The 883,884-nt window shown below is 43.5% G+C and overlaps 1 protein-coding gene across 4 annotated transcripts; it reads left to right on the plus strand.

Annotated features, from left to right (window-relative positions):
• Nucleotides 1-27,384: 27,384 nt before the first annotated feature.
• On the plus strand, nucleotides 27,385-841,430 carry PTPRO (protein tyrosine phosphatase receptor type O). Of its 4 annotated transcripts, none has more exons than XM_069228459.1 (27): nucleotides 27,385-27,849; nucleotides 333,867-334,140; nucleotides 429,367-429,525; nucleotides 443,419-443,571; nucleotides 490,966-491,409; nucleotides 515,766-515,927; nucleotides 526,765-526,961; nucleotides 552,057-552,177; nucleotides 564,769-564,962; nucleotides 597,226-597,337; nucleotides 598,930-599,081; nucleotides 612,632-612,752; nucleotides 638,387-638,526; nucleotides 661,515-661,647; nucleotides 666,234-666,354; nucleotides 676,764-676,832; nucleotides 681,950-682,033; nucleotides 706,719-706,754; nucleotides 746,574-746,655; nucleotides 747,020-747,110; nucleotides 755,307-755,383; nucleotides 774,177-774,311; nucleotides 779,103-779,225; nucleotides 798,240-798,394; nucleotides 819,019-819,154; nucleotides 830,911-831,024; nucleotides 840,285-841,430. In XM_069228459.1, exons 1-26 carry the CDS (start codon nucleotides 27,775-27,777, stop codon nucleotides 831,013-831,015), a joined length of 3,651 nt encoding a protein of 1,216 aa, XP_069084560.1. In that variant the 5' UTR covers nucleotides 27,385-27,774; the 3' UTR covers nucleotides 831,016-831,024; nucleotides 840,285-841,430. The 4 variants fall into 4 exon arrangements, with proteins under 4 accessions (XP_069084560.1, XP_069084559.1, XP_069084562.1 ...); XM_069228458.1 differs by having other exon boundaries at nucleotides 27,453-27,849; nucleotides 706,719-706,790; XM_069228461.1 differs by lacking the exon at nucleotides 681,950-682,033 and having other exon boundaries at nucleotides 27,465-27,849.
• The last annotated feature ends 42,454 nt before the right edge of the window (nucleotides 841,431-883,884 follow it).

The raw sequence follows: 883,884 nt of genomic DNA on the forward strand, positions 1-883,884 counted from the left end.
GATCTGCTCCCACGTGTACCCAGGACAAAGAAGTAGACTCCAAGGGCCAGCTGGCTGATTTCCTGTTCAGCTATAGGGACATAGAAGCTGCAAGAAGCCCACTTTTCTGAAAGGGTCCAGCTGATCAATTCCGATTGGACCTGCTCTAGACCTTGCTGTTGGTTTCTGTTGGAGTGACCCCTAGCTCCCCAAGTGGTGCCCTCCAGGTTCTGAAACTTTTTGCCAACTTTCTACATGGAGAACTGATGGAGACAAGGATCACTGTCAAAGCTGTGGCCATCAACATCGAATTGTTGGTCAGCCTCAACTTACTCGCTTGCCCCACTTAAGGAGATCAGATTTCCAGAAATGTTTCTAAGTCTGAGCGTAAAAGGCTTCCCCAGGATCAACGCTTAGCAGCATCCTATCTAAGTCAACAACTTCCTGGGGACGGACTTTGCCCACTCTGAGCTTTCACACCCTCATTAATGACTGCACTGGTACCTTGCTACTCAACAACCTTCCATTGTCAAGGCCCACTTCTGATCTAGCTTGCAGCTCTCCCCAGCAAAAACTCGTCAACAACCACTTTTTCTCCATAAAAGTTTCTAAGTCAGAAGGTAAATTTTCCATTGAAATGAACCTTGTCCCTGTAGCCAATCAGCGATCCACAGAGGTCAGACCTAACTTTCTCTTTGAACCAGTCTAGCACAACCATTTGCTTGCAGTTGGCCTGTTGTGCTTTTTGGTGTTTTTATTTAAAAAATATAACAGTTTATATGTCTGGTTCTTCTTATTGGATTTTGCTATTATGGTGTCACTTTGTTAATTAAAACCCTCTCTGTTTATAAATTAAAGTGGTATTTTTATTGTGTTGTGTTTTTGACTTTTAACTGTTTTGATACTTCTAAATGCTTTACCTATTTTCATAAGAAAGCCTGTCTGCTCTTTGTGATGGCTACCAAAGGATGAGCTCAGGTTGAAAATAGTTAAATCTTTAATGGACCTACCAAGAATAGGGACTTTATCACTTGTGGTGGACTATGATCCAACTCAAATAGTAATCCACGTGGTGGAGGGTCTAACTCAAGGGCCTTCATTGATATATTGTTCAATCTTCGCCTCTGTCCACTAATGTTCTACTGAGGACAACTTTTAATTGGCTTAGGTCTTAGCTTTGAGATCAAGAAGGTGATATTGCTGGTTTCTGTAAGTTTGGCAACTGGCTGGGACCTCAAAAGAAATAGCTATATTTGTCTAGGTGGAGTTAGGGTCTTAGAAGGAGCTAGCACACATTCCCTTCAACCCTAAGCCAAGCCAACAAATGCTCTTTCTATGCAAGATACAGAACTGGCAACACCTGGCACAAAGCCTCAGTTTGCTTGATAGCAATTATTCATATTTGAGGCCTCCACCACAGCTAGCATTCAAGGTCTGATCTATATGTCCCATCCACAACTGGAGAGCATCTTTTTCAGAGCAGTAAAGAAATCTGAATTGTCAGCCATGTCCTTACTGACCTTGAATGTTATTGATGGTTTGTATTTAAAAAACATAGACCGACTTTTTCTGTCTTTTTTTTCCTTCCCTTGGTTTTCACCCATTTGTATGAAACCATACTATTTTGCAAGTTGTGGTTCAAATTTGACTCATTGCTAACATTTGAAATAAGTGAAATGAAATAAACTGCATATTTCATGGCACACAAGTGTCCTTCCACATGTAAGAAAGTAAAATTCACATATGACCCATGATGATCTAGAAGACTGGGTAGCTCTCCTTTGCAATGCCTCTTTCTCTAATGGAAAAGCCTCACTCTGTTCAGGTATGTGAAAAGACATGCACAGAATTATCAACAGGGGAACATTTTGTTTTCATGATTCCACACCTACAAATAGTCCATGCATTTTAGTCATGTCTCTAAAATCCCAGATTGCCTGGGCCAATTGGTATTGCTGTGAAAGTAAAGATATGCTTAATTCCCCTTTATGATGCATCATGCTACATATAAGGCATGGAAGGAATTATATATTTAGAACAATAAGCACTTCAAGCATGCTATTGGTCACTTAGGGTTCAATTCTTTTATTTTATATAATGCAGTCAAAGATAAAAAAGACTATGGGGGTCATTATGCCCCTAGAGGCCACTAGACTGCCAGGGTCACGGTGGTGGTCGGACCGCTGCGGTTGTGGCTGTCTGGCCACCATATTATGACCATGGCAGAGCTGCCACAGTCCAACCGCCAAACACACCAGTCTGCCGCCAGCCTGCAGCCTGGTGTTCCCGGCAGTTGTAATGCGTCAGGGCAGCACTGCCCTACGGATCGTGACTCTCCATCCGCCAGCCTGTGCATGGCAGTAAACACCGCCATGGAAACGCTGGCAGAACGGGGACTCGGGCCCCTGGGCATTTAGCAGGGGCAGTGCAGGGGCCCCTATACACAGCCCCATTGAGCATTCCACTGACCAAAATTACGGGCAGTGGAATGCTCGACATGTACTGCTGCACCCGCTGCACTGCCACATTGCAGCCAACTCTATTAGGAGCCGGCAGCAATGTTAAGGCCCTGTTCTCCGCTGGGCCGGCAGGCGGAAACACTGTTTCCACCCGCTGGCCAAGCAGGGAACCCATAATAGGGCAGGCGAGGTTCAGGCTGCCCGTGTGGCCTGACAGTGATATGGAATTGGCAGGCGGCCTCTGCTGCCTACCAATGTCATAATGAGCGCCTAAGTGTAGATTGTTTAAGCATTATGGAACAGTTCATTTTGATGATAACTATTACAGGATTGAGAGATTGTCAATCTACATAAATGGTTTCCACAACACACTTTATGGGCCATATGATCCACTGAGTAACATGCACCAAACAGCACCTCCAATTTGTTGTGGTTATCAAGGGATCTGTGATGTTCTTATTCAACTGCATTAGAGGTGAAATACAAGAGCTTTCACTGGACTAACTACTACTCTTAAGGCCCTGTGGCACCTTCAAATCTTCGGATGAAAATAACACTGATACGGTCTTTCTAAAAAAATCAGTGCAAGAACAGATAAGCTTGAGGATAGTTCCCAAAAATCAGATCTGAAGGGAAGTTCAAAGCGATAAAGGAAGTTTATTCCAAAGTGCACTGATCATAAATTAAAAAGAACAACCCCAGAATCTGAGGTTGCAAACTCAATGAATTTTGAACAATCTTGTAAAAATCTATTTCCGAGGATGAAAAATTAACATAGGAGCACTAGCACATTAGTAACGTCCATCAAAGGGGTATGGCCTGGACGTACATAGCGTAGTACACAGCTATCGGCGCTCCGGGAAGAGACGGAGGCCTGAGGCTCATAAATCCTGTAAATATGGATCATTAGACCCCAAGCACATAGATTTGGTTTCCTGAAGACACGCTGCCTGGACAGAGATGCGGTGGTGCCAGGAGAATGGGAGAAAATGGAGTGAGAGTTTCAGAGGCGAGCGACACAATGAAAACAAAATGGCAGCCGCCAAGAGACACTGATGTGAAGACGGACAGAGCAGACGTGTACAAGACCAAGACGGTCACAATTGCGGGCAGAAAGGCAACCGGAGGTGAGAAACCCGAAAGGGGAAGGTGCTGTAGGCTCGTAGGGTGAAGAGCTGCAGGTTAGTACAGATCGGAGGTGAGGAGAGGGTGGAGAAGGAGCGCCCAGTGGGCACAAAGGCTGCGAAGTGGACCCTGGCAACTAGGAAATAATCCCTTTTTTCCCTGCACACTACTGAGTCATGAAGAGGGAAGTGAGACTCTCGGAATCGGGGGAAAGGACAGAGGCGGGAGCACCACAACGACACAGGCAGGGAACACCCCAGTGGGGCAAACACAGAGAATCAAGTGCCACTCCACCGTACTGAGGCATCAGAGACACGGGATGGCACACGGAGGAAGTGCGGAATTAGTTGCCGCTCAAGACAGCAGCGGCCTCCGTGGGAAGACTATAGGGACATACAAAAAGGCCTGACAAGCACTGATGATAGAAGAAAGAGGGCCACTGGAGGGCAACACACAATATAGTAAGGTGGCGTAAGCAGGAGAAGGGTGAAATCCCCCCCCCCCATGGATCCGATAGGAATGAATAGCCAGCACCAAGACACCCAATGAAATGGTGAGACCCTGCATAGGAGGGAAAAGCATCCCACAGTGAGCACACGGGACAGACAAAGAGAGGAAACCAGGAGCAATGGAAACCTACACAGGGACTATCTTACAAGCGATCAAAGACACAAAACAATCCATGGAGACCCAACCAGCAGCGGTGACAAACGAAGTGGGGCTGATACAGGACGACCACCGGAAATTAAAGGACTGTGTCAAAGAAACAGAGGCGCAGATAGAGACAACCATACCCAAAGTAGCAGATCTGATAAAGCTTTGCAAAGAACTGGAGATATGGCTACAACAGGTGACAAACAGACTGGAAGACACAGAGTGGAGGTCAAGAAGCCACAATGTGAGACTAGTGGGGGTGCCGGAAAAAGCAGAAGAGCATATTACTGAGTTATATGTGGAAGACTGGCTAATAAACAATGTACTACCAGAAAAGCCATCCAAATTAGTTTCCATAGAAAGAGCCCACAGAATTCCAACCCAGGCTCTGCAATCAGGAGCTCCTCCTAGACCAATAATAGTAATACTGATGAATATCAGGGACAGAGATCCCATCCTATAGATGGCGAGAAAACTCGGCATTTTATTAATTGAAAATGCTGAAATCCACATATATCTGGACCAATGTTCCCTCTAATCTTTTTCCACTGTGTTCGGCAGTGTAAGGTCTCTGTGTGCTGCAGCCAAGGATACGTGCACCAAGAAATTGAATATTCACGTGAGTGCAGTGCATAACTACCAAGATCTTTGGCATTTGCCTCTCCATAGCTTTGTTTTACCATTAAAGCAAAAAAAGGATATTTGTATAAACATTGCTCCATGTAATAGGGTGTTAAGGCAGTTTTGTGACCTGGTGGCACACCCCAAGGACATGACCTGTTGAGTGCCACCTATACCCCAGTTAGAGAAAACTGGAATCAGGAGGTTGAACCATTAGGAAACTTTAATGAATACTCTCAGTGTGCTACAGAGGACCATGTACATCAAATAGAGCAAGTTGTACAATTAGTTAGCATTTACAATTTAAGGAACACACTACTGATAAATACCATGACGACCCTGCCAAGGGAAAGGCTGAGAAATGTTCTTACCCAAGCCAGACATGGACTGTAGGAGGAGCCGCATCAGAGTTTACACAAGTCAGGTGCCAACTTTAGATGTGTGATATGTTTGTTTCTCTCGGTGGTCCTTGCCATTCTTCCAGTGCTGATAAAATCGGTCTAAGTCAACCTTCCCATTTGAGAGGTAGGCCTTTGTCCTCATCAGCATATCCATGTAACTCTCCTCGAGTCTGTTTCTTAATTTGAACTTGATTGCATTCATGAGGCTGAATCCTCATTCACAGTCTGCACTTGAAGCCTGGAAAGTTGCACAGACATCAACAAGCTGAGATACAACACTATACTGTGCAGCATTCTGAAGAGTGAAATTCACCATGTCTTGAGAGGTCCTAAACCATCAGCTTGTTATATGTTCTGCCATCACATATTTATAATCTCTGTATTGCTGAACAACATCATCAGGGGTATCACCATCACCAGGACCAAGCCCTTCTTATACTTTTCAACAAGTCTTTGTACATTCTCAGTCCGAAAATCAAACTGTGATTGTGTTGTTACTGCATGGCAATCAAAGCTTGTCCAGTCCTTCAATTCATCACCTGGGAACCTTCTTTCAATGTGCTCACAAAGAAGTTTAATGAAAGATACCATTGGCTCACTATCATACTCTCGGTCCTCTCTGTACATAGCCATCAGATCTCTTACTGTGTTGCTCCAAAAGACAGTGTCGCCCAAGTACTGTTCCTTTATTTAGCCAATTTTTGCTCTTGCATATTGTACAGCTTCAACAGTGGCCAAAGAGCTTTTCTGAAACAACTTGCACAAAGATGCAAGTTCACTCAGAATATCATTCAGTGCTTCAAAGGAAATATGGTAGTTTGCGTCGGATAGTTTTTTGTAGCAATAGTTAGCAATTGGGTCGATCTCCTCAACTCTTTCATGATCAAAGTATTTGAGAGCAATCTCTTAATTACGCAAGAGTTCACCAACAGCAAATTGCCTTGAAAGCCACCACACTTCATTGAGTGGCCGAAAGGAGACTGCTTCACATTCAGTCACCAAAGTAATTTTGTTCAGCTTGGACTTCCTTACAGGTGAGCGGGAGAACACAGTGTAGACAGTCCTCAGTTATGTTTCCATTTCCCTGATAATCGGCCCTTTTTTCCAGGCATCATCAACTCCCAAATCTTCTCTGTGCGCAACAAAGTGAGGCTCAACTAGATGGGGAATGGATTATTTGAGGCGGGTAGCAACACCATTGTTCTTTCCAAGCATCACTAATGCACCATCTCATGTAAATATGACCATTTTCATAAGGTCCAGTTTATTGGCAGTGTAGAAGTCTTTTACACTATAGTGATAGCCTCCGCATTGCATATACTCAGAGTTACAATTCCCCCAAACACTGATGTGTGCTCTGTTGATGTTACAGGTTGGAATTTGAAGTAGTGGATGAGCAATTTTGTAACTGAAATATCTGTGCTCTCATCAATTATCAATGTGTGATACCGAGCACTGGGCAGTTTTGCCATGAAGTCAGAGCGTATCACGCTGTTGATGGCCTCCAAAAACTCAAAGGCATAGTTCTTGCTCCTCCAGCTGTCTGATATCTTCACATACAATGCAACATGGTCATGGATGTCTTGAACAGATAACATTGAAGTGTTAATTTTGACTGCTAGCAACACGTTGTTGATGAGGATCTTTATCTCCTCAGGCAGAGATATTTGCCGTTCAACCACTGTCTGTTTGCTCTGTCACTGGCGGTTTCCGTCAGCATGGTGCGCACTCCAAAACCCAGCCTGGCAGCTGCACTTTTATTTCTTAGGGTCACCAAAGCAGATTCATGAACTTTGCTATATAGATAGCGTTTCAAGTAGTTCAGCTTCCAGCCATCACTCCATTTCTTCCCAGTAGAAAAGTCCCTTGTGATCTTGGCTTCTGCACATACTTTGCAAATCAGACCTACTTCTGGATTGTATAGAAATAGCTCTCCCAGTTGTATGCAAACCTTGCGTCATGACTTCTGTGTCTCAGTCTCCACAATTTCTTTCAGCCATTCTTCTTTGAACACAAGACAGCATTTCTTCCTTTGTTCTGAAGCACTGCTCTCTGCAGAAGTCACAGCTTTGCGCTTGAACATTTTGGTGGCAATCAGTCTGAGCCTACTATGCTGCAAAGCCTACAAAAGAAAAAGAGGAACATTTTTTAAAGCGAGGAACATTATTTAAAGTTGGTTCTTATGCAATTGAATGCAGTCTACCAGGCAAGTTTGAGCTATCTCTTGGAAAATGTAGCAAGTAATTACCTAAGCCTTTCTGATTGTTCTAACACCTGCCTGTAGATGTAACACTGTCTAAGATGTCTGCAACAGAAGAAAAAAATGGTTACAGCACATGCTTATGTTCCAATGTTTCAGATGTACTACAAGGAAAAACTACTAAATAATTACCTGGTCTTTCTGTTTGTAGTCACTTCTGCCTTTTCTAATCTATGTTTAGCCCTGTCTAAGAAGCCTGCAAAAAAACAAAAAAAGGGTTGAAGAATGTTGTTATATTATAATGTACTGGGTGCATCACAAGTGAAATCTACTAAGTAATTACCATGTCTTTCTGCTTCTACTCACATGTGCCACATGTGCCTTTTGTAATCTATGAGTAGTGCTGTCAGAACTGCCTGTAAGAGAAGAAAAGGTGATTAAAGTAGGTTGTCATATTCCACTGTACTAGGTGCACCACAATGAAAATCTGCTAAATTATTACCTTGTCTTTCTGCTTCTACTCACATGTGCCTGTTCAAATTTATGTGTAGCAGGGTCTAAGATGCCTGTAAAAGAGGAAACATTTTTAAGGCACCTGATCGTTTCAATGTCTCAGATGCACCATAAGGAAAAACTAGCAAATAATACCCTGCTCTTTCTCCAGTCCAGTCTGCCCGCCCTCATCTATGACAAGTACTGTCTGAGATGCCTGCAACAAAAGAAAAGATGGTCAACAGTTGGTTAGAGCATGTTGTCCTATTATAAAGTGCCAGGTGACCCAGATGGGGGACCTACCAAATAATTACATGGTCCTTATGCTTCTACCCATGTTGGCCCATTCAAATCTATAACTTGCTCAGTCCGACAAACCTGTAATAGAAGCAAAGGTGTGGATCATGAACGTGATTTATCTAGAGACCCTTAATCCCACCTGGAACGTCTAGAGAATTACCTGCTCTTCCTTGGTACTCACGCCTGCCCGTTCAAATCCAAATGTTGACTGTCTGTAAGTGGAAAAAAGATGTTTTGCATAGGTTATAGGGGTTACAAAAGCATTATGCATGACAGTTCCAGAACAATTGAATAGTTACCTGGGGTTTCAGTTTAGACAAACTCCGGTTCCATATTATCATCTGTTTAGAAACCTACATCATGCCTTATACCTTCGGTGATGCAGCCTCAAGTTATCTGCTCGCCCACTCGTGATGACTAATCGGAATTTAAAAGGGTGGGCTACTGCGCCCCTTTGGAGCTCTCATCACTAAGGCGGAAGAATCTGGTGAGACCATGAGCATTCACTTGTGTAGTCAACTTCAGCACTCTTATGGTTTTGCAGTGTGTTAAAGTTATAGAAAAAACATTCTAAACTGGCCACAATGCATGAGTGATTTGTGTTACATTTTAGGAAAAATTCTCACAAGAAGACTCCTGCGGCACGTCAGCACATGCACATCCATCTAGATTGAAAAATATAACAAATCCAATACATTTCATAGGTAAGACCTATTGTTTTTTTTCAATGTTTACGCATTTAGGATCTGCCAATTATGTACAGCAAATGCTCATAACAATTTGATGCTGAGTTAGTGCTGCATTAACTGATGTGTGCTCAGTTCCTCTTCAACATCCGTAAAGCTCTCACATGAGTGACACTGCCTTCAGTTACATACCTGCAATAACACACCACCTTCTATTTTTTGCATTGATGAGACACACAACAATGTGATAGAAACCATTGTAGTAATTAATGTTATTTTGCTATACATTGCTTCCCGATTCAATGTACGTGGGTGGTAGAAGGGTAAAAACACAAATCTGGTTTCATTAGGCCTACCCACACGAGTGAGGTACCATTTTTATCGGGAAACTTGAGAAAACACAGAATAGCAGAACAAGTGTTATTGCCCCTTGTCTTCCTCTACATGTTTCCCTTCCAAATGTAAGACAGTGTGTAAAAAGGACATCTATTGGAGAAATGCCCTGTAATCCACATGTTAGTGTGGGGACCTTGGAATTCAGAGATGTGTAAATAACCACTGGTTCGCAACACCTTATCTTGTACCCATTTTGGAAATACAAAGGCTTCCTTGATACCTATTTCCCACTCTTTATATTTCACCAATTGAATTGCTGTATACCAAGTATGCAATGAAAACCCATTGCAAGGTGCGTCTCCTTTATTGGCTCTGGGTACCTCGGGTTCCTGATGAACCTACAAGCACTATATATCCCCGCAGCCAGAAGAGTCCAGCAGACACAACGGTATATTTCTTTAAAAAATTTGCCATAGCTGAAAAAAGTTATAGAAGAAAACGTTGACAGAAATGGCTCTTTTTTTCACCTCAATTCCACTATTTTTTTTATTTTAGCTGTTTCTGTAGGAAAACCTTGATGGATCTACATAAATGACCCCTTGCTAAATTTAGATTTTTGTCTACTTTTCAGAAATGTTTAGCTGTCTGGGGTCCAGCATTGGTTTCACACCCATTTTTGTCACTAACTGGAAGGAGGCTGAAAGCATGAAAAATTGTTAAAATGGGGTATGGCCCAGTAAAATGCCATAAATGTGTTGAAAAATTGGGATTTCTGATTCAAGTCTGCCTTTTCCTAAAAGCTGAGAAGATGGTGATTTCAGCACTGCAAACCATTTGTTGGTGCCATTTTCAGAGAAAAACCACAAGCTTTCTTCTGCAGCCCTTTTTCCCATTTTCTTTTTTAAACTACAATTTTGCTTTAATTTGTCTCATTTCTTCGTCTCCTCCAGGGGAACCCACAATCTCAGGGTACCTCCAGAATCCCAAGGATGTTGGGAAAAAAAGGCGCAAATTTGGCCTGGGTAACTTATGTGGGCAAAAAGTTATGAGGCCTTAGCTCAAACTGCCCCAAAATAGCCAAAAAAGGCCTGGCACCTGAGGGGAAAAGGCCTGGCAGCGAAGTGGTTAAGGACAGATTTGCTTGCCACCCTTGAGTGTACAGTGCTGGGTCTGGTTCAATCATTTTTCTGTTCATTTTTGGGAACAATGGGTCCAGTTTTGAATTATTCTGTTTCACTCAAGTCAGTATGATCAGTAATCCCAGTTTCAGCACTCTTTGAAATGGATTCTTTAGTGTCTTCTGTTGAGATGGTCTTAATCTGGTTCTGAAAAGGTCCCATGTTCTGTCGTGTTGGTGTTCGTTAGAGACCCGGTACCCCCTTCAGCTGCTTAAAGGTCCTGCTACAAGCAGAGGTGAGAAAGGGGTGGCATGAATGGAAAGGGGAGCACAGAGCCATGGAGGGTTTGCTGTGCCTCAGCTCCAGGATCCAAAGATCAGGAAGAGCTTAGGGCTTAGGAACATGCTAAGGGCCAGAGTGAAACAAGTTGCCTACCCAGGAGCTAGGCATGTGCCCTTGGCTGTGATATTGCCTGTCATCTGCAGTGCCTAGGCTAGGGTGGTAGGGCAGTAGAGTCTTACAGGTGGAGCCATGAACGCTAGTAACGAAATAGCTTGTTAAAGAGGAGTCAGTAAGGCGCTTGTTTTATGATGTACTTCACATGGCCTATCTGGCTAGCTGCCGGACTCAGTATTTCAGCCTCCACACCGATGCCCTCTAAGCACATTTACCTGCTTTAGTTTGGTGCTCTCGTTGTGCAGGGGGTTCTCTTCGGGTCGCTGCACTGCTGTTTCTTCTCCTGCTCAGCCGCGAAGAGAGTGACCATGTATTTGCGCTGTTTCTTTTTTTAAACATAGCGCTGACGTACGGTTCATTCTCTCGAGTAATGCAGGCAGCAACGTGTGATGCAGACAGCGATGGGACGAACATGTGCGCTTGGCAGAGAGGCCTGCGCGGTGGGGGAGTCAAACGTGCGTGCGCGCACCTTACAGGGAACGTTGATCCAGGCTACACAAACCTGATACGACACCAAAGAGGGGCGTACATACCAATTAAGAAAGTTATGCGACAACAAGGAATAAAATATTCACTTATCTACCCAACAAAACTACGAGTGGAACTAAAAGAGAAAACATATTTTCTGCAAATTGCACAGGACGCTTGGACATGGCTAGAAGACCTGGGTTTGGGAACGGGCCTGCCACTGAGGACAAAAAGGGAGAAAGGAGAAACCACAAATCAGTCAAAATCTGGAACAAAGAAAAGAGGAAGAGCGCCACAACACCAACTAAAGAACAGATAAAAGAGGCACAGAATAAGGTTGTTAAAGATCTGCAGCAACACATGCTCATCCAAGCGGATAACAAATGGAGAGTACTACCAGTTAACAGCAACGGAGTGACCTTGATTGCAATGAAATAGGCCAGGAAACAGAAGAGGAACAACAACCAGAAGTAACGCCTATGACATCAGAACACTTAAAAAGAGACGAGAGCTGAAAGGATAAAAAGGGCCAGATGAGGCCTCGGGCTCCTATCCCTCACCGGCACAGCTGCTGGAACACATAGATATTTGATACGAAATGGGGGAGCCGAGGGCTACCCCTCAAAGACATGTTGTCAATGGAGGGCCACCACACCCAGGCGATGAAAGCACAAAAAGTTTGTTTGGATTTAAGGTTGGGGACAACACATACCGTAAGTTGGGGGGGGGGGTAATTCAGGAATCACCGTACGGCAAGGTAGGGAGGGGAAGTAGTTACAAGGGGGTTCAGAATACCCAGACTCACAAAGAAATTAAACATGGTCCCACACCAAAACACAGAGGAGGCTGCGCCAACACACACAGAATACACCCACCATGATGCAGCCACAAAGTATATCGATTAACGGGCTGGGAAACAGAGTAGTCAGTCAGTCAGTCAAATAACTTTATTCGGCAATTGCCATAAAAGTACAGACCAAGACACATTTCCCAATCTATAAATAGTAAAATAAAACTTTAAAACCTTTACTGGAAGCACCAGATGAACATCCAATCTGAAGCCCCTTGACATACATAGATAAATATACTAGACATGATTAAAAATCACAAGGTCAGAAAAGTACAAATGTTAGCGTTAAAAAGATATACTATACGAACATAAAATATTTAAAAAGGAGTAGGCCTTTTCCTAATACGTAAAGAAGCTGTGACAAAGTCTAATACATGGTGACAAATTTGGATATTAGGCAATCTCTGAAGGTATAGCAGGGCTTCCTTATAATGAATAGGTCTAAAAAGACGTAACATGGGTAAAATAAAGGCCCCTCTAGGTGCAGCATATAAAGGGCAAAAAAGAAAAAAATGCAAAGTGCTCTGGGTTGATTTGGAGTCACAGGGACAAAGCGGTAAATCCTTTTTCCAGAAACATGGTTCAGGGAAAGCTACCTTAAAATGAATTAGATTAAGTCTAAAAAGTGTTAAAACGGAAATTATTTTAAAACTTGAAAACCAAGACAAATAGGGTTCAAGGCATGGAACAGTCACAATCCGAGAATAAGAATCGAAAGATTTCAATTTCAGGGAACTATAAAATCTCAGCTCTGATATGTGCTTGGAATAAGTAGACTTCAAAACAGACCTAGAGTTTGTGGTTAATAGATGGGGATCATCAAACATATATCTAAGCCCTAGGTTCTCAAAGGAGTTTTGCAGAAACATAAGCCAGGGAATCCTATTTGAGTATTCCAATTGAAGACAATCAGTGATACAGTCTTGGACCAAACTTGCCGTAGGGTTTGACCAACATTTGATCCACAGCAGTAGGGGAGCCATAAAGACCCTGTCCTCCAAAAAGCACTGACCCAGTTCTTCATGGCAGATTATGTTTGCGGTGCATTTTGGAACCAACAATAATCTGCGCAGGAATTTATTTTCTACACTCTGAAGAGACGGTATTTTATTATAGCCCCAGACGCCTGCCCCATAAAGGACTGATGCAGTGCATTTGGAATTATAAAGAGTTTTCAACTGAGCAGGGGGTCTATGACCTAGTTTATTTGAAAAGCGAAAAATTGCTTCATTGTTCCTTATCAGCTGTTGGAGCTTAAAATTAATGTGTGTCTTCCAGGACAAAGAAGAACTCATGTACATGCCTAGATAACAAAATTCTTTGACCTTATTAAGAGTGTGCCCTCCCATAGAAAATAGTTTAGACTTTGTATTGCGTGGGCCACAAGTCATAACAAAAGTCTTTGGGTAATTTACTTTCAGATCTAGATTCAGCATAAAATCGTAAAATACATCCAGTAGTCCCTGTAAACCGTTTGCAGTACGGGCAATTAAAACTGCATCGTCAGCGTATAATAAAACTGGAAGGTGTCTCTGACCCATCTTCAGTATGTCCTTTGCATGTTTTAAAAGTGAATCATAAAGCCCATTTATATAAATCAGAAAGAGAAAAGGGGCTAAGATACATCCCTGCCTTACGCCCCTAGTTGACGGGATGGGGGAGGTTCTCTGCCCATGTGAGCCAACCTGAACAGAAATTGTTAGGTCTGTGTGTAGGCGTTTAATAAGCTCCAATAGAGGCGGATCACAGCCTAAGGCTTCCAAAATTTGCCATAACTTTGACCTATTAACCATATCAAAGGCACTGGTTAGATCAATGAAAGCCATGTGAATAGACTCTTTTTTGACTGTCACATATTTGCTGAGTATCAGCTGCAAGTTTAAAACTTGCTCAACTGTGCCTACACCAGGTCTAAAACCAAATTGAATAGGGGATAAAATCTGGGCCTCGGACACCCAGTCTTCTAACCGGGACAAGATCACACCACCTAAAATCTTTGCCGTCGAATCAATAAGAGAGATTGGTCTGTAACAGGAAGGATCTTGTCTATTACCTTTTTTAAAGATAGGAACAATAATGGCCGATTTCTATGAAAGGGGCACGTTACTGTTTACCACACTATTCAAAACATTTGTAACTAGCGGACCCCAAAGATCAATTTCTGATTTAAAAAGATCAGCGGGAACCCCATCGGGGCCGGGAGCTTTTCCCTGCCTTGATCTATTAATAGCATTTTTGACCTCGTGGAGGTCAAAAATAATGTTTGGAGCCTTAGTTTTGGAATCTAAATTGAAAAGTGCAGAAGGATTTACATGCAAATTCTCATAGGTTCCTGAACAGAAGACTTTCCTAAAATGAGTTAACCAGACATCCTCAGTAATAAGACAGTCATCGGCCAAAGAGTGGTGACCAGAAAAGTATGAGTGATTAATCACTTTCCAAAATTTAGAAGTGTCCTTCTGCTCAGATGCAGCCAAAAGATCGCCCCAGGCCCTGGACCTAATTTCTGATTTCCGTTTGTCAATGGCAGCCTTATAATCAACTCTGGCTATTTTAACTAATTGACGGGAGAGAGGAGCTGCTTTAAGTGCATCTTTGAGTTTTTTGTGGGCAGATGAACATGCGGAGTCGAACCATCTGTGGGCCGCCGGCCCCTTCGCAGGCCTGTCCACCGCCAAGGCGCGTGAAATGTCAGTGCTTAAAAATTCAAATTCACGCACTATGCGGTCAGAATCTAACTGCTGGGAGAGACACATCTGAATCGAGTCCGACCTACTTCTTACAATTTCCTGGTTAAAAAGTTTTGGATCTATTTTGTCCCATTTTAAACGTATGCCACGGTTTGGATTATAAACAGTAGCAGCGCTCAAGCTTTTATTATTGGGTGCCTGAATAATTTTTAGGTCCAATATAATACTAAGGGGGTTATGATCGCTCGCACAGTGGGGCGTAATCTTAAATTCTTGAATTACGTAAAAATCAGAGGAGCTGATAAGTATGAAATCGATAATACTCCCCCTCAAATTCCCTGTAAAGGTTGGTATATTGCAGGCGTCAGGGGCCAATTTCTCGGTAACATGGACCAAGTCAAATTTACAAGTAAAAAGGTTTAAGGCATCTCCTTCAGATGTATGGTTAAAATGAAATACTGACTCTCTGCCCTCAGCAGGAAAGGCACACAGGTCCATGTGTTCTTTGCTGCACAGAGGAGTGTTGAAATCGCCCACCCATATAATAATTAGGTCACTGTTCTGCAAAGCATGTGAAGAATCTATAAAATCCGTAATGACCCATAAGGAGGCCCCGAGGGATATTGTTATAAAAGTTTAAAATAAGGATATCCTTTTGGCCACAAATAGAGACTAGGACAACCATAAAATAAAGGGAAGACCAGATTAAAGACACTTTTAAAAGCGGGAGATGTACGGAAACGAGAACTAAGAGGCCGCCACTAGCTCTCCCCATCTGGGAGGTTAATGCCGGCTGACACAAAGAGGTGAAACCGTTCAGGAGGAACGTATCTTTGGACCAGGTCTCCTGTAGACAGAATATATCGTAGGAGGAAATGAAGCTCTTCCAGTCCGAATTGTCAGATTTAGATCGCAGCCCTGCTATGTTCCAGCTAAGCAGAGTTAATGGTCTAGACACAGGACATGACATTAGAACTTTAGTATTTATAGGAGCTTTCAGGTCCAAATCAGGCTTTCCTGTGTCCCAGATACATTCAGCGTGGACATTCCCAGCCTTAGGTATCTCCTTTTTAGAAGAACAGGGGTGGATCACCGATAGTCAATCGTTCACGTCAAGGTGACTGAGAGTCGAGAACCGGTTGCTAGAGGGTACATTTACCTGTAAATGAAGCCTTTCAGAATCTGGTCTGCGAATACTAGAATTAGTGTCAATGCGGTTTGGTAGGAGCACAGGGTCATAAAAATGATACAGGGGATGTATTTGAATCCTGTTAGTTGACATTTTACAGTAGTCCAAATTGGTCAAAAAATTGTCTACTGAACGAGGATTAGCAAAATTTAAAACAACATAGTCTCCCTCCTCCAATACTTTGGAGGGTCCTACCCTCCTCACTCTTCGGGCCATGAGAATCTTATCATTGTGAAAACAATTGGATTTGAAATTGAAGTTCAACCAGTGACCAGCTTTTCTAATTAGGGAGTGGGTATCTTCTTGTTTAGAGCACTCCAGAGGAGGAACATTTGAGAGAACCAGAACGTACGGGTTGCAGGCAGGTGGTAAATGTAAAAAGTCTGCATGGTTAGTAAGTTTAGTAGGATCTTTGTCATGCGTTCTAGAGGAATAAACTTCCCTTATCGGCCCTGATGCAGGGTTGTAAGCGAAAGGTCCTTGACCAGAGACGGTTCGTGGATCGGGCAAAAAATTACTTACTCCTTGGGGTACCAAAGTAGGGGGAGGAGTAGACTGATGTGCTGGTTCGGGGCTATGAAGTATTCCCGTGCATAAAGGACCTGGTTTTAAAAAACTAGATAAAAACCTGGTCACATCGTTACAAAAGCAATCGAGCTTCCTAGCGATCAAGGTGGAAATTTTTGCCTCAAGAGTTGCGCAAAAGGATTTGAGTGTCAAGTCAATAAAACTAGAAAGATCTTCAGGAGCATCCTTACTCGGAGGGCATTCGGGGAAGGAGACCAGGGGGATTGGGTGTTGGTCACTATGGGCCAGGGAGGTAGGTAGATTCTTATTGGAGCCCAGGGCCTTTTTTGTATTTTTGAGCTTTTTCCCGGCTCTCCTCTTCTTCAAAGGGGGAGAATCGGCCTGAGAGCAAGAGCTTTCAGGAGGAGGAATAGCTAAAAGGAGAGAAGAATTAATTTGGTCGGTAGTGGGGAGTATATCGGCGCCCAACTGGCTGGTATTCAGAGGCGAGATCAGTGATGAAGGACCAGTCCTTGGAAAAGTGGAAATATGGATGGTAGGTTCCAAGGGGGGGTGTTGAACAGTACTTTGGACAGCCCCAATCCTTTCTTCTACATGTTCAAGTTCGGATTCAATGGCCCCCATCACAGAAGATAAATAACTAGTAATGGAGGACTGAAGGGAGCTGGACCCGGCTTCCCCCTTCTGAACATTAGACTTTCTTTTCCCCATATTTGGTAACAAACTCACACAGTATCTGAAACAGCACCCCGATGGAGATTCCACAGGCAGAAGAAGTAGACGTTAGGGGGGGGCCCAGCCCGGCCTCTTCCGGTTGATGACGGGCGAAGGACGGGCCCGCCCTTGGCCCGGGCTTCGCCCGGGCGCCGCCCGCGCGTGTCCCGCTGAGCGGGAGCGCTCACTGGTTTTTAAAGGGCTCCTGCCCTGATTGGAAAGGCAGCACACAGCTGCTGCCCGCCTCCTCTGTCCCAGGAAAGTGTTCGGCGCGCGTCCCGCGGAGCGGGAGCGCTCACTGGTTTTTAAAGGGCTCCTGCCCTGATTGGAAATGCAGCACACAGCTGCTGCCCGCCTCCTCTGTCCCAAGAAAGTGTTCGGCGCGCGTCCCGCGGAGCGGGAGCGCTCACTGGTTTTTAAAGGGCTCCTGCCCTGATTGGAAAGGCAGCACACAGCTGCTGCCCGCCTCCTCTGTCCCAGGAAAGTGTTCGGCGCGCGTCCCGCGGAGCGGGAGCGCTCACTGGTTTTTAAAGGGCTCCTGCCATGATTGGAAAGGCAGCACACAGCTGCTGCCCGCCTCCTCTGTCCCAGGAAAGTGTTCGGCGCGCGTCCCGCGGAGCGGGAGCGCTCACTGGTTTTTAAAGGGCTCCTGCCCTGATTGGAAATGCAGCACACAGCTGCTGCCCGCCTCCTCTGTCCCAAGAAAGTGTTCGGCGCGCGTCCCGCGGAGCGGGAGCGCTCACTGGTTTTTAAATGGCTCCTGCCCTGATTGGAAAGGCAGCACACAGCTGCTGCCCGCCTCCTCTGTCCCAGGAAAGTGTTCGGCGCGCGTCCCGCGGAGCGGGAGCGCTCACTGGTTTTTAAAGGGCTCCTGCCCTGATTGGAAAGGCAGCACACAGCTGCTGCCCGCCTCCTCTGTCCCAGGAAAGTGTTCGGCGCGCGTCCCGCGGAGCGGGAGCGCTCACTGGCTTTTAAAGGGCTCCTGCCCTGATTGGAAATGCAGCACACAGCTGCTGCCCGCCTCCTCTGTCCCAAGAAAGTGTTCGGCGCGCGTCCCGCGGAGCGGGAGCGCTCACTGGTTTTTAAAGGGCTCCTGCCCTGATTGGAAAGGCAGCACACAGCTGCTGCCCGCCTCCTCTGTCCCAGGAAAGTGTTCGGCGCGCGTCCCGCGGAGCGGGAGCGCTCACTGGTTTTTAAAGGGCTCCTGCCCTGATTGGAAATGCAGCACACAGCTGCTGCCCGCCTCCTCTGTCCCAAGAAAGTGTTCGGCGCGCGTCCCGCGGAGCGGGAGCGCTCACTGGTTTTTAAAGGGCTCCTGCCCTGATTGGAAAGGCAGCACACAGCTGCTGCCCGCCTCCTCTGTCCCAGGAAAGTGTTCAGCGCGCGTCGAGTAAAACGAAGCCTTGTTCAAAGAGCGCTCAATAGACAAAAAACAGATATAGTGTTCCTCCAGGAGACACACCTGTTAGATCAACAATATCAGTGCATGGGTAGAGCGAGATACAGACTGGGCAGCTGGGTGCAATCCACCTCTGGGTCGAGAGGAGTCGCAATTTTCATCAAGAGGTCACTGCCATTTCACGAAAGCAAACCTGGACAGACAGACAGGGAACATTATATTGGGGGAACTACAAGGAGAGGATATACTGTTAGTAAATGTGTATGCACCACCAGGTTTTCAAAAAAATGGGCTGCTTAAAAAGGTGGGAGAAATACTAGTAGAGGCCCTATGTGCCCTGGTAGTGCTGGGAGGTGATTTTAACCTTGTAGTGGATACCAGTAGAGATAGAAATAGTTCCCATCTAGAGGAAAGTGGGACAAGAAGAAGACTAGAAGGGTTTACGCAAGTAATAGGTTTATGTGACATATGGAGAAGTCTACACCTAGAGGAAACATGCTACTCCTTCTACTCAGGGGTACACTCAATGCACTCACGATTAGATTACTTTCTCACCACCGGCAGTACACTCAGCAGGTTTAGGGCAAAATATTACGTTAGAGGAATAAGCGATCACTCCCCACTGTGGACATTGCTCGACCTCCAAACCCAAAGGCCCAAACAACCATGGAGAATGCAAACATGGCGACTCACTAACAAACAAGAGATCAAACGCTTGACCATGGCCTCGTAGCTCTACTTTATTGATAATAGAAACACAGTGAAAAGCGAAATGACACTATGGGAGGCATATAAGGCAACGATAAGGAGTACAATTATTTCTGGAGAGATACAGGATAGACAAGAAAGGGGGGCAGCACTAAATAAACTAGAGGGAGAAATCAAACGCCTAGATGAGATACATCCGGAGAACAGAGATCCCATCAGTAAAAGTGCAGCTGAATTGAAAAGAGTTGAATACCAAGTGCTGGCAAAAAATGAGGCAAAAACCTCCTACATACTAAAGCAAAAAAGAATTTATGAAGGAGGGAATAAAACAGGGAAGCTACTGACATGGCTGGGAACAAAGGAAAGGGACAAAATGACGATTCTAAAAATTAGGCAAACATCTGGGAATTTGATACGTAAAAGTAGGAATATAGCTGAAGAATTTGCCACATACTTGGAATGCTTTTATGATTCCAACAGCCGCCGAAATAGAAATTTGAGCATTCATTGATGACTGCCTAATAAAGAAACTAAGTAAAAACCAAAAAGTAGCATTAGAAGAAGACATTACAGTAAAGGAAATTACACAAGCCTTGGGGCATATGCAGTCAGGTAGAGCTCCCAGACCGAACGGACTCCCAATCGAACTATTGAAAAGACTACAAACACAAGTGAAGGTCCCACTTCATAAGGCCCTTACGGAAGCGTACAGAACAGGTAAACTGCCAAGGACATGTGCATAGTGATGGTGATATTAATCCCAAAGGCAGGAAAACCGCCAGACAGATGTGACTCATATAGGCCCATATCATTAATCAATGGGGATATTAAAATACTGGATAAGGTATTGGCAAATAGGTTAAAAACAGTGATCTTAGAGTCAGTACACCAGGACCAAAATGGATTCATGCCGGGTCCCTCGACCAGGCTGAACCTCCGGCGCCTACACAATAACATGGCTCTGCCCAGGAGGAACTGGCAGACAAAGCAATTGTATCCCTAGATGCAAACAAAGCATTTGACTTGGTGGAATGGAGATATCTGTTTGGTGTTTTAAAGGGGATGGGCTTTGGGCCGAAATTAATAAGATGGGCCAGGCTCATCTACGACCGCCCTATTGCTACGGTATGGGTCAACGGCCATCTCTCTTGGAAGTTTGATATCATGAGGGACACCAGACAGGGTTGCCCACTGTCGCTGATGTTGTTTGCATTAGCTATCAAAGCTCTGGCTGCTTGGATAAGAGAGGATCCACAAATTTGGCACTGGCTGGGTAGACAGGGGCCAGAGGACTGCATTTCATTGTACGCCGACGATATCCAACTATACTTAACCAATATGACGCAGACAACGGATAGACTCCAGCAAATATTCGACACAATTGGCAGACATTCAGTCTTTGCAGTTAACTGAGATAAATCACTAGTGTTCCCCTTGGAAGACAATTTGATAAGTACACACATTAGATTGCCACTCCAGATGGAGCGAACCAAGTTTAAATACATAGGATATGGGTAACACACTCCGATGTAGAAAATTATGAGGCAAATATGACACCCCTACTGCAACGACTAGATCAGGACATGGAACATTGGCAGTCGCTGCCACTATTCCTATTAGGGAAGCCAACCATGTTTAAAATAATACTGTACGTTCTACAAAATACACCATATAAAATACCAGATAGGTTTTTCATTAAAATAGATAGCCTATTAAGAAAGATGTTATGGGCGGGAGGGCAACCCAGAATATCTCTGAAAACACAGCAAAGTTCTAGGTTTGAGGGGAGAATTGCACTGCCTAATGTGCGGAAGTATCATGAAGCAGCGCAAGTCAGTGTAGTAAACGACTGGGCAGATACGGAGGCTGACAACCCAGCATTCTGGGGAGATAAATTAGGAATAGGGATACACAGCTACCTGCATGCATTATACAGTTGAATAATGTACCCGGCGACACAAAGGAAAATCGAAATCTGGAGGAGACTGACAAAGGAGATGGAATGGGGTGAGAAACTTACCCCCAAGACCCCACTATGGGAAGGTACAAGGTTAAAAGAGGTCCCGTCACTGCAGGGATTCAAAGGATGGGATGACATAGGTATATCCACGTTTGCGAAAGTATGGGATGCAAATGGGATAGTCCCATTCTCAGACCTACAGACAGAATATAAGATGACCGGGTCACAGTGGCTCAAATACAGATAACTACCCCACACCCTGAAAAATAACATCCCTCCAGATGAAGAGACGCAAGAAAATTACCCATTAGAAAACAGGTTGCTGAGTGGAAAAGTTGACAAAAAACTGGTATCAATGACATTTGGCACTTTGATGAGGAACACACAAGATTCACTGACGAAACAGCGGGATAAGTGGGAAATAGACACAGGGAATCTAGAAGAGGATGATTTGGGGGAGGCATTAGAATTCCCAAAAAAAGTGGCAATAAAAGCTAGCTTTCAGCTTATCCACCTTAAAATACTACACCGGGTGTACTACACACGGACCATTTTATATCAGATAGGATGGATAGGCAGTGTGGGATGCAACAGAGACTGCAGAATGAAAGGCTCCTTTCTGCACATTATATGGAGCTGCCCACGCCTTCAGGGGTACTGGTGAAGGTGGGAAGTACACTGGTGACTGCAATAGGCAAGGCACGCAGCCTGACACCAAGGATAGTGTTACTGGGCATATGGGAAACCTCAGACTATATACGTCATCAAAAAACACTCATCAACATGAAGTTGCATGGTGGCCAAGAGAGATATAGCCCAGAGATGGGGCTCGGCAATGCCCCCTACACATCAGAACTGTGTAACATGAATGGAATATTGTAGAATTATAGAAAAAGAAGTGTACAAGAGTAGAGGATGTATGAAGAAATATGAAAAAGTATGGGCAGGATGGGAAAGAATTATGAAAGAACACAGACTGGAACAGTGGTGTTCCTCCAATGATAAACTGTACAGAGCCAGCTAGGAAAAGCTCGGCAAGAATGGCAATAGAGGAATCATATGTCTCTGGACTAATGACATTTGTGGATAGGACCAGGGTGGAGCAGAAGGTGAGACGAAATGTTAAAGATGTTGATTACATGCATAAATGTACTAACTGTTAATAACTGGCAATAAAATAATACAAATATAAATACAAAATAAAAATGTCCATCAAAAAGACCTTTCATTCACGCTTGTCATACTTCTGTGCCTTTCTTTCTTACTTTTAAGACTTTTCCATCTTTCCCCCACAAACCTGACCCCCAGAGCTTTTTCCTCCTCCCACCTCTCCCCGCTTACCTGCTCTCCTGCAGCTTCTACTTCTTCCTGCTGCTTCTTGCTTCACATGGCCCCACCTACCACCCACCTGTGTTCATCTCCCCTTCCAGCACCTACTTAATGGCAGTCACTGTACCACTGTGGAGTTGGTGCCCAGCGCCACGACCCCTGACTGGATCACCCTCTGGTGCTACTCTGCAGCGTCCCTCCACTTGCTCAACCCAGAAAGCTTGTCCACCTGCTGCTGCCACACTGCACCCCACAGCATGGAAGAACCTTTCTCTCACTTCAAATGTCGCTTCATCTGCAGCAACTCACCATCATACACTCCCCATACTGCAAATTCCAGGTCATCTTTTCACAACCTCACCTCAACAAACACCACAGATAACATTCACTGAACTCTCAAGTGCATGATCCTCAACACCCGCGCACTCAAAAACACACTACCTAAAACTTTCTTAGCAAAAGCACACTAGACCTCCTCTTCCTAATGAAACATGGATGAACCATGCCTCATGTACCAACATTGCTGTGGCTGTCCAATCGGGATACAAAATTATATGTCAGGACTGCCTCCACAACCCCAGCAGAGGAACTCACTGTCTTTTATAGAGACACCCTCAAATGCACAACTACCACAGATTCAGACACTTTCTTTGAGCACATGCATTTGAACCTACAAATGACAGCCCCACTCTGAAGAGCACCCTGGCTTTCCGACCATCTGGGCCATGAGGCAATTTCAGCAACCTCATCTCAGACTTCATTTCCCCCCACACCATCTACTCCAAGGACTTCCTACTTCTCTGGAATGTCAGCTTCCACCTGGAAGACTCCTCCAACCACTGCTCCACTGTCCTCCACATGAATCTACACATCATAGGACTTTCCCAGCTTACCACAGATTCCAAATACAACGCAGGACACACGTAAGCTGCAACCTTTGCCTCCAGCAACAACATCACCTCCTGCTAAGCCGCTCAAATGGACTGACCACTAAATCATCAATTTAAAAATCTCTATGCCACAAGCCAAAGCTACCATTAACACCAATCAATCCAGCTGGAACTGAAACAGAATAGCCAAAAATGATTTGCGCAACACACTCGAAACTAACCTACCCAACACCACCAACACCCTAGCCGAGAACATCAGCTTCAACCAGTGGATCTCTAACTGTACTCATACTTTGGAACCCATCAAAACCCACAAACACTGCCATACCAACAAACAGGCCTCCTGGGGCACAGAAGAACTCCAGTACTCCAAAATATACTGCAAACAGCTGGAAAACAAATGAAGAGCCGACAACTATGCTGATGCAACCTACAAGGGTGCCCTCGGGCACTACCACCACCTCCTGAGAAATGCCAAGAGAAGATCTCTCAATAATTGGATTAAGGCCAGCTCCAACAAAAAACAAAGAGATTTTTGCCATCAAGAAATTAATCTTGCCAGAAGCCTCAACCATCTCTATCACCCCTTCCCAGGAACGCCGTGACAACCTGTCAAACTGCTCTCACAGCAAAATTGAAAAGCTCTATAATAACTTTGAAAAACAGCCTAACCCTGAGGACATCATCAGCAAGCTGCACAAGACCACTTAGTCTGACACCTAACCAACTGGAGAGCATTCACCACGGAAGACACCACTTCTATCATGAAAACCATTCACTACAGGGTTCCACAGCCGCATGTCCACAACACAGTTACAACCTAGGAGGACCAATGATCAGAAAATTCCTCACTCACATCATCAACTCCTCCATTGAGTTTGCAATGTTCACTGAGGACTGGAAGCATGCTGCAGACACGTCCCTCCTCAAGAAATCATCAGGATACCCCAATGAAGTGAGCACCTTCTGCCCCATCTGCCTACTGCCACACCCAGCTATGGTGATAGAGAAGGCAATCAACCAGCAACTCGACAACCAACTGGAACTCCCCAACCTTCTCATCCACTCCCAATCCACCTTCTAAAGCAACCACAGTATGGAGACAGCACTCATTTCCACCACAGATGAGATCAGCACTCTTCAAGACTGAGGAGAAACCGACACCCTCATACTACTGGACCTCTCAGCTGTATTCAACAGTGTCACATCCCAGTCTCATCAAAAGACTACATGCAAAAGGCATCCAAGGTGCAGCACTCAAATAGATATGGTCCTTCCTCACAATGACTCAAACTCCCTCCGTACACATCAGAGCCCTAGGACCTGATCTGCGGAGTCCCTCAAGGATTATCTCTCAGACCCACCCTATTCAACATGTACATGACACCACTCGCAGACCTCATAAGATCTCACAGCATCTCCATCATCTCCTATGCTGAAGGTAAACAGCTTATCCTCTCAAAGTCAGACACGTATCCCACAACAAGATCCACATTCACCAAATGCATGATCTGTGTAGCAGAATGGATGAAAAACAACTGCTTGAAACTCATCTCGGATGAGACAGAAGTGCTGATCTTTAGGAACTAGAACTCCTTCTGGGACGCCACCTGGTGACCATCAAAGATTGGCTCAATACCATTGCCCACTAACCATGCACGAATCCTGGGAACCATCTTAGACTATAAACTCAGCATGGCCTTAAGGGTGAATTCAGTAAGCTTCTCCTGTTTTTACATACTACACATCCTCAGAAGAATCTTCAAATGGATCCCCGAGATTATTAGGTATACCGTCACTGAAGCCCTAGTCACCACTAGACTAGACTACGGCAACATACTCTATGCCAGAATCCACAACCACCTCCTCCACTGCCTCCAGACCATTCAGAACGTAGCAGCCAGACTCATCATGGATCTCCCACAACACACCCACATCACTTCTCACCTCAGTGAACTCCAACGGCTGCTGATACACAAACGCTGCTAATTTAAACTCCTCACACATGCATACAAGGCACTGCACAACATAGGAAAGCTTACCCCAACTGATGCTTCCACTGACATGATCCCACCAGACACCTACGCTCTCCCTTACTTTCTCTCAAACACATCCATTGTATCCGCAAAAGCAGAACAAAAGGCCTAGCCTTTTCTTCCTTGCACCAAAAACTTGGAAAGACTTCCTTCTACACATAAGAGCCTCCTTCTTGTCGCTTCTGGAATTGTACAAGAATCTGAAGACCTGGCTCTTCAACTACCACCCAGCCGACAACCTACGCACATGTTCTATTGGCTGGGCACCTTTTGAGTGACAAGCTGTGCTTTAGGAATACAAATAACATAACAGGAATGGTGTCTATTTAATCCTCGCCTATATGAATGTATATATAACCAATGTACTATCTGTGCTAATATAAGGAGCTGTGGTTTATCACGACTGGTGTCTTAAAGAGCAGAAACTGTGCTATTTTACCACCTTAGACAGTGGTTAATGATTGCTTGTTATAGGAACTTTCAAGGCATGTGCTGCTTTCGGCTGGAAATGTAGCCACATTTGTTGTATATATATTTTAAGTAACAAAACCTGAACATAACACAACAATATACACATAGCAAAATAACAATATTTAAAATATAACATAGTGCATCACAAAGTCAAAACAGAATGCACCACAACTGCAGTACAACAAAATCACATAGCAAGAACACAGTACAAAACGAGCAGCATTAAAACACAACAGAACACATCACCACCAAAACAAAATAACACACAACAAATAGGTATAAACATTCTTTTCGCACATTACTGCCTCCTGAATCCTGCTTTCATAATGCACAAAGGGTGTTCGGAGGATTCAATCACTGCCTTAATTTGACGTATATTTTTATCTTACTGCTCTCAGTGGTCATTTCATGTGACGTGGCCCAATGCGCTTTAGATCCCTAATTTTCTGCAAATACTTAAAAAAAACACATCGTGTGAGAAGACCTGTTGTTTGTCACTCAAAAGTGACACAACTCGTTCGCAGAAAGGATCGCCATGTGTTGAAATTAATATTACGGGGGAATGTGTACGCACACAGTCCTGGGAAAATGTTATTAGAGGGATACCTGCCGGGCACCTTCTGTTTTTAGCCACGCACCTCATATTTACAGTCAAATTTATCGAAGGCACCATTACCACGGGTTAGTTAAATGTAATTGTAAACTCAGTTTTCTCACGAGAAGAGTACCAAAGCAGAGTTTCTTCTAGATATGTAATCCTCCGTATGCCGATGCTAGGGCACTTTTGTAAATGTAAACACAAATGCACCTCTTAATAAAACAGGAATCTAAACGCACATATGTTGGATCGCGTTTTCGGTATGACCTTATTGCTAACGGAGTTAAAGCGATATCTGAGCTCAAATTCTGATTTGTATTTTCCCTTAAAGGTTCGAACAATCAGCGCAATCAAGTAAAGCGCTGCGACTACTTAGCATGGTGTGTTTGCGCTATATCTGGGATGTCATTGCTCTACACACCATGAAAGCGTGCACGCCAAGAGAAAAATGCCCAACGCATCACAGGAAGAAATACGATACATCGTTCACAGATAAAAATGTATCGTTTTCTGTTTAACACAAAATGTCAGAAGGCTGATCACTGACTTCGTGTGGACCGTTCGGTGTACTAAAAAGTCATCCCATTTGCTAAAAATAAGATCAGGTTGTACCCAAAAAGTACATGTGTCTTATCGGCACACGTAGATAGAAAGTCACTTTTCAAAATGAAAAGCATCTTATCGCAGCCTGTGGAGATAAGAGACCGGGGACAGACAGCAGGCTCTCGGGGGAGGGGTGATCTGGCTGCTATGAAACAGGGAGGAGGCTGACAGCTCCTGCGCTGGGAGAGGAATGCAGGGCTCGTTCATTCGCTCACGGAAACTAGCAGAGGAGCCCGGCTGCCTCCGTCTGTTGCCGGCTGAGCATGCTTCCAAGAGGGCAGATGGTCTGGAGAGCACCCCTCCCTGTGCCTTCCTACAATCTCTGCTAAGCAAACCCGCAGGCAGGCCGTGCCGGAGCGCAGGCGTTCAAATAACCGCAAAATAAGTGGAAGGCGCGGGATTTATGTGCACCCTGGGAGCCGGGCGCGCGGACCGGCGCAACTGATACGGCTGCAATTCGCCATTGTTAACATTTGGAGCCGAGTCTGAGCTGAGGAGCTGCCATTTCAAGTCAATGCCCCGTTATTGGCAAAAGGGGCGAGGCAGCTCGATGATTTACCCCCTGGTATGCCTGCTTTTGTGCATCAAGGTAAGAGGACGGGAAGCGACCTCCCAGCCCAACCCCCCTCCCCTCTATCCGTGGTACAGCAGGTTGGTTGTTGATTCCCTGGCACAACACATATGTGGCCAGGGCACGGCGTCTGGCCAGCTGTGTATACATGCAGTGCTTTTGTTTGGGTGGTCGTGCCGATGCCAGTGTGTGCCAGCCCCTCGTGCCTCTTTGCTATAAATAATAGGAGCTGACATCAAAGGTCGGGTTGTTAGAATGTGCTTCCTCAGGCAGAATGAGGTCACTTTCACCCAGGCTGCCTCTCCACCGTTTCTGTTTCTAGCAGAGCTGGGAGGCAAATCTGCGTCTATTTCAAGGGCCGTCCCTAATTCCTTAAATCTTTTTAAATTCATCATTGTGAGGTGGATTGCATGTGCATGCATAGGTATAAATTGTTAACGCTAAACTCCGTGCGTTAAACGTTGGTGCTAAAATCTACGCGCGTTCGGAACACCGAAAGTGCAAGCAAAACATGAACTTGTCACACCTAACTGCTGACACAACCCTGCCTCGCGGACATCTGTTAAAATGCAATCATTGGTAAAGCACTGCCCACACTGAATAGGAATAGGGCGTTATTTTTGTTGTGTTTTGCGGCCGATTGTTAGGACAGTCCGTTGGATTCACAACAGCTATCCGAAAGGTACATTTAACTGTATTACTTTAAAACGTACGTTGAAATTAGATTGATTTGACCTCTGACCTCCTGTTATTAGACATACGTGATTAGTGAGCCTCTCATATTCAGCTGGTCTCCACTGGGTAGTGTTTTAAAATGTTATTGGGCCAGGCTGGGATGTAATTGCACAATAATGAAGCAATATTGACATTATGGCAGTGCTCCATATAGGGGTCAATCTGTAGGCGTGCTGCGAGGCTATACGTGCAGTCTAGGCTCGGGAGCTGTCCCTTCAGCACGGCTGTGACACAGACAAGCAGAAAGTGAAGTCTCGTGCGCTGTGGTATTTACACGCAAAGTCTATAGCTTTGTATGTTCGAAGAGGAAGTGTTCTACTGTGGCATTTCAGGGGCAGCTAGCGGGATGCGTCTCAATGGATGAAGGGATTATTTAACTCCAAGGAAGCTCTGATCAGAAGGTGCACTTTCCCAGAACCCCCACCTTCTGTGTGCCAAACTAAAGCAGGCCTTGCTTCCAGTTCAACCGCTTTGGTCCCCAGCATAACTTTCTCGTAGCAGGGTCATTAGACACGGGTCACAGCGCAGGGGCCCTTCAAGTAGCCAAAAACCAATAGGTGGCAAGTAGAATTGAGTTTTTGCAACTGTGGATATTAAATGTATATTCCTTGCAGAATTTTCCAGTGTGCTGAGTCATGCAAAAATCTTTCCACCTTCATTAAAGGGAGTACTTATCTCATTTCAGACTGGGCACATTCAAAAGACACCATTAGATCATACAGTAAATTGTTTGTACCATCCCTTGGAGGCACAGATCCTGTATCGATGAGTTACTAAATTTTCAATCAACTCACTAAATACAAAATCCTGATTAACATGAATGAACAGAGCACATGTAGGAGGAAATCTGAAGCCGTTTACTTAGAGTTCATATACAATCACGGCTGTCTGTAATTTCTTTCCAACCATAAACTATAGATGCACCCAGTGAGTCTTGTGAGATCGCACACAACACAATTCTGCTTGAATGGTCAGATGCTTATCAGTCAAAATAATTGTGGCCTCATGTCTGCACTATTTATGGGGGCCTATAAGGAGGCAACATTGATTGCTATGGGATCACTGAGCTACCGGCTACTTTGTGGCATATGGAACACATGAAGGGTGTGCCGTGGTGGAGGTACTTAAAGTCAGGAACCCACCCACAGTTGAACTGGTTGGTCTATAACTGGTCTTGCTTTCATGTGGTGCAGTGGCTAGCCCGGCACCTCCTCTTTCCATTACAATGTAGTTTTACTTGAGCAAACCCTAAATTGTACCAGTTATTGTAGCTGTGGCAACGTTCATTGACTATGCTTCACGTAGCAGCACACTTGTTTTGGAAGGAACTGCAGAGTGTGGTATGTCTGGAAGAAATTGTTAGAATGAGGAAATTGTAAATCAGAATTTAAGGTCTTGGTAAAAGACAAGCTGGAAATACTGAGCATAATGTAAATCTCTCGCTCGTTCAGATAAACTAGTTCAGTGTACTTCCTACATTTAAAAGTATGTACCCCATAGAGGAAATGGCTGAACTGCCAACCTTTATGAACAACACAGTGTGGTAACCTGAGGGCATCTTGTATGGTTTTCGGCTGCAGAAACCACCACACTTACTTTATTTTACCATGATTTTAGACATACGCTAACAATAAAGTTACTGTACTCCCTTTCTAATAGCTATGGTGCAGATAACGATTAAAGGGCGAGATGATGTTGATGGATTCACAATACAATGGAATTCACTAAATCTGAACAGATTTCTGATTTTATTTAGTATGTTGTAAATGTATGTATCGTTCCAAATATCTCCCTGATTGAGATAGACTTTAAACTGAAAACCTCGTTGTGCAAGGTATACAATCTCGATATGTTTTGTATATTATATTATACGTTACACAAAAATATACTGTTTAAAAGAGATAAAATATTTTGGTGTACTAATGAAGCTAACATAGGATGCATGGTTCAGCTGCTGCCAATTAGTGCTCCGTGATAATGCATGTATGTATGGAGTGGTCTATCAAGGATGCTATGGGCCTTAATAAAAAATATGCAGGGCTATTTCCATCACCCTGCCCCCTGGCTGGGTTTTTCAAAGTAGCCATAAAAAGAGTACATGGGGTCCTCAACTCTCCTGCTCCCCGGGACTACTTCACCTGCTGTTCATTTTTGTTTTTTCATGGCTGTTGCATCATACATTCTGGGACATGACAAGTTAGGGGTCAGCTGACGGATGTCTGGTTTATAAATTTTATGCACTCAAAATATACCTCCTTTCTGTGCTCTAAACTTTGTGGATTTTCACTATATTAAATCCCTCTAAGGTGAGGCCATCCACAGCACAATTTATTAGTAATGCTGAGCTTGAACCAACTTGTGATCTTTAGGTGATCCTTTGGCATTTTGGTGCTTCTGTTTAAGATCACAATTGACAAATTTGGGAAAATGAAATTAGTTGAAAAGCTGCATCATGTCTAATAATTTGCTAAACAGCCCACAGTACACAATTAGGTTGCTCTGACAAACCTGGTAATTATGAAAGATAGGATATTGTAGATTTTTTTAAGCTTGTGTTTACTGCTAGGGAGGTGTTTAGTGTTGTGAACAAATATTTGGATTTTAGTGAACATATTAAACTTTACTTTTATACATGTTTTTAAAATATGGCAGACAAAGAGCCTTCAGAATGGAGCAAAATGTTCTCTACCTTCAAAGATTATGATAAACCGTGCTATAAAAATCCCTTCTAGGCACAGTCATTCATTTCCCTTACATCCGATGTGAAATGTATGGCCACAGCTCTAACTTTACAGCAGCAAGGTAGGATCACTTGAACTAGATTCTCTGCCCAAATATGATCTTAGAGAATTTGATACTCTACTTCTGTTTAACTCACCAATGATGATTGCTTATACATACGGGATCTGTCACTATCTTATTGATTTCTTTGTTACCAATGTCAAGGACTGGATTACTATATATGTTTTATAAGGTATTACTAGAGGAGACATTGCCAAATATTGATATTAACAGAGTACTTTAGCCCCTGTATTTGTTTTTGAACAACCGCAGAAAGTTCAAAATTATACAGCGGGAAAGGATCTCAATTTGCAACGTAGTGTTTTAATTAGCTTATACTAGAGATCATCCTCTAAGACAACCTGTATCCAAATGTCATCATAAATAGCACCTCCGATGTACTGTTTAGTCAGCTCTGTTAGTGAAGAAATTGGAAGCAAGGTCTGTTGTCCAGATAGACTATAAACAGTTAATAGGTTTGCAAAATTCACTGTGATTGGCTTGATAAAAATTTAGACGCTGGTATTTTCCTAATACCTATTAAGGTTTGTGTTCTTTAGTCCAGATTTATGACACTGAAATATAAAATACTTTCAATATTGATTGATCCTAAAAGTGTTCTCACTTCAATTATCCATACCAAACTGCTCTCTGGTTTGTGCATTTCAAACAATGACATTCACCTTTTGCCCATGTGGAAAACCGACTTACTGTCATTTTTAGGTTTCGCCTGCGCATGCGCTTGCGCGCATGCTTACAAAACCTTTTGTGAGTAAAAAAAAACATTTAAAAGGGGCTAGGAACCAACCCCTTACTTACCTCAACTTACCATTGTCTTGCTCCAAAGTCGCTCTGATTTAGCTGCTTCGGATTGGCCAGCATGTCGTCTTCACGACGCTTCCTGTCGTCATCTTCATCTTCTTTGCTGATCTTGCCATCAAGTTGCCTGTGGACTAAGTACTCTGTCCGGTCACTTCCTATTGAACACTGGCCAGTGCCCTTTCTCTCGCTGTGACACTGAAGGTACTTCTTTCTTCTTCTTGCCGTCTTCTTTCTTCCCTTACTTCTTCTTTCTTCACTGCCATGTTCTCTGTCATCCTTCTTCATTACTGTCTTCTTTTTTATATTTTTCCACCATGCCATCTTCTTACTTTGCTGATGTCTTCTTTCTTTGATGCCTTCTTCTCTGTCTTCTTTCTTTGTTGCCGTCTGTCTTCTTTTTGGCATACCCTCTTCTGTCTTCGCTGTCCTCTTTACTGCATGCCATCTTATGTCTTGTCTTCTTATGTCTGCACTCTTCTCACGTCTTCTGTCTTCTCACGTCTTCTGTCTTCTCACGCCTTCTGTCTTCTTCCACCTTCTGCCTTCTTCCACCTTCGGTCTTCTTTGGTCTTCTGTCTTCTCAAGCCTTCTCAAGCCTTCCATCTTCTTCTGTCTTCTGTCTCCTTCCACCTTCTGTCTTCTGCTTTCTTATGTCTTCTCCCGTCTTGTGTTTTCTCCCGTCTTGTGTTTTTTTCTTCTTTCTTCTGCCATCTTCTGTCTTTTTCCATCTTCTGTCTGCTAACACACATGCCAATTGTCTTTTTTCTATGTAACTGGCTTATACATATTAGAAAAATGATATAATAATGTTTGTTTTTAATTTAATAAAACAAACATTATTATAACATTTATTTAATATTTGGAAGTCAGTTACATAGAAAAAAAGACAGAGGCGAAATCTATTGGCTTTACCAATGCTTATTAAGAGGGTCTATATAGGGTGGATGTTGGACCTGGCTCTTTTTGCAGTGCCATCCACAAACTTTTTTCCTCCTTCCTCCTAGTTTTTTCTGACCTGTTTCTGTTGGCTTTAGGACTCTGAGCACTTGACCACTGCTGACCAGTGCTTAAGTGCAAGTGCTCTCTGTCTAAATGATATTGGTGATCGGTTTATCCATGATTGGCTTATTTGATTTAATAGTAAGTTCCTAGTAAAGTGCAGCAGAGGTGCCTAGGGTCTGTAAATTAACTGCTACTAGTGGGCCTGCAACACTGATTGTGCCACCCACATGAGTAGCCTTGTACACATGTCTCAGACCTGCCCCTGCAGTGTCTGTGTGGGAAGTTTGGAACTGGCAGTTCAAACTGGCAAGTGCACCCACTCTCCAAGTCCAAACCTTCCCTTTTTCTACATGTATGTTCCCCATAAGGTAGGCCCAAGGCAGCCCCTTGGGCAGTGTGGAGTGAATTTGAAAGGTAGGACATGTACTACTGTGTTTTACATGTCCTGATAGTGAAATATTTCAAAATTCAGTTTTCACTATTGCAAGGACTATCCCTCTCATAGGTTAACGTTGGAATTCCCTTGAAATATCTTTTAAGTGCAGTTCCCCATTGGGAGGAGATAAAGATGTGAAGTTTGGGATCTCTGAACTCACAATTTAAAAATACATCTTTTGGTGAAGGTGATTTTTAGATTGCAAGTTTGAAAATGCTACTTTTAGAAAGTGGGCATTTTCTTACTTAACCTTTCTGTGCCTCTGCCTGTCTGCTGGAATACACGTCTGGGTCAGGATGACATTTGGGCTGTTTGTGAATTCACTCTAGACAGTCACAGAAAGGGAGCTGAGGTGTTCCCTGCATATCCTTAAGAGTCTTCCTGGGCTAGAGTGGTGGGAGGAGCTGACACTTGCACCTGAATAGGGCTCTGCCTGTGCTTACACAAAGCAGTCTCCAACCCCCTGGAGTGTGTCTGGGGCCAGGGCAGGAACGTCAGTGTCTTGTGAACTACAAAGACTTCCTTTGAAGTTTGCGTACTTCAAAAAAGAAATGAGTATAATTATTTGATCCAAAACCCCAGAATTTCAATACACTTCTGGATCAAGAGGAGACTCTGCTAAGGAGAAGAGCTGAAGAGCTGTGAGGGGTAGTACTGCCCCATTGCTGTGTGTGCTTCGCTGGGTTGGACCGCTGTTGCTGCTTCTGTTTTGGAGAGGACAAAGATTGGACTTTGCTTTGTATCCTGCTTGTGAAGTTTCTCCAAGGGCTTGGACTGAGCTTGCTTCCTGTTATGAAGTCTCAGGGACATCACCTGCCAGCGCCTGGGTTCTCTTGCTGAGGACCCCGACTTGCCAAGAGGTGCCCACCTCAGTTTCTGGGCCCTTGGGAGTGAAGTCTGGCAGAAAAACAAGAAGAATCAGGCGCACTGACTTCAGACAACTCCAGAACTGGTGCCACAGCCCAACTCAGCACCGCTGCCTGCACCCGAAGCCGTTTTCCCAGCTGAAGTGCAACAGCCGCAACCAGCACCACAGGCCCAATGCTACAGCAGCACCTTGGAAGTCCTGCAAAATCGTGAGTCCCAAGTGCTGTGTCACAGACGTCCATGACACGTGACTCCACCGCAGCATCTGTGGCCCAGTGGTGTAACTGCAACACTGCGAAGTCACCTCATCGCATCTTGACCCGCTGGACTCATCGACCCCCTGGGTTGTAAGGAATGACCACCTTGCTGCCTATGCCGCCTAACCTCTGCTGCCTCCATAAGAAACCTTATTTTCCTCACCTCCCCTGCATAGCAGTAAGCAGTATAGGAACGTAGCAGTAGAGAACCAAGGCCACCCTGGCTCCAGTGACGCCTCACCTCCCTAACTCCGTGCCACATCTTTGACTCTGCTTCATTTCTAAGGTACTGTACCTGGGGTCCGTGTGAATCTGTGACCAGCGCTGCACTCCCTCGCAAGTGGCGTTGAACTGTTGGGAACAACTCTGTCACAACGCCATGATAGCACCAGTTGGAGCTACTGTGTTTGTAAGTACTTCTATTGGGATTTATTTTTTAGAATTCATATCTTTGCTTGTGTATGTTGGATTTTTGTAATTTGGCCTTGTTTTACTTAGGTAACTATTGGCTATTTTTCTAAACTGGTGTGGTGACCATTTGTAGTGTTTTCACTGAGTTACTGTGTGTGGGTACAAATACTTAACACATTGCCTCTGAGATAAGCCTGACTGCTTGTGGGAAGCTACCAAGGGGGTGAGCAGGGGTTATCTTTGGAGCGTGACTCCCTTACCCTGACTTGAATGAGGGTACCTACTTGGACAGGGTGCAAACTGACTGCCAACTAGAAACCCCATTTCTAACAGTGGAGCATGCTGCTGTTTCATAATATTCATAAGGAATTCTGATATGTCTGATGTAGGATGACAGAAAATATATTCTTAAAGTTTAGGTTGGCCAGCTAAACATAATTTGTAATTCTGTTCTTGGTGATTAGGGCAGCTGGTTACTGGAGATAAGTAAATCATGATACTGGGAGACGACCAATTATTGCACTGAAGTAGAGTAACATCATTAGGAATTAGAGAGAGGTATGCTGTTAAAGGCGTATTAGTAACTTTTCAAAGGAGAGTCAAGACCCAATCCTGTAGAAAGTAACTAAAAACCTGGAATTAAAGAGAAGAGCTAGGGTGGCTTACCACTGGAGAGCAACACGGCATAGCAACAGATAGCACAATGGTGGCTATTGGAGAATGGGACAGTCTTCAGGTAGTGGATGACTTGCTATTGCAGTTTCATTACAAATTTATAGCGAATAAGCACACATGCTGGATTTGATGACAAAAAAGTTGCAAGAAAGAAACAAATGTGAATAGGAAGAAATCTACACACAAACCATCAGACAACTACTAAAGAGAGAGAGAAACAGTTACTTCCTTTATAGGTGTAGTACCCCATGGAGCGGGGAATGGTACACTTGCTTCCTTTAATTCAGTCTTCTATTTATTTAATAACATCTTCTATTTTTCTATGCTAATGGAAAAAACAACACTTCAATTAAAAACAATGAGAAGGTATAATATGCATGTTGAAAGCCCACTGGCAACTCTATCAGCCATGCAGACTGCAGGCTCCAGGAAGAGAGTCCTTAAGGTAAATTAATCTGAATAGGGCACCCTTGGAAGGACAGTGAGACTCAATTTACTTTCAAATCTGGAAGGCCAACAACCACATGGTGCCTCTTAGCTAGAGGTCCCTCTGGGTCTGGCAATAGCTTTTACATGCACACAACTAAACTGCTAACCTCAGAAATGACAAATGGTTCATGCTGAGAGTACAACAGAGAGTCTGCTGTAAGCTAGGCCCTTAAAGGCGCAGTGAGTACAAGTAGGACTAGTGAATAAGAGGAATCATTCTACCTGATTTACAAAAGCCCAAAGAAATTGATTCAAGGACAAAGTGGGTGCAGAGTATGGAATGAGACTCCTGCCTATCGAGATGAAGACTGTGTCTGAAAGGGGTAGAGCCTAATTAAAAGAGGCCAATGGCCAGATGATTGGACTCCCAGTGGAAAAGAGTATAGGCAAGGGAAGAGGGTGATTGTAAACTCCAGAGGAAAAGATGAGTTATAACTCTAAGAGAACCATTGAAACAATAGCTTGTAGAGCTGCAAATGAATGACAAGTCACTAATGAACATTTTGAGCATCTCATGATGCAGTGTTAACCTTGACATTTTTGTAAATCTGCAAGTATAAGGCCTTTTGATTGTGCACTCCTTTCTTGACAAACAGTGCAAAAGCCAATAATTCTAGATGTATATTGATAACACAGGCAAATACAAAAGCGCATAGACTATTTGTAAGTTGTCTGTGCAACTTTCCTCTTTCTGTCCCTTTTGTGTCATTGCCCTATTATTTATTCTTCAAGCTTCTGGCGAGAATGGCACAACGCCACAAGTGTAGGAAATAAAAACAGCCTCTCAACAATCTTGAGGAATAAAAGAAGAAGGCACAGACATAGAAGGCAGAGAAACAGTTGCACCAAAGCATGGCACAAATTGTCTATGTATATCTTAGTCCTGGCATCCTTGGCGTGGTTTTCCCTAACTTTTTTGCCTTCACAACTCCTGTTTTGTGGACCTCGATTTTGTTGGCCTTAGGACCCTGGGCACTTTACCGCTGCTATCTAGTGCGAAAGTACATCTTCTCTCTGCTTAGAACATGGTAACATTGGCTTATCCACAATTGGCATATTTAATTTACTTATACGTCCCTAGTAAAGTGCACTACCTGTGCACAGGGCCTGTACATTAAATGCTACTACTGGGCCTGCAGCACTGATTGTGCCACCCACTTAAGTAGACCTTCAACATGTCGCAGGTTTACCATTGCAGAGCCTGTGTTTGCAGTTTTAAACTGCCAGGTCGACCTGGCAAGTTAACCGTCTTGCCAGGTCCAAACCCTCCTTTTCAATACACGTAAGTCACCCCTAATGTCGACCTTAGACATCCCAAGGGAAGGGTGCACCGTCTTTAAAAAGTAGGGCATGTACTTTTAAGTTTTACATGTACTACTAGTAAAAAAAACTCTTCAATTCGTTTTTTACTACTGCAAGGCCTATCTCTCACATAGGATAGCATTAGGCTTGACTTAATAAATGTTACAGGTGTAATTTCCATTTGGGAAAAGATGGGACCCCCAAGGTTTGGTGTCTCTAGAATCACAATTTAAAATCACAACTTATGGTGAAGTCATATTTTAAATAGTAATTTTGAAAATTGTACTTTTAGAAAGTTGGCATTTCCTTATTTTAACCATTTGGTGCCCTCTGTCTGTCTCCAAAACACATCTGGGATGGGTTGCAGCTGAGCTTCCCTCCAGACAGCCACACACAAAGGGAGCTTAGGTGTGACTGATGGCCATCAACAGCTTGATGGGAAATCCTGTCAAGGATGGGGGGGGGGAGGGTACTGACACTTACACCTAAATAGAAAATGTCCTGTCCCCACACAAAGTTCTGCATACCCACGGTAGTGAATCTGGAGCCAGGGCAGAAAGAGCAGGGACTCTATGCACTTTAAAGGCCTCTCTTTGAAATCTCCCTCACTTCAAAGGTACAACCAGGTATGAGTACTGGCCCTCTGACACCACCACTTCAGTACACATCTGGCCCTGTGGGTACTCTACCAGCAAGAAGGACTGCTGTGCTGCTGAAAACTCGACTGGAGTCTTGCTTTGCTGTACTGACCTGCTATCCTCCTTGCCTGGTATTGAGAAGGACTAGACCTGTATCTCTTCAACCCAGAACCAAAGTGACTTCATTGGCTTTCTGGCTTGCCTCCTGTTCTCCTGACGTCTCATGGACACAAAAGACTTCCACTGCATCACCTACAGCACTTGGACTTTGCTTGCTGCACGTCTTGCCCTGCCAAGCGGTGCCAATTCAGTCCTGGGCCCTTAGAAGTGGCTGCTGCTCCAGTCCAAAAGCCATGCATCAGTGCTGTTGCGCCGCTCAGAACCAGTGCATCTCCATTGACGGCAGTGTATCTCTGCTACTGTGAGGATCAAGGACACTGCATCGCTGTTGATGCTGGTACATCATTGCTACTGTGAGGATGGGAATATTGACTGCACAGTGCATCACCTCCATTCCTGACGCCTCTTTGACTTTGCGCTGCTTGGAGCCAATGCAATGCCTACATCTTAGGGATCTACGCCAATGCATCACCTCCTTTGCTCCTCGCATCTTGTCTCAAGTCGATGCAACTCCATACCCAAATACTGTTTCAGTAGTCAGAGGGTGGTCCCTGTATCTGACCCGCCCTCCAGATAGTCCTGGTTGGTGTTTTATGCTTTTAAGCACTACAACTACGTTTATTCTTTAAAGATTCATATCTCGACCTCTACTAATTGGATTGTTGTCATTTTGGCCTTGTTTTGTTCATTAAATAAAGCCCTATTTGTTTAACCTGATGTGGTATCATTTTCCATGGTGTTATCACTGTTTTACTGCTTGAAGTGTTGCACAAATACTTAACACACTGGCTGTTCAGTTAAGCTTGATTGATTTGTGCCATGCTACCAGGGGTTGAGCACAGGTTCATTTAGTGTGTGTTGGTGAGTTACCCTGACTAGGATTGTGGAATTCACAAAGGGTATTTATGAGTACGATCTTTACATCACACACAGGGTGGATCTCCGCCCATAGTGCGGACTTAAAGATAGCACTTGTAAATGCCCTTTGTGAATTCCCAAAGTTATAAACGTAGACTTTTGTTCTAGGTTTCAGGGGTGGCCCCTCCACGAGAGTAGAGGAGCGTCGTCCCACAAAAAAATACCCCTAGTACTGAAAGATAAACTGGTAATAAAGTTTATTTATTACCATTTTATTTTTCAGCACCCAGTCCTGAACCGAGTGTCAGGATGAGGCGGGGAAATTGCCGTTGAGTGGCAGCAGGGAGCGCTGTGGTTTCGTTTAAAGGGTGCATGCCCCTTTGGCCAGCCATCTTGCGATGGCCAGCCTGCCATGCTCACTTTCACCTTCTCTAACCCATCTCTCTTGTGACAGCTGGGTTAGAGAAAGCCAATGCCTCCAGCGCTCTTGTGAGCACTGAAAGAGGCCGCTCCTTCCAATCCTGATGCTTCTCTCATGCTGTTTAACGGCATGAGAGCAGCACCAGGATTGGTAAGTGCAGTTTCCTGGGTCCTGTTTTGGAGTTTCCAGGACAGACGGGCGATGAGAGGAGAAGAGAGGGAGATGCTGTGAGGTAAGTGCCATTTAAAAAAATAATAATATTATTGTACCCCCCCCCCCCCCACTGTAAATACAAGTCAGCCGCCACTGCTAAGTTTAGACCAAAAGTCTAAGTTTACCTTTGTGAATCTGGCCCTATGTGTTTATAAGAATTGAAATCCATATGTGGGTACAAGAATCTAGATTTTTTTTGGCGGGAGTTAACTCGGATTACAAGGCAATTCACCCTACTCATCGATATTTAACCTAGCTTTACATTTTGTCATTAACCTTTTGAGCCTGAATTTTACTGCAAAAAGTTTATTTTCATGCTATAACCAGTACGCAAGGAAGTACTATGCCTATCAAATCTGGCAGGATTTACTAAGCCACGACCAGCAGTATCCCACTTAGTGTTGACAGATGATACAGTCTTAGATTGAGGACATATAAACTACGCCCAAGGAATTTCTATTTCTAATGAATCGGGCATGGATGCCAGGGTACGGTCAGCAGTACCCTGCTCTCTGAACCCATATGTAGTCTGTATGATACCTTAACATTAATATCAATCCCTAACAACACCATTCTGGAACCTTATCTTTCATCAGTTATTTTTCTCTCTCCTAGGATAGCATACTGGAGATTTGTATCTTCCTTAGTGACCACAGAGACCATTTGTATTTACCTATAGGGAAAACAGGTATATTTTTTACTCTTATGACTGTAATTCCTGCCATTGTCAGTGCATTATGAGCTGCACAAGGAAAAAGTTTCAGCATACCTAAGTTCTTTACCTTTGTCTTCAGAACTTTATTTTTCAAAAAACTTGATCTTTCCTTTTTCTTCTTTCTTGCTTTTTAGGCACTGGTTTTAACAATAATATAGATGGTGTAGACCGCATTCACTAAGTCACAGGGTTTTCCTACTTGGGAATTACTTGTCACTTAATATGTGGAATAATGCCTATATTATAACATGATTTATGTTTTTCAATTTTGTCGCCTTGAAAAACCCCTAGGCTTGCACGTCTTGACAGGGTGAAACACAATTTAGCTCTATTAATACACGTATAATAATGAAAAGCACAGAATTGAGAATATATTTCTGGTCTTGTTTCAACTAGTAAACCCTGTTCCACAGTGGTATTATTAAACTCTTGGAAAAACCATATTTGAATCCTTGGAGGCAACACACAGTAGCTGGCCCTTTCCTCATTAGACTGACCCCTATCCTCCACATCATAACAGAAGCATACAGAAGAGGGAATTGAAATATACTTCCCTGGGGAGGAAAGTGATTTCTCCTAACAGAAAAAAACAGAAAAAAGAGGAAAAAATAAAATGTGAAATTGCACAAGTGTACAATTCCATACTGAGAAAACAGCAATTCATGAAACATGTCGCAGGTCGTTCTCAGTAGCATGCCGAAAACACACGACTGGCACAGCTTTCCAGGCTTACTTTCAGTAGCTTTTGTGAATAGAGAAAAACCTGTGAATCTTCACCCATCTGCAGGAATACTTTCAAGGATAAGAGCTTATGATTCCCTTTGTGCATCTAATGCAAGATGTCAGCCACCATATTGTGGTGAACATATTAAATGCACGACGCAATAAAAATGTAATACTACTCATTAAAGGCTTTGATAGTGGTTACTATGCGCCACCTCGGGCATAATTCTACCTGCAGCTGCTCTTTTTGCTTTGTACTATTTTACTGCCTCTCGGTGAGACACATTGTTGTGGAAACCAGCGGTATGTGGTTGCCTTGAATGGAAAATGCAAGGACTCTTTTTGTTACTGTTTCCTTCACTCACTGACTGGACCTCTCAACCTTGCAAATGATAGAGCAGCTTTCAGCTATGGAAGGCTGCAGTCAGCTAATTAGAAAATGTGTCTCCAAGCGAGCGGCAGTGGGGAAAGATATTAAAAGAGCAGATCACAGATCGATGGAAGCAGAAGGGTGCCTATTAATATTAATACCAAGCCACAGAACTGTGACTACTGATGGAGCAAAGAGTCAAAACATCTCACTGCTTCATGTGATTGCCTATCAACAACATGCAGTCTACTAAATGCAGTTGCCCTGCTAACCATCATTATTTTAGATTAGCTAATGTCAATAAAGTGACCAGGTATTTTTAGTAATTTGCAAATTAACCAATGAGAGTTTACGAGAAGGCTCATTCTGACTATTTGAATACTCGCAAAAGAAAGTAGCAAAGATAGATACGCACCAGAAATATACCACTGTAATAAGGCACATCAGTGAGATCTCTAATGCAAATACTAGTTCCTGCAATGCTTCCTTCACATCTGGAAACCGGGAGAAGAAACAATCTTTGCCCCATAATGTAGACGTTAATAAAATACTCTTTGTGTACTGAGAGTTGTGGGCATTGGTGCCTGCTTCTAAAAGATCTCTGTTGCGATCACACATGCAAAATATAAAAGCCAGTGAATTCCCGTTTTATCAATGCCTAGATGAAGAACAGATGGGGCTTGACTCTCTCTATCCGAAATGCTCCATCATGATGTGGCCACTGTGCAATAGCAGCATAGACAGAAAGCTTGGTGTGATACTGGGAGATCCCAAGCCAGACTACAGTACGCATGGAGCCAAACACCTCCTGAGATACGTGAATCTCAAAAATAAGGGATTTTTCTGTCTTATGGACTTTAGAGATATGGTGGTTCTATGTTCTTTAGTAATCAAGAAGGGAGGGGGGCTCTTTATTACCAGGAGGCAACAGTATTTAAGTAACTCTACCAGCAGAGCCATTTGTGAAGGAGCCACTTGTTGTTAACAAATGGGTTGTGGTGTTTCTGTGACTGGGAGAAATACTGATTTCTCAACAGGCAAAATATTCTAGCCTAGAGCCAGGGTGGGACCACCAAAATAATTTGCATTAGTACGTTGAACAATAAACGGCGCCTGTCAGGTTTTAAACATATGTTTCTACAAGTCTGTAAACCAGGGCCAGTTTACACTGTGCGATCTCCTGTACTGCATACTTGATTGTTGGGCCCAGGGACTGGAGTTGGCACAACTTGGCAAGTCAGGACTCTCAACAGAAGAGGCCAGGCACTGGCAAAGCAAGTCTTGGATGGTCCTGAGACTTCTTAACAGGAGGCAAGCTCAGTGCAAGCCATTCGAGAACCCTTGGAAGCAGGATGTAGAAAGCCGAGTCCAGTTCCTTCACTCCCAGCACAGAAGCAGCAAGCAGCAGGCCAGCACAACAAAGCAACAGGCAAAGTGGCAGTCCCACCTACCGCATCTAGCTCTTCTTCCTGGCAGAATTTCCTCAGTCCAGAACGATTTTAACTTTGTGGTGTCAGAGGTCCATTACTTATACCGATTTATTTATTAGAAATAGGCAAACTTCAAAGAGAAGTCTTTGAAGTGCACAAGATCCTGCCTTTCCCTGTCCTGGCCCCAGACACACTCCAGGGGGTTGGAAACCGCTTTGTGTGAGGACAAGTGTCAGCCTCTCCCAGCACTCGGGCTCAGGAAGACCCAATAGCCTGATGATGAGCCACCAGGATATGCAGGGAACCCCTCAGCTCCCTTTATGTGACTGTCTACTAGAGTCGGAGTCTCCACCCATTTCTGTAGCGAGAGCTGCTTCTGATCAGTGAAAATCATTGTGAGCTACTGAAGGCTAAACAACTCATGCATTATTACTAGACACCCCTACGGCAAATCTCCTTGACTTTAGGACTAATTTTCATAGAGCCAGATGCTATGGTTTGAACAAAATACTTTGGCTACGGGTACTATGACAGGGCTGCCACATGTGTCAGTGAGAGCGTGGTCTTTGGGGACGTATGAACATGTGTGCATATGAATGGGATAATGTTCCTATCTCTTCCCCTAGTGTGATCTGTGGTAGAGAATTGGGCCTTCGTTTTGTAGAGGATTATATCGCCACTCGCCCGCCCTTGTTATGGCTTGCAGTTTGGAAGAACAAAGATGCAAGTCTCACAAGGGATATCATAAAGGACTGCCTTAGCTGTGACAAGCGTATGGTGATTCCTTGGTTATCCTATGTGGCGTCATGTCTGCATACGTCAGGCTTTTATGACGTTTTTAAGCACCCTGAGGCTGTCTCCACTGTCTACAAAAAACAACTATATTGGGCACTATATAATCTGAAGGATAATGAAAGACTGTCTGCCGAGAGGGAAAAGCCAAGAGTGGCTGCATACATTCACACCTTTATGTCACATCAGATGGCAGAGTGCATGAAAAGACCGATGGGCCGATGGGAGCGGAGCCTGCTATTCCACCTTAGGGCTTGGACGATGAACTATTTGTTAATTTTCCACTGGGTTATAATGTAAGTCTTGATTGCATACCTTGCCCATGTGACCAAAGGTCTGGGCAAACAATGTTGCACTGTACATTTAAAAAAATATGATTTAATGTACCCTAGTCTTTTATTGATAGCGCTTGTAAAGAGAAGTGAGACCAACAATTACAGGGAAGCTTTTAAGACTTTGGTTGAGCTAGCTGATGACGAGGTAATTGGTCATCTCGGAGCCTTCCTTACAGCCGCATTGCGAGCCCAGCGTTTTATGCCCACGGATTAAGGGTTTTTGCAGTTTTACGTTTGTATAGTAATTGACTGTTGTATGCCATTTTAAGTCATTTTGTGATTATTTTTACTGATTTTTACTGATGCTATTAGTGTACTGTATTTGTGTTTGTTTGATACTTTTATTCATACTTTGGTATTCAAAGAAAGTTTGAATGAATTGAATTTAATGGGATATATGTGTATGGTAACTGAGAGCCGGTGGTTTATGTACTTGTGGCACAGGGCATACCCTTAGCCATATGTGGCATCGTTACAAGTATAACACAAACATAACACCATGTTTTTAAATGGGAGTAATTTGAAGTGCAAAAAGTTTCATAATGTGGAATATTTTTCTGCACTTTAAATTTCACCCATTAAAAAAATTATTGTATTTTTAATTTACAAATATTCCAGTGATCTAATGGCCATATGGGGCAAGAGGCCTGCTATATGTAAATGCAACACTTTGAAAAATAATTTGAGAAAATTAAAATGGAAAGTTAATAATTATTAGGTAACTTTTCATTTTCTCTGATTTAAAATCATTGAGAAACATCATTTTGCTCTCACTTTCAATACTGAGTTGACAAGGACTTTTATTTAAGAGTTAAATACCTTAGTGCTTCAATTCTTCACCTCTGTGACCTAGGTCATAAATCTGACTCCAGCACTGCTCCTTATCAGGCACTTGTTAGAAATGGGGTCTCTAGTTGGCTGAAGTATACACCCTTGTCCAAGTAGGGACCACAATCCTAGTCAGGGTAAATCATACACAATCCAAATTATCCTGTGCCCACCCTCTGGTAGCTTGGCACTGAGCAGAGCACTGAGCTGAGTTAGCTCCAAAGGCAAGGCAATGTGTAAGGTATTTGTGCAATACATCATACGGTAACACAGTGAAAACACCACAAAAATACACCACACAGTTTTAGAAAAATATATGATATTTATCTGGTTAATTTAAGGTCAAAACGAAAAAGATTTGATAAGCACAAATTGAGATATCACTTTTGTAAGATTAAAAAGAGTCTTAAATCTTAGAAATCAACAATTGTCTCATGTTTGCACAAAGTACCTGGTTTGCATAAAAAATAACATGCACGGAGACCACAGAGGAGGAGATGCATGGAAAAATAGGGTGTGCATCAGAATTTCCAGCAAGGCACAGACGATGCATTGTTTCTTTCCGCTGCAAGGGGCTTTGCATCGATTTCCAGCATGTAGTCTTAGTTCCTTACGGCGATGCGGGGATCTTTTTGATGTGCTGGAACGATGCAGGGAAAATCCTGGGTGTGTGGGAAGAAGTCACAGGCGTTGCGTCGATCCAGTAGACAATGCATCAAATTTTCTGTCACATGACAGGAGTTGCATTGATTCTTCACTCGGGAAGTCGGGTTGCATCATTCCGGTTCAGCTGTGTGTCCATCCTGTAGGCTGTGCATCAAATTTCCTGCCACAAGGCTGGCGCTCCGTCGATTCTTCACTCAGGTAGTTGGGTTGCATCATTCCGGCTCGGCTGTGCAGCCCTTGCTCGGTCCCAAAATGGCTGTGCTTTGTTTCCAGCAGGCTGTGCGTCAATTTTCGGCGCACAAGGAGTTTCCCGAAGTGATGAAGTCTTTTTGGCCTTGAGACTTCAAAAAACAGGAGGCAAGCTCAATCAAAGCCCTTGGAGAGCATTTCTCAGTAAAGTGAGAGGGCAGCAATGCAGCAGTGCAACAGCAGGGCAGCAGTCCTTACCAGCAAAGGAGTCCAGATGAGTCCTTTGGGCAGCCAGGTAGTTCCTCTTCACAGGTTGCAGGTTCAGATCCAGAAATGTCTGATTTGGTGGGGGCAGGGACCCAGTTTATCTACCCAAAAATGCCTTTGATGTGGGGGAGACTTTAAAGAGTGGTTTTGAAGTGCATAAGGTCCCCTTTCAGTACAGGTCTGTCTGCCAGTGTCCCAGTAGGGTGTTTGGCAGTCCATTGTGTGAGGGCAGGCCACTAGCATTTGAAATGTAAGCATCAGGCCCTCCTTCCTTCCAGCCCAGTAAGACCTATTCAGTATGCAGATGAGTGCTGGTGTGACTGAGTATCCTATGTTTGTGGTTGTCTGGGTGAAATGCACAAGGAAGCTGTCAACCAGCCCAGCCGTTGATTGTAGACAGGCTGTAAGGCACAGATGGATTTTAAGAGCAGAGAAATGCTCACTTTCTAAAAGTAGCATGTCTAAAATATAATATATAATCCAACCTCACCAATGAGCAGGATTTTCTATTACCATTCCGGCCATACTAAATAGGACCTTGTTACCCCTTTCTGATCAGAATTTACCACTCAAACAGTATATGAGGGTAGCCCTAATGCCACCCTATGAAAGGAGCAGGCCTCACAGTAGTGGAATATGAATTTAGGAGCTTTCCACTACCAGGACATATAAAACACACATGTACATGTTCTGCCTTTTACCTACATACCACCCTGCCCTATGGGCTACCTAGGGCCTACCTTAGGGGTGTCTTATATGTAGAAAAAGGGGAGTTTAAGTCTTGGCAAGTACTTTTAAATGCCAAGTCGAAGTGGCAGTGAAACTGCACACACAGGCCTTGCAATGGCAGACCCGAGACACGGTTAAGGGGCTACTTACGTGGGTGGCACAACCAGTGTTACAGGCCCACTAGTAGCATTTAATTTACAGGCCCTAGGCACATGTAGTGCACTTTACTAGGGACTTACAAGTAAATTAAATATGCCAATTGGGTATGAGCCAATGTTACCATGTTTTAGGGAGACAGCACATGCACTTTAGCACTGGTTAGCAGTGGTAAAGTGTCCTAAGTCCTAAAGCCAGCAAAAATGAGGTCAGAAAAGGAAGAGGAGGAAAGCAAAAACATTTGGGGGTGACCCTGCCGAGAGGCAATTTCCAACAGCCCTGCAATATGCAGCCTAGTGATATCATTGTAAAATAAACGCAGCCTTCCCTTAACTTTAAAAGGAAAAATGTGACCCTGTGTTTATTCAAAAATGAACACCAGGATGTGAGCTACTCTGAAGGGGACTGGAAGCTACAGGTAGCTTGCGATCGACTGGTTGGAGACACCTGGTCTAGAGTGAATGCACAAACTGCCCAACTGTCATCCAGACCCAGACGTGTATTCAGCAGACAGAGAGAGGCAAAGAAGGATTTAAACAAGAAATTGCTCACTTTCAAAAAGTGTTTTTTCAAACTCACAGTTCAAAAAACAACTTCACCAAAGATAGATTTTTAAATTGTGAGTTCAGAGAGCCCAAACTCCACATCTATATCTGCTTCTCATAGGAAACTACACTATATTTCAAATTAATTCCCATGTTTGCCTTTGGGAGAGTAAGTCCTTGAAATAGTGAAAAATGAACTTAGCAGTATTTCACTATCAGGACATGTAAAACACACCAGTACACGCCCTACCTTTTAAATACACTGCACCCTGCCCATGGGGCTGCCTTCGGCATACTTTAGGGGTGACTTACATGTAGTAAAAGGGAAGGTTTGGGCCTGGCAAGTGGGTCGACATGGCAATTTGAAACTGAACACACAGTCACTGCAGTGGCAGGCCTGAGACTTGTTTGCAGGGCTACCCACGTGAGTGGCACAATCAGTGCTGCATGCCCACTAATAGCATTTGACTTACAGACCCTGGGCACACCTGGGGCACTATTCTAGGGGCTTACTAGTAAATCAGATATGCCAGTCATGGATAAACCAGTCGTCAAAACATTTTAGACAGAGCACATATGCACTGGTAAAGTGCCCAGGTTCCTAAAACCAAAAAAACAGGTCAGAAAAAATAGGAGGAAGAAGGAAAAACATTTGGAGATAACCCTGCAAAAAAGCCCAGGTTCAACAGTTACCTTCCCAGTATTTTGTTCAGAATTGAAATATGCACTGCTGACAATGAGGAAAACGTTTTCCTGGGACACACCCGAACCTGTGACGCAATCTCCTAAATAAGGAAAAACAAATACATCCATTTGGCAGATAGGACATGCTGCTGCCCACCACCCAGCAAGCTTCCTGGTGCCTCTGCAGTGCCACTGGCACAATAAAATCAAAAATATGCATTGCACTATTATGGTATCAAAATAAAAAAAGGCAATGTTCTTCACCTCTTAAAAAATGGGCAGTTAGTTTCTGTAGCCTAATAGGTCAGACTCCCCAAAAAAGTGGATGAATTTGCCTAGGGTGCCAGAATTTGAGAAATAAGCAGGCTTCGTCCTACCATTTACATATATGTTTATTACAATGAATGATGCAGCAAATAGATGATTTCAAGCAGCACTTCTAAGGCAACAATTATAACTGGTCCGTGATTACACAATTGGGTGAGGCACAGCACACATTAATAGAACCAGCCACGGCTCCTCTATTAGGGTGAGAGGAGCTTTGCTCCAGTGCTTAAAACGCTGTAAAGAAGTTGAACAATAAAATGGTAATAAAATCAATTTATTACCATTTTTTTTTTCACTGCTCCCAGCCCGATCAAAGTGCTGAGGCACGGTGGGGCCATTGCTTCTGATTGGCAGAAGAGGAGGAGTGGTGCCCACTTCAGTTTAAAGTACGTATGTCACTTTGGCTGGTTGCCTTGTGACAGCTAACCTGACATGAAGAGTTTAAGCCTCTCCAATCCGAGCTGTCTTAGACAGCTGGGTGGAAAGCAGGCACAGGCCCCCACTGTCTGACGGACTGTCGGGCCAGCCCAATCCAACCAATCCTGGCATTCCTCTCATGCTGCTTAACATTATCAGGAGCATGAAACAAGCATCTGGATTGGTTATGGATGTTGGCTCTGAAACCACGTGCTCCCTGATGGACTGTAGAACATAGAGGAGGACCGGAGGAGGTGATCCAGTGGATAAGTACATGTTTTATTTTTATGTTTATGACACAGTGACAAGCACTGTGAGAAACTGTGAGAAACAGTCATGGTCTGTTATAAACACTGTTTATAATGAGCCATGGTTGAGAGCTTTGGCATTGACCCTAAAGCATTCTCAGTGTCTCACAGAGCCTGTCAGGGGATCACAGTGATTTATTTGCTTGCCCCACCACTTATTTTGTCACCAGACACCACTGTACAGAACTGCTAAGTTTGAACAGTACAGTTTGCTCCTTGTGCGGTGTACACAGGTGATAGTCGGATGCTTTAAATGGTAGAAAAACCTCCTGCCTACTCCAGAAGGGAGCAGCCATTTTTCTTCACTGTACTATAATACTTTATGACTTCAAGTGGACCAGCAGGGTTCGCTGACAGAGATGGTCACCCTGCAAGTGCACAAATGCAAGTTAGTTTCCTAGCAGATGCTTTTCCTACTGTGGATCGCCTTGGATTTGTTCCTCTGCTGCTTTTACTGAATGTTTCCAATAGTCGGAATGTTTGCAGTGCCCAGACAAACATGCACTTGGTTTTGAACCACTGTTGTCTTTTGATTTGGTCCTCTTCTCCATAATTACCTGGTTGAGTGAACTATTGTTTCTGAATTACAATGGCTTTTTCCAGGTATTTGTAGTGTGCTACTTGCTGGTGGTGCTTATCCTTCTACTGATGAAGAACCCTTCTATATGTTTCCAGTAGAGATCTAAAACATATCTTTACAAGATCAACCCGGAATACTTTCAACAGATTCACTCTTAACCAGACAGACCGTTCCTGATCTATTCTTGCAGTTTGATGTAGAAACTCTTCAATGCTTAGGATACCTGTGCCATTTTCCATTTACCATTGTTTACATGTTTTGTCAAAAGATCACTATGCTGTCACTCCACTATTTCCTCTAGTAGTACCTTTACCTTGTTCGGTCATATGGCTTTATGTATGGCTTTATGTAGAATTTTGACATACCTATAATAAAAAAAAAACATTATTTGTAATTTTATCTTGTTGTGCGTTATGTTTGGATCAGTGTTTTCTTGCAGGGTTTTCATTAGCTGAACCTTCTAATTTAGGATTACTTTTCATTAATTGAATCCACCTAATTTTACAAAGTTTGCCCAAAATACCCAGACGGACCCCTGGGTTCTTTGCTGCACATTGCCGAGGTTCTAAGGGACACATGCCACCTTCATGTTTGATGTAAGATTTTATTGTCCAAAGTCTTTAACACTGCACAGATACCAACTGCCCTATGTTTGTTTTGTAGTTGCTGGCTCAAGCATTGTGTTTCATTCACATCATGGACCTTTTGCAGTGTTTTTCAGTTGTCACCCATTGTCAAGAACTCCAAAGGCACCACAGGGAAAACAAGTATCACAATGGTAATTTTCCAGTATTCCTGATGCATAAAACTATACTACTTAAATGTCAGTTCTATACAACTCAGCATCAGAGAATAACGAAAGGTAACGTTTTCGGCCATTTCAATCATTTTATTGGCCAATGCAGAATTACACTTTTTCATTAACTTTTCCAAATATCTCTGCAACAATATGATGGTGCAAAAATGGATTCAGCAGGACTTGCGGTTCAAAATCATATTTCTGCTCACATCAGACAAACAAGACACATTTCATAAAGGAAAAATTGAGAAACAGATTAATGTATATATTTTTAGGAAAAATAGACATAAGGCAAGCAATCCATCAGGAAGTAGTGGTATTTTTAATGAGATTAGGATGAACCAGATTGATTTGAAGTTAGTTTCTACAGTATATACAGGTGCATATGCGTATCTGTGTTTGTGGTCATAAAAAATGACCAATAAAATGCTGCTTGGTTAAATACCATGTTTGAGTTCTAATAATAGGAAAATTCAGTGTCCAGGCCGTACCTCTCATTATTTGTCTGCTTATAAACAAAAACAAAACACAGTGACTTGACCTCACCCTTAAAGCTTTGAAACTTTGAATTATCTTAAGGTCGATGAAACGAGCACCATGTTGATGGATTGTAAAAGTAACAAAAAATCTATTTTTCACGAGACAATTCATTCTGTGTTAAATTATATATTTAATTTGTTTAGATTGGTATTTTACGCAGAATCACAAAATCATCACTGGAAGGGCTAATATAAGTCGCTGCCACAGTTTTGGTCTGGCGGATGTCTTAAAAAGTTGAAGAGCTATATCAGGCGCCGTTGTAACACGTTAGAGAGTGAAACATCGTTTGTTGCTATAGAAACCAATGTATCTAAAAGAAAAATGAAAATGCAACATACTACAACAATTAAAACGTAACAGGCCACAACAAAACAGTTACAAAGTATGCAACTTTACAACAGTCTGGATTTTGTGAGTGCTTCTTGGCAATGCTGGGGGCTAACTACATCGCCTCTCGGTCTAGAGTCCAGGTGAACGGAGTGAGCTCCAACGCTTTCCAGCTGGAGAGAGGGACATGACAGGGCTGCCCCTTACTCCCACTCCTATTTGCTCTCAGTATTGAGCCACGGGCAGCGAGGTTACGGGCTACACCTAGTATTAAGGGAATCCCATTTGGCTCCACAGAACATAAGATTTCCCTCTTTGCAGACAATGTGATCCCACAACTCAGGGAGCCCACCACTCTCTACAAGCACTTCAGAAAGAATCACATCCCTTCGAGGATGTAGCATGCTTTAAAATCAATGTGGCCATATCCTTCATACTTAAGTTAACACTTCCCACAGCAGACATGGAGAGACTCGCAACTTTCACCATTACTCTGGGCTAAAAGAGAGATCACCTATCTAGGTATAAAAATAACTCTTACGTAAGTGGATTTATTCTGGGCTAAATTTCCCCCGCTTATTCAGCAACTGGAAACAGATCTCAAATGATGGTCCCCCATGTACCTCTCCTAGTTGGGAAGGATTCATGCTGTCAAGATGTCTGTCCTATTCAAGGTACTATACCTTTTTCAGAGCATTTCCATAGCTATGGTTAGTGACTTATTCCCACACTATGCACCTATATTACCCATATTAGCTGGCAAAATCGCAGGGCCCGCTTAGCATATAAATATCTTCATTTCTCAAAGATGGCCTGGCCCCACCAGACTTCCAAGTATACTATAAAGCAGCACAACTACACGTTATCTTGGATTGGTAACTCTGTGAATTAGATAAATACTGGTTACATATGGATAGAGCAATAGCTGGGAGAGTAATCTGGGACATACTGTGGAAATCTAAGGCAGACCACCCTCGCAATGCTTACTTGAGCACACCCACCAAAACTACTCTTACAGTTTGGGATGAGGTGACCAGAATGATAAGCTGGACTACCTTTCTGTTGCCACATACTCCCCTACATTTCAATCCGGCATTACCACTGGCGCTACATCCCAGGACCCTTGATGCCTGGAGAGAAAGTGGATGCTTCACTTTATCAGACCTCTTTCATAATGTGGATATCTTGACATTCACAAATTGTCAGAGAGATTTCCACTTGCCTGACACTAAATATTACCACTACTCCCACTACTCCACTGGGCATTACAGCCAGGAATCAGATTAGCGGTCACTCAAGAATTGACCTCCATGGAGCAATTTGTCAAACGGGTGGCCCCTTCTAGAGGAACCATCTCATTCCTTTACTCATTGCTCCTCTTTACAATCTATACACTAAAATCGTGACATATAGCAGCATTGAAACATATTTTAGGGTAAGACATTCCAGAAGCGAAATGGGGTAAACTATGGAGAGATATTGCACAATGTAACCACTCGATGAGCTTACGTGACAACCCACTACAAAATACTTTATGACTGGATCTATACACAATCAAACTGAAAGTAATTTTCCCTGATGCTTCTGACTTGTGTTGGGGGGGCTGTGTCCTTTTAGGGGACTTTAAATCATATATGGTGGGATTGTCCAACAATATATCCTTTTTGGGCAGAGATACTATCTCAACTGAAGGATATTCTTAGATACCCCCTCCCACAGACTATTGGGTCCACACTGTTGGGTATACGAGAGGTCACCCTTAAACACCAAACTTGTAGCTATAAAGCTATTATGTGGCTCTGCTTAGGAGGAGCCAAAATGACAATAGTTTCAGCATGGAAGAAAAAGGAGGCCCCACTGCTGACTCAGCACTACGCCCGACTTTCGCAAAGCATAACTATGGAGAGGATGATGGATACTTCACTAGACAACTTCAAGAATTTTGAGTACACATGGGGCCCCCCTGGTATCATACCTCTCTAGTAGTCTCCCACTGACTGCATGTCCTACCCACACAAGAGCATTACACCTTTATCAAATCTAATCCCTGTAACACTACCTCTGCCTTCCCCTAGACTTATGACCTACCCTCAAAATCCACTGATTATTAGTCAGCCTCAGTAAACCTCACAGGTGTCTCCTGCATATCCCCAGTAGCTAATATCCTTCATGATATTTGGTTTCCATTGCTTATGCTTCATCCCTCATTCTTTGTTAGTAGTTCTCTTTTGATGATTGTTTGCTTTAATGAATAGACGTCATGTACCCTATGCACAGGCCAATGTGCCAGAGACCCACTCGGTGTGAATCATACTGTGTACCTCATTAGTTGTAAAGGAGCGAGATGGGACATCTGGCTAACGAAAATCCAATAAAAACAACGTTGATAAAAAATGATGCAAGAGGACAATCAAAGCACAACACATAACTTTGCATCACTGCAACACAAAAACAGAGCAGCATAAATAACAACAAAACAGTGCAACAAAATAGCACTCAACAAATATGCACAAACATTCTCGTCACACATCACGAGCTCCAGAAACGTGGTTTTATAGTACGTTTGTAAAAGGTGTTTGCACCAAACACTGCCTTAACTTACTATCAAAGGCACGAAATAGCTTTAATCAAAATTGATGTGTGATCCGGCCCCTTGTTTTTAATGAACACAGTTCTAGACTCGAGACTGTTGGGCTGCCTTTTCCACCATGTGATATACAACAAACTGCATCCCAGGCGAATGCAGAATCCTTAAGGGCACATTTATCAGGATCATCTTGATCGCAAACATGGAGATGCTGGCTCATCTCAGAAATGCTCGGGGCTTCAATAAGATGCACTTGAGCACATGCAATTTATGCTGGAGCATCTCTAAGATGCTCTTGTCATTTCCAAACACGCTGAGCAAATCTTACTGAAAATGCCCAGAGAGGTCTGTCTGGCCTGCTTCCGAGATGTCCTGTGAATTTTCAATGATGCTCAGAAGGAGATATTAGTAAATATGCCTCTGAAACTGCTGTTCTTGATTTGACAAGTGTTGCGATGTCCTGAAACAGAATTATCATGACAAGATTTGAAGTCGTGCCTTCGTCTGATGTTCTGGGCTGATGAAATAAGATGAAAGAGGAAGTAGTGAAGGAAAATAAAAATTAGCGAGAGGGAGAAAATGAAAATACAGCTTTTTTTTTGCTTTTTTTTAATAGGCCTTTCTAACTTGACTAAAGATTGTTGTGGGTATTTTAATATATGAAATATACTCAGTGGGGAACAAGAATATATTTATTGAACGATGCTTTTACTAAATGGCAGTGTGAAAGGGAAAATACGGAGACTGAAATTTACAGCACATAAAAAAATACCTTTTTGAAGGGAATAAAAGAGTGCATTAAATAAAAAACATGCATGAGGGCAGTATTGTATACATTAGCATTCCTGTATATTAAATTCGATGGTTTTCGAAAACCTGTAGCTCATGGGGAGTATGAAAATGTAATCTGAAGAAACCAAAATAAGTTTAATTGTGCAGGACCATATTTATGGGCATGCTTTCTCTGTAGAGAGAATATTACAAATAGTACAAAGCTTCAATTTGCAAATTTGTAAAAATATGTTGTGTGAAACTGTGTACACTATCTACTTTTCCTAAACCCTTGAAAGAAAATGCCTTTATATCTTTGTGTAAAATTATGTTTAATAGAAACGTAGGCTCTTATTTATGGGGAATTGGCGCAGAGCAGCGCCGCAGGTCGCCTATATTTTGTGGAGCATCAAAATCCATGGGTGTTGCGTAGGAAAACCCACCCCAATGCCCATGGAATGCCTCCCTAGTTTAGATTAAGACAACACAGCGACTTAAGCTGCTTTGCCTCACTCCTTATGTATGAGGCCATGCAAAGCCACACATAGTGGATTTGTGTGGCCTCATAAATATGGTTGAGAGGCTTGTGCCACCACAGCATCCAAAAAAGTGACAATCCGACGGCACAATCCTCTCCTAAGTATGCCCTTTAAGGTCTAAATAGTGTGCAAATGATAGAAATAATAGAATATGGCAAAATATCCTCACTGTAGCAATATGATCACACATAGCAGTTCTGTGAAATGGCTTCAGTGTTTTATTTTAAGTTGTATAGTTATAGATGTCCTTATCACTATAGATCCTTACAGGTATGTAAAAGAGTTGGAGGTTGAAACTGTTCTGTGCTTGTGTACAGGGCCACAAATTAACCTGTGTTCCAAGGGGGCAGGAAAGGGTACGGTGATCACCTCTCATGCCTTATAGATAGGTCAACATTCACAGGGAACATGGGATGCTTGTAGAACCCTTCCATCCACTGACTTTGAGAAACTTACATTATTCATCAACATGTGCTCTTTAACCCACCAATGAAACGTTTGTGTCTCCATGACCTCAAACAACCATCACTCAATGAGGAGTGTACACTGAATGCCAGCCTGCTGTCCTCAACCCTTGTGTAGAATGTGCCATTAAGATAGTACTGAGTCTCTGCTGTCACGCAGCCCTTACTTCTAGGCATCCTCACATTGCACATGAGCCACGGGGTGTTTGCCAAGCACATGTGTCAATGGATGAGTGTTGCCCATGTCCATATGCAACAATGTGATAGAGATAGCAGACCGTCCTTTTCCTGCTCCTTGCACAAGGTGGGCCTCTGTCTGAGTGCCATGGTGAGCCAAAAATTATGGAGTGGAATGCACCCCAAGCAGTCACCAGTGACTGAGAATAATTCAAGCATTTTATTTATCACCTTGTTGCATACTTCAAAAAAAGTCAGAGAAAATCCGAGTTGCCGTTGTTTGTGTGCCCAGTATACTTTATGTATCCAGTCCCTTCGTGTTTTTAAATGTTCTTTCAAATGCATTTCAAGATCATACGGTTCTATGGATTAGATTTGTATCTTGTAGTAACTAATAGCAGCACTGCAAAATGTATAGATTTCAATGCCAGTTCTTATATTATATGAATTGACATATGCCGTCCTGAATTATGCTTAGAAACTAAATATATTGATTTGAAAGGGACATCAGAGTCTGTCTGTTCCACCGTCTGACGGGCTGCAGGGAGTTGCTCGAATTCCTTCATCAAATTATGGCTAAAGCCTTGAAAATAATTACATTGAAGGAATGTGCCACTAGATAATTGTCCATATATGTATAGGATATTTTTGGAACTGCCATTGCTCCGGACAAGAGGCTCAGCTTGGTTTTGCTGATGCCTGCATCGGATACTGCATCGGTATTCATCGCTCAGATAGCAGAAGGACCAAAGAGTGGATTTCTTAGCTTAATGTCCAACCAAAAACGCCCTCGTTAAGGTTAATGATTTATTTTCTTGAGTAAGTTGAGAAAGAATGATAGCTTGTGAAAAATAATTGTTCTATGTCAATAATGTGGTAGCAAGACATATATTTAATGTATATTTACAAAACATCCATTCAAAACCAGTTGTTAAAAATGTACAAGAGGTCTATTTTGTTTTTGTTCCAAACTTAGCAGATTTGGCAATTGATTTATTGATCATCTCAAAACAATGTGAGGAACAGAAGAAAATCATAATTTTGCAACAGTTCTTTCTTATATGAAGTTTCAATGAACTTCCCATCGACCTCCTAGCAAACTACACCAGTTTTAAGTAAGTCTCCCTCAGTGTATTCACTAGTACCGCATGTTAGTTTTATCATGACACATGCACGAAATACATCTCTTTTAACTCAATAAAGGGAGAAATCTGAGGACTTTAATACAACAAAGCTGAAAGGAAACATGATGTTGAAAATGTATTTTATAATGATGCAAATATATGCGAATACATGAGGCAGAATATAAATATGCTGGAATGGTGTCATATTAGAAAAAATTTAATTGTTCCAGTTGTACAAGTGGGGTTGGTGACAGCTCCTCCCCCTCTTCAAGTCAGAGATGGCTCATTATGCCAGCACCTATGGCCCTTTGTTTCACTGTCTGGGAGCAATACATCAGGGTCAATTGGCAGCTAGACCTAGTCGTGTGACACAGGATTAGGTTAAGATAAGAATGCCAACTTTCTACAAGTGGCATTTTCAGAATTGTAACTTAAAATCCGACTCTACCATTAAAAAACATTACATTTCTTTAGACACCAAACCTGACATTCCAACTGTTCCCCATTGAAAGTTATCACTTTTTAAAAGTGATAAGGTAACTCAATGGTATCCTATGAAAGAGGTAGGCTTTCAGTAGTAAAAAACACATTTAAGAGTTTTTCACTTCCAGGACATGAGAAATGTAAAACCTCAAGACCCGTTTTCTAAATAAACTACACCCTGCTCTATGTGATGTTTAGGGGCTACCCACTGGTGACATATGTATTAAAGGAAGGCTTAGGTTTGGCAAAAGTTTTTTTTTGCCAGGTCAATATGGCAATTTAAAACTGGACACTCAGGCAGCAATGGCAGGCCTAAGAAAGGTTTAAAGGGCTACTTAATTGGGTGCTGCAGCCATTTAATTTAAAGGGCCTGAATACATGTAGTACCACTTTACTTGGGACTTACAAGTAAATTAAATGTACCAATTGGATGTAAGGCATTTTACCTTGTTTAAGCAGAGAGAGCACAGGCACTTTAACACTGGTCAGTCCGAAGCCAGCAAAAATGAAGTCAGGGAAAATAGGAGGTATGAAGGTAAAATGTTAGGGGGAAACCACACCAAGGATGCAAGGTCTAACAACAGGGTAATGTCTACATCCCAATCATGAAGAGTGCTCCAGACCTTAGATCTATAAACCAAGTTGAATGCTGAATTAGATCAATAACGGTCAGATACACAGTACATCTTAATTCTTGTTTGTTTGTTGAATATTATATGTTGAAAAAAATGCCTGTCGTGTTGTTTCCAGCCCTTTTCCCAATCCAGTCCACCAGTTGGTTAGGATAGAAATTGCCTTTGCTCATCCTTGTAAATGATTCAGTAAGTCTCGGCAGAGTATTTTCCCAGCCTCATCCAGCAACATGACTGGTCAATAATTGTCTGGATCTAAATTGTTGGCTCTTTTTGAAAATGGACCTCTATTGTTGAGCTCCTGGACTGAGAAATGCAATTTGTCACTAGTGCTGCATTATAAGCATCACTAAGAATGTCTGCCTAGATCTCTGGTTTTGTTAGAAATAAGTCCTTACAGACCGAATCAAGGCCAGGGGCTTTGTTGGCCTTTGCTGCCTTATTGCCCTTAACAATTCAGGTGAAAGAATGTGCAGGCTAGTTAAGGGTTCAAGATTGCCCATACCACTGTCTTCTGACTCAGACCGAACTACATCTAGATTTTGTAAAGAACTCTGACAGGGTGTCTACTAGCAATGGCGCTCAAAGTATCCCACCCCAAATCTCAAAGCAACAAAGTTTCCACGGTGCTCCTGGAAGGGAAGAAAACACCCCACACCCCCACAAGTTTTTCCAAGGAAAAAAATTATATACACAATCCAAGACACTCATAACAAATGATTATAGTCTTTATCCGTATCCACGTTTTCAACAGATCCACTTGTTTTTATTGGATGTATGCTTCAATTCCAGCCAACACGTGTTTAGTCATGCGAACAATACTAGCTTTGACTTCGTCAAGGCTTTATACAAAATATCCAAGGATCAATTATCCTAAAATCGGCCAAGCATCCTCATAATTCACCGGTATAATGTTGTGTTCTTAGATGAAGTGATGTTCCAAGCACTTCTCAGTACGTACATGCCTTTTGAATTGCTGAACCACATGCTAACACTGCAGGTTACCGGTAGATGAGCAAGGTGAAGGATGTGAATTTATGGGAGGAGTGCTTTGAACACCACTTCATCTAAGAACACAACATTATACTGGTGATTTATGATGATGTTGTGGATGATTTTAGGATAATACATCTTTGGATATTTTTGTATAAAGCCTTGATGAAGTCAAAGCGAGTATTGTTCGCATGACGAAACAAGTGTTGGCTGGAATTGAAGAATACATCCAATAAAAACAAGTGGATCTGTCGAAAACGTGGATACGGATAAAGACTATAATCATTTGTAACGAGTGCCTTGGATTGTATATTACATCTAGATTTTGTTTATAAAAATTCTTGAAATATGCAGCCACATCTTTACCCAAATGGAGTGTTCAATCTTTTATTTTTGCTTTTTGTAACCATGTGATACAATGTTCAAGAACCACCTACTGCTAGTCCTAAAGTCAGCCGAAATGAAGGAGCAATTGAAAACATTGGAGGGGAAGACCGCCCTAAGGCTATCAGGTCTAACACTAAAGAACTTCATTTTCCATACACGGTCATTAATTTTCCCTTACATGGCAAGATTCTACATTTATTCATGATCTTATTTAATTGTAGCTAAAATGGAATTCCGAAACAAAAATACATGTTATACATTTGAACCTAAATATATATATTTACAGAAAGAAACACAGTTAAAGAGTAATAGGAGAAATGTTTAATAACACGTAAAGTTTTAAAATAAAAAAGCAAGAAATTCACCAGTTACAATTATAGTTATCTCAAGTAACCATAACTCGTGCCCTAAATTAACTATAACTCGCGCCCCCACCATAAACAGTTTTCTCATCAATAATTTAATTGCAAATGTTGCAGTGATATTATCAATGATGTCCAAGAGGATGCCACGAGTGATTTAATATGTCGGGTAATTACCAGTGCACGGCAAGGGTTATAATTACCCTAGAGCATGAGTTATAGTAACTTGAGATAACTCCAACTATAATTGGTGAATTTCTGTGTTTTTTAGTTTAAAATGTTATGTTGTTACTGAACATTTCACCTTTCTACAATGTTACTTTAACCTTTAGATTCTTCATTGAATTTTAGCCGTGTGCAATGGGGGTTGGCCGCAGGGTCTGGACTCAGGCCAGGCATACCGACAAACTCACCTGCAGGCAGCCAACCCCACGCTGTGCACTGCCTTTGGGCAAGCTGATAGGTGTGTGTAGCAGGGTGTGGGTAGTGAGTGGCCCCTCCTCTGAGACCTCACTCCCAGAGGGTGGCAGTGCCTGGTACGTTGTGCAGAAAGCTTGGCTTCTCCACTCAGCCCTCTACCCAGGGTGACACATGTGCATAGTAGTATGTGGACAGGTACTGACCTCTCTGCTGAGACCTCTTTCTTGGATGACTGGTGTGCATAGTTGGGTGTGGGGGAGGGGAGTCATCTCCGCTGACACCTCTCTCTTGGATGACAAGTGTGCAAATTAGGCAGTGAGAAAGAACTGGCCTCTCCGCTGATAGATATCTCAAAGCATCAACTTTCCATAGTACAGTATTGGAAGGGAGTAGCTTCTCCATTGCATGCCTCTCCCCAGGGCAACAGGCATGCAAATTAGGCTGCGGAGAGAGACTGCCCTCTCCAGGAAGACCTCTTCCAAAGGTGTTAGCCAAGTATTATTTACAGATTGCTATCGCTCCAAGCTTGCAGAGAATTCTGCTTCTATAGACTTGTTATCAGGGGTTAATTTGTATTCATTTATTTTTATATTCATCATGATCAATCATACTTGGCATATTATTTGGTGTAGATGAATGTCCATGGCGGGGGACCTAACCACCGCCTACAAGACCTTATCGGATTTAAACACATCACAGCTGGGCTGTTTGTTTATGTCAGTTTCCTTTGTGGATTAGAATACTAATTGGACATCCATGTAATTACACATGATATTTATATCAACGGTTTATCTGCACTACTTTGATGTCGTGTCAATATTCACAAAATCCATCAATCTTACTACAGTTGGCCACATCAAATTAAAAAAGCCGCAGAATTAGAAGGACGGAGATTGAAGTATTAGTATTAGAAATGTCCGCTATTTTATAATACACTTTGCATATGTGCAGCAGGTTTTCATACCAAAGTGGTATTTCTTCGCACACAATTAAAAAACGATTTTCCTGTAATACGAAAAGGAAGAGAGACCACTGATTGGTAAATTCAGCGCAATTTAACATGTTTTCGGTTTCCACCACAGCGATGGTGATTGAAAAAAGTAATTTAGTCTCTGAACATACATCTTCATTCAAGGGAGGCATAAACCTGTCATTGCACTCAAGAAGCAATCCTGGCTCGATTGCAAAAAGCAACTCTCATCACGATGTATCACTGCGGATTTATCAGTCAAGGAAATGTCTTTCCCATGACAAGCAAATGCGGGAAACTATCTTTTCATTTGAAGCATCCTTTAAACTTATGAAGAATTGGTGTTCCTAAAACGCATCTACTAAATATCACAAGCATGGTTTGCCTGCTTTAAAATACTGAATGTATCTTACAGTCTTAGAAAACATTATTTTCTTTTTATTAAACTTTTTATCTCTAGGATTACCTGAGACTAGGGCCTGTATTACCCAGTGGATACCATTTTGGATATGTGTGGTATCCCCTGTTACCACACATATCAGAATTATATGTTTTGAGGTTTTTAGTCACACTTGGTACATACTGACTGCATTCTCTGTTTAACATCGGCAGGTCAAACCTCGTGGAATTTAAAGGAAGTAAAAAGGCAAGGAAAATAATGGGACTTGTGGATCTTAGTGTAGTAAGCACCAAAATAGGCATGCTTTCCCCCATTTTCTCACAGCAAGTAAATAACGTACCCACAGTCGCGTTATTATCAGGTGTGAGAAACATTGCACCTACCACCACTCACAGCGAGGACCTTAGCACTAAAGTCAATGCAACACCTGCAGAGAGGCAACAGAAAAGGTTTAATTCACATTTACTAAAAGCTCCTTTCCTTTGCAAGTGGCAATTAAAATGCCCTTCCACCTCTTTATGCTCTGGCATGAGTCAACCCCCCACATTAGGTGACAAATAATTGTGAGGGTTTGTGGAAGGTCTCATGCACTATCCACACAAAGCAGTGGATAGTCAGTCAGGGAAGGATACCTTCTTCGCGGCTCCTGGATAGTTGCCAACTGGTCTTATGTCATGAGTTTGACTTTTAGACTGTTTGGGGTTTAAGCTGAACAGCATTAATCAAGGTTGGCACTTCTAGTTTCACTCTTCCCTCCAGAAGATTGAGCATTCTAGCTCCAGAATGCTTAGTGTTGTTGTATCCAAATCAGGATTGGCTGAAGTCTGCTCTTGTGACATGGGGCCGGATGCCAGCTGTTACAATTCCTGGACGTTATAGGAGACCGCTGGTCTAATTTTCAGGCCATCAGTGGCGAGCAACTTGTGTGTTTTATTAATTATGCAGACACAATGTTCCTCATGGGTTTCTATTTGTAACATAATAACCAGCAGTAAGTATATTCTGAATGTTCAAAGAATGGTTTCAAATGCTCTGTGCTAGAGAGAGAGTTTATAAATCAAGCAATGATGAGAAATGCCAAACAATCAGCGACCCAGAACCGAGTTTATCTAAATATCATAAACTACTACCTCTGTTGACAGAAGCCGCTGATACAAATAATGAAATCATGCTGATGCAGCCAATTTCCATGTAAGTCTACATAAAGTAGAAAGAAAAAGAGGCAGAAGGGTAAGATTAGGTGTGGCATGGGGAACCCTTGAAATACAGACATGATAGGGTACAGTATTTACTCCCTGCATTTTTACCACTTCTTCCTGGGTTTTCCTGGTCTGAGGCCCATATTTATACTTTTTTAGCGCTGCAGTTTAAAAAATTGGCGCAAACTTACAAAATACAATTGTATTTTGTAAGTTTGCACTGGTTTTGCGTTAAAAAATGACGCAAATGCGGCGCTAAAAAAGTATAAATATGGGCCTGAATGTGGTGAATGGTGAACTGGAGATTTGCACAAAGATTCTCACATTTTCTCCCTCTTTCCAAGTAGCTTGCCTCATCCACATTTCCCTGAAAAAAATGTCCTCTGTGTGTTTTCCCTGTTGAGCTTGTAACCCTGATTAGGTGCAAACGAGCCTAGTTCGGATATAACAGGACTCATGATGTCATGCTGAGGCCTCAAAGAGACAACTGGACCATTCAAGCACAGTAGTCCTAAAACAAGCCGTACAATAGGTGTGTATCAACGAAATATGAGAAATCTATTCATATGACCAGGATGGAACTCATTACACCCATTATTCCATGTTTCCCTTTGGAGTCACCAGAATCCCTCTAACACCTAAAGCTCCACAGTAAAGTGAGAAGAGTTTGATGAAGTAAGGTGATATGTTTTTATCCAACAGTGAATGTCCTCTGTTAATCATGAAATAAAAAGCATAGTAAAAGATCTATACGTATATTGTTAGTGCATCTGCGGAGCTGCACAATATGCAGCAGTTTGATAAAACTGCCACAACGTGCACCAGGAACCCAAAATATTCAGTTGGATTGACTACTGTTGCTTTTTATTAAAGTTCGAGGGCACTTTGAAAATTAACAAACCAGAAGTTGTCTGAGTCCAGATGTGGTAACTGGGGATGATTTCAACATCAGGATTGGCAATGGTCTCAGTAGGAAATAATTTGATGATCATGGGAAGTGTTTAGTATGGCAAAGTGTCACACTTTCAGAGGCTGAGAATCTAATCACACAAATGTACACAAGTATTTAGCATTATGGCATCCCAGCGTGTGCAATTCACAGCAATTCATTTTAGGTCTGCCTACAGAGAGCTTTAGTGTTTTAACCTTATGCCATGAACTCATGCAGAGAGAGACTGAGCTTTCATTCAGCCATTACCTTTTTTGTGTTTTTTTATTTTAGTTTCCAATTGCTTGGGTAGGCTGTCTATCATGGCCATGCCATTTCATGGATGGTTGCATTGTCCAGTTTATATTCCCATTAGGTTTAAATGTTGAAGCTGTAACATGACATGAAGCTTGCAATTGTGACCCAATGTGTCTTCCTTATAGCATATACTTTGTTGGTACAATGACATTTTAATTTGCTGGTTTGAGGCTTTCCTGCTTAAGAACTGTATGCTGTCTTGATGCATTAACCCCTCAAACATAGCAATATTCACTAATCACCCTTGCATGTAAATGTGCTTTACTTTTCTAACATGATACATTTTTGTGTACACATATACATATATAAGCATGTATGCATATATGCTTATAACGCATACTTCAAAGCGGCCTTCTCTCACTTTCTATATAATTTTAGTAACTGATGTTGCTTCATTAGGGATTTTCTTTCTCACAAACCTGGGAATAATTCAGTCACACAGATATTACCAAACACTTCCCTGGTGAAAACCTAGATCTATAGGCTTTGCCACTGCCTAATTTCTGTAATTAACAGATAAGCAGAGTAAACATTATGCTGAAATGCATTGTTTCTTGAGTAGAACTGACCTCGAATCATAGAGAAATTATTTTGACAAATATTAATTCACTGCAGCATCAGGTGAAGCAGTAACTGTGGTCTCTGAGTTAATGTAGGTAATTTTGCCCTATAATTCACCAGCTATGATAATGGAAGAATTGAAAATATTGTCTCATCCTAAAGCATTAATAATGCCCCACCAGAAATCCAGGGGCACATGTGGCAAATGAGCAATGACAGTACCTGTGACATATAGGCCCATATTTATAATTTTTGACGCAAATCAGCGCTAGCGCAGATTTGCGTCAAAAAGTTTACCGCCGGCTAACGCCATTCCAACGCACCAGACGGGCGCCTTATTTATGGAATGACATTAGCCGGCGCTGCAGCCTGGTTAGCGTCAAAATAAATGACAGTAACCGGGCATCGGAGGCGAAGGGAAGACTTGGGGTTGTGCGCCAAAGAATGGTGCAAGTCAGGTTAGAGTAAAAAATATTGGCTCTAACCTGACTAGCACCATTTTTTGGTGCACAACCCCCATGGAAATGACTCCTGTCTTAACACCGGTACAAGTGAGATGTCAGATATGGCTACCTTTCTTTACCAGCATTACTAACACCAATGCATTGAGAGGCACTATTGTCAGTCTGAGTCATAAATCTATGCTAACCCCTTGTGTTAAATGGGTGACAGGAAAAGCCATACATTATATACCCCATGCCTTAGCTCATTGCCAGTGTTCTACAATATATCATAAATGCTAGACTGCAAACATGAGTGTTTGAGAATAATACTATTTAATTGTTCTAGGCAGGCTTCAGCGATGGTCCTGCAAATTAATCATCAGATGTTCTTTCTCTTTGCTGTGTTAGATAATGGACTATACTGAAAAAAAAACAATATCAGGATTGACTGGTAGTGGCTCCATCTAACCTAAGACGGCATAGACAGGTCAAACCTTTGGTAAATACCATTGATTTTGGGTGTAGATTCAATGTTGGTTAATCTAATTTTGAACCTGTATGCAGACACACTGCATATTTCAGGTAAGAAAAAGGACGAGCATTAACTGACTCCTTTAAATTGTGTAGGTATCCAGTCAGCGGTTTGTGTTGGCCCCACTCGTTTAACAACTACTTCCAATGAAGTCAATACGCAGATTCCGGGTAGTTCAAGGCAGTGGGTTAAGAGAAAATGATGGGGTCTCCAAAGAATGTGAAGAGGGTCTCCTAAGTCTTTCATAACTTACAGATGTTTATTGGCCTTGGGTGAAATGAGGATCCTCTGCAGGGTTTGGGGGCCCCTGAAGGGCTGAGTTGACTGCAGGGGCCTGCGTTATGCCCCTGATTCAAAGCTCCAGGTCATGAAAAGACCTTAAGTAACCTTGAAATCCGAACTCAACCACCTTTGATTTAGAAGACGCCTGAAAATTTAAATCCAACTTTTGAGACTTGCTTTCTGACCAAATATTTTTCTGATGATAAAGGACTTATGTTGAAGAATATTGGACGCTGCTTTTTTATACTAACTTCTGTTCTGTAGCATTTTGAGGTCACTGAAAGGTAAGACAGTTATAAAACACATAAATAAATTAAGAGTAGGTCTTTAAAGCAAGATTACACTGCTCCTAATTCATCCATTTATTATATAGTTTAAAGTCAGTCTGTTTCTAGCTAAATTCCTATGCCTTGGTCACTTGTGTACTATATAACGATGCACTGCTCATTGATATTGTGGATACATTCTACGCTTTAGCTATGTCTAGGGAAGTTCAGCCCGGGGTTGCTTTCAAAAATGAATGTCGACATTCAGGGCCTTATTGACAAAGGGCCTCCATACTCATGGAAGAGGCTCCACAGTCTTGGTGAGGGGGCCGGCACTTGTGGCGGGGCCTTCTTACTGCGTTTTCCCATTGTGAAGGTTCCGCCACAAGTGCAAGACCCAGGCACGAGTGTAGGCCCTCACCACCACTGCATGGCCCATGTCACGAGTGCAGAGGTCCTCTGTGAATCAGGCCCTCAGTTAATAGCATTGGGTCACCACACAGCAATCTGTTAGACCCCTGATTGCCCCCCCACCACGATGATGGTCTCCATTCACAAGATATAAGGTGTGTCTTAGTAACAGGGAACGCGTTAGCAAACCCTTTCAGCTTTCAGTAACAGATGAACAGTTTGCGACAATAAATGTAGTCACAAATCATTGAAACTTTCCATAAGATGGTGTGTGGGGTTGCCCATTACATGCTCCCTGTCCTTTACAAATATTTGTGGGTCGCAAAGGGTGTTTTGCAAGTTGAAAGGACGTTTACAGATAACATAGTATACATGAATAATGTGGCACAATGGGACCAATTCACTAATGTATTTATGACTATAGAAGTATTATTGCAGGAGAACTCTTTCAGGAACGGTTTGTATATCTTTGTGGCGCAGCAAAAAAACGTTCCTATTAGTAGAGGTTCAAAGAGGGCATAGTTAATTTGTTCATCCTAACTGGATTTGAATGTTCCCTGCATATTAGATGTGGGGCCAATGCACAGAAAAGAGTACTACTTTACACATGCCAAAATACCTTTGTAAGTAGGCACCAGTGTTTTGTGGTTGCAAAGCCTTTAATTCTGCTGATTGCTAAATGTGACCCCAAAAAAGTTTGAACATACTTCCTAAAGATAGTTGCAATGGCCTGAAAGTGATATTTAGATCATTAAGGGGCAGACCTAAGAGCCCCTAGCACCTCTTTGCGCCACATTACCGTTAATTTTTATTACACTAATGTGGCACAACGAGGCCAAAATTGTCAAGCCAAATTTACAAAGTGGTGCAATGCATGCACTGCACCACTTTGCAACCCTTTGCACAACATTATGCCTGCGGCAGGCATGATGTATGCAAAAGTGGCATTCCCCCAAGGGAGGGGGTAGATAAAATGGCCCAAAGAAATCTAAGAGATTTCTTTGCGTCATTTTTCTCTGCACTTTTAATGCGTGCTCAGAGCAGGTGTTAAAAGGAGGTACACCATTGTTTACAATGGGCTTTGTAGGATTAGTTTAAAAAATGTTTAAGCTAATCCTGCAAAGCGCCAAACTAGCATAAAAAATTATGACGCTAGTTCCCTGACTACCGGCATGGTGCCCCGTATATTAAAGAAGATACACACATGGTTGCATTAGGGTGACGCTAAGGGGTGTTAGAAAAGTGGCGCTGCACTAAGTGCAGCACCATGTTTCATAAATCTGCCCCTAAATTCCAGGGTTGAAAAAAAAAAAATTGCCATAGAAAAAACGCCCATATGGAATTACACCACAGGTGGGACTTTCGTCAGAATTTACCCTTTTTTGTTATTTGGTGATAACTAATAGCTTTGGACGGTATTTATGTTATAAAATGTTTTCAGAGCAGCCTCAAGGGTAATCCTTTGAATGGTTCATACAGAAAATTGGAACCAAGGATGACATTTTGAAATATATTTGAATGTAATTGGTGATGGGGTTATTTGTTCAACCTGGGAAATATGCCTGGATCTGATTAATCAGATTGCTGTCCATGGCTAAAAAACTTTGTTGCAGCACTGATACGAGCAGTGAACGATTCGAGCAGTGAAGGGTCTGCAGCTACTTATGTAGTTGACAAGTATATCATTAACAAATTGATGCGTGAATTTTCTTCTCAGAAAACCAGGATTGTCCCTGTTGTTGTGACGATCTGTTGTTCTCAAAGAGGACTTTTGCAATCGATAACTCTTCTATCGTCTGTGTTTGCCACAACCTTTTCTCCTGACATCTGATAGCTCTTCACAGAGAAGAGCTTGGGAATGGTTTTAGCATCCGCTGGCATTTGAAAAAATGAGGTTGAAGTAGAATAGCAGCATCCTGGTCTCTGTGCAGGGATCTGACGTGACGGCCAGGAGTTTTGACCTGTAATTTAGAGCATCTTTTGGGACGTATTTGCTAAACCTCTCATTGTGTCTGATACCATTGCCTGATCTTAGTGAGTTGGAGATGTATGGTGTGATCACAGAATTGTTGACCTAGTCTACATGTTGTATTAGATGACAGGTGAGCTTGGTCAAGTACCGGCATACTTCGCTGATCTCGTCATTGGTGTCTTGAGTCTTTTACTTTAATCACAGATACACATGTGAGACAAATATAAAGCCATTAGTAGGACAATGGGTGATAATCCAAAAGAACTGAATAGAAAAACGAAATGTTGCAGCATACTTTATAGATGCTTGTTAGAAATGGGATCTCTAGTTGGCAGTGGTTTGCACCCTGTCCTAGGAGGTACCCTCACTTTAGTCAGGGTAAGGAAGTCACACAGCTAAGATTACCCCTGCTCACTCCCTTGGTGGCTTGGCACAAACAGTCCTGCTTATCTCAGAGGCAATGTGTAATCTATTTGTACATGCACACACAGTAACACAGTGAAAACACTACAAAAGTACTCCATGCATGTTTAGAAAATAGACCATATTTATCTGAATAAAACAAGACCAAAATGACAAAAATCCAACATACACAAGTAAATATACACATTTTCAAATTTTAAAAGTATAGTAGTCGGTGACACAGCACTCTGGACTCATGCTGTGGCAGGACTTTGAAGGTGCTGCAGCGGCGTAGGGCCCGTGTTGTAGGTCGAGGTCATTGCAATCAGCGAGGACCTTGACTCCGGTGCAGGCAGCAGGGTGGAGTCAGAGAGCGGCACCGGTTCCAGAGTTGATTTGGAAGTCGATGCACTAGTTTCTTCCTTGTTACACCTTAACTCACTCCCAAGGGCCCGGGAACTGGATTTGGTACCACTTGGCATGTCATGACTCTCAGCAAGAGAGCCCAGGCGCTGGCAGGTGAAGTCTTTTATGTCCCTGACACTTCTTAACAGGAGGCAATGTCAGTCCAAGCCCTTGTGGTTCCTTTGGAAGCAGTAAGTAGAATGCCAAGTCCAATCCTTTCACTCCCAGGACAGAAGCAGCAGGCCAGCACAACAAAGCAACAGGCAGAGTGGAACTCCCTCCTACGTCATCCAGCTCTTCTTCCTGAAGGAATCTCCTCAGTCTAGGAGGATTCTAATTATGTGGTGTCTGAGGTCCAGTACTTATGCCTCCTGCACCGGAGTCAAGGTCCTCGCTGATTGCAATGACCTCGACCTACAACACGGGCCCTATGCCGCTGCAGCACCTTCAAAGTCCTGCCACAGCATGAGTCCAGAGTGCTGTGTCACCGACTACTACTACTTTTAAAATTTGAAACCTGGTGGAACGACTCCTCGGCCCCTGACATCGCCATCGCCATCCCTGACGGATACAAGATCACCAGAAGAGATCGCACCAACAGAATCGGCGGAGGAATAGCCATCGCCCACAAATCTACCCTCAAGATCCACACCCACACGGACGACACCCTCAAATCAGCCGAACACCTCCACTTCCAGATTCACACGGACCCCAACACTACCCTCAGAGGAACCCTCATATACCGTCCTCCAGGACCAAGAGCCCCCTTCAGCGACACCGTCTCTGACCTCGCAAGCACCCACGCCCTCGCCTCTCCAGACTACATCCTCCTGGGAAATCTAAACTTCCACCTGGAGAACAACAATGACGCCAACACCGCATCACTGACCTCCAACCTCTCCAACCTGGGACTCCGTCAACTGGTCAACACTCCCACCCACATCGCCGGACACACCCTTGACCCACTCTTCACTTCAAGCAACCACATCTCATTCAGCCACACCTCCGAACTCCACTGGACCGACCATCACTGCGTACATTTCACCTTCAAGAAAAACACCGAACACCACCGCACCCCTCTACCGCCACACCGCCGCTGGGGAAAAGTCACCGAAGAGTAACTAGCCAGCACCCTCGCCAAAAACCCACCACCCAACCCAACCGACCCGGACTCCGCCGCCATCAGCCTTCATCTATGGATCCTCAACTGCTCCAACATCCTAGCTCCTCTCAAGAGACCCACCGCCAACCAAGCCAAGAAAAAAACAGCTTGGTTCACAGACGAACTGACCACCTCCAAACGCACCTGCCAGAAACTCAAGAAAAAATGGATCCTCGAGCGCACACCCGACAACCTTGCCACCCTCAAGGAAGCCAACCGTAAACACCACCAACTGATCCGACTCGCCAAATGCTCCCACTTCACAGAACGCCTCAACAACAACGCTCACGACTGCAAAGAACTCTTCTGCATCGTGAAGGAACTTTCCAACCACAACGCCAACGACGTCCCTCCCTCCCAGGAACTCTGCGACGATCTCTCCACCTTCTTCTACAGAAAATCGCAGCCATCCACGACAGCTTCAACACCTCACCTCTGCAGGACCCCACCCCCAACAACTCCTCCCACGCCTACCGCATCACCACCTGGACTCAAGTAGACGACGCCGAAACCCGAAAGACCATGAACTCCATTCACTCAGGATCTCCCGCTGACCCCTGCCCTCATCACCTATTCAACAAAGCTGACGCCACCATCGCCCCCAAACTCCGCAAGATCATCAACCTCTCCTTCCACACCGCTACCTTCCCGGACAGCTGGAAGCACGCAGAAATCCAACCCCTCCTCAAGAAACCTAAGGCTGACCTCAACGATCTCAAAAACTTCCGACCGATCTCCCTCCTCCCTTTCCCAGCGAAAGTCATCGAGAAGATCGTCAACGCTCAACTCGCCCACTTCCTAGAAGACAACTCCATCCTAGACCCCTCTCAATCTGGTTTCAGACGAAACCACAGCACTGAGACTGCACTCCTCGCCGCCACAGATGACATCAGACAACAAATGGACAACAGCGAAACCTCAGCCCTGATCCTCTTAGACCTATCAGCCGCTTTCGATACAGTCTGCCACCGCATCCTACTAAACTGCCTCCACGAAGCCGGCATCCAAGACAAAGCCTTCAATTGGATCTCATCCTTTCTCTCCGGCAGAACTCAGAGAGTCCGGCTCTTACCCTTCTGCTCCAATGCCACCAACCTCATCTGCGGCGTCCCCCAGGGCTCCTCACTCAGCCCAACGTTGTTCAACGTCTACATGGCCCCCCTCGCACAACTGGCCCGCCAACACAACCTCAGCATCATCTCCTACGCCGACGACACCCAGCTCGTCCTCTCCCTGACCAAAGATCCTCTCACCGCCAAAACCAACCTCCACAAGGGACTGAAATCCATCGCCGAGTGGATGAGCAACAGCCGCCTGAAACTCAACTCCGACAAGATGGAAGTCCTCATCCTCGGGCGCACCCCCTCGGCCTGGAACGACTCTTGGTGGCCCACCGCCCTCGGCCCCCCACCCACCCCAGCCAGCCACGCACGAAACCTAGGCTTCATCCTCGACTCCGCTCTCACCATGTCCAAACAGGTCAATGCTGTCTCCTCTTCCTGTTTCAACACCCTCCGCATGCTCCGCAGGATCTTCAAGTGGATTCCAACAGGAACTAGAAAGACGGTGACCCAAGCCCTCGTCAGTAGCAAACTCGACTACGGCAACGCACTCTACACAGGCATCCCAACGAAAGACATCAAACGACTCCAACGCATCCAGAAAGCATCCGCCCGCCTGATCCTCGATGTACCCCGCCGGTGCCACATCTCCCCCCACCTGAAGAACCTCCACTGGCTCCCTGTGGACAAGAGGATCACCTTTAAACTCCTCACCCACGCACACAAGGCACTGCACAACACCGGACCCACCTACCTGAACTCCAGACTCAACTTCTACATTCCCTCACAACAACTACGCTCTGCCAACCTTGCCCTCGCCATCGTCCCCCGAATCCAGCGCAAGACCTCTGGCGGCAGATCCTTCTCCTAACTCGCCGACAAGACCTGGAACTCTCTCCCCACCTCACTACGCCAAACCCAGGACCTCCTCACCTTTAGGAGACTCCTCAAGACATGGCTCTTCGAACGATAGCAGCACCCCCCCCCCCAGCGCCTCGAAACCCTAACGGGTACATAGCACGCTTTATAAATCTTCTGATTGATTGATTGACATGCCCATGTTTGTCTTTGAAGTAGGGAAACTTCAAAGAGACATCTTTGTAGTGCACAAGACCCTGACGTTCCCTGCCCTGGCCTCAGACACACTCCGGGGGTCATCAGGAAATGCAAGACATACCTCAACTTCCTTTGTGTGACTGTCTAGACTGAATGCACAAACAGCCCAACTGTCCTCCAGACCCACATGTGTATTCAGCAGATAGGCAGAGGCACAGAATTGATAAGCAAAGAAATGCTCACTTTCAAAAAGTGGCATTTTCCAACTTACAAGTCCAAAACCAACTTTAAAATATGTATTTTTTAAATTGTGAGTTCAGAGACCCTAAACTCAAATTCTCTATCTGCTACCAGTGAGAAATTACATGTAAAAGATATTTCAAGGCAATCCCCATGTTACCCTATGGGTGAGATAGGCCTTGCAGCAGTGAAAACCGAATTTAGCAGTATTTCACCATCATGACATGTAAAACACACCAGTACATATCCTACTTTTTAAATACACTGCACCCTGCCCATGGGACTGCCTTGGGCATACTTTAGGGCTGACTTACATATAGTAAAAGGGAAGTTTTGGGCCTGGCAAGTGGGTGCACTTACCAGGTCAAAATGACAGTTTAAAACTGCACACACAGACACTACAGTGGCATGTCTGAGACATGTTTACAGGGCTACTCGTGTGGGTGGCAACATCAATGCTGCAGTCCCACTAGTAGAAGTTGATTTACAGGCCCTGGGCACACACAGTGCACTGTATTCAGGACTTACTAGTAAATCAAATATGCCAATCATGGGGAAACCAATTACCAATACATTTAGACAGAGAGCATATGCACTTTAGCACTGGTTAGCAGTGGAAAAGTGCCCAGAGTCCTGAAGCCAACACAAACCGGTCAGCAAAAACAGGAGGAAGAAGGCAAACAAATTAGGGATAACCCTGCAAAAAGTGCCAGGTCCAAAAGTGTTGTCTATGTTTAATTCATATTAGGAAGACAAGAGTTTAAAAAGTAGAAGATAGTGTGTCAGATGGAAATAGATGTGGAATTTCCTATGTGAAATCACAAAGGATCTAGATATGTTGATGATTGATCTTAGTGAAGCCATTGGCTTTGTCAATTACTCTGAAGTGTGAAGCATAATAGGCAGCTTTCTACAGGCTTATATCTTCACAAGACACACATATTGATCCAGTGTCAGAAAACAGGTCTGTGTGTGCCTCTTTGTTTGTGTGTGAGTATATGCATATTTGTGTGTGTATGCATGTACCTTTAATGATGATGTTGCATGAGATGTGAGCAGTGACTTTACTAATTATGATATTTGTGATGTTATTGGTGTATCTAGAAAAACATGCTTTTATACTCGTTGCATACATAAAAGACTAAATTGTTTCCAACTACAGTTGTATCGTCAATTATGTCAACAGTGATATGAAATGTATTACTACTAGGTTTGTAATTATTGCTGCCATTTGTGGTATCATTTTTGACATGTGTAAGGTCATGAGCAGAGGTTTGAGGAATATGGTTGCATTATCTAATGTTAACTGTCCCACCACTTTATCAAACCTTTTTACAGCTTTCCTATAGTATCCTGTTAGAAATGGAGTTCCTGGTTGGCTAAGTAGGCACATAGGCCAGGCAGTAACAACCACTCTAGTCAGTGCAAGGGAGCTACACACCTAAGATAACCCCTGCTCATGCACTTGGTAGCTTTGGCAAGTGTATTCAATCTTATCTCAGAGACAATGTTTAAAGCGATTGCACAACACACACAACCCAGTGACGCAATAAATACACCACAAAAGAAACTTCACCACATGTTGTATAAAAAATAACTTGTATTGCATAAAAACCCCAGACAAAGATGACATAAATCAGTAATATTTTGCCAATCAGGCAATTGCCAATCCACCATCATCCATGCAAATAAAGGACACATTTCCATTTTAAACATAGAACATTATCCTCCCAAGGTATATCGGACAGATCATACCATGTATTCATTACCCCAGCAGAATAAAAGGATGCCAAGGAATTTACATCAGGTCATGAACAAGGCAATGCAGGCACGAACAGCATGACTATTCAGAGTGCACTGGTGAATGTCTAACAGTCACCCCCCAAAGCACCTTCTACCTGAGTGCCCCTGCACATTTGCGTAACTTCTACTAACTATGCGATGGGTGCAGAACCCACCACATTAAGCATAGGAGCTCCTGTGCTCCTATCACCATAAGCATGGTGTTAGACTTTTTATCCTTGGTGTGGTCTCCTTCAACTTTTTGCCTGTGTTTCCCAGGTTGTTGATGTTTGCTGGACTCTGTTTTTGCTGTTTTTGTTACTCTGGGCACTTTATCACTGCTAACCAGTGCTAAAGTGCAAGTGCCCTTACACAAAATGTGTATGTAATTGGTTCCTCCATGATTGGCATGTTTGATTTACTAGTAAGTCCCTAGTACAGTGCACTAGAGGTGCCCAGTGCCTGTAAATCAAATGCTACTAATGGGCCTGCAGCACTGGTTATGCCACCCACATTAGTAGCCCTGTAAACATTGCACAGGCCTGACACTGCAGTGTCTGTGTGTACAGTTTTAAACTGTAAATTCGACTTGGCAAGTGTACCCACTTGCCAGGCCTAAACTTTCCCTTTTCTTACATGTAAGACACCCCTAAGGTAGGCCCTAGGTAGCCCCAAGGGAAGGGTGCAGTGTATGGTTAAGGTAGGACATATAGTAATGTGTTTTATATGTCTTAACAGTGAAATACTGCTATATTCGGTTTTCACTGTTGCAAGGCCTATCCCTTTTTCATAGGTTAACATGGGGGCTGCCTTTAAATATGATTAAAGTGTAGATTCCCCTTGGGAGCTGATAGACATGTGGAGTTTGGGGTCTCTGAGCTCACAATTTAAAAATACATCTTTTAGTAAAGTTGATTGTAATACTGTGTGTTTGAAAATGCCACTTTTAGAAAGTGAGCATTTTCTTGCTTAAACCATTTGTTTGACTCTGCCTGTTTGTGGATTTCCTGTCTGGGTCAGTTTGACAGTTGGGTTGTTTGCACCTCTCATTATACAGTGATACAAAGGGAGCTGGGGTGTAGCCTGCATATCCTGATGAGCCATCTGTGCTAGGAGGGAGGAAAGGAGTGGTCACTCACAACTGAAAGGGCTGTGTCTGCCCTCACACAATGCAGTCTCCAACCCCCTGGTGTGTGTCTGGGGCCTGGACTGGGCAAGGCAGGATTTCACAAACAAGAGAGACCTTTCTTTGAAGTATGCCTACTTCAAAGGGAAAAATGGGTATAAGAAGGACGCCCAGAACCACAGACTTTAGAACACTTCTGGAAACCAAGAGGAACCTCTGCCTGGAGACGAGCTGAGGAGCTGAGGAAGAAGAGCTGCCTTGCCTGTGACTGTGCTTTGTGGAGCCCTCCTGCAGTTGCTGCTTCTGCCTGTGCTAGAGGACAAAGACTGGACTTTGTGTTGCCTTCCTTCTTGTGAAGAACTCTCCAAGGGCTTGATTTAGAGCTTGCCTCCTGTTGTTTGAATTCTCAGGGACAGCAAAGACTTCTCTCGGACAGCACCTGGAGCCTCTGCTGAGACTCCTACCCTGCCAAGTGGTGCCCATCCAGGTCCTGCGGCCCTGAAAGGAGAAGCTGACAGGACCAGACTGAGAAATCCACGCACCGACGGCCGTGCGGGGAAAAGATTGACGCGACTCCAATCTGCGGCTAAAAAAACGATGCGCCGCCGGCTTGGCAGCTGAAAATCGACACTCATCTGCAACGCGACCGAAAGATCGATGCCCGTGGCTGGAGAAACGATGCGCAGCATTGCTGACGGAGGCTGGTGAGATCGCAACCCACGCTGTGTGGTTTTCGGATCATTGTGCGGCAGGTTTTTCGAAGCAAACATCGCTGGGCATGTAAAAATGACGCAAGGCCTGCCCGGACCCGAGAGTGCAGTTCGAATTGACGCTTCGCTGTCCTGCGGAGAGAAGAAATGACACACGCCGACTCGACTGAAGGAGAAGTGACGCACGGTCTCGCTCGTGAGTGATATCGACGCATCGCAAGCCCTTTTTGATGCACACTTGCCCGTGCTGGGTTATTTTTGACAAACCCAAGTACATTTCCACTCTAACGGCATTAGCGTTGTGTTTAAAATTACCTGAAAACTCTTTTTGGTTTTTAATTGATAACTTGACTTGTGGATTGTGGATTTTTGTCGTTTTGGTCTGGTTCTGTTTAGATAAATATTTTCTATTTTTCTAAACCTGTGTTGTGTCATTTTATTGTGTTTTCATTAAGTTACTGTGTGTGTTGGTACAAATACATTACACCTAGCACTCTGAAGTTAAGCCTACTGCTCGTGCCAAGCTACCCAGGGTGTGAGCGGGTGTTAGCTGTGGGTGATTCTCTTTTAGCCTGACTAGAGTGAGGGTCCTTTCTTTGACAGGGGTTAACCTGACTGCCAACCAAAGGCCCCATTTCTAACAGATGGTAGCAGAATTAGGGCTGGACAGACCGGTACATCTGGTGAGGCTCCCTTCCCGATCTAACAGCTGGGGAAAGGTTCAAAAGGGCTCATTGTGCCAATGTCAGCTTCTGCGGGGAGGCCTCCCTCGGTCCTCCCTGCTGTCAAGACAATGCCCCGTCTGTAGCCTCTTTCCATTGAGACCAGGGGGGGGGAGCCGCAAGGAACTAGTATGCACCTGGCTCCTGCCATCATCAGTTCCCACCTACTGGGACTGGCTGCCCGTGAGCATGCCACACAGCCGCTGTCTACTTGTTGCTGGCACCAAGACTCCCTCTGTCTCGGGCTCCAGCATCTGTCTCCAGGGCCGAGTAAGGGAGAAACAGCACCTCTTTGCTCCTCATGGGGCCCTGCTTAGTTGACCGTCGGCCGCAGCGGTGAAAGCCCCCAGCAGACGAACGGAGCGTGGCTTCACTCCGGGCTCCAACACCGGAATGGGGGCCTATTTGTGCCCCGGGGGCACCAACTGGTGTGCACTTTGTCACGCTCCCACTGATCAAGAACAGTGCTCCCCCCATGCTGAGTGTAGGACTTCCTCTCAAAACAGGGAGGGGGGAACACAGCTCCCAGCCCCTGGAGAACAACTGGGGCACTGCGCAGTTCACAGCATCAGGCCAGCTCATTACGGTCTTGACAGTAAAACAGCAGTCCTTCTGGTGACCTAGCAGGCCATAGGTCAGCACATCCCCAGGTGAGTCCCAATGGCGGTTCCCTTTCGCAGCATAACTGTTCCTCCTGGCAGGTCCATGCAGTGTCTAAAAACATGAGGAACAATCCCTGTACTTATATTCATTTTGTATTTGATCTCATGAGGCACTTCAAGTGACCTTTAGAAATGCACAGCAACCCCCTTCAATCCCAGCCCTGGCTCCAGACATCAGTAGGGGTTAAATGAGCCTTTTGTGTGAGGGCAGGACACAGCCAATACAAATGTAAATGTGCCCCTCCTCTACCTCTCCCAGCCCAGGAAGACTATTCAGTATGCAGATGTAATCCTATTACACCTTCACCCTTCCTGTGTCATGGCTGTCTGGAAAGTAAGCACAAAGCCCAGCTGTCACTCTAACCCAGATATGGATTGGAGTGAGGCTGCAAAGCACAAGAGTTGTAAGCACAGTGAAATGCTCACTTTCTAAAAGTGGCATTTCCATAATGGTAATAAAAAATCCATCTACACCAAAAAGCAGGATTTCTCACTTCCATTCTAAACATACCAAACATTCCCACGCTACTCCTTAAAGATCAGAAAATACCACTTAGACATATATAAGGTAATTCCCAATGCAAACCTATGAAATAAGCAGCACTCACAGCAGTGAGAAACCAAATAGGCTGTTTCTCCCTACCAGGATATGCCACACAATGAAGGCACATGTTTTACCTCTCACCTACACAGCACCCTGCCCATAGGGCTACCTAGGGCCTACCTTAGGGTGACCTATATGTGGTAAAAGGGAAGTTCCAGGCCTGGCAAGAAATTTGATGCCAAGCCAGTGTGGCAGTAAACTGTGCACGCAGGTGCTACAGTGGCAGGCCTGAGACAGGTTTGAAAGGCTGGAGGCCCATGAGTAGCATTTAAATGATGGGCCCCAGGTATAAAGGTTACCACTGGACAAGGGTCTTACAGGTAAATTAAATGTGCCAATCAGGTGTAAGCCAATCACACCAAGTTTAGAGGGTAGAGTGCATGCAGTTTAGCACTGATAAGCGGTGATAAAGTGCCCAGAGTCCTAAAGCCAACAACAAGAGGGTCAGAAAAACAGAAGGAGGGAGGCAAAAAGGTTGGGGATGACCCTGCAAAAAGGGCCAGGTCTAACATAGCGCATAACATCTGTAAATTGTTTAGTAATGGTATGTTGTACGTGAAAATATGTTTAGATTTTGGTAATTACCCCTATCCTCTGGCATGATAGCAGAGCTTCCAGTCCAATGGCCTTAGTGCTCAGAAGACACAGGCCTTTGAATTTAGTGGTGGGCTTTGTTTGCAGAGAATGGTCTTGGTGAAAAGCCTACAGGGCATGACCTTTGTACCAAGAGTACCCTGCTACCTTAAAGTCTCTCTGCCCCTAGAGTCCACTGTTTATGGTCTTCAGGCAGCATACTTAGATAAAATGAGAACACGGGGGCATAATCACACATCATCTAACAGAAGAGTCTATTTATACGTATAAGTACCTTACCTGCATAATATCTATTAAAGGGCTATGTCAGTGGTAACTGCCACTCTGTCAAGTTGCAGACAATTTTCAGATGTTCAACTGAAATAAAGACATATTTGTTTGTTGCAAGGTAAACACGGCTTTAAATGGGAGAAAATATGTGTACTGGGGAGATTAGAAAATCAGTGACTAGATCTAAATAGTCCATTAGATGTGCGACGGAATTCTGAGAATAGATGGGGCCTACCTAAAGGTCTTTATTGAAATAAAGTCTATTAGTATAAGCTGAAATATTATAGTCTATTGTAAAGTCTTGCATTCTATGCTTCTTCCATCGAGATTTTAATGGTGTCGATTTGGTTTTTACAAATTCCATCCTACACATTACTACATCAGTATATACCAAGTAGCAAAATGTTTTTTTAACCATAGAGGTGATTTTTGTGAACTCTGATATTATTTGCCATAGAGACAATATAATATGGTATCTCGAATAGTATTTAGCGCTTAGTGTTCCAGAGGTAGGGGTGCAAGTGCTAAATATACCTCTTGGCTGACATTATTGGCACTATTGGATGTTAGTTATTTAAAAGTCGTTGAGAAGGGTCAGATCTGGGATATTGGAGCGGCATTAATAGTGAGGTAGCAGAGGGCACCCTATACCTTCAACATGGAACAGCAGGAGCAGTGTTCCCTAAAAGTGACTGCAACAGGACACACAAGAGCCGAGACGGAAAAGCAGGAAATATTCCAGTGTAGTGGTAGCCCGCGGAAATCAGTGCACCGCTGTAAACTTTCCTTCTCCTCAAACCTCCTCGCAGACACATTTTCCCGGTAAATCTATTGATGTGCCTCGCGCAAAATATGGTTCACTTTGATTTCAGATATTTTCATTCCCCGTATAAACTACCTCAACGTTTGGCAAATTATACAGTAAACGGAGCAAGGTAAAGGAACACAGCGGTTTACTGTAGAAAGACACATAGGGGGTCATTACGACCTTGGCGGGCGGCTACTGCCGCCCGCCAGGCGGTAACCGCCATGCGGCCGCCAATGCGGCCGCACTCAAGCGGCCCCTATTATGACATTTCCGCTGAGCCGGCGGGCGCAAACCAAGTTTGCGCCCGCCAGCCCAGCGGGAATGAGGCCGCAACATAGGAACCGGCTCCTAAGGGAGCCGGCGGTGTTGCGGCTGTGCGACGGGTGCAGTTGCACCCGTCGCACTTTTCACTGTCTGCTATGCAGACAGTGAAAAGCTGGCCGGGGCCCTGAAAGGGGGCCCCTGCACTGCCCATGCCAGTGGCATGGGCAGTGCAGGGGCCCCCAGGGGCCCCAGGACACCCCTTACCGCCAGCCTCTTCCTGGCGGTGCAAACCGCCAGAAACAGGCTGGCGGTAAGGGGGTCGTAATCCCCAGGGCAGCGCTGCATTGTGGCGGTAAACCGCCGGCCCCGGCGGTGCGACCGCGGCGGTACCGGGAGGCACCGCCAGCCTGTTGGCGGTGCTCCCGTCGTTTTGGCCCTGGCGGTCATAATACCGCCAGGGTCATAATGACCACCATAGACCCATATTTATACTTTTTTAGCGCCGCATTTGCGTTGTTTTTTGGCGCAAAAGTGGCGCAAACTTACAAAATACAATTGTATTTTGTAAGTTTGCGCCACTTTTGCGTCAAAAAAATTACGCAAATGTGGCGCTAAAAAAAGTATAAATATGGGCCTTAATGAGGAAAGAAGCGTGCAATTCCCTTCCTAGTCTAAGGTTACATTCATTTAGAGAATCCGCCTCTTTCCTGGGAGCAAAACAGCAACAAAGAGGTCTGCTCCCAGCAGTTTAAGGGAAAAAAACAATTGAACCATAAACTATGCTAAATATTTCATTTTATGTGCAAAGCTGTAGCTTCCTTTGGTGCAGCGGGTACAGTAACACCCGAGGTCAGAGGTGTGGGGTGCCCAGTGCACTCTGATTATTGCTGTACTTTTTGATTCAGGGAGTAAGCAGAGGGGCCCATGACACTGGCTATTTTGCTGTATGTGTGGCACTCGTCTGTCTGCTTTAAAATACTTATTCGATACTGAGTGCCATTGAGACCTACTTGGTCTCAGCCCATCTGTGCAGTATTTATATACCCGGGTAGTATGTGTTACTTATGTGTACTTCTGTTTGGATTTGGGATTGAGGTGTTTTAATCTAAGGATATTTGGTGCACTTTTGTCTCAGGTCTGAGCCTGGTTTCCCACGTAATAGCCATGTTGCATAGCTCAGTATCACTGACAGCTTATGCATTCCCTGCCAGAGTTAGTGACACGTAATTTGTGATATTGGCATACGCTCAGTGCTTAATTTGTAAATCAAAAGTGCCGGTGCCCAAAGTCCCCCTCTTAAACACGCTGCTGCAGCAATTAAATGCGGAAACACGGAATAATGAGGCAGCGTAATCCTGAATCCTTCTTGGGCCTCTTCATTCCAAATAAAACCACTCCCTGCTCCTTCAGCTCACTCTTGCAGCTTTCTACTCTCTCCCTTTGTGAAGCTTTTTTTGTTTTTCCCTTCCTCCTTCTTTCCCATATGTGTCTTTTGCTCGCAGCAAATGCTTGAGGCAAAAGAATAAGCCCAGACCTTAAAAAATAAGTGTCGGTGCTCAGCACCGGAAACAACAGGCACAAATTAAGCACTGCATACCCTAATGTTCCTCTCTCTGATTCTGATTCCTTGTGATTGGGACTCCCATTCAAACACCTGCATTAGTTATAAACGAGGAAGGAAGTGCATAGCTCTGATCTTTTTGCTGCAGCTCGTTGGGTCCGACTTTCAATTGTAGCAGGGGCCGCACGATTCTTCTCGACCCAAGTATGACATAATTTTCCCTTTCCACCTTATTTGAACCCCTTTGCGTAAAAACACTTGACAATCCTTCATTCCCCTGCATGGCATACTTTACAAAGCAGTGCTGATTTTATGCGTGGGCTCTGCCGCACTTCACTCACGGGCAGCGGCCGGGGCAGCAGCTCGCCGAGTCCAACACTCTTATCTTGAACACAATGCTGCGCAACAGTTCAGAAGTTTGAATCATGTCAAAGCTCCCCCTCCCCCCGCCCCCCTTCAAGGCGCCTGTCGGTAAATTGAGTACCCTGTGTCGGGAAATAGTAATTGTGTTATTTACCTTACTTGAGGTGCTGTATAAAGACTCGCTTTTAACCAGAGATTAGTAATAGCTGTTGCTTTTCGTTATCTGACAATACATCCCAAAGCCAGTTGTGCCGAACAACAAGCCGGGTGAAGACGAGAGCCCGGGTAGGTATCACCCGCTAAATGTGGGTGACCTGAGGAGTATGTAAAAACACAGCCTTCGTTTTCCACGAGAGAAGGTTGGGGTTTTTATTTTTCGGAACAATTCGCTTTCAGGATACAGAGAAAGTACGGGAGTCAAATGAGAGTTTCCCAAAAGACCTCCAGACAACTGGCACTGTCACAAAATCTCTCAGGGACGACAAACACAATTGTGTGGATGGCAATGGGCGATGGGAGGAGGAGAAAGGAGGGTACAATTAATGTCAGGAAGGGTGACGCAAATATCCCAGGAGAAATGTAAAGAGTAACACAAAGTAAACATCCTGATATTTTCTTTTCATGAGAGGGGTCTGCATTGATCCCTAGCCCTCGTCAATAATGCAGCTCCACAGTACCTCTGACTTAAATAATCACCCTCTGAGCGCATGACGTTCCACAGTTGCAGCCCTTGCCTCAGTACAAATAACCTGTTCTTTTTCTTCCAAAAGGTCTGGTGTCCAAGAATTTCTGATGATAGAATTCCGGCTCTAGCATTATACCACCTAGGATCAGCACGCAGTAGAATAATGCAGCAGCAGTCGAAAAGATGATATCAAAAGATAGACAAATGCGAAGAATGGAGCTCTCTAGTGACCATGCACAGCAGCATCTTCCATTGAAAAAAAGGAGGCTCACATTCAAGTTGCTGAAGTAATACTTGCCTACAATTACTATGCAAATGAAGTTAGAATTGTAACACCTACTGTATGTGTCCTACTCTGGTGTTGTGAAAACATTTTGAAAAACAGAAAATGAACTGCAGTTGCAAATATAGAATACCTTAAAGAATGCAAACCTCTAAAATATACATGAAGAAGTAAATATACATTATGAAACTTTGCTTTATTAGAAAAATAATTTAGAGTTTGTCAGGTGGAGTACAGTGTGTCAGTGTTTTTCTGAGGACATTACCTCAACCACTCTGAAGGACTATCAACCACTAAATTTAGAGATGACGGTTCAACAAAGGATCAGCTCTGTATTACTCCATCATGGTGATGCCTTTTAATGTACTAAAAGTTTAGAGGGCATCAGTCATTGGTTTTGGCTGCAGTCCACCAAACATTTAACTTTTTTTGTCTTTCAAAAACCAACTCCCAAAGCATGTAGAGATCACTATAGTTTTGTTCTTGTTCCTCACTGCCAAGTGATTGTCAGGATATAAAAGACTTTTTATCATCAACCCTAAAACAGTGGGCAGTGTAATGTCCCTCCTCCAATGGCCTCTACTGCAATGGACCATTGGAGGAAGTCATCTATCGAAGCAGCCAACAGGGGCTTCGCCGATGACTACTTGAGGTCTGCTCATCTCTAAGTGAAATGTGTAGATTAATGGTTTGGTGTGCAGGGTACTTTGTAGCATTTGCGACACAGGACCTTGTCCAACAAACTACAAATCAGGCCGATAGTGTGTAGTTGTGATACACTCAAAACTCTATCCAGAGGAATGGCATTTGTAATGAATTCAATAGAGATAACCATGGTCCTCAAGTTTGTTTTAAAAAAGTAAGAGGGTCCACCAGCTTTGTTTATGACCAAAATAGATTTTTCTCCTAGAGTAAAAATGACCTTTGTCCAAATATCACCATGGCAATTGAAGAGGCAGTGACTGGAACCCTTTCAGAGAAATTAATTCACTGGCATTAACTTAATATAAGAATGACATCCCCCAAAACACAGAAACATGGGATACTGACACTGTAATGACACCTGAGAATGTGTGTAAAATAGCAAAACAACTCAGACCAACTCAAGAGTACTAAAATGTAATTTGAGCAAATATTATCAAATCAAATTTCTACCTCTTAGAGCCATCACAGCAACTACTGTTCAATACCTCCCTGACAAAGGAAATCTTCCTGAATCTCCTGAAAGTGGGTTAGATCTTCCCAATCATGAAGAAACTCAGTTGGGTCAAAATGCTCTCTCCAACCACAGGCCACTTTCTGTCCTGACATAGGTCGGAAAAACAATTGATAAATCAGTTTTGTCTGAATTTACAACCTCCTACTAGTAGATCACCATGCAGGTTGCCATTTGACTTTCAGAATAGAAAAGGATAGAAAAGGCAACCTTCAAAGTCCGAGATAAATTCAATTGCATCTGGATGAAAAAAATCCTGCTTAGTCACCTTTTGTCTTTTTGGATATTTGACTGTTTCCTGATGGTGAACCAAAAAAAAACTAAGGCCCTCATTATGAGATTGGCGGCAAATGCTGCCTAATGCCACGGCGACGGCTGCCAACATACCGTTGTCTTGGCTACCAACCGTCTATGCCATTATGACCGTTGACGGAATTCCGCCAGAAGGCTGGTAGAATTCCAGTGATGGTCATAGCGGCGGACGGCGGTAAGGTGGCACTGCTGCCAGCAGCAGCGCAATGCCAGCAAAACACCGCCTACTGAATCATGTTCGATGACACGGCCTGGTGGTGTTTTGCTGGCGGACGCTGGTGCTGGCAGCAGCGCTGTGTCCCGTCTCCTGCCGGAGGACCCCCTGCAAGCAGTTGAGTCAGGTTCTCCGACAGGAGAGGGGGGTATGGTGTGTGTTGGGGTGTGTGTGACTGTGTTTGAATGCATGCATGCATGTGTAATGCATGTGTGTGTGTGTGTGTACGTGCATGTTGTGTTGTGTGATTGTGTGTGTGCGTGGATGTATGTTTGTGAGTTTTTCAGTGAGTGTGTATGTATGTGTGCATGTGTGGGTGAATGTGTGTATGCGTGTGTGTATGTGCATGTATGTGTGTATATGTTCAGGGGGTGAGGGCGGAGGGTGGGGCAGGACTCTGGGGAGGGATGAAGGGTGGGGGAGACCCCTATCAGTGCCAGGGAAGGAAGTCCCTGGCACTGACAGTGCCTACCACGATGCTTTCCTTGGCGGTACAGAGACCACGGTAACCATGGTGGTGGGCGGGGTCAAAATGCCATGGGCAGCCTAGTGATGGCTGCTGGGCTTACCGCCGTGGCGGTCGGTGGCCAAACCGCCAATGTGATAATAGTGGAGGTGGGTACCGCCAGCCTGTTGGCAGTAATACTTCCACTATAGTACTGACCGCCGGGGTCGAAATGACCCCCATAATGCCTTCATATAAAACATAACTTTAATGGCAAATTTGACTCACCCATTGACGAGGAACTAATGGTTGAAGGCTTCTCTCCTTTTCTATCATCAGTATTAAATTCTTTGGGCTTCATCCTGGACAATACACTTACCCTAATATTGCTCATAAACAAACTGGCTCAATCATCAAACTTCTACTTATACTTGCTTAAGCCATAAAAAACCTTCTCCCTTGAACCAAGAAAAACATCAGTACAAGCCAAAATCATCTCATTGTTCGATTTCGTGAATACCATTTTGGCTGGTATCCTGCACTCTTCACTCACATCTGTCGCAATGATTCGTCACGTAGCAAAGTTAAGCTTGAACAATAAAAAAATAAATCAGATATGTCCTATTGTCTTTGAATATCACTGCCTATGTGTGTCCTAGATGCAAGGTACAGATGTAAAATATGGTGAATAGCCTACAAAGCCCTTCATTTGAACAATCCTTCATATCTGACCAAGTTGCCCACCATCTGTGGTAGTGAACAAAGATTCAGAAGCAAAAATTCTCTGCAAATCCAGATCCTCTAAATTCAGGAATTCTCAGGCAATGAAGGAGCATCAAACCATTAAAAATTACTTTCCACACAGCTGAAAATCCAAACCATTTGCTATACTTTTGAAAGCTACTAAAAACTCATCTTTCCAATGTCTATGTAAACCAGCACTCTCTGACACAGTTCTAACACAGTTCTCTCCTCAATCCAGACTCCCTTCTCAATCTGAGTGTTTCCGAAATACTGCTTGACTCAATTCCACCCATCTTTTTGCATCCTCTGCAGAGCCTCTTCAGAACCTCTGTGGCTAATAGGTGTATCATTGAATGTTACCTAATTATGTGTAGATGGTTATTTCACCTGTAGAGCATACTAATGCCGCGGTGTGTAACTGTGCCAGTGCTTTAAGTGGGGTGGAGAAGGTGGCGGGGTTTCATAATGGATTGTAGCCATGAAAGATAAATTTGAATCATATGTAAGAGGCTGGCCTGTGTAACTAAGGCCATGGTCTAATACCTGTGAAATGAGATCCTAAGAAAGACCCTTCCTTTACAAACAGTATCACTGAATCATTAGTAATAGGTCTGCAGTGTATGTGTTGGGAGTAAATGGTGACATTTTAAGCAGTTGCCACACTTGCATTATTTGCAATAGATGGTCTATTTTCCAGCAATGTATACAATATTTAATAACATTTTTTTGGCTTACTCTTATTTATCTAAGTATTGCACAATAACAAACAGTTTGAAATTATTTGAAAAACACGCCCAATAGCTATACTCCTTACTAACATTCTCTGGATACCATGGCACTCTCAGGTAGTGAGGCTGGTCTAGGCATCAGCTCAGGACTGGCAATATGAAAGGAAACATTCACTGTACTGGAAGCTTGAACTGGGAAGATTATTTTAGTACATAGTCCACCAGAAGAGGGGAAGGCCCTGAGTCCTCCACATCCCTTCAGGAAATTGGCCAGCACCCCCATCGAGTGTTCCATGTCAGTAATGAATAGCCTATTCCTATTTTAGTTCTTTGTATTCTTTATCTTATGGTACGCATAGTTTTAAATTTCCCATTTACAGTTTGAGGCAATGCTCTATTTAGTCAAGCAGTTTCAGAAGAACAGAGTGAGAACTAGGCAGCTAATGACAAAAAAAAGTTGCATGTTCGTGATGCATGTGCTGATTAGAGAAAACACCCATGGCTGTTTCCCCCTTTCCAACTATAAAATGACACAGACTGAAGCTGAGGCTGGGGAAAATGTTTCACCTTTATTGGAAAACACTTGCAGTTGTTCCCATATTGCTGTGGACACACTCTGTACAGTGGCAAAATTGGGATTTCCTGGGAAACTTTATACTCGAGAGTCTATAGATGTCTCCACTCTTCCTTGGAGCCTGGCCTTCAGAAACAGTGCAGGAGCACGAAGTTACTCACTCGCAGGGCTGATATTACCTTGCCTCTCCCTTATGAAGCAGGCTATGTGCTTTAAGACTATTTATGTGAAATGCTTTTTGGAAAGCAGCCTTCACATCAAGAAAGCACTAATCATCATGTGTATGTTCAACTACAGCAGTTTATATTTTTCTTCTGAAAGTCAATGGTCATTTTTTTACTAAACAACCAAAAAAAGTTCAGGTGGCTCCAAAACGGTTATGGACAGATTTAAGGAAAGTGGTGCTGCACCCAGTGCAGCGCCACTTTCCTGGCACCCCTTAGCGCCCCCCTATCACCACCATGTGTGCGCGTATTTAAAATATGGCGCGCCATGGCGCAGGGTAGGGGGCACTAGCATCATTATTTTTCTCCCTATTGATGTGATGTACTCTGTAGGAGTAGTGCCAAAATGTTAGCTCTACTCCTGCAAAGTAGATAGGGTCCCATTATAAATCTGCTCTGAGCAGGAGATAAAAGTGCCAACAAATGGCGCAAGGAAATCTTTTAGATTTTCTTGCACCATTTTTTCACCTCCTAATGGGGGAACTCCCCTCTTGCATCCATTATGCCTGGCGCAGGCATAATGTGGCTCAAGGGTTTACAAAGAAGCACAATTCAAGCATTGCACAACTTTGTAAATTTGGCACGTGGGAAATGCCACCTTAACACCACATTTGTGTCAAAATAAATGCTGCAAATGTTGCACAAGGTGGCGTTAGGGACTTATAAATATGCCCCTTAGTATGCTTCTACCACTGAGTAACAGCAGCAAATGGGCAGTACTGCCAGCACCTTTCAGCATTTCTCTCATCTGCTGGCAGACCCGCTGTGTGTAGTATTATGATGCTGTCACCTCTGCTGTCTTCCCATCCGCCAGCCTCCACTCAGTGCTCCACTTACCCCACAAAACACCTCCTATAGTTCATCCCGCTGTGTATGATCTAAAAGCTGGTGATCACAGGTTACGGCTTCGACACGTAGCTGGTCTTATGTCTTGTCATGGCATTTTCCAGTGATAGCAACTAATTTTCTCATTAATTGCAAATCTGTGGTGTTGGACTTGTAAACGACTGAAATGCTTTATTACCAAAAGGAGATATTTTCTTTTTTTTTGTAATAAGTGATAACCCTATTATATATAGGGATAGGTTAACATAGCTCAATCGTTTTTTTAGCATTCACTCTTGATTGCATATTTTCGTGATGTTGCAAAGTCATCTGATCAGTTAGTACACATTCTTTTAGGTCATGGACTTTCCTCCTGGAGTAGGTCCATGATGAGTGCACTTTACAGTGAAGGGTGTAGACGTTGCTTATTTTCACTCAAAACAGGACATTTGATTTGATTTCTGAGAATAAGTACATGTATGAGAAATTTAGATTGATGAGGTAACAACTAGGTATGGGCGAAATTTGCTTAATTCTGTGTATCATAATCATGCAGAATTACCCCAAAATTCTGCAAAATTATGTGGAGTTACAGTGAAAAATGCAATGCTATATTTAGCACTAGTTTCTTATCTCAAAAATGCCCTCTCGTATCCAAAATGGATGCAGTGATGCTTTTTGTGCTAAGAAATAGCTGTAAATGCTACAGAACATGGTTAGGGGACGCGAGCAGCTGCTCACATTTGCTAAATATGCACTTGGGAAAGGATTTTCCTCTAACTTACTCTCCACTTTTAGTGCTAGTTTCTTAGTGCAAAATGCACCCTTGCGTCCAAAATGGACTCAATGATGTATTTTTCGCTAAGGAAATAGCGCTAAATGTAACAAACATAAGCAGTGTGAGCAAATGCTTGCTAAAAATGCTCAGCTGTAGGATTTTTTACCTGAAGTTACTCGATGTAATCGTGTTGTAATCTGTAATTCTATATCAAAGAGTAACATAGGTTTACTGAAAGTACTCTCATTACCTCGGAGTAATTGAATTTCCACCCAGGCCTAGTGAAAACAGGTTCCACAGCACCTTTGTGTTAAGAAATATTAGGGCCAGTTAACTGGTGTTTTTTCTGCACCCAGTTCTGACTTTAGTGGTTAGTAACCATCCTGATGATAATTGCATGACTCTAGTAAACAACTCATGGTGCTGAAAAAGCAGAATAAAAGTAAATTGTATGCGAGCAGTAGGATGTCTAAACGAGACAGTCCAAAATTATGTTTTGTTGAATGCTGCAAAAGCACATCTACTTATCTAGCGTGTGTTGCATTCCCATATAGGTCAGTAATTTATTTTAACATTGTACATTCTCTCTACTTTCATCATGATTTCAGCTGTAAAGCCAGCTGGGGCAGCTTGAACTAATTCCTCTGAGAGATCCTGTCCCTTGTATATAAGGCTGTACTGCTAGCAGCAAATCTGAGATTAAATGCTGTTATCTTTCGACCAAAATAGTCTTCCATTTAACTGCTGCATTGTAAGTAGTTTACTGCCTGTGTTCTTTTGACCTTTTAGATATCAGCGTGATTCCTTCCTCACTTTGTAAGCAAATTAGTAAAGCAATGTAACATCTAACTGAGAACACATAAAACGGATAATGATATGTCAAATGTCATGTTTACATTAGCAATTCTACATTACATGAGTTTAAGAATGTGGCTCAAGTTAACTAATGTTTTTGAATGTAACAAAGTAAAACATTTGTATCGACCTCCAGACATCAGCCTCAGATTACTAAAAGCTGGCAGGATTGTTTACAGAGCTGACATTTCAATGGCAAACAAGGACCTAATGTACAAAACTCTTTTGCAATTGCAAAACACAGAAAACCGTCAGAAAAGCAGACTTTGCAACAGCAAAATAGTTTTAATATTTGCAAAACCGATTTAGTAAATAAAACAGGTTGTGACTCCTAAAGGAGTTTTGAAAGCTCTTACAGACTTATGAACAAAGGAGTGATTGATGGGGCATTCCCTTTGGTTTGGGAATTACAAAGGCACGAATCAATGCTTGGTAACCACAGATGCGATATCATCTCCTGAGTCTGGGTGGTATCTGAGGAATCATGTCAGGCAGCCTCAAATGGCGAGGGGGTAATAAAAGCAGCAACTTCTCCCTTTAATATGGACGTGCAGCTTTAAAAAAATGTTTCCCATTTGAGGAAGCAATGTCGGGAATAAGGTCTGCTGTTCCTTACAGTCCAAAATCCCTGCGTTCCCAGCCAAAGAAAGGTGGTAGTTAGCCACCTGCCTAATTAATATTCATTTGTTAGGTCAATTTAAGATTCCTAGATAATGGGCATTTTGCATTGCGACCTATTAGAACATAGCATGCATCTCATATATATATATATATATATATATATATATATATATATATTGCTATATCCTATTTTTTTAAATTGACAAAACCCCCAAACATTCCCCATCCCCATTTTATTAATTACCTTTACCATCCTCTACCCACCCCTAAACCCTAAAAACATCCTTAGCACCCTATACCCCTACCCACCCCTAAACTGTAAAAACTGCCTTGCCACCTCTATCCTTACCCACCCCTAAACTCTAAAAAATCATTACTGCCCAATACTCTTATACACCCCATATCCCTAAAAACCCCCTTACTAACCAATACCCTTACTCACCCCTAAACCCTAAAAACACCCTTACTACCCTATACCCCTAACTGTCCCTTATCCCCCAAAATACACTTTCCACCCAATACTCTCACCCACCCATAAAAGCACCCTTGCCACCCAATATACATTTCCACCCCTTAAACCACCCTTACTACCCAATACCCTTGCCCATCCCTAAACCATAATAAACATCCTTACCTCCAATAGCCCCATGCACCCTTAAACCCTAAAAACAACCCTACCACCCAATACCCTTACCCACCCCTAAACTCTAAAAACACCCTTACCACCCTATACCCATACTTTCCCCTAACCCCTAAAAATACTCTTTCCATCCAATACTCTCACCCACCCATGGAAGCCCCTTACCACCCAATATTCCTACCCACCCATTAAACCACCCTTACTACTCAATACCCTTGCCCATCCCTAAACCATAAACATTCTTACTACCCATTGGCCCTATGCACCCCTAAACCCTAAAAACACCCTTACCACCCAATACCCCTTCCTGCCCCCAAACCCTAAAAATACCCTTTTCACCCACTACTCTCATCCACCCATAAAAGCACCCTTACCAACCAATATACCTACCCACCCTTACTACCCAATGCCCTTGCCCATCCCTAAACCATAAAAACAACCTTACCATCCAATAGGCCTACGCACCCCTAAACCCTAAAAACACCCTTACCACCCAAGCCCCCTACCTATTTCTAAACCCTAAACACCCTTACCACCCAACACCCCCACCCACCTCTAAACCCAAAAAACACCCTTACCACACAATACCCCTACCCATCCCTAACCCACAACAATGATGTATATATACACCCACACACACAAACACACACAAAGACACACACACACACACACACTTATTGTTAGAAATGGGGTTTCTGGTTGGCTAGGGTATGCACCTCAGCCAGGCAGAACTTACCCACTCTAGTCAGGGCAAGGGAGTTACACGTCCAAGATAACCCCTGCTCACCCCCTTGGTAGCTTGGCACGAGCAGTCAGGCTTAACAGGAGGCAATGTGTAAAGCGTTTGCACAACACACACAACACATGTGACGCAATATCCCCACCACAAAGGAAACACAACACCAGATTATATGAAAATATACTGTATTGTACACAACGTAATTATCAGACCAAACATCACATATCAGTACTATCCTGCTACCTCAGCAGTTGTCAGAACGTTACACATTAGTTACTCTGCAAACTAGCAGTAGTCACACATAACACACAGGTTACTTAGTATTCTGCAACATAAGCAGTAGTCAGGAAACACGTTATCACATTAGAACACTTGTCATAACAATATCATAAAACGCCCATAGTAGGAACATTAGAAAACATATGGCAAGTTAGGGAAACATATTAGCAAGTCATGCCCATAAAAGGAACATTTGCATACACATATGTAAAAACATCAAATGCAGATAGGTAATATATGAATCAAACAAAAGTCTGTAGAAAGAACTTTGGATTGCAACTATATTGGTCCTTTAAACAGTACCTGGTTGGATGAAGGCACCTCCAATGGGGCCCCCGGTGCTCCTATGCGTAAAACAGGGGCCTCCCTTATACTCTGGGGTCAGAGGAGGGCGACATGCACCTCCTCTCTTTTATAGACAGGCCCCTCTGGGGACCGTGATTACTGGGGGCCCCCCAGGGCCTCAACCGGCCCTCACAAGGGGGGGCCAAAGCCAGCAAAAACAACTTAGGGCAGGATGGGGGCACTACGCACCCCCTCCGATTTAATGACAGGCCCCTCCCGGGACCCGCGATCTCTGTCCCCCCCCCGGGCCTCCACTGGCCCTTCCACCAAGGGGGGGCCCACAATAATGCCCGTTTTACCTAACAGCAGAAAAGGAGCGTCCTGCTCCTAACGCAGAGGCCAGGGGGCACTCCCCGTGCCTTGCCCTGGCCCTGCCGTGAAGCCACAAGAAGATCGGACCCCTCCTGGGGCCTGAGCAGACACTCACCTGCACCCGATGCGGTGCGCGAGTGTTCTTCCAGTTTCCCGGGCCGCTGCGGTGACCTTATTTAAATGGGCATAATGCAGCAAGGTTCCTACGAGCTCCCAAGGCTCCATAAGCGCGCTGCAATCAGCGCTATGGCAGCCGCAACCACGGAGAAGCACCCCTCGTGAAGAAATGGATGGAGGGGTCAGGGGCCACAGCACCCTGCCCCTGGGGAGCAGAATCTTAAGACAAGGTCCTCAGGTGGAGGGCCCAGCTACAGGCCAGCACAAGGGAAAGGCAGCAAGTGGCAAGTCCTTCACAGTGACCAGGCAGGTCACAGGTCAGCACAGCAGCAGCAGTCCATGGCGGTTCCTGGTGAGTCCTTTCAGCCTTTGGTGTCCAGTTCCAAGATGATTCCAAGAGTCTCCAAATTGTGGGGAAAATTCCCCTGTACTTATAGACAGTTCTTACAGTGTTTTACAATGGTAGGGAGAGGAGGTTCCACCCAGTTACAACTGGTTCTGGGAGTGCCCCCTCTCTCCTTTCAGCACAGGCTCCAAACATCAGTGGGGGGTTAACGACCCTATTGTGTGAGGCCAGGGCACAGCCTTTACAAATGCAGGTGTGCCCCGCCTCTCCCTTCTCTCAGCCCAGGAAGACTATTCAGTATGCAGATGCACCTCTGTGACACCTCCACCCTCCCTGTGTACAGGCTGTCTGAAAAGTATGCACAAAGCCCCAACTGTCACTCTGCCCAGACGTGGATTGGAGTCAAGCTGCAAAATACCAGAGTCATAAGCACAGATAAATGCGCAATTTCTAGAAGTGGCATTTCTGTGATAGTAATAAAAAATACATCCACACCAGTAAGCAGCATTTATTATCACCATAACAACCATACCAAACATGCCTACGCTACCCCTCATAAATCAGACAATACCCCTTACACATAAGGCAGGGCATTTCTAATGCAATCCTATGATAAGGCAGCACTCACAGCAGTGAGACACCAAGTTAGGCTGTTTGCCATTACCAGGACAGGCCATGCAATATGGCACATGTCCTGCCTTTCTACATACATGGCACCATACCCATAGGGCTAGCTAGGGCGTACCTTAGGGGTGACTTACATGTAGTAAAAGGGGAGTTCTGGGCCTGGCAAGTAAGTTTAGATGCCAGGTCCCTGTGGCAGAAAACTGCGCACACAGGCCCTGCGCTAGCAGGCCTGAGACAGGTTTGAAAGTCTACTTCAGTGGGTGGCGCAAGCAGCACTGCAGGCCCACTAGTAGTATTTAATTTACAGGCCCTGGGTATAGAGATACCACTGTACAAGGGACTTATAGGTAAATTAAATATGCCAATTAGGTATAAGCCAATCATAACAACTTTAGATGGGAGAGCACCTGCACTTTAGCACTGGTCAGCAGTGATAAAGTGCTCAGAGACCTAGAGCCAACAGCGAGAGGTCAGAAAAACCAGGAGGAAGGAGGCAAAAAGACTGGGGATGACCCTGCGTAAGGCAAAAAGTCCAACACTTATCTTACATATACTTACCTTGTGATGTAAAGGCATGCATTGTAAAGGCATACTTGTGATAAAGGCTTGCGTTATAAGGCCAATGTGTGCTAAAGGCATTGCGTGGTAAAGAATGCATGGTAATAGCATTACATTGTAATGCCCATATTGTAAAGGCTTTTTCCCGAATTATCATATGATCCTGTCCGACAGTGCAGTTGTTAAACTGCATTGTTTCATATGTGCATTGTGAGCACCAAAATGCCTGAAAGATACGGTGAGTAAAGTAATGTGACAATTATATAATGGAGAATCTGTTTAAAAAAATACATTACTTATGAGCATTAGCAAATCACAGACCCACCAAAAGCATTTATTGATGTTGGTAACCCGAAAAAGAAAACACCAACAAAATCTATATCTATGTCAAAAAATCATCTGGGGACACCCACTTTATCCCTTCAATAACTTCAAACAAAAGCTTAGAAAACTGTCATCCCCTAAAAGCAGTGCTAATTATAAATACAAGTTAACCAATAAAAGCTTAAGGTCTCATAAAGATGTTTAACAATCAATGCACAGTCTAACTTCTTTATGCAACACCAATTTTGTCTCAGTTACGCTGTCTTTCCATTAGTGCTAGAGTTCACTTGAAGTGGTTATACTTCAGAATATCAATCACAAAAATATTGTCCAAAAATATTGATTACCAAAATATTTAATTTCTTTGCTACCTACGTAAATTGACAAAAATAGCAACAACAAAAGTGTCATGTTTCAAATATCAAAGTAAACACAACATTGAAGTATAACCTTAAGACAACTCCAATATCAACTTCCCATCTGCCTACTAGAAAGAACAAATACATCAACTTAAAAAACATCTACTTTAATGTAATACAATAGTACAAAATTGATGAATTTCTTATAAAAAAAACCTCATCAAAAAGATCACAACGGGCCTTATTATGCCTTTGGTGGAGGAGTTTCCTCCATCACAAATATGACGGTTATTCTGTCGGCCATATTACGATCTCCATTGAATATAATGGGATCATAACATGGGGGACGGGATATCCGCCACATTTGTGATGGAGGAAAACCCCTCCCTCAAGATCGTAGTAAGGCCCAATATGTTTTATTTAAAAATATATCTCACCTCATCAAGAAATGACTCATTCAGATTACAGCTAAATTGGTGTTTCCCATATAAGTACAATGACAAAGACAATAATACAAACGTGGAACCAGAAAATGTGTCACTTGCAAAAGAGAAGCATTTAACAAGTTAGAAAAAAAATAATCAACAAAATCTCATAAATACAAGAAATGCCTACTATCAAATTAGCTATACAGTATGTGAACAGACGACTGAAGCTTGTCGCACTGCCCAACATGAAACACATTCTGAGTTCAAGAAAGTAAATAAAACTATGGGAAACTGAGCTAAAAATACTTTAAAGACTGAAATATGTATTTCTATCTAATCAAGAAAAAAATTCATGTAACCTTTATTCATAACCAGAAGACAATCTGCAACAGAAGAACACCTATCAAACAAACAGAAGATAAAATAAAAAACAACTTGGAAACGTGTTGATATGTTGCAAATGATTGATATATATATATATATATATATATGCATATATATATATATATATATATATAAATATATATATATGTATGTATATGTATATATATATCGGGACCAAGACTCGAAAAAGTTGAAACGCATTGACAAGATCACCAATACCGGAATAAACCTTGTGAGCATTGAATCTCACAGAGTGCCAAATCTTCTATTGATACGAGGAGACAGGATAACATTATTATTGTGGTGTACAGTGTGCTGCTCTTTAGCACCACCAGCAATTAGGAGGCCCGCTGTTTTGGTGATATATATATATATACATATATATATATATATATATATATATATATATATATATATATATATATATATACACATATATATATATTCATGTTTTGGGGTCATGAAAAAGTGACCTCCACACCAAAAAAAATGCATTTTAAAAGCTAAAATATCTTACATAATTGCATTAAAAAATGACTGTGCTAACTCCTCTGAACATGATAAAATTGTCTTACACCCAATTGCCACATTTAAATTATTTGTAAGTCCATAGTAGAGTGACTCTTCTTGTGTCCAGGGCCTGTAAATTAAATGCTGCTACTGGGTCTGCAGCATTCAATATGACACCCATGTAAGTAGCCTTTCAAGACATGTATCAGGGCTGTCATAGCAACCTGTATGCCGTTTTAAACTGCCATTTTTACGTGGCAAACTAAACCTCTTGCCAGAATTAAACCTTGCTTTTTTATACATATTCACTATCCCTAGGGTAGGCCCTAAACATCCCATATGGTGGGGTGCAGAGTAAAAAGACATATACTTTTGAGTTTTACATGTCCTGGTAGTGAACAATTCTTAAATTCATTTTTCACTACTGTAAGGCCTACCTCTCCTTTAGGATACCATTGACTTACCTTATTACATTTAATAATTGGTAGCTTTTGTTTGGGAGACGGTAGAAATGCCACATTTGATCTCTAATATGCGCTCTTTAATGGTAAAGTTGGATTTTAAGTCACAGTTGTGAAAAAGACACCTTTTAGAAATTTGGCATTTTTTGTCCAAACCATTTGGTGCCTATAACCTTTATCCTGGGTCACATGACTAGGTGTAGTTGGCATGTGGGCTTTGTGTATTCCTCCCTGACAGTACCACAAAGGCGGACTGGTTTTGATGGGATGGGTCATTTTGACCTTATGGGAGGGACGGAGCTGTCACCTACTACACTTGCACTTCAAAGGAGCAGCCTCAGCACACACAAATGAAGAATGTAACACTAGCCTTTTGTGATTCCAGGCATCCTAATGCAACGGCAAGGGAAGGAAGGAAATTGCAGAAGCTGGTGTGTGGGGGGGTCTAGAACTTTCACCCATTTAAAGATAACACCTGGTATAAATATAGTACCCTCAGATCACCTCTTCAGTAAACTCCTGGACCTGTGGATTCTATGGAAGAAGGGCTGCCCTGCTGCCATAAGACAGTTCTGCTGCGGGTAGCCTGCCCTACTGTCTGAGCAGGAAGACTGTACCTGCTGCCCGCATCCCAGGCTATCTGAAGTGACTCCAAGGGTCACCTGACTAAATTTCTTTTGAGAGCTACAGGCACATAAAATGCCATTCTACAACTGCCCAGCTGACTTTCTCCACGACCTACAAAGACCTTCAAATGAACTTGCCTGAGTCCTGGAGTGAGTTTTTGATCCCCATGTTGGACCCCTGGTGTGAATCAGGTGAACTCCTCCTGGACGTAAAAGAGAAATCCTGAAAGTTTGAGCTCTTTGCAACTATGAACGGGCCCGTTCATGCCAAGATCCTGCTGCCCACGATGCCCACCAACACAAAGTTCTGGTGAACCTGACAGTTCACGCTACAGCAACCATCAGCAAGTACAGCAATGCAAGATCTGCACTTTACGCTACAGCATCAACAGCCCACAGTGATCCCCAACACAAAACTCCAGCAACAACCGTCCACAATCCTGGACTGGATCTTTGCACTACAGCAGCAAACTTCTGCAACATCTGACCTACTCTTCATGCTCCAGAGATAACCATTCACAACGCTCTTCCTAGACCTCATGGTTTCCTCCACCATGAACTGGACTCTTTGTAGAGGTATCTTTTTCAACAGCTCATGGTGACTACCAATGTGACACTCCAGCAGTGACCATCAGTGACGCCTGACCGGATCTCCACCCTACAGCAGCAACCTTCTGTGATACCCGGCCTGCTCTTCATGCTACAGAAGTGACCATCTCCGACATTCTCTCTGCTCCTCATAGTCTCCTCCATCATGAACTGAACTCTTCGTGCAGGACTTTGAGATGATAACTTTTTCAGTGGTAGTAACTTGGTCCCTGTGTCCTGCCTGCCCTTCATCATGGTCAGACTGAACATGTGACCTTCCCCCTGTCTAGCATGACCAGGTGACCGCCAGTAGCACTTTTTATTCTCAATACCTTCGTAAATCTTTGAAAGTGCTTATCTCTGATTCTGCTGACTGGATTTTTGTTTTTGTGTCAAATAATTTAGTACATTTTACTCTACTTATTTTATATTGTTGTAGGATTTTTCTTGTGTTGCGTTTTCATTTTATCATCGATTGTGTGCTGTATAAATACTTCACACATTGTCTCTAAGTTAAGCCTTACTGCTTTTGTACAAAGCTACCAGTGGGGTTAAGTACAGGTTAACTTAGTTTTTGAGGTTCACCCTGACAAGAATTGTGGCTGCTGTTTGAGAAGGGCTCACACCCCCTCTAACAACAACCCAGTTTCTCACAAGCTGTATGATGTTTTGTAATAAATAGAATACTATACAACTTTATTACTTTGCTTCATCATTATTTAAAAGCCATGACAACTGTTATCACTTGTGTAAATAAATAACTGTTTTTTTTATTTTGTTATTAAATAAATGCTCATAAAAATAAAGAAAATTCAAGTAGTAATTAAAACATTTACTATTCACGCAGACATTTTGATGCTATAAAAGAATCTTTTTATTACTTTTATTTTTAATGTACTTTTACCTTTTAAATATATATATATTATAATGAGGGGTATTGATTTGCCTCTATGTAAACCCAGACCCATTAACACTGGGGGAAAAGTACATATTTGTGTTTATGGGGTGGAGGGAATAATATTAATGATAGTAACTGTATTCTCTTAAATTGAGTAAATCTGAATCTATAGTAGGCCTGGGATCCATTTCAATTATCTCAGAGTAATTGCAGTAATTTAGGTAACTCTGCATTAATTTTGACACAGAATACCCACTGACAACTTCAATTAATCCTACTCGCATAATCAAGAGTACTTTCGGGGGAAATATCCTAACGTGAGAGCATATTTCTGGTTTGCTGTATTTAGTGCTATTTCTTAGCTCAAAATGCATTCTTGAACCCATTTTAGTTGGGAGGGAGCATTTCTGGAGAAAAAATGCTAAGCGCAGAATTACTTTTCATGTGTAATTAAGCGTAATCTTTTGGAATTGCAAGGTTATTCAGCACATTCATGCTACAATGAATTACAGTTGAGTTGCACCCACCCCTAGAAAATACAACTTCAGCACAGTGGAGCATTATTTCCTACTACTACTGCAGCAGTAGGTGGAGCGGGGATCCTGCTGAGAGCTGGGCTGTCAGAGTGCTCCTGTAGTCAAAGATGTATCAACAATGTTGGTCCATCTTCACCGCATGGGTGTAGGCTTTGACTGGCTAAGGCTGAACAACAGATCCTACAAATATTAAACTACACCGAGGCAAACACTAGACAATTGTTAAGTTGTGTTGCTAGCAAAAGGAAAAAGACTTACTTATCCCATCAAAAGTTATTATACTTGAGCTGCTTATCAACACCAGCATACCTGCCCCTGGAGTGCAGAAGTGAGAACCACTCTGCTGTAATTCTAAATGGGCAGACAAATGACTGAAGGAAGGAGCCTTGAGGCACAACGTCACTAGTCAGAGTGTAATAGGCTGGTAGGAAAATATGAAATAGCATTTCCTTTTTGTTTAAATGAAAAAGAATAAGAATAAGTAACTGAGGTAAACGAAGATGAGTTTTTCAAAGTATTTTTCTGTGCTCTTCTCATTCTTCCCAAGGGACGCTGTTCATTATAATCAGGAACCCACGCGCTCTATTGTGTTTATGTCAGCCGGAAGCAAGCCTATCATAGCTGCTTTAAGGCATGTAATTAATAGAGTGGAAATCCAATAGGTCCCCTCTTATCTCTGTACTGTATAATAAAACAAAGAAAACACTTTCCTTTTCTTACTATGACAGTATTTTCATGAATAACAAAAGGCATTCTGAATGTTTCCAGACTAATAAACATGCACTCCTGTAAAACAAGGCATTCTTCTTATGCTAATATTATTAAAGGGTTTTAACTCACATTTTAGTACGGGAAATGTAAGGTCATAAAAGCATAATCGTGGAACCGTAATCCGAGCTGGTGTCTCGTTACATTTTAATTATGCTGGTTACTGACCCCTGAAATTAAGTATTTTACAAAACACTGTTAGCATTTTGTGCTACTGTTGCAGAGATGTACATTTTACTCTTGCTATCACAACTGAACAATTTAAAGTGCGTGTGTAGGACATAGGCTTAGTTTAAATTCATGAGTTTGTTTGAACAACTAAGCTAAAGCAACAAACAAGCAAAAAAGCATGGCAAATTGAAGCTCTCATATTGTAAGTCCATTGCTTCTGCGGCCTCCACATACCCCAGTGACTTCAAACTATATAAGGTACATGTGGATGCCGGACTCTTTGTGGCCCGATTACAAATAGGCCAGATAAATAGCTCAGTTGATCAATAGTGAGGTAAGAGGTGCTATATAGACAATGAAGACATTTGGAGAGAGAATTGAGCCTTGGAGGAGCTCCTCGTCCTAGTGATCCAGGGTCAGAGATATTCTCACAAATTTTAATTGATGGTAGTCTTTCTGGGGAAATAGGAGAAGCAAATTCAGACGATTTCCTTTTATCCCCATTTGTCAATGAGGATATTTGGGACTGTGGTGTGGTTGATTGTGTTGGATCATGCTGAAAGCTTGAGAAGGATGGAGTGACCAGAGTTAGTATTGTCTAAAAGGCGTAGTGCATTATTAACTATTTGCAGAATGTGCTGTAGCATGCCCTAAATCCCAGTCATCCTAATCATTCTAATCAAAGAATCGTTTTAGTTAAGTGGTTACCCAGCTTTGGAGCATTTTCAATGCCAACAGTAGATTGAATTGTGGTGGAAGTACTAGGGCCTTACGTCCCTTTCAGGTTTTTTTAGGCGTCGGATGACCTCACCAATTTTAAGGCAATGAATCTGGACTCCTCCATACCACATAGATGCATTCATTCGGTTTGCCCCAGTATGGGTTGATGTGGGCGCTCACCTCTTTTAATACCGAGGTAGGGATTAGATAACTGAAATGAGATGATGTTCTCATTACAATGGTAAACATATTATGCTGTATGGGTTGGCTGCTCAAATGTAGGCCTAATTTCAACAACATAGTAAAATAAACACTATTGTGAGTGAATCTAACCGATAATGGTGATCCTCCCTTCCTGTGCATTACAAAATCTAATATGATTTACAGACATAAACACTAATACAAGATCCAAATCATAAACCGAAATACCTCTTTCTGCACCTGTACTTCTATTCTACTTCACTAACTATTTTAGTCACTTTATATCAATCCAGTCGTCTGCCAAAACAGTAGATAGCACTTTTGACTACTCTTAGACATATTGCAGTGCATCTTTTTCATCAGATATGTTATCTAAATTGAAAAAAATGATATAAAGTCCACTGAAAATTTATATTGCTTTTTTACCCCATAGAGGGCTTGCACTTTCCAAGGTTATTGCTGATCTCCTATCCACAGGATCGTATTTGAGTCAGTGATATTTAGGTGCTGTGAGTCCGAGGTTTCCTGACAATCACTGTTGTGGGCCCTGCTAAAATAAATGGTGCAACGATCCTGACATCTATCGAGAGAGTGCGCATACAGGTTACAGGCTGCCAGGTCCAGGAAGAAACTGGTGTGGTTGAATTTCTGCTACACTGACATGTATGTAACCTGGACATTACAGCTTCATTGCCAGTAAAATAGCTTCGCAGGGTATTGTACATGCTGACATATGTGCATGTCCTCTGTCTCTCTCTCTCTTTCCTTAATGTTATTATTTTGATGACACTGATTTAGTATATCATGAACTTCAAAGAGTAACAGGGCCGTGTCCATTCAGCATTTTTATGTCAGTTTGAAAATCTCAAATTTGAGATGTGCTACACGGAATAGTATTGCATGCTGTCCTAACCACATTACGCAAAAAGACAGAATATGGTTAAGTGGTAAGGAGTAAAAAAATGATAGTGCAACATTGGTAGATCAAAAGGGTATTTTTAAAAAGTCGGAATTTTTTGTGACGTGCCTTAAACAGGATTGGAGTCAATAGGTACATTTGCATAGGGTAATAATATAAATGTTTGCTGAATTTGTAAGTCCACTGTGGGGAAGTAACATCATAATAGTCTATCCACTCTGTGGTGAGAGATACAAAAGTTACCTTCCAACTTGGAAGTATGGGGTTTTAAGAATTAAAACCTTACAAAACCTAAAAGGAAGGATATTGTGTTCTTTTCGGTTCCTGCCTATTCCACCATACCATCCATCCCCTAAAAATAAAGACGGTGCTGAATAGGAACTCATTGGGACTTCCCCTCTGCCCCTTCCCATCACAGAGAATATAAATAAACATTTCTGGGAGCCTTGTTCTAAGCAGATGAGCTAAGTAAAACAAACAAAAACAGCATTTATTGGTGTATTTTTCAATACATAAATCTTAATGTAAAATATCCCACAGGCATTTTATCTCAATGCCAGTTAGCCTCCCCCATCACTTGTTTCCCATTTCAGTAATGTTTGGGGGAAGGGATGGCTCTTAAAAGGAACTCTTTCATGCTTTTGGGAGACAGCAGTCTTTGCTGCAACTCTGAAACATGGAATGCCACTACCCAACTTGAAGGTCCTGGAGGCGAACCAGCGTGAGAATTAATTCATTAGGGAGGTGTGAAATACGACCCTCCTGGCCCCTTCCCCATTTAAGAAAGCTCTTGGCTGTGCGGTAATACTGACCCAGACTTGGTTTTACAAAAGTTGCTTTAACCCACCTTGGAAAAGTAGAAAGGCCATAAAATAGATTTTCCAGTCATACTGCTGATGTTGCTGAGATTTATGGCACTTCTCTGCAAATGCCCAAAGCTCATAATCCGCACTTTCTAGAAGGCATAATCCTCACGTTAAAGAGGGCATAATCTAGAGGGAGTATTTACATGAAATCCATTTCATTTTATTCAGTAATATTACACAGTCACTAGTCTCAATACGTTCAGAAAAAAATGTAATTGCTTTTAGTCACTACTGTTTAGAACGATGTCACCTGACGTCAGGGGTGGGTTTTGTTAAACATATTGCATTGTTATGTAGAAATGGAGCGTGTGCATTACAGAATAGTATTACAATAATTATCCAAATGACTTCTTACTTTTTGTCTAAAATCAAGTGCATGTGGGGTTATTAATACAACTTTGAAATTATGGTACATATAGTTTGTTTTTCTGTTAGATTAAGGAATGGTACCTGAGTCATGGGGTAGCTAAATAGAATTTTCTGGATCAGGATTTCACCTTTAAAATTAAAATATAAAAATGTGTCTGTGCTCATTAAAAGGGAAATCATGTAGTTAGCTATAAAGTTATGCTGAGTCCTTTTCTTTCAGTGGGGATGGATCACAAAAGAGGTAAAAAGGTTCTGAGGTCATGACGAAGGGTCCTGGAATCAGGGACCTCAACAGGTGAATCTGAGCTTGTAGGTCATCAAGGGCCAGATGTAGCAAGCAGTTTTGCCCATTCTGTGTCTATGGGAAAATGTGTTCCTACATATGGCCCCAAATGTCATGTTAAAAGCCCTGCTTTGCACTGCCTGCACGTTCGCCTCTTTTACCAATATTATTTTCACCTGTTATATGCAATCACCTGAATCACAGAAGCCTACCTAAAGTTCTTGCTGAGTGCTTGAAATTCTGAACCAGCCTTGAGTTTTCAGGTGTCATAATGCCACAACGAGAGGCAAATTGAGGGGGAGTGACCTACGTTCCATTAAAACTCCTGCAGTAAGTTCCGGTGCAGCCAGTCAAAAACTTACACCTTTCCAAATAAACATTTAACAGCAGAAGTTGCTAAATTTGGCTCAAACCCCGGAAACAGACCAGACATAAGCCTGGCGGTCCCCCCAAGTCTTCCGAAGTCCTCTAAAACAACATAGCATGAGAAATTCACAAGAAGTGTATACGTATTTTACTCCTGGCTACATGGAAAAGATAAAGAAAGGCAAAAAGTGTTGTGTTTTTAGCCATTTCTGCCTGTTTCTGAAAGGTACCAGGATGTGTACGAGCCCACTAGATGTGTAATCATTCGAGATATAAGTTAAGGCCCGTGCTTCAGAGCAAGGTTTTCTCAGGAGTAATTGGAACAAAAGGTTTAAGAAAAGGCCATAGAATGAAAATCCAATTAAGGCCACGACCACCGATTTCATTTTGGTGTGCTGTGGAAAATGGTCAGTCCTCGAGTATCTAGATATGAGCACAAATATTGAAATGCTCCTATCTAAAGTGGATCTCTATATTTTCTGTCTGAGCTTTATGTTTATCAAAAGCAGAACCAAATAACTTAAAAGAGATGTTGGTGTAGGACGACAGATGAAGATTACTTCGTCTCTACATCAGTCACCTGACTAAAACACATTGGAAACCGTGATGAGGTATACGTTTACAGTTACTTCTTGTAAAAAAGATAATTCCTAAAATCAACGGAGTTTCCATGGTTTAATTTCCTTGGCCTCCAACCTCTAGCTACACTAGGTTTCTGTGAGCATATAGCAAAGGCCACATACAGGAACATCAAAACAAAAGTATATCAGGGTTCTGTCTATTGTAAAGGCTCACAACTGGTTTCTGCCACAAAAGTGAACACCACCTACATTAAATTGCTGGACTCCTGGCAGTAACTTGTTTTACAAATTAAACCTGATATCCAGTTCCGAAATGCTTTCCCTCACGGTAGTACTTTCAGGTAAGCTTCAAATAAAGTGAATGTAAATTAAACGATCCCTTCAGGTTACTATGTGTGTGACCCTTTTTTCTGTATTGATTATGGCTGGTATGTGAGACCTATAGTTATATTGTTTTTCCCTTTCCCTTAGATGATAAGATACAGGATATAACTTCTCTTGCTGGATATTCTGACGAACCTGTGCAGCTTGCAAATATAAATCCACTTCCTCTCATTCCCTAGTTGCTTGAACAAGTAAATCATTGAACTTAACTCCAACATAGTCCAACACCAAATAGCTTCCAACAATTAATGTGCATGAATTTGTGTTTATTCTACCATTGCTCTGCAGCCACTCAGTCTTCGTATATATCAATAGCTGTCACATGCACCCTTTCGGTGCCGTGTACTTCTGTCTCTGTATGCCCTACAATGTACAGTAGAAACGTCCATGTGCTCATAGATTATTTGTCCTTCTTTTACTGACTGTTATAAAGACCTTCCCATGTGCACAAGTTACATATTTTTCAGATCCTGACAGAATGATTTCTGGGTTCACAGACCACCCTGTGGGGCTGCTGAGAGAAAACCTTAAATAAACCTAAGGGTCCTTCATACCCTTGCCTACTCTCCAGCGCACAGAGTGCACTATGTTTACAGTGGGCAGCAGAAGCAGGTAGCATGTGGGCCTTGACTAATCTAACTATATCCTTACCTCACTTGTGACCACATTTCCAACTGAGACACACAGTTGTGAGAGCCCCACTAATAATCACAATCCTTGTCAGGGTGAACCAAAAAAGACATTAAGTAAAAGTAATGCTTAACCTTCTAATAGCTTGGCACAAAACTAGTCCGGCTTATCTTAAAGGCAATGGGTAAAGTATTTATGCAGCACTCAAACAGTAATGAAGCGACAGCAGAAGAACAATCCCAAACTGATGTAGAACAATACAGAATATTTTAAGAAATCAAATTACACCAAAACAACAAAAACCTAATCAGTAGCACAAAAGTTATGATTTTTTAAAGTTAAAGATGAAAATATTGCTAAAAAGGCCAGCTGTGAGTATCTGGTTCTACCAGACCAGGAACAAATTAAAACTTCAGGTTGACTGCGGTGAAGTGCCAGTTGGGGACATGATCGTGCGTGGCCAGCCCAGAGTTGTACCCTTTGTCTTTGGTGCAGGGCTCTGGGTGCTGTAATGAAAAGCTCTGTGTTGTGGTGTGCCAGGTCCATTGAGCTGACGATCAGGAGCAGTGCTGTGACGTGAGGCTCTGCATCAGATCAGTAAAGCCGCTGAATAGGAACTGCATGGTGCTGCAATGCAAGACCCTGCTTTATCCTGTGCCGTTCTGCATCAGATCCAGTGAAGCCAACAATCAGAAGCTTTGAGGTGGGCAATGCGAGGCCCTGAATCATCTGGCTCTGCATTGGATCCAGTGAAACCTTCAGTTGAGCAAGGAGTAGTATACTCTGACTCAACCCAAGGGTTCAGGACTTTGAGGGTATGTTGGAAAGTGGTAATGGCAGGTAGGTACCTACACTTAGCAATAGGCCATAAACCCCCACTAGGTCCAGTCAAGGTCTCAATAAATTAATCCTTGCTCAACCCTTGGTAGCTTGGCCATAAGCAGTTAGGCTTAACTTAGACGACAGGTGAATAAAGCATATAATATCAACAAAATAGTGAATAAGTAAAATACAAAACACCGTCAAATCCAACACCAATTTATAAAAAATCGATAATATTTTTATCTTTAAAATGACAAAAATCCAATGTAGGGAACCAGAGATAAGCATTTTTAAATATTAAATGTTTTCTAGCACCTGGAAACAAAAGCACCACACTGGACATCTGGTCACACTCGACCGGGGCAAAGTCAAAAGTTGAGGCTGACCGCAATGAAGCCCTGCTCAGCTGGACTGAGAGAGAGGCCTCAGTTAAAGTTTTACCTTCACACTTCAAAAATGTCTTGAAGATTTTTTTCCGACATAGCCAAAGTCACAAGTTGAGGCTGACCACTCTGGAGCCCTCTTCAGATACACTGCACGGGAGGCCTCGGTCAAGTTTCTACCTTCAGACTTGGAAACGTTTTCGGGAAGATTTCTTCTGACCGGGACAAAGTCAAACATTGAGGCTGACCACGATGGAGCCCTCCTCGGATACACTGCACGGGAGGCCTCGGTCAAACGTTTACCTTCAGACTTAGAAACTTTTTCAGAGCTTTTTTTTCACAACGTCGGGCTGTCCCCCTCAGCAAGCCGATTTCAATGCAACTTCGTCACATTGCCTTTCCGCCAGCCCCGGGTCAAATCCTGGAAGTTTGGGGCCCCAGAGCTTTTCAGCAGGACAAACCTGCAAGTCAGGCCGGGTCACAGTCGATGTTTGCTAGCTTGACTCTAGACGCCGGGTCAGTCCACTTATGGAGCTTTTTTCTAAAGTTGCTTCAGACGTCTCCAAACGTCTGGATCTTGTTCAAGAAGTATGTTTTGGGTCTTCAAAGTGTCCACAAACTTACTCCAAGGTTTCAGAAGCTCTGAGTTGCTCCTTGGAGGTTGGGACTGCAATTCCCAGATTACACCTGGTCAAACTCCTTAAATGACCACTGGACACTGGTCAGCTGGGCTATTCTTGCAGGACTTGATGCAGGGGACTATGGTCAGCTCCTTTGTACCTTTTGCTCACAGGGAGTTCCTTCCTGGAGTTGTAGAAGTAAGCAAAGTCATTTTCTTGGTGAAGTCCAAAGTGTGCAGCTAGCGCAGTCCTTATAAGTGCAGGGTCCAGGTGCAGGCCAAGGTTCCAGCAGGGCAGTCCTTCTTCTTCTTGTCTCTTCTTCCAGCAGGGATCTGAAGTGTGGGGCAGCTCTGCCATATTTATCCTTGCTCCTGGGGTGAAAAGCAGGGGGTGCACTTGTCCAATCATGTGCAATCCACCACCCTCTTGAGTGACCACATCCTGCAAAGTGTGGCAGATATCAATCCCAGGAGCAACATTCTTTAAAATCCAATATGGCTGAAACTGAATTTTGGAGGTTAGGTCTAGCTGTGCCCACACACTGCTGTGGCTAAAAATCCTTAACACACCCCTCTCCTGCCCTCTCCTAATCTAATCAAGAGGGAACCTGGTTGTCTGGGTTTCAGGAAATGGGGGAGGTCCTGAGCCGCTCTATATGTCTTTCCCTCCTTTGAAGACCAGTTTGGCTGCTCACCCCCATCCTGTTTTACCATCTGCTGAGGCAGATCCCCCCCTCACGAAGCACTTCCTCTGGGTTCAGCCTAGGCCACTTCCCACCTCATCAAGGCAGTCTGGCCAGGCAGCCAGAGGCTGGCCAATCAGAGAAGGGCACTACAGAGCTGAAGTTGGCAACTTTCAGGTAGAGTTTTAAAACGATTTCCCTGAACCAGTTATATTAAATCCAACAATGGCAAGCTATGGGATTTATTATAAAAATTAGTTTGATACCAAACTCGAAATATCTGGCTCCTATGGGGACTCTATTAATTAAAATAAAATCTCGCTATATCCTATGGAGCCCATTCTTTACAGTGAGGGAATAACAGATTTGGCTATTTTACCTCACCAGGGCTTATAAAACAATTTTTATAAGATCCCTGCTTATAAGTACATGGCACCAACTCTAGGGGCACTTAGGGCACACCTTAGGGGTGACATATGTAAAAATAAGGTAGTTTAAGACTTTGAAAGTACTTTTAATTCCCAAGAAGAATTTGCATATAACTTTATTTTAAAAGCAGCCAGCAAAGCAGGCCTGCCTTTAAAATGTCACTGGGCACCTCAGCAGTACACATATGGGTGCATTACCTATGCTGGGGGTCACTAAACCTACATGCCCTACCATATACTATGGATCTATAAGTAGGTTGATACTGCCAATTATAATTAGCCTAATTTGCATATCCACTTTACACAGAGCACTGGCCCTGGGACTGGTAAACAGTACTCAGAGCACAGCCAAGAGTCAGTAACCCCCAGTATCTGTCCAAAATGTTTGGGGGTGATTAGGACAAAAAGGAGGACTTTCGGACACATGGCTAGCGCTCTCAACTAATCTGTTAGCTCTTGTACAATACAAAGCTGTCCTCTCATGCTTGATCAAAAAGTTGTTTATAGGTAACCTGAACTCCTTTATTGGTGACCAGGTTGAATAGTATTCCTTCTATACAAAAACAGTCCTATCAAAAATCAATGAAGTCCTTGGTAGTGGTTTGATTACCCAATTAGGTAAAGATCCAATGTAAATTGTTGAGTACATGTAAGCATTTAATAAGACCAGGCTAGTTTACCCCATTGTTTCATTAGAACCGTCACTGGAGACAATGCTGCTGTATGGATGACCTTGGATTTAAACATAAGGGAGCAACTATAGCAATTGTTCCGTAAAAGCAGCGTTTCATTCTGGGGAACTTATAAGCACTTCTAGCTTTATTTTTGGTGAAACGTTTGCCTAGATGGTCTTCATGAGCAAGCTCTACAATGTTGTTCCTTATTTCTTCTAGAGGTATAATTTTAGCATTGCGGAGCACCAACTCTTTCTATATGTTTATTTTGTATCTGACCTTCCACAATTCCTGAAGGCCTTCTTCTAGATCACTGCATTTTGATGGCCAGCCTCTTGCGATGTACACTTTAAGATGATTGATTCTTCTTTTCAGATTCAGATGTAGCAGCAGTTTTGATTTCCAGAGTTAGTTAGACAGTCTACCTTTTCTTCTACTTCAAAATGTTTCATTACTTTACACAGGAAATCAGCAGACAGATTTTGTTTTCCTGGAACATATTCTATTTTGAAACAAAACCCTTCAAGGCCTAACATTCATTAAGCAATGTGAGGTGTGATATGTAAAAATCATTGAGCAGTGAACATGAATGTGAGGTTTTTGTGGTCAGTACGAATGGTAAATGACAACCCCCACAAAAAAGTTTAAGGGGCTGATTTAAGAGCCCCTAGCGCCATCCTAACGACACTTTAGAATAATTGTTTTACACAAATGTGGCGTTAGATGGCCATAAACGCAGTGCCATATTTACAAAGTGGTGCAATGCATGTATTGTGCCACTTTGTAACCATTTGCGCTACATTATGCCTGTGCCAGGTATAATGTATGCAAAAGGGGCATTCCCCCATTAGGAGGGCCCATAAAATACCTCAAGGACATCTAAGAGATTTCCTTGTGCAATTTTTCTTGGCACTTTTAACGCCTGCTCAGATCAGGCGTTAAAATGGGGCATGTCACTGAATACAATGGGCCTCTATGTACTCTGCAGGAGTAGCGCCAACATTTTAGTGCTACTGCTGCAGAGTACATCAATAGCATCCAAAAAATGATGCTATTTCTCTACCCTGCGCCATTGTGCGCCGTATTTTAAATAAGGCGCACACATGGTGGGGGTAAGGGGGAGCTAAGTGGCACAAGGAAAGTGTTGCTGTATTGGATGCACTGCCACTTTCCTTAAATCAGCCCCTAAGTGATTTACTGCCCAGAAACAAGTCAGTGCTTCTTTCTCAAATAGAGTATTTATGTTCAGCCTTCAACAAACACCTTGAGGCATAGGCTGTGATTATCTCTTTACCCTCCATGACTTGTAAAGTGGGGGCATCTAAGCCCCTATTGCTGGCATCAGTGAGGAGGGTAGGTTCTTTCTGGTGTCAAAGACTCCTAAAGAGATTTCTGTGACAACAGCTTTTTTTAGGGATTCAAATGCTTCCTGGAATTTCTAGTTTCACTCAAAGTCAGAGAGCTTTTTTATTAAATCATGCTGATGTCTATGAAGTTATTTTTTTCATATTAAGAGATGTACTTCACTAACCCTAGGCAGGACTTAAGTTAATTTGTATTGTTAGGATGAGAAGCTTTTAATACTGCATCAACTAAAGTCATTTTAGGATTGAACCCTTCTTTGAAAATCGTGTGGTCCAGGTAATCAACTGAACTGACACCTAGTTTACATTTACCTCTTTAAACCATTAGTTGTACACCCTCAGATATTCTCTATGTACCATGAAATTTAGCATGGCTCGCATTGTTTGAAATATGGTGGTGTGCGTGTCCCCATATGCTGATGACCGGATGAAGGCAACATACTCAAAGTTATAGTCGTTATCTTACTTGATCCCAGACTGGAGCATGAATTCACATTCCAGCTACTCGAACTTGGCTGGCCGGGAAAACCTATGGAGAAATGCTTTTGGGATGTCCTACAACGTTAATTTCAGGCTGGAAGGAGTGTAAGTACAATCTCAGGATGAAAAATGGAAAGATCAGAAGAAATGTACATAAAGAAAGTCACTGGGAATGCAGTTTCTCACACAGCTTGTTTGTGAAAGACCACTCTCCTTTAAAAGCTTGGCCTTGAAAAGGGCGGGGAAGTAATGAAATGGGATGACAACAACAAGAAGAACATTCATTGTAGGCATTTTCTGAAGGAAATGCTTAAATCCATGTAAAGCCACTCACATCCACCAATACCACAGCAGAACCTCAAACTGGCAAGAAGACTAGCTCCCGGCTCACATAGTTGTCCAATCGAAGAAATGCACTGAAAATGCCAATCATAGGGTCAGTGAGCAAATACCTTACCAACGCTATTCTAAGTAAGTGTGGAGGTATGTTGAGGCCAAGATGTGCTAAATCAGTGCAAGGCAAATTTGAAAGTGAATGGCCGGACAGTTAACAAGAGTGGGAAGATGTGAGCTGTCTCACTCACAGCAATCCTCTATTTCCTCGCCAGTAAAATGACTAAGCAAAACTGAGGGACAAAACAGATCCACTTTATTCACATCTCCAAGCTCTCCTCATCTGAGGAGCACAATGACAACATTTCAAACTGTCAAAGTGGATGAACTGAAAATGAAGGGGGAGAGAGGAATGTACGAAGGAAACTGAACAAAGAGAAGTAGGGAGGAAAGGGGAACCATAAATATTGATACAAGTAGGTGCTGAGTATGTAAGGATTTTCAAAACATCCCTTCCCCAAATTACAGTGAGTTGGGTGTAGGATTGCCAGTACCAGATGACTCCCTGTCACCAAGGATACAGTGCACCAGTATTTGGTTTTCTTTTTGCACTTTATTGCTTTCTGGTACTTGCAATACTGGTTCACTGTAGTTCTTTAAATTGCAGCAGGACACCTTTAAAGAATGATTTGTAAAAGAAACACCATTGGTGAAACGGATTCATTTGACAATCTTAGTTGGAAGGTGTGGCAGGCATGGGAATTTAGCATTACTCATATCATTACCACAGCTTTTCTCATCCTCCTCCAGGTACCTGAAACTTCAAGGTTAACTGAGGATGGTAAGAGGCATGTTTTTTCCTCTAAGAGTGTGACACTCCACAAGCTGTGTTCTGGAAATCAGCCCACAAAGATGCCTATATGTCCCAGGTCCAGAACAGGGCAGAAACTGCACTCGCCAAGGCCTATGATATGTTATGTTACTTGTATTTGCATAGTGCACAGCTCACCCGGGAGGGTATTCTGGGCCTGAAGCAGGATCTGTATTGGCCGAGCCAGAATCAGGGCTAGGTAAAGAGGCAGGTCTTCAATTTTCTTGCAAAATACAAGGGTTTCATCGTAAATGGAAGGTACCCAAGAGCTGATTCTTGCTGTGATGATGGTTCCTCTTTCTCTTTTCTAGCAATGTCTTTTGTATATATATATATATATGTGTGTGTGTGTGTGTGTGTGCAGTTAAAGGGGGATATATTTCCTCCTCAAGGAAACATTTAATTTACCTTATTATAGATTATTAATCATCGATGTTCTCATACACAGTGTATGAAAAGCAGATGAGTGATCTGCTGCTGAAGATATTGCAGCGTTGCTTGTTAAGGTCGCTGTCTGCAGACGATGCCACTTTCCAGGCAGCAGCATACAGCAATGTCAGACAGAGAAAATGTTACCCAACAATCTACTAGTTGTTTAGTGCCAATTTTAAAGCTGATTCAAGTGGATACAAACCAGGTCACCCTATGCTGTTTCACGAGCACCTCTTCTGAACTGCCTGTAAAACAGATGGCTTTTAGGCAGTTTCCTTGAAATTGTGCTATAAAATGCACAACTTACCTGATTCTTCGCTCACGCCTCCGGTGCAGTTTTTCAAAGGATTTATACCCCACTTATACCAGTTTTGTTCAGCAGCCATGGCGGCAGTGTCAACCCTACTAGTGCCCCCGCCCTAAATGCTACGGTTAGTTACTTGTAAAGGTCCAATAAACAGATATCCGGTGACCAGAAGAAGTTCTTTATTAATTTAAGTGTTGATAATTAAAGAAGCCCTATCCAGTCAGCAGATACAATGCGATCCCTACATACCTCTAAAGACCATCTGCCACTATGGTATTCTATGCTCCATGTGATGATGTATTCTACATTCCATGATTACATCATCACATAGTTACCAAGTTCCCGTGGACACAGAACACCCAGTGCTGGCATGTTACCACAGTACTCCTCCCTCACCATAGCACACAGCTATCCTCTGACCCTCCAGCCATGATAGTGTCCACAGAAGGGGCTGACAGTAGCAGCAGTGCTCCTCAGGGGACCGCCCAAACCTCGGAGCCTAATTTACCCACAAGGCAGTGACTAGGAACTGCACAACCAATCTTTGCTGCTGCTCAAGTACTAAATAGTGGTAGTAAGCACTAAGTCAGCTTTTACTTTTTGACTGCTCCTTATTTCTTCATAACAATGTGCTCAGCGATTAAATGCCCAGACCCAACAAAGCCATTAATTAAAACCCTTCTCATTCCAGTTGATGAGGTGCAGACACAGTAGCTAGCCCAGACAACCTGCCATGGTAGCCACCTTGGACTGGATTGTTTTCTGCAATGCACTGTGCGTGTTTTAAGACCGTTCCAACATATCTTTGATTAAATTACTTCAATTTAAAATTCGGTCAAACACATCAATATATAAATGTGCATACATACTTAACAGCTATAGCAATAAACATACACATTAAATAGAATGGTGATGCAGGGAAGTTTGTCAGTTATGAACGGAGTAATTTCCCACAAATGGTTCAAAAACTAGTGTCATTCACACAAAAGGTGATGGAGGTATGCTTGTGAAAAGTCTAACCACTGGTAATCATTTGTGGAAACCCATTGTTTCTACCCTCTGTGCCACTCTAGACAAAGGCTGAACCTGTCTTGGGTTGCTTGTGTTCTGTTTCAGAGATGACCTGGCTAGGCTGTTTAGTCCGGACTGTTCGTATTGATATGCACATGGCTGGTTCTAAGCTGAGGTGGCATGGTTGGCAAAAGAATGATGGACTTGAATCCTACCCCAAGCAATTGCCATTGGTTAGACAAATTGCAAAGATTCCTCCCATCATCTTTTGTCTGTTCAACAACTAGTGTTATCAAAAGGCTTTCTTTGCTGAAAAGTAGAATTATTGATGCTCTGTTTGTTTCTTGTAAGGCTGTATGCCCTTCATTTGCTTCTGTGACAGGAAAACTAGTGGTTCACAGTCACAGTGAAATTTTGGTCCTACGATTATGATCTTTGTTCTTTATAAAGGTTTTATATGTTTCGAGTTTGTCCTTTTATGCTAAAATGTCTTACTCTCCACTTTGGAACTGGTGTTCTATCCATACAGACTTGGGAAATAGGTCCCAATAGTGGCTGTAAAATGCATGATAGCAGCACCTCAGAAGTACAGCACTTTACTACCCGAGACATTCTTCTTCAGGTGTTAGATTGCATTGGCTGGCAGTGCACATGCTGCTTTGTACTTTGGGTAGTGTTGGGAAACACAGAGATTCAGATATTCCATGTGCCTTCTCCTTTCAGTAGTCTACTTAAAACCTGAGCACCAGTTGAGAAACAGGCATAGGCAAAGTCACTGGGTCTGGTACTGGCTACCAGCCTTTTGGCTTTGTCAATTGTTTTGTTTTGGCTTTTGCAAAACTATATTGTTGGGAAGCTGTTGGGCTGTCATCAAACTAAAGAACGAACAGGTACTAAAACCATATATCGTTTTGGTCTCAGAAAGCTCACATTGCCATAGGAGGAAGAAGACTGGCTGAAATCCCCACAAGTATTATATGTATAATTTTAGTAAAATCAAAAGCTCTGTGGTAATGCTTGACTGAACAATTATAGCTACAAAAAGGTTCATGCTATCTCTTTGCTGCTTTGCCTGACATTTACACCCAAGACAAACTCTGGAATTAAACCAGCGCTAAATACAACTTGTGCACCCACCACACTGTGCTTATGACCTCACAGATGACATAACCCATGGCACATTCAATAACATCATTGATGACATCACTGATAACATCTCCAATTACATCACTGATGACAACACTGGGCAACACTGGGAATGGCACATGTTCTAGTTAGCTTAGTAAACTATAAGTGATCAATTTTAGTTTTTTTTTTAAAGTGTAAAATGTTACATTTTGCCTGATATTTTCACCTATTACGTCACATTACCCTTTGTTTTTTTCAGTGACCCTCTGAAGGTTTTAAATGTAAAGTATGATATTGTTTCCATGCCTAACTATAATGTCACTTTAACCTTTGTTTTTTTCAGTGAACAATACACACACACACATTCAATGAAAGAAAACAAAGATTAAAGTAATGTCATAGTTAGGAGTGTTAATAATAGCTTACTTTACATCAAAACCAAATCTTATAAAATCACCTAGAAAACAATCATTAAAGGGATATTATAGGTAAGCGAATATGTCAGTTAAAACAACGTTTTAAACTAACAAAACCACTAAAATTCAGCAGAGCCATAAGGTAACAATAACTCGCCCCTCACTGTGCACAGTAGTGTTATCCACGATGTAATTTCAAGTGTCTTTAGGGATGTTATCAATGCAGTTATTGAATATGCCATGAGTGATGTAATATGTGAAGGAAGAATCAGTGCATGATGATATTCTTACTTTCGATATTCATGTCACAAGAAATCTTGTCTGGATATTATGTGGCTTTTTTGTACAGAACCATTTGCTACAAAAATATACAAACAATTATTCTCATTTTGCAATACGTACTGTTTCTGAAGCTGCACCAGATATCTGCCTGTATTCTCAGTACGGTGCAGTGTCGATTTAAAATGTATCAAAGATAAAGACAACTGAATATCAGAGGGATTCCTGTTAATTCTGGGCTTTCATCTGACGTGTACATTTAGAGCTCCATTAATCTTCACTAACGTAACAAGCCATGCGCGTTCTATTCTGATCCCATTATTGTTCCTATCCTCTGGAAGGTCATTCTATAAAAGCTGACCGGAATCTGTGATATTAAGTTGTGATTCGTTTCATTTTGTGCTAGTTCCAGTGGCAGTCCCATTGTATCAGCCTTAGGGGCATATTTAAGAGCCCCTAGCACCACCGGAGCGTCACTATTTGTGACGCTTCAGTGGCTCAACGCCCTGCGCTGTACTTTCAAGGTGGCGTTAAGTCACTTTTTATAGCTTAACTCCATCTTGGAAATATGGCCCTTTCACACACAGCACTTTGCATGAAAGGGGCGTGCAATGGATGTTGCTGTGGGCATGCCACATCAACACCCATTGCATTGTGACGCTGCCTCAGATTTATGAGTTTTTGTAAATCTGAGGCAGTGCCAAAATCTAATGCCTCCCCAGGGGTGGCGTTAGCAAGGCGCAACGAGGAGGAACACTTTTATTCCTCCTCGTTTTTTGCTTTTTCTATGTGTGCTGCATTCTGCAGCAACCATAGAAAGAGCAAAACACTAGAAATTATTGTTTATGTCCCTTCCTGCACATAAACAATCATTTCAAAATGACGCTTTGGCACTCACAGAAGTGCCAAATCACCATTAGTGATTGTTTATGTGCAGGAAGGGACACCTTCCCGCACATAAACAATGAAACTTCTCAATGAAGACATCCTTGCACAATGAGGCAAGGATGCCTGCATTGGCGCTAGGCAGCTCAATTTAGCACCAGCGCAGGGGGAAACGCAGAGGTGCACTGTATTCTAGTAAATGCGGCACATCCCTGCATTTCTAAAATGATGCAGCGTGATGCTGCCAATTTTGGCATAGTACTGCTCCACCTTTTAGTAAATCTGGCCCTAAGTATGCTAAAATGTGGGCAACGTTGATACAATCTGCAATATTTCACCGTTTATCTCCTGAAGGAAATACTAATATTCAAAATCACACATTTTTGAGATACCATGAACTGTTTTTAAGTATCTTCCCAATGAGCACAACACATTTTGGTTACATTTTTATTTATATTTATATTTATCTGGGCAATGTCCTGCAATATTAAGAGCAGAGACCGACATGCAAGAGGGTCTTATGAAGCTCTGATGGAACCCCTTTCTGTCCCACATGTTTTCTCTCTCCTGGAATTCAAGAGAGTAAATAAAATCATCTGGAACGTTATAATTTCATAGGCACAATCGGGCTTCCCGCCCAAGTATGGTATGAAGTCTGCAGTGGTGAATATCTGGGATGCTCTTTTGGGTCTTGCAGATAAAGGACCATTCTTGTGATGATCCTCTTAAACTTCTCAATTGATTTCAATGTTTTTTTTACCATAAATCCAACTGTATCTTAAGAGTCAGTAGCTAGTGTCTTAGGAGGCCCTAGAAGGTGGGTTCAGACTTTCTTTACTAAAATATAGCAGAAAGTATATCTGGACAAGAGCCAAATGCAGTCTATAAAGAAACATTGCTTCCAGGTGATGTACCAACCTCCAAAACAAAGGGAAGCGCAAAGCTGCGAGTACCCGATTGTGACATCACACCAGACTAGCTTATCAGCAAAGAGATTGCCTTTGCAACTCCTATGCAAATTATTAAGATATGTATACACGTATTTTCTTTAAAATATAATACCGGAACTTTATGAGCTAAACTGAAAAACAAAAGCAGATGGTGGGCACTTAACACAAAAAGGAAAACCTTATTTAATTGTTAATTATCCACACTTAACAGAAGGAAGCAAAACCTTATTAAATTGTTAATTATCCATGTTTTGCTGAAGGAGCAGATGTACTGTTTAATAGAAATAAATGTTGGCAAATATCGCCTGCCAGTGTCATCTATGTATCATATATGTTTCTCCTAGCATGTAAATATTGTTACTGTCTTGCGTATGTATTTGTATCGGTTTTGTGAAACGGATCAAACATAACGAATAAGAGAAAGGAAAGAAGAAAAATGGATGTATAGTAAAGAAATGCAACCAATTACTTTTGAGATAAAACATCTTGCATTCTTCTTTGATCATTTTATGGTGAAAATATTTTTTTTCTGTGGAAGGACTTGTAGAAGTTGCAGCTTTATCTAAATAAAAAGAATGCCCAACTGTATATAATGTGTTATTCATCTATTTTGTGTTCCGAGCATTGACCTTATATTGATTTACTTAATGTACTAGTTCCAAAAAAATGCCTTCATCTCATGAATATCCCTCACAACCTCAAAAGCTAGTGATACGAGGAAACATACTCTTTATACATTTACGGGCATAATTATCATGGTTTTGCATCTTATTTGTGCCACACCAGGGGGACAAGGATGATACAAAACCTAGAATGATATTTACCAAGCCACACAAGGCCACCTTACAGGGCTCTGCATGGCTTGGTAAAATGTGGAGTCACTACCTTGCATTACTCTCCCCCAGGGAGGTGCTCCATGGGTTGCGCAAGGATGTTCTCCCATCCAACCATGGATTTTGGGGCATTCCCAATCATACCATTAATATTAATGGTAGACCTGGCAATATGTCAAAATGCTACGCCTCAGCAGGGGAGGCGTAAAGAGGAGAACTATGCTTATTTTCTTTATGCTGGAATGTTTTTGTGCAGGAAGATGTTCCTACAACCTAGGTACCCTTGCGCCATGCTGCAAGGGTGCCTGTGCAGGTGCTATGCATCTGTTTGTGCACCAGTGCAGGCAGAGAGCAGGAATGTACATTCCTGCCCTTTCACTAATAAATATGCCCCTTAATATTTAGAACTACCAAGTATACTGCCTATCTTAAGAACCTATATATTACCTATGAATATCATCTCTAGGAGAAACATAGTGTACATTAGACAGAAATAGCAGCACAAAAGAACTAATTGGATATAAGCAAGTGGAACATGGGCTGTGTAGTGGTGGTCATTACAAACTAAAGAACCAATAATAAAATTTGATTTGGGAAGCAGGTGATCTTGAGATCTGATGATTAACCTGATTGAATGAATATTTTCCAAAGAGATCAGATCAAATACCGGTAGTTCTAGATACCCAAACGCATATTGTATGTGTCTCCTGTGAAGCACCCTATTGTCAGCTTACAGTGGGTTTAGAGCCCACCCATTGCTTACCTTTGGTTGGCTTTATTGTCACTCTTATTTGTTTGCTTTCCATTTGTTAGCTTATGTGGGTTTTACTTTCTCTTCTTGTGTTTTCCTTCCCTTGAAGCATGGACACATCACTTATGTCTTTTCATTGCTTAATTTTCAAGCACTACTTTTTAGGGTTGAGCGCAAAGCACTCAGTCTCTGGTGTAATCTCTTTGTGGGCTTTTAACCACGCCCATGTCAAGCCCATCCGTTTGGTTGGTTCGTGGGCTTGCCTTTTAAAATTAGCTTGATTTCATTAGTGGTTAAGCATGCATAAGTCATGCCTCTTCCGGTGTTTAGCCTGCCTCTATCGCACCAGCCAACTACTGAAAACGTACAAGACTCCATGTTTTCCGTATCGTTTCTGCACTATTTTTTCTGTTCATTTCTTAGGCAGCGCGATCTCACCTGGCAGAAGTCGAACGCTTTGCATGACATCGACCCTGTTACATGCACATTTGCACTTTTGCGATTACATGGTTAATTGCACTTTTGCCGATAAATTTCACTGTGAGCGAACTTCTGTTTCCTTTTGTGTGTTTGATTTGCACTCATGCCGGCCATTGGCTTGCTTATGTCTGTTTGACTTTTTAGGTTATGTGACAAGAAAAGTCCGGTTAGCAGTTTACAACGCTAATAGCTTTAACTCGAGTAAACGTGAGACCCATTGCATTGCAAATGCTTGTTTCTTTTTGTTTACACACTTATTGAGAGAGCGTGTATATTCTAGCTGTCTCCCTTGTGTACCCTTCTTGCCCCTTCCGCAGCTCCATCTTGCTCTCTCTCTCGCATGTGCGCTTTTCCCTGCACTTCCTATGAAACTCTTGCTTCAGTGTTTCTCCCTATCCTTGCATTGCTTTCTGCCTGTGCTGCTACTCTCCTGATATCCACGTTGCTCTCTCTTGCCCATATGCTTCTCTTCTTTCCTTGTGCTCTGCGTTCCTCTCTCTGTCCTTTCCCGCTTCCTGTGCCCTCCGTGTTGTTTCTAGCTGCTGGCCCTCCGTGCTGCTTTGCCGAGCCACAACCACCAAGTTGCCTCCACCCACCCACCCTCTGTGTTGAAACCCACCTTCAGTTTTACTTACCCAGTCCCCAGTGTTACTAAAATCCATTTGCAAAGTCAATAGGTGCCAAACGCAAGACCAACTGACATAGCAGCCTGTAACCCTCATTATTAATCAAATTCGTTTTGAAAGTATGACTAATTCAGGATGCACATGATTGGGCAACTGCGTGTAATGTTGGCGATAGTCCCGGCTTTCCAGTGTAATATCATCTGCTATTCATCTTAGCTAGGTCACAATTTATGCATGTAAACTACTATCCATGTGAATTTGCAAATGCAATTTATAATCCATAAAACTGTTGTATTGATCTCTTAAGGATACAAAGTGGAGAGAGTGTTGTTGTGGTTTCCACCTGAGGATAGATAGTTCCTACAGCTGAGACAGTGAACCGGTGGTTCATTATATCATAACCCAAGACACTCTCTATGTTCCTCTGAAGCAGTTATCATTCCTATCGTTAGCAACTTTCTTGACAGACTATCCTTAACTCTCCACGTATCAAGAGCAGTATTGAATCACGGTTCTTACCATCAAAACCTCATTGTACTTTCATAGTCCGGCCTCGCTTTATCTTTCCATACTTGTCAATCACTTCTTTATCTCAGCCTCTCAGATACAGACACGTCTGTACGATGACAGTATTCATGCATAAGCAAAATCAATATTCGCCTGGATCCGTGGTTCCTCTTCCGTGAAAACCACACATCGATCAAAAAGATCAAAAAGCGACAAGTGAAAGATCCAGCTGCTGATGCAACTCAAAGAATATGTTACATTTGGAGAGAAATAAAAGATATGTGCCACAGCAGAGCTTAACATTTAATGCAAATAGTTGCCGTGCATTTCCTGTGTTTGATAACATTTTGTTAGGAACAACTATTGTTCAGCAACTTTTCTAGATTCCACATTTGAAAACTGGTTTAACCTCTTCCTCAAAAAAAGTATTTCAAAATGGCAAAACATGGCAAATTCATTTTCACAGACTTTCTTAGAAAGACCTCAGAACTCACAATTCACATATGTCTAACAGTGTTTATGAGTTGATTTTCACACTTTTTCGCTGCTAACATTCGTTATAACCGTGTGTATACATGACTGCACTATTCTAGCACAACACTCTCCTTTAGACTCCTACACATCCCAATGTTCAATGTACAGTTTTATCAATATAGATTTTCTCTAAATGACTGTCAGAACCTCTTACAGTGGACCACGGGGCAAGAAGGGACTACAGGGCCCAACTATGGTGGTTGAAGCCTTCTATTCCTGAGGTCTCTGGGCCTGTCATACTAAGGATCCTGAGCAATTGAGACAAATGTCCGTTCAGCACTTGACTCTCAGGATAAACGTGGTCTGAGCAGTCAAAGGCTCCCTTTGGACTTACCCGCATCTTGCAGGATCCTAGCAACATGAGTTCCTGAGTGTACTCCTTCCATGGTTGATGGAATGGCAGAAACTGATTCCAGTGAATTTGCTGCACGCGGCCCAAGCGGGTTATACTCAGTGGTCGTAGAGTCCTCAGTCGTGGGGCCTTGGTGACTCCTCTTTGCAGGGTAAGTTTGTGTTTCCTCCCACAATGGGAGTGAAGGGGAGGTTGGCTTTGCAAAGACCCTGGTGCAAATCCTTGGGCAGGTGCACAGGGTCCCACAGCTGCCTCATTCCTCTGGCAGCTACTCCATCAAGGGCACAGGTCTTGCTGGTGCCTGTCACCCACCCCTGGCATAAGGGTTCAGTACCCCTCTGGAATACGGTGTCACAGTATCCTCACGGTACTGGGGAACAGTGCTCGGTTGCAACTCCTCCAGGCATATGGGGTCACTGCTCCTCGCTACACATTGCACAGTAATACACAATGCTCAATTCATGGCAGTCCTCCTTGGGCATACAAGGGTGACCAGCTTCGCCCTGCACAAGGATAACAACCTGATTGATGCAGTCTGTGACAGCAGAAGCGACTCCAAAGTTGATAGCCCCACATCACAGTCACAGGAGCGACTGGAGTTCACACCTGAATGTCAGCCACAGTGATACATGTATCAAAAGGTGAGCCCACGGGCCCTGCCCTACTCTTTATGATTCTCTTATCAAACCCATCTTCTCCCTGAAATGTCCCCATGCCCCTTCCTTGTGGCCTCTCACTGAATCAAAGAGCACCCTTTGAAGAAGGCTGTCTATCTGCTCTCCAGTGTTTGTCCCACCCAGCTTTGCAGCAATACACACATCTGCCTGGGGGGATTCCTCTATCTCCTCATGTTTCACCATGGAGGCCTGGGACTCCCACAGTGGAACATAGGGCACTCCATGTATTGTACTATCCACAGACATACATACTTCCAGTTCATGTATACAGCCTACACACATGGCACAGCACTGGATCCTTCACCTACTGTACCACTCATAGGCACACCTACATCCAGCTCTTACATGTAAAATGCACGCTCTGCATAGAACAGTATCCTTCATGCACTGTGCCTCTCATTGGCACACATACATCCAGCACATTCATCTACCAAGCACGGGCTGCACAGCACTACATCTTCCATGTATTGTACTATTCATAGGCACACATTCATCCAGCACATGCATTGACCATGCATCCATTGCTCAACACTGCACTAGCCCTTCATGGTGCCCTTCCCAGGCACACATACACCCACTGCGGATACACAACTTATGTGCTGCACAGAACTACACACCAAACCAATGTAGACTAAGGGTGAGCTAAGCACACAGAAGTGGAACTTTAATTGAGTAAGTCTGAACCACGTCAACAAATGACAATCCGGTGGTGCAAGGGGCTCATAAATGTAAAACATTGGGCCTTCCAAGGTTGCTTCTGAAAAAAGGGAAGTCCCACAACGTTACACAGGGACATTTTACTTACTCAAAACGTTAAAATGTCTGCTTGAATGAAAATGAAAAATGTTTTTTAATGAGGAACAACTTGAGGATCAGCACAGAAACACAAATTCCTGTCTGATATTTCTCATATGTAATCAGTTTTTAACCCAGACATTATGACTTCTTTGAGCAGGTGAAATTATAGCATTAGATTAAATACAGTCACTGCTTAATTTGTCAAAGAATAAGTACTGAGGCCCAAAGTTGTGCTCAGATGCCCGCTGCCGGTGCTTTTGAAACTCAGGGTGCTCAATACAGTGGCTTGATTCCATGCCTCTTTAGTTCACCACCAGACGCTCTCTCCTCCTTTATTTCAATCTTGCAGGTTCTTTTTCATCCCTGCTTTCTCCCTTTGCCACAGGGTTTCCATTTTCTCCTCCTCTTCCCCTTGTTTTGCAGGCCTGCGTGGTAAATCTGGCAGTGCCCGGAGGGCTGGTCTGACAGATCCGTGTATGGGAGGTTTTTCTGTCTGTTTATGGACCTTTTTTAGGGTCTGTTGGGCCAGTTGTTACTGTTGATTACTCTGATAATACAACACACATTGCCTGCAGTGCACACAAACGCATGCAGTCTCCCTTGCCCTGCAAAACACATATACAGCTAGTATGTACAGATTTAAAACTGCCCCGATTTCTAAGTGTGGGCCACTTATTACCTATTTGATTCGCTATTGGGAGCAACTTTTATTTTGGTGTCCAGACCTATTTTCTACCCCGTCTGACCCTGCCCTTTTGTGTTTTTCTCTCTTGCTCAGGATCAAAGTTTGTTAGGAAAAATAAGTACAGGTCCACAAAAACGGACCCCACTTGCAAGCACCAGCTTAATTAGCGACTGAATAGCAATAGTGGTCAAGGATTTGAGTAAAAAAGACCTAAAAACAACAATAGCAGGTAAAAGCGTGTATTGATGCCTTTAAGATTAAAGACAATGTTATATATAATTGTCAGGTGACAGGTAGTTAGTGTGTATAAGCTTTGGAATTTCAATCACTTTACTTTTTCACAAACTGTTTTAAATGTTATTGTGTGCCTTTTTTGTAAATGTGCAGAGCATTTTATTGGCAATTTGTGTAACTGAATGAGCTCCTCAATTCATTAGTTGTATTCAGTAACATGAACTCAGCTTCCACAAGCATTGTCTTAATTCTGCCCACGATTCTACCGCATACAACAAACCTTATTGTCATGTTTGCTAATGTTGACCTTGGGAGTTGCTAATGATGTCAGAGTCCGAACCAGACTTACCTCATTCCATACTGTATGGGGTTGACATAAAAGACTCATACTCTCAAAAGCTCAACTATAAATAAATTACACTTAAACGCAAACCATCTCGCTATTGTTGGACGTTTGAGGCTCCACAAGACGAAATCTGACTATTACACTATTATCATTTGTAGTAGCTACAACCTTTTTACTTGCTAGAAACCATTAAACTCACAGGGATAGGACATCACAGTGGGTTCATCCTCTCCATTGCACATCAGGTACTAGAAAGGCCGAATTTATAAAGGTCGGTTCCCAAAATAAGATGCGGGGTCTTAAACGTCGGTGCCTAATTTGCGAATTCGTTTTGAGGTCAGTACTTTACTATATCGGGACCATAATCTTTACGTCTTGAGCATAAACAGTTGTTTATAAAACAGAATCGAGCAAAGGCCCACACCTGCAAACGTTGAACACAAAAGACGAGTACACGTGCAGTCTGCTACAAAGAATGGAACAGTCCACACGAAGTTGATAAGAATTACACGGTTTGAACGCTCCAAATATCAAATCACCTGGGGGATGTTTAAGCAGCAGTGATATGTGCAAGCTGAAATCGAGAGAAAGTGGAAAGAAATACCCTGAAGTTAAATAAAGGAAGCATTTACAATCCAAGTCCCTGAAAAGATTGTAATAAACCACCGCATGCATCCGAGATGTGTGACGGATAAAGAAAATAAATGCTTATCAGGGATAATATCTCCATGGGACACTCTTTCTAGATAAAGTGCATTGCTATTCAGGAGGAATTGTCAACAATCGCTTGTCATCTATTCCTTCTGTCTCATAATGTTAAATGCTGTTTATCACCCTCATCTTGGGGTTCTTAAATGCAGAGTTGAGATGACAGATCCTTCAAAAACATACGATTATTCTTCCCGTTGAGACGTGTACTGATGCTGACTATTTCGTTTCACAATGGGTTTGCCTGATGCACGTCTAACCAACGTCATAAATTATTTGCAATGCCCGCCTGCATCAAATCCAGGTAGTGAATGATGCTCCGCGTCACCATGAAGCAGATGAGCCCTGGTTGGCCTTTTGGCAGCAATGAATACAGTGTGTCATACAACCTGTAGAGGGATTTCTGTTTAACAATGGGACTGAAAGAAGCTGTAGAGGACTGGTTTGCACTCTATCTTTCTGACAGATCCCAGTGTATGAAGAATGAGCAATCTTATACTCCTCCTCTTCCACTAGCATATGGGATACTGATGTAATCTCACCACCGTTCAACATCTAAAGGGGACCTCTCGTCCAGCACTAGCAGAACATGGAATGTCATTTCATTAATATGCAGCTAAGACCCAGCTGTACGTGGAGCGTGAAATGTCACTTCATCATTATGCAACTAACCCTCAAATCTACGCGAGGGCCTTACCAGTTGCCGTCACCAGGGCCTCTTGCCGAAGATCTGAATGACCACCATGAAATTCAACCCCTTTAGTAAGGAGTCCTTTACCACTGCAGTGTTGGATAAAGATGCACTTCGCTCTTGGAACTCCATCCACATACCTTTGTGTAGCTAAGTCTTTTGTGTTCACAATCAACTCTCAACTGTGCATTCACATAAAATAAAGCCACTTGAAGACACTGCATCAGGCCAAACACTGATCCACATAAACCTGGGGGTCAACCGCAAAGTTTACATTTTGCTTAAGCTTACACTGTCTGCAAATATTTTTACCACCTTTCCTCATCTTGTTTCAATGATTCTTGCTGAAAGCAAAAATCACCATCAAAATGACTTGCAAAACTTCCAATCCCCTCTTCTGTAGCAACGTCCTGACCTGAAAAAGTAACTTTCAGTTACCAAGAGGATACGTCAAATGTGTCAGGACCAAATCCCATCTAAAATTGGACACAGCACCTACCAGATAAAAAAATGAAAACTGAATAAACCAGACATTTTCCTACTATGACCCAGAATTTGGAATTCATTGCCACACTATGCCCCTCATTGCCACCCTGATGGTCTTTGGACCACCGGGGATGCGGTTGTGGTCTGACTGCCGCCAACGCGGTGGTCCAACCGCTTTGGCATCAGTCAGACCACCACATTATGGCCGTGGCGGTTCCGCTACAGTCCGACTGCCGGCACCGCCAGTTTTCCTCCACTGGAGGGGCTGGTGGTGCTGGCAGCCCCAATCCACCACACAGCACTGCATGCATTGCCGTTCTGGGGATTACGAGGTGCCTCTCCACCAGCTTTTACATGGTGGTTGCACTGCCATGTAAAGGCTGTCGGAGATGGGGCGCAGGGGGAACCCTTAGATTTGGAAGTATGGGGTAGTCTATGAACGTGACATGTAATGAAAGACATTTGGGCCAGAACACGTAATTTTCAAGCAAATCCCTTGATTAGTTTGGTGCGTGCATACTTCCAAGCAAAAGTACTTCTGCAAATGGTTTGTTTTCAAGTTGCCTGCTGTTCATAATTGCAACAATTTTTGTTCTCGAGATGAAGTTAGCTCATCAACTCTGCATGTTGCTATAACCACTGAATCAAAGTATACAGAGATAACAGACTGCCATTGCAGCATGATAATTTCTATTTTAATTCAAATACTGAGAGTGTGTGGCCACAATAATTCATTAGTTCTTTATTTCACTTCAATAGTCCAAGTAAACCGTCAAAACATGCAATACCTAAGTAACACAGAGAAAGCAGTTACTTCATTAAAAATAAAATGTGATTTTTATTTATATATTTCGTTGTCTCGTTAATGTCGGTATAAACAACAAAAATATAGTTTAGCTTCTCAATATACTTAAACTCACTTCAAATTGAATAGAATTTCTGATTCGTATTATTAATATGGTCTAATTGCATACCTAATATTTTATGTTATATCGATGCTACCTCATCTAGCATGGTGGCATTAAGGAGATAGCAGGTGTTCCCAAATATATTGTATTGTAATTGCATTGTAATTGCATTCTCGAGCTTATCTATAAAACCGCAAAGGACAATATTTACAGAGAAGTTCCTTGTTGAGAGAACAGTTTGGTTTAAATTAACCACTGACATTGCAGTTAATGGACACGATTGTGTATATCTACCTTTAAAATGACAAACAAGTGCACAACTAGTGTTAATGGATTTTGAAATTTGCAAGATGACGAGCTCGTAAATATGTACAACTTCCACTTTTGAGTAAGCAAAGACAAGAGTAGACAGCAGAGGAAGGGCAAAGGGCTTTCCGAATGACAAAGAGTCACTCTTTTGTCAATCATGGAGGGGAAATGTGTTCCAGTGCTTCAGGACTAGCTCTGGGAGCGCCTGGCACAGCATCACGCATCACTGGAATACTGGACATGAAGCAGAAACTGGACAGAAGGAGTCATTGGCCAATTGAGAGAAGCATTCTTGGAAAAGGGGGCAAATACATTTTACAAAATCTTTACGACTTAGTAGAGCTCCTGAAACAATTCTCTTGAAAGAGAAGCCACTGCAAGGATACAAGCAAATCAATTGATCAAATTTATTAAAGACAATGCACCAAGAGAAATTCCAATTTTTCTGATGCTTTAACAATGAATATCATGGAAAGCCCAATAGAGAACACTAACACAGCAGAGTTGTGAGAGAGCATTGTTGGAAATGTCCCTTTTTAGCATGGTTATGCCCAAACATTTTGCCTCTGTCCTCGGGCTTTTGACTGTGTGCTGCATTTTGTTTCTGCTGGATTTAGGACTCTGGGCACTTTACCACTATAGACCAGTGCTAACGTGCAAGAGCTCTTTGTCTAAGTTGTATTGGAGATTGGTTAATCCATGATTGGCATATTTGATTTACCAGTAAGTGACTAGTATAGTGCACCATGTGTGCCCAGAGCCTGTAAATCAGACGCTACTAGTGGGACTGCAGCACTGATTGTGCCACCCCCAGGAGTGGCCCTGCAACCATGTCTCAGACCTGCCACTGCAGTGTCTGTGTGGGCAGTCTTAAACTGCCACTTCGACCTGGCAAGTGCACCCAGTTGCCAAGCCCAAACCTTGCCTTTTACTACATTTAAGTCACCCCTACGGTAGACCTAAGGCAGTCCCATGGCAAGGTGCAGTGTATTTAAAAGGTAGGACATGTACTATTGTGTTTCAAATGTCCTAATAATGAAACACCGCTAAATATGGGGTTCACTATTGCAAGTACTATCTCTCCCATATTGTAACATGGGGAATGCATTGAATATCTTTTATGTGTAATTTCCCAATGGGAGCAAATAGAGAGTTGGGGTTTAGAGTCTCTGAATTCACAATTTAAAAATACAGCTTTCCCTTCGTTACCATTCTATGCCTCTTCCTGTCTGTGGAATACCCGTCTGGGTCAGGATGACAGTTGGGCGGTTTGTGAATTCACTCTAGACAGTCACACAAAGGGAGCTGAGGTGTGCCCTGCATTTCCTGATGGGTCTTCCTGAGCTAGAGTGGTGGGAGGAACTGACACTTGCACTTGAAAAGGGCTGTGCCTGTCCTCACACAAAGCAGTCTCCAACCCCCTGGAATGTGTCTGGACCAAGGCAGGGTCTTGTGCACTACAATGACTTTTCTTTAAAGTTTGACCACTTCAAATGCATAAAGGAGTATAAGTACTGAACCGCTGACACCACATAGTTAGAACACTTCTAGACTGAGGGCATTCTGCCAGGAAGAGAAGCTGGATGCTTTAGGAGGGATTGCCACTCTGACTGTTGCTTTGCTGTGCTGACCTGCTGCTTGCTGCTTTTGTCCCGGGAGTGAAAGGACTGGACTTTGCTTTCTAAATCCTGTTTTCCAAGGTTCTCTAAGGGCTTGAACTGAGTTTGCCTCCTGTTACGAAATCTCTGGGATATCAAAGACTTCATCTGCCTGTGCCTGGGCTTTTCTGTTGAGAGTCTGGATTTGCCAAATGGTCCCAATTCCAGTCCCTGGGCTCTTAAAAGTGCAAAGCAAAAACAACAAGTGATAGATGGAATGCTGAACATTGTCAAACATTCACCCCCAGTACAGTGATCTGGGCCTAAATCCCTCGTTTTTTTGCTGCCCATGCCATTCCAGTTTGGACCCAGCCATATGTAAATCAGTCTTGACCCTGTTCCCCATGGGAACAGTCCAGCCCGAACTGCTAGGCCAGGTCTTCCCTGGACTGGAAACAAGCATCCTGGGACCGGTTTCAGGGTTTCACCCCTCATCAGTTCGGGCTGGACTGTTCCCATGAGGAACAGGGTCAAGACTGATTTGCATATGGCTGGGTCCAAACTAGGATGGCATGGTGAGCAAAAGAAGGATGGATTAAACCCAGATCTGTGACTGGTGGTGAGTGTTTGCATTGTCAGCACTCCGTCCATCATCCTTTTGTGTTGCTAAAGTTGCCCTAAGTGGGAAGGGTTTTCCCAGACGTGGATCCCTTGCTCACTGTGCCACTGGAATCAAGCTAGCCTGGCTGATGAGGGTTGAAACCCCGAAACCGGTCCCAGGATGTTTGTTTCCGGTACAGGGAGGACCTGGACTGTGCGCATGAGGAACAGGGTCAAGACTGATTTGCATATGGCTGGGTCCAAACTGTGGTGGCATGGTGAGCAAAAGAATGATGGATTAAACCCAGATCTGTGACTGGGGGTGAGTGTTTGCATTGTCAGCACTCCGTCCATCATTCTTTTGTGTTGCTCTTGGAAGTGCAAGCTGGGGACCTAAAGTAGAAAATCTATGCACTGATGCACCGCGACTGAAAAATCTATGCATTGCCTTTCTTGCGAATAAAGGGCCATATTTATACTTTTTGACGCAAAACTGCGCCAACGCAGTTTTGCGACAAAAAAATTAGCGCCGGCTAACGCCATTCTGAAGCGCCATGCGGGCGCCGTATTTATTGAATGACGTTAGCCGGCGTTAGCCGCCGGCGCTGTCTGGTGTGCGTTAAAAAAAACGACATACACCAGGCAGCGCCGGCGTAGGGGGAAAATGGCGTATGGGCGTCCACAAATGGTGCAAGTCAGGCTGAGGCAAAAAAATCGCCTCAACCCGATTTGCGCCATTTTTTTACGACGCCCAACCCCCATTGAAATGACTCCTGTCTTAGCAAAGACAGGAGTCATGCCCCCTTGCCCAATGGCCATGCCCAGGGGACTTCCGTCCCCTGTGCATGGTCATTGGGCATAGTGGCATGTAGGGGGGCACAAATCAGGCCCCCCTATGCCACAATTTAAAAAAAAAAAAATTACTTACCTGAACTTACCTTAATGTCCCTGGGGTGGGTCCCTCCATCCTTGGGTGTCCTTCTGGGGTGGGCAAGGGTGGCAGGGGGTGTCCCTGGGGGCAGGGGAGGGCACCTCTGGGCTCATTCTGAGCCCACAGGTCCCTTAACGCCTGCCCTGACCCAGGCGCTAAAATCCGGCGCTAATGCAGGTTTTTTAGACACGCCCACTCCCGGGCGTCATTTTTGCCCGGGAGTATAAATACGACGCATATGCATCGGAGTCATTTTTTAAGACGGGAACGCCTACCTTGCATATCATTAACGCAAGGAAGGTGTTCACGCAAAAAAATGACACTAATTCCATGGACTTTGGCGCTAGACGCGTCTAACGCCAAAGTATAAATATGGAGTTAGTTTTGCGTCGAATTTGCGTCGAAAAAAAACGACGCAAATTTGGCGCAAACGGAGTATAAATATGCCCCAAAGTATTCACTCATGACCTCTCCTGCCAGTAAGGAACCAACTCTTTGCTTCCCCTGCGAGGAAAGAATTGATGCATCACCTTCCCTGCCCAGTAAGGAACTGAGACATCACTTTGCTTTTTTGGCACCTCACCTCCCCTGCGGCACGCATCGTCTTTGCTTCTGACACATCCCAGGTACTTTGTGCTACAAAGATACCACCATTGATTCCTATGGGTTAAGACTCATTTGAACCTTTAAAAAGTGATATCTTTACTTGTGTATGTTGGATTTTTGTCATTTTGGTCATGTTTTACTCAGATAAATATTGGCTATTTTTCTAAACTGGTGTGGAGTACATTTGTGGTTTTTTCACTGTGTTACTCTATGCTTGTCCAAACACTTTACACCTTGCCTCTGAGATAAGCCAGACTGCTCATGCCAAGCTACCAAGAAGGGTGAGCAGGGGTTATCTTAGTTGTGCGGCTCCCTTACCCTGACTAGTGTGAGGGTCCCTACTTGAGCAGGTTGCAAACGAGTGCCAATTAGAGACCCCATTTCTAACATGCATGATATTCTTTAGGAAGGAAAGAAGACCTTTCTAGGAGATGCATACATTTAAAGAAATACATGAAGTAGAGAGCCCTATGACCTGCCTTTTATGAGAAAGATCATCTGCTAGGACCACACCAAGAGTTTCATTTTTGGGTCCGGGCTGCAAAGAAGTCCCAAAGTTGAGGACCAAAAGGTTTCATCCCACACTGACAATTCTTTGGGAACACCCAGAATCCCTGTTTTCTTCTAATTAAATATTTAAAAAAATGACACATCCATTATTAGAAAGGCAATAGAAAAACACTCAGACACGCAAACATGTTCGAACAATGCTGATCAAGATGAGCAATCAGCTGACTCTTATAGCCATAAGAAGGAGAGTTGCACCCAAAATATGCAATCATAAATCCAAGCATTCTTAAGAGGATATTGAATAAGACAAGGACAAGGAAGAGGAAGAAGCCCTATAACACAATGCAGAGGACTGTGAAGTTGTGTGAGTGAAATGGAGTCAGAACTAGGTATTCCAAATGAACCTCAAGGAATGAATTGGCATATTGAAGTAGTATAGCAATAATCTGGAGTGGTGAGTTTTTCATTAAGGAACTCACCCTGGCAGAGTTCGCCCTTGCTGAACACTTGAGTTTCTGCATTGAAACCCTTGCTTCTATTCTTTTGAGTGGTTCAGTGCACTACCACCCACTGAATCATTTGTTATTGTTTTCTTGATTTTAGGCTTCTGCTGTCCCTATTTCACATAAATATAATGATCTTAGGACACTTAAATTTACAGATTGACTCTTCTACTTCTCCCTGTACTTCCACCAATGTAATCAATGAGGTGGCCTTCATGGAATTTTTTGTAGAAGGTTCCTTTCCCTACACATCAGAAGGATCTTGTTTCTGGTCCGCATCATTTGGATGAGTGTGATGAAATTCTAGCCCATGCTTGGATGGATCATCCCCTGATCAAACTTTTCTTTAAATTAACATCTAATATTTTCCAGTTACAAGTAAGTCCCCAAGCATTTCAAATGAAACAGCATTGGAGTAAATGTTTTAAATTATTTATCTCAGAATTTATTAATAAGCTGACTGGGATTGACAGGGCACAGCATTATGATCATACTGAAGATGGTTACAAAAGCTACTCCCAGTGGGTGTAGGCCACTCTTGATAATGGACTGCCTTTAAAGAAGGTCATCCCAAAGTGGGCCATACCAACTGCTTCTTGGTACATTGCTGCCTTACTGAAAGCAAAAGGGGTTGCAAGAAACAGGAGAGCGTGTGGCACCAGGACTATTCCATTAAATCCAAAACTGAATTAGAGCTGACACTGAAGGAATATAAGAGGAGGTGGTTTCTGCGAAAGCTGAATATTTTTCTCATAAATTCTAGCTGCAGATAAGTAATCTAAGGAAATCTTTTTTACATTCAGGTTTTCATCTTCTCCGAAATGTTCCACATCTGTATTTACACCTTCTCAAGACCTTGTAGAGTGAATTTCTAACTTTTTTGAAGATAAAAGTATTACCATCTGCAATATCCTTGGCTTTTCAAGTCAAAAAGCCGACCTGAATTGTCCACTAGAACCACCTGCCTCCTCTGATAAGACGTGATTGTCATTCGCCAGCCCTGACTATTCAGAAGCTTCAAAGTAATGCACCTTGGATTTGTCAGTGCTTGTACCTATATCGGGCACAATTACGTCAGGCTTCCTACTGCATCTTATTCCTCCAAAATATCGAATAGTGGCCAGCTCTTTTACAACCTTTGCTGGAGATATGTAATGGCTCTTTTACCTATGCCTGATCCCAGCAGAGATGAAAAGGGTCCTCATTTTCCCTCTGTTGAAAAAAACCCAAATGCAGACCAAGTTGTCCTCTCGAACTATCAGCCCATATCACTCCTCTCCTTTGCAGTCAAAACCCTAGAGAAGCATGTCAACCAACTGGTATTGGTCTTTCCTGAACAGCATATAATTTTAAAGCCTGTAAAGTCTGGTTTTCGACCAGCATATGGCACAGAAAGTGCCCTGCTCTCGGTTCTTGATAACCTGAGTATGTTGGTGAACAAGGCAGAGCCAGCGGCAGTGGTACTCTTAGATTTGTCTGAAAAAGAATTCCAAGCTTCTAACGTCGCTGGGACCCAGTGTGCACAGCAGACGTGTGATGTTCGCAATTTTGCCAAATTGATAAATAAAGCATCAACATGTAGTGCCAAGTCACAAATGTAAACACAATGCTCACAAATATAGAAAATTATGCAAAAATATATACAAATACTGTTTAATCAACAACAAGCCATTAAATTTGTTTGAGTGTCCAGTGGTAACTGTTGCAGAAGTTTCTTCAGATCAGCAACATTTGTAATATGTGGTGATAACCAATACATTCGGGACAAAATGTCCCTTCTTCAGGGGTAATACTGCATAACGAGGAACAGGAGAAGGAACAAAGGAAGGAGAGAAGAAAAGGAAAGAAAGAAAAAGGGAACAGGGTACAAGGAGTGCTGTTAATAATGATGTTGTCTGCCAAACCAAAAGACCTCTTCCAACCCACTCATTACTAAGTGGCTGCGTTCCACAGCAGCATCATGCGTATGCTGAACCTAAGAGTGAAAAATAATTGCATGACGAAATCATCAATACCACTGATAACAATGTGTACCCGTCAAGTAAGACACCAAATGTAACAATATTACTTCAAAAAGGCTGATTAGTGCTCAAAGACCGTGCCATATGTGTTGAAACCCAGAAAATGTGCTAGAAAAGTGTGCCCCATGTAGGCGAGCGCAAAACCAACGTGTACAAGGTAGCCTATTTGCTCACTGTGAATGTATGGACCAACTCTGAAGGAAACAACCATCCAAGCATTTTATTTGCTGGTCAAGCGAATAGCTGAACAATAAAAAAAACACTAAGTATTAACTGTAACCAAGTAAATACCACTATCCCAGTGCATATGCATGCAAGTGTGTGCCAAGTACCTTGTAAGCTTGCTAGACGCGCAATCATAATAAGAGCCAAACCACCATATATACCAACACTAGGTTTGAGAAACCTTTGCTGCAAAAAGACATACCATGAACCGCATTATACAGTGGTTTGTACTACCGTAATGTGTGCATTTGTTTACCTCAAACGTGAGATTGTCCGTCCAAGCATCAATGGTGTAAATTCTATCTCAAGGATAGAAAACAAGAGGTCTACTTACATGTCAGCATATAAGTCATCGGATCAAGGTGTTCTGCAGGGGGCTGTACTGAGTCTGACTCTGTTCAACATTGGTCAGGTCCTATGGCATTGCCTGCATGAAATATGCAGATGGCTCTCAACTGATCATCACTTTAAATAGGACAGAGTCAGCACTTCTTGACAAATTCCATCAGTGCAAGACAATGGTTACTTCCTGGCTGCAACCTAACTCACTGAAGTTCAACTCTAAAGAAAATGACATTCTTTGGATCTCTGATAGTCTCCTGCTAAACCTTTGCTGTAAGGAAATGCCTCCTTGGCATGGTTACCCCCTGACTTTTTGCCTTTGCTGATGCTATGTTTTGAATTGAAAGTGTGCTGAGGCCTGCTAACCAGGCCCCAGCACCAGTGTTCTTTCCCTAACCTGTACTTTTGTATCCACAATTGGCACACCCTGGCATCCAGATAAGTCCCTTGTAAGTGGTACCCCTGGTACCAAGGGCCCTGATGCCAAGGAAGGTCTCTAAGGGCTGCAGCATGTCTTATGCCACCCTGGAGACCCCTCACTCAGCACAGACACCCTGCTTGCCAGCTTGTGTGTGCTGGTGAGAACAAAACAAGTAAGTCGACATGGCACTCCCCTCAGGGTGCCATGCCAGCCTCTCACTGCCTATGCAGGTATAGATAAGTCACCCCTCTAGTAGGCCTTACAGCCCTAAGGCAGGGTGCACTATACCATAGGTGAGGGCACCAGTGCATGAGCACTGTGCCCCTACAGTGTCTAAGCAATACCTTAGACATTGTAAGTGCAGGTTAGCCATAAGAGTATATGGTCTGTGAGTCTGTTTTACACGAACTCCACAGCACCATAATGGCTACACTGAAAACTGGGAAGTTTGGTATCAAACTTCTCAGCACAATAAATGCACACTGATGCCAGTGTACATTTTATTGTAAAATACACCCCAGAGGGCACCTTAGAGGTGCCCCCTGAAACCTTAACCAACTATCTGTGTAGGCTGACTAGTTCCAGCAGCCTGCCACAACCGAGACATGTTGCTGGCCCCATGGGGAGAGTGCCTTTGTCACTCTGAGGCCAGTAACAAAGCCTGCACTGGGTGGAGATGCTAACACCTCCCCCAGGCAGGAGCTGTCACACCTGGCGGTGAGCCTCAAAGGCTCACCCCTTTGTGCCAACACCGCAGGACACTCCAGCTAGTGGAGTTGCCCGCCCCCTCCGGCCCCGGCCCCCACTTTTGGCGGCAAGGCCGGAGAAAATAATGAGAAAAACAAGGAGGAGTCACTGGCCAGTCAGGACAGCCCCTAAGGTGTCCTGAGCTGAAGTGACTCCAACTTTTAGAAATCCTCCATCTTGCAGATGGAGGATTCCCCCAATAGGATTAGGGATGTGACCCCCTCCCCTTGGGAGGAGGCACAAAGAGGGTGTACCCACCCTCAGGGCTAGTAGCCATTGGCTACTAACCCCCCAGACCTAAACACGCCCTTAAATTTAGTATTTAAGGGCTCCCCTGAACCTAAGAATTTAGATTCCTGCAACTTACCGAAGAAGAAGACTGCTGAGCTGAAAACCCCTGCAGAAGAAGAAAGAAGACACCAACTGCTTTGGCCCCAGTCCTACCGGCCTGTCTCCTGCCTTCTAAAGAACCCTGCTCCAGCGACGCTTTCTCCAGGACCAGCGACCTCTGAATCCTCAGAGGACTGCCCTGCTTCCAAGAGACCAAGAAACTCCCGAGGACAGCGGCACTGCTCCAAAAGAACTGCGACTTTGTTTCAAGGAGCAGATTTAAAGACCCTCAACTCCCCGCAAGAAGCGTGAGACTTGCAACACTGCACCCGGCGACCCCGACTCGACTGGTGGAGAACCAACACCTCAGGAAGGACCCTCCGGCAACTCCGAGTCCGTGAGTAACCAAAGTTGTCCCCCCTGAGCCCCCAAAGCGACGCCTGCAGAGGGAATCCCGAGGCTGCCCCTGACCGCGACTGCCTGAACTCCATTTCCCGACGGCTGGAAAAGACCCTGCACCCGCAGCCCCCAGCACCTAAAGAAACGGAACTCCTGTGCAGGAGTGACCCCCAGGAGGCCCTCTCCCTTGCCCAGGTGGTGGTTACCCCGAGGAGCCCCCCCCTTGCCTGCCTGCAACGCTGAAGAGATCCCTTGATCTCTCATTGATTTACATTGAAAACCCGACGCTTGTTTCTACACTGCACCCGGCCGCCCCAGTGCCGCTGAGGGTGTACTTTTTGTGTGAACTTGTGTCCCCCCCGGTGCCCTACAAAACCCCCCTGGTCTGCCCTCCGAAGACGCGGGTACTTACCTGCTGGCAGACCGGAACCGGGGCACCCCCTTCTCTCCATTGAAGCCTATGCGTTTTGGGCACCTCTTTGACCTCTGCACCTGACCGGCCCTGAGCTGCTGGTGTGGTAACTTTGGGGTTGCTCTGAACCCCCAACGGTGGGCTACCTTGGACCCAAACCTGAGACTTGTAAGTGATTTACTTACCTGACAAAATCTAACAAAAACTTACCTCCCCAGGAACTGTGAAAATTGCACTGTGTCCACTTTTAAAACAGCTTATTGTGTTTTATGTAAAAAGTATACATGCTAATGTAATGATTCAAAGTTCCTAAAGTACTTACCTGCAATACCTTTCAAATGAGATATTACATGTAGAATTTGAACTTGTGGGTCTTAAAATAAACTAAGAAAATATATTTTTCTATAACAAAACCTATTGGCTGGATTTGTCTCTGAGTGTGTGTTCCTCATTTATTGCCTGTGTGTATGTACAACAAATGCTTAACACTACTCCTTTGATAAGCCTACTGCTCAACCACACTACCACAAAATAGAGCATTAGTATTATCTCTTTTTGCCACTATCTTACCTCTAAGGGGAACCCTTGGACTCTGTGCATACTATTCCTTACTTTGAAATAGTGAATACAGAGCCAACTTCCTACATTGGTGGATCAGCGGTGGGGTACAAGACTTTGCATTTGCTGGACTACTCAGCCAATACCTGATCACACGACAAATTCCAAAAATTGTCATTAGAAATTGATTTTTTGCAATTTGAAATTTTTCTAAATTCTTTAAAGTCCTGCTAGGGCCTTGTGTTAGTCCCTGTTAGCATTGCTTTTAGAGTTTAAAAGTTTGGTAAAAGTTTGAGTTAGAACCTAGAACTAGTTTTAGATTCTTAAAAAGTATTCCAACTTTTAGAAGCATAATGTCCAGTACAGATGTGAATGTGGTGGAACTCGACACCACACCTTACCTCCATCTACAGATGAGAGAGCTAAGGTCACTCTGTAAACTAAAGAAAATAGCAATGGTGCTCCAGACCTTCCAAACTACAGCTCCAGGAGCTGTTGGCAGAGTTTGAAAGAGCCAACCCCTCTGAGGAGGGCAACACAGAGGATGAGTATAGTGACTTGGAGGGTGATTCCCCCCCACCAGTCCTATCTAGGGAGAACAGGGCCTCTCAAGCCCTGACTCCACATATCATAGTCAGAGATGCTGGTTCCCTCACAGGAGGGACCAACCTCTCTGAAATCACTGAGGATAACTCCAGTGAAGAGGACATCCAGTTAGCCAGGATGGCCAAAAGATTGGCTTTGGAAAGACAGATCCTAGCCATAGAAAGGGAAAGACAAGAGATGGGCCTAGGACCCATCAATGGTGGCAGCAACATAAATAGGGTCAGAGATTCTCCTGACATGTTGAAAATTCCTAAAGGGATTGTAACTAAATATGAAGATGGTGATGACATCACCAAATGGTTCACAGCTTTTGAGAGGGCTTGTGTAACCAGAAAAGTGAACAAATCTCACTGGGGTGCTCTCCTTTGGGAAATGTTCACAGGAAAGTGTAGGGATAGACTCCTCATACTCTCTGGAAAAGATGCAGAATCTTATGACCTCATGAAGGGTACCCTGATTGAGGGCTTTGGATTCTCCACTGAGGAGTACAGGATTAGATTCAGGGGGGCTCAAAAATCCTCGAGCCAGACCTGGGTTGACTTTGTAGACTACTCAGTAAAAACAATAGATGGCTGGATTCAAGGCAGTGGTGTAAGTAATTATGATGGGCTGTAAAATTTATTTGTGAAAGAACACCTGTTAAGTAATTGTTTCAATGACAAACTGCATCAGCATCTGGTAGACCTAGGACCAATTTCTCCCCAAGAATTGGGAAAGAAGGCGGACCATTGGGTCAAGACTAGGGTGTCCAAAACTTCCACAGGGGGTGACCAAAAGAAAGGGGTCACAAAACCTCCCCAGGGGAAGGGTGGTGAGACAGCCAAAAACAAAAATAGTAAAGAGTCTTCTACAGGCCCCCAAAAACCTGCACAGGAGGGTGGGCCCAGAGCCTCTTCACAAAACAATTCTGGGTACAAGGGTAAAAACTTTGATCCCAAAAAGGCCTGGTGTCGTAGCTGTAGTCAGTCTGGACACCAAACTGGAGACAAGGCCTGTCCCAAGAAAGATACCACTTCTAGCTCCACTCCAGCTAAAACTGGAATGGCCAGTCTCCAAGTGGGATCAACAGTGTGCCCAGAGCAAATCAGGTGTCACACTGAAGCTACATTAGTCTCTGAGGGTGGGGTGGATTTAGCCACACTGGCTGCCTGGCCCCCTAGCATGCAAAAATACAGGCAGCAGCTCTTAATTAATGGGACAAGTGTAGAGGGCCTGAGGGATACAGGTGCCAGTGTCACTATGGTGACAGAGAAACTGGTTTCCCCTGGCCAATACCTGGCTGGACAAACTTATCCAGTCACCAACGCTGACAATCAGACTAAAGTACATCCCATGGCTATGGTAACTTTAGAGTGGGGAGGGGTCAATGGCCTGAAACAGGTGGTGGTCTCCTCAAATATCCCAGTAGACTGTTTGCTTGGAAATGACCTGGAGTCCTCAGCATGGGCTGAGGTAGAACTGAAAACCCATGCAGCCATGCTGGGTATCCCTGAACTGGTGTGTGTCAAGACAAGGGCACAGTGCAAGGCACAGGGTGAAAAAGTAGAGCTGGAGTCTGGAAGAAAGGCCCAGCCTACCAAGAGAAAAGGAAAGTCAGCTGGGAAACCAGCTGCAACACAACAAGAAAAAGAGAACCTCTCTTCTCAGGAAGAAGTTCTGCCCTCTGAGGGAACTGAGCCTATGGAGCTGGAACCTTATCAGGTTGAGCTCCTGGGCCCAGGGGGACCCTCAAGGGAAGAGTTGTGTAAGGAACAAGAAACCTGTCCCTCTCTTGAAGGCCTTAGGCAGCAAGCTGCTGAAGAGTCCAAAGGCAAGAAAAATGGGACACATAGGGTCTATTGGGAAGATGGACTCCTGTACACTGAGGCAAGAGATCCCAAACCTGGTGCCACTAGGAGAGTGGTAGTGCCTCAGAGTTTCAGAGAGTTTATTCTGACCTTAGCCCATGATATTCCCCTTGCTGGGCATTTGGGACAAACCAAGACGTGGGAGAGGTTAGTCAACCACTTCTACTGGCCCAATATGTCCCAGAAGGTTAAGGAGTTTTGCCTCTCCTGCCCCACCTGTCAAGCCAGTGGTAAGACAGGTGGGCATCCAAAGGCCCCCCTCATTCCACTTCCAGTGGTGGGGGTCCCCTTTGAAAGAGTGGGTGTGGACATAGTGGGTCCACTGGAACCTCCCACAGCCTCAGGAAATATGTACATCCTAGTAGTAGTGGATCATGCTACTAGGTATCCTGAAGCTATTCCCCTTAGGTCGACTACTGCCCCTGCAGTAGCCAAGGCCCTAATTGGTATCTTTACCAGAGTGGGCTTCCCTAAGGAGGTGGTGTCTGACAGAGGTACCAACTTCATGTCAGCATACCTAAAACACATGTGGAATGAGTGTGGAGTGACTTATAAATTCACTACACCATATCATCCACAAACTAATGGCCTTGTTGAGAGATTCAACAAGACATTAAAGGGCATGATCATGGGGCTCCCAGAAAAACTCAAAAGGAGATGGAATGTCCTCTTGCCATGCCTGCTTTTTGCTTACAGAGAGGTGCCTCAGAATGGAGTAGGATTCTCACCCTTTGAACTTCTGTTTGGCCACCCTGTAAGGGGACCACTTGCTCTTGTTAAAGAAGGCTGGGAGAGACCTCTTCATGAGCCTAAACAAGACATAGTGGACTATGTACTTGGCCTTCGCTCAAGGATGGCAGAGTACATGGAAAAGGCAAGTAAAAACCTTGAGGCCAACCAACAACTCCAGAAGTTGTGGTATGACCAAAAGGCTGCACTGGTTGAATTTCAACCAGGGCAGAAAGTCTGGGTTCTGGAGCCTGTGGCTCCCAGGGCACTTCAGGACAAATGGAGTGGCCCTTACCCAGTACTAGAGAGGAAGAGTCAGGTCACCTACCTGGTGGACCTGGGCACAAGCAGGAGCCCCAAGAGGGTGATCCATGTGAACCGCCTTAAGCTCTTCCATGACAGGGCTGATGTAAATCTGTTGATGGTAACAGATGAGGACCAGGAAGCTGAGAGTGAGCCTCTCCCTGATCTCCTCTCATCAGACCCTAAAGATGGCTAAGTGGATGGAGTGATCTATTCAGACACCCTCTCTAGCCAACAGCAGTCTGACTGTAGGAAGGTCCTACAGCAGTTTGCTGAACTCTTTTCCCTAACCCCTGGTCAGACACACCTGTGTACCCATGATGTGGACACAGGGGACAGCATGCCTGTCAAAAACAAAATATTCAGACAGTCTGACCAAGTTAAGGAAAGCATCAAGGTGGAAGTCCACAAGATGCTGGAATTGGGAGTAATTGAGTACTCTGACAGCCCCTGGGCTAGCCCAGTGGTCTTAGTCCCCAAACCTCACACCAAAGAAGGAAAGAGAGAAATGAGGTTTTGTGTGGACTACAGAGGTCTCAATTCTGTCACCAAGACAGATGCCCATCCCATTCCTAGAGCTGATGAGCTGATAGACAAATTAGGGGCTGCCAAATTCTTAAGTACCTTTGACTTAACAGCTGGGTACTGGCAAATCAAAATGGCCCCTGGAGCAAAAGAAAAGACAGCATTCTCCACACCTGATGGGCATTATCAGTTCACTGTTATGCCCTTTGGTTTAAAGAATGCCCCTGCCACCTTCCAAAGGTTGGTGAATCAAGTCCTTGCTGGGTTGGAATCCTTTAGTGCAGCTTATCTTGATGATATTGCTGTCTTCAGCTCCACCTGGCAGGATCCCCTGGTCCACCTGAAGAAGGTTTTGAAGGCTCTGCAATCTGCAGGCCTCTCTATCAAGGCATCCAAATGCCAGATAGGTCAGGGAACTGTGGTTTACTTGGGACACCTTGTAGGTGGAGGCCAAGTTCAGCCACTCCAGCCTAAGATCCAGACTATTCTGGACTGGGCAGCTCCAAAAACCCAGACCCAAGTCAGGGCATTCCTTGGCTTTACTGGGTACTATAGGAGGTTTGTGAAGGGATATGGATCCATTGTGACAGCCCTCACAGAACTCACCTCCAAGAAAATGCCCAAGAAAGTAAACTGGACTGTAGAATGCCAACAGGCCTTTGACACCCTGAAACAAGCTATGTGCACAGCACCAGTTCTAAAAGCTCCAGATTACTCCAAGCAGTTCATTGTGCAAACAGATGCCTCTGAACATGGGATAGGGGCAGTTTTGTCCCAAACAAATGATGATGGCCTTGACCAGCCTGTTGCTTTCATTAGCAGGAGGTTACTCCCCAGGGAGCAGCGTTGGAGTGCCATTGAGAGGGAGGCCTTTGCTGTGGTTTGGTCCCTGAAGAAGCTGAGACCATACCTCTTTGGTACTCACTTCCTAGTTCAGACTGACCACAGACCTCTCAGATGGCTGATGCAAATGAAAGGTGAAAATCCAAAACTGTTGAGGTGGTCCATCTCCCTACAGGGAATGGACTTTATAGTGAAACACAGACCTGGGACTGCCCATGCCAATGCAGATGGCCTTTCCAGGTTCTTCCACTTAGAACATGAAGACTCTCTTGGGAAAGGTTAGTCTCATCCTCTTTCATTTGGGGGGGGGGGTTGTGTAAGGAAATGCCTCCTTGGCATGGTTACCCCCTGACTTTTTGCCTTTGCTGATGCTATGTTTTGAATTGAAAGTGTGCTGAGGCCTGCTAACCAGGCCCCAGCACCAGTGTTCTTTCCCGAACCTGTACTTTTGTATCCACAATTGGCACACCCTGGCATCCAGATAAGTCCCTTGTAAGTGGTACCCCTGGTACCAAGGGCCCTGATGCCAAGGAAGGTCTCTAAGGGCTGCAGCATGTCTTATGCCACCCTGGAGACCCCTCACTCAGCACAGACACCCTGCTTGCCAGCTTGTGTGTGCTGGTGAGAACAAAACGAGTAAGTCAACATGGCACTCCCCTCAGGGTGCCATGCCAGCCTCTCACTGCCTATGCAGGAATAGATAAGTCACCCCTCTAGTAGGCCTTACAGCCCTAAGGCAGGGTGCATTATACCATAGGTGAGGGAACCAGTGCATGAGCACTGTGCCCCTACAGTGTCTAAGCAATACCTTAGACATTGTAAGTGCAGGGTAGCCATAAGAGTATATGGTTTGGGAGTCTGTTTTACACAAACTCCACAGCACCATAATGGCTACACTGAAAACTGGGAAGTTTGGTATCAAACTTCTCAGCACAATAAATGCACACTGATGCCAGTGTACATTTTATTGTAAAATACACCCCAGAGGGCACCTTAGAGGTGCCCCCTGAAACCTTAACCAACTATCTGTGTAGGCTGACTAGTTCCAGCAGCCTGCCACAACCGAGACATGTTGCTGGCCCCATGGGGAGAGTGCCTTTGTCACTCTGAGGCCAGTAACAAAGCCTGCACTGGGTGGAGATGCTAACACCTCCCCCAGGCAGGAGCTGTCACACCTGGCGGTGAGCCTCAAAGGCTCACCCCTTTGTGCCAACACCGCAGGACACTCCAGCTAGTGGAGTTGCCCGCCCCCACCGGCCCCGGCCCCCACTTTTGGCGGCAAGGCCGGAGAAAATAATGAGAAAAACAAGGAGGAGTCACTGGCCAGTCAGGACAGCCCCTAAGGTGTCCTGAGCTGAAGTGACTCCAACTTTTAGAAATCCTCCATCTTCCAGATGGAGGATTCCCCCAATAGGATTAGGGATGTGACCCCCTCCCCTTGGGAGGAGGCACAAAGAGGGTGTACCCACCCTCAGGGCTAGTAGCCATTGGCTACTAACCCCCCAGACCTAAACACGCCCTTAAATTTAGTATTTAAGGGCTCCCCTGAACCTAAGAATTTAGATTCCTGCAACTTACCGAAGAAGAAGACTGCTGAGCTGAAAACCCCTGCAGAAGAAGAAAGAAGACACCAACTGCTTTGGCCCCAGTCCTACCGGCCTGTCTCCTGCCTTCTAAAGAACCCTGCTCCAGCGATGCTTTCTCCAGGACCAGCGACCTCTGAATCCTCAGAGGACTGCCCTGCTTCCAAGAGACCAAGAAACTCCCGAGGACAGCGGCACTGCTCCAAAAGAACTGCGACTTTGTTTCAAGGAGCAGATTTAAAGACCCCTGCAACTCCCCGCAAGAAGCGTGAGACGTGCAACACTGCACCCGGCGACCCCGACTCGACTGGTGGAGAACCAACACCTCAGGGAGGACCCTCCGGCGACTCTGAGTCCGTGAGTAACCAAAGTTGTCCCCCCTGAGCCCCCACAGCGATGCCTGCAGAGGGAATCCCGAGGCTCCCCCTGACCGCGACTGCCTGAACTCCATTTCCCGACGGCTGGAAAAGACCCTGCACCCGCAGCCCCCAGCACCTAAAGAAACGGAACTCCTGTGCAGGAGTGACCCCCAGGAGGCCCTCTCCCTTGCCCAGGTGGTGGCTACCCCGAGGAGCCCCCCCCTTGCCTGCCTGCAACTCTGAAGAGATCCCTTGATCTCTCATTGATTTACATTGAAAACCCGACGCTTGTTTCTACACTGCACCCGGCCGCCCCAGTGCCGCTGAGGGTGTACTTTTTGTGTGAACTTGTGTCCCCCCCGGTGCCCTACAAAACCCCCCTGGTCTGCCCTCCGAAGACACAGGTACTTACCTGCTGGCAGACCGGAACCGGGGCACCCCCTTCTCTCCATTGAAGCCTATGCGTTTTGGGCACCTCTTTGACCTCTGCCCCTGACCGGCCCTGAGCTGCTGGTGTGGTAACTTTGGGGTTGCTCTGAACCCCCAACGGTGAGCTACCTTGGACCCAAACCTGAGACTTGTAAGTGATTTACTTACCTGACAAAATCTAACAAAAACTTACCTCCCCAGGAACTGTGAAAATTGCACTGTGTCCACTTTTAAAACAGCTTATTGTGTTTTATGTAAAAAGTATACATGCTAATGTAATGATTCAAAGTTCCTAAAGTACTTACCTGCAATACCTTTCAAATGAGATATTACATGTAGAATTTGAACCTGTGGTTCTTAAAATAAACCAAGAAAATATATTTTTCTATAACAAAACCTATTGGCTGGATTTGTCTCTGAGTGTGTGTTCCTCATTTATTGCCTGTGTGTATGTACAACAAATGCTTAACACTACTCCTTTGATAAGCCTACTGCTCGGCCACACTACCACAAAATAGAGCATTAGTATTATCTCTTTTTGCCACTATCTTACCTCTAAGGGGAACCCTTGGACTCTGTGCATACTATTCCTTACTTTGAAATAGTGCATACAGAGCCAACTTCCTACATTTGCCATCAGCCTTTTGGCCTCCATCCTGGTTAGATCCCCCAAGTCCAATAAATCACTTAGACATCTTGGCTTCTCCTTGCAAGACAGTCTGTCCTTGGAGAAACAATTCAATTATTTCTACCTGCCTGTCACTTGTAGCAGCTTTCAGAGGGTGCTGAAAAAAACTGTTCCATTCCATCCCTCACAGGCTCATCTGACTCTGTTCCTAAAGATAATCATGTCTGGACAGATGGCAAAGCATTTTGTTTGGTGGCTACAAAATTATGGAATACTCTATCTCTTACGCTACAGAAAAGTTCCACACTGCTCCGTTTCAAGGAGGCTCGTAGACTAGGTTATACAGACTGTTCCATCTCTTCTTTTAGGGTTATTGCTTTGTAGCTTGATGTTTGTATTCTGTCTCTCAGCACCAGCAGACCCTTTAGGTATTACCTTGCCCAATCACTTCTATAACATAACTGAACACAACACAACATAACATATATAACATGATTCATAGTTTTTAGAGAATTAATTCTGCTGTATCACAAGAGTTTTGAATCATTGTCAAGTTAGGATCATGGTTACTTGGTGAAGGGATGAAACCCTGGTCAAGCATCAACCACAGTCTTTGTCAGGGTGAAACATAAGCAAATTCCAAACTAACCTGTGGTTAACCCTCTGATAGATTTGTAAAAAAGAAGTCAGGCTTATCTTAAAGGCAATGTGTAAAGTATTTATGCAGCACTTCAAACAATAATAAAGTAAAAACACAATGCAGGTCGCATCATGCAGCAGCGGTTCTGAGGTGCTGCAGGCTTGAATGCCGAGTCCTGCATCATTGTTGAGGGTGCTGTTGATGAGGAGCTTGTGATGCAAAGTCCTGCGTCAAAAAAGCATCACACGCCATCAGTTCTGAAGAAGCTGCGGGCTGTGAATCAGAGAAAGCAATTGATGATGGTCTGAGATGTGAAGGCCTGCGTTGAGGATGCATTGGGCAGCGGCGGTTCTGAGGAGATTGTTGTCTGCCATGTGAGGTCCAGCATTAGGGACACATCTCGCTGCATCATTTCTGCCCACAGGACCACAGCTGGGCTGGCAGACCACCTTCAGGCCCACTTTCAAGGGTCCAGGACTGGGGCGGCACCACTTGGATAGGTACAACATGCAGCAGACAGAGTCCAGGTGCTGGGTCCATCATGGTTTGATCCTTCTGATAAGGAGCCAAGCCAACTAGTCCTTAGAATTACTCTAGTGGGCCCCAGGTTAAGGGGCCGGTCCTGTCCTTTCACTCAGGCAGCAAGGCAGCAGGGCAATAGAATAGCAGTCGTTTTTGCAGAACAGCACAGCAGTCTTTCTGAGGCTTCCAGAGGTCAAGAGGTGTACTGAAGAGCCGGGCCTGAGGGTCCATATTTATAGCTGGTGTCCACTTTAAAGTAGGTTTTGGAGGTTTCCACCCCCAGAGATGCTTGGAAATTCTTGCCTCCCTGTCCTGGCTTTTATGTCTGTGGTCACAAAAGACAAGTGTCAAACCCTTTGTGATGTGCAAGTGTTGTAGGTGACAGCGCCTCACCCTCATCAAGTCAGAGAGGGCCCATCCTGCCAACACTTATTCTCATTTGTCTTACTGTCTTCAGAATTGTGACTTAAAATCTGACATTACATTAAAGAGGTTTTTAAATTATCATTCTTTAGACTCCAAACTCAACATTCCCACTTGCTGCCAATTGAAAGTTAGCACTTATTAAATCTAATAAGGTAACTCAAATTTATCCCATGGGAGAGAGAGACCTTGTAGGAGTGAAAAACTAATTTAAGAGTTTTTCACTACAAGGACATGCAGAGGTTAAAAGTACATGCCCTACTTTTTAAATGCAATGCACCCTACCCTTTGGACTGTGTAAGGCCTACCCTAGCAGTGACCTATTTGTTTTCAAAAGTAATGTTTAAGCCTGGCAAAATGTGTAATTTGCCAGGTTGAATGGCAGTTTAGAACTGCACACACAGACGGCAAAGGCAGGCTTGAGACATGTTTAAAGGGCTACTTAAGTGGGTGGCACAATCAGTGCGGCAGGGCCACTAGTAGCATTTAAATAACAGGCCCTGTGTACATGTAGTATCACTTTACTAGGGACTTCCCTGTACATTATATGTGCCAACTGCGTGTAAGCCGATTTTACCATGTTTAAAGGAGAGAGAAATTTAGCACTGATTAGCAGTGGTAAAATGCAGAGGGTCCTAAAAGTCTAGAAAAATGGGTTCAGAAAATAGGAGTATGAAGGTAAAAAGTTAGGGGATGACTCTGCAGAAAGGACCAAGTCCAACAGGCATTCATCTACAGGCTGCCAAGACAAATTCCATACCCCTTCCTGATACATATATTTGTGGATATGTATAAATAAGCAGTCAGCATTGGCAACACTGTTGTATGTGATTGAACTAAGACTTCCATAGAAAATGGAGGCCCATATTTATACTTTTTTAGCACTGCACTTGCGTAATTTTTTGACGCAAAAGAGGCGTAAACGTACAAAATACAATGGTATTTTGTAAGTTTGCGCCGCTTTTGCGTCAAAAAATGACACAAATGCGATGTTAAAAATGTATAAATATGGGCCTGATTCTTTTCATTAGAATGACTTTTTGACCATTTGACGAATCTGCACCAAATGGGACAGCCCTCTTCAGTCTTTAGTTTCCTTCAGTGTGAGCGACAGCATTCTGCTGAAAGCACAATGGCATCAATCACAGAAAAAACGATCACAGATCTTGGGTTAAAGTGTTCCCTTTAAAAATTATTGTTTTAGAAAAAAGTATTAGATTTCTTAGCATTGCAAGGGAACAGCAGCTTCTCAGACACTGACAACTGACACTTAACACCACATGCATTTTACCACATCCCACTTGGACATGTCAAGCGGCATCAATCTTTGAGTAGTATTTAAAACTATTCAACAATAGTCGCCCAGGCATGCACGTCTCTGCACGCCTAGGTTGCCATCTGTCAATAGCTTATGTAAAAACTTAATTACAAAAACCTTTCGGATGGCACAAGCATGAGTGTGGATGGAAAGATGGCAATTTTGAATGGTTTTACAAAAAACGTTAAAAAAATAATATTGCCAATTCCAACAAAGGTTTACTGCGAAATTCGGACCTATTGGGTTTGCCAATGCTTGTTTTAAGTTTTGTACACAACAGTTAAGGTCAGACAGAGGTTTTCAGGTTGACCTAAAAGTAGAATGTCCCATTTAATGACCGAAATGAATTTTTGCTTTGCATTGCCGCAAAACCACTGAACAGAATTACACAACTCATAGCAGAAACATATGTTCTCATTTTAAGGAACTTTGTGGGAAATAATATAAAAAAACAGTGGTAGAAAAGGATGAAATCCTGTGGAAGCCAGTGCAGTATTACAACACGAGGCCCTTCATTGTACATTACTGTTAACCCATGATGTGGTATACACTTGTGGCAGACTGCAGTTACAATTAGACCAAGAGCCTCTGTAGTTGTGCTTTTGCCTCCAGCGTGTTATATTATAAACAAAAACAGTCAGATGGAATTTGCAGACGCAAATGATCCAAACCAATTCTGAGCTACTAAAGGACTTTTTGCAGAACTTTTTCTCCGCACCAAAAGTAGCTCATCGCCTGATCTTACATAAGAGATTACATGAACTGCAAACATTTCTGTTCTGAAAATAACAGAGCAAATAGGCTTTTGATGTTAAGCTCTTCTCCTGTTATTGTGTCTCACTATTTGAAAAATATATAAACAAGTATTTCTGTAATTTGTAATTTATAAACATATATTTATAAAAGTAAGACGCTGTTTCCACAGTGGGATGCGTTAAACCAAGCAAGGTGTTTCCATCCAAATGTGTCTCTTATTATATATGTCCCCCAAAGCAATTGCTTGACATTCTCAGATGTTAATAGACAAATTGAACGCTTTTCTGCAGTAGGGTGACAATTATTTGTTTTGTTTCGCTAGAAATTACATTTTGATTTACATTGATGTAAACTGCAATTCCATAGACAACTGTAAGAAATTGGGTTATTGGTTGAGAGAGGTTGGAAGCCTGACTCAAGCAAAAACCACAGTCCTTGTCAAGGCGAACAACAAAGCTCACTAAAGTAACCTGTGCTTAACCCTCTGGTAGCCTACCACAAAAGCAAGCAGGCTTAACTGTGCAAAGTATTCATGCATGACACAAACAAAATTATGGTGAAAACATAACACAAGTAAAATCCCAAGTCAATTTAGATAATAGAGTACATTTTAATAAATAAAATGATACCAGAATTACAAAAATCCAATTAGTGAAACCAGTAATATTGAATTTGATTTTTTTTAATGAAAATACTGCCAATAAACAGAAAGCACTGCTCTTCATTAGCTGGTCGCTCTAAACCATGGGGAAAGTCACATATTGAGGCTGAGTGTGAAAAAAAGTGGCTCAAATAAAAAACAGGTTAGTCCTGCTGAAGAGTTACCTTCTCAAGTTAGGTATGAAGACTTCCATTCGTTTTGCGAGAGGCCCAGAGGACAAGGCTTTTGGTGTAAAGAGCAGTTAGATCATCAAGAGCAGTCATATCTGTAGCACGAAGAGTCGCTTGTGACTGAATTATGCGTTGGTGGTTACAGTGGGCTGTCATTGCTGTAGCGTGAAGTGCAGGTCTTGCCTTGCCAGTTGTCACAGACGGTCACTGTTTGTAAAACTTCAGTGACCAATTCTCACAGAGTTACATAAGAACTATTCGTGACTCCACAGTGTTCTGCCAACGGGCGGAAAATATGCAGCTTGCACTGTAAATTAGCGCGGTAGCAAAAGCAGCATTGCTAAATCAGCATGGACAGCACCAGGCATTGCTCAAGAGTGCATGGTCATTTGAGTTCATTTTGCTGCAGCTTGAGCAGAAAATCTACTGGAGCAACAGCAAACCTACTCAAAAGGTAATCCTCTGAACATGACTGACTGTGTTAGAAAATCATGCTTCTGGATGCCAAATCTCAGTTGCGTTTTCTAGAAAAAGTTTCACCACGTGGCAATTGGCAGAATTGAAGAGTAACGAAGAGTGACCAAAATTCCTCAAGTGGAAGAAAACATTCTGCATACCCCTAGAGTCCAAACTTCAGGATGTTCCCTTTTACTTCATTAAAGAGGATTTTAAATTCCAATTCATTTGAGTGTAAACAGTACTTTTCTATCTGCTCCCAATTTGAGATTAGCACTTATTAACTGAAATTAGGTAACCTAGTGTTAGCCTATGGGAGAGATGGGCCCTAAAACAGGAAAAATTATATTAGGAGTTTTTCATTGTCAGGACATGTGAAGATGTGTGAAACTTAAATGCACTTGTCTTACTTTTTAATTACTATGCACCCAACCATATGAGCCTTTATGGCCTACCTTAGGGGTGACATATGTATTGAAAAGGAAGGTTTAAGCATGGCAAAATGTTTCCCACAATGAATTTCATTTACAGCCCTGGTTACATGTAATATTACTTACTAGGGGCTAATAATTAAAATGTACCAATCAGTTATATGCCAATTTTACCATGTTTTAGGGCAAGGGCACAATCACGTTACCAATGGTTAGCAAGGAAAAAGTGCATAGAAGAATCCTTATGCCAAAAAAAAAGGGTTTAGCAACAGAAGGCAAACATATGACAGATTCTGTGCAAAAAGGGCCAGGCCCATCTGTATAATTCTAAGTCTTGGAATGCCAAACCTACACCCTTCCATTCCAGCTTAAAGGGTATATTTACAAGAAAGTGGTGCATTGGTCTCGATGTGCCACTTTTCTTGTGTCACCCTTGCCCCACCCAACGGCACCATGGTTGTGTTGTATTTACAATACAGCACACCATGCCAGTCGTTAGGACAATAGCATCAACATTTTTGACACTATTGTGGGGCTTTGCTGCTATAGAATCACAAATGTTGACACTAGTGCAGCAAGGCACAGGGAGGCTCATTGATTACAATCAGTACGTCATTTTAATGCCTACTCTAGCAGGCGTTAGAAATGATGGAAAAAATGGCATGGTGAAATGTAAATTTTGGGCCTCCCTGCTTTTGAACACCCCCCTTGCATACATCATGTCTGGCGCAGTCATAATGTGGTCCAAGGATTTATAGAGTGGCACAATGCAAGCATTCTACCCCTTTGTAAATATGGCGTGGGAGAAAGGCCTCCTTAATGCCACCTTAGTGTAAAAAAAACGTATGCTAGAGCGTCACAAAGTGGCACTAGGGGCTTGTAAACATGCCTCTTAGTGTGTTCAGTTTAACTCTGTTCCATTTACCAGCCCACACTAAGGTTGTTGTTAATTTGCCAAGCATCCTGAAGGTGTCTTGGGGATAAGGTACACAGATCTTTGAGTCACATATACGCATATACTGTAGGTAGGAACACCATTTTAGCGAGGACAATATGTTCCATAATTGAAAGAGGGGACGTGTTCCAGAACCTGGGTGACATAAGGCCTGTTTGATTTTGCCTACAATAAATATATATATGTGTTAGACCTGGCATCCCTGGTGTGGTCCCCCCTGTTTTTTTTGCCTCTACTTCCCATGTTTTGACTGAGTGCTGGACTCTGTTTTTGCTGTTTTTGGTACTCTGAGCACTTTACCACTGCTGACCCGTGCTAAAGTGCAAGTGCTCCTGTGAAGAGACCCCATTTCTAACAATATGCAAGTATATATATATATATATAAAATCTCCAACGCTGATAACACTCAGCTAATCCTTTTGCTCACCGAGGACCCCTCCAGTGCCAAAACCAACTTCCACGATGCCATGACCAAAATAGCCAACTGCCTCAAGCTCAACTCCAACAAGACAGAAGTACTGATCTTCAGGAAGAGCACCTCCACTTGGGACCAAAGCTGGTGGCAGAACTCAGACCAACACCCACACCCACAGACCATGCACAAAACCTAGACATCACCCTCAACAACAAACTGACCATTAAATGACAAGTCAACGCAGGTACTTCCTCCTGCTTCCACACCCTTTGCAAGTTCCACAGAATCTTCAGTTGAATCCCAGTCAACACCAGAAAAACCTATTACCCAGGCCCTTGTCACCAGCTGCATCAACTACGACAATGGCTCCCATGCAGACATCTCCTCCCAGCCACTTATAAGACTCCAGACCATACAGAATGAAGCAGTCAGACTCATCCTGGACCTCCCCAAATGGACCCACCTCAGAAACCTCCACTGGCTCCCCATTTAGAACAGATGCTAGTTCAAGATCATTACGCATGCCTACAAAGCTCAACACAATCAAGGACCGTCCTACATCAACCATCAATTGCATTTTCATCTACCCTCAAGATCCCTGTGCTCCTCCTCTCTTGCCCTCACGCACATCACCTGCTTTTGTCATAGCCACAGTGGGCCTCCCCTATATCGCCGCCAAGACCTTGAATGATCTGCCCCACTCCCTACCTTCGAACAGCACCCTCCCTGGCAGACTTCAGAAAGAAACTCAAGACCTGGCTGTTCGAAGTAGACTTAGCACCCTCAGTGGCAAGATACCCCTAGGGGCGACAATGCTGCACTTTTCATGCATGTGTGCCCACCGGTCAGGGGAAGTATTGGTTTAAAAATTGAATATTGGTGACCTTCAAGCCAACAGATTCAAAGGTCAATATTCTGACTAACCTATTATAAGTGTCATGTGTAGCTGAGTAACAGGATTAATCCATTACATTTAGGTTAAGTTCTCTCTTTATATTTGTGCATCCTCATTCAATCATAACCTTAATCAATGCAGCTGACATAGCTGGATTTGTGTGGTTCATGGGGGGTGGGAGGTAGAGTCTGCACATAGTTCCATCGATAAAGTCCCGGCTCAAGCCAAAAGAACATCCAAATAATCTGGTATGGACCAAAAGAAGGGTTTGTTTTCCTGGTCTGGGGCATTGATGTTTAAAAAGCATAGCACCCTACAATTCAGCAATCTGTATACCAATAAGTATATCCCTTTGGTGTCAGCAGTAGGATATTGGTGCTTGAAGAGTACTCCTGGGGCCACCCATATCAAGACCTCCATTGCATAAACTGAGTAAGTGGATGAGAACATCTGTCTCCTCCATATTTTCTTAATGTTCCCCTCTTCTACGCCCATGATATGTGTCTCCTACATGAACCCTAACTATGGAGCATTACCACAGATATGTATGAAATCTAAAGATATTCCACGTGAGAAACTTAATTGCATATGCAAGTTTTATTTTAGCTATGTTGCCCACACATACCTGACATGAATGCAGGGTACTCATTAGCTGCCCCTTACTCCCATGTGCCTTTGACTGTGCATTGCTACCATGCGGCATTAACTATGCTGCTTCATCTAAGACAATGTATGCTTCCAACTTCCCCCACCCCAGTAAGCAGTCTGTGTACCATCTCACAAGTGAATGCCAATTTGATGACCACCAAACCAGATTATAGTTTAGACCTGCATCAGGGCAACATTCCAGTGTCAAAAGCTGCATTCAGAATATATCTAGTCCCTGGGGTAATTTTAATTACGCTGGAGTAATCAGAGTAACGTTGGTAATTCCGCATTACTCTTTGATGCTGAATCACCAATGCTACTGTGATTACACCTGCTCCATGACTGCTGTCATCCACTATGTGCTTAGGGGAGTCCACTGTTACTGCTGCAGGGGTGTCAGGAATGTGCTCACCAGGCTGTCACCCAGGGCACCCTGAGGCCCAGGCCACCACCAAGCCAAGCCCCCTGAAGCCAATCTAAGTATTGTCACCAGCATCACCAACTAGGGCAGTAGGTCACTTCAGGGCACATCCATCCAATCAAACAATGTCCCACTTCCAGGCAGTGGCCTGCTCCTGAGGGGTGTAGGAGGTCTCTGCAACTCTGGGTGAGTCCCCATCAATCCAAAACTTCAATGCTGTCCAAGTGAGTGCAACCCTCTAAATCAGTTTCCAGTGGTCCTGTTCAAATTAGGTGGTTGCCACAGGCCTCTGTGGCCTCTCATACAAGGGATCAATTCCAGTCCATAGGCAGGATTAGGGTACATCCAGCCCCCATGGTACAATTCTCCTCACAGTGGAGAGTCTCATCCACCAGATATCATCTCAGATGTGTCTGCTCAACATGGCACTCAGTGGGCTCTACAGAGGTGGTGGTTTCAAGCTGGGATGCATATGGACATCCAAGAGCAGAATTGGTACAAGCCGGTGCCGGCACTTCCAGACTGACTGTTAGCAATGGGGTCTTTGGTTGGCAGTCAGGTTACCCCCTATCCAAGCAAGGACCCTCACTCTAGTTAGGGTAAAAGAGAATCACCCTCAGCTAACCCTGCTCACCCCATTGGTAGCTTGGCACGGGCAGAAGGCTTATCTTCAGAGTGCTAGGTGTAAAGTATTTGTACCAACACACACAGTAATTCAATGAAAACACTACAAAATGATACAACACCAGTTTAGAAAAATAGAAAATATTTATCTAAACAAAACAAGACCAAAGTGACAAAAATCCACAATACACAAGTCAAGTTCTCAATTAAAAACCAAAAAGAGTCTTCATGTAATTTTAAACACATGTACCTTGGGTGCATTAAAAATAACCCCGCATGGGTGAGTGTGCGTCAAAAAGGGCTTGAGATGCATTGTTTTCTCTCACGTGTGAGACCTTCCGTCGTTTCTTTTTTAGTCTGGTCAGCGTACGACGTTTCTTCTCTCCCCAGGAGAGTGATACATTGATCCAGTCAGCACTCTCGGGTCTGGGCAGGCCTTGCGTCGTTTTTACACGACCAGCGGTGTTTGCATCAGACATTCAGCTGCACGATGGTCCAAAAACCAGCAGCGCGGGTTGTGATTTCACCAGCCTCCACCAGCGATGCTGCGCTTCATTTCTCCAGCCGCAGGTGTCGATCTTCCGGTCGCGTTGCAGACAAGCGTCGATTTTCAGCCGCGAAGCCGGTCAGCCACAGATCGGATTTGCGTCGATCTTTTCCCCGCTCGGTGGTCTGTGCGTTGATTTCTCACTCTTGGACTGCCAGCTTCTCTTCTCAGGGCCCCAGGAACTGGATGGGCACCACTTGGCAGAGTATGAGTCTCTCCAGAGGCTCCAGGTGCTGGCAGAGAGAGATCTTTGCTGTCCCTGAGACTTCAACAACAGGAGGCATGCTCTAAATCAAGCCCTTGGAGATCTTCACAAGAAGGAAGTCCAGTCTTTGTCCTCTAGCACAGGCAAAAGCAGCAACTGTAGGATAGCTCCACAGAGCACAGTCACAGGCAGGGCAGCTCTTCTTCCTCAGCTCTTCTCCAGGCAGAGGTTCCTCTTGGTTTCCAGAAGTGTTCTAAAGTCTGTGGTTTTGGGTGCCCTTCCTACACCCATTTGCGCTTTGAAGTAGACCTACTTCAATGCAAAGGCTCTCTTGTTTGTGAAATTCTGCCTTGCCCAGGCCAGGTCCCAGACACACACCAGGGGGTTGTAGACTGCATTGTGTGAATGCAGGCACAGCTCTTTCAGGTATAAGTGACCACCCCTCCCCTCCCTCCTAACACAGATGGATCATCAGGAAATGCAGACTACACCCCAACTCCCTTTGTGTCACTGTCTAGTGAGAGGTGCAACCAAACCAACTGTCAAACTGACCCAGACAGGGAATCCACAAACAGGCAGAGTCACAGAAATGGCTTAAGCAAGAAACTGCCCACTTTCTAAAAGTGCCATTTTCAAACACACAATTTTAAGATCAACTTTACTAAAAGATGTATTTTTGAAATGTGAGCTCAGAGACCCCAAACTCCACATGTTTATCCACTCCCAAAAGGGAATCTATACTTTAGTCATATTTGAAGGTAGCCCCCATGTTAACCTATGAGAGGAACAGGCCTTGAAACAGTGAAAAACTAATTTAGCAATATTTCACTGTTAGGACATATAAAACACATTACCATATGTCCTACCTTAACCATACACACACTCTGCCCTTGGGGCTACCTAGGGCCTATCTTAGGGGTGCCTTACATGTAAGAAAAGGGAAAGTTTAGGCCTGGCAAGTGGGTACACTTGCCAAGTCGAATTAACAGTTAAAAACTAACTGCAGCGGCAAGTCTGAAGCATGATTACAGATCTACTTAGGTGGGTGGCACAACCAGTGCTGCAGGCCCACTAGTAGCATTTGGATTACAGGCCCTGGGCACCTCTAGTGCACTTTACCAGGTACTTACTAGTGTTCAGAGTCCAAAATCCAACAGCAACAGGTCAGGAGGCAAAAAGATTGGGGATGATCCTGCATAAGCAAAAAAGTCAAACACTCACCCTGGCAGGAGGGCCATGTCCTGAGGCCGCCTCACATTTCAGAGAGGCCAGCTGTTGCAGGCACCTGTGCCCCTCCATGTGGATACCCAACTTGCACATCCCCACTGTAGCAGAACACAATGTGTTAGGCTCAGGTGAAACGTGACACATCAGCTTCTTCAGTACAACTCCGCCCCAAGCGGCGTGCACAGATCACAAGGCTGCTCTGAAACCAAGCTCATCGAACACAGGCAGGGAGAGCTTAATAGTCCTTCATATGGGTATCTGGAGCACATCCCTTGTCAGATCAGGTGCAAGCGGGGCTGGCCAGATTCATTGAAAGCTGTGGGCTCCATCAAATGGCCAAGGCATTCTGGGCTGGCTTCCCGACTGCAGTCTGGCTGTACATCCACCCCCCCCCCCCGGTCCCTGGCAAAGTACCACATTTGGCAGGTCACAAGTATTCAGACTATCAGTGACCACAATCTAATCTGCTGTATTCCATACACCACTGGTATGCATGGAATACCATGAGTGTTAATTTCCCTTACATGGGATCAGGATGTTAAGGGATTCTGGAGGTTTGCATCTGGAGCTCAGGCTTACCATGTCTTGACCGCCATGATGTTTGGTCACTCTCTACAAGTCCATTTATTTAAGTTTAAACCCACTAAAATAGAATAAATTATCTTAGTTCCGTTCTGCTTAAAAGTCATGTACTTTAACATAAGATAATGAGGCAACACAGGAGTCAATATTTGATCATAATCTCCAATATTAATTCTTCACTTACAGAGGGTATTGTGACTGGGGCCATGAAAAAATGCAGATAACAGTTGCTTAATTATAAAACAAATTACATTGTCACTGTAAGGACTATTGGTGCTTGTATTACAGGCCTTTAGTGGCCATCACACCAGTCCTCAGCAGATCTTCTACACAATCTATAGCAGTGAATCTTAACCCTTTGACCTATGTGGACCCTCACTTAATCATTATTGGAATCTGGGGACCTTGCTGAATCATTATTGAAATCCTGTGGCCCCCACTGAGTAATTATTGGAATCCTGGGACCCTGGCCCAAGCAATTTCGAAGACTTGAACTGCAAAACAATTTACAAAAACATATAAACAAACAAATCAAACAAATACACAAATGATGAAATAGTTTATTTGAGATACATATAAAAAACAACATTTTAATTTTAATTGGAAAGTTGGATCTTTTCTAAAATCAATTGTGGCTATCCATTGCCCATACTACATTTTGTATGATTGCTCCCTCAAATCAATCTGAGGATACCAACTTAATTTTTAGCCTTCACTTTCAACGTTTTCAAATTTTGAAATGTATATTTTGCTTCTTTATTTATATGCATCTTATTAATCGGTTAATATTATTTAATTTTCCAAAACAGTTATGGACTGCCTGAGTAGGCGTGAGTAGACATTGCGGACCCCCAGGGGGCTCTGGACCATAGGTTAAGACCACTGTTCCATTGTCTGTGGTACTGAAACAATCCTAAAATTCACCAGGTGAAAAAACCCACAAAATTTGGTTTCGAACAGAATTTGTTTCAGGAATGTTTCACACATTATGGGGGTCATTACAACCTTCGCGGGCAGATACCGCCGCCCGCCAGGCGGTAACCGCCGTGTCGCATTGTCACGCGGCCCCCATTATGACATTCCGCTGGGCCGGCGGGCGCAAACCAAGTTTGCGCCCACCAGCTCAGCGGGGATGAGGCCGCAACTTAGGAGCCGGCTCCAAATGGAGCCGGCGGTGGTGCGGCCGTGCGACGGGTGCAGTTGCACCCGTCGCGCTTTTCACTGTCTGCTATGCAGATAGTGAAAAGCTGGCCGGGGCCCTGTTAGGGGGCCCCTGCACTGCCCATGCCAGTGGCATGGGCAGTGCAGGGGCCCCCAAGGGCCCCAGGACACCCCTTACCGCCAGCCTCTTCCTGGCGGTGCAAACCGCCAGAAACAGGCTGGCGGTAGGGGTGTCATAATCCCCAGGGCAGCGCTGCTTGCAGCGCTGCCCTGGTGGATTATCACCGCCGGGGCTAAAACGGCGGGAAACCGCCGGCCCCGGCGGTGGGACCGCGGCGCTTCCAATGCGGTCGTAATAGGGCTGGAAGCACGGCCAGCCTGTTGGCGGTGCTTCCGTCCTTTTAGCCCTGGCGGTCTCGGACCGCCAGGGTCAAAATGACCCCCTATGTGCCTTAGTTGAAAACATCTAATGTGATACATCTAACATGATAACAAAATACGGACACTTTTAATTTTGTATAATTATTTTGAAAACAGAAAGGGTAACATTATTGAATATGACAGTTAAATAGAATGGGGTAAAAAATATACACAGTGATTTTATTTGAAATATCTGTATTTACTTTATAATTGAGCAGAAAGTAAATTTCAACATCATCTTGATCCACACGGTGAAAAATCAATGGCAGTGATATAAACTGTAACTGAAGTTGTTTGTAAAAGATTTCAAATTGGTTTACTAAACCATCAGGAATGCTGGGTTGGTACTTTAATTTAAGAAATTGGCAATAAGGGGAAACATGTCAGTAACTCAGTTCTGCTTAATTGGTTTCAAAGTCTGCATTTTAAAATATCTTATGGGTTTAGGGTACCTGCCGCATAGATCTTTGTGTGTCAACTAAATCACAGGGAATAGTAATAATGGTATGATAACTCTGGAAGTGAATATATTTTCTGTGGAGATCTGTGTTTTTTCTAGCTCCACTTTTGAATCAAAGTAGCATATTGGGTTAGTTTGTCTCCTCCAAAGGACATCATGTAACGCTCAGATAACAGATTTTTATTTCATGTGAATGGGTAAGTGGGTTACTGCTTTTAACACAGAGATCCTTTTGTTATACGGAGTTCATAAATTGTAATCCTTCCAATAAAGCAATGAGCTATGAAGGACATGTGACTCCTATACCTTGAAACCCTCACTGTCTTATGCAACACAACCTGTACATTGATTTACACACATATAATTTATTGACAAAGTATAAAATGGATGTGTGATGTAAAGCGCTCTGGCACCCTGCACTGGAATGAGTGGGCCTATAAAGGAATTAAACAAAACAGTGGTATTTAAATTTTTATTTGCGTAAATACTGGTACAGACCAACACATCTGACATTCTTACAGTGCATGCATATATCTTACATAGAAGGACTGAAAAAAATCAAAACCATGCTTCTCTTAAGTACCTGTGAAGTGCTAAGCTGTGTGCCTTTGTTCCCCCTCTTTTGTATTTAGGTGTGAGACTCCTAATAGCTCCAAACCAGGATACATCAACAAAAGGAGGCCTGATGGCCCCTTAATTTCGGCCTTTGTTGTGGGTACAGATGATCTGATAGGCCACCTGCACCTTACTGCTCAGCAGGAAAGCAGACAGTGTGCTGGTGCTACTGAATGTGTCCTGGTATTTGGAAATTACACCAAGACAAGCTTAGCATATTTCTGTGGGGCCCAAACTCTTGGTAGGGAACACAATGTCCACCCTGTGAAAATGGCGGTAGATGCCTTCTACCTGTGTGTGCCCAAGTTCAAGTTTATTTATTCAATGCATAGTTAATAAAAACCAATACATCACATCACATACAATAGACAATCCAGAATAACAACTATAAAATTGAATATATATATATATATATGTAAATAAAATATTATTTAAGAATTTTTTTAATAAATGCCTCCGATTCCGAGGATAGTGCAAATTACCCATACCCATATGGGTTTGGCTCTAAAAAACAATGAGGAATATATTTTTACTCTCTTACTTAACTGGGCCTAAAAATAATATATTTGTGCTATTTAAGTTCCTATTTTAAAATTTTGTGATATTAAACGTAAAAACTTGGTAAATTTGGCATTCAAAGAAACGTCGGAGGGTTTAAAACAGGCAATCACTGCTTGCTTGCAAGTCCATATCCCCCTCTGATTGAATATTGAATTCAATAAGGATTTGCGTTCATTTTATAGGCTATTACAAATACAGATCAAATGGAATATATCTTCCCGAACCCGGCCGCACAGCCTGCACTGAGTGATTGTTGTGGGACATTCTCACAGAACTAGATGGGCACCACCAGGAATGATGCCAAATCGGTATTTGATGTAATGATCCTTGTCTGACTATGTCCACCCAGCTTCCAAGCAAGGCTGACATTTCAGGAGTTTATATTCGTTTATTATCATCCAAGAATGTGATCTGGAGGCCAATAAACTCTTGTCCATGCTCACTGATCTTTCTCTTGCTATTCGGTTTAGGATTTTTTTTAAAGCAAAGTAGGAAAGATTTGAGTCCCATAATTCCACTACTTCCAAGTCTGTTAATGCTTGGTCTAAGTATTGTTGAGATTTAGCTTTAGAGTTTGAACTAATCTCCTTCCAAAGTGCTCAGCAGAGTTGATTTTCCTTTGCTAGCTGTAAGTGCTTCCAGGCTTTAATGTAACTGGCTTTCCTATCTATACATTGGTTTAAATAACCAAATTCCAGCCTAATTTGTGCTTGGGAGGTATACCTCGGAAGCTGGAGTAGGGACCTAAAAATCTTCCTAGTGATTATATTTAGGGTAATGGCACCTTGACTACATAGGGCTTTGCTTCCATAGCCTAAAGTTGGAATTAATTTGGCTGCAATGACTTGAAGCATAGGCCGATAACTAGGGCTGGTGAGCAGTTTTTTAAAGGAGCGGAAAGCAAACAGTAAAACATTTCCTTTTCTGTATAGTTCCTGTTTCTTGGAAAGAAAGGAGCCCGGTTCATCAAAAAGTACACCTAGATATCTATACTGGTCTACTTGCTCCAAAGCACCACTTGGTATATTCAATTTTTTTACTTTTCAAGTTTTTTTGCTGATTTCCATTACTTTGTTTTTTTTCTAATTTATTTCCAATCCATTTTGCTATGCATACTCGGATATCTTTATAATGAGCCACATATAACGGCATATAACAAATTTGAAATAGTCATATCACCAAGCTTTGGTGGGTGCGTATTTACCTTATTTAGTTCGGCAGTCAGGTCTGATAAAAGAGATTAAAAAGATATGGTGCCAGCACATAGCCCTGTTTCAGTCCTTGTTTTGTTTTGATTTCCCTTGAAAGGAAAGATCCATCCCCTATCTTAATTCTTACCCATGTATCTGTGTATAGCTGTTCAATTGCCTTTAGCAGATTCTCCGGAATCCCCCAGGAGACTAAGTTCTCCCATAGGAGAGGTCGCTGTACCAGGTCAAAGGCTGATTTAAAATCCACAAAACACAGATACAAGGGTTGATTTTTTTGTTTGTACTTATCAATAATCAAAGATAAACTCAAGATGTTTGCGGCAGTAACCAGGCCTTTAACAAAGCCTGTCTGATTAGAGGGAATGATGCTATTTTCGATTGCCCACCTGGGAAGATGTTCCAGTAAAATCCCTGCATAATATTTGGCTTCTACATCCGTTAAGGTAATTAATCAATAACTCTCAGTTTGTGATTTATTATCGCCTTTGAATATTGGGTGAATTATCGCACCCCTCCAAGATTTTGGAATACTTCCAGGTGCCATACAATGGTTGAAGGTCAAAGCCAGTTTTTCACCCCAAAAGGCAGGATTCAGTTTAAACAAGGCATTTGGGATCCCATTTGGACCAGAAGCACCCCAGTTCTGCTATTTTTTATTAAGCTCATAATTTCGGCCATTGTAAATATTATTTCTTTGGTTTCATTTTGGTGTGTGAGGGATTTTAATTTTCTTTTTAGGCTTAATTTGTTTTCTTCCTCCTCTAGATTTTTGCTGGCTCTCTTATGTTCACCAAAATGTTGAGTTAGGTAATCAAACCAGACGGCTTCCGAAATATTAGAGCTGGTCAGAGACATTGGGGCTTTATTCAGGGCATTCACTATTTTCCAAAAACTTGTGTATTTGATTTTTTTACTTAAGAATAGGGCCTTTGCCCAAAAATCATGGTTTTCCTGATGCTTGTATTCCCATATTTGTTTCCGATATATGTTGCTTAGATTCTTTAGGTCAGCTTTCAAATAAAAGTGTGTTGGATTCTTTTTATGTGATCTTAAAGCTCTATTTCGTTCTTTTCTTAATTTAATCATGTGTACAGAAAAATGTATATTCCTTTTTGTCTTCGCACCTCGCCCCTGGTTTTGATACCTCTTTTGTGGTTGATCTGCAGGATGAGCAGCCACAAATTTATGTAGAAAGGATGACCAGATCACTATTGGGTTCCCGGTTATGTCCATATGACATTGGTCGATTATCGCCATTGCTGTTCACAAATGGGTTCTTTTAACTTTTCAGTCCATCAAAGTTTTTTATAATTTGTTGTATTAATATCCCTGGGTGTAGTTAGTGCAGGGTTAAAGTTAGGGGGACCACATTCTATCTCCAGGCATTCTTGGCCATGGTCACTCATATCTGATTTTACAATATATAATTTAGTAATAAGCGAAAACAAAAATAAGGAGGCCACAGTATAGTCAATTGTCGCTTGGCTTTCAGTGACGCTCAGCAGGAAAGCAGACAAGTGTGCTGGTGCTACTGAATGTGTCCTGGTATTTGGAAATTACTCCAAGACAAGCTTAGCATATGTGAAAATGGCAGTAGATGCCTTCTACCTGCGTGTATCCTCGACTCGAGCCCCGGATATACCAGTATCACAGCCTTAACTTTATTTCATATTTTACTCATCACTTCAAGATGAACCAACATTTCCCTCTATTAAAGTACGTTTAATTAATTAAGGTATTTATTTAAATTAGTACAGTGTTCCAATGTATTGATTCTGAGGCAATACCAGAAAACTGATAACTTCATATTACTTTGGTGAATTATGCCACTGCATTGATGAACATATGCTACTTCTTGACTACTCAACTATCCTGGCGGGAATTTCTTTGACTTTACAAGACATCCATTTCATGAACAGTATATTAAGACTAGTTACTTGCTGGGCAGGATCACACTAAAGAACAGGTTTGCATAAGCGTACTTTACACGCTACCTAATATATTATTAACAAGTAGATCGCAAGTTAGAGGCTGGTATGTTGCCATCTTTGGGAAGATAAGCAAAGGTTGCATTTTTATTTTTATGTCGCTTCAAGAAGTTCTGCTAGCACATTTATATCCCAACGGTGTCATTTTGCAGACATTGCAAAACTTGAAAAAACCTATGTCACCCACTGGCCTAAAATACTGAGCACAGAAATGTATGTCTAGAAATAGCAATGGAATTTCAATCTAGAGGTCCTCTTCAGGCAATACTGCTTCTCAAGTGTGGAAAAAAGGCTTCCCACAGGTACACTTGAATAGGCGAGAATCGGCTTAGCTCAAGGCTTTTATGTACAAAACGTATTTGAAAAATATAGAACTTTATTAAAATATTGTAACAGCAGCAAATAAGGAATTGACAAGGATGTGTTTCTTTTACCAATTCAGACATAACTTGCTATCATATTCTGCCATTCCTACAGTGACAAAATACATTTTATCAAAGAATAAGTACTCAATTGATTTGATGAGCTCGAGAATAAAAGATATATTTTATTCAAAGGTATCAGCAAGAACGGTAAACTCAATTTTCGGAATAATATTCTAATTAATCTTGCAGACTGCCTCCAGTAAACCACAAGGTAAATAAGCATTTGCAATGCAATGGGTATCGCTTTTGCTGAGTCAGAGCTTTTAACATTGTTAATACCTAACTGGACTATTCTTAATGCTTAAATTGACAATGAAAAGTAAAACAGTTGACATAAGCGAGCCAATTCAAAGTGCCATAGCCCCCATTCGCATGAGTGCCAAGGAGAGACACAAAAAGTAAAAGAAGTTTTCTCGCAGTCAACGTATCAGCAATCATGCAATTATCCATGTAACAGGGGCAGTCTGCAAAGCGGTGACAAAACCACCCCAAGGAGGGACAAACCCAAAGCATTTACCAATGATTTTTGAAAGGCAAGCTCACGAACGAGTGAGTGAAAGTGATGGGCATGCGGTGGGCATGGTTAAAACCACACAATTCTTACAACAGCTCAAAGTGCTTGTGCACTTGACCTAATAACACATGACTGGCTTGGAATAGCAAACAGCGTGTGCCTTTTATGTAGTATCAACCAGTTTAAGGTTATTCTGGTAAAGGGAGTAGTTTAAAAAGTATTAGAAGTGACTGTAAACACTAGGGGCCTTATTATGAGTCTGGTGTCCTTGGACCACCAAGCTTGCCGTGGCGGGTGAACCGCCACTAAAGCAGCCGTCCAGCCTCCACATTATGATCGTGGCAGAGCCACCATGGTCTGACCACCGCACTGCCAGGTTGCCAGCGGTCGACAGCCTAGCGGTGCCTTTGGTCTTAATCCGCCAGGGAACCAGTGCCCTGGGGATTACGAGTCCCCTCTCCTCTGACTTTTGCATGGCGGTTCCGATGCCATGCAAAGGCTGGTGAAGACAGGGTGCTGAGGCCCCATTGATGCATCTGCTTTGCCCAGGCACTTGGCATGGGCCCCCATGGACTGCCCCATCGCACTTTTCACTGTCTTAATTCCAGGCAGTGAAAAGCATAATGGGTGCTGTCGCACCCGACACACCACAACACTGCCTCCAGCTCGATTATGAGCCAGCATAAATGTTGTGGCCTGTTTCCCACTGGGCCAGGGGGTAGAAATGATGTTTCCCCCCACTTGGCCAGTGGGAAACTCATAATAGGGCCAGCGGGTGGAAAACCGGAGTGATGGTTTTCCATCCTAAAGAGTTTGGCAACTCAAAAGGGGGGCCTAGGACTTAATTCACAAAATCACAGAAACAAATCGAAAATTTTATAGCTTGGGTTTACATCTACATTTTGAGTACATTTCTGAGTTTCATAGAATTCTGAAGCAGGGCTCCTAGGAACTATCATCATTTATAGCCTTTTCCTTTTTCTTTTATGGAAATATTACTGTCCACATATCTACATTATGAAAACTCATGCAACTGATCATTTACGCTTATTATTTGTTTTGGATACACAGAAGGCAAAAACAATTTCTCATGGTGAAACTCCATCTTCTATATCCCCACTAATTTTGGAGTGGTACTTTGTGCATTCAAGCCCTGAAAACAGAATTGCTCCTGCCTTCAACTTGAGAAGATCTACAATACTTTTTTGGGAGAAGAAATTCCCTGCAAATGTTTTATGGGCCCACCTTTAAATACCCACATACGTGCCTGTGAATGCAAATCAACATGCTGCCTTATTGGTGGCGTAAATCTCATTTCTTTGTTTACATTCAAGGAACCCCTCATTTTGTTACTTAAGAATTATGAAAAACTTTGCACAAAATAAGTTTGGATATTGGGCCCAGACAAATCTCAACTTGAGGATGACTTCATTTAAAATTCGTATATTCCATCTACTCAACAACATTGAATCCTGACTTGTCTTGTGAATACGTTTTTTGTTTTCCTGTTTGTTATCTCATAATGAAGCAACTTTATCTGAGATAGATGATACCACAATATACATAATATGTAATTTAATATGTCAATTAGGTATCAGCTTTGCCTGTCAATAAATGTGAAAATGTTTCCTGCAACACGAGGCAATTAAATTTTAATACATAAACTTTAGAGGTATTCTGAAGTGAATCTAGATTATATTTCTTTCAGTAGTTTATATTAAGGAACAGTGCAAAATCGTCCTAATGAAAATTGCATTAAAAGCCCCAAACTTCACCTCCAGAATGGAAATTTGATTGAAATTAAGTCCATCTATAGGGGTTTCAGAAAAGGTGAAAACTTCTGAAGGTGTCATACTGTTGTCTGGCATGTGTCAGTCAATGTAGGTGCCTGCCTAATTCACCTCATTAACACGACTCTTTTGATTATAGGGATTATAAAATGTATTTCAGGCATTGTGAAAAGGTATAGTCTGAGTAGAATTTAAGAGACTTATAGTTAACAGTAAATGATTGCTAGACTTTTCATCTTGGGCGTGGTCTCCCTTGACTTCTTGCCTCTGTTCCCCAGGTTCTTAATGTGTGCTGGACTCTGATTTTACTGTTTCTGTTACTCTGGGCACTTTACCACTGCTAACCAGTGCTAAAGTGCAAGGGCTCCTTTACAAAATGTGTATGTAATTGGCTTATCCATGATTGGCATATTGGATTTACTAGTAAGTCCCTAGTAAAGTGCACTAGAGGTGCCAGGGCCTGTAAATCAATTGCTACGAGTGGGCCTGCAGCACTGGTTGTGCCACCCACATTAGTAGCTCTGTAATCATGTCTCAGACCTGCCAATGTAGTGTCTGTGTGTGCAGTTTTAACTGTAATTTCGACTTGCCAAGTGTACCCACTTGCCAGGCCTAATCCTTCCCTTTTCTTACATGTCAGACACCCCTAAGGTAGGCCCTGGGTAGCCCCAAGGGCAGGGTGCAGTGTATGGTTAAGGTAGGATGTATAGTAATGTGTTTTATACGTCCTGACAGTGAAATATTGTTAAATTCGTTTTTCACTGTTGCAAGGCCTGTCACTCTCACAGGTTAACATGGGGGCTACCTTTAAATATGATTAAAGTGTAGATTCCCTTTGGGAGCGGATGGACATGTGGTGTTTGGGGTCTCTAAGCTCACAATTTAAAAATGCATCTTTTAGTAAAGTTGATTTTAAGATTGTGTGTATGAAAATGCCACTTTTAGAAAGTGAGGATTTTCTTGCTTATACCATTTCTGTGACTCTGCCTCTTTGTGGATTCCCTGTCTGGGTCAGCTTGACAGTTGGGCTGGTTGCACCTCACACTAGACAGTGACACAAAGGGGGCTGGGGTATAGTCTGGGGTGCCATCTGTGCTAGGAGGGAGGGGAGGAGTGGTCACTTACACCTGAAAGGGCTGTGCCTGTCCTCACACAATGCAGTCTCCGACCCCCTGGTGAATGTCTGGGGCCTGGCCTGGGCAAGGCAGGATTTCACATTCAAAAGAGACTTTACTTTGAAGTAGGCCTACTTCAAAGGAGAAATTGGGTATAAGAAGGGCACCCAAAACCACAAACATTAGAACACTTCTGGAAACCAAGAGGAACCTCTGCCTGGAGAAGAGCTGAAGAGCTGGGGAAGAAGGAGCTGCCCTGCCTGTGAGAGTAAGAGGGCAAATACTAGACTTTGTGTGTCTTCCATCTTGTGAAGATCTCCAAGGGCTTGATTTAGAGCTTGCCTCCTGTTGTTTGAAGTCTCAGGGACAGTAAAGACTACTCTCTGCCAGCACCTGGAGTCTCTGGAGAAACTCCTACTCTGCCCTGTGGTGCCCATCCAGTGCCTGAGACCCTGAAAGGAGAAGCTGGCAGCCTAAGAGGAGGAAATCCACACACAGAGCGCTGTGCAGGGAAAAGATCGCTGCAACTCCGATCTGCGGCTGAAGAAACAATGTGCCGCCGGCTCCGCGGCTGAAAATCAATGCTTGCCGGATACGCGACCAAAGAATCAATGCACGGAGCTGGAGAAACAACGCGCAACATCACTGACGGAGGCTGGTAAGATCGCAACCCGCGCTGCGTGGTTTTCGGATCATCGTGCAGCTGGATTTCCAACGCAAACACCGCTGGGCATGTAGAAACTATGCAAGACCTGCCCGGACCCGAGAGTGCTAACAGGATTGACACATCACTGTTCTGCAGAGAGAAGAAACAATGCGCCCCGACCCAACAAAAGGAGAAATGACGCAAGGTCTCGTGAGTGAGTGAAATCGATGAATCGCAAGCCCTTTTTGATGCACACTCGCTCGCGCAGGGTTATTTTTGACGCATCTCAGGTACATTTTCACGCTAACAGTGTTAGTGTGTGTTTTAAACTACATAAAGACTCTTTTTGCTTTTTAATTGATAACTTGACTTATGCATTGTGGATTTTTGTTGTTTTGGTCTTGTTTTGTTTAGATAAATATTTCCTATTTTTCTAAACCTGTGTTGTGTCATTTTGTAGTGTTTTCATTAAGTTACTGTGTGTGTTGGTACAAATACTTTACACCTAGCATTCTGAAGTTAAGCCTACTGCTCTGCCAAGCTACCAAGTGGGTAAGCAGGGGTTAGCTGAGGGTGATTCTATTTTACCCTGACTAGAGTGAGGGTCCTTGCTTAAACAGGTGGTAACCCGACTGTCAACCAAAGACCCCATTTCAAACAATGATTAAAAAACGCAAGCATTCTGTTCTCCCCAACTTAAAGGCAATAATGTTGATATTTGGATTTTTTAAAGATTAATCACTCCCCTGATTTACTTGAGAATCCTGTTTAATTTTTTGAAAGACTGTTTAATAATCTTTCTGATGCAAAAGAGATATGGAGATAAAATATCTCAGTTGAAAGGATAGGTGCTAGGAATTTGTTTGGACTTGTCAGGCTGCATACCCAAACCTTGCTCAATCACTAATGAAAGCCTTCTTGTTTACTAAAAGAACATTGCAGATGTATTGTTGCTATAAAAGGGAAACTTCACTTTGTAAGTTCTAAGCACATTGCAGAAAGCCTGAAAAGAGAGATGCTCATTGAAAGTTTGGCATCTTATAGGAAATAACATGGAAATGTTGTTCTCCTGACCTAGTTTTTCTATCATGGTCTATGCTTGGATTACTTGTAGAAAAATCCACAGTAATGGCCCTCATAAGGATATTTGTTAATACAATTCACAATTATAATCCATTTATGGTAGTGGCTTTATCAGGAATGCCACACTCTCCAATGCCCTAATGGCGTTCTCAGTTCCTTATTAAAAACATTTCAATGATAAATAACTCTCCTCTTCAAAGAGTATTTATGTACTGGAAAAATCCATAGGTCCAGGAGGAGCAGCATTTTGTTACTATTACATTAATAGGGATCTAAAGAGGACCCCAAAACAATTGAAATTGACTCTCCTTGTTGCTAGTGGGAAGATATGTGCAAAATTATTTTTAGAATTTTTACAAAAGTGGGAGAATGAAACTAAGATCATACAAATAGAAGAAGATGACTTTCAAGCTCATAGTTCTTTTTTAGACAATCTGTAAAATATTGAGTTACATTGGATACCTTTGTTATGTGCAAAAAGCAAGTACTGGTTCTACCACTTTCGAAAGATGATGTGACATAAACTGGTTGCTCTTACCATGGCAGCAGTTATACTTAAGATGTTACTCACTTAACGCTCCAAGAAACAGTATCATGGTATAAAATCTTGACACAATTTCACGTCTGATCATCAAAAAGCAAAATTACATCAAACAAATTCAAACAGAAGTGGACTTTGGCACCCATGTACTTATATAAGCATGGCTTGCCCACAAGGTTCTGCAGTGTTAGGAGAAAAAAAACTCTAATGTTTAATGGAATCTTGCTTTGCATATTACATGAAGATCATGCTATCACTTTTAGGTCAATCTTGTGTTGAATACCTTTTGGCAAATTAGTGCTACAAGGAATAGGATAATGGTTTTCAATGAGATATAAAGTTGAGTAAGCACCTCTGGAAAGGAAAAAGTTAAACTTACCCTGGTATATTATTGTCCCAGAGTCTTTTATGACAGCTACCTGTTAAGCCATTTTCCAGGGTTCAGTTCTCTTTATTATGCTACTGGCAAAACATATCTAGAGGTAACTTTGAAAGTAAAGTTTTTACTAAAATGCACCCAATTCTCGAATGTGAATTTGTACTGCCTCTATCTGAGAGGGTGACACCTCAAATTAGATTAAAGGGGGCAATTTTCAATTAGCCTTAGAAGTCTTGGGTTACAATTGAGTATGATGATTTCCTCTGTACAAGCTTTTGGGGACATGATACATTGAACTTTTGTATAAGCAAGGCAGCTTTGAATACCATCAGAGAACTGGTAAAACACAAATTAGGTATTGCATGAGTATGTAATACTACTCATTTTCCAGATAGAGTTAGAATTTTCATTGAAATATTTGGAAAACAATGATTATTTGAAGTGGTCAAACATTAATCACCATTAATTTCCATTTGGAAATTGAGTATTGCTAATTAATAAGACATGTGCAGGTGTATATTGATTGAACTGTCTGAATCAAATGGAACTTCAGCTTGTAGTTCTACAAGAGCATTCATTAAGAAACACTTTTCTTGATATGTGCACTGATGGACAGGTATTACAAATAAAAATGGACAAATTCTATAAAACCAAAGATTAAGATCATAGTTGCCTGAAATGCACCTCAAAGGTACAATATCTTAATTATGAAATCTTTAGTTTGTCCTACTTTGCTTCAGAGTTGAAAACAAATTTGAAAGAATACATTTATGCACAATAGAGTATGGAGTGCACAAGAAGCTTTAGAGTTTTTTTTTGCTCCTCCACAACAGTGGATTATTACAGGGTACATACATTTGTGAATTTTTTTTAGATTTCTAATAATTTAATTTTGGAGCATTGTAATTGTTTGATGAAACTGATATGTATTTAGAGGTTCTGCTTCATGAGTATTTATTTGAATCTCAAATATTCTGCCCATGTTCTAAATCGGGGTGTTTGAATCCCATGTGATATGTTTTGTTGGCCTTCCTGTGGGGTTTTTATTAATACTGAATACGTACATTTTTCTAAATCTTCACTGAGCCCTTCTGAATTGCAAGTTGACGATGACCCATGTTTATCCTAAGTAGAGGATATGCACGTCATCACTTCCTCATGTTTTCTCTCCAATTCCTCCTGATCATATCATGATTTATTTTGATGGATTACTAGGCAGATGTGTTCCAGCTATGTGTGCTACCTCTTTTCAACAATCATCAGGTGTCCCTTCTACATGAATGACTGAAAAAACATTGCAGCAAACTTATGAATGCCTCACCGTCACATTTAAGGAAATTGTAAATACACCATCATGCTGCTAATAGTGAATGAATATTGGAATCTTCATTTCTTCTCGGTTTGGGACAATTTACAACGTTATGCTCATTTGGAAGGAAAGTGTCATAAATAACAACATTGTGCTATGCTTTGTGCACAAAAACAGTGCCACACAAATTTGTAAAATAGTTATATGTCTGGTCAGTCAATTATTTTACATCTTTCAATCAGGTGTGCTGTTGTCAGTTATCAATAAAGATGAAATTGATGGGAATTTATGTAGGGCTATGGTCTATGATACAATCTTTTCATTCAAATGCCTTAGTGTAAGTGTGCAGCTAGAAACATGAAGACAGTGCAGTGAGATTTGCTAACCACAACAGTTTATTCCAAGGTTGCACCCTTGCACCAACCCTCTTTAGTTTATAAATAGCTGGTCTGCTTTTCATTTGTAGCAAGAAATTTGTTCTCTCTGTAATGTAGCCATCTTCAAATTTTGCTGATGATGTATAAAGATGATTTGATCTTCTTGTACCAAACTGCAATAGGACTTCAGAAGTCCCTATGTCAATTAAAGATATATATCATACAAATAAATCTAAAAGAAAATAGCCACTTCACAGCAGTGATGGCTGCTTCACACTGGAAAATATTACTGTAAATATTAGGCTGAAATACAAACTTGATTGCTTCTTGACTGCCATTTATGGTAACTACAATTTCCTTTAGAAAACACCTCATATGGTTTCCAGGGTGGTTCATTCCTCTTCCCAGTTGTTTGATTCTTTCTCCCATTTTAAGTGTATAGGGTTACTAAGCTTAGGCAGCCTTTGAGGGGGGAAATGCATGATGGAGGTATTATGACTTTTCTAAAGTTCAGTCAGCAACAACTTGTTTTGTGATGTTCAGGAGCAAAAAGGTGATACATTTTCTTCAGGGTGTGAAGATGAAAATGGGCTACTTTAGCTACTTTATTTTTAGGTAAACTCAGTTGCCTACTCCTGTTTCTACATCCTCTGTATGCTCCACCGAATCTTGAAATGAATCCCTACCAACACCAGAAAGACAGTCACACATGCCCTGGTCACCAGGAGCCTCAACTATGGCAACACTCTCTATGCCGGAGTGTCCTCTCAACTACTTAAAAGACTCCAGACTCTACAGAACACCGCAGCCAGACTCATCCTCAACCTCCCCAAGCGCTCAAACATCACCCCACACCTCAGGAACCTCCACTGGCTCCCCATCCAGAAGAGATTCCAGTTTCAAAATCCTCCCATACAAGTCTTTCCTTAACCTAGGGCCATCCAACATCAACCGTCGACTGAGCTTCTATGTCCCAGCAAGACAACTATGCTACGCCTCACTTAACCTCACACACACCCCTTATCCATCACAGACGCAGCGGATGCCGCCCCTTCTCCTACACAGCAGCCAAGTCCTGGAACAGCCTGCCCCTCCACCTCTGACCAGCTCGCTTTCTGGTGGACTTCAGAAGGAGACTCAAGACATGGCTTTTCAAAAGAGACACAGCAACTTCAGCGCCCAGATACCCTTAAGAGTGATAGTGCTGTGCTTTACAAAAGCTATGATTGATTGATTGATTGATTGAAATGTGAGATGTGTGAAAGACCTGGGTTCAGTTAATAATAGGCATTTAGTGGAAGGTGCGAGTGAAGGGGAGAAATCTTCTACATTCTATGAGACCATTAAAGAAGGATGACATTTTATTTTAAGTGAGATGTTCCAATTTCTGAGGATTAAAAAGCACACAGTTGTGATCATCAACAATATATGAAAAAACTTGCCTAAAAGTAAAATTATTTTGTGTTCTCAAAAAGCAAACATTGCTATAGTTGTTGCTGCAATTGAAGGTAACTACTTTGCATGTGGATGTGCTCTTAATGAAAGAGTAGAATGTTTGCACTTACAGAGAAGTTAGGCAATGGGAAAAGTGGGCTGGTCTTTTGCCCCATACTGAATGCAGTAGTGGGTGAAATACAAATGCAAAAGATAAAGCAGCAGCCCATTGTATCTAGAGGGCTGCCTTAAAGCCATCAGTAGTGAATATATTAGATATTTAATTTTAGCAAAATCAAAGGTTGTGCCTTGCATAGAGGGACGTTTAGTGAACCCTCTACATCTATTGGCCTGTTCAGCTGTCACGCACATTTTGCTTCTGTCCACTACAGTGGGTAGACATCAAAAGTGAGGGTGCTTGTAACCTTTTGCCCCAAACTCACACAGACTTAGGACTGGAAATGAGAGCTAAACCAATTTGTGCAAGGTTTAGCTGGGTGGGTAGGTAACAGCCCCATAGGAGGACAATCTTTGTTTTTGATAAGAGTAAATTATATTGATTTTCATTTAAAGAATAGAATAGAAGCAATTTATTTGGAACCTTCAGTTTGAATTCACCTTATTTGGAAAGTTTGTTTTAAGGTCATGTATTAGCCAATACCTTTTAATTTTAGTAAAATTATATATATAATGTAGTTACTCATAGGGGCGTTCAGCCAGATCTCTACATCCATTGCCCTGTTGTTATGCCATTGGCATTTTTATTTCATGCACAAAAGCATACTGTACGGGGCAAAGAGTCAGCCCACTTCAGCCACTGGCTCCTTTACTCAGTGAGTGATGGCATGTTTCATTATAACATGTGCACATCCACCTAAAAAGAGATGCATTGTCAATGGTATTTCTTTTCATCCTTTTTCTTTTTATAGTAATCCTTCTATTTTAAGCCAATGTCTTGAAGTTACAATAATGGCAAGCCAATAGTAACTTTTCTTTGCACCAATAAGAATAATATTTTTCTGTCATAGGCACTTCAGTTGAGGTGTTACAGGTTTTTTTTTAACTACACCTGCATTCAAGGGAGAACTCATACTGTTCTATTATCCTTATATGTAGTGACAACATTTTTTATGTAATTTATTTATTGAAGGCATTTATTACCATAATAGGCAGTCACATATTTTCTTATTTTCATATTTTATTTTTTGTCATGCATGTGCAGTAAAAACCTTACAATGTAACCCGCAAACCACTTGGTCTTTCGTTGCAAATCATTTTTATGTGTAAATATGTTGGCTTATTTTGAAATGTTTTCTTCCTGCATGGGCACCTGGGATCTTTTTGTCTTTTTAATCAATCTCTGTGCTCTTTAACCTTGCTAAGCAGTGATAAAGTGATTGTGCTCTCCATGTTAAATATGGTACAATAGGTATACTCCTGATTGCTGCATTCAATTTGCTTGCAAGTCCCTAGTCTATGGTACTACCTCTACCTAGGGCCTGCAAATTTAATGCTACTAGTAGGCTGCAACACTCATTTTTCCACACACTACAGTGTCCCTGTAAAACATTTCTCCAGCCCTGCTATTGTGGCATGGATTCGTAGCTTTAAACTGACATTTTGACCTGGCAAAACAAAAACGTTTGTCAGACCGAAACTTACTTTTTAATAAAATCTTAAGTCACACATAAGTTAGGCCTTAAGAGCCCATAGGCCAGGCTGCATGGCATTTAAAAAGAAGGTCATGTATATTTAATGTTTTACTTGCCCTGGCAGTGAAAAACCTCCAAAGTCATTTTTAACTGTGGCAAGGCTGGCTCTCAGGTTAACACTAGTTTAGACTACTAATTTTCATATGTGCTAAATCTAGTTTGAGGCCCGTTTTAATAGAAATTTAAAATCCAGCTTACTCCTCAAATCAGATTTTATATAACTAGAGTGTCCTCATTTTCCTGGCTAAAACTACAATACTTTCCTACCAGTGTCCAGCTGTCACTTGACCCCTGATGGCTCCCCTGTGGTGAGATGTGTATTGCTCCTAGTGAGGTGAAAAAGGACTGAGTGTGGATAGGTGGACTCCATCCATGACAAGATGGCCTGGAGGATCTGCCCAATCCCTTCCTGAGCTTCAAAGGATGTCTACATTGTAACTAGCAGATGAAGCATACACCAAGGCCTGCCTCACTTGTGTCTCTCTAGTCAGGCTTGCACAAAATGCAGTGGGAGTAGAGGAACTAACCACTACTGGTTTAAGGAGTTGGACAAATTATTGCCCTCCACCCACAGGCTGCCACTGGGCACAGCGTTAAATCCCACTAACCTCTTCACAGAACACTCCTGCAACTGTGAAGATCAGGAGAAAGGCTGGCCTGCTGTCTACAACATGAAGGAAGACTGGACCTGCTTGTCTTGAACCCAGGAGCCAAGAAGTGATTCTAAGGGTCAATTGGCTGACCTCCTGCTTGAGCTACAGGGACACAACAAGCTTCCATAGTCCTCTCTCCCTGCAATTGCTGAGCTCACCAGTTCTTAGAGGATCTGCCCTGGACCCTGCTGCTGGCCTCTGTTGGAGTGAGTCACAAACCCCAAGCAGTTCCCTCAGGTCCTGGCCCTTTTGCTGCTGTTGGAGTGTACTCCTCCTGTCTCCAAAGTGCAAGAAATGGGACTTATTAATTATTTGTCACATTTCTTCATGGCATACAGTCAGGACTCAAGATAGCAGTAGAAGACACGGCCATCAAAGTTAAATCACTGGTTGACTTCAGCCTGCTGGTTTGCAGCACTGAAGGAGAGCTGACTGCCAGAAAAGTCTGAACATAGAGGGTTTCATCAGGTTTGGCACTGACCAGCATCCAATAGAAGGTGAGCCTATCCTCGGCATGGACTTCAGATTGTGGCTGCTCAGAGCTTTCCTGCCTTTGTCAACGACCCCCCCCTTCTTCAGCAATGTATCATCATCGAGCCCCACTTTGGTTACAGCGTGCCCCACCGACAACTCATTGATAACCATTTTTCCTACATAAAAGTTCCTAAGTCAGAAGGCAAACTTTCCATTGGGATGACCCGGGTCCAGGTGTCTGCCGGTGCTCCAATGCAGTTGGGCTTAGCTTTTGACTTTGACGTGGTTTAGTATAATCAGATACCAACGGGTGGAGCTCTGTGTTTTTCATTGCTATTTTTATTAAAACTTTAAAAATAAAATCTCCAGTTCTAATTAACCTCTTACCTGCTGGGCCTCCCCCCCCCCTCCTCCACAGTGCTGAGCCCTTTTTTTGGCTATTTGGGGTAGTTCGCGTATAGGCCTTCATAGCTTTTTGTCCACATAAGCTATCGACAACAAGTTTGCGTCCTTTTTTTCCAACATCCTAGGGATTCTAAAGGTACCCAGAGTTTGTGGGTTCTACTGGAGGAGACCAAAGAATTAGCCAAAATACAGCAAAAAAAAATTTTTTTTTAAATTGGGAAAAAGCTCTGCCGAAGACGGCTTGTGTTTTTTTTTCCCTGAAAATGGCATCAACAAAGGGTTTCTGGTGCTAAAATCACCATCTTCCCAGCTTTCAGGAACAGGCAGACTTGAATCAGAAAACCACATTTTTCAACACAATTTTGGCATTTTACTGGGACATACCCCATTTTTACTATTTTTCGTGCTTTCAGCCCCCTTCCAGTTAGTGACAGGAATGGGTGTGAAACCAATGCTGGATCCCGAACAGCTAAACATTTCTGAAAAGTAGACACAATTCTGAATTCAGCAAGGGGTCACTTGTGTAGATCCTACAAGGTTTTCCTACAGAAAATAACAGCTGAAATAAAAATAATATTGAAATTGAGCTAAAAAAAAAACAGCCATTTTTCCCCACGTTTTACACTGCAACGTTTTCCTGCAATGTAAGATTTTTTAAAACAATATACCAATACGTCTGCCGGACCCTTCTGGTTGTGGGGATATATAGGGCTTGTAGGTTCATCAAGATCCCTAGGTACCCAGAGCCAATGAATGTGCTGCACCTTGCAATGGGTTTTCATTCTAAACTAGGGAATACAGCAATCCATTTACTGAAATATAAAGAGTGAAAAATAGGTATCAAGAAAACCTTTGTGTTTCCAAAATGGGCATAAAATAAGGTGTTGAGAAGCAGTGGTTATTTGCACATCTCTGAATTCCGGGGTGCCCATACTAGCATGTGAATTATAGGGCATTTCTCAAATAGACGTCTTTTTTACACACTGACTTACATTTGGAAGGAAAAAATGTAGCAAAAGACAAAGGACAATAACACTTGTTTTGCTATTCGGTTTTCCCCCAGTTTCTTACAGCCTTCAACTCATTTTGTACTAGGTATCGGCTTTCAATCTTAAATCCATTGTATACAGGTAGTACAGGTGTAGATTTACAATTCAGAATTACCAGATCAATCCTGGTTTTATTTACATCAATAGATATAAGATCGATTCACGTCAGCCAGTGTAAAGGCAAGGTGTTGTTACTGGTTCCCTTAGCATCAGAAAGTGGTTTTCTAAGCATAGTGATTTATAAATAGCTATACACACTTCATTCATTCATCTCCCATCTAAAAGATGGCCCTAAAGAACTGGCAACTTTTGAAATGAGGATAATTTTAGAGCTGACATCCAACGTGCAATCTTGAATTTCATCTGTGTGGTAATGGTAAAGTAATGTATAATGAAGTAAAAGAATGAAACCAGGGATGACTGAGGAACTAAAATCAGCCGTGGCAAAAATGCTGAAACCAGCCCCTCTCATTTCATCTGTCCATGCTATCTCACTGTTTCCTTCCTTCCTTTTTGTCTCTTTCCTTTCATCTCTCTCTCTCATCCCCCTTTCTGATTCCTTTCTCTCTACCTCCCTCTTCGTTCTGCCTCTCTGTTGAGTCCTCTCCAGGCTACTTTAGCTACTTTATTTTTAGGTAAACTCAGTTGCCTCCTCCTGTTTCTACATCCTCCGTATGCTCCACCGAATCTTGAAATGAATCCCTACCAACACCAGAAAGACAGTCACACATGCCCTGGTCACCAGGAGCCTCAACTATGGCAACACTCTCTATGCCGGAGTGTCCTCTCAGCTACTTAAAAGACTCCAGACGCTACAGAACACCGCAGCCAGACTCATCCTCAACCTCCCCAAGCGCTCAAACATCACCCCACACCTCAGGAACCTCCACTGGCTCCCCATTCAGAAGAGATTCCAGTTTCAAAATCCTCCCATACAAGTCTTTCCTTAACCTAGGGCCATCCAACATCAACCGTCGACTGAGCTTCTATGTCCCAGCAAGACAACTATGCTACGCCTCACTTAACCTCATACACACACCCCTTATCCATCACAGACGCAGCAGATGCCGCCCCTTCTCCTACACAGCAGCCAAGTCCTGGAACAGCCTGCCCCTCCACCTCTGACCAGCTCGCTTTCTGGTGGACTTCAGAAGGAGACTCAAGACATGGCTTTTCAAAAGAGACACAGCAACTTTAGCGCCCAGATACCCTTAAGAGTGATAGTGCTGTGCTTTACAAAAGCTATGATTGATTGATTGATTGATTGAAATGTGAGATGTGTGAAAGACCTGGGTTCAGTTAATAATAGGCATTTAGTGGAAGGTGTGAGTGAAGTGGAGAAATCTTCTACATTCTATGAGACCATTAAAGAAGGATGACATTTTATTTTAAGTGAGATGTTCCAATTTCTGAGGATTAAAAAGCACACAGTTGTGATAATCAACAATATATGAAGAAACTTGCCTAAAAGTAAAATTATTTTGTGTTCTCAAAAAGCAAACATTGCTATAGTTGTTGCTGCAATTGAAGGTAACTACTTTGCATGTGGATGTGCTCTTAATGAAAGAGTAGAATGTTTGCACTTACAGAGAAGTTAGGCAATGGGAAAAGTGGGCTGGTCTTTTGCCCCATACTGAATGCAGTAGTGGGTGAAATACAAATGCAAAAGATAAAGCAGCAGCCCATTGTATCTAGAGGGCTGCCTTAAAGCCATCAGTAGTGAATATATTAGATATTTAATTTTAGCAAAATCAAAGGTTGTGCCTTGCATAGAGGGACGTTTAGTGAACCCTCTACATCTATTGGCCTGTTCAGCTGTCACGCACATTTTGCTTCTGTCCACTACAGTGGGTAGACATCAAAAGTGAGGGTGCTTGTAACCTTTTGCCCCAAACTCACACAGACTTAGGACTGGAAATGAGAGCTAAACCAATTTGTGCAAGGTTTAGCTGGGTGGGTAGGTAACAGCCCCATAGGAGGACAATCTTTGTTTTTGATAAGAGTAAATTATATTGATTTTCATTTAAAGAATAGAATAGAAGCAATTTATTTGGAACCTTCAGTTTGAATTCACCTTATTTGGAAAGTTTGTTTTAAGGTCATGTATTAGCCAATACCTTTTAATTTTAGTAAAATTATATATATGATGTAGTTACTCATAGGGGCGTTCAGCCAGATCTCTACATCCATTGCCCTGTTGTTATGCCATTGGCATTTTTATTTCATGCACAAAAGCATACCGTACGGGGCAAAGAGTCAGCCCACTTCAGCCACTGGCTCCTTTACTCAGTGAGTGATGGCATGTTTCATTATAACATGTGCACATCCACCTAAAAAGAGATGCATTGTCAATGGTATTTCTTTTCATCCTTTTTCTTTTTATAGTAATCCTTCTATTTTAAGCCAATGTCTTCAAGTTACAATAATGCCAAGCCAATAGTAACTTTTCTTTGCACCAATAAGAATAATATTTTTCTGTCATAGGCACTTCAGTTGAGGTGTTACAGGTTTTCTTTTAACTACACCTGCATTCAAGGGAGAACTCATACTGTTCTATTATCCTTATATGTAGTGACAACATTTTTAATGTAATTTATTTATTGAAGGCATTTATTACCATCATAGGCAGTCACATATTTTCTTATTTTCATATTTTATTTTTTGTCATACATGTGCAGTAAAAACCTTACAATGTAACCCGCAAACCACTTGGTCTTTCGTTGCAAATCATTTTTATGTGTAAATATGTTGGCTTATTTTGAAATGTTTTCTTCCTGCATGGGCACCTGGGATCTTTTTGTCTTTTTAATCAATCTCTGTGCTCTTTAACCTTGCTAAGTAGTGATAAAGTGATTGTGCTCTCCATGTTAAATATGGTACAATAGGTATACTCCTGATTGCTGCATTCAATTTGCTTGCAAGTCCCTAGTCTATGGTACTACCTCTACCTAGGGCCTGCAAATTTAATGCTACTAGTAGGCTGCAACACTCATTTTTCCACACACTACAGTGTCCCTGTAAAACATTTCTCCAGCCCTGCAATTGTGGCATGGGTTCGTAGCTTTAAACTGACATTTTGACCTGGCAAAACAAAAACGTTTGTCAGACCTAAACTTACTTTTTAATAAAATCTTAAGTCACACATAAGTTAGGCCTTAAGAGCCCATAGGCCAGGCTGCATGGCATTTAAAAAGAAGGTCATGTATATTTAATGTTTTACTTGCCCTGGCAGTGAAAACCCTCCAAAGTCATTTTTAACTGTGGCAAGGCTGGCTCTCAGGTTAACACTAGTTTAGACTACTAATTTTCATACGTGCTAAATCTAGTTTGAGGCCCGTTTTAATAGAAAGTTAAAATCCAGCTTAATCCTCAAATCAGATTTTATATAACTAGAGTGTCCTCATTTATCTGGCTAAAACTACAATACTTTCCTACCAGTGTCCAGCTGTCACTTGACCCCTGATGGCTCCCCTGTGGTGAGATGTGTATTGCTCCTAGTGAGGTGAAAAAGGACTGAGTGTGGATAGGTGGACTCCATCCATGACAAGATGGCCTGGAGGATCTGCCCAATCCCTTCCTGAGCTTCAAAGGATGTCTACATTGTAACTAGCAGATGAAGCATACACCAAGGCCTGCCTCACCTGTGTCTCTCTAGTCAGGCTTGCACAAAATGCAGTGGGAGTAGAGGAACTAACCACTACTGGTTTAAGGAGTTGGACAAATTATTGCCCTCCACCCACAGGCTGCCACTGGGCACAGCGTTAAATCCCACTAACCTCTTCACAGAACACTCCTGCAACTGTGAAGATCAGAAGAAAGGCTGCCCTGCTGTCTACAACATGAAGGAAGACTGGACCTGCTTGTCTTGAACCCAGGAGCCAAGAAGTGATTCTAAGGGTCAATTGGCTGACCTCCTGCTTGAGCTACAGGGACACAACAAGCTTCCATAGTCCTCTCTCCCTGCAATTGCTGAGCTCACCACTTCTTAGAGGATCTGCCCTGGACCCTGCTGCTGGCCTCTGTTGGAGTGAGTCACAAACCCCAAGCAGTTCCCTCAGGTCCTGGCCCTTTTGCTGCTGTTAGAGTGTACTCCTCCTGTCTCCAAAGTGCAAGAAATGGGACTTATTAATTATTTGTCACATTTCTTCATGGCATACAGTCAGGACTCAAGATAGCAGTAGAAGACACGGCCATCAAAGTTAAATCGCTGGTTGACTTCAGCCTGCTGGTTTGCAGCACTGAAGGAGAGCTGACTGCCAGAAAAGTCTGAACATAGAGGGTTTCATCAGGTTTGGCACTGACCAGCATCCAATAGAAGGTGAGCCTATCCTGGGCATGGACTTCAGATTGTGGCTGCTCAGAGCTTTCCTGCCTTTGTCAACGACCCCCCCTTCTTCAGCAATGTATCATCATCGAGCCCCACTTTGGTTACAGCGTGCCCCACCGACAACTCATTGATAACCATTTCTCCTACATAAAAGTTCCTAAGTCAGAAGGCAAACTTTCCATTGGGATGACCCGGGTCCAGGTGTCTGCCCGTGCTCCAATGCAGTTGGGCTTAGCTTTTGACTTTGACGTGGTTTAGTATAATCACATACCAACGGGTGGAGCTCTGTGTTTTTCATTGCTATTTTTATTAAAACTTTAAAAATAAAATCTCCAGTTCTAATTAACCTCTTACCTGCTGGGCCTCCCCCCCCCCCCTCCTCCTCCACAGTGCTGAGCCCTTTTTTTGGCTATTTGGGGTAGTTCGCGTATAGGCCTTCATAGCTTTTTGTCCACATAAGCTATCCACAACAAGTTTGCGTCCTTTTTTTCCAACATCCTAGGGATTCTAAAGGTACCCAGAGTTTGTGGGTTCTACTGGAGGAGACCAAAGAATTAGCCAAAATACAGCAAAAAAAAATATTTTTTTAAATTGGGAAAAAGCTCTGCCGAAGACGGCTTGTGTTTTTTTTCCCCTGAAAATGGCATCAACAAAGGGTTTCTGGTGCTAAAATCACCATCTTCCCAGCTTTCAGGAACAGGCAGACTTGAATCGGAAAACCACATTTTTCAACACAATTTTGGCATTTTACTGGGACCTACCCCATTTTTACTATTTTTCGTGCTTTCAGCCCCCTTCCAGTTAGTGACAGGAATGGGTGTGAAACCAATGCTGGATCCCGAACAGCTAAACATTTCTGAAAAGTAGACAAAATTCTGAATTCAGCAAGGGGTCACTTGTGTAGATCCTACAAGGTTTTCCTACAGAAAATAACAGCTGAAATAAAAATAATATTGAAATTGAGCTAAAAAAAAAAACAGCAATTTTTCCCCACGTTTTACACTGCAACGTTTTCCTGCAATGTCAGATTTTTTAAAACAATATACCAATACGTCTGCCGGGCCCTTCTGGTTGTGGGGATATATAGGGCTTGTAGGTTCATCAAGATCCCTAGGTACCCAGAGCCAATAAATGTGCTGCACCTTGCAATGGGTTTTCATTCTAAACTAGGGAATACAGCAATCCATTTACTGAAATATAAAGAGTGAAAAATAGGTATCAAGAAAACCTTTGTGTTTCCAAAATGGGCATAAGATAAGGTGTTGAGAAGCAGTGGTTATTTGCACATCTCTGAATTCCAGGGTGCCCATACTAGCATGTGAATTATAGGGCATTTCTCAAATAGACGTCTTTTTTACACACTGACTTACATTTGGAAGGAAAAAATGTAGCAAAAGACAAAGGACAATAACACTTGTTTTGCTATTCGGTTTTCCCCCAGTTTCTTACAGCCTTCAACTCATTTTGTACTAGGTATCGGCTTTCAATCTTAAATCCATTGTATACAGGTAGTACAGGTGTAGATTTACAATTCAGAATTACCAGATCAATCCTGGTTTTATTTACATCAATAGATATAAGATCGATTCACGTCAGCCAGTGTAAAGGCAAGGTGTTGTTACTGGTTCCCTTAGCACCAGAAAGGGGTTTTCTAAGCATTGTGATTTATAAATAGCTATACACACTTCATTCATTCATCTCCCATCTAAAAGATGGCCCTAAAGAACTGGCAACTTTTGAAATGAGGATAATTTTAGAGCTGACATCCAACGTGCAATCTTGAATTTCATCTGTGTGGTAATGGTAAAGTAATGTATAATGAAGTAAAAGAATGAAACCAGGGATGACTGAGGAACTAAAATCAGCCGTGGCAAAAATGCTGAAACCAGCCCCTCTCATTTCATCTGTCCATGCTATCTCACTGTTTCCTTCCTTCCTTTTTGTCTCTTTCCTTTCATCTCTCTCTCTCATCCCCCTTTCTGATTCCTTTCTCTCTACCTCCCTCTTCCTTCTGCCTCTCTGTTGAGTCCTCTCCAGGCCTTCTGAAATTAATCTCGCGGGACATTGACAGGCTCCAGGAACCGCCTGAGCTTTCAGGGCTGGCCTCCAAGGACTCCAGTGGAATAAAAGGCCTGCCCAGCCAGGCATGAAACTCGTTGCTGTATAAGACTTAAATTGTTGCAGGGATCGAAGCAAAGTTAAACATTTCAGTTGGGATTTTATGGAAGAACTTCCCTTCTAGATTCTAAGATGAAAAGTGGAGTTAAAACCAGCCTAAAGTGGTGCTTAACCTCGAGCAGGGGGGAGTGCACAGATCCACCGAGCCGGATACAGCTGGCCTGACCACTGGTCGGCGAGACAAACATGCAAAGAATGTGCCAGTTCATCCTTCAGCCAACCGTAAACTGCATTCCCTCAGGAGTGGCTGCAGACCGGCCTCACTATGTGACAGGAGAAACGAAAACAATCAGGCCCTAGGGTCTGACCTTCACACAGCAAGAGGGGGCAAGGACTGCCCGTGGACAGTGTACACTCTATGATGAAGGAAGGACTCAACTCACATATAATACATATAACATATAATGCCCTCATCTGGCGAATGTGATTAGCATTCCACACATGAATTTCTTAGAGACTTCATCACCTCTGAGGAGGGCATTCCAAGTTATAATAGGTGGTCAGGAAACGACACGACACAACAAAACATGTTTCGTCGTTAATGTCTTTATGTGGGAACACAGGATGGTTAATGGCTCGTTAATAAAACCGTCATACGCCTTAACTGATGCAACTCAACTGATGTCGTCGCATTAGTGGTGCTCATCAAACGCGAGTGCAGGAAACGCAGGGTCGGGCGGCCTATTGGGCATCAGGCAGTGTGCGAAGGTTCGGGCTGAATGTCAATATGTGGGTCGGTTTATTGGCTGTTTATTGTCCTATTTTTATAGTCTAGTGGGTCAGATTGTAATGTTTATCTCCCTGGTATTAAGACAAATATTGCGTGCAGCAAACACAAATGTATGCTGCGTGCCATACCTTACAAAACAGCTACAAAGCGTGTCTTTGCAAGATCAGAACTGTTCCGATTTCCAAATGTGGGCCACCTACATGAGTTATTAAGAGGGCCACTTTCATTTTAGTGCCAGAGCCTATTTTCTGTCCCAATTCGACCTTGAGGAAATGTATTTACCAGACATAAGTTTAAAAGGGGATTTTCTTTTCAGTCGACCTTCCCACACCCATGACATAAAAACATGACAATAAAAGAAGCAGATTACATACAAACGTGTTTACAGAACTCGTGAAAATTAACAATCAAAACTATTATGAGTACAGTAGCGTTAATTTAATTAACATCTATATATCCTACGTTTAAAATTATTTTTTGTAGTTCCTCATTTATGTGAAATCCTCTGAAAACATCATGAGTCCAAATGTCTCAATTACAAATACACAGAAAATACAAAAGTGTATCAATGCACTTGAATGTATCGTATTCTGATAATTAAAATAAGGCGGAGATGTTAGAGTCCGCACAGCTACTGCACCTTCTCACCTATTGCTGTAAATTAGTAAAACTCATTAAGGTTTGATGGGATCTAATTACTTAATGTAGTACATGCACTTGTTGCACGTATATTGTGCAGTGGCTTGCTTTCCAAAGCCAGTGAGACTTGATGGCATATGATAGAAAGAGTGAATAAAATAAATGGGCATTGTACAATAAAATGAATTTCCCAGAATAACATTTCACCCCAGGTGCGCCTGGTAGAAGCAATTTGTCATTCACCATGTTGAGCGCGTGGCTTGATTGTAGAAAAACAAGCTGCAGCCAGTCCTTCGACAATGCAAGTGCACCTTATCACAGCTGGAGCGGACCATTATGGAATACTCTGTGGCTGGCTGAAAGGACATTTCAGGGGCCTATTAGGAGGTAAGTGCTGAAATGGCAAATCGGGAACGAACAATTCAAGAAATATTGTCCACAAGTCGCATTTTAAATTCAGAGCTACAAAATGTTATTTAATGGGCAGTTGGCCTGTAACTGGTGCGCGTGCTGATTACATTTAGCTTTTTCTTGTACTTTGTTGGTTTTGCACTTATGAAATAGCAGCGATATCCACAAAGATGGACTACGGCAGATCACGGATTTACCATGGCCTAAACACAGTTTTCTTTGATGGCACGTTATTTAAAGCTTGGAATATTTTGTTAGCCAAATTAAATAAACCAGTCTTATTACTAGTCCAAGTATGACTTCTAAATGAGAGTCAGTGACTGCACACATAAGACAGAAGTTCTCGCAAATCCCTTACAGACTTAGTTAAAGCGGAAGCGCCCACCAGAATCTCTGGATACAGTGACTTCTCGTTATTAGAATGAACACATATGACTGTTAGCATCGCACACCATTCCACCTCCCAAAAAATGCATGTGTTACGATTGTCAAGGTAGTGCTTGTATTACATGAGAGAGGGTAGTCCATGCATTCAATGCAAGTGTTTAATGATAACCTGCCAAAGTATGAAAATCGCAAAAGCAACCAGCTCGTACATTGATTTAAGTGGGGTTTGGACTGTTACAAATTGAGTTGCTGGGCGACTGGGGTGTGAATCCTGATCAAGCAGCAACAATAATCATAGTCAGGGTAAGGCACAAGCAACCCTCAAATTAACCTGTGCTCAACCCCCTCGTAGCATGGCATAAAGCAGTCAGGCTTAATTTAGAGGCAATGTGTAAGGAATTTGTGTAAAACCTCAAACAGTAAAACAGTAAAAAATTAAAAAATCACACAAATGTATCCCAAGCTAGTTTATGAAAATAGGGCAGAATTTAATAAATAACAAAAGGCCAAAACAATGAAAATCCAGTCAGTAGAACGAAAGTTATGAATTTTTAAAGAATAAACTCCAATATAGCACGTAAAAGCATAAAGTGGCAACCACATGTATGTGGCTGCCCTGAACTGGATTAAAGTCAAAGGTTAAAGCCAACCATGATGGAGCACAGGTCGGATATTTTTCCTGTTGAAATCTTACCTTCTCAAGTTTTGTGCCAAGTGCCCAGTTGGCAGGGAAGACGTTTGCTGGGAGCAAGAAAAGCGTCACTGGCAATGGTCGGAGTGGCACAAGGAGCAGCCTGGGTGTCACGGACAGGTGGGCTGGAGTCTTGCAGTGGCTACCCACACAGGCAGACAATGTTTGGACTTACGGCAGCTTGTACTGATTTTCCATGCTAGTGGTGTGGTTTCAGTGCAAGCTGGCCCATTCACGGTCACCAGGAGCCCAAAAGCTTTAATTTAGGGCTCAAGAACCATACCAGTGGCCCAATACTTGAGAGGCACCTCTTGGGGGTCAGGAACTGATGGGTCCAGGAGCTGTGAAAAGTGTGTTATGTCCCTGGGGCTCAGATCATGAGCCCAGCAGACTAACCCTTTGAGTCAGTCTTGGGTCCTAGGTTCAAGATGAAGTTGCAGGTCCAGTTCTTCTTCCCCAGGCAAGAGGGCAGCAGATCAGAACAGTAAGGCAGCAGCTCCTTCAGAGTAGCAGTTCAGCTGAGTGACAGCTTTTTCAGCAGCACAGCAGTCCTTATACTGATAGAGTATCCAGAGGTCCAGAAGTGTACTGAAGTGGTGGTGTCTGAGGCTCTCCTTTCATACAATGTTGCACCATTTACATGGGAGAAGCTTCAAGAGGTATGTCTTTGAAGTGCACATATGCCATGCCTTCCCTTCCTTGGCACCAGACTAACTACAGGGGGTATGCAGCCCTTTGTGTGGAGACAGGATACAGCATCTTCAAGTTTAATTGAGACTGGGTCCAGCTCTTCCCTCTCATTCTGGGAGTAATAGCCCATTAAGTCACACATAAGCTCCCATTTTGTGTGGCTGTCTAGGAGGAAATAACATAGCCCAACCGCTAACTTCATCCAGTCATGTGTCCCAGGCAGGTTGCAGGCACCAATTAGCTAAGGCACGAAAATACCAACTTTATAAATGTGGCATTTGTAGAATTATACCTCAAAATCCAACTTCAACATGTTAGGATTCAAGAGACACAAACTTGAAGGGTTATCTCTTCCCATTTGGAAATTAAACTTATAAAATGTAATAAGGCAACATTAATGTTATTCTATTGGAGAGATAGGCCTTGCAGTAGTGAAAATGAGTTTAAGAGTTTTTCACTACCAGGACATGCAAGACTTAGTAATACTGTTAATACTAATGTCCTACATTTTAAATTCAGTACACCCTGCCCTCTGGGCTGTCCAGGGCCTACCCTAGGGATGAATTATATGGAGTAAAAAAGAAGGTTTGAGTCTCTCAAAAGGTTTACTTTGCCAGGTCAAATGGCACTTTAAAACTGCATACATAGGTTCTGCATTAGGAGGCGAGACATGTTTAAAGGGCTACTTAAATTGGTGGCACAATCAGTGCTGCAGGCCCACTAGTATCATTTAATTTACATGCTCTGGGCACATGTATTGCACTTTTAACAGGGATTTATGAGTACATCATATATGCCAATCGAATATAAGCTACTCAAGTTGTTTTAAGGAGTGAGCAAATGCACTTTAGTACTGTTTTGCAGTAGTAAAGTGCCTTGAGTCTTAAAGCCAACAAAAACAAATTCAGCAACAAATAGAAGGAGGGAGAGCAAAAGGTTTGGGGATGACCCTGCAGAAAGAGCCATTTCTAGCAAGGATCATTTAAGTATTTCAAATACTTTTTAAAAATAACATAACAGACAGAATTTTGACAACAAGCATAGTCACTACACAGAAAATCTCTTCTGTTACTCTTAGGTTCTCATTATGTGTGGCCTATGAATTGTGACAACAGTTATTAGGCCCATGAAAGTTATAGGATTAGTGACAAAAAGGCATGAATGTGATATTTTACCTGCAGAGTTTACCTACTGCAAGTTGCTCAAGTTGCTGGGTAAAATATTGTGGCAAACACTTTGGCATGGTAAATCTGATTCTGCATATTATTCCCCAAAAATGTACCGTCTTGGTTATGTTTGCTCATGAAATTACATGGAGCCCCAGTAACAGTAACTCTGATGATGTGAACTTTGTGTATTATAGTGGGTCACTCATAAGAAAGTTCTTATGGTTTACTCCCCATAAAAAAGAATACATCACCAAAAATAATATTGTCACTGCAAGGATTTATGTGAATACAGCTGTGGGTGTTAGACCTGGCATCTTTTAGTGTGTTTTCCCTGTCTTTTGGCCTTCTGACCTCCTGTTTTTGATGGTATGCTGGACTTTGTTTTTGCTAATATAGTGTCTCTGTGCACTTTACCACTGCAGATCAGTTCTAAAGTGCAAGTGCCCCCTGCGTAAATTATATTGGTGATTGGTTTATCCATAATTGGCATATTTGGTACACTAATAAAAGTAGTAGAGTGCACTAAGTGTGCCCAGGGCCTGTGAATCAAATGCTACTAGTGGGCCTGCAGCACTGATTGAGCCACCCACATGAGTAGCCCTGTAAACATGCCTCAGACCAACCACAGCAGTGTCTGTGTGTGGAGTCTTGCATTGCCAATCCGACCTGCCAAGTGTACCCACTTGCCAGGCCCAAACCGTCTCTTTTACTACATGTAGGGCACCCTAGGTAGCCCCCTGGGCGGGGCATAGTGGACGTTAAATTTAGGACATGTACTGATGTGTTTTACATGTCCTGACAGCGAAATACTGCTAAATTCGGTTTTCACTGTTGCAAGGCCTATCTCTCTCGTAGGTTAACATGCGGACTGCCTTTAAATATCTTTTAAGTGCAGTTTACCACTGGGAGCAGATAGAGATGTGAAGCTTGGGGACTCTGAACTCACAATATAAAAATACACCTTTTGGTAAAGTTGGTTTTTGGATTGTTAGTTGGAAAATGCCACTTTTAGAATGTGGGCATTTTCTTGCTTAAACCATTCTGTGCCTCTGCCTGCTTATGTATTCTACGTCTAGGTCAGACTGGCAGTTGGGTTGTTGTGAATTCCCTCTAGACAGTGACACAAAGGGAGCTGGGGTGTAGCCTGGATATCCCGATGAGTCTCCTGGGCTAGAGTGGGGAGGGAGAAGCTGACACTTACACCTGAAAAGGCTGCACCTGTCCTCATACAATACAGTTTCCAACCCCTGGTGTGTGTCTGGAGCCAGGCCTGGGCAAGGCAGGATCTTGTCAACAATAGAGACTTTTTTTTAAAGTTTGCCTACTTCAAAGACAGAAAGAGGTATAAATAATGGACCCAAAATGCCGGACTTTTATAACACTTCTGGATCAAGAGAAATGTCTGCCAGGGAGAAGAGTTGAAGAGCTGGAAGAAAAGTACTGCTCCTTTGCTGTGTGTGCTTTGCTGGGTTGGTCTGCAGTTGCTGCTTCTGCCTTAAAGAGGGCAAAGACTAGCCTTTGCTGTGTATCTTGTTTATGAAGTTTCTCCAAGAGCTTGGGGTAGAGCTTGCCTCCTATTGGAAGTCTTGGAATATCAAAGACATCAGCTTCATCTGCCTGCAGCTCGGGGAACTGTGTGTTTTGTGCTGCAACAGAAAAACAACTACTGTGATGCCATCAATGACACCACTGACTGCACCGTGACCTAACGACACCACAAGGAGCTGTGCCCCTGGTCTCACTGACACCACAACCCGATTCCATCAGTGTGCTGCTGCTTGCACCGTGACCACTGGGCCCACACTCTGCACGCCTTGTTCACACCACAGACTTGCCATCCCCGACGATGATGCTTCACACTGACAACGACACCACTGCCTGTACAGTGGCCTGAGGACACCACTCATGAGGTACACGAAGCACCGTTCTGTCCCACACCGCAGCACCAGTCCACCAACACCAGCATCATTGACTCCAGTGTTGTCAACAGACAGCCCTGTCTGGACAGCGACCAGTGGGCGCTGCACGGAGCCAAGCCTGAATTGTACTGCAGCCTTGGCCCTACCAACAGCAGTACTTCAGCAATGCTGCTGCCGCTGCCACTGCCTGCCCATGACCTGGAGTCACCTCACGTAGCACAACCCCACTTCACACTGAAGCCCTGGTCTCACCGGTGCCACAGGATGTTGTCACCGAGCCGTTGCCTGCACCGTGACCTGTGGGCAAGTACGTTGCATCGTCCCACTTTGCACCCACCCCATCCACACCAACGCCCCTGACTTCTTGATCAGCCCGGAGTTTGATCTGCAATGTGTGTGACTTCAACAGCCCGATGACCCCCACACCAACCTCCGGAACCGACACCTGCGGTTCCGCTCTCTTGATCTTACCACGAGGATCAGGACACCGTTCATTTCCAAGGTACTGTTTGCGGGTGTTCCCATCACCGCAGCTGGCCTGCGACACCACGGCCAGCCTGAACTGTTGGATTTGTAGTTCATGATGCCGTGATTGCCCCAGATAGAGCTATCAACTTCATAGAACCGTATTTTAAAGTAAAATTCTCGCACAATTCATATCTTTATTATTGTATGTTGGATTTGTCTCATTTTGGTCTTGTTTTACATAGATAAATATTGGCTATTTTTCTAAAACTGGTGTGGTATCTTTTCGTAGTGTTTTCACTGTAGTACTGTGTGTTATGTGCAAATACTTTACACATTGCTTCTCAGATAAGCCTCACTGCTCGTGCCAAGCTACCAAAGGGGTGAGCAGGGGTTATCTGAGCTGGGTATCTCTCTTACCCTGACTAGAGTGAGTGCCCCTACTTGGACAGGGTACAAGCCCACCGCCAACAAGAGACCCCATTTCTAACAGTGGATACGATCATCTGTGTGCATGGCCTTTCTTCATGTGCCAACTCCAATTTAGTCTGATTTTAACTATGGTACGCAACTTCTCCATACATTCCCATTTGCTGCACATATTTGAACCTCCCTAATCCTCTCACTTTACTGTTTCTTTGCCCCTTTTTCTCTCATCCATTCACATTTTCTGAGTTTAGACTCCAACATGTTCAACTGTTCCTTAAATTCTAATATCTGTCCTTCTTCATTCAAATGCACCTTAGTAATGCAAGTAACTAAAAAACCATTTACCAGCATATAGCCCAACTCCCCTCCCACTCCACATCCTGGAAAGAGACATCTTCAATTGATCTATTCACAATGGAAGCACCAACAACCTCTGTTCTTCCCTCCAGTTAGTGCATTATAGAAGTCATCTGACAGGATACCTTTCTTCAATATTTCTGACTTTGTAACTAATTACCTTTGCATCACCGTATCCCTATTACCATCAGAACATTCTTGAACACCACAATGCAGTTGACCACAAGATACTTGTTAGAAATGGGGTCATTGGTTGGAAGTCAGCTTACCCCCCTGTCCAAGCAAGGACCTTCACTCTAGTCAGGGTGAAGGAGAGTCACACTCAGTTAACCCCCCGCTTACCCCATTGGTAGCTTGGCACAAGCAGGCAGGCTTAACTTCAGAATCAATGTGTAAACTGTTTGTACAAACACAGACAGTAATACAGTGAACACAAAATGGACACCACACCAGTTTAGAAAAATAGGTCACATTTATCTAAATCAAACAAGACCAAAACTACAAAAGTCAAACATACACAAGTCAAGATATGAATTTTCAAAAGAATAAGGCCCATATTTATACTTTTTTAGCGCCACATTTGTGCCGCTTTTTGACACAAAAGCGGGGCAAACTTACAAACTACCATTGTACTTTGTAAGTTTGCTCCGATTTTGTGTCAAAAAATGACTATGAATTGTCATGAAAATGAATAAGAGTCTTAATCCTTAGAAAATAGTGAGAATGCAGTTGTTACACAAAGTACCTGGTTAGCGTAAAAAATAATGCCGCACAGGAAAGCGTGCATCGGAAAAGGGTAGCGATGTGTCAATTCCTTACTCGCAAGTGAGAATGTGCGTCTTTCTTTCTCCGGTCAGGTCGGTGATGTGTGGATTTTCTCCCTGGCAAGAGAGCGATGCGTCGATTTCCAGACGGGGCACCTCAGGTCCGCGCAGAGTCAGGTTGACTTGATCGCCCAAGAATGATGAGTGGAAAATCAGGTCACACAGTATCAGAAAACCGCACTGCATGGGGTTTGCGGTGTTATCAGCCTCCGTAAGCAGGTGTTGTGCGTAATTTCTCCAGCCGCGATGCAGCGATCTTCCAGCTGCAATGCTGGTGGAGCGTTGTTTATCAGCCGCGTTACGGAAGGTGTGTTGAAAATTTCCCCACACAGCGTTCTGTGCGTGGATTTTCAGTTTTTGTCTGAGAACTTCAACTTTCAAGGACCCAGGGACTGGATAGGGTACCACTTGGCAGGGCAGGAGTCTCAGCAGAGAGCCCAGGTGCTGGCAGGGAAAGTCTTTGATGGCCCTGAGACTTCAAGAACAGGAGGAAAGCTCAGTTCAAGCCCTTGGAGATTCTTCTCAAGCAGGAATGCACAAGAAATTCCAGTCTTTGTCTCCTTTCACAGCAGAAGCAACAACTGCAGGATAGCCGTACAAAGCACAGTCACAGGCAGGGGCAGCATTTCTCCTCAGCTCTTCAGCTCTTCTCCTTGGCAGAGGTTCCTCTTGAATCTAGAAGTGATCTGATTTTCAGGGGTTTTGGGTCCAATACTTATACCTCTTTCTACCTTTGAAGTAGGTCTACTGTAAGAAAAGCCTATGTTGTTCACAAGATCCGGCCTTGCTCAGGCTAGGCCCCAGACACACACCCGGGGGTTGGAGACTGCATTCTGTGAGGGCAGGCACTGCCCTTTCAGGTGTGAGTGACCACTCCTCCCCTCCCTCCCAGCACAGATGGCTCCCCAGGATATGAAGGCTACACCTCAGCTCCCTTTGTGTCTCTTTATAGAGGAGAGGTGCAAACAGCCCAACTGTCAAGCTGACCCAGACAGGGAATCCACAAACAGGCAGAGTCACATGCTGGTTTAAGCAGTCTTCATTTTGCTATTTTTATTCCCTCTTTGTGGAAGTCATACAAATCCATGGTCACTCATGCAGGCCCCCCCAAAAAATCTTTCCATCTAATAAAGTGCCTGTGTTCAGGAATAATTTTTACTCTCCTTCATCACCTAATATGTCACTTCCCTCCAATTTTGGTTTACTAGAAGCCCTACTACTTGGAAGAAGGCAAGGATAAGGTTGAGCGTGCCTTTGCAGGAACCAAGACTTTTTTTGGACACCATATAGGGAGAGAAAAGAACCATAAGCTTCACTAAAATGCATGGTTGTACAAGGAGTGTGTTAATGAAGGAGCAGAGGGTACTCTGTGAGTTGCACCGCAGACCTCACTTCATGATGCAAAGAACCTAATAGTGGCTTTCAAGTTTGCTTACTAATTTTCATTCATGTAGCTAACACAGACTATCATCTCAACCTCTCCAAAATCAAGTAAATCACCATCTTACCAGTCCCAAACTGCCATTTACAATGATTTGGGTCATTTGACCTCCTACAATCTCTCTATTGGCAGGTCTTACCCTTTCATATCAGACCTGCATCCATGCCCTAGCAAATTCAAATTGGTTGTAAAAAGAATTCTTTCACTTCAGGAGCCTCTGAGTCTCCTACAACTTAACAGACAAGGTTCTTACTTGGTCAAAATACATCATGGTTCCTACAACTATTACAATGTAAATGAAGCATGGATTTGTTAAATTTAACTCTCCGCCACTTGTGTTTTATTAGTAAGAACATTTCTATGTTTAGTCATCTAAACAAAATTTCTGTTCAAGATGACAGGGCTAACATTTGGCACCCAATATTCGAACATTGGCAAACATTTGTGAATTCATGGAAAGTCCAGCATCTTACGATGAACTTGTGGTCTGAAATGCCATTACCAGTCAAATTATGTATTCTTTCCTGTGGGTAGAGGATGCTTAAAAGAAATATAATGTTTCTTATTTTGCAAGCCTAGCATAGCCCTGGGCACTGCATCCTTCAAAGAACTTGCAGCCTGCAATATTACACATTGCAGATGCCAATAAACTACCATATATATGGGTCTCTATGTATAGTAAAACTGTACAATCTGCCATATTCATTACAGCAGATTTTAGTTCTTCAGCTATGCCTACATCCCTTTTAGGCAGAATATAAAGAGTACACTCTTTTATAATGCATTGTAAGAAAATGCCTCTTTTTGTATGGCTTCTCCGATTTTTTTCTTGTCTGATGCTGCTATTTTTTTGACTCTGCATACTTAGACATTGCTAACCATGCCCCAGTGCATGAGCTCTCACCCCTAAAACATGTAAAAAATTACCTATGTTTGTTCCTGATTGGCATATTTAACTTGCCCATATGTCCTGGTTAATGGCCACCACTAAAATAACTATGCAAGACATGTCTCTAGGCCTACCCCTAAAGCCTGGGTATGCAGTTTTAAAGTTGCCAATTTGTCCTGGGGAAATAATCCTTTTGACAGGCCTAAATCTTCCTTCTTAAGTCACGTTTAAGTTAAGCTCTACATGCCCAAATGGCAGGATGCACAGTATTTAAAAAACTAGGACATTTGTATTTGATGGTTTACAGGTTGTAGCAGTGCAGTGAAAATTCTCCAAAGTTCGCTGTGGCAAGCCTGGCACAAATAAGAACGCACTGGGTAACATTATAAAATCTTGTAATGCTTAACTTCAGTTTGGAAGTTAAAAAAATATTCCAGGACTTATTTTAATAGAAATTTAAAATCCAGCTGAATAGTCAAGTTGGAGTTTAAATTTCTATTTTCAAAATAACACTTTTAGAAAGTGGTCATTTTCCTGCTTGACCCAAATTTACATTTCAGTTTTCAGTGTCACCCTGGAACTGAATGGCATCTTGATTAGGTGTGAAGTGCCTCCCAGCGCTGAGAGAAAGGGAGACCAGTTGACCTTCCCCTGACAGTATGGCCATAAAGGCTGTGCCTAGAAATGTTTTAAATTCAAATGATGTCTACCCTTTCACTGGTAGATGCAATTCACACCTGGGCCAGCCAGACACCAATCCCAGTGGGAGATGAGATGCCTCCTCCTGAACTAGTTGTGAGTAACCACAATGGAGAGTTTGACCATTAGCATACCCACATTTCTGAGTGGGCCCAGGAGCTCTGCACAGGGAAAGAAAGGCGATTCCATCTTAATTTTAGATAGAAAAGGGCACTGTGGGAGATCTTACAGTGAAACACACAGGACATGCTGCAGGAGGGGGTAGCATAACCCCTGGGAACTTTTACACCATTGTTTAGGGAGTACTGAGGCATTTCCCCCACCCACAAGCTGTCACTGGGCATAAATGTGGCACTCCTGTACCATCTTCAGAGCACTGGTGGACCTTTGGAAGACAGAGGGACTGCACCTGCTGTTTTGACTTCTAAGGTGGAACTGCCTCCATGTGTTCCCAGTATCAAGATGTGGACTCCAGAGGTCAGTTGGCTGACTTCATTTTAAGCTACAGGGACACAAAATCCACATAAACCCCACTTTCCTGAAGACCCCAGCAGACTAGCTCCAACTGGACCCTGCTGGTGGCTTTTGTGGAGTAGAAACTTTTTCAGAAATGTTTTCCTGGAGAACCAAGAGAAGACCAGACAAACTTGCTGAGTCAATCCGATGGCGGTGTGTTGTTGCTGAGCCAAACATTCAGGTTGCTCCCACTCAGAGCTTTTCTGCAGCAACAAATTTGCTTCAGCAGGATGTCGTAAAGAGGGTATCCAGCCTTGTAAAGCTCTGTTTCGCTATAGCATGCAGCCTTGCCCTACCAAAGAAATAACCTCCAAAAAGTGACTAAGTCTGAAGGTAGAAATCTTCACCATGCAAAGGTGCCAAAAGTATCTGGCTGGTGATGGACCTTCCTTGAGAATTAATTTTTAATTTCTCCCACTCAGAGATGTCCCACCAAAAGTCAGTGGCTTTACCGGGATTTCATCCAATGGCTATCCGGCCTTATGTAACCGATTTTTGTCACAACCTGCAGCCTTGCTCCTATGAGGAAGGTAAGACCTCCAACCAGAATAAACCTGGTTTTTGTACCCAACACACTCTCTGACATGGTGCTATTTTTATCCAAAATGTTTAAAATGTATATCTCTGATTCCCTTTGTAAGATTTCTGTAATTTTGGTGTAATTTTGTCCATTAAAATGTTCTCTATTTTCATAAACTAGAGTGGGTTTTTTATTATTATTTTATTGAATTGTACTTTCAACTTTTAAACTGTTTTGGTACTCTAAATAGTTTACTAATTTTCTTAACATAAACCTGTCTGCTCTGTGCCATAGCTACCAGGGTGCTTAGCTCAGGTTTAAATTACTGAAATCTTTACTGGCTTTACTGGACTTCACAAGAATGGTGACATTATTACTTGTGGTGGATTACCATCCACATCAATATGAATACACTTCCTCAAATGCATGTAAAAAATTGGCTTGCAAGAGCCTTCTCTCTGCCCTTGAGAATTATGTTAACTACCCTGTGGTGATGTTTGCTGCCCCATAGTATAGAAAACAAAATGGCAAACTTGCACAGATTTTAGCTATTGCATCAACTTCTGGTATTTCCAAAATTAGGGGAACAACTCTATGCGGGGTCTAATATATTTAAGAGTGCAAATATTTACATTCTAGATTTCAAATTCTGCTGTTTATGATGGCAAGACCAGGGGATTATTGCAATACAGATATAGTATAACGACAGCATGAGTAGGATAGCATAAAACTTACTAGATGTATGCGTTCAGCAGACAGGGCAAGTCAACGCTTGCCAGAGTTGAGGTTAATTGGTATACTATTATCAGTAATAAAACAGCAATCAAAACGCAGGACAATAAACAAGTTCATCAAGAGTTTATGAAGACAGGATGTGAGACCATTCTCAATGTTATGATAGATATTAGCATATTTGCAGTTTCAGACAAAACCAACATATAGTGAATCAGTTTATGATACTACTTTTTGGAGACTATTGGCAATTTTATTTTATACTAGACACAATATGGACGCCTGTAAAGGGCGCTCCTCAGAAGCTTATCATAAGGTATAAATGACATTTGCATATTTGTTATTGCTGTGTAAGTACCACACAGTGCGCAACTCGCAGCCAGACTGATGTTTTTGGCACCTGGTGCTGAACAAGAAATAAGAAGCATTGTTCTGGTATTTATGAAACTCAAATCGTGCACGCAAATTGTATTTTTGATGGTAAATTTAGGATTTCACATACAAAAGTAAAGGCACAGCTCTGTCTGCATTTCCTCATTCAAGGCAGTGAGTAATAAACAACTGGGTGGAGATTGAATTTATTATTGCAGTTGTCAGAAGGTCAAAGTCTATAAAACTATACCAAGGACAGCCGAAATTAGTCTATTAAACATATTTAAATAACGAAAGAATGAACTTCCATCAAATGCTTCTGTTTTGTGTCCAACCACTTATATCATACGCTGGGGAGTCAATTATTTCTAATGCACTTGGAAAACCAAAGCAATGTTTTCCCTGTTGTGCTTTTGACAGACTTTTAAGACTTGAAGCAATTTGGTTTGAGATTTTTCTTCTCTTTCTGGATTGTAGTTGCTCGTGCACTTCCTCTTCATTTCAGTTTGTTCCCTTGAGTAGTAAGGAACACCTCTTGTCAGAGTGGAAATCACTGAATACATTGAAAAGTTTTTTTGTCTAAATGGTACTCTATATCAACATATCTCCGTAGGTACAGCTTATTTGACAGATAAAGCAACTAAAGTGAATGGAAGTGATATGATTCATTCACCATGATGTGGGGGAGGAAGAAAAACTATCAACCACGTCAAGCAGCAATCATCAACCAGAGGGTTAAACTACGCAGGGGAAAAGGGGAGATTTCCAAGGGGAGATTTCCAATCATACCTGTCAAACCTGTGAAAATCCACGGGATTTAGGCACAGTCAATTACATTTTCTTGTCTGATGTAGGTTGCTTGTCATAATATTATATACAGAAATCTCCACTGACATATATTTGTCCTAAATATCGTTTGGGTGTAGATTTTCTCCTATTAAATCCAATGGGGCTGTATTTTTGTGGGCTATATTCAGAATAAAATATGTATGTCAGGCATTATTCTGACACCAGTATTCTGGTGTCGTACTCTGTCATAAATGTGCTTGAATCCTACTGGCCTTTGCATGTGGTTCTGTCACCTCTGCTGAAAAAATGAGTGTTGGCAGAGCACCGCCCTGGCTCATCATTGGCTAACCCTGAGAAAATGTTTTTGTTGTTTAACTTAACAGCCAACCAAATAGCTATGCATTTAAACAAATAAAGAACTCAACAGTACACATTGGGCCTAATTCTCATACTGCATTTTTCAGTATTCACAAACTGCAATTTTGTAGTAACTCACTTTTGTACTAAGTCCATCATCACACGTGACCAACCACTGGTACTACATCACCCTCCCATAATAAATAATGGATGGAGTGACTTAAAATAAAACCTCATAAAAAATAAAGTTAAATTAAGTTAAATTAAATTATTGAAATACAGTAGTTAAAAATATAAATACACATTATTGTTACATTATTTTTTAAATTCAAAGAAGATTGAATACTGAATAATTAAATAGGAAATATGTACTATTTTTAATATTTTTAAACAATTTATATTTTTTATATTTTAACTATTTTAAATAATTTAACATTATTTTTATAGCATTTTATTTTAGGCCTTTACATTATTTTGTATGGGAGAGTGATGCAGTAACAGTGGTTGGCCATGTGTAGTGCACGTCACTAAAAAGTGTAAGTTACTACAAAAGTGCAGTTTGTGACTACTGTAAAATTTCTTTTAAAGTGTTAATGAAAGTGTAAGTTACTTTTGTCAATCAGGCTCATTTTTGTTATTTAGACAAGGATCACAATATTATAAAAAATAAAAATGTGGGTGAAATTGGCCATAGAATTCAAAGGTTAGGCAAAAAGAAAAATGCCTCAAGGATATCAAAAGTAAAACTTACTCTGTAAATACAAAGCATAAAATGGTCACACATTTTGAAGTGTTCATGGAAGCCAACATCAGCATCTCACCAGGTGTGACTAAATGCTGTTGGACTAATATAGGATGTGGAGCATTGTCCAATCGATATTTTTACCTTTGCTCTTTCAACAACTTTTCAAGCAAGCAATTGTATAGCAGAGAAGCTGGAGTCTGCATCAGAGGGTAGGTAGAAAAAGGGTCTAAAAGGCAGGCTACTATTGAGCACCCACAGTGGGATCTGGTGTACTATTTGGTGATACTTAAAAGCTCCAGTTGCTTACTTCCTTACTTTTTTAAATAGATCTTTTTATCGATCTTTCCAACAATAAAATGATATGAGTCGAAAGAAGGACTCCTTTACCATCACCATAAGAAACACTTCAAACAAACAGGATAGTAGAGAGCAGCTTTGCAATAAGAATACATGTGTATCTATGACAAACAGGCCAGTTGTGTGTACCTAATGAACAATATCTACATTAAAGGCTTCCTGTACAATAGTTCCTCCATCATGGTACAAAAAAACATACCTCCGTTCCATTCCTCCAGTGAAGGTGTTTCTACCTTGCACCAATAATGAGCCCAGTCACTTTTGGATATCAGGAGGCCTCTAGGATCTTGCAAGTGACATATGATTCCTAGGATCATCACCTTAGGATCTAGACTCAGTGACGTCCTCACCGCCTCCCCCAGGACATCACACTCTCTGCCAATATCCCTCTATTCGAGGGCATTACCATATCATATGAAAGTCCTACCAAGGAGAAACCAAACATTTGGCAGGTTGAGGGTCTAACTCTTCCCATTATCATCATCAATCTTTATTTGGCTATAAATTCCCATAAAAGCACATACAATATAAAAATACAGTAATATATAACACTCATACATTGAATCAAGAGCAATAGAGATCACAAACCAGCAATAAAAAACGGACACCAAAGAGAAGCCTACATAAAAACCCAAATAAAAAGCCTTGAGTCTAATGTGATCAAGCTGATGCCTCTTACTTCTTCCTTGTGGCCAGAAAACAACAAATTAAATTAACTACTGGACAGCAGGTGTGCAAAGCACATAGTTGTTGCAAAAAAAAAACAATAGCTATCTTATATTGTATAATATTTGCAGCTCACACAATTGGGTCGAAGAAAAGTTTCTGATGAGATATGTACAGTGTGCAAAACAAGGGTAAAGTCCAACAATTGGGAATGTTTGGTGTTTTTTGGCACAAACTTAGTTAAAGGATAGTTATACGTCTCAAATCACTAAGAAAGGTATTAAAAGCATCCATGAGTGTTTGGAGGCTGTTGGAGGCTGTTCACAGTTCTAGATATGAGAACCACAGTTTATGTATATAGCAAGACTGAGACCAGGTGGTTCCCCATTTGTGGCAAATCTTTTCCTAACAGGCACATGTGTTTTTCAGACTATTTATGTAGATTAGAAAAGCAGGGAGCCATCACACTTTCTTGGCGAATTACCATAGTAGATCTAATTTTAGGGGAAAGTTCACTGTTCACCCTGTATTTGATTCTGACCACAGTATTCCAGTGCCTTTGTTGTAGCAGATCTATCATGGCATGAGCAAACCCCACCCCCTCCATAATGTCCCAAAGGTTTGATAGATTTACCATATCAAACGCACAGCAGAGGTCCATGAAAGCTAAGTGAATGGACTCTCTCCTGACCTTGATGTACTTCCTTATTTTTAACTGAAGGTTAAGGCACTGCTCTACAGTGCCCAGCCCTGCAGAAGCCAAACTGCACCCTGGACAGGGCTTGATTTTCCACTACCCATGTCTCCAATCTTGACTACAGTTCTGGCCAGGATATGTAACAAAGGGATTGGCCCTTCCCATTTTCCACAAGCATGAAAGATTATAGTAATATCTATGTAAGTATTTGAAATGGATAAGGCATAAGCCGGCTGAAATAGCGAGCCATTTTTGCCTTGATACAATCATTGTCATCCTACTTACCTAGATCGAGTTGCCACATTTCACCTTACTCACTTTTCTCACATTTAGAACAGTGCAGTAGCATCGAGTGGCATGGTCTATCCATCGAGGGATCCACAAGTTAAAATATGAGGTGTGACAAAGATACTTAAAAGAAGTTATTGAGTTTTCTGTGAGGGTCATTTATAAGATGGCCCTGTGAGATCTGGTCCTAGTTCCAGGAGAAAGGATTTACCTGTGGGTCTTGGCATGAACCAATGTCTAACTAAGTGCGTAAGTGGATCTTAAAACACCTCCATCTGTACTATTCTATTGTAATTCCCTTAAAGACATGTGCGTGATTAATTATTTATTGAATTTTCATTACATTATGTTTTTTATCGAGGTCAGAAGAAGAACCTACTCTCATTTGGAGAAGCTAAGAGAATAGCTTAAAATGTGGACCATTTTAAGAGCTGAAATTGCAAATGTACTAGACTTTTTGTCTTTGTGTCTTTTTAGCATGTGTATGTAAATGTCAATTTCGATCTCTGTGCTTTATTTAAATTGGTAAAGTATGTATAACCTTAACAATAACAGCAAGGAATAGGTTAAGTTTAATTTACGATATTTTTTTATTACGAAGTTCTCCCAAGAACATGCCTTTCTTTATGTCAGATGTATACACATAACGTTACGTAGCTATGTTATATGCAAAAATTGAAAAGTCATCGTTTAGGAAGGAGACGACTTTGGTCATTCAGTTGAGGTTGGGCTCTTAAGAAACGGTTCATTATATAAAACTTGTCGGGGGAGTGGAGCTCAGGAATAACTTAAATACATTATTCTCAGAAAGGTTAGTACATTTATAAAGCCGATTTCCAGTAAGAGGGGATTTGCAGCAGTGCTTCTTTTGTAAATAAAAACGTGCCCAAAGCTCTCCTCTGAAACACGCGGCTGCTGCATTTAAATGTGTGAGCACGGAATACTGAGGCAGTGTTATCCTGAAGCCATCTAGGGCCTCTATAATCCATTTATAGCCACTCCCTACCCCTTCAACTTACTCTTGCAGTTTTCTCCTTTCTCCCTTTGTGAAGCTTTCTTATTTTTCTCTTCCTCCGTCTTTCCCATCGGTGGCTTTTGCTCGCATAAATGCTTGACACAGGAAAATAAGTGCCGGCCCTCAAAAATAGGTGCCGGTGCCCCGCACCGGAAATCACTGGCTAAAATTAAGTACTGATTTGCAGAAATCGGCAACTGTTTTGAAAAGATCTGAGGTGGCAGGTCTTTTCTGTGTGATCAAGCCCAATAAAAGAGACAAATTAGGGTCAATGGTGTTCCAAAGGAAGAGAATTTAGCTAGCTTGTTGGGCCAGGTGGTGTTCATCCTTTCACCCATATGGGCATAACTTTAATAACTGTCCTCCATATGTGTTTCCTATTGTATTGATTTTTAGGAGAAATGGAAAATATAAATACATTTCAACTTAGCTATTTATATATTAGTTGTGACACAAAAGTTTAAAGATTAAGAGAAATCAGAAATTGTTTAAAGTATTTTAAGTAGTGCTTCCTATCCTCCGGGGTCAGTCGAACAGCTGTGATGCTTCCACAGCCAGGCAGCCATTGGAATGAGACAGTTTAGGAGTCAAATTGTGATATGTTTTCTATTCATTAAAGAGAGCAGGGAGGCTGAAATTCCTTCATGAAAGCAGACTGAAATGTGTTTCTGTAGGAGAAAGGAATCCGCAAGGCTAACACTTTTTTAAATGAGCCTCTTGGTACTCTAATAGCCTTTCAGTAAGGTCACTACTGGTGTTACTAAACATACCCCCGCCTGATAAAATGAGGCAATTACTGCTTTTGCCCGCTGCTTCATTACTGAACTATTTTGTGAAACCTTTGCAGATTTGTAAAGATATTTGCCTTTCAAAATATTCAAAAAGCCACGTTTATCTACACGTGTTTCTTTTTTTTTCAAAATTCATGCCACTGTTCCTGCCATTCCATTTAATTTACAGGAAATACTGTTTCTAAAAAAGTTATGGTTCCAAGTGATTGGCTATTAGTATTTCACAAACAACAGTGATTTTCAAAAATCGTAATTAATGGAAATCAGCTAATGAACTGGGTATTGAAATTTCTAATGATGACATAATTTCCATTTATATTGATTTTCAAACAATTTGATTTCAAAAGCAATAGGGAATATAAAAACGCATAATGTTTGAGGCCTTAGTGTTCTTTTAACATAAAGGCCCCGATTATGAGTTGCACACTACAGGTAGGGAGCAAACTATGCACTTGTAATTACTGGTGCATTTAGTAGCACCCTACCACTACTGTGAAACTTTGAGTTAAACACTATGGGCCTCATCAAAGTGTTGGCGGTCAGTGGACCGCCGCAGTGGTGGTCACATCACCGCAGGCCCGGCGGTAAAGACCTCCGCATTACAAGTTGTGGGGTTTAGACAAACCACCAAACCTCCACAACGCCGCCTGCCCGACGGTGAGCTCTTCTGGGCCAGCGGCAGGCCTCTGCCTGTTGGCCGGATTACAAGGCAGCAGACCGCCAAGCTTTCGTGGCAGGGTGCGGTCACGCACCTGGCATCAGGAATCCCCATTCCTGTCACCGGCACATACATGCACACATGTCCCCACACCTCCATGCGCTCCCCCGCCCATCCACACACTTGCAAAACAACCCCCCACCCAACCGCACATATCCATACAAACACCAACACCTGCTCTCACACTGACATACACACACTCGCACTCGCACATTCACCCCCCTCCACAATCATTCACACCCCCACCCCCTCAATGCACGCATACATTCACACACTCCCTCATCCGCATATGCACATTCACACACAGACACCCCACTCACTAGCAGACTTGCACACAGACACCCCCACTCATGTGCATCCCAATACACACACTTGCTACCTCACACCCGACACCCCTCTCCCCTGCGCATACCTGCAGACACACACCCCTAACCACACACATACATCCAGACACCCCCACTCGTTCACTCACAAACAGACACTCAGACACCACCATTTGAACACATATGCGCACTCAGACAGATACCCCCACCCCTCTGTATACAAACACACATGCAGTCGCACCCCAACACAATCCCCTCCCGCCGCATACATGCAGACACACACAGCCTCCATGCACACACACACATACACACACATTCAAGCACACATAGCACGCACACATCACATACATAAATCCAACACCCAAAGTCCCCACCCTTTAGGGCACTTAAAATGACCTTTTCTGGCTCGGTGGTCGTCCGGGAGGAGATGGGACCTGGGGTATTCCACTGCCAGCACAGCACCGCCGACAGGACTCCGCCACGCCATATTACTTATCATAATATGGCGGGCAGTGTCTTGTTGCCGTGGTGGTGCTGGTGGTGGAACCACCTCTTCAACTCCATCGGCCAAGCCGACGGAGTCAGACTTCTGCCCATAAATGGGCTGAAGTCCAACTAGGACTCCTTATATGGCGGTCAACAGACCGCCAGCACTGGTGGTCTGTTGACTGCAGTGGCTTTAGCGGTCTGCCTAAAGACCGCCAAAGCCATAATGAGGCCCTATGTATGTGGTTTAACCACTCAGACCCAGTTTTAAGAGGAGAAAAGCAACTCAGAATTTCATGTTATGTGGAGTTTAACACTCCCACTCACCAAATGCTTTGAGCAGATGATGAATGGGAGTATGGGCTTCTCTGTGCAGTCTGCGGAGGCTGTGGGAGGGAAAGGTTTTTATGACAAGGGGAGGTCAGGCGAGGCAAGTGGGCAAGGTCTGGCTGCAGTTGATGACAAAGCTTAACTCAATTGTACATGCCAGTCGCGGCTGGTGTTGGGGCAAAGTGGTAGACGGGTTTTACAAAACAAAAACACACAAAAAAAAACGTACCTCAATGCCTGCAGCATCGACGCTCTTCTGGCTCCAATGCAGGCACAGGCTCCCAGAGTGCCCTGCGACCAACCCTAACGCTGCTCTTATACTGCAAGCAACATGAGAGCAGCATCAGGATTGGCCTGAGTGCCCTCTATTTGCGCTCCCAGACAGAATAGGAGCTTTAGCCTGCTTTCTGCAACATGGCAACACTGCTCAGTTTGGAGACAGCTCAGTGCGCATGTCAGTTTGGCCATTCTGAGATGGCCGGCCAAACCCACATGTGCACTGACAACAGTGCACACCACTCCCCCTCCTTCCTGTCATCCCGCACGGTCCCAGTCCCTAGAAAAATAAAACAATAATAAACATTGTTATTATCGTTCTATTTTTCAAGTTTTGCAGCTGCTGGCAAGTGGGGCGATGCTCCTCCACCACAGCAGAGGAGCTTCAGCTGGTATATGCCTTTTTTGCACAGTGAAATCAAGTCCAGTGCACCCGCAAATTGGAAAACCAAGTGCAAAAGCACCTCGCCTTTCATGATGGGGCAGAATGGAACTCCATACAGGATTTACTCTTCATGATTACATGAGGGTGTAAGAATGCATTTGTTATTTGGCCTTGTGGTTCATATTCCATTTTAGGCTGGATAGGTTTATAATGAACTGTTATCTGTAATGAATCCCACCATCAAAGAATTTACAGGAAGCATGTCATACCTGTGACTTACTTTTTGAAAATAACTTTAATCTTGTGAAGTTTGGAATGCAACTTCATGCGAACCCTAAAAAATCTATTGCTGAGTCCGATTTCCTTCTCAATTGATAATTAGACTCCAAGAATTGCAACCTCTTAGAATAAACAAAATATGAGAAACATTGCTCAACTCAACCCTTGCTTGTCGATTATTCAACATTCATGCTACCTAAAAGTTATGGTGTATGAGATGGCAAAAGAACATGCGGTGTCTACATTCAATATGAAGCAGTGATGGTGGCTTCCACCTTGCTTCTTGTTGCACTATCCATTTCCAGTTCCTGGAGCAGTTCCATCAGAGAATGTGGGAGTTAATCACAGGTAGGCTGTGAAGAGGCATGGCAGAAAAGATCCACGCTCATAGAAGACAACAGCAAACCTGAATATACACTGGAAGAGTTGAAGACTAAATTGTGTTACAGACCAAACTGGACTTTTGTAGAGACAAATGAGTGGTTGGGAAACAGTTTAAAGAAACCATTTCATTAAAGATGATTGCTCTTTCTGGTACACATACACCGAGCTCTGTAGAAATAAAAAGCACATTCACTGAGGAGTAAACCCTGTGGAGCCTCGTGAGGTTACGGCAAAACATATCAAGGGCAAAACATATCAAGATCGGCCTTTTTTCCAATTTTTACACTGACAAAAAATTTCACTGCAAAGCCCCACAGAGCTAGGATTTTTCATGAAAATAGATGATACATATTGTGTTCAAGTGATAAATATTGCATATGCTTTTCCCTTAAGTATCTGCCCTGTAACCTACAGTTAGACATTCCTCAAGAGGTAGACCCTCTCAGAGGAGCCCCTTCTATCGCCCTATTCCGTGTGGCTTGGGCCATCATTGATAGTGCACCGTGTGGTCAGTGCTCGTGGGCGAGTATCAGTATCTCTTGACATACGCTGTCAGTGCTCCTTGCATTGTCTGATGTTTAGAGTACATTTATTTAGTTTATGATGAATTGTCAGAGTTGCTCGATGGGCAACATGATGAATAGTTCATTGAAAATGTTTACCTCTTCAGGGCATAACCTGCAAATAGTAAAAACAGGTGCATCACACACATTTCTCACGTCAGCAAATACTGGTGATGATGGTCACATCAAAGGCCATTCTTAAAATCTCAAAGAAGTATGCTAATTTGCAAAATCTCATACACTGAGCCAATCTTGCCTTGATAGTATCCAGTGGCCAGCAACTGTGCCCGTATACATTCATGCTCCAATAACAATGTTTTGCTTCAGGCTGTATCAATGCCCACTTGCTCTGACTTTGCCACTATATGCCGGGATTCAATCGTTATCCTGGAGCTCTTGCGCATCATGCAAATCAGGAACAATTAGTGATCATCTGGGACTCCAAAAATTGCCTAGTACAAATTACTCCATCTGCATGTGCTCCTCAGAGGGCACCAGCCTGAAAGAAACTGCATATCTAGGCATCACGTGCAGCACATTAACATTTGTATTTCTAGGCTGTGCATTAAATTTAATGTGAGCGTGCAGAACTAGAAATGTCCGATCAACGATCCAAACTGCATAACCAGTAGATCCAGTGTCTGTTTGTTTTCTTTAAAATGCTACATGTCCAGTTGATTTGGGTGTGTTTATTATATTTACAGTCGTCCGTGCTACAGTGTCTAGAAGGACACCAACAAGGTTCAGGAAAGCGAAATATTGATATTTGATGTGTGCAAACAGTACCTATTCCCAGTGCAGTGTTTATGTCTATGGACGGTTGTTTAGCTGGGTGTCTTATTAGTTTTTACTGTTCAGTATCTCCTGCTTTGTTTCCCCACATTTGCCCTATAATTGGTCCACCTCTCCCTCACGCAGACAGCGGTTTCTCTGTATTGCACCTCCCTCCCTTCTTCAGATACCGCAGTTAACACCAGGTACCGAGCACAAGTTATGAATGCACAGTATATTTTCTCCATACCTCCATTTGTTCATATGGAGGAAGTAAACGATAGTTGACTGAAATGCAGGAAATCTGATATATCTGATTAAGATCAAGTTCTGAGTTGGACTACGTTACATGCACAGTAATAACATCATCGTGCTAGACCCAAAAACATGGCGGAAGAGAAGAAACGATACAAAAATAAACATTTCGTTGAATCCCTAATCTGCCATACTCTTCTTCAATCTCCTCCTCAATCTTTATTCGCCAGTTATGCAGCTATATTCACGCAATGTTCATCCTCAATATAAGCGTAGATATTAAATACAACTCTGACAGATTAATAAAAGATGTGAGACAGCTCTGAGGCAAGACATTGCACTGCAGGTAGACAAAACTGGCAGAGCAACCAGTCCCAATATGCTGTATACAATTAAGGCCAGTAAGTGAAATTTTAGTTACACCTAGGCCAGTATGGAATTCACTCACATTTGCTGATATAAAGACATTTCCTTGATGTTGGACCTGGCCCTTTTTGCAATGTCATCCCCAAACTTCTTGCCTCCTTCCTCCTATTTTTTACCTGTTTTGTTGGCTTTACGACTCTGGACACTTTATCACTGCTAACCAGTGCTAAAGTGCATATGCTCTCTGTCTAAATTTTAGTGGTGATTTGTTTATCTATGATTGGCATATTTGATTTACCAGTAAGTCCCTAGTACAGTGCACTAGAGGTGCCCAGAGCTTGTAAATCAAATGCCACTAGTGGATCTGCAGCACTGATTGTCCCAAACATGAGAAGCCCTGTACACGTCTCAGAACTACTGCCACTGTAGTGTCTATGTGGGCAGATTTAAACTGCCAGTTCAACCTGGCAAGTGCACCAACTTGCCAGGCCCAAACCTTCCCTTTCGCTACAGGTAAGTCACCCTTAAGTAAAGCCCAAGGCAGCCCCATGGACAGGGTGAAGCGTATTTAAAAGGTAGGACATGTACTGATAGTGAAGTACTGCCAAATTCGTTTTTCACTATTGCAAGGCCTATCTCTCCCATAGGGTAACATGAGGATTGCATTAAAATATCCTTTAAGTGTAATTTCCCATTGGGAGCAGATAGAGATAAGGAGTTATGGATCTCTGAACTCACAATTTAAAAACACACCTTTTGGTAAAGTTGGTTTTTAGATTGTAAGTTTACAAATGCCAATTTTGGAAAGTGGGCATTTTCTTGCTTAATCAATCTGTGCCTCTGCCTGGCTGCTGAATACATGTTTGGGTCAGACTGACAGTTGTACTGTTTGTGAATTCACTCTAGACAGTCACACAAAGGGAGTTGAGGTGTGTCCTGCATATCCTGATGAGCCTTACTGGGCTAGAGTGGTGGGGGGAGCTGACACTTGCACCTGAATAGGGCTGTGCCCATCCCTACACAAAGCAGTCTCCAACTCCATGGAGTGTGTCTGGGGCCAAGACAGGGAGAGGCAGGGTCTGGTGCACTGCAAATACTTTCCTTTGAAGTTTGCCTACTTCAAAGGCATAAATGAGTATAAGTGTTGGACTGCTGACCCCACAACTTCAGAACACTTCTGGACTGAAGACATTCTGCCAGGGAGAAGAGCTGGATGCTTGAGGAGGATCTGCCACTTTGCCTGTTGCTCTGCTGTGCTAGCCTGCTGCTGTTACTTCTGCCCTAGGAGTGAAAGGACTGGACTTTGCTTTTCTACATCCTGCTTTCCAAGGCTCTCCAAGGGTTTGACTGAGCTTGCCTCCTGTTAGAAGTCTCAAGGACATCAAAGACTTAATCTGCCAGCACCTACGCTTTCTTGTTTTGAGTCATGACTTGCCAAGTGGTGCCAAATCCAGTTCCTGGGCCCTTGGAAGTGAGTTCTGGTCAAAAACAAGAAGAACCAGGCACATCGTCTCCAGACGACTCCAGAACCAGAACCGCTGCTCTATTCCACGCCTCTACCTGCATCCGAAGCCGTGGTCCCCGCTGTAGTGAAATGGCCATGACTGATGACGCAGATCCTGCGCTGCTGGCCTGAAGCTGCTACAGCACCTCTGAAGTCCCGGGACATTGTGAGTCCCGAGTGCTGTGTCATGTCATCTTTGACACCTGACTCCACTGCGGTGCCTGTGTCCCTGTGGTGTGACTGCAAACCCAAGAGGTCACCCCATTGCATCTTGACCCACCACGTCATTGACCCCACCGGATAGAAAGGAACCAATGGCTTGCCACCAACACCACATCACCACCCCTGCAACCGTAGGGAATTGACGCCTCACCTCCCCTGCCTCACAGTGAGAAACTGATGCCTCACCTCCCCGGTAGCAGTAAGAAACCGACTCCGCACCGGCTCCAATGATCCCCCTCACCGCCAGACTCCGTACAAGGTCTTTGTTTCATCGTTTTCAAAGGTACTGTACCTGGGTGTCTGGGTGGCTCTGTGACCGGCGCTGCACTCCCTCACCAGTGGCATCAGATTGTTGGGAACAAATCTGTCAATGTCCTTGTGATAACCAAAGTTGGAGCTTTTGTGTTTCTACGAGCTTTATTGGGATTTAATCTTTAAAAAAAGCATATCTTTTCTTCTGTATGTTGGATTTTTGTTGTCTTGGTCTTGTTTTAGAGATAAATATTGGCTATTTGTCTAAACTGATGTAGAGTATTTTTGTGATGTTTTTACTGTGATACTGAGTGAGTGTACAAATAATTAACACATTGCCTCTGAGATAAGCATGACTGCTCATGCCAAGCTACCAAAGGGGTAAGCAGGATTTGTCTTAGGTGTGTGACTCCCTTACCCTCACTAGAATGAAGGTCCCTACTTGGACAGGGTGCAAATCACTGCCAACTAGAGACCCCTTTTCTAACACTTGAGATGCCTCCATAAATTATACAGGGCCAGATGTAGCAACCAGTTTGCGAGTCGCAAACGGCGAAAATCGCCGTTTGCGACTCGCAAACGTGGGTTTGCTATGCAGAAATGCATTTTGCGAGTCGGATCCGACTCGCAAAATGCATTTCAGACTCGCTAATAGGAAGGGGTGTTCCCTTCCTATTAGCGACTCGCACTGGTATGCAATTCCATTTGCGGGCGCGAAAGCGGCCGCAAATGGACTCGCAGTTACCATCCACTTGAAGTGGATGGTAACCCAGTCGCAAACGGGAAGGGGTCCCCATGGGACCCCTTCCCCTTTGTGACTGGACCAGATAATAATTTTTCAGGGCAGGGAGTGGTCCAAGGGACCACTCCCTGCCCTGAAAAACCGAAACTAAAGGTTTCGGATTTTTTTAAAGTGCAGCTCGTTTTCCCTTAGGGAAAACGGGCTACACTTTAAAAAAAAAAAACCTGCTTTATTGACAAGCAGGTCGCTAACATGGAGGCCTGCTGACGTCAGCAGGCCTCCATGTTAGCGAGTGCCTATACTCGCAATGGGGCCGCAATTTGCAACCCACCTCATGAATATTCATGAGGTGGGTCATTGCGACCCCATTGCGAGTTGCAGTCGGTGTCTGAGACACCGTACTGCATAGCAATTTGCGAGTTGCAAATTGCGAGTCGCAGGGACTCGCAATTTGCAACTCGCAAATTGCTTTTTTCGTACATCTGGCCCACAGTGCAGTAAATTCCCTATGCAAAGTCAAGGAAAAAATAAATTATGGCCTCATACCTTGCAGCACTTCTTGTGCTAGGGAGACACATATTGCCAAATGTAAAGTAAGCATTGTTTCCGAAAGTGCATTTTTAAATGTAAGATGTACGCAATGTAATACCTATTCCACAAAGGTTTTATCTAATATGACCAGGTGAAATTGCATACTACTCGATGTTCTAAGATGATTATTTTTCGACCAGAGAAAATGGAACCCATATTATAACTTGTTTTTTTTTAACCATAAATACTTTGGAATATTGTCTTTTCTGTGGAAGTCCCAGATTTTTGCTGTCCGCCTTTTGGCAGTCCTAGAGCATTTACGCCTTCAGCCTGTGGCATTTCACAAGTAAAAAGGTAAAATTAAAATTGCAATAGCTACAATATGTTGTGAGGAAGTAAGTAGTAACAAAAGAGGATAGATGTGTGAAATTTAGCAAATGTGGAGTGCAGTGTAGGGAAACAACAATACTGAGCCAAACACGGTAGCGAATTACACATTTGGAGAAGTTATAGGGTGAAGAGGTAATATTGCGGGACATATTTGCAGCTTTTTATGTAGGTTAGTCAGGCAGGATGTGCAAGCACAGAAATAGCTACGCTGATGCACCATCCCGTGGGTAGGAAAGGACTTGTGTGTATAATGACTTCCTCCTCGGGCACAAAATATATTGCTACTGGTTTGGTGCTTCTCAGACTGGACTTCCTTTCCTACATCCATATGGATCTTAGGTTAACTCAATGATACGTTCTGCATAAAAGCAGAAAGTGAACTGAAGATTGCAAACAGTATCCACAGCAAGGCATGCGGAGGACCTAGGATGAGTTCCCTGCCCTTACGTCCATAATGGGGTAATGGGACTTCACCAATGATTTTCTTTTTCATTAAGGTAATGTTGCAGCCGAGACAGCTGACCTTCTATATTTGTTTTTAGCAAGATGATTCTTTCCTCTAGAGTGTCCTAGTTGTTTGGACTCTCCTTTTTGTGTAGGTGCTGCTTGATCTAAGCTTTGGCTTTTTTTTCTGAATTTGGTGTTTGATAAGAAGTCCAGCAAATGATCCCTCAGCTCTGCCTGTACTTTGTGTAGAGTCATCATTAGGTTTTTTTAATGATAAACCCTCCTCCAGGTACTGTCAACGTACTAAATTGTCTTTGGTGCCATAGTAAAGTGGGGTGCTTGCTGCTCTGTCTTCTGTGGGTGCAAACCAGATACCTACTTCGAGTGAAGCTTTTTTTCCACAGAGTCCTCTCTACACAACTTATCACTGAAATATTGTTAGTGATACCCCCAATCTCGGCTTCATATCTTAAAATGCAACTCTCGTTTTCTTGTAGTACAATTTCGAGGCTTCTTAGCTTCACATTGCTGTGTCTTTTGGTGAACTGTGTGATCCACTTTGCACCTTTGTGTGCCCTGGCCAAAGCATTGTTCAGATGATTTCTCTAGGCTACGGAATCGGAGACTGTCAGGCCTTTGTATTTTATAGTGTTTATGGTTGATCTTGCCTCGATGCCTAGACTTAGGGCCTGATTTAGAACTCAGCGGGCGGGTTACTCTATCACAACAGTGACAGATGTCCCGTCCGCCACAATCTAAATCCCATTATACTCTATGGTATCTAGATTTCAGCAGACAAGATATCTGTCACTATTGTGATGAAGTAACCCGTCCGCCGAGTTCTAATTCAGGCCCTAAGTAGGTTACTAGCGCCATCTTGGTTATGGGGCTCCATATCATGACTTGCTTGTATTGTAATGATTTTTAATTGTAAATGGTTTTAGCACAGTAGTTTTCCGATGCAGCGAGCTTGGACTCAAGATATATTTTTCAGATCGGGCTCTTTTGAGCAAATTTTTTTTGATTTTGAGAAAAAACTAAGGCCCTCATTTTGACTTTGGTGGTCAATTTGCCTGACTGCCAAAGCCAAACCCGCCACTAGACCGCCAGTGCTGGAGGTCTGCAGACCGCCATACTATGACTGCTTGCAGCCGTCTGCCATACTTGTGGTGGAAAGGTACCATTGCCAGCACCGCACCATGGCAGCAAGACTCCACCTGCTGTATTACAATCTGTAATACAGCTTGGTAGAGTCCTGCTGGTGTGATTGTGTTGGAGATGGAAGACCACCAGAACCCATCCCCTACCGGACGTTATCCTCGACAGAGAAGGTCAGTGGGCATCTGAAAGGAAGGGGCAGGGTGGGTAAACATGTGTTTAGGTGCGTGTGTGCATGTCTGCGGAGGTGGGGGGGTGGTGAATGCGTGCGTGTATTTGAGTGAATGTGAATGTGTGTGTGTGTGTGTGCATGGGGTGTCTGTGTGGATGAATGCGCATGAGTGGGGGTGTCTGAGTACACGTATGCGTCTGCTGAAGGGTGTGTATGTGAATGCATGCGTGTGTGATGGGGTGGAGGGTGTTTGTGAGTGTGTGGATGGGTGGGGGCGATGTGTGCATGTGTGGGTACATGTGTGCATGTGTGTGCTGGTGACAGGAATCTCCATTCTGTGACCACCAGGGTTTTCGTGCCACCGAGCTGGAGGTGCTCACAGGCGGCCAGACGGACTTGTGGAAGTTCAGCGTCTGCAAAGCCCCACAACTCTTAATGTGATGGTCCTTACTTCCGGCTCTGTGGCAGAGGGACTGCCACGGCGAGGCTGGCAGTCTCATGACCATCAGTTTCATAATGAGGGCCAAAGTTTCTCGTTTTGGAAAGCAAAGCCAGGGATGGAAGTCTGCTATCCCTTGCAGGGCCTTATGCCTGTAGTCACTGTCAATGGCAGGGGGTCGTGGTGTAAATGGTTGTTAATGGGCATTTTACTATGTGACCTATTAATACGAACTAACCACGAAAGTTTGAACATACTATTTGCAGCATTCGTTTTCGTACATCCTGTCCTTATTTCCATACCCCTTCGAATCAAACTGCATGATCCTAAGCAAATTGCTTCACACTTAGAAACAGATTAATCCCAGTGGTAAACAACAGCTAAAAATAATCTTTCATCTATAAGCATGTTGAGGCAATTTGGTTGGCAATTTGGCTAACAGTGCAAGCACTTCACATCATCCCTCACTGTGTGATCGTGGGGAATTTGCTGCAGAGAATCATTTCAAGGCACAGGTGATTTATTTAGCAGACGTTTTGCGACCGGCAAATGTGATTTAGACGTTCCGTAGATGATGAAGGCTCAAGGTATTACAAGTAATATTTTGCTAGGCAATCACTGCTAATTTCACAGTTTTAGCAGCTTTAAAATACAATAGCAGTAACGCATTATTTGATTGCATGTGTCTCTGATAGACTGCGTGTGGTACTTAGCTGTCGTGCAAAACGTTGTGTACCAGACTGGTTGTTACCATGCCAACTACAAATATGCCCAAGGTCTCAAGAGGAGAGAGGGAGGTTCTGACCCATAAATTATTTAAGAATAACATTCTTTGCATCCCTATTCAAAGCATGGCATTGCTTTGCTGATATTTCTGTTATTGCAGTGGCCTTATGTTGTGTGAGGAATATTTGATCACTTCTGTAGGCTTTCAAGTAGCTATTTAAAAGCGGTAAGCCTATTCCCCCTCGCAGACCCCCAATTCTTCGAAAACATATGAACGTTTTATTTCCCATGCTATCCAAGACGTTTATATGTAGCTTGTCTGTGCTAGACTTTTAGGAAACAGCCGATTATTTGCGGGTGGCGGCTCTTTCTTGAAGCCTTGCAGTGGCTCAATATTCTGTCCTGCAAACCTCCTCTTTACATTTTGAATTCTCTTCTCTTAGGCCACTAAAGATTTAGGGCCAGATGTAGCAAGGCATTAGCGCCTCGCAAACGGCGAAAAACGCCGTTTGCGAGGCGCTAATGCCTGTGCGCGATGCAGAAACACATTTTGCGAGTCGGAACCGACTCGCAAAATGTGTTTCCGACTTGCAAATAGGAAGGGGTGTTCCCTTCCTATTTGCAACTCGCACCGCGATGTAAGTTGATTTGTGACCGCAAAAGCGGTCACAAATCAACTCGCAGTTACCATCCACTTGAAGTGGATGGTAACTCATTCGCAAACGGGAAGGGGTCCCCATGGGACCCCTTCCCCTTTGTGAATGATCACAAAAATAATTTTTCAGAGCAGGCAGTGGTCCAATGGACCACTACCTGCCCTGAAAAATACCGAAACAAAAGGTTTCGGTTTATTTTTCAAAGTGCAGCTCGTTTTCCTTTAAGGAAAACGGGTTGCACTTTGAAAAAAAAAACCTGCTTTATTGAAAAGCAGTCGCAAACATGGAGGTCTGCTGACGACAGCAGGCCTCCATGTTTGCGAGTGCCCATAGTCGGTATGGGGCCGCAATTTGCGACCCACCTCATTAATATTAATGAGGTGGGTCATTGCGACCCCATACCGACTCGCAGAAGGTGTCTGAGACACCTTTCTGCATGTGGTTTTGCGAGTTGCAATTTGCGAGTCTCTATGACTCGCAAATTGCAACTCGCAAAACCATACTTACCTACATCTGGCCCCTTGTTCTGAGTGTAGAAGATTTATCCCCGACAATTCATGGAGTCACCAATAAATGACGTACCAGTAACTCTAGGAGTGCAGAGTTACTAGATGTTGGAAACGTGTATTGGGGACTTAGGGCCAGATGTAGCAAAACGCCAATTTGCGACTTGCAAATTGCGAGTCCCTGCGACTCGCAATTTGCAACTCGCAAATTGGTATGCAGAACGGTGTCTGAGACACCGTCTGCAAGTCGCTATGGGGTCGCAATGACCCACCTCATTAATATTAATGAGGTGGGTCGCAAATTGCGGCCCCATAGCGAGTCTAGGCACTCGCAAACATGGAGGCCTGCTGTAGTCAGCAGACCTCCATGTTCGTGACTGCTTTTAAATAAAGCATTTTTTTTTTTTTTTTAAGTGTAGCCCGTTTTCCTTAAAGGAAAACGAGCTGCACTTAAATAAAAAAACGAAACCTTTAGTTTCGGTGTTTTTTCAGGGCAGGGAGTGGTCCCTTGGACCACTCCCTTCCCTGAAAAAATATTTGTGGGTCCATTCACAAAGTGGAAGGGGTCCCATGGGGACCCCTTCCAATTTGCGAGTGGGTTACCATCCACTTAAAGTGGATGGTAACTGCGACTCCATTTGCGAATGGAATTGCATTCCACTCCGAATCGCAAATTAGAAGGGAACACCCCTTCCTATTTGCGATTCTGAAATGCATATTGCGAGTCGGTCCCGACTCGCAATATGCATTTCTGAATAGCAAAGAGGCTTTTGCGCCTCGCAAACGGCGATTTTCGCCGTTTGCGAGGCGCAAACCCTTTGCTACATCTGGCCCTAAATGCTTAACAATAAACACACAGTATTGCGCCCCAATACCATTTACAAAACTAGTGCCATTGGATGTAGGCTATCTGCTATAAACTCCAATGAGGCAATATCTTTATAAGCATACATTTGGACAGGATAATTCTGTCGCACAGTATGTCGGTCGCGATATCCTGGTACCTGGCCACAATCCCTCTAGTAATCCTCTGTCACAGGCATTTTCTTGTCAGCCCAAATAATGCATTTTCCGTCCCCTTTATCTGTTAGTGAAGCAGAGACACGTTTGTGTTTCTGCCTGATACGGAACCAGACATTAAGGAGCGTCATAATGGAGCTTTGCAAAAGTGGCAAGGCAATCATTGGCAATAGGAGCAATGATCATGTCAGAAAAAGGAAGATGCACCACAAGAACTGTACTCAGAGCAAGAAAAGCACAGTGTGACTCCACAAGATACAAAGTTGTATCACACATGGCACAGTCAAGGTGCAGCAGCATGCCACATTTGTCAACCAGCATACATTCCAGAAGTGTGGTTGTGATTCAAACCAAAGGCTGCCACACTGAAATTATAATATTTGGGACAATCTATCTGCAGCTATTGATGAACACTCTTCCCAGTTTCATATCCATTCTATTGGTGCATGTACAATGGTCATGAATTTAAGGCCTCAAAACACTTCCTTTGACTTCCTCCAATGGAGAAATTGGGCCAGATGTAGCAAAAATAAAAATTGCGACTCGCATTTTGCGAGTTGATGCGACTCGCAAAATGCGAGTCGCAAATTGGAATGCCAGAAAAAAAAGCGATCCGATTTTGCGACTCGCAGCCGGACTCGCAACGCTGTGTGCGAGTCCGCAGTTTGCGAGGTCGCTGTTTGCGAGTGTGCAAAAAACGAACTCGCAATTAGCGAGTGGGTGTCGCAAATTGCGAATACCTTCAAAATTGCTTGCAGATGCAGCAGAACACTCCAGAAAGCATACCAGAACACCCTGGAAACACTTCCTGGCACATGATGATGACATCACAGCCAGGAAGTTAACAAATACACCTGGGAGGAGGGCTCAACAGTGAGCAGTGTCTCTGCCACTCACAGTAGGGTGCTGAGGAGTGGTAGGCACAGCACCATGGACGCAGCAGGGACCAGCCAGGCTGGCAGGAGGGGCAGGAGATCATAGATAACAGCCAGGACAGATTCATGTGGCACATGGCGTTAATGTGCCACATGACTGGTTGGCATTTTCCTGCCCATGGACAATTTCAACTTGTATATAGTTTCTTCATGACATTAATAAAACAGTTATTTTTGTTCCACTTAACAAATGGTTAATAGGTGAGTATGGTGGGAGTTGACACGTACCGTCCAAAATATTGCGTTGAAATGTGGTCCCGTCTCAGTGTGCCTTGATTAGCTAGACTCCTATCCCCATGATGGCGATGTGGTTGTTCTTGCTCTTCATCATCAGGATCTGGGTCTGCAGGGGTGAGAGGTAGCCCACGTCGGGTGGCTATGTTGTGGAGGATGGCGCATGCGACCACAATTTTGAAAGCGGTAATGGGCGTGTATTGGAGGGCGCCTCCACTGCGGTGGAGGCATCTGAATCTTGCCTTCAGCAGTCCGAAGGTGCGCTCGATCAGGTTCCTGGTCCTCTTATGCGCACTGTTGTATTGCCTCTCTGATTCAGTTCTGGGTGTTAAAAACGGAGTCATGATCCAAGGCCTGAGAGCATATGCACTGTCACCTGTTGGGCACAAAAGTACACGGTTAGGAAGTCCAGATTGTCGTGCACAGTGACCTGTTTGTATGTCTGCAAGTGTCTGTGGCTCTACCTAGGAGGTAACCGTCTCCAAATTCCCCACGTTCCAGGCGTTGATGTATCCCACTATGCCTAAAAATGTATGAGTCATGGGTACTGCCAGGAAACTTAGCTACGATGTCCGTGATGACATAATGGGCATCACAAACAACCTGTATGTTGAGTGAGTGGGTACACTTCCTGTTGCGGAAAATGTGTTCCAGATTAGCAGGGGGGCATATTTGAATGTGTGTCCCATCTACACACCCTATGACATGAGGAAAGTGGACAATGCGGTAAAAGTCCAGCTTGGTGCTGTTAATTTCTGCCTCATTCCTTGGTAAGTATATGAAGTGAGACATGTGCGTGACTAAGGCATCTAGGAATGCCCTGAGGAACCTTGACACTGCACTTTGGGATACCCCACCTGCCACGGCAATGACCCCCTGATAGCTCCCTGAGGCCAAGAGGTGCAGTGTGCATAGCACTTGCACATGCGTAGGGATGGCGCAGCCACGCAGAGTCTTGTGTTCTAGCTGTGGTTTCAGTAAATCTATTAATTCTAGAATGGCTGCGCTGCTAAGGCGGTATTTGTCATAGATCTCCTCTTCAGTTTGCTGAAAAAGAGTCTGCCTGGTTCTATATATCTTCTCCTGTCTGTGGCCCCTCCTCCTCCTCTGCTGGGCTGCGTAGACTCTCCTCCTCACTGCTATCAGGTATATTTCCGCCATCTTGAGTAACCCAGATGCCTTCTGGGTCCCCTTTTATACTTTAGTAATGGTTACCACCTGCTCTGAGTTAGTGGTAAATGGGACATGCAAACTGGGCTTTTTGCGACTAGTCGCAATTTGCGAGTTGCAATTGCATAAGGTTTGCGACTCGCAAATTGCGACTTGCAATTTGCGGGTCGCAAAATGGGATCGCAACGGATGCGACTCGTAAACGGGTCCCATCGCTTTTTGCGAGTCGGAAATGGGCTTTTTGCATCCCATTTCCGATTTTGCACTGTCGCAAATTGCGAATCGGCCCGTTTGCGAGTCGCAAACGTTTGCTACATCTGGCCCCATAGTTCTTTAGCAAACTTATGTAGGGTAACCAGATAGCAGAATAAGTTCCAAAAAGGGGATATGGTTGCAGTGACAGGAGGGAAGTTGTGTGTTTCTAAGGGCCAGATGTAGCAAGATATGCTTTTGCGACTCGGAAATTGCGAGTCGGTGCAACTCGCAATTTCTGAGTCACAAAAGCACATGCCGAATGGTGTCTCAGACACCTTCTGCGAATCGCAAGGGGGTCGCAAAGACCCACCTCATTAATATTAATGAGGTGGGTCGCAATTTGCGACCCCCTTGCGATTCCCTGCACTCACAGGGATGGTGGCCTGCTGGAGACAGCAGACCTCCATGTCTGTGACTGCTTTTTCAATAAAGCAGTTTTTTACTTTTTGTAATGCAGCCCGTTTTCCTTAAAGGAAAACGAGTTGCATTACATAAGAAAAAATGAAACCATTTGGTTTCTTTTTTCAGAGTAGGCAGTGGTCCATTGGACCACTGCCTGCTCTGAAAAAACATTTTGTGCGACATTCACAAAGGGGAAGGGGTCCCATGGGACCCCTTCCCTTTTGCGAATGAGTTAGCACCCACTTCACGTGGGTGCTAACTGTGAATTGCTTTGCGACCGCTATCGCGGTCACAAAGCAATTGTGCATTGCGGTGCGAGTCGCAAATAGGAAGGTAACACCCCTTCCTATTTGCGAGTCGCATTCCCATTTTGCTAGTCGGTACTGACTCGCAAAATGGGAATGTGCATCGCGATGGCCGTTTTGCATGGCGCAAACTGCGAAAATCGCAGTTTGCGCCTTGCAAAACGGTTTGTACATCTGGCCCTAAATCCAGCTTACTCCACAGTCTAAAGGTCCTTGCTCAATTAGATGAGTTCTTTGGAAGCCTTGAAGGGAGCTGGGGCCAGAAGGAGATAGGGTGCTGATCTGTTCACCTGACAGGAGTGTTTCCATAGGTTTATATAGAGTGCTCACCTTGCATCAGATGGCTTTCAATGTATAGCAACACAAATTCAGAAGCCTTATATGTTGGCTGGCCCAGTAACAATCTGAGTTAGAAAGTAAGTTGCAAAGCATGATAAGATAGATCTTAGTTGCATTTTATGTTTGTTGCACCAGATGTTTAGGTCACCAACGATGCAAAGGTTAGCGTGTGCAATGAAAAGGTCTGATATTGCATCCAAGAAGGCCTCTGTAAAAGCTCTATTTTTCGGTGGTGGTCTGTCTAGCAAGTGGCCACTAAATGTAGGACCAGGGTTGCATCAATAAGAATAGCTTTGTAGCCCTGTATTAAAAATCATTGAGTTTTGAGGCAATCTTGAAACTAGTTTCTAGTCTTCCCCCTTTTCGATAATAAGTAAAGCATCTGAATCCGAGTGGGTATGTTCATGATGTATTGGTGCCATATCCTGTCCTAACCATGTTTTTGTAATAAAATGCCAGATCTGGTTTTGTAGGTCAGCATTTTAAGTTCCTTTTTACTATCTGGTCTGGTTTGATCTGTAAGCAATTAAGCTGCTGTGTTTACTGGGGTGTTGCTACTACTGTTGTAACCATTGCAGTGCATCAGTGCCAATAGGTGGTAGAGGGCCCAGACTGCCCTGCACCAGCTGATGCTATTTCGGAGGCTGCCTGTTCGTATATATATATATATATATATATATATATATATATATATATTCTTTTTTTTTTAGAGACAGTGCATTCCATTGGCTTGGATATGTTTGCCTTTCAAAGGAGAAGAGGATAAAGGAACAATAGAGAAGAGAGAGGAAAGGGAGGAATTAAAATGCATGTGTGAAAGGATGGGGATTGAGGGTAGGAAAAGTTAACAGAATGGGAGAAGTAAATATGGTTGAGTAAGAAAGAGAAAGGAGATAAGCAGGAGCTAATTGGGCAAGGGAGAAGGAAGAGAACGGAACTAGAAAGAAGAGAAGGAAGGAAGAAGATGTGGATGAGTAAGAGACAGAAGAGGGAAAAGCGAGAGGCTCGGCAATGGGATGTAGTGGAGAGCTTTATAATGGATGAAGGAGTAGAGATTAGATTGGGGTAGAAACAGGGAGGTAGGAAGGAAAGACTTGTAGAATCAGACATTTTTCAGACCCGTATATTACTTTACTGTAGCAGGTTCAGGGACACTGTGGTGCAAGGGTGTGATGGGTGCACTGCACCCCAGTCTATAGGAGCATTTTATTACTAGTGAGGGCTTAGTTTCATTGCTTAAAATAGGGCAGTTGTCCCCAGGCTACACCACTGTGTGTTTAAAGGCAGAATGGGATGGGGCCAGGTTAGTGTTGGTATAATTCCTTAGAGGTCATGGTTGATATGTCATGACTGATCAGTGGATTGTCACCATCTTGCAAAATGAAGGGCAATTAAACTGATTAGTGAATATAATGGTTAAGTACTAGTCAGTCAGTCACTCATTCTTAGTATTGTTGCTCTCTGAGCTGTCCCTGTTGTGGTTAAAGAAACTTAATAATGATTAAGTGGGAGTGTTGTGAGAGGGTAACAGCCTTTGCGGTCTGGTGATGTATTGAGGTAATGTTTGAACATGTTGCATCATGTTATGCAATGTTGTGTTGTAGGAAAGTAGATACATATCCCATTGTTTTGTGTGTTTTTATTTTTTAGTTTTTTGAAAGTAGACCGGTATGAATCAAGTGTGTAGGAAAAATGTGAGGGTTTAATCTAAGATCCCTACCTTTGATGACTGTGGATAGGCATGAGTATGTGGGTTATAATGAGAAGTGGAGTACTGTTTGATGTGTCTGTTTGATAGGAAGTGTGATTGTTACTAGGATGTGGGTAGTTTGTGGGAGGATGAGAAGTGACCTGAGTGTGAGTGTGCTGTTCAGCAAAAATTTGTAGAAAAAAACTGTAGCTGTGAAAGCTTGTGTTGCAGGAGAAAGTATAACCTGGTTTTCTGCAATTGATCTTGAAGGAGGAAATGTAGGTTGTTTTTCTGGATTGGCAGTTGGGGGTGTTGGCTGGTTAGATTTTGAGATAGTTGTGGTAAAGGGAGTTTTGATTGCAATTTGTGTTTAAGAAATTCTTTGTGATTGTAAGGATTGTGTGAAATGCCAACGAGGAGAGGGAACAGTGACCATCTATGTAGCTAGAGCTAGGGGTATTTTGGGAATAATTTATAGAGTTAGACAGGGCGATGGAGTATGTTGGGTGAGTGCACTGTGATCATGGCTGTAAGGGACTGGAGGCGTGCTGTATGGAAAGGAAGACAGGCTCAAGAAAGATAGTCTAGGGGTAGGGTTAGATTGTAGAGGTGAGAGTTGTAGATATGGCAGTATGATAAAGGGTGCCAGTAGGGAACAGCAGAAGGTAGACACTGGCGAGTAGGGTAAGAGCAGTGACTGGTAGAGATAGAATATGATGGAGTAGAGTGGACAAATGTGAACATTTGCATTCAAGGTAAACTTGCAGTGCTTACATGGGGCTAAGACTAAAGTTTTGATTTTGGGTGTTCCATCAAATCACTCACTTTTGTGAGGGTAGCATACCTGCCAAATCTTCATGTCCCCACAAGAAGTAAATAATCTAGTGTTACATTGTGATGAAATCCTCACCATCATCTTGCAAATATATGCTGTTGTCAAAAGAGGCAATTGTCACTCATATGGGAAATGTTCTCACTATTCCAAACTAACCTTCAAATAGAGGTAAGACCTATTAATGGTGCATCTGAATGAGTGTGATATTTTCTATCCTGGATTTCTGAAAAAATCTCTATAGCGTGCTATACGATGAAAAATGGCTCAGCCATCTTCACCTCTGATCTGACAACACACCTTTACTAGAAGAAAGCATAAAAACAGACTCATAGTATTACATGATCAAAGACTATGTAACATTCTTAGCGACAGTATCAGTCTGAACATTTCAAATCAAGAAATCTCTGAGGACTGAATTTTAAAGAAATTCTTTCAACTGAGCATCTGAACTCTCCATGGGCAGCAAATGAAGAATGTTCAATCTTGGATCAATTCTCTCATCTGGATAGACTCAATGGGATTTAATCATTTTCATATTCACTGTTCAGCTTGGGTCTCACTTCCCACTTTGTGGTTGATGGGACATTTGTGGTGCATACCAAAACCCTAAAAATAAACAGCCTAAGAAACATATCAATCTAACGAGATGATGTCATGAGATGATGCCCTGATATCATAATACCTCAAAATAAAATACCACAATGATTTCCTCTGAGCCTCAGAATCTCACTCTGATGGGTAGAACACATTAGAGTAGATTTATCGAGGCTTAGCTAGACTAGTGCAAAGTCTTGGTAAAGTATTTACTTACCAGTACTGCCCAGGAATTTAGCTGTAAACATAACTCAAATGGTTCTTTGCACTCTTTTGTGTTACTTTGCATCAAAAATGAGTCCTACAGGTGGCACATGGGTATTTCTATGTTGCGACCCATATTTATTTGATGCTAACCCTTGCTAATAAAATTGGTTGAGAGGACTTTTTTCAAATTGCATATATGCTGCACCATACAGTACACATCCAATGTGTGAGTTATTCTAAACATATTATTTTATACTGCTAGGATACCCTTCAAGTACAAGTACCATCCACTTTAATGGTCTAGTTGGACAGCACAATTGTTGCGAGACAATTGTTTACAATTATGTGAGCATCACTAGAGAAGGGGTTTGGCTCCACCCATAAGTTGTGAGCCAGGAGTACATGTGTTGATGGGCAGAAGTGGCGCATTTTCACACACAAAAAAGTGCTTGCCCTTCAGCAGCTGTGATTGTTCTGTTTTTATTCAGTTCCCTAAGCTTGAACTATCAGGGGAACACACATGACATTGTAATGCTATTAAACTGTCTTAGATAACTAGATAATTTATACTTTTGTCTGACAGCAGCACAGATAGGAGGAGGCCAGACTTTAACCTACATGGATTTTTAGGTCTTGCTTGATAGTGCAGTAGTCACATGACCTTTTAACCTACAGCAATATTATTCTACAATTCTTTGCTTCCCATGCAGCTGACTTGTAATGCTTCACATTATCAACAGTCCCTTAAAGCCAGACTTATTGGCATTGCCAATGCTTGTTGTTTTTTCGTTTCTTTCTGCCTGTTTACCCCCTGTTTGCCTTTTCTAATTACTCTGCCATCTTTCAAACTGTGATAAAGTTGTTTTGGTTGCTCTCGAGTAATGGTGGGAGTTACAGTCTCTTCCCTGATTTTATCTCGTGGCATAGCGTTGCTGTTTTCTAACCAGACAGCAGCATTCCCTTCATTAAGAACCAAAACATCAGCCCGAGCTCCAAGTAAACAAATAACTGAGGAATGTCTGAGGAGAAGGAGGACGAAGACAACAGGAGGATAGAACACAGATTGACACAAACACATTAAATTTGATGCTGAACAGTATCCTAACCAAGACCATGACAGTGTGCCTTCTTTTAATCTCCTGCTTTGGGCCCGCCATTCTCTCATGATTAACATCAGCTGATTATCTCATTACACTCTGCCAGAGTTTGCGTAAACATAGGTGCTAATGATTTTTCCTTAATTGAAGAGTGTAATTTGTCTTGTAAGAGCTAAAGTTTTGGAGCCGGCGCTGTGGAAATGTTTGACAGGAGCTGTGTCTAATCTAACCTTTACTGTAATTAGACAGACAATTGTCCTCCCTCTAATGCTTTAAATAGAAAGACCTGCTTCCATTTGCTAATAGCTAATCCTGCATCATGGCAGTGTTAGAATAAAAAGCGCCATTCTTGGTAAGAATTTCCCTTCACTTCCCTCAGAAAGCTATCGAATCATGTCAGTCTCAACCGAGCTACACTAGAGGCCAAATCAGGTTGTATATCGGAATATTGAGCACAAAAATAACTCTGTACCACAGACCGGATATCCACAAACAGCTTATGAAGGTAAACATATATATAGGTATGGATTTACTATACTTAACTTCATATATATGTATCGTGACAATATATACCTTCGAACTACTAAGCTGCAGAGTTAAATATTATGAATCTATTCTTACCTAGATACGCTTAACTTCACAACATATAGGTAGTCAATAAGCTAGTTAGTATATTTCTTTTACACAGCATTTAAAACTCAATATTCTGGCAGTATAGTTCCAAGTCCACCCTGGCAACTCTGTCTGGGCTTTAAAATGGAGCATCAGGCCTGCTCCATGCTAGCCCCCCTTTGGGCGGGGTACGGAGAGAAATCTTCATGGAAATGGACGGCCAAATAAACCTTACCCCCATAATCGCATTGCTGGTCCTACCGGAAGAGGTTGGGGACAGAGGATGGAACAAACCTTAATTGGGGTGATCACACTGATAGCTAAGCATGATACTGCACACAAATGAAAGTCCAGAGAGCCTCTATCAGTGGTGGAATAGGGGAGTGGACTGTTGTGCTCGCAGAAGCTACCAATTTATGAGGTTAGGGGATGCCCTCGAAAACACAATAACTGGGCCAAGTGGAGGGTCTACCATGGACTGGATGTTTGGTCTTAATATATGTACACTGAACTGTGACTACTGAGTAGGTGTGTGAAACTGGTCATATTGTGTGTTCCTAATATTGCTAAAATCAATACAAATTGGGTATAAAAACAAAACAAATGGAACATCAGTGTGCAAAATCTCGGCCAAACCATTTTCTTATGTGGCAAGTGTTTTCTCCCCTGAACTGCACAATTTTAACTGGCCCCATGTATCGAGGGGCCTTTCAGTCACATCAGATAGGTCTTACAAATGTACAGCAGCAGTAGTGGTCTGCAACTTGTGGTTAATGGAGGAGATGAATTCCCCTTGGCCCACGGACTGTAATGTCAGATGTTGTTTGGGAGTTACCTTATTCACATGGGGATTTGGCAAATGCAAATAAAAGAAGAGTCCTGCAAAATGTAAAAAATAATTATGTTGTAAAAGCATTGAAAATGTAAGCTGTGATTCCAGACCCCCTCAATTAGTGCTGATTCATTGTTATGAGCTAGGCTATTGGGGAGGATCCACCAAATAACTCTGAAGAAGTATTATGGCTGCATGCCATGTGAAATGTTCTCAAAGTGAAAAAGGTAAGAGTTATCACGGAGGTAGCCTTGGAGCCTTTCCTTTAGTACTTGTGTATTAAATTTGCGTACCACTGCTACTTTATTTTTACCAGCACATTTTTTTCCATGAAGTAGACTTCAGTAGTGGTTTAGGATTGTGCACAGGGATTTAACGTCTTCAATCTTCAAAAGACCTACGTCACAAACATGACAGATATCCTGTCCGCCATATTACAATCCCATTATAACCTATGGAGATCGTAATACAATGGACGGGAAATATGTCACGTTTGTGATGGAGTAACCCATCTGTCAGCCTCTAAATCAGGCCCATTCCTCTCTGCCACAGTTTTGGGCATGGGTATCTTAAGCAGCTGAAGAGGGATGCACTTTTATAACCTTAGGCAATGGTAAATTGTTGTCTCCCATTGAAACATAATGTGGTGCTTTTGGCTGGATGCTGTTGCCGCAGATGTTGGCATATGTAAAGAAAACAGCATAACCACACAATATCATACACAATGCAGCATAATAACACATCTTAACAGACCTCATTTCAAAAAAACATTCCAGACAGAACACAGCACTATGATTGCAGTACAATATGACAATGCCACATTGCACTATAAATACATCAGCATAAAAAATAACAGAACACATCACCATCACATAAAAGTACATCACATAAAAATACAGTACAGCATATATGCAGAAATGTTCTTATCACAAATTACCAAATCCAGAATTATGTAAAAGGTTTTGGAGCAAACAGGGCCTTAAATTACTACCAAAAACCCAAAATAGCACTGGTCACAAATGTTATGTGAGATATACCATGGAGTTAGAGATCATCCACTTCTCCACAGATAGCCATAGGATAGCAGGGAGCATGAGAAACATGATGAAATTTGCATAGAATGAAAACCAGACTTATCACCAAACTTTGAGTCAGCTAGACCATCTTAACTATCCAGATGAAACAGATTTGGATAATCTAATTTGGATTAAAGGGCAGGACCAACAAATTTGCTGCACAGATTTTATGGAATGTAAAGGTATAATTCTGAAACTTCCAATGAAATTATAGAAATGAATGTATACGTTGTAAGAAATGTCATTACATTTGAGCAGCTTTTATTAAATACACATTTGCAATGTAATAGGTCCTGCATTTTCTTGAGTTAGAGCTATTGGCATTGTAAATTCAGAGCTGGACTTTTCTTGCAGAATAAATTGGTTAACCCTGTCTCATAATTTCATCTTTTCCTGCCATGTTTTGGTGGTCAATGGAGGCTACTGACATCAGAAATCACAAGCTCTTGAGAAGAGACACGCAGATGACTGCTCTAACTCTTTAAACGTCTGAACAGAAATTGAAAAATAAGCAGGAAAAGTATTTTCTATTTATAGTAAAAGAATGAACAGGCTTGCCAGCATTCTTGCCTCCCATTTCACGAGCAGAGCAGCCTGAGAAGATGTATGGCCCCATTAAAGGAGATAACTAATGCCCTGTGTGTGATGTTGTGAGTGCTGGCAGGGTGGAGCCTTGGAGAGAGAGACTCGAGATGCAATGCAAGGCTAAGCAAGTTTCACATCATTGCTTCTAGGTTTAGCTACATTCTACTAGAAAGGGCATATTGTGGCTTTTGTGTGGTGAGCTAAACGACCGGGTGTTTCTTTTATAAAATAAGCTTATTTTAGGAGCCAGAGGTAAATGAAGACAGCAATGGAATAAAGTCAAAACAAATGTCAATGACATAGGAGGGGATGGGAGGAAAGTAATGCTGTGATCAAACGCAGGCAGCTTAAAAAACCCACACTGAAAGGGGAGCACCAGGGAAATAACAAAAATAGTCTGTCACAGCAACAGATAAAGACACCAAAGTGGAATGATACAGTAGTTTGTCCCTGCTCTGAAACAGAAAAAGGAGGGAGACAAAAGCAGAACTGACCACTACCGAGCAAAGTTTTTAAAGGACACTGCAAACAACATATGAAATCACTTTAAGCCATAAAAAGTATACTAAAAGTATACACGAGGCCGAACGCTTACGCTGAACCTAAAAACTAATATGGTGGAAAATCATATATAAATAAAAGCAATAATGAAATATATAAGTAGCATTTACAGGACAACATCTTGCATTTGCCACAGTTTTATTTTTTAGCCATAATTTTTCCACTTATTTTGCTGCAAAAAGTATGTTATTTTTGTTAGGCACAAAAACTATTTTAACAGAAGAAGTCTGCAATAAGTGTCAGTAGACAAAATTTAAAGTATCATTTTACAATCACAATTTCAGTGGCCAGTCTGAATTGACTATGTATTATTAACTATGAATGCAAACCTATGGAAATATGATATGAGAATCAGACACTAAGGGGGTTATTACAACTTTGGAGGAGGTGTTAATCTGTCCCAAAAATGACGGTAAAGTGACGGATATACCACCAGCCGTATTACGAGTCCATTATATCCTATGGAACTCGTAATACGGCTGGTGGTATATCCGTCACATTTGGGACGGATTAACACCTTCTCCAAAGTTGTAATAACCCCCTAAGTAATATTCATTTTGTGTGGGTACACACAAATTCCGCTTTTTATGTAAATTCCAGTAATGAACATGCGTTTCAGTGTCAAAAAGTCACTTCAGCCAAGCCAGTGTAATTCCACAATTATTAGGAACTTAACCAGAGCATTACACAATGGATGTGTTCAAACATTGTAATACAATATACTACAATGGCCAGCACAGTATGGAGCAAGCACACACAAGGACTTGCCTTTTATGGTACACTCTCTAATTGGATAGCTTCAGTACATACTTGTGCTTCTACCACTAAATTTAGATTTTGAATGCATGCATCATGTTTAGGTTCCACAACCCTCAGAGACACCATATGTCTCTGGTGATGGCATGAGGTTTTAAATACTTCTAAATATTCAGTCAAACTGTTATTCATTAAATAGCATTACGCTTGTCTTGAATGTTTATCTTAATTTTTTTAGTGATGCTCTCACAAATAATGCCACTTCAATAAACCCATTACCATAACATTTTGATTGTCCAATCGTCTGCTTGTAAGTAAGGCAAAGGCCTGATTTGGTCTGCGCTCAGGAAAACAGGCCTGCAGGTTAGGAGACCCTTGCTTGAGGGGAGATAAAATCAGGAGCATTGTTAATGATGAACTAGAAATCAGAAATATGCAAAACATTAGATAGGCCAAACTGAAGAGAATATTACTGGACACCTTGGACCTTTGTTGCAGAGGTTATGGGTTGCTGGGGGACTTTCGCCATACTTGGTGGGATTGTCTGACAATCCACCTTTCTGGAACGAAATCCTTGCTCACATTAAATAGATGTTTGGATACCCAATACCATAAAATTGGACTTTGCCCAACTGGGACTGCAGGATGAATCCCTCCAACACCAAACACGTAGTGATAGGGCAATCCTCTGGCTCTACCTCAAATCTGTCAAGATGACATTAGCAGGAGCTTGGAAGAAGATGGAGGCTTCCCCAGCTATTACACAGTGGCCCGCCCGCCTTTGGAAGGCTCTGACGATGGAGAGACTAGCAAGTATATTCATAGATGATTCTAGAAACTTTGAGTATATGTGGGAACCGCTGGTGTCTCTCTTTTCAAAAGGCTTACCACTATACGCTTGCGCCACGCGCACCAGGGCCCTCCAACTCTTTCAGTTCTAGAAACAGATACTTTCCTAATACAACACTAGGGACAAGACCCCCGCGGAGGCTGGAGGGAAGCGACAGAACAAGAGATCAGATACCTGTGAGCCAAGTCAATACAGGCTCCACCTGTAGAATACCCCTCCCACCACAAAGCAGATCGTTAAGGCCGCTCCCAACCCCTGAATGGTTAGTATGATTGTTGTAAAGTTTCTCTTTACTTGCTTTCATTTACTAAAAGGCTGAAAGTACTAAGGCTAGAAGTACAGAGACCGAACTCTTCTGCCATGAGATACAATAGGTTTTACATGTAGCTACTGAATGCTGTTAGAAGAATATCGGACAAAGTGACTACTTTCACTTAATAAACACAACTTTGGCAAAAAGAAGTTAGATAGGAAGGAGTAACGAGAGTTGCCGTGCGTAGATGGAAACCAAATCATGTGCACACAGATGTTGGAGGGAGAAACTGTGGAGCAGCATGGGCGAGTATGGAAGTATGACAAGACCATTCATTTTAGAGGTGTGAAGGTGTCAGTGTGTAGTATCTGCCGCGTGTGTGAAATGAAACTACACGCGCGGCAGAGCCGATTGCACGAGCCGTTTTCTCTGTGTTCCGGACGCGCGTGTGGAGGCGCGAGGTACCGTTGACACAGAGAAAACGGCAGTTGGTGGAAGAGAGGTCGAGCGATTTGCGGCGCACTGCTGGGGTGATTATTTGGACATTTTTTATCATATTGTTACTGGAGCAAATAAAATAAACAACGCTTGTTCAACCTTCAAACCTGTTTTGGAAGCTGGTTTTCCTTATTTCAGCATACATTATGTGGCGACGAGCTGTGGACTGAATCACCCCAGAATATCAGTAACTCGCGCATGCTTGGGGTTCGTCTAGACTTTAATCCTTGTGATCAAAGCTTAACAGGAACTTCCTGCTGTGTCTCCCACAACTCTCTGGTCAAAGGGGTGTATCTATAGGAAGTCGACATCCCTAAGGAAACGTGGCAGCCATCTTTAAACGGTAATTTTACCAAGAACTCTAGATGTTTTTCTTCATTTCACAACGTACGGTGGAGCTAGTAAAGTAGTAAAGACTTTTCTCTATTGTTTTACACTGTCTTTACGTCGATCCAGCTGTCATGCAATCTGTTAACCCTCCACCGCCATTTTTAGAGACACCTGGTGAGCCGGTTATACCATGGAAACAGTGGTATGATGCTTTTGAAACGTATTTAGGGGCTATTGGTGCGTCAAGATTCAGACCTGAAAGAAAAAAATGCTTGTTGCTGCATTCCTTAGGGTTCGAGGGAAGATCTGTGTTTAAACACTTACCTGATCTTCAGCTGGAAGAAGGCAAAGAATTGGATGAATTTGAAGAAGCTCTTAAGAAACTTGTTAACAGATTTGATACACCACCCAGTTTAGTCATAGCGAGACATAAGTTTTTCAAAAGGGAACAGAAAAATGGAGAAGACGTCAATACCTATATATCTGCATTGAGGAAACTTGCTTCAGATTGTCGGTTCGAAACTTTTACTGATCAGTTAATCCGTGACCAATTCATTTGTCACAGTTCCGATAAGTCTATCAAACAAAAGTTGCTGTCCTTGGGGGATCCGTCTTTATCGGATTCGATCAGAATTGCGAAAAGCATTGAAACGGCGATCAAATCAGCCAAGGAATTAGAACGGGCACAAGTTGAACAAATTAATGCAGTCCAGAGATCTGACGACAGACGCAAGATGAACATTCCGTCTTTCACCAAAGGAGATGTGACCAAACACAATAGTTTCTTCAAACAAACTAACATATGCTTTAGGTGTGGTTATCCATCACATCTAAAAGGAGGGAAGATCTGTCCAGCAAAAAATGTTCAGTGCAGATTATGTGTCAAAATGGGACATTTTGCTAAAGTGTGTCAAAGTAGCAAAGGTGACAATACTAAGGTCAATGTTGTCGCTGGTGAGAGTGATGACAAAATGTGTGAATTGATGAATGAAATGCAAGAAATGATTTTGGCTGTGGGTGACCATGACATAAAAAGTGGAAATCCTGATCACTGCATTGATCCGTACATTTTAATACAGGTTGGTGACAAACATTTAAAGTTGTTAGCTGATTCTGGTGCCAGAATCACTATGACAACTCAGGAGGTATTTGAACAAAATTGGGGAACACGAAAAATGTTTCCACCAGACAGGTCACCAGTGTCGTACGAAGGTAGGAGGATTGATTTAATGGGGTACTTTGAAGATGTTTTAATTTTCAAAGGACGACACATCTTTGGAAAGGTCTATGTAGCTGTAAAAGGTTTGAACATTTTGGGGTGGTTCCATCAAGGGTTGTTTGGCATGGTTTTGCGCCCAGGTACTGGTGATCAGGTAACTGTTATACGAGATTCCGCTGATATAGAAAATCTGCTTAATCAGTTTCCTAAAGTTTTTTCTGGTGATTTAGGTAGAATTAGAGGATTCACACATAAAATAAAAGTAAAAGACAATGCTGTTCCAATTAAGCATAAGTTGAGAGGTGTACCATTTAGTGTCAGGGATGAATTAGAAAAAGAGTTGGAGAGTTTACGAATGAAAGGAATCATTGAACCGGTTGATTCTTCGTTATGGTTGTCACCTTTATTTGTCGCAAAGAAAAAAAATGGTGAACTAAGAGTATGTGTTGACTTGAGGGCTCTTAACAGAGAGATCTGGGTGGACTCCCATCCTCTGCCAAAGATCAGTGAAATGCTCTCTTGCATTTCTGGAGCTAAACTCTTTACAAAGCTTGACCTTGCTGCTGCTTATCACCAGGTAGAGTTGACACCAGATTCTCGTCACTTCACCGCCTTTGTTTCCCCGTGGGGGACGTACCAATATTGTCGCATGCCGTTTGGGCTGGCATCGGCGGCTTCAGTGTTTCAGAGGATAATCTCTACGCTGCTCAAGGATATTATGAAGGTGTGTGTGTTTCAGGATGATGTGCTGATCCATGCGGCTGATCGACGTGAACATGATGAGATTTTGATGGAAGTACTGACAAGGTTCAATTGTGCTGGAATTGTGTTAAAAATAGAAAAATGTCAATTTCTCCAAACGTCTGTCGAGTATTTGGGGCATGTCTTGACTCCCGAAGGTGTTTACCCCAGACCTGGTCTGGTAGAAGCAATTGTGAAAGCACCTGCACCTCAGGACAAAATTGGTGTAAAATCTTTTTTGGGACTTTGGGAGTTCTATTCTAGGTTTATTGAAAATGTTGCCACTATAATCAGACCTATTTCGAATCTACTCAAAACAAAAACAGAGTTTGTGTGGAATGCTGAATGTGCTGAAGCATTTGATGATATCAAACAAAAATTGGGTGCTGTGGGTGTATTACAATCATATGATCATAATTTAGAATGTTGTTTGACTGTGGATGCCAGCAAGTTCGGGGTTGGAGCTGTTTTGACACAGGTCAGTGGAGAACTGGAGCAGACTATTGGATTTGCGTCGAGTGCTCAGACCAAATGAATTACACTATTCTGTAATAGAAAAAGAATTATTAGCATGTTGGTGGGGTATAGAGAAGTTTAAACCTTACCTGTGGGGAAGACATTTTTTACTCCAGACAGACCATAAACCCTTAGTTTCTATTTTGAATGGTACTAACGTCAGGAGTAGCATACCAAGAATTGCAAGATTTGCAGCCAGGTTGTTACAATTTGATTTTTCGGTGGTGCACATTTCTGGAGGAAGGAATGTGAGAGCAGATTACCTCTCTAGATATCCCATCACGGAAGATGCTGGTGGGAAAGAGGATATTCAGGATGAAAATTGTTTCATTGCAGCCATCGAATTGGAATGTACTGGGTCATTTTCTGAAAAGTGCTGGAAGGAAGCATCGACAAATGATACTGTACTCACTAAAGTCATGAAGTATGTCGAGGAAGGGTGGCCACATGAGAAAAATGTGGATTTTAGTTTTCAACCATTTTTTAAGGTATCTGATGAGCTGTCAATTGAAGATGGCGTGTTACTGAGAAATGATAAAATTGTACCACCGGAAACTATAAGATATATAATTCTGGAAAAAGCACATGAAGGTCATTTGGGTTCTACTCTTACAAAGAAAAGAGTGAGGGAATACTATTGGTGGCCGCAAATGGACAGAGACATTGAAACATTAGTCAAGGATTGTCATGTCTGCTCCAATAGTGATAAGACCCTCAAAACATCAACGCCTCCGCTTAAGCCTATTGAATGTCCGTCTGGTCTATGGGAAAAAATTGGTATTGACTTGTTAGGGCCGTTCAACTCACTTCCTTCTAAATTGCGTTACGCGTATGTTGCAGTTTACTATTTTTCTAAGTGGCCGCATGTGAAGTTTGTAAGTCATGCTGATTCTACATCTGTTGTGTCATTTCTGAAAGATATATTTTTGGAAGAAGGGTTTCCCAAGGAGCTTGTGTCTGATAATGGGGTCCAGTTTGTTTCAAATTAAATGGAAGGTTTTCTGAGTGATTGTGCGGTCAAAAGTTCTCTTTACCAACCACAAACAAATGGTTTGGTTGAACGCTTTAATAGAGAGGTTGTTGAATGTGTCCAGTGGGCTTTAGCCAATGGGTGTGTGGTTGATGCAGCTGTAAAGAGTATGCTTTGGTTTTACAGAACAACGCCTCACACTAGCACGGGGGTGTCTCCGTTTGAAGCGCTGAGAGGAAGGAAGCCTGCCACGTTATTTAGACCAGCTTGGTTGTCAAAAATTTTCAAACATTCTGTGTGTAATGAACACATTGATGTCAAGGTTCGTTTGAGTATGAGGAAAGCTCAAGAGAAACAAAAAATTTACTATGACAAGAAAAGGAGTGTAAAAGAGTTACGGTTTGTGGTTGGAGATTGGGTGCGGATCAAACTACCTAGTTTTGTCAAGAAAGGTGACTCAAAGTTTTCTGAACCTTTGAGAGTTGATAAAGTGTGTGGTAATGCTGTTTGGGTTGGCGGGCGTAATTGGTGGAATGTGGGAAAAGTGGGAAAAGTTTTGCCAAGAGATGTTCCTTTGTCGCTTAGTGACCCGTGTGAGCTGAATGGAAGGATGAAGGACTCCGTGATTGTAAATAAACCTGGTGGGGTTGAACCATTAAATCCTAAGGAAAGGGACGCTTGCTTCGAACAGGTGCCTGTTAGGAAAAGTTGTAGAGTCCACAAATTACCGATGAGGTACCGTTAAGCGAAGTTTGTGGTGATCTCTATTCCTAGCATGCATATTTTCCAGGATTGCTCAAGAAATGCAAAATGCGATGTTTATAAATGTAAAGCGTAAGATGTATCATTACTTACATTTAGAAGTATCTAGTAAAATAGGTATTATTACCTGATGTATTGTTTTAGGTTGTTTCCCAAGATTTTTGGGGGTATTGGTTTATTGTTTGGTTCCATGGGAGGGTTGGTCTTGTTTGGTTTTGTTTAAAGAAAAAAAAAGGGAAAACTAAATGTAGTATCTGCTGTGCGTGTGAAATGAAACTACACGCGCGGCAGAGCCGATTGCACGAGCCGTTTTCTCTGTGTTCCGGACGCGCGTGTGGAGGCGCGAGGTACCGTTGACACAGAGAAAACGGCAGTTGGTGGAAGAGAGGTCGAGCGTTTTGCGGCGCACTGCTGGGGTGATTATTTGGACATTTTTGATCATATTGTTACCGGAGCAAATAAAATAAACGACGCTTGTTCAACCTTCAAACCTGTTTTGGAAGCTGGTTTTCCTTATTTCAGCATACATTACAGTATCACCTATTTGAGGCTTGGTAAATCAATCTGTTGCGTTGTGATTTTCTTTCAAATGTACCACTCCTACATTGCTACAACCTAACAAGCTGCATTGCCACCATGCTTTGCTAAATCAGGACAACTTATTTTAGCTCTGAATCGTGCACTTGAGACCCATTTAATGAAAACTATGTTTAATAAGACCCCAGTTTCGAAATCCACAAAAATATCCCCTGTTGATGTTTTCGGCATCACACTGACAGGTGGCAACTGCAGGGAATCGTGATAGAACTGCACAGCAGAGGACTCCATGCAATAGAAACTATTTCATCTACCTGCTATAAAGACCTTCAGCAGCCTAGGCGCTTCATCTTTTACAACAACATGTCCCTGCAGCTGTCTAATTGGACAGAGACTTCAGTATTTTTGAACAATCCTATAGGTTACATTTACGGTTCCTGCACTGTGATCATACGAGCAGAATCACCACTTCTGTGTCTTGCTTGTGAAAGAAAAGACTTCTTTGTAATACATCAATGTGTCAATCATGTAGGAATCTTAATTTGGTGGGTCAAGTCAAATGGCCTATTAGTTTATTTGCTCACAAGCTGAAAACAAATAAGATAAAAACAATCATCTTTTCTTCTAGCATTTAATGATGGTCGTGGCAAGTCAGTGGTACCAATGAAAGTGCCATACCACCTCTGTTATATATATCTGACTAAAGACATTTAGGGGCATATTTACAAGCAGTTTGTGTCCTCCCGGTGCATCAGTTTTTTTGATGCACCGGCAGAGCAGGCTGCAGACCCATATCTGTAAGGCCACAAAGCCACTTTGCATGCCTTTTCATGACTTTTTAGACATGAAGTAAGGCAATGCAGAGTAAGTCGCTGTGTTGCATTACTTCGTATCAAAGAGGCATTTCATGGGCGTTGCAGTGGGTGTTCCCATGCAACACCCATGGATTTTGACCAATTCCCAGAGTTACTAGGAATTGTAAACCTGGGAATGTGTCAAAAGTCTAGGCCTCCCCCAGGGAGGTGCAACGAGGAGAAATAACCTTATTTCTCCTAGTTTTTCCCTCTTTCTACGTGTGCTCTATTCTGCAGCAAACATAGATGGAGGAAAACCTTCTCCAGTGATTTTTTTTGTTGCCGGAAGGTATCCCATCCCCAACAAAAACAATAATTCCTGCAACGCAGCAGGGGCAGCCCCTCAGCTATGGCAGAGGAGCAAAACCCCGCTGCCTAAAGCAGAAAAAAGTGAAAGTAAAAGTATTATATTATCCCTTTATTTTTCCACTTTCATAAGATGGGGCGGGGTCAGCCTCCTCCACGTCAACATATGGAGGAGGGCCGGTGGTGAACTTCTAAGTGTGCATGTCAGTTTGGCTGGTCGTCTGAGGCTGGCCAAATTGACAAAGGCACTTAGAACTCTCCACCCGGCTGTGCTACACAGCCGGGTGGAGAGCAAGCGCAGTGTCCCACTCCCTCCCTGAGTGTCATTTCTGTCCGCTCAGGCCAATCCCGGTGCTTCTTTCATGCTGTGCAGCAGCATGAAAGAAGAGTCTTGATCGGGTGGGGATGGAGGAAAATGATGAGAGGCAGCTGGAGTGGCAGAACACGGAGGCAACAGATACGTTTATTCGTTTCTTAGTACCCCCCCTACATCCCCTGCTCCGTGCTCCCTCCCTCCCCCTCCCACCCCTTCCTGCTAGCAGCCATGGTGCAAGGGTGCCTGTGTTGGCGCAAGACAGCCAATTGGACAGGAATGCTGCCCTTTTCTATTTGACGCAGGGCAGAGCAGTAAAGTGACTTGCTGCACTGCCCTACGCCAAAACATTGTAAATAAGGGCCAGATGTACGAAAAAACCAAATTGCGATTTGCGATTTGCAATTTGCGAGTCTCTGCGACTCGCAAATTGCAAGTCGCAATTTGGGATGCAGAAAGGTGTCTCAGACACCTTCTGCAAGTCGCTATGGGGTCGCAAAGACCCACGTCATTAATATTAATGAGGTGGGTCGCAAATTGCGGCCCCATAGCGACTATGGGCACTCGCTAACATGGAGGCCTGCTGACGTCAGCAGGCCTCCATGTTAGCGACCTGCTGCTCAATAAAGCAGGTTTTTGTTTTTTTAAATGTAGCCCTTTTTCCCTAAGGGAAAACGAGCTGCATTTTAAAAAAATCCGAAACCTTTTGTTTCGGTTTTTTCAGGGCAGGGAGTGGTCCCTTGGACCACTCCCTGCCCTGAAAAACTATTTTTGGGTGCAATCACAAACTGGAAGGGGTCCCATGGGGACCCCTTCCAATTTGCGATTGTGTTACCATCCACTTGAAGTGGATGGTAACTGCGATGCCATTTGCGACCGCATATGCGGTCGCAAATGGTATTGCATACCATTGCGAGTCGCAAATAGGAAGGGAACACCCCTTCCTATTTGCTAGTCGCACATGCATATTGCGAGTCGGTAACGACTCGCAATATGCATTTGTGCATTGCAAACCCACGTTTGCGAGTCGCAAACGGCGATTTTCGCCGTTTGCGACTCGCAAAAGGGTTGCTACATCTGGCCCTAAGCCCCTAGAGCGAATTTAGGTCACATTGCTGTGAACAGACAGGAAGACTTCTGAATATATTTTCAAAATGTCAACAGAGAGAAAAATTGCTACGGGTTTACTTTAGTTGTGGTTTGAGAAGAACCAATTATCAAAAATAGGTATTTTGACAAATGTTTTTGCACTCTATATTGCTGTACGGCAACATTTTTTAGATGTTTTTTTCATGCAAAGGCACTTGTGCTTTCTAACTGTTTCCACTCATTTTTTAAATCCTGGTTTTCCTATCACGGGCTAAAAGGGATCATAAGGCAGAGTAATGTAACGCAAACTAGGCAGATCCCTGGAAGTAGATTACTCATGCGTTGGCTTTGAACCCTAGTCCACCACAGGTAGTATGTCAATACAAGCAATGCCTTTACCACGTATGCCTTTTCCATGCAGCATTTTCCACTCAGATGCAATTGCCATTTGCTGCCAGGGACATCCACTTAAGTGCATGTTTTCTGCTCCCTCGGCCCACGCACTCTCCCTCTGCTTCTTGCTGCTCCCTCAAGATTGCAGTCTATTACAAATATTTTATTGTTTTTTGGAGGGCCTGATAGCTGACATTTGCTGTCAGGCTATTCAACTTTACAAAAGCTATTTGGTGCTAAAAGAAATATAGCTACCAATCCAAATGGTGTCTAACATTTTGGACAGGTACATTAAAAAAAGAAAATGATAATGGCACTCGCATCATTTCTGTGGCAACCACGTGTGCTGTTGCATACACAAGCATAGGTGTTCATGCATGCATGAACAAGCGGAATGACTCAGCTGCCAGCAAGACCATGCCATTGCACCTTTTTCCTTGTTTTATTTTTGCAGAGAATGCATGGCATCGGCAAAATGCAACGCCAAAGCCAATTGTTCAACACGGTGAGTCCTACTGGCTTTATCAATCCAAGTTTTATTTCTCACCGTGGTTAAGGGGTGGGTTATTTTTAGCGCCACAATACGTCCTCTTTGTGCCTTTGCTAACGGATTTCACATTTTTGAATGCCCTAAAAAGCCCTGAAAACCTTCAATTAATGGCTGTTCGAAGTAAGAAACAGAAACAATCTGTTCCATGAGGTTTTTAATTGTGTTTACTGAGGCTTCGAAACAAAGTGTCACTCATTCAAATAATATGGTTGGCTATGAGAGCCCTTGCATAGAGAAACAGTTTAACAACTAATTAGGTGAAGATACGCTCTAATAAATACAAAAAATAGATACATTTCACTTCTGACACTTGTAAAATCAGGTGTTCCAGAAAGAAAATGTCTGTCTCAGATGCTTGAGAAGATAACAAATTGGGTGCAAATCTCTTGTGGGAACATACATACATATTCATTTTTTTGCCAAGCAAAGATATCAGCTACCTAGAACTGGTAAACTGCTTCTGATTGTTTTCATTTTCTTGTATTTCTTGTCTGATGTAGCAACCTAGGCTGCAGGCTGGTGCCCATATAGTTTGGAAAAATACAGAATCAGAAACAAGCAATTGATCAATTTAAATTTGATAGGATTTATATACATTTTTATGGGGTTTTGAACATCACTAAAGCTGATCTCTAATGGCTATTCAAGGTGAATCTCTGCACAGGTCACATAAGAGGAATTGTTTATACATCATTCAGCTTCACAACATCTAGCCCCAGATATATTTACAGTATTTGCTGCCATGCGGCCTTATGGCATGAAAGATGTGCTAACAAAGATATACCCAATTGTTTGGCACTGTTTCTTTCCTAGCTGATATTCCATTCTAAAGAAAATAGAAAGTACTTGACATAGTACACGTTGTGTACCAGACTATATGACGCCAGCCTCCGCAGCAAAGCACTGGAGTGGATCCACTCCTTCCTCATCAGCCGAACCCAGAAAGTTAAGCTCCCACCTTTCAACTCAAAACCAATGGAAACCATCTGCAGAGTACCCCAGGGCTCCTCTCTGAGTCCCACCCTCTTCAATGTCTACATGTCCCTGCTTGCCAACATCGTCAGACACCACAGACTCAACATCATCTCATATGCTGACAACACACAGCAAACTCTCTTCCTTACCGACGAACCATCGACAGCCAAAAGCAACTTTCACAATGGAATGAAAGCAGTCGCTGACTGGTTGAAAGACAGCTGCCACAAGCTCAGCTCGGATAAGATGGAGATCCTCATCTTGGGCCCCACCCCTACCACCTGGAATGACTCCTGATGGCCCACTGCCCTCAGAACTGCCCCATCTCCCACCGACCATGCACGCAACCTCGACATCATTCTCAACTCCTCGCTCTTTATGGCCCACTAAGTCAACGCTGTCTCATCCTCATGCTTCCACACACTATGGCTGCTCCGGAAGATTTTCAAGTGGATCCCCATTGACGCAAGAAGAACAGTCACTCATGCACTGATCAGCAGTAAACTCAACTTTGGCAACACACTCTATGCAGGCATCAACAAGGAACTCCAAACAAGACTTCAGAGAATACAGAACGGACAGACTTGTGCTGCCACAGTCACATCTCTGGCCACCAGAGAGACCTACACTGGCTTCCCATCAACAGACGCATCACTTTCAAACTCCCGGCACACGCTTACAAGACCCTTCATAACATCGGACCTGCCTACCTCAAACACTGCATCTCCTTCTACGCACCCCCCAAGCAACTCTGCTTTACTCAACTGGCCTGCACCATCATCCTTGGGATCCGGAAGAACACATCCAGAGTAAGATATTTCTCCTACTTCGTCGAGCAGACCTGGAACAAGCTTGTGCTTCACCTCAGGGAGTCACCCTCACTGGCTCATTTCAGGAAGGACCTCAAAACCTGGCGCTTCCACTGACCTGTGTCCCCCTTCAGTGCCTTGAGATCCCCCAGGTGATAAGTTGCGCTCTACGAATATTTGATTGATTAAATACATTTGATGATTTTTTTTCCTCTTGACTTGACAGGCTTGGTCCACATACTAGTCATCCTCTTGGATCAAGATTTAAAGCTAAGACTTTACTAATCATATTCTTCGTAACACTAATCCTCTTTCTGGTCCTTGCTGCATAGAGCAAGCAATGGGTACCCTGGAATCTGTTCTTCTCCAGTCACCAACCTTCTTGCATATTTCTAGCTTACATGAGATCACCAGAGGTCCTATGAAGGCTCAATGAGTGTGTTCTAGTGTGGGAGTGATGCAAGGGTGCAACTGCTAATATGGGGTTGCCACATGGATCTCTATCAAAACAAAGCAAGCTTACTTTTCTTATTGTTCTATGACAGAGTAAAACTATGTAAAACCAGATAAAACCTCATTAAGAATTTATTCAAAATGGAATTCCGAGTCAAGGTACCAAAGCATTTGCAGTGCATTTAAAAAACCTTTTTTATTTACAAACAGTGTAGCCTTTAGTGCTGGGATCTAGTTCTGCCTATGCATAATGAGTGCGTGAAAATATTAGTAATTTTTCTCTTTAGTGTGTGTGGGGGCTGTGTGTGTGTGTGTGCGTGCGCAAGCATGTGTGTTTGTGTTTATATCCATCTTTACAGTTTATCCTCAAACAAAGTTTTTGGCACCATAACGTCGGAAGAGATGTTGAAACCTTCAGAGCACAAACATTACACGGTGGAAGAAGTGTGGCTTTGCACACTGTCTTTATCCATAATGTCAGGGTGTGATAGAAGTGAGATTTGTCCTGCATAATTTACCATAATGAGAAAACTTTAGCTGGCGGTATCTATGTCATTATACAATCGTGTTGCTGCTTCTACATCCATTTCATTTTGTACACCTCCCAGTCTGGGAGAGACCTATATTTTTTTGGAAATCATTAGACCACGAAGTGGATGTAAGGAGAGATCATATCCATCCTAACCGCCACTTAGAGGATAGGGTTTTTCCACTAGTTAGTCAAGTCAGACTAATTGGAGTTTTCCTTCTGCAGACATAGGTTATGATCACTGCTTAACAATGCTTAGTACCTGTTGCAGGAGGTGTAGTCAATGACTTGGTCCTCTTGAGTGGCGATTCCTTCTTGAGAGGTCTCGGTTCCCTTTCCGAGGTGAGGAAAGTCGGGGCTTGTATAAAGGGTGAGGAAGAGATAACTCTTTGTTACACAGTGGGTTGGGTCTGGTGTATTCTTGCTAATGAAATTAAGTTCCCTTGCTGCTTCACACTGTTCATGGAGCACTCTGGAGGATCCAAGTGTTTTTTTCAAGACTATTTACAGTACCTCCTGCCAGAGATAGCGACTTATCACTAAAAATATAACCTGCATCACTCCCAATGAGATTTAGAGAGTTCTCTTCAGGAGGAAAGACCCTAGTAAACCCTATACCTTCCTAACAGTTCAAGAGGAACACACAAGATAATCTTACACCTCTCCAAAAACCAACACTAGGCTTCTCAATATGAGTTGTTTGTTACATAAAAACTCACCATTGTAGTTTTCATACATAATAAAACTACATTTAATGTGATATAAAATATGTGGCCAGCTAAATCATTACAGTAGAAATGTCTGACTTCTTCAAAGAGCATTATTGAGTGATGTAATTTACAAATTAGTTGTTTGTCTGCTGCAGAATTTCCCCTCCTACGCTCCAGTGCCTGTTCCACCAAGCTGTTAATTTTCTGAATCATTAATGAACATTTTTCATGAAATGTTTTTTGAAAACACAATACGCCCCTTTCCGTTTTGGAAACGCGATATGAAAAGTGGGGAATTAAAAAGAAGTATAGTTGGAGTGCTTGAAGGTTGTAAATCAGGGTGCTTGTAAATTGTACATCTTATTTGCCTTAGGGCATATACATATATGAAATTAATCTTAGTAGAAATATAAACTGAACAATTTAAGTTCTTTGCACTGGAGCAGTTTCACAAAAAGTGATACACACAAGGACAACGTGTTGATTTGTGCTTTTCTATTGTGGAGAATTGTGGTTGGAGTAGTGGAGGCAAAGGGCTCTGCAAACTAAGTGTGTGGAGCTTCATTTGAAGATGAGTCTCAGACTGAAAGCCCAGCAGAAACAGAGGCTACTGGATGCGCACATTTGGGTTCTACTTTCAGACCCCTTTTTCAGAAATAATGAACAAGCAAAGTACTGCAAGGTCTGATTTACTAAGCTCTATCGACTCTTTTCCATCATCCAGGTCATCCCCAGACTATGAATGGACAAAGGAGAAATAGTTCTGCTCCTTATTTATGTGATGAAAAACCTAGGTCTTTCTGCTGAACCTGAAGAAATGACTTCTACTTGTTCCACTTTACTTTCCTAGTTCCGCCATCCTGCTCTTGAGTCATTGCCAGTGACTCATGTGGGAAATCATTTCAAGAGTGGAAAGAAATGGATATGTTTTGGCCAGAATCCATCCAGGAGATGGCACAGACTTACCTCAGACTGTAGGAGGATCCAATGCTTTCCAGTCTGTTTCCAGAATAGTAATAGGTGACTCTTCTCCAGCAGATGCAGTCAAGACAAAGATGGTAGATGTGTTTTGCAAAGGGTACTGTGGTATTAACTAAGACATGATGACCTTAACTTATTTATCCTATGCTTGTCAGAGCGCGGCTAGGGATTTTCAGCCTCTGTGATCAGCAATGTCGACAAAGGAAGATTGCACGGAGCCACCCCAATCAGGGGGGCCACGGTTATGGCGGCAGTGCCAGGCCGGACGTGGGGGGTGGGTCGGGGAGGGACAGGCTCCCCGGCCCCCACCCATCAAGATAAACACAGCCGATTGGCTGGGAAGGGGCCAGCAGCCCTGGAAACACTGTTTGGCGGCCACGGAAGCGCTCTTCACACTTCCGGGGTCGCACACAAAAATGAAGTCACACAGCAGGCCTTATAAGGTGGACACGTTTGGCGAGCGCGTCTTTCTCGCGCTCGCCGATCAGATCAGGGGGCCCCAGTGGGCGCAGCAGGAATTACCCACCCCGTTGTTGGGCATCAGTTTCTATGGAATTAGTTCCTTTTCTTGCAGTTAGATTGAATGTTCTAAATATCCATTTGTGGTCTACACGCTAACAATTTCTTTTTCAGGTGACTTGATTTGTGGTGAATGGACAGTCATAGTTTGTTAGTTTGTTGTATTTTGGATACGTTGGTGGGCGGGGTGAGATCATGACTGGGAATATAAATGGGTACCTTCTTATTAAAAAATTGGGTTACAAGCTAATTGGACCCTCCAAGGGGTGCTGGCTGGGAAGTGTGGACAACACACAGGGGAGCGGGTGGTTGCGAGCGGTCACTGGCATCTTGCCCCTAGGGCCAACCATCTGCGTATGCACAGAAGGTCTGAAGCGAGCACTGGCCCTTGGGGGATGGGTGGAGTCTCAGGGTGGTGGGGGTGCCCGAGGTAGTTATCCTAGCAGGCGGCCTGGCCCCCTCCACAGCAATCCAGTCAGGAAGGTATGAGAACACCCTGCTGGAGATCCTACCCCTGGGATTTGTAGCGTAAGGAGGGGTAGGGTTTGAGGTATGGGAAAACAGTAATGATCTCATTCACAGCCACCAACATTGGGTACGCAGGAACAAATGGTTTTAGTCAGTGACAGGAATGTGGATGAATTAGTGTACTCTGTTAAGGCTAGGCATCCCTTGAACTCCGTAAATACTTTGTGAACAGGATTGTGGTTACTGCGTATAATTTTTGATTATGATTAACAATATTTTATCAATAAAATACGGCCGGGGGTTTACGACCCCTAACCCCAAAGTGAAGTGCATCTAAGGTTTTTAATTCAATCTTACGGGGAGGGGGGGTGAGTGGTGTTTGGTGGTTGGAGGCCTCGGTAATACCCGGCCATATGGGCAGAACCTCTTAGTAGGTTGAGGTTGCAAAACTATTTACTAGAAGATAGTCCTTTCATACTCTGAGAGATACAGCTTTTCATGTTGAGGTTGGAGCTAACGAAACATTTGGGCCCAGATTTACTAAGAAATCACAGTAACTAAAGTTGCTGCTTGTGTTGTATGAATGGGAGAGCGCAGAACAGCAACATATCTGCTAAGATGTGGTGCTGAGGTCCTGTCTCCCTTTGCTGGTGCTCTTTATGCTGTCACGTGAGAAAGCAGGCACCCTTGCACCATAGTGCAAAACTGTCTGCGTCGTGGTAAGAAGATGTTTTCCTCTTTTTATGTGTGCTGTAAAATGTAGCACACATGTTGAGATGGAAAACAAGGGGTAATAAGCACATTTATCCTTATTATACCTGCCTTAAGGATGTGCTGGATTTTAGCACAAATCCTTGTTTCATGATAGTGATTTGTTCTAAAACCCATAGAATGCCCCTGTTAGAAACTAGGTCTCTAGTTGGCAGAGGTATTCGCCCTGTCCAAGTAGGAATCACAATCCTAGTCAGGGTAAGTCAGATGCACTTTAAATTAGCCTCTGCTCACCCTCTGGTAGGTTGGCACAAAGTAGGCCGGCTTAATTTAAGAGGCAATGTGTAAAGTATTTGTGCACCACACACGTATAGCAACACAATAAAAAGACGAGAAAAAGACTCCACAAAGGTTTAGACAAATAGAGAATATTTATCTGAGTAAAACAAGATCACAACAACAAAAATCCTATCAGTAGAAGTCGAGATATACATTTTTCAAGGTTAGGGGCCTAAATTTAGATCCTGGCGGAGGGAATACTCTGCCACGAATGTGGTGGACTTCCCGTCCACTGTATTACAAACCCTGTAGGAAATAATGGGATTGTGATATGCGCGGTTGGGATATCAGTCACATTTGTGATGGAGTAATCCCCTCCTACACAATCTAAATCAGGTCCTAAATGTTAAATAGTGTTCGAAGTCACTAGCAGTCAAAAGGTTACTTGAGGTCACGTGGGGACAGTGCAAATCCAAAGATCAGTTTGACCATGATGGATGGTAGGCCAGCTACAGGAACCAGACAGGTCCTGCTAACAAAGTAATTTGGATGAAGCTTTGGTCAATGTCAAGAATCCACTGCGTCACTGTCCAGTTGCACAAAGGGATTCCTGCATCATCGTCGAGCTCTGTTGAAGTCAATGCAATGTGTCGTTGTTGAGCTATGCCAAGTGTCATCATCCAGCTGTGCAGGTGATGGATGCAATGTCGTTGAGCTTTGTCGATGTCGAAGGGCGATGCAGCGAAAGTGTACATGCACTTGAGACAATGCATCGATTTTTGCACAAATCAGCTGCAGAACCCAATTCTGAGGCTGCGGACTGGAGAGGGGCACCTCAGGCAAAGGTAGGACTCACAAATGGCAGAGTCCAGCAGAACCAGGAGAGTTGTTGGCAGTCTTTGATATCCCTGAAACTGCAGGAGAACAGGGGGCAAGCCAGCAAGCCCTTGGAGTCACTCTGGGCCAGCAGAAAGGGTCCAGTCCCTGTCCTCAGCAAGGCAATGCTTAGGAGGCAGCAGGACAGCACAGCAAAGCAGAGAAACATTTCCCTTGATCTGGTTTCAGAGGGTCAGAGTCCCCATACTTATACCCAAACTGCCTTTGAAGTGGGGGTGACCTCAAAGCAGCTCCTTGAAGTGCACAGGTCCCCCTTTCATCAGAGCCCTGGCTCCAGACTATCAGTTGGGCGTAATCAGCCCTTTTTGTGTTGCAGAGGCCGCTAGCCTTTGAAGTGCAAATGTGAGCATCCCATCTTTCCTGCCCAGGAAGACCCAGCAATATGCACAGTGAATGCAGATGCAGTTGAGAGTCCTGTTTTGTGGCTGTTTAGAGGGAATGCACAAATGTAGCTGTCACCTGGCCCACTCCAGATGTGCATCGGAGACAGGCTGTCATGCACACAAAGTCGTGAGAGCAGAGAAATTCCCACTTTCTAAAAGTGGCATTTCTAAAAAGAAATAGTAATAATAAATCCGACTTCACCAGTAAAGAGGATTTGTCATTACCATTCAAATAATATGAAATATGTTGTAGCTACTCCTTTTTAATCAGGAATTACAGATCAAAAGTATATTGAGAAATTTCCAATGCTGGCTAATGAGAGGAGTAGGCCTCACAGTAATGGAAAATGACTTTGAGAGTATTTCATGACCAGCACATGTAAAACTTCAAGGTACACGTCTTGCCTTTTGCTTACATTGCACCCTGCTGTACGGGCTACCTAGGCCCTACTTTAGCGGTGACATATGCAATAAAAGGTGAGTTTAAGGCTTGGTAAGAGGTTTTAAATGCCAAGTTGAAGTGGCAGTGAAACTGCAGACAAAGGCTCTTCAATGGCAGGCCTGAGACATGTTTACAGGGATACTTGAACAGCTGGCACAATCATTGCTGCAGGCCTACAAATAGCATTTAAGTTACATGCCCTGAGTATATGGTATACCACTTTACAAGGGACGTACAAAACATTAACTGTGCCAAAGATGAAAAATACCAATGTTACCATGTTTAGGGGAAAGGCACATGCACTTTAGAACTGGCTTGCAGTGGTAAAGTGCTCAGACTCCTAAGGCCAACAAAAAGATACAGCAAAAACAGGAGGTGCAATTCAAACATTCTGTGGTAAGACGCCCTAAGGATGCCAGGTCTAACAGCCCCCTTGACACAAAGTAATGCAAGGCACTGCAATGCACAGCATCGTGTTACTTCTTGATACAAAGGGTTTATGCTAAAATAAATAATGCAAACACAACGCAAAGTCTCTAAATCTGGGCCTTGAATTCTTGAATCAAAGAGCAGGTTAATCAGAGGTATGGGTAGTCTAGCTTCACTTATTAGAACAACATTTTTGGAACCCAACTAGTAGACTGTATAAGTTTACCCTTTCTGCATGGACGCCCCTCATTTTTCACCTTTTGTTCAACCACATATATTTGCTGGCTTTATAACTATGTGCACTTCACCTCTGCTAACAAATAATTAAGTGTGTGTGTTTCCCCTTTCAAATTGATGAAATTGACATACCCCTAATTTTCATATTTACCGTGCCTATAAGTCCCTAGTATATGGTGGAAAGTGTACAAGTAAGTTAAATGTACCTTAGTGGACGGCACCTCCCATTGCGCAGTCCACCAGTGTGACAGTGCAAATATTACTGAAGGCTTACTATTTGTAGCCAGGCTGTTGAAGCTTTAAACTGCAAAATCGACCTATCAAACACCCACATTTAACAGATAAAAACCTTCCTTTTAAATATGTATAAGTCACCTGTAAGTAGGTCTTATTGCCATAAGGAAGGATGCATGGTATTTAAAAGTAGAATTTGGTGACTTTTAACACAATGTCACTCAACATAGGACAGCAAGCAAACCTGATTGCAACAGAGAGAGCAGAAATGCACCACATCTACTAAGACATGGTACACTTCTGCTCCTTCCTTATGCTGGCACACTTAAGGATGCCTGGCACCAACACAGGCACTTTTTCACCTTGATCCAAGGGTGCCTGCGTGATGAGCAGGATAGTTTTGTGCAAAAGGGGTATCTTCCTGCACAAAACAATCCTTAAAGGCTTTTCCCTTTCTCTATATGTGAGATGCAGAATACATTACACATAAAAAAAAATGAAGTAAGATGGAGAAATACAGATAATTTCCTCGCCATGTTTCAGTCTGGGAGGTTAACCCTTTTGCAGCAACCTCAGTTTTACTGACCTTAGTAAATCTGGGATCGCCCAAGCTCCAATGATAGAACACCTCCTTAAAGCAAAATAATGCAAGGCAGCGCTATGTGCTGCATTGCGTTCCTTTGTATTCACTAAACCGTACAAAGTGGATTTGTATGGCTTAGTAAGTCCCAGATAAGGACTTGCGTTGCCTTGCAATGGCTGTAGTCATGCAAGGACAATACAGTCCTTAGTAAATCTACGTCTTGATCTTAAAAATGATGTTACACTAAAAAAGGCTGTGCAGCAAGGCTGGCTGTTCCATATGAAAACGCTGGGTTACATTATTACATTTATTAATGCTAGTTCTGGTTAGGAAAGAGCTAGAAAAAATAAAACAGTTATTTTAATAGTTATTAAAAATCTAATTTCATGGTCAAGTTGGATTTGTGACAAACATTAGGGAAAAGGGGCTTTTAGAAATTTACTGTTAGCCTGCCGAAAGTCTCTTGCGACCATTTGCATTTGTTCTCCCACTTCTGCCAGCCAGTAATTAGCATTTGATTAGGTGTGAAATGCTTCTCAGCAAAAAACTATATCCTGACCTGAATGGCAGAGGTGACCCCTCTGAGCCTGACAAAACATGCAGGGTGGGTCTGCAAGCATCTTCATTTTACATTGCAGTGTCAAATGCTGCTTGAATGTCCTATCCCACTAAATGGGTGTTCTGGGGTTTTACATATAACACTTGGGGTGCATTTTAAAGAGGCCTTCTCTGACATGGTCAAAGGTTTGCTGACACCTAGGCAGGGACCTCCATTTGTCCCTTTAGCCATTAAGGCTCTAATCACGGTGGGACTGCCTCTTTTTAACATTAATGTGTCAAATCTTCCTGGATTGGCAAATCCTGCTTAACAGGTCTGCTGCAGTTTTACATATAACACTTGGAGTGCACTTCAAGTGGTGAGAACAGAATGGCAAAACAGTTCTTGACTATTTACTATCTGGTTGCTGGGCAAAGCTGCTTTGTTCTATCATACATCTGTTTTTGCATTTATTAGGGATACAATGACTGCTTCAAACTGAATTTAAAGACTTTCCCTATCTTTAAAATGCCCAAAATGGGTAAAGTTGGTCCAGAATCTTTTACCCCATTGGTTACCGCATTTCCTGAAGTCACCCCACTCACTACCTCATGTCAGGCATCGATCAATCAATCAGGATTTTTAGAGTGCACTAATCACCCCTGAGGGTATCCAATGAGATCCAAGCTGCTCGAGGGGCATCAGTTGAAAAGCCAGGTCTTGAGTCCTTTTATGAACTCCTGAAAAGAAGGTGAACTCTGGAGATGGAAGGGGAGGCTGTTCCAGGATTTCACGGTGTGGTAGGAGAAGGAGCTTCCGTCACTGCTGCTATGGCAGATGCATAAATAGCACCCTCTTCTGAACACTCACGGACCTACAGAAGATCAAAATATTACTGAGCTTACTGTCTGCGACCTAAGAAGTGCTCTAAAGGACTGAACCTGAAGGGGATTGTATTCACATGTTACTGGTTCGAAACTTAGTACTGGATACCATTTATTATCAACCTGAAAGTAGTAATCAGTTTGTCAGAATGAGTCACTTAAATATGAATACTCTACATAGCATTATTCTCCTGGCTATGCAAGAATAGGTTTTGATAGCTTTGGACTTGAAGGATGCCTATATCCACATCCCCATTTGTCCTTACCAGTGATTTTTTACAGTTTTTGATTATGTCCCAGCACTTCCAGTTCAATGTTATTCACTTCAGCATGGAATCTGCCACCAGGATATTTACAAACTTGCTCACTCCAATAGTGGGGTTTCTGTACAACTTGAGCACTATCCTGAACCATACCTGGAAGACTGGTTGATCCAAGGGCCTTCAAAAGTCCAGACATTGGCAAATATTAAAACTGTTTGTAAATTGAGGAGCTCAATGGGGTTCTTTGTCATTTAGTGAAAATCCTGACTAAACCATACAAAGGATTTCCAGATCATCGGGGGAAGCTTCAAAATAGTTGTGAGAATTATTTCCTTGCCTGTGGGTTGGACTATTCATATATGTGAACATTTCAGTGCTCTACAGGTCCTACAATCAGTGTCAGCTCAGAGATAGATACAAGTCCCTGGGGATATGGCTAGCAACACTCTAACTTTTCGGGTTGTAGTTTGACCATCCTCCTAAAGGTTCTGAGTTCTTACACTTTGGTTCTCTGCAGCCAGGATTTGCCTGTAGACCTGGAAAAACCACAAATACTTCAAGGCTTGATCAAGGGTGTAACTCTGGGGTTTTTCAGGAATGAAGAACTTGAACCATTCTTTCTACTGGAAGGAACACTTTCTGTGTTTTTTTGGCTTGTCAGACTTCTGTAATTTATGTTCATGGAAGACCTGTGAAACTAAGAACAGACAGCAGTATGATCAAGGTGCATGTGAAATGTCAGGGAGGCACTGGGTGCAAGGATCTTGCAGAAGTACAGTTGAAACTTTCTTCTGCAGAGACACACTCTCTATCTCTGAAAGCAGTCCACATCAGGCAGTAGACAAATTGAAGCCAGACTGAATGAGCTGAGTGTTACCCTCAGCTCAGGAGTTTTTTGTCTCAAGTAGTCTTCCAGGAAGTGTACAAAGATGTGACAACTTTGCAGCAGATCTTTCTTGCCACCAAGAACAATGCCCATATTGCAGTATTTTGTTTGCAATTCCTTAAAGAGGGACCTTGGGGATCAAATGCAGGACCAATATTTAAGTAGGAAAAATCAGGTAAATAGGCACTTGACACTACAAAATATGAACAAGGCATCATCTACATCACAGAAAAGGGTTCTATGCAGGCCTCTTCAGACAAGGCTTTGCCATTTCTTTGTTTGACTTACATTGTAAATGCACTCATACCAGTTGTGCAAGGGAGTTCTATATGTCTTTGTATAGGGGACACCATTATGCAACAATTAACCCCTATTTCGATGGGTAGAGGATAAACACAGGATATAGACGCATTAATACCCACCAAAAACTACACCTATCCTTTTTCAACATGAGGACCTAACTGCATGGGAAATTTATTTCCCTTTTCCTACTTATATACACCATTTCAAATTTGCCAACACCACAAAGGTATGTAGGGCTCTCCATTATGCTCCAGGTAATCTCATACTATGATAGTCTCAGTAATACATGCAAGTAAACATTTAGGGCCATATTTATGGTAAAGTCACATTGTGCAGTGTAGCAAGTCACCTTATTTAAAAGAGTATAGTGCATTCCTGCCTTTGTCCACGTGCTGGCTCTGTTTTGGCTGCCTAGTTCCAAAGCAAGCATCCTTGCACCTTCGTGCAAGGGTGCCTTCGCTAAATGTAGGATTGTTTTTGTGCAGGGAGGGGCACCTTCATGCACAAAAACAATTCGCTGAGGCATTTTGCTCATTCTGTGTGCCACACTAATCACCCAAGAGGGTATCCAGGTGCTTGGGCATGTGTGTAGTTTGTGGTCCCTAGCAGGCTTATACGAAGAGCCAAGTCCTGAACTTCTTGTGGAACTCAAGAAGTGAGGAGGAGTATCTGATGTGTAGAGTTCCATGTCTTGGATGCGATGTAAGAAAATTAATGATCTCCAGTTTTGATAATGCAGATGTGGGGAATTTCTGCTAGTAAAAGTGAGGCAGAGTGTAGGTGTCTGGTGGGTTGGTGAAACTGTATGCAGCTGTTCATGTATTCTGGTCCTTTGTTGTGTAGGGCTTTGTGTGTGTGTGAGAAGTTTGAATTGACTGCACTTGTGAATGGGGAGCCAGTGAAGCTTCCTGAGGTGCAGCGTGATGTGGGTGTGGCATTGGAGGTCGAGTTTGAGTCTTGCAGTGGTGTTCTGAATGGTCTGGAGTCTGTGTAGGTGTTGTTTGGAGATTCTGGCTTAGAGTGGTGTTACTAGAATTGAAATATACGTAGCTGATGAAACCTTATCAGGGGGAAACTGCTCCTAGATTCTTGTGTTCCAGTTCAGGGATGACCTGGACTGGTTGTTCGGGCTAGACTGTATCCATTGGAGTAGTGTCAAGACTGATTAATATATGACTATGTCCACACTGAGGTGTCATGAAGTGGAAAATAAGAATGCACTGGTATGCAGCCCAAGTAACTCCTAGTGGCTGAGATCAATTCAAGCATTTAATCCATCAATTTTAATATACAGTGTAAACACAAGTAAAAAGCACTAACATATAAGTGGGCGTATGCACGTCTTTAGCATAGACTTCTAAAATCCCAAAATACACAGTACTGTCGAGGAATAATTTTACAGATATTTTGCTTGGGAATTATGATGTGATTGTAAGTGAAAGTGGGGGACGTTGAAAGATTTCTTTTGGAAACAGTTGTTATTAAAGGCATTTTTGTGGCAGCATAAACACGGTTTGGCACTGGAGAATGATTAATAATTCACAACCTCAACCATTAGCATGATTATCTTGTTCTGTTGCAAGAATCACATTTTCTTTTTTAATAATGCCTGACCTCACCATGGTCCAAAGCTTTTGTTTACAGATGGGGGGATTTATATTGTCATTGCTTCAGACTCTATTCTGAATATGAGTTCAGGTAAATCATTATTTCATCTTCCGGAAAAGAATTAAGTTTTCAGGAGTCATATATTGGAAAAACCTAAAGTTCATGTCAGCCATGAAAGAGCAAGCTGCTGCCTTGGTGAGTATTAAAGGTGAAGTTTGCTTTAAGGCATTAGAGCTGGTGAGGCCAATAGGTTGTTTATCCAAATACAAATAGACAGGTAGTCTGTTTGTTTTACAACTAACCTTGGATGAAAATGATTGCTGACAGCCACCTTCTCGGAGAAGAGACAATAAAAACAAACAGGCTAAACACATGCTAAACATTTAAACTTGAATGAAGCTTTGCAAAATATAATGAACTATTTGTCCATTTATCCAAATATATGACGGTACGAGAGGCCACAGAAAACACAACACAGGTCAATTTACACGTCTGTTTTCTGTGTTACCACCGTAATTCTTAGAGGCACTTTTAGACATGTAGGAGTTGGTGAGAGGTAAGTACCATCATTATAATTTAATCCTACAATCTGAGTGGCCCACTACAGTAGGAGGCAATAATGCATGCAATAAACTCCAATATCGCAGGGTCCGGTAGTAAACTGTATCTCCCATTCTGAGTTCCACACCATAGAATGGTGGAGTGTGGTATTTTCACACTACTTGGAAAACCTGAATCAACTGAATAACTTCTGAACCATTTCCCTGCTGCCGTATCCAGCCTAAGTGATTGTGAAAACCATCAACAAGCAAGTCTCAGCCCACCTCAAAGTTCACCATCTGCTAGACAATAGTCAATCAGGATTCAGAAAGAACCACAGAAATGAAACAGCACTCATCACAGCCACCGATGACATTTGAAAGATCCTGGAATGTGAAGATACAGTGGCCATCATCCAGACCGATCTCTCTGTGGCCTTCAACACTTTCTCCCATAACCCTCATCAGAAGACTCCATGAGATTGGCATACAAGGATCCACTCTCAGATTGATCTGTTCCTTCCTCACAGGAATAACCCAAAGGGTCAGGTTGCTATCCTTCAAATCATAGACCAAGAAATTAATATGCGTAGTCCCACAGGTATCATCCCCCGGCCCCACCCTTTTCAAAATGTACATGACACCGCTCACCAACATCATCCGGTCACAAAACCTCATAGTCATCTCCTACACCAATGACACCCAACTCACCCTCTCCCTGACAGACAAAACAACCATTGCCAGAACCAACTTCACCAACTGCATGGCCATGATAGCAGACTGGATTCGAATCAACTACCTGCATCTCATATCTAACAAGATGGAAGTACTGGTCTTCGGCAACAAGATCTCCCCATTGGACTCCACCTGGTGGACGTCGAAGCAAGGACCAATTCCCACACCCACGGACCATGCAAGAAACCTCTGGGTCATCTTGGATGAACACATCAACATGATGGCTCAAGTCAACGCAACGTGCACCTCCTGCCTCCATATCCCACACATGCAGCAAAAAAATCTTCAAATGGTTGCCTCAAAACAAAGGATGGACCACCACACAAGAAGTCATCACCAGCAGGCAACCAGGAAGTTGTGTTTCTTTATTTTGTCCATGTAGCATATTACGCCTGTACAGTACATACTTGAACTGTGACACCTCCAGGTATAACAGGCCACGATTCAGAATTCCGGAATTGAGGCTGAAGGCAGTGTGAGTTTCTCATAGTGACTTCAAATGACTCAGTAAGGTATTCATAATACATGTTCATCCATTTCTCGTCTTCTCAGCAGAGCGCACAAGGCAGTGGTCATCTATTCCCAACACAATTGTAATCCTATGCATGTGTGTGAAGGAGGTATACAGTTGTCAAAACATTGACAAAGCAAAAGTAAAATAAAGTACAGTGCTTGCAGGTGAATTGGTGCATTCTGGGTGGTGGTGAAGTGAAGCAGATGCAAGGAATTGAATTCAGGAGAGAATGAAAAGAGGGTCCTGAAGAGAAAAGAGATGAGAGATAAGATATGCAGACTGATGCAATGTTGAGAGAAAAAGAATATACATGTCTTACATAGAGTGCATATGACAGGAGTGATTGAGACATTCTGAAGACCACTACCGTTTGCACAGGCCACAGTAATATTTAATTCACAGTCTCAACAAATTTCAGAATTGAGACACTTTCAATATTAATTATTTTTAACAAAATTATTGTTATTCACTTATCTTAAATAGCTAAGAACCATTGACAAAGCCAATGGTTCTGTCTGGTTTTAGGTGTTTGCCAGTCGTTATGTCATACATCAGGATGCAATAAGAGAAAGCTCAGAGAGGAACCAAAATACCAGATGGGTGGCAAACTAAAGGAATCACAAAAATGTAGTTTATTTTGTTTAAACCACAATGCTTAAGTACATAAGCCACACCTCTTTTAGAGACCCCTCTAATTGTTCCATCCCACTTAAACCCCTGGGCCTATCCACAATTGTCAGTGATTTAAACTCAATTAATTTGTTCATAGGCACCGAGTAGTGATGCCTCAAGGTGCTGGGCATATGATCGCTTTTCTTGAAGCCAGCCAGCAGCCTTGCTCCTGAATTTTTACCCAGCTATAATTCATTCAGGACAGCCTCCCACACACCCAAAGACATGTTTTTGTTCTCTACATGAGAGCATGGTATTCACTCAATGATAGGGATCAATAAATGAAACAATCCTGTAGGGCAATGTGGAATGAAAAAGCACTTTCTGAGACATTGCATTGCAGAGTACATTTGGGATCTTATTTTAGATCGTGATAATGCACTGATTTGGCTGGAGTAGGTTTAGAACAGATGGTCTTAGACCCGTCTAATTCACACCAACTAAGGGTTTCCAGGAGCGAGGGTGTATACCACATCAGTTTCAATGGGTTCAATATAAGATTGTAGGCATCCAACCACAAAACAGCAGTAGGCTAGAACAGAGTAAAATGGACGCCGCATTTGTGTAATTTTTTTAAGCAAAAGTGGCGCAAACCTACAAAATACAATGTAATTTTGTAAGTTTGCACCGCTTTTGCGTCAAAAAGTGGTGCAAATGCGGCGCTAAAAAAGTATAAATGTGGGCCTAAATGTCAGCTGAGTGTCATTGGCATACATGTAAGACCAGATCGCTAGTGTCTGCCAGTGGTTATAGTCAGATTTTAAAAAACAAAGGTGACAAAATGGAGACCTTTGAGACACCCCTGCTTCGTTGGCTTGCAGAGTAGATAAAAGCAAGGGCACACACTAACTGATACTTACCTGAGGGAAATGAGCTAAACTAATCAAGAATACTCCCTTTGCTCCAAAATGCTAAGTCTAGTAAATGGTGCTTGATTGTATCCAAGGCTACACCCTGAGCCTACCTCCACCGACCATGCTGGGTGAAAAGAACCACTAACTTTCTGCTGTTGCCAAGTCTGCTGCCAGCTTGATTGACTTCCAGGAGTCATCTCTGATCTTTATGATCTTTATGATCATCTCCTTATCTTTATGATCTTTATGATTATGCCGTTGGACACTCACTACCCTTTCGAATTGTTTATCAGCTTAGGATAGAAGTGATTTTGACTATAAGTTATTAAGGGCCAGATGTAGCATTTTCCGATTTTGCGAATCGGAAATTGCGAGTCGGTGCGACTCACAATTTCCGATTCGCAAAATCGGATGCAGTACGGTGTCTCAGACACCGACTGCGAGTCGCTATGGGGTCGCAAAGACCCACCTCATGAGGTGGGTCGCATTTTGCGACCCCATAGCGAGTCCCTGCACTCACAGGGATGGTGGCCTGCTGAAGTCAGCAGACCTCCATGTCTGTGACTGCTTTTTAAATAAAGCAGTTTTTTTTTTTTTTTTTTTTTTGCAACCCATTTTCCTCAAAGGAAAACGAGTTACAAAATAAAACAAATAACAAAACCATGTGGTTTGGGTTTTTCAGGGTAGGCAGTGGTCCATTGGACCACTGCCTACTCTGAAAAACCCTTTTTGGCAACATTCACAAAGGGGAAGGGGTCCCATGGGGACCCCTTCCCTTTTGCCAATGGGTTACCACCAGTGTGACACTGGTGGTAACTACGAATGGTTTTGCGACCGCATTCGCGGTCACAAAGCAATTTAGCATAGCGATGCGAGTCGCAATAGGAAGGGGACACCCTTTCCTATTTGCGAGTCGCATTTTGTGAATGAGCATTGCAAACGGCATTTTGCATGGCGCAAACTGCGATTTTCGCAGTTTGCACCATGCAAAATGTTTGCTACATCAGGCCCTAAGATCCTTGGGTCGAAGGATTTCTTAACAAGATAACTGCAGTCACCCTCGACTCAGCTGAAACAATGGCAGCTTCCGCAAATCTGTTAAAAACAGCTGTCAGGGCAACAGCTGTTACCAATGCCACATATTTTAGGGCAGGCGGGAAAGGAATTCTACGGTGACAGTGTCGACCAAGATGAGCATTATGGTCTGTTATGCAGAAAGAGGCACACATGTGGTCAACACCAGTCTGTATGCACACCACTGGAAAGGGGGATATGTTCCTAAAAGGAATTTTGACACATGCAGGCTCAGAACACACTCTGTCAAATCAACCTTTAATGCCAGGGAGGGATAATGTTTTATGTATATATCAAAATGTATGGTATTCTCTCATAACTAGTTGGATAATGGAATTATAGAGCATGCACACAGCCAAATGAGAATCTGAGCTCTGTCCAACAACAAACAAGTAAGGCACAGGGTAGCCTATAATGTCGAAATTGGTTGATAAAGGTAAATGTTCATATAATGAGCCACAGATTACAATGTTCATTAACTGTTGAGCAGGAGGCCACATGACAAAGGAAGAGTACACTGTATAAAATGCAGTTGTTAGTGGCTACAAAATGATTGCAGATGGAGGCACAATAAATAGTCTAATGGCTACCCTATACCAATAAATACCATAGGTTTGGCATCTTTCAAAACAAACTCATCTTTAGAAGAGAGTGATTTGGGTGGTTGGTGAATCAACAGTGCCTTGTTTGGAACCAGAAGCAATGCAATGCACTGCTGTAGTATTGGTACACCAGTGGCACAGCTGATATTTAGCTGTTACCTTTGATGTCACAATGTTGACCTATACGTGACCATATTGACATTATAATGTGTGAATTGCTAGCAAGCTAACTATAAAGTGGTGCACTAAAAGCCTATGTTAAGGTGCCTTCACTGTAGCCTGGTAATTTGATGTACATGGTATGACCATTCAAATGCAAGTATATTCATTTATTTTGATTTCATATTATTTCTTAAGATATTAGAAAGTAGTTACTACAATAATGATTTTATGAGTACTATGGATTTAAATTGTGTATGCTAGGGTTGACATTTGTAGTTCCCCATCATATTTACTGACATGTATTTACAAGTTATTTTACTCTTCCACATTACTGTAACATGAATATTGACAAGATTTATTAATGATAGATTTACAATTATATTGTTACATGTATTCTACTTAACAAGACAAAAGTGTAACATTTTAATTCTATTTTGCTTTAGTTTAGCCACATTTATTTGCTAGACCTCAGGCTTGCAGAATGTAAGAAAATCATTTTTTGTCAGCGTGTAATTTCTTTCCAGGTGACATTCTCATAAAATGTTAGTTTGGAAATAGATGTGTTATTGTTTCACTCATAGTGAGCCGGAGAAATTAACCTTGAGGATGGTACAACGAGAAACAGAGAATGTGAAGACCAACACAATTCCTTATTTGTTGCAAAGCTGCAGAGGAGAGCAAAGATGGATGCGTTCCCTTGGGAACTTGTCTAGATGTTGCAGATGCCTGTTGTATGTTGTGCTTTCATTGGACAATTAAATCTTCTGATCCATATGGTGCTACTGAGAGAGTGTAGCTTATATAATCTATATTAACATGAAATGTTTATGAAATAATGTATAATAATGTCGTATAGAGATTGAATTAATACGCTTTGCTGAAATGTGCACCTGAAATGTGCCCACGGGGAGTGGCCACCAATGTATACGAGGACTAATGAAAATGACTAATGTTTATGAATTCTTGTGTTAAACTTGGTTTTATACTAATTATTAATGATTATGTTATTAAAGTTTTGCTAATAAATCTTGTAGACCTTAAGTTAGCATCAGCCAAAGCCTAGCTGCCTGGCTCTCATATTAAATGTGGCTTTCTAAAACGTGCAGTGTGCTGACTCACTAAAGGACATGAACTCTTGTTTTCTTCAAACTGGAAGCTGAATGTAACTATAGTAGATCCGTTCTCATGAAATTCATATTGCTTGTAAAAATGTATTAGCAAAAGGCAACAGTGTAGATTAGTATAATGTACAAGGTTGCACAAACCGGTACAGACAATGGAGCTACTGACCGAAGATGTGCAAAGAATTACAGAAGGATGAAATCATACCGGACATTCTACCTCTGAAGACATCAATCATATGGACCAATAAAAAGTCTGAGAACTGATGTGGGGTGAACGATTTAATGACATAATCCATTTTTCAATTGGCTAAAGATAGTGGGGTGCAAAATCCATCCAATTAGATTTTAGGGGAATGTACAACGAAAAGGGGATAAAAAACCCCTGTCACCAGGAAGTAAAAGGAGAACTGAGGGGAGAATTAGGGAGTAGGAGACTAGGAGAGGGGAGATTCTGATGCTATATTTTATGATCCAGAAACTTTGTCACTTTTATTAGTGACTGGCTGACTTATCTAGAACCATCCTTGTCCTTAGATTGCCCCTTTTACACTTTACCTCTTTATGAGGGAAGTGCCCTTTTGCCCCAGAGCTGAGTTCCTGACTGATGGCGAATCGACTGATGTCCTGAAGACGAAGACTGAACCTGAGTGCTGACCTAAACCTTGGTGGGTAACTATGACAATGAAATTGTGATTTGTCTGTTTGCTTTTCCTTTCTAGGTACCAACTGCTTACTTTTGACAGAGACCACAGCTAGATGTTTTCCAAATTGGTGTTCTAAATTATTTTACATGAAGACCAACATGCCAAGGCTAATCGGTGGTTAGGACAGGGGTTCACTAAACTGACGCAAATAGACAAAATGACTGAATCTATGCTTTGTTGAACTGACGCATTAATGACACTCTGCTAAAGTTGATCTATGTTGACGCTGTGTTATGTTCTAACAACTGCGTTCCTTGCTTTGATTAAGTCTTATTCGAGTTGCCAAATCATGACAATGTTACTGAGTGCTTTGCTTTTGAGATTGACACATTTGCTTTTAGAATTCTAACCAATAGGTAATAAACCTCATAAAATTCTACTAAACTGGTGTGGTTATTCATGATGGCAAGGTCATGGTGGTGTCTCGAGTTGATTGATGTCTTTGACTAAAGTGAAATGCATTGTGGTAATAAATATTGATGACATTATTGATGTATTGATTGACATGTTGATTAGTTTTCTCGTCCTAAGGTGTCTCTCAACTGGGTCAAAAGATTCATTTACATAAAACGAGTCCTGATGTGTAATAAATTATCATAGAGGGACGCGTGAACAGTTCTAATGAACAAATCATCATTCACTTTTGACTTTATTTTACCATTTCCAGTTAGGTGGCATAAGAGCGATCCCTTGGACTTTGAGAGGTACAGACCACTTTGCCCTTCCCCCACACTTCCCAATGCTTGCTGAGAGAAGTTAGAATTTCCCCTCACCCATGAGAAGACTCTCAACCACGTTTCTGAGATGCTAACACCTTCCCTTTTCACTTAATTGTTTCCATTAACTTTAGTTTGTTTCGTTTTGCCCCAAATGTCATTTTTCCAAATACCTTTTGTCCTTCATTTCCTTTTAACTTTTTGCCCTCATGTTTTGTAGCCCAGCAAATTTCAATTAGTGACCTGTTAGTTCTAGGAATTTCCTTTTTATTTAGCTAGTAGATTTAGATGATTCTTATATTGCCTTCATGTTTAGGAGAGTTGGTCAACGGTTGTTTCCTGAACATCAGGTTCTCTTCCTGTACAGCTCTTATTGAATGTTTAGTTCAACTTATACTAGTGCATCTATATTTTTCCCGCCGTTTGAGCCAACCAATGGTGAAACGGTATCTTTATAGCTTGATTTAAAGAAACATTTACTTTAACCTGAGTATTAATCGGTAATAAAACCCTTTAACTTTATTTTTGACGTTTTTCCTTGTGTGGCCAAATTGGTCATACTGTAAAATTAAATGTAAATTGATTTGTGATGTTAATTTTCTCTTACCCCTTGCTAGGGTGAAAAGATCTATTGACCTTGTTTAGAGCATACATTAAATGCTTCACCACCAGCTACCTCTTCAAGAGGTACTTAGATGGCATATGTAGTCTAGTTGTATGAATCTACACATTATTTCACTCTCCCTTTATGAAGCGTATGGACTGTGTTGGTATGCCCTTATCAACTTGTATAATATTTGTTCCTGATACTCTCAAGAACTGTTTGGATGTTTCATTTAATCAGAAAATAGCAGACAAAATCAACAATTAACGTGAGATGCAATACTTGGAAAACAGAAACTCAGGTATACCCATGGAGGAAAAGTACAGTACACTTAAGTGAAATATGTAAGATTAAACACAGACACATAATTAAAATGGTTGAAGAAACATTTAATGTAATCTAGCAGATTATAATACAATCCGATTTAGTGATAAACCAGCTGTAACATCTATACCACTACTATAGAATCTTTAAGCCTCTCAGTTTGCTTCATTTTTTAAACTATAAGAATAGTACAAAATGTAACCAAACCATCACCATCTGAGAAGAAACCTGCAAGACTAGAAAGCATTACATTTGTGCTGGGAAAAGGTGGCCCTGGATTTGATTTCATTAGGTACTTATTGAGTGTGAATATTGCTTGTGTGCCAAATGTTGATCCTACACTCTTTGAGGATGCAAATAAATATGTCTAATTCCTTAAAATAATTTTTTTCTGACTAATGTTTGTGAATCAATCATGATCAATCAAGAAATATTGTGCAAATAAGGTCATTTCAGGCCTATTCTCATCACTATAAATATTATAGACAACCACCTCACCCCACCCCCTCCATTATGGACCACACCCCACACATATAGAAAAGCAGAGGGTAGCACTTTCTTGTATCCAGCCCCTAAAGTCTATATCAGAACCTCCTCCTCTCTTCTTGACTGTCACAAGAAACTGAAGATGTGGCTTTTCTAGTAAGCCCCCAGATCTGGCCTCACACCTCCTACAGAGTGCCTGGTTTCCCTGATGGATGATTAGAGCACTATAAAGACCCTGATAACATAACATAACATAACTTGACATAACAACCAATAGTGATACTATTATAAGAACTGATGGCTTTAAAATATAGTCCACTGAAGTATTTGGGATTGTATTGACTGAATTACAACAGGTGCACATCAAATATGTGCGTTCCATTTCTGGACAAAAAGTGAGATTTAAATTTACCATCTATAATTGTGCATCAAATAAAAGCGGCGAACTCGGTTACTTCTGACAGGTAGGAGAAACTTTTAAAAAGCAATCATGGATATAAGAAAAACAGGTGGGAATCAGTCAAAACGCCAATTCTTGCACATCATAGAAAAAATGTTGTTGGTAACTATTTATGTAGTTTCACTATACATTTACATCAATCATGACTTTGGCATTGAGGCATGTAGGCATTTCTTAAGAGATAAAGCAATCTGCATGTACGACCATTCGCAAATGTAGCTAGAGATATTAAGGTTTTGTTTCAAAAATAACTTTTTCCTGTTCCATGATGTGTTATATTGACAACAGGTCGGAACCACAATGAGAAGCTGTTTTGTGGGATGAGAAACATGTATGGATTGAAAACAATGAGTGTTGGACTAGGCACATTATTTTCTTGACTCACTACATAGATGATCTCTTTCTCATCTGGGATGGTTCCAGAAGTCAGTTACAAGCCTTCTTAACACACATCTCGAACAATAGCCTCAACTTAGTCTTCACACACAACATACATGACACTGAAATTAGATTCCTGGATGTTCATGTCAAAATTACAAAATGGCATACTCCATACTACATTATAACGTAAAAGCACAGTGGTAAACAGTATACTCCCATGCCAACAGGCATCATCCGACAAACTTAAATGGGGCATCCCTTTTGGTGAATTTTTAAGGGCTAAATAGAACTGCAGCATATGGCTATAGAAAGGAGGAGATTAGGATGAGACAACAATTTAGGGCAACGGACTACACACTGAGGCCCATATTTATACTTTTTTGTGTCGCATTTGCGTCATTTTTTGACGCAAAAGTGGCACTAACTTACAAAATACAGTTGTATTTTGTAAGTTTGCACCCCTTTTGCATCAAAAAGTGACGCAAATGCGGCACAACATTTTTTATAAATATCGGCCTGAAAGTTTTGAAGGCAACCAGTGAGAAGGCCAAAAATTTGACAAGAGACAGTTTACTTAATGTTAGACATAAAGATAAGGACTATACTAGTGTAGTCAGACTCATTACTACATATAACAAAGATCAAACAAGGTAAAACAGATCCTTACCAGACATTGACACTTAGTCAAATCAGACCCAGTGATAGAGGACCAGATGACACTTTACCTCCTGGTAATATATCGGAAGGCTAAATCCATTAGGGACATTTTAGTCCATAGCTGCATGACTAAACCCGAGAAAGATGGTAACACGTTGAAAGAACAGAAAGGTTTCTACAAATATGAGAGATGTAAGTCTTATAAGAGAAGCAAGATTCAAAAGACACATTACCTATGGGGAAATCAATCACTATTAAAAAATGTATCACATGCACTGGTGATCATTGTATATGTGTTATTACTTGCCCCTGTGGATGAAAATACATTAGGAGCACAGACTTTCCAGTTAAAAAGAGAACACTAGAACACCTTAGAGCCATTAGGAGTTGGGACCCCAGTTACTCTGTGGCTAGACAGTGGGCACACAAGCATGTACAGAATCCTGACCTTTTGACATTCTTTGGTATTAACAGGATTTATAACTCCATTGGAGGAGGGGATCGTGAGAAAAGGCTCAGTACCCTTGAATCTGAATACATTATTCTCCTTAACAGTAAGGTTCCCAATGGTTTGAACATGGCCGAAGAACTACATGTACACATAGGATAATCCTGTGTCTTGTTTCTGATGTATTTTCTCTGATGTAATCTTATTTTTAAAACTCTTTTTATTAAAGAATCGCTCAATCAACAGTAGTACATTAGACTGTTGCTTGAGATGTTTCCCATGTGACATACATAATCATTGCGGGTTAGTATTTTACACTTCAGCACATAGTGCAATCTTCGTCTCCTCTCATAAGAGACGACTCCACAGAGTCACAATGCACACTGGTACAATTTCAGAAAGGTCACCTCCCTTTCTGATAGGTGTTCCATCCCCCCAGATATTCTCCGATTTTTGTGGGCAGCTCCTACTGCCATATACAACATGTTCTGCTCTTTGGCACCAGTCTAAATCTTCTTCCCAGTCCATCATCTGCAGCAGAATGGGGGAGCCCCATGTCTCGCCTCATTACGCTTACCACTACTGTTGCCAGTACTAACCAAATTCTTTAATACCTGGGCTGTTGCACCTCCCTAACTGTGTTTAAAAGGATCCCTTTTGCTTTCAATGGGACCTCCAGCCCCGAGACCCTGTTTATGACTCCTATAACCATTTCTTAGTATTGTCTGATGGTGGGCCAACCCAATAGGATTTGGAAGAAGGTCTCTACTGTTCACAATGGGGATGGGGCTCTTGGTATAAGATGCAGTAGTGTCCGAGAGTAGTATGTTCTGTGGAGAATCTTTAGTTGAACCCGCCAGGTGCGTATTGCAACTCCCTGTCTCTGATGCAATCTTATCTGATATCTTCTTTTTGAAGTCCACCTTTTCTTCTTTTCCTGAAAATATTTTTTTTCTGATGTAATTTTTTGATGTTTTTCTGAGGTCTTTACTTGATGGGCAATGTATTTGGTTATAGGAAGATTGTCTACCTATCTTTCTGCGGAAATTAACCCCAAAGTGGGGGACACAATTCATTAGTGTTACACAGTGTGGGTTATTTGTATAACAACACACACTCACAGTTTTGATGCTCCAACTATAAGTTTTTGTTCTCACATTGGAGACTATTGAAATATGAATAATAATATGATTAGGGGCATTGATAAGAAATTGTGTATACTTTGCCTAACTGATACATTTTTCAAAGATTATTAGCTTGATAGCTCTTTAATGTTACCATTGTGCAATTCATATTTACATTTACTTTTATTTATTTTTTATTTCCATTTTTTCTTGACAAGCCAAATGGGAGTATTCATGGTGATATTTCATGTGTAGTTAGAGATATCATAATGTGACAGTTGAATCTGGCCACTTGGCCTTAATTCTGATATATGACCTTGTATATCTTTGCCTTACAATACGGTTTTTATGATATGACATCTTGCAGCTCAGAATGGTTTACATTGCCACTAGACCATTTTATTACCTTCATGCCCTCTGAAAACAGTATTTCTTGTTCATAGCAAAAAAGAACTCCTGTGGATTACATTTGTAGTCTGTTTTCCAAAATCATGGCTGGGAGCATCTGACACTTGGTTTATGTCTATTACTTATGTGTTCAAAATGGTGGTGTAACACTGTTGTCTCAGGCCGTGAGGAAGACCGTTGTGGTTGAAACGCATCACCAATAAAACTTCTATTTACCCAGCCAGTGGAGTATGGGTTCTCTGTGTCTTCACTGTGTGACCAGTGATTGTTTGTGTGTGTCTATGAATATATATATATATATATTATATATAGTTACTTGAGATAACTCCAACTACAACAGGTGAACATCTATGGTTTCTACATTTAAAATGTGAGCACGGCCAAAGGTTGGATTAATGTATAGTAAACATAGAAATGTACTGAAAAAAATAGTATAAAAAAAATTGAATTTCACTTAAAATACTAAAGGCTACAGGAAAGTTATAGTTAGGCTCACATTTTAAATGTAGAACACCATAGACATTCACCTCTTTAAAAAAGAAGCAATCCTACAGGAGTTCCAAAGGACTCTGAGGGATTCCACCATTCAAGTCATATCAAGCCTTATCAGTAAGCATTCAAGCACCCGACCCTTATTGAGGCCCTAGGACCCCATTTCCCAGGACTGAAGTAAGAAGATAATGGAGGGGGTTGCGTGCCCCCTCTCAATAGGATGAGTACAGCCCTAGGGACCCCAACCTCTGGGGCCAATTTAATTAAAAGGGGAGGGGTGCACAACCACTCTCACTGAGCCTAGGTAGACCCCAAGGACCCTATCCCCTGGCACTGCAAAAACGATTAGAGGAGGGGACATGCAGCCCTCCTCTCAAAACCACCTATGGGACCTGGGGGACCCTACTCCCTGGGAGCATTATTTAAATAAAGGAGAGCCTTAAGAGGCCCTGGGACCCTATCCTCCAGAGCAGACTCATATACTGTGTACCGGGGAGCCCACCCCCAGGACATAGTAGTTTTTAAGCCTGTGAGGAGCTGTCACATGGATGGCCGGAGCATTTTCAAAGCTCCCACCAGGAGGGGTCCTCTAGCATCCCCCAGCATAGGGTTTGGTGGTTGACTGGGTGGACAGCCAGGGCACCCACAGAAAAGGTAACAGGGCTCCCATGATGGGGGGCCACTACAAGCCCAGGGAGGGGTGGCTGCATACCTTGCTCTTATATTTTAAAAACAAAAGGCCCAGGGAAAAGGTCCCTAGGGCCCATTGGGGTATGGGCAGGGGGGATGCATGCCCATCAATCAATCAATCAATATCTGTAAAGTGCGGCTACTCACCCGTGAGTGTCTCAAGGTGCTGGAGGGGCCTCATCCGAAGAGCCAAGTCTTAAAGTTCTTCCTGAAGATGGTGAGCGACTGGCTTTGCCTGATATCTTCCTCTTTATAATAAAAGAAGGCCCCTGGGATGGGGTCCTTGGGGGCCACAGTGGCTCTGGTAGGTGGATCATGCACCCCCTACATAAAATATTTGTTTTGACACTTGGGGATGAGGTCCCCAGGGTCGCTCTTGGCTCAAGGAGGGAAACCACTTGTCCCCTCTCCTCAAAGGCCCCGTAGGATGGGGTCCTGTGAATCCTTTGGCTTGGGGTGGGGGCCTGCACACCCACATCCCTTTACATATTTCTTTTGGCTCCAGGGGATGGGGTTCCTGGGAAAACAATTGCCTCTGGGGTGGGCACTGTGCACTCCCCTCCCCTAATTTATAAAAAAGGCCCTTGGGGACGGGGTCCCTGGTACCATTAATGACTCAGGGACAGTGGCTGTGCACTCCTCTCCATTGCCCTTAATAAAAAACCATGGGCACAAGGAGATGGGGTCCCAGGGGTCCAAAGTGGCTTGGGGAGAGGGCCTGTGCATCCCCGTTACCTTAACAAAAAGAAACCTGGGGGGTGTGGGTCCCCAGGGCCCAAAATGGGTCAAGGAAGGGGCCGTGGGCACCCTCTCAAACAAAACGCCCTGGCAGATGAGGCTTTCAGGGGCAAAAATGGCTTGGGTAGGGCAGCTCCCCAGTGGGTTGGATGCAGGGCCTGGCTGCAGGATTGGCTGTTTGAGGTGGAGGGAGCTGGAGTGGGCGATGTGGTTGTATCTGTATGTGTGTCACTTGCATGTGAGACCAATATTGTTGTGTATGTTGTGTTGCCATGTGACACATTAGTTGTGCATATGTGTCTGTGTGTTTGTGTAGTTGTGTTGGTTGTTGTGGTTGTGTTGTGTGGGGGTGCAGTTTCAATGGTGTGTATGTTGTGTCATGGATGTATGTCAATGTGTTTTTTTGGCATATACGGCTTATGTTGTTGGAATTGTATTGGATGACGGATTGGACGTGGCGAGCTGTGTAGTGTGTAGTGCAGGGGGCACATATGGCTAAGGTAGAGTGTGGGTGTGTGCCATTTAACTCCATGCCATAGACACTGCTATCGTACAAAGTCCATTGGGTCCCGCGGCCGTCTCCCTCCGCCAGCAATCCTTCACCAGTCCTCCTCTTGCAGAGCTATAACATCAGCATGCAGAACTCCACCAACTTGACGGTCTTCTCAGGTCTGCCTCCAACGCAGCTTGGCGGTCACCCTGCCAAGATCTAAATCAGACCCTCGATCTCCCATTGTCTCTCAAAGGGACAAATTTGCCAGTCTTCATGTCTCCAAAGATGTAGAAATATGTCAAATGCTGCATACCATAATGCCTATATCCTCAAATACGTCTATGTTCTAAATGATTGGAAGGGATGACGCCCCATCTCCCAAAATACATTGCCAAAGACCCTTTTGAAGGTCATAATGTCACAGAATATTAACGTATTAATAACCTTGCCAGAATTTAACGACTCTAAACGTGTGAAAACTACACTATTTGGAAATGGCTGTTTTAGATTTGCTATTTCTGGATGCAATAGTAGGGACACCTTATAATAATATACAACATATGGTGCTTCAATCTGCGACACGTTACATTTCAGTACGTCACAGACAGTGCTTTAAATGGGCCGGTACTCACAGGTACTGAGTACCGGCACTTCTTATTTTTTTCACTCTGAGTACCGGCACTTCTCTGCTGTCAAGGAGAGTACCGGTACTCATGAAAGGTAGGCTCATTAGCTGCTAGTGCTGGTGGGCACTAGGCTCTCAGAGTTGAACCGGCCTCTGACAGCAAAGGTGCTTCTGTCGCCCTAAACTGACCCGCGCTGAGCTATTCAGTGGGGATTATGTGCCTAATGTCTGGGTATTTACGATCACGCTGGGTTTGTCAGAACAGGGTCCATTCAGGCCCTGTGCTGTCAATCACATTTACACACTCGTGTGCTTTTGTGTAAACACAGGAATTGAGGCAGCCCCGCTGACAGCGACAACTAAGAAAGCCATGGGAGGAAAGTTTAAAATGGCTTTGATCCCAGCTGAGTCTCTTGAACGAGGGTCTGCTTATGTATGTGTGTTTGCCTGCTGGTATGTGTGTGTCTTTGTGTGAGAGAAAAGCGAATGAAAGAGAGAGAATCGGGGCCCTTTAAGGAGGACTGTGTGGAATGCTTTGGGTGTGCGCCTCTGCTTGTTTCTTTCTGTGTGTGCACATTCAAGAATATATAGTATTGTGCAAAACGACAGAAAATATGTATGCCAGTAAGATAAATAGCGTTGTGTTTCGCTTACATTTCGTTTCGAGTTAACTCGTTTTGTTTGTTCAAACACATTTCTCATGGGCCTTGGCATGTGCTGCAACTGGTATATAAGTCAAAGTACCCCATGTCTGGCTCTTAGCGCCGCCCTTAGCCCCACCCACCACACTACTAGTATATGTTAATGAGTACCTGCACTTATTTTTTCCCATTTAAAGCACTGGTTACAGATAAAATAACGCAACTAATAGTACAGGGGCAGTGGCACCTCTGGTAGCGTACTGAGCCAAGATCACCGTCAGCGCGCGGCTGTTCTGTCATCGCGCTCGGAAATGTTCCAGCCTCGGCGTGGTCATTACCGGAAACCTACCCTTCAAAGAATCCTGTCTGTTTGTATTAATCCCCAGGGCTCTATCCCTCAGCCCTTTGTGGTGTAAGGTTCTTTTTAATTGGAGTATCTGGCACGCTAATTGCGTCTCCCTTGGATTGTGATTCTCTCTGTATTGAGGCAGCAGTCCAGACCTTATCAGGGTCTTGTGGCGAGCAGCGTCTGTGAACAGAGATAAAGGGGAATTGTCTGTTTCACTGGAATCCATGCTCGACAGAAGCCTGCCTTGCATCCAGTGATATCCTATCGGCGATCAAAACATCCCCATTCGATACCCTCGTGCGCGCTTCTATTGCACGAAGTAATACAGTGGTGCAAAGTTTGCTTTCAAAGAATGCACCTTTACAATGTTGCAGTTAAAATTCTGGTCACTGTTTAAGCTGCTGAAAATGTTTTTGCGTGATTTCGCGTCAGAAATGCTACTTCATTCATAATAATAAGATTTTTTAAAATGTACCAGAGATGCTTTTCATTTGCGTGTGTGAATGTCAGTCTGATCGCCTTTGAGCTATATTGTAGGCTACAGCTTTGAACAGGGCCGGCTTTTGGGCTGTGCGAGCGGTGTGGCCGCACCGGGCCCCACCGGGCGCCGACCTCAGGGGGGCGCTGTGTTTAACAATAACTTCCGAACCTTGCGATTTAAAAGCACCTTCGGGAAACAATTAAAATGTCAAGATACCTCTTGAGATTAATGTTCCTGCTAGGGCGGGAGATGGGAGTTTTGCCTTGTGGCAGTTTTCACTCAACATAAAGTGGCATAGAGGGTTAATATGCTTGCTGCTAAAACAGAACTATGGGGCATATTTAAGAAAAGTGGCGCTGCATACAGTGAAGCACCACTTTTCTTGCACCCCTTAGCGCCCCCCCTAACACCACCATGTGTGCGTACTATTTAAAATATGGCGCACAATGGCGGTAGTTAGGTTACTAGCGTCTGAATGTTTCACGCTAGTCCGGCGCTTTGCAGGATTAGCATAAAAAATGTTGACCCTAATCCTGCAAAGCACCCAGAGGCCCATTGTAACCAATGGAAGCCTCCTTTTAATGCCTGCTCTGAGCAGGCGTTAAAAGTGCCGGGAAAAAATGACGCAAAGAAATATGTCAAATTTCTTTGTGCCATTTTTTTGCCCCCTGCCCCCCAATGGGGGGATGCCACCTTTGCATACATTATGCTTAGCACAGTCATAATGTAGCACAAAGGGATACAAAGTGGCGCAATGCCTGCATTGCGGTACTTTGTAAATATGGCAATCTGTTTTTTGCCTTCTAGCGTCAAATTAGCGTAAAAAAAAAAAGATGCTAATGTGCCAGTAGAATGGCGCTAGGGGCTCTTAAATATGAATCTATGATTTATGTGGATAGCTGAGTGGATTAGTGAAGCCAGCCTTTACAAGTGCTTTAAAACAAATGATTGGATGTGAAAGGGGGCTATGGAGAGATGAGAGGCACATTTGCCGGGTGGTAGTGAGTGAAACCGAGGAGGAGGTCATGGGGTGGGGGGGGCGCCAAAATAAACTGTTGTACAGGGCACCACCAGCCCTAAAGCCGGCCCTGGATTTGAATATTTTCTTTTCTAGGAGTCATCACCATCCATTTCTATCAGAAAGTATCGCCGCTTCTCTATTGGCTTTGGTCCCATACAGAAATCAATTGATGCATCACTGTAGGCGTAGTGTCTGGATGCTTATGGGTAGTGTTTCTTCTCTGCCATTTATTTCAATGGGGACATATTTTCAAAGTTCTGTACTTGAGGTACTCTGGCGTTAGCCGTTTTGTCGACTTAAATATCACAGAATCATATGAACTACATTACACAGGGCATCATGAAAAACTGCAAAATGTTGGTGGCTGTTTAATATCTCAAAGATGTCTACTATTATATTTTTGAAGACACAAGTTTTCATAGTAAAATATGCTCCTAACGTTTTGATTGTAATCCGAGAGTCTAAAATGATGTGAATTTCCACAGAGTAATTTGTATACCCTCCTATGACTAGCTAGAGTTTCCTTTACAGCATATACTATGTGATAGTCGTGTTAAGGTGGATCCTGAAACATTTGTTGATATATCATTTCAATTGCAAAATTACGAAATAGACATATCAACATTTTCATAAGTGAATGGAAGAAATAAAACATTAACATCACAAAATATTTATAGTTTGCTTTCCTTTGTTGGACTCCATACCCACATCTTTGCTAGTCCATGGATTTCCTTGAATAATCTACGTAGATATGGTGCAGCTTGATTGAAGCTGGCCCTATTCACCCAACCATATAACTTTTCACCATGGGGTCTGCAATATAAATAGTATAGCACTAGGAAGAACCATTTTAACTACCTTTCATTCATCTCTGAATTGCCCTTTTTTAGATGCCCACCCAGACCCTCCTCACTCATCCTCCTGACCCATTTATGTGTCCCATTTATAAGAGCCCCGTGACCCATGTATTTTTTTTATTTCACACTGTGACTGTTTAGGCCACCCTCGTCTCTGCCTTCCCTCTGACGACACCTTCTACCAGACTGTGCAGCTGACCATCGCTGTTTTTGCATGCCCAGACTCTAATTGGCTGTTGGCTACTTCCCAAATACCAGAACTCGAATATATAAGATGAGACCTCCAATATGAAATGCCTTTATGAAGACAGGCGTGTGTGGGCTCTGGTGCTGTTAGTGCTCCCAAGCTGGAGAGATGTGTGCTGCCTAGTCCTTATGGTTAGAAAGAAGTCTGGAGTCCCCTCTGAGGGTCATTGGCTTGGTGTGCAGCTGTACTTTTCTAGCAGCGCTGAAGGCCTCATCCTTCCAAAGGAGTTCAGAGAAGCCGACAAAGGTCTTTGAAGCAATCTCCAAGGTCTCGTCACAGACAGGTAGAACAGGTGAGGTGACTGGTCACTCTTTCTGATGAGCTCACTCCTCCATGCACCACCTTTTTTATTTTATTTTCAGTATGATACCGCTGCTTTTGTGGTGGTCCAGTGCCTAGTTGGCTTGTAGGGTACCTGGGAATTGGAGTAGTATAGAGCAAGACCTTTGCAGCTGTGAGTTTGCATGGATTTCTGTGGGTCAGATTGTGATCTGCCCATCTTCATCACAGATGATGATACCCACTGATTGAGCAGTCACGACCATAACACTCTAGGGAATCTAGGTCAAGGATATCCCCATTTTAATTGGCTGCCACTAAAGCAGATGAGACTACTAGTTTCCACAGTAACTCACTTTCATGAACTTTGAGACTATGGCCCTCATCACGACTTCGGTGGTCTTTTCCAAAGACTGCCGAATCCGCGGGTGCCAAAATACCGCCAGTGCTGGTGGTCTTAAGACCCCCCTAATACAACTGATCTCTGACTTCTGCCCAAAATCGGGTGGAATTCCGAGACCAGTCATGCTGCCGCTCGGCAGAGCAGAGGCGGTACCGCCATGCCAAAAAGAGACCGCACACAATATTACAACCCGTAATACGGTGGCGGTGTCCAGATGGTGAGGCGCTGCCGGCGGTGGAAGCCCCGGGACCCATCCCATCCCGGATGACCTCTTCGACGGACGAGGTAAGTGGATCACCCAACAGGGGAGGGTGTGTGTGGGTGAGTTTGTGTGTGAATGTCATGAATGCAGGGGGGGTTTGTGGGTGTGTGTCTGCGTGTGTGTGCGAGCATTCGTGGATGGGGTAAGGGGGTGAGTGAGTGTTTGTGGATGGGGAGGGGTTGAGTGAGTGTTTGTGGATGGGATGGGATGGGAGGTGTGTGAGTGTGGATGGGGAGAGGGGTGAGTGCGGGTGTGAGTGATTGAGTGCGTGAGTGCAATTGAGCAGATGGAAGGGGTGAGTGCGTGAATACCACGTGCATGTGTATGTAAGTGGACGGGGGGGTGCATGTTTGTGTCAGTGAACCGGGGAGGGAGGGTGTTTGTGTGAGTGAACGAGGGGAGCTGGTGTGTGTGTGTGCCAGTGGACAGGGAGAGCGGGTGAGTGCATGTATGCGGTGCACAGGGTGGGGGGGTGAATGTATGAATGCACTGGTGACACCGCCACAGCCGCCCTGGCGGTCTTTGGGCCACGAGGGTCATGATGAGGGCCAATGTCCCTTTGCGATGTTGGTGAATTGTGTTGCTAGACACCTTTGTACTTGCTTTGTTTCATCCTTCAGTGTTTGCAAACATCAGCATAGTGAATATTAAAAGTTTGAAACTGTCTATAAGGTCTTACTTTCAGTAGGAGGAAGGCAGTCATCCAGTTTACAATAGGGGGATCGTGATCGGTATATCTTTGTGTACATTGTTGAATCATTCTAATATTCTACTGACAATATTGCCATTGTGTTATTTTTACTCTTTCAGGATTGTGCCAATGTCCATGACCATTTAGTCATTGCAAACAGTATACAAGGTTGAGGCAAAATGGGTAGACAGTGTACGTGACCTACAGATATTTGTAACTGATAATACTCAGTTTTTGTTCCTGTCCCGAGGTGTCAGAAATTGAGAAGACTTTAGAACGGATGAATAATGTATTAAACAAATCTGTTGCTTACTGGTGGATGGAGGAGAAGAATGTTGCTTTGGATTGGGAGAAGAAGAGGAAATTGGACCTTAGTGCAGGAGAAAGAAGCTGGAAACGACCTGGACGGGGCATTACCTCTGAAAAACACATGAAGCCAGATGGACATGACCGCACCTGTACCAGGGACCCTAAATCTTTTCAGAGGAAATAATGCTTTGGACAAGATCTGAGTTTCCCTGCTGGTGAGGGAAGATGCTAGAGCAGATCTTTTTTGCATATTTGTTTTCAAATGGGCTTTCCAATTGCTTTCTTATAAATTATTTCAGGGAGAGGTTGTTCTTTCTCAGGTTTGTTTGGTGCTCTTCTCAAAGAAGGCTGTGGGTCCTGTCACATCCCACATCCTCAATACTTATCAGCCTCTCACCTAGATATCTCTACACAAAAAGGTCAGTATCTAATTAGACATGATTAGTCGCACGGTGTTCCACACTCTGGTGCTGGCAACGTCCTCATTGACTGAACACCGAAGTGTGCGAAACTATCTTTATCTCTATGATGAAACAGAAGAGCTTTGTTTTAGTACCCGTCAATAACAATAATATTTTCTTAATTAATACACATTTTCTGTATCATCAGAATCTTAAATGCATACAGATGCGTTTAGAAGAACAGTTAATAAACATAAGAACCAGTTTCGAAATATAAAAGCGTCAATGTCTGCAGCTGGTTTGTTTGGCAGCTATGTACCAGACGATTTGAAAATCAATTAAACTTACAGAATTAATTTATATGCGTTGGCATGGAAAGATAAGGTACATAAATTCATATCAGTCATATGAGGGGATTACAAACATGTACATGCCACTGAAAACCTGAAATACCAGGCCTTCCTTTATCACAGGAAACTGAAAGAAAATACTTTTAGTTTATCCAAACAAAATATTAAGTACAGTATTCAGCTTTCCACCTTCAACTAATAACTTGAAAAACATGTTGCAAAATTATTTACCGTTTAAGAGATTTACGGATTATCACCTATTTGAACATTTCCTGAAAAGACGCAGGGAGGATTTCCCAGAACACTTTTGAAAAGGTGGAGAAACTGAAGAGATTTTCACAATCTGCTTCCTGGCAGAGTCTGCAATCAAAGGTATTTATGTGTCAGCATGGCGATAGTCACGCGTTTAGCTAAATAAAGATAGAGAAAATAGCCGCACTTTAGATACAACAGTTATCAAATGTCCCTTCAGACAGCTGCGGTGCACAGCTTAACACTGCAGATAAACGCCGTGGGGGTCTATGTTAACGAAGAGGGCACGTGTGCCACTGGAAGAAGGTTTCTCTATTCAACAAAAATATTGGGATACATCTTTTACCTTGTTTTGCATACATTATGAACGATTGGAGTGGATGGACAAGGGTCTTATCTCATGCATAAAGTGATAATACCCAACATTATCCTTAGGGGGTCTCCTGCCACGTCCACCAGTGCTGCTACCCACTTAAAGCACTGGTGCGGCCCACTTCCACAATTGGTCGCGCGTGACCCGAATTGCAGGGGGTTAGTGCAGCAAGTCTGCCTTCCTCAAGGGGGCCTTAGATGGATGGGAATTTCTCTCCCGACATAATTTTGGAACAAGTTTTGGCAAAATCAATCGGTTGGGCGTTGGATATATGCATTTTAGCTTTGTCAGTACATGGTTTCTTTTGTCATGGTTTTGGAAAACATAATATTTGACAAGCCACTGGACCTTCAGTAGTATCAAAAAAATTTGGGCTGGAAATGCACATTGATATGGTAGTCTCTGCCTCAGAGGGTAACTAATTTGTGCGTGGATGTGCTTTTGTGAAAGAGCAGAATGCTTTAAATCACTGTAAAGTTAGCTAATGGCTGAGGTGATCCTTTGTCCCATACAGTATACAGTAACGGGCTGTAGAAATAAGTGAAAGGCACAACAGACCAATAGGTGACCGTCCCTATATGTAAATATATTATACATATAATTCTAGTAAAATGAAGAGGTCTTTGCTGACATCAGATCTAAAAATGTGATCAAGTGGTGCAAAATTTTAACTTACATTTGTTAAATTGTCACATGCTGCAAAAGGCCACTCATGAAATATTTCATCGTCTTTATGTGGGCCTACTAAGTCCGATAGGACTCTGTGAGCCAGTTACAGTATTAGAGCCTGCGTGTGCATGTGTGTCATATTTTGTATGGAATAACAGTTTATTGTGTTTATTTGTCCCAAGATGGTAAAAATGGAGTCCACGTCTACAACTCTTTACAAATATGTGTATATTTACAAATATATGTATATTATGTTGTTCCTAGCACTGTGATTATGTGTGTCTAGGACATCATAATTTTGGAAGTTTAGAATCATACCACTAGGGTGTCCGAGTTCCATAATAATTTCCATAAACATCAGATGACTATTCCTCTGAACCTGAGGCCCCTGGCCTGCAGCTCACTGTGTCAATTGTCAAGGAATCTCACAATGTCCCTTATGGCAGGCCTGCCTCTGCCATTTAGCCCATAGCTGCTTGGTGACCCCATGTCATGAGCGATTTCTTGAGCTTTTTAGCCAAGTTAGAACTTAACATGCCTTTGTTTTTGAGCCTGTGCTTAAGACATGCACACCAAACACAAAAGTCCCAGAATAAAGCATGCTGTTTGCTAAAAACATTGCTGTAATTGTAATTACATTTACATAACTCTTAGTACGCCTTATTAAGCACTGAAGCACTGCTGTGAGTAGAACACTACTCTGAAACCTTGGGTTAGTGTTGGTAGGGTAGGATAGTAGTTGTTTTCAAGTCACATTTGAAGCTAGTAATATCCATATGTGACTCCGCTTGGATACGTATGCAAGAGCATGATTGTGGTCAACACCTGAACCAGCAAACTATGGCAACTATAGCTTGAAATGTGACTTGAAAATTAATAAGCCCCTAGTTGATCGACGCATTTTGTCTCCCCTTTTTATAACATTGGCATATGCTGACATATAGCAGCTATATTCATGCAGTTATTTGTGTCATCATACATTGTTAGTCCTGAAGATGGTCTCACATACTCATGACCTAGCAGACTGAAATGTCGATGCTACTTGACACTGAATTGATGATTATAAACAAGTAAACTGATTCCAGTTAATCAGAGAGTGGACTTTCATGCATTAATCTCTGAGGCTCTGATATGAACTTTGATCTAGTATACAAGATTAATGTACATTGGGCTTTGTCTTTGTTGTACCCTATAGCTTTCATTGACTCCATCATAAATAACATACTTATAGAGAAATAGTATATTTGATTTGTCTAATATGATTCTGTGAATGACTGTTTCTCTTTTTTGTGTCCCTGACTTATAACTTACTGGATTGAGTATCCATGCTTGCATTTTGATTGATAACTTTATCATTTCATAAGTAATCCCCTTGTTAGCATTTTACCCTTTCTATGTCAAATACCATTGCTTAATAGGTGTTATCGGATTGCCCATTTTGTTTATATGAAGATGTAAAAGTGGCCGAGGGAAGGGAAGTGGTGGTGCCTTACTGAGGTCCTGCACAAAGTAAACAATCTTAGGATCACTTATAGAGCACTAAGGGTAAAGCATCCCAATCATCTCGCCAAAGTTGTGAATTTATGAGGAATACCTGAAAAACTGCGGATGTCCAAGCACCCAGCCTCAGGTTTCCAGCAGATGTTTATTGATGTGAACAAGAGGCTGAAGCTGTAGCAGAAGCACATTTATATATTTAAGTGTTTAATTACTTTGCTCATGAAAAAGGGTTTGAAAGCTTGCTTATCAAAGGTTTTGTGACAAAAAAACTGGGATGAGTATTCATCTATCAAGGAGTCTAGGACCCATAAAAGTTATATTTAAGACAAGCTTTTGACTTTGGATGAGTCTCTTGAGATGGAGTCTACACCAGCCAATTCTGGTATTGAAAGACTTTTACTTATGCAGACGTCTGCAGTTTAAGAGATTCCTGTCATCAGTGAGAAGAAACAGGCACGGCAATCTGAACACCTTGAGAAGATTAAAGCTAAAATGGGTGACTTTTAAACTCCATGTGTACTCCTAGTCAAAATTGCACAGATAATATTTACATAGCAAGAGTCTCTTATTACGCCATTAAACATCAAAGAAGGCCTCCTCAAAATAACTCATTTAGAACAACTATAAATGCTCTTATGGAAAATGCTCTAATGGCCACAGTCCAGTTTTAGACATAAAACGTAGTCCAAATATTAACCCACACAAGTGTGATGTTAAAACTATACGTATGACTGCAACACTTGCACCAAAGGCAGCTATTTCTAAGTGAAATGACTGCCAAAGAAAGCGCAATAGAAGGAAATTAGACTTACATTTCTTGGAACATGTGCGTAGGATTTTTTTTTTATTTTGCCTCATGGAAAAGATAGTCATTATGTTACAGATAAATGAGAGGAGTTCCCAGTAGAGTCTAATTTTAGCTCACTTGGGAATTATAGGGGAGGGTTAGAGATCTGAAACAGGAAAGACAGGGAGGTAAAAAAACAGCCGCAATTTCATCATGCAACAAGTTTGTTGTGCAGACAACTTGCCATACAGATAGTGGAAGTACCATGAAACAGGAGTATTTGGTATAGTATGCAAAGTTTATGTGATCTGATTTCACAAGACATACATAATGTGGGTTTCGATTGCAAGGATTTTGGATTTACCCTAGTAGCACTCCACCAGAGATGGATCATTGGTATGATTAAGGGTGAAACCCATAAGCTTTGAGAAAAGAGCATAACTTTGTCCTCTAAATGAAGTTGGTTGTATTGATAAAGTTAATAGCAATAATTGTCTAACTGATAGCTCTTTATCACCTGGGAACATTTTTCAGGTGATCTTGTCAATATTTGGCAGTGGTCATGATATTGATTTGGGAGCACATGTAGAGTAGACATTTGGGGCGTCATAATGAGTTTGGCGGGCGGCGGAGGCCGTCTGCCAAACTCTTTGGGTCGGAAGACTGCCAGTTCAGTTTTCTGCCCACTGACCCTATTATGAGATTCCTGCTGAGCCAGAGGGCAGAAACAGCGTTTCTACCCGCTGGTCCAGCAAAAACTACCCCCAACATCAGCACCGGCTCGTAATTGACTCAGCGGCAATGTTGCGGTGCATCAGGTGTGACAGCATCCATTGCTTTTTTCACTGCCTGTAATGCAGGCAGTGAAAAGCATGATGGGTCTGCCCATTGGGGCCCCATGCACTGCCCATGCCAACTGCATGGGCAGTGCAGGAGTCGCCTTGTGGCCCCTGGCACCCCATCTCTGCCAGCCTTTGCATGCCAGTGGAACCGCCATGCAAAGCTGGCGGACACGGGACTCGTAATACCCAGCGCTGCCCTGGCAGATTTAGACCGCCAGCACCGCCAGCACCGCCAGGCCATCAGCCGGTGAAAAAGTGGCAGTGCCGACAGTCGGACCATAGCGCTTTCACCGCGGTCATAATGTGGCTGTCGGACCACTGCATTGGCAGCAGTCCGACCGCCACCGTGAGTCTGGTGGTCATAAGACCTCCAGACTTGTAATTAGGGCCCTAGTCTAGGTCAGCTAAGGGTCACTGTGTTAAACTGTAAAGCCGATAATCCTCCTAGGATCAATAAAGCTTGCATATGTGAAATAGTTCCCAATACTGTAAGGGCACTAACAACTGATGTATTTGAGCAGGTTTTGTCCAAAATTGGCCAAGAAAGAACACTATTCTTCCTGATTTGGAAGCAGGTGAAAAGGTATTTAAAATAATGTCTTTCAAAATGTTATTATTTTTCTAAGAAGGTATTACCAAAATTATTAGGATAATTTTGTAGCACACAGGATTGTACCAGGGGGCTTGCTGTGTGAGCACTACTATCATGGAAGGATTTAAAGATTTTTTGTCAGATACCCCTGGCTTAAGATGGAGAGCACTGGGAGGTTTGGCTGTATCTGTATATGATTGCATCAAAAGCATGTGCACTTATTTAGAAACGGTGCATTAGAATATAATGATACTGCTCCTTGAACTATTGACATCCTCTTTTCTTCTGATAGTGATATGCAACAATGTACACTGTAACTCAAGAGAATTCATTATTTTATTATTAAATAATGCTGCTTGCCAAGTTTACTTGGTGTGCAATAGTTTTCTTGAGGATAACGTTTTTGAAATGGAGGGGAACTCCCTAATGTGTTTGGAGACCCTGGCCTTAAGGGATGGGGGCCTATTCCTTCCTGTTTATGAAAAGGGTATAAACAGAAAACAGGCATTTTAGGTGGTATTGTTTTAACTCCATTTGATTTAAGATTCTGAGCACTGTTTTTCTCAGGAAACTCACCAGCTAAGCAAAATAAAAAATCATTAAGGGTTTGTCCTGCCATCCAATAGCTTTTATGTAATGAATTATTGGTGACTAAGAAAGATTGTTAACAACTTTGCAGTCTCAAATGGGGAAGGCAGTGGCCATTTGCCTATTAGAGTGATCTTAAGATGTCCAAAACATTACAATGCTCTATATTGTCTTGTACTGTATTATGGTATTTTATAACACTTACTACCCCTTTGTGGACCACTAAAGCACTTAGCTACATGGGTATCATGCTACAGTCTGTGAGTGCATGGTTGAAAGCATATTACCTTTACTTAGTGCCCCTGTGGAAAGGGTACCTAAGTCATGCATGATGATCACTGAGGTGCTGTTATCCTCTAATAGGATGCATTGCTTAGCGGTGGGATGGATGCAGAAGTTAGATATCGTGTAATTGTATGGGAAAAGTTGCAAGGGTTACTTTGGCTTTTGCAGTGTAGCAAGATTAGTAGTTGGGAAAAAGTCAATGAAATTGTTAATGCAGAAATAGTTCAATCACTGAAGAATTTAGACCAACTAAGTCTAAGGGCCTCATTATGAACATGGCGGTCCAGACCGCCATGCCGGCGGTGGCGGAAATTACCGGCATTACTTGGCATGGGCAGTCCAGGGCCCCCTGTGCACAGCCCAGTCGGGCAGGTCACTGCCCGATTTACAGGCAGTGATATGCGCGATGGGTGCTGCTGCACCCGCTGCACTGTGGCATTGAGGATGGCTCCATGTGGAGCCATCGGCAATGTCCAGGCCCAGCATTCCGCCGGCCCAGTGGAATGTTCTTTATTGGGCCGGCGGGGTCCTCAACAGGCTGGCGGTCTGTGTTCAGATCGCCAGCATGAACACGGCGGGGACTCCCGCCATGTTCATAATGAGGGCCTAAATCTAATTATTATATTCTAAATCACAGCAACAAAAGAAAACAAACATTGCCAATGCCAATGTGTCTGGATTTAAAGAAATGTTGCATGGTAATGAGAAGCATTACAAAAGAATAGCATAGGAAAAGATATGTAGTCATGCGGAAGTAAAGAACAGTAGAATAAATTAGTGTAGATTTAAAGGTCTAGTGGGAGTAGCACTTTCAAGCCAGAACGAAACATTCATGGAGGATAATGGCTGCTCTCCTCCCATCTGTGATACTGCCAATGGAAACCACATTAAATTCTCTAAGTATCTAAGACACTTACAGTGTCATGTGTGTGCCTATGAAAGTTCAACCTCAAGGAGCTGGCTAAATAAACAAAATAATCACAGTTGTGTGGAAGGCAAGCACTTTATGTGGATCACACAACTTCTGCCCAATCAAAATAGGAACCTCTGGCTCTCAGTATGTGGGTGGGTCTAGAGATGTTCACATAATTGTCTGGTGACAGCTGAGCTGTCCCAACAGACCATAAAAAGGAAAGTATTAGGAAGGAATTGTCGCATTTGATTCCGGGATTATAAGGAAAAGACACTAGGGTATTTTGATGGTTTGTTTCTGAAAGCTAAGCTAAACTAAGCTAAGCGAGGGTCTAGGTTACTATGTCTCACTGTGAATTACATCTAAAGAAATGTAATGCTGCCCATAGTAGGTGCAAATATAATGTGTGCATTAACATATTTGTTCCTTTATTGTTTAGAAGGGTTAAGGAACTTTCAGTGCGCCTCCTAAAGCCATGTTTGCCTCTGCTCCTGCGCCCATAATACGGCATGGCACATATCCAAGTGACTCCCCCATTTCTGTGATGCCATGCCCCCATGCAAATGAGAGAACACCTTCTAATGATAGAACTGGTGTATTAAAGAAGAGCCCGCACAAGTGTGTGTAACCCCTTTTCTAATCCCAAAGTGCCCCGGGGGTGCACAAAGTGAGTGCACATGCCCACTCTATCCCCAAGGCTCTCTTTGTAGTCAGTTGGACTTTGATTTGTGAGTTATGTGCATAGTAATGACTGTTTTACAATATAAACATTTGCATAGAAGAACACGGTATACAAACATTTATTGACACAATATTTGTGATCACATACATTAGCTCTATGAAGTCAAATGGCTTTCATATAACGTTATAAATAATGGCATAATAATCCAATACATAATATTTTTAATCCAAGTATGATATCCAATAGCAAGATTACAGCAATATTTTGGGGCTACTGCGGTTTCCATAATCTTTATACATCTTACTACAATACAAAACAGTGGGGCCTGCACGATGACTCAGTATGTTTAACACTTGCCAGTGTATTTGCTTTGATCAGCAGGACCCAAATTCAAATTCAGCAAAGGCTCACTCTGCTTTCCATTCTTCTTTGGACGAAACTGTGTACCATAAAATTGAGTAATACTTTTTTTTAACGAAGGATGCTGTGTTAAATTTCGCAAATGTGTTGACTTTTGTACCCTCAGATGAAACTATGGCCGGTATTTATACTTTTTTAGCGCCGCATTTGTGACGCTTTTTAACGCAAAAGCGGGCCAGACTTACAAAATACAGTTGTATTTTGTAAGTTTGCACCGCTTTTGCGTACAAAAATGACGCAATTGGGGCGATAAAAAAAAGTAAATAAATATGGGCCTATATATTTTGTTTTTCAAACTAAGAAACATTGTTTGCTGCTTATACTGAGTTAGTGATTATACACTTTAAAATATTGACATTACAAAGTGGTTAATTACGATTAGTTTAGGATAAATCATTAAAGAAGGCAGAGAAATACCTGCCATGTGATATATGTTATTATGATAATATCTGGCATTTGTGACTTCAATTACGTGCACTGCTACTTCAGGCACATCAAATCTACCATGGTCATGGTACATCAAATAATGATGACACTCTATTAATATAAATCAACCAAAAACATCAAGTGCAGAAAATGGCTACATACTTAATCTCCCAAATAGTTTATGTCACATGGACTCTCAATTATAAAATACCCATTACAAGTTCAACCCATTTATAAAAGTATCCAATTTCAGAAAGCGGTTTCAAAATCTGACATAACAGAAATAATGTATTTTTTCTGAGTTCCTCGAGCTGCAGGCCTAATCAGAAGAGCAACAACTAAATATGTACATTCAAGCAGTCAAAATACCAATTAAAGCCACAGTTAGCCAGTACTGCAGTGTAAATGTGTAATGTTCATAAATGTCTTATATGCTAGATGTCATGTTCAAGAAGAAATTGATCTATGGCAGAAACACAACTGTCTTCCACTACATCAGCTCTGAGACTTACTCAGGCCTATGTTTTGTGCATGTAAGGAGTAGAATCTATTGACTTCCACAACCCTCTTCCAATTGAAGTACTGCTCCTTAAGCAAGATAAAGAAGTAGCTTCCTAAGTACTCATACTCTCCACTCACCCTCTGGCACAATTGGCAGATCAAATAGACTTCTGAAATTTGAGTCTGTCCAAAAACTAAAATGTAGGTTGTGTTTGTCAAAATCAGAAACTAATTACACTCAATTGTGGCTCTTTGCACAGCGTGACAATTGCATAGGTTTATATCTGTTATCAAAAGAGGTCAAATCAAACTGACGTTCCTGAAAGAGTATATTAAAATAACAGAGTTCCTTAGAAGAAAAACAATGGCCCATATTTATACTTTTTTAGCGCCGCATTTGCGCTGCTTTTTGACGTAAAAGCGGCGCAAACTTACAAAATACAACTGTATTTTGTAAGTTTGCACCGCTTTTGCTTCAAAAAGTAGCACATATGCGGCGCTAAAAAAGTATAAATACGGGCCAATATTTATGTCCCCTACCTTTGTCAAGGGGATCAAAAGCATTTGTTGGTAGGGGCAGCAAGGTCTTTTGTTTTGTTGTCAATATAAATAAGGACGGCGTCCTTTGCATTTCTTCTCCAACAAACTAAGGCACTAGTTTTGGGATATTTTTCTTCCCTGAACTTTTATTTTACATAAATGTGTGCTAATGTCTCTCACATCCAAATGTGAGGACCTATCAAAAGAGTTTGATAACTTGATGTCATGATAAACCCTCTGCATTGAGAAAGCAAAGGAATACTTCCCTTTTGAAGACCATCTTCTTGCAACATTTCTGTTTTTTACATGATGTTTCATCAGGTGATTTGCTTTTTCAAGAGTTCTCAGCAGGAATTGATAACAACTGTAGTTGGTTTAGGGGATAAGTATCCTTTAGGGAAATGGATCAGAGGTGTGAGGAGGAGGTAACTGCCAAAAACGTGCTTAATGAGGAGGATGCGCAGGAACATGAGTTTCCTGTGTTTGCATCTACTTCATACATCTGAACGCTTTAGCTAGTGTGTCATTAACTGTTCCTTTCACAGGTTTGGTTTCTACTGCAGAACCTCAATTGTTGTATGTAATATTGGTGTTAATTGCAGCTGATGCTCAACCTAAACAATTTATGCTTGAATTTAGTTTTCCGCTTGCCAGATTCTATCCAGCCCGAAGAGGTAGAGCTTCATGGAAGACTGGCAATTTTACATTTGATTTTGATTTGTGAAGGTGATGCCAATAGATGAGAAATAGGTTTGCTTGACAGTAGTAAATGAGAATTCTAGCAAGGTTTCTATGTCCACATTTTCATCCATTCTGAGAGTTTGATGCAATCATGGGCCCTTGTGATGTACACAAGGAGTATCCTAACACTTCTGATCACTGGGGTTGCTAGATTTCCACAGGCCCACCCATCGCCATGTCCTTTGTGCCCGGAGATTCATCCTTTGAGAGGAAACAGAGATCATACAGCTAGGGGAATTTGGCAAAGCTGACTTATTACAGTTTTCCCAACTACTCTTTATTGCAGCATGTATCGTGCCCATCTCCAAGAGGGCTTCTACCTCCACATGCCAGTTTGGTGCAACCTAAGCTCAACAGAATCTATTTGTAATGTTCAGCCTATTGTGCTAAAATAGTTTGGTTCCTCTTTCAGGCAACAAAATCTTCAACTCTCTTTATATTTAACAAATAATTTTACTCTGCACCATGGTCCAAAAAGAAGTTTGGCAATTATATTATTTCTGTTTTCAAAAATGAATCTCTTAAAAGCACTAGTACTCGGTGTATAACTTGTAAAAAAAAAATATATATATGTGACAGACCCAATGTTTCTTTAAGAGCCACTGCAGTGCTGCCAAATATCTAGGTTGTTGAATAGCAGGTCTATTCTTGAATACTGTTCATGCCTCTTTCCTACTCTTCTTGTCTCGTTATCTCACTCTTTGTAGGAGGTTCCTTTCATCCTTGTTTTCTCCCTTAGTCAATGTGTTCATGTTTTCTCTTTCTCCTTCTTTCTTCCTTTTCAGCCTTTCTGTTTCTTGCTCTGAATCAAAGTCTGATGATAAAACATAATTCCCAGTCACCAAGAATCAGTGCTGATTCCAACCTCCAGTAACCAGTGGCATGCATTAAGCACATTAAGCCGCCCGCCAAGATCTGACCGCCGGGCGGCCACCAATGCAGCCGCACTCCCGCCGCGGTCATTATGAGATCCCCGATGGGCCGGCTTGCGGAAACCTGGTTTCCGCCCGCCGGCCCAGCGGGGATCTCGGCCGCAACACAGGAGCCGGCTCCAAATGGAGCTGCCGGTGTTGCGGCCGTGCGATGGGTGTAGTTGCACCCGTCGCGCTTTTCACTGTCTGCTATGCAGACAGTGAAAAGCTGCATGGGGCCCTGTCAGGGGGCCACTGCACTGACAATGCCAGTGGCATGGGCAGTGCAGGGGCCCCCAGGGGCCGTGCGACTCCCCGTACCGCCAACCTTTTCCTGGCGGTTCAAACCGCCAGGAAAAGGCTGGCGGTCGGGGACTTGTAATCCCCTGGATTATCACCGCCGGGGCAAATGTGTCGGGAAACCCGCCGTGGTCATAATTCCCGGGATTGCACCGCCAGCCTGTTGGCGGTGCAATCGCCACAACAGCCCTGGAGGTCTTTGACCGCCAGGGTTGTAATGACCCCCTTTGTGTACCATCTCTAAGTTGGGCTTTGTGTTTTGTCATTAGTTGATTGGTTGGCTATGGCTGCATGCACCTGCTCTGCCTATCTTCAGGCAGTGTAGTAGAAGATGTGGATTGTAATTCTCAGTTTTTTAACAGACACATGTAAGGGGAAAGGAACTCAAAGCAATGGATGTATTCGGACTTGGTATACGCTAGTGAGCCAGCAAGTACTGTATTTCAAGTAGAGAAAAACAGATGACTCATCAAAAACTGTTTTTGCCTGATAAGTTTTGTTCTAGCCTTTTACTTCAATATATGATATTGATATTGTTTGGGATACAAATGTATGAGGGTCAATACATTTTTGGTACATAGATGCTTGTGAACAAACATAAAATACAAAAATAGCACTCTATATTTTTCCCCTCATTTCCTTGCAAGCACTATAAAGCTGTGAAATTGTATATGTCATGGTAGTCCTGAATGTTGGGAGAGTTATGCATTGGATACTTTTACATGGGGCTGTTATCATTTGAAAGCATCCATATTGTTCTGCATAATTTCACATTTGTGAATGACATTTTAAAAAAACCGTCATATTTATATTCGCAGGCCTTTGTGGGTCTGTAGGGCCCTCAACAAGAAAGTGAATTGTTGACATTTAATTATTGAAGCAGCAAAATGCCTTTTAAGCCTGCAATGATGAGAAACTATTAATTATTCAGGGACTTCGAAGAGCACGGCCAGTATCCTCGGGGACTGGAAGGTGGAATATTGCAGTGCAGAGCTAACATCTTTCCTCAATGGAGCAGGTGAAAAAAATAATAATAGTCTGGGGTGAGGTCATAGTTACACTACACTGGCAGCCCACCAGGTATATGATTATCAACGGCCTGGGGTACTTCATCCCTGGATCCCTCCATGGAAGAGATCACCTCTGTCAAGCAGAGCAGGACTTGTGTTGTTCACATAAATCTTTGTGAAGTCAATGGGCCTGATTTACAAAGGTAAATGTACACATTTACTACACATGTAGATCCACCATACCATTCACAAGCATAGATTTTACATGTAAGTGTTCACTTAAATATTGGTGAAGGCCCCTACAACAGGATTTAGAAGTGTAAAGTTACTACGAGTAACTTTTCACATGTAGGCGGAGATATCAATGGGAAAGTATAGTTAAAAATATTATTGTGTATTACTCTTTAACATAAAAAATAGGAAAAATATTTCAATATAACATCTAAATATAAAATATTTTAAAATATAAATTACTAACCTAAATACATTTTCAGCACATTAAATCATCATATTAAATGTATTCAATGATACATTTATATTTATTATATTTATTAAATTTTTTAATGTTTCCTATTAAATAATTTAAAGAAGAAATCCCACCTATATTGATGAGTTTACTTTGTTATTTAATATGTATTGCATTTTAGTAAAATATTGAACTACTTTAAAATATTTGTAATTTTTAAAAAATGTTTAATTTCATTTTTATTTTAAATTAAGTTTACTACACTTTAAAATAAGTAAGTGTTTAATAAATATGTTTTAACATTAAACAATCTACGTATGTTTGGACATATACAATCACATATTTTAAAAGTAAAAAAAATATTTAACATTAGTTCATACAGGGTGTCAATTTAAGTCCCTACTTTCATTATTTTCAATGGGAGTGTGTTGCAATACCTGTTAGTTACCATCTGTGATACTTGACTTACTTCCAGGCTGAGATGGGGTACACTTACTACAGTTTTGGGACATTTTGGCTGTAGTAACTTTGGAAGTGTAGTAATCCTGTGACACCAATGTCCTTCTGTTTTTGTGTATGCATGTTTGTATTTACATGTCCCTTTCTAAACCCCACACATTTGGAAGTAAGCGTTCTCCATTTTCCAGCCACTCCCCCTACCACTCTTACTATAAAAACCTAGGCTTATGAGGGCGGAGAACTCCATACATGTGCTAAATCTCCGCAGAGAAAAGATAGGAGTGGTGTAGGGCTCCACATGCGGGTTGTGAATCAAGTTTGCATTATATGAGCAGTATTACCATACATACTACAAAATGCAGTTTGTAAATCAAGCCTAAAGTGTCTACAGCTAAATCAAATCCTAGAGTTGTGTGTGAACAGTAGAAATCAGAATTCCTTTAAGAAAACCCAATTTGGCAGGGAAGACCTGGCAAAATGTGGCAAGCAAAAGGGCCCAAAATGGGATAAAAACCTCTAGAAATCAAACTCAAACTCTGATTCTTCATGTCATTCTCCATTCCCAAATGAAAACTCTGGTATTGCAGACAACCACCCTTCCCCAAGGCATCAATAGTTTTAGGTGCGAGGTGTTTCTGCACCTCTCATAATATACTAGCATGTTTCAGGGTTTTTACCATACAGGAGAAATACATTTGCAATGTGACTACTGCCATAGGCCCCCTTTCACCTCACTGTCATGTGGAATTGAGAGCGTGCAGGTGTGTGATTCACAATCTCTCATCTGATGGATCCTTTTGTTGAATGAGACACCAAAAGAGTTAGCAACAATAAAACAATTTGCCCATTTGGTCTCACAGGAAAGGCCAGGAATCGGTGAGGGAAGTTAAGAAATGTTATTGCCAATCTGTAATCAATCCAATATATATGTATGTTAGGAGAATATTAAAAAGATAAAAGATTACAGCAGGCAAGTTGAAATCTTGCACTTGGTTTAGTCTCAATATATTAAGATACAAAGCAATAACAGCCACTGCAATACAGAAACTGAGAATTCTCTCTAATACGTACAACAATACTCCTTTTTCCTAGCTAACGCAACCTTGAAAATGGACCTGACCTGCAAAAGTAGGAACACACCAGCTAAGCAAAATACATTCCAAAATTAAGGACTTTAGTTAAGCTAACTTTAACTAAACATTTAGGCCCTCATTCTGACCTTGACGGTCGGCGGAGAGGCGGCGGTCGGACCGCGAACAGACCGGCGGTCAAAAAAATGGCATTCTGACCGCGGCGGTCACCGCCGCGATCGACCGCCACTTCCCCACTCCGACCGCCACGGCGGTCATGACCGACGGGCTGGAGTCTGCGCACTCCGGCCCGGCGGTCGACCCAAGACCGCCAACGGTATCATGACCCTGCTTACCGCCGCGGTTTCTGGCGGTCGGGAACCGCCATGCGAACCATGGCGGTAGGCACTATCGGGGCCAGGGAATTCCTTCCCTGGCACTGATAGGGGTCTCCCCCACCCCCCACTGCCCCCCGAGTCCTCCCCCCACACCCTCCACCCCCCTGCCACCCCCCAGAGGTGGTACGGACCCCCTCCCCACCCCCACCCCGACATGCACATACACGCACCCCGACATGCACACACCCCCAACATGCACATATACACACCCCCTACACACACACATACACAACGGGGACACATACCCGCACACATACATGCCGACATGCGCACCCGCCGAACTACACACATTGCCCATAGGCACAGCAGCACCCCCCGCCCGCATGCACGCACTCACACACCCCCTCTACACACTCACACGCACACCCCCATGCACGCACACAACACCCCCCCACCCCCTCCCCTCACGGACGATCAACTTACCTTGTGCGTTGGTCCTCCGGGAGGCGGCAGGAGCCATGGGGAGGTGACCGCCAACAGAAGACCGCCAACAGAAGACCGCCAACAGAAGACCGCCACACAGGAATGTGGGTCGTAATTCTGTGGGCGGTGTTCTGCTGGCGTGGCGGTGGAGGTTGACCAGTCTCCACTTTCCCGCCGACCGCCAGTGTGGCTGCTGGCGGTTTTCCGGCGGAACGCTCCCAGCGGTCGGAATGCGCACAGCGGCATACCGCCGCGGTCGGCGGTCTTCACCGCGGCGGTAACTCGGCGGTCTTGCGAAAAGACCGCCAAGGTCAGAATGAGGGCCTTAATGTGCATTTCAAATATATACATGCACACATATAGCTTTCAAAATAAATGCAATACATGAGTAAGAGAATGCATGCTTAGTTATGAAGTGTGAATATAAAGCGTGAATAATTAATACATGTGAGTTTTTTCAAATGAACATTAGTGCACACGTTTATAGAAGCTTTAGCTTTGCAGTGGTTACATTACATTAACACATTTAAATGTTCACACATGTTAATATTATTAAGACACACAGTAAATATAATGTCAAAAAATGTGTATCTGGACAGTGATAACATAAAATGGATGGAGTGTAAATTGTGCTGCTCCAGAATCTTTATTTAACAACCTCTGAGAACACTGCGCATTTCCACCTGCCATATGATGCCGATTCTCGCCTTTCTCTTCAAATGCCTGTATCACACGGATACCTGCCAACAGTGCTGTGAAGCTGAACTTTTGGCACAGGCTGCTGCAGATCGGAAACTTTAAACATTTATTTTCTTATTCACACATTTCAGACGAGTTATTACTAACTTACATTTGTCCTCACTGTAGCATTGCATTACTAAAGACTGTGTGGCAGGCACAGTGTTTTACATTGTTACATTCAATCACCATTCAGTGGCCACTTTTGGCGGAGCATACTTACACACATTTGAGAGAATGCTGGAGTGCAATCACTATTTTAACATGGTTATAATCCTCTATCGGATGGAGAAATGTGTTACCAAATCAGGCACTATGCCCAAGTTAGAAAGCTCTGAACTTCACATTCAGATAATTGTTCCTGTTAAATCACTATGCCTGCAGCAAACCTTTAGGGACCTTTAGGAAACTTATACAATCCCTCGCTCCATAGTCCTAAAATACTTTTCATATGCCTAATTGCCCCAGGTGGAAAATTCTGCATATGGAAATTTGATATGTAATTGCTGTATTTGACTTTTATTTTTTAGTTTCTCTATGAGAAGAATATTATCCCTTGGAAAAATCCTTTCTCCCATAATACCACTACATGTTGATTATATTCACTTTCTATTCCTACCTACACCGGAGGACGTTTGCCTCCTTTTCTGGTGGAAGACTACCTAAACGAGGTAAACAAACAACCAAATAGCATATACATTTGTGTGTGATTAATTTAGTTTGGTCCCGACTGGAAATGCCCACAGATCAACTTCTAATCTCAAATTTTCAAGTTCAGAATACAGTCACAATTTCAGTATTTGTGCACATAAAAATGTAGCAGTCCCCTTCTTCAACTCCTCAAGTTCCAAATTTACATTTCCAAAGTGGTGATTTTCTGATACAAAGTCCAAATGAGGTGTGCAAAACAATATCAATCCTGCTTTTTACTCCTGATTCTCTGTATTGGCTGCTCACCCCCATCTCTAAACAACCTTTTTTATTTCTAGGAGTGGTGTACATCTTTCCCTCTTCCTCCTTATGAGCCCCCACTTCCTTGTCCAAGTGCCCCCATACCTTGTTCCCCTTTTATAGTTAGTTATTTCTAGTAACTATAAGTCATACTCTAAAGTATATATAACTCGCACTGCAGCCATGCACAGTTATCTCATCAATAATGTTACTGCAATTGTTAGAGTGACATTAAAAAATGATGTTACCAAAGATGTAATGAGTGCTGTAATATCTGGGGTAACTAGCAGTGCATGGTGAGGGAGTGAGTTATAGTTACTTGAAAAAACTCTTAATAGGTGAATTTCCATGGTTTTGTATGTTTAAAATTTGAGCCTAACTATAACGTCCCTGAAGCCAGGCCCTGCGATTAACCCCCCCCCCATAACCAACCAACCCAATGCCATGCAAGGCATTGTGACCGGGCTGTGCGGCCAACTCCCCCCCTCATAATTACCCAACCCTGCACCACACAAGGCCTTATGGCCTCGACCTGAGGCAAAGTCCTCTATACCTACCTAAACCCACGCCATGCATGGCCTTCAATTGTGTGCAGCAGGAATTGGCTGCAAGGCCAACCCTCATATAACCAACCAACCCTGCACCATGCACAGCCAAAGACCATGCACGGCAGGGGTTAGTGGCAGGGACTGGCCTGCGGCTAAGCCCTACAACCAACCCCCCTTATAACCACCCAACTTAGCAGCAATCACGGCCTTCGACCATGCTTTTCGGGGGTCGACCGCAGGGCCTGGTCTCACTGCCAGGTCTTGAGGCCAGCCCCCATATAACCACCCAAACCCGTGCCACACAGCTTTCAGCTGTGCGTGGCAGGGGTTGGCCGCAGGCCCTGCAGTCAATCCCCTTTAAGCTTTAGGCACGGCCAAAAGGGTTTGGAGCTTAAATGGGTCAACATTAAATCTATACATATATATATGTGTGTTATACAAATTTTGTCCGGTTGTTTCCACTCAAAAACGGAGGTGAAATAAGGAAAAAAGGAGAGTTTTCACCCCTTTCCCCACCTTCTCCTTTACGTGCTGTTGTCTATGGGACCACCAACATCTAAATCCAGAAGGCAGACTGTCACGGCAGCAGACAGGTTTCCAGTCGGAAAGTCGACGGCAGGACTGTTACCGCCAAGATCTAAACCGAGCCTTAAGTGTTTAGAGGACACTAGTTATGTGTGTCCATTTGAATAAGTCAATATCTGGTCAGATCTAGTCAGAACTTGCTTTATTAACTTAATTTGCATCCTCTGCTATATTTAATGGTACCCACATCTGTTTTGGTTAGCCACTGGGATTTGTGTCCCATATAACACATAATGAAAACATATGCTATGAATCTACAGGTCTATGTCAGTGCCTACTTGCCATGCACCAGAGAGTTCATAAAGCCACTCAAAGGCTGCCAGGTTGTATTCTCTGAAACACTGACGCTAAAGCGCATATCTTGTTTCTTCCTCTTTAGAGAGATTGCTCAGACAGAATTCTTCATCTTTCATTGATTTAGGATTTTTTTGTTACCAAGTTGTTTTGTGGAAGTAAGTGCCCTGTTTCAGGCACTTTATGTGTTTGATTCATTGTTTGGCATGTATGCTAAAACTCTTTGCTAGCAGGAAAACTAACTGTCTTTTGCCACCCAAAGACAAGGGGAGGGATCATGAAACATTTTTGACTGGCGCAATTCCATATCACTGATGTTTGTAGGGCAAAAACCTGCCTATCTTGTCTTGCACTTTGTTGTACAGATGAGATGTGTTAGTTTTTGTACTGTATTCTTGCACCACGCTGTTGCTCTATTACATTGTGTATATTGTGTTGTGATCTGTTTGACTCTTTTGTTGTGATGTGCCCTGTTATGTTTTAATTATTATATTTTGGTTAGTGTTATGCTATTGTGTTGAATTCTTTTGTTTACTTTAGATATGTAAAAAAATGCTGCTAGGACCAACAACACCAGCTTCCTTCAAAGTTCCAGTGACAAACCACCATTTATTTCTCATGGGCAACAATTCACCAAAATGCCAGGGGTAGCAGAAGTGACATTGAATACCCTTTAACCTCAATGACATGACAGGTAGTGACATCATATGCCGCATGGCCTTGATCCTGATGATGTGTAACAAAAATGCACCTATATACCACAGATAGATTAACAAAACAGAGATTTAAAAAATGGTGGTCATGCCCACACATATTTTGTAAATAATACTACATTAATTTACTTCTTATCATTGTTAACACTTTTTAGTTTATCATCACTTTTAAGGAATTATGACAGTTGTGAAGTATAGAAGTGCCTGGTTTGCTCAAACACATCATTAATTTGGCCTAGAGAAAGAGACAAATGTAAACATTTATAGAAGACTTTGTGGGTAATTCTCTTCATCCAGTATATTTTTCAACAGTCAGTCACATTTTGCTTCTGCCCACTGCAGTATCCAGCATGGAGCAACAGGTCAGCTGTGAGTGGCAGCACTTACCCTGATCACAAGTCCACATTCACCTACAAAATAGGTGAACTTCAGTGTAAGGGAGGATGTGTCAATACTTTGCTTTTCCAATGTTTTCTCTATCTTTATTATTGTTTGTATGTTTTGTCATCCTTGTGTGTTCAAAATATACCTATATTACAGTAATTCAGAGACAGAAGAGCCTTTTCTTTGCAGCAGTATTTTCCTCCATTATTCACTAAAATTAAAAGGGAGTTATATACTTGTTCTTACTACTCTCGTCTGCTAGGAATGACCCATACTGTTTAATTTAAATTGTAAGTAATTGCAATGTTTATATTTAAAATTGCTAGTGTTGTAAAATGGTACCACATTTTTTTATTTTCATTTTTTCATGGTATATCACAGAAAATTTCAAAATAGGCATTTCACCAAGATGGCAAGGCCAGATTATTGACTTGCCGGTGTTTACTTTTCATGTAGTCACAATAATGAAGGTTGTCAGCTAGTTTAAAAATGTGTTTCTGTTTATTTGCTTCAAATTATGACGTATTTCAATGAGTGCTGCACTGCTACATGCGTTTTTTACTGAAGGAAAATGCAAGGTAAACAATCCTCAACAGGGCATTGTGTAACTTCTCTTCTGGGCACTGATTTTCCCCCCTCTCAAGCTGGGGGTCTCAGTGGGAGTATCAAAGGATTGCCAGGTCTGGGGTCTCAACAGATGCCCCTACATGGCGCACATGTGCTGCTCCAGCTCAACTCTGTATAACAACAGTCAGCCTACAATCGAGCCACACACTTGTCTTAAATTAGCTCTTCAGTGTACACTTTGTGTGATACGGCCCGTGACGACTGGAGTAATTACTTGTAGGTTTCCAAAAGTGACAAAACTGCAATCCTTAATCTTACTCATGTTATGAATGTCTTGTGTTCCATGGAACTGGTCCGCCCCACGCGGCCTGCGCTGGCACTTTTTTCCTAGTATTTCCATTAAGCCTGAAGGTGAAAAACAGCTTGACAGTTGACGGTTATTTGCATTTGAAAGACACCATATTCTTCTCCTTCCACACTCATTGCTTCTGGAATTTGAAGGACAAAAACCGCAACACAGTTGTTCTTTTTTCCTGCCGACTTCATTATAAGTGGTCGGGTTTAGTTCAGTCTTGTTCATCGTACCTTACACCTAACACCTCACACCTCACACTTTTATGGCAGCTCCACTTTGGTGGCGACCTCATGGAATTGTCACCTAGTGGTTGTCTGATGAAATGTGCAAAAGGAGGTTGGTAGTGTCTGTCCCGGTAAGCTGGACACCTACTTATTAAGCCATCATTATAATGCAACACTTATTGGCACATCCACAGACACCAATGACCCCAACGCACCAAGCGACACCAACCTCCTATGCGCCTGGACCCACGTCAACAATGAAGACACTGTCAACACCATGGCCTCCATCCACTCCGGCTCCCCCTCGGACTCCTGCCCACACCATATCACCAATAAAGCCAGCAATATCATCGCCCCCCACCTCCGCAACATCATCAACAGCTCCTTCGAGACAGCCACCTTCCCGGAGAGCTGGAAACACGCCAATGTCAACGCCCTGTTGAAGAAACCCAAGGCGGACCCAGATGACCCCAAGAACTACCGGCCCATCTCCCTCCTTCCCTTCCCAGCAAAGGTCATCAAGAAAATCGTGAACGGCCAACTATCTTGCTTCCTGGAATACAAGACGCTCAACACCTCCCAATCCGGATTCCGCAAGAACCACAGCACTGAGACCACGCTTATCGCTGCTACAGATGACATCAGGACCATGCTCGACAAAGGCGAAACTGCAGCACTCATCCTCCTGGACCTCACTGCATCCTTCGACACTGTTTGTCACCATACCCTTCGCACACGCCTCCACAACGCCGGGATTTGCGGCAAGGCTCTCGACTGGATCTCTTCATTCCTCTCCGGCAGAACCCAGAGAGTCCATCTTCTGCCGTTTTTGGCCGAAGCATCCAAGACCATCTGTGGCGTCCCCTAAGGATCCTCCCTCAGCCCAACACTCTTCAACCTCTATATGGCCCCACTCGCCAACATCGCACGAACCCACCACATCAACATAGTATCCTACGCAGACGACACCCAGCTGATCCTCTCCCTCATGAAAGACCCTGCAACCGCAAAAAACAACCTCCTCAATGGACTTCACGCCATCGCCAACTGGATGGAATCAAACCGCCTCAAATTAAACACTGACAAAACAGAGATCCTCATCTTCGGCACCAACTTTTCAGCTTGGAACGACTCCTGGTGGCCTACCTCCCTAGGAACCGCACCCACACCCACCACTCAAGCACGTAACCTAATTTCATCCTGGACTCAGCACTCAGCAAGACTCAGCAGGTCAATGCAATCTCCTCTTCCTGCTACAACACCCTATGCATGCTCCGCAAGATCTTCAAATGGATCCCCATCAAAACCAGGAAAACAGTCTCCCACGCTCTTATCAGCAGCCGATTAGACTATGGAAACGCACTCTACGCGTGAACCACGGCCAAACTCCAAACGAAAATGCAACGAATCCAAAACACATCTGCCCGCCTCATCTTCGACGTCCCACACCACGACCACATCTCATCCCGCCTCAGAGACCTACACTGGCTACCCGTAACAAAGAGGATCACCTTCAAATTCCTCACCCACGCACACAAAGCCCTCCACAACACTGGTCCGGCCCACCTCAATGACAGACTCACCTTCCATACTCCCACCCGCCATCTCCGCTCTGCCAGCCTCGCCCTCGCCTCCGTCCCCCGCATCCGCCACACCACTGCCGGAGCAAGATCCTTCTCTCACATCGCCGCCAAGACCTGGAACTCCCTACCGCTCCACCTACGCCAAACCCAGGACCTCCTGACATTCAAGAAACACCTCAAAACATGGCTATTCGATCAGTAGCTTCCCCCCAGCACCTTGAGACCCTGACGGGTGAGTAGCTTGCTTTATAAATTACCTGATTGATTGATTGATTGATTGATCCTGATTAGCAGTCTTACCTGTAGTACAATGTATTACTGAGCACAGTACTTCACAGCTGACAGGATAGCTAAGTGAGCTGAACGCTCCCCGCTGACAAAGGTAGTAACCTGAATGTCACAGGTTTCAACCCCAGCAAGGCAAGCTCATCCTTCTTAGGTCGGTAAATTAAATTTTGTATATTGGAAAATAGTAAAATCCGTCACTTATACCAATCAGAAACAGCAAAAGCTCAGTACAAAGCAAATTTTTTGACTATAGTGTCGTAGTTGGACTCTTGCTCTAGGCAAGACTGCTGGTGCAAGGAGGACAGTACTTATGTTTGGCGACTATGCCAATCGTACAACAAATCGCAACTGTCATTCCAACCATCCCAGCTCACAAGCAGCACCTCACCAAAAACCCAAACGGTAAAAGGTGATATGTGGCAGCCTTTACGCATGGACTCAGGAGTCTGACATCTCAGGGAGTGTTGTGGTTAAACGGAGAGTACCTCTTTCTCACATGAACAACATGTCTAATTCACACACAGGCAATGAAGAAGATGCAGTAAGGTTTCAATAGGTTTATTTTAACAAAATTGCAATCTACGATCAGTTGCATGAGCTGCAATGATTAGGATAATCAATAATGCAAGTAACAGAATGGTAAAGACAAGAGTCATTAATACAAAGACCCCCACCATCTTGCAATGACATGAAATGACACAGAGTATGTATTATGTCCTACTACCCTAATAATGTGAACCTAATCTCTAACCTAAAACAGACCTAGGCATGTTAAACCTAATCTGTCAATGCCATGTCCATGAGAAGAGCCCCCAACCCTTGTTACCTTGGAATGAGTTCTCTACTCAGACTCTGTAGAAACACGAAGACTGGGTCAGCGTAAAGGCAACGTGCAGCATCGATAGCCCCGATGGCATCTGCTTGTAATCCCACTGTCTATCTGTCTAAGTGAGGAGCATTTATACAGATCTGCTTGGACCCCTGACGTAGGTCTGTTCCCAAACAATAGATAACAAGACTTGCTTGGGACGGTAATTTATATAAACAATTCCCTCGAAGACATGATGAGGGAAAGTACCTAATGTGAACACCTACAGTTTGTTTATCTTTGTCACTTGCTATTGACACCTTAGCGCTGTGGCACTGATAATGCGAAACTAAAACATGGACCTAACTAAAAACAAGGCAGCCATCTTAAAAGATATAATTAAATAAATGCGCTAAAACAGAACGAGCTAAGGAGGGTAAAAGTCACTAGGTGACGGGGGCATGAGTCTGCAATCCAAAGGCGAAGCTAACTCCTGTTACCCATTAAAACAAACCAGGATTCACTACAATAGCTTACTATAAGGAAAGCAGTGCAATGCACAAGGACAGAACAGTGTTGTGTTCTAACCAGTGCACAAAATCTTTTTTTTTATTTACTGATGTGTGCAAGACAACCAAACCTATCATATCCAACAAGCAATTAGGCAGGTGATACAGGAAAAAAAAACATATTAGTTTATTAAATTAAAGAAAACTGTATGCATTTTTGCAGATTGAATACAACTCATCTTTTTAAATAAAAATAAAATAAAAAAAGGAAAACAATTGTAATGTATTAGAAGGTTTTGCGTTCTTTTAATAATAAGTAAGTTATTGTCTGCTGTTATAGTAAGAACCTTTCTTAAATTATAGTTTTACAAACAAGATGGTCATTAGATTAGCAATGTGAATAGATTATATATATATATTTTTTCTTGTCTTGTCTTGAAGTACAATACCAGCAAATGTATTTGTATATCCTCTGGGTTAAAAGCCTTTGCCTTCCCACATGGGACCCTCATTAACTCCGGGCAGTCATCACCAATATGAAAATCAGCTCAGTGATCATTATTACCGATTAAGACGTCAACTGGCATCTTGAATTAAGTTCTTTTTCCATGTAATACGAAAAAAATCACATAAATATTGATTTAGTACTACTAAGCACAGATGAGTTGGAAACGAGAAGGGGGGGAGGGTATTCAAAAGGGCAGAGACTCCATTAAGAGATAATATACAGCAGAGCTGTGTTCCAGTAATCCGAAGCAGCTTGTTCCTCTTTACCTCGCTGATCTGTAGCAAACAGCTTCCATTACTGTAGGGAAGAAGGCTGGCACAGGCAGGCACCAGCAGCATGTACACAGTCCTTCCACAAAAAAACTTCATTAATCAGAGCCAGCCATTCCCATAACCGCTGCCCATTTTCAGGCAAGGATCCCAAGCATAGATTTATCCCAGTGTGCATTCTGTTATGTGCCAAACAATATGGCGCTCAAAAATGATTCTATTCCCTCAAGTGAAATTGAGCATAACCTGTGCTGTATATTTTAGGGTGTATTTTCTGTCAGGACTCAGGCAGAGCTCCCATCAAGGTGACAGAATATCTCCCTATGGATGTAGTATTCCAAAGCAGAGGAGCAGAGAAAGGAATACACCAAGAAAAAACTTCTATAGATTGAAAAAAAGAAAAGGATAGTGAAGACAGAACAACCTTAGCATGATCAAACAGAGAAAAAAACAATACTAGACATCACTCTGGTTACCACTAAGACTGTACACAGGTAAGGCTCATCACTTCTCACTGTAACAGGGTATGTCAATGCCTCTGTGCAGAAAACAGCAATAGCACACCATCACAGATAAAACACTTCATACTACATACAGCACAAAACAAAGGATGGAGCAGGAATTTCCTCCTGGACACCTGGAGACAGCCCCTGTACAAATGAAAACACTCATGCACAGGTGAGGACTAATAGTACGCTTACCTGACACAATAGCCCAAAAGAGTAAGCGCTAGAAAGGAGCCTAAGAGCTATGCAAGGAACAAAACTAGAGAACAGGCAAATTATACATGGATTCTAGAAAACTGTAACATGCATGTGTACAAGGATTCTAGGAAACTGTAACAAGCAGGAGACTTAAACTTCAGGAGAACTATAGGTAGTAGTCAGGAGCAAGCTATGCAAAGAAAAACTGGAGAACAGGAACTAGGGCAGAATCCAAGACACTAAGATTAAATGACAGGAGTTTAGAAGGAAGCAAAATGAATTAGAAATAGGAAAATAATTGCGGAAACTGAAGGAAAAAAACTAGGAACAATTAGAAAGGGGACAGCTCAAGAGCTGCATGAAGAGTACAAAAGGCCGGACTAAAGAAAAAGAAAAGCAAGCAAGCCAGACTGCGCAGGGCACAGGCTGTGACTGAAGCAAAGCAGGAACTGGGCTGGCAAATAAGCCAACAAGAGGTCCAGTTCATAGAGGAACAAACTTCAATGCACGAACAGAGAGCTTTAGGAAATGGCAACTTATAACCAGTTGTAGGCAGGCAGCAGCAAGTCCAGGGCGGAGTCACACGGCTGGGCTTCACAAGGCTGATCACAGGTGTGTGCGATTCCAGTCTTTCATAAGTCCTCAGGGAGAGAATCCAGCACAGAGGAACAGCAGGACTATTCCCTTTGGAAACAATGGACAGCAGATTCCAGGACTATTAGGCAGTGCATTATGGGTCTTGAAATCCATGAAAACAAATGTAGGTTTTCCGTAGCAAACAATATCGAAATGGGAAGCAAGTAAGAGTCAGAAAGGGACTCTGGGTGAGTTGTAATGATGATTTCCAGACTGCAGATGAACAGTGTACAGCATCCAACAGAGGCGGAATGATGGAGTTGTGACATTTTCTGATTTACTTATTTTGTTTTCTGTAAGTTTTGTTGCCAGCAATTTTCCAAGGAAATATAATACATTCTGTACAGCAGAGGGAAAAAAATTATCCTAAAGTGCAAAAATGGCACTCTTATTTTTAACTTCTAATACCTTACTTCCCAGTCCAGTTTATGATAATGGAATCAGATGCATTTGTTGGTTCCAAAACTGACATAAGCAGAAAATATTAGCACCAACCTCAATAATTGTTATTATTTGGTGAAAACAGTCCGACACCGGGAACCAAATATATGTCCAGAAGAGGCACACACATAGCTGTTCTTGTTTATAGAGGGTTTACTTTTGGGCATTTAGAATGTTTCCCTTATGGTGGCCTTTTTAACAAGCCAAAATATTCCCTGTGCCATCTTTGCACATAGTAAAAGCTCAAATTTCAGATTTAGGCTCCTGTTTGTGATATCTATCTGCCCTAAGTGATTTCAATATGTATCAAGCATTACAGGTTTCATAAACATAAATATTGGTTGTTGGTGTATGCCTCTATGGTTCACCAGAACAAGTAATTCTGCACACTTAACTTGTGTCCTTTCATGTGCAAATTCACTGATAAAAAACCCAATCTCATTCTTCAAAAAGACATCCTTTGTTATTAAAAGAGCTGAATTACAAACTTGAACTCAGCCAGCCAATAGATGGATCCATCTCCACACACCCTCCCCACAAAAACAGCACTGTCTCCAATGGATGTAGTACCTGGGGCCCTTTGGATACTCTGGGAGGATGGCTGCCCCAACTATGAATGCAGCCCCCAGGCATTGGGTCGGAAGGCTCTGGAGGGGGCTGCAGGCCCCTCTCCCCTAATTATTGTTATTGCATCTTCCTGGGCTGTGGCCTGTGCTGGGGTGGTGTGGGGGCCATTTAGGAAAGGGCAGAAGCCCGATTTTTTGTTAAATTGTATTTTATTTTTGCCACAGATCCTTTAGAAAAGAAACCTTTTTAGTCCTTCGGACCCCCACCAGGCCTAGGGGTGTAGGGTATCCTTACCCAGCCCCCTATATGTTTCTTATACTTATTTGCAGGACAGGGGACTAAGTACTAGAGTCCTAAAATAACTTCCATTTCAGGAACATGATACAGCTTTTTGGGAAATTTGGTGTAATTCTGTTCAGTTGTTTTTGCTGTATGGCTGTTCAATTTTACTATGGAAATTGCATGGGGAAATAACATTTTGGGAGCCACTCCTTTTCTCTTCCTCCACTTGCGAGATCACCCAGAAACTTTCCAAGGAGAAGAGGTAGATGAGAATGTTTTTTGGAAAGTTTCATGAAGATTCATTAAATGGCCCCAAAGTTATAAGAAAATCAAAAAAATCAATTTCCTATGGAAATGTTGTCCTAACTATAACCACTTAATGGAAACCGCCACTAGGTAATTTATGTGTATGTGTTTGTGAAAGACTACTATATTGAGGACTGTGCCCACTTCTCTGAACTGTGATAACAAATATTTCTAAATATAAAATGTCAAGGATAGGTGTTTCACTTAACAAACGCCTTAATCTTATTATCACAATCTAAAAGGCCACCACACTCTGCCTGCCTTCTTTATGGGTTTCATACTGAGAAAATGGAGAGATTGGCTCCCAGTTTTCTAATCACTGAGTGGATCGCCTGATTTGAAGATTGCCACTGTATTAAGATGGAGCCTGAGACAATTATGCTCACTAGGCAGATGCTGTATGTCACGAAGAAATGGGCCTAGACCCAGAAGCTGCAATGTGAGTTAGATACTCACTCTCACTGTCAAACTTCCAAACTCTTACAAGGTGTTGGAATAACACTGCATCCACTCTGCTCCCTTCCTACCCTTGTTCAAAATTGGAAAATCTGCCCTTGAATAGTAAATGGCCATGACTAGTCCTCACCAGGGCCTTCAGCTACAATAGGCATATATTTAAACACAACCTGAATGGAAATTCAGAATAGTTGGGAATGTTCTACAATATTTTACATTGGTTCCAAATTCTTACCATTAGGTTTCTTCACTTGGAATAAAAGAACAAGCATGAGAAGAACAAGCTAGAAGCACATCGGAGCAATTATCATTCTGGTCTGCTAGTTGAGCAGTTGAGCAGTTTATGAATTTAAACATAGATTTGTTTTAAAGTTGAAAAGATATCATTTTGTAAAGCATGTGTGGGCCGACGCTGCAGAGTAAATAAACGTATCCCAAGAATGTTATTTGCATATTTTGTTTGACGTTTTTGGTCTGATTCAGAAAGGTTTGGTAAACAATACTATGCAAAGTTTAAGCGAAGCTCACATGTATAATTTTATGTCACTTCACATATGTCTTCAGTACATGACTAGATAATCATAACTGATTGCCAGTCTACCAAAGGTGAGGTGATATCACTTCAAGTCTGCACATTGTGCTGGAGAGCTGTTTACCTACCCAACACCTGGGATCCTGCCTGGCTGCCTGCTGAGAGGAGAGAAAGAGACACCTGTCCTTCAGGACCTGCTCGCCAGAGGAGAAGCTCCGGTCCGTACTCCCGAGGGGTAGCCCAGGAGAAATTAACTCCTGAGGGATTGTGGCTACAGTTGACCCAAGTGTTCCCAAACATGAAGCTGCAACTTGCCAGTGTTTCCACTTCAGCAACCACCACAGAGCAAGACCAGAGCCCTGTATGGAATCTGCCTTTGCTGCACCATGACCCTGCACCCTACACTGGAGGAAGGACATGAGAATCCTCAAGCGCCAGAGGTGCCTAATTCGAGTGCCCTCACCCAGGCTGTTTAAGCCTCCATCAGTCATCACAGAGAAGCAGGCAGAGCTACCTAAACAATCCTCCGAGTTAAATACGTGATTGCTCCCACCATGCAGTTGATGATTGCACATCTGTGCTTAGAGATCCTGAGTGCTCTTCAACTCAAGAAATGCTGTCACCTGAACAGAATACTGGCTGAGAGCTTCACTAACAGATTTGGCTGATATTTTGCTGAAATTACTGTATCCTGCCCAGTCTATTCATATGGACTTACCTGTGGGTCATATGACTCAAGAAATCAGCTCCAATTTACCATAGTGAGCTGCACCTTTGCATAAATCTAAATCATCTGATTGTGTAGTAATCCCAGTAGCATCCATAGAATGCCTTCTTAGTAGTTCTGCAAATTTGTTATGCATAGAGTTGAACTGTGTGTGAGAAACAATTTGTTTAAAAAAAATAGGAGAAAGCATTGAGCTGAACATAAACTTAGTGCATTTGTTGTTTGGTTGCTTTGCCATCTGAGTCTCTTCCTTCTCACAGTACCTTCCTGAGATTCCCTGGAATGCTCACCTTTTCTACCCGAGAGTAAAATGAGGTAGTGGTGTACTTTGTCCAGTTTCTGTTCTAAAGGAAAACTGACCCTGTCAACACTCCTTATAGAGGGCCACAGGGCATGCAAGGTTTACTGGGCCCAACTGTTGAGGTCGAGGCCTTTGACTTCTGATGTACTGGGGCCCCATTTACTGTAGATTCTGAGCAACTGGGCAAGGTACCCCCTCTGCACTTGACTCTCAGTGGTAGCTATGGTCGAGCAGTTGAAAGGCTTCCTCACGGGGTAGTGTAGTTACAGTTTAGTGAACACGACTCATAACTCAAGGTGCACAGCAATGTCAATAAATCAATGCCCAGTCAAATAATTATTTTCATATTAAAAGGATGTATTTTATGTCTGATTCAATGCATTCAAAGAAGCAATATGACACTCATAAGAAATAACACAATCCTCTTCAGATGGAGGTTCTAGTATTTAAGAGGCAAATTCCTGTCCCACCCTCTTCTAGTACTGTAGTCAGGGTTATTCCTCATTCACTGGTGGCCAAATCTAGAGAATGTTACTAGCAGGCCTTACTTAAGAGTTCACTCCTACTCTTAGAAAGTAGTCAAAAGTATCTTTGGTTCTGCAGCACTTATAGCAGTGAGTACTCTGTAGGCTCATATCAAATCTTACCCTCTCCAGCAGTGAGGAGATGTTCAGTGTCTCAACAGGTGCCCCAACTGCTAGCACTTTCGATGTTGTCCTGTTGGTCAAGTCAGGTTCCATGCAGGAGGTGTAGCAGCACCCTGTAGGGGCAGACTGTCTGTAAGATTGCTCAGCCAGCTCCAGCAGCGATCAGAAGTGCTCCAGTGCCCCCTCACCATTCAGCGCTCCCCACCAGGGGAAGACATGGTTAATCCTGGAACTCATGATCTGGTCCCAGTTGATGAACTCACATCATCTTCCTCCACTGGGCAGGTCGGGGGATCAATTTCTTGATGCTTGATTTGACCATGGATCACACTTCAGTTCACAGGAAGCAGCTAGAACTCTAAAAGTTAATTAGTGTTGGCAGCCCCTCCTGGCATATGGGATTGCTATAGTACTGGAACACAAGATGTCAGACCTTTCTACACAGCCGCCCAGACCACAGTAACCCATCCTTGAGTACAGGGTCACTGCTAGAGCCGGCAACAGTCTCTGCACTATTTGGCAGTGTTCACTTCTGTGGCAGCCTCTCCTGGTATATGGGGTTGCCTCAATGGTGCAATACAAGCTTCACGCTTCCCTTATGGCACTTCGCTTATGGCTATTTCTCTGTGGCCCTCTCCAAACCTACGGGGGTTGCCGACCTGATTATGCACATGGGCAACAACCCGCAGGTGCTGCAGCTGTCTCCTCACACCTCTTGGCAGGGCTTCCCACTAGACCTCGCTCATTCCAACATCTCCTCTTCCTCACCACTCCGAAATAATGCACTGTTTTTGGCAAACAGGCAGGCACTGGTGCTCCAGACTCCAGAGCAGGTGGTCTAGATTTTCCTGGAAGATGCCTCTTCATCCAGCAGGGAGACTTGCAAGCCTCAGCCCCTATTCCTAATCCCAGGCAGAAGTTTTGCAAAGCTTCTCCTCCTCATACATCCCATCTGGCTGCTTAGCAAATAAAACATTTTTGAGATCTCAACCTCCCCTTCTTATAGTCCATTTCCAGACACTAAATGCAATCTAGATTTAGGATCTTTGAAGTTTATGTTGGGGTTCAGCTTCTTTTGAAGTGCACAATTTTCTTCTCTGTTTTGTCATAATAGGAGAAACTCCAAAGCTCATAGTCCCACAATACAGGCCATGGGAGTGATTAGAATTCACACATGGATGTCAGCCATAGTGATATGTGCATCAGAAGGTTTATCTCGAGCTCACAGACCAATTTTTAATGAGTCCCTTATCAGCCCCATCTCCTTGCTGAGATGTATCAAGGCCTCTTCCTTGTGATCTCTCACTGAATTAAAGATCCCCCATCTGAAGTTTACAGGGGTATTCTCTCTCTCCCTTCTCCAGTGTGTCTCACACAGCTCACTGGAATGTAGCAATGCACAAATCTGTCTGAAGGATTCCTCTACTCCTCATGTCTTCGAGAGTCAGGCGTGAGCTTCCCAAAATGGAACCCAGGGTCCTCCATGGAATGTACCATTACAGTCACACTTGCACTCACAGTATGTGCACAGCACATACACTGTCCAGTATTGTAATTCCTTGTATTGTGCCACACCAAGAAAACATACATTCACATTCAGCACACACAGTCACTCTGTGTGAAATATTCAGTACTGTATGCTTTCTGTATTGTGCCATAGTGTGCTACATGCTAACACACTTGGCATGTACCCACAATCCCCATTGGTGCACTGCACCACACCTAACCCTTCATGTGCTTTACTTTTCCAAGCACACGCAGCCATCACATGCTTTCATTGTGCATGCTGTGCACACATCTCTCATGTAATGTAACCTTCTCTGGTCTAGATGCACCCAGTAAATTCAGTTGCCATCCATGTGCTGAAAAGCACTGCTCTATCCATGTACTGTACCCTTCTGAGGCACACATACATCAAGTGCAGAATCACCACTCCTGCACTGCGCAGCACTCTACTTCTAACTGATGTAGGCCAAGGATGAGTTAAGCACACAGCAGCTGAACTTTAAAAAGGGAAGTGAGCCTTTAAACCGCACTTCTTTGACACAGGTTTAAGAGGACCTGTTCACTCCTACTGATCACTACGCAGTATGCTGCCACCACCACACTTGTGCTGCTAAACTCTTGTTGAAGGCAGTAGCCTTTCACTAATAAGAGGTTAATGCTTTGTGTGCCCCCTGGTCCAACAAGACCACAATCCATGAGATAGGCCTATCGCATGGGGCATACACATGGTGCTAGTTTGTCTATGACAACAATCAGTATTAGAGATCCAGATATTAGAACAGGTGAGCATTTGGCTGGCGTATATGTCTAACACTATGTAAAGGACTTTTCTATCCCAACAGACCCCAAAACACCAGAGGCAAAGGTCCCCAACCCTCATGGTTGTGGCCCAAAAGGACTGCATGCCCAGTGCCCCTGATCCCCCAAATAGGATATGATATCACCCCTTTGCAGTTTTCGTGTTACTTATTTATTTGGCATTATCTCTAAAACTGCACCATACAAGTACTCTGTCACATTCATCAATTTTTATACTGTCTCTTATATTTGTTTGTTTCTTATTTATGTTGTTTTGGGTCCAAACCACCATACTGCTTTACTTTGTGTGCAAAAGGCTCTATGAAACTTTTTCTGCTCTGCTCTCTGCCATTCCCCTCTTCTGCAATCTTTAATTGGAAGCTGTCTAGCAGTGCAACCATTGTCAAAGAAGTCCCTTTGTTATTAAAGGGGTTGAGAAGCTCCACTTCAAGAACTTTCAGTTATGGCCTATTAAAGTTGTTACTAAATCTCTTGTTTTTGTTGAGACATATGCAGAATCTTGTGTTCCAAGAAATTTCATTTATGGCCTATCAAAGTTGTTACTAAATCTCTTGTTTTTGTTGAGGCATACGCAGAATCTTGTGTTCCAATAAAGCTCTGACTGCTTTTTATGTCTGGCTTGATAGCACTACTGTCTCCTGACCTTATGTGATCAACAAAATGAACATTTTGGGGTTGATTACGAGTTTAGCAGACGGAAAACTCCATCCTCCAATCTCCCAACAGGATGGCCACCGCCTACGCAGCGATCTCCCAGCTTGAGCTAGTATGGGTTTCCTGCTAGGTCAGCGGGCAGAAACCTAAGTTTCTGCCCACTGGCCTAGTGAGAAACAGGCTCGTAATCAAGCCGGCGGCAATGCTGTTGTCTGCAGGGTGCATAAGCACCCTCATAATGTTCACATTGCAAGGGTGCTGACCGGGCAACCCCTGCACTGCCCATGCCAAGTGCACGGGCAGCGCAGGGGCCCCCTGTGGCCCCTGTACTCTGACAGCCTTTTCATGGCAGTGTTACTGCCACGAATCCGATGGCGCAGAACAAGGTCATAATCCCCAGGCATTGCCCTAGCAGATTAGGGCCTCTGCCACTGCCAGACTGCTGGGATCCAAGATCCTGGTTGAGCTGGCAGTTCTCTGGCGATCTGACCACCAGGGTTGTAATGTGGCAGTTGGACTGCCGCATTGGCTGCTGTCCAGACCGCCACCACGACTGTGGCTGTCTATAGACCGCCACACTGTTAATAAGCCACTAAGTGAACTAATGATGAACATGCTCAAGCTCCTCTCACACGTTTGTTCCCTAAAGTGCAGTATTTGCCGACATTGTGTGCTTCCACTGAAGAGTGCTTGTATTGCACTTTATTGAATGTGGCAAAGCTTATATTCAAAACAGCAGGACAGAATTGGCTATGGTGATAAGCCAATGATTATGACTCTACACCTGATCTGTTTATTATAAAATGTCATGATAGGTGCAGTTACCCAGTCTTTTAGTTTTCAATTTGTTCCTTTTATAATTTCCCTTTCATTTCTTTGCTTTTTTAATTTCAATTTTGATGAAGTGGATACTACAGTTTCCCAGACAGAGCTACCCGGCTGCATTCTTGCCACTTATGCTGCATGGCCATTTCTTCTAAACCAGATGATCAGTATGGAATGCTGTTATCTGTAGTGTATCTTTGCTTTACCATTCCAAGGTAGCCAACATGTTAGTTCTAAATGTGGCAGTAATGCTGGGACTTTAAACAGTGACAGCCTATGTACACAAATACTGTAAGATAGCCACCTACTGCTATGTTTAGTTTTTCTTTGAAAGTTTATTTATGCTATGTTTAGGTGCGAGTATATTTTTTTACCTGTATTCTTTTACTTTATCTGGCATATGTTGTTGAGTTTATGTGTGTTTTATTGGGGTTTCTCAGAGGATGAATGTAAGAATGAGTCAATGGATGGATGAATGCTGCGTGAGTGCAAAGAAAACTGACTGAGTATATTTATGATGTCTTACTGAGTGCCTAAAAACATTAATTATGTAGAAAGCATATTTATTATGTAGAAGGCTTTTCATTCATAAGCCAGACTTATTGGCCTTGCCAGTGTTGGTTAAAATTCTGCATGATGAAACTCTTTCAGCCTTCTAGCAAAAATGCAAGGGCTAACTCATATATCTGGCTGTTTACAATGTCATGTTAATGATGGCATGCTTGTTAATGGAAATGGTACAGTTATAAAATATGCACTGCAGAAACTCAAGTCGTGTCCAGGGTCCTCCTTTCCCAAATGAAGGCCTAATTCATTTGGCAACAGGTAAAAAGTGAGAGCTAATTTCCACAAACGAGATTACTAAATTAGCATAACTGTATAAGGCAGTTTGCTAAAACTGCTTAAAGAATTAAATAGGAAATGATATGAGGATTCCGGTTTTGTTTTGCCTTTTTTGCTTGAAACCTTGGAACTACGAACAGACGGAGTTTACGGCCATTGTGTTATTCATGGCAATTGATGCAGCTCAGTCTTATCATATCGACCTTGGTGTGGGCATCATGCACAGTAAATGCAATGCAGTTTTAATTCAAAAATAGGCCAGCATTTTAGATTGTTAAAATTATGTTTCAAAAGAATAGGAATGTTATAATGTAGAATATCTGTTCTAGAAAATACAGTACTTGACTAGCACTTCAGTTGTTCACAGAAAGTTAAACTGAAGCCTTAAAGCAAAAATTAAATTATCATTTTTGTCGTCCTTTCAGTTGTAACATTCACTTTAACCTTTGCATACAGAAGGAGTGTCTTTCCAAAGAGAGAAATGGCTTTATGAAAAACTTTCATAATTGTCATTAGTAAGTGTCTTTGGTGTTGAATCATAAAATAAAAAGCAATAGTTCCGAGAATGTTCGTAGTTACCTAAGGTGAAGGACTGGGTATCTGGGGAACTGCATCTGCACAGCTAACACCACACTGTATTAGCATAGTTCTACAATAACAACTCATATAACAAAATAAAACAGCAACAAAATCAAAGCAGAGCAACAAAGACACAACACAACAGATTGTGCAAATAAAATGCCAAAAAAAACCACAACATTGTAGTGAACTGCCAAAACAACAATTAACACAACTGAGCAACATACCAGAACACCACAATATATTCCTGCACAGAGGCAATTCAAGAACAAACCAACATAATAGATATTGTGTAATGTTTTATGTTGTGCTGTTGTTGCGCTGCGCTGCGCTGCTTTGTTGCTCATATTTTGCCCTGGTGTTGTTTCATGGTTGTGTTTTTGTTGTGTTGTGTGGTGTTTCAGTTGTATTATGGTGTGGTATTTTCGGAAGCATTGTAGCCATATATAGTGTTGTTGCATTGTTCTTGTGGTAGTTGTAAAGAAGGTCGTAGTAATAAGAATAGTATTGTATGTTAATATTGTGTCCCATTTTGTGTTCATATCGGTATTGTAGTATGAACTGTTGTGGTGGTATCTTGTATTCTATTGTGTTGTCTTATCACTCTGATGTGATGCTCTGCTTTACATTGTTGCATTGTTTTGTAGAGTATGTTGTATTGTATTGCGCCGTTATATTTAAGGGTGTTTTTCTGTGTTTTATGTTGTGTTATTGTTTAGCTTTTTGTGTTCTCTTGTTCTGATGTTCTTGTTCTTGTGTTATGATGTTTTGTGTGCTGCTGTGTCACAATGTTGGGTCATGTGGTCGGGCTGTTTTTCTTATTAATATATTGTACCATGGTTGTGCTGTGAATGGGTTATGTTACTTTGTGTTGTACTGGTGCTGTTTTGATGTATTGTGCGCTGTTCTTTTGTGTACTGTTTTTGGTTGTTGTGTTAGTATTGTGCTGTGTTACTTACTTCCAATAAAGACTTCAATAAATGCTGCTGCTTTTACAACCAAAAGATGCACATTCCATTATACGTGTAGTCAACAGGAAAGATTTGCTGTTAGGAAAAGGTGGTTATATTTTTTCTGATCAAATTCTTTAACAATTTAAGATAACAGTCTTCCTACAACCTTGGAGCAGAAAAAGACACATATTACCATATCTTAGATTTTACTATGTTGAAGGGGGGAAAACTTTGAATGATTATTCACGATTAGCTTTCCATTGTGAACTGTCTTTACAAAATGGACTTCTAGTGCAACAGCTTTTGCTGGACACTTACAATAAGGGCTTAACAAAGTGTATTTTCAAAATAGGCTTCTAAACAGTTTAAATCAATTTCATTAGCATAGCATTAGAGTGTGGAAATGCCCCACTACGAATAGGCATCACTATTTGAAATTCACCTTTTCTCATTAGCGGCTCTCAAACTGCTTTTGCACAGCAGGCATATGATGATAACCTAGAAAGCAAAAGGAAATTAATAACTTGACGCAGTATGCATCAGCGCTGCCAAATGTCCAGCAGGCATGCAGCAGTTGTTCCAGCTGTCACACCAGTAAATTAAATCCCAGGGGTGGATGACCATAAGTAATGAGATGTGTACCGGTGCCCAAGATAAACATTTTGAACTTCATTTCTGATTTAAAGGGACTGTAGTGTATTTAACGCAGCAGACCGCTATTAATAAAAACTCAATTTTCCTCTGTTTCAGGGAAAGTGTGTGGGTAGCGCGGATCATCAAACCGTAGCCAGGCATAAGCCTAATAGCTACAAATGAGAAAACCCTTTAATCAATACTAAAGTAGAGTTTCTGCAGCTAAGAATGGAACACACTGCTGACAATGCTGCTTCATAAAGCTAGGGTGTATGGGAATAATGAATCTATTAAAGACTAGCAGGCTATCAGGCTAGCAGATGCACCAACCTTTTTATTCAGCACTCTGAGCAGCACTTTAAAGAATCATAGGGTTAGACCTTCGAATGAACACATACAGTATATATAACTCAGCATCCCCTATATAAGACATCTGTGCTCAATCTTCTTCCTCATTTGGTTCTGCCGATGAATAAGAAAATATGTAATCCTTCAACTAGCTGATTCCATACTTTAGACTCCAAATGATTTTTCATTGACTCCCTGCAAAATAAAAATTACCATGAAAAACCTACATTTTTTTATTATTTCAGTGCAAATAACCTAATTTATCAGGCATTCTAAAGTTTATGAATTTCCTTCCCTTCTCTCATTAGTCCACACATTTGCAAAGCATAGAAACATTTGCAACTACAATCCCAAATAAATCTCTCAACCAAGCAAAACGTTCCCAACTAAATGATATGGAAGACTCAGAGAGATATTGCTATCTTCCTAGTCTTTAATAAAATAACAATTCTCTAAACAGCGTAGGGTTAGGAATCAGTATTGCATGGCAAGATGGAAGTCCTGAATTTTGCATGTTCAAAGTGTTTCAAGGTAAAACCTAATTAATATATGCTCTACAGGCTTAAAATAAAATTTATTATAAGCCCCTCCTTTCACCCAATCTGCCATCTTTGTAATTTCCTCCAAACAACCACTGCACTGTATATATCGGAGGCATAGCACCCTTCACAGAATGAGCTTTATACAGATAGATGCTCTCCAGTCTCCTGCATTAATGTTTTAATGCATTTTGCAATTGTGGCCACAGAAACTGGACTATATGGTTTCACATATGACATCGACAATTCATCTATACCTGCACCTTTGTTCACGTGAACTTTGGTCTTTTTAATACATCTCACTACATACTTCTTTGGATCTTCATCAATTTAGAATAAAAAATGATTTAGACATGGTCTTGGTTCTTTTCCAAATCTCAAAGAACACAATATTTGGCTGGTAAGATCTATTACTGATCTCCAGTGCCTGTACAAAGGAGACCCTTTCGACTGATGTCAGACAAAGTAACCTAGCTAGCTTCCATGTTGAATACCTGCGAGCCATGAACATGTTTACCGGCCATTTGTCAAATAAAAAAATAAATCAGCATCTTATAGACTCTCTTACCCAGCCCGCAGAAGTCTTCTAAAGTTAATTCCCTTTATAACCCTGCAAATGAATGGACTCCCTCTTACATATATACCCTCCAAAATAGAGTGTCTTGTCCTTATAGCGTACCTATACCAATTTAATGTTCCATAACTCATATATTTCCCAAACAGCTCTCCCAAAAAATTACTACCATTACCTCATCAGCCTTCATGTGATCCAAATCCCTAGCCAAACAGCAATATTATCAGACATTGTAGGCACCTCTGTATCTTTTCCTTGTCTGTGGGCCACATGATTAATTGAAAAGCCCTGAAACCTTTCCTGAAAAATCCTTAAAACTTACTGAATCCCTAAAATCCTTCTGGTTGAGCACTCTTGGCCCTGTTATTGCATGTTCCTCTCTTTCTATCCCCACTAACAAACCCTTTCAGGACACAATCAGAAAATTAATTTCCATTGCCAATTCCAGAACTGAAGGAAACCATGCCTGAGTTGCCCAAAATGAAGACACTATGGGGGTTATTACAACTTTGGAGGAGGTGTTAATCCGTCCCAAAAGTGACGGTAAAGTGACGGATATACCACCAGCCGTATTACAAGTCCATTATACCCTATGGAACTCGGAATACGGCTGGTGGTATATCCGTCTCATTTGGGACGGATTAACACCTCCTCCAAAGTTGTATTAACCCCCTATATCTTTTTGGCATTTCTGCTTTCCCATGTGTAAAAACACTCTCTGTATCACTGTGAAAAGAGGAAAAGCATAGCCTTTCAAAAATTCCAATTCTGACTGAATGCATACAATTCTTGTGGCCCTTAGTCTAGAGGTCAACAGATGTATCTTTCCACCTGAAAAGGCAAATGGGAAACAAAACTGCCTCAAGTGATCCCCCAAAACTCCTGTATTCTCTGAAAAATCTCCCTTTTCAATCTCCAATTGATGTAATGCATGAAATGACATGAATTCCAAATTGCCACTCCATTCTCCTTCCCTGGCAAGTATTGTGTTCTTGAACTTATCTTGTGTTCGAGACAAAAGTGCCAAATCTCTTTTTCAGCTTTTTTATTCACAATTTCTGTGACCTGCTTCCTCCTAGTTTCTTTATGAGTCACAGCAGTTCTGTTTTCTGTTCCCAACAATACTGAACAGCCTTGAACCTGCCTCTTCAAACAGCAGAGTGTAAAGTATCCTGCTGCCATTTCCACAAAATTGATATGTTTCCTTTTTTCCCTCTTCCCCATGTGCTGTCTTTTTCCTGTTACAGCAATATTGCACCCCAACCTGCATTACTTATATCCAATTCTAAAACAAAATCTAGACCTGTTCCAAAAATCGCATGACCATTCCATGCTTCTGAGTCTCCCTTGCTTCCTTTGAAAGAACTGTTTTGTCCTCATGGCAGAGTCTCCATGATAAACCTGAATCCTGCAGACACTGTACAACCCTGCAGTGCAACATTCCTGGAAACACCACTTGGACTGAGAAGGATTACAGGCCAATCACAAGAGCCAGCTCCCTAAAAAAACGTGCCTCGTCTTTTTTTAAATGAATGATTCGCCTCCTGTTTTATGATTGTTTGCTTTTTTCTCTGATAACTGAATCAGCTGAAGATGGATCAATACAAGAGACAGAGAATTAAAAATGATTTTCTTCAGAAGCACAATGAATTCTACATTATCCACGAGGGACCATACCAAAATTAAATAGGACTCCAGCAAAGATACCTCCTGATTCATTATCATAATGTCATCCAAATAAATTATCATTCATGCTTCATGCTCTTGCAGGTATCCTACCAGGTAGAACCATCCTTTCGATCTCAGCTGTAGAAATGATCAACTCTCCCGAGCGATGGGGACTTTGAAACATCTCTGAGACCTAATTTTACCATCCAATCGTTTTCTTGTATAAATCTCTTGCAAAATCCCCACCGTTCACCATGAAATGTCTGTAAACAACAAAATCAGTCAACTTCCTTCACTTTATTACATGTAGCAAACCTTTGCCCTTTTGTACCCAAAAGGTGTGCTTATAAAACCCTTTTTTCTATCCTTTAGTTTACTATGGCATTGTTCTCCAACATCGGTGTTCAGTGTTTATAATTCTCTTCAGCTGCTCTTGAAGAACAAACTTCCTTGGCTCCCTTGACTGTAAAGGAGGAGAACTGAATTCTGTAACATAACCTGTCACAACTTCTAGCACCAATTGATCACCTATACTTTCTTGATATTCCACATAATACTCACCTTGTCCTGAATGTGAATACTGGCCTCAGACCCTTGACAGTCTAGTTCTTCCACCTCTGCCTCTCTGGGGGGAAAACAATGGGCCTTTATTTCTTCTGTCTGACCCTCTTCCTTGACAATATGGTTGCCCTCTTCTTCCAGCTCCTCCATTTAATTCATCCCCAGCACCTCTTCTCATCAACATCTCTAAAGGCAGCCATGTATTTTCCTATGGAGTTTACCATTCTTTCATCAAATAAAAGTCGTTGTGCATCCTTGCTAGGCTTCTTTTTGGCCAGATCTCCCATATTAAGGATGACCGTAAATAAAACTGTCTTATGCCTTGCTGCAAAAATACCTGTATTTGCCTTACCCAAGAAGCATATTGCTCCTTTACATTAAACACATAGTAAGTTTAAATCTACCTCCTTACGTTTTGTATATGCCTCCTCTACCAATTGGATTACCAAGTAGGTACAATAGTTTTTCTTTTCACTGTTTGGGGAAATATTCCAACCCCTTTATTGGGTCCCTACCAAGCTTGAATATGAATGTTATCAACTCTGGAGCCAATTTAGGTATCACAGGCTATTTTTTACCAATAACAGGACATGAATCACTCTGCCATAATCAAACATTTCTCTTCTCTTTCCAGCCAGCCTCCTAACTCAAATATTTATATATTCTGCAACATGTTACAAAGTCTACCAGCCTGAACTACCAGGAATGTCTAACAGTTTGTGACTTAAAAAATCTTTCACCATTCTAGGAGCTTGGGGTTTTAAGTCATTACGTTTGTCACATTCATTTCCTGACAACTCATCTGTATTCAAGTCCAGTACATACGCATGTTCCTATTCCATGTCATCTTGTATCAGTGACCGCTGAGATAGCCCATGCTGTGCAGGAATTTCCTGACCGACTTCTGTGTGTATGAATTAGGGCACCCTTTTAATGTGAGCTGCTTATAACTCCACATTCTCTAGCACATGAAACCTCATGTTCAATATAATGTTTTCAGCCTGGGATCCTATTAAAATTTTCTTCACACTATGAGAGGGGCCAAAACTCCTCAACTTCATCTAGAGTACCTTTTCTTTTGTTTCCTAAGCGGGTCTTGACCTCATCATATGCAGTATTACTAATTAACCTTTTAATAACATCTATCTTTGTATAAGATGCTTTGCTACTGCTCTCTCCTTCAAACCCTTTTGTAGGAAAAATAAGAAAAATCACACAAAAAAAATCTTCTGAAACATCAGCAAATCATAGGGGCTTATATTTTATCCTAGAGTTTTGCTATAATGTGGTTCAAAACATATAAAAGATTAACTAATTTAAGTTTCTCAACTGCACCTAATACAGGCTCTAATATCATAACTTCCTCAAACGTTGTGTTAATAATACATTTTGTACTCTCAAATCAAACCTAAACTCCATATGGGCAAAGCAGACACGAGAAGAACTGTCAATTGACAGAGGTTTCTGAGTGCAATCAGCTGGGCCCACCACCTAAGAAAAAAAAGGCATCCTCATGTAACATAGTGATGCAATGCCCTACTTCAAGACAGTATTGGCAGCTTCACCCCTCCACACTCTCTTTCCTGACACGCGCTCTTTGTGACATCTAAATGACCGATGAACAAAAAGATCTGACTTCAAGATATTTTTAAAACATGTTACTTGAAATATTACTAAATTGAATTGATCTCAAATGTTTTTGTTAAGATTTAAAGATGAACCCTTGAAAAGTATAGTTAGAATAAATATCCTAATAATGGTTAAAAAATGTGTATTTGCTATATTTGTTATTTATAACTAAAACTACTCACATCAGTTAATTAGCAAACCTATAGATTTTGGAGAATTTCCTATACAACGTAACACAGAAAACATAATTCCTTGAAAAAACAACAAGTAAAATAAAAGCCACTTGTCTGTTCAAAGCAGCAAACAAAAGAAGAAGAAGATTGAGGATGAAGGGTTTATATGGGGTGGCAGAGGTGTACTTGCTTTGTGTTATTCAAGGTTCTAATTCCATTGTTCTTTAAAGTGCTGCTCAGAGCGGTGGATAAAAGAGATGATGCATAATGATGCCCTCCCATCTTGCCATAAAATCCAATATTATGGATAAATGAAAAGGTGTGTAATAATTTTAGTATGCTAAAAGACACTGCAAAATGTTATTTTCTAGAAACGTAGGGCTGTATCATATAAGGTGAGCAGTGAAAGTGCTAATTTAACACAGTTCTCTGCTACAGTTTTAGCAGTTTGGTGCCTTAAAAAGTTGAAGAGCTAAAGCAGAGCTATTTTACCACCTTAGAACATGGTCAGTGGTTTCCTGGAACAAGAACATCAAAGGCATGTGCTTCTTTATGGTGTAAACGTAGCAGCATTTGTCGACATACCTAAACTAAAGAGCAGAACATAGGACAATAACATAAACAAAGCAACATAACACAATGAAAGTATAACAGGGCACAACATAATAATCATAACAACAGTACAACAAAACAACATTACATTGCAATAATAAATAATGAACACAGCAGTGCAAAAACATAAGAACTCATCACCACAACAACAAAGTTCCACGCAACAAATATGGACAAAACTTCTTGTCACATATTAGCACTTGCAGAAACTGACTTTAATAATACGGTGTTAAAATGTGTGTGCACCCTGCACAGCCTCAACTTACCACCAACGACATGAAATAGTGCCAATTAAGAACGTTTCATGTTCGGGCCACCAGATTACAAACAGTTAACTACCAAAGTCTCAACTGACATACATGTTGGGATATCTACCAGCAGTCTAATCGAATAACTAGAGTTTTCCGAGGTATGTGATGCTTTTTATAAAAATACATTTCAATAATTGAAGCATGAATTTCATATTTTTTTTCTTCTGTTTCTCCAGTTTACTTTATACTTGTTACTACATGGAATCATCAAAATGGAATTTTGCTCATTATACTCTACTTTGGCCTTCATCATTGACACTTGAATGATCATGCTTTAGCCCAGAGTCCTCACTATCAGTAGCTTTTTTATTTTCATCCTGTCACCTTCACCTACTTCAATAAACAAGCTCATTCTTATATATAACTTCATGTTGCTTACTCATGTACTTAGACTGCTCTCTTAACTAGAACATGGATGTTTATTTTACAATGTAAAGCTAGTGTGAAGTCAGCTGAAGAAGTAAGTGGACTAATATGTGGATGGTTGATTGATTCTATACACTTACATGAAACACTATGTCAGTCAGGACAACAGGTGGTAGTTTTATGTGGTTCTTTTGTCACACAAATTAATGTTTTCTCAGTGTAGTGAAAGGAATGATTGAGAAATCTGCATAGTAAAAACAGGATATATCATATTATTGCTGCATCTGCAAAGAAATGCATCCTACCTTTTGTTATATTTTTTGTCTAGTCTGCTTCTACTGGCAGGGCTCATATTAGCACAGAAAATAGTTTGTTTACTGGTACAATCAGATACTTGATTACATTGGCTCTTAAAACCCAAGATTGTTTATTCTAAAATTGATCCTAATCGTAACTGGTGGTCAATGAACAGGTGCTTTGGCATGTGGCAGGTGATGCCATCTCTTCTGACCTTGGAATAGATAGAATTCAAATATTTGAGCTATCAATAAATGTATTTTTGTATAGCCTTCCATAGGGGGTGCTCAAATAATCCAGCCCTTAGATCACAGCTGCACCAAGATGTCCTTTGTATGGCTAGTGCACTTGTATCATTGAAAGGAAGAATTGGAAAACTCAGATTATAAAAATATTTTAGTTGTATCTCTCCACATTAATTTGAGTCCAAGACCCATCTAGTTTTTTTACATTATAGCTAAAGGGGGCATTTGTCCATACTTGAATGAATGGGAAATTATTTTTTCTACAAACATAAGCAACGGCCTCAAATGACCTGCACACAACTGAAGAAGCATGTCTTTAGTATATAAATGTGCATACATACTTTTGCTGGTTTAATAATGTGTACTGGTTTTCCATAGGATTAATTATTTGCTAAAGGTGGTTACTAATAATATGTTAAAAGTATACATTTCAATACATTTCTAGCTTTCTTTCAAAGTTTGTGATCAGACCCTACAATTTAAAGGGACTCTTTTCTGTAGTTAGTGCAAGTACATTTAGGTATCTTAGTTTGCTGTTTATCTTTCTGCTGATGTAAGTGTTGTCTTTCAGTAGACAGGAGTGTTGTCTGCATACTGGCAGTGCTTACAACACTCTACTAGGGGAGATGCAGTTCCACAAGTAGTTACTGTTGGGATTTCTCAAGTCAGATCCAAGTGGTTGAAAAGCCAGTCAAAAACCTGTGAGGGATGTGGTTTCAACCTAAAAATCTGCATATACAGTCTTGCTACTTCTAATTACTTGTTCTATTTTTTTAGTAGGATAAATAAGTATACAAAAGCAGGTTTATAGTGTGAAATGAACATTTTAATTTGCAATAAATATCTTGAGGGTTACTAAAATAGTTGATATAACTCTGCTATACATAAGAACTATCAGTCATTGGGAATTGCAAGTGTCCAACAATTACTTTTTGGGGGGGAACATTGATTGTGTATGTGTACGTGTACAACGGAAAAACATAAGCACTCAAAATGAAAACATCCAGTGGCTTGAGCAGGCTGGTCTGGTAATCCATAGCTTCTGCTGGAGTGGGAGGGAGTATAATTTGAGTGCAATGTCAACAAACCAATAGAAAAAGAGCGTTGACTGGACTGGAAGTCCCTATATTTGGATGTACATATGTTCTATCTGATATGTTTTGGAAAACACAAGGCTGGCAAGACAACTAAAGCTGTGTTTAGGCCAGATCTAAAAGATAAGTGTTCACCATCAGTTGCATACATCAGCTGTTCTGATGCTGCTCTGCTCAAAAAGGGGATTCTCCAGCTCTGTTGGCAAATGCCGCAAATTAGTGACTGAAACTGGATATTAAGAAGATGCTAAGGGGAGACCACTGAACACTTCTGCATAGGACTCAATCCTTGTTTTAATTTGGTGAATTAGAGAAGAATAAAGGTCACATAGAAGCAAAATCCTGGCTCTATGAGACCCCATTAATGGAACAAATTGGAATCACCCACACTTTCCCATCCTAAACACAAGACGTTCTATCTTGAAATCGGGGCCTGGTTGGATGTAGACCCAGCCATTGAATATCACTGTTTGTCTGCAAAATCCCTAGCCAAAGCTTATAATGAAACTCTACAAATGTGGTGCAACTACTTGAAACCTTTCTGGAGTGTATGCAGTGTGAAAACATCCACATATACCAGTTCTTAGAAATGACGCTTCCTTTGGAGCCCTGAAATGCAAAATGAGTGGCCACCTTTACACTTGGCGTCAAAACTCATACAACTGTACAATCACATGATTTGCATCTACTAGTTTGAAAACGCTTACACTTGCAAAGTAGTTTAAAGTTCACATTTTTAACCAGTGAACCATGATGACTGTAAGGTGTATTTCACCATGTTTTCCTTAAAAGAGTGGGTACGATCAGAAGTCCCTGCCACAGTGCCCATGTCGAAATCTGCTAATTTCAGAATTCAGTCTGCCCACATATGTTTTGTGGTGCAGGACAGCAGTGCCAAGATTTGTTACAAGTGCACAACATTATTTTAGTATGTTGTTTACTAAGAGGGTGTACGATTCAGTTGGATGAAAAAAGTATGTGGAAAGCAGACCAGGCAAGTGCCCTATGTCCAGGCCATAACACTACTAATGAACTGTGGCAACTAATTATCAAAGTGGTGTACATTCCTTTATAAATGCACCTAAGTGGAAAGACTACCTCTTGGCTCTCCCTGGTCAAACCCATGTAGTATATCATGACTGGGCAAAGTCTTGGCACACTACATTAAACATATATATATATATATATATATATATTCACTGAGAAAAACAAAGGTTACATTGACGTTATAATTAGGTTCTGAATTTACTTGTAAAAAACCATAGAACTTCAGCAGTAATAGTTACTTGAGCTAACTATAACTGGCGCTCCCATAACGCACTGCTTCTGACCTCACATATTACATATTTACAAAAATGTATATAAAAACAAATCGGCCAGGATACGGACACCCTGACCCCTTAGCTCTGGTGCTGCGTTCCCACAGAGACCCCGCCCCAGCGTAGTCTTTTTCAAGCACCTGTGTGGGCCAAGTTCTGGGGGCAATGCTTATTGAAGTGCGGGGGCACCTGGCCAACCCGCAGACCTGGGGACCACCACCTACCCATGGCTTATTTCAGTTTAAATGCAGGGGGCTGTCTGCCCCCCATAGCCCCAGGGACCACAACCTCTCATGGGAATATTTTAAAAAAGAGATTGGGGGCCCATTTTGGACCCCCCCCCCCCGTAGCCCCAGGGACCACCACCTCCCCAGGGCATTTATTTGATTGTGTGCAGGGGGCCACCTAGGCCCCTCGCAGCCCCGGAGACCACCACCTGCCCTGGGCATATTTTAAAAAAGAGATTGGGGGTCCATTTTGGACCCCCGTACCCTTGGGGACCACCACCTCCCTGGAGCATTTATTTCAATGTGTGTGTGGGCCCACCCAGCCCCACCTGCAGCCCCGTGGACCACCACCTCCCTGGGGCAAATTTAAAAAGTAATAGAGGGTCCATCTTAGACCCCCCGCAATCCCAGGGACCAACACCTCCCAGAGGCATTAAGTAAATTTGGTGCGGGGTGCACGCCCCGCACAGCCCTGGGGACCACCACCTCCCTGGAGAAAATTTAAAAAGTAATAGAGGGTCCATCTTAGACCCCCTGAAGCCCCGGAGACCACCACCTCCCTGGGGTATTAAGTAAATTTGGTGCAGGGTCCGTGTGGGCCCACTGCATCACCAGGGATCACCACCTCCCTGGGGCAGATTTGGGGAAAAAAAGAGTTTGGGGGTCTGTTTTGGACCCTCTGCAGCCCCGGAGACCACCACCTACCTAGGGCTATGTATGTTGGAGGGGAGCCACGTAGCCACCCTCAAGGAGCCAATGATGTCTCTGGGGACCACCACCCCCAGGGCTGTCTCCTGCTATGTCCTGCTGTGCCCACCCCCAGGACTTAGCTGTTTGCTGTGGCGTGATGGCAGCTTTGAAGCTGCTGCCAAGTTACAGCTACCTGCCCATGGAGATGCAGGAAGGCAGACAGAGGAATCATTGCTCTCACAGAGGCTCACTGTCTGTGACAGCAATGCTGATTCCCACAGGAGCTGGGGGACTAGCTGGGACAGTAAGACCTTCAGGCTCCCCCACGGTCCCCATCATTGAGTCTGGGTTCCCTTGGGGGGCACCAAGGTCACATGGCCATGCCCCGGGGCATGGGGTCCCTGGGGCAGAGATCGGCCCTAGGGAAAGGGTCATGAGGGTCATGCGGCACACCTCCCAACAAAATAATTCATAATAATTAGGCCGGGCCCCAGGGTATGGGGTCCACGGGTCAAGATCGGTCTACGGAGGGGGGCAACGTGGCCCTCTTCCCCCAAAAAATAATTAGGCCAGTGGGTGGGGTCTTCATACGTAACTATAACTCACCCCCTCGCCATGCACTGCTAATTACCCCAGATATTTCAGCGCTCATGACAACTTCTATAACGTCATTACAAATATAAATGAAACATTAGAACTCACATTATTAAAGAAAAAGACTGTGCATGGCGGGCGCGACTTATAGTTGCCCTAGGGCATGAATTATAGTTACTTGAAAGAACTCTAACTATAACTGCAGAATTTCTATGGTTTTCTAGGAATAAATTCAGAACTTAACTATAATGTCCCTGTAACTTTTCATTTTATGTAAGGGAATTTTTTTTAATTGTATTTCTTAACTATAACGTCCCTGTAGCCTTTGTTTTTTTCAGTGAATATACATATATATACATATATATATATATATATATATATATATATATATATGTAGTGCTAGTCAGTGCCCTGCTGTCTCCCCTTCTCCCTGCTTGTCCCTTCACCCTAAATGCTGCTCACTTGCTCTAATGCTGTGTAATGTCAAGTACACCTGACTGGATTTAACTCAAATCCTGTGACTAGGTGAAGGAAGAACCTTAAGCACTGAATGGGCCTGAACCAAGCCTGCCACCTTGTGTCAGACCGTGGCCTGAACAATGACTAGCGGAAGCATGGCTGGGAATGCACAGCTAAAATAATATATTGGCTACCTGCCTGTTTCCTGCATCCTGTGTCTTGTTCTGGGAAGACAAGGCGCCAGTCACAGCACGTGGCTTGCCAAAGATCACCAGAGGGCGAAAGCTCCCTTGCAGTCAATTGCCATGGAGGTGTGACACACTTGAAAGGAAAATACTCTTTGGCATGATTGGCTTCCCTCAAACATCTATGGACACATTTTAATGGGAGTGGACTGTCGGTTGCAACTCAAACTCCACTGCAGTGGGGATAATTTGACTCATTTTGCTTACACCATGCTCAAGTTTTACTTCTAAGAGCTGCACACGGTGAAGAGAAAAGCAACATACTTTTCGACTATCTCTCTTAGAAAGGTAATGGCTACACCCCCAGGAATGGTGAAAATACCTTCAGCTGCCGCGTCTGAAGGAGCAGATATAGTAGACTCCTTTGTGAACTGAGAACCTGCCCTATTCATTCTACCTGGGTGATTCTGGTATGGTCCGATGTGTTGGAGGATAGGCCTGCTGAAAACAAGGACTGCTGCAGAGGCACTGATGACCCAGAAGTGCACAAAGTCGTTGTCACCAAATTCCTATAGTCCAAGGTGGGGCTGACACACCTACACAGGGACAGGTCTGACAACAAACCTCTCATTTCCCACTTACCATTTTAGTCTGCCTTTTGATATGTGCCTTGATGTGGCTTCATTTCTTCAGAGAAGAGGAGGCTAGTACAAGGCTGTACTCTGCTACTCCTTCCTTATGTTTGCCTATTCCACCTCTACTATATGCACAGGCACAATGCCTCTGTAAACCAAGTAATCACCCACTGAATTACTGTCTCAGTGAATTAGCTGTATGGACTGTTCCACTGATTGAGTGATCACTGAAAACACTAAAGTACCTGCTGATGTTGCTCAGTTCAGAATCCGTGTTCACTTTTTCAGATTCCACTGTCAAAAAAAGATAGATTTGAATTAAAAAAGTGCCAATATGCATGACAAAGGATGAGGACGCTGAGTGCGTCCAAGGAAACTGATGAAAAGCAGTTCGATACGAACTTTGGAAATTAAAATACAAACAAAACATGGAAATTTCTTTGTAAAATGCCCACAAAAAGGTTTGTCTCACTTATAGTACTGTGTGCTACAAATAGTTAATTCTGGGACTGTTTTTCTAAATTAATTTGTTAAGTGTAGGCAAGAAATAGTATGTATAAACCCAACTACCTCAAATCTAGTAGCACCATGGATACAAAACACTTTAGAACTGCGAGGAAGTAGGTCCTAAACACAACCCTGACTTACCTGCTGCGCTGCTTAAACCTGACAACTAGTTGCGAGGCTACTTACAACATGAGCATGTTACTGCTAATGTGCGAGCAGAAATACTGTGCAGTGTTGCTGGTGCCATTGTGTAGGACTACAGAAGTAATCTTTCCAAATGTAATGTACACATCATCTTAACTGACTGTGAATCACATCACCACTTCATTGTAATATATTTTCCAGGATTTATTCAAGCTCTTTGAAAGGATATTTGATCTAAACAAGTAATACAAAAATCCAGCAGAGTGGTAGTTGCTTCTGGTGGTGACTTCGATTTAAATCATGAAGACAAAGTAACAATTAATTGGCAATTACCGAAAAAACACAGACTTACAATGTGCCTTTCGTTGACCATGTTTATCTATTTATTGAAACACATTTGGTAATGCATGTATCCCTCAAATTCTGCTACGTTAGTATGCCACACAACATCATTTGACACTCTATATGATCATTTGACACTCTATATGCCACACAACATCATTTGACACTCTATATGATCATTTGACACTCTATATGCCACACAACATCATTTGACACTCTATATGATTTCCATATGATTCAAATAATATACATGGATAGGAAAAGTATGGGTTACACGAGAACAACCCCTTACTGGGCTCTCTGCCAGATGTCCTTCCTACAGGCATTAAATAAGCATTTGTTTGAGTGGGCTGACATAAATGACATGTGGGGGCATGTTCTACCTCTATCTAATGTCTGACCAGTTCTCTTCATATAGAGCTAGCGACTAAAGCTTCCTAGAAACACTTTTATTTCAAGACAGTTTAAACAAAGGGTAAATTAGTATGGCTATTTATGGTAAGGCATGTATGGACACCCTCTTTGCAGAAAGTGCATTAAGAATGTATTCATAAAACACAAGCACCTTTATTAATCCAAATAACCATAAACATTTTTCTCTACTGTAATTTAGTATTTGGCAATTTAACTATAAACTGGTACATTTCCAGTTGAAATAAATGTGTCTATCACAATTGTATAAGCCTATTAGATAGGTTGTCAATGGCTCCACGCGTGCCTCGGGCCACCCTTCTGTTTTAAATTGATGCATGGATATAAACAGAATTTTATCACAAGAAGTTATCAGTAACCGCTAAAAGTACTTCTCTGGCCTTCTCATCAAGATGCACTACTCTACTCTGTTAATGACCAATACACTTAGCAGTAGGCATCTTCTCCAAATATTAAGCGTTAATACATTTTGACAGGGCACATTTAAAATGTACTGAGATTTTTAAGGATCTCAAAACACATCAGTTAAATCATTTTAAATAAGGAGCTATTAATGCGCGCGTGAAAAAATAAAAATCCCTAAAAGGTGTGAGGCAGCGATCAAGAGAAGCATTAAAATGTCATTTACCTTTTTAAAGTGGGGTCATGTTTAATACAGGACTCTGGCGTCATCACTTCATTTTTTTATAGAGGTGCATGTTACATGATCAATCACTAAGCTTTTAAAGCGAGTCTATGCCCCGTCTGTCTTTGGTCCCAATTATTTTACACCTTATTTCATCTTAATTCTGTCCACTTTAAAATGGTAATGTGAAAAGAAAGAACTTACTGTACCAGAATGCTTTATTCCGATTGGTTACTGAATCAATCCGTGTTTGTTGATTATAACATGATGTCTGCTACACAAAAATGTTTAATGTTAATGTATTGGTCAGTCAGTGTGGCTGAATGACAAGCTATCTGAGGCTACCTGGTGTGGATTGAAGTTGAAACTGTCTTTCTACAGCAGAGTATTTCCAGTAGACTTTACTTCTATGGAGCGTAGATCGCCCTATGCACTCAATGATAAACAGCGAAGATCAGCATCAGTGAAGAAAGCAGCTCTGCAGCAAGTACACGTTCTCTGCTTCTCGTGTGCAGGAAGGAAATTGCTCATATGGAAAAAGGTACCTAAAGGTACTAAAAGGCTGGGTCTACCCAGGGCCAGCTTTGGCGCTGTTGGCACCTGGTAGGGCAATCCTTCCCCCTTTCCCCCACCCAGCCTCCTCCTCTGATCACCTCACTACCACTGGGCACAAAGGGGCATATTTATACTCCGTTTGCGCCAAATTAGCGTTGTTTTTTTCGACGCAAATTCGGCGCAAAACTAACGCCATATTTATACTTTGGCGTTAGACGCGTCTAGCGCCAAAGTATGGGAAAATAGCGTCATTTTTTTGCGTGAACGCCTTCCTTGCGTTAATGAGATGCAAGGAAGGCGTTCCCGTCTAAAAAAATGACGGCGACGCAAATGCGTCGTATTTATACTCCCGGGCAAAAATCACACCCGGGAGTGGTCGGGTCAAAAAACCCCGCATTTGCGCCACTTTTTAACGCCTGGGTCAGGGTAGGCGTTAAGGGACCTGTGGGCTCAAAATGAGCCCACAGCTGCCCTCCCATGCCCCCAGGAACCCCCCCTGCCACCCTTGCCCACCCCAGGAGGACACCCAAGGATGGAGAGACCCACCCCAGGGACATTCAGGTAAGTTCAGGTAAGTATACATGTTTTTTTTTTTTTTTTTTTTTGGCATAGGGGGGCCTGATTTGTGCCCCCCTACATGCCACAATGCCCAATGACCATGCCCAGGGGACAGAAGTCCCCTGGGCATGGCCATTGGGCAAGGGGGCATGACTCCTGTCTTTACTAAGACAGGAGTCATGTAAATGGTGTCTGGGCGTCGTTTAAAATGGCGCAAATCGGGTTAAGACGATTTTTTAGCGTCAACCTGACTTGCGCCATTTTTAAGACGCCCTAACGCCATTTTTCCCTACGCCGGCGCTGCCTGGTGTACGTGGTTTTTTTCCACGCACACCAGGCAGCGCCGGTCTGCTTGCGCCGGCTAACGCCATTCAATAAATACGGCGCCCGCATGGCGCTTCAGAATGGCGTTAGCCGGCGCAAAATGTTTTGACGCTAAACTGCGTTAGCGCAGTTTAGCGTCAAAAAGTATAAATACGGGCCAAAGTGCCCCTCATCTCTCCATAGGCCTTTTATCACATACATTTCATTTGTTTTAAAGCTCTGGTAAAAGTTGGCTTTACTAATAAGAAAGTATATCTACCCAAATAAATCCTTTTTAGCAACATTAGGAATAGATAATGAAAGAATGGGGAAAAAACATAGGGGCATATTTATACTCCGTTTGCGCCGAATTAGCGTCGTTTTTTTCTACGCAAATTCGGTGCAAAACTAACGCCATATTTATACTTTGGCGTTAGACGCGTCTAGCGCCAAAGTATGGGCAAATAGCGTCATTTTTTTGCGTGAACGCCTTCCTTGCGTTAATGAGATGCAAGGAAGGCGTTCCCGTCTAAAAAAATGACGGCGACGCAAATGCGTCGTATTTATACTCCCGGGCAAAAATCACGCCCGGGAGTGGTCGGGTCAAAAAAAACCCGCATTTGCGCCACTTTTTAACGCCTGGGTCAGGGTAGGCGTTAAGTGACCTGTGGGCTCAAAATGAGCCCACAGCTGCCCTCTGATGCCCCCAGGGACCCCCCCGCCACCCTTGCCCACCCCAGGAGGACACCCAAGGATGGAGGAACCCACCCCAGGGACATTCAGGTAAGTTCAGGTAAGTATAATTTTTTTTTTTTTTATTTATTTTTTTTTTTGGCATAGGGGGGCCTGATTTGTGCCCCCCTACATGCCACAATGCCCAATGACCATGCCCAGGGGACAGAAGTCCCCTGGGCATGGCCATTGGGCAAGGGGGCATGACTCCTGTCTTTATTAAGACAGGAGTCATGTAAATGGCGTCTGGGCGTCGTTTAAAATGGCGCAAATCGGGTTAAGACGATTTTTTAGCGTCAACCTGACTTGCGCCATTTTTAAGACGCCCTAACGCCATTTTTCCCTACGCCGGCGCTGCCTGGTGTACGTGTTTTTTTTCCACGCACACCAGGCGGCGCCGGTCTGCTTGCGCCGGCTAACGCCATTCAATAAATACGGCGCCCGCATGGCGCTTCAGAATGGCGTTAGCCGGCGCAAAATTTTTTGACGCTAAACTGCGTTAGCGCAGTTTAGCGTCAAAAAGTATAAATACGGGCCATAGGGCCATATTTATACTCCGTTTGCGCCGAATTAGCGTCGTTTTTTTCGACGCAAATTCGGCGCAAAACTAACGCCATATTTATACTTTGGCGTTAGACGCGTCTAGCGCCAAAGTATGGGCAAATAGCGTCATTTTTTTGCGTGAACGCCTTCCTTGCGTTAATGAGATGCAAGGAAGGCGTTCCCGTCTAAAAAAAATGACGGCAACGCAAATGCGTCGTATTTATACTCCCGGGCAAAAATCACGCCCGGGAGTGGTCGGGTCAAAAAACCCCGCATTTGCGCCACTTTTTAACGCCTGGGTCAGGGTAGGCGTTAAGGGACCTGTGGGCTCAAAATGAGCCCACAGCTGCCCTCCCATGCCCCCAGGGACCCCCCCTGCCACCCTTGCCCACCCCAGCAGGACACCCAAGGATGGAGGGACCCACCCCAGGGACATTCAGGTAAGTTCAGGTAAGTATAATTTTTTTTTTTTTTTTTACTTTTTTTTTGGCATAGGGGGGCCTGATTTGTGCCCCCCTACATGCCACAATGCCCAATGACCATGCCCAGGGGACAGAAGTCCCCTGGGCATGGCCATTGGGCAAGGGGGCATGACTCCTGTCTTTACTAAGACAGGAGTCATGTAAATGGCGTCTGGGCATCGTTTAAAATGGCGCAAATCAGGTTAAGACGATTTTTTAGCGTCAACCTGACTTGCGCCATTTTTAAGACGCCCTAACGCCATTTTTCCCTACGCCGGAGCTGCCTGGTGTACGTGGTTTTTTTCCACGCACACCAGGCAGCGCCGGTCTGCTTGCGCCGGCTAACGCCATTCAATAAATACGGCACCCACATGGTGCTTCAGAATGGCGTTAGCCGGCGCAAAATTTTTTGACGCTAAACTGCGTTAGCGCAGTTTAGCGTCAAAAAGTATAAATACGGGCCATAAAGTCCTAACCTATTTTATGTAGTTTGCACACAGCTCTTTAAAGACATTTCCACAATCCACATAGAATACACATCTGAGATCTGCACAGTACGCGTTCATTGTAGCAAGCATTTTAAAACACTGTGCTACTTTATGGCGAGTCAAAACAGCCACTAGACAAAATGCCAATCCCTCTCTCTAGCAGGAACATTAGTCACAAAATATATCTTGACATTTTCATTGCTGCCTGAAATCTGGATGCAAAAGGAACTTTGCAGCAGGGGTTTTCAAACTGTAAGTAATTGCTAATCACAGGGCCCACTCTTCGGTCAGCACCCCCTCTCCAGGTGAGCGCCCAGTGTGGCCGCACCAGTCGTGCCCTAAAGGCGGCCCTGTGTCTACCATGAGAACACAGAGCAGGTACATCCCTGATCTAAACGACAAGGTTAGGAAGAGACTTGGGCATATAGGTTTGGGTCCAGTTAGTAGAGCCAGACCATTTCACTGGTAGCGCAAAGAGCACCATGGATGACAACCCTAAACCAGGCCCAACCTTTCCATAATCCTAAGTGCCAGAAAGATTAAACAACAAGGTAAGGCAGTGGAAAGGAGTACTCAGGACTCTGTAGGGTGTTCCATTTTGACATAGAGAACAAGTGCTCAATAACAATATAGAAGCATACAAATACTGCTCATTGCTCCATGAAATGCTGTTTGTTAGCCATGATAACCGAACTGATAGATCTCATTCTAATGAATGGAGAATGCCTTATTTATACGAATATAGGCCCATATTTAAACTTTTTTAGCGCCGCATTTGCCCGCGTTTTCACGCAAAAACGGCGCAACCATACAAAATACAATTGTATTTTTCAAGTTTTCACTGCTTTTGCAGCAACAAATTACGCAAATGCAGTGCTAAAAAACTATAAATATGGGCCATAGTTTTAATCTTGTTATATGTGAAGTATTAACATTTCGTTTCAAACAGAAATGTCCAAACTTTCATTTAATTGTTGAATAGTCTGAATATATAACCACATTTTTCTTTAATAGTAATACTTTCAGACAAACATTTATATTGTAGCTGCTTCAAAATGTTGGAATTTGAACCATTCATTGGTGGCTTTCTTGCTCTAGGCCTCTCAATAAATTTGCCTAAGTTCAACAAATTCTAGTTGACAATGAAGAGCTGATTTGGCATTTTAAATGTTATTTGTTTTTTCAAAAAGATGTAGCATATGTTATAATGCTAATGCACCGAAAATATTATACCTCTACATTGGAACTCAAGTTTCCCAAATAAACCTATCTGTCAAGTAGATCGCTTGTCCCTGTCAAATTCCAAATATTTGGTCTGATATTCATTTTTTGTTGTGTCAATTCTTTATTAATTTCTACTATACCCTTACAGAATGCAGCTCCATTTCGTGTTGCCGTCAGAGAGGATAACTCCATCTTAATCTCCCTGGAGCCATCTGATGTGGTCAGCGCCTCCTCTGTGTACATTGTGAAGATTACTGGAGAATCCCAGAACTACTTCTTCCAATTTGAGGAATTTAATAGCACATTACCTGCCCCCATCACCTTCAATGCCAGCTACCATGGCCTTTATTACATAATCACTCTGATGGTTGGGAGCCCCAACATGATCCCACGGCCAGCCAAGTCCATCACAGTGCTAACGAGTGAGTATACTGCTTTTCAGTATTTAGCTTTCTTAGATGTCTTGTCCACATTAGAGCTGCTCGAGTCCCACTTAAGGAAAAATGGAGCCTAACCTGTTTGAAAGTTAAATGAATAGTGAAATGAAAATCTAACACACAGTATACTTTAGTAAGAAAAAAGATTTGCTTCTCTGCATGGTCACTCAGCGTGAAGGAAATGTTGGATTTTGTGGCTGGGGCAAATGAATAATACAGTTTTAACACACATATGCTATTTTGGACTTAATGCTGGAAGGCCCTACAGCCAAGGCTTTTCAGAACTGCTTTGGCACTTAAGCATGCAAAAACGCTCAAAGCTTTTTTTATGACAATTCTTCGACAATATGTTAACTACTACCAAGAGTGAATCGAAGGGCTTTGTCTCGGCAGGCAGGGGGTGCGGGTGGGTTTGGGGGGTTGAGGGGCATGGGAGAAAATGAATAAAAAAAAATGTTTTAAATCACTTACCTGCTTTGCTCCCGTGCCGCTCCTCTCCCATCGCTGTTGCAGGCACATGATCCCAGCCTGCCCTGCCGCCTATCCTGACGCTGCTCTGAGCAGCGTCAGGATTGGTTGGGAGCACCCAGCCAGGGTGTTTCCAGGCAGCCTGGGAGCCTGTGCAGGCTCACTGGGCTGGAGAGAGCCCTGTGCGCATGTGTGTTTGACCGGCCCGAAACAGCCGGCCAAACACACATGCACTCTTAGGGGTGTGCATAGTGCACTCCCCTCTGCTCGTCACCCCCAACGCCCTGTCCCTTTCACAGGGAAAGGATAATAAACAGAGTTAATTACAGAGTTTATTATCCTTTCCTTTTTAAAGCATTTGCAGTGGTTGCTGCTGGTGGGGGATTGGGGGCGACGCTCCTCCGACCCAGCGGAGGAGCTGCGTCTGACTACTACCATATATACGATCTCAGAAAAAACAAGTCTTGGAATAAGAGAGGAGAAAGAAGCGAAACTGAGACAAAACATAGGGCCTGATTTAGAGTTTGGCAGAGGGGTTACTCTGTCACAAACGTGATGGGTATCCCGTCCACCATAGGCTATAATAAAATTGTAAAACAGCAGACGGGATATCTGTCATGTTTGCAACAGAGTAACCCCCTCCACCAAACTCTAAATAAGGGCCATAGTGTCCAGTGGAGTGTATCCCTCATCATGGTGTTCTGCTGATGAATGTTGTGGTCCTTACTGAGGTGCAGTAAAACCTATTGCTCGAAAATTATTTTAGTCCTACAAGAAACAGTTTGTCGGACATTGATGTGCCATCAGCAAGGATTCCAGGACTTTAGTGATTTGCATCATCTCTTACAAGCTTGCAGCAGGAATGGAAATCAAAATGGCTAGAATAATTTTTAGGTCAGGCTTGACTGCACAGCTATGCCTATGTGATCCACCTAAAAAAGAGCTTTCAGGAGTACAGAGAGGGACTTTGGCTTTACCCATGTGTTTGTAGACGGGAATGCATGTTTTGATTGGGCAAACGTTGTGTCATTCCACAAAAAGAGTGCTTTTTGAACTTCTACTGACGTCTGAGGAGTTTTTCCTCTCACCTAAAATGTTCACTGAATTAACATAATGAGGGGGCATCACAGTAAGTAGTTTGATAAAGTGGCAATACATTCTGTCTTTTGCTATCTCTTCTGGGCCTGGCCTAGATTAACTGAACTTTTCCTCCACCTTTGACTATTTTCCTTCCCTATGTTTTATCATCCTTCTTTCCCCTTCTTGTTTCCCAAATCATCCTATTTTATTGTGCCCATTTCCCAGATTTTATCTTCACTTGTCTGTTACTTTTCACTTGTGTGTACCACATTCACTCTTTCGTTATCTATTTCTCTCGTCTTGTAAACTAATTCTCTGACATCCCTCATCTCCCTCTCCACCCCCACCCCATTCTCAGCATTGAAGGACCAGCAGGATTGCAGTGGAGTTACTAATATGCCATGCCTTACAGAAGCACTCTTCACTGAGGCATGTGATAAGAAGACACGTCTCTTCATCCCTAGGGATGCTACCCTCACCCTTTCCCTTAAACCAAACAAGCTACCCCATCCATGCAACTCATACACGCCGCTGTCACTTATTAACATGGATGCCAAAATGCTGGTCAAAATCTTTTCTAACAGGCTGGCACCAATGGTGACTGAACTGATGCTACGTGGTCAATCTAGTTTTGTGTCTACTTGATCTGAGTCTCATAACTTGTGCACAAATTTTGCCTTCAAACATCAGTTGAACCCAGATATGAAGGTGACAGCTATACTACTAGATGCATTTGACTCCTTGTATGAGGTCATACCTCATACCTCACAGAATAGGAATTCTGGCATAATGGCATTCTTCATTGTACTGATAAAGCTGCTCTATGCCATCCTCACTGCTTGTATCCATGTTAATGGGTTTCTGTCTGATGCAACAGAGATAGCACGTGGCTCAACTCAGGGTGTCCACTTCCCCCTAAATTATTTGTTTTAGCTGTGGAAACACTCACTTGAAAGCTGAGGTAAAATAATTCACAGCATTCTTTGAATTTTATGAAACTGGATGGACAAGCAATTATTAGTATATGCTGATGATATTGTATTTTATGCCTGTAATCCCAAGAAAAGCGTGACACCAATTATATTAGATATTCAATTTAATGTCAGGTCTCCACATCAATTACAGTAATTCTCTTATATCTCCGATCACCCCTGGCCTCCAAAAATGTTCTCTTGACTTTTCACTTCAATTGAGCACCCACTCTGTGAAATATGGGTGAGTGGCTTAATTAGGACCCAAATACAGTTTTATAGGCAAACTATAGCATTGCCATTGCTAAAACTGAAACTCAGATTAATCGATGGAGAGCCCTGCCCCTCTCCTTGATGGGGAGACTTTCAATATTTCCAATCATATTCAAACCCTTTGCTATTACCATAGGCTCAAAGTCTGAGATTGAGGGTATCTCTGGGCCATTGAAATTAATTCTATATGTAGATTACATCCTCTTGACAGTAGCACCATCAAAGTCATTTATCCCCGCACTCATATCCTGTTTACCACCTTTTCTATTTTCTCAGGTTACAAAACACATTGAAGAAAAAGCGAGGCAATCCCAATATCAAAATACACTACATCTGCATCAGCGGTAGACCACCCTTTCCAATGGAAAGCCTTAAACATTAAGGCCCATATTTATACTTTTTTAGCGCCGCATTTGCGTCGTTTTTTGACGCAAAATCAGCGCAAACATAAAATACAATTGTATTTTGTACGTTTGCGCCGATTTTGCTTAAAAAAAACGACGCAAATGCAGCGCTTACAATGTATAAATACGGGCCTAAATATTTGGGAATTCTGATAGTGGCAAATATTCTTCCCATCATGAAAGACAACCTTGAACCCAAGACAGACCAAATTCAGAGAGACTCTTCCTTTGGGACAGAACAGAAATCGTTAAAATAGTGGTCTCTCTGAGGTACAACTATATCCTGAGCATGCTCCCACTGACTATCGTTCTTCAGATACCGAGAATTATTGATTACAAAAACAAAATTTTCATATGGTTAGGGCAATCTCCAAGACTAGCCCGATCTCTACTGCATGCTGCTCCTAAACAGAGGGGCCTACATCTGCCTAACATCACTGCCCAGCATTTATCACAACTTGCATGCTGTTTCTGCACCGAATTGGAAACCCTGGGCCGGGCCATTATCCGTCGGGGGCTATGGGTCCCGAAATAATATATGCCATCTGAAGAACAACGGATAGTAAGCCCAATCTGGTGATTGTAGCCGCTAGTAAATCCTGGGTACAGGGCCAGATAGTTGGGTCAGCATGAAAATGGAATATGCCACCTCCTTCTGGTACAGTTCAACTTGTGGATATCCAATCAACTGAGCCATGTGGCAAACAAAGGGTATACACATTCTCAAGCACTTGATGGAGTCCATGTCTTTTAAGCCATTCTTTACCCTCCAGACGGATTTCCATTTTGGCCATGACTAATTCTGTTAATACATGCATATTCACTACTGCCTGACTACGGCAATGATACATATATTTCTAAATTGCAAACTTCTATTCTACACTCATATCTTCACAAATGGGGTAGCTACAAGAAGCTAGTCTCAGTCCTTTATGAAACACTCATAGGCAGCCTATAATTAAAACCCATTGCCACCTTTCTACTATATAACTGTAACAAGAAGCTTAGCAGACAGTACTCAGGGGAGGACTGGGCAAACATCCAGCGTGATCATGACAAGAGCCTATGAGAATTCCATCTGAAGTTTAGCTACTTCTAAAACAATCACTGCTGGCATTGGTCCCAGAGGAACTCAGCCAAGCTAAAGTTTATTGCATTTCCTTGTGTTGTAGGGGGGAAATCATGCCAGGAAATATGACTTAAATCATATGGTCGTGCTCCATACTTCATCCTTACTGGGACTCTGTTTTCTCTAGACAATGTGCAACAAACACTCTGCAGTTCACCCCCTCTCCCAAACTGGAGTAATGGCACAATACGGAGGACAACACTGGGATCATCAATTACCAAAGCATCTGACTAGACTCACCCTTGGTGGTGGGCAAGGTCTGCATCCTCAGACATTGGAAGTCGTCTACTGTCCGGACCTGTGCTGAATGGTCAGAAGTCATGACACAAATGGCTCTAAATGAACAATTGATTTATTATATGAAAGTGTCCATTTTTGATGACATGTGGGGTCCTCACCTTGTGACCTAGTTCAAGATCGCTTTGGATATTTGTTCTCTTTACACTGACTGTTTCTTAGGGCTCAGTTCTCCCCCTCCTTCAGGATAATAGTTAGGGCCAGATACTAACCACATGCTCTTTCTGTTTCTAATATGAAAATGGCCCTTGAATCCAATTTATGGTGCAAAAATCTTTTATTGTTTTACATAAATAACAAATAATAGATATGCGAGTATCATTTATTATACCTGAACCCCAAAGGTCCAAGCTTATCAGGCAAAGCTATTCATCTGGCAGGTAAATGAAATGAGAATGTCCAACACACAAAACCCAACTGGTGCATCCCAACCCCCTCCCACCTGTACTCACTTGCCATCCGGTAGGCTATGGGCCGCCCAGCTCACCATTGGGATGGGCAGCTTCATGCTGTAGAGGTCTAATTTCGGTATTGCATCACAAGTTTCAAGTGCTTCCCTGGGACATGAGTCAGCTCCTTGGGAATCAGGTGGAGGACACGCAGTATTTAGGACAGATCAGCTCATTAAACCAGTGGGACATGGAAGGAAATAAATAGGCCTCATAACTCCTGATATGCTTTGGAGCAGTGCACTGCAGTCAGTGTTAATTTCTCCATACCTACTGTCCACCATATTGCGTGCAACCATTTGGTGTGAATAGGTACATTATAACTGCCCAGAGAGATAGGATTGCCTGAGGGGTGGGTCCCAGTGCAAGTCTAATCTGGAGCCCATGCTTAGATATTAGTGGGTATGTAAGAGGATTAGAGAGACCCAGTAAATTGTAGGTTGGGAGGCAGGGCAGCTGTGTATCCATATGCTCATCTATTTCTAGTAGTACCTCTTCCCAGTACCGGACTCGTTAGGGACAGGACCATAGTAGGAGCAATAAAGTGCCCGTCACTCCACAGCCAAGTCAGCAGTTCCACTGTGGGTCAAATACTCATTTTGTAGCCTGACGGGGGGTGAGGTACCAATATCTGGTTATCTTGGTAGACATTTCAGTGTTGACTGCCCTGCCCACAGTATGTCTTGGTCGGTGACATATCTCTCCACATTTATTTTGTGTGAAGGATCACCCTATCTCTCGCTCCCAAAGCATCTGCACCAGGCACTTCGCTTCTGGGCAAGCACTCATAAGGAGGGCATATAGTTTGGTAATTAGACACGTATCTCCGTCCTTCAGGAGGAGCCATTTCTCAAAGAAAGTAAGTAATCTCTATGCTCCATGACTCATGGAAGGCTGCAAGACCCAGAGCTGAAACTGGAGACAGTTAAGCATTCTGTCACTGGGAGTCCGCAGTCCATCTTCAATCGATCAAACTGGATTATCCCTCCTTTGTCGAAGTAGTGCCCCATCCACTTATAACCCATTTGCTGCCAGGCAGAGAAGGCTGTCGGGTAGAGGCCCGGGGTGAAGTCAGGGTTGCCCAGGATAGGAGCCATTAGTGAGCTAGACATGGTAAGACCCCTGTCCCTAGTCGCTACGGAGTACCAGGTCTGCAGTGTAGCCCTAGCATCAGGGGAGGACTATAGACCCAAGGCCCTGTGTTTACATGGCAGTCAAGGGAGTTTCTATACATGTGTCCTTGCTATCAAGCAGTCCATGAACCACCTGTGTTTTTTCAATTCACTTCAGTGCGGGTCTACAAAAAAAAGGAAGCTGGGATGCCTGATAGTATCCCATTAGAATAGGACCACAAGGCTGTACTCTGTTGTGGCATGATAAACCAAGGCTTTGCTTGTGTGAGGGAGTCTGCCGTTCCAGACAAAGTGGAGAAGGTCTGTTTGTAAAGTCTATTGCACACCCGGTTGGGATGTGTTTGTGAGCACATGAAACAAGTAAAGGGCCTTCAGGAGCTCAGCCATTTTCAGTGCCTCCATGCAGCTAAGCCAAGTCTGCAACATGTCAGACTTCACCAGGCACAGCAAAGTGGGGTAGTTAATCATGACTGGATCATCAATTACAGGGGCTATCTGCCCCCCAAAGTAGAGGATAGTAACATGAGACCACGTCATTTGGTATTGAGTGGCTAATTGTGCCTGGAGTGGTCAGTGAGACCGATATTTTGAGGGCTTGGGACATCTGCAAGCTAATTTTAAAGCTCAACACTTTCCCACTGCTGCTCCTCCAGAAACTCCAGCATGAGTCCTTAGGGTCATCAAAGGATACCAAGAAATTGTCTGCTTACATCCTGTCAGTGTGTCAGTCTCCTCCGAAGCAGACTCCAGTCATTTGTGGGTCATCGTGTAGTCTGTGCCATAGGCTCTATGTAGAGGGTGATCAGCAGAAGTGACAGTAGGCATCACTGCCATGTTCACCTTGAGAGTGGGGTCCATCACTGCATCCATAACTAAAAGCATGACTTCCCTTGTGGAAAGCTGGGTCTTATCTATCAGACTGTATCCAATTACTTATGTCTTCCTTTCCCCTCCCTAGACCAAATTAGCACTTTTGGGTGGGGGTTGTACCTTCAGGGCCACCTTTTATGTAGTCTTTCAGACATTTAATTTGTTGGGTAACATTATTTGTCTTCTTAACACTGTATACCTTTTATACTGAGCACATTACTTGTTCAACTGCTACAAGATATCTTTGACAAAAAGTAATAAACAGGTTATAGAAAATGTTTAAAAATTGAGTAGGATACCGGCTCTCCAATTCCCCTACAGGCCTTACTGCATCGCCAACTAACAACTAAATAATCAGAGGTTGATTCAGTTTAATGCACCATGCTGACTTGGGTGAGGCTGTGGGGAAGAGCTTGACTGAAACATACTTACTCCCTGGAATTACCACTTCTACATCACCCTACTCTCATTCCATCCTAGGTGAAGAAATATATACAATTACTGCAGAGACCAAAATTTAATGCATTTAGTGATCTTTTTTAGGAGTGTTAGACCTTGCATCCTTGGCTTGGTTCCCCCCTGAACCTTTTCCTTCAAATCTCCTGTTTTGCTGACTTTATTTTTGCTGGCTTTAGGAGTCTGTACACTTTACCAATCCTAACCAGTGTTTAAATGTTTGTCCTCTCTTAAGACATGGTAGAGTTGGCTTATGCCCAATTGGCATATTTAATTTATTTGTAAGTCCCTACTAAAGTGCTACTTCCTATGTCTAAGCCCTGTAAATTAAATGCTACTAGTGAGCCTGGAGCACTGATTGCACCACCCACTGCAGTAGCACTTTAATCATGTCTAAGGTCTGCTATTGCAGCCTATGCCTGCAATTTAAAAGTGCCTTGTTAACCTGTCACAATAAACATTTTGGCAAGCCTAAATCTTCCTTTTTCATATATGCAAGTCACCCCTAGGGTAGGTCCCGGACAGGGCAGATGACAGGGTGGAATCTACTCAAAAAGTCGGACATGAACCTTTTAGTTTTACATGTCCTGGTAGTGAAAAACCCATATTTGTTTTTCACTACTGCAAGGTCTACTTCTCCCATAGAATAACATTGTAGTGAAGTTATTACATTTAATAAACTGTAATGTCCAAATGGGAACAGTTAACCAGTTCATGTTGGTTTCTTTGGAATTGTAATGAAAAATCCTAACATTTCTGAAGTTGGGTTATAAATTATGATTTTGAAAATGCCACTATTAGAAAGTTGGCACTAACCCGCCTTAGCCATTTGGTGCTCATAGCCTGTCTCTAGGTCACATTACTGGGTGTAGTTGGCAGTTTGGCTTTGTGTATTTCTCCAAGACAGCTACACATAATAGAGAGCTTAGGTATGCCTTGATGGGATGGGCCATCACTAGCAGGATGGGAATACAGATTTGGGCACAGCCCTATTTACACTTGAATAGGATGTGCCCTGCCTCCACTGCCTCCACACAAAGGGCTGGATACCCCCTGTACTTAGTCTGAAGCGAGGGAAGGGAATGCAGGAATTGTAGGGGACTTCAAAGGAAAACCTCTAGAAGCCTCTCCCCTCCACTTAAAAGGCACAACTGGGTATAAGTATCAGACCTCAGACAACAACTCTTCAGTATACTTCTGGACCTGTGGGACCTGTGCTTACTCTGCCAGGAAGAAGAACTGCTGTGCTACTGAAAGGACTACCACGCTGCTGGACTGCGGCTCTGAAGCACTGCTGCCCTCCTGTCTACGTGAGAAGGACTAATGCTGCATCTGTGAACCCCGGACTGCTGAGCAACTCCAAGTGTTAGTTGGCTGGCCTCCTGACTTGAGCCACAGGGACAGAAGCCTCCACCCACCTTGAACCCAGCACCTGGACACTCCCATCTGTGAGTCTCCCCTGTCATGTGGTGCCACTCCAACTGTGGAGCTTTGGAAGTGGGCCTATGTTGCTATGCCAGCCTCTTTGGATCCTTTGGATCAATACATCTTGTCTGCTGCTTGGAGCAACCCTGTGCAGAATCGACACGTTGCCACTGCTGCATGGATCGTCTCGCCACAAAGACCCAAATAGCAGCCCGCAGGCCCATTGAAACTGTTGCTGTGCAATGCATCCTCAGGAGAGGCCCATGAACCCCTCTTCAATGGCAGTCTCAATGGCAATGGACTCTTCATTGCAGTCTTGCAGCTCCCTGGAAGAGAGGCATCCCCAAAGCTAAACTTCACACTGCAAGCCCCTTAGACCTGGACCCTCCCAATGCTCTGCAAACCAGGATTTAAGGTACTTTGTTTAGCAGACCTAATGGGTCCCTGCCGCCATCCCACACTCCATAATGGCTGGCCTACACCTGTCATTTTGTCCCAGTCGAGCACTACCAGATATCCACAGTTGGCACTTTGTGAATTTTATATTTAGTATAATAGTATATTTACTTAAATCTGTAAACATGTCTATCTCCTGTTCTATTGATTGCATGTTTGTCATTTTGGCCTTGTTTTATTTATTACAAATAACGATATTTATCTACTAAATCTGGTGTAGGATCCTTTTTGTTTGGTGTTTCTCACTTTATTAATATTTGAAGTGTTGCACAAATATTTTGCCTTTGAATTAAGCCTGGCTGCTCTGTGCCAAGCTACCAGATGGTTGAGTACAGGTCAATTTATGGTTGGTTTGTGCCTCACGCTGGCAAAGATTGTGGTTGCTTCTTGACCAGGTCTCACACCCCAGTCAACCAATAACCCATTTTCTCTCAGAGCAGTACAGGTTGCCTGAATGCAGGAGTTAGATATGGGTGAGGCTTCTAATATTATAGATAACACACAGTCTGAAGAGCAACCTTAGATACTTTCCCACAACCACCCTCATATTTCACAACAATTTCTCTGACCCTCACAGCTGAAATCACTAAGGCCCTCATCTGGTCACTGACTAAGAACATTATTGGAGTCTACGAATATTAAATATGCTATTCCAACTCTAGTTTACGCAATAATAAGAAGATTGTTTGACTTCAAAGAGGTGAAGTTTACTATTCCCATTCCAGTCTAAGCAACATTATGGAAAGCGTTGGACTTCAGAGGGGTGAAATTTACTACTTCCTCTGCAAATAGCGCAACAGTAGGGGAAACATTGGATTTCAGGGTGGTAAAATCTTCTATTCCCACTGCAAACAGTGTGACAGTAGGGAAAGTGTTGGACTTTGGAGGGGTAAAATGTACTATTCCTACTCCAGTCCGTGCAACAGTACGGAAATTGGTGAAATTTGAAGAGGTTAATTCTGCTATTCCTACTGCAGCCTAACCAAGAGTTGTACAAACATGAGTAACCTCATGAATTTAAAAAAAGATTACATTTGTAATAAAGGAACCATAAAAAATATATGTATGAAAAAAATAAAAACAATTACTCAATTACATAACTACTGATCATTTTAAACTAAATTATCAGTTAATAAATAACTTTTATTCGATTTTGTTACTAAATAACTTCCCACCATATCCCCCTGCACGTGAAATATAACCAAAAAAAAGTATTCCATAATTTACATATTTAAGAGTAGATAATTATTTAACACTTGATAACTAATTTATTATTATTATTTAACCCTACACCCCTAAAAACCTAGAATCACACAACTAAAATGAACTGAAAATAAAAAAGTATTCCACAATTTACATTACTTAAAAGCAATTAAATATTTAACAATTGATAATACATTGATAATGAATTAATAAAGTACTTTCCACCCTACACCCCTACAAACCTAGTAGCCTTCAACTAAATATAGGTAAAGTAAATAAATATGCCATATATCACATAATTAAAATTCAATTAAATATTTAATTACTACATTAATAATTGTTGATTAATTGTTACTTAATTAACTTCCTACCTTGTACACCTAAAAATGTAACCGCCCGCAAATAACATATAACAAAAATAAATCAGTAATACATATTTTACGTAATAAATATCAATCATATAATTAAATAAAATTAATAATATATTATTCTCAATTAATTATTACCTAATTAACGTCCCACTGCATCTCCTTAAAAACCCAACAATATAAATTACTATTAAACATTAATAAAGCAATTCTAAATCACTTAAAATTACAAACTGTTTTAAAAACAATTAATAACATTTATATAAACATAAGTAACATAAAATTACTACATCACCTAAAACATATTCAAATAAGTAAAAATCAGTATTTTTAACCAATATATTAGGGAAAATGATATTAAAACATCAATATTATGTACAGCCATATTACGTACCTCAACAGTTGATATTCTTTGTACATCATGATATTGGTGTGTCATAATCTTTAATTTCCGATATTTCTGTCTCCCGATATTTTTAGTCCGATATATTTCCCAAACACCCACCTAATCACATACTTATATATCTTATTGCAGTTTGAAGCCCTGGTTTATAGTCCCTGTGCAAGAAACAAGGGTTGCATACCCAGACAAGTGGGTGCTTGGCGATCTAGTGTAGTGAACAGCTGGAGGAACACCTCCAGCTGTTCCCCACTCAGATTGCGCCCTAGGAACCTATGGGTCCCATTAGCCATGTACTCACTAGACCTTGGCCATATGCCAGCGGCCGATTCGAAATGTATCCCTCCCCAACTGGCTTATTACTACAGGAATGTAAGCTATGTAATGATTACATTTCCTACGGGATGCTTACTGTGTGCAAAATAACACTTTAATTGCTATGCCACACTACCATGCATGTCCATGCTGTGCAATATGTTCACTGTAGTCATAGCCGAATAATAAAATAAAAGCAGATAGTGGAGGTCCTACTTAAGTGTGCTTTTGTACCATGCCAAGTGCATTTTTAAATGGATATGTTAGATCATTCTGACAACGAGTTTCACAGAGATGGGGTCTTATGAAAAGGAAGGTGTATTCATGGAATGTTTTTGCTGATGCTGTACAATGTGAAGTAACATCGCTCAAGAAGGCTTAATATTTTTGAAAATTATGGATCCAATGAATAAAAGATTATGGAAATGCTGACTCATTTTAATGTTTGTCTTTTCATTAATGAGACCAACTTGAATGTCGATAAAATTAACCTGTTTTTTTATAGAGGTTCACTCAAACATAACGTTCTCAGCCCTTACCAGTATTTCCTATATTAATTGGATGTCTCCGTTGAACTGACCATTGGTACAGGAGTCATGGGGATATTGAATTATTTCATTTTGTGACGTTGTGTATTTTCAATATATACAAATGACTCTCTTAGCTTAAATAGCGGCCTTTTCCCGAAGCTATAAGCTATGAATACATGAGGTATGTGTTCTTTCACCTATTTCACGCAGTTGGAAATTTGCTAATAGTGAAGTTTTTGAAAGATTTCCAACTTTTAGGCAGGATTAACTAGTTCCCATCCTTCTTCATGATAGATAAACAAAAAACATTGGGGAGTGGTTGTGTATGTTTAGACAAACCGTAATGAATATCCAAAAGGGAAGTGGAAGAAACTCTAGCCTTCTTGAGAAAACAAGATTCTGCCCCTCTTACAGAATGATGGTTCTTAAATTCAGATTAAAATTGGTGTGATTTTTTTCAATTCTACAGTGAGGTTTATTTTGGCCTAAGATTGTTTCTGTAACAAAACTATTTTTAGGGTTAGAGGCAGCTTTAGTTGTCTTGCCTTTATCATGTTTCCTGAAATTCCATTACACTGATGGAAAAATCGTGTGTAATTTTAATAATTTCCTGTTGTACTTGTTACATGAAATTGCCGAATTTAAACTAATACACCATGTTGCATGATTACTACTTGTACATGAAAAAATAGGAAGAATTCCAACATCCAGAACTTGAGCGAATAATATTAGTGGTGTTTGTGCTTTTTGTGCTATTTTTTCCTTGAATGAAGCCATCTATCTAAAAGTCACAAGGTTGCATTCCATGCTAAACTATAGTGCCAAAGGCCATTTATGCAGTTTGCAAAACAATGTAGATTTTTAGGAAACTATGCGTAATTACATTGAAAGAAAATACAGACTTCACCACACCTACCCCACACACACATGCACACACATATATACGAGTGATTTCAGCTAACCTTGATCAATTTGCTTCTCCCCTCTACTCCATACAGTATGGGGCAATGGGCCATCTCACTTTGGCCACTGGTTCTCTTGCACTGTGAGTGATAGCATTTCTGCTTTCTTTTCATGTGTTCATTTTTTTAGTTTATTTTTGTAATCAGTTATTTTTTACTTCTACATTTTATTGCAAACTTGTGAATACAACTTTGTGACAGCAACAGTTTTTATTTCTCTTAAACGTCTAATGTCTAGTGAATACTTCCTTGCAATAAATAATTAAATAAAAACAAATATCATAAGATTGCTAAAGCCAGAGCTATTGATTTCGGCACTGGCTGTTTGCTTATTCAGGGAGTTAAAGGATGATTCTCTCGGCCTTGTTTGTAACGCTTGATCTTTGGCATTTTTTGAATCATGATTTTCTATGACAACTGAGGTTTGATATTTAGGTGCCTGACTCAGGATTACCAACCTTCTTTTTAAATGGCAAACATTTCTCTCTTTTGCACCATCCCACTGCTAACAAAAGAGAGCCCTTGAACAGGAGATATTCTATTGATGGTCTATTGATGGGTGCTTTAGAACATTGCTTTTTATACAACAAAAACCTGACCTTTAATGTAATTGGTGTGTGTGAGCTTTCTACTCCTTTGTACGTGTCTATTTCTTTTAAAATGAGCTACAGAGGAACATTCATCCTTGTCCAACTTCCAAGCATTCTGACTCTTAACAAACAGAGATACACACATAATCCCTACAGACAAGCACATCAATGTGACTTCTCTTAGTAATAACATTATACATTTAATTGTATTCTCAAAGGAAAAAAACGAAACATACAGATGATAAAAAAATACAGGACCATTAGTACAATATTAAATGAAGAAGTGAATAAACTATAAACCATAGTTAACAGTAAATTCAAAAGCAATAATAATATACAAGAAAATGGAGTGAAATATATTAAATCATATCAATAAATGTATCTATATGGAAGGGTAATGATATATATAAATACAAAAAGAACTGGTACAAAATAGAAAAGGAGAAAAACAGAAGGGAAGAGGTGTGGGGATGGGGAAAAATGTCTGACAACTGAAACTGTATATCAGCATATCATTAATAGAACAATATTCAAGATGTCATGAAAATGTAATGGGTAAATGAAATATATATGAAGAACTAAGTAGGTATGAATACAATGCTAGACACTGAGGATCAGCATAGCGTTATTACTAGAAGATGAAGACACATACCTGGTGAGGGGTTACAATAATGCTTCACATTTGACAAATAGGAAATATGATTGTAAATGATACCTATCAAATCAATGATTGTGACATACTAAGTTCCACCATGTTGGAGAGTTATATTATCTGTAGATTTCCAGTTGGAGGTAATGACCTGTAAAAAAATTGCAATTAGAAGATCAACTAATTTTCCATGCATTCTGTTATGGGACCAGATAGCTTAATACACCCAGGAATAAAACAGATAATGTGAATGGTGTAGAGCTTTCAATGATAACCCCAATTCAAGTCCAAACATTAAAATAACATAGCGTTGGGATAAGGTTGGCAGGACAAGCTGCAGAATTATTTTTTTCCCATTGGGGTTCTAGTTTGGTTTTGATCCCGTCCTTTAGGGGCACCCTCAATGTTTTACATAAGTGGGTAGTAGTAGATGGGTTTGTAGTGGAGATTAGAATGTTCTGTGGACCCTGATCCTGACTGAGAGAAAGTGGAAGAGCTCCATGGACAGCTGTGGGTTCTGTTTCAAAAAATTTAAATTGTTTAAGAAACCTAAGAGGTAATAGACAGAATACATTGATTCAAATGGAACAATTTTTTTTTTCATAAATCTGTTTATTGACATTTTTAAGATTTTACATTGTTACTTATTTTGGCATTTGTTACAAGCTAGTATATCTTACTGTGTATTACTTACATCCTTAAGAGATATTTTAGTGTCTGTTAGGTCGGCACATCGATTGATGGCATTCATTAGTATAACATTTTTCCTATCACAATTGTTTGATTATAGTACTTTTGTTAAGAAAACAGACACTATGGCCCTCATTCTGACCTTGGCGGGCGGCGGAGGCCGCCCGCCAAAGTCCCGCCGTCAGGTTACCGTTCCGCGGTCGAAAGACCGCGGCGGTAATTCTGACTTTCCCGCTGGGCTGGCGGGCGGTCGCCTTCAGACCGCCAGCCAGCCCAGCGGGAAAGAGGCTTCCACGATGAAGCCGGCTCGGAATCGAGCCGGCGGAGTGGAAGCTGTGCGACGGGTGCAGTTGCACCCGTCGCGTATTTCACTGTCTGCGCAGCAGACAGTGAAATACATGTAGGGGCCCTCTTACGGGGGCCCCTGCAATGCCCATGCCAGTGGCATGGGCACTGCAGGGGCCCCCAGGGGCCCGCGACCCCCCCTACCGCCATCCGGATCTCGGCGGTCCGACCGCCGGGATCTGGATGGCGGTAGGGGGGGTCGGAATCCCCGCGGCGGTGCAGCAAGCTGCGCCGCCGCGGAGGATTCAATGGGGCCGCGGTACACTGGCGGGACCCCGCCAGTGGTGCCGGTCCGACCGCGGCTTTACCGCCGCGGTCGGAATCCCCATTGGAGCACCGCCGGCCTGTCGGCGGTGCTCCCGCGGTCCTCCGCCCTGGCGGTCAAAGACCGCCAGGGTCAGAATGACCACCTATGAGTCTTATATAGTTTAACATTTGAATAAAGAAAAAAACCTAATAAAAGGAACAACAACAACAACATTAGCCAGGGTCAAATAGTTATGTGGTCATTTCGAATGTGACTGTTTTCATGTCGGGGTGGGGGTCGGTTACAAGAGATTGGTTTACTAGTAGAGGGACTGGGTCAGCTATCTGGTTTGATGCATGTGGTTTTCCCTCCCCATAGTGCCATAGTGTGTCTAGTTGGTTCCCGCATTCAGTCCCCCTGTGTGACGCATTTTCAAGGTCATTGTTACTCGCCTGTATTAGTCCAGTCCCACCTCCGCTGGGTGTACCTCTATGTCACGCAGTTGTTGCAAGAGCTCTTCCCAGCAGTCAGAGATCGGGAATTGTCACAGCCCTTGAATTTCCTCTCATCGCAGCGCCGAGCCTTCCGCCCCCGCCCACACCCCGAGCGAGCACCTCCATCCTTGCACCGGTGGGGGGTATGGTGATTTCCACCTATGGGTCACTAATCTTTTTGCCACAATAAGTCCTAGATCTATGAAGCGCACCTCTGCTCTACGTTGTTTGGTTCTGGGGAACAGTCCTAGGATACATGTCTCCCATGTGAGGGGTATCTGTTGTGCTGTACAGGTAGATAAGTTGTCAGTCACCACCCTCCAGTAGGCAACCAGGCTAGGACAGGACCATACCATATGCAGCAGGTCCGCTCCGGTTTTACGGCACAGGGGGCAGGCCACATCTTGCCGGTTAAAGTATCTGTTCACGCAGGCAGGTGCGAGATAGGCTCTGTTCACTATATAGTATTGGATTAGACGGAATCTGGAGTTACGTGGTATGTTAAGGTGGCCTGAAAGGGCAGCCCTCCATCTTGCTGCCGCGATCGAGTTGCCAGTGTCCATCTCCCATGCCACGCGCAGCGTGTTGTTTTCAGGGGTAGCCTGGTTTCTCAGGGCGTCCGCTAGCCAGCTAATTAGATGTTGGCCAAAACCCACCACCTGCAAGTACTGGACTAGCAAGTGCGTGGGTGGGACTGTTGTGATGTCACCCCACCTGGATCCCAGCGCCCTTACCAAGGAACAGTGCAAAAGAAATTGGCCAGATGGGAGTCCCATTTCCTGAAGCCTAGCAAACGGTAGTAGTTGGGTTTCCTCATAAAGGTCTCCCAGTGTGAATAGCTCTGTTTCATGCCATGTGTGTAACTCAGAATCTGATGTGACTCTGGGGCCCCTTGGTGTGCCCGACAGCGCCAGCGCGGGTGCAAATGGGATCACCGATCTTGTGAGGTAGAGCGATCTGCAGAAACATTTACGGGCTGTTTTGAGGTACAGTTGTCGTGGTACCTGTGTATGCGTGAGCGGGTGGAATAAATGCTGTATCTGCTGGAGCGGCCATGGTTCCTCCTCTGATGCTGTGTCAGCAAGCTGTGTGTCCGCCAGCCACCTGGCCACCCACTGGAGTTGGGCTGCCAGGTAATAGTGTCCCATATTGGGGACCGCTAGTCCGCCCCTATCAGGTGGCAGGTATAGCTTCCTTAGGGCAACCCTGCAACGGCTGCCTTTCCAGATAAAATCCCTAATTCCTGTCTCCAGTGCCTTGAAGAATCTGGGAGGTACGTAATATGAGAGATTGGAAAAGAAGTATAGGAGCCGCGGAAGAACCACCATTTTCAGGAGTGCTATCCTGCCCGCCACTGACAGCGGCAGCGGCCTCCAGAACGTCATTTAGGACCTGATTGAGGACACCGCTTTTACAAGGTTACCATCAAATGTATCTTCCTCGCTGTGGTAAACTCGGATGCCCAGATATCTGAATGTGCTTGGTTGGGATGGGACTGGACTCCCGGCCAGGCTAAGTCCCGGGTCCGGGAGGTCCGGATCGAACGGGAAGAAGCATGACTTAGACCAGTTCACCTTAAGGCCGGATATCGTTGCGAAGCGTTGCAGGAGTGAACCGGCAACTGGCAGGATCTGCGTAATATCTTTGAAATATAGTAAGAGGTCATCAGCGTATAATGACACTATGTGTAAGCCGTCTCCTAGAGGGATTCCTCAGTTACCTCCCTCCCCACGCAAGGCAGTCACCAGGGGCTCCATAGCAAGTGAAAATAATAGTGGCGAGAGAGAGCAGCCCTGTCTTGTGCCTCTGCACACCTGGATTGGTTCCGATATTTCTAGCCCTAGCCTTACCCGGATCTGAGGTTTGGTATACAATAGTTTCACTAGGTGAATAAAGGATGGTCCCATGCCAAAGTGTAGCAGCACCTTGAACAAATAGGACCATTCCAGGGAGTCGAAGGCTTTTTCAAGATCGAGGACAAGACATCCCGCCTGAGGCCAATCACGCCTAGCATATTGCATTACTCGGAATAGTCTTCTGATATTGTGGGAGGTGTCTCTGGCTGGTACAAACCCGTTTTGGTCAGGGTGTATTAGTTCCGGCATGCTTGGCGCAAGGCGCGTCGCCAGTACTTGCTAGAATTTTGTAGTCAGTGTTTAGCATTGCCAGTGGCCTATATGAGCCCATGTCCACTGGGTCCCTCCCAGGTTTGGGAAGGGAGACCAACTGTGCCTCCCTCTGTGTGGCCGATAAGTGACCCTCTTGTTCAGCTGTCATGTATACCTGAAGTAGCTTGGGTGACAGCTGTTTCGCAAAGGCTTTATAAAAGTCTACTGGTAGCCCATCCGGGCCTGGCATTTTGCCGGATGCAAGTTCCCTGATGCTGGCCCTGATCTCCTCTAGGTCGAGGGGCACCTCAAGTGCCTCGGTCTGGTCGTATTCTAAGTGTGGGAGCGTCACTTCAGCAAGAAATTCAGTGCGGGAGTCATTTCCAGGGACCGCCCTCGAGGTGTAGAGCGCCTCATAGTGTCTCGCAAATTCAGCTTGTATCTATGTGGGTGTGTATGTTAGCTCCCCTGTCTGTGAACGAATTTCGGTTATCGGTTTCCTCTCGGAATCTCAACGAGTTAGCCAGGCCAGGAGTTTGTCTGCTTTATCCGCTGACGAGTGGGTTCTTGCGGAGTGTGCTGTGTAATTTAGGCATCTCAGGCGCTCTAGTAGTGACAAGTGTTCTGCGCGCATTGCAGGTAGTTCTGACTTTTTAGTTTGGTTATTTGCGATTTCTTCTTCTGGCTGCAACAGGGCTCGCTCTGTCCGGGTCAGGTCACGTTCAACAGAACAGCGCATGTTACATTGGGCCCCCAGGCAGTGTCCCCGGATGAAGACTTTAAATGCATCCCAGTGGGAAATAACTGAAGGAATCTAATATTTAGGAGGGTGAGACATATGAAAAAGGTGTTTATGTGTAAAATGCAATATCATGGTTGACTCCAAACAAAACCACAACTTTGCTTCAGAATCAGAGGGTTCCATAAAACAGCTAATGCCTTGTCTGATGCCAAATGCCTTATGATAGGGAGAAAAGTTAGGCAAATTCATCCCATCAGAGGCTTTGGTTATTTTCAAGTGGTGTAAAGATATATGAGAACGTTTTCCATTCCAGAGAAATCTAGATAGTAGTTTGTAAACAGCAATAAAATACATCCTAGGAATTCAGATAGTTAACATCATTATATAAAAGTTAATATTTGAGAGTAACATCATGTTAATGGTGTCAAGGTGCCCCAACAAGACAAGACTAATGGTGACGACCCTTGCATGAGATTTGAAATCCTGGAGAGAAGAGTATCCATATTGGATTGTAATGTAACCCTGCTATGATCACGGTAAAAAATCCACAGAAGTTTTAGCTCGTCAGGACTCCAAGATAAACCTGCCCCATTGAAAGAGGTTTTAAAACATAACTTGTTCAGGGGCATCGCTTCAGATTTGTCAATGTTAAGTTTATTTCCAGAAATATCTAAATATACATGTAACTGTTCAAAGAAATGTGGAAGAGAGATCTCCTGTTTAGAAATATTAAGGAGGAGAATGTCATCCACATATGCAGTGAACGTGATATGTACATTCTTTACTTGGACACTGGAAACAGTATCTGAGTGTTTCAGATGATATAAGAAGGGTTTAAGCAAGGGCAATAGAGGACAACCTTGCCTAGTGCCTCTAGTAAGAGTGAAGGATGGTGATTGTATGCCATTTACCACCACTGTAGAATGAGGCAAAGAGTATAGTAGAGAGATTAGTTGGAAGAATACAGACCAAGTCCATGCCAGTGTAGACTGTGCATTAAAAACTGCCAAATAACTATATCAGAGGCTGTTTCCACATCTAGAGTGATCACTGCAGGAGAGTAATGAGGTTGAGGGGCTTTGCTGAGAATATTCTGAAAGGTACATGAGTTATTCATTACATTTCTATTTTTTAAATTAATCTGGATTGCTCAATATCAACTAAGTCAGTTCTGAAATCATTGAGTCTAAGGGTGTGTGCCTTAGGAAAGATTTTACAATCTATGTTTTTGAGTGATATAGGACAACAGTTCTTACATAAAGATGGATCATAATCTTTTTTCGAAATTAAAAAATCATGGCTTCAGTAAATGTGACTAAGGGCCTGATTATGATTCAGGTGGCCACAAGATTGCCAGACTCGCGGTGGAGGTCGGATCACCGTGGCTGTGGCGGTCCGTCCACCACATCACAATATTTCCGTCTCTGCCAGGATCCAAGATTCCGACAGGCGGATGGTGGTCTTGGTTGTAATCATCCAGGGCAGAGCTGAACTCAGCACTGCCTGGCTGATTACAACCTTGTTTTCCACCAGCCTTTTCATGGAGGTTTCCACCCATGAAAAGGCTGGCAGAAAACAAGAGCAGGGGGCCAATGGGGGCCCCCTGCACTGCCCATCCTAGCATCATAGGAATGCGTACTGTCTGCTGTCTGAGGGTGTTGGTCGGTCCCTTCTGTGATACAAGATAGCACTCAGCTCGTTTAAGGGGGCTGAGTGCTACCTTGTAGCACTGTTCCCTCTAGTCTGACCAGCGGGAATACACTTTTTCAAGATTTCCGCAGGTCAGCCAGGTCAGACTGTTAGAAAAACGGTGGCATCCTCTCCACAAGTTTGCTGTTGCCGCACTGGGACCGCCAAACTCATAATTTGCCCCTAAGTATTTTTTTTTTTAATGAAAGGTAGTGATTGATTAATTTAAATAACTTAGGAAAGAGTACTTTCAAAAAGTGGAGGTAGAATTCAACTTTAAAACCATCTGTGCCTGTCCCTTACTAGTTGGAATGTGTTTGCCTGCTGAGAACAGTTCCTTTTTGTAGCTGGTTCTTGAGAGAGGACAAGTCAATGTGCATTGCTTTGTGGGTATTACAATGAGAAAAAAAGACTCAATTGATTCTCCAGAAGGGAGAAATTTTGGGGAGTACAGGGTTTGATAGTAATCTGCATAACATTGAGCAATATTGATTTAATGGAGGATTTCTCTTCCCTACATTTCAAGTAAGTTGTGTTCTTACCCCAGTAACATCGAGCATTAATCTTGAGGCGTGTGCCACAGGCTTTTTTTTAATTGAATCTTAGCTTCCACCAACACATCTAAATCAGTTTGTTATTTTTAGATGTCAAGTATTTATGCTCCAATTGTTTAATGTCAGATAGACTGGAGGCAGATTCTTATTCCATAGCCTTCCTTTCCTGTGGCACAATTAATAATTAATTTTCTAGAGGCAGTTTAAAAGGCATCCCAAACAAAATGAGAAGATGTGTCCTCTACTTTGTGTTCTTAAAGTATTTGTGTACAAAAGTTTCATAAGAGGCAAGGAAAACCTTGGCAGAAAGCATTGTGTAATTGAATCTCCAACAGAATTTTGGTGGGCCATTATGAAGAATAGCAAGATCAGTGCATACAAGAGCATGGTCCGACATCTAAATTGAGCCAAACTTTGAATGAACAGATTGAGTTAAATGTTTTCTTAAAAATAGATAATTAGTTCAGATTTGTGAGTTGTGTGGGGTTGAATAAAATGAGAATTCTTTGAGAGCAGGAGTATGAGAAAGCATTTTATGAGATGCAGTGCTTGAAAGCTTTGTGTGCCTTATGAGGAAGAAATCGTGCTGTAGAGTGCCTATCTAAAAAGGGATCCATGCTCTTATTGCAGTCACCACCCAATATAAAGTTTTCAGTGTGCTAATATGCAACGTTTGTAAAATTAGGGCCAGATGTAGAAAGCATTTTGCATGGTGCAAACTGTGAAAATCGCAGTTTGCGTCATGCAAAATGCCTTTTGCGATGCACATTCACAATTTGCGAGTCGGTACCGACTCGCAAATTGTGAATGCGACTCACAAATAGGAAGGGGTGTTCCCTTCCTATTTGCAACTCGCACTGCTATGCTAAATTGCAAAGCAATTCGCAGTTACCACCAGTGTCACACTGGTGGTAACCCATTCGCAAAAAGGAAGGGGTCCCCAGGGGACCCCTTCCCCTTTGTGAATGTTGCCAATAAGGGTTTTTCAGAGCAGGCAGTGGTCCAATGGACCACTGCCTGCTCTAAAAAACCAGAACCAAAAGATTTTGTTATTTTTTTTATTTTGCAACTCGTTTTCCTTTAAGGAAAACGGGCTGCAAAATACATTTTAAAACTGCTTTATTTAAAAAGCAGTCACAGACATGGAGGTCTGCTGACTTCAGCAGGCCACCATCCCTGTGAGTGCAGGGACTCGCAATGGGGTCGCAAAATGCGACCCACCTCATTAATATTAATGAGGTGGGTCTTTGCGACCCCATGAGACACCGTACTGCATCTGATTTTGCGAATCGGAAATTGCGAGTCGCACCGACTCGCAATTTCCGATTCGCAAAATCGGAAATTGCTACATCTGGCCCTACGTCACTAAAAGCTTGGATCTGGGTGTGTGGAACCATAAACAGTCATTACCGTGAAGATGGTATAATCAATTTTATGTTGGACCAATACCCTCTTCATCATTTTCCAGAGTAACGGGTGACACATCTAGACAATAATGACATAATATGACTACTCCATTTTTGAGTGAGACAGAGGGAGAAAAATAAAGTTCACCTTCCCACTGTTTTTAAATGTATTGATATCAGCATTGGTGAGGTGAGTTTCCTGGAGTACTGCCACTTGACATTTCATTTCAATCTAGATAGGTGGGATAAAACATGATGCTGCTTGATGAGTTTTTTTAAACCTTTCCATGTTGTTATTCTGAGTGTTATATGTGCAGTGGTCATTAATAAATGGTACATAAAACATAGTAAGCACAGTTTTAAACAAAAGAAGTAACCAACAGGGAAGCAGAGAGGGAGTGGCGGTATGTGGGAAGGAGTAAAGATAAAAGAATGGAGGGGAGTGGGGAAGGAAACCCCGTAAAAGTGAGTAGAACAGGGAGACAACAGAGGAGGATTTTTCCATAGCTGCAATGATATCCTTAAAGACAGAAGAGAACATCCCGAAAGATTTAGAGAGGGTACTAAGCACCTAGAAAAGATGGAAACAGGCCTGGCTCTGACAAACAAAAAGAGGAACATTACAGTTTAAAACAGTCACTTGGCAGATTTAAACAATTAGGAATGTAATGTGATATAAACTTAACATAAATAACAGGGAAGAGGATGTGGTAGTAATGGTACATAACATGAGGGTGGAGGTGACTAAGACAAATGAGAACTCCATAGAGTATTCTGCTGCTGAAATCAAATGGAAACAAACAATAGATTTAAATGTGGGAGTGAGCAAGAATAGAAAAATAATACATAACAGAGGAGAAACAGAAGGTTATACATAAAATTATTCACACATGGGTTTGAGAATATTCATGTTTTAGCGCCAATATCCATGTCCTGTGATGAAGGAAATCATGTAACTGGGCTAGATCCTGAAAAGTATACAAATTCTCCTTGTAGGTAATTTTTTGGAAGCCTGGATGAACTAGATCATACCTAATGGTCAAGGATTTTAGTTGTGGGCCAAAATCTAGAAAGTGTTTCCTCCGAGCAGCAGTGGCATTGGATACATCCTGCGTGAAGTAGACTTTGGGCCTGATTTAGAGTTTGTCAGAGGGGTAACTTTGTCACAAACATGACGATATCCCATTCGCCGTTTTAAGATTCCCATAGGCTATAATGGGATTATTATACAGTGGACGGGATATCCGAGTAGCCCTTCCGCCAAACTCTAAACTAGGCCCTTTGTGTCCTGACCAATATAAGGACCCCACTTGTTTAGCTGCAAGGAGAATTTGCATAAAGTCATTAAACTGCAAGAAGAAAACAATTATTTCTCTTGAATCAAGTGTGCAAAGAAAACGCAGATGGTTTGGGACCTAGATAATGGGCTCTTTGAATACTAAGAGAGCTGTGGTCTTTTAAATGAATAATGAAGGGGATGACCTTTTGCAAAAAGGCAATTATGTTAGTGCAATCTGAAGTCTCCAGGATACCACAGAGCCACAAATTATTTCTCCTTTATCTGTTTTCCAAATCCTTAGGGATCTTTCTGAGTGGCTCAATCTCCTTTGTCGGCTGAGTTACATTTGTAATAGAGTCCTCCACATGACTGATTCATTGCTCTACAGCAGAGATCCGTTGATCATGGGTGGACAATTTCTCTTTGATGCATTGAAAGATTTACCTTTGGATTCAGTCAGTTTATAGGTTCTCAAAATCTCCAGTAGGGCTGTGCTGAAAGCTGTAGTTGGGCAAGTCTCAATGAGGCCAGATACCTTCAGTACGAGGTCCAGCTGAATCTGTTTTCAGCCTTGCAAAAAGCTCAAATGGGTGGAAATCTTGTTTTCCTGCCCACTTTAGGTGCACCCTCCCTATACAAGCCTCAGGACCTTGTCCCAGTCCTCTAGAGTTGAAAACAAATGACCAAATCCGACTTTTCTCAAACTGCTGAGAAAGTCCTCTCTGATTACTCATGCAGCATTAGGTCTCAAGGGTAGACATCAAGTTAACAGGTCTATCTCCATCCAGTGTTTCTGTGGAGTGCAGATATTTGTGGTTAGCTGAGTCCTCTACTTTTTTGTGTCCCTGGAGCAGGCAAACAGTAGGAGCTGCCATCTGACTCTTAAAGAGCAGGCCTTGGGTACCCTCAGGAGCAGAGAGACATTCAGTCTTTTTCTTACAGCAGTTCTAAGGAGATAGTGATGAGATGCATGTCTTATCCTGTGCCCTAGCCAGTGACCGGAGAATTGTTCTCACCTAGTCCTGTGTACATTTTTTCCCTATGCTCACTTCCTTTTGCAGCACTTCTTCACTTTATAGTAGAAATTCACAGAAGCGTACACTTCAAAGTGGCTAGCCCCTCCCTCCATCAGAAGGGGCTTTGGTTCTCCCTAAATCATTCTCCTATTTAGTTAAGGTCTCTTCCCTCTGTCAGGGCCAAGAACTGCTTTACCCTTGCAGAGGCAGGATCCTCAAAAGGTCTAGTTGACTCTGGAAATGAATGAGAGCCGATTTTGTCAGCCCCATTTGCCATTTCTAAGTAAAAAGTGTGAAGGTTCTTCTATATTCTGGCAACTGTTCATGTTCCCCTCCCAGATGGTTAATCCTGGAAAGCAGGGCTATTAACTCTGCCAGGAATGAGTACTCATCCTATGAAGGTGAAATGAGTTGCAGAACTGCTTCTTAGCCAGTTTAGCTCAGGCAGCATAAAGTTACTTTTCCACTAAAAGTAGTAAAAACGACAATCAACTTTGATTTTTTTAAACCAAGGGAAAATAACTGAATCATTTGGCTAGCCCCTCCCCAATTCATGATATAATATTTTAATTACACCTATGACTGTTCATTGAGAACTGTGCATTATTCCTAATAAGCAGTGTGACACGTTTTCATAGATTGAAGGCCTATACCTTTGGGTTTGCAAGACACACTTTGGAGATAACTTATCCATATATAAACATTGTTTTTCCGACATGGCAAAGGTACTTTTCCTTTCCATGCATCATTGCAGTACTTTTAAAATACAACCCAACCATAGCAAAGTGATGCCCCTGGAAGCTCTTTATTCTGGTCCAGTATGTGAGTGGGATATCAACCACTGCATCCCAAATACAGCATTTAATGCTCATATTGTTCATGCATTTTCTGTGTCAGCTGCTGTGGCCTTACAGTAAATTTAAATGTAGCAGTTAGATTAAACCAGTTTTGGAAGTACAATTTCAGAGAGAGCACATTCACTGTATCTCTGAATAGCACTATTACACTGCACATCTATAATACTAGTAAAAATAGGGTGCATAACAAGGTGAACAATCCAGAGTGATCATGCAGAAAAGATAGATTTCCTACATGCTTGATGAGCTTTCTGGGAGAGTAGCATCTCTAGATTGATAACACTGAGAATTATGGCACAAGCTGACGTATATGGAAAATCGTTCTCATAGAAACAATTGATGAATCATAAATGCAGACTTTAACACAGTAGTTTTCTACTTTTAGAGAAATAAAACTTAAAACCTTGAGGTTTGTGTTGTAATATGATTGAATAAATAGGATAGTTTCAAAGACTAAGGGGGTCATTACGACCCAGGCGGTAATAGTGGCTGTAGTACCGCCAACAGGCTGGCGGTACATACTGCCATATTATGACAATGTAACACACCGACTACCACGGTGGTAACGAGCGCTGGGCTGGAGACTACAGTCTCCAGCCCAGTGGCTGTCACTAGGCCGCCCATGGCATTATGACCCCGCCATGGTTTCCGTGGCTTCTGTACCGCCACGAAAACCATGGCGGAAGGCACTATCTGTGCCAGGGTCTCCCCCGCCCCGCCCCCCCTCCCTGTACCCATAGTCCTCGCCTACCCTCCACCTCCTGACCCCCCGACATACACACACCTACACGCACATACATACACACACATACACACATACATACCCACATTCACCCACGCATCCATACATTCATATACACACACAGCAACACTCACTAACATACATAGTAGCACACACGCAATCATATGACACAACATACACGTACACTCACACTCATTCATGCACACAAGCATTACACTCGTCTCACACCCGCATGCATGCATGCAAACACAGTCAAGCACCCCCCCACACACACACACACAACACCCCCCACCCCCTCCCCATTTGAGAACCTGACTTACCTGCTTGCAGGGGGTCCTCCGGCAGGAGATGGGATGCAGCGCTGCTGCTAGCAGCAGTGTCTTATACCAGAACACCACCAAGCCGTATCATGGGAAACCTTACCGCCTCCATAACTATAGCCGGAATTCCACCAGCCTTCTGGTGGAATTCCGGCTACAGTCATATTTTGGTGGACGGTTAGTAGCCACGGCGACGGTATGTTGGCGGCCGTCGCCTTGGCAGTAGGCAGCATTTGCCGCCAATGTTATAATGAGAGCCTAAATCTTCAAATTCAAGGATTGAACTCATCTCTCAAATGTAGAGCGGTTACATTCAAAAGATGTAGATGTCACTTTCATTCTTGAACCCCACCTATGATGTGAAGAAAGGATGTGATAGAAATGCAATAGGTTTCCATCACAAGTCCATTTAAATGTTCCCAAAAATATTAATTTAGTTTGCAATAATTTGCTGTTTGGTTTAGAAGAGCAATATCAGGATGAAAATGGATGGATGGCAGATTTGCTAGGGAGATTGGAGGATAGGTTAATAAAATTGTTATCCATTTACTGTCCAAATAAAAAATAGAATGATTTTATTCTAGATTGTTGCCTACAGTAGCTAATTTTGTCAAAGGTTGTATTTTGAAGGTGTGAGACTGTAACACTATAGAGAGCTCGGCTACGACCACTCTTTGATATCAGCATTTCACCAAGAACCTTCACCCTCACTACGAAAGTGGCTACAACAACTTGAGCAGCCATGATATTTAGAGTTTTCAAAATGGAGAGAAGGGAGACAATATATACGTTTCATTCTTGGATTTATTATTTTTTACTCATTAACTGGTTCTGTGCCGTGGACGTAACTCTTACGTCCCACGACACAGTGCTCCTGTGCCGAGGACGTAACCATTACGTCCTCGTACTGGAGCATGGGGGGAGCGCTACCCTGTGAGCCTCTCCCTGACCCCCCCCAGGTCAGGGATGGAAGGGGAATCGCTTCCCCTTCCACCCCCACCCCCCTGACTCCCTCAGTGACATCTGATGTCAGCATGCGATCACCCATTTGAACCTGCTAGACACCAGGGATCATTTGTTTTTGTTGTTTTTTTTGCATGTGTGGAGCGACCCCTTAGGCAAGGGTCGCTCCCCCGGGGAAAATTATTTTTTGTCCATTTCCGCCCCCCTTGGGGTCAGATCAGCCTATTTTTCTTAGGCCAATCTGCACCCAAAGGGGGTGGAAACAACTAGACAACAGGGATTTTTTTTGTGACAATTTCACACAAGGGGAGCGACCCCTTAGGCAAGGGTCGCTCCGCTGTGGGGAACATTTATTTTAGGTCATTTCTGCCCCCCTTGGGGGTAGAGCGGCCTATTTTTATTAGGCTGATCTGCCCCCAAGGGGGACAGAAACCACTATGCACCAGGGTTTTTTTGTTTTTAATTGTTTACAGATGGGGAGCAACCCCTTAGGCAAGGGTCGCTCCCCTGGGGGGAAACATTTATTTTAGGCCATTTCTGCCCACCCTTGGGGGCAGATCGGCCTACTTCTATTAGGCCAATGTGCCCCCAGATGGGGCAGAAACCACTTAGGCACCAGGGATTGGTGTGTGTGTGTGTTTTGTTTGGGGGGGCAGCCCCTTGGGCAAGGGTCGCTCCGGATGGGAGGCAAGATTTTTTTTTTTTTTAAAGAGGGTGGGAGTATGTCCATACCCCCACCCCAAATAAATGGGGACACCGGAGGTCAGATGGGGCAATTACCCCCGATCCATCCCAGGGGGGCAGAAAGCCTACTGGATGCCAGGGAATTTAAAAAAAAAAAAAAAGTGGGGTGGTGGCTACCAACCAGTATGGGCATGGTTATGCCCTCACCCCAACTGAAGGGGGTAACGGTCTTTCAGCTCTCCCTCGCACACTAAATCATCTTATCCCAATGGCAAGCAAGAGGACATTCGATTATTTTTGGTTTTGGTTTTACATTTCAGCCATGAGAGCTTGTCTAACTCTCAAAATCGTCCAACTTGGACTGGTGAGGGCTGCACTTTTTGGACTTTGGGACGCTGCCATGTAGAAAAATCTACGAGACCTAGACACATCTGAAAACTAAACATCTGGGTGAGTCCAGCGTGGTGTGCTTCACATACACCTTGTACCATTTTCTTACCCACAATGCCCTGCAAACCTCCAACTGTGCTTGAAATCACACATTTTTCCCAAATATTTGTGATGGAACCTTCCGTAATCTGCAGGAATCCACAGAATTCCTACCACCCTGCATTGTTGCATCTATACCAATAAAGATTCTGCCCCAGTTGTCAGCATAAAAATTTTTTTATTCAAACTTCCCTTTTGGACCCGCTTTGTTTCCCGTCAATTTCGACATGTTTTTGGCGCTTCCCTGTCACAGGTACTTGGCCCACCTACACAAGTGTGGTATAATTTTTACCAGACGACTAAGGGGAACGTTGAGTGTTAGGAAATTTGTGCTGGTGCAGTGGTACCACACAGAAATGTTGGAAAAATTTGATTTTTTAGCTAAATTTGAGGTTTGCTGAGGATTCTGGGTAAGAAAACACTGGGGGATCCACGCAAGTCACACCTCCCTGGACTCCCTCAGATGTCTAGTTTTCAGAAATGTATAGGTTTGGTAGGTTTCCCCATATGGCTGCTGAGCCCAGGACCAAAAACGCAAGTGCCCCGCAAAAACAGGTACTTTTGTATTTGATCATTTTGATGTGTCCACATAGTGTTTTGGGGCATTTCCTTTCACGGGCACTAGGCCTACCCACACAAGTGAGGTACCATTTTTATTGGGAGACCTGGGGGAACGCTGGGTAGATGGAAGTTTTTGGTTCGCCTCAGAGTCCAGACCTTTGCAGCACCGAAATGTGAGGAAAAAGTGTTTTTTTGCCACATTTTGAGGTTTGCTAAGGATTCTAGATAACAGAACCTGGTGAGAGCACCACAAGTTACCCATACTGGGTTCCTCTAGGTGTCTAGTTTTCAGAAATGTCCAGGTTTGCTAGGAGTTTCTAGGTGCCGACTGAGCTAGAGGCCAAATCCACAGGTAGGCACTTTGCAAAAAACAGGTCAGTTTTCTTTGTGAAAATGTGATGTGTCCACGTTGTGTTTTGGGGCATTTCCTGTTGCAGGTACTAGGCTAACCCACACAAGTGAGGTACAATTTGTATCGGGAGACTTGGGGGAACGCTGGGTGGAAGGACATTTGTGGCTCCTCTCAGATTCCAGAACTTTCTGTTATCGAAATGTGTGTAAAAAGTGTTTTTTTGCCAAATTTTGAGGTTTGCAAAGGATTATGGGTAACAGAACCTGGTGAGAGACCCACAAGTCACCCCATCCTGGACTCCCCAAGGGGTCTAGTTTTCAAAAATGTACAGGTTTGGTAGGTTTCCCTAGGTGCTGGTTGAGCTAGAGGCCAAAATCCACAACTAGGCACTTTCCAAAAAACATGTCAGATTTCAATGTAAAAATGTGATGTGTCCATGGTGCATTTCCTGTCGCGGGCATTAGGCCTACCCACACAAGTGAGGTACCATTTTTATCAGGAGAATTCGGGGAACACAGAATAGCAGAACAAGTGTTATTGCCCCTTGTCTTTCTCTACATTTTTTCCTTCCAAATGTAAGACAGTGTGTAAAAAAGACGTTTATTTGAGAAATGCCCTGTAACTCACATGCAAGTATGGGGACCCCAGAATTTAGAGATGTGCAAATTACCACTGCTTCTCAACACCTTATCTTGTGCCCATTGTGGAAATACAAAGGTTTCTTTGATACCTATTTTTCAGTCTTTATATTTCACCAAATGAATTGCTGTATACCAGGTATACAATGAAAACCCATTGCAAGGTGTAGCTCCTTTATTGGCTCTGGGTACCTAGAGTTCTTGATGAACCTACAAGCCCTATTTATCCCTGCAACCAGAAGACTCCAGCAGACGTAACGTAATGGTGTACTGCTTTTGAAAATCTGACATTGCAGGAAAAAGTTACAGAGTAAAATGTGGAGAAAAATGACTATTTTTTTCACCTCAATGTCAATATTTTTTTTATTTCAGCTGTTATTGTCTGTAGGATCTACATAAATGACCCCTTGCTAAATTTATAATTTTGTCTACTTTAAAATTATATTAGCTGACTGGGATTCAGCATTGGTTTCACACCCATTTCTGTCACTCACTGGAAGGAGGCTAAAATCACAACTATTAGTAAAAATGGGGTATGTCTCAGTAAAATGCCAAAATTGTGTTGAAAAATGTGGTTTTCTGATTCCAGTATGCCTGTTCCTGAAAGTTGGGAAGATGGTGATTTTAGCCCCACAAACCCTTTATTGATGACATTTTCAGGGAAAAAACCACAAGCCTTCTTCTCCAGCCCTTTTTCCCGATTTGTTTAAAAAAAAAAAAACTTTTTGCTGTATTTTGGCTAATTTCTTGGTCCCCTCCATGGAAGCCCACAAACTCTGGGTACCTCTATAATCCCTGAAATGTTGGAAAAAAAGTATTCAAATTTGGTGTGGGTAGCTTATGTGGACTAAAAGTTATGAGGGCCTAAAGACGAACAGCCCCAAATAGCCAAAAACAGGTTTGGCACAGGAGGGGAAAAGGCCTGGCAGCGAAGTATACATATGTAGGGACCAATCATATTGTGTACTGTGCCCCTGTGCACCCTGCCTCCACTGAAGCTAATGGCCAATAATGAAAAATAAATAAACTCAGTTTTAGACACCTAATCCTCCAATCAACATTAGAAATTCTCTACAACACTATTTCAATGAGAACCACAATAGAAACACAATACGGAAATGCAACAAAGGCAGTAATTAGAGGGACACTTATCTCACACACACAACTACATTTGAACAGCTGACAAACACAATATCAGACAAACCTGAATCACAGATTTCTAGATCACACAGGAAACTGACGCAAGGCTGTTCAATCAGGAGAAATAAAGACATCTGCTTATCAGAAACATCATGCATATATTTCTATGTACTAAAACAGATCTGTTATGGAAGAGTTGATTAGGCTGACATTTATCATATAAAATATGAGACATGTATTCTTGTAAGTTGATGAAAAAGATAAACAAGATCATGGAAAGTAAAACATCTTCTTGATATATCTGCAATGCAGAGTGCAGCTTTCTATACATTACAGATGTTGGCTAAGTGAGACAAACCCATTACTTGGCAGGGGTTGACTTCTCAGTGCTCCAGCCAAATGGAGTAGCTTCATTTAAGGAACTCGTTCAAATATGGAGATTTGGCAGATGAAAGACAACATAAAATCAAAGCCCCAGGTCCAAATGACTTCACTGAAACCTTTTATAAACCATTTCAGGATGTTCTTTTAGGCCCATTAACAAACACATGCAACTCCAAAGCAGTCAGTAATAGTATGATGGGTCCAACTCTAATGCTTGTCCTAAAACCTAAAGAGGATTTAAAGGATTGCGGGACTTATAGACCAATGGCTGTATTGAATGATAACATGAAAATGCCCAACAAACACTAATCACCACTATTCTTGATGTACCTGGTATAACTTAATCTCCTCAAACCAGCCCAGGTTCTGCAAAAGTTTACAAACTAGTGTTCCACTGATCGGAGGTGCCACTGTTTCACCCATCCTTAGTATTTTGGAAGGAACCATTCTGTTTTATAGGAAAGTTAGGGTGGTTTGGATTTTATTACAAATACACAAGTCAGAGTTGATTTGTTAAGCTTCCCTTTGTGTTACGGCTTGTGAGAAATTGGTTTGTTGGTTGGCTGTGGTGCGAGCTTTGGTCAAGCAGCAACCACAATTCTTGTCAGGGTAAGGCACAAGCAAACTCCAAATTAACCTGCACTCATCCTCTGGTAGCTTGGCACAGAGCAGTCAAGCTTAACTTGAAGGCAATGTGTAAAGTATTTGTGCAACACTTCAAATAGCAAAACAGTGAAATACCACACAAAAAGGTTCACATATCACGTTAGAAACACTAGAATTCAATTTAATAAACAAAGCAAGACCAAAAGAACAAAAATGCAATAAGTAGAACTTGAGTTATGAATTTTTAAAGAAGCTGTAAAACAACCAGGGATATCTGGTTGTGCCGGACTGGGACAAAGTAAAAAGTTCAGGCCAACCGCACGGGCCAGCTATAGGGACTCAGTAAGGCACATTCAACCAAAGTGCCTTAAATCCTGGCTGCGGAGCATTACGTTGGTTCTGACCCACAATGTAGAGGCAATGCGTCAGTTCTGCTTCACACAGCAGCGGCAATGCATCTGTTCCAAGGTGCAGTGAGATTGTGGTGAGAGTTCTCGATGCATGGACATTGAGGATCAAGGTACAATGACTTACGATGTGTAGGCCGGTGTTGACGATGCGTTGTACAGTCGAAGTGATGCATAGGTTCAGATGAGCACAGAGGCTGCAATGCGAAGTTTCAGCATCGTCATTGAGGCTGCTGTTGACGGGGATGTGAGGACCTTGCGCCAAGAAAAGTGCTGCAGTGTCAGTTCCGAAGGTAATGCTCCAGTTCCAAGATGCAAGGTACAGTGTCAATGCGAGTCTGGTTGTGTCAGGTTCGACCCTCGTCATAGGAATGATGTGACAGTTCTATTCCTCGCAACAACAGCAATGCATCAATTCTACTCTAGCAGAAGAGGATGCTGGAGCAAGCCTACTAAACAACGGAGGACCCCTGCAAGAAAAATATAGAGTGGCAGAACCATAGGAAAACAGCTACAAACATATACAAACCTTTCAACTCAGAAGATTAACTTAGGTGTAACTCCTCAAAAATTGATCAACATTGTATAGTTCTGAGCACAATCATATACCGATTTAAAATTTGTTAAACATTTCTTTCCGACAATGTCTGAATAATCCACAGTTGTAAACCACTTTTCTACAACAGCATATCTTCCCTGTGATATACAACACTTGCAACTCTTTAGAATCCTTTGATGATCAAGCTAGATTCTGTGCATTACAAATAGTTGAGCTTTGTTATCATGTGCTATCTACTAAATGCCAAGAGTTTCTGAAAGTGCCTAACTGTCGTAGCTTCCTACAGAAGAATGCAATGAGTTTAAATGTACCTTTACTGAGAGGACTTTCAGTTGTAAAATAAATGAACACGGATAATACTCAGGGTAAAACTTCAGACCACTCTAGAGGATCCACTTTAAATCAGGGACATAATCAATAAACTGTGGTGCAACAAGCCAATACATGAATCCTACCTTCTTAAAATCCTGCTAAATATTTAGTATATTTCGGTGCTTTGTAAACTGACATGATATTTTCTAAGACTTCATTATGAGTTCTGTAGTATTTGCAGGTCAGTAATGCCATAACACATTTTGCCAATGCTGTGATCAGTAATTTCAGAAAGCAGTATTATGTGGGGTTTACAAGTCATTCAACAATATATCCCAATGAGATGAGGAGTTACATTGTTGTAATTGGTGCGAGTGCACTGATTGCCACATGTAAATATGTAATTCCAGGCCATTTTGCAGTGAACAAAGTAACTCTGGTTTCACTTGGATGATTTTTCTCCTAAAATGAAGGCACTAGTGTATATAGTTATATTACATGCCTCATAATAAGAAATCTTGATGCATTACTATGTTCCCATCTAAAACATCATTAGGCCAGCCACAATACGGGCCTTAATTTCTTAACATCTGTTACCAAACTGTAGGCGCTCCAAAGCCTTAGATTTCTCGAAATATTGTAGTAACAGGTACCTTTCATTTTATATGGAGTCAGCACTTCTCCATTTTCATTCACCAGTTGACCTTAGTGCATCTGGTGTCTTTTGAGGAATCTGCATTAAAATGTTTGTTAGAAATGGGGTCTTTGGTTGACAGTCAGGTTACCCCCTGTTCAAGCAAAGACCCTCACTCTAGTCAGGGTAAAAGAGAATCACCCTCAGCTAACCCCTGCTTACCCCCTTGGTAGCTTGGCAGAGCAGTAGGCTTAACCTCAGAGTGCTAGGTGTAAAGTATTTGTACCAACACACACAGTAACTTAATGAAAACACTACAAAATGACACAACACAGGTTTAGAAAAATAGGAAATATTTATCTAAACAAAACAAGACCAAAACGACAAAAATCCACCATACACAAGTCAAGTTATTAATTAAAAATCAAAAAGAGTCTTTAAGGAGTTTTAAAAACACACTAGCGCTGCCAGAGTGAAAATGTACCTGGTGTGCGTCAAAAATAACCCCGCACGGGCGGGTGTGCATCTAAAATAACTCCGCACGGCGGTACTTGAGTCAAAAATCCAGCCGCACGATTATTTGAAAATCCCGCCGTGCAGGTTGCGATCTCCCAGCCTCCGTCAGCGATGCTGCGCGTCGTTTCTCCTGCTCCGTGCGTCGATTTTTCGGTCGCGTTTCCTGCGAGCGTCATTTCTCAGCTGCGGAGCCGGCAGCGCGTCGTTTTTTCAGCCGCAGATCAGATTTGCGTCAATCTTTTCCCCGCACGGCGCTCTGTGCGTGGATTTTCTTGTCTTTAGGCTGCCAGCTTCTCCTTTCAGGGTCCCAGGAACTGGATGGGCACCACAGGGCAGAGTAGGAGTCTCTCCAGAGACTCCAGGTGCTGGCAGAGAGAAGTCTTTGCTGTCCCTGAGACTTCAAACAACAGGAGGCAAGCTCTAGATCAAGCCCTTGGAGATTTCTTCTCAAGATGGAAGGCACACAAAGTCCAGTCTTTGCCCTCTTACTCTGGCAGAAGCAGCACTGCAGGAAAGCTCCACAAAGCACAGTCACAGGCAGGGCAGCACTTCTTCCTCAGCTATCAGCTCTTCTCCAGGCAGAGGTTCCTCTTGGTTCCAGAAGTGTTTCTCAAGTCTGTAGATTTGGGTGCCCTTCTTATACCCATTTTAGTCTTTGAAGTCACCTTTCTTCAAAGGGAACTCACACCTACTTGTGAAATCCTGCCTTGCCCAGGCAAGGCCTCAGACACACACCAGGGGGTTGGAGCCGGCATTGTTAGAGGCAGGTACAGTCCTTTCAGATGAGAGTGACCACTCCACCCCTCCCTCCTAGCAGAGATGGCTAATCAGGAAATGCAGGTTACACCCCAGCTCCCTTTGTGTCACTGTCTGGTGTGAGGTGAAAACCAACCAACTGTCAAACTGACCCAGACAGGGAATCCACAAACAAGGCAGAGTCACAGAATGGTGTAAGCAAGAAAATGCTCACTTTCTAAAAGTGGCATTTTAAAACGCACAATCTTAAAATCAACTTTACTAAAAGATGTATTTTTAAATTGTGAGTTCAGGGACCCCAAACTCCACATGTCCATCTACTCTCTAGGGAAATCTACTCTTTAATCATATTTAAAGGTAGCCCCCATATTATCCTATGAGAGAGACAGTCCTTGCAACAGTGAAAAACGAATTTAGCAGTATTTCACTGTCAGGACATATAAACCACATTACTATATGTCCTACCTTATCCATACACTGCACCCTGCCCTTAGGGCTACCTAGGGCCTACCTTAGGGGTGCCTTACATGTAAGAAAAGGGAAGGTTTAGGCCTGGCAAGTGGGTACACTTGCCAAGTCGAATTTACAGTGTAAAAATACACACACAGACACTGCAGTGGCAGGTCTGAGACATGATTACAGGGTTACTTGTGTGGGTGGCACAACCAGTGCTGCAGGCCCACTAGTAACATTTGATTTACAGGCCCTGAGCACCTCTAGTGCACTTTACTAGGGACTTAACAGTAAAACAAATATGCCAATCATGGAGAATCAATTACGTACACATTTTAAACAGGAGCACTTGCACTTTAGCACTGGTTAGCAGTGGTAAAGTGCCCAGAGTAACAAAAACAATAAAATCAGAGTCCAGCACACATCAACAACCTGGGGAACAGAGGCAAAAAGTTAAGGGAGACCACGCCAAGGATGAAAAGTCTAACAATGTTCTACCCACAACCAAGTGGAAGCAGCAGAAAGCCCAGAAGACACCAGGGATTAAATTTACAAAAAAAGGAAAAAAAAGAAAGAGGTGGGGTAGCCTGTCCTGGCACTTGCCCGTGTCCCTACCTTCTAATGGCTCCACCAGTCTCTGTCTCAAATGGGACATAAATTTAGGGGTTTACTCCCTAATCTGCCCTCCCGGTGGGTGGGGGTAAAAAACATACTAGACACCCGGGAGTATGGGTTGGGGTGCCCTGTGTTGCCATTTGGCAGTGCTCCAACCCTCTTAAAGACCCTAACGGTCTTGCTGCCCCATTTCCCCAAGTGGAGGTTTGTGTAGCAGAGAGCCCCCTAAACACTAGAGATATATTTTATTTTATAAACAAATAGATTAGGGGGTCAGCCCATCCTGGCACTGAACTGTACCCTCACCCCTGCAGCCTCAACAGTCTTTCTGCAAACCCCCCCCCCCCCCCCCCCCAGTGTGTTGAGAGTGAATAATCTATTTCAATCTGCCCTGGGGGAAGACAGAAACCCCAATGAATTCCAGGGATATATATATTTATTTTTAAATACAAAGAATGGGGGGAAGGCTGAACCATCTTGGCATAATGCCGCACCCCACCCCTAAAACGTGGCAAGTCACATGTCAAGTGAGAGGACATTTTTATTCTTATGGGTGTAGTTTTGACATATAGATCAATAGAGAGACACACCATATGGTGCCTGGGGGTACTGGATGCACTGCACTGCCAGGATGGACAAACTTTGCACCCCATTCTGTTTCACACTTTTTCCTGATGGTCTGGTGGGCTTTCTGAACTGTCTGGAAGAAGCAGGAGGTGATATACACATCCATCTGCCAAACAAGGGGGTCTGAAAGCTCACAAAACTACCAACGGAAAAGTGAGAAAAGGAATGGTGTGCTCTGCTGGACAATTTTTACATTAGTCAATAACTCTCCCTGGTATTTCTGCCATCTGGGAGAGGCAGAAGTAGTGGGTATTCCTCCTCTCTTCTAGCCCATGTATCAAATCTACATTCAAAGAAATCCCAGTTTGCTCTCACTTGCCATGGTGAATGGCTGAACTGTTTGGGCTCTGGATCATCCAGCAACCAGGAAACCCAAACTAAACTTGGGCATTTCTGAAACCTAAAAAAAAAGGGAATCCAGGGTGGTGTGGCTTGGGTGTATTCCAGTCTTACCATCCTGGTTTTCACACTTCTACTGATTGAAATGTTGCCTCCCAAATGTTGGTGGATTTACCACACCCCAATGGAATGGACTAAAACTATAACCATATGAAGACTTCACTGATATCACAAGGCCTGAGTTTTGACCAGATGTATTGTGGAGAATAGGCCCAGCCACACAAGTGGAGCACCATTGTTATCATGAAAGTCATAGGAATGCAGGGTGGTAGGAATTTTGTGGATTCCTGTAAATTTCGGAACTTTCCCCCTAAAATGTGAGGAATGTCTGTGATTAAAGACAAAGGGCCAGATGTAGCAAACAGTTTGCGAGTCGCAAACGGCGAAAATCGCCGTTTGCGAGTCGCAAACCTGAGTTTGCTATGCAGAAATGCATTTTGCGAGTCGGAACCGACTCGCAAAATGCATTTCAGAGTCGCAAATAGGAAGGGGTGTTCCCTTCCTATTTGCGAGTCGCAGTGGTATGCAACTCCATTTGCGACCGCGTATGCGGTCGCAAATGGAGTCGCAGTTACCATCCACTTGAAGTGGATGGTAACCCACTCGCAAAAGGGAAGGGGTCCCCATGGGACCCCTTCCCCTTTGTGACTGGACCCCAAATTATTTTTTCAGGGCAGGTAGTGGTCCAAGGGACCACTGCCTGCCCTGAAAAAAAACCGAAACAAAAGGTTTCGGTTTTTTTGAAGTGCAGCTCGTTTTCCTGTTAGGAAAACGGGCTACACTTCAAAAAAAAAAAACTGCTTTATTGAAAAGCAGGTCGCAAACATGGAGGTCTGCTGACGACAGCAGGCCTTCATGTTTGCGAGTGCCTATACTCGCAATGGGGCCGCAATTTGCGACCCACCTCATGAATATTCATGCGGTGGGTCATTGCGACCCCATTGCGAGTCGCAGTCGGTGTCTGAGACACCGTACTGCATAGCAATTTGCGACTTGCAAATTGCGAGTCGCAGGGACTCGCAATTTGCAAGTCGCAAATTGCTTTTTTCGTACATCTGGCCCAAAGTTTGATGTTTGGAGGGAATTAAAACATAGTGAGATCTGAAGAAGTCATTGTAGACTCCCTGGATGTCTTGTTTTAAATAACCTCTGGGTTTGTTAGGTTTCCTTGAGAGATGGCAGAGCCTGGGCCTGAGTAAAACAGCTACCACATCACCAGAATGAGTTGATTCGCAAGGCAAAATCTTAATGATTCCTCCTTCTTGCATTATAGGGCCCAGTCACTCAATTGGGGTATCACGCACATGGTGAAAAGTGTGGAAATCCTGGATGATAGGAATTTTTCAGATCCCTACAGATTATGAACCCTTCCCTCATAGAAATTTCATGAAAAGCTGTGATTTTAGCCAAAAGCTTGATGTTTGAAGGGCATTCTGGGTTAGAAAGCATAGCAGAAACCATGTAAATCTCACCACACTACCCTGGGCTCCCCTTGGTTTCTAGTTTTTAGAAAATTTGTAGGTTTCCATGAATGGCAGCAAAGCCCAGCTCCAAAACCTTATCTGCCCACATTGCCAGAAGGAGTCAATTTGCAAAACAAAAGTTTGATGTTTCCTTTTATCGTTTTATGGTTTTTTAGTTTTACATTTTCAATGGGAAAAAGGTTAAGAACACAGAATAGCAACACATTTGTTATTATCAATAACATTTCTCTCCATTCTTGGCTTCCAAATGTAGGTCAGTGTGGAAGAAAGAACACATTTTGCAAAACGCCCTCTGAATCACAATATAGGGGCCTTTTCTCAAATGGAAACATATATGTGAGTAAATCTACACATAACAACTTTACCTTCCGTAGTACATTTATTACTTTTGGATCTTCACTATTTACCAGTGTAAATTTACTAAAAGTGTAGCCTTAAATGTAAGCACCCCTTGAAACAAGTGTAAATTGCTACTTGTAACTTTTCACACATAAGCTGAGCAAGCTGAAAAGTTAAAAGATTACTGAACATAACAACATTACTCAAATTATTTTTATGTTAAATAATAATGTAAGCTAATTTATCATATTTAATTTAAATGTAGAACAAAATAAAGAATCTACAGCACTATTAATTTAATTTCAAATTTGATATTTAAATACATTAATTTACATCTAATGATTCTTTAAAGATTTATTTAAAAACACTAAAAGTATTTTTTTAAATTTGTTTGCAGTAACCATTGCTAAAATGATGTGTAGAATTCAAATTATTAGTATTTTCTCAAAAACATTCAAGTTACGTTATTTTAGGATTAAAAGGTTATTAAAATGTTTTTAAAAAAAGTAAAATTATTATTTTCATTTATCTATAACATTTTAAAATGTACTTACATTTATTTATATATTTTTTTAAACTAAAAATATTTATTTTCAAATTATTTAGTGCTGCCTCCATTAGTGTCTTGGGGAAGGTCTTTTGTTGTAATTATGCAGCAAGAATGACTAAAAATGATGTGTAGAATTTAAATAATTTCATTTTTTTCAGAAAAAATAAAGCAACATTATTTTTAAATTAAAAGGTTAATTAAATATTTAAAAAATGTATACAATTATTTTAACATTCAATTACATTTCGTTTTTTAAAGTTAAAATAAATGTTTTTATTTAAAAAGTATCTCTGAATGCAAGTCCTGCTTCCAATACTGTCTATGAGAAGGTGTTTTGCTGTACCAGTGGTCGGCCATTTGTGTTGCTGGACTTACTCCAGTCTGAGCTGGAGTACACTTACTACAATTTCGTATCCTTTTTGGCTGCAGTAACTTTAGATGTGCAGTTTCTGAATGGCAATCGTCTTACTCTTTTCTGATTAGATACATGTCCTTCTCTAAATCCCTCCATAAACTCCCTTAGCCCCTCCTTTCTCTTGCCTAATCCCCTCCCATTTAGTAGTAAGCATTCTCCATTTTCCAGCCACTCCTCCTGTCCCTCCCATATTTAGCTCTCTATCATAGGTATAAATGTCCAGAGATCACTGCAGTTGGCATGGAGATATTTGCACTTAAGAGGGATGTGAGTCACAGACCGCTGCATGTGGGTTTGTGAATAGCATTTTATAGTACATGAATAGTACTTCGATAGGACTACTAAACATACAGCAAAATGAGGTTTTGAAAATCGGGCCCTCAGTACTCAAATTCAGAGTTTTACAAATAACCACTGCTCTTAAACCTGTTATGTTTGGCAAATTAATAAAAAATGCTAAGCTTTCATTCATGCCCATCAATCATTAGATTTTATAATATGCTTTGACACATTGTTGTTACACAATTGAAAATCATAACAAGCTGCAGCTTAGGTGTAGGTTCTGTATTACTCCTGTTTTTGGACAACCAACAAACACTATGGGCCTCATTACGAGTTTGGCGGTCTTTTGGCAAGACCGTCTCAGTGGCAGCGGCCAAGAGACCACCATGTTGGCATAATCCGACCGCTGAATTAACAGTCACACAACTAAACCTGCCAAAATCCAGCTGGCGGTCCTTAAGACTGGAGGTGGGCCCCCACTTCCTGCCCCAACTTTCACATCATGGGAGGAGAAGGTCTTGGACATCCTGCATCCTGACGGCCTGACAGGAATACCTGGGGGAGTGTAGTCTGGTAAGTCACACCATTAATGTCACCAAAGAGTTTGGTCTTGCATGCTCACTGATCACCTTTGGCCACCTCAACAACCAACCCACCCATCACCCCTGTGTCCACATACCCCTCTCTGGCATGCCTCATGTCAATTTAACTCACCTGGGGACTGACAGCCCTACAATTCCCAACAGACACTGTTCCGCCTTTAAGAAAATCAGAACAGTGTACTACAAGTATAATAGCCTTGCATGTGTAACTGGCAATCAATTCAACACACATGAATGCCCCACTATTGTGCAGTCTATGGCAATGATATTAATGCTATGGCCTACTACCAGTATTATTAGAAGCAACAAACTGCTACAGCTGTTTTCCCTACTAAACTGGCCCTTGAAATTACCATCCATACAATGTTATGTATTCATCTGGTGGGGAAAACTGCATAGGAGGCTGGATGTACTTGCTGAACACCCATATAGAGACCCAGGTTAAATATGAACTCCCATACTGTTGTCCAGCTCTGTCACCATAGTGCATTTTGCAGCTGTTAGTTGACTCAATGATGCTACACACCTTACTAGGAGATAACTTTACATTGTCATGTCTTTACTCAGACAAGAAATGTGTCAATGAACAGTCATCTAACCACCACGATACTCCAAGATCTTGTAACATGGTGTATGCAGTTGGAAATCTCTGTGTCCCACATAGCTCTAACCCAGATTTGGAAGCAGGTGTCATTGTCATATCAGGGGATCATGTAAAGACGTTGTGTGCATGTCACATAGCTTGTCTAGTAGTCAAACTTTAATATCACCTGTTGCATTGCTTTCAGAAACTGTGTATTCCACTTCTACTACAGGTAACCTTGCCATTGTCACCACGGAGAGGAAACCAGAGACTGCCACTGCCCCTCTGTATAAGATCCCAGTGAGGAAAACACCCCTGGATGTGTGGACTTTCAGGATGAACCTGGCCCATCTGGGACACCGGGTCAGGCAACATCTGTGAGCCTCACCCTGCCCATATCGACTCCTCCCAGCCCTGTTGCATCAACACCACTGGCAACTATTGTCCCCCAAACCTGTGACCCAAGGCCACTGTCTTCCATTTTGTGCCCCCCAGTACAGGTACCTGAGTCTCCTGTTGTGAACCCAGACTATGATGGACCTGCCACCAGTGGGAGTGGGCACACTGTGCCAGACACACAGGCACATCAGGGTAGAGTGCATGGGTGAAATGTGTGGGCCAGAGGATGGAGGCTCCTAGGGACACAACTGGCCAGGACATCATCTCCCTAGTCTTAGGAGTGTAGCAACAATCCCAAGGTGTGATAGGCCAGATACTTACCATGATGAGGAGATCAGACAGCTGCAGAGAGACAACCACCAGGACGTTATGAAGCAGTGGCAGGCCCAAAATGCCCACTTGGCTTCCAATGCAGGGGTGCTCAGAGACATGAATACCACCCTGAGTAGGTTTTGTACCTATCATCTGGTCTCTTCAGGCCCTTTTACATCTATTGCAGCTAGTGGAATGGAGGCCCTGCCAGTGTATGGTTATGCTTCAGACACCACAGGCTCTGCAGCTGAAGAACAACCCCGCAAACATGGACGTCCACCCAAACATCCAGGAGGAACAGATGCCAATACCAAATAAAACCACTGCCAGGAAGTGAACTTCTACTGCTTGTTTGCCCTTGTGTGGCACAGAAAACCCTGTTGACTGTTCTGATACCTATACCCATTTTTTCTATGGTACAAGAACACTGGACTTGTGTCCTCATATGTTGTAGCAGCTACCAGCTACCTTGATGATTGCATCCACCATGTCTGACCCCTTCACAGTTTACTTTGTGTTCTGTTTTAGTTTCAATTCACTAATTTTGCTGTGCACTCCCCAATAAATGCCACTTAACCACAGATTGTGTGTTAGGTTAGAATAATTTATGAACTATATATAACTGTCATGTATAACACCTCTTGCACAAAAATGTTTCTCTCAAATGTAAAACCTTTGTAATGTTCCACACTCATGTACTGTATAACAAGGCTAGATTTCACATTGCCTAATAATGCTAGACATAACTAAAATCACCTGCAATTTACTTTCCCACATTTAGGTTGGGAGAATGCCAAGGATCACACTGAAGTACTGCTGCTAATTTCAGAGTTAGAGCATAGGTGTCATGCACTATCCAACACAGAGATTTCTGAAGTTAGGGACAAATCAGTTTTACACTATCTCAGGAAGCAAAAATATTGTTTCAATGTATCTTCAGCTAAAGCCTTATCACATACCTATACCACCATACCTCATGAAACAGAAAGAAGTCAGTACAAATGCCCCCAGTCATGGAACCTTTCAACTTACCAAGGTCAGTTATCTGTAGGCTTGCCACTCACTTATGTCAGTCTTCAGACACATGTACTTTGGTCTGCAATTAGCAAACACACTAACAGCTACATACAGGTTTGTTTTTACCAACACAAACCATTATTATGTTAGAGGGTATGGATAGCACATGATGACATGTTTCTTAAACAACTGAACACACACATGGTACCATTGGCCCCACATCCAATGCCAAACAGGTCTCTAGTGTGGAATAGGACACTACTATCCCACTGACCTGACAGTCTGGGCATAGATCTCACACACAACCAATCTCAAACCTGACAGTACCTGGTTCAATCCATGACCATCTCATTTGTCAGTCTGCAAGTCCCATCTGCCTTTGACACTGTCTGATATTGCCAAATGGGGATGAGCCTATTCACTTAATCTGCAATTTGTAAATGACAAACATAAGGTATAGGCCACATTGATACATAAACATTACACAGCCAATTCATACATACAAATGTGACTCTGATTGTGCATTGTGAAATACTTAGACCATGTTGATCAAATGGCTGGACACTATACTCTGTAACAATCTGCATGCACAACTGAGTCGTGCTTCGGAGCTACTGATGACTTCTCTGATGGTCATTCCTAGGCCCTTATCAAGCATTCCTAACCTCACCAAATTCCCCACTTATTGACTCTAATTACATCACATCATGTACCTAAAGTCAGGTGAAGTACTGATTGATCGATGCAGTAGAATCTTACCTTCAGGAGCCCAAAAGTCCAATCCATGACATGCCTTGTCCTGCCGTGGGCCTCAATGAAGTAGACTTGCCCTGGTGTGGTTGAGTACCTCACTGGTGTAAACAACCACGGATGGTTTGGTTATCCATAGTCCCTTACAACATGCCAAACATAAATCTTGGACATCCACATATCTGGTAGCAGATATAACTTACAGACACACATGACATATGTGACTTACCAACCAGCCAGACCTTCTCTGTGTATTGTCGTTTCATCAGCAGTGGGATTTTGCTGTTCCGCATGATGAAGGAATCATGGACTGACCCAGGGTACCTTGCACAACCTTGTGAAATGGAAAGGTCAGCCAAATAGACCGCTTGGACATTAATAGAGTGGACGTTTTTCCTGTTCCTACATACCTGTTCATTGGCATTAGGGGGAACCAAGGCTTCATTGGTGCCATCTATGGCTCCAACTAAATGTGGAATGAGTCCCATGGCATAAAAATCAGCCTTGACATGGGCCAAATCTTCACATTGTGGCAATCGGAGGTAGCTGTCCAGGTGTTTCAACATTGCAAGCAGTACAGTCTTCAAGACCAGACTGAACATAGGCTGAGACATCCCTGCAAATAGGGCCACAGTATTTTGAAAGGAGCCTGTGGCCAGTAAGTGCAGCACTGACACTACTTGTACAATGGTGGGTGTGCTATAGGGATTACGAATGGCAGGTATCAGGTCTGGCTCCAACTGACAACCATGATGATCCATGATTGCATGCCTATCCAGGCGATTGATCTGAATCACATGTCCTTCCTCCATGGTCTGCAGGTCTGCTAGTGGACAGTACAATGGAGGTTGTCTCACTCTTCCCATGCCAGGGTATCTATGTGGGAGAAAAACAGTATTTATCTGTAAATCTGTACAGCATAAGTATGGTCATAGCTATGTCACATATGATGGTAACTATTTAAACATGAAACTGTACGTATGTTGTACACAGCACATACCTAGGCAAATAATCGCTTATAACTGCATTCATATTCCCTACCCTTTATCATGTCTGTGAAACAGAGAAACTTGTCACCGACAATCTATGTGACATTAACTTTCTTTACATGTTGCACATATTTGGTACACCTATTCCATTTTCAGATTGCCATCACTCTGCTGACAATACTATTACATGTACATAACTCAGGATACAGCACATTTACATCCTGTACACGATACATGCACATTTCAACTTGTTTGCTTAAAGCTAGCAGGAACACAATGAGCCTCATTACAACCCTGGCGGTCAAAGACCGCCAGGGCTGTTTTGTCGATTGCACCGCCGACAGGCTGGCGGTGCAATCTTGGGAATTACGACCGCGGCGGAAGCACCGCGGTTGCACCGCCGGGACCGGCGGTTTTCCGCCACGTTAATCCTCCAGGGCAGCGCTGCTTGCAAGGGGATTACGAGTAGGAACCGCCATGAAAAGGCTGACGTAAAGGGAAGTGTGTTCCCCTGCACAGCGCCATAAAGCTTTTCACTGTCTGCATAGCAGACAGTGAAAAGCGCGACGGGTGCAACTGCACCCGTCGCACCGCCGCAACACCGCTGGCTCCATGTTGCAGCCGAAACTCGGTTTCCGCCCGCCAGCCCAGCAGGGATGTCGAAATGGCCACCACGGGAGTGCGGCCGCACGGCGGTTACAACTTGGCAGGCCACCCGCCAATGTTGTAATGAGGGTCAATGTTTTAGATATGTTCCACAGCTCGTGACGCAACTTTAAAAACGTCTTTGTTCAGATCTGAGCCTTAAAACAGCAGCTGCCTGACCTACTGTACTGGACATTAGGAAGTGACCTAACTCCGCAGTGGATGTCATCATGGCGGTAGGCCAATACTACTGCGGTGGACACTGCCATTGGAACACATTGCTGCCTTTGGCGGTTCTGTCCCAATGGGGATGTCCGCTGGCGGAGACGGTCTTGTACATGGCAAGTGTGACCACCATCTCATACTTCATCTCTAACTTGACTCCTGACACTGCTGCCAGCAAGACCTCCACGACCTGAGCTGCTGTGTACTGCCTCTGGGAGAAATCATGCCACGTCCTGCAGGTGAAAGGACCCCTAACTTCTCGTAGGAAGAGCTGGACAAGCTTGTAGAGGAGATCCTACCGCTGTATGAACATCTTTATGATGCACCAGAGGAGCAGGAAAGTGCAATGCAATATCAATGTTAGGATTGTTGAGTGTATGATAATGTTCAGGAATTGTGTTTCAATTAATGATTGAGGTAATATGTGTGGGTAGATGGACATGTGCATAGATAGAGTTTGGGTCCTGAGACATGGTAGAGAGTGTGTTATGTATGTACCTTGACCCAACTACAAACATTATTACATGATAATTGACGGTGGTGTTAAAAATATTTGGAAGGATATGCCATGTTTAGAGATATGCTTGTGGTCTGGTCATATGTTTCAAGCTGACACCTGGTGCTGGATATGCATGTTGTATGCCTATCTCAACGTCACGCATGGACTGACTGCAGATGGTCATTTCTCATTGAAGGGGATGTTGTAGGCAGTCTGTGTATGGCCTACTTGCACTAACATGTATTTTCACCTTCTTGTTGTGGTATAGTGCATGTGGACATTAAAATCTCTTCTTGTCTGTGTCATCCATGCAGGTCAACTTCCATCAGAAAAAGTGAATTTGGCATGCCGTCACCAAGAAAGTGCAGACTATGGGGGTCCACAGCCAGTGGAGCACCCACTGTAGTAAGCGGTAGGAGGACCTGAGACGCTGGGTCTGGAAGAGCTCAGAGGCCCAGCTGGGGATGTCCTCCCAAGGAGGAAGGGGTGCCCGTTGGACCTTGACCCCCGTAATGGCCCGCAGATTAGCAGTGACCTACCCGGAGTTGAATGGGCGTTTGAGGGAAGCACAGCAGCCACAACGGGGTAAGTACAGACTTAACACATTGTCATCACTTTACTAGGTTATTGTGTGATGTGAAAGATTCTAAGCTCTGAAAATGTGGTAAGTGCAAAGGGTCAAATATTTCCATGGGACACATAGATGTACAGTCCCCACATTCTATTGTCTATAGGCCTATACTACTCACCTATCTTGTCCCCTCCTTACAGAAGCATATGATGATGCACATGTGACTGTGTCATATGTGTACCACTATACAGCGCTGCATACCCTGCTAGTTGTTCCTTCCGACCAATACTCCCAATATCATGATGGTATGTTGTCCAGGTCTTTGCCCTCTGTCCATTGCAATGTCCCTTGATCCATGTCAATGTGCAACATTGAGTCTGGCAACCTAAATGAATCCCTAGTTTTCATTTGGTTTCTGATGAGTGACTGCATAATGTGAGGCTGTGATGTCCATCTGACATTTCACATGCCATACTTGCAAAACGTATTCAGACCTGTTACAAGGTGTACCCCATTGGTAAGTGAGGGATGTACATAGGCCTCTGTAATGTGTCATCTGAATGGACATCCTACATGTGGGTAACCATGGCAGTATTGCTAGACTCCTACTGGATCACATACATTGATGTCAGAGCTATTAATGTTACTACCATGTTCTGTAGGTGTGAAATGGCTACACAACTATTTCCTTAGCCATTGTGTTGTCGACATGATAAATAGGCCAAGACACCCTGTACACAGTTACAATCTTAACTGGCTATTGCCAACATCATGTGTACATTGTAAGGTTTAGTCATCAATCAACATTGAAATGAGTATTAAAGATAATTTGTAGTGCTATTTTGGACATGTTTTGAGTCCCTGTTGTACGGAAACCTATTGTTTGTACTGAATACATTGTGGTACAGCTATGGAACTTCACATACACTTGTGAGTATAATGGTATGTGTAGTCAGGGATTTGGCTTGCATCAAGGTGTATGTGCCTGTCATGGTAGCCTCAGATGTGATTTGTGTCTCTCAGGTTTTTTCCCAAACAGTTGTAGGGCAAGTCAAGTCTAATGTGTGGACAGTGTTGCCACTCAGTCATTAGGCTCTTGATGGATTAATAGCATGATATGTTGAACTATATGTCACGATAATGCACATGACAGGTGTCTATTGTATTGAAAGAGTAGTCATACTACCTGTGAATGTGTGTGTGTGGGTGAATGCTCTGAGATAATTAGTCCCTTATAATTGAGCAATACTTTGTTTTCAATAGTACAATGACTTAGATGACTTAGTCCACAAAGTATGTAACATCCTTTCCTACATCACTATTGGTACATGTGTAGATGGCATGTTCTGACTCTATCATACTCACATTTCGATGTGACAATTAGAGTAGTTGCATGCTTGCATATTTCCTTTGTGAAGGTTGTGTACTCATTGACATGAAGTGGGTACACTTGTATGCAACATACTGTCTTGTGTTTACTATACAGTGAGGTCCCTTGCCTGGTACATGGCATCAGGTCATAATGTTAGTATGTGTTTAGTTTGTGTATGTGATATGTGGAAATGTATGCTACCAATAACCTGGTTGTTGGTTGACTATGTGTTTGGGGATAGGGACCCAGTATCATTTGGGCAATACATCTTGTCATGGATTGGTGTGATAGCTCTACTGATATCATGGTATTGTAGGTGTGATATAGGTAGCTTAGCTGGTGTGTGACAGGGTTTCATTGAGGGTTGTAAATTGTATCTTGTTGTGACATTATGTTGGCATTAAATTGGTACTACCTGGGGGTGTTGTACAAATAGATGTGATGTTGCTGTGATGTACAGTGTGATGTAAGTGGTATGTAAATAATTTGTTGACCCTATCTCACTTTCTATATTCCAGCATCAGCATCGGCAGGCAAAGGAGATGGGGCACAAACAAGTGGGGAAGTTGCTGGCCACGCGACCTCCAGTCATGAGAACACTGACAGTGAGGATCCCAGTGGCCTGGAGAGCGAGGGGAGTGCCATGGAGTCCTCCTCCAGTGGACACTCCCTGGTGGGCCCATCTGGGAGCACCCAAGCACCATCTGTCTGCCACCCCACTTTCTATTACAGCCCTCTCTGTAGCTCCCCATCCAGTTGGCCATGCCCACTCACCCCAGAGGGTGAGCATCTCCTTTTCCGCAGGCACCTCTGCCCCATCCCCTATCAGCCCTTCTGCCTTCAGTGAGGAGGCTACTGACCTCCTGAGGTCTATCTCTGTGGGTCAGCTGACCATCGTGAATTCCATCCAGGAATTGGCAACTCACATACAACACAGCAATGCATTCCTGGAGGTCATTCAAGGTGCGCTAGCTGGCCTACAGAGACCATTTCAGTCTCTGGCCTCCACACTGGTGGCAGCCAGTCATCCTTTGTCTACTGTCCCCCCTCCACCTTCCTCTTCCCATTCCCAGTCTCCCCTTCCCTGACCCAGTCAAAGCACACAAACAGACAGGCATGCATCCACCTCAACAGCCAAGGTTACCGCAGACAAACCAAAGCACTACAAGACACACCACCAGCATGCACACAAGCAACATACACATGCACACACAGCAACAGTCACAGCCTTCCCTGACACCATCACCACTCCCATCATCACAGACACCACACCTGACGCACCTGTAGACACCTCACCAACATTCACTGATCCAGACACCACACCCATCCTACCTGTAGACAGCACCTCAGCAGACCCACAGTCATCCACCCCAGTCACCACATCCCAGACAGCACAACCACTGACACGCCTACGTGCAGCACATCCACAATACCTGCAGTCACCACCCCAAAAGACAGCTGCCCACCCACCGTGGCATCCCCTCCACCTCCACCAACTTCAGCCCAGGACACAAACACCCCACTCACCCACCCAACAGACACCCACCACCCACAAGCATGCCTCCCATAAACACGCACCCAAGACATCCACACCAACACCATATACAAGTACTCCCTCTCCCTCCACACCCAAATGATTTTGTTATGACCGTCCCTGTGTGTCTAAGAACGCTTTCCTCTCAGAGTTTGACCTTTTCCCTACTCCTTACCATGACATCCCTAAATGTTCAGTTTCCCTCCCCAAGGCAATCCCTTCCACCTTTAAGACCTCTCCTACCCCTCTGCAGGACCCTTGACCCTCCCCCGCCAAGAAGTCGACCCTTCCAAAGAAGTACTCCCTCTCCCTCCACACCCAAATGATTTTGATATGACCGTCCGCGTGTGTCTAAGAACGCTTTCCTCTCAGAGTTTGACCTTTTCCCTACTCCTTCCCATGACATCCCTAAATGTTCAGTTTCCCTCCCCAAGGCAATCCCTTCCACCTTTAAGACCTTCCCTACCCCTCTGCCAGTACCCTTCACTCTCCCCCGCCAAGAAGTCCAAAGTCGCCCAAAGAAGAGCTAACCCTCCCCGAAGCCTAAACCTAAATCCCCCCAAGTCAAAACCCCAAACCCCACTCCTAAGCCAAACCCAAACCCCCCCTCTGGTACCCCTCCCCCTACATCTTCCCTGAGGTACCTGCCTGCCCCCTTGATGCCCCTACCTGTGGAGATTACATGGCAGTCAGGAGTCAAGTTGGGGCACCATTATGTGCCTTTGATGCACAATCTGAGGACTACCGACTGGCCTATGGTCTTTGACTTTCTTCTTATTTATTTATAATATATATTCTGACCAACCACTTGTTGGTTATCTGGTTATATCTATGTCCTGCATTTTCTTTCCTAGATTTGAGTTGTTCCTGACTAACATTGGTTGTGTGTGAGTATTTGTGTTTGTGTGGTGCTTGTGCTTCATGTATTGTGTGGTCAGCATTTGAGGGTGTGCACAGTGCTTTTGACCCCAGGGATGGGGTGTGTGTTGTGTGATGGGCATGTGTATGTAGCAGACATGTTGTTGTGATGGTATTATGTGGTGTTTGTGTTGACATGTGTTTGTTGTTGTGGTGTGTGGCTCTGTGTGCTTTAATTCTGTGAGTGTGCGTGTATTGTGCATAGTTTGATAGGTACAATATACTGTGATGTGTGTGTTGATTAGTGAGTTGGATGATTGTGTAATTGTGTGTGTTTGTTCTCTGTTGGTTGTCCATTGTGTTGTATGTGTGATGTGTCCCTGGCTAGTGTTGGTTGTGAGTGTTTGCCAATGTGTTTGTGATGTTGTGGTTGTGGTGTTGTTGTGATGTGTTGTTATGTTGTATGGTCTTATGTGAGACAGGGTCTGTGCTGTGTTGCTGTGCGTAAGTGTGTGTTCTTGACGTGTGGTCTGTGTGGGGGATGCAGTATGTGTGCTGTGTATGTGTGGGTGTCTTTGCAGTTGTTTCTGAGTGTGCGTGTCAGTGTACTGTTATGTGTGAGTGTTGCCCTCACACCCCCTTCCATCCGGTATGTTATGTAACTGTACAAAATTTGACAATATACAACTGCTACAGGTGAGTGTGTGTACTTACTGTTGTTCTTGCCAGCGGCGGCAAAGATTCCATTATCTTTCGGGCGAGCAGGGGCAGCGGCATCACATCTAGTTTTGGTTCCTTGGTGGCTCCGTACAAGTGTGGATTCCTGTCAGTGAGTGTCGCCGTTTGTACAGTTTGTTTCTGCCCGGGTTTCTGTGGTGGTCCGACTGCAGTGGAAATCTTCGCAGTGTGCAGCCTCAATAAGTCCGATGGAAACATGGTCTCCGCCGGCCTGCTGGTGGCTCCAATCGTCCATGGTGGTCTGACCGCATTGGCGGTGCCGGGGGTGCTTTAGCTGTATTCCGTTGGGATCACCACCATAATCATAATTTGGTGGTCTTCTCCGCCAGCCTGTTAGCGGTCTAACACCACTACCACCACTGCCAACATGGCCGTCACAGGACTGCCAAACTCACAATAAGGCCCTATATATCTCCGTAGCCAGCAGGGTAACAGGCATAACACTATATTACTTTAATAAATCAGCCATCGAGGCACAAAATTACAGGTGACAATGTCATCTAGTTCTGTTCTTTTATTCTTATTTTTATTGTTGTATTTTTTTTTATCTCAGTGATTACCTTCTTTAGGAAAACCATGAGCAATTTATACAAATTACCCTTTGTTGAAATTTGATTTTTTTTGTCTACTTTCCAAAAATGTATAGCTTCCCAGGGTCACCCATTGAGTTCCACATAAACTACCCGACACCACATAAAAATGAAAAAAATGACTAATGCTTAGAAAAATGCTATTAGTGCAGAAAATCTTTTGTTGCTGCCATTTTTATAAAATAAACTAAAATTTTTCCTATATGTTGGCTATTTTCTCTGCTCCCATCAGTGGCATAACGAAACTTGAGAGCCCCCTCCCCTGCACAGTACATGGAGTGGCCCCCTCTGGACTAACTCAGGAGCTCTCTGGCCAGGATGCTGTGCTGAGGGGGACCCCTGGAGCTCAGGGCTCCCCCGCACTGCTGGGGCTGCAGGGGCATTTGTTATGCTAGTGATTCCTATCAGTGCAATTCACAAATCCTGGGAACATTTAGGGCCTTATTTATACTTTTTGGTGCAAAACTGCACTAAGGCAGTTTGGCCCCAAAAAGTTTTGCACCGGCTTGCACCATTTTTTAGCACCAGCTGGGCACCATATTTATGGAATGGTGCAAGCCGGTGCAAAGGGTAGGCTAGCTTAAAATAAAATGACGTTAGGCAGTTTTGAGTCAAAATAAATGATTCTGACTAGATTAGCATCATTTTTTGACGCTAAGAGGCATATTTATACTCTGTTTGCACTGAATTAGCGTAATTTTTTTTAACTCTAATTCAGTGCAAAACGAACTCCATATTTATACTTTGGTGCTAGACCCATCTAGCACCAAATTTATGGAGTTAAAGTAATTTTTTGGAAGTGGAAAACTCCCTTGCCTTAATGAGATGCAAGGTAGGCGTTCCCGTGCAAAAAAATGACTCCATGGCCTTAACACCATATTTATACTCCCATGTAAAAATGGTGCAAGGGAGGGAGGAGGGGTCAAAAAATGGGGCAAAGCTTGCTTTGCCCCATTTTTTAAGACCAGGGTCAGGGCAGGTGTTAGGTGACCTGTGGCCCTATTTCCATGGTGGAACACCATGGAATAAGCCCAGAGGTGCCCTCCCTAGGCCCTAGGGGCATCCCCACCCACACTGGAGGGACTGCGAGGATGGGGGACCCGATCCCAGGTAAGTACAGGTAAGTGCATTTTATTTTTGAAAGTGCCATAGGGGTCCCTGAAATGGGCCCCCATACGTGGCACATGGTGCAATGGCCATGCCCAGGGGACCCCTGTCCTCTGTGCTGGCCACAGGGGTGGTGGGCATGACTCCTGCCTTTTCTAAGGCAGGAGTCATGTGGCATGGTAGGTTTAGCACCATAAAATGATGCTAATCTGGTTGAGTCATTTTTTTTTTACACTAACCTGCCTAAAGCCATTTTTTGGTGCTAAATCCTCTTCTTCTATACTGCCAGTCCCACCCGACTAAAGTCATTTTTTCAAACTCTAGCCTACCCTTTGCACCGGCTTGCACCATTCCATAAATATGGTGCCCGGCTGGTGCACAGAAATGGTGCAAGCTGGTGCTAAACTTTTTGGTGCAAAACTGAGTTAGTGCAGCTTTGCAGCAAAAAGTATAAATAAGGGCCAATATTTTGTACGTTTGCGCAACTTTTGCGTCATAAAATGACGTTAATGCGGTGCAAAAAAAGTTTAAATCAGGGCATTGGTGCTAGATGAGTCTAGCACCAAAGTATAAATATGGAGTTAGTTTTGCACCGAATTAGAGTAAAAAAAAAATGACACTAATTCGGTGCAAACAGAGTATAAATATGCCGCAGAGTATAAATATGCCCCTAAATATGGCATTAAGGCCATAAAATCATTTTTTGCACGGGAACGCCTACCTTGCATCTCATTAAGGCAAAGTAGGTCTCCACTATCAAAAAATGACTTTAACTCCATAAATTTGGTGCTAGAGAGGTCTAGCACCAAAGTATAAATATAGAGTTAGCTTTGCACCGAATTAGAGTTAAAAAAAATGACACTAATTCGGTGCAAACAGAGTATAAATATGCCCCTTAGAATCCCCAACATGTGTTGACGTGCAATGATGCAAACAGCCACATACTACTGTCATTATGAAATCATTATTATGTACAGTTCTACGTAATAATACTTATAAACAGACAAATTAATAGAGCTATACTGATACATCTCGAGTGTACAATTTGCAGCACATTAGTGCATTTGTAAGTGTATCCTTCACTAAATCCTAGATGCCAACCATCAAAACATGAAAACCAGGCCCTTGGTAAAATGGTTTCAGTCTTGCCACAGTAAGAAAAACTATCAACCAAAAAGCTATCATCCTAGTCCAAGGCAAAGTATTAGAAAAGGCAGACATCTTAACGATAAAAAAACACTGAATTCAGTGACACGTGCCTGGCCCAATGCTAACAAAATTATAACCTGAATAGATTTGCTAACTAAACAACTCGATAAACTAATTTTCACTAATGAAAGTCATTTCTCATTTCGTTTCCTTTTTAAAACCTCACCCAGTCTTTATCATTGATCAAACCATTTATGTCAGGTTAATTAAATATGAGGCACTTTAATCCAAAACCTCAGGTACATAGCAGCCGGAAGTACATCAGAAAAGATGCAGTCGTACCAACTCACAATTAGAAACGAAGGTCTACTATCAAACGCTAAACTAGGAAAAAGGGGGAGGTAAAATTCAATAAGGTGCTTCTCATGAGTAAAGAGCAGGAGAGAAACAATATGGTTAGGTGAATGGAGGGAGAGGGAAGTGGTGAAGGTTTTGGAGATTCCTAGGGCAAAGAATATTAAGAAGTGGGGGTCAGCGAGGCTTGGGTCAAACAGAGCTGGGAAAGAGGAGTTGAGGGAAAAGAAAGAGACACACTTTCACAAGTGGGTAACTTGAGAAAGAGTAGATTTTATAAATAAATCTAGAGAATGAACTGAATAAACAGAAAACAAATTCACTGCAGTTAGATTAGTTGTGGTGCAAAAAGGTCAGAAAGGGGGAGTTTGAGCAGGTCAATATAAGCTCTGAAGTTAGAATTAAACGAAACACAAACATTGGCAGGAACAACAAGGATGATTTATGAGAAGTAATCTAGACAAGAAAAAAGGAATCATTTGGTAGCCTCAAAATAAATTAATGAGCTGGTTTGTCGGATGATATGGAGTTAACACCTGCTAGTACGGGACACTGCTGAAATCGAAAAATAATGCATTGTTTCAAAAATAATAGCAAGTTCATACTAAGAGAAATAAATGTGAAGATGGGAAGGAGAAAATAAGAATGCAGACGAACAAAGAATGACACATGGTTGCATAAAAAATTCTGTCTTTTGGGAATGGCGATGGATATCCTGCAGTTGATGGGGAAAATGTTCTAGTTACGAATATTAAAGAGAAGTGAAGTGCAAATTGAAAGCCCTTTGTGCAGAAGGAAAAGGAGATATCACTGGAAGTCATTTTGGTAATGGGAGAAGTGCACGTGATAGAGTGAATATCTTTCAGGGTGAGTGGATGACCAGAAACAGAATGGAAGGGGTCAGGTATTTAGAAAAATAAAAGTCATACAGAACAAACCCTCACATGCCACATGAAAGATTGATGGGGAGTAAAAGGGGATGGGCAGTGTGTGCTATCTGGTTAAGGGAAATTGATCGAGGAAGAACAAACAGTTTTGAGTTGTACATAAGGTTAAGTACAGTTTTAGTTGAGTGGGTGCTGGAAATGACCTCTCTGCAGGGTCACCCCCAAACCTTTTGCCTTCATCCTTCACTTTTTCTGACCTCATTTTTGCTGGCTTTAGGACTCTGGACACTTTACCACTGCTAACCAGTGTTAAAATGCATGTGCTCTCTCCCTAAAAACATGGTAACATTGGCTCATACCCAATTGGCATATTTAATTTACTTGTAAGTCCCTAGTAAAGGGCACTACATGTGCCCAGGGCCTGTAAATTGAATGCTACTAGTGGGCCCGCAGCATTAGTTGTGCCACCCACATAAGTAGCCCCATGTCTCAGGCCTGCCATTGCAAGGCTCATGTGTGCAGTTTCATTGCCGCTTTAACTTGGCAATTAAAAGTACTTGCCAAGCCTTACACTCCCCTTTTTCTACTTCTAAGTCACCCCTAATGTAGGCACTAGGCAACCCATAGGGCAGGGTGCTATGTAGGTAAAAGGCATGACATATACAGGTGTGTTGTATTTGTCCTGGTGGTGGAAACTCCTAAGTTAGTTTTCTACTACTGTGAGGCTTGCTTCTTTCATAGGCTGACATTAGGTCTGCCCTCACATATTTGAGTGGTAGATTCTGATCAGAAAGGGGTAATTACGTCATGTTTAGTATGGCCAGAATGGTAATGGAAAATCCTGCTTATTGGTAAGGTTGGATTTTATATTACTATTTTATAAATGACACTTTTAGAAAGTGAGCATTTCTCTCCACTTAAATCTATCCGTGCCTTACAGCCTGTCTCCAATCAACATCTGAGCTGGGCTGGTTGACAGCTCCCTTGTGCATTACACCCAGACAACCACAAACACAGGACACTCAGTCACACCTGCACTCATCTGCATACTGAATGGGTCTTCCTGCGATGGAAGGGGGGAAGGGCCGTACGTCTAGGTTTTAAGGGCTAGTGGCCTGCCCTCACACAATGGACTGCCAAAACCCCTACTGGGACCCGGCAGACAGACCTGTACCGAAAGGGGATCTTGTGCACTTCACAATCATTCTTTTAAGTCTCCCCCACTTCAACGGCATTTTTTGTATATAAACTTGGTCTATAACCCTACCAACTCAGACACTTCTGGACCTGAACCTGCAACTTGTCAAGAGGAACTGCCTAGCTGCCCAAACGACTCATCTGGACTGCTTTGCTGTGAAGGACTGCTGCCCTGCTGTTGCCCTGCTGCCCGCTGACTTTGCTGAGAATTGCTCTCCAAGGGCTTGGATTGAGCTTGCCTCCTGTTTTCTGAAGTCTCAGTGCCAAAAAGATTGAATCTCTTCAAGGAAACTCCATGTACACCAAAAATCGCTGCACAGCCTGCTGGAAACAATGCACAGCCTGCCCTGCGATGAGAAAATTGCCGCACAGCTGATCCAGAATGATGCAGCCTGACTTCCTGAGTGAAGATCGATGCAGCACCTGCGTTGTGACTGGAAATTCGACGCACAGCCCCACTGGATCGACGCACAGCTGAGCCAGAATGATGCAGCCCGACTTCTTGAGTGAAGAATCAGCACAGCGCCTGCCTTGCGACAGAAAATTCAATGCATTGCCCACTGGATCGACGCAATGCCTGTGACTTCTTCCCGCATGCCCAGGATTTTCCCTGCATTGTCCTTGGACATCCAAAGATCCCCACATCACAGTGAGGAATCAAGACTGCATGCTGGAAATCGATGCAAAGTCCCTTACAGCGTGGAAAGAAACTACGCATCTTCTGTGCTGTGTCAGAAAATCAGACGCACACCTCATTTTTCCTCACATCTCCTTCTCTGTGGTCTCCGTGCGTGGCAATTTGACGCAAACCAGGTACTTTGTGCAAACAAGGCACAACTATTGATTTATAAACTTTAAGACACTCTCTTTAATCTTACAAAAGAGATATCTCAACTTGTGCTTATTGAATCTTTATCGTTTTGACCTTAATTTAACTAGATAAATATCATATATATTTTTCTAAACCTGTTTGGTGTATTTTTGTGGTGTTTTCATTTTGTTGTTGCATGAGTTATTGCACAAATACTTTACACATTGCCTTCTAATTTAAGCCTGACTGCTCAGTGCCAAGCTACAAGAGGGTGGGCACAGGATGATTTGGATTGGGTGTGACTTACCCTGACTAGGATTGTGGTCCCTATTTGGACAAAGGTGAATACCTCTGCCAACTAGAGACGCCATTTCTAACAGTGGAAATCTCAGAATCTAGATCGGAGAAGAAGGATGTGGAAATGTAAGTCAAGAAATACAATGTACTGAAGAAACTCTAAAATTGGCAAAAAGATGATAAATAGTATTTTGGGTCCAGAGAGGATTCTGTCTGGGTTTATCCATAGTACAGAAACCCTTCATTCATGAGGTCTACTTGTAGTCAAAGAATGGGAATATTCTTCACTTCACCACTTTTTTAGACATCTCCTCACACTTTGGCTTCATGGAGATGTCATTGCTCTTGAAGAGGGCTAAGACAATTCACATTAATCTGCCCCTAGTAAAGCTTAGTGCTGACCTGCATGTGCCACCAATAGTTACAATCAGATCACCATAAGGCGAAATTGCTGGAGAAATATAATCACACTGCCAAAGTAAATCAAAGATGCGTCTTGCCCCTCCTGCTCCTCAATCTTTTGATAATGACCTCCACTCTGCTATACACACAATACCACAGGATGTCTAAAAGATCAGCAAAATGGTGGTTCCCTTGCTCCTTTATGGGGGGATTCTATGGCACTAGCTAGGTCAAAGATGCCTCTTCAACAGCTTCTTCAGATGTGTTATCTATGTTCTGTGATAATGATTGCATGAAAGCAAATAGAAAAGTGCAAAAAAACGTATAACAGATAGAATTGCCTGTGGTGTCAAACAGAAATCCTCATGTAGATGCCTGAAGCGGGAACTCTGTGAGAACCTAATGTTTCATGCTGAATTTTGGGAGGAGAGACTGGCCCCATATGGCCAGATGTCTAGAACGCTCTATCGATCTGACATCTGCAGCATCATGACATACACAGCATGTTCTCCGTCAGCCAATACAAATGCACTAGACATAGCCTAGAGGTTCTTCTATGTGGAAGTCTTACCACAAGCAATACCAAATGCACTTCTTAAAGAACCATGAAGATATGCTCTTTGTACCTTACAGGTGAGAAAGACCGGTATTACAAATGTACCCAAAAGAAGCAAATCACTGAATCAAAAGACAGCCTTCTCCTCTTAATAATTATATTATACCACATTTTCCCCAAATCTTTAACTAGTACAACTACAAAAAATGAACTATGGAGCAGTAGAGATTTTCATTGATTTATTGAGACAACATTGGTGTCATACCACTCAGCCTCCAAAGCACCATCTAGAAATACTAAAATTCTATGTGCAAAGAAGCAATAACTACCAAAACAAAAACAAGAAATGTTGCTGTTGTCACACTATATCTTATGCCTTTGGACAATGACACTATTTCATGCATCCTCTTAATTTTGTGCCATTTCCCATTTGATGATATTTGCTCTCATACCATTTCTGCACAGTGAGGAAGCCCTGGTGAATCAGGCAGTTATTCTGCAAAATTCGGGTTGCTTTAGCTTCCCTACAAAGGTGTGCTTTTCAGGATGATAGAGGCCTTATGCCCGTGATAAACATGTGTGCCCTCAACATGAGGGTAATCTAAAATCCCTTCAAGATGGTAGGAATCATGTTGGACATCCTTTTGATAGGTGACTGATTGGCCAGGCTTGACCTCAAAGATGCTTATTTCTCAATCTATCTCTTCTGCTGTCACCACCATTTTAAATAATGTGCAAGATGTTTTGCTGCATTCGCTCTTGCTCATAATCCGCCCCTTGCTATTCTGTGCCCTTGCTCTGAAAGTACTTAGGAAGTGGTCACTGACCGCTATCCAAGATTGCACACTTATGATCTATCTGCTGGGCATTCTGCTGTTTTTGGGCCTGGCCACCTCAAATGTCGACTACTAATTTTATGCATCTAAGGTGGTTTGCAGAATTCGATGCCAGCAAACTGTTGCTTTTCAGTCAGCTTAAGCTGATTATGTGGCTTCTCACTGGTGGATTGGTAGATGAGGAGTCTGTTCGTAGCACACTGTCAGCCTATTTGTGGCGCATGAGTTGGAACAGGGTGTGGATCGCCCTAGTTCTCTCTCTCTGAAAGCAATTGTAATTTGTTTTCTGACCTTTCTTACGATAAATGTCAGACAGAAGTAGCAGTGAGTACCAGACACTGACTGGAGGACATCAACCATAATACATTCTTTACCCAATATTTCTCCAGTTGCAATGTCACCTCTGACCATGAGTACCCAACCAGTAACTCCTAATGAGGATCTCTTTCTCAGGGCAGTCTTCTTGGAATTGGCTATGTTCTTTTGCCTAATTTCTTGTTTCCCAATCTCTGCTGTAGCTGCATGTTTTGCCCATTATCTACACTACTCCCCTATTGTGGTTGTTTTAAATCACACCATGAACAAAGAATGGTTATTCCTTCAGTCCTATGCAACTGCTTTAACTTGCTAACGTGTCTTAGCAAGCACATTGCTTGGACAGGCCCACTTAAACCTTTCTCTGAAGGCAGTTTCTTATCCCCTTCTGGAATCTCCATGGTCCAATGTCTTCTGCCACTGTGGCCACTGGATTTGCAAGCTGAGGGCTACAATATCTCTGCCAGTTGTCCAATTGAACTCAGTGTGCAAGGACCTAAGGGCCATGAGACCTTATGTTTTCGTTCCATCTACATTACTACCTTAAGGTAGCACACCGGTCCAAGCGTACTACCAGCGCATTTCTGTTTGCCCATTACACTGGCTGAAAGCGTGTGGATAAAAGGTCCTGTTCTGGCTGTTCACTTTCCCAGAGCAACCCCCTTTTGCAATAACCATTGGAAGCACCTGCGGTTAACCAGCTATGGTCCACTGTGGTTGGCATAGTCAGCTCAGTTGTCTTTTTGGCAGTGCGCCCCATCAAATTGTCAATACCAAACTCCAGAGACCCAACTCGTGTGCCCAATGTTACAGTCCCCACTTAGCCTTACTGCATCAATAGTTAGAAACAACCTCGGGCTGTCTTCTTTTGACGTCACACTTGCCACAACGTACTACTATCAGGAATTACTAACCTAATCCAGTGACTCACATCTACCCTTGCAGCGATGAGAATGTTTATAATGTGCATCTTCATGTCATTAAAATAGTGATGTTCACAGCATAGCACAGAGAATATCTGTATATTATATAATGGGGTCTATTTGGCATTAGGTGAAATATCATATAGGGGTCTCTCCCCATGCGCCTCACATTTACTCCCGTCTTGAACCATTTTCTCCGTTTAACGTACAAGTTGGCTTAATTTTTCACACACTTCTACCATTTTTTGCTCAGTTCCATTCTCCAAGTCTGCACTGAGCTTTCAACACGACTGCTTAAACGTTATAGCATAATTTAGGCTCTTGTATTGCTGCTGGAATTGTGACAGAGAAATGCATATATCAGCTGCCTGTTTGTATTCAATAAAATCAATTTTTTTCAGTAAGTTTGAAAATTCCTCTTTTAGATGCTACTCTCTAGTACAACACGCATTTATGTTATACACTAACTTAAAATTCAATATTAGCCTAGGCCATTGGTGTGCTCTTTGTTCATTGGAGTCTTCTTAATAACTATCTTAAAGTGTTTGTAAGAGGGAATTGGAAGACAGTTGTGTTTGTTTCTTTAAAATCAGCTAGATACTGATTTAAGTGAAACAATAAAAGGTGGTTTGTAAGTGACTAAAAAGTGAATAATTCCAACAGAGTTCATTGTTTTCAGGTTGTGAAAGTTGGTGCTTGAGCCTATGCATGATGCAATATGCATGGTAGGAGAATCCTCTCTAATGCATTCTATAGAATCACATCTGCCACTGTGTGAACCACCAAACCACTTGCTGTCCGTGTCCTACTTGTCACCTTCATCAATACAGAGAGAACACTGCAGGGGGATCAGTTGGCAAATAGGCAAGCACCTCAAAGGTGGTGGGGGCACTTCAGCCAGGAGCGGAAACAAGACCACTGATTGTGAATTGGACAAAATGCCCTGTGCTTTGTCCTGGGGAGTGCAAGGCCATAGTCTCTCGAGTGGGTGTCTTGCCCACTGGTTCCGGAGGGGGCAACATGCCCTGTGCTTGGTCCTGGGGAGTGCAAGGCCACAGTCTCTCGAGTGGGTGTCTTGCCCACTGGTTCTGGAGTGACAGGCCGCACAGCAGCCCATTGAGGCAGGATCACATTGCATCCACCAGCGGTGATGGCTGCACTGTGGTGGTGCTGGAGGTGGTTGTGGGAGGCTCCTGCACAGCCCCTGCACCCTCGGATGGCTGCACTGTGGTGGTGGTGGTGGTGGTGGGAGGCTCCTGCACAGCCCCTGCACCCTGCAATGGTTGCACACCCATGGTTGGTGGTGGGGGCTCCGTGACAGCTGCTGGTGCAGGCTCCTTGCCCTTCTTGCCTGCTGGTGCAGGTTCTTGCCCTTTTGGATGGCAGGTGCAGGCTCCTTCCCCTTTCGGATAGTAGGTGTAGGCTCCTTCCCCTTTTGGCTGGCTGGTGTAGGCTCCTTCCCCTTCAGTATATGTTGCCTGGAATCTTTTCCACTACGAGTAGGTGCGGATGGAACTGGGACCGTGGACTGTGTGGCTGAGGTGCTTGGTTGGGTTCATGATACCCTGGCCATACATGCAGGGCAGTGGGGGGAGGAGGAGGGAAGAGGTCAATGGTGGAAAAGAAAAGTTTCTTAGGGACATTGGGGTGGGAAGAGGGAGAAGGAATGGGAGTGGAGGATGAGGGAGTGGTTATTGGAGGTGTTTGTCCGCTGAATTTGGGTGCATCTGCATGGGCTGTATGCTGTTGTGAGGTGGATGGCTGTTGGGTGTCTGAGTGCTTACGTTTGTGTACTTTAGGAGCAGGGGGACAGACACATTGGGAGAGGACACAGGGGACATGTGCATGGATGTTTTAGAGGTGTCTGCCGGTGAGGTGTGTGTTCTGCTTGGTGTTGTGATGATGCAGATAGTGGATGATGATGTCGTGCATTCAGGTGTGAGTGTGGACATAACTGGGTGCGAGGTAGAAGAGGAGGAGTAGGGGGAGACAGTGGAAATAGTGGATGTTGTTGTGTCTGCAACTGGATGGTGTTTGTGTGAGTGCCTGTGGGATGAAGTGTGGCGCTTGTGTTTGCCTGTGACACTCTTGGGTGTTGTCCTGTGTGCATGCTCATCTGGCTGTGTGCTTGGGATAGGTTGGGGTTGAGGGGAATGGGACTGGGAAGTGGTAGTTGGAGGGGGGACGGTAGAAATAGGGACAATGGCTGCCATCAGAGAGAAGGCCAGATCCTCAATCGATCTCTGTTGGGCTGCCAATCCACTGTGAATGGCCTCCAGAAATGCATTAGATTGTTGTATCTGGGCAGCCAGCCCCTGGGTGGCGTTCACAATGGTTGAGTGCCCTACAGAGATGGATCTCAGGAGGTCAATAGCCTCCTCACTCAGGGCAGCAGGGCTCACTGGGGCTGGGCCTGAGGTGCCTGGGGCAAAGGAGATGCCCACACTCCTGGGTGAGCGGGCACGGGAAATGCGCTAAGGGGCTGCTGGGAGGGCTGTGCTGGTACGGGGGTGGCTGCTGTACCTGTAGCTGGGGTGGTCACAGAAGTGTCCAGCACCACTAGGGAGGTTCCATCGGAGGAGGTATCTGTGTCTGAATTGTCCCCTCCAGTTTCCGCCGTGGAGCTCCCCTCGCCCTCCATCCCACTGGTCCCTCAGCGTCAGTAGACTCTGCCTCCTGGGTCCTGTGGGATGCAGCTTCCTCTGTCGCTGGTGCCTCTGCTCCTCCGCCAGATGATGCTAATGCACATAAGGACAGGATGACAAAACAAGAAAGGGAGGAGAGAGACAAAGGAAACACTGGGTCAATGGCTGCACCAACACCACCGTTGGCATACACAGCACCCTCACACTATTAGCCTAGGCCATTGGTGTTCCCCTTGTTCATTGGAGTCTTCTTAATAACGATCTTAAGTGTTTGTAAGGGGGAATCGGAAGACAGTAGTGTTTGTTTCTTTAAAATCAGCTAGATACTGATTTAAGTGAAACAATAAAAGGTGGTTTGTAAGTGACTAAAAAGTGAATAATTCCGACAGAGTTCATTGTTTTCAGGTTGTGAAAGTTGGTGCTTGAGCCTATGCATGATGCAATATGCATGGTGGGAGAATCCTCTCTAATGCATTCTATGGAATCGCATCTGGCCCGCTGTGTGAACCACCAAACCACTTGCTGTCCGTGTCCTACTTTTTAAACACAATTAGCGATTCACTCCTTTTTTCTTTCACGAATGGATGTAGCCTTTCACCCCTCTATAGTGCACAGTAATAAAATCATTGTGATACCAGTTTGTCCTACTGGTCTCAACATGTGCACTTTGATTTGATTAAAACATCCCTCTGGTAGTGTTTAGAACAATCATATTTAGCCTCACAGCCCCTGCTGCCTTAGAAGAACGTGGCGAAAAATGTTCCTTCCTCCTTTGCTATGCTTGCCCGTGAGATGGGTTTTACAAAAAAAGAATTAGGCCCCCATTACGACCCTGGCGGTAGGTGATAAAGTGGCGATAATGCCGCCAACAGGCCGGCAGTAACTACCGCCAAATTATGACCATGGTGGAAAGATATCCAAAACCTGTTGGAACACACACAGGGAACAGGCCTACGCACTATGCATTGCACCACCACTGATATTGCTAGCTACCAAGGCATGAGGAGGGGAACACACCGCCAACTGCAGCACACCTGGGACCCACGCAGCCCTGACCAGTAGTAGATGCCTACAAGCTAGGTAGGCAAGATTATCCCTTCAGAACACTAGCCACCAGAGGACCTATGCTGCTATGTTAGGCCTGGCCTAGAGGCACCCACTAACACACATCCAGCACCCCAATACCACCCCACCAGCCATAAGTTGTAATGATAGCCACTGTACTCACCCCCTTGTGGCTGCTGTGATGCCCTCAAGTGCCCATCCAGCTCTGGATAGGCAACCACCAGTATGCAGGCCATCATGGGAGTCAGGGTTCGACAGGCACGCCTTCGCCATCTTCCGTGCCCAGCACCTCAGGTCCTCCCACTGTTTGCGACAGTGGGTGCGCCGCCTGTCATAGACCCCCTGGGTCCGCATGTCCTTGGCAATGGCATGCCATATACCCTTTTTTTGATGGGCGCTGACCTGCAGAGGCAATACACACAGGAAAACACCATTAGACAAACAGTCCAGCCAGTTACACATATGGCCCACCATCCTGTTTCCATCACCATTGGCACACACATAGCCCAGCACACAACATGTACACCACAAAGAGGACATCCACCCACTCCCCTTACATGAGGCCTTCACACACATAACTCCATGCATTCATGCCACATGCATCGTGTCCACAGTATACTCACCTGTTGGTCTGGAGGCCGATACAGCAGTCCGTACTGGGGTAGGACCCCATCCACCAGTCTCTCCAACTCCTCCGAAGTGACGCTGGGGCCCTTTACCCGGTCAGACCGGCCGTGGTAGGTTCCAGACACAGGTCACAGCAGCACATGCAGTGTAGGTCCTCTCCTATGGAAGGTCAGGTAGCAAGGAGAAAATGGTGGTCACGTCTGCGGCGGTGCATACCGTCACCACCGGCGTAAATCACCATTGGCCACTGTAACCCATAAGGCCCAATATTAACCAATGAGGAATTGCACAGCGGTTCCCTCCCGCCTCCCACCACGGCGCACAACGTCAGCAGAATTACCTCACTTCCACCTGCCCCTCCACACAGGACAGGCGAATGCCATTTCGGGGAGGGGGGGCAGCCCTATGGATTCATGCTGCGTCACAGGAGAAATAGGCACATTCTGCACAATTCACACTGACCCATTACAAGTTTACAGAATGCAAACTCCTGTTGTGGCGCCAATGTTCAGTTTGTGACAGCCTCTTCAGTCTTGTGTCCCTTAGATACCTACTGCTGTGGGTGAATAGAAGATGGAGACATACCCCCATGTATAGACCCCTGGTGGACTTGGCTACACTGGAGGACAGGCACATTATCCTCACCTATAAACTTGACAGGGCCACAATCACAAAGCTCTGTGCCCAACCTGATATCTGCTATCCATCACCCCACTGGGATCCCCCCTCTTGTGCAAATGCTATCTGTACTCCATTTCCTGGCAAATGGTTCGTTCCAAGTGACAGTGGGCTTGGCAGCAGGAATGTCACAGCCAATGTCCTCATATGTGCTGACAAGAGTGTTGTCTGTCCTGATAAAACACATGTGCAGCTATATTGTTTTCCCCCAGGTTGAGGATTTGGCCACAGTGAATGCCAAATTTTATGCAATGGGACATATTCCCAACATAATTGGGGCGATCCATGGTACACATATTGCATTTGCCCCGTTAGAATGAACAGGTGTTCAGGAATCGTAAGAGTTTCCACTCCATGAATGTTCAGATGGTGTGCATGGCGGACCAGTACATCTCTCACGTCAATGCTAAGTATCCTGGGTCGGTGCATGATGCCTTTGTCCTGTGGAATAGCAGCATCCCAAATGTGATGGCCCAACTACAGAGGCACAGGGTGTGGCTAATAGGTGAGTGTTAGAAATGGGGTTTTTGGTTGGCAGTCAGGTTACCCTCTGTCCAAGCAAGAACCCTCACTCTAGTCACGGTAAGAAACACACAATCCAAAATTAGCCTGTGCCCACCCTCTGGTAGCTTGGCATGAGCAGTCAGGCTTAACTTAGAAGGCAATGTGTAAAGTATTTGTGCAACAAATCATACAATACCACCATATAGCACCACAAAAATACACCACACAGTGTTTAGAAAAATATATAATATTTATCAGGATAATTGTAGGTCAAAACGAATAAAGTTGCAATGTGAATTTGTAGAGATATCACTGAAAGGTGATTTAAAGTGTCTTAAGTCTTTAAAAAGCAAACAAAGTCTCTTTCAAGCACAAAGTACCTGGTTTGGAGTGGAAAATCTCCTCAGAGGGCCACAGAAGAAGAGATACGTGAAAAAAAGGGTGTGTGCGTCGATTTCTCCCCAGCACACGCGGACTTGCGTCGTTATTTTTCACGCGGGGGAGTCGTGCGTCGTTTTCCGGCGCGCGGACAGTCTCTTTCTGTGGATCACGGGGATTACCAGATGTCCCGGGTCTGTGCGTGGATTCTCCTGCTTGTTTTCCGGCTGCGCGTCGTTCTGCGGGGCTGCACGTCGAAGTTTCGCTCTCACGGCAGGCGTTGCGTCGATTTCTCCTCTGGAGGTCGGGCGGCGTTGTCCTTGCGAGGCCGTGCGTCGAAGTTCCGTTCGTCCCGAAGGCGTCGCATAGATCAGCGTCAGTGTGCAGCGTTTTTCTCGCCGCGGAACAAGCTGTGCGGCGAACATTTCGGCGCACAAAGCGTCCAAGTGAAAAAGAGAAGTCTTTTTGGTCCTGAGACTTCAGGGAACAGGAGGCAAGTTCTATCCAAGCCCTTGGAGAGCACTTTCACAGCCAGACAAGAGTTCAGCAAGGCAGCAGGCCAACAGCAAGGCAGCAGTCCTTTGTAGAAAGCAGACAGGTGAGTCCTTTGAGCAGCCAGGCAGTTCTTCTTGGCAGGATGTAGTTTCTGGTTCAGGTTTCTTCTCCAGCAAGTGTCTGATGAGGTAGGGCAGAGGCCCTGTTTTATACCCAAATGTGCATTTGAAGTGGGGGAGACTTCAAAGTGTGGCTAAGAAGTGCACCACGTCCCCTTTCAGTTGAATCCTGTCTGCCATGGTCCCAGTAGGGGGTGTGGCAGTCCTTTGTGTGAGAGCAGGCCCTCCACCCTCCCAGCCCAGGAAGACCCATTCAAAATGCAGATGTATGCAAGTGAGGCTGAGTACCCTGTGTTTGGGGTGTGTCTGAGTGAATGCACAAGGAGCTGTCAACCAAGTCCAGCCAGACGTGGATTGTAAGGCACAGAAAGATTTAAGTGCAAAGAAATGCTCACTTTCTAAAAGTGGCATTTCTAGAATAGTAATATTAAATCCGACTTCACCAGTCAGCAGGATTTTATATTACCATTCTGGCCATACTAAATATGACCTTCCTGCTCCTTTCAGATCAGCAGCTGCCACTTCAACAATGTATGAGGGCAGCCCCAATGTTAGCCTATGAAGGGAGCAGGCCTCACAGTAGTGTAAAAACAAATTTAGGAGTTTTATACTACCAGGACATATAACTACACAGGTACATGTCTACCTTTTACCTACATAGCACCCTGCTCTAGGGGTTACCTAGGGCACACATTAGGGGTGACTTATATGTAGAAAAAGGGGAGTTCTGGGCTTGGCAAGTACTTTTAAATGCCAAGTCGAAGTGTCAGTGAAACTGCACACACAAGCCTTGCAATGGCAAGCCTGAGACAAGGTTAAGGGGGCTACTTAAGTGGGTGGCACAACCAGTGCTGCAGGTCCACTAGTAGCATTTAATCTACAGGCCCTAGGCACATATAGTGCACATTACTAGGGACTTATAAGTAAATTAAATAGTCCAATCAGGTATGATCCAAATTTACCATGTTTAAAAAGGGAGAGAGCATATGCACTTTAGCACTGGTTAGCAGTGGTAAAGTGCGCAGAGTCTAAAAGCCAGCAAAACAGGGTCCAAAAAGTGGAGGGAGGCAGGCAAAAAGTTAGGGGTGACCACCCTAAGGCATGTCAGGTCTAACAGTGAGCCTTGGTCCCCACCCAGTGTATGTTAGTGTATTCCTCTGGTGTTAACCGAATAGGATAGTGTGTGGCTAAATGTTGTCCCTCAATATTTGCAGGTGACTCTGGTTACCTATCATGGCTGCTGACCCCTGGGAGGAATGCCAAGACAAGGGCAGCAGAACGTTATAATGAGGCACATGCGCGAACCAGAAGGATAATTGAAAGGACCTTTGGCCTTCTGAAGGCCAGGTTCTGGTGCCTTCAAATAACAGGTGGATCCCTGTGCTACTAACCCAAGAAGGTCTGCCAGATAGTAGTGGCATGCTGCTTGTTGCACAACCTGGCCCTCAAATGCCATGTCCCTTTTCTGCAGGAGGAGGAGACTGGAGATACCCCTGTGGCAGCAGTAGACCCTGTGGACAGTGAGGATGAGGAGGCAGAGGATGAGGATGAAGACAACAGAACACCAGTCATACGAAAGTACTTACAATGACACATAGGTAGGACAGTGTAACTTTACATTTCAATGACTTTGGTTGTAATCTGTGTGGTAATGGCAGGCTGATATTTCCCACTTCTATGCCCAGTTACTGTTCCCTCTGGCAATTCATTTTACAGATGCTGGTGAATTGACATATACTCCTGGTTTGATCACGGCAGTCAGCTACAGGTCATTAATATATGCTCATCGTATGTACAGTTAATTTGCAATGTTTGTACCTGTTTCAAAGAATACATATTTGATATACATTACATACTCCAAATGGATTTTTTTCAAAAGGTGTTTATTGAAGTGCTAACATATAGGGGTAAAGTGTAGTGGGATGGGATGATGATCCAGGGTATTGTTCCAGTCTGTTTGGAGCACAGGCGCAGTGTCCAAGGGGACATAGGAAGGGGGAGCAATGGCAGTTCAAGGTGGACAGGGTGACAGAGTGGGACACAAGCATGACAATCAGGAGAGTCTCATTTCCTGGCAGGGGTCTTGGCAAGTGTTTCTGGCTTCTGTCTGGATCGCAGGGAATGTTTGCGGGGTAGTTCATCTTCTGCAGGGGAAGGGGTGCTGGTCGCCTGTGAGTCATGTGGCAGGGCCTCATGGCCTCCTGGCCCCTAGCGGCAGTGGAAGTGGAAGTGGAAGACTGTTCAGATGTCTGGCTAGTGGCAGGGGCCTGCTGGTGTGAGACTGCCTCTCTCATAATGTTGGCCACGTCTGCCAACACCCCTGCTGTGGAGATCAGGGTGTTGTTGATGGCCTGCAGATCCTCCCTGATCCCCTGGTACTGTCCCGCCTGCAGCCGCCTGTTCTCCTGCACGTTGTCCAGGATCTGGACCATCATATCCTGGGAATGTTGATAGGCTTCCAGGATCTTAGAGAGTGCCTCCTGGAGAGTCTGTACCCTGGTCCTGTCCTCCCCCTGGCGCACAGCAGTCCTCCCAGTTACCCTGTTGGCCTGTGCCTCTGTCCCCTGAACAGTGTGCCCACTGCCACTGACCTCAGGTCCCTGATTGTCTTGTGTGCGGGGTATGGCATGGGGTCCCTGTAGAGGTGGACACAGTGCTGACTGACGTGTCCTGGGGACAGAGGTGTGGGTATGCTGGGTGGGTGCTGTGGTGGTGTTTCCAGATGGGGGAGGCTCTGTGGTGGTGTGTGACTGGGCTTGGGTAACCGGCTGTCCAGTGGTCCCTGATGGGCCAGGTAGATCGCCCAGATCCTGAAAACCAGAGTTACTGTCATCACTGTGGGCCTCTTCTGTTGGGGGACTGGATAGTGCTGGCACCTCCTCTCAGCTGACTTTGGCTGGGGTATCTGTGGGGATGTAAATGATGTGTTATGGTTTATGTGTTTGACATATTGTAAATCCCAGGCTTCCCCTCTATGATTGGCTTTGCCCTGCCAGCTTTCACTTGTGTATGTTAGTGTATGGTGGGATTGTTAGTTCTCTATGGTGTGCATGCTTTAGTGATGTGTTTCCATGCAGGGCTGTGAGGGGTGTCCATGCATTGGTACAGCATGGAGGGCTTTGCATTGGGATTGAAGAGATGTGATGGCGGAATGTTTGGGATGTAGTGGAGTGATAGGAGTGAGGGTGACTGTATGTGATGGCTTGTAGGTAGGGGGGTGATAGTAGTAGAGAGTTGACTTACCAAAGTCCAGTTCTCCTCCGACTCCGGCCAGTCCCTCAGGATGCAGCATTGCCAAGACTTGCTCCTCCCATGTTGTGAGTTGTGGGGATGAGGTGGGGCCCAACGCCAGTCCTCTGTATAGCGAGCTGGTGTCTTGCTGCTATGGAATGTACCTTCCCTCGTAGGTCATTCCACCTCTTCCTGATGTCATCCCTTGTTCTGGGGTGCTGTCCCACGGCATTGACCCTGTCCATGATTCTCCGCCAAAGCTCCATCTTCCTGGCTATTGATATTTCCTGCACCTGTGCTCCAAAAAGTTGTGACTCTACCCTGACAATTTCCTCCACCATGACTGTGAGAAGGTAGCCTCTTTCTAGCCTTGTTACCCCCACTTTTGGCCTGTTTGTGAGTGTATGCCAGGGTGTTTGTCACTGTTTTCACTGTCTCACTGGGATCCTGATAGCCAGGCCTCAGTGCTCATAGTGAAAACACTATGTTTTCAGTATGGTTGTTATGTGTCACTGGGATCCTGCTGGTCAGGACCCCAGTGCTCATAGGTTTGTGGCCTATATGTATGTGTCACTGGGACCCTGTCACACAGGGCCCCAGTGCTCATAGGTGTGCATGTATATGTTCCCTGTGTGGTGCCTAACTGTCTCACTGAGGCTCTGCTAACCAGAACCTCAGTGGTTATGCTCTCTCATTACTTTCAAATTGTCACTAACAGGCTAGTGACCAATTTTACCAATTTACATTGGCTTACTGGAACACCCTTATAATTCCCTAGTATATGGTACTGAGGTACCCAGGGTATTGGGGTTCCAGGAGATCCCTATGGGCTGCAGCATTTCTTTTGCCACCCATAGGGAGCTCTGACAATTCTTACACAGGCCTGCCACTGCAGCCTGAGTGAAATAACGTCCACGTTATTTCACAGCCATTTTACACTGCACTTAAGTAACTTATAAGTCACCTATATGTCTAACCTTTACCTGGTAAAGGTTAGGTGCAAAGTTACTTAGTGTGAGGGCACCCTGGCACTAGCCAAGGTGCCCCCACATTGTTCAGAGCCAATACACTGAACTTTGTGAGTGCGGGGACACCATTACACTCGTGCACTACATATAGGTCACTACCTATATGTAGCTTCACCATGGTAACTCCGAATATGGCCATGTAACATGTCTATGATCATGGAATTGCCCCCTCTATGCCATCCTGGCATTGTTGGTACAATTCCATGATCCCAGTGGTCTGTAGCACAGACCCTGGTACTGCCAGACTGCCCTTCCTGGGGTTTCACTGCAGCTGCTGCTGCTGCCAACCCCTCAGACAGGCAGCTGCCCTCCTGGGGTCCAGCCAGGCCTGGCCCAGGATGGCAGAACAAAGAACTTCCTCTGAGAGAGGGTGTGACACCCTCTCCCTTTGGAAAATGGTGTGAAGGCAGGGGAGGAGTAGCCTCCCCCAGCCTCTGGAAATGCTTTGTTGGGCACAGAGGTGCCCAATTCTGCATAAGCCAGTCTACACCGGTTCAGGGACCCCTTAGCCCCTGCTCTGGCGCGAAACTGGACAAAGGAAAGGGGAGTGACCACTCCCCTGACCTGCACCTCCCCTGGGAGGTGTCCAGAGCTCCTCCAGTGTGCTCCAGACCTCTGCCATCTTGGAAACAGAGGTGCTGCTGGCACACTGGACTGCTCTGAGTGGCCAGTGCCACCAGGTGACGTCAGAGACTCCTGCTGATAGGCTCCTTCAGGTGTTAGTAGCCTTTCCTCTCTCCTAGGTAGCCAAACCCTCTTTTCTGGCTATTTAGGGTCTCTGTCTCTGGGGAAACTTTAGATAACGAATGCATGAGCTCAGCCGAGTTCCTCTGCATCTCTCTCTTCACCTTCTGATAAGGAAACGACCGCTGACCGCGCTGGAAGCCTGCAAACCTGCAACATAGTAGCAAAGACGACTACTGCAACTCTGTAACGCTGATCCTGCCGCCTTATCGACTGTTTTCCTGCTTGTGCATGCTGTGGGGGTAGCCTGCCTCCTCTCTGCACCAGAAGCTCCGAAGAAATCTCCCGTGGGTCGACGGAATCTTCCCCCTGCAACCGCAGGCACCAAAAAGCTGCATTACCGGTCCCTTGGGTCTCCTCTCAGCACGACGAACGAGGTCCCTCGAATCCAGCGACTCTGTCCAAGTGACACCCACAGTCCAGTGACTCTTCAGCCCAAGTTTGGAGGAGGTAAGTCCTTGCCTCACCTCGCTGGGCTGCATTGCTGGGAACCGCAACTTTGCAGCTACTCCGGCCCCTGTGCACTTCCGGCGGAAGTCCTTCGTGCACAGCCAAGCCTGGGTCCACGGCACTCTAACCTGCATTGCACGACTTTCTAAGTTGGTCTCCGGCGACGTGGGACTCCTTTGTGCAACTTCGGTGAGCACCGTTTCACGCATCCTCGTAGTGCCTGTTTCTGGCACTTCTCCGGGTGCTACCTGCTTCAGTGAGGGCTCTTTGTCTTGCTCGACGTCCCTTCTCTCTGCAGGTCCAATTTGCGACCTCCTGGTCCCTCCTGGGCCCCAGCAGCGTCCAAAAACGTCAAACGCACGATTTGCGTGTAGCAAGGCTTGTTGGCGTCCTTCTGGCGGGAAAACACTTCTGCACGACTCTCCAAGGCGAGAGGGATCCGTCCACCAAAGGGGAAGTCTCTAGCCCTTTTCGTTCCTGCAGAAACCTCAGCTTCTTCTGTCCAGTCGAAGCTTCTTTGCACCCGCAGCTGGCATTTCCTGGGCATCTGCCCATCTCCGACTTGCTTGTGACTTTTGGACTTGGTCCCCTTGTTCCACAGGTACCCTAGATTGGAAATCCACAGTTGTTGCATTGCTGGTTTGTGTCTTTCCTGCATTATTCCTCTAACACGACTCTTTTGTCCTTAGGGGAACTTTAGTGCACTTTGCACTCACTTTTCAGGGTCTTGGGGAGGGTTATTTTTCTAACTCTCACTATTTTCTAATAGTCCCAGCGACCCTCTACAAGGTCACATAGGTTTGAGGTCCATTCGTGGTTCGCATTCCACTTCTGGAGTATATGGTTTGTGTTGCCCCTATCCCTATGTTTCCCCATTGCATCCTATTGTAACTATACATTGTTTGCACTGTTTTCTAAGACTATACTGCATATTTTTGCTATTGTGTATATATATCTTGTGTATATTTCCTATCCTCTCACTGAGGGTACACTCTAAGATACTTTGGCATATTGTCATAAAAATAAAGTACCTTTATTTTTAGTATAACTGTGTATTGTGTTTTCTTATGATATTGTGCATATGACACTAAGTGGTACTGTAGTAGCTTCACACGTCTCCTAGTTCAGCCTAAGCTGCTCTGCTAAGCTACCATTATCTATCAGCCTAAGCTGCTAGACACCCTATACACTAATAAGGGATAACTGGGCCTGGTGCAAGGTGCAAGTACCCCTTGGTACTCACTACAAACCAGTCCAGCCTCCTACATTGGTTGTGCAGTGGTGGGATAAGTGCTTGAGACTACTTACCACTCTTGTCATTGTACTTTTCATAAGAGAAAAATATACAAAACAAGGTCAGTGTATATACACATAGCCAAAAAGTTTTGCATTTCCTCTTTTCACTCTTTTCTAAGTGCTGAAAAGTACTCCTAAACTTTCACAAAGTTCTTAAAAGTTTAAAAAGTTTTTTTTCTGTCTTTCCAAAAAGTTCTGAAAACTTTTTTCTCTTTTTCTATCACTTCAACTCTCTCTAAAAATGTCTGGCACAGGCCAAAATGTTGAACTGTCCAAACTTGCATATGATCACCTTAGCTGGAAAGGAGCAAGGAGTCTCTGCATAGAGAGAGGTTTGAGTGTAGGGAAGAATCCTTCCTTAGAACTGTTAATTAATATGCTTAGAGTACAAGATAAGGCCATGAGTGCCAAATCTGGTGAAAAAGTAGCTAATGGTTCTCAATCTGATCCAGGGACTCCCCCAGGAAAAGGTTCAGGAAAGAAACTTCTCAGCCTGCCCATTACTAGACAGTCTAGCATAGTTGGTACAGAGGTTGAATCACACCATACTGATGGTGTGCTCTCACATTATACTGGTAGCCAAGCTGTTAGGGTGCCCTCTGTAAGGGACAGGTCTCCTTCTGTTCATTCCCATCATACCTCTGTATCTAGAAATGTCCCTCCCACCCACCCTGATGACAGATTGTTAGAAAGGGAGCTCAATAGATTGAGAGTGGAACAAACCAGACTGAAGCTCAAGAAGCAACAGCTGGATTTGGATAGACAGTCTTTAGAATTAGAGAAGGAAAGACAGAAGTTGGGTTTAGATACCCATGGTGGCAGCAGCAGTATTCCCCATAGTCATCCTGCAAAAGAGCATGATTCCAGGAATCTGCACAAGATAGTTCCCCCTTATAAGGAGGGGGATGACATTAACAAGTGGTTTGCTGCACTTGAGAGGGCCTGTGCTGTACAGGATGTCCCTCAAAAGCAGTGGGCTGCTATCCTATGGCTATCATTTAGTGTAAAAGGTAGGGATAGGCTCCTTACTGTAAAAGAAAATGATGCTAATAATTTCCAAGTTCTTAAGAATGCACTCCTGGATGGTTTTGGCTTAACCACTGAACAGTACAGGATAAAGTTCAGAGAGACCAAAAAGGAGTCTTCACAAGACTGGGTTGATTTCATTGACCATTCAGTGAAGGCCTTGGAGGGGTGGTTACATGGCAGTAAAGTTACTGATTATGAAAGCCTGTATAACACAATCCTGAGAGAGCATATACTTAATAATTGTGTGTCTGATTTGTTGCACCAGTACCTGGTAGACTCTGATCTGACCTCTCCCCAAGAATTGGGAAAGAAGGCAGACAAATGGGTCAGAACAAGGGTGAACAGAAAAGTTCATACAGGGGGTGACAAAGATGGCAATAAGAAGAAAGATGGTGAAAATCTCAAGATAAGCATGGGGATAAGGGTAAAACCAAAGATCCCACTTCAAATCTTAAACACTCTTCAGAGGGTGGGGATAAAACAAATTCTTCCTCTTCTTCCCAACCTGCACACATTAAAAAGCCTTGGTGCTTTGTGTGTAAAAATAGAGGCCATAGGCCAGGGGATAAGTCCTGTCCAGGTAAACCCCCTGAGCCTACCACCACTAATACATCAAGCTCTAGTGCCCCTAGCAGTAGTGGTACTAGTGGTGGGACTGCTGGCAACAGTCAAGCAAAGGGTGTAGTTGGGTTCACTTATGGGTCCATAGTGGAAACTGATGTCATCAGTCCCAAGACAGTTTCTGTCACACCTAGTGGCATTGGCCTTGCCACACTGGCTGCTTGTCCCCTTACAATGGATAAGTACAGGCAGACAGTTTCAATAAATGGTGTTGAGGCCTTGGCCTACAGGGACACAGGTGCCAGTTTCACTTTGGTGACTGAAAACCTAGTGCCTCCTGAACAACACATCATTGGACAACAGTATAAGATTATTGATGTCCATAACTCCACTAAGTTTCTTCCCTTAGCTATAATTCAGTTTAGTTGGGGTGGAGTTACTGGCCCTAAGCAGGTGGTGGTATCACCTAGCTTACCTGTAGACTGTCTCTTAGGTAATGACCTAGAGGCCTCAGGTTGGGCTGATGTAGAGTTTTATGCCCATGCAGCCATGCTGGGCATCCCTGAGGAATTGTTCCCTCTCATTTCAAGTGAAATGAAAAAGCAAAGGAGAGAAGGCCTGAAAACTCAGGATCCCTCTCCATCAACAGGTAAAAAGGGTATCACAGTATCCCCTAACCACCCTACCATTCAGGATACTATTCCTGTGGTGGGAGAAACCTCTCCTGGGGTGGCACCTGTTCCAAGGGAATCATCAGCTGGCAAAGCTGGACTCCCTGAGGTGGAAGTACCTCTCTGTGGGATAACTAACATTGGTGAGAAAAACAGCACCATTTTAGTTAACATGGAGCATCCCTCCAACCCTCCCAGAGAAACTTTAGTGCAGAAACCCTGCACTACCTCACAACACTTAGGACAGCATCCCTGCCCTAGTGTGGAGCTCATAGGACAGCATCCCTGCCCTGCTCCAACTCAAGAGAAACAGCATCCCTGTTCTCTCTTCCAGCCAGATGGACAAAGTTTTTGCCCAGCTATGGCTTTTCTGAGACAGCATCCCTGTCTGGCATTTCCATCACTACAAATAGGTTCAGTGGACAATTCCCACTGCTCGAAACTAAAATTTACTGATAGAAACTCTGAAAATACATCTTCACATTGTTGCTTAGCTAAAAAACTTCAAACAGGGTGGTTTACATCCCCACAGGGAAGTAACCATATAGTGGATGATAAAGGGAGTAACCAGTCTATTGCAGAGCTACTCTCTACTTATCACCACTTAGACAATAAAGTCTCAACTGGCCAAGGTTAGCCTTATTGTCCTTCGTTTGGGGGGGGGTTGTGTGAGAAGGTAGCCTCTTTCTAGCCTTGTTACCCCCACTTTTGGCCTGTTTGTGAGTGTATGTCAAGGTCTTTGTCACTGTTTTCACTGTCTCACTGGGATCCTGATAGCCAGGCCTCAGTGCTCATAGTGAAAACACTATGTTTTCAGTATGGTTGTTATGTGTCACTGGGATCCTGCTGGTCAGGACCCCAGTGCTCATAGGTTTGTGGCCTATATGTATGTGTCACTGGGACCCTGTCACACAGGGCCCCAGTGCTCATAGGTGTGCATGTATATGTTCCCTGTGTGGTGCCTAACTGTCTCACTGAGGCTCTGCTAACCAGAACCTCAGTGGTTATGCTCTCTCATTACTTTCAAATTGTCACTAACAGGCTAGTGACCAATTTTACCAATTTACATTGGCTTACTGGAACACCCTTATAATTCCCTAGTATATGGTACTGAGGTACCCAGGGTATTGGGGTTCCAGGAGATCCCTATGGGCTGCAGCATTTCTTTTGCCACCCATAGGGAGCTCTGACAATTCTTACACAGGCCTGCCACTGCAGCCTGAGTGAAATAACGTCCACGTTATTTCACAGCCATTTTACACTGCACTTAAGTAACTTATAAGTCACCTATATGTCTAACCTTTACCTGGTAAAGGTTAGGTGCAAAGTTACTTAGTGTGAGGGCACCCTGGCACTAGCCAAGGTGCCCCCACATTGTTCAGAGCCAATACACTGAACTTTGTGAGTGCGGGGACACCATTACACGCGTGCACTACATATAGGTCACTACCTATATGTAGCTTCACCATGGTAACTCCGAATATGGCCATGTAACATGTCTATGATCATGGAATTGCCCCCTCTATGCCATCCTGGCATTGTTGGTACAATTCCATGATCCCAGTGGTCTGTAGCACAGACCCTGGAACTGCCAGACTGCCCTTCCTGGGGTTTCACTGCAGCTGCTGCTGCTGCCAACCCCTCAGACAGGCAGCTGCCCTCCTGGGGTCCAGCCAGGCCTGGCCCAGGATGGCAGAACAAAGAACTTCCTCTGAGAGAGGGTGTGACACCCTCTCCCTTTGGAAAATGGTGTGAAGGCAGGGGAGGAGTAGCCTCCCCCAGCCTCTGGAAATGCTTTGTTGGGCACAGAGGTGCCCAATTCTGCATAAGCCAGTCTACACCGGTTCAGGGACCCCTTAGCCCCTGCTCTGGCGCGAAACTGGACAAAGGAAAGGGGAGTGACCACTCCCCTGACCTGCACCTCCCCTGGGAGGTGTCCAGAGCTCCTCCAGTGTGCTCCAGACCTCTGCCATCTTGGAAACAGAGGTGCTGCTGGCACACTGGACTGCTCTGAGTGGCCAGTGCCACCAGGTGACGTCAGAGACTCCTGCTGATAGGCTCCTTCAGGTGTTAGTAGCCTTTCCTCTCTCCTAGGTAGCCAAACCCTCTTTTCTGGCTATTTAGGGTCTCTGTCTCTGGGGAAACTTTAGATAACGAATGCATGAGCTCAGCCGAGTTCCTCTGCATCTCTCTCTTCACCTTCTGATAAGGAAACGACCGCTGACCGCGCTGGAAGCCTGCAAACCTGCAACATAGTAGCAAAGACGACTACTGCAACTCTGTAACGCTGATCCTGCCGCCTTCTCGACTGTTTTCCTGCTTGTGCATGCTGTGGGGGTAGCCTGCCTCCTCTCTGCACCAGAAGCTCCGAAGAAATCTCCCGTGGGTCGACGGAATCTTCCCCCTGCAACCGCAGGCACCAAAAAGCTGCATTACCGGTCCCTTGGGTCTCCTCTCAGCACGACGAACGAGGTCCCTCGAATCCAGCGACTCTGTCCAAGTGACCCCCACAGTCCAGTGACTCTTCAGCCCAAGTTTGGAGGAGGTAAGTCCTTGCCTCACCTCGCTGGGCTGCATTGCTGGGAACCGCGACTTTGCAGCTACTCCGGCCCCTGTGCACTTCCGGCGGAAGTCCTTCGTGCACAGCCAAGCCTGGGTCCACGGCACTCTAACCTGCATTGCACGACTTTCTAAGTTGGTCTCCGGAGACGTGGGACTCCTTTGTGCAACTTCGGCGAGCACCGTTTCACGCATCCTCGTAGTGCCTGTTTCTGGCACTTCTCCGGGTGCTACCTGCTTCAGTGAGGGCTCTTTGTCTTGCTCGACGTCCCCTCTCTCTGCAGGTCCAATTTGCGACCTCCTGGTCCCTCCTGGGCCCCAGCAGCATCCAAAAACGCCAAACACACGATTTGCGTGTAGCAAGGCTTGTTGGCGTCCTTCCGGTGGGAAAATACTTCTGCACGACTCTCCAAGGCGAGAGGGATCCGTCCACCAAAGGGGAAGTCTCTAGCCCTTTTCGTTCCTGCAGAAACCTCAGCTTCTTCTGTCCAGTCGAAGCTTCTTTGCACCCGCAGCTGGCATTTCCTGGGCATCTGCCCATCTCCGACTTGCTTGTGACTTTTGGACTTGGTCCCCTTGTTCCACAGGTACCCTAGATTGGAAATCCACAGTTGTTGCATTGCTGGTTTGTGTCTTTCCTGCATTATTCCTCTAACACGACTCTTTTGTCCTTAGGGGAACTTTAGTGCACTTTGCACTCACTTTTCAGGGTCTTGGGGAGGGTTATTTTTCTAACTCTCACTATTTTCTAATAGTCCCAGCGACCCTCTACAAGGTCACATAGGTTTGGGGTCCATTCGTGGTTCGCATTCCACTTCTGGAGTATATGGTTTGTGTTGCCCCTATCCCTATGTTTCCCCATTGCATCCTATTGTAACTATACATTGTTTGCACTGTTTTCTAAGACTATACTGCATATTTTTGCTATTGTGTATATATATCTTGTGTATATTTCCTATCCTCTCACTGAGGGTACACTCTAAGATACTTTGGCATATTGTCATAAAAATAAAGTACCTTTATTTTTAGTATAACTGTGTATTGTGTTTTCTTATGATATTGTGCATACAACACTAAGTGGTACTGTAGTAGCTTCACACGTCTCCTAGTTCAGCCTAAGCTGCTCTGCTAAGCTACCATTATCTATCAGCCTAAGCTGATAGACACCCTATACACTAATAAGGGATAACTGGGCCTGGTGCAAGGTGCAAGTACCCCTTGGTACTCACTACAAACCAGTCCAGCCTCCTACAATGACCCTAAGCTTCTCCTCTGTGAAACGGGGGTGTCTTTGTGATGCCATGGGTGCTATGAGTGGTTGGTGAGGGTGTGTTGGGTAATGTGTTGGGGTGTGTGATGTGGAGTGCGTGAGTGGTTTATAGGTGTGAGTAGTGTGTGGCTCTAGTTGTCTCATTGGTCTTGGTGTCTGTCTGGTGGCAATGCTTTGTAATCGGAAATGGTTGTGGGCAATGGGGGGTGTTTTATAGTGGTGTGGGTGTGTGGGTGTGGTGTGTGTGTATGGGTGTCAGGTGTGTGTTGTTTGAATTGTCCAATGTGGTGTTGTTTTGTCTGTGGGTATCCATTGTGAGTGCGGCGGTATGTACCGCCAATGGTTTACCGCCGTTGAATGTCAGCCGTGGTGATTCGTGGGTCATATTATGATGGACGTTGTTCTGTTGGCTTAACGGTGTGGGTTTTGATACCACCACTTTATCACTAACCTTTGGACTGGCAGATTTGTGTATGTGGCTGAGTTCTGTCAAATGTGTGTGTCATAATATGGTGCACGGATATCCGTCACTGCGGCGGTAAGTTGGCGGCCGTCAGCGTGGCGATAAGTGGGATTTACTGCCAATGTCATAATGAGGGCCTTAGAACTGTTCCCTATTGCCTTTTTCCTAAAGGTGACATATCCAAGTAAACCAGTGGATACATAGGTAGTTTGATGGCACCAAATGCTTTTGTAACTTCTGTAACAAACTAGAAGTTGTTTGACAAGTTCTTGCTTCGAAATTGTATGTTTAATAGAGGATAAAATGTAACTCATGAGAATAAACAAAACACACACTCTATGTATAGGTCTTATTGAAATAGAGGTGATGCGCCTTCCTAGGGAGGTATCCCTGGGATTATTCACCCATTACTCTCTATGGGCCAGATTTACAAGGCCCTTACGTTCCTTAGTACCACATTTTTGCTGCAAATGTGACACATACTGGCCACTACTATACTGCATACTTACGATGTAAACCATTTGCGCCACATCGTGCATAATATATGCATGATATATGAAAAGGGGGTGTTCCCTCGATAGAGGGTCGCTAAAAATGTCACAATGGAATATACAAGATTCCATTGTGCCATTTCTAGCGTCAAATGCTGAACATTGTCAAACATTCACCCCCAGTACAGTGATCTGGGCCTAAATCCATCGTTTTTTTGCTGCCTATGCCATTCCAGTTTGGACCCAGCCATATGCAAATCAGTCTTGACCCTGTTCCCCATGGGAACAGTCCAGCCCGAACTGCTAGGCCAGGTCTTCCCTGGACTGGAAACAAGCATCCTGGGACCGGTTTCGGGGTTTCACCCCTCATCAGCCAGGCTAGCTTGAATCCAGTGGCATGGGAAGCACGGGACCCACGTCTGGGCATACCCTTCCCACTTAGGGCGACAAATGCAAAAACAACAAGTGATGGACGGAATGCTGAACATTGTCAAACATTCACTCCCAGTACAGTGATCTGGGCCTAAATCCATCGTTTTTTTGCTGCCCATGCCATTCCAGTTTGGACCCAGCCATATGCAAATCAGTCTTGACCCCAGTCCAGCCCGAACTGCTAGGCCAGGTCTTCCCTGGACTGGAAACAAGCATCCTGGGACCGGTTTCGGGGTTTCACCCCTCATCAGCCAGGCTAGCTTGAATCCAGTGGCATGGGAAGCACGGGACCCACGTCTGGGCATACCCTTCTCACTTAGGGCGACAAATGCAAAAACAACAAGTGATGGACGGAATGCTGAACATTGTCAAACATTCACCCCCAGTACAGTGATCTGGGCCTAAATCCATCGTTTTTTTGCTGCCCATGCCATTCCAGTTTGGACCCAGCCATATGCAAATCAGTCTTGACCCTGTTCCCCATAGGAACAGTCCAGCCGAACTGCTAGGCCAGGTCTTCCCTGGACTGGAAACAAGCATCCTGGGACCGGTTTCGGGGTTTCACCCCTCATCAGCCAGGCTAGCTTGAATCCAGTGGCATGGGAAGCACGGGACCCACGTCTGGGCATACCCTTCCCACTTAGGGCGACAAATGCAAAAACAACAAGTGATGGACGGAATGCGGAACATTGTCAAACATTCACCCCCAGTACAGTGATCTGGGCCTAAATCCATCGTTTTTTTGCTGCCCATGCCATTCCAGTTTGGACCCAGCCATATGCAAATCAGTCTTGACCCTGTTCCCCATGGGAATAGGCCAGGTCTTCCCTGGACTGGAAACAAGCATCCTGGGACCGGTTTCGGGGTTTCACCCCTCATCAGCCAGGCTAGCTTGAATCCAGTGGCATGGGAAGCACGGGACCCACGTCTGGGCATACCCTTCCCACTTAGGGCGACAATGTTTTTGCTTTGTCGCCCTTAGTGGGAAGGGTATGCCCATTGCTAATGACAGCAGGTGTAAAATGTGGAGAGAAGTGAAACGCAAAGCATATGCTCCCGAATGAAAATTAAATGAAGTTGTTTATGAAATTTAGTATGCCTCAAACTAGCATTGTCAGAATTTAATGATAGGATATTTTTAGGGTGCAGTTCAATTTATCAGCAGCTATAATTTGTTGTAGGAAATGCAACAACAGGATTAGAGTTTTTCTTAGTTTATTGCAAATGTCACCTTTGTGCCGGTCTTGGAGAAAAAGACATCCTCACTCCTTGTGTAACAAAAGTCAGGAGTGACATGTTCAGTTATAGAAAGTCTATGCTGAACTATAGGCTTACTATAAATGCAATACTGGCCAGTAACTTAAATAAGGCTACAACACCATGCAATCAATGATCTGCTCTGTCTTGCCTTTTTTCTATTTGGAGCCCCATGTCTGGAATCTTGGGATAGACTTGTCATGCCTTTCTTTTACTTGGAGTGACACATTTCTGATCTTGTAGTATACTTGCCATGTTTGGAATTTTGTATTATGCTCAAATTTTGATAGCTCATATAAAACATTTCCACAAGTGTGTAGACTAATCACAACAATGCCAGCACTGTTGTTCCAGGTGGATGTGTTTTTTTCTGTGTTATATAGACTAAGGCCCTTAAAGCAATTTTGGTATCGGTTGAGGGGAGTGAAAGCTCGACTCAAGCTACAACCACAATCCTTTCCAGGGTGAACCACAAAAGTCACTAAATTAACCTGTGCTTTACCCTTTAGTAGCTTTGACAAAAAGCACCCAGGCTTACATTAGAGGCAGTGTGTTAAGTATTTTTGTAGGTCACAAACAGTAATAAGGTGAAAACACCACACAAGAAAAATCCCAAACCAATTTAGAAAAATAGGATCACAATCTTCTGTCGGTTCTCATGCTACTTGTTGGTGAATTGTTTTCTAAGTCCAAACCTCTAGGGCTAGGCATGAGCAGCACCTTTAACATCACAGCCAGGGGTCCACGACTTGGGGGCACGACTTGGGAAGTTAGGATTCACGCCAGCAAAACCCAGATGCAGGGTTCAAGGTCTCTGGAGCTTGTTATGTCCGTGTAGCTCACACAGGAGTCTGGCAAACTAGCCATTTGAGTCACTGTGGTAGTCCTGAGTTCAAGCATCAGGGCAGTCTCATGGGGGAAATGCAGCCTAAAGCATCAGGGCAGTCCATTGATAGCAGTAGAGCAGTCCTCTGAGGTATATGGCAGGCTTCAAGAAGCAGAGCGGTCCTTTGGGGGTCCACAACAATCCTTCAGAAGTCTTCCAAAGGTGGAGAAGTGCACTGAAGAAGTATTCTAAAGTGTTATACCTTGTGCCAGCCTATGAAGTGGGGGGGGGGGTTCTACCCCGGCATATGGTTCTGGAAGTTCATCCCTTCTCATGCCAAGGCTTTAAGACATCTGGGGTAACAAAAGGCTAGTATCAGGTTAATTTGTGAAGCCCTTTGCAATGTGAGTGGGGCAGGGACCATCTCTACCCACAGGCATCCTGGCAGATTGGCCCATCCTGCCAACAACTGGTTCCCTTTTGTCCAACTACCTGGGTGTAATACACAAAAGCCAACAGGTAAGCAATTCACAGTCATGTGACCCAGGCAGCAGGCACCAAATGAATAGGCCAAGAAAATGCCGACTTTCTACAAGTGGCAATTCCAGAACTGTGACTTAAAATCCAGTTTCACCATTAAAGAGAATTTTAAATTACAATTAGTCCAATTGACATTTCTACTGGTTCCCAATCAAATGTTAGCACGTATTCAATGTAATAAGGTAACCCATGTTTAGCCTATCAGAGAGTCAGGCCTTACAGTAGTGAACAATGAATTTAGAACTATTTCACTACCAGAACAGGTAAAACATAAAAACAAATGTTCTACTTTTTAAATAAAATGAACCCTGCACTATGGGCTGTGTGAAGCCTACCTTAGGGGTGATTTATGTGCATAAAAAGCAAGGTTTAGACCTGGTAAAAGGTTTATTTTGCCAGGTAATTTTGGCAGTATAAAACCACACTATAAGCTGAAATAGCAGGCCTGGGACTTGATTTGAAGTTGTACTTTAGTAGGGGCTGAATGAGTACAGCAGGCCTACTGGTAGCAATTAACTTACAGGCCCTGGGTATATGCACTACCATCTACTCGTGACTTGTTGTAAGTAAATGAAATGTTCCAAATCAGGAGTAGGTCAATTTTAACATGTTTTAAGGCTAGAGTAATTTAGCAATGGTTACTAATGATGGAGTGCACAAGATACTATTAGCAAAATAAACTAATTCAGAAAACCAGGAGGAGTGAAGGCAAAAAACATTTGGAGATGGTCCTGCAGAGATGGCCAGGTCCAACCTGCCCTCTTTATCAATTTGGAGGCATGTGAGAAAGTGGTGTATCATCTGGGGGAGAATGGGTTCTACCAAAAGTTATAAGGTTACTATCTTATTAGATCCAGTCAGAGGTTTCAATAATTTAAACCAGAGCTCAACCCACGGTAGCTATCGCAGAAAGAAGACAGGCTTAACTAAGCAAAATTGTATAAAAAATCATTTAGAAGTGTTAAACAAATAATTTAAAAGTTAATGAGCAAAATGACACCAAAACAACACACATCCAATGAAGAGAACTGGAGATATTAAATTTTTTTTATAGATTTAAAATCAAATGATAAAATTGCACCAAAAAAAGCAAAGCTCCAGTAAAAGCCAATGGTTACACTAGACTGGGATCTACATATGATCGCAGTGTTGTGTGGGTCCGATACTCTAAGTAGGTTGGCTTAGCTAGGTCCTGGAAGTAGGGATGTTTAAAAAGTTTTCAAAATCCCAATCTGAAAAGAGACTTTGTTGTTGTTTTTATTAAAAACTCTTCTCCACACAAGACAAAACTGACATTCAATCAGTTGCCATCGACTGCTGGTCGGCTACGTTTCGAAGTCGGTCCCCTTAAAACCTCTGAGCCCTGGAACAAACGTTTTGAAAGAGTTCCCAAACTTCTTTTGGTGCCCAAGCAACCAAAGGAGTACCCTTCCAAGACTCCCAGTACCTCAAAGGAAGCACATAGAGATTCTCAGCATTTCAGGCACAGAGCAACACAAAAGCCCAGTCCAGGTCCAGTTGCCACTGGTCAGCTAGTATACTTCATATGAATGTCATCTTCAGCTTTTTTTATGTTCATGGAGCAATTTATGGGTGTCTCACGGCAGAGAAAACACTGACTCACTCTTAGGTGCTGTTTTGTTTGCCCCACAGTGATTGCTTGTTTTACCTGTTTTAATGAGGTATGCACCCTAAATCCCACCATTTGCCTTCCCACTCTGCCATTAAGCATTTCATCACTAACAAGTGCAGCAGGTTCAGTCTGCCTTCTATTCTTTTGCAATCCAGCAGTATTCTGAGAAAGGCTTGGAGAGGGTCCAGTTTTGCAATGTTCACCAGCATATGGGCGGGGACACTGAAGGAAACTCCTAGTTCTTCTCTAATCAATGGAGTAAAGGTTTGAAGGTCCTGACCTACCTCCTTTTACAGTAGTTCCTGTTCCCTTTACTGAAAATAGCGTGACATGCCAAGTGTCAGGGCATGTTCAAGATGGGGAAATCTTTAGCCACACTAGATGTGGCTCTGAGGGCTGGCTGTGTGTATGTGAGTATCATGGGGAAATCATCTGTGCCCTCCCACATCTAAAACTAAAATCTAGTTTGAATCAGACACTGTACCCATAACACACACAAAGAGAGCAGTCAGTTGGGAAAAAAGCAGGGAACTTCTGCAACTAGACAGGATACACAGGAATTGTCTTGTTATCCTGGTCTCTCACTTTCAAGTGCACCCCAAGTTTTACAAGTGGCTCAACAGATCTGTCAAGCAGGATTTGCCTGGTGTGATGTCACAAAATGCTTGCAGCTCCCACTTTGAATATTCTGTGAAGTTCAAAGGAGTCATCTATGTATATTCAGCCTATTTGCTCTTGAAAGGAATTGTACATCTCATTTACAGGCTGGGAGTTGCTCAAGAGTTAATGAAAATTAGCTGCCAGGAACATCAGCCAGGGAAAGTTAGCTTTCTAAATGTTTATTTTCATAAAAATGTATTAAAAACTGTAGCACTAAATTGGATTTTAATAAATATTAAAATGATGGTATCATTATTCTTCTACCTGGCCCTATTCCCAAGATACAGTAATAGTATTTTAATATGTACTCCTGTTTTCTACATAGGACAGCTAGCCCTGCCACTGTGAAGATAACTTGCAGGGCCACATCACTATAGAAACATTTCAACATTAAATTTTTGTAGGTCCCACTTTTAAATATCATTCCCCCCTACCTTGTGAGCTGCAAAGCCTAAATAAGGGGGACTCAAAAATATTTTAAAGGAATGTTTTTAGATATTATGAAGGGTTATTTTAATGAGTATCACTGCAGGTTTTACAAGGCAACAATCAGCCTATGACAATGGCCTGAAGCCATGCGTTTCTTTGTCACACTAGTAGATGACACAATAAGTGCTGCAGTCCTCAGGTGACATTTAACTGTTTATGCCATAGGTCTATTGCCATACCACAAAATATGGTCTTATCAAAATGTTAAAGAAGGTCAATCATGGATTAGCCAATTTCTACATATGTGTATGGTCAGGGAGACAGATCTAGGCACTGAACAGAAATTCCCCAGTGTGCAGAATCTAAAAAACAGCAATAACATTTGACCTAAAAATGGGAGTGACCACCTGAAAAGAGGCATCTTTTCACCTAGCAGAAACAAGATATCCACCTGAACTAGGATAATACCTTTACAGGAAAACCCACAAATTCAGAAATTATACCCGTTGGCAGTTCACTAGGAAAAGCTTTTAAAATGTGAGTGGGGAAAAGTACATGGATTGAAGAAAAAAACTGTAGACATTGGTGTGCAAACACAGATTCCCATAGTTAGCACTCGTTCTGTCCCATAAAGGTTGTACTTTAAAACTGCTGTTTTGTTTCTGTCTTTGAGTGCTTGAATTTCTCTCCTAGTTTTCTCCTCTACTGTGCCAGCCTTCCTCCACCCAACGAGGTAAAGAAGGAAAATACACCTCAGTGGCTAACCATAGTGTGTTTAAGAGACAGCTTAATCTGCTTAATGGTTTCAACTGTCTTTGGAAAGTGTATGTGGCACTCAATTTTGGCTTGAAAAAGTGATTATTTTAAATGTGCAAAAAACAGTATTTGTGTAGCTTCAGAATTGAGGCTTACCTGAAGAGGAATCCAGAGGATTACCTGAATCAGGACACCAGAAAGACTGAATTGAGCTTGTTTGTATCCAAGGAGATTATGAATAGAGAAGCGCCTCCCTGCCCCCTGCACCAGCAGCCTATGAATAAGGTCTCTTGCCCCTTCCATAACCCGCTGTTGCATCGAGTTTTCTAATTGGTTTCTAGGGCTACGGTTTCTATTGGACTGAGGGTTTAGGGTTTGAGTTCTGATTGGCTCACAGCTTTAGGATTTCCAGTAGACTAAGGTCTTAGGGTTTTGTTTTTGATTTGCCATCAGGGCTAAGGCTGTGATTGGTTAATAAGGCCGGATCTCCCATTGGCTCTAGGTTTTAGGGTTAGATTTCTGATTGGTTGGGGTTAGGGCTAGGGTTCAGTTGGCTAATAGGGCTATTTAAGCCTAGGGCTTAGAGAGTCTGAGCTCGGGCACTTCAACTAAGGGCGGAGAGGGTTTATTTGGGGCCAGATCAGGCCTAGGGCCAGTAACGCGGCCCAATTTGTCCTTTACCAGCAACCTCCTTAAGCCATCCACATCCACAAACATCCCAACACAATATCAGCAAAGGCACTCTACTCACATAAAACAAGCAAATCACATACAGATTTGAATGTCTCAACAACCACCATCAAACCCCACAAACCACACTTATACACCTTTGTACCCCCAACTACAACACTATGGCACCTTTATTCTCACTCAAAACACACCTCTGTCAATACCACTAACAAATCCACACATTGCCAACACAACACGAAGCCACATAATACATAACCTTAATTGTTCTAAGCATACACTCCCTGTTCATGCAAAACACCAGCTCTGTCCTCTACTTTCTCCTAACAGACCCCTATTCATCATGACAAAACTACTCAGCCTTCCATCATATCTTCCACCAACACCTTCCTCCTCTTTTTACCAAAAACACACAACCAAACAATTCTTACACACCACTCTACCACACATATTACCTCTACCAGTGATCAAATCTAACACAAACACTCATAACTCTTGTCCATTCCCTCTTACACCCCACAAACACTCTACTCCAAAACATATCATCACCCCCTGTACAAATCAAATACCAGTAGTACGTTACAAACAAATCCTTCTCGGAAAACTACTACATCAATATATCCTCTAACTACTTTCCACCACAATTTAAACACATATACCCACTCCCTTCCTTATGACTTCACAAATAACACACACCCTAATCTATCTTTAATCCCAAATTCTCCATCTTCACCAACAACAAATACAAAACAACAACTCTCATCTACCCGCCACTCAACCATTGCACAATTTAGAGCCTTAGAATATGACCTACCACCCTTAACCCATACTCCTTCCACCCTACTGTACAAAATCAACACAACTCACCATCTCACTCTCAACCACTATCTCTACCAACGACACACACAGACCCAACAAAATGCCTTCTAAGCCTGCTGGGCAAGGAACACAATATAGAAAAACAACACTACTGTGACCCCCAGACAGTTAATATCAGCACTAATGACACACCTGCTATACATTCAAAACACACCACTCATTCTTCTACAACACAAAGTCACACTGCCGCTGAAACACAGCCTCTAAACTGCCTACTAATAAATGCTCAATCACTTTCTGAAAACATGCCCCACATCTATGACCTACTCACTGACACACAGCCTTACTTACTCTTCATAACTGAATCATGGTTGGGAGATGACATGGCTTCAGTGTTGCATGAAGCCATTCCTCCAGGCTATCAAACAATCAAACAAAACTATATCAGCCAAAGAGGAGGTGGACTAGTTGTTATATTCAAGCAAACAATAAATCTCATCAAAACTGACAACATTTCCATACAAGGTTGTGTGGCCCTCAGCACCAGATACATCTTATACCAACTTCCTCCTGTTTCTTCCTCCTCCTTTACAGACCACTACCTAGCAATGCAACATTCCCAGATATGTTTCTAGACACAGTTTCAAACCTTATAACTCTATATTCCAACCTGCACATCTTGGGGACCTAAACATCTGGTTTGACAAACCCAGTATGTCCCATACAAAAACTGTCATCACTGGCCTAGTCACACTGAACAGACATCAGATCGCACACAATCCTACACACATCACTGGACACATCCTAAATGTCATTTTTGCAAATACAGGACTGGTTACCTTTCAAAGCATCACACCCATAAGATGGTCAGACCATCTTTTGATTTGATAGCTTTGCAGCATAAAACACCATAAAACAACGCACCCAAATCCACCTTACATGCATCCACCTATCGACCATGGAACAAACTCAATTTTGAATACTTAGAAACACAACTAAGAACCAACACAGATCAACACACAATAAATTCTGTTCAAGAACATGAGTGGCTATGGGAAGTCTTTGATACACTAATACCACTCAGAACAACAAAACAGGACAAAAGGAAAAAAGCACCTTGTAGAAATACAGAACTAAAAAAGATAAAACAACAAATCATAAGGCTGCAATGAACCTGGCTCAAAACAAACAGCAATCAAGACAAACTTTACCTATTCAAACTTAACAGAATATGCAAATCAAAAAAGCTACTATTCAGACAGACTTCAAAATGCTAATCAAAAAAGCTAAAAAAGGTACTATTCAGACAAAATTCAAAATGCTAAATCTGCAAATAAAGAGTTTTATAAAATTCTCACCGAATTTCATAAACCTAAATGCATGGAAATAACTCATTGCATTATTTAAGAATTCACTGACAAACTGGCAAATCATTACACAACCAAAGCAGACATGTTGGACTCCTATTTAAAACAAAGGACAACCACCAGCACCAACCTGTTTCCAGAAAACCCATCCAAGAGTAAGCCAACCCAGCCTCTGCATTCCTTCAAACAAATATCATAAGCTGAATTTATGAATCTGGTCAAAGCGAGCAGCACTTCCGGCTGCCCTTCTGAACCTTGTCCACCATACATTTTCAAGAACATTCTTTTATCACCCTCTGCTGCCACACCAGTCAGAAGAATCATCAATAATTCTTTAACTTTTGGAATCTTTCAGTAAGACCTAAAAAGGCATACATTCACCCATTACTAAAGAAAACAATCCTGGACCCACATGACCCCAACAACAACTGTAGACCGATTACAAATGGACCTTTCCTGGGCGAACAGATAAAAAGAGCAGCATTCACTCAGATGTCCCAATTCATTAAAGATAACTTCATATTTTTAAACTACCCAACTGGATTCTGCCCAGGAAGAATCACATAATCTGCCCTCATTTTGAGAACTGTTCTCGACTGGATCACACCCTACCTTCAAAACATAACAAATGTCATCCATACTCCCTCTTTCTCATCCAAACCCTGCTTCACAAAAGCAGGGGTCCCTCAAGGTTCAATCATCTCACCTATGCTTTTCAACATCTACATGAAGTAATTACTGGCAATGATCAATACATTTAAACTCACATGCTACAACTATGCAGATGACATACAAATACCCCTTAAACTGGAATGCCACAAAGGCATTGGAAACTCACAAATCTTCAGTTGCCTCACAGCCGTTGATCAGTGGATGACATGGAGCCATCTCAAAATGAATTCTCCTTAAACAGAAATACTCACATGTGACAAACTGGAAAAAATAAGACCCACTCTGTGCCTGGACTGACAATCTGGGACCACCTCCTAAAGTATCCAATGAAGTAAGAACCCTTGAAATTACCTTGGAGTCCAAGCTAACGATAAAAGCCCAAGTGGCCAAATTAGCAAAAATCAAGCTTCATCACCCTGAGAACTCTGCAACATATCTTCCCCGACCTGGGATTTCCACACAAGGTCGAGGCTGCTATCTCTCTTGTACTGCCTAAACTGGATTACACAAATGGCCTTTACCATGAATCATCTCTATCTACTATGAAAAGACTACAACAGATTCAGAACTCTGCTGACAGACTACTTGTACATGTAAAGCCACTAGCCCACATATCCCCTTCCTTGCGGGCTCTGCATTGATTCTGGTTGCCTGAATAACCCCCTTCAAGCTGCTTTGTATTATCCACAAAGCATTACATGGAGTAGGAACCTCATCTCAAGATTAGCACCACACCTCAAAACCCCCCATACAAGAAAAAGACAATAGGTGGTACATCTTTCTCTGTTCAGGCGGCCAAACTATGGAATTCATTACCCCAAATATAAGATCCACAGATCTTCAGAATACTACTGAGGAGCTGGCTCTTTCCTACATAGCCAGCATACCCAAATAGCAATGTACTGCATATCCGTGTGTATGTAAACATTTACAATTTGATTATATATATATATATATATGTATATATATATATATATATATGTGTGTATATTATTCTACACTTAACATGTTAATTTGTCATCGTTTCTATATACGTTGTCTGATTAGATGCTTATGAGTCTCTGTTTTGTTTATCTATCACAATAGGTAAATATTACCTTAACCATTTATCTACAAGCATTTCATATTGAAATATTGAGGAAAAGATTAAAAAAAAGTTATAAATAGTACACAAATAAACTAACTTCAAATACAACAACACTTAAAAGTCAGTGTTTACAGAGCAAAGACTGGACTTTGTGTGCCTTCCATCTTGAGAAGAAATCTCCAAGGGCTTGATTTAGAGCTTGCCTCCTGTTTGAAGTTTCAGGGACAGCAAAGTCTTCTCCCTTACCAGCACTTGGACTCTCTGCTGAGACTCCTGCCCTGACAAGTGGTGCCCTATCCAGTCCCTGGGCCCTTGAAAGGAAAAGCTGATGAAAATTCAAGAAAATCGACTTCGGACGACTCCGGACAGACGCTGCTGCTGAATCTGGTGACGCCACCTGCAACTGACTCCGTGATCTTCGCTGGAACGCGACGACCTTCGCAGGCCCAACACTGCTGCAGCCCCACCGAAGTCCGTGACTCCGTGGAAGTTGCCGCACCACGTCGTGACCAACGCTTCTCGAAGTGCGCGGATTCAACGTTTCGCACAGACACACAGTCCCCGACTTCGCGCATCAGCCTGTTTTCATTCTTCACCAAGGTACTATACCTGGGGGTCCGCATGACTCCGTGGCCGGCGCCGCTGGTGTCGGATTGTTAGGAACAACTCCGTCCCGACGCCCTGTTAACACCTCATCGAAGCAGTTTGTGTTTCTAAGTGCTATTTTTGAATTTTAACTTTAAAAATTCATAGCTTGACTTGTGTATTGTGGATTTTTGTTGTTTTGGTCTTCTTTTGTTTAGATAAATATTTCCTATTTTTCTAAATTGGTGTGGTGTCATTTTGTAGTGTTTTCATTAAGTTACTGTGTGTGTTGGTACAAATACTTTACACCTAGCACTCTGAAGTTAAGCCTACTGCTCTGCCAAGCTACCAAGGGGGTAAGCAGGGGCTAGCTAGGGTGATTCTCTTTTACCCTGACTAGAGTGAGAGTCTTTGCTTGAACAGGGGGTAACCTAACTTTCAACCAAAGACCCCCATTTCTAACAGACTCACACACCCACTACTCATATTCCCCTATAATAATACCAATGCTATACTCATATTTCTCTATACTAATCCAGCACTAATCATTGTGGATTCCGGAGTAGCGTGCTACTTGCCGAAAAGCACATTCACATCTCATTGGGGGTAGTAAGCGCAATATGATTACAATTACAGAGTGATCCTGACATCTGGGACACCTGACTTTCTGGCAAATGTCCTGCATTGCCCAAACCAGTGGTTCCTAACCATTTTTACTTCTGTGGACCCCTCATTTATTCATTACTGCAATCTGGGGACCCCCACAAAATCATTTTAGAAATCTCGGCATTCCCAGCGATTTATTACTGGAAACCAGAGACCCCCAACCTAAGCAATATATAGAAGAAAGCATTCACTGAAGAAATGCATGAATAATTAAATATTTTATCTAAATCAAATAAAAGTATTAAAAAATGAAATTTGAATTTTTCTAAATTCTATTGAGGCCACTCATCATCCATATTATATTCGGTTTGGTGCACTTGTACTGACCAAATCATTCTGAGCATGCCAATTTAATTTTTAGTCTCCGATCTCTTTTACAAAACATTTTATATTTTTCAATTTTACATTTGCTTCTTTGTTAATAGAGACTTTATTAACCTGCTAATAATCTCTAATTTGTTTAGCAGTCACAGACTCTTTGAGTTGGCTTTGGGTCCCCCAGTGGTCCCCGGACCATGGGTTAAAAATCACTAGACTACAATTTAAATTAATCCTTATGTTTTCATTTTGATCCATATTGTGATGTTCCAGCAGGCTGTTGTGGGCATTTAATGTCATATATATGAAAGTCTTCACTCACCTCTTCCTCCTCATTCCATCTCCCAACTCCTGTAGCCTGCTTACTAAATTTCATTCGGTTACATTGGACTGGTGAAAAAGTAAAATCTGCAACTGACATGGCATCTGCTCCATAAGGAATTTACGCTGTTCACCTTTTCATGCAATGGTTTATGAGAATTGAATCCTATAAAGAGAACAGTTGTGTAAAAACCATTATGAACGACATTTTTGAGGGATAACTCATTTTTCCTTTTCATTCGTGCATTACAGAACCTCTTCCTGTGAGCAGTGTTTCTATCTACGACTATAAACCTTCTCCAGAAACAGGAGTGGTGTTTGAAATTCAGTATGCGGAGAAGTACAATGTTTTCACAAGAGTGAATATAAGCTACTGGGAAGCAAATAACTATCGTAGCATGTTATATAAAGGTAAAGATTTTGTTTTTCAGCTTGTGAGTCGAAAATGTTTAAATAACTAAAAATGAGCAAACAAACCACATAAAGTTTTATGTACTGGAAACAATACCAGAAGCTGTTTGAGTCTTTTTAGTTATGTCAATAAGTAAGAAATATGTAAAAAGAATGACTATCAGTAAGAAAATGTAGATAATTCAGTAACAAACAAGAAAATATATGCAATATAAGAGTGGGGGGATTACGGTTAGATTTCTTAGAAATGAACGGGATAGTAAATATATTATTTAATTCATAAGTGTTTTCAAAAATAGACATGTTAAATGGTTGTATATCCTAACTATGTAATAGGTTGGTTAATGGGTGTATGCATTATTTCAGGAAGTGTTGTTACATCCTTTATCTTCATGTTAATGACATTTTGTTCTTTATTGTGTATTATAAACCTTTAATTTCCTAATTTTAAGACTTAACCTAATGTGTTCTAAGCCCAAAAACCAACCTATAGACCCGATTGAGGTAGAGGGCAACATTTGGTGGCAAATAGGTCACACACACACATACACATGACACACACACAGACATGTTACTTGACAAAAAGTTCTAGTAATGTTATAGTTGGGTGTAAATGTCAGTACAACGTTAGGTTTTAAACTAAAAGAAACTGAAATTCTGTTATCTCTAATGGAGCATTTTTTTATGCTTTGATTTGAGGTTGAGGAATCTTTTCACCCTGGCGCAGGGGTAAGAATTAATTTAACATGGCATCAATCATCATTTCAATTTACAGTAGGACCAATTTGGCCACACAATGAAAACCCAAATCAGAAATAAAGCTGAGGGTTTATTACAAATTAATACCCAGATTAAGATAAACCAGTCTCAAAAAAGACCTTAAAGATGCAAGATAACTGTGGGATGTCCAAACAGCCTAAAGAAGTTCAAGCAGTTTAAAATCACGCAAAATAGGCACTCTATTACAGCAATAGAGAATTACAATAGTAAAATCAGAAGCCCAGAAAAGAAACGCTGATCCAATCTGTTACACATTAGTGCAACTCAAATGCATCTAAATAAGCTAGCTAGGACAAAGGGAAACCTCTCTAAATACCATGCCACTAGTTGATATGAACTAAACTAGGAACATAGGAGAAAAAGTAGGAAGGAAATAAAGGACAAAAAGAACCTGTAAAAAGGATATTAGGGGCTAAATGAAGCTAAGTAAAGTAGGCAAAAAGTAGGTAAAAAGGGAAGTGTCAGCATATCATAAACTTGGTCAAGAGTCTTGTCATGGTTTAAAGAAAATCTAAGCGCTCTCAGCAAGCACAGGGAAAATGTAGGACAAGGGAAAGAGGTCTGTACCTCTTGAAGTCCAAGGTAATGTGCTCTGCAAATAACTGACATGGATCAGTGAAATTCTAGTGATTAGTCCATTGGTAATGCCCAAAGATCAGAATATCACGTGGTCCAATCTCCTCACATTACACAGCAACTTATAAAACTGTCTTTTAGATTCCAAGGACCATCCTGGAAAGGTAGATGTTTTTGGTCTCCTATACAACTTTTGCAACATAATGAATAGTCTTTGTTCTCCTGTATGACTTTTGCAACATAATGAATCATACCAATTTTCACATTCTCGGTCTCTCTGTGTACTGTCCTCAAGGTTGATTTCTCAGGCTCTCTATGTGTAAAACACTGGTACCTCAATTTCCATTTTATGTGAAAGCACCTGGAAAGAAATGACACTTTAACAGAAATGAAAAACTGTTTCCCATATTATATAGCTTTGGGCCTAGCAGGGTGAGCATGGCTAAGCTAAAACAGAATTAGGATTGCAGGCTTTATTCATATTACTTAAAACATATTGACTTGTGCAAGTATAAATTAGCTATAATAATTTTCATTTATTCTTCATGTTATGGTGGTTGAAAACTAAAATAAACTTGTTATACATGTAAGTGAATATGATGGGAAACTACATTTCTTCAAATAACTTAAACATTAATACACGTTATGAAAATCATTATTGTTTCAAAGGCAAATACCCTCTATTAATATCAGGATTGTTATAAAACCACAATCAATGGTGAGGTTATACCACACACATTTCTTTTCTACACTACAGTGAATGCACCTCAATATGGACTTTCAGCGCACCACTTCACAGTTAGCTCAGCATTAACGCATTATATTTTCATTATGGCCGCATATAAATCAAAATTGTGATGTCAAAGATAGCAGCCAATTCCCTGCTGCACCAGTCCCTCCCTTTGATGGTGAATCAAGCCATCACAAATAAGATTATAATCTCCCATATCAGGTCAATCCAGTTAAGATCTTCTGGACTCCCCTAACTGCTTAATGTCACTGTGGTAGAGGTTTTATCTATTCTCAAGTTCTATATCCTCCTGTTTTCTCCCATTATCTGGTCTTTTCTTCTGCACACATTTGTACAACTTTTATGATCCAAAGATCACCAGGATACATAGGGCAATTATCAGAAATGGGCTCACAATGCTTCCAATTATTCCACTACCTAAGTTTCCAAACCACTTTCTAATTGCTGAGAAAACACTACCTATAGCTTCCCAAGCACCTGTTGCTTCTAACTCCTTTTTGATCTTCTTTGAGGACAGTAATAATCTTGATATACATTCTTAACTCCTTGCTGTTATCTTGGATTTAACATTGTTGAACTTTCAGCATCTTGCCAACTCTGTCCTTTTTCGCAAGAAGAATGTCTAAAACAAGACAATTTTGCAAAACCATTAATCCTATGGCAAGCATCTTAGTATCCACTAGCAAGAAAGCACCTGCAGTATCAGTATCTGCAGTAGTTGACACCTTCATTATCTTCAGATCATTTGGAATCACTCCTACCAATAGAATCATTGCATCAAAGATGCCTCCTACGAATCCTCCAGCACCAGCACCTCTATTAACTCTGATGTTTATCTTTTCCTTCATACATAAGCATAAAAATATTCCACATGATAAATCTTTTGAAAAACTATTCCTAAATAGCATGTACCATACCGTCCTTTCTGTAATAAAAAAATATGAATGCTTTCCACAAATGAAATAAACTCCTGGTATTGCGGGGTCTTGTCCTGCTAATATGAATGCCCAACTACTCTTAAATTCAAACACATGTCTACGATCAGCTGTCCCTACAATTTTGTGTCAGTTGTCGATCTAGGTGTATAAACACATAATTTCCCTACATGTTGCCAGTATAGTGTCAGGGCAGCTTGATTTCCTGCTTCTGAATGGCCTTCTTCTTTCCCCCAGCTTTGTACTACTACTCCCTTTTCTGCTTTTATTTTGATTCCTCTACTTTGGTCTTCAACTTGTCCTAAAACTTCCTTTTCCACTGGGGTAAGAACACATGTCAAATAATTTCCGTGGGCATAAACTGTACCAAACGTCAAAGTAGGCACAAATAATTTTTCTACTGTTTCTATGTTTTCCTTTTGAAATGTTATTCAAATGTCTCATGATAGGAACTTCTGAGAATACTAGGTCATAGTTAAAATAATAATTCTAGAAATGTTCTGGAAAAGGCTCATTAGCAAACTACATGTAATATCATATGTCAAGAGAAGACTGTGATATTTAATTCCCTCATGAACTGATGCGAGCAATTATGTACAAACATAAAAATTATTTGCACGCATTGTGTCAATGTACTCCTAAAGCAATTTGTAATTCACATTTGAAGACAGCTCTCATCTGGAACTATCTACATGTAATTCTTACTCCTCTAGTGTATGCAGTCTATTATCAGTATGAATTTAGGAACTAGGGGTTAAGGTTCTTGGGGAACTTGTGGATCTAGGGGCAGATTTAAGTGCTCCCTGCTCCACTTTAGCACTGCCTTAGCGTCATTTTTTTGGTGGTAAGGTGGAGTTAAAGTGGCCTTTTCCCCTCGCCATAGTTACAAAGTGGTACAATGCATGCATTGCTCCACTTTGTAACCCTTTGCGCCACATTACGCATGCACCATGCATAATGTATGCAAAGGGGATGATCCGGCACAAGGAGGGCCGCAAAAATGGCGCAATGAAATCTAGAAGATTTAATTGCGCCATTTTTGGTTCACTTTTAATGTGTGCTGAAATTAGTAATGAAAAGGATGCACCCATTGTAATCAATGGGCCTCCTTGCACTTTGCTCCACTAGTGTCAACATTTTTGACACTGGTGGAGGAAAGCGCCACAATAACGTCACAAATTTTGGCGCTAATCTTCCTAATACCACCATGGCGCGCCGTATCATAAATACGGTGCACACATGGTGGTGTTAGGTGGGGTACAGAGGGGCACAAGAAAAGTGGCACTGCATTGGATGCAGCGCCACTTTTCTCAAATTCGGACCCTAATATTTCCTGATCTAGAAGGTGTAACCCAATTAGCAATGCAACCATCAAAATAACTGTCACAACTAATGCTCCTACACACATGTATCTACCTTTACTACTCCTGTTTCCAGTGTAATCCATGGGTTCACCAATTTCAGACCGATAATAAAAATGCTGTAGCAATAACATCAATTGTCTCTTTTAGTCTTTTCATTTTGAGCAAAGCAAATAGCAGGCAATTGTCTTTCAACATAGTTCAAATGTTAATTGCAATATTTTTGTTAGTCTTCCTTAACTCTTATTACCTACAAAGTTCATCAAATGTCTCTAATAAATGATCAAATATCTTTAGAAAAATGTACAGTTCAAAGTCAGTAATAATCACATCCCGGATATAATGCCTCAGTCTATCAAGTGGCAATGTCATTTTAAAGTTAAGTTCAGCCACAAATTGTTAAAGCAAAAGTTTCCAATTTTCTCTCCCAGTCATTTACTGCACAATATGTCCATTCAGGTGCAGCTTAACTCTGGCAGGGTACTCTCCTTCTCTATGTTTTCTGGACTACTGGCCCTTCAGAGTCACTGTCACTTCTGTCAGACTCCTCATTCTCTTCCGGAATGGTTTTTGGCACTTGTACTACAGGCACAATCTGTTCACTTGGCCATTGGTCTCCAGGCACAATTCTTTTTTCTACTGCACTGTGTCCTTCATCAGCATCTGAGTTTTGCATGGTCAACCTCTCTTGTCTGACCCGTCTGCCTAGCTACTACAAAAAATGCATGTATAAACAAACTGAAGAAGAGCAATTCTCCACCATGATTCAGTACATGGTGGTGAATTCCTTATCTTCTGTGAAGAACGGTGACACAATATAGCGTTGCTTTCAAGATGAGATGAACAGGGTTTTCAGGTAGCATGTTACATGTTTCCTCTAAATACTGCTATTATGTGCCGTGAACAATGACAAGAGGTCACTAGAATTAATTAACAGGTTCTGCAATAAGTTCCCTTTTCTGTCTACGGCAGAATGGTGGTTGAAAGGTGCAAAGGAAAGGGGCTTTTGTTTATTGTCAACAGCAGATTTGCCAATGCTTGCCTCGCCCACCCACTAAGCACTAAAGGGGCGTGCACACAACCTACCTTACTCTTCTGTTCAAAACAACTTGTGAGAGGTGGAGCAAGGGGCCTTCAGTCCTGTCATGGAAAATGCAAGACGGAAGGCATGGAGGGTTCTCAACAAATGGCACTCCACCATGCAAATAACAAGATGTCGAGATCATCTTGCTTGCCTCTCTTTGCTGGTGATGGAAGGTTATCAAAAGAGAGCCATAATTCACCTGCAATAAACGAGCTATAGCAAGGGAAGCTGTCACCGCCTCCTGACAGGAGAATGCATCGTAGGATAGAAAAAAACACGCTGGAGCTCAGAGCACATGATTTCAAGCTGATTCCCAATTAATGTATTTTCACTATGTGGTTTCCCAATCTCAGAGACAGGACACCCCTGTGGATGGATATATATATATATATATACACGCACACACATACACCTACAATTCGGACATGACCACAAAAAACTGACTGCTACACGCGAAAGGCATGGCCCCAGAAGCTTTATATTTTACATAATATTAGACAGCTGTCAGTGAGACTCGGTTTGGCCTTATCCAAATTCAATAAACACCAATGGCGATAATGTACGGAGGCACAAAAACATACGATTTCTTGAAGTAAACAACCAAAAGGTGGACTGCTACATGAGTTATAAGTAACACGCTCACAGAAAACTAGTTCACCTCCAGGTGCAGGAATGTGCGCCACTGAAAGCTACATCCACTGTGTACTTCTCTATTAAGGGATGACATAGCACCTGACAGGCCATATCAGGTTACTTCAGGGAGCTTTTGGTCCACTGCATTAACAAGGCACTAAGGCCCTCATTATGAACATAGCGGTTCGTTGGTTTTGTAGCACCACTCGCTGTCTTGGAAATGTGCACTGTTAGGATCTTCAACATGAAGCTTGTTCTGGTGCCCACAGCTGGGTCTCAAGATGCAGGCTGAGTGAGGCTGAAAAATATCTAAGGGAGGAGGGCAGCAGCTTTCCCAGCTCAGGGAGGGGATCCTGAAGCAGTGCTCAGCCATCTATGAGGGGTGGGAAGAGGGAGTAAGGAGTGCAACATTGGGGCAGAAATGAGAGGCCAAGAGCAGACTATTACCAGGAGCAGAGAGAGGGCATGGTACAGAGAGAGGGGCTGCAAGATCCATGGCAGGGAAGTGTGGCCTTAAATGAAAAGTGACTGAAATAGTTGTGGGAGCCAGAGAGGGGGCATGGAGGAGGGAGGTAATTACAAGCAACACAATCTCAGCCTTTGAATGCACAGCAAATGTGACCGGATATGATTTACAGCCCTAATTACAGCAGAAGTCCCAAACTCTAGCACTCCTCTCCAGTACTCCAGATGAAAGATTAAAGTAGTCTATGAACACATTTGGTGGGCAGTGTATTGATATAGTACTTGGTCCAATCTCTGTGGGAGGACACAAAAAGGAAAAGGTGGAACAAAGACGAAGGATTTCCCATTAGCAAGCAAGGATTTTTAAAGGACACTGACTTAGACAAATGACAATCAATGGGCAAAATTACAGCAGCCCTACTCTTACTCCTGTCATCTGTGAAATAGCAGTGTTTAAGGTAGAGTAATCAGCAGCTCCTGTCACAAAACATCTAATTGAATTTCTAACAGAGCCTTGTCTCCTTGGCCCCCTCTTCACTTGTCTAGGTTTCCACCAGCCAGCTGCACAAATGTCAGCAGTACAGTTCCACTGTTTGGGATTCAAAACAACCTTGCCACCATTTTATTCAAAGGGGCAGGCCAGGGGTTTCCAAAACGAAATACAGAGGCCTCCATCACTCTGGCTTACTACTACAAACCAAGCATATACCACACAAGGCACATTACAGACATGCACAACATATACATCATATGTTAGCCCTAGGCTCTTAGTTAGAGCTTAGAAGCAGACCTTTACAAGAGTGGATCAGTAGGTGTCTACTCCACTGCAACAATTAAAAAAGTTTGGTAATACCTATGTAACCACAAACAATGGTACTCACCGCTTTTTTTTACATAAATGGGCAGCTGTCTTAAAAATGCCACAATAGGCTATTGGGTATGGCACACACAATTTTATACAATTCACAATCAAAATGGTGCTTAATCACAATGTGTCCATACATTAAATGTAAGTATTAAGGTGGCAGTTTAGAGTAATAATGTCAAATGTATTGAGGTTAAACAAGGTTAAAAGTCAGATTATATCATTATGTATGAAACATTCAAGTGTCAGTTTATGAAATGGCTGCCCTTTTATGCGAAAAAACGTGGAGAAAGGGACATATGAAGAGAATATTATAGATTATCAAGGGACATCCATGACAACGTATTTCTATTTCTGTGATCATCTATTTTGCAGTGTGATGATTTTATATATACGTTTAGAGGTACCACTGAATGTAATTGAAAGAAATATTTTGTTTGTCTTTTGAGTACCGCACACAAGTTTGTATTTAATTCACAATTAGGATGGTGTTCAGCGTCGTGACCAAGAACGCCTTGATGTTCCTCGCCAAGATGAAATAAATTCTACTCCTATCACTGCTTCTTTGAGTGCGAGTACCGGACCCTTGTTTCTACTGCAGAGAGGGAATTGTGATATGTTGGGTGCTGGAAGAGGTCGCACCAGTACCAGGCACCACCAGCATTCAGGAGTACGCTGACAGTCACTGTTGATGTTTGGTTGGAGGATAAAGAGATAGGCAGACAGACAGACAGATAACTTTTTATTGGCAATAGGTTCCTCCAAACGTACTATGGTTTCATAACAGGGTTCTCCTGTTGATCTCTCTGCTACTTGCAAAATGCTTCTTAGCAGAGCAAACTATATGTCTTCACTAAACATTTTCGATGAGCTTCATAAAAGGTTGAGTTATGAGTAAAATTACTATCGTTGTTTATTTCCACACTCATCCGAAAAACCAACCTTGGAAAAAAATAAATCTGACTCACATATTTGTGATTGACACAAATAGCCCCTGGTGTGCCTTGCGGGGCACTGACACTACTTGACAAGCTGCCTTCTTTGCACCATCCGAGCCCGCAAGACTGCTCCCTGGAGTACCACCATGCATTGCCTGGAGAAGCAAATGAGAGCATCTCCCCGAGGCTATTAAGCGACGAAGACACATATATGAAATTCGTCTCTGTCATCATATATTTAAAGCAGCCAGTAACGTGGTGGAATAAGTAGGTGACGTGGGAAAGAGCATACGTCTAATGGGGAATACAAGTGCTTAATATATATTTACAGTTTCAAGACACCGCAGCCTTTGCTTCAGAGAGCACATGAATTATGAGGCAACCGTGGCCATGCATTCCAATTAGACCCCACGTATGTAACCCACCCCGCATTAATTTCAGTAGTGTGACAGGCGTTGCAGCTGTACCTGGGGGCGGCCCTGCAGTCCTGGTATTCATCACGCTTGCAGGGTCGGTGCCCGAGCCTCGAATTTATGCAACATAATCTGGGTCAGGAAAATCAAAGAAATAAATCATGCATGTCAAAAAGGAGCTCTGAGCTCAATCGCAAGTGCCCCATGGTCTCTCTCCTCATTCCCCTCCGGTTTAGTGGTGACATGAAATAATTCCCAGAAAGCGTCTCCGGTCCCTGGGGCTACCTGTGTGCACATTTTCAGGCTTGAATGATCCATATTTAGCCACATCCGCATAATATTGAGCGCATCATGAAGCCTACTCAGGGACGCTTGGTACAGATTCTCAACTTTATAATTGTAGCAAGACTTTGGTGGGATGATGGACCAGCTCTGGTTAATGTCTAGGGTTTTGCGCTATAGAAGAGTGCAGTATCCCGATTATGATTGTGAAAACACTTATGTACTAAGGATCAGGTAGAAAGTTATTCGCCATTTATGCATAGTGCTGTGATGCCATCAGATTTTTCTTTTGCGCTGTGACTAATGTTACAGCACAAGCCTGCCGACTAATAGGTTTGGCAAAAATACTGCTTCGTGTATATTAATGAGACACAATTTCCCTCTACGAACCCTAGCAAATGGCTGTGAATGCAGAGACGGAAGCAACAGAGCTTCATCACTGCATTGGAAGCATGGCAACATTCCTGACCCTGTTCTTCGAAGGACATGGCCTCCAATACAAAGAAGCATGAGTAAAGCCAGTAGGTCTCGCTAAAGCCATTTGTAGCAAGACCTACAAATGGAGATACACATTAAAAAAAATATAACTACAAGGCTGTAAGTCTATGGAACTGGACCCATTGTGTCTGAATATTTTTCACACACCATAAATGGTCTACAGCTCTAAACCTACTACCTTTGCACTCTTTCAAATCCCGTACCTCTATACTCTTAACAATATTGGCCTTTTCAGATTAATTCAGTGATTTCCCGCTAACTTCCTAAACTACACACTGCCCGGGTTCATGAGCTACACTGTTCTGCCTAAAAGCCTGATGCACAGGCCAGCGGGGCCAAATACAGAGAGGAACACAACCATCCGTCCTACTTGCCGTGCTTAATTTGTGCTTGTTGTTTCCGGTGCTGAGCACCCGCACTTATTTTTGAGGGTCGGGGCTTATTCTTCTGCCTCAAGCATTTGCTGCGAGCAAAAGACACACATGGGAAAGACGGAGGAAAGGGAAAACGAAAAAGCGTCACAAAGGGAGAAAGTAGAAAGCTGCCAAGAGTCAGCTGAGGGGGAAGGGAGTGGCTTTATATGGGTTGAAGAGACCGGAGATGGCTTTAGGATTACGCTGCCTCAGAGTTCCGTGCTCGCACATTTAATTGCAGCAGCCGCATGTTTAAGGGGAGGACTTTGAGCACCTGCACGTTTTTATTTACAAATTAAGCACTGCCTTACTTGAGATTTCCAGCACTACATCAAAAACATCCACACAACACTTTCTCGCTCACAATTCTTTTCTGCGGCCCCGATGGTTTTTTTTGTTTGTTTTTAAACGGGGGCCTTGGAATTATGCAGCAATGGAAAACCAAATTGTGCTGCTTGGATGGCTAGATTATGCAACGAGAAAATGCAAGTTATGTGGCATAATTCAGCACATGCTGCGGCACCGCTGTTGCTCTGTTTTGGCATGTTAACATATGGTAACACCTTCGGGTAAACGTTTCACCTCATTGCTATCAGTTTAACAAAGAGTACAGCAATCCCCACCTGAAAGGAGAGCAGTTAGCCCTCACGGAGGGTCTGTCCCAGGCGCAATGTGTGGTGCTTTCATTACCAACTCTTGATTCCTTTCAGCTTTTAAATCTGCAAATCATTCGGCAGATGTGGATTAAGGGGTACACGCAGTAAATCTATAAACATGCGGAAACCGTTGTGGCCGCAGAACTGAATAGTGCCGGTGGCCTTGAATATATTAAATATATTTGGGCGTATGCTCTGTAGTTTTGTTACGTGTCTATTAAGCACTACTTGAGGTGTGCATTGCAAGGGATTTTGACGATTAAACCTATGGAATCCAAAAATTTCTTTAGATATAACAACGCATGATATATGTGTGCAACTGCCAACTAACAGGCCGGCATATTAGAGGTTCATCTGCAGAATACACCTTCACAAGTGGTCGGTTAAACGTGTTATTTGTTCACAAATCTTACTGTGCACGCACCGGACCTTCCACTCAAAGCTTGAAGGGGAGGATATGTGCGCCACTGCAGCAGCATGGCACTGTCCATGGTGCTCTCGTTTTCTCATGCCAAGCATTTGCTCGGAGAACAGCTTACTGGCACTTCAGTACAGCAAACTCTGTGTGACCAGGAACTGTAGACAGAAATGTATTACCATCCGGTGACCGATGAACGGGGCTGCGAAATACAAAGTAATTAGTTAAATGTACTGATCACCTCAAGACCAGAAGCCATTATATATGTGTGTGTATATATATATATATATATATATATATATATATATGTACATACACACACACCGCAATAAAAGATTACATTATGCAAAACAGCTGAGGCAAACCCTCTGCATTTACTGACCACAAGCCTGCCAAACCGCCCATTCTAAACGAGTAAGCTCTCTACTGTTTTAGGGGCACATAAACCCATCCTCTGCTATGAGCTGGCACCTTGATGGCCATATTAGGAATAATTCATTTTTATTATACTGTCTGTTTTCGGCTCGGGGTGAGGCTTTTGTGCATATTGTAGGCTGTGGTGCCCCTTGCACAGATTCTTGAAAAAAGCGACCACGCACTTCTGGGTTTTCCAGGATTAAAAGGCCTAAGTACCCTTAGTGCAGCATGTGCACTGGCACCGAGAAACAGTGATATGAAGGTCCCACTGCACCCCAATTGTGGCTATGAATTATTAGCACAGAAAGAACAAGAGTGGTCCACTCACCTGGCATTGTGGCCCACCGTGCTCTTGCAGTACCACTTATAAAGCAGTCCTTTTTTGTGTAAGGCATGGCTGCCAGCTGCCTTATTGTTTGAGGTGGACGATGTGGACTTTCTGCTGTATCTTGTACTGCATCACTGCAGTATCTAAAGCTGCACAGGACTCACCCAGAACTGCGATCTGCTGCAGGCTCGACATCGTGCACTGCACATAAAGTATCCTAAACTACATGTCAAAGGCCTGCACTAAATGTAAAGTATTTTACAGGCCACCGTGGTTGTGTAGCTGTGCTATAAGCATATTCTCGCATTCACAGATACGCCTTGAATTCTACATACAACATACTGCATTTCACCTACGGGGTTCTGCACAGTGCATACAGCTGTTTTCATTACAAGCAAATCATCACATAAGGAACATACAACATACTTACCAAGGATATACAGACTTCTACACTGCACATATAATATTCAACAACACCCTGCACTGCAAAGACAGCAGCAATTGCAATACATGCACTATTGTCCATTACGTGTACAGCAGTCTGCACTGCAAATACATCAGTCACAGTAGACACAGTAGTCTACATTACATGCACAATACTCTTCACTGTTAAAACAGCATCAGTCACAGGCTTAATACATACTGTATCCTACATTTCATGTGCCAAACCTTTCACTGTCAAAACAGCTTTAGTCATAGTACATACAGTATTCTATATAGCCGTCTTCATTTTTTAATAGATATGTCATCCACATGTTAGGCCCTAAGTAGCCCTTAGGGAAGGTACAGCGTATAAAGTTGGGCATGTACTTTTGAGTTTGACATGTCCTGGTAGTAATTAACTTTTCACCTCTTCAAGGCCTACCTCTCACATAAGAAAATATTGGGTTCAATTATTACATTTATTAAGTGATAACTTTTGATTGGAAGCGGGTAAGACTGTCAAGTTTGGTCAAGTTCTACATTCCCTTTGCAGCAGCTTACACTTAAAACACAGCATCAGTCACAGCATATGCACCATAATTGTTAAACAAAAAAAAAAATGGAATAAAAAAAATGATTTGTTCAGAAATATTAATCCAACGTGGTGAGTGAAATAAGGACAAGTATGTTATATAAGCAATTAGACTCTACATGATCAATTCACCTCCTATAGTGATTTATGGGAGTTAAACAAACTGGCATAATGTGCTAACCCATAAGGCAGACTTTCTATGGGTAGCCATTGGATTAATATTTCGGGGCAAAGAGTTTTTGCTTACCATTTTTGTGTTTGTTTAACATTTATGTTTGTATCTATATGTCGTAAATTACTTTTTGAGTTTGTCTGTTTACTACAACTGTACAGTATGTTTTGAATCTTGAGGTGCTTGTTGTGTACTATGTAATAAAACTCTTGAATTTTTAAAATCAAAATATGATATAAAGAAATGAGTTAACACACGCAGGATTGATATACTGCATGGTGTCTTTTAAATGAAACAATTGATAGGATATGGGCGGCTCTTTTGTCTAGTGAATATAATTACTGCTCCCTCCCATATTTTAGGCTCTACAGGATCCACCCCACCTTTTTGTGTATATCACCATAATGCAAAGGACAGCACAGCCTCTCTGCTAAGCAGACACGTCAATGGTCTTTCTCACATGGAAGCCAAGGGCCAATCAGCTCAGATTTTGCTCCTCAAAACATCGATGGTCATGTTGGAAATGCAACAAGTTTTCTGGGAATAATGATTAGATATTTTACAGCGCACATTTCACAATGAGAAATGTTGGCCCTACATAAAGTTACATCACTGTACAAATGTGTTACATTTACTCGGAAACACATGAAGCCCATGCTTTCAATCATTTTAAATCTTGATGCCCTCAGCAAGACAAAAGCATTTTGCACATTTCATGAATACCACATAGAGGAAATGCTATGCATACTGTACTCTACCACATGATAAGATGCAAACCAATAAACGTTTGTTAAATTACTATATATATCTATTGAAGAATAATACGGACCACAGCATTCACAATATGGAAATGTCAACATTTTCTCTCTGTTAATAAACTGACTCTTTTCCAGATTTCTTCAAAGGTAAAACAGTGTTCAACCATTGGCTGCCTGGTACATGCTACAGTAACATAACTTTCCAGTTACTGTCTGAAGCATCATTTAATAAAAGCACACTTGTGGAATACAGTGGCATTGGACATGAACCCATGCAACATAGGACAGGTGAGTAGTGATACATGTATTTATTTATTTATATAGTTATTAGTTTTAAAATCTGTGTTACTTTTTAATTACTTTACATTGCTAGATGAGCTTACAAAGAACAGATTTGTGAAAGTAGAACGGATGTTAGAATTTTATAAGTAAGGGGCTGTATCTTATAATCTTTGGGTACTGCTTATAATTTATGAGGACTTCAAATAGAAAGCAAGACTAAAAAGATCAGTCCTGGGGCATAAGTGATTCGGTTTGGATTTCAATGTGAGTTTGTGGGCATTTCTCAGTCTAGGGTCTTGTTCTCACAGGGACCTATCTCTATGTTTCATCTTCCTCCTTGATTGAACAGCCCCTTTCTGCACTGGAAGAGAGCAGAGATATTTCAGGGTACAAGGGCATAGCCATCAATGGCGCAGTAGGTGTAGTGGAAACATGGCCCAGATGTGTGGTGTCATTCTGCACTCTAAATATGACAAAACTGGAATTAGTCCTATGTTCCTGTGTGTATTAGGGTCCATGACACCCTTGCTGCACCTCTATCATGGTAGGTGTGAAAAGGTCACAATTCCAGAAATGTAGGCACAATCTGGTGAAATAAAACCAGCGTCTGTCGTTCCCCACCTCACAGCTCCACCGATCTGCTGCTGCCCCTCGCGCTGTTCTGCACTTCCAGGTTCGCCAGTTTGAGGCCCTCTTCCACCCACAGGCTTCCACCGGCGCCTCCTCCCTGGTGGCCCAGTGGTGAGCCTCTGTCTTCTGTGTCAGTTTTTTCCTGCCTTTGCTTGCCTTTTTTGCACTTTTCTTTTCTGCTCTTTGCCTTTCTCTTGCCTTTTCCCCTTATTGCCTTTTGCCTCATTGCATTTCCCCTTCTGCCGCTCCTCTCCCTTCCTGCCCCTGCTTTGACCTTGCAGCCACCCCCCCTTCTCAGCGCCACTTTTCCCACCTCCCAGATGACCAGTTCCTCCCACCTCCCTCCCCTTTTTAATGGCGGCAGCTGTGCAGCCGAGCAGCGGGCGTACCAAAGGCAAGCCAGTCTGCACCCGCCCACGCCTGGACTGCGCCTGTCTCCACAGACCCTAGTCCCCATGCCTCTCATTGCTACGATGCCAGGACCCTCCACACCCTCAATACTGAACGATCCACTGCCTGCCACATAGCAGCACCAAGAACACTCAAGGCCTGTTCACTTACAGCAACTGTGCCTTCTCCTGCCTCCACACACCAGACACTACTACCACATGCCTACCCAGCTCTTTCGACCACCTCAGCTGCATTCTTCTCAACACGAACTCCCTTACCAAGCACGCGGTAGAGATATGGGACCTGCTTGTCTGCATCTCTCCAGACGTCACCTTCTTAACAGAAACCTGGATGTCCTCCACCTCAGCCCTGGACTTCGCCACCTCCATTCCCAATGGCTACAAAATCAAACACAAAGATTGCATCAACCATCCAGGAGGCGGCATTGCCATCATCCATAGAAACACCCTCTGCCTCACTACTAGCTCTGATGACCACTCCCCCTGCATGGAGCATCTCCACTCCGAGATCCAGACCAACCCGAACACCACCCTCCTTGCACCCTCATCTACATACTTCCTAGATCCCATTCCCCCTTCAGTGAATCCACCGCTGACTTCATCGCACACCACACTCTCACCTCAACGGACTACATCATCCTCTACGATTTCTCAATTTCCACCTGGAGAACCACAATGACCACAACACATCCTCCCTACTGGAGTACCTCATCACCCTGGGACTTCGACAACTGGTCACTTCGCTAACCCACTCAGCAGCACACACGCTCAAGTTTGTCTTTTCCTCTAGCAACGACATCCATGTCACCCACACCTTCTAACCTCACTAGACGGACCACCACTGCATCTATTTCTCCTTCACCAAACCCACCAAACACCTCCATGCCTGCCACCCACGAAGGAGCTGAAACAAGGACTCTGAAGACCAACTCACCACCGCCCTCCACCAATCACCTCCGCCTGCCACCACAGACACCAACACAGCAGCACACAACATCCACCACTGGATCTTCGACTGCGCGAAAATACTGGCCCCCTTCAAGAAATCCTGTGACAAACAATCCCCAAAAGTAAACCAGGCTGGTTCTCTCCCACCCTCCAGGAGTCCAAGCACACCAGCAGGCAGCTCAAGAAAAGATGGAAGAGCAGCAAGACCCCAGCTCACAGCGTAGCCTTCAAAACCACCATCACAGCACACCACCACCTCATCAAAACCTGTAAGAAAATGGCCATCCAAGAAAGCATCAACACCAACACACACAACAGCAAATAACTCTTCAATGAGACCAAAGAATTCACCAAACCCAGCACGGACTCCACAGACATCACCCCTCCCAAAACCTCTGCGACAACCTCACCACCTTCTTCCACCCCAAGATATTAAACATCTACAACAGCTTTAAAACCCAGGATCCTCCATCCCCACCCGCTACCACTGCACTCAAAGGAGCCAGTTCGCAGCCAACCCTGCACAACTAGACCACTCGCTCCACTGATGATACCTTTAAAATCATAAAAACAATCCACTCCGGAGCACCTCAGACCCTTCCCACACCACATCTCCTACCAGGCCAGTGTCACCCTCGCCCCCGAACTATGCTGGACCATAAATTGCTCCATCAAGTCTGCCACCTTCCGGGAACACTGGAATCACGTGAAAATCAACCCACTGCTGAAGAAACCCTCTGCTGACCCTACGGACCTCAAAAACTTCAAACCCATGTCGCTGCTCCCCTTCCTGGCCAAAGTAATCAAGAAAGCCATCGACACTCAACTCAGCAAATTCATTGAAACTAACCACCTCTTGGACTCCTCCTAATCAGGCTTCAGAAGCGACCACAGCACTGAGACCGCACTTCTCACAGTAATGGGTGAGATCCACACTCTTCTCAACTAAGGCAAAACCGCAGCCCTCTTCCTACTGGTCCTCTCCGTTGCCTTCAACACCGTCTCCCACCACACCCTCTGTACTAGACTGTGCGACACTAGCCCCTCCAGCAAAGCCTTAGAGTGGATCCTCTCCTTCCTCCCTGGCTGTACCCAGAGACCACATCTTCAAAGAGTCAGTCTTCCACCGTTCACTTCACAACCAACAGATATCAGCTGCGGAGTTCCTCAGGGCTCCTCCCTGAGCCCCACCCTCTTCAACATCTACGTGGCCCTGCTCGCTAACATCGTCAGAAACTACAGACTCAACATTGTCTCCTATGCTGACAATACCCAACTGATCTTCTCTCTCACCAACAAGCCTACAACTACAAAAAGCAGCTTCCACAATGGAATCAGGTCAGTAGCCACCTGGATGAAGGACAGCTGCCTGAAACTCAACTCTGACAAGAACAAAGTCCTCATCCTAGGTCCCACGCCCTCCGCCTAGGACGACTCCTGATGGCCCTCAGCTCTCAGAAACCCTCCCACCCACTGACCATGCACGCAACCCCTGCATTATCCTTGACTCCTTACTCTCAGTTAACCACCAAGTCAACGCCATCTCATCCTCATGTATCCACACACTGCACCTACTTTGAAAGATCTTCAAATGGATCCAGATCAAATCCAGGAGAACAGTCACCAAGGCGCTCTTCACCAGCACATCAGACTATGGCAATGCACTCTATGCCAGCACCACCCAAGCACTCCAAAAACAAAAATGCAGAGAATCCAGAATGCCTCAGCCAGACTCATCCTAGACATCCCTCACCACAGCCACGTCTCTGGTCACCTGAGAGACCTTTACTGGCTCCCAATCAACAAAAGAATCACCTTCAAGCTCCTCATGCATGCATACAGGGTCCTCCATATCATTGGACCTGCATACCTCAATTACCGCCTGACTTTTCACACGCCCACAAGACACCTCTGCTCCACCCAACTTGCCCTCGCCACAATCCCAAGGATATGCAAGAACTCACCTGGAGGAAGATCTTTCTCTTACCTTGCTGCAAAGACATGGAACACTCTTCCGCTACACCTCAGGCAATCACCATCACTACCTCAATTTAAGGACAACCTCAAGACCTGGCTCTTCGACTGAATGGCTACTACCTTCAGCGCCTTGAGACCCTCACAGGTGATTAGCCGTAATCTACATATACGCTGATTGATTGATTGAAGTACAGAGAGCTGGAGATCAATATCGTCAGATAGCTGACTGGAAGGAAAATATTATTTCAAAATACTCATTCTATAACTATTTTGTAAAACATTTTGTTTTGGGAAAAGATCTATTTGATTTAATACCAGCAAAATGGCTCATTGAGTTAATGCTCACTAATGACATTTGCTGTGAGGGGACAGCGACAAGTCTGAAGCCTTGGAAGGGAGACCGATTCTACCCTCATTCCGACTTTGGCATATTGAGCACAATTACATTTTATAAAATTAACATATGTTTTTTTATGTTATTTTCTATAGTGAGAAATGCCAGAAGTGATCTATAAACTTAAAGTTATTATGTGTCATCCAATGAGATTATGCAATGTATGCATGGGTGGAGGAAGTATGGTTGCATTTAATCAGCTCCATAGAGGGAAAAGGAGCAAGGAGATCAGGTGGATTGCTTCTTTTTTATCAGACAGAACTCAGAGAGTCCAACTCCAGCCCTTCACATCCCCCAGGGATCATCACTCAGCCCCTCCCTCTTCAACACCTACATGATCCACCTGGCCAACATCATCAGAAACCATGCACTAAACATAATCTCATACACAGACGACTTGCAGCTCATCTTCGTGCTCTGCAAGGACCCCTCCACCACTAAATCTATCTTCTACAACTGCATGAACAGCAGCACGGACTGGATAAAGGACAGATTCCTCAAACTCAACATCGAGAAAACAGAGGTACTACTGTTCGGAAACACCACCTCACCTTGGGATGACTCCTGAGAGCTGCACCCCACCCCAATGAACCACTCAAGAAGTCTAGGAATTATCATTGACAACAAACTCAACATGAAGAGCCAGCTTAACGCAAGCTCCTCCACCTGCTTTCTTACCCAAGGGATGCATTGGAAGATCTTCAAATGGCTCCCTCTTACCATCAGACATACCATCACACAAGCCCTCATAACAAGCCAACTAGACTATGGCAATGCACTCTATGCTGGCCTCACCACACTCTTCATGAAACGACTTCTATTAATCCAGAACTTAGCTGCCAGACTCATCCTGGACCTCCCAAAACAAACCCACATCACCCCCCACCTGAGGAACGTCCACTGGCTCCCCGTACACAATGCCAACTCAAACTTCTGACGTTCATGTATAAATCCCCCGCATGACCTAGGACCAGCCTGCCTCAACCACTGCTGGAACTTCCACTACCCTCCAGACTATTTCGCTCTGCCTTGCTCTCCCTCGCAATCACCACATGAGTTTGCTACAGCACCTATGGTGGCCACTCTTTCTTATACTTTGCTGCGAAGGCATGGAACAGCCTCCCCGCTCACCTAAGATCAGCGCTGTCCAACCAGGAGTTCAGAAGAGGTCTCAAGACATGACTGTTTGACTGAGAAGGATGCAGCTTCAACAGCATCTGGATACCCTTACTGGTGATAAGTGTGAAGGCCTGGGAGCCTCACACCTGCCTGAGAGAAGCTACTCCAAAAAGATGGAAAGGTAGGGACTTAGAAAGTCTTTGACCTCAAGAAGACTGGGATTAATAGTCCTAAATGCAAGCTTGGTAAGCAAGTAAATCAGGTTGGTATTGCTTAGAGCTTTTTGTCAACTGAAAGAAGACTTCAGCAGACACTGTCGCTAAAGTATCTGGCTTCATTGAAACCTGCACTGCTACGGTGCATTCTGGACTCCATTTGCTGTCATTGAGTTGGTCATTCTTTTGGGGAATTGTTGACCCAATATTGTTGCAGAGTTCGTAGCTTTGGGGATTATTTAGGGATCCTTTGAACCCCGTTGCCTTTGATATGGAATTTGAATTTGTATCATTTTACATACTTCTGTTTTAGTTGGATACATTTCTGTCAAGATGACATTAAACTCTAAATTAATCCTGATTAAGACCCTGTCAAAATAATTTCATATGGATCAAAACATCAACTATATTTCAATGTTGGATTGCTTTACATACATATTGTGTACTGAGGATAAATAAGAAGCACTACCATTGTTCCTCATTACCCGTCACACTTGCTGTAGCCAAACAACTGTTGCCTACTTCTGACTTTATGGCAGTCATTCCTGTACCTCAGAGGTTTTTAAGCGCCTAAAAAGAGACTAAGTCCAAATGTAGAAATCATGACCATGCAAAAGTATGAAAGTGTTTGGCTGACTAGAGGACTTTTATGGATGTGAAATTTTAAATTTCCCACTCTTAGATTTTCTGACCAAAATCAATGGCTTCAGCAGAACCTTATTAAACAGGTGTCTAACGAACAGTGAACCTCATCAGCTGCAGCTTTCTATCTTTCCCCATTGGAACATATTGACATCCAAAAGGAAGCTTAAGGACCTTAATTAGAGTTTGGCTGATAGCATATACCATCAAAGATGACGGATATCCTCCCCACCATATTGCAAGTGTGACAGGCTATAATGCACTCATAATAATGCAGATCGGACATCCACTTTGTTTGTCCTGGAGTATCCCATTTGAGTAACTCTAAAAAAGGCCCTAAATCTGACGGTAAATATTTTGACCTGGAAGACCCGCTTAGTCTATTTGATCACCCCTCCATTGCAGTCAGCTGAAAATTACACCTGGGTCCAGATCAATTACAAACAGTGATTTATAATTGGCGCTTTACTTTTTCTTGCCATTTTTGCTCCTCAATTGGATTTTTATTGTTTTTCTGTCATTTGTCTTATTGATCTTTTCGTTGAGTATTAGAAATTGGTTTTAGGATTACATTTTGTTGTGCTTTGACTTTTTAATTGTTTTGGTAATAGTAAATACTTTTCGTACTTTTCCTAAAGTTAGGCCTGTCTGTTTTGTGTCATATCTAGCAGGGGTTGAGCACAGGTTTATTTTATTGAACTAATGTGTTGACCCTGAAAAGATTTGGGACCTATTACATGGGAAGGACTTATATCGTTCCCAGCAAATAACCCATTTTCTTACAAAAAGCATTCCTTTATACGGTCAACTTGGAAACGTTTGGTACACAAATAAGATCCTACAGTGAAGAATATTTGAAAATTGGAGGCTTGGACATCGTGATGCTGTTTGTGCATCTATAAATGAGCGGATACACTCCCACAAGTTTCCCATTAAGGTATTTGTGTTCTAGATAAATTGCTGATTTTTATATTAACAGTCTAATATGCCCTTTTCTGAATATTCTAAGTGGCTTAAGAAACTAATAATGGTGGTTACAAAAGATGTGATATTCCAGGCTGAAATGAAAGCCCCCATGCAATAAATTGTAGTGTTCCTACAAAAGCTAGAAAGAGGGAGTGAACCTGTGGTTTTGTGAGAAAGTTAGGACATATAAGAAGAACAGCAAAGTCTAAGGGTAGTTCAAAAACATCTAGAAACTACACATGGGATCTAAAAATAGAGTTGATAGACTGAATGGAGGTCTGGTATACTTAATCTCGAGATCATCACAAAAAAAGTAAAGTCATATTAAAGGTCCTTGGACCCTTTTTGAGGAAACACATCTGTAGCTGCAGGATTTGACCTCCTCCTACTGAAAAACAGTGGTAGTTCATCAAAGATTTATTATGCAAAAGAGCTACTGAAAATGACCCACAACTTGTCTATTGCTTGAATATGACTCCACAACATGTGTGCTGCCTGAAAGACAGACTGATTTACATATCAGTTGCTCCAATCAGTAAGACTGCTGGAGTGGCAGTCTTCAGATTTGCTGTATATTCCTGGAATAGTGTGTGCCCTGACTGATATATGATACGGAAGGCAGAACTTTCCGAAACTCTTGTCTAGTTCTGTTAACAGTTCGATTTGGTGCCTCTTAGATGACTTATGTAACATGCTACTGGTATGTTGTCTATGGCAAGGGGTTTTGGGGAATCTATTTTTGTTTTGTCTTGATGAAAAGGAACTGACAAGGTGATCTGAATAATTTATATGCCATGTGTCTCAATCTGCTAACCATAAACTGTCAGTCAAACAATGACCGCAGAGAGCCCTCCAGCCTATTAAACTTGTAATGGACACTCATAGTATATCTCAGAAAATAATTGAGCATGGCTTTGCCATTTCAACTCTCTATGATTTAATCACCAAGTGTATTTTCATAGGTATTTTGTTACCTGAGAGAACCATGTGAGGGTAAACAACCTTTATTGATGTGTTAGATATTTCCCGAATGGATGAAATGAGAAAGCACACTACTCTGGCAATGTGTCTGCGGGAGATGTGTGCTTCAAGCAAGGAGGGACAGAGTTCATATATTATCAAATATATTTTTGGTTGAGTGAGCAGGAAAAGGCCTGTATTGAATTCTGCCAAAATATTTGAGTATCCTTGGCTTGTTGTCAAACGTGATTGGGTATCAGGAACACTTTTGGATTTCTTACATTAGAAGAGTTTTGTGTCAAGTGTATTCTGCCCTATGATGTGAGATATGGTGAGAACGTTTTCAGCGACTGTGGTTTGGCTCTAATCTTCGAGATGGAGATTTTTCTTTATTTTTAAGTGTCTTGTAGAGGTCAAACATGCTGGAGATTTTGATATTTATGACTGGACATAATTTTATTTTTCCTCATTGCTAGAATATTGTTGCTTACAACTTATGTTATTTAGATGCAAGGAAATCTGCTCATAACCTCTTTGGGCAGTTTCACCTCAATCATTGGCTTTATTGACTGTCCCCTTTTGTGAAGTCAATAGGGAAGAGAAGATGGGACAAGCCCTATTTGGTACCTCTTAGCCATTTGAAGTGCCTCCTATTTTAGGAAATTAGTGAGTGGCTCGCTCTGAATTGAACGGTATCATATTGGCACAATGAATATTTTCTTTCTTGTGGGTAGGAAGGCAGTATTTGTTTGGAGTAGGATTAGACTTGGCCTCCGAAAGTATTTGAGAAATGGCTATGAAAGGCTTATCAGCCATTCTAGCAGCAAAGACAAACTGAAGATTGCTCTTTATAAATGAAGGTAAAGGTGGCTGCGTATATAGCGTTTTCTTAAAATTATTTTGCTGCAAGAAGCATTTTGGTGCTGGGCCAGCTTTGAATAATGCCAAAACTATTAATTTTATATCTATTTCATCAAGAGGCCTTGTCTTTGCTCTGCCAATATGGACATATTACCATTCCCATAATGTATATCATTGTCGGAATGCAGCTGTATAAATCTGTAAGATATATTTGAGAGGAGGATTATTTTGCTCTTTCTTCCAACAAAAGCAATAGAAGAGCTCAGCCTTTGGGATTGGGACCATAACCCACAGGACATTATTTTCATTGGTTGTTCAATAATCTTTGAGTAGTTTGTTTCCTCCATGTTCTGGGTGAAATAGTCTTTCTTTTAAAACTGGCTGCTATTCATTAACTAACAAGGTAAAACGCTAGATAGGAAACACCCGTCTTCTAGGAGCATTAGGCGTTTAGCCAAAGATACTACAGGGAGCTCAGGCACCGGTCTTAAGATAATTAGACATGTAAATCAAATATTTTTCGTCTGAGACTTGTAAAGCAACAAGATCTCATATCACCCTTATAAAAGCATGCATTACCTGCAAGCAAACAAAGCACAAAATGCTAGAAACTGCAATAAGTTTGAATGTGTGCCATGAAGGGCATTCTAGAATGTCCCCTGGACATATTGTATCACACAAGGTGCTTCTGTAAATGTGAAGTGGTCCTAAGGATCTGGGCCAGACAGGCCTGTTATCCCGCCGGGCAGTTCCCTGGTGGGCTGGAACACTTGGAGGACGATTTTGAAAGCCCAGGGCCGCCCCTGAGGCTTCTGTCATTTTCCCATGGTCCCCGAAGTTAATTGCTGGAGCCAAGGGGAATCTTCAAGAGAGACCGAGAGGGGGAAGGAGCGAAGGGTACAGTAGAGATAAAGCGATCGGAGAGGCAGAAGAGCAAGGGGAGAGACAGAATGGATAGATGGAAAAATAAAGCGCAATTAAACGGAGGGAGTATGGCTGGTTTGAGCATGTTTGCCAGGGCTGTGGTTCTCAGTCCGGCCATGCTAATGCTTTTAGTTAGATTTCTCCTTTTATTGAATCGCCACTTGAAGGCATTGTGCAAATTATTCTTTCTAATCATTTAATCTGTCCACTTTCTCAGAAATCATGTTTTTCTATAGTGTTTCTGATTGCTGTTGCTGGTGATTATAATTACCTCCTTCAATTCAGCTATGTAATTAATTCCCTGGACTCATTGAAAAAGGTTGCTATTATAATTATTCTGCCTTGTAGTAGAAGAGTGCTCCTCAGGAAGTGAGCGACAGACTGCTTCATACACTATTTGGAAGAGGCGTAATTGTTTATTTGCAAATTTCTTCTTAATTATCTGATTTTAATTTCTTTTCCTCGTTTTAACCATTAAGACATTTTTCTGAATGTGAGCTTTGAATCCAGTGTATGGATACATCAGAAGAAGATGATGTGACTGATGTGCGGAGCGTTCGAGTTTCACAAAACCTCACCTTAAATGAACCTATCCCCAGGAAGAGAACCAATTATCTTTTTCCACAGTTTTGAAATACTTTAAACTAGCTGCGCATCAAGCTGAGTCAAGCGAGTCATGGGCTTTGCCACTCTCTGGACTCAATTGCTTTTCTGAATCAGTCTTCTTGGCAGCCACCAAAATGACAAAAAAATGACCTGCCCTGGTGATGTGGCCTTGTGGCAAAAATGGCCGACATGAGGTACAAATCCTCTTTCCGCTCACACAAAGAAATTGTAATACCTCTGTTTACACGACTGATGGTCTTGAGCAGGGAAGGAATTAATCAGTCACTGTGCTTTTATAAAAACATGGCCTGGCCAATGGAGACTTAGCGGTAGATTAAAGGAAAGTGGCGCTGCACCCAGTGCATTGCCACTTTCCTTGTGCCCCTTAGTGCCCCCCCTACCGCCACCATGTGTGCGCCGTAATTAAAATACGGTGCAGGTTGGGGGGCAATAGCGTCATTGCTTTTGACTGAATTGATGTACTCTGCAGGAGTAGCGCCAAAATCTTGGGGCTACTCCTGCAGAGTACATTGGGGCCCTTTATAAATAATGGTATGCCCCCTTTTAACACCTGCCTTGAGCACGAGTTAAAAGTGCAGCAAAAAATGGCTATTAGATTTCCTTGTGCCATTTTTTCACCCACCCCCCAATAGGGGGACGCTCCCCTTGCATACATTATGCCTGGCGCAGTCATTCACACTCATTAGCATCTCATCAACACGTGATAAAGGATGTCTGTCCACCCAAATACTATTGTTGAGGTCCCTGAGATGTACACACATCACCAATTTTCCATTTGGTTTGCTGGCCAACACAATAGGGCTGAGCCATTCTGACGATTTATTGGACTCAATCAATCCTACCTCACACAATCTCTTTGACTCCTATCTCAGCTGTTCATGCAACTCTACAGGCACAATACACACTTTTGGCACAGCTCCCCTTTTCAACATAATGCAGCATTCAAACTTATGCAAACAACCCAACTTTTCGGCAAACAGATTGTGAAGCCTCATACACCACTTCCTGACCACTTCATCTCCCATAAGTTGTAACGGGTCCATGTGATTAGGATCAGGAATAGCCCCAAATGTACATTTCCACATATATGTTCTGCTTCGATATTCCAATTCTGCCAAGAGATTCCCCATTACAGGTAATTTTTCACCACAGTATCCCACTGGTTCCACATCTGTGGGAATCAAAGCATAGTCTCCCAAACGTTTCCATGTTGCACTGCCCACAACAGTAAAAAACATGAATCTCCCCACATATTCACTTTACCTACTTTTACCTTCAACATACACTTCGGTAGACAATAGATGTTCTTTTCACCTTTTCTGTCACCTTCACGCATGTTCACATCACAAACTACTAATACTTCTACATAATTCTCCTCGCTGTCCGATTCTGGTTAATAGACTGCCTCCTTTTGGCTTTTAACCGTATACACACTGCATTTTCCACTGTCCCCAGTTTCCATCGTGCATACCCATGAAAAATTACCCGCTTTCTTATATTTAAAACACCAAGCCTTTGCAGCTGGGCATACATTTGATTCCATCAAATGTCTTACATTCACGCATCTGTAACATTTTTTTGTTCTTACATCCACATACATTCTTGGAACTTCCTCTTTATTACTAGACTTAAACTTATTAGTGACTACACAAGTTTTGCTATGTTCGTCCTTCAGCTCAACTTTAGACTTTCTCAGTTCTTTAACAAAGCAAGATGTATTCTTCATATGTCGAGTTACGCTAATCAACTTTTCCAAAGACGCATCTTATAGTCCCATAAGTTTTTCCTGTATCTTAAAGTTACTTGTTCTGTTGAACATTTGATCCCTGGTAATTTCCTCTTGTAACTCCTTAAACTTGCAAGTAAGGTCCAATGTTCCTAACAGTGATACAAATTGTTCTTTAGTCTCTCCTGGTAATTGAGTGTGTGACAAGAACTTGTGCCTCTCCACCACCACACTTACTTTCTTCCCAAGATTTTCCTCCAAAGCTTTTATTGAACCTATATATTCATCTGCTAAAGGTTCATCAGAATCTGATCCTGCTTAGCCTTCCTTTTCTGCTCTATACATGGGTAACATTTTGAAAACTTTCCAACCTTTTACGTCCTAACTATCTTTCAACAAAGCTAATTCCCTTTTGGCCACAAACACATTCCCTCCAAGAGCCTCAAAATAATTTTCAAAGGTGTCCTTCCAATCCTCTCTCACCATAATGGTGGAACCTGCACCCTGCAAAAACATGGGAGGAACAGTTATAGTTTGAGTCAACATGACCATGCAAATTATTAAAACCACAAAGTGAAATAAATAAAGCAGTCACAACTATCAAAACAACAAACTTAAATAAAGTATTTACCAGTGTCCAAACGCTGCTCTTCTTCCTCAATTCCAATCTAATAACTCAAGGCCAGCAGCACAGTGTAGGTCCACAATGAGGTTCGTGTCCTCTTTCTATGTTGCTGAAGTCTAAGTTCTGTTTCCATATCAATGCTCACAATGACTGGAAACATGCTTGCTTTTACTTCCGGAACCGTACCCTCATAAGAATCATACAGCATGCGACAGACATGCGCTGTGCATGTGCCTTCTGTTGCTTCTCACAAGTGAGTGCAACAATACCTTTCTCCTGTTTTTGCCATACAATGGCACACACTTGGTAGTATGCCTCAACTTTCTCTGAACCTCAGCTTCAGCACTTGCATAATACTATGCACTTGTTCACTACAGCACAGCCCACACGGCTGCATACCTCACTGTCTCACAGCTGCAGCGCCATGAGGCACCATTACTAGTCTCACAGCCTCAGTGTTTATTGCTGATTATACAAAAATCCTTAGAATTTGGGTAATCACTTGGTTCAGCCGTAAACAGCTTACTACTTATCATGCCTGATGGTTCAAATGGGTGATTCACCCTCAGATGTGCTATTGCTGCCTGACACTCATCAGCTGCAATTGTTGCTCCATAAAAACTTGAAGGGCGGTGCTTATTTCAGGTAAAACTAATGACCCACTGACATATCATCCAGACCCCACCTGTCAACCGTCTTCCTTCAAATGTTTCCTTCATAGAATTCCCTTGCAGCCCATTAGAATAATGTTGATGTCAGCCAGCAAGAAAACACTACAACAACAAGTAACCAATGAAATCATGCTAGCAAATGATTGTTGAAGTAAGAGAGAGTGAGGGCACTGTGCTTATAGTATCATTGTATCATTTCCTATCGTAACATATCAATGACAAGTTGTCCATGAACCTCTGCTAAGAAGCTGACTATAGCTTGAATGAGACAGGTGGAAACCTGAGACAATTCATGGTTGATGTTCAAGTGTAGTGAGCTGGAACATGCATAAATGTTTTCAGCTGCCCTATTGGAGATAGTGGCCATTTGGAGCTGCACTCATATCATTTAGGACCTGCATCTTCATTCTGCCAAGCCCACACTTGATAGTTTTCACCGTCCAGATGTGTAGTGCAGTAAGAGAAAGAAGACTACTTGCTGAGGTTCTTTAAAGAATCTAGTATCTTGTGACTGTGCAGCCTCTCATCCTGTAAAGTTTCCAGCCACCCCTTATCTGCAGTACAGACTAGTGCAGGTACTTCAGTTCATTATAGAAAGTACCATGTTCAGTTATTCAATCATGCACCTCATCATAACTCTGGTAATGTTAAATGGCCAACAACAGTCACAGTTATTTTCTGCTTCAGCCAACATAAGCCCAGCCAGTTGACATACTGCAGCTTGCATGCCTTCATTTCTGACATCACAGGGGATCCTGGTGCTCAGATGACTAATTACTGTGTTAGCAAATTAATCTTTTCTTCCCTCATGGAAATGCCCAGCACTATGTAAACTTATATGTGTATTTTTTTCAGACAAGAAACAGAGCTTAAAAATAGCAAGGCTGACGTTTCTGAAACATAGCCATTTTAGACCTACTTAATTAATGCTGAACAAATGTTGCTATTTTATTGCCAAACAACACTTACATTATCACTTGAGGTGCATAAAAATTGCTACTGTTCTGCTTTGATATGACCATCACAATAGGGAAAGATTAAGGCCCTCATTCCGACTTTGACCGGCGGAGGTCGCCGCCGGCCTGTCGGGGGCCGCCAGAATACCGCTGCGCGGTCAAAAGACCGCCGCAGTAATTCTGACTTTCCCGCTGGGCTGGCGGGCGGCCGCCTTCAGGCCGCCCGCCAGCCCAGCGGGAAAGATGCTTCCACGATGAAGCCGGCTCGGAATCGAGCAGGCAGAGTGGAAGCTGTGCGACGGGTGCAGTGGCACCCGTCGCGTATTTCACTGTCTGCCAAGCAGACAGTGAAATACTTGTAGGGGCCCTCTTACGGGGGCCCCTGCAATGCCCATGCCAGTGGCATGGGCACTGCAGGGGCCCCCAGGGGCCCCGCGACCCCCCCTACCGCCATCCGGTTCCCGGCGGTCGGACCGCCGGGATCTGGATGGCGGTAGGGGGGGTCGGAATCCCCTCGGCGGCGCAGCAAGCTGCGCCGCCTTGGAGGATTCAATGGGGCGGCGGTACACTGGCGGGAGACCGCCAGTGTTGCCGGTCCGACCGCGGCTTTACCGCCGCGGTCGGAATCCCCATTGGAGCACCGCCGGCCTGTCGGCGGTGCTCCCGCGGTCCTCCGCCCTGGCGGTCTTTGACCGCCAGGGTCAGAATGACCGCCTAAGTCTTTCATGGTTGCTGATAAGCAACATACATTGTTTGTATGTGCAAAGTGCCACCTGCATCACTGATATAAGTGGCTATGGACCCATTCTGTATGGAACTAGTTAGTTCTTTAAATCTGTTTTCTGGCTTTAACCTTTTCAAAACTGGCGATAGATGTGTTTCCCCTTGGAGGAATGTAGGGGACATCTACTCTAACATCTTTACTATGCAATGGTTTCATTTATTATGCCTAATCCATTTGGGGTCCTACCAACACCACTGGTTTACTACATGAGGTTGCCAATAAGCTTAAAGTGATTCAAAGGAGGATGGACTGATCCTTATTCTCCAATTATTTTAGTAGTCTTACAAAATTGGTTTACCAAGATCATCTTCATTTATATAGCACTACTTCACTTGTAGTCAAGCAAACATTACCTATTTTGACCAAAGTCACTTAAAACAGATAGTGATTTGCACCCTTAAGAATAGACAGAGTGTTATATAGGAGAATCTTTCATAATCAAGTGACTTTATTAATGAACTTACAGAAGTAAAAGCTATCAGAGAACACAAAACACCAAATATTTAGAAATCACGGTCAAAAGCACAGCTATGTTATTTAAACAAAAAATTAGCTATGGTTATGTACTCAAGTCCTAAGAAATCTAAGCTGACAGATGACCTTTCAACTTTGCAACTAACTGAAAAGACTGAGGTGAGTGGTGTGGTCATTTGCTTGGAAGATATGTCTTTTGTGTGAGAAGGTGTATTATTAGTTGGTAATAAGAACTAATAATGTCACTTTTGTTAAGTCCAAAAAAGGTTTCAGTCATTTAAAACTGAGCTATGGCACAGAGCAGACAGGTTTAACTTAAGAAAATATATAAAAGCATTTGAAACAACAAAACAGTTGAAAAGTCAAAACACACAATAAAAGTCCAACTCCTTAAATATTTTAATGAATACAATGACACCAAAGCAACAAAAATCTAGGAAGGGGAACTGGAGATATTGCTTTTTAAAGTTTAAAATTTAAATAGCACCAAAAAGCATTAAGCACCAACCACTGCCATTTGGTTGAGCTTGACCACTATATAGGTGTGGTTTAATGCTGACCACGATGTAGCATGGGTCAGATACAAAAAAGCAGGTTTAACCCAGTCAAAAGTTTTACCTTCTCTGAAATGGAAATCAAATTTCTTCAGTGGCGCATGGCAGCATGCTGTGGCTGAGGCCAGATAGCCGTACGTTGGCCATGATGCCAGATAAGCTGTAAGTTGAAGTCCCAGCTCAGCAGTTGATGCATGGTGGAACGTTCAGAGCAGGAAAAACTCAAAATTCATGCTTGCTTGCAAAATACTTTTGGCACCTTTGCCCGGTGAGAATTGCTACCTTCGGACTTTTTTGGAGTTCCATTTCCTCTAGCAGAGCAAGGCTCTGAACTATAGTTGAACAGAGGTCCATGGGGCTCGATATCTTCTCTGTGATTGCCCACTGAAACAGATTTTCTGCTGCAGAAATGCTCCTACAGGGAGAAACCTGACTCTTTGACCCAGTGGTAATGCACCATCATGGATTAAGTTGACAGGTTTCGCCTAGTCTTCTTTCGGTTCTTGAGACAAAGAGTCTTGAAAAAATGTCTAAGTCCCAGGTTTTTAGGCATGGACAGGAAATGTATGCTCTGACATCAGCCAAGGATTCTAGAACCTCAGTAACAGGACATAAAGGTCAGGACCCCCTCCTCAGAAGCCATGAGCAGGGTTCAGGGTGGGTCCAGTTGAGACTGATTGTTAGACCTGACAAAGGGAGCCAAGGTTGTCTGGAGCCTGGAACATTGGCCCAGACAGCTGCCAAGGAAAGGGGCAAAGGGTGTGGGAAACCGGTTCCTGAAGTTCCCGCAATGGAGGTTTATGTGGTCCTTGAAGAGGAGGCCCCCAAGACAACCGGGGAGGACATTGCCACCCTAAGTGACCTACCTGACCTTGCTGGCTGGCAAGTTGAGAGTGGGGCCACCAGGGAGGAATTCTGGAAAGTGCAGAGAGAGTGTTTCACGCTTAAGGTGACAGGCGTCAGCCTATGCAGCATGAGAAGCCTCTGGAGATCATCTAATCTACTGGGAGAATGAGCTCCTCTGTAGCAAGGCTAAGGCTCCGGTTACTGGGACAGCATATGTGCTGGTGGTCCCCAATTGTTACTGGGCCTTCCTACTGGGTTTGGCTCATGACATACCTCTGGCAGGACATTTAGGGCAAGACAAGACCTTTGCCAAGCTGGCTGTCCACTTTTATTGGTCCAGAATTAACACAGCCTTAGAAACATTTTGCAGGTCGTGTCCCACCTGCCAGCCCAGTGGGAAAAAGTTGAAATCTCCTGTGATCCCACTTCCCATCATTGGCATCCCCTTTGAAAGGGTGGGCATCAACATCATTGGTCCATTGGACCCCAAGACATCCCTAGGCAACAGGTTCATCCTGGTCTTGGTGGACCATGCCGCAGCCTACCCAGGGGCAATCCGTCTGAGGACAGTGGCTGCACCTGTAGTGACCATAACTGATGAGAGATAGTGTCTGACAGAGACACTACTTTCATGAATGCATCCATGAAGTCTATGAGGGATGTGTGTGGTGTAACTTATAAGTTCACCACACCCTACCACCCCAATCCAATAGTCTAGTTGAAAGGTTCAACAAGACCTTGAAGAGTATGATTGCAGGCTTATCTGAGGCCATGAGGCATACGTGGGACATCCTCTTGCCATGCCATCTCTTTCCTACAGTGAGGTGCCACAGAAAGGGGTAGGGTTCAATCCCTTCAAATTCCTTTATGGCTACCTTGTTATGGGATCTTGGAGTATTGTCAAGGAGGGGTGGGAGAAGGCTCCCAGGAAGCCCCCGAGGATGTAGTCAGCTACATGTAGGCCCTCTGGAACCAGATTCACCTCTTCTGGAAAAAGGTCAAGAGCAACCTCAAGGCCAGCCAGGAGGTAATGAAACTCTGGCATGACCAGAAGACCACTCTGGTGGAGTTTCAGCCTGGCCAAAAAGTATGGGTCATGGAGCCAGAGGAGCCCAGAGCTCCCTAGGACCATAGGACTGGCCCATACAAAATCAGGGAGTGTAAGGGGAGGCCACTTACTTAGTGGACCTCCAGACCCCTAGGAAACATCTAAGGGTGCTCCACATCAACAGACTAAAGCCTCACTTTTAGAGACCCGAAGGGAGCATGCTCCTTGTGACAGATGAGGGTGTGGAGGAGGACAGCAAAACTCTCCATCACCACCTCTCTGCCCAGGAACACAATGGGTCAGTAGAGGGTATCAACCTCTCTACCACCCTGACCCCAGAGCAGCAAGGTGATTGTTACCAGCTGCTGGGACAGTTTGCCTTACTATTGTCACTCACCCCTGGACTCACACATCTGTGCTTCCATGACATAGACAAAGGAGACAGCCCCCCTGTAAAAAAATAATTACAGGTTGTCAGACATGGTGAGAGCCAGCATCCAAGAGGAAGTCTCCAAGATGCCAGCTTTAGGGGTGATTGGACCCTCTAGCAGTCCCTGGTCCAGCCCCGAGGTGTTGGGACCAAAATCCACCCAACCAGGCACCAAACTAGAACTTCGGTTCTGCGTGGACTACAGAGGCCTCAATTCAGTCGCCAAGACTGATTTACACTCCATCCTCAGAGCTGATGAGCTCATTGATAGGCTAGGCGCTACCAAATTCCTCAGTGCTTTTGATTTAACATCAGGGTACTGGCAGATCACCTTGACTGAGGAAGCAAAAGAGAGGTCAGCTTTCTTCAATTCTGGGGATGCCCTTTGGCTTGACGAATGCCCCTGCTACCTTTCAACGATTGGTTATTAGGGTCTTGGCTAGCAAGGAGGCTTTCCATGCCGCCTACTTAGATGGCATTGCCATCTACAGTGCTAGCTGGGAGGAACACCTGCGTCACCTCTAAGAGGTGCTTCAGGCCCTGCCACAGGCAGTCCAGACAATCAGGGCCAGCAAGGGCCAGATTGGGCAGGGTTGTGTGGTGTATTTGGGATACCTGGTAAGGTGCAGCCCCTCCAGGCCAAGATTGAAACAAAATGGCCTCGCAACCACCTAAAACCCAAACCGAAGTGAGAGCCTTTCTGAACTTCACTGGCTACTACAGAAGATTTGTTGATGGATATGGCACCATTGTTGTCCCCTTAACTGAGTTTGCTTTTAAGAAGCAGCCCGGGCTAGTGATCAGAACAGAGGCTTGTCAGAAATCCTTTGCTACTCCCAAGGAAGCCATGTGCACAGCACCTGTGCTCATGGTGCCTGATTACACCAAAGAATTAATTGTGCAGGCGGAAGCTTTAGAGCATGGCATAGGGGCAGTCTTAGCACAGCTGAATGAGGAGGGCCTAGACCAACCAGTATCCTTCATTGGCAGGAGGTTAATGTAATAATCACTTCATTATAATTCCTTTTTCATCTTGTACGTTTATTTCTTTCAATAAAAGATTAGGAATCACGACACCTTCAGCTTAGTCACAATCCAACCTCCCTTCTCTCCGTACTCCCACCGTCTCCCACATTCCATCCTTGACCTCAACATTACCTCATCACATTCCATATTCCAAAGGAAACATGTCCCAAGGAATAATGGAAAATGAGACCATTACACACCTCCCCCCTTTAATATAACCAAAATGTTGAACTTTGTTTTACATAACTAAACAATCCTACGCAATAACATTCAACGTTATAAGCCTACTAACGATTAACTTTACAAATGCGTCCCATACTCCACGTAGAGCCATTTTCTAATATCACAACATTTTTTCTAACATCCTTCACAAGTTGCGGAGGAGAATATTTGCTTTCACCTTTCACAATAATCCCACTCTTTCTTACTGCCACCCAATCTCCCTTCTGTACATGACAACGTTTAGTACACATTCTTTTGTTATATTGTAAGGCACTTTTCTCCTGGAATTTCTCAACCCTGGATTTTATAGATTCCCTGTCAACCATCACTTTTTGATTTCCTTTTAACCATATTGGACATTCCAATACTCCAGGCTCTCTACCCTTCAATGATACAAAAGGTGACAATCCTGTTGTAGAATGGGGAGTGGTGCGATACGTCCACATCATTTTGTTTAATTCTCTTTTCCAAGGAAGTTGGTTGGCCAAGGATAATTGGATGTTATCCATGATCAATCGATTTATTCTTTCCACTAAACCATTGGCTTGTGGATGGAAAAGAGCTACTTTCTCATGCCTGATTCCAACTCTTCGTAAGTAGTCAACCATTTCAGATGATGTAAACTGCACACCATTGTCAGACACTATGGACTTAGGAATTCCTTCTTCCAAGAACACCTCTTCAAAGAACTCAATAACCTCCTTAGTTCTCACATGATCTACCAGTTTGGTGACAAACCACTTGGAGTGGTAATCAATTAGCACAAGTATGTACCTATACTTCACACCTAACTTAAACACTGGTCCAATGAAATCCACTGCCAATTTCTCCCAAGGTCCACTTGGAAACTTTACAGGTGCTAGAGGAGCCTGTCTTAGAACCTTGGTCTTATCACTATTGGCACATGCAAAACAATCCTTTACCACTTCTTCAACTTGTCTGTCCATCTCTGGCCACCAAAACGATTGTCTTACCTTTCTCTTCATCATTCCCCTTCCAAGGTGTCCCTGATGCGTGATTTCTATAATGTGTTTCCTTATACCAGCAGGAGGAACAAGCTGATTCCTCCTCTGCAACCTCCCATTAACTATACTTAACTGATCTTTGACTTTAAGATATTCAACCAGGTCACCACAATTGTTCACACCGTCATCCCTCCATCCATTTACAACCCTTTCCTTCACAATCTTTAGCACAGGATCAGTTGTCATAGCATCTTCCCATTCCTGAGCAGTTATAGCCAATTCACCCAAAACAGTTCCTATCATGTCTTCCATTCCATCCTCTACAAGCTCCCCATCATTTTCGGGTACTCTGGAAAGATAATCTGCCACAACATTCTTACATCCTCTCACAAATTCCACCACGAAATTATAACTCAACACAGATAATAACCATTTTGAAATTCGTGGCGTAACGCTACCTTCAAGTCCACGTCCTCCCTTAAAAATATACGTCAATGGTTTGTGATCTGTCCTCAATTTAAAGGGTAAGCCCCATAAGTAAAATTTGAAATGGTTAATTCCCCAACAACATGCCAGGGCCTCCCTTTCAATTACAGAATATGAAATCTCAGCACCTTGTAACCTTCTAGATGCAAAACCAATTATACGTTCCTCACCCTCTTTAACCTGTGACAATACAGCTCCAATACCCACATTACTAGCATCAGTGGTTAGAAAAGTCTTGGCATTTACATCGAATATACCCAGCGTGGGAACCTTCAAGATACAATCTTTCAATTCTTGGAAGGAATTTTTACAACTCTCATCCCACTTGTATGTTACACCTTTTTTCATGAGCATTCTTAGTGGTTCAACAATCTCAGTAAAGTTTTTCACAAATTTTGAACAATATTCTGCGAGTCCCAGGAATGATCTCAACTCATCTCTTGAACTTGGTTCTGTTGCATGTTCAATTGCCGATACTATGCTCTTTTTGGGCCTGATACCATCCTTACTTATGATGTGTCCCAAATACGTCACCTCTTGTTTCCGAATTTGGCATTTTTCTTTCTTGATTGTCAATCCATTGTCTTTTAACCTGTGCATCACTTCCATAAACAAAAGATCATGATGGGATTCACTTTCACCCACAATCAGTATGTCATCCTGAAAACATAATATTTGAGTCATGTTACCAAAGATTCGCTCCATCATCCTTTGAAATACCGCGGAAGCAGAGGCAAGCCCAAATGGCATCCTCTTATACCGAAAGGCCCCCAACGGAGTTACAAAGGATGTTAAATGTCGCGAATCTACATGTAGGTTTATCTGGTGGTATGCAGAAGACATATCTAAAACAGTGAATACACTCCCATTTGCTCTTACTGACAACATTTCAGCAATGTTAGGCAATGGTTGCCGGTCGACCCATATGCATCTGTTGAGATCCCTAAGGTCTATACATAAGCGGATTTTTCCGCCCTCCTTCGGTGCTACAACCACCGGAGCTAACCACTCAGAAGATTCTATGGGTTCGATGATATCTTCCCTCAACAGTTTTTCCAACTCTTGCCTCAAAGGTTCCCTCATTAAATTCGGAATATTTCTCACTTTATGCACCACAGGTGTAACGTACTTCTTCAATATGATTTTATGAGAAAATCCTTTTAGAAAACCTAATTTTCCGGAAAAAACCTCTGGAAACTTATCAATCAAGTTATGTTGCAATGACTCCGATACCACTTCAATGTCTACATCCCTGGTAAGTAATACCGATTCCTTTGCGTTGGGATTTAAAATTATGCCAAGGTCTTTTTGATGACGCCAACCCAGCAGATTTGTTCCATAGTCCGTGATATATACTTTTCCACTAACGGTCCTTCCTTTAAAAGAGATTGACATCCAGCGCATTCCAACAATATCTATTCTCTTTCCAGCATAACCCACAGCTTTTATGTCAGGAACTGATAGGTTTTTATCCGCTGATTCCATCCATTTAGAATCATATACTTCTTTAGATATGAGAGTAAACAAACTCCCGGAATCTACTAGAAGCTTGACCCATACATTGTCTAACAATATTTTTGCATGAGGCTTTTCCAGTACATCTGTACTCTCCTTTCTTACCACTTGAACAGATGTTCCATTACATTCGCCAGGCAACACTCTTTCATTTACAGTCAAAATGATATCTTCCAACGTCTCACACACATCTTGAACTTCCTGTATGGTTTTGTTTCCTGCATTGCTCTTTAACCTACAAACTTTGGCAAAGTGTCCCCTCTTACCACATGTACGACAAATTGCATTCCTAGCTGCACATGTTCTACTTGACGCTATGTGCCCAGGTGCATCACAACGGTAACACTTTATTACTCTCCATTCCTGTGCTTTACGTTTCTCCTCAGTATTTGCTTTTATTGTTTCAGAATTCTTAGTCGGCTTGTTCCACTCCACTTTAACCCGTGGATCATCTTTCTTTCTGATCTCTGTTATGATTCCTGGTTCTGTTTCTTTAGGAACCTCCTCCATTTCTTTTAACCACACAGCCGCATGTTCCATTCCTTTAGCAATTCGTATAGCTTCCTCCAAATTCGGATCTTTTACTAGTAGTTTCTCCCTTATCCTTTTATCATATGCACACCTCACTATCTGGTCTCGTATTAGAGAATCTAATAATTGATGAAATTCGCAAGACAATGCTAGACCTCTCAAACTTGCTACATACGATGCAATATCTTCATCCTTCCATTGTACCCTTGAAAAGAATTTATGGCGTTGCAATACAAGATTAGTTTTTGGTGTGAATTGTTCATCGAGCATTTGTACAGACATGTCAAAGATATTAGTAGGTTGTCCATCTCCCATTCCCAGAGATACTTCTGGTAAATTTTCATATATTCTTCTGCCCTCAATCCCAAGATGATGTAACAAGATAGCTTGTCGCCTTGGGGGAGCATATCGGTCACTACCTATGGCTAACATATAAGTATTAAAAATCTTCTTCCACTGCTTCCAGGGAATAGGCGGGTCTCCAGGAGTTGCCAGAAACGGTGGTGGTGCAGATATCCCTTGGTCTCCCATTTCTCTACTATTATTATATATAATAAATATATATATATTTTATTTATGTATTCTTTTTTTTTTTTTTTTTTTTTTTTTTTTTTTTAACTTATATTTAATTTATGCTGTAGTATATATTACTGTAATTACTTATTTACACGTCTTTATGTTTACTTCTTTTCTTTTTCTTATGTTTCACCACAGCTTAAAATTGTAACCTTCTTCATTATTCCTTATCATGCAGTCCTTTGTTAGTTTCTTATATTGCAAAATATATAGTCCTTCTTCAGTGTCTACAATCTGTTTGCATCCGGTTTTGGAAAGATTACTTTAATTGCGTACCCATTGGGAGTTTCGGAAGGTTTCTTTATAAGGTATTTATTTAAAATCGATTTATTCACTTGTTCATAACACGCGCTTAGTTAAACGCGCTGAATTTACTCGATTCGAGCGTAGACACGCGACACCTCACTATCTGTGTCTGATTTCAAAAAGGATCGCTTTAATTGTATTCACATTTGGCAGCTCCGGAAAGTTTCTTTAGAATTGTTTATTCGTTCATAACACGGACTTAGTTGAACGATGTAATAATGTAATTGAACGCGCTGAATGCACTCGACTCGAGCGTAGACACGCGATGCTTCACTCACAGAAAACCTGGCACGAGAGGTGCACGCGATGAAATACTGTTGAGTTTAAAATGTTCAAGGTTCCACGCACTTTTAAAACGCTCAGGTTTTCGCCGTAAATACTCCTTAACATTTAATAGCTTTTAAAATGTAATAAATTATTACTATTATTTGAAGTTCAGTTTGTTACAGATTCCTACATAACTGTTACCTTTGGTTTTCCGTTTAATCAATAAATCCAGGAGTGAAGGTGTCTTCCCTGACCTGTCTCCTGCACAGGTCGCCTGCACACTGCAGTCCCTCGTCGCCAATGTAATAATCACTTCATTATAATTCCTTTTTCATCTTGTACGTTTATTTCTTTCAATAAAAGATTAGGAATCACGACACCTTCAGCTTAGTCACAATCCAACCTCCCTTCTCTCCGTACTCCCACCGTCTCCCACATTCCATCCTTGACCTCAACATTACCTCATCACATTCCATATTCCAAAGGAAACATGTCCCAAGGAATAATGGAAAATGAGACCATTACAGTTACTTCCACAGGAACCGAAGTGGAATGCCATTGAAAGAGGAGCATTTGCTGTGGCCTGGGCACTGAAGAAGTTGAGAACATACCTGTTTGGGACTCACTTCGGGGTTGAGACAGACCACAAGCCCCTTAGATGGCTCATGAAAATGAAGAGTTTAAAATTCTAAACTCTTGAGGTGGTCCATCTCCCTACAGGTAATGGACTTTATGGTGGAGCATCACCCTGGGACTGACTACTCCAATGCTGATGGTCCCTCCTGATCTTCTGCCTTAGTAAAGAGAGCTCCCAAGTGGTTGGGTAGCTCTGCCCACTTTCAGCTGGGGAAACACATGTTAGACCTGACAGCCTTAGGGTGGTCGTCCCCCAATATTTTGCCTGCCTCCTTCCCTCCATTTTTCTGATCTCACTTTTGCTGCTTTTAGGACTCTGAATACTTTATCACTGCTGACCAGCGCTAAACTGCTTGTTCTCTCTCCCCTAAACATGATAACATTGGCTCATACCAAATTGGCATATTTAATTTACTTGTAAATTCATAGTAAAGTGCACTACATGTGCCCAGGGCCTGTAAATTAAATACTACAAGAGGGCCTGCAGCACTGATTGTGCCACTCACATAAGTAGCCCCATAACCATGTCTCAGGCCTGCCACTGCAAAGTCTATGTGCAGTTTCACTGCCACTTTGCCTTGGCATTTAAAACTTCTTGTCAAGCCTTAAACCTACCCTTTTATTACATATGTTACCCCTAAAGTAGTCCCTAGGCAGCTCATAGGGCAGGGTGCTATGTAAGTAAAAGGCAGGACATGAACTTGTAAGTTTTACATGTCCTGGTAGTGAAAAATACCCAAAGTTGTTTTTCACAACAGTGAAGCATGTTCCTCTCATAGGCTAGCATTTGGGATTGCCCCTATATACCTTTCAGTGGTAATTTCTGATCTGAGAGGAGTGGCATTGTCCTGTTTGGCATGGTGAGAATGGTAGTGAGAAATCCTGCTTACTGGTGAAGTTGGACTTAACATTACTACGATAGAAATGCCACTTTTAGGAAGTTCTCTGTTCCCTACAGCCTGTCTCCAATCCACATCTGGTCTGTGCTGGTTGACAGCTCCCCTTAACACTGAGCTGCATCTGCATTCATCTGCAAGAGGATGGGTTTTCCTGGGCACCAAGGGTGGAGGGGCTCTCCATTACACTTCAAAAGCTAGTGCCTGACCTCACACAATGGGCTGATAACCCCCACAGAACTCCTGGCAGACAGGACTGGGTTGAAAGGGGAACTGGTGCACTACTAAACCACTCTTTGAAATTCTCCTCCAATTCAAAGATCTGTGACCTCCTAAAATCAGACACTTCAGGACCTACAACTGGCCTCTGTCAGAGTGACAGCTGTGCTGCCCAAAGGACTAATTTGGACTGCTTTTCTGTGAGGACTGCTCTCCTGCTTGTTGGCCTGCTGGCCCCTGGACTCTGCCTTGCCCCACAAGTTCTCTCCAAGGGCCTGTACTGAGTTTGCTCCCTGTTCTGATGTCTCAGGACCATCAAAAACTTCATCTGAAGAAGAAAATCCACAGCATCATAAAAACGGACCCAACGCCTGCAAAAGTTGAAGCAGAATCGATGCACCATCTGTCTCATGGCTAAAACGTCACCGTATTGCCTGCGGAATTGACACAGTGCCTGTTGCCTTTTCACAACACGTTTTGGATTTTCCATGCATCACCCTTGGGTGTCAAAATATTCCAACACCGCAGTGAGGAACCAAGGCTTCACTCTCCGAAACCGACACATAACCTTACCGCGTGGAAAAAAATGACACATCACCTTCACCGTGCTGGAAAAACTGATGCATCAATTTATTTTTCGAATGCTTCGCCTCCTCTGCAGCCCTATTTGTCATTATTTATGACACATCCCAGATACTGTGTGTTAAAATGATACAACAACTGTTTTCTAAAGACTGAGCCTCATCTAATCCATTAAAAAGTGATATCTTGACTTGTGCATATTGGATTTTTTATGTTTTGGTGTTATTTTATTGAGACAAAAATTATCTATTTCCCTAAACTGGTGTGGCTTACTTTTTGTGATGTTTTCACTGTGTTACTGTATGAGTTATTGCACAAATACTTTACACATTGTCTTCTAAGTTAAGCCTGCCTGCTGTGTGCCAAGCTGCCAGAGGGTGGGCACAGGATAATTTAGGTTGTTTTGTGACTTACCCTGACAAGGATTGTGGTCCCTATTTGGACAGGGTGCATACCTCTGCCAAGTAAAGACCCAGTTTTTAACACTGAATAGCTGGGCTCTTCCAGAAAAGCATGCTTCTTGCTGTTTTGTGTCCCTGTAGCTTAGCAAGAGGTCAGCTGCCTGACCCTTGGAGTCCACTGCTTAGTCCTGGGGACAGATGGGAGCAAGTCCAGCCCTTAGGGATCTTCTCATAGGTCACAACAGCAGTAGCAGTCATTCTTTTGTCTTCCACAGATCCGGTAGTGTTCTGAGGAGCGTGGCCAGGGGTGCCACATTCATGCCTGGCACTAGCCTGTTGTTGGGGGTGCCTCCTACCTGACCAATAGGGAAAATGTCACCACAGGTAACCCTACCAATTGTTGCAGAAAATCCTTTGTGTCCTACTCCGAACAGTCCCAGAGTGCCCTTTTCTACCGCAAACCAAAATGGCAGAACTTTTTTCCCTTATGCAGAGGTCCTGTGTCCACCGTAGAGGTGTGGCAAGGAAAAAAAGCAACCACTCCTCTGTGGTCACTTAAAAACAGTTCTGGAGGCAGCTCCTCTCCTACTGGAATTGGTGCTTGGCTCAGTAGGAGGCCAAAAGAGGGGGCAGGCCTAGGTGTTAGTTACTTCTGCATGTAACATGGAGGTATCTTTGAAGATGTGCACTGCCCAGATGGTCATGCTGCCAGAGAGGCACAGAACACCTTCAGACACCTAAAGCCTTTGTTTCAGCTCTGGGAGTAAGTTCACATCTCATCAAGGAGCTCTTTGGATCTGAGGTAACATTTGCATGCTCATGCAAATAGGCTCCTAGAGGTTGTAAGCAGGCAAAAGGTGGCTTACTAATACTACCTTTTGTAAAATATGTGGTACAAATCCAGCTTCACCAATGAATTGAATTTGTAATAAATATTTTAATAGGTTCAAGAATTAACTTTTTAGATGATTTCTAGGCAGGGATAGCCTTATTTAATTTTTATATTTTAATATTAACTCTGAGAGCTTTCCTATGGACAACTACCCTGCCATAATGAAAACCTCTTTTGGACTTTTTTTCAATGAAACAACTTGTTTTACATTAAACCTTTACATGTCTTACTTTTAATACTATGAACTCCGCATTTCGGGCACTAAGGCCTACTTGGGGTGACCTGTTAACATCTGAATGGAGGATTTAGGCTTTGTGAAAAGGGTTATATTGACAGGTAGAATTTACAGTTTAAAACTACACAGTCTGGTTACTGATTGCAGGCCTGCAGTCATGGTCATAAACTAAGGCTAATGCTACCTTATGTTACCTGTACATAATGTAAGTGAGGAATATCTAAAAATGGTAACTTGTACTGTACATATTATAAGTTAGTTGCAATTGTTTGTTTTATTTGTGATTTCTGTTACTGTAACCTGTACTATGTACGGAGCTCTGATACACTCTGAGTCATATTCATGTTCTATAAAAATGTTTTGCATTGTCACTCTAGAGATGGCACAGTATGTGCTGCAGGCCACTGGTAACATCTAACTTACAGGACCTTTGTGCACTTTGTACCACATATTAGAGACATGCAGATAAGTTAAATATGCCAATGAAACAAATAGCCAATTGCAAAGAGCAAACTGTGAAATGTCTTAGGGGTCACTGCACATGCGCTAGTGGCTGGTTAGTAAAAAGAACAGCAGCATCAGTCCAAATAAATTTGGAGCGATCATGCAAAGGGAGGCATTTTCCAATAAAAACTCTATTGACCCGGGACATTTTTGGAACCTGAAAACCCAGTCAAATCCAGGGTTGTGTGGCGTAAGTGGATCCAGCTACATTTTCATACCCAGAATAACTTGGAAACATCAAACTTTGGCTAAAATCATGTATTTTTCAAACATGTCACGGGATAAAGAGGTAGTTTGCTGTTTTTAAAGAGATTGCCTATACATTGACCCATGTGTGGAATCTGATACTTTACAAGTTTAATAATGTTCGTTGAAACACACCTTGAATAACTTGAGGGTCTCATTTACTATGTTTTGCTACAGGGCAGCGCTGCAAGCTTTTTTGCTGCGCTGCCATGCGGCAAAAAAAAACAGCAGGAATGCACCGTATCTATAATATATGGCGCTTTTCTGTCCTTGTCCCCTTAGCTGGTGCCCAAATTGCTGCCTAGCACCAATGCAGTCACACTTGCACCATGCCTGCCTTGTGGGGATGATTGTTTATGTTCAGGAAGGGATAACTTCCTGCGCATAAACAATTATCAATGGCATATTCTTCTTTTTATTTGTGTGGTAGAATGCAGCACACCTAGAAAGAGGAACAAACAGGGAGAAATAATGTTATTTCCCCCTGTTGCGCCACTTTAATGCCACCCCTGAGGTGGGGTAGGAATCTGACGCATTCCCAAATTTGTCATTCTAGGAATGTGTCAGATTATGTTGGATTCCATGAGTGTAGCTGTGGAAATACCTACAGCAACACCCATGGAACGCCCCTTTTACGCAGTGTTATGCGTGAAAGGGCTCCAAATTTATACGGCCATGAAAAGCCACCTAAGGTAAATATGGACTGACACACTGCGCCACCAGAGCGTCAAAGAAAATTATGCTCTGGTGGCACAGTGTCCTGCTAGGGACTCTTAAATGAGCCCCTGAGTAGTCCTCTGTTGATGCTAGCGTGCTGACATTTGTGGAAGGGTGAGGCTACCTTAGTTTTGACCTCATTTTGTGAACACGTGGATTAAAACTCAAAATGCATGTTCTTTTATGTGTTCACCGGACACATTAGCCATCCATCATTGTGGATTCATTTGAAACAACTTCACTTGAAGGCAGGATGCACAAAAAACTGAGGGCCGTATTTATACTTTTTGGCGCACAACTGCGCCAACGCAGTTGTGCGTCAAAAAATTTAACGCCGGCTAACGCCATTCCAAAGCGCCATGCGGGCGCCTTATTTATGGAATGACGTTAGCCGGCGGAGCTGCCTGGTGTGCGTCAAAAAAATGACTTACACCAGGCAGCGCCGGCGTAGGGGAAAATGGAGCTTGGGCGCCAAAAAATGGGGCAAGTCAGGCTGAGGCAAAATTTTCGCCTCAACCCGATTAGCGCCATTTTTTTTGACTCCCAACCCCCATTTAAATGACTCCTGTCTTAGCAAAGACAGGAGTCATGCCCCCTTGCCCAATGACCATGCCCAGGGGACTTATGTCCCCTGGGCATGGTCATTGGGCATAGTGGCATGTAGGGGGGCACAAATCAGGCCCCCCTATGCCACCCAAAAAAAATATATACTTACCTGAACTTACCTTAAGTTCCCTGGGATGGGTCCCTCCATCCTTGGGCGTCCTCCTGGGGTGGGCAAGGGTGGCAGGGGGTGTCCCTGGGGCCATGGGAGGGCGCCTCTGGGCTCCTACCGAGCCCACAGGTCCCTTAACGCCTGCCCTGACCAGGCGTTAAAAAATGACGCTAAAGCGGCTGGACGTCATTTTTTTTTACCCGCCCACTCCCGGGCGTCATTTTTGCCCGGGAGTGTAAATACGGCGCACATGCCTCGGAGTCATTTTTTAGATGGGAACGCCTACCTTGCATATCATTAACGCAAGGAAGGTGTCCACGCTAAAAAATGACGCAAACTCCTAGATCTTTGGCGCTAGACGGTTCTAACGCCAAAGTATAAATATGGAGTTAGTTTTGCGTCGGATTTGCGTAAAAAAAAACGACGCAAATCCGGCGCAAACAGAGTATAAATATGCCCCTGAATACCGCACATTTTAGCGTGAAAGTTTTATTTTGGAGACCAACCTCTTTTGGTGCAGGAAAGTAAAGCGAGGTGCCGATAGAGTAATTAATCCTAATCCGGGCAACGATCTCAACAGTTTCTGAAAGATACTAACATCTTTGTCAACCATCAATCACTGTAGCCCACAACAACATCTTTCAAAGCTCCCTGTGGAAGAATCTAGATACAAAATGCCACTTAGCAAACTCATTGAAATATTTATATAACTAATGCTGAAAAACGCATAGTTTACCTGCTTTCAATTTCAGTGTTATTGCATTATGTATAAATTAGGTAGGGAGTCATTTTTATTTTTAACATTTCAGTGCTATGCTGGCTTCTGATTTAAACCCGACAGAAAATCAAATGCTGGGCAATCGGCATTTTATTTTTATGTATAATAATATTCACTGTGTGCAACAAAAGCCTCAACAGCACTATATTAGATCAGTTAGGAAAACTGTGAGGTATTTTACCTTATCCCAGTTAGACTTGATAGTACAAAGTAATATCTCCCTGTCTCCCCATAAAGCATGAATTTGGTGTTGGTTTACGATGTTACATTTTTGATTCAATGATGCAGGAGAAGTTTAAATGTGTCTGGCATTCTGACTAGGCCTGTGCGTGAAATGTAGGTTACAGCTGCATAATTCGTTTAATTTGGGGAATTTCATGTTATACGAGTATAATGTATAACCTGGGGTGGTCTAGTTGTTGTTACCTGTGTACCCGCGGGTCGTGGTTGGATCCTGCGCGCGGCTGCATATAGGAATAAAAGCGCGTGGGTGCGGTCGAGGAGTTCAGTTGCGCACCATAATGTAACCCAAACAGTGTCTATGTGTCATCCCATACCCTCCTTACAAGTGTCGGCCCCAAGGCCCCGAGCCCAGCACTATAGCTTGTTACGCCAAATTCCCGAAAATAAGACAGGTGGCATAATTGTACTGCGTTCGAAGCAAAATTATAGCACAGGAGCATCGACAACAAGAATGACCAGAACACCAGCATCTTTTGATCGTCGCACTGTTATGGAGCTATTTTGAGCATCAATGTGTGCTCGCATTCAGAATGAACGCAAGGACACATGTCACACTAAACTACAAGGCTAAGTGTCAGAATTGCATTTTGTGTAATAACGGTTCGTATATTTTAGTTATGGGATTGCGAAGTAGGATTTTTATATCCCCTGTCCAGAAAATAGTTTTCGTGACCTAAAGTATCACAATGCAGTCAGTCTGTCACACTTTTCTCCCATGTAGACAAAAACTAAAGTGGACAATAAATCCATAATTAGATTTACTTGGCAGTGATTGTGATGATAGTGACTCCAAGTAACTAGCTGTTTTCTGGAAGTAGACGAATCAAAAGATAGATCTGAATATGTAAATATTTTCTCAGCTACAACAATTTTAAGTTTTTATATTTTCTCAGCTACTGATGAATTGCTAGAATTATTGTATTTCCTGGTTGGAGTAAAACTCAGTTAGCGTATGCTAAATCCTGCTGTGATAGGTGGTATGACCTGAATGCTGAAGCTTCATTGGACGCCTCCTTTACTGTGTGACGTCTCTCACTAGAACCTTTTCCAACCTGAAACTTTAGCTTTAATGAGGAGCATGACTTGCACCCCTTTTGCAATGTGCATAACCTTACCACTTGTGTTACAAATGCTATTACAAATGTCATGAATGATCTTAAAAGTAAGAATACGTGTTACAAAACCATTATCAGTTTTGGATATAGCATTCATTGTTGGGTTGAGTATGTGTCCTTGTCAGTTATTGACGTTTGGAGTTTAGGTTTTGTCTCTGATTCTTTTAACTTTTTTGACAAGAGTTCACCTAAGAGAATTTGACTATATCATCAAGATCATTCCAGAAAGACAGACCTAAGGAGCGTGACCAGCCAGCACAAAGGGCAAAAGGTAATAACTAACACTTACCTAGGATACCAAAAAGGACATATTAGGGGCTGACAAGAAACTAGCACTCACTTAGGATTCTAAAGGCGACATATCAGGGGCCGACAACACAATAAATTCCAAAGCATAACCATATCAACATAAATTTGTAGTGTGTCATAGGGCATTGAAATTACTTTGGTAGTTAAAGTATTGTATAATATAACAGGGCAAAAAAAAAATCCACTTGAAAGATATGTATGAATCTGAAACAAATCCTAACACAAGCGATATCAAATTATGACACAAATATAGGAAATCCAGCTCTAATGGAAGTCCAGTAGTCCTAAATATATAGCATTGCTGTATAGAACATATTAGAGAAGATGATTAACGTAATCCTGAATGAAAAGATTATCTATTTTTCATTTCTGTTATCGTACAGCCAAAATAGAAAGGAAGATTAGAAAAAATACCTAACATGCAGTTAAATGCAATAAAAATACAAGATAAATAATCAGAATAGAAAGAATTACAGATCACACTGCCAAACGCAATAAAATTAGAGGACTCATGCATACTCAAGTTGTTTCACCAATAACGCGCATCAGCAGGATGTGGTACAGCTGGATGCTGACTTCAACAACCACAAACAAAACTAAGATGCAAGCATGGACTCTACACAGAAAATCTTGCATGACACATTGTTAGCATAACCTAAGTCAGTTGTGTTTCATCTTCAGAATTGTCCCCTAGTTCAATGCCTGAGTTGTTTTTTATTTAAGGCCAGATGAGTAGCAACATAACTGGACCCTCAGCGGTAGGTTCAAAAATAAAAAATACATTTCAGTGGTCTACTGGCTCTCAAAGAGACCAGCAGGGCTAGAAATGGCACAGCTTCAAAAATGATATAAAGCAGTTCTCTTTTGTATGACAGTTTAAACATTCCAATTGAGTCTGAGATGTGCAGATGTGCTTGAATAAATAGCTGAAGAGGAATTTACACTTTCTAGGGCTTCATTCTGTGTACTTACTTTACTTACTGATGCCTACTACCTCTCCTGGAGTATAGGCCGTCAACCAGGACTCTCCAGCCATTTCTGTCTTGCTTTTTTCTTTCAATCTAACTCCAGGTGTAACCCGTCTCCTTGCAGTCAGCCTCCGGGCTTCAACACCAGGTGTTTTTCTGGACCTTCCTCTTTTCCTTCTTTCTTGAGGGTTTCAGGTGATGGCTTTCCTAGTGGTGTTTGATGCAGGCTTACAGAAAGTGTATCCTATCCAGTTTAGGCATCTTTCCAGGATTTCTTTATGAGCAGGGAACTGGGAAGTCTGCTGCCATAGGTCGTTGCTGCTGATGATGTTTGGCCAGCGAATTTGGTTGATTTTCCTCAAACAGGTGTTGATGGAGGTCTGGACTTTGTTGGTGGTTGTCACTGTTGCCCTCCAAGTTTCTGCTCCATACAGAAGGACTGGTGTTAAAACGCCTGATCTTGGTTTGCAGTGTTATCTCTTTGGAGCTCGACATCTTCTTTTGGTGAATGGAGGCAGCCCTTGCTTTGCTGATTTTAGCCATGACATCAGCATTTGTGCCTCCCTGCTTGTCTATAATACTATGCAGGTAGTTGAAGAACTCAATCTCTTCCAGTGCAACACCTGCAAGAGTGACAGCAGTTGTGCTAGCTATGTCCGCTTTCAGCATCTTGGTTTTCTACTGTGGATGTTGAGGCCAAGTTGTGCTGATGGGGTTGCCTCTTTGTTGGTTTTCTTGTGCATCTTCAGATGGATTGGAGAAAGCAGGTTCAGGTTATCTGCAAAGCACAGGTCATCGAGCTGTGTCCAGGGTGTCCACTGGATCCCATTTCTTCTCCTTGCTGTGAATGTCTTTGTGATCCTGTCCATAGCCAGCAGGAAGAGAAAAGGCGAGAGCAAACATCCCTGGTGGACTACGCTCCTCACATCAAGAACTTCAGTGCGTTGTCCTCTATCAGCTGTCTTGCAAGTAATTTCCTCGTAAGAGTTCATGATGATTCTCACAGTTTATCTGGCACACCGTAGTGGCAAAGGAGTTTCCATGGGAGTCTCTCTGTCCACGCTGTTGAATGCCGTCTCGTAGTCGATAAAGCTGACATAGAGAGATGAGTTCCATTCAATCAACTGTTCAATGATGATGTGCAGTATTACAATCTAGTCTATGCAGGATCGACCTTTGCAGAAGCCAGTTTGCTGGTCTCACTGAGCGTCAACTTGTCCCTGCATTCTGTTCAGGAGAACTCTGTTGACCACTTTGCCAGGGGTTGATAGAAGAGGCTGGTTTAGCAGTTCTTCAAAGTTTTCCACCATTCTATTTTGGCCTTCGTGATACAGGATTGTCTTCCCAACTTTGTATTTAACAGGGCTTTCTGTCTTGCTGTGTCTGCCGGGGGGGTTCCCTTGTTATGTCATAGAGTTCTTTCAAGTTACCATGGCTTGCTATTTCCTCAGCTTCTGTGGCAAGACCATTGATGATTCTTCGCTTGTCTGCTCCTAAGATTCTCTTTACTTCCTTGTTGGTTTTGGTGTATTCGCCTTGAGCTTTAGCTTTTTCTGCTTTTCTTCGGCTGATGTTTACTACAGCTTTCTTTTCCTTTCTCACTTGGATTTTGCAGAGAGCCTCAGTGGAGATCCATTCTTTCTACTAGTGTTTCTAGGGACCAAGTACCTACTGGCAGGTTGATGTCACTGTTTCTTTGACCTCTTTCTACTCCATCTTTGTTGTCTAGTTCTTGATGGACTTGAGGCTTGTTACTGAAGATGACTGAGTATTCACTCTGTTTCTGTGCATCTTTGAGGGGGATTGTGTTATATCGCTTGCTTTGGTTCGTTGGTTCCATCCATGCTTTCGTCAGCTCTAGCCTGGCCACAACAAGGTGATGGTCTGACGCCATGTCCGCTCCTCTCATCACTCTGTCATCCTGCAGGGACCTCCAGAACTTCTTGGCAAATGCAGACATGGTTGATCTGATTCTCTGTTGAATGGTCCGGTGACACCCAGGCTGCCTTGTGAATGATCTTGCATGGGAATACACTACCACCTATCACCAGGATGTTCAGGGCACAGAGATCTACGAGCCTTAACTATTCTCATTCATGTTGCCAAGGCCATGGTTGCCCATGATTTTGTACCCACTGTTGTCACTTTCAATCTTGGAATTGAGGTCCCTCATCAGTATAGTGATGTCTCTCTCAAGGCATTTTGCCAGAATGGACTGGAGTTTGTTGTAAAATTGTTATTTTTCCTCTTCTTTGCTGTCATTTGTAGGTGCATGGCACTGGATAACATTCATGTTGATCCTCTTTTCATGCAGAAGGACATTGTGATGATTCTAGGACCCTGGGCTAACCATCCAATCAGAGCTTTGTTGGCTGCTGATATTAGCATAAGTGCTACTCCCTGAGTATATAGAGCATTCTCTTGCTCCAGAATACAGCAGCATTCCTCCTGGATCCAATCTTTTCTGCCTGGACTGTGTCCATCTGGTCTAACTGATGCCAAGCAGGGCAAGGTTGTATTTTCTCAACTCAGCTGCCACTTGGGCTGTCTTGCCTGTCTTGTTAATGGTCCTCATGTTCCATGTCCCGATGGTGATGGTCTTGGTCGAAAGCAGGTGGATTCCAGGGATCTCTGGCTTTCACCACAAAGTGCCATCGCTCTCGGTGAAGGAGATTCCTCTTTCCCCAAGGCTCGGATGTCTATTGGTTGATGGATTGGTTGATGCTTCTGTAGCTAGGATTATATTTACATAGTGAGGTAGCTAGCCCCATGCACAACCCTTCTCCTTTCACAGATGGATTTGGGAACTCTGTGTGCCAATTTGAAAAGTTAAATTAGATTTAAAAGTTGTAACTGAGGACCCTGCGTTGCCATTCAGGCTGGACTGTTTCTATTTGAGCAGGGTCAAGACTGATTTGCATATAGCTGAGTCCAAACTGAGGCGGTATGTTGTGCAAAATAATGATGGATTGGGATGCACCCCCAAATGATTACCAGTGGCCATTCCATCTATCCCTGTTTTGTATACTGCTTGCCAACCAAGGCCTCCTGTTTCTGCTCCAGGATTCTTCCACTGCTGTAAGGTACCCTGATGAATCCAGTCTGCCTGTGTGGACCCAGGACTCCCAAGAAATCGCCAAAGGTCAGTCTGCTGGTGCCCTGTTCAAGCCAGAGGGATATACCAGGCTTCTTTGATGTTCACGAATCCCCACGCAGCCCACCATCAACTCACGCCCAGTGTGACGTAGCTTGTCCTCAACACAAATGCATATCAGTGGAAGACCTCGCAAACCCTGGTGACTTCTTCAGCGCTGATGGATCCTGGCACCAACACCAGCCCAGCACAATGCATTTCATCCCCCTGTGCCGACGAATTACAGGTTTCCGCAAGCCCCACTGGCTTCCTTGATGATGACGCAGGACCTCGCATCGCAGCTCTTTGTCAATGGTCATCAACTTTGCATGATGCATCTCGACACCAGGCCTCACACTGCAGCTCCTTGTCAATGGTTTCTCAACGCCAGACTGCGCAACACGGCGCAAAGATTCACTTCTCAATGCCCAGGCCCACAAGGTACTTTGCACCGGACTAAACTCAGTCCTTTATTGGGCCTCCCCTCCATCACAGCCTGAACTTGTCTACCGTGATCATTTAACCATAGTTGGCATGTTTTGCACTTGATATTCACAAAACCTTTAAAATTGCTCTCCCATTCTATTTATTGGATTTTTTATGGTTTTGGTGTCAAATCATTTATTAAATTTTACTCTATTTGTCTAAATTGGTGTGGAATGCACCCTGATAAAAAATGTGGTTGTTGCCTGAATAGAGCTTCACCCCTCTCAACCAGTAACCCATTGTCCTGCACAGTGTATTGAAAGCATAAAACTGGTGGAAATACTTTGCAAGAAATTGCACACACAAAGCATTTCAATAATGATTGTGGATGATACTTTTGATTAATGTGCATATATCTAAAAATCTAGCATACTACTGAGTAGTAACTTCTTTTAGTGTACAGGTAATTGCCTCTCATTTTAGTATTGGGTAATCAATTAGAGAATTTAAATAAAATACTATGCAAATATTGTACAGATGTGACAAAAAAGAGTGACTGCAGTAGAAAAATGTTATAAATTAAAGACTTCTGCCAGGCACTTCCAAGAAGGAAGCATAAGGGGACCTGGTCCTGAGATCGGGGGTTTCAAACATCTTCATGAAATAATACACACATTAAGTCCACAGCTGCGGGGGGCGTGGCCAAGATGGCTGCCGAAGCGGACGCTTGAACAAAGAGCTCCGCTCACGGCCCACCGATTTAGTAAATATCCTGTGCCCTGTCTGGCCTATTGTCGTCGTCCACTGCGTGAAAAGGCCTCCCCTCCTGTTTGGGGGCAGCACCGGGGACTCGGTGAACGCGGAAGCGGCGTGTGGCCTGAGGCGCCGGAGACGCTGGGGTTGGCGGCGCGGCTGGCACCCGGGACAGCAGGGCTTGTCTACTCGCACCGTGCGGTGAGCGGCGGTGCCTGGGCGGATCCCCTGGGTCCCCCCGGTGCTCCTATTATTCGCTGTGGTGGGGGCGCCCGGGCGCTCTAGCTGCGGCGCCTGGGGCTGTCCCCACCGGAGGAGGTGAACCGCGCGCACTGCGCCCCGGCCCGGCCGCGCCTCGCCTGAGCGTCCAGAAGACGGAAGCGGAGTGGGGAGGCGAATGTGAACGGCGCTCGGGAGCCGATTCCTTGTTTCTGCTCACCGGAGCGGCTCTTTTCTCTGCGGGACCGTGCCGTTCTTCCCCTCTCAGCTGCGCACGAGCCCCGGCCCCCACCTGGATCTGGCGCCGCAAGCGCTGGGGCCTGGGCCGAGCGCACTGACACGCAGGTGGGGACCGACCCCCTGCAGACTGCGAGGACTGCTGCATCCAGGGGACTGTCAAAACTGAAGGAAAGCGGCGAAACAAGTAATAAAAGATGAAAGGTGGAATAATTAAATTAAAAAAAAATAAACTAAAAAGTATAAAAAGAGGAGATTAAAGAAACAAATACCTTTACAAGCTGACTTCAAGTAAATCAACTTCCTTTGGGGAGAGGCTGCCGAATGGCATATGAGTCACTCATTGTGGCCCCCCATCGTGCTGGAACATTGCAATTAACACAGGCCCCGATTGTGCTGGGGCCCCTGGGACAGCGTTTGAACCGGACCGGCGGGCAGCTCGCGATGGCGGGGTGGCTGTCGAGCTAGCGCTGTCTGTTACCGGAGCGCCGTATTGCTGCACCCCTATCGGCGACATAACTCGAGTCGCAGTGAGTGTGGGGAGATTGCTCTCTCCCTCTAGGGATCTCTCCGTGCATAGTGGACAACAGTGGAATAGGGGTGCGGGAGACACCACCCCTGATTTTACCGGCAGGGTGGGCGCGCGGTGTTGCCCTGGATCCTTGTCGGCCCGCGCATGACCACCTGCTCCCTTGCCGTTGGCCCGCGGCAACCATAACTTGAGGGAAGCTAAGCAGATACGCCAACTGCCTCACTCGTACAGTGAACCCTTCACATCCTGGACATACCGCCGTGCCGGCATTGGGTTGGGCACCCGTGCCCCGCTGATTCAGGGGCTGGGGGGTGATACTGTGGCTCCCTGACAGATCTAGTGCTCCTGGCGGGCTGCGTCTCGCGGGACTGCGACGTTCCAAACCAGTCCACTGGCATCGCTAATGGTATCATCAGTGTTTGCAACTTGAGAATCTCTGGGAACATTGAATTCCGGGCTGCCATCATAACGTATGCGTGCAAAACCCACCTATACTGCAGTCTAAAAGAACTGGAAACGCGCCGAGGGAAATCCGTAGACGTGAGCGGTTGCTCCTGGAGGGCGGCCACCCGGCAGTCCTGAAGTAACAAACTGGCACAGGACAACAGGGGAATCATGGTCAAACCAAAACACCCCAAAACAGGGTCTACGGGAGAAGGAGACCCTCCTCAACCGTCTGGCCAAGCAGAGACGCAATCGCTCACACAGATACAACTGAATGAAACATTACGCACGCACTCCCTACAATTCAATAAAATTATGCAAGCTATAATGGACACTAAAACCTCGCTAGAAGGGAAAATCGATGCTCCAGTGCAGGAGGTCTCATTGCTGCGGGCCGACCACCGCAAATTAACTGGAAGGGTTCACGACACTGAAAAGACACTAGAAACTATCCAGCCAGAAGTAGTAGAAATGAGAAATAAAATGCAAAAAATGGAACTAGATATAACATTACTACAACGCAGGGCAGAGGAAGCTGAAGGACGCTCCAGACGTAACAACATCAGATTCCTGGGAATCCCAGAAAGAATCGAACAACCTAAGGCTGAGGAGTTCATGGAGTCCTGGCTGAGGAACATTTTTAAAGAGCAGCACCCCAACACAACACCAGTGATCGAAAGGGCACACAGAATACCAGGCAGGCCGCCTAGACCGGGTGCGCCACCCCGACCTCTAATAGCTCGCTTCCTAAATTATAGGGACAGAGACTTAGTCCTTCAGCACTTCAGAACGTCTGACCAGGTCATGCTTGAGAACAACAGAATAACTGCCTACCCCGATTACACAATGGAGGTACAAAGCAGGAGAATTGCGTATAACAAGGTTAAGCAGTTGCTACGTGAAAAAGGTATCACTTACTCTCTCATGTTCCCAGCGCGACTACGCGTAGTCATGGACGAGAAAACCCTAATGTTTCCCACCCCTGAAGATGCGTGGACATGGATACATGCTAAGGGATTGGCCGACCCGACCAAGGAAGATACAGTGACTGAAGAATGGACTCCTGCTAACCCCAGGAAGAAAAAGCAGAAAAACACCAAAACATCCTCCCGCCCCACAAAAGCGCAAATGGTACTGGAGCGGGCGCAAATAATAAAAGACACAAACTCATTCGCCCGCGGGGCGTTGGATGCCAGGAGCGAAACGGACACCAATGACTCTGCCTCACATGGGGGAGATATGAGCCCGTCTGCCTCACCGTTGCTAGCGGGCCCGGACCTCACACCGCGTTCGGCGGATGAACTTTAAACATGTAGATTTGGTATTTTTGGCCCCCCTTCGCTGGCGGCGATGACTGGAATGTCGCGGGCCGCCGGCGCCGGGCCGCTAATACCGGGCTCCACGGCGGGAGCCCCCACACTCACACGAGTACCTATAACTGACTCACTGTAAGCTGCGCAAGGCAAATGGAACTGTAGAAACAAGAAATATCCTGTAGGTGGGCCACCCAAAGGACGGATGCCAAGGAAACCACGCCCCCTATACCTGTACGGTATCCGAATGGACCCGATCCCCTTGGAAGACTTTTTAGGCACCGGTTGTGCCATTCTACTTTACGGACGCTTTCAGTCCGCCATATCCTTTTTGGTGTTACATCTATTTCTCTTTCTTCTATCTTTAGCCCACTATGGGCTTACTCCTCACTTATCGGGGCTTGCGGGGCGGGGGTGGGGGGCTGTGGGCGGGGCTGTGGGGGGGGTTGGGGAGCCGGGCGCTGCGCGGGTGGTTCCCTGTACCTCAACACAACACAATGAATAAGGAACCCAGCTATAATATCATGACTTGGAATTTTAAGGGCATGGCAGGGATTAATAAACGTCACAGAATACATGCGTTCCTAAAAAGACATCACATACATATAGCAATACTACAGGAAACGCACATCACACCTGCAGAGGCTGCCCGACTAGAAAAGAGTTGGTTGGGCTCAGTGTATAGTGCTGGTGACTCCTCCTTCGCCAGAGGGGTACTGATCTGGATAGCACCGTCTGTCCCTTACACAGTACAACACGACACAAGAGACAAGGAGGGCAGGTTTGTACAATTGAGGGGGCTGCTGGATGGGGTGGAACTTACGATAAATGGACTATATGTCCCTAATATTAAACAAGGTGAATTTTTACAAACCAAGGCCTCACAATTGTCCAACGACCTAACTGCATCATATATATGGGGGGGGGACATGAACTGTGTTCCACACATAGATAAGGATAGATCGCACCCCCCGCTTTCGACCGCCCAATCAATGAAAAACACCCAAATACTGGACACATGGATGGAAGAACGCCGACTAATTGACATATGGAGACACTTGCACCCACATGATAAAGTGTACTCCTATTACTCCCCAGTACACCTATTACATACCCGAATAGACCTTATCCTCACCTCACAGAACCTAACACATAAAATAACGAGAGCGGAGTATTCCGCCAGGGTAATATCAGATCACTGCCCACTCATAGTGCAAATAAAATGGGGCAGTCCTCGCTCATGTATTCCCACTTGGCGTTTACAAACGCACCTACTGCAAGACCCCCCTTTTAGGAAGGATATCGCCACACAAATCTCAGCATATTTCACATCAAATGAGGGGACGGCCAGCTCAAGGGCCATCGAATGGGATGCACACAAGACAGTCATACGTGGGGCATGCATTGCAACCACAGTAGGAGTGCGGCAAACGCTGACACGCGAACTCCGAGTATTAGAACAAGAAATTCAGGTAGCTGAAGGCGAATTCGCTAAAGGCTCCATAACATTGAAAACGCTTACTAACATGCGCTCCAAATGGACCGAATCCGATAACCGCCTTAGACACTTTGATTATCGTCATCACATGGCCCGCACACATGCGGAGGGCGACAGATCCGGTAAATTACTAGCGTGGCTTATAAAAAACGAACGTCGTAATACTCCCATAGGTGCTATCAGACTGGAATCAGGCCAGATAGTTAATACACAGGCAGAGATAAATAACACGTTCAAGGAGTACTATAGCTCATTGTATCAGGCACGCCCTCCACCCACCAATGCCCAGTTAAACGGCTTCTTCGACGGAGTCACTATGGGCCATCTGACCGTCGCTCAAACTACAGAGCTAGATAGCACAATAGAGATGGCTGAAATCCAAAAAGCATTGCAGCAGTTTACACACGGCAAAGCTCCTGGCAGCGATGGTATACCCATAGAATACTATAGTACGTTTCAGCCGCAAATTTTGGCCCCATATTTGGCAATGCTGGAGGAAGCCATGGAATTAGGCACACTTCCTGGATCATGCCGTGAGGCGTTGATAGCAGTATTACCTAAGGCAGGCTGTGACCCATTGGACGTCCGCTCATACAGGCCATTATCATTACTAAATACAGATTGTAAGTTACTTGGCAAAATTCTAGCTAATCGCCTGCTCCCATATATATCAGAGCTGGTACATCAAGACCAAGCAGGCTTCATACCCGGCCGCAACACATTCCACAACGTCAGGAATTTGCTCCGTCTGATGAGAAACTCCCCGGTAGAGGGCAATCAACAGGTTGCAGTCTCATTGGACATAGAAAAAGCGTTTGATACACTAGGTTGGCCCTTCTTAACAGAGACACTCAAACGGATGGGTTTCGGGCAAATGTACATTAACTGGGTGAAAATACTATACACTGGCCCAACAGCCAGGGTTAAGACGGGCGTCACGATATCTGAGAAATTCAACATCAGTAGAGGTACTAGACAGGGATGCCCGCTGTCCCCACTGTTATTTGCACTGGCGATTGAACCGTTGGCCGCTCGCCTTCGCACAATGGCCCCCGCATGGGGCATACTGGACGGCCAGATACACCAGATAGTATCATTATATGCGGATGATGCGTTAATCTTCCTACGAGACCACACGGGAACCCTACCGGGCCTTTTGGAACTCCTGGAAAAATTTAGCTCGGTGGCAGGGTTAACAGTGAATTGGACTAAATCCTGTATATTCCCTATGCGCCCGATCCCCGAAGCATCGAGAACACTAACGGGCCCGAGTGGCCTGAAATGGTGTTACACAACATTTAAATATTTAGGTGTGAACATATACCACAACAATCAAGACCTTAGGGATGGGAATCTTGGCCAAGTGATCAGGTCAACAAGGGGTTCTTTACCCTTCTGGTGCTCACTCCCACTATCCCCTATGGGTAGAGTGGCAATAGCAAAAATGATAGTACTACCCCGTCTACTGTATTACTTTATGGCATTGCCCTTGATACTCCCGAGCTCCTTTTTTAGGCTACTGAATAGCTTGCTTACGGATCTAATATGGGGCAATGGTCGCAGACGCGTTGCGTTATCAAAAGTGATCCAGCCGCTCAGACTGGGAGGACTGGGCGCTCCCAGATTTGAAGCATATTATGCAGCTGCCCAGATACAATGGATATCAACATGGGTCGGTAATCCAACTGGGGCCGAAACACAAAGAATGTTGCTGGAACTGGGCGGCACAGAAATAATGCAATACCTCATGAATCGTACCGATCCAGCACACACTAACAATGTGCTGCTGTATACCGCGCATTGGGCCTGGGGCCGATACGCTTTGCAAAATGCAAAAGATCCGCAATACTCACCGAGGATCCCACTACTGGCGCACCCGTCGCTAGCAAAAATAGCAGCCAAGGTCGGCCTGAACGTATGGGGTAATAAGGGCATACATACATTGGGAGATATTTACCAGGGGGGACAACTTCAAACCTATGAGGCACTAGCCAACAGGCACGCGCTGGGCAGGGGCGGATTTATAGCTTACGGAGCAGTCAGGCAGGTAATGCGTGAATACTGGAAAAATGGCAACTTAGAACCAGAAGTCTCCCCTTTGCTCCATGAGCTGCTAGGGACCACAAATACTCCATCAAGTATATCAAACATATACAACATTCTCACAACCCAGGCGGAACACAGACAGGAACAAGCGAAAACTAAATGGGACCGTGTGTTGTCGGAATCACTATCCCCCAATGAGTGGGATCAAGCAATGAAAATGACTCGCGAGGTCTCACGTAACCCCCGCTTCCGATACACACAGTTTAACTATGTGCATCAGACTTACCTATCACCACACCGAATAACACGCATGTTTCCCCGATCACCGCAAACTTGCCCTAGATGTGACACAGAGGAGGCCACTTTCTACCACATGACATGGGAATGCCCTTCGATCCGGAACACATGGATAGAGATAGTAACGTTACTTGCCGAATGGACAAACACCGAACTATCCCCTACTCCTGAGGTGTGCCTGCTGGGCATAACACCCCACCCTAAGAAACGCAAAAGCACATATAAATGCATTGCCCTGGCTTTGGTGCTGTATAGACGCCTCATTGCCATGAGGTGGAAATCCCCTGGCGCTCCTAGTGTTGCCTTGTGGCGGGAGGAGGTAATACGATGGACCAAAGCAGAAGCACAAACACTACAGAATTTATTGGATAAGGGCATATTAGTTAAAGGCCTAGAGGTATGGAACTTATTCTTGACAGCCGCAGAAAACAAAGACGATGAGCGCCCCCCCTAGACTGATCGGCAGGACATAGTGGTTATTACATCAATGATCACAGTAATACAGTACCACATAGACCGATTGAGAAATTCGGGGTGGTGGAGTAAGAGCGGAGGTAGGGGAAAAAAAAAAGGGTGAACTACCATAACACTGTAATACCCCTCGCGAGGGCATCATCGGAGTCCTGCCGTGCTCCGGAGGACACTGGGGATATGGGACTCCGTATCCTGTTGGTCCTTATTGGTGAGCCGTTCGGCGCCTCACGGCTAGCAGCGGGCTGGTCCCCTGTGGCTTGGGGGCGGCTCGGCTGTGCGTGGGTGGAGCGATGTCGCACTGATGGACACGTAATCGCTGTGCATGGGCTGTGGGGTGTGCCTCATGCCCCCGCTGCGGCTGGCTCTCCCCCCTGCGCCGGGGCCCTCCCCCCTCCCCTGGGGGTCCCTCTTCCCCCCTCCCCCTTGGTTCAGGCCCTTTGGAACTGCCTCAGCTCCCATCTTATTCTTTCTATTTTTTACTTTCTTTGTTGATTTTTGAATTACTACGCACACGTCGAATACACCATGTATGTAGGAACACAACTCTCAGAACCCAACTCGGGTTCTGTTACAATTACACTGGATTTGCAGAAAGTGCATAAGTAAAAATTACATGTATACTGTATGGTGAACATTATGTAACCTTTTGTATTTCATTTAAATGTTGCCATATGTTTGATAAAACAATAAAAATATATTTAAAAAAAAAAAAAAAAAAAAGTCCACAGCTGCAGCAAGCATCATTGAATATCTATTTTGTGTAGACAGGCATAAAAATTTCCTTGTCTCTTGCTAATCGGAGAAAGAAGCTTGATGTACCATTCTCTTTCCATTTTAACTTCTCAAATGCATAAAAAGCAAGTTTTTGGATGTTCTGACCTCTGCATCTCTACTACTGAGATTCTGTTATGCATAGCATTTCATAGCAGCTTCTACACTGAAATTACTACAACTAACCACTGTTTAGAATACAATTATATACAATGAGGGAAGTATAAGGGCAAGTGTAAGACGAGGCTAATACTGTTAGTGTTATGTTAGGGTAATCAGATCTAGAGAAAGAAATAGGGTTAGGGTTAAGATTTGTTCTGGGGTTAGGTCAGAGTGGGCTTTGCTTTAGGGCTAGTATGAGGGATAGTTTTAAATTTAGATTAGGGGTAGAATTAGGGTTTAGATTAGGTTCTGGTTATAGGGTGTGTTTCATCTTAGGTTTAGAGTTAACCTTAGTAATAGGATTGGGGTTCATTTAAGGTTTAGTCTTAGGGTTAGACTTTGGGTTAAATGTAGGCCTAAGCTAAAGTTAGAAATAATGTAAGTATATATACTCTTGGCCGTGGCTTTTTTAAAGTAGTGGGGTTCTCAAAAGTGGCATTTTCAACAGCTGTATATTTGATTAGTAGATTCTACGTAGTGATATACAACCACTCTGACCTACTTCAGCCATCTTATAGGCATTTGAAGATGCTCCCTACAAACTGTGATTACTTACATCTGGGATCTACCTATAAGGTTTATGCTCTTTAGTCTCTGCAGCAGGTCCCAGGGGAAAAACTAAATGTGTTAAGTGAATTTTCCAAATTAAAATCTCTGAGAACATTTGCATTATCCCAAAGGCATCCACTAAGTCCAACAGATTTAAAAGTAAAGAAACACTCATATCTAAAGAACACAATTTAAGAAATAGCTAATGCATAACGAATTCCCGTACCGCTGAGACCACAGTACTTCAAGATGTGGATGTATTTCTCCTATTTGCAGATTTTTATATTTCTACTTGTTTTTGTAACATGAAATGTATTGGTGTCTCTTATGACCAGTACCAATCCAGGGAGATTCAAATATGAATGTTTGTTATAATAAGCTACATTTATGTGTGTTTATATTTTTCCAGTTCCCTACCCACCCAGAAACATTTCTGTGAAGATAGTGCTCCAGAACGAGAGTAGTTTGGAGGCCAATTCCAGTGCAAGTCCAGCTGACACTTTCATAGAATCGCAGGAAGCAACGGACAAAGACATCCCAGACCAATTTTCTGGAGATCAACCTGAAAGCCTGCCAACAAACGCCGCCATCATTTGGATAGAATATTATTATAACAACACTGATTATGAGACAACGTCACAGCCCTATTGGTGGACCAATGAGCCAACAACTCCAGACAATGAGGGATTTGTGAACGGTGTACCCATGGATTATGAAAACTACGCTACCACTATACCTGTGAAAGCACAACCAACCCCTTTTGTCTTCCCACAATTGAAAGTGATGCTAAGCTGGTTGCCACCAAAGGCAACTACTACATTTGATGGCTTCTACGTCTTCTTTGAAAAAGATGGTAAGTGAAAAATTGCTAATAATTTAATACAAAATATGGGTAGTGGTCAATCACTTTAATTGCACAACTTAAAACTTTATTTGTGAAGCACTTGTTTGCATCCAAATACGTTTCCTGATGATGGGAGCAAATGTTTATTGTTACCAAAATAAATGGCCATCTTTTTATCAGTCTCAAAGGAAGAGAAGTTGAGCCATTAAGTTTAAAACACGTGACTAGCAGGAGCAGCTCCTCCATTAGGGCGAAGAAGCATTGCCCCCGCCAGCAGCAGCAGCTGCAAACCTTTTAATACAAAATGGTAATAAGCTATGTTTATTTTCGTTTTGTCTTAAAAGGGGCGATGCCACATTCGTGACAGGGATGGAGGGCTTGCTGCGCATGTATGTTTGGCCGTCTCGGGCTGGCCAAACACACATGCGCAGTAGGCTCTCTACAGCCCGGCACTGTGTTGCCGGACTGGAGAGAGCTTGAACAGGCTCCCAGTCTGCCTGCGAGCTCCCTGGCTGGGGACTCCCAGCTAATCTTGATACTGCTCTGAACAGCATCAGGATTGGCTGCAAGACAGGCTGGGAGCCTGTGCCTGCAGCGAGGATGGAGGAGTGGAGCAGCACGGTGTGGCATTCAGTTAATCTTTTTTATTATTTTATTTTATTTCTCCCATGCCACGCCACCACGCCCCTTTTCCCTCGCACAAGCCACCACTGGTGACTAGTTGGTTAATGTATTTTTGGTTTTCCTGCTAGCCCAATAAGTGTTTGAGAAAAATGCAGCTCACTTATTGCAGATAACCGTACATTTATTAGCCAAACAACGAAATGACTAGTCTAATCAGATGCATTGAATTTAACATGAAATGATAACAGCAGCTCTATTGTCATTCTGTGATCAACTGTCCAAACGGTTCACCTCTGCTGCTTTCTCAAGAACCCCCATTTCCTGAGCAGTAGCCTCAAGAAAGTAATACCCGAGAAACACTATAGCATTCCTGATAGTCTAGCCATAAAGTCTTTTGATGAACATGGCTGTTTTTTTAAATTCCGTATTTTAGTGGTCATCTACAGTGTGGGCCAGGTTCCAGCGGGCACTGAAGAGCATTATAATGCTTGCATAAAGCAAGTGAGCAAGTCACATCACTGTTTGGCATAGTAAGGGAACTTGGGGGGTGATTTGATACTTTTAGGTTTGTGATAAATGCCATTTATTGGTGGGAGAGTTTAACATTTATGAGAGTGGAGCAATGGAAGACAATTGTATTTTATGATGCACCTTGGTGCCAAAGCATACTTAAATACACAAAAGGCATCTTTGGAATTCTAAATATAAAACCGCACATCAGATCATACAAGGAGCCCATATCTCACTTCCTAATGTTGCTGCTGTCATGGTCCCTTTCTCTATTAGACATTTCATGCAATTGGGTCATGCACCGGTAGTACCCAGGGCCAAGCAATCAAAGGATCTAATGTCTCAGCTCCAACACATCCAGAAAGTGGGCCATTGTCACACATGGTAACAGTCATGCTTATTTCAAAGAAGAGATGGAGGGGCTTTTTGTGACACACAAGTGGTGCAGGCTGCGGGCCCTATCCACAAGGCCATGCAAAGCTACTTTGTGTAGCTTTTCATGGCCTTGTAAATATGGAGTAAGGCAATTCACTGCAAGTCACAGCATTGTCCTACTTTGTGTCAAAGAGGAGTTCCATGCAGTGGATGTTCCCATGCAATACCCATGGATTTTGACCCATCCCCAGATTGACAAGGTTTTGTAAAACTGGGAATATGTCAAAAGTCTATGCCACCCCAGGGGTAAGGGTGGCGCAACAGGGAGGAATATCTTATTTCTCCCTGTTTTTTCTTCTATATGTGCTGCATTTTGCCGCACATATAGAAAGAGGAAAACGCTTCTTATGATTGTTTTAGTGTAGGAAGGTGTCCCTTCCTGCTTAAAAAACAATCATAGCCGCAATGCAGGCACCCTTGCACCATGGTGAAAGGGTGTCTGCATTGGCACAAGGCAGCAATTTGTGCTCCAGTGCAGGGGGAAATGACTGGAATGTGCTATATCTTGTAGATACAGGTCATTCCTGCCCATTTGTTTTGACGCAAGGCAGCGCAGGAAGAAGGCTTGGGGCTCTGCCCTGTGCCAAAACATTGTAAATGAGTCCCTGAATTCTTTCTCAACATGAGGACCCTAAATATTGCAGACAGAAAACTACCCATTTCACAGAGAGTGAGCCAATGTAATAATTCGCTTTCTCCCCAATTGCCCGGCCACAGTGTGACTGTGCAGGTTTGTTCACTGCTGGCACTGTAGTTTGTAGTTTTCATTCTAGTTTCCACATTTTCCCCAAACATATTGGTTCTGTGCATAAATGTTAAGTAAGATATTTTAGTTAGAAAATAATTACAATTATATAAAACCAGTAGTGTGCGATTTAAAAGGTGAAGTCATTTCTCACCGGTCATTTATGTGAAAATAAAAAGCAAAATTAAGCTTCATGGAGTCATACAAGAATAGATGTGTGTTGTGAAGCTGATCCTGGTGTCAATGTGGAAGCTACTTGCTGGGCTTAATGATAAGAACAAATTTAATAAATACAACTGGCTAAAAGAGATCAATCCGAAGATATTTATGAAATGACTCCTAGCTAATCCTTTGGCATCCACTTTGACGCAAAGATCAACTTCAAAACACACATCATACAAAAGGCCAATACCACTGGCTTCAACTAGCCATGTTGTGCAGGGTAAAATATTTCCTAACACCTTCCGAACAGTCACCCAGGCACTAGTCATATCCCATCATAACACATATAGGGGGTCATTCTGACCTTGGCGGTCCATGACCGCCATGGCGGAGTGCGGCGGAAGCACCGCCAACAGGCTGGCGGTGCTTCCTGGGCGATTCTGACCGCGGCGGTAAAGCCACGGTCGGAAAAGGGGAGCCGGCGGTTTCCCGCCGGCTTCCCGCTGGCCCAGGGAACCCGCCATGGCGGCGCTGCTTGCAGCACCGCCATGGGGATTCCGACCCCCTTCCCGCCAGCCTGTTTCTGGCGGTGTCCACCGCCGGAACCAGGATGGCGGGAACGGGTGCCGTGGGGCCCCTGGGGGCCCCTGCACTGCCCATGCCACAGGCATGGGCAGTGCAGGGGCCCCCTAACAGGGCCCCACAAAGATTTTCACTGTCTGCTTAGCAGACAGTGAGAATCGCGACGGGTGCCACTGCACCCATCGCACCCCTTCAACTCCGCCGGCTCCATTCCGAGCCGGCTTCATTGTTGAAGGGGCTGTCCCGCTGGGCCGGCCAGCGGTCTTCTGGCAGTCACCCGCCGGCCCAGCGGGAAAGCCGGAATGGCCGCCGCGGTCTTTTGACCGTGGTGCGGTCTTTCGGCGGGAACCGCTTGGCGGGCGGCGACCGCCGCGGTCAGAATGACCGCCATAATCCTCTACTGGATAGAATCCCTGGAGCCCATGAGATCTTTCTGAAAAGCATCCTTCGTGCAGCTGCGTGTGTCATTATTTTTCTCTGGAAATGCACCAGGATTTACTCCATTACCCAGAGAGCACCAATCACTCAATCAATCAAATAATCAGGACTTGTAGAGCACGGCTAATCACCCATAAGGACTCAAGGTGCTGAATGAAGGTGTGCTGCTCAGTGGAAAAGCCAGGTCTTGAGGTCCTTCCTGAACTGCTTCAGTAATGCGGTCTTCCTGAGCTTGAGGGTAAGTGTGTTCCATGTCTGGGCTGCTAGGTAGGAGAAGGATCTTCCTCCTGCTGTACTATTCCAGATCTTGGGGACAGCTGCAAGGGCGAGCTGGGAGGAAAGGAGACATCTGTTGGGTACATAGAAGGTGAGGGGGTGGTTGGGGTATGCTGGTCCTACGTCGCACAGTGCCTTGAAGGTGTGGATCAGGAGTTTGTATGTGATGGGCTTGTTGACTGGGAGCCAGTGTAGGTCTCTGAGGTGGGAGGAGATTCGGCTGTGTCGGGGATGTTCAGGATGAGTCTGGCAGCGGCATTCGGAACTCGTAGTCTTGATTGAAGTTTCTTGGTAATGCCAACATATAGTGTGTTGCCGTAGTCCAGTTTGCTGGTGATGAGTGTGTTGTTGATTGTCTTCCTTGTGTCAGGGGAAATCCATCTGAAGATCTTCCACAGGAGATGAAGGGTGCGGAAGCTTGATGAGGTGATGGCGTTAACTTGGCGGGTCATCGATAGAGTGGATTCCAGGATGATGCCCAGGTTGTGCGCGTGGTCCGTGGGGGCGGGGGCGTTATCCAGTGTGGTGGGCCACCAGGAGTAATTCCAGGCAGAAGGGGTGGAGCCGATCACTAGGATCTCTGTCTTGTCTGAGTTGAGCTTGAGGCAGCTAGCCTCCATTCAGGCAACGACTGCTGTCATACCGTTGTGGAAGTTCCTCTTGGCTTGCTCAGAGTCCTCGGACAAGGAGAGGATCAGTTAGGTGTCATCAGCATAGGAGACTATATTTAGCTAGTGTTGTCTGGTGATCTTGGCAAGTGGGGCTAGACGTTGAAAAGCACTGGGCTGAGTGAGGATTCTTGGGGCACTCCACAGCAAGCTTCATTAAGTTCTGATGTGAACGATGGTAGTATGACCTTCTGTGTTCTTCCAATGAGTAAAGACCTGATCCAGTTCAGGGCTTTGTCTTGGATACCAACATCATGCAGTCTGTCACAGAGGGTGGAGTGGGAGACAGCGTCAAATGCAGCAGAGAGGTCGAGGAGAATGAGTGCAGCAGTGCCTCCATGGTGCAGTGTGATGCGTATGTCATTGGTGGCGTCTAAGAGTGCGGTTTCGCTGTGGTTGCTTCTGAAACTGAACTGGGAAGGGTCCAGGAGATGGTGTGTCTCGAGGAACTCAGTGAGTTGCTGGTTGACAGCCTTCTCCATTACCTTGGCTGGGAAAGGGAGCAAAGAGATGGGTCTGTAGTTCTTCTGCTCCCGAGGGTTGGCAGTGGGCTTCTTGAGAAGTGGGCTGATTTCACTGTGTTTCCAGTCTAAGGGGAATGAGGTGATCTTGAAGGACAGGTTGATGGTTTGCGGAGTTCTGGTGCTATGGAGGCGCTGGCCAAATTGAGGATCTGATGAGGGCATGGATCCGAGTGGATGGAGTTCATCAGTCTTTGGGTGTCCTCTATGGTGACAAGGTCCGTGGTGGTGGGGTGGGGTGCATAGTCCATGGTGGACGAGCGGTGCTGGCGGGCTTTGGTTCCTGAAGCCTTCATAGATGTCCTGGATCTTACTATGAAAGAAGGTGCCAAGGTCATCGCAGAGGTCTTGGGAGGGAGGGATAGATGAGGTGTCTGCCCCAGGGTTTGTGAACTCTTTAACGATGGCGAAGAGCTCTTTGCTGTTGTGAATGTGGGTGCTGAGGGGACTCCCTATCCCCACCCACACACCCTTGAAAACTGTCTGCAAAACACATAATACAATTTTTCTCTGCCGTTGTCCTCACCATACAGGGCTCTGTTGTCTTTCTCTTTGTTCTGTGCTATATAAAACCACATACATGGATACATAAGAAAGGAAAAATACTGTGTGGCTTTGAGATTGGCATCTATCAACACTATTGTATTTGTGTGTGTGTGTGTATGTATTATATATATATCATATTTCTATAGCACACATATAGAGAAAAGGCAATGGAGCCCTGTACATGGTCAAATCAGTCAATCAGGTGGTATTTGTATAGCGCGGCTTGTCACCCGAGTTGGTTTCCAGGAGCTTGTCAAAAATAAACATACAGTCAGCAAGTAATAGGAAAGGAAGCTGCGTTGTGGGTAGCTAATGCTTTGTAGTGTAGTATTCTTTAAAGAGGTTGAGAAGTCTACAACTCTGTCCTAAGCTGGAGCAGCGTTGCAGTGGTCCTGATAGATATGGGTACATTGTTCTGGTTCCTGAGTGCATAGATGGAAAAAACCTGTTGTCTTGTTTTTTAGTTTTTTACTCTTACTGGTCTGCATTCTGATTGTGTCCTGGTTGCAGGCGTGCCAATATCCATCAGAGAAGGTGAGCTTGTATGTAAGATAAGCAGGGATGCTGGTCTTTAATGGCTTTCAAATGATGCAGCTGGGTTTGAAAAGTGTGTGGGCCTACAAGGGGAGAAAATGGAGTTCCATCAAGATGAGACTGATGTGACCATATTCTTTCAGCATTTCAGGAAAAGGAGGCAGTGTCAACCTGGTCTCAGCCATTGTGTTGCCTCTCAGGGCACCAATTTAACCAGTTCCTTTTAGTATGTCAGTATAACTATCCCTCTGCGAAATAAAGAAAGAAAGAATACAGTCACTGAAATTCAAGTTAACCAGTGGCTTAGGGAGAATGATCTATTGACCCATGCTGTATTGGGTGGAATCAAAAGGTGAATGACACAATAACAGGTGTCTGAAAGTCCCATCAAGTAAGCATATAATAACTTTAGTAAAACCCAAAAGTCTTGGGTAAGGCCAGACCTAAAAATCAAGATTCACTTTCCCATGCAGTTTCATCAAAGATCTCAGTTGGACGTTCCTGTGTAAATGAGTACCGCATAAGCCCATAGACTGTTTAAAAATGTGCACACTTAGTTGTGGGTCTGTATGAGGGAGAATTTAAGATTCAGGTGGCAGAATGAAACTGGGAGTGGAAGAAATAGGTATGAGGTGAGATAGAGAGTATGAGAAGACATTCAGTGGTGAATAGAGGAGAGGCAATCAGAAGCACACTTGGATGAAAACAATGCAAGAGGTGAAAGAGGATTAGATGAGAAAGAAATCAGCACAGGAGAACAGTGATTGATGACTGATGAAACAATAAGTGAAAGGGAAGTGATTCATATAGCAGTGAGAAGTGGGCTTTGTACTGACTACAGGGAAGCAAGGCTGAGAAGAGGGAAAGAAAAACAGGATGAGCTATAAAAGTGCCCAAAGTAAGCATGATTTAGAAGATATTAGGATGGATAAGGGAGGAACATTAAAAAAATATCCAGGCTTCAACCCATCGTCCTTTGATATTAGTGTTTGGCTGAATGCTGGTCTTTCACCAAATACAGTTTTCTACTGTCTTTTGGCTAGATCTGCTCCATAGAAATAGCATATACGCATACATACAGTGAAGGGTTGTATGACAGAACCATGCGTGGCAAGACCACGCCTGCCTTTGCTCCGCATCCATTACCACGCATATGCCTTTACCATGCATGTCTTTACCACGGACATTTTTACCACGCAAATTCCTCTACCATGCACACCTTTACAACAAAAATTTAAGTATATTGCAAGTAAGTGAAAACCCTTTGGTATTTATGTATCTGTATACATAAACACACACATGCACACATACATACATGCATACTTACAGGCCCATTTATATGTATATATTTATATTCAATGAAAAAAAATATGTTACAGGGACTTTGTAGTTAGGCTCATGTTTTACCCACACAAAATCATGGAAAGTCAGCAGTTATAGTTCAACTTATATGTAACCTTTGTTTTTTTCAGTGAATTTCTATTTCTTTTTTAATGGAAATTAATATATAAATAATTACGTTATATCCTTATCAACTACAACTCCTAAACTCAACAACTGCTAAACATTAAGTATACTCTTGCCATCCAATTACCCTCACTCATCCTAAACTCTAAAAACACCCTTGCCACCCAAACACCCTCACCACCCTCAACGCTAAAAACACCCTTGTAACCCAAATATCCTTACCCACCCTAAACTCTAAAAACACCCTTGCCACCCAAATACCCTCACCCACCCTGAACCCCCAAAACACCCTTGCCACCCAAACACCCTCACACACCCTAAACGCTAAAAACATCCTTGCCACCCGAATACCCTCACACAACCTAAACACTCAAAACACCATTCCCACCCAAATACCCTTACCCAACCTAAACCGTTAGCAGAGGTATGCACCCCGTCAAAGCAGGAACCCCAATCCTAATCAGGAAAAATTAGAAACACCACACAAAAGATACCACACCTGGTTAGAAAAATATAGCTTAATTTTATGAGCAAAATAAGACCAAAGCAACAAAAAGTAGAAGTTGAGATATTAATTTTTAAAGAATATACTGAAATGTAGTGCTTAAAAGCATAAAGCGCCAACTGGGGCTTTCTGGTTGCCGTAGACCAGGATCAGGCTGACCGCGATGAAGCGTGTGTCAGATACAGACCTAGACAAGTCCTGCTGAAGTTTTGCCTCCCCCAAGAATTGAGCCAAGAGCCCCATTGTGGGAAAGAAGTTCCCTAGGAGCAATGACAGTGTTGCTGGCAGTGGTGCGCAGACAGCATGAGTCAGCCAGGTGTCGCAAATGGATGGACTGGAGCCTCGTGGTCTCCAGTGGCAATGCTTGATGTGCAGAAAGATGAACTTGCAGCAGCTCACGCTGATGCTTTGGGTGAACGGTGCACTTTTCAGTACGATCGGGCCCATTTGAGGTCGCGAAGAGCCCAAAAGCTTGATTTCTGGAGTTAAAAAACAATTGCAAGTGCCCAGGACTGGAAAGTCACAAGCTGGTTGAAAAGAGGTACAGGAGATGCAGCAGTTGTTTTTGGAAGTGTCTTGTGTCCCTCAGACTAAAGAAGAAAAGGAAGCAAGCCATCAAGCCCCTGGAGTCACTTTGGTTCTGGGTTGCAGAGATTCAGGTCCAGCCCTTCTCACTACCAGGGAAGGAGAGCAGCAGGTCAGCACCGTAGAGCAGGAGTCAAGCAGTATGACAATTCTTTCAACAGCACAGCAGCCCTTCCTGGCAGAGTATCTACAGGTCCAGAACTGTGTTGTGTAGCCATTTTAGCTATAGCTCCATGCACGTTAGTTTAATACACTAGGCTGCTGTGCACTTTGACCTAGATATATTTTATTCAGCTTCGCATTGTTATTTTTACAATAACTAGTTTTACGGTCTTATTTTAATTTCTTATATCTAACTGTTTTGCTTACCCCAGCACTGTGTTCTCAAACAAGACATTCTTGATCACTTTGTGCTTCAGTCAAGGCTACAGTTTGGTACATTGCCGGTGCACGTGGTAGAAGTTTAGTCTCCAACACTTAGTAATGACGGTCCTACCTGGCCTTTATTGGCCACTTATACACCACATCCTGCGGTTGGAAATGTAGCAGTAGCTGAGGTTCGTTGCTTATACATTGAATTAACAGCAATATATAGACGATTAGTACAATTCATGATGCCAACATTAAATACAAACCCAGCACATCCACATGCAGTAATGCCGGATATAAATCCTGCAACTGTACATTCGATTATGGGTAAAGTACCAGCCAAACGAGATGAAACTCCGTTTTGGTTAGCCCAAAAATTAATATGCTGGAGGCAGTATTTTCCCATACAGGACCTCAGGATAAACATAGAATATTAACAATGTGCTTACCTTTCGGGATGGTCCCTACAGTAGAAAACTGTAATACCTGGGGCACAGTATTTGCTGCGCTGTACACAACTGCACACGGTACACTGACACTTGCCAATTTACCGGAAGTGCTGAAACAAATTCAAGATGAATATGGGGCTGCCCCGGCCCTAGATTTGGGGATGCAATTGATGGGCAATTTTGTCACAGTGTCCTCAATCATTTTCAGTAACCTTAAAGGGGAAGCAGTCGCGCTTGCAGTGCGCATGCGGCTTCGTGACGTTCCGCAACCAGATCAAGAACGAGAGCTGCCTAAAATAATAGCAGAGACCTATTCAAGTATCGGTCGAGATAGCCTATGGGCCAGACCACAAAAACCTCAATTTCAGGGTAAATCAAATAAAGAAATGCAACTGATGACTTTATACAAGTAGAAACAGCGGACATGCGTGTCTCCAATATGATAGGGTGTACAAAGTAACGCTACAACTAGAAGGAGACATTGAACGCACAATAGACGCAATCTTTTGGGATCGCATAGTAAAAGTGTATGATGTCTTGTTGGCCGAACAAGATTGGCCGCCTGACTTTGTCCATACCTGCCCATATGGAGAAGATGTCATTAAGCCTTCCTTCTCACCCCTTGTTCCAGAGGAACTAGCTGAATCCTATTCCATTGAATGGGCTCTAGCACAAGCACCTGCATTATACAGAAATCACGTAGGATGGGATAAGAAATCCCCCTACCATGTAATTCCCATTAAAAGTGAACCTCAGCCACAACCGCAGTATCCTATAAAACATAAAGCAAAAGCACCAGTGAGAGAAATACTCAGGCAATTAGAGTACCAGGGTGTGATTGAACCCTGTGTCTCACCAATGAATAACCCTTTATTCCCTGTAGCTAAACCAGACCATTCATACAGAATAGTCTTAGACTACAGACATCTAAATAGTCATACACGTACCTATGCTATACAAAACTCACATTGCAGTGCACTAATGAGCAACATAGTGCGTAAAAAATACAAAAAAAACTAGACATTTCCAAAGGGTTTTTCTTCCAGAATATAGAGCCTGAAAGCAGAGACTGAACAAGCTGTAGCGCACTAGGCTCTCAGAAAAAATTCTGTCGTTTACCTCAGTGGTATAAGAACAGCCCAGGACTGTTTGCGGCTCACGTCACTGCTATTTTGCACGAGATCGACCCCGAAGCATTGTCCAATGTAGGTAATATATATCTCACAGATGATGAACTACTACAACATTTAAGACGGGTAGCCCGCATTGTTGTAGGGTTTGCTAAATTTGGCTACAAATTAAATAGCCTTCCTCAGCATCCTGTTTCTAGGATATGAGCTGTCAAGTGAAGGGAAAAGTGCGCACAGTTACAACCACCGAATACGATTAAAAAACTCCACTCATTATTGGGTTTCTTACATTTTGGCAGAACCTACATTCCAGATTATGCTATGCACATGAAACCCTTATATGACCTAATACATCACGATTTTTCAAGTAAATTCTGGACAATTGAACATACACTTATTCTTGGAGAATTGCTGACAGACATGCTTGCAGCACAACATTTACACACAAGGGACAACAAAACACATTTGGTCAACAGAGTAATAGCTGGGGCCATCGGTTTCACCTATGTGACATTTAATGAAGGTGAGACAGTCCCGATTTCATACAAATCACATTTGTATTCAGCAGCTGAACAACGCTTTGCTCCCACAGAGAAAATTCTCACTGCTGTACAGATGGCTGTCATTAAAGAAAGACCTTTTGCCCAAGGAAAACGCATTATTGTCGTTTCTGCAAACCCAGCCCTAGAGGCTGTTACAAAAGCTAGCGTTCCAAATGCAAAAACACTACATCCACGTTGGATACAATGGGCTACGTCTCTGACAGCCACTGATGTAGACTACATTTTCGACCCAAAGCTACAAACTCAGGAATTCCTACAATATGAAGTAGAATATCCAGTCCCAGCAAATACTTTGCCTATTGATCAGTATCATAGAGTCATGTATACAGATGGCTCTGCACAACCTGCAATTGGAACTAAACATCAATATTCTTCTGCTTGCACAGTCGTAAGTGGCTATATGGAAGGGGATACATTTTGTCTTCTACATACCTTTACACAGACCGTAGGGGATTGTACAGCACAATTGGTTGAGCTAAAAGCTCTGCTGATGGCACTGGAACACTCGCATCCGGCACAGCTTACGTTGATTGTTTGTGATTCATATTACTGTGTCCAGTCCTTTAATGAATACCTGCATTATTGGCGGCAGAATGGGTTCAGAGACTCCAAAGCAACACCATTATACACAGACTACTGTGGGGGAAATTAGCTGACCTGAAAGAGACGCTACCGAATGTCCATGTTGTAAATACACTTGGACACCAGCACGTTGGAATACATGTTGCTGGAAACACATTGGCTGATGAAGACGCAAAGTCAGCAGGGGCAGTATCCACTGTAGCTGCAGTACCTCGCTCGAGTTCAAAACCAGACGCAGACATTTGGGCTGCCGTGAAAGCTACGGCTGATGGTACGCCCCATCCTAAAGGATTTCCTAACAAATATCATTATCATATGGCAAGTATGCTGAACGCTGAAGTTAATATACCAGGCGTAGGTGTACGAGACATCCCTAACAAAAATATAAGACCACAATTGATTAAAGCAGCGCATGAGGGGGTAGCATCTGCACATGCTACTGTGGCGGCTACAATTTTGATCTTACAGGCCCGTTATTGGTGGCCAGGTCTCTACAAAGAGACTAAGCAGTATGTCCTTTGTTGTGACATCTGTCAACAAATCAAAGTTTCCACTGCCAAACACCCGCTGCAGACACCCCTCTTAATTTCAAACAAACCGTTACAATGTGTGTACTTGGACCACTGTGGTCACCTAACACCTGATAGTGCATACAAATATATATTAGTCGCTGTTGATTCATGCTCCAGATTTTTATGGGTGTGGCCACAACGCTCGGCTGACGCTCGGACTGTTCTTAAAGATTTGCGAGTCTTTATCAGTACATATGAAGTTGTGCCCTTCCATTCGGACCAGGGCCCTGCTTTTGCCTCAAGGGCATTCAGGGACACCATGGCTTCATTGGGGGTCCAACTCCAGTACTCGTATCCATTTCATCCCGAGGGAAATAGTGTAGTGGAGTGATTAAACCGCGATTTAAAACAATCCTTAACAGCCAGTGTCTTAGGTACGGGTCGTAGTTGGCTTAATCACCTGTATGGAGTCCAGAGAGCACTAAATAACCTGCCTAGAAGGTCCATGGTGGGGTCGTACTTCATATGAGTGCCTGTTCAGAACTCAAATGTATGTTCTGGATCTTGATGGTCCTGGCGTGGAGGCCGCAGAAACACCTTTTGACATAAATGAACGTGTCACTGTCTTACAGGAATTGCAACAGTTCTGTGATGATAATTCTTCCAAAAGTACCGCCTCCACAGGATTTAAGGATGTGCCAGTAACATTTACCAGCTGGATTCCCAGAGTTGGGGATCTTGTACGTGAAAAAGTTGCAGTGAAAAAGGAATTTGGCCCTTCTTATCGAGCACCAGTCCCTGTACTAGGGATACATGGTACCAGAACTGTTATTTTACCACCGTTGGCAGGTGCCAAAGAAATTCGTTTTGTCTCCATTGACAATGTCAAATTACACCATGTGGCCGATCCTGCACAACCGACCAAGAGGAACATCCAGTAGTTCCCGAATCCTTCTCACTACTGGCGAAGAAGTTCCACTACAAGTTGTTTACACCAACACCGACACCTCTCCAAGCTTGGGGAGGGTGGAAGATGATCTTGCATTAGTTCCACTAATGTCAACTAACTTAGAAACATTTGACCAAGTTAATTCGACTTCAAGCCAAACGGGCTGTGCTGTCTATGCCACTGCAGGAAACACCAACTCCACCGCTGACAACGGCTCTGCCATTTGCACGAACTGCCTCTGGTTATTTTTCCGACTTCAACGATGATTTCTCAGACTCATTCGCCTCTTCGACAGCTAATTTGTCAAGTGCACGTAAGCTAACTGGCTTAAAGAAACGTATTTCATTTTTCCATGGAACTATCTCTGGCTTTTTCTGACTGTCCTAGCCTTTCTACTTTGGATTGGTTTTGTTAATACTTTTTTCTTATTAATACATGTTCATTTTCTTCCTGAAAGATCAACAGTTGAACAGGTGGAGGAGGTTTTGAAACCACATTTTTTGTCACACAAAGTCCAAAGAGATTTATCATTTGTGAACATTTCCGCAGTGCCAATACCTGATGGGATTGTTTGGGACAAAGTAATTTTTGATATATATGGTCCCACGGAAATTATTCAAATACCGTATGTGTTCAAATTAGCAATGAATGAAATAGTGATACTAGGCATTGTATCTAATGATTGGGGTGTGAAAACAGTTGATTCTATGATGACGGAATTGCAATATTATACTGTCTTTGAAAACAAAGATGTTTACCAATTCAAAGAAAATTATGGTGATATGTTTTGCTATAATTATTATGGGCACCACTTCATACATAGAGCGAGCAGTCCCAAAATGGTATTTAATTACACGCAATGGGAACATTGTCCAGCTCCACCGCAAGGGAGTTCTAAAACATATTCTGAAAAGTTTGTATATTTTTCTGGGCATGACTAAAAGAATGCTGAGTCATATTACTTTAAGGTACCACCTACTAAGGATATGCATATGTTATGGATCAATATGAAATTTATATATTCAGAATCCTTTGTTTCCCGGCTATCTATAGAAGGCTATGAATATTGGTCCAAATCAATTGATCTGAAAAGTGTCTGGAGAACAAAAAATTGGCAAATTAAGGGAAAAGAAACATTGTTTAGAGCATGTCTTATTCCTGTTCAAATGATCTTCTTAAATGAAACAGTGCAACAAACAAGTTGTTTAGGCTTAGCAACAATCAGGGAATTAAACATGCCCAGTATACCTGCCCCTGCAAAATTTTACAAATGGCAAAAATACACGAATGCAACTAAAGATCAGCTTGATGAGTGGGTCCACAATGGTACATTTAATGCTTCACTGACACGTCCTGGCTGGTGGTTATTGTGGCCAGTAGATACCAATGGGTGTCATCAATGTTTTATTAACTCCTCAAGGGGTTTTAGGATGAGTAGGCCAGACCCTCGCTATATATCTCCAGAGCATGCAGATATCATTACAACATATATTGTAGGAAAATTATGCCAACAGTGGCTAAAATCATCCTCACTGAACGCTGTTAGAGAACACCTCAATCTCCTGTCTAACTCCACTGACTTACAAGATTTCTTGTCAGGCCCCAGAACACCAGGTAGGAAGCGTTTCTTATATGCAGTATACAATGAAATATGGAAACTTTCCCAACAAGATGCTGCTGCCCGGTTAAGGCAAATAGATCAGGAAAATTTAAAGACGGCATTAGCTGTTGTGGATAATGGGATTAACACCTTGTCCGACTGGATATCTACAATTAACAACATTGTCTCTTCTGCCATAGACATTATACAATCTGATATGTCTTCTTTATACCATGGACAGAGTCAGATCAGGTCCATTATGCAGTTGGGTTGGACGCTTCAAACACTGAAGGCGGATCACGTTCCATGGCAGCACGTCAGTGCAAGGAAGATATTTTCTTCTTTTAATCTAACATGACAACAACAACTAATGGCTAAGAAAACATTTTCACTACTAGGACATTTAAAACTTAAAAGCACATGTCCTCCTTTTTATATACACTCCACCCTGCCCTTGCGCTGTTTGTTGCTTAACGTAGGGGTGTTTTATATGTATTAAAAATGAAGGTTTGGGCGTGGCCAAGGGGTTAACCTGCCAGGTCAACATGGCAGTTTGCGCACACAGGCTCTACAATGGCAGGCCTGATCATGTTAAAAGGGCTACTGAAGTCGGAGGCACAATCAGTGCTGCTGGCCCACTAATAACATTCAATTTTCAGGCACTAGGCACAGGTAGTGCACTTTACTAGGGACTTATACTTGAACTAAATATGCCAATTGTGGATAAGCCAATGTTACCAGGTTTTACGCAGAGAGCACATGCACTTTAGCACTGGTTAGCAATGGTAAAGAGCCCAAAGTCCTAAACCCAGCAAAAACGAGGTCAGCAAAACAGGAGGTGTGAAGGCAAAAAGGTTAGGGGAAACCACGCCAAGGATGCCAGGTCTAACACTTACATCTTTATTGTAAACGTATGCGTGGTAAAGGCATATCGTGGTTAAATGTTGCACGGTATAGGCATGAGTGGTAAAGGAATATGCATGGTAATGGATCCGTAGTAAAGATATTGATTGGTAATGACCGCGTTTTAAAGGTTGTTACCCACAGTGGAGAATACCTGGAAAAAAGGTTTGTCATTCAAGTCAAAACATATATGCATAACATGTGGGTGCTAGTAAACTCCTACAGGTTATGCACATGTCAAAATGCAGTTCACATTGTAATACATCATGCAGGAAATGCATTAGGGTCAACCAGCACAATAAAAGTGACCAATCCCTATTTTTAGTTATATGTTGTGGGAGTTATGAATGACAGAACCCTCTTAGCTCCTGAAGGTCTCCATAGAACTTTGATGTGAGTGTTAGAAAGTGCTGAAGTGAATACAGTTTTAGAATATTCAGTTTGCAGTGGCACGCAGACAAATAAAGACGTGTAATATACAGCTCAGTGTGTGGCATAGTTATTGGTGGGTACAATGGCTGGCGAAGATGCTACAACTGGTGACGAGATAGTGGATAAGTAACCTGAAGATCGACAGTGCTTTCCTAGAGAGTTTGCTGTGGTCCAAGCAAACTGCTCGTGCATGCCGCGTGTGCCTCTATCAAAGTGCAGAGTTGACATTTGGCAGATGTGGAGTCAAAGCGCAGCTCCAGCCAGCGTGAAGCATTTGAAGATAAAGAAAGCTTCACTGAGAAGTGTACATATCGCTGGCAAGGCAATAAAGAGAGGTACTGCACTACTACGCAACTTAAAGCTATACAGTGTACAGAGTGATTGTGCTAAAGGCAGATACAACCAGGTTTTGAAAGAGCAGCAAATTATAAGATGACACTGCGATTAGAAGTGCTGTGAGGCAGTCGTCAACCAGGTGTCAGATCATACAAAGAGATGTCTAAAAGCAAAGCATTTCAGATACAAGAAACAATTATCTGCTTATCAGAACCATTTAAAGAGAGTCATCATACCACAGCACTGGGAGGTGGCCCTAGGTGAAGTGCCCACAGCTTACAGAGCCATCCATACCTGAGGAGGTGATCGGAAGAGTCAAAGGCTGTTTTTCCAATGGGGGCCAAGAAAGAGGCCACATTTCCCGCAGTTCGCAAAGATGACCCAGAGGCCAGCATGTGGAAAATTCTCAGAGATTGTGTTCATGAACAAGTTCATCAAGATTACTGAGCGGAATTGGAAAAAAAATTCATTTTCAGTGTCAGCCACTCCCACAAACAGATATAATGCTGCCTCCTTCCTGAAACCACAACCACTTTTCGATACTGCCAAAAAACAGAACATTGGCGACAGATGGACTGCTTGGATGAGACATTTGATGATTTCATTGATACACTAGTAGAAGAAACACATAACAAGAAGATAACCAAATACCTCAAGAATCTTGCTGGTGAAGGTGTAAAAGAAGGCGTAAAAGAAATTGCTGTGAGCTGATGAAGTTGCATACTGTCAAATTAAAGAAGCCTTAAATCTCAATTTCAATCTAAAACCAAATGTAGATCACAAAGGGTACATTTTCAGTTAACAATGACAGAGAGTTGATAAAACCATTGACAAATTTGTTGAAAGACTGGATATGCTCATTAAACATAGGTCCAATGAATTTAAAGATTAGGAAGCAATGCATCTCTGAGTTATTGATGGATACTTGTCATGTTCACTCAGACGAAGAATGCTGGGAGAAACTCCTAGTCTGGAGTGAGTTATCATGGCTGCCAAAGCTGATGAGTGTGCCAATCAACAAGCTGCTAACACAGAGGCAGGAGGTGCCAAAAGTAAGTCAGTTATGAACATGAAATGCAGTCAGAAACGCAAAGCTGAAGGACACAAGGTGATGACTCCACAGAAAAAGAAGTTACTTCAGGTATGAAGTTTTGTTTCCGCATAAAGATAAATGTCCTGCCATTTGATAGATTTGCAAAGGCTGTGAGAAGGAGAATTATTTTGTAACAGTTTGTAAGGGGGAGAAAAAAGATAAGTGCATTACAGTGAGGATACAAAAGTGATGTTCGACGCATGCCCACAAGGCCGAGTGACATCACCAACTGAGACAAATCGACACCAAACAAAGTTGATTGTCATCCAAATCATCATCAAGCATTTCTTCATTATCAATATCAAGTGAAAATGAAGAAGATGATTGTGCAATGTCTATGTTTTCTTCAGAAAAATGCGTGCATGTTGGACTGGCAACATGTGAATAGAAAATAAGGTCAAAGTCAACATGAAAAAGCACCAAAGTCAATCAAACATTGTCCAAAGAGTACACTGAATGTAAACAAATATCAACAGTGGTGCATCGATAAACATTATGCCTGAGGAGAAAACTAATGAGCTATCTCCATTGCCACGACTGATGCCATTGAAAACTAAAGTATGTACATTGACTGCATCAACGCCATTGAAAAGTCAAGGTTCATTCATAGTGACAATGAAACACAAGAAGACAAATGTGCAAGCAAACATTCATGTGCTTCAATGTACGTCGTCAAGGGCCTGTTTACTTAGTTTCAGCACCGCTGCTGATAGGGAACTGATCTCAGCGAACTGCAACATGAATGTTCATCACGAAGTAGTAAGTCATTTCCCTTCTTTGTCTCATGGGTTAGGAAAACATAAGGCTATGAAAGTACAATTGCATATTAATGAAGATGTCAATCTGTTGCACACAGAAGAATTGCATTTCATATTCAAGAATATGTTGAAAAGAAACTTGAGTCATTACTTAAGCATTATATCATTGAGCGCTCTACTGGTCCAACACCATGGGTTTCTCCGATAGTGGTAGTACTCATATTCATCAGGTGAAAAAGTCAATTGAAAGAGACTGACAGCCAGGTATGAACATTCTGGACATGATAATACTATTGAATGGTGTAAGAGTCTTCTCTTACATTGATTTAAATAAAAGATATCATCAGTTGGAACTCGAGGAGCATTGCAGGTACATTACAACATTTTCTACACTTGTTAGTCTATTTCAATATAAAAAACTAAGGGCCTGATTTAGATTTCAACTGAGAGGTTACTCAGTCACAATGGTGATGGATATTCCATCCTCTGAAATATAAATTCCATTATTTCCTTCGGGATTCATATTTCGGTGGACGAGATATCTGTCACTTTTGTGACGGAGTAACCTGTCTGCCAAAACCTAAAACAGGCCTTAAGTTTTGATGTGTCATCAGCTGCAGGGAAATTTCAAGATGTCATTCGACGTATCATACAGCTTGTCATGAATGCTTTTAACTATAGTGATGACATACTGGCCTTTGGGGTTACACAGAAGGAGCATGATAAAGCTCTCAATCAAATTCATCATTTACTGGTTGATTCAGGTTTAACTTTGAATGCCGAGGTATGTGAATTTAATACAACAAAGCTAGAATTCTTTGGCATAACTTTTCTGATGTGGGTATGACACTTGATCCCGCTAAAGTGCAAACGTTGTCAACTCCAAGCCCCCCACAAGATGTTTCCATGTTCAGTTTGTTCCTTGGCATGGCCGGTTACTGTTCCAGATGCATACAAGACTTTGCCACTGTAAGTGTTCCATTGAGAGACTTGACGAGAGACAATGTTTTATTTCATTGGTCACATGAATGTGAGCAAAGATTTAAGAGAATCAAACAAGCGATCGAGAACACTACTGAAATGGCATATTTTTATCCAAAGCTCCATATAGAAGTTGTTTTTGACGCTAGGGCAGTTGGGTTAGGTGCAATCCTTGCTCACCACAGGGGGCAGCCAAAAATTCAAAGACATATTGTGGCATATGCAAGCAAACGTTTGTCCCAAACAGATTGTGCTTATTCACAACCTGAGAAAGAAGGTTTAGCAGTGGTGTGGACTTATGAATATTTCCATGTGTTTATATACAAGCATTGTTGAATATCTTTGGCAATCCAAAAGCCATGATGCCTCCTGGCATTGAACACTGGGGTCTACAATTACAAGAGTACAACTACACAATTGTGCATAATCCAGGGAAAGATCAGAACCCTGACGGCTACTTCTCCAGAGTGCCTATAAAGTGTCAGGGTTCCAAGACAGCTGAAGCCTACTTAAATTTCATTGTGAAATCAAAAACACCAGCTGCCACATTATTGGAGAAAATTATCACTTCCATGAGTCATGATAGTGACATGTTAAAACTGAAAGACAGTATTACTCCTCAGTCTTAGAACCAGCACACTCAACCTCTTGCCAGTGACAGAGAGTACCAGAAGTTCAAGAATGTCAAAGATGAACTTTTCCTGACTCAAGAAGGCATTATCCTCAGATGTTCAAAAATTGTTATTCCAGGGAGTCTGAGACAACAGTTAGTTGAAGTGGTCTATGCAGGACATAGCTGCAAAGCGAGCTCTCTGAGACTGAGTTTGGTATCCTCATCTTGACTAAAGAGTTGAAAAAGACTTGAAGGCCTGTCATCTACCCAACTCCCTGTCACTGAAAACCACTTAATACCCTTTAAGCATGTCAGAGTTGCCAAAGCATGCGTGAGAAGGAATTACTGTTGACTTTTTTCAGGTCAATTGAAAATGGACATCACCTGATGGTGATTGTTGATGAATGCTCCCACTTTCCAAAGGTAGAAGCTCTTTCATCTATCACACAATAAAGCATCATCAAGAGATTAAACTTCATCTTTGCGATATAGGGTATTGCTTTGATCTTATAATCTGACAATGGTCCACCATTCGATTATTTGACGGAACACCGAATTAAAAACAACTACTAACTTTAACAATGAGGTCGGAACACCGACCTCGTCCTTACTACTAATGATTTTACCACGAATGCCTTAACAACGATATTTCGTTGTAAAGGCATTCCCGATAAAATCATTAGCAATAGGCACCATTCACCCTACATCCCTCACCCCACCCCCCCACCCCACCCCAAAACCTAAAACCCCCTGACCCCCCACCCACTCCCCAAAACCAAAAACGACCCACCCCCCCAACCCCACCCTAAAACCTAAAACCCCCTGACCCCCACCCACTCCCCAAAAACGCCCCACCCCTGACCCCCCACCCACTCCCCAAAACCAAAAACGCCCCACCCCCCCAACCCCACCCCAAAACCTAAAACCCCCTGACCCCCCACCCCCTCCCCAAAATCAAAAACGCCCCACCCCCCAACCCCACCCTAAAACCTAAAACCCCCTGACCCCCCACCCACTCCCCAAAACCAAAAACGCCCCACCCCCCCAACCCCACCCCAAAACCTAAAACCCCCCACCCCCTCCCCAAAACCGAAAACGCCCCACCCCCCAACCCCACCCCAAAACCTAAAACACCCCACCCCCCAACCCCACCCCAAAACCTAAACCCACCACTTACCTTCGCCAACTCCCTTCTTTCTACCTTAACCACGCATGCTCGTTGTTCAGAACATACGTAGTTAAGGCACAAAAATACGAAGTTGTGGTTAAAAAAAGCGTTGTTACGCTTTCGTTAACCACGACTTTCGTAATAAAAAAGTCGTAAAAAAGGATGTTTCCCCCACCATTCCACAATTGAGAATTTGGAGACGTTCTCAATTATCTCAATGTGAAGTATCAGAAAATCACACCCTTTTGGCCACAGGCTAATGGCCTTGTCCAACGTTTAATAGGTATATTAAAGAAAGTTGTTCTGTGTGCTGTATTGGAAAAAGCTCAACCATAAAACTGTTTTGCATTCTACCCTACAACCTTACCGTTCAACTTCTCACTCGACCACAGGTGAAAGCCCTGCAACTTTGATGTTCAGGATGAGTAATGATGACCAAGTTACCTCAATGGACCAAGACAAAATCAAGTACTGAGTAAGAAACCCATACCAAAGACTAAGAACATAAAAAGAAGATGAAGGCCTGTGCAGACAAGCGAGTACAGGCAAAAGACATTGTTTTCATGAGAGGAGATCAAGTGATTATCCACCAACCAAGAAAACGTAGGTCTGATGCTCCATTTGATGCTGAGCTATTCCATGTCGTAACAAGCATAGGACACATGGTGACTTGCCAATGTCCTGGGAAATCCATTACACAAGATTCCTCGCATTTCAACCATGTGGCTTACCTCTCATCAGATACTGATGTCAATGTAGAGAATGGTTCAAAAAGGGCAATTGAAAAACCCCAGACAGCTGTTGCTCCTACATTGCCAACGTAGATCATGGACACGCCTATTGCCAGTTACCAGTTTCCAAAGACATGATTGGGACGAGTAATCAGAGCGCCACGAAGCTCATCAAAGAGCTATGATAGTATACAAATTTGTTAAAAAAATATATATATATTTAACCGCGTGGGAGATGTAGTGTTGTGTGAGTTATGAATGACAGAATCCTATTGTCTCCTGAAGGACTCCGTAGAACTGTGATGTAAGTGTTAGAACATGGTGAAGGGATTACAGGTTTGAATGTTTAGTTCGTGGTTACAAGCAGATGAAAAAAGATGTGTAATTTACAGCGCTTTGTGTGGCCTAGTTATTGGCAGGTGCCCTGCTGGGGAAGACACCTCAGTTGTTAGAATGAGCAGTTCAGGGTACAGAGAAATTAAGGCAAGTGTCAGAAGATAGAGTTGAGAGATTTAAAATGGGTTTAACTCGCAAAGTAGAACTAAGACAAAGTAGGGGGTGAGATTTATTTTTCCTGCATTGCTCTTTGAGTCACATTGAGGAAAGAAGAAACAGCACTGAGAAAGTGTATCGGTGGGGCATTATCAAGATGGAATGTCCAGTTGCAGAGACATCAGAAAAAAACTAATTGTGCAAAACAAAAAGTGAATCTCCCAAAGAGGTTATGGCCAATGTATTAACTGTCAAGTACACCATTTCTACAGTAAGCTTTTAGTAATGAATGATAAAAGCGAATTAGAGTAGGATTGTAACTTCTTTTAAACTAAGATATTTTTATTGAAAATTAAAAAATAGGTGGACAGTTTCCAAGTTTGATTGTTTTTATTAACTCCACATTTCTTTATATAGAGCATTCCTGTTTTTCGTTTGATAACATTCTCAAATGATGGTTGTATAGACGTTCCAATCTAAAACAGTCCTATCAGTTTCAGTAAAGATTTGCAGTAATGGATTTGAGTTAGTGTACTTCCAATCAGAGACTTGGCCAGTCTTTTGAGCAAAGGACTGGTCACCATATTTTGAGATTCTTATCTGCCTGGTACGGATAGACTACCTTGGATAACTACTTTTTGTTTATTCACTAGTGAGGCAGATGCACAGAAGTCTAAGTAGAATAACAAGTGAGTTTCATATTTCCTTGGCTTCACTTGATTTAATTTTTTAATTAACGCATAAGGCCCTTATGTTTGGCATAACTAGCCAACAGACAACCAGCTGGTGCAGCAGAAGCATCACTTCCTCTAGCCCAGATGCGTCCGCACAGCCATATAGCATAATCGATCTGTTCACTTGGGTTTTAGGCCGGTCTCATAGTCAACAGGGCGGTAGAAATTTCAATAAAAAAGAAAGACTCAAGGCCATATCACCATTAAAAGGAGGATTGGTCAGAATTTTCCATGTAGAGGACTACCAGGCTGTTCATGGGCCTGAAAATGCTGATGGGGTTGCTATTAGAGAAGCATCCTAAATTGGGCAGCTTCTTCAATTCAATTCTCACCAGCAGGAGGGAGTGAGCTTTTGATGCAGAGCTGGTTGAGGCACCATTCTAGAAATGCAGGTGTTGCCCCACCTCTAAGTGAGATGGGGCATCCGCAAGTTGGGCAGATTGGATATCTGCTAATTGTGGTTGGATGCACAGTTTTCACAAAACGTCATATGATGTCCTAAATCTAGAATCAGATTTTAAAAGTAGAAACAACAATACATTCATGAATGAAATCTCGACAAGTTATTTTACGCCATTTATTTGAAATTGTTCTCTAGCACCATATCACTGGTATATATAAACATTAATATATATATATATATTAATTTGCCTTTTTTCCCAACAATCTAGTTCATTGTGAAAAATATGTATGATTTTGTAGTAAGAAAGGTCAGGTACCATGCTCCAGTCCCATGTGAGAATACATTTAGGCGTATGTATGAATACATGTATTTTATAACCCAAAGTCTTTTGTAAGTGGAACAAAGTTATAAATGTTAGTTCTGGCATGCAAAATGCACTAGTAAATGGCTAGTGTTATGGGAATTAAGCTGTTCTGATTGCTACTTGTTTGGTATATTTTATGCAAGAACACAAAACAGTAGCACACATTTCAATGCCTGCATTTGTCAAAGAATGCAGATAGACGTCTTGTTCGTCGATTAAGATTAGAGCATAAGGCATTGAATAAACAAACTTATTATAACTTTTTCATGCACATTTCCGGAAGTTGCTTTGCCTGTGATTTATTTTCTTATTTCTTATTTCGTTATGTCTATCAGCTTTTTTGATTATAATCAATATTTGTTACTTGAAATTATTTATCATAGGCTCACAGACATTCAGTAATATCTCACCCGGTACGTTGGCTGCAAAGTGATAGGCCCTTCATAAAATGATTTTGGGTTCTTAAAATAATTTCTGTAAATTATATCCCGACCATTTCTCCCTTAGGGGCAGGCTGCTGTCAACATTTTCACAATAAACCAATTCCAGCAGCAGGCAGGCCTTTTCACATTTTAATTAAGAGTACTTCATATTTTCTGATCTAGGGAACTCAACAGAAGTTTCGACCGTGGATGAGAACACACAAGAGTTTGTGACCGAATTGAAGGAGCCAGGAAAATATAAATTATCAGTGACAACATTTAGCTCCTCTGGGCCCTGTGAAATTAGAAGCAGTCAACCGACCAACACATTCAGTTTTTATATCAGTAAGTATAAGTGTTCTTGATGAAAATAATGTTTAGCTTGTAGCTGTTAATACAAATGTTTAGAAGTGAGCAAAGTAGAAATCTTGAATTTACTGCAGTTAACAGATTTGAGAATTAACAAAGTAAAACACTTTCTGTTTATAACCTTAATACGACAAATCTAGTCTTTTACAGAGTCATCATGCAGACTGATTGTGCTTTGAGCATGGTGACACAGGCATTAAGATTGTTTTATCGATTATTTAAATGCTATATCGGGTAAAGTTGTGCAAATTGTTAAACGTGTGATTCAAATTTTATATAGAAAATAAATTTTGTTATTCATGTGTGCACCTTTCAAGTTTTCTACTGTGCTGATTTTGCCGAATGTTTGTAATATATAGGGATGTTTAAAGAACCAAATATAAATATTTATCTCTGTTGTGCCCTTTCAAAGAATGTATGTTCCTATGAGAATTGGTATGGTGCCGAAAGGCAAGTATCTTTGCATTTAAAAAAATAGGGACTGTAAATTCACACTTTTCAACGAGTTTCATATTTATCCAACAATCCTTAGCTACATTTGCTTAATTACGCATATTTCATATTTTGCAATTTGCTCAGTTAGAAAGTTACTGAAAAAAATCTGCAGTGCCGGAAGTAGAAAAACCTATTGAAAAAGGAACTCTGGAGACCCTCAAATTGCGGCTAGGGATCATGGCAGAGAGGTTGGGGAGCCAACAAGAGTGAAGTCTTAAGGATATAGGCAGTGCAGTCAATCTACAATCTGCTGGTACATACAAATGATTTTTTCTAGATCTGCCATTAAGGAAATTTTCAACAAGGATAACTGCATGAGTAAATAAATTCTAGCTTACATTAGGGGTCACACTGACCCAGATTTACAAAACCTTGGGTAATAAGGTACCTGTCATAGAGATCATTGTTTTTCGAGTCTTAAGTTGAGGTGGATATTGTATTTTCTGCGGTGATATATGTGAAATCTACTGATCACAAGTTTGAAGCAAATCAAAGCAACTGTGCAACCTGCAGATCAGGTGTTCCTGTTCTAGAAAGGTTTCACAGTGGGTTGGTGTGTTTGTTGGCAAGATCCTTGCGTAACCCAATGGAAGCAATTGAAGATTGAGGTACAGGAATCCTGCAAGTTGTGCAGCCAATACAAGATTTTGCATGCAAGATGAATACTTATAATTTAAAATTCAGCCTTTTATTCTTCTAAGGTCAGTGTAATGTGTTCCAATACGTTCAATAGTATTCAACATCTATTATTAAGTGGAAAACAAAAACCTGCTTTGTATAGTGTTCTTTGTGATGGTCAACATTAGTGTAATTACGGTGAGAAAAACAAAAACGTCATGCTGATGAGTGGAATACTTGAATTAATATCAGTCACTGGTAACTACTCTGGTTTACTTTCCTGCCCATTGTTCTTTTGCTCGCTCAGCTGCTCTCGACAGAGGACAACTGTATGCAAATCTGCCTTGTTCCTGCTTCAGTGGGATGAGTCCAGCCCAGCTAATCTGCCTGGCCATTTGGTCTCTGAATGTCAACACAAGCACCATCAGGCTGGTTTCACCTGGGTTGGGCATCATCAATGAGCTGAAGCCTGAGTACCCTGGCACAGTGAGATACCAGACCCATGTATTGGCGTTTCCTTAGTATGTGAGAAAAGAAAAAAATGGTAGGTGGAATGGCTAGGCTGATCTCAGCGACTGCTAATTATTCTGGCAGCATTCCTCTTTTTCCCGTTGTGCGTCTCGGGACACTGATTCCATACCCTAAGTAAGTGCTGTATCTTAGATAAACACAGGTATTTCTACATGGGTCCCCACATTCATTTTTACTACAATGCTGTTGACATTATAACCATTAATGTGAAACTGTGCACCTCAGTGCATTTCCTGTTGATTGTGTAGCACTCTGTCGCCTATTTAGCTTGCTTGTGATGTATAAATACTCTTACTAAATAATTAAATACATAAATAAATGCATATAAATACAGAGAATGTAATCTGAGCAGGAAGGTTATTTTCTCAGCTCTCTTAAACACAGGAAAAACCTTTTTACCTGTGCATTGTTCTAGCATGATTTGAAAAAAGTTATTGACTTCTTCTTTGGATGTCCTTTGAAATGCTTTTAAATGAGTAGAAAGTAAACAGCTTTTAGTTTGCAGGACCATCTTGAGAAGTTACATTGCAGAGTATGGACACAATGTGTGGGCTTCTCCAGCTGGCTCCCTCTGTACAGCAATAGCTGGTTACTGCCATAACATTTGAAGAGAGGAATTACTAAAGCATCTGTAGAAGAGTATGGTCACTAGTAAAAAAAAAAAAAAAAAGTGAGTCCAGGTCCACCTGTCACTCTGAAAACAGCAGGGGTCTTTTGTCAATTCTATAAGCAGTTCCATGCTCTGGCTTCTGTAGTTTATCACATCTGCCCTTTCCGCAATCAGAGACCCCCCCTTGGGTGCAAGTCAGGTATATGTGACTTTGGGTCTTCAGTTCCACACCGAAGAGCAGACACCATTCGCTGTGTCTCTTATCCATCAATAGTTTCTCCTTTTAGTGCCCACTGAGGATCATATTCTTTTTTCCAGGGATAGATTGGAAACGCAAATAAGCTCTGGCAAAAATACTCAAACCTGGCGCACACTGCAGGAGGCCTCAACTGAAATGTAACAATGGGTCATGACAGTTCATCCTGCCTTGAAAGCAGCTCCCTAGGGTTTCAGCACACAGGGGAAATGCCAGCGTGTCACAATGGCCACTCTGGCCTTGGCACTGATCACTCTTTCTCTCTCTGGAGAAACGTCCTCTCCTCTTCACTGCGTCTTAGATATCCAACCATTCCTGTCAGAATGTGATTACTCGTGTGCTTCGCAAGACTGATTCTTTCAGAGATTTGCTAATTAACACTCTATCCGAGCCGTTGATAAGGGGAACATCAACCTAAAAATAGTTCCTTTCTTTTTAGTAATAGACATGAGTCAAAGTATGTTTTTTTTAATTTAGATTATTTTTATATTAATAAGGTTACCTGTGCCTGCTTCGATGGTGATTTATTTTCTTTCTCTCTTTTGAAACATGAAGGCCCATGAAGTGTGTAGGTGGCGTAACTTCGTACCAGGCTGCGATTAAGTGCTAGGTTTGGTGGTAATTTATTTGTGTTTTCTTCGTAAATACCAATAATAGAACACATGGCATAGAGAGAGAGTGTGTGTGTGTGTATGATTCTTGAGATAAGAAATATTTAAATCAAGCAGAGGGTGGCCATGTTTAAGTAGCCAGATGTTTTGTCTTTTCTAATTGTACTATATTCTTGCAATAACAAATAATTGATCATCGCACCTACTGCTTCCCAATGTTTCTTCAATGCGCAGTCGCTGAATGTACATTATCACAGAAAGGGCGTCACATACCAGCAAGTACCTACAGAGCTATCTATGGCCAGTGCGAGGCATTTGTGCGTGGGCAAAGCTTAATTAAACCGGCCTCTGATGTTCTCATTGAACTTGATCATATGTTATTCAAGTAAAAGTCACGTATGTTTTCTTGGCGAAGACTGGATGCTGGTGGATGTTGTAGTTGTATTTTCAACAGTTCTGATTTAAGGGCCGTGTTCTGCAGTAACTCCATTCGCGGAGCATGGCACGCTGGCGCGTGGCTTCCGCTGCAAGCAGCGCCTTGCGTAGCATGCTGCATTAGAAGGGCCGCCAGAATGGAAGATTTATCAGGGGAGTAGGCTATGAAGAGACTGCAAACTGCTCATCCAGATTGCGCCACTAATTGGTCCTCGTTGCAATAAATAAGCAATAGGGCCCAGTGCAACGTATTCAGGTGAAAGAGAGCTCCATGGCCAGAGATAAAATCAAGGAGGTTTCACTGCAAGTTTGATATGGTGTGAGAGGCAAACGCCTTTATAAATTTCTGTAGTAATTTTCAACATAAATGTTCGGTATATGTGGGCAGGTGGGAACTGAGATGCACACCCATGTTTCATGAATTTGTGCTGGGCACAGGCCGTGTACTTTGTGTCACTGAGTTAGACCATCCGGGGTGGACTCCACAGCACGGAAACACAGAGAGAAGGAATCACGGCTCCTTGGTGTGAACTCTCCTGTAAACCTCATCTTCCATCTTCCGGGATTAGCAATTTAGTACATGCTCAGTAAACATCACCGTTTCACGAAAAGCGGTGCGCCTGCGTTTAAACTTAGATTGTTTTGATGATCGGGCTCCTGAAATCTGCTTGAAGAGATTAAGTGAGGCTCTCCACCTCAATCGATTATTTTTTAGAGCAACGCTAACCCTGGGGCCATAGAGTGTCGCCAGTTTACACTCAAGTGTGCATAAATATGGTACACTGGCGGAAACCTACATCAGGAGCACCGCGATTATAAAAGAAAACATTGGGAAATCACACTTGTGTCACTTGTCCTACTGGCTTTGAGAATGCTTGTACAATTGCTTTGTTGCCCTTTTGGCTTTGCCAATGCTTGTACAATTTCAGAACAAACATTGCCAAAGTGAGGGGTGACTAGCAACACCAAGGAGCCCAGGGCACGCCATCGAGTAATAAAAGTTAACTTGATGGAACAAATACTCAAAGGACAGGACAACCGCAAGAATAGGGAGGAAAGCCATTGAAACAAGAGTAGGGAAATGACAGACAGGCAAGCCATCCAATAATGAGCAAAGGCAGACAGAAACGTTACTTGGGACCAATTGCCCAGAATTAGGTGTGTAGGATGAGAGGATGCTTAGTGACTGGAATTAACACACCCAGATGATATTTTACACACCTGCATCTGACTAGAATTTTTTAGTTTACTTAGAAAGGGGAATAACATGCTCATACAGTTTTACGGGCTCAAATTCACAGTCAGACCTGTATTCCAGGTAGAATAATGTGTTCTTTTTCATTCCCATTTTCCGTCCTGCTTTTGTCATGTGAGGAGGGCATCTGTGGCCAGGGTAAGCTTCTGGCCACCAGGTGAAGCGTTCCATACTCCCCTTTGCGATAAGAGGGGTGGAGCAACAACTGGGATGCACTTGTGTCGGCAGCCCTTGCCTGGTACTGCAAAATATTTTACCAGTTGTGTTTTCATACACTGTAAATTTGGGCCTGATGTATCAGCACGCGGTAACCGTGGGTGTGGAAACACTGGGTCAGTTGTAATGAGCCAGAGTGGTACAGTCCGGCCAATTTGTTATCAGGCCCTAAGTAGTATATGCAAAATTATTGGTAAAAAGGTTTCTTTAACATCATTTAAAAATGTCCTTTTATCAGCACTGAAGACAGAAGAACAAAAACACAGTGACATTTCTGTTCAGGTCTCCCACCCAATCCTTCTTGGTGTCCTGCACGCCACAAAAGGGTGGGTGCAGCCACAGGCCTGGAGTTCAATGTGCAGGTGCTGAAAGCATGAGCTCTGTCAAATTCTTGGTGTCTGCACAGTGACGCTACTGACATGTAATTAGAAGGGTGCAAAGGACCCGCTGTCCAAACAACCCATAGGGTTTGGCCCATGTATGACAGCGTGCCTTCATGTCAGGCTCCTGAAGTATCTCTGGTACCCTTGCATGTTCCCAAAAGACACTGGGGTAACAATGGCTGCATGAGTGCCACATGCCTTGTGGTGGACATCTGTCAAAATGATGACCTGCAAACATTGCAGAATCCGGCAGCCAGAAAGGAACTGTACCTCCAAAATAAGAACATTTGGAATTAATCTTGGGATCAGTCTTTTGTCTTCCAATGGATTTATTTAGCCAAGGTGCTGTGCAACAAAGAAGTAGCTTACACACGCTGATACAAAGGGGTGCTATTTTGGTCATTGCAAGGCTCTTTCAAGATTGCCTACCAAAAGTAGGGTCCTTGGGAACTAAATTAGTGAATCTAGATGAAGGGTTTCTGGCTTGTAAGAATTATATGTACATACAAACAGTAGATAGTTCCTCAACATCTGAATGTATCTTTTAAAGCAAAGCATTGATAGATAAAGGTAGGATATTCAATTAAATGCCATTTTAACATTTGCTTTTACAACCATGTAAGATATTGGGTTACTAGTTGAGGGGGTGAATCCCTTCTCAGCAGAAACCACAATTCTTCTCAGGGTGAAGTCACAAGCAAATCCTAAATTAACCTGAGCTCAACCCTCAGGTAGCTTGGCACACTGCAGTCAGGCTTAACTCAGAGGCTGTGTGTAAAGTATCTGTGCAACACTTCAAACAGTAACAAAGTGAAAACACACCTCAAAGGAAGCCCACAGCAGATTTAGAAAACAGGAGTTATTTTTAATAAATGAAACAAGACCAAAATTATAAAAATCCAATCAGTAGAACCGGAGATATTCAATTTTAAGGTTTTAGTGAAAATAGTGGCAAAAGGTGTAAAGGGCTAATTGAGGATAACTGGTCGTACTGGACAGGGACAAACTCACAAATTCAGTATGACCACGATGGAGCATGGGCTGGCTACAGGGACTTAGTTAGGCCTGCTCAAAAGAATACCTTAAATCCTGTTTGCGAAGTGTTGCAAGGATTTGTGTTGAAGGGGCGTCACGTAGCTGAAGCAATGGGTCGTTTCCAAGATGCAGTGTGGCTGAGGTCCGAGGTTCTGCTGCTTTGTCGAAGATCCCATCAATGAGGGCTTGTGATGCGAAATTCACAGTCAAGGATGTGTCATGCAGTCGGAATAATGCGTCGGTGCCAAAGAGCTGCGAGGCTGGGTTACCGAGTCTGGCACTGTCATTGAGGCTGCCATTGATGAGAGATCCGAGGATACCTTGCACATCAGCAGTTCTGATGCAGTGATGGGCTGCAATGTGATGCAGATCTTTGCGGTGGTTCCGACTGACGCAACAGAGAAGATGTGTTGGTTCTGCTGGATCCACAGAGGCTGGCAGAGCACCTTAGGCCCACTTCTAAAGGCCCAGGACTGGAGTGGCACCACTTGGCAAGGTAGACTCACGGATGGCAGAGTCCAGGTGCAGGAGCAAGGTTGTTGGACCCTTCTGTCTCTAGTCAGGAGTCCAGCCAACTAGTCCTTGTAGTCACTCCGGGGTTCTGGGCTCCAGTGATGCAGGTCCAGTCCTTCTCACTACTAGAGAAGGAGTGGCAGCAGGTCAGCACTGCAGAGCAGGAGTCAAGCAGAGTAGCAGTCCAGCACAGTGTCAGTCCTTTCAGCACAGCAGTCCTTCTTGTCTGAGGGCTAGTACTTATACGCATTTGTACCTTTGAAGTGGGAGTGCCTGGGAAGTGGGGGAGACTTCAAAGTGAGGCCTTTGAGGTACACAGAGTTTCTGCCCTGACCTGCCCAGGCTCTAGAGACACTGCAGGGCGTGTGATGCACCCCTTTGTGTGGGGACAGGACACAGCTTATTCAGATGTTAGTGTGAGCTCCTTCCTCCCATCCTGCCCAGGATGACCAATCAAGGCTGCAAATGGCCCATCAGTCACACCTAAATTCCCTTTGTGCTTGGTTGTCTAGGTGGAATGCACAAAGCCTACCTGTCACCTACCTGAGACGTGTATTCCGAGACAGGCAGAAGACACTCAGGGGGTCATTATGAGTTTGGCGGACGGAAAAGGCCATCCGCCAAACTCCCACGGTCAGGTTGCCACCAGTGCGGCCACCTTCCTGCGTGCCCAATTACGAATTCCCCTTGAGTCAGCGGGCAGAAACAATGTTTCCGCCCGCTGGCCCAGCAAGGAATGGCCTACAACATTGATGCCGGCTCATAACTGAGCTGGCAGCAATGTTGCAGTGCTTAGGGTGCACCAGCACCCATCGCGCTGTTTACTGTGAACAGCGCGACGGGGCTGGCCATAGGGGCAAGTAGATGGGCAGTGCAGGGGACCCCCTGGGGCTCCCTCCACCCCATCTCCACCAGCCTTTACATAGCGGTTCCACCGCCATGTAAAAGCTAGCATAGAGGGGGGGTCATAGTCCTCAGGACGGCGCTGCTTTCAGTGCTGCCCTGGAGGATTAGGACCACCAGCACTGCCAGTCCCTCCTGTGGAGGTAAACGGGCAGTGCTGGTGGTCCGGATATGGCGCAACCTCCAAGGTTGTAATGTGCCGGTCAGAATGCCCCCAAAGCAGTCGGACCAATGCTCCGGCGGCGGTCAGACCGCCACCATGATCTTAGTAGTCTAAAGACACCCCAGGGTTATAATGAGGCCCTTAATGGTTAATGTAAGAAAATGCCAACTTTCAAAAAGTTCCATTTTCAGAACTACAAGTCCGACTTCACCATAAGTTGTGATTTTAAATTGTGATTCCAAAGACACCAAACTTTGGGGTCCCATCTCTTACCAATTGGAAATTACACTTATGAAATGTAATAAGATAATCCCAATGTTATTCTTTGGGAGAGATACACCTTGCAGTATTGAAAAACGAACTTAAGAGTTATTCACTACTAGGACACGTAAAACTTTATAGGACATGTTTTACATTTTAAATACATTACGCCCTGTCCGTAGGCTGTCCAGGGCTTACCTTAGGGATAACTTATATGTATTATAAAAGAAGGTTTGGGCCTGGCAAGAGGTTTATCTTGCCAGGTCAACATGGCAGTTTAGAACTGCACACACAGGCAGAAGGGCAGCACAGCAAGACAGTAGTCCAACAGGGCAGCAGTCCAGCAGATTCACAGTCCTTCAGCAGCACAGCAGTCCTTCTTCCTGGCAAAGTATACACAGGTCCTGAAGTGCACTAAAAGGTGGGTGTCTGAGGTCCAGCATTTATACCCAGTTGTGCATTTGAAGTGGTGGTTTCCTTTTGAAGTCCCCAGGCATCCTATCTTCCCTGTCCTGGCTTCAGACTAACTACAGCGGGTATGCAGCCCATTGTGTGGAGGTAAGTCTCAACCTATTCAAGTGTAAGTGGGGCTGTGCACAGCTCCTCCCTCGCATCTTTTCCGAGATAGCCCAACCAGGCACACCTAAGCTCCCTCTTGTGTGTGGCAGTCTAAGAGTAATACGCAAATCTCAACTGTAGCTACACTCAGGCATGTGACCCATGTACAGGCTACAGGCACAACACTAAAGGGCTAAGACAGAAAAATGCCAACTTTTCAAAAGTGACATTTTCAAAATTGTAATTTAAAATCCAACTTCTTCATAAGTTAGGATTTTACATAAAAGTTCCAATGACACCATGCATGAACTGATCACCCGGTCCTATTTGGAAATTACAGATTATTAAATGTAATAAAGTAATCCAGATGTTATTCTATGGGAGAGCTAGGCCTTGCAGTAGTTGAAAACAGATTTAAGGGTTTTTCACTACCAAGACATGTAAAACCTTTTAATTACGCTGCACCTGGCCTCTGAGTTGTCCAGGGCCTACCCCAAGGATAACATATGTATAAAAAGGAAAGTTTGGGTCTGTCAAAAGGTTTATTTTGCCAGGTCGAAATGGCAGTTAAAAACTGCACCCACAGGCTGATATGGCAGGCCTGAGATATGTTTAAATGGCTACGTAAGTGGATGGCACATTCAGTCCTGCTGGGTACCCATTAGTAGCATTTAATTTACAGGCCCGGGGCACATGTAGTGCCATTTTACTATGGACTTATAAGTAAAATAAATATGCCAGTTGGGGATGGCCAATGTTACCATGTTTTAAGGAGTGAGCACATGCACTTTAGCACTGGTTAGCAGTGGTATAGTGTGCTGAGCCCTAAGGTCAGCAAAAACGAGATCAGCAAAATTGGAGGAGAAAGGCAAAATGTTTACGGGACAACCACCCTAAGGCAGACAAGTTCTAACACAAGTGGAGCGGGGGACCTAAGGAGAGAGTGAAGTTGACACTGGGTTCACTACTGAGAGCACATTTCTTTTAGTCTCTCTCATTCCCTCATTTTGGTGCCCCATTGTAATTGTGAGAGCCTGAGACTGGACTGTGGTGTAGTCTCGCACTGTTACTCCTTCTGTGATGGCAACAAGCGTGTGAGGGCTTTGTGACCCTCCATCCCAGCAATACTCTGAAACTGGCACCTGGAAACAATCCAAAGAGGCATTTTCCTCTTTCTATGCCTGATGTAGAATGCATCAGCACAGAAAGAGGAAATAACAACGAGAAAAAACATTTTTCTCCATGTTACATCATTCTCTGGGAGGTGTACCGATTTGATGCAATCTCAGGTTTACAAACCTTTGTAAATCTAAAATTGTGTCAAATCTATGAACGGGTTCATGGGAACACCCTTGCTCCACCCATAGAAGGTGTACCAGTTCAAAATAAAACTTAACCCACCGCACGTCGCTGCATTGCATTATATTTCTTTACACATCCACACAATTTGATGCAAATTGCTCTTTGCGTTCCTCTGTAAATCTTACTGAAGTCTTTGCACTATCCTTGAGTCTCCTTAATAAATCCAGGCCAGATTATGTCCATAGCATTCCTCATTTCATTCTAGGTTTTTGTTTTAGGTAAAATCATGGTCTTCAGAGACATAACACAATTAGCGTTTTGTGGTGTTATTGTGAAAGAAACGGCTCTAAATGAGCACATGCATGGAATAAATAATGTTTGATAGCTCAGTCAATAGGAATATGTTTCAAATATCACTTATTCCCACATTCTTCACGATCATAGGCAATTGATATTTAATGGAAGAGCACAAGGATGTTGTATTTATTGTTAATGCAATCAGAAAGGTAAAAGAGAAAGATAAAATACAGATATCACGATACATTCTTGAAAATAAAAGACAAAGTTACATACAACGGCAGCTTTACAGAAGGCTGTATTCAAATAAGGCGAGGTTGCCCCACAGTGGAGAACACACGCTAACATTTCATGTTCTATGTATTTTGTAGGTCCTGCAGGAGAATGGTTTGAAGAACTGACTGAAAAAGCCCAGAATGTGGCGGTCAACATAATGAGCCCAACAACTGCTTCTGTAACTTGGACGTCATCACAAGAAAACAACAATGACACCATCATCTCTGTTGTCTCACTGACATGTCAAAAGCAAAAGGAGAGTCAACGACTTGAGAAGCATTACTGTACCGAGGTAACATTTGCGATTTCCCACTAATGAATAGGTTTAGGCCTTTCTGGTTCTCCAGTGTTTCATCTTAGAGAGCACTACTTTTAAACTGTTGTGCTGTGTATCACGCTTAAGTTCCTTCTAATCATTTCAATTATAAGAACACAGACAATTTTCTACTTAACATACATTCTAATTATTGTTCACGGATTATTTGGTAGGTGTCTCCTGAATGGGGTATGTGGGCATATGATGATTCAAGAATCCAAGGAAGGACTGAAGAGACAATCTAGACTGTTTACAGGTTGACTTATTTCTAACGGCATGAAACAAACCTTATATTTCATACTGTATATATAGAACAGAAGACAATACAGCGTTAACATAGCTGTTTTGATAAAGAGCTGATGAAGCAAGACAAAAACTACCAAAGAAATCTCCACCACCGCCTTAGCAGAAATACAAAGTAGCTACAGGATGATTGTTGCACTTTCCAGAGACCTCAAAGAATAAGCAATTTTTCTTTGTTTGATTTTTGCTTCATTTTTAGTGGCCAAAGTAGCCATGTGGTGCACTCTGGCAATTTAAGCAGTAAAATATATCTAAGATCTCCACTGCAGCAGCACAGTATACCGTGGTGCAGTTTTGGTACATTTCCACCTCAGAGGCTGGATTACTCATGCATATTCGCAAGTTCTCAGGTTAATTACCCTCATATGATGCACATGGCTTTCCAATGAGGATACTATAAATAACATCTTAAAACATTTCAAAGTTGTGGCAAACTTCAGACATTGCCTTGTGAGCTCTATCCTCTCAGCCCCCTGGACAATTGTTTTGGTGACACTTCCCAAACAGGAAGCATCGGCCTGCCTTCACATCACAGAACAGAAAATATCCCCTCTAGAAAACAGGCCATGCCCGACATACCTTCACATGACCCTTGGGATCAATACACACACCTCCAGGAATCAACTTTCTGGTCATCCAGGACCTTTGCAAGTCACCAGCATGCAGCTGCTTCAAGCAGGGTCCTTCCTGAGTACCATCTGCAACTTACTGCACTGCACTGCACTGCGTGAAAGGGATAGAGCGGAAATTCACCATGTCTACAAAGATCTCCCATTTCTGCTCTCTTATAGGGCGAGAAGAGCACAAAAGCAGGCACCCTTGAGCCATGGTGCAAGGGTGCCTGTGTTATGGGTATATTTATTTTTGTGTGCAAAGGCAAAACTTCCAGCAAAAAAACAAACCTCAGAGGCATATCTCTCTTTCTGTGTGTACTACAGAATGAAACACACATGGAAGGAGGAAGTAACAAGGAGGCTATATTTATCCCCTCTTAACGCCTTGCTCAGGTAGGTGCACCATTTTGGCACAAAGCAGGTTTACTGCCTTTAGTAAGCCTGGGTGTGGGTCAAAGTATAAGGATGGATGCGTGGGACTAACAATCCTTTATCCATGTAACGCCTATCCAATGAAGTGTACCGCACACAGCACAATGTACTGCACTGCAGAACTTATTTTTTTACAAATCCATGTTAGGCGACGCAAATCAGCCCTTGCATGGCCTTGTAAATCTTGACTAACATTTTGTGCTGTGGCTGCACCAAATAAAAAGGCACAACTACAATAGAAAATGTTAGTAAATCTGGGAACAATTTAGGAAATTTGATTCTCAAATTATAGAAATAATCCTGGGAAAGGAGATTCATGTCATGGGTTGGAATTATCCTTCCATATTTCCCCTGGCAGGCAGAACATCATCATGCAGAAGAAGGGAAGCATATTCTTCTTCTGTAATTGCACTGGGGCCTGAAAGTTTGCCTTAGTCCTCTACTGCCTCTGTGTGAATGGACAAACCTACCATTAGCCACATTCATACTAGCCACATGAGTGTATCATGACTGCATTTAGAGTAGATAAGAGGTATAAGGGGTACATATTTTGTTAAAAGTTGGCCTGTGGGAAATGTCTACTGCCAAACAGGGTACTGTTTGAAGAGCAGCTCTGGAAAAAAGTTGAATTTCTCTCCATGCACTTGGATCTACCATTGGGCTGCGTCTGCCAGAACTCACATTGCAGAACACACGGTTGACCCTTTCTTCACCTCCAGCGACAGAATCAGGTACATCCACACTACACCACTCACTTGGTCTGACCACCATAGCGAAAACTTCACCATCACCAGACCCACATACACTGGCACAGTGCCCCCTAAATCCATGCGAAGAAACTAGAAAAAAGTATCAGAAGACCAGTGAAACAAAACTCTCTGCTCCCACCTCTCAGATTCTACACACGACCATGAACAAGCAGCAAATAGCTCTCCCACTGGATCACAGAATGCGCCAGCGCCATAGCCCTGCCAAGACAGACAAGGTCTAAGAACAAAGCAAAAGAGCACACTGGCTCACCAAGGAACTGCACTCCTTCGAATGCAACTGCTGAGAACATGAAAAAAAAACAGAAGGGCACAGCGCCTTCAGGACCGCCCTCAACCAGTAGCACCACCTCCCGAAAGAAACCAAGAAAAACGCACTAGCAGACCGCATCAAAGCCATCACAAACCACAGCAAAGTACTCTTCACCATTGTGAAGGAGTTCACCAATCCTGCAGCCACCAAGAATGACATCACTCCCTCCCAGGAACTGTGCGACTACCTCACAGATTTCTTCCATGACAAGAACTCGGCTATCTACAAAAACTTTGAATGCTAACCTTCTGCCGCAGACAGCATCAACCAGTTCACATGCACAAACACAAACCCTCAACACCTTCTCACCCACTGGAAGCTCCTCACCACACAGGACACAATCTCCATCATGATCTGCATTTACTCAAGAGCACCCACGGACACTTGCCCTCACCACATCTTCAACCTCGAAAGCGAGGACATTTGGCAATCAGCTCCGGAAGGTCCTGAATACCTCCATCACCAAGGCCTCCCTCCTGGAGGTCTGGAAACACGCTGAAGTGAGGCCCCTCTGGAAAACAAAGCTGCCAACCCAGCTGAATTGAAGAACTACAGGCCCATCACTCAGCAACTCACCCAACACCTACAAAGAAAACAACCTCCTGGTGCCCCCCAATCTGGATTTTGAGCTAACCACAGCACAGAGACAGGCCTGATTGCAGCCACAGATGACATCAGAGCCTTCTTGGACTGTGAGGAAACCCAGACCCTCCTGAACAAGTCGGTCGCGTTTGACACCATCTCCCACCAAATCCTGATCAATAGACTCAACCATATTAGGATTCAAGTAACCGCCTTCTAATGGATTGCCTCGTACTCCGCCGACAGAACCCAAAGGATCAGTCTCCCACACATCACCTCAGAGCTCAAGAAGATCATCTGTGGAGTCCCCCAAGGATCGTCCCTCAGCCCGACTCTCTTCAAAACATACATGACCCCCCCCTGGCCATAACAATCAGATCACATGGACTCAACATCATCTCCTATGCTGATGACACACAGCTCATCCTCTTACTGCCCAAAGATCCCTCCATCACAAAAGCTAACTTCCACAGATGCATGATGAACGTAGCTGACTGGATGAAGGACAACTGTCTCATACTCAACACCAAAAAAAAAGAAGTCCTCATCTTTGGGAACAAGACCTCACCATGGACTGACACATGGTGGATTGTAGAGCTCAGGACACCCCAACTCCAATAGACCACATCCACAACCTCAGCATCATCCTGGATAGCAAACTATCCATGAAGAAACAAGTTGAAGAAGTCTCATGTACCTGCCTCCACGCCCTTTGCATACTCCGCAAGATCTTCAGGTGGCTCCAAGCAGACATCAGAAGGACCGTCAAGCAGGCACTCATCAGCAGCAGACTGGACTATGGAAACACGCTCTATGTAGGAATCACAGTGCGCCTCCTGAAGAGATTCCAGTAATATAGAACTCAGCTGCCAGACTCATACTCAACCTCCTCAGAAGGACCCACATCACACCCCATCTTAAAAAACTACACTGGCTCCTGATTCATAAGAGATGCCATTTCAAGATGCTGACCAGCATACATCAACAAACGCCTGACCTTCCACCAACCAAACAGACACCTCACATCAGCTTCCCTCTCCCTCGCAGACACCCCACGGATCCATCAAGCCAACAGCAGAGGGCACTCCTTCTCCCACCTGGCATCCAAGACTTGGAACAACCTACACCTGCACCTCAGGATCACACCATCACTCCAGCGATTCAGAAGACAACTAAAGACCTGTATTTTCAAATCATTATCCCTCCACGAAGCAGCATACAGCTCCAGCACCTCAAGACCCTCACAAGTGATTTGCTGTGCTCTATAAATGTTTGATTGATTATATTGCTTGAGAGGCCAGCCTGTAAGATATTCTCCTTTCCCCGAATCACATACGTGTTAGGCATGCATCCCCAATTAGTACCCCTCTCGGCCCTCCGTCGGATAGATAAAATGGTTAAGGAATTCATATGGGGCTCAGCGAGGCCTCATCTAGCAATTCGGAAGCTTATTACCCATAGATCAGCAGCAAAACATGGCTTTCCATCTGTGGAACATTACTATTTAGACCTACATTTGGCACACATGACATACATGCACCCTCAAGTCCAGGACACGCCTTTGTGGGTTATGATTGTGAGCGACTACAGGAGACATCATTGTGGTCACTGTATCTTCCTGGGCCGCTGCTGCCGACTCCCCCTCTTCCAGTGCCGAAAGTCATGTATGCTGCCTTGATGCAGGCCCACAAGCTCTTTTTGGTGGGCAGACATCTACATGACAAAGCGCCCATGTGGAACAATGCAGGCATTAGCATGAGAGGGACCGTGCTTGACTGGGGCGCGTGGTGCAGAGTTGGGATTCTAAATCTTACACACTTGATCTCTGGTGAACTCAAGTCCTTTGAGATGCTACAGGATTAATTTGGCTTGTCGCATACTCAACATGCACAGCCCTTTTTGCATTTGTCGCCCCAAGTGGGAAGGGTATGCCCAGACGTGGGTCCCGTGCTCACTATGCCACCAGATTCAAGCTAGCCTGGCTGAAGAGGGGTGATACCCCGAAACTGGTCCCAGGATGCTTGTTTCTGGTCCAGGGAGGTCTTGGCCTGGCAGTTCGGACTGGACTGTTCCCAATGGGAACAGGGTCAAGACTGATTTGCATATGGCTGGGTCCAAACTGGAACGGCATGGTGAGCAAAAAAACTGATGGATTAAACCCAGATCTGAGACTGGGGGTGAATGTTTGATTTGTTCTACATTCCATCCATCAGTTATTCTTAATGCATTTGTTGCCCCAAGTGGGAAGGGTATGCCCAGACGTCGGTCCCGTGCTCACTATGCCACCAGATTCAAGCTAGCCTGGCTGAAGAGGGGTGATACCCCAAAACCGGTCCCAGGATGCTTGTTTCTGGTCCAGGGTGGACTTGGGCTGGCAGTTCGGACTGGACTGTTCCCATGGGGCACAGGGTCAAGACTGATTTGCATATGGCTGGGTCCAAACTGGAACGGCATGGTGAGCAAAAAACAAGCAAAAAAAAACAAAAAACTGATGGATTAAACCCAGATCTGTGAATGGGGTGAATGTTTGATTTGGTCTACATTCCGTCCATCAACTGTTCTTTTTGCATACTCAACATTGGCATTATATAAAATTATGTCAATGATGTAATTGTCTGCTGATTACATTGTTTCACCCCCTACCGGACTGTTCCCTGTTCACCAGTGCTCTCTAATCTCAACACTTGGGGTCAGTTTAAAGGCATGATGTCTGGATTATATAACCGCTGTCATCTATACTCGTAGCCACAATTGGCTAGCCTGAGGACAACCTGGTAGATTCATCTGCAGGTGAAATATGATGAGGAAAAGGAAAAATGGGCAGACCTACATGACTGCAACTCAAACTTTTTAAGATCCTTTAGGCCTGGCACTGGACCCCGACGTGGCTCCAGGCTGCATGATTGCTCCCTCATTCTGCCCTTTGGAGATGTGATTAGGCAACCTGTGACATTACCCATATTTTGTTGGACTGTCCCACCAAGCTGAATTGTTGACCTTTTACCCCCAAATTTCGCTGTGCACATCTAAATGGTGAGACAAGGCAATTTTAGAGGATCTTTTTATGCACATGTTAAGCCTTTCAGGCCAGCATTCAGCAGGGGCTCAGCTAGCATACCGATCAAAGTCTCAGGGAAATCTGCCACCTTATTTCACCTGCAAGAATTATAAAAAGCAGCTATCAAGAGAAGAGGAATAACTGATGTTTTAGCCCAGTAAAAGACCCTATGATACAGTATATAGTGAGATATTAATTAAACATCAGAGTAAATAGTCTTGAACTTGAACAGATCCGTGGAAGAGGGTTTAGTACAGAAAGATCACTTGAATGTTAAGAATAAAGGTCAATGAATGTCATTAAAATAAATGCTTCTGTTGTGCTGACCATCACACATCCCATCAATTGCACCTCACAGAAACAACTTTTGAGATACAATTACATTTCTAATAGCAAATACTTCTCATGAAATAAGATACATGAATGTCTTAACAGCAAGGTTAGAAAAGGCTTCAATGCTCAAGAAGAGCTTTACATTTGCAGGAATGATAAATATTTCAGAGCGGTCACCAATACCATATTTAATTAACCATGAGCAGTACAGTAGGTCTCTAACCAGATACATCGAAACTATCCACCTCAGCCCGCACCCCCACCACCAATCCAAGAACCTTCTGTCTAGTCAACACAATGTAGAGTGACAAACTGCAGACTTTTCATTGTATGACCCTCCTACAGTGAGAGCATCATAGAGGGACCTAAGAAAAAATACTGATAACCTCTTTACATTTCAAGCTAGAGTGAACTGCAAAAGGCACCAGGGATTGAAATGCTGGGTGGAACCAATAACTGCATTAGTAAACATCATCACATCGTACTAATAAAAAACAGACATGCAACAATACCAGGAGCACACAATGGAGCACATTATTGTACATGTAGAAACAGAGACTAGTTAAGATGAGAATCTTGGAACCAGATGACTTAAATCTCGCCAGCAGGTTGGGACAACAAAACTAAAATCCTCAATATGAAAAAAGAAAAACATCTAGTCGTCCCTTAGGCTAGGAAATGTGGGGGCATCCACATCTAGAGAACAGGCATACATGTGTATGTCACTCCAGAGAGTCAAATAAAGCAGCATTGGATACCTTCCAATGGAAACAGAAAATCACATCAATATGGTTATAGGAAGATGCTACAATTCATGGAAGTGAAGTTATTTTGGTCATTAAATATCACAGAACAGAGGGCCAAATGAATTTACCTCAATGTGTGGAAATCCACCCAACATCATGATTTTATACTCCTGCAGTAAAGATGGGGCTGCATATTTTGCAATGTATGAGAATTTCACTCCTCAATAGTCTCAGTATTAGAAAATATACATAGGAAATTATAAGAAGATAAAAACATTTGTTGCAAAACAGTGAAATACTTTAGGGTACCAAAGCCTGTAACTGTCTCACCAGCTGTTCAGGTGGTAGAGAGAGATCCATCTCTTAAGGAGCCTCACAGTGAGGGTTTTTAAATGTATATGCTGAAGACTGGAGCTCTAAGAGTTTTTAACAGTTGTTGGTGAAAATAGCAATGTTAGCATTAACATGAGAAAGAAACACAATACAAAGTTATGATTATCAATGTGAAACAGGGAACTGGTTAAGAGACGCCAATAGCGCAACAAGGAGAGTGGAAAGTGCACCACTCCTGTGGTCTGTAGTAATGTATTTTTAGAGTGCATGTTTGCAGGAGGCTTCTTAGTACTGAGGAGAGGCAGTTACTTAGCTGAGTTTGAAACACTTGCATATAGTGGGGAAAAAGAAGGTGTTTAGCAATTTTCTGTATTTAGTGAATGCAGATTCAGCTTCAAGGGCCAATGGCATTCCTGTCTATGTTGCAACTGCATGAAAATCTCTATCTCAATAGGTTACAGTTTGAGACTTTGAACCAGTTAACAAGAAATGCTGGCCAGGGCAAAGGGATCCACAGGATGCGTGCATCGTGAATTGTGTTACCATGAAGTCTGGAATCTTATAACTTGCTCTACACGTGATCACAATTGCTTTAAAGAGGACTCTTTAATGACATGAGTGTAATTGTTTCAAGACAGGAGTAATATGTGCATGATTAGGCAGGCTGCTAATCAAATGTGTGGCAGCATTTTGCACCAGTTGTAGCTGATGCAGAGAATTTTCTGGGGCTACAATGTAGATGGAGTTGTTTTAGGCCAATCTAGATTGAACTAAGGCATTAATGGCCGGAACAGCCTGACAGCTGTTAATAAAATGAAGGATGTATCTCACAGTTTTTAGTTTCAGAAAGCACATAGTGGACATCAGTATTCGATCCAAAGGGGAGGTGAAGAATTTAGTCAAGAGATGGTGTTGGTACTATTACTGTCAAAATAATTGATGGATTAAACCCAAATCTGTAATGGGGGGGGAGAGTTTGATTGGTTCTGCATTACGTCCATCATTTGTGTTTGTTTGCTTTTGTCTTCCTAAGAGCGCCGGGTATGCCTAGATGTGGGTCCCGGGGTCACTATGCCATTGGATTCAAGCTAGCCTGGCTGATGAAGGGTGATACCCTGAAACTGGTCCCAGGATGCTTGTTTCCGGTTCAGGGAGGAACTGGCCTGGCAGTTTTGGCTGGATTGCTCCCATGGGTAACAGGGTCAAGACTGATTTGCATATGGCTAGGTCCAAACTGGGGTGGCATGGTGAGCAAAAGAATTGATGGATTAAACCCAGATCTGTGACTGGGGGTGAATGTTTTATTGGTTCTGCATTCCATCCATCATTTGTGTTTGTTAGATTTAAACTGAAAGCCAGAGTGATGTGAGGGCAGCATAAAAGTGACTCATGTAGTGCACAAAGTCCGTTGCTGTTGTGCCATCTGGGTAGAAGACCTGTAGGCTATTGGCCGGAACTTCTTGCCTGAATAATCTAGAGATCATCAGGCTCTTATTATGCTTTGCTCTATCAATCTTTAGGGCAACATCATTTTTACTCACCCATCAAAATTGACTTCATATCTCAAAAAGCACTTGGAGCATCTCTCAAAGAAAACCCCAAACTGGCAAGACCCTGCTTAGTGATATGCCATAATTTTGCCTGACTCCAGTACAGCCACATCTCATGAGTATCTGATTTAATGTTATTTTGACAAAAAAACTGGAATGTTGCGCTTCAGAGCTCAACTCTCTTGTTGATGTAGCAGATGATACCTCAAATTATCTGACCAGTAGAGAAGTTTTGCAATCTTCTAAATATTAGGTTTTTGCTAAAGCAGTGAGTGACCTCCTCTTCATGCTCAGTAACACCATTTTAGTAGCACCTTATTTGAATTCAGACTCGGTTCCTGTTGATGCAACATTATTCGAATGACTTCAAATGAGTAGCATGAAGAAGATTGATATATTCAGGATAAATAACGTCAATGGCTCCACTTGCTGGCCCACACCAGCTTCAAAACCAGTTGCATAGTTTACAAAGACATCACAAACAGCACCTCCACTGATTTTATAGAGAAATCGACTATCTCTGGTGGCTCTCAGCACACCCGCAGCCATGACACCATCAAACTGATGACTAAGAAATGTAAATAGGAATACGCAAGGCTGCAAGCCTTTTCCACCTACGCAGCCAGGCTCTGGAACAACATCCCTATATACATCAGGCCTCTCCAGCACTGCTTCACTCTAGGAAAGAGTTGAAGACACACCTCTTTAAAGAACACTACATCAGTAACTTTATACTTCTGCTCCTAGAACCCAGCTACATCTCCTACCACTTGTTGACTGTATGCTTATCTTTGACCCTGTACAGCACTCTTCTTCCTTTGGCTTATCTTCCCGCTATACAAATTCCATATACATACATGTACAGTCCAATGATGGTGAATATGTCTCGACTTTGAGGGTCGGAGGCTCAAATAAGTGGCTCACGACTGTGAAAGCCTTAAATTATGACTCAAACAAAATTAGACATGTAGATTGATTTCTTACATAATTTAGCATTGTTTGCTCCAGCAATAGACAAAAAGTTAGAATGCTGTAACTAATGAGCTAGAAAAGCATGATGATCTTGCTCCTCCAAATGTAGTGGACCCTAATTTAACATGCCATTCTATAGCTACTTCTGACAAACTTAAGCAATTCGTGACATTGCAAGCATCCACTACATATGCCATTTAGATTTCTGGCACTTTAACATGTGTAATGTTATGTTTATCATATTTATAAAGTGCATGTACACCAAAAAGGTTTCATGATGGTGAAGCAAAGAGGGGGAAGAGATTCAAGACTTGGCCATATGCCTGCCTAAAGAGCCAAGTTTTGAGCAGGGTCCTGAAGCTCGCAAAGGAGGTCGTAGCTCTGACATTTGGGGGAAAGGAATTTTAAACATATGGAACCATCAAGGAGAACCTGGTACCACCCACTCTCTTCCTGCTAAATTTGGGGACCTCTCAGAGACGGCGGTGGGCTGATCTAAGGTTGCGTTTTGGGGTTTTATTCCGGATTCCAGGAGACACAAAGGTTGGGAATTAGCCATAGCAAGAATTGCAGATGATAAACCCAGTTTTAAACAATGAACTCTGAGCAACTGGGAGCCAGTGCTGTTTTACAATCAGAGGTTTAATGTAGCAGTGTCTAGGCTGGCACCATACCAACCCAATAGCTTGATTTTGAACCAGCTGAAGTCGCTGACTCAGTCCTTTGTGAGTCCCAGGTAGAGAGAGTTGGCATAATCATTCCAGGACATTACATGTGCAATTATGATCTGAATAATCGCCTCTGGAGCTGAAAGAAGCGAGGAAGAAGTCACTGCTCTAATATGAGGCTTCATAGAAAGGTCATCAATGAGTATCCCAAGGCTTTTAAGAGTGGGAGAAAGGCCCATGTCCAATGGCCAGTAAGAAGGATTCCAGCTATGTATTTTGCTTTTAACCATCACAATTTCAGTTTTGTTAGGTTTCAACTTCAGCTGATGGCATCCAGTCACAGATGTATAGCATGGTGCTTGGAAAGAACTCTAAAGATTCTGTTGTATCATCAGTATTGAAGCGCAAACGCATGTCTTGAGCATAGTTGTATATTTTCAACCCCTTGCTTCTGTGCATACCAGTGGGCAAATGTAAAGGTTAAGTAAATGTGAGGACAACAAAGAACCCTGCGGTACTCCACAATTGAGTCTAACCTTTGATGAACAAAGAAGGGAGAGGTGAACCAACTGAGAACGGGCTTTGAGAAAGGATTGCATCCAATCTAATGCTGGTCCCTGCAGGCCCATGGCTTAAACACATTTGAGTAGGATTGCATGATATGATCCACTGCGTCAAAAGCCATCGATAAGTCCAGGAGGATCAATGCCTGGCCTGATCCTTTATCTGCAGCATCTTTTGTATCATCAAACATGGAAAGAATAACAGTTTCCATGGACTGGGTGGACCAAAAGCCTGCCAAGTGAGAGTCAAGGAAGGAGGAATCTTCTAAAAAGAGGCAAAGATGTTGGGCGATATGTGCCTCTAGTATTTTGGTTAGGTACAGGAGTAAGGAGATAGATTGGAAGTTCTTTAAGACAGATGGATCTTCCTCAATCTTTTGCAACAGTGGGATGACTACCCTGACTTAAAGATAGGTTGGTTAGGGAGATCACTGGGTCAGGAAAATGTTAGAGATGGCCCGGGGGGGCAGTATCTTTAGGAGACCCAGATTTAACCTTGGTCATCAGCTTCATAAAACAGCCTTTGGTGATGGCCGGGAATGCTGCGAGATTAATAGGATTCATATCCTCCAAGGGGGTGGCAGTGATAAAGGACTAGATGGAATGCTGTCTTTTATCATATATATTTTGAAAAAAAAAATTCAGGTCGTCACATAATTTTAGAGTGCGGACAATAGAAGCATTGCTCTATTCAGATTAGAAAATTCTGTGACAGTGTCAAAAATTGTTTTGGTTTTGTTTTCAGAGTTTAAAATTTTATTTAAAAAATACCTGAGCTTGGTCTCCCAAATTAATGTCTGACAGACGTCCTTTTTATCAGGCATATAGGTTTTCTGCCAATTTAGTTTGGACTGGCGTGGTTCGAGTTTAGCTTTCTTTAAGTCATCAGTATACTATTTTGATGCATTATGGTGCTGAATTAGTTTTGTCTTGTATAAGGCAGCAAGCATCTTATTGACTTCTAAGGGCCAGTCTACATTGCAACTTCAAAATCAGTGGGCAGGTGCAGTACTAACGAATCTCAGAAAGTATTAAATTTAATACGATTCCAATTTTTGGAGAGGGTGCCAGAGCAGGTTTGGGGTTTCCTTTATATCAAATTTCATTAAATGGTGATCAGACCAATTACATGGGGAAACTGTGAGATTAGATATGGTTATGTAAGCACAAGGTTCAGCCCATTCAAAGAATCTGTGATGTCTGACGAAATATAGCCACCATTTTCTTCATTTGTTCAGAAGTTAAAATCCCCAAGTAGTAGAATTTTGACATAGTCAATAACTAATCCCGATACAAAATCAGCTAGAAGTAGGGGAACATATGCCCTAGAGGTCTACACATGAGAATACAGATTAGAGAGCCTGTGGGTAAATTTAATTAGGCTCTTCTCCGCTACGGAAATTATATGGGTGTAAGCTTGGTGAAGGAGAGGTGTTTTTTTAATTACAGAGACACCCCTACATCTTTTTTCACTGTAATTCTATTAGAGTTAAGTAGATAACATTTCTCCAGAAGTGCTGCTAAGATGCCAGGCATGAAATCCTCTGTTAACAAGGTTTCCATTAAAAATAATATATCAGGTGAATTGAAATCAAGAAGGGAAAATAACTCAAGTTGATGTCTAACCAAGGAGTGGGTGTTGAGATATACAATGGTTAGATCCCTCACTCGGGCTCGGGTGTTGCCAGGGAGCCATTATCCAGAGTGGTTGTAAGTGTCAGCAGCATTCCTGACTGCAGAGCATCCAGCTGATCAGTTTCTAAAATATCTAATTTGTCGAGTTTTTGTAAAATGAGTGCCTCGGGAGGGTAATTACTAAAAGACAGAGATCTAAGCTCACTTGTAGAGTACACTAAGATTGAGCATAAGGGCTGGCCACTGGCCCCGGACGGATGCAGACAGGCGCAGACGGGCTTGCATTTGGCGCGCCTTTGGTGAGCCAGCTGCACGCGTCCGCCAGCTGTCTCAGGGCTTGGAACTATTCCTGACTCCTCCCACCTGCTGCCAAATGGTTCCCCCACAACCGAAAGAGCACAAAGGATGCTAGTTTAAAAATTGATTAAAAAACCCAATTTATAAAAGATTCCAAGCTGCAGTCTGTACAAATATACTGTAAATGTGCAAAATAGGCAATGAACGGCTTCCAGCTTGGCGGTCATTTATAAATCTGGTGGGTGGTACCTCCACCAGAGTGATGGAGTGATTCACTCCATTGCCCTTGTGAGACAACGAGCCCTCCACCAGGTTATACATCCTGTCTATGTTTTTTAATGAGGAAATCTATATTCAGGAAATGTAGAGTAATGGTACCCAAACCCTTGACTAATCTCTTATTCTCATCTTCTTTAGTTCTCTAATAATCCTTGTGATCAGGGAAACCATCTCTCTAGGGCTAGGATCAATGGCATCCTCACCCCAAATATTATTAAATCAGTTTTCAAAAATGCTGATATAAGTAACATAGATAAAATAAATTATTCCAAGTGTGGCAAAAATGTTTCTATAGACCCTAGAAGTAGTTATATTACCCAGTTGTATCAGAATTCCCTGTGTAAGTTCATAACAGAATTTGGAAAGGTAGAGGATGATGTGTTATATCAACTTCAAAACAATCAGGTATTAGAGATCTTTAAGAGCTGTTTCATCTGATTACGCTCCAGGCCCTAAAAGCCTTCCAACCGACCTGTTCCATTGTGATCACAATTTGGGGTGGGCGTCTTAGGCCTATTATATAATCATTGTCCCAGTACCAAAGTCTGGGCAAGTTTGCTTTTGCAACCTATTTTTAAGGTAGGCACTATCCATAATCCAGCATGTTACTGGCCAATAGCATTAGTGCTAGAGATAACACAGTGATTGGACTTAAGCAGAAACATGTATTAGGTCCGTGTAAGAAATTGGGTTATTGTTTCAGGAAGGTACAAACCTGAGTCAGGCAACAGCTGCAATCGCTGTCAGAGTGGACCACAATGGTTACTAAAGTAACTTGTACTGAACCCTCTTGTAGCTTGGCACAAAGCAGCCAGGATTAACTTAAAGGCAATATTTAAATTATTTTACACAGCACAAAAACAGTAAGAAAGTGACAACACAAAACAAAAAAATCTCAAACCAATTTAGAAAAATAGAGTACATTTTAATTAAAAGTATGATCTCAAAACAACACAAATCCAATCAGTAGAAACCGGATATATTGAATTTTAAAGTTTTAAGTGAAAATAGCACCAAGAAGCACAAAGAGCCAACTGTGTTTACCTGGTTGCACCGGACCAAGACAAAGTCACAAGTTCAGTCCAGCCACGATGGAGTGCAGGCTGGGTACCAAGTCCAGGTTAGCCCCACTAAGAGTTGTACCTTATGTCCCTGAAGTGAGGGTTTGCACCGCTCTGTGTTGGTTCTGATCAGGAGCTGCGTGGGGTTGCAATGAGAAGTCATGCGTCATGTTTCATTGTGCTTCGCTGGTTGCGATCAGGAGCTGTGAGGGCTGCGATGCGAGGTTCTGTATCAAGTTGTGTTACACTGTGTCAGTTTCAATGATGCTGCTGTGCGAGATCCTGCATCGGTTTGCATCACGCTGCATAGGATTTTATCGAACACACAGGTAGGCAGGGAGGAGTACACTCTGTTGCCAGCCATGGGTCCAGGTCCTAGGGAGGCACCTTTTTGGAATCAGGGACTCACTCCAGCAGAGGCCAACAGTAGGGCTCAGGCAGGTCCAGTAGCAGGTCCAGTGCAGCATGTCAGCTGGACAGTTGCTGGGAGGCCTCTGATGCTTGTTGTATCCCTGTAGCTCACACAGGAGGTGAGCCAATTGACCCTTGGAGACACTCTGTGTAGCCTTGGATTAAAGCAAGCAGGTCGAGTCTTCCTTCTCAGACAGCCAAAGCAGTCCTCAAGCAGCAGGGCAATCCTTTTTCTGTAACATCCACAAGTCCAGGAGTGTTCTGATGAGTGACTCTGAAGGTCCAATATTTATACCTGGTGTCAGCCATTGTGTTGGGGTATTCCCTATACTACCCTCACATATGTTTTTAGAAAGTTCTTTCCCTTCCCTTGTCAAGTCTCCAAACTGTCCGGGAGTGACAAAAGACAGGGCAGGCCTGGTGTCAGATTCCTTTGTGTGCAGAAAGCAAAGCCCTTTGGAATGTAAGTAGGGCTAGGTACAGTCCCTCCTATTCTTCCTGCCATGATGGCCCGTTGTGTTCACACATAAGCCTCCTTTGTGTTCCTGTCTGGAAGCAATACACAAACTCCAAAAGCAGGGTCTTTCAAAGTCATGTGACCCAGGGCACTGGCAGAAGGCATAAATGGCTAAGAAAATGCCAACTTTCTAAAAGTGCCGCATTGTGACTTAAAATCCAAGTTTGCCATTAAAGAGGGTTTTAAAATACTTATTTCATTATATTTATTTATTATTATTTTATTTATTATTATTTATTTATATTTATTAATTTTACTAAATTTTGTAATTAATTTGAGTGTAAACAGTATATTTCTACCTGCTCCCAACCTAATGTTATATAGGATAACCCTTTTGCCAGTCTATAGAAGAGATAGACCTTTCAACAGTAAAAAGTGACTTTAGGAATTCTTCACTGCCTGGACAGGTAAAACTTAAGCACACATGTCCTACTTTTTACATACAATGCACTCTGCCCTATGTGCCTTTAGGGCCCACCTTAGGGTTGATGTATAAGTATAAAAAAGAAAGATTTAGGCCTGGCACAAAGGGTTTTTGACAGGTCAACATGGCAGTTTAAAACTGCACTAGAGGCTGCAATGACAGGCCTGACATGTTTTAAAAGACTACTTTACTAGGCGGCACCATGTGTGCTGCTGCTTTCTAGCAGCATTTGATCTATAGGCCACTGGTTACAGTTGTATGACATTACAAAGAATGTCATTACAAAGCATGCCTTTACCACACGTCCATTACCACATAATGCCTTCACCATGCCTTGCCTTTACTACACGTCTTTACCATGCATCTGGCTTTACCACGCTTGCCTTTACCATGCATGCCTTTACAACGAAATTGTAAGTATATAACAGGGACTTACAAGTAAATTAAGTGTACCAATCAGGTAGAGGCCAAGTGTACCATGTTTTAAGGAAGGAGTGCAAGCCCTTTACCACTGCTTAGCTGAAAGCCCTAATTGCAACAACAAATGGTTTCAGCACAGAAGACAAAAATATGGTAGAGGACCTTGCAAACATTAATTACATCATTACAGGAGCAACAATATAGTATCTTTGATTAAAACCTTTGTAGGGCATAATAGATTACTGTACTCCACTGGGGATCTATTGTATAAACAAGTATATAAATCTAGGCAAAAAAGTGACAATCATTGGAATTACTAAGCAAGGTTCATAGTAGATATATAGCACAGAACTCGAGTGTGTCTTATTACAAGGATGTCAGTATCTTATTTGACATAGAGGTTTCCAACACCATCTCTCAATATTGAGGTCAAAGGACCAGCTCTCCTGTCTTTGCCTTTAGAACATTAGCAAAGAAATTGAGCAAGCCTTTATTAGAACTACTGTTGAGCATAGTTAAAAGTATTCTTACCATCTTTGACCTCTGGGTTAGAGGTCACCATAAGGTTTCACTACTTGGCCCAAATGCAACACTTACAGAATGCTGTATGGACTACTGACATCCATGTCACAAGCCCAAATAAAGCAGGAAGACTGCCAGATTAAACAAACAGCCACAGAAAGCGGCATATGTTAAAATATTTTACAATTTTAAAAATGTCCCAGATTTCTCATTGGAAGACTTTCAAACTAGGAAATATTGATCGAGAGAAATGGCAGGGACAGTTCATACTATGCTTACTTACAACCTGCTCCAGAGTTTTTGAAGGTTAAAGAGCAATGAAATCCTACAATAAGACCTACGTTAACTCAAACGTGAAACAATAAGGGGCATATTTTTAGACCCCTAGCACACATTAACGTCATTTATTTTGACATTAATTTGGCCCAAATAGGCCAAAATCCCAGCGCCGTATTTACATAGTGGCGCAATGCGTGCATTTCTCCACTCTGCCTGCCTTATGTATGCAGACGGGGTGTTCTCCTGTTAGATTTCCTTGCGCCATTTATAATGGCACTTTTAATACCTGCTCTTGAGCAGGGATTTAAAAGGGGGTTTCTATTCTTTAGAATGGGCCCCTATGTACTCTGCAGGAGTGGGGCCAATATTTTGGCACTACTCCTGCAGAGTACATGAAGAGCATCATAGAAAATGACACTATTGCCCCCTGCCCCATGGTGCGCCGTATTTTAAATATGGCGCACACATGGTAGCGGTAGGGGGTTACTATGGGGTGCAGGGAAAGTGGCGATGCACTCGGTGCAGCGCCACTTTCCATAAATCTGGCCCTGAGTCTCTTAAAACCGTCTCATATCCAGACAACCAAGTTGCATTTAGTAAAATAACTCATGCCTGAACGTTCAAAGACTCGTATTCCTAATGCCACAGGCAACGGTAATTAAGAGCAAGTTTTAGGTAAGGTTAAAACTAAAGCTAATGGAATATCAGTTTGGCCTAGTACCTAAAGCTAACATTTTATCACATTGACTTGAGACACATGCAGGGAAGTTTTGCAGATTGCGTAATTGTAAACAGGATTCATTACTGCACATTTTATGAGTTTGTTCTGCACTCTCTTGTGATTACAAAATACCATGATCCTTCAATTTCATCCCATGTTTTATCGATTTTTAATTCAAATAAGGTGAATAATTAATTGCACATTTTGTCAGGTGCAACAATAGTTTTTTGGGAAGCTTAAGGAGACTGAAGCTTATTAATGATTCTGAACAGTTCCTGATCGTGCTTACCTTGCTAATTTGGTTAGAAAGTAAGGCCCATATTGATACTTTTTTAGTGCCACATTTGCGTCATTTTTTGACACAACAGCAGCGCAAACTTGCAAAATTCAATTGTATTTTGTAAGTTTGCGCCGTTTTGGCATCAAAAAGTGGTGCAAATTCGGCGCTAACAAAGTATAAATATGGGCCTAAGTCTTCTTACCTGCTATAATCAGTTCCTATTTTAAAAAGTACAAATCTTTTAAAGCATTGTCATAAGAGTCTCCAATTATTCTCAAACTGGCAAGCATTGAGCTTCATTTTTCTAAGCTTGGGGAAAACGAGGCATTGTGTTAAACAATGGTTTAGATATTTATTAAAGCACGGGATAACTGCAGGGCAATAGTAAAGTATTGATTGCAGCCTCTATTGTTTCGAGAACCAGCAGGCAGGCTGATTCCGAAAGGGGAATGGCAAAAAGGATTGTCTATTGATCACTTGATATGAGAGGAATTGGTCTGTAGCCCTCGCTGGGGGTGCAATGTAGAAAAGAAGGGATCCAGTAAATGGCCCACATGGTGAATTTGTCCTGAGTTTAATAAGTAAAGATTTAAAACATCAAGGCATATTTTTAAATTGTGAAGTAGGCCCGGTAGCATGTTCCAGCCACAGATATAAATATCTTTAGAAGAATGACATTCATTTTGTTTATTGGCCAAGTCTTCTGCAAGCTGTGGAAGCTGGGTTGCAGAGATTCGGAGAGTGGGGTAGATTAGAATGAAATGTGCAGAAAAGTACATGTATGCATGTGAATAAAAGAGTCACTGGCAGGATTTTTGGAGTGAGACTTCTTTGTAACTGAGGGATGAGAGTTGGTAATAAATGTCACTGCTTCCCCACTTTTATTAGTATAATCGGATAAAGATGTTTTACTGAATGGGCAAAGGGTGCAAATATATAAGACCCGCACCTTTCAAGGAGCCCGCTGGGAAAGAGATAATTCTCTCTATTTTACCTTTGGTTTCTCTTTCCATTTCAGTATCTAAACCTCCTTCTTCCTCTTTGTCTTCCTCTGCCTCTCTCTCTACCAAGTGTCATCCCAAGGATTTTTGTGGTCCCGGGTAAGACGTATTTCAACTTTTGTACACGTGACCCTGTTTCTGAAAGTTTAATGTGTAATTCAGTATAATTTTCCATCATGTGGACTTGAATTAGTAGGTACTGCATAATAAAATCCAAAGTTGTTCTGAATAGGGCCCACCAACTTAATTCTTTTCCAGGGCCACCAAAATACTTAAGATGCAATTGCGGATCAGTGTGGTAGATTTTACAGTTGGTAGGAAAGAATTCGTAAATTAAGGAAAAGATAGCCATGTTTCAGGCAAACAGACAACTCAACTTCAAACAAATTAGCTATAAAGTGTCATAAAGCAAGAGCTTTACTCATACTGCGGAGTACATCTTCTAGGTCAGAGCTTTTAATTGAACTTGCAACAAAGAGGTTACTTACAAAAGAGGTATTTTATGTAAATTCCGTCTCTTACGTGGGTCAATAATTTTTAGCAATAAGTTTAAAATCATTAAAGAAAAGAGAATTGCTGCGAAAAATAGACACTTATCTTATGAGGTATTTGACAGATATGGGTTTGCAGTGTCATTTGAGCAGCATAACAGGTTGGAAGTTGCTTTAAGGCATGAGCACATGCAGATGGACTTTTCTTTGGTGCTCCATTGGCACACCCAATGCACATGTCTGCTGCCCAGCCACACAGAGACGGCCAGCCAAACATACATGTGCACTGAGAGGAGTGCTCTGTGAACTCCTCAGAATCAGTGCTCGTCAACCCCAGAGCCCCGCCCCTTTAAAAATAAAACAATAATAAACACTGTTTATTACTGTTTTATTTTTAGAGGTTTGCAGCTACTGGCGGGGGCGACACTCCTGCGTATTGATTTCATTTAATAGAATTTATCCCAGGCAACGCAACACAACTCATGTCAGGCAACTCTTGTCAGTATTTACTTTGTACAATCTTTCTCAGTGTCATATTAAGACGCTATACGTTTACAAATATAACAGAGCTGCCGCTTCTTTGCTGAACAAATGAAAGATTTGCCAGTGAGCTACCATGTGTAATTAAACTACATTTGTTGCTTGTAAAAAAATTTCGGGCCAGGTACACGGCTTACACAAATGGGGCCTTGTCAGAGGCAGCACACCTAACTTGAGAGGTTTCCTTTGAATCCAGGGGTAAAGTGGCAGAAAGTGTGGAGGACTGTGTGACTTTAGCTCCTAAATGCTGTAGTATCAACTGCGCGATTTCTAGGGAAGTGCTGCTCTGCAGAGCGAAAAGCTTGCAAGGGAGTCTTTTTTGTGTCTGTAATAAACAAAAATATATATACTGTTTTTCTGTACCACGGGGAATCTCTGCGCCAACATGGGCAAATGAAAGCCTTTTTGCTGTAAAATACGGGGTCCTGGAGTTGTGCTGCCCATGGGCTCAATCAATTATGGTGTTATTCAAGATAAAGCAAACATCAGTTCAATTAACTGTGTGTACCCTAGTGGTCAGGGCGCAGGTAGTTTGAAGGAAATAGGGAAATTGTAGGAAAATTCAACCAGTCAGACGCATACAAATGGAGATTGCCCTGAGGTATGCGACACATTAATGCCCTTTACCTCAAACCTAAAGCTGTCATAATTTCAGCTTGAAAACAATGTGACATTTGAAAACTGTCAAAATAATTTTGAGGTGACGTTAGCCCTTTAACTGAAGTTTAATGACATGTGCAACTTAAAAAGGCAACGGGCAAATGGGAATAATACAGTGTGTATTTATTAGTAGATACATATTTTTCCCCCAGGGCCTGGCCCACCTTGGCGGCAAAGAAAAGCAAGCCCCACACTTGTTTTTTTTCTCCAATTTTGCAGCTGATTCACAGATCCTCTGTCATTTCATGGCAAAATTGAACAAAAACAAGTTTTTGGCCTCAGCGGCGTCCCTGTGGGACCCCACCACCAGGCATAGGGGCTCACAGTATTCTGACTCTGCCCCCTTTTGTTTTATCTTAAGGTTTGTTTGGGACTCGGTTTGAGTCCTGTGTCCCAAGATGGCTGCTAAACACTTCCTGGTTGAAGTGTTGGCAGCCCATGAGATCTGCCAGATCCATGGAGGATCCACATACCTAGATATCTATATTTATTTCTCCTTTATTTTGTCTGAAACTACTGCACCGATTTACACCAAATCACAAAAAGAGATCTTTCTGGACCAAGATCTAGCTTTCTGCCAAATTTGGTGTATTTCTGTTCAGTGACTGTAGTCATGTCTAAAATCTCTATAAAACATTTTTTTTTACCCCACCCCCTCCACCCTTTTTCCCAGCCCCCCCACTTCACCAATCACCACAAAACCTTCCATGCAAAACTAGACAAAGTAAGGTACTTTGTTGGGAAAATTTCTCTAAGATTCGTCAAGCAGCACCAAAGTGATAGGCAAACCAAAAAATACTTTTCCAATGAAAACTAGGTCCTAACTACAACTACCTACTGGCACACACCACCCAAGATAAATAAAAGATAAATACAAGTAAAGAAAAACATCTTAATTTTTTATTCCGAAATATTTCCCCATGCCGGGGAGAATCTAAGAGCGATTTATAGAAACAGTTGGACATTCATTAGCTTTAGCTCAAACATATATGTGACCTCAGACTATCTGGAGGGAATTTTGAGGATTTTGCAGAAATAAGGAAAAGGAATAGGATTGTGTGGGAAAAAAGAAGAAGAGATCAAAGAAAAAAATAATGATATATTTCAGTCCTAGCAGCCTAGGTATCTTTCCAGATTTCTAAATTGTTACTTCGAAAAAACAACCTTTACACACATTCAGAGGTTACATTGTTACTTCAAGAAAACAACATTTACATACATTAAGAGGGTCATAATGGAACATACCCATTTAAAGCTTGTTCTCTCACATATGTATTGCACAAGCCAGTGCTCCATACAAACATCATTTTTGTTAGCAACAGTCAAAGGACTACCTGCCACATGCTGCAAAAAGGCTAGGACTGGAGATGCTCAAACACTTTCTAGTGTGTGATTACTTTTTTGACATTTTACTTACCAACAATAAGCAATTTTAATCCGAGACTAAATATGTTTATCAAAGTCCCCCTGGTCACCTTACAATGGTTATAAAAGTGGAGAGATCTCTAGTATATTTCTACTGGAGACCAATATGCATCAGATACTCTTTCCATAGACCCCCTTCTTTGAGAATTCCAACTTCAATCCAACTACACTAGTAAAGGTTTTTATTGTTCAGTTTGAATGCTAAATTACCCCAGATTTTCTTGCTCATTTTGAATGTCGGTTTACCCAAGGTGTAGACTTCTGTACCATCTAATAATTTAGTTCCCATCCATTCACTCAAACACCCAGTTCTTCAACGTGCAAATATAAGTTAAAGGAATAAATCCCCTCCCATGCCCATTTTCAATGAAACAAGCATTGACAAATGAAAAGGCTGTATTATAGTCCTTTCACATTTGAGTCTGAGAATTTTTAGAATTTCCTTGTTTCAACCAATAATGAGTAGATCACAACAGAAAAGCATCATGGCCATTCACAAGATTTAGAAATCCCCAAAAACATTTACTTGCCACCCTAAACAAAATAGCCTAAATTGATTTGCCAGTCTAGCTACGTTTAAATAGCACACGAAACTGAATACAAAATCTATAAATCATCTTCCAATCTTTATCCATAGGTGGGGAGGATCCGGATAGTAAAGGCATAATACAATGTGGTAATACCATTCTGTAGATCAGATCGTCGCCAAAAGGACAAATTAAAGTGATCTCTTCTTCAATAGTCCTTAATATTGTTAGAAATCAAAACTTGACTTTGGATGTTGTGGTACCCCCAATTACTCTGCATGGTGGTAATAGAAACGTGAGTGCCTCTGCTTGATTTCATTCTGATTCATTAGCTTTCTCAGCTAAAAATGTATTTTCTCAGCCAGCTTTTCGAGCGTTGGAACGCTAAATGTTCAGAGCCAGAAATCATCTTGTAATTTGACCATTTCTCTCCAGCGATAACAGCAATTTAGGAAGAAGTATAACACCAGTCAACATCTGCTGTTTGTTTTTTGTTAATGGACACTGTATAGAGTGCAAGACTGTATAACACTTGAATTGCCTTCATGAGGGGCTTCAACTGAAATTAACAGTATCAGCTCTACTGGCTCACCTGCCTATCATCAAGGAACCTTGAATGGTATTCCATTGATTGGTTCCTAACGCATCCCTTGTTTGCACAGTTCCAAGATATATTGATGAGTTATGCATCTCTGCAATCATTTGAATTCCCATTAGAACTAATAGTCTTCCACTTAAACAATTAGGGTAGATTACACGTGGCTTCATTATCAAAGTAGATCCCAATTTGATTACCATCTCTTCAGCATCTAGTGGAGTAGTCTTGAGACAGTCATTTTACAGTGGATTTCAGAATGTATGCCTGAGATATATCCCATTTTCATCATAATCAGGATGCTGTTCCTTTGTTTTTGTTGCAGATTTGCTGTTAATTAAATCATATATCATGCACTACATATATGTCAAGCATTCTAATTCCATCTAGAGCTTAAATGGGGATTGAGAGCCAGTATTACTCTTCTTGTCATGCTTGGTACTCTCTATCAGGGATAGAGGCCTTCCCCAATTGCTTTGAGATATTGAATCACACTGACGTTTCCCACAACCTAGAAGTAGTTAAGGCTTAGCTAGCATAGATTTATTCATTTTTGCTCCAGCACGAGGAAGGCTTCTGCAAAAAAATATCATAGGCTCAACTTCTGGATAAATCATTTTCTAGTCAGTGTAATGCTGCCACATAGAAATCAACTGCAGTGTATGTGTTTAATGAATTAGAATTGCAGTTTGTATGGATCCCATCAGCTGTCCTTGTGAGTAGGGTTAGGGCTTCCGGCATGAGATAGATATATTGAGTGTTTTGTTTCTTTTAGTGCTGGTGGAGGGGTCTGCTTGAACACAGTTGAGTGTGCATAATGTTTTATATGTGAGGGTAATGGTGCATAAACCCTGATAAGTGTGGTATGCCTGCCCCATGTAATTTCCTTACTCTGTTGTTTGTCATGCAAGATTTGCTCCTGATAGACCTGGTTCATGCAGATACACCAAAGCAAATACAACAGAAAATGTTGCATGGAAATTGTGAAACTGGATGTGTGCTGCAGGCACGTAGTACATTGAGCCGTTATTTCTTGTACAGTTTGCATACAAGGCAAACCCTGAGATATAGTTTTCACATAGATGGTCCCAGGCTTAATTCATGAACAAACTTGTAGTACTCAAGAGAATCACTTGTAATTTTTATCACGCTTATGTCTACACTACTTTATTACAGCCCACAGACCTCTTGGGCAACATACGTGTGTACACAACTTTAGTTACATTGCAAATGACTGTTGCAAAACTCCTATACACCTGAATACTTTATACAATTTATCCCCTGCTGGTGGCTTGCAGATGAGTCATTTATGGTTTCCAGATTTAGACGCATTATTTACATATTGAGTATAACCATGAAGTTTGGTAGCGGTCTGCGAATAACTAATAAACTACACCATCTTCTGGGAGCCCCCATGAGTATACCAATAAAATAAATCAGTAGTCGCTTACTTCACCCACTGCCAAGATCAGCTGCTACATTTAATTTATGGGTTTCAGAACAGAGTGTATCATCCTTTAGTAATCAATAATATAGGTACATCTGGAGTGATTAAGAGGTAGTTAAGGTCCAGGGGTTTGGTGAGAAGACTGTAATAAATATTAATAATGCTACCAATACTATTATTCTTATTATTATTATATTAGTTGTAGTTATAGTAGTAGTAATATCATGCAGTGGCTAGAAATTGAAAATGACTAGAAATATTCTGGAACTGCTTCTCATAACTTTATGACTTCTTCTCTCAATCAGGTCAACATGACGAATGACATTATTGAGAACCTGGTTCCAGGCGCCCACTATCAAGTGACGATTTATCTGCGGAAAGGCCCTTTGATTGGCCCACCATCTGACCCCTTAACATTTGCTATTGGTAAGCTCTCCACCGCATCACCTCTTTTGTTGAAATAGTACACAGTTGCGCTTTTGGCCAGGTGGGCAGTTCCAAATGCATGTGCCACACTCTTTCTTTCCTTCTGTTTAATAATTTGGTATCTCATTTACCAGACATGCATGGTCAGGAAGGGAAAGCAATGATTCTTCTCACTACTAGCTCTGCAGTCATGAGTGGTTCTAAGATGGAAACGTAATTAGCAACGGCGACACCCTCCATTAGGGTAGAGGAGCGTTGCTCCCTTGCTGACAGTGCAGCAAAAATGAAAAATAAAATGGCAATAAAACAAATTACCATTTAATTTTTCACTGCTCCCAGCCCGAGCAGTGTTTGGGGGTGGTGCATTGCTGCTGACTGGCTGTAGGGGAGTGCTGCTCACTCTACCAGTTTACGCTAAGCATGTCAGTTTGGCCGGCTGTCTTGCAGTGGCCAGCCTGACATGCACAGTGTAAACCTCTCCACACAGCTGGGTGGAGAGCAGGCACAGGCCTGTGCCTGCTGGAGTGCCGAGGCAGTCGCTCCAGCCAATCCTGGCACTGCTTTCATGCTGCTGATCTGCAGCATGAGATCGGCATCGGGATTTGGAGAGGGAAGCTGGCTGAGGCTCCACGAGGTGCTGTCGCGCTGACTGCAGTGAAGACGAGGTAAGTACATTTTTGTTTATTTTTTTTATCTTTTAGCCCACTGACATACACTGTGAGAAACTCGCATTGCCTGCAGCCCTTATTCCAGAGCTCTAAGTCACAACAAGTCATGATTAAGAGCTGTGTAATGTGGGTCTAAAGGTATTGTTTATTACAGTGCCTGCCACTGGACTGGCACTGGGCTTGATGACCCTCCACTGTTGAAGGTCACCGGCCGACACTGTACTAGAACCATCAACCTCTATTTTAACCAACTTAAGTGATGCTCCTTTAAAAATAAGAATGTTCAGCTTTTAATTTCCAGGCTGTAGTTTCAAGAGTACAACAGATTATTATTATGTTTTATTAAAAAAAGAAAGAAAATGACATTCCTTGACTGGAAGTCAAACTGCATTAGGTGTCACTTCCTGATCGAGGGTTCACATGAAATGTGACGTTAATGTTGCTACTCCTACCATTTTGGCCAATGGCACCACCGTGGGGTGCGATATAACTCCAGCGCTGCAGAGAGTAACACTACGATTAGCTCTTGGATTGAAAAGCAGCAGTTATTCAGGGATTCCACATCCATCCATTGGACTCTGTTTCGTGACTAAGATCCCTCTTCAGTCTTACGGCTTTTTGTGTTGTAGGTGCAGGTGCAGGTGAAGACCTGAGAAGGTGCAGATTAAATTGGTAAATATGAATCTCGGCAAAACAGGGGTATTAGCGTTTTGTTACAGAAAGGTAGGCAGGGCTTGCAGTGAGGATCACAATCTTGAACAGTCAATGGAATGGGATAGCACTGGGATCTTATGCATTTATTATTTGTTTAGCCTTTTTATATATCATGTGCAAGGTGCTAAAGCATCAGAGCAAATTGTATACAGGTTGTAAATTCCCCCAAGCTACTTTCATACACCATATATTAGTAGCAGTTTGAAATTGATTGTCAACAAATACATTAGCAGGTCCAAAATGTTCATCAGTTCACTTGTTTATTTGATGTCTTCAGAGTAGATCATGTCATATATGTAGTTCTCTTAGATTCCATAAACTCGTGTAGCCAACACGTGTTTTGCCATAAAGGCAGTCGGCAGCACTCAAATGTATTTGTGAACAATCAATTTCAAGCTGCTACTAATGTGTGGTAAATAAAAGTAGCTCGGGGATTGAATTTAATATGATTGGGGCGTTTACCCCCTTTTGCGTGGTGTTTGGTGGCTGACACGTCCCTCCTTAAGCTTATATTAGTGTGAAGTACATTTTGGACACACACGGGTTGCGTTTTTTGGTCCACCCACCACTTGCCTATTGTTTAAAATTGTATACAATTAAGAACTAACAGAGCACATTATATGCAAGTAGGAACAATTCAAGAATAGCCCAAAAAAAGGGGCGTGACCTGACGTGGAGGAAGATGGCTGCATGAGCCTGGGCTATGTCTTCTCTGCGTCTCATGATCGCCTCTAGAATGAGCTAACCACATCAACCACACTCCAAAGCATACGGAAAGGGCACCTCAACATGAGGAGGGAACAACTCAAGTTCCAAAAAGTTCCCGGGCAGCTCCACCCTGATGGAACATGACTAGAAAAAAGTTTCCGACTTCCTACAACATCACCAATCATGCTTCTGCAATGCGGCACAGCCGCAACTAAGGATCAGACCTAATCACTCCTACCACATCAGGCCTATGACCATCTGCCTTCCTCCACACCAAATGAAGTGAGTCATTATGCTTTTCAAATATTCCTGACAGCACTACTTACAGGTTAGTTACAGTCCATATGCTTGCTGTGTCTGATTGGTGAGACCTCTGGACAGCAAGTAAGGCTCCCGCTGTAGAACCTATGCCTCTGCCCGTGCTGGTGTGCCACAACTAGAAAGACTTTAAATTGCTCCCTGATGCTCAGACTCCTCCACCTATGATAATTGTTACCCTACAAAGTACAACGACTACTCTCTTTTTATGCACATTTTTGGCAGCGCCCCCCATAGCCACACAATAATCAAATCAAAGGGGTTGCACTCTCTCTGCTAACTATATCACACTGGACAAGCCTCCATTTTGCTGTTTTGTGTGGCTGCAACGGGACCTAGAAACAGTCCATCTGTATTCACCATCATGACCGCACCTGACCCCTAACGTGGGGAGGCCGCAAATGAGACCGACAGAGGTCAGATCTGTTCAGACCATGAAAGAAATGACTGATGGACCAAGCAACCAATGCACCAAGCGATGATCACAAACCTTCTTACAACTGAAGGGGGTGATTGAACCCTCACTCTGTCTTGTGCTTTGCCTGTGGGGGAATTGCTGCCCTATTCAAGAGCCTTACAACCAGTCAGGAGCCTATTGAGAGCCTGTTCAATTCCTGCTTAGTACCAATTTATTACATAAATCACGGTCTACCAGCAAGACATCTTCTCTGGGCCTTTTCATACCAGCAGCCTCATATATAGGATCACAACACCAATCCAGGAATCTACATCTCCTCTGTGCCACTCTCTGAAAACTGCAGTCCTATGACTAGATACAGCACTGCAATTACTAGCTCTGTCCCCAGGCCAACTATCAAGTGCACATGCAACCTATCAGATCTATAACGCAGGAGTGACAATACCTATATGTGTAGCCGCGTAATGACTAAAACAATAAAGCAATTAAAAATGTCAAGATGGCTGAGAAAGACTCTAAAACTGCTGTGAAGAGGACAAAGACATAGGCCCTCATTCCAACCCTGGCGGTCATGGACCGCCAGGGTGGAGGGACACGGAAGCACCGCCAACAGGCTGGCGGTGCTTCCAGGGCCATTCTGACCGCGGTGGTAAAGCCGCGGTCAGAAAAGGGGATCCAGCGGTTTCCCGCCAGATTTCCCCTGGCCCGGAGAATCCTCCATGGCGGCGCTGCTTGCAGTGCCGCCATGGGGATTCCGACCCCCTTCCCAGAACCAGGATGGCGGGAACGGGTGTCGTGGGGCCCCTGGGGGCCCCTGCACTGCCCATGCCGCTGGCATGGGCAGTGCAGGGGCCCCCTAACAGGGCCCCATTAAGATTTTCACTGTCTGCTTTGCAGACAGTGAAAATCGCGACGGGTGCAACTGCACCCGTCGCACCCCTGCAACTCCACCGGCTCCATTCGGAGCCGGCTTCATTGCTGCAGGGTCTTTCCTGCTGGGCCGCAGGGCGCCCTTTTGGCCTCCGCGGCCCGCCAAAGTCAGAATGACCCCCATAGTCCCCTACACCTGAATCTCCCATCAAAAACAACACAGCTAAAAGGCACAATGGACTCCATCCTCAAAAAACGTTCAGATGTCTTGCAACTTACCCAAACAACAAAAGTCAGCATGGACATTATGCAACAGGATGTGGCTGATATAAAATCTGATATCAAGCAAATAACTGACAAGCTGTCTGCAGCTTAACAACGCATTACTGACCTTGAAGATAAATCTCTCTCAACATAAAAGACCTCAGTTCACCTCATTAAACCTCAATATCAATGCAATGAGCTATCACCGAACTTGTAGATAGAAATAGGAGGGGCAACATAAGACTTCTCGGTTTTCCTGAAAACAGTGAAAGACAATATGGCTCATGCATTGCCTTTCTGGAAGAATGCTAACATCTCCTTTGGTAATCGTTTTGAACTTGAGAGTGCACGGCATCCCTACATGACAAAACGATCGGGTCATCACAACTGAACCGCCCAGACCAATAATCTGCAAACCCTTGTGTTATGACCATGTGAAACTAATACCTGAATTTATACACAAAAACAAGTGCATTGCATGGGAGGGTCACCATCTCATAGGAATATTCTAAGCCCACAGTCCAAACGAGAAAAGACTTCCTCTCTCTCAGACCTAGATTATGAAAGAGCAACATTCCCTTTTCATTTTCAGTCCCTGCCAGTTTTCATATCACCTACAAAGGCTCATCACTCCTGTTTTAAGACCACAAGACCTGGCTTCCCTCCTGGATAATACTCAAGAAGCAGAGATGGACACATCCTCTTCTACCACAGGGATTTTGTAAAGTATTTCTTACCTTCCTTACTACACTAAATATTTTACTTTATGCACAGGCAGTGGTTTGATCTTCTTGGTGATTTATGTTAATTTATCGTAGTTGTTTAAAAAAACTGTTTGACCTTGTTCATAGACACTAATCCATGATGCCCCTTGGTTATCACCTGTTTTCTTTGTTCCACCTCACTCTCGCAATTATCGATTTGTGCAGGCATGCACCACAGCCTCACTGCTTACAATCTCCAGCTGTAACTATCCTCTGCATCATTAAACCAAATGTTATAAATGTGAATACAACACGTAATTGTTAGAAATGGGGTCTTTGGTTGACAGTCAGGTTACCCCCTGTTCAAGCAAGGACCCTCACTCTAGTCAGGGTAAAAGAGAATCACCGTCAGCTAACCCCTGCTTACCCCCTTGGTAGCTTGGCAGAGCAGTAGGCTTAACCTCAGAGTGCTAGGTGTAAAGTATTTGTACCAACACACACAGTAACTTAATGAAAACACTACAAAATGACACAACACCAGTTTAGAAAAATAGGAAATATTTATCTAAACAAAACAAGACCAAAACGACAAAAATCCAACATACACAAGTCAAGTTATGAATTTTTAAAGATTAAACTCAAAAATAGTGCTTAGAAACAAAAATGCTTCGATGAGATGTTAACACGGCATCATGACGGAGTCGTTCCCAACAAGCCGGCACCAGCGGCGCCGGACACGGAGTCGTGTAGACCCCCAAGTACAGTACCTTTGGTAAAGAGTGAAAACAAGCCGATGCGCGAAACGTTAAATCCGTGCACTTCGAGCGGCGTCTGTCACGACGTGGTGCTGAGACTTCCACGGAGTCGCGGTCTTCAGCGGGGCTGCAGCGGCGTCGGGCCTGCGAACAGCGTCGCGTTCCAGCGAAGGTCACAGCGTCGGGTGCAGGCGGCGTCACCGGATTCAGCAGCGGCGTCGGTCCGGAGTCGTCCAAAGTCGTTTTCCTTGGATTTCCATCAGCTTTCCTTTCAAGGGCCCAGGGACTGGATAGGGCACCACTTGTCAGAGCAGGAGTCTCTCCAGAGACCCCAGGTGCTGGCAGAGAGAAGTCTTTGCTTTCCCTGAGACTTCAAACAACAGGAGGCAAGCTCTAACTCAAGCCCTTGGAGATTTCTTCACAAGATGGAAGGCACACAAAGTCCAGTCTTCGCACTCTTACTATGGCAGAAGCAGCACTGCAGGAAAGCTCCACAAAGCACAGTCACAGGCAGGGCAGCACTTCTTCCTCAGCTATCAGCTCTTCACCAGGCAGAGGTTCCTCTTGGTTCCAGAAGTGTTTCTAAAGTCTGTAGATTTGGGTGCCCTTCTTATACCCATTTTAGTCTTTGAAGTCACCTTTCTTCAGAGGGGACTCACACCTACTTATGAAATCCTGCCTTGCCCAGGCAAGGCCTCAGACACACACCAGGGGGTTGGAGCCAGCATTGTCAGAGGCAGGCACAGTCCTTTCAGATGAAAGTGACCACTCCACCCCACCCTCCTAGCAGAGATGGCTAATCAGGAAATGCAGGTTACACCCCAGCCCCCTTTGTGTCACTGTCTGGTGTGAGGTGAAAAACAACCCAACTGTCAAACTGACCCAGACAGGGAATCCACAAACAAGGCAGAGTCACAGAATGGTTTAAGCAAGAAAATGCTCACTTTCTAAAAGTGGCATTTTCAAACGCACAATCTTAAAATCAACTTTACTAAAAGATGTATTTTTAAATTGTGAGTTCAGGGACCCCAAACTCCACATGTCCATCTACTGTATAGGGGAATCTACACTTTAATCATATTTAAAGGTAGCCCCCATATTATCCTATGAGAGAGACAGGCCTTGCAACAGTGAAAAACGAAATTGGCAGTATTTCACTGTCAGGACATATAAACCACATTACTATATGTCCTACCTTATCCATACACTACACCCTGCCCTTGGGGCTACCTAGGGCCTACCTTAGGGGTGCCTTACATGTAAGAAAAGTGAAGGTTTAGGCCTGGCAAGTGGGTACACTTGCCAAGTCGAATTTACAGTGTAAAAATACACACAGGGACACTGCAGTGGCAGGTCTGAGACATGATTACAGGGTTACTTGTGTGGGTGGCACAACCAGTGCTGCAGGCCCACAAGTAACATTTGATTTACAGGCCCTGGGCACCTCTAGTGCACTTTACTAGGGACTTAACAGTAAAACAAATATGCCAATCATGGAGAACCAATTACGTACACATTTTAAACAGGAACACTTGCACTTTAGCACTGGTTAGCAGTGGTAAAGTGCCCAGAGTACCAAAAACAGTAAAATCAGAGTCCAGCACACATCAACAACCTGGGGAACAGAGGCAAAAAGTTAAGGGAGACCACGCCAAGGATGAAAAGTCTAACAGTAATGATACATACATTGATCTGCTTGGTTTTACTGCAGCCCATGTCCGTTGATAACTGTTGTATTTTGCAGATTGCTGGATCGTTTAGCCCACTTACTTGTTTTGTGGCCTGTTCCTCACTTCATATGCTCAGTATTTTAGAGTTGCTTACCCATTTCAGTTGCTTTAGCTAAACGCACGCTGTGATGCATTTTATCAATGCACCTCTGTTTCAGCTCATTTACTTGATTGCGAGCCTGTACTGTGGTGCCCAGGAGATGTTTGGTCACTTCCAGTGGGTCCCATGTGATTCCTTTTTCAGGTTTGAGGGTTGCGGTAGGGTGGGTAGGGTTGGGAAATTGAGTTTGGGGGCTATAATTGTTTGTTGTATCCTAATTTCTCTACACTCTTCCTTTTCTTTCTTCTGATTACCTTATCTTCCATGCCATGTTCAGAATGATCCTGACTTATTAATTTTGTCCATATCAGTTGGTTCTCGATGCTAGACTTCCTTGCCAGGTGCAGTTCCCTCAAATATCACAGTCGGATTATCCTTTCTATATGTACCTCTCCGCCACCTCAATACATCACCTATGTCGAAGAGTGGTCTTTGCAAATTCTATTTTTCAACACAAAAGGGATGAACCATTTAGTTAAGAGGAGGAAAATGATCAAGTATACATACTAATTCAAATGTGACACACTGCTTCTACAAGAATCTAATCTTTCTACCCATACAACTCCTCTTTCAATGCCCCTTGTTTTTCAGAAGTCATAGATTCACCCAGACACAAGAAGAAAAATGTGGTTCTTATTCTCATTAACGAACAAGCAAAAAACACTGTTTTAAACACGCTCTCTGAGCAAAACGGGAGGTGGATACTCAATAAATTGTCAAAATCTGGTAAAGAATTTTATTTGTTGATCATTTATGCAGCCAATACTAAAACCATACATTTCTGGAAATACAGGAATTAACTGATTGCAGGACTTCCCAATTACTCTCGACTGATAATGGGGGGGGAGGGTGAAATCAACCTCCCATGGGACCCCACCATAGACTGCAGCTCAAGAGCGAAATTTAGACCATTCTCATCCCATAAACTGCTACATAAAATATGTTCTAGCTACTCCCTTACAGACACATAGCGAAGCCTACACCCTGACACTACAGATTATACTTTGTACTACCCCCTCACCAGTCATTCTCCAGAATTGACCATATATTAGTATCCAGTAATTTGATAAGAATGATCTTTGAATCTTCCATTGAACCCAAACTGATCTCAGACCATCCGGCCATTTTGGCTTTGCTAGACTGGGCCACAACTACCCCAAATTATAAGTTTTGGAGACTTAACTCTGACATATTACAAGATAAAACCCATTTGGAGAAGATCCACCAAGCTATTAAAAAGTTTTTTCATGAAAATCCCCCCCGACGACTGTTCCCCACAGGTACTCTTGGATGCCCTTCAAGGCCATTATTAGGGGTGTAATAGTAGGTTTCACTGACATGTTAGGAAATCTGCAAACAAGCAGATAAACAATTTGGAAACCGAGATCAAACAGTTTGAATTCAGACATTACTCAGAGAAGGGCACCTTCCTTTTGGACACCTTAAATTAGAAAAAGTATGAATTCAATAAACTCTTAAGCACTGGGGCTGGTCAATGGGTGATCAAATTTAATTCAATAAAACTATGTGCTGGCAGCACTGCTGGTAAAGTCCTAGCCTGCTACTTAAAACTCAGACAAACCAGTTCACAAAAGACTCCTTGAGTTAAGGTGGGGCATCTACACTTAGATCCTCGTAAAATATCCAGTGTCTTCCCAGACTTCTACCAGACACTGTATGATGAAATTGCTGTTGTTAATACCTCAGATAGTTTAAAATATATCAGCACACTCAATCTCCCCCAACTAGAGGCCCATTGCCAATCTACACTCAAACAGGCCATTACTGATTTTGAGCTACAATCAGCCAACAAAACCCTTAAAGTAGGGAAGGCCCGTGGGCCAGATGGCTTTATTGCTATTGCCCACTTCTATAAATTGTTCAAAGTAGAGCTGTGAATACCCCTACTAGACTTATTTCATAACCATGCGCAGACCGGACATATTGGAGGGACCTCTGCTGACGCAATTATAGCTCTATTACTCAAGGATCACACCTATCTCAAAAATTATAAACCAATATCGCTCATCAATTTAGATTGCAAACTCAATGCTAAAATGCTAGCTAAACATATTGAAGTGATGTTACCATTTCTGATAGGGCCATATCAAGCTGGCTTTCTTAAAGGCATGCTCTCCAATGATAATATTAGGTTGTTAGATCATGTCTTACAAATCTCTAAAACCAAAATTTCACCGGTAGTAGCCATAGCACTCGACGCTGAAAAAATATTTGACAAAGTTGCATGGCCCTTTTTGAAAGCTACAATGTCCTGCTTTAATCTAGGTGAGTCATTGATAAATATGGTAATGGCCCCATACTCAGATCCTAGCATTAGAATCAGGTCCAATGGTGTATGATCTCAACCGTGTACACTTAAACAAGGCACAAGACAGCATTTACCCTTATCTCCATTCCCTTTTCTCTTAGCCATTGAACCATTTTGCTATTGCTTACTAACCATATCAATTCAATCGGCTCAAAGATTAATAGCAAATCTTTTAAAACAACAGCCTGTGTGGATGACATCCTAATAATAACAGAACATGCAGACATCGCTATCCCTGAATTTATGGCCAACATCAGTGAATACTCCTTGGTGTTAGGTTATACTCTTAACATGGATATGGTCCGCCCACTTAACATTATCTGAACCGGAGAGGTCATGGGCTCTCCAGCCTTAGCATGGCAACCCAACTTTCTTAAACACCTAGGTCTCGATTTCAATGAGAATCTCACTGAATCTATTTGCCACAATGAGTCCCTGGTTCTTCAAAAAGTTCAAAAATTCCATAGATGTATGGTCAGTAAAATCCCTGACATGGTGGAGCAAACTTGAATCCATAAAAATGGCTATCACTCAGATTGTTAACTATTTATTAAAAATTTCCTCCATCCTCTGTTCGGATGAATGTTTCCATAACATAGACCACCTCCTTCACAAATGTATTTGGAATTCCAAAAAACCTTGCATCTCCCTAAACAAAACTCCATTTACCTCAGTATCCAGGTGGTGCTAATCTTGCACACTTCAGAAAATACCAACTTTCTTTTTTGGCCACCCAGGGGGCAAAATGGCATGACAACAACCATGACTTTATACCACCATTGAACGGCTGCGAACAGATAATCTCCCATTGATGTCTCTTTTAACCATCTACAAAGACCATCCCATTTTTGGTAACCTGATTCTGAAATACACTAAATATGTATTCCTACATCTTGACCTTCATCTTTCAGAGGTGAAAATAAAACATTCCTTACAGGCTTCAATCTAGTTCAATAAAGATATCAAATGTGACCCCAGTGTCTCTAGAAACTCGTGACGGTCGAAAGGAATCTCTGTGGTAGGTAATCCTAGCTCTAAGCTAAACCCACTATCATTCTATGACTGTCTGGCTGACACAACCTACTTAGATTTGATAGACCATCTACACCACCCACATGTTCACTTTGAGTACTTCCTTCTATCCCTCTGTCTTCCTCTTCTGCATTGCTTTCTCTCAGCCTCTCTCTATTTTTTATCCTCTGTTTTACTTTCCCACCATACGGTTGGGCTATGTAGATATTGTTACCCCATTGAGCTCTCTGACTAACGTCTCCCAACAAATATACCAGCAAATTGTAAAATACTATACAATCCCATTGTTTAGTCTGAACTTAGCTCATGTTGTATGCCAATCACTTGTTTTATAATAAAATCTTTAAAAAAAATCTTGTGGTATCAAAGATAGCCAAAAAAGATGCAGTAAGCTTGTCAGACAAAGCAAAGTAAAAAATAGACAGCTACCCAAACCTGCATCCACTTGGGGTCAAAAGAGCAGAAAAACTGATCCAAATATGGATCTTGTCAAAAAGATTCATCCCCTTGGGTGAGATTTGAAACCAGTATAAATAAACTGGAGGTGATAGCTTTAGCACCTCTTAGCAGGGCTGGGCTTGCCTTTTATTGCACTGGCCATTTCCATGGTCGGCTGGGGCCACTGGAGGCTGCTTCAGAGAGCCCCACCCACTGCTGGTTCCTCTGTCACTTTCACTAGGTCCACAAGGTTAATTACAGCAGACAGAGGGGGCTGGAAGAGAGAGAGAGAGAGTGAGAGGGAGAAGTGAGGTAGAGATCAGAGAGGGAGAGGAGGGAAGGAGAGAGAGAAAGGGTAGATGAGTAGAGAGAGATACAGTTTGGAAAAGAAGGGAGCGGGTTGGTTTAAGCATTTTTGGCAGCGCTGCTTTTGTTTCCCAAGTAGGGCTCCTGCACATGGACTATTCCAGATTTACTCACCAAAGCTCTTGGACCATCACCTGACATTCTCTTATCAAATCTTTATCAGGTAACTATTCCAAATATGAAATGAGATTTGTAAATGCAAATTAAGGCAGCATATTTAATGCAATTATCTGTCTCCAAGCATCACAGCATTCTCTCTTTGTGAACGGTTGTGTTTACAGAGGTTTCAGACAAAATAATTGTGCTCTCACTCAAATCTATGATTTTGGTTCTGTTTAATGGACAGGGGTGACCCCTCTGCGATGGCGAAGGAGCGTCGTCCCATTGCTGAAAGGCAGAAAAATAAAATGACAATAAAAGTATTTTACTATCATTTTATTTTTCCACTTAGCCAGTCTTCCGAGTGTAGGGTGGGGAGTGGCCAGCATCCATTGCGTCGGGGGGTGGGGAGAGTTGTAGGTACACTCTAAGTGTGAATGAAGGCTTGCCAGTGCATCTTAGGCCGGCCAAACTGATATGCTCACTTCAAACTCTCCACCTGCGCTGTGTTTCACAGCTGGGTAGAGACCAAGCACAGGTTCCCACTCCATAACTGAGCAGCATTTGAGCGAACTCAGGCCAATCCTAGTGCTTCTCTCATGCTGAGTAACAGCATGAGAGAAGCGTCTGGATTGGACAGGGATGGAAGCACGACGTGGTGAGGAACACTGAGGCGGCGACCAGCAGCAGGTAAGTGTTTTTTTGCTGTTGCTATTAATATTCCCCCCAACCGCTCCGTGCGCTGCCCTTCCAACCATTCCTGGGGGCAACCGCCACTCTTAATGGAGACACTAAATTTATCCACAATGCACAGACTGGCAGCTCAAAATCATCAGCTGTGTGATGCACTAAAAAAAATACTTTGTGTGGAGCTCTGGGTGACGGATTCCAGATGTTCATATGCAGACTATACTTTACAAGGTTTCAGTCCCTACCTACTCTGCTTTATATGGGCTAAACCTTTAACATATATTTACTCTTCTTTGTCTCCATGTTGATATCTTGTACATATCTTGTGTACTCACTGTCAATACTATGCATCAGAATTATGCAACGATATGTATATGTTTAATTTTAGATCCTACAGGAATTAAAGACTTGGTGCTTTACCCAGTGGGGCCCACTGCTGTGGTTTTGAGCTGGAGCAGGCCCTCCCATGGGGTTTTCCGGAAGTACATGGTGGAAATGTTTTTCTTCAACCCTGTGACAATGACGTCGGAGTGGACACCTTACTATGAAATCGCGGCTACTGTCTCTTTAACTGCATCAGTGGTAAAGTATATGCACATACTCTCACTAACAATAAACATTTATCTAAAGTTACGTAAACACTGCTGAGAGCAAAATGAAGATGGTCGTTAAATAATGTTGAGATGCAGATAGCAAAAAAATCTTTCTTAAGAGTTCATTCCGAAATTTTAATACCAATTATTGTACAATATATCTTTAACAGTGTATGTTTTCAGAATATTTCACTTTATTGTCTAGATAAAGCATGTAAATGTTTCAAAGTGCAAAAGAAGAATTACATTATCACAATCAACTTATAAAAGCTTATTAGTATTACAGTATCCATTCTACATCAGAAGAAACAGCAACATAAAATAATAATTATAAGTGAGACATTAATGTCCAATGTTGGTATGTGAGCCTTGAGCAAAACTATTCCATAGTGCAGCTTTCCACCAAATGTAATGTGCTTCCATCTGGAGAAAGCTAGTTTATGGTCAGAAGCTACAGTGGTTTCCGAGAGTAATGTTTTGTTTGAAAACTGTTACTTAAGTAACTAGGGCAGGCACAATCCTTGCAAAGCATTCCAAATGAGAGTTCAAACTTAAAATGCATTAAATTTTAAATCATAGCTAGTGTTAGAAATTGGGTTTCTGGTTGGCTAAGGTTTGCACCTAAGCCAGGCAGAACCCACCCACTCTAGTCAGGGCAAGAGTTACACGTCCAAAATAACACCTGCTCACCCCCTTGGTGGCTTGGCACGAGCAGTCAGGCTCAACCCATAGGCAATGTGTAAAGCGTTTGAACAACACACACAACACACGTGACGCACTATCCCCATAACAAAAGAAACACAACACCAAGTTATGTATTGTACACAACTTCATTAGACCGAACACAACATGTCAGTAATACCCTACTACTCAAGCAGTTGTCAGAACATTACACAATACTGTTACACTGCAGAAATCAGCAGTAGTTACACATAACACACAGTTTACTTATTATTCTGCAACATAAGCAGTAGTCAGGAAAACATTACTATGGAAATGCACTTGTCATAACAGTATCATAAATGTCCATACTAGGAACATTAGAAAACATATGACAAGTCATGAAAACATATTAGCATAGAATGCCCATAAAAGGAACACTAGCAAATATATGGCACATCATAAAAGAAACAGGTTAACATTTCAGTCCCAGCCTGCCCATAAAAGAAACATCAGGAAAATACAGAAAAGGCCTGAGCAGCAAACATATCCGCTTAAATGTCACCAAAAGTACCTGTTTTTAATGATGGAGCCACCTCCAGTGCCATGCCAAAAGAAAAGGGGGCTCCTCCATGCCTAAACGGAGACCGTTTTATGGTTGGGGGCAGAGGGGGGGCTGCACGCACCCCCTCCGTTTTTACACAGGGGCCCCCTCCTGGGTCCCGCACCCAAACCAGGTGCCGATAATTTCTGTAGCTCCCTGGGCCACAGTCGGCCCTCCCGAGGGGGTGAAGCTCACCAAATCTAGGGGCTAGCGGGATGAGGAGGCCTCCGATGAGGCCTCCTCCCTGCCCGTCAGGTAAGGAAAATGTTGGCCCAGTGGGGCGGGGAGTCTCCGATGAGACCTCCTCCCCGCCCGTCTGGTCCTGGGTCCTGGACTCGCCCGCACCCGACCTGGTATGCAAGTCTACTGCAACTGTGAAATTCCTGCGCTATTCAGCAACGCACTCTCAAAGCGCTAGTTCCTTCAGAAGGGAAACGCCCAGCCAGGCGCTATATTCCTCAAAGGAAAGTGCACAAAAGGCGTTTTGGGCCATTCCAATGGAGTGCTCACCAGGTGCTACAAGCAGGCACTTACAGGGGCCAGGGGCCACAGCACCCAGTCCCTGGGGGACACAAAAGATGGAGAACAGAGTGGCAGGGCCCAGCAGCAGGCCAGCACCAAGAGGATGCAGACGGTGGCAGTTCATCCAAGTGGCTAAGCAGGTCACAGGTCAGCACAGCAGCAGCAGTCCAAGGCGGTTTCTGAGCCCCTCCAGCAGCATTATGTGTCCTGTTACCTGCAAGTTTAAGTCCAGAGTGTCGCTAAATTATGGGGAAAAATCCCCTATACTTATACTCAATTTTGCAAGGGTTTAGCAAAGAGGAGGAGAGGATGTTCCAACCAGTTACGACTGGTTCTGTGAGTGCATCCTCTCTCCTCCAACACAGGCTCCAAACATCAGTTGAGGGTAATCAAGCCCTTTGTGTGAGGCCAGGGCACAGCCTTTACAGATGCAAATGTGTCCCGCCTTACCTTCTCTCAGCCCAGTAAGACCATTCAATATGTAGATGCACCTCTGTGACACCTCCACCCTCCCTGTGTACAGGCTGTCTGGAACGTATGCACAAATCCCAACTGTCACTCTGCCCAGGCATGGATTGGAGTCAAGCTGCTAAATACCAGACTCATAAGCACATAGAAATGCTCACTTTTTAGAAGTGGCCTTTCTGTAATGATAATAAAAAATCCACTTACACTAGTAAGTAGCATTTCTCACTACCATTACAACTAAACCAAACATTCCTACGCTGCCCCTCATAAATCAGACAATACCCCTTAGACATAAGGCAAGGCATTTCCATTACAATCCTATGAGAAGGCAGCACTCACAGCAGTGGGTGGCACAAGCAGCACTGTAGGCCCATTAGTAGCATTTAATTTACAGGACCTGGGTATAGGGATACAGGTAAATTAAATGTGCCAATTAGGTATATGCCAATCATACCAACTTTAGAAGGGAGAGCACATGCACTTTAGCACTGATCAGCAGTGGTAAAGTGCTCAGAGTTCTACAGCCAACAGCAAGAGGTCAGGACAAATAGGAGGAAGGAGGCAAAAATTATGGGGATGAGCCCGCAAAAAGGGCCATGTCCAACAGTTAGCCAGCCTAATCTTACCTTGTGACCAGAAAAATAATCAGATTTGTGTAGCAAACATTCAATTTAAACTGCCCTGTTTAGGACAGTTATGCAATTTGATCAAATTCTAGGAAAAATGTTCAAGTATACACTGGCTTAATACAAAATAAAAAGAACTGCTTTCACCAGCATGGTGAGATGGGTGATTTGAAATAATGGGGCTACCCTAAATAAATGAAATCGATGGAAAAGAGCTGACCTATTGACTGCTGTCATCTGAGGATACACCTGTGACAAAAACTCATACCAGAATTTTGTCAGTTGACACAGGTTTTAGAAAAAGCCCCAGTCTCGTAACCAAAGTACAGTATTTACTGGATTTGTACCCTAGAGTATAACTTTTTTATTTTTTTAACACAACCAATTGACAGGCATCCAGTGTCTTACAGCTCTTAAACTTAATTGTGCTTCTAGTGTAGCCATGATTTCTCAAGAAGATCCATAATGATTTCAGTTACATAAATATATATTTGAGACTGGACCTTTGTTCACAATTAGATTGGCTGAAGGAATTATTTAGATATTGAACATTAGAAGTTATAAGGTGGAACCTACAGGAATACCATAGACCAGTGAATGGGACATGAATCTGAATTATCCAATCTGAACATTTAAGTACCATTCATAAAAAATAAATGGATCCAGCTCAGAGCTTCAAATAGTACAAATATCTCTCACTCCAGTTTATTACACAGCAGTCCATTGTCTACAGAATCAAAAGTGACCGAGAGATCCAATAAAATCAATACCACAAAATGTCTCTTCTCGTATAATGATAGCATTTGTTCTCTCAAAAATAACAAATCAGTTTCTGATGAGCTCAGGGGGAGAAAACCAGAGTGAAAATTTGAAAAGAACCCATATATCCAAATAGTTGTTTAGTTGTTGTACTATACAAGTTTTAGGATCTTTGTCCTGAGTGGTAGACTTGTGATGGGACAACAGTTTGCAAATATTTTTTAACTAGTGTAGATGTTTTCGTCAAGGAGGTAACTACAACATTGTTTAATGTCTAAGAAAAAAATACCACTATAGAAATGTGTTATCTAGATTTGATAGGTCTTGTGATAGCAAACTTGTTATTCTACTTTACAAGTGATGCTATATATCTTTCCTGGATCAAGTCAGACTTAACCCTTGTAAAAGATGCTTGTTTGCTCTGGGAGATATTAGATCAAATTAAGTCAAATACCACTTTGGTAGCTTGGGTCAAGCAGTCAGTCTTATCTCAGAAGCAATGTGTAAAATATTTGTACACATACACACGGTAACAGTGAAAACACTACAAAAGGAGTCCACACCAGTTTAGATAAATAACCAATACTTATCTGAATAAAACAAGACTAAAAAGACAATAATCTAACTTACACAAGTCAATATATCACTTTTAAAAGTTTAAGCAATTGAGTCCATAGAAATCAATGGATGGGTTTGTTTTAAGGCAAAGTACCTTAGATGTGTCAAAAATCAAAGATGAGAAGAGGCACAGGGAAGGTGAGATGCCGGAAAAGCAAGCAATGCATCGGTTCCTTACTGCCAGGGGAGGTGATGCGTTTGTTCGTTACTGTCGCAAGGAGGTGATGCATTGGTTTCTGGACATGCAGCCTCAGTTCCTTACTGCTGTGCAGTGTCAATGAAGAAATTAGCACCCAGGGATGATGCGTCAAAAATCCAGAGATGCTGTGTTGGTCTGCAAAGATGAAGCAGGTGCTACATCGTTTCTGCAGTGGCAGTGCAGTTGCTGCATCGGATCTTTATAGCGATGTGTTGATTCCCAGCAGAGAAGCAGGTGCCTGGTCAGATCCTTCCAGCAATGCGTCAATTTACAGCAGAGCTGGGAGTCAATGCATAGATCACCAGAACTCACTTCCATGGGCCCAGGGACTGAATTTGGCACCACCTGGCAAGTGAGGACTCCCAGCAAGAGAGCCTAGGTGCTGGCAGGTGAAGACTTTGATGGCCCTGAGACATATTAACAGAGGGCAAACTCAACACAAGCTCTTGTAGAACCATGGAAGCGGGATTTAGAAAGCAAAGTCCAGTCCTTTCACTCCCAGGACAGAAGCAGCAAGTAGGCCAGCACAACAAAACAACAAGAAGAGTGTTAGACCTTCCTAGAGCATACAGCTCTTCTTCTTAGCAGAATGTCCTCAGTACAGAAATGTTCTCTGTTCAATTAATGCATCTTAAGGTGCTATTTGCATAGCTTTCAACGTGTTCCTATTTTTTGTGAGGGTAACTGTCAGGTTGCGCTTTTTTTTAAATAAGTATACCAAAAGCTATGCCATGTTTTATTTGGAAGGTTACCAGACGATTAAATACCATCAGAGGCAACACACATCTGTCCGGGTTTTACATCTACAAACCACTTTAATGTAAAACTGTAGTCTATTTGGTCCATTTGAGGTCAGCCATGACTATAGTTATTCAACGAAAACAAAGAACTGGAAAATAGCGGCCGTCTCATTTGTGCGGGTTTCAATGCTATTTTTGTTTTTGATTTGTTGTTCTTCCATGTCATGATTCCACCAGATTTAATTCCTGTTTCTTTTTTGTATTTTCCACTTTCTTGTACCCTTTTCTCTCTGTTGCTCTGCTTGATCGGTGAGAATTCCTATGGAGTAGTAATAGGTCTGTTGAATCTTCTATTCTTATAATCCATTTGATTTTCACCCAGGTTTTCAAGGTGCCAGATTGTGGTATTGATCTGGCAATTCTGTTCACCTTCAGTAAGTCCTACATTTTTGGTAAATTGGTAACTATGGAGCAAATATTACTGAAATAAATTAATGGACTGGCAATGGTGTGTCCCTTTCACATGAAGCATCACCATAGGTTGATTGGAGATATGAAATTTTAATTCAGGAATTTGTTTCTCTCATTGGATTTTGTTTCTTTGCATCATAACTGATCACAAAAACAAAGATTTAGATACCAGAATGCAGAGATGCGAAGCACTTACAAAAGAGGTACGTTTGGTTTTGCCCAACCTTCTCTCACAATTCCAGTAATCGAGTGAGAGCAGAGAAATAAAGAGGAGTTGAGCGGTCACAACATAGGACTGAAAGTGAGGGGAAAGAGACAGCCCAACAAAGGAGGCAAAAATAGATCTGGGGCAGGGAAGAGAAAACACATAAGTGGGCAGAGAAAGCATAACCTATGGGTAGAGTAAGAGCAACAAAGAAGGCACAGACAGACCACTGCAGATGCTTGACTCAGAAAAAGAGTTGAGGGACATCTGTGAGAAAACAAGAAAGGCAGGTCTGAGAGAGCACAGCAAAGGGATTAACCACTTCCATGGGCGATAACTGATGGGCCTTGATTTTAAGGAGGAGGAGGTAGGCAGAACTTTCACTGGACACAGGTATTATATGTATGTTCACCACGGCTCTCAAGTTTCCCTGGTCCATGTGTGAGTAGCACCTCCAGTCCTGTTTTTTTCTTTGTATTCTTAGATTTTTAGTCCTAATTTCATAATGGAAACAACAGGTCTACAAATCACACAATGTGAGAAATGGCATGGTGTTTTCATTCAATTACTTATACATGGAAATGGGAACTTGGGAGCTCAGGTACACACCACACACAAGATAGAAGGCACGCACTTCTGGCATTCATGGTGTGATATACTGCAGAAAGACCAGTAGAGAGAATGGCGCACTTGAACTGCACCAGTGAGCAAAGTAACACAAACATCAAGGACACAACTCAGAACAAGTGATGGGAAATCACTGCTTTGAGGTGATAGGAGATTCTTAGTAACCAGGCAACACAAATCCTCTTGACCTAGAAGGAGCTTTCTGATTCTCTTTTTAATTGTAGGTCTAAATCCAAAGGATGTGCCTGCCCTTCTGAAAAGATCATTAGAACTCCCTTATTGTCACTGAAATATCTAAAATGAGCCCACAGCCAAAGAACTCTCAAACTTGCATCTGTATAGTTGAGTTGCTCACCAACTAGAGCTTTTCTAATTTGCAAAGGAAACATAGGATTGGGATGGTATATCTGTCATAGGAATCATTTGAGATCCTTGATGCAGGGGTCCCACCCCTCACCCAAATATATTTCAATGTGGCATGTTAAGCGCATTATCTGCTCCTTCCATAAATGTAGCCCCTTTGAGATTTTGTGAGACTATTTGTGGTGGCTAACCATTCCTCTCTTTGGTGGTATTCCTTATCCACCTAACACACTGGGATACTATGGTGACCATCTTTAGTGGCAATTAAAATAGAAGTGTGCAGATAGTCAATTCATGTGTCACAGCAGGTGGCAAATCTGCAAAGCAAAAAAAGGCGCATGCTCTGGACCAGATTTACCAAGACGTTGCTCGTGCTTTAGCACAAAGCTAAGCAGCTCAAAGTGGCACAAAGTGACATCTGCGGTTTACAATCCTGCACAAATGGTGTTTTGAAAAAATCACTTTCCATTGCTTTGCATCAAGGGGGCATTACTGGGAACGGATCAGCATAGACAGCCATAAATGTTGATACAAAGCTCAATCTAAGATAGCGTTTCATAGCTTGGCATAAAAACAGTTAGGCTTAACTTACAAGCATTGTACAAAGTATGTATGCAACACTCAAACTGTAATAAAGTAAAAACATAACACTAGAAAAATCCCAAACTAATTTAGAAAAATGTAAAAAATTTAAATAAAGAAAATGACACTAAGGCCCATATTTATACTTTTTTAGCACTGCATTTCCGTCATTTCTTGATGCAAAAACGGCGCAAGCTTACAAAATACAATTGAATTTTGTAAGTTTGCGGCGATTTTACAAAATACAATTGTATTTTGTAAGTTTGCGCCAATTTTCCGTCAAGAAATGACGTAAATGCAGCGCTAAAAGAGTATAAATATGGGCCTAAATGACAAAAATCCAATCTGTAGGATGGGAGATATGATTTTTTTTAAAGTTTAAAGTTCAAAACAGTGCCAAAAGTGTTATGTGCCAACCGTGTTTATCTTGTCATACTAGACTGGGTAAAAGTGAAAAGTTAAGGCTGATTATGATGGAACGTGGGTCAGATACAGGGTCCTGGCTTATCCAGGTGAAAGATTTTACCTTTGGACTAAGTCTCTGGGATGGAAGTCAAAGGGTTCCACATTATCGGATCACTGCTGGACAAGGTCTCGGTGAAGCCATTGACTTTAGGCAGGAAAGCTCAGAGCTGGAGAAAATTACATTTCGTTCCCTGAGAAGGTCCCTCACCATCTGGATACTTTTTGTGCCCTTTCCTAATGAAGATTTTTACCTTTGGACTTAGTCATTTTTTTGGAGCTTGCTTTCTTCCAGCGGGGCAAGACTGCAGACTGTAGCCAAAGAGATTTCCGTGTGAAAAACTAATGACTTTAGGAAATTTTCAAAAGAACAGTTGTTCTTTCGGAGTGAAGCTTTAAAGCCTATGCCTCCTGACTGAATAAAAAGTGCGCATCGAACTATAAATAACCAATTATTTATATTTCACATATTAGTTTGTTTCTGTGCACAAGAAAACAAATGTTCTCAGCATAGGTGCTCCAGGAAACAGCACAGTGATCGTGAGAAGTGAAAACCATGAGCAATTGTGCACTAGTTCGATTTACAAAGACAAAAAGACAACAGCTTTGTGGACTAAGTAATAGTCAAAGTCTCAAAACAAGACTCAAAATTGGAGAATAATATGTGTACCCAATAAAGTTTTCTAGTCAATAGGTAAGTATGTCGACATTTCAACCCTGATGAATATTACGCATGGTCTTCATCAGTACAAAGTTGATAGCAACCTTTCAGTGAATGAAGTAAAGAAGAAAAAACCCTTATGAAGAAAGTCCTTCAACATCTAGACATGTTGTGAATCCATTTTAAAGATCATGAATGATTCAACCGTTCGTAAGTATCTGAACTGCACATACTGTCACAAATCAGTGTCGGACCACTGCTCGAAATTATGCTGCAGTGGAAGATGTCGCCACAGGGAAAAGCGGTTGTGAAAGTAGGGACAACCAAGGGGAGTAAGATATTGATGCCCCCCAGAAACTGATGCATTTCAATGCGCGCAAAGTTTCTGCATGTATCTGTTTCCTAGGAATGTGTACTAGTAGGATATGTTTCCACTACAAATTCTATGCTAAACACCACACACTGTCTTCTACACTGTGAAGAAAGTTGTGTGTCATGCAAGCCAGCCTATGCTAGTGGAGGGGATGACACTAGCAGCAGTCCCATCTTCGTAGATGGCTGTGCGTTGTTTGTTTTCCATTTCATGCAACAATGCACAACAAATTTAGAGTTTTGTTGAAAAAAATCTTAATAAATCTAGCCTCTGTGTTCAACTCCTCTACAGTGCACACTGCAAAACTATTTGTCATTAAGTGCTTCTTGCAAGATAATAATCAGAGGACTGTGTTCACAAAAAGGAAAGAAAAAGAAAAAAGTGATGGGATTTTTTTTACATTCCATCTTTTTGGTGTGTTTCAGAGATGTGCAGCATCACAATCATCAGTAGCTCCCAGGTGACAAACATAGAAGGTAGTACCTTAGCCACTACCACTTCTAGCCAAGAGTAGGTGCAATCTAGACCTAGAATTCTCAGTTTGCAGAAGATACACTGTGCTGTTTGCCAGAGTTCATTTGAAATGTCACACCAGACAAGTGTCCTTTAACTTTGTCTCTCACTATCAGCTGGAAGTGAGTTTGGGTGGAAAGGGAGAATTTGTTGCCCGTGTGTTACTGCCGTCTGAGGCTCATTGAATACTTGAATATTTGCATATTAATGGGAGTTTTCATCCTGCCCCCTAAGTTTCTGGTTGGTTCTTTTGATGATACTTAAGTCTTCTTTGGTATAGGACGTGGACAATGAAGTGAAAGAGGAAATAAGGCTTTGATTACTTATCCCATAACTCCATTGCCATGGTCCTGTGCCAGTCCTTACATATGGGTGGAAGTTGTGGCTTCAACTTAGGCATGATGCTTATGAATTGGGATGGAATGGGTCCTGGTTTAATGTATTTGAGAATGAGGATAAGTGTCTGTGGAGTGACACATTCTTCACTTCTTCAAGGATTGGGATGAGGAAGATGTAATCGGGTAAATGGAATTACCTGGAAGTAATCAAAGCATTCTCTAGTACCCTTCCTCATGCTATGATTGTTAGCCTTCGTGTCAGGCCAAGGCTGAGCAGCTTGGATCGAGGGATTGGCAATGTTGTGAAAAAGGTGACACACCAAAGCTTACCAATTGCTTTGGTTTGTTGAGAGGAGAGTGGGAGGCTGAGCTGGAGGTCCGCATCTTCCCCTTTTGCAAGTCATGGTCATTTCCTGGGAACAACTCAGCTGCAGCTCTCACACACATGATATGTGATTAACCGCACTGCATGGTGGGGCCTCAGGGATCGCCAGTGGTTGACTGCGAGCAGTGTAGGTAGTGTGCGTATATGTAAGACCAGCAGCAGGGATGGTCCCATGCAGCAGCCCTGTCAAGTTTCCCAGGTCCATGTGTGACCAAGTGTTCCGGTGCAGGTTTTTGTTTCTTCATTCTGAGAAGTGTAATCTTAATTATTAGGAAATATAATAGAAAGAACAGATCTCAGAATGAGAAGGAAAACCCTGTACAGCCGTAACTAGTCACACATAAACATGAGAAACAGGGAAACTAAGCTGTGGAAACCCATGGTAATTGGTCCGCCCATCCTCTCTCTGAAGCATGATTACGGGAGGGGTGCTGTTGAACAGGAAGTGATCGGGAGGTTACAATACCAGTGAAGGCTGTTTTCCCTTTCCACCACGTGGCAGTGGTAGTTTCACTGGCCACGAACTGAAAAAGATAATTGCCTTGTCAATAGTCATTTTAGAAAAGACATCAAACAACCCTTTCAAAATTCCCACATCCATGCGTGACTAGCCGATACAGTACAGGTTTTAACTTTGCATTCTGAGATTTGTAGTCTTGTTTATGCCTGTAATAACAAAGGACTATCAGTCCCAGATTGCAAAGAATAGCCCATTCTGAAGCTCCTACTCATGAATGGACATGTGAAACTTGAAATCTATGAGCAAAACTCTTACCCTTAAGTATGTAAAGTATCCAAATTTATCTAAACAAGGTGTTCTGTGATATTTTTTCCTGAAAACCCAAGAACGTATGGTATGCTAGTCTGGTAAAGAACATTGATCATTCAAGTGTGTACAGAACGTAAGCCCAGTATGCAGACATCTTCGAATGTAAATATATGGTCCTGATGGATCTGATCAGGCCTATTGCACCCACACCTAGAGGACAAATGCACAATTAGCACTGGTGGGTTTTGTCATGTGTGTTAATACCATCCAGTCTTGGTTCTTGGCTTTTCAAAGAAAGCCAAGTTGCATTCCGTAGTTTGCAGTTTTTGATTTAACACTGCAATTGTGAGCACACAGATCCTGACATGCTCAGTGATGTTGGTTAAAAATCCAGGCTGGATGAAGGTATAATGCATGACATAGAGCCACTAGCAGATAGGCACAGGATGTTATCCTTACCACCGAAACTATCCTGTCACAAGATATACACATGCATGCATACATACATATTTACTTAGGGTTATTACAAGATGAAATGTCTCAGTTTCACTCTTGGCAGTCCTGGCATTACACTTAATAAATAAATCATTGTTTTCAATATGTTAGTCTAATTGGTTCGTTTGACATTAACCAGGACCAAAAACCCTAGAATTCACTGATGGCCGGAAATGGACAATATGTGCCCTGGGTGACATGTAGCCATTTGGTAACATTACCTAAGAAGCAAAAAAGATCTCGATTCAGTACTGACATAGCACAATACCCCATAATTGGATTGCAACGTATTACAAATAAGTAAAACAGGTAGAATTATTTTAACACACACAGCTCTTAGGTTTACCAGTCCCATGCATGAGTAGTTCACCCAGAGGAAATGTAGTCGCCTCATTTTGACTAGAAATCCCAGCATGCAACGAAAAACCCATCCTACTCAGACCTAGTTTTCTGTAGCTTTCAAAATATTACAGGATGTTAACGTTTTGTGGTCACTGGGAATTTTGGGCAAAGTGCAACATTCCCCAGAATTGTGCAGAAGGCTTATTTACTGTTCGAACGCATGCTCTGAAACATTTATTAAAAAGGTAAACATGTGCCAGGTAATAGAAAACAATAATTGGCAAAGCCAGTAGGTCTCGCCTATACGAAATCTATTGTCATTGTCAACGTGTTTTTAGCCATGTTGCATAGTAGTGCAGCACTTTGCAAAGTCGCTTAAAGTACAAAAAATAAAAGTGCTGTGATGTGGCCAATGTTGACCCCTTTCATTTTCTTTACTCTCAGCCGTGTTGGAGAGTAGCCGTGCTGCTATGCAATATGGCTAAAAATACTGACAAGGCCTATTGATCTCGTATAGGTGTGACCTATTGGCTTTGCCAGTGCTTGTTACACTGTTACAAGAGCAAAATGCCGTCACTCACAGAGCGGTAAAGTCTGAAGTGAGCAGACCCATTGCCTCATGCTGTATCTATAATGGGCGGAAATAAAAAATGAATGACAACAACACACCAATGGAAGAAGAGAGCTGGCTAAAAGTACCTGATTGTAAAATGTTATTGACACCAGAAGATCTTGGCTAACAGCAGACTTTAAAACTAGAAGTGAGGTATGAAGCGCTCAAGTTATTGTTCTTCAAAATGTTGGGAGGGCGCATCGGACTGAATCTGTATACAAAACAAGTTATTATTCAAAATTTGAGGTCATGAGACTGAGGGCATGATCATGACCTTGGTGGAGGGGATTACTCCGTCCCAAAAAATAGGATATAATGGAACTTGAAATACGGCGGGCGGGATATCCATCACATTTGGGATGGAGTAATCCACTTCACCAAGGTCATAATCTGGCCCTGAGTCTTCAACAGTGTGGAAAGGCACCTGGAAAGAGCATGACTGTGGGGAGCTTTTAGTCACATACACCCGTCTACACTGTGTTACAAAGTGTGAGGGGAATAATGGGAACGGTACATAACACAGAAGACGTACCTAATGAAGATCAGGGCAGGGTGTGGGGGCGTTAGGCTTGCAAAATTGTTATGCAGTTCTGTGCTTAGGAGCATTTTTAGAGATCATGGCCCTAGAAACCTTACTGTGAGTAACACTTAGTCCTTGCTTCAAAGACACCTTCATGGCAGCGGTGATTTCTCTTGCTGGGCAGAGGGGTTGCGTCCTGTAGTGTTGCGCACCAGTGACGAAACTGGTGCCAGGACACTACCATTCGCGGGGATCAAGGGTGTGGAGGTCTTCATTCACACCACTTGTTTTTCCCCCCACGCTATGTCACGTTTTTGTGTGGTTTTGTCCTGCTGTCGTCAGGGCTTGTATATAATAAACGGGCGAGGCTGCGAGGGCAGATGCAGGTGATGCGGAGCGAGCCCCAGGGTCGTCTCCGTAATTTAAAGCGCTGCTGCACCCTAAAGCGGCCACGACCCAGAACACATAACATACGATGCAACGTGAGTCATTTCAACTTTGTTTTAATGTTGGGAGGGGCCGACATTATATTGGCTACGGAGGGTGTGTGATGTCGATCACCGTTCCTGTTCTTTCCCATGGTGGCCGCTTGTCTGCGCTGTGCTAGTGCCACGAAGGGGGACATTATTGAGGCCTGCCGCGCTCTCAGCTCGAGGGAGTGTATTAAGGCCTGCCGCGCCCTCGGCTCGAGGGAGTGTATTGAGGCCTGTTCAAAGACGGTTGCCGAGGCCTGCCACGCCCTTTTTCAAGCCGACACCCTCTCCCGGCTGTTGCGTTTCGCGGGTGCCTGCCACGCCTCTCTACTACAAAGGGATTTTTCCAAACCTCCGTGTTTCCTTGCTGTGGTATCACTGCAACTTTGAGCACGTGTTTGCTCCACACGATGCTGCAGGTGAATTTTTTGTAGGAGACCAGGCTCCGCCCACCACACAGTGTATCGTTTTTGCAAGGGCTGTAAGCAAGATCTGTGCTCAGACCTTTGCTGAAGGAGCTGTTGAGTGACTGTTTAAGGTGTTCCCTACAAATGATTGCTTTCCTATGGTTTTGGTGGACTGTTCAGGCCTATTCTTCAGTTTATTGGTCGTTATTCAGCCAATCTAATCCTGAGGACTCCGACAACTTTGTGCTGGCAAAGATTCAAATGTTTTGCTACTGGACCCCCTCAGCTCCTCTGTTTTGGTACCACCCACTGCCCAGTCAGTACCAGATTTCATAGTTTGAGATCAAGTCTGTTCCTGTACATTAAGCGCACACCTGGCCGCTGCTGTCATGTCAACCATTCCTCCTGTCGAGCATTTTATTGTGGAAGGTGCCCCTTCTACCCAGGCTCCTAAGTGGAAGGAGTGGGTAGAGAGGGTTTTCTTGTATTTTGAGCCCACCAAAGTCGAAGACGCTCAGAAGCGTGCTTTAATTTTGCATTTAGGAGGGAAAGATTTCTACAAAATATCCAAGGACGTTGCTGAAGATGCCCCAAAAACACATGTCACGTTCATTGCCGCTCTAAATAGACATTTCGAACCCATGGCCAATACAGATTACGAGCGATTCGTTTTTAGGCAAGCGCGCCAGCTGGCAGAAGAAACTATAGACTCTTTCAACATAAGGTTGAGAGATCTGGCCAGCAAGTGCAGATTTGCTGATGAGGCGGGAGAAATAAGAGGGCAAATCATTCAAGGGTGTTCTTCAGTAAAACTTAGAGAACGGATCCTGGAGGAATCGGGAAGGTCATTGCTTGATATTCTCCAGATAGGGCGCACCAAAGAGTTGTCCAAGGTCTGTGCGTCTCATATGGAAGCAGCTCTCCAGAGGCCTATAAAAGAAGAGACGACAAAGCACAGCTGCGAGCAAGACAAAATTCCATGTGAACAAGCCTTCTGCGAAACAATGTGGATATTGTGGTGGACCATCACACCGGCCATCTGAATGTCCAGCTAGAGGAAAGAAATGTGCTGGTTGTGGAAAGGTGAACCATTTTGTGAAAGTATGTAGGTCTGGCAAAAGTCGAACTGGAAATGCTTGGTCAATGTGGCGACAAGCCCTTCTGAACATGGCAGCGATATGGACGATGATGACGAAGCGGAAGTAAATTGTGGTTCATTCGGTATTCTCTTTTGGTAATGCCTCTCAGATGTCGACAAAGTTACCGAAATGCCAAGTTCAGTTAGGAGTTAGGCACCCATGAAGTCCTGGCAGTGATAGACACAGGAGCCTCAATAAATGTTTTAGTAGCAGAAGAACACTGCAAAATGTCCCCAATTCCTATACTGTCAAGAGTGAAGATAAAGTCTATGCTTATGGACAAGCGACCCCACTAGCCCTGAGAGGAGTATTCACTATGACTATTACCCATGAGTTCAAGACAATTCAAGCCAAAGTCTATGTGGCAGAAGAGGGACGTGGTACGCTGCTGGGTTGTAAAACGGCTGAGGATTTAGGAGTCGTCACCTTTGCATTTAGTATACACCAAGAGTCTATAACAGAAAGAGCCAGTATCAAGGAATATTTGAAGGAATTGGGTGCCTTGGGTCTTCTATTGGTCACCTCAAAGCACCGTGCCCACTCCCACAGTATATGACAATGAGATCGAGATAGCGCTGATAGGAGCAATCAGGAACTAGACATCCAGGGGAGTACACAGCACTGAGAGAGCATGTGACTGGGGAAGTGTTCCTCTTTAAATGACGATAGATATACATATTGAGTACAGAATGCACTCTGGGGGGGCGGGAAAGGGTAGAGTGCGGAGGGTGCAAGTGAGTGTTGCAAAGCTCGAAGGGTGTGCGTCACAGCACTACCCTTTATACAGAGTGGTGCATGTGGAACAGCTGCACTGTGAAGGAAGAATGTTGTACAGCTGTGGTTAATTGTAGCTGTAGAGCCAGGAGAGTGCTCACAGGAATGATTATGACAAAACAGGGCAGAAGGTGCGTGAAAAGAACTGTGGAGGTGACCGCTGTATGCCGCAGGGTAGAGCTCCGCCTGTAAGAGTTGGTGGAAATGTAATGAAAGAAAAATAAATTAAACAAGCATTTGCAATGCAATGGGTCTCGCATTTATTTGAGTGAGAGCCACTGACGTTGTACATTCATAACTGGACTTTTCTTGCCATATAAATTGGTCAACCCTGCCTCATAATTTGGTATTTCCCTGCCACACCATTCCAGTGGCCCTGCCTGTATATAAAGCGCTTCCAACTTCTTCATCTATCTGCAGTGAAAATTGAAAATGTTGCCATTTAGCATCCTAATTTAAATCTGCCATGCTAATTCCAATAGAATAACACTTTCACCACCCTAATAGGAATAACGATACTATTAATAAATATATTAATAATAATAATTTTCCTGATAAAACACACTGCTACAACACTGTAGAGGCAAAAAGCACGACTGGCAGGGCTGCAGCGAAGTTCTGTCTTTACACAGTATCTGCCATGTGATGGCCACTTTTCTGTGTTTTGCCTGATGTACTAATCTAGAGCAATATAAAGAAGCAGTTTACAAGGATTTGCAGAAATTCTATTTAATTCATATTCAAGAAGCAGACTTCCTCTGAAAATCCATCCAGATGGGTGAGGTTGAAGTGACGGAGCATGCCTCCAAGGGCAGCAGACCTCAGCATCTGCAACGTGCCTGAAAAACAGCGTATTGAAACAGGGCCATGAGCGGAAGCATCACCAGTACATAAGATTGGTGCCCGCTCTCTCATATCCATGCAGGCACCACACACACAGAGTGCATTTTGTCCCTTAAGGACAGCTTCCACTTTACAAATTTCGTAGTTATGGGCAGTACTTGAAATAGAAATATAGAAGTGCAGGTACTCCTTTTCCGAAACACCTGTTTGTTGCTGAGAAATGCGGATGCGTCCTGATTAAAAGCACCGGAGCACTGCTGCTATTCTTTACAAATGAAAGAAGTGCAGGTAATGAGTAACTGGTAGTGCTTGGACAATTAAAGCACCGCTTATGATACCTCAACAGATATGGTCACATCGTCAGTTGAATCGATTAGGTGTTTTCCTACTCTTGTGCTTTGATTACAGCTTTTCTCAAAGTCTCTAGGGGAATAAAGCGACAAGGATCTTCGCACACATCTTCGTGGGAGCAAATAAAAGACCAACACAAGGAAGCAGGACCCAGCAGCCCCCAAAACCATCCTATCCAAGGAAAACATGTCAGAGCCCGTGACCAGCCCGAAAAGGAACCAAATTGTTGAGGAAAAATTAAACCTCAGCCTCTGCAAAGCCGAGCCAGGGAGCATAGCTTCAATTAAATAAGCGAGCAAAACGTGCAGCAGGCTTCCGAATGCAATTACACTCACAAGCAGTCCAATAAAAGGCCCAGAACAAACAGCCCAGAGGCCCTTAATGCATAAGTTTGCTGCTAAAACACTAAGCAAGCCTGTAGGGAGGTGGTGAAAAAGCTCATGATTTACAGGGGAAAAAACACAAGGAATGCGGTAGGAGGGTTTGTGGGGATGGTATGATGAGGGACGGCCGAGGGGTGCTGGGGACAGCAGGCGGTGGGATCCGATTCAAAGCACCGCCATGAGCATAAGTGTGAAGGAGACTCACAGAAGAAATGAGTTACAGCTATTAGCAGTTGTAAACTCCCTACAGGTTTATTGTTGCCACATTGAATGAAAAAAACAACGCGCTCGCGCTGCTACAGTTCACTCATAGTGAAACCTATCGGCAAAAGTGCAATTATCTACATAACCGGCAAAAGTGCAATTAACTATGTAACAGGGTCGATGTATTGTATCGTAATTGTATTGTAATAGTATTTATATAGCGCTTACTACCCCTGACGAGGCGTCGCAGCGCTTTTCGGCGAGTAGCATGCTACTCCGGAACCCAAAAGGAATTAGTGGTGGAATAGTATAGGGAAATATGAGTACAGTTTTAGTATTATTATGAGTTAATTTGAGCCGCAGATATGAGAGTTTGTTAGTTAGATTGACTGGAGTAATGGAGTATACAGCAAGATATCATAATTTTTCATTGTCTCCCCTCCACAATGGTTTTAAAAGGTCCCAGTGATATGTGCTCCCAGCGTTCAGTCCGGTAACATGCGCTTCCTTGCGGTCGCTAGTAGCCTGTATAGTATTCAGCAAATTAGTCTCAATGCCATGGGATCCCAGATAGGGTCAGCTTCTCCAAGCAGTACATTGCTAGTGCTGTAAATCTACGTGCCGTAGACCCTTCCATCAGTAATGTCTTCTTAGTACTGCAGACTTCAGCAGTGCTCATTCTTAAGTGTTTGTCAGTGCTTTTGGGACGTAGAATTGTTTCCGTGTTTAAGATATCACGCTGCTGATTTGTTTCGGTGTTGCCTTCTCTGTGATAAGTTAGGTGTATACAAGCTATCACTATTTTCCCTGTGTTTTCCTTCTTCACAGTTACACTCAAAACCTTTTGAGTGTTCTTATTTCGTAAACTTTAAGGGTCTGTGACTGTAATCCTGTGGCTATGCGCAATTTGATTTCAGTCGCAACCATCCCCCACAAAATGCCTCCCTCAATCATAATGACTACCCCAACGACGATGCTATATATAGTGTGTGTGTACAGGTACAAAATATGCAGGGATTTTGAGGATGGCGGCTGCGGAAGAGCTTGGGAAAAAGCATTGAGACGTCAGCCCACCTAATAGAGACTATACAAAATGTTTCCTAAATATATATCCAAGTGAAAAACAAAATTGGCAACACTAAGCAATTGTATCAATGCACATTTCCTGATTTACCCAAGTATAAAAACTGTTAGGTAGTGCTCATACACTAATGCACATCGTTGCCTTGATGTGCTTTGCGGTTTTTTGAAGAAAAGACCGTAACAATAGAACCAAACAAAATGTACTAACGGAGCATAACAATTTTTTTCTTTCTTTCTTTTTTCTAAAGTATTGATAGTCAAAAAGTCAAAACAGTCAAATATAACTATATAATTAATAAACTGGGATAGACTGTCCACAATCCATATACATTCATATATTATTAACCTCAAACAATGTAGGTTCTCATAGTTTTATATAAAGAAAATATTTATTTCCAAGTTGGTGACAATGATAAAAAAACATACAACACTAAACCCCTACAGTAGAAAACCAACCAACATAAAAGACATAATGTGAATAGATACAAATAAAAGTCCATAATCTAACACAGAATTGAACTTTGAAACAAAAGAACGGATGATATTTGTCGAATCTACATGTAACATCAGCCGACACGTGTTTCGTCCACACATTGGACTTCTTCAAGGCTGATAAATCATAATTCAAAAACATTACATTAATAATTTAAAAATTACAAAATCTAAAAAGCAACTCCAAAAACTAAAGAAAGGATCATAATTAGTCAACTTGCACCAAGAGTGTGTTGGAAATAGAAAACGTGCCATAGAGAACCTACATCCCAAATTAGTCTTTGAGATTGATACATAAGTACATAAGTAATGTAGTAAGTATGAGTGATAGGGATAAAAATTCAATATGAATGTGAAAGTGAGTCACTATTTTTAAGTATGAAAGATGTAGGTTGAAGAAGTCCAAAAATTGTTGTTCTCCGCTAGTACATTTTGTTTGGTTCTATTGTTACGGTCTTTTCTTCAATAAATCCAAGTGAAATATGTTTAGATGTGCAAAAATAGACACCAGTGAAAGCCCAGAAAAAAAAAAAAACATTTCTCCACGTCAGGGAGTCTACGGCATTTAAGTAATAATGTTAAAAATGAAGCAAAACGCCTAAACCGACAAGAAAACATACATAAACTCCTCCCCCATAAGAAAAGCGAAACATATACAGCTAAGTTACCTTCCGGGCGACCCGCTAACGGTTGGATTAACGTAGTTTTTAGCAGCCAATTCAGAGAACAAAACCGGATATTAAAAAGTGAGTTTTTTTCCTTTGTGGAAAGGAATGGTTATGCAAAGCGCTCGACTTCTGCCAAGCGAGAACAAAAGATATAAAGTAGTCCACTAACCAGACGGAAAACAGCGAGCCTCGCATGTTTTCCGTACTTGGTCGCTGCGCTCGAGGAGGGCTAACCACCGGAAAAGGCATGACGTATGCGTGCCTTCAGCTAATGAAAGCAAGCAGATTTCAACAGTCAAGCCCAAGAACCAATGAAAGACAACTGACGTGGCATGAACAGGGCTCCGAGCCCTTTTCTAACTCCTAAAGCGGCTCGCAAGCGAAACAAATCCCAACATGCAAGGAAAAACCTGGCCTGCACAAGCTGCCCACCCATGGAACTGGGTAACAAGAGAGCATTGAACGTAGATGTTCTTTCATTCCTCGGGTTATATGTCTGTCAATGATTCAGAAAGGAATTTTGTTCAACAAATATTAGAAGAAAAAAGAAATTGACACGGTAAGGAGTAGATACATTTTAACTCGGACGACAATATGTGATGTTAGGCTGATTGGAATATAATATCCATTTTATGTGAAGTGCAATCAAATCACCCTTTGCTATAAAGTAACTTTCAGACAGTCTTGAGTTTTCTGGCAAGCACCTTAAGCATGCAAGGGAGAGTGGGTGCACGACAAACATGAGAAACGTGAAAATGTAAGTGCCAAAATACATAGTTACCAAATTTTCTGGGTCCATGCGTGATGTGCTGCTCCAGTCCAGGTTTTTTCATTTGGATTCTGGGATTTGTAGTCCTGTTTTTATTGGTCTAAACAAGATGGCATGTCCCAAAATCGAAACATAAAAGCAGGACTAGAGCAGCACATCATGCATGGACCTGAGAAACTTGGCAGGACTGAGAATACGTAAGTAGATTGCTTGAAGATGAGTCTAAACATCACACTCGAGAAGTATGGACGGTTAACAGCTATGAGAAAAGAGATCTAGTTAAGGTGAAAAAAAAACGGACTTTCTAATTTTTTCTGGATGTTTGTTAATAAGAAAGGGGTCAAATTACCATGCTGATGTTTTACGAAAATTGAAAGTCTATAAAAAGGAACATCGACCCCAAATTCTTCTTAATGGAATTAGGAATGACCTGGGGCCAGATCAAAACACATTTCCGAACAGCACTATTTCAGGTCCTTGGTGGTAAGTTAGGACAATGGTTGCTTCAGTCACCTTTTACCCCTGTATTATGAACAAGGATTCATGAAGTTGTAGTCTGACGGAAACTGTTGTGCAATTTTATTTTGTGGTATTTTGTTCTGGTGATGTGTTGTGTTTTGTGCTGCATTATTGCAATGTGATTTTGTTGTATTGCACTGCAGTAGCTGTGTAGCTGTTTTGACTGGTTTGTTGTGATGTGCCCTGTTATGTTTTATATGTGTTGTATATTACTTTGTATATTTTATTGTGCTATGTTGTGTACTTTAGATATCAACGAATACAGCTATGTTTCCAGGCAAAAATAGCACATTGCTTTAAAGTTCACATGGCAAGCAACCATTAATCACTGTCTAATGTGGTAAAACAGCACTATTCCTGCCCATCAACTACTTAAGACACCAGCGAGCCCTGAACTGTGGTAGAGACTGTGTCATCCTAGCGCTCACAGTGCTCGCTTTAGTAATACGACCCTGAACTCCCTGGAATGTAATCAGTTGGAAGTCTCATTCTGCTCACATTCATTTATAAACCTGGTTTACCTAAATGCTGGCGCATGATGGCCACATTGTAAAAGTAACTGCCTACATCACAATCGTTCTGCTGCCACATGGTGTGCCTAAGCTGTAGCCCTGGCCAACAAAGATTGTGGTGTTTTTTTTTTGGGAATTTGAAATAGTAAAGGGGGTAAGGGGTAATTAAGGTGCTCGTAAACATCCTTGGAGGATATTGCAGAACTTATTTATCACTGGAATCCCAGAGCTAGTTTTTGTTTGCATCACTTTACATTATCCCTACGTCTCATACTCCTCGTTATAGTCGTTAATCGTCCTGGCTGCCCCCCCCCCCCATAGGGTCCTCACCCAAATTCGCTTGAAGTACACCAAAAGCAATTGGTGCATAAACCTCCCATCCCCAGATACTTCCTGTTCTATTTCCCTGCCCTCCAGAAATGCGCCAAATACTTACCCGGTAATTGCATTACTGTGAGTCCACTTTGCTAGCTTCTATTCATTATAATATTGAGGCAGGAATGCCTCAATATTGTACTGAAGGGAAATGAGGGAAGGGACGATAAGGTAATGCTGCTTAACTTCAAGATAAGTACTTACTGCATTCTGCTTTAGCGATTGCAATGAAATTGCATTGGGTTCTATTACCCCCTAATCGGGTGCTTTAGCTGGGGTGCAGGAAGATTACAAATGGGGATGCTAACCAAAGAACTCTGGCATTGACCTTTGTCCACTGCTATGTTGCCGCCCGCACAGTGCACAAGAATAGCGAGGAGGTCTGCACAAGGCTCTTTGGGGCTGATTTAAGAAAATTGCAGAGCCACTTTCCTTGTGCCCCTTAGCGCACCCTACCACCATCATGGCGCAGGGGAGGGGGCAATAGCGTCAGATTTCCTGACGCTGTTGATGTATTGTACAGGAATTTTGGCCCTACTCCTGCAGAGTATATAGGGGCCCAATGTATTCAATGGCATGCCCCCTTTTAATGCCTGATCTGAGCAGGTGTTAAAAGTGCTGGAAAAAATGGTGCACGGAAATTTCTTAGATTTCCTTGCACCATTTTTTCAGCCCCCCCCCCCCAATTGGGGAACGCCCCACTTGCATTCATTATGCCATTTTGTAAATATGACACGTGTAAAAAGCAACTGTAGTGCTGCCTTTGCGTAAAAAAATTACACTATGGCAGAGCTAAGGTGGCGCTAAGGCCTCTTAAATCAGTCCCTTTATCACTACTGAGTCTTGCGTTGTGAGATTTCAGATTTCTAAGCAACCTACATAAATGGGAAGACGCTGTCTCTAGCGTAACTCACTGTTTACAACAGAGCTCAATGGGACCATATCTAGAGCCACTTTGGAAGGGGAGAATGTGGTCTCTATGTCTCATTCACTATTACAATCAATAATGAGGCTATAAGTATTGCTTTAGGCTAACCTGCTTTAAAGAAGCAGAAAACTCTCCATGAGGACAAGCAGGAAAGTGAGCTCAGTTATAAAGGGAAATATATTCATGGGTCCTAATATCAGGGAGTCCTAAGACATATCAGAGAGATGCTGTGATTCCAAGCCAAAGACCTTCCAACAGATTAATCATGTGCATAATATAATGTACCTCTGGTGGACGAGGTCATTGATAACATAACTTCCAAGGAGTGGACAAATATAGAGAGTTGGGGTTTTCTTTTTAAAATATATGCATGGGAAAAGTATAAAGAGAAGTAGCCCCAAATTCCAAAAGTGATCACTATATTAGCCAATATGTCTTCTTCATCTTTCTTGGCCTCAGAAGATGTATCCCTTTTAGATCCAACAGACAAAAGAGTGGAAGGAAAAAGTCTTACACAGCCTCCAATTTTTCCTTGCATGCATCTACGTACACAGCACATGCCACTCAAACAATCTTAAATAATTTTCAATTGCTATACAACTGCCTGAAGGATCAGAACTATTCCACGGGCAGTTAGTGAATATGGAGCTGCTCTCCCTGTTCCTCTCAGACATTTCTTTTGATTGAGACTGCAGCACTGGTTGCAATTTGCTCCCTGCCACAGCTCCCCGACCTCTAGCCCGGCCTTGAAGAGATGTGTGTCCTGATAACCTTGTGAAGTTTTCTTGTGAATAAATTACTTTTTCAGAGTAAATGGCTTAATAGATTAAATAACTTTTCTCTCCTCCAAGCTTTTTAACAAAATCATCAGGTTTTCTCAAAAACAGCTTATCATCTGTGAACGATAAGTGGCGAATCAGGCACCCAGGTCATTACAACAGATGCTAGTCAGTGGGGTTGGTCAGTGCCATTGCGAGAGCAGGAGAACCAAGGCAGTTGGTCCGTCATAGACAGCCAAAACTCCTCAATCTGCCTGTAGTTAGTAGCGATTAGCAGGGCTCCTCATGGATTTAAGAAGGCTCTTACAAGCGAGTCTGTGATTTGTAATAAAGGACCACCATGTTGCAAAGTCCTATGTGAACAGACATGGGGGTATTTGGGACAAACTTTATAATTTTAACTTATTTAAACAGCAAGATTTTCCTATGGCTAAATTACAATATTCTCTCCCTTAATGCAATGTATATTCCAGGGAAGGACAATTTCCAGCTCGATAGTTGGAATCTTCCTACGTCAATAGACTTCCACCTCAGTTAGGAGGCTTTTCTATATGCAATGAAGTTGTGGGGTCAGCCAACTCTAGACGTTTGTGTCTCACCCACAAATACCCTTTTTCTTTATTTTTGTATGGGGACACAATGCACGGAAGCATGAGAGATAAATTCTCTCTCAACCCTGTGGTTTTTGGAGTTATTATATGCTTTCCCTCCAATTCCCCTCCTCTCCAGGGTGCTTCAGTGGATTTGGAGGGAGAAAGCAATAGAAATCCTAATTTCATCCATCTGGCCGAGGAGACCTTGGTTTCTTCTTCTATTACAGATGACAATCGGAATTCTACCTTGTGCGTTCTTTTTTATCCCAATCCCCAGCAGTTTCCATTATTAACTTAAATTCAGTTGTGTCACTGAAGCCTGACAGTCTAGATACTGGAACGGTTATATTACAACAGGTTACATGTTCCAGAGAGGTGGCCTGTGGCATCCAAACTTCAAAGACAAATTCAACTCTTAAGGCCTATGTGAAGCATTGGATACATGCTTCATGATGCTGTTAACAAAGCTGGTTGTGTTACCATTTCAGGAGATCCTTTCAAGATTCTGGATAATTTACAGGATAGGTTCTGCAAGGGTCTAAAGTCTTTTGAATTAAACTATAGAAAGTATCAAATCCATTCCCCTCATGGGCTCTTTCCCTGGTTTTGCAAGGTTCATGGAAAGCACCCTTTGAATTGTTAGATCAAACTCACTTCTCATGGGTTTCTGCAAAAGTTGCCTACTTGGTAGCGACAACATCTGCAATAAGGTAGGCGGAATTAATAGCTCTTTTAATATCTTACCCTTATTTTAAGTTCCCTCCAGACAGTGTGGTTCTCAGATCAGACCCTAGATTCAAACCAAAGGTGCAATCCCATTTCCTTTCAACCCAAGAGATTGTTCTCTCAGTTTTTCATGGCAATGGCAACTGTCAGACAGGCCATTTCTGAAGTCTGTGCTGTTGCACGAGAAGAGCTTCCTGATATTGTGCCTGCTAGATCCACTCGGCTGTGACAATCTCTTCAAGAGTGCCCTTACAAGAATTATACCGAGATGTCATCTGAACTAATCCTAACACCTTTCTTCAACATGATAGGTTGGAAATGTCTCTGAATGATTGTTAATTTTGGAGCAGCAGTTCTAAAATTTGCAATGAAGTTATTATAAAATATAATGTTATTGTTTTAGCAGCATAAATTGTGTCTTCTTTCTGGCTTTGACATACACTCACAAGTAACAACGAGGAGGAGGAGGCGTAGGGTTAATGAACTTATTACTTACCTGTACTCTTCATCACCCTTAGTATAGCCCTCCTCATCATAGTAAGGTCTCTCCCTCCCTCCGAGTTTCTGTGATACAATTTATATCTTGGTAAGTAACAGCAAGTGGCTGGGGTGAGAGGGACCATGTGTGGTGTAGTTCAAGCCAGCTTGGGTAGTGATCCTCTGGGGATGTGGGACAGCCTCACGACTAAAGTCTGTGATAAGGAGGACTATCCTAAGGGTAATGAAGATTATCAGTAAGTAATACTTTCTTGCTACAGTCTTTATGTACACAAGGGTGCACCCTCACCCAAAAACTAAGGTCATCTGCTGAGTCCTTGTTACCGAAAATGCAGTGCTGCAGTCCTAGGATTTTCATTTACCACCCTAATTCAGTCTGAAGTCAATTGAACATGCATACCTAAAAGCAGTGATTCCTTAAATTAAAACTCAGTATTCAAGCATTGTGTCTTAGAAGACATGGGGTCATCTGTTAACTTTCTGAAAGGCACATGACCCTAGTTAAACACAACAAGAAAAGGATGTTCACTGTGTTAACTATGTCGATGACCACTAGCTCTTCCCTTCATACAACTTCTAGCCAGATCCTTTTACATATAAACCCCCTGCCCACGATCTGCACATCTGTACTTTCTGTCTCCATCTGGAGACACTAACACAAATTTAGAGGTAAATATTGTGGTTCTGCTTGCAATAAACTTTCTGTTCTGTATGTACTTGTAGGGAACATACATTTCTAAGGGTGCATTCACTCAAACAGTGATCAGATTCTATGGTTTCCAATTCTTTCATTTGGTTGGTCATCAGCACCACAATTCTTTTGCAAGGGCTGCATTCCCATGGTGATATTGTTGCAGGTGGGATGGATGCAACATTTCCAAATCTTAATGACTCATTAAGTAATGATCCCTCTTTCCCTAAAACAAAAGTTTTATAATATGTAAGATCCTGGAACAAATGTATTTCTTAGTAAATGGAGTAAGTCTCAGACCTCCTTGTCCCGGGACTAGTCTTTCATCAACGGCAGTTTGCTAAAGGATCAATAGATGGTGTTCATTCTAGAAATGAGAGTTGAATGCTTAGGTAGAGACTAGATGCCCCTGATGTCTGCTTCATAAGGATTTGCTCTGGAGTCACTTTAGCCGATGCTGCATCTTCAGGTGTAGTGTCCTAGGCTGAGATTTATGCAAAAACACAAATAAATTGCCTTTCCTTACAATTGAGTCCGAATTCTCAGGACTATGTGGTGCAGGTGTTAGTAACAGCTGACTTCAGGCCTGCAAAGTTTTGGTGGCCTGATCTGTTTCTTCTGGCAGTGGTGCCTGTATCCTTTCTCAGCCCCTGCTTCTGATTGTCTTAATTAAAGACAGCATACAGGGCCGGCTTAAGAACTAGTAGTGCCCGGTGCAACAATATTTTTGGGCACTCCTGACCCCCATGACCTCCTCCTTGGATTCCCTCACTATCAACATGCAAACGTGACCCTCCTCTCTCCGTAGCCCCTCTCTCACATGCATTTTATTTGTTTTAAAGAACTGTTCAAGGCTAGCTTTACTAATCCATTAAGCTATCCACATAAAATATAGATATGTTTCTTGCAGCAGGAGTATTAACCCTCTAAGCTACTTTACGGTGTCTATACTGCTACAGGACAAAACATGAATATTAATCACAAGAGTTATCTTGACATTTTTATAGCTGCCTGAAATCTGGAGGTGCTGTCACATTGTAAATTATTTCTAAACAAAGTGCCCTTGTCCCCCCCACCCATTTCAGGTCAGCGTCCAGTGTAGCCGCGCCACTCGCATTGCCGTAAAGCTAGCCCTGACAGCATATACTGAGCATGTGTGATCTTAGATCTAGATAAGCTGGGCACAAGCAGAAGTCATGCAGTCCTCCAAATGGTTATCTTCCAACCCATGCAGGCATTTTCCTCAGTCCATTAGAAGAACTCTGCCCTGGTGCTTCTGAACTACTTGATAGTGATAGCTTACATAAATAACTAGAATGACAGAACATTACAGAAGCTAACACAGCTGGATATGGCAGTTCACTCCTTAAATGAATCAGCCTAATTCTCCCTAATGTCGGCCTAGATTCAGTGGACACAGAAGAAGCTGCTGGATAGCCTAAAGTCTGTATCTCCATTCTTAGTGTCCTGGCCCAAAACCCTTTATCCCACAAAATAGTGGATTGCTATTGATGTAGGCACAGATGGACCTAGTTTCATCCTCAAAAATGCCCTCCTTACACAAGTTTGCACCAGTAATCATATTCTAGAGTTGATAGGAGTGGACTCTCTCTCCCTTTCAGTGGCCCATCTCCCCCTCCCCCATTCACCCCAAGCTGAGATCCCACATGCCTTTTTCCCATTCACATATCTCTGAAGTGTTCTAAGGGTGATTTAGGGGAAGGCTGTAGCAGAGATTTTGGTGGCTCTTTTTGGGCAAGAAAGATCTGGTTCCCAAATGTCTTTGCTTCATAGTATTTATCCCTCTCATAAAGAGAGGGTACCATATCCCTTCTGGGTCTCAATCCTCCCTACCCTATCCCTCCAGCAGCCTTACCTCACATTGTGGAAATTGATAGACTAAGAATACAGGAGAATATCTATCCAACCAAGTCAGCTCAACTCCGAGTAGTCTAGTGCCTTCATTGTCCTGGCATTGGACTAATATGGGGTTAACTGGGAAGATGTTAGTGCTTAATGAGTGCCCTTGTATAATAACGCCTCTTCCTGGCATTCCTATCCCATTCTGGACCTCTTCAGAGCATGTTTTCTCACAATTATGGCAACTTCTAATCTGCGGGCTGAGTGAACAATGGTGACTGACAGTTTCTGTAACTGCAGGACAGATTTTCATTCCCCTATTCAACTTTCTCCAAATGCCCTCAGCATACCCATTGCTTCTGGAAGACAGATACAGAAAGAGGAAAGAGAAGTAATCTTACTTATTCTAATTTGAGTCATTGGGAGTGGCTGGTCACTTAAAAAGCCTATCATGGCTCTGGAGACGGGAGCACTTTATAGGCCACCCACTGTAGGGCAATTGTGGAATTGCAAAACCTGTATAGCAGCCATTAGGCATCATTGCACACGTTTACTACACCTCTGATTTCCCTTTTATGAAGGAGTATTGAAAGCTGTTGCTTTCTAAGTTGGATTTTAAGTGTGAGATTTATATACAATATGCACAACACTTATAGTTCTCCTTTCATAATTGGAAATAATTTGTCCACAGTGCTTGGTAGATTCTCTTGGATGGCATCACAGTGACAGGAAATATGAAAAAGGGGGTAATGTCCTGACTAATCATCCTCCTCTTTACAAGTCCTTGTATTCTTTGACCCTGTCCTGTTCCCCTCCCATCCACTCTTCTCGGACCACCTATGCTGGTTTTCAGAAAGGATTGCTTTTCGTTCAGAAGATACAGGGATGCATGAGTTAGGAGATCGGCTAAATAATGAACAAAGGGGAAAGCTTGGTAATTTGATGAAAAAAGTTTCTTATTCCTCTGCCATAACTGCTCATCAGATGTAATGCGGTTGACCTCCCACTTGATGTGACAGATGCAATTACAGATGGATGAGATTGCATATACTATTACCCTTAACACCAAGAAAGAGACCACTGTAAATGTAGTAGTATGTTTGATTTGAGTATGTATTGGTATCTAATTATGCTGTGCCTTTAGGTGAAGTTATTTGTTAAGATAAGTACTTCTAGGACATGAGCATTGCTTTTCGTGTGCAATATATGTTTTGAATGTCTGTTGTATGAGTTATATATTACAGATCTAAGCATAATCTGTGAACTTCAGTTTCTCTTCAGTTTTAATTTGCAACCATAGCTCGTTTACTGTGTTTTTTATCGAATTTCTATGATTGTTTTATATACATGTGTTAATGTGTTATAAGAAAAGCTTCATTTAACCTTTATTTTTTCAGTGAATATTTTTGATCATATAGCACTTGCAACAGTTCCCTGTGCCCAACCAACCATTGGCAACCAGCATCCATTTAACACAGTGGGAGTTGGCCACAGAGATTGGCCTAGGGTCAAGCCCTGCACTCAATCTACTGTGGGTGGTCAAACCCACCAGCATGCATACTTTAACCATACATAACTGGGGGAGCCACAATGCATGGACTTCAGCCAGACCTGATGCACAAACCTCCTCAGGATATCAATCTCTTCTGCACACCGACTTTGGCTGTGTCCAATGGGGGTCTATGTGCCTAACCATCAGCACACGGCCAATCTTCACTGTGCAAAGTCGTGCCTAGCAGAAGTTGGCTGAAGGTCCCATCCCACTGCGGATGGCCAAACACAGCTGAGCACATCATTTGGTGGTGAGTTGGTGCCAAGATTTTGACTGTGGCCAGGCCCTGCATCCAAATCGCAGCATGCACCCCGCACTTCGCAAAGCTGTGTACAGCATGAGTTTGCAGTGATTTGGTAATAAATTTGAGCCAGGAGTTGTATGATAAGAATCAAATCTCTGAGAAGGATGATATGGAGAGTTAGATGCCACTCAATCTAGACATCATCTTCTGTCAGACTTGTTTGAATACTAGGCACTCACAATGGACCCAAGATAGTTGAGAGTCAATAACCATTGTAATCATTGATCTGTTTAGTTGGACCTCCGTTGACTCTTGCTAATGTTGGTGTATCAGATTATGGCACACAGAAACAAACTACTCTAAAGCTTATATCATGAACTCACTGGAATTCACATGAAAAAGTTAAGATGTAACCTTATTGCACATATTCATTGTAAGCAGAAATGAACTGCATGCAATGCTGTTTACCATTAGTTAAACATTTCTGTAGCCATCGACTCTATGAACAAATTAATAAATGTGAGGCAGCTATGACCTCATTATGATCCACACTGTATCAGCAAAGAGGATATTAAGTTGTGGTGCCCTAATAGTGATGAGAACTGCAGTACTGGGCTTTTATTTTTACCTTCTACTGGCAAGATCTTACAGACTGGATCATATCTCCATAAAGTATTTCTGTTTGATATGGTCACCTCAGGCAGACGTAAGACTCACAGAAAGCAGAGTTCAGCAGCACCAGCAGGATTGTAGGAAGCCTTTTGTGTACCTGAGACTTCAGACAATAGAGGCAACCCTTGGAGATCACTTGGAGGGAAGGCAGATTCCTCCAGCAGAACCAGGGAGCAGCAGACAGCAGGGCAACAAGCAGAAAAGCAGTCTTTCCAGGAAAACAGTCCATTTGAGTCCTTTAAGCAGCACAGCAGTCCTTCTGACAGGTTCAGTTCAAGTTCCAAAAGTGTATGATTGTAGGGCATCAGAGACCCAGTACTTATACCCAAAAGTGCCTTTGACATAGGGGAATACTTTAAAGGAACTCTCTGAAGTGTACGAGGATCACTTTCAAACCAATCCTTTCTGCCAGTCTAGCTATGGGGGCTAAATCAGCCCTTTGTGTGGGGACAGGACACTACCAATTCAAGTGAAGGTTGAGCCCCTCCCATTCTTCCTGCCCAGGAAGACCCATCAGTATGCAGATGAATACAGATGCATTTGAGTGTCCTGTGTTGTGGCTGTCTAGAAGGAATGCACAAATGTAGCTGTCACCCAGCCTAGATGTTTATTGGGTTCAGGCTGACAGGCACACAGAGCAGTAATTACAGAGAAATGCCCACTTTCTAAAAGTGGTATTTCTAAAACAGTACTGTTAAATCCAACATCACCAGTAAGGGGGATTTATCTTTACCGCTCCAAACATATCAAACGTGAAATCGCCATTCCTCTCTGTTCAGGAATTACAGCCTAAAAATGTATTAAGAAATTCCCAATGCTGGACTATGAAAGGGGTAGGCCTCACAGTGGTGAAAAATGAAATAGGCTGTTTGTCACTACCAGGACATGTAAAACATAAGAGTACATGTCCTACCTTTTACTTACATAGCACCCTTCCCCTAGGGTTACTGAGGGCCTACCTGAGGGTAACTTATATCTAACAAAATAGTAATTTAAGGCTTGGCAAGTAGTTTTAAATACCAAGTCTACATGGCAGTAAACTACACACACAGGCTCTGCAATGGCAGGCCTGAGACAGGTTTGAAAGGCTACTTCTGTGAGTGGCACAAATAGTGCTGCAGTCCACTAGTAGCATGGAAGTATAGGCCGTGAGTATATGGTATACCACTTTACAAGGGTCATATCAGTACAACAAATACACCAATCAGGTATACACCAATGTCATCATGTTTAGAGATAAGCACATGCACTTTAGCACTGGTTAGCAGTGGTAGAGTGTTCAGACTCCTAAGGTCAACAAAAGGAATCAGCAAAAATGAGAGGCAAAAGGCATATCGTCTGAGGAAAAGACCCCTAAGGATGACAGGTCTAACAGTATGTTTGGATCAAACTATATTAGCCATTTGCTGTTCATGACAGCAAGTGGTCCGTGTATTATCAAGATGATTTCCCTTGTCAAAGAGAGATCCTGACGGTTTTTAATCTTAACCTGCAGGACACAGAGTCAAATATTACATAGATTAAAAGAAGTGTGGTGCGGGTCAGCATGTGTTTGGGACATTTTTACTATGATGGGAATCACAAGGACATAAACACTGAGAAATGGTTGACAACCACCACATTAAAAGTGTTACGTATACTTGCTTGTCCAATATATCTGATGGCTATCATAACAAACGTTGTTGCAAAAAATGCACTGTTGAAATAGTTACTCTGTTAATGTGTGTTTGAATTATGTTTCTGGCCTAAAATGTACCTATAAGATCACTGACCAGTCTAACATAAGTGGTCTTCCTTTCCAGAGAATTGCCAATCTTCTGCCAGCATGGTACTACAATTTTCGTGTCACTATGGTAACATGGGGAGATCCAGAAGCTAGCTGCTGTGATAGCTCCACCATAAGTTTTATAACAGGTAAAGAGAGCAATGGACAAAAATGGACTTCTTCACTAAATTCACACGTGTTCTCTGTCTATGAAAAATGCATTCAACTTAGCAGGGAGGTCGGTTCTATCTTTGCCATGCGGCCCCAGTTCTTTAAGTGGGATGAAAAAGTTGGGGTTCTATAAAGGGGGTGTTGCTCAAGAGGCATAATTAGGCTTTAAAGCAGGTACTATTTTGAAGGGATGAGCTGGCTAATTACAGACAGAGATGAAGAAAAACTTGAACTATGACTTTAGCAGCAAATGTTTTGATCGCATCACCAGAATACTTGGAGGGTTTTGCATTAGAAACCGTTGTGAGAATGGTTTCCTCGTACATCAATTTGATAATTTTAATCAGTTTCTTCAGTCTGTTCTTAGAGTGATTAAGTGAATTACTTGCTGTGTTCACGGTGAAGATAGAGAACTTAGTTCTTGTAGTTTTCCACAATGATCCATCACTTTTACTAAAAAAGGGGCTACCACATAGAGGCCTTGGTGTTATTAAGTTTTTTCAGGAATTGACTGGTGAGATCACTGATTATGTCTTTGATGGATTATGACTTTGATGGACGAGTTGTCTTTTTCAAATGAGATCAGTGGGAGGCAGGAGCTTGATTGAAGCTGGAGGAGAGGCAAACAAGCCCTACACCACATGTAAACTCTGTTAAATTAAGCACGAGTGGGAGAAGAAAGGGGGCGTTAATAAGAAGGTGGCGGTGAGGATGTGTTCCGACCACTCCAAGATTATGAAGATTAATGTTTGCATGCAATTTTGTTTGGTACAGCCATTAAGAGACACTGTGCTGTGGAAAGGTTTGCAGGAGGTCATTCACTGAGAAAAAGGATGACGATTTAAATATGTTGCTTCAGAGGATTTATTCCACCTGATATTGAACTCTCTAGGTCTAGGAGGAGGCTGTAGGAGGAGTGGAGGTTGTAAGTGATGGGTTCGATTAGCATATTTAAAAAGAGGATTGGATTCCACGAGGATATAGATGACAATACGTCTGTCTGATTGTGTTGTGTTGGTAAGAGAGAGATCAACTAGTTCAAAGGGTGAAGAAAATACTTGCTATGAGGAGGTAATTTGTGTGACGCCTCTATGAGGTCAATGGTTGTACCCCTGTAAAATGAAGCAGTATTTTTGGGCACCTCAAGCCACACTCCATCCACAACCATTCACGAGTAGGGTGGGGATAATTTACCACGCAAATAGTAAAATACAGTCCATCTTTCACAATGGCCAGCACACATTCAGATAAAACAGTGGAAGCACGTGTTTGCTGTTTATTCTCACTCTGATTAAAGGTACTTTACTTGTGGTTACATTTGCACTGCACCAACAGACATGTTTTGCTGTTTGAAGTGCTTTTTAGGGTTTGTTCAGTAGCAAAATGGATTGTACTGATATGGGGCAATGTTGTCAAGAAGCTACTGCCATGTAGGACATTTTTCAATAAAGTGTAATAATTACATGTACTGCTTCGAAAATCATGCATTGCCAACATAATGTAACAAAGTCACATTAATATTTGCTCACTGCAAATATGTATGATTTACCTTCTCTTGTGGTATCCTCAGCACCTGTGGCTCCTCAAATTAGTTCGGTGGAATATTTCAACAATTTGCTATACATCAGCTGGAACTATGGTGATGATGGAACTGATCTGTCCCATTCAAGGCTGCTGCACTGGCTGGTGGTGGCTGAAGGAAGGAAACTGATCAAAAAGAGTGTAAGTTCCTGTCTATTACATTATTCGTTCGCAAATAACAATTCTGATGTCAAGCGCAGCTAAAAATATCACTTCTTCAAGAGGGTCATAGTTACATATATAGTTAAGAAACACACTTCTTTAGGATGCACTAGATGTACTCTGTTTCTACAGGTCATTTCAGCTAGGATAGGTGGACAAATGACTGATTAAAGAGTAGGAACCCTGTGACCTTTGGGGCCCTCGCCTCTGCTTCATGGGCAGGACTTTATACTATTAGGCTTGGTCTGCCTGAACACTGTCATGACTGCAAAATATGGTATAAAAATGAAACAGATTTCTAACTGGTCCTTTGAAAAATCTTTCATTATCAATGTAATTTTCTTAACCCGACAGAGCAAACTAAAAATTAAATCGATGCTCTTCCCGTCGCAAGCTTTGAAAGGATGAAAGACTGGGATTTCGTGCTAGGATTTGAGTGTGAAATGCGCATTTAGCAAAAACATCTCCTCAGTTCACATTAAGGCCCATATTTATACTTTTTGACGCAAAACTGCGCCAACGCAGTTTTGCATCAAAAAAATTAGCGCCGGCTAACGCCATTCTGAAGCGCCATGCGGGCGCCGTATTTATTGAATGACGTTAGCCGGCGTTAGCCGCCGGCGCTGTCTGGTGTGCGTTAAAAAAAACGACGTACACCAGGCAGCGCCGGCGTAGGGGGAAAATGGCGTATGGGTGTCCAGAAATGGTGCAAGTCAGGCTGAGGCAAAAAAATCGCCACAACCCGATTTGCGCCATTTTTTTACGACGCCCATCCCCCATTGAAATGACTCCTGTCTTAGCAAAGACAGGAGTCATGCCCCCTTGCCCAATGGCCATTCCCAGGGGACTTCTGTCCCCTGGGCATGGTCATTGGGCATAGTGGCATGTAGGGGGGCACAAATCAGGCCCCCCTATGCCACAAAAAAAAATTAAAAAAAATACTTACCTGGACTTACCTTAATGTCCCTGGGGTGGGTCCCTCCATCCTTGGGTGTCCTCCTGGGGTGGGCAAGGGTGGCAGGGGGTGTCCCTGGGGGCAGGGGAGGGCACCTCTGGGCTCATTCTGAGCCCACAGGTCCCTTAACGCCTGCCCTGACCTAGGCGCTAAAATCCAGCGTAAATGCGGGTTTTTTAGACCCGCCCACTCCCGGGCATCATTTTTGCCCGGGAGTATAAATACGACGCATATGCATCGCAGTCATTTTTTAAGACGGGAACGCCTACCTTGCATATCATTAACGCAAGGAAGGTGTTCACGCAAAAAAATGACGCTAACTCTATGAACTTTGGCGCTAGACGCGTCTAACACCAAAGTATAAATATGGAGTTAGATTTGCGTCGAATTTGCGTCGAAAAAAACGACGCAAATTCGGCGCAAATGGAGTATAAATATGCCCCTAAATTCTGTAAACAAGATTTTTTGCTAGGATTTTGCTTTTTGTGTTAGAGCCACGTGAAGAAGATGGTGCTTTTTCTTCCTGCAGTTAAGCCATGCACAAAGTGTTTACATAATGACACAAGCAAGGGCATGAAAACAAATATGAATGCCTGCATGAGTTCTAAAATGAACTTTAATGATCCTGGACTGTTCGTGTCATTCCATATGTCTGTTGATTGTGTTCAGCACTCCTGAAGGTTAATCACACCCCATTAGCACACTGGCTTGGGGAACGTTTGCCACTTCGACTGCTCTGGTGTTTCTTACCCACTGTGCCACTCCAAAAAGAGACAGTCAAATGTGATAAAAATAATAATTGTAAAGTTTGAACTTCCAAGCCAGTCCTTTTTTTTAGAGAGAGTTCAGGTGTATTCTTTTTGTGTCTCATCTGTGAATTGCACCTTGTGTCTGATGTGAAAGTGAGCACAGGTGCCACGTCTGAGTAGACTCATAAAACTCGGAGCACTTTCCTTTGAAAAGTACAAAAATAACGTGTGGAATGCTAGAACTAAATTCAGCCATTGGTAATTTTCTGGCCGCGTTACAACCCATCAGGTTGCCGCCCACAATGCCTCTCCAGCCAGAGACCACCTGTATGCAAATCAGACTTGTTTCTTCTCCAAATGGAACTGTCAGGCCAGGTCTTCTCCAAACAGAAAGGGAAGCAAGCCTTGCAGTCCTGTTGCACCTCATAAGGTGCAGCTTGGATCCAATGGCAAGGCGACAACAGTGCCCTTAGGAAGGTCATAAAACGAACGTGGATGAGTGGGGTTTTGTGTAGGACACTTTTGCAAATGTCTGCTGCATGCATTGGACAATCAAGAAAGCATTGGAACACGAAACTGAGAAAGCATTAGCTCTATTTTGTCCTGACTATTGATCAGTATCGTTGATTTACCTTACTATGTGAGAGAGAATGGTATAAGAATATATCGGTAGAGACAGAGATCATTTGACATGATTGATGTGTTGATATAGCTGCTTATCTGCTACGGTATCAAAAGTAATGACTCATGATCCGTGTTGTCAACAAGTTCATAAAGAAACATAACCCAAAATACAGACACAGTAGTCTTTATCATCATTCTTTCTCTCAGATGACAATATAAACTACAACATGAAAAAAACTGAACGAGCCACAGGAGGGCAGTCATGCTACACATCACTTATTTTGAATAGAATTGCCATTACCATGTCAGAAATATCCGATAGCGTCTCTTACTCGCTTTCGAAACTCCCTGTGAAGCTTATCTCGAGATAACTGAATTGGGAGATGTGCTTACTTTAGAGGAAAACGAAGACCTAAATAAAACAAGCATTGACAAAGCCAGAAGGTATAGTCTTTGGGACCTGTTGGCTTTGTCAATGGTTTTAGGTATGCTGTGGATTATCCACAATGCTGTAAGCCACGGCTAAAGTAATTGCACTTTTTAAAAGGTGCTATAAGGTAGCATCTGTGCTATACTGTAGACATATGCACACGCATGCCTACAAAATGACAAGAGCGGTTGTTTTTCTGAAGTGCCAGTGGAAGCGATCAACACAGATGGCCCAGTCGGTGGGGGAAGCAACACGTGTTGGGGAGGAAAAGCAACGGATTAGAGATGAATGTAGGCTGGGCTGTGCCAATGCACACATGCCAAAAAGCACTGGGGAAATATAGGTGTCGGGAGGAGAAGCGCCGGGGCGGAACACCATACGGGTGGGTTGAGCAGGAGAAGCAACATCCGTGGCGGCTCCTCTGCTATAGTGGAGGAGCGTCGTCCCCCCTGCCCCTCACGCAGCAGCTGAAAATCTTTTCCTACAAAACAATAATAAACTATGTATATTATTGTTTTGTAATAAAAGGGGCGGGGCATTGGGGATGACAACCACTGAGGGTAGTGGATAGAGCACTCCCCTCAGTGCACATGTATGTTTGGCTGGCCGTCTCGGGCAGCCAAACACACATGTACACTGTGCTCTCTCCAACACGGCACTGTGTTGCCGGGCTGGAGAGAGCAGCCACAGGCTCCCAGTCTGCCTGGGAGCACCCTGGCTGGGCGCTTCCAGACAATCCTAATGCTGCTCTGAGCGGTGTCAGGATTGGCTGCAGGGCAGGCTGCTGCCTGCAGGAGAGGAGTGGTGCAGCGAGAAGCGGAGGTAAGGTTTTTTGTTTTTTTTAAAGTTTATTATTATTTTCTCCCCTCTCCCCCGTGTCCCACCCAGCCCCATATAACACTGGCAAACCACAACTGAGCAACATGTCTTAAATCAACATGTAGTCAGCGAGGAAGAAGTACTCTAGTGAGACAGATAGCAACAGGGAGATTTAAGAGTGGAAGAGAAGCACAAAAGAGAGCCAGCTGGAAAATACATGCACTCTTGTGGAGTTCTTAAGACAAAACAAAAACGTAGAGGCCTAGAAGTGAGCAGTGGAAGGAAACAAGTAAAGTGGCAATATTCCATCAGTGGTACAGACAGAAGATGGTCGAAGCAAGCCATCAAATAGTTAGGAAAAACAAATGAGCATGCTAGGAAAAGCTACCGATGGTAAATTATGAGTGGTCTCTAAGCCAGTGCATGCTCTTGGTAAGCCCACAATTTGTCTCTCAACAGACAGGGCATGCGCTGTTTAGTAGGCTCGATCTAAAACGTATTGTCCAATATATGGAATGCAGTTGTGGTCTAAAATGCACATTTCATTCAGTTAAGAAGCATGATCAATATATGCCACTGATTTGTTGGGCAAAACTAGTTGACATATTTCAATCCATTCAGTGGTTTTATGGATGCATATAGGGCACAAACATCCAAGGTGAACAGTAACTAATACACCTACTAGCAAATCCTTCAACCTCGTAATATCATTGCCTGATTTGTTTTTTTTTTTAGTATATGAGGATAGTGAAGTGACATAAGACATTACAAACCTATTGAGGCAGAGAGACATATTTTCTGTAATCCATATTTTCCACTCAGGATGGGCCTGCCTCCTAGTTTCATCTTAGTCTTATATATATTAGGTAATGAAGTTAGCCCCTTGGGTGATGAAGAACCTAATATATCAAACAGAATACCTTGATCTAAAGGTACTTGTTCCCCAGACCCCAGTGTGAATTAGCACAATCACAAATTTTACCTTTTGCCTATACCTTCCTACTGATGAAATGTTTCTATGTCGGGCTGCAAGTTGCTGTTTTGTTTGGAGGTTTTAAAGAGCGAGTGAAGTTTCACGACTGCACAAATGCATCAGCAATACAAGCTTTCCCATTACAGAACACATAGTTGACGCTGCTTTCTTATTAGATGTGCTCCTTATGCTTACCTGTATGCTTACCCCAAAACAAGGTCGAAGTACATTACTAAAAGCATGGGAACTGTGATGCTGCGCACAATGGGGGTGGGGTGAGTGAGCGTGGGGGTGTGATAAAAAAACTAAAATATTCTGTAATTTTTTTTAGGACTTTCACCCTTAGGTAACTACATATATAATAACACACACCTTAAACGAAAATTAAAAGCAATGTTATATTCATCAGTGGGAAATACACTATCAGACATATTGAAACCTCTATTAGTTAATGCACTGCACCAGACAGCCAGAGAATTGAATCCTGGTTGGTGCAGTGAAGAATAGCGACGTGTATGCACAGTGGTACAAGGTCTCAGCATGTGACTGCAAGCAACGTGAACACATGTCATTATTTTAAACTGGCATTACTCACAATTTAAGAGAGGCTTCTACAAAATGTGAAAAAAATATTTAAAATAAAATTGTCATTTTAAAATATAGATTTTACTAATACCCAGAATGTACATAGAGCAGCTTTTTTTTATAACTGTCTTTTAAAAGCGCACACTTAGCTGGTAGAAATAAACATGTGTCAGAAGCTTCAGGTGATTCAACCAATTAAAGCCAATAGCAGCTTCCAAGTGCGCTTTACATTTAGATTAGATTGGCCAGTTGTGCAGATTTACGTTCCTTTCAGGGAAGGAGGCACCTTGCGAGATGGCTTGTTTAGCCGTTTGCCCCTTCCTTGATTTCACAGCACAGGAGGCTCCCTGCCTTACAAGTCAGCTGAAGGATTTCCGTGCAGCATTAACCCCCCCGGGACAGTTGTCTCTTTACACAAATTAAGGGAACTGTTTTTCTCCAATTAAAAAAGCATGGGCACGTCGTGCCTTTCAGATTCCCCCCACTCCGACTAGTGCCCCAAAAATCCAAACGCTGAAAATGACACTCTGCAAGTCATACATGAAATCATATTACTTTGGTCAGAAAATATATGCACATATCATGCTCAGAGCAGATACTGCACTGCGGAGCACTGTCGGAGCACAATTGGTTCACGTGCTAAAGTGCTGCACCACAGGGGCCGTGCAAGTAGTTATCTCACACAGATACATCAAAGCATTAGGAGTGCACGACCCAGTGCACACCGACTACACAGCACTGACATCAGGAGCGCCGCTTCCCTGCCACATAAATACATGCACCCTTGCATTGTCACTTCAGCCTGCGACTACACCAGCTGGTAACTTTTGCCCGCAGACATATAGTAAGTGACCCCTGTGCCCGACCCAAGCCGAGCTCATTATTACTTGATACCGGATGCAGCCACGAAAAGCAAACTACTTTAATGTGGAACACAAAAGCAAAGCTGTGGACTATATAAACGTTAGTGTTTGCTTACATGCAAAATGGAATAGAAACCCCTTTAAATGCACGTGAGACAGTCATGGATGTGCATGGATGGATTGGGATGATAAGATGGATGGATGAGTGAGTGTGAATGGATAGGTGCATGGATGGATGAATGGATTGTAGGACAGATGTATAGCTCAGTTGGTGGCGGGAGAACTTAACTAATGGTCGAGTGGACAGGTTTCTGAATGGGTGGACTGGATGGAAAGGCAGAACGAGACACAGAGACAGGCAGACATGTGAGAGGAAATAGGAAGACAGACCAACAGGGAGCAATGCGAACAGACAAGTCGATAAACAACCAAGCAGAAAGACCAACAGGCACATATTGCTTGGTATTCAATTAAAGTGTGAAAATCTTGTGGTGCGTACCTTTCAATAACTGCAGTAATGCGATAATCTGCAAAAATGATGTAGAAAACATTGGTATTCTGTGAGAGGACGGGTGTTGGGGATGAGGAGATGTCAGTAGGAGTAAGGGGGGTTAGTGGGGGTCCTTGCCCTGGCTCACAACTACCATGTGCTGAAACAGTAGTAGTAAGCACTCTACTTTAATGCAGGCACGGCACACTGTGTGTGTGCTTGTGTCTATGTGTGATGGACATCACTCTAGACCTCACCAATAGAAGACATACAGCACACACAGCTCCTCCCACAGCTCCACGTATGCCATGTCTCCTACACAGTACACTCTGCAGTCTACACGCAACCATGGGCCCTCAAGAAGCATAATGCAGTGTGCTGCGTGGCGACTACTGCTATCCTTCATGTACAGATTGTTCTATATCAGGGTGAGCTACGCAGCACAGTCTTATTCTGAAAAGTACATTGCTGTTGGCGACCCCCAGCTCAGTTGCCCATGTACTGTTGGCACATGAGGCGCCAGAGCACTCCTCCGCAAGTACTATGTAGTACTTGTACTACACAAGCTTTGTTGTATCGTGAGTGGATCTGGCAACATGGACAATGAAGAGGGAGGATGGACAACATCCACATTAGGACATAAAGGAGGAAGAAAGACAACTGAAATACATACACTCTGGTAGACTTATTGAACACAAAGAAACTCCTAATAAAACAAGATGGCCATTCCACAGCGTGGTCTGTGATTGGGTCTGAGAGGCGGGTTAGGCTCAACTGATAGGCTGAACACCATAGCGTGATTTACATATTGGAGCCCCAAGCTATTATCCGTTCTGATGTTAAACTCTGACATTTTCAAATTGGTAGGGTGCATTTTATACCTGCAATCACATTTGCAGTACATTGCTGCAAAGTTCCCCAAAAAATAGAGCCATATATAAACAAGCTGGTGGGGTGATGACTTGTAGCGTGGGGAAAGCTCATCACTGAGGTCACGTGAAGAGTGTGTTTGTCACTAGGGGAAGGGAGAGCAGGTGGGAGGGAACCAGCAAAAGCACAAGCACCCTGTAGTGTGCTGAAAATCAGAAACAATAGTCCCTAAAACGGGTCCTAAAATGATGCCCAGTATCCATGCTCACAGGGAGGACCAAATACGAGCAAATGCATGACATGGACAAGCAGGGAGAAAGAATATGAGACTGACAATAGAGCCAGCAAATGGAAAGCCGATGGGTGGGCTGAAGCCCACAGATTGATACAAAATGTCTCTTGAAAACAGGGGTGCACTGTCTAGCTGAGACTTAAAAAACTATAAAGGGCTTATCTGAGCTCTTGCTAGATAAGCACATGTACTGCATATTCTGACATGTTAAGCAATACTTTTAGGAAATAGTAAAGAAGTTGTAGTAGACATGGTGACTTCTATAGAATATTGTATTTCATAAAAGTGTCAATACTGGGAGAGCAGAGAATCCTAAAATTATAAAATACTCAGCACCTCTTAAATATCCTTGACTGGATTTTGGGTATGGGTTGCAGGTGCAAGCTACAATTTTCATAAACAATACATTTATTATTCTTTCAGGAGTCAATGATGAGAGTTTTAATGACATTTGTAAAGTTTTATTTTATCATACGTTTTAAGTCTTTCTTTATTAGTCAATTAGAACTTACAGAACATTACAAAAAGTGTATCCCACAATTTATCCCTATTGTAGTATTCTAAATCAATAAAAGTAAAACATTTTAGTCAATGAATAGCAAAAAGAACAGAGTTTAAAAAGCAGACTGGTCTGCAGAGGTATCAGTACTCATAAAAAATACTTATGGTACAGAACAGCCTAGGCAAAAAGCAAATCTGTCTGTGGCAAGAGCTCATAGAGAGAGAGGGAGTCTGTGTCTGAGACTAATTGGCCAGGCTAAGCCAAAAACCTTCTCCACCTCTACCTGTTTTTTTCCCTGGGGCACATTTATGCATGAATACAAAATATACACAAAATATGACTTTGTTTAATCTCAGATATTAGACAGTCAATCAAATAGTCTGAAATTCAGAAGATGAAGTCAGCTTCAGTTGGGATGGAGATGTTTAACAAAGACAGTAATACTACAAGATACAATTAATAACATTTCTACACAGGTTGTTATAACTGACAAATTTCCCAATTGTCTCGGTTTCTGGAAAGAAAAGACACTTGCGTAGATATTTTGCATGAATACATTTAGATCATGCCTTTCCCATACATCTCCACACTAAAGCCTATTCATGAAGAAGCAAGTTTCGGATTAGTTTAGCACATTTTGGAATTTCAATGCAGTTCAGGCAGTTAGAAAAAAACAAAAATAATATAACCTTCTTCATTAGCATAATAAGTTTGCGTCATGCATAGGCCATGCAAAAGTTACAGTAGAAATATTTCTGCTGAGTTCAACTTTGTTGGAATTCGTCAAAGTTGGCAAATCAAGCACATCATGCAAATACGGTCATGCAAAGTTCAGAAAGGAAAGTGCACATTAAAATGCAATTTCAGATTAAGCCTGGTTTTCACTCATACATATTACTTAATTAAATGGATACTAAAATCTCTAACAATACCTAGTTGAAACATGTATTTCTGTTCCACATTCTAAAATTATTTTTATAATATTGATTTTGCAATCTATAGCTCTATAACCCACTGCCGCTGCTAACGGCCCTGAACCCTAGATATAGGCTTGCTCCGTAGGCATGGGCCTATAACGATGGAGATGGCATTTAACAATTGGAAAATCCTTAGGCAAAGGACTATTCAAAAAGTCCAACCACTGAAAGTAGAATGTTCTAAATCTAAAGGGTAGAAATAGAAAGACGAGTATTTGAATGTGGGATCTGTAGGCCTGCAATAACATTGTCTTCAATGGAACTCACAAGGTTGCAATGTTTTAGTTGATCCTATAATGTATTGCTTTGATGTTTTAGGAAGCCAATGATTTCCAATTGTTTGCTAATTTTAATAGGTGTGGCAAGAGTTACATTTAGGGCAGCGATAGCAACTGGAGAAGTTAGAACATGTTAATGATGAGACCACACAATGAAGACTCAATACTCACTGAACAGAGACCAAGTCAGTAGGTCTCTCTTTACAGACAGCTCTAGATTTCTGTTAGCAAAAACCTATGGCCTACAAGACAACATATAGACAATAAATTTTGGGTCAGCCTTTTACTTATGATAGGATGACCTTACTGTCTGTATTTAAAGCCACCCCAAGTATGCCACAAATCTCTGTATTAAGTCACAAGGGGTCTAAAGGTCAGCCATCTTGGTTAAAGGGGCATTGTGAAATGGGTGGCCATCTTGGAATGGAGTGGATATGGAGCAGTCATTTATCAATATAATTCTTGCTGTCTGCCTTGCACGCACCGGGGCATACCTGGGCATACATCCACACAAATATTGATGCAAGCCAAAACCATAAGTAATAGGTTGTCTAGCTTCCTTTTCTGCTCTTCTTTTCATGTTTTACTTCCAGCTCATGTGTTCGACCTGACATCCGTGTCATGGTATTCCAAACTTTTTGCCTTCACACCTCCTGTTTTGCTGAATTTGTTTTTTTTGGCATTAGAACTCTACGCTTTACCACTGATAACCAGAGCTACAATGCTTGCACTCTTGCCTTCAAACATAGTAAAACTGGACTAAACCTAACTGGCACTTTTAATTTATCCGTAAGTCTCTAGTAAATGGCACTATATGTACCCTTGGCCTGTAAATTAAATTATGCCAGTGGGCTTACAACACTCACTGTTCCACCTACTAAAGTAGCCTTGTAAAACATGACTAGGCGCTACCACCGTGACCTGTAGTGCAGTTTTTAACTGCCATTTCAATGAGGCAAAATAAACATTTTCCAGGCCTAAACATGCCTTTTTTTAATACTTATAAGTCACAACTAAGGTAGGTCCTAAAGACTGATAGAGCAGGTTGCACTGAATTTAAAAGGTAGGACATGTTTTGAATATCCTGGCAGTGAAAAAATCCTAAAGTTGTTTTTTTTTCTGTTGTAAGGCCTATCTCTCCCATTGACTAACACTGGTTTACCTTATTACATTTAGCATGCTAACTTTAGAATGGCTATTGGGTTTTGTGTATTGCTGCCAGACAATAACACAATGAGGGCTTAGGTATGGACAGAATGGGCCATCCTGGCAGGACGACTGGGGAAGGACTGTACGCAGCCCCACTTACACTTAAATAACTTTGCCTCTTGCCATTACAAAGGAATCTGACACCAGGCCTACCCTGCCTTCTGCCGCCCAGACAGGAACCTGGACAGGGAAAGGGGGACACTTTCCAGAACTAAATGTTGGGGTAGGACTGTGAGCTCCCCAAACAAAAGCTGGCACTAGGAATAAATATTGGCCCTCCAGAGCCACTCATCAGAACACTCCCGAACCTGTGGAAGTAACAGAACAAGGACAGCCCTGCAGCATGAAGAACTGCCTTGCTGTCTGAGAAAGAAGACAGGGCCTGCTTGCCTTCCTTGCTGGCTGACCAGAGTGAATCTAAGGGTCAGTTGACTGACCTGCTGTGTGAGTTCCAGAAAGACAAGCTTCAGAGGTCTCCCTGCAACTGCCGAGCTGCCCTGCTGCAACTGGATCTGCTTGAGCCTTGCTGACCTCTGCTGGAGTGAGTCCTTGTACCCCAAGAGGTACCTCCCCAGTTCCTGGACCCTTTACTGTCATCAGCATGCACCCCTCCTGAAGTAAAAGTGAAAATCCTGATGTTTTGGCTTTTTGTGATCGGGAACGGGTCAGTTTGTGCTAAGACTATGCCGTCGATGACGATCACCAAAGTGACGTTCCGGTGAGATCTGTTCTCTGTGTTGACAGCGACTGCAAGTGGCAACTGGCAATGCAAGACCTGCACTTTGTGCTACCGCAACGACAGCCCAGAACGACCGCCATCTGAAGCTTCAGCAGTGACCGTCCACAATGCCCAACCGGCTCTTTGCGCTACAACGATGGCCAACCAAGATGCCTGGCCTGCTCTTCGCGCTGCAGCAAGACCTCCCGCACCACTTAGCTTGCTTGTCATGGCCTCTTCCAACGCAAATGGAACTCTTTGACTGGACTTTGAAGGTAACTCTTTAGCTGGACTAACCTGGTCCATATATCCAACCTGTGCTCCATCGTGGTTGGCCTGAGCTTGTTACTTTCCACCGGTCTAGCACAACGCTTTGTGCTTTTAAGCGACTATTCTCTTTAAAAACCTTTAAACTGAATGTCTCTGGTTCGCCTGATAAGATTTTTGCTGTTTTATTTTTAAAATGTATTACATTTTTCTAAACTGGTTTGGAACTTTTCTTATGTTTTCGCTTTATTACTGTTTGTGTGATGCATAAATACTTCACACATTGTCTCTAAGTTAAGCCTGGCTGCTTTTGTGCTGAGCTACCAGACGGTTAAGCACAGATTAATGTATCAACTTTTGTTGTTCACACTGACAAGGATTGTGGTTGTTCCCTGAATACTAATGTATGCCAAAATAATAATATAATATTTGAAAAAATGACGAAATGGCTGAGATAAATGTTTTTTCTTCTCTGTCGGTGTGCATGTGTATTAAAGGAAGACTAGCATATCTACAGAAGAAGCATTAATCAAAGGGCCAACAAATCGCTTTCCTCATTTACTTTGTATTCATCCTGGCTGTCCCCTTGGAGAGATCTGAACCATCACTTAGCTTTTCAGTTTTGTGATTGTGACTCATATTGATAAGTGCTTGCTTCGCAATCCAGTGATCAATTCATTATTTCAAGCCTTTTTGGACGACCCCAGCTTCACAAGCAAGGCAGATTACATTTGGTACCTGACTTGTAGTATTGATACTTATTGAAGTGTCGTAGGATGCTCTTGATGGCTTTTTTTGTTCACACACCGCACTGTGTCATTCTAGTGCATCTTGTCATGCTCTTTGCAGCTCTACTTAGCACGTCATTGCATTTTCGATTTTGTCATAAAAATAGTGAGACCTGTTGGCCTTGCCACTGCTTGTTTTCCTTATGCAAACCTAACTGTAAAAAAATAAAAGGAAATGATGTTTCTTTCAAATACATTTCTATCCTCTAATATGTTATGGTCTATGTTATTTATATTTGTATCCACGGGCCTAGGTATTTGTGTGTGGTGTTGAGGCTGAGTGAACTGCCAGTTGCTTCTCTGGGCTTAGGACAATTCCTCACTCCTTGATTACCACTCTCATTTAGTATTTGTTGCATCCCCTATAATAACCTGACCTGTAAATCATTATTACTCACTTTTTTATATTATAGCAGGAAATTGCTACAGTCAGTTGCATTGCTGGGATACTTTTCATCCTCCATTTGAAAAGTTGCCAGGAAGTATTCTGTGCTGAAAAAATCAGATTAGATTAAACGTCCGGTGAAAGAGGCGTTTTCCTACTTTCACTGAGTCCTTATAGAGATATCTAGCTATAGGTAGCTCACCCAGACTTTCCTTGGAGCACCACTCCTCCTATATGTATCTCCTATCATTAGCATGTCTTTACCTCCTTTTGGCAGAATGACAGCCTTTTGCAGACCAATCAAGCTGTACCCGTGAAGCCTTAATGTGTTTTTCTTAATGGGTTAGAAAGGTTTTGGCACCAACATCACTTTCTCATACAACCATTGGACCATCACCGATTAATAGGTTTTTGATTACATTTTTTCAAGGGGGGTCGTCCAGATAGGAACAGTCGCATTGCATTACACTACCCATAGGGAGGCACGGTCTAGTGAAAAGATCCCTTAAACATAAGTCAACCTACCCCGCATTTCAGTGGAGAGAAATTAAAGGAAATGAACGATTAATTACTGCCGGAGTGATGAGTATATCCACCCTTAAATGGGGTATCAAGAATGTATTTATGTTGTAAGGAAAACAACATAACCAATTAACAAAAAACATTAAATATCAAAGTGGGCGCACTTCCAGCTACACAAAAGGGCAAATAACATTGACATTATGTGTGGCTGACACTTTGGATTTATGTCACAGGTGACACGGAATGTGATGACTGCAGTGATAAGTGTACCACCAGGAGATGTCTACAACTTCACCGTAACAGCCTGTACTGAGAAAAATACTAACACATCCATGCCGCGCCTTATAAAACTGGGTAGGAAGAATGTTTTTTATACTGCTTCGTAAGTTATCCATGTTATATCGACTTTGCCTCACTGTCTGTTGTCTGTGTACGTTGTTTGCATAATGACAATTCCTAATGTTGCCCAGGTATGCACTATAAACGTTGTACAACAACAATGCAATAAGCTCATGCCTTGGAGATGGAACTACAAAGCACCAAACTGGTTGACATTTCTTGGAGAACTCACATAGTCTGTGGGATAATTCACAAAATGTTTATACTCCAGCTGTTTCCTGTCTTTTAGTGCTAAGCAAAGCAGTTCATGGCACAAACACTTTTACCAATTTATTGTGAAAATAGAATATTGAAATAGAAATATGTGAAAAAAAGATTTGTGTATATTTGTTGTGGTACTTTTTGGTGCAGTAGTGTGTTTTTCATATTGCAGTGTTTTTGTTTTGCATTATTGCAATGTGATGTGTTGCACTGTGGTTGCTGTGTCTCGTTTTAATGCTGTGCTGTGTTGTGCCCCGTTACGTTTTAATTTCGTTATGTTGCTTTGTGCAAGTTATTGTGTTATATTCAGATATTTACTTTAAATATGCCAATAAATGCAACTACATTTCCCATCAAAAGCAGCTCATTCCTGTGACGTTACCACTGTCTAAGGGGGTAAAATAGTGCTACTACAACTCTTCAACTGTTTAACATTAGTCAGCCCACAACTGTGACAGAATTTATTGGCCTGATGTAGTCTTGGCGGATGGAATACTCCATCACAAATGTGATGGGTATCCCGTCCACTGTACTACGATCTCCATAGGATATAATGGGATTGTAATACGGCGGACGGGATATCCTTCATGTCTGTGAAAGCGTATTTCCTTCCGCCATGATCTAAATCAGGCCCTTAGTCTTAAATTAGCTCTTGTAGACTTACTTTGTTGGATAAGGCCCTCTGCCTCAACCCAGTCAAATAAGAAAAAGAGTACAAAGGGCAGATGCAGCTTTGACAGTGATGGTGAAACAATAGTACACTGAGTGATCTGGAGGGCACGCACACCAAGTGATGATCCAAATATTAGGCCTTTTCCATCTTAAGAGAGGGAAACAAGACTACAATGAGACTTGTGAAGAGTAACATGAAGGGTTAATTCTCACCATCTTGCTTTTAACTTTGTATAGAGAGGAACGAGTGAAACTTGGTAGCTGACCATCACACAATTGTAATTGATCTGCATGTGATTAGAAATGCGTAGGAGTGATTGGTAGATGAGAGCTTAGTAGTCAAATGGCATATCAGTGTGCATAATTTCCTAAAACGTTTACTTAGCTCTATACATGTAGGGGTTCTATAATCCTATATCTGGGAAGTTTCAAATTTCAAAGAAGATCCAGCGTTGAGGCAGAGGGCTGAAAGGGTGTCTCTCAGCACCCTAATAAAAAGTAATTGGATGAGTACCTGCCTTTAGGATGAAATATACATCCCTCAGCGTAGAACTCTGAAAAAATTATAGGATTCTATGGCACAATCAATGTGTGCCATTTAGTGTGCTACTGAGATCCTCATTTGAAATGTAAAAGGTGGGAATCCTTAGTGGTTAATTTCCCACAGACCTGTTCAACAGTGCACTAAAAGGCCCATTTAGTTGGCACTATAACACATATCAGTTCAAAGTCTCCGAACATTGATATGGACTATTTTGTGAAGAATGCCTTCTGTTTTTGTTATAGGAAGCCAGCAGAATCTTTTTACATTTAGTGAGACATGTTCCATCTTGTCAACTTCTGCCACAAATCTTGAGGCAATATTTACAATTTTCTGAAGACTGTCATTTCTTTGGGACACAACAAAACTCTGCTGCAATAACTGAGAAGTGAATTGCACAGGTTTTTGTAGTAGTTAATGCAACTTCCCTTTCACCCAAAAAAGGCTTTAATTTGGATATAATAGCTACAATTTCTTTTTACAATATAGTTGTACTCCTCTGTAGTAAGTCATTGGTCAAAAATTACCTCGAATATCTTCACGTGCCTCCTATTAGAATGTGAGTTTATTGCTGCTTCTTAAAATAGGTAATTGTGTTGATTCAGCATCCAGTTTGTTGTGCTGGCATTTTGAGACAGACACCTCTGGTCCATGTAGACTTTTATTACCTACAAATGTTCATAGTGTTATGAGAACTAGGGCTAATTTGGAAGAGCAGCTGAGTGTTATAAGTGTATGTGTGAACAGGGCGGGCTTTAATGCTGGTGGCGCTTGGAGCAACAATCTTTTTTGGCACCTCCCCATCCATGGCCTCCTTCTCGACTTCACTCACTACCACTCACCACAAGTGACCCTCATCACTCCATAGCCCCTCTCTCACATACATTTAATTTGTTTTAAGTGTTGCTAAAGGCTGGCTTAGCAAGGGAGGACCACTAGGAATATGCTGCAAATGCTTAAAAGAGAATTGTTCACTCTGTGCAAATAGAATTTAAATATTCATAATTTTGGGATCAGCATGTTCAAGAGTTCAATGAATTCTGCTGAGATTCTGCTGTACTTTTCCCCATCACCAGTCATGCCTTAACAGGTAGGTAGGTATATGTTATACTGGTGGAACCAAAGTGGTATGCATACTGGTAGAACAAGGCTTACCCATCATAATTGTGGAAAGTGATGTGACCAGCTTCTGTTAGAACAAGATACCACACGAGAACCCCAGGATGCCAGAAAATGGTTGAGCACAAGCTGACAAATCAAATCAGAACAGGAAACCAAGAGGGAACAAGTACAAACACCAAGAGACAATGAAGGGAGCCAAGGGAAAGCCCTAACAGAGATTGGAAAGGGAGAAAACAACAAAGATGCCAAATGGATGAAATGTTGTGAACTAATGCAAAGCACAGAACCATAGCAGGTAAAGAGCAACTAAATGACACATTACCAGGTGTCTGATCCATTTAGAGAGGGCCTAAAATATTAAGAGCCTCATTTATCATCATTTCACACAGCATAACACAGTAAGCACTCTTGCTGCACCGCATCGAAGGGAGAGAGCAGGAATGCACCAATATTTACCATGGTATGGCACATTCCTGCTCTCTCCTTGTTCTGGGGCACTAGTGGCAGGCTACCTAGCACCAACCCAGGCACCCTTGTGCCGTGGTGCAAGAGAGCCTGCATTGAAGGATGGATTGTTTTTGTGCAGGAAGGGAATCCATCTTGCACAAAAGCAGTCCTTAGAGGTTTTCCTCTTTCTAAGCCTCCTGCAGAATGCAGCACGCTTAGAAAGAGGTAACAACAAGGAGGAATAAAGATATTTCTTCTCTTTGTACCTCTTTCAGGAAGGAATACACTGTTGATGCATTCCCAGGTTTACCATTCTTGGTCAATCTGGGAGCGCACCAAAGTCCATGGGTAGATGCATGGGAACACCCACTCTCCACACCAATGGAACCCCTTCACACTGCAGAGTAGCGCTGCCTTACGATACTCCAGATTTACCAAGCAACACAGGGCCATGCAAGGAGGCCTTGCATTGCTAGGTAAATGGCCCTTCGTTGCTTGGTAAATTGGACTTAAGTATTTTGTTGCCCTTGCAATATCCTGTGTGACGCAAGTGCAAACCAATCCTTAGATAAATCCGGTCTTAACTCTCCCACTAAGACCCTACAGGCATTCATATATTCCAAAAGTACAGATATCAAGTGAGAGTATGTTGGCTGGGCTTGTGTGTGCTTGAGACACATATGGATTGGCTTGTCTTCCATACTTTTCAGGCCTTTCCATTCCTGTGAGCGATTTGATGTCTGAGTTGCTTTAGAATCTTGACACAGAGAAGAGTGCTTTACCATTTTAAAAACATCTACAATCCTAATTGCAATTTTCAATCGTGAAATTACCCAAATCCAGAATGTGTAATTTACTATTGCTGTATCAGTAAGTCTTAGTTGTGCAAAAACAATTGTTTCACAATAATTACATAGATTGAACCTGTAATATCCTTGTCGTGATATTTTGTCAATCAGCATTATAACCCAGTCAGTATAAAGAGGATTTGACAATCTTGGATTATGATCGACATCTATAACCTCGTACATAATATTTGCTTTTGCAGAGAATAGGTGTTTAGAGTCTTCAGTAATGGCCCCGTTAATGTGTTTTCCATTTATTAGTTAATGGTAATGTTGCCGAAATAATAGGATCTCATTTCGTCGAATCATTTCTTCCACTTTCGAGCCGCACAGATCCCTGTCTGCACTACACCCTTGCATTAATGTATTGAACACTCATGAGTGCCTGTCTGCACATTAAGTATGAGACTTACTAAGTGCTTAATTTGTGCTGGTTGTTTCCGGTGCTGAGCACCGGCACTTATTTGTGAGGGCCGGGGCTTGATCGTCTGCCTCAAGCATTTGCTGTGAGCAAAAGACACATATGGGAAAGACGGAGGAAGGGAAAAATGAAAAAGCGTCACAAAGGGAGAAAGTAGAAAGCTGCAAGAGTGAGCTGAAGGGGCAGGGAGTGGCTTTATATGGATTGAAGAGGCCGAGATGACTTCAGAATTACGCCGCCTCAGTATTCTGTGTTCGCGCATTTAATTGCTGCAGCCGCATGTTTAAAAGGAGGGCTTTGAGCACCGGAACCTTTTTTTTTTTTTACAAATTAAGCACTGGACTTACTGTCATTTGTATAGTGCAAGGAAGGGAATGATTCCTATATGACTGCGACCGCCAGGTTTCTCAAAAGTAAATATTAGCACTGGAATGGAATCCGTAATTATCTAGATTACCTCTGACAATTTAAAACTAGAATTAAATGATAAATAGACCTCAATACAAAATCCAATAAAATAAGTGTTAAGACTACTAGCAAACGCTGTGCTTAGCCTGCGTCCATATTGTGTCTCTCTGATGTTGTGTATTAATAGTAGAGCAGGATCAATAGTTACCCCCGGCAGGCAGTAAACAGACTGAAGGATGCAGAGGGATAGTGTAAGGAAATGCCTCCTTGGCATGGTTGCCCCCTGACTTTTTGCCTTTGCTGATGCTATGTTTACAATTGAAAGTGTGCTGAGGCCTGCTAACCAGGCCCCAGCACCAGTGTTCTTTCCCTAACCTGTACTTTTGTATCCACAATTGGCAGACCCTGGCATCCAGATAAGTCCCTTGTAACTGGTACTTCTAGTACCAAGGGCCCTGATGCCAAGGAAGGTCTCTAAGGGCTGCAGCATGTCTTATGCCACCCTGGAGACCTCTCACTCAGCACAGACACACTGCTTGCCAGCTTGTGTGTGCTAGTGAGGGCAAAACGAGTAAGTCGACATGGCACTCCCCTCAGGGTGCCATGCCAGCCTCTCACTGCCTATGAAGTATAGGTAAGACACCCCTCTAGCAGGCCTTACAGCCCTAAGGCAGGGTGCACTATACCATAGGTGAGGGTACCAGTGCATGAGCATGGTACCCCTACAGTGTCTAAACAAAACCTTAGACATTGTAAGTGCAGGGTAGCCATAAGAGTATATGGTCTGGGAGTCTGTCAAACACGAACTCCACAGCACCATAATGGTTACACTGAAAACTGGGAAGTTTGGTATCAAACTTCTCAGCACAATAAATGCACACTGATGCCAGTGTACATTTTATTGTAAAATACACCCCAGAGGGCACCTTAGAGGTGCCCCCTGAAACTTAATCGACTATCTGTGTAGGCTGACTAGTTTTAGCAGCCTGCCACAAACCGAGACATGTTGCTGGCCCCATGGGGAGAGTGCCTTTGTCACTCTGAGGCCAGTAACAAAGCCTGCACTGGGTGGAGATGCTAACACCTCCCCCAGGCAGGAATTGTCACACCTGGCGGTGAGCCTCAAAGGCTCACCTCCTTTGTGCCAACCCAGCAGGACACTCCAGCTAGTGGAGTTGCCCGCCCCCTCCGGCCAGGCCCCACTTTTGGCGGCAAGGCCGGAGAAAATAATGAGAAAAACAAGGAGGAGTCACTGGCCAGTCAGGACAGCCCCTAAGGTGTCCTGAGCTGAAGTGACTCTAACTTTTAGAAATCCTCCATCTTGCAGATGGAGGATTCCCCCAATAGGGTTAGGATTGTGACCCCCTCCCCTTGGGAGGAGGCACAAAGAGGGTGTACCCACCCTCAGGGCTAGTAGCCATTGGCTACTAACCCCCCAGACCTAAACACGCCCTTAAATTTAGTATTTAAGGGCTACCCTGAACCCTAGAAAATTAGATTCCTGCAACTACAAGACGAAGGACTGCCTAGCTGAAAAACCCCTGCAGAGGAAGACCAGAAGACGACAACTGCCTTGGCTCCAGAAACTCACCGGCCTGTCTCCTGCCTTCCAAAGATCCTGCTCCAGCGACGCCTTCCAAAGGGACCAGCGACCTCGACATCCTCTGAGGACTGCCCCTGCTTCGAAAAGACAAGAAACTCCCGAGGACAGCGGACCTGCTCCAAGAAAAGCTGCAACTTTGTTTCCAGCAGCTTTAAAGAACCCTGCAAGCTCCCCGCAAGAAGCGTGAGACTTGCAACACTGCACCCGGCGACCCCGACTCGGCTGGTGGCGATCCAACACCTCAGGAGGGACCCCAGGACTACTCTAAGACTGTGAGTACAAAAACCTGTCCCCCCTGAGCCCCCACAGCGCCGCCTGCAGAGGGAATCCCGAGGCTTCCCCTGACCGCGACTCTTTGAATCCTAAGTCCCGACACCTGGGAGAGACCCTGCACCTGCAGCCCCCAGGACCTGAAGGACCAGACTTTCACTGGAGGAGTGACCCCCAGGAGTCCCTCTCCCTTGACCAAGTGGAGGTTTCCCCGAGGAACCCCCCCCTTGCCTGCCTGCAGCGCTGAAGAGATCCCTAGATCTCCCTTTGACTTCCATTACAAACCCGACGCTTGTTTCTACACTGCACCCGGCCGCCCCCGCGCTGCTGAGGGTGAAATTTCTGTGTGGGCTTGTGTCCCCCCCGGTGCCCTACAAAACCCCCCCTGGTCTGCCCTCCGAAGACGCGGGTACTTACCTGCAAGCAGACCGGAACCGGGGCACCCCCTTCTCTCCATTTTAGCCTATGTGTTTTGGGCACCACTTTGAACTCTGCACCTGACCGGCCCTGAGCTGCTGGTGTGGTGACTTTGGGGTTGCTCTGAACCCCCAACGGTGGGCTACCTTGGACCAAGAACTAAGCCCTGTAAGTGTCTTACTTACCTGGTTAACCTAACAAATACTTACCTCCCCTAGGAACTGTGAAAATTGCACTAAGTGTCCACTTTTAAAACAGCTATTTGTGAATAACTCGAAAAGTATACATGCAATTTTGATGATTTGAAGTTCCTAAAGTACTTACCTGCAATACCTTTCGAATGAGATATTACATGTAGAATTTGAACCTGTGGTTCTTAAAATAAACTAAGAAAAGATATTTTTCTATATAAAAACCTATTGGCTGGATTTGTCTCTGAGTGTGTGTACCTCATTTATTGTCTATGTGTATGTACAACAAATGCTTAACACTACTCCTTGGATAAGCCTACTGCTCGACCACACTACCACAAAATAGAGCATTAGTATTATCTATTTTTACCACTATTTTACCTCTAAGGGGAACCCTTGGACTCTGTGCATGCTATTCCTTACTTTGAAATAGCACATACAGAGCCAACTTCCTACATTGGTGGATCAGCGGTGGGGTACAAGACTTTGCATTTGCTGGACTACTCAGCCAATACCTGATCACACGACAAATTCCAAAATTGTCATTAGAAATTGATTTTTGCAATTTGAAAAGTTTTCTAAATTCTTAAAAGACCTGCTAGGGCCTTGTGTTAGATCCTGTTTAGCATTTCTTTTAGAGTTTAAAAGTTTGTAAAAGTTTGAATTAGATTCTAGAACCAGTTGTAGATTCTTAAAAAGTATTCCAACTTTTAGAAGCAAAATGTCTAGCACAGATGTGACTGTGGTGGAACTCGACACCACACCTTACCTCCATCTTAAGATGAGGGAGCTAAGGTCACTCTGTAAAATAAAGAAAATAACAATGGGCCCCAAACCTACCAAAATACAGCTCCAGGAGCTTTTGGCAGAGTTTGAAAAGGCCAACCCCTCTGAGGGTGGCAACTCAGAGGAAGAGGATAGTGACTTGGAGGACAATTCCCCCCTTCCAGTCCTATCTAGGGAGAACAGGGTCCCTCAAACCCTGACTCCTAAAATAATAGTCAGAGATACTGGTTCCCTCACAGGAGAGACCAACACCTCTGAAATCACTGAGGATAGCCCCAGTGAAGAGGACATCCAGTTAGCCAGGATGGCCAAAAGATTGGCTTTGGAAAGACAGATCCTAGCCATAGAGAGGGAAAGACAAGAGATGGGCCTAGGACCCATCAATGGTGGCAGCAACATAAATAGGGTCAGAGATTCTCCTGACATGTTGAAAATCCCTAAAGGGATTGTAACTAAATATGAAGATGGTGATGACATCACCAAATGGTTCACAGCTTTTGAGAGGGCTTGTGTAACCAGAAAAGTGAACAGATCTCACTGGGGTGCTCTCCTTTGGGAAATGTTCACAGGAAAGTGTAGGGATAGACTCCTCACACTCTCTGGACAAGATGCAGAATCTTATGACCTCATGAAGGGTACCCTGATTGAGGGCTTTGGATTCTCCACTGAGGAGTATAGGATTAGATTCAGGGGGGCTCAAAAATCCTCGAGCCAGACCTGGGTTGACTTTATAGACTACTCAGTGAAAACACTAGATGGTTGGATTCAAGGCAGTGGTGTAAGTAATTATGATGGGCTGTACAATTTATTTGTGAAAGAACACCTGTTAAGTAATTGTTTCAATGATAAACTGCATCAGCATCTGGTAGACCTAGGACCAATTTCTCCCCAAGAATTGGGAAAGAAGGCGGACCATTGGGTCAAGACAAGGGTGTCCAAGACTTCAACAGGGGGTGACCAAAAGAAAGGGGTCACAAAGACTCCCCAGGGGAAGGGTGATGAGACAACCAAAACTAAAAATAGTAAAGAGTCTTCTACAGGCCCCCAAAAACCTGCACAGGAGGGTGGGCCCAGAGCCTCTTCACAAAACAATGGGTACAAGGGTAAAAACTTTGATCCCAAAAAGGCCTGGTGTCATAGCTGTAAACAGCATGGACACCAAACTGGAGACAAGGCCTGTCCCAAGAAAGGTTCCACTCCAAACTCCCATCCAGGTAACACTGGTATGGCTAGTCTCCAAGTGGGATCAACAGTGTGCCCAGAGCAAATCAGGGTCCACACTGAAGCTACTCTAGTTTCTGAGGGTGGGGTGGATTTAGCCACACTAGCTGTCTGGCCGCCTAACATGCAAAAATACAGACAGCAACTCTTAATTAATGGGACTAGAATAGAGGGCCTGAGGGATACAGGTGCCAGTGTCACCATGGTGACAGAGAAACTGGTTTCCCCTGGCCAATACCTGACTGGAAAAACTTACACAGTCACCAACGCTGACAATCAGAGAAAAGTACATCCCATGGCAATGGTTACTTTAGAATGGGGAGGGGTCAATGGCCTGAAACAGGTGGTGGTCTCCTCAAATATCCCAGTGGACTGTCTGCTTGGAAATGACCTGGAGTCCTCAGCATGGGCTGAGGTAGAGCTAAAAACCCATGCAGCAATGCTGGGTATCCCTGAACTGGTGTGTGTGAAAACAAGAGCACAATGCAAGGCACAGGGTGAACAAGTAGAGCTGGAGTCTGGAAGAATGGCCCAGCCTACCAAGAGAACAGGGAAGTCAGTTGGGAGACCAACTGCAACACAGCAAAAGAAAGGGAACCTCTCTTCTCAGGAAGAAGTTCTGCCCTCTGAGGGAACTGAGCCTTTGGAGCTTGAACCTTATCAGGTTGAGCTCTTAGGCCCAGGGGGACCCTCAAGGGAGGAGCTGTGTAAGGGACAAGAAACCTGTCCCTCTCTTGAAGGCCTTAGGCAGCAAGCTGCTGAAGAGTCCAAAGGCAAGAAAAATGGAACACATAGGGTCTATTGGGAAGATGGACTCCTGTACACTGAGGCCAGAGACCCCAAACCTGGTGCCACTAGGAGAGTGGTAGTGCCTCAGCTGTTCAGGAAGTTCATCCTAACATTGGCCCATGACATTCCCCTTGCTGGACATTTGGGACAAACCAAGACGTGGGAGAGGTTAGTCAACCACTTCTACTGGCCCAATATGTCCAACATGGTTAAGGAGTTTTGCCTCTCCTGCCCCACCTGTCAAGCCAGTGGTAAGACAGGTGGGCATCCAAAGGCCCCCCTCATTCCACTTCCAGTGGTGGGGGTGCCCTTTGAAAGAGTGGGTGTGGACATAGTTGGTCCACTAGAACCTCCCACAGCCTCAGGAAATATGTATATCCTGGTAGTAGTGGATCATGCTACCAGGTATCCTGAAGCTATTCCCCTTAGGTCGACTACTGCCCCTGCAGTAGCCAAGGCCCTCATTGGTATCTTTACCAGAGTGGGTTTCCCTAAGGAGGTGGTGTCTGACAGAGGTACCAACTTCATGTCAGCATATCTAAAGCACATGTGGAATGAGTGTGGAGTGACTTATAAATTCACTACACCTTACCATCCACAAACTAATGGCTTAGTTGAGAGATTCAACAAGACATTAAAGGGCATGATCATGGGGCTCCCAGAAAAACTCAAAAGGAGATGGGATGTCCTCCTGCCATGTCTGCTTTTCGCTTACAGGGAAGTACCACAGAAGGGAGTAGGGTTCTCACCCTTTGAACTTCTGTTTGGTCATCCTGTAAGGGGACCACTTGCCCTTGTTAAAGAAGGCTGGGAGAGACCTCTCCATGAGCCTAAACAGGACATAGTGGACTATGTACTTGGCCTTCGCTCTAGAATGGCAGAGTACATGGAAAAGGCAACCAAAAACCTTGAGGCCAGCCAACAACTCCAGAAGTTTTGGTATGACCAAAAGGCTGCACTGGTTGAGTTCCAACCAGGGCAGAAAGTCTGGGTTCTGGAGCCTGTGGCTCCCAGTGCACTCCAGGACAAATGGAGTGGGCCTTACCCAGTACTAGAAAGGAAGAGTCAGGTCACCTACCTGGTGGACCTGGGCACAAGCAGGAGCCCCAAGAGGGTGATCCATGTGAACCGCCTTAAGCTCTTCCATGACAGGGCTGATGTGAATCTGTTAATGGTAACAGATGAGGATCAGGAGGCAGAGAGTGAACCTCTCCCTGATCTTCTGTCATCAGACCCAAAAGATGGCACAGTAGATGGAGTGATCTACTCAGACACCCTCTCTGGCCAACAGCAAGCTGATTGTAGGAGAGTCCTACAACAGTTTCCTGAACTCTTCTCCTTAACCCCTGGTCAGACACACCTGTGTACCCATGATGTGGACACAGGAGACAGCATGCCTGTCAAAAACAAAATCTTTAGACAATCTGACCATGTTAAGGAAAGCATCAAGGTGGAAGTCCACAAGATGCTGGAATTGGGAGTGATTGAGCGCTCTGACAGCCCCTGGGCTAGCCCAGTGGTCTTAGTCCCCAAACCTCACACCAAAGATGGGAAGAAAGAAATTAGGTTTTGTGTGGACTACAGAGGGCTCAACTCTGTCACCAAGACAGATGCCCATCCAATTCCAAGAGCTGATGAGCTCATTGATAAGTTAGGTGCTGCCAAATTCCTAAGTACCTTTGACTTGACAGCAGGGTACTGGCAAATAAAAATGGCACCTGGAGCAAAAGAGAAAACAGCATTCTCCACACCTGATGGGCATTATCAGTTTACTGTTATGCCCTTTGGTTTAAAGAATGCCCCTGCCACCTTCCAAAGGTTGGTGAATCAAGTCCTTGCTGGCTTGGAGTCCTTTAGCACAGCTTATCTTTATGATATTGCTGTCTTTAGCTCCACCTGGCAGGATCACCTGGTCCACCTGAAGAAGGTTTTGAAGGCTCTGCAATCTGCAGGCCTCTCTATCAAGGCATCCAAATGCCAGATAGGGCAGGGAACTGTGGTTTACTTGGGCCACCTTGTAGGTGGAGGCCAAGTTCAGCCACTCCAACCCAAGATCCAGACTATTCTGGACTGGGTAGCTCCAAAAACCCAGACTCAAGTCAGGGCATTCCTTGGCTTGACTGGGTATTACAGGAGGTTTGTGAAGGGATATGGATCCATTGTGACAGCCCTCACTGAACTCACCTCCAAGAAAATGCCCAAGAAAGTGAACTGGACTGTGGAATGCCAACAGGCCTTTGACACCCTGAAACAAGCGATGTGCTCAGCACCAGTTCTAAAAGCTCCAGATTATTCTAAGCAGTTCATTGTGCAGACTGATGCCTCTGAACATGGGATAGGGGCAGTTTTGTCCCAAACAAATGATGATGGCCTTGACCAGCCTGTTGCTTTCATTAGCAGGAGGTTACTCCCCAGGGAGCAGCGTTGGAGTGCCATTGAGAGGGAGGCCTTTGCTGTGGTTTGGTCCCTGAAGAAGCTGAGACCATACCTCTTTGGGACTCACTTCCTAGTTCAAACTGACCACAGACCTCTCAAATGGCTGATGCAAATGAAAGGTGAAAATCCTAAACTGTTGAGGTGGTCCATCTCCCTACAGGGAATGGACTTTATCGTGGAACACAGACCTGGGACTGCCCATGCCAATGCAGATGGCCTTTCCAGGTTCTTCCACTTAGAAAATGAAGACTCTCTTGGGAAAGGTTAGTCTCATCCTCTTTCGTTTGGGGGGGGGTTGTGTAAGGAAATGCCTCCTTGGCATGGTTGCCCCCTGACTTTTTGCCTTTGCTGATGCTATGTTTACAATTGAAAGTGTGCTGAGGCCTGCTAACCAGGCCCCAGCACCAGTGTTCTTTCCCTAACCTGTACTTTTGTATCCACAATTGGCAGACCCTGGCATCCAGATAAGTCCCTTGTAACTGGTACTTCTAGTACCAAGGGCCCTGATGCCAAGGAAGGTCTCTAAGGGCTGCAGCATGTCTTATGCCACCCTGGAGACCTCTCACTCAGCACAGACACACTGCTTGCCAGCTTGTGTGTGCTAGTGAGGGCAAAACGAGTAAGTCGACATGGCACTCCCCTCAGGGTGCCATGCCAGCCTCTCACTGCCTATGCAGTATAGGTAAGACACCCCTCTAGCAGGCCTTACAGCCCTAAGGCAGGGTGCACTATACCATAGGTGAGGGTACCAGTGCATGAGCATGGTACCCCTACAGTGTCTAAACAAAACCTTAGACATTGTAAGTGCAGGGTAGCCATAAGAGTATATGGTCTGGGAGTCTGTCAAACACGAACTCCACAGCACCATAATGGTTACACTGAAAACTGGGAAGTTTGGTATCAAACTTCTCAGCACAATAAATGCACACTGATGCCAGTGTACATTTTATTGTAAAATACACCCCAGAGGGCACCTTAGAGGTGCCCCCTGAAACTTAATCGACTATCTGTGTAGGCTGACTAGTTTTAGCAGCCTGCCACAAACCGAGACATGTTGCTGGCCCCATGGGGAGAGTGCCTTTGTCACTCTGAGGCCAGTAACAAAGCCTGCACTGGGTGGAGATGCTAACACCTCCCCCAGGCAGGAATTGTCACACCTGGCGGTGAGCCTCAAAGGCTCACCTCCTTTGTGCCAACCCAGCAGGACACTCCAGCTAGTGGAGTTGCCCGCCCCCTCCGGCCAGGCCCCACTTTTGGCGGCAAGGCCGGAGAAAATAATGAGAAAAACAAGGAGGAGTCACTGGCCAGTCAGGACAGCCCCTAAGGTGTCCTGAGCTGAAGTGACTCTAACTTTTAGAAATCCTCCATCTTGCAGATGGAGGATTCCCCCAATAGGGTTAGGATTGTGACCCCCTCCCCTTGGGAGGAGGCACAAAGAGGGTGTACCCACCCTCAGGGCTAGTAGCCATTGGCTACTAACCCCCCAGACCTAAACACGCCCTTAAATTTAGTATTTAAGGGCTACCCTGAACCCTAGAAAATTAGATTCCTGCAACTACAAGACGAAGGACTGCCTAGCTGAAAAACCCCTGCAGAGGAAGACCAGAAGACGACAACTGCCTTGGCTCCAGAAACTCACCGGCCTGTCTCCTGCCTTCCAAAGATCCTGCTCCAGCGACGCCTTCCAAAGGGACCAGCGACCTCGACATCCTCTGAGGACTGCCCCTGCTTCGAAAAGACAAGAAACTCCCGAGGACAGCGGACCTGCTCCAAGAAAAGCTGCAACTTTGTTTCCAGCAGCTTTAAAGAACCCTGCAAGCTCCCCGCAAGAAGCGTGAGACTTGCAACACTGCACCCGGCGACCCCGACTCGGCTGGTGGCGATCCAACACCTCAGGAGGGACCCCAGGACTACTCTAAGACTGTAAGTACAAAAACCTGTCCCCCCTGAGCCCCCACAGCGCCGCCTGCAGAGGGAATCCCGAGGCTTCCCCTGACCGCGACTCTTTGAATCCTAAGTCCCGACACCTGGGAGAGACCCTGCACCCGCAGCCCCCAGGACCTGAAGGACCAGACTTTCACTGGAGAAGTGACCCCCAGGAGTCCCTCTCCCTTGACCAAGTGGAGGTTTCCCCGAGGAACCCCCCCCTTGCCTGCCTGCAGCGCTGAAGAGATCCCTAGATCTCCCATTGACTTCCATTACAAACCCGACGCTTGTTTCTACACTGCACCCGGCCGCCCCCGCGCTGCTGAGGGTGAAATTTCTGTGTGGGCTTGTGTCCCCCCCGGTGCCCTACAAAACCCCCCCTGGTCTGCCCTCCGAAGACGCGGGTACTTACCTGCAAGCAGACCGGAACCGGGGCACCCCCTTCTCTCCATTTTAGCCTATGTGTTTTGGGCACCACTTTGAACTCTGCACCTGACCGGCCCTGAGCTGCTGGTGTGGTGACTTTGGGGTTGCTCTGAACCCCCAACGGTGGGCTACCTTGGACCAAGAACTAAGCCCTGTAAGTGTCTTACTTACCTGGTTAACCTAACAAATACTTACCTCCCCTAGGAACTGTGAAAATTGCACTGTGTCCACTTTTAAAACAGCTATTTGTGAATAACTCGAAAAGTATACATGCAATTTTGATGATTTGAAGTTCCTAAAGTACTTACCTGCAATACCTTTCGAATGAGATATTACATGTAGAATTTGAACCTGTGGTTCTTAAAATAAACTAAGAAAAGATATTTTTCTATATAAAAACCTATTGGCTGGATTTGTCTCTGAGTGTGTGTACCTCATTTATTGTCTATGTGTATGTACAACAAATGCTTAACACTACTCCTTGGATAAGCCTACTGCTCGACCACACTACCACAAAATAGAGCATTAGTATTATCTATTTTTACCACTATTTTACCTCTAAGGGGAACCCTTGGACTCTGTGCATGCTATTCCTTACTTTGAAATAGCACATACAGAGCCAACTTCCTACAGATAGAGCCTTGCTCTTTCAGTGTGAGCTCTTGACATGGAGACCACCAGGCAATGGAAGCTCCCTGAGGCCAGCTCATGCGCACTCGGACCTGTGGGTGGCAGAAGGCTGTCCACACTGTGCAGGAGTAGCGGGAGCCGCCTAGAGCTGGTGCAGTGAGGTGGCCTAAGTGGATCCGCCTCGCGTGATTCCTTCCTGGGAGTCGTGGCCAGTGGGGGCCGATGCCGGCATGTAGTCACATTCCCCAGATTATGCAGAGCTGGCAGTAACCTGTTATGAGCCTGGCTGAATAAAAGCTGGCTGAGAGACTGGACAGTGAAAACACAGGGGAATAAACTAGGGAGCAAACGCAAGACAATGAGGAGCTGCTGAATTTGAAGAGGATGATTCAGCAATGGCTGAACTGCTGAGAGATCAGAGAGACATAGGGGGTCATTAGGGCCACCGACCACGGGAGCACCGCCAACAGGCTGGCGGTGCTCCCACGAGCATTCTGACCGCGGCGGTTCAGCCGCGGTCAGAAGCGGAAAGTCGGCGGTCTCCCGCCGACTTCCCGCTGCTCGGGGGAATCCTCCATGGCGGCGGAGCGCGCTCCGCCGCCATGGGGATTCTGACACCCCCTACTGCCATCCTGTTCCTAGCGGGTCTCCCGCCAGGAACAGGATGGCGGTAGGGGGTGCAGCGGGGCCCCTGGGGGCCCCTGCAGTGCCCATGCCAATGTCATGGGCACTGCAGGGGCCCCCGTAAGAGGGCCCCACTGTGTATTTCAGTGTCTGCAATGCAGACACTGAAATACGCGACGGGTGCAAACTGCACCCGTCGCACCCCTGCAACTACGCTGGCTCAATTCTGAGCCGGCGTCCTCGTTGCAGGGGCATTTCCTCTGGGCCGGCGGGCGCTCTTTTGGAGAGCGCCCGCCGGCCCAGAGGAAATGTCTGAATGGCCGCCGCGGTCTTTTGACCGCAGTGCGGTCATTTGGCGGCTCCCTCCAGGCGGGCGGCTCCCGCCGCCCGCCGGGCTCAGAATGAGCCCCATAGTGGTGGCTTTAGGGAGCATTACTACTCTGCATCGTAATGGGAGGGACAAGGCAGTATCAGGCATCGAACCTGGAATGGAAAAGATGGAATGCATAAATGAGGCGATGAACACAGGCAATATTCTGTGGAATCTCATTTTCATTTAGCTGCTAAGGAGATTAGGCAGCTTGCAGGCTTTCAGAATGTGGCGACAAGAGCCATGAAAGCATGATGGAAATGCTTGATAATTGATGTAGTAATCGAATCTAATAGTAATCTAATCGATTACAGCGAATCTAAGTGATTCCCTCCCATCCCTGAAACACCAATAGATGGAGAATGCTGAGAGATATTCATGTTATCCATCGAGCCCTGCCTCTCTGTTCCAATATTGTGGTGGATAGGAAGAGTAATCTGATTTCAGTCATGGTGTCAGTGCAGTTAGTGTAGTTTAGGGCAGCCTGACCTGCGTGACGCTATTTTGTAACATGATGCTCCCCTGAAGACCAATCTGTAACTTGAGTGTAAGTGCATTCTTGCTTTCACTGACTTCTGCCAAGAGACCAGAGCACAGAGACAATGACTTCGGGCTTTGCATAAACATATTTTGGCCTGGTGGAATTCTGTTTCGATGTGGAACCCTGCCAGAATAAAGCTTTTTATTGGTCTCAAACAATATGTTTTTACCAACCTTGAGACCACTAATTGCTTTAGGATGCTACACCAACAGCACCTTGATCTTTATTAGACTTTATTTTCTCTCATTGCACATTCTGCTAATTTTACACTCTGGCCCACCTGGAAATCAACTGTTTGAAGTATTTTATCGCAGCAGGATTGTAAGTTGTTGTCGGAGGTGGCACGTTTTGGTTGGCTGAGGCGAGGCCATAGCCAAGAAGACCCTATCACTTTGATCAGTGGTGGGTAATTACATTCACTGTATAACATGCGCTCACCCTTGGGTAGCTTGGCACAGAGCAGTCAGGTTTATCACAGAAGCAATGCATAAACATTGGCACAGGACATCCACACAATAAGTGCACTGAGTGTCACAAACAAGACTTCACACGAGGTGTATGTAAATAAAGTTTGTATTCAACACACACATGAATTAACACTACATGAACATCATGTAAATCTGGGTATAAATCACATTCAGAAAGATCAGTAGTAGTACGAGACCCAACAGTGTTAATACGACATCAGCAGTATGTACATGTGAGACAACAATACTTCCCTCCCTGCACCCACCTGCGGTACAACCATGTTGGCAGCATGAGACCCACCCCAGCGATCACCCTAATTCAATATAAATGCCCTGGGGGCATTCATGCGCTCTACAAATCTTATCATTATCATTAAAATAGTTGTAGGATGCATCCCGGTTCCTAACAACATCAGCAAAGGATACATACAGAGAACTATAGAACATTTGAAATAGCTCTGCTGCCTAGGTCGCACCAGTAAATGCCAATGCCAAGAGCTGTTGTCAACAACATGCACCGCAACGCTACAGCATGGTCAAATGAAGCCAAGACACTCGCTCCCACGCTCTCACTTCACACTGCTATGCGGTGCCATGGATATCAGTCACGCTAGCATGCACGCTCTTGCACATATTTGCTTCCAGCACCCTAATGGGGTCCTCTGACAGCCGGCAGATGAGGTGTAAATGAGTCCACAAATCCCACTTGGATCCAAATGTTCCTCCAACCAATTCCCGTCCCCTCAGGGTTAGAAATGAAGCAACCTAGCGGCTGGTGGTTACACTTAATCAGGATCCCAGAGCAAAGGTACAAAGAAAGAAAGTAAGAAAGGCTGAATAGGCATCAGTCGGCAAATTGGAGGTTTGGTCCCCGCTTGGGAAGTTCACTCAGGAAAAGTGCCCAGAGTCATAAGGCCACTGCAGAGAGTCAGCAAAAACTGGAAGAAAAAAGAAAAAGTTTCAGGGAAATCCCATAAGAAGGGCCATGCCCAACACGAACTCCTACCCAGCCTAAACTCAGGGCAGTTTCCACATCCCTTTGATAAACCAGCCTGCTCAGGGCAATAAAGCCTAGACGATGACCCCTTCATCCCCATAGGATCTCCTTTGCTGCCCCTGGGCCCACTCTAGGGTTTGACCCCCTCCAGCCCCAGGTGTGGCACTCCTGGTCCTACCCCCAGGGCCACCTTAGGTCACTGGAACAGGACCAGGTGAAGAGTGCCAACAGTCTACAGCATCCTTAACCCGGCACCTAGCCTCCCAAGAACCTTGGCCGCTGGTGGCCCCCAAAAGGGGGAACCCATGGCCCCAGATGCCTTGCACCTTTCTCCCCCTTTCTGACTGACCAGGCCAGGGACGGTTAACTGTGCCTGATGCCCCAGCCCAGAGTCTATACCCTGGGGCCAGCCACGGGGTGAGATTTCTTTCCCCTGCTCCCCTTCTTGGACATGGTCCCATCCCTATCCAGAACTGATGGTTTACTAGTTCTGGATGTCCTCTCATGTCCCCTTGCTACTAGAGATGCCCCTCAGTGGAGTTCCTTCTGGCACTGGCCAGCTTACCCACCTGGTACTCCCTTTGGGGATCCATCAGGCCCAGGGGCTGGGTGTACGACATTTTAGGCTTTTACCTGCCCTCAGCTCCTCAATCATTTTGAGAAGAGACATGAGGCCTCTTGCCTGCCTCCGACACCTCACACACCTGGAGAGAGAGAACATGAGACTTCCTTGGTGCTGGGTTGTTTCCGCATTCCCCCTCCCTTTGAGAAGGAACATGGGACCTCCTGTCTCTGGTAGGTCCCCAACTCAGCACTGCCTTTGAGAAGGAGCATGAGACCCATTTACCACCCAGCTCCATGGGGAGCTGCCTACTCTGATTCGCATCTCACACACCCATGGTGGGAGATAGCTGGCCCATCCAACTGAGGGAAACCCCCCCAATGTCTTTCCAGCATAGAGTAAGAGATCACTCCTGATTCAGACAGACAGTTTGGGTTACCTTCTCCCAAACCTATGGATCAGAATGACTTTCTTGACAGTGTAACTCACCACGCCCTCCCATGCTGAAGCCAAGAGGGCATCTCTCACCACCATAGGGAAGATTTGCCCTAAGTTATCCCCCAGACGTCCTCTGGGACCCCAAGCGAAGTTAAAGCCCCCTCATAAGGTGCCAGTCATTTCTTGATGTCCCCCCACAGGAAATTTGATATTAATTTATTGGGAATTTGACCTCTACTCTCATTGTCAGATGCAGCAGTTGCGCTGCCACCATTACCACAGTTGGAACCTAATTGTAGGGCTCTTATGTCTAATTTTCTGATACTAAGATCATGGGCCATCTTTTTCTCTTCCATGGCTAGTCCATTTGCAGCTAAGGCCTGCTTGCTTTCCAATATGGCAAGTACCTGCTATTTTTCTAAGTTGGCAAGGGCTAGGACTTGCTCTTTGTCCTCTTGTCCTGTTTGGCATGTTCTTACTTTAGTGTTCTTTCTTCCCTTCTGTCCTCCTGCTTTTCAGAAGACATGCCCCTGGAGAACACTGCTGCCGGTGACCACTAGACCCTCCGCCCGAGGTACAGGGGCTCCCAATGTCCACCGCTAGTCCATCCAAAAACCCACGTACCAGCTCAGGTCCCACCACATGCTCAGGATCTCTCCCACTGTTCACTGACCCTTCTGGGTGGGCCTCTGCCCACAATGGCAGGGCTATCTGGAGATCAGCCTTTGTGGCACTTCCCCTGTCAAGTACCCCCCTCTCCTGGCAGGAGCCTTCCAGTTGTGTCACTGAATACAGGTCCAGCTCCTCCATCTCAAACAGGTCCCCGCTTAGGTGGGACCTCAGGCATGGTGGCAAACTAGCCAGAGCCGAAATAGAGATCTATGGGGAACAACAAGCCCTGACACCAAGGTCAATCTGTCCTTCAGGACTTTAGGAACAAAGGAACACTTCTGCCAATTTGAAGTTGTGCTGTGCAAATGCAAGTCCTATGCCACCGCTTGACACCAAATGTTAGAGGTGGCACATTCTGTTTGGCTGAGGCGAGGTCCTAGCGAGGTAGAACCTACCACTCTCACCAGGGGTGTGTGATTACACACATTGTATAACCTGTGCACACCCTTGGGTAGCTTAGCACAGAGCAGTCAGGCTTATCACAGAGCAATGTGTAAAGCATTGGCACAGCATGTCCATACAATAAGTACACTAAGAGACATATTTGTATTCTGTTTGCGGTGAATTAGCGTCCTTTTTTTTGGAGCTAATTCAGCGCAAACCTAACTTCATATTCATACTTTGGCGCTAGACACGTCTAGTGCCAAAGTTATGGAGTTTACATCATTTTCTAGATGTGGAAACCTACCTTGCGTCAATGAGATGCAAGGTAGGCATTCCAGTGCAAAAAAAACGATATGGCCTTAGAGCTTGATTTTAGCAGGGGGGATAAATATGGCACTGGAATGCCTATTTATCCCCCCTGTTAAAATCCAGCACAGGGGGATGGGGGCCTTGCCATTATTTAACGCATGGATCAGGCTAGGGGTTAGGGGACGTGTTGGCCTTTTTCCAAGAGACCATGGAAAGAGCCCACAGGTGCCCTCCCTGGCCCAGGGACCCCCTCACCCACCCCCACCCACACCCACACCAGGAAGACACATAAGGATGGGGGGACCCCATCCCAGGAAGTTAGAGGTAGGTATGGGCATGTATTTTCTCTTTTCTTTACGAAGTGCCATAGGGGGGCTTAACTTGGACCCCGTACATGGCACTGGGCGCAGTGGCCATGCCCAGGGGACATAGGTCATGGGCATGGCCACTGGGCTGGGGGGCATGACTCCTGTCTTAACTGAGACAGGAGTCATGTCTATGGGGTTCTAATGTCAGAAAATGACACTAGTCTGGGCAGAGGCTTTTTTTTTGTGCCTCGACGTACTAGCGTCATTCTCTGATGCTAAACCCCTTGTTGCCCCTACACCAAATTAGGCCTCCTATGCCACTTAAAAAAAAATATATATATACTTACGTGCACTTACCTGCACTCACTATGGATGGGTCCCCGCATCCATGGGTGTCCTCCAGGGGTGGGCGAGAGTGGCAGGGGGTGTCCCTGGGTGCAGGGAAGGGCACCTGTGGACTGCTTCCATGGTCTCCCACCATGGAAATGAGCCCACAGGTCCCTTAACGCCTACCCTGACCCAGGCATTAAAAAACTGCGCAAATCTGGCTGGGCGCCTTGTTTTAAGGCCCGCCTCCTCCTGTGCGTCATTTAGACGCCAGAGGATAAATAAGGCGCACATGCCTTAGAGTCATTTTTTGCACGGTAACGCCTACCTTGCATGTCATTAGCGCAAGGTAGGTTTTCACGTACAAAAAATGACTGAAACACCATAACTTAACTTTGGCACTGGACAGGTCTAGCGCCAAAGTATAAATATGGAGTTAGGTTATGCCGAATTTGTGCCAAAATAATTGATGCAAATCCAGCGCAAACAGAGTATAAATATGGGCCTAAGAGTTTACCAAATTCCATGCTCTCCTGGTATGGGTATAAGGCCTGATGCACGATGACCTGAGTCAACCCAGACGCTTCCGAATGCACACACAAAAGTGCTCAATGCAGGGCCCCCCGGGGACCATAACCAATGTCTGGTACTTGGTGACTTGAGTCACATCAGAAATCCTCTCATGCTTGAAGGGTCACCAGTGCCGGCCTCCCTGGAATGAGACACAACATCTGATTCGCAATGGCTTGAGTCGCACCAGACAATCTCACTTGCACACAACGAGGTACAATGCTGTGGCTCCCTGGAATGAGGCACAATGTCTGGTGCACACTGACTTGAGTCACACCAGACAATCCTGCTTGCACCCAAAAGGTTGCCAATGCAGTGCCTCCCTGGTTTGAGGCACAACATCTGGAGTGCAATCACTTGAGTTGCACCAGAGACTCCCACTTGCACACAAGAAGTTCCAAAGCAGTGTCTCCCTGGACTGAGTCACAGTGTTTGGTGCATGATGACTTGCATCACAGCAGACAATCCTGCTTTCAGACGAAAGGTTACCACTACAGCACCTCCTGGGAATGAGACACCATACCTGGTGCACTTCTGAACACACAATCAGTTCCCATTCTTTACCTCCCTGGAATGAGGCACAACGTCTGGTGCACAATGTCTTGACCCATACCAATCTAGTCACACACACATGCAGATTTCAGATCAACGGTACCCACAAGGTAGAATGCAGCACTGCTGTGGCTACGCCCCACTTCTGAGGGTCGCAACTAGTGACATGGACACCGCATGCAATGAGAATTCAGTCAGGTGTAGCACGAGAGAAATGCAGCCCACTTGACAACAGCAGGCCACGTCGGGTCTCGCAACCAGTAATCCATTCACTAACAATCAAACGCTTATGCGTGACATGGCCCCATGATAAAGAGCCACACTCCCTGAATTCAGGCAGTACTTTGAAGGCTCTGCACAGGCAAATCCAGTCCCCAGGCACATTCTCAGTTCTACACTCACACCACTGCTACCCGGTTGAATTCAGCGGACTGCATCGATGCATAGGAGGCCACCACTCTCCAGATGACACGGTAAAAGTTGTAGGTCCCTCAAAGGAGGTCTTTGATGTCCCTGAGACCTCCATACAGAACAGAGGGCAAGTCAACAAGCGCTTGGGGAGCACACTTCAGAGTGTCACACTGCAGCAAGCAGTGTCCCCAGGCCAGCCACAATACAAGAAGGGTGTGTGATCCCTTCCTAGACAGAAAATACTCCAGTGCACAACTGATTTCTCTGGAAGTGTGCACCCCACAGTTCAGGGACTCCATCTGCTTACCTGCAAGTGTATCTCTAAATTGCTGAAGTGTGGTATCTCTTGTTATTCTCAAGTGTACCTTTGAAGGTGGGAGTAGGTCAAAGTATTTCCCTTTGAAACACAGATGTCTCCCCTAAAATGCAGTCCTGTCTACCATGGGGCCATGGAATGTACATCTTTATCTTTAGTGGTGCCATGATCTGACTCCAGCCAGGCCATCAATTGTAAGAGGTCTCTTGTTCCATTTGCCCATGTTTTGTAGCTGTTGCTAGGGAATGCACAGACGTGGTTTCCCCCAGCCTCAGTGGAATGGAGCTTGAATTAAAAAGGCACACAAAAGGGATTATAGATAATTGAAATGCCCACTTTCTGGATATGCATTTCCAAGGTATTACTGACAAAACAACCTTTACCATTGGAAAGGGTTTGTCTTTGGGAATCTAATGAAAGTAAATATTATGAGGCTGCTCCACTGCAATATACTATTGCAGCTAGGATTAATTATACATTTTCCCTCATATTAACCTATGGGCAGAGCAGCTCTCAGTAGTAGTGAAAACACACATGGTCATTCTTCAATCCTTGGGAACATGTGCCCTGGTGCATACACAAGCTGGAGATAGGCGTTGAGAATACCACATATATACACACACACACGCACCCCACACACACACATACACCCTTGTGGTGTTCTCAACGCCTGTCTTAGCCTCTTTAGGTTCTTCGATGTTCTTTGATGCTTCCATCTTCCACTAGCCCATATTAAAGTCTTTACTACTTCACCCAAATACCATCACTCGCTTAAGGAATGTCTTAAAAACATGTCATCTTTGACTGAAGGATACTTGGTTCTGAATTTCTGTGAACTGCCACCAGCAAACTGTGTTAACTCTGCTCCCAGATAAACCTCAGACTTAGTTGCCTATGTGAAGAGAGTGACTCATCATTTTCCTACACTCCATGGGTGTGAAAAGTCCCGGCTTTCACCTCTGCAACCGCTGCTCAGAACCTCACACACTGGGACACCTGGATTTAAATTGATGGTACATGCAGGCAGAACATCACATCATGACTACAGGTTACTCGAGGCAGTGCAGTCCGATGCACATCAGCATCTTTATTTTCCAAATGCTCATAAATACACACTTAACCTGGGTTCTCTGTATAAGACACAGGTAAGCTCACATAAAACGTTATCACTTCCTTCTTTCTTATTTTAGACCATGCCCATTGGGAAAAGGTTCGGCCAAAATGGGGCCTGACTAGTTTTGCAGCAAGTCTCATCAATAAAAAGGAACTGGACATGAACCTCAGGCAATAGCACCACATATCTATAGGACATCATATAAGACCTTCCTCACAGTCTCAATGTCTTGTATTATTGGCAGCCCATTATAATCCTAAATTTGTTGTTATGGACTTAGTGTGGGGCCGTGAGGCTTATCTAACTATTTAGACTCCAAGGCATGAGCTGCCATCATGTTTTTTTCATTTCCCTCTTTGATTTTCTTTATATTTCCCTAATTGAATTAGGTGCCTCCAACTAAGCCCGTCAGTATCTGAGACAATACATTCTTATGGAGTACTGGTAGTGCATGTTAGTCTTACCCACAACTTAGTGCAGTTTATTTTGTTGTGTAGACAATGTTAAAATAAAGTACCTGAGATCTGGATTTTCTTCAAAATGTATTAAATAAAATATTGTGTGTTCAAAAATCCTTTGTTTTCATTGGTAAATGCTTTACGTTTGTCCCTCCTTGGGCCGGTTTGGTTACCGCCTTGACCATTGACCCTGTTACATGGATAATTACACTTTTGCTGATAACTTTGACTGTGAGTGAACTTCTTTTTCCTTTTGTGTCTCTCCTTGGCGCTCATGCTCATGGCAGCGGTGGCGCTTTGAATCGGCTCACTTATGTCAACTATTTTACTTTTTATTTTCAGTTTGTATGGCAAGTAAAGTCCAGTTCGAAATTTACAACGCTAATAGCTCTAACTTGAGCAAGCACGAGACCCATTGCATTACAAATGCTTGTTCCTACTAGGCATGTGTGCTGCATTGAACAGCACTCATGCAAAGTGGGAAATGCCCTAAAGCATAATTTTTGTACTAGAAGTGACCCCTTCCTCCATATCCTATTATTCCCCCAAAGCAGACACCCGTGCACTGTGGCGCAAAGATGTCTGCATCGGCGCATGGCAGCCAGAAGTCCACATCTCAATTTATATAGAGCAGTTCTACTCCTGTTCACGCAAAGCAGCAATGCAACTTTACCTGCTGCCCTGCATTGCGTGACTTTCTTTTGTATGATGTGCTGGAAAAGAGTTTATTTAAAAAACTCATCCATTCCGGCCAGCTGCAAATTGAATTCCAGAGGCCATAATCCATTTCTTAACAGAAAATATTTCTTGTCTTTAGAGCCGGCGCCACCAAAATCTTTGTTTGCTGTCAATAAGACCCAGACATCTGTGACCCTGCTGTGGGTAGAAGAAGGAGTGTCTGATTTCTTTGAAGTCTTCTGTTGGCCAGTAGACCCAAACATGGATCGGCAAGAAAAGGTAAGTTTGTTAGAACATTATTTTTTTCAAGTGTGTAAATTGAAGTAAAATGTTTGTGACTTAAAATGCTGGAGAATCAAGCACCTGGCCCATATTCCCTTCAGTAGTTCCGGGAGTGATCAGTTATTTCCAAATAGAAAGGTTGACTATTTTACTTGAAGTCTGTAAAAATATTTTACTCCCATATCAAGATGTCTTGTGTTTCTAACATCCAATCTGTGTCTACATTATGCGAAACTAGAGTCGCAATTGTCTCTGGGATTACTATTTATCGCGGAGTCTCAAAGGCTGGGATTTTCTCACACAATCTTGTAGAAGGCGATTTTGTTTTAGTTTTGGCAAGAGTCGCATGTTTCTGTGTCACACTTTCACACAGTTTATACAATTCATGTATGCATGCCAAATGCAAATAGACATGCACGAGTTCCTTCAAGTGCCTACTCCACTTGCCATTGTCTGTTGTAAGTATTTTTTTACATATCAATCTCGCAAATTGATCAGTTATTGGTTGATTGTAACTGATCATCTCATTAGGACAGGAAGTATTTCTATTCCTGTATGATTTACAGGTCAGGATTAAGTGACACTGACTGGAGAATGTGACCTTCATGGTTGTTATTAATGTGAGGTAGAAGCTCGGATGGGCTCTGGCACAGAACTGGCCCAGCCTTGATGTTGGATTACAATAAAATCGAACACCTCTACATACATGGAAGCATTGCAGACTCTGGTGCTGTGTCATGCAGGTAGTGTTCTGTGGTGGTAGTGCTAGACACTGTTGTGTAGGCGGAGGTTGGAGCATGGCAGGCTCCACAGTAGTTTGTGCAAGCCTCAGTTCACATTGTCCAATGTTATTATCTCACTTGCAATTGGAAGACCAGTTTGGGTGTATCCAGAAGCTTCATTTACACCAAAGTGGCCTCCATTGATATAAGTTAATGTCAGATGATATCTAGAAAAGTCCCAGATTTTATCCTCCAGTCAGACAGACCCCAATCCCAGTGGCAGAAAGCTGTCCCCAGAACTAGTTTGGAGTGACCACAGAGGAGGAGGCTGCCCATTACCCTGGTCACATCAATGGGTAGGCCCACAGGTTCTGTAGAAGGGGAGATGGGTTTCCCCATCTTGGATTTTAGGTGTGAAAGAAACTGTAGGATTGCTTGCAGTATGGCAAACTGGAACTGCTGCAAAAACGGTAATGGTTACTGTTGGACCTGGCTTTTTGACAGGGACATCCCCAAACTTTTTGCCTCCTTCCTCCTATTTTGTCTGACCTGTTGTTGTTGGCTTTTGACCTCTGGGCACTTTACCACTGCTAACCAGTGCTAAAGTGCATATGCTCTCTGGGTAAATTGTACTACTGATTGGTTTATCCATGATTGACTATTTAATTTATTTGTAAGACCCTGGTAGAGTGCACTACATGTGCCTAGGGCAGGTAGATTAAATGCTACTAGTGGGCCTGCAGCACTGGTTGTGCCACCCACCTCAGTAGCCCCTTAACCCTGTCTCAGGCCTGCCATTGCAAGGCCTGTGTGTGCAGTTTCACTGCCACTTCGACTTGGCATTTAAAAGTACTTGCCAAGCCTAGAACTCCCCTTTTACTACATATAAGTCATCCCTAATGTGTGCCCTAGGTAACCCCTAGAGCAGGGTGCTGTGTAGGTAAAAGGCAGGACATGTACCTGTGTAGTTATATGTCCTGGTAGTGTGAAACTCCTAAATTCGTTTTTACACTACTGTGAGGCCTGCTCCTTTCATAGGCTAACATTGGAGCTGCCCTCATACACTGTTGAAGTGGCAGCTGCTGATCTGAAAGGAGTAGGAATGTCATATTTAGTATGGCCAGAATGCTAATACAAAATCCTGCTGACTGGTGAAGTCGGATTTAATATTACTATTCTAGAAATGCCACTTTTAGAAAGTGAGCATTTCTTTGCACTAAAATCTTGTTGTGCCCTTCAATCCACGTCTGGCTAGGTTTAGTTGACAGCTCCTTGTGCATTCACTCAGACACACCCCAAACACAGGGTACTCAGCCTCACTTGCATACATCTGCATTTTGAATGGGTCTTCCTGGGCTGGGAGGGTGGAGGGCCTGCCCTCACACAAAGGACTGCCACCCCCCCTCCTGGGACTCTGGCAGACAGGATTGAGCTGAAAGGGAACTTGGTGCATTTCTTAGAGACTCTTTGAAGTCACCCCCACTTCAAAGGCACAACTTAGTATAAAACAGGGCCTCTGCCCTACCTCATCAGACACTTGCTGGAGAAGAAACCTGAACCAGAAACTACATCCTGACAAGAAGAACTGCCTGGCTGCTCAAAGGACTCACCTGTCTGCTTTTCTACAAAGGACTGCTGCCTTGCTGTTGGCCTGCTGCCTTGCTGAACTCTTGCCTGGCTGTAAAAGTGCTCTCCAAGGGCTTGGATAGAGCTTGCCTCCTGTTCCCTGAAGTCTCAGGACCAAAAAGACTTCACTCTTCCTCTTGGACGCTCCGTGCGCCGAACTTTTCGACGCACAGCTTGTTCTGCGGCAAGAAAAACGGCGCACACCGACGCTGATCAACGCGACGCCTTCGGGACGACCGAAACTTTGACGCACGGCCTCGCAAGGATAACGCCGCCCGACTTCCCGGGAGAAATCGACGCGACGCCTGCCGTGAGATCAAAACTTTGACGCACGGCCTCGCAAGGACAACGCCGCCCGACTCCGAAGGAGAAATCGACGCGACGCTTGCCGTGAGATCAAAACTTTGACGCACGGCCTCGCAAGGACAACGCCGCCTGACTCCGCAGGAGAAATCGACGCGACGCCTGCCGTGAGATCGAAACTTCGACGCGCAGCCCCGCAGAACGACGCACAGCCGGAAAACAAGCAGGAAAATCCACGCACAGACCCGGACATCTGGTAATCCCCGCGACCCACAGAAAGAGACTGTCCGCGCGCCGGAAAACGACGCCCGACTTCCCCGCGTGGAAAATAACGACGCAAGTCCGTGTGTGCTGGGGAGAAATCGACGCACACACCCTTTTTCCACTCACCTCTTCCTTTGTGGCCCTCTGAGGAGATTTTCCACCAGAAACCAGGTACTTTGTGTTTGAAAGAGACTCTGTTTACTTTCTAAAGACTTAAGACACTTTATATCACTTTTCAGTGATATCTTTACAAATTCATATTGCAACTTTGATCGTTTTGACCTGAAGATACCCAGATAAATATTATATATTTTTCTAAATACTGTGTGGTGTATTTTTGTGGTGTTATGCTATGGTGTTGTATGATTTATTGCACAAATGCTTTACACATGGCCTTCTAAGTTAAGCCTGACTGCTCGTGCCAAGCTACCGGAGGGTGAGCACAGGCTGATTTTGGATTGTGTGTGACTTACCCTGACTAGAGTGAGGGTTCTTGCTTGGACAGAGGGCAACCTAACTGCCAACCAAAAACCCCATTTCTAACATTGGTGATTAGCGGTGAGGATAGGACTTGTGTTTGTGCAGTGACATACAGTAGCTAAGTATTTCACTACCTACCCACAGTTGAAGGTCGACTTGATTTTTCATCTTTTTTGGCTCTTGGTTCTCTGATGTCCTCCTGGATATACTATTGATATTTTGGACTTTGGATTTTGGTTTTTGCTGATAAGATCTTATCAAAATGGGATTGTGTACCTACTCATTCTTTGTTCGTACTGACCACCTCACTAAGGCTGACCTAAGGAAGCTTTGCAGACAATGGGGCCTTCCTGTAGCAAGGAGATCCACTAAAGCGGAGATGCTCCATCACTACATAGTCTGGGGGGAGGAAAGATGGGCAGAGAGAGAGGCAGCAAGAAACCAAATGACTAAGTACCCCTCAGATGAGGAGGAGGACTACGCACATGAGGAGGAAGACTACTCAGATGAGGAGGAAGACTACTCAGAGTTGGACAGTGACCCAGAAATAGATGAATGGCTCCGAAGTCAAAGGCGACAGGAGCAACAATTAGAGGAGTATCTTGCAGAGGTTGAGGCAAAAAGACTCTTAGCCCTGGAAGAAGAAAAGATTGCAGCTCAAGAGCTGAGCTGTAAAGAGCTGAAACTGGAGGCCGGAAGGGCTGAGTCCAGTTCAGATGGTGGCAGCAAAAATCTTGCATCTAGTACTGCTGAAGAAGGGCACAAGCCCAGAGATGTGGTGCCCAACTTGAAGAAGGGAGTTGACACACCCCAGGCAGTTCAAGGGTATGAGGTAGTTCCCGTTATGCACAGGGTCCCTGAGAAGGATTGGGGAACTGGCACAGGGAGTCATATTCCTACTGGGGGGAGGGACACTTTACTGACTCTAGCAGAGAGTGACAGAGAAAAGGGTTCCCCCCTGGTGGACGTCCTGGATATAGAGTGTAGAGACATCCCAGAAGAGTTTGGGTTGAGTGTCAGGGACAGACAGATACTGTCTCACCAGTCTCAGGAGGGTGAAGTAGAGTGCTTTTCCAAGGTTGAGTTACTGGGTGGTTGGGTGAAGGGTACTGTGGTTAATACATGTGAAGGGCAGAGTGATGTAATTGCTGGAGAGCATATGTCTGGTCCTTATTTTCCAGAGCTACGCCAACACCAGGTGGAGTGTGAGTTCTCTGACCCCAGGGAACTTACAATGGAGGCAGACTTCTGGGTGAGTACCAGAGAGTCTGAAGAGGCATTTGGGGGTGCTCCTGAAGGGAGTGGTCTAGGTGGTTCCCAACCGAGTGTGGTGGGAAAGGATTGTAGTGTCCCAGGTAGGTCCCAGGTCCTAGAGGGTTCCATGAGGGAACACCAGGAGGGAAGCCTAGCCTGTACCGTAGGGCCACCTTTTGAGGGAAGCCCCGCAGTGTCAGGAGAACTTGGGGGGGTGACTGTAGCCAGCATCCCAACAGTTCTGGTGTCTGGCAGTACCCCTCATAGTGAGGGGGTGCAGAAGTCCAGACATAGGGTTGAGAGGGGGTTGCAGACCCCAGTGGAGGACCTTGGGAGTCAGGGGACAGCTCTGAGAGCAGAGCCCCCCAGGAATGACCCAGGTGAAACCGTTTCTGGTTTGGGGGAAACCCAGACTCTGCCGGATGGGCAGAGGTCGGGAGACCTGCGCCAACCAGACTCTTGTGTGGCCCTTGGGGACGGTGTGTCCCTTGTGGGGGGTGAGAGTGCCCCCCAGGAAGTCCTGGCATGCCAGGCAAAGATTCAACCTCAGGGTGGTGACTCTGGGTTGGATACCCAGGTTCAGAGGTTAAACTCTGACCTGGTGGGAGGTAGATGTGCCTCCCAAGAAGTCCTGCTGTGCCAGGCAATTGTCCAACCTCAGGGTGTTGACTCTGGGTTGGATGACCAGGTTCAGAGGTTAAACTCTGACCTGGTGGGGGGTAGGTGTGCCCCCCAGAAAGTCCTGGCGTGCCAGGCAATTGCCCAACCTCAGGGTGGTGACCCTGGGTTGGGGAACCAGGCTCAGAGGTTAAACTCTGACCTGGTGGGAGGTAGGTGTGCCTCCCAGAAAGTCCTGGTGCGCCAGGCAATTGTTCAACTTCAGGGTGGTGACTCTGAGTTGAATGGCCCAGTTCAGAGGTTAAACTCTGACCTGGTGGAGGGTCAGTGTGCCCTCCAGGAAGTCCTGGCATGCCAGGCAATTGTTCAACTTCAGGGTGGTGACTCTGAGTTGAATGGCCAAGTTCAGAGTTTAAACTCTGACCTGGTGGAGGGTCAGTGTGCCCTCCAGGAAGTCCTGGCGTGCCAGGCAATTGTTCAACTTCAGGGTGGTGACTCTGAGTTGAATGGCCAGGTGCAGAGGTTAAACTCTGACCTGGTGGAGGGTCAGTGTGCCCTCCAGGAAGTCCTGGCGTGCCAGGCAATTGTCCAACCTCAGGGTGTTGACTCTGGGTTGGATGACCAGGTTCAGAGGTTAAACTCTGACCTGGTGGGGGGTAGGTGTGCCCCCCAGAAAGTCCTGGCGTGCCAGGCAATTGCCCAACCTCAGGGTGGTGACCCTGGGTTGGGGAACCAGGCTCAGAGGTTAAACTCTGACCTGGTGGGAGGTAGGTGTGCCTCCCTGGAAGTCCTGGCCTGCCAGGCAATGGTTCAACCTCAGGGTGTTGACTCTGGGTTGGCTAACCAGGTTCAGGGAATAAGCTCTGACCTGTTGGGGGGTAGGCGTGCCCCCCAGAAAGTCCTGGTGTACCAGGCAGTGGTCCAACCTCAGAGTGCTGACTCTGGGTTGGATAACCGGGTTGAGAGGTTAAACTCTGACCTGGTGGGGGGTAGGTGTGCCCCCCAGAAAGTCCTGGCGTGCCAGGCAATTGTTCAACCTCAGGGTGGTGACTCTGGGTTGGATACCCAGGTTCAGAGGTTAAACTCTGACCTGGTGGGAGGTAGGTGTGCCTCCCAAGAAGCCCTGCTGTGCCAGGCAATTGTCCAACCTCAGGGTGTTGACTCTGGGTTGGATGACCAGGTTCAGAGGTTAAACTCTGACCTGGTGGGGGGTAGGTGTGCCCCCCAGAAAGTCCTGGCGTGCCAGGCAATTGCCCAACCTCAGGGTGGTGACCCTGGGTTGGGGAACCAGGCTCAGAGGTTAAACTCTGACCTGGTGGGAGGTAGGTGTGCCTCCCAGAAAGTCCTGGTGCGCCAGGCAATTGTTCAACTTCAGGGTGGTGACTCTGAGTTGAATGGCCCAGTTCAGAGGTTAAACTCTGACCTGGTGGAGGGTCAGTGTGCCCTCCAGGAAGTCCTGGCATGCCAGGCAATTGTTCAACTTCAGGGTGGTGACTCTGAGTTGAATGGCCAAGTTCAGAGTTTAAACTCTGACCTGGTGGAGGGTCAGTGTGCCCTCCAGGAAGTCCTGGCGTGCCAGGCAATTGTTCAACTTCAGGGTGGTGACTCTGAGTTGAATGGCCAGGTGCAGAGGTTAAACTCTGACCTGGTGGAGGGTCAGTGTGCCCTCCAGGAAGTCCTGGCGTGCCAGGCAATTGTTCAACTTCAGGGTGGTGACTCTGAGTTGAATGGTCAGGTGCAGAGGTTAAACTCTGACCTGGTGGGGGGTAGGTGTGCCTCCCAGGAAGTCCTGGTTTGCCAGGCAGTGATCCAGTCTGAGGGTACAGACCCTGGGCTGGAAGACCAGGTCCAGGGTGTCCCCCCGGACCTGGAGGGAGGGGCTACTGATAACAGTGCCCCTACCATGTTGTCTTCTGAGGAGGCCACTCCTAGTTGGAGGGTGCTGGACCCCAGAAGGGAAGGCAGTGGGAGGGAAGCCTCACCCCGGGCCCTAGTCCAACCTGAAGGTACAGGCCCCAGGTTGGAGGGCCAGTTGCAGGTTAACAGCCCTGCACTGGTGGAGGAATGGTACAGGGTGACTTCTGTAAGCACCCTGACCATGTTGGACTCTGGGGGTACCGCTCCAGGAGGGAGGGTACAAAGCCCCAGAGGGGAGGACCAGGTTCAGGCTGTCATCCCTGACCTGGTGGAAGGGAGAGTGGTTAAAGGGTGCCCAGCACCTGGGGCTACCGCCCCCCACTCTCCACAGCCACAGTGGTTGGAGAGCTTTGAGAGGCCTGGGGCCTGGCTCTCATCCCTGGCAGCTGTCAGTAATCACTGTGGCTTGCTGTCCGGGTGGACAGAGTTATCCCTGGGGAGGGGACAAGTGTCACACCCCAGGGGTAGAGTGGGCAACACCACTGTGTTGGTCATGGTGGTACTATCCTGCTCCTGGGATACATCTGTGAGCAAAGTAAGGTTAGGTGCTGCACAGATGGGATCCGCAGGTAAGGAGAAAGGTTCCCCATGGGTTGGCTTAGTGGGCCCTGAGAGTATGGACAGAGTGATCCAATTGGAGTCAGGAAGGCGAAGAACTGGAGCATGCCCCTGCTGTTGTGGGCCTGGGTCCTTGTTCTGTCGCCTCAAACAGGGAAGTACATCAGGATAGTGATTGTTCTCCCCTGGCTTTAGGCTGGTAGGGGGTCATGTTGGACCTGGCTTTTTGACAGGGACATCCCCAAACTTTTTGCCTCCTTCCTCCTATTTTGTCTGACCTGTTGTTGTTGGCTTTTGACCTCTGGGCACTTTACCACTGCTAACCAGTGCTAAAGTGCATATGCTCTCTGGGTAAATTGTACTACTGATTGGTTTATCCATGATTGACTATTTAATTTACTTGTAAGACCCTGGTAGAGTGCACTACATGTGCCTAGGGCAGGTAGATTAAATGCTACTAGTGGGCCTGCAGCACTGGTTGTGCCACCCACCTCAGTAGCCCCTTAACCCTGTCTCAGGCCTGCCATTGCAAGGCCTGTGTGTGCAGTTTCACTGCCACTTCGACTTGGCATTTAAAAGTACTTGCCAAGCCTAGAACTCCCCTTTTACTACATATAAGTCATCCCTAATGTGTGCCCTAGGTAACCCCTAGAGCAGGGTGCTGTGTAGGTAAAAGGCAGGACATGTACCTGTGTAGTTATATGTCCTGGTAGTGTGAAACTCCTAAATTCGTTTTTACACTACTGTGAGGCCTGCTCCTTTCATAGGCTAACATTGGAGCTGCCCTCATACACTGTTGAAGTGGCAGCTGCTGATCTGAAAGGAGTAGGAATGTCATATTTAGTATGGCCAGAATGCTAATACAAAATCCTGCTGACTGGTGAAGTCGGATTTAATATTACTATTCTAGAAATGCCACTTTTAGAAAGTGAGCATTTCTTTGCACTAAAATCTTGTTGTGCCCTTCAATCCACGTCTGGCTAGGTTTAGTTGACAGCTCCTTGTGCATTCACTCAGACACACCCCAAACACAGGGTACTCAGCCTCACTTGCATACATCTGCATTTTGAATGGGTCTTCCTGGGCTGGGAGGGTGGAGGGCCTGCCCTCACACAAAGGACTGCCACACCCCCTACTGGGACTCTGGCAGACAGGATTGAGCTGAAAGGGAACTTGGTGCATTTCTTAGAGACTCTTTGAAGTCACCCCCACTTCAAAGGCACAACTTAGTATAAAACAGGGCCTCTGCCCTACCTCATCAGACACTTGCTGGAGAAGAAACCTGACCCAGAAACTACATCCTGCCAAGAAGAACTGCCTGGCTGCTCAAAGGACTCACCTGTCTGCTTTTCTACAAAGGACTGCTGCCTTGCTGTTGGCCTGCTGCCTTGCTGAACTCTTGCCTGGCTGTAAAGGGAGAAATCGACGCGACGCCTGCCGTGAGATCAAAACTTTGACGCACGGCCTCGCAAGGACAACGCCGCCCGACTCCGAAGGAGAAATCGACGCGACGCTTGCCGTGAGATCAAAACTTTGACGCACGGCCTCGCAAGGACAACGCCGCCCGACTCCGCAGGAGAAATCGACGCGACGCCTGCCGTGAGATCGAAACTTCGACGCGCAGCCCCGCAGAACGACGCGCAGCCGGAAAACAAGCAGGAAAATCCACGCACAGACCCGGGACATCTGGTAATCCCCGCAACCCACAGAAAGAGACTGTCCGCGTGCCGGAAAACGACGCCCGACTTCCCCGCGTGGAAAATAACGACGCAAGTCCGTGTGTGCTGGGGAGAAATCGACGCACACACCCTTTTTCCACTCACCTCTTCCTTTGTGGCCCTCTGAGGAGATTTTCCACCAGAAACCAGGTACTTTGTGTTTGAAAGAGACTCTGTTTACTTTCTAAAGACTTAAGACACTTTATATCACTTTTCAGTGATATCTTTACAAATTCATATTGCAACTTTGATCGTTTTGACCTGAAGATACCCAGATAAATATTATATATTTTTCTAAATACTGTGTGGTGTATTTTTGTGGTGTTATGCTATGGTGTTGTATGATTTATTGCACAAATGCTTTACACATGGCCTTCTAAGTTAAGCCTGACTGCTCGTGCCAAGCTACCGGAGGGTGAGCACAGGCTGATTTTGGATTGTGTGTGACTTACCCTGACTAGAGTGAGGGTTCTTGCTTGGACAGAGGGCAACCTAACTGCCAACCAAAAACCCCATTTCTAACAGTTACCTCTAGGAACTTTTATTCCATTGGTTAGGGAGGAGCCAGGATTCTCCCCCCCCCCTCCCACTCACCATCCAAAGGGACCCTCTTCACAACACTTTCAGAACCTACTGAAGAACAGAGGAGGACTCACCTTGCAGTCTGTGACCTGAGGGGAGTCCTGAAAGTCTGGACCTGGTCTCCCTTTTAACCAGGACAAAGAAGTGGACTGCAGGGGTCAGTTGGCGGACCTCCTCTTTAGCTAAAGGGCCACAACCACCTTCAAGAGGCCTTTTGCCAGCTGACCAGTACCAACTGGATCTGAGCTGGACCCTGCTGACGGTCTTCGCTTGAATGAGTCTTGACCTTCAAGTGTTTTTTTTCCTAAGTCTGTGGGACCCTTGGCTTTGTGTAACTGGACTTCACCTACTGCCCCTGAAAATCTGGGACAAACCACCCCAGCATATCTGCCCAATGTGCAAGTTTCTCCTGTTAGGAGCATCTCAGCAGCACTAAATTGATTCAGTGAACCCTCGGGGGAAGGTATTCAGCCTTGTGGAACTCACCAACAGATACAGCTTCAGTCATGCCCTGTTGAAGCATTCTGAGCTCCACAAAATTCCAAAGTTGATCATATTGACAGAGTGAGGGTGTCAAAATTATTCAGTTAGGCTCACACATGCGTGAACGAAGCACAATCCCCTCACTTCTTTCAAATAAACAAAGGCCCACATGCTTGGAAAAAACAGTGCTTGCTGGCTTACCACTAAACAACTCCCTTAGGTATGGCTCCGCAATGTAAAGTAAATTTCATTCATGGTTTGGAAGTCACAGTTAGACAACCCAAGGTCATAAAGTTACTTTACTAACTCAGTTACACAACAGCAGAGTTTGCTGTCACCAGAAACCATATATCTAACACTTGGGAGATTATTTCCTTAGAAGATGTCTTCCCTACAACCATGTACAGGAGGAATATGCTGAGAAAAGACAGCAGCGTCACATGTACTAACCCAGTCCTTTCTCAGTATCGCAAAACAAACAGGACAAGGTGACACTGGGTAGCACCACACACCCCATAATATATATATATATCTCATATGCCAAGAAGAAAATCTTCATTCAGTCATTTTTCTGAAGAATAGAGCAGCAGGAAGACATGTTATATGCTCCCCATCAACCTTTTATAAGCTGCAATGAAATCATAATGGGTGCACACATATCCCCATCTATGTGCATCCTGGACATAGGCTGTAACTGAACCACTGGAAAGAGCAATTTAAACACTTGGAAATGAGACGGGTAGCGAAGTGAGGTAAATAATGAAAAAATACTTGGGAGAGCAAATACAAGGGAAAGGTACAGAGAAGAGAACGTGGAGCAGAAAAAAGGAAGAAAGATTTAGCAATAGGAATCAAGTAGGGAAGAATAGAAATAAAAAACAAATTCTTTATAACCAGCAAAAAAACACCTCCTCCATGATTTGTTACAGAGGAAAAAAGAGTAAACAGTTATAACCACTGATTTTTACAGTTTTACAAAACTTTGAAAAACACAGAAAAAGTCACAGCAGAATTCACAACTAATAGAAACCAAGCACATGAAATCCTGATTATATACCTTGAGGGAAATAATGAAGCTCTGCAAACCCTCCCTTGTGCACACCAGGGATTATATCATCTGTGTATTGCAGAATCCCAGTATGCAGCACTCGAGTTACAGGGGGAAGCATGAATCTCCTTTTATGCTTGGCCTAAAACTGCTGTGTAGGGGTTAAAAAGCAAAGGTGCACATCCTGCAATCCTGCTCATGTTTTCAAACACCCACACACCTTTCTAATCTCTTTAAGGAGCAGTGCTTAATTTGTGCTGGTGTTTGCCGGGGCGCAGCATTGGAACTTTTTTCATAACACCAACATATTTTTATCGTAGTCCACCATTACGTGTTGCTGTCACTCTCAATATTTTTTTTAAAAAAAGCAGTGTTTCATATTTCAAAATATGATTGGAAATCAATAATACCAGGGTTATCAGGCCATTCTTAAACCCAAATTGTAACATTTGAAGGGTTGTAATGGTATGGAGGTGTTGCTGACTGGTATTTGACAGTGGCAACATGGAACTGAGGTGGCAGAAGCTTGCAGTGGCCTCCTGAAAAATAACATGGGCTCCTGCACTTATTTTTTATATTTAAGCACTGTTCAGGAGATTCGTAGTCCTTAAAGCTATTCAGAGGTTTCATAGTTTCACTGTTGCCTTTTATTTCGCTAGCTGGGGTTATTTCTAATAAAGTAGTGACGAGGATGGGAGTGAACATAATAGCCGCAGGTCTTAAATTGGGTCTGGGCTGCAATCAGTTACTAAATCACAGATCTCACAAAGCCTGGACGCACACACCTGAGCCTATCAAATGTCACACTCAGATCACACCCTGCTTACCTTCAGTCACCACGGAAGTGTCCTCACGATCCGGTGTGACAAACTTCCATGTGAATATTTATGCATACAGAAGCACAGAGCTGCCCTCTCTGCTTCCACCAACCATGAGCAAAGTGCGGATAAATTCAAGTATGAAGCCACGGAGTCACCTAACTAGGTGAGAAGCTACCTGCCTGAGCTGACTCCACAGCACGCTGTGCCATGCACGTGTAAGCCTGCAGCTGACATGCACACTCCAAGCACAGCAACTTCACCCATCAAGTCTGTGAAGCTATGCCAATCTAAATCAAGGAGGTCAGTGTCCCATATGGAGGCAATTTGCAGAAGGACATGTACTTCAACCTATGTTCCTTACTAGATGGAGTAACTTCTAAAGGGGGAATCCATATCCGAAGTTACAGAAAATCCTAGTGTGCGGCCCAACTACACACCAAAGAACATCCCCATGTGGAGAGAGAGCAAATGTGAGAGTCTGGAGAACGTACTCTTTGTCCTTGGAGAGATTTCAAAGTCAATGCAGAAACGAAACGGTGAAATGAGTAATAAGGAATAAAACTACAGCCAGCCTTACAGCTTGTGAACTTAGATGGACAGTCATTTGTAAAGCGACCATTCAGCCCTTGTGCATTTCGGCTATATAATGTTCTTAAAGACTTATCATTAATTTATCTTTTTTGGGGATGAATTGAGAGATCCCAGAATTTCTCACTGGTTATTTTGCCATTCAAGCAAGTCATTTCTCTGGTTTCTGGGAAAACACTCAGGTTAAAGTCACCCCCCATAAGACATCTGAAATCGAGAAGCTGCATGGAGGGTGCGCAATGTTCCACCAGGACCTCTATGACGGCTTTCTGTTTCCGTTAACACTGGTTGGCAGATGCATTCAGAGTAATAAGGCTTCCCACCCAGAGCACCCATCAGTCTACTGTTTAGCTTTAAAATCATGGACGTTGGGGTGGCCCTGGTATGTTAGTAATATTGATCAGAATGTACACTATAACATAAACTGTAGGTCCCCAGAAATATTTTGAGCCAGTAGGGGCCACTGGCACTCATTTTTGGGCGCAGCATTTATTTTTCCGCAGAAGACATTTACCAAAATCAGGAGAGGGCAAAGCACAATCGTAAAGAGTGAGGAAGAGAAAGATGGAAAGAAATCTCAAAGTGAGAAAGAAGGAACCTCTAAGAGTGAGGAAAATGGGCAGGGAGTGTCTGGTAGCGCATTAAAGTGGCATTAGGTGGGCTTAGGACTATGCAGCCTTGGAATTCGGTGCACCAACATTGCAGTTCAAGGCCACGGGCTTCTGAGCAGTGCTTTGGACACCGTCACTCATTCTTTAAAAGATTAAGCACTGACACTGAGGCTCTGCTCAATCTACCATGCTGTAACATTAAAGAATATTTTAGATGGGTAACACTGAATTACAGAGATTTGTTTTCACTGAGGGTGTTCTGAGTGAGGACAAATAGACGAGAGCGAACCCCGAGGTGAAAAATATCACCGTAATTCACTTTTACCCATCTTTAATTTTATCTCATGTATGGCCCTCAAAATCATTTGCCCCTGCCTTCAACTGCTGCTCAGAGGCAGAGGATAATGGGAGAGCTATACATAACATGCCCTCTCCTCCCTCGCGCAAATGTGACAAATAAATATCTTGCGTACTGTCCTTAACCAAAACCCACTCCCTTCCCTCCCTTCTATCCCCTCCTGCAGCTGTGCTTTCTGATTTCAGTCAAAGCAGACCAGCAAGGCTACGTTGACAGACTCTCAGAGAGCATTGTCCATCTGGCCTGGTAGGTCTTTATGACATCACAACATTTGATAACCAGTTTTGTTATCTATCGAGACATTGTTCTTATAGATAGCTTGCTGGAATGGAACAGGTGCCCTCCTCTCCCCAGTCCTTCAGGATTGATTGACAGAGTCCCAGAGTAGAGTTCAGAAAGTCTCCTGACATAGGGTAACAATTTGGCAAGCCCTAAGGAAGAAATACATGAGGGTAGGATTAAAGGATAAGAGAGAAAATATGAACAGCCCAATTTTCAAAGAATGTGTGCCTCCTGTAATCCATTTTTGCTGTTTTGTCAGACACACAGGTTACAATATTTGACTCCCTCATAGGCCCCTTGATGCAGTGTTTAAAAGTGATAGACACAATGGGGCATATTAACAAAGATATCATTTCATGCCGGACAGCAAACATAGTTGCCGCTTTGCATTGCGTGAAAGGGAGAGAGCAGGAAAGTGCCTTATCTTTAAGAGTTTGGAGGAAACAACACTTCTCCAAATTAATGCTAATGTCACAGAGGTATTATTTTTGGCTCAAAACCAGTCTTCTATTGTTACTAGATATGACATTGTGTCACAAGTCATGTGTGGTTCCATTGGCAATCCCATGTATCACCCATAAAACGACCCCTGACGTAATGTAATGCAAAGCAGCGCAAAATGTTTCTTTGTACTATTTTCAGGCAACTTCACAGCGCAAATTTCAGATGAACATTTTGTGCTGGAAAAATTACACAAAATGTTAGTGAATCTGCATGTGTCCTAACAGTTAATACCTCTCAGGTAAGGCACCAAATTGAATCACTTAACATTGGTCCTTCCATTTAGGACATTCTCTGGACTCTGGACCACTAGAGTATATTCAGCGTGAAATACCAGACAACATGGTTCCACCCTTTTAACAAAAGAGGTCAGAATTATTCCCACTCTCAGGACTTACATGGTGCACCAAGCATTTCTAGGAAAGATTTAATTGGCCAATCGTGAACCTTGAATTCTTTTACAGAGAAGCTGCATTCCACAAATTACTACATTTACTTCTTTACATGAAAGTGCAGGAGACAAAGGGTTAAAGTACATCAAACTTTTATCACTAGAGGATTTGATTGGAAAGCTGCTGTCAGAAGCAGCTGTGGGAGAGGGTGCTGACAGCACTATCTATTTCAGCACTACTTTGGCACTCAAAGGTCTCACTTTGGCCTAACAGTGTATCAGAATATAGAATATTAGTATAAGATGGGTGTTTTCAGGGCCCTCGGACGCACCGTATTCGCCCCGGATGAAACACGTGTTGACCTTTATGAGGAGTTTATTTCATGTGAAACAATTCTTTGGATGGGACATGTTGATCGGACCACAGAATTTCAATAATGTGAATTAAACAGTTATTGAACTATGTAAAGGGCAGGATTTGTGAATATATTGTTGATATTCCATTATATTTGTAACAGACCTTCATGAGGAGTTTATTTCATGTGAAACAATTCGACCTTTATGAGGAGTTTATTTTATGTGAAACAATTCTTTGGATGGGACATGTTGATCGGATCACAGAATTTCAATAATGTGAATTAAACAGTTATTGAACTATGTAAAGGACAGGATTTGTGTATATATTGTTGATATTCCATTATATTTGTAACAGACCTTCATGAGGAGTTTATTTCATGTGAAACAATTCTTTGCATGGGACGTGTTGATCGGACTGCAGAATTTCAATAATGTGAATTAAACAGTTATTGAACTATGTAAAGGACAGGATTTGTATATACATTGTTGTCATTCCATTATATCTGTAACACATCATGTACTGATTTACTTTATTGATTTACACGTGTGCCATTACTTATTGTACTGTATCAACCTGTAGCCTTTTGTGTAGGAGGTTTCTTCTCAGGGAATAGAGGTGAAGTGCAAAGAAAGGGAAGCTTTTGCAGTTGTCTGGTCACTAAAGAAGATGAGACCATTTGGTGTTCACCTCTGGGTTGAGAATGACCACTGACCCCCTCAGATAGCTAATGCAGATGAAAGGTGAGAATTACAAACTGTTGAGGTGGTCCATCTACCTACATGGAATGGTCTTTACATTTGAACACTGTCCTGGAACAGACCACACCAGTGCTAATGGTCTCTCCAGGTCTGTCCACCTCAATGATGAGCACTCCCAAGGGGTTGGGTAGTTCTCCCCACTTTCAGCTGGGTGGTGGACACGTTTGACCTGGTATCCTTGGTCTGGTATTCCTCTCAACATTTTGCCTTCAACTCTCCTGTTTTTCTGACTTTGGTTTTGTTTGATTTAGGACTTTGCCTACTTTGCCACTGCTGACCAATGCTAAAGTGCCTGTGCTCTCTCCTTAAAACATAGTACAATTGGCTTATACCCACTTGGCATCTTAAATTTACTTGTATGTCCCTAGTAAAGTGCCAACACCTGTGCCTAGGACCTGTAAATTAAATGCCACTAGTGACCCTGAAGCACTGACCGTGCCACCCACTTAAGTAGCACTTTAAACATGTCTCAGATCTGCCATTGCAGCCTGTGTGTGCAGTTTTTAAACTGCCATGTTGACTTGGCAAAATGAACCTTTTGCAATGCCCAAACCTCCCTTTTTAATACATATTAATCAGTCCTAGAGTAGGCCCTGGACAGCCCAGGGGGCGCAGTGCACTGTATTTATAAAGTGGGACATGTATTTCTTAGTTTTACATGTCCTGGTACTGAAAAAGTCTTAATTTGTTTTTCACTACTGCAAGGCCTACCTCTCCCATAGCATAACATTGGGATTACCTTATTACATTTAATAAGTGACAATTTCTAAATGAGAGCAGTTAACCAGTTCATGTTTAGTGTCTTTGGAACTGCGGTTTCAAAATTGTAATTTAAAATTGTATTTCACCATGAGAGAGTCATTTACAATTACAATTTTGAAACTGCAGCTTTCAGAAAATTGGAGCTTTCCTGCCTTAGCCATTTGATGCCTGCAGCCTGTCTCTGGGTCACAAGACTAGGTGTAGCTGACAGTTGGGCTTTGTGACTTCCTTATAGACAGTCACTCACATTAGAGAGCTTAGGTGTGCCTGGATGGGCCATCACTGGCACAATGGGAGGGAGGAACTGGGCACAGCCCCACTTACACTTGAATAAGCTGTGTCCTGCCTCCACACAAAGGGGTGCATTCACCATGTAGTTAGTCTGTGTTAGAAACGGGGTCTTTGGTTGGCAGTCAGGTTACCCCCTGTCCAAGCAAGGACCCTTACTCTAGTCAGGGTAAGTCACACACAATACAAATTATCCTGTGCCCTCCCTTTGGTAGCTTGGAACTGAGCAGTCAGGCTTAACTTAGAAGGCAATGTGTAAAGTATTTGTGCAATAAATCATACAATACCACCATATAGCACCACAAAAACACACCACACATTGTTTAGAAAAATATATAATATTTATCTGGATAAATGTAGGTCAAAAATGATTAATGATGCAATAAGTAAATGTAGAGATATCACTGAAAAGTGATATAACGTGTCTTAAGTCTTTTAGAAGCAAACAAAGTCTCTTTCAAGCACAAAAAATCTCCTAAAAGAACTGCAGAGGAGGAGATGTGTGGAAACAAAGGGGTGTGCATCGATTTCTTGGGCTGCACACAGCGATGCGTCATTTAGTTTTCATGCAGGGACAGCTGAGCGTCGATTTCCGGGGCTCAGTCACGGATCCTCTTCGGGTTGTGGGGTCTTCAGGTGCCCCGGGGATGATGTGTGGATTTCCTGCCCTGCAGGACAAAGTCACAGGAGCTGTGTCGATTCGGTGGCCGTTGTGTCAAATTTTCTATCGCACGGCAGGCGCTGCGTCAATTTATCTCTAGAAGTCGGGCTGCGTCGTCCAGTTCAGCTGTGCGTCGTTCAGGTGGGCCGTGCGTTGAATTTTCGGTCGCTACTCTGCTGCTGCATCGATCTCCTCGTTGCGAATTCGGGCTACAGTTCGGTGTGCAGTGAAATTTTCACTGCGGTGCAGGCGTCGTTTCTGGCAGACTGTGCGTCGAATTTCACTGCAAAAGGAGTCCTTCTTGAAGAGATGAAGTCTTTTTGCTCCTGAGACATCAGGGAACAGGAGGCAAGCTCTAACCAAGCCCTTGAAGAGCACTTCTTCACCCCAGCCAGAGAGAAGCAAGGCAGCAGGGCAACAGCAAGGCATCAGTCCTTCACAGAAAGCAGTCAGGTGAGTCCTTTGGGCAGCCAGGCAGTTCTTCTTGGTAGGATGCAGGCTCTGGTTCTAGTTTTCTTCTTCAGGAAGTGTCTGAGTTGGTAGGGGCAGAGGCCCTGTTTATATATCAAAATGTGCCTTTGAAGTGGTGGAGACTTCAAAGAGTGGCTTAGAAGTGCACCAGGTCCCCTTTCAGTTCAATCCTATCTGCCACCGTCCCAGAAGCGGGTGTGGCAGTCCTTTGTGTGAGAGCAGGCCCTCCACCCTCCCAGCCCAGGAAGACCCATTCAAAATGCAAATGTATGCAAGTGAGGCTGAGTATCCTGTGTTTGGGGTGTGTCTGAGTGAATGCACAAGGAGCTGTCAACTCAACCCAGCCAGACATGGATTGGAAGGCACAGAAAGATTTAAGTGCAGAGAAATGCTCACTTTCTAAAAGTGCCATTTCTAAAATAGTAATATTAAATTCAACTTCATCAGTCAGTCAGCAGGATTTTATATCACCATTCTGGCCATACTAAATATGACCTTCCTACTCCTTTCAGATCAGCAGCTACCACTCAAACAATGTGTGAGGGCAGCCCCAATGTTAGCCTATGAAGGGAGCAGGCCTCACAGCAGTGTAAAAACGAATTTAGGAGTTTTACACTACCAGGACATGTAAACTACATAGGTACATGACCTCCCCTTTGCCAACACAGCACCCTGCCCTATGAGTTACCTAGGGAATAGCTTAGGGGTGTCTTATATGTAGAAACTTGTAAATGCGAAGTTGAATTGGCAGTGAAACTGCACACACAGGCCTTGCAATGGCACGCCTGAGACAAGGTTAAGGGGCTAGTGAAGTGGGTGGCACACTCAGTGCTGCAGGCCCACTAATACTAGGGACTCATAAATAAATTAAATAGTCCAATTGGGTATGATCCAATGTTACCATGTTTAAAGGGAGAGAGCATATGCACTTTAGCACTGGTTAGCAGTGGTAAAGTGCGCAGAGTCTTAAAACCAGCAAAAACAGCATCTAAAAAGTGGAGGGAGGTAGGCAAAAAGTTAGGGTTGACCACCCTAAGGCTGTCAGGTCTAACAGTCTGGAACCAAGATAGGTAAGGACTTCAGAGGAAAACCTCTAAAAATGTCTCTTACTACAAAAGAAGGCCCAGGTATAACTATTGGATCCAAAACACAACTCTACAGGACACTTCTGGACCTGTGGATACTCTACCAGGAAAAAGAACTGCTGTGCTGCTGAAAGGATTGCCATTCGGCTGAGCTGCTGTGTTGAAGGACTTTGAAGGACTGCTGTCCTACTGTCCTGCCCAGCTGCCCCCTTGCCTTTGTGAGAAGGACTTGAGCTGAACCCAGGACTCCAGAGTGACTCCAGGGGCTAGTTTTTTGGCCTCCCTTCTAGAGCCCCAGGTATAAAAGGCTCAAACAACGTTTAACTCAGCACCTGGACTATGCCATATGTGAGTCTTCACCATTCACCATTGCAAGCTCTCGTTCAAGAGATCTTCGACAAACATTCAGGACCTCGCAGTGCAGCTCAGTAGCTCCTCAGAACTGACACATCATCTTGGCTGCGCAGCACATTCTCAATACAGGACCTCGCAATACTACGCAACCAGGTGTTAAGGTACTCTTGTTCAGCATGCCCAACTGGATGTCTGTAGGCAGTCCATCCCCAATTACAGCTGGCCTGAACTTGTGATTTTGCCCTGTCTGGCACAATCAGATATCCTCAGTGCTTTCAGACACTTTTTTGGCACTATTCTTACTGAAATCTTTAAAACTGCATATCTCCGGTTCTAATGATTGGATCTTTGTTGTTTTGGTCTTGATTTATTTATTAAAAATTACTCTATTCTTCGAAGTTGGGGTGGGAGTTTCCATGGTTTATATTGTGCCTTTATTATTGTTTAAAGTGCTGCATAAATACTTTATACACTGCCTCTAAGTTGATCTTGACTGCTCCATGTTAAGCTACCAGAGGTTTGAGCTTAGGTTATTTTGGTTGCTGCTTGAGTAAGGTTTCACCTCCCTCAAACAGTAACCCAATTTCCTACAACAATCATGTTGCTTCATACATAATAGCAGTATTGGCGGTATATACAGTGCTCAGAACAACGTGAAATCTGTTCCTCCATTAAAGGTAACCTCATCAGGGAATGTTTGGGTAATCATGTTTAAAAATTACTATTTTAAATAAAAGTTACTCAGAGCAGAAATAAAATCTCATGAACTGAACTGAGACACAACTGTTGAATACATTTCCAATTTAATTGAGTCTTAAATCATATCATTAGCTGATGTTCGTTGCATGATTTTTACACCAAATCCTTTGATGGCTCGGCTCTCTCGTCGCCTTCTCCATGAATTTGCAAGCTTGTCCACCTCCAAAGTTCAAGCAGAAGGGTGGGCATCACTATTCAAAGTGTGCGGGATGGAGCCCCAAAATTCTTCTTCAGGGCATCTACAAAACATTCTTTTAGTTGACAAACTTATATTTTCTCAGCTTTGAAATATACTCCATAAACATTACTTTTCCTTTAACACATTTCAACGGTTTAGCCTGCTTTTCATGTTAAGATGTTTTTGAAGTGCCCGTTTCTGTCTTATCTATGGTGCAAGTGGTCCTGGTAGATAAAGTGGGACCAAACCTTTATTTTAATATTCCTGATGATAGTGCGCTGAGTCCGAATAAGTTTTCCGAGGACCTGTTTATCAATAGTTGTTTACAGGACAAACCTCTTGAATGCGACCTAGGGCCTCAGAGATGGCAAAGGCAGTGTGGTGGGAAGATGGGGCTCAGATGTGTCCTGTTCACTTTCTGTTGCTGGACCAGAACTGGATTCTATAATTCATTAGAGTTTGCGTCTCACTTCTGAATGTTTTTAGTTTGCAAAAAGATTATATTTTGAAACGCCAATGCACACTCCAATGAATTGCTTTCGGCAGAGGTGCTGCAACAATGTTCATAGTGGCCGTTCTGGTCAAGGACATCACCTCACTTAAGAGCCTTGATTGTACTTTCTATGGTGGTGATTATATTGTGAGATAGGGTTGCTTTCCTTTGTAAACCAAGCATATGCCTATTACACATGTTAGAAAAGGGGTAGAATACTGTGGCTATCTCCTTTCTACTGTATCCTGCAAGACTGTAGTAAGTATAAAGACAAAGGGCATATTTACAAGAAAGTGGCGCATCGATTCCTATGCGCCACTTTTCTTGCGTGACCAATGCCCCACCTAACGATACCATGGTTGGGATGTATTTACAATAAAGCGCACCTTAGTGGTCATAAGGAGAAAAGCATCAACATTTTCAACGTTACTGTGGCACTGCTCCGAGTAGGAATAAAAAATGCAGGAAAAATGGCACAGGGAAATGTAAATTTCACTGCTCGATTTTTTCGGGCCACCCTGCATCGGAACCCCCTCCTACACACAGTATGCCTGGTGCAGGCATAACGTGGCGCAAGGGTTTACAAAGCATTGCCTCATTTTGTAAATATGACGCAGAGAAAGGCCTCCTTAATGTGGCCTTAGCGTAAAAAATAAAATGATACTAGGGCAGCACAAAGTGGTGCTAGGGGACTGTAAATATTTCCTAGAGTACCTTAATTATACAAGCAGGCTAAGGAATAGGAATCACAGCTCTCCGTTTTTAAAGAATAATTAGCAGTTTGTTATATGAGGTGGCCGGTGATGATACAATTTGAAATTAAACACACAGTAAATGCTTCACGACCAATATGCTGTAGCATCACCGCCTCCACCCCCCCAGCACAAAAACTTCCAGCATCATTGGCTTTCTGGTAGGCTTATTACAAAATCCCCATTATATTTCAGGGGTGCCAACAGCAGCGGAGTTGCTCCGCTGAACTTTGCATGCAAAGGAGAGAAGAAAAGACAACCAAATCCAAAGACCTGCCAGTTTATACCGCCATCACATGCACTTATGGTCAGACATTTGGCTACCTGCCTCTGTTCTGTTGTTGTCCATACAGTACCTATTTGGTGTGTGATGGAAGCTTGAGATATTGGTTGTGACTTTCTTTTGAGGCTGTACGGAAGAACTGAAAGCGTATAATATATATGTGTGTGTGGTACAAAAAAGATGTTTTAAGTACTTTAGGAACCCGTTGCGATATTTTATTAATCTTGTATTTCATGTTCACTCTGTCATTTATTGTCGATTTTTTGAGTTTAACAATGTCACTACCTTAATGCCATTATGTAAAAGGTGATGTGACAACACTTTCCCTAACACCATACAGGTAGAAAGGTCATGTGATTTGATCAGCAACTGAACATTTGAATGAGGTCACTTCCACTTTCTGCATTTGTTGAATTGAAGCCCATGTCTTACCTTAATAGTTTTGGCCATTGCAAATACATATTGCCTCGATCCTTTACCAGCCAGGAAGTTCAAAGGCTATTATTGTCTTCTTTGATTTTGTTGATGTACTCAATTTGAATGAGTACACGTGCACCATCAACATCACATTTCTGCCCTTCAGCAGAACTGCTGTAGTGGAAGTGAAATAATGTACTATTTATCAATACAAATCCGTTCTGCTTGTTTTACTTCTCAGGAGCCTGTCACAGTTTTTTCTCATGTTGTGACAATCTCCAGCCTTCTGCCTGCCACATCCTACAACTGCAGCGTCACCACTGTAAGTCATCAGTCTCCCAGCATCCCTGCCTTCGTGGTTATCACCACTCTGGGTGAGAGCAGCATTCTTCTTACTCTACTCTGCAAGCAGTCTGTATTAATGTGACTAAAATCCCTTTGACCGCGAAGGATAATAAAATTGTTACAGAATAGGACTGATCTTGTGAATGTTTTGATATCTAGCTCATGAATATTAAAGTAGTGGGGAATCGAATAAACTGTTACTAATTACTAATGCCTCTGTTTTACACCCTTAGGTCTATTTTTGAGATTATTTATTCCATTGGGTGGGGTCAGAAATGGTCAACTCACAGTGGTTTGCCCTGGCATCCTATGTCAGCTGTAAAGATTTTCTAATTCAGGGGTCCACAAACTTTTCTGTAATAATGAACAGCTACTAATATGAGTGATGTAAAAGTGACTACACCATCGCAGGTTGTCAACAGTGATCACCGTAGTGCATTAGGCAGGGTTGAAAACAGTGAAGTACAAAAGCATTTTTAATTTTAATTTGGTATGGCTCTAGGTGGGTAATACAGTAACACTTATAGGTGTAATCCCCGGCTCCTAAGTGAAAATAGGAGTAATAAAACTCTCCAACCCATATATTAGCTTTAAATACATTTTGAAAATGGTTATGACCTCCTCATCTCAGTGACCCCAAGACCTCTCTACTGCAAATCGTATCAGTGTTTCAAATCTTGGCAGATGCAACGGGCCTAACTGAGAACAGGCCCAAATCCACTTATGTACCTTTAACTGACACATAAAAACGTTAAGGCCACCTTTCCCCATGAAATGGGTGACTCAAAACTTTAAATACAAAGGTGATGTATAGTTATTTTAGCTATGTTTTAGACATGTCCTTTAGGCAAGCCAGGCTACATTTTATTCAGCTTTGCTTTATTTTTCTAGCATTAACTACATTTGCAGTGTTGTTTTCTTCTCACTATCTAGTTGCTCTTTTGCCTAGGAAAGCATCACGTTCTTAGCACTGCATTAATTTCACTTTGTGCTTTCCGCAAGGCTGCAGTCAGATAGGGTTGCCGGCATAAGTGGTATGCTGTGTCTCCGACATTCACAGAAACTTACACATCCTTACATGGGAACATCAGTTGTTTTATTATAAAACACTTCTCCGTCCCATATATGTTAGAGGGAGATTCAAGCCAGATGACCACAACTGCATGCTGATTGCTGAACGTCTTCACTACAGCTGCTTGCTTGGACTGCCGAATCCCTGGACTATATGGGGACATGTGTTTTTCTAGACAACAGGTTTCCTTGCTCAGGTGTGGGGGATGATGCCTTTCCCACTAAAGGGCAGATTAGGGCTTATTACGCTGTGCTCTAACATAGCTCAAGTAGGAAATACATATATTATTCCTGGTGACAGTATGGTGGGACTATTTTTGTGTTTCACTCTCCTTGTCACAATTTTGCTTCTAGCGTGTTTTATCATCCTAGTTATTGCAATATATGCCATTCTATTTAAGATGCAGTTATTTAAATAAATCCTATTGAACTATACTCTGCTTCTGTTTGTCTTTGCCTGTGTGAGACTAATGTAACTGAGAGAAACAGATGAGATCTGACCGACCACTATTCCCCTGAGGAGTCCTCTCTGTCATGCGCCCGGTTGCCACAATCATCCCTGCTCTTGGGTGGAGATAAGGCACTGCTAATTGGACAGAAAAACCCAGATTAGGCTGATAGGTATCACATGGTGTGGGATTGTACTCAGTACCCCACAATGCAGGTGATTCTGCCACCCAAATCCAATAGTCTCATTAGGATAATGAGAACCTACATGACATGGCGCCGCCAACGTTTGGTTAGGCACTAATTCTCCCTAAGTATCTCTGTCTCACTATGTGCTAAAGGCACCTCAATACTATACACAGAGACATCTGTGGTATTGAGGATTTCCTCCTCAGCTAAGTAGGTAGTGCCTAACTAACGCTGTAGGTTGTTGAAGGTTGAACCCTAAAAGGATTAATCCCCATTTGTTGTCCTTATCTCTGAACAAATAACTTTACCATTACCATGGCGAACCCACAACCGGTAGTAATTGCAGCAAACATGCGACTACCCCTCACTGCACACTTACTGGCAAATGGCCTAATGGGCCAGTGGGTCAAGTTACATGTTTTGTTGAGGCTCATCCAGCCTACAGAACAGAAACATTTTATTCTTGGGTCACTTTTCCAGCAGTTGATGGGAACACAAATACATTTGATCACTACACACCTGCTAACATACCTGCATAATACAGAGCTTATGCATATTTTGAGATATCTCTATCTTATCAAGACTATGATAATTGGCTTGATGGCACCCTACCACGTACAATACTACACAGAAGGTTAGGAATTTGAGCAATTATGGTCCTACCTGGCCTTTATTGGCCACATACACAGCGCACCCTGAAGCAGCAAACTTGGCGGTAGCTGTGGTTCGCCACCTATATACAGAGCTCACCGAACATACAGACAGTTACTTACACTTAATTACTGTGAACTTTAAATACTAATCCAGCACATGCTGCCCCAGCACAACCACATGGAGTCACGCCAGACATTAATTCTGCAACTGTACATTCGATCATGGGTAAAGTATCCGACAAGGGGGAGGAAATTCCATTTTGGTTAGCTCGAAAAATTAATGCCTGGAAGCAGTTTTTCCCCATACGGGTCCTCAGGATAAACATAGAATACTCACTATGTGCTTACCATTTTGGATGGTTCCCACAGTAGATAACTGCAATACTTGGGGAACGGTATTTGTCACACTCTATACTACTCCACAGGGTACACCAACACTTGTCAATCTCCTGGGGTTGTTAAAACAAATTCAAGACGAATATGGAGCTGCTCTGGCCCTGGATTTGGAGATTAAATTAATGGGCAATTTTGCCACAGTGTTCTTAGTAATATTGAGGAATCTCAAAGGGGAGGCAGTTGCACTAGCAGTGCGTATGCGGATCCGGGACACTCCTGCAAGGGATCAAGAACGTGAGCTGCCAAAGATTATCGCTGAAATCTACTCTAGTATTGGTCGACATAGTCTGAGGGCCAGACCCATTAAGCCACAATTACAAGGTAGATATAATAAAGATTATACCAAGCAAGCACCTGGAGGTTAACAAAAATGCTGGGATAAAAAACAAACACCTAAAAAAGAAAGGGGACAATCGGAGACCCCTCAAAGCTGCTATTGTCTTAGAAATAGAGATAATATCAAAACACCTGACAGATATCATTATACTGATGCACACTAATCCCATTCCTTCCAGGACTCACCAAAAAAACGCAGTGAGAGAGGTGGGCGGTCAGAGCAGCGAACAGAGTACGTGAAACGAAGAAAGGACTCACAGTACTCGTCTGAAGTTTCTACTAAGAAAGAAGAGAAACTTCCCCCCCAAAAAAACAATTAAAAAAAGAAAAGTGGCTGCAGTTGCAATGCAACATGCCACACAGGAAGAGGGCTTTACTGAAGAACAGAAAGTGGGCACTAGCACTGCTAGTCAGTACAGCAGAGGTCACAATAGTTTGCCAGCATCTGGAGGTGTAAGCAGCTGGGGACTTCTTACAAGTTGAAACTCCGGACATGCATGTTTCCATGCCTGATAAGGTGTATAAAGTAACTATACAGTTAGAAGGAGACAATTAACGCACAGTCTACACCATCTTTTGGAATCGCATTGCTACCATATATGATATTTTGCTGGCCGAGAAGGATTAGCCACCAAAATTTGTCCGTAATCTCCCTTATGGGTAAGAAATAATTGAAAAATCTTTCCCGTCCCTTGTGCCAGAAAGCTTGTAGAAATACACACCATTGATTGGGCAGTGGCGCAGGCACCTGCGTTATATCGCAACCACATAGAGTGGGATAAAGATTCCCCCTATCATGTAATGCCCACGAAATCCCAACCCCATACGCATTCCCAATATCCCATGAAGCAAAAGCACCTGTAAGGGAAATCCACAAACAATTAGAGAACCAGGGAGTAATTGAACCCTGTGTTTCACCAATGTGCAATCCATTGTTCCCCGTAGCTAATACAGGCCATTCATACAGAATAGTCTGGGGTGGCAGTTGCTACAGAACATAACTCGTCACAATGGGATTTCTTATTGCCAAGAGGGATATAGTTTATAGTAAGATATTGCTGCTCTGCACAACCACCACTAGTGACTGAATGGCAACATGGGATGAACTATTGTGCCGCAGCAAAAAAAAGCCAAATACAAATCCCCTGGCTTACCTGAGAAGCATATAAAGATCGGGGGAGTGGATGAATTATACTGATGGCTCTAATTTGTACGGTCAGCAAACTGACTGCGATTGTGGGTATTGTCTACTTGTCAAATAGGGGTAAATCTCACAATTGTGCAGCACTGTTAATGTGTTTTTATTAACACTGTTGTATGCAACCTAAAAACCAATAAAGAGTGTTATAAAAAAAACAGTGCTAACAGAGCAATCAGTTTGCATTAGTCATGTATTTTAATATTTGATTTCCAAACTTGTAGCATGGCATTGATTTTTGAAAATAATTGTCCAATGTGCACCTGAAATGTTTTGAATGTACTCTATTACTGATTTGTAAATTAATCTTGTTTTCTTTGCCTAGTTGCAGAAATTAACCCTAATGTGGTCGTTATATCTGTGCTGGCTATTCTAAGCATTCTTCTGATTGGTTTATTGCTAATAACCCTAATAGTACTCCGACGGAAGCATCTACAAATGGCCAGGTAAGTGAGATGCTAATTTGTACCACTATAAGAAGAAATCCTCAAAGAGGCTTCCGCTTCCCTTTCCCATTCTCTAATAAACAGGAAAGAATTTAGCTTACTGAAATACCATGGCCCAGATTTAAGAGGGCCTAGGTTCACCTTAGCGTAATTTATTTGACGCTAACATGGACTTTTCCCCATGCCGTATTTACCAAGAGGCGTTACATTATGCAAAGGGGGGCATTCCCCCATTAGGGAGGCCGAAAAAATGGCACAAAGAAATCTAAGAGATTTCTTTGTATAATTTTTTTCAGCACTTTTTATGACTGCTTAGAGCAGGTGTTAAAAGGGGACACACCATTGTTTACAATGGGCCCCTGTTAGAACAGCCCCTATGTACTGTTCAGGGTTAGCGTCAATATTTTGGTGCTAACCCTGAACAGAACATCAACAGCATCAAAAATTTTAACGCTATTGCCCCCTAACCTGAGCCATGGTGCACTGTGTCTTAGATACGACGCACACACATTGTGGCGATAGGGGAGCACTAAGAGGCACAAGTAATGTGGCGCTGCTCTGGGTGCAGCACCACTTTCCTTAAATCTGCCCATATGTTTCCTATCCTTAGTCAGGATTAATTAAGATCCCAATGCCATTTCATTTTACTTAATTAGATATTAGGCAGATTTGATTGGTCAACTGATTGATTGGCTGATTGATATATAGTGTATATGCAGCATGCTGTACAACATTAGAGAGATCTCCATGATGTGAGCTGCTAGCCTCAAACACATAGCAACTAGGACAGCAGGTGTTATCAAATACAACTTAGAGACTGACAGATTTGTACTCCATTGTTGGGGCATTCCGTACTTTACCCACTTGCACAGAAAAAAAGCTGCTCTTTTGGCTCTAGTTTTTATTTTGAAATGCTTAGCACACAGAAGTCAACTTAACACAGTGCTCATATTTTTCAGAAAATAGAGGAATGGTGACAATTACATATGACTGGAAATTGCCAAAACAGATTAAAAAATAACACAGTCTGGCCAAATTAGTGGGTCTCCTCTAACTAATTTGTATTCCCTATACCCGGATGATTAACCTCCTCCTATTGAGCTGTTTGCCACAGCAATTGTTTAACTTTATATAAATGTCTGCAAACCTACCCCTACCATAATACCCTTGCTGATGTCGCCCATCTAACACTACTCTCAGAGTTTTCAATTCTTATGCATGTCACTCTGATGTAGCTGCAAGGTATTATGTTGGCACGGTATAAAATACCAAAAAGTAACTAATAAATAAACAGGTGCCATCTTGTGACACTATTCAGTGGTTAGCCACTATCAAGGGTGTTTCCCATTCTTGAATTTAGGAATGTGCTTTCAACTAGGCTTCTGTGTTGAACTGAAATCAGGGATGGCAATTTCACAAGAAAAGAACAATGAGGATAACAGTGAGAATGTGGACTATTAGTTGGGGTGGATAGTAGTCTACTGAAAGCAACAATGTTACTAATCGTGTTAGGTGCAGTAAAGGTTTCTGTAATTTAAACCTGAACTCAACCCTGTTAGCTATGGATCAGATTAGTCAGGCTTCACTCAAGAAAATGTGTAAAGCATTTAGAAGTACTATAACAGTTAAAAAGTCAGAAACATAACACAATAAAAATTCCACTTCAATTTATAAAAATAGAGAATATTTCAATGAACAAAATGGCATCCACATGGCAAAAATCCAATGGGTGGAAACAGAGATATGCATTTTTAAAGTTTTAAATGAAAATAGAGCCAAAAAGTGCAATGTGGCAACTGTGGGCAGCTGGTCACAGTAGACTGGGGCAAAGTCCAAAGTTAATTTGGATCACAGTCAGTCGCTGGTCAGTTACAGGGAGTGGATTGGTCCCAATCAAAGAGTTACATTCTCTCTTAGAAACAGTTCTGGACAGGTTGTTCAGCATCAAAGACAACAGGCTAAATCTCAACCAGGGCTCACCAATGACTGGTTGGAGAAGCACAGGGTCCCAATGCAGTTGTTGACAAAGACTGGATGGCTTGGAGCATGAGAAGTTCTTGATTTATGCCCAAGAAATTGCCTCAAATTTTATTGAGTGTCAGTCAGGGACGATTACGGTGAAGTCATAGACATTCTTTCCTTGACACTTTTCTGAAGCTCAGGATTCTCTTAGCAGAGCAAGCCTGCAGGTTGAGCCCACAAATGTTCAGTCACATAACAAAGGCCCCTGCACACTCAGGCCTGAGAGCTCCTGGATGAGTTTACAGGGGGGGGGCTCCGAATACTTTGCAGCAGGGTGCTACGAAGTTTCATTAATCCACTACGAATGGTTTGACATTGTTGGATGCAGCTTTAACATCAGTACCAGTGAATAACACAGGGAGTGCTGGTGGATGTCTTATCCCACCAATAGGCAGGTCACAGTTCTACATCCGGTCTCTTGATGAAAAGTTGCCAAAAATGTCCTATTAGGCTTATGCAGGGGAAGTACACTCTGGCATCAGCCATGGGTTCCAGGACCTCAAGAACAGCACTTGGGGGTCAGAACTGACTCTAACATAAGCCAAAAGCAGGGTCCATGGTGGGTCCAGTTCAAAATGTTCAGCTGGGCTTTGCAGGAAAGTGGGCTTCTTTCAGCTTTTGTGCAATTTATCATAACAGGAGACACCTGGCTCCTGATGTCCACTTTTTTGTCCTATGTACAGATGGGAGCAGAAACAGCCCTAGTGGGTTCTCCTCACAGGTCTCAACAGCAGGTGCAGTCCTTCTTCTGTCTTCCAGAGTTCCAGTAGTGTTCTGAAAAAAGTACTAAGGGATAACACTTTATTGCCTGGCACTAGCCTGTAGGTTGGGTGACTCCTGGCCCCTACCTAACCAGTACAGGAAAAGTTTCCAAGGGTTACTCTAACCACTTCTGTAGCAATTCCTGTTTGCCTGGCAGCAAACAATACCTCACTGCACTTCTCTACCCAAAACCAGCATGGCAGAACATACATTTCCTGATGTAGAGCTCCTGTGCACATCCTAGAGTTGTGGCCAGTTAAATGAGCAACCTTTTTTTGGTCACTCAAAACTGGCTCAGAGGGAAAGCTCCCACTGGAATTGGAGACTGGCTGGCTAGAAAGACAAAAAAGAGGCACGCCCATGTGTGAGGTAAATCTGCCAGTGATAATGTGGGCATCTTTTGAAGGTATTCAAATGGCTTGGCAGAGCCCCAAGCCATCCTGTCAAGAAAAGGTCAACCCCTCACCACAACCAAGATGTTTGTCTTGGCTGTGAGAGTCAAATCATACCTCGTCAAGTATCTATTCAGTTCCTGGGTGACAACTGGAAGCTCACCCAACGGGGCTTCTAGAGGCTTTAGGTAGGTATGAGTGACTATTTAAAAGTACCTTTTCTATAATAATTAGTACAAATCTGACTTTACCAGTGAACTGGGCTTGTAATAAAAAAAAAGTCCAAAAATGAATTTTGTAGCCCTTTTCTAGGCAGCGGGACCATTAACTTTAATAATGTATCCTAGTGCTGTCCTTTGGAAAGCTAACCTTTCTTCAGAAAAAATAGCTTTTATTGTATTGTCACTGTAAGGACATGTTTAACTTCACAATTTTACCTGTCTTACTTTTAAATATCATGCACCCTGACTTATGGAAATGTAAAGCCTATTAAGTAGTGGCTTCTTCATATTTAAAAAGAGGGTTAAGGCTTGTCAAAAAGGGTTAATTTTCAGTTTAAGGCTGAACAGCCATGCTACTGGTGGCAGATCTGCATTCATGTTGTGCATTATCACTTTAGTGTGAGCATAATACGTGCTGCAGTCCACTAGTGACATTTCAGTTGCAGGCCATGGGTACACTTGGTACCATATACTAGGGACTTAAGTGCAAGTTAGATATGCTAATTAGGAGTACTGTCAATCTCAACATGTGTTAGAAGGGTCAGAGCACATGTACTGGGATCTGGGTAGCAGTCCACAAAGTAAAATAAAAAAACAAAAAACACAATGGCATAAGCCAAAATAATTGCGGGTGATCATGCAAAAAGAGACATCTTCTTACAAGAACATATTTTTAACATGAACAATATTTCTGTTGATTGCCTAGACACCAAATTAAGTTAGAATTAATGTTTTTTATCTTAATTAACTTAGTACATTCCTGTTGATCACTCCATTTCTTCCTTTCCATCAAAGCTATATTATATCAGAATTATCAGCACTTAACTGAAGCTGACTTCAGGCTATCCAGTAGATTAAGGCTTTCAGTTAATAGACACGGAATTCAAAGCTCCAGATTTGAAAGACACTGTCATAAAGCTGAGTGCCATCTGTATATACTTTTATCTTATCTGATAAACTTATCCAAAGCTGAAATACTGTAACAAGATAATTATTGGAAATAACAAATTGGAAAGGACAGCATGCACAGTGGAAAATAGGAGCACCTCTTTCTTTACATTATGAGCATACCACAAAACCATGCAGACAGTTACTCGTGGCCACTTCCACCTTGACCAGCCTGTCTGAAAAGAGCATTGTCCGTGTTGTCAAAAAGCACAATTAGATCAAGAGGAGCAGGACTTCCTTAGGAACAATATCAATGAGTTTCAATAATTTGTACAGTATATCCATTTTTGCTGTTACAGTCAAAATGCCCTCCCTAAAAACATACTTAATAGCATGAAAGCACTGATCAGTCCCCTAAGATTCTTTTAACTGGATGACCACCATCTTCCCTGTCATTTAGAAATGGCTAGCAGGCCTGGCATGGGCCTAACATTAGAGGGACATTAATGATCTAGGTTAGATATATTTTGGGATGTACTGCACCATTGCCTGTTGATCTAGTAATCAGGAGGTCAATGACAGAAGTAGGTACTTTATTGTGAGTTTATGAGCCTAGAAGAGACTTAAACTAAGGAGACTAATTAAATCTATAGGTTTAGTCTCCATGTCCTGGGCAATGAAATTCCTCAGTCTTCAGTAGTAATGCCTCAACAGACTGCAATTGTTTCAACTTCAAAAGGATTAAGTAAAAAGCTAGTAGGAATTTGTGTCCTTATAAACTATTCAGAAAGGATTCTTATTTAACTGTCCCAGAGTGACATGTTTCGTTTTTTTAAAAAAAATAATTATGGAATTACCTACATTTGAGTACAGAACTGATACACAAAAAATTCTGTTGTCCTCGACAAAAGAATGATAAAAAAATTTCTCTTTCATCAAATTCAACAGGGCAGTAGAAAAAGTTTGTTGGTCTATTTAAGTGCTCAAGATAATTTATCTGCTTATGAGTGGACTCTGTTTTTTAGCTTTTCTGTTGGAAAGCTTACTTCTGTTTCTGCCATCTGACACTAACTCACTGATGGTGGTGTTTTTCATTTTCTAGATCTAGGGTGCCTAGGATGCTCAAACCTGGATTTCTAGAAAAGGTTTAGGGGTTGTAGGAAAGTCATCAGTTTTGCCTTGATCACCCCCATTTGTTTGACTGATACTGGTGGTTACTGACTCTGAAAGTGCCCTGGGCTCATCAAACTAGGCCAGGGCTAGTCCTCTGTCCTTAAAAGTATATGGTGTTTGGTATGATTATAATTAGGGCTCCCGGTTTTATGGTGTTTATATTTTTAACACTTCCGTCTGTATTTATCCATTTTTTTTTGGGCCATGTTATTGGCCTTTATCCATATTTATTTTGTGTTTTTAGGATAAATGGAGTAGCAAAATGGTACATTTCCACATTTATTTAACTTTTAGATGTGCACGCATAAATGGAAGCTTGTCGGGCTTTAGCAAATCAAGCAGCCACATATAACAAAACACTACATCCATACATGCATATTAGCTTTTTACTACAAATATATATTAGCATATGCCTGCATTTAAGGAAATCGGATCCTGTTTTTTAACTCCCTATCTGTTTATCTGCTTAGCTTTTGCCTGGAATTCATGAAAGACAGAATGGAGAGTCTTTCACATGAAGCACAATTTTCAGTAATTTTCTGCTTTTAAAAATAAATGCATACTGAAAACACATTGTTTTCTGTCAGTTTTTTTATGTAAAAATCTGTAAAAATGGAAAACTGGGAGCCTTAATTATAATTGGCCCAAACACCCTACTTTAGATCCCTAGTATATAATAGGGCAGGAAGGTTTAAAGACCCCAGTGGACTTAATGCACTTAAATGTACACTGTTGTGGTGTCTGATGTCACTTTAAAGCCAGCCCTCCCTTGCATGCTGGTTTTAAAACAAAACTAGGTCCAAATTCAACTTAGGAATTAAAAGTAATTCCAAAGTTTAAAACTACCTTTTTATTACATATAAGGCACCCCTAAAGTCTGCCCTTAGTGACCCAAAGTTAGGGTGCCTTGTTATAAAAAGCAAGGACAATATAAAATGTGTAAAACATGGAAAGACTTTATTCAACTTTAATAAACTCTAACTTTTGATTGGAGTTAGCTGGCAACTGGATTCAAAGTATCAAAATAATAGTTACCATAAATCTAAAAACTTGCATGGCCAGATTTATTATAGCTTTTGAAAGAAAGTCGTTTTGGGGATTTACTATCCTGAAGGTACCTAAAACAGCCCTTTAGCAGCCTCTTCTGATTGGTCAGCCTTTTTACAGCCTGAGGCAAGCTGCTCCCTGACTAGGTATGAAGAGGCCTGGAGCCATTTAGTGGGACATTTGGTGGAACGAGATCTGTTTCCTGGAGAAGACAGGACAGGAAGGGGGCTGGAGAGATAAACTAGATTACAAAGGCAGAAGAGCAGCGGTGATAGGACTCAGGCAAGCCCCCACTTCTTTAATCCCCAGCCAGATGGGAACCCCCCTAATTAGATTAGAGGATGGTTGGAAGGGGAGTGCAGGAAAAAGCTAGACACACCTGTGGGTTTGGCTAGCCAGGCCTGCACTCTAAGGAAAGAATCTCTCCATTTTTGATTTTGGAGATTTGTGCACTCTGGGACAAACAATATGCCACACTTCCAAGGAAGTGGTCATGACGGAGTGTGGCAACTTTAACCCTATTAGTTGGAGTACCCCCCTTGACAGCCCAGAATGGGGAATACATTTGGGTGAGCTGCTGGAGCCTCTCAGACCACTGCCTGGAATAACAAGAGAAGAAGGACTACCCTGCTGGACCCTTGGATTGCACCACAGAAGGCTTGCACTCAGAAGGACTGCACCTTCTGCACTCTAAAGGCTTCACCAAAAAAAAGACTGTGTCTGTCTTAAAGGGAAAGGAGTGGCCTCCCTGAGCAGCAAATGGTGGAAAGGTACTGGAAGAAGTCACCTGTATGCCAAAGAGAGGATCCCCCAGCTGACCAGTTGCAACTAGATTTATCCTGGACTGTGAAAGTGCATTGTGAGAGATGGAGTCCTAGCACCCAAGTGGCAAACCAGAGCTTCTGAACCCCTGGCCAGCACTAGAGGACACGTCTCTCCCCAAAGGAACCAAGAACCTAAAGGACTATTACTCCCAGACCGATCTACAATGAGTTCCTGACCCCCACTTAGAGTGGGTACCAAGCTCTTTAAGTCAAACCTTTGGGCTATTTGCAACCACAACCAGGCCCATTTGCATTGGAAGCACGCCGCTCGCACAAAGAATCAGCATGAGCCACCACAAGTTTATCTCTGCACCCAGCAAACATTGCCTGATGATGTGGAGCAGCACCACAAGACTCCAGCCTGGGACTCCCAACTGGCTCTTCATACCTCACCAACTATCACCAGTGACACTTTCCCTGCTCTTGGCTAACTTCTACCCTGTAAATGGGAGTCTTGGCACAAAACTTGGGACGGTAAAACTTCAGCAGGACTAATCTGGAACTGTATCTGACTCACGCTCCATCACGGTTGGCTTCACCTGTTAGATTTGACCCATTCCAAAATAACCAGATACCCCAGTTTATTCTTTACAAATCATATGTCTGGTTCCAGATATTGGATTTTTGACTTTCTGGGGTCCTTTTAAAGATAAATTATTTTGTTGTTTTTATAAATTATTGTAGGATTTTTATTGTGTTTTGTCTCTTACTTGTTCTCTGTTTTGATGACATTGAATGATTTACACTTACCTGTCTCGGAAGTTAAGCCTAACTGCTCATTGCCAAGCTACCAAGGGCTGAGCAATGATTAGTTTATTGAGGCTTGACTGGACCTTATTATGACTATGACCTACTATTAATTCATCTTTCCTACAGGTGTCCATCATGCTAGATAGCAATTGAAATTCTAGGGCAGATGTATGTCATGTTGCAGGAGCAATTGCAACTCTGAGGTAAAAGAACCTCGAGGAATAGTTTCAGTAATTATTGAAACAATAGTATTTCAAAATTTTGGAAGATAGAGCAGGACTGATATTCTTTAAAACAGTAATGCAGTTTTCTGAAATATGTCTTTCAGTTTGTAGGTGGACCAAATGCAAATCTAGGAATCAAGGTTTATTTTTTTGGGAAGCTGATGTTTGAAGATTGCACTTTTAGTCAGCCTGTCATTTTTTGGTCATAGATTGTCAAATGTGAAGCCTAGGGATTTACTGCGTGCAACCCAAGGAAGATAAACAATGAGCACAGATTGATTTGTGAACCAGGTTTGGACACTAAGGGCTTGATTACAATCTTGGCGGACGGGGTTACTCCATCACAAACATGATGGATATCCTGTCCACCATATTAAAATCCTGTCATACCCTATGGAGATCATAATGCGGTGGATGGAATGTCCATAACATTTGTGACAGAATATTCAATCTGCCAAGATCATATTCAGGCCCTAAATTAGCTTTGTGTGTGATAGATTATAAGAGCTTTTAGGTCCAGTCAGTGTTAAAAAGCATCCATATAAGATTTCAGGAATGGGCTATCATCTGAGGAGACAGCTTTCAGGTAATGCAGGGTTCTCATTGGCATAGTAATGGCTAGAGGAGTTGCCATTTGGCCCCTTGGCATCTGGCTGTTTGATATACATGCTGAACATATATGATAATAGAACAGAGTCCTACAAATGAGAGGGAAGAGCAGGGAAACTAAAGAACTGAAGTGCCACTAATTGTGATATTCCAGTCAGGTAGCTGTTGAATGCCACCATGCTGATTCTCAGCAATAAGGATAAGTTGGATAGTAGTACCTCATGATCGTCTGTCGTACACGTTTCAGAAGGACCCAATGCAATTGCACAGCACTAGCAAGGCATCAGTCTGTACCATACCTTTGCCTTTTCAGAGCTACATTTTCATTTGAATCTTGAATGAAATATAGAATTCTGGCCTGTATTTATGCTTTTTTAGCGCCACATTTGTGCCGCTTTTTGATGCAAAAATGGCACAAACCTACAAAATACAATTGGATAGTATGAGAATTTGTTCTGGAATAATATTAGGGTAGCATAACACTTTGTGTGCAAGGATCCTGCATTGCATCTCTTCTTTGGTACCCCTACTCCAGTATTGTGACTGTCCTTAGTGGGACTATTCACTTTATGCATCCATGCTGCCACAATAGCTACCCCTGTTTGTGAGGTGTTTAAATAATGTGTATGGCTACACTGCACATAGAAGCAGCACAAATTGACACTACCTTCAACTAAAAAGTGAAAATAGCATACTAACCATGATACATTGAGTTGGGCCATAGAAATGAATGAATCTCTCTTTGATATCTTGAGATAAAAGTTTTGATAATGTCAAAAACCATGTCAGCGTAGTACACTCTATTTTGTATCTAATATAATTTTCTAGTCATGTTACTTATTGGAGAACAGATGCTGATGAACAAAAGGAAGACCATGTACATGCTCCTTGAGCCGCAATGGATGCAAATGCTCTCAGTGATGGAAACATATGTTTAACTGGATCAAAACATCAATCACACTCATTATTTTTGCTTATGTGTATTGAATATTGCATTTCCCTAGCATATTGCTACTTGCTAGGATCCCAAAAGCACATTTTTTATTTAAGGGATAATGTGTTGCTCCTGTCTGTTGTCTGACTCATGCAAGAGTCAGACAACAGAAGTCAGCAAGATTTTAAATCAAAAGAAGAAACTTTCTCCATCAGTTTACCATGTCTTCACGTTAAATTATGTTTCCTGCTATTCTATTGATTTCAGAATTTCTTTCCCATGGATTCCCTTTGTAGCAACAAGAGTGTAAACATCTATCATCTCCTTTCAGGCTTCACTCGGTGTATGTAGTATCATGCCACCTGTGGCCATCTTTGAGGTTCGCATTCCTACTCTCTGACATCCACGTCTGGCAGAATACGTGGGCTAGTGTCCCTCTCTGGAACTGTGCTTTACCTATCCTTAAAAAAACTGATTAGATGACACTTAATATTAATACTGTATTTTACAGAATTTTGAAGTTCTCATTTAAATATATATTATGTTCATCTACTTTTTTACAGGGATTGTGGGGCTGGGACATTTGTAAATTTTGCGACACTGGAACGAGATGGGAAGCTTCCATATACTTGGTGAGTGTCCAATTGTATTCAGAAATAACTTCTCACTGGAACTTTGTTCAACAAATTATTGGATTCTGATCAAGCGTGTACTGCCTTAAATACATTACTTGAAGTTTATGGCCTAATGTGAAAATAAATAAATATAGATGGGTAACAGTAAACTAAGGGGATGTTTTTCACTGAGGGGTTCTGAGCGATATCAAATAGACAATGAGAGTGAAACTCAAGTTGTCTATAATGTCACTCAGAACTCCCAGTTGCAAAACATCCCTGTAATTCACTTTTTCCCCATGTATAATTTTATGTTATGTATGGCCCCAAAAAATATCTGCCCCGGCTTTCAACTGCTAAGCTGTGAGTATTGAGGAAGCCATAAATAAAATGGCCTCTGTTATGTATTCCTGTCCCAAAGGTTAAGGAAAAAAACAAACATACCTGCAATCGTTGACCCACCCCCGCCACCTTCCCTGCCTTCCTTCCCCTGCTGCAGCTATGGAGTGGATTATGAAATTCAGAAACTGAAATAAAGGATAGAGACTGTCTATGAGAGTCACACTAAACAATCACTTTCAAGTAAAAAATAAGCGAATCATATGTTTTGAACTGGTCACCCTGGAGTATCCTACGGTTCAATTTTTCCAGTGCACCAAACAAATTTAAATAAGCAGTGGTTTTTCACGATCTGTTGTTCATCTGGTTAAATTAAATATCACAATTAAATTAAAGTGGCATTTCCAATAACTGATCATGGTGAGATATGGCCTGTACCCATGTCACAATTTGCAATATTACGCCTAAAATTGCTTTTTGTCACTAAACATCTATGTTATTATAAATTAATTTTTCAAATTAAAATGAAATTAAAATGTGGCCATGACAATCACACCCAAATGCTTAGACTTTTAATGCCTAGTTTTTTGATTGACATGATCTGCGGATCGATCCTAAATTGACACGCATAGCAAATTGCTCTGTTCCAAACATGTTTCCGTTTTTTCTGGAGGTGAACATAGAGTACATCTATTTGCATTTAGTGTACTGTACAGCACTATTTGTCAGTGCATGCTACCTGATAAAAGAGGAATATGCTTTCTTTGACACTATTACATGCCTTCCTAATATGCGTTTATGCCTCCACTGACAGAATCTGGGCACTTGTTTAAAAAGTGTTGTTGATAGATAGAAAGCAAAATCCAGTTATTCTACATATTTTGGAAAGCATTTTTTAAATGCCAAGTCTGCAATGAGCCATTGGTATACTATGTAGGGACTGAGCAGGTGGAGAATGGGTTTGTACAAAATGGGTCCTCAAAAACACAGAGTTGTTTTTCTTAATTTGAAATCTTGCCTGGTGCATATTGGAATGTAATTATATTTAAGTGCTCATTTCAAATTGTGTTCCTTGCCTTTGTTGCACAAAAGTGAGTGGCTTGGTACAGCATTAGGGATAAAACGAGAGTTTCTCTGGGTGTACATACTTAGGAGAGTCACTGATAGGGCCAGGTCGCTTTGGGGAGGCGGGGAGCAAATTGTTATATTCTGGGGGAGGGGCACACGTGGCTCCTTCCGTGGCCAGTTTCAGCCCTGGTCCCGCTGCATAGTGAATGGGGCATGCAGCCCTCCCTGGGACATTTTCGGCCCCGGGTATCCAATCCCCCAGTGCCCGGCCTCATAATAAATGGGGAGGGAGAGACGCAGTCCCCCTCTCTGGGCCGATTTCGGCCCTGAGGAGCCCATCCATGGGGCCCAGCCACATAGTAAATGGGGACGGGGCACATGGCCCTCCTCCCTGGGCCGATTTTGGCCCCAAGGATCCCATCATTCCCTTTCTGTATCTATTTACTTTCCAACACAAAATTTGTTTTGCTTTGGAAAATCACTTAAAAGTAGCTGTGCTTTGCATTACTTAGGTGCAAGGCAACGTTCCATGGGTGGTGCATTGGTGTACCCGTGCCACTACCCAAGGATTTTTGATGCAAAACCTTATTTACAAAAAGAGGAAACAGGGTTTTGCATCAAAAATAGTGCCAATTCCAACTAGGCGCTATCATGGAGAAATACTTGTATTTCTCCTGTCTTTTCCTACTTTGCAAGAGTACTGCACTGTAAAGCTTTAAAGATAGTCTAAGCGTAGTATTTTGTACTGAAAGGGTATTTTTCCAGTACAAAACCTATGCTAGACTCACACAGACACCCTTGCACTATGGTGAAAAGGTGTATGCTGACGCACAGCAGCAATTTCTGCACTAGTGCTAGAAAGAGGGGAGGAGAGTGCAATACTTCTGTGAATATGGTGCTCTCCTGCTCTCTCATTCTCAAGCAGAACAGTGCACCATTTTTCACTGCTGCACTGTGCTGCATGACAATTTGGTAAATCTGGGCCTTAGTAACAGTATGAGTTGTTGCGGCTTTGTGACAGACTTGTTAATCAGTTTGTGACTTGACAGGGACATATAGTTAAGTTTAGAAGGGCTGCAGGCTTGTTAAAGAATTCACACTGTTTCTTCTGATTCAAGAAGGAGACCTAGTAATTACTTGGACTTGTGTACCTATGTGAAAGGCCAATTGGCTTTGCCAATGCTTTTCGTATAAGAAGCCACTTTGTTTTGAAGGGTATCCTACACCATAAATAAAGCAAGCACAATATGTTAACATACATTCAGTTTATTATGGAACAGAAAATGAAGCATACTCAGTGTCAACTTCATCTTATTGCTCACTGAATTCTGTTCTCAGGGTCCCACTCAGGGTTAGCAAAAAAAACAATCATATAACAGGAGCATTTCTTTACATACGAAGCAGTGGCTTCAAAATAAGAGCTTCCAATCTCACTAGGCAAGTTTTAAGATCCCACTCAGAAGTACAGTATTTCACTGGAACATAAACACATGGATGATCTCTAAAAGCATGCTTACTGGCTGCATTAACCAGGAAGAAATTTGCCCTTGAAGATGAAAACCGATGCGTAGACTCCTTCAAACACTTATTGTCAGAGCAGGTTATCAGTTAGTTATTCAAAGAAGACACTGAGTTAGTTATTATGAAAGGCCTTAGGTAGTATTGAAGAAGGCTAGAATTACATCATTGCTTTTTAGGTCTGGCGTTAGCCGAGACTTTTCCATCTTACTAAAATTAAATGTATATATTATACTTACTTATGTGGACTTTCAACCAGCTCTGTTCATCCATTGATCTGCAGTTGTGCCATTCACATTTTTCTTCCACTCACTACAGCTTACAGCATGGGGCAGCAGGACAGCCCACTTCAGCCTTTGAATGGGCTCGCTGTGATTGACTGCATCCTCCTCTTTTAAAATGGGCACATCCCAACACAAAGTAGTTCTCTCCAAATAATGCTTACGTTTTGAGACCAAAAAATAATTTTGCTTCTAGTCATATTTGTGTTTTTTTTTTTTTAAACGGGGGGAGATTCCAGCAGCTCCATCAGCATTACATTTTACAAAAACCATTGCAAAAGGAAACAAGCATTTTACAAAGCCATAAGATGTACAGCTTACGTCACACCTATTGGTTTTGTCAATGCTTGTTTAACGTGACAATTAAATACATTGCTGTCATGACTGACCATGAGGATTTAAATACAAACATGGAATATGTTGCAGTCACAAGTTAGAAATTTACTGTAACAAAATACAAGAGAAAAGGTTGCAGAGAAGGTCTACAAAGTTCTATTCCTTCCATGCAGTAAGAGTTTTACAGCTATCACCATTTCAGAATCCCTGCAAAGAACTGTGGGCTACTGTACTATGAAGTAAAGCATGGCTTTAGAGTGTTTCATCTGTGAGGAAAGTTATGCATTTTGTTTTGGTATTCCAGTGTTTTGGTCACACTAATTTCAGATTGCTTTAAAGTATTTTATTTCACTGTTCCCTAAACTGGAAAAAGATGAGAAGCTTGTGATGAGATTTACTATTACCAGTTTTCACACTGTATGTGTTACAATGTGGTATTAATTGGATAAATTGTTTCATCTTGTAATATGAATACATGCAGGGTGATCTCTTGGTAATTATAGACTGAGCATGTAAACAAACTAAGGTTGTCTGCAATACCACAGACACCACACCACACCCATAAATTTACGTAGTACTTTTCACAAAGCTATGCCCTTGTATTATTATTTTTCTGACATTTTCAGGAAGCAATTTGAGGGTTAGCAGAAGAGTTCTTTTAAAGTGTGTATGTATTGTGTTCAATTATTATCAATATTTATTTAAAGTTTAATCCTGAATGTGCAGAAAGATAAAGTCACAATGATATTATCAATGATAATAAAATGTAGTGTAGAAAAAAATACCTTATCGATGCACAACCAGGGCGCTAAAGCACACAGGGGAATTCCATGCCTGCAAAAACAAAAGTACATAGAAGGTGTTACCAGGTCATAGATTCTAGAGGCAACTATTTACAAAATGTATTATGGACAGTTGGATACTTTTTATTTAACAGTAATAACCAACAAAAGGTATACAATTCTTAGAATTCAGCTCAATATCTTGAACACCTCATTCAAAACCATTCCACCTGTTGCAGACTGTCACATATCCCTCATCTCCATATCTTCATGTCATTTATTTCAACTGCTTATATGCAACGTCATACCTCTTTCACTGTAAAGTATTCACACGTGATGGTTCCTTTGTTTTTTTCTGTTAATTTATGTATTTAATTACTACAACTGTTTATTTATTGAATTAATTCATTTTATTTCTTTTATTTTATTAATTTATATCCCTAAGTAGTATTACCACTCTGCAGTTCTCAGTTTGATTGACTAATTACCATGAGTAAAATGAAGTGATAATGGGTCTAATAGTACTAACAATTAGGTTCACCTTTGTAACTTCCTTGTTATTGTAGGGTGTGAAGATCTTTGTGTGGATAGAACAATCAGAATTATAATTCAACATGGACAAGTGCTTCCTGAATACCTACTCTAGACATCCTGTAATATTTTCATATTTTCAAATTATAGAATTAGGATGGGGTTGAAGGAGGTCTGTCTAGTTCAATTAATGTCTGTCTAATACACTGATCTTACTGTGTTTGCACTACTAACTGTTCTACTTTTTCATCTCTGTGTCTGTACACATTAATGCTCACAGGCGTAGGAGTGTATTTGCTTTCCTAACTCTACTACCTTCATGTCTTTGGACTGATTATCTTTTGGCTTTTTATATTAACCCTTGGTAAGTTATTTTCCTATTTTTACAAATGTTTTTCAGATTCATTTTCATTTTGTAAATGCTGACTTCAGATTGTTTCTCAAAAGTAATATTCGAAATGTTAACTCTTTAGAACACATTATTTTGGGTGCGTGTGTATAATGAAAAAACTAAAACAGATTTCCACATGGAACTGCATGCAGTACCATTTAAAAAGTTCGAACTTGGTCGTATTAAGCTTGAGTTTCCATAATGACATTTAAATAAATATATTCATATGTCTTGCCACAAATTAGGCAGGTATTGGCTTGAGGTGATCAGGTAAGTTTTTAAGTATTCACACACTGTCAGGATGTATACGAGAACAAGGAGAGCAAGGAGGCAGAGGTGACTTGGCAGGAAGGTATGAAGGACCAGTCCGTGCCCGCTGGTGCGTTGTAGACAGGAACGGAACTATCAGGGCACAGACAAGTAGTGTTCCCAGTGATTGGTTCAGGAAACAGCCAAACGAAAGGATGGCACATTTGGGGCAGTTTACGTAGCTGCAGATGCAGGAGGCAGCCACCTCGCAACTATTTTGGTTGTATAGCTGCTGTTGCTGCTAGAATTCATTCACTGTTCAAGTACCTTGCACTTTGTTGTTTTCTTCTCTTTCACCAGTTCCTACTTCTTTGCAGTTCTGTGATGTTGCTATACCAGGTTCCACATAAACTGATTCCTGTTCTATCCAACTTGAGGCTCACAACATTCTAGAAAGGAGAGATTGTGCAGTTGAAAAGAATGACAGTTTAAATGCATACTTAAGTAATAAAAAAAAATGCTAATAATAAGTAATGCTCACGTGTGATCTGCAATAAATAATTTGCAAATTTAGGGATGCAAATATCACTACTTTATGATTATACAGTACAAAAATATATCCAACTTTATTGACTTTATTGCCAGATCTTCCAGTTACCCAGCTCAACAATGATCAATCATCGTAAGAGGAGGTGTCAGTAAAACAATCACCATTCATATAGGTGATCCACATCTTGCACACGTCTTTTTAACTGATCACCTTAAGAGTGGGGACCAAATATAGTATTGGAACACCCAAGTGCAATATTGCCTGTATGTCAACATAGTTTCATGCATTTTACAAATATTGTTATGTGAAAGAGTGGAAGAAAAAGTCGATCTGATGGAAAATCTAGATCTGTACTTCCCACGTTAACACGTCCTACCAAATAAATGTAATCAATGGTACAATCTATCTTAGCAGATGGAGCACAACATTAACCACTCTTCCACCTCCCTTGTCCCAGTATATACAAAGAAAGGATTGCCTTATCGAACATACAGGATTTACCTATGCTGAGTACCTTTTTCAATGAAATACACATATTCTAGGGGGGTTGTGAGTCATACTCTCACTAAAGCAAGACTTGTGGTGACATGTGGGATAGGATGGTGAGCCTCTGGTTTTCTCCCACATTGCTTGCAGTGTGGATTGTTTTCTCTTCCTCATTCTTAAACCTCCCTACCTGCTATGCACACTGCCACTGTTCCAGATAACCTGTCTCAAGAGGTTCAGAAAAGCACATCACAAATCAGGTCACCCCTGTGTTCCAATGCACATACAGCCATTTGTATACATCGGTACAGCCACCCAGTGATCAGTAGTTCTGGTTTCCTGATATTCCACATGAACATTCATGTTTAGGGTGCAGTATCTGTCGTTTGGCTTGATGTCTCTGTTAAATGCTCTGCTATTCTGGGGATGCTGTTTCCGTCTCCCATTCTTTTTTCTTCATTTTGGTACTTATTCAGCTGCCAGTTCAGGTCATGTGCTGCCAGACATGTATGTTGGGGGCTTGTTGAAATGTGAGTGGGAATGTGCGCATGGAAGTTGCTTGGCTTGGGCCAACATGATGGTGTTCCACACCTATTTATCTCTCTTGCCTCACCTTCTACTACTCTGGTATATTGCAGGACCCATGCATATGGCTGGTCTGCCAAGGTTGTCCGACTTGGTTAGGAGCTGTATTGTTTTTCCAGGTGCTTTCCTGGATGGCTCCTATGTTTCTGTGGATCTGACAGACTCATTGTTCTTTTAGGCAAGCATGGGCATTATTTTGGTGATATTTCTTTCTTGTCCCTTCATCTTTTGAATGAGGAGCCCTCCCATTTTAAGTAGTTTGACAAAGAAAACTAGAAGCCAGCTTTTCTTAATTCTCACACAACACAGAGCAGCAGCCAAAAATGCTGTGCTAAGTTGAGTTGCATGAGAATAGGAGAGCAGGAGCATGCCATATCTACAGAAATATGGCTCTCTCCTCCCCTCTCCCTAGCACAGAATTTTGCTGCTGAGTGCCACACATACACCTTTGTGCTATAGTGAAAAAGTGTGTGCATGAGTCTAGCACAGGGTTTGTACTGGAATAGTTACCATGCCGATAAAAAATGTTATGCCTAGACAAACTTTAAAACTTTTCCTACTTTGTATATGTTCTGTTCAGTGCATCACACATGCAAAGTCGGAAAAGAAAGGAGAATTTAAAACATTTCTCCTTCTAACATCTTCTTTTAAGCCAAGTTAATTTTTGGCCTAAAACCTTGTCTCAGTTTTTTGGCAGAGAAGGATTTTTGTCAAAAGGCATGGGAATGCCCATGTACCACCCATGTAATGGCCGCTTGATGCTAACTAAAGTAAAGCAAAGCAGGGCTTTGTGTTACTTATAGCCAACTTTCCAGCACAAAACAAGCTTTTCTCTGGAAAATAAATAACAAATAAATTGTGCTGGTTTGCATCACTCTTGTGATGCAAGCATAATACAAAATATTTGTAAAACTAGCCCCAATACTTTGTACACTTTGTAAATATGGCATGGGGAAATAGCCTCCTCAACGCCACATTAGCGTAAAAAAATTAGGCTAGTGTGGCGCAAGGAGGCGCAAGGGGCTTGTAAATATGCTCCATTGTGTCTTTTACACAGGTTGTGAAATTTCTTACCATAATGATAGAAATACCTATTAAGGGGCTGAAAGTGAATTTTGAAAACAAGCATTGGCAAAGCCAGTAGGTCTTGCCTATGTGAGAGCTAATGGCTTTGTTAATGTATTTTAGCCATGTTGTACACCAATGTAGTTGCTGTTCAGCATGGCTAAAAGTTAGTGGCGTGGGGTGGGGTACAGTGGAGTTGGGTAGAATGGATTTGGGTAGATTAGGGTGGAGTGGAGTGGGATAGATTGAGGAAGATTGGAGTGGTGTATATTGAAGTGGGGCCCAGCCGGGCCGAAACGCGTCTGGTGGTTTTGTTGAAATAAACACAGATTCTCGCGCAGGGAATTTCCATGTATAGTCATAAGCACTGAATAGTCCCGCCCACATGCGGGGACCCAGAGCAGTTCTTTAATTTATCTTCTTAAAAGGAGATTTTCACCTTTCTTCCTGAAGGCCTTTAAAGACACTTAAGAGAAAGACACATAATGCAGCCTATATATCTAGGCCACAATGGCACAATTCTTCATCATGAAATCAAAAAAGGCCAATCCATTAAACATTAGTATAATTTAAGATGTTTGATATAGTATAAATCTCCTTCACAGACCCCTTTTTATGATAGAATTGAGGGAGAGCAGGGCAGAGTACCCTCACAGAATGCCATTTTATGTCTAAAATAGAGGCTGTGCCTTTAAGAGCCTAGGGACCACCAGTATCCCATCATTCCCAGCTGGTGGCAGTTTCTTCAGTTCTTTTTTCCGGCTCCTGCTGACAGGACCCTGAAACATTGAGCTCGACCTTTTACAGGTTTTTTTCTCAAATATTTTTCATCAGAAATTGGTGACAATACCTTTACATGACATCTTTTTACTTCTGCCTTTTTCTGTTTATTTTTTTACTGAAAACGGAGGCATTTTCCTTCGTAGTAAGTGTCCTCGCTGTGACAGGAAAAAGGCCAATACAGACCCTCATGAGGTCTATATCATATGCATATCTTCATCTCATCTACCTGACACCTGTGACATCTGCAGTAAGTTTTTCAAGTGCACTCTGCATGACAGAGAGAAGATTTGCCTTCAAGGAAGAGAAGAGGGACGTCGCCAGCAAACACAGCCTACCAGTGGGACTTCAGAGTGAGGGGAAGTTCAGTCTTCCACCGGGGCTCTTCCCTCAGCTTCCAGTGGACATGGAAGGTCTGAGAAGCGTGTTTCAAGTCAGAGAAGACATTGGTCCCATTCGACATTGAGAGGATCAATGTCTAGGCAAGGTATGGCACCAACTTGTTCACCGTAAGAGCTGGTTGGACGTCCAGGAACTTTGAAGCTCGCCATCTATGTCAGTGAACATCAGGGGATTATATGCCATCGATACATTGCCGGTGTACAATGTCAAGAAGTGCCTCGTCGTCAAGGAGTGCCGGTTTGCTGCAAGACGCATGGACAGTCAACATAAAGGGCTAAAGGTGGCCATGAAAGATCCACGCTCACAAAGCCCTCCACAACACTGGACCGGCCTACCTCAACAAACAAGTAAACTGCCACATACCAACCCGACAGCTCTGCTCCGCCGACCTCGCCCTCGCTACAGTCCCCTGCATCCAACGCACCATCTCTGGCGGCAGATCCTTCTCCCACCTCGCCGCCAAGACCTGCAACTCTCCCTCCACCAACCTACGCAAGACCCAGGACCTCCTAATCTTCAGAAAGCACCATAAAACATTGCTTTTTGAGCAGTAACCGGGACCCTCCTTCCCACCCCAGCACCTTGAGACCCTACCGGGTGAGTAGTGCACTTAAGAAATTATTTGATTGATTGATTGATTGATTGACATAGAGGAGTCTGTCGAGGTCGAGGAGAGAAAAGAGAAAGCAAAGAAGAATTTATTCTTCATCTGAGTCTTCGCCTTCGCTGGTTGTGTTACCATCTCCATATCCTCCTCTATCTTCATCTCCTTCACCTGCTTCACCTGCCTCCTCCGATGCCACCACCTCTACCGCAGGTTCTTCTTCTTTCATCAGTGCCTCCTCCAGTACCACCTCCTTTAGGACCTTGAAGCACTATAGCTCCCAGGCCTCAATTGTGCTCATCATCGCACCACCACTCTTGTCATGGACATCATACACTGGGGCACTCTTCTACTGTGACAGGACATACACTTTGTCATCACGGATATTCCCATAGGTCAAGGTCATGCTCCTATTGTCGGCATACTGATCATTCCTCTACGAGAGACTACTCATAAACTTTATCAGACTCACCACCACCTCCTGTCCCTCCGGTTGATGACATTACTGCCTTTCAAGAGCTGCTAGTTCAAGGGGCTGCAAAGCTCAATATACCGATGTTGGTACCCACACCGTCCGCATCTGTAATCTTCAAGATGCTACATTGGCATACAGCTTCCAGACCGTTGCTTCCACTGGTCACGGTCGCCTCGAAATGGCCATGGATTTCTTCCTAACTCCAGCAATGGCTAAGCCTGCTCCATCCAGGCTTCAAAAGAAATACCGGCCTCCGGGCCAAGACCCATTTATTCTTTGCAGTGATCCTCCAACTGACTCTGCTGTTATTTTGGCTGCTAAAGTCCATTCCACTTCTCCATTATCCTCTTCACCTCCAGGATTCAGCAGGCCGCAAAGTCTGCAGTACAGAGGCCACGTCAATGAAGGCAGCCAGTGCTACAGCCCTCTGGGGCAGTAACGACCGACCCCTTTGGGATTCAATCTAACAGTTTGCTGACCACTTACCTAAGGACAAAAAGGAACACTTCCTAGAGATCATCCACGAAGGGGCAATCATTTCTAATCAGATTATAAATGCAGCTGATTAGGAGGAGATTATTCCCTCCTTGCCGCACATTGCTACTGTCACAGAGTCACAGTGTGCAGCATGCTTGGCTCCAGCTAACATCTCTAAAACTGGAAGTGCAACACTGTTTCCACAATTTGCCTTTCTCAGGTTCCACGCTATTTAGCAGCCATGCAGACAACGAGATGGCAAGAGTGAGAACTGAGATGGACACATTAAAAACTGTGGGTCTGAAGAAACTCACAGAACAACGCAAATCAGTCCTACCCTAACAACATCGGTTTTACTCACAGAGGGTTCAAACCAATCACTGGCTCCAAGTAGATCTCAACAGCATCACAAGGGATCATACCAACCACAGCACAAGCAGACAAGAGGTCGCTCTGCCCTACAACCCAAACCAGGGTGGTAAACAAGCATCAGCCACAAAACCTTGAGTCCTCCCTGTCCCCTTTTCCATTATCCACTCCGGTAGGGGGAAGCATTAAACATAATCTGGAAGAGCAGCAACGCATCACAACAGACACCTGGGTTTTGAATATTGTGAAGAATGGGTATTCTCTCAGGTTTATCAACTCACCACCGTCCATTCCACCAAATCCATCTATTTCCCATCTTGACTTTCTCAGGACAGAAGTCAACATCCTCTTGCAAAAGAAGGAGGTGGAAGCCGTTCCCCACGATCAGAGGGGGACAGGTATTTATTCCATGTATTTCCTAGTACCAAAGTAAGACAAACATTAATTCAGACCCATTCTCGATCTCCAAGTCACCAACAAGTGGATTTGGAAAGAGAAGTTCAGGATGCTGGCTTTGCATGAGATATATACCCAACTTCATCAAGTAGATTGGCTTTGCTCCATTGACCGTCACAATACCTACTTCTATATCCCCTTTGCCATGAAGCATCGGAAATTTCTCAGATTTCTTGTGGGGCATGACCATTACCAGTATGCAATACTACCATTTGGCCTCAAGTTAGTAGAACATTCTCCAAATGCATGGCTGTGGTGGCAGCTCATCTAAGAAAACACAGAATCTTTGTCTACCTCTGTCTAGACGATTTGCTCATAAAGGTGTCCACTTCTCACAAAGCCCAACTGCATTTTAAACTTGCAAGCTTCTTCATTGGTTGGGTCTTCATCTTCAAGTCCACGTCAACACCAGTCCAAATGCTGCATTGCTTAGGGGCCTACATCAACACCATTCAAGCAAATGGACTTGGAGGAGCAATGCTTATCAATCCTCGAGAAATGTCAGACTCTCAGGAGGGTGCCTCATCCAACAGCAAGACCAGTCTCATCTCTTCTCGGCTCTATGGCCACCTGTATCTTTCTCATTCCCAATGCTTGCCTCCACATGCAACCTCTCCAGGAGTGCATAATGGACCAGTGGGACTAGTTGACAGGCAACTGGGAGGATAGGATCACACTCTCCTTATATGCAATACGATCCCTCAAGTAGTGGTATTCTCCAAGCAATCTGCTCCAAGGGATGCCATTCCACCAACAGGTCCTTCCTCAAACTATTGGGACGGATGCATCATTGCTTTGATGGGGAACCCCCATGGATCACCTCCAGATTCAAGGCTCATGGTCTCAGAGAGAGATGACATACCATATCAAGCTCCTTGAGCTCCACGCAGTTCATCTAGCACTCAAGACCATTTCATCCATCATTCACCACCAACACCCTGCTTGTTCTGATGGACAATACAACCACCATGTACTACCTGGACAAGCAAGGGGGCACCAGGTCCAGAGTCTTGTCACCAGATGCCCAGACAATTAGGAAATGGCTTTTGGCCAGGATCCTGAGGGTAAATGCAAATCACCTCCCAGGCATACAGAATGTGCAAGAAGACGCTCTCAGCAAAGCTTTCAGCGAAAATCACGAGTACGCCTTGCTTGAAGAAGTTGTTCAAAGTGTCTTCCGTTTGTGGGCACCCCTTCTATCGACTTCTTCGCCACTGCGGAAAACACAAAATGCTGGAACTTCACCTCCAGGTATTACTATCCAGAGTCACTGGGGAATGTCCTGTGGATCAAATGGTCAGGCAAATTTCTTTACGTCTTTCCACGATTCTCCAGATCCCAGCAGTTCTGATCAAGCTGTTCCACATCAAAGCCAAGATAATCCTAATTGCTCCAGAGTGGCCATGGCAATGGTGGTTCCCATAACTTTTTCACTGGTCACAGGGTCCACATCTCAAGCTCCCTCTGCAGGCCAGAACTACTAATGAAATTTGGAAGACAGATGGTACACCCAAATCTCTCCTCCTTAAATTTGGCGGCATGTCTCCTGAGCTAGTGCAGTATGGACACTTGAATTTGCCACAAGACTGCATGGAGATCCTCAAGAAAGCTAAGTTGCCTTCCACTCACTCCGCTTACGTCTTCAAATGGAAGAGATTTGGCATGTGGTGGTTCTCTAAGAACGTGGACCTGACTACTTGCCAAGAGGATGTGATTCTACCATACCTTCTACATTTGGCTAAATCTGGCTTACAATTCTCTTCCATAAAGGTTCATAAGGCAGCTCTTAGTGCCTATAGGAAATGTCCGTCACAAACCTCTTTTTTCCAAATCCCTGTCATAAAGGATTTCTTAGAGGGGTTAAAGAAGGTTTCCCCTCCCATTAGGCATCCCTCGCCTCCCTGGGAACTCAAAACAGTGCTTTCGCGCCTTATGCAGGTTCCCTTTGAAGCTATCCACAAAGCTTCCTTACAACACCTTGCAGCCTTGCGTGGAAAACAGCTTTCCTGGTAGCGATAACATCAGCTCACTGGGTGAGCACAATACAAGCACTATGTATTCACAAAACATACACAGTCTTTCATTCTAGCAAAGTGGTTATGAAAACTCACCCAGAATTCCTTCCTAAAGTAGTGTCAGACTTCCATGTCAACCAGACTATCTCAGTGCCTACATTCTTTGCAGAACTCTTCTACTCCAGGAATAAGACCTTTCCATTCACCCTCCTAGGTTCTGAAGTTTTATCTCGATAAGACAAGGGATATCCGAGGATCGGACTGTTAGAAATGGGGTCTCAGGTTGGTAGTGAGTTTGCACTCTGTCCAAGCAGGGACCCTCACTCGAGTCAGGGCAATGGAGAAACACATCCTGCTCACCCCCCGGGTAGCTTGGCACAAGCAGTCAGGCTTATCTCAAAGGCAATGTGTATAGTATATATACTAACACTGAGAAATACAGTGAAAACACTACAAAATGGACACATTACCAGTTTAGAAAAATAGACAATATTTATCTAAATCAAACAAGACCAAAAAAGACAAAAGTCCAACATACACAAGCAAAGATATGAATTTTTAAATTAAAAAGAATCAATCCATAGAAATCAATGGATGTGTTGTTTTTACACACAGAACCGGGTTTGCATCAAAAATAAGCCGCACGGGCAAGTGTGCGTTGGAAAAGTAAGTGATGCGTCAATTCCTTACTAACCCTGCAGAGGCGTGATGTGTCAATTTCCCAGCTGCGATGCAGGTGGTGCGTTGATTTTCTAGCCGCGACGCAGGTTGCGCATCATTTTTACTGCCACGTTCCAAGTGGTGTGTCGATTTTTCTCCGACACGCTTCCTGTGCGTGGATTTCTGCCTTGGTTCAACCAGCTTCATCTTTCAAGGACACTGGAACTGGAGTGGGCACCACTTATCAGGGTAGGATTCTTAGCAGAGAGTCCAGGTGCTGGCAGAGGAAGTCTTTGATGGCCCTGAGACTTCAAAACAGGGGGCAAGCTCAGTCCAAGCCCTTGCAGACACTTAACAAGTAGGAGTATACCACAAAGTTCAGTCTTTTTCTTCTCTCAGGCAGAAGCAGCAAATGCAGGCCAACCTAGCAAATCACACTCACAGGCAAAGGGGCAGTACTCCTTCTCCGCACTTCTCCTTTGCAGAGGTTCCGCTTGAGTCCAGAAGTAATCTAACAGTCTAGGGTTTTGGGTCCACTACTTATACCCCTTTCTGCCTTTAAAGTAGGCAAACTTCAAAGGAAAGTCTCTGTTGTTCACAAGATTCTGCCTTGCCCAGGCCTGACCCCAAACACACACCGGGGGTTGGAGGCTGCATTGTGTGAGAGCACCCACAGCCGTTTCATGTGCAAGTGTCAGCTTCTCTCTCCCCACTCTATCCCAGGAGACTCATCAGGATATGCAGGCTACACCCCAGCTCCCTTTGTGTCACTGTCTAGTGGAGATTCACAAACAGCCCAACTGTCACTCTGACCCAGAGATGGAATACACAAGCAGGCAGGGGCACAGAATGGTTAAGCAAGAAAATGCCCACTTTCTAAAAGTGGCATTTTCAAACTGACAATCTAAAAAACAACTTTACCAAAAGATGTATTTTTAAATTGTGAGTTCTGACCCCAAGCACCATATCTCTATCTGCTCCCAATGGGAAACTGCACTTAAAAGATATTTAAAGGCAGTCTCCATGTTAACCTATGAGAGAGATAGGCCTTGCAACAGTGAAACCGAATTTGACAGTATTTTACTGTCAGAACATGTAGAACACATCAGTACATGTTCTACCTTTAAGATACACTGCACCCTGTCCAGGGGGCCACCTAGGGCCTACCTTAGGGGTGCCTTACATGTACAAAAAGGGAAAGTTTGAACCTGGCAAGTGGGTACACTTGCTAGGTCGATTGGCAGTTTAAAACTGCACACACAGGCACGTCAGTGGCAGATCTGAGCCATGTTTGCAGGGATACTTAGGTGGGTTGTACAATCAGTGCTGCAGGCCCACTAGTAGCATTTGATTTACACGCCCTGGCACATCCAGTGCACTTTACTAGGGACTTACTAGTAAATCAAATATGCCAATCATGGAATTACCATTTACACATATAGTTTACACAGAGAGCACTTGCACTTTAGCATTGGTCAGCAGTGGTAAAGTGCCCAGAGTACCAAAACCAGCAAAAACAAAGTCCAGCACACAATCAAAAACACAGGAAGAAGAGGCAGAAAGACAGGGGAAACCACATCAAGGATGCCAGGTCTAACATGGATCAATTGTTTATTAACTATGGTGCGGTCCGCACAGGATTAGCCACCTCCAAACAATCCATTTTCAGATGGATAGTTTCATGTATTTTGTTGTGCTACAAAAAAGCTCATAAATCAGTACCAGCTAAACCTAAAGCACGCTTAACTAGGGGGAAAGCAGCTACTGCTGCTTTACTACACAATATCCTGATTCCAGAAATTTGCAAAGCAGCTACCTGGAAATCAGTACATACTTTCACCAAACACTACTGCCTAGACTCTGATGCTAGAGAAGATGCTCAAGTAGGGCAGGCTTCCCTCAGAAATCTGCTTTAACTGTCTAAATGACCCTCTGTCTTCTCCACTGCGATATGTGGGGATGGGCTTGCTACTCTGTCCAGTGCTTATGACTTTACATGGAAATCCCCTACAAGAGAAGGAATAGTTTCTTACCTGTAACTCCTGATTTTCCGTAGGGGAATATCCATGATACGACAAAAGCAACCCTCCATCCACCCCGGTGGAATGGACAGAGGTCTCCTTGCAATCTTTATATGTCCCATATCGTCTTCAAAAATAACTGAAGCAACTCCCACCCGTTGGGCGTGATGGGATACTGGTTGTCCCTAGGTTCTTAAAGGCACAGCCTCTATTTCAGACATACTGGCATTCTGTGAGGCTACTCTTCCCTGTTCTCTCTCATCTCTAGCATAAAAAGGGGGTTGTGAAGGAGATGTATACTGTTTCGAAACATCTTAAATTATACTCATGTTCAATGTATTGGCCCTTTTTTATTTCATGATGAAGAATTCGGCCATTGTAACCTAGATAATAAATCTCTGTCTTTCTCTTAAGTGTCTTTCCATGAAGAAAGGCAAAAATCTCCTCTTAAGAAGATATATGAGAGTACTGCTCGCTGGTCCCTGCAAATGGGTGGGACAATTCAGTGCTTATGACTTATCATAAAAATTCCCCTTTGAGAGAACAGGAGTTACAGGTAAGAAACTTAAAGTTTTTCACCCTCCCTGTGTGAGCGCTTCAATCTTTCTTCTGGCTTCTGCATATATGTATATATTCAAAAATAATGATACCGCTGCACTCCATGAACTCCAAGTATTAAAACAATTTAATAAGAGCTTCAAACAGACATCAACACATTTTGACACCTCCATGGTCATTATAACAGTTAGTAAGTGCATCATCTCTTTTCTTTTTATATGTACAAACCCATCCTGTTGTTAATGGAACATTTTAGAACATGTAGTTTTAACGAAAAATTAAATAGAATTGAACACACAACTTGGAATAACAAAGCATTGATGCTCATTTGTTAATGGTGATTGTCTTGCAAGTCTGTGAACGCTGTTCCCATCACAATTTCCTATTAATGTGTGCATGTGTCATCATATGCTATAGTCACAAAAAACATATTGATAGCAATCTTAGTGGCAGCCTATTTCATTAATGCTCAACAGGCTGTGACCCACACCATTCCTTATTAATTACACATAGCAGTTCTTTAATGTAATATCACCAACCTCACTGGTCATTCAATGTGTCTATTATACCATAGTGAGTTCCATATTCAAATTAATGAGGAAGCAGTTCAAATGTTGACCTCAGTGGTCGATATCTCAGTGGCTATTTTGTCTCACATTCAAGGGGTTCAATCAGGATATGACTTTTCATGTTGAGTTCTCTATTGTGATAGCTCTACTTTAGGAGTTCTCCCCTACTAACTATTAAATATTAGAGATATAAAAAAGACATTATGGTGCATATGTTTTATGATCACTTCATATCCTTAAAGATGTAGATGTAGTTGCTCGTCTGCTTTACGTTCATGGGGATCTTAGACCATATTTATACTTGGTTTGCGCTGAATTAGCGTCATTGTTTTACACTAATTCAGCGCAAACCTAACTCCATATTTATATTTTGGCGCTAGACACGTCTAGCGCTAAAGTAACAGAGTTTACGCCGTTTTCTTGAGGGGAACATCTACCTTGCTTCAATGAAATGCAAGGTAGGTGTTCCTGTCCAGAAAAGGATGATATGGCCTTTGCATCATATTTATCCCCCGTGGTAAAATCCAGCATGTGGTGATGGGGGCCTTAAATAATGGCACTACGCTTGCTTAGTCCCATTATTTAGCGCCTGGGTCTGGGCAGGCGTAAGGGGACCTGTAGGCAGATTTCCATCTGTCCCCAGGGACATCCCCACCCACCCCTACCCACACCAGGAGATCACCTAACTAAGGATGGGGGACCCATCCAAGGTAAGTCCAGGTGAGTATTTTTTTTTTTGGGGCCAGACACCGCTCAGGGGCCCTGACTTGGGGCTTCCTGCACGGCGCTGGCCCAATGGCCATGCCCAGGGGACATTTGTCTCCCAAGCATGGCCATTGGGGTGGTGGGCATGGCTTCTGTCTTTACTAAGACAGGAGCTATGTCCATGGGGCTTGTGCGCCAGAAAATGGCGCTATACTGCCTAAAGGCATTTTTTTTTGCCTCTAAACAGTGTAGCGCCATAATTTGGCGCACAAGCCCCGGTTCTCCCTACGCTCTGTTAGCGTCCTTCACAAGGATGCTAACAGGGCTCTAGTGCCGGCTAGCGCCATTCCATAAATATGGCACCGGCCGGCGTCTAGGAATGGCACTAGCCGGCGCTATACTTTGTGACGCAGACCTGCGTTAGGGCAAGTTTGCACCAAAAAGTATAAATCTGCCCCTTAGTTCTCAATCTCAATTGTTCCTGATTGTCGCTTTGTTAATACTATTTCATAGTTCTCCACTCATTGTTGTGTTGTTGCATATAATGTTTTGCAATGACATAACTGCTGTCTCTGTTTTGTACTCCCTTATATGTTAAAGAATTATCTTTCTTAGGGAATAGATGGAGCTCCCAACATATTTAAGTCCACATTCACATTCAGTTACATACACTACATATTGTGTTTCACTTGTTATCCTCTGATTGATGATTGTCTGATTATTGTAAGCAGTGAAGGAATTCATGTTTTTACCAATTTTGCAGATTTTGCTCTTTTTTGCATTTAATGAGTTAAGTCTTTTCCTTATCCAAACATGTGTAAAATGGTGTCTCACAAAAATACTTTTGATCAATTTGTCTTTTAATAGTGGGACTTTTCCATGTGTAATCTTGGAAATATGTCCCACTTTGCTTCCTATTCCTGGATCCTGATTGATTAGATTCCAATTTCTATTGAGAATGTTGTATATTTTTTGCTGTCTTTACTGTAGGTAATTGGAGCTAAGCAATGACATTGAGCAATAGGACTCTGTGTTTTTTGGGTCTTTTATGGCCAACAGTTTGGGCTTACATGTCTCTATGTTTAAATACTTTCCTAATATCTCCCTCAATTTCAGCTGGATTATCTGAGATGTTTAATTTACCAATATAATTCTTTGTTTTAGTTACTCTTGCTTTCCATGCTAGTTGGGAAAACTGCCACCTTACTCTCGCCCTACCCTCTATTAGATGTTTAAAGACATCTTGTTTCTCATTGAGCTTGTTATGCTTAGCCTGAACTTCTACCGAGGAGTTAGCTTCTAATATTACTTTCTCCAACTCAACAGTATGTTCTTCCTTCATCCTGGCGTCCTCTCGGGGTTCTCTAGCCTTAATTGAGCTCATATTATGGAGGATTTTTTGCATATATGTCTTGAAGGCATCCCACACCATTACAGAGAAGGCAGTATCAACATTAGTCTCAAAATTGAGTCTGTCCTGTTCTCTGAGCTCTTGTAAGCCTGTCAAAACAATTGGAAGTGTACGATCTAAAATCCACCTACAGTCCCTTGACACTACTGGTGATTTCAATGTTAACAGAATAGCAGAGTGATAAGAGAAATGCATAGAAATATGGATAACATATGTTACTTTATTTCTCAAAGAAGTATTAACAAGAAACAAATTGACTTTAGATTTGCTGTGATACTCCCTACTTGAGCCCACCATCACTCTCAATGTCCTCCGCCTGCTTCCTCACCCTCCGCATGCTCCGCAAGATCTTCCGCTGGATCCCCGCCGACACCAGAAAAACCGTGACCCACGCCCTCGTCACGAGCCGCCTGGACTACGGCAACACCCTCTACGCCGGGACCACAGCCAAACTCCAAAATCGCCTGCAACGCATTCAAAACGCCTCGGCCCGCCTCATCCTCGACATACCCCGCAGTAGCCACATCTCCGCACACCTGAGACACCTGCATTTGCTCCCTGTCAGCAAAAGGATCACCTTCCGACTTCTCACCCACGCACACAAAGCCCTCTACGACAAGGGACCGGAATACCTCAACAGACGCCTCAGCTTCTACGTCCCCACCCGCCTCCTCCGCTCCTCTGGCCTCGCACTCGCTGCTGTCCCTCGCATCCGCCGCTCCACGGCGGGTGGGAGATCTTTCTCCTTCCTGGCGGCCAAGCCCTGGAACTCCCTCCCCACCAGCCTCAGGACCACCCAGGACCACTCCGCTTTCCGGAGACTCTCAAAGTAAAGACCTGGCTGTTCGAACAGCGATAACACCCCCCTTTTTCCCCTAGCGCCTTGAGACCCGCACGGGTGAGTAGCGCGCTTTATAAATGTTAATGATTTGATTTGAATGCATCAAACAGGCTATATTCCTGCATCAACCTTTTTAATGCAGTGGTGACCTTACAGTTTAGACACCCCCCAGTAGATGAACTATCTAAACTTCTGTCTAAAAGAGCACTAAAGTCACCATTTGTATAACCACTAGGGCAGGAAATTCTGCTATATTCAAACAAAGCATTTCTAGAGGATCTATATCATGACAATTTGACCCTTAGAAGCCTTCACAGGTGAGTATAGTCCCACCACATCCAAGCTTCCCAATTACATACTTTGTCTACCAAATATCTTAAAATATCTATTTTAGCATATCCACTTTTAGAAAAAAGATGTTTCAGAAATCTACATTTTTCTAAATGTGGATATGCTAAAAATCTGGCATGGACCTAGCTCTCCAGGACCGACTTTGCAGAACCCTGATCTATTCCATACTTTTTCTTAACTAAGAATGCAGTGCCCTCAGAATTGATTAATTGGTCAGTACATGCTACATAATATATCCTGCTCTGTCTCCCAAATAGATTCCACTAGGGTCATCTGGGTCCCCTGTAAAATAATCTAGAATATACTGAAATATTAACTCCTGCTTGTAATTTGTGCATAACCCATTAACATTCTGGGTTAGTATCTTAATCTATCTCATCGGATCTTTCCTTTAGTATAATGATGACCTATCATGTGAAAAATGAGCACAAACTAAATAGATGTTTTGCATTGGTAAGGGCAATAACCCTCCTACCTTTTTTAAAAGTACTAAAACACTAGTAACAAGGGTTACAATTTTTTTCTCCCAAACTGTTCCCCAACTGTACTCCCCTACCAGCCCCAAACTAAATGGCATGTTCTTATATGCCTTTGTGGAGCTTCGCATGTTGGAGTACTATTACATTTAGCGGGAGACATGTGAGGATGTTCTCTCGCAAATAATGAAATTAAGTGCCCCTTTTGTCCTGTAATGTGCATAATCTTAATGAGTTCATCAGCCTGTTCTACCTTCTTGATATTATACATTTCATATCTCTATGCTACCTTTAACACAGCAAGGAACCTTTACTGATCCTTAGCTCTGTCACCATCTAATCTATTGTCTAACCTAGTTTCTTTTGGCATTGTTCAGTTGATCTACTCATATCTGATCAAATGCTGTATTCATGCTCTGCCACTGTTAAAGTTCTGGACTTAAGTGCAAGCCCTAATTTTCCTTAACAGTATATGACAGAAAGTTCAGCCTGATTTTCCTGGGTTTCTTCGTACCCCCTTCTGCTTATAGGGGGCCCTATGAGCCACCTGGATCTTTTTTTCAGTCTTCCTCCAGTTTACCACTAAGAACTCCTCTTTGAGAATCTTGATAGCAAAGCCTTTTACGTAACTGCCTTTGGCCCTCTCTGGAACATTCAGGATTGTTAAATTATTTTGACTCAAGTGATTTTCCAAGCTCTCATGCTCCTCTGAATGGCTTTTATTTTGCTGTTTCATTGCTAAGGTCATTGCTCATCTTATTCATCATTCAACTTAGCTTCCGATGTCTGGCACCTTGAATGTCTCTTTGATTTAACCCAGAAACCTCAAATCTTTTTTTTGAGTTTCTGCCTTTGGACCTACAGATAGGCACTCTAAATTTGTCTGCCTGTAAACCTACATAAATGTCTACCTGTAGGCCTGCAAATAGGCTCTTGAAATGCCTTATTACTGTGCATTCCCACTATGCACACTCACCAAGTCTGCCAGAACTTCACATCTTCACCACGGCAGTTAATAATATTGAGGTAATCTCTGTACATCACTAACTTCCTCTTTTTCAGTTCATATTAAAGATTGTATTTAGTTGTAATGCATCTGTGTTTATTTCATACTGTTTTAGAGCAACCTTTCAAGGTGGCAACAAAAATTCAACTCTGTTAGAAAAAGAGGAGCATGATGTATATTCTTCCTGGACTTCATATTTCCAGGCAGTGCTTAATTTGAGCCGGTGTTTGTCGGTGGGAGCCATCAGCACTTGTGGGGACCAGAACTTTTTTCGGCATAATATGCTCAAACAGAATCATTTTTTTTGTGTGAAACATTTACCGAAAGCAACAGAAAGAAAAATGCACAAATCTGAAATACAGGAAAAGAAAGTCGGAAAAACTAAAAAAGGGAGAAGGCAGTAGCCATCAAGAGTGAGATAAAGGGTCAGGGAGTATATGCAAGTAGATTAAAGAGGTATGAGGTGGATTTAAGACAACCAGCATTTGTATTTGGTGTGTTGACATTCAGTTGCATGGCTGCGGGCTTCTGAGCAGATCTTCGGGCACTCGCACTTGTTAACACGTTTTTTCATCCTTCTCAGGAATCGAAACACTTCACTGAGGTCGAGGGATCTTTTGATGGTGTTGATGGTTAATCATACACAATTATTTCAGCACCACCTAACCAATTTTGACATCATGACCAATGTGGCCAAGGAAGAAAAACTCCAATCAGTGAAAATTTCAAACCTTTATTTTATAATCACAAAGCTTATGTCATGAAAACTGTGCGCAAAATCAAATTATAAAGATAAATCAACACCATTGGCCACCCAAAATGGCGAAACAAGTTTAATAGAATTAGCATCAACACAATTAAGCATTCAAGAAGAATAATACATATCATTAAAGAAATAACTTGTGCCACAGAAACATATCTCAGATCATACTGTGTTAGCATTTGTCAAATCAAATTAAGCAGAGAACACAATTCGGGGGAGGACATAGGTTGTCCCTTCAGCTAACCAAATTAGGATATGCATGTGTGGGGACAGGTAACACATGGGGGCAAAATATAAAAGAGGCAGAACTAATTTGGAAAATAATCTATCTTGGGTGACAGAATTATAAAATTTAAATTTGGTGAGTTTCAGCATGCTAGCTTCTATTCTTTAAAAAGGACATGTCAAGGGAAATTACATCAACAGGGAGATATACCTCTCCCAGGGTCAGCATTCAAGGATTATTCATTAGCAAAGCATGTAGATCATCAGTGAAGTCCGGTCCGAAGCACCGCCAGGGAGGTGCAGAGAGAGAGAGAGAGAGAGAGAGCTGCACAGAGTCACGAGTTCTCAGGAGCCAAGGAAAAGGCTAACAGAACATCTAGCCATCTGGAGAGTCACAGAAAGACTGACTAAAGTCAGAAACTACTGAAACACCTAAAACATCCTGATTTGTCAGTTCAGTAGTCCCATATCATGCAAAAGGGGCTATGTCCAATCAAAATTAGTGACATGACTTCAAATTGCAACAGTTCAGTATTTTTTTAGGTTAGCTCTTTCTGTGTAAATCTAAACAGTCAGTTACAATTTACTGCCACTTGCAACAATTCAAATTCTTCCCAGGGTATACAATGTCTCCGTCCCATGTGAATCTGCATGTTACTCAAAACAATTTTACATTATGTTCACAGGCCTAAACGTTCTGGACCAAGGTCATTTAACTAAAAGTCTTGGTACAGTTGAACATGAACTATTGCTACTCTTGAGTACCCATGAGAACAAAACCTAATGGAAAAATTCAAGTTAGCGAGAACAATGATTCATCACTTTTACATGACTGCAAATACATGCTCTGCAGGCTTAGTTATGGTTACAAGAAATATGGATGCATTAATATGCTTGTTAATAGACACACATAATATGCAGACTTATAAATTCAACGTTAATAAAATAGCATCAGAATGAATAAAACATTTTCATTATAAATTGCAAACTTGTTAAGGCATCATGTTAGATGTGATGGAGAAGTGCATTTATGTTTATGCACATGTTCATTTAAACTCATAAATCACACATTAAACATTAAAAGTATAAATTTGTTTTAATACTAGCAGTTACTCTAGTGCCTACAATATATGTTGGCCTAATTTAAATCTTGTTAAGGCATTGTTAAATCTGGTAGGCACAATTGTGACCACCACAAATGAAAACATGAAAAAAATGTAAATGCATGTCAGTGCAGCGTTCTACCTTGAGCTGTTAAACATGAGGCACCTTCTGCTGACCTCTGCGTCACTAAAAAACATTACTAAAATGTTGCCTTCCATCACACTCATTCTTTTACAAATAAAACACTGTGAGCAGGCCAGATGAAGAGAATCCCTTTCACCTGCCTACTCCATCCCAGAATTATCCACATTTGTAGTCTTTTTTTTATTTTAATATCTCGCTCTCTGCAATCCCAAATGTTTGAGAAAGATCTTACCTTTTATTTCAGAGTTATCATCAGGTAGTCAAATCAGGGCTGAGCTAAAAGTTGAGTAACATGGATCTCAATAATAGTGATAATGAGAGTACTTTATTTTGATTTTACATTTTGATATTTGGTAAAAAGATTAGGTAATACAAAAATATGTCTTTACAAATAGATTCCCTTGACAACACTTTAGCAGTATTTAAACTGTGCTCCTGCTATGAATATTTATTTTTTTCCGGCGTTTTAATGTTTTCATAGGTAATGTTTCCTTGGTATAATAGAAATTATTTTAAGAGTTTGTTAATGGGAATAAAGTATGGGAATAATTATGCTCGTATAAAATAGGAACACATTTTATGGCCTAATATTTGGAATTTAAATCGTCTGCTAGTGAGCGTGATTAAGATCACAATGGTTAAGGTTTCAGGGAACTGTTGGCCCTGTAAAAGTGTTGTAAATAGGTGGTGATAAAGGCAACATTCATGTAACTTCAAAACCGGGACAAAGTATATCAAATTAGGAGACAAATGGCACATTTAGAGATTTGCAGATAGTCTCCGAGCAGAAACGTTTTAAAGCATGCCCAGGGACCCCACCTACGAAGTGGCCCTCTAGAAAAGCAAGGGGGAAGTTCAAAATTACTGTCATAAAATAACTCATTAAAAAACCCAGGCCCATATTTATACTTTTTGACGCAAACCAGCGCCGGCGCTGGTTTGCGCCAAAAAATGTACCGCCGGCTAACACCATTCCAACGCTCCAGGTGGGCGCCTTATTTATGGATTGGCATTAGCCGCCGCTGCGGGCTGGTCAGAGTAAAAAAAATTACTCTAACCATGCAGCGCCGGCATAGGGGAAAATGGGAGCTGTGCGTCAAAAAATGGTGCAATTCAGGTTAGAGTAAAAAATCATGGCTCTAACCGCACTTGCGCCATTTTTTGACTCACAACCCCCATTGAAATGACTCCTGTCTTAGCAAAGACAGGAGTCATGCACCCCTGCCCAATGGCCATGCCCAGGGGACTTCTGTCCCCTGGGCATGGCCATTGGGCACAGTCGCATGTAGGGGGGCCCAAATTAGGCCCCCCTATGCCACTTAAACATTTGTTTAAAAATACTTACCTCAACTTACCTGTACTTACCTGCGATGGGTCCCCCCTTCCATGGATGCCCTCCAGGGGTGGGTGGGGTGGCAGGGGGTGTCTTTGGGGGCAGGGAAGGGCATCTGTGGACTGCTTCCTTTGTCAGAGACCATGGAAATGAGCCCACAGGTCCCTTAACGCCTGCCCTCACCGAGGCGTTAACAAACGGCGCACATCAGGCTGGGCGTCGTTTTTTAGGCCCGCCCCCTCTTGTACATCAAAATGACACGGGAGTATAAATAAGGCGCACAGGCCTTAAAGTCATTTTGGGACGGGAACGCACATTCGGCGCAAACAGAGTATAAATACGCCCCCCAGATTTTCTCATGTGTCAGCCAAGTATGTTTAACATAAATTTAGGGCCAAATTTACTAAGGATTTGGCCAGCACCAGGTCTTGCAAGGGTATTTACTTTGCAGGCCATAAAGAAATCTGCACTGAATTGGTGGCCTTTTCTTTGCATAAATAGCACTTTTCTCTGTTTTGCACCACTTTGTGTCAAGGAGATGTTACTTTTGTGTAACTAATACGGTTTAGCACACACCCCTGTAGGTTTTGTCACAAATCCCAATCTACTAAAATATGCAGACTAGGTTATGGGTAGAGAAAAGCCTCCTCGAAGCAGGTACTAATATGAAGAAACATTTTCGTTTCTCCATTCAATTCATTGCATGTAAGCTGAACCGTACAGGACACATACAATGTGTGGAATGTTTAAGACTAGTTTAGGTGTATAATTTCGTACTGGGAGAGAATGCTTCCAATCCAAATCCTGTGCAAGACAACACTATGCTGCAAATGCTGTGCATTGTGCTAGGGAGCCTGTTTCTGTGTGAGTGTAGAGCAGCAAACCATTTATAGGTTGAGCGTGGGAGCGCACAAGCACTGCTTTTCCGTCATGTTGGAATGTAACTGAGCTTATAACAACGCCCACTGCACGCATGTCACTATGATTCGTTCATGGGCTTGCCTTTCAAAAATCCTTTATTTTCATTGGTAAATGCTTTACGTTTTTCCCTCCTTCGGGCGGTTTGGTTACCGCTTTGGACATCGACCCTGTTACATGGATAATTGCACTTTTAGCTGATAACTTTACCTGCGAGCGAACATTTTTCCTTTTGTTTATCTTCTTGGCCCTCACTTGCATGGTGATGGTGGCGCTATGAATCGGCTAGCTTACATCAACTGTTTAACTTTTTTATTTTCAGTTTATATGGCAAGAAAAGTCCAATTAGGCATTTACAACACTAATAGCTCTAACTCGAGCAAATGCGAGACCCATTGCATTGCAAATGCTTGTTAATAAATATGGCCCTGCGATGGTTGCGCTGTCTTGCGTAAAGCAGCTCAGAAACTTTGGTTGCTGTGTTGTGGTGTGCTATAACATAATTAATCTGCCCCATAGTGTGCATTTCTGACCCGCCCAGTGTCAACTCTTATAGCCAGTTGGTGGGAGTTACATAAAAATATTATCTGTGTTACATCTCTCTCCTTACTCCACCTCACCTTTTCTATCTTAACCCTTGCTCCTAACCTCCCTCTCTTCTTCTTTTATTATGTGAGTTCATACTCACTATTTCTCTATCTCAGCCCTTCCCCTCACCTTTGTCTACCTCCCTCTCTCTCATTGCACCCAATATAACTCACTCAACTCAATCTTCCTTTCTCTCTATCATCCTGATTTCATACACCTACATCTATCACTGTCAGTCCCCTGCCACTACCTCTCTCTGTCATCCCTCTATACTTCACTGCTCTTTTTGAAGCTGACATCTCTGTACCTCTCCTCCATCAACTTCACTTCTCACACAACCTCATCTTTATCTTTACCTCACATCTCTGTCTCTCTCTCACGCTCCATGTCTCTACTACAGACCTCTCTCTGCCTCTCTCTCAGCGCCTTCTCTACTTCACTAGCCCCCCTCACCAACCTATCTCATTTTCCTCTCTTCCTCATATCTCCCTCACTACCTCACCTCTTTCCACCCCACCACTTTCTCTTGCTCTACCTCTGGTACATTTTCTGGTACCCTTTTCCTCTATCCCCAAGTTCTCTCACTCTATTTCATATAAACACATCTCTCTCTGAATCTCCTCCATTCTCAGTCACCTCTTCTACCACAACTATCTCACTCAGCGTCTTTCCTTATTGATCTTCACTATGTCTTCCTCTCACAACTCTTTGGCTCCGCATAAGCCCCACCTCTCTCTTTATTTCATGTATCTTCTTTTTGCTCTACAGCACATTTCTCTTTCTAACCTTTACCCCTCTCTCTGCCTTTCTCTCTTACTGACTATTCTCTGTAACTACTTGTTTTTCTATACCTCATCTCATTTTTCACCCTATCTTGTATCTCTTAGTTGTTCATCATCTCCCTGTCTTTCTCAACCTCTTGCTGCCTTTACCTCTCCCTAATTCTCCTGTTTTTCTTTATTACCTCTCTCTACCTCACCTCTTGGTGTACTGTACTCCTCTGCCCCTCTCCATATGTTTATCTCTCTCTCGCTCTACTGCACTTTAAAACCTTAAATATTTTTCTCTACCTCTTGTTCTTTACCTACATCATCTTCTTTCTATCTCGATCTCTACCCTGTGCTACCTCTACTTCATGTCCGCTGTACTATTCTTTATGTCTCTGTCCATCTCCTGTATCCTGTGCCATCCCCTTAGATGGGTCACAGGGGCCAGTCTAGCCGTAAAAGTGTATACATATAAAGCAGAGAAAAGTTACAGAGCAGGGTAAGAAAAATTATAAGAAACTAAGGTAATGGTGAAAACAAGATTAGCACATTGATTTTCACTGTTGAAGCCAGAAGGGAAGTAGTAAACGGAAGTAGTGAAGGGAGTTATGTTTGTGATTACAAATAATCAGCAACAAAAGTTACAATTCCAGGTGATATGTGCATATGTATTATTTTAATATCACACTCTAATCCTTCAAACATCTAACAAGTAACCTGTTGCATGTTTTTCTAACAATAGACAGAATAAGCTGGTAAAACACTGAATTCATTATAAAGTGTTTTCATGATTTCTTTTGAACCTCTTTGGCTGGCAGACACCAGGCAGCTTGAGCTTTTAGATGTCTTTGCCTACGCCCATTTCTTAAACTGCAATATATAGTTTTAATATCCAAAGTCATCTCAACCGCTCAAATTAACTGTAAGGGGGTCATAAATTTAAAGTACTTCTAAACAGTGGCCCCTAAAATATATCTTTACTAGGGCCCCACAAATCCTTAAGGTTTCACTGTCTTCAAATCCACGAGGTGAGTGGAGGCCAGTGCCTCCACTTCTGTGGTCAAAGACCACCTGCAGGTCGATTTATCAGTGCTCTCAGCGGGGCCATTCCTGTTACTCCACTGAGGGCACTTAAGCTTTGCAACGAGAGAGCCATGTTTACTGTAGCCACTCGGCAAAGTTCTTTGGTTTCTATTACAGAATGTCTGTGGTCCTGAACAGGAAACATGTGGTGGAACCACCACCCTAAATAGGGCAGGAGGCCTTAGGGAAGACACGCCATCTTTGAAATTTCTGCTGGTGAAGCCAGCTTAGATTTTGCCTTTAGAAACTTGGTGCTTCATCAACCTCTAAATTACTAGTCAACAGATTTCAGCCATTTGATAAGCATGTAACATGGTTGAAGGGAGTCCTTGCAACGCTGATTTACTATCCCTTTCTAGGATCTTATTGTGCTCTCAAAAATCTTATTGACAGTGAAATATGATTGTTAATTTACAAAGCATGCAAGACTTTCTTCTGTATTTCTTAATGAATATGAAAATTAATTAAAAAAAGCATTGAATGCTTTCCTATTAACAAAGAAATGAATGGTGATTGTCGATGCATGGCATCTAAAAGTATTTGAAATATTTGTGTTTATAATTGATAAATACATAGATTATGTGTAGCCGTAATGATTAACACTTGAATTACTTTTTTTCAGGAATAAAAATGGCTTGAAGAAGAGGAAGCTGACCAAGTATGTGTCTCATGACATTTCAAAAAATATCTACAGGTCAATCATGTTACAAATAGTTTTAGTTGAGCATGGTTTGTATTTTATCAAAGTCTTGTTTTGTAATCAGTTCTTAGGAGGAAATGAATATCTGCATGACCTAGCTCTGTTTTTAAAACTAGATACAGAACAATCCGTGACACTTTCAAGGTAAATGATAGAAGACTTTTTTAATCAGAACATTTGTGATAGTTATTCACAATTAACTTTTGTATTCTAGTTTCCCATATATTTGCTTTTTGTGTTATGATTTGTATTTATATTTTTCATCTTGTCTATTCACAAAACCGTTTTCCCCGATACATTGACTATACTTAGAACCCTTGATCATGTTTTGTTGGCTTTGTTGTCTGTTTCACTTACCAGCTCCTGATTGGACTGCTTTTTTGCCTCTTCTTGTGTTTTTCCCTCTCAGGAACATATGGGTGTCAAATTGCCCTGGCAGAATGGTGTATCCTCCCAATGCTGACATAAGACTATGCTTGCTATTTCTGGAAGTGACTATTTTCTTTCACTCTTCCCTTATTAACATTTTTTTCTCCCATCACTGCCCCCACCAAGCAACCTTTTTGCCCCCTACCTACTTGATTTTTCACATAGTTTTTGTGATTTTGGCACCCAGCATAGTAGCAGTAGGCAACCATTTTAAAATGACAGCAATCTTAAAAAAGAATTGTGACAGTGTCAAGATGGCCACCTACGAGTGTGCATGCACACACACAAGCAGTTGGCATCTATGAATGAGTTGGTTTTCTTTGAACAAATTGTATTCAAAGACCTTCACCACAGATGTACACACATCCTTGGTGTCCATTTTGAACATATTTGTTAAAAACATTGCAAAGGCATTGAAAGATTGGCATCATGAATGCCTGCGCGGCCATCTTTTACTGCATTTATAATGTTTTACAACCCATTAAAAAATGGCTGTGGTAGATGTGAGCATTAACTGTAGCTTTCAAAACATAAGCAAGCTTTGCCAAAGCTAATAGGTTTCACTGCTAAGGCCCATTGGATTCACCAATGCTTGTTTTTATTTGCAATGAAACAAAAGACATTCACCTGCAGATATATTTCACATTTATTTTCTGATCAAACCACATAAATAAACATCTATAATATGTGATCCCTTGTCTCATTAAATGAGACAATTAAACACACTGTGTCCTTTCAGGACTTAGTATATACCAATGAGGTTTGTTCAGAACCAACATTGTAACTCAGATTTATCAAGCTAAATACTGTCATCCATTGTTAAGAATCAAAATACGCATATCTCATTCATCCCCCACTTTTTCTTTTAAATACTCCAGAAATCTTTGGCTCTCTATGTACATGATCACTATTAAAAAGGTTTATATGGAGCTATATCTCAGGCCCAATTCCAATGAGATGACTGGAAAATTTAAATCTATGCAGAATTTAAAGAGGCATTTTTGACAGTTTGTTAATTCAGCTGTCTTTGTGTGAATGTTTGGTGCAGCTCAAGTAGCCCAACTCTCAGTGGGAAGCATGCAAAAAAATGTTTCCCCACTAACAGCTATAAAAAAGCATTAGCAAAGGCAAAGGTTCTGGCCTTAGCAACCTGGTGGAGGCAAGTGGGTGTAATGACTATTGCTTTTTAGAATTTTCATCACAAGCATATGCTACAAATTAAAAAAAACATGCTGCCTAAATACAGCCGCCTTACACATGCAGTAACAATTTTAAATTAAACAAATAACAATCACATACACTTTTAATAGAACAATACCAGTCCTCACTACCATACGGATGTACTGCTGGAGTCCAGGGTGTGAGGAGCCCATTGCACCACAGGTATACCTATTCAATACTAGCTAAAAGGAAGATGGGTGCCCATTGTCATGCTTGCATTAGGGTTATGGGGTACATCTGATGCATCACTGGTTAAATCAGGTGTAAAAATACACAAATGTTATACACAGCAGCATAGTAAGGCCTGAAAATATTTGGCAAACACAGCAAAATGTTTTTAAAACACCAGCTTTTAATAAAAACTGATCAAATACCAAATTGTAAGCATCTTATATCTCTGACAACAAATATATAGTGAGAGGTGGGAATTTTAAGTCACAAATTGTGACTTCAACATACCCCTGAAAGTTGTACATTTTTATTGAATGTTGAGAATATGAAATAAGGGCCAACAGACGAAATGGGACCCCAGAGCATGTACAGTGCATACGTGTAGTCATTACAAAGAAATTCGAGATTGACATTTTCATAATATAAATTAGTGAGAGTATAGGTTGCAAAGACATAGAGAGGGACCTTAACCAGTAATTACCAATGTACTAGCCACCGATGGGCCTTCAGTGCTTTGCTTCACTTAATAATGTGTCATTAATTGAACAGTTTTTGGATTGATACAGCATCAGCCTGGCTCCGCAGCCAATCACTGCAGCGCACAGCCAAATGCCATGTGTGTCATAGGGTTGGGTGGTATTAGGGCTTTGGCCGCAGGTCCTGGCCACAGGCCAGGCCATGCGGCCAACCCCCTCTGCACACGGCCAAAGGCTGTGCGCGGTGGTGGTTGGATTAACGCCATGCACTTCTAATTACCCCAGAAATTACAGCACTCATGACATCTTTTATAATATCATTGGTAATGCAATATTTGTAGTAAGGTTATTGAGGAGAAAACTTAAGTTATAGTTACCTTAGCGCACAAGTTATAGTTACTTGAAATAACTAACTATAACAGCTGAATTTCAATGGTTTTGTACGTTTGAAATGTGGACCTAACTATAACGTCCATGTAATATTTGACTTTTAAGTGAAAAAAATATATATATATGTTGCAAACTGATGAGCTAAACAGTATTATTTATATATTTATATTCAGAAGATGCATCCCAGGATGTAGTTTCAAACTTGTCAACCTAGGCCTATCCCCCCCCCATATGAATATCTAGATTTTGTACATTTTAATTTGTCAACAAATAAGGCTTGCAACAATTTCATTGGTACCAGGCCAAACACATAATTGAACCAAGGGGCGACATTCATTTTTATAATTTGGATACTGCCTCACAGAGCTAATCACAGTTTAGATCATTCCACAAATTCAGTTTTCATTCTATCAGTCAATTATATTGCAATATATCGCATTCTCCTGTCTACTGGTAGTATAAATCCCCAAGTATAACAAATTCAATTGAGTCCATTTAAAGGGCCACTTCCTTAAAGACTATTTTATTACAACTTGTGTATGGTAAAGCTTTACATTTAGACTCAATTGATCTTATAGCCCAAAAATCACAAGATTTGGTCAATCAAAGATATCAAATCTGGGGTAGATTCCCTTGGTGTAGACAGAGTTACTAGAATAGCATATACATAGAAAATGCTTTCTGTACACACGCCACTGTGTTTATTCCTCTCACATTTTCATTCTTGCATATGGCAATAGCCACTGGGTGTTAAGAAAGTTTTGCTCAATGTGGTACCCCTGCTTTGTGGCCAAATAAATGCTAAAGTAAAGGATTGAAAAACCTCCACACTTTTCTTTTTAAAGTAAGTTACCATGTAGCATTCTACTTTCTTGATAATTTACCCAACCCCATTGTTTCCACTGTGAAAATATATAAGTCCACTCATCTCAATCAAACTCTGTTTCAGCATCAAGCAACATTGTTACCTTCTTGTAAGGAAATGCCTCCTTGGCATGGTTACCCCCTGACTTTTTGCCTTTGCTGATGCTATGTTTTGAATTGAAAGTGTGCTGAGGCCTGCTAACCAGGCCCCAGCACCAGTGTTCTTTCCCTAACCTGTACTTTTGATTCCACAATTGGCACACCCTGGCATCCAGGTAAGTCCCTTGTAACTGGTACCCCTGGTACCAAGGGCCCTGATGCCAGGGAAGGTCTCTAAGGGCTGCAGCATATCTTATGCCACCCTGGGGACCCCTCACTCAGCACTGACACACTGCTTACCAGCTTGTGTGTGCTGGTGAGAACAAAACGAGTAAGTCGACATGGCACTCCCCTGAGGGTGCCATGCCAACCTCACACTGCCTATGCAGTATAGATAAGTCACCCCTTTAGTAGGCCTTACAGCCCTAAGGCAGGGTGCACTATGCCATAGGTGAGGGCACCAGTACATGAGTACTGTGCCCCTACAGTGTCTAAGCCAAACCTTAAGACATTGTAAGTGCAGGGTAGCCATAAGAGTATATGGTCTGGGAGTCTGTCAAACACGGACTCCACAGCACCATAATGGCTACACTGAAAACTGGGAAGTTTGGTATCAAACTTCTCAGCACAATAAATGCACACTGATGCCAGTGTACATTTTATTGTAAAATACACCTCAGAGGGCACCTTAGAGGTGCCCCCTGAAACCTTAACCGACTATCGTTGTAGGCTGACTAGTTCCAGCAGCCTGCCACCGCCGAGACATGTTGCTGGCCCCATGGGGAGAGTGCCTTTGTCACTCTGAGGCCAGTAACAAAGCCTGCACTGGCCTCCCCCAGGCAGGAGCTGTCACACCTGGCGGTGAGCCTCAAAGGCTCACCCCTTTGTGCCAGCACCGCAGGACACTCCAGCTAGTGGAGTTGCCCGCCCCCTCCGGCCACGGCCCCCACTTTTGGCGGCAAGGCCGGAGGAAATAATGAGAATAACAAGGAGGAGTCACTGGCCAGTCAGGACAGCCCCTAAGGTGTCCTGAGCTGAAGTGACTCTAACTTTTAGAAATCCTCCATCTTGCAGATGGAGGATTCCCCAATAGGATTAGGGATGGGACCCACTCCCCTTGGGAGGAGGCACAAAGAGGGTGTACCCACCCTCAGGGCTAGTAGCCATTGGCTACTAACCCCCCAGACCTAAACACGCCCTTAAATTTAGTATTTAAGGGCTCCCCTGAACCTAAGAATTTAGATTCCTGAAACTACAAGAAGAAGAAGACTGCCGAGCTGAAAAACCCCTGCAGAGGAAGAACAGAAGACACCAACTGCTTTGGCCCCAGTCCTACCGGCCTGTCTCCTGCCTTCCAAAGAACCCTGCTCCAGCAACGCTTTCCAAGGGACCAGCGACCTCTGAATCCTCTGAGGACTGCCCTGCTTCAAGAAAGACAAGAAACTCCCGAGGACAGCGGCACTGCTCCAAAAGAACTGCAACTTTGTTTCAAGGAGCAGATTTAAAGACCCCTGCAACTCCCCGCAAGAAGCGTGAGACTTGCAACACTGCACCCGGCGACCCCGACTCGACTGGTGGAGAACCAACACCTCAGGGAGGACCCTCCGGCGACTCCGAGACTGTGAGTAACCAAAGTTGTCCCCCCTGAGCCCCCACAGCGACGCCTGCAGAGGGAATCCCGAGGCTCCCCCCTGACCGCGACTGCCTGAACTCCATTTCCCGACGGCTGGAAAAGACCCTGCACCCGCAGCCCCCAGCACCTAAAGGAATGGAACTCCTGTGCAGGCGTGACCCCCAGGAGGCCCTCTCCCTTGCCCAGGTGGTGGCTACCCCGAGGAGCCCCCCCCTGCCTGCCTGCACCGCTGAAGAGATCCCTTGGTCTCTCATTGAAAACCATTGAAAACCCGACGCGTGTTTGCACACTGCACCCTGCCGCCCCCGCGCTGCTGAGGGTGTACTTTTTGTGCTGACTTGTGTCCCCCCCGGTGCCCTACAAAACCCCCCTGGTCTGCCCTCCGAAGACGCGGGTACTTACCTGCTGGCAGACCGGAACCGGGGCACCCCCTTCACTACATTGAAGCCTATGTGTTTTGGGCACCTCTTTGACCTCTGCACCTGACCGGCCCTGAGCTGCTGGTGTGGTAACTTTGGGGTTGCTCTGAACCCCCAACGGTGGGCTACCTTGGACCCAAACCTGAGACTTGTAAGTGATTTACTTACCTGACAAAACTAACAAAAACTTACCTCCCCCAGGAACTGTGAAAATTGCAGTGTCCACTTTTAAAACAGCTTATTGTGTTTTATGCGAAAAGTATACATGCTAGTGTAATGATTTAAAGTTCCTGAAGTACTTACCTGCAATACCTTTCAAATGAGTTATTACATGTAGAATTTGAACCTGTGGTTCTTAAAATAAACTAAGAAAATATATTTTTCTATAACAAAACTGTAAAGAAATGGCTCCCTGTTGCAGTTACCCCCCCACTTTTTGCCTGATACTGATGCTGACTTGACTAAGAAGTGTGCTGGGACCCTGCTAACCAGGCCCCAGCACCAGTGTTCCTTCACCTAAAATGTACCATTGTATCCACAATTGGCACACCCTGGCATTCAGATAAGTCCCTTGTAAACTGGTACTTCTAGTACCAAGGGCCCTGATGCCAAGGAAAGGTCTCTAAGGGCTGCAGCATGTCTTATGCCACCCTAGAGACCCCTCACTCAGCACAGACACACTGCTTACAAGCCTGTGTGTGCTAGTGAGAACAAAATGAGTAAGTCGACATGGCACTCCCCTCAGGGTGCCATGCCAGCCTCTCACTGCCTATGCAGTATAGGTAAGACACCCCTCTAGCAGGCCTTACAGCCCTAAGGCAGGGTGCACTAACCATAGGTGAGGGTACCAGTGCATGAGCACTGTGCCCCTACAGTGTCTAAACCAAACCTTAGACATTGTAAGTGCAGGGTAGCCATAAGAGTATATGGTCTGGGAGTCTGTTTTACACGAACTCCACAGCACCATAATGGCTACACTGAAAACTGGGAAGTTTGGTATCAAACTTCTCAGCACAATAAATGCACACTGATGCCAGTGTACATTTTATTGTAAAATACACCACAGAGGGCACCTTAGAGGTGCCCCCTAAAACTTAACCGACTATCTGTGTAGGCTGACTAGTTCCAGCAGCCTGCCACACTAGAGACATGTTGCTGGCCCCATGGGGAGAGTGCCTTTGTCACTCTGAGGCCAGTAACAAAGCCTGCACTGGGTGGAGATGCTAACACCTCCCCCAGGCAGGAGCTGTGACACCTGGCGGTGAGCCTCAAAGGCTCACCCCTTTGTCACAGCCCAGCAGGGCACTCCAGCTTAGTGGAGTTGCCCGCCCCCTCCGGCCACGGCCCCCACTTTTGGCGGCAAGGCTGGAGGGAACAAAGAAAGCAACAAGGAGGAGTCACTGGCCAGTCAGAACAGCCCCTAAGGTGTCCTGAGCTGAAGTGACTCTAACTTTTAGAAATCCTCCATCTTGCAGATGGAGGATTCCCCCAATAGGGTTAGGATTGTGACCCCCTCCCCTTGGGAGGAGGCACAAAGAGGGTGTACCCACCCTCAGGGCTAGTAGCCATTGGCTACTAACCCCCCAGACCTAAACACGCCCTTAAATTTAGTATTTAAGGGCTACCCTGAACCCTAGAAGATTAGATTCCTGCAACTACAAGAAGAAGGACTGCCTAGCTGAAAACCCCTGCAGAGGAAGACCAGAAGACGACAACTGCCTTGGCTCCAGAAACTCACCGGCCTGTCTCCTGCCTTCCAAAGATCCTGCTCCAGCGACGCCTTCCAACGGGACCAGCGACCTCGACATCCTCTGAGGACTGCCCCTGCTTCGAAAAGACAAGAAACTCCCGAGGACAGCGGACCTGCTCCAAGAAAAGCTGCAACTTTGTTTCCAGCAGCTTTAAAGAACCCTGCAAGCTCCCCGCAAGAAGCGTGAGACTTGCAACACTGCAACCGGCGACCCCGACTCGGCTGGTGGCGATCCAACACCTCAGGAGGGACCCCAGGACTACTCTGATACTGTGAGTACCAAAACCTGTCCCCCCTGAGCCCCCACAGCGCCGCCTGCAGAGGGAATCCCGAGGCTTCCCCTGACCGCGACTCTTTGAACCTAAAGTCCCGACGCCTGGGAGAGACCCTGCACCCGCAGCCCCCAGGACCTGAAGGACCGGACTTTCACTGGAGAAGTGACCCCCAGGAGTCCCTCTCCCTTACCCAAGTGGAGGTTTCCCCGAGGAATCCCCCCCTTGCCTGCCTGCAGCGCTGAAGAGATCCCGAGATCTCTCATAGACTAACATTGCGAACCCGACGCCTGTTCCTACACTGCACCCGGCCGCCCCCGCGCTGCTGAGGGTGAGATTTCTGTGTGGACTTGTGTCCCCCCCGGTGCCCTACAAAACCCCCCTGGTCTGCCCTCCGAAGACGCGGGTACTTACCTGCAAGCAGACCGGAACCGGGGCACCCCCTTCTATCCATTCTAGCCTATGTGTTTTGGGCACCACTTTGAACTCTGCACCTGACCGGCCCTGAGCTGCTGGTGTGGTGACTTTGGGGTTGCTCTGAACCCCCAACGGTGGGCTACCTTGGACCAAGAACTAAGCCCTGTAAGTGTCTTACTTACCTGGTTAACCTAACAAATACTTACCTCCCCTAGGAACTGTGAAAATTGCACTGTGTCCACTTTTAAAACAGCTATTTGTGAATAACTTGAAAAGTATACATGCAATTTTGATGATTTGAAGTTCCTAAAGTACTTACCTGCAATACCTTTCGAATGAGATATTACATGTAGAATTTGAACCTGTGGTTCTTAAAATAAACTAAGAAAAGATATTTTTCTATATAAAAACCTATTGGCTGGATTTGTCTCTGAGTGTGTGTACCTCATTTATTGTCTAGGTGTATGTACAACAAATGCTTAACACTACTCCTTGGATAAGCCTACTGCTCGACCACACTACCACAAAATAGAGCATTAGTATTATCTCTTTTTGCCACTATCTTACCTCTAAGGGGAACCCTTGGACTCTGTGCATACTATTCCTTACTTTGAAATAGTGCATACAGAGCCAACTTCCTACATTGGTGGATCAGCGGTGGGGTACAAGACTTTGCATTTGCTGGACTACTCAGCCAATACCTGATCACACGACAAATTCCAAAATTGTCATTAGAAATTGATTTTTGCAATTTGAAAAGTTTTCTAAATTCTTAAAAGACCTGCTAGGGCCTTGTGTTAGATCCTGTTTAGCATTTCTTTTTAGAGTTTAAAAGTTTGTAAAAGTTTGAATTAGAACCTAGAACTAGTTGTAGATTCTTAAAAAGTATTCCAACTTTTAGAAGCAAAATGTCTAGCACAGATGTGACTGTGGTGGAACTCGACACCACACCTTACCTCCATCTTAAGATGAGGGAGCTAAGGTCACTCTGTAAAATAAAGAAAATAACAATGGGCCCCAAACCTACCAAAATACAGCTCCAGGAGCTTTTGGCAGAGTTTGAAAAGGCCAACCCCTCTGAGGGTGGCAACTCAGAGGAATAGTGACTTGGAGGAAAATTCCCCCCTACCAGTCCTATCTAGGGAGAACAGGGTCCCTCAAACCCTGACTCCAAAAATAATAGTCAGAGATGCTGGTTCCCTCACAGGAGAGACCAACACCTCTGAAATCACTGAGGATAACTCCAGTGAAGATGACCCCCTGTTAGCCAGGATGGTCAAAAGATTGGCTTTGGAAAAGCAGCTCCTAGCCATAGAAAGGGAAAGAAAAGAGATGGGCCTAGGTCCCATCGATGGTGGCAGCAACTTAAATAGGGTCAGAGATTCTCCTGACATCCTAAAAATCCCCAAAGGGATTGTAACAAAATATGAAGATGGTGATGACATCACCAAATGGTTCACAGCTTTTGAGAGGGCTTGTGTAACCAGAAAAGTAAACAGATCTCACTGGGGTGCTCTCCTTTGGGAAATGTTCACTGGAAAGTGTAGGGATAGACTCCTCACACTCTCTGGAAAAGATGCAGAATCTTATGACCTCATGAAGGGTACCCTGATTGAGGGCTTTGGATTCTCCACTGAGGAGTATAGAATTAGATTCAGGGGGGCTCAAAAATCCTCGAGCCAGACCTGGGTTGATTTTGTAGACTACTCAGTAAAGACACTAGATGGTTGGTTAACTGGAAATGAAGTGTGTGACTATGTTGGGCTTTATAATTTGTTTATGAAAGAACACATTTTAAGTAACTGCTTCAATGAAAAGTTGCATCAGTATCTGGTAGACCTAGGTCCAATTTCTCCCCAAGAATTGGGAAAGAAGGCAGACCACTGGGTCAAGACTAGGGTAACCAAAACTTCCACTGGGGGTGACCAAAAGAAAGGGGTTACAAAAACTCCCCAGGAGAAAGTGGGTGACACTAGAAACAAAGAAAAAGAGTCCTCTGTAGGCCCCCAAAAACCAGAACAGGTGGGTGGGCCCCAAGACACAACCCAAAACAAAGGTGGGTACCAGGGTAAGAACTGGGATGCCACTAAGGCATGGTGCCACAACTGTAAAGAGTCTGGGCACCACACCAAGGACACTTCTTGTCCCAAAAACAAACCCCAGCACACAATTCCAGGGGTAACCAGTGTAGCCATGGGAGATGACTCCTCAGATGAGGAGGTCTTCCTAGCCTTCAACTGGAAACAGGGCCCAACAGGTGAGTTGGAGATTCCAGAGGGAAGCAGACACTTCCACCACCTACTGGTGAATGGAATCCCAACCACTGCCCTGAGAGACACTTGTGCCAGTCACACTATTGTGCATGACAGGCTGGTGCTCTCAAACCAGTACATCCCAGGTGAGACTGCCAGGGTAAGAGTTAGCCTAGACAGGGTCACTAAGAGGCCTATGGCTTTAGTACCCATAGAAGTGGGTGGCACTCTTAGCTGGAGAAGGGTAGTAGTCAGTACAGACCTCCCCCTTGATTGTCTCCTTGGAAATGACTACCCAGAGGTTAGTCAGAGCCCAAGAGAGGAACTGGTCCAGTGCCAGTCCTCTCCCAAGGATTCTGGAAGTCCTGCCTCTGCAGTGAATGCAAGCAGGCCCCAGAAGAAGAAGAAAAGAAAACAGAGTAGGAAGGGTGGACAACCTTTAGCCAAGGTTACAGCAAGCCAGGGAGATTCTGCTCCAGTAGGGGAGAACTCCAAAAATGGCCCTGATAAAGTCCAACCTGACCCACAAGAAGTCCTGGCTAGTCAGGCAACTGTTAAGCCTGTGTGGGTGGCTCCTCAGCTAACAGAAGAAAGAGTGGAAGAAGGGTGTTTACTACAAGATGTGGTGACCCCCCACTCTAATACAGCAGACAGGCACCCTGAACCCAAAGAAGCCTGTAACTTAGCCCCTTCCCTTGTAGGTGAAGAGCTAAAGGTGTGGTTCTGGGCACTGACAGCTGTCAGTGGCCTCTGCTGGGTGTTAGCCTTTATGGCTGCACTATCCTTGGCCTGGTGGTCTGACCCCATGCCAAATAACAAGTTAGGCCCCCTGACCCTGTTGGTCATGGTGGGGTTACTCCAGCTCTGGGTAACCTCTCTGGGTAAGCTAGGGGTGACCCTGGCCAAGATAAGGTTAGCAGAGGTGGACACCTCTAAGACCAAAATAGAAAGAATGGGTGGAGACATTGAAGAGGCAGACAAGAGGCAATTCAGACTAGGTCCTATCACTGTGGAAGTGGGTCAGTTCCCCAAAGGGAATGACCTGAACAGAAGGATGTAAGGCAGAGTAGGCCCTGCAACTAACCAGCCTATTTCTCCTACTCTTCCTCGCCTGACAGACTAGGAAGACTCTCCCAGCTTGGGCTGAGTCTCCTGGCCTGTAGGCTGGGGGGGGCTTGTGTAAAGAAATGGCTCCCTGTTGCAGTTACCCCCCCACTTTTTGCCTGATACTGATGCTGACTTGACTAAGAAGTGTGCTGGGACCCTGCTAACCAGGCCCCAGCACCAGTGTTCCTTCACCTAAAATGTACCATTGTATCCACAATTGGCACACCCTGGCATTCAGATAAGTCCCTTGTAAACTGGTACTTCTAGTACCAAGGGCCCTGATGCCAAGGAAAGGTCTCTAAGGGCTGCAGCATGTCTTATGCCACCCTAGAGACCCCTCACTCAGCACAGACACACTGCTTACAAGCCTGTGTGTGCTAGTGAGAACAAAATGAGTAAGTCGACATGGCACTCCCCTCAGGGTGCCATGCCAGCCTCTCACTGCCTATGCAGTATAGGTAAGACACCCCTCTAGCAGGCCTTACAGCCCTAAGGCAGGGTGCACTATACCATAGGTGAGGGTACCAGTGCATGAGCACTGTGCCCCTACAGTGTCTAAACCAAACCTTAGACATTGTAAGTGCAGGGTAGCCATAAGAGTATATGGTCTGGGAGTCTGTTTTACACGAACTCCACAGCACCATAATGGCTACACTGAAAACTGGGAAGTTTGGTATCAAACTTCTCAGCACAATAAATGCACACTGATGCCAGTGTACATTTTATTGTAAAATACACCACAGAGGGCACCTTAGAGGTGCCCCCTAAAACTTAACCGACTATCTGTGTAGGCTGACTAGTTCCAGCAGCCTGCCACACTAGAGACATGTTGCTGGCCCCATGGGGAGAGTGCCTTTGTCACTCTGAGGCCAGTAACAAAGCCTGCACTGGGTGGAGATGCTAACACCTCCCCCAGGCAGGAGCTGTGACACCTGGCGGTGAGCCTCAAAGGCTCACCCCTTTGTCACAGCCCAGCAGGGCACTCCAGCTTAGTGGAGTTGCCCGCCCCCTCCGGCCACGGCCCCCACTTTTGGCGGCAAGGCTGGAGGGAACAAAGAAAGCAACAAGGAGGAGTCACTGGCCAGTCAGAACAGCCCCTAAGGTGTCCTGAGCTGAAGTGACTCTAACTTTTAGAAATCCTCCATCTTGCAGATGGAGGATTCCCCCAATAGGGTTAGGATTGTGACCCCCTCCCCTTGGGAGGAGGCACAAAGAGGGTGTACCCACCCTCAGGGCTAGTAGCCATTGGCTACTAACCCCCCAGACCTAAACACGCCCTTAAATTTAGTATTTAAGGGCTACCCTGAACCCTAGAAGATTAGATTCCTGCAACTACAAGAAGAAGGACTGCCTAGCTGAAAACCCCTGCAGAGGAAGACCAGAAGACGACAACTGCCTTGGCTCCAGAAACTCACCGGCCTGTCTCCTGCCTTCCAAAGATCCTGCTCCAGCGACGCCTTCCAACGGGACCAGCGACCTCGACATCCTCTGAGGACTGCCCCTGCTTCGAAAAGACAAGAAACTCCCGAGGACAGCGGACCTGCTCCAAGAAAAGCTGCAACTTTGTTTCCAGCAGCTTTAAAGAACCCTGCAAGCTCCCCGCAAGAAGCGTGAGACTTGCAACACTGCAACCGGCGACCCCGACTCGGCTGGTGGCGATCCAACACCTCAGGAGGGACCCCAGGACTACTCTGATACTGTGAGTACCAAAACCTGTCCCCCCTGAGCCCCCACAGCGCCGCCTGCAGAGGGAATCCCGAGGCTTCCCCTGACCGCAACTCTTTGAACCTAAAGTCCCGACGCCTGGGAGAGACCCTGCACCCGCAGCCCCCAGGACCTGAAGGACCGGACTTTCACTGGAGAAGTGACCCCCAGGAGTCCCTCTCCCTTACCCAAGTGGAGGTTTCCCCGAGGAATCCCCCCCTTGCCTGCCTGCAGCGCTGAGGAGATCCCGAGATCTCTCATAGACTAACATTGCGAACCCGACGCCTGTTCCTACACTGCACCCGGCCGCCCCCGCGCTGCTGAGGGTGAGATTTCTGTGTGGACTTGTGTCCCCCCCGGTGCCCTACAAAACCCCCCTGGTCTGCCCTCCGAAGACGCGGGTACTTACCTGCAAGCAGACCGGAACCGGGGCACCCCCTTCTATCCATTCTAGCCTATGTGTTTTGGGCACCACTTTGAACTCTGCACCTGACCGGCCCTGAGCTGCTGGTGTGGTGACTTTGGGGTTGCTCTGAACCCCCAACGGTGGGCTACCTTGGACCAAGAACTAAGCCCTGTAAGTGTCTTACTTACCTGGTTAACCTAACAAATACTTACCTCCCCTAGGAACTGTGAAAATTGCACTGTGTCCACTTTTAAAACAGCTATTTGTGAATAACTTGAAAAGTATACATGCAATTTTGATGATTTGAAGTTCCTAAAGTACTTACCTGCAATACCTTTCGAATGAGATATTACATGTAGAATTTGAACCTGTGGTTCTTAAAATAAACTAAGAAAAGATATTTTTCTATATAAAAACCTATTGGCTGGATTTGTCTCTGAGTGTGTGTACCTCATTTATTGTCTAGGTGTATGTACAACAAATGCTTAACACTACTCCTTGGATAAGCCTACTGCTCGACCACACTACCACAAAATAGAGCATTAGTATTATCTCTTTTTGCCACTATCTTACCTCTAAGGGGAACCCTTGGACTCTGTGCATACTATTCCTTACTTTGAAATAGTGCATACAGAGCCAACTTCCTACATAAACCTATTGGCTGGATTTGTCTCTGAGTGTGTGTTCCTCATTTATTGCCTGTGTGTATGTACAACAAATGCTTAACACTACTCCCTTGATAAGCCTACTGCTCGACCACACTACCACAAAATAGAGCATTAGTATTATCTCTTTTTGCCACTATCTTACCTCTAAGGGGAACCCTTGGACTCTGTGCATGCTATTCCTTACTTTGAAATAGCACATACAGAGCCAACTTCCTACATTGGTGGATCAGTGGTGGGGTACAAGACTTTGCATTTGCTGGACTACTCAGCCAATACCTGATCACACGACAAATTCCAAAAATTGTCATTAGAACTTGATTTTTTGCAATTTGAAATTTTTCTAAATTCTTAAAAGACCTGCTAGGGCCTTGTGTTAGATCCTGTTTAGCATTTCTTTTAGAGTTTAAAATTTTGGTAAAAGTTTGAATTAGATTCTAGAACTAGTTTTAGTTTCTTAAAAAGTATTCCAACTTTTAGAAGCATAATGTATAGTGCAGAGATGAATGTGGTGGAACTCGACACCACACCTTACCTCCATCTTAAGATGAGGGAGCTAAGGTCACTCTGTAAAATAAAGAAAATAGTAATGGGCCCCAGACCTTCCAAACTACAGCTCCAGGAGCTGTTGGCAGAGTTTGAAAAGGCCAACCCCTCTGAGGATGGCAACTCAGAGGATGATGATAGTGACTTGGAGGGTGATTCCCCCCTACCAGTCCTATCTAGGGAAGACAGGGCCTCTCAAGCCCTGACTCCACAAATCATAGTCAGAGATGCTGGTTCCCTCACAGGAGGGACCAACCTCTCTGAAGTCAGTGAAGAGGACATCCAGTTAGCCAGGATGGCCAAAAGATTGGCTTTGGAAAGACAGATCCTAGCCATAGAAAGGGAAAGACAAGAGATGGGCCTAGGACCCATCAATGGTGGCAGCAACATAAATAGGGTCAGAGACTCTCCTGACATGTTGAAAATCCCTAAAGGGGTTGTAACTAAATATGAAGATGGTGATGACATCACCAAATGGTTCACAGCTTTTGAGAGGGCTTGTGTAACCAGAAAAGTGAACAAATCTCACTGGGGTGCTCTCCTTTGGGAAATGTTCACAGGAAAGTGTAGGGATAGACTCCTCACACTCTCTGGAAAAGATGCAGAATCTTATGACCTCATGAAGGGTACCCTGATTGAGGGCTTTGGATTCTCCACTGAGGAGTATAGGATTAGATTCAGGGGGGCTCAAAAATCCTTGAGCCAGACCTGGGTTGACTTTGTAGACTACTCAGTAAAAACACTAGATGGTTGGATTCAAGGCAGTGGTGTAAGTAATTATGATGGGCTGTACAATTTATTTGTGAAAGAACACCTATTAAGTTATTGTTTCAATGATAAACTGCATCAGCATCTGGTAGACCTAGGACCAATTTCTCCCCAAGAATTGGGAAAGAAGGCGGACCATTGGGTCAAGACTAGGGTGTCCAAAACTTCCACAGGGGGTGACCAAAAGAAAGGGGTCACAAAACCTCCCCAGGGGAAAGGTGGTGAGACAGCCAAAAACAAAAATAGTAAAGAGTCTTCTACAGGCCCCCAAAAACCTGCACAGGAGGGTGGGCCCAGAGCCTCTTCACAAAACAATTCTGGGTACAAGGGTAAAAACTTTGATCCCAAAAAGGCCTGGTGTCGTAGCTGTAGTCAGCCTGGACACCAAACTGGAGACAAGGCCTGTCCCAAGAAAGATACCACTTCTAACTCAACTCCAGCTAAAACTGGAATGGCCAGTCTCCAAGTGGGATCAACAGTGTGCCCAGAGCAAATCAGGTGTCACACTGAAGCTACATTAGTCTCTGAGGGTGGGGTGGATTTAGCCACACTGGCTGCCTGGCCCCCTAACATGCAAAAATACAGGCAGCAGCTCTTAATTAATGGGACTAGTGTAGAGGGCCTGAGGGATACAGGTGCCAGTGTCACTATGGTGACAGAGAAACTGGTTTCCCCTGGCCAATACCTGGCTGGACAAACTTATCCAGTCACCAACGCTGACAATCAGACTAAAGTACATCCCATGGCTATGGTAACTTTAGAGTGGGGAGGGGTCAATGGCCTGAAACAGGTGGTGGTCTCCTCAAATATCCCAGTAGACTGTTTGCTTGGAAATGACCTGGAGTCCTCAGCATGGGCTGAGGTAGAACTGAAAACCCATGCAGCCATACTGGGTATCCCTGAACTGGTGTGTGTCAAGACAAGGGCACAGTGCAAGGCACAGGGTGAAAAAGTAGAGCTGGAGTCTGGAAGAAAGGCCCAGCCTACCAAGAGAAAAGGAAAGTCAGCTGGGAAACCAGCTGCAACACAAAAAGAAAAAGAGAGCCTCTCTTCTCAGGAAGAAGTTCTGCCCTCTGAGGGAACTGAGCCTATGGAGCTGGAACCTTATCAGGTTGAACTCTTGGGCCCAGGGGGACCCTCAAGGGAGGAGTTGTGTAAGGGACAAGAAACCTGTCCCTCTCTTGAAGGCCTTAGGCAGCAAGCTGCTGAAGAGTCCAAAGGCAAGAAAAATGGAACACATCGGGTCTATTGGGAAGATGGACTCCTGTACACTGAGGCAAGAGATCCCAAACCTGGTGCCACTAGGAGAGTGGTAGTGCCTCAGGGGTTCAGAGAGTTTATTCTGACCTTAGCCCATGATATTCCCCTTGCTGGGCATTTGGGGCAAACCAAGACGTGGGAGAGGTTAGTCAACCACTTCTACTGGCCCAACATGTCCCAGAAGGTTAAGGAGTTTTGCACCTCCTGTCCCACCTGTCAAGCCAGTGGTAAGACAGGTGGACATCCAAAGGCCCCCCTCATTCCACTTCCAGTGGTGGGGGTCCCCTTTGAAAGAGTGGGTGTGGACATAGTGGATCCACTAGAACCTCCCACAGCCTCAGGAAATATGTACATCCTAGTAGTAGTGGATCATGCTACTAGGTATCCTGAAGCTATTCCCCTTAGGTCGACTACTGCCCCTGCAGTAGCCAAGGCCCTCATTGGTATCTTTACCAGAGTGGGCTTCCCTAAGGAGGTGGTGTCTGACAGAGGTACCAGCTTCATGTCAGCATACCTAAAACACATGTGGAATGAATGTGGAGTGACTTATAAATTCACTACACCATATCATCCACAAACTAATGGCCTTGCTGAGAGATTCAACAAGACATTAAAGGGCATGATCATGGGGCTCCCAGAAAAACTCAAAAGGAGATGGGATGTCCTCCTGCCATGTCTGCTTTTCACTTACAGAGAGGTGCCTCAGAAGGGAGTGGGGTTCTCACCCTTTGAACTTCTGTTTGGCCACCCTGTAAGGGGACCACTAGCTCTTGTGAAAGAAGGCTGGGAGAGACCTCTACATGAGCCTAAACAAGACATAGTGGACTATGTACTTGGCCTTCGCTCAAGGATGGCAGAGTACATGGAAAAGGCAAGCAAAATCCTTGAGGCCAGCCAACAGCTCCAGAAGTGTTGGTATGACCAAAAGGCTGCACTGGTTGAATTTCAACCAGGGCAGAAAGTATGGGTTTTGGAGCCTGTGGCTCCCAGGGCACTTCAGGACAAATGGAGTGGCCCTTACCCAATCCTGGAAAAGAAGAGTCAGGTCACCTACCTGGTGGACCTAGGCACAAGCAGGAGCCCCAAGAGGGTGATCCATGTAAACCGCCTAAAACTCTTCCATGACAGGGCTGATGTGAATCTGTTGATGGTAACAGATGAGGACCAGGAAGCTGAGAGTGAGCCTCTCCCTGATCTCCTCTCATCAGACCCTAAAGATGGCTCAGTGGATGGAGTGATCTATTCAGACACCCTCTCTGGCCAACAGCCAGCTGACTGTAGGAAGGTCCTACAACAGTTTGCTGAGCTCTTTTCCCTAACCCCTGGTCAGACCCACCTGTGTACCCATGATGTGGACACAGGAGACAGCATGCCTGTCAAAAACAAAATCTTCAGACAGTCTGATCAAGTTAAGGAAAGCATCAAGGTGGAAGTCCACAAGATGCTGGAATTGGGAGTAATTGAGTACTCTGACAGCCCCTGGGCTAGCCCAGTGGTCTTAGTCCCCAAACCTCACACCAAAGAAGGAAAGAGAGAGATGAGGTTTTGTGTGGACTACAGAGGCCTTAATTCTGTCACCAAGACAGATGCCCATCCCATTCCTAGAGCTGACGAGCTGATTGACAAATTAGGTGCTGCCAAATTCTTAAGTACCTTTGACTTAACAGCAGGGTACTGGCAAATCAAAATGGCATCTGGAGCAAAAGAGAAAACAGCATTCTCCACACCTGATGGGCATTATCAGTTTACTGTTATGCCCTTTGGTTTAAAGAATGCCCCTGCCACCTTCCAAAGGTTGGTGAATCAAGTCCTTGCTGGGTTGGAGTCCTTTAGTGCAGCTTATCTTGATGATATTGCTGTCTTTAGCTCCAACTGGCAGGCTCACCTGGTCCACTTGAAGAAGGTTTTGAAGGCTCTGCAATCTGCAGGCCTCTCTATCAAGGCATCCAAATGCCAGATAGGGCAGGGAACTGTGGTTTACTTGGGACACCTTGTAGGTGGAGGCCAAGTTCAGCCACTCCAGCCTAAGATCCAGACTATTCTGGACTGGGCAGCTCCAAAAACCCAGACTCAAGTCAGGGCATTCCTTGGCTTGACTGGGTACTACAGGAGGTTTGTGAAGGGATATGGATCCATTGTGACAGCCCTCACAGAACTCACCTCCAAGAAAATGCCCAAGAAAGTAAACTGGACTGTAGAATGCCAACAGGCCTTTGACACCCTGAAACAAGCTATGTGCACAGCACCAGTTCTAAAAGCTCCAGATTACTCCAAGCAGTTCATTGTGCAGACAGATGCCTCTGAACATGGGATAGGGGCAGTTTTGTCCCAAACAAATGATGATGGCTTTGACCAGCCTGTTGCTTTCATTAGCAGGAGGTTACTCCCCAGGGAGCAGCGTTGGAGTGCCATTGAGAGGGAGGCCTTTGCTGTGGTTTGGTCCCTGAAGAAGTTGAGACCATACCTCTTTGGTACTCACTTCCTAGTTCAGACTGACCACAGACCTCTCAGATGGCTGATGCAAATGAAAGGTGAAAATCCAAAACTGTTGAGGTGGTCCATCTCCCTACAGGGAATGGACTTTATAGTGGAACACAGACCTGGGACTGCCCATGCCAATGCAGATGGCCTTTCCAGGTTCTTCCACTTAGAAAATGAAGACTCTCTTGGGAAAGGTTAGTCTCATCCTCTTTCGTTTGGGGGGGGGTTGTGTAAGGAAATGCCTCCTTGGCATGGTTACCCCCTGACTTTTTGCCTTTGCTGATGCTATGTTTTGAATTGAAAGTGTGCTGAGGCCTGCTAACCAGGCCCCAGCACCAGTGTTCTTTCCCTAACCTGTACTTTTGATTCCACAATTGGCACACCCTGGCATCCAGGTAAGTCCCTTGTAACTGGTACCCCTGGTACCAAGGGCCCTGATGCCAGGGAAGGTCTCTAAGGGCTGCAGCATATCTTATGCCACCCTGGGGACCCCTCACTCAGCACAGACACACTGCTTACCAGCTTGTGTGTGCTGGTGAGAACAAAACGAGTAAGTCGACATGGCACTCCCCTCAGGGTGCCATGCCAACCTCACACTGCCTATGCAGCATAGATAAGTCACCCCTCTAGTAGGCCTTACAGCCCTAAGGCAGGTTGCACTATACCATAGGTGAGGGCACCAGTACATGAGTACTGTGCCCCTACAGTGTCTAAACCAAACCTTAAGACATTGTAAGTGCAGGGTAGCCATAAGAGTATATGGTCTGGGAGTCTGTCAAACACGGACTCCACAGCACCATAATGGCTACACTGAAAACTGGGAAGTTTGGTATCAAACTTCTCAGCACAATAAATGCACACTGATGCCAGTGTACATTTTATTGTAAAATACACCTCAGAGGGCACCTTAGAGGTGCCCCCTGAAACCTTAACCGACTATCTGTGTAGGCTGACTAGTTCCAGCAGCCTGCCACCGCCGAGACATGTTGCTGGCCCCATGGGGAGAGTGCCTTTGTCACTCTGAGGCCAGTAACAAAGCCTGCACTGGGTGGAGATGCTAACACCTCCCCCAGGCAGGAGCTGTCACACCTGGCGGTGAGCCTCAAAGGCTCACCCCTTTGTGCCAGCACCGCAGGACACTCCAGCTAGTGGAGTTGCCCGCCCCCTCCGGCCACGGCCCCCACTTTTGGCGGCAAGGCCAGAGGAAATAATGAGAATAACAAGGAGGAGTCACTGGCCAGTCAGGACAGCCCCTAAGGTGTCCTGAGCTGAAGTGACTCTAACTTTTAGAAATCCTCCATCTTGCAGATGGAGGATTCCCCAATAGGATTAGGGATGGGACCCACTCCCCTTGGGAGGAGGCACAAAGAGGGTGTACCCACCCTCAGGGCTAGTAGCCATTGGCTACTAACCCCCCAGACCTAAACACGCCCTTAAATTTAGTATTTAAGGGCTCCCCTGAACCTAAGAATTTAGATTCCTGAAACTACAAGAAGAAGAAGACTGCCGAGCTGAAAAACCCCTGCAGAGGAAGAACAGAAGACACCAACTGCTTTGGCCCCAGTCCTACCGGCCTGTCTCCTGCCTTCCAAAGAACCCTGCTCCAGCGACGCTTTCCAAGGGACCAGCGACCTCTGAATCCTCTGAGGACTGCCCTGCTTCAAGAAAGACAAGAAACTCCCGAGGACAGCGGCACTGCTCCAAAAGAACTGCAACTTTGTTTCAAGGAGCAGATTTAAAGACCCCTGCAACTCCCCGCAAGAAGCGTGAGACTTGCAACACTGCACCCGGCGACCCCGACTCGACTGGTGGAGAACCAACACCTCAGGGAGGACCCTCCGGCGACTCCGAGACTGTGAGTAACCAAAGTTGTCCCCCCTGAGCCCCCACAGCGACGCCTGCAGAGGGAATCCCGAGGCTCCCCCCTGACCGCGACTGCCTGAACTCCATTTCCCGACGGCTGGAAAAGACCCTGCACCCGCAGCCCCCAGAACCTAAAGGAACGGAACTCCTGTGCAGGAGTGACCCCCAGGAGGCCCTCTCCCTTGCCCAGGTGGTGGCTACCCCGAGGAGACCCCCCCTGCCTGCCTGCACCGCTGAAGAGATCCCTTGGTCTCTCATTGAAAACCATTGAAAACCCGACGCGTGTTTGCACACTGCACCCTGCCGCCCCCGCGCTGCTGAGGGTGTACTTTTTGTGCTGACTTGTGTCCCCCCCGGTGCCCTACAAAACCCCCCCTGGTCTGCCCTCCGAAGACGCGGGCACTTACCTGCTGGCAGACCGGAACCGGGGCACCCCCTTCACTACATTGAAGCCTATGTGTTTTGGGCACCTCTTTGACCTCTGCACTTGACCGGCCCTGAGCTGCTGGTGTGGTAACTTTGGGGTTGCTCTGAACCCCCAACGGTGGGCTACCTTGGACCCAAACCTGAGACTTGTAAGTGATTTACTTACCTGACAAAACTAGCAAAAACTTACCTCCCCAGGAACTGTGAAAATTGCAGTGTGTCCACTTTTAAAACAGCTTCTTGTGTTTTATGTGAAAAGTATAAATGCTAGTGTAATGATTTAAAGTTCCTGAAGTACTTACCTGCAATACCTTTCAAATGAGATATTACATGTAGAATTTGAACCTGTGGTTCTTAAAATAAACTAAGAAAATATATTTTTCTATAACAAAACCTATTGGCTGGATTTGTCTCTGAGTGTGTGTTCCTCATTTATTGCCTGTGTGTATGTACAACAAATGCTTAACACTACTCCTTTGATAAGCCTACTGCTCGACCACACTACCACAAAATAGAGCATTAGTATTATCTCTTTTTGCCACTATCTTACCTCTAAGGGGAACCCTTGGACTCTGTGCATGCTATTCCTTACTTTGAAATAGCACATACAGAGCCAACTTCCTACACTTCTCATTCCCATCTTCTCAAATGTACCAATGTAAATGTGATAGGGTTCTGAAGCAGTTATCCAAGAAGTGGCCTGGAGCAAAGCCTAATTGATTTAGGTGTATTAGTTTAGTAATTATTTTTTTAAGCCTGTTTGGCAGTATTGTTTTCAGGGTCTTCATATATACTTTGGTAAGAGATATAGGTTTGTAGTTAACATGCCTCAGAGGGTCTATACCAGCTTTCTTTATTAATTACGTTTCAGCTCAGTTGCGCTAGTCTTGTAGTTTCCCCATTTCAGAGGCCTACTCATATAATTTGTGTAACAAAGAGATCAGAATAGATTTTTTAAAGATTCCTTAGAAAGTCTTTCTTCTCCTTGGAACTTGCTTGTTACCATCTCATCAACTGCTGTTGCTAATTAGTCCTCTGAGATATTCTCAACTACAATCAGTGATTGATCTCTGTCCAGTCAACATAAACTCAAATCTTCCATGAGGTATTCATCCATCATATCGGAGCCTAGGGCTTCTGGTGTATGTAGTGATTCATAGTAGGTAGTAAATTCTGTTGTAATTTTGATCGGGCTACTTAGTAGACTTTCTTGGTCACCCCTTAGTGCGGGTATTTCCCATAGCCGATTCAGACTGCTTCAATTGTGAAGTTAATAGCATCCTTTATTTTTCTACCCTTTCATAGTCTCTCTTTAAGCCTGAATAAGGAACTTTCACTTTGGGAGTGATGCAGTCCTTTCAAGTAATATTTAATCTATGGAAGTACTCTCAACATGGTATACTTTGTGGAGTTGTCACACACATTTTTTCCCTGCTAATTCCTTTCCTGTTTAACACTGCATACATTATCAATTCCCTATTGCTTGCCTTCGCTCTTGCCCATATTATGGACGTTGATGTCAATATGTCTTTGATGTTCTCCAGGTATGTTTAAAAAAAAAATGTTTTTTCATATGTTGTGATTCCCTATACTTGGGCACATTCATTCGCCACTGTCCTCGTTGTGGTGGCAATGGTCCATATCTAAGGCAAAATCTATTAAGTAGTGATCCGACACTGAGATCAGAACAATTTGTTACTGGGATAAGTAATTTGGCCAAGTCTACAGTCATTAGGAAGAAATGTATTTGTGTTCTTATGCCTTCTGGGCATGATGTAAAATCTCTTGCTCTAATGTTTGTCAGTCACAAAGGATCAATCAGGGGCTAATCTAATATTGCAACCTGCAAAGGCCTGGTTTCTGGCGCACCCAGGCTATCTACAACTGGATCCAGTGTGATATTACAGTCACTTCCAATCAGTACCTTTGAATTCCCAAATGTATAGAAAGGTTTGGGTAAATGTGTCAAAAAATATTTGTACCCTACTGTAACACATGCTGAGGTAATATTAACGTTGTGGTCTGAAGTTTCAGAGTTCTAAAAGCCTTGGGCCCAAATTTGTTATATGCAACTCTTAGTCTGAGCAAATGAAGTACATTACCCATTAATCAAAGCATAATCTCCTTGGTTTCTCGGAAATAAAACTGGTTAACCAGTTCACAACAGTTCTGTGCATTCCAGTCACTCATGGATGCCAGTAGAATTCAGTACCCAATTTAGAGTTTGCTGGACAGAGTACTCCATTGCAACAGTGACAGAGTATCCCATCAGCCAAACTTTCGGCCACCTGTCCAATTTTAACTCGTTCGGACTGCCCAGTTTACACAGTGAGAGCAAAATGTACTCCATAGGTGTAAGCATTCTGTCTGATGGCTTTATTTCTGTTTGTCATCAACAGGAATATTATGGCAATGAGGGAGAGTAAAAATAAAAAACAACTCTCAGACCATGGGAGAAACCTCTTATTGTGTTGGAGCCATTCGTTTTCACTTTTCTAAAACAAATTTCCTTCTTTTGGAGTTTTTGGAAAAGTGAGAGCTTTTAAAGGTTTGGTGAAAAAGCATCCATCAACAATGGTAGACACACACCAAACTTTTGAATGGCTTTTTATTAACTTCTAAAAACCCATAGAGAGGGCAAGCAGTGAGCGCTAGATTTGGCAGACAGGGTAAAGGCAGGGTGGCCGACGTCATGTTCTCCACAGTCCTGACTGTCTTTACACCATCTACCAAACTCTAAATTGGGTCATTAGTCTTTGAGAGATGATCTGGATTTGTCCCTGAGTGTGGAGTGGTACATATGTCTGAATAGGTCATCATACATCCAGGATTGCTTCAATCATACTCTTTCTTCGTTGTCTCTGTGTGCAGAGTAGCTTCTTTGTTGCACATCATTTGTTTACCATACATAAACAGTCTCAAGGATATCATCTCGACAGAGTCCATGGTGTTCAGGAGTTTGTCCAGCTCTTCAGGTTCCCTGAATTTTGAGCGTTCTTCCATTCACTGTAATTATCTGGATCAAACAGTCCATATCTGATACTATGTTCACATAGATGTTGCCTGAGGGACAGAAGCCTTCTTCGTATAGCACTTGTGCCATGCAAATAATTTTCTGATATGTAAATCCTCTGATTCCAAACATTTAAGAGCCATGCCCCTTCACCTTCCTGATGACTTGGCGTGCCTTTTGCTGATGGAAACAGCTGACCAGGATTTATCTTGGGTTGGAGGGGTCAGTCCATACCTCATCTACCCCCTATGTGCTCCGAGGTTTGATTGAGGGTGTTGCAGAAGATCACTTAGGAAATTATTTGTGTCTTTCTCCTCCAAATTCTCTGGTATTCTCAAACTGTCTAACTATCCTTTTAACTCCTATACTCCAAATCCATAATTTCCTTATATGTGGGCCACATTTCTGATTCCCATTCAGGGAATGTGTCAAGTCTCTTTTCTACTTACACTACTCTGGCTTCAGTTGATACTAATCTCCATTGAAATGCTGTCACTTAATTTCTCAGTGAGTGCACCTCTTGTTTAGCTTGATTTACCACCTTACCAACAGATCCAATTGAGATCTTGATATCGACTAGTTCCTTTGGATGGGTGTCCATTGCCTCTGTGAGTATTGTTGGCTTATCCACCATACTTGTACTGTCCGATTTAGTCTATTGGCAGCTGCCTGAGGCTTTTTCCCATTGACATTGACTGCTTGTGTTTTGTCCATATACATCCAGCTCAAATGGCTCATTTACCTTCAGTGTCTGTTGCATTAAAGTTGATCAGCCCCCTTCTCATTAGTGTTGATCACAGAAATGAGCAAAACATGCCTTGAAAACGTTCATATGGCTTGATGATAATCACAGTAATGACACTCGTGGTGTAATCATTAGGTTATCATCCACTCCCATGAGTCACTGAACCCTACAGCACATCTTGCCTCATCTGTCTGCAATGTTGCTGGTGGTTTGGGGGTGCGTGGGGGAGTTGTCCGTTGACAATCTGTGTTTTTTTAGTGTTAAACCATGTTCTGAGCATATAGTACAAGTGTAGTTAATACTCTGCTTGCCACCTAATATGGCCAAAGCTTCCATTCCTCTCGCTCTCTCTCCATGGTAGTCAACATACAGTGCTCTCGATCAACTGGAATGGGTATGCTCTATGTCTTCCTCTGCCAAATCTGTCCCTAAGGCCCAGGACACACTCACAGTCATCCACTTTCCTTCTTGGGGTTCCACCTCCTCCCAGTCCTTTTAGCCCCGCGCTCCTGCGTCTGTTCGTTATCCACTTCACTGTCCTGGCCTGCTACACACAACTCTCTTTTTTCCACTGATAGTAGGGAAACCTTACCCAGCATACTATTGTGCTCCTCACTTGCCAAGGTTTGTCACCTCAAAAATGCATCATATAAGCGCAGGCCAAATCCTACCATATTCAGAGCACACACTCACAGTAAACACGCAATCTAGTTTAAAAGCAGGCCAGCTGATCTCAAGTGTGCAGAACCAGGAAATGGTCCCTGGCTCACACCGCTGCTGATGCAGTTTTGCTGCTACAGTGTTGAGCAGCCAGGCAGTCTGCCTCATAACTCTGGGATTTGAGCATGCAGAATTATGGAAGAGAGTGATGCAGAGCTTAGATTTCCAGCACTTCTGTGCATTTGAAAGCAGACCACATCTTAAAGTTTGTTCAAATTCCTCATGATTCTGACCTTCTGAAAGTTGATACACATCACATATTTCACATGAAACACTACCAAATGAATTTCTCAAGCAAAGACAAAAGAATCTGTCACCATCAAACTCTCTCTGTCTCCCATCCAGGAGCCGGAGCAACAAAACACTCTAGGCTCTCGACTCTTCTCTAGGAAACAATAAACAGATGTCAAGCAATTTACCCGAATCTGTCAAAGGACCGTGCACCTCTGTTTCCAAAAGATGTCTTGCCTGTAGTCCCTCATATTTTATTGGCTGTCTCATGCTCCTGCACCACGTCTGTGGCCTACTTGAAACTAAAGCTTGAAATCTCTGAGAAGCATCCTTATATTTTTCACATCCAATTTCTTGCGTTGCCAATACAAGACGATTCAATCTGCATATTATTCACGGAATCAGATCTCTTAAAATGCTTATTCTAACTCCTGGTCTTTTTCTTCTTAAATACTCCTATTTCCTTTAATCTGCTCTTCAGATAACATCACCTCTGCACTTCGGTCTGTCCATTCTTCATCTATTTGTTGTCTTAGTTTCATCTCCTTTAGACTGTTTCAAACTTTGTACACAATTTAAAATAAAAGTGTCTAATATAATAAAAAAGAAGAGAGACCTCATGAGGAGCATTACACCTTCAGTAGATGCTGTTGTCAATTTAAAGATTATTTTTTACCAACCAGCGAATACATTTATCTGTTAGCTTGGCTGTTTGGAGAGCACCTTACAGTTATCCGCATTGCTCTCCGAAATTGACAGCAACAAGCATTTCAACCCCAGCCGTTTACTTTCAATGAGACTTACACATTGAAGAAATCATTTGCTAATTCGGATATACTTCGATCCAGCTTTTGAGTAATTTCTACCACACACTGACTACTATGTTGTCTTTTCCTGTGTCTATAAAACAAAGCCATTTGTGTTAGTGAAAGCCACATGCTTGTAAGAAAATACTAAGCCCCAAGCAGGGGTCAGCATATATTCACTTTTATATTAGGTAAACAGGAAAAAAGGGCAACCATATAAACAGGAAGCAAGGGCAACCATGTTGACGCGCAGACCTGGAACACCATGCCTCTCCACCTCAGGCAGTCCTCATCGCTGGCTCAGTTTAGGAAGGACCTCAAGACCTGGCTCTTTGATTGACCCGCATCCCCTGCTAGAGCCTTGAGACCCCCGGTTGATCGGTTGCACTCTATAAATGTTGCTGATTGATTGATGGAGTGGTTTTGCGGATGGCTTCAAATTTTAAATCCCAGACCCGGACTAGTTATGATGAGAACAAACCAAAACTGTCCTGCTGAGGTGAGACCCTAATTACAAGTAGCCCACAAACACCTCTGTGCCCACTGTCCCTTGGCATTATAAAGTGATGCTGGCAGCAAAAGCCAAAGATTTGTAACTCCATCACCCACCAATCACACATGTAACCAGGGGGTCATATTAGATGACAAACTCAACATGCCTTCACAGGTGAATGCAGTCAGCTTCTTCTGTTTCCACATACTGTGCATCCTCAAAAAAAATATTCAGATGGATTCTGTAGTGCACCAGACCTACCGTCGCTCAAGCTCTAAACATTAACAGACGTGACTACTGCAAAGCACTCTGTGCTGTAATCTCCAACCACCTCCTCCACCATCTTCAGACCATCCAGAATGCCCCTGCCAGACTCGTTCTGGACCTCCCTCAGCACACCTATGTCACGCATCACCTCAGAGATCTCCACTGGCTGACAATACTCATACTCAGAGGCATACGAGGCACTGCACAAGATTGGACCAGCATATCTCAATTGCCGCCACCACTTCTACCAGACACCTACGCTCTGCCTCTCTCTCTCTCTCTCTTGCACACACAATCTGCAATTGCAAAAGCAGAACATGAGGCCTGGCTTTCTCATATCTCACACACAAAACAAGGAATGACCGCTCTCTTCTCTTCCTTTCACGTCACTTCCTCCTGGCTTCTGGAATTCCACAAGAAGCTGAAGACCTCGCTGTTCAACTAAGACCCTGCAGACGACCTTCACACCTGCTCCAGCACCTCGGGTTGATAAGTCACACTTTACAAATCTTGATAACATAACATAACATAACAATTCTTAGCCTCTGTATATACAGTTGCTAGATGGGCCCCACTAAAGGATCTACAAACATTTGGTGAAATTAGTCCATTCTGGTTTAAAAGACAATACTGACACTGGTGAACAACAATTCACACACCACTCCTTTGTGTAATAAAGATTTCCCACGTTATCTCCTGTAAGCAATCTTGAAATAGCAATAACACTGCAAATAACTGGGCCATAAAGGAAAAGAGTCTCTAATGAACGAACAACTGAAAACAAACAAATCAATAAATAGTGGCACTGTGCTTTAGAGGTTTCCAAAAAAACTTTTGCCTTGGAATTCAGCTGGACTCTTACTGGTTGTACATTACAATGGATGGTCTTAGTGGAATTCTACAGTTGTATGAAAATGTTGAAAGGGTAAAGTGAAACATCGAAAGGTATATTTAGCACCAAACCATCAGAGCTTCAAGTCGCTCAGAAATTATTTTCCCCAGTCTATATGAAGCATCCTGCATCTGTCAGTTGCTGATTCCCTAAATGTAAAGCTGAGAATCTCTTCACCTTGCTTATGTGCAGGAGCAAGGGTGCATGTCTATACATTTGAACCAGATCATTATGGGCCGTTTGGTGCATTAAAATGCTGATTCCTCCTATGAAGCTGGCTGAGAAATCAAAATTAGGAGTGCAGCTAGTTGAGCTTGCAGGTGGAGGGGGTAAAATGTTGCCCCCAAAAAAAGCACATTAAGGGTCTATCGTCCACTCACTGCCTAACAAGGTATCATCTCTGACTGACTAGCTTTAAAAGAATATCCTGGTAGCAGAGGCTCATAACTAGACTGTGGTGTGCTTACAATATTGTGTTGCAATAACTGAAGCAAAACCTTGTCTACTGCCTGGGAGTTATTTCATCTCTCATCAAAACCATCTAGAAAGCGTTGTTAGCAGTCTGAACTTAAACTTACAAGGGGGAGTGAATAGGTCAATGAACCTTTTGACTCGCAATTAAGATGATCCCACCATAACTCCAGTACATGCAGATAAATAATAAGTACACAATATCAATAATTAATAATATCAAATGGCATTTATAATCAATAGAGTCAGTAATTGTCACACACCATGACCTTTCAGTCATGAATAACCACACCTTTTAGTAAAAGTTAGAATATTTATTTCCCTATATTAACAATGCTAAAGTCATGTAAATTAATCTACAAAATCAAATAATACGCATACAGAAACAACACTGGCTGTAAAAAGCTACCGAAGAAACGTAGTCTAATCAAAGCTTGAACTATTGCACATTCTAAGGTTACAGTGCAAATTAATAACAAGAACAATTTTGCAAACGAGATCATATACAGGTAGCTTCAGCAAAGAAACTTATCAAGCATCATTCCTTATTAGCAGATTTTCATTAGTGAGGATCTTTAACTAACACCAGATTAGCATCAGCATGCTGGGCTTCATGCAAAACAATTTAGTAACACAAATTTGGAAAAACATATAACTATGACTCTTGCAAAACAGTGAGGTTCGTACCTAGAAAGAAAAAGCAAATATGCATAACAGACACATGTGTACAATTAATACCTCTCCACAGTTGGATTGGCAAGCTAAGATAGTCTTCGTCATCAGGACATCAGTCGATCAGCAAAGCACCAGGATTCAGCATTAAAGTTCAGAAAACGCAAAGTCTTTAAGCAATAAAGTTAAGCATGTCTCTAGTCAAGAATCATAAGAAAATAGCAGTAGTGTCAAAAGGCAAAAGCGCAATGGCTCAAATGCTGGTTTCTTCTCAGTGCAGTCCTGTTTAGTTAAATTCACTAAAACTACTTTCCAAATCCCTATTGATCAAGGGATCACATGTTCACACTTTGTCCAATAAAATTAAAACTCCAAATCTATGAATTCTACCATTACTCCGTTCACATGTCGCTGATTGTTTTTTCCCGCAATGTTCTCATCATCCGGCTTGTGAAGTAACAATATTGTTGCAGCTTCTAATCCAGTCAATGTCTCCATTATTCTCCTCCTGAGAAAGTCAGTCATACACGCATTACACACATAATGTTACATTTAGCAAGAACAGCATCTTCTAGCAGTCGGTTCTCATGAGAAAACTTTCTCAGCTAGGAGCATATTTACACACTACAATGGAAAATCACAGTTTAACTCTCTAGGACAGCCACTTACTAAATGTTAAGAAATACAGCTTGACATGAGGCCTGGCAAATAGGCTAAGACCTTCGCTAAGTCAAGGCCTACAGTTAATAAAGCTAATACATAATGCATAAACTTTAATGTGACATATTACTACATTAGTCAAACATATGCTCAATATTTCATAGTATTAGACTATTAATAAGTACACTTCGTGAACATTGGCGGCCACTCATTGTAATCACATTTTCAACTGTGAGCATTATTTTTCTACGTTATTATATTTTCTACACAAATCCATTACTCAGAATACATAGACACCTATTAATGTTTATTAAAACCCCTGTGCTAGGAGCGTCAACATGTTTATAACATCAGTACTGTGACATCTCAGATAGGTTAATTGTCTGAATATCGGACACCGTATATTTGGTGAGGTTCTTGCAAAATGTGCGTATCGTGACAACCCACCTCTTGTGACATCTGAGGTACCTGGAAAAAATACATAAGCTTTTAAAGTCATGCTTTAGCTATTGGTCTTGAGATTGCCGTATCTTGTACAATTACCCATGTTCTCGGTCTGCATTTCGTGCACCGCAATTTAGGAAACCCGGATCAGTCCTGGGCCATGTAACAAATAATAGTACCATCTCCAAGTTCAGGTGCCAACTCGCACCAACTCTTGGGACAGTCCATCTTTGAAACATGGAACAGTAGTTACAAACTACCAACCTGACTTTCACTGCAGAGTACTGGCCTTGTTGTGAAGTGAGATCAGAGACACCCAGGTGGTGGATGCAGTGAGCGGCTTCACCCACCTGTGTGGTTGTGGGGGGCCCTTTGAGCTTCATCCCCCCATCACATAGTGCATAAGGTGACCCACTTACATATTCCTGCTTCATGCGTGAAACACGGTCAGTGTTCCTCACAACAGCTGTTACGGCCCTGCACTCATTTCGGTAATATGGAAATGAAAAGGAATTTTCTCATGTGCATGTGACAGACCACCATGCAAAGAAGGAAACACCCTGTTGTCATCATGCTAGTGCAAATGAGGCATCCATAGGGCATACTGCAGAGGGTCCAGGCAAGCACTTGCAGCCCCTTCTGTAGTGTGGAAGTGCTTTGAGGTGCAGAGAGCAAACCCGTCTCCGTTGTGCTCCCCAAGCACTTCATGTTATCTGGCTACATGACTTTTACTGCTAAGACCCATGATACTAGCCATAGACGTTTGGGGGGTACTGTCGTCTTTGAGTCCTGCAATCGCATATTTACAGTGAACTTCCACTACAACGGTAGAAGAATACATTTCTGAGGCAAATCCACTGGTGGGATTTTTTACACCATGCGGTTCCACTTTGTGGAGGACATTACTCCAGATTTAACACTGCTTACAGAAATTGAAGGAGTTTCCATTACCTCCCAGCTCTCAAAATGTACTCCTCACTGGACTCCCTGCTGCCACTAGCTTCATCCGCTCTGCTGTGCTGGAGGGAGCACACCTTGTGTTGCTTCTCCAGCTGGTAGTCGTGAGAGTTACCTTAAATTTTACACTGTTAAACGTCTGTTATTCCTAACCTGTTCCTACTTTGCCTCGGATGGAAGTGGAGTGCCACTTTAAGGATTTTTTTCAGGAGGAAAAATATCCTTTCCGAGGATTAAAATTAGATTTGTTATTAGTAGAAGAGAACAAATGTCCTACTACAGTCTCAATTCTTCAACATTGCTTTTGCTTCCTTCTGGGAGCTTAGAACACCAGGGTCCATGGTGTACATAGTGCCCCGGGAGTTCAATGGGTGATTGTGACGTCTTTTTGAGCCACCAGCACACTAAGGTATGACTGAAGGAACCGCAGTTCCTTGTGCCCCCCTCTTCCATGATTTGCGTAATATGGATCATGCTGTTGGGAAATGCTTGGCCATCTGATTTCCAGAGAGCCTGCCTGCAGGTGCCAGGGGGCATTCTCCATGTAAATACAAGAATCCTTTGTATTTGTGTCTGCACTATAAAGCAGACGTGGTTGCAGAGACAAAGACACTGTCAAAATGCAAAATTCAAAATGCACCACAAAAAGATTGTGAAAATGTAGGCCCCTTCAGGGTGCCATGTGAGGGAGTGTGCTGATTCCCGGAGCTCATAGGGGTCCCACTGCAACCGGGTGCAGTACCTCCACCAGCCAAAAGGTGATCTCTGCACTCACTTTTGAAATTTAAGGTAGGTTACTGCCTCGAGTAAAAGGCCTCACCCACCCGACCTGTCTTTTACTAATGGGGCTGCAAGGACCCTTCACACCGTGGCCTCAGTGACGCAGCACCTGTTGCACTTATGATAGATATGCTCATGCAAACAGACCGAAGAACTGCTGCCGCTTCTTCTGCAGTGCTGACACATCAACACCATGGAAACCGGATATCTTGCTGATTGCATCCCTGCATTCTCCGTAAGTCCCCAAAACAAACATTATGGTGATTTTGGAGCCCACAGAAATTTTCTATCTGCAAAGTGATAAAACAGAAGGTACCCCCAAAGGATGGGTCCTTGGAGACAACTGACCTTACTGTGCTAAAGGGCTGCCCCATCCGGACCGCTCCTTAGAGACCCCATGACTGTAAGATCAAAGCTAGGAAATGGCAGACTAATCAAGAATGAGACCATGTAAGCCCTGTCTCATTCGGCATGTTCATGTCACAGATCACATATTCATTACATCACAAACCTTATAAAGGAAACTATCATCCAACCCCCAATTTCCTTTACCCTTGCTACTGCTGAGTGGAGTATGAGCACCAAAAATTTCAGGCTGGATCAAGGGATCTAATGATAAATGGTCTGAAACGAAAAATAAGGATGTAATGTCAAAAATATTTACAGTGTTTCATTAACTTCCTATTGATTATTTAGATAATCTGCTGCACCTGAGACAGAGAAACATCCTGCATAGTTCATATTCCTGTAACTAAAAGACAGTCGTGGGTTACAAAGCCAAACAAAGAGAGCACCATGCTGTACACTTCTCGCAATCCCAGCAGAGCAGGAGACAAGGACATGAGGAAGCAGGAGAGACATGATCGAATTTGTTGGTACCAGTCAACCAAGGTTGTTAATGTTGATCGTGATAAAGAATTGTGACAGCTTTACCTACTTGGTATGGATTGTTGGTGAAATGTAAACCAGGACACAGAGTTTCCACCGGCGCCAAGTGCCACCTTTAGACACTTTGACTGTACCATGAGATCACTATTAACAAAAATGTTGAGGGATGAAGGACTACCATGGCAGAGCTTTCCTTCATCGCCGGTTGATGGTACTTCTTCTCTGATGAGTAGTTCACCATGCGAGTGAGTAGGCAGTACAAAATCCTGCCTGGGCGCAAGTAAGGAATGATAGAAGGTTTGCGGCCTAGTGCCCCAACAGCAAGAGGGCCCCAGTGGACTCATGGAACCACCACCTTCCCAGTGGGTGCTCGGGAGACCCCTTTTCAGCTGACAGATTAAGATAGATTTTCAGATATGGCAAACCACTTTAGTTGCATGACTTTCGAGAAGCTGTTGGTATACTCTGGAAACAGATGCTGAAGTGTATCCATAGCTTATGAAGTAATAACTTGTGAATCAAAGCTGCATGTGGTTCCAGAAAAACAATGCAGTGGTCATGCCCAAGTTCGGTAAGAGTAGTACTCTGAAATACTCAAGGACCTGCAGATGTGACCAGAAACTGCCTGTTTCAAACACGTTACAAAATCAGGTAATTGGCCTTAGTTTAACACAAAAACGAAAATAATCTTACCTGGCAACCATACATGTGTGCACATTTTGTCCCAAATGCACGTCACCGAAGTACTCTTAATGGCTCTTTAAATGTTAAGGAAATAATTGAATACTGTGTGAACCTTTAGTTGATAAGTCCATCCAGCACATTCGCCCATTTTCTTTGCTGTATTTTTCATGAGGTGCAAAGTAGAAAAGTGTCGGAAGTTAAAGGAGAGCACATCACGTGTCTGTCGCTGTGGGAGTTGTCAGACAATGTGGACGGGGCTCTGCTTTGTTTTCTCGGACTGCACTAATGCAAAGCTAATTGCAGCCGGCAGAGCATCAAAGCCTTATTATCCCCGTTTGATTATTGTTATACTATTGTTAATATGCTGCCACTTGAACTTCTCTTCGCAGTAACCATGGAACCGCACGTCGTGGTAAAAATAAGCACAGTTTTGCATGCATTACATGTCAGAGCTTTTCTGTAAACATCTCTAAGGATATTATGCGGAAATAACATGAGCTGAACGCTATTTTGCTTTGAAACAATGACTCCTGCGCTCGTTTTCTTTTTCATACAAAAGCATGAATGAGGATTTAAGAGACGTCTTCTACACTGTTATAAAAGCTATAGTGCATGTAATTCACGGCCTTGGAGCAGAACTGCAGAATATTAGGATAATATTTTCCTTCATGAGCGATCCATACCCAGATTTACTAAGAGTTCATGCTTTACAGGGCTGCATCCAAACTGTTGCACGAATGGAAACAATGTAGATCCGCGTCTACAAAGACTGGCCTGCTGCCAGGGGAATGTCCTCTGATGGCGCCCTAACTGGCTGCCTTGCTCAATCTACAGCCTCACACCCTGTGCTTAATTTGAGCCGGCTGTTACCGATGGGAGGCACTGGCACTCAATTTAGGGGGGGAGGGGGCGGCACCTATTTTTCTGCATCAGGCGTTTACTGCGAACGAAAGACACGTATGAGAAAGACAGAGAGGCATGAGAAAGACAGAGAGGCGTCACTAATGGAGAAGCAGAAAGCTGCAAGAGTGAGCTGAAGGGGCAGGGGTAGCTGTAAATGGATTAGAGAGGCCCGAGATGGTTTTAGGATAACTCTGCCTCACGTTTCTGTGTGCGCACATTTAATTGCAGCAGCCACGTGTTTCAGAGGATGGCTTTAGGCACCACCATGAATTTATTTACAAATTAAGCACTGCTCACACCATGGTGCAAAGGTGTCGATCACAGTGATAATAAAAAAAACAGCGTCTACACAGCAGCCTTCTAAGTATCAGAAGGGAAATCAGAACATGATGGAAGAGGTACAAATATAATTAGACATCTTGAGATCCACAATTCCTCGAAAGGGAGCAAGGAATCAACAGGGGTGGATAAGATGGAAGGGTAAGTAAGGACAAGTCAGTTTCTGAGAAATGGACTGATCGAATGCTAGCAAGGAGGTGTTTGTGGAAGTGAAGAAATTTGAGTTCATTGTTGAAGGTAGCTGACAATGTAGTGGTGTGAAGGCTTTTAGGGAGAGAGTTCAACGCTCTTAATGCACTGGCAGAAAAGGACTACACCATTGTGCAACTCGTTTTTGGGGGTGAGTGCAAAGCGCCCCATCCCTCTTCTAATCTCTCTTTAGAGGGATTTTAACCACGCCCATGTTACATCAATCACTTTCATTGGTTTGTGGGCTCGCCTTTTAAAATCTACTTGTTTCCATTCATGAAAGGCATGCATACGTCATGCCTTTTCCGGTGTTTAGCACTCCTCGAGAGCACTGGTAAACTACTGGAAACATCCGAGGCTCCATGTTTTCTGTATGGTTTCTGGACTACTTTTTCTCTTTATTTCGCAGCGCGATCGCGCTCGTTTTTTTTTTTTTCATTTAATGTGGCAAGAAAAGTCCGGTTAGGAGTTTACAACACTAATAGCTCTAACTCGACGTAATGCGAGACCCGTTGCATTGCAAATGCTAGTTAAAGCTAGGGGTGCAGAAAGAAGAGTTTCAGAACTACATAAGGGTCTCAGCCCACCTTATACCTTTAGTGCTGAGTCTAAATACCAATGGTGGTGTTATGTAATACATATGTGCAATACTGTAAAGTGTTAAAGCACATGAGAAATGTGTTCAAACTGTTTATTCCCTATGCGAAAGTGAGCTACTGTATGTAATACTGCTTTAAGGAGGGCGAGGTGTACTTTGGGAAGACCATTTAGAAGAGAATTCCCATAGTGGATCTGTAACAGCAAAGCAGATTTAACAAGCATTTTTCAGGTGTTGTGCTAGAATAATTTGACAAACCCCTAACGAAGTCCTGGTTGAAAGGGCACAATTCTAGTCATTGCAATGATTTGTGATTGCAGATGTGATTGCAGACTTGCTTTTGTGGGAGGCTGGCAGCTCTACATATTTGTTCTCATTCTTTTTGGCCACGTTTTACCAGCCAAGAGGACATTTTTGCAAGCCACATAGGAACTTGCAGGGTCATTTATTTGTTTCAAAGTCATGTCATTTAGAAGAGCACTCAGCCCTTCGGTGGAACCGAGCGTAATTGGTGCTCCACTAGGCTGATCATGAACTGCATGATAATGGGGAGGTGATAACCAACGCTGTACACAGAGCACACATTCCACCTTCTTTTGGCAAGTGAAGGTATTACTGCACCTGGTAATCCTGGATGGGGTACAATCTTGAGATCTGTAAATTTGCTTTGGCATAAGTGGGATTTGCTGGAATGAAATTAACGTTTCACTCGTTATTGGCCGCCAAGTATCTGCTCCTAAGGAGAGCTGTGGTGGTGTCTTTGAAAAGAAGCAGGGCGATTTTAGACAAGCAACAAGCACGGTTTTTCTGGAGTAGACTCTGGATAGCACAACCACTCGTTGGTTGCAGTGAATTGGCTGCCTTAGTGAGCATACAGATATCATATTGAGACAATAAGGTGGTTTAATGTTTTATATGTGTCGATGGAAATCATAAATTCATTTCAGTGTGAAAGTAATGGCATTTGTATAGGATGCTAAGGTGCACAGGGCGCCATTCATGAAGTTATAAAAGACCCAGGTTTTTTGTTCATCTTACAGTTTGTAGGAAAATTGTGAAACAATTTGCCTCTCAGGATATTTTTCATATGGGTCTCTGACATCCATCATCACTAAAAGTTGACCAGGACTTTACATGGTGATTTGTTTAATAAATGACCACTTCAATATTTCTTTTGGGATTTGTCTGTGTACCGGTGCACATCCAGCAGCTCCATCTAGTGATGGAATAGTATTTCCATGCTTACTTCCTGGGGTGCCTTGACAGAGACAGTTTGCATTTGTATTTGTAGCACTTGTAGAGCACATAAGACCAATAGGTATCTAATCGCTAGGGAAAAAGGAGCCGGCAAACTACGCTTGGGCAACGATCACTACAAAACCAGACAATCACGCATGTAAGGGAGTTATAGAGGACGGAGGAAACTGGCTTCTAAAGAAAAAATTCATGACTTGTATTTGTCCTAAGTTTAGATTTGGATCAACTGTTTCATTGGGAATGAGGTGCATCCTTTCTGCAAAAGTCTTCATACAACTAAATGAAAAGATGTGTGATCGACTGTTTGTGATCAGTAGTATCTTCTGGCACCCAGTGTGGCCTTCTTCTGCAATGAGAGGTAATGAATAAATGATAGATGTCTCACACTTGCTATTTTTAGTCTCCCCTAAAATGCATGTTCCATTTCGTTGTGTGCTGGTGCAGAACATCATCCTTCTCACTGGGAGAGTCTGAATCATCACTTACTTTTATGTGCTTTTATCCTGTCTTGGTACTTTCCAGCAACATAGATTATAAACGGTTATCAGCCTAAAGCATGTTCTGATGCTGCTGAAAAGCATTTGTTACTGTAGATTTCAAGTGTCTTACCTGACATAGTATTAAGTCTCCTTCTAAGCTGATGTTGCTGAGAAGCATTTGTTACTGCGGATTTCAAGTGTCTTACCAAACACATTCTTCTGCCTCCTTTGAAGCACTGCTACATTATACCGACAATGGGAATGAGAGACAGGGAGGTGAATTACTCCGTCCACTGTGAAACAATGTTCTTAAGTGGGAAAACCAGAATTACAACGCAGGTCTCATTTCCCCACTGTGACAATCTAAGATACCAGCTCATGTATTTATTTATTTTTTGGTAGCGTGGGCATGTTCTAATAGGATTTTAGAACGTGTTACTTAAAAACAGATGGAAGGTACACGAATTTAAGAAAACAGTGGTCCTCAAAAAGGAAAGGTATTTTAATTTAGTATTTTGGGCATCATAGAGTCACATCTGGAGTGCAGGGTGCCGAGAGTTCCACGTGCAACTTGCAAGTGCCGTTGTCTAAGTGTTTAGATGGACTACATTGGTGTAACCAGCAGTATATGATCATATATGGTTCCTAACCACAGGATGTTCAGGAGTTCATTAGGGCGGGATCCGCAGGTTTAGAAGGTCATTTCTCAGGTTTTGCTTAAAAGATGTCAAGGATGAGTCCTGTCGGATTTTTAATAGGTTTCTTTGTGGAGTAGGCATTGGGCGTATTACATGTCTAGAAACGGCATAGCACGCATTACTTCTACATGTTCTTGGTCCATGCATTGCCATGCCAACTACTGGGAAGCTTCTGCATAGCAAAACAAAAGGGAGCAATATGCTTCCTGATGGCGCTGTCATATGTGGTAAAATAAATATACCCTAGAAGTTGATTTGTGCAGGTCTAACTTGGCCGTGTGGTTTCTGATGAAGTCCCTGTATTTGTGTGCAGTTAGCAGGGCCTTGGTCGTGAACAGCTGCACCGGCTTAGCGCAGAACTGAGCGCCTGCTTCTGTGCGTTGTCATTGTCTGCCATTTATAGAAATAACTCTGAGTTGACGAATGTCTTTCAGACCCCAAGTCAGGAACACATCGAGGCAATCGGTGCCCAGCACTTACGACCTCATGCATTAACACACAGAAATTCTGAGTTAAATCTTTGAAATGTAGACACCTCGAACACATAAAAACATGCGCTAGGCTGTGCGCTGACCCAGTGCACCTGTTCATGTTATGGTCCCAGAACTATGTGATTGGTGTGCAACTTCACTGAAAACGTTCATAATGACCTAATTATATTTTCGCTCTAATTTTACGCTTTGGGAAAAGTGGCACCGCCAATAAAAGGCGCGCAGGCATTTGCAGGACAACAGATAGCAGTGCTGGCTGCATTTACCAGCAGGGGCCTATCTGTAGCAGGCATGCGGAAGAGGGTGCTCTGGTGTCCCTTGCAAACTGTCCATGTCTATAGTAAGTGTCACCAGAGCTTCTAGTTAGATCAGTGTGGTGGAGCCCTTTTTAGTGTGTAATGTATGATGGAGCCCTTTTTAGTGTGTAATGATGCACATGGTGCTGGAACTGAATCTTTTTCCTTTCACTTTTCGGTGAAAGCCCGGTGCAGTTGGATGACTTTGAAGCCTACCTGAAGGACATGGCCAAGGATTCGGATTACAAGTTTTCTATCCAGTATGAGGTAAATTGGTGAAACGAACGGAAAAGATTGAGAGAGAAAGGCTCGTTTTCTGAACAGTCCTTCCTCTATTCATCCTCTGTCACCGAGCTTTACCCAGTTATTACTTCCTGTGTTAGAGTCTCTTATCCCAGCTCATTGCATAACCCTGTCCCTGCTACCCGTTGTTTTCAATTAATTGCCCCTGCTTTTCTCTACACGTCACTCCATGGTCCTGGACTAATAATGACCTCGCATTGTTATGTGAAGTGGGACATTTATTCTAGGGATTGGTTTTAATTAACCGTGGTGACCTGCTCCTCCATTTGGTGCGTACTTTGCATATAGCGAATGGTGACGTGGTCCGTTTTCTCTCTCTCCTCGACAGGAGCTGAAGCTGATTGGGCTCGATGTACCCCACTTTGCTGCAGATCTTCCCGTCAATCGATGCAAAAATCGCTACACGAACATACTTCCGTGTAAGTTTGGCAAACCAGGCAAGGGCTTAGTTTAATCTAGTACACGGTTCTTAAAGGTTTCAGAAACTTTATGTGTGGCACACGAATGTAAAGGAAGAGGGTAAGTGACGTTACACAATGCTGCCCCGGGCAGGCCAATACAAATTGCATCTGTTGCTTTTGAAAAGTGTAAGATTTCCCTTTGTAGAGATTTGTCACTGTATCTGGTAACTAGAACTCCTTATGTAGGCCATAGAAATAAAGAGATATTTCTCTGTAGAGTGTGCCAATTTCAGAATTTACTTAGGTCTCAAAGACTCGCAATGACGACCCATTCGTAGTTATAGGAGGAAGTGTAGAGGGTGAACCATTTATTTCAGATTTTAAACTTAAACCTCTTAGAAGTTGTGAAGCGCGGCCAGACGTTCTTGTTGAACATAACTTTGTATCACGCAGAAAACGCTTCCTGCGATTCCTCAGAAGTCCTCCCAAGAGCATTACCATTATGGAAAGCATATTTTGTAAGCGTGTTAGTAAGAAAATGATGGTAATAACTTGTTCTATATAGTAGGTCATACCACACATCTCTGTATGTAAGGACTACAGATACAGGTGTTACTACTACCCAATTTAATTTAAGGTACTTAATTTCCGACCTTGGAAGGATGGGAGGCTGAGGCGGTGTTTCTTCAAACTTACCTGCAAATCACTTTATATATTTGCAGTGAGCCATATATATGACTTCATTTGCAATCTCTAATTGCAAGGTCACCTGAAATAAATACTACATTTAAAGGATCACATTTATAATCCCTTTAAAAAAAATAATTTTATTGTTTTTTGTGGCCAGTAGGTCACAACAAAAAATGCATAATTGGCATAGCTTATAACATACTATAGCAATCAGTTAATCAGCATACAGTCAGTGGGATAGTCCACCAGAAAGAAAATGAGTCTACCTGCAAGATAAGAATGGAGCGTCCCAGTTCCCCAGACTTTTGGCCGCTCTAGGATTAGGTTAGAGATTTTGACTAAGACCCTCTTGTATACCAGCACCATACAAAGTCTGCTAGACCCAGTTAGCCCCAACTGAAGAGTGCCCACGTTTGCTCTAGTTTTTAATAGAGCGAGCACCCCCAGCTTTAGCCAGGACAAGCTCTAACTCAAAAATTTGTCTAAGGGTGGCCAACCACTCCACATCCCTCGAGGGAAATGGAGAGACCGATGCTCCCGCTATACACAACTTGCTTATTTCAAACAGCTGGTGCAGCCCAACATCAAATGCCATCTTATTGTCAAACATAAGCTCCTTAACTGAAAGTTATATGTCATTTCCCAGGGAGTATGCGAAACGTTGTGTCACTCCTACCCAAATATCGCACAGCCTTGGGCAAGTGGCAAATTTATGTGTCAAATCTGCTGCATAAGCCCCACATATAGGGTACTTCATCTTATCGCCCGCCAGATTCCCACCCCACTTAGCAATTCGGTCCAGGTTGTAATACATCATGCAGATTGTCTTAAATTGTTGCTGTTTGAGATTAACAGAATGGACTACTTCGTTAGTACTCTCTAGGGCCCGGATAATCTCTGCCGCAACAATATCCTTGGAAAGTGCCCGGCTTCACTTGACTGCCAGTCTGAGCTGTCGACAAGCTTATACAGAGCCCCTGACAACTCTTGCTAATTAACAACTTCTTGGATGCCCCATAGAAAGTGGAAAGTAAAGTCAAACTGTCTAATTCCGAAGTAAATCGACATTCAGAAATGAAATAATCCCTTATCCGAAGGTATTCAAAAAACAAAATAATTGGAAAGAGCAAAAGCATCCTGAAGCCCGGGGAAAGTACAAAATCAGTTTATGTCATAAAAATGCCCTATGGTTACCAACCCAGCTCGACGCATGGCTTTGCCCACTGTATCATGGAAAATTGACAGAAACGCTGGACTATCCCATAATGGAATATCTGCATGAATCAGAGGGAAGGAATATTTCACTGACATTTTCCGCCATATGTAAATCAAATCCCTCATGTTCTTAAACCTGACACGCTTAAAATAGTTGGGGTCCCTAACTCTGTGTAGAAATAACCTATCCCCAGGCCCCAGCGCCAGTTGGAAACCCAATACTGAAGGTTCTGGTTCAGCTAGGGTTAACAAATTACACAGTCCACCTGCAAATGCAGCCCAGAAATAGTTTAAAATCGGGTAATTGCAGTCCACCCTGTCCATAACTAAGCGTTAGCCATCTAATAGATCATCTGGCATGCCTATATCCCCAAATAAAACTGTGAATAGCGCTTTCCAGGCACTTAAAAAATAAATTGGAGACCCAAAGAGGAATAGCCTGAATTACATATAAAAATGTGGGCAGAACATTAATTTTTATAATATTACCTTGTCCGTTAATACTAATTGGGAGCTTGTTCCAGAGCCGCAATTTACTAATAACAGAGATTAGAAGAGATTCATAGTTCAATTTATTGATTTCCCTCATGCGTGAAGCTGTAATTTTAAGCTCATAGCCACTTGAAACCATAGGCCAAATTTGCTCATTCTTAAGATGGGACGGCAAAAATGGTTCCAGATACATAGCGAACAATAAGGGTGACAACGGGCACCCCTGCCAAGTAACACAATAAATCCAAAGCGGTGTTGAAAGCCTTCTGGTCTGAGCTAACTGTGCCCTATGGTCACTGTACAAAGCCCTTACCCCCTTAAGAAAACGTCCCCCTAGGCCAACAGCTGCCATAATTACCCATAGTATCGCTCATACCACATGGTCATAAGCCTTCTAAGTATCTAAAAGTATCATCTATAATCTTTGACTTTGTTGTTAAGCTAAATCATATGCAGCAATTGCTGTATTAACATGGGCTGTCGTATCCCTGCCGGGAATAAAACCGTGTTTTTTGTTGCAAGACCAGCTCTGGCATAAGTGTTGTGAGTCGAGCAGCAATAATTTTGGAAAAAACATTCCCATCCGCATTGACAAGGGATATGGGGCAATATGGACCCCAATCATCTGGAGGTTTGCCCTGCTTTAAAAAAGACTACAAGGTTAGTCATGTTCCAAGAATCAGGCACCTCCCCACCTGAATCTACATATTCCGAATAATATCCCAGAAGGCCTGATAATAATGTCTCTAAAACCTTAGAGAATTCAAGTGGAATGGCATCTTTCCTGCTGATTTGCCAGATGGCATGGCTAAGATAGCTAGCTCAATATTGCATTTCTTTCTGAAGAATACTAGCCTGGAATTTCCCCAAGGTGGGCAGACCGCACTACTGGAGATACTGTAAAAATCCAGGGAGGTTCAAAGCAGGTGGCTGACTATAAAGTTCTTGACAGAAAGCAGAGAATTGTTCGACAATAATGTTTGGGTTTCAATGAATCACACCATCACTGCCTCTAATAGAGGGGATAGTACCCTGGCTTGCATGGCAGCGAGTTCATACGCAAGTATGCGCCCCACCCATTTCCCATATTCATACTGCAATGCCCAATTCTTGGCATAGCATGCTGCAACCCACCCCTCATGTTCTGAACTAATAATGATCGTTTTTTAACTAAGCTGAGATATAGCATTTGTTCCCCTACTCCCCCAGTTACTATTGCCTGACCATGCAGTGAACCTAATTGTGTAATCTGCTGACAGAGAAAACTATTATTGGCTTGGCAGTCGTTGTTTTTTGCATGGATAAATTGTGACGTAATCCTCCTAATGAACGCTTTCATAGCATAACAGACTACTGGGGGAGATGCTGTGCCCACATTCAGCATAAAGAAATCAGAGAGTGATCTAGTCATAAATAAGCAATACTCTGCATTATATAGCAAATGCCATGGGAATTGGAACCAACGCCATACCAGGCTGGTGATGTGGCAGTTAAAGTGCAACAAAATAGGGTTGTGATCGGAAGTGATTCTGGGGCATGTAAGGCACCCCTAAAATAGGCCTTAGGTAGCTCCACGGGAAGGGTGCAGTGTATTTTAAGGATAGGGCATGTACTGATGTGTTTTACATGTCCTGACACTGAAATACTTCTACATTCGGTTTTCACTGTTGCAAGGCCTATCTCTCTCAGAGGTAATCATGGGGGCTGTCTTTAAATATCTTTTAAGTGTAGTTTCCCATTGGGAGCAGATAGAGATATGGAGTTTGAGGACTCTGAACTCACAATTTAAAAATACATCTTTTGGTAAAGTTGGTTTTAGATTGTCAGTTTGAAAATGCAACTTTTAGGGCATTGTCTTGCTTAACCATTCTTTGCCTCTGCCTGCTTGTGTATTCCCTGTCTGGGTCAGACTGACAGTTGGGCTGTTTGTGAATCCACTCTAGACAGTTGCACAAAGGGAGCTGGGGTGAAGCCCGCATATCCTGATGAGCCATATGGGCTAGAGTGGAGGGAGGAGTGGTCACTCACAGATGAATAGGCTGTGCCTGCCCTCGCACAATACAGTCTCCAACCCCCTGGTGTGTGTCTGGGGCAAGGCTTGGGCAAGGCAAGATCTTGTGAACAATAGAGACTTTCCTTTGAAGTTGCCTACTTCAAAGACAGAAAGGGGTATAAGTAGTGGACCCAATCAGATTGCAGCATTTGTGCCTCTAGGTGCTATTTTTGTGTTTTTAATTGCTAAAGTCATATTTTTACTTGTGTATGGTGGTTTCTTATTGTATTTGGTCTTGTTTTTTTTAGATAAATATTACTATTTTTCTAAACCTGTGTAGTGGCCATTTTGTAGTGTTTCACTGTATTACTGTGTGTGATGATACAAATACTTTACACATTGCCTCTGGGTTAAGCATTTCCGCTCGTGCCAAGCTACAAAGGGGGTGAGCGGGGGTTAACTGGGTGTGTTTCTCCTTTATCCTGACTAGAGTGAGGATCCTTGCTTGGACAGGGGGCAACCAGACTGCTAACCAAAGACCCCTTTTCTAACAAGCTGCAACAAATGGCTACATCAAGTAGAATTTGACTCCTGCAGCTGGTAACGCTGACTGAGCTTCTATACCGGAGGAGGGCATCGGACAGGACAGACATTCATCTTTACTCTAAGAAGTCACCCATTCCCATAACAGGCTGTCTTTCGTGCCTTTTGAGGCCTTGAAGCCACCTCCACCTGGCCAGCATAAGACTGTCGCTGTAGAATTTAAATTTTGGACCCTGCGAGCACACAAGCAGATTTTTTTCACTCCCCTATCCCGTCCTCGATGGCTGGCTGCCTTTCTTTGGTGGGTATCTCCCAGATATCTCCACATCACTTCCTGCAAAGAGTCCAGAGGAGCAGACCCTCTGCCGTCCTTGCTCAGTTCAAGAGGGACTAGAGATGTGGAGGAGGACAGAGAAGAGGCAGAGACTGATATTAAGGATGATGGAGAGGCTAGGCTTGTTGCAGTGTCTGGGGTAGTTATAATAAACTGAGCATCTGGGAGAGTCCTAAAATCCACAGTGTTCTCCAGCTTCTACCATGCCCCCTTGGCTGGTAAAATACTGCCTCATGTGAGATACAGGGCAAGGGTGCGGAAATTTTGACACAATGTTGCAGACCTAGAGATGCAACATCAGGAGACTCATTATTACACTCTATCCCTGAAGAAGGAAAGGGGACAGTACAACCACCAGGGCAGTTTCCCCCCCAGGGACCGGGGTCACTCAATCAAGAGCAAATGAGTCAAAGCCGTAGAGGGCATAAGAGGGGTACAGAGCAGGGAGGAATAGGAATCAAGGTACCTCTCCCTATAGAGGAAGCAGATTTAGGCAGGAACTGTAATAAGGCAAGTGCAAAGTCTTAATAGCTGAAGGGTCACGATGGGAGAACAGGTCAAGTGTGGTAAAACAGGAGTAGTGTTGGCAAGCTGTCTGTCGAACAAGAAAGTTGCTGAAACATTGCCCTTCTGTGACTGTGCCTTTCTACAGGACTTTCCCTGATACTAATTGTTTTAGATGCATTGCCTGGGTGGACAGAGGAGAAGGGACGGGACACCACCAGAGTGACGTGCACTATACAGCTACAGCTTACATGCCAGCATCTTCCAGCCCACTGCATGGTGTCAGTGCTTCCTGAGCCCAGACAACTAACAATCGTAGCCAGGCTTTAGCATGATAGTGTCACTGTGCGTCCAAACTGGTGCAACCACTCTGGAAGTAGCTACTACAGAAGCCAATTGCTTATTCAGTCCATCGATGACTGAATAATAAATAACGTAAAACTAAAGATTGTGCACGCAGTCATTTATATAACACATGGTAGTTATGCAAAGGGAATCTGTACAAATTAGGCAGTCCAAATGTTTTTGTTTTCATTCATCTATTCCGCCTGTTTATTGATATGTTCCAGCCTTAAAAGGTATTTCAGGTATTCAAATGGCCATTAGTCAGACAGCCATTACTCAAACAGCCAATGTGTTTTATTTCAAGTCTCAACTTCCCCAGGCCTGTGAATAACAAACGTGTACATTAATTATTAAATAAAGTAAACTTAAAACTCTAAAAACCTTCTTCTTCTCATTCAACCATTCCATTGTTCCCAGTACAGTGAAAAGAAACAAGAACAATATTTAGAAAAAAAGTTAACCCTCGATACACACATTATTGTTACATTTGATTTCTCAGACTTAACGTTTTACAATAGAAAACTTTTATTTAAGAAGATACATATTTAGTAACAACTCAAATGTCGGCCTATGGCGGGTGTTTATTTGGAAACGTTCTCTGTTATCATGCCTAACCAACTCTCTCAAATTAAAGATCTCTGGTTATTTCCTGATATTGACCCAGTCAATGTCTCAAGGGTCAGTATCGCACTTACCTAGCTAACATATTATCGTTTCTTTTCTTCAATAAAGGTATTACGTGTTGGTGAAAGATAATAATTCATCAGTCGTAAGTTCCAAGGATTTCATGCACCATATATGTTGGCATTTGTATCTAAATGAAAAACCAGAAAATTCGAGACACCATATTAGTCATAGTTAATTTCAATATGAGTAGCACTCACTAATAAACCGTATAAATCAGACCTAACAGTCTCAAGTGATGAGAATATTCTCAAATGTATATACTTCCAGGGATATGATAATCCACATGTATAGTGTCCAATGTAGAAAGGAGAGATAGGATATGTTCAGATCATTTACCATTTTAGTAAGAATCCTCTGATCATCTCAGGGAGCATGACGGATCCTAAATTTGTTTTACACTTTATACTGTGGAGAATACTCTCTAATGTTGCAATGCGCGGCCACACTGCGATCTTAATAATACGCGTCAACTACCCCAACGGGCATTATAATAATAAGACTCCCTATTGTATCTAGGAATTCATTCCAGCCATGGCAACAACCCGAAAAAGCCAGGTACCAACTCTGAGTGGTTTCTCGTCCTAATCCTGCATGTATTATACCATCATCTTTGTATCGCAAGCCAAATCACTCCAGTGCACTTTACGAAAGTGCCCTACTATCATATCAAGTAATTATGCTCGTTTAGTAATACATCCACGAGTCCAAACAAGCGTCACGTAAATGTAACTTTCTGTCACGTACAATCTTCAAGAATCCTTCAGTAATACGCACATACCACAGACTTAATAGCTGGTGAAATAAATGAAACTTTCTGTTGTGTGCACCTTTAGACAATCCCTTAGTCATATGGACATGGCCATCGACTTGGTAGTTGATAGGCTACTCACGATTGACGTTCCTTCACACCGGTTGTGCGCCTGCACTGCAGCATTCACATCATTGTATTCGCATTGACAACGCAGATACCATAAAATCAATGTTAGAGTGTAGGAAAATAGGTGCAGAATGGGTATAGAGAATGGGAATAATGATAGTCATTGGTCTATCTATTACCAAGGTAGCGGCCATGTGTATACCAGTGGGGGATTGGATTATATGATGCCAACCGCTAAATGGACAAAATATTATGCACGTGTTAAGCTGAGTGTCAATATAATAAATGATTAGGCTGAGCATATGTTACAGAAAAGATGTTTGATATTCCTCTTTTATTAGGCGGTTACTCTTACCTAAAATAAAGGATAATTGAAAGTCCGAGTCAATTATCTGTTATAAAAATTAATTTGGATGGGCACCACACGAAGAAGCATTATCCCAATTATATTTTAATTCTATCACTGCAACTTCCTCCTAGCTGAAAACGATTCTGTCTTTGCCTGCACTAATCTGATCTTTGTTCCTCCTTCAGATGACTTCAGCCGTGTAAAAATAGTTTCCATGAACGAGGAAGACGGGACAGACTATATTAATGCAAATTATTTGCCGGTAAGTGAAAACACTTAGAACCACGCTCCATTAAGTGTTGTGAAGCATGTATCCAGTGTTAACGTGTCCCTTTATGACTAATTTACTCACTTAGGGACTCGTTTTAGGCCAATGAATCTTTTGACCCTGATTGAAGACACCTTAGGACGAGATAGCTAATCAGCATGTCAAACAATATGTCAATAACGTCATCAATATTTATTATAACAATGCAATTCACCTTAGTCAATGACATTTAAAGAAACTCAGAAACACCATGACCTTTCAGTCATGAATAACCACACCAGAATAATATGAATTTTGTGATATTTATTCCCTATTGATTACAATTCTACTAGTAAGTTTATTAGTCTCAAAACCAAAAAACACATTAGCATAGTCACAATATGGCAACTCTGATAAGATTTCATCCAAGCAAGAATCACAAACATTAGCATATAACACAGCGTCAGCATAGGTTATTCTAGCAGAGTATCATCATAATGTTATTCAACAAAGCATAGATTCATTCATTTGTCTATTTGTGTCAGTTTAGTGAACCCTCTTAACTAACCTCTAATTAGCATTGGCATGTTGGGCTTCGTGCAAAACAATTTAGTAACACCAATTTGGAAAACATCTAACTATGGTCTCTGTCAAAAGAAGCAGTTGGTACCTAGAAAGGAAAAGCAAACAGACAATCAAAATTTTCCATTGTCATATAGTTACCCTCCGTTTGGGGTCAGCACTCAAGTTCGGTCTTCGTCCTCAGGACATCAGTTGGTTCGCCATTAGGAATTCAGCTCCGGGAAAAGGGGGCACTTCCCTCATAAGGAGGTAAAGTGTAAACGGGTAATCTAAGGGCAAGGATGGTTCTAAGTAAATTACCAAGTCACTAAGCAAAGTGACAAAGTCTCTGGATCATAGCAAATCGCATCAGCATCTCCCCTCTCCTAGTCTCCTACTCCCTAGTTCTAATTTACTTTCTGGTGTCAAGGGTTTTTATCCCCTTTTCGTTGTACATTCCCCTAAAATTTGGTTGGACAAGGGGTTGCACCCCACTATCTTTAACCAATTGTCTTCATATTAGGTCATCAAATTTGTCACCCCATAACAGTTCTCACAGATTTTATTGGTCCTTATGATTGACGTCTTTAGCGGGTGGAATGTCCGGTATGATTTCATCCTCTCGTGGTCCTTTGCACATCTTCAGTCAGTGGCTCCATTGTCTGTACCGGTTCAGGCGACCTTGTACCTACGACTGGTCTACAGTGTTGCATTCGGCTAAAATGTTTCTACAAGCAAGTCGAATTTCATGAGAACCGATCTACTATAGTTACATTCAGCTTCTAGTTTGGAGAAAAAACAAGAGTTCATGTCCTTTAGCAAGTCAGCACACTGCACATTAGAAAAACACATTTAATATGAGAGCCAGGCAGCTAGGCCTCGACTCATGCTAACTAAAGCCTAACGATTTATTAGCAAAACCTTTACATATATCTTTTATTATTAGTGTAAAATCATATCATAACATAACATTTCAACATTATTAGTTAGTTTCATTAGTCCCCGTATATGTTGAAGGCCACTCCCCGTGGGCACATTTCAAGTGCACGTTTTAGCAAAATTCATTAATACATTTTCTATGCAGCATTATTACACATTAGTACATGAACATTTCATGTTAATATTTGATTATATATGCTACGCTCTCTCACCAGTATGTTAAAATGCATGTATATGTCCCAAAATTGCAACTTCACCTTTGGGTGCAGGGGCAGAAGTGTGTGCCTTTACTGCCCTCAACAAGTAGACATAACATGGCTAAATTTAAATGTTTGTGGATAGTTATTAGTGCGCTGATTTATGCTGGCCTTTGCCAGACCTCAGATTTTTCGCACTTAAAGGAACGTAGGCACAATGAGGTGGCTTAAGTTATCTGGGATCACACAACATAGACAGGTAGGGAAAGCAGGAGCGGCTAGCAAGAAAATTAGCTTGTTACCATAATCATGTAGTTCCAAAATATGGTTCCAAAACACTGAAAATGTCAAGTGTTGTTACATTCAGCTGTTTATTCCTTAGAAACAGTCAAGAACATCTTTACTAGACCACAACCTTGCAATTCAGTTAATGTGGACTTAGAGCCAGATGCACTAAGGGATTTTGAGGTTCCACACCCTGCAATTTGAAAAATGATGGGATTTATAACTTCTTTTTCTTATTTACTAAATCTATTTTACAAGTTAGTACAGTTTTGCTGGTTGTTTCATAATTTGTATTAAAGCTGCTTTAGATAAATAAGATGTGGTGTTCCGCAGGGTTTGGCTCTCAGCCCTACACTGTTCAATGTCTATCTCAAGCATTTGGCTTTAGAGGTCCAGCTGTGGGGATTCAATATGGATACCTATGCAGAGGATACACAGATGATGCTTGCATTTCAACAAATGGAAGACACTCGGGCAATTTCAAGTGTGTGTTTTAGCTGTAGCAAGTTGGATGAGCAGTAGCTATTTGCAGCTGAACTCAGATAAGACATACATTTTTCTTTGGGAATTCTTTGTCATTGGAAATCAGGAGATTACGGCCTACCAAGATGACAGAACCCCCAGTTCCAACCTTAGTTGCTAGAAACTAAGTTGCTAGAAACGTGGGGCTGCAACTGGACACATAACTATCATTTCAACCAAAAGTTTTAGAGCTTGTTTTCAAGGCCAATTTGAAAACCTTTCTGTTTAGCAAAAGGTAGACACCTGTGGTGGAGAAGTATAAAAGATGCCATCTTTCTATTAGTTTAGCACCAGGACTTTTCCTTTCGGAGGCAGCAGTTAGAGCTTTAGAAATATTTTTTCATTCATTCATTCAATTTGGTACTTGCATGTTTTGGATATTTTGGTAATTCTGGTCACAAATGATTCAACAGTCACTAACTCACTTTGGGAATCTGAGTGGCAACTTCAGAGGCAGAAGGCAGCTGTCCAGAAGGCCACTGCCAACGTTCTCAGATGTTTTTTTTTAATTTTTATTTTTATTTTTATTAAGCAGCTCAGTTTCCTTTAAGGAACTTGGGCATATTAAAAAAAACACATTACCAGTTTTTAAATGCGATCACTGGGATGGTGGAGTGCTGTCCCTTGCCAGCCACATTTCTTGTAATTGTAGCCGTCCGTAGAGAGTTGCAAATTGTGACCTTAATTAATATTCATCAGGCAGGTTGTTCTGTGACCCTTTCCTACTATTCCCTATTTTGCTATCTGACCTACTAGTGCATAGGTGTGATGTTCTCTATAATAGCCACAGGTTTGGGTCTATGTCCTCCTGGCACTACGGAAACAGTCAGTGTGCCAAACCAAATCAGAAAACTATTTAAACTGCAAAGCCCAATGTCAGAAATTGGGTTGTGGTTGACTGGGGTGTGATCCCTGGCCATTCAACAGCCACAATCCCTTGTAGGATGAACCACAAAAATTCACTAACGTAACTTGTGCTTAAACCTGGGTAGCTTGGCACAAAAAGCAGTCAGGCTTAACTTGGAGGTAATATGTAAAGCATTTATGCAGCACACAGATAGTAATAAGGTGAAACCACAACACAAGAAAAAGGCCACCCCAATTTAAAACAATAGATTACATTTTAATGAATTATTTGACACCAAAACAACAACAATCCAATCAGTAAAACTGGAAGCATGAATTTTAATTTTTTAAGTAAAAACTAGCACCTAAAAGATGAAAGTGCCAATTACGAATATCTAGTCACACAAGACTGGATCAAAGTTAAAAAATATGGCTGACTGCGAATGAGCATAGGTCAGACACAAGTAGTGGATCGGGCCCAGTTGGCGCTTACCTTAGGACTTAAAGGAATTTCCGAGAAAAATGTTCGACTTAGTTACTTTTATGGAAGTCAAAACTCTCCAGCAGAACGAGGCAGGAGGCTGTAGCCGACGGGAGTTCCAGAAGGCTGGATACCTCTTTGGCTAAGTACTGCTGAATAGGATTTGCTGCTGCAGAGTAGAACACAGCAGGGGCAGCCGCAAAGTCAGGCTGACCGGTGATACACCTTGGTTGGATTAATGAGCAGGATGGTCCTCATCTTCCCTCAGTTTTCAGAGCAGTTGTTAGCCCCAAATTTTGCAAGTTTTGAATTTTTGTTATCTGGGCACATTTACCACCACAACAAAGGGTCCAGGGATGAAGGTACACAACTTGGAGTCTCAGGACTCACTCAGGCTGGGTCCAGGTGCGGGTTCAAGAAGTGGGAGCCTGTTCTATCCCTGTGGTTCTGAACAGGAGGCCAGCAAACTAGCTCTTGGAGTCATTCTTGTAGTCCTGAGTTCAGGTGAAGAAGCAGGGCTCAAACAGTAGGACTGGCCTCTAATGGTTCAAGGCAGGCCCCAAGCAGCAAAACAGCCCTTCCAGGTGCAGCAAAGCAGTCTTGGGGAGTACACAGCAGCAGTGAATCCTCTGAGAGCCCTTATGTAGGTCCAGAAAGTGAACTGAAGGGTGGGTCTGAGGGCCATATTTTTATACCTGGTGCCTGTTATGAAATATGTGTATTTTCTAGAGGTTTCTCCCTGAAGTGCTTGGAATTTCCTAATTCCCCTGTCCTGGCTCCAAACTGGCTGCAGATATAGTGCAGTGGTGACAAGCCCTTTGTGGCAAGGAAGAGCACAGCCTATTAGTTTGCAAGTGGGGCGGTGCCCAGCTCCACCCCGCCCCTGCCAGTAGATAGCCCATCAGCCACACCTAATCCCTCCATTGTGTGACTGTCTAGGAGGAATTCACAAAGTCCTAACTGCCAACTACACCCAGTAATGTGACATAGGGCAGGCTGCAGGCCCTAAATGGCAAGAAAATGCAAACTAAAAGTGGCATTTTCAAAAGTGTAACTTAAAATCCAACTCTACCACTAAATAGGATTTTTCACCAACTACGAAATGCTTAACTGTCCTCAATCAGAAGTTATCACTTATTAAGTGTAGTAAGGCAACCCAATGTTATCCAATGGGACAGGTAGGCCTCATAGTAGTGAAAAACAAATGTAGGAGTTTTTTTTACTAAAAGTACATGTGCAAGCTTTTACGTACAATGCACGCTGCCCTAGGGGTTGCCTAGGGCATACCTTAGGGGTGAGATGAAATAATAGGGTAGCTTAAGGCTTGGTAAGAGGGTTATATTGCCATGTCGAAATTCAGGCTGCAATACAGGCCTGGGGTATGTTTTAAGGTGCTACTTAAGTAGATGGCATGATATGTGCTGCAGGCCAGCTAGTAGCATTTCATTTACAGGCCCTGGTTATATAGTATGCCACTGTACAAGGGACGTATAAGTATATTAAATATGCCAAACAGGTGTAAACCAATTTGCCATGTTTATGGGAGTGAGCACAAGCACTTTAGCACTGGTTAGCAGCAAGAGTCCTAAGGCAAAAAACAAATCTCAGCAAAAAAGTGGAGGGTAAAGGCAAAAGGTTTGGAGGTGACCTGCAGAGAGGGCCATGTCCAACAAGAAGCAAGTGGAATGAGAGGGATGAATCAAAACAAGGATGGGGGTTGATGGAATGTTAGGAGGGTAGATAAGTCAGGCAACTAGTTGGACAAGGATGTAAGCTAGTTGAACAAAATGGTGAAAGCATGAACTAAAGAAAAAAAGGCTGATTGTGAAGTGGAAACCTGAAGAGGAAAGCATCAGAGATCTCAAGTTGTCTCATGTCAAGTGTTGTTATTTTAAGAGTTGTAGCTATGAACAATTCAGCATCGCAGTAACATCAGAGCCCAGGAGATTAAATGGCCCACTCCATCCCATTAATAGTTGCTTTTACTACCAACCCATGGATTGAGAGCTAGTTTTTCTGACTTTCTTTTCAAAACATGAAACAATTACTACGTCACTAACTATTTCAACTAATTCTCTTTAACCTGGGACAACTGTAGTTGTATTTTTGTGGGCAGTAAAAGACGAGGACTGCAAACACCATAATGCAAATACATTTCTGCATTGAAACCTATTGCTTTTCCAATGCATGTTTGGGTTAGGCAACCTCCGCTGCTGACATCCATCATTGCCATATTGGAACAGAATTTATTAGAATGTTACAAACCCATTCAAACATGGCTATCGCGGATGTACACCCATCCACAGCAGCAACCTTAGAATGCATTTCTAATATTATGAAATGTTTAATAAAATGTATAATAAAATATTATAAAATGGCAGCCGTGGATGCACTTGTGGAATGGAATGGAATTGTTAAAATAATAAAATAATACAAAACCATTTCTAGGTGCTTGCTGCTCCTGCACACTCATGGGCAGCCATCAGGAAGTGGATATTAAAACATTTTAAGTTGGATGCCTACCAATGATGCAGCATGCTCAAAAAAGTTAATAAATAATAGCAAATTAAAAATAAAGTGGTATCGGATGGGTGAAGGGAGTGACAAACAGGAAGTGGTGGTATAGTAATGGAAAAAGGGGTGCAGAATTTTTTTTTTAAAAAGAAAATAAGCGGAGTGGGGATGACCGAGTGAAGCAACAGATGAGCTAGGGGAGGGGGAAGCAACACAGAGCGAGGGGTGGAAAAGTGAAGGAGAAAGCAGTAGAAGGGTGTAAAAGCAAAGAAACACATGCACTCCAATGGATTGCTTAAAGTAAATTAAAGTAAAGAAAAATGTCGTTTTCTGAATAAAAGCATGATCAGCAAAGGAAAGAAAAGTTTACCAGTCAGAACAGTGTAAGTCCACAATGTTCATGGACAAACCTGAGAATGGAGAGGAATGCCATTGAATAAAGAGGATAGAACTGAGATAGACAACAAAGGCAGCCAATCATGAGAGAGGGGCACACACAAAACCCACTCTGTATATACTGGAAACAATGGTTGTAGCCAACAAATAAATCTGTTAGCAGCTGAGACCTCAACAGAATTGGACAAGCAACTGAGACATAACAAGGGACAATTATATATTTGTAAGCAAGGACAGTATGGAAAAGTATGTAGAAGTAGTGACATAAGGCAAGAGAAGTAAAAGGTGAAGCAAGTGCGCATAGGAAAGGAGGGTAAGGGAAGGAGAGAAGGACTTTTAGCAAAGTATGTATGAAAGTGAGAGTGTGTGGTATTCAGACTGATTTTATCATTATCAATTGAAGGCACCACTCATTGCACTACACTCTTGTAACATGCCTCCATTCATTATTCACAGCCATCATATGTCAACCCCCCACCTCCCCACCCCTATTGCTGGTCTCAGACATATTCACCACATTCCTCATTACAAGTTTCCATGTGTATAGACTTCTTTATGACAAAACCATCACTTTCCTCTCTTGTGTCAGTCACCAATTACAAGCTTACAGGCATCATCTACTACATCCAGTTCCAGTCCATAAATGGACTGGAGGTATGGCCTCCCCCACTAGCTGTGGTACTTTACTATTGTGTATCCCCACTTCTATGGTATGAGTCCACCGTTGCCAGGCTCCCTACACCACCAATTCCCCCAGTACCAACACATTCCCAGTTTCTATGAACTGCTCTGCTATTTTTATTGTGATAGAGCTTTGTCTTCTATTTTCTGTGGTATAAGACATAGTCCAATTCATTTTCATTTGGTATTGGTGCTTGTTGTACTAGAAGGGGAATGCACCACTTTGTTTTATAGCTGTTATTACTACCAAGGGCAGTTTTTTATTATGTGACACAAATGGTCTTTCTCCATTACACAATGCTGATAATGAGTACATTACAGGGAGTGCAGAATTATTAGGCAAATGAGTATTTTGACCACATCATCCTCTTTATGCATGTTGTCTTACTCCAAGCTGTATAGGCTCGAAAGCCTACTACCAATTAAGCATATTAGGTGATGTGCATCTCTGTAATGAGAAGGGGTGTGGTCTAATGACATCAACACCCTATATCAGGTGTGCATAATTATTAGGCAACTTCCTTTCCTTTGGCAAAATGGGTCAAAAGAAGGACTTGACAGGCTCAGAAAAGTCAAAAATAGTGAGATATCTTGCAGAGGGATGCAGCACTCTTAAAATTGCAAAGCTTCTGAAGCGTGATCATCGAACAATCAAGCGTTTCATTCAAAATAGTCAACAGGGTCGCAAGAAGCGTGTGGAAAAACCAAGGCGCAAAATAACTGCCCATGAACTGAGAAAAGTCAAGCGTGCAGCTGCCACGATGCCACTTGCCACCAGTTTGGCCATATTTCAGAGCTGCAACATCACTGGAGTGCCCAAAAGCACAAGGTGTGCAATACTCAGAGACATGGCCAAGGTAAGAAAGGCTGAAAGACGACCACCACTGAACAAGACACACAAGCTGAAACGTCAAGACTGGGCCAAGAAATATCTCAAGACTGATTTTCTAAGGTTTTATGGACTGATGAAATGAGAGTGAGTCTTGATGGGCCAGATGGATGGGCCCGTGGCTGGATTGGTAAAGGGCAGAGAGCTCCAGTCCGACTCAGACGCCAGCAAGGTGGAGGTGGAGTACTGGTTTGGGCTGGTATCATCAAAGATGAGCTTGTGGGGCCTTTTCGGGTTGAGGATGGAGTCAAGCTCAACTCCCAGTCCTACTGCCAGTTCCTGGTAGACACCTTCTTCAAGCAGTGGTACAGGAAGAAGTCTGCATCCTTCAAGAAAAACATGATTTTCATGCAGGACAATGCTCCATCACACGCGTCCAAGTACTCCACAGCGTGGCTGGCAAGAAAGGGTATAAAAGAAGGAAATCTAATGACATGGCCTCCTTGTTCACCTGATCTGAACCCCATTGAGAACCTGTGGTCCATCATCAAATGTGAGATGTGAGATTTACAAGGAGGGAAAACAGTACACCTCTCTGAACAGTGTCTGGGAGGCTGTGGTTGCTGCTGCACGCAATGTTGATGGTGAACAGATCAAAACACTGACAGAATCCATGGATGGCAGGCTTTTGAGTGTCCTTGCAAAGAAAGGTGGCTATATTGGTCACTGATTTGTTTTTGTTTTGTTTTTGAATGTCAGAAATGTATATTTGTGAATGTTGAGATGTTATATTGGTAATAAATAATTGAAATGGGTATATATATTTTTTTTGTTAAGTTGCCTAATAATTATGCACAGTAATAGTCACCTGCACACACAGATATCCCCCTAACATAGCTAAAACTAAAAACAAACTAAAAACTACTTCCAAAAATATTCAGCTTTGATATTAATGAGTTTTTTGGGTTCATTGAGAACATGGTTGTTGTTCAATAATAAAATTAATCCTCAAAAATACAACTTGCCTAATAATTCTGCACTCCCTGTATGTTGTTACAAAATGCAATATAGAACCATTCCTCATGAAAATTATGTTGTCCATATGTTGGTTTCAAATCAAAAGTGAATGCAGTTCATAAAAAGAAAACCGAACCTAACCAAAACATTCCAGCTGCAATACTTAACAATCAAGGGAATCCCAGTCTACTATTGCAATTTTAGAGACGCTTTGGCAAAAATGTTTTACCTTGCAAGCAAAATACTTGAAGGTGATTTGGTGGATGTGGTAGCTCAGTGGACTAATGCATCCATGTTTAATCTTATGATCCATAGATTAAATTTCAGCAAATATACTCAGCCTTTAATTCTCCCGCGGTTAATAAAATGAGTAACTTTGAGTTGGTTAACAAACATTTGCTGTCAAGAGCACCATGGGACCCCCATGGTGAATGTGTGGTCTTCAGATACACCTACTATATTATATTATATTATATTATATTATATTATATTATATTACATTATATTTTTACAGGGACTTGCAGAATTCAGTGCATAGTGGGGGGATTTAGGTTGTGGGGCCACCAATTATCATCCTTTTTACTGCCCAGGATGTAGTCTGTTCAAAAGCTAAAACAATTTGTGCAAGTAACCAGATATCTCCTCTTATGGATTTTGGTGTATGCAAAGAGGGCAATCCAAGATGAGCAGCAACAAAACTGAGCACATAAACAGAAGAACAAGAACAAGAATGAAAAAAGCAGTTATTTTGATTTTTGTATAGTAACATAAAGGCACAGAAAACAGTTACAGCACAGGCACTGGAAATTCTCCTTATGCCTGTAGAACAGGCATTAACTTTCCTTCCAAATGGGTACAACATGGAAAGATTTACTCACATTTACAGCTAAGGTCACAGACCTTCAGCACACACCCATAGAACTTGTACAGCATAGACAGCAGCAGTGTAGGATGTTTTCACATGGTCAAAACTGGTAAGGCACTGGCCTAAGCCCTTGATTCGGGCCTAAAAGATAAAAGGGCAGCAAACCATTGGCTGAACAAGCATAACAAGAATTCTCCATGTCATCAATACACTAGTTTTCCATTCCTTGGACTTTCATCTAACAGACTTGTGCATTGCTGGTATGATAATTATTGCTTGTTTCAGTTGATCAAACTGGAATAAATAATCTCAAAATTACCTCTAGAAGGTCCTAAGACTGGAAACCTGGTTTCCAGCTGACTTGGGCCCATTTTAGTTGCTGCCCATCAGGATTGAGGTGTTTAGAGGTTAGTTTTGTCTGGATTACATCTCCTGCTATTGTTACCTGGGAGGCTGATTTGTATAATTTGTTCAGTACCTTCTGTCTCAGGGCCTCAAGATGCTGACCCTTACCTGTACTCTCCAACAGTTAGGTGTGGAGTGTGTCTGATGTGAAGCCTGGCATCCGTTATCCCAAAACTCTCTCCAGCGTACTCAAATGAGTATTTGTGGATCCTGCACAGTCCTACATATATCCTAACCCTTCCCAAAACAAGCTTACACAGCAAGGCAGAGCAGGTTATTCTAAACCAGCCTGCATGTGCATTCTTCATCTTTACCTCACTGCTACAATAACTTAAGTCACTGTTAAAGCATCAAAAAAAGAAATATAAATCGACATAAACTAATGAAACTGAAGGAGAGGTACATCCAGTGGATGAATATAAAGCCAAGCATGATGGTCGAAAGGGATGAAAAGTAAGTGATGCCAAAGGCAGGGTGACAGGGAGAAGTGCCTTCCATTCCAAATCATTTCTATGGCATGCAGTTTCTAAGGTGCACTGCATCGGCATGCAAGGCTAAGGACATTGTTTTAGTCTTTGTGTACACCAAGCTTCTCCAGGGAGTAGCTTGTGAGCTTCTGGGTGCTCTCCAATTATCTTTAAGTAAAACTCTTTTGTGCAGCTCAGTCTACTTACTAAGTAAGAAGCTTTTGCTTGGATGAATTTTTATGTTTATACGAAAATCGATTGTGTGATCTCAAGATGAAAATGTGTGCATTTTCAGAACTCCTACACTGATGTTTGGGGAAAAATGACTAAAATGTAACTTGTAAATGAAATAGCTTTATATATGAAACTTTAGATAGATTTATTAGTATTATTACCTTTGTGCTTGGGGCTTGGCAGTTATGGTTATTCTGTAGTACCCACAAGAAGCATTTCAAATTGGCAAAGCCCTTTTTACCACAGGTGCATGACTAATGTCCTGGTGGCCCTCAGAACTAGGGCCATCAACCAAACCGACCAACCATGCCAGAAACCTCAGCATAATCCTGGACAGCAAACTGACCATGAAGTCCCAGATCAACGCAGTCACCTTTGCCTGCTTTTGCGCACTGCACATGTTACAAAAAGTCTTCAAATGGCTCCCCCTGAACACAAGATGTAATGTCACTCAGGCCCTAATCACCAGCCAATTAGACTATGGCAATGTGCTCTACACTGGGATCACCACATATTTTCTGCAGAGACTCCAGACCATACAGAAATCTGCTGCCAGGCTCATCCTTGACATCCCCAGAGGGACCCACATCACCCCCCACCTCAGAAAACTTCACTGGGTTCCCACACAGAATTGCCAATTCAAGCAGGTGTTCCACGCCTACAAAGCCCTGCACAACCAAGGACCAGCCTACTTCAACCGTCACCTGAACTTCCACCTCCCTACCCGACACCTACACTCTGCCTCCCTCTCACTAGCTGGCACCCCCCCGCGCATCCACTGAAGCAACAGTGGAAGATGCTCATGCGCCTACCTCATGGTGACATCCTGGAATTACCTCCCTCTGCAGCTACAGACCTCCACTTCTCTGCTGGAATTCCACCAGAGAGCACTCAAGACCTGGCCGTTCGACTGAGTAACCTGAACCATCACGATCCTCAAGCATCTGCATACCCTCTCGGGTCATGAGTTGCGATATTTAAATCCACTTGATTGATTGATTACTGGTGGAAGTCCTGCCTGATGGACTGAAGTGATTACTGCTGCTAATCTTGCTTGGTGTGGCCACTGATATAATCTTGTCTGATTTGGTCAATGTTACAACTTTGATAATATTAGTAGCTCAGGGTGATTTTCATTGATCAAAAGTAGCTCTTATTACAAAAAAGGTTGGAGACCCTGTGGGGAAGATGGAAGGGTACATTGACCATCCAACACAACTGTTATTTTCTTGAACTCCTCACAATAAACCACTCAAGAATAGTGTCCATGTGCCAAGTATATCAAATGTAAGAAAAGCAGCATGTGCCAGTGAAAGGGGAAAGTACAAACCCACAGACAGGCTATAAAACTGGGAGCAAAAGTACATTTAATGAACACGCCTGTCCTGTCATTTACTGTGTTTTTTCTGATTAATACTAAACCTATGGTCATCATCCAGATACTTTGCAGTTTCCGTTAGATTATCCATTCAAAACATGCTTGGCTATGGCGAGGTAAATGAAGCAAATGTTATGAATTTTCAGCTGAGAGAGCCTTTTTGTGCTTAGAAAGGAAAGCATAAACACAATAAGCATTGGTAAGGCCACGGGTTCTGGCCTTTTTTTTATTAAAATGCATTGACTGCAGTGTAGCCTGGTTAATGGCCCTTTGATTTTAGTCCTACAACCCCCCTTAAACCTCAGAATTATGGTTGAAATATCACAGATGTATCTTTACCGCTATCACAGAATAAAACGGGTGAGCAAATAAATGGTAAAGCGAAATATGCAAAGGTGTAGTGAAATCTGGCAACCTGTACTGGCGATTTTAAAAGCACAGAGTTTTTGCTAAAGAGTCATTAAAGAGATATTAGAGCTGAGGGCACTAAAAAGCCAATATCAACAAATTATTAATAAATAATGATGGAGTGCTAAAAGGAAAAAACAGTTGGATCACATAAAAACATGGTGGATTTCATGAAGATGAAAAAAAGTTCAGTTTAACTTTTATGAGCTTTAGTAACTGCAGTGAGCACAAAGTTCTACTCATGAAGTGGAATCATGAGCTGTCCTCCTCTGGATGAGCTTGCCAATAAGTGCATAAGTACTGTGCTTGTTGACGCATATCCTGAGAAGTCTTACAATTGCGCTAATTTGAAACAGTTCTCGATTTATACAAAAAAACAGAGCCAACATACTCTTACCTAACACACTTATGGAAGAAACAACAGGATGCCTAACCACTTCCTGTGTCATAGTGCGCTCACAACATGCAAGTTGCTGCCCCACTCTGAAACGACCCCCAAGAACAAAGACAATTGCAATTAAGGTGATTAAAACATGACGTAGCCTTTTATTCACATAGTATCAGAGAGAAATTATAACCATATTTAGGCAGACATTATTGCTACGAGAATTCAGGACGAAAGATCAGAAAAACAGCAAGATTGTGCAAGCAATACAACAGCTGTATCCACTTTCCATTACAGCGCAACACTTTAGAATGCAAAAGTGCCAGAAGGCCCCTTTTTCCTCATTTATGACCCACACCCTCAACCAAGGGCATTTAGGGCATATCTTAGTAGCAACTTCCCCTCCATCACACTGAGGGATGGGCAATAACCCGCAGTTCCATACCAACACATACCAGGGCATCGCATAGTGCTCCGGCTCTGCTGGGGTACCTGGCTACGCTAATGGCAGCCCCCTCCACCGGGCCTCTCCATTTACCGTAGTCACCATTTCTAGTATCCCAGACGCATGTGAAAACCCCGTGACCTGTGCAATGCGGTATATTGAATACTGGTGCACGGTGAAGATAAAAGAGGCTGATTCTTCGCCTCGCAATGTCTGGGTTGCACTTGTTCTGGGCACCAACCGACGACATCACAAGCAACCCTCCCTTGTGGCAAAATGGACAAGGGACTCCCCACCTTGGGCTCCTGCCCGTGGAGTGACTGATGGCACCCCACTGCTATTTGGAGTGGGCGCCTGGCCATTTTCACCCACTGTTTCGACCAGGAATATGATTCTATGTTGGACTGAAAGTTCTTTCCAGCTATCATCAATTGTCCCTTGTAGGACACGTCTGACACTGGTATGCCATTACAGTACCTGAAAGATACTTAAATATTTAGTTTTTTCTACGATTTACTTATATGTGTCTTCAACTATTTATTAAAGTGGAGCATCGTTGGCGGGACTGGACAAGTCTTTTATTCCACTGGGCATTTGAAATCCCAGCACCACTCCTAGAACCTCTACCACTTTCTGCTTTTTTTTAGGTTAATTACAACAGGCACTGAGAGGCTTCAAGAGAGAAAAAGAGGTAGAGAAGGGGAGAAAGAGACAAAAGGATAAGAGAGATGGGGAAAAGAGAGAGGATGGATGAAGAGATAGAATGAATGGATGGAAGAATAGTGATAGTGCAAGAAGATGAAGGGTGTGGGTCTGGTTTGAGTATTTTTGCCAGGGCTGGTTTTGGTTTTAAAGATGGTGCAGGCAGGCAGGTGGAGAGGATGGAATTCCATTAGATATATGATGTTGTGATAATATTTTGTCAGGAACCAGATGAGGCATGCTGGGGCTTGCAGAGTGCCCTTGATGGGCATTTCATCACGCACCCTGAAGCCTTAGGTGAATTTAGCCAATATATGTGGTAAACCGGGTAACAAATTGCTTGCGACCATTGCACGAAACATTTCTTGGGTTGCTATTGAATACTGCGTAGAAAGTAGACGATTGGGGTACATCTGGTGCTTAATGTTCCGGTTACTCTGAACTGCTAATCTTACTGAACTAAGGGCCAGATGTAGCAAACAGTTTGCGAGTCGCAAACCTGAGTTTGCTATGCAGAAATGCATTTTGCGAGTCGGAACCGGCTCGCAAAATGCATTTCAGAGTCGCAAATAGGAAGGGGTGTTCCCTTCCTATTTGCGAGTCGCAGTGGTATGCAACTCCATTTGCGACCGCGTACGCGGTCGCAAATGGAGTCGCAGTTACCATCCACTTGAAGTGGATGGTAACCCACTCGCAAACGGGAAGGGGTCCCCATGGGACCCCTTCCCCTTTGTGACTGGACCCCAAATTATTTTTTCAGGGCAGGTAGTGGTCCAACGGACCACTACCTGCCCTGAAAAAATCCGAAACAAAAGGTTTCGGTTTTTTTTTTCTAAGTGCAGCTCGTTTTCCTTTAAGGAAAACGGGCTACACTTGGAAAAAAAAAAAAACTGCTTTATTTAAAAGCAGTCACAGACATGGAGGTCTGCTGACTACAGCAGGCCTCCATACCCGTGAGTGCCCATAGTCGCTATGGGGCCGCAATTTGCGACCCACCTCATTAATATTAATGAGGTGGGTCTTTGCGACCCCATAGCGACTCGCAGACGGTGTCTGAGACACCGTTCTGCATTGCAAATTGCGAGTTGCAATTTGCGAGTCGCTCGGACTCGCAAATTGCAAGTCGCAATTTGCAAAGTACCTACATCTGGCCCAAACTCTCTGCTGTATTTAAAAACCATAACAGGTGGCGAGGTCAGTGATTGCATTCTGAAGTTTTTGAGTGTTCAGTGCCTTCACTAGCAAGTACATGTGAATATGAATGCAGCACGGTGGAGGAAGTGTTTTAAACACCTGTGACTTTTAAGGGTTTTCTCAAGGGGCTCACCAGGAGAGCAAAATAACAAAAATATTGAATTTATCACACCTTTATTGCAAGATTTCTGACCACACTCTACAAAAACAAGATTGTGTATGTTGTTAAGCAACAAGTAAAGGTTTTTCATCTCTTTTCCGATATTAACAACACAATGCTGGATTGAAGAGGGAAGACGTTCATTGGAAATGACAGCAAGGACAGACTGCGTAGCTCCATGTTAGGGACTCGTGCTGTGACACAATAAAGAACTAATCCGTGAGTGCTAAAACCTCTGTTGGTTTACAATTAAAATGTGTCCGGCTCACAGAGGGTAATAACATGCTACATTAAGTCGGAGCGGAAGTAGGTGAGGTGAATTAAGTCACTCCTAAAATGCACAATATTATTATTATTATTGGACCCATGACTGAGGGATCTGCTGACCTTCCCGCTGCCTGCACGAGTGAGACGGATACAGCTCGGCTATTGTGTCATCGATGGTACTGACTAATGAAATGATTGCAAGCAAGAGAGGCCAGCGCCAGTGGAAGTCAGAATATGCAGCATTTTAGTACTAACAAATAGGCCAAAAATATAAACCATTAAAGTCCCAGCTAATATCTGTTGATGCAAATGTTTTAAAAACAACTCAGCACCACCTTCTGTGGTGTGGCAGATATGCTGTAACACTCAAGCATTCGGGAAAAGGGAATAAACTCACAAACCTTATCCTACTCCAGCAATGTGCAGCAAGAAACATCAAAGCTGTAGAATAACAGTGAAGCTAAAGCAAACAAAAACGAAAAACTAGGTCACACCCAATCTACGGAAAAGCACAGTTGCCATATTTGAATGGCTTTAGTGACAATTTCATTGCAAGGGTGTTATCAATTCGGAAACAAATAAAGATGTTTTACTTTTCTATCAATAAGAGCTACTGTAAATTAACAACAGGAAATTTGCAATGTACTTAAAGTAATCGCATACCAGGGAACCAAAACCCGGCACACCTGTTCACCCATTAGAAAGTCCTCACCGCGCAAGACACTATCTCGATCAAGAACTCTGTGCACTCGGGAGTACCCTCGGACACTTGCCTCCATCATGTCTTCAACCTCAGAAGCAAGACAATAGGCGATGAGCTCAGGAAGTTCCTGAATACCTCCATCACCGTGGTCTCCTTCCCGGAGTCCTGGAAACACAATGAAGTAAGGCCCTTCCTGATAAAAGCATCTGCAGACCCAGCCGAATTAAAGAACTACCGGCCCATCTCTCTGCTCCCCCATTCAGCAAAAGTACTTGAGAAAGCAAACAACCAGCAACTCACCCAGCAACTAGAAGACAGCCCTGATTGCAGCCACAAATGACATGAGAGCCCTCCTGGACTGTGGGGAAACATCATCCCTCTTCCTCCTGCACCTGCCCGCCACTTTTGACACCGTCTCCCACCACATCCTGATCAACAGATTCCACCACATCGGGAGTCAAGGAAACACCCTCAAATGGATCGCCTCGTACCTCACCGGCAGAACCCAAAGAACCCGTCTCCCTCCATCCACCTCAGAGTCCAAGAAGATCACCTGAGGAGTCCCACAAGGATTGTCCCTCAGGCTGTCCCTCCACAACACCCACATGCCCCCCGGCCATCATCGTCAATTCACATGGACTCAACATAATCTCCTATGCTGATGACACACAGCTCATCCTCTCACTGTCCGAAGAGCCCTATGCCACAAAAGCTAACTTCCACAGATGCATGACGAACATAGCGGACTGGATGAAGGACAACTGTCTCAAACTCAACACTGCAAAAAATGGAAGCCTTCATCTATGGGAGCAACACCTCACCACGGACTAACACTTGGTGGCCCGCAGCGATCAGCACACCCCTGCCCCACAGACAATGCCCGTAACCTCAGCATCATCCTGGATAGCAAGCTATCCATGAAGAAACGCTATGACTCAGTCTCAACCCCCGGCTTTCACAGCACAGGATCATAACCAAGGGGTCAGAGGCAATAAGACATGGGAAACAATGCCAAGAGCTCACAGGTCTAACAGTCCCGATTCAGAAGAGATGCCAGTTCAAGATGCTGACCCACGCCTACAAGGCCCTGCACAATAAAGAACCAGCATACATCAACAAATGCCTGACCTTCCAACAACCCACCATACACATCCGATCAACTTCCCTCTCCCTCACAGACACCCCACCAATCTATATAGCCAACAGTGGAGGATGTTCCTTCTCCCACCTGGCATTCAAGGCTTGGAACAACCTCCCCTTGCACCTCAGGACCGCACCGTCACTCCAGCGATGCAGAAGAGAACTAAAGACTTGGATGTTCGAATGATCATACCTCCATGCAGCAGCATACAGCTCCAGTGCCTATAGACCCTCATGGGTGATTTCCCACACCCTATAAATGTTTGATTGATTTACATTTGTGGTTGCATGGATCTCTAATGGCAAGGCAAAGGCAAAGCTCCATGCAATGGCTTTACTTATATTGCAACCAACACCAGGCACAATTAAAAAATAAAATGAAGTGAAAGCAGAGATTGACCCACCATCCTTCATACACGTTATACACACACTGTGGTAATCATTTAGTCAAAAACCATCCCATTTGCCAAATGTTAGTTTAAGTAATTGAACCCTTGGATACCGATTAATGACTAAAACTCCAGTTAAAAATCTTTAAAGTTTAGACATTTTCCAGTGACTTACAGGTGGAGGGTGCCCATTGTAAATGAGGGCTGAGCGTATTACTCAGACCAAGTCCACCTTGCTTTGTTCTCTCAATACCTTTGGGATTGTTCTGTGTGCATGTTATCTTTGTTCGACTGTCAAATGTTTGAAGATTTGTTTAAAACTATTCCAGCTTCACAATATGAAAAGAAGGTATTATGTAATTACTGCACTTGTGCATTGACTGCTGCACATTTTCCAGGGTTACAATTCACCCCAGGAATACATTGCCACCCAAGGGCCTCTGCCCGAGACAAGGAACGATTTCTGGAAGATGATCCTCCAGCAGAAGTCGAAGATTATTGTCATGCTCACGCAGTGCAACGAGAAGAGAAGGGTATGTAGTGTGAAGTAATTACCTGTTGCAGATCTAACTTAGCACCACCTCAGGTCTCCGGTTTATGCTTGCAAAATAAGCACCTTATGAGACACAATGAATCACCAAGATGCTAATAATTTGTTCATCTGTGTTTGTTGCCTAGGCGCAATCAGTGTAACAACGGCTGGAACCACCAACCCTTAGACCTATTGGTCTCATTATACAATGGTGGTAATGTAGTCTTCTGAAAAATCATTGGTAACTTAAGTTCCTCTATAAGAGTAATTTCCTTTAGTGGAGTCGCCATTGGAGAAATTACTGCTGCTGTGATGTTACAAGAAGCACTTTAGAAGAGAATCTTCCCTTGGAAATTACTCTTATGGAAGAAATGTTATTGCTATGTGTTTTTTATGATTATATATTACTACCTGTCAGAAAGTGGTCTATCATTTAGGGAGCGGGAGATCTACCAACTTATTAAACACACCCTGGATAGGTTTCAACCCATATCTCAGAGAAAGCCTTCTCCACGCTTTATAGCTATGGCAAAATCAGGAGGAACATTTTCATAGAAATTTGAGTTAAGTCCAAGCAGTACCAACAGAATTAAAGTCAAGAAAATAACTCAATAAAATAAGCAAACCAATTTAGAAAAAGAGAAAAAATCTGAATAAGCAAAAAGACACCAAAATTGAATAAGGGAAACTGGAAATATGATTTTTTGAAGTTGTAAGGAAAGAAGATCTTAAAGAAGAAAAATACCAATGCAAAGTTTCATGTCATAGATGGCCAGGATCCGTGTGCTCTTTCAGGTTCATTCTTTTGGAGTGAGGTTTGGATACAGAAGGCAGATTTACCTGATAAAAGTTTTAATATTCTGATTTAGGGGCTGATTCATAGTCTGGCAGACGTATACTTCATCACAAATGTGACAGAGATCAGGACTGCCTTATACTTGTAATAATGCACTTATAACAAGGCAGACACGATATTTGTTACACTTGAGAAAGATCAACAGTCTACCAAAGTCCCAATCAGGCCCCTAATCTCTATGATGGAGGCATATTCCAAGGCTGAAGCCAGCGAGCATCCATTGAAGTGGCATATGCCATCATTGCACTCCCACAGAAGTCATTGGTTTTGGCGCCAATAGCTTTGAGTAGGACAAAGTTCGATTTTGTTGCTAGCAAGTTTAATTCACTATTGGAAAGGTTTGCTGCCTCACCCCATTCCAAGATTTTACCTTCAGACTTGTTTACCTTGAGTCACTTTTTTGTTTGCCAAAATCTTCCTACAGTGCAGAACTGAGGCCAGATATTCACTGTCTTGTACTGCTGAACCTGCTTTGAATACGGCAAAAAGCTCAGGGCTGGACAGATCTGTTTTTCTTGCCCACCTCATGAGTTAACTCCCACGGGAAGCCTCAGCACCTTTTCTGGATCATCCCCAGGTGATAAAAAACAGAAAAATGCTGGGAGAGTTCCTCATGGTCACTCATCTAGCTCTCAGGTCAGGCTTTTAGGAACCACATTTCTCTTCAGTCAGGGGTCCTGCATAGTCCATTTCTTTGTGGTCACGAGTCTTTCTGCTTTTCTGTCTCTAGAGCAGGCAAACAAGAGCCTAACCTCCTAAACCTTGGAGAGCAGCCCATGGGTGCCAGTGAGAGTCAGGATTGCCCAGGTCTTCTTTCTTCTAGACAGGCTTTCTTCAGATGGAGTTTTCCGGGGTTCAAGAAAATTATGAGGCGATGGTCCTGAGGTGCCAGTCATAGCCTGTGCACTAACAAATCATTAGAGGATTTCTTACTCTGTCCTCTACTGTCTTGCCCTGTTTCTACCATCCTTTGCAGCACTTTACTTTACTTTAAAAAAACATCTAAAAGCCATTAATCCAAAATGGCTAACCCTTTCTTCTATTAGAAGGCTCTATAACTAACCCTATATCACAGCCCTATTTAGAAGAGATTTCCTCCTTCTAACAACACTAAGAACTGTTCTCCCCTTCCACGGCTGGAGGCTAAAGGTCTAGGAGGGTCCTGGAACAGAATGGGATACTGTAAGTTCTATTAGAGATTTCCAAGTTAAAAGATGTGTAAAGGATGTGATTTGTTCACCTACTGTTACTGCCTCCCTCACAGATGGCTAATCCCTGTTATGTGGCCAGTTATCGATAACAGCCCTTTCTTACTGGGTCCAGAAGCCATCATATGAAAGTAAAGTTGTAACGTCAGCCAAGAGGGCGTATTGAGACTCTCGAGGTGAAAAGAGTGGCAAAACTTGTCCAAACCTAGAGTTGACTCAGGCAGAACAAAATAAATTGTTATTATGCTACACTGCACTAAAGTTATCAATTATCGGAGGGAAAAATAACTGATTGTTTTTGGTAGCATTTTACATGCAAATTGATAATTAGGGATCTAAATTATACCTAGGCCCCCTTTTGAAGAACAGACATAGTGGCAACAACTTTTGAACAGTCTGTCTCTTTAAGGACACTCTGGGGGTCATTCTGACCCTGGCGGCCGGTGACCGCCAGGGTCACCGACCACGGGAGCACCGCCAACAGGCTGGCGGTGCTCCCGAGGGCATTCTGACCGCGGCGGTTCAGCCGCGGCCAGAAAGGGTAAACCGGCGGTCTCCCGCCGGTTTACCACTGCCCTTGTGAATCCTCCATGGCTGCGGAGCGCGCTCCGCAGCCATGGGGATTCTGACACCCCCTACCGCCATCCTGTTCCTGGCGGGTCTCCCGCCAGGAACAGGATGGCGGTAGGGGGTGCCGCGGGGCCCCTGGGGGCCCCTGCAGTGCCCATGGCATGGGCACTGCAGGGGTCCCCGTAAGAGGGCCCCGCAAAGTATTTCAGTGTCTGCTAAGCAGACACTGAAATACGCGACGGGTGCAACTGCACCCGTCGCACCCCTGCAACTACGCCGGCTCAATTCTGAGCCGGCGTCCTCGTTGCAGGGGCATTTCCTCTGGGCCGGCGGGCGCTCTTTTGGAGAGCGCCCGCCGGCCCAGAGGAAATGTCTGAATGGCCGCCGCGGTCTTTTGACCGCGGTGCGGTCATTCAGCGGCGGTACCTTGGCGGACGGCCTCCGCCGTCCGCCAAGGTCAAAATGACCCCCTCTATATCTAATATACAGTGTGACACATTTCTCTATATTATGCAGCCAGCCCTATGGCCTTACATGGCAAGGCGCTTTTGCTTTCCATGTGTTACTGCAGTGCCCTTGAACTACAGCCCAGCCAGCGCACAGTGGTGATGCTGGTAGCATATGTTTTTGTAAAACGTGTGTGGTGTACATTCACACTAGCACCCCACATGACACTTAAATTCCATGCCGTTGGTGCATATTCCACGCCATCTACCATGACCTTACAGTAAAGTAAATAGAACAACTGGGTGAAAACTATTTTGACAGTACGATTTTAGCAGTGCTTAATTTGAGCCAGTGTTTCCTGTACTTGGCACCTGCACTTAATTTTCAACACCGGGACATATGACAGCCAGCAACATGGTGGTGCTGCTTGTCTAATTTTGTAATGAACACAACAACAGTTGTTTACTCCTTCTATCTACATTAAAAATGACTAATGCCTGCCACCCAGAGCTAGAAGAATAGCTTGAGCGGCTGTTATTAGTCATTTTAATGTATAAAAAGTTTGAATTGTCAACAGTAGCAATGACAGAAGCAATGGGTGGTGCTAGCTGCACCGGCCTCCTGAGAAGGGCCCTGGCATTTATTTATTTTTTTACAAATTAAGTACTGGATTTTAGGCCAGAGCACAAGTACTGTGGTACTGAACAGCATTGTCAGAAGTTACAGATTTACAATGCCAGCAAATACAGGGTCCAGAAAATGGCAAAAACCCTCGGTGATCATGCAGAAAAGGCCGATTTCCTATACCACCCAACACAAAATTGGACCATTTATCTTTCGGCTGATATGTTCTTTTTCAGAATTATACCTCATTCCTGTCATTTCTAAAACACTGCCAGGTTGCTGTTAATGTGGTTTGGCAAAGATGAGGGAGATAACTCCCTAAGGTCCTTCCTGACACTCTCTCCTCCTATTAGGTGCCAGACACTACTGCTCACAAAACATCTAACAAATAAAGCACCTTTTTTTATTTTTTTTATTTACAATGGATGTGGTAAATTAGCCAGCTAATCCATATCACTACAGATGTCAATGATATTTCTGTTGTAAGCATCCAATATTTATCATGTTCTTGTAAAAAATGTGCATTGATGGGGAGCCAGGCTCCCAAGTGCCTTCCGCAAAGCCTCCAATGAGTACAAGCAGAGTTGTAACTTCAGGGGTGTTTGGGGTGTTGCACCCCTCTTATAAATGTATTTTCCGGAAAACAGTTGGGTACAAGTGATTTCAGTCATGTATGGTGAGGTGTCGGTCGGATTTCACAATAACTTTTTACAAACACAGACGAAAATGCACACACTTCCTCTCTCCTTCATAAGTCTTCAAAAATATTGATTATTTTAAAAAATGTTCTGTTTTCTCTTCCTTAGCACTCTTACCAATCCGCAATCGTCTCCCTTTCCACTGCCCCCTTGCCTCCTCTCATGTGCCCTGCTTGTCTCTCGATGCTCTCTGACATTATATGCCAGCATGTTTGTTGGGAATTATGAAGATCACCCCCACCTCCCATCTTACTGACCAGGCTACTGATAGTCTTTACTTTTACCCTGCATGGGAGGCTGCTTTAGAGGCAAAGATAGCATTACCCCTATGATGTCATGTCTGTTTACTCAAATGCGTCTGTAATAAATTGTCTGTGCTATTCTTGTAGGTGAAGTGCGACCACTACTGGCCATTCACCGAAGACCCGGTTGTCTACGGAGACATTACCCTGGAAATGATCGCCGAGGACGAGCAGGCTGACTGGGCATTTAGGACTTTTAGATTAAGCTGTGTAAGTTTTAGCAAGCAGTTGAAATTTGGAAAGCATGTGTTAGTTTTAAGTTTCATCAGGTATATTACTCTCTTAGCGCGAGCAAGGCCTAGTCTGGGTATTGGATGTAAATCGTTGATTAAGATTTAAGAAGCATAGTTAGGGCCAGATGTAGCAAAGTCGCAATTTGCTATGCAGAAAGGTGTCTCAGACACCTTCTGCAACTCGCAATGGGGTCGCAAAGACCCACCTCATAAATATTAATGAGGTGGGTTGCAGTTTGCGACCCCATAGCGAGCATGGGCACTCACGGGGATGGTGGCCTGCTGGAGACAGCAGACCACCATGTCCGTGACTGCTTTTTAATAAAGCAGTTTTTTTTTTCTACCTGCAGCCTGTTTTCCTTAAAGGAAAACGAGCTGCACTTAGAAAAAAAAACGAAACCTTTCGTTTCGTTTTTTTTCAGGGCAAGTAGTGGTCCATTGGACCACTGCCTGCTCTGAATTTTTTATTTTTTTTTCAGACACAAAGGGGAAGGGGTCCCATGGGGATCCCTTCCCGTTTGCAACTGGGTTACCATCCACTTCAAGTGGATGGTAACTGCGATTTCATTTGCGACCGCTTTTGCGGTCGCAAATGAAATTGAATAGCATTGCGAGTTGCAAATAGGAAGGGAACACCCCTTCCTATTTGCGAGTCGGAAATGCATTTTGCGAGTCGGATCCGACTTGCAAAATGCATTTCTGCATAGCAAAGAGGCTTTTGCGCCTCGCAAACGGCGTTTTTCACTGTTTGCGGGGCGCAAACACTTTGCTACATCTGGCCCTTAGTTACTTCTTGAAATGCAATGACGTCTGGTAAAGAGCAGGATTTACACTTGGTAATGTTACCTTATTTCACATTTCCGTTCAGTATACTAAAATAAGTTTCCCAGATTCAAGTGCGTCGACGCTCACAACTGACATCAGCCGTGATTTAAAACATAAGCGAGGCAGATGAAGACATGATCGATAAATGGAGAACCATTACTTTGGGTAAATTAAGTTCTGTAATTTATTTTGAAACAGCAGAAGCCACTTGAACACGTTTTAATGTTATTCTCAACAACAGATGTACCTTTATAACATATTTATTATAATTTAGTCAGAAATGAATTGTACTTCCCGCTTGTGGAAACCCCCATGGTGATGCGTGGATCTGTGTGTGAGCTCCCTGTTCTCAGTGCACCGCAGGGATCAGCGGGATTCTCTCTCAGTTTGACTGAGTTTGGACAAGAGTCTAGGGCAGAAGAGAAAGGTGCGGGCCACATTTCCTGTTTAAATCACAACATTATACGCTGAAAGGATTACGGAAGCCCCATTGTAGCCCTTCCTGCGATCATCCTGAGAAATTCTTTCTTTAATGCTATTAGGGACAAATACACATATTATCTCTGTATAACTGCATGAGTGTCCGGCTCAGCCTTTTAAACGTTCAGTCACGTGTGTGAGCTCCAAAACTCTCGCCCTTAGAATCAAATCGTAGTATGCTCAACGGATATCATCCTTCTGAAACCACAGATTTCAAGTTATTTATTTTATACCTCCAAACACGTTATAACGTCACCTCGTAGTCAGTTCAGAGAACTTTCTTCTACAAATAAAGCTACACGTTGTTGCAGTTAATTATTTATTTAGTTGCGCTTAACGTTTAACTACTGTTTCCTGATATGACTGAGGTAAGAGCTGGTGGTCTTGAAGCATGGATGATTTCTTAGCATTTCTGAAATAGACTCCATTCACACACTAAAATACCTTAATGGAACAAAGTAATCAAATATTAAACATGGGCTACTGTAGGAAGTTGGCTCTGTATGTGCTATTTCAAAGTAAGGAATAGCATGCACAGAGTCCAAGGGTTCCCCTTAGAGGTAAAATAGTGGTAAAAATAGATAATACTAATGCTCTATTTTGTGGTAGTGTGGTCGAGCAGTAGGCTTATCCAAGGAGTAGTGTTAAGCATTTGTTGTACATACACATAGACAATAAATGAGGTACACACACTCAGAGACAAATCCAGCCAATAGGTTTTTATATAGAAAAATATCTTTTCTTAGTTTATTTTAAGAACCACAGGTTCAAATTCTACATGTAATATCTCATTCGAAAGGTATTGCAGGTAAGTACTTTAGGAACTTCAAATCATCAAAATTGCATGTATACTTTTCAAGTTATTCACAAATAGCTGTTTTAAAAGTGGACACTTAGTGCAATTTTCACAGTTCCTAGGGGAGGTAAGTATTTGTTAGTTTTACCAGGTAAGTAAGACACTTACAGGGTTCAGTTCTTGGTCCAAGGTAGCCCACCGTTGGGGGTTCAGAGCAACCCCAAAGTCACCACACCAGCAGCTCAGGGCCGGTCAGGTGCAGAGTTCAAAGTGGTGCCCAAAACACATAGGCTAGAATGGAGAGAAGGGGGTGCCCCGGTTCCGGTCTGCTTGCAGGTAAGTACCCGCGTCTTCGGAGGGCAGACCAGGGGGGTTTTGTAGGGCACCGGGGGGGACACAAGCCCACACAGAAATTTCACCCTCAGCAGCGCGGGGGCGGCCGGGTGCAGTGTAGAAACAAGCGTCGGGTTTGTAATGGAAGTCAATGGGAGATCTAGGGATCTCTTCAGCGCTGCAGGCAGGCAAGGGGGGGGTTCCTCGGGGAAACCTCCACTTGGGCAAGGGAGAGGGACTCCTGGGGGTCACTCCTCCAGTGAAAGTCCGGTCCTTCAGGTCCTGGGGGCTGCGGGTGCAGGGTCTCTCCCAGGTGTCGGGACTTTGGTTTCAAAGAGTCGCGGTCAGGGGAAGCCTCGGGATTCCCTCTGCAGGCGGCGCTGTGGGGACTCAGGGGGGACAGGTTTTTGTACTCACAGTCTTAGAGTAGTCCGGGGGTCCCTCCTGAGGTGTTGGATCGCCACCAACCGAGTCGGGGTCGCCGGGTGCAGTGTTGCAAGTCTCACGCCTTTTGCGGGGAGCTTGCAGGGTTCTTTAAAGCTGCTGGAAACAAAGTTGCAGCTTTTCTTTGGAGCAGGTCCGCTGTCCTCGGGAGTTTCTTGTCTTTTCGAAGCAGGGGCAGTCCTCAGAGGATGTCGAGGTCGCTGGTCCCTTTGGAAGGCGTCGCTGGAGCAGGATCTTTGGAAGGCAGGAGACAGGCCGGTGAGTTTCTGGAGCCAAGGCAGTTGTCGTCTTCTGGTCTTCCTCTGCAGGGGTTTTTCAGCTAGGCAGTCCTTCTTCTTGTAGTTGCAGGAATCTAATTTTCTAGGGTTCAGGGTAGCCCTTAAATACTAAATTTAAGGGCGTGTTTAGGTCTGGGGGGTTAGTAGCCAATGGCTACTAGCCCTGAGGGTGGGTACACCCTCTTTGTGCCTCCTCCCAAGGGGAGGGGGTCACAATCCTAACCCTATTGGGGGAATCCTCCATCTGCAAGATGGAGGATTTCTAAAAGTTAGAGTCACCTCAGCTCAGGACACCTTAGGGGCTGTCCTGACTGGCCAGTGACTCCTCCTTGTTATTCTCATTATTTTCTCCGGCCTTGCCGCCAAAAGTGGGGCCTGGCCGGAGGGGGCGGGCAACTCCACTAGCTGGAGTGTCCTGCTGGGTTGGCACAAAGGAGGTGAGCCTTTGAGGCTCACCGCCAGGTGTGACAATTCCTGCCTGGGAGAGGTGTTAGCATCTCCACCCAGTGCAGGCTTTGTTACTGGCCTCAGAGTGACAAAGGCACTCTCCCCATGGGGCCAGCAACATGTCTCGGTTTGTGGCAGGCTGCTAAAACTAGTCAGCCTACACAGATAGTCGGTTAAGTTTCAGGGGGCACCTCTAAGGTGCCCTCTGTGGTGTATTTTACAATAAAATGTACACTGGCATCAGTGTGCATTTATTGTGCTGAGAAGTTTGATACCAAACTTCCCAGTTTTCAGTGTAGCCATTATGGTGCTGTGGAGTTCGTGTTTGACAGACTCCCAGACCATATACTCTGATGGCTACCCTGCACTTACAATGTCTAAGGTTTTGTTTAGACACTGTAGGGGTACCATGCTCATGCACTGGTACCCTCACCTATGGTATAGTGCACCCTGCCTTAGGGCTGTAAGGCCTGCTAGAGGGGTGTCTTACCTATACTGCATAGGCAGTGAGAGGCTGGCATGGCACCCTGAGGGGAGTGCCATGTCGACTTACTCGTTTTGTCCTCACTAGCACACACAAGCTGGCAAGCAGTGTGTCTGTGCTGAGTGAGAGGTCTCCAGGGTGGCATAAGACATGCTGCAGCCCTTAGAGACCTTCCTTGGCAGCAGGGCCCTTGGTACTAGAAGTACCAGTTACAAGGGACCTATCTGGATGCCAGGGTCTGCCAATTGTGGATACAAAAGTACAGGTTAGGGAAAGAACACTGGTGCTGGGGCCTGGTTAGCAGGCCTCAGCACACTTTCAATTGTAAACATAGCATCAGCAAAGGCAAAAAGTCAGGGGGCAACCATGCCAAGGAGGCATTTCCTTACACAACCCCCCCCCAAACGAAAGAGGATGAGACTAACCTTTCCCAAGAGAGTCTTCATTTTCTAAGTGGAAGAACCTGGAAAGGCCATCTGCATTGGCATGGGCAGTCCCAGGTCTGTGTTCCACTATAAAGTCCATTCCCTGTAGGGAGATGGACCACCTCAACAGTTTAGGATTTTCACCTTTCATTTGCATCAGCCATTTGAGAGGTCTGTGGTCAGTTTGAACTAGGAAGTGAGTCCCAAAGAGGTATGGTCTCAGCTTCTTCAGGGACCAAACCACAGCAAAGGCCTCCCTCTCAATGGCACTCCAACGCTGCTCCCTGGGGAGTAACCTCCTGCTAATGAAAGCAACAGGCTGGTCAAGGCCATCATCATTTGTTTGGGACAAAACTGCCCCTATCCCATGTTCAGAGGCATCAGTCTGCACAATGAACTGCTTAGAATAATCTGGAGCTTTGAGAACTGGTGCTGAGCACATTGCTTGTTTCAGGGTGTCAAAGGCCTGTTGGCAGTCCACAGTCCAGTTCACTTTCTTGGGCATTTTCTTGGAGGTGAGCTCAGTGAGGGCTGTCACAATGGATCCATATCCCTTCACAAACCTCCTGTAGTACCCAGTCAAGCCAAGGAATGCCCTGACTTGAGTCTGGGTTTTTGGAGCTACCCAGTCCAGAATAGTCTGGATCTTGGGTTGGAGTGGCTGAACTTGGCCTCCACCTACAAGGTGGCCCAAGTAAACCACAGTTCCCTGCCCTATCTGGCATTTGGATGCCTTGATAGAGAGGCCTGCAGATTGCAGAGCCTTCAAAACCTTCCTCAGGTGGACCAGGTGATCCTGCCAGGTGGAGCTAAAGACAGCAATATCATCAAGATAAGCTGTGCTAAAGGACTCCAAGCCAGCAAGGACTTGATTCACCAACCTTTGGAAGGTGGCAGGGGCATTCTTTAAACCAAAGGGCATAACAGTAAACTGATAATGCCCATCAGGTGTGGAGAATGCTGTCTTTTCTTTTGCTCCAGGTGCCATTTTTATTTGCCAGTACCCTGCTGTCAAGTCAAAGGTACTTAGAAATTTGGCAGCACCTAACTTATCAATGAGCTCATCAGCTCTTGGAATTGGATGGGCATCTGTCTTGGTGACAGAGTTGAGCCCTCTGTAGTCCACGCAAAACCTCATCTCTTTCTTTCCATCTTTGGTGTGAGGTTTGGGGACTAAGACCACTGGGCTAGCCCAGGGGCTGTCAGAGCGCTCAATTACTCCCAATTCCAGCATCTTGTGGACTTCCATCTTGATGCTTTCCTTAACATGGTCAGACTGTCTAAAGATTTTGTTCTTGACAGGCATGCTGTCTCCTGTGTCCACATCATGGGTACACAGGTGTGTCTGACCAGGGGTTAAGGAGAAGAGTTCAGGAAACTGTTGTAGGACTCTCCTACAATCAGCTTGCTGTTGGCCAGAGAGGGTGTCTGAGTAGATCACTCCATCTACTGTACCATCTTTTGGGTCTGATGACAGAAGATCAGGGAGAGGTTCACTCTCTGCCTCCTGATCCTCATCTGTTACCATCAACAGATTGACATCAGCCCTGTCGTGGAAGAGCTTAAGGCGGTTTACATGGATCACCCTTTTGGGGCTCCTGCTTGTGCCCAGGTCCACCAGGTAGGTGACCTGACTCTTCCTCTCTAGCACTGGGTAAGGGCCACTCCATCCGTCCTGGAGTGCCCTGGGAGCCACAGGCTCCAGAACCCAGACTTTCTGCCCTGGTTGGAACTCAACCAGTGCAGCCTTTTGGTCATACCAAAACTTCTGGAGTTGTTGGCTGGCCTCAAGGTTTTTGGTTGCCTTTTCCATGTACTCTGCCATTCTAGAGCGAAGGCCAAGTACATAGTCCACTATGTCCTGTTTAGGCTCATGGAGAGGTCTCTCCCAGCCTTCTTTAACAAGGGCAAGTGGTCCCCTTACAGGATGACCAAACAGAAGTTCAAAGGGTGAGAACCCTACTCCCTTCTGTGGTACCTCCCTGTAAGCGAAAAGCAGACATGGCAGGAGGACATCCCATCTCCTTTTGAGTTTTTCTGGGAGCCCCATGATCATGCCCTTTAATGTCTTGTTGAATCTCTCAACTAAGCCATTAGTTTGTGGATGGTAAGGTGTAGTGAATTTATAAGTCACTCCACACTCATTCCACATGTGCTTTAGGTATGCTGACATGAAGTTGGTACCTCTGTCAGACACCACCTCCTTAGGGAAACCCACTCTGGTAAAGATACCAATGAGGGCCTTGGCTACTGCAGGGGCAGTAGTCGACCTAAGGGGAATAGCTTCAGGATACCTGGTAGCATGATCCACTACTACCAGGATATACATATTTCCTGAGGCTGTGGGAGGTTCTAGTGGACCAACTATGTCCACACCCACTCTTTCAAAGGGCACCCCCACCACTGGAAGTGGAATGAGGGGGGCCTTTGGATGCCCACCTGTCTTACCACTGGCTTGACAGGTGGGGCAGGAGAGGCAAAACTCCTTAACCATGTTGGACATATTGGGCCAGTAGAAGTGGTTGACTAACCTCTCCCACGTCTTGGTTTGTCCCAAATGTCCAGCAAGGGGAATGTCATGGGCCAATGTTAGGATGAACTCTCTGAACAGCTGAGGCACTACCACTCTCCTAGTGGCACCAGGTTTGGGGTCTCTGGCCTCAGTGTACAGGAGCCCATCTTCCCAATAGACCCTATGTGTTCCATTTTTCTTGCCTTTGGACTCTTCAGCAGCTTGCTGCCTAAGGCCTTCAAGAGAGGGACAGGTTTCTTGTCCCTTACACAGCTCCTCCCTTGAGGGTCCCCCTGGGCCCAAGAGCTCAACCTGATAAGGTTCAAGCTCCAAAGGCTCAGTTCCCTCAGAGGGCAGAACTTCTTCCTGAGAAGAGAGGTTCCCTTTCTTTTGCTGTGTTGCAGTTGGTTTCCCAACTGACTTTCCTGTTCTCTTGGTAGGCTGGGCCATTTTTCCAGACTCCAGCTCTACTTTTTCACCCTGTGCCTTGCACTGTGCTCTTGTTTTCACACACACCAGTTCAGGGATACCCAGCATTGCTGCATGGGTTTTTAGCTCTACCTCAGCCCATGCTGAGGACTCCAGGTCATTTCCAAGCAGACAGTCCACTGGGATATTTGAGGAGACCACCACCTGCTTCAGGCCATTGACCCCTCCCCATTCTAAAGTTACCATTGCCATGGGATGTGCTTTAGTTTGATTGTCAGCATTGGTGACTGTATAAGTTTTTCCAGTCAGGTATTGGCCAGGGGAAACCAGTTTCTCTGTCACCATGGTGACACTGGCACCTGTATCCCTCAGGCCCTCTACACTTGTCCCATTAATAAAGAGCTGCTGCCTGTATTTTTGCATGTTAGGCGGCCAGGCAGCTAGTGTGGCTAAATCCACCCCACCCTCAGAGACTAGAGTAGCTTCAGTGTGGACCCTGATTTGCTCTGGGCACACTGTTGATCCCACTTGGAGACTAGCCATTCCAGTGTTACCTGGATTGGAGTTTGGAGTGGAACTTTTCTTGGGACAGGCCTTGTCTCCAGTTTGGTGTCCATGCTGTTTACAGCTATGACACCAGGCCTTTTTGGGATCAAAGTTTTTACCCTTGTACCCATTGTTTTGTGAAGAGGCTCTGGGCCCACCCTCCTGTGCAGGTTTTTGGGGGCCTGTAGAAGACTCTTTACTATTTTTAGTTTTGGTTGTCTCATCACCCTTCTGCTGGGGAGTCTTTGTGACCCCTTTCTTTTGGTCACCCCCTGTTGAAGTCTTGGACACCCTTGTCTTGACCCAATGGTCCGCCTTCTTTCCCAATTCTTGGGGAGAAATTGGTCCTAGGTCTACCAGATGCTGATGCAGTTTATCATTGAAACAATTACTTAACAGGTGTTCTTTCACAAATAAATTGTACAGCCCATCATAATTATTTACACCACTGCCTTGAATCCAACCATCTAGTGTTTTCACTGAGTAGTCAACAAAGTCAACCCAGGTCTGGCTCGAGGATTTTTGAGCCCCCCTGAACCTAATCCTGTACTCCTCAGTGGAGAATCCAAAGCCCTCAATCAGGGTACCCTTCATGAGGTCATAAGATTCTGCATCTTTTCCAGAGAGTGTGAGGAGTCTATCCCTACACTTTCCAGTGAACATTTCCCAAAGGAGAGCACCCCAGTGAGATCTGTTCACTTTTCTGGTTACACAAGCCCTCTCAAAAGCTGTGAACCATTTGGTGATGTCATCACCATCTTCATATTTAGTTACAATCCCTTTGGGGATTTTCAACATGTCAGGAGAATCTCTGACCCTATTTATGTTGCTGCCACCATTGATGGGTCCTAGGCCCATCTCTTGTCTTTCCCTCTCTATGGCTAGGATCTGTCTTTCCAAAGCCAATCTTTTGGCCATCCTGGCTAACTGGATGTCCTCTTCACTGGGGTTATCCTCAGTGATTTCAGAGTTGTTGGTCCCTCCTGTGAGGGAGCCAGCATCTCTGACTATTATTTGTGGAGTCAGGGCTTGAGAAGCCCTGCTCTCCCTAAGTAGGACTGGAGGGGGGGAATTTCCCTCCAAGTCACTATCTTCATCCTCTGAGTTGCCATCCTCAGAGGGGTTGGCCTTTTCAAACTCTGCCAAAAGCTCCTGGAGCTGTACTTTGGTAGGTTTGGGGCCCATTGCTATTTTCTTTAGTTTACAGAGTGACCTTAGCTCTCTCATCTGTAGATGGAGGTAAGGTGTGGTGTCGAGTTCCACCACATTCACATCTGTGCTAGACATTATGCTTCTAAAAGTTGGAATACTTTTTAAGAAACTAAAACTGGTTCTAGAATCTAATTCAAACTTTTACCAAACTTTTAAACTCTAAAAGAAATGCTAAACAGGATCTAACACAAGGCCCTAGCAGGTCTTTTAAGAATTTAGAAAACTTTTCAAATTGCAAAAATCAATTTCTAATGACAATTTTGGAATTTGTCGTGTGATCAGGTATTGGCTGAGTAGTCCAGCAAATGCAAAGTCTTGTACCCCACCGCTGATCCACCAATGTAGGAAGTTGGCTCTGTATGTGCTATTTCAAAGTAAGGAATAGCATGCACAGAGTCCAAGGGTTCCCCTTAGAGGTAAAATAGTGGTAAAAATAGATAATACTAATGCTCTATTTTGTGGTAGTGTGGTCGAGCAGTAGGCTTATCCAAGGAGTAGTGTTAAGCATTTGTTGTACATACACATAGACAATAAATGAGGTACACACACTCAGAGACAAATCCAGCCAATAGGTTTTTATATAGAAAAATATCTTTTCTTAGTTTATTTTAAGAACCACAGGTTCAAATTCTACATGTAATATCTCATTCGAAAGGTATTGCAGGTAAGTACTTTAGGAACTTCAAATCATCAAAATTGCATGTATACTTTTCAAGTTATTCACAAATAGCTGTTTTAAAAGTGGACACTTAGTGCAATTTTCACAGTTCCTAGGGGAGGTAAGTATTTGTTAGTTTTACCAGGTAAGTAAGACACTTACAGGGTTCAGTTCTTGGTCCAAGGTAGCCCACCGTTGGGGGTTCAGAGCAACCCCAAAGTCACCACACCAGCAGCTCAGGGCCGGTCAGGTGCAGAGTTCAAAGTGGTGCCCAAAACACATAGGCTAGAATGGAGAGAAGGGGGTGCCCCGGTTCCGGTCTGCTTGCAGGTAAGTACCCGCGTCTTCGGAGGGCAGACCAGGGGGGTTTTGTAGGGCACCGGGGGGGACACAAGCCCACACAGAAATTTCACCCTCAGCAGCGCGGGGGCGGCCGGGTGCAGTGTAGAAACAAGCGTCGGGTTTGTAATGGAAGTCAATGGGAGATCTAGGGATCTCTTCAGCGCTGCAGGCAGGCAAGGGGGGGGTTCCTCGGGGAAACCTCCACTTGGGCAAGGGAGAGGGACTCCTGGGGGTCACTCCTCCAGTGAAAGTCCGGTCCTTCAGGTCCTGGGGGCTGCGGGTGCAGGGTCTCTCCCAGGTGTCGGGACTTTGGTTTCAAAGAGTCGCGGTCAGGGGAAGCCTCGGGATTCCCTCTGCAGGCGGCGCTGTGGGGACTCAGGGGGGACAGGTTTTTGTACTCACAGTCTTAGAGTAGTCCGGGGGTCCCTCCTGAGGTGTTGGATCGCCACCAACCGAGTCGGGGTCGCCGGGTGCAGTGTTGCAAGTCTCACGCCTTTTGCGGGGAGCTTGCAGGGTTCTTTAAAGCTGCTGGAAACAAAGTTGCAGCTTTTCTTTGGAGCAGGTCCGCTGTCCTCGGGAGTTTCTTGTCTTTTCGAAGCAGGGGCAGTCCTCAGAGGATGTCGAGGTCGCTGGTCCCTTTGGAAGGCGTCGCTGGAGCAGGATCTTTGGAAGGCAGGAGACAGGCCGGTGAGTTTCTGGAGCCAAGGCAGTTGTCGTCTTCTGGTCTTCCTCTGCAGGGGTTTTTCAGCTAGGCAGTCCTTCTTCTTGTAGTTGCAGGAATCTAATTTTCTAGGGTTCAGGGTAGCCCTTAAATACTAAATTTAAGGGCGTGTTTAGGTCTGGGGGGTTAGTAGCCAATGGCTACTAGCCCTGAGGGTGGGTACACCCTCTTTGTGCCTCCTCCCAAGGGGAGGGGGTCACAATCCTAACCCTATTGGGGGAATCCTCCATCTGCAAGATGGAGGATTTCTAAAAGTTAGAGTCACCTCAGCTCAGGACACCTTAGGGGCTGTCCTGACTGGCCAGTGACTCCTCCTTGTTATTCTCATTATTTTCTCCGGCCTTGCCGCCAAAAGTGGGGCCTGGCCGGAGGGGGCGGGCAACTCCACTAGCTGGAGTGTCCTGCTGGGTTGGCACAAAGGAGGTGAGCCTTTGAGGCTCACCGCCAGGTGTGACAATTCCTGCCTGGGAGAGGTGTTAGCATCTCCACCCAGTGCAGGCTTTGTTACTGGCCTCAGAGTGACAAAGGCACTCTCCCCATGGGGCCAGCAACATGTCTCGGTTTGTGGCAGGCTGCTAAAACTAGTCAGCCTACACAGATAGTCGGTTAAGTTTCAGGGGGCACCTCTAAGGTGCCCTCTGTGGTGTATTTTACAATAAAATGTACACTGGCATCAGTGTGCATTTATTGTGCTGAGAAGTTTGATACCAAACTTCCCAGTTTTCAGTGTAGCCATTATGGTGCTGTGGAGTTCGTGTTTGACAGACTCCCAGACCATATACTCTGATGGCTACCCTGCACTTACAATGTCTAAGGTTTTGTTTAGACACTGTAGGGGTACCATGCTCATGCACTGGTACCCTCACCTATGGTATAGTGCACCCTGCCTTAGGGCTGTAAGGCCTGCTAGAGGGGTGTCTTACCTATACTGCATAGGCAGTGAGAGGCTGGCATGGCACCCTGAGGGGAGTGCCCTGTCGACTTACTCGTTTTGTCCTCACTAGCACACACAAGCTGGCAAGCAGTGTGTCTGTGCTGAGTGAGAGGTCTCCAGGGTGGCATAAGACATGCTGCAGCCCTTAGAGACCTTCCTTGGCAGCAGGGCCCTTGGTACTAGAAGTACCAGTTACAAGGGACCTATCTGGATGCCAGGGTCTGCCAATTGTGGATACAAAAGTACAGGTTAGGGAAAGAACACTGGTGTTGGGGCCTGGTTAGCAGGCCTCAGCACACTTTCAATTGTAAACATAGCATCAGCAAAGGCAAAAAGTCAGGGGGCAACCATGCCAAGGAGGCATTTCCTTACAGCTACTGAACCATACAACATATATCCTGTACTGCTTCGGAGCCACCAGACAAGGACACTTGCTAGAAAAGTACGGTCAGTGTGTACAACAGGAAGTGGCCAGGCACCACGAGGTCACCACGAATCATACCTCCCGCCCAGTCTGCCCATGGCTTGCAGAGTATCCATAGCTGTTATAGGTACTCCTTCTAGGTGGTCGACCTGTCTTCTAGATGTTCCCCATTCCACTTTCTGAAAGCGGACACATTCCTGGTGACCTAATCACTACTGTTGCCCACAGTGACCATAGTGCCTTGACTTTGGATGACAAGGAGAGGTATTTTTTCCATACGAGAGCACAAACTTGATTCTGTTTTAGTGGTTGCTTACCAGAACCTAGTCTTCCACACCTATGTCTCATTCCGTGGCTCTCCAGGAATTGCTGGTTTGTATGTTTTTCTTTTACCTCCTTTCTTGGCTAGCCGGAGCGTCAAGGTGTGTTGACATTCATGATGGACCATGTGGGATTTCGTCAAGTGGGAAACCACAACTTATTGCATAGTCTTGTTTTGGTTTTCCTCACCCTATGTTTGCCCCACGTGGGCTAGCTGCAGAGATTTCTGCCAGAGGGTTCTGGGTATAACTATGCAATTTCCCCATGGCAGAACTCCATCATTGGTGAAACTCAGTTCATCTTGCACACGCCAGAGGACTCTGAGTTCAAGGTTGCTTGTGGCATCATGGTTATTCAAACCAGTCCTTGCACTTATTCAGGCTGACTGCCACGCTGGCCCATTGGAGGCAAGAGCCTGTTTTTGTTTTTTCTGACATTTCACCAAACCCTTCTGATCACAGACAGTTCACTGACACGACCCATGACATGTACTCATCTGCTTCTGCAGCACTGTCGTGTTTTCTGCTGTCCAATTTTCTGGGGTGTTGAGAAAAGTAGTCTTGTGTTTGTGCATCTAGGCATGTTGCCCAGTGAAAACTAGTTCTCTCTGTGATACTTTTGGAGCAGCACTATCTATTTTTCTATTTTGGGGAGTGTGGTAAGGTGCTGTACTGGTGAACAGTGGAACCAGGGATTTGTGGTCAGTTGTCACTTTAAAAAAGTGTGCCCCTACAGGTAGAGATGAAAATGAGTGCACCACCAGCAATTATTTTTTGATGTACACACATCTTTTCTCTGTTGTTCTCAGTTACTTATGCTGCAGCTGTACTTATGCAAGCCTGAAGGTGCTGGCATCAATGACCAGCTCCGATTCTTTTGCTGGATCAAAGTCGGCCATCATTGTGTCCTCCAATGTGGCAGACAAGATATTCTGAAAAGCATTGTGTTCCTCTTTTGTCCCTATGTCCACATAGTTGAAGTCTTGGTTCGCTCTCCAAGTAAGCCAACCGGGGTGGCCAAGTTGGGGATGAATCTCTCACATTAATTGGCAAATCCCAGGAAGCCCTTGACTTCTGATGGTAACTGGGGAGTTTCGGCGTCTTTGATATCCACAACTTTGACGAGGTCCACTCTGATCCTCTCCCCTCAAAGATGTAACCATAGAATTCCATTTCCCATTGAAGGGACTATCACATCTTCTTTATTGAGCATTAGTCTATGTCAGCAATCTTTTGGAGTGGTGCTGTCTGCCTTTGGCAGTGTTCCACAATTGTGGGGGCATGGATGAGGATGTCATCGCTGGCATTTAGGACACCCTCCAGTCCTGAGAGCATCTCTTTTATAGCATTTTGAAAGACCTTTGCCTCTGGAGAGATGCCAAAATGAACATGGCAATACCTCCAAAGGCCAACATGGATTGAGAATGTTAAGTATCTACTCTCCTCACTTAGCTCGAGTTGAGAGTGTCCTAAATGGAGTTCAAGTTTGAAAATCAGAAGGCCCCATTGAGATCGTTGGTTAAGTCATTGCTTGTTGGCATGAAAAGGCACTCCCTTCTGATAGCTCTGTTTGGGGTCTGTATGTAAACACAGATACTTATACAGCCCATTTGTTTAGATTTACCTGCAATAACCATCAGGGACACCCAAGGGGTGTGCCCTGCTACTTTCTGTATGACTCTGTCCTCCAGCTTCTGAAATTCTTCTTCAACTGCAGGTCATAGGTGAAAAGGGACTTCGTGGTGTCTGCAATTGACAGGTCAGATCGTGGTGTTGATATGGAGTGATATTGTTGGGGCTCAAAAATTTCCAAGTCCTTGGAATAGACGCTAGAATTTGACTAGCAATGGCTCTATGCTCCATGAGCGCATAGCCACTGCAAAGTGTAATAGGTGCAGTTCTACAGCCATGGAGCAACTGAGTAGTGTTTCCACACCACTGGATGAAATGAAGAACATTGCTGTGTAAGAGACATTGTCATTGTACACTTGACTGTGAAAGACACCTTCGAGGGGAAATGGTTTGGTTCCACCACAGGCAATGATTTTCACTTTTGTGGATGTCAGGGGTGTCCTTGACTGCAGGGTGATAAAATGGCTTTTGCACATTACATTCACTGATGCACCAGTATCGAATATAGCAGGGAGCATTGACCCAGCTACAGAGATGCTGCCGGTTGTTTGTGGTTTTCATAGAGAATCCTGGTTTTCTCTAGTGCAAGGGATGAAGATTTCATCATTGTCTTCTTCAGTATTTTTGGTGTCCAAGGTGGATGTATCCCAGCTGGGATCATTTGGGTAGGGGCTGGCCCCTGCCTCACCCTCGATGGGGTGCAACACAGAAGCTTCCTCTGAGTACCCTTAAAAAGTTAGGCTATTGGTGGTTGGAACAAAATTTCTCTTTTGCTGGGCACTCCTATAGATGGTGTGAGTCGAGCCCACAGTGTCCACATACCATCTGTGGTGGTGTCCGTCATCCCTTGTCATGTTGGTAGAAGTGCAATTGAATCTAATTTAAGGGTGGATACTGCTTCAGTTTTGAATGGTGTGAAGTTGTGAGGTTCCATCATGGGGCGGGTGAGTTTGGAAAATGCCAGTTCCATTTGCTAATCTCACTTGTGGGGAAAGTCATTGGAGCAGGACTTTCGTTGAGTGTAATGCAAGGTTAATGCAGGATTTGTCTTTTTAAGCCACTGGACTTGCACCTTTGTATGAGTTGGTGCCCTTGCTTCCTCCTGCGGGTCATCATTTGTATGGGTGCTTTCCAGTTGACACAGCCTTGCTAAAAGATGTCAATAGATTCTTCTCCGTATTGTGTCATCTTTCAAACTTTTGTCTCTCGAAGTTAGGATTAGTTCGGGAGTCAAAATGTTTCCGCAAGTGAGCCACTGCACTGTCATAGTCAGAGTTGTCTCTTGTGTTGAGGAGGTTCCTGACGTGGTGAAAGATTTTGTGCCTGTGTAATGTAACAACAACAACCATTTGGTTTCTTCATCAGTTTCTTTTGTAGACTTGAAATAGTTTGTCAGTCTGTCAATCCAGATGGGCCTTCTCGAGGCTGCAGTCGCTGGATCACGAGGCTTGATGAAGGGGATTAGAGGGCTGCTGATGTTAAATAAAGGATGCAATGGTCATCCCTACCTCTGAGGGTCAAGGAGGGCCACTGGTGGGGTTTGCGGTAGCTTGTTGGCACGATCCCCGGGATTCGCTTGACTCATCATGTCTACTGCGCTGCCTTTATAATGTGGAGGCCTGATGGATGGAGTGGCAAGCTTGTGCTGCGGTTGTGTGCTGTGTTGTCGGAGGTGACCCCTGCTATCAGCTTTGGGAAATAATCCTTTGGCCCTACCAATGTCTGCGCATTGTGTGCAAGCAGGTCCATCACGCACGAAGGTAGAGGGCCCTTTTTCAGCAGGGTGCTATGGTGGGTGGGTCAGTGCAGGGCAGGAGTGCCATGCTTGATTGCCCCTTACTGCCTTTTCTGAGGCTTGTTTTCGTGGGCCCTGTTGGTGTAGGACCAACTCTGAAGTGTGACCAGAGGCCTGCTGGGCCTGTGATGATAGTTAGGTGCACCTGGATGCACAGGACAGCCTTGGGTGCAGTGTGTTGCGGGCACTACTTTTCAAGAGGGATGTTGGGTTAAGAGCTTTGGTTCAGGGGTTTCCAGTCTGGGGGGGGGGGGGGGGATAGAGGTTATCATCCTAGTTACCAGTGTAGAGCTGCACAATGGCAGTAGCCTGGGTGCATAAATAGAAGGTGCAGGACACCAGTGTTGGAAGAGATCAAGACCTGTACCCTGTCTGCACAACTAAGGTCATAGCTTTAATGATCTCCTGACACTGCTCCTGGCCCCAGGATGCAGGTGTGAGTGTATGCCTGTATGACGTTCACTCACGGGTCACATGGTACACTACAGGTAACTCAATTACTCCATTTTTGCTGCTTGTATTATAAAGAAAGGACCATATATTTCGTATTTCACATCTGCAGAATCAGATTTTGTGTTATCTTTATCTTTGCTTACAAAATAGAAAGTGAAGAAAATATAATTCTTCACATATAAAATTCGAAAGACAGGATGATCTGTGAGGCAAATTATCATCGACTCCCATATTTTATTACCCAAGTCCAACATCACTACCAAATCAACTTTGTCATGTTTTTATTTTAAATGTTTCTTCTCTTCACATGTAAGGCTGGCTTTACTAATAAGAATGTATATCCAGTGGCAGCTCCTCCGTGTGGGCGGAGGAGCTTCGCCCATCCCCTCCCCAGCAGCAGAAGCTGCAAACCTTTCACCAGGAAGGGACACTACATTTATTGTCCATTCCTTGTGAAAGAGGCGGGGCCATGGGGTGACGAGCAGTGAGGGGAGTGCACTGTGCACTCCCTTCACTGTGCATGTATGTTTGTCCGGCCGTCATGGGTGGGCCAAACATACTGCGCAGAAGGCTGTCTCCAGCCCGGCAACAGAGTTGCCAGGCTGGAGAGAGCCTGCACAGGCTCCCAGTTTGCCTGGAAGCGCCCTGGCTGGGCGCTCACAGCCAATCCTGAAGCTGCTCTGAGCAACGTCAGGATTGGCGCAGGGTAAGCTGGGAGCCTGTGCCTGCCTGCAGGACGGCAGAGAGGAGCAGTGCGGCAAGAAGCGCTGCAGAGTTAAGTTTACTTTATTTTATCTTTTTTTAATTAAAATGTCTTTACCCCTCTGCCCCCCCATGCGTGCACGCCTCCCCGCCCCCTGTAACATAGGCAAGCCACTGAAAGACTGGGAGGGGAAACATAACACCCTAACCTATTTTATACAGTTTACATGCATCTCTTTGAAAACATTTCTTAACAGTCAATGTTCTATATTAGGGATGTATCTTATGAACTGCAGTAACAAAAAGATCCCTGTTACAAAAGAAGTAATCCACTGAGCTATCCACATAAAATACAGATCTGTGATCTGCAACGTACATGCTGTGTGCAGCAGACATAATCCTCTGCGCAACTTTGCCAGTCAAAAAATCCACTAGACAAAACTCCGATCTCTCTCTCCCTCTCTAGCAGGAACATTTAGTCAAAAGAGTTGTCTTTGTATTGCTGCCTGAAAGCTGGACCACAAAGAACTCTGCAGAAGGTGTTTTCAATCTGTACTTAATTGCTAAACACAGCGACCCACGTCCCCCCCGCCCCCCGAGGTCAGCACCCCCGCCCAGGGTCAATGCCCAGTGCAGCTGCACCAGTCGTACTTCCCTAAAACCAGCCCTGGGTCTATGCACAGTTGTTTGTGCAGCTGCATGGGGCACATTGTGCATGATTCGGCCTTTGGTGTCACAAGACAAATGTGGCCCACTCGTACGCAGTTTATGATGGTGCTTGAATACTCTTCATGAGGGCTTCTTCTAGGATTGTATTGCCAGGGGTCCCACAGTAAAGCAGTTCCAGCCTTCTGCATGGATTCGAACCTCAGCATGCCCAAGAAGACCCCATGGCCCCATGTGAAGTTCCTCTCCTACTGCAGTTTCTCCTAGAGGAACGTCTGATTTGTGCCTCCAAAGGTCATTTACTTGATTTACTTTCTTTCACAAATTACTCATTATGTCAGCAACAAATGATTCCCGCATGGAGAGTTTAACCTTGGTCCTTCACTTCTGAACCTACAGTTTTAATGAACTTCGAAATAAATCTTCCAGCTTTTTACCTGCTCCTTTTGCAGGCAAAGAATAGAGGTTATGATTAATTAATGCAATATCTCTCTTTCTATCTAGCTCACAATTAGTTACTTTATATGGGTGACTGTCTACACTGTTGTTTCTAAATCTTTGCCAAAAATCCCTTATTTTGCTTTTTTAAATATCCCACTTCAGGACTGTTCTCCTTTTAGACTGAAGACAGTGATATCGTATTTCAGGACGTTTGGAATCATCATCTATCTTTGTAAAGTATCATAAGTTGGCTCTGGGGCCCTTCTTTAGCCCATACGAATGATGTTGGGATTTCGTGATCTGCTGGGAACCTTAAGTGATCCACATTGACTGTCAATAGCGAAAAGGAGTCTACAAATGTGGATGTTATATTTAGATTGTGGATATTAGTCTGAAACTCAAACAGGGAGGTCTATTCACAAAGGCATTTTAGAGTCTGTAAAAAAGTGCTCCTGTAGTACTCTTATATGGATTAAAGAAGTCCGAGATGGCTTCAGGGTTACACTGCCGTGCTCGCACATTTAATTGCAGCAGCCGCATGTTTCAGAGGGGGGCTTTGGGCACCGGCACGTTTTTATTTACAAATTAAGTACTGCTGCACACGAACCAATGAACGCAAACAAATCGAGGGCGCTAGAAAACGATGCACTAGTGTCTGGCTCTTTTCACCGTTGTATTATCTTTCCTCGTAGATGGGTGAAGTGCAGGACGTTATGCATTTTAACTACACTGCTTGGCCTGACCATGGCGTCCCTACAACGAATGCTGCAGAGAGCATCTTGCAATTTGTGCACATGATCAGACAGCAGGCAACAAAGATTAAAGGGCCAATAACTGTGCATTGCAGGTGAGGACTGCCAGTTAATCTTTTCTTCTAATTCTATGCTAATTTTACAAAAATTCATCAAACATCTGGCCAGTGCGTACGAGAAAGTTATTTCCTTTTGTTCTATTACGTATGCAGTTGTATTGTGTAAAGCTTCTTTATTTGCAAAGTTTTAAAAGTGGAATTAATTGTCACTATATTTGGTTGTTTCTTATAAGCATTTAGCTGCATAGGTTCCCAGATGTTCGTCTATACAAGTTAAACCAGTCAGATTTTATTCTGCCTAAGAAAACGAAAAATGTTAATGTTATCCCAAGGGTTAGGCGCACTAACGGGACAACGCTCAATAATTCACGCGCATTTTAGACGGCTTACAGTAGCACACGAGAGAAAACAAGGGGATTCCATTTTTTGTTTTTAATAGATGGTGCTGGGGAGCTGAGGTTCCCACTTCATTGTGAAGGTGCCCGATAGTGTACCACACACTGTTGCTTTGTGTTGTCTGTAAATGCAGGGAGCCAGTGTCATAAATATAGGGTTTGCAAAGTTTGTTCTCTCAACTTCCGCAAAGTGTTATGGAAACCTCATTCTACATTAAAATGATGAAAATGTTCTCCACTTTCCCACACATGTATACACATCTTGACTTGTGTAACACTTGTTTTCCCCATTGATAATCTTGTAGTAAATATTTCTGCATAAATTACAATTTTTGCATCGAAAAACTTTCCAAAATAAACTTAAAGAGAAAAAAGGTCTGCACACGTTTCACTTTGCTTCAGTTTGAGAAGAAGATAAATTATCTTGCAAAGTGGTCAAAATTATCTCAAAATGTGCAAAAAACATTCAAGCGATGGAGTTCTGAAAATCAGGAACCTAAAGAAATGTTGCTGGTCACAAAAATATTTTTTTTCAAACCGTTTTTTCATTCCAAATACCAAGCTGTTTAGAACAGTGGTCTTAAAGGTTGAGGCAATCCCTCTTTGGAGAGCATGAAGGGATCTCAAGGAGACCACGAGGCATCAGTCTGTCCACAGGGGTTGCAGGCAAGCTTCTAGCTGTAAAACAGTCTCACGAATACCAAAGAAAACAGAGGGCCACCCTCACACCCCCTTTGTACTGTGAAATGTTTAATGGATTTTCATCAATCTTGTCCTGACTTGGAGTAAGTATCTGAAATCAAAGCAGAACACTTCTGGACAGCAGTCTATACTACAGTGTTTCAGGGTAAATTTCCCCAAGTGTGGAGAGACACGGATTTAGCACAGGCAATTTTTATACTAGTGGAACTATTGCTGTACCAGGCGACAGGTGATCCAGGGTATTTGTAAGTGCTTTAGAACCAGGCCAGTGGAACAGTGGTTGCCACCATGAACAGATTCAAATTTTTGCCCCCTTACCACACCCTCTTCTTTTCCAGCGTGTGGCTCAACTTTGCTTTGAGTTGCAATCTGGTGTCCCTTAGTAGAAGCACCATAGGCAACTGAGTTGCTTTGCCTTGCGTTAGGACTATCCTAAATAAAGAGCAGGTATAGACTATCACTGTATATATAAAGTGCAAACCTCATGAATCCAAAGGCATCTAGGTGCTAGAGAAATAGAGTAGTTATCGAAAAAGGACAAAAAGCTAAACTGCAAGGACAATAGGACAATAGGAAGAGAAGCAATGTTTCAGAGTTTTCCTAAAATTTAACAAGTTGGGCATCACACATTAAAGGATGACAAGCATGTTTCAAAAGAGTGATCGCAGAGAAAGATCTGCTTCTGTGACCAGGTCTACAATTATTAAGCAAAAAGAGAGCCAATTTCAACCCTGGTCATCATCTCAAGAAAGAAACCCTGCTTCAACTCATAGGAGTATCAGAAATGAGTCAATATTGACCAGCAATTCAAAAGCTGCTGGTTTTCCCAGCAGCACGCTTAAGGCAAAGTTGGATGGTGTACTAAAGGTTGATGGTAAGAGGGCAGTGCAGGTACAGTTCCGATTTTGCTTTGTGTCTCACTGACACGTTTCATATCTGGGTGCACAGCGTGTCACATGCGGCCCCCCTCTGGACAGGCGGTGTCCTCCCTTTAGTCTTTTCTGTAATGTTATTGGTAAGACAATTCCATACCCACAGGAATTGTAACTGGCTCTGCATCAGCCCTCACATCATGTATTGCTCATACGTAGCGCTTAAAAGCATTCAAAATACCTCAGTTAAAGTGAAATCATGGTTTCACGAAATATTCAAACACCACAGACATTCTCCAGGTATGTTCAGGTCTGCAATTATAATTCACACAGAAGCAATGCAAGTTATTTACACATTAAATGCAACCTCACAATTTATACCAGGAAGTAGCATGACAAAAAGCTAAGTCATTACCTGACAAAACTTAAGCTACTACATAATGCTACAGTCATGGTCGTTTCCGTCATAATGTTAGTGTGATGTAATATCATCAGTAAGATTATTAATTACATTATTGACTGCCTTGTTGCACGAGTTCAGGAGCCAACAACTGGCGAATTTGAGTGTTTTTTAGGATTATTTTTGTGCCCATAATTTCACATGAACTGTTTTATAAATGAGTGTGACTAGAAGGATGTGTGTGCATGTGTGCAGAGAGAGATCCCAGAGCACTTCTCTGTTAGAACAGGGGACAGTTATGCACTCATACTTCAAGGAGCCCTCCACTTAGCCGCTTTACATTTTGGTGGTTCACTGTTATTGCCCATTTTGCAGAAGTATACTGTGTCAGGGAAAGAAGCGTTCAGAATGTACCACTCTTGACACTTGGGGTATGGTACACTGCCAAAAAGAGAAAATGAAGGTGATATTCTCAGTGCAGAAATGGTTGTCAGCCTCTACAGAAACACAAAGTGACAAGAAACAGCTCAACCTGAACTCTCCAAATGAACCAATTGCAACTCGGCATATCTGTTATATTGCAAGAAGATCACTCACTAGCAGACAGTTTATTATCAGGACACCTGTGCATTCTTGGTGGCCATCATTGGAATGATTTTCTTAAAGCATAAGTAAATTAATTCAGGGTTGGCGATCACAAATGCATGTGAATGTACATGTGCTGGTTTTGCCAATGCTTGTTTTACCCCGATGCCTGCAAATTAGCAAGTATAGTGGCCATATTGGAACAGTTGATACGATGCCAGCACAATAGCAAGTTGGATGAGGTTTGGCAAGTGGGTACTGGAGGATTGCCAAGCAGGTACTGGAGGAAGGGAGGTAGTTGTTTTTTTCTTTTTTACTAAAGAGAGAAGGTTGAGTATTTGAGGAAGTAGGAAGAGCTAGAGAGGAAGAACAAAACTGGCCCTCATATGCACTGCATTGTAAGGTACTGTGTCATGGGTGAAAGGATACATGTCATCCAGTCAAGATACAAAGACTGAAAAGCTGCTTCTCTAGTACATACAGGGTGGTAGGCTGGTGAATCAGAAGGTGGGGAAGTGAACTGGACAAGAAAGCCATCTAATAGTAAGTAAAGTGCTGACCCACAGATTACTATATGTATTGCATTGTTTACAATATAACTTTTACGACAGACAGCTGAAACTGTCTGTAGTTGAAACATACAAAGTAATAATGCAAACTCTCAGGCTGACAGCTAGCAAACGTCAGCAAAACAGAGCAAGTGTAGAGTTTCACATAAATAACACTCGGTTGTGTACCCAAACATCATAACTATCTCAACAGTGATGCCGACAAGCAGTGGCAGGCTGTCTATGCAGCAGTGCCTTCATGTCTCTAAACCACTCCAGCAGGAGGAGGGATTCACATGCATGTTAGGAGGAATACCATACTCTTTCTGTTTTCCTCCATTCTGACTGAAGTGCCTGTGTTAGAAAAGCAGTAAGCCTTGCTGTTTAGTAAGTATTCCTATAGCTGTGTAAAGAACATTTTTGAAAGTCTTTAGGGGAGCCAACAATTATCTGTCTTAGGATTTTGAAATGCCTTTTGACATCTTCCCTAAGGCCCTGACAAAAGCCTTACCTTGGTTGTGCAGGCAGAGTGTGCCAAGCCAATCCACAGCGCACTTCCACACTCAAACGAAATGAAAATGCACATGGTGATTTGTCTATGAGTTTCACTTTTTCCCATCCATGCTCCTCTTCTAGTGCACATAGTTGAACACAAACTGACATCCGGGCGGGGTCTACAATGAGGCATCGGACAGGGTGGGAGTGACTGCCACGTGTGAGGTGTGGGCTCTGCCTGGACTGCATTGTGAATCACCTGAACAGGCTGGATTCTAGAGACACAATTGGTGGTCCTCCTACAGTATCTCGCTTATAGCAGTGAAGGGCTGTTCCAGGCTAAGTTCTATCATAGAGAATGCTGCACATGCACAGCAGTGTGTCCTACCAGGGCTTGTCTGACTCACTCAGACCTGGAGTGAGAAGTCAGTCAAGCAGATGCCGAGTGCATTCGATATTTGTAGTACGTGGGACACAGACTCACACTACACAGTTTAATGGGAGGCTTACAAATTGAAGATGGGGAGCCCTAATGGAAAACCTCCACAGTGCCCCTGAGATAGTCTGTAAAAAATGAGCTGCAATGTACTGCTCATCCATTTCAGAGTTTAACATCCCAGCAGCCCCTCCTGTTTATGAGTAAACAGCATGAGCTGCAGAGGGACTGCTGGACTTAGCAGATGGATAAGGGACCCTTGCTCTATTAACAGAGTCCTGAGTTTGGAGTGAGGTTGAGGAGCAGCGTAAAGTGCTGGCTCCTGTACTGCTTGTTCATCTGAACAATCACTTCCAGAGCTTTTGGTGAGAGGCCATATTGTGGTTGGCAAAAGGCACCTCCAACGTTTCATTCATGAAGTCCATTCCAGCATACTCTATGAATTTTCCCCAGTGGCTGTGAGCTAAGGATGATGCCACCATGAAAACGAGTAGCTCAGGAGAGAGGAGCTGTGTGGGAGGCAGAAACGTAAGGCTGTGGAGCAAGCGAGGTGGAACCCAACCCTCCAAACCCACTGGGAACAATAATAGGACATGTAACTCTTAACTAAATTCCATGGACTTTACAGATAGCCCAACTAACCAATGACGAAGATAACATGAGAGCCAAAGGCTGAAGAGAGCTCAGCCAAAGTCCACACTTCCTGTGTTCCTCTTGGAGTATTGATGTCACTAGGTCTCCGAGACAGCTAAAGATATCAGTAGTGAAATCTAAACATGCTTTAGCAAAGACGACCAATGTTGCGCAAGTAACATGATCTGATTTGCAAGGGCCCAACCAGCCATGTTACAACTGTAGAAAGCAATGTAAACATTGCTTTCTACAGTTGTAACATGGCAAAGATGCCACTATTGGCTCTGCCAATGCCGGGATATTTTAAAATCCTCTGCCATTGGCAAAACCATTTGTTGCTACCACCATTGAGAGAGGCAGTACTAGCTAGAGCAATGAGAAAACATCCCTGGCATCACCAATGCTGCCATCCAGTGCCTGCCATGCCATGGAGGAGCACTGGAGGAGACAGGGTAAGTAAATCATCCCACGCTTCACCATGGGCACCATTTAACACCTAGTGTGTCACAGGGGAGCATGGGGAAAGGATGGGTGGTGAAATTGGTTAGGCCAGGGGGATCGAAGTAAAGATCACATGCTCTGAAAACCAAGAAATGTTCCCCCTTGGAGGGATAAACAAGTAATGGAATTAAATAAATAAAATAAAACACGGAAAAACTAGTTGCATGGCATCAGCAGTGGAAGCGAGACACTAGCCATTCAAAAACAAAAGTAAACAATCCATCCAGCTTAGGGGAGGCCACAGAATAGGCAGGAAAGCTACTGACCTAAAACAGGGAACCCAGATTGAAAAGAAAGCCATCTCCTCGCGAGCGACATGTGTGTGGTATTGTATACCTGCTGCCTGAGACAGCCAGCTGTAACGGTCTGTGGCAAGACTGCAAAAAAGACATCCTACGCTGTTTAACAATGGGATCATAACTCCACTGTAGCCTCGGGCTGTAGACCCTGTTATCAGCTCACCTCAAAACACAGTGGCGTCAGCCGTGACATCATGTTTTCCCGACTTCGCCTTTGTTTGCTCTTGGCCTGTCGCCTTTGTGCAAGAAAATAAAGCGTTGGCTTTTCCCCACTGAGCTGTGCCGGCCGCACTTTGCACGCCCTCCGTCCAGAGCGCGGTGTCTTGGTGTGTTGCCACAGAGCTGCTCTTCGTCTTTCTCACGTCCTGTGCTCTGTGAATCATCAATTTGTACAACATCTCAGGATCTGGCAAAGGTTTCCTGACGACTATAATCACGTTAGGAGAACGCTCCCAGCAGTCATCACGGTTTGGCACGTACAGTCACTTCAGGGAGTAAAACATTCAGACAATATAGAAACTGAAGGGCATATGTAATTATTAAACTTCTGGGATCGGAAGCACAACTGTGAATGGGGTTTTACGTGAAACAGTTGGAGTAACTTCCCGTGGTCTTATTAGTTTTTTTTCTCACATTTAACGTTCAGAGGGCCTTAAGCACGTGCTAGAGTACGTTTCTTATAAAGTGTATACGTGAAACGTGTTTGTGTGTGATTATAGGAGGGGATCAAAGAAGTGCGAGAAAATGACAGATAAAGCACTTGAGTGGAGTAAATAACATCTGAAAGTGCACAGCTAGAATGTATATATTATACAACTTAAGGAAACACAAAGTTGCAGCCCCCATGGGATGGAAAGAACGTGGATCCATGTGAATCTCGTAACATCAAAGGCGAGGGATCTTCAAATTAATAAGATATAACCAATTCTTTATTTAAATTTTGATTCGTGATAGAATGTATTTTTGCCACGAAATGCTCTTATGAGCTGAAAATATATAACTGAATAAAATGTTTATACCAGGTCCATTGGTGCATGAGAGTGAGTCTCTGAGGTTTGCCTTTGTGAGCTCAACTAGTTATGGGCATAGATATTATGTAATTCTACTAAATTATAAAAGAGTATTCGTGAACTTGTGTGCAATCAGTCGGACTTTTCGTGATGGACCAGAGAACGAACATTTGCAAAGTCATTTACTTGGGTTCATAAGTGAAAGTCCTTCTTCATTTATTGGGAAGGGTTTCTTTGATAGGGTGAGTTTGAGACTGATGGCGTTGGTGGACGAGTGAATAAATAGGATTGAGTCATGGAGTGCATGGATGACAGTGAGTGCGTGGACAGAAGAACCTTTTAATTGTACCATTTTTTCAAGACCGCCGAGGGACCGCCGTGCGGAAGACCGCCTGTGCAGGCGGTTTGCCGCTCGGCCTATTATGACCGTTGGCAGCTCTTCGTCCCTTTACGGACGGAGAGCCGCCAACAGCCATACTGGCGGGAGGCGGGGAAGTGGAGGTTGTTCCACCTTCACCGCCACGCCAACAGAACACCGCCCAGCGAATCACGTCCTGTGATTCGCCGTGGCGGTGTTCTGTTGGCGGTGTGGTGTCGGCGGAGCTGCCCCCATGGCTCCCGTCCCCTCCCGGAGGATCGACGGAACAGGTAAGTCGATCGTCCGTCAGGGGAGGCGGGGTGAGGGGGTGTTGTGCGTTGTGTGCGTGCATGGGGGTGTGCGTCTGCGTATGTAGAGGGGGTGTGTGAGTGCGTGTATGCTTGTGGGGGGTGATGCGTGTTGGGAATGAGTGCGTGTATGTCTGTGGGTATGTCTGTATGGATGTGTGCGTGTATGTTTGAATGTGGGTGTGCGTGTATGGCTGTGTGTGTGTGGATGTTGGCATGTATGTCGGGGTGTGTGCGTGTGTGTGTTGGTGGTGCCTGCATGCGTGTCGGGTGTGTGTGGGTTATGTGATGTTGGGGGTCGGGGTGGGGAGGGGGGCCCTGCCACCTTTGGGGGGTGGCAGGGGTGGTGGGGGGGTAGGGGAGGGAGTCGGGGTGGGAGTGAGGGGTGGGAGAGACCCCTATCAGTGCCAGGGAAGGAATTCCCTGGCACTGATAGTGCTTACCGCCATGGATTTCATGGCGGTTGAAACCGCTGGAAATCCACAGCGGTAAGCCGGGTCAAAATACTGCCAGCGGTATAGTGACGGCCGCCGGGCTGGAGACCCAGGTCTCCAGCCCGGCGGTCGTCTCCGCCCTGGCAGGCGGGACGGAGAACCGGCAGATGACCATGGCTGTTACCGCCATGGTCATAATTCCACAAGGTAAAACCGCCAGCCTGTTGGGGGTTTTACCACCGGTTCTCCGCCTTCCGCCAGGGTCGTAATGACCCCCAAACTGTGTTATATGTTAACCTGCAACAGCCCATGCTCCTTCAGGCCATCGGAGGAGTAGGTGAGCGATGGAGTCAGAGTAGGCTGTCATCAACATACTGAAGGTCCGCCTTCTGATTTACATCAGGTGGGCAGACCTTGAGTTTGGCGGAGAAGGAATTCCATCACCATTGCAAGAGTGTAACCTCACCACCAAATTCTAAATCAGACCCAAAATAAATTATTAAAGAAGTTAATTGCTATTCAAATCCCAAAACGTTCCTGGGCATGTGTTTTCCTCCTGCTGACCACTAAATATATGAAAGAAAGTAGACAACTCCCCAAACCACAACACAGGACCAAACTTGATTTGGTTTGGATGCACAACTGCTCATGTTTTCAATTCAGTTCAATTCAATTCAATTCAGTATCTTTATTAAGCATTGTGCTCCGGGCTTTTACAGCCGTCCTCAGAAAAAGCCCACATGTAAAATAGTTTCATCATCAGATAATTGCAATAAAAGAATAAAAGCAGATTTAAAATGCATAGTATCACTAAGTTTCAATCTCAAAAGTGGTATTAACAAGTGCTTCATGTAAACATCATAAAATTTACCAAAAATGCAAAATGCTGCATAATTTGCCTGGATGTGCCATCACAAGGACAATAACTGTCCTAAAGATTTTTCACATATCCTAACAGAAACCACAGCTGGAATTTAACAGTATCAACTCTGAAACAAAATAGTAAGGAGCGCTCCCAGTGACCCCATGCTCATAACAGATAATTGTAGCGGGGTTAGGTCAAAAGGAGATTCCTATAAACAGTAGTAGTGGGCTTACTTGCTTCCCTACTAGCTCTTTGAGAGTGCAACAAGCTGTATAACACCTGTTTGACATACTTTTTATGGCTAGCATTACAATTCCCTGGTGCGTCAAATAATGCAGTAAATTGATTTTAGAATATTCTGAATAAATGTGCGATAGCCAAGGGATACACAACCCTTCCTCCCATGAAAGACAATCCAAAATAATGTCTCTAGAGAGACCTGCCTCCTCATTTTTCCTGCTAGCTAACCATAACAAAGGTGACCATACTCTGATGTGATCTTCAAAGTAGTGGAGGCCTAGATCTTCATGGGAGATTAGGCTGGATGTTGAGGACGGGACAGATAGAAGCCTCCTGAAAAAAATTATTCTCCTCCCATTGAATATCCTCACAACACCCCGTATATCAGTTCCATACATTGCGGCTGGGACACATTGTGACTTATAAATGTTCAAAAGGGGAGCCAACAAGTCACCCCCACCTCTTTGGTACTCTGTGTAGCCTCCTTCAAACAATCACTTTATTAATTTTTGCCCTGTGCTGTTCTATGTTAGGGACCCAAGAGCCTAAATCCACAAAGGTAATCCTAAGGTAGGAAAAATAACTTCTGCTACTCAGAGTATTATTGCCTATGGAAAGGGTGGTTAACTGTTTTCGCTTCGGACCACAGCACATCATATGTGACTTGGAAAAGTTAGTTCCCAGGTCTAGCGCAGCCATGAAGTCCACAAAAGGAGTACCATGCGGTGTAGGGCTTTGGGCGTACATGCCATAAGCACTGCGTCATCCACATAAAAGAGGATGGTCAGCAGCCTCCCTTTAGTTTAGGGCACATCCGGAGTAAAGGAGGTTAGGACTGGCCAGAGTTATTTAATACACAATATAAAAAGTAGGGGACAACACACACCCTTGCCTCACACCCCACAGGATATCAGCATCGCCTGAAACCTCATCACAGAGCTAATTCTAACTCGTACCTTTATATATTTATGTTAATAGGCCAATAAATGTACTAGCACTGTATCCAATCCCTGAGATAAAAGTGTATCCACAGGTTCGATCGATTGACGCAATCAAACGTAGAGGACAAATCCATAAATGCTTAATATAGAGGACCACATTTCACCACAGTTTATGTCTCGAGGATTAGGTTCAAATTTAGGCATTGCTTGACAATCCCTATGCTGTTTCTAAAACCGTATTGACAGGGATGTAAGACAGATTCCATTTTGGCCCACTCCTTGATTCTGTTGTTTATGACCCTCCCAAGGATTTTAAGGGTGGAATCAACCAGTGAGACAGGCCTTTTGCAACCATGTTCAGACCAATCACCTTTTTTAGATAAGGGAACTGTAACAGAGAAACTCCATGGTACAGGGATCTGGTTATGAGCCAGGCTGTTGAAAACATTAGTGAGTAAAGGTGCCCAGAAGTCAACATTATATTTTATTATTTCAATTGGGACCCTGTTGGACCTGGGGCTTTGCCACTAATGCTCTGGGTTATCGCATCCTCTACCTCATTTATACTAGTCTGAACATTTTGTACATTTTCAGAATCTATTATAAACTCAATGTCTGGTGAGCATAGACACCAGCAAACTGAGTCTCCCATATGCTACTAGTGATATGGCAAGTGATTGGGGAAACAAATTGATTTTTGCACTTCAGATCTGAGACGGTGGCCCAGAAACTACTGGCGTCCTTCTGGGAGGCTGCTTCAGCTAGCCTATCCCATTGTGACATCAGGGCCATGATTGAACCATCTAGGTGTACTTTCAGTAGGGTGAAAGTGCTTTGAAAAAGCTTTCCTGATGCATAGGCATGTCACTGAATGCCTCAACAATTGAATGGGAAGCCACTGTATCTGCCAAACACACTTCTACCAAATCCATATTCTCTTTAATAACCAAATTGAAAAATTGAGCAGGGTCATGCATCTTCCACACCAAGAGAAGGTTCTCTGTGGCGGGCTGAATTTCACATTTTTTCTTTATCAGCCCGAGTCTATCCTTGTGGTGAAGAAACAAGACTGCTTCTAGATGATTATGATCTCTATAGTTGGATTCAATTAACCTTGCCATTCAATAATGTCCCCACTAAATTTGGGGAGGTGAAAATATAATCTGTCGTGGAAGGACGACCATTTCCCCTAAAAGTAGGTAAAATTGATTTGTTTTTCCCAGCCATCACGTTCACCAAATTTCAGGACACTAAATAAGACTCCAATTCCTGACCTTTAGGCTCATTCAGAGCATAGGAGTGTTTAGAAGAGCAGTATGTACTATGCTTGCTCAGTATATTCACGTTAAAGTCACCACCCATACAGAGAAAACCTTGACGCCCTGCATGGATATCTTTATTGAGCAGCAATGTAATATGATCAAACAGCACGGAAAACTTAGGGCTTCATTATGACCCTGGCGGTCATGAGATCGCCAGGGACACGGTGCAGGTTGGCCCACCACCAACGCAGCGGTCCGGCCTCCACATTAAGACCGTGGAAGAGCCGCCACGGTCGGCCCGCGGACACTGCCAGGTTGCGACCAACCTAGCAGTCTCGGCGGTTTGTAATCAGATAGGGTGGTGCTGCATGCAGCGCCACCCTGGGGATTACGACATCCCAGTCTGCCAGCCTTTTCATGGCGATTGGACTGCCATGAAAAGGCTGGCGGAATAGGGGTGTCGAGGGGCCTATGGGGGTCCCCGGACTGCCCATGCACTTTGCATGGTCAGTGCAGGGGCCCCCCATACACAGCCCCGTTGCGCTTTCCACTGCCTGAATTACGGGCAGTGGAAAGCACGATGAGTGCTGCTGCACCAGCCGCACCTGCACATTGCTGCCGGCTTGATTACGAGCCGGCATCAATGTTAAGCGCTATTTCCCGCCCACCCAGCAGGAAATTGTATTAGGGCCAGTGGTGTTCTGGCCGCACAGGTGGTCAGATGGCGGGACGAGTTTGGCGGGCGGACTCTGCTGCCTGCCAAACTCGTAATGAGGGCCTTAGTGTCTAGAGTGTTTAAAAAGTCTTTATTATGAAAATTGACAAAATAGCGACTCATATCAGTGTTTAGCAGTATAACTTGAAAACTACTATCTGAAGACTCCAAAGAACTGACATGTCCTCCTATTGTGATGCTCACCCAAATTGCCAGACCCCTTGAGACTCGGCTGTGCCAGAAGGGTGTGTCTGGAACAACAAAACACTGAAGCCCGTCATTCTCAAGCAACTGAGTATCCCATGTCTCTTGAAGCAGGACAACACCGTAGCCCTGTATAAAAGTTACCCAGTCGGGCAGGCTTATTTTTGATCATAACCCTGCAATATTCCAGCTTCGCACCCGCAGGGAGGACATCCACAATGGAGAAAAATAGAATATTGGAACTAGGTGGACAGTGAACATCATTAAGTACAGGGTACTGATGAATAGGCGGGTCTCCGTGAGATGCCCCAGGTAGTCAATCAACACCTTCTAGGTCAGCCAACGGTGCAAACCTACTCTCACTAACAAACGGGTACACCAAAACAGGAGGGACACAAGGGTGGGGATTCGAAGGAACAGGCCTATAGAAATAACCAAGGGGAAGAGCGGTGATTTGAGTTGCGTAAAGTCCACTGAATTCCCTCCAGCCTAGTATTTTATGAACACTAGAGGAGTTCTAGCCCCACAAGCCTACCCTCCTTATCATAGTAACCTCATTCAGACCCTTGCTTTTTCAGCTAATCAACTGTATTGTTACGCAATTGGCCACAGGATTCATGTTGGCCAGATCTATGAGACAGAACACCCGCTGAAACCAGGACATAAGGACAAGCTTTTGGTAGTAACCTCAATATATCATACATCAGAATTACAGATACCAACATGCCCCTCCACCCCACTTTTTGAGGTATTATTGACTTAGGTACGACTGCCAGACTTTGTTACAACTGCAGCAGTGGTATGCTCTCCCTTATTTTGCAGAGGATCCCTAATCTTACAAGCTTGACTAATAAAGAGGCCTGAGTTTCAGAAGTCACCAGGCCAACACTTTTAGCAGTTTCCTGATTGATACACGCCGCCAGGCAACTAGAGGCAGACAGGGCATGTGCCAAATTAATATTAAGGTCAGTGTCAGCCCCTTTTCCATCCATCAGCACTGTTATGAGAAGCTCAGTGTGATCCCGTCTGTTCTGTAATGGTTGTAACGTTTCCTCCAGAATTATACAAAACGTTTCACAGTGATCCATACGGGCAGATAGTTCCACAGCGGAATAATCAGGCGTCTGGGTAGACTGTGACTGTTTAGTTAACAAAAGAGGCCCACAATGACTGCTGACCATGGTGGTTAGTTTGCTGTATTGTTTGTTCATTCCTGGGCCTAGCAGATACAGCCTTCCCGGTAAGCAACTTTCTTTTACCAAATGAGCCTTCGCCAGATGAAGTGGACTCCAAATTGGCAGTTAAAGCTGGAGAGCCACTAGACAGGATGTGCAAGTGCTCGGACCCCATTATAGGTTCTGCAGAATCTAAGGAGGCAGGCGACAGGTGAAGTGCCAGTAACATTGCTAAGGTCCTTGCCCGCTCACAAAGGAAGCCTTCGCTCCGCAAGCCCAATGTCATTCAACATGCCCTCACCAACATGCTATTGATGGTCACTGTGGGCTGCGTCACACCAGTGACACTAGTTGTTTGGCACTTGCCCATATCTTATAAATAACATGCCCAAAATCCCCTGCTTGTTGTTCCAAAAAATGAGGGGGGGGACTGCCCTCCTCTGAAGACACACAGTGCCACACTTGAAAGCGAGCGGGCCCAGCCCAGCCTCGCCTGGGCGCAGACGGACCTGGTCTTCACCCGGGCACGCGCCCAGGTGCATTCTGCTCCACAGGACCAGCCTCTGATTTTTGTAGCACATCCTGATTAAGCTACAGGTGTGCAAGATGAGGAAGACAGGCAGGTTACCCAGCATGGCTCCATCGCAAAGCAAAGTGATGCAATAAGTCCAACCACACTGCTCCCCTCTGATATCTTTGGTTTGCTATAAAAAGTACATTCAATTGCAGTACAAAGGATAATAAAGCCAGTACTGTTGAAAAACCAACAGAAATTAAAACATTTTGTAACCAGTCTCAGATTAATTGAAAAATTCAAGAACGTATTGAATGAGACATGTGAAAGTTAGAAAAAGGCAATTGCTATTTAATTACACACCTACTGATGACAGATTAAGGATATGATTGAAACAGTGCAAATGTAAAGAGTTGAGCAGTGCAAATACCTCAGAGGAGTTAAATTGAACAGTACTTGCTTGTCTAGAGCTGGTGGTTGGTCACACACTGAACATGCTTGTAAGAAATTAGGTTATTGGCTGGCTTGGTTGTGAGCCCTGGTAAAGCAGTAACCACAATCCTTGCCAACTCTAAATTAACCTGTGTTCAATCCTTTGGTAGCTTGGCACAGAGCAGTCAAACTTAACTTAAAGGCAATGTGTAAAGTATTTTTACAGCACTTCAAACAGCAATAAAGTGAGAATGCTGCATAGAAAGGATCCCACTCCATGAAAAAAAATAGAACTTTCTTTAAAAAATAAAACAAGACCAAAATACAAAATCCAATTTGTGGACCCGGAGATATTCAATTTGTAAAGGTTTTAGGAAAATAGCGCCAAAAATCACAAAGTGTTAACTGTGGACATCTCTTTGCACTGAACCAGGACAAAGTCTCAAGTTCAGGCCGACTGCAATGGAGTGCGAGCTGGCTATAGAGATCCAGTTAGGCGCTGAACAAAGTACCTTAAATCCTGGTTTTGCAGAGCGTTGCAAGGATCAACATAAAATAGGAGTTGCGCAGTGACTCGTCAGATCCAAGATGTGACGAGCTTGCGATGTGATGCCCTACATCATCAAGGATCCCCTTGACAGGGCTTGCTATGTGAAGCCCAGCATCGGGGATGCGGAGCTCATTCTGAGCAATGCGTCAGATCCAAGGAGCCGCGAGGCTGCAATGCGAAGTCCAGCATCATGATTGGGGCTGCTGTCAACAAGGGATGTGAGGGTCTGCGCCAAGTATTCATTGCGTAGTTGCAGTTTTAATGAGGCTGCGGAGGAGATGCAGGTCTTTGAGACAGGTCCAATCCACGCAGTAGTGGCAGTGCTACAGTTCTGTTCAGGTTTGCGCCACGCAGCAGAGGAGAATATCCCTTCTGCTGGATCCACAGAGGCTGACTGAGTATATTAAGCCCACTTTTAAGGGTCCAGGACTGGGGTGCATCACGTGGCAGGGTAGACTTACAGATGGCAGAGTCCAGGTGCAGGGGCAAGGTTGTTAGAAGCCTATTGTGTCCTGAGGCTTCAGACCAGGACGTCAGCCAGCTAGCTAGCCCTTGGAGTCATTCTGGGTTCTGGGATTAAGAGATGCAGGTCCAGTCCTTCTCACCTAGGGAAGAAGGAAGAAGGTTAGCACAACAGGGCAGCAGTCCTTGAGAGCAGCAGTCCATCAGTGGTAGTCCTTTCAGCAGCACTGTAGCCATTCTTGCTGGCAGAGGCTACAGGTCCAGAAGTGCACTGACATTATGGTGAATGGCATCCAGTATATATACCCAGTTGTGCCTTTGCAGTGGGAAAAGCTTCCAGAGGCAGGCCTTTGAAGTGTGCAGATATCTTCCCTTCCTGGTCCCGGCTACAGACTAACTACAGGGGGTATGCTGCCCTTTGTGTAAAGACAGAAGGCAGCCTATTCAAGGGCTACCCAGTTCCTCCTCTCGTTCCTGCCAGTGATGGCTCATTCAGGCACACCTAAGCTTCCCCTTGTGTGGCTATCCATGAAGAATACACAGAGCCTAACTCCCAACTACACCCAGTCATGTGACCTAAAAAACAGGCTACAGGCACCAAATGGCTAAGGTAGAAAAATACCAACTTTCTAAAATTGGCATTTTCAAATTTGTAATTTAAGATCACATTTCACCATAAGTTAGGATTTGCATGACACCAAACATGAACTGGTTATCAGTTCCCATTTGGACTGCAAAGCTTATTGAATGTAATAAGGTAACTCCAGTGTTATCCCATGGGAGAGGTAGACCTCGCAGTAGTGAAAAACAAATTGAAGAAACTTTCACTACTAGGAAATGTAACACTTAAAAGTACATGTTCAACTTTTAAATACACTAAAACCTGCCCACTAACCCTCTAGGCTGTTCAGGGCCTACCCCAAGGACGGCTAATCCTTTGAAAGCGGTGGGGCACAAGAAGTACCCCACACCACTTCTCAAAAAACAAAATAAAACACCCCCCCCTCCAAAAGCCCAAAATAAATTACCCCCTCCCTCCAAAAGCCCAAATAAACACACTAGCCACAAAATAAAAAACAAGCACTACACCTACATGCACTACACATTTCAAATAAAATAAAATGGCCCTTACCCACAGGCTGTGCGACCTCCTCGTTGTTCTTCTGCTGTCCAGTACATGAAGAGCTCTCCTAACCAATCCAGACACTTCTCCCATGCACTTAGTCAGCATGAGAGAAGCACCTGATTGGATGGAGCAGGCTGGCTGGACATTCCTTCAGGCACTGGAGGCCTGTGCTTGGTCTCCAACCAGCTGTTTAAGACAGCTGGGTAGAGAGCTTCAAAGTGCGCATGTCACATTTGCCAGTGCAAAACATTGTGCACTTTGGAGCATCCAGTCAGCCCTGCTTCAGTCCTCTATGCTGCCAATCAGCAGCAGAGGACACACACAGCATGTCTCTGTGCTCATGGCGGCTGCATTTCAAACTGGGCACACCAGTAAAAATAAAATGGTAATGAAATCTTCTGAGTGACATTTTATTTTTTTGTGTGCAGCTTGCAGCGGGTGGGGGAGGGGGTGACGCTCGCCCACCCTCAAGAAGAAACGGCCACTGGCCTACCATAGGGGTGACATTTGTATTAAACACAAAGGTTTGTGCCTGGAAATGGTTCATTTTGCCAGGTCAAAATAGCAGTTTAAAACTGTACATCCACAGACTGAAATGGCAGGCCTTAGACGTGTTTAAAGTGCTACTTGAGTGGGTGGCACATTCAGTGCTGCAGGGCCGCTTGTAGCTTTTAATTTACAGGCCCATAGTGCAACTTTACTAGACACCTACAACTAACTCATATGTGCCAGTTGGGTATAAGCCAAATCTACCATGTTTTAAGGAGAGAGCACAAGCACTTTAGCCCTGGTTGGCAGTGGTAAAGTGTGCAGGGTTCTAAGGCTAGCAAAAACGAAGTAAGTAAAACAGGAGGGCTGAAGCCAAATATTAGGGAGAAAGGCTTACCAAGAATGCCATGTCTAACATTGCTCCAGAGGGATTAGCTTCCATTCAGGTGTTGAACTTATCCAGTGATCCGATGTAAGGCCTAGGATGAAGCACCTTAAGCCGCTACAGCTGCAATTCAGTTGTACAAGAAAAAGAGAGATGCACAGACCCCGGATAAGGCTGGTTTATGATGTCACCTCACTAGGTGACAATGCCATGGGTGGTCTTTTATGTATTAAGATTTTTCTGTTTATTTCTATTTCCGGTTGTGTTTCTAATTTGGAAATTACAGGTCCTGTTTATGGGTGTGTCATATCTAGAATCGGAGTTCTGACAGTGTGGCCTGTTCTTGCAGGTAACCAAAAAACACAAATCCCACCATTCTTGGCAAAGGCCATGTCAGTTTAATACAGAAGAGTCAAAAAGCATTGATCCAGCAGCAGGAGAGCGTGCAAAATGCATGCCACTGCAACAACTGCCACTATTAGGATTAACAGGCAAAAAATAACCCAGTCCAATAATAACATCTTTTCTTTCTTTCCACTGTTATGAAAATATAAAGAAAGAAGACAGAAAGGACTATGGGGGTCATTCTGACCCTGGCGGTCTTGGCCACGGACGACTGAAGCACCGCCAACAGGCTGGCGGTGCTTCATTGCCCATTCCGACCGCGGCTGTAAAGCTGCGGTCGGAAAACCGGGTCCGGCGGTTTCCCGCCGGATTTCCCCCGGCTGGGCGAATCCTCCATGGCGGCGCTGCAAGCAGCGCTGCCATGGGGATTCTGACCCCCTTCCCGCTAGCCTGTTTCTGGCGGTTTTTACCGCCAGGAACAGGCTGGCAGGAACGGGTGTCCTGGGGCCACTGGCATGGGCAGTGCAGGGTCCCCCTAACAGGGCCCCAGTATGCTTTTCACTGTCTGCCTAGCAGACAGTGAAAAGCGCGACGGGTGCAACTGCACCCGTCGCACACCTCCATTCGGAGCCGGCTTCAGTGTTGCAGGCCTCTTTCCCGCTGGGCCGGCGTGCGCTATTTTGGCTAGCGCCCGCCGGCCCAGAAGGAAAGTCAGAATGGCCCCAGCGGTCTTTCGACCGCGGAGCGGCCATATGGCGGTTCCAGCCAGGTGGGCAGCGACCGCCGCCCGCCGAGGTTGGAATGAGGGCCTATGTGTACTTAATATTAGGTCTGCGTCACAACAAATACTAAATAGGAAGGTTACTTATTGGTGCTTAATTTATCATCACGTTATATAGTATTCCAGTGTTCATGGTTTGATCTCTTCATAGGAACGGTGATAGAGTGATTTCTACTTCTCAAATGCTATGCTACAGTTTGTGGAATAACTATGTTTATGTTAAAATTTGCTCATTACAAATATATCAAATATATTTACTGTGGAATTGCGGAGACCTTGTTCAGCGTCAGAGCAACATGTATAACTCAGTGGTGGCCACTTGTCAATGGGAGTGGTGGGGTATTAAAAATAAATAAATACATTTAAAAAATGTACCTTTTAAGTTGGGAGAGACAGTTCCATCTCACCTTCCTCCTCGGACTCCTGGAAGGGCACAGGCTTCCAGACTCCCCTCCAATAACAACGTTGCTGTCAACACCATGACAGCAGTATCATGATTGGTCTGAGCGTCCTGCTTCGGCGCTTAGACAGGGAGTAGGGCCCTGTGAACTTTCGACTCCCTACTGTTCAATACAGCCGGGTGGAGAAATGGAAAGTGCGCATGACTATTTGGCCAGCCCAACACAGCCGGTCAAAGCGTCATGCGCATGTATGTGTACATAACCCTCCTCTAGCCCAGCCCCGCCCTAACCATGCTCCAGAGGAAAAATAAAATGGTTATAACTTTACATTGTCATTTTATTTTTCCCTTTTGCCCACTGTATAAAGCAGTGGGGCGATGCTCCTCCGCCATAGCGGAGGAGCCACCGCTGGTATAACTACCCTTTTTATTGCTACAGACGAGATCATATATAAAGTATTTTTTATGATTAGTACTCTATCCCCCGGACAGAAGCAGGTAAGAGAGTGAAAACGGTTGCAACAAAATTAACATTCATATTTTTATGTCCGAGTAAGATAGAGGAGGTACTTCTGTCCATGTATACACAGCAGAGAAGCTGCAAGGATCGGACCAGGGTGACCACAAACTCAAAATCCACGTTCTCAAGGACACCCCTAAAAGCACGGACCCACTGTCACAAAGCATCAAAAGTGCAAAACAAAAAGAAGGTGTTCAGAGCCCTCAACCGGTTACAGACCTAGGGGAACAGTGGGAACAGGCACCACGAATCCTGCTAGAGCTGCAATAATGCAGAATGCAACAGTCCTTGATAAAGCAAACAAAAGGGGGCAATGACTTCCTCAGGTCACTCAGTATGCGCGCCAATGACAAGGCTTATAGTCAAAGGAAATAAGGAACAGAGTAAAGTAAAAACAAACATTCAAACATTTTATTTCTCACTAAACAAGGTAAACATTGATTAAAATAAAACTGTAAAAATCAAATCCTTTACAACGAAGTGCACTACATAAGGCCTACAATAATGTAATCACCCTTCTGAAATAAAAACTACGATTAGAAAAAAACAAGTCCGTTTTTTTAAATGATAAAGCAAGACATCATGAAGTAAGCCTGAAAAAATAAAGGCATGCAGTGATCCTGTAGACACATTACCATTCACACAAATAAAAGAAAAGGTGTTGTTGATGTCATAAGAAATATTCTAAAATAATGATCTATTTTTATGGTACCGCCAAACACACATTTGGTCTACTCCCACGTTTATGTCCAAGAACGATAGTATATATAGCGAACTTCACACCTGACAGACAGACACCCTTGGTCCATCTAGGTGTGCTGATGTCAGAAAGCCTGGGTTTCATGCACTCATGGGACTTGAAAACCAAGAATTTGGTTTTAAACCTCATATAATATTCTTTGTCACAGAAAAACGTGGAGTACACCAACAGAACATAGGTATTAGGAATATTGTTTCAAAACAGTGCTACTTTGTGCAGCTTGGAAGTGCACAGAGGTAATACGTATGAAGATGTCAAGCGAGACAGCGCTATATTCCCATACAAATATCCGTATAACAGGTTGAGAGACAGAGCTCCATTCAGAAATAAAGATTATGATTTGCAATATATTACTTTGTTGATAAATAATTCGTAACAATACAATTTTTGCTTTACATTGCATGCGCCTCACTGTTATGAAATGACTCAAACATAACTGAACATAAAATATATATAGCAAAATTAATATGTTATGATTTATGCGGAATGGAGTAATTCAGAGCTCTTGTGTTTTGCAGCGCTGGCGTTGGGCGGACAGGAACATTTATAGCACTGGATCGTTTAATGCAGCACATTCGTGACCACGAGTTTGTAGATATATTAGGACTGGTGGGAGAGCTGAGGTCGCACAGGATGTCCATGGTGCAGACAGAGGTAAGAACAGAGGCTTTGGCCCGCATCAAACAAGAGCGCAGAGATGGATCTGAAGGCTGAAAATAATGCACTGCCTGACAGTGAAGGCCATTTGTCGTTTTAATTGACACTAACAAGGGACAATAACAAGATAAAAACACTGGCACGAAAGGGAGTCTGCGCGTCTTTAACCAGCAGCCGTACAATGGATGAGAATAATGTGTTTATGTTGAACAATATGACGTAGGCTCTCCAGCAAGATAAATTCTATTTCTGGAAGTGTTGCAGATAGAATCCTGGTAAACTCACTGATGCCTCAGTTCAACTTTCGGTAGAAGTTGGTTGTCTCTCAAGCCATTGACTTGAAGCCTATCTACCATTTCCAAACAGTTGTGAAATCCAGTGCCCCTGTCCAAACTTTGACCCTCCTTTGTGAAATAAATTAGTGATTTTAAATTAAGCTCTAAGTAATTCAATATCTACTGTATCCTGTTGAAACCTTCATCTCAGTAAACACCTTTGACTCCGCCCTCAGAGGGAAGAGGTGGGACTGTGAAGGTCTAGCATTTATATAAACCTGCCCCTGACTTGTGGCAAGGGGAAGAGAGGTCAGCTGTTTAGGAGCATAATTTACACACACAAAACGACCTGGGGGTTTGTGGTCCTTAATGTAAAAGTAGGAAGAAACTATATTAAGTATTTTTTAAGAAAAACAAAACCTCACTGTAAAGGGATCAGATTCTGCCAGATTCTTACTATGGAAGGCTGCTGTTTTGTTTTCATCACATATTTTGTGTTGGACTCCAATGTCCACAATCAGCTCATCTAAAAAACACTATGGGCCTGATTAAGACCTTGGCAGAGGTGATTATTCTGTCACAAACGTGACGAAAATCCTGTCCGCCGTATTACAAGTTCCATTATACCCTATGGGACTTGTAAAACGACAGGCGGGATATCCTTCATGTTTGTGATGGAGTAATTCCCTCCGCCAAGGTTATAATCAGGCCCTATATTCTGAGCTCTAAAACTACACTCCCAACAGGAACTTACCAGAGAACAGCAGCACAAGCTCCCGGAGGCAATTGTGCCCCTTTTGGCAAACCATATTCGAAACAAAAAAACAAAAGTGCAAGATGAAATCCGCAGATTTGCTGAATCACACTAGTCATGAAATGCATATATTCTGTTTTTAAGAAACTAGAAGCTCTTGCACTTCTTGCCCACACACCATTTTACATCACTGATTTATACTACAGAAATGGAAAGACACTACATCTGTGTGCTGTGGAACCTAAACGTAAATCTGTTTTAACCTTTTTTTCGTTCTCCACTTTCTTCGGCATTCGAAATTTAGAGTCTTTGTCCCCAGCACCCTGAAACTTACACCATGGCCACCTCCACCTCGCACAGCCACAAAACCTTCTTGGAGTGAATTCTTTAGTCATGCCATATCATCACTTCCAGCCATTTACAAGTAAAATCTAAATCCCTAATTCCGTGAGGTCTTTGCTAAAGAACTGAATATTAATCACGAGCCGGATTATAAGCAATTATCTAGTGACTTGACAATTTTGGCCAACTAGGTCAGAATGCCATTTTCATATGTTAACATACAATTTTTGCATTGACTTCTTGGTGCAAATGCCATTTTTCTTTGGTTGGTCAGCACAAATTCCTGTGAAACTTGCCCAATGAGCAGTTTTCAGGACCTCAAATGCAGGAGCGGTTTCCCCATAAGGGCGTGGGAATGTCACCTCCCCTCCTCCGCCCACTGCGAGCTGCACTAAATCAATGTGAACGATAAAATGGCAATTAAATCATTTTATTGCCATTTTATTTTTCACAAAGCACACTGCACCCATCAGCCTGCCCTGAAGCTGGGGTAAATGAGGGACATGTGTTCTGCAGAATGTAATACTAGAGCAGTGACTGGCCAGACATAGCAAAGTGCACGTCAGTTTGGCTGACAGACTTTCATGGGCCAAACTGACATGAACACTTTGAAGCTCTCCACCCAGCTGCCTTGGACAGCTGGGTGCAGACCGTGCACAGGCCTAGAGGGCCTGAAAGAGCGTCTAGCCAGCCTGCTTCATCAAATCCTGATGCTGCTCTCCTGCTGGTTAGCAGCATGAGAGCAGTGTCTGGATTGCTTAGCGAAGTTACCTCTTCCACTCGTGTGGGTCAGAGCCGCAGACTTCGAAGGACACAGAGGACACAGCCAGGATAAGTACATTTATTTTATTTTTTCATGTTAATATAATGCATGTGAGTGTTTTTATTTTGCATGCAGGGGGGCTCCTCCGCTTGGGTGGAGGAGGGTCACCCCCCTTCCAGCAGCTGCTGCAAAACCTTTTCAAGAAAACGATAATAAACTATGTTTGTTATTGTTTTCTTTAAAAGGGGCAGGGCATTGGGGGTGATGAGCACTTGAGCGGAGTTCACAGAGCACTCCCCTCAGAGCGCATGTGTGTTTGCCCGGCCGTTTTGGGCCAGCCAAACGCTCAGTAGACTCTCTCTAGCCTAGCCTGGGAGCACCCTGGCTGGGCTCTCCCAGCCAATGCTGACGCTGCTCTGAGCAACGTCAGGATTGGCCGCAGGGCAAACTAGGAGCCTGTGCCTGCAGCGAGACGGAGGAGAGCAGAGCGGATGGAGCAGCGCGGGGGAAAAAAAAGGTACTTTTTGGGGGTTTTTTTGCCCCCGCTCCTTTTCCCTCTCGCGAGCAGTGCCTGTTTGCATGCTTGTTTTATGTTTTTGTGTTTTGTGATGCGGTGCAGCAATTCGCTCACCCCGCCACTTTTATATATTACCAGATGCTGCTGCTCAAATGTGTCAGGATGGTCAGCACCGACCCACTGAATGCTTATGTGACTTGACAATGAATCATCCCTTCTGAGGTAGGGACACAGCTGTGATGACAAAAGAGAACCTAAAACTGAGATAGAATGGAAAACGTCAGTAGGGAGAACACAATACCTTCCGATATCACTGGTATATAGGAGAAAGTGGAGTGCATTTCAGAGACCGTGACAGGCCTTAGCGTGCTGCCCACCAAGTGGCACCTAGGTGGAATTGAGCATAAATGAGAACTACCTACTGAGATCAACTATTAAAAAGCATTTGCAATGCAACGGGTCTCGCGCTTGCTCGTGTTAGAGCTGATAGCGTTGTAAACTCCTAACCGGAGTTTTCACTCGCCCTGAAACCTATCGGCAAAAGTGCAATAACCGGAAAAAGTGCAATTAAGTGTGTAATAGGGTCGATATTATGTAAAGCGCTCGACTTCTGCGAAGCAAGATCGTGCTGGGAAAATAGAGAAAAAGTAGTCCACGAGCCTAACGGAAATCAGCAAGCCTCGCATGTTTTCTGTACTTGGTCGATGCGCTCAAGGAGGGCTATCCACCGGAAAAGGCATGAGGAAAACATGCCTTCCACTAATGAAATCAAGCAGATTCTAACAGGCAAGCCCACGAGCCAATGAAAGACACCGATGTGACTTGGACAGGGCTCCAAGCCCTTTTACATTCCTAAAGCGTCTCACTTAGCGAAACGCAAGCGCATGCGACGCAGGCTCGACCCTAAAAAAGGGAAAAAACAAAACGCAACGTGACCTTTCTAAATGCTGCAAGTGATCTGCAGTCAGAAAATCAAAAGCCTCTCCTTAACTCAAACAGAAAATCGCTGTGAAGTGTTTAGTTTCCCCCGTCCCTCCAACTGGGATCATAAAAAGGTGGGGGTATAGTGACATGTGTGTCGGATTCCCCAAGAAATGTTTACTTAAATACAGACAAAACCGCATACACACACACTTTCCCTCTCTGCTTTGAAAGAGTTCAAAAATGTTGGTAATTTTACAAAATATTGTGTTTTCTTCATTTAGTACCCCTGAGAATCCACATGTGTCTCCCTTTTCACTGCCTTTTTAGTCCTTCTCACGTGACCTGTTTGTCCTAAAATGTATTTTGACATTGTACGCCAGCGTGACTGTTGGGAAATCTGATGCTCGACCCCCCAAGTCTTACCGATCAAGCTACCCCCCGGTTGGACTGGTTGGAGGTCTAAGGATATGGGGCACAAGGAGCGAGCCATAAAGTAATATGTTTAGGAAGCTTTTGCGTGGCCATCCCCACCCCGAAAAAGGCTCAAGATGTCCTTGAAAAAAGGATTTCGAGGGAGTGAAGGAGCACAATCACATTTCGTGTACATCTGCCGGAAGAGGGGTCTCCACATAGAAATCCATCTTCACTTTTGGGGGGGAATGGTTGTGATAAATCTGGCATACTTACCCTTGCAGATTTTGTGCGAAATAGAAACTGTGCACAATTAAGTCTTACGGTAGGTGGTGTAATCACGGAATTTCATGATTTGCGTCGAATCCCATGTCTACTATTGAGGATTTTTGTGAATTTCTAAAAAGTTGGAACTTTACCCAAATTTTAGAAATACATCTACTAAGAGACCAGATCTACGCAGACTGCTGGTAGTATGCACCAGTACAAAATAACCCCAAACCAAAGAGAAACCCAAATAAAAATCCACATTCGTGGCATTCAGAAAGAAAGGGACCATCTATTTCTGACACCTTTGTTATTATTGCACATCCATGTTGTATCGGGTCACTGTAACCTTTTCAATTCGTCTAATGTGTTATTACGCTTAGGTCCACCAGGTGTCAGTATACATTAATCCACGGACGACTGAGGTTTTCTTCAGACAGTGAACGTAATATTTTCATGAAAAATGTGTCTGAAAATGCAGTATAAATATGTGACCTATGGGTGCATTTTCTCAAATCCTGCAGTAATATTCTTCCCATATACTTTAGTCACTCTGAATCTTCCATTCCTCCTTGATATGTTTCTTTCTGATCTAGCTCTCAACTAGGCCTGGGTAAAACAAGTACAAACCGATAGGAGGAGGAAAAGAGGGGTCATGAACTAGCAAGGTCTTCCATCAAATAACAAGCATTTGCAAGGCAATGGGTCTCGCATTCACTTGAGTTAGGGCTGTTGGCATTGTAAATTCATAACTGGACTTTTCTTGCCACATACATTGGTCAACACTGCCTCATAATTTGTTCTTTTCCTGCCATATAATTCCAGTGGCCCTGCATATAACTAAAGCACTTTTAGTTCCTTCTTCCTGTATCTGCAGTAAAAAAATGAAAATCTTGCCATCAAGGTGCCAGGTGGCAGAGCACCGCTAGTGGATCCAAACATGTAAAAATAACCCTATAGTAGGATGTAATGTAACAACCCAGGAGGTGGGGCACACAATCCTTTAGCGCTCTTAAAGTTAAAGAACTATGGATTTTTTTTTGGGGGGGGGGGGAATAGACACTATATTTCCATTAAATATTCTCCAAAATAGTTTTTTCCTCATGTACAACAAACCACACCTGCAGAACTTTAAGGTATTCACATGCATTCTGGGTCAAGGCGCCATCACTAAGTAGAGGTTTGTAATAGCATTTTGGCTGTGCAAATGATTGTTTTGTCATGGTTTTTGCACAACTTTATTGTGGGGGAAGTTGCCGGGTCCTAGTCAATTTGAAAAAAATGGATAAAAGCAAAAGGGAACTACTTTATATTTGGTTGTATGTTTATGCAAGGTCAGAATGCAAACTTAATTGCTGGGTAAGTAACAAGCCATCTGAAACATTAAAAAAAATATTGTCTAAGCACAAAAATACTGTTTGGTCTCAAAAAGCACAAAAAGCCATACTAGTCCCTGGCACTAATGGGGTCTGCTACTTGGGAAAGACCAAAATATTGTTACTCACAGTGAAGTTAGCCAGTGGTTGAAGTGGACTGATCCATTGCCCATGCTAAATTATATAGTGGAAGGAAGAAAAATGTGATTGACACAAAAACAGACCAATGGATAAAGAAGGCTGGCTCAAAGAACCAATAAATAAGTACATTATATGTATGATTTTTGGAAAATTAAAATGTGTTGGCTAGCACCGAAGCTAATAACGCCCACTGCTCTATTACCAAGTGTTTGATTCTGGCCTTGAAGTCCCATGACAATGAGTTTTACAAATATTCACGCGTTCTTGTTTGTTTGGAACTTACCAGCCTGGGTTTTGCTGAATGAAGTGCAATATTTGGATCACTTTCCTACTCTGACCATATGCTAGCCTTAACATAATCCTGGGAAACTTTGCACACTGCCATGAAGTGCTGGTGCTAAACTGCAAACATTCCAAATCAAAACTCAACAGCAAAGAAAGTAGCTATTAGAACCATGCCACAAGTTATGAAAGCACAAACAGAACTTAAAAGAAAAAAGTTTATTTAAAGTTCATACCTTGTAAGTGCTCCCATCTAATGCAAGATGCCTTAAGCCAGTTCTAGATTTTTAGCCAAAACTACAAGTCTTCGAATGCTTAAAAAGACAGGAGTGGCTGAAAGTGCCCCATATGACCTATTTCCCCATAGTATGTAAATGGTACACGTGTTCAGGGTGACCAAATGGCTCCATGTCTCCGAGACACCTTTCTGTTGTTAGACTTTGCTTTTACTATAGTTTTCAGGTGCGTTGGCCCAACTGGCTTAATTAAAATAAACCAAAGCTACAACTGATGTGTAAAAACAAAGTCCAGGACAAACAAGGTGTTTCCCTGTGACATGGAGTCATCTCGTTTTCCTACGTGCAATGCAAACTGAAGTGCCTCCATGATCTTTTAGCAAGATATGATGTATAGGCTTGGGACACAGGCAGGGTTTCTGAACGAAAGCCCTGGGTGCACAGCCCTCCACAGCAACATGAGCTATACAGTGACCTCAGTGAGAATCAAACATGCTCATTGTGGTGAAGTTCAGCCATGCATGCCCCCTCACACCTATGGTGTCTGCTAAGAGGGCTAACAGTGCTAAAGGTAACGAGCGCAGACAATGCAAGCTCACAGGCTACAAATGTGGGAGGCGGCAAAAGAGTACTACTTAAAATCCACAGCAACAGGAGACAAACTTGCAGGTGGACAGGCAAAATATTTCATGAAACAAAAAAAATTACACACATGCAGTCATCAATACAGTGCATGAAATCAAAAGTTGAATATACGCAGACAACAAAACACAGCATTTAACTTACAGTTCACAGATTATTGCATCCAGCAAGAAGTTTAAAACACTGCATGTAGCTTTTAGTACGCAGATCACTGCGTGAAGCTAGAGGTTACATACACCCGCAAACTGTCAACAAGACACGGCAAGATGCTCCAAGAAGCAGTCACAACAGCACTCTGTGAACTTACACAGAAGGTAGGGTTTCAAACTCGTTTACCCCAGCGCCTCTGGCCTAGGCTTGGACCCTGACCTGGAGCAGGACGGGTCAGACTGTACCCTGGCTCTGGGGTCTTCTTTTGCGTCCTGCAGGTGTGCGGCTGCTGGACAAGGAAGGATGAAATGTGTCTTCTGGTAGCAAAGCGGGAGTGTCCTTCAGAGGTATAGGTGTCTGCTCAAAACATAGGGCAAAGGACTGGAGGACGCATGTAAAAGAGCAGGGCTGCTGACTGAGGCAAGGGGTCCTTTTAATGCGAATATGAATGGAGGGGGCTCCATTCCCCTCCCCCCAGCTAACGCCTAGCAGCGTTCTGGACTGCAGCTCCCCAGCTGAGCTTACAAGGAATCGGGCCACTCCCCTCCAGCCACTACAGAGCTCACGTAACGTATTCTCCAAAACATAATATGCCAAAAACGGATAGTTATGCAAAGCGCTCCAATACTGCTGATTGAATTTGCACTGTTTAAAACTTGAAAGCGCCGTGGAGCACGAAGGGAAAAAAAAAAAGAAACAATGTAAAGTAGTTGGTAATTATGCAAAGTGCTCTAATAGTGCTGACTGAGTTTGCACTGAGTGAGACTTGAAAGCGGCACAGAGCAAAAAGCCTGCGACATTTACTGTTGTAATGAGCTCAAAGCAGGGGAAAAGGTGCAGTATCATAGGCTGTCCCGAGGTGTCCCTTTAATGCAGCCGCCATGAATTAAAATGAATGCAAGGGTGTGCGATGGAAAAACCAAGAGGAGGTGCCTTTAATGCAGCCGCCTAGATTAAAACGAATGTGAGATGTAAATACCAGGAAGCACGAGGCGACACCTTTAAGTTGAAATGAATCTGCAATGTAAATAGCAATATAAGTGCCGCCATGGAGGTGGGAGAGACAAAATAACCAAGAGGCAGCACCTTTAATGGAGCCGCCATGAATTAAAATGAATGTGCGATGTAAATAGTAATAAGTACCACCATGGAGGGGGGAGAGAAAAAAAGAAATACGAGGCGGTTCTTTTAATGAAGACGCCAGGAATTGGAGAGACAAATGAAAAAAGGAGGTCATGCACACTAAAGTTTATCATAGAACCTGGAAGTAGAAATACATATGCTGGAGTTCAGGAGGTTAATAAGCAATAAAAATGCCTTTAAATATTGTGTTTATCTTGAGGTTTACTGTGTGTTGAAATACAAAGCTGAAATATCAGCCTATGTCTTCTGACAAGTTGCTGCTTATTCAGAAAGTGTAGTGTACTCTTTTTTTTCTCGGAGTACAAAGTGAGAGGATTTTGTAAAAGTGATCCTGGTGACAATTTTCCTGGGGTACAGGAAATGAAATGAAAAGTTGTAGCATGTCAGTTTTTTCTAACACACAGCAACATTTACATATTGGGAAGTGAACTACACACTTATTTCAAATTATTCCAATAATTAGGAAATCGGAAACAATTCACTTTTTTGTAATTCTGAAGTATGATGGAAATTAAGATTTTAATACAAGAAAAACAAATGGAAACACTATATTTACTTGGTGAACCAGAATTGATAAATATTCACTGAAACTTGATTTACACACATCATCACTTTTGTGCTATATAATTTTATCAGTAAAACTGTATGTCTATGCAAATTTAGTAGCCATTTCAACAAAATGTGAGGTCTTTAAATGACAGTGCACTACCTCATCAGTGCTCCAAATCACACCACCAGTACATACACACCCTGACAACTCTCATGCTGAATTGGCATGGCACATTAGCTACACTTGTGCTTTTGTAATATGCTTGGATTTTTCACAGCCCCTACGACTTCAGGGATATATCATTAATGGCAGCACCTTCACTCTGAAAATTTCTCCACCACCACTGCCAACCTTGTCTGAGGCAAGAGAGAGAAATTACGTAGCAGAATTAATTATAACATGCAATGCAGTATTGGCATTCTCCAAATGGTATTTTTTTCCCCAAACAAATGCATAAAGTATGTGTCTAATTCTATGAAAAGAATAAAAAGTTATGTAATCAATAAATTCAGTAGTATTAAGAATATTAACATTCACTGTATAAGCACAAGACTGCTGCAGATGTATTATCTCAGGGTTTTCCAATCATTCGACCATCAAAATGGGAGAACTACAGTTAAACTGACTATATTTATTTGCAAAATGTAAAAATGCATAGTTTATAGATAGCACTCAAAATAGTCATTGCAAACTTATATTTTAGACAGTGCATTTGGCTTGCATGGGTGTGACGTGGCAGTGATGATAATCTGAAAAGCAGCAATACAGAATATGCTAAGAAATTATTTTTGATGTATAGCATCCCTTATGCTGTGCAAAAAAGAAAAAACCTATAACGTGGTCAGCCATGTCATTTTGTAGGTGCTTGCACATTTTACACATTCATACAAAATGATGTAGTTTTTTTTCTTTTTTTTCACCATAGCGAGTTCGATCGGTAAATTAGAAAAATGTGAAAAAACATTTTTTAAAGTGGGTGAGGGGATGCATTCACAGATGGTAAAGGGATCCTCAGAAGCAACATGGACAGCGTGGGTTGGAGGCAGCACGAGGAGGCGGAATCAACACTTAGGGCATGGAGGGAGGAACAGAGGGAGAAGTGCACAATGCGGAGAGAGAGCAACATTGAGCAGGGAGATAAAGGACGCACACGGGCAAGAGAAAGCAACATAGAGTGCTGCATGAGGGGATAGCTGTAAAACATATGCACTCTCATGGAAGGATTAACCAGGAGTGGAAGAACACAAATAACAAGTCCATGCTGCAAGCGAGGGACAAACCTATGTATGTGACATCCCTGTACATCATCCAACCATGGCGTTGTGATTACTTTCGCTAACAAACTGGTGCTTGGGATGTTGTGCTTCCAAGGCCCAAGGTTTCACCCTTTTGAGCAAAAGAAATAAATACTTGATGATGTCAAACCCAAACAATTACCATATGACTGGAAGATTTAGGGTCAGATTAGAGACATGTCAGACCCAGGCGTGAGGTTGTTGTAGGAATTAATATAGTTTCATAAATGAGAGAAGGAGATACGTCTTTGTTGCATCACAGATTCTGTCCAACACGTGTTTTCAGAAACCTGACAAGAGAGAAATGTATACTAGAATCGGCCTAGATTTGTTTCTGTCCTGGGCAACAATGCCCCAGTGTGCCTCTGTCTTGCCCCTTCAGCTTTACCAGCACTCATACACTCATATACATGCAAGTACATACCAGCAAATCCAGTGGCACTTCGGCCTTTTCCAAATCGCATCTTTCACACTTAATTAATTAAATGAGCTTAGAACTCACTGAAAGTAAAAGCTTTTTTTTTAATAAAAAAAAATACCTAGGTTAGCAGATTTAAAATATGCACTTTTCACTGTTACTGAGTCAGTAGTATGCTCTGCTTGTATTACACAGGACATTATTTATCGTACTACACAGACATTGAAACAAAAAAGAGAGATGATGGGTGGCTTCTCAGTTTACTTTTTCCTACATAAAAAACAAACGATTTTGCTGCCATGGTTCCACACACAGATAGAAAATTAAAAGAAAATTGTAGAAACAAGCAAAACGCGGAAACTGGAGCGCTGTTACTCGGAGAAGACAAAGGAAGGACATTTATAGATTGTGTGTAAGACGCTGCTCTTTCCTCATTCTGGTGAAGTAAATGAAAGTACTAACTTGGGCTTAACTAGCACTGCAGCCGTTACTGGCCTGAAGGTAAACACAAGCAATTAGACAGCAGATATGTTGACAGGAGGCTGTTCACACTCCCCTCCACCACCGAAAGGGACTTGCTGCATGCCCTGGCTTTTTAAGTTACACTTATTAATGTGCGCAACCTGCAGGTGGAATGTATCTCTAAAGTAGGCACGCGTGTGTACGTTCAGAGATGAAGTCCAAGCATTATTTAAATTGTAACCACCAACCACCAGTGGTCTGTGCTAGTGGTGTCCGCCTCTCTGCCGCAAACCCCGCCAAGGAGAACGGTGTCTCCCATCACATCTATTGTTTGGAGGGGGTGTGCGTGATTGGGATTTTGTCTTACATCACTTTATTCTTAAATTTTATTGAAGTCAAAACGTAGTTTGCCACATATGATAAAGACTCAATCTAAAGTACTTTTCCCAAGGCAAAAAAAAGAGTCGTTTACCTCACAGTGTCATTAAATCTGAGGACACAGTAAGTCTCGGAGAACACCTCCCTATCAGCAGACGTCATCTGCTCTGCGTCATCATCGTCCCCGTGACAGGTGAGAGGTCACAGTAGAGGGCACCCGGCCCTATCTGCTTACAGAACGGGCCTCTCCCGTGTGGTGTGCTCTCGGCTGATTGTGTTACGACTGTTGGCTGTACTCTTGAGTTGCAGCAGCTGTTACACCAGAAACGTTAACATTTAGTGATTGCTAGCAGGCAGGGTGTTCTCAGCACTTCAATGTGGAAAGCGTTTCCGTGTTCCTCACGATGACCTCTTTTATCTCTCCCAGGAACAATACGTCTTTATTCACCAGTGCGTGCTGCTCATGTGGAAAAAGAAAAAGCAGCAGTTTTGTATCAGTGATGTCATCTATGAGAACGTCAACAAATCATAGTTATGAATGGTAAGTCCCCGTATTGTTCTCTCGCAGCGCAGGTTTAAGGTGGAAGGTTTTTCAGCCTCAGGACTCTGGTGGCGGTAAAGCTTCATGTGGAATACAAAAAACAAGATACACTGTCTTACCATACATGTCATCGTGTTACACTGTCTTACCATACATGTCATCGTGTTTCACTGAAAATCCGCTGCCATCACACAAAATAAACAAATCCATGCCATAGTTTCTTTTTATTCTCAGGTAAATAGAGTTATGGGACAAAATTCACCGAAGAGCTTCCACCTTAAAACATTAAATGCAGTTGACTCGATCATTATTCAGGGAGTGTTATTGTTAGTACATTTACCCCCCAAAACATATCACATTGAGGGCAAAAGTAGGAGACCACTTTGAATGTATTTATAAAGAAACAAGACCTGTCTAAAATAACAACAGACCTCCTGTCAAATACATGACTACATTCAAATAATATGCATAAGGGCTTTTGGGTAAGGGTCAAGTATAGCTACATAAATGGACACCATTTTATCACAATTCTTCCTTCAGACATCAGATGAAACAAGGCATTGACAGTGGAACAGACACTACTTACAGAGGCAATGCTCAGAGGCAGATTCACAACTACAAGCAGTGTGGGAAGCCACTGTTCAGTCTACCTTCAGCTAACCTATTTAGACAAGGCCATTGGAACCCAGTTAATATTTGCCAAAGGTAGTACAACACAGTGCGGAAATATGCAGCGTGGCACAAATTGCAAGAAAATAGTGAAGCGCCGTGTTCACTCACCAGTGTGCATAGATGAAGTCATCAGCCATGCGTACCTAAAAGTGTCATCCTTCTGTGACGACAAACATAACTAAGCATTGGTTTACAAAGGAAAGATGAGCAGCCAGTTTCTTGCATAATATTCCGCACTCATGGCACAGCTTCCGGTACAAATGTTGAACACCAGCAAGCAAATGTTAATCACATAGTTTGTATCATTTGTCAGAAATTACACATTACATTTGAGAAAATCAGTATTATCTGAAGTATAAAATCAGTAATTTCAATGTTTATTTTGCACATTGTTAACTCTTGCTTTCATTTGGTACTCGGATTCCACTCAAAACTGTCTCACTACTTTGTGTGACTTATTTCATCTTGCTATGCATTGAATCATTAGGATTTGTGCACTTTTTCTACCACATTTATTTTCACTTTTGCTTCATTATTGGGATTTACTCAGACATATTTCTACACATTTTCTTTTAACCACTGCACAATAGTTTCTCCTACCCCCTTAATCAAGCACAGCTTTGTACCAACTTATCAGAGTGAGGAAGAGAAACAGACAAGCAGTCACTCACGCATCTCTCACGGCTCACCTGGAGATAATGGGTATGGGCAACTATCAGGTGCTCTAGATGAAAGGCATATGGATAATTGCGGTTCTTCTGTGTACCAGCTGGCTTGAGGTATATGGTGCCAGAGAGAGTGCGCAGGAGGCGATCCAGGCATTGAAGTTGAGTATTGATTGGGAGAAGTCTTGGGCCTTCTGCAGCAGGTGAAAAGTTTGGAGCTCCGAGTTTCTTGTTTCCTAAGGGATCCAAAGCCAGTTGCATCAAGCTACTTTTGGAGGATGCAGTTCTGCTTTGGCTGGGAAGTTACAGACTGAATCGGACAATGCAGTGGTCAGTCCAGGTGAGGGAGTGTGGGCTTGTCCACCATGATGCCAGACTAGTTGGTAAAAACTGAGTCGGGGAGGTGTCCAGCACTGTGGGTGCAGTCCTCTTCTAGTTGAGTGAGTCCAAGTATGCTTATTTCTTCCAGAAGTTTGTTGCTGTTTTGGTGGGCATGCTCTTCCAGGTGGAAATTGAGGTCACTAAGGAGGGTGAAGGAGCTGGAGTTGAACACTAGTGGGGCGTAAAGTCTGAAGTTGGATTTCGAGTTGGGAAGTCAGAAGTGCAGAACCCCCACCATGATGGTGTTGCTGGAGATGTAGAGTTTAAGGTCTAGGTCGTCACTGTAGTTTGCAGTGGAGACAGAGCAGTGGATGTATCCTTTCTAAATGATGGGTAGTTCACCAAAAGGTTTGCTGGTTCTGTCTTGACAAGCCAGGGGGAGTAGCTACTGCGATGTTGTGGGCCAAAGTTGGGGCAAGCCAGGTTTCAGTTAGGAAGAGACGGTCCAAGGAAAGGTTGTGCTGGAAGTCCCATACAGCGATTACATTGCTGATAATCAAGCGATTGTTGAGGAGGAGGCAGATTAGAGTGGTATTGTGGTGGTGGGTGGTATGCAGGGGGCTGTAGTGTGCACCGGGAGAGGAATGGGATTGGCAGTGGTTGCTAAAGGAGGTGCACAGGAGAAGCAGCAGGTGAGGGGAACGCACCTTCAGTGTTGGAGGGTAAGCATGGGGGCAGCAAGCTAAAGGATGTCTACTGTTCAGGGTGCACAGAACAGTGGCTGACTGTCATCTAGGGTTGCAGTGGGTGAAAGGAGGGCCACAGTTCCTGCCTATAGGCGCAGATGGACTTGACTTGACATACAAACAATGCCTCTGCATTGCGGCTGCCATTAATGTACAAAAGGGTGAAGGCGATTCACGGAGCGGTGGGCATGTCTGGGAGCAAGCAGCAGGAGAAGAATGTCAAAAGCAGCAGGTGAGCATGCAGTTGTAGGAAATTGGGTGGCTGGTTGAGGAGGGTGAAACACTACTCAAGCAGCAATCACAATTCCTGTCAGTGTGAAACACAAGCAAACCCTAAATTAACCTATGCTTAACCTTCTGGTTGCTTGGCACAAAACAGTCAGGCTTAACTTAGAGGCATTGTGCAAAGAATTTATGCACCACTTCAAACAGTAATAAAGTGACAACACAAGAAAAATTCCATGACAATTTAGAAAAATATATTTAGCAAAATTATTTGAGAAGAAAATATTGAAAATCCAATCAGTAGAACTCGAGATATGCAATTTTAAAGATTTAGGTAAAACTAATGCCTAGAAGTACAAAGCACCAATTGTGGTTATCTGGTCACACCAGACCAGGACAAAGTCACAAGTTCAGGCCGACTGCAATAGAGCGCAGGTTGGCTACATGTGACCAGTTCTGTCTGCTGAAAAGTACTCTAAGTCCTGGTTGCCAATTGGTGTGAGATCTCTTGTTGAGGATGTGATTCTGAGGAAGCTGCGGGCTGTGTAGCAAGGTTCTGCATCGTTGAAGATGCTGTTAATGGACACTTGCAATGTGAAGTCCTGCATTGGAGATGCGTCGTGCAGTGGCAGTTTTGATGCTGAGCTGCAAGGAGATGTGTCACACTGTGTCGGTGCTGTCCAAAAGTCCACAGTTAGGCTGGCAGAGCACCTTCAGTCCTATTTCCAAGGGACCAGGACTGTGTGGCACCTTTCAGGAGGCAAATCTCACAACAGAGTCCAGGTGCTGGAATCAGGGAGGTTGAAACCTTTTCTGTCCCAGAGGCTCTTATCAGAAGGCCAGCCAACTAGCCCTTGGAGTCACCCTGGTGGTCCTGGGTGTAAGATGAAGGTCCAGTCAGGGGACAGAGTAGCAGGGCAGCGGAGTAGTAGTGCTTCTTACAGCAGTGGGGCATGCAGTCCTTCTGAGTCTTCAATCAATAATTCCATCAAACAAGTATTTATAGAGCACGGCAAATCACCCGTGAGGGTCTTGAGACGCTGTAGCTGTATGCTGCTGTGTCATTTGAACATCCAGGTCTTAAGTTCTCTTCTGAGTCACTGGAGTGATGCTGCCAGGTGTGAGAAAGGAGCATCCTCTACTGTTGACTCAGCAGATCCCTGAGGTGTCTGTGAGAGAGAGGGAAGCTGATCGGAAGTGTCTGATTGGTTGGTGGAAGGTCAGGCGTCTGTTGATGTGTGCTGGTCCTTTGCTCTGCTGGGCCTTGTAGGCATGGGTCAGCATCTTGAACTGGCATCTCTTCTGAATCAGGAACCAGTGTAGAGATGGGGTGGGAGGTGGGTCCTTCTGGGGAGGTCAAGTGCATGTGTTGTATTGTCTGGAGCCTGTTCAGGAGGCATGCTGTGATTCCTTCGTAGAGTGTGTTTCTGTAGTCCAGTCTGCCAGTGAAGAGGGCCTGCATGACAGTCCTTCTGGTGCCTGCTGGAAGCCACCTGAAGATCTAGCAGAGCATGCAAAGAGTGTAAAAGAAAGTGGATGAGACTGCATCAGCTTGTTTCTTCATGGATAGCTTGCTATCAAGGATGATAGCAAAGTTGCGGGCGTGGTCTATTGGGGTGGGGAGGTGTTGAGCTCTGCGGGCCATCTGTCAGTCCATGGCGAGGTGTTGTTCCCAAAGATGAGGAATTCTGTTTTTTTGGTGTTGAGTTTGAGACATTTGTCCTTCATCCAGTCAGTTATGTTTATCATGCATCCGTGGAAGTCTGCTGTGGTGGAAGGATCCTCAGGCAGTGAGAAAATGAGCTGTATGCTGTCGGCGTAGAAGATGATGTTGAGTCCATGTGATCTGACGGTGATGGCCATTGGGGTCATGTAGGTGTTGAGGAGGGTCGGGCTGAGGGATGATCCTTTGTGGACTCCACAGATGATCTTCTTGGGGTCTGAGGTGAACGGTAGGAGACTGATCCTTTTGGATCTGCTAGTGAGGTCCATTTGAGGGTGCTTTCTTGAATCACAATGTGGTGGAGTCTGTTGTAGTGGGAGATGGTGTCAAACGTGGCAGACAGGCTCAGGAGGATGAGGGCTGATGTTTTCCCATGGTCCAGGAGGGCTCTGATCTCATTTGTGGCTGCAATCTGCAGACAGATGGGCTAGTAGTTCTTCAATTTGACTGGGTCGGCGGATGTTTTCTTCAGGAGGAGCCTCACTTCAGCATATTTTCCAAACCTCTGGGAAGGAAGGCCACAGTGATAGAGGTGTTCAGGATTTTCCTGAGCTTGTCGCTTATTGTCTTGCTTCCTAAGTTGAAGATGTGGTGGGGCAAGTGTAAATTTGTGTGGAGTTCATTATGGAGATCGAGTCTTGCTTAGTGAGGAGTTCCCAGTGGGTGAGAAGGTGTTTGGGGTTTGTGTTTGTGCATGTGAGCTGGATGATGTTGTCTGCGGCGGAGGGTTGGCATTCAAAAGTTTTGTAAATAGCAGAGATCTACTCGTGGAAGATGTCCGCAAGGTTGTTGCACAGTTCCTGGGAGGAAGTGATGTAATTCTCAGTGGCTGCAAGTTTGGTGAACTCCTTCACGATGGCAAAGAGTTCTTTGCTGTGGTTTGTGCTGGCTTTGATGCGGTCTGCTAGTGGGTTCTTCTTGGTTCCTTTCTAGAGCCGGTGGTACTGGTTGATGGCAGTCATGAATGCAGTGTGATCTTCTGTTTTTTTGCTGATGTGCCACTTCCTACAAGTTGTCGGCAGTTGCATTTGGAGGAGTGCAGTTCCTCAGCGAACCAGCTTCTCTTCTTTGTTCTTTCACCTTAGCTGTCTTGGCGGGGACGTTGGCATTAGAGCATTCTGTGAACCACTGGGAAAAGCTCTTTGCTGCTTGTTCAGTGTCGTATGAGGAGTCTGGGAAGTGGAAGTGAAGATTGTCTTTCTCCTGGTCTTCGGATACCTTTTTCCAGTTTCTTCGTATGGATCTTGTGAGCACAGTTCTTTTGGTATGTGGGTCCAGAGATGGTGAAGGTCCTGAGATGTATTGACAAGTTGGGTCTGAGGTCCAATATTTATACTTGGTGCCAGCTTTAAAGTACTAGAAGGTTCTGGAGGTTTCCACCCCCAGAAGTGTTTGGAATTTCCTGTCTCCCTGCCCTTGCCCCAGCTTACCCTAGGGCACAAAACAGTACTGCCAAACCCTTTGTGAGTTTGCTGAGACAGAGCCTTTGTGATGGTAAAGTGTGGTATGTGACAGTTCCTCCCACCTATCAAGTCAGAAGTGTCTCATCTTACCAACACCTATCCACCCATTGTCTCCCTGTCTGGGAGCAAAACACAAAAGCCAACTACATCCACTCATGTGACCCAGGATACAGCCTGCAGGCACCAAATGGTTGGGGCAAGAACATGAAATGCCAACTTTATAAGAGTGGCATTTTCAGAACTGTGACATAAAATCCAACTTTACCATTAAATATGGTTTTAAATTACAATTCTTTAAACACCAAACACAAAATTCTCCTAATTGAAAGTTATCACTTATTGAATGTAAATAAGTTACCCAATGTTAGCCTAAGGGAAAGGTGGGCCTTGCAGTACTGGACAAGTAAAAGTTAAAAGTACATGTTCAGCTTTTTAAATAAACTCCGCCGTGCCCTGTGAACTGTTTAGAGCCTACCCTACGGGTGACACATATATATATGTATATATATATTTTAAAGGAAGGTTTGGGCCTGGCAAAAGGTTTATTTTGTCAGGTCAAAATGGCAGTTAAAACTGCATCCGCAGGCTGCAATCTCAGGCCTGAGACATGTTTGACAGGCTACTTAAGTAGGTGGGACAATTAGAGATGCATGCTAAGTAGCAGCATTCAACTTATAGGCCCTGGGAACATGTAGTGCTACTTTACTAGGGACTTACAAGTAAATTAAAGGTGTCAGTCGGTGTAAGCCAAATTTAACATGTTTTTTATGAAGGGAGCACACACACTTTAGCACATGTCCGCAGTGGTGATTTGCACAGAGTCCTGAGGCCCACAAGATTGAGATCCGCAAAAAAAAATGGAGAAGTAAAGTAAAAAGTTTGGGGAAGATCACCCTATGGTCGACAGGTCTAACAGCAGTGCTGGGGGAAAAAACAGCTGCACAAGAGTGAAAAAAAGCAAAAAGGTGGCCAAAGGCAACACAAGTCAGAAATGGTGCGTGGAAGTAGCAAAAGAGGCGGTCAGAAAGAGGCAGGGAGAAAAAACTGAAAAAAAGGTGGAGTGCAGAAAGTGAGCGAGAAGAGTGAAAGCAGTTCAAACAGCAACAGAGAAGTATCACTTAGAGAGTGTAAGAGACATTCTGACAGTATGAGAAGAAAGTGTGCAAGAGGCAGAAGGTGCAACAGAATAGAAACAAAAGCACAAGCATGCAACAGGTATCAAAAGAGAGCACAAATAGGCAAAAAACGGTGCAAAGAGAAAATGATGAAAAGGGTGGTGAAAGAGAGCAGACAGAGAAAGAGCCAAAAGACAAAAAGGCAGGAGTAAAGGCCACAAAGAGGAGATTGTGGAAGACAAGGCTGAAGGCAGGGGGCCTCAGTCTGGTGACCCAGCAGAAGCGGGTCTAAAAGGGCCAGACCTGGTAGAAGGGCCGAGGCAGCAGAAAAGTCAGTTAGTAAGGGCCTGGTAGTGTCTTCAGAAATGTAAATTCATAATCAATAGTAGATACAGAACACCCCTACTGATTCTCATTTCAGAGCTCAGGAAATGCAGGAATCTTGGAAATATTGTGATGGGGAGGATGATGGAAAATTGTTTAAATGAGAGATTCAAATACAGAAAAGTTAGAACTTACACCAAATCTGTAGACTAAATGCAGCAAAGTGCTGCAGTGTCAAGACGTTCTCCGCAAGAGCTAAAATGAGAGGCAAGTAAAAGATGAGTGACAATTTGCAGGGTACTGTAGCTGGTTACAGCCAATATACTTTGGAGATCAATTTGCTGAGTTTCCCCTGCAGGTAACACAGGGGTATACATTCTCAATACAGGGTTTACATTCTTTTCTGTCAGTCTTAGGATTTCAGCTGTGGTGTGAACCTCTCTAAGGTTGATATACAGAAGAGTTGGGCGAATGGAGTCTGCTGATATTCTTCAGGTTGTGTAGACCAAAGAGCTGTCGGTCTGCCGGCAGGAGGATTTCTCTTTGTGTTGAATTTGTCTGAATGTAGAAGCTTATGATCATGCTGTCTGGATATAATAGGCAGAGGAAGCCGGATGTAACTAAGTAAATGATTTGGAAGAAAAATAATTTATGGCTTTAATGAGCAGTTGTGGTAAGCAGATGTTTGTGTCAATTTCAATCACTCCTTGTGCAAATTCTTTGGGATGACTGTCTGCTCAGCTATGTTGATCTCCCATGCTGGACGGCATGGTTTGGGCCAGATCCCATTATATTTTCATTTCTACAGGAAATGTACTAGATACTACACCCTTTGGGCGCAATGACAGACACTGATGTTATTTCTCTGGGCACACGATCAATGACAGCTACTTCTTTAAACCTGACAAAACGTATTCCATCTGTGGCCCAAAGATTTTCTGTTGTGCATTCATTGTTCATGCCAGGCACACATGTTTCTGAAACGTAGATCGATTTATTTGATGCTACTAGGTAGTAAAGTCCTAGTTAATAGAAAAAACATTAAGGTATTGAATTAGTTAATGAGATCAGTTCCAGAGTGCTCTCGAAAACCACATGAGTTGAAAAGCCTGAATCACAGAAGTGTTGTGATGGAAACTTTCTTTCTTACAACATTGTCAATGTTGCTTTGTACTTCATTTTATGAAGTCACTCCGAAGTCCTACAAGATCCCGCACTGCTTCACAGAAGCCTTCATTCAATCCTTCATTCAAGTTCCCACCGGCAAGGACACGGTCAATCGTTTAAAACATATGAAAGCTGAACAAAGGCTCCCATGCCATGACCTCATTTTAATCACCATGACCATGGTGCCGAAATAAACTAAACATCTATAGTTTTGCTGTATTTAGTTTATGCTGCTGTTTTTCGAATAAGATGGATATCCACCAGTAGCTGAATGTCTTTTTAACTTTGATTTGGGTTGTATGGCATCTCATTTGCTTCATTTCACTCGGTCTCTTCGGAAGAGTGCTGCCAATCCATCGAGGGGCTTGAACTATGTTATTTGTAGTAGATCGGCATCAGCCATAGCTAAGCTGTGTTTATCTAGCGAACTCAAGGATAGCAAAAATGTCAGGAGTTAATGTTTTCAGTATAGAATTTCCATCCCACAGTCCAAGTATCATCCCTAAATATAGGTCTGAGTTACACATGAGTTGCTTTGTAGTTTCCGATTAAAGCCTTTAAAAAGTCTTTTGGAAAAGTATGTCAAATGTGTGCAGGGAATTTCACAGACAGAAAGATTATCCATAAGGCCGTTGTACAGGTGGGACTTTAGGTCTCGCTATGGAGACCTTGATGACCCTGTAGGTGAAAACAACTGGCACTTGAGCTCGTCAAAACGCACCTCGCACGTTAGTGGCTTCTTTTCACTCTACAGAAGTTTGCAGATGTTTTTAATACTCTTACAAAGTCATGATTTTAGTTCTAATACTTCGACGTTTCTCTGTTACCTTTTTTTTCAGGTGCCACCATGAAGAACACCCATCTTCCCTTGCTTCAGATTTTTTTTGAACAGCTAGTCTTTTACCAAGGAGGGCCACTGCTCTGCAGTGCCGGGACATTGCCAGAACGATACCTTTCGATGGAGAAGCACTGGGGAGAAGTAGCCTTAAAGAGCCTGCAGTGTCTTTCCGACTGTTTCGTTCATGGACATTTTCAAACCCTGGACCAAATTCAACTATGTAAAAGGAAGGAAGAGGACACTTAAATGTGGGCACGCAGCACAGCACACCGGGAAGGGAGGTTCTGCTGGGTTTGCTTAGATTTAAGCAAGTGCAATACTTTTTTATGGTTGAATTGGAAAGACTAGAGCCTTTTCCAATGCGTCATTGATGTGTAGTAAAGTGTGTGTGAGGGAAAAGGGCATTGTTAGTATCTAATAATACCTCATTGTTACGTGGAGGGCATGGACATGTTTGGACGAGTGTGGAAATGGAGTCTGCTTAGGAAACCTGTGTTCGTTATCCTAAAAATCCCAGTATTACGGTACTTGATTTATTAGTGTCTGTGGACTATGTATCCTCCTCCGAGACTGTCACACAAGCCAAAACATGGAGTAGCAAACCAAGGTTCGGAAGTTGACATGGCTCTTGTACCAACCTGTATTGTTTGTCACGCTAAATAGTGGTGCTCTTCCAGTGCCAACGTCCAACTAATACCTTGTGTCATCCAGTCACCTGGCCACTAGTGTCCCTGAGAGTAGCTAAGAGGCCTCAGTAGCTCCTGGAGCCTCGGTTGCATTTATCTAGTCAAGCCAACACGGCCCCTCTACACCTCACCTGCTCACCCCACCCATTGTTCCGTTTACCTGTGCAAATGTGAAGCTAGTTTCTTTCTGACAAATCGTGATTGTGGATAACCATGTGCTTTAACTGCCACAATGTCGTACATCCACTGGAAGTTGAAGATGCATCAGCCGTGGAGTCTGAGATGTCCGCATGCTACAAGATATTATTATCGTCAGCTGCCTTTCTGTGATGTTGTCAGGCGTCAGTATGTGGTCCCATCAGGGGACCTTTTTAGCTGCCACTTAAATTTGTAATCAGCATCATTAGCACCACTACTTGTATTCCCTTTGGGTTTGTTCCAATTATAAAATTATGTTGGTGTGTAGTGTGTCATTAATGCTGTCAAAATGGGCCTTCGCGCAAATTGTTGCTATAGACGTGTGTTACTGAGGAGCGCAGCGATGAATGCAGAGTACATAAAAGACAGTCATTTGAATTCAGAAGAAAAGCACAGTACTTCATTCACTATTCAGCTGAAACAGCATTGTTCACATCTAAAGCAATGTTTTCCACAGGCATGCTCACTTACAAAACATTTGATAACCCTGTGGGTGCAGAGGAACCTCCAACATTTTAACACACCAAAAAATGACCTCACCAGAATGCCCAAAATTCGATGAATCTAAGACTGTTAAACATCAGTTTCTTGAGGCAAAATGTCCCCGAGTTAAGGTTCTCAACTCATCACAACTAACAGAAATACAAAGTCCAATGTAAGCAGCACCCCTTGCAACATAGGAAAAGTCTCAGAGAAGTTCTGGCTCACCCTAAAAACAGAGGGTTTTTAAACATTATTTTTGAATGTGAAAATACCAACACTACTGAATCACAGTGGTTTGAGCAAAGGTATAATTTCAGTAGCAAATTGAAACGCAGATTTATTAAGCGTCAAACTACCTTAAACACCCAAGCATTATCCCACTACATGCATAATTATTCTGACCAATCTATGCTAATGCCATTCGAAGATGGTGGAACAACAGATACATAGACAACAGCAAACTATTATGAATGAATAGGGTACAGTGAACTAGTGGAAGGACCTTGAAATGTAATTTTTTGACTGAGCTATGAAAGATTCATTGAAAACTGCATGAACAATAACAATGGAAATTAACCGACATGGACTCTACTTGAACGTGTGCTGCAGAAATAATAAGCAGTGAGATGCACAGGGTGTGGCGTGACAAGGTTGACATCCATTTTGAATAATATGGCTGCTAGGCTCAAATTGAGGCCTACTCAACTAAGGTCAGGTTAATGCACTTCTGCAAAATCATTTTAAAAGCAACAGTACTATATCAGTATATACATATGTAATCAAGTGTGAAATTACATGCAGCACGTTGGTAATGATGCACAAAAATATAAATGTACTAGAATCCTCTACAAAGTCCCCGCTCTGATTATTTTACAATCACTAAAACACATAAATAATCTAATCAGTCAATTATAATAACGTATGTTCACCTTCTGCTTCTTTTATGTTGATTCCTCATCAATTTCATCTGGTTGCAAACACAATCTCTGGAATCCTCGATTTCACATTCTTGCTGCTTTCCCTTTGATGATTCCCTTCCAGTACACCCAGAAAGAGATACTCAGAAAGAGAACTGAGATAAATGCACAAATCAATATAAGTATTACAGGGCTTAGTGTAAGCCTAAACAAATGCTCTCCCACGCAGTCATACCATTCACCAATTTCCAGAATTTTCTATCTCACTAACCCAGGAACCTACTGCTTTCCACAAGCCATACTCCTTTAAAGCTTGGACTTCATGACTGATATTAGTTCTATTTGACACATGCATTATTAACCTTACTATTATCAGGGATAAAGTTACAGCACTCCCTTATTTTATTACCTTGTAAACACCACATTCTTTCACAAGAAGGATATCTAGTTCTAAGTGGTTTTGTATAATCTTCGCCTGCATAGCAATAAAATCAGAGTTAAGATTTGTTACAGGGCCATCTGCGGTAGAAGAAAGCTGGTCCACAAGTGTAGACAACCACTTAATTTTCACATTATTCATCACACCCATAGATGGAATCCGAGCACCTAATATATCCAAGACTATCTGTCCAAAACTACTTTTCACTCTCCTCAAACCAACTGCATCATTAATCTCACTCACATGATAAACTCTAGAAAACACTAAAGCAAGATAACACAAACCCACCCAATTACGTGACAGGTTGAAATAAGAAGTCCTACCACATATATAATAAATCCCTCTCAGAATTGGTTCTTTACCAATCAAGGAATCACCACTGACAACATAAACATATCTTTTTTCACACTTACGTATTCTATCGACCTTACCCCTGTCTGTTCTTAACTCACCCTTTTTGTCATGCTACATTCTCAATCTCAGATGCAAATTTGGCAATCTAGATTCTTCATCCACCTTGATCTGCTTTTTTCTTCTTTTCCTCTTTCTAATCTCTCACAATGTTCACTCTTCTCTCATTAATACCCTGACAAACTCACATTCTTCTTTACTAAAACCACGGAAACACTCTCATTTAGTTTTGTTAATGTAGCAACTAATTGGTGCCATTGTATTCAGACATTAACTGTTTTTACCCCATCTTTAGCATCTTCGGAGACAGACAGGTCTTCAAGTGAAAGTTTGAAATCCGACAGATAAGGTGACAGAAACTCTTTTTTATGTAAATAAATTTGAAGCTGTAGGTATGTTGGACCTTAACTTGCAGCCGAAAAAAGAAAAGTTCACACAAAACAATATTTGACCCCCATATTATTCACATATTCACCTAACATGTTGGTATACGTTATTATGGAAACCACAAGCTAAACTTTCCAGATGTGTCACTGTTAGACCGGTCAGCCCTAGGGTGGTTTTCCCTCAAAGTTGTGCCTTTTTCCTCCATTTTGTGCTGATGTTGTTTTTGCTGCTAACCAGTGCTAAAGTGCATGTGCTCACTCCTTAAATCATGGTAACACTGACTTATATCCAGTTGGCACAATTAGTTTACAAAACCCCTAGTAAAGTGGTATTACATATACACAGGGCCTGTGAATCAACTGCTACAAGTGGGCCTGCAGCACTTATTGTAGCACTCACATAAGTAGCCCTTTAAACACATCTAAGGACTGCCATTGCAGCCTGGGTGTGCAATTTTAACTGCTATTTTGACCTGGCAAAATAAGCCTTTGGCCAGCCCCATAACATCCTTTTTAATACATGCAAGTCACCCCTATAGTAGGCCAAAGCAGCGCACAGGGCAAGCTGACAGTTAAGCTTTATGTATTTCTCTTAGACAGCCACACACAATAGGGAGCTTAGGTGTGCCTAGATGAGCCATCACTGTCAGGATGGGAGGGAAGCGCTGGGCACTGTCCCACTTCCACTTGAATAGGCTGTCTCTTGCCTCAACACAAAGGGCTGCAAACCCCCTGTAGTTAGTCTGGAGCCAGATCAGGGAAGGCAGGTTGCCTGGGGACTTCAAAGGGAAACCTCTAGAAGCTTCTTCTCCACTTGAAAGGCACAACTGGGTAAAAATACTGGCCCTCAGACACCAACTCTTTAGTACACTTCTGTACCTGTGGATACCCTATCCGGAAGGAGGACTGCCATGCAGCTGAAGGACTGGAACTATGTTTGACTGCTGCCCTGCTGGATTACTGCCATGCAGTGCTGTCCTGCTGCCCTCTTGCCTGGATGGGATGGACTGGACAGGCGTCTCTTGAACTCAGGGCCCAGAGTGACTCCAAGGACTAGTTGGCTGGCCATCTGACTTGAGCTTCAGGGACAGAAGGCTCCAACAGCCTTGCCCCAACACCTGGACTCTGCCATCTGTGACTCTGCCCTGCCAAGTGGTACTGTCCCAGTCTTGGACCCTTGGAAGTGGGTCTAAGTTGCTTTTACAGCCTCCGTGGATCCAGAAGAACCAATACACCTCCTCTACTGCACAGCACAACCCTGAGCACAACCAATGCATCATTCCTGCTGTGTAGATTGGAACCACCACTAAGACCTGCATCACAGCTAGTCTCCGCATCAGAACCTCAGCTATGTGATGCCTCCTCAGCACAGGCCCTCACATTTCTCACCAATGGCAGCCACAATGTCACTGCCAAACTTTACAGCTCCTTGGGAACCGACATAGCACCTTTACTGCTCGATGAGTCCTAGATTACAGACTGCATCGTAAGCCCTCATCAACAGGATTTTCAACATTGATGCATCAGGACCTGGCACTTCAGCCTCACTGCATCTTAGAACTGACGCATCATTTTGGCTGCGCAACTCATTTTCAACGCGGATCCTCACAACACTCTGTAAACCAGGATTTAAGATACTCTGTCAGGGGGCCTAAGTCAGTCTCTGTATCCAGCTCACACTGCATCCCAGATGACCTGAACTTGCAACTTTGTCCTGGTTCATTGCGACCAGATATCCACAGTTAGCACTTTGTGGCTTTTGGCATTATTTTCACAAAAATCTTTAAAACTGAATAGCTCCGGTTGTACTGACTGGATTTTTGCTGTTTTGGTCTTGTTTTATTTAATACAAAATACTCTATTCCTCTCAATCTGTTGTGGGCTCCTTTTGTTGTGTGTTTTCACTGTGCTACTGTTTGACGTTTTACACAAATACTTTACTCATTTCCTCTGAATGCTCTGTGACAAGCTAGCTCAGGGTTCAGCACATGTTAATTTGGGATTTGCTTGTGACTTCACTCTGAGAAGGATTGTTGCAGCTGCTTGAAAAAGGTTTAGTCCCCCCACCACCACCAGCAACCCAGTTAATTACAGTCAGTGTATTAACAACATTATTATTTGCTGTAGTTACTTCAACTGCTGTGGAGATTTGTCCCACCAGAGAACAGAGTCACAACAGCAAGTCAACTAAAGCTATTGGTGTCATTATCAAGGAGATTAGGCCAATTATGTTGCTGCATTTGCTATATGCTATTCTCTTGTAAAATAAGAAATAAAAAGGAATCATTCTGTTCATATTCTCACACTCTTTCTTTATCTGAATTGTTTTGCACAGTTCAAACTTAGGTCACAATTTTCATTTGTTTCACTAATTGTTCAAGTTGGTTCTTATTTAAGCTTGTTTTCATAAACGAATTAGCGGTTTATTGGACTGTAGACCTCACTATCTTACTCAGACACTGATGATAGATACCTTGTTGATCGTTTAGCAGCTGGAATCTCACTTTCACTGTTTATTTGAGTTGATTTAAATTAATTGAGGCTCTTCTTTAATTTGCTTTAGTCCTTTATTTTGTCAGGGATTTATTTTGAAAGTTCTTTTTACTGCTTTTGTTGTCTCAACCTCTGCATTTTCTCTTATGACTACTTCTGAATCTTTCCACTCACTGATGGACTTCAACTTTGTTCAGCATTAACAGCTCGACTAACTGAACTGCTATCGTCTCTTGATGGTTTGCAAGACTTCAGTTCTCAACTCAAGTCTTTCAGTGGTCCGATCAGAGACTAGGTCTGCTGCCACTCGTGACTTTGTAACAGTTCTTCACTCTGACCCTTGATTTGAAACAGGCCACTGCTACTGGTACCTTCTACAGGATGTCCGCTCATCAACAGGAGAAATTGTTACATCTTCATCAGTTTCAAAATTTCTGCTATCACACTTCACAGCTGTGTTAATCACAAGCATGACTTGAAATGGGCCTTTCCAGCACTTTTCAAAATAATTCTTGTTGATGTGTTTTTTGATGAGAACCCAATCTTCTGGTGTTCAGTAGATGGCACGATTGTTTTTGTCAATGCTGTTGCTAAATTCACCTGATGAGTAACAGATTTCACCATAAGAGTCAGTTCTTTGTAGTAACTTAGCACAATATCATCAGTTATTGAAACAAGTGTAGCTGAAGACATATACAGGATAAGCTCATTGCCCTGCCCATTAGCACTTCATGGGGCGAGAGACAAGTCTTTTTGTCTGAGGTATGTTTAACGCTCATCAATACAATAGGAAGGGTATCGGGCCAACTCAGAGTAGTGCATGCATACATTTTGGCAAATTTTTCTTGAGGACCCCATTCACCCTCTCTACAATGCTACAAGATTGAGGAAAATGGCTACAATGGAACCTTTGATCAAACTGGAGTGCTGCACAAATCAAATGTGTGCCACCAGCCATCTCAGTAGGAGTTGGCAAGCGAAAACGGGATATTAATTCCCTCAACTGTCATACTATCTGAACTTTGGGTAGAGTAGACTTTGCCCCATTTAAAGAATAAGCAGACAATCATGAGAATGTATTTAAGGCCACTGTATTGGCATCTCAATTAAATCTTCTTGAAGTCTCATAAATTGGCCCTTCTGATTTGCTAATATGATTCATCAGGATAGTAGTCCTCTTTTCATGATTATTTCTCTGACAAACTAAACATCTCTGGCAAAAACCTTCTGCAACATTTCTGAATTTAGGATTTGACCAATACTTTTTGAATATTCCTGACAGTCTCTCCTTTCATGCACTGCTTATTTAGATACCTATGTTTAGAAAAAAAATGAGGCAAACCCAGTAACCCCAGGACCCGGGTATGTAATTATACCAAAATGTTTTGAGGCCCCTTAGGGCCTCAAAACATTTTGTTATATTTATCTACTGAGCCATACAGTTCAGCGTGGAGTCCGGCAGTATATATTTGCATTCAGGAGTTTTCTAAAGATCCAGATAGTTTATTTTGTAACTTAACATTTCCTACTTTTTGCATCCTCTTGTGCTTCCTCCTGGAGGGGACCCTAAACTCTCTCAAGTTTAAACTAGATTAAACAAGAAAACATTTACATTTTCTGTATCTTCAACAAAACTTTCATTTCATTAGTTTTATTCAGTTCCTTGAATCATCATCTGTTTGTTTGACCTCTCAGCCTCATTTTCAAGTGCACAATATCTGGCCACCTGAGGCAATGTTTCAAAAGTGCTGTGGGGGTGCAATGGGTGTTTGCGCCCACTTTGTGTGCCCTTGGGGCACTTTTGTAATACAGAAGGGACTGCATCTTTAATACAGATAGCACTATCATTAGCGGGCTTTCCCTCATTTGCATGGGGCGTGCCTCCATGGAAATGAGGGACTATCTTTGCCTCTGCGCAGTATTACTGACTTAAGCACAGAGGCAAACAGGTCTTTAGAAGGCGCAGTGAAAATGTGCCACAAAAAGATGGCACACTTTCAGAGAGCCTTCTGAAGTCAGCCCTCTCGAAGGACGAAAACGGGTCCTATGGATCCCCAGACATCCCCTTGCATGTGGGTGCAGTGACTCACTGTACTCAACTGCAAGGAGATCTCTAATCCCTCTGAAAAGTGCAGGTGGGTTCCCGTCTGCACAGAGAAACATGGAGCAGCTTTTAAACAGCTACTCTGTATTTCTCCTTAATGTGGTGTCCTGGGGGCAGCACATGTTCGCGGATGCACTGGGGACAGCACATTCTTCCTAACAGGTTGCTCATTCCCTGTTTGCAGTCGGCGCACCTGCGTTAAGGTGCACCATGACGCAAAGAAAGTGCAGCCGGTAGGTAATATGGGCCGTGTTCTGTATATTTATTCCCAAGCATGACCATATAGTTTCCAGCTTTAGGGACAGCACACCTGAGCATTGCATTTTCCTTCGGCTGCTGTCTTGCCTCCAACAAATTTAGTATCTAGGGAGATCCCAAAAATATCATACACTCCACTGGGACCACAGTCATGAAGCACTCCAAAACCATATTGGCTGTCTGTATAGATAGTCAAGACAACCTGCTCTTGTCAATGCAACCAATTATGCCACTTGTGCTGAAGTTACAAATGGCAGACATGGTGCTTCAAGAATTTCAGAAATGGAACATGCTGCATAGGCATCCTCAATGATCCACGGTGATCTCTTAATTAAGAACCAACCACAAACAAAATCAGCGTTTCTCTAATGTCTTGGCTTAGTACAAAACTCTGACATTGATGCAGTCATGTTATGGTTCGTTATCATCATTGCAATCATTCTTGTCTTTTTCTTCTTTGTTGTCTGAAACAGGAAGCAGTGTTACAGGATGCAAGAGAATAGATCTTTTAATTGAAATAGTGGCAGCTGCTACCATGACTTGTTCATATCTGGGCAGATGACTATTTGTCAAGTACTGAATCAGTGTACACATCAAGATAATCTCAACAGAATGTGGAGCAAACACTATATATTCTAATACATTTCTTTCAAACAGCTGCAAATGCTTTCTGGCAAGCAGGAATACTTACAGCCACTAGATTCAACACAGCTGACAGGCCACTGGCCTCATGACTCCAACAAGTTTCTGAGTGAGTACATAAATTGCACACCTGCCTCTCTTATGGCAATAAAGGAAAAACTCCATATTGTAATCAGGCATTCCAAGAGTGGGTGCATTACACAATCTTTAGCCAATACCCATAAAGCATTAGTCACCAAATGGTACCGGATTTCCGATGTCACCATAGGATAATCTCTCTAAAGCTTTGCCCTCAAAGAAAAGTTTGGAATCCACTGGTACCAGTTGACAACAATTCCTAAAAACATCCTACCTCTCTCTGGGTGTTAGGGCGAGGGCCTAACTTCAGAATTGCGGAAAGATGTTCTTTTGAGACTTTACTTACTTCTTTCTCAATGTGATGATCAAGAAAAATCACTTCTTTATCACAGCACTGCATTTTTGTAGGGGAATATTGTCTTGTTCTCATTGTCAGACAAATGGTTCAATAGCGCAATTGTATTGTTTATAGCCCTCTGTTGTTTTATATACAACCAGTAGGTCATCCATATATTGAACCTGGACTGAAGTACAGGAAAATGCAATTTTTTCAAAGCTTCCTTTAGGATCTGACTAAAAAGGACTTTCAGTATACCTTTATGGAATTCAACATGATACAAGGACTTTATTTTAGACATGAAATGCAAAGAGATATTTGGTTGTCCTCATGCAGAGTAATGGAGTAGAATGATTGGCATGAATCAATGACTGTATAGCATTCTGTATCTGTTGGGATCTTGAACAATATTACTGCAGAACTCAGTACCAATGGGCACATTGGAATTACTGTTTTATTTATTTTTCTAACATCCTGTACAATTAGCAATTTACCGCTTGGTTTTTAATGCCCATCACAGGAGAACTGCAAGGACTACCAGGCACTCCCCACAAATTTCCTTGAATAATCATGTTTTTCAATTACAGACTTCATTCCTCCTCCTCCTGCCTCGTTTGAAAGTTTGCATTGTTTAATCCCAGTTAGAAAATTACAAGTCTTGCATTCTCTTGACAATACATATAACATATAACAATAACATATATCAATCATATATGTTTTCATGTAAAATCCATTACCTCTCCTTTGACAATCAATCAATCAATCAGAGAGTTTATGAAGCGCACTACATACCCGTGAGGGTTTCAAGGCGCTGGGGGAGGGTGGGGGGGTGTGCTGCTACTGGTCAAAGAGGAGTCTTCTGAATGGGAGGAGGTCTTGGGTCTGGCGTAGGTTGGTGGGGAGGGAGTTCCAGGTCTTGGCGGCGAGGTAAGAGAAGGATCTGCCGCCGGAGGTCTTTCGCTGGATGCGGGGGACGGCGGCTAGGGTGAGGTTAGAGGATCAGAACTGGCGGGTGGGGGTGTAGAAGCTGAGCCTGCTGTTGAGGTAGGCAGGTCCGGTGTTGTGGAGGGCCTTGTGTGCGTGGGTGAGTAGCTTGAAGGTGATCCTCTTGTCTACGGGGAGCCAGTGGAGGTCTCTCAGGTGGTGGGAGATGTGGTTGCAGCGGTGTACGTTGAGGATCAGTCAGGCAGAGGCATTTTGGATGGGCTGGAGGCGTCGTAGGTGTTTGGCTGGGATGCCTGTGTAAAGTGCGTTGCCATAGTCCAGCTTGCTGCTGACGAGGGCCTGTGTCACGGTTCTTCTGGTTTCGGTCAGGATGCACTTGTAGATCCTGCGGAGCATGCGGAGGGTGTTGTAGCAGGATGAAGAGACTGCGTTGACCTGTTTGGTCATGGAGAGGGAGGAGTCGAGGATGAAGCCTAGGTTGCGTGCATGGTTGGTGGGAGTGGGGGGGGGGGGTTCCCAGTGTGGCCGGCCACCATGAGTTGTCCCAGGCTGAGGGGAGGGTCCGAGGATGAGGACTTCCGTCTTGTCTGAATTCAGCTTCAGGCGGCTGTTTCTCATCCATTCGGCGATGGCCTTCATGCCCTCGTGGAGGTTGGTTTTGGCGGTGTGCGGGTCTTTGGTGAGGGAGAGGATGAGCTGTGTGTCATCGGCGTAGGAGATGATGTTGAGGTCGTATTGGCGGGCCATTTGTGCGAGGGGGGCCATATAGATATTGAACAGTGTCAGGCTGAGTGAGGAGCCCTGGGGAACGCCGCAGATGATGTCAGTGGCTTTGGATCGGAAGGGGGGGGGGGGGGAGGCGAGGCGTACAATTTGGGTTCGGCCGTGGAGGAAGGACGCGATCCAGTCGAGGGCTTTGTCTTGTATAACGGCTTCGAGGAGGCGGGCTATCAGGGTGCGGTGGCAGACTGTGTCGACTGTGGCAGATAGGTCCAGGAGGATGAGGGATGATGTTTCTCTGTTGTCCAGTTGGCGTCTGATGTCGTCTGTGGTGGCTAGGAGGGCAGTCTCGATGCTGTGGTTCCGTCTGAACCCTGACTGGGAGGGGTCCAGGATGTTGTCTTCGAGGTGGTGGGTCAGTTGCGTGTTGGCGATTTTTTCGATGACCTTTGCCGGGAATGGGAGCAGGGAGATGGGACGGAAGTTTTTGAGATCTTGAGTGTCAGCTTTGGGCTTTTTCAGGAGGGCGTGGATTTCGGCATGCTTCCAGCTTTCCGGGAAAGTTGCAGTTTCAAAGGAGATGTTGATGACTTTCCGTAGTTGGAGGGCGATGATTGCGTCGGCTTTGTTGTATATGTGGTGAGGGCATGGGTCCGATGGAGATCCTGAGTGGATGGAGTTCATGATCTTGAGTGTCTCTGTGTCGTTGACATTGGTCCAGGAGGTCAGGTGGTTGGTGCGGGTGGTGCTAGCGAGGATGGGGTCTGGCACGGTTGTGGTGGTGAAGCTGTTGTGGATGTCGGTGACTTTCTGGAGTAAGTAGGTGGACAGGGAGTCGCAGAGTGCTTGTGATGGTGGGATGTTGTTGACATTGGTGCTGGGGTTGGAGAGTTCTTTCACGATGTTGAAGAGCTCTTTGCTGTCGTGTGCGTTGTTATCCAGGCGGTCTTTGAAGGAAGATCTCTTGGTTGTTCTGATGAGTTGGTGGTGTCATCCGTGTAAGTGGAGATTTTGAGGGTGGTTTTGTGGACGATGGCTATTCCTCTTCCGATGCCGTTGGTGCGGTCTCTTCGGGTGATCTTGTAGCCGTCCGGGATGGCTATGGCGATGTCAGGTGCCGAGGAATCGTTCCAACAGGTTTCGGTCACGAACGCTACGTCAGGGGCGGTGGTGTCGAGCAGTTCCCAGAGTGCGATGGCGTGTTTTCGTGCAGAGCGGGTGTTGAGGAGTATGCAGTGGAGGTGGTTGGATCCGGCTTTGGGTGGTTTTGCTGTTTTTTCGCAGGTGAATTTGCAGGTATGGCAGGAGAAGGGGCCGAAGGTGTTCCTTGGAGAGGATTGGAAGCAGTCAGTGTTGTGGCCCGGGTTGAGGGGGTCGCTGGCCGTGTACCGATGTCTGGAGGTGCAGGGGTTCCGAGGACCAGGGGGGGGTGGCGCTGGGCGCGGTCCCGGCGCGGACGGGCACAGACGGGCTTGCTTCTGGTGAGCACGCTGCGCAGACGCGCAGCAACCGCCATTAAGAATGGAGGAGGGAGGGAGGAGAAGCTGGGACGCGGGAGGGAGAGGCGAATAGGGATGCGAGGGGGGCGGGGCCGCAGGGGAGCGGTGAGCGGCTCAGAGAGAGCGGGGGAGCGCACAAGGGGCAAAAGCAGGTGAAAAAAGTGGAATCAAAACAGATGGACGCGGCAAAAAACGGGCACTAGCACAAAGGGTGAAATCAGATAGAAGGACACAGCACAATAGTAATATGGGGCAAAACAGGCACAGGCACAAAAGAGTAAGATCGGGCAGAAGGATACGGCACAATGATTACACGGGGCAACAGGAGACAGACACGGGCACAAAAGAGTAGAATCAGACAGAGGGATACGGCACAATAATGACACGGGGCAACAAGAGACAGACACGGGCACAAAAGAGTAGAATCAGACAGAAGGATATGGCACAATAATAACAAGGGACAACAAGAGACAGGCACAGGCACAAAGAGTGAAATAGGGCAGATGGACACGGCACAGATCAAAAACAGAGCACAGAATGCAAAAGTACAAAGCAGAGGTCTAGCTACGCTTACCAGAAGCCCACTAGACACCAGGGATGAGGCGCAGGCGGGTGCCTGCGGGTGGAGGAGGACCTCGAACAAGTGAGCAGCAGCGTGGGCGGGGGTCGGGGACACGGAGGCAGCAAGGTGGTGCTGCGATTGTAGGGGAGCGAGCTCCTGGCCAAAGGTAGGTCAGAGGTCGCTCACCCTCGACGTGCAGCGACCGCCATTAAGAAGGGAGGAGCAGCTGGGAGGCGGAGGGAGAGGCGAATGGGGGCGCTAGGGGGGCGGGCCCGCAGGGGAGCGGTGAGCGGCTCAGAGAGAGCCGGAACGGGGGAGCACACAAGGGGCAAAAGCAGGTGAAAAAAGTGGAATCAAAACAGATGCACTCTGTAAAAAACGGGCACTAGCACAAAGGGTGAAATCAGATAGAAGGACACGGCACAACAGTAATATGGGGCAAAACAGGCACAGACACAAAAGAGTAAGATCGGGCAGAAGGATAGGGCACAATGATTACATGGGGCAACAGGAGACAGGCACGAGCACAAAGAGTAGACTCAGACAGAGGGATAAGGTGCAATAATAACACGGGGCAACAAGAGACAGACACGGCCACAAAGAGAGTAGAATCAGACAGAAGATACGGCACAATAATGACACGGGGCAACAAGAGACAGACACGGGCACAGAGAGTGAAATAGGGCAGATGGACACGCACAGATCAAAAACAGAGCACAGAATGCAAAAGTACAAAGCAGAGGTCTAGCGACGCTTACCAGAAGCCCACTAGACACCATTGATGAGGCGCAGGCGGGCCTGCGGGTGGAGGAGGGCCTCGAACACGCGAGCAGCAGCATGGACGGGGGTCGGGGACACGGAGGCAGCAAGATGGTGCTGCGATCGTAGGGGAGGGAGCTCCTGGCCAAAGGTAGGTCAGAGGTCACTCACCCTCGACTCGCAGCGACCGCCATTAAGAAGGGAGGGAGGAGCAGCTGGGAGGCAGGGGGAGAGGCGAATGGGGGCGCGAGGGGGGCAGGGGAGCAGTGAGCAGCTCAGTGAGTGCCAGAGAGGGGGAGCGCACAAGGGGCAAAAGCAGGTGAAAAAAGTGGAATCAAAACAGATGAACGCAGCAAAAAACGGGCAATAGCACAAAGGGTGAAATCAGATAGAAGGACACGGCACAATAGTAATATGGGGCAAAACAGGCACAGGCACAAAAGAGTACGATCGGGCAGAAAGATACAGCACAATGATTACACGGGGCAACAGGAGACAGGCACGAGCACAAAGAGAGTAGAATCAGACAGAAGGATACAGCGCAATAATAACACGGGGCAACAAGAGACAGACATGGGCACAAAGAGAGTAGAATCAGACAGAGGGATACAGCACAATAATGACACGGGCAACAAGAGACAGACATGGGCACAAAAGAGTAGAATCAGACAGAGGGATACGGCACAATAATGACACTGGGCAACAAGAAACAGACAGGGGCACAACAGAGTAGAATCAGACAGAGGGATATGGCACTATAATAACACAGGGAAACAAGAGACAGTCACGGGCACAAAGAGTGAAATAGGGCAGATGGACACGGCACAGATCAAAAACAGAGCACAGAATGCAAAAGTACGAAGCAGAGGTCTAGCGACGTTTACCAGAGGCCCACTAGACACCAGGGATGAGGCGCAGGTGGGTGCCTGCGGGTGGAGGAGGGCCTCGAACACGCGAGCAGCAGCGTGGGCGGGGGTCGGGGACAAAGGGCAGCAAGGTGGTGCTGCGATCGTAGGGGTGAGTGGGTGCTGGCGAGTTCGGCATTGGTGTCGTTGAAGGATGCTCGTGGGCCCGGGGGTCTGTAGATGAAGGTTCCTCTGAGGGTGGTTTTGGTGTGGATCTGGAAGTGTAGGTGCCCGGCAGTCTTGAGGGTGTCATCTGTGTAAGTGGAGATTTTGAGGGTGGATTTGTGGGCGATGGCTATTCCTCCTCCGATGCCGTTAGTGCGGCCTCTTTGGGTTATCTTGTAGCCGTCCGGGATGGCTATGGTGATGTCGGCGTGCCGAGGAATCGTTCCACCAGGTTTCGGTCAGGAACTCTACGTCAGGGACGGTGGTGTCGAGCAGGTCCCAGAGTGCGATGGCGTGTTTTCGTGCCCGACTTGAGCAGTCCTCTTTTGATTTCCCTTCTCTCTGTGTTTTCCCTCTGGTCACATGATTACGTGTGACCATTCAGCACGCTGGAACCATTTCCGGGTTCCACGGGCAATGACGACTTGCCGCCTTGAAAAACATTGCGGTCGTGCTCCTCTGCTCATTGCAGGAACGCGGCCCCCAGGTAGGTTCCCGGTTAGACCCAAGGCACTACTAAGTAAGTACCTGTATGCCTCTATCAGTCCTGCTTGCTTTACTGACCACGGGGATGAATGAACGGTATTTCTGCATTCCGTGTTAGTCTTTTGATCTAGCCATACTCGTTCTAATGGCGGCAGGACGCTTTCCCCTGCCTTTGGTCCCGTCTACTATTTCATTGGATTCCTTGTTTTTATGTTGAGAAATGAGACGTTATCTCTCCACATTACTGCTAACTTGGCACACTTTTGTATTCTGTTCCACGTGACTGGATTATGAACAATGTTATTTGGTATTGTCTACTTGTGCTGGTTTTGACCATTAACTCCACATGTTTTTCTGAGTTTTATGCTTAACTAAAATGTTTGCTCCCGCTATACTGTTTTGTTCAGTGCCGCAGACTTGGTTCTGGGGCCTGTGCATTCCTATGGAGCCCATGCTACAATATGGGATGGTAAGCCTATTTTTTCCTTGAATGCTTCCATAAGGGCTATTCACGAGCACAGAAGTTTCTTAGTGCTTGTCATGTTTGAATCACCTTTTTATGCACTACTTGTTCATAAAATGCGTACTATTGCCTTCATACCCCACAGGGCGACTTGCTGACTAGACTGACCATGATGTACATCTGGTATGAGTAAGTGACCGACAAGTACTTACTTTACTATATCCTAATTGGGTCCTGGTAACATTATCAGGAGAAGTGATATTTTTGGTCCTGGGGTAGCGTCACTGGATCCTGTGTGACCACCAAGACGCGAAACATATTGACCTAACACCATAGGAATTTGGATAGTTTTCATTTTCCCTTTTTCATTTAGATTAAGAGTGCAGTTGAGCATTATCTCCATAAGCACTCTCCATATCATTTTTTAATCTTGGCCTAAACCCATTTCTGAATTATTAAATATGATGGTGGTGGTTTAGAGCCAATTTTATGTTGCACCTTTTTCCTCTCCTGCATACACCTATAGTTCGTGTTCATCATAGGTTTGACTACTATTGGTAATAAGACCTCTGGTTAAGAGCCACCGCCCTTCTAGGGGTGGCCCGTCAGATACTGCAGCGCCAGTCTGACGTGGAGCTTGCCCAGTGATGAAGCTTGACATCCTCTTGGGTGTGTGAGGGCTCTCTAGCTCCTGGTTACAAATTGCCCTGTACACCATTAGTAGCTTTTCTTTTGGAACAGTGTACTTCATAATTGTTAATGGAAATTAACAGACATGGACTCTACTCGAAGGTGTGCTGCAGAAATAAACAGTGAGATAAAGGAGGGGGGGAACAAGATTGACATCCGCTTTGAATATACCGAGTATTAGGCTCAAATTGAGGCCTAGTTAACAATGGTAAGGATGCACACACTTTTAGAAAATAATTTTAAAAGCAACAGTACTATATCATTGTATACATGAGTAATTAAGTGTGAAATTGCAATCTGTGCATTGTTAATGATGCATAAAAATATAAATGCACAAAAATCCTCCACAATCCGAACACACTCCAACTCAACTCTGGGAGGTGCCCCTGCCAGTATCTCCTGTCCCATTCCCATCTTTGTTGAGGTTTTTCCAGGTGCAAAGCTGCACCCAGTGAATCTGGCACTGAGTGTTTCTGGCCCTAAAGTTAACTATTCTGGAAACAGACCTGTAATAGCCTGGACACACACCACCCAAAGTATCTGAGTATAACAACACAATTCTTAATCAGAGATTTAATGATGTCAACAGTAGTTATGGTTCATTTCATTGCTCCACTGAAAAGGGAGGTTTTGTTTATAACAGGAATGCTCATTAAAAATGATATCTATCTAAGGTTATCATTTAGTGTAGGGAGTAGGGACTAAACTATATTTTACCTATTCAAATTTAGCCAAAGCTAAAAAATAAAACGTTAAATGGTCCACAACTTACCTGTTTTTAGGACTAGGCCAAATTCGTCCTAGTGTTTAGAGGCGAGTGGTATTCAGGGGAGTAGAGGGCACTGGCCCCGCAACAATAAAAAGAAAAAACCCACAGAGCAGAGCTGCTTTTCCAGAAGGCTCAGTGAAGCTCAGTCTCAGCAGGCAGTAATAACCTGAAACATTTTTTTTATTTCCTCATAGCTGGAAAAATTAATGGAGCTGCGCATGTGCCTGGACGGGCAAGAGGACGGGCACCCTTGAGGCACAAGGCAGAGTTGTGATGTCAGGATGGTGGGCGTGGTGTTCCTGAACGCCAGTGAATATGCTGTTTTTGGGCATCAGTCTTGTGGCCCGGGCTGGGGTTCACACAGTGCCATGGGCATGAGAGGCAGGGCTGACAGTGTGTTACTAAAGTGTGAGCTTCTCCCCAACCAATACTGGCATGTTTTCATTTGGAAGAGGACGAGCTGGAGGAACAGCTCACAGTGTATGTAGCACATGTGCAGGAGAAGCAAATGGAGCCCTCCAGGATGTTGCCAGCATAGAGCTGTAGAGAATAGTTAACCCTTGGCTCCAGGGTTCACCCGTGCCTCAGAGCAGCAGGAATACAAAGGTGCCAGTGCTGCCCGGTGCCTTTCTGGATTGTACCACTGCTGCACCCTGGGAAGCCACGTTTCCTTTGGTCTGCTTGCTGCCACGAAGAGAACTGGGCCCGGGTGTCTGCATCAGGTAGGCAAAAATACTGGCCATTTGTTCTTGTTTTGTCAGTTTGCAAGGCATGGATTACAATAGAACGCCAAATGACCCCTTTTGTTTACCATCGGCCTGGGGTGGGCTCAGCTTCTTGTTAATACATTCAGGGTGCCATGGTGCCCCTCTGCTGGCACCCTCTGACGTATGTTCAACCCCTCCCCTTACCTGGGAGTGTATCACGTGAATTTGGAACAGCTCCTGTTCCTTGTAAATAGATATTTGCGCCTTTTCATGCCCACCGCCGCCAGGTCCACTGGCCTGCACAAGACGAAATTAGGCCACTAGCAAAAAAACCACACATGCTTGTCTGACTCACCTCTTACATTTATTGTGGTTTTTTTGGGCTTGAATCCACCTCTCCATTGCATGAGGTCACGCGAAGGGACCCTTGCTTTAGCTCCTGCTTTCTTTAGCTTATTCACGTGGAGGTGAATCACTAAAAATAACGGATAAACTTAATGACCTCGGAAGGATGAAATTAAAATTACAGGATTCAAACTCATTTCAGGTGTCAGCTGGGCCACCTAATGATTTTACTATGTCAACTGTGCTCCCTTTCCGGATTGGTAATGTAAAGTCATCTGTGTCCTTCCTTTCCTCAGTAAGAGATCATTACAACAGGGGCAGCTATAGAGAAGGTGTTAAAGTGCTTTCTTCTCTTTGATGTTTGAAGTATGTACTGGGGAACAATTCTGGCTTTCAGTGCTTAACCTAAAGTTTCTACTGCCGGGACTTTACAACGCCTGTCATGCCGGTACAAAGCTGGCCAGGCGACAAACGTGCAGGTACACAATGTCTGGGGAAAAAAACGTTGTTTTTTATTTCTTAAATAACATTTGCGCTTTTGCAGTGTCGGAGCAAAGGCTGACAGAGAACAGAACATCCCTGCTCTGTCCCAACTGGCACTTCCAAGGATGTCATCATCAGAGCGGACTCCTGACATTCCTGCAGCCTTACTGTTCCTCTGCTGGGCCTCCACAACGCCCCCCTCGGCAAGACTCTGCAGGACTATGCCTGAGTGTGGGGCAGGGGGTGTTTAGGTCTGCTGCAGCAGCCTGAGGTCTGTGTGGGTACGCGGTGGATGGCGATAGTGAATGCTGTGAGTGCAGAGTGAGTGATGTGCCTTTGTGCGATCACATTGTGTGTTGCGTGCATGTTGCGAGTGGTAATGAAGGTGAGTGGAGCAATGTGTCTGTGTGACTGCAGGTTGAGTGGTGTCTGCATGAGTTTAGTCTATTCAAGTCTATTTGCATTTTTTTCCAACCCCTTCCCCCTGTACTCGGTGTTTGATTCAAGGATGCATGCACTTTATACTCAAATCAAACGTTTCTCCCTCTCCACTTTCAAAATGCCACTGCGAGTGTTGTTTATAACACCCCCCCTCTCAAAGACACGTCTAAATGTAATTGGATACATTAACAGGCGGATCAGAATGGAGGGGCCCGCGGGAAGCAAGAACAACGCTCTAGTCTTCCCGCGGGTCATTTTGGGAAAGGAAGTGACGGCGAGGGACAGGGATTGGGAAAAAGGTAAGTGGGGGCGGGTCTAGGGGGAGGAAATAAAAGGGGTTGGGGTGGAGGGACCGGCCTCTTTTCCGCGCTACCATCGCGCGTTTTAATTTGGAGTCGGCCGGTCCCTGGGGATCTTCCATAGTGGGGAGTTTGTGGTGCAGGTAGGCTGGGGTTTAGGGCAGGGAAGAGGCATATGGGCTTCTGCCTTGGGGTTAATACTAGGGGGCCGGGGCACGTATTCAGCCCGCGCGGCCCCCTTTCACAATTACTGGGGGCGGCCATGCGCTCCTTTCGAGCGGCCGCCCCCCCCTCTCTCAAGATTCAAGACACGCGTTTGCTGGCCAGCGGGCCTGCACTCGCGGCTTCAGGCATGGGGCCCTCGCCACAGGCCTTCAGGGCCCAATTTAGCGAGTTAGGGCCAATACAGGCCACCCCCCCCCCCCCAAAAAAATAAAATAAATAAAATATTATTATGAAAAGTAATAAATACAATTTTGTAGAGGGAGGCTATTACGCAAGGAAACATTAACGCGCTCACAGGCCACCCCCCCCCCCCCCCCCTTTGGTCAGGCCCCACGTCAAGACCCTGGGAGGCGGCAGGTTACGAAGGGCCCACGTATCCCCTATCAACACTCCCTTGGTGGGCCGCAGCAAGGAGGCACAGGCAGGCAAGTGTAGGAGGGACCCCTGCCCCGGACATGTCCGTGCAATGCGGCCGGCGGCCGGAGAGGCCAGCAGACAGTACAGGCAACGTAGGAACCATGCCCCAAGACAGAGGAAGGGACAGCTGGGTACGGGTCGCGAACAGAAGGGGACAGGAAGTCGGGGAGGATAGTGGTTTAGGTAGCACGATGGGAGCCAGTGGCGCATACGGCCATGCGGCGTGCGGAAGGTCAATGCCAACGCAAGAGGTTGGTAGAAAGAAGGCGACACCAACGGGGCGCAATACGGCCCTGGCACGTTGGTCAGAAGCGCTAGAGGGGCCTCCGGCGGCCTTCTCTACTCCGCAGGATCGGGGACAACACAGAATGGCGGACGCCATGTGGGTCACAATGACATGTCTAACAAATGCATGAGGATGAGTGGGAGTGTTGGAAAAACGGATGTGTGCGAATAGGAGGTGCTGGAACTGGACTATGAATAGGTTTCTGGAAGAAGGGGAAGAGGGGGAGATCTGGGAAACAGAGGTACACAGCATAAGGGGGAAGGGAAGAGGACGCAGGAGCGGCGCAACCCCTCTCTCCGTTTCTATTTTTAAGAGCGGGACAACAGCATGGGTCCACATGAAAGAAGGAAGGACCAGGCACGGGGCCGAGGGGCCCGGAAGGTTTCGCGGCTTTCGGCTACACGTGGAAGTGGTAAAGGGCAATGGTGGTAGGTTTGGGGGACGGCGAAAAGGGGATGTCATCTCAACTTACAAGTCCTTGGGGTGGGGGGAAGTTTCGACAGTTGACACACTGCTGCGAGCCAGAGCTACAACTGAGGGTGAGGGCGGGGACAAGACAGCAGGAGAGAAGTCAGGTACAGGAGAGTAGGAAGGAGGAGAACACACGAAGAGGCTACCCTATATGGGTCTGGCTATGCCATTGTGCTCACACGTAGCGGAACAAGCAAAGGCAAGGATATGGAGACCCGATTATGTTGACATTTTTTTAACTATTACATAAGGACATACAAGCCAAAGGAGGGTCTAAGGAAGAGGAGTAGGAGTTGGCCCATAGGCCGAGGGTGCCAATTAATATGGACGTCAGGTTTTTAATTTTGCAAGCATTTATTGCAAGAAATATCCTGACATAGGCTATAGCGCTATTTAAATATAGGGACATCATTAAGCCATGGGGGGGATGTAGACCCAGAATTATGGATGCAGTGGATGGCATCATCACAATCCGCAGCAGCGACACATACGGCCAGTGGGTTACCGGTGGTATATAAGCCGTTTCAGGCACGTCCAGCCCGGAGGGGGGGGGGAACAAAGAAAAAACATTAAACACGACAGGAGCGTGCGGGAATTTAAACAGGGGTTTCTACTCCAGACATCCTTGTAAAAATGAAACATGACTGCTCCAAGTGCGGGGGCCGTCACCAGGTTACTCAATGTTTTTCACTCTCCAGTCCCTCCGTACAACGTACAGCGGCAAAAAGGCAGAGGGACTCAGGGCGCTACTGCTCCAAAGGGGGCCTACGCCAGTTAGGTTAGTTTATTTTACCAGGGCTGTGTATATACATGGGTAGGGCAGCTGCTTTGAGTTAGCAGAAGGGTTTCAAGAAGGTTTCAGGGTCAGTTATCACGGCCCACGGGTGAGACACTGGGCAGACAACTTGCGGTCTGCAAAGGAATTACCACAGGTGGTAAGGAAAAAAGCTGGACAAGGAACGGTCATTGGGCAGAATTGCGGGCCCGTTTCTATGAGTGGCAAAGTTCGATTTTGATGATATCCCCGCTGGGACTCGTGTCGAAGAAGGCCCCGGGTGAAATTAGGTTGATACATCACCTCTCATGGCCGGAGGGCACATCTGTTAAAGATTCCATGGCAGCGGAAGACACCGGACTGGTGTATGCATATGTGGATGATGCCGTAAAATTGGTCAGGGCGTGCGGCCATTGGGGCAGAACTGGAAAAATGCGATATACAATCAGCTTTCAGGTTATTGCCGATACACCCAAAGGATTTTTGATTTGCTGGGGATGCAGCTTGAAGGGGCAATCTATGTGGACAGGGTCCTGCCCATGGGTCGCGCGATATCATGCGCGTTGCTCGAAGTTCTTAGTACCTTCATGCAGTGGGTCTTTTGTCAAGAGTAGTGGGCATTATGCGGTGACCCATTATTTGGATGACTTCCTTTGCGGGAAGAAAAGGTTTTGTGGGGAGTGCCGGACGGCTCTGGAAGATTTTCAGGATATGGCACAACAGATGGGAGTGCCGTTGGCACCCAGAAAGACCAAAGGCCCCTCATAGGTTCTCACCTTTCTGGGTAGGGTCTTAAGACTCCATTATAATGACGGCCAGATTACCGGCACAGACAGTAACGGGGATGCTGTTTTTCTTGGTCACGGTGATAGGAAGCACGAAAAATCGATTCGAGACAGCCCAGAAGCGGTTGGGGTACCTTAACTTTGCTTGTAGGACAGGTAAAGGGGGAAGGACGTTTTGCAGGTGATTAGGGTTGTACATGTCAGGCGCAGTTTTGCCACACCACAGAATAAGAGGGTCAAGGGGACTCAGAAGATGTTAAGGTGGGAAATATTTCTGAAACAATTAATTGGGGTATCCAGGTGGTTCTGGGAAGAAGAGACAGTATGGCAGGTGCAGATATTTTCAGATGCGGCAGGAGCGCATGGTTTTAGAGATTTTCGGGTATGGCAGATGGTATCCGGAGGCATGGACAGCATTTTGGTGACAACTAAGTAGGAGCATTGCTTTTCTGGAAATTATTTTCCCTTTCTGGGGGCCATAACAGTATGGGGGCGCGAGTAGCAAATAGGACAGTTTTCTTCAGAACCAACAACATGGCTGTCGTGGAGCTAGGAATGGACAGAAAGCGAGGGATGTGAAGGTTTTTTGCGCTGTTTGCGCCGATTCATGTTGCAGGGCTTATCTCTGAATTGTGATCTTTAAAGCTGTCCATATACCAGGAGTTGCCAACGAGATTGCGGTTTCCCTGACCCGTTTTCACAGTGGCAGCGTTTCTGTAACCTGGCGTCAGGAACGGAGCGGACCAAGACAGGGGTCCCGGCAGACAATTGGGAATGGGGGGTATGATGATCACGGGTGGGTGGAGATGTCTTTAGCGGACTCCACTCGGCAAAGTTACCAGCTGGCCTGGGTTGTTTTTTTTTTTCATTTTTTGAGCGGTTACAGGAAAGTTTTTGGGGGCAGAGTGACAAACAGCTAGAGCATCAGGTGTTTTGAGTTTTTGTACTGTGCATGATTCAGAGAAGTTATCAGCGGCCATTATTGGGGGTAAACTGGCAAGTGGATCTTTTTATGGCAATTGTTTTTGATCATGACCCAGCAAGAAAGGATCTGTTGGAAGAATGTTAAAAGGTTGGGGCAGAATCAGAGCGGTGGGGGGTAGAACGGCCAGGGAACCCATTGATTTTGAGTTGTTGCTAGAGTTGTTACACGAATTACTGGTATGTTGCGCAGATGAATATGAGCTAGCACTTTTTCCATTTAAGCAGTGTGGATGTTTTTGGAGCTTTTAGTCAATCCTCACGGTTATCAAATAAGGAAGACGGGGTTTTTTGTGCACAGATCAAGGTCCAAGCTCACTAGTTTTCAGCTCTTACGAGTGTTGAGGATGGCGTTGGGACGTGGGGCCGCCGGGCCATGGTTTTTCGGCACGCATTCGTTTAGGATTGGGGCAGCTATGGCCGCAACGCATTTGGGTTTGGGACTGGGCAAAAGATCAAGGCGAGAGTCCGCTAGCGATCAAGGTGTTGTGAACTTTAAGTTAAGACCCTGAAAGGTGGGGCGATACAGTTGGAGGGGGTTTTAGAAGGGGGGGGGGGTTTGTTACAGGTTACAGTTATTTTTCCATTACAGGAGATGCGTTTGGTCCATCACAGAGCAAGATGGTTACATGGCTGGTCGGCCATTCATTTGTCCACTGGGCAGCGAAGTTCGCGGAGAAAACAGATATATGGTCGGGTCCTGGGACTATCCAGCAGGCGGCACGAGGTGTTATGGTGGGACAAGAGCAGAAGGCGGTGGGGTAACCTGCTTCCTTTCATCACTGCTAATTTATTGAACTGGGGATGTTGCGGAATTGTTAATCATACATTTGGGAGAGGATGACCGTGTGAAATTGTCAGAACTCACGCTACTGCAACACATGCAGAGGGATTTGGAGATTCTCAAGCAAAAATGGCCTGGTACATACTTGGGTGGATAGAATTTGTTCCACGTAGAGGGTGGAGAGGGGCATTTAAGTATGGAGCCAGGGAGCGGGCTCGAAGGAGTTAAGTTTTTTTTTTTTGCTGAGCGCAAAGATAAAAAATTACTGAAACACGAGAACATTACAGAGCAGGAGGTTGCACTGTTCAGAAACGATGGTTTTCACCTGTTCACAATGGGAAACGCATAATATCTGAGACTGCTGGCGGAAGATTTGTGGGGAGAAAATTTGTGGATTACAAACAAGAAATGAGAAGGGTCGCAGTATCTTGGCCTTTGGGGGGGTGGGGCAGCAAAACGCCAAATGGGTTTGTGCTGGTTGGCAGTAGATGGGGGAGGGTGGTGAGTCAGATGGGGGAGGGTGGTGAGTCAGATGCGGGCTTGGCCACCCTTCCAGGGAATAAACAAGCAGGTGAAGGCTCTGAGTGGGGGTACGCACGAACCAAATGGGGCATGAAAGGAAAAGGGGAGTGCGTAGGGGAATGGAAATGAGATAAGGGTTTGAAGGAGAAGGATGAGCGAGGAGATGTTAATAGGAGGGCGTTATTAAAGTTACGGTTACGTTTGAAAGTTAATGGTTATGTTACTTATGCAATCCTGTCCTAATAAATGACCTTTTACACTAAAACAGCTGTCACTGAATTATTTCCCGACAGGGTGCACGCCCAAATTCACATCTCAATACTGTTGCGTACCAAGAGCTCAACATTATTGCTCCAGCAGCCATGGTTCTCACTTGTGCTGCATGAGGTCACTAATTAAATTACTGTCTGAGTCTTCAAAAGTGCCACTGAAATCATGCAACAAAGGAGGACTAAATAATGCGTCATTACGTTATGTACCAAGGGCTATGACTGGTTTCACCAATCTGTACCAAACTTTTCAAACAAAGAATGTCAATCTTAGTGTGAACCTGGACCGTCTTGTGCAACGTGTTCGAGTGGATGGGCGGTACATGGGGCGTATTAAATGTTATTTCCCTTTCAAGTCGTCCAGGCAGCTGAACTACCAGCGGCCGTTGCTGGTACGCACGGGGCCAACTGCCAGTTCCTATGGCCAGTACCTCAAGGTCACCTTGTGAACAAAGTATATTATTACAAAATGGAGAAATATACTGAAAACACTTTGCGAAAAAAGTATTATGGTTATCTAGTTAGGTCACAGACTACCTTATGCTATAAAAAAAATATCCTGATAAAATCACTGAAACATGTTTAATTGAATGAATGTTATGGTTATAATTCAGAAGCTAAAGCCCCCTGGGATTCGCCGGTTTTGGTGCGCGAACAACAGACTCATCTTCACCAGAGCACTGCTCACGGCTGCGGAAGTGACATCACAGATTCATCCTTTCGAGCCCCTTGTGAATTTAACCCCAGTAGCCCTTTCATTTATATTGTAATACTTAAATGTATTTTCTCCAGTCTTTGGATGCGCTTTTGTTTTATTCTAACCACAGCTGAGAGTTTTGAGTAATAAGCATTCATTTACCCAGTGAAGTAGAACACTTTGGGCCAGATGTAGGAAGCCTTTTGCATGTCGCAAACTGCGAAAAACGCAGTTTGCGGCATGCAAAAGGCTGAACGCGATGCTCCTCCCCAAATTGCGAGTTGGTACCGACTCGCAATTTGGGGATGCGACTCGCAAATAGGAAGGGGTGTCCCCTTCCTATTTGCGACCGCATCGCCATGCTGAGTTGCTTTGTGACCGCGAATGCAGTCGCAAACCAACTCGCAGTTACCACCAGTGTCACACTGGTGGTAACTCATTCGCGAAAGGGAAGGGGTCCCTATGGGACCCCTTCCCCTTTGCGAATGCCGAATTTTTTTTTTTTTCCAGAGCAGGCAGTGGTCCTATGGACAACTGCCTGCTCTGAAAAAAACGAAACCAAATGGTTTCGGTTTATTTTTCATTTTGCAACTCGTTTTCCTTTAAGGAAAACGGGCTTCAAAATGAAAAAAAAAAACTGCTTTATTGAAAAAGCAGTCACAGACATGGAGGTCTGCTGACTGCAGCAGGCCACCATCCCTGTGAGTGCAGGGAATCCTATGGGGTCGCAAAATGCGACCCACCTCATGAATATTGATGAGGTGGGTCTTTGCGACCCCATAGCGAGTCGCAGAAGGTGTCTGAGACACCTTTCTGCATCCCATTTTGCGAGTTGCAAATTGCGAGTCGGTCAGACTCGCAATTTGCAAGTCGCAAAATTTTCGTTTGCTACATCTGGCCCTTTATGTCGTGCAGGCCGATCACCTATAATTGATTAGTGTTCGAAAGTTCTCAATGTATTTAATTCTAGGAGAAGGGACCAATCAGGAGCACACTTGTTAAAGTGTAGATTTATGCCAGAGTGTACGACTTTAACAATAAATATGACTTGTAGTGAAAGTGATAACCACTGATACACTCTAATGTTTGCACACCAAAACAGTGCTTCAATTCGAGAGTTACTGACCTGTTGGAAAATCACTATAAAATACTACTTTCAAATATAGCTTTTTTCAAAGAATTCAGCATATGTTAGGAAATGAAGTAGGTGCCTTTGGAATATATGCTACTACTGATCCTAAAAAAAAAAAAAAAAACACAAGAAACATGGTATTGTCTGTTTGAAAAAAAAGACAGCAGTGTAAGGGCTTTAGGAGTTCCAAGAGCATTGTTGCTAAGCCTCAATTGTGTCAACAGAGGTAATTTCTCCCAGGTGTCTCATGGTACCAGTCACACCAAACTGAAAAACAAGCATTTGCAATGCAATGGGTCTCGCATTTGCTCGAGTTACAGCTATTAGTGTTGTAAACTCCTAAGCGGACTTTTCTTGCCACAAAAACTGAAAGAAAAAAACGAGTGTGATCGTACTGTGTGGAAAATAAAAAGCTAAAGAAGTGCAGAAACCAGGCTAAGAATATGGAGCCTCATATGTTTTTAGTAGTTGGCCGGTGCACTTGAGGAGGCTAAATACCAGAAAAGGCATGACGTATACATGCCTTTCACTAATGAAATCAAGCAGATTTTAAAAGGCAAGCCCACAAACCAATTGAAAGTGACAGGTGTGACATGGGCGTGGTTACAAGCCCAAAGAGAGATTACAACAGGGACAGAGCGCTTGTGTGCTCGACCCTAACAAGCACACCCCGTCAACATTTCAAGTAACAATAGCAGAGGTGTCCAAGGCTTCTCCATTGGGGGGGATTTGGCTTGAAAACTCAGGACTCAGTAACATACATAATGCCACTCAATCATCATCCAAACAGTGCTTTTCATTTTAAAAATAAAAAGTACTTTAATTAATACAAAGCTAAAACTTACAGAAATAACTACAGAGATATATATTTAATACAAATGGCAAAATTACATACCAAGAAGTAAAAGCAATGACAGCATAAACAGTATTTTTAAATCCCACCTAAATTGGGCCTTGAAGACAGTACTGTATATGGATTTATAGACGGATAAATGTGAATTACGTGGATGTTTTTCACCAAGGGTTTCTGAGTGACTGAAATAGAGGAAAGTGAAGCTAGAGTTGTCTATGATTTCACTCAGTAACCCTGTGAATACTTTTGCAAGAGAGCTGGTATAAAACATCACATATTTGTTAAACCACAACTGGCAAGCTAGTGTGACTGCAAGTTACTTTAAGAAATGAAACTATGTGTGGTATTTCTTCTCAGGATTATGTTGAAAATCTAAGGAAATGACTTCAAATTAAATTTAAACAGGGGCTGGCAATGAATTGAAGAATTCATAATTGATCGGGCGACCAGTTCTAATTTTTGAACTTGCTGAAATTTCCAAAACTGGAGTCCTAGAGGCCAACATAAATGCAGTTATCAAGACCAATTGATTACAGCTTTTGCAACCATATATTGTTTTAGATACACGTTAAGGTAACCTGCATGAGGATAGCTAAAGCTTATGTGTGTATTCAAACACTGAATTCCCTGGAGGATAAAAGCTCAAGTCTGTGCCTTGATATTAATAGTTTTAACTTTTAGTTAGTCCCCCACAGTTCAAAGGCAGCAACATCTTTTGACAATGTAAAAAAAACAAAAAAAACGTACCCTAGGTCCCAGTAGCCAGCAAGTATGCTCAGTTGGTAGTCTTCAACTGATTTTATATAAGTATTAGTAAAGAAGAGGAGGAAAGCTTGATAAACCTCTCAAAAGTCATACAGAAATGCATAAAATATTATCTTGTAGTCTCACTCCTTCTCAAGCAAAGGTAGCTGAGACCACGGGTACTGAACCAGTGTGTCTGCAGTCTCAGAAGAAAAAGGATGGAATGCCATTACCATAGAAAAAACACTGTTACTTACCTGTAACTCTTGTTTTCCAGTATTGGTATTTTTCATAGATTCACTCACATCCTTGAATCATCCCTGTTGTCGAAGTCGGAGTCCCACTGTATATTCTACAGCAGTGTAAGTAGCATGCATAGCTTACAATGGCAAAAGACATTGACTTTAATAGCTCATCTAAATCATTAATAAAGAACCAAACGCCAGCCAATAACACCCTTTAGAACACTACCAGCAGAGGTATCTTCTCTCAGACTTTGAAGCACTGGTTGGAAGTAGTCACCCCTTGACAAGAAGGGAAGTCTGTAAGGGGAGGAGGGTGGTTCACATGTGAATCTATGACAGATACCAATAATGGAGAACAAGAGTTATAGGTAACACTTTTTGTCTCCAGTATTGGATCTTTCATAGATTCACATGCTTGAATCAGAATAGTTAGCAGTTATATACTATATACTGTAAAATTATGTTATCTGTAACAATAGCATATTGTGGGTATAAACATAGATATATCATGCAACAAGGCTCACCTTATTTGAAAAGATGGTGTAGTACCTCTTGTCCCACAGCTGCATCACTGCACTGTGACCAATCCAGGTGTTAATGTTGGATGAACGTATGCCTGTTTATCCAGGTTGCTGCACAGGATACACTCTCAATAGGCACTACAGCAAACTGGGCTGCCATTGTAAAGACTGGTCTTGTTGAGTGCACTTTAGTCTTTTCCCTCAAAAGCCTACCGGCCTTAGAATAACAGAACTCAATAGTTGTTGGAAATGCATTTTGCTATGCTTACCTTGGATACCGGGCCTCTCTTGTTATGGTTTCCATAAGTAATGAATATCTGGTCTGTAGTTCTTAAGCGCTTTGTATGATGCAAATAGAACATCAAGCATCTCTATACATCAAGAGTATGCAGAGTGCTTTCCGCAGGCATCTGTAGTTTTTTTTTTTTAAGTACAACCAGTTAATTGTGATGGAAATCTTTTGGAACTTTTGGTATGAACTTGGAATTAGTTCCGAGAATCACAGTATGATTCTTAAATTGTAAAGAGATGATTCTTTATTGTGAGCGCCTGGAGCTCAATCACTCTTAAGGCAGAAGTCAGATCTAAAAGTAGGGCTACTTTCCATGTAAAGCATTTGACTTCTGCCTTGTGAATAGGCTTGAAAGGGCTCTTCATTAGCTGTGACACCAGGTTGGTGGAGGCAACTTGATCGGAGGGAAAACACTGAATAAACCTTTAAGTTATTATGTTATTAGTCTGTTAAACCATAAAGTAGAGCCAGAAGTTCATCTGTATCTTGAGGTGGCTGCCAAGTGCGCTTTGATAGAAGAGTAAACCAGGCCTGATCTAGCCAGAGTGAGTAGGTATGGCAAAACCTGTTGTGGAGTTGATAGGGTAGGGTGGATCTTAGACTTTTAACACCATAAGCAAAACCGCTTCCATTTTAGGCGATATGTTTTGTTACTAGAGTCCGCTCTAGCAAGAATATCTCTGCAATCTTCTGGGATATCTAAGTGTCGCAGCTCCTAGTATTCAGGATGCAGGCTGATAAGTGCAGAGAAATCAGGTTTGAATGACGGACCTGCTTACGGCTCATGGACAGCAAATCCTTCCAGGGCTCTAGTTGAATGTGATTCTTCTCTGGTACGAGTAGATGGTCTGTGAACCAGTGTTGCATGGGCCATAATGGAGCAATCAGTTTTATGCAGCACAGTTTCCTCTTTATCTTTCTGAGGCGTCTTGGAATGAAGGGAATCCCCACAACAGTTTGAGGGTCCCAGCTTGCATAAAACCGTGATTTCCAGTTCTCTTGAGATGCAGAGAGATCTACCTCTGGTTTGCCCCATAGGAAGATTCATGGCAGCTCCGAGTCATTCTGCTTAGAGTGTCCACCAAAATGTTGGTGATTCCTGGAAAATTTTCCACTCGCAGTGTTACCTGATGCACTAAGGTCCATCTTCATATGTCTTGTTCCTCTTGTGAAAGAATCTGCAATCTTGTGCCTCCTGGTTTGTTCAGGGAGTACATACTGGTTGTGTTGTCCGTTCATACCAACACTGAAGATTCTTTTATTCTTGGCAAGAAAGCTTGGAGAGCACGTGAAATTGCTCTGAGTCCTAGGAAGTTATTGTGCATCTTTGATTGAGCCAGGGCCCATTTCCCATTTATCTGGAGATCTTGCTAATGGGCCCCACAACCTTCTAGAACTGCGTCCATTGTAATGATCTGAGACAAGAACATGAGACCTGACAAGAGATTCTCAGAGTTTATCAACTAAGGAAGAGCTACGTGCATAAATGGCTTGAGTTTGATGATATTGTTGAATAAACTTTCTGCACCCATTGTCCATCTAATCCCTCCTGAAAGGGTCTCATTCATAGACGGGCACAAAGTACTGGTAAAATGGCTGATGATGACATGCAGAGAAGGCAAACGAAAATCACATTTCTTATCGATAATTCCTATGCCAACGTAATGATTTTCTTAAGTCTTTCTTGTGACAAGAATGCCTTGTCTTGCAATGTATCCAGGATCACTCCACGAAAATGTAGTCTTGTTGAGGGATGAAGGAGAGACTTTTGGTAATTGACTGCTAGGCCCAAAGACTTAAACGTGTGTAGACAGATTATTATATCTGTTGAGGCTTGATGAGCAGATTACGTTTTTATGAGCCAGTCAAGAAAACGGGAAAATCTGGAGGCCTTTTTGTCTTAAGGTGGCTGCCACTGGGGTGAGATACTTCATAAAAATCTATGGAGTGGACCTGAAACCAAATGGGAGTACTTAGAATTGGTAGTGAGTGCTGACTACCGTGATTCTGGGAAATGTGGATGCTTTGGATGGATAGGGGTATGGAAATAGGCATCCTGCAAATCTAGGTTTGTCATGAAATCTCCATGATTGACGACCAGATTTCTTGAAGGGTGATCAGATGAAAATATTGCCTTTTCAGGTACTTGTTCAGTTTTCTGAGGTCCAGATGTCTTCACGACCAGTAAAAAACGAGAATAGAAGGCCATTCATTTTTGACAGTGTGGGATCTTTTTTACGGCACCCTTGCTTAGCATAGCCAACGCTTCCGTCCAGAGGAGATGAAGATCAGATGGAAGCACTGGTTTTGTTGGAGTGGTAGGTAAAATTTGGGTGAATTCCAAAGTATGGCCATACATGAGGTCCAGGACTCATTTGTCCGTTGTGATCTTCCATTACTGATGAGCAGATTTTGAAATTCTTGCTCCCACAGAATGGTGTGCTTTAGGATGCGTAACCAGCACTACATCATCATCTGCCAGTTTCCCCTGCTAGTGCTGGCTGATTTCTCCCTGGTGGTTGCTTGCAGTAAGCTGCCTCTGGCGGTGTCGGATATGATAGATGGTGCTGATAAGTAGACCAAAAGGGCTGCTGAAAAGTTTGCAATGACTGGTACCTGGTATCCCCCTCAATACGATCAACCCTGGTGGCTGAGAACCACTGACCCTGCGAGCTGTCAGAATCCTGTCCCTAGCACAACCTATGCAAATCTTCTTTGCTTCTGCTTTCTTGTCTTCCAGCAGGAAATCAAGCTATATGGTGATGTCCAAGCACATCTAGTGGTCATATCTGGCCATAATTGACAGCAAATCTGCTGCATGTACCGTTGTGCCCAACATAATTGACAACCGCTTACCATTGTAGTCAAGGTGCCTGCCTTCTTTGTCAGATGGTGCTGAAATTGGCATGGATGGATTCTTTGACCGGGGCTGAGCAGCCTGTGTAATTACAAGAATCTGGTTTTGAATGTCCAGCCAGGCATGCTGGCAAACCTTCAGGAGCTTTGTACTTATCGATTCTTGGCAAAACCTCTGTGACTGTGTCAGGAGTTTTCATAATTTTAATTCCTTCCTCCCAGATATAATTTACAATAGGGTTTGCTCTAACAGTTTTTTAGATTGTTCTTTAAAATCATATAGAAATCAATCAGATTGTTTTATTGTGATTGGAAGCTGGACACGCTTAGCTGCTCTCTCCATAAGGGTAGGATAGCCACCAATATCATCTGGTGGAGAAACCACCGGTTGTGGTGCTGGAGGGGAAGGTGTTGGGATGAGGTAATCGTCACATTCATTGTCCAGAGATTGAGTATGATCAATTTCACCCTCCTCTCTATCATCATTCGAGGAAGATGGGTCTTCTCATTGACATGACAATATTTGATACTGGGTTCATTCTCCGAGTGGTAGGTGGTGGCATAGGTTTGAGTGATCTTGTTGCAGAAGGTTGTGGATGGATAGGTGGCAATGTTGTCCCTGCATGTGTGGAAACCGCTTATAGTCCTGCAACATGCCTTGCAGATCTTGTTCCAGAGCTACAGGCCTCTGAATCATGGCCGCGGAGGAGCGAAAATGTGAAATTACTCTACATATTGCCTTGGATTCTCTATATATTGCTGTCTTTGATATACTTGTTCATAATAGTCCTCTTCATCCTCTTCACCCTGGTACTTGACAATGAGCTCTGAGTGACTGTGAGCTGTACCAAAATGTTCATCATCCTTATCAGACTTCTCTACATCCAATAAATGGTTTGGTGGCAATGGAGACACCTTGCCAGGTGAGCTACATTCTGGATGCAAATATTCTGTGTTGTTTTTTCCATCATCAACAGGTCGAGGTCCTCGTCAGTTCCGGTGTAAGGCGTAACATGGGCGGTTCCTTCGTCTGCGGTTTTGTCAGTGACAATGGTGTTTGTGCTGTATATTTTGCGGTTGGTGGTCTCATTAACTAAGTCTTAGTCAATGGTGACACTGTTGACGGTGTCAGCGAGGTGGTCGTCACTGAGATTGTCACGGGGCTGAGATAGTCTACGTTGTTGTCACTGCAGTCGACAATGTTTTTGACTGAGGTATTGTCTTTGTATCGTCTTTGACGAGACTTTCATTGACCGCTTTGATTTTGTATTCACTGACTGAAAAGAATTTGGCAGGTTGTAAAGCCATGGCTGAAGAAAGAGTTGAGGTTTCCAATCTAGTGACCTCCAAGGAAAATTCACCTTCTTTTCTATGCGAGGGGGACCTTTAGAAGACTCATGGTGTGTCTTTTTTAGTATCTCCCTTTTTCTTGACTTCTCTTGTGAGGTAACAGAATCCTCACTGTCCTCTTTCTCAGAAACAACAGTTGTTTTAGCCTAACTTCTCTATCCTTAAGAGTTTTAGAAGAAAAGTTTCTACACATTTTGCAGTCCTTTACCTTGTGGGCAGGATACACAAGCCTTATGAGATTTCTCCCGAGTGCAGCCTCTTCTTTCAACAGGTACCACAATGTCTAAAGAGTCGTATTTTCAAGGATTCTGGCTCGTTAATGTCAGGTGTTAAAAAAAAAGTGAAACAGCAGAAGTAACCTAGATAAATCAATTCTAGATACAAGCTAAAAAAAAAAAAAAAAAACTGTGCAAAGCTCAGAGAAACTCCCTTTCAACATGACGTGTGGTGAAAAATCTCAGGGAAGATGCCTCTACTGGGGAGTGTTCTAAAGGGTGCTATTACCTGAGTGGCTGGATTTAAATTCTTTTATTTTTATTTTTTATAAATGACGAAGATAAGCTTTCAATGTCTTTTGCCATTGTAAGATATGTATGTTATTTCTACTGCTTTAGAATATACCGTGGGGCCTCCCACCTCGATGATGGGGATGATTCAAGCATGTGAAGATCCAATACTGGAGAATGAGAAAAACCATAGTCCATTCCTGGCTGCTTTATGTTTTTACTCAAATGCTGCTTAAAAGAAAGACATTAAAGGTGCCAGTATTGCAAGCCCTACGGTTTTAGGCAGGGGCTACCGATTTTGCAGCAGCACATCTACTACTCATTTTACCCTTGCATCTTACCAAATGTATGTCCCAGCAGGACTTCACACAGCAATTTGTTCCAAGGGGCAGTGGAAGAAAATAAACATTATGAACAGCCTAGCGGGGACTGTGCTCAGATTCGTCAAAGTCTGTCCAGAAAATGGCAATGTCAAACGTTTAGCTGTCTCAGTTTCACCTTGACCTGAGGAGTATGCTGATGCACCTAATTAATACCTTTTTGTAGAGGCATGTGTCTGTGAGCAGTCAATTTACAAAAATCAGATTACACAAACACACAAACACAATTGTGGTCTGCAAACAATGTAGCACTCCAAAAAGAAGCAAGTATGTTCCACAGCCAAATTAGGGCATTAACAATCCAGTTAAAATGTTCTATATCACTGTTCTCTGCTAATTGTTTGGCATATAGAGATCTATTCTTGTTCAATGGTGCAGCTGTGAAGCATCAGCAAGACTCTATTCTGCAGTATAAGGCTGCTGCTGCGGCACAGTAGGTTGAATGATCAAGGCAAGAGAGGACGTGGAAGTGAGATAATGAGTGATAAAATAAAAAGTATGATTTTTAGGTGACTATGTTGTAGGGACAGTTTGTCCAGTCCTGGCTTCTTACTTCCAAATGTCTGCGTTTTGCAAGTTGCTCCTCCGTTCAATTAAACTATTTGAACATGCATACATTTTTGCATTACGGGCATTGCCTCACTGTGCAATCTCACCCACTGTATATTCTGGCAAACTCTACCTGCTTGTAAGGTAGATGGGTTACGAGTCATGGGTGAGATCTGTGTGCTATATAACCATTGGCACACAGGTTTCCAAACCACCAAGGACAAAGAACAACTCCCCTGATGTGATCACTATTCTAAGAATGCTGGTAAGTATGCAGCACTTGCAGGCAAGTGGAGATAGATATTCTCAGATATTGACCTCTTAACAGTTAATTGCTATTGCAGGGGGACCAAGATTTATTTTCCTTATGCAAGCTTACAACTTACTAAATTGAGATTCCAACGTTGGGAAATAAAAAAGTAGGAATTGAACACAAACATAGCTCCACAACAACTGTAAAGATCATATTTACAAAAGGATATGGAAAGCAGTTTTCATTTCTACCTTGATAAAGTAGTTAATCTATAATTAGACCGTTTCACGTGGCTAGGAATTTGTGTGGGAAAAAGTGAATGACATGGAAACACGCTTTAGGATAGTTTGCTGCTTGTGTGAGGTGGGGTATACATAGGAATCCTTCACAAACAGCTACATAGTTTTGTTACTTCCTTTATGCCAAAGGAAATGTAACTTCTTGCATGCTAAAGCAAATGCGTATCGGATGTAGAATTTTCCACAGTACGGCCAGATACACTAACCAGATTCCCTTTCAGATGATCAGATCAGAACAAAACAACCACTTATGGGTCCTCCAGCAGCTGCAACTCGCAAAGAAATAACAGTTTCAATATACATGCACAGGAACGTCTAAATTCTACCACAACACAGGGATAATACTATTGTTTTATTTACCTGAAAACTTGAAAACCAACCCACTTTAACAATGAATAAAAAATTCTTAAGGCCACAGGGAAGGTTCCGACATGTTACCATGTGACCAACAACCAATAAGAGCTCCCCCTCTCTCCTGCATGGATTATGTAGTCTAATTATTGGAGAACAAAACCCGCGAGCACTTCATGCCTTGATCTTCTTAAGTGAAACGGAAAATTTAGGAGAGGAATGCCTTCATCGGCAACTCTTTATTGTAACACAGGTTTTTGTCCACACCCAGAAAAATACTTCAATCGCTTCATCTGGGAGGAGGATGGACGTGATGTCTTGTGTCCAATCAGCTACAATTGAACTTCATAAACTCCACAATTTCCACACTCAGCCGTACATGTGACGAACGTTTGAAAAGTCATAGCACCCTAGTCAGTCATGTACTGTAACCGACGTGCTAATGACCACCTGTTTGTGGGGCTTCAAAAGGATCTAAACATTCCAGTATGCTAGTATGGCATATCGGTATGCTATGTCAAGACCATGGGCAAATATTATGCAAATGTCTGATTCTCCCTGGCAGTTACTCATCCATAGCCTTAAAAGCGAACCCCTGCTGCAAAATTTCATATGATGAGCCTACTATGGAGAACAGTGATCTATCACAGTCTTTCCCCTCCTTCACAGGCAGGACATTTACCTTCACCTTTTCCATCACAGGAAGAACAGTGGCATTAGAAAAGAGCAGCAGTGGACAAGGGCACCATGTCCAATGTGGCTGTTTGACGTGGCCCTTTTTGCAGGGTAATTTTAAATCTTTTTCCTTCCTCATCCTGTTTTTATGACCTCTTTTTGTTGGCACTAGGACTCTGGGCACTTTATCACTGCTGATTTACTTGTAAGTCCCTTGTACAGTGGTATCCATTATACCCAGGGCCTGTAAATTAAAGGCAACTTGTGCGCCTGCAGCACAGCCTGCGCAACCCACAGAAGTTGGCTTTCAAACCTGTCTCAGGCCTGCCAATGCAGGGCCTGCATGCACAGTTTACTGCCATAGTGGCTTGGCATTTTAATTTACTTGCCAGGCCTGGAAATCCCTGCTTACTATATATAGGTCACCCCTAAGGTTGTCCCTGGGTAGCCTTATGGGCAGGGTGCTGTGTAGGTAAGAGGTAGGGCATGTGCCTTATTGTGTAGCCTTTCCTAGTACTGACAAACAGCCTATTTGGTTTCCCACTGCTGTGGGTGCTGCCTCTCTGATAGGTTAGAATTGGAAATGTCTGCTCATAAGTCTAAGTGGTTATTTCTGATCTATGAGGGGTAGCGTGGGCTTGTCTGGTATGTTTGGAATGGTAGTGACAAATGCTGTTTACTGGTGTAGGTGGATTTTTTATTACCATTGTAGAAATGCCACTTTTAGAAAGTGGGCATTTCTCTGTGCTTATGATTCTTGTGCTTTGCAGCTTGACTCCAATCCACATCTGGGGTAGAATGACGGATGGGCTTTGTACATACTTTCCAGAAAGCCACCGCACAGGTAGGGTGAAGGTATGATATTACACCTGCATACTAAATGGATTTCCTGGGCTAGGGGAGATGGAGGCGGGGCACGCTTGCATTTGTAAAGGCTGTGTCCTGCCCTCACACAAAGGGCTTGTTTAACTCCTACTGATGTCTGGAGCCAGGGCTGGGGATACATTTAGCACCAGATGCTGCTGGAGGGACTTGCTAGGAAACCGCAACTGTGACTGCCATGATGCTGTGCTGACCTGTGACCTGCTAGGTCACAATAGGGCCTGCCAATGGACTCCAAAGACCTAATGTACTGGCCTCCTGCTTGCCCTGTCTGGTGACCTAACAGTTGTCCCCGGGGGCTAGGTGGTGTGCCCCCTTCCCCTCCTGTACTCAGCTGCTTAGCGCTTGGAGAGCACTAGGCTTTGTGCTTTCTCTGCATGTTCTGAGCGCTGTACTTTCCCCCTGCTGGGCCCCCGGTCCCTGATCCGCTTGTGGGGCCTCTTCTGGGCCAGAGTGAGAAGCACCTGTGCATAGCGCATGTGGAGCACTGCACCGTTGTAGCCCCCGAGCAGGAGGAGCACAGGAGAGCCACCAGCGGTGTTGTGTGCAAAGCGCATTTTGTTTGGTGCCCCTGGGGCACAAGCAGGCACCTGCTTTGGTGCAGTCAGCTCTGAAACCTGGCAGAAGCCCAAGGAAGGGCCCCCTTTTGGCCCAGGAACACGCATCACTCTGAGTTGCGAGTGCACACCTGGATGAGGATGAAAGGTTGTAGCAGAGGAAGGATCGGGCCTCGTGTGCCAGGCTCACCTGGAAGGCCATAATTTCCCTGCAAGAGGCACTCACGGATGCCTCACCCACCGCCTCTGTAGCTTAGGACAGAGCGAGGTTTGGAAATGGCTCGGGCCACCCCACCAAGTTGTCCATTGTGTTCTCCACCTCGGGGGAGTGACCGCAGCAGTCCAGGAGTCCAAGGAAGGCTCTGGACGTGCTTCCATTGTGCAGTGGTTCCCCAGGGAGGAGCCCCCGAGGTCAACAGGCGCACTGCACAGACATGGGTGGCTTATTTTTGTGTTCTCAACAGAGGGGACCCAGAGAGGTAGCACCACCACCAGTGAGGCCGGGTGTGCCCTCCATGTTTGGGGCCCATTAGTGAGTGGCAGCCTCGTCCTCCTAGAGCTGCTGCCTGGACATGGAGGAATCCTCATCAGAGTCCCCGGTCCAGATGCTTCTTTTACCAAGAGGGATTGCCGCCTACCCTTTAACAGAGGTGCACGTGCACCAGATCTAAGTATTTGGGCTGGTAATTGACAAATGAATATCCCAGATTGTGTGGAATGACCGTAACAAGGGTTGTGTATGCTACTGGGATGTTGTGATAACCATGTGTGTTGACTATGATGGTTTCCATGCCCTCGGGGCTTGTGTGGTGGTTATACCCCGATTCAAAATGTCACTTTTACTTAGTTGTAACAACAAACATTTTTCAGGATCTCCACCACCTGCATAAAGGGGGCTTGTCTATGACCTGTGCATCTGAGGATCTTTCTTCTATTTCTTATATTTGCCTTTGTGATGCTGGCGATACAACCACTTGCTTAGCAAGAGACTACTTATTCATGTTGTTTTGTTCTATGATGTTTTGTGTTTATGCAATAAAGCTTATTTTTATATAACTTATTGTGAAGTCTCTTTTTGTGGTGTATGTATTGTGTGTTTTGTGCAAATGCTTTACACATTGCCTCTGGGAGAAGCTTGACTGTGTGTGCCAAGCTATCAAAGGGATGAACAAGGGTTATCTTAGGTTATCTTGCCCTGACTACAGTCGGGGTTACTGCCTGGCTGAGATGCCTACCCTATCCAACCAGGATCCCCATTTCTAACTGTGGTCATTTATGATACGTCAGTCCAAGCAGGAGGAGGCTCCCAGATGCTTAAAGCACTGCAGGCAACTGTAATCCAGTAGCAAGAAAGGTCTGCATCTATAGTGAAAATCACTGTGACGTGATACTTCTCCCACACACAACTCAAGCCACCACATCTGAAACCATTTGTTTATTAGTTAAGTGCCTACACAGACACAGGTACAGAAGAGCAGTGCCTCAGCAACTTCTTCAGCACGAAATACATCCTAGACTTATTTTTTGCTCAGATCTGCTCCTGCCTTCTTGACTGCAGTTAATAAATCTTTCATTGATCTTGTTCCAATTCACGTTTCTTTCTCCTTCCTACCTTTGGAATGTTCCCTTCATACTTGTTCGTCCATCCTTTGTGCCAATTTCCTTCTCAATTCGATTTCGACCCAACCACCCTCGATCCAGTGCTGCTCCCTTTACTAAACTTATATTAGCTTCCCATCATTCACATGAGGGTTTGAGCATCAGTTCTTAGAAGTTGCTGCCATGGAAACAAGTGTGACTTACGGAGCAAGTAAGTCACTTAGGAAGTCCATAAATGGGGGACAGGTCAACAAAGTACAAACACTCACATTGTACCATGAGGACAGACTACTGATTAGTGTTCTTGTTTTTCTAACAGCTCTTTCCAGAATCAACCAGGCTACTATTCCCAGGGAGCACCTCTATTTTGTTCCTTGTATACATGAGTGAACATTGGTTCTTTAAGGGGGTGGGGGAGGTCTCTCTGTTTCCACAGCTCGTGGTACATCTGTTCTCCACTTCACCAAAAGAAAAGTAATAAGTCTCAATGAAGCATGACTACCAAGTCCACATAAACATTATAAACTATACTGAGATAAATGCGATACGATGCAAAGGGGATCTTCTCATAACCCTTCGAACAATAAAAAGGGCACATAAAAAAGCTTTTCAATAAGTAATAACTGTTCCCACGATTTGATTCAATTAAAAGGAACTTCTATTTAACAGCTCTGGATACCATGTGAGATATATATATATATATATATATATATATACAAACACACACACACACCTTACCGCACAAAAAACAACACGTAATTGTGCTTCTTAAATGCCACTTTTTACAATGTAGCGGGAGACTACTTTAATAACTGCAGTTTTTATTGCGCTGACAATTTAGCGTCAACGCATTTGATCCATTCAGTGTGTATCTACAGGGTGTTGCACCCTCACCACGACCACAACACCTTACTCATCTAGATTTAGGGTACTTTAGTGCAGACAACTAATGTACATTTTCACACATGCATTAACACTTGTTTACAATAAGCATATTTTGCAATGCGTTTTACTCGCTACTTCAGCACGCTTGGCACTTATTATTGTGAATATCAAAAACGTGTGGTGTCTACACAAGTAATGGTTTGCTGCCTTTACATCCTTATACCTTTCTATAAAAAGTTTTGTCCTCCTTACAGGTTTCCAATCATGAAAATGAGACGAAGGTATGAGAGGTGTTGCCTTATTATCAGCATGGTTTTAGAGTGTTTAGACAGGGAATTTTTGGACAGCCTTGACAAAGGCCGTTTGACCCAAAAGTGCCAGGACAAGGCTGAAACATGTTGGCAATTAATTTGTATACAGATATGAGTAGATAGAAGATACACTGTAGATGAATAGCTATATTTTTACCTATTCTTTTAATCATATCTGGGTTACCCAATTAATAAAGGAAAAATTCCTTGGCATTATGCAAGATAGTTTTAGGACTGGGTCCTTGTCCATGTCCAGAACCACGTTATCAAGAACTCCTGATATACCACCATAGTGGTATCATCTCTACCATGGTGTGGTTAGATCACCTATGATGAAGCATGCCGTGATTCTGTGGGTGAGGTGACCTATCCATGTATCTTGAATACCTGAAAGAATTATGAAGAGGGACAAACAAAAACGAAGGTGTCCCCATGTCCTCATTCCCTAGCAATCATTGTTGTTCCAGCCACCAGATCCAGATAGCTGCCTTCAATGTGTCTTTTAATCACGCACTTGACTCCAAGTCTTTGGAAGCAATTGACACAACAGACAGTAAACATTAAACGCAGCCAAACAAAGCTCCGAGAAGCCCAAGCCCTTACGTTCTTGCTTCATATGTTTTGAGGCATAGAACTACACACAATGTCAGTTATGCTGAATACATGATATCGCAAGTTTTTTAAGTCTTTCTATAAAGGTCATCTCCTCTGGGGCGAATTTCTTTGTCAATACAGCAGACACACGTTTTCAAAAAAATGAAACACAATAGTGTTTCCAGATTACATGAAATGTCAAAGAGGAGTCTTATTCATAACCCAGCCAGTCCCGGAGTTTAGTGCTTGACAACATCAATGTACCATACATGTTTCACCTGCTTGACTCCCTTAAGCAAGCTATAGACTTAAGTGATATTCCTGTACAGGAGTACTAACTCCAGCTGACCTGTATGCCTTACTTTTAATAGCCAGTCGCAAACGACAGACCTGTATGCTGAATTCTGCAACTGCCCAGGTCAGCCAGTATTTTTGTTGAACAGAGAGCACACAACACTGTGATAAACAATGAAGCTGAATCCAAAAGGGCCTGGACACCTCCATCTCAGAAAGTGATGATCAGCAAAAGATACATTCTCTGGAACCTGACCTTAGACAACAGCTAAGAATCATCTGAATGGGAGGGAATACATAATAGAAATCCATACTCCAACCCTGCAAGACGCCATAAAAAATGGCTGGTTCTGGACTGGGCTTACAATTTATGAACTGCTGCGGATGGGTTTTCAACCTGGAGTTAGAAAGGTTTATCAGACAAGGAGGACATTCCATGTTAAATCTTGTAAGAATGCAGCTGGCCAGCCTCCAATCGGTGTAGTTCATCAAATAACAACTATTCAGCTGCTATCATCTCCAGAACCTTGGATGATTTGCCTTCTACACAATTTAAGTACCTGACAGATGGAGAATGTCAGTGGCTTTTGAGCTTTTAAAATGCCTTCTGCACGGTGTCCCTCAAATGCATGACTTTCTTCTCCAACATCTGATTTACTTGCCGTCAATGAGTCACCATTTTGCCCATATCTTCAGCTGTATTCTGAGGCTGCTTAGGAAGCTCATTGTATAACTGGAGGTATTCTGCAACTCACTTCGTATTTCCACAATCCATTCTGGTTTGGTTTGACTTAGACAACAATCCCAGTTATGCCTGGATGAAGCTAATGAAAAACAAAAGAACATGTGGGTTCTTCTTACTCCTCTCAAGTCAAGTCCCTCCCTTTTCTATTAAGTGCCCACTTAGAAATATTTTTCTACACAGTCATCTTAGAGCAGAAATGTTTTTCCAGAAGCCCGGTCAGGCACGTTGGAACTTCAACTAAACCATAATGCAGGGCATCCTCGTTTTTCTTGAAAACAATTTTCAGAATTTACTCAGTTGGCCATCATCCTATTTCAACCTGAAATACAGATATGCCATTTACACAGGGCTCTTAATTAGGTCAATCAAAAAAGGCGAGTGCGTAAAACTGTACACCAACACACATCTGAAACCACATGTTGATAGTCACTATCAAAATGACTCTGCGTTCTGCTGGCAGAAGGCAGTTACAATACTACAGTGCATCTGGGCACACAGCCGTGCCTGACTGAGCTCATGCTCCTAAAGGTACTACCCAACAATGCACTTCAGATGCAGTTAGGCATATCTTGTTATCTCACAGCTTGTCTGGAGGAGTTTCTCATCTCAACACTAAGCTTAAGGAAACACCACCACCTGCAACAAAAGGCAATAACGATATACAGATGTAAGTAAGAAGTAAAACACATGCTCAAAATCAATTTTTGACCCACAGAAAATGTCAGCCTACCTATAAATCAAACACTTACATATCCCTCAACCCAACTACTTCACGAGCCTCAAACCTTTCTTGATCTTAAGCCTAAAATGAATGCCAACGTACTACACATTACAGGGTAACATCCT

This window comes from Pleurodeles waltl, chromosome 4_1 (assembly GCF_031143425.1).
Source record: "Pleurodeles waltl isolate 20211129_DDA chromosome 4_1, aPleWal1.hap1.20221129, whole genome shotgun sequence".
Taxonomy (NCBI): domain Eukaryota; kingdom Metazoa; phylum Chordata; class Amphibia; order Caudata; family Salamandridae; genus Pleurodeles; species Pleurodeles waltl.

Coding starts and splice junctions, on each gene's coding strand:
- PTPRO (XM_069228458.1), top strand. CDS start 27,775: ATGCCCCGTTATTGGCAAAAGGGGCGAGGCAGCTCGATGATTTACCCC. Junction 515,928..526,764: donor CACATTCAGTTTTTATATCA/GTAAGTATAAGT, acceptor TGTATTTTGTAG/GTCCTGCAGGAGAATGGTTT. Junction 661,648..666,233: donor CGTGGTTATCACCACTCTGG/GTGAGAGCAGCA, acceptor TTCTTTGCCTAG/TTGCAGAAATTAACCCTAAT.